General features: G+C 43.0%; 3 protein-coding genes and 2 long non-coding RNA genes across 13 annotated transcripts; 2 read left to right on the top strand and 3 right to left on the bottom strand.

Moving 5' to 3' along the window:
- The first annotated feature begins 8,888 nt into the window (after nt 1–8,888).
- On the top strand, nt 8,889–15,882 carry LOC115084043. Of its 2 annotated transcripts, none has more exons than XR_003854456.1 (6): nt 8,889–9,053; nt 10,781–10,880; nt 14,364–14,465; nt 14,597–14,692; nt 14,784–14,926; nt 15,793–15,882. It is a non-coding gene; the product is annotated as an uncharacterized LOC115084043 (long non-coding RNA). The 2 variants fall into 2 exon arrangements; XR_003854452.1 differs by having other exon boundaries at nt 14,291–14,465.
- Nucleotides 15,883–15,973: 91 nt separating this feature from the next.
- On the bottom strand, nt 15,974–73,222 carry COMMD8 (COMM domain containing 8). The gene is made up of 5 exons (XM_029588329.1): nt 73,071–73,222; nt 68,829–68,984; nt 29,009–29,161; nt 23,142–23,297; nt 15,974–17,006 (listed from the first exon to the last, which is right to left on the bottom strand). The coding sequence occupies exons 1-5, from the start codon at nt 73,113–73,115 to the stop codon at nt 16,986–16,988; spliced, it is 531 nt and encodes a 176-aa protein (XP_029444189.1). The 5' UTR covers nt 73,116–73,222; the 3' UTR covers nt 15,974–16,985.
- A 61,064-nt stretch (nt 73,223–134,286) lies between these two features.
- On the top strand, nt 134,287–497,535 carry ATP10D (ATPase phospholipid transporting 10D (putative)). Of its 6 annotated transcripts, none has more exons than XM_029588247.1 (23): nt 134,287–134,440; nt 227,060–227,380; nt 263,946–264,140; nt 289,620–289,824; nt 305,666–305,751; nt 329,123–329,229; nt 329,676–329,807; nt 331,973–332,100; nt 332,193–332,445; nt 346,107–346,348; nt 367,617–367,805; nt 383,348–383,972; nt 400,375–400,481; nt 401,540–401,666; nt 402,990–403,174; nt 411,612–411,918; nt 416,989–417,065; nt 425,074–425,199; nt 429,392–429,592; nt 439,477–439,557; nt 459,961–460,065; nt 469,880–470,067; nt 494,316–497,535. In XM_029588247.1, the coding sequence occupies exons 2-23, from the start codon at nt 227,097–227,099 to the stop codon at nt 494,518–494,520; spliced, it is 4,155 nt and encodes a 1,384-aa protein (XP_029444107.1). In that variant the 5' UTR covers nt 134,287–134,440; nt 227,060–227,096; the 3' UTR covers nt 494,521–497,535. The 6 variants fall into 6 exon arrangements, with proteins under 6 accessions (XP_029444107.1, XP_029444097.1, XP_029444131.1 ...); XM_029588237.1 differs by lacking the exon at nt 134,287–134,440 and adding an exon at nt 134,589–134,706; XM_029588271.1 differs by lacking the exons at nt 134,287–134,440; nt 494,316–497,535 and adding exons at nt 134,589–134,706; nt 483,765–483,883.
- Nucleotides 427,487–941,221, bottom strand: CORIN (corin, serine peptidase). 3 transcript variants are annotated; one of them, XM_029588293.1, is made up of 23 exons: nt 940,945–941,221; nt 870,741–870,885; nt 854,852–855,295; nt 784,662–784,872; nt 781,630–781,811; nt 735,067–735,180; nt 696,664–696,771; nt 685,471–685,581; nt 682,816–682,938; nt 653,522–653,629; nt 644,206–644,437; nt 637,085–637,230; nt 623,265–623,372; nt 613,660–613,773; nt 607,389–607,499; nt 605,251–605,380; nt 578,314–578,436; nt 561,202–561,251; nt 540,626–540,800; nt 538,079–538,350; nt 535,528–535,661; nt 461,188–461,273; nt 427,487–427,640 (listed from the first exon to the last, which is right to left on the bottom strand). In XM_029588293.1, the coding sequence occupies exons 1-23, from the start codon at nt 941,023–941,025 to the stop codon at nt 427,505–427,507; spliced, it is 3,444 nt and encodes a 1,147-aa protein (XP_029444153.1). In that variant the 5' UTR covers nt 941,026–941,221; the 3' UTR covers nt 427,487–427,504. The 3 variants fall into 3 exon arrangements, with proteins under 3 accessions (XP_029444153.1, XP_029444173.1, XP_029444164.1); XM_029588313.1 differs by having other exon boundaries at nt 870,745–870,885; XM_029588304.1 differs by lacking the exons at nt 427,487–427,640; nt 461,188–461,273 and adding an exon at nt 517,894–518,413 and having other exon boundaries at nt 940,945–941,219.
- LOC115084034 lies at nt 745,007–749,549 on the bottom strand. The gene is made up of 3 exons (XR_003854447.1): nt 747,987–749,549; nt 746,403–746,661; nt 745,007–745,133 (listed from the first exon to the last, which is right to left on the bottom strand). It is a non-coding gene; the product is annotated as an uncharacterized LOC115084034 (long non-coding RNA).
- Nucleotides 941,222–988,010: the final 46,789 nt, after the last annotated feature.

The following is a 988,010-nucleotide window of genomic DNA, read 5'->3' as shown; positions in this document are numbered from 1 at the left end:
TGGCCCCCTTCAATTCAAAAGTAGGCCGTGTCCACAGATGGCCCTCCTCGACGGCGCCCAGGACTCACCTCCGCTCCCCTGCTCTGCGTGATCGGCGCTGACCCATCGGGGTCAGGAGCAGGCCTCGGAACCAATGCACGCTGTGACCGCTGCCATCCGGGGACCCTCCAGGCAAACCCGATCCTCCCCGCATGCTGGGACCGCCTCCCCGATGTCACCTTGGCTGGCCCCCTTCAATTCAAAAGTAGGCCGTGACCACAGATGGCCCTCCTCGACGGCGCCCAGGACTCACCTCTGCTCCCCTGCTCTGTGCTGACCCATCGGGGACAGGAGCAGGCCTCAGAACCGACGCATGCTGCAACCGCCACCATCCAGGGACCCTCCAGGCAAGCCCGACCCTCCCCACATGCTGGGGCCGCCACCCCGATGTCACCTCGGCTGGCCCCCTTCGATTCAAAAGTAGACCGCGACCACAGGCGCCGCGCGCCTACGGAGCGCGACCTACGGAGCGCGCCTACGGAGCCCTTTGTGCGTCCCTTAGTGCTGCCACTTACAAGCCACTTCCCTTCTTCCCTGCTCATCCAGCCTCTACACTTCTGATGCCCTCTCTTTCTTCCCTCCCCTCCAATTAGAGCTGCAGCTACAGCTTCCCCAACAGCAAATCCCCTCAATTCAGATACCCTCAAGACCTCCCGCTAATCCCCACCTGAGAAACCTCCTGCGCCACTCCCCCCCCCCGATAGAACAACCTTTCCCCGCCTTACTCTTAACCCCCTCACCCCCCCCCCTCGAAGCTAATCCCTCCTCTACCCGCGGTCTTTCCGTATCCTAGACCAGAACAAACCCCCACACAATGTTGTCAACTCTACCCATCCCCATACTTAAATACACCCCACGCAACCTCAGTAAACCCCCCACTATCACCCCACCCAACTATACAAGATCTCTGATCCCCATCATAACATCCCCCCTCACACAATTTATGGGCCTCGCATTGTTTTCCCTAATACTTTTCAATGCACAATCCCTTGTGAAAAAGACTCACATTCTAAATGATATCCTCACAGACTCTAAACCAGACCTTTGTGCCATCACTGAAACATGGCTCAAACAAACTGACATCACACTCCTAAACCAACTACCCACGCACAAATACGACATTTTCTCCATACCCCGACCCAAAAAAAGAGGAGGTGGCATTCTCCTTGCTGCCAAAAAAGACCTTAGACTAAGCTCTCAAATAGTCAACACCGCCCCCAAATATGAAATTGGATTCTTTAAATCTTCCCAGCTTCAAATATGCCTAATCTACACCCCACCTGGACTCCTGGAAAGCAACGCCTCCCCCCTCATTGAATTTTTCGCAGAAAACATTGACCTCGATTTACCGACCATCATACTTGGAGATTTCAATCTCCACATAGATAACCGTCCCCTCTCACCCTCATGTGAAGCCTTCATCTCCTCCCTCGACGCAATGGGCTTTAAACAAATTATAAACTTTCCCACCCATAAAGCAGGCCACATGCTTGATCTGATTTTCACCAACTCTAACATAATCACCACCCAATCTCCTACCAGCTCCCCCACCCCCTGGTCTGACCACACTCTTATAAACACCACACTCACTATAAATAAAACAACTCCCATCCCAACTCCCCACAGCATCTCCTTCCAATTCTGTAAAACTTGCACCAGAGATGATTTAATCGCCGCATGCATCGACATCCCCAATAAAATTGACCTTTCAAACACAAGCTCTGCTCTGTCCTCCTGGTATAACATCACCAATGACATTGCCAATAAAATCTGTCCCCTCACAACAAAAACAGTAAACCCATCCTGCAACAACAGAAAGCCATGGTACTCACCTGAATTTAAAAAACTGAAAAATGATTTAAGAAATAAAGAAATTGGCGAAAGCACCCTTCACCTGCATTACTTGCCTCCTACAAAGCTTCCATGCACTCCTACAGAATCACCATCCTAGAAACAAAATGTGACTTCTATGCCCTGAAAATCCACGACTTCCAATACAATGTCAAAGCCCTCTTCTCCATTATCTCCGACCTCACTAAAACCCCCTCAACACACTCCCCTGACTCTGACTCCATAAGCAAATGCAACGACATTGCCCTTTTCTTCCATAACAAAATCTCCAAGCTTACAGCAAACTTTCCCGCTGACACCTTCAACTCCAACCTCCTCTCTATAAATCCTCCTGCCAGCCTTGACTCCCTTGAAACCACCTCGTCCTCTGAAATAGAAGCCCTACTAAAGAAAACCAAACCCTCCTCCCACCCAACTGACTCTATTCCCACCAAACTCCTATTAACCATTCCCAACTTAATAGCGAAACCCCTATCCGAGATCATCAACTGCTCCCTCACACAAGGACACATCCCCCCCCCCACCCTAAAACAAGAAGTTGTCAAACCCATTCTAAAAAAACCAACCTCGACCCCACAGAACCCTCTAATTTTCGACCAATCTCTACCCTCCCATTTCTAGCCAAAATCACAGAAAAAATAGTCAACACCCATCTCTCGGAACACCTAGATAACCATAAAATCTTATCCTCATCACAATTTGGCTTCTGTAAATTCTTCAGCATGGAAACTCTCCTACTAATACTCACTGACACCATACTCAAAGGCATAGACAAAGGGCACTCCTACCTCCTAGCAATGCTTGACATCTCATCCGCGTTTGACACCATCAGCCACAAAATTCTTTTAAACCTAACCTACTCTCTAACATCGGCATCACTGGAACAGCACTATTATGGTTTAATTCCTACCTTGAAAATAGACAATTCAAGGTCAAGCTGGGCAGCAATGAATCTGATCCTATTAACCTACCCCAAGGCGTTCCTCAAGGCTCTGCACTATCCTCTACCCTCTTCAATATCTACATGTTACCCCTCTGCAAACTATTATCTAACCTAGGTATTACCCATTTCATATATGCGGATGACATCCAAATCCTCATCCCCATCACTGACTCCCTACCTAATGCCTTAAAGATCTGGGACAACTGCCTCGCCTCAATCAATCAACTCCTCACCAACATGCACCTAGCGCTTAACACTACCAAAACAGAACTACTTGTCATCTCCTCTGATGCCCACCCCTTGTCCCTCACAGACTCCAACTCATCAAACCTCCCCCCCCCCCCATACCCCTCTCCCCACATACACGTAACCTGGGCTTCACTATCACACCCAACTAAATCTAAAAGCATTCATAAAATCCACTCTAAAAGAATTCTACTTCAAACTCCATGTTTTAAGGAATCTAAGACCTCTCCTACATGGCAATGACTTTAGAACCGTCCTCCAGACCATAATCTTCTCCAAGATTTACTATTTTAACGCCCTCCTCCTGGGCCTCCCCCCTCCACCATCAAACCCCTACAACTTCTACAGAATGCTACTGCCAGAATACTCACCAATACACGCAAGAATGTTCATATCACTCCCATCCTAAGTAATCTACACTGGCTCCCTATTTCCTCAAGAATTCGCTACAAAAGCCTCTCATTATTCATAAGACCCTATACAACAAAAACATACAATGGCTACACGATTCCCTCCACTTCCATACATCCAGCAGACCCACCAGAGCCACCTATCAAGGAACACTCCACATACCATCCCCTAAACTTACTCATCTCTCCTCCACAAGGGATCGAGCATTTTCAATAGCAGGTCCCGCCATTTGGAACGCTATGCCACCTAACCTCCGCATAGAACCATCCATGCAGAAGTTTAAGAAGAAACTAAAAACATGGCTCTTCAAGCAGGCCTTCAATTAAGTACCCCCCTTGCCGCATTAGTTTCTCCCCCCTTAATTGGACTTCCTCCTGATAATCGCCTCTCCTTAGCCTTACCTCCCTTTTTGTACACAGTTTTCCAGCCCCCCCCCTGTCCTATTATATGCCCCTTATGCTCTCACCCTAAATATGTGTTAAACATGCCTTCAGCCTTAGTCAACCATCCCTGTCTACCCTTCCTTCCTAACACCCGCCCATTATAATCTTCTCACCTCCTTCTCCTTTCCCTCGCCTCTTAATATGATTGTAGCTTAGCTCAATACTTATACATAGGTTTTCCCCTCAAGCTACTAATATGTCCTATGTAAATATAAATGGTTATATTCTATATCAGTTATGCTAGACCTTATAATCTCATTGTTCCTTGTAACCCAATATTATATAATCACAATGTTCCTTGTAAACCGATACGATGTGCAAACAGTTATTGGTATATAAAAACCACTAAATAAATAAATAATAAATAAATAATTTTATTACAAAATGCATCTGCAAGACTTTTGCTAGGAACTAGAAAATTTTATCACATTACACCCTCGCTGATTTCTCTACACTGGCTGCCAGTACAATCACAAATCTATTTTAAAGTATTGTTAATATTCAAAATCATTCATGCCAGTAACACCAGTATGATCAGCGTGACACTACAACCATACATACCTCAATAAAAACTAAGATCTCAAAATAATGGATTATTGAATGTTCCCACAATAAGGAGCACACGTCTGTTGCAAGTAAGAGATTGTGTGTCATTCATTGCGGACCCAAAACTTTGGAGTTCTCTACCTGAAATGCTATGTTTGATACCAGATAGAGATTTAAATGTGAGCTAAAAATATGGCTATTCAAAGATGCATATAACCAAACTTAAAGCAATCAGAATACAGAGAACAACAATAATAAGAAAGACAAAAGAAAATAATTGAAGTATGAGATATAAATTTAACAAGTGAATGTAAGAACCTCAATGCATCATACTGACTATTATGTGACATCTGTTGTATTATTATATGCTCTGTACCTCTCACCCTATGTCCTAGATCTTTAGTTAATATGTAATGGAACATTTCAGTAGATGCCTATTGTTGAATACTACCTCTATAACCCAACATTATCTGTAGATATATAGCTATGAATGTTAGTTTTGTAAACAGCTGTGATCATTACATGGAACGATGGTATATAAAATACCTAAATAAAATAAACAAATAAATAAGTGGACACACACTTATGCGTGCAAATACCGCTTCTATCGTGTAAGTGGGGGATTTCAAGACAATTGTGCCAACTCCATTACCAGTTTTCCCAGTTCATTTTCAGTTCACTCAGGCAAGAGAAAGGACTTCCTAACCCCCCTAGTTTAATAACCTTTCTTCTCCCCTGATAGCCCCGACCCTTAAAACCAAGCCAATCTGCCAATTTATCTTATTTTATAATTTACACATCATCCATAGCAGAAGTAAAGTTACGTAGTAGGGGATCCCAGCTGCACCTGTGCATAAAAGTATTTACGGGCTAATTTGAAGTTGAAATCCAGTAACACCCATCCTCCACCCATGCCCCTTGTTGGGAACTTTTCATTGTGTGTGCATTTTAAAAATCCACTCAGCACGCCAGCCCAACATATTTGTGCATCCCCTAATTGATGCATGTCAGGCTTCTAAAATTCACCTTTAAAATGTACAATATGAAGAGCCACACTATTAAAACTATTAAAACTATTCTATATATATGCTTTTTTTTTTTTTTTTTACATTTATGAATTTTCAAAAATACAAAACAAAGAAATAACTCACAGAAATATATGGATTCCAGTATAAAAGAAATAACAAAAATGATCTAATTCTCTACTTAGAAATTACAAATACTATCATCCATAATCAGGCAGTACAAATTAAAGAAGGAGCAAAGAAATTCAAGGAGAATTAAAGGTAATGGCATCTTATAGCCTAATCAATTTATGAAAGCATGAGCTTTTGAGGATAGAGTCCACTTCCATCAGGACATGGTGAGGAGAAAGTGTTAATAGCATTATCGTATAGCCGACACAACTGTGGTGTGAAAAGACAGAATGATCTACTAACAGTTAAGTTCATAGTTGCAGTGAATCATGAAGCCTTTGTCTCTGTTCAGACCTAGGGTGAGGGTATTAAGTTTTTTAATGAGTTCCAATTCAGCAGTTTATCGCTGGAGTGCTCCTTTGACGTTTCTCTTTAGGAGTATGGCAACCTTAAGGTCAGACAGAGAAGGACCTGGACATTTGAAATGTTCTATTGGTTTCTGAATGTTGCCATTTCTAATGTCAGATTTACCGTATGTCCATTTATTCCTTTCCTTATAGATTGACCTGTTTGTCCTGTGTAGACACAGAGGGCCATTGCATAAGCAATGGCACTAAGTTTTTTTTTTAAGCTAGCAGAAAAAATTATCAAAACTCCCCATTAATTAGTAGACACTGACTGAGGAGGAGGTTGTTTGTCTCTGGGAGTTCAAAAAAGCTTTCAATTGTGAAGACAGAAAAAAATATGAAATTCTCATTATTATGTTTGATAACAGTGTCTCATACTGATTTCAAGATATTCAATACGTCTAGATATTCAATACTGTAGATGCATTGAAGACTTGTAGATCCTTAAGTGTTCTCAATAATAGAAACCATACAGGTGAATTTTCAAAAGGATTTACACACGTAAATGTAACTACTATTGTAGCAATTTTCAAAAGCCATTTATGTGTGTAAAGTGCTCTTACATGAACAAATCCTATGGACAATTCCATGACATATATTGCAGCAATTTTCAAAAGCCCACTTACTCGAATTGTAAACCACCTTTATTCGGGTTACCCTCCCTTTTTTTATATATACCCAGGCCGAGGGAAGGATTTGGGTAACCTTGGTGTTAATAGTAAAGAGGCATATATGAAAATCCTCTTTCCTTATCAGGTACTTTATAAAGGATAGAGTGAAATACACTCTATCACCTGATCAGTTATACTCCTGCCGATTAGGAGAGGAATGAGGTAAATTAGAAAAAGGATAAAAGCCAAAGTTGTGATTATTATTATCTTTTACCTTAAAAGTTTTATTTTTTTCTTTTAACCAAACAATACTTCAAATACACATTAACCTCTTAAAGAAATTCAGATAAATATAACTTATAATCATTACTATTATAATTTTATATCAGGTTTTCCTTTACTTATATCTTGCTATTGCTTTAAAAACTCTTTTCATTGAATAAATCCTTCAGTTCAGTCTTTGTTAGTCAGGTGAGTAATTTTTCTTTACTTTCAACACTATTTATAAACAAGCTTGTTTATGTATTTACTTAGCTTTAGTTCTTCTTATCTTTGTTTTGTCTTTTTCTTTTACTTTACTCCTGTGCGTTGCTAGAGTACGATGAATAGGTTTGTTTCTTCTTCTTTGCTTTAAATAATCTTGCTTCTTCTTTTCTTTCTTTCAACTGTTAGTACCTACTTCCTATCTTTAACAAATCAATAAATACTATCTCCTTAAAGATGAGTTTGCATAAGCATATTATCTAGATGTATTGTAACTGAATTCTACCTAAAGAAAATAAAAGATAATCAAATTTTTCCCTAACTTAGCAAGTTGTTTGTTTGTTTTTTTTAATGCTTTTTGCACTATATTGTGAGTAGCACTATAGAGACTTTTCTTCTTAAATTCATGTCTTTTTCTTTTTAGAGTGCTTTTGTCATTCACAGACAACTGTTCAGTATCTGTTTAATACAGACTTTTGCTCTATAATACAGCTTCTTACTGTATTATATATTGTTCCTTCTTATATTCTTCACAACTTTTAACTTATGCACTCTTTCTTTTCCAGCTCAACAGCGTATATATTCACAGTTCATAATTATGTTTCTCTTATTTTCAGTCTAACAAAAACTGTCATCAATTTTATGCGGGACAGTTATTTTTTTAAGCTTACCTACACTAATACCAACATATGCATACTCGCATTCTTATTCTTTACAAGCTTGCCAAAATGCTACTTCTTATTTTCATCTGAGCAGAATAGAACCAATAACTATGAGGAACATTCATGCAGCACCTCCTCTCTCAACCAGTTCTGCTCAGGCTCTGCCTATGCTTTTCTAACTGCCACTTACTTTCTGAAGGATTTAGATACCTGCTCTCTGATGTCACTTGCACTATTTTTTTTTATAAAGTAAATTATTTCTTAACTTTTGTATGTAATGTTCTTTCCTTCTACATTCTTTTAAAATATAATTTATTATAATTCTTTCTCCTATCTTTTTGATTTTCAACTCAGTATAACTTTTAAATTATTTTCAGTGCTTTGACCTCTAATGGTATCATTTCTCTGGTCTTTTCACACGTAGCTAAGGAAGCTATATTGATGTCATTCTTAGATACCATCAGGGAATTTTGATAACTACTATAGCAACCGGATTAAACCAACACATGTAGGGGAGCTCAGCCTGTTCTAATTATATAATCAAGTCTGATTTCAAATAGATTTCTGATATAAAAAGTACCTATCTAAATAAAAACAAATATTTCTTATATATTCCTATTTTTAATGTCCTTCAAAACTCTTTATTTGTTCAAAAGCACTTCAAAAACATTTCTAATAGGTTGTCTCTACTGCAACTTAACTGGTAAACTTCCCTCTGTCTTTCATTCTATTTAGTTTTAAAACTGTGCACTTTCCTGCCCTGTCCTCGACACCACAGAAACAGCTATGTCTAAATGGCAACAATTTTATCTCTTACTGGGGCAACTCAAACACAGCACCCTCCCCCTCTGATTATAACTGTTTCTTCTGCTGAGGAAGCTCAGTGAGAACCAAAGTTTAAAAACGGCACTTCAGCTGCTTTTCTCCATGGCAACCGGATACCTCTGTTCTATGTACTATGTTACATTCTGCAATAGAAACATTTCCATGCCTCCCCAGGGCAGAACAACTACCTTAGTTAACTCTTTCTTATCTCTCACTTTTCTAAGATTAAAGTAGCCCCCAGAAACACCATGACAGTCTTTCTTTAGATCTGTGTTTACCTTTAGTGACCACCAAACCTCTTTCTATTCTACAGCCCTCAGTCATCAAGGATGTGCAGCACTATGCTGTACTCTCCGAGAAACTGTGTTTGTTTTTATTAGCAGTAATTACATCAAGTCCTGTATATCAGCTACCTGTCAGCTCCTCTCTCTTATTGAACTCCTTCTGATGGTAAGTACTATTTTTATTACTTTAAATTTTTTTAGTCCTATCCACAGAGTAAAGGGCATTTACTCGAGTAAACCTCAGTTTTGTGTGTGTAAGTGCTTTTTAAAATCTGACCCTTAGAATTGACTGTAGTAATTTGATCTTCAAAGTTAGAGAACTTTTACTGAAAACTTGAAGAAAGATTGTCAATCTTAGAATTGCATGAATGAAAGGATTTCCCAAAGCCAGCTACCAAATCCCAGATGGAATCTAATGTCGCTATCTCTGGACAAGATGGTATCATGAAGAACTCATCAGTGAAGGCAAATTATTCTACCCAGGACAAACCCGATGAAAACTTCTCCACTGTTACTTCCACCCTTCCTGGACCAACAGAAACTGAAGGAGGCAAAGACATGGCAGCCATGGCCCCCTCACCCTGATCTTCTGAGAAGAAAGGCGAAGCCGGCAATATGGATACCTGATCTTACAACAGTTCCCTCAGCTGCAGTTGCGCCTGCCACGTCATTGCTGTATGCCAAGGGATCGCTGCAAGCAGTGCCTCTCTGCGCTGGAGGAAATCGCTGGTCGGGGCTAAGGGAGGCCTCCTCTGCAGGCAAACACGATTCTCCCTTGCTGTGAAGCACACCAGGCTCTTCGGTTCTCTGTAAGTTTGCTAGTGAGGTCATGTAAGATGTTAGAACCTGCTGGCCCAAAGAAAGAAGAGACTCTGGAGGGAAGAACATCACTTTTCCCTTCCACTTTGAAGGCATAATTGAGGCAAATAGGAGAAAGTAACACGGACACCAGGTAAACTATGACCTCTGTTATGCCGCCATCTTGCTCCTCCCCCTGGTTCCTACATATATGCTTTTATGTATACACAGGCCACATAAAGCATAGTGGGGCAGATTTTAAAACATATGCGCGGGCGTACATTTGTGCGCGCAACCCGGTACGCACAAATGTACGCCTGATTTTATAACAAGCGTGCGCAGCCGCACGCTTGTTATAAAATCAGGGGTCAGCGTGTGCAAGGGGGGTGCACAATTGTACATCTTGTGCATGCCGAGCCGCGCTGCCTTCCTCCGTTCCCTCCCAGGCCTCAGAGGGAACTTCCCTACCCCTAACTCTCCTGCCCCCTAAAAAAAACCCCCTAAAAAAATTTATCTTACCTACTTACGCCTGCCTTGGGCAGGTGCAAGTTATGTGTGCTGGACAATGGCCGGCCCGCCCCTGCCCCCACCCCAGACCACCCCACCCCTCCCACGGCCCACCCCTTTTTTCAAGCCCTGGGACTGACACATGTCCCGGGGCTTTATGTGCACCGTCGGGCCTTTTGAAATTAAGCCCGGCGCGTGTAGGGCTTTGAAAATCTGCCCCAGTATTTCTATTAGCAGGAGGGAAGTAATATTACATCTATACTGTTCTCTGGTGAAACTTTACCCTACCCTATTCCATTCTTGAAATATCTATCTTTTCAGTGTTCTTTAGTAAAGGCAATTCAAAGGAGGTACAGCAAAATGGTGCATGGTCTGCACTATAAGCCATATAAAGAGAGACTTAGGGAGCTAATGATGTACTCTCTAGGAGAAAAAAAAAGGAAAAGAAAATATGATACGAATATTCCAATCTTGAACACCAGAAGCTAGCATTTTCCTAAAAATGAAAAGATAAATAGGGGCTCATTCTATGACGTTAAAAGGAGGCAGTCTCAAAAGGAATATGAATTTTATTTTTTTTTTACTCAGAGAGTGGATGACATTTGAAACAGACATATAGCAGAAGTGGTCAGAGCCAAAGCAGTGACAGAATTGAACCTTGTACAAAGGATCAGAATAGCAAGAAGAGGTAAGGAAAAGACCATAGACTAAGATTTATAACAGCATCATATGCAGGCACAAATGGTGAAACTGGGTGGACCACAAGGTCCTCATCTGCCAGCTTCTGTGTTTATACTGGATAATTTCCTTTGACAAAAATAAGTTGATCAAGCACGTCAATTCTAATTTTGCTGTGATCTTCATACATACAAACATTGAAATATTAATGATAGATGTGAAAAATGATTACTCAATTTCATCACTGGCAACAAAAAATACCTCTCATATTCCCATTGACAAGGAAACAACTTTCAACATAGATTCCCTTTGTATAGGGATATTATAATTAATTTTAAGAGTACAAGATACTTGAAATGGTTGCATTTCTACACAGTTGAACAGGATTACATGTTAAACACTTAAGATGGTAACTTTCAAACTGGTGCACATGCGCACATTTGCACGCATACATTGGCCCATGCGCAGGGTTGTGTCCATTTTATAACATATGCACGCATATAAGCATGCATGTTATAAAATAGCCTGGCCACGTGTACGTGTGCCAAATTTTAAGTGGGCGTGCTCATGTGCATGCACATGCTGCTTCTACTGCATACATTGGGGGATTTTCAAAGGGGCATGCACCTATGCCATTTCCAGTTTTACCAGGTCATCCCCAATACATCCCAGTTAAGACATAGTCCTCCAAACCTCCTTAGTTTAATAGCCTTCACTCCCCCAGTTTGCTCTGTCCCTTAAAACCTTGCAGATCTGCCTGGTTTTCTGTAAATGTTAACTTACACGTCATCCATAGCAGAAGTAAAGTTACGCAGCACAGGACCTCAGCACATCCCAGGTCGCATAAGTATTTACATGCATATCTCAGGTTCATGTCCCAAAACACCCATGCCCCGCCCCTTTTTGAAAACATTCGAGATGTGCGCACTGCAGGAGATACATGCCTATCTCCGCAGCTTTTAAAATCTGCTCAGTGCAAGCAAGCCCAACCTCTTTGCTTATCTCCTAATTACTGCAAGTGCTGGGCTTTTAAAAATTTAAATGGGTGCACTCAAGTGCGGGCAAATGCTGTTTCTATTGCATAAATTGGGGGAATGAAAAGGGGTGTGCACCTACGCCATTCCTAGTTTTACCAGTTTGTCTCCAGTTCGCCCAGTTGAGATAGATCCTCCAAACCTCCCCTAGTTTATTAGCCTTCACTCCCCCAGTTAGCCCCGACCCTTAAAACCCTGCAGATCTGCCTAGTTGTATGTCATTTTTAACTTACATGTCATGCATAGCAGAAGTAAAGTTACGTGGCACGGGATGTCAGCGCGTGCCAGGTTACATAAGCATTTATGCGCATATCTCAGGTTCACGTCCTGAAATGCCCATGCCATGCCCCTTTTTGAAAACATTTGAGATGTGTGCTCCGGGATATATGCACCTATCTCCATGGCTTTTAAAATGTGCTCAGCGCACATGAGCCCAACTTCTTCACTCATCCCCTAAGTAATACAAGTGCCGGGCTTTTAAAATTCACCTCTTAGGAGGAATTTTCAAAGGAGTTACTCATATAAATGTAACATACTATGATAGCAATTTTCAAAAGCCATTTACTCGAGCAAAATTCACTTACGTGAGTAAATCTTATGGATAATTCAATGGCATACATTGCTGCCATTTTCAAACACCAGCTTACTCGAGTAAAGTCCAGTTTTACTGGAGTAAATGCTTTTTAATATCAGACCCTTAGAATATAGGAAAGAAAATTGGGCTACTAATTCTGGTGCCTAAATTTACGATTTCTACAAAATGTAAGGCAAAAAAAAAAAAAAGGATCAACATTATTATAAAATTACCATGCACTCTCATTTGAGGCTCAATGAAATACAATGCCATCAACAGAAAAGTGGCAGCAATCTATGATGGACTGGGTTAGGGAGATGGTGTCATGATGCTCATAGGTTGCCATGACAACTATAGCAAATTCACTGACTGAAGATACTTGCCAACTGTCACCATTGACAAGCGTGTTTAAGGTCACACAGAGTTAAGGGAAAAATAGAAATTGAACTTTCAATTCCTAGGAGGTATCTTGCCTTCACTGTTCTGACCATTAGACCAAATGCATAAAATAACCACAACAGAACAGATTATGTTCACCGTTCTTTAGGGCATTTGTCTATGCGGCCTACAAAAACAATATACAGCAGAAGTTATTAAGTAATTTGCTAAATTTACATAATAATTTTACTTGATTCATGGAATTTCTATTATAGCATACATTTGGTATACTATAATTCTATAAGCAAGGCAAAGAAAGGTGGCAAGTAGTCTTAGAAACTGATACTGCTGCATAAAGTCTTCAATATTTTAAACCTTTTGTAAAATACTACATTTTGGTATTTGCTTGTTCAGTAACAATACTTTAACAAGGAATAAGATTTAAACAGTTGGCATATTATATAAAATATTAAAAGAAGGCAGAGTTGCTTATCTGCAACAGGGGTTCCCCGTGGACAGCAGGATGGTAGTCCTCACACATGAGCGACATCATCGAATGGAGCCCAGCACGGAACTTTGATTTTAAAGAATGTAGAACTTTCAAACATGCCCTACTGAGCATGTGCAACTGTAGTCATCACCCTGCCTCCTAGGCAGAATCCTTTTGTCCATAATATAACTAATACATGGAAAAGCCAACTCCCAGGGGAGGCGGGTGGGTTTTATGGAGGACTAATATCTTGCTGTCCTCGGAGAATACCTGTTACAGGTAAGCAACTCTGCTTTCTCCAAGGATAAGCAGGATGGGAGAATCCTAAGCTATAGGCTGTCCGAGCAGGACAAAGCGGGAAAGCATCACCTGTCTCCCTTTTGCCTGTGAAGTTGATTGTAACACGGACTTTGTAATATATGGTATCATCTGTCCATGTCAGCTGATATATGTAGGGCGTACCAAACGTAAAATTAGAACTAGACTCATGGAACACAGGAGTAGTCTCAAAAATAGAGATATGAAAGCACCCATTGTTTCACATTGTTTAGATCAATGACATACTTTTGAAGATCTTAAATGGTTGATCATTGAACATATTCCATTATCGTGGCGAGGAGGTGATAGAGTATCCACTCTTAATTATAAAGAAAATCAGTGGATCTTTCGGCTTCACTCTGTAGAACCTGCTGGTCTTAATGAAAAGAATGAATGGTATACACTCATCTAATAGTTAATTTATGATCATTTTTTCAGTTTTCAATGGGTCTAAATAGGTCTTGCTTCCTTCTTTTATTTCCATTTTTTGTAATGTTTTTGGAGCCCCACATACTGATGTCATATCCTTCAATTTTTTAAGGAAATTGTTAGACAGATACGTTTAAGTTTATTATATTACCTTCCAATATGGCCGATCGATGACGTATATACCCATTTTTGGACAGATAGTTTTCCTCCACATCCAAAATGGCGTTTTGATTACGTAGATGACCACATACGTCATTTCCTCCTCAATAGAATCGGCGGGAATTTCCTGCTTAAAGCTTAGCGTTTTCGGGCCGCCGATTGTCAGTGTTACAGCAGCGAAACGAGCAGATTGCAGACAAGCAGATCGCGCAAGTAAGTTTTTTTTGAACCACCGCAAGTAAGTGTTTGGAATCAGTTGTCTAATTTTGGTACAAAATTCTTGCCAGTTGGGTTGTGAGCTACCTCACGGACATACTTTTCATTTTGTGCATTATTACTCCCAGAGAGGAAGAAGCACTTTGATCACGAAAAGCCATCGTTTCATTTTCAGTGCATGAATAGCACTTCAATGAAGGAGCATATTTGCCGTCATTTACTGAGTGAGTCCTACATTATATGAACATTGCCTTCCTATCTATAGATGTATTATACATCATTTTAAAGATTGTATGGTCTTCAATATCGTTCCAGGTGTGTTATTACAGCCGAGATATATAAGTATATTCCATGCTTAAAAGTGATTCCCTGATGAAGAAATCCCATTCGAAACATTGCAGTGTCGGGATCAAGACACTTATCGCATGAAGTTTTTCACGTAGTACCTTGGCATAACAGTGAGTTTTGATTGGTATAACACTTGTTCTTGTATACCATTGTATACCATTATTCACTTCCACAACAGTGGACTTGCACTGAACTGTCAAGATAGCTTAATGGAGTGATGGATTAAGCATCTTGTCTTACTGGGGTTACCAATGATTACAAACTTATTCTAACAACCACATGGTTGGAGTCAGAGTTTCAGAAGTAGCCATATAGGCATTTCCCTTTAGCCTAGTATTGGCACTATATGAGGTTTCCCCAGTTTGACCATATACAATCTCCTTGTATTTGAGCTACACCTTAAGACACAGCAGTGAAAGGTGCCTCCTCAATATACTGTTTCACTTGATGTTCCAGCAACAAAATGTGCATGACAGAGAGCATCAAGATCCTCAAAAGGTCTAAATAATGCATTAAAAGCAAACCTTTATCAATGGGAAGGAAATTCTTGGAGACATTTATCTTTTTGTTTTTTCACAAAGTGCCAAAACTCCTCCATCTCTCAAGGAGATGATACTGTGACAACTGCCAGGGTGGCAGGAGAAGGAGAAGCCAGGGAGTGTCCTGGTGAAATTCTAGTGCTGTGGGAAAAAGGAGGGTGTTGTGTGAACAGTCAAATTCTGCCACAAGCATTTCCAAAGTTTGCAAGGTGGTATAATGATGCCATGCAAACAGTCAGGCCATAAACTTAAAATGCTCATTCACAGTGGCAGCCTTGTGTAGGAGAGAGTGAGGAGACACTGGTCAGAATATGCTCATGTACCACTGTGTGGCATGTGTGCTGGTGATGGCCAACTTTGGTTGTAAAACAAGAGGTTACGAAGTGAGGCTCATAGAGGATAGAGTCAGGACTAACATTCAAAATTTCTCTCCACAGAAAGGGTAATGGATACATGGAACAGCCTGCCCATGGAGACAGAAACAATAATCAAATTCAAGAAAACAGTGAATAAGCACAGAGGATACTGTATGTAGTAGGGATGAAGTACAGGGAAAGCCAGAAAGCAACTGAGGTCTATCTTAGCACACCAGGAAGAAAAGAGAGCAGACTAGGCAGCCATAGGCCATGTTCTTATGAATTTATTGACAATATTTTTAGTTTACTTATTTAAAAGATTTGAAATTCCTCACGCATTCATTGTTCGTAGCGCATCACACAATAAAACATCCAGGTTAATTTTTCATTTCCATTTACGTTACCTCTAGTCTTGCTGTCAGAGAATTCGTATTTTGAAGAATGTGGAATCTGGAACAAGTTCAGCTTTACTATGCTGTCACAAAAGATAGCTCAGAATAATCTGATAAACCTATAAGGCAGCTTGGAAAGTTCAGGCAGCCCAGAAAATGACTGGCTAGCCAGCCACTAACACTGTGCATGAAAACAGGTATGTCATATATGGCGTACAGATTAGTTAGCAGTGATTCAGTGGTAGTACTGTTCTGAATCATGTTTGAAAATCAGAGGTTGACAGGACACCATCATAAGTGAATAAAAAATGGTTCACTGCTTGGATGACTACACCTCAAATAAATCTGAAGTATGATAAACACACATCTGTTTCTTAAAGTTTAAAAAATATTCTATCTTAGAACACAAAGAATTCACCATCCTCAGCTGAGTGAGTAAAGTTGTGAAACATCCCCATGTCAAAAACAAAATACTAGAGAAAACATTTAGGGCCAAATGTACTAAGCTTTTCCCCCCACCCTTATTCTTTTAAACAAAAAAAAAAAATCCCTTTCTGGGTAAATTTGTAAACAGTGATTCAGTATTTAATTTTTAAAAAAGCAATGTATAGGTAGCAATCTAAAATGACATGTTTGCCCTTTTTGTGTGGGGGGTACATTTTCTAGACCATTCACAATGAATAAAGGTTTTCCCATCTACTAGATAACAGGTTTCCTTTGAGTCAGGGATAAATCATTTGGCTTCACATCACAGCTACACTCAGGTTTTGTAACTCAATGGTTGTGTTATTTTCCTATTTCGTTGTCATAGTCCACTGTTTTGTTTCTAGTCTCTGCTGGAAATGTCAGAGAGAGACAGATGATCAACACTTTAGTTTCCGGTCATTTCAGCTGTAGAACGACCTGTCAGAACCAAAAAGAAATTCAGAGAACAAGTGAGATCACTGGCAAGACTGGCATATGTGATTTCAGCCACTGGGTACTTTTGTTTTATAAACTGTATCAAACAAAATTATAGAATTCCATGCAAGATGAGGTGATTTTGTCCAATGTGATAGGACAGGAGTGGCTAACTCCGGTCCTCAAGAGCAATAAACAGGCCAGCTTTTCAGGATATCCATAATGAATGTGCATAAGATAGATTTGCATACAATGGAGGCAGTGCAAGCAAATCTATCACATACATATTCATTATGGAAATCCTGAAAACCAGATTTATTTGTGGCTCTTGAAGATCGGAGCTGGCTACCCCTGTGATAGGAGGTTGGATGTCACACACTAAGTTTAACTGTATGGTGCATAAAAGGTTTTGACAAGAAGACAGAAATCATGTGATCACAGGTAAACACCCCTTCGTGAGCCACTCTCATGCCCCTGTTATGACATCCTAAGGAAGGAACCTCTCAGAAGACTGATAAACGCTGGCACCGAAGAAGGCTAAATATATGGCATATGTGCCCCCCTGTGAGATACATAATAAATGGCATCCTACCCCGGACCACTTGCCGCACCCCAAACAAGCATGACAATCCACCACAGCACATCCAGACGAACCAAAATGGATCCATCTATCCCTCAACTAGCCAACACAGCGCAGGAAGAATCCCAAAAAACAAAGAAAATACGCGAGTACAATCGCTCAAACATTACATACAAGAATTTGAAAACCTACACCAAATGCACGCTCCTATCATTCATACTATTTAACACTCAATCCATAGCAAAAAAAATGCCCACTCTCACAGACTTACTTACTGATACCAAACCAGACTTCATAGCAATGACAGAAATCTGGATTAAGAACATGACAACATTTTAATTAACCAAATTGAAGACCCAACTTACAAAACTTTCTCAATCACCAGACCAAAAAAAAAAAAGAGGCAGAGGTCTCATGTTAATCATCAAAAAAAACCTGCAGATGAAACAAATCATTTCCAAGATATGCTCCCCTTTCGAAATCACACTATTCGACTCTCCTAAATTACAAATATGTCTAATATACTGTCCCCCTGGCTCAATAGAGCGAAGCTGCTCCCCAGTAATAGAATTCCTCATTACCAACTTAACACTCAATAAACCAGTCATCATCCTGGGAGATTTCAACTTGCATATGGACACCTGTCCCCTCACAGCCACATACAAAACTATAAACGGATGCACTAGCAACAATGGGAGTAAAACAAATTGTCAAGGAACCAACTCACAAAGCAGGACATACCCTTGATTTGGTTTTTAATCAACACAGACACCTGAGATACACATCAAATGAAAATAACAGAAGTCCCCTGGTCAGACCACTCCCTCATCCAAGCCTTCCTTACCTTCAGCACGAAACCCAACAAAACAGAAAACAAAATTAGAACCATTACATACCGCCCACCTTTTGATATTGAAGCACTGCAACTAAATCTCCAAGATGAAATCACGAACAGTGATTACACAAACTCATGGATCAGCATTACCAAAGCATTAGCAGATAAAATAAACCCTACTATCACAAAGGCAATAAAAAACTCAAAACACCTAAATCGGTGGTACGATGATACCATAAGATCAGCCAAATGTAATCTCAGAAAAAAAAGAGAGATCCTGGCGCAAGAACAAAACTGATCCACTACTCAATGCCTACAGAACCCAGTTAGCAAAATATAAAAAATTGATCCATAATGCAAAAAAGGACTTCTACTCAAGCAAAATAAATCAATACCAGCATAACCCCAGAATGCTATTCACAATCGTACAAAATCTCACCAAACCAACAACTGAACCAGGAATACCTTCCAGCACAAACAAAAGCAATGAATTTGCCGAATATTTCACCGAGAAAATAAAAAAGCTAATAAACAACTCCAGCACAAACTCCAACCCTGAAACGGTTACCAAAAATAACATCAACATGGTCTAACTTCGACCCCACCTCCTTGCTGGAAATACAAAATATAATTTAAAAAAAAATGAATCCAGCAAACCATCCCATCGATAGTATCCCCATTCAGACAATTAAACTAATTGAAAACACAATTACCAAAACAATAACGGACATAGTCAACCTTTCCCTCACCGAAGGGAAATACCCTGAATGCCTAAAATCAGCAATCATTAAACTATTAATAATAAAGAACAACCAAAACTACCGACCCATAATCAAACTTACCTTTCATTGCGAAAATCATTGAGAAAATCGTCCAAGCACAACTCTCTGAATACCTTGACACGAACAACATACTTCACCCTCCTCAATTTGGATTTAGGAAGAACTTAAGCACAGAATCCCTACTTCTCTCACTAAATGACACAGTACTCAGAGGATTTGACAAAGGACAAAGCTACCTATTAATACTCCTGGATCTATCAGCCACTTTTGACACAGTAAACCTGGCAATCTTACTCGACAGATTTGCTGAAATAGGAATCATGGATACTACATTAAAATGGTTTCCCTCCTACCTATCACATAGAAATTTCCAAGTAATGTTCAACAACAGTCTCTCGAATAAAGTAAACCTCAACACAAGGAGAGCCCCAAGGATCTGCCCTATCAGCTACACTCTTCAACAATCTACCTACTATCTGTCACGCACTAGAACGCCTTGGTTTGACCCAATTTCTATATGCTGACGATATACAAATATTAGTCCCCATACAGAATACCCTGGAAGATAGATACGAGAAAACAACTATCTATCTCTCAGAGATCAAACAGCATCCAACTGATCTGAAACTCATAATAAATATAGAAAAAACTGAGTTAACCATCCTCGACAAAAAAAAACTAAAACCCACCATCTCCCCCTTGTTACCATTTAAAACAGAAAACCCAAATACCTTAATCTCACCTGTAACTCATACGCAAAATCTAGGAATCACCATAGACAAAGAACTTTCATTCAAAACCCACATAACCAACAAAATTAAGGAAGTATACCACAAACTACTGACGCTCAGACGTCTCAAACCCTTCCTTGCACAAAATGACTTCAGAACAGTCCTGCAACTACTCATCTTCTCCAACCTAGACTACTGTAACGCTCTACTCCTTGGCCTACCACTTACTACCATCCACCCTCTCCAGATCCTACAGAACACAGCCGCCAGAATTCTGACTGGATCAATAAAACATGAGCACATTACACCGGCTCCCAATAAAATACCGTATAGAATACAAAGTACTTACAATCCTGCCCAAAATAATCCAAGGACACCAAAACAACTGGCTAAGCAAATCTATCGTAATCCACGCTCCAAAACAGAACCTATGCTCAACGAACAAAGGCCTCCTCAAAATCCCTCACACCAGAACCATAAAACTAAACACAACCCGCGAGAGCCATATCTATCGCCAGCCCCAAGCTATGGAACTCAATACCATTGGAAATAAATCAACCAAATATCAAAATTTTCAAAAAAGACCTGAAAACCTGGCTCTTCACCAGAGCCTAGTCAAACTCACTCAACCATCCAACCACGCAACCCAACACCAAGAAAAACGCTCCATCCCTCAACCAAAGTAAATAACTCCCACCATTTGAACACCTAAGCCAATGTGCATCTGACCTCACTCACTACCCCCTAGCCTATATGTAACAGTTTCTTTATATGTATGAACATTGCTGCAATGTTAGGCTATTAATATGTTAATATGTAATAATTATATGTAATCAACTAACAATCAAATCCCAAAACATTCCTTCTTTATGACATTTTGCTGCGTTGACTTTTGTAACCAATCTTATTTCATGAGCACTGTAAACCGTTCTAATGGCGAAACTGAATGACGGTACACAAAACACGTTAAATAAATAAAGTAAATATTAGTAAGAGTAAAAATATGCAACAGATATTTTTTTTGCTCCTATTTTACATCTCCTCCCAACTTACTTTAACCCAGTCATTGCACTGATAGTCCTTGGCTGGGGGCCATACACCAAAGCTCCTTCTAGAAACCTAAAATCATGGGTCCTAAATCCAGTCCTGAGGTGTTGCCACTGCATGACAACTTGAACTTCCTACTTTCCCAGAGGCTGTGAATGCTGCCTACCACAGAGATTTTTAAAGACAAAATCGTGATAGAATATATATTTTTTTTTTTTTTTAAAGGTTACAATTTGGCAGTAGGCCTCATCCCTCAATCACTTCCCTTTATCACAAAAATCAAGTCCCAGAGGCCATGACCACCCTCCCCAGGAACCCCTCTTACTCAATCTCCCGTATGATCCAGGCCCAACCTATAACCCCATCTTTCCAAAATTCAAATCCTAGAGGCTGGGACCCTCACCCTAGCCCAACCCCCCCCAACTCATCAAATTCACTGTAATGGTCCAATGGTTGCTCCCATGGCTCCGGGCCCAGTGGCTTTCATTTTCAAAACTGTGCCACCTGGTCTTTACCCCTACCAATGATAGTGGCAAAGGCCCAGTGGCACCATTTTGAAAAATGGCAGCTGCCCGGTCAGAGCCTAGGGGGCGCTCCAGGCCCCCACTGGACCACTGAGGAGATTATGGTTGAAGCTAACTTTACTTTAAATAACATAGCTTAAAAACTTTTCAGTAAGTTGCATTATTTGATTTCCATCATTTAGGGTGTTAATGAGCTCACTGGCATGTTTGCGTGCTAATGAGCTCAAATATGCACGGTGCCAGGGCTCAAATAATGCGAGATATTTGAAATACTTCATGTTATCCCCACATTAGGCCATTTACCTCATGAAAAGTATTGTTTTTCACATGGTAAAGAGGCTAATGCGGCTTAGTAAATGAGCCCCTTAGATTGTAGGCCCTCTGGGGATAGGGAAACACCTACAGTACCGGAATGTAATCCAGATTGAAATGTCAAAAAGCAGAATATAAATCAAATAAATAAATTATTTAAAAATCTTTAAGTAGTTCCTGTACAATTTTCCCAAATCCCTGTAAGTAGTCATGTTCAGGACAGTGTCACCGATTACCTCAAACATCACAGCTGTGGAAAATCGGAGATGTTGAACTTACTCTAACCTTGCGCCATGAAGAAATGCATATTAGCCCCCTACCAGAGTTCTAAAAATATATTTACTACAAATTAAATGTACAAATGCAATGTGCACAAACTACTGCTGAGTTGGAATTATACAGCAGCTTTAAGTTAAAGTGGATCAAGTTGATAATCACATTACTTCTGACACATGCAAAAGGCAACCTTTGTAGTTAATGTCATGGCAGCGTTTCCAGCTCAAGGGCGCTGCACGATACCTTTTGGAAATGAGAGAGGAGACAAGCAATTTTATTATTACAAATAATCAGAACTGGGTAAACTGAAGGGCAGTTAAGGTAAAGCAACTCGTGAGAGAGAGAGATCTCTCTTCTGAGACAAATGGGCTCTATAAAACTCTGTGAAGAAATACACATGGGCACAACTTTTCAGTTCGTTTGTTTTCTTTTGTTTCCTAATCAATCACCACTAAACTTCTTCAGGACATTTTTGGCAGAAGAATGCTAATTGGCACACAGGAGCACAATGGAAATACAAAACAGTACTGAACAACTAGTCCTTAGACGGAAGGACAAAGGGAGAAGCTTTGCAGAAGAGAATTGGGAAAAAAACAACCAGAGGCTTTCATATTTAGATGAGAAGAACGATCAGGTACGGCAAAAATCAGAATTATATAAAATGCGTCACTTCTTGACAGTAGGAAAAAAATGCAATCCTGATCAGCTAAGAAAGTATCAACAATGGGGCTGATGAACATATTTGCAGCTAAAAGCTTTCCCAGCCATGCACCAGTTAAGGGAGAAAAATCTTTAAAAGACAAAAATATTAACAATGACATGCACTTGATTGCCAAGTCCTTCCCAATCGCTTTAGCCATAGGGAATCAATCAATGTGCTGTTCTCTGGTTGGCTCCAAAGGGAGTCAAAATATATGCCAGAAAAGAGCAGAAGCAACAATGATCTTCAGAAGTTTACCCTTCAGTTTATAAGAAGTGCATATTGCTATTATCACAAGGAGTGTATTTGCTATTACCATAAGACCTGAAATCAAATTATTCCCAGTATTACCTTATTTGCTGACTCTAGAGAGTTTATTAGGTTCTGTAACTCTTCCTTATTCATTTCAATTGAGATTGGTTTAATTTTGTCATTTTCTCTCACATCCAAATCAAGATTAACAAGTGGCATCTGAAGTACGGAGATCTTATCACTGGAGAGAGCAAGCTGTACAACACAGAATAATTAAAATCCATTTAAGAGACAGCACTAAACAGGACACAATGTACCAAGCCTAAGGATAGCATAAAATGAGGAAACATTTTTAACATATTAAGTAAAAAACTATATATATAATAATCCAATTGTTCAATTAGTTAGATCTGGGACATGGATATCTAGTTTACTGTGGGAGGAAGAAAGTACCAGGTGGTACAATTTCAGAAAAACAGCACAGCGCCCAAAATGATACAGGTGTAGGGCAAAACAGACACCCAATATGGAGAGCTTAGTTAGAACTTAAGTAGTGCCATGCTGGGTCAGGCTGCGTTTATCAAGCCCAACATCCTGTCTCCAACAGCGGCCAATCCAGATCTCTAGGAAGCACCCGGCAGATCCTAAGGAGTAGATCCATTTTTTCTTGCTAACTTCCAGGGATAAGCGGTAGCTTTCCCCAAGTCTACCTGGCTAATAACTGTTTATGGATTTTTCCTCCAGGAAGTTAACCAGGATTGCACCATACATATAAACAAAGCACTCTGATATTCTCAGTTTTATTCTCTATTCTTTTCCAAATAATTCCTAACATTATATTTGTGTTTTTTTTTTTAACTGCCACCATACAGTACATTGAACATTTCAATGTACTGTCCATGATGAAACCAAAATCCTTTTCCTAAGTGGTGAAATATGGCGCCCAGTATTGTGTTTCTGTAGTTAGGATTATTTTTCCCTATGTGCATCACTTTGCACTTATTCATATTAAATTTTGTCTGCCATTTAGATGCCCAGTTTCCAAGTCTACTTACACGACAGAGGATTAAATTATAAACTTTCTCTACCCCAATATGTATTACAAACACAAAGAGAAACTTCAATATTCATTAATTTCGTTTACACATGTTTATTATCACAAAACCCATATATCCTATCTAAACATTACAATTCTCACAATCACACACATACCACATTCACCCAGTTAAGAACAATACTGCAACATTCCACAAATGTATTGCACCTATATATTATTTTTCATATGATATAATACATTTTATAATATTTATAATGCTTTCTTCAACATTTCCTTCCTCCACATTATTTTTCACCAAATTGTATTGATTTATTATATCTTCACATCTTCCTCATTATCCATGTTGCATTCTCTTTTCTTAAATCAATGCACTTACTCTTTCTAGTCCAACAAAGATATCTCCGTTTCACCCTTCATCATAAGGGTTTCATCAGGGACTAACACAAATAATTCATGAGATCAAAATTCTTCCACTCTCATCCAATGAAAAACTTTTTTTACAGCTATTATTATCCCATAGTATACATGTATCCTTTTATCTCAACGACGCCACAAAATTGAGATTAAACAATATGAGAGCTCGACCAAATGACAGTTGGGATCTACAGGAAAAAAACAAAATACTAAGAGGGGCTTCATGTAGACAACACAGTGTGGGAACTTCCTGCACATGCTCAAAGCTGCATGTTAGACAGCTTCAGAGACTTAGCTTTATAAGCTCCAACCCTGGGCACCATCTGATATCATCACCCATGCACGAGGATGCTATCCTGCTTGTCCTTAAAGAATGTACCATTTTACCCATGGAAATGTCTTTGAAAATTACTCTCCCTAGGATCCATGTGGAACTCACCTCCCAGGCCACTGATCTTTGCAGCATGATTTATTTATTATTTATGAATTTATTTATTAGCTTTTATATACTGACATTCGTGGGTACATCATGCCGGTTTACAATATAACTAACGGAAGGAGGAAAATACAAAAAATGAGGGTGGGGGGAGGGGTGCAGCTAGGAAGAGAGAAGGGGCGAGAGAAGAGAGGGAAAAAGAGGAAGAGGAGAATAGGAACAGTACCTGATGGAAAAACAACCAAAGAACATAATATGTAACATTGCAAATTATACACTCAAAAAGGGACTGTGTATAACATTATACACTATATATAAATTATACACTCCAAAAAGCACTATATACAACAATATACATTATCTTTAACTAGTACATACAGAAGACACTATATATGACATTACAAATTATACGTTCAGAAAGGCAACTATATATAGTCCAGCAGGGGTTGCTATTGGGAAGGTAGGGTTTAAGGACAGGGGAAAGGGGTATATAATGGGTATAAAAGGGGGTAAATAAGGAGGTGCAGTGATATGAGACACAAATCGGAGTACAATTAAAGGAATAAAGGGAAGGCTATAAGTACGGGAATGACAGGGCTCTTTCTCTGAAGGAGTAGAGGGAGCATGGGGATTACGTAGGATCAGAGTCAGGGTAGGCCAGTTTAAAAAGCCATGTTTTAACCCCTGTTTTGAATTGCCTAATGCATGGTTCTAGTCAGAGCTCAAGTGGCATAGTGTTCCAGAGGGAGGGGCCTGCAATGGATAGGGCTCTTTCTCTGGTGGAAATGTGGTGAGCACATTTAAGGGAAGGGTAGTGGAGGGTTCCTGAGAGTGCGGTTCTAGTAGGACGATTGGCGGAGCGGAATCGAAGAGCATCCTCAAGCCAGGAGTGATTGTGGTTGTGCAGGGAGTTGTGAATAATGGTGAGGGTTTTGTATCTGATGCGGGAGGAGATGGGACGCCAATGGAGTTCCTTAAGAATAGGGGTGATATGGTCGGCTTTACGTGTATTTGTAAGGATACTTGCCATAGCATTCTGTAACATTTGCAGGGGTCTATGCGTTGAGTAGGGGAGGCCTAGAAGTAAGGAATTGCAGTAATCCATTTTTGATAGCATTGTCGCTTGCAGGACTGTGCGGAAGTCTTGCGAGTGGAACAGAGGTTTAAGTTTTTTTGAGGATGTGGAGCTTGAAAAATCCTCCCTTTATGATTGTGTTAATGTGGTTTTTGAAGTTTAGTTGGTGGACTAGGGAGGCACAGATCTCGCACGAAGAAGGGAAGAGCATTTAAGAGGAGGATGAGGTCACAAGCAAAGGGTGGCATCCGGTCAGGGTGATTTGAAATGATGAAGAGTTAAGTTTTGGAGGAGTTTAAAGCAAGGTGGAGGTTAGAGAGTAGGGTGTTAATGGAGGCGAGGCATGTTTCCCAAAACTTAAGAGATTTGTTGAGGGATTCTTGAATAGGGACAAGGATTTGGACGTCGTCTGCATATAAGAAAAACTTAAGACCAAGGTTGGAGAGGAGGTGGCAGAGTGATAACAGGTATATATTAAAGAGCGTGGAGGATAGTGAAGAGCCCTGTGGGATGCCTTGGGTAAGGGAGATGTGTGATGATTCGGAATTTGCAATCCTTACAGCGTAGCCTCTATTATTGAGGTAGGAGGAAAACCAGTGGATGGCTGTGCCTGAGATGCCAATCTCAGTTAGGCAGGTAAGGAGGATTTTGTGACTGATAGTGTCGAAGGCAGATTATATGTCAAGAAGGGCCAGGATAAAGGATTGTCCATGGTCCATGCCCTTGAGGAGAGTGCCAGTCAGTGAAAGTAAGAGGCTTTCCGTGTTACGAGACTTACGGAAGCCGAATTGAGAGGGGTGGAGAATATTATGGTCTTCCAGATAGTCAGAGAGCTGTGAATTGACTATCTTTTCCATAATTTTAGATATGAAGGGAAGGTTAGAGATAGGATGGTAGTTTGAAGGGTTGGTGGGGTCAAGGGTGGGTTTTTTGAGGAGAGGCTTGACAACAGCAAGTTTGAGGGGGTCTGGGTCTTTGCCATGGGAGAGGGAGCAGTTGATTATGTCAGAAAGGGGTTTCACGATGATGGAGGGAATGGAAAGGAGTGCTTTAGTGGGGATTAGTGTAAGAGGTGTGTAGCGGGTTTGATTTTTTTTTTTTAATGGATTCGATTTCCTTGGCAGATGTTAAATCAAGAAACGCGAAGTTGAGGTTGGGATTTTTGGGGAGCGGATTGGCTGGAGAGGGTTTGGAAGGGAAGCGTAGGAGGAGGTTTGATATTTTATTTTTTAAATAGAGGGCGAGTTCTTCACATTTGCTACTGTCTTGTTCATTTGTGGTGGGGGGGGGGTAGATTTAGTGAGTTCTGCCACATACGAGAATAAAGCATTTTCGTTGAATTGGTAATTATGGATTTTTGCAGAGTAATAGTCGTGCTTAGTTTGGAGGGTAGAGAGTCTGTAGGCGTGTAGTGTAGATTTGTAAATGGCTGCTTGCTTAGGGGTAGGGTTTTTGTGCCAGGTTCTCTCTTTACTTCTGAGGTCGTTTTTTAGATTTTTTTAAATCAGTGGTGTACCAGGGGGTTTTAGCTGACAGAGTGGTGTATTTCTTTATTGACGATAGGGCAAATTTCATTGGCTATGGTGGTGGTGAGATTGTTCCAGGAGGAAAGGGCAGCATCGGGGTTGGTGAGGTCTAGGTTGTTGGTAAAATTGTCAAAAGCAGAGATGAGGTCTTCAGTGGCGCATGGTTTGCGAAAGGAGATTTTGTTACTATGTGTGGGGGTGATAGAGGAGGGCAATTTTATGGAGAGGAGTACATTGATAAGAGAGTGGTCTGACCATGGGTCAGGGATACTGTCAGGTGAGTGGGGAGAGTGTATACAGGAGTGGACGAAGATAAGATCAAGGGTATGACCTGCTTTATGTGTGGGGGAGGTAATGAGTTGTCTGAAACCAAGGGCAAGAAGGGAGTTAAGGAAGATCTCACAGGACGAGGTGGTAGGGATGGCGTCCACATGGAGGTTGAAGTCTCCTAGTATTACAGCAGGGGGGTCAATATTAAGATTGTCAGATATAAATTCAATGAGGGGGGATGGGTCGTGTTCCAGTAGGCTGGGGGGGGGGGGGGGCGCATATATGAGGCAGATTTGTAATTCTTTGGATTTAAGAAGGCCGATTTCAAATTTGTGGGGGGCATTAATGTTTAGTTGTTTGAGTTTGAGGTGTTTTTTAGTGGCAAGGAGGCGGCCACCACCTCTTTTTTTAGGTCTTGGAATGGAAAAAATGTCGAAGACATGCGTGGGAAGCTGGTTTATGAAAACATGGTCAGTGCTTTTGAGCCAAGACTCTGTGATGGCGCAGATATCAGGGCTGGAATCAGTAAGTAGATCATGGAGTATGGGAGCTTTTTTTTTAGGAGTTTGGGCATTGAAGAGAGAGATATAGCTAGTGTGGTGAGGCCCAGAAACTGTGTAAGTGGTGAAATCATAATTGGTAGCAGTGATTTGCGCTGAGCAAGGGGGCGGAGGGAAAAGGGTATGGGGTGTCTGTGGGAGGGGCAATATATGTGGGGGATGCTGTGCATGTTTCAAGGGGACCGCTACAAAGGGAAGATGGTGGGGGGGGGAAGAAAGATGAAATGAAGTTGCAGGAACACTAATGGGCGCAACAAGGGGCAAGCTCCTTGGTTGCGCTCCTTAGGCACGCGACACCTGTGTGAGAGGGTTAAATGCAGAGATCCTGTTGCTTGTCTGACGTGTTCCAGAGGGGGAGGAGTTAGCTGCCTCGTGGTTGAGGGGAGGAGTGGGCCTGATCGGAGGGCTGAGCACAGGCGGGGCTCAATCCAGGCCCTGAACCCCAGTGAGTCTGTGCCGGATGTGCGGGCTAGGAGAGCAGTGGAAGCAGTCAAAATGAGAAGGTACCTGTGTGAGAGGGAGAGAGATTTAAATCCTGCGAGGCTGCATTCCAGTGCCTGTGAGGGATACCTTTTTTCCCCCAGGCACATCCCATGCTGCTTATGACAGCAGACCTTTTCATTCTTACCTTTAACTGCCAGTCAAAATCTTGTAAATGAGCAGAGGACATTGCACTTGTTTTTTCCACCAAGGCTTGTTTTATTTCATCCTTCCTGCCTTTCAAGCACTTCATGATGGCCTGTTGATGACTCGAGTTTAGTCCATCCAACTGTTTAAAAACCTGAAAATACAGTGAAAGAAACTCAGAAGTCCAAGCCAAGTTAGCAAAAAGACAAAACTAACAAAAAGCAAAAGTAGAAAAATACCTTAAATTGATTAAAGCAAAGACTTGAAGCCATATTTAGTCTGGTTTTATTTTAATGTTTCCCTACTGCCATAACAATCAAAACACATAGAACTGATGGGAATTCTGCTAAAACTTCAAAAAGGGTCAAATAGCCATGAAAACCTGGAACCAGGGTCCCCAAGATTATGTGGCATTGGGGGCAGTTCGTTTGCTGCACAGGTCCCTTTTTAAATGAACATAAACAAACATGTTTCTCTCAATATTTAAGTGGACTCTTTGGGACTCTTTTCCCTGGTTATTGGTATGCTATGTCTCTTCATGAACTTATTTTCTGGTTGGCATTCATCCTGGGCACTCAGTGTTTGTGCCTGTTCCCATGAGATACCAACTTGACTTACAAATATAAACAATTATGAGAGGATTGTTTGTAAAGGGATATTTCCCATCTATTAAATAGTTTTCTCGGAGCTCCCTTCTAGGGTAACTTAGACCCAAAGTTTGTTATCCCTTTTAACAGGCAGAGAGAATAAAAATTTCAGGGAGAGGAACTCGTATACAGCTATAGCTGTACAAGATTCTTTTGCCTCTGTTCAAAGTTCTTCCCAAGCTATGAAACCCATTCATACCTTGCTTTTTGTTTCTAGTGAAAAAACACATAATTCTGATAACCAATGACACCAGTCTATTCAGTTTCTCCCTTCCATGTTATTCACAATTTTAACAAATATTTCTGCTTATTTCTTTATTTTTCTCAATTTATATCAATGAATACTTGGAAAGATTGTCGGTGCCACCTATATTTGAACTCTGAGGAACTCAATTGACAAGAATGCAAATTCCCTTCTTGGGCATTCTACCTGCAATAATCCCAGACTCTAGGTCACACCACAGCAGTACCATATACCCCTAGAAAGGGCAGTTTTCCACGGTGGAAACCCCACCCACTTAATGACATCAGACGAATCAACCCTATGTATAGCTCGCGCCTTGGTGCGCACTGAAGAACCACGACAAAGCAGCATGCTCCTTAGTCTGCTCCTTTGTATGGACTTTGATATGGTCTTTGCATTTATTTGCTGTTCCTTATGTTCTCACCCTGAGTTACTTGCCTTCCTTTAATAAGAGTTTTCTGTTTAGCATTTTTGCTGTACTTACATCCTTTTCTTCTTTAGCTTGCTAATTCAACATGGATGCTACATCCCATACCCCTATCTCTTGTTATTATGGGTAATGGGAAGTACTCACCCAACTATTCTCTGTCTAAAATGCATTCAATCAAATGTCCATCTTTTCTTCACCCTATTTCCACCTCTTTTTTCATCACACAAGTTACATTTGAGTCAGAATAACTCTGTACATCAGCTGAACTGGACCTTTAATAGCTCTATGGTTAAGAAACCCCAGCTTATTTATGATTTAATCTTAAATCATAAATTGCACATTTTTATTACTGAGACCTGGCTTAAACCAGGTGATGCGCTGTGCCTTAAACAATCCTGTCCTCCTAACTACAGGTTTTTAAATCATAACAGATCCAGACGCCAAGGAGGTGGCGTTGCTATTCTTTACCATAATGATTTCCGCTTTAACACAATGTTCATAGTTCATTTCAAGGAGAATTTATTTTTCTTCAGCTTCATAACACCATCCGATTTAACATTTTACTTTATCAACCTCCTTCTGCTAATTCTTTGGAATTACATAATCTCCTTTTGTTCTTGGGAGACTTTTAATCTTCATGCAGACGAACCTGATAAACCTTTGGAATTCAAATTTTATCAGCCATACAAGATTTGTCTCTCAATGTATTACAACATAGGAAAATGTGGGTGGGAGGTTCTGGAAGCCAAATTTAGGCTCTTAGGTAGAAAGCTGAAATCCAGAACCACCAGAGTAGCATTCTCTGAAATGCTCACTGGTCCATGCACAGGTCCCCAGAGGGAGGTAGGCCTGATTGACAAACTGAAGAATAGTAAATCACCTGGACCAGATGGTATACATCCCAGGGTTCTGAAGGAACTCAAAAATGAAACTTCAGACCTATTAGTAAAAATTTGTAACCTATCATTAAAATCATCCATTGTACCTGACGACTGGAGGGTGGCTAATGTAACCCCAATATTTAAAAAGAGCTCCAGGGGCGATCCGGGAAACTACAGACTGGTTAGCCTGATTTCAGAGCCAGGAAAAATAGTGGAAAGTGTTCTAATTATCAAAATCACAGAACATATAGAAAGACATGGTTTAATGGAACAAAGTCAGCATGGCTTTACCCAAGGCAAGTATTGCCTTACAAATCTGCTTCACTTTTTTTGAAGGAGTTAATAAACATGTAGATAAAGGTGAACCGGTAGATGTAGTATATTTGGATTTTATTTATGAAATTGTAACCGAACTTTACTGGCACCTGTTAGAATGTACGATATCCTACATTTACTTACCTTAGTCTATGTGCCTATTTGTAAACCGTTGCGATTGTATATAACTTAGCGACGGTATAGAAAAGTTTTTAAATAAAATAAATAAATATTTGGTGAGAGAGGTAAAGTGGTGGGGCCACTTGGCAATAGTGATCATAATATGATCAAATTTGAAGTAATGACTGGCAGGGGGACAGTAAGTAAATCCACAGCTCTAGCACTAAACTTTCAAAAGAAAAAACTTTGATAAAATGAGAAAAATGGTAAAAAAATGAAAGGTGAAGCTAAAAAGGTTAAGAGTGTGCAGCAGGCATGGAGATTGTTAAAAAATGCCATCTCAGAAGCGCAGTCCAGATGTATTCCATGCATTAAGAAAGATGGAAGAAAGGCCAATCAATTGCTAACATGGTTAAAAAGTGAGGTGAAAGAGGCTATTTTAGCCAAAAGATCTTCATTCAAAATTAGAAGAAGGATCCATCAGAAGAAAACAAGATAAAGTATAAGCATTGGCAAGTTAAATGTAAGACATTAATAAAGAAAGGCTAAGAGAGAATTTGAAAAGAAGTTGGCCATAGAGGCAAAAACTCAAAAACATTTAAAAATATATCTGAAGCAGAAAGCCTGTAAGGGAGTCAGTTGGACCGTTAGATGATAGAGGTGTTAAAGGGGCACTTAAGGAAGATAAGGCCATCCCAGAAAGACTAAACAAATTATTTGCTTCTGTGTTTACTGAAGAGGATATTGGGGAGATACCTGTTTCGGAGATGGTTTTATAGGGTGGCAATTCAGATGAACTGAACCAAATCACGGTGAGCCTGGAAGATGGAGTAAGTCAGTTTGACAAACTGAAGAATAGTAAATCACTAGACCTATCACAATTAATTTGTAACATATTATTAAAATCATCCGTCATACCTGAAGAATAGAAGGTGGCCAATGTAACCCTGATATTTAAAAAGGGCTCCAGGATGATCCAGGAAACTATAGACCAGTGAACTTCACTTCAGTGCCAGGAAAAATTGAGGAAACTGTTATGAAGAATAAAATCACAGAATGTTTAGATAGATATGGCTTAATGGACACAGCCAGCATGGATTTACCCAAGGGATGTCTTGCCTCACAAATCTACATTTTTTTGAAGGTATGAACAAACATGTGGACAAAGTTGAACTGGTAGATGTGGCGTATTTCAGAACGCATTTGACAAAGTCCCTCATGAATGGCTTCTAAGAAAACTAAAAAGTCATGGGATAGGAGGCGATGTCCTTTTGTAGATTACAAACTAGTTAAAAGACAGGAAACAAAGAATAAGATTAAATGGTCTGTTTTCACAGTGGAAAAGGTAAACAGTGGCGTGCCTTAGGGATCTGAACTTGGATTGGTGCTTTTTAATATATTTATAAAAGATTTGGAACGGGGTAAGACGAGTGAGGTGATCAGATTTGCAGATGATTAAAAATTATGCAGAATAGTTAAATCTCAAGTGGATTGTGATAAACTGCAGGAGGACCTTTTGAGACTGGAAGATTGGGCATTCAAATGGCAGATGAAATTTAATGTGGACAAGTGTAAGGTGATGCATATAGTGAAAAAAAAACCCTTGCTTTAGTTACACAATGCTAGGCTCCATATTAGGAGTTATCACTCAGAAAAGAGAGCTAGGTGTCATAGTGGATAATACATTGAAATCATTAGCTCAGTGTGCTGTGGCAGTCAGAAAAGCAAACAGAATGTTAGGAATTATTAGGAAGGGAGTGGTGAATAAAATGGTGGATGTCATAATGCCTCTGTATCGCTCCATGAGACTCCACCTTGAATACTGTGTGCAATTCTGGTCAACGCATCTCAAAAAAAGACATAGTTGCACTGGAGAAAAGTACAAAGAAGGCTGACCAAAATGATAAAGGAGATGGAACGGCTCCCCTATGAGGAAAGGCTAAAGAGGTTAGGGCTGTTCAGCTTGGAGAAGAGACGGCTGAGGGGGGATATGATAGAGGTCTACAAAATCATGAAAGGACTTGAACAAGTAAATGTAAATTGGTTATTTACTCTCTCAGACAATGAAAGGACCAGGGGGAACTCCATGAAGTTAGCAACTAGCTCATTTAAAATAAATCAGAGAAAATTATTTTTCACTCAATGCATAATTAAGCTCTAGATTTGATTGCCAGAGGATGTGGTTATAGCAGTTAGTGTAACTGGGTTTAAAAAAGGTTTAGATAAGTTCTTAGAGAAGAAGTCCATAAACTGCTATTAATCAATAAGGAATAGTAGCTTGGGATATATTTAATGTTTGAGTACTTGCCAAAAACTTGTAACTTGGATTGGCCACTTTTGGAAACAGGATGCTGGGCTTGATGGATCCTTAGTCTGACCCAGTTTGGTATGTCTTATGTTCTTACCTACAAATACCACGAAGGAGCAGGAGCTGCACTCAGCAATATAAGTGTACACAGGAAAAGTGCAGAAGACACTTGTAGGTCCAAAGATTTATCAATTCAAACAGCAAATTTATTAGGAATTCTTATATGGCAACTCCACTGGGTTTATAAAAACATTTCAGCGGGTCCCCCGGACCCATGTTTCGCCGTCAGGCTGTGTCGGGAGGGACAGATATCTTTAAACCAGCCTGACGGCGAAACACGGGTCCATGTTGGGGGACCCGCTGAAATGTTATTATAAACCCAGTGGAGTTGCCATATAAGAATTCCTATTAAATTTGCAGTTTGAATTGATAAACCTTACATTCTTACCTACACATAATCATGGTCATATTTTAGAGTTAATTTTCATTTCTGAACATGTTCAGATTGTGAGTAATTCCATTAGTTACTTTCCATTCACCTAGACTGATCATTGATTACCTTTTCTTTTCATCTAGTTATCACCCATTCCATACCCAAACACAACATATTCATTAGAAACCTAAAAAATAATCTCAATTTAGATAACCTCTCTGAAGTTACTTCAATTCCTGATTTCTCCACTCTATCATTTTTGGAACAAGTCTCTACCTGGAATCAGATTCTGAAGTCACGGTTGAATAAAACTGCACCCCTTCAATTGCTTCCATGCAAAAATTCTCATAGTTCACCCTGGTATCATTTGGGGTTGAAAAGCCTCAAAAGACAAACTAGACATTTGGAATGCACTTGGCGGAAAACTAAATTAGAACAAGATAAGTTTCTTTTAATCAAGAGTATTAAGCATTACCTAGGCGAGGTCAGACTTGCTAAGAAAACATTTTTTAAGGCTGCCATCACAAAACCTGAGAATAAACCAAAGGCCCTTTTTAAGTTTGCATCTGAGGTCTCTTGTTGCAAGTCTGTTTCCCACTCTTCTTTAACCACCCTTACCTGCCTGTGATTTTTTAACTTCATTTCATTGCAAAGTTTAATGACATAAGAGCCACTTTATCCCCACTGGGAGCATGTCCAGACGAGTCCAATCACGATCCTGCAAACCTTCAGGAAGTAGACCAATCTATTCTAGTTCTCAGGAAGCAGATGTTGTACCTACTAGTAGACTTGTTGCTTTCAACAAAATTTCACCTAGTGCATTGTTGTTGCTACTTACACAACTTAATCCTGTCTCATCACCTTTAGATTCTATGCCATTTCACATAGTCAAAAGTCCTGATTTAGGACTTATGCCTTTTGTGGCTGACATTGTCAACACCAGTTTTAACACTTGCAATCTTCCAGCTTCTCTCAAATCTGCACTCATCTGTCCTCTTAAAGAAAAATCAGCTTGACCCTGAGGTCCCTGAGAATTGTTTTTAACCTTCCTACTCTTGCTAAAGTACCCTGTTTCCCCGAAAATAAGACAGTGTCTTATATTAATTTTTGCTACCAAAGATGCACTAGGCCTTATTTTCAGGGGATGTCTTATTTTTCCATGAAGAAGAATTCTCATACATTGTTGAACAAAAAAATGAACATTTATCATATTCTGAATAGTTGTCTGGTTATGCTGGTTTGTGATGACAACTAACTGTGAATCCTGCAGGGTAAAAAAATCACAGCTGCATGCTCTGGTGTTCTGTGCGACGGGCATGCTCCCAAATAAAAACTTTGCTAGGTCTTACTTTCGGGGGAGGTCTTATATTTAGCAATTCAGCAAAACCTCTACTAGGTCTTATTTTCGGGGAAACAGGGTAGTAGAATCTCAATCAGTATTTCTTTTAAAAAACTATGGCACTTCATCCTAAGCAGTCTCACTATAGAAAGAGACATAGTACTGAAACAGCTCTTACCTCAATACTTAATGAGATTGGTCTCTGTGTGGATAGAGGGGATGCAGTACTTCTAGTCTGTCTTGATCTCAGGTCTGCTTTTGATATGGTTGATCATCAGCTTCTTTTCAAATCGACTGACTGTTTGATTTTGGTATTAGAGAAAACTCTCTACAATGGTTCTAATCTTTCTTAGAACAATGCAATTATAGCGTTAGTTTGAATTCAGAGCTTTCCGCCTCTCCCACTTCTTAGTGGAGTGTCCCAAGGTTCCATTCTTTCTCCTGTACTCTTCAATCTATCTCTCTCTCCTCTTGCCACTTTAATTCAGAGTTTAGGCTTCTCTGGGTATATCTACACTGTCATATTCTTGCTAGTTTTAAACCACCATCCACTAACACTCTGTCTGATTTTAATAACTGTCTTTCAAAGATTTTGGACTAGTTACATTCTTTGAAGCTTATGGTCAATCCTTTAAAATCCAAAGCCATTTGGTTTATTCATACTTCTCTTTCTACTGCTCTCTCAGTTCCTATCATGGCAGGCTGTGCCATTCCAGTCAAGGATACAGTCACTACAATAAGAATTACTTTTGATAGCCAGCTCAATTTCTCTCATCATATTTCCAACATTCTCAAGACTGTTTATTTTTGTCTCAGATTAATACGTCGCGCCTTCGGCTTTTTTTTGGACAGTTCTGATCTTAATTTTAACTCATTACCTTGTTTTGACTAGACTGGACCACTGTAATGTTTTATTACATGGTCTTAACAATCCAACTTAAATGACTTCAACTGGCATAGAACACGGCTGCAAAGGCCATTTTTTATAAATCTAAATTCGATCACGTTACTCCACTTTTGGTCAATTTACACTGGCTTCCAGTGTCCCTTCGTATACAATTTAAAATTGGATGCATTACTTTTAAGGTCCTGCATTGGGGCACTCCACCTTATCTTGCCTCTGTTATTTCTCCCTATTTTCCTTCTTGCTTGCTATGGTCTTCCCATCAAGAATGTCTAGTGCTGCCTTCTGTTAAACATTTGTTTTCAAAATTCTAGAGCTATTTGCTTTTCTTATTTATCCCCTTGTCTTTGGAACGTCTTACCTCTCAACATTCATCTGCAGAACAGGTTCATAAAATTTAGGAAAGCACTTAAATCTTACTTATTTGTACAAGTTTTCCCACAGTTGAGTAATACCTGAACTCGCTTGTACATGCCTTCTCACAGTTTGTTTACACCTGGCCTGATTCTTTGCTTTTCTGGTTATATTTTATTCTTTTGTATTGTTTTACTCATTTTATTTTTATCTTATTTATGTATATTGACCTGACTTTTGGTTTTACTTTTAATCATTTTATTATGTTTGCCTTTTTAATTTTTGATATATTATATGCTATGTCTTTGCTAGTATTAAATTATTAGTTTTACTAATTTTATTTGTGCGACTAATCAAGAAAGAATAAACAAACATAGCCATACTTAACTGCATCTGCTTCAATATCAAGTCCTGAAAAGTTACACATGGTGTCCCATCTAGCTGCATTATGGATTTTAACTGGAAAAGTAGAGGCTCTCTCTGCCCTAGATGCAGAAAGATCTGTTCTCCAGTGAGCTTTAACAAACCTTAGACATAACCCTCAAACAGTCTTTCCTAATGCCCTGAGTTAACTCAATAATGATTGAATGAACCTGGCACATTTTTTTCTACCACTTAAAGAAAATAATTTGTTAATCTAATGTTTTTCTATCCATATTTAGGGTCAATACCCTTCAGAATCTACAGCATGCAGAATCTTTCTGAGGTGATGGATTTGGACAAAAAGAGGCATAAAAACTACCTCATTTAGATGAAATGAATTAGTCATGTTCAGATCAGAAAAGTGTTATGCTTTGGTGAAAATATCAGAGAATGTTCCTTACATAATCACACCTGTAGTTCACCCACCCTCCTACCAGAAATTAAAGTTACTAATAAAGTACTCTCTCTGACATATCTTTAGAAGGTTCAACAGATAAATAAATTAAGGTAGTCAGGACAATGTTCAAATCATCAAGGATAAACCAAGTGGTAATTTCTATTTGATGTTTGAACATTAAATACAAAGCTTTCAAAAACTTTAATGCATCTGGATTTAATCTTACTTGATAAGCCCCAAATTCTGTCCCAAAACAACTCGCACTTCAAAGCAGATTTACTGTTGGTACCACCTTGTAATCCACATCACTCCGTGGTAATTCGTCTTTATTCTTACTGCCCTTCACATGTAGCATTTCTTGAAATAACAAAGCTTGGAAAACTGCTCACTTCTGCCTGGCTGATGCTCATTTATATCTCCTCTACAAACTCAATTTCACAACCTTAGTTCAAAGACACAGGCTCTCTATCCACTCAAACTTGCATCTGCTAGCCACAACCAGATGGGAGATTCCAAAAATACTCTTATATACAGGACTTCTTGTTCTTTGCCACTAACAGAAAGATTTTCTGGCATGGGCTGACAGCAAAATAAAAAAAAAAAAAAAAAAAAAAAAATCGGTCACTCGAGACTTCTTTTCTTTTTTTGTTCTATGCGAAAAGGAAACTATTTTGCAATGCTGTCATCCAGAACCTTGCCCATTTTACAAGTTTTATGCAGATGACATTAGATCTAATATTTTCAAGCATTGCACTGCTGAACAATTTTTGAATCTTAATGTGCTTGCAGTTTATATAGCTCTCTGTATTCTGTCTTCCATAAAAGAAATTTTGGCTGCACAAGTATTGACGTTGGTCTCTAAAGAACTTTATTTTTGAGATGGGATCAGATTTTTCCTGCTTCTTATTGCAAATAGAAGCAGGTGCAACAAAAGGGACAGCAAGCCATATGCTTTTTCCAAATCCCTACAGCATGTGTTACCTGCTTGTTTCCTGGCACAATGCCTCCTCAGGTGCTACTATTCCAACAGACCCAAGAGGGGTATGGGAAAAGGGGAGATTATACCGCCATCTGAACTAGTGTGATCCACAGACCTTTGGCACAGAAATGGACAAAGTTCTAGTCAGAGAACAACAACATAAGACTGTGACGAAGGTGGCGGTGTTACTGGTGGGAAATTTTAATCTGCCGGATGTCAACTGTGGGCTCAGTTAAAAGTAAAGAGATACCAGACTCCCTTCACACGGGAGGAAGTGACGTCATCCATGCAGATGGCAGCCTAGAACTGTGTCTCCTCCACCTCGAGACAGCATCTACCTGCATCGAGCACTCAAACAGGCATTAATCGGTGCCCAAAAGCTTACGGAACACCTTAAGACCTCACTGATGTCGAGTCGGAGAAAACCGCTTGATTTCAAGAAATATTCTTACCATAAACTCGCGGAGGCTGGCGACTCGCTGGGAAACAACATGGCGGCCGGAACAGAGGAAAGTGCAGATTTGGTGGAGGAGCTGGCGGACGAGCAGTTTGACAATTCTGAGCTACCCACCAAAGCGGATATGAAACGATGGTTTGAAGACTTGAAACTTGATCTGGCCGCTAATACAGCTGATCTCCGCTCCTCTATCGAGGAACTTAAAGGGGACATTGCCGAGAATGGTCGGCGATTATTTGAAGTAGAGACCAGGGCGGAAGCCAATAGTGAGGAGGTCAAAGTTAATCGAGCCACGCTAACTCAAATGCGCTCTGAAGTGGACCAGTTACAAGAGAAGATCGAAGACCTCGAAAACAGATCACGACGAAACAATCTCCGGTTTCGAGGAGTGCCAGAACTAGGGGAAACCTTCGATTGCAGAGCAGTGGTGGCTCAAATCAGCGCCATGCTGCTTACCGCAGGGGAGACGGCCCAGACGCAGGTGAGAGAGGAAGAGGTCAAGCTAGTTCGGGCGCACCGCGCTCTGGGCCCGCGGGTTAACAATTTACCCAGAGACATCATTGCCTGCTTTCAGGACTTTGCTCTTAAAGATAAGTTAGCTGGTATCGCTCGAAAACAAAATAAATGGCAATGGCAGAGGCACGAGATAATGATCTTTATAGATCTCTCGCCGATGACCATTAAAAAACGGAGGGACTTCAAGCCAGTAACGGAGCTTCTGCGGCGGGAAGATATCCGATACCGATGGTTGTTCCCCTTTGGGATATCTTTCACAGTAAAGGGGGACTCGCATCGGGTGAAAACCCCCACAGAGGCTTCTCAAGTTTTACAGGAGGCGGGCTACGGCGTGATCGCGGGGCTTCCGGCACCCCCCAAGCCTTCTGCGCACCGGGATGATCCCCCCAGATGGCAGAGGGTGAATCGCGGGGACAAGAGGCTGCGGCGGAACCCGGACAAAGATCCGCAGGGCTGAGAGTACCCAAGCGGGACACTGTACTACCATCCTAAGCCCTAACGGGGCAGAAAGCGGCGTTCCCGGTGCAGTGCTGGATTAGCGCTGTGCTCATCTGTTGTTACAGTTTTACTGCCTATGCTACTGGTTTTGAAGGGGCAGCTTTCTTCATGTTCTATTCTGTGTTTTTGTTTTTTAGTACATGGTGGGGCTGCCTTGGGGGAGTTAGGCTCAAGTTAGTTGATTTACCCTATTCAAGAGTGCTTGAATGCTTACTTTAACAATATAATCTGGATTGTTACCTGTCGGAGGGGGCAGACTTCTGCTGGAATGACCTTGTCCTCCCACATATATATGGTATGGACCTTGGATAAGGTACATGCTGTAAGGGGGGTGGGAAAGCGGGGAGGGGATATGGAGGTGGGCTCACAATGTCCAGGGTTTTCTAGCTGGGGAACTGGGAGATATTTCTTTATAAGGTGGGCTCATATACATCCTTGTTATGTTGCATGTCAGCTCAATTTAAGTGTAATAGTGTCTCGCTATGACGACCATCACTATCCAGTCCCTTAATGTTAAGGGGCTTAACACTCCCTTAAAGCGGCAGTCTCTATTTTCAGATTTGGGCCAGCGCAAGATCACGATTGCACTGTTACAGGAAACGCATCTTAAAAAACGATATGAGCGCTTGCTCCGAACTAGTAATTTTCCTGGGCAGTACTGGGCTGCAAGGCCGCTGGCGCACAAATACCTGGGGGTGGGTATCCTCATCCACAAAGACCTCCATTATGAATATATAGCTGATTACTCAGACCCCGAGGGTAGATATGTTATGGTGATCGTGGTCATTGCTGGGGTAAAATACTCTTTACTCAGTGTTTATGCTCCTAATGCCGCCCAGGATATTTTTCTGGACCGCTTATCTCAGTTTATTGATCAAAGTGCTGAGGGTCACCTCATAATAGGAGGGGACTTCAATTTAACTACTAACCCTCGGTTGGATAACTCCAATGGGAGCGCCCAAATTAAGAAGAAGGTGCGCCTAAGTTTTCATAGCTTCCTCAGACGTTACAACTTGATTGATACATGGAGGGTATGGCACCCGAAGCAGAGAAGTTATACTTTTTATTCTAGAGCACATAAGAAATATTCTAGAATTGATTATCTGTTAGTTGATAGAGGCTGCGCAAATCAGGTTACCCAACCGGTTATTGGGGCTATTACATGGTCGGACCATGGCCCAGTATCGTTACAGCTGGCTGTTTTGGCATATGATAAAGGCATCCGTTACTGGAAGATTAATGATAGCCTGTTAGAGGATGAAGATTTCTGTGCTCTTTTATATTCCGATATTCAGGAATATTTACTAATTAACGACACCCCAGACGTTTCCCCGACTACACTTTGGGATTGCCTTAAGGCTGTTATAAGGGGCAAACTCATAGCTAGAGGGGCACATATTAAAAAGCAAAAGCAGAGGGATAAAATGGAGACCATTCAGCAACTACAGAGGCTGGCGCTTATTCACTCCCGAACGGGAGACCCTGGCACTTTGAAGCAAATGGATCAACTACGTATGCACTTGGTGGACATTGAGGCGGCGCAGATAGCATTTCAGTTAGAACGAGCGAAACAGCTTTTCTATGAAGGTGGGAATAAGGCGGGGCGCCATTTGGCCCGCAAGTTGAAGGCTAGGCAAGCCCAACTTAATATAGTCAAGGTGAAAGATGAACGGGGGGAAATTCTTATTTCCAATACGGACATAAGACAACGATTTATGAGATTTTATTCTGAACTCTATGCCTCTAATTCCCAGATATGCTCAGAAGCGATAGATGAGTACTTACTACCCATTCCGCTACCGCAGGTCTCAACGGCAGACCAAAAATTTTTAACAAGGGATATCACTGCTGCAGAGGTCCTGTGGGCGATTAAATCACTAAAGGTGGGCAAATCCCCTGGCTTGGACGGGTTTAATGCTGTTTTTTATAAAAAATTTGCTGCCATTCTAGTCCCACCCCTAGTGCAATTGTTCAATGCGCTACCGGATCAGTGTTCCTTGTCCAAGGAGGCCAATTTGGCAGGCGTGACCCTGATAGTTAAGCCTGGGCGTGATCCCACTGTCTGCGGTTCATACCGCCCCATCTCCTTGATCAACCTGGACTTGAAACTTTTGGCGAAAATCTTAGCTCAAAGGCTTAACGCCTTCCTTCCTGAGTTAGTTAATCCGGATCAGTCGGGCTTTATACCAGGCCGGATGGCCTCCGACAATGTCCGTAAGGCAGTGGACGCCATGTGGTGGGCGAGATCACAGTGCATCCCTATGACACTTCTCGCAGTCGACGCCGAAAAGGCTTTTGACCTGGTACACTGGCCTTTCTTATTCCAAGTCCTGAGAAAGTTTAAGTTAGGGGTCAAATATATTCGGTGGATTTCGAAACTATATGAGGCGCCCACAGCCAGCTTAAAAATAAATGGGGGATACTCTCCCTCTTTTGCCGTCCAACGGGGGACGCGGCAGGGATGTCCTCTATCGCCTCTCTTATTTGCCCTTTTCTTGGAACCCTTCACCTATAGGATCAGGCATAACCCAAGCATTCTGGGGGTCCAGGTTGGGGAGTTTTCCTCTAAATTGTCACTTTTTGCGGACGACTTGCTGTTTACCATTACTGACCCGATGACTACATTACGGGCGATATCCACGGAACTTCACGCTTTCAGTGCAGTTTCCGGTTTTACTATTAACTGGGGAAAATCTGAACTTCTAAATATATCCTTGTCCCCTGGGATGGTCGCCCAGATTACGCAGCAATTCCCATTTCGCTGGGCCAAACATCAGCTTAAATACCTGGGAGTACACTTGGGGGTGGACACTGATTTGTTTCAATTAAATTACCCGCCATTGTTGGCTAAAATATATAAAGACCTAGAAGAATGGGACCGTTATCATATCTCCTGGTTGGGGAGGCTAGCGGTCCTAAAAATGAATATTTTGCCCAGGTTACTATATTTATTTCAAACACTACCCATTGCAATTCCCACTAAGCTCCTGGACAAATGGCAAAAGCGGTTGAACAAATACTTATGGAAGGGCAAGAAATCTAGGATTGCCAAAGAGACCCTATATTTGCCACGGCTACAGGGGGGTCTGGGTGTGCCTCACCTTGCTCGGTATCTAGGGGCTGCTCAGCTCAAAGCGGCTGTTGATTGGCATCGTACTAAGCACTGTCAGCCCTGGGTTCAAATGGAGCAAGCGCTTCTGGGGAAGTTACCTATAGGAGCTTTGTTATGGCAAAAGAGGGCTACCTGGATGCCAGAGGCCACATTCCCCGAGCCAGTGGAGGTCACTCTTTCCACATGGAGTCAATGGAAAACAACCCTGGTGGGCACACAAAACACTTTCCAAAGCACATATTTATTTCATAATAAAGCCTTCAGGCCAGCGGGTCATCCACAGGCTTTCTCACATTGGATCCAGCAGGGTATTACACAATTTGCACATATATGGGTGCCGGGAGGGTTGACCCCCCTTTCCCATTCTCAGAGATAGATTCCAGCTCTCTACGGTGGATCACTTTAAATATCTACAGGTCAGACATTTTGTACAAAGATCTCAAGTGGAAAGTGAACTGGCAAAGGGTATCCCTACATTTGAAAATATGTGCCGCCATGCTGACAAAGTTGACAAACATATCTCTAACTTATATAGTTTGTTAAGTGGTAGATTTAACATATTGGCATCCCATATAAAAGCTTGGCAATCCGATTTACAATGTGATTGGACTGGGGAGGACTGGCTGCGCATATTTCAGAGGTTACGGAAAGGGCTAATATCTGCCCAACACATCGAGAATGGCTATAAACTGTTTTTTAGGTGGTACATCACTCCCACTCAAATACAGCACATGGTGCCGGGCTCCAATGGCCTCTGTTGGAAGCAATGTCAGGGACGAGGCACTTTCTTCCACCTTTGGTGGACGTGTCCCAGGATTGCCCAGCTGTGGACAATAGTTTCTACCTGGATTACAACAATCTTGAACATTCAAATTCAGTTGACTCCATCGCAAGCGCTGCTAAATGATAACAGGAAAGACGGTTTCAGATTTCATGACTATTTTATTAAATTTGTGGTCACAGCAACGAGATGTCTTATAGCACTCCACTGGAAGGATACCAGGGTCCCCACCTTACAGATGGTACAAGCCTCGGTGAGAAATGTGTACAGCTTGGGACGCATTACAGCATATAAGAACAAATCTCTTTCCAATTTCTATAAGATATGGGGACCATATGAACGATGGCTCCAGGCCCACTCTGGATGACTACCTATCTTACCATCTTGGAAACCATTTCTAAACAGGGAGAGGGAGCAGGTACAGACTATTTGGGGTTCTCAATACATACTGGAGGACTGGGGGCCGCTGCACTTGATGGGTCTGGTGAGCTCTACCTTTGTGAGGTGACTTATTCCTAGTACACCCTTACGGTTTCCATTTCATGTTGCTTTCTGGAGTTGTTTGCACACCTCTATGGGGGGAGGGGGGGTGATCGGGGATTCTAAACCTATAATGGCACCTTTTATTGTTACAGAATGCTTACATTGATGATTGTGTTTTCCATTTGATTTGTTCTGTACCTAGCGGATTGTGTATAGGTTTTTTCAATGTTTGCCAATAAAAATTTAAATTAAAAAAAAAAAAGACTCCCTTCACACCATATCAACAAAGGATAGAGCAATACTGAACCTGGTACTTACAAACAAGGAACATGTTCCCAGTCTCCAGGGAAGTGGCTGCCTGAGCTCCAGTGATCAAACATTATAGTTAATGTAAGAGAGTGGGCAAACATTCTGGACTTCAAGAGTACCAAATGTTTAAATGGAGGGCCGTCTTAAAGAGGAAATAGCAGGGTGGAAAATTCTTTGTGAGAAGTGTCTTAGAGGCAGAATATAAAATCAAATAAAGTAGAAGAGCAGTAGGCTAAATTAAAAGGAGCTATAATAACGTGCAACTCATCTTTATGTTGAGAAAGTAAATAAGAGAGGGAGAGAGACCACTATAATTTTCAAAAGAGTTGGCTGAAAATATAAGGGCAAAAGGATTAGCATTTAAAAAGGTCCAAAAGATCAAAAGAGATGAGAGTCAGGACAGCAAAGACATGAGTTAAAGAAAATATAGCTCCATCAATAAAGCAAGGTGACAAGACTTTTATCAAATATGTCACTGAAAAGCACACACATGCAGAAGTGGTATTGCAAGATAGAAATAAAAAGGAAAAGTGTGTGAAAACTGACAAGAAAAAAGCTGAAATGCTAAACAGGTACTTTTGTTTGATGTTCACTTGCAAGTTAGCAGGGGGTACATACGAAAGTGGGGTAGATGTCACAGTATTTACAGAAATATTTTTATGGAACTAGCGAAACTGATTGCAGATAAAGCTATGGGACCAGACTGGATATTTTCTAGGATATTAAGGATACTCAAAGATATTCTCGTGGGTCCACTGAGGGAGTGTTGAAAGCAGAAGCTGCATCTGCTGATGGGCAAGAAAGATTTGGGAGTACTGGTTTGCTATGGAAAGTGTGTGTTTAAGGCTTGCAAAAGAAATAGAGAGTTAAGTCTAAATGGATAAAATGGAGTGCCCCAGGGATTTGTACTTGGACCGGTGTTTAACATTCATAAATGATCTGGAAAAGGGGGCAGTGAGTTAAATGATCAAATCTGCAGATGATTCAAAATCATTCAAAGTTGTTAAAACTGCATCGGATTGTGAGGAACTGAAGAAGAACCTTGAGGAACTGGACATTTAAAATGGCAGATGAAATGTAATGTGATACACATAGGGAAAAAAAAAACTTAACTATAGGTACAAAATGCTGTATCTTATATTAGGAGTCGCCATCTATGAAAAAGGATCTTAGAAGTCATTGTTGACAGCACATTGAAGTCCTTGGCACAGTGTGTAGCGAGCTCATAAAAGCAAACAATGTTAGGAATGTTTTAGAATGGAATGGAAAATAAAATGGAGAACATTATAATGTCAATGCATCAATCCATGGTGTGACTGCAGCTTGAGTTCTTTGTGCAATTCCGGTTGCCTCAGCTCAAAAAAGAAAAAGCAGAACTAGAAAAGGTTAAGGGGATGGAACAGCTCCCCTGTGAAGAAAGTTTAACAATTTAGGGCTCTTCAGCTGAAAGAGGTGGTGAGAGGGGATATGAGGTTAAATGATTCATACCTAATAATTTTCTTTCCTCAAGTCCTATTAGACCAGCTTTATGTATGGGATTTCCCCCTCTACAGCTAACTGAAACAGAGGACACACCTCTCACTTGATTTCACTCTGGGCTATAAGGGAGATGCAGTCCTTTGACAATCCCAGTAGCCTACTGCTAAAAGCACCTTAACTACTAGAAATCTCACAATGCCCTATACTTGAAATTCAATACCGCAGGGTACTGAAGGTCACTTTGAGTGAGTCAGGAGGAAAGATGAGAGTACAGAAAAAAGGTGAAAGGAGCAAGAGGACGGCTCTGCACCATACTGTTTCTCATCTCTGCCCCTATCTTCCTGGGTGGGTTCTGGACTGGTCTAGCAGGACTCAAGGAAAGAAAATTATCAGTTAAGAACAATTTAACCTTTATCATCTTCCTGCTAGTCTAATCATGTATGGCAGTTACAAAAGCTATTTGTTGTTGGGGTGGGAAGAAAGTGCTGTCTTTGAGATCCCTGTCCTAAAGGTCAAAACTGTCTTAGTCTGCACATCCAGCCTGTAATACTTTGTAAAAGAGTGCAGTGAGGACCAGATGGCAGCCATGCAGATATCATCCAGGGAGGTTGGATTGGGCTCATAGTGCTGTCAGAACCTATCTGCTCGCATGTATGCCGCCACTACTGTCTCCTTGATCCACCTGCCCAAGGGAGGCATTGGAAGCTGCCTCCCTTTTCCTGGGACGGCTGATTTCTTAAAGGGGTTTGTCACCTTGAGGTATCTCAAAAATATATGCTGCATGTCTAACCACTGCAGGCTTCTATCTCCCTGATAGCCCCTGCTCGTTGAAAGCTGAAGGCAAACTGATTAGGTGACATGAAAAGGTGATACCACCTTGGGCAAGAAGGATGGTATCAGATGGTATGTGACTGAATCCAGAGAAAAGATTAAATACAGATCCCTACATGAGAGGACCTGCAGCTCTGAGACGTGCCCAGCTGAACAGATCACAACCAAAAGAAAGTCTCAGGGTTATGTCTTTTGTGGAGACTTGTTTCACCAGTTCAAAGAGAGGTCTGACCAGAGACCTTAATACCAGACTGAAGTCTCACGGAGGGATTATAGTTGTGACTGGAGGCCTATTTCATTTGACCCCTCTCAGAAAGAAAACTATGTCCAGGGGTGCTGCCACTTGGACTCCCCTCTAGCAGGAGATAGTGCTACCTGCACCTTCAGGGAGTTAAGAGCCAGACCTGATTTCAGGAGGTCTAAACTCTCTGGGATGCCAGCCTTCCATGGCAAACCCCCCCCCCCCCCCCCCCCCCCCATTTGGCACAAAACCCCTCAAATGTACTCCAAACCTTAATGTAAGCAAGGGAAGTTGACACCGTCTGAGTTTTCAACAAAGTCAAGATAACAGCTGGGGAGCAGCCTCTCTTAAGCAGACATGTCCATTCAATGGCAGACTGTAAGAGGGAACGGCAAAGGATCCTTCATTGGGTCTGGCCCTTGGAGAAGGCGGCCTTTTTCTTGGGGAAGTGTAGAGGAGCCCTGCTCAGCAATGTCATTAGGTCCGCATACTAAGGCCTTCTCAACCAGACTGTCTTTCCTATTAGAGGCCATGGTTGGAAGAATACAGTGGGCTCAGGCATGTGAGTGTGCCCATGCCATTGAAGCCTGGCTCTGCTCTTTGACTGAAGAACCCTTCAGTCATGGCATTAGCCCAAGCTCGGGGGACCCCACTAATACACAATAATTCAGAAGGCTTCTGGACTCAACTCCCATTCTCTTAGGTCCAGTTTGTTCTGACTGAGAAAATCGATTCTTGGCTTGGCGATTCTTCTTCTCTGCTATGAATGATGCTGAGAGCAAGGCGATGTTTTTGTCTGCCCACTCACACATCCAGGCTGCCTCCTGCAGTAATGTGCAACTGTGAGTACCCCTCTGCTTGTTCACATATGCCACCACTATGGTGTTGTTTGACAAGACTCTTACTACACCTCCCCTTAATCAAGGGAAGGAAGTGCTAAAGTTCTAACTTGCTAGCTCATCTCTAGCCTATTTATTGATAGGCTTCTTCCTGTGACCACTGTCCCTGAACCACCTGCCTCTGGCAGTGCGCCCCATCCCCCAAACTGGCATCCATGGTAACTATGACCCACTCAGGCTCTTCCAGGATAATTCCCTTCTGCAGATAGGAAGGCTGCAGCCACCACTCTGGGTTTCTCCTTACCTCAGGGATGGCTGGAGCAGCCGCTGATAATCCTGGGCGACAACAGGAATTACTATAAGGGACTCTATTCACTCTGCCCATGAGACCTTGTCCAATGATGCTGCCATGAGGCCTAGAAAACTGGAGAAAGTCCCATGCCCTGCGTGATTCCTGAGCCTGAAAGGCCAGCACCTGGTCCATCAACTTGGATACTATGTTGGGCATTAGTGTAACTTGCCCTTCCTTTATATAAAAGTGAGCTCCTAGAAATTCCAGACAGTTCCAGGCTGCTCTTCGAGTAACGTATTACCCAGCCTAGCTGTTGTAATAGGTCAACAACTATCTCTAAAACTCTGTGGCTTTCCTGTGCTAATTTGGTTCTTATGAGCCAATTGTCCAAGTAGGGCTTTGCATAATACCTTGTTTGCACAAAGCTTCTGTTTCTTGGCTGCCGATGCCATTTGCGGCGGTAAATGTGTGTCTCTATCAGTTCTCTTAGGTGGGGTGCAGAGAGGCGCACGCACAGCCCGTGCGCCCGGCAGTTCTTGGTTCTGCACTTAAAAGTTGTGCACGTATGTACGCTCATGATGTTATGCATACGGCACATGTACAGAGCAGACACATTGAGCATACCGATGGTCTATGGAGGGCAATACAGCACGCACAAAGTCGCGCTCAATCCACTCGGTAACGCACTTCCCGTTACCCCAATGGGAATGGGAACGACATTGGTACGGTGCACCGAGAAAGGAGATCAGAAGAAGTCTTACCGAAATCCCTCCAAACGTGTCTGAATTGGGAGGTAAATCCTCTTCTTTTTTTGTTTTTTTTTTAATCTTAACCTGGGCTCAGTGCTTACCGGCTGAGTACAGAGACTATCTCTGGCTGCAGGAGGAGAGGGCTTTGGCCGTCTCTGCCGCGCTCGGCTTCCTGCACCTGCTATCTTTCAGCTGCTTAAGCAGCAAAGTCCACACCAGGAACTGGCTACAGGACCAAGGCACACCTCAGAGGGATCTCGGAAACTGCCTCAGGAATTCGCAACTGGGGGAGGGACCTTTAGGTATCACTGCATGAGAGTGGGGCTCAATGTTCCTTCAATTTAAAAGTAGAATTTCTCCTTCCAGAAAGTACAGCAATCCCAAAGGGTTAAGCATGTCCACCATCTGCTGGAGACGGAGGGCTGAGGTCACTGCAGGGGTGTATGTAGGATGACGTCAGCTTTGAAATCTGACTCCGTCTCCATCTGCTGGCAGGGGAGTAGAACCCAATGGTTCTGAGTCCATATGGCTACACGCTAGGAAACTTAAAATTCTCCAAAATTCTGCATACTTTATATTGGTCAAAACAGCATAATATACATGACAGTCTTTAAGTAATTTAAAATATAATACAGAAAAAAGTTATTACTTAAAGATGCAGAATTTCCCTAGACGTTCACTATAAGAGTCTCTTCCACCCTCTCTCCCAACTCCCCTGGCCAGACTCCTTTCACTTTGCCCTCTCTGGCCCCAACTACTCCACCTGCCACTCTCTCCCCCTTCCCCCTCTGGGCTCAATCCCTTCCACTATTCTCCACTCCCAGAGTTTGACCCTTAAGAACATAAGAAAATGACATACTGGGTCAGACCAAGGGTCCATCAAGCCCAGCATCCTGTTTCCAACAGTGGCCAATCCAGGCCATAAGAACCTGGCAAGTACCCAAAAACTAAGTCTATTCCATGTTACCATTGCTAATGGCAGTGGCTATTCTCTAAGTGAACTTAATAGCAGTACTGCCAATCACCCAAGCTCCCTCTTTCTAGTGCACATATACACCCTCTCATACAGACTCTCCCTCTCGCACACACACCCCATTTAGGCTCCTTCTCTCACACACACACACACACACACACACACACTCCCTTTTTCACACATACCAGTTCAATATCTCACACATATACACACTCCTTTACAATCTCATCATATAGGCTCCATCTCTCTGGCACCCACACCCACGTACTGTCACACCCCCCAGGCTCACAGTCTTACACACTTACTCTCACTGGGGTCTACTCCATCTTCACCATGAGCAAGACGGCCTCCGCTTGCGGCACATCTGGGCCTGCTTCATCTTCGCTGTGAGTGGGACGGCCTCCGCTCATGGCATGCCTGGGCCTGCATCTTCGCCGTGAGCAGGACAGCCTCTGCTCGCGGCACACCAGGGCCTGCTTATTCTTTGCCATGAGCAGGACGGCCTCCGCTAGCGGCAAAAATGAAGCAGGCCCAGGCATGCTGCGAGCAGAGGCCATCTCACTCACAACATGTCAAGGCCTGCCGAACTCTGCGCAGATTCTGTGGAGTTGCGCAGGAGGGGAATTCTGCAGTCCACTGTAGCGCAGAATTCCCAAGGAACTAATTATTAAACACTCTACTTCCCTTGAGCCCTACCTGTGGGCTGTCCCATTCTGTGAGGATCATGCACCTTAGGGCACTATGTAAAGGGAATGCCTTGGGAGGTCTTCTTACCCCTGGGGAACAGGGTCCCCTTCATGGAATTCAGAAAGGTGGTATCCGCTATCCCTAGGGCTGACACAACACTGGAAATGAGGACCAATAGCTACTTCTTTCAAAACAGGCTTTCCTCCCAAGCAATCCCTAACCTGACTCCTCCCCTGTCCAGGACTCTTCCCTAGAGTCCCGAGTACTCCTCTGGCCAAGAGAGGGGTGGGGGGGAAGGGGCTCAAAGTCCTCTCTTGGTCGGTTGGATGCTGTCTCTTTAAGGATACACCTCTACCTCTTAGGGACTTAAACATGGTATGTTCCCCAGGCTTCAGCATAGCCGAGTATGTCTAGTGTATAATCATTATGAATTCAGGGGAAAACTCCACTTGCTAGGGACCCCATTTACCCCACTGCCCTCCCCAAGGGGGACAAAGCTTTTGAGGAAGGTGCATCTACACTTGGGCCAAATCTTGCAGCAATTAATCTTTCACCTGCTCCTCTCTCATAAAAGGAGGATGAGAAATACTGCCTTCCCCTGGGGGGCTGTGGCTAAGATCACCTTCACACACTGGGTTAAAAGAGCCGGCCCCACTAAACAAGTCCTTCTACTTAGATACATTTTATGGGCCCAGTCCAGAACGCCACTGTAAGGCTCCTCTCACCTACACAGCACACTCTCCTCCTTTTTTTTAAACATAGTGCTAAAACTAACAAAAAAGAAAAGAATCGCCATGACCCACAATACTACCACTGCTGCTGCCACAATTACCAACTCCTCCTTCCCTCTACGCGTCAGCTTTCCCGCTGCAAGCTTGTTCTTCCCTTACTCCAATGCTTAGAGCGTTACTCACTACCTCCAGGGGCCTCGGTATCTTCGCCTATCTCCCTTGCTGCTGTATTTTTTTTTTTTTTTACAGCCTCGTTGTGCCGTGCCGTGAGCCAGAGCATAGGCAGGGGCAGAGGTAGAGAGAGAGAGAAGAACAGTCCTATAAGCTCTGGCAGTCAGGAATGGAGACATTTTTTTTTTCTGTAACAATAAATCACTCTTCAGGATCCTAGTAAGCAGTAAGGAACCTCTGCCCTGGAGAATCCTTAGGCTACTGGGGTTGCCTTCCATGGGCTTGATCAAGGGGTAGCCTAGAAAATTGTTCCCACTGAAAAAGATCAGCCTGCTTGGGCTGCAACTGGACTCTGGGAGCGCACATTCTCGTGTGTCTGCAGTTACAAGAGACTGAGACTACAGGATCTGGGCCAGGACCACCCCTTTCTTAGAGCCCAGAGTGAGGTATCCCTGTCAACTCTGTGGGAGTGGGGGGAATCCCCATACACGATGACTGGTCTAGCAGGAAGATAAGTAGAGGTTTATAAAACCATGAGTGAGGTGGAAAAGATGAATAGGGGATGCATATTTACTCTTTCAAACAGTACTAAGACTAGTGAACACTCCATTAAACTAACAGGTAGCAGATTTAAAACAAATTGGAGAATATCTTTTTTTCACAAAGCATATAATCAAGCTGTAGAATTTGTTGCTGAAGGAAGAGGTCAAGGCATTTAGCATAACCGAAGCGATATGTACCAGTACATGATCTTCGGTATATAAAAAGTCTTAAATAAATAAAAATAAATAAATAACTAGGTTTCAAAGGTGTTTGGACAGGTTCCTGCAGGAAGAGTCAATAAACAGAACTTAAATTAATGAAATAAACCCAATGAATCCACCTAAAACGTTATTCTAAAATACTGTGGATAATAAGCATAAGTGATACTGTGGTTTTGTTAAAAACATCTCACTTTAACAAGTGAAGGGAAATCATACTTAACTGACCTATATCAGAGTAATTAACTTAACTAATACTTGTAAATGATCACTAATTTAGAAAAATAGAAATATGATGGAAGAAAAAGTCCATAATGCCTATATAGTCTGCCCATCCACACCAACAACTCAACTGCTCAGCTCTACAATTTACAATCATAATCTTAATACCCCACAAGGACCATTCACAAGTAGGAGCAAAATTATTTGCTCCAAGTCTTTCACCGATACTGCCCTTCAATGATTAAAACGGCGAATTAATTTATTCAATCCCAGATATTATCACTCCTGTTTATTATCCACAAGGAAAAGTCTATAAACTATTATTAGCCAAGCAGATTTGGGAAAGCCACCACTTATCCCTGGGAGTGAGCAATAAGAAATGGATCTATTCTTTGGGATCTGCTGGGTACCTCCCAGTGACCTGGAATGCTAGGCTCGATAGACCTTTGGTTTGACTCAGCATGGCATATCTTGTGTCTTTATGTCTTCTGTTCAATGAATCTTTGAATAGGTTCCATGAAACTGGAGAAGGGCAGAAGTTGTCCCTCTTTGTAAAAGTGGTGATAGCGAAAGGGGTGAAAATTACAGACAAGATAGCTTCACGTCAATAATGAGAAAATGAACGTAAACTATACTAAAGAAAAGTATAGTAAAGTATGTTGGGTCTTGCAGGACCGGGGCAGGTTGGTTTTACCAAAGGATGACTGTATCAGACAAATCTGATCTGACTGGGTGACAAGAGATTTATATCAGAGGCCTGTATACAATACAGGTTTACATGGAACTGAACTGTCGCCTCAGGGGGCGGAATACAATGGAACAGGATGACAAAGAACTTACAAGGAGACAATCAAGAACATGATTAACTGCAACAAAGTATACTTGGACTTCTGCAAAGCCTTTGAAAGTCTCCCACACAGGAAGCTTATAAATAAACAGAGATGCCTGGGGGGGTGGACCCCAAAGTAAACGACTGGAACAGAAACAGACTGAGTGAATATACTCAGCAAATTTCAGGATGACTTTGCCCCACATCAGAACGACCGATTTATCTTGCTAAATTTTAACTGAGTAATTTCTCACCCAAGTAAAAATTTAAGCCAGTTAGAGGGGTGAGATATTTAAATCTGTGTACCTCAAAAGTTTCTCAGAAAAGGCAAACCTGCTTACCTGTAAACAAGGTTCTCTACAGACAGCAGAATGAATTGACCGTTATGTGTGGGTGAGGTTACCCAATGGCACCAACAAGAATCCAGCTCTCAAGTTCCCATGCGCATAGCCTCATGAGCACCTGTTTCTTCCAGAAGTTCAGCTTTAGCGAGGTAGTCCACTCTCCAGGAAAGTGGATGGAAATTAAGAAGGGATAATGCATTCTACTGTCTACAGAGAACCCCGTTTACAAAATAAGCAAACTTGTTTTCTCTGACAACAAGCAGGTATAAGAACCATTACGCATGGGGAGTTCCAAGCTGAGGGGGCAGGACTTCTTTAAAAGACAACCCAGGCACAACAGATGGAGAATGGACTACTGAGCGAACAGTCTGTCCAAAACTCTCTCCTCAGAACATGCTGTCCAGACAGTAGTGGGGAGTGAAAGCGTACACAGATAACCATGTCTTCAATGGGCTGTGAAGTAAGCCACTGAAGTCAAGCCAGTTAGCACACAACAGCATATGATCCAGTCTTCTAGCCAACTGGACACAGTAAAGGTGTTTACGGACCCTGCTCTCAGATCTCGGTGCCGTCGGATAATATCACCCACATGTAATGGATAAAATTCATGCCTACTTGGAAATGGAGAAACCCTTTTGAATATGGACCTCTATGCAATATTCAAGTGGCAAGAGACAGGGATTCTAGGTTGTATGCTAGCATCCAGTATAAAAAGTAGATCAGTAGGAAAAAAAAAAAAGGAGGTGATAATGTTTGTGTACAAGCCATTTGCGCAACCTCACCTAGAATACAGTGGGGTCCACACCTCAGAAAATATAGACAGGGTAGAAGTGGTTCAGAGACAAGCTACCAGAATAGTGCATAGTCTACATTTATTTAATGAGTTTTATATACCGTCATTTGAAAACGTCAAAATAACGCCATCATAACGGTTTACAAAATAAGGTAACAGGGTTAAGGGGGGTTAAACAAGGGATGCAAAGTACAAACTGTTATTAAGCATAGGGGATAACATGTGTAAGGATTTAGTTCAGTTTTTTGTTTCATTTCTTATTTATGAAAACCTAGATGTGATGAATTTCATTTATTTATTCATGGAGGTTGGATTGGAGGGCGATGATGTTGTGTTGTTCCTTGGGTGAGTTGGTATACTTTGTTGAACAACCAAGTTATTAACTTTTTTTTTTTTTTTAACCAAAAAAAGATTAGATGTAAGGACCTAAACAGATATTTATACCCTAGAGGATGAGAGAGATAAAGGACCTGAGAGAAACATTCAAATATCTGAAAAATATAAATGCAAAGGAAACATATATTTGTAGAGGACAAAATGCTCTAAGACAAGGGCTCCACATGAGGCTTCAAAGCAGTAGACTCAGAAGCAATATCTATTTCATACCTGGAACGTTTCTCTATGAAAATTATCTAGTGCATTTAATTACAGTAAATGTACCCATATACTTTGCACCTGCTATTTGTGTGGGCAGCCAAGAGAGGGTAAAATAGTGCTCATAGTTTTGAAAATCCCCACATACACACAGGATTGCCTTTTTTTTTTTTTTTTTTTAACTCGGCTAAATGCATGTGTACTGTTGAAGCCCAGAAGTAATTTTAGCTGCTCGAAGGAGGCCACTGCATTTGAAAAATGCTCTCATTCACCTTTGCTACTTCAAGCTCTCTTATCAGACTTTTTATTTTAAACTAAACAATTAGAAGGTCATTTGCAAGGATGTACATTTGGGGTTTTTGTTTTTAGTGCACACTAAAATTAAAACAAACAAAAACCCAAAATGAATAATAAAGAAACAAAACAAAAAAATTACAATTTTCCAGTTACACATCCTTAGTAATTTGTACCCATTAAGAGGCAATGCTCAGTTCCTTATTTTGGCTCTCACAACAGGAAAGAATTTCAATAGCCAGTAGCCAGCTCAGTTTCATTAAAAAAGTAAGCACTCGCAAAGGTGTCTTGTGATACTTAATTACATCTCTGCCAGACAAGTATCTCAGCATTCTCCCTAACATGGGGGCCCTGCCATACTATCATGCAGAGCAAACTAGTAACTTTTAGACAACCTGCTGGCTTTTGTCATGCTACTATCCATGGTGCACAAATATCAACAGTGGTTTGTTTAAAAGGCTTGTACTTCCTACTGTGCTCCAGCTCTTTATATCGCAGAGCAGCTGCCCACCATGCTGCTAGGCATGGCATACTGGCTCTGCTTTGTGCGGCTTGCTTATGCCACAGTCTACTGCATTCTTTTCTATTAGCTCTTGCTGTTTGCCATGCTGTTGGCTCTGCTCCCTACCGTTGCCTCTTGCCATGCCACTACCTGCCGTGCACCAACAGCTCTTTAGGCAGCTACCCTTCTTGCTGTTTACGGAGCAGCTACTCACAGCACGCTTCCTCCCTCGCCATGCTGCTAAGTGCAGAATATCCGCATTGCTCAGCGTGCTGTTGCTTCCTCTGCTGCTGCTATTAACTTGACCACCACCAGGCTTGCAGTAATTCTGGTAAACACCTCTCTGCTGGGAAGCAGAACAAGAAGGGAAGCAGAGATGTTACATAAGCGAGGGGGCTTTTGCCTGTTTTTGTTGTTTCTGTTGGCTGAAAGAGGATAAACCCATGGTCTCAGCTACTCCAGATGAAACATTTGAGAACCCACTTTAACTTAGTGCCAAGCTCCTATGGCCAGGAAATATGACAACATGAACTTCCTCAAAGCAAAAAAAAGTTAAAAAGCAGCAATATTTTAAAGTAAAGAGGACTACCACGGAATAATCAAAGCATTACTGATATAATCATCACAAAGAAGCTTATTAAAAAAAAAATGATATCAACGTAATGTCATATTTTAATTTTAATGTGACAAACCAAAATAAATCCACGTGAATCACCACTGAACAACAGCGATGCTAATATAATAAAAAATAAATCAAAAGCAACATCTAGCTGCTATGTCGCTGCCAAATAATGTTTCACTATAACTTCTCTAAAATTTGTATGTGTATTCAAAGAGCTTCAAAAAATTTGCTTAATTGCCCTACACTCTGTGATACCAAAACTTTCAAAAAAAGCTTTTTCAAAAAATGATGAAAAAAACTTAAAAAATCTTATTGTGGAGAGGTGGAAGTTTCATATATAATGTAGGCAACTCTGTACCAATGCGTAATTGGAGTATAATCATCAACCCCCACCGCCTCCACTCGAACAAAACTTTTTTTTAAGAAATTTGTTTGTAAATGAAAGTCCCGAAAAAATTCAAAAAGACAATCATAGGGGTGAAAGTTGACCTTTCCACTAGAAAGGACCTGAAAATAATCTTATAAAAATGCCAAATTGACTTGAGGCGGGTCCATCATAGACTTCCATACAAACGTTGGTGAATCTCCAAGCATTTTAAATCAGTCCCAACACATACAATTCGTGTTTCAGATGTAAATCCTTCTTCAGGGGAATCTCCTCAATGATGTTCGCCAACCTTGAAGAATTCTGTGCCTCGCCAAAACAAATTTTTTTTATAAGTATAATTCAAGTTTGCCTTGTGTTCAAAAGTTCTATCCGCCGCATCATGCTGGCCGGGTTCCTTTTTTCGGAACCACGGTTGCCATGGTAGGAAACAACTTGACGAAGGGAATGTAGCTCCCAAAAAGCTAGTCAAAAAATATTTTATTTATATTCCGCTTTTCAGGTACTTCAAAAGTGGATTACATTCAGGTACTGTAGGTATTTCTCTATCCCCAGAGGGCTTACAATCTAATATATTTAGTGCAATTAAAGTATCACATTATATTCTTTGTTTATTGACCTTTATTTTCGCACAGTCTAGTGAAAGGAAATGAATTTGCTCTTTAGACTCTTGGCATTCTGTTTTATTTTAGTGCAGTGCATTTTTATTAAAATAATGGTTTTAATCACCACTGTCAGTTTCAGGCTTAAAACAATGACTGTGATGCTGGTAAAAAAAACACACAACTCGACTCTTTTTGTCCCGGGTTAACAGCACAAACCTTTTACGATATGAAATCAAAAAAAGGTTGAGAACATGTAAATGACAGCTGAAAATGGTAGTATGGAGAGGATTAGGAGAATTCCAACTTCATCAGAGAGCTCTTTGGAAATGTGTAACTGTGAGCTTCTACTTTTCAGTCACTATAGTTTTAAGCTATATAAATAGCCGAAACACCAGGAAAATAAAATTACAAGTAAGCACTAAAAAAAAACTTAAGGAAAAACCAATTGACACAAGGCCAAATACAGTGCAATATAGCCAGTTATTTTGTCAACAATTTTCTGGCAAGTACAACTTGGTAAAGCAGTTTTCTCATCTCAAAACAGAACTGTATTGTTTGCATCCACGTCCGGACATTCAACGCACATCCTGCCACATGGAAGATATGTAGTTCCTTAACTTCTGTCAAACCACAAGCCACATTAGCAGGACCTCAAAAATACAAGTTAATGAATATACTGTAACTTTTGTACTGTTTGGTCATTTACAGGTACACATACAACAACTAAGAACATAAGAAAATGCCATACTGGGTCAGACCAAGGGTCCATCAAGCCCAGCATCCTGTTTCCAACAGTGGCCAAACTAGTAATACCAAATTTGTAACTTATGAGGGGCAGCTTATTTATGAGAACCTTAGCTCCATTACATAAACAGCTCTGGCTGAACTTCTGACAGCAGCTACATTAACAGGAATTACAAAATGACCTGAACCTCACTGGATCCAATCTTAGCTGTTTCACAAATTTTTTTTAGATGCTGGAAGCCCAGGCATTCGGGTTGAAGAAACTGAAGAGTTAGAAAGCCCTAGATATCAAATGTGTGCAAAGCTTGTGACAAGCTGGGCATGTCTATAGTCCAATGTATGAAGCAGCTTCTCTGCTCTTGTGTGGCTTCAGAAAGGAGGTCGGTATGGTGATAGTCTGGTTGAGCTGAAGCGCCGAGACAACCTTGGGGAAGAAGGAGGGATGTGCTCGCAGTGTCACCCTAACGTGGTGAGACTCCAGGTGCAATGGATAGTGGACCTACGCTTGTAGTTCGCTGACCCTCCCCGCTGAGGTGAGGGTGACTAGGAAGAGAATTTTCCAGGAGATCTCTCAGACGACTGCTGTCCAAGGTTCGAAAGCGGGAGCACCAATTGCTCTAGGACTAGGTTTAGGTCCCATGGGACCTGGGCTTCTAAACTGGTGGGCACAGCCTAAAAATGCCTGCCATGAACCTGGAAACCAGTGGGTGGATTGATACTGGGACTTTATATGAGGGTAGAGGTAGGCTGCGATGGCACCGACATGAACTCTGACAGATGCCGCTGCCAATCCTACTTGGTATAGCAAGTGAAAATATTCTAGCAGGCGTTCCTGGGAGCAGGAGAAAGACCACCCCGCGTACTTTGCACCACTCTGAGTATCTGATCCATTATCCTGGCAGTTCTTTCTGGTGGAATGATGGCGTATCATGGTTGTCGGGCCATGCCAGAGCTACGAGGATGGGATTCTGCTTTATCCGTGATGCATATCTGGATGGTTCTCGATATGAGTGGGATGAGGGGCATACAACAGTTCCCCCCCACTCCCCGTCCACGGAATGAAGAAGACGTTCTGCATCTAACATTGGTCACTGGGTTGCCCAAGTAAAATCCGGGGACCTTCCTATTGCTCTCAGTGGCAGAGATCTATGAAGAGTGACCCCAGGTTTGGACAGGGCCGTCCACTTCATCCTGGCTGAATTCCTGCCCGTGCGGGTGAGAATCCTGCAGAGTCTTTCTGTTCTGGGGTACCTACGCCAGACAGACCAATCGCCTGGGGTGTGTGATCAAATTCCTCTCTGCCCCCTTCAAGCTGCGTATGGCTTCTCGGCAGAGCCTCTAGGAACCGGACTTCTCTTCCTTGCTTGCATAAACATTTGCCTGCTGGTTGTCTGTGTGGACTATGACTGCCTTCACGTGAAGGAAGATTTCGAACGAATGCCAGGCATGAGGTTGATTCGCTAGGTCTTCTCCCAACCCGACTGTCTGTCTTGGGTTTGCATCTGCCCCCTGTGGGCACCCTACCCCTCATTCAAGGAGTGCGTGGTCAGACTGATCTGGCACGCCGGGAGCAACTGCCACTGGAGGTCCCTTCTCATGCTTGTCATGATGTTGACGTGACCGGGAGTACAGGTGTGGTGTCCACCACAAATACAGGCCTCACTTTAGGCAGCACATGTGTAGGCAGGCCGGTAGATATGTTTTGTTCAGTATCGTGTTGACAGCAGCCCCGATGGGTTGAGGGGTCTGCATAAATTGCAGGTTGGACTCCCCATGGTTGATGAGTAAGTCCAACACTTCCCAGCACTCAACAGGGACCAGCAGGCTGTAGTGCAGGGTGGATGGGTCCAGGGCCACCAGCAACCAGCTGTTTGAGGTAAAGAAACATCTATATCTGTTTCCTGAAGTGGGTCACTACCACTGCTGGGCTACTTGGTAAAGGCCTTCAGGGCCTCCGCTGGGGCGTGCATTGCGCTGTCGGCCGCGGCCCTGTGGTTGCTGGGGCAGCAGGCCTTAGATTGTTAATATAATCGCGTACCTCCACATTCTGCTCCTGCAACTGGGCTGCCATCTTCTAGAGTTTATCTCCAAAAGTTGTCCAGTGAAGACTTGTCCGAAGCTGTGCCACACTTCTGGCCGTAATGGCAACAAAATTTAAAAAAGGCATGAAAATATGATTAATAAGAATAAACTTCTTGGAGAAAAAGGATACATGTCTGTGCTAAGGCTTTGACAAAAAAATGATTGAGAGATTGTACGAGGCAACACCCGCACAGGAATTCCCACATGCTCAACAGAGGAAAAGCTCTATGTTCAGCGCCATCAGATGATGTCACCCACTTGTCATGGCTAATTCAGCCCTGCTCGTCAATGGAAAAGAGTTTGGCAGCTTGTAGGCTATGACTCCTTAGCCAGGTCAGTTTTTATTGCACTCTTTTTTGGTTCTCTATCATTCCATGTTGATGATCATACAAGTTCTCATGCATAATCCAACCCAACACCCACTCTCTCTCACCCCGTTTTACCACCAAGCTTTGTAATAAACATCTACCCAAAACTGAGATTGTTGCCTGAAAGCTAATAAACACGTTGCCAGAACTGGCCGCCTACGTCCCCCCCATAACCATCACTAACTTGACAGCAGGTATCATTTAAGAAAAGGAGCATATAAAGGAAATATGGCCTATTATTTTACTGGATGTACCTGGCTACTAGCTACTTGCAGGCATCATCTCAATTGGTTTCAGGAGAGATACAAACTGCTGATTTCAACCCAGATAACCCCAGCAATGTAATTGTTTATTGCAGTGATGTAAAATCCCAGCTCTAGGTTGTCATGGTGACTGGCAGCTCTAGGCACAACAGTAGAATAGGGACCAATGATAGCCTTGTGGCTGCTCCTGTCTCCTCTACCTCCCCAACACACTTACAGCATGGTTCCTTTCTAATCAACAACAAGTGCGTACCAGGGAGCATGAAAAGTCACTGGTCCAAGCCTATCAGCATAGGAAGTGCAACTGAGGAAGAGGAGGGTGGAGTGTTAATACCACCATCTGGAGTGGAGAGGGTAATTGAGGAAGCAATGTAGGGAAAATTGAAAAGCTCGAATACTGTGTGGTTGGAGCAGGAAGAGCAATTAGAGAAAACAGTTTATTGAGAAAAGGAAGACTGTAGAGGATCAAATTACTGATCTTTCTGCAGCTAAGAATTTGGCCTAGATCTCATATTTAAAGAAAAATTTCAGGTTTTTTTTGTCATTTTTGTTCTCTCAAGGTCATATTTTCAGAAGGAATCATAATTACAGGTTACATGCCCTACACAATGGCAACTGAAAACATTTCCCACATTCTGTGTTCGAGTTCCTTTGTAACTCTGCTGAGCGAGGCAAATTACTAACTATTAGGTATTTTCAACCTAGATCAGTCAACTGTGTGTGCAACACTTGAGCCATTGGCTGTGTGAATGTGAAAATACTACCTTCCGAGAATAGGTACAGATAAGTAATTACCTTTTCTCCATTGATGTGGATTAACAAGCTTAAAAAGAAATCTCCCGAAGGTTCTAATGGGTGATGAAAGGTTTTCATTTGGTTCTGATCAACTGAACCTGGAAGATGTGGTAGGCCTGATTGACAAACTGAAGAGTATTAAATTACCTGGACCGGATGGTATACACCCCAGGGTTCTGAAAGAACTCAAAAATGAAATTTCAGAAGTCCCGCATAAGAGGCTTCTAAGAAAACTAAAAAGTCATGGGATAGGTGGCGATGTCCTTTTATGGATTGCAAGTTGGTTAAAAGACAGGAAACAGAGAGTAGGATTAAAGGGTCAGTTTTCACAGTGCAAAAAAGTAAACAGTGGAGTACTTCAGGGATCTATACTTGGACCGGTGCTGTTTAATAAATTTATAAATGATCTGGAAAGGGGTACAACGAGTGAGGTGATCAAATTTGTGGACGACACAAAATTATGCAGAGTAGTTAAATCTCAAGCGGATTGTGATGAACCGCAGGAGGAGCTTGTGAGACCAGAAGATTGGGCTTCCAAATGGCAGATGGAATTTAATGTGGACAAGTGCAAAGTGATGCATATAGGGAAAAATAACCCTTGCTGTAGTTACACAATGTTAGGTTCTATCTTAGGAGTTACCACCCAGGAAAGAGAACTAGGCATCATAGTGGATAATACATTGAAATTGTCGGCCCAGTGTGCTGTGGCGATCAAAAAAGCAAACAAACAGTGTTAGGAATTTTTAGGAAGGGAATGGAAAATAAAACGGAGGATGTCATAATGCCTCTGTATCGCTCCATGGTGAGACCGCACCTTGAATACTGTGTGCATTGCTGGTCACCACATCTCAAAAAGAATATAGCAGCACTGGAGAGAAAGTGCAGAGAAGAGTGACCAAAATAAGGGCATGGAACAGCTGCCCTATGCGGAAAGGCTAAACAAGTTAGGACTGCTCAGTTTAGAGAAGAGACGACTGAGGGGGGATATGACTGAGGTCTACAAAATTATGAAAGGACTTGAACAAGTTAATGTAAATTGGTTATTTACTCTCAGATAATAGAAGGACCAGGGGACACACCATGAAGTTAGCAAGTGGCTCATTTAAAACAAATCTTACTCTACTTCTAGGTGTTCAAATCAAAGAAAATTCTTTTCACTCAGTGCATAGTTAAACTCTGGAATTCATTGCCAGGGGTCATGGTTTCAACAGTTAGTGTTACTGGGTCTGGATAATTTCCTAGAGGATAAATCCATAAACTGCTATTATGATAATTAATAAGCAATAGTAGCTTGTGATCTATCTAATGTTTGGGTACTTGCGAGTTGGATTGGCCACTGTTGGAAATAGGATACTGGGCTTGATGGACCCTTGGTCTGACCTAGTGTGGCATGTCTTATGTTAAAGATATCAAGGAAGACATGGTGAAACCTGACAGGAATTAAGTTGTGTGCTCAGAAAAAAGTAAACTGTTACATTTCAGTAACTTCTATACAAACTAAACACTAGAAGAAAAGGGGAAAATTTATAGCTTTACAAAAAAAACATTCCTTTCCCCAGAAGAAAACCTAGTTACAAGCCTATTAAAAAAAAATTCAATTTTGAGATTAAAAAATGTCAACTGTGTTATGTCAAGAGGGAGAATTTGGGATCCTGCTAGGCACTTGTGACCTGGATTGGCTACACTGAAAACAGGATACTGAGCTTGATGGACTCCTGGGCTGAACCAGTATGGCAAATCTTATGTTATTTGCCATGCCAGGTAAAGTTCTGAAGAAAGCTGATCTCAAAAAAGGAGAAGCGAGGGTCAAGTGGAGGAGTACCTAGCGCCTAGAGCAGCAGACTGCGAACCAGGGAAGCTAGGATTCAAATCCTTGGACAAGTCATGTCACATTGTCTCAGGTACAAACTTAAGACTATAAGCCCTCTGGGGACAGGGAAATACCGACAGTACCTTAATGTAATCCACTTTGAAGCATCATGAAAAGTGGAATATAAATTTTAAAAAAACTTTTGTAAAAAAAAAAAAAAGTTTACCAAACCTAGTATCAAAAAAGGAAAGATGTAACCGAAACTGATATAATCAAATACTTAATCTCTGAATGACAGTGACTTTTTTTTAGAATATTTATTGCTACTGTTGCCTACCAGTCCTTCAAAACTTCCTAACAACCAACCAATTTAAACATATTGTTACCCCTTAATACTGTGCTCTGTGTACTTATAGGGATATTCCTTTTTCAAGTTTTTGATCAGAAACAATTGTTTCTGTAACCACACAAGATGTCAGTTCTGCTAATAATATTTAAGAAATACAACAGAAAGAGAGAATAAAATTTAAACATTTAGGGAGAGCATGCAGAAGCATGGCTTCAGGAATACTTTTTAACACAAATCTGCTGAAGAGAGTGGTGGGGTTTTTGACACGACATACTGAGTACATGTTACGACAAAGAAAAGAAAAATCTACTGGAAACGAGAAGGCGGGGCTGTTTCAAATAAAATTTTATTTAAGACTGTCCAAGTATCTCTCTGGGCAGAGTCTCCAAATGGGCGTGGTTTGTGCATACCTTGTCAGCAATGAACTTCACTCGTAAGCCAGCGTATGTTGGGAATGATCTCAGTCTCGCAACTTTACTGCTAATAGCATTCTTAGCACTTGCATTGTGCCAAAGAGAGCCTCCTTCGGGAATTCATAGAGTGTAATTTTTATACTCCGATATCAAGGTGCACTTGAAAATTCTTCTTAATCAGGCAACTTGCACCCAATATAACTGGGATTATTTCTGGGGGGGGTTTTTTTGCCACGTTTTTTTGGACTCCGATTGCATCACTTGGTACTTGCAGATCTTCGCTTTCTCCATATGATCCACAGAATAGACACTGGGTACAGATACGTCTATCAAAAATGCCATTCTTGTGCTTTTCTCCTCCACTACAATATCTGGTTTTCTTGCATCGATTGTTCTGTCGGTTGGAATAGAAATGTCCCAGATGATCACAACTTCTTTATTCTCTTGTATTCTGTTAGGGTTGTGCGCCTACTGTTTTGTTTTTTTTGGTACATCGATGTTATAATATTTACACAGTTTCCAATGAATAAGTCATGCCACTTTGTGCCTTTCGGTATACCAGCATTCTGACATCAGCACTTCACATCCAGTGATGAGATGTGTAACCATTTCAAATTCTGTTCTGCATAATCTGTATTTGTCCGTTTTACAATTCTTTTCTATGCTGCCTGCGAACCATCTTGTCTGTAGTTCACTATCCTGTCCTGCAATTATCAGTTTCTCATCTATAGGACCGAGTTCACCTCTCCTTAACCACTGCTCTGTCAAATCTTGATCCATGTGGGGTTTCTGTATTTTCCACTTATATTTGTGCTTCTGACAACTATCCTTTCTTGTTTGCAGGTCTAATTCTTTAAATAATTTTCTCTTGTTTTGCTAAGTCTGTAACTTCTTTCCTTTCATGTGTTAGTGGATTTTCAGTCATTCCTTCTATTCTCTGGAATGACTGTTCAAGCTTAAGAACAGATAAATGGTGCTTACTCATTTCCATACTTCAGCACTATTTGGGGCATTTGGTTTTGTTGATGCCATCAAGTATGACTGAAGGTCTAATATGGTAGCTCTGTATGTGTAATCAACTTCAATAAAACCCATAACACCTTCAGCTCTAGCAATGTACAATCTCAGCATAACCTGAATTTTAGAAATGATCGGATAGATACGGATCTTTCTTGTTTTGAAATCTAATTCTTCAAGATATTTATGGTGCCAGTCTATTATTCCAAAACTGTATGATAATGAACTTCCAATTCATGCACTAATAGCTTGTATCTTATTCTATGCTGTTAAAGCACTTTTCACTATCAACTTCTGTCTCCTTTAGTACTTATATACTTATCACTGATCTTTTGTCTAATACTTTATGCCAAATTTTTCTATCTTACTCTACACTCCTAGATGTTCAAATACACCTTTCTGCTCTAGTTCCTTTATACTGCAATCATAGAGATATTTTTGGTTTTGCTTAATCTTCCTCTAAGGAAAATTGCCTTATCACATTTATACAGGCCAAATATCACCTGATGTCATCTGAGAAACTCTTCACTTCCTGGACTCTCTCTGAATACCTGTCTGTGCCTATGCAAATCTCTGCATACAACCTTAAAGGAGGATTATTGTGCTTATGGGAGGCAGTGGAATTGGGCAAGCATGCCATTCCAAAAAACAATCCACTCAGCAGCTTGACCTAGAGCAAGACAGGCACACAAGAGCCAGACAAGGAAAGAAAAAAAAAAAATCTGAAGCAGTGTTTCAATTTGATTAGTTACCACAAACCATTCTGGTGTAAATTCAAAACTTTGAAAAGAAAGAAATAATGGGCACCATGGTATAAACAAAACTTCTCTCTCTATTTGCAAAGTCAAGGATGAGGGTGTTACATTTAGTGGAGAAGTGAGGTGGACATACACATACATACACCTATGAACAGTGAAAAAAAGCAAGTTTGCTTACCATAAACAGTGTTTTCCATAGATAGCAGGGTGAATTAGCCATGCTGCCTGGGAGACGTCCTCCGGGCAGCCCTGGGCTGAGCTTCTCTCAAAAGATCACAGAGCTTTATCTCTGTGCATCTACCTCTATGACTGTCTCCATCTCTGCTGACAGCTGCAGAGATTCTCTCTACATCCTGCTGTCACTATCAGGCTGGAAATTTAAAGACATGGCCGATCACAGGTGATGGGGTTCGCCCCTTTGTGGACCCCAAATGTCTTGAAGACCAACTTCGATCCCTGGTTTTTGTATCAGTAGTTTCAGATAGGTATACAATCATATTTTTGCCAAAACTTGATGCAATTACAATTTTTGCAGAAAATAAAGTATTAATGAGGATATTTTGAGATATATTTATTGATTTTTGATTATTGCATTTTCATTTGACATACATTAACATCTAATTACTGATAGATTTTTTTGTTACTGTACTTTTGCATCTGCTTATGTTTGTAATACGTACTGAATTGTAATTGCTGAATTATTTGTTAGCTGCTTTGAGTAGTTTTCCCACTAGAAAAGAATGGGAAAAACTAATAGATTCTGAGAAACGCTAAAGCATAGTCTCTGATGGAGAATGAGCTTAACGTCTCATCAAATGAACAGCATGGCTGGACATCCAAATGCTAAGATAGAGAGATATGTAAGACCCGAATAAAATAGTCCCTGCTGGGGTACATGAATATGGCCTGCACCCATCCCCCAGAGAAAGCAAGAACCTATCAAAGGCAGAAGACTTAAACAGAAAACGTTTTTGATATGAAATAAGAGAAAAACAATGCTAGAAGATGAATATGTATTAGCATTTGATATTCCGCCTTTTTCCAAGAATGGCCTTAAGACAGATTACAAATTTTAAAAAGCAATTACAGTAACATTAATCAGTGGTCACTTACACGTAGGAACCGAGTCAAATTTACAGTAGGGTTAAGGATCTAAGGGTGAAGGATGAATAAAATACCAAGTGTAGAAGTCAAGAATCTAAAATACGAGAGTCCAGGGATGTGCATGTTATGGTTCTTATTTGCGAGTTGTAGCAGTCAATTCCTCAAGACTGCTGGTCTTTGTTGAGATGCCTAGGGGAAGGCTTGACTGAACAGCCATACAACTTTTTTTTCCCCAGAAAGCGAAATAGCATGGCTCAAGGTGTAGTGGTAGCAGTATCTTGTTCCAGATTTTTGGTGCATAGCATCTGAAGGCACAAATTCTTCTACAAGTCAGTCTGACAGAAACAGAGAAGGAGGAAAGGAGAGCCATTTGGGAGAATAGGAGTATAGGAGAAAAGAAGTTGGGTGAAATACTCTGGGGCCTGTATGCTCACACATTTATAGACAAAGCAGAAGGTTTGAATTTAATCCTGCTTTCAAAGGAGACTCAGTGCACCCAATGTAAGATTGGTCTTACGTAGCTGGCTGCCTTGGCCCTTCCAAAATTTTGGTGACTGTTTTATAAGAGTTGGAGACATTTCAGACTGTATTGAGAAATGCCACTGAATAGAACATAAGAACATAAGAAAATGCCATACTGGGTCAGACCAAGGGTCCATCAAGCACAGCATCCTGTTTCCAACAGTGGCCAATCCAGGCCATAAGAACCTGGCAAGTACCCAAAAACTAAGTCTATTCCATGTAACCATTGCTAATGGCAGTGGCTATTCTCTAAGTGAACTTAATAGCAGGTAATGGACTTCTCCTCCAAGAACTTATCCAATCCTTTTTAAACACAGCTACACTAACTGCACTAATGACATCCTCTGGCAACAAATTCCAGAGTTTAATTGTGCGTTGAGTAAAAAAGAACTTTCTCCGATTAGTTTTAAATGTGCCCGTTAGTCTTTCTATTATCCGAAAGAGTAAATAACCTTCCAATAGAGAATAGAAGTAGTCAATCGAATGGGTGATTAGTGCAAATTTATTTTAAACATAAAGCAAACACAGCTCTTCCTCATGCTGAGGAAGAAAAGGAATTACAAATGGTGCTCCTCAATGCACAGCCTCACTCCAGGTTCTAGATGCTCACCCAGTTGCAAAAGTGGCATGTTATGTGACCCATCAACATAAAAGCAGCTGCCTTTGGGGGAACATCACAGCTACAGCACTGTTCCAAATCAAGTTTAAACTCATAATCCTACCTCTTCTTCAGACACATTTTGACCAACCATAGTTTTGAACACTCCTGTTGATTCCTCAAGAACCTCAAGCCATTCTGACAAATTCCAAATGCTGCCGTAGTCCTGAAACCGAGGGTGTGCACGACCACATATGCCATCAATTACCTTATGAAGGAACTAGAGAAAAAAAAAATCTATAAAACATGCCAAAATGTGAAACACATGACAAGAAAAAAAGTTTTTCATGGTTTTCCTATAAATTTCCTAACATCCTTCTGGAATTTTCTTATGCATTACTGAAATTTTCTTTTGTTTGGCAGGTTTACAGTAGCAACAGCTGTTCAGTATCAGGGTCTCTGCCTGCTCTAAAACGTCAACCGTGAAGTGACAAGAAAAAAAAGCAACCAAAGTCAGGAACCATTTCTTGCAGAGTTTCTGTCTGAATAACACTCAGTTTTTATTTTAAAATTCTGTATTTCTAGTAGGCTAATTCAGGCTCAGCCTCACAAATCTGTCTTGTATCTATATAGATGATCTCACACATTGTGTAAACAACCTTAAAACAGAATGGCTGGGACAAAGAATGTGACTAGAGACCACTGCACAATATAAAAAGCTCTCAAAAGGTGATTACCAGTGTTTGGAAGTAAATGACGTAAACAGTCCTTCTGTAAAATGTAACTGAACTCAATAATGTTAATTACTTGTACATGAGGCTGATAGCATATTTTTGTGAACAAAGTTCCAGTAGGTATGCTCTGTTTATTTTTTATGTACTTATATTTATTGATTGCTTCTGCCAAAGCTCTAAGCGATTTCCAAATTTATCAATGTTATTCTGTTGTACCTCATACGAACTTTACTAAAATGGCAAGTAATACATCTTTAGATAAATAACACAGAAACATTTAATTGGCTGATGCATATGTACAGAGTAACATATACAGTTCTGCTATAATGGCAAGAGCTGACCCATGCACTATGTGATTTAAAAAAACAGGTCTTTAAAACAAAAAAATTATAAAAGTACTTATGCATTCTGTTTATGTTGGTTTAAAATAAAATTTCTATGCTCCTGGTTAGCACCATGTTTTCTAAATATTTTCCATCTCTGCTTATTATACCTTATGGTTAAATGCTGCATTAAGAAACATTTTGAAAATGGATTAATTTTACAGAAATAGGGGAGAAATGGCAGGAATGGTGCAATGTAATAACTATGAAATAACAGTTTATAGAGGAAAGGTGGGCAACCTACGTCTCACAAGCCACATCTAGCATGCAGCAGCGAGTCAGGCCGTGGCCTCAAGAGAAGAAAGCAGCAGGTGAGCGGCTGGAAGTATCATCATCTGTAAGTTTAACTGTTGGCTCTTCAGACTTCTAGGGGATCCCTTCTCCCCTCTCACCACAGACTTCCACCTTCTGATTGGTTCCCACCCCCCAACCTGGAATGGGCTCTCAAAGTGGCTCTTGTGCCTAAATGTTCACCCACCTTTGTTATAGAGAGACCTTCTCCGGGCAGCAGTGTTGCACTGGGAGTCAATATTGAAAAGATTTCTGTGGTTAAAATCTTTTTGACAGCAGAAATCTAAACTGTTAAATATTTCTTCCTCTGGATAAATTGTGCAAGCACAAAATTAAGAGGCGCATAGATACAGCTGGACAAAAATATGGCTGGGCTGAGCCAAGGAAGAGGATGGGGGCCATTTACCAGTTAGCACAATAATCATTGCTAAATAGCTAAAATTATTCAGAAACCTACATCTGCTCAAATGGCTGCTCTAAATATAACCGCACAAGTTAGCAGTTAAAATAAATCATTAAGATGCTCCGCTGTTTTATAATTTGTATTTAATTCTTACAAGAATAATTACTACAAATTTTTAGCCTTGGTTCAATAGAACAGAGAGCCTTTTCAGATGGTAAAATGTCTGCATACGTTGCAGTATGTGATTTTGTGTGTTCCAAACCCCCACCCCTTATGACTCTGGAACAGCTAGACCTAACTGCAGTAAACTTTGTGTGGATATTGATACTTGGGGGGGGGGGGGGGGCAGCTGACTTTCCCCTTTTCAAAGTTGGTAACCTTCAAAAAGAAATGCACGGGGAGGGTTTTAAACTGAGACTATCTAGAATGTCACACTATTCTTTAAAGCTCGTTCTATTTAGCTGTCCCTACCATTAGAGCTAAAATAAACTGGTGTTGCTATTGTGCTGGTCTTTATTGGGGCTGGACAATTTCCAGCAGCAAGTCAACACAGCACCAGAAATATGGGGTGGAAAATTAGTGAAGATGCAGTGGGATAAGTTTCCCTTGTCCATAGACGCATGGGTAAAACCAATGTGTAACGAGAGAGAATATAGTTCAATTAATTTTGAAATCAAACTAATAAGTAGCACAGGTGATTCTGCCAACATTGAAAGTAAAAATGGAGGTGCCGCAATGACTTCTGTTGCAGTAGATGAGTGGGCAATTTATGGCATATCATGCCCAATTCTTGTGCAGACTAAAGAGTCAACAGTTTTCAGTAGCACTGGGGTGTTTTTCCATTTAAATTAAAACATGTATACCCAATACATGCTATTGTATTGTACTGTAATAAATTATTTTTATTGGAATAAATATAACATTTAAACCACTTTATTTTTATTGATTTTTCCCCCAATTAAATATTTCAGTTCAATTGCTTGAAAATCTTTGAGCATGGGAAATTAATGGGTTTTGTTTTCAGTGTGTATATATGTCTCAACATACCAAATTAGATCACAAATCCATTTAGGAGAAATTTTTCATTGTTCTACAAATATATAGAAATTAGAAAAGATTGCAAGGGAAAATTGTCCAATTCAGTTTTTTTCCAAAAAACCCATCTCTCTCCATGAAGGCAGGAATTTGCCACCATTTAACTATGGAGAAATCCACGTGGACGACTCCTTTCCTCCTTGTGCAACTAAAGTGGTGGCAGTAGCAGTCAGACCATGGAGCTGGACATGGCATGCTCACAGGTCTGTTTCTGTCCTCTCCTCCTGCATTGGCTGTCTTTAAGGAAATCTGTGTAAGGCAGCAGTACCCCTGCAGGCCACTGCTTCCCCCACTGCTGGAACTTGCAGATCCAGCGAGGAAAGGACAGGAGGAATGGGGGATTGAGTAATGAGAAGCAGCAGCAGCTGATGATGAACTGAGAGTGAGGGAGATAGAGGTGAAAACAGAAGAGGGAGTCAGTCCTTAAAGGTGGGTGTGTGGGGGAGGAAGGAAAAAGGAAAGAGTCTTTGGAGGGATGTAAGACTAAGAATAAATGGAGATATTGGAGGAGGGGCAAATGGTGGCACATGAGCACATCAGGATGCAGTATGGGTACATAGGCAATGGAACAAGGTGGGCCACTGGGGCCAAGATCTGACCAACATTTTGCCATATATGGTATCAGCAATTAGAGAGCTTTGGGGACCGGGGTGGATTTGTTTGGCTGCCAACAAAAAAAGTGGAGCACTCTTCCTATATGGGTGAGTAAAACATAGAATATGACAGCAGATAAAGACCTCAAAGAAGTCAGTGAATCTTGGGAGAAGGGAGGAGAACGTGCACTAGTGGTTGCCATCCAGGTCTCCAAGTTTTTTAGGTAGCTCCTAGATTCTGATTAATTCACTAGCATGATAATTTTACATGCATTACCAAAATAGTATAGTGAATTATTAAAATAAAAGGGAAAGGAAAATAATTTGTAAAAATAAGTAAAAATACAGGCTATGCAAAGTATAGCATTGGGGACTTATCTCAGATTTTGATGCCAGTCCATATTATTGCTGGTCAGGTTTCATTTCTGGCCTGGTGGCAGGATACCACAAATTTTGCTACTATAGCTGCTGTTTTTCCTTTTTCACTCAGTATCATCTTTGTATTTGCACAGCACAAGAAGAAATACATTTCTGGTTCTATTTCTCCAGTGTTGCATTTCATAGAGTCTGGATTCTTGGGATTTCCGATTTAGTTTTTATCTGCATCTTTCTATTTCTAGTCTGTGATCACTTATTCTATATATTTGTCCTGGCCTGTTCATCACTGCCCAGCGTTGGCATCACGCTATACACGAGCTAACAAACACACAAGCTGCAGATTAGACTCAAAGTTCAGTTTTGCAGGCATAGAACTACAAACGCTCCAGCCGTAAAAATCAAAGAGGAAATAACATGAGAGACAATAGTGCGATCAACATAATCAGCAAGGCTGCATCCAAAGCTCCCCCTCCCATCTCATTCCGCTACCTGCGGACACTGCTCCACCGGCAGCTTCTCCACCAGCCACACCATTCTGCCGTCTCCCGCTGGGCTTCCGTCGCGCGATGCGACGTCACTCACGCGACTCTCAGCAACGCGCTCCGCATTGTAAAAAAAAAAACCTCAAGGAAAGGGGACGCTCCCGGGAAGTGCGTCGGTTGGAGTAACCGGTGCTGGTACAGAAATTGAGTTTGTCAATGCGGTTTTTATTGTTCTCAGCGCGAGAAACCTTCATAATCGTAGAAGAGGGTGGGGTGAGGTGACAAGAGTTTAGAGGAGTCTACATTTGCTAAACTGACTGACTCAGGCGCTCAAGCTGTCGCTTCTTGTAACGTGCCTTCATGGAGTGAGTCAGGATGGGGATGGGGAGCAACCTGATCTCAGCAACTGGGACTTAGTAAGGAGAAGCAGACTTGGGGCTGGATCAGATCGTTCCATGACGGTGCTTTTTGAAAGTAGGCTGATATATGGCCCAAAACAAAACAGTAGGCTCCTCTTTGGCCAAGATATTTGGCGCCCTAAGCTAGGGTTGAGTAAACATTCGTGTGCTGGGGGCCACATTATACATTCGAGAGTGGGGACCCCCCTTGCAGTTCCTCAAGTGGTGGTAGGCCCCTTGGAGTTCATTAAACATACATCATAGTTATAATTAAAACTTGCAATAATCATAAGAATAGGTGCAGAGTAAAACTAGAACAGTTCACATTACAACCCAATATGTAAAAATATATATTCAAATTCTAGTGTTACTGCAGGAAAACAAAATCTCGCCAAGGTTAAATACTTTATGAAGTAACTCAAATCCCTATATATAAAAAAAAAAACACCTAGAACCTTGCTATATCATACCATACCATACCATAACAGCATTAACACATCCCTACAGAGAAACTGCACACAAAATTAAATGCTGCATCTCAAGGTTTGCATGCAGGACGCACACCAACCCTTACCTAATACAAAAAATAAGGGACTACAAATTATAAACAGAAACATGTAGACAAAACTGAAATAGAAAGTCAGAAAAACCAGACTTTGAACTCTAAAGAAAGAGCAAAATACAAAAATATAAGAAATGTACATTCCTAAAAAGGGCATATTCCAATTTCTAAAAACTCAATTCTTTTTTTTTTTTTTTACCCTTATTGTCCAGTTTTTTTATTTTTCTAATTGTTTGGTCCCAGTCTCTTTTTCCACTTTCCCCCATGTTGATCTTTTCCTAATTCCTTTTTCAGGGTCTTTCTATTTTTCTGTTTCTTCTATCTTCCTCCCTTCCTCACACACACACACCCACCCAGGTTCTTACTCTCACATGCTTTCCCTCACAGGCTTCCTCTCACACATACACACAGGCTCCCACTCTCTCTCATACACACATATAACACATAGGCTCCCACTCTTACACACACAGACTCTCAGCTATCGTTAGACTCCTCCTTTGGCTGCTATAGGATGGAATCCATGGCTGCAGGCCTCTTCATCCATTGGCAGCCTTGACTGAGTGGGTCATTGCCATCACCAAAAGAGGTCTACCGACACTGGTGCATCATGATAATATGGCATTGTCAGTGTTGGTGGACAGGATATAATAATGACAGAAAACAATTATGCAGGCCAAAAAATTGTTATTGTGTCAGTTCTGGTCCATGGGTCTTAATTTGCCCATCCTTGTCATAGGCAGTTGGCTATGTTGCCTATGTCTAAATCAGGGCCTGATTAAGACATGCTGGAGCCCAAAGTTATATCAAGGTTAAGAGGATCCACAGCATTACAAAAAAAAAAAAAGTTTATTTTGAAATACAGTCTTTTTTTTTTTTTTGTATTTAGAGGCCCAAAACTATAGTAAGGTAACTTGTCCCTAAATCCATCATTGAACAAACTTAGGTCATGCCAAGGCTGCTGGAGTCTGAATAACAAATAGTCCAGCCCTGCCATTGACTTGTTATAGCATTGAGTATCTCTGGTTTTTAATGTTTTATTAATTTTTTCAAAAATATAACAGAATGAGACAGTAGAAATACTACATCACATTAATTTGTATGCATGTTTTAGAGTTGAGCAGGAGCTCCTCCAAAAATCCCTCTTTGGGTAAGCAGGCCAATGCCTCAGAGTTGAGTAGTACGGACTGCCCTGAATCGAAGTAGAAACAGTATCACTCTGCAAAGTCATTGAAATAACCTGCATTGAAGAACCTTACGTCTTCCAAACATGGAGCATCAATGCTTAGTGTATCGGCACACTCATCTTTCGACACATCATTGCACAGTACTCTTGCCCTGAAAATGCCTAGTGCATTGGCACCATTGATACTTGGCCAACCGGTGCACAGCACACAAGCTTAAGGCACTGCTGAGCCTTCAATGCAAGAAACTCTGAAGCTGTTGACACATGTCCTCGATGCATTCCCATTCAACAGCAACTCCTTTGAGGCATTTGAAGCAAGGCCACTCGACACAATTGAAGTATCCGTCTTCAAAGACTTTGAAGTACCCAGTACTGATGAAACACAAGTTCCCTGCACCGCCAAAGTTGACAGCTTTGACTCCTTTAGTGCAGCATTGAACATATTGTGTCCTGGACCATGGGCATTATACAGAATTAACAACACAGCTTTATGCTGGCCAACCAAGATTGGGTGCAGATGGTGATGTACTGCCCTAGCCACTTCCTATTACTAGATCCCTGACCCTTTCCAAGTTCATGGAGGAGGGTTTACAACTGGAAACACCAGACCTAATATGTTAGCTAGTACCACTTACCTCCAACAGACCTTTTACTCAAGAAAAGAAGCTCATACTTGTCTCTGAAGAAGATGTTCCACCACCCACACCAGGTCAGAGGACACATAAGTCATTTCACCAAATAGTAGCTTTGGGGAAAATTTTCTTTACCTCTTTTGTTAAGGAGGCAAAAAGTACCTACTATCCTCTCCAGTATTGTTAAGGTATTTCCATAGGTCAAGAACCCCTGTTTCCCTAGTTAGGGTGACCATATCACAATCCCTACTGAGAAATTCTTCTGCATCTCGCTTATTTGTAGCAAAGTCAAACCTTTCAGAGGCTGCAGACAAGGGCTATTCCCCTCAGGTAAAACAGGTGGAACCCCGTGATTCACCGTTTTCATCACTAGGGTCTTGGATTAGTGTTTTCACACCCTTGGGATCCAAGGAAGATTTGATTTAAATACTTTCCAACCCGCTTCTGGACCTTCCAGAATATAACTTTCTCCCAGAAGACCTCACTTATTTATTTATCAAATTTATATACTGCATATCAACATTGCTATGCAGTTTACAAAGCAAAAATATACACAATCATTATCAATAAAAAACATTAACTAAAAACTTAAATAGATCAAATATAGGAAAACAAAAAATACAAGATAAAATCCATGTAACATAATGACTTAGATACAAAATAAAACTTTCATAAGCATATTGCCTTCTGCTTAAACACCATAATCACTTCATTGCTATAAAAAATAGTAATATTCAAAATGTATAGAAATATTGAGAAAAATGTTCTGAGGTAATATACACAAGGGCAAAGTATCCTTCAGATACTGATATTTCTGCCATTTCTTCATCTCTCTCTGCGCATTGCTCTTTGTCATCTTTCGGATGGAGGGCTGCCATCTCAAAAAAAAAACAAGCAAACAAAACAGGGGTGGGTAAGGGGCAGGGGTGTGGCCTGCTGGTTGCGGCGGTTGCTACCCCTGATTGAGCTGGATATTCACTAGGATGGTGCTGCTCTCTGCATTGGTGGAGGGGTGGAAGGGAATTGGGGCCGGAGGGTGCTGGAAGCCAATAGAGATGGGTGGGAGGGAGAAAAAAGGGGGGGGGGGGGGAATGGATAAACTGCGTAGCTTGCTGGGCAGACTGGATGGGCCGTTGGTCTTCTTCTGCCGTCACTTCTATGTTTCTATGTTTCTATGTTTCAATGTCATCATACTACTTCAGGCCTCCCTTCTTTCTCTGATATATCTGAAAAATGTTTTGTTGCCTCACTTTACCTCTTTGGCAATCCTTTCCTCTGCTTGACCTTTTGCTTTCCTGATTTCTTTCTTCATCCTCCTCAGTTCACCAGGTATTCTTCCCTGTATTCCTCTTTTTGGGATTCTTTACACTTCTTGAACGCTGTTCTTTTTGCCTGTATTTTTTCAGCCACTTCCTTTGAGAACCAGATCAGTTTCTTTTTCTCTTACTTTTGTTTCGTTTTCTAACATATAGATTTGTTGCCTTTGTAATAGCTCCTTTTAATTTGGCCCATTGTTGTTCCTCCTCACCCATTTTCTCACAGTCTTCCAGTTCTTCCTCTAGAAACATCCCCATTTTAACAAAGTCTGTATTTTTGAAATTCAAAACGTGGGTCTTTCTGTGACTTCTCTATATCTTATTTGCAAAATCAAACCATTCCGACTGATGATCACTGGTACTCAGGTGGTACCTATGTAGACATTATTAGAGATATCATCCCCATTTGTGAGGACTAGGTCAAGTATCACACTGTCCCTCGTGGGTTTCATTGCCATTTGTTCAAGGGGCTGTGCTTAAACAAATGGTAATGGAACCCATGAGGGAGCAATTTTGAAATAGCTTGCATACTTGTAAACTACATGGGTGCCTTTAATGCATGTACTTTACACAAACTGTCAGAGCTACCCGCCTTGCTCCTTTTTTGAAAATAATCAAGTGTGGAGCATTTGTATTAAAAGCATTCACCTAATTTATAGCTTCTGTTTGTGCAGACAGCGAAGGAAGGGGGCATAATATCATATGTACGTGACATATACATACACTCTTTTCTCCCCCTGAAATAACCATGCCTACATAAATGCTATTTCCTGTGGCTAGAAAGTACTGCACCATGGAACTCACTTGTACTTCTACCTGCATTTGAGGAGGGCAGTGTTCAGTCAGGCCATTTTACCCAGATGAATGCCTTTGGAAATTGTCCTGCAAAATACTAAAAAAATTACTTAAAAATGTATATATTCAACACTTGGGCTGTCAACTCAATATGAATCAATTGGGGGCGCGGGGAAGAGAAATCTTTCATTCTTGGTGAAAATAATTATGGTTGCAATTTTAATCCACTTGGATATGTGGAATTAAGGATCAACAAGCAAGTTGTAGGTGAAATAACAGCTTTTCCCCTGTACGTACCAGGATCAGTCCAGACTGCTGGGTTATGCCTCCTTTCCAGCAGATGGAGTCAGAGAAAAGCTGAAAAGCACCCCCTAGATAACTTGGTGTGCTACCTATGCTCCTTCAGTATATCTCTGACTCCTGCAGATAAAAGAGAGACATAACCTATGGTCCCGATCCTGGGCAAGTTAACAACCATTTGGGTTGACAGGTTTGACATTTGGGGATATTCCTTTGGCTAGATCAATCTGATTTCAAATTGTAAAAAAAAAAAAATCCTGTCAGCTTCTTGTCAGCAGTTTGAAGGGCAGGCAAGGCAGGGCATGCCCTAATGCCATTCTTACCGGGAGATAGTGCTACTGCCGGGTGAGTTGGGAGGAGTATTCATCGGTGGGCCGGTCACTCCCCCCCCCCCCCCCCCTTCAGCCCAGAGATGATACCTATTCCTCTGGAGGGTGCTGGTTTCATGCAGGGAAGTTTTCTTTTTGCCCCTGCCGGCTGGTAGATTTAAAAAAAAATAAAAAAAGGAAACAAAGAGGGCGGTGCTCACTCAGCCAGACCCTGTTTTTTACTGCATTTGTGCAGCACCTGCCCGCCATCTCTCCCGGGCCTCTGGACAGGGTGAAATCCTTCACCCGGCTGCCTTCTTCTTTTTTTTCGCGCGCTAATCATGCTGTGTGGTTCGTGCTGCAGGGCTTGTGGGGAGCCGGCGTCTCGGCTCTCGCGCGAAGGTCTGTGCTCCCGGTGTATTCCCGGGGGCAAGGGACCTTTGTGGAGGCCAAATTCGGAGCGGGGGGGGGGGCTCCCTGCCGCGATTGCGTAGTTCGGGGAGCGATTCAGCAACTCGCAAGCAGAGGCCTACCTCCTCCCCCTGCGGATCGGGAGCGGCGGCCATCTTGCCTGCTCTGAGTACAGATGCCGTGCCTAACTCAGAGGGAGAAGATCTCCCTCCTCTATCCCCGCCAGCTTTGAGCCCTCATCGAATCCGCGATTGGCAGGCAGACACAGACCCTCCCTCCTCTCTACCTCCGGGGGGGGGGCTTAAAGCGACAGCACCCATTTTCATCCCAATTTGTTAAGCAATTTAGACCGGCTGTGGACCCGGGGCAGGGGGGGAGGGGGCTGGTCCTCGACTTCCTTCCTTGGCTCCGTTTGGAAGTTTTCCTGGGTCCTCCACTCCCTTAGGTCCAGCGCCGCAGGACCCCTCCACCTTAGACGCGGGTGCGGGCGATGATGTGGATAATTCCGCCCCACTGGAGGGAGATGATCCACAGATTCTACACCTGTTCCGTAAGGAGGAACTGGATCAGTTAATCCCATATGTTCTTCAGGAGCTGGAGATCCCGACTCCGCAAGTGGTGACCGATTCTGCGCCGGGGGATTCGGTGTTATCAGGACTTCGCGATCCTCCTCAGACTTTTCCCTTACATCCGAAGCTTTTCCAAATTTTGTCCCCGGAATGGGATGCGCCTGAGGCCACTTTGCGAGTCAGCAGGGCCATGGAAAAGCTTTATCCGCTTCCAAGGGAAACCTTGGATCTTCTTAAGGTTCCGAAGGTGGATTCAGCTGTCATAGCCATAGCTAAGCATATCATGATTCTCGTCACGGGAGGAGCGGCTCTTAAGGATCTTCAAGATAGAAAGCTGGAAATTTTGCTCAAGCGGATTTTTGAGGTGTCCGCACTTGGAGTGCGGGCCACTGTCTGTAGCAGCCTTATGCAAAGGGCTACCCTCCACTGGGTTCAGCAACTGCTCACATCACAGGAGCTCCCCCCAGGGGAGATGGAGCAAGCAAACAGCATGAAATCGGTGATTGCCTATACGGCGGATGCGTTATACGATCTTCTCTGTACCTCTGCACGTACCATGTCATCCGCGGTTTCAGCGAGGAGATTGCTATGGCTCCGTAATTGGTCGGCTGATGTCTCGCCCAAGTCTCAGCTAGATTCCTTTCCTTTCAAAGGGAAGCTGTTGTTTGGAGAAGACCTTGATCAGCTTATTAAGGCCTTGGGAGACAACAAGGTTTACAAACTGCCTGAGAACAAACCCAGATCGTCTCTGCCCTTTAGCGCCTCCTGAGGTCGTTTCCGAGGTCAATGTAATTTCCGTTCTGGCAGGGGTGCCTCTTATCCCCCTAGGCAGTCATCAATACGGTCACACCCAAGGGCGCATTCCTTTTGAGGCAGGCGGCCTACCGCGCGGTGGTTCCTCTCAGGGTTTCGCCGCTAACAAGCCTTCCCAATGAAGGTGCGACAATCCGTTCCTCCGTACCAAGGATAGGGGGCCGACTCTCCCTGTTTCGCGAGGAATGGGTCAAAATCACGTCGGACCAATGGGTACTAGTTATTATAAATCACGGCTACGCTTTGGATTTTGCTCGGCCTCTTCCGGATCCGTTTCATGTGTCTCCCGAGGGGCTCCAGCAAAACGTCAGGTGATTCTTCAAACCCTGTCTCGGTTGAAGTCCTTGGGGGCAATTGTCCCGGTCCCGCCAGACGAATTTCAGACCAATCGGTACTCCATTTACTTCATAGTCCCCAAAAAGGAGGGCTCATTCCGCCCCATCTTGGATTTAAAGGAAGTCAACAAGGCGTTACGAGTTCCCCATTTTCGAATGGAGACGCTTCGTTCGGTCATTGCGACCGTGCACAAAGGTGAATTTTTGGCCTCTTTGGATCTGATGGAAGCTTACCTTCACATAGGAATCCAAGCGCATCATCAGCGGTTCCTGAGATTCATGGTTTTGAGGGAGCACTTCCAGTTTTGCGCTCTGCCATTCGGTCTGGCGACGGCTCCCCGAGTCTTTACCAAGGTGATGGTAGTTGTTGCAGCCTGCCTTCGACGTGAGGGGATACTAGTGCATCCATACCTGGATGACTGGCTCATTCGAGCGAAATCAGCGGAGTTGTGCAAGGTGGCAGTACAGTCTGTTTTACACCGTCTACAGTCGCTAGGTTGGGTAGTCAATTACGACAAGAGTCGACTGGTCCCCTCTCAAGTATTGGAGTTTCTGGGAGCTCATTTCGACACGGCTGTGGGCAAGGTTTCCCTGCCTCGGTTGAGGATGGAGAAGTTCATGGCTCAAGTTCGCCATCTGTTGGCCCTCCCGCTGCCCACGGTGTGAGATTATTTGCAAGTTCTTGGGTCTATGGCATCTACCCTGGAGATGGTGCCTTGGGCCTTTGCTCATATGAGACCGTTGCAGAGAGCGTTACTTTCCTGTTGGGATCCCAAGTCGGAGGAGTTCCACCTACTCTTGCCATTGCAGGAGCCCGCCCGGGCCAGCCTGGATTGGTGGATGGTGTCGGATCACTTACTTCGGGGTGTGGACCTGGAAACTCCACAGTGGCTAATCATGACAACGGATGCCAGCCTCTCCGGGTGGGGGCGGTCTGTCATTTGCGAGTGGCACAGGGCCAGTGGACACCTCTGCAGTCCATGTGGTTCATCAATCAGTTGGAAACCAGAGCAGTTCGCTTAGCGCTCCGACACTTTTTCCCAATAGTTCGGCAACGGGCGGTACGGATTCTCTCCGACAACAAGACCACTGTGGCTTACATAAACCGACAAGGAGGCACAAGGAGTCGACCAGTAGCCTCCGAGGCAGACAAGCTAATGGCCTGGGCAGAACGTCATCTGGGCCGCATAGCGGCATCTCACATAGCCGGCATAGACAATGTCCAGGCGGATTTTCTCAGTCGTCAACGACTAGATCCCGGCGAATGGGAACTGTCCAAGGAGGCAATGCAGCTCGTGCGGCGCCGTTGGGGGACTCCTCGGCTGGATTTAATGGTGACTCATCTGAACGCCAAAGCGGCTCGTTTTTTCAGCTGCAGACGGGAACACGGGTTGGAAGGGGTGGATGCCCTGGTTCTCCCATGGCCCCCCAACATTCTCTTGTATGTGTTTCCTCCTTGGCTGTTGGTGGGAAAGGTGTTAAGGCCAATAGAGTCTCACCGGGCGCCGGTCATCCTCGTGGCTCCAGAGTGGCCGAGGAAGCCGTGGTTCGCAGATCTCATCAATCTCACGGTAGAGGGCCCCTTGCGTCTGGGTCATCTACCGAAGTTACTGCACCAGGGTCCCGTACTTTTCGATCAGGCGGCTCGCTTTTGTCTAGCGGCTTGGCTTATGAGAGGAAGCAATTGAGAAAGAAAGGCTGTCCGGAGTCCGTGATTACCACTCTGCTTCGGGCGCGTAAGACTTCTACTTCCCTCACTTGTGTTCGGGTTTGGAAGGTCTTTGATTCTTGGTGCAGCGGGTTGAAGGTGTCCCCGTGGCAGGCCTCTATCATCCACATCCTTGCCTTTTTGCAGGAAGGCTTAAAGAAGGGTCTGGCATACAGTTCGCTTCGGGTCCAGGTGTCGGCGTTAGGCTGTTTGAGAGGTAAGATTGATGGTTCTCCTATAGCAGGTCATCCGGATGTCATCCGTTTTTTGAAGGGGACTAAGCACTTACACCCGCCAGTATGCGCGATATGTCCCTCGTGGAGTTTGAATTTAGTTCTCCGAGGGCTTTGCGGTTCCCCCTTTGAGTCTCTCAAACGGGCCACTTTGAAAGACGACGCTCAAGACGGATTTTCTCGTGGCTATTTGTTCGGCCAGACAGGTTTCCGAACTTCAAGCCTTATCTTGTAGGGAGCCATTCTTGTGAATTTCAGACTCTGGGGTTTCGCTTCGGACGGTCCCCTCCTTTTTGCCAAAGGTCGTTTCGGCTTTTCATGTCAATCAGACTATTGAGTTGCCGGCCTTTCCGGAAGGGATCGGAATTCTTCTCAGGCCCGGGATCTGCGGAGATTGGATGTCCGTCGGATTCTTTTGAGGTATTTGGAGGTGACTAATCCTTTTCGATTATCTGATCATCTGTTTGTCTTATGGAGCGGTCCTAAGCAGGGATCTAAGGCTTCTAAGACGACGATTGCCCGCTGGTTGAAGGAGACTATCGCCTCGGCTTACATCTGTCACAGGCGGCAAGTACCAGATGGTCTCAAGGCGCATTCTATCAGGACATATAGTAATTTGCTCTCGACTTCTATGCTAATTATCCTCATCTTGTATGTAAATGAGGTTATCTGTGACTTGCAATTAGAATGTAAACTGGCCTGGTTTCTGTGTAAAAATGTTCTAATCTTAAATAGAATGTCAGCTGACCTCACATCTGTGCAAAAATATTCTATAGCCTTGTAGTTCAGCATCTTTATCTAACTTACTTTTTTTCTAGTAAAACAAATACAAGGCTGAAACTATGTTTTTAATACTTGAAACTGCCTATAATCAAAAATTTAGAACAAGAATAATGACTTCATTTGTGACATGTCAAAAAGCGTTTCACTGCTTCTTTACCGCTTTCATGTCTATGAATAGGGCTGTAAGCACCACAACAGAGGGAACCCATCAGAACCCACCACTTCGGCAACCACAACAATTATGGTTCCGAGCTCCTCCTTGACACCACTGGTGTTAGCAACCCTTAATGAGGACCCATGTTTAGTATACAGATTGTGCACATCAGTTGTACTATCAAGCCATGGAAGAGCATAAAAAGCATATTGTCAAGTCCACGTATAATACTTCTGACACTGTGGCCAGAACTTTGGCTGCTTCTATTGGAATATAAGGATGCGCATTTGTTTAAAATGAAAGTGCAAAACACAACCAATCTGAGAAGGAGATTTGCTTCTGGCTCTGGTGCTTGCCAGGTTGTCTGGGGCTTCCTCTCATCCCTCACTGTCTCAGACTCCGTGTCACACTCTGTACCTGAGTAGGGTGGCTTATCTCTCTGGTCTCTCCCCAGTCTCCTGGCCACACCTAGTCTTCTTCATCCTCGATAGCAGGGGGTGCTGGTCTGCTTAGGACTCCCCTTTCGCTCTTCTGGTTCCTTTCTTTCAGGGGTCCCTTCTCTGGTTTCAGGGTCACTCTCAGGATTACTTCCTTCTTATTTGCCCCCTTGTCTTATACTTTCGAGCTGATAAATATGCATAAGCTCATGCATAATCACGTGGTGGGTGGAAGGTCTTTGCCGCATGGCAGGTCTCTTACCCCCTCCCCATTTCTTCAGGAGAGGGGTTTCTGCCAAGCTGTTATGCCAGAGTCAGTGTTTTTCTCTGTCTCAGACTGCCCCTCTCCTTTCTTCCAAGGGTGGGGGGCCTTCTGACCTCTGGACTTGCTTGGCTGGTCTATGACTCCTGCTTAGGAGCTTAAGTTGCTGCATTGACTCTTGCCTTGGTTTTTATTTATACAGGCACTTACAAATAGGTAGATCTAAATAAAGAACATAAGAAATGCCAAAGTGGGTCAGACCAAGAATCCTGTTTCTAACAGTGGCCAATCCAAGTCACAAGTACTTGGCAAGTACCCAAACATTGATAGATCATAAGCTACTATAGCTTGTTCATTACCGTAATAGCAGTTTATGGATTTATCCTCTAGAAACTTATCCAAACCTTTTTTAAATCCAGTTACACTAACTACTGTAACCACATCCTCTGGCAGTGAATTCCAGAGCTTAATTATGCACTAAGTGAAAAATAATTTTCTTCAATTTGTTTTAAATGAGCTACTTGCTAACTTCATGGCGTGCCTCCTGGTCCTTCTATTATCTGAGAGAGTAAATAACCGATTTACATTAACATGTTCAAATCCTTTCATGATTTTGTAGACTTCTATCATATCCCCCCTTAGTCGTCTCTTCTCCAAACTGAACAGTTAACGTCTTTAGCCTTTCCTGATAGGGTACCCCTTATCATTTTGGTCACCCTTTTCTGCACTTTCTCCAGTGTAGCTATATCCTTTTTGAGCTGCGGTGACCAGAATTACACACAGTATTCAAGGTTCGGTCTCACATGGAGCGATACAGAGGCATTATGACATCCTCCATTTTATTTTCTATTCCCTTACTAATAATTTCTAACATTCTATTTACTTTTTTGATCACCACAGTGCACTGGGCCAACAATTTCAATGTATTATCCACTATGATGCCCAGGGTAAGCCTCGCTGGTGGAACAAGCAAGGGAGGAGTGCAGTTTTCGCCTGAGGAAGTTTCTCTTACTCCGCCTGAGCCTAGGACACTGCTGTTGAATGTGCCTGGAAGTGGTACTGCTGCTTGGGGGAAATTGGACGTTTCTGTCAATCCTCTGGAGGAGGGAAGCAGAGGAACAATCCAGGCTGGAGGATCTGAGGAAAACCCCTCACGGGTATCAATCCCACTGAGTGAAGGAGCAGTAGGGGGAGTTTATCCACCAGTTTCCCTTGAAAAAAGGGAACCTCCCCTTGAAGTTGAACCTTCTGAAATTCTAGCTACACCAGATCTCCCTTTTGTTATGACCAGACCAGTGGTGGTGACTTTAGACTCATTCTGGGACCTGACTGCTGGTCTCCTACAGGTTTTCAAGGAACAATCCCAGCAACTGGAGAGAGTTTCATCAAAGTTAGATGCAGTAACTATGGATCATCAAAAGATTTTGTCGGAACATTCCTCTACTATGCAAACGATGGGAAATGATGTTAAAAATTTACAGATAGTTAATGCCTCGATAATTCGAGAGCGATTAAATACCATTATAAGAATTGAATCTTTGGAAAATCACTCCTGATGTTTAAGAACATAAGAAATTGCCATGCTGGGTCAGACCAAGGGTCCATCAAGCCCAGCATCCTGTTTCCAGCAGAGGCCAAACCAGGCCACAAGAACCTGGCAATTACCCAAACACTAAGAAGATCCCATGCTACTGATGCAATTAATAGCAGTGGCTATTCCCTAAGTAAACTTGATTAATAGCCGTTAATGGACTTCTCCTCCAAGAACTTATCCAAACCTTTTTTGAACCCAGCTACACTAACTGCACTAACAACATCCTCTGGCAACAAATTCCAGAGCTTTATTGTGCGTTGAGTGAAAAAGAATTTTCTCCGATTAGTCTTAAATGTGCTACTTGCTAACTTCATGGAATGCCCCCTAATCCTTCTATTATTCGAAACTGTAAATAACTGAATCACATCTACTCGTTCAAGACCTCTCATAATCTTAAAGACCTTTATCATATCCCCCCTCAGCCATCTCTTCTCCAAGCTGAACAGCCCTAACCTCTTCAGCCTTTCCTCATAGGGGAGCTGTTCCATCCCCTTTATCATTTTGGTTGCCCTTCTCCGTACCTTCTCCATCGCAACTATATCTTTTTTGAGATGCGTTGACCAGAATTGTACACAGTATTCAAGGTGCGGTCTCACCATGGAGCGATATAGAGGCATTATGACATTTTCCGTTTTATTAACCATTCCTTTCCTAATAATTCCTAACATTCTGTTTGCTTTTTTGACTGCTGCAGCACACTGAGCCGATGATTTTAAAGTATTATCCACTATGATGCCTAGATCTTTTTCCTGGGTGGTAGCTCCTAATATGGAACCTAACATTGTGTAACTACAGCAAAGGTTATTTTTCCCTATATGCAACACCTTGCACTTGTCCACATTAAATTTCATTTGCCATTTGGATGCCCAATCTTCCAGTCTTGCAAGGTCCTCATGTAATGTATCACAGGCCGCTTGTGATTTAACTACTCTGAATAATTTTGTGTCATCTGCAAATTTGATAACCTCACTCATCGTATTCTTTTCCAGATCATTTATATATATATTGAAAAGCACCGGTCCAAGTACAGATCCCTGAGGCACTCCACTGTTTACCCTTTTCCACTGAGAAAATTGACCATTTAATCCTACTCTCTGTTTCCTGTCTTTTAACCAGTTTGTAATCCACGAAAGGACATCGCCTCCTATCCCATGACTTTTTAGTTTTCATAGAAGCCTCTCATGAGGGACTTTGTCAAACACCTTCTGAAAATCCAAATACACTACATCTACCGGTTCACCTTTATCCACATGTTTATTAACCCCTTCAAAAAAATGAAGCAGATTTGTTAGGCAAGACTTCCCTTGGGTAAATCCATGTTGACTGTGTTCCATTAAACCATGCCTTTCTATATGCTCTACAATTTTGATCTTGAGAATAGTTTCCACTATTTTTCCCAGCACTGAAGTCAGGCTCACTGTACTATAATTACCGGGATCGCCCCTGGAGCCTTTTTTAAATATTGGGGTTACATTGGCCATCCTCCAGTCTTCAGGTACAATGGATGATTTTAATGATAGGTTACAAATTTTAACTAATAGATCAGAAATTTCATTTTTTAGTTCCTTCAGTACCCTAGGATACATACCATCCGGTCCAAGTGATTTGCTACTTTTTAGTTTTTCAATCTGGCCTACTACATCTTCCAGTTTCACAGTGATTTCATTCAGTTCATCTGACTCATCGCCCCTGAAAACAATCTCCGGAACTGGTATCTCCCCAACATCCTCATTAGTAAACACGGAAGCAAAGAATTCATTTAGTCTTTCTGCAATGGCCTTATCTTCCCTAAGAGCCCCTTTAACCCCTCGGTCATCTAATGGTCCAACCGACTCTCTCACAAGTTTCTTGCTTCGGATATATTTTTAAAAGTTTTTATTATGAGTTTTTGCCTCTATGGCCAACTTCATTTCAAATTCTCTCTTCGCCTGTCTTAACAATGTTTTACACTTAACTTGACAATGCTTATGTTTTATCCTATTTTCTTCAGATGGATCCTTCTTCCAATTTTTGAAGGATTTTTTTGGGCTAAAATAGCCTCTTTCATCTCACCTTTTAACCATGACGGAAATGTTTTGCCTTCTTTCCACCTTTCTTAATGTGTGGAATACATAATGACTGCGCCTCTAGGATTGTATTTTTAAACAATGTCCAAGCCTGTTGAACACTTTTAACCTTTGCAGCTGCACCTTTCAGTTTTTTCTAACTATTTTCCTCATTTTATCAAAGTTTCCCTTTTGAAAGTTTAGTGTTAGAGCTGAAGATTTACTTATTGTCCCCTTCCAGTTATTAGTTTAAATTTGATCATGTTATGATCACTGTTGCCAAGTGGCCCCACCACTATTACCTCTCTCATCAAATCCTGCGTTCCGCTAAGAATTAAATCTAAAATAGCTCCCTCTCTTGTTGGTTCCTGAACCAATTGCTCCATGAAGCAATCATTTTTTACATCCAGGAACTTTATGTCTCTAGCAACTCCTGATGTTACATTTTCCCAGTCAATATTGGGGTAATTGAAATCTACAATACAAAAACAGTTAATAATTAAAGTGCAACGAACTACACTTGTCTCTCAAAAAGACGTCGCAAAGACCAAAATATTTTTAATTTTTTGTGCATGAAATTTATCTGAAAGTGTGGACCATCATACCACCCTTGGTTGATTTAGGCAGTTAGCCCCGTTTTACAACCACAACGGGTCACATTTAATCATCGGTCCAGTAATGTCCTTCACTACTTTATTAAATTTTCTTTTTCATCTTATTTTTGTTCATTTATAATAAAATCTTGTTGATGCTATTAAAGTATATTTGAAGCGGAATTTTCTTACTTGTGTGGAGCGCCACAGCGTTTCCAAACCTTTGTCTTCAGTATATTTTTTACTTGTGCGGAGCGCCGCCGCGCTTCCGAAACTTATCTTCAATGCTGCCGTCTCTTGTTAGCAGAGAATGAGATGAACTTCCGAATGAGGGTGCTCATACATCTACGAGCTCCTATAGTCCGACGTACGTTTCGCAATTTGTGCTGCTTCAGGGACTATGTTCTAGTCAGGAAGCTGTAAAATTTGAACTTGACAAGGTGCAAGATTAATTCCCGCCAACATAGCTTCAATACTTAAATGCCTGAATGTTTGCTTCCGTCTAATTCATACGGTGTTTGATACCTAAAACAATGACAATAAATATGATACCACATATGTTTTTTTGCACACACACTTTTTAAACATAAGATATGCACTTTCCCAATGGATCACAAGAATGAACATGATCACAGTCTCCTCTTACCGCACTCAGTGGCTTGGTCCTCTTACCGGCATTCTGCTGAATTGCTGCGAGATCTGCCATGATTTTATAAGATCACCCTACTCCTCCGGTGTGTTTGATTCAACAGGTGTTTGATTCACCTGTTGAATCAAACACCTGTTGAATCAAACACATTCAACAGGTGTTTGATTCACCTGTTGAATCAAACACACCGGAGGAGTAGGGTGATCTTATAAAATCATTGCAGATCTCGCAGCAATTCAGCAGAATGCCGGTAAGAGGACCAAGCCACTGAGTGCGGTAAGAGGAGACTGTGATCATGTTCATTCTTGTAATCCATTGGGAAAGTGCATATCTTATGTTTAAAAAGTGTGTGTGCAAAAAAACATATGTGGTATCATATTTATTGTCATTGTTTTAGGTATCAAACACCGTCTGAATTAGACGGAAGCAAACATTCAGGCATTTAAGTATTGAAGCTATGTTGGCGGGAATTAATCTTGCACCTTGTCAAGTTCAAATTTTACAGCTTCCTGACTAGAACATAGTCCCTGAAGCAGCACAAATTGCGAAACATACGTCGGACTATAGGAGCTCGTAGATGTATGAGCACCCTCATTCGGAAGTTCATCTCATTCTCTGCTAACAAGAGACGGCAGCATTGAAGATAAGTTTCGGAAGCTCAGCGGCGCTCCGCACAAGTAAAAATATACTGAAGACAAAGGTTTGGAAACGCTGTGGCGCTCCACACAAGTAAGAAAATTCCGCTTCAAATATACTTTAATAGCATCAACAAGATTTTATTATAAATGAACAAAAATAAGATGAAAAAGAAAATTTAATAAAGTAGTGAAGGACATTACTGGACCGATGATTAAATGTGACCCGTTGTGGTTGTAAAACGGGGCTAACTGCCTAAATCAACCAAGGGTGGTATGATGGTCCACACTTTCAGATAAATTTCATGCACAAAAAATTAAAAAAATGTTGGTCTTTGCGACGTCTTTTTGAGAGGTAATTGAAATCTCCCATTATTATTGCACTGCCAAATTGGTTTGCTTCCCTGTTTTCTCTTAGTATTTCATCATCTGTCTGACCATTTTGTCCAGGTGGACTGTAGTATACTCCTATCACTATACTCTTACCCAACACACATGGGATTTCTACCCATATAGATTCTACTGAGCATTTAGTCTCTTGTATGATCTTTATCTTGTTGGACTCTATACCCTCCCAGACATAAAGTGCCACACCCCCACCAAGTTGATCTTCCCTATCATTGCGACATAATTTGTACCCTGATATAGCACTGTCCCATTGGTTGTCCTCCTTCAACCAAGTCTCTGTGATGCCAATTATGTCAATCTCATCATTTGCTACTATACACTCTAACTCTCCCATCTTAGACTTCTGGCATTGGCATACAGACATTTCAAAGTGTGTTTTTTGTTTGTTTTAACAACCTGCTTTTCAGTTGTTTGGGATAATTCGGAAATCATTAGCTTCAGTGATTTTTTACGTATAGGCATATGGATTATGTTTGCTTTTAATGGAACCTCTCTGTTGGGATGCCCTAACTTTCCTGTTTCATTAGTATCCTTCAAGGATACATTTCTCCGAACCATGCACTGCTGAGTGACTGTCGGCTTTCCCCCTTGTTCTAGTTTAAAAGCTGCTCTATCTCCTTTTTGAAAGATAGTGCCAGCAGCTTGGTTCCACTCTGGTTAAGGTGGAGCCCATCCTTTCGGAAAAGTCTCCCCTTTCCCCAAAAGTTTCCCCAGTTCCTTACAAAGCTGAATCCCTCTTCCTTGCACCATCGTCTCATCCACGCATTGAAACTCTGGAGCTCTGCCTGCCTCTGGGGACCTGCACGTGGAACAGGAAGCATTTCAGAGAATGCCACCCTGGAGGTTCTGGATTTCAGCTTCCTACCTAAAATCCTAAATTTGGCTTCCAGAACCTCTCTCCCACATTTTCCTATGTCGTTGGTGCCCACATGTACCACGACAGCCAGCTCCTCCCCAGCACTGTCTATAATCCTATCTAGGTGACGAATTAGGTCTGCCACCTTTGCACGAGGCAGGCAAGTTACCAGGCGGTCCTCACGTCCACCAGCCATCCTACATTTCTAATAATCAAATCATCAACTATGATGGCCGGCCTAACCCTTCCCTTCTGGGCAGTAGCCCTGGGAGACTTATCCTCAGGGCGAGAAGACAATACATCACCTGGAGAGCAGGTCCTTGCTACAGGATCCCTTCCTGCTACATCAGGGTGATGTTCTCCTACTGGGAGACCTTTCTGATCCAAGGCAGCACTGGGGCTGCCAGACTGGATTTGGGACTTGGCTACTATGTCCCTGAAGATCTCATCAATGTACCTCTCTGTCTCCCTCAGCTCCTCCAAGTCTGCTACTCTAGCCTCCAGAGATTGGACTCGTTCCCTGAGAGCCAGGGATTTAAGGCTTATTAATTTTCCTAAAGTTTTAGGATTACCTGTACCAGCCATAGAAAAGAAATATTTTGTGGATATATTAAAAATTCCTTTTGAAAAAATCACAGTGTTAACTAAATGTATGTTTCTTCCATTTCAAAAGAAAAAAAAATGAATGATGACCTCTACTAAAGCAACAGATATAGCCAATCTGACAGCATTTTTAGAAAGTTCTACAGAGGAGATGCTCGAGAGAGCTACACTTCTGTTATCTTTTCTTTCTCCCCAAGATTTAAATTTAGTAATGAAGCACTACTTTCAATACTTAAATATTTCCTTCTATGGCGGTCAAGTCCAGATGTACCATGATTTTGCTAAAACAACGCAAGAGCGACGTAAGGCTTTCTTAAGTATGAAACAAGAAGTAATAGATTGTGGTGCAACATTTCTTTTATGATATCCTTGTAAGTGTGTTCTAAAAATTAGTAATATTCTCCCTTGTCTTGGAAATGATTTGTGTAATCAGTATGGAGATAGATGTTTGTTTTGGTTTTTCTGATAATAGAATAATTTTCCTTTTATAATGGATCTCCTAAGCTTACTGGACAAAGATTTTTATTGCTTTGTATATTCTTTTTGGAAAATTGATAAAAAAAAAAAACAAACAAACATATTTTCACGAACACATTTCCTAAACTATTTTTGATGAAAGCTTGTCTCATGATCAAATGTTGTATATTAATCAACTGGTTGGATAGGGATTCCCCAACTGTTCATATGTGGATGGGTAAGATGCTTGAAATGGAACATAGGGAATTTTATATGGCCTTCCTGACTACTCCAAAGGTGAAGAAAGTGTTTATGGTATTTGAGGTTTCTCTCTCTGTCAACGCTACCTCGGACAGATACGGTTGCCTGAAGAAAGCAATAATTGGGACTGAGTTGGGGTATGTGCTGTAAATGACTATTGATAATACATGATGTTTTGTTTGTTTAAAGGGGTGCCAGGCACAACATTTTTTATTTAACACATTTCACACGTGTAAGATGTACATTTTACTGGATACCTTTGCAGTTTGAGACCAGTTATTTTTAAATCCTGTGGGGAGAGGGGACTCAGGGCTTAGTGAGGTGTTAAGGATTTAAAAAAACAAACAAACAACTCTTGCATCTGTTTGAAATGTTTTTATATGTTTGCATTCTACTATGTTTATGAATAAAAATATAAACAGAAAAAACAGAATTTAAAGAGGTGCTTTCATTTTGAAATGACACAAACATCAATGACCTATGTTTCATTTCATGTAATTTTCAAAATGAAGCAGAAAACAGTTTTGTTTTGTTTTTTGTTTGTTTTGGTATGTGCTGAAATGGAAAATGAAATAAATAAATAAATAAAATAAATATTTTTGGACTGCACACCCCTAAAAGAATTCAAGAAAACACATGGGATAAGCATAAAGACTCCATAGTTATAAAGAAAGCGGGAAAGCCAATGATGTTCTGGGGTCTATGGTATTTATAAGAACATAAGAAAATGCCATACTGGGTCAGACCAAGGGTCCATCAAGCCCAGCATCCTGTTTCCAACAGTGGCCAATCCAGGCCATAAGAACCTGGCAAGTACCCAAAAACTAAGGGGCGGATTTTCAGAGCCCTGCTCGCCTAAATCCGCCCAAAACCGGGCGGATTTAGGCGAGCAGGGCCCTGCGCGCCGGGGAAGCCTATTTTACATAGGCCTACCGGCGCGCGCAGAGCCCCGGGACTCGCGTAAGTCCCGGGGTTCTCCGAGGGGGGCGTGTCGGGGGGCGGGCCCGGTCGTCGCGGCGTTTCGGGGGCGTGTTGGCAGCGTTTTGGGGGCGGGTACGGGGCGTGGCTACGGCCCGGGGCGGTCCGGGGGCGTGGCCGCGCCCTCCGTATCCGCCCCCAGGTCGCGGCCCGGCGCGCAAGAGGCCCGCTGGCGCGCGGGGATTTACGCCTCCCTCTGGGAGGCGTAAATCCCCCGACAAAGGTAAGGGGGGGGTTTAGACAGGGCCGGGCGGGTGGGTTAGGGAGGGGAAGGTGAGGGGAGGGCGTTAGAGGATTTCCTCCAAGGCCGCTCCGATTTCGGAGCGGCCTTGGAGGGAACGGGGGTAGGCTGCGCGGCTCGGCGCGCGCCGGCTATACAAAATCCATAGCCTTGCGCGCGCCGATCCAGGTTTTTAGCAGATACGCACTGCTCCGCGCGTATCTACTAAAATCCAGCGTACTTTTGTTTGCGCCTGGAGCGCAAACAAAAGTAGGCTATTCGCGCTCCTTTTAAAATCCGCCCCTTAGTCTATTCCATGTTACCATTGCTAATGGCAGTGACTATTCTCTAAGGGGCGGATTTTCAGAGCCCTGCTCGCGTAAATCCGCCCAAAACCAGGCGGATTTACGCGAGCAGGGCCCTGCGCGCCGGTAAGCCTATTTTACATAAGCCTACCGGCGCGCGCAGAGCCCCGGGACTCGTGTAAGTCCCGGGGTTTTCGGAGGGGGCCTGTCGGGGGGCGTGTCGGGGGGCGGTCCCAGTCGTCGCGGCGTTTTCGGGGCGTGTCGGCAGCGTTTTGGGGGCGGGTACGGGGGCGTGGCTACAGCCCGGGGCGGTCCGGGGGCGTGGCCGCGCCCTCCGTACCCGCCCCCAGGTCGCGGCCCGGCGCGCAGGAGGCCCGCTGGCGCGCGGGGATTTACGCCTCCCTCTGGGAGGCGTAAATCCCCCAACAAAGGTAAGGGGGGGTATAGACAGGGCCGGGCGGGTGGGTTAGGTAGAGGAAGGGAGGGGAAGGTGAGGGGAGGGTGTTAGAGGATTCCCTCCGAGGCCGCTCCGATTTCGGAGCGGCCTCGGAGGGAACGGGGGTAGGCTGCGCGGCTCGGCGCACGCCGGCTATACAAAATCCATAGCCTTGCGCGCGCCGATCCAGGTTTTTTAGTAGATACGCGCGGCTCCGCGCGTATCTACTAAAATCCAGCGTACTTTTGTTTGCGCCTGAGCGCAAACAAAAGTAGGCCTATTCGCGCTCCTTTTAAAATCCGCCCCTAAGTGAACTTAATAGCAGGTAATGGACTTCTCCTCCAAGAACTTATCCAATCCTTTTTTAAACACAGCTATACTAACTGCACTAACCACAACCTCTGGCAGCAAATTCCAGAGTTTAATTGTGCGTTGAGTAAAAAAGAACTTTCTCCGATTAGTTTTAAATGTGCCCCATGCTAACCTCATGGAGTGCCCCCTAGTCTTTCTACTATCCGAAAGAGTAAATAAACGATTCACATCTACCCGTTCTAGACCTCTCATGATTTTAAACACCTCTATCATATCCCCCCTCAGTCGTCTCTTCTCCAAGCTGAGAAGTCCTAACCTCTTTAGTCTTTCCTCATAGGGGAGTTGTTCCATTCCCCTTATCATTTTGGTAGCCCTTCTCTGTACCTTTCCATCGCAATTATATCTTTTTTGAGATGCGGTGACCAGAATTGTACACAGTATTCAAGGTGCGGTCTCACCATGGAGCGATACAGAGGCATTATGACATTTTCCGTTTTATTCACCATTCCCTTTCTAATAATTCCCAACATTCTGTTTGCTTTTTTGACTGCCGCAGCACACTGTACCGACAATTTCAATGTGTTATCCACTATGACACCTAGATCTTTTTCTTGGGTTGTAGCACCTAATATGGAACCCAACATTGTGTAATTATAGCATGGGTTATTTTTCCCTATATGCATCACCTTGCACTTATCCACATTAAATTTCATCTGCCATTTGGATGCCCAATTTTCCAGTCTCACAAGGTCTTCCTGCAATTTATCACAATCTGCTTGTGATTTAACTACTCTGAACAATTTTGTGTCATCTGCAAATTTGATTATCTCACTCGTTGTATTTCTTTCCAGTTCATTTATAAATATATTGAAAAGTAAATTGCAAGGGGAATGAAATTAGGAAGTCTAGATGGGCGTTATTGTCCTTCTCTGCATCATATTTGATGTTTCTATATGTCAGTGATTATGGTGATGCAGTACATCCCTGAGTATCACAGAATTGCAGTATATAACAGAAAAATTGAACCCAATGAATCAATTTATTTTTTTAGTCTAAAAATATAAAATCCATATAAAAAAATGAACAACTTCATTTGATCAAGGAGGCATTATTTAGTATTGTAGATTCTATTCTATGGCCACTAGATGGAGCCTCAAGCACATGTTATTAAACGCAGCAAAATCATCTGGCATCAGCACTTGGCTTAGTATACAAATTTTATACAGTCTGGAGTTAGTAGTTTTTAAAAGTTCCACCAAGTTGTTTTTTTTAAACCTCAGAATATCCATGAAAGCATGCTGGGTGAGTCTGCTGCTGTGTTTAGCAGCCTGGACAGGTTACAGAAGGGCAAGTTGTGGGTGGCTGCATAAAGCTTAAGTCAACCTATACATGAGCTGGCAGTTGTAAATGTCTGGAAGGCCCTGCTGTGGCAAAAAAAGGAACTATGTTCCCCATCAACAAGCTGAATTAGTCATGACACATGGGTGCCATTGTCTGATGCCGCCAAACAGACCCATCTCTCATAGCTCAGTAAATACTGAGCGTACGCAGTAGTTCCTATGTGCACGCTGCCTCGTGAGTTCCTCAATTTGTTCCTTGGATCAAGAAGTAGGAGACCGTTTATTCAATCTCTGCGGACAACCAGTGATCAACCTGTGTGCTTCGGAAAACAACAAAAATGTCAAGGAGTTCTGCTTCACTACTTTCAAGCAGGTATGCTTCCTCTTTAGATACTTTTCTGCTAGGTTGAAATATTGGTCTGCTATATACTCCAATACCATTAATTTCAAGGACAATTCATAAAGTCTTCTGGGATCATGCAAAATATATTCTCATTGCTCCAGCTTGATCATGGCAAATGTGTTTTCATATCTCATTCGATTATCAGTTCAGTCTTCAATTTCACTGAGAGATTTTTTGACTCATATAGGATAGGACAGGGTTTGCCACCCAAATCTTTACTCACTAGCTCTCACAGCAGGTAGTAGTTTCTTCTTTCCTCCTCCCTATGGGAGTAGAAGTTTTTGTAATATCAGTCAAGAAGCCTTCTATGAGGAAGTCCTACAGTTTTAAATGAGAGTCTCATCTGGTGTCAGTCCAGCTCTCTGGACCCCTTTTCTTTTAATCCAAGAGATTTACTCCACAACTTGTTCTTTTCATCTACAGGTCTGAGCACCTCACTGGTGAAAGTTCACTTCTGCGCTATCACAGCATGTCACCAGTGGGTGGATGGCGCTCCACTCTTTATCCACTCTTTGGTCTCTACATTTATGAAACGATTATGGCATTTCAAGCCTCCAGCTGGTAAACTTCCAGTACCTTGGGACCTTACTGTGGTTTTAGCACAACTTGTGAAGCTTCCTTTTGAACCGCTGGAGTCGGCAAGTTTGAAGTTTCTTATTTGGAAAGTTGTGATCTTTGTAGCAGTTAGTTCCGCTCAGAGAGTCAGTGAATTGCAAGTGCTGTTTTCCTGTTCACTGTACATTTAATTTTCCACAGCAGAGTGGTTCTGCATATTTACCCTAAGCTTCTTCCAAAAGTGATGTTTGCTTTTCACATTTACCAAGCTATTGTGTTGTCATCTTTTTTTCCAAGACCACATGTGCACAAAGGGGAAAGGCTCTTTTCTCCTTGGACTGTAAGTGAGCCTTAGGGTATTATTTGAGAAAGACTCAACCACATTGTGGAGATTCTTAACTTTTTGTATCATTTGAACCCAACAGGCTGGGAGTGGCAGTGGCTAAGCAAACTCTGTCCAGTTGGTAATCTCAGTGGTTCACCTTGTGGCTGCTTCCATTTACAAATTGAGACTTGGGCATTTGTGCACACCTTTATAACTCACTACTCTTTGGATAACTTTTCAAGCAATGACAATTGTTTTGGGCATGCAGGTTTGTGCAGCCTGTTCACCCAGTAGTCCACTTTCCATTGGTGGAGCCAGATTGGTTTTTGCTCCACTGTGCAATCCTCAGCTTGGGACTCCCCACGTGTAATGGCTAATTCAACCCTGCTTGTCAACAGAGAAATCAAGTTTGCTTACCAGTAAACAGGGTTCTCCATAGACAGCAGGATGAATTAGCCATGCTTATTACCCACTCACCTCCCTGGAGAATTGACTAGCTAACTAAAGCTTAAGTTGTACGAAAGACTGAGGGGGTCATAAGACAGTGTGCACCGGGAATCACCGCACATGCTCAGCAAAGTTTTTACTGAACTATGAGAGATGGTCCGTTTGGCACCATTTGATGCTGTTTCCTATGTGCAATAGCTATTCATCCCGCTGTCTACAAAGAATCCTGTTAACAGGTAAGCAATCTTGTTTTGCCTGTGGAGGAACCATCTAAATGAAGAAATACATTGTTTTACTGCAAATGACTTGAAAATGACAACAATGAATTTGTCAGTTTTATGATGAATAGTGGGTACATAAAGTCTCACCATATGTATATATAACAACATCCAAAAATGAAACTTTCTCCCTGTTGTATTCAAAACTGAATTGCAAATTACTGTTCCTTGAATTTAACCATGTAATGAATGTTTGTAATGCATTCAAAGGTGCTGTCCAAATGAAAAAATATCATTGATAAAGCGAACCCACATTTTAATGTTTGACTTACCATGTAGCAGAGCTTCTGTGTCTGTGGTTTCGAACTATACAGGTAAATCAGGTTTAATTTTGTTTTTAATAAATTTTATAATGCCTTCTGAAATACTGAAGTGATTTGAACTGTCTGTAATAAATTTGATGAGATTTGTGGGTACTCATATTTAAGAGTGGGTTATGAAACACATAACCGCCAGAGACAGGGCTTTCTCCACTGCAGGTCCAACACTGTGGAACTCCATCCCACCAGATTTGCGACAGGAACCCTGCCTTCCTACATTTAGGAAAAGACTTAAAACGTGGCTATTCATGAAAGCCTTTCCTGAACTAAACCGAACATATTCCATTATTAACTAGTCGCTCAAATCTTTGCCTTAATCATGGTAATTAATATCCCTACCTCATAAGGGCAACTCATCAATGCTATAAGCACATTGACTGGCATGAATGTTCTCTCTATTTAAACCCCTGCTTCTTTTCTATGATCCAAGTTATATTACTCCCTTGTTTTATTGTAACTGCATTCCTTAGCCTTCTCTTGTTTAATATGTTTTTTTTACTACTATTATTATTATTATTATTACTAAGATCAATGTTATTTTTTGCCTCTTGTTCCCTATCCACTTGTTAATTGTAAACCGACATGATGCGATATTTATCGCGAATGCCGGTATAGAAAAACTTTAAATAAATAAATAAATAAATAATAATGTTTCATTTTCTTTTTGTAGTTGCAGCTTAACTTTACAAAAACACTCGGTGGGTTTGAAGCCCACAAATTGTTACATTGATTAATAACACCCCTGAATAAGATGTACTGAATGTAGTGCGGCTCTGACTATGAAACAACAGTGCAGAACACTAAGCCTGACAACCTGTGCTGCTGGAAGCTGAAGAGAAGTGGCTTTGGAGACTGCCTGCCCATTGAGTGCTTCAGCGAAGAGGTGGCTTTCTTTAGAACTCTTTTTGGTTCAAGTCTGGTTTGAACTTTATTGAGCTCACAAAGAGATGGTTTTGAGTTTCCCTGGGTTGATTTGAATGACGCCGCTGTGAAGTAGAAACGTTTTGTTGAAAATTACCCCTGAGGAATCCCATTCGTGGGTGAAAAAAAGGCCTTTGAGGGGCTGTTTTCCATTTTTTATATGTTTGACACACAAGAACCTGTTAGGAAGAATGACGTTTGACATGATTTGAAGGAAGGACTTGTTTGAATCTTTTGTTCTCTGTGGACAAAGCATTTTTGCAACTTTTGAAGGAGGCACATTGGGGTTTTTTCTATTATTGATATATTTGTCTCACAAACTTGTAAGGAAGGACATCATTTGGTATATGATTTGAAGGAAGGACTTGTTTGAATCTTTTGTTCTCTGTGGACAAAAATGTTTGCGTATCTATAGGAGGGACATATTTATAGAGTATTTCTGTGTTTTATTTTTAGGGATAGACTTTGGGTTAATAAGGGTGAGATATTTTGTTTCATCATTATAAAGGACATTTTGTTCCTTTAATGCAGGGCTCAGTTTTTAAATGTTAGAAGAGGAACCCATATCTCCATCTTGTCCTCTAGCGCCTGACAGGATTGGGGCTGCATCTGGCAGGACCGCAACTGGGCTCCGCCCCTTACATCAGCATTCCTCCCGGCACTCTCCGCGTCTAGCACAGGAAAAAAACAATACTTAAGCAGACAGCTCCGCATAAGCCTTTGCCTCTGCTACAGGCTTGCTTGTGGTGTGCTTCGTTGGTTATTGCTGATTTCTCATTTGGACCCAGTCTGTTTCTGGATGTGCCTTGTTTGCAGTCTGCCCTGAACTTGGATTGCCTCTGGACTTGCCTTGCCTGCTGCCTGCCCTGAACTCGGATTGCCTCTGGACTTGCCTTGCCTGTTGCCTGCCCTGAACTCGGATTGTCTCTGGACTTGCCTTGCTTTGCCTTCTGCCTGCCATGAACTCAGATTGCCTCAGGACTTGCCTTGCCTGCTGCCTGCCCTGAACTTGGATTGTCTCTGGACTTGCCTTGCCTTCTGCCTGCTCTGAACTCAGATTGCCTCTGGATTTGCCTTGCCTGCTGCTTGCCTTGAACTCTGATTTTCTCTGGATTGCCTTGCCTATCGCCTGCCCTGAACTCGGCCCATCTCTGGATTGCCCGGTTGGCCACCAGCCCTGACGGGTTCGGACTTTCTTGAATCCATCCCATTGTCATTCATCCTGGTGACCGGGACTGTCCATTTCTGGGTGCAGGATTGCTGTCTTCTTGGCTGATCCAGGAAAGGCTGTCTTTCTACTATTGGGTCTACATATTCTACTGGAATACTAACAGATAGCCGAGGCCATGGACCCAGTAGATTTGACGGCTTTACAAGCTATTCCAGGACTTGTAACATGAGTACAGCAACAACAGGGAGTCCTGGATCAAGTAACAGGAATACTGGAGAGATTGGTGGCTCGTATGGATGCCTTGGTAGTAATACCTCATCCACTATCTTTGTCTCCTTTGGCTAGTCCTGTTCTTCGTTTACCTCCACCCCCAAGTTTCAATGGAGATCCAAATCTCTGCCGAGGGTTTATTAATCAATGCAAGATGCATTTTTCCCTGCAAGCAATGTTATTTCCCACAGATAAAACAAAGGTCACATTTATCCTATCCCTCCTAGAAGGATCAGCCTTGGCATGGGCCTCTCCCCTCTGGGAGTGTGACGATGCATTATTAAACAATCTAGATCGATTTCTTAAAGACTTTCGGTTGGTCTTTGATGAATCCGGACACTGCCTCAGCAGCTTTGGAGATGCTTCAGATCCAACAAGGCTCAAAGACTGTGGGAGAGTATGCAGTTCAATTTCAAACTCTGGCTGCAGAGCTGCAGTGAGAGAGGAGAGTCTCACCGCCATCTTTCGACACGGCCTGGCTGATAATATAAAGGATGAACTAGCCGGTCGGGATCCACCAGATTTTCTGGAGGACTTAATTCGATTAGCTATCCGCCTGGACCTCCATTTTCAAGAATGTTTTCGAGAGAAAGGCATCTTCCGACGTACTATGCGCCTAGCCCCCTCATATCAATGACCGCTCATCGCATCCAAACCTCAGGAGACTTCCTCCGCTCCTGAGGAACCTATGCAAATTGATTGATTACGGATATCCGTAGTAGAACGGCAGCGAAGACGATGACAGAATCTGTGTCTTTATTGTGCGGGTTCTGGCCATTATGCTAAAGCCTGTCCCCAGAAGTCAAGAAACTCCCGGACCTAGGGTGGGTAGGAGAGGCCTCCCTGGGTCCAGCCATCTCTCTCAACAGATACTGATTCTTGTGACACTCTCTATTGACCAAAAGACCATTAACTTGCAGACTTCAAATTCCTTCAAATTCTTACTAAATTCCTACTAAATAACTAAATAACTAAATTTCTTCAGTTTCGGGACAACCTCTGAATGATAAAATTTCATATATCACGGAATCATTTCTATGACTACCAGAGTCCTACACCAAGAGAGTGTATGTTTTACCTTCCTCAATTAACCAAATCATCCTGGGACTGCCTTGGTTAAGACTGCATCAGCCCAGGATAGACTGGGGAACACTACAATTGGCCAGCTGAAGTTCTGATTGCCATAAGAACTGTCTGTCTTCCATAAGACCTCCCTCCAGAAATCTTTTTTGTATGAAATCCACTTTATCCAAACTGCCCAATCCGTATGCAGATTTCATGTATGTCTTCAGTAAGCAGGAGGCTGAGAAATTGCCTCCCCATCATGACTATGATTGCGGGATTGACCTGATTGCGGGGAAAATTCCTCCTCATGGAAGAGTCTACGCACTTTCATGACCAGAAACTGAGGCTATGAGTCAGTACATCCAGGAGAACCTAGCCCGGGGCTTCATTAGGCCATCTTTATCTCCAGCAGGGGCAGGTTTCTTCTTTGTTAAAAAAAAAAAGACAGGTCTCTAAGACCATGTATAGATTATCGAGGTCTAAATGCTATTACGCGAAAAAACCGATACCCAATTCCTCTTACTACTGAATTATTCGATCGACTTAAAGGTGCTCAAGTGTTTTCTAAATTAGATTTGCGGGGAGCCTACAATCTCATAAGAATTCGAGAATGGGACAAATGGAAGATGGCTTTTAACACTTATGAAGGGCATTACGAGTATTTGGTAATGCTTTTTGGACTATGCAATGCCCCGGCAGTTTTTCAGGCCATGATTAACGATATCTTCTGAGACCTTCTGTACTCCCACATTCTCGTTTATTTGGATGTCATCTTGATATTCTCTAAAACCTTGGATCAACGCATCTTCCATGTTCAACAGGTTCTGCAACAACTTCAGAAGAATAAATTATTCACTAAATTAGAGAAGTGCACGTTCCACAAAACAGAGCTCGCCTTCTTGGATTACATTATTTCCCAGGATAGTCTATGAATGGACCCTGAGAAACTTTAAGCAATCCTAGATTGGCCACAACCAGTAGGATTAAAAGCTGTGCAACGATTCTTGGGATTTTCAAACTATTACCTACAATTTATTCCTGGTTACTCAAATTTAGTAGCCCCCCTTCACAGCCTTAACACAAAAAGGGGCCAATGTCCGAAATTGGGGCGTAGAGGCCTTTCATGCCTGCTGACATCATCACTGGGTGCCGTGGTGCCTTTCCTACCAAAGACCTTTTAAATATAGGCACGTACTGTGCGTGTGCGCCTAAGGGAAGGGCCTGGAAGAGCTGGAAGATGGTGGTGGGCAGCTGCAGCATCGATGCACGAGATGTGCAAAGTGGCCCCAGTCACAGGAGGCAGCCTGACTACAGAGGAGTTGATGCTGTGTCGGGGTTAGTGAGGTAGCTTGCAGGGCTATTCTGCGAGCCACTGACTATAACAATTATCTTTTAGGAAAAAGATAAAAATCTTTTTATTCATGCAAGCGTTTGCTTCAGTTGCCTAGATTTAGTTCTACTGATGAAGTACAGTGTCTTAAGTAATCCAGTAATATTATTTATTTTTGTGCAGAGCCTTTTCTTGTCTTGTATGTATTGTGCTTTGGCTTGATATATGTCTAATGTTTTTATGTATATTTTGATGATTTTATGTTTCTGTTTTGTAATCTGCCTGGAATAGCATTGTATTTGGCAGACTAGAACTTTTTTAAATGAATAAATAATAATGAAATGTGCCAGTTGTTTGCTGGGAGGATCTTAGTATGCAGAAATGTTGGATTTAAATAAAGTTAAAAAGTTTGGTACAATATGTACTAAATATTGTTTTCTTTGATGTGTTTCTGAGTGACCTAGGAGTAATCTTGTAAATGCTCTGACCTGCTGTAACAAGTATAGAGTCCTTCCTCCAGGGTATGATTTAGGACACGTCATCCTTTATCCACTTCTCTTGTGGTTGCAAGAGGGCCCAGAATGGAACACAGAGACTGGAAGAACAGCAGTGGAGGGTCCTGTATGATCTTCCTATGAATATAAACATGTCAATTTCATGGTTTTTTTCTGAATTTGTGGCATAAGATATCCTTTCATGTGTCCTCTGCATCTATAAGGCATGCTGGTGTGACAGCTGCTGTGGTGTTTTATATATGTTTGTCTTTGCCACAGTTGGAACTTTTCAGCGTTGCTTATATCTCTGTCTTTGTTTTCATGTATGCGTTGTGTTGCAGTTTCAGTCTCTGTTTTGGGTGTGGCTGGCCGTTGCTTATAGGTTTGATAATTACCCATTTGTCTGCCACTTTTGTGTCACTCTCTGTTTCAATAGATTTGCATCTATTTTTGAAAAATAAACTATTAGAGAAGTAAGCATTCAAAATTAGACCATTATGTTCAGAAAAGATATCTAAAATGATTTACCTATTTGTATTTTGCATATATTGAGTAGTGCATAGGTTGTAACTTTCACTGCTGCTCAAGCCAGTTTACACCCTGCTGATGTCTTAATGCTAGTCCCATCCATACCATACTGTATACTGTACTGCTTTAGCTTATTGGAGTTTCAATAAAAATATTTAAAGACATGGAACAAACTGAAAATGACCTTTTACAAAAATACCTTTAAAAAGTTTCAGTAATTTTCATTTTTGTTAAAAAAAAAAAAAAAACCAAACAAAAAAAACCCCCAAATTCTGAGACATTCCAAACCCCCTCTTGCTCCTAAACAACGCTTTGGATCCTGGGCCAAGCTCAGTCAGAGTCTGCCTGGGCCCCTCCAACTCCCCCTCCCTTCACTCAAAATTAGCTTTGGGGCCTGGGCCTACTCAGCTGGGCTGAACAGAGCCCAGCAAGGGCATCCCCGGAAACCTCCAACACTTCCTTCATTGTTTGCCCAAGCTGGGAATCTCCCCAGAGGGAGGTATCAGAAGTTAACAAAACTCCTGGTATGACTCATTTATTTATTTATTTGTTGAGTTTTATATACCGTTATTAGGTTGAGCCATCACAACGGTTTACAAAAGTATACATTTTCTTAACAGTTGTGTAACAGAAAAGCATAATTCTCTGTTATGAATCAGAGTTCTTCTTCTTCTTCGGGATCTCTCTTCTAAAAGAGAGATTTTTTTGTGTGTGGTCTCTCTAAGAGAAGGGACTGCCTGCCTCCCTTATGTCCTTGGAAGGTGGCTGGAGCCTTGATGAACATCTCCCAAGGTAGTGTGAACCAAATCTGTTGCATTTATGAGGATCAAGGTTTCCTGGTTCCTTCTGAGAAATCATAAGATCTTGCAACCAGAAGAATAGGATGATACACTCTCCAAATGCCCTCACTAGTCTAGGGTGAGGATATCCAAGGCTAGATTGTTTGGGAACAATCCTTTTTACTTTACTTTAATTAGATTTATAACCCATTTGATCTAAAAATCTTGGCTGATTACAGCAGAACATGCATAAAACTATACAATGTATTTAAAACCAAACACAAAACTAAAAATTCAAAACAAAACTTTACAAAAATAATATTTTTAGAGGAGATGGAAACAGAACTACCATGAGTGTGCTGTGACCACAGGGCATTTTGAAATCCCTTGTCCAGGGACCAATGAAGACGTCTTATGACCCAACTCAGCATGTCCACTGGCTGAGTCGGAGCTTTCATGTCCACTGGGCATGTGGAGCCAAGGCCATACTGTGAGAAATGGCCTCATTTTTTATATAGCTTCCTGTAATAGGATACAGTTCTACTCCTTCATGCTTGTTGACATAAGAAATAACAACCCAAATGTCTGAGTGAACGAGGACCAATTCATTGGCCAAGTGAATCTCAAGCACCTTTTGGGAAAACCTTACTGGCCTTTGCTTGAGGAAATTTCTCTGATATGTATTTTCCTAAGTAGACCCAAGACCCTGGGTGGGTGCAGTTCTATCATCCAAGTTGAATGCATGTGTGGTTAGGTCAATTTATAGTAGAACAATTTGGTGTGAATCATCCACTAGGACAGTCTCTTTGGTAGGGTGCTGTTGATGCTGCGCAGGAGATGAGTAGCTGAAATCCATGAATATTTAAAGGTCCATTGGACTCCTTGACTATGAAGACATGCCTTAGAAGAGTCATATATGGTCAGTTCCATAAGGATTGATATGACATGCTCCCTATTCACGGCTGTTGACTTATTCTAATCTACTCTGCGGCTTTTGCCCAAGTCATTTCTAGCAGAAGTTTATAAATCCTGCTGGGCCTGCAGTTTCAGGTTTGATTTATGAAAAATGTTAATGAACTCTGGCAACACCAAAACTCACATGCTCATTATTTCTGTGGCACTTCCTTGAGCTCTGCCCTTGAGTATTGAACTGCCCAGGCGGAGAAAACTTGCACTGTTAAATCATGTAGTCCTGCATAGCCTTTTCTAACTATAGGGTGCTAACATGAAGCTAAAAGGCAGAATTCAATATTGTAGATTAAGAATCCAAAACACTCTCTAAGAGCTGGAAATATTTCTATTCAGAAGTAATTTCTTAGATCTAGGGAGCACAGCCCAACCCCTTCTCCAAAAAAGAACACAGGTGCCAAGAGAAACTATGCCAAGCTTTCCTCTACTAAGCACCAAAAAAGGGTCACCAGTACTTAGTACTCAAGAATGCTAGGGATCAAACAGACTATGAAATTTCAGTCCTTCAACATTTCATCTCTAGAGACCTTAGAGAGTCATGGGGTCTCTAAGGAGCTACTCCGATAACCCCTCAGCTTACATCAGGCTTTGGTGTACTAGGCTCCAAGGTACTGATAGGAAGCTATGCCACTGTTGGGCATAGCCCCTGAATAGAGCTGCCTCCTCAGACAGCCCAGGGATCTAAAAATCTCACGTTTCTTTAAGGCAGATTGGGCCATCACAAACATGTGCAGCAGCTGATGTTTTTTGAAGGCTGTACATTTGACATAGTTGCCCATAGAGAAGTTCTCTGGAGAAGATTTTCTCATTGCTTGCTAAGAAGGTGATTCAGAGGGGCATTGTCCCCCATCCTAAAGACATACACTCAGATCCATAAACACACTTCTAGGAACACGCTGCCCAGACAAGATGGCATGACTAGGAGTGGATTCCATTTGATTAGCAGGCACTTGATTAGCAGGCAACTTAGGTCTGCTCCAGGGCAGACCTAAGTTGCTCAGTGTGAATATCCACTGATGTGCTTGAAAAATGTTTCTGTGCACTGCATGTCCTGACGACCATTTCCATTAGTGCATCATCATCCCAATACCCATTCCCATGGGTGTATTGGGCATCCCAAAGCCCATTCCCATGAGTCAGTCTGCATTCTAGCATCCATTCCCATGGGTATTTTGTCATTCCGACACCCATTCCCATAGGTATTTCAGCATCATGGAGGAAGTGCAGAAGCCTAATTCTTGTTTTGGATTTTGGGACTACCCTCGAATCTGCCTGCAGTTGCTGGACAAGATCAGGAAACATTCTTTTTAGTCCACTCACTGGCTGGCTGGGTTTGTTCTTGGGTTGTTTTTTTGGATTTTGAAGCTTTTTCTTTGTAAGAAGACTGTGAGACTCATGGGTGTTGCTTAGGGTGAGGGCACGGGGAACCCTCTCCCTGGGGAGTCCAGGGTAGGGAAGACCTGCCTCGCTGTACCTTCCAAGAAATGGTGGTGACCTGCTGCATTGTCTTTTGGTGGTAAAATCAGTTTTTGGGATAAAGAGACATTTTTGGGTTAGAAGATCTGGGAGGAAGAGTTTTGCTGTCTCTTCTTCCCACCCTGAAAAGGAACATCAAGAGCTGTGTGTTCCAGGGGATCCCTTTCCATCTTTGGATTCAAGAAAAATGAATGAAATTGAAGGACAAAGGAGAACTGTGAGTAAACCTAAACTGAGTACCATCATGAGGAACCCCACATCGAATTTTCACCCCTGGGAGAGAGATATTTTGGATTCTGGGCATAGATTGTGAAATAGATTTTTTGGTCTGCTGAAGAGGGTTTTTACTTTTTCCATTCCAACAAGGAAGCCCTTATCCACTTGGGAACCTCATTAATTCAAGCCCTGGAAGGCGAGTGTTTCCCTTGCCCCTGGATCAAGATAAAAAGATCCTTGCACAAATCTTTTATGGCTCCATCAGTCCGCACCCGGGGATGGTGTTGCACCTATCTGCCCTAAAACCTATCTATAGATGGTTACCATTTCAATATATATATATCAAATATAAGTAGTAATACCAATATGTTGTTTCCCAAAGCAGTGTGTAATATTTGCTGCTGTAAATTGCTGGTCTAAAGAAACTCTCTGTAGAGTTATTTGTTGAACACAAATACAAGTTACATTTTTTTAAATGTTTTGTCTTTGCAGTTTAACTGGAATAGAGCTGATAATAAAGTTTGTTCCTCTGGAAGCATACTTGTATTTCTTAATACATTTGTTTAAACTTTGTACACTGGAAAACTTTGAAATTCCATGGGTGTAACCAATAATGTCACTGTCAGCCATGGGAGACCTGCAGCTACTGAAGGCTAAGTAATGGGGACACTGGAAATATCCCATGACTGACTTGGAAACCTATCACTGATTTTCCAGCATTTGGCACCTTATATTGCTTCATATGCATAGGTCAGAAAGCCCCCTTTCATAATTCATCCACTCAGTAATTTTGGCTAGAATAACTAGCATAAGTAGGCACAAATCTGTAATAAAAGGCAATCTCGGTTTCATTGTAGCACTAATTTTGGCACTGTGGTTTGATTTGCTTAGCTCAAAATTCCTGTTACTTGAAGTCTTATCTTCATCCCAACAATCTGTCTCAGACCACTCCTGGACAGACATGCAGTAACTCAAAGTGATTGACTCAGCTGCTTGTAATAAGATGCATGCAATAAGAGCAATTTGTTATTGAAAAGACAGAAAAACAAATTGATGAACATGCAATAAGGCACAATTCTATACCAGACACATGCAGGCTGGCTGGTTTGCTTACAACTCTTTACTTAATAGCTGTAGGATAGTTTGGAGTTTGCATTATCTTTTATTGATCCAGCAAAATAAATGTTATATGCATACATATAGATATGGTTAATTAGCTTTGAACTGTTAATTGTCCCTTCTTCAGATATCTGCAGTAGTTGCAGAGAAGGCAGATTTTCTAGTCCAAGAATCCTTTTTTTCGTAAAATTAACACAATTCTAATGTGACTTGGGAGAGTAACTGACAGTTAAAATTTAGCAGATGTGGGAAGTATGGGAAGAAAAGCGAAAGAATTGTGAATGGCTAGAGAGAGGTCTGTCAGATGGAGGATGAGACATTGCACAAGAATGCACAAGATATCTGAAATCTTGAGTATACAGTAAATATAAGTGGCAACAGAAAGTATGTAGGAGACAGCTGAAAGTGAAAAGATGGTCAATGAAAGGCAGGGTTAAAAATTCAAAGTAAAATGATCCTTAGCAATGCTTCCTGGGGATCTGGTGGCCTCTCTCTTTTTCAGTTATATGTATCTAGAGAACATGCATAGTTTGTTTTTTCATTTTGAGGGGTTAGGGTTTTGTTTTTTCAATTGCTGCTTTCTCCAAAATGGCACTCAGGTTAGGCCTCATTAAACTCAGATGCATCCAGAACAAGTGAGATGTACCCAAGCTGTTCCTGAATAGGGTGGGAGGCTGCCTGCAGACCAGTCAAAACCGCATGTATAAAGGCTGCATCCTCCAGGGTCTTCCACATGATAATATCTGGAAAAAGTGTGTAAGAGGACCACGTCGCAGCTCGGAAATGTCAGCGGGAGACAATTTCACTTCTACTTGAGCTCTAGTTTAATGAGGCCTAACCTGAGTATGTAACGGCCTCCCAGCATCAAGTATGTAGCTGTGACAACCTCCTTAATCTAGCGAGCTATTGTAGCCCGCGAGGCTATCTCTTCCTCCCTAGTACTGCCGTGAAGAACAAACAGAAGATCCATCTTCTATAAAGGCTTAGTAATCTCCAGATACTGGACAATATGTCTCTTGACATACAAGGGTCGCAACAGATGATACTCTTCAACATCTTTCTCTTTGTCCAGAGAAGGTAGGAAGATGGACTGATTCAAGTGAAAGACAGTGACCACCTTCAATAGAAAAGAAGGAACAGTACACAGCTGTACTGCTCCTGGAGTCACCTGGAATGTCTCCTGGCAAGACAAGGCCTGCAGTTGAGAAACCATACACACAGAACAAATTGACACAAGAAACACCATTTTCAAGGTCAGCAACCGCAAGTTCAGGTTACGCATTGGCTAAACTTGGGACTCGCTAAGAAATCCAATACTTAATTAAGACTCCATAAGGGCACTGGAAACTGCAAAGGAGGATGAAGATGTTTCACTCTTTTCAGTAAACTGGCCAAACCAGCATGAGCCGACAGGGATCCACCATTCACCTGACCTCTGAAACAGGCAAGAGCCGTTACTTGTACCTTTTAGGAATAAAGTGTCAAGCCTTTATTCAAAATATAATCAATGAGCACCAAACCAAGTTAAGAAGGATTCTTACAATGATAATAGAGTAACCCAAAACAAATCCTTCATATTACATGTATAACTTCTCTTGAATGGAATTCCTCAGTTCTCTAAATATAGAGTATAGTAATTCAACTGTTATAAAGCAAAAAATATTTATGGAAGGAGAGGAACGTTTCATATGCAATAATCATGAATCCCCAACCGGGTGATCTGACTGTCAATCTAATCATCAACGAACCTCCTCCGACCAAAGTGTATAGTCAATGTGCAAACATTTTTTTAAAAGTGAATTTTTCTGTGTGTATCCTTTAAGACATTTATCGTTTCACTTATTAATAAAAGTGAAGTGAATCACTCCAAAGTTCAAAGTATTTTTTCAAGTATTTTTTCAAGTAAACACTCCTCGCAGCCTTGTAACTGATCCCGGTGAAGGGTATGAAGCAATGATTTCAAAGCAACCTAGATCGGCGTAATAGGCAGTCTCTTATGGCTTAAACAAAAGCTCATGCAACACCCCGACTTATCTGGTGGTTGTGCGGGTCACCGACGCGGCCACGTTTCAGGTCCACTCTCGGACCTTTCATCAGGGAAATTCGTCCTCGTACGATGTCTCGTCGGTCAATGTTGAGCCGTTGCCTACTAATTCGTTAGCTGTGGGCTAACTTCCGTTAGCCCACAGCGTTGTCAGCCTCGGATAGAATCGTAAGATTCACGCTACGAACCTAGTAGGCAACGGCTCAACATTGACCGACGAGACATCGTACGAGGACGAATTTCCCTGATGAAAGGTCCGAGAGTGGACCTGAAACGTGGCCGCGTCGGTGACCCGCACAACCACCAGATAAGTCGGGGTGTTGCATGAGCTTTTGTTTAAGCCATAAGAGACTGCCTATTACGCCGATCTAGGTTGCTTTGAAATCATTGCTTCATACCCTTCACCGGGATCAGTTACAAGGCTGCGAGGAGTGTTTACTTGAAAAAATACTTGAAAAAATACTTTGAACTTTGGAGTGATTCACTTCACTTTTATTAATAAGTGAAACGATAAATGTCTTAAAGGATACACACAGAAAAATTCACTTTTAAAAAAATGTTTGCACATTGACTATACACTTTGGTCGGAGGAGGTTCGTTGATGATTAGATTGACAGTCAGATCACCCGGTTGGGGATTCATGATTATTGCATATGAAACGTTCCTCTCCTTCCATAAATATTTTTTGCTTTATAACAGTTGAATTACTATACTCTATATTTAGAGAATTGAGGAATTCCATTCAAGAGAAGTTATACATGTAATATGAAGCCTTTATTCAAGCCATCCTGCAAAAATTCCAAAATGAGTGTAATCTTGACCGAACAAGGAAGAGTACCTCGATCCTCGCCCCAGGCCTCAAACACTCGCCAAACCCACACATAGGCCAAGGAAATGGAGAACTTTCTGGATCTTAGTGTAGTGGAAATCACTGCCGCAGAATATCCATGTTTCAGCAAGCGAGCCCTTTCAAGGGCCTTGCTGTAAGACAAAATCAAGATGGATCTTCGTGAAGAAAAGGACCCTGCCGCAACAGTTCCTGTGCGCTGAAAGCCGAAGGAGCGATTCCGCCAAGAGCAGCCACAGATCCGCATACCACGGTCTCCTGGGCCAATCTGGAGCAACCAAGAGTACCATCTCTCTGTGGCACTCGATCCTTTGGATTAATCTGCCCAACATGGGCCATGGAGGAAAGGCATACAGTAACTTGTCTTCCTGCCACTTTTGCACCAAGGCATCTAACCCCAGCAACTTTGGATCTCTCCTGCAACTGAAGAATCATGGAACTTTCGCATTGTGAGAAGTAGCTAGTAGGTCTAGAAACGGGAGACCCCACTGATCCAGAATTAGCTAAAACACCTCGTTTGATAGTATCAATTCTCTTGAGTCCAGACTTAACTTGCTGAGAAAATCTGCTCTTACATTGTCTTTTCCTGCAATATGCAAGGCTGAGATCATCTGGAGATGTAGTTTGGCCCATTCCATAAGTTGATTTATCTCCTGTGACACTTGTTGGCTCTTGGTTCCACCCTGACGATTTATGTAAGCCACATTTGTTGTGTAGTCCGACACTATCTGGACTACTCGACTCTGTAGCCTGTAACTGAACTGCAAACATGTAATCCGGACTGCCCTGGCTTCCAAACTATTGATGTTCCAGAGAGACTCTTCTGCATCCCAGCACCCTTGCGCTGTCAGCTCCTGACACTGAGCTCCCCAACCATGGAGGCTCACATTCATTGTAAGTACTGGCCAGTCCGGTGGAACTAGGGAAATTCCCTTCCTTAGATAATCCTGCAGTAGCCACCACTGCAGTTGGGAGGAAGCCTCCATCGGCAGATGGAGCTGAATCAATGGTCCAGAGACTGTGGGTTCCATCAAGACAACAGAGAGCACTGAAGAGGACACATATGCGCTCTCGCCCTTAGTACCACTTCCAGGGTTGCCACCATTAAACCAAGTACCTGCAGGTAGGACCATACAGTCGGGCGCAGAGTGTTCATCAATAGACATAACTGTGCCATCAACTTCTGAATAAGAGCTTCCAGCAGGAAAATCTTGTCCTGCTTTTGTCGAACCAGAACCCAAGGTATTCAAATGACTGAGCAGGCTGAAGACTGCTCTTGACCAGGTTCACAATCCAGCCGAGCTCCTGCAACAGGGAGATTACCTTGCGGGTCACCAAGCAGCTGTTGCACTGGGAGTGGACCCTTAGCCTGGTGCAGGATTGGTATGGGCCTCCAGTTGGACCTGGAGAGCGCCTGTCTCCAGGAGGTGGAGTACAGGAGGAGACAGAGGCTAGCTGGAGCTTCACTAATAGCAACCTGGGATTCCCTCAGGTTGAGCTCTTGGTTACCCGGGCCTCCTGGTCTTAGGTGGGCCTCGCCGGGTCTCCTAGAGAGAAAGTTCAAGGGAGTGCCCACCACGAACAAGGGTGCATGGTCGGTGTTCAAGTAAGGAAGTCCAGAGGTCGCAGGAGGTCAGAATAGAGGTCCGAATGTATAGCGAGAATCAGTGCCAGAGTCTTGGCGTAGAATGGTCAGCCAGGCAGGGTCGGTAGCAGAGGGCTGTCCATGCATAGTCAGAGTTCCAGGCAGAGGTAAGGGCAGGTGGCAATCAGAGAGTAGTCGGTGTTCCAGGCAGAGGTCAGGTCTGGCAGCAATCAGAGAGTAGTCGGTGTTCCAGGCAGAGGTCAGGTGAGCAGCAATCAGAGAGTAGTCGGTGTCCAGGCAGAGGTCAGTTCAGGCAGCCATCAGAGAGTAGTCAATAACAGGCAAAGGTCAGTACCGTGTGATCAGTCTGAAGGGTACTACCAGGGATGGAGAGACGAAGGAGAAGGAGACGCTGGGACTGGAGACACTGGAAGAAGAAGACTGGAATGCAGAAAGGCAACTTGCTATGACTAGGTGATCGACCCGATTGCCAAGGCAAGGAAGTGAAGTGAAGCACTTCCTTTTATCCAGGGTTCAATCTGGGTGCGCCGCGGAGCTTGGACCTGCACTTGGCCCTTTAAGAGGCTGGCTCATCCACGCGTGCGCACCTAGGGGCGGGGCCGATGCCACAGAGAACGCCGAGCCCCGCTGTGAGGTCTGGCTGGAGCTGGGAGGTGAAGCGTCGGGTAATGCCGCTGCGGAACACCCTGACCGAATGGAGCTGGCGGCAGATGCGAGGGAGGCTTACCCGGGACTGGTTGGTGTGGAAGAAGGGTAAGCAGATCCGGGAGCGGGTTGGGCGCGAGCGTGACTCGTAACAGTACCCCCCCCTTAGGCCTCCCCCTTACCGTCTTTGGTCTGTCAGGGTGGTCTTGATGGAAGTCCTGGAATAATTGCTTGTCGTAGATGTGGTGGGAGGGCTCCAGGAGTTCTCCTCCGGCCCGAAGCCCTCCCACGATAGGAGATACTCCCAATGGCCGTGTCTTTTCCGGACGTCCAGGACCTCTTTTATTTGTAGGTTCTCTTCTGGTTCTGCGGAGACTTGAGGAGTAGGAGGAGCCCTACGGGATGGCCAAGAGAGCACGAGAGGCTTCAGCAAGGATACGTGAAAGGTATTGTAGATACCCTTCGACCTAAGTAACTGGAGTTGGTACGTTACCGCTCCGACCCAGCGGAGAATGGGGAAGGGCCCGATGAATTTTGGTGCCAGTCAGTGAGAGGACAACCTTAGCCTGATATGTCTTGTGCTTAACCAGACCTTTTGGCCTGGTCGGAACAAAGGTGCGGAGCGGCAGTGAGCATCAGTAGAGCGCTTAGCTCGCTCAGCAGCCTGGCCCAGACTTTCCTTGACTTGTGTCCATAGCCGTTTTATCATCTGAGCTGTCGGCTGGGCCGCAGGTGAGGGAACTGAGAGTGGAACTGGTAGAAGCAGATGTGGTTGGTGGCCAAATACCACAGAGAAGGGTGATACATCAGTGGCAGACGCAACATGCGTATTGTGGGATAACTCAGCCCAGGTTAACAGGTTGGACCAGTCGTCCTGTTGGTCATTCATATAAGCACGTAAGAAGATTTTCAAGGACCTGTTTGTTCTCTCTGCTTGGCTGTTCGCCTGGCGATGATAAGCAGAAGTCAGACTTAGAGTAATCTTGAATTTCTTACACAAAGAGCCCCAATATTTGACGACAAACCGAAATGATCTCTTTGGGTAGACCGTGTAGGCGGAAGACGTGTTTGAGGAAGAGTTTAGCCAGTTCAGGAGCTGAGGGGAGCATCTGGAGTGGGATGAAGTGTCCCATCTTCAAAATCGATCAATGATGACCCAGATGACCATGTGGCCCTTGGATGGAGGTAAGTCTGTGATGAAGTCGGTGGAGATGCTCGACCAGGGTTCTGTTGGTGCTGGAAGAGGTTGGAGGAGTCCTCATGGACGACCAGTCAGAGGCTTCTGTTGCACACATAGTTACAGGAATCCTTGACCATGTTAGGCCACCAATAGTATCTTCTTAGCATTTCAAGGGTCCGAGCCCGACTGGAATGGCCGGCCATCTTTGAGTCTTGGGCCCATCGAAGGACGCGTTTGCGGAGGAGGCGGAGGACCACCGTCTTCCCTGCTAGTACTGCGAGGTGTTATGCAAGCAAGGGTGACAGCGAGGGTTATGCAAGCAGGGTCGATAATATGCCTGGGGGTATCAGGCATATCCTCTGGTTCCAGAGAGCGAGAGAAGGCATCCGCTTGTGTGTTCTTGGCTGCAGGACGGTAACGAAGCTCGAAATGAAAACGTTCGAAGAACAATGCCCAGCGGGCTTGTCTGGGGTTCAACAATTGAGCTTCCTTCAGGTGTTCAAGTTTTTGTGATCTGTAAAGATCGTAAATTTGTGCTGTGCTCCTTCTAGCCAAGGACACCATTCTTGGATTGCTAGGAGCTCACAATCCCTGATCGTATAATTTTGCTCCGCAGGGGAAAATTTGTGCGAATAGAAGGAGCAGGGTAGTAGGGCTCCTTTGAATAAATACTGGCTCAGAACTGCCCTTGCCCCAATGGCGGATGCGTCAACTTCGACAATGAAGGGGCGATTAGGATCCGGGTGTCGTAGGCAAGGTCCAGTGCATAAGGCCTCTTTTAAGGCATGGAAGGTGGCTTGAGCCTTGGGACTCCATTCCTTGTAGTTACTGCCTTTTCTAGTCCTGGCGATAAGTGGAGCAGCTAACGTGGAGTAATTGGTGATGAAGTACCTGTAATAGTTTGTGAATCCAAGGAACCGTTGTAGGACGCGGAGACCTACAGGTTGAGGCCAGTCTCGGATTTCTTGGAGCTTTTCATGGTCCATGGTAAAACCATGATTGGAAATAATATACCCCAGGAGTGGAAGGCTAGTCTGTTCGAGGATACACTTCTCTAGTTTCGCATAGAGACTGTTGTCCCTGAGACATTGGAGGACTATCTGAACATGAGAACGATGGGATTTTAGATCCTTGGAAAAGATCAGTATGTCATCTAGATATACAATGACAAACAAGTATAGTAGGTCCCGGAAGATCTCGTTCATCAAACATTGAAAGACCGCAGGGGCATTACAAAGTCCGAGGGGCATCACTATGTACTTGTAGTGGCCATCCCTGGTATTGAAAGCGGTCTTCCAAATGTCATCTGGTTGGATCCTGACGAGATTGTATGCCCCTCGGAGATCTAACTTTGTAAAGATCTGGGCTCCCTGGAGGCGATCAAAGAGTTTGCTGGTGAGTGGTAGAGGATAACGATCCGAAGCAGAAAGCCTGTGAGGGAGTCAGTTGGACCGTTAGATGATCGAGGGGTGAAAGGGGCACTTAGAGAAGATAAGGCCATCGCGGAAAGATTAAATGATTTCTTTGCTTCGGTGTTTACTGAAGAGGATGTTGGGGAGGTACCCGTAATGGAGAAGGTTTTCATGGGTAATGATTCAGATGGACTGAATCAAATCACGGTGAACCTAGAAGATGTGGTAGGCCTGATTGACAAACTGAAGAGTAGTAAATCACCTGGACCAGATGGTATACACCCCAGAGTTCTGAAGGAACTAAAAAATGAAATTTCAGACCTATTAGTAAAAATTTGTAACTTATCATTAAAATCATCCATTGTACCTGAAGACTGGAGGATAGCAAATGTAACCCCAATATTTAAAAAGGGCTCCAGGAGCGATCCAGGAAACTACAGACCGGTTAGCCTGACTTCAGTGCCAGGAAAAATAGTGGAAAGTATTCTAAACATCAAAATCACAGAACATATAGAAAGAAATGGTTTAATGGAACAAAGTCAGCATGGCTTTACCCAGGGCAAGTCTTGCCTCACAAATCTGCTTCACTTTTTTGAAGGAGTTAATAAACATGTGGATAAAGGTGAACCGGTAGATATAGTATACTTGGATTTTCAGAAGGCATTTGACAAAGTTCCTCATGAGAGGCTTCTAGGAAAAGTAAAAAGTCATGGGATGGTGGTGATGTCCTTTCGTGGATTGCAAACTGGCTAAAAGACAGGAAACAGAGAGTAGGATTGAATGGGCAATTTTCTCAGTGGAAGGGAGTGGACAGTGGAGTGCCTCAGGGATCTGTATTGGGACCCTTACTGTTCAATATATTTATAAATGATCTGGAAAGAAATACGACGAGTGAGATAATCAAATTTGCAGATGACACAAAATTGTTCAGAGTAGTTAAATCACAAGCAGATTGTGATAAATTGCAGGAAGACCTTGTGAGACTGGAAAATTGGGCATCCAAATGGCAGATGAAATTTAATGTGGATAAGTGCAAGGTGATGCATATAGGGAAAAATAACCCATGCTATAATTACACAATGTTGGGTTCCATATTAGGTGCTACAACCCAAGAAAAAGATCTAGATGTCATAGTGGATAACACATTGAAATCGTCAGTGCAGTGTGCTGCGGCAGTCAAAAAAACAAACAGAATGTTGGGAATTATTAGAAAAGGAATGATGAATAAAACGGAAAATGTCATAATGCCTCTGTATTGCTCCATGGTGAGACCACACCTTGAATACTGTGTACAATTCTGGTCGCCGCATCTCAAAAAAGATATAATTGCGATGGAGAAGGTACAGAGAAGGGCTACCAAAATGATAAGGGGAATGGAACAACTCCCCTATGAGGAAAGACTAAAGAGGTTAGGACTTTTCAGCTTGGAGAAGAGACGACTGAGGGGGGATATGATAGAGGTGTTTAAAATCATGAGAGGTCTAGAACGGGTAGATGTGAATCGGTTATTTACTCTTTCGGATAGTAGAAAGACTAGGGGGCACTCCATGAAGTTAGCATGGGGCACATTTAAAACTAATCGGAGAAAGTTCTTTTTTACTCAACGCACAATTAAACTCTGGAATTTGTTGCCAGAGAATGTGGTTCGTGCAGTTAGTATAGCTGTGTTTAAAAAAGGATTGGATAAGTTCTTGGAGGAGAAGTCCATTACCTGCTATTAAGTTCACTTAGAGAATAGCCACTGCCATTAGCAATGGTTACATGGAATAGACTTAGTTTTTGGGTACTTGCCAGGTTCTTATGGCCTGAATTGGCCACTGTTGGAAACAGGATGCTGGGCTTGATGGACCCTTGGTCTGACCCAGTATGGCATTTTCTTATGTTCTTATGTTCTTGCGGGTACAGCGTTTAGCCCACGATAGTCGTTGCAAGGGTGGAGCCTGCCATCTTTCTTCTTCACAAAGAAGAAATTAGCTCTGGCCAGAGAGTTGGAAGGTCTTATGAATCCCTTGTCCAGATTCTCTTTATTATACTCAGACATTGCCTTAGTCTCGGATAACGAGAGAGGATAGGACCTGCCTTTGGGAGGCGTGGTACCTGGTAGGAGCTCGATGGGGCAATTAAACCTCCGGAGTGGAGGTAGGATGTCAGCATTCTGTTTAGAGAATACATCTTGGAAGTCTGTATAGGGAGCAGGCAACCCAGTGAGGGTTGTGGAGATCAATACAGTGACTGCTGGAGACACGACATAGGCAACGGTGTGGGCACTGGGGTCCCCATTGGACCAGCTGTACAGATTGCCAGTCAAATTGCGGGCCATGCACCTGGAGCCATGGACGTCCGAGGATTACTGGGTGCGTGGAACGCTTCAAGATGTATAGTGAGATCTCTTCCTCATGGAGGGTTTCCATGGAGAGGCAGTAGGCGATGGTGCGATGGGTGATGCATCCTGGGAGGTGCTCTCCCTGGATGGACGCAATCTGAAGTGGAACGTCCAGAGGCTGGAGCGGAATTTGGAGGAGTGTGACGATATCGTCCAGGATGAAATTGCCACTCGCCCCGGTGTTCGCAAAGGCAGTGGTGGCGAAGGATCGTGACTCTCGGGAGAGAGACATGGGAAGGAGAAATTGAGGGCCAGTAACAGTAGCGCCCAAGCTCGGGACCCTCGCCTGGCTCAGGCTCTGTAGTTTCCCGGATGCACTGGGCAGGCTTGTAAAAGATGACCAGAGCTGCCACAGTACAGGCAAAGGTCCTCCTTCTTCTGTCGAAGGCATTCTATAGGAGACAAGCGCCCGCGGTTGATTTGCATTGGCTCCTCTGTAGAGGGAGGAGGTGCCAGTAGAGCCTTTAGCTGAGACTAGTAGCATGAACTGGGCATATGGCAGAAGGCCATGAAGCTTTTACCCTCCTGATGCCGTTGATGTAGGCGATGATCGATTTTGCCAGCCAAGGAGATGATGTCATCTAGAGTTGTGGGAATCTCGTGAGGGGCTAGCTCATCTTTGAAGGCAAGAGATAAGCCATCCAGATAGATTGCCCGTAGGCAGTCCTTTTGCCATCCCAGTTCTGTGGCGAGGGTCCGGAATTATACCGTGAATTCAGTGAGTGAATGCGAACCTTGCTGGAGGTGGAGAAGTTGATGCCCTGCAACCACCTGTCGGCCGGGGTCCTGGAAGGTTCGTTTGAAGACTGCGATGAAGTGAGAGAGATGACGGAGGATGTTATCCGAATGTTCCCAAAGTGGGGAAGCCCATGCCAGGGTCTTCCCCTCAAGGTGTGAGAGAATGAAAGTGACCTTTGTATTCTCTCTTGGAAATAGCTCAGGCTGCAGGGTGAACTGCATAAAGCATTGGTTGAGGAAACCTCAACAAAGGTGCGGATCTCCATTGAAGCGAGGTGGAGCAAGAAGGGCCAGAGATGCCCGTGAGGGCAGGGGTTGGACCCAGCCCCTCGAGCTGGTCTTAAGAGAGTTCTCGAGTTGAGACCGTAGTCTCTGCACAGATGAAGTCAATGCTTCTGGAGTTTGCTGTTGTTCTCGGACATGAGCTGTTAGGCCAGGGATGGCCTGCAAGGTGGGAGACTCCGCTGAGTCCATGGCCTTGGCAACCTGTTGTGCTGGGAATGGACCCTTGGCCTGGTGCAGGATTGGTATGGCCCTCTGGTTGGACCCGGAGAGCACTTGCCACCAGGAGACGGAGCACAGGAGGCTAGCTGGAGAGTAGTCTGTGTTCCAGGCAGAGGTCAGGTCAGGCAGCAATCAGAGAGTAGTCAGTGTCCAGGCAGAGGACAGGCAGCAATCAGAGAATAGTCAGTGTCCAGGCAGAGGTCAGGTCAGGCAGCAATCAGAGAGTAGTCAAGAACAGGCAAAAGTCAGTACCGTGAGATCAGTCCGAAGGGTACTACCAGGGATGGAGAGACAAAGGAGCAGGAGACACTGGAACGGGAGACACAGGAGATGCTGGAACTGGAGACACAGGAGACACTGGAACAAGAAGCCTGGAACGCAGGAAGGCAAACTTGCTATGACTAGGTGATTGACCCGATTGCCAAGGCTAGGAAGTGACGTGAAGCACTTCCTTTTATCCAGGGTTCAATCTGGGTGCGCCACGGAGCTGGGACCCGCCCTTGGCCCTTTAAGAGGCCAGCTCCTCCGTGCACACCTAGGGCTGCGGCCGACGCCACGGAGGATGCCGAGCCCTGCTGGGAGGTCTGGCTGGAGCTGGGAGGTGAAGCGTCAGGTAATTTATTTATTTATTTATTTATTTAACAGCTTTTAATATACCGGTGTTCGTGCAAGCACATCACGCCGGTTTACAATAAACTTGAGAAAGGAGGAAATTACAAAAAACAGGGAGTGGGGGAGTGGAGCAGGAGCGAAAAGAGGGGGGGGGAGAGGGGGGAGAGAGGTAAAGGAGGAAAGACAGCAGCTGAGAAAGGTACAAGGAACGTATCAGTATTTACAGGATAGGTTGCTTAACGAGGTTAGAACATGGTTGATTATTACAGCGGTTAATGAGGAATAAATAGATTATATAATGATAAATATTAAAGCTTAATTACAGCAGTTATGGTGGATTATATTGATAACTTATTAAACAATTAAACACATATATATAAAATATTAGCTTATTTACAGCAGTTACAGCAGGTAATAACGGTGTCTTGATTTCGACATATAGGTTGTAAGTTTTAACTGGGGTTACAGTGGAGCACGGTAGGAAGGTGGCGGTGGGGTGAGAGGTGGGCGGGGGTATAGGGAAAGGGTGAGGGGAGGGAGGGTGGGGGTATGGGTGGGTTGAAGGGTGAGACTCGGGTGGTTTCAGGGTGGTGAGGCAGGGGAGAGACAGGGGGGAGCGATTGGGGGGGGGGGGGGTAATGCCACCACGGAACGCCGTGGCTGAGTAGAGCTGGCGGCAGACACGAGGGAAGCCGACCTGGGATTGGTTGGTGTGGAGGAAGGGTAAGTGGACCCGGGAGCAGGTTGGGCATGAGCGGGACGCGCAACAGCGGCTCTCCTCCAGCGACTTGGCTCAAATCAGCCAGTCATCCAAATACGGGTGTACTAGGATCCCATCCTTTCTCAACTCTGCCGCAACTACCACCAATACCTTGGAAAGGTCCTGGGAGCAGTGACCAGACCAAAAGGCAGTGCCCAAAACTGATAATGGTGTCACAGAACTGCGAACCGCAGAAAGCGTCAATGCTCTAGTCAAATGGGAATGTAAAGATACGCTTTGGACAGGTCCAAAGAGCTCAGAAATTCCCCCGTCTGTACAGTCATTATCACTGAGCACAAGGTCTCCATGTGAAAATGTGTCACCCGCAAGTGATGGTTGACACCCTTGAGATCCAGGATTGGATGAAAGGATCCCTCTTTCTTGGGCATAATGAAATAAATTGAATATTGCCCTGTATTTTCTTGAGATGTGGGCACTGAAATCACAGCCATCAGACTGAGGAGGTTTGCCAATGTATCTTCCACTGCCTGCGTCTTCTTCGGAGACTGGCAGGGAGAGACCATGAACATGTCCCGAGGAATACTGCAAACCTCCAGCGCATATCCTTCTTGTATCACCTCCAGGACCCGTTGATCCAATGTGATCTCAACCAACCTCTGATAGAAGAGAGTGAGACGTTCCCCTATCTCCTGCTCCTGGGGGCGGGTCAGCAAACCTGCATTGGGAGGCTCAGGAGGATCCACTATTTGAGCTCGTGCCGCTTCTTGGCTGTCTGGGACGAAAGGACTGAGACCTATCAAAAGGTTGTGTCTTCTGAAAGGGCTCTCCTCTATAAGGTCGAAACCACTTGGATCCCCTAACACGACCTCTCATGCTAAAGGAGCGTGGCAACTGCTTCTTATCCTCTGGTAATCGAAGAACTGATGATTCGCTCCACTTACTTGCCAGTTTCTCCAACTTGCTCCCAAACAAAAGCAAGCCTTTAAAGGGCAATTTTGTGAGGTTAGCCTTAGAGGTCGCATTGGCCAATCAATTTCTCAGCCATAACTGACGCCTGGCCACCCCTCTGGCTGAGGTATGGACCAAATCAAAGCCTGCATCTGCTAAGAAGGTGGTTGTTGACTCCATAACTGCTCTGGAATTCACCCCAGAGTCATCAACCTCTTGAGAGAGAAGTAAACAAGAGTGAGCCACCAGGGGACAACAAGAAGCTATTTGCAAAGTCATTGCTTTAAATGACTAAGGATAGTTTCAATCTTCCTTTCGTATACATCCTTCAAGGCCGCTCCTCCCTCCACAGGGATAGTCGTCCACTTGGAGACTGCACATACAAGTGCATCCATCCTCAAAAAACATAAATGCTATCTCACTACCTGATCCAGAGGGTACAGGCCTTCCAAAACATGACTTCCTTTGAAACTAGCCTCCGAGATGCCCCACTCAAGATCAATCATTTCTTAAATGGCCTCTATCACAGAGAAAAAACAAGAGGCTTTTTTTTGCAGAGAAACCAAAATGGGATTTTTTTTGGCTCAGGCATGGAATCTTCCCCAGGGACTCCCAGCATTTTCAAGGTCTGAGAAATGAAGGCCAGCAGTTCATCTCTGTGGAAGAACTGTAGCACAGTCCTATATAGTTCTAATCCTGGAGGAATTTCACCATCCTCAAGACAATCCTGATAGGCGTCATCATCCATGCCATTCAGATCTCTATCGGGTAGTCCTGCTGCCACTCTAGTACTCCGGCGCTTACCAGTAGGTCCAGGCAAGGTTTGCTCCTGCGATTCTGACCTGGGAGCATTGGATGGGGCTGAGGACTGCGCCTGTAGAAAGGATTGCAATCCCAGGAAAAATTCTACCCATGAAAATGTAGAAGTACCCAGACCAGGATGTACCTGAGGTGTACTCACTGAGCTTCCTTCCACTACTGAAGAACTAGTTAGGGGCATTCCAAAATCAGGCACCCCACCTGTTCTCACTGAGCCTCCAAACAATGCTGGCACACATCAGCAGGCACTCCTGGTTGAGATGTCCGAATATGACAGCAGTGCAAAGAGAAAGGCACTTAGGTTTCTTAGATATAGGTGCCATTAGACCAGCAGCACGCTGATCACAGCTGGAAGCATACGTCTAGCTTTTGTTTTTTTTGGGGTGTCCAAAAATTCTAGGTTTCCAACCTAGGCATCCAACCCCCAGGCGTCTCACACCTAGGTGTCCCAATGCCTAGGTGCCCAAGACTTAGGCGTCCCTAGGATAGGCGCTGTAAAAAAATGAAACACACAGCAACACTCAACTTGTGCGCACAGGTAAGCGGATGTCCATTTAAGACGCCGCTTAACTTGGACGCATAGACTACCAGACCTTCCTAAGCATCCACAAATTGGAAGCGCAACTTGGACGCACAGCTAGATGCACTGAACTGACAATCCTGTAGAGGGCAGCCTAAAGAAAGTATGCAAAATGCTATTGAGGCCCAACATGTGGCGCACAGTAAAAAAGCCTGAGTGGGGCCTAGCCTACAGAGGCTGCTCAACCCACCAGGCTGCCCACGTCCCTCAACCTCCCACGGAGTGAGACGAACTTTAGAACAGCACACAGAGCAAAGAAACTGGGGAAGGAGGAAGCTCTACAGCAAAAACTCCCTTCTTTTCTGTCTCTGTATTTCTATCTTTTTTTTTTTTAAACTTACCTGAGCTCAGCCTTACCTGGCTGAGTATAGAGACTGTCCTCTGCTATGGGAATAGAAGGCATTTGCCATCACCGCTGCGCTCGGCTTCCTGAACCCACTGCCTTTCAGCTGCTTAATAGCTAAGTCCATGCTGGCTGAAAAACCAGCTACCGGATTCATCTGTGGGACCACGGAAAATCATCTCAGGAATTATACATATTTTAGGCAGAATGATTCATGGATATTCGCTGAGGGGACTCTCTTACTACCTCCCACATTTTCAGAGTTGAGTACAACATGTCAAGTTTTGTGTGCCAGCTCCTCTACTCAGAATACTAATTGTACTGTTGAATATATGGTGAAGCGTAGAAAAATTCCAGTTTATGCTCAAACCACTTTTAGTACTCGAACGTTTAATACTTCCTTTGTTGTTTGCTCTCTTAATAATCAATCTTCCATGTGTCAGTCGACCTCTTTTACCAAGAATTCTGGATTTTCCTGTCCTTTCACTTATGGTCCTTATTCTGGAAATGTTACTTTCATTAGTAACTTTACTAATTTATATGTAGGTAATTATCGGTTATGTGATGGTTTGATTTTTACTTACTTACCTCCTACTTATTCTTTTTGTGTTTTGGTTACCTTTAATTATTTTTCTAAGATTATACCTATTAGCTCTAACCATCATCTTAAGCGTGTTTGCAGGAATATTCCTTCAGCAATACCAGAAGATGAGGCATTGGAACACTCCCTGGAATATATTAATTCTACTTATCCATTGACTAAAGTTAGATAGGACGTGCTTTCTTGGACGACTTGGATTCCAATATTTCAAACCCCAGCAAAGACAGCTGAACTTGGCATGGTTATACACCGATTACAATCATAGAAACATAGAAATGATGGCAGAAAAAGACCAAACGGCCCATCCAGTCTGCCCAGCAAGCTCCCATACTTATTTTCCCATACTTATCTATTTCACCAACCACCAAGTTCAGGGCCCTTGTTGGTAACTGTTTAATTCGAATTTCCTGCCACCCCCTGCCGTTGATGCAGAAAGTAATGTTGGAGTTGCATCAAAAGTGAAGCATAAGGCTTAATGGTTAAAGGTAGTAACCACTGCATCAAGCAAGTTACCCCGATGCTTGTTTACCCAGCCTGCACAGATCAATGCCTTGTTGAATGTTGTCTGAATGTAAATCCTCTTTTCCACATTTTCCCCTGCTGTTGAAGCAGAGAACAATGCTGTATATGCATTCAAAGTGAAGTACCAGGCTTAATTGGTTTAGGGTAGTAACCGCCGCAACAAGCAAGATACTCTCAAGCTTATTTGTTTACCCAGACTGTGCAGTTCAGTCCTTGTTGGTTGTTGTCTGAATGCAAATTCTCTTTTCCACATTTCCCCTTGCTGTTGAAACAGAGAACAATGTTGGAGTTGCATTAACCATGTGAAGGCTTATTGAGTAAGGGTAGTAATCACCAAGTAGTAGCCACAATTCCACCAAACCACCCCGATGCCTCTTCTCTTCATTCCCATCCTCTAGCCTTTATGGATCCACAGTGTTTATCCCATGTCCCTTTGAAATCCTTCATAGTTTTAGTCTTCACCACTTCCTCCAGAAGGGCATTCCAGGCATCCATGAAGAAATACTTCCTGACATTGGTTCTGAGTCTTCCTCCTGGAGTTTGAAATTGTGACCCCCTAGTTCTACTGATTTTTTTTCCAACGGAAAAGGTTAGTTGTTGACCATGGATCATTAAAACCTTTGAAAGTCTGTATCATATCACCCCTGCTCCTCCTCTCCTCCAGGGTATACATATTTAGGTTCTTCAATCTCTCCTCATAAGTCATTTTATGAAGACCATCCACCTTTTTGGTCGCCCTTCTCTGGACCGCCTCCATCCTGTCTCTGTCCCTTTGGAGATACAGTCTCCAGAACTGAACACAGTACTCCAGGTGAGGCCTCACCAAGGCCCTGTACAAGGGGATCATCACTTCCTTTATCTTACTAGATATTCCTCTCTCTATGCAGCCCAGCATTCTTCTGGCTATAGCTATCGCCTTGTCACATTGTTTCGCCGACTTCAGATTGTTAGACACTATCACCCCAAGGTCTCTCTCCTGCTCTGTGCAAATCAGCTCTACACCCCTCATCAAATACAGTTCTTTCGGATTTCCACACCCCATATGCATGACTGAACTTCTTGGCATTGAATCTCAGCTGCCATATCTTTGACCACTCTTCCAGCTTCCTTAAATCCCGTCTCATTCTCTCCACTCTTTCCGGCGTGTCCTCTCTATTGCAAATCTTAGTATCATCCGCAAAAAGACAAACCTTACCTTATATCCCGTCCGCAATGTCGCTCACAAAGATATTGAACAGGACCGGTCCCAACACTGATCCTTGTGGCACCCCATTTAACACCGCTCTCTCTTCAGAGTAAGTTCCATTTACCATCACACATTGTCTTCTGTCCGTCAACCAGTTTGCAATCCAGGCGACCACCTTGGCACTCACTCCTAAGCTTCTCATTTTATTCACAAGCCTCCTGTGCGGGATCATATCAAAAGCTTTGCTGAAATCCAAGTAGATGACATTGAGTGCTTTTTCTCGATCCAATTCCCTAGTCACCCAATCAAAAAAGTAAATCAGATTTGTGTGACAGGACCTTCCCCTGGTGAATTCATGCTGCCTCAGGTCCAGCAATTCTTCTGACTGTAGTTACACATGCCGTCCGCGGCAGACCCGCGGCATGGCCCCCTCACTTTTCCACAAGTACTCCAGCCTCTGGTTCCTCCTCACTAGCGGCGGTGGGCCGCCAACTCCGACCTCAGGTCTCCTCCGGTGCCTCCGGCTCTGCCACAGACCCCAGCATTCCAGGTCATGATGCTACTGCTCGTCGGGCCTCTCCACGTGGCCCACGGAGAGACGCTACTACCCAAGCCGCGCCCCTCCTTAGGCACACATGCGCACATTGCTGATCCTTATGTAGGGACCATGGCGGGAACCTGGCCACGGCCCCAGATGATGACGTCAACCTCTTCATAGTATTTAAGCTCAGGCCTCACTCCATAGTGTTGCCTTTGCAACAGGTCTCCTCGCTGATCGAGTACTCGTTGCTACTAAGATATTTGTCTCTACTGTACATTCCTGATCCTCGTTGTTCCTGTTTCCTCGTTCCTGCCCTGCCTATGCTTCGGATTGATTACACGGACTTTGACTTCGATTCGCCTGACTACGCTACAACCTATCTCCAGACTCAGACCTCTGCTTCGCCTGACTACGCTACAGCCTATCTCCAGACCCAGACCTTCTCTTTGTCCGACTACACTATTGACTTCTCTGTGATCAGACTTCAGCTTTGATTGACTACACTATTGACTATCTCCGTGATCAGACCTCAGCATCGCTTGCTACAGCCCTTGGATTGCCGCCGGCCCTGACTGAAGCCTACCATTGGACACCTCTTCTACCTACTCCCTGGACGTGGACTTATTAGGCTTCAGCCTACCTTTGCTCGAGCACCCTCAGTCTGTCTTTGTTTCATTGGCACCCGAGTTTCCAGAACCTTACCCAATCCAGAGTAGGACTACACCATCCCTCGCCTGCTGTCTCTGGGCTGAACCAACTTCTCTTGCTGTTCTATCTCGAGGCCCACCTAAGTCCTGCCGGTCCCGGCACCCAAAAGCTCAACCCGTGGGGAACGAGGGCTGGTATAGGTGAAGCTCCAGCAGCCTCTGCCTATCAGCCCACTCCACCTGCCGATGGTGGGGACCCGTAGGTCCTCGCCTACGGGTTGCGTCAACCCCTCCTCAGCCCAAGGGTCCAGCTCTGACGCAACAACTGTAGATAGTTCACTATTCTTTCCTTCAGCAGAGACTCCATTACTTTTCCCACCATCGAAGTGAGGCTAACTGGCCTGTAGTTTCCAGCCTCCTCTCTGCGCCCACTTTAGTGAAGTGGGACCACCACCGTTGTTCTCCAGTCACTCGGCACCACTCCCATTTCTAGGGATCTATTGAACAGGTCATGCAGCAGACCCACCAGCACATCTCTGAGTTCCCTCAGTATCCTGGGATGAACCTCATCAGGCCCCATGGCTTTGTCCACTTTCAGTTTTCCTAGCTCTTCCCATACATTCTCTTCTGTAAATGGAGTTTCATCTACTCCACTCCCCTCCAGTTTCTTGTTAACTAGCAATGGTCCTTCTCCAGGGTCTTCTTTAGTAAACACCAAACTGAAGTGTTCGTTTAATATTTCTGCCATTTCTTCATCTCTCTCCACACATTGATCCTTTTCTCCTTTCAATTTCACTATACCACTTCGGACCTTTCTCCTTTCTCTGATGTATCTGAAAAATGTTTATGCTTTACCTCTTTGGCAATCTTTTCTTCCTCTTGACTTTTTGCTTTCTTGATTACTTTCTTTGTCTCCCTCAATTCCACCAGATATTCTTCCTTGTGATCCTCCCTTTGGGATCCTTTATATTTCTTAAATGCTGTTCTTTTAGCTTTTATTTTCTCAGCCACCTCCATTGAGAACCAGATAGGTTTCATTTTTCTCTTGCTTTTCTTTACTTTTCTAACATATAGATTAGTTGCCTTGATAATTGCTCCTTTTAGTTTGGCTCATTGTTGTTCCACATCTCTCATTTTCTCCCAGTCTTCTAGTTCTTCCTCCAGGTACTTCCCCATTTCAACAAAGTCCACATTTTTGAACTGCAAAACTTGGGTCTTTGAGCAACTTCTCTATATCGTGTTAGTTATATGAAACCATACCGTTTGATGATCACTGGTGCTGAGGTGGGCACCTACCCGGACATTAGAGACATTATCTTCATTAGTGAGCACTAAATCGAGTAAAGCTCCCTCCCTCGAGGGTTCCATTACCATTTGTTTGAACAGAGCCCCTTGCAGGGTATCCATTATCTCTCTACTACTATTAGATTCTGCAGAAGGGATTCTCCAGTCTACATCCAGCAGATTAAAATCTCCAACAATCACCACTTCTCCCTTCTTTCCCATCTTTTGGTTGTCTTCAACCAGATCTCTGTCTAGTTCTTCCATTTGATTTGGAGGCCTGCAAACCACGCCAATAAAATGGATGCGCCATCATTTTTTTAGGATGGCCCATTATGCTTCTTCTTTGCCCCATCTTCCTTGCAGCTCAGATGCTTGGATATTGTTTTTGACATAAAGAGCCACTCCTCCCCCTTTTCTGTCCTCTCTGTCCTTCCTTAACAAGTTATAGCCCAGTATGGCCGTATCCCAATCGTGAAATTCCATGAACCATGTCTCCGTGCCAGCAACAATGTCCAAGTCCGCCTCTACCATTAGGGCTTGCAGATATGGGATTTTATTGCCCAAACTACGAGCATTTGTGCACTTAGCTTTCCAGCTTTTCTTGTTCAGGTTACTGCTTTTCTTGGACTCCTTTTGTGACTTATTTAGCTGACTATTGTTATCCACTTCACCATTTTCTATTGCATTTGTATTTGGGGGTGACATTCTAATTTCCTTCTGCCACCCCCGGCATCTAGTTTAAATGCCTTATGACATAGGATTTGAATTTCCTGCCACAGACAGATGTAAGCCATCTTTGACAAGGAGCTTTTTACCTTTACATTCACAGCCCCAGCCCCCAATATATCCAAAACATTGTTCCTTACACCAGGATTTGAGCCATACATTGAAGTTAGCAATATAGCTTAGCCTCCTTGCTACATGTAATGACTCGAACTGAATAAAGCAGTACAGACACTGCAATTGCAAATTAATGAATTAGCTATAGTGTCAAAATATAATAGTCAAGGACTTGACTATATTTTTGCTAAAGGAGGAGGTTTGTGTACATTGCTTAATAGTAGTGAATGCTGTACTGTGTAATTAATCATTAAGAAATTGTGAGAAATGCTATAGAAAAATTGTTTTTTTGGCTAAGTTACATGTAAGTGATTTTAAAGGAGGAATTGATACCTCCTCTTGGACTTGGTGGCATACGTTTACTGATTAGTTTAAAATTTTGGGAGGAGGACTTCAAGGTATTTTGGGATTTCTATTGACCATCTTTTTCCTTTTGTTATTAGGAACCTGTTGCCTTCCTTGTATTTGCTTTTTCGGACAACAAATGTGTGCTAATGTCACCACTTCTCAAGCAAATAACACAACTTTGCTTTTCACCCAGGCATCAGAACGATATGTAGATTTACTTCAGCAAGAATCAACTAACTAGTCTGAGATCTCTAGCCCCCAGGAAGAGAGAAGTGCCCAATGATGGGTAACAGGTTGGAGATAGTGGATCAGTGCCTTAGTCCCTATCTGACCAGCCGAACCTAAGACAGAGGCTTCTCGCCTGGGATATGTACAGTGACAAGAGTACATGGTGAAACCTCTAAACCTGCAGAAACCCAACACTGGGGTTGGCATGCGCTCAAGATTGTATAGTGTTAGCACATAGGGAGAGTAATGATAACTATAAATAGGCATACAGGATGTAATGGGTGGATTAGCAAAGAAAGATATAAATTAGCAGTAAAAGAGGAAATAATCAACTGCCATTTTGCTTTGCTTTGACAAGCAGAGTGGCAGAGTAGAATCCCGGTCCCTCAGAAACTTAGAGTTATTGTAAATACTTTCTGAGCTGCAATAGAATACTTTTTGCTTCCTTACTCCTCCTGGTGTTTTTCTTAAATAAATATAATTTTTGCTTCAATTTAAAGACGTCTGCCCATTTATTGAATACCATTGCCAGTTTGCTTACCGGCTGTCCCATTACAGACTATATTTCACTAGTGTTAAAAGATCTACACTGTTATCCATTACCCAATGGATAAAATTTTAAATGTTAATGGTATACAAAGCAATGCAGAGAGGAGATATATATTTATATATATATATAATTTTTATTTATTTAGCCATTTTATATAGTCACTCCAAATAAAGATCACAATGGTATACATCACAATGACATACATAATATGAATTGACAAAATTAAGGTATTTTTGGATTAAAGAAGGATTTTCTATTAAAACATAGGAAGGTGGTTGGCAGGTTAATGATTATAAAATACTGAATATTGGTGGACTGCCAATTTATAATGTACAAAATATGAATCCACAACCCCTTTCAAAAAATGTTTTTTCAAAGAAATTTTTTTTCAAATTTAGAGATTGGCCATCTTGTTAATAAAAGTATTTTCTAAATACAATATAAGTATATTAGGTGCTTAAACTGTTGTTCAAGGTGATTTTCTCTTTTTTTCTGTTGGTCGCCTTGTGTGGCATTATATTGAGTTCAGGCAATGCAATACATTCCATGATGTCTATGGAATCTATGGCAGTGCATTCCTCATACCAAGCTAAATTTTAAATTTCTAAAGATTTGGTGACGCTATATCAACTCTCTTTCCCATCGGGCCAAAAGTCTTATTTTGAACTCCCTTTAAAACCGATAGCAGCGAGCTCTATGCAAAGTTTTGGGGTTAGGGGAGGGGGGGGGAGGGTGAGGGGTGGCTGTGGGGATATATGACAGAGAATAGAAATCCTCCAACTGGTTGTACAAGAATACAACACTCAACCAGTCACAAAGTTTGAATCACAGATTAATGCTTCTGGTCTTAGATCATCAATGATTGTATATGTTGGTAAAGTTCGGGATGTTACATATGCCTGGTGATGATTGGAATTTACACTCTGTATGTAACTTGAAAATTCAATAAACAGCTCTGAACTTAAAGTGTCTTAGTTCTTCATTGTACCAAGGTTTCTTATGATCGGAGGAGCGTTGTTTGAGTTGGATTATTTTTGTTTGGATTGGGTTTAGGTTGACTGCTATTTCATTCACCATGATATCATATGCATCAAGTGATGCGGAGGCATTAGCAAAATTGAAATCACTTAGTCTGTTTTTTATCGAATCAGCGAGGTCTGGCTCTGTCTTTTTTTTGAAGGTGAATGTTTGGTTGTTGTTTGTGTTTGTTATTATTGTATTGAGGATGCTTATGTCTGTTTTTAGTAATTGGTGATCAAACCATCGCAGAATAGTGTGGGAGGTATTTATCCTACAACTGTTGAGATTGGTGAATATAAGATTTAAGATATGTCCTGCTTTATGTGTAGATTTAGTTACAAATTGTGACCATCCCATTGTTTTTAAGGTCTCACATGCAGAGGATTTGTTTGTACTATCAACATGTAGATTAGTCACCTACTATAAGGATGGATTCAGGCGAACGCTTTTGTGAATACTTCGATTATTTATTTATTTATTTAAGGGATTTTTATATACCGCGGCACGTTCAGAACATCACCTCGGTTTACATTAAACATTACATTAAACAGTAATGCAGCAACAGGCTTTACAATAAAATACTGAATATTAAATAAAGGTATTAAACAAAAGTATTAAACAACAACAAAAATGATACATTCAACAGGCTTTACAGACAATTTGGAACTAGAGTCATTTTTCAAATTATATCAATAATATACACGTAATAGGGATTACAAAAGTGTTTGGTAGAGGAACCAAATTGATATACGTTTGGGGGATTTACAGTAGATAGATTTTTTTCTAGGGAACTAGAGAAGAAGTCTGTTTTGAAGAATTCCGGGAGAGGAGGGGGGGGGGGTGGGGGCAATAGCCCATACCGATGTTTATTTGAGACAATTTAAGTATTGCCACTTCATAGGGAGGGTTAATATCAACTTTATGAGGGATAAGTTTGAGCTTTTTCTTTTTTTTTTTTACTAATAATTAATAACCCCTCACCTTTACGCTTAGACCTGGGGATGTGAAAAACATTTTAAATTTGATTTAAGAGTACATTATCATTGTTGGTCAGTCAGGTCTCAGTGATACAGAAGATGGTCGGGTTAAGATCCTCAAGTAGATCATTTATTAGTGGGATTTTTTTTTTTTTAGATAGACCACTTCAGAAGCAGCAGAGTGCACATTAGGTGGGAGTGAGCTGCTGAGGAGTAGTTGTTTCTGGTTGGGTGGGTTAGGCTGGTGTTTGCTGTTTGTGGATCTCCAAAGGTTTATTTATTTATTTATTTATTTGTGATTTTTCTATACCGGCATTCACGGAGTTCGTATCATGTCGGTTTACATAAAACAAGGGGTGAGCAATACAAAACTATAACTTGAATGTATACATTACAACATAATAAATTATAACAAACAAGCCGTTAAGCCCGTTAAAACAGGCTACATCCCTCTGTCTCTCACCTCCCCCTCTTTCTCTCTCCCCTCACTCTTCACCACCCCCTCCCTCACCCACTCCTCCCCACCCTCCCTCTCCTATCACTCAGTCCCTCCCTCCCACTCAGTCTCACTCACTCCCTCCCCCTCCCTCTCACTCACTCAGTCCCACTCACTCTCACTCAGTCCCCACTCCCTCCGTCCTCTCCCTCAGTCCCACTCCCTCCCTCAGTCCCTCCCCCTCACTCAATCCCTCCCTCCCACTCAGTCACTCCCTCCCCCTCCCCCTCAGTCCCACTCCCTCCCTCTCTCTCCCAGTCCCACTCCCTCCCTCAGTCCCCCCTCTCCCTCTCACTCAGTCCCTCCCCCTCACTCAATCCCTCCCTCTCACTCAGTCACTCCCTCCCACTCTCCGTCCCTCCCTCCCTCCCACTCAGTCCGTCCCTCCCTCTCTCTCTCTTCTCCCTCCCTCGCTACCGCCCGCTACCGCCGTCGCCGCTACCGCCGTCGCTCGCTACCGCCGTCGCCGCCCGCTGCCGGTACCGCCGCTGCTGCCACTGGACGCCGCCATTTTTTTTTCTTTCTGAAGCTGCCTCAGAGCGACGTGCTCGCCCGCACATGCGCAGTAGAGCTGGTCTCTACTGCGCATTTGCGGGCCGTCGGTCACAGGCCATTTATAAGGTAGATTATAACAAGTGCTCAGAAGAAGAAGTTACAATAAAACAGGGATGATTCTAACTGGGAGTAAAAGAAGAGGAAGATAGAAGTTTAACAAGAGGTAGAACTTTGCGGAGGTTGTTAATGACTATATTAGTTTAACGGAAGATGATCAGTCTTGTTGTATTTAGTGTAGGAGAATCAGTAAGGGTCCGGAAAGGCTTTCTTGAACAGCCATGTTTTAAGTCTTTTTCTGAAGGCTGGTAGACATGGTTCCTGTCGTAATTCTAATGTAAGGTTTCCATGTAAGCCTTGGCCTATCCTAGTTGTGATGAGGTGTTCCTGCTCCATTTTCTTTGAGTAGACAGGGCAAAAGAGCAAAACTAAAAAAAAGCCGCTACCGGTCCACTTCAGGCGAGCACAAACAGGCAGGCTCCTTTGTACTCGGACCTGGCGGCGCAGGCGCCGAGACTTTATTCCATCAGCGGTAGTGGTGGGCGGGCTCTGGCCGGCTGGCGCCAGTGTTTGCCTTCCCTCACGTGTGGGGGAAGGGAGCGCTCCTTTCCGCTCTCTTCTTTCTTCTGATGCGGCTCCGGGTGGAGGTGAGCCGCGTCTGTCTGCCGTCGCACCGTGTCCCTCTGCCATCGTCAAAGCTCGGGTGGCGGTGAGCTAGCCGCGCTGCTGCTGCTGCCGGGGCCTTATTCCCTCAATGGTAGTGGTGGGTGGGCAAAGGGGCGGTCGGTGGGCGGGGTTTGGCTGGCGCCGGTGTTTCTCTTCCCTCAGCGGTGGGGGAGGGAGCGCCCCTTCTTGCTGTTTCCCGCCGGAGGTGACCCGCGTCTGTCCGCCGTCGCCGGGGCTTGGGGTAGAGGTGAGCCGGCCGCGCTGCGCTGCCATAGGGGCCTTATTCCCACAGCCGGAATATATATATATATATATGGTAGAGAGGTGTATAACTCAATAAAAAGTCATATATACTTCTTGGTCATGCACTATTTTGTGTTCTTTGCCCTGCCGATTAATTTCTGCTCACCGAGTCTGAAAAAATGCTGGTCTTCAAGAAACCTGGTGGCGAGGATTTTCTATAATTGCTTCAACCTTCTGGAATGGTTTTCCTACTGAATTACAATTAATGCAAGATTATGCTCTCTTTAGGAAGAAATTTAAGGGTCACTTATATCAGGAGGCTTTCTTTTGCGTGCATTGTCAGAGATTTATTTCCAAGCTTTTTGTATGTGTGACTTATTTGTTTGGTGTAAGTATGTTTGCATCTGTATTTCTATTTGTATTCACAACCTCCTCGTTAACAGATGATACAGGCACTTTAGAGTCATTCACATTTGTGTGCTTTAAAAAAAAAATCTTCCACTTAGAACTGTGTTAAGTAGATTATTGTAAAACATAAACATATCTTGAAATGTCTGTATGTGTCTGAATAGTTATATTGGAGCGTTAGAATATATGGTATTATAAGAGGCTATATGCCTTCTTTCCCCCTGACTGTGCCGTGTGCTTGGTGGTGCATCATGCTCCCTCTTTTGCTGTGTTTAAATCCCATCTAATGATCCAACTTTTTGAAGCTGCTTTTAAATCTTAGGCCTGATGGTTTGTTTTGTTTTTAGCCTCCTGAACTTTCTTTTCTTTTTTAACTATTGTTTTGCTTTATGAAATATCCCAAGTCTCATGTTCTGTATGTTTGTCTTATTTAGGTTGTTTATTGTGTGGACACTGTGATAAGGTGTAAAATATTTATCTTTGCCTTCTTGCACCCTGTCTACAAACATTACAATTAATTTGGAACTCAGCTTCTTGGTTTTGACTGGCACTGCTAACAACCATGTACCTGTGCTATAATCCCTCCACTGGCTACCGGTACAGTGGAGGATAAAGTTCAAAATATTAACTTAAATTCATAGAGCACTCATCGGTGATACACATTATGTATCAGTTTGTGTCTGAAAATCTATAGGCTAACCAGGGTATTAAGGTATGTTGGCCACAGTCTTCTGGACGTCCCTACAAAATGGTCAATTCAGCCCACACCATTTCAAGAGAGAATTTTTGCAGTAGCTGGCCCCCAGTTGGGCAACTCCCTACCTGAACACTTCAGAAAGAACCATATATCACCACTTTCTGGAAACAGGTGAAGACATTTCTTTAAAGAAACATTTTTGCTTTTGTTTCAGTTCTCTGTCTAAACTTTTTCTAGCTGCACTAAGAATGTTAGAACTAGCTGATTTGATAGTGTAGTTTTGTTTGCAGCAGTGCTAGCTCTCCCAGCAGGTTTGTCTTTTTATTGAATATTGTTTTATGTCATCTGTCTGTTTTTATTGAAAGCCATTTAGAACACTGGATAGTGTAAAAATCCTGCAGGAAACAAAATGCACTGTGTAATGGATAAAGAGTAGCAGTGGGTCGCCACCTGGCCAAGATGAAGAAATGCTGAATGTGAAGTGCTTGCAGAAATGAGGCAAATAAATGTGGCAATACAATAATGGGAGACTTCAATTTCCCCAATATTGATTGGGTTCATGTCTCATCTGGACATGGTAGAGAGATTAAGTTTTTTTTTTTTTTTTTGATGCCTCTGTTTCATTGGGGCAGCTGGTCCTACAGCTGACGAGAGAGGCAGCTACTTTAGATTTAGTCTTCAGTGTAATGCATGACCTCGTGTAAGGAGTTACTGTGGTGGGATGACTTATCAACAATGATTATAATGCAATCAAATTTGACATTCTTACTGGAGAAGAGGACATTTTGTAAAACTACTACATACATAACATTTTATAAAGGGGAGACTTTGGTAGAAGGAGGAAAACCTAAAAAGAGCAAGTTTGGATGAGGCATGGGCATTGTTTAAAAATACCTTCTTGAAAGCCAAGAAAAAATGCATCCTATTCATTAAACAAAAAAAAGGTTGAAGAAAGACCAAATGACTGCCAACATGATTTAATGGTGAGATGAAAGAAGCAGTTTAAAGCCTAAAGGACATCATTTATAAGACTGGAAGTAGACCCAAATGAATAAAATAGGCAAGAGCATAAGTACTGGCAAGCTAGATTTAAAACAGTAGTAAGACAGGCCAAGAGAAGCTTATCTTAGAGGCAAGAACAAATCATTTTTCAAGTACTTGTGGGAGAGTCAGTTGGTTCGTGAGATGTAAAAGGGGTAGTTCGAGAGGAAAAGGAAAGAGAAGAAAAAATAAATTATTTTCTTTGGTCTTCACTGAGGAGCATTCCCACTCCAGAAAGATTCTTTGATGGTAGTGATTCTGAGCAATTAACACATCTCTGTAATAATAGAGGATGTAACAGATCATATTGAAAATTAAAGAGTAATAAATCACCAGAAAGATCAGTGAGCCTGATGTTGATGCCGGGCAAAATACTAGAAATTATTCTTTAAAACAAAATTATTTGGAAGTCTTTATATATCTTAGATTTTTTTTGAAGGTGTAAATAAACATATAGATAAAGGTGAGTCAGTTATATATTGTATTTGGATTTTCAGAAGGCATTTGCCAGTGTCTGCCATAAGAAACTTGTAAGGAAATTACAAAGACATGGGATAGGAGGCAGTATTCTATTGAGGATTAACTGGCTAAAAGATAGGAAACAGAGGGTAGGACTAAATAGTAAGCTTTCCAAATGGAGAAATCATTCATGTGTGGTGTAATACAAGGATCTGTACTGGGACAAGTGCTGTTTAAAATATTCATACATGATCTGGCAGTGAGTGAGTTGCTCAGATTTGCAGATAATATGAAATTATTCAAAGTTGTTAGAGGATTCTGAGGTAATATTAAGAGCCCGGGAGACTAGGCATTTGAATGGCAGATAAAATTTGATGTGAAAAAGTGTAAAGCGATCCACAGCACATGGTTCGGAGGGAGGTATCTTCAAAGAATACTAATGACGTATTAGAATTAGGGCATCCCGACAGTGAGGTTCCAATAATAAGAAAAGAAGTCAAAGTGCCTGTAACTAAAAACTCACCTGAGTTAAAAAATTCTAATCTATCCCTATCAATTTAAAAGCAGAATGTAAATAGAAACAAAAAACACACTTTGAAATGTTTGTATGCTAATGCCAGAAGTCTAAGAAGTAAGCTGGGAGAATTAAAATGTATAGCAGTGAATGATCTCAGAAAGCAAAGAGGTAGGCGATCTATAATTGCCGTCAAGTGAACACAAAAGGATAGATGCCTTGATCTTTTTCAAATATTTATTAAAGTAGAGACGTATTCATAAAACCGCCAGACTCAGGCCGAGTTTCGCAGCTCAACAGCTGCTGCCTCAGGGGCTACAAACAAACCATATAATAAACAATCAATAAAACTAAAATCTTTTAAGCAAATTAGGGTAACATCCAAATGACTCATGCAACATCGTCATTAAGATATTATAAATATTAAACATTAAAATGACATCAATATTTAAACAAAGTGATTATTGTACCCCATAGTGTACAAAAATTAGATCATATCATTCTGTAATAATTACTTTACCTTAGACAATCCAAGGTCTTGAATGAAATACAGTGGTGTAGTATCATCAAGCAACAAGTAACTAACAGGCTGAATACAGTACAGTGCGCGCCTGCTTTTGGACGCGCGTTTTCCCTTACCCCTTATTCAGTAAGAGGAGGAAAACGCGCGTCCAACCCGTGGCACCTAATAGCGCCCTCAACATGCAAATGCATGTTGAAGGCCCTATTAGGTATGCGCGCGGGAAACAGTAAGTAAAATGTGCAGCCAAGCCACACATTTTACTCTAAGAAATTAGCGCCTACCCAAACGTAGGCGCTAGTTTCTGCCGGCACCGGGAAAGTGCACAGAAAAGCAGTAAAAACTGCTTTTCTGTGCACCCTCTGACTTAATATCATAGTGTAAGCATATCATAGTGATATTAAGTCGGATGTCCTGAAGGGTAAAAAAAAAAGAAAATTTAAAATGTCGGGCCGAAAACCGGACGCTCAATTTTGCCAGCGTCCGATTTCCGAGCCCGTGGCTGTGAGTGGGCTCGAGAACCGACACCGGCAAAATTGAGCGTCGGCTGTCAAACCCGCTGACAGCCGCCGCTCCTGTCCAAAAAGAGGCGCTAGGGATGTGCTAGTGTCCCTAGTGCCTCTTTTTACCGCCGGGCCTGATTTAAATACATTTTTTTAACTGTATCGTGCGCACAGGAGAGTGTTCTGTGCGCTCTCCCGCGTTTTTACTGTATCGGCCCGTATGTCAGCAATGCAAAAACTATAAAAAAATATGCAAAACATTATTATAAACCTTTTTGATCTCTTATTAAATGCTAACCTTTATCCTTATTCTCCATGTGACAAAAAACTTTCCTAAACTTCTGACTGTGAGTCATATTGTTACAATGTCATTTAACATAATAATGTAAGCATACGACTACCAACACAATATTAAGAACAAGATTCAAGTATCACTGAATGCTGTATAAATGTGCACATAAACTGAAATGTGAAATAGATTGATTTAAAAACAAAGTGGCTTAAAAACGATATTGGGCAAAAAGTTGATAAATAAAAAAAACATGAAATTATCTTAAATGTTGGTTTTTGCCGCAGTGGTTAACATACAGACCCTTCCGATCGCTTAATAAAAATGTAAAAATTGTAAAAATGATCGGTGCCAAAACAAACGCCAATAATATTGTGCTTTTTCTGGCTAAACATTAAAAAGAACAGACACACTAATTGAACATCTGAGCGCGGCTGTATGCTTGACTCTAAACACATTGATTATTCGTCTGAGCGCTGTTAGGGAAAAGGCATGCCAACACATAGAAAATCCATCTAAACGCAGTGTGAGGACAAAAGCATGTATAAATAGTGGGGTAGATTTTATAAATTTACGCAAGCGCGTACTTTTGTTCGTGCACCAGGCGCGAACAAAAGTACGCTGGATTTTGTAAGATACGCGCGTATCTTATAAAATCCGGGGTCGACGAGCGCAAGGGGGTGCACATTTGTGCAACCTGCGCGCGCTGAGCCCGGCGCGCGCTGCCTGTTCCCTCCAAGGCCACTGCCTGTTCCCTCCAAGGCCGCTCCGAAATCGGAGCGGCTTCGGAGGGAACTTTCTTTCCGCCACCTCCCCGGCCCTATCTAACCCCTCCCCCTACCTTTGTTGGCAGATTTACGCCTGCCAAAAGCAGGCGTAAATCTGCGCGCGCCAGCGGGCTGCTGGCGCACCATCACCCGACCCAGGGACTGGGCCGGAGGCCTCGACCACGCCCCCGGGCCGGCGCCACGCCCCCTCCCGCCCCTTTTACGAAGCCCCGGGACTATGCGCGCGCCGGCGGCCTATGCAAAATAGGCGCGCGAGTGCCCTGCGCGCGTAAATCCGGCCGGATTTACGCGCGCAGGCCTTTTAAAATCCGGCCCAGTGTGTTTTAACTCAAAACCTTTTACTAGAACGCAGGGATGCATGCAAACAGCTTATTATATATTATATATATATATATATATATATATATATATATATATTTTTTTTTAATTTTTATATACAGCATTTTTATATACAGACTTTTACAGAATTACTGATCAATTCGGTTTACATTCTAACAATAACATTGACAAGTAAATGTCTTACAATGAACATTTATATATATATATATATATATATATATATATATATATATATATATATATATATATATATATATATATATGAGACAAAAACGTGTATTAATAATGGGGTACATTTTAAAAGACCGCGCGCGTACTTTTGTTTGCGCATCAGGCCGCGCGTATCTTATAAAATCCGGGGTCGGCGCGCTCAAGGGGGTGCACATTTGTGCAACTTGCGCACGCCATGCCCTGCGCGCGCTGCCCATTACCTCTGAGGCCGCTCCGAAATCGGACTGGCCTCGGAGGGAACTTTCCTTCCACCCCCCCCCCCCCCTGCAACTTACACAGCAATATGCCCATGCAATAAATTTTACATAGGCAAAATTAGAGAGTTTAACAAACATAGAGCATAAAAGCAGTATAAAATGTGGTGTGATGTCAAAACCCTTGGTCGAGCATTCTGCAGAGTATAATCATAAGTTTGAGCAATATAAGTTCTGTGTGATCCAACAACCCACTCTTAATTGGAGAGGAGGGAACCTGGAGAAATTATTGTTGCAAGTAGAACAAAAATATATATACGAGTTTAACACCTTGGCTCTTAATGGATTAAACGTGGAAACGGATTACTCTGTATTTTTATGAAATTGATTACTGTCTGTAATACTGTATTTTATGATAAACTATTATTAGCTGCAATGTTTACATATATATTTTATTTATTTATTTATTTATTTTTTACCTTGGTTCTGATTTTTTTTATTTATCCATGTGGCAATAATTTTGGTTTTAATGGCTGTATTTTTTAGTCTCTGTGTTTTGTTTTTATTTATGGTTATTTATATATGATCATTACATGGTTTTCTTTTCTGAGTCTGTTCTGTTCTGTTATTCAGAATGTTTTCAAGATCATGTTTTACTATATGATGTGTGCACTATTTGAGTCTGCTTTGCAATAATTTTTAAATTAGTTTTTACACAATAGTTCATTCACTGTTTGATGTCAGACCAATTCCTGTACAAATTGTATGTATTTTTAAAAAACATTCTAGTAGTAGTATTTGTATAGAATTTATGTGGCTTAAGAATGGCATTTCAACCATATTTCATTAATATTGTGCATCCCTCTGATCGTACACTCTAAACCACACCCATCCAGTTGATTGACAGTATTTTTTAGTCAAAGATAAGTTCTTAAATACATTATATTTTTTATCTTTCTATGTTTTACACTTGTTCTTACAATTTTCTGTCAACATCTAAACAAATTAAAAACATTTTTGGTGGTTTTATTTTTTTTGGCGCCAAAAATAGCCCTTTAAAAAATGGTGGACTGATAGCATCTAGAAAGATACCGGTAGCGACTGTATTCTGAACGGTGAATCGCAGGTAAATTTATTTTTATTTTGATTGCTTTTTAAAGTGATGTTCATGCCTGCAGTCTGCGCTTTTTATTTGTTTTTATTTGTTTGGTAAAAGGATTTTGAGTTAAATATGCCTTTGCCACAACACCATGTTTAGACTAATACTTAGTGTGTTTATTTGCCTCAATACCGCGATATTAATAAGTTGTTTTGCATGCATCCTTGTGTTTTAGTTAAACGTTTTGAGTCAAAGCACATTATTAATACATGGTTTTTGTCCTCAAACTGCGTTTAGATGGATTTTCTATGTGTTTGCATGCCTTTTCCCTAACAGCACTCAGACGAATAATCAATGTGTTTAGAGTCAGGCATACAGCCGCGCTCAGATGTTCAATTAGTGTGTCTGTTCTTTTTAATGTTTAGCCAGAAAAAACACAATATTATTGGCATTTTTGTTTTGGTACAGATCATTTTTACAATTTTTACGTTTTTATTAAGCGATCGGAAGGGTCTGTATCTTAACCATTGCAGCAAAAACCCACATTTAAGATAATTTCATGTTTTTTTATTTATCAACTTTTTGCCCAATACCATTTTTAAGCCACTTTGTTTTCAAGTCAATCTATTTCACATTTCAGTTTGTGCACATTTATACAGCATTCAGTGATACTTGAATCTTGTTCTTAATATTGTGTTGGTAGTCGTATGCTTACATTATTATGTTAAATGACATTGTAACAATATGACTCACAGTCAGAAGTTTAGGAAAGTTTTTTGTCACGTGGAGAATAAGAATAAAGGTTAGCATTTAATAAGATCAAAAAGGTTTATAATAATGTTTTGCATATTTTTTATAGTTTTTGCATTGCTGACATACAGTTACTTGTTGCTTGATGATACTACACCACTATATTTCATTCAAGACCTTGGATTGTCTAAGGTAAAGTAATAATTATTACAGAATGATATGATCTAATTTTTGTACACTGTGGTACAATAATCACTTTGTTTAAATATTGATCACCATTTTTTAAATTTTAATTTTTAATATTTATAATATCTTAATCACTCTCACATGAGTCATTTGAATGTTACCCTAATTTGCTTAAAAGATTTTAGTTTTATTGATTGTTTATTATATGGTTTGTTTGTAGCCCCTGAGGCAGCAGCTGTTGAGCTGCGAAACTCTGCCTGAGTCTGGCGGGTTTATGAATACGTCTCTACTTTAATAAATATTTGAAAAAGATCAAGGCATCTATCCTTTTGTGTTCACCTAGCAGTGAATGATGACATAGACTTAATTGGCATCTCAGAGACACGGTGGAAGGAGGATAACCAATGGGATAATGCTATACCGGGGTACAAATTATATCGCAATGACAGAGAGGAGCACCTGGGAGGCGGTGTAGCGCTTTATGTCCGGGATGTCATAGAGTCAAACAGGATAAACATCCTGCATGAGACTAAATGCACAATCAAATCTTTTTGGGGAGAAATCCCTTGTGTATTGGGGAAGACTAAAGTGATAGAAGTATACTACCGTCCACCTGGCCAAGATGTTGAGACACAGTGAAATGCTAAGAGAAATTAGGGAAGCTAACCAAATTGGTAGTGCAGTAATAATGGGAGATTTCAATTACCACACGGGCTGGAACTGCACTCTCAATCAAATATCCAAACACAAAAAGTGCAGAATAACTTATTGGATCCAAGTATTTTATTTGATGGACATTTCAAATGGCAACTCCACTGTCAAGATTATCATATAATCCCAAAAGCAGGTAGGGGTCCCCCAACACGGACCCCGTGTTTCGCCCACTGGCTGCGTCGGGAGGGACAGCACCGTATAATCACACAATCTTGAAACAATTCAGCAACGGGTAAACAGGGAGTGCCACTCGCCAGTGGGCGAAACACGGGGTCCGTGTTGGGGGACCCCTACCTGCTTTTGGAATTATACGATAATCTTGACAGTGGAGTTGCCATTTGAAATGTCCATCAAATAAAATACTTGGATCCAATAAGATTTCAATTACCCCAATATTGACTGGGTAAATGTAACATCGGGACATGCTAGAGAGATAAAGTTCCTGGATGGAATAAATTAGTTTTATGGAGCAATTGGTTCAGGAACTGACGAGAGAGGGAGCAATTTTAGATCTAATTCTCAGTGGAGCACAGAATTTGGTGAGAGAGGTAATAGTAAGGCCGCTTGGCAATAGTGATCATAATATGATCAAATTTGAATTAATGACTGGAAGGGGGACAGTAAGCAAATCCTCTGCTTTTGTGCTAAATTTTCAAAAGGGAAACTTTGATAAAATGAGAAAAATAGAAAAAACCCCCGAAAGAAGCAACTACAAAGGTAAAAAGTGTGCAAGAGGTGTGGTCATTATTAAAAAAAAAAACAAAAAAAAACCCAAACTATCCTAGAAGCACAGTCCAGATATATTCCACACATTAAGAAAGGTGGAAGGAAGGCAAAACGATTACAGTCATGGTTAAAAGGTGAGGTGAAAGAAGCTATTTTAACCAAAAGATCATCATTCAAAAATTGGAAGAAGGATCCAACAGAAGAAAATAGGATAATGCATAAATGTAGGCAAGTTAAATGTAAGACATTGATAAGACAAGCTAAGAGAGAATTTGAAAATAAGTTGGCCGTAGAGGCAAAAACTCACAGTAAAAATCTTTTAAAATATATCCGAAGCAGAAAGCCAGTGAGGGAGTCAAGTTGGACCGTTAGATGATCGAGGGGTTAAAGGGGCACTTAGAGAAGATAAGGCCATCGCGGAAAGATTAAACAATTTCTTTGCTTCGGTGTTTACTGAAGAGGATGTTGGGGGGGATACCTATACTAGAGAAGGTTTTCATGGGTAATGATTCAGATGGACTGAACCAAATCACAGTGAACTTAGAAGATGTGGTAGGCCTGATTGACAAGCTGAAGAGTAGTAAATCACCTGGACCGATTGGCATATACCTCGGGGTTCTGAAGTTACTCAAAAATGAAATTTCAGACCTATTAGTAAATATTTGTAAACTATCATTACAATCATCCATTGTACCTGAAGAGTGGAGGGTGGCTAATGTAACCCCAATATTTAAAAAGGACTCCAGGGGTGATCCAGGAAATGACAGACCAGTTAGCCTGACTTCAGTGCCAGGAAAAATAGTGGAAAGTGTTCTAAATATCAAAATCACAGAACATAGAAAGACATGGTTTAATGGAACGAAGTCAGCATGGCTTCACCCAAAGCAAGTCTTGCCTCACAAATATACTTCACTTTTTTGAAGGAGTTAATAAACATGTAAACATCTAAACCCAGCTGACCTACTCAACTCATCCACTCCCATATTAAATCACTCACCACATGTTCGAGATCTAGGTATCATGCTAGACAATCAGCTCAATTTTAAAAAATTCATAAGCACAACCACCAAAGACTGTTTTTATAAGTTACAAGTCTTAAAAAAATTGAAGCCTCTTCTTTATTTCAACGATTTTCGGATGGTCCTACAAGCCATTATTCTATCAAAAGTCGACTATTGCAATTCGCTTCTCTTTGGCCTTCCATATTCATCCATCAAACCCCTCCAAATGCTACAGAACTCTGCAGCCAGAATCCTTACCAATACGAATAAAAGAGATCACATCACCCCCATTCTCAAGCTCCTCCACTGGCTGCCTATAAAGCAAAGGATCCTATATAAAGTACTCACCGTAATTCATAAATCCATTCACAATATCTCTCCTCTTCAATTATGTAACCAACTACGCCCTCACTCCTCCTCTAGACCCATCAGAGGAGCATATAAAGGCACACTCTATGTACCTTCAACAAAATCCTCGCATCATAAACGTGCCATATCTACAGCAGGCCCCATTCAATGGAATGTGCTCCCACCAGACATTCGGCTTGAGTTCTGCCACTCTTCATTCAAAAAAAAACTTAAAACCTGGCTCTTTAGCCAAGCTTTTCCAGGACCATGATCATCATTTTTTCCCCTCCAACCAGCAAGAACATATCTTCTTCACAAACCCCCATTTTCCATACCACTACCTACTTCGGTATCTAATCTCTTGCTGCAGGACACTTGAGACTTTCTCACTTATACGTTATAATTTTTATGCTCAATAAGACCTGTCAACTTAATTGTTTAAGTCTTTTTTTTTTTTTTTTTTCTCCTTTATCTTTTGGTCATCAATGTTACAACGTTATTGTTAAATTTTGAACTTATGTACACTGTTCCAAGTTTCATAACCTTGTTCTATGTAATGCCTTTTGGCAATTTTCATGTTCTGTTTCAATGTAAACCGATGTGATCTTTATTTCATATAGGAACACCGGTATATAAAAATCTAAAAATAAATAAATAAATGTAGATAAAGGTGAACAGTAGATGTAGTGTATTTGGATTTTCAGAAGGCGTTTGACAAAGTTCCTCACGAGAGGCTTCTAGGAAAAGTAATAAGTCATGGGATAGGTGGCGATGTCCTTTTGTGGATTATAAACTGGCTAAAAGACAGGAAACAGAGAGTAGGATTAAATGGACAATTTTCTCAGTGGAAGGGAGTGGGCAGTGGAGTGCCTCAGGGATCTGTATTGGGACCCTTACTTTTCAATATATTTATAAATGATCTGGAAAGAAATACGACGCGTGAGGTATTCAAATTGGCAGATGATACAAAATTATTCAGAGTAGTTAAACCACAAGCAGATTGTGGTAACTTGCAGGAAGACCTTGTGAGACTGGAAAATTGGGCATCCAGATGGCAAATTAAATTTAATGTGGCTAAGTGCAAGGTGATGCATATAGGGAAAAATAACCCATGCTATAGGAGTTACCACCCAAGAAAAGAGATCTAGGCGTCCTAGTGGATAACACATTGAAATCCTCGGTTCAGTGTGCTGCAGCAGTCAAAAAAGCAAACAGAATGCTTAGAATTATTAGAAAGGGAATGTGAATAAAACGGAAAATGTCATAATGCCTCTGTATCACTGCATGGTGAGACCGCACCTTGAATACTGTGTACAAATCTCATAGGCACATCTCAAAAAGATATAGTTTTGATGGAGAAGGTACAGAGACGGGTGACCAAAATGATAAAGGGGATGGAACAGCTGCCCTATGAGGAAAGACTAAAGAGGTTAGGACTTTTCAGCTTGGAGAAGAGACGGCTGACAGGGGATATGATAGAGGTGTTTAAAATCATGAGAGTTCTAGAACGGGTAAATATGAATCGGTTATTTACTCTTTCGGATAATACAAGGACTAGGGGGCAGTTCATGAAGTTAGCATGTGGCACATTTAAAACCAATCGGAGAAAGTTCTTTTTCACTCAACGCACAAGTAAAACTCGTGCGTTGAGTGAAAAAGAACTTTCTCCGATTGGTTTTAAATGTGCCACATGCTAACTTCATGCTAATTTGTTGCAGGGGATGTGGTTAGTGCAGTTAGTGTAGCTGAATTTAAAAAAGGATTGGATAAGTTCTTGGAGGAGAAATCCATTACCTGCTGTTAATTAAGTTGACTTAGATAATAGCCACTGCTATTACTTGCAACAGTAACATGGGATAAACTTAGTTTTGGGGAACTTGCCAGGTACTTGTAGCCTGGATTGGCCACTGTTGGAAACAGGATGCTGGGCTTGATGGATCCTTGGTCTGACCCAGTATGGAATGTTCTTATAGGGGAAAATAATCCCAACTACAGGTAAACAATGCTGGGTTCTTTTTTAGGAGGAGTTAGGCAGGACGAGGACCTTGGAGCCCTTGTGTAAAATATATTGAAATTCTCAGCTCAGTGGCTGCGGTAGTCAAAAATTAAATAGATTATTAAGCATGATCCGAAAAGTAATGGAGAATAAAATGGAAAATCTTGTAAAGCCTCTGTATCGATCCATGGTATGACTACATGCTGAGTATTGTATGCAGTTCTGGTCACACCTTCTTAAAAACAACATAGAGGAACTAGGAAAGGAGCAAAGGAGGACAAAAATGATAGAAAGGAATAAGAGGCTATTCAGGTTAGGGCTTGGAAAAAGAGACAGCTGAGAGGGGACATGATACATGTTTATAAAATCATGAGTGAATAGGAACAGGTAAATAAAGGATGGTTATTTACCCTTTCAAATAAACAAGTAGAACAGCTCGCTTACTATGTGGTACAAGACAATTTGACCATATATGCTCACTACTCTGGCTGCCATTTTAGTATTACATTTTTATGTAACACAAAGAGCTTGAAGATCTGCAAACAAGGTTCTGTTAGAGGTCCCTTCAATACATAGCACCCATTTAACTGAAGTGTGGGAGACGGCTATCTCTATTACTGGTCCCGAGCTCTGGAAGCCGTTGTAGTTTAGAGTATGTACTAACTTCAGAGTTTTTAAGAATGATCTAACGACATGGCTTTTTGAAATGGCATTTATGAATTATCACCCAAGCAGTTATTTTTTGTTTTCTTTGAAGGTACTGTGATGCTTACATACTTTGTATGTGTGTTAATTTTTTAACCATTTTGGTCTACTATGGAAAAACAGTATATAGGTAAGTAAAATAAACCAGTAGATATAAAACAAATCATAGGAAGTAGTTTTTCACTCAATGCACCATCAAGCTGCGTGAATCTGTCGCCAGAGGATGTGGGCAAGGCGTCTAGCTTAGCCAGATTTAAAAGAGATTTGGATGAGTTCCTTGAGCAAAAGTCCACAAAACATTATTAGGTAGACTGTGAAAAGCCATTGCAATCTCTGGGGTTAATAAGAAGTAGATCTAATTTTTTAAATCTGCTAGCTACTTATGACCTGAACTGGCTGCTGTAAGGGGAAGGAGGTTGGGCTCTATTGACCTTGGTCTGACCTAGCATGACATTTCTTATCTTCTTAGCCCTATTTATGCACAGAAAACAATGCTTGTGCACAAATCATGTTTTCTAAGCTTAAATACACAGTACAGGATCCTGCACCACGAGCTCCGGGTTCAGCCCCATACACACAAACTTTACTTCACTTCTGACCAGAAGTTACATATCCAGTGTTAAGAAAATGTGAGTTAAGCCTATGTACCTCTCTGCACGGGAGAGTACTAGCTAATACGTTGATTAACATGGAATTTGAATGGAGGAGCACTTATTTGTGTGCCCAGTTATGGTTGCATGCATATTATTTTTCTGTGCTAAATTTATTTAGATTTCTATCCTATCACTGAAAGCGCTCAGTGAGTACATACAATAAAATAATATCAGTAAAGAAATTTCACAGAAATAAAAGATTTTTTTACTGTTTACTATATAGCATATCATACTGACATCTGTGCCAAGCAAATTGGTAGAAAGTATCATGAACAAAATTGCTGAACATATACGAAGGCATAGTTTAATGCAGGGGTGGGCAATTCCGTCCTCGAGGGCTGCAAACCAGTCGGGTTTTCAGGATATCCTTAATGAATATGCATGAGAGAGACCTGCACACACACTGCCTCAGTTGTATGCAAATCTATTTCATGCATATTCATTAGGGGTATCCTGAAAACCCGACTGGTTTGCAGCCCTCGAGGACCAGACTTGCCCACCCCTGGTTTAATGGGACAAAGCCAACATGAATTTGGCCAAAGGAAGTCTTTCCTTGCAAATTTGCTACTTATTTTTTTGAGGGCGTAAATAGCTGTGGATAAAGGTGAGCCAGTTGATTTAGTGTAACTGGATTTCCAGAAAGCATTTGACAGTCCCTCATGAGCAACTTCTTAGGAAATGTAAAAGTCATGGGTTAAGGGGCAGTGTTTTATTGTGGATTGCAAACTGGTTAAAAGATAGAAAACAGAGAGTAGGTGTAAATGGTAAATTTTCCCAGTGGAGAAAAGTGAATAGTGGAGTGCTCCAGGGATCCGTTCTGGGACCATTGATTTTTAATATATTTATAAATGACCTGGAAATGGGAAAGTGAGTGAGGTGATCAAATTTGTCGATTACACAAAATTATTCAGGTGTTAAATCACAAGAGGATTGTGAGAAACTGAAAGAGGACCTTGCAACACTGGGAGACTGGGCATGCAAATGGAAAATGAAATTTAATGTGGGCAAGTACAAAGTGATGCACTTAGGGAAGAGTAGCCCAAATTTTAGCTACACAATGCAAGGTTTAACATTAGGAGTCGCCATTCAGGACAAGGATCTAGGCATTTATTGTTAATACGTTGAAATCTTCTATCAAGTGTACAGCAGCAACCACGAAAGCAAATAAAATGCTAGGAATTATTAGGAAAGGAATGGAGAATAAAACAGAGAATATCATGATGCTTCTGTATGTCTTCATGGTGCGATCTTAGATTGAGTATTGTGTACAGTTCTGGTCACTGCATCTAAGAAAAGGTACATAGAAGGGTGACTAAAATGATAAAGGGGATGGAACAATTCTTCTATGAGGAAACGTTAAAGAAGTTAGGACTCTTCAGCCTGGAGAACAGACGGCTGAGGGCAGATATGATAGAGGTCTGCAAACTTAAGTGGAGTGGCACGAGTAAATATTAATTGGTTGTTTACTCTTTCAAAGAATACACACTCTAGGACACACAATGAAGTTACTAGGTGATACATTTAAAACTAATAAGAGAAAATATTTTTTACTAAATGCATAATTAAGCTCTATAATTCATTGCCAGAGGATTTGGTGAAAGCTATTAGTATAGCTGCGTTTAAAAAAGGTTTGGACAAGTTCCTGGAGGAAAAGTCCATTAATGTGGATTTGCAGAAATCCACTTCTTGTCTCTGAGATAAGCAGCTTGGGATCCTGCTAGGTATTTATGAGCTGGATTGGCCACTGTTGGAAACAGGCTTGATGGACCTTTGGTTTGACCCAGTATGGCAAATCTTGTAGTTTAGCTTATAAACTTTTCATCCAATCACAGTTGACAAAAAGGGACTTATTTGATCTAAATATTCTATAAATAGAATAAAAAGTCTTTAGTACCTTTCAAAATATCAGTAGATCAGTAATACCTTTCCACAAGATGTTAGAATTATTTCAACGTTTTGGTCCTGCACAAAAAATGTCCAAAATGATATTCATGATATTTTGGGATGACCTGTTTTGAGATGCACAAGCGGTCATAATAGATTCACGAGGAACTAATTTCTCTTTTGGATATTTTGTGGCTCAACTATACAAAGCTTTAAACCAAAAGTAAAGTTCTGAACATAATGTAGGAGGAGATTGGTTGTTAGTGGTGATTTCAATACTGATGTGAACTGCAGATTTCTATTTGCACCAGGAATCGGTTGAATATCACTGTTCTGAACAAATTATAATCTCTGAAGAGCCCTCTTTGGAAGCCTCATACATAAAGCATTGCAGTAGTCTGTTTTTCAGATCACAAGTGCTTGGTAATTATTCTGAGATCATCACAAGAGCAAAAATGTTATACATGTCTAATTGTACAAAGTACTATAAAACTGCAGATGACTGCAGTAATCAAAAATTCCAGTATCAAAAAAGAAAACTTGAAGTTCCAATAAACGAATATTTTCAGTCACTAGTAGAACAGTATCACATAGCATGACTATTGAGGCATCCACAAAAATACTGTCTTCCTAACCCACAGCAGCTCTAATTTCATGGGGTTAACTTTGTTGGCCTGATGCCAACTAACAATACTCCTCACCCCCAGCCATGATTCAATTTGTCTAGAGCTCTGTCTTGGTGACCCAAAGAGCAACATATGTTATATCATCTGAATAGATGAAGACCTCAAAGTCAAGTTCCTTTATCACCCTAGTTAGTGGCAGTAGATTATTGTTAAATATGATTGATTGACAAATGCTAGCTTTGTGGCAATCTTTAGGTCATTTCCGAAGATGCTGAAAACCTCAAATAACCTGGTTTGATTTCTGTTGGTCAAGAAAGAAATGCACGAAAGAGAGGCTAGCCAACCACACAAAGCTGAAAATAATGTGGCTTAGAGAAACAGAAGTGCCAAAGGTAAAAACCAAGTCAGATAATTCAAATAAAAATATGATTGCCAAACTGTCAGTTTAAATACAAATTTTACTATAAAATTTTACTATAAAAATTAAATAGCTTTTCTCATTTGCTTTATTATTTATTTACTAACAAACATCCAACATGGCCATGTTTTGGCAGATCGCCTACAACAGGAATGAAACTTAAGTAATTGTATTATAACTAAGATGCACACAACAGACAAATATAAAGCACTCTTGTATAGGTCATAAAAGTATCCAAAATAGTAAAATGCATCCAAAAGTATTGCTCCTGGAAGTACAAATTCCATTTTTAAAATCTAATACAACTGCTTTGTCCAATTAGAGGCTGATTGCTCCCTTTTTATATTCCTCCTTTTGATACTGACCTCATGTGGATTCTTGCAGTCCATGCCGGCAAAGGTTGCTAAGTAGATGGTGTTCCTGGAGAGGCTCCCATCGATTGCAGTGTCAAAGTTCCTGCATATGTGGACCAAGTAAGGGTTAGCTGATACACTGTGTGGCTGCGGTGGCATAAGCACCAGTCTCTCTGTTTTCCCAGATATCTGTTCGCAGACTTGCACTTTTCTGATGTCACTGTAGGAGGGCTAGATAACAGCAACATGGGTAACACTCTCCATGTATGCTGCAGGAGCAGTGCCTGAAAGGATTCTGTGGCAGTGAACCCCACATTAACAATATGATTTGTTTTTTACTTTTTCATTTTTGTTTTTCTCGTTCTTGGCCATTGTTATTTTCAAGAACGAAACAAACTAAGCCAGGCAAGTCCCTTTCATCCCTATTGATCAACTAATGGTGTTGAATTCCACTGACAGATCCAGTGTCCAGTCCCTTATCCAGCTAAGAATGAAAATAGTCAAAAAGGGCCCCCAGTGATTATTTCTGTTCCATAATTACTCAGAAATCCGGATAGTATTTTATCTAGCACACCTTCATAATCAAGGAGCTGATTCAATTGTTTACATTGTTTGGGAAAAACCCCCCCAAAACTATTTCAATAACAAAGGAATGTTAGTGGCCTTAAATTGGTTAGCACTAAGGGATCAAGGGTCTTTATTTAAAAAGGTCTTCATCCTAGCTAGTTGCAGGGAGTAAGATACATGGATTGAAGGGAAGCATTGATTAATTTTTTGCAGTGAAGGATGTAAACTGCCCCGTACCCTGTTATACTAACCATGAAGGGCAAGAATCCAATTTACAATACATCAGTGTCACCTGTGAAATCAGCTGTTCAATTTCCAATAAATAGTCCAAAAAGATAGGATGAACTTTCTCCTGAAACTTTTATCAGCATCAGTCAAATCTTGATTGTTAACTAAGACAGTATTGATATCAAAATTTATGGCCACACTGATATATTATTGGCAGGCTGAGTTACCTCTGCTTCTAACTCTTCCCAGTTTTTCATAATTTTTTCTGCAAAGTTGAGAGTTGTTAGCTTAGATCGGGCTATTATCATCATCAAGCCCTTTACCATATTAAAAAGCTCCAGTCCCTAATGTATCGCAGCATACATGCCAGATTATCCCCAATCCGCTTCCTTTTATAGACAGAGAAAACAGACCGTGTTGCTGGGGAAAGAGTCCATAAACTGTTCATATAAACAGCATTTCATCAAATCTCTTTTGGGAGCCCGATCTGGCTGTAAGATATTCATTTGTAAATAGTTTCAACATCCTTTGAAATCAGAGATCAATATGAGAACTATGTTCGCCTACCCACCCCATCAGGATTAACTTTCCCTATCAAACCAGCTTTCCTTATAAATCCTAGGTCCCCCATTGGGATCCTCCGGAATGTCAATTCCCAGTATCTCTGTCCACCTTTTCTGTACTTGCTTCCAAAAACCAATGGTAAAAGGTACCCAAATCCTGCCTGCATTTAGGACAAAGAGCTGAGATACTGAGATGGTTGAAAAAAAAAAAGTTCCTTAGCCCTATTTGAAGACTGAGGTAGTAATTTTGAAAAATAAGCCTTTTTTTTTTTTTTGTAGTGACAATCTCTGCATTATATAATCTAAGATGATTGTGATATTTTGTGTTATCCATTGGATTACCTTAATTTTTTCTACTTATGTTCACGTTTCCGTTTTTGTCTAACTTGTGAAACCGTTTGGTAAATAAAGGAGTCTTATTAGCCACCCTAACTTGTTGCTACAAGGTCAAGAGCCCTAACTATCTCTGCGTTCCAAGAACAGACCATCTGGGTCTACACTGTCTCCTAATGTGGACACACAAGCATCAACACTTAAATTTGCTTTTGACCTGTATTTTTTAAGTATAGAATTAGGTTTAGACTCTTTTGATTGACCAGACATTGAAAAGAAAACTAAATAATGTTCAGACAGGGTAAAAGGGACAAGTGTTCCCTAATGGAATAAGCATCGACAGCTCACCATTCAAAAAAATATCAAATCTAATGTGTAGCCAGCCACATGGTTTGGTACGGTCACCAATCTATCATTTAAAAAAAAAAAAAAAAAAAATCTCCAATGTGTAGAACCTTCTAATTCCTGTGAGTAAAAATCCTCTACTACAAGGATAACAGATCAGCAAAATGTAAAGTCAGGGCTAAAATAGTTGGTCAAATATTTTGTTGCCTTGGAGTTAAATTGTATGTGCAGCCATTTGCTAACGTGCACGCAGCCTAGTGTACTTTATTACATATTTACTTATTCTCCTTTCTCTGAACATGCTAACAGCAAGTTAACAGAAACAATAACCATCATAAATAAAGCAATGTTTACACCAGGTTGTCAGGATGTTTCAGGGGGTGCAAGAGGATTCGAGTGGGGAAATCTATAAAAGCTTTGTGTTTTTTTACATTCTACTGACTAAAAAATACAAATGCATTAAAGTAGGTGTTTGTTCACTGGTCTACATGAAATTCTACTTTTTTAATGTGAAAGTTATTTTTGGAATATTTCTATGAAATTGTTCTAAGGATTAAAAAAAAAAAAAAAAATTGTATTTCTTCATGCTCCTTGACTCAGTAGTTAGTGGAAGTTCCGTTTGCAGTGGACTGCAGTCTTCGTCTTGCCACAGATTTTCTGTTGGATTCAGATCTGGACTTTGACTGAGTCACTTGAGGATATTCACTTTCTTACTAAGCCGTTTTTTTTTTTTTTTTGCTTTGTGCTTAGGATAATTGTCTTGCTGGAAGGAGAATCTTCTTCACAGTCCTAGGCAGACTGGAACAGGTTTTCTTCCAGAGTATGTTGCATCATCCATCTTTCCCTTGGTCGTCACAAACCTTGGGTACTTGCCAGGTTCTTATGGCCTGGATTGGCCACTGTTGGAAACAGGATGCTGGGCTTGATGGGACAGTTGGTCTGACCCAATATGGCATTTTCTTATGTTCTTATGTTCTGTCTCAGCTGCTGCAGAGCATCCCCACAAAATAAAGCTGTCACCACTGTATTTTACTGTAGGCATGGTGTTAGCAGGGTGATGTGCTGTGTTTGTTTTATGCCACACGTGTCTCTTCGATCAAAAAGGTCCACTTAGGTCTGATTAGACCACAAAACCTTCTGCCATATGCATGGAATGTCCCCCAAGTATTTCTTTTGTAAACGATCTGTGGCACATCACATGGCTTTTCTTCAGGATTAGCTTCCTTCTTGCTACCCTCTTATACAAAGCCATGTTTGTAATCTCAAAATTGGTGAACAGTCATATTTTTCCTAGTCTCAGCCAAAGAACTCTGTAGCTTTTTTAAAGTAATCTTAGGCCTCTCAGTGACCACTTACAGCAGTTTCTTCAACACATGGTTATGGAATAGAGAGACAACCAGATTGTGGCAGTGCATTTGTGGTGCCAAATTGTTTCCAGTGATGGGACCTGATGGTGTCCCAAAGGATTTTCTAACAAATTGGGGGAAGGCCTTAAAAAAAATTTCAATCTGTACCTTTAGGAATAACACTTTCTCATAGTTTATTATTTAGTATCAAGTCTTTTATTCTGCTAGATCCATTTTGTACAATGTGGATTACAAAATAACATACATAAAAAGCACAAATAAGACAGAAACATGATTTAAAAAATTAGCATATATCTTACTCCCACATTTCTCATCAACACTCCCTCTTCTATATTATTAAATGCCTTTTTGAATAGTTCTGCTTTTAACAATTTTCTTTATATCAGCAACTTGTTTTGACAGTTTCAAATTTACTTCATACAATAGAAACAGCTTGATTCTTCATCTAGGAGATTTGAATCCATTGAGCTACTGTGATTGGACACAGATGGTCTCTATTTAACTTATGGGCTTTGTTAAGGCAATTACTTAAACCAGAGCTAAATTGGGTTTGGTATAACAAAGGGTGTGAAGATCTTTGCACTCAGGACCCTTTTTGTGTTTTGTGTCTTGATTATTTTGGAATATTTAGATAATTGTTCTATGGTCCATCCAGTCTACTCATCCACACGTATCTCTTAGCGTTACAATTCTTGCCTCTCCCTCAGAGATCCTCTGTGCTTGTCCCATGCTTTTTTGCATACCGTCCCCATCTCCACCAGCAAATCTGAAAGGAGATGGGCTAATTCCACTTGTTTTTAACCACCAGTTGCATTATCTGTAAAATGTTGCTGCTAGCACTGTAGTTTTTAAGTTTAAATTTAAAAAGTTCCATGCTGAACTCAAGGAGCCACTTTCTGGGATGTGTGTCTATCTGTGCATATAGTGCTTTGTACAAGTCCTCACACCTTGTACATTTCTCACATTCTAATGTCTAAAAAATTGCAAATCAAAATGCATTAAAGTAGGAGTTTAGTTTCACTTATCTACACAGCATGCTCTACACTTTATCTAGGGTCATGTTCTGTTTCTGTATATTTCATTCTTGCTGCTTTGCCAATATGGTACTTTACAGAGGAGATGTTTTTGAAAAGCTTTATCCACTCTTGCCCTAATTCATTTAAGGAAAATGAGGGGGGAGGAGTCAGCTACTTTGTTAAACCGTGTCAAAACCCCTGGGAAATGATCTTTAACATGTGAAGCAGTAATACAGCAAACATACAAAGAAATGGATTCTGGGAAGAAGGCTTTTTTTTTTTTTTTTTTTTAGAGAAACATGGCTATTGTAAATTGCTTATCTTTTATTCCACAGAAATGTTAGGAAACAAGAATATCAATAATAAAGAAGGTGAATACAGGAATAAGACCAAAAGAGAAGGTAATAGACATGTTGATATTTTGCAACTAGCTAGTGCTGCTCATTTGAAACACTTTCAGTGCTAATATGTTTATTTGAAAGTGTCAGGTGCTGCTATTTGACAAAATTAACTGCACTAATAGGCGAATTCAGTAAGCTCTGCAGGAAAATGGGCGCTCAGTGTTGAGTGCCCGCTCTCCTATCACACGCCCAGCCATCTCTCCTGGGCGCACGATCCTGTATTTAAATTAGACGTCATGCTAAAAGGAGGTGCTAGGGATGATTAAGTGCCTCTAGTGCCTCCTTGGCCCAGAAGAGGTGGCTGTCAGCGAGTTCAGAAAACTGACGCTCAGTTTTATGAGCGTCTGTTTTCCGAACCCGCTGACAGCCATGGGTTAGGAAAATGGATGCCGGTAAAATTGAGCGCCCATTTTCCTAACCTGATCGACCGGCACATTTAAAATTTTTTTTTTTTTTTAATATCTCTAGAATATTAAGTCAGAGAGTGTACAGAAAAGCAATATTTTCTGCTTTTCTGTACACTTTTTTGGCTCAGTCACACTTTTTTTTTTTTTTTTTTTTTTTTTAAACGCATATCCAACTGCAGGTAAAACAGTATCGGCCCAAAAAATTGTAAAGCATAAGTTACAAATTTTATGTGGTCTGATGCACGTTTTCTATGGGTTCCCTTGATTTAGGACAAGGTACTTGAAAGAAAATAGCTGGAAGTAACCTAGAGTTCTTTTAAAGCTGGTTCTTTAAATTGTCAGTTAAACTATATGGAGCAGCGTTTGCTCTGGGGGTATTTCCCTTCAGGTTGATAGTCTGTGAACCTGTTTTACAATAGCTTGGAGATGTGCCATTTTCTGGTAAAGGTCTCTGTAAAATGACTTGGCACCAAGTGCCTGTCAACAGTTTAATATCATCTTAATAGACTGGGGTAGCCTGCATAAAGTGGTGGCATTGCTGCAGCTGGTTTCCAAGAAGACTGGGGCAATCTGCAGGAAGAGACCATGGTTAAAACCCAAACATCATTTAGCATAGGGAGGCTTTTGGACAACAGTCCCACTAATTTGTTGGCTGTATAGATGTACAAAACTTACTGAAAAATGGAAGAGGGCCTCCACATTGAATTAATTATTGGACTGTAAGAATTGGAGGAAGATGCCAAAGGCTGAAATAACCTACTTGAGGGGATGGGGTTAGGAGGAGGCTGTACTTGTAATGGAATCAGGGTATACTTGTGTCAGCAGAGTTGCAAGGTTGAGTAAACCTAGTTAAACAGTAAGCCGTGGAGTAACTAGAATGGTACAAGCAGGCCACATCTCGCCAAAATCCTCCTGGATCAGTGCCAGCAGGTTGGTAGTGGCCAGGTCCCTTCCAGCAAAGGAGTGGGGATCTAGGTGGCTGTATGTTTGAGCAGCGACTTCCCTGACTTTGGTGACTGCTTGAACTGTTGAAATATAGGAGGTAAGATGAGGAAGGTGGAGGGATTGATGGGTGTTGAATTGGGTGTGGCAATTTGTATGTTTATCTGCCCGGATAGTGAAGAACCAAAGAGGAGGAGATGACAAACTGATTTGGATAAGGTGCGATATCCTATAAGCGGTCAAGCTTCTACTGTCCTCAGCTGGTTTATAGTCTTAACAGTTAGTACTAGATTAACTGGGTAGACTGGTTGGGCCAGTTGGTCTTTCTGTTATTATGTAACAGAATCACACAGGATTCGGGCAGTTGGTTGTGATGTTATGCAAGTTCTGTAAGAGATGCTTCTGTGTAAAGTGCTTGCTTTGCTTTGAAATGCATCAGATCCAGTTGCCTGCATGTTGTATGACCCCTTTTTTTTACTTTTGCTGAATCTGTCCTTTTTATTTCTACGGGCAGTTTTAATGCCTTTTTGTCTTAATTGAAAGATGTTTTGAGTTTATTATTTATTTATAGACAGTTGATATCCCGTCTTTTTCCAAGAATGGTCTCAAGGCGGATTACAGTTTGTCAGATGGAATCAAATGGCCAGTTAGAGTAGCATTGGGAACACAATGGTATAACTTAAAAGTCCTTAATCAAAATATCGAGTAGTTAGGTCAGGAAGATTGAGGGTCTCTGCAGGGAAGACCTGGCTGAAAAGCCATGCTTTATCGTACTTTCAGAATGAAAAGCTAATATGGTTCAAGGCACAGGAGTAGTGGTTCCTTTTTTTCCAAAGTTTTGGTGAATAGCAGCTGAAAGCATGAAGTCTTATACAGGACAGTCTGGCAGAAGCTAGAGGCGGAATGAAACGAAGAGCCATTTGGGAGGACCTGGGTTCCCTTGTGTGGATGGAAAAGGAGAGAAGTTGGGAGCGGTATTTGGGGGCTTGTTTATTTGCGCACTTATAAATGAGGTAGAAAGTTTTCAATTGTACCCTGCTTTCCACTGGGAGCCAGTACAGTTGATGTACTGGTTTTATATTGTCAGTTGCTTTGGCTATGACTGACATTCTAGTAGCAGTCCTTTATAGGAGATGCTTCATACTATATTGCTTAATGCCATTGAAAAGGAAGTTGCAGTAGTCAGTTTGGCATACAGTAGAAATAATGTGTTTATTAAGGTATATGTGCCGTTAGCAGATCTGGCATAGGAGGTCCTTACAATCTTAGTGGTGGTGTGGAGGTATAGCATAGCGGTTAGAGCAGGAGATTGCAAACCAGAGAAGCCATAGTTCAAATCCTGCTGCTTCTCCTTGTGACCCTGGGCAAGTTATTTCAGCCTCCCCTTCTTTAGGTGCAAACTTAGAGAGATTCATCAAGCTGAGTTAGGGCAGAACACAATCAGTTGCATGGGCCAAGAAACCATTCAACCCCCAGAGATCTCACCTGTAGAGAACCCCAGGGTTCTGTCCTCTCCCCTCTCCTTTTCAATAGTTACATTTGAGCTTTCTGCAACCTTCAGTCAGTCTTTCAACACCAAATACCACCTATTTGCTGACATCCAACTGTGCATCAAAATGGGGCCCAATTGACTTCATCCATTGAAGTTGGAAATGATTGTCTTACAACAGTAATCTGATGGCTTAGCAACCACTAACTCAAACTAAACCCCTCCAAATCTGAACTTCTCTGGCTTACTTGACAGCATCATCCCCTAGGATCATTACCTTCCCTGTCAAGTAACCCCTTACATGATAAGGAGTCACTTTGAAGAATTAGGGGTTCAGTTCAACAGAAACCTCACCATAGAAACTCAAATCATTCTTCCTTTCGGATGATATTCAGGGACAGTATTACCCTGTCCCTAGAGGGCTTACAGTCTAAGACCTGGATTCACTAAGCTGCAATGTTTTATCTTGGCAGGGCAAGGCCTTGGCAGCGCCATTTTGGAAAATGGCACCGACCGGGCCTTTCCACTTTCAAATTTCCTTTTTTTAAGGTAATGGGGTATGGTGAGGGCTGGGTCTATTATTGAACCAACAGTGTTTTTTTGGACTGGGGGGGCTCTACTATATCACCTACAGGGTTTTTGAAAATGAGGGGTATGGAGGGGCCCCATCTCTTTACTTTTTTGTTGTGCTAAGGAGGGAGGGCAGGGTCTACCCTTTGCCCATATTTATTCTATGTGGATGGATTTGAGGGGGGGCATTGTTGCAAGAACTTGCACATATATATTTTTACTTTTGTTAACATGGCTGCCTCAATGGGGGGGGGGGTCAAGGTAGACCTCCCCCCATTTGTTGCTATTTTTCTTTTTCACACTTGGGCCTCTAAATCTACCAAGGGAGCATCAGGATCTGTGTTAGGATCTCAATGCTCTCATGGTAGATTAATGTTTTTAGGAAAGGTGTAGCTAAAATAACATGACTGACAACTTTCTAAGTCAGCTGTGTTATTTTATTTACATATTATTATCTTTGCATGAACTGCTTTGCATGGATTAGCAAAGTTCATGCATGCAATGCAGCTTATTGGAATTGGGGAGGGAATTAGGTCTAATTTATGTGCAGTATTCTGAACATCGCACGATATAGCTGTAATGTGCGATATACCTTGCTTAGCATGGCATTTGTTATATTGGTTAGCCAGGGGCTAAGTCGTGCTTCAGGTTAAAAATGAATCTGGGGGAAGGGGATAGGCCTCATGGATTGATTGATTCTCTGGAAAATCCTCTCCACCTCTTATGAGGAGATTGTCCTTAGGTCAGACAATGGGATATAGTCTAAAGCAGTGGTTCTCAACTGGTGTGTCGCCAAGAACACGCAGGTGTGTCGCCACACATCCCGGTCCCCCGCTGACCCAGCTGCTTCCCGGTCCTCCTCTGCCCGGGCTTAAAATGCTGTCAGGGAGTCGGCGGCATCGGCATGGTCTCTTCTTCCCGCCACCCCACCTCCCGCGGCCTGGAAGAGGAAGTGGTGAGTAGCGGGTGTGTGCGCGGGAAGAAGAGACCATGCTAGTGTGGTCAGAATCGGCCAGAAGAACAGAAGAGAGGCGAGGCCGGAGGAATGAGCAGCACGACTCGGAGGAAAATGAAGAAGAGCATCAACAGCCACGGCCGATGAGACGACTCCTCCGCGAGGGCTGAAAATGAAGAGGTTAGAGTTGGGAGCAGGCTGCTGCTGCCACTAGTTCCGGGGGGGGGGGGGGGAGGGAGGGAGAGAGAGTGAATGAGTAAGCATGTGTGTTTGAGATCCTGTGTGTGTGATCGAGAGCCTGCCTGTGAGAGAGAGCATGAATGTAAGTTTACGATTGGGAACCTGAATGTGTAAGTTTGTGATTGAAAACATGTTTCTGTGAAAGAGTATGTGTGTATGATTGAGATCCTTTGTGTGTGAGAGAGATCATGTGTATATATGATTAAGAGCCTGTGTGAAAATAAGAGAAAGACAGCATGTCTGTGTGTGATTGATAGCTGGTTTAGGTGAGGGAGCATGTGAGTATGTGATTGAGAGCCTGTGTGTAAATGAGAGAAAGAGAGAGCGCATGTGTGTAAGCATGTGAATGAGAGTCTGTGTATGAGAGAAAAAGACAGCATGTATGTGTGTGATTGAAAGCCTGTGTGTGTAAGCGTGAAGATAGACAGCATATGTGTAATTAAGAACCTATATAAGTGAGAGAAAAAGCATGTGTATATGTGAGTGACTGAGAGCATGTGTGTGTAGGTGTGTAATTGAGAGCCAGTGTGAGAGAAAGCGCTGGTATGTGACAGAGAGGAGAGAGTTCCAAGCAAACCCCACCCCTCCTGCTAATTCAAAACAATCACAGGCAGTGGCGTAGCCATGGGTGGGCCTGGGTGGGCAGCTGCTCACCCAACTGGCACCTGAACTGCAAAGCTGTCGCGGGATCCCATCCCTGCGACAGCGAACAGGAGAACCCATGCCTTGCGCATGCCATCACTGCACACATGGGGAAGCGCTGCTGCGGCCGTAATGCCAACCGATCTTCCTGTTTGGGGGGGGGGAGGGGGAACGGAAGCGCCGCGCACAGCTTCCGCTTCCTCCCCCCAAAGCAGGAAGATCAACTGGCCTCTCCTGCTGCCACCGGCCTCCTGCTATCTTTGGGCTATATGGCCCGCCGAACTTCCTGTTGGGGGGGGGGGGAGCGGAAGTGCAGCGCACAACTTCCGCTTCCTCCCCCCCCCCCCCCCAAGCAGGAAGATCGGCGGGCCATATAGCCCAAAGCCCGAAAATAGGAGGAGGCCGGTGGCAGCAGGAGAGGCCAACTGATCTTCCTGCTTTGGGGGGAGGAAGCGGAAGCTGTGCACGTGCTTGAATGGGTGAGTGTGTGGGTGGGTGAAAATTGGAGCCTGGGTGTGTATGTGTGTGAGAATGGAAGCTTGAATATGTGGGTGAATGGGAGCTTGAATGTGTGTGTGTGTGGGTGAGAATGGGAATCTGGGTTTGTGTATGGGTGAGAATGGGTGCTTGAATGTGTGTATGTATGGGTGAGAATGGGACCTTAAATGTGTGTATGTATGGGTGAGAATGAGAGCTTGAATATGTGTATGTGGGGGTGAGACTGGGAGCATGGGTTTGTGGGTGAGAATGGGAGTGTGGGTGACAATGGGCGCCTGGATGTGCATCTGTGTGTGCATAAGAATATAAGCCTGGGGAGGGGTGAGAAAGTGAGAGTGAGCGTGTGTGTGTGTGTGTGTGTGTGTGTGTGTGTGGAAGGGAAGAAGACAGTAGTAGAAGAAAGACACTGAAAAGGAATTAGGAAATGAGCTACAAGGGAAAAAATGGGAAAAAGAGACCAGGACCAACTGATTAGAAAAATACAAAGACAACAAAGGTAAAAAAAAAAAATAAATTATTTTGAGATGTTAGCAATTTAAATATAAGCAACACAACCGCTCTCTCAAAATTTATGGACAGGGAGTAGCAGTGTATAAAATCGTAATAATAAGAAAGCTAAAGTACCACAAGTCACCATGAATTATGTTTGTATCATTAAGTAGACCTCATACTTAGGCGTAGATGTGAATGCTATTCTGCATAACATTTTACACCAGTAGTATAATCATGGGTCAGAAATGAATTTTATATGCTTAGTGAGTCCAAAGTGAAAAGAATTCAAAGTTGATGTAGCATGACATTTCCCATTGTATTCATTGCTGCAGGATTTCTTAATTCATCATAATATTGACAACATTCAATTTCTTAAGATAATGTAGCTACTTAGCTTTTTTTGCATGTGAAGAAACGCCTGAGAGTTAAAAATGTTACAAGTCTCGAGGTGTACTAGCCTGACGTGGACCGTGTTTCGGCGTCTGCCTTCATCAAGGAGCCGAATGTATGTGAGATGATTTTCGTGGCATTTTCACCAACATGGAAGTAATGTTTCCTCACATTCCTACATTATCTTAAGAAATTGAATGTTGTCATTACTATGATGCGTTAAGAAATTCTGCAACAATGAATACAATGAGAAATGTCATGCTACATCAACTTTGAATTCTTTTCAATTTGGACTCACTAAGCACATAAAATTCATTTCTGACCCATGATTATACTACTGGTGTAAAACATTATGCTGAATAGCATTCACATCTACGCCTATGTATGAGGTCTACTTAATGATACAAAAAAAGTAATTCACTGTGGTTTGTTTTGTTGATAATCTGTTGTACTTTAGCCTTATTATTACGAGCAATTTAAATGTCATCTTTGGGAATGTATATTTCTTATATTTTTGTATTTTGCTCTTTCTTAAGTATTCCACTGTTCAGAAATGTTAGTTTCTCAGGCTTTCTATTTTGGTTTTATCTGCATGTTTCTGTTTCTAATTTATAGTCTCTTATTTCTATATTAGGTAAGGGTCAGTCTCAGTTTTGCCTATGTGTGACAGAAATGCCGTATTTCTGCTAATGTGTAGTTTGTAGTAGTAGTCCAGCTTGTTCTGTTATTCCCGTAGGTGATGTATTAATGTTCTAGGGCCTGGTGTAGTATTTGCATTGCTGCTTTTTCATAAGGTTGCTGTTATTTGAATTCTGAGAATCAGTGCTGTGACTGTATGGCAAGGTTCTAGATGCCTCTTTCTTTGCAAGAGTTTGTGTTACTTCACAAAATAGCAGTGTAGGGTTATTTTTTGCTGAGGTGACACCAAAATTTGAATTTTGTTTCATGTTAGTTGTAATGTGAATTGCCCTAGCTCTGTGCTGCACCTGTTCTGATGATTAATTATATTTTATTGTATTTATGAAGATTTCTGGTTTTCTGCAAAGATGGTTCATGAAAGAATACATTAATTTTTGTTTTATTACATGATTGGATCTGATTGTTTTCTATACTTGTGCATTTCTAAACTGCAATAAATATAAAATAAATTCTGATTAATAAGGAATTTTTAATGCTGGTAAGTGCTAGAAATAATTGAAGTACATTATTTTAAAGTTTCATACATGATGCATAATGGCTGTTGCAAATTACTTAGAAAGCCATTCTAGGGTGCAGTATATGGCATTATTTATCAGTAAAAAAACAACTAGTAGATCTGCATGCCTATAGCCCACCCATGTTAACCTTGTGCCCACCCAAAAAATCAATTCTGGCTATGGATAACAAACGTTTCTGTATCCTTATTTTTTCATTACTGGGTCTTTGTGACTGCTATTTTGAAATATTTTATTGGTATCTAGAAATTTTTTATATGAGTTTTTAATTATTGGATATTCCACTCATCAGCTGTTTCAAAATAATCTGTTCTTTTTGTTAGTATGGTTTTACTGCTACTGATTTTATATGTCTTGATTTGTTTTATAAGGATGGGTGATGTTTCTTTTTTCCTTTATTACATTGCATACAGAGACTCTGGCTTGTTGCGGTTTCCAATTCAGTTTTTTCTGCATGCTTCTAGTTATGCGTTTTGGTCTCTTTATTCCTTGTTAGGTGTGGGTCAGCACATGTGATTCAGGTGATGATTTCTGTTGGCGTGTAGTTTCTGTGTAGGGCTCTATAGCAGCCTGGCTTGGTCCATTTTCCTAATAGGAGATGTATTGGTGTCTTAAGGCCTGGTGTAATATTTCAGTGTTGCCTTTTCTTAGGTAAGGTGGTTACTGTTTAAGTGCTGGAAATTGGTGCTGTTTTGGTGTGGGATGTTTACTATTTATGCAATCTCTTTTCAGACAGAATATGTATCTTTTCCTTGTGTCATTTTAAACAATAAAAATAATTACCGGACCTTTACTTTTTATTTCTGCCGTGAATTGTAATGAGCAGTGTGTCACACATGTGAGCGTGGCCTGTCAGGTGTGTCACGATGGGAATAAGGTTGAGAACCACTGGTCTAAAGGGAGAAGAATGGACTATGAGGAGGGGTGATTTGGATGAGATAAATGAGGTGGAGGTGCAGGTTCAGGTGGAAGCATTGAAAGAGGAATGAATAGCTTAGATTTTTTTCCATGAAGAATTGGGTGATGTCTTCAGCTGTGTGGTCCTTTGTGGTGGTAGGAGGTGTAAGGAGTTCACACTGGTTCTCATACCAGTTCATCTGGATGGTTCATGGATAACTTTAGTTGTTTGGAGTGAGAGGTTTTGTAGGCCTTTTTTTTTTTTTTTTTTTTTTTCTTGTAGAATGACTGCTTTATATCTTTTTCAGTGCTCTATGCAGAAACCAAGGTTGGTATCTGTTTTTTGTTTCCACCAAGCTTGTTCGAGTTGAGATTTTTTAAGGGAAAGAAGACCTTCTTGGAACCATAGGGAATTCCTGGGGTCTGATTGGGTTGGGCTTGAGTAGGGATAGTCTGAATAGCCATAGAGAATTTATCATTCCATTGCTGTATTAGAGTATGCCATATGGGGTCAGACTAAGGGTCCATCAAGCCCAGCATCCTGTTTCCAACAGTGGTCAATCCAGGCTACAAGTACCTGCCAAGTACCCAAACACTAAGTAGGAGTTCTGGTGGATCTGTTGGCTTGCTTAGTCAGCTTGGTTGACATGCTCTCTGATATTATATGATATATAATCTCATAAGGAAATCATTGTTTAGTTTCCCTGTGCACTTGGGTCTCGATATATTTATCGTTTGTTAGGACATTTAAGTAATTAAATTCTAAGACAAGTACATAGCCGACATAAAATCATAAATAAAAATAAAATTAACATATAAAACATTAACAGAACCTTAATCTTTTAATATTTTAGGAGATCCTGTATTTTAAACCATTCCAGCTTTTACTCTGCACTTTCTGAGCCACACTTTAAAAGACTATTAGCTAGACTCTATGGTTAACTAACATTGAAGCATGCCTAATTCAGCACAAAATAAAGACTGGATTGACTCGATCTGGGTTGCAATAAGAGACCTAAAATACTGCTTGCTTCTCCAGAGATGCTTCAAGCCCTTATATAAACCTGTCAAAGAGCTGCCTGTTAGTCTCTACTGTGTGGCATCTGGGAATGATCTTGTTTGTATCCTGAAGCTCAACTTTAATTGAAAATGTTTCTTCTCATGCTGTTGATCTCATTTAGATACTCAAGGAGCATTTTGACCTATGTTCCTTATAAGCTCCGTGGCCATGTAGAGAGACTTCTGGCATGGTGAATTTTCAGTGCTGGATCAGCACAGTGTAGAAATTATTCCAGGTTACCATTAACAGAGCTGTGTTCTATCTGAACCAAGAAATACGGAGTCAGAGCAAAGCAAGATGGATACTGCCAAGCTATATTGAGACTAAACCTGCTGTTACTCAGAGGATATTGTTTTGCAGAGCTGAAATTAGCTGAGACAGACAAACACGAAATTGCTGTAGCTTCTTTGACCTTGACAGAAATCGTATCCAGCCAAGAAGTACATTCTGGTCCACAAGGTGTGTTTGCCAGCACCCGTTCCATGCCACGTCAGCTATGCTATGAATCAGTATGTTAAAGAAGTAAACAACTTCTAATTCACTAATCATTTACCGGTGGCCCATGGTATATCCAATCAGTCTATTTTTGCATCCCATGTATATGAAGGAGCCGATAACGCCCATGGAAATCATAAAAAGGACAGACTTTTCTTCCATTTTGTGTCCATGGGATGAGGTCCTGAGAATCTGCCTGCAAAACTCTCTTGAAGTCTGTCTGCAGCTTCTCTTGGCGTGCTGTCTTCAGACTCTATGGATATCATGAATCTGCCTCTTTGCAAAGTTGTTGTGCTGCTGGACTGCCTTTGTCTTAATGGTCCTGAGACTAGACCATGGAAAGCCTTGAGCACTTCAAGGAAAGACATCTGCACACTCCTATATGACAGATGTAAGTCTAGGCTAACTTAATCTTTTATGCTGCATATTCAGATATCAATATATCTGTGAATTGCAAAGTTAAGAGTAAATTGACATAAGATGTTTTAAGACTCTTGGACATAGTGCCAGGTTGGTTTATTTGCAGAAGAGCTTAGCATGGATTAGTGCTTCTGTTAGGAGAAGCATGCTTTCATCCTAGACTTTTTTTTTAATTCCGGTTTCTACCCCAGAGGAAGCTGCATGTGTGCTTCTAAGCACCAAGAATAATAAAGTGTGTTGTAACTCTGCTGGGGTTACAAAGTGCCAGATAAGGTCACATTGTTATTGTCTGGTCATTAGAATTTTTCACAGTGCTGTAAATCCCATGGCAAGATTAGAGAATTATATAAGTAAAGTCATGTTTTTTATTCTAGATATCACATATACTATGGCCACTCAACAGTTGCTTTCCTAATTATACCATATCACTTTTTCATAATACTAGTTATGAACTGATTTTTGTTTTCTATATGAGTTGGTGTACTGGTTTTTCTAGTTTTTGAAGTAGCAATGAGCTACTTCAGTTCATTTGGGATAAGTGCCCTTAGGTGTAGTGCACAAATAACTAATTGTGTTGTTCTTCACTGCCTGGTTCAAGAGGATCCAATTAATGTTGTTTGACATAACTAAGCAACCTTTTATTGTGTGAATGGCAGAAAGTAAAGAATATTTTTGAGCATGAGAACAGTGGCATAAGTTTAGGGGCCTATGTACTAAGCATTTTTCCCATAGACATAAAATGCATTTGGCCCAAATACATCATTTAAATATTTTTCTGTTGTCTTTCTCCAAGTCTCAGATTAAACAAACCTTTTGCATACTTTACTTTTTTTGCTTAGTAGCTCTTTGCCCTCTAAACTCTGTGCAAGGGGCGAATTCTATGCACCTTCCCGTATACATTGAGAAAATTCCAGTGCTGGGTCAATTAGCTGGGGGTTGAGTTGCTAACTGACCTAGGTCCAACCTGATAAGCTGAATTTTCCAGAGTTTTATCCCATTACTATTTTGTAGGTTTGTATTTAAAATTTAAGAAAATTAATGTTTCAGGCCTAGAGCTATAGTGAACCAAAAGCAGGATTAGAGCGGCCTGTCAAAGTTGACCAGAGAAGGGTGGCAGCATTGTGTGCGGTGCTAGAGCAGTAGTCTGGCCTAGCCTGACACAAGGAGATCCTCACAGGTAGATCCATGTGGAGACACTAGCCTGCCAGCTTTTTAGTGGAGACCTTGCTTAGCAATGCCAGGTAGTGTTACCATTCTGTCTCAGAACTGTTTGCTAGAGCACTTTGAAAAATCTAAATTGTAAAAACTGCATAAGCAATTCCAAGAGTGACAATGGCATGTGACATAAAAGGCGCAAATCTCCTTTTTGAAGTGGTTTAACTTTGAAAGTGTGAGAAATAAAATATCTGCAGACAAAGAGGAGGAAATTTGGAGGGTGGGGGGGGGGAGGAGAGACCAAAATAAGTAAGGAACTTGACTAAAGAAAACTAAATGCATATTTTGAAGATGTTTGCATCATTGTAATTCAGGGTTAAATTTAAATATTAAATTAAATATACTTCCCCTTCCTTTTTTTTTTTTTTCTTCTCCTGAAGAAGCGGCAGCGAAACATGGTATTGTGTCGGGCTTGCTTGTTGGTTCAACAAGCAAGCCCGACACAATACCAGTGACTTCTTTTTGTTTGCAACACATTTGGACTTTTTTTGTTTTGTGATCTAAGAAAATGTCCAGGCCATTACTGCTGTAGTATGCCTGATGGAGTGGCTAGACTGGGTAATAAATTATGCAAAGAACAGTCTGAGAGCAAGCACTCTTGATACGGAGTTTGAGTAGGTATACCTCACATTAAGCATCCAAACCTAGCCAACCCAAAATGTGTGGGATTACTTACACTTGTTAAGCCCTATAGCGGCAGCCATAGACTTGGCTCTTTGGGCTAGGGTACATATAGGCGCTCCTTACAGGAAACTCTCCTGACCAGGTGGTTGTCAACTTTGATGGACTATGACCAGCAGCTTTTCTTACAACCATCAATAAGGGACAGCCTGGACTAGTGGATGCATCCGTCCAACTTGGCAAAAGGAACAAGCTTAGCCTTACCAGAATGGGTCATTCTGACCACAGATGCTAGCAGCAAAGGTTGGTGAGCCCACTGTCAAGGCCGGATAGCACAAGGGCAGAGGGACGAGCAAGAGAGAGCCTCACACATAAACAGACTAGAGCTACGGGTCATCAGGTTGTCCCTATAGCATTCCTTCCCTTGATAAAAGGCAAACTAGTCAGAATTCTTTCAGACGATAGCTGCTATTGCAGTGGCCTACTTGAACCATTGGGGGGATGGGGGGGGCACTCGCAGCCAGGCGCTAGATAGTGAGACTGTGGCGATATGTGACTGGGCAGAACAGAATCTAGAATGTCTGACGGCAGTTGATATTGCAGATATACACGATACCCAGGCATATTTTTTTGAGCAGAAACAAGCTGGAACGAGGGGAATGGGAACTGAGCCAGGAGGCATGTCTCAAAATTGTGAGCAGATGGGGGCAACCAATGATGGACCTAATGGAGTCCCGGCTCTATCAAAGACAAGCAAATTTTTCAGTCAAGAAAGGGAATCGGGCATCAGCAGAATAAACATGCTGGTCAAGCCCTGGCCAACCAAAGGGCCACTGTATGTGTTCCCACCTTGGTCTAATAGGGAGGATGCTAGAGAGAATAAAGGGTCAGTTAACGCTGACAATCCTAATTGCCCTGGACTGGCAGAGGAGATCATGGTATGCAGACCTCTGGAGAATCCTGGCAGAACCTCTCCTGTGCCTCTCAGGGGGATGGGATTTCCTTTGCCATGATCCCATATTCCTGGAAAATACAGCTCCATTTTGTCTTAAGGTATGGCCTTTAAAATGGCACACCTGAGCAGGAAGGGATACTCTCCCACGGTCATATCAACCATGCTGAATGCAAGAAAGTGGTCTATATTTGACCTACATCTGGGTATGGCGCCTGTATGAGAACTTCTGTCATACAGGGAGGACGTCTCAGTGGACAGCAGACTTAACTCCATCTTGGATTTTATCCAGCAGGGGCTAGACAAAAGGCTATCGCTCAGCTCGCTGAGAGTTCAGGTAATGGCCATTTCATCCTTTAGGGTCCTAGTAAAAGGCACCCAGATGTGGTGCATTTCCTCAAAGGATTAAAAAGCCTTAGGCCACTTTTCTGCCCCTTAGTCCCCCCTGTGGAACCTTAACCTGGTACTCAGGGTCCTGGTAGGCCCTCCCCCTTCGAACCAATGAGACAGACTTTTCTCAAGGCTCTCTTTGAAGATTATTTTCTTTGTGGTCTTTTGCTCGACGAGTCTTGGAAGTACAGGTTCTCTCCTGTGGGAATCCTACCTGGTCTTTTCCAAGAATGGGGTTACCTATCGATCAGTCCCATCCTTTTTTTCTCCTAAAGTTCTGCCTCCATTTTACCTCAAATAGGGAATCACACAGTTAGCCTTCAAAAAGGACAGATTAGGCAAGGAGAACATGGATCTGTTATTAGATTCTGTGATTTTTGTTTCATTTTAAGAAGAATCTTTACATTCCTTCAGTAATAGTATGCAATTGTATGCAGCAGGAAGGCCTGAAATGATTTTGTGCTGCTTTTCAAGGATTCTGCAGTGTATTCTCAGAGGACAAGCAGGATGGTAGTCCTCACGCATGGGTGACATCATCAGATGGATCCTCGATAAGGAAACATGGCAAAGTTTGTAGAACTTTGACTTGGCACACTGAACATGCCCAGCATGACCTATACCACGTGTCCACGCGGGACCCTCTCTAGTCTTTTTCCGTGGAGCTGCAGCATTGCGGTGTGAGTGAGCTCACTTTGTCTTTTTTAGCCTTTATGTGGAAAACTTTCTCTTTCATATTTTTTTCTTCATGGTGTTCGAGGCCGGGTCTCCCTCTCTGTGCTTCCCTGTAGTGTTCCTAATCAGGTTTTTTTGACATTTCAGGTAAGTTTCCTTTCGCAGTCGATTCCCTTTGGTGGGGGTGCTTCAGTGTCCGCCGACCATTGAGGCCTGTAGCCAGAGAGTTTGATTTTATTTCCTTTTATTTTGTCCCATCATGGCCTCATCTGGGTTTAAATGATGCCTTTGGTGCCCAAGGACCATATCCATCATGAACCCCCATGATGAATGTGTCCTCTGCCTGGGGGCATCAAATGATGTCCAGGGTTGCCACAGTTGCGCCTTGATGACCCACAAAGGACATCGTCTCGACCAGATGGAGTGTCTCTTCAGGTCCCAAAAAGCCTAAGCCATTGGCATCGGCGGCATTGGCACTGAAGGACCATGGAGCCATTCTGATATACATCGATCCATCGATATTGGCGGGACCGTTGTTTCCATTAGTACTGTCATTGGATAGGGGTGCTGGAGACTGGCCATCATCAGGCTCCTCCAGGCTGAGGACATTGGATTCCTTGTCTTTGGCATTGGACCCTTTCATGCTGAGCATTGATGGAAGCTGAAGAAGCATTGGTCTACTGTGCATGTGGTGAGCACCAGGATGCACCAGCTCATGCTGTGATGCCCCAAAGTGACCCTGTGGTGAGGAGAGCCAATCCTACATTGGTGCTGGGGGTCTGCAACAGTCTCCACCGGTCCTGGTCCCAGTCACTGATCCTCCTCTTGGTTCTAAAGAGGATCTGCCAACCCACCTTCCTCCCAGTCAGTGTTGACATTGGCAGTGTTTGAGGAGCTCGAGTGGCGAGTCCAGCTGGCAGTCGAGCAGGCATTGTAGGACATCTGTCCAGTGGCACCAAGGGCACTGGAACTGGCACTCTTCGTTCTAGAATCATGTTACTGGCCCAACTGACATCAATTCCTGGTTTGGTGTCTGTACCTGTCGTGGCACTGCAACCTCCCTCTGCTGATCCAGTGGCCGTGGCTGGTTCCTCCTCCGAGGAAGCTCCGCTGTGGCTGGCTGAGACACGGAGGTCTGCAGCTCCCAATCCAGTTCCACTGGTGCCTGCACCTCTGCATGAAGGCCGAGCACTCAGAGGGGCTCCATCCCCTGCTCAATTTAGAGAGGAGGAGGGCCCCTATGACCCCAGGGGGGTGACACCACGGAGTCCTCTACTGATTGCTCTGAGGTTCTCTCTTCAGACTCCTCTCCTCCAGAGGATCAAAGGAAGTCTCTGCCTGAGGACTTGACCTTCGCAGGTTTTGTACAAGTGATGCCAGAGGCCATTCTGTTTCAGTTACTGACAGAGGAGGATGCCAGGCATAAAATGTTTGAAATCCTTCAGTTCGTGGAGCCTCCTAAGGAGATTGTGGCAATCCCAGTACACGAGATCCTTAAGGAGTTACTGCTGAGGATGTGTGAACACCCCCACACAATAAGATTGGGACTTGCCTTGTCCAGGAGACTCCTGGATTCGTTAAGCGATAGCTTCCCCACCAGTCGGTGGTGGTCGAATCTGCTCTCAAGAGGGCCAAGTGGTCTTGGACCCATTCCTCAGCATTCCTGGGGAAGGATCACAGAGCGATGGATGCTCTTGGGAGGAATGTATTTCAGGGGGCTATGCTCATTGCCCTTATGGCTTCCTACCAGCTCTAAATGAGCCATTACTTGACATATAAAAGCAGGTGCAGGAGGTTGCCTCAACAGCAGCAGGACATTCTCATGTTGCTGGTCATAAGGGCCTAGAGTGCGGAAAACATGAGATCCATGCGACCTGTGATGTTTTTGAAACAGCTCCGATGGTCTCTGCAGCGAGAATCAGGGCCCAGAGAATGGCATGGCTGCAGGCCTCTGATCTCCGACCAAAGGCACAGAAAAGATTCGTGGATGCGCCGTAAACTGGAGAGAATCTCTTTGGAGATAGGGTGAGGAATGCAGTGGCCCAGCTTCAGGACCGCCATGAAACCCTCCAACAATTCTCTGCCAGCACTCCGGACTCTTCCTCTGCTATAAGGTCAGCGAGATCGGGGTAGAAGTCATTTTTTTTTTTGCCAAAGAAAGTACTATCCTCTGCCCCCTCACTCCCGTCATCAGCATCAGGGCTTCTGCGGCCATCCCATGCAGCAGAGAGTCCCCAAGGCCCAGCTGGCACCTCGGTCAGCTCCAGGGACAGGGTTTTGACTGGATCATAGGGAATGTAGTCCAGTCGCCAGTACCTGGGATGATGGATCCGCAAGTCGGGGGAAGGCTGCGGTTCTTTGCGAACCAGTAGCCCAGTGTAAACTCAGCTCAGTGGGTTCTTGCCATCGTCCATCAAGGGTACCAATTGAACCTATTGGGTGCCCTACCAAATTGCCCTCCAAGGCAGATTTGAGGGGTTGGTAGCGCATTAGGAAGTACTATTAACAGAGCTCTCCTTGCTGATAACGGCCAGAGTGGTCGAGCCTTTTCCACCAGGGCAAAGAGGGCGGGGATTTTACGCTAGGTACTTTCTGATTTCAAAGAAAACCAGAGGACTCATCCTATCCTAGACCTAAGGGTTTTGAACAGATTTGTCAAAAAAGAAAAGTTCAAGTTGGTTTCCCTGAGCACCTTGATCCCCCTTTTACAAAAAGGGGACTGGCTATGCTCCTTCAAGCTGAAGGACACATACACTCACATCGAGATCTTCCCCGATCATGCTCAGTGTGCCAATTCAAAGTTCTAGAAACGTTGACATAAGTTTTCCGGGCTCCATCTGATGATGCCACCCATGTGTGAGGACTAACATCCTGCTGTCCTCTGAGAACACCTGTTACAGGTAAGTAAGCAACTCTGTCCTTAGGGATTATGCCAGCATCTTTGCAGTGGTGGTTTAAAGTGGGGTGGGGGAGGTGAGTTTCCAAAAAGGAAGGGACCTTTTGCAAAACCTTTTGTCAGTCAAGGTTCTTGTAACCTTTTGTGTGCTCACACAATGTTTATTTTACATTTTGTTAATTATAGAGGAATTATGAGCAACTGGAGGTCACTTGTTGGGGTCTGTTTTAAGGATTTGTAGAAGGTAATAGATTAAAACCAGCAAGTATTGAGATTTTAGGTTAAAATGTCTTATTTGCCTTTAATATTTGTACTGAATTGTGAGTTGGCATCAGTAGGCACTGGTCCATACTCTTAGGCATGATTATTTTCCGTGGATGGGTCTATAGAAATATATATTTTTTAAGGGTTTTCTCATTTGCAGAGTGGGTAGACCTTTATGACCTTGAGGTTTTGTTCCAAAGAGTTACAAATCCTGTGAGAAAATTAAGATAGTTTTATAAACTACAATATGTATATAAATAGATTGAATTAAAAATAGAATGAGTATTTGATATGAAAAACAAGACTGCAACTATACTGTCTCTTGCTAATGCCATCTTCTGGCAAGAAGAGTATGCAGACCTTTTCCTGCTGTACTCTACCATTGCTTCTACTGCTGTGGAGAGTCCATTTAAGTCTTTAGTGCCAATTTTTCTTCCTGGAGTTCTTCAGTCTTAAATTGGTGGTTTCTTTTGTATCACCAGCAGTTAGCATGCCCTTCAAAGGGTATAGGGGAGTAAAGGAGGTAACATTAGCAAGTAAAAAGCAACTGGGAGAAGGAGGTGGGTGTAGGAGACATAGAAGAAGTAATAGGAAATGTTTAAACAAGGGAAAATTAGGAGTTTGGAGGAAGATAGCAAATGATTAAAGACACAAAAAGAAGGGAAAAATGATTACATATAAATGAGTGGAAAATTCCCAAGTACCACCTGGATGTCAAAATGTAGGTGTCAGCCTGGGCAGAGCCACTATAGTGGGCTTGGGTGCAGGAGGAGCCACTTCAGCCCAAAGGGAGCTGAAGCTATTGTTGCAGCCTAGCTCGGGAGGAGCAGCAGTGACTGGGCTTGGGCCCAAAGGGAACTACTGTGGTTCAGGACTCCTATGGCCACACGGAAAAGGGAAAGCTGAAAAGTAGTAGATGGGAGAAAAAGGGTAAATGGAATGCAGAGAAATAAAAAGAATTAAACACCAGAAAAATAGAGTTAAAAAAAGCAGAAAAATTTTAAAATAAATGAGAACCTTTTTGTAAGAATACAAAAAGTTTTGCCATGGCTTCTAAAAATGTTGACTGGTGCCCACATTTTCTAATTAGTCCTACATACAGGTATGGAAAAAAAAGTGATTTAAGTGATCCTCAACTAATGCACTGTAACTGTTTTGTGTTTAAATCCTGTTCTAATCTGCCTTGAGGCCATTCTTGGAGATTGGACTATCAAATGTCTACAAATCAGCTAACAAAATGAACATTGCTACAGAAAACTGCTCAACGGAGCAGGGGCTGTCTCTTATGTGTATCTGTAGAGCACTTTGTATGTCTAGATCAGGGATGGCCAACTCCGGTCCTCGAGATCCTCAAACAGGCCCAGTTTTCAGGATGTCCACAATGAATATACATGAGACAGATGTGCATGCACTGTCTCCACTGTATGCAAATTGTATCTCATGCATATTCATGAGATAGGATTGCTGTGGAGAGGGAGTTGTTGCAGCTGCTAGGGGATTTTAATCTTCCAGATGTTGATTTGGACATCCCAACTGCAGAACCTTCTAGAAGCAGGGAGATCGTGGATTCTCCGCAAGGAGAACTGAGAGGGGGCAACGCTGGACCTGGTGCTTGCCAACAAGACAGTATTTCTGATTTTGTAGTGGATGATTATCTGGGAACCAGTGAACACTGGATGGTGTGCTTTAATATTAAGATACAAGAGATGAAAGTTCATTCTAAGTAAGGTCCTCAACTTCAGGAAAACTTACTTTCTCAAACTGATAGAGAACAACAAGGAGTTGTTAGCTGGATGGGAAAATCTAGGGCAGTGGTTCCTAGCCCTGTCCTGGGGACCCCCCAGCCATTCTAGTTTTCAGGATATCCACAATGAAAATGCATATGAGAGAATTTGCATGCACTGCTTCCAGAACATGCACATTTTCTCTCATGCATATTCATTGTGGATATCCTGAAAACCCGACTGGCTGGGGGGGGTCCCCAGGACAGGGTTGGGAACCACTGATCTAGGGAAAGTAGAAGGGCAATTGGCAAAACTAGGAGGAGATCTTTTGTTAGAAATGTAAATAAAGGGAAGAGGAAAAAGAGACCATTATTGGTTTCTAACAAAGTAGGAGAAAAGGTAAGGGAGAAAAGGTTGGCATTAATAAACTACAAGAGATTGCACAAAGAGAAAGACAGGCGACAGTATCTGGGAAAATAGGAACGCGAAAATTCAAATAGAAGAGAAAAAAGGTAAAATGTTAGTGATAGAAGGAAGTGCAGAAGTGGCATTTTGAGACTCAAAGGTGAAGGGGAGGAATATGTAGAGGCTGATGAGGAAAAAGCAAAATTGCTTAACAAATATTTTTGTTCATTGTTCACTGTGGATAGGCCTGGAGCAGGACTACATAAAACAAATATAAATAAGATTGGAAGTGAGGTAAATCTCAATCTATTTTCAGAACAATGTGTTCGTGAGTAGCTAACTAGACTTAAAGTAGATATGCGATGGGGCCGGATGGAATACATCCAAGGGTACTAAGAGAACGTAGAGATGTCCTGGCAGCTTCATTGGCTGACCTTTTTCAATGATTTTTTTTTTTTTAGAGTTTGGAGTAGTTCCAAAGGACTGGAAAAGGGTGGATGTGGTACCTTTTCATAAAAGGCAGTAAGGAGAAGGCTGGCAACTATAGTCCAGTTAGTCTGACCTCTGTGGTGAGAAAACTAATGGAATCGTTAAAAACAGTGGATAGTGCAATTTTTTGAATCAAATGCTTTGCAAGATCCAAGGCAGCATGGTTTTACCGGAGGTAAATCTTGTCTGACAAATTTGATCAATTTCTTTGATTGGGTGACCAGAGTGTTGGATCAAGGGGGAGTGCTTGACATTGTGTACTTGGATTTCAGCAAAGCCTTTGAGACTGTTCCACATAGAAGACTTTTATAAATAAATTGTGTGCACTTGGTATGGGTCCTAGAGTGACTGACTGGGTTAGAAATTGGCTGAGTGAGAAGCAACAAAGGTAGTGGTAAATGGAATTTTCTCTGAGGAGGGGTTATAAGCGGTGTGCCTCAGGGATCAGTTCTTGGACCAGTTCTTTTCAACATTTTTGTGAGCAACATAACGGAAGGGTTGTCAGGAAAGGTTTGTCTTTTTGCTGATGATAAAAGTGGACAGCCAGGAAGGAATAGAAAACATGAGGAGGGATTTAGCCAATCTCGAGGAATGGTCTAAGGTATGGCAGCTAAGATTTAATGCTAAAAAATGCAGAGTAATGCATTTAGGATGCAAAAACCCAAGGGAAAGATACAGTATTGGAGGTTAAATTCTTCTAAGCACAAATGAAGAGCGAGATCTGGGGTTAATTGTATCTGATGATCTTACGGTGACCAAACAGGTGGATAAAGCGACAGTAAAAGCCAGAAAGATGCTTGGCTGCACAGGGAGAGGAATGGTCAGCAGAAAAAGGGAGGTGAATTTACCCTTGTATAGGTACCTGGTGAGTCCTCATTTGGAATACTGTGTACAATTCTAGAGACCAAACCTTCAAAAGGATATAAACAGGATGGGGCTGGTCCAGATAGTGGCTACAAAAATGGTCAGTGGTCTTAGTTATAAAGCATATGGGGATAAACGTAAAGATCTAAATATGTATACACTAGGGGTAGGCAAACTACAGCCTGCGGGCCAAACCCGGTCAGACAACAGATTTTGTCCAGCCCTCCTCCTCTTCAGTTTGCCCTATTAGATCTGGCCTGCAGGCACCTTCAATGTCATCAATGACATTGCAGGCCTTTGTTGATGACTTTGACCTGGATGTTGACAGCTGGAAGTGACATCCCTCTCAGAGGGAGCAGTGGGGCAGGAAGAGGAGAAACACATCCCAGCCATAAAGAGGCCTGTGCTGCTGCTGGTGAACCCCATCCCATCAGTGGCAAAGAAAGGAAGAAGCCCGTTCTTCATTTCGCCCAGGGGTGTAGAAGCGCTTCTCCATCACTAGGTGAACTAAGCCTGTCTCGTCTGTAGGCTTTGTGGTATTAAAAGCTCATGAGTGCAGTACTTTCTCTGTGCTGATCAAACAATATACGAGATCAGCATGTAGGAAGTGCTACAACCACAAATTTTCAATACCACATGACTAGCAGAGCGGCTTCGACAATGGATTGGCTACTCCCTGGCACACGGTGGTAGTGACAGCGGCATCGGAGGAGCAAGAGAGGTTCTGAGGTTGCCGTGTGTGAGAGAGAGAATGAATGGGAGTCCGCCTGTGTGTGTGTGAGAGCATGAATGAGTGCCTGCCTGGGGGTCTGTGTAAAAATGAATGTGTGCTTGCCTGGGGTCTCTGTGTAAGAAGGAATATGTGTGTATGTTTGTGAAGGAGCCAGTAAGAGTGAGTGCATGTAGGTGGGTGAGAGACAGCAGGTGGGTGTGTGTGTGTGTGTGTGTGTGTGTGTGTGTGTGTGTGTGCAACAACCCTCCCCTATTCCTCTCTGCCTGATATTCCATGATAATCTCTGGGCATCTGAAAATCAAAAGTTCCCAGGTATGGAAAGCAGGGCATTTTTTAAAATCCTTACTAGTTTTATTTGGATATCATTTGATCTCTCTTGAAATATTTGATGGGTGTTTGGAACATTTTATAAGAGGTTTTAACTATTTGAAGTTCAATTTAATTATGTTGAATTATTATTTTTATTGGTATGATTGCTGCTCACAGAGTTCTAAGGGGAACCTCCTGCCCCCCCCCCCCCCCCAAATCCGGTCACAAAGTTCTAAGGTCAACTCTGGCCATAGGCTCCAATAAGCGCCAGTAATGTGGCCCTCTTTATAATTAAAAAAAGAAAGGTTTGCCCATCCCTGCCCTAGAGGAGAGGCGAGATAGGGGAGATATGATAGAGACATTCAAATATCTCAAAGGAAGTGAGCCTTTTTCAGTGGAAAGGAGGCTCTAGAACGAGGGGTTATAAGGTTGAAAGGGGGTAGACTTAGGAGTAATCTTAGGAAGTGGTGTAATCAGTGGAAGTGATGGAGACAAAAACAGGATCTGAATTCAAGAAAGCATGGAATAAATACAGGGGATTAAATTAAAATGCTAAATTATATGGACAGTTGGGCAGACTGGATGGGTCATATGAACGTTTTCTGCTGTCATATTCCTATATCCTGAAAACCAGGCCTGTTTGTGACTCTCAAGGATTGCAGTTGGCTATCCCTGGTCTAGTACCATATTAAACATGATAAATAGTAGTAATAGTAGATTGTCTTACATCTTAGACACCCCACAAATAGTGTGTAGACAAGCAAGTGTCAGAAATGTTTCACGAGTGGGGATCCCCTATGGTAGATCAGTTTTGTGATTTCTCTGAACAGAAGGGTTCCCAACTTCTGTTCTGAATGCTTTTTTCTTGCATTGGATAATGCATCTATGTAGCCTCTAATTCCTCTTGTTTTCAAGAATGTGGTAAACGTCAGAAGGGATCAAGTTGTTATGATACTCCATAGTTTGCTTTTGACCAAGACAGATTGAGTTCCTGCTCCTTAGGGAGATGTCCATTGGGGAACCAATTTAATTTGGGGATTCAACAACCATCATAATCACAATTGAGGAATGCTACTTAATCCTATTGTCTTCATAGCCTGAATGTTGAGAACAGGTTGTTGAGAACGGTGTTTTCGTGTGCCCATGGGCCTCAGCCCGGACCAGACCTTCCTGACCGAGCCAAGGGTTGACTGTGGCTCCGCATGGCTGAACAATCTTGCCCTTGGCCAGGCCGGCAAGCTCCCATGGCCAACATCCAACGATGATGGAAGTTGAATGGTCCTCCGACCATTCCGGGCCCTTTCGGACCTGCTGCAAGCAGCATGGAGCAGCAGGCCTGGCCTGAGGTTGAGGGCAGATGGACCTTGACACGAAGACTTGGATAAGTGCCAGGGCATCACATGGCACGAAGACTCGGGGTTGATGTGACGGCATCACATGGCACGAAGACTCTTGACATCCACGTAGACAACGCAAGGCATGGACATTGGCACTGTCTCTCAGGGTGCCCTACTCAAGCCACCCGCGGGACTGAGTCGCGGACCACCCTGTCCCAGTATGCGCCCTACACAGCCCCCAGAGGCTGGTCACGGACCACGACGGGAGCGGGACAGCATAGGAACACACATCCGGGACTTGAAGGCTCAGGAGCACAGGACAACCGTCCACCAGCAGGCTAGTCCACTCAGGAGTACTGCATCTGAGGGACCCCTGGCCTACCGGCCCAGAAGGCTCGAGAGCGTTGAAGGCGAGACGAAGGAAGGAACATCACGGAAGGCAGGAACACCAGGACGTAGGAGAACGAGACACCTGGACAAGGACCTCAGGCACGAAGACATGACATGGCAGAACAAGAAGACATCATGATGAGGAGCTCCACAAGACTAGAAGACCTTACATGGACTCTGGCAGGCCGGAGCCTCCAGAGAGGAGACTCCACGACGATGCAAGGCCTGGAACAATAGGCGGAGCAGCCCTTTATAGGGCTGAAGCAGGAAACAGCAAGGTGGGGCCAAGACACTTCCTGTGTATGGCCCTTTAAATGAAGAAGGAAGACGCGGCCGTGCGCCTAGAGAGAGTGCAGGAGCTGTGCAGGACAGCGGCCTGCACCAACGTAGTGCGTCAGAGGAAGCAGGGCTGGCCTGGAATGCAGGCCCGACGTCGGCAGCGGCTCCAGCCGCTGCAGGAGGCCCCAGGGGCAGCTCCAGCCGCTACTCCAGCCCGGGGCTGCGGCCTTAGCGCCGCAACGAAGAAGTCAGCGTTGGGGGCGGTCCCAGCCCCGAAGAAGGCCGCGGCTCCGGCTGCGGAAGACAGAGGAAGCACGAGTGACCTCCGGGCCGCGTGGGCAGGCCGACTGCGGCGTCCTGCCATGTCAGCGAAGTCAGCAGCGCGGGGGGACCTGCGAGCAGCGCGATTCATGACAAGGTAAGTAAGTAATTTTTTTTAATTCTGTGAAGGAGTGATTCTTCTGGCTTCTAGGAAAGATTTCCCCAGAAGTTCTTATTATTTTCAATGGAGAGGTTTTGCCATCTGATGTGAGGATGAGGTCCTAGATCTTTGTCCCTGCCCTACACAGAAACTGTTTGAATACCTTCTACATCTTTCAGAGTCTGTTCTCAAGCCACTGTTAGGGTTCACCTCAGTGCAACTGATACTTATCACCACATTTATTTATTTTATTTATTTATTTATTTATTGGTTTTTATATACCGGAAGTTCCTGTATACAATACATATCACTCCGGTTCACATTTAACAGACCATTTAATGGTCAATCATGCGTTATTTGCTTGAAGTGAAAGCCTCCTTTCATACCTCATGGTCTGTCATGAGATCTCAACGTAGTACTAAGCCAATGGATGAAAGTTCCTTTTGAGCTCTGAACTCTTGTGCACTGAAGTAACTTTCTTCAGTCCACAGAGTCGGTGGGTTCCAAGATCTAGTGACTTATCAATTTTATGCAAAATTTCATCCTAAGTTCCTGCCAAAGGTGGTGTCAGATTTTCATCTTAGTCATTCATGATTCCAGCATTTTCCCCTTTGCCAGAAAAGTTTGGACTGCAAAAGAGCCTTAGCCTTCTGTTTGGAATGGACTAAAGACCATAGTAAGTCCACCCATCTTTTTATTTGTCTTTGAGTCAAATAGGCTTAGTATTACTGTAATCAAACGCACATTGTCTAGATAACAGATTGTATTGCCTTCTGTTATGCATAGGCAGGTCTGTCTTTAGAGAGACATGTCAAGGCTCATAGTGTTCCACTGTGATTACTGCTTTGAAAGCTTCCTCCATGAAAGGCAATGTGGCAATCAGTCCACACATTTGTGTCACGTTGTTAGGACACTGACTTCTGATGTGATAGTAGGTTTTGTCAGTATATCCTGCATGTTCTCTTTGAGGAACAGAACCAATGTATTCCCCCAGGGCCCATTTTTATTAGGTTGGGTTGCTATTTAAAAAGCATCTCTCTCGCACTCACACTCACTCACACTCACACACTCTGGCATGGTCCAGAAATAAATGTTCCTGTAGATAGCAGGGCTGAATTAGCCATGCTGTCTGGGACATCCCTTCGGGCGGCCTCAAAGCGGAGCTTTATGTAGCTGTTACAGAACTTTGCTCTGTGCGGTTACACACGTCTTTCCATGCGGATCAGCGCCCTCTATCTCCTCTGTCTGTTTTTTCCGTGCTGCCGATCGCACGCAGAGCTTTTCTCTTCAGCCTTTTTCTCGGAAATGAAAGAACAAAGAAGAAAACAAAAGCACTTTTCAATTCTAACAAGGGGCCAAATCTGCCTGGCTTTAAGTACTGCCAGTGATGTCCATCACAGACTGCCACAATTACTGTTACATCTGCCTGAGCCCAGGCCACGACCAGTTGACTTGCTGTTACTGCGGTCGGATGTCCCCCAGTGTGCAGAAGAGATGGCCCGACTTCAAGGGCTCCTATGCCCCACAATTGGAGTCCCACTCCTCGCTAGGGCCTGGCACAGAACGGCCAGAAAAGGAGAATAGGGCCTCATCCCTTGGGCCTCAAGGTAAGGTCAAGAAGACCAAGCTCCCTATGGCCAAAGACATTGGCCCCTCAGGTAAGCCACCACAGCCTAGGAGTCTGGCCCACGTGTCGACGGAATATTCTGTTTTTATGGTTGAGGGCAACTCATAGCCCATTTGCATAGACTAATAACCTGCTTGTCTTTGGAGAAAGTAAAGTTGCTCATCTGTAAGAGAAATTCTCCGAGGACAGCAGGATACTAGTGCACACAAAATACCTCTGCCTTCCCTAGGAATTAGGATGCAGCAAACTCTTTATATTGGACTGAGGCAGCCCTGTGTGATGACGATGCAGGTCTTCCCATGCTCAGTGAGTGATTCCAGGCTCTATGGACAATGTCATGTACTTGTGTAGATTGGTATCCTTTTTCTTAGAGAACATCTGTTACAGGTAAGTTATTGCCATCACTTAACTTTTTCTGGTGTACTTCCATCTTGTTCTGTGTTATAACAGCCAGAAGAGGCAGATTAAAATAGGTATGGCCTATCCTGCTGAACCAGTTTCATATATATTATAATTCAGTGGCTATTCACTTTAGTCCTTTGAGGACCTCCCAGCCTGTCTCATTTTTATGTTGTATGTAAATACATCTCATGCATATTCCTGAAAGCCAGAATGACAGGGGTGAGAACCTTTGCTATAGCTGACTCTCGTGTTGCTTCCATGTGCAGTTCTTTGCTGCTGTCAGTTGTAAATAAGGATCAGCCTTTCCCATTTTTCTAATCCTGGCTGTGTGTTTCTTTTTCGCAATGCTTTAACACCTACTATTCCTTGTGTTTTGCATACCAAATGTACATTAATATCTTGGCTCATTAGAACATCTTTACTATGTGCCCCATGTGACAGGTGCGTGTTAAGGTAATTGAGTGTGCGTGCCTAATCTAACAAGCGTTCAACCTTTTATTTAAATCTGGCATTTGTAGACCACCTTTTCAAGCTAGTACTCAAGGTGGAAATTCAATACAACGCAAACATTAGTAACAGCAGATAAAATAATAAAGCAAGATAAAGACATTGAACTATAAAGTAGTAGTAGAAGTAAGCTATCCTAAAAAGGGCTAGCTCAAATTCTGACTAATTTATTTATTTATTTATTTATTTATTTATTTAATTGCTTTTATATATCGACATTCAATAGAGATATCACATCGGTTTACATGAAACAAGAAACCAATAAGGCAGGGACTACTTATTTTACATTGTAACAAGATAACTTACATTGTAACATGGTAACTTACATAATGGTTAAAGCGATACATTTGTTAACTGAATAATATTGAAGAAAGCATAACATTGTAACTTGAAAGGATACATGAGCTATAGAGGATAATGTTTAGAAAGAAGAATGAGAGGAAGAAATGTAGTTAATAACCTGTTAGTGATCCCTGTATAGGGATGCGGGGGAGGGAGGGGGGTGTAGGAGGGGGGTGAGGGGAGAGGGGTGGGAGATTTGTAAATAATTATGTGGGGGGGGTTACATCAGGGAGGATCTGTGATGGGACAGTGGAGGGGGGTTCATTTGGAGGCAGGTAGGGTCCCTGGGCGGGGGTTATGTATCAGGGGGGAAGGCTTTTCTGAAGAGCCAGGTTTTGAGCTGTTTTTTGAATACTTGAGTGGAGGGTTCGTTCCTGAGAAGGGGTAGGAGGGAGTTCCAGAGGGAGGGGCTGGCAACTGACAAGGCTCGTCTTCGGGTGGAGGAGAGGTGCGCGTTTTTAGAGCTGGGAATGATGAGGAGGCCGGTGTCTGAGGATCTGAGGTTTCTTTGGGGGGAGTATGGGAGAATGGCGGTGTTTAGCCAGTTCATCTCGTTGTTTATTTTTTTGTGGATGAGGGTGAGGGTTTTATATTGTATTCTTTGGGCGATGGGCAGCCAGTGAAGTTCTTTTAGTGTGGGTGTGATGTGGTTACATTTTTTTATGTTAGTGATGGTCCTGGCAGCTGCGTTTTGCAGTACTTGAAGAGGTCGGATGGTGGTTTCAGGTAGTCCAAGGAGTAATGCATTGCAGTAATCCAGCTTAGAAAAAATTATTGATTGAGGTACTATTCGAAAGTCTTGTGTGTGGAGGAGGGGTTTGAGTTTTTTTAGTGTTTGCAGTTTAAAGAATCCATCTTTGATCATGTTGGAGATGTGGTGCTTGAGGTTGAGTTCGTCGTCGATGATTACTCCCAGATTTCTTGTAGAAGGTGTGAGTTTTGTCCCTGTGTTATTAGAGGTGGTGATGTTGATGGGGGCTGAGGTGAGCTCATTGGAGATGCGTAGGATTTCAGTCTTGCTTTGGTTGAGACCTAATGATAGTTGGGATAGAAGTTGAGTAATTTCCGTGCTGAGTTGATTCCGTCGGTTTAGGGTGTCTTCAATGGATTTGTTTATGGGGAGTAAAATTTGTATGTCGTCTGCATAGACCAGGTAGGTGAGGTCTAATTTTGAGAGGAGCTTGCAGAGAGGGAGGAGGTAGATGTTAAATAGGGTGGAGGAGAGGGAGGACCCTTGTGGGATGCCATGCGTAAGTGTTATTCGGGAGGATTCAGAGGTCTTTATCTTGATGTTGCATGATCTGTTATGGAGATATGACTCAAACCATTTGATTGTGGTGTCTCGTAGTCCGATCTCTTTGAGTCTTAAGAGGAGTGTTTTGTGATTGATGGTGTCGAAGGCGGCGGATATGTCGAGGAGTATCAGGAGGTAAGATTGTCCACTGTCGAGTCCTCTTCATATCATAGTTGGGAGTGGGGTACCGGTCCGGATTTCTTGCCTAAACAAAGGTAAGTTCCTTCAAGAAAGTTCTTTTGGACTATTATTTTTAATTTCATTTGCTAAAAATCTTAAAAATAAATAAATAAATTCAACACTGATACACAATTTCCTATGATAAAAGGGTTTCTCCGCAGCATTCTAGGTTGTTGTGGTGTAGTTGTTTGAGAAACTGTTTGTGGCAAAGAAAGGCATGTTATGAGTTGTTTTTTGCTATTGTTTAATAAGTTACTTATATCTCATCCTTTTTGTGTTTTTGGTTGGTTTTTATTTACACAGGAGCATACAAACAGGCAGATCTTGTTAGCATCCTTCAGTATAAAGTTCCCATCTGGGTGTTAAAGCATTGCGAAAAAGAAACACACAGCCAGGATTAGAAAAATGGGAAAGGCTGATCCTGAGGAAAGGCTAAAGAGGTTAGGACTTTTCAGCTTGGAGAAGAGACGGCTGAGGGGGGGATATGATAGAGGTGTTTAAAATCATGAGAGTTCTAGAATGGGTAGATGTGAATCACTTATTTACTCTTTCGGATAATAGAAAGACTAGGGGGCACTCCATGAAGTTAGGATGTGGCACATTTAAAACTAATCGGAGAAAGTTATTTTTTACTCAACACACAATTAAACTCTGGAATTTGTTGCCAGAGGATGTGGTTAGTGCGGTTAGTATAGCTATGTTTAAAAAAGGATTGGATAAGTTCTTGGAGGAGAAGTCCATTACCTGCTATTAATTAAGTTGACTTAGAAAATAGCCACTGCTATTACTAGCAACGGTAACATGGAATAGACTTAGTTTTTGGGTACTTGCCAGGTTCTTATGGCCCGGATTGGCCACTGTTGGAAACAGGATGCTGGGCTTGATGGACCCTTGGTGTGACCCAGTATGGCATATTCTTATGTTCTTTCATTGTGAACAGTGTCTTGGCCTGTCACTACACTGGTCTGCATATTTCTTGGCTATTATGATTCATATTTGGTGCTTTCAGTGGTAAAACATGGGATATCTCCCTCAGTCCTATCTTATTCTGTTTTCCTGATCTTACAAATATGCTTTCCGAGCACACTGGCTGATGGAACACACCTCTAGAGAGGAAGACTGGGAAAAATCTGTGATCGCATCCCCACTTCACTTCCCACTTCTTGCTTGATGGTGGGCATAAAGAGGTGTATATAACAAGCTTTTGTTACATCCAGTTTCTCTTAAAAAATGAAATTGTATATGAAAACGGATTTCCTCTTAATCAGCTTTACATTTAAAAACATGATATTCAAATTTGCTTATTTGTATTTATGTATTGAAGATATCAGAGTATTCTTTTGGAATGGAGGGGGGAGATTGATGTGTTTATTAGGCCATAATTGCATGAATAATTTCCATGTTAGCGGAGTTTTGAGAGATAAGTTGAATAGTGATGTCAGCATGTCAGTTGGAGCTACCAAAGTAATGCTTTAAAATGTTCTTGTTCCTTCTCAGTGGTGAAGCATTGATGCTGAACCCTTGAGATTCTGTGATCTTATTCTGTGTGCTTCTTTCTTTCTTTCTCATTACAAACTGAAGGTTAAATCTTCAGTTGCTATATGTAACTATGTACCTAATGTGTTGAAAGAACGTTTTCCATTACTGTGTTTAATATTTGCTATCACACTCTGCATTGAATTATCTACTGATTATCCTGTTTCCCTAAGTTAGGCATTTGGATGATGTATCTGTTTTAAGTCTTAAATGAGTGCCACCATGCAGAGGTTCTGCAGAGCCAAACATTTGGGTGATGATCCACAGAAACCCCAGCACTACTTGTGGCACAAATGTTCAAAGATAACATGAAAAAATTGAGCAAACCTTTTTATTACAAGTCCATATTGAATATCTAGAGATGGGGGAACTACCAAGTATACTTCACTGATGATTTGCATAATATTTCAGTGGACATTTGTGCTTCTTTCAGAGTCTGAGTTTGTGGATATTCATGCCTTATTCGAGCATAGAACCAGCAACATCTGAATGACTCCTATTGCAGGTGTATTCTTCTAAAGATATGGGTGGTGACATATGCAGAGACATCACAATAGCATATATTATCTGTTTATAGAGCAATTATACATTCTGTTATAGGTACTCTATAATTATCATTTTTTTGACCTGGCTCACTTTCCTCCACACCTGGATTTCCAGCCCATTAAACATGTGCTCTAACCACAGTCATTGCCATTTTTGATAGGGAATCCAAGACTGAAGTACCAGGTTTTTAGGGTTTTTATCTGATAAAACTCTTGTCCTTGTGCAACCTAGTAATCACAACAGCCCTCTGTAGTGTTCTGCAGACTATGGTTTCCTTTGGAAACCAGTATTTTGCATTTTGAATTTCATCCATAGGTGTTGCTGTTTCCAGGGACCAAGGTTTTCGCTGCCTCTTACTGTCCTCATTCCTTGAAATTTCAATGAGAAGAGGTGGATCAACCAATCTAATTTACGTGTCCCATATTGCTGTGCATAGTGTGGACACTGGCCCATAAGGCCAGTCTTTCTTCTATGTGGTGTGAGAGCATGTTCTGTTTAGATTGCAACTGAGACATGGGGCTACCACAATCAGCTGTTCAGGAGATGCTGGACCATGAATGCATCATTAAGCTGATCTGTTTGGTCCAGAAAAGATGGAAATTGCCATTTCAAGGGTGAACCCTTCTAACATTTATATGGCACTGGCTAGGTCAGTCCTGGAGGAAACTTCTGTTTCAGGCTTCCTTCAGCAAAGGTATCTAACTCGCAAGTGTCCTCCAGTTGGAAGTGAAGAAAATTAAAATTGGATGGGGGAGAGATGGTAGGACAGTCCCTGCCTTGCAGTGTTCTTGAATGTTTGCTCAGATCCAGACGCTGAGATCATGCTCCTCACCCTCTTGTCCTGTGTCTTCCTATGCTCTGCACCAACAGACAGAACACATTTTCAGGATTTTGTTCTGGAAGGAACCTCGCCCTCGACCTACAGATTTGTCTGGTTGCCTCTACTAGTGGGAGAGTATGCTATCAGGGTCTGGCTTGTTCTGTGACGATCCTAATTATTAGGCAGGAACAAAATTCCTTTCCTCGTAACTTATCCTGAAAACATGGCAGTAATTCTGGCACCATTTGGCTCAGAACTAGTAAATGGAGTAATGTACCAGGACAGGAGAGGAATGTTGGAAAGATGTTGGTAGAGGAAGGGGATTGGTGACAGGGCGGATACTTGACTTCTGATGTAGCAGATTCTTTAGCAGTTGCCAAATAGCATTTTTCTAGCAAAAGATGTCATTAGCTGAGTTAACATCTAGATAATAGTGTGGCTGGAGAATTTTGCAGAATTGAAGATTTCATGAATACCTCTGCATGATCTTTGCAGAGGAGGAAGAGTATATAAAGGTGAGTTATTATAAAGTTTGGGCTAATGAGTGATTAGGGAACTTGGTGGATGAAGAGAACATTTCAACAAAGAATAGCAGCAAAATTGTATATGAGCTCAAGCCAACTAAATGATGAAGACCAGATTAGCTACTTCTAAAACTGCTAAAGGAATTTGGTAGCCAGACTGGCCAAACTTGTTGGAGGCATGCAATAAATAGCTAAGGATAGGGAGAGGATTAACCGGAAATTAGAAGTCACGTTCCTTACATAAAAAGCAATACTAATACAGGTGACCAAAAAATTCCTGTGCATTCATTAATATAGTGATGAGCAAACTTTTCAGACCGCCCCCTCACCCTTTATGTATTTTTAGCATATTTATGAACTGCCTCCCTGGCTTTCAAAAAGTCACTCAAAACATTAAAAAAACAACCCCCCCCACCCAAAAAAAACCAAAACTGTTGCAAACAGTGTACAAATAATAATAATAATAATAAAAAAATGTAAATCAAAACAAATGTCTAAAAATCTAGAGATCAACATTCGAGGCATTTAGTTACCTTGCTAAATGCCAACTTCTGAATATTTTGGGCACTTATCCAATTAACTTATTATCCGACTAAAATATAGTCGGGTAATGTAGGGACAAGGCAAAGAATAGTCCTAAAGTTAGCTAGATAGCCAACTATATTCAATAGTGCTGCTGCACCACTGACTATCCCTCCAAAGTTTATCCAGCTAACTTCAGTCCAGCCAATAGATTGAATATTCCCCCCTCCCCCCCCAAATCTCCAAATTTTAATAGAGAATCCAGAAATACAGCCTAAACCTACTTCCTTCCATGCAGTTGGTTGGGGCCCCCTCTACCTGTTGTCAAGGCACGGGATGCTGGTAAGTGCAACCCCTGGAGTGGGAGCAGGCTGAACAGAGGAACAGAACATAAGACTTGCCATACTGGGTCAAACCAAAGGTTCATCAAGCCCAGTATCCTGTATCCAACAGTGGCCAATCCGAGAAACAAGTACCTGGCAGGATCCCAAGGGATAAACAGATTCCAAGCTACTTATCCCAAGAATAAGCAGTGGATTTCTGCAGCTCTCCCTTAATAATGGTTTATGGACTTTCCCTCCAGGAACGTGTTCAGACCTTTTATTTATTTTATTTTAGAACACATATACCACATCATTTGTCCAAAGACAACAAAGCGGTTCACAAAATTTCACATTCATAATTTCCAGAGAACCCCAAAATAATGCAACTATTAAATTAATATAACAAAATAGATCAATGAAAACTAATAGGTTACTACTGCTATCTACATAATGCTAATTTCCTATTTATGGAAATAAATGAGCTTTCACCAGCTTTCTGAATTTCAGGTAATTACCCTCATTCCTGATTGTCCCTGGGAGGCTATTCCATAATAGTGGGCCACTGACATGAATGCTCACATCCTCTGGCAACGAATTCCAGAGCTTAATTATGCATTGAGTAAAAAAATATTTTCTCTTATTAGTTTTTAAATGTATTACCTAGTAACTTCATTGTGTATCTCCTGGTCTTTGTACTTTTTGAAGAATAAACAACTGATTACCGTTTACTCATTCCATTCTACTCATTTTATAGACCTCTATCATGTCTCCCCTCAGCCGTCTCTTCTCCAAGCTGAAGAGTTTTAACCTCTTTAGCCTTTCTTCATAGGGGAATTGTTCTGTCCCCTTTTATCATTTTGGTCACCCCTCTCTGTATTTTTTCTAATTCTGCTATATCTTTTTTTTTTTTTTTTTGAGATGTGGTGACCAAAACTGCACACAGTACTCAAGATGAGGTCGCACCATGGAGCAATACAGAGGCATTATGATATTCTCTGTTTTATCCTCCATTCCTTTCCTAATAATCCCTAGCATTCTATTTGCTTTCTTGGCTGCTGCTACTTCACACTGAGCAGAAGATTAACGTATTTTCAACAATGACGCATGGATGCTTTTCCTGAGTGGTGAATCTAATGTGGAACCTTTCATTATGTGTCTATAATTTGGGTTACTCTTCCCTAAGTGCATCTCTTTGCACTTGTCCACATTAAATTTCATTTGCATGCCCAGTCTCCCAGTTTTGCAGTGTCCTTTTGCAATTTCTCACAATCCTCTTGTGATTTAACAACTTTGAATAATTTTGTGTCATCGGTAAATTTGATCACCTCATTTGTTGTTCCCATTTCCAGGTCGTTTATAAATATATTAAAAAGCAGTGGTCCCAGAATAGATCCCTGGTGCACTCTACTATTCACCTTTCTCCATTGGGAAAATTTACCATTTAGCCCTATTCATTTTTCTAACTTTCAACCAATTGGCAGTCCACAATAGGACACTCTTATGAGATAAGATGCACAAAATGTGCACCATCTCATAACTTTTTAATTTCTTAGGTAGTCTGTCATGAGAAACTTTGTCAAATGCTTTCTGGAAATCCAGATACACTATATCAACTGGCTCACCTTTATGCATATGTTTATGTCCTCAAACAAATGTGGCAAATTTGTAAGGCAAGACTTCCCTTGGCTTAAATCCATGTTGGCTTTGGCCCATTAAGCTATGCTTATCTAATTGTTCAGCAATTTTGTTCTTTTTGATAGTTTCTATCAATTTGCCTGGCACAAATGTCAGACTTGCTGGTCTGTAGTTTCCTGGATCACCCCTTGATCCCTTTTTAAAAATTTAAAACAGGGCTAATCAAATGTCAGGGACTTCTGCCTGTACTGTCCACCTCCCCCTTGGGTTGAATCCTTAGGTTCTGATGGCCAGCAGGACTTAAGCTAGAGGTGCACTGGAAAATAGGGGGCACAGGAGGATACCCACTAGGACAGCGAGGCTGCGGAGAAATAGGGAGCAGAAAGGTGCCTATAATCAAACTTAGATACGCACGACAAGGAATGCACCCCAAACAAAGACACAAGACAGGACAAACGGAGGCCATAATACCAGGGCCAGACAGACAAGGAAACTAAACAGGGTAAGCACAACAAATAAGGCCACAAAAAGAACAGAAGGCCAAATAGGAGCTAAGATCTGAGGCAAGAGTTAGACTGGCCTCAGAGTGGAATGCAAAAGACTCCAAGATACGGCAGGGATCAGCAAGTGAGGCAGGCATGTATGGGTACAGCAGTGCTGAATCATTGCTGCCAACATGGCTGCCAGCACATCCAAGCCATAGGAGCTTGGAGGACAGAGGCAGCATGGAGCATAGCCCACTGAAGGCCCCCAGCTGGCAGGAGGACAACACTGCAGAAATCTCGCACCTCTGTATCTTTCTTTTTCTCCTTCACGCATTCTCTTACGCCCTCGCAGTCTTTCTCTATCTCCTCGCTGTTTTTTCTCCTTCTCATCTTACTGTTACGCTGCTAATCTTCCAGTTCATGCAGGCTGCTGCTCTTTGTGGCTCTGTGTAGGATTGTTCACACCTCCCAGTTTACATATCACTGCATTTCTGTACAAGGAATTTTTGATGATTCTGGTTAATTGTGATGTCTTACCAGTATAACAAGCAAGGAAAAATCATGAAATTAAAGCCACAGTTAATCTTAATAAAGAATAATAAATATGGTTTCAAGAAAATGTCTTGCCGAATAACCTTAATGGAAAAGTTAGGAAAGTTTTGGGCATTACCTAAACTTCAGTAAACATTTTAAAACAAATGCTCTTGCTGGCAATTGCAAAGTAAATAGAATAAAAGGGAGAATCCATAATTAGGTTTCTGACTTGACTTCATGATAGTAAATAAAGGATCAAGCTTAGAGTCTCAGTGGAGTCATGTAACAATTAAGGAAGCTTGAAGATCAGTGTTTGGGACCAAGAGGATACTGAGAGCTGATTACAGTGTTTTTTGAGTTCTCAAAATAGAGGGTAGACTAGATAAACCAGAGAACAGCTTATTCACTGAATAGTCCTAAACATATTTTCTCCATTGACAAGCAGACATGAATTAGCCATAACATGTGGCTGATGTTATCTGATGGCAGTGACACAGACCTAGCTCTCGGAGCTCAGTAAAAGTTATCCTGAGCATGTGTATGAGTTCCTGCATGAGTACACTGTCTCATGAGCCCCTCAGTCTTTGTCAGTTACTGCGCAGACTTATTCCTAGTCTCTCTCTTCTGCCTTTTTGGCTTTGTTTTTTTTTTTTTTTTTCTATTGTTATACATGGTTGCAATTTTTCTTGCCAGTGCATTTCTTAAAATAAAAATCAAAAGATTATGGAGAAACATGGTTAATGGTTTTAAGGCCTACGTTTGTGGGCCCCAGATGCCAATTACAGATTCTTATTCTGTCTATTATTGCTGCCTGGGCTCAGATCATGATGCTTCCAACTGCTAAATTTATTGTAGGCGGTCTGTGAAGGTTCAGCAGCACCATATCTGTAAACTGGAAGCCCAGATCAGTCACAGATTAGGGGTGGAGTGTGATGCAGAAGATTAATGTACCAGCCGTGGAGCAGAGAATAGCACCTGAAAGTTGCAAGGGATCAACTCCTGGGCCATCTCCTCAGCTTTGTCTTTGTCAGAGCGGAGTGCATCAGCACTTAAGAACAGGAGTTCACTTATGGTGCAGAAGTAAGTGTCACCGACACTGTTAGACCTGGTGCCAGACAATGAGAAGAACCTAAGAATTGCTGTACTGAGTCAGACTGAGGATCTGTCAAGCCCAGTATCCAGGTAACAAGTACTTGTTAGGATACAAAACAGTAGATAGATTCCATTCTGTTAATGACCAGGAATAAACAGTGGCCTTTCCCAAGTCTATCTGGTTAATAACAATTTGAACTTATCTAAACCTTTTTTTAAACCCAGTTATACTAGCTGTCTTTACCTCATCCTCTGGCATTGAATTCCAGAGCTTAATTGTATGTTGAGTGGAAAAAAAAAAAAGTTAGGATTTGTTTTAAATGTGCTAGTTACTAACTTCGAGTGTCCCCTAATTTCTGTATTATTTGAAAGAGTAAATAACCGATTCGCGTTTACCTGTTCTATTCAACTCATGATTTTATAGACCTCTTATCATATCCTCCCCTCGGCCATCTCTTCTTCAAGCTGCACAGCCCTAGCCTCTTTAGCCTTTCCTTACAGGGGAGCCACTCCATCCCCTTTATCATTTTGGTCACCCTTCTCTGTACCTTTTCCAGTTCAGCTATATCTTTTTTGAGATGATGTGCTTGAATTGCACATAGTACACTAGGTGCAGTCTCACTTTGGAATGATACAGAAGCATTATGATCTCTGTTTTATTTTCCATGCCTTTACTAATAATTTCAAACCATGTTGGGTTTTTTTGTGTGTTTGTTTTTTTTTACCATCACATTGAGCCAAGGATTTCAAAGTATTGTCCATTATGAAGCCCAAATCCTTTTCTTGTGTTGTAACTCCTAATCTATATAAATAAAAATGTTAAATAGTTTGTACCAAATCGCTAATCTCAGCAAACACTTAACCGATTGCGTTCAAATTTGGACACAAGTTTCACCTCACATACGGCAAGGATCTTCTACACTTACATTACATATGTCACACCGGGGGCTGGTAAAAAAGTTTTAAAATTTGGTTCCACAAAACAGCGACATCTGGTGGACGTAAGCGGAAGTTCTTACACCTTGCACAAACGCTCACACCCCACACACACGTGACCAATGTTTGCGATTCACACACCTTCCGAGCAGACACAAATCCACCCTCCTCACACCCCCTCGCACACATGCCAATTGTACTTATTTCACACACCCTCAAAAAAACACACAAAAACCCACTAAATACCAGCATGCTACCCGGAGGCCACTCACATGCCACATGTTTGCAATTCCCACACCCTACGAACTCACACACAAACACCCTCCTCACACCCCTCACGCACATGACTTTTCTACTTACTGCCCTCAACCTCCAAACGCACGGAAAACTGCAGAATAGTTCGGGCTGCTCCAGCGGGGGGGCATCACCGCTCCGGGACACATCGCATACACTACGGCTGTCGGCTGCCAGCAATCAAAATGGCGCCGACGGCTCTTTCCCTTACTAGGACACTCGGGAATGCCAATAGCGGCAGTAGCCCATGTGACATAGTAAGGGCGAGGGTGCGTGGACGCCATTTTCTAAACTGGCAACCGGCGCACCTTCGCCCTTACTATTTGAGCGAGACGACCGCACCCATTGCTCCACCTCGAGGGCCCGGCGCCAATACTTCCATGCCGGACCGAACGCCCGCTCCACAGACTACCATTTTTGAAAGGTATAGTCGGGCCTGCGGGGGGGGGGGGGGGAGCGTGGGGATGTTTTTGCGTCCATGTACGGGGGGGGGGGGCCAGGGGGCAGTTCCGAGATTCTTCAACTCTTGTGGATTAGTCTATTTTGCCGGCCTGGGGGGGAAGGGAGGGTAGGGGAGGCTTATATAAACAACGTTTCTGTGGGGATTACTTTGGGGTACAAAGGGGGAGGGTGCACACAAACACATACACAAAATGTGCACCATCTCCGAAAGGTTACAAAACAGCCCTCACCAGGTGGGGAGTCACTGAGGTGACAGTGAGGGGAGGGAGAATGAGGAGGGAGGTAACTGTCAGGGGAGGGAGAATAAGGGGAGAGGTGAGTGTGAGGGGACAGAGTTGGAGTGGGGGACAGGGGAGGGAAGGGGGGGGGGAGTGACCAAGGGGGAAGAGGATGAGTGACTGAGCTAAATGAGCAAGGGGAAGGGGCAGGGAGGGCAAAGAATCTGACTCAGCCACTGCAACGCGTGGCAGGGGTCCGCTAGTATGGAATATAACATTGTATAACTATAGAATGCGTTACTTTTCCCCATGTACACCAATTTTCACTTACCCATATTAAATTTAATTTATTTGAAGGCCCAGTCTTCTAATCCCACAAATTCGTTTTGCAATTTTTCAAAACCTGCTTGTGATTTAACAACTTGGAGTAATTTTGTCTGCAAATTTAATCACCTCACTTGTTTCCTTTTAAAGATCATCTATATAAATAAAAATGTAAATGTTCGTTTGTTCAAAATCTTAAATCTCCGAAAGTTCTTTACCGATTGCTTTGAAATTTTGACAAAACAGTTCATTCCAATACGCGCGTGTTTTTATATAGCTATATTATATAGATGCCACACCTATCAGGCCTATCCTGTAAAGTGCGGCCGCGTTTACCCTGCTCCTAAGCCGTTTTTAACTTCGTTTTCGGCCGCGTTAGCCCTTCCTGCGATCCCGAATCCCCTTTAACCTACTCCTACCGCGGCCTAAATTCCCTGGGCAACCCCTTCCGCCCGCGGCATGCATATTGCATGCAAACGAGCGAATTAGCGTGATATTGCATGCAAACGAGCGAATTAGCTATTCACCTAGCATCCCGTAACCCGCGCCCCGACTAACGCTACCTTTCCCTGCCGTTTTGTCGCGCGTTTAACCTGCAAACTTACCGCCTACCCTGACCCAGGCGGTAGAGGCATGGGTAAGGGTAGGTGGAAAGCTTTCCCCCCAGCCCCCGCTCACCTGCCCCCGCCGCGATCATGGGTGCCGGTCTCCGTGGCAGCCCCAGGCCTCTCCCCTGCTCCCGAAGCCAAAAAAAAAAAAAAAAGCGAAAAAAACGTTGCAGCCCCCCTCCGATGTCCGGACTGGGGCTGCCACGGAGACTGCAACGGCAAAGCGACTTTTCAGTGTCCCCCCCTCCTCTCGGAGCAGGGCGCGAAAAGCCGCCTTGCTCCGGGAGGAGGAGGGACACTAGCAACGGTGAAGCAACGGCGAAGACAGCGCAGAAGCAACGGCGAAACGACTTTTCAGTGTCCCCCCTCCTCTCGGAGCAGGGCGGAAAAGCCGCCTTGCTCCGGGAGGAGGGGGGACACTGACAGCGGCGAAGCAACGGCGAAGACAGCGGCGAAGCGACTTTTCAGTGTCCCCCCTCCTCTCGGAGCAGGGAGCGAAAAGCCGCCTTGCTCTGGGAGGAGGGGGGACACTGACAGCGACGAAGCTTTCCCCCAGCCCGGACACCGGCGAAGCCAGAAGACAGCAGCGGAGAAACGGCGAAACGACTTTTCAGTGTCCCCCCTCCTCTCGGAGCAGGGCGGAAAAGCCGCCTTGCTCCGGGAGGAGGGGGGACACTGACAACGGCGAAGACAGCGGCGAAGCGATTTTCAGTGTCCCCCCCCTCCTCTCGGAGCAGGGCGCGAAAAGCCGCCTTGCTCCGAGAGGAGGGGGGACACTGACAGCGGCGAAGCAACTTACTTTTCTGAAGCCATCATCAGGAACACATGCGATCGTAGCTCCTCCCGATGAAGACAAAGATGGCCGCCTGCACGGGGAAAGCGTGCAATTGGCCGCTGAAGACGTGATGTCGTGACGTCACGTCTTCAGCGGCCACGTGCTGGGTGTCACAGAGGGGAGGAGGAAAGGGCAGACGAGTCGCCGCTCCGAGAAACGGCTCAGCCCGTTCCTCCACCGCTGGGGAAGGGGGGAGGGAATAGGGACTGCTGGACAGTTACACACAGGAGGAGGAAAGGGTAGAAGAGTCGCCGAGCCAGTCCGTCCACTGCCGGGGAAGGGGGGGGGGAGGGAGTTGGGACGGCCGGAGCAGAGCTAATGCGCATTGTGAAATTAAACCAGATTGAGCCATGGCAACGCATGGCCGGGTACAGCTAGTTTATAAATATATTTAAAAGCATTGGTCCCAGTACAGATCCCTGACCCAGTCCACTGTTTACCCTTTGCCACTGAGAAGACTGTTCATGTTTCCTATTAAACAGTTTTCTTTCCATAGTAGGACATTGTCTCCTATCCTGTGACTATATTTTTCTCAGGAATCTCTCATGGGGCACTTTGTCAAATGCTCTGAAAATCCAAATACACTACATCCACCAGCTCATCATTATCCACATGTTTATTAATCCCTTTAATAAAATGTAGCAGGTTGGTGAGGCAAGATTTCCCTTGTGTAAATCCATGCTGGCTGTGTCCCATTAAACCATGTCTGTGATTTATCTCCGAAGTCTGACTCACCGGTATATAGTTTCCCAGATCACCCTGGAACCCTTTTTAAATATCAGGGTTACATTGGCCACCCTCTAATCTTCAAATACAATGGACAATTTTAATGATAGGTTACAAATTACTAGTAATAGATCTGCAGTTTCATTTTTTAGTTCTTTCAGAACTCTGGGGTGTATACCATCTGGGAGATTGGCTACGTCTTTCAGCTTCACTGTGATTTGTTTTATTTCTTCTGAATCATTACCACTAAATACAGTGTCTGGTATGGGTATCTCCCCAACATCCTCTTCGGTAAACACCGAAGCAAAGAATTAATTTAGTCTTTCCACGATGGCCTTAATCTTCCGTAAGTGCCCCTTTAACCTCTCCATCTAATGGTCCAAAGACTCCCTCACAAAATTACGTTTGACTGGCCACGGTAGCCGGGCCACGCTCAGCCACATTCACCCCCAAGAATGCTGCCAAACGCATTCTCTTCGCTGCAGCTGTGGCCTCCATAGGCACACACACAGGCACACTTTGCCTATTTCTAGGCCTCGCAGCGGGAATTTCACCTGGGGTGTGGCATGATGATGGCCTACTGGGGGATTTAGTCCACTGCCACATTGCTTTCCTTGCCTTGCAACAGGTCTTCTGCATTCTGCAGTGAAAGTTTGTCAGCATTCCTGTGTTCCTGCTTGTCCCTGTGGTTCTTCTGAATCCTTTTTGTTTCCGCTTGTTCCTGCCTCCGTTCCTGGTTCCTTTTGGTGAGTCATTGTCTTGTCTAGTGTCTTGGTTCTAGTTTTAACTCCTTGTTGCTCTGACCTTGGATTGGACCCTGATGCTGCTTTGCGCTCAGCCTGCCCTGACCTCAGATCGGACTTTGAGTCTGCTTTGCTTTTCAGTTGGCCCTGACCTTGCTCTGGATGTCAACCTCATTCCATCTTCACCCTATCTCAATCTCAGTTCATCCTGTAAGTCCTGCCAGCCTCCAGAACCTGCAGGCTCAACCTAAGGAGGGATGTGGAGGTGGTTGGCCAGGTGGAAGACCAAGTCTTGTGTCTAGTCAGCTACCACCTGTAAAAGCTTATCTTGTGCTTGCTTGCACAAGATAGGCTGAATCAACTTTATAGTGGTCCAACAGATCACTAAGCATTCAGCATGAGAGGCTTCCTGCTTTTTTTTTTTTTAAAGTTTTAATTATGAGTTCTTGTCTCTATGGTCAGCTTCTTTTCAAATTATTTTTTAGTCTTTTATCAAGTTTTTACATCTAACTTGACAAAACTTGTTCTTTTTTCTATTTTCTTTAGATGATCCCTTTTCCATTTTTTTGAAAAACGTTCTTTTCGCTAAAATAGCCTCTCTTACATCACCTGGACCAGATGGTAGACCTCTCAGAGTGGTAGACATGTCAGTGGAGCGGAACGAGTAGATGTTAATCATTTGTTTAATCTTTCAAAGATTACAAAGATTAGGGGACACACAATGAAGTTACTAGATAATTTTAAAACTAATAAGTAAACTATTTTTTTTTGCTCAACATTTAATTATGCTCTGGAATTCATTTCTAGAGAATGTGGTGAAAGATATTAGTGCAGCTGCGTTTAAAAAAAAAAAAAAAAAAAAGTTTAGACAAGTTGCTGCTGGAAAAGTCCATAAATCATTAAGGTGGAGTTGCAGAAATTCACTTTTTATCCCTGAGATAAGCAGCATGGAATCTGTCTACCTCTTAGGATCCTGCCAGGTACTTGTGTCCTGGACTGGCCACTGTTCGAAAGAGGATACTGGGCTTGATGGACCTCTGGCAAATCTTATGAACTTATGTATCTTTTAACCATGCCAGCAGTCGTTTGGCCTTCCTTCCACTTTTTTTTTTTTTTTTTTTTTAATTCATGGAATGCATCCGGACTGGGCTCAAAGATGATATTTTTAAACAATTACCATACCTGATGTAAACTCTTAACTTTTGTAGCTGTACCTTTTTAGTTTTTTTTCTGTTTTATTAAGTTAAGAACATAAGATATACCATACTGGGTCAGACCAAGGGTCCATCAAGCCCAGTATCCTGTTTCTAACAGTGGCCAATCCAAGTCACAATTACCTAAATATTAGATAAATCACAAGCTACTATTGCTTATTAATTACTGTAATAGTTTATGGATTTTTTCTCTAGGAACTTATGCAAACCTTTTTTAAACCTAGTTACACTAACTGCTGTACTGCTGTAACCACATCCTCTGGCAATGAATTCCAGAGCTTAACTATGCGCTCAGTGAAAGAATTTTCTTTGATTTGTTTAAATGAGCTACTTGCTAACTTCATGGCATGCCCCCTGGTCCTTCTATTATCTGACAGGCCGATACAGTAAGGAGCGGTAGGAAGAGGTGTGTTACGGTCGGGCGCACCCGCGTTTGCCACACGCACAGTTCGGATCACCTTCCGCTCGATACTGTATTGAAATAGCATGCAAATGCAAGCCGCGTCCGTGAAGCGTTAGGCCCGCGCAATCCATTTTACTGTATAGAGCGCTATACAGCGCCTTTACAGTATCCTGGGTGCACTGGTACCTGTCATTTCAAATGACGTTTGAAATGACAGGTACCAGGGGGATTGCAAGTCCTCTCCCCTCCCCCCCTCCCGAAGCAAGGCAGGGTGAAAATTAAAACAAAAGTGAATAAAGTGTAATAAAAGTAAACTTACTGCATGTGAATTTTCTTTGAACAGTCCTCTCTCTCTCTCTCCTCCTCCCGAGACGCGTACTGCAGCTCCCCTGCCTCCCGGGGGGAGCCGGCGTGAAAGCGGCTTCCTGCAGCCCCCGCCGGCGGTGAATGAATGCACACCTGTGTACGCCTGTGCGTGCAATTTGGGAGCTCAAGGCGTGACGTCACGACGTTTGGCATCATGGCGTGAGACGTCGGCGTTCGCTAATGCACTGCCTTGAGCGCCCAAATTGCATTCATTCACCTTCGCCGGCGGGGGCTGCTGGAAGCCGCTTTGGCTCCCCTGCCCCCACTGGCGAAAGTAAATGAATACAATTTGGGCGCTCAAGGCAGTGCATTAGCGAACGCCGACGTCACGCCTTGAGCTCTCAAATTGCACGCACAGGCGTACACAGGTGTGCATTCATTCACTGCCGGCGGGGCTGCAGGAAGCCGCTTTCACGTCGGCTCCCCCCGGGAGGCAGGGGAGCTGCAGTACGCGTCTTGGGAGGAGGAGAGAGAGAGAGGACTGTTCAAAGAAAATGGTAATAGGTCTCTCTACTTTATTTTCAACATATTTTTATATTTCAATCTTTTTCTGAATGTTCTTAAAAATATTTTAAATATCATCTTTCTATATGCTGATTAATTTCAATATCAATCTTCATATGCAATTTGGTGAATACTCATAGAAGTACTACTAGCAATAAATCCAACCCTATTTAGATATCCCTTTTCATTTGCAGTTAAGAAAGTACTCATCTCTGTATATCTAGCAATAGTCCAGCCCCGACATGATCATGTTTCGAATCGACAGGTCCTGCCTCAGGGGGAATTCGTTTTAGTCTTCACAGCATTCCATCAGCTCGATATCCAGCCGGCTATCTTTGTATTTTTCTCCCTCGATCTGAATTGCGAGTCTGAAGTTAGATCGTGGGATAAAAATACAAAGATAGTGTTGCAACCGTCCCTTCCAGACGGCTTCACTCTGCCTACCTTTCTTTCTTTGCACCTCCTCTTGCTATGGATGGATGCCTGGCTGCCATGGCGTCTGCCTGCCATCCTCTCCGGTGTCCCCGGACCGGCTTGGGCGCTGCCTCCCGCCATGCTCCGCTGGTACCTTAGGGTGCACGCCCCTCATTCTTATTTCTACTTGGCGCGAACCTCAGGGGCGTCCCCATTCGATGACATCACGCTGCCCGGATATTTAAAGCCTACGATGTTTGCTAGTTTTTGAGTTAGCAAGGGGAATCTTACAGATGGGATTCGCTCTCCGTACCCAGCTACTCTGCCTCTCCAATTTTCCACTGGACTCTTAACGCTAACGGGGTACCCACTCCTCAGGGGCCTCACTTGCTTTCAGGTAGCTATCAGGAAACCGGTACTCACTCCTCGAGGGCCCATGTTCCCTGACTCGCTGCCTGCTCCTACCTTCTCTTCTGCCTGGAAGGATTCGCTATCTTCAACACCAGTGAGTACTACCATCTTCACCTTAGAGCTGTTCCCTGGAACCAGGTACTCGCTCCTCGAGGGCCTGCCTCCGTGCCAGCCCTAGTGCCATCTCCTACGTGGAACCGCTGTGTGAGTACAATACCTTCAAGCCTCTCAGCTCTCAGGGATCAGGCTCTTGCTCCTCGAGGGCCTGCTCTCCCTATTCTGGGGTTCTCCATACTGGGGCTTTGTGCATATTCTACTGTACTCATTATTCTCAGTTCCTTCCACTACAGCACTGCTATAGTTGTGGAATCAGCTCAGAAAAAGGCTAAATGATCACATCCACATTCCTCTGCTCCTTCCAGTAAGGAACAGAAAGCATTGGATGCATTGGGGCAAAGAATTTTCCAAGGGTCCATGTTGATATTGCGAATTGCAGCAAACCAACTATACATGCCCAATATAATAGAAATCTCTGGAAACAAGCCAGGAGATTGCGGAGACATTACCATGGCAATAACAAGAAGCCTCGTCCTCCATCCTACAAAAAGGAATGGAAGCAGGTAAACATGAAGTCAGAGCTGCCTATGATTCTTTTGAAACAGCATCCAGAGTCTCGGCAGTGGGCATCAGTTCTAGATGCTGGGCCTGGCTTAAGGCCTCAGACCTACGCCAGGAAGTTCAGGACATACTGGCAGATCTACCCTGTACCAGAGACATCCTGTTCGAGGATAAGATCCAGGATGCAGTGGCTCAGTTAAAGGACCATCATGAGACCCTGTGCCAGTTGTCAACTGTCTCCCCAGATATTCCCTCCGTAGTCCTCAGGGCAACGTGTAGGGAACCCAAGAAACAATTCTACAGGCCACGCAGATATTACCTTCCTGCATCCTGTGCACAACTGGCTCAGGCACCTCAGCGAGGACATGTGCGTCAAACTAGAACATCTAGACCACAGCCAGCTCCATGAGCTGGCGTTTGTCTGGATTTTGACAATCTTCCAGAGAGCAGCAGCCATATTCCAGTGGGGGGCCGCCTGTGCCACTTTGCAACAAATTGGCATCCAATCACCACGGACCAGTGGGTACTGTCCATCGTAACCCTCGGTTATGTCAAAATTTTTCAAAATCACCCCCGGCCTTCCCACCCATTCCATCCTGGAGCTGGAATGACCACACAGGGAAACTTGAGTCAGAGCACTCATCCCTTCTGTCGGTCAGAGCCGTGGAACCGGTTCCAATGAATTAGCAGGGAAAAGGGTTCTACTCTAGATATTTTCTAATTCCAAAAAAAACCCGGCGGCCTCTGGCCTATTCTGGACCTCCATGCCTTGAATACATTTCTTCACAAGGAACTGTTCAGGATGGTATCCCTGGGCACCATGCTTCCTCTATTTCAACAAGGGGTTTGGCTCTGCTCTCTGGACCTGCAAGACACATACGCCCATATTGCGATATCCCCGCTTCATCGCAAATATCTGTGATTTGTGGTGGGCCGCAGTCACTATCAATACAAAGTACTACCATTCGGCCTTGCCTCTGTGCCTAGAGTCTTTACGAAGTGCTTGGCAGTCATGGCTGCGCAGTTGCACAGCAGAGGCACACACGTTTTCCATACCTGGATGGCTGGCTCATAAAAAGCCAGTCAAAACAAGGAGCCCTTGACTCTGTCTCACCATAAGGCTTCTAAACTCATTGGGATTTCTAATAAATTACCCCAAATCCCAACTGACACCATCTCATCTTCTCTCCTTTATAAGAGCAGACTAGACACGACACAGTCCAGAGCATTCTTACCCAACGACCGTGCGATTACGCTGTCCAACCTTGCCAGCTTTATCTGCTGTCGAAAAAGAGCCTCAGCTGGCCAGCAACTCAGGTTGCTCGGCCACATGGCATCAACAGTCTGTCACCCCTATGGCACGCCTGGTCATGAGAGTGACCCAATGGACTCTGAAATCCCAGTTGTGACAAGCTACTCATCCACTGTTGTCCCTGGTACACATAACCAGCCAGCTTCATCTGTCCCTTGCCTGGTGGACACACAAAGCCAACTTACAAGTGGATCTTCCTTTTCAGCAACCGGCTCCTCAGGTGACCTTAACTACAGACGCATCCAACCTAGGTTGAGGAACCCACATCCAAGGCCTTCAAACTCAAGGGACTTGGACAACAGCCGAAGCGACCCGTCAAATCAACTTTCTGGAGCTTCGAGAGATACGGTACGCCCTTTATGCATTTCACGATTGCCTCTCCAACAAAGTTGTCCTGATTCAAACAGGCATCCAAGTTGCAATGTGGTACCTGAACAAACAGGGGGGCCCGGGCTCTTATCTGCTTTGCCAGGAGGCGGCGTAGATTTGGGCCTGGGCCCTGTTGCATTCCATTCTTCTGCGAGCCACTTATCTAGCGGGCACACAGAATGCACTGGCGGACCGCTTCAGCCGACATTTCCAGCGCCACAAATGGTCTCTGGATCCCTCAGTTGTGAGCAGAATCTTCCACTGGTGGGGTCAACCGACCATCGACCTCTTTGCGTCCAGTCAGAACCATAAAGTGGAAAGCTTCTGCTCCTTGCACAGGGACCAGCATGCACCAGCCAGAGATGCCTTTGCCTGTCCCTGGAACAAAGGCCTGCTTTATGCATATCCTCCAATTCCGCTAATAAGCAAGACTCTCGTGAAGCTACAACAGGACAGGGGCTTAATGGTTCTCATAGCCCCGTATTGGCCGAGCCAAATTTGGTTTCCCATACATCGCAACCTTTCTGTTCAGGACCCCATTCAACTGGGCACGTCGCCCAACCTAATAACACAGAATCACGGCAAGTTATGCTACCCGAACCTCCAGGCCCTCAAGTGACGTATCTCAATTCCTAGTAGCTTCATGGAAGTCTTCCACGCGGAAATCCTACCGCTCTAAATAGAAGAAATTTACCTCAGATTGGCTTGGATCCCTTTTCTTGTCCTACATCGAGTCTGTTAGATTATCTCTGGCACCTCTCGGAATCTGGTCTCCAGACATCATCTATCCGAGTGCACCTTAGTGCCATCTCTGCTTACCATCAAGAAATAGGAGATGCCCCGATAATGGCTCAGCCCCTAGTGAGTCGCTTCATGAGAGTACAGCTTAAGCCTCCTCTACGGCCACTGGTCGAGGCATGGGACCTCAATGTGGTACTTGCACGGCTCATGCACACTCCTTTTAAGCCCTAGCACTCCTGCGAACTCATATCTTACATGGAAAGTTCTTTTCCTAGTAGCCATCATGTCTGCTTGCAGAGTGAGTGAGTTACAGGCCCTTGTGATCTACTCACCCTACACAAGATTCCTCCATGACCAGGTGGTTCTCCGCACTCCCCCTAAATTCCTTCCTAAGGTAATAACTGATTTCCATTTAAATCAGTCCATAGTCTTGCCCACTTTCTTTCCAAGACCACACGCTCAACCAGGTGAGCGAGCTCTCCACACCTTGGACTGTAAGCGTGCTTTTGCGTTTTACATAGACCACACTACAGCCCACAGGAAGTCCACCCAACTCTTATCTTTTGATAAGAACAAACTTTGGAATGTGATGGGCAAACAAACACTGTCAAACTGGTTGGCAGATGGCATTGCATTCTGTTACCAGCAAGCAGGCCTTGCACTGCAGGGACGAGTGAAGGCACACTCAGTCAGAGCAATGGCAACGTCAGCACACTATGTTCAGTACCGATTGCTGACATCTGCAGAGCTACAACATGGAGCTCTCTCCACACCCTCGCAGCTCATTACTGCCTGGACAAGGCTGGGCGACAGGATTTCTTGGGCCAGTCTGTCCTTAGAAATGTTTCCAGTGTAGGAACCCAACTCGTCCTACCTCGACCCACTGTGAATTCAGGCTGCCTCATCCTTGCCAACAGTACCCCAGTTGTTGTGCCTGTTGCACATGTTCGGTGCTGCTTGGCCTCATACGTACGACTCAGCCTGTAGCTTGCTATTCACCCATATGTGAGGACTACCATCCTGCTTGTCCTGGGAGAAAGCAGAGTTGCTTATCTGTAACAGGTGTTCTCCCAGGGCAGCAGGATGTTACTCCTTATGAAACCCACCCTCCACCCCGCGGAGTTGGGTTTGCTTTCATTTTATTATTTTATTTTTCGCTCGTACTTTTGCTACAAACGAGACTGAAGAGGGACACCTGGTGGCTGCAGGGTTAGTGGCATGCTGGGCATGCTCAGTGTGCCAGTCAAAGTTTTAGAAACTTTGACAGTGTTCTGTGACAGGGCTCCATCTGATGATGTCACCCATATGTAAGGACTAACACCCTGCTGTCCTGGGAGAACACCTGTTACAGGTAAGCAACTCTGATTTCCCTTTCCATGAACAGGAAATACTTCCGAAAAGGCAATAGTCTTTGCAGTGTGTCTTAACTTTCCTAGATTTTGGAAATCTTTCTGTATTTCATGGATACCATTTCTATTGCGGTCATTGGTCCCCAGATGGATGATAACATTGATATTGAAGTTCCTACTTTCTTCTTCAATCACTTGGGCTATCTGGTTTGCAATTCTACTAGCTGAGGATCCTGGAAGGCATTTAACTGTTGTCAACATCAAAATTTGCTCCCAAATTGGTTCTTTGCTTGTCTCCCAGCAGAAGCAGCTTTCTTTTATATTTGATTTTGTTGAAGGGTTTCTGAGTGCATTGGGTGACTTCTCTTTTAGAAATCACTTCAAAATCTATTGCTGAGGTTTCTTCACTCTCCAATGCAGAAAAGCGTTATATAGAGGGAAGAATGGGTGTTTTTTCATCATAGGCCTTATTCTGCGAGAGCCCTCTGTTACCCAATTGTTTCTGTTTATTTGATGCTGGATATCTGACATCTCTGTGGGAGTGGGGGTTGATGCATAGGATGCTGCAAAGTTGGGTGTTTGTCACATGTCTTGTTCTACCAGAGCCCACTGTAAACCATTTTTTCCTGGGTTTCTGAATCCTCTGTGGGAGATGGGCAAGAGATACCAGATGGTTCATGGAAGGAGAGGTTAATTGAAACCTGGACAATTCCTCCCTTAGATGAATCAGCTCCATTTTAATTGCAGACAGCTGAAGGCAAAGGGACAACTTTTGGTTCTCCAAATGATAGGCCTTGGGACAAAAGCACCACAATTGTTACATTGAATGAAAGACATTGTTAAATTGTTACTAATTCCTTAAAATCCTATGGGTAAGATATGGTAAAATTTAGGCTCTAGCAAAGATTTTTAATAGATATTTGAAATAAAAATTAAAAGTATTAGTGTTAGCCAGCAAAGATTAATAGGTAGAATATGAAAACCAATTTTTACTAGCAATATGACAGTTTAAGTTAGAATTGTCTGAGCTGTAAGGAACTATTATGTAATGGGAGGTGAAGTCATTGAAGATAATTAACTATGAGTCCAGGGAAGACTATATAAGAAAAGTAAAGGCGGGGGTGGGTGTTTAGAGGGGTAGGGGGAGAGGGAACTAAACAGGTGAGATTACTTGCAGAGAAAAAATTCAGATAGCTTGTAGCTAGCTGCCTCTCACAGGAAGATCCATGTAAGTTAGCTGTATAAGTCTTGTCCGGCTAATTTACATAAACAGATATCTTTTGAAAATTAACCTCAGTGTGAATTAAAAGCACATCAGCATTCACAATCTAGTTTACAATCATTAACAGCACTTTTAACGGGTGTACATTTGTTTGAGTTTTAATACAAAAACCTCTGCTAATAAAGTAATGAGATGCAAAACATCATCTATTAGCACATGCAAAAATAACATGCTTTAAAATTCACAAAAGTTAAGACCCACTGATGCCAAAAACGTAACACCTCAGGGAGGTATAGTTGTGTTTTTCTGATTAACTTCTACATTATTGCAGTAAGTTTAGTACTTGAGAATTAATGCATTATCCAACCTGCATTTCAATTATGTGGGCCATTAACACATTAATGGCTGAAGCTTTGCACTTTAGTACATTGGCCCCCTTGTAATTTCAAACTGTTGAACATCTAAACAATTTTCAGGGTGTGATCTGCTTCAAATATTTAGGCATGTAGCAAGGTAGGCAATTGTTTTGACTAGAAATATTTATCTTTCTAATTTGTAGTGACAATTTGCACCCATAGTAACTAAAGTATGTTTATATTCCTTAACTGTATTGCATGTTGAAGATTCCTTTGAAGTGCTCGTGTGTTAACTACCTAAGCAGCCTTTGCCATGACCCTTTAATTCTGTAAAATTTTACATAATGTACCTTCTATTCTTTATATTCTTAATTCTGTGCATCTCCTCATTAGGTTCTAGTATATTTTGTTCCCTAGTGCTTAATTTATACCTGAGAATATTTGGCAATTTTGGCTCTGAGCCAGAAAACCTTGTTAGTTGTATTTTCATTAACTTGGTCACTATAGTTATTGTCCCTTGTATTCTCCCTGGATGTTTAGGGCTTCAGTATTCTGGATAACTATTTTGAATACTTGCTTCTTTACCATTATTTTGATTTTGCTCTGAATCATGACTGATATTTTGGTATCTAAAAAAAAAAAAAAAAAAAAGGAATTGACCAAAAATGACCGTATGTATATGTATGGCAACCACGTTCCGCTTGGTTTGCCAGATGTGTTATGTATTGCTAGGAGTGGAGGGGTGCATGTATACGCACCATTGCATATGCTCGTTTCTCCAGTTCTGTCTATTGCGGAACATGGTTGCTTGAAGCAGGTGGGTAGTGACGCGCATCTGATTAATCTGTGATAGAGACGGCTCTGGGGGTGGGAACTGAAGGCCCCATTAAAACAGCTGGCTGGGAGATTAAACATGTGCAGTTTTCCTCTTCCTGAGAGGCCAGGGGGCAAGAGTACAGCTGAAAGCATGCAATAGGTTGGGGCTGTCGAGAGCTGCTGCTGACATCCTGTGCTGCTCACCATGTGCGCTTGCAGCGCAAACATAAAGAAGGTTATTATAAGAGGAACCTGGTAGGACAGTTACCTGGGTGTTCTATGCTACGGCCAAACACTGTGGTCTCCCCCTCCAAAGAAAATATGTACTCTGTCTATGAGCTGCACAGCCATGCAAAAGTTCTTCTACTACAGTTGGATATACATGCTTGCTCACACAGATTAGGTGTGGTAGAAGTGACTACTGGGTTAGGTTGGGGCAGCAGGTCAGACCTTGGGAGGGTAGTCACTCTCCTGGGGCTAGGCCAGTAAGGGGAGAAAGGGGAAGGGGTGTGCTGAAGTCAAACTGGGGAAAAAAGACAGGGTTGGGGTTCTTTGGGGTTGAACTGGGTGGTGAGTGAGGGGTGCAGAGTGTGCTGGTCTGGTTAGGGAGGAGGACCAGAATGTGCTGAAGGAAGGTGATGGATAGGCTGGGGTGAAGGGAAAGTATTGAGGGTGGAAGGGAGTACAGCAGTCAGACTGGGGAATTTTCAACAAGTTTCACCAGTACAATAATAAAAATGATTTGGATTGACACAATTATAAATGTTCAGTTCAAAGAAATATATATGAGGGTCTCATAGGTTATCAACTTATGGCTATCGCCACCTTTGACAGCCTAGATGCCCTTCTCCAATTGCACAGAGCATCCAGATATCCAAGAATAAATGGATTACAGTGTGTTCTGGTAGGATAAGACCTGTGATGCGGAGATAACCACTCTCTCAAGTGACATTAGTACAAAATTCATTTTCTGTATTGGAAAATTAAGAAGCTTTAGTAATGGAGACTGATGTGGGTTCAGAAAGGAAAGAAAAAACTCAGTGCTCACAGAAATTCCATAACACAACCAAAAACCAAAAGAAGAAGCTCGTTGTGCTGGGGGATTGTCATCAGAGGCACTAATTTGGGAACACTTCTCAAGGGGAACACTATAGTTAAATGCCTTCCAGGATCTTCAGCTAGTAGAAATGCTAATCAGATTCTCAGTGCAATCAATGAAGAAAGTAAGGACTCTGAAGTTGACCTTTTCATCCATCTTGGAACCAATGTCCTTGCTTAGAAACAACATCAAAGCCGCACAGAGATTTCCAGACTCTGGGCATGCAGATTAGGCACATGGTGAAGAGTATTTCCTTTTTAGAAATGTTACCTGTTTATAGAAAGGGGAAGGATAAGCTAAGCCATATAAATAATTTCATTGCACAGCTCAAAACCTGGTGTAAGGAAGAAAGTTTTGGATATATTGGGGGCTGGAACAGTAAGAGGCTCTATGTCAAAGATGGATTACATCTGTCTATGGCAGGAAAAAATATTTTAAGTGAAAAATTCAAATCATATACCATAAGGCATTTAAACTAGAGGATGGAGGTGGCAAAAGGAAATTGAAATGTCACCCCCAGCATCTCCAAGAAGTGGGTGAATTTAACAAAAATAAGCTGAATAGGACAAAAAAGATGTCCAGTGAGAGGAGCTGGAAAGCTGTGAGCACAAATGCCTGTAGACTGGGCAATAAAATCCCAGACCTGCAAGCTCTAATGGTGGAAGCAGATTTGGATATTGTTACTGTTATAGAGACATGGTTCACTGAGTCTCATGATTGGGATACGGCCATTCCTGGCTATAACTTTTTTTTAGGAAGGAAAGAGAGTACAGAAAAGGTGGAGGAGTAGCTCTTTATGTCAGAAACAATATCCAAGCAACTGAAATAAAGGGACATGGGGTAGGGAAGAAGTATTATGGGCTATCCTGAAAAAAGATGATGGTGCTTCCATTTACATCAGTGTGGTCTACAGGCCTCCAACTCAGAAGAACTGGACAGAGATCTGGTTAAAGACATCCTAAAGGTAGGAAAGAAAGGAGAAGTGTTGCTAGTTGATTTTAATCTGCCTGATGTGGATTGGAGCATTCCATCTGCGGAATCTACAAGAAGTAGAGAAATAGTGGATGCTTTTAAAGGGGCTCTGTTCAAACGATTGGTAATTGAATCCACAAGAGGATGTGATACTTGAATGGTGCTTTCAAATGGGATAATGTCTCAAATGTTTTAGGTGCCCACCTGAGCACCAGTGACCATCAGAAGGTATAGTTTGATATCACAAACAGGATACAGAGAAGACATATACAGACCTGAGTTTTGAATTTCACAAATATAGACTTTGTCAAAATGGGAATGTTCCTAGAGGAAGAACTGGAAGCCTGGGAGAAAATGGGTGAGGTAGAACAACAGTGGGATAAACTGAAAGGAGCTATTACAAAGGCAACAAAACTATATGTTAGAAAAGTAAACAAAAGTAAGAGGAAAAAGAAACTGATCTGGTTCTCAAAGGAAGTTCCTGAAAAAATAAAGGCAAAAAGAACAGCGTTCAAGAAGTATAAAGGATCCCAAAAAGAGGAACACAAGGCAGAATACCTGGTGAAACTGAGGGACACACAGAAAGAAATCAGAAAAGAAAAGGTCAAGTGGAAGAAAGGATTGCCAAAGAAAAAAAGTGGTGACAAAACATTTTTCAGATATATTAGAGAAAGGTGACAAGGAACAATGTGTGGAGAGAGACAAAGAAATGGCAGAAATATTAACAAGTACTTCAGCTTGGTGTTCACTAAAGAAGACCCTGGAGAAGTACTGTTGCTCGTAGACAAGATATAGTTGGGAATGGGTTGATGAAATTCTGTTTACAGAACAGAATGTATGGGAAGAGCTAGGCAAAACTGAAAATGAGCAAGGCCATGGAGCTTGATGAGATACATCCCAGGATACTGAGGGAGCTCAGAGATGTGCTGGTGGGTCCACTGAAGGATATTTTCAATAGATCCCTGGAAACGGGAATGGTACCGTGGGATTAGCGAAGAGTGGTAGCAGAGAGGAGGCTGGAAATTACAGGCCGATTCACCTCACATCAGTGGTGGGAAAAGTAATGGAGACGCTGCTGAAGGAAAGGATAATGGATTATCTACAATCTGTTGGGTTGCTGGTCCCGAGGCAGCATAGATTCACCAGGGGAAGGTCCTGTCAGACAAATCTGATTGACTTTTTTGATTGGGTGACTAGAGAACTGGATCGAGGAAGAATGCTTGATGTGATCTACTTGGATTTATTTATTTATTTATTTTATTTATTTGTATGTTTTATATACCGAAGTATTGGTGTTGGCCTTCACTCTGGTTTACAATTATAACAATGATATACATTAAAAATCAGAGGAGCAACTATAACAGCGATTAACCTTAGAGCTTCGGGGTAACAGTAGAGAAACAGTTAATATAGAAAGACATTTGATATGGTACTGCATAGGAGGCTTGTGAATAAAATGGGAAGCTTGGGAGTGAGTGACAAGGTGGTGGCATGAATTACAAACTGGTTGACCGATAGGAAACAACATGCAATGGTAAATGGAACCTACTCTGAAGAGAGCCATGTTAAGCAGCATGCCACAGGGATCATGGTTGGGACTGGTTTTGTTCAATATCTTTTAGGCCAATATAGTAAGATGTGCTTGGCCGACTGCACCAACATACAATTGGCTGCGTGTTTTTGAAGCGTGTCTATTACCCTTTATACGATTAAGGTGTTAGTGCGTCGAAAATGTACTGCCAACCACCCAAAACCTAATAGTGCTCATCACATGCAAATGCAGGTAGATGAGGCTATTATTTAGTCCCCGGGATACTGAAAGTAAAATGTGTGGCCAAGCCGCACATTTCTGAGCAATCTAGTAAAGTGTACAGAAAAGCAGAAAATACTACTTTTATGTACCCCCTCTGACATAATATCCTAGCAATATTAAGTTGGACGAACCAAAACTTAAAAAAAAAAGTTTAAAAAATCTGCCCGCTGGTCAGCAAGTTAGAAAAACAGATGCTCAGTTTTACTGGCGTCCATTTCCTTACCTGTGACTGTCAGTGGGTTTGGAAACAGACGCTGGTAAAATAGAGCGTCGATTGTCAGACCCACTGACATCTACCGCTAATAAGGAGTCCCTAGCATCTCCTTATTAGGGCACCACCTCATTTAAATACTGAATCGCGCACCCAGGAGAGGTGCTTGGGTGTGCGTCTGGGGAGCAGACGCGCAACATGGAGCGCCTGCTCTCCCATATTGTTTTTTACTGTATTGGCCTGTTTGTGAGCGACATTGCGGAAGGCATAGAAGGTGAAGTATGTCTATTTGCACATGATACTAAGATCTGCAACAGAGTGGACTCGCCTGAAGGAATAGAGAGAATGAAAATTGATTTAAGAAAGCTGGAAGAGTGATCGAAGATTTGACAACTGGGATTCAAATCCAAGAAGTGCAGAGTCATGCATCTGGGAATCGGTAATCCAAAAGAGCTGTATGTGATAGGGGATGAAAGACTGATGTGCATGGACCAGGAGAGGGATTGTGGGATGATTGTGTCTGGGGAACTGAAGATGGCGAAGCATTGTGACAAGGCGATAGCTAAAGCCAGAAGAATGCTGGGCTGCATAGAGAGGAATAAACAGTAAGAAAAAGGTGATGATGCCTTTGTACAGATCCTTGGTGAGGCTTCAACTGGAGTATTGTAGTCAGTTCTGCAGCTGGTATCTCATAAAGGATAGGCACAGGACGGAAGCGTTCTAGAGAAGGGTGACGAAAATGGTGTGGTGCCTGTATCAGAAGACCTATGAGGAGAGACTGAAGGATCTGAATATATATGACCTGGAAGAGAGGAGATGCAGGGGAGATATGATACAGACCTTCAGATACCTAAAAGGTTTCAATGATGTATGGGCTTTGAACCTAGTTCTATTGTAAAGAAAGCAATAGAACTAGGGGTCATGAAAGGAAACTCCAGGGGGGGGGGGGCAACTCAGAATCAACACCAGGAAATATCCCTTCACTGAGAGGGAGGAGGAGGTCTGGAATGCCCTTCCAGAGGAGATGGTGAAGAAGAAAGTCAAAGAATTCATAGGAGCATAGGCTAAATACTGTGGATCTCTATAAGGCTAGAGAATGGAAATGAGATAAGCGAGCAGGGAGAGTAACTTGCTGGTACGGTGGTTATTACCCTTAGAAGGCCTGGAGATTACTACCCTTATCCAATATGCTTTGATGCTTTTAATGCAACTGCACTCAAAATCGGAAAAAACTGGCACTAATGTGACAAAATAATATCATTAAGATTAAGGGTCACATTACTCTCATGGTTTTTGATTAAAGGAATACCCTCATACCAGGGCCAGTGCACACTTCCGCCTACCGGCGTCTTTTACCTTTATGTACCACTGCCACTTTGGCTGCCCAATATCAAATGCAATCATAGGGTAACCTCTATTTTGTTTAAAACCATGATGTACTTCCGCACACTTTTTAGCAGTTCAATTCATTTTTCATGTTTTTTTTGTTTTTTTTTAAATTATGTATATTTTTTTCTTTTTTTCAGAGTATCTTGTTAACTCATTTACTTTTCAATGACGCTACAAGTCCGAATATTTTTTTCTTGTTTTCAGAATATCTTGTTAACTCATTTACTTTTCAATGACGCTACAAGTCCAAGAATCTCATTTGCTCTCTTTCATTTCAACTTTAAACTTGAAAAGTGCAATATCCTTTTTAAGAAACGCTTTTATCTAGCACTTATCTTGTTCTTTGGAGCCAATGCTCTGCTTGTTCACTGGAGCCGAAGTTTCAATGCTCTGCAAAGGTAGTCCAGAGACAATGCTCTGCTAAATTGCTGGAGCCAAAATTTTAATGCTCTGCAAAAAAAGCCCACTGCAACTGCAACATTGTTTCCTGCTTAAACAGCAGGGGGATAAGAGGAATATGATTCAGACAACCTAAGGTCCTGGCTTCCATGGTCTGGGATACTGTTACGTGGACATAGGGAAAAAGCACAGGACTGCTTCTGTGACCAAGTCTATAAGCAAAGTACGTCAAGCAAAACTGATACATGGGGGTACCCTGCACGGTGCAGCAGATACTACCATGGGAAGCTTGCTGAGCAGAATGGATGGACGGACCACTGTCCTTTTCTGCCGTCATTTCTATATTTAATATGTCATTAGATTTGATGGCTTCAGGTAAAGTCCTGGCATGTGTCTTACGTTAGCCTGAGCATACATAACCAATGGATCATAAGGGGTCAGCTGGGTCCTTAACCATCATAGAGGCCAGAGTTCTAAAGACTTCTCGGGCGAGATGGGTTCATACCCGAAAGTTTTGGGTTCAGAAGTCCTCATAAGAGGAAAAATGGTAGCAATAATAGCGACTAAAGTCTTGTTGGCAATCTGCCAGCACAGATTCAGGAAGCACTGAATATCTAGGAATATATATCTATAACTAAGACCAGGAAAATAACAATAAAGGTGAAGCAAGCAAAAATCCATTTACCAATAGTGCCTAACCAAGATCCCAGGGCAAGGAAGTTCTAGTCAGCATTTTTAGGGTGATGAATATGTGCTTGTTTGAACAGGTCCTGTAGCTTGTTAATAACACTTTTGTAGTTTATCATCAGGATCTACATAAGAACATGAATTAACATGCCTACATACCCCCGCCCCCCTTCTTAGCCAGAAGAGTATTTAAGGCAATTCTGTTCTCCAACTGTACTTTAACCAAAAATTTGTGTTCATCCTGTAAGGCAAGCAGGCCTTTTGCTGTATCATTCGCCAAGTTTTCTACGATGGCAGATAGATTACGAATAACATTCTCCAGTTCACAGTTACCCAATCCTGGGTGCATGGCCCCTTAAAATTTATGATAGCCGGTGCGTCTACTGTTTAAGATATTGTCAATTGCTTCATTATTTTATTAGAAACAGCGGTAGTGATGTGTATCAGGGTGAATCATGGGAGTACATAACCAACAGTGACTCTACTGGCATTGAAGGAAAGAGGATTATTATTTTTTTTAGCCCAGTTGTATCCTAGGAAATATACAACCCAGAGGTCCATAATGAAAAAGAGCAGTTCTGGAAACTATAAATTGGCCACTATTTTTTTAAGCAGTTTTAGCAGGGCATGTGAGATAATATATGCCTCCAACAAGGTGGACATGGCGTCCAAATGCTTAGTACTATTAAAAAGGACATGTATGCAGTACACTGTGAGCTGGAAACTGTTGGAAGGCCAAGAAGATGTTATTGTTAACAATAGCAATAGGCTTGTGATTCTGCCCCAACATCTATAGGGGTCCCCAGAGATAGCTGGAATCTAAAAATCTAAAGGAAAACAGGTAAATTAAGTTTCATTTTTGAAAACCTGTGAACTGTAATTACAATTATGGCACCTCTCTTCCCTGCCTGCTGAAGTGCTCTGGATAGCTATTTCCTAAGAGGGGTGGACTGCTACCTCGAGATGTTCGGAGCTATCCCAATTGGGGGGGGGGGGAGAGCTGGTACGCTGTTGCTTCAGATACATTGTGATTAAGTTATATGTGTGGTTGATGTTATGATGTGGACTGTTGAAGGTGGATATTTATATACTATTTGAGTATAATAATAAAAATTTAATTGAAAAAAAAAGTCAGCAGGCTGACTATGGAAACCATACAGAGGACCGAAAGAGAAAATTAACCACATACATATTCAAAAATTACTGCTATTTAAATTTTCTCTCAATGCCTTAGTCATATTTTATTAGTTTGCAGGGCCACAGATGAATGACTCCAGTTGCAGGAAAGCAGCTGCTATTAATAATAAGCTGTTAGCCATAGTGGGACTCTAAACTACTGACAGTTGCAGTGTGTTATGACTGGGTCACTCTTGGAGGCCAAGTGCAAATCCTCTTCTGTTGTCTGTTCCTCCTCTCTTCTGTATCTGATGTTGTCTACTTTTCTTCTGGGTCCAAAATCATCTTTTGTTGTTTTGTTTTTTTGTTTTTGGTCTGAAGGGACAACCTTAACGTGAGATGCGTAGATCCATGCTTTTTTCCGTTGTACTTTAATGGCCATTGGAGTGGGAAGCAGAACCTGGCATGGTCCTTCCCAGCGTGGTTCCAAGATATTGGAGCAAAAGAAGTTCCTCACCAGTACTGAATCTCCTGCTTGGATATTGAGGGCACCATCTGTTTTAGGCTTAGGCAGGGCCTTGCTGACCTGCTGAGAGATTTTGGAAACAGCTTCAGTTAGTATAGTACAATATGATATAAAAATGTATTAAACAGGCTAGATCATATTCAATCAGTTTAACCCCTGGTGCTGATGGTGTAGGCATTGGTTGACCAGTCACTCCTTCAAAAGGGCTCAGACCAGTAGTCCTAGCAGTGGTACCTCTAATACTCAATAATACTGTGTGTAGCACCTGTGGCCATGGGAGCCCAGTCTCTTCCACTGTCTTCGCCTTTAACCCCTTTCAGGACGTGAACATTTTTCGGTGTTGTCTGGTATTACATCCTTCTATATTTCCACAGATATATATATATTTGGGGAAGACTGCACAATACATTAGGCTCACTGACTAATATATTTGGGGTGGACCGGAAAGGGGTTAATATTTTACTTATTTGCTCTATGGTGAATACTGTGTACAATTCTGGTCGTCACATCTCAAAAAAGATATAGTTGCGATGGAGAAGGTACAGAGAAGGGCAACCTGGATTGGCCACTGTTGGAAACGGGATGCTGGTCTTGATAGACCCTTGGTCTGACCCAGTATGGCATGTTCTTATGGAACAGCTCCACTATGAAGAAAGGCTGAAGAGGTTAGGGCTGTTCAGCTTGGAGAAGAGATGGCTAAGGGGGGATATGATAGAAGTCTTTAAGTTCATGAGAGGTCTTGAAAGAGTAGATGTGAATCGGTTATTTACACTTTCGAATAATAGAAGGACTAGGGGACATTCCATGAAGTTAGCAAGTAGCACATTTAAGACTAATCAGAGAAAATTATTTTTCATTCAACGCAAAATAAAGCTCTGGAATTTGTTGCCAGAGGATGTGGTTAGTGTAGTTAGTGTAGCTGGATTCAAAAACGGTTTGGATAAGTTCTTGGAGAAGTCCATTAACCGCTATTAATCAAGTTTACTTAGGGAATAGCCACTGCTATTAATTGCATCAGTAGCATAGTGTCTTCTTAGTGTTTGGGTAATTGCCAGGTTCTTGTGGCCTGGTTTGGCCTCTGTTGGAAACAGGATGCTGGGCTTGATGGACCCTTGGTCTGACCCAGCATGGTAATTTCTTATGTTCTTATTCTGTCAACTTGGTCTGAGGATTGAGGTTAGTATAGAGTCTGTTTTTCATGCCCATAGCGGTAGTCACTTGTTGTTTTATTGTGAAATTGAGGTCCCTGAACACGTGTCTATATACTTTGTGGGGAAGAGTTGGTGCTATTAAAGGGATTTTCCAAAGTGCATACATGACAGATACTGCACATAATCAATCTAGAAGCAGAGCAATTTGAGATGTGTCCTTATTGTATCTCCATGCTGTTTGTCCGCTGTCTCTGTGAAAAGCTTTTCACTGTAATAAAATAAGCTGTTTCCTCTTTCCTGCAGCCAGCAATGTCTAGTTTGCTTTATTCACAGGTTGTCCCTCAGAGTTGTTGGTGAACCCTCCCCAATGTGATGGATTGAGACTGTCCAATCTCCACCAAGAGAGAACTTCTCCAGTTCATGTGAGGGCAGGATTTTCTTTCCTATCCTTCTGAACTGAGTAGGAAAATGTCCCTGGGAATTTTTGTGAGAGTCCGGCCCACACCCATAAAGGAACACATCTGATTTGGGAGATTATTGAGATTCATGCAGGTAGACGAAATTAAGCAGAGTTACCTCGAGAAATCAAGCAGAGTTCTCCTTGACTGATAGTTGAGCTGAGAGTTTCAGTGTGAATAGACAGCAGATAATGTATACCTAACAGAAAGAGAGAGAGTGCAGGTGCGTGTGTGTTGACGTAAAGGAAACTGCATGTCCTGTTTTTGTGTCTAAAAATATAGAGGTTACAAGTGACATGTTTGGAAAGGGATTACTATTTGGAATGAAAAAGGAAAAGTTAGATGAGATTTTTAAGGAATACTTCAAATGATGTCATTAATTTAAAAAAATGGGGGAAATTAGGAGGTAGAGAATCAGGAACTCCAGACCCACAGCTTGGCCAGCTGGTAGAACTTTTACTTTTATCTAAATCAACAAGACTTTAAAAGCCTTATGTTTACATGACTACAGAGGAAGTAAATTTGTCATCGCCAAATGCATGTTACAAATGTTTCTGGAGGGCACAAAAAGAAAAACAAGAATCACAGATAATATCTTTACAGAATGAGATGAGAGATAAAGAAAAGGCAAGGAACTTGTATATCAGTGGGTGACAAACCACTGCATTCCACCTACATGGATCATAACAATCCATGCAGACCCCCTGAATCAACAACACAATCACAACCCTGTTTCAGGGGAATGTGTAAAATATTTTTTCACAAAAAAGAGGAACTAGGTATTCTTCTGTACACTCACTTAACAGAAACGTGTTGGCTCTTTGGCATAATGACAAAGTAGATTTACCTTATTTTATTTCCCAGTGTAACTTAGAAATAATAAAAAAAAAAAAGGCTCCTTGTAGGTTTCTAATTTATGAAGTACTTTTAAAAGCAGGAAGTAACCCTTCCAGACCTTTACTTCTCTAGAAAAATATAATGCATTCAGAACAAGATTTAATATATTTACAAATAACTTATCAGATATTAAATCTTTAATGAAGTCTGTACAATATATTATTTAACTATTTGAATTACAGTAATACCAAAATTTATATATAATTTTATATATCATATAATCTTTTATTTTCAAGTTAAAATACAAATAAATCAAGTTATATTTGATAGTAACCAATCATTGCATTAACATTTATATTAGAGACAAACATCACAAAGACATCTATAATGATCTGTATATAGACCACAACTGGGGGGAGGGGGGAACATGATCATATAAAAAAGGAAAAAATGTCACCAAAATCAATTAAACTGACCTTCCTAAACCTATGGCATAGTTTCTTTATCCTGAAAAACAATGTTCAAACTGGTCAGGGTAAAAAAAAAAAATAAAAAAATTTGTAAGCAGCCAATATAACATGACATTTGCCAGGAAATCGAAGTTGGAAAGTAGCACCCAGTTCTAAAGTTCTATCTTTTCTAGAAAAAATGGTTTCTTACTAAGCCGAGCTGATTTAGTCACATCTGGAAGTATACCAACTTTCTTCTCTTGTGATTTAAAAAGAAAACCTTCAGCGCACGATCTTTTTCTTCCTCCAGAGCAAAAAGATCTGGAAAGGAATACGACGAGTGAGGTTATCAAATCTGCAGATGATACAAAATTATTCAGAGTAGTTAAATCACAAGCAGATTGTGATTCATTACAGGAGGACCTTGTGAGACTGGAAGATTGGACATCCAAATGGCAGATGAAATTTAATGTGGACAAGTGCAAGGTGTTGCATATAGGGAAAAATAACCCTTGCTGTAGTTACACGATGTTAGGAGCTACCACCCAGGAAAAAGATCTAGGCATCATAGTGGATAATACATTGAAATCCTCTGTTTAGTGTGCTGCAGCAGTCAAAAAAGCAAACAGAATGTTAGGAATTATTAGGAAGGGAATGGTTAATAAAACGGGAAATGTCATAATGCCTCTGTATCGCTCCATGGTGAGACCGCACCTTGAATACTGTGTACAGTTCTGGTCACCGCAACTCAAAAAAGATATAGTTGCGATGGAGAAGGTACAGAGAAGGGCAACCAAAATGACAAAGGGGATGGAACAACTCCCCTATGAGGAAAGGCTGAAGAGGTTAGAGCTGTTCAGCTTGGCTGAGGGGAAATATGATAGAGGTCTTTAAAATTATGAGAGGTCTTGAACGATAGATGTGAATCGGTTATTTACACTTTCAGATAATAGAAGGACTAGGGGTCACTCCATGAAGTTAGCAAGTAGCACATTTAAGACTAATCAGAGAGAATTCTTTTTCACTCAACGCACAATTAAGCTCTGGAATTTGTTGCTAGAGGATGTGGTCAATGCAGTTAGTATAGCTGGGTTCAAAAAAGGTTTGGAGAAGTTCTTGGAGAAGTCCATTAACTGCTATTAATCAAGTTGACTTAAGGAATGGCCTCTGCTATTACTGGCATCAGTAGTATGGGATCTTCTTGGCGTTTGGGTACTTGCCCGGTTCTTGAGGCCATAAGAACCTGGCAAGTACCCAAAAACTAAGTCTATTCCATGTTACCATTGCTAATGGCAGTGGCTATTCTCTAAGTGAACTTAATATCAGGTAATAGACTTCTCCTCCAAGAACGTATCCAATCCTTTTTTAAACACAGCTATACTAACTGCACTAACCACATCCTCTGGCAACAAATTCCAGAGTTTAATTGTGCGTTGAGTAAAAAAGAACTTTCTCCGATTAGTTTTAAATGTGCCCCATGCTAACTTTATGGAGTGCCCCCATTTAATAGCACCAACTCTTCCCCACAGACAGTATCTGTCATGTACACTTTTGCCTGGGAGAAACCCCACCTACAGTTTACCTTTTTTAAAATCAAGTACTTAACCCTTTCCTATTTGTTAAACATAGCTTGCAGGAGAATGGAAATTTAAGTGCTCGGTGTTGATGCCCACATGTCAGCATCCTGCATTTTGTATTGCTTGTAGCCATTTTGTGTAGCTAACATGCTGCTTATGTTGCTTACCCCTCTACAATAGAATGTTCAATCTAAAATGTATTTATTTTTCTCTCAGATTAAGAACTAGGGATGAGAATTCATTTTTTCTGTTTAGGTGGATATATGTGTACCTCTGACTTTCTTGTATATAGAAAAAACAGATATCCATGTATTTTTAATATTGTTTTATGTGCATAATATCCGTTTTTTCGCATGTTACTAGAAAGTCGATGAGGTATGTGCATACCTGCTGAAACAGAAGAAACAATGCACATCCCTATTAAGCACGTACATTTTTATGTCTAAATACAAAAGTGTGTTCTTGTTGAATGTACTCCCTAAGATGTGTAAGTGTCGTGTTATACACCTGGTAAAAATGAACCCTGGAAAAATCCTGTACGTCAGAGCTTCACAAACCTATCTTGGGACCCCTCAGCCACTGGGGTTTTCAGTATATAAGAACATAAGAAGTGCCATGCTGGGTCAGATCAAGGTCCATCGAGCCCAGCATCCTGTCTCCAGTAGTGGCCAGTCTACCCAGAAGTTCCCCAATAATTGATCTGTTTCTACCTTTTCTATGTCTGAAATCTTTTTTGAGATGGGGTAACCAGAACGTCACAATGAGACCACGTAAGATAAATCTTTATGGGTACTCCAGTCTATGCAAGTAGCATAGACTGGATATTCTGAAAACCATACTGGTTGTGGAATCACCCTCTTCTCCGACCTAGGCCCATCCTGCCACTGCATCCAAGATGTCTCTCTTGATGCTCACCTTTTGGCCTCCAGCAACCACCAATTCTCTGGTGGCAGCTGCTGTCATGTGAAATTCCCATGTCTGGGAATTTCAGTTATTTTACAAAAAATAATTGATGGAAAAATGACTTTGTTAAAACACACAGGAACAAAATCAGCATATAACTTTTTTTTTTTTTTTTTGTAACATTGAAATTCCCTAGCAAAATAAAATATAAACCGGAAACGAAGGTCCTTTGCTATGCCCAGGACCCACCAACAGCAACTACTGCAATGCTTCATAACCTAGGCCTACCCTCCTGAGTTTTATGATCTCAAGGATTTTCCATTCCTGCTGCAGGTGGTTGAATAGAACAGTCTAGGTGCAATTATCTCCAACAACCTTATACTAGACAAAAACAAAATTGTGTAAGCTATTAAAGAAGCAAACAACCTTTGGATTCATTAAAAGTAATGTTAGCTAGCAACAAATGAGTATAGCTATAATAGCAGAAAGCCTCTCATTGAATGGCTGGAAATATAGATAGTAGGGTATGTAGTCAGTTTGCTGTTCACTCCCTCCACTTCTCCTATACATGTCACTCCATAGAAGGCTTGCCATGATACCCTCAACAGCAACTTCATTCCAGATTGAAATTGTGTGCATAGCTGGGCTGCATTGCTAAGTGACGTCTTTGGATGGGGTGAGGCAGTGTGTGCGCATGACTGTTTGTTAGGGGGATGGCGAAGTAGGTGCCTAGATGTATTTCTGTGCATCCGGGAGGGGCAACGGTATGGAGGGTGTGCATGTATATGTGTAGCCTGATGATGTGGCGTGGTATGCAGGAACAGCTGGAGGGGAATGAAGAGTGTGCACATGTGGGTGGATGTGCATAGGTAGCTGTGGAGGTGGGAGAATGTGTGAATGGCTGGGGAAATGTGGGAGAGTTGGGTGCATGTGCCAGCGTCTTGGGGGGATTGTGCATGCAAGTGGGTGGATATGCATGTATAGGGGTAGCTAGGGTAGATGGTAGGCAGAGGAGAGTATGGGAAGGTGTGTTCATGTTCAAGCGATTGGGGTGAGGGTGAATGCGTGGGTGGCTGGAGGGTTGGTATTTTGAAGGCGGATGCATATATGAATGGCTTTGAAAAGGGTGGCGCACACACGGCCGTGTTTGTTCTCTCCCTTCCTTCTGTTTCCTGGCTTGACTGAATTGGCCCTAAGGTCCTGTTTTGCACAAACTGAAAACGCAAAAGATCGCTAAAGAGGACTAGAATCTCACATCTATAGACTAATGTGCAAGGTTTCAGCTGAAACCACGTCAATCCATGTTAACTCCAAGGAACTTATTTTGTGTTAATGACAGCACTAACATGAATTTTTTTTTTAAACGAAAATCTTGAAACATGTAAATAATCCTATTAGCATAATTTTGCATTTAAAATCAGCTTATTTAAATTTTAATTCAAAGTTGTATTGGGAAAAAAGTTTGTGCTGCTTTGATATACATTCAGCATTAATGCAGGTATTTAATATGCGTTAACATGGTTTAGTAAATATGTCCAGTTTTCTTCATGAACCAAAAGACCCAATCTTAAGAAGTCAATGAGATAAGTTAGTGTTTATAATTAAGAGGCCACACCACACTAAATAAATAGAATAAAATGGATTTAAGGATAATATTCAGAAGCAGTAACAGGCAACTCTAATATCTAAAGGTACAAGTTATGTGTTTTGCTGAAGACACTACTATTAGGCACAGTAATAGTGAATGTCTCATCTTTTGGCATTTCAGAATATACTATACATCCATGCTTTCCCTTACAATCAGCAGTGAATTTATATTTATTTTATTTATTTTTAACTTTTTTATACCTACATTCATGTTGAAAATTACATATCATATCAGTTTACAATGAAATGGAAATTGCATAAAGCATTACAATAAAGTATCTGCAGAAGGCAGGATTTATAGCACCAGTCACTAGAATTACTTGCATAGTGGATTTAGCAGGCCACATCAACCACCAAAACCAGCTGGCAAACATGCCAAAGTTATTCCCTGTTTGGAGCAATTTAAGGAAGAATATGAGAAGATCTCCAGAACATAAATGAATAACAAGATACACACTACAAAATGTACTTAATACAGTTAGGGCTTTTTGTTGTTGTTTTGTTCAAAATTATTGGTAAACAAACTGTTAGTTGACGATATTAGATGTCATAGAAACAAAGAATATAGTGGCAGAACCAACTAAAGAAACATAAGAAATGCCATACTAGGTCAGACCAAAGGTCCATCAAGCATCCTGTTTCCAAAAGTGGCCAATCCAGGTCACAAATACCCGACAGGATCCAAACAATAGATCCAACCTTCTTGCTCATAACCAGGGATTAGAAGTGGCTTTCCTAAGTCTACATAGCTAGTAGTGGTTTATGGACTTTTTCTCTAGGAACTTGTTCAAACCCTTTATAAACCCAGCTACGTTAACTGCTTTCACTACCTCCTCTGGCAACAAATTTCAGTTTAATTGTTCACTGAGTGAAAAAATATGTTCTCTAACTTTGTTTTAAATGTCCTCCAAGCCTATTAATTGAAAGGATAAAAAACTGTTTCCTGTTTACTCATTCTAGCCCACACAAGATTTTATAGATCTCTATCATGTCTCTTCTCCAATCTGAAGAGCCCTAACCTGTTTAGCCTTTCTCATAATGGAGCTGTTCCATCCCTTTTGTCATTATGATCGGCTTTCTTTGTGTCTTTTCGTAGAGCTGAACATACTGTACAGTCACAGCAGGGATTGATAAAGAGCCATTATGAAATCCTCTGTTTTATTTTCCATTCCTTTCCTGATAACACCTAACATTCTATTTGCTTTTTTCATCGCTGCCGTGCACTGGGCTAAGGATTTCTAAGTATTGTCCACAATGATTCCAAGATTTTTATTTTCTATGTGGTGATACCTAATATGGAATACAGCATCATGAACCTATAGATTGATTATTCTTCCCTATATGCATCACTTTGCATGTCCATATTAAATTTCATCTGCTTCACTCAGTCTCACGAGTTCTCTTACAGTTTCTCACAACTTTGAATAATTTTGTCATCTGCAAATTTCATCACTTCATTCATCATTCTTTTCCAGATAATTTACAAGTTTAGCAATTATAAATGTAGTAAGTTAATTTTGTTGCAAGAGGTTAGACCTTCTGTAGAGTTATGGGAGGTTTTTTTTGGGACATAGTGCTTCTGAATTGTTGCTAACTGCAATTTCAATAAATGCTTATTTTTGCTAGAGTTGATGCATGGATCTTCAGGTGGGTGGAATTCCTGAAACATACAATTCCAATTCTGTTCTCCCTTTTGTGCTCTTGGGTAAAATCATTTGCATAGTAACATGCCTTGAGCACCAGTGGTTAGTGAAGTGTGATATAAAAATATAATTTTATCTCCCTGTTGCTCAAATGCCTGAGTAACAAAACTGTAGATTAAAGAAGGTTCATGAAGGTGAGTTTGCTCTTTGATGAGAGGGTACTCAGCAAGTGATTTGTATTTGTGATTTTTGGTTTTTATGTGTATCTAATTTTTTTTTATATATATTAAGCTATTGTAACCTCTCTGAGCATATGTTGGTTGAATGAAGCAGGATATACATCTCAATAAATAAATGTTTTCCCTTCCTGTCCCTTAATTCTTGCTCTTTTTGAAATTTATATATATATTTGGCACTAAAACTGGTAGCTAAACTTTCCTCCAACAGTGGCTGTATGTATCTTCCTCAAGTTGTCAATTGTAAAGCAAGGCGGTAGCTAGCTAAATTTATTATGCACCTCTTCAATCGATATATAAATCCTAATTGTTATCCTAAATTGTAATCTTTGTATTTTTGTGAACTGATGCACTGCTGCGCTGACCTCATTGGAAATTTCTGTAAATACCAATACAGATGATTACAAAATATATTGTATGAACCACTGAAGAGTGAACTTGAGGAAGAAGAATTTGAAAAATGCTGGTGTAACCATAGCAAAGAGTTTATTCCCTTGTATTCCAAAACTCTGAAAATATGATAAAATAGTTTTGAACAAAATATAAAAGTGAATTTGTATCAGATAGTAAAAAAAAAAAAAATACACATTGAGATTTTGAAGAATGTAATTAGTGCTGCTTCCAAGACATTTTCTTCACCACCTTTTACACATTCATTTTCTATTCAAATGTTTCATTATGATTTTTTTTTTCTTAATAGAAAGTTGCTTCCAGGCCACATAGAGACCTAAAAGAACATGGCCGACCCTATTCAATGGGCCAGATGTCGATGGCAGCATCTAGTATCTTCAGAAGGCAGGAATTACAGCACCAGTCACGACAATTACTCGCATAGTGGATTTGGCAGGCCACATCAATCACCAAAACCAACTGGAAAACACAGAATAGTTATTCCCTGTTTGGGGCATTTTAAGGAAGAATATGAGAAGATCTCCAGAACATATATGAATAACAAGATACGCACTACAAAATATACATTATTGAACTTTATACCAAGAAACCTATTTGAACAATTTCACAGGTACAGTATTCTTGGCTATCACACTGGTGTTTATTTTTATTTATTTATTTAACAGCTTTTCTATACCGACATTAAAGTACACATCATATCGGTTTACATGATAACAAAAGGTAGAAAATACAAATAACAGGAGGAGGGGACAAGGAGAACTAAGAAACCGGGGGTCAGATATGGTTAAGTAAGGTGCAAGAGTACAAAATATACAAAAAAGGTGCAAGGGAACAGAATATAAATGAACCCGGGATCTGGTGGGTCAGTATAGCAGTTGTAAAATATGCAAGGGTTATGAAGATTACCGGAAAGGGTCATGAGGATAGCCGAGGAGTCAAGGATGTTAATCCGGGAAGGCTTGATGAAAGAGCCACATTTTTAGCTGTTTTCTGAATTTGAAAGGGCAGGGTTCCATACGAAGATTGGGCGGGAGGTCATTCCAGATCGTGGGGCCGGCAATTGAGAAGGCACGATTCTTTGTGGCTGAGAGACGAGCTTTCTTAAGAGTGGGTACTAGCAGTGTACATTTATGAATTGTTCTGGTAGGGCGGGATGATTGTGTAGGTTGGAGGGGTTCATTAAGCCAAGAGGAGTTGTGGTTGTAGACAGCTTTGTGTAAAATGGTGAGGGTTTTGAACAAGATGCGGGAGGAGATGGGGAGCCAGTGTAGGTTTTTAAGGATGGGGGTAATATGATCAGATTTGCGTGTGTTACTAATGATCCTTGCTATGGCATTTTGCAGTATCTGGAGGGGTCTGATGGTGGAGGAAGGAAGGCCAAGATACAGGGAATTGCAGTAATCTAGCTTAGATGTTAAAGTGGCATGAATAACAGTTTTGAGGTCGTGGGTGTGGAGAAGTGGCTTGAGCTTTTTTAGGACCATGAGCTTGTAAAAACCTCCCTTAACAGAGGTGATGTGGTTTTTGAGGTTCAGATGTGGGTCGATTAGGATGCCTAAATTCCGTACAGATGGTTGCGAGAGGAGAGATGTGGTCAGAGGGTCTGTGGGTGTGGCCAGCTTAACGGTTTGGTGGTTATGTATAAGGAGTAGTTCAGTTTTAGCAGAGTTCAGGGCAAGTTGCATGGATGTGAGTAAGGTGTTGATAGAGGAAAGGCATTTCTCCCAGAAGCTTAGAGTGGTAGCAAGTGAATCGCAGATGGGGATGACTATTTGGACGTCATCTGTGTAGATATAGAATTTGAGTCCAAGGTCCGTTAAATGATGACAGAGGGGGAGGAGGTATATGTTAAATAGTGTAGAGGAAAGGGAAGAGCCCTGGGGTACACCATGGGAGAGGGTGAAGCGTGAGGATTCCGAGGAGCCAAGTTTAACAGAGAAGCATCTATTAGTTAGATAGGATTTGAACCATAGAGGTGCAGTGCCAGAAATGCCGATGTCGGTTAAGCGGGCAATGAGGAGGTCGTGGCTTATGGTGTCGAAGGTGGCGGAGATGTCGAGGAAAGCAATAAGGAAGTTATGACCTTGGTCGAGGCCGGTGAGGAGAAGGTCTGTGAGGAATAGGAGAGTTTCGGTGCTCAAGTTTTTGCGAAAACCAAACTGTGCTGTGTGGAGTATGTTGTGGTCCTCAAGAAATGTCATGACTTCTTTTGCTATTTTATTTAAATTTAAGTCATTAATGTAACTGTTTGCCTATGTTTTTTATGCTTGACAGTCAAATCGGATTTAAATAAGCTGTAAAATGATAGAATTTTTGAAAGTGAATATTTGGACTCCTGTTGAAATGCTTAGCTGTAAGCTTGTATCGGTACCAGTTATACAAGGCATAAACCTTCTAGAGATTAAAAAAAAATTTTTTTTTTTTTTTTTTAAAACCCAATTTTGCATTTTGGAGTTTTTCTGGGACTCTATTCCAGGTTGACTTCTAAATCATGTTTGGCCCCTATTAATGAGCAGCACACAAAGGTCAAGTAGCCCTGTAGAATCCAACAAGTGGTCAGAGTTGTTCCTCTGCACTCAGGCAGGACAATCCACACGAGTGGATTGTCCTGCCTGAGATGGAGACCAGCAGATGGAGACGGAGTAAAGCTGAGGTCATGGACATATAGCACTGCCCTGACATCAGCCCACTAGTATTCTCCATCTCCAGCAGATGGTGGACATGCATTTCCCTATTGGGGATTGCTTGTAGTTTAAATAAAAAAAAAAAAAAAAAAAAAGGAAAACTGAGAAGTTTTGATAGCACCGCTTGAACTCCTGAGGTGATACCAGTGAGTTCCTCATTCATTTTAGTGCCTATTATACGGCAGACTTAGGGACTGAGCTCAGGAATTAAAAAAAAAAAAAAAAAAAAAGAGAGAAGAAAGAGTAGGGAGGTTTTAATTTCCCTTTTCCTAGTGTGTAGCAGATGGATTCAGGACCCATGGGTATAGTGTGCTCCTGATAACAGTTGGAGACGGAATCATGTTTCAATCTGACATCAGTACAAGTACGTATACCCATGCAGGAAGTTCTGCTCTTAAGTATTTTCCGTCTCCATAGCAGTTTGGGACTCTATACACGCTTGCTCAGCGTTAAGAGTATTCAAACCAAAGAAAAAAGAAAATTCCAAACAAAGAAGACATCTTACCTCTCCAGACGAGCCCCGCTCTCCTGCGGTGATACCTAAGGGTCCCTCCCCCAGTTGAGATTTCCTGAGGTGATTTCCAAGATCCTTCAGAGGTAGGCCTCGGTCCAGTAGCCGGTTCCCGGCATGGACTTAGCCCCCGGCAACGGGAGCGGCTGAGAAGCAGTGGGTGCAATACCAAGTGTGGCGGTGAAGGTACTTCCCTCTCCCCCCGCAGCCGGAGACTGCCCGGAACGAAACAGGAAACGCCGAGACAAGGTAAGGTGGAGAACTTTTTTTCTAAGTCTCCGGTCTCCGAGGCTTGGATAGCCGCACATATCGCCTGCTGGTGTCTGTACCATCGGGTTGATCAGCCTAGGCTGGGCTAGACCCCGATTGGATACGAGAGTCCTCCCACATGGAAACCCTCTGATGTGGTTGCCATCTTGCTCGCGTGGTTGCAGATGCCATTTCCTAGCGTGTAACCAGATGGACTCAGAACGAGTGGGTATGGTGTGCTCGTGCTAGCAGTTGGAGACGGATCTGACGTCAGCACGGGTACATATACCCCCACAGGAAGTGAAGCAACTCAGTAATTTCTGTCTCCAAAGCAGTTTGGAGTGCCTGCACGCTCGCTGAGCGTGTTTTCCAAATCTACTTTCTATTAACTACTTTCTACTTTCCAAATTTCTCAGAAGACGAGTCCCGCATTCCTGCGGTGATACCCTCGGGTCCCTCCCCCAGTTGAGTTTCCCGGGGTGATTTCCGCGATCCCTCGGAGGTCTACGCCTCGGTCTGGTGGCCGAATCGCGGCAGGGATCTAGCCCCCGAGCGAGAAGGGCTCGGGTCGGGCTGAGAGGCGCCTCGGTCCCGGCGTGGACTTAGCCCCGAGCGAGACGAGTTCAGCGGCTTAGAGGCAGCGGGTGCATTTCCTCAAGCGCGGCGGTGAAGGTATTTCCCCTCTCCCCCCGCAGCCGGAGACCGCCTGGGTTACAGCCGGGAAGCGCCGAGGATCAGGTAAGGCGTATGTGTCTTACTTTTTGGTCTCCGAAGTACAAGGATCGGCGGCGTTGCCTGCATGTGGCACGCCGTGGAGGTCGCCATTTTGTCTGCCTTGTTCAGGTATTGAGCGCCCATGATAGGCGCCTGTTATTGAGCGCATAGTGTATATTATTGAGCGCATATTGCTGACCGCATATTGCTGACCGCATATTATTGAGCGCATATTGTATATTGAGCGCATATTGTATATTGAGCGCATATTGCTGAGCGCATATTGCTGACCGCATATTGCTGACCGCATATTATTGAGCGCATATTATTGAGCGCATATTATTGAGCGCATATTATTGAGCGCATATTATTGAGCGCATATTATTGAGCGCATATTATTGAGCGCATATTGTATATTGAGTGCATATTATTGACCGTATATTGGGCGCATATTATTGAGCGCATATTGTATATTGGGCGCATATTATTGAGCGCATATTGTATATTATTGAGCGCATATTATTGAGCGCATATTGTATATTATTGAGCGCATATTGGCAGCATAAGCACCGGCGCCCTGCATTCGCAAGACGCGATGGAACATTTAAACGCCTCAGCGTCTCCAGAGGCGCCACCTCCTGCTTCCGGCGTGAAACTCTAGGCCTCTGCTCAGCGTGCCAGCTTAGAGCCACGCAGGGCAAGGAGCCGGACTCCCTTTGTGCCCAATGCGAGGAGGCCGTGGGAGCGTCGGGCCAGGACCAGTCTCAACCGAGGTTTACAGACAGTTCCCCAGGGGCCACCCCGGATCTAGCGGGGCGCCCTGAACAGCCGGGAATTCCGGGGGACCTGGTACCCCGACGGCTAGAAACCGCTTCCATTTCCTGGGTTGACTTATTTAAGGGGATCCACGCCTTTGTACAGATGCAGTCAGCGTCCCGTCCAAGCCCTGCTGCCACTTTGACTGACCCTGCCCCTGGCCCTTCTCGCCCTTATTGTGGGCACCCGCCTCCAGGCAGTCCCGCTCATGCGGACCCTGATGTCTCGGAGGACGAGTCCGAATCCCCCGAGGAGGGAGAACTTCCCTCGGGGATAGAGCCATACCGAACCATGAGGCGGTTCTTTCCCAAGGAAGATCTCTCCGACTTGGTTTCTCAGTGCCTGAAGGAGTTGGCTATTCCAGGCCCCAGCACCATGGAGGCATCTACGCAGAACCCCCTGCTGGAGGGTCTTCGTCCCACAGCCCGCCATTTTCCCTTCCTGCAAGCGGTACAACAGCTGATCGATCTGGAGTGGAACGCGCCAGAGGCCTCATTCAAAGGGGGTCGGGCCCTGTCCGGCATGTACCCCCTGGACCCGGCAATCAAGGATATGCTGGCGTGCCCTCAGGTGGACGCCTTGGTTAGCGCTGTGGTCAAGCGCACTACCATTCCAGTGGAGGGGGGGGGGGCGGCCCTCAAGGACGCTCATGACCGCCTGGACGCCATCCTGAAACACACCTTTGAGGTAGCAGCTCTGTCTTTGCGAATCGCAACCTGCTGCACCGTGGTAACGCGTTCCTGTTTGTCACATGTCAGGAACAATGCTCCGGCAGCTGACATGGAGTCAGCGCTCTCGTTCCTTACGGATGCCGCCTCCGACCTAGTCCGTACAACAGCCAAGGGGGCCTCATCCTCAGTAGCAGCCAGGAGGCAGCTCTGGATACGAAACTGGTCAGCCGTCGCTCCTTCTAAGACACGTCTCACTAGAATGCCGTTCAAGGGGTCTCTTCTGTTTGGCAGCGACCTAGATAAACTGGCCAGCACATGGGGTGCCTCTCCAGTACCTAGACTGCTGGAAGACAGGTCCAAGAGGAACCAGCGCACCTTTCCGAGGCCCTCCCGAGGTAGAAGCTCTCATCGCTTCACTCCCTATAGGAGTCGCTACCAGGCGCCTCGTCCTCAGGCCAGGAACCAGACCTTTCGAACCAAGCAGCACAAGAGGGGAGCCGGCTCGGGTTCGGGTCCCGGCCGCACCCCCCAATGAGAATCAGCCGATCCATCCGGGGGTCGAAGCCATAGGGGGTAGGTTAACCCTCTTCTACCCCAGAAGGGTCGAGATTACGACAGACCAGTGCCATCCTTGCCATCATCCGAGAGGGGTATTATGTGGACTTCCATCACATCCCTCTGGACAGGTTCGTGGAATCTCCATGTCCAATCCACAAGAAAGCAGCATTGGAAGCTACCCTGGTGAGGCTCCAGTCCTTGAAAGCCATAATCCCAGTACCTGCATGGGAAATGGATTCTGGGCACTATTCCATTTATTTCATGGTACCCAAGAAAGAGGGCACGTTCCGGCCCGTATTGGACCTCAAGTCAGTCAACCGATACTTAAGGGTCCCGAGGTTTCGCATGGAAACTCTGCGCTCAGTCAAGACCGCAGTACAGCCAGGGGAATTCCTCACGGCCTTAGACTTGTCAGAAGCCTACCTGCATATCCCGATCCATCGGGATCATCAGCGCTACCTACGCTTCAAGGTTCTGGGACAACACTTCCAATTCCGGGCTTTGCCCTTCGGGTTAGCCACGGCACCGCAGACCTTCACCAAGGTGATCGTAGCAGTAGCAGCGGCGCTCAGACGGGAAGGAATCCTTGTCCATCCCTACCTAGACGATTGGCTGATCAGAGCGAAATCACGAGAGAAGAGCCATCGGGCAACCAACAGAGTGATCGCCCTTCTGGAAAGCCTGGGATGGGTAGTCAACCTAAGCAAGAGTTGCCTACAGCCTTCCCAATCACTGGAATACCTGGGAGTCCAGTTCGACACCCAGGCAGACAAGGTCAGCCTCACTACCAAGAAGAGGTTAAAACTCCAGACGCGTCTAAGGTCCTTGATGGGAGCCAGCCGGCCCATAGCTTGGGACTATCTGCAGGTTCTCGGCCTCATGGCATCCACCCTGGAAGTGGTACCCTGGGCAAGGGCCCATATGAGACCACTACAACGCTCCCTCCTCTCCCGATGGAGCCCTCGCTTCCGGAATTACTTCGTGCATCTACCTCTACCAGCCAGACTGCGGACCCAGCTACGGTGGTGGTTGCAGCCCAACCACATGAGCAGGGGGTTGAAGATGTTCTCCCCCACGTGGACTCTGCTCACCACAGATGCCAGTCTGAGCGGATGGGGAGCACACTGCGAAGAGCTTACCGCCCAAGGGTGGTGGAACAGAGAAGAGTCGGGGTGGAACATCAACCGTCTAGAGGCACGGACAGTCAGATTAGCATGCCTGCGATTTGCCCACAGACTGAGGAACAGAGCAGTCAGTGATGTCCGACAACGCCACCATGGTGGCATACATCAACCGACAGGGCGGAACCAGAAGTCAACAGGTGTCCCTAGAGATAGCACCGCTGATGGCTTGGGCAGAGGTGAATCTCCAGGACATCTCCGCCATCCACATTGCCGGAAGGGACAACACCGCGGCAGACTTCCTCAGCAGGGAAAACCTAAATCCGGGAGAATGGCAGCTGGCCCCCACAGCCTTGCAGATGATTGTGGATCAGTGGGGGACTCCGGACATGGACTTACTGGCGGACAGGTCCAATGCTCAAGTACCCAGATACTTCAGCCGCAAGCGAGATCCGTTCTCTCACGGGATCGACGCCCTGGTTCAGCCATGGCCTCCAGGGACCCTGCTATATGCCTTTCCTCTGTGGCCCCTGCTGGGCGCCCTTATACACAAGATTCAGAAGCACAGAGGCCTAGTTCTTCTAGTGGCTCCAGACTGGCCAAGAAGACCCTGGTACGCGGACATGAGAAGACTACTGACAGGGGAACCTCTTCCCCTGCCTCCTCTCAGGGACCTGCTACGTCAAGGTCCCATCCTCCACGAGGATCCGGCTCAATTCTCTCTTACGGTCTGGCCATTGAGAGGGCTAGACTGAAGAAAAGAGGTTACTCGGAGCCGGTGATAGATACACTCCTCCGAGCTCGCAAGTTTTCGACATCCCTCACCTACATGAGGATCTGGAGAGTATTTGAAGCCTGGTGCGACACTCATGGCACCAATCCACATGCGACCACAATCCCTATTGTTCTGGATTTCCTACAGGATGGGCTTCAGAAGGGTCTCTCCCTCAGCTCCATCAAGGTCCAGGTGGCTGCGCTGTCTTGCTACGGTCCCAGGAGGGATGGCAAGACCATTGCCACACACCCAGATGTTTCCCGCTTCCTGAAAGGAGTCAAGCACATTCGTCCGCCACTGATGTGGCCAGTGCCCCTCTGGAACCTCAACATAGTTTTGGATTTCCTCGCGGGATCCACCTTCAGACCCCTTCGGAGCCTGTCTCTCTGTTTGCTAACTTTGAAGATGGTGTTCTTGCTGGAAGTGTGTTCCGCACGCGCATCTCAGAGCTACAAGCACTGTCCTGCCGTGATCCCTTTTTGCGAATCACTCCTGAGGCTATCCATCTTCGCACTGTTCCCTCCTTTTTACCTAAAGTGGTCTCACAATTTCACCTCAACCAAACCATATCTTTGCCAACCACGGCAGGTTTGAAAAAATCTGAAGAAATCTGAAGAAGGGCATTTGTTACGCCATCTCGACATCGGCAGATTGCTGCCCAGATACCTGGAAAAGACAGAAGCAGTACGAAAGACGGACCATCTGTTCGTCCTTCACAGCGGGAAGAAGCAAGGGGAAGCGGCCTCTCGGCCTACCATAGCCCGTTGGATCAAAGAAGTTATCAGAGCGGCCTACGTAGAGGGCGGAAAGTCACCACCTTTACAGGTCAAGGCTCATTCTACCAGAGCGCAAGCAGCATCTTGGGCAGAATCGAGGATGCTGTCGCCCGCAGAAATATGTAAGGCGGCGACATGGTCCTCCCTCCATACCTTTTCCAGATTTTACCGTCTGGATGTCCAGGCCAGGGAGGACACAGCATTTGCGAGGGCAGTTCTATGCGGTCCTCAGGCAGCCTCCCGCCCAGTCCGGGAGTAAAGCTTTTGTACATCCCACTCGTTCTGAGTCCATCTGGCTACACGCTAGGAAATGTTGAGATTACTTACCTGATAATCTCCTTTTCCTTAGTGTAGACAGATGGACTCAGCATCCCGCCCGGCTGCCGGTGTACATGGGTTTCACCAATTCAAGGTAAGCCATGTCAGTTTCTTACATAAGAGTGTCCACTCTACCAGGTGTCGACGCCTTCTGGTTGGAAACGCTGGCTGTCTCCAGCTACTATCAATCGGTCAGGGGAATCCTGTTTTCTAATTCATTGATCGGTCAGTACACATATATCCATAACAGCTTTTGCAAGGAAGATTACTGAGTTGCTTCACTTCCTGTGGGGGTATATGTACCCATGCTGACATCAGATCAGTCTCCAACTGCTAGCACGAGCACACTATACCCACTCGTTCTGAGTCCATCTGTCTACACTAAGGAAAAGGAGATTATCAGGTAAGTAATCTCAACATTTCGCTGCTCTGTCCGCCTAACCAAACAGTGCGCACAAATTACAGCTTAGGTGCACAACTGTGCTGGGCGCACGAGTTAAGGCTGTGCGCACGAGTTAATGCCGTGCGCACAGCTGCGCGCGCATCTCAGTGAGCGCGCATCCCATCCTACAGGCACATCTTGGGCACACCCGGAGCCCATAGCTAAGCCTCCCGGCGTGCACATTAAACGCAAATACCGGGGTCTCAACGACCTATGCGCACAAAACCATGGCACCACCGGCCAAGAAAACCAAGGCACAAGCCCTCTGCCTAGCCTGCCACTTAAGAGCAGCGCAGCACGAGGAGGCCACGGCTCTGTATCTACAGTGCGAGGAGGCCCTGGGAGAACCTGGACAAGGCCCTTTCCCAGCCAGTACAGGAATCCGGATGCACCGATAGTACCCTATCTATCCTCAGCACGACCCTCCCCCAAACAGGGTCCCTGGGGAACGCAGCATCCTTTAATCTAGACCTCCTGGGTAAAATTCTTTAAGGGTCTATACACTTTTGTCCACATGCAGCCACCACCGATGGCACAGACACATCCGCCACCAGAGGACCCTTGCTTCCCAGGGCCCTCCAGGCCTTCCAGTGACGTGTTCCCCCCTGGTCAAAAGCCTCACTATAAGGACATGGACACCTCAGATGAGGATCAAGACCCTCCGGAGAAAGGGGAAATACCTCCAGGAATGGAACCTTACCGAGCCATGAGGCTCTTCTTCTCCAAAGACGAGATACCAGATCTCGTGGCTCTCAGCTTGAAGGAGCTCGCCTTTTCAGGCACAAGTGCCACAGAGGAACCAAAGACTAACCCTCTCCTAGAAGGGCTCCATCAGGCCTCCCGCCAATTAACCTTGCTGCAAGCCGTACAACAGCTAATCAACTTGGAATGGGAGGCCCCGAAGGCCAGCTTCAAAGGGGGGCGGGCCCTGGAAGCCCTATATCCACTGGAACCCTCAGCCAAAGATTACTAGTGTTCCTCAAAGTGGATGCCATGGTCTGCGCGGTCACAAAATGCACTACCATTCCAGTTGAGGGAGGAGCGGCACTCAAGGTTGTCCAGGACAGATGTCTGGAATCCATCCTTAAACAGTCATTCGATGTATCAGCTATGTCACTACAGATTGCTGCCTGCTGTGCCATGGTAACACACGCCTGCTTATCCATGACCAGGAACGCCGCCACACCTGGTGAAGCAATAGAAACAGTGGTATCCTTCCTCACGGATGCTACCTCTGATCTGGTATGCACCTCAGCCAGGGGTGTCGCATCTGTAATGGCAGCCAGAAGGCAACTCTGGCTCCGAAGTTGGTCAGCCGACGCGACTTCCAAGACTAAACTTTCGAGAATGCCCTTTAAAGGAGTCGTCCTGTTCGGAAGCGAACTGGAGAAGTTAGCCGACAAATGGGGCGAATCCCCAGTACCTCGGCTACCGAGGACAAGAACAAAAGAAGCTAACGCCCCTCTCCTTGATTACCTAAGGGCAGAGGATCACAGTGCTTCAGACCCTACAAGAGTACATACCCTTGCTCTGCAGGCAAGGGCCAGTGCTTTCGGAACAAACAGAACAAGAGGGGAGCTGACTGTGGCACAGGCCCCAGCCGCACCCCACCCTACAATGAGAATCAGCCAACCCATCCACAGGAAGAAGCCATAGAGGGCAGGCTTGCCCTATTCTACCAAAGATGGTTCAAGATAACAGCTGACAAGTGGGTACTAACCATCATTCGAGAGGGATACTACCTGGACTTCCACAGCATCCCTCCGAACAAGTTCATGAAATCTCCTTGCCACGCACCCTCCAAGAGGACGGCAGTGGAAACCACACTGGCCAAATTGCTCGCCCTAAAGGCCATAACACCGGTGCTCACGTGACAACAAAATACTGGGCACTATTCCATCTATTTTATAGTCTCCAAGAAAGAGGGAACGTTTCGGCCCATCAGGGACCTCAAGTCAGTCAACCGCTACCTGAGGGTACCACATTTCCGCATGTAAACCCTGCGCTGTGTCATAAGGGCAATACAGCTGGGAGAATTCCTTACATCCCTGGACCTGTCAGAAGCCTACCTGCACATTCCAGTCCATCACGAGCATCAGCGATTCCTACACTTCACAATCCTGGACCACCACTACCAGTTTCGGGCTCTACCCTTCGGGCTAACCACAGCGCCCCCCCCCCCCCCCCACACACACACACATTCACCAAAATCATGGTGGTAGTGGCGACGACACTGAGGAAAGAAGGAATCCTTATACACCCATATCTGGACGATTGGCTGATCAGGGCAAAATCTCTAGACGAAAGTCACCAGGCGACCACCAGAGTCAAGACTCTACTGGAGAGCCTCAGGTGGGTCGTCAACACAAACAAGAGCTGTCTGCAGCCCTCCCAATCTCTAGAATACCTACCCTGGAAGTGGTCCCGTGGGCAAGAGCCCACATGCGACCGCTACAGCGCTCCCTACTGTCACAATGAAACCCGATGTCCCAGGACTACTCCGTTTGCCTCCAGCTCCCGGAGGAAGTGCGGAACCAGCTCCAATGGTGGCTACAAGAAGACCATCTAAGCAAAGAAGTAAGGCTATCTCCACCAACCTGGGTCTTGCTCACCATGGATGCGAGCCTATGAGGGTGAGGAGCCCAGTGCCAGGAAGTGACTGCCCAGGGGCCCTGGGCCCAGGGGAACAAGGAAGAGTCGGGGTGGAACATCAACAGACTGGAAGCCCGGGGGGTCAGACTAGCCTGCCTATGTTTCAGTCACAGAGTCCAGGGCAAATCTGTCAGTCATGTCTGACAACGCCACAACAGTGGCCTACATCAAACACCAGGGGGGAACCAGAAGCCAAAAGTGTCCCTGGAAATAGATTCCCTAATGGCGTGGGTGGAAGCAAAACTAAAGGTATCTCAGCCACCTACATCGCGGGAAAAGACTTCCCTGCGGACTACCTCAGCAGAGAAAGTCTAGATCCAGGGGAATGAAAGCTGTCGACAACAGCCTTCCAAGTGATAGTAAACCGCTGGGGAACCCCAGCCATGGATCTCCTGGCAACCCGGTCCAATGCCCAAGTTCCAAACTTCTTCAGTCTCAGACGAGAACCACAATCCCAAGGGATCGATGCCCTCGTCCAGACCTGGCCACAGGAAGATCTGCTATACGCCTTCCCCCCCGTGGCCACTACTGGGCGGGATCATCCGCAAGATAGAGCACCCCAGGGGGACTAGTACTTCTAGTGGCCCTAGACTGGCCAAGAAGGGTGTGGTACGCAAACATGCGAAGACTCGTGAGGGGAGCCTTCTCCCTTTACCTCTACACAGGGATCTGTTCCAGCAAGGCCCGATCCTCCACGAAGACCCAACTTGATTCTCTCTTACGGTCTGGCCATTGAAAAGACACGCCTGAAGAAGAGCGGATACTCGAGGGCGATGATTGACACCTTGGTCTGAGCACGCAAGTTCTCCACATCGCTAACCTATATAAGAATATGGAGAATATTCGAAGCCTGGTGTGAAGACCACTATATCCTTCCGCGGACAGCCAAAATTCCCACAATCCTGGAATTCCTGCAGGACAGCTTACAGAAGGGGTTGTCCCTCAACTCCAAGGTTCAGGTGGCCGCGTTGGCATGCTTCGGAACCAAAGTGGAAGGCATTAGCCTAACATCTCATCCGGACGTCTCCCGCTTCCTGAGAGGGGTCAAGCAGATCTGTCCACCCTTAAGGTGCCCGGTACCCCTATAGAACCTCAATCTAGTACTAGACTTCCTAGCGGGAGCCTCCTTCAGACCTATCCGCGGTCTGTCTCTATGACTATTAACCTTGAAGATCGCATTCCTAGTGGCAATATGTTCGGCTTGTCGCATCTCTGAACTTCAAGCACTATCCTGTCGGGAACCCTTTCTCAGGTTCACACCGGGATCCATACTGCTATGCACTGTCCCCTCCTTCCTTCCAAAGGTGTTTTCTCACTTCCATCTAAACCAAACCATCTCGCTACCATCTCCAGACGAGCACAAGGGCTCTGAAGAATCTCGCCGACTTCGCCACCGTAACGTCGGCAGACTCCTAGTCCGTTACCTGGAAAGGTCAGAACCCATATGAAAGATGGACCACCTATTTGTCTTTCACAGCAGGAAGAAACAAGGAGAAGCAGCCTCGCGGGCATCCATAGCCCGCGAGGCTGTCACCCACTGAGATCTGTCGGGCGGCGACATAGTCCTCCATTCACACCTTCGCCAGATTCTACCGCCTGGATGTACAAGCTCGGGAGGACACAGCATTCGCAAGGGCAGTACCAAGTGGGCCACGGGTAGCCTTCCACCCAGTTCGTGAGTAGCTTTTGTACATCCCATTGGTCCTGAATCCATCTGCTACACACTAGGAAATGGAGAAATTACTTACCTCATAATTTCATTTTCCTTAGTTTAGACAGATGGATTTAATATCCTGCCCACGGCTGCCGCTATGCATGAAAACCTCGGGTGTCAATTCCCGAGAGCAAGACAAACCCGGGTAAGGCACGCTTCCCTTCTGCTAGGACACCCATAGTTACTGGGTGTCAGCGTTTCTCTGTTGAGGGCACTGGTGGTCTCCAGCTATAGTCCACGTCAACCAGTTCAAGCTACTTGCGTTTCTCAAATTATTCAAGTTAAACAAAATTAACCAAGTTAATCAAATTATGCAGACGTACATATATCCACAATTGCTTTGCGAGGAGAATACTGAAGAGCAGAGCTTCCTGTACAGGTATATGTACTGGTGCTGATGTCAGATTGAAATCTGACTCCGGCTCCAACTGCTAACAGAAGCACACTATACCCATTGGTCCTGAATCCATCTGTCTACACTAAGGAAAATGAAATTATCAGGTAAGGAATTTCTCCAATTTCTTCCTTACCAGGTCTTCCCTTGGCGTGTGTGGTCGGCATTTTCCCTTCTTCCCTCTCAGTCTCTGGGGACTTTAGTGAGGTGTGGAGGTGCCAAAGGCTTGATGAGTTGAACATCCTTTGGCTAGCCCCACTCCCAGGCTTGGATTTGTCGAGCTGCGCACTAGGCCACAGCAGCGTTTTCGTGTGCTTACATGTATGCACTCTCAATGCAACCAGGGATTTCTGCGAATCTGTGTCAGCGCTGCCTGGATGCTCAAAGTAATTTGCCATCTCCTGATTTTGCCAACGCTGGTCCATCCTCTCAAACGGGAGGATTGAGCTGAAGGTGACACAAGGGTGTCCCCTTCTTCAGTTGATCCTACAACAGAAATGTTTTCAGAGGATGTTCTAATGTGCGTGCTCAAAGGCCTTTAGTCACAGTGAAACATTTTTTGACGTGTCACACAAGAAGTTATCATTCCTGATCTCCTAAATTTTTGATTTTTCATAAGTAGCATTTATAATTGCTAACAGGTATAACATTGTAACATGACATTTGTGTTGCAATGTTGTAGTTTGTAGAAACAGTCAGACGCTATAAGATTGATAAAGATGCTAAGCTACAAGGCTGTGGAACATTTTGAATTGATATGTTATTTGACATTCCATCCGAAAACAAGAATGAGGTCAGTTTACATTCTAAGATTATAGAAGCTTATCTAGAATAAGGACAAGGCCAATTACCATTTCATCTAAAATTATAGAATATATTCTTAAAACAAAGACAAGGTTGCTATTGCTAGAAAATTACAAGAAAACATTTACATATGAGACGAGGATTAATTAACGTGGAGAATGAAAGCAAATTAACATACAACCATTCAGATTATTTGTGTTTAATATAAAGCCAATTCTCACAGGACAAGCAGGATGGTAGTCCTCACATATGGGTGACATCATCAGGATGGAGCCCAATCACGGAAAACTTCTGTCAAAGTTTCCAGAACTTTGACTGGCCCCTACTGGGCATGCCTAGCATGGCACCAACCCTGCAGCCAGCAGGGGTCCCCCCGCAGTCTTCTTTTTTCCACCAACAGTAGCCTCGCGGTAAAGGAGTTCTGAAGAGATTCCTGACAGGCATTTTCCTCATGGAATTACTAAAAGTTAAATTGCCCCACAGGGGTCCCTCTACCTTTTATAAGTCCGCGGTACTCCGGTAAGTTTTTACCCGTTTCCCGTCGATTGCCGTCTAGTTTGGCCTACTGGCCATCAACCGTGGCTAAATTTTTTCCATGGCTATGGCATCGGGGTTTTGTTTGTGCCCGGACTGTACCACACCATGTCTATCACAGACCCCCATAAAGTCTGTGTAATGTGTTTAGGATGCGAGTACGATGTCTTGACCTGCATCAAATGTGCCCTAATGACACTGAAGGGTCACAAGGCCAGAATGGAGAAGATGGAACTTCTCTTCCGTGCTCTAACCCCGACTCCGTCCATTGCATAGACGTCGTCGGAACCGGCACCGTCGACTTTGCGCCATCATCGACCACCGACCGGTGACCGACCGGCATCGACAACTTCTCGGCCATCGACACCCTCTACTCCCCCTCAAGATCGAGGGGATTGAAGGGAGAAATATCGCCATCGGTACCATAAGACTCGGACCATCGAGGGAGCGAAATCGACCTCGCCATCGTCCAAGCCGCTGTCGAAGAAGCCCCGTCCAGGAAATGCACCCGATCCCCGTCCGAGGGGACCCTCACCCGATCAGGGATCGGGAGCCGCGACTCCGCCTTTAAAGGTGGTCCCTCCAGCTATCCCTCTGCCGCCTCCTTCTGTTCTGGAGCCAGGGCTACTTGCTCCAGGTCTCCGAGAAGAACTGGACTGGATGGTCCAGGAGGCCGTCGACAAGGCGATGCAACATCTCCAGGTTCCTCCGGCACCGACTGTGGGAACCGATCATCGACCCGATTCCGGCAGCGCTGGCACCGCTGCAATCCAGGATGGAAGCGCTTATAGCCGCTTTTCCACTGATGGATCCCGAGTCTCCGATGTCTCCGATGCCCTCCCCACTGACAGCATCATCGGGAGGAGAAACACCGTTCCACATTCCTCCATCCGGAGTTATGCCTCAGCCATCGATGCCTATGCGTCCCTCGCGACCGATCCAACCATCGGTGTCGATAAGTCCATCAGTGCCACCGAGCCATCCATCGATGCCTATACCGGTGCCTTCGAAGGCATCATCGGTGCCTCTGATAATTCCTCAGATTCCTTCGGAGCCTAGACCAGGACCTTCAGGTATCCAACCACCCTGTTCCCCTCTACTTCCTAGAGGAAAGGGTGTTGATCCTTATGATACCTGGGGAGATGATACCTCATCAGACACCGATGACTTACCTTCACCCACTGAGAGTAGAAAGCGTTCTCCTCCAGAGGACCTCTCATTTATAAATTTTGTGAAGGAAATGGCTGAATTGGTTCCTTTTCAATTGCAGATGGAACAGGATGATAGGCACCAGATGATGGAGTTGCTCCAGTTCCTGGATGCCCCCAAGGTAATAACCTCTATTCTCGTCCACCAGGTTTTTCTTGATCTCCTCAAAAAGAACTGGGAAAATCCAGGAACAATTGCTCCAGTACACAGGAAAGCTGACACTACTTATTTAGTACAGTCAGCCCCAGGTTTTCAGAAGTCACAGCTTGATCACCACTCGGTTGTGGTAGAGTCTGCACAAAAGAGGGCAAAAAGGTCAAAACTTCACTCGTCTACCCCTCCTGGTAAGGAACAAAAATTCCTAGACAACATTGGTCGCCGAGTATTCCACGGGGCCATGCTCATCTCCCGAATTGCTGCCTATCATACAGGACTTCTCAGACTCCCTGCCTAAGCAATTCCAAGACCAACTGCAAACACTTGTAAGCAAAGGTTTTGAGGCAGGCAAGCATGAGATCAGAACATCTTAAGACATTTTTGACACCTCTATTGGAGTGTCTGCAGCTGCTATTTCGGCGAGACGGTGGACCTGGCTCAAGTCTTCTGACCTTCGCCCAGAAGTGCAAGACTGGTTGTCCAACCTGCCTTGTGTAGGAGATAATCTGTTCGGCGAACAGATTCAAAGGACGGTGGCCGAATTAAAAGACCATCATGAGACCCTAAAACAGATCTCTTCAATGTCTTCCGACTTCTCCTCAAAGCAGCCCTTTAGAAAGGACTCTAAGAAGTCATTCTACTGTCCAAGAAAGTCCTACCCGCCACCAGCCAGATCCCGTGCTACGAGACCTTATCAAAAACCTCAGTCTCGCCAAACCCGAAAACAAAAACCACAAGCAGCTCCCCAGCCGGGGCCTGCTTCAGGTTTTTGACTTTCACTTGGAGAGCAGCAGCCAGATTCCTCTGTCGCACATACCAGTGGGAGGTCGACTGTGCCACTTCCACAACATGTGGCATTCAGTTACATCCGACCAATGGGTACTGGCAATCATTGCTCAGGGTTACCATCTTTACTTTCTCGCCCTGCCACCGGACTCCGCACCTCTGCAGACGTGGAGAACGTCCGACCACTCCATTCTTCTGGATCAAGAGGTCTCCCTCCTTCTCCAGTCAAGAGCAATAGAACCCGTTCCACACTCTCAGCAAGGCCTAGGATTCTATTCCCGGTACTTCCTAATCCCCAAAAAATCAGGGGGTGTCCATCCTATTCTAGATCTACGGGCCCTCAACAAGTACCTCCAGCGAGAAAAGTTCAAGATGGTCATCTTGGGATCGCTTCTACCTCTTCTACAAAGAGGAGACTGGCTCTGCTCGCTGGACCTCCAGGACGCATGCACCTATATTGCGATAAGTCCAGCTCATCACAAATACCTGAGATTCCTAGTAGGCCTCAAGCACTATCAATACCGAGTGCTTCCATTCGGCCTAGAATCTGCTCCACGAGTCTTTACAAAATGCCTCGTAGTCGTCGCAGCATTCCTCAGGACACAAGGTGTTTACGTCTACCCCTATCTGGACGACTGATTAATCAGGGTTTCCACTCAGCAAGCTGCTCTGTCGTCCCTCAGTCTAACCTTACACACTCTAATTTCGTTAGGGTTTCTTGTCAATTACGACAAATCCTACTTAGTCCCATCTCAAAACTTATCATTCATTGGGGCAGAATTGGACACCTTACAGGCAAAGGCTTTGCTGCCTCGACAACGAACACTAACTCTAGTGTCTCTTGCTCACCAACTGCAATCTCAACATGCTGCGACTGCACGCCAATTTCTTGTCCTCCTGGGACACATGGCATCCTCAGTCTGTCACACCAATGGCCCGCTTGGCCATGAGGCTCATGCACTGGACTCTGAGGTCTCAATGGACTCAAGCTATTCAGCCTCTATCGACCATTGTCCAAGTCACCGACTCACTCCGTCTGTCCCTCGCCTGGTGGAAGAATCAGACCAATCTCCTCCAGGGATTGCTCTTCCAGGTTCCGAATCCTCAAATCATTCTCACCACCGATGCTTCCAACCTTGGGTGGGGAGCCCACGTAGCCGATCTGCAGACACAAGGCTCTTGGTCTCCAGAGGAAGCCAATCACCAAATACATTTCCTGGAACTTCGAGCAATAAGATATGCTCTCAGAACTTTTCAGGATCACCTGTCAAATCAGATTATCCTAATTCAGATGGACAACCAGGTGGCCGTGTGGTACATCAACAAGCTGGGAGGCACAGGCTCCTTCCTCCTGTATCAGGAAGCTGCGCAGATTTGGGCGGAAGCTCTCTCCCACTTGATGTACCTCAGGGCCACCTACTTGCCGGGAGTGGACGATGTGCTGGCAGACAAGCTGAGTCGAGTCTTTCAACCGCACGAGTGGTCTCTCAACTCCTCGGTAGCAATCTCCATCTTCCAACAATGAGGATATCCTCAGATAGACCTCTTTGCTTCCCCTCAGAACCACAGACAACTACTGCTCCCTCATTCGCAGCGAACGCTTTCAGCTCAGACATGCATTCTCTCTCTCATTTATTTTATTTATTTATTTAAGTTTTTTATATACCAACATTCAAGACGGTAGTCCCATCATGCTGGTTCACAAGAAACAGGGGTGCAATTATAACAAACTTTACAATTAGAACAATGGTGCAGAAAAGCAGTTACATATAACAAGGAAATCAATAACTTGGAGTGAGAAGGAAAATGAAGATCAGATAATTATATATATGCATAAATAACAACCGGTCTGCTTTATGCATTCCCTCCACTTCCTCTTTTCTCGAAGACTCTCATGAAGTTACGTCAGGACAAGGGAACCATGATCCTGATAGCACCTCTCTGGCCACGCCAAGTGTGGTTTCCAATACTTCAGGATGTCTCCATCCGCAGGCACATTCCCCTGGGAAAGGACCCGCTCCTGATCACTCAAAACGACGGGTGCCTATGCCATCCCAACCTTCAAGCCTTGTCCCTGACGGCATGGATGTTGAAAGGTTAATCTTTCAACCACTTAACCTTTCAGATCCAGTTTCCCGTGTCTTGATTGCTTCACAAAAGCCTTCCACAAGAAAATCTTACTCTTACAAATGGAAAAGGTTCATGTCATGGTGCTCTTCAGTCCCTTGACCCCTTTTCCTGTCCAATCCCGAAGTTTCTGGACTATCTTTGGCATTTGTCAGAATCAGGTCTAAAGACCTCTTCCATCAGAATGCATGTCAGTGCGGTAGCCGCCTTCCATAAAGGTTTCGGGGATGTCCCTTTATAAGTACAACTCCTTGTAACACGCTTTTTAAAAGGCTTGCTCCACATCAAGCCTCCACTGTGTCCTCCGGCCCCTTCTTGGGACCTTAATCTGGTTCTCGGTCGGCTCATGAAACCGCCTTTCAAGCCTCTTCACTCTTGTGAACGTCGATATCTCACATGGAAAGTGATTTTCCTTTTGGCTATCACTTCAGCTCGCAGAGTTAGTGAATTGCAGGTTCTAGTTACCTATCCGCCTTACACTAAACTTCTGCAGGACCGGGTGGTACTCCGCACTCACCCTAAATTCTTATCTAAGGTAGTCTCTGATTTTCATCTAAACCAATCCATCATACTACCTACCTTTTTTCCCAGGCCCCATGCCAACCCAGGAGAAACAGGCTCTGCATACCCTTGACTGTAAACGTTCTCTAGCGTTTTACCTAGACTGTACAGCTGCCCACAGGGAAGGCACTCAATTCTTCTCTTTCCACCCTAACAAGTTGGGAAAGCCTGTGGGTAAGCAGACTCTCTCCTCCTGGTTGGTGGACTGCATATCCTTTTGCTATCAGCAAGCAGGCATTCCATTTCAGGACCGTGTTAAAGCACACTCTGTGAGGGCCATGGCGACTTCAGTAGCACACCTACGCTCGGTGCCGCTTCCTGACATTTGCAGGGCTGCCACCTGGTGTTCTCTCCACACCTTTGCAGCCCACTACTGCTTGGACAAAGCCAGAAGACAAGATTCCATCTTCGGCCAATCTTCCTTCGCAACTTATTTCCAACGTGACGAACCTACACCCTTCCGCCTGCCCGGTGGGGTTCAGGATGCCCTCTCCCAAATTCCACCCCAGTTGTGCCTGTTGCATACCTTTGGGTATATTTGGTGCATGTTCGGACATCCTCAGCTCTGTACTCACCCATATGTGAGGACTACTATCCTGCTTGTCCTGTGAGAAAGCAAATGTTGCTTATCTGTAACAGGTGTTCTCACAGGACAGCAGGATGTTAGTCCTCACGAAACCCACCTGCCGCCCCGCGGTGTTGGGTTCGTAACGTTTTGTTGTTTTATTTTTCGGCACTGACTAGCTTTCAAATAAGACTGAAGGGGGACCCCTGCTGGCTGCAGGGTTGGCGCCATGCTGGGCATGCCAAGTAGGGGCCATTCAAAGTTCTGGAAACTTTGACAGAAATTTTCTGTGATTGGGCTCCAACCTGATGATGTCACCCATACGTGAGGACTAACATCCTGCTCTCCTGTGAGAATACCTGTTACAGGTAAGCAACATTTTCTTTATACAATTTTGACAGTTATGTAATCTAGGTGTTGGAAATATACAACTCAAATTCTATATAATACTATTAGTAAAAGTAGGAATTTATGCTACTGTCTTGCATGGCACTCTGCTTCTCCATAAGGTACCTTATTATTTAATGTCTAAGATTTATATTATTTTATAGTATTTAATTAAAAAAAAAAAAAAAGTTTCTCTACAGCTAGTGGCTTTAAGCATTCTTATTTTCAGAGGACGTCAGAGTGGGGACTATGGGGCATGTTATGGACCTATCCTCTTTCCTGGGTGGAATGTTTCCAGGGACTACAGACCTTTCTACAGGGGCTCCCAGCAGAGATGTCAATACCTTCGAAATGGGGGTCACGTACTCGCAGTTCCCAGTTGTCTGCCACCATGTGCAAGCACCGCAGTGCAGTGGTCTCTGAGGATGTTAAGGATTACTGATGAGAATTTGGGTTTCTCCCCTTTGGAAAAGGGGGAAATTCCCACGGGTTTAGAGCCACATAGAGCTCTGCTCAGTTTCTTTCATCAAGATGAGTTGCTGAGTCTGTTGTCTCAGAGTCTGAAGATGCTTGTTGTGGCTGGGGTGACTCTACAGGTGCACAAAAGAAGGATCCTATTTTGGTCACCCTATGCAAAGTGTCATGTTTCCCCTCCTGGATGTAATTCGAGTTGACTGACCTTGCATGGAGAGCTCCAGAATCAAACTTTAAAGTGGAACGCGCTTTGGCGGATCTGTACCTTTTGGCTCTGGTGGCAAGGGAACAGTTGTGTTTCCTATAGGTGGATGTGCTGGTGTGTTCTGTGACCAAGCGGATCACCATTCCAGTAGAAGGAGGGGCAACTCTGAAGGATGCTCAGGATAGGAGAATTGAAGCTGTCCTTAAGCAGGCCTTTGAGTCCATGGTGTTGAATTTGCAAATTGCCTCTTGTTGCTCCCTGGTGGCTCAAGCTAGTCTACATCCCTCTCAAGTGACTGATGTAGCGGGGTTGAATAGCAGAGTGATGATGAAACCGGGAACTGCCTTCTTAGCTGATGCGGGCTGTGACCTTGTTCGCACTGCCGCCAGAGGAGTGGCTTCCGTAATAACGACTAGGCATTGGCTGTGGCTGCTGAATTGGTTAGCAGACCATTTCTAAGTCCAGTCTCATGAGGAGACTCTTTAAGGGTTCACTATTTGGCAGTGAATTGCAGAAAATGGCAAATAAATTGGGGGAATCCCATGTCCCTATTTGCCAGTGGATAAGAAGCCAGCATTGCGTCCTTTTGGGGCAAGGGGTCGTGCTAGAGACTATAGGCTTTTTTCGTCCATATAGGGTAATGACTACTCAAAGATCTCAGTCCTTTTGGCCAAGAAAGCCTTGGAAGAAAGCGGGCTTCAGGAGCAGAGCACCTTGATCTTCACAATGAAAGGTGTATGGACTCACCTACTGAGGCAGGAAATAGTCAGGCGTCTATCTCGCTTTTAGCAGAGGTGCGTTTGGATCACATCAGAACAATGGGTCCTGGAAGTGATAAGAGAAGGCTATGCTCCAGAGTTTCTTCGCATTCCTCCAGATGCCTTTATGGTCTCTCCCTGCAAGTCCCTACAGAAGAGGGTGGCAGTGGAGACTACCTTAAGGAGGCTGTTGGACTGAAAGGCTGTAATTCATGCTTCTGATTCACATGAAAATATGGCCTGCTATTCCATTTATTTTGTTATACTCAAAAATGTGGAATCCTTTCAGCCCATCCCAGTTCTTAAAGGAGTCAATAAATATTTTAGGGTGACTCATTTCCATATGGAAACTCTGCTCTGTAATAATGGCATTGCAGTCAGAAGAATTTCTTACGTCTCTAGATCTGACGGAGATATGTTTGTATATTCCCATTTGCCGGGAACATCAATTTTTCCTGCAGGTTGCCATTCTAGGATGTCATTATCAAGTTTCAGGCTCTGCCCTTTGGGCTGGCACTGTGCCCAGGACCTTCTCCATGGTAATGGTGGTAGCTGCTTCCTTGCGCAAGGACGGTATCCTGGTTCACCCGAATCTGGATGAGTGGTTGATTCGGGCCAAAAGCATGGAAGAACGTCACCTGGCTTCATACAAGGTAGCCTCATTACTTCAAGAATTAGGCTGTGTGGTAAATTTGGCCAAGAGCAGATTACAACCATATCAGATGCTGGAGTATCTTGGTGTTCATTTCGATACAAAGCAGGGCAGAGTGTTTCTGCCGGAGAGTCATATTCAGAAATTGATTGCTCAAGTTCAAACCCTGAAAAGGACTATTGGCTTGACCAATGTGGTTTTATCTTCAGGTACTGTATTTGATGGCAGCCCTCTCGGAGGTTGTCCCCTGGGCGAGAGCACACATTTGGTCTCTTCAGTGAACATTGCTTTCCTGATGGAGCCCACATTCTCAGAACTACATGGTAAGGCTTCATTTGCCATTGCAAGTGAGCGTCCACTTGCAGTGCTGGTTTTAAGTGAATCATCTCAGAAAGGGAGTTTCCTTAGAGAGCCAGAATGGTTATTGCTCATGACATATGCAAGCCTTCAGGGTTGAGGGGGGCCTCACTGTCGAGAGTTAATAGTGCAAGGTCGCTGGAGCGCCAAGGAGTGTCGGTGGAAGCACATGCAGTTTAGCTGGCATGCTTGAGGCTCGAGTGGTCAGGATAATGTCTGACTATGCAATGACTGTGGCTTACAACAATCATCAGGGTGGAACCAAGAGCCAAATTTACCACATAGTTGTGCGCTGAGATCGCCCATCTCTGGATCTGTTGGTGATCTCAAACAATTGGAAGTTCCACAGTTCTTTAGTCTCGGAAGGGACTCAAAAGCTGTGGATATTGATGCTCTCATTCAGGGGTACTAAATGCCTTCCTGCCCTGGCCACTGATAGGCAGGATAGTTTGAAAGATTGGAAGTCAGACCAAAACTGTGCTTCTGGTATCTCTGGATTTGCCCTGAAGCTTGTGGTATGCCGATCTGCAGAGGCTGCTGGTGGGCAGTCCTCTCAGGCTACTGCCCTGGAATGATTTGTTGCAGCAGGGACTCAATCTACACAATGATCCAGCTCAATTTTGACTTGAGAGGGCTCGGTTATTGAAGCATGGTTAATCTGCTGCAGTGATTTCCACTTTGCTCTGGGCTAGAACATTTTATACATCTCTGGCTTATGTTAGAGTTTGGAGAGTTTTTAAGTCCTTGTATGAGAAGCAAGGTTGTCAGCTTCTTAAAGTGGAAATTCCATTAATTTTGGGAATTTTTGCAGGAGGAATTGCTTAAAGGCTTGGCCCTTAACACCTTGAAGGTTCAAGTGGCAGCTCTCGCTTGTTAATAGGGGTGAGTCAATGGTGGTCCTTTGTCTTCTCATCCGGATATGTCCCAGTTCTTGAAAGAGTAAAGCATCGTTGTACTCCCTTTGTGGCTACCGGTGCTTTTGTGGATTTCTTTCTGGGTCCTACTTTTCAACTGCTTCGTAGCCTTTCCTTGAAGCTACTTACCTTGAAGACAGGTTTTTCTAGTGGCAATTTGTTCAGCATGTCGGGTTTCCTAGCTGAAGGCTCTTTCTTGCCATGAGCTGTTTCTCCATGTGATTCCAGGTATGTTATAGCTTTGGACTGCAACTTCCTTTTTGCCAAAAGTGGTTTTGGAGTTTCATTTGAATCAGTCTATTTCCCTGCCCATGCTGGACAGGAATAGAGATGAGAATGAATATTGTCTCTTGTATGCTTTGGATGTCAAGTGGCATTTAATGCAGTACTTGGAGGTTACTTAAACCTGTCAAAGTTTGACTGATTATTTGTGCTCCATGGTGGAGGTAAACAAGGTGAATCGGCGATGCGGGAAACTATAGCCCATTGGGTTAAGGATGTTATCATGGCCGCCTGTATGGATGCCGAGATTCCTTTGCCAAAGCAGGTCAGTCCGCATTCCATGAGGACTTAGACGGTATTGAGCGCGTAGATTCAATTATTGTCACCTGTCAAGATTTGCCAAGCAGTGACTTGGTTTTCTTTACATCTTTTCCAAGCATTAGTGTTTGGACGTTTGGGCTTAGGAGGACACAGCCTTTGCATGGGTGGTGTTGACTGGACCGTGGGCAGCCTTCCACACTGCTCAGGAGTAGCTTTAAAATATCTAGCCTGCCTGAGTGCAGAGGGAAGGATAAATTACTACTTGCCTGATAATTTCCTCTCTCTAAGGAAGGCAGGCCAATCCTCTACCTGCCCTCGGTTGCCAGCTTGTCTTTTGGTTCCTCCTAATATGTGAATGACAGTGGCATTCCTGTTTTATTTGTTGAAGGATTGTCAAGTATTATACCCAGCCCCTAAGTTTAGTGATTGCTAATTATTTTACCTGTGCTCAGTGTTCCAAATTGGTTGGAAGCTAATAGTTATGTTGACTGCTAATAGTTATGTTGACTGCTAATAGTTATGTTCAAATATAATAGTTATGTTCAAATATAATCAGTCCACAGTTTGACTTTTCCAGAGTGTACCGGCGGGCTGATGTCGGGCAGGGCTATATGTGCGTGATGTCTGCTTTACTCCATCTCCATCTGCTGGTAGAGGTGCATAACCCACTCGTGTGGATTGATCTGCTTTCCTTAGAGGAAAGGAAATTATCAGGTAAGTAGTAATTTCTCCTTGACCACAATATTGAAGCTAATCATTATCATTATCTCCAGAAAACTATAGGGGCGATTACTTTAAAATAAAATAGAATGTTCTTTATTGAACAGGCATGAATCAGCAATAACGCATGAGTGATATCATCTGATGGACTAAGCATGTGTGAGAGTACACTTGCACGCGCACTGCCGTGTGAGACCCTCTGTATTTCTTCATTCAAACTGCCACATGGACATGTTGCTAGTCTCTCTAAAAAATTTTATTGGCCTTGTTTGGCCTAATTTTTCTTCCTCTTTGCATATTTTTTTTTCTCTTGCCTCTGACTCAACAGCCTCTCAGCAGAGCCTTTCAGTACTTAAATAAATTTGAAAAAACCAAGGCCAAGAAACCTGCAGTCAGTGGTTTTAAGGCCTGTGTTTGTGGCTACCGGATGTCAATTAGATACCGATTCTATTTGCTTATCACTACCTGGACTTGGTTGATAACACTATTTTAGGTTGTGGTCAGAAAAGTAAGAGCCTGGAGCAAGGTCAGGCAGCAAATCCGCTCCTCTTCCAGAGTGAGGCATTAAATTATCGGTGCTGCATTAATTCAAAATAGGATTCTGGTCCCCTTCTTTCCTGCAAGTCAAGAAAGGCCCTCCTCCTTGTGGAGCTGACTCCTTGATCTGCCATAAGTCGGGGTTGAATGAGTATGGAAGCCCATGATGCTAAATGAGGTGCCCAGAGGAGTGCCTAAGCAATGTGAGAGTTCCTCTAGGGCCATCTCCTTCAGTCTCAAGCCAAAGCTGTCAAGCACACACTTCAGGACACAATTGATCGGTCCCCTCTGTCACATACTATGGCCCATTTGATTTCATTAGGGCAGAGTGCTTCCGCGTGTAAACACAAAAGTTTCTCCTCCCATGGAAAATACAACTATGGTGCAGAAGGTAGTTTTACTGAAGCTGATGATCAGACACGCTTACGGCCAGCAGGTAGAATCAATGCGACTGGCAAGTGATGTGGTTCACTGAAATAAGAATGATTAAAGCCAACAGCTTTAGAGAAAACAAACTTCTTTTATTAAAATGCTGCTAAATAATATAATAAAGTATACTTTGGAGAGAGAGGCAGCATGCTACTCAAAGCACTGATATAACACTTTCAAGTGATTTTACTGATAGCAAGACTATATATAGAATTTCTATACTTGTTTAATTCACTCCTAAGCTAGATTACATAATTGCCAAAATTTCTATGGTTGGTTTTTCATTAAAAACAAATAATCTGATTGGACATATAGTAATTTGCTCTCGACTTCTATGCTAATTATCCTCATCTTGTATGTAAATGAGGTTATCTGTGACTTGCAATTAGAATGTAAACTGGCCTGGTTTCTGTGTAAAAATGTTCTAATCTTAAATAGAATGTCAGCTGACCTCACATCTGTGCAAAAATATTCTATAGCCTTGTAGTTCAGCATCTTTATCTAACTTACTTTTTTTCTAGTAAAACAAATACAAGGCTGAAACTATGTTTTTAATACTTGAAACTGCCTATAATCAAAAATTTAGAACAAGAATAATGACTTCATTTGTGACATGTCAAAAAGCGTTTCACTGCTTCTTTACCGCTTTCATGTCTATGAATAGGGCTGTAAGCACCACAACAGAGGGAACCCATCAGAACCCACCACTTCGGCAGCCACAACAATTATGGTTCCGAGCTCCTCCTTGACACCACTGGTGTTAGCAACCCTTAATGAGGACCCATGTTTAGTATACAGATTGTGCACATCAGTTGTACTTGGTGAAGTATTTGTACCAGTTTGTGCAGAAGCTGAAACGTTTTAACAGAATTATCAGACCCCCAATCAAATGAAGTACTATCAAGCCATGGAAGAGCATAAAAAGCATATTGTCAAGTCCACGTATAATACTTCTGACACTGTGGCCAGAACTTTGGCTGCTTCTATTGGAATATAAGGATGCGCATTTGTTTAAAATGAAAGTGCAAAACACAACCAATAAGGCAAATTTGTTTCATTTGGGGGGGGACCCGTTTCATTTTAAACCAAGACACTGGGGCCTCTGCCTAGGCCAGAAGCTAGGGCCTTACCTAGGGCAGAGACTGAGGCCCAAAGCAGGGGCCACGGCTTAGGCCCGAGCGCAACGCCGGGGGTCTCACCAAAAGCATGGGCTAATGAAGCAGCCAAGACCCCTGAAAAAAGAAATACTTACCTGATCCCTAGGGTAATCTGACAAAGGCTGGTCCCGATGCTGGGGCCTCGGCCTATGTCAGGGCTTGGACCCAGGCCCGATGCCTTGACCTCCCGGAGGCTGGGTCCCAATGCCAGGGCCTCTGCCTAGGCTGGAGCCTGAGCCCACGCCCAATGCCGTGACTTGACCCGGAGTCCGGGTCCCAGCACCAGGGCCCCGACCAGGACCCAGACCTTGACACTGCAACGTGATCTGGAGGCCAAGTCCTGACGCCGGGCCTAGATCTGGACCCAGGCCCAACACCGGGTCCTCAATTCAGGGTTAGGCCCAGGCCTGGGAGCTCCTCTTCTTGCTCTTTCTCTTCAATGCCAAATAACAGCATCCACTGGGGTTGCACTGGAGGCCCAGTTGTCAGGACCCAGCCTTCGGGTCAGGTCGCGGAGCGACATCTGGGCTCAGGCTCTGGCCTAGGCCAAAGCTCCAGCAGCAGGATCCAGCCTTTGGATTGGGTCACGGCTTAGGTCCTTGTGTTGAGGACTGGTCTGGATGTCTCGTCTCAGCATCGGGCCTGGATCCGGGTGTGATCTCGACAACAGGATTTGGCCGCCGGGCTGTCATGTCAGGCCTGGGCCTGGGTCTGGGCATCTGCCTTGAGTAGGCCAAAGCTGCGGCAGCCTACTGTGGCCTCAGCCTATGCAAGTCTGAGGCTTCAGCCTAGTCGTAGCCAGTAGATCCCCACTAGACTGTGTAAGTAGGGGCCTGGTGGGGATCCTGACCCCGGCATTTTTATGGGTGGGTGGGAGGAGCCCTAGTTTTGGGTCACTTTTTATTTTATTATTGTTGGATTATTTTTTCACACGAATGAAACGAATCGAGCAATCCATGAATCTAAATTCGTGGGAAATTAAAAAAACAAAAACCCTAAAAAATGGAATAAAAAAATGATTTTTTTCTTCCCTGCACCTACCTATTGGAATAAAGAAACTCATGTGATTGTGAGTGAGTGGCTTTTTTTGAAGATGTGCATGATCACCTGGTGGATATGGAGGACAAGTTATTCGGCAATAAAGTGCTCTACTTAAGGAGCATCAATCCACACTGCAGTTGTCTGCAGCAGCGAGGGACCAGCTGTCCCCAGTCCAATGACAGTAATTGCTCTACAAGTGTGCTTTCTTCCAAAGACATGCCTTCTGATTTTTTTTTTTCCCCAATATCATGAAGCTCTATTTCTCCTGCAAATGCTTGCTAGAGGTCAGCAGAAGGAGAGGCATCAACCAAAGATGCAGCAGCAGTTGCAGCCTAAACCGGGGACAAGTGATTGACATTCTTAACGCTACCTCCTCTAGTGGAGGAAAAGGTTCAGTCCATCCTTCCAGAAGAATGGCGTGGCTCTGGGCCTCTGACTTCCTGCCTGAGGTCCAGGACAAGCTGGCCAACCTGTGAAAACCTCTTCGGGGGATAAGGTCCAGGATGCGGTGGCACAATTGAAGAACCATCATGGTACCCTTCAGATGTCTGCTAGTGCCTCTGAAGGCCCGTCCTCTGCCAGAACGTCCTCCATTCAGGGTTCTCGGAAGCCCTTTTATCGGCAGAGGAAATATTATCCTCCTGCCGCCTGGGCTCAACCACCATGCAACGTTTCCAGGGGCCGTCCTCGCTAACAGCGAGCGCCTAGACCCCAGCTGGCGGCACAGCAGGCCCCAGCCATGGGCTTTTGACTAAAGGTGAGGGAGCAGACGTCAGTTGACTTGCACCCCTGGGTCCAGATCCCCAGTCGGAGGCAGGCTCATCAGCTTTGCCTGTCACTGGGAAGAAATAACTTCGGACCACTCTGTCCTCTCTGTTGTTCGCCAGGGATACCGTCTGCACTTCAGCTGGCTGCCAGATGCCTTCCCCCCCCCTCCCCCATGTCCATCGTGGGGTTCATCCGCCCACCTGGTCATTCTTAAGAACATGCCATACTGGGTCAGACCAAGAGTCCATCAAGCCCAGCATCCTGTTTCAAACAGTGGCCAATCCAGGGAATAAGAACCTGGCAAGTACCCACAAACTGTCTATCCCATGCTACTGTTGCTAAAAATAGCAGTGGCTGTTCTCTAAGTCAACTTAATAGCAGATAATGGACTTCTCCTCCAAGAACTTATCCAATCCTTTTTTAAACACAGCTACACAGCAGAGATGGAACTCTCTGCTCTCCTTACAGCGGGTGCAGTGGAACTTGTCCCTTGCCTTTAGCAGGGCTGAGGGTTCTATTCGAATTATTTCCTCATTCCAAAGAGGAATTTATTTATTTAATATATATTTCTATACCGGACTTCACGAATGGAATTCACATCAGGCCGGTTTACATGGAACTTAGGGGATTAACAAGAGTAACCAAACAAGAAGGCTGAAACAAGCAAAGTTACATAAAACAAGGGTATTGAACTTGGGGGCTAAAGGAGCCAGGAAGAAAGGTAGAACGGAATTGGCAACATATAAATAATAATATAAGACTGGTTATGAGATTAGTAATTATCTCACTCCTTGGGGTGAGTCCGAAGTGGCATTTTGACTAGGGGAAGGCTTGGAGGAAAAGCCACGTCTTCAGTTTTCTTCAAAAGGTATGAAGGCAAGGTTCCAGTCTTAGGTCAGTCGGTAGTCTGTTCCAGAGGACAGGGCCTGCTGTGGAGAAGGAACGTTCTTTGGTGGTTTTTAGACGGGTGTATTTTGTAGGTGGGACTTGAAGGGTTCCTTTATAAGCTTCTCTGATGGGTCTTTCGGACAAGTGGTGTTTGAGTGGGATCTGAAGGTCTAGTGTGAGCTGTTTGTGGATAGATTTGTGGATTATAGTGAGAGCTTTATATAGAATTCTATATTTTATTGGCAGCCAATGTAGGTTTCGGAGGATGGGGGTAATGTGAGCACGGCGGTTGGTGTTGGTTAGGATTCTGGCTGCTGCGTTCTGGAGCATTTGTATAGGTTTTGTGGCTGAAATGGGGAGCCCCAGGAGTAAGGCATTGCAGTAGTCCGTTTTCGAGAATAGCGTGGATTGAAGGATGGTTCTGAAGTCCTGAAAGTGGAAAAGAGGTTTGATTCTTTTTAGAACTTGAAGCTTATAGAAACAGTCCTTGGTGATATTATTAATTGATTTCTTTAAATTCAGATGATTGTCTAGAATAACTCCTAGGTCTCTAGTTTGAGAAATCTGTGGGTCCAGAGATGAGAAGGATTTCCGTCTTGGATGCGTTTAGAACCAGGTTCAGGCTAGAGAGGAGGCTTTTTATGGACTAGCGGCTTATGTCTCATTCTCGACCTCCGGATGTTGAACAAGTTTCCCATAAGAGAAAAGTTCAAGATGGTATCTCTGGACACGCTGATCCTGCTCCTCAGAAGAGGAGACTGACTTTGCTGGCATCGGCCCCCTGCGTTTTCACTTTAGCAGTGATGTCCGCCTACCTCAGGTGTCGCTCGGTCCATGTGTTCCCCTACCTTGACTATTGGCCTGTACCTGGACTTCCTTTGCTCATTGGGACCTCGCCTAAGTCTTGCCAGCCCCCAAAACCAAGGGCTCAACTTGCGGGGAATGGGGTTGGTAAAGGTGAAACCCACACCTAATCTTCAAGTGTGTCCACCTACTGATGGCGCAGGCCTAGTTGGTTCGCCTACTAGGCTGTGTCAGTCATGCCTTAGTGTCAAGGGAATGGGGGAAGGGGGGGGGTAGGTGAGTTGGTTATATTAAAAATTTGTATTTTTGTGTTGTGTGATTGGCTGAGCTTGGATTGAGAGGCTCCCCTTTAAAATGGTTTGCTTCCTCTCTCACTAATAGGTCATATTATGTGGACTGGAATTTCACAATTCTATAGTATGCCCTGTGAAGTTCTGCAGAGTTCCATACTTTTCTATTTTATTTAATCTTTTCTAGTCACCATTGTCCAGTCTTATTCAGAATTTAGGTTATTCTTGCTTTGAATATGCCGATAACATACTGATAATTGTTTCTCTTTATTCTATTTCGGATGATGATGGTAAAATTCAATCATTGTCTCTCAGAAGTAGCTACTTGGCTTCATATCTCCAAACTAAATTCTGGGAAATCAGAAGCTATTTGGTTTGCCAGTAAATCTGATATGTCTCCTTTTTCATTTCCTATTATTGACGATACTCACATTCAGCTAAGAAATGTTGTTACTGCTTTGGAGTTAGTATTGATTCCCAGCTTACTTTTGAAGCACAAATCTCAAAGGTAATTAAATCCTTTTTTTTTTCCTATGATTTATTTGGCATTTAAGACCTTTTTGGGTATTGAAGATGTAAAGTTTTTAACCTATTCACTCGTGATGAATAGATTACATTATTGTAACGCATTATATCACTGCCTTTCTGCACATGGCTTATATCGCCTACATTTAGTCCAAAGTATAGTTGCCAGACTTATTTTTGGAAAAAGGAAGTACAGTCATGCGATACATCTTTTGAAAAGCCTTCATTAGCTTTCTGCGTCCTTAAGAATCCAGTTTAAAATAGGATGTCTCTTGTTTTAAAGCCTCTTGGGTTTGGCCATCTCTTATCTTGCCAATCTGTCTTTGCATTTTTATCTTCCTCCTTTGTGAATCCCCTGCCCCTTGCATTATGTCTTGAAAGGGATTACAAGAAATATAGGAAGGATCTGAAAACATTTCTGTTCGGTAGGGCTTAAGAAGAATAATTGCTTACTTTTTGTTTTCTTTTCTGTTTGGTGTGGTCCATCAAGAATATTTTATTTGTCTTTAGTTTTTAACTGTTTTCCTTGTACATTTTGAGTTTATATTATTCAACAGATGATATTGCCTGATATTTCAAGTTCTCATTTATACTTGATTTTTATGTTTATTAGATGTTCTTTTTACATTTATTTTTCTGTCTATAATTTTTTACATATTTACTGCAATATTTTTTTTATTTTTTATATTTAGATATTCTTTTAATTGTACATAGCTTTGGTTTTTCTTTTATGGGAAATAAGGTGTTTTATTAAATGCAATGAATTAACATATGCCTGGTTTTCAGAATATCCATACTTAATATGCATGAGATAGGTTTGCATGCACTGCCCTTGCATATTCATTGTGGATATTCTGAAATTCAGGCCTGTTTGTGGCTCTTGAGGACTGGAGTTGGCCATCCCTACTGTAGAGTCTGCTAAAAAAAAAAAAAAATAGCAAAAATTAGCTGTATGAAGGGAGGTATAATTCTGCACTATCCTCACTCTTAGAAAATTACCAGATCTAGAACATTTTTTTTCATGACATTACTAACTGCTTTATTCAGGGAGAAGGAAGCACACATGAGGAAGTTGAGTGGAGAGTGCCTGCCTTGCAATAATTCAAACTGGAGCAGATTTTTCAGTTTTGTCCTAGTTTATTCTATATAGAGTTTAATTTTAAACACTTTTATTTTTGTTAACTGTACTATACATTGAGATAGATTTTAAAACATGGATGTGCCAATTTTATAACATGCGCGCGCTAATGCGCGCATGTTATAAAATCCATTGGCCATGTGCACCGGATTTTAAATTTGGTGTGCTGGAGAGAGGGGAATTTTTGCAAATTATGCATGGCAACACAATCGGGCCTTCCCCCGTTTCCTACCCCCCTACCTAACCTTTCTTCCCTTTTCCCCTTTTCTCTAGCACTTACCTACCTACCTGAAATTTTTTTTATTTTTCCATTTATTGCTCCTCCCGAGCAGAAATTATTTGTGTGCTGCTGGCGTGCACTTTCTATCCTGGCCAGCTTCCGCCCCGGCCTGCCCCTTTTTCAGGGCACAGCACTTGTGTGATTTTTATGCGCGGCTGTTTGAAAATTCAGCCTTAAATATTTAGTCTCTGAGGTATATTGCAAATGTGGTGGAGTTTTTAGAGTAGAAGTAGAGTAGAGTAGTAGACCAAATACTGTAAGCAGTATAAGTTTTAGCATTTTGCACGTACGATAGCCCATTTAAGTCTGTAGATCATGGAGGACTTTCAGGTAGCAGCTCAGATGACTGCCCACTGGGGATGGTTATTCAGAAAATTGAAAATTAAGTACCAAGATAAATTGTAAAGGTTTTAAATACATAATGGCTATGTCTCCATTAAGGCACTGAAAAAAAATCATTTTGTATTGAAAACAGTGAGGTTTTTGTTTTTTTACAAGTGGAGAAATTTTGGAACCCCTGCCCTCTCTCATCTAATTTTCTTTGTGGTCCCACCTTTTTTCTGGTCTGAGTTTATAGTGAAAGTGGTTTGAAAAGAAATTACTGTTCTAATTCCTATAAAGTATTGTTTTCTAGTATTTGTTGCCTCTTGTACCAGATTTAGATAACCATTTTCAACTGCATGGACTTTATGCCCAAATCCTCTCATTTCATTTAGTCAGGTTGTCCAGATCATGACTTTGAATGCTATGTGTGATTCAAATTGACTTAAATGTGTTTGGCTGAAACCGGGACCTGGCTTGCATTTATTTCAGCGTGAAAGAAAAAGAAGCAAAGAGGTGTTTTTTTTGTTTTGTTTTGTTTTTCCTATCTAGTGAAAATTAATAAATATTTCCATTCGCTTCTGTTCTTCACTGCAGGTTTGTTTACTATGGGAGCATTGTAATAATAAAAAAAAAAGCAAATAGAATGTTAGGAATTATTAGGAAGGGAATGGTTAATAGAACGGAAAATGTCATAATGCCTCTGTATCGCTCCATGGTGAGACCGCACCTTGAATACTGTGTACAATTCTAGTCGCCGCATCTCAAAAAAGATATAGTTGCGATGGAGAAGGTACAGAGAAGGGCAACCAAAATGATAAAGGGGATGCAACAGCTCCCCTATGAGGAAAGGCTGAAGAGGTTAGGGCTGTTCAGCTTGGAGAAGAGACAGCTGAGGGGGGATATGATAGAGGTCTTTAAGATCATGAGAGGTCTTGAACGAGTAGATGTGACTCGGTTATTTACACTTTCGAATAATAGAAGGACTAGGGGGCATTCCATGAAGTTAGCAAGTAACACATTTAAGACTAATCGGAGAAAATTCTTTTTCACTCAACGCACAATAAAGCTCTGGAATTTGTTGCCAGAGAAGGTAGTTAGTGCAGTTAGTGTAGCTGGGTTCAAAAAAGGTTTGGATAAGTTCTTGGAGGAGAAGTCCATTAATGGCTATTAATCAATTATACTTAGGGAATAGCCACTGCTATTAATTGCATCAGTAGCATGGGTTCTTCTTAGTGTTTGGGTAATTGCCAGGTTCTTGTGGCCTGGTGTTTTGGCCTCTGTTGGAAACAGGATGCTGGGCTTGATGGACCCTTGGTCTGACCCAGCATGGCAATTTCTTATGTTCTTATGTTCTTAAACCCATGCTAGAATTGGAGTTAGATTTTAGCACGGGTTTCATTTATTGCACACGTTAAAATAACTGGTCCTTGCAGGAAGTTAATGATGTGCAAATAGACCGAGAGTGTTTATATATATATATATATATAAAAGCATTCAATCCTCCCCTCACCGTAAAAAAAAAAAAAAATTTTTTTAGCTGGGCTAGAGTGGAACTCTACCACCCTCCCAAATACCCTCCAACCCAGTAAAGAACACTCCAAACAGCCCGAGCTGGAATGGAACTCCCCAACCCTCTCCTATGCACGTGCAGAGAGCCCAGGCCCTCCAAATTCCTCCATCCCCATGCAACACCAGCAGGAGAAGAACTTACTTCCTCCGGCAGAGCTGCTTCCTCTACTGGCAGCTGATTGGTCCTTCTACTGTCAGCTGTCTATGAAAGGACCAATCCCCTCTGAGAAGGCTGTCTTTTTAGAATTTGAAAGGGGATTAGTCCTTTCACAGACAGCTGACAGTAGGAGTAGCCCTGATGGAGGAGGTAAGTTCTTCGGCTAGGATTGCCTGGAGGTGGGGGGAATTTGGAGGCCTGTGGTTATGTACATTGATAGGATGGGGTTTGGGAGAATGGAGAAGTTCTAGTCCAGCATGGCTAAATTCTTTTAAGGTGAGGGAAGGTTCAATCTGCTTGAGAGAATGAGGAGGGAAGGACTCGTGCCGCTGATCTGACCTGGCCTGATGCAACACAAGCAAGTGGGTTTGGGTGTCATCCTCTCTGCTGCAGGAAGTTGAACTCCTACTTCTGTCCAGGAATTAAATTTCTCATGGTTAAAAGGAGGTACTTTCCTCAACTAGCATGCCTCCTTGCTTTGCAGGATAGTAACTAATCAGGGATGGGGAGGGAAGGAAGAGGAATTGGATTCAGACAATAACCAATTCAGGGCTTGACTTTTATGGTCTAGGGTATTGATACGAAGACATAGGGGAAAATGCACAGGACTACTTCTCTGGCCACGTCCATATGCAAAGCATGTTAAGCAGCACTGTGAATTTTCAAGGAGGCTCATCACGCAGTAAAAATGTTGCTAGCAGTACATTTTTTTATGGGTTATAATGAGGCTTGGGAATAACTGCACGAAGTGGGAGTTATAACTCTTATGAGAAACATGGGGGTAACCTGCACAGCACAGAAAATACTATCATAAACAGCTTGCGGGGCAGATTGGGTAGACCATTTGGTCCTTTTCTGCCGTCATTACGATATTACTATGAGACTTGCTAACCATGCCGCAGGTTTTAACTCCTGTTTCAGCGTGGGTTTTTCTGACAGTAAAACCCCTATTACATACCTGGGTTAGGTCAGTGCAAAATAGCCCACGCTAAAACAGGTAGGGTCAGTGCGGCTTAATACATCAGCCCCTGTGGTGCTGTGAATTTTAAGCATTGCTATTTCAATGCAAGATCATTTTTTTAATCTAGATCTGGTAATTCTTATGTTTGTTTTTGTTTCAGAGCTGCCAATTTATATTTCCTGTTTTTAGTTGTCTTGAATTGGGTTCCACTTGTAGAAGCCTTCCAGAAAGAAATTACAATGCTACCATTGGTGATAGTAATTACAATTATAGCAATCAAAGATGGCCTTGAAGATTACAGGAAATATAAAATTGATAAGAAAATAAACAACACATTAACAAAAGTATATAATAGGTAAGTGACAATTTCTAATTTATAGCATTTTAAATAGGCTCAGTGAAGCCAGGGTAGGGGTTGTGTTAGGCATGCTTTTTATTTTATTTTTTTAAATTTTCGTCAGTGGTTGATTTTCTCAATGGGGTTATATTTTGAACTGATAAGAGTACCCAGAGACAGAATTAGGAGTTTGCCAGCCCTAGGTACTGTTGCTACTGTTGCATCCCTTCTTTCACCCTCACTCCCGGGTAAGGTCAGATCACAAGGAGCAGGAGGCACAGTCCTACAGTTTGCTGTGGCAGCTCAGGCATAGATTCTGTGGAAAAATCTGAAACATATTGGCAAACATTTTTATATCTCATATTATAAAAATTAAGTCATTTTCTAACCTCACTTGCGCCTGTATAATTTATTTTTTTTATTGTGTGAGGAAAAGGGATCTTAAGTATTAGTACAGGAATGAGATCTCAGGGATGGGCAAAAGAGAGGGGAGAGGGTGAGAGGACCAGGGATAAGGAGAAGATAGGAGGAGGGCTAAGGAGAAGGTGAAAGTAGGGAAGAAAAGAGGATGGAGGGAGGAGAGTAGAAGGTAATGAGGATGGGAGATGTGGAAGGTAGAGGAAATATGAAAATCAGGAATCTGAGATGGAGGAAAAAAGGGAGAGGGATGGAAGTTCTTGGATTTTGAAAGAAGGAAAGGAAGTAGGACTTTTTTTTTTTTTTTTTTGGGGGGGGGGGGGAGGGAGGTTAGGATCTGGAGAGAAGGAAAAGAAGGGGAGGTTCCAGGATCTGAGGGATAGAATCTGAGATCAAGGGAGAGAGAACCTGAATTGCAGTAGGTGGGGGAGAAGAGTGGGGAGGTATCCCTACTGTGCTCTGGTCCTGCTCCCCCTTACAACTCCTCTTTAACCTCAATCTGGTGCACACATACCAGTACCAATAGCTTCTATTTCTCACAGGACAAGCAGGATGGTTGTCCTCACAAATGGGTGACATCGAGGATGGAGCCCACCACGGAAAACTTCTGTCAAAGTTTAAACAGAACTTTGACTGGCCCCTACTGGGCATGCCCAGCAAGGCACTGACCCTGCAGCCAGCAGGGGTCTCCCTTCAGTCTTCTTTTTTCCGCGCAGCAGTTGCCACGCGGTGAAAGGAGCTCTCTTACCACGTTCCTGACAGGAATTTGGAAATTAATTTCCTAAGAAAATTTGCCCCTCAGGGGTCTCCCTTCGACAAATTTTTGTCATCTTTACGGAATCCGGTAAGTTTTTTGCCATTTTCCATCGACTACCGTCGATTTTGGCCCTCGAGGCCTGTTGGCACTTATCGATCCCCAGGCTAAATTTTGGCTTACAGCCATGGCAACGGGGTTCCGTCGTTGTCCGGATTGCACCCGGACTATGTCAATCACAGACCCCCACAGGGTTTGTGTTATGTGTTTGGGTAGTGGGCATGATGTCCTGACTTGCACCAAATGTGCCTTAATGACACCCAAGGGTCGCAAAGCCAGGATGGAGAAGATGGGGCTCCTCTTCCATGCACCAACCCCAACGCCATCGATAGCATCGACGTCATCGGAACCGGCACCGTCGAAGTTGTACCATCATCGTCAACCCTCCGGTGACCGTCCGCCATCGATCGCTTCTCGGCCGTCGACTCCCGTCCCTTCCCCGGATGGGCGAGGGGATCGGAAAGAAAAGCACCGCCATCGACGGCATAAGTCTCGGCCTGTCGAGGATCCACAGCCATCGACCTCTGCTCAAGCCGAGCCACCGACAAAGAAGCCGCGAACAGACCGGATGCCTTCCACGTCTCGTTCGTCGGCATCGAGGAAACCCTCACCCTCTCGGGGTGTGGGGGCCGTGATCCCACCGGTTACGGTGGTCCCTCCGGCCCTGCCTCAGCCTCCCTCTCCCGTCGAGCCGGGTATGGTTACCCCTGGTCTCCGGGCAGAACTGGACCGGCTGGTCCAGGAGGCCATCGAGAAAGCGATGAAGAAATTACAACCTCCATCGGCACCATCTCCGGCACCGGTTCCAGTGCCGCCCCCGGCACCGGCACCGGCTTCGCCACCGAGGAGGGAACCGACCACCGAGCCGTTGATACAAGCGCTAGCACCGCTACTGAGCCGCATGGAGGCACTCGTGACGGCCCTTCCATCGGTGATTCCAGTGCCATCGACAACACCACCGTCTCCGACTGGTTTCTCATCGGCAGGAGAAACACAGTTTCGAATTCCCCCTTCCGGGGTAGTTCCATCGGTACCTTCTGGTATATCTCCACCGATTTATCCTTCGGCTCCATCGATTCCGCGCCAGGCACCGATTCCATCGGCAGCACCGAAGCCATCGATGCCATTTCTGGTTCCACCTACTGCACCGATTCCACCTCGGTTTCCATCGATGCCTTCAGAGCCTCAGCCAGGTCCATCAGGGCTACAAGCCACACATGATCCCTACGATACCTGGGGTGATGATGATGATACCTCTTCTGACACAGATCTGCCTTCGCCACCATCTCCTACAGAGAGTAGAAAAAGATCTCCTCCTGAAGATCTATCTTTCATTAATTTTGTGAAAGAAATGTCAGAAGTTGTACCTTTTCAACTACAATCTGAAGCTGATGATAGACACCAGATGATGGAACTACTTCAATTTCTGGATGCTCCAAAAATCATCGCTTCCATCCCTATACACCAGGTGTTTTTGGATCTGCTCAAGAAAAACTGGGAATCTCCTTCATCGGTGTCACCAGTTAACAAGAAAGCTGACTCCACATACCTTGTCCAGTCAGCACCAGGTTTCCAAAAGCCTCAACTGGATCATCGCTCTGTTGTGGTTGAGGCCGCGCAGAAGAAGGCCAAGCGTCTTAAGCCGCACTCTTCTACCCCACCTACCAGGGACAACAAGTTCCTGGATAGTGTAGGACGGAAAGTGTATCATGGAGCTACGTTGATTTCACGCATAGCTTCATATCAACTTTACATGACTCAATACAACAGAGCCATCTTTAAGCAGATGCAAGACTATGCTGACACGTTGCCGGACCAATACCAACCACAGCTTCAAGCCCTTCTTCACAAGGGATTTGAGGCAGGGAAGCACGAGATTAGGACTGCCTATGACATATTCGATGCTTCCACGAAGGTTTCAGCCACAGCCATCTCAGCCAGACGTTGGGCTTGGTTAAAGTCATCCAACCTTCGCCCAGAAGTCCAAGATCGTCTTGCTGATTTGCCCTGCTTAGGCGACAATTTGTTTGGAGAGCAAATTCAACAGATTGTGGCGGAATTAAAAGACCACCATGAGACGTTGAAACAACTCTCATCTGTCCCACCTGAGGTGACCTCCAAGCAACCGCAAAAGAAGGACTCTAAGAAGTCATTCTTTCGACCACGTCGCTACTACCCTCCGTCAACTAGGGCTCGTCCTGCATGGTCCTCTAACAGGCCTCAGCCTCGTCAGCCAAGAAAGCAAAGACCTACTGTAGCCCCACCTCCTGGGCCTACGGCGGGGCCTTTGACTTCCCTGTATTGAGCACATGCCATCTCCCTCTTCCACACATCCCTGTGGGGGGTCGACTGTTCCACTTCTTACACCGTTGGAAACAGATCACCTCAGATCAGTGGGTGCTAGCAATTATCGCACAGGGTTACCACCTAAACTTCATAACACTTCCGCCAGACTCCCCGCCCCTTCAGGCATGGAGTCTAACCAGCCATTTCACTCAATTACATCAAGAAGTATCCCTTCTTCTACAATCAAATGCTATAGAACCCGTCCCTCCTTGTCAACAAGGGAAAGGATTCTATTCCAGATACTTCCTAATACCAAAGAAATCAGGGGGGCTACGTCCAATTCTGGACCTTCGGGCCCTCAACAAGTATCTGCAAAAAGAAAAGTTCAAGATGGTAACCCTGGGCGCCTTGCTCCCTCTGTTGCAAAAGGGGGATTGGCTGTGCTCTCTCGACCTCAAGGACGCTTATACCCACATTGCGATCACACAATCCCATCGCAAATATCTGCGGTTTCTTGTAGGCCACGACCATTATCAATACCGTGTCCTACCTTTCGGTCTGGCTTCTGCCCCACGAGTCTTTACCAAATGTCTCGTAGTAGTAGCAGCATTCCTAAGGAAGGAAGGTGTCCACGTCTACCCCTACCTGGACGATTGGCTAATCAGGGCCTCCTCCCAACACATAGCTCAATCCTCCCTAAAATTGACAATTCAAACACTCCTTTCCTTAGGGTTTCTTGTCAATTACGAGAAATCTTGCTTAGTCCCGTCTCAAACCTTATCCTTCATTGGAGCAGACTTGGACACCTTGCAGGCAAAGGCTTACCTTCCTCTTCAGAGGGTCCATACCCTAATATCCCTGGCTCGCCAGCTCCAGTCTCAAAACACTGCCACGGCTCGCCAGTTCCTCATTCTCCTAGGACACATGGCATCCTCGGTTCAAGTCACTCCCATGACCCGACTAGCCATGAGAGTAACACAATGGACTCTACGACACCAATGGATTCAAGCTTTTCAGCCTCTGTCCTCCATAGTCGCAGTCACACAGGCCCTGCGCCTATCCTTAACCTGGTGGACAACTCAGGTCAACCTCCTTCAGGGCTTACCTTTTCTTCCACCGGATCCGCAAGTAATCCTAACCACCGACGCTTCTCACATCGGTTGGGGAGCCCATGTGGACGAATTACAAACCCAAGGGTTATGGTCCAAAGAGGAAGCCGAACACCAGATAAATTTCCTGGAACTTCGCGCAATCCGCTATGCACTCCGAACTTTCAAAGATCATCTATTCCATCAGATAATCTTAATCCAGACGGACAACCAAGTGGCCATGTGGTACATAAACAAGCAGGGAGGCACAGGCTCCTTCCTTCTGTGTCAGGAAGCTGCGCAGATCTGGGCGGAAGCCCTCTCCCACTCTATGTACCTCAGGGCCACTTACCTGCCGGGAGTAGACAATGTATTGGCAGACCAGCTGAGCCGTGTCTTCAAGCCACACGAGTGGTCACTCAATCCTCTGGTAGTGACCTCTCTGTTTCACAAGTGGGGTTTTCCCCGCATAGACCTCTTTGCGTCCCCTCAGAACCACAAAGTGGACGATTACTGCTCTCTCATTCGGAGCCAACACTTTCAGCCGAGAGATGCCTTCTCCCTCAAGTGGACGACAGGTCTGCTTTATGCAATCCCTCCACTTCCTCTTCTGTCAAGGACTCTCGTGAAGCTACGCCAGGACGGAGGAACCATGATCCTGATAGCACCCCACTGGCCACGCCAAGTGTGGTTTCCCATACTCCAGGATCTCTCCATCCGCAGGCACATCCCTCTGGGAACGGATCCGCATCTGCTCACTCAAAACGACGGATGCCTCCTCCATCCCAACCTCCAAGCCTTGTCCCTGACGGCATGGATGTTGAAAGGTTAGTCCTTCAGCCTTTTAACCTTTCGGATTCAGTTTCTCGTGTCCTGATAGCTTCACGAAAGCCCTCTACCAGAAGATCCTATTCATATAAATGGAAAAGGTACACATCATGGTGCACTTCTCAGTCCCTTGATCCCCTTTCCTGTCCAATCTCTAAGTTCTTGGACTATTTATGGCACCTATCAGAATCCGGTCTAAAGACCTCTTCCATTAGGATGCATGTCAGTGCGGTAGCCGCCTTCCATAAAGGTGTACAGGGTGTCCCTATTTCAGTACAACCCCTGGTAACACGTTTTCTTAAAGGCTTGCTCCATCTGAAGCCACCCTTACGTCCCCCGGCCCCATCTTGGGACCTTAACCTGGTTCTTGGTCGTCTAATGAAACCTCCTTTCGAACCTCTGCACTCCTGTGAATTAAAGTATCTCACATGGAAAGTGTTATTCCTTTTGGCTATCACTTCAGCTCGCAGGGTTAGTGAATTGCAGGCCCTAGTTACCTATCCGCCTTACACTAAGCTCCTGCAGGACCGGGCGGTACTCCGCACTCACCCTAAATTTTTACCTAAGGTAGTTTCTGAGTTTCATATTAATCAATCCATCATACTACCTATCTTTTTTCCCAGGCCCCACTCCAACTCCGGGGAACAGACTCTGCATACCCTAGACTGCAAACGAGCTCTAGCTTTTTATCTAGGCCGTACAGTTGCTCACAGGAAGAGCACTCAATTATTTGTCTCTTTCCATCCTAACAAGTTAGGACATCCTGTGGGTAAGCAGGCTCTTTCCTCCTGGTTGGCGGACTGCATTTCTTTTTGCTATCAGCAAGCTGGCATTCCTTTTCAAGACCGTGTGAAAGCACACTCTGTGAGGGCCATGGCGACTTCGGTGGCATACCTTCGATCGGTGCCGCTTCCTGAAATCTGCAAAGCTGCAACCTGGAGTTCTCTCCATACCTTTGCAGCCCACTATTGTTTGGACAAAGCTGGAAGACAGGACTCCATCTTCGGCCAATCTGTCTTGCGTAACCTTTTTCCAACGTGATGTACCAACACCCTTCCACCTTCCCGGTAGGGTGCGGATGCCCTTTACCAAATTCCACCCCAGTTGTTGTGCCTGTTGCACGTCATTGGGTGCATTTGGTGCAAGTCAGGAACATCCTCAGCTCGGTACTCACCCATTTGTGAGGACAACCATCCTGCTTGTCCTGTGAGAAAGCAAATGTTGCTTACCTGATGTAACAGGTGTTCTCACAGGACAGCAGGATGTTAGTCCTCACGAAACCCGCCCGCCACCCCGCGGTGTTGGGTTTGTTTTGTTTTTACTTTTTAGGCACTGCCTGTAGCTTTGAAAATCAGACTGAAGGGAGACCCCTGCTGGCTGCAGGGTCAGTGCCTTGCTGGGCATGCCCAGTAGGGGCCAGTCAAAGTTCTGTTTAAACTTTGACAGAAGTTTTCCGTGGTGGGCTCCATCCTCGATGTCACCCATTTGTGAGGACTAACATCCTGCTGTCCTGTGAGAACACCTGTTACATCAGGTAAGCAACATTTGCTTTCTCTCTCTCACACACTCTCACTCTCTATGCTCCAGGCTCAACCCCCTCCAGTTTTCTTTCCTGCATGCTGCCTGGGAAGGGCAGGGCTGGATCAGGAAGCAGAAGGCTATTTTGTGCTGAGTGAAATTCAGCACAGCTGGAATGCAATAAATCTTCAGCCAGCCTGCTGCCCTCAAATTTTTGCCACCCTAGGCGCACAGGCCTACTGTGCCTATTGACAAATCCAGGCCCTAGAGTACATGGTGTATATAGTAATATACACCTATAATCTTGTATAGTATGAAAGGGACAAAGTAAAATAAACTGTAGTTTGTTGGAATTATTTTATTCATTGACATACTAAGGGAGCAATATTCAGTCACTGACTGGATTGCAAAGTTAGTCAGATAAACTTATCCAATTAACTTTGGTGAGATATTCAGTCATACTATTGAAGGGATATTTAGCCACACTATTGAATATGGCCAGCTATCTTAATGGTAGCTGAATAACTTTATCTGGCTAACTTTAGGACTTCTCTTTCAAATGACCAGAGTTAGCCAGATAGGGAAGGACCCAAAAAGCAAAGCGGTGGTTGGTCTAGCGTAGCCACGGATATAGCCTTTATTATCGACTGGACGATATCGTGTTTATGCTCTTAAGGAACTTAAAGATTTCTTGGGTGAAATGTGCCATCATATGCAGTATATTATAGCACTCTAAACTGTGGATTTTCTGAGAATTACTCACCAAGGGATGACCTTAAAGTCATTCCTATATCCACACTATAAATAACCAAAACAGTGGATACTTCAAAAAAACATTCATTGTGTCCGAATATGTACTCACTATATATCAATTTCAAGAGCCCCTGATGCAGCCGTAAGGGCGAAACTCGGCCAGAGTCGGGCGGGTTCTGTTCTGTTGAATAAATCTTCTTTCCAAGGCGTCGGTCTTGTTTTCAGAGTTAGCCAGATACATTATCTGGCTAACTGAACTCTGTCCCGGAATGCCCATATATTATTCACCTAAATTTTAGACTGATAATGAGTTATCTGTCTATAATTTAGTAAGATAAGTACCCAAAATATTAAGAAATTGGCATTTAGCTCAATACCTTGTGAATATTGACCTATAACTGTTTCTCACAAGTCATTTCTAGAAGAAATGTTCACCATTTATTTATTTTTTATACCGGTATTAATGGTTACATCATACTGGTTTACATCCGAACTGAAGGTAGAAAATACATCAAACAGGGAATGGGACTACAGGAACAGGAGAGGAGGATAGCCGGAGACTGGCAAACAAGGAATCAGACTATAGAAAATAACACATTAAACAGTGTAACATGACATAACAAATGGGTTCAATTCACGTACTGATGCTGCAAAAGGGGTTGAGATGCAAGGGATCTAATCTGACAAAATTCCATTTTGTCTTTGCTTTACTATCAAGAAAATCTGTTGTTGATCCATACATGTCAAAACTGTTTTGCATATGATCTTGTCTGATTAGAATTAAAAATAAAGTAGATTAAGAAGAGCCAAGCTATGCCTGCAAGCATTTTAATTAAAAAAGAAAAATATATTTTTATGGTGTATTTACTGCTGTCTAGGCCTGAAGATCTTCCCTCCCCAGCCCCCCAAAAAAGATATATGTGTATTTTTTCCTCCTTGTCTACACCTCTTCCTGGAAGGCAAGCATGCTAGGCAGCTCTGGAGAACCCTTGCTGCCTCAAGGGATGCCGCCTCAAAGTCACACACAGAGCACCAAGCTTTGGCCATAGGGGCAGCTACAGTAGCAACATACGTTGTCTTCCCTCTCTCTGTACTCCTGAGCAAATCACTTCTGTGGCATGCCTAGTCCTGATCATCCCTGATGGACAAGGGAGCCAAACCTGGATCTCATGAGCTTTAAGCAGCTCCTGACATTCTCCTTATTTTCGGCTGGAAATGCTTTGCTAAGCCTGTCCAAACAATTATTATTTCATGCTGTGAACCTAACATAAACCTTATTCCTATAGAAATAATAATACTGTGTGTTATTCAAGTATACTGTAGTCGGATGACTCTGAGATATATATTTTGAGCACCTGTCTTATCAGTGTGCATGATTTTCCTTCTCCACTTTTGATGGTTTATGAAAGTACTCACTATAAATGGGGGATTACAAACCTTTATATTTTCTTCATATTTAAGCAAACTCTAGTTCTTAGTGACTTAGAAACTATGGCTTTCACCAGTTCAGTGGACTAAGTGTCTTTAAAATGTCAACAAACAGGTACCAGCTTAATCTGAAGTTTATTCTGGTTTGCAGAATTGATGTGTAATTGTTCTACACCTTTGTTATAGTAGCATTTTTGTTTTTTTCTGCATTTTGTATTCTCCTCTTGTAATTTGTCTTGAAAATATTGATCAAAGAGCTTAAGGATAAGGGGTCATGAGAAGAAGTTGGAGGAAGGGAGGCTCATTTGAAATATAAAACAATATTCTACTAAGGGTGTAGTGGATTCCTCCTTTAGAGTTGTTGGAGGAAGCATGCGCCACAATCTAGGTGTATCTGTAGGTTCATTGAACACAGTCTTTCGTTCTGTCCCTGCTCTACCGCGGCCATGAAGCAAGAGTAAGAGATGGAGCAGAGATGTGCATGTTTGCTTTCCTTCTCTGCCTGATATCCCATATACTTCTCATCCCTTGGAGCCCTGTGCGGGGTTCTTACATATGACTTTTATAGTACATGGAGTACATCTGGACTGCTGTATAAGGGTTTTTTTCTTAGTAGGGGCTGCCAAATGCTTTTCATCCTACTTCCTGAAGGAAAAAAGACTTATGAGATCACTCCTTGTGTCTCCTCCTAATAACTTTTGTGTTTAGAGTCCTATACACACCAGACTCTCAGTATGTGTTAAAAGGTCTAAGGAGATTCTCAAAGGGGTGTATGTATGTATAAATATATATATATAATTTATTTTTTTTTGGGATCCCCATATATGCACTGAACTGTTTTGGAAAGTGGATTCCATTAGTTCTGCTTGCAACCTCTTGCTGCTTATTATAAATATCTCTCTGATAAGTTTGAGGGGATTATCAACTGGATTCACAGCAGTGGGAAGAGATCAATCTGAGGTAGCCATAAAGAGTGTTATCAGAATATAATGCAGTCAGAGAAGTTTCTCATATGCATTTGAATAACACAAGTGACAGAGCCTAGAAATCCAGTTTTGCATCTAAAAATATGAACAAATGCTTTTTTTAATAGTGAAAAGCAAGTTATTTTGTCTCTTTGAACCATTACATTTATAGATAAGGTACCAGAATGAGCACATGTTAGCTTTTTGGGGTCCAGTTTAAAAAAGACATGTTTATATGCGGTATAATTTTTTTAATTTAATTTTTTAATTGAAATTTTTTAAAATAAAAACAAGCAACATATGTTGTCATACATTAAACAGTTCAAGAATGCTTTCTCCCCGGCCTCCTCCCTGCTCAGTCCCTCAGTTTTCCAGGAAGGATATACTTTTGTCCTTGTCCCAGGATTCGAAGATATTCCATTTTTCAATATTGTTATGTCTTAGCGCTGTCAATTTCTCCATCTGACAAATAAATGTCGCTTATTGACCGACATTGTTCTGGGTGGATTCTTTTTTTTTCCAGTGAGCAGCTATTTCACACCTTGCTGCTAATAATATTTGACACACTAAACTGCCTACATTTTCAGCATCACTTCCACCAGTGCTGATAACAAAAGTACCAAAGGACACTCAATTTGTCCAGAGTAAATTGAGTAATATCAGTAACTAGCGACCAAATTATATCCCAATAAGGAACAATTCCTGGCCAAGTCCACCAAATATGCCCATAGACCCTCGAGCCCCACACTCCCTCCAGCATAGATCAGTAACATTAGGAAATGTGCTTTTAACTTGACTGACATATACCACCGTAAATTAATTTTATAGGAATTTTCTGTTAAAGAAGCAGCAATGCATGTTTTTATAATATGCTACCCAGCTGTCATCTTCAACTGAACATCCAGGTCTCTCTCCTTTTCGTATTTACGGTAAGTAGAGACTCTGGAGATTGACTCATAATTTTGTAAATGTTAGTTATAAAGCCCTTAAGGAGTAACTCCTTAATACAGTATTTTTCAAACACAGAAGGTCCCTTACCCATCCATGTTTTACCCAAAGTCCAGTGCATATAATTCCTTAGTTATAAATAAGCATAGTGATCTCCTGCTTCCAATCAGAAAAAGTTATCCAATTCTGTGGGCCTAAGAGTTGTCCCATTTGGGAAAACCCCTTTCTTTCCCATTTGTGACATCATGCCACCTCCATCCCAAACAGGAAATCCTTGAATAGGCATTAATGGAGAATATGCCCCCCCATGAAGTCATCTTATTTTTAATAGATTCCCATACCTCTAATGTCCATTTAATGTATGGGTTACAGCTAATTTTAATTTGAGGCTGTCCCTTATGTGTAACCAAGGTAAGACTTGAAGCGGGGTCTCGCTCAAAAAATGATCCTCAATAATCACCCATTGCTTTCTCACTGAAGTTCTATGCCATTCCAATGTTGCCTGGAATTGTACTGCTTTATAATATCATTCAACATTTGGGACTCCCAAAACCATCCACCCTTTGGGGAAGAATATAAAACCTCTAGCAATTCTCAGTGCTTTCTGTGGCCAAACAATATCAAAAATGTATTCTGAATTATTTTAAGTATCCCTTAGGGTAGATCTACAGGGAATACTTGGAACAGATAACACAGCTTTATTAATGTGTTCATCTTTAGAACGGTTATCCTTCATAAGAACATAAGATATGCCATACTGGGTCAGACCAAGATTCCATGAAGTCCAGTATCCTGTGTTCAGCAGTAGCCAGCAAAGTCACAAGTATCTGGCAAGTACCCAAACATTAAATAAATACATCCCAGGCTAATAAGGATTAGTATCCTTATTGATTGATAGCAGTTTATGGACTTCTAAGAACATAAGAAATTGCCATGCTGGGTCAGACCAAGGGTCCATCAAACCCAGCATCCTGTTTCCAACAGAGGCCGAACCAGGCAAGTATCCAAACACTAAGAAGATCCCATGTTACTGATGCCACTAATAGCAGAGACCATTCCCAAAATCAACTTGATTAATAGCAGTTAATGGACTTCTCCTCCAAGAACTTATCCAAACCTCTTTTGAACCCAGCTACATTAACTGCACTAACCACATCCTCTGGCAACAAATTCCAGAGCTTAATTGTGCATTGAGTGAAAAAGAATTTTCTCAGATTAGTCTTAAATGTGCTACTTTCTAATTTCATGGAGTACCCTCTAGTTCTTCTATTATCCGAAAGTGTAAATAACCAATTCACATCTACTCGTTCAAGACCTCTCATTATTTTAAAGACCTCTATCGTATCCCCCCCCCCCCCCCCCCAACTGCCATCTCTTCTCCAAGCTAAACAGCCCTAACTTCATCAGCCTTTCCTCATAGTGGAGCTGTTCCATCCCCTTTATCATTTTGGTTACATAGAAACATAAAAATGATGGCAGAAGAAGACCAAATGGCCCATCCAGTCTGCCCAGCAAGCTTTCACACTTTTTTTTTTTCTCATACTTATCTGTTACTCATGGCCCTTAGGAACCTTTTGGTTCTATTTCCCTTCCACCCCCGCCATTAATGTAGAGAGCAGTGTTGAAACTGCATCTAAGTGAAATAGCTTAATTAGTTAGGGGTATTAACCACCGCAATAATCAAGCTATACCCATGCTTATTTGTTTACCCAGATTTTGTAATTCAGTCCTTGGTTGTTGTCTGTATATAGATCCCCTTTTCTTCATTCCTCCCGCCGTTGAAGCAGAGAGCTATGCTGGATATGCTTGAAAGTGAAGTATTAGGCTTATTTGGTTTGGGGTAGTAACCGCCATAACAAGCTACTCCCTGCTTTTTTGTGAATGCAAATCCTTTTTTCCACATTTCCTCATTGCTATTGAAGCTTAGAGCAATGTTGGAGTTGCTCTAAGCTTCAATGGTAATAGCCGTCATTCCCGTGAGCCACCCACTCTTCATTCACATCCTCTAGACTTTATGGATCCACAGTGTTTATCCCACGCCCTTTGAAGTCCTTCACAGTTCTGGTCTTCACCACTTCCTCCGGAAGTGAATTCCAGGCATCCACCACCCTCTCTGTGAAGAAATACTTCCTTACATTGGTTCTGAGTCTTCCTCCCTGGAGTTTTAAATCGTGAAACCTGGTTCTGCTGATTTTTTTTTTCCAACAGAAAATGTATGTTTATCTCTCGATCATTAAAACCTTTCAAGTATCTGAAAGTCTGTATCATATCACCTCTGCTCCTCCTTTCCTCCAGGGTGTACATATTTAGATTCTTCAATCTCTCCTCATAAATCATTCGATGAAGACCATCCACCTTTTTGGTCGCCCTTCTCTGGACTGCCTCCATCCTCTCTGTCCCTTCGGAGATACGGTCTCCAGAACTGAGCACAGTACTCCAGGTGAGGCCTCACCAAGGACCTGTACAAGGGGATAATCACTTCCCTTTTCTTACTCGATCTTCCTCTCTCTATGCAGCCCAGCATTCTTCTAGTTTTAGCTATCGCCTTGTCACATTGTTTCGCCGACTTTAGATCGTTAGTCACTATCACCCCAAGGTCTCTCTCCTGCTCCGTGAACATCAACTCTTCACCCCCATCGAATACAGTTCATTCGGATTTCCACATCCCATATGCATGACTCTACACTTCTTGGCATTTAATCTTAGCTGCCATATCTTCGACCACTCTTCCAGCTTCCTTAAATCCCATTCTCTCCACTCCTTCCGGCATGTCCACTCTGTTACAGATCTTAGTGTCATCCGCAAACAGACAAACCTTACCTTCTATCTCGTTTGCTATGTCACTCACATAGATATTGAACAGGACCGGTCCCAATACTGATCCTTGCAGCACTCCGCTTAACACCGCTCTCTCTTCAGAGTAAGTTCCATTTTATTTATTTATTTATTTATTTATTTAAGGGTTTTTATATACCGCAGTACGTAACATGATACATCACCGCGGTTTACAATTAACAATAATTAGCAACAGGCTTTACAAATAACAGGTATAAACGATTACAGGTAGAACAGTTAGTAAACCATAAATTAATATAATATTTTACATACAAAAACATGATTTCGGAAGGAACTAAAAATCATTTACGAACCAACACAACAACCTTAGAGCTTAAAATTCAATTATAGAGCTGATAGTAGCCACAGGAACTAAATTGGACAAATATTCTATTATTTTGAAACTACTTGAAAAATCATAATCAGGGATAGAGCGGGAAAACAGAGAGAGGATTAAATTTTGGGGGAAAGATATAGGGTCATAGGGACAAGGAGCAGGGAGTTAAAGGGGGTAGAATATTAATTGGCGTTTCGGTTTAATCGGATATCATAGTGTGAAGGCTTGTTCAAACAACCATGTTTTAAGTCCTTGCTTGAATTTTTTAGGGCAGTGTTCCAGACGCAGGTCAGTGGGCATCCTGTTCCATAATTTAATTCCAGCAATGGAGAAAGCGCGGTCTCTTGTGGTAACGTGTTTGATATGTTTCATTGGTGCAGGTGCAAGTTTAGCTTGATGGATATTTCTTATTGGTCTCTTAGCAGTACGAAAAACGAAATGCTCCGAGAACCATTGCATCTCTTGGTTATGGGCCGACTTATGAATAAGGGAGAGTACTTTAAAGATGATCCTAGATGCTACAGGCAGCCAATGCAGGAACATGAGAGCAGGTGTAATGTGATCATGGAGGCTGGTATTAGTGATTAATCGTGCTGCAGCGTTCTGTAGCATCTGTAATGGTTGAATAGAGTTTTTAGGGAGACCTAAAAGTAAAGCGTTACAATAGTCAAGTTTCGGCAGTATGGTAGCTTGCAACACAGTCCGGAAGTCTTGTGGATGTAGGAGGGGTTTAATTTATCATCACATATTGTCGTCTGTCCGTCAACCAGTTTGCAATCCAGGCCACCACCTTGGCACCCACTCCTAAGCTTCTCATTTTATTCACCAGCCTCCTGTGCGGGACCGTATCAAAAGCCTTGCTGAAATCCAAGTAGATGACATCGAGCGCTCTTCTTTGATCCAGTTCCTTAGTCACCCAGTCGAAAATGAATCCATGTTGCCTCTGGTCCAGCAATTCTCTCAACTGTAGATAGTTCACTATTCTTTCTTTCAGCAGCGACTCTATCACTTTTCCCACCACTAAGGTGAGGCTAACCAGCCTGTAGTTACCAGCCTCCCTCTCCTCCCACTCTTGTGAAGCGGGACCACTACTGCTCTTCTCCAATCACTCGGCACCACTCGCGTTTCTAGGGATCTATTGAACAGTATTTTGGGATGAAGCTCATCAGGCCCCATGGCTTTGTCCACTTTCAGTTTCCCCAGCACTGTAAACGGAGTTACATCTACTCCACTCCCCTCCAGTTTCTTGTTAACTAGCAATGGTCCTTCTCCCGGGTCCTCTTTAGTGAACACCAAACTGAAGTATTCGTTGCCCTTTTCTGTACCTTCTCCATCACAACTATATCTTTTTTTGAGATGTGGCAACCAGAATGGAACACAGTATTCAAGGTGCAGTCTCACTATGGAGCTATTCAGAGGCATTATGACATTTTTCGTTTTGTTAACCATTCCCTTCTTAATTCCTAACATTCTGTTTGCTTTTTTGACTGCTGCAGTACACTGAGCCGGCGATTTCAAAGTATTATGCAATACAATACCTAGATCTTTTTCCTGGGTGGTAGCTCCTAATATGGAACATAACATTGTGTAACTACAGCAAGTGTTATTTTTCCCTATATGCAACACCTTGCACTTGTCCACATTAAATTTCATCTGCCATTTGGATGCCCAATCTTCCAGTCTCGCAAGGTCCTCCTGTAATGTATCACAGCCCTCTTGTGATTTAACTACTCTGAAAAATTTTGAATCATCTGAAAATTTGATAACCTCACTTGTCCTATTCTTTTCCAATTCATTTATAAATATGTTGAAAAGCACCGGTCCAAGTACAGATCCCTGAGGTACTCCACTGTTTAACCTTTTCCACATGAAAATTGACCGTTCAATCCTACTCTGTTTCCTGTCTTTTAACCAGTTTGTAATCCACAAAAGGACATTGCTTCGTATCCCATGACTTTTTAGTTTTCTTAGAAGCCTCTCATGAGGGACTTTGTCAAACGCCTCCTGAAAATCCAAATACACTACATCTACCAGTTCACCTTTATCCAAATGTTTATTAACCCTTTCAAAAAAATGAAGCAGATTTGTAAGGTAAGACTTTCCTTGGGTAAATCAATGTTGACTGTGTTCCGTTAAGCCATGTCTTTATATATGCTCTGTGATTTTGATCTTTAGAAAAGTTTCTACTATTTTTCCCGGCACTGAAGTCAGGCTCAGAAGTCTATAGCTTCCCAGATCACCCCTGGATCCCTTTTTAAATATTGGTGTTACATTGGCCACCCTCCAGTCTTCATGTACAATGGATGATTTTAATAGTAGGTTACAAATTTTAACTAATAGATCTGAAATTTCATTTTTTAGTTCCTTCAGAACCATAGGATATATACCATCTGATCCAGGTGATTTGCTACTCTTTAGTTTGTCAATCTGGCCTACTACATTTTCCAGGTTCACAGTGATTTGGTTCAGTTCATCTGACTCATCACCCTTGAAAACCATCTCCGGAATTGGTATCTCCCAACAACCTTATTAGTAAACACAGAAGCAAAGAATTCATTTAGCCTTTCTGCAATGGCCTTATCTTCCCTAAGAGTCCCTTTAACCCCTCGGTCATCTAACAGTCCAACCTACTCCCTCACAGGTTTCTTGTTTCGGATATGTTTTTATTATGAGTTTTTGCCTCTACGGCCAACTCCATTTCAAATTCCCTCTTCGCCTGTCTTATCAGTGTTTTACACTTAACTTGACAGTGCTTATACTTTTTCCTATTTTCTTCAGATAGATCCTTCTTCCAATTTTTGAAGGATTTTTGGCTAAAATAGCCTTTCACCTCACCTTTTAATCATGCCGGTAATCGTTTTGCCTTCCTTCCAACTTTCTTAATGCGTGGAATACATCTGGACTGTGTGTCTAGGATTGTATTTTTAAACAATGTCCATGCCTGTTGAACACTTTTAACCTTTGCAGCTGCATCTTTCAGTTTTTTTCTAACTATGTTACTCATTTTATCAATGTTTCCCTTTTGAAAATTTAGTGTTAGAGCTGTAGATTTACTTATTTTCCACCTTCCAGTTATTAGTTTAAATTTGATCATGTTATGATCACTATTGCCAAGTGGCCCCACCACAGTTACCCCTCTCACCAAATTCTGCGTTCCACTAAAAATTAAATCTAAAATAGCTCCCTCTCTTGTTGGTTCCTGAACCAATTTCCTCCATGAAGCCGTTGTTTATTCCATCCATGAACTTAGTCTCTAGCATGTCCTGATGTTACATTTACCCAGTCAATATTGAGGTAATTGAAATCTCCCATTATTTCTGCACTGCCAAATTGGTTAGCTTCCCTGATTTCTCTTACCATTTCATCGTCTGTCTGACTATTTTGTCCAGGTGGACGGTAGTATACTCCTGTCACTATACTCTTACCCAACACACATGGGATTTCTACCCATATAGATTCTACTGAACATTTTGCTCTTGTATGATATTTATCCGTTGGACTCTATACCCTCCTAGACATAAAGTGCCACACTCCCATCAAGTTGATCCTCCCTATCATTGCGATATAATTTGTACCCTGATATAACACTGTCCCATTGGTTATCTTCCTTCCACCAGGTCTCTGTGATGCCAGTTAAGTCAATCTCATCATTTACTGCTAAACACTCTAACTCTTCCATCTTACTGCTTAGACTTCTGGCATTGGCATACAGACATTTCAAAGTGTTTTTTTTTTGTTTGTATTAACATTCAGCTTTTCAGTTGTCGGGTAATTTGAAATCTTTTAGCTCAGGTGATTCTTTACTTATAGGCACATGGGCTGCATTTGCTTTTATTGGAACCTCTCTGTTGGGATGCCCTAACTCTCTTGTTTCATTAGTATTCTTCAAGGATACATTCCTCGAACCATGCACTGCTGAGTTACTGTCTGCTTTCCCCCTTGTTCTAGTTTAAAAGCTGCTCTATCTCTCTTTTAAAAGTTAGTGCCAGCTGCTTGGTTCCACTCTGGTTAAGGTGGAGCCTATCCTTTCAGAAAAGTCTTCCCCTTCACCAAAGGTTTCCCCATTTCCTTACAAAACTGAATCCCTCTTCCCTGCACCATCGTCTCATCCACGCATTGAAACTCCGGAGCTCTGCCTGCCTCTGGGGACCTGCACATGGAATAGGAAGCATTTCAGAGAATGATCTAGGAATTATCCAAACCTTTTTAAAGCCAGTTATACTAAATGCTGTAACCACATCCTCTGGCAATAAACTCTAGAGCTTAATTATGCGTTGAGTGAAAGAATTTTCTCCGCTTTATTTTAAATGAGCTACTTGCTAACTTCATGGAGTGCCCCCTAGTTTCTTGTATTATCTGAAAAAGTAAATTGATTCACATTTACCAGTTCAAGTACTTTCATGCTTTTGTAGACCTCTATCATATCCCCCCTCAGCCATCTCTTTTCCAAGCTGAACAGCCTTAATCTCGTTAGCCTTTCCTCATAGGGGAGCCGTTCCATCCCCTTTATCATTTTGGTTGCCCTTCTCTGTATTTTCTCCAGTGCAACTATATCTTTTTTGAGATGCAGCAACCAGAACTGCACACAGTATTCAAAGTGCAGTCTCACCATGGAATGATACAGAGGCATTATGACATCCAACATTTTATTTGCCATTCCCTTCCTAATAATTCCTAACATTCTGTTTGCTTTTTTGTCCGCCACAGCACTCTGAGCAATTAATTAATTGTATTATTCACTATGAAGCCTAGATCTCTTTCCTGGGTGGTAACTCCTAATGTTGGACCTAACTGTGTAACCACAGGAAGGGTTATTTTTTCCTATATGCATCACCTTGCACTTGTCCACATTAAATTTCATCTGCAGTTTGAAAGCCCAATCTTCCAGTCTCACAAGGTCCTCCTGTAATTTATCACAATCCTCTTGAGATTTAACTACGCTACATAATTTGGTGTCATCCGCAAATTTAAGCACCTTGGTCGTCATGCCCCTTTCCAGATCATCTGTAAATATGTTAAAAAGTACCGGTCATAGTACAGATCCCCAAGGTACTCCACTGTTTTCCTTTTTCCACTGTAAAAAAACAACCATTTAATCCTACTCTCTGTTTCCTGTCTTGTAACTAGTTTGCAATCCACAAAAGGATATTGCCTCCTAACCCATGACATGTTATTTTTCTTAGAAGCCTATTATGAAGGACTTTGTCGAATGCTTGCTGAAAATCCTAAAACATCACATCTACCGGTTTACATGTTTATTCACCCCTTCATAAAAGTATAGGAACGGGTATCTCCCCAACATCCTCTTCAGTAAACAGTGAAGCAAAGAATAAATTTAGTGTTTCCACAATGGCCTTATCTTCTCTAAGTGCCCCTTTAACGCCTCGAACATCTAACGATTCAACCGACTGCCTCACAGGCTTTCTGCTTTGGATATTTTTTAAAAAGTTTTTATTATGAGTTTTTGTCTCTATGGCCAATTACTTTTCAAATTCTCTCTTAGCCTGTCTTATCAATGTCTTACATTTAACTTGCCAATGCTTATACTTTATCCTATTTTCCTCTGATGGAGCCTTTTCCCAATTTTTGAATGAAGATCTTTTGGCTAAAATAGCCTCTTTCACCTCACTTTTTAACCAAGCCGGTAATCGTTTGGCCTTTCTTCAACATTCTTAATGTGTGGAATACATCTGGCCCACGCATCTAAGATGGTATTTTTAAGCAATGTCCATGCCTGTTGCGCATTATTTACCTTTGTAGCTGCACCTTTCAGATTATTTATTTTAATTTTTAAAATATTTTCCTCATTTTGTCAGTGTCCCTTTTGAAAGCTTTTAGTGCTTGAACCATTGATTTACCTACTGTCCCCATTTCTGTCATCAATTCAAATTTGATCATGTTATGATCACTATTACCAAGCGGCCCCAACACCGTTACCTCTCTCTCTCTAGAACCTGGTCTCCACTGAGAATTAAATCTGAATCTCTCTTGTCTGTCCTGAACCAATTGCTCCATAAAACTGTCATTTATTTCATCCAGGAACTTTATCTCTCTAGCATGTCCTGATGTTACATTTATCAAGTCAATATTGGGGTAATTAAAATCTCCTATTGTTGCTGTACTACCAATTTGGTTGGCTTCCCTAATTTCTCTTAGCATTTCATTGTCCATCTCATCATTTTGGTTAGGTGGACAGTAGCATACTCCTATCACTATACTTTTCCTCAATACTCAAGGGATTATACCCATAAAGATTTGATTGTGCATTTAGTCTCTTGTTGGATCTTTATCCTGTTGGACTCTATGCCATCCCGGACATAAAGCGCCACCCCCCCAAGTTGCTCCTCTCTGTCATTGTGATATAATTCGTACCCTGGTATAGCACTATCCCATTGGCTATCCTCCTTCCACCATGTCTGAGATGCCAATTAAGTCTGCCATAATTCACTGCTATACACTCTAACTTGGGGCTTCCCAAACTTGTCCTGGGGACCCCACAGCCAGTCAGGTTTTCAGGATAGCCAAAATGAATATGCATGAGATACATTTGCATACCATGGAGATTCTATATATGCAAATTTATCTCATGCATATTCATTGTGGCTATCCTGAAAACCCGACTGGCTGTGGGGTCCCCAGGACAGGTTTGGGAAGCCCTGCTCTAATTGCTATACATTCACTGCTATACACTCTAACTTATTTCTTAGACTTCCGGCATTGTTTGCATTAACATTCTGCTTTTCAGTTGTCGGGGATAATTTGAAATCTTTTAGTTCAGGTGATTCTTTACTTATAGGCACATGGACTACTTTTCTTATTGGAACCACTTTTGGGATGCCCTAAATCTAATGCTTCATTAGTATCCTTTGAAGATATCTCCCTCCGAGCCAAGTGCTGCTTAGCAACTGTTGGCTTTCCCCGTTGTTCTAGTTTAAAAGCTGCTCTATCTCTTTTTTCTTTTTTTTCATTTATAGTTTATTGAATTTCTTAATATATTTTAAATGAAAATAAGAAAACAAGTATAATTATGAAATACAATACTATTTAACACTTTAACACAAGGAAAATATACCTATTTGTAATATCAAAAGTACAATCCACATTATAATAGGAAGCTACTAATTAAAGAAAAATATAAGTAATTATCAATTATAATAAACCTAGGAGAATAATTTTATTACTGCCAATAACTATCCATTAAGGATAAGAACATAAGAAAATGCCATACTAGGTTAGGGGGCACATGTGGACAGCCTACAACACAGGATCGATGGACGGCATAGGAAGCTCGCTGCCAGATCAACTTCCTGGAGCTCCGAGCGATCTGCTATGCAATCTGGACGTTTTGGGATTGTTTGTCCCATAAATCTGTCCTGATCCAAATGGACAATCAGGTTGCGATATGGTACATCAACAAACAGGGAGGCACAGGCTCCTTCCTCCTTTGCCAGGAGGTGATGCAGAAATGGTCCTGGGCCCTATACCAAGGCATGCTCTTGCAAGCGATTTACCTGGCTAGGACAGAAAATTGGTGGCAGACCGCCTGAGTCGGGCATTCCGACCACACGACTGGTTACTGGACCCCTCGGTAGTGGACCCGATCTTCCACCTGTGGGAAACCCCGGATGTGGATTTCTTTGCCTCCCCTTGCAACAGCAAAGTCAGCCACTTCTGCTCCCTGTACAGGAGCAACGGGAAGCCAGTCTTGGATGCCTTTGCCGCTTCTGGGGCAAGGGTCTTCTGTATGCATATCCTCCACTTCCGCTGGTAATGAAGACTCTTGTGAAGCTCCAGCAGGACAAAAGGGACCATGATCCTGGTGGCCCCATATTGGCCGAGGCAGGTCTAGTTTCCAATCCTGCAGGACTTGTCGGTCGGAGAGCCCATCCATCTGGTGACCTCCCCTGATCTGATCACATAGTATCGGGGCAGGCTGCACTATCCAAATCTCAGGTTATTAGCTCTGAAGGCTTGGATGTTGAGAGGCTAGTCCTGTAGTTCCTCGACCTCTGATGTGTCTCAGGTACTGGTAGCTTCAAGAAAGCCTTTCACCAAGAAGTCATCTTACAGGCTCAAGTGGAGGAGGTTCTCCATCTGGTGTGGGGGTCATGGCTTGGATCCATTCGCCTACCCCATGCCGCAATTGCTAGACTACCTGTGGCACCTCTCAAAGGCTGTTCTGAAGACCAACTCAGTCAGAATCCACCTGAGTGCTATCAGCACTTACCATCAAGGTATTGTTGGTACACCCATCTCTGTACAGCCCATACTAGGGTGATTTATGTGGGGCTTGCTTCAAATGAAACCCCCCTCCCCCCCATGTGTCATCCTGTTGTGTTACTGGGACCTCGACTTGTAGTTAGCGCGGCTCATGTGTGACCCGTTTGAGCTTATGCGCTCCTGTGAACCTTAGCTAGAAAGCTTTCTTCCTCATGGCGGTCACTTTGGCTTGCAGAGATAGTGAGCTTCAGGCATAGGTTACATATCCACTCTTCACAAAGTTCGTTCATGATAGGGTGGTCCTGCATACTTGCCCTAGGTTTCTGCCTAAGGTGGTGACTGATTTTCATATTAATCAGTCTATTATTCTGCCTACCTTTTTCCCAAGACCTCATTCTCACCAAGGCAAACACAGTTTGGACTGTAAGAGGGCTTTGGCCTTCTATCTTGAAAGCACTGCAGGCCACAGGCAGTCCCACAACTCTTCATATCTTTTGACAATAAAAGAATGGGTGTTACGGTGGGCAAACAAACTACTGGTTGGCAGATTGTTTCTCCTTCTGCTATGCGCAGGCAGACCTTCAGCTTGGAGGCCACATTAAGGCTCACTCTGTGAGAGCCATGATGGCATCAGTAGCCCACTTATGAGTGGTTCCCATTGCCAAAATCTGTAGAGCCGCAACGTGGAGTTCCCTACACACGTTTGCTGCTCACTACTGCTTGGACAAGGATGGTTGACATGACAGTAACTTCAGCCAGTCTGTCCCTCATAACCTCTTCCAGGCTTAAAAACCGAACTCTCTCTGCCTAGGGCCCATTGTTTGGGTTCATGCTGTGTATCTGTGGTACCAACAGCACCACAGTTATTTTTGTGCCCGTTGGCACCTGATTTGGTGCCTGTCGGTCATAAGCCTTACCAGGAGCAGCCTGTAGCTTGGTATTCACCCATCTGTGAGGACTAACATCCTGCTGTCCTGGGAGAACACCTGTTACAGGTAAGCAACTCTGCTTTATTTAGTGGCGATCCTCTGGACCGACTCCAGCCAGTTTATATCCTTTTGAAGATTTGGTTTCCAAAACTGTACACACTATTCTAAATGAGATCTCACCAAGGTCTTATTATATGGGGCAATATTTCCTCCTGTTTTTCTTTCTGGCTTTTACAGTCATCTTTTCCACTTGTTTGGTTTCTTTAAGATCATTAGATATGATCACCCCCAGATCCCTTCTTATTTCTTTCTTTCTTTATTTATATATACCGACATTCATCTCAATTGAGATATCACACCGGTTTACATTCAGGTACTGTAGGTATTTCTCTATCCCCAGAGGGCTTACAATCTAAGTTTTTATACCTGAGGCAATGGAGGGTAAAGTGACTTGCCTAAGGTCACAAGGAGCGACAGCGGGACTTGAACCTTGGTCTCCTGGTTCATAGTCCACTGCTCTAACCACTAGGCTATTCCTCCTCTTCTTTGGTGTTTAGAAGAATTTCACCCCCTATACTGTATCATGCCCTTGGGTTTAAATGCATGACTGCATTTTTTTAGCATTAAATCTTAGCTGCCAGACTCTAGACCATGCCTCATGTGCCTGTCTGCCCTGTTGCAGGTTTTAGTATCGTCTGCAAAAAGGCAAATCTTTCCAGACAGTCCTTCCGTAATGTCACTCACAAAAATTTAGAAATGAACCACTAGCAGCACCCCTCTCCTTGGAGTGAACGCCATTTACCACTATCCTGTTGCCTCCCGTTCAACTAGTTTCTAACCTACAGGCTGATACAGTACAGTGCACTCCGGTGGAATGCACTGTTAGCCCAAGTTTGGATGTGCGTTTTCGTCGCGCTAGCTTTACCCCTTATTCAGTAAGGGGTAATAGAGTGTCGAAAACGCGCGTCCAACCCCCCTGAAACTAATAGTGCCCACAGCATGCAAATGCATGTTGATGGCCCTATTAGTTATTCCCACGCGATACAGAAAGTAAAATGTGCAGCCAAGCCGCACATTTTACTTTCAGAAATTAATGCCTGCCCAAAGGCTGGCATTAATTTCGGCCGGCACCAGGGAAGTGTACAGAAAAGCAGAAAAAACTGCTTTTCTGTACACCCTCCGACTTAATATCATACTGATATTAAGTTGGAGGCCCCAAAAGTAAAAATTAAAAAAAAATAAAAATTAAAAATCGGCCCGCGGGTTGGAATACGGACGCTCAGTTATGCCGGCGCCCATTTTCTGAACCCGTGGCTGTCAGCGGGTTTGGGAACTGATGCTGGAAAAATTGAGCATCGGCTGTCAAACCCGCTGACAGCCGCCGCCGCTCCTGTCAAAAAGGAGGCACTAGGGACACGCTAGTGTCCCTAGTGCCTCCTTTTACCGCGGGCCCTAATTTGCATAGGCCACCCTCCTGAATCTCGCACCCAGGAGAGCGGGCACTCGCCAGCTCTCCCTCATGTTTTTCTGTATCGACCTGCTAGTCAGTCTCTTGAGACCCATACCAAGGGTGCTCAGTTTATTTTAAAGTCACCTATATGGTGCAATGTCAAAAGCCATATTGAAATCCAAGTACAGCTAGTCTAGTGCTCTCCCTGATCCAACTCTTTGGTCATTCAAAGAAATTGATTAGATTCATCTGATAAGACCTACCACTGGTAAAAACCATGCTGTTTTGGTTCTTATAATTCATTGGATTCTAGAAACTGTATTATTCTGTTTTAGCAGTGATTCCATTAATTTGCTCTCCACATAGGTCAGACTGACCGGCCTGTGGTTCCCAACCTCCTACTTACTTCCACTTTTGTGTAGAGGAGCCACATCCTCCTTTCTCCTTTAGAATTACTCTTTCCTTTAAAGAAGCATTGAAAAGGTCAGCAATAGAGCTGCCAGAACTTTTCCAAGTTCCCTTAATACTCAGATGTATGCAGATCTACTTTGTTTAGCTACTTCCTTATGAACATACTTTTTTTTTTTTTTAACAGGTTAGAAATCAAGAATGTTATAAGTCTTTCTATATTTACTTTCCAAATGTCTTGAGTTGTTATGATTAAATGTATTTTGTTTTCAGAAAAGAGAAAAAGTATGTGGAAACACCCTGGAAAGATGTTATCGTGGGGGATTTTGTCCGCCTTCCATGCGATGAGATTGTTCCTGCGGACATAGTACTGCTTTATTCTAGTGATCCAGATGGAATTTGTCACATTGAAACCTCAAGTCTGGATGGTGAGACCAATTTGAAACAGAGACAAGTGGTGAAAGGCTATGCAGAGCAGGTAAAACTGTCCCTGTCACCTACATTATTATGCTACAAGTGTAAATGGGGAGCGGGGAAGGAAGTATTGGTAGTCACTTGGGCCAAACTGTCAAAATGTCTCCCTATGGGCACACCAGCAACACCTACCTTGACAGTGTGTTTGTCACCAATATACTGTTATACTTGGCAAAGTTAAAGGAGGAACTATAGAGTGCTCAGACGGTAGTATTTAAAAAAAAAAAAAAGTATAACTTTTTTTTAGGCTTGATTCATCATGGTTTTTTTCCCCATAGAGACAGAATGGTAGAAAAGCATTGTTCGCATTAAAGGCCCATGTGTGAGCAATGCGTATTTTTAAAAGCCGCAAACCTCATGTGTATATACGTGGGTGCGAGTAAAAGAAACGGGTGGGGTTAGGGCGTATCTGGGGCATGATGGGAGTTATTCCAAGGCTGGCCCAAAAGTTGCGCATGGAAATCCATATTTTAACTCCAGCGACCGCAGCGTGTTGCCGCTTGTTAACAATGTATATTTACTTCTGCTTCTGATGAGGTTTGTCTGTAGAAATGTCTTTTTATTTATTTATTTATTTAAAACTTTTCTATGCCGACATTCAAGTAAATATCACATCGGTTTACATAGAACTGGGGAAACCATTAACTAAAGAAATGCGAAGTTACATAACACGTAAGGGAACTGAACTAGTAGAGAAGGCTAGACTAGCAGAGTCAAATACCTGGAAAGCAATGGTAACAAATAAATATACAATTGTATAAGAATTATAACAATATATGACTATTATTTACAGTATGTACAATATGTATCGTAGAGCAGTAGCTTGTAATATAGTAGTACCCATAGAAGGAGCGGCGGAAAGGGGGCTGAGATCTGGGGGCTGCGGGGTTAGGTAAAGGCTTTTGAGAAGAGCCAAGTTGTAAGGTTTTTTTTAAATGTTTGGGTACAGTGTTCTTGGTGCAGGTGGGCGGGCATTGCATTCCAAATAGCTGGTCCAGCAATGGATAGGGCCCATTCTCTCGTGGCTGTGAGATGGATGAGTTTGGGGGGGGGGAATGAAGAGGGTTCCTTTGTATGCCGTTCTCGTGGGTCTATTCGATGTGTGATATTGCAGGGAGTTATTCAGCCAATGGATGTCTGGGTGTTGTGCAGGGTTTTATGGATGATAGTAAAACTTGTGAAGGATTCTAAAGCGTATAGGGAGCCAGTGAAGGTCTCATGAGTATGGGGGTAATGTGATCTCTTCTACGGGAGTAAGTGAGGATTCTGGAGCAATTGGAGCGGCATGATCAAGGTAGCAGGGAGGCCTAGGAGGAGGGTGTTGCAATAATCAGTTTTGGTAAAAAGTAAGGCCTGTAGAACTGAGCGAAAATCATAGGGATGGAGGAGTGGTCTTAGTTTTTTTTAGAATGGGTAGTTTGTGGAATCATTCTTTCGTGGTAGTGTTTATAAATATTTTTAGGTTTAGGTGATTGTCTAAAGTGTCTCCTAGGTCTCTGACCTGTTGGACCTTAGCTGTTGGTGAGTCAGATAGAGGACCGTTGTGATGGTCTGGTGAGATGACAAGGAGTTCTGTTTTGGTTGTGTTGAGGGCGAGGTTGAGGCTGGTGAGGAGGTGATTAATTGAGGCTAGGCAGTTATCCCAGATCTTAAGGGATTTGGGGAGTGATTCTGTCACGGGGATGACAATTTGGACATCGTTTGCGTATATGTAATGAGTAAGGCCTAAATCGGCGAGGAGTTTGCAGAGGGGCAGAAGGTATAAATTGAACAGAGTGGGGGAGAGGGAAGAACCTTGGGGAACTCCACGTGTGAGGTCTATGGGGTTAGATTCTTTGCTGCCAATGTTAACCTTGTAACTTCGATTGTGGAGGTAAGATTTAAACCAGTTCAGGGCTATTCCCTTGATGCCAGTTTCTGAGAGTCTATCTAGTAAGATGTTATGGTTGATGGTGTCGAAAGCTGATGAAATGTCAAGTAGAGCAAGGATGAAAGTTTGGCCCTTATCTAATCCAGTGAGGAGGGTGTCTGTAAGGGAGATAAGTAGAGTTTCGGTATTGAAAAATTTATGAAAGCCGAATTGGGAAGGGAATAGCAAATTGTTTCTTTCCAGGTGATCCGTGAGTTGGAGGTTCACAACCCTTTCCATGATTTTTGCTATAAAAGGGAGGTTAGAGATTGGCCTGAAATTAGCTAGGTTCATGGGGTCAAGATTAGGTTTCTTAAGAATGGGTTTGAGGGTAGCTTGTTTCTGGGACATGTCCTTAAGTGAGCGAGCAATTGATGATGTTCGCTAGAGGGAGGGAAATATGTTTGGGATGGTTAGTAAGGATTTTGTGGGGATGGTGTCAGAGGGGTGGGAGGGAAGGTTTCATTTTCTTAAGGATGGATTTGATTTCTGATGGGGTGTAGTTTCGAAGGAATCCAGGGGGGTGATCAGGAGTGGTTGGAAGGTAGGCGTTGGCAGTGGGGAGGTATGGGGAAGGAGAGTGGAATCTAAGGTGAAGCTTGGTAATTTTGTCCTGGAAGAAGAGAGCTAGTTCATCGCATTTGCTTTTGGCTTCGATATGGGGGGGGGGGGGGGGGCTGTTTTTGTGAGTTCGGAGACTAAAGTGAAAAGGGCTTTAGCATTTTATTGGAACTTATGTATTTTTTGCGCGTGGTAGTCTCTTTTTATTTTTTGAATGGATGTTCTATAGGTGTGTAGAGCTGATTTGTAGGCAGCTTGCGAAGGGGCGGACGGGTTTTTGTGCCATTTCTTTTCCTTTGATCTTAAATCCTGTTTGAGTTTTTTTTTAGTTCCCCGTTGAACCATGTTAGTTTTTTTTTTAGTTCTGGGTAGGGTTTAGCTCGAGGGACTTTAACGGGCAGATGTTATTAGAACATAAGAACATATGGCATTTTCTTATGTTCTTATGTTCTAATAACATCTGCCCGTTAAAGTCCCTCGAGCTAAACCCTACCCAGAACTAAAAAAAAACTAACATGGTTCAACGGGGAACTAAAAAAAAACTCAAACAGGATTTAAGATCAAAGGAAAAGAAATGGCGCAAAAACCCGTCCGCCATGTTATATTATTCCAGGAGGAGAGGGCAGCCTCTGGGTTGGCCAGGTCTAGGTTATCAATGGCCTCTGAGAGGGCAAGAATTAGATCTTCCTGGTTGCAAGGCTTTCGAAAGAGTATCATGTTTTTGAGAGTGGGGGTGGGAAGCGATGTTTTTTTATATTGAGGTTAGCTTTTATGAGGGAGTGATCTGACCAGGGGACTGGTGTTCAGGAGGGGGGGAGGGGAGTTGGCTGTGAGGAGAGATGTGTTCGTGAAAACTAAATCTAGGGTGTGACCGGCCTTCTGTGTAGGTGAGTTGATTTGATCAAAGCCCAGTGCATTGACGGAGGAGAGAAAGGCTTCACAATTAGGGGATAAAGGGGAGGCATCAACGTGGAGGATGAAATCTCCTAGGATGATGGATGGGTGGTCAAAGTCTAAATTCTCAGCTAAGAATTCAATGAGGGGTGAGGGATTATATTCAGGGAGGCCGGGGGGGGGGGGGGAGGGGAATAGATGAGGAAGACTTGATTTAAAGAGTCCGATTTTGAATTTCTGAGGTGAGTGTATGGGCTGAGAGATTAGTCCAAGTTCCTTTTTTGAGGCTAGGAGAAGACCTCCGCCTCTTTTATTTTTGAGTCTGGGTAGTGACATAATGTCATAGGATTGTGTGGGAAGTAGGTTCAGGAGGACAGTGTCAGTGGGTTTGAGTCAAGTTTCAGTAATGGCATTGAAACACCCAAAACTGGTGTGTTTAGGCCAAACACGTCATGGTGAGGGGTCTGGGTCAACTGGGGGGAATGCAGGCTAAAGAATAAGAGGATTCTGGATGACCTCAAGATGGACTGGGCAAACTGGTGAACTAATTGGTAAAATTGGGAATTCCTTTCTCGTGAGCATGTTTTAAAATCCTCTTTCCCCGGAGGAATTTGGTGAGACGAACCTCTCCCCGAGAGAGAAGGGCAGCAGGACACCGACAGGGGAACCGAGCAATTCGGAGTGCCCAGGGAGCTGGAAAAAACACCTACCCTACTGCTTTAACCCCGCTGACGTCATCAAGCAGGGACTCTGCCTCCCGATAAATCCGGAAGAGCTGCGGCGTCTCATTCGGAGGAATTTGGTGAGACGAACCTCTCCCCGAGAGAGGAGGGCAGCAGGACAGCGACAGGGGAACCGAGCAATTCGGAGTGCCCAGGGAGCTGGAAAAAACACCTACCCTACTGCTTTAACCCCGCTGACTTCATCAAGCAGGGACTCTGCCTCCCGATAAATCCGGAAGAGCTGCGGCGCACAGCCGAAGCCGCGCGCCAAAGGGGCGCGCCCCTTCTAAAAAATGTTTCCTTTGTTTAGTTTGAATATTCCTCTCCTTCCCTTGTTATTTTATGGGTAGGAAAAGGAAAACAAAGATGTTAACATCATCGTCGGCAGCTTCAGCAAGTAGAGGACCTATGGACTCCCATGTGGTTAGACGAATTGGTCAATTTGAAAGACACCCAATTTCAGAAATCTCCTTTTCTTCTGGTTCTCCTGAGAGTCCAGCCCAGATGCAGTTACCTCTCACTCCGCTGGAGGTTAATCAACAATCCACGGTACCAGGGACTGGGGGGTCAGTAAATGCTGAACAACCTAGTAACAGTGATACTATGGAGAGGGGGAGGATACAAGAAAGTGCAGGGGTAACTTTGGTACAAGAATTGTTATCAGATGGAAATGTGAATGTAGAATCAATAGATCCTCAGAATGTCACCTTGAGTGATATTTGGAAGGTTCTAATAGATGTTAGAAAAACTTTATCTAATTCATGTGAACAATTTAAACAAGATGTGTTACAGATTAATGGTAAGATCGAAAAACATGAGTCGATTAAATCAATTGGATGAAAATGGAAAGGTAATAAATAATCAAGTAATAGCATTACAAGCTGTAAACAATTCATTTGTAAAAGATAGCTTAATAATACATCGTCATTTGGAAATGTTAGAAAATGAAAACCGTGTTAGGAATTTAAGATTTCTTAATTTCCCAGTAACTAGATTGTTATCCTCCTTTGAATTATTGAAGAAATACTTGATAGAAATACTTTCTATATCTTCAGTAGATGAAGAAAGTATTTCATACCTAAGTCTAGGATACAATCTCAAGAAGGGATGGAAGAATTAGACATAGTACAAAGGGAATCACCTAACTTGACCTCTTTTCTAGAAGCTTCCGTTGATGAGATTCCCACTAGAGCGACATTACTGGTCTCTTTTTGTAGAGAGCAAGATAAAAATATGATTTTACAAAAATTTTTCAAGAATAAAGATGTGCTCTATTGTGGTTATAAAGTTCAAATATTCCCGGACGTGGCTCGTAGTACTCAGCTACGTCGGAAACAATTTCTAGAATTGAAACCAAGGGTATTGGCCCTAGGGGCGATTTTTTTATTTGCGATTCCCGTGCAAATGCCTAATTATTTTGCAAAAAAATAAATGTGTGTTTCAAGATCCCACCCATCTTGAGACTTTCCTGACTGATAAGGAATAGGTTAGAGGTAATTAAATGCTAAAGAATAATAATGTCTCTTTTAAGTATGTGTAGTACTAAGTTTTGTTAAATAACGTTAGTTATCTTTTTGAAGCTTCCTCCCATTATTGGGGACTATTAGTCGGATGCACAGAATTTATTATTGTGTGATATTTTCTTTATTGTTTCTAGTGTTAAAGATTATTTCTTGATTTTTTGCAAATGTAAAAAATTTGTTGAAAATCTTAATAAAATATAAAATAAAATAAAAAAATCCTCTTTCCTGTGAGTGTTAAAGCTGACAAAAATCCTAAGAAAGATAGGTGAAGGACATCAGCTCAAGTAATGGCTTAAAATTAGAAGCACCCATACATACAAGTGGTGGATGTGTTTGAAATCGTATGCACGCAACTGTGCACATGATGTAATATTCCAGCGTATGCCCACTCGTGCGCACATCTGTGCGTGTATGTACGGCCATGCGCTCATTTTAAAGTTACTGTCACTGTTGTTAAGAGCCTAAATTAGAAAATATATATATATGCATTCCCTGCTGAAAACTATTTACAGACCAGCAGTAGGGAAAGCGTGCATGTGGCAGAATTAGTTTCTGGGCAGTATGTGGCATTTTCCCCATCATTGGAGAACTGGGAAAACAAGGTACATTTTTGCCCAAAAGAATAAAATTAAATTAGCCTTAGCAAGGCATTTCATGGATAAAAATCCCCTGTGCTTTGTATTTTAAAAGCAACGGAGAACCCCTTCAGGCAAAGGGCAGGCTTCAAGATATGAGTTGTATGTTTATGTATTTAGAACTCCTCATTTAAGGATTTGGTAATTTATAAAAAACATTTTTCGTAGAAAGAAATGTACACAGTGGCATGCAGACACCTGTGTGTATATAATGACATAGTTGCTTAATTGGAATTCATTAAGCCTATTTTAATTAGTATTGTTACTCATTATTTGAGGAATGCAGCTACAACCAAAAGTCAAACAGAAAAAATTCAGTGGTGGATATTGTTTATCAGATTCACACCTGCAGATATGAAAAAAGAGATATAAAGGTTATAACACTGCTGTGGTGGAATGCCTGCAGAAATATATCTTGCGGTATAATAATTCACTGCTGTGTTCATCATTTCACATTGTGTACATAAGAGACTGATTTGCTTTCACTGGAGTTGGTCATTGTAAGGTTGCATCATGACATCTATTGCTGGGAAGGAAGTAAGTCAGAGGTGGCTAACTCCGCTCCGTGAGAACCACAAGCAGGCCGGGTTTTCAGGATAGCCACAGTGAATATGCATGAGAGATTTGCATGCCCTGGCTCCATTGTATGCATGTCTATCTCATGCGTATTCATTGTGGCTATCCTGAAAACCTGGCCTGTTTATGGCTCGTGAACGAGAGTTGGCCACCCCTGAAATAAAAATTCTAAATTAAAACTTTCCACATCTAATACTTCCAAACCATTCTCAACATCTCAAAAATACAAGGACCCAAACTATCTGTTTCTTTCCATATGCTTCCCAGGAGGTTGCAGAACTGAATTGTCCACCTGAAAAAAACTTCTGTGGGCTGATCCGCTGCCTCAGTTGGAAAGTTCTGTGCACTGCCAAGTGGAAGGGTCCCTGTTTGATCCCCAAGTTGGCTCATCCATTGCCCAGATCTACCAGGACTGGAGATGCTGGGGAGGCAGCATTCATAACCCCTGATGGATGCAGTCATGTTTGTTCTTTAAGAGTGACACCTAGTGGCCGCATTCAAGGCTTTTGAGTGCAGCGTTCCAGAAGGAGCCTGGGGGCATGGCCCACAGCCAAAGATTGTCATTGCAGTGACTGGATTAAAACGTAATTTGGGAAGCGATGTCAAATAGATCAGCCAGATTCCAGCCCTGGGTTCCAATTTGAGATGGAAACATAAAAGGAGCAGGAAGAAATTTGTTGAAGGAGAACTTTTGGCAAAAAAGCTGTGCACTCACTACTTCACAGATTTTCAAAATAAGACCCAGAGCTTTTTTTATGCCTCTGAATTTTGGATACACCACTATGTGTGTGTTTCATTCAGACAGACAGTAGACACTACATTTGCATTTATTGTTGTATAATCCTTTTATTCTGACCATCTCCTGCTGTTAAGATTGGTAGTAGAATTGTGGAAATTTTCTAATGGGACTGTATTCTGCTGTATGACTAAATTAATGGAAGCAGATTAAAGGGAAGGAAGGTCTCTGTTTCGAGTCAAACTTGATAAAGGTACACATGCCATTTTGCAGTTCTTTTTGAAGATATCCCACATTATCCCAGGACAAGCAGGATGATAGTCCTCACATATGGGTGACATCATCAGATGGAGCCCTGGTACAAAAAACTTCTGTCAAAAGTTTCTAGAAACTTTTGGCTGGCACACTGAACCTACTGAGCATGCCCAGCATGCCATGATATTCTCAGCCACAGGGGGTCTCCCTTCAGTCTCTTTTTTTCCACCTTGCTGTAAGCAAAGCAGATCAGGAGCTCTGGGAAATTTTCCCTCACTTTTTTCCTCAGGGAAGAAAACTTTTTCAGTCACAAATTAATTGTCATCGGGTCTCCCTTTGACATAGTTTCGGTGAGTACATTTTTCGAATCATTTTTCGGTCGATTCCGGTCACCCTCACTATCGGTATCTGCTGGTCATTGACTGTTACTAGGCCTAATTTTTTTATCATGGCCTCCGGATTCAAGAAATATGTAGATTGTAACCGGACTATGTTGATTACCGACCCCCACAATGTTTGTGTTTTGTGCTTGGGATCAGGCCACGATGTCCGGACTTGTACAACCTGTGCCCAGATGACACCAAAAGGGCAGGTGTGCCCATTTGGACAAGATGGAGGAGTTGTTTAAGAAAATCCCATCGTCGTCATTGACATCGTCTCCAAGAATAACACTTCCCTCGGTCGCAAAACATCGAGGAGAAAAAAGAACCGGTGACCGTCTGTCACTGACTCCATCGGCGTCCTCTATAGCGTCTTTCTCGGCATCGAAGGAACATCGAGAAAAAAGACGCCATCAACATCGTTCCACCGACCCATCGGCTGGAAAGACACAGCCATCAACATCGAAGGACATCGAGCCGATGCCCAAACGAGTCTGGGTACTGGAACCAACACGCCAGACCATACCTGAGGAACCGAGGCGCTCTCCACCGGGCTCGGTGTTAGAGATTGTGCCACCATGCTCAGTTGTGGAAGTGCCAATAGCGCCAATAACATCGTCTCCAAGAATAACACCTCCCTCGGTCGCAAAACATCGAGGAGAAGAAAGTGGACCCAGTCCCAGTTTCCAGGGAAGAGGTGACTACCATGGTCCAGCAGGCCATCGTCGAGGCTTTTCGAAACTTCCAGCCTCCCTCCATACCATCGGTACCGACCCCGGCATCGATATCTGATTCGTCGATATTTCAGCCTTTGCTGAACAAAATCAATGCCTTGATAGGAATAATTCCTCCGGCACCGACGACGCCAGTACCATCAATGCCGATGCATCCACCGGTGACTCCTTCCATTCCAATTCCTGAGTCATCGGAAGAAGATGATAGGGACTCGGATTCAGTCCCAGGACCATCGGGCCTTCACCGTCATCGGATACCGAAGAAACCATCGATGCCAATAAAAGATCCTTCGATGCCAAATCATCCCGGTCCATTGGGTGACACCTGACATTGATTCCCATCGAGGACCATCGATTCTCCATCGATGCCTTCATTACCTCCTATGTTGCCAAAGCAGATTCCATCAAAATCTGTTTTCAAAACAAAGCATCATGTACAACCAGAGGATCCTGAATCGCCTTATCCTCAGTATACTCCCTGGAAGGATGTCGATTTTGATACTGAGTCAGAAAAACTACAATCCGAGCCTTCTCCACCAGAAGAAAGGAGAAAGTCTCCTCCTGAAGATTTGTCCTTTACAAATTTTATTAAGGAAATGGTAGACACAATTCCTTTCGAATTAGTGACAGAGGAGGACACAAGACAAAAGGCCTTAGAAGTCCTTCAATTCGTGAATGCACCAAAGGAGGTAATGGCAATCCCAATCCATGAAGTCCTTTTAGAACTCCAACAAAGGATGTGGGAACATCCCTGTTCAGTACAAGCGGTGAATCGAAGAACAGATACCTGGTGCAACATGCTCCAGGTTTCCAAAAGCCCCAACTGCCTCATCACTCGGTAGTCGTTGAATCGGCTCAGAAAAAAGCCAGGAAACAGAAACCTCACTCTTCTGTCCCACCAGGAAAGGAGCAAACGTTCCTAGATACCTTAGGAAGAAAGGTTTTTCAGGGATCCATGCTGGTATCTCGCATTGCAGCATACCAGCTTTATATGACACAGTACCAAAGGAACTTATGGAAACAAGTTCAAGGTATTGCCGATGATCTCCCTCAGCAATAACAACTGGCTTTGAACACACTTATTACAAAGGGACTGGAATCTGGTAAACACGAGGTACGTGTAGCTTATGATGCTTTTGAAACATCAACTCGCCTATCAGCGTCAGCAATTAATGCAAGAAGGTGGGCTTGACTTAAGGCCTCGGACCTCAGGCAAGAAGTCCAGGAAAGATTGGCGGATCTCCCTTGTACTGGAGACAATCTTTTCGGAGAAAAGATTCAGGCTACTGTCTCTCAGTTAAAAGATCACCACGAGATACTTCGCCAGCTCTCCAAACTGCCATCAGATCAGCCATCCTCCTTAAGAAGATATTACCCACCTGCTTCTTCAGCGCGTCCATACCGTCCACCACAAAGAGGATGTCCACGCCAGCCAAAACAGCAAAAAAACCAACCATCACCACAAACTGGTCCGGCAGTGGGTTTTTGAAATAAATCAAGAGAACAGAAGCCTTTTCCATCAACCCTATGCCCCACTTGCCAGTAGGAGGTCGACTTCATCATTTCAAACACCAATGGAGTCTCATCACAAAAGACCAATGGGTATTAGCCATACTAAATCGGGGATATCGTCTAAAATTCAAAACAATACCCCCGCATTCTCCACCCATTCCACTTTGGACAAGCATGGTCATCACACCTCAACTCCAAGTAGAACTCTCTACTTTGCTGATTGCCAGGGCTATCGAACCAGTGCCCCGGTCTCAACAGGGCAAGGGGTTCTATTCCCGCTATTTCCTAATTCCAAAGAAAATAGGGCAAAGGCCGCCTATCTTAGACCTCCGCAATCTCAACAAATTTCTTCACAAAGAAACATTTCGGATGGTATCCCTGGGAACCATCCTTCCATGCTTCACCGGGGAGATTGGCTCTGTTCTCTAGATCTTCAAGACGCTTATGCACACATACCAATTTCCACACAACATTGCAAGTATCTACAATTCGTAGTGGAAAGAAATCATTACCAGTATCGAGTCCTACCATTCGGACTTGCCTCTGCTCCTCAAGTATTCACAAAATGTCTAGCAGTGGTTGCTGCACATCTAAGAAAAAACAGCATTCATGTTTTTCCATACCTAGACGATTGGCTAATCAGAAGTCCATCCAGGCAGGGAGCTCTGTCTGCCTTAAAAAGCACAATAATACTATTACACTCCCTGGGATTTCTTATCAACTATCAAAAATCTCACATCGACCCATCTCAATTCCTCACATTCATCGGAGCAGACGTCGACACCACAGTGGCGAAAGCTTTTCTTCCAAATGACCGTGCCAACAATCTAGCAAGTTTGGCAAACTCTATAACCCAATACCAGTTCGCATCTGCCCATCAACTACTGGTGCTACTAGGACACATGGCCTTGACAGTACATGTTACCTCTATGGCGAAGTTAGCCATGAGAAGAACTCAATGGACTTTGAAGTCTCAATGGCTACAAGCTTTCCAACCACTGTCATACACAATTCAAATCACCCATCAGTTACGCCTATCGCTCCACTCTGCCACCCCGCGGAGTTGGGTCCGTTACGTTTTATTATTTTATTTTTTTAGCTCATGCATAATGCTACAAACGAGACTGAAGAATGTGCCTGAGAATATCATGGCATGCTGGGCATGCTCAGTAGGTTCAGTTTGCCAGCCAACGTTTCTAGAAACTTTTGACAGAAGCTTTCCGTACCAGGGATAACACCTATTACAAGGTAAGCAATTTTGCTTTTTCATTCGTATTTGATTTCTAGTTGGTTGTTCTGTGTTTGTGTGTCAATAGTATTGCTTATCAGAGGCACTGGAACCAGCAGGGCAATTGCTAACCAACATTTCTCAAGTTGCCTGCATTGAGTGGGTTTCATGCACATTGGACTATGTAGGTCAACCATCTGTATTTCATTTTATCATGCTTACACAACTGTTACATTGAAAGCTGGTCTCCCATTTCAACAGTCAATTCCGCAAGTCATCTTGACCACAGATGCCTCCAACTTGGGATGGGGAGCTCACGTCAACAACCTTCAAACACAAGGGACGTGGACTATGCTCGAAATGAAGTGTCAGATAAACTTCTTAGAACTTCGAGCGATGCGATATGCCCTCTGTGCCTTCAAAGACTGCCTCTCAAACAAGACTGTGCTGATACAAACGGACAACACAGTAGCAATGTGGTACATAAACAGGGAGGCACAGGCTCTTATCTGCTCTGCCAAGAAGCGGTGTAGATTTGGGCTAGGGCTCTAGAGCACTCCATGCATCTCCGAGCAACTTATCTAGCGGGCATACAAAACGTCCTAGCGGACGATCTCAGTCGACATTTCCATCCCCACGAATGGTCTCTGGATCCACGTGTAGCGAGCAAAATCTTTCAACGCTGGGGTCGCCCAACCATAGACCTCTTTGCGTCCAAACTGAACTACAAAGTGGAAAGGTTCTGCTCCCTCCACGGCCGTCAACAAGCATTCCTCAGGGACGCCTTTGCTCACCCCTGGAACACAGGACTTCTATATGTGTATCCTCCAATCCCACTCATAGCCAAAACTCTCGTGAAGCTACAACAGGACAAAGGAACAATGATCCTCATAGCCCCGTATTGGCCTCGACAAGTATGGTTTCCCATACTCCTCGACCTCTCGATCAGAGACCCAATTCGCCTGGGCCCAGCACCCACTCTTGTAACTCTGAATCAGGGCAAGTTGCGTCATCCCAACCTGACAACTCTTGCCCTGACAGCTTGGATGTTGAAAGCTTAATTCTATAACCACTTAATCTTTCAACGCAAGTCTCTAAAGTTCTCGTAGCTTCACGAAAGCCTTCCACACGTACATTTTACCACTTTAAGTGGACTAGATTTACCAAGTGGTGCACACAAAAAGATCTCCTCACCCTTTCTCTTGCCCCACTCCTTCTTTGCTAGATTACGTATGCCACCTTTTGGATTCTGGTCTCCAGACATCCTCTGTAAGGGTACACCTAAGTGCCATAGCAGCATACAACAAGGACATAGGGGATGCGCCAATAACAGCGCAACCCTTAGTAAGTCGGTTTATGAGAAGCTTACTTCACCTTAAGCCTTCCATTTGACCACCGATCACTGAATGGGACCTCAATATAGTACTAACGAGACTCATGCGGTCACCGTTCGAGCCTCTACATTCCTGTGATGAAAGATTTCTTACATGGAAAATATTTTTCTTAGTAGCCATTACATCGGCTAGGAGGGTCAGTGAGTTACAAGCTCTCGTCACATACTCACCCTACACAAGGTTCCTACATGACAAGTAGTCCTTCGCACTCGCCCCAAATTCCTACCAAAAGTGGTAACAGATTTTCATATCAATCAGTCAATAGTCTTGCCCACTTTCTTTCCAAGACCTCACTCTCACCAGGGAGAAGAGAGTCTTACACACATTAGACTGTAAACGAGCACTAGCTTTTTACCTGAACCGCATGGCAATCCATAGGAAATCCACCCAACTCTGTTTCTTTTGACAAAAATAAACCAGGAGTTGCGGTAGGAAAACACTCTCTCCCACTGGCTAGCAGACTGTATCGAATTCTGTTATGAAAAAGCGAACATTTCTCTCCAGGGGCGAGTAAAAGCACATTCAGTAAGGGCTATGTCTACATCAGTAGCACACTACCGTTCAGTGCTTATTCTTGACATATATAAAGCTGCAACATGGAGTTCCCTTCACACCTTTGCAGCTCATTATTGTTTGGACAGAGAAGGACGACAAGATTCAGCCTTTGGAAAATCTGTCTTAAAGAACTTATTTCCAGTATAACACCAACTCCTCCTACATCCATCCTGCTGTGATTTCAGGCTGCCTCATTTTTTCCAGCAGTACACCTGTTGTGCTTGTTGCACAAGGTGTATGCTGTTGGTATAATATAAGAATGACTCGGCCTATAGCTTGCTAATCACCCATATGTGAGGACTGTCATCCTGATTGTCCTGGGATAAAGCAAAATTGCTTACCTTGTAATAGGTGTTATCCCAGGACAGCAGGATGTAGTCCTCACAGAACCCACCCGCCACCCCGCGGAGTTGGGTCCGTTACGTTTTATTTTATTTTTTTAGCTCACGCATAATGGTACAAATGAGCCTGAAGAATGTGGCTGAGAATATCATGGCATGCTGGGCATGCTCAGCAGGTTCAGTGTGCCAGCCAAACGTTTCTGGAAACTTTTGACAGAAGTTTTCCATACCAGGGCTCCATCTGATGATGTCACCCATATGTGAGGACTACTTCCTGCTGTCCTGGGATAACACCTATTACAAGGTAAGCAGTTTTGCTTTTTCATTCGTATTTGACTTCTAGTTGGTTGTTCTGTGTTTGTGTGTCAGTAGTATTGCTTATCAGAGACACTGGAACCAGCAGGGCAATTGCTAACCAACATTTCTCACGTTGCCCGCGTTGAGTGGGTTTCATGCACATTGGACTATGTAGGTCAACCATCTGTGTTTCATTTTATCATGCTTGCACAACTGTTACAGCTATGGGAAAGAAATCTTCCTTTCTTCTCTGTTCTAGAGGAACTAAGGGTGTGGAATGGGGAACATTCTTTTCCATACCTGCGTATGCCTCTAAGGGTGGGGTCTCCTTTTGGCACATCTGACATACCTCCCAGCAAGATTGACAGCCTTGCACAGGAAGACTAATTATGTAGTGTTTCTCTTTGCTCATAGAAACAAAGAAATCCTTTTCATTTTCCCTTGCACTTAGAAGAAGCACCTGAGATTTTCACCTTCGCTGTAATACTGTTGTAGCAAGCCAGTGGGAATTCACTCTTCCCCAACAATTGTCAGCAGGTCTGTGACCCACTAAAAATGCTGCTAACATCATTGAAGTTCTCTTTTTTGCAAGTACTGTGGTCTGATGGCAAATCGATCTACTTCTTCTTAGTCCAAGGGAGAAAAAGAAGGGATAGACTTCAAGAAGCCAGACAAAACTCTTCAGGTGCTGAAAATGCTGGTCTCTAGAATGCAGGTGCGAACACTGCCAAAATCATCCATTAAAATAGAAAAAGCCCGAGCAAAGTTAGAGAGGGGGAGATGTGCAGTAATTGATATGAGGGAAAAACCGGGGACAGAAGAGTGCTCACAGAAAGAAAAGGAAGACGTCAGGAAGCCAGGGGTTGAAAGGCATGGGGATAATTCTTGACGTATTGGACAAGCATCTGGATCGCTAAAGCTACTTTGAACCCTTTGTAGCCCCAAGGACTCTCACACATTTGGTTTTTTTGCCTTCTAGTATGTTTGCGTCATTAAAATCATGAGAAAGCAATTAATTGCAGATTCTGAAATGGAATCCTCCTCTTTGAGATTGTGGAATTGCAAGCATATGTAGAGTGATTTTCCAAGGCATCTCCATGGGTGAAATGGTGTTTTCCTTGTAGTAATGGCTTCTTATAAAATTGCAGATACATAAATGGGTACATTTATGTGCGTACTACCTGTACTTTCTGAGCAGAGTTGTTCTCAGGGAGGGTTTGCACTTAAGCATAAACATTTCCATTTCAGGCAGTGTCAATGTAAAATTTCAAGAAAAATTTCTATGTATATAAAGGTATAGTTGTGTGTATGTGTAGTTTTGGTGGGATAATTTTCAAAGCACACTTATGCATATAAGTTTTTTTTAAAAAACTGATGTAACTTATGTGCAAATTTGCCCTCTCAATTATGCGAGTTATTGCAGATTTTCCCTCCTTTGTATAGGTAGTTTGTCAGTTATGCTGCATTCAGTCTGTTCCTGCCCTATTCCCTCTGAAAAGAACTGCAGTTTTTGTTTCTTCCTTGTTAGTATAAAGCATTTCATGTCTTAATTTTTAAAATGTGAAATTAATGCAACTTTTTTTTTTAATTCAGGCCTTTGAGGTGGACCCTGAGAAGTTTTCTAGTAGAATAGAGTGTGAAGTTCCAAATAATGACCTCAACAGATTCAGAGGCTTCCTGTAAGTAGTTGGGGGAACATTTTCCAAGAGCTCCAGTTCAGCTTATTTTGAAGTTGCTTTGCTCATTTTATTTAAACATTTTTTTCCCAGCTCAGAGCTTTAGGCAACTTCCTTCCTAATGCTTTTGTGTAATACCAGTGATAGAGAAAGCAATTTCCTTGTGTATCCACTTATGCTTAGTAGTAGTTTACACACTGACAAGGCCGATGCATAGCCACGGGTTAGGAAAATTGATGCTCGTAAATTGTGTCCATTTTCCTAACCTGACCACCGTTAAGACTTTTTTTTTTTAATTTATTTTTTACATTGCTACTTTCTGTGGTTCCTCCGGCTTAATAACGCCATGATATTAAGTCGGAAGAACCACAGAAAAGCATTATTTTCTGCTTTTCAGCTCAACTTTTGGGACTCCTCAAAATTTAATACCAACTCCAGGGCTGGCATAAATTTTTGAGGGTTAAAATGTGCGCATTAGGTGCACAGTTATTTTTTTACATTAGGTAATAGCTAATAATCTCATCAACATGGTCCTTGTTTGATCGTGCGTTTTGGAAGTGCTTTTCCCCTTATTGTATCAGGGGTTATAGACTCGCATCTAAACGCACATCCAGCTGGGGGTTAACCTGGGCGCTAGCATGAGTGCATGGTATTGTATCAGCCTGAGAGTGCTGAACTGTGCAGTGTACACGTCCTGAGCCACACACGGGTGGCTTCTCAGAGGTCCTAAATCTGACTCATGTATACCACAATTTAAACCACTTCATTTTTAAAATTGCACAGACAAAAATGGAGCACATCCCTATCAGTTAGCGTCCTATTAGTTCTTATGCAGTCTGTTAATATAGTAGTCAAATGACTATATGCTGTAATACATCCTGCTGATGTATTAATTAAAGAACTTGCCTAGTTTGTATGGATGTTTTATTAGGGCACTATTTAAAAAGATAAAAATCATAGATTGCTGAAGAACAGAATTTTCAGTTAAAAAAAAAAAAAAAAAAAATCTAAACAAACATCAAGATCATGTCAGATGTTAATAGTGATTATAAATATGACCAATGCACCATGTGCTTGGGTTTTTCTGTTGTATAATCAACTAGCCTGGGAATCATCCCTCCTTTAGAACTAGGAGCTGAGAAAGAAGAGAATTAGTAATGCAAGCCTTGGAAACCCCTCCCTGGTGGTCTGAGAGGCTGAGGAAGAGTGTAGGCTTGAAGTTCTTCCTGCTTCCCTGAAACACAGAGTCTGAGTGCCATCAAAATGCTACAAAAAATAATTTCTGTTTTCTTTCTTTTTTTGGGTGGTGGTGTGTGTTGGTTTTTCTGGGTTTCCATTATCATTGGTTAGGGCCCAATCATGACCAGGCATATTGTTACCTTTGTGACTGGATATTTCAGTGTTCCCAGAAGTCCAGGGCCTGTAAAATGGAGGAACTACAAAGGTCTCTCAGGAGCCACAGCCAGTCCTCCTTCCAAGTGCAGCCTTGTCTTGCTCCCCAGGTGCCTTGAAAAAGTCTCCTTCCTCGATGGAGAAGGCTAGGGCTGAGCAAAAAAAAAAATTGGGATTTGGCAAAAAGAAGCAACACCATTTTTCAGAGCCGGAGTCAGTGAAGCAGCCAGCACTGAAAAATTATAGACTCTCAGAGCTGTTGTTGCAGCCAACGTTCTATTCTCCAGTGCATCAAGCCCTGGCACCATCAGTGCATACGAGGTATACCTCCAGCGCTTGTAATACACAAGGGGCCGGAGCCTTTGCATTCAATGCATTGAACATCAGCACCGCTGATGCTAGCTTCTCTAACGCCACGTGAGTCAGACCAAACTTCTGCATCATCAACACACTGAGCCGTGGTTTTTGATATGACTCTTCACTAAATCACCAACTTCTGCAATACATTTAGGTACATATTCAGGGTAATACCCTTCATTTATCTCTGCCAATTACTAGAGCCATGTCATGTTCGTGATTACTGGAGAGGGCCTACGCCATGAGATACCAGATCTCATTTGCTCCACGATGCCCTTTGTTATTTAGCTAGTTCCAAACCAACTTTTACACAGGATGTGTAAGACATCTCAGTCTTAATTTCTGAAGATGTTCCACCTCCAACATCCAGCCAAAGGGCACGTCATCTCTTAGAACAAGTGGCAGAGTTGGTGTAGACTTTCTTTACCTCTCTGACAACTAAAGATGATGAAGGTATTCTTCATTCTCACAGGACAAGCAGGATGGTTGTCCTCACAAATGGGTGACATCGAGGATGGAGCCCACCACGGAAAACTTCTGTCAAAGTTTAAACAGAACTTTGACTGGCCCCTACTGGGCATGCCCAGCAAGGCACTGACCCTGCAGCCAGCAGGGGTCTCCCTTCAGTCTTCTTTTTTCCGCGCAGCAGTTGCCACGCGGTGAAAGGAGCTCTCTTACCACGTTCCTGACAGGAATTCGGTATTTTTCTTTCCGAAGAAAATTTGCCCCTCAGGGGTCTCCCTTCGACAAATTTTTGTCACCTCCGCGGAAACCGGTAAGTTTTTTGCCTTTTTTCTTCGACTACCGTCGAATTTGGCCCTCGAGGCCTGTTGGCAATTACCGAGCCCGCGACTAAATTTGGCCTTAAGCCATGGCGACGGGGTTCCGTCGATGCCCGGATTGTACCCGGACTATGTCAATCACAGACCCCCATAGGGTTTGTGTTTTGTGTTTGGGTAGTGAGCATGATGTCCTGACTTGCACCAAATGTGCCCTAATGACACCTAAGGGTCGCAAAGCCAGGATGGAGAAGATGGGGCTCCTCTTCCATGCACCCACCCCAACGCCATCGATAGCATCGACGTCATCGGAACCGGCACCATCGAAGTTGCACCACCATCGTCAACCCTCCGGTGACCGGCCACCATCGATGACTTCTCGGCCGTCGACTCCTGTCCCCTCCCCGGATGGGCGAGGAGACCGGAAGGACAAGCATCGCCATCGACGGCACAAGTCTCGGCCTGTCGAGGATCCACAGTCATCGACCTCTGAACAAGCCGAGCCACCGACTAAGAGGCCTCGTTCAGACTTGGCACCGTCCACGTCTCGTTCGCAGGCATCGAGGAAACCCTCGCCCTCTCGGGGTGTGGGAGCCGTGATCCCACCGGTTACGGTGGTCCCTCTGGCTCTGCCTCAGCCTCCCTCTCCCGTCGAGCCGGGTATTGTTACCCCTGGTCTCCGGGCAGAACTGGACCGGCTGGTCCAGGAGGCCATCGAGAAAGCGATGCAAAGATTCCAACCTCCATTGGCACCGTCTCCGGCACCGATTCCGGCACCGCCACCGGCATCGACCCCGGCACCGACTCCGCCACCGAGGAAGGAACCGACCACCGAACCTTTGGTGGAAGCGCTGGCACCGCTACTACAACGTATGGAGGCACTTGTACATGCCCTCCCATCGATAATTCCAGTAGCACCGACAGCGCCATCGTCTCCGACTGGATTTTCATCGGCGGGAGAAACACCGTTCCTGATTCCCCCTTCCGGGGTGGTCCCATCGGTGCCTTCTCGTATATCTCCACCGATTTATCCTTTGGCTCCATCGGTTCCAAGACTGGCACCGACTCCATCGGCAGCACCGAAACCCTCGTTGCCGTTCCCAGTACCGATTGTACCACCGGTTCCTCCAAGGTTTCCTTCGATGCCTTCGGATCCTCAACCAGGTCCATCGGGGCTTCAACCCCCAAGTGATCCCTATGATACCTGGGGTGATGATACCTCTTCTGACACAGATTTACCATCACCGCCTTCTCCTACAGAGAGTAGAAAAAGATCTCCTCCAGAGGATCTCTCCTTTATTAATTTTGTAAAGGAGATGTCCGAAATTGTACCTTTTCAGCTGCAATCTGAGACCGATGACAGACACCAGATGATGGAACTGCTTCAATTTTTGGACGCTCCAAAAATCATCGCTTCCATCCCCATTCACCAGGTGTTTCTCGATCTCTTAAAGAAAAACTGGGAATCTCCTTCATCTGTATCACCAGTTAACAAGAAGGCTGACTCCACATACCTTGTCCAGTCAGCACCAGGCTTTCAAAAGCCTCAACTGGATCATCGCTCTGTTGTGGTGGAGTCCGCACAAAGAAAAGCCAAGCGTCTCAAGCCACACTCCTCCACTCCGCCGGTCAAGGACAATAAATTCCTAGACAGTGTGGGACGGAAAGTGTACCATGGAGCTATGCTGATTTCTCGCATAGCCTCATATCAACTCTACATGACGCAATATAACAGAGCCATCCTTAAACAGATGCAAGATTTTGCTGACACATTACCTGACCAATACCAGCCACAGCTTCAGGCCCTTCTTAACAAAGGGTTTGAAGCGGGGAAGCACGAGATTAGAACGGCTTATGACATCTTCGATGCCTCCACAAAGGTTTCAGCTACTGCCATCTCGGCCAGACGTTGGGCTTGGTTAAAGTCATCCAACCTTCGCCCAGAGGTCCAGGATCGTTTAGCGGATTTACCCTGCTTAGGGGACAATTTGTTTGGAGAACAAATTCAGCAAATAGTAGCTGAATTGAAAGATCACCACGAGACGTTAAAACAACTTTCTTCTGTTCCGTCTGAGGTTTCCTCCAAACAACCACTTAAGAAGGACTCTAAGAAGTCGTTCTTTCGGCCACGCCGTTACTACCCTCCATCGGCCAGGCCTCGTCCAGCTCGATCCTCTACTAGGCCTCAGCCGCGTCAGCCTAGGAAACAAAGGCCTACTGTAGCCCCTCCTCCTGGGCCTGCGGTTGGCCTTTGACTCCCCTGTAGGGAACACATGCCAAACCCCTCTTCCAGACATTCCTGTAGGAGGTCGACTGTACCATTTTCTACAACCTTGGTTGCAGATCACCTCAGATCAGTGGGTGCTAACAATTATCGCACAGGGTTACCACCTCAACTTCATAACTCTTCCGGCAGACTCCCCGCCTCTTCAAGCGTGGAGTCTATCCACCCATTTGGCTCAATTACAACAGGAAGTGTCTCTTCTTCTGCAATCAAATGCTATAGAACCCGTTCCTCCCTCTCAACGAGGCAAGGGATTCTATTCCAGATACTTCCTAATACCAAAGAAATCAGGGGGACTACGTCCCATTTTGGACCTTCGAGCCCTCAACAAATACCTTCAAAAAGAGAAGTTCAAAATGGTAACCCTAGGCGCGCTGCTCCCTCTGCTACAAAGAGGGGATTGGCTGTGCTCTCTCGACCTCAAGGACGCTTATACCCACATTGCGATCACACAATCCCATCGCAAATATCTGCGGTTTCTCGTAGGCCACGACCATTATCAATACCGTGTCCTACCTTTCGGTCTGGCTTCTGCCCCACGAGTCTTTACCAAATGTCTCGTAGTGGTAGCAGCATTCTTAAGGAAGGAAGGTGTCCACGTCTACCCCTACCTGGACGATTGGCTAATCAGGGCCTCCACCCAACAGATAGCTCAATCCTCCCTAAAATTGACAATTCAAACACTCCTTTCCTTAGGGTTTCTTGTCAATTACGAGAAATCTTGCTTAGTCCCGTCTCAAACCTTATTCTTCATTGGAGCAGACTTGGACACCTTACAGGCAAAGGCTTACCTTCCTCTTCAGAGGGTCCACACCCTAATGTCCCTGGCTCGCCAGCTCCAGTCTCAGAACACTGCCACGGCTCGCCAGTTCCTCATTCTCCTAGGACACATGGCATCCTCGGTTCAAGTCACTCCCATGACCCGACTAGCCATGAGAGTAACACAATGGACTCTACGACACCAATGGATTCAAGCTTTTCAGCCTCTGTCCTCCATAGTCACAGTCACACAAGCGCTGCGCCTATCCTTAACCTGGTGGACGACTCAGGTCAACCTCCTTCAGGGCTTACCTTTTCTTCCACCGGATCCGCAAGTAATCCTAACCACCGACGCTTCTCACATCGGTTGGGGAGCCCATGTGGACGACTTTCAAACCCAAGGGTTATGGTCCAAAGAGGAAGCCGAACACCAGATCAATTTCCTGGAACTTCGAGCAATCCGCTATGCGCTCCGCACTTTCAAAGATCATCTCTTTCATCAGATAATCTTAATCCAGACGGACAACCAAGTGGCCATGTGGTACATAAACAAGCAGGGAGGCACAGGCTCCTTCCTTCTGTGTCAGGAAGCTGCGCAGATCTGGGCGGAAGCCCTCTCCCACTCCATGTACCTCAGGGCCACTTACCTGCCGGGAGTAGACAATGTATTGGCAGACCAGCTGAGCCGTGTCTTCCACCTACACGAGTGGTCACTCGATCCTCTGGTAGCGACCTCTCTGTTTCACAAGTGGGGTTCTCCCCGCATAGACCTCTTTGCGTCCCCTCGGAACCACAAAGTGGACGATTACTGCTCTCTCATTCGGAGCCAGCACTCTCGGCCGAGGGATGCATTCTCCCTCAAGTGGACAACCGGTCTGCTCTATGCATTCCCTCCACTCCCTCTTGTGTCAAAGACTCTCGTGAAGCTACGCCAGGACGGAGGAACCATGATCCTGATAGCACCTTACTGGCCACGCCAAGTATGGTTTCCAATACTCCAGGATCTCTCCATCCGCAGGCACATTCCTCTGGGAAAGGATCCGCATCTGCTCACTCAAAACGACGGATGCCTCCTCCATCCCAACCTCCAAGCCTTGTCCCTGACGGCATGGATGTTGAAAGGTTAGTCCTTCAACCATTTAACCTTTCAGATTCCGTTTCTCGGGTCCTGATAGCTTCACGAAAGCCTTCCACAAGAAAGTCTTACTCATACAAATGGAAAAGGTACACATCATGGTGCACTTCTCAGTCCCTTGATCCCCTTTCCTGTCCAATCTCCAAATTCTTGGACTATTTATGGCATCTCTCTGAATCAGGTCTTAAAACCTCTTCTATCAGAATGCATGTCAGTGCGGTAGCCGCCTTCCATAAGGGTATTGGGGGTAATCCTATTTCAGTGCAACCCCTAGTAACACGCTTTCTTAAGGGCTTACTCCATCTAAAGCCACCCTTGCGTCCTCCGGCCCCATCCTGGGACCTTAACCTGGTTCTTGGTCGTCTAATGAAACCTCCTTTCGAACCTCTGCACTCCTGTGACTTGAAATATCTCACTTGGAAAGTGTTATTCCTTTTGGCTGTTACTTCAGCTCGCAGGGTTAGTGAATTACAGGCCCTAGTTACCTATCCGCCTTACACTAAGCTCCTGCAGGACCGGGCGGTACTCCGCACTCACCCTAAATTTTTACCTAAGGTAGTTTCGGAGTTTCATATCAATCAATCTATCGTACTACCTATCTTTTTTCCCAGGCCCCACTCCAACTCTGGAGAGCAGACCCTGCATACCCTAGACTGTAAACGGGCTCTAGCATTTTACCTAGACCGTACAGTTTCCCACAGGAAGAGCACTCAATTATTCGTCTCTTTCCATCCTAATAAGTTGGGACAACCTGTGGGTAAGCAGGCTCTTTCTTCCTGGTTGGCGGACTGCATTTCTTTTTGCTATGAGCAAGCTGGCATTCCTTTTCAAGACCGTATTAAAGCACACTCTGTGAGGGCCATGGCGACGTCAGTGGCACACCTTCGATCGGTGCCGCTTCCTGACATCTGCAAAGCTGCAACCTGGAGTTCTCTCCATACTTTTGCAGCCCATTATTGTTTGGACAAGACTGGAAGACAGGACTCCATCTTCGGCCAGTCTGTCTTGCGTAACCTTTTTCCAACCTGATGTACCAACACCCTTCCACCTACCTGGTAGGGTGCGGATGCCCTTTCCCAAATTTCTCCTCAGTTGTTGTGCCTGCTGCACACCGTTGGGTACATTTGGTGCAGGTCGGGACATCCTCAGCTCGGTACTCACCCATTTGTGAGGACAACCATCCTGCTTGTCCTGTGAGAAAGCAAATGTTGCTTACCTGATGTAACAGGTGTTCTCACAGGACAGCAGGATGTTAGTCCTCACGAAACCCGCCCGCCTCCCCGCGGTGTTGGGTTCGTTTTATTTTTACTTTCTAGGCACTGCCTGTAGCTTTGAAAATCAGACTGAAGGGAGACCCCTGCTGGCTGCAGGGTCAGTGCCTTGCTGGGCATGCCCAGTAGGGGCCAGTCAAAGTTCTGTTTAAACTTTGACAGAAGTTTTCCGTGGTGGGCTCCATCCTCGATGTCACCCATTTGTGAGGACTAACATCCTGCTGTCCTGTGAGAACACCTGTTACATCAGGTAAGCAACATTTGCTACCTCTCCTTTCCAGGATATCAGATTTACTCCCCTAAGAAGGAGTCTCAGTATCCCTTGATGTATACTCCATCAGATCCCCTGTGGTCTACTTCCAGCCCTCACTACTAGCTTTTAGCAGAGTACAGCCAGTCAGAGGATGTCTACTAGAAATACATCCCTCCGGAGCAACCAAGGACGACTCTTCAGTCTCCTACTTCATCACTGAGATCCTGATTCCTTCTTCTCTAAGTTCTGAGGAGGGTTCAACAGGCATATCCTTTGACTGAACACCTGAGCCTCTGAAACATTCATCTCCACCTGAATATCTCTGTTCCTCCAAGTTTCTGGATAAGTTGGGTAAAGTGCATGGAGTCTGTGTCCAAAAAGACAAGGACCCTCGCATAGAAGTCTTTGGCCTTTTCCAGATCCTAGATACACTGGCGGAGCTTGCTGCCGTTCCAATACATGCTATCCTGCAAGAGTTATAAACATGGTGAGAGAATCTGATTTCATGTGCCCCAGTAGCCAGGAAATTAGTTCTCAAGTACAGGGTCCAGAAGACTCCAGGTTTTGGAATAGTGCGGCCGCCGGCTACCTCATCAAACATGGTAGTGGATTTGGCTTTAAAGAGTACAAAAAAGACCAGAATATTTCTAAACACTCCATCAGGGAAAGATCTCAAGCTTCTGGATTATTTTGGTAAAAGTGTTCCAAAGCTCCATGCTTAATGCATGTATTTCTGCTTATCTGTTCTATATGGTTCAGTACTTAATTTGATTGCATTCAAAAACTGAAGCCTTTTTCTTCTTCCAGGGACTAGCAGCTCTGCATACCCATAGCCACTCCTAGATGAGGAAGAGTGAATACACAATCTATTTGATCTGTTTAAGAGGTGTTCAATATGACAGCCTGCTCCTCAGGAGCCTCAATTGGAGTATGCTGAATGGCTTGGTTGAGAGCCAGCAATTCTGCGCAATGATGTTTCCTGTCTGAGACACCATCTCTTCGGAGAAAAGCTTAGAGAAACAGTCGCTGAAATCAAGAAGCAAAATCTGATAGTCCAATCACTTTCTTCCACCTCAGAGTAACAATCTACTTCATGGTAGCCCTACTACACTTCAGAGGTCATACTTCTTAGAGAGGTCATACTTCTGCCAATTCAGTGATACTAAGCTCTGCCTCTTCTTCTGCAACAATAATAGTTTCTGGTTCACAGATGACAATACAAAACCATCATAAGATGAAACAGCAGTCCCAGCCCAAGCCTGGACTGTTTTTTTTTTTGTGTTTTTTTTTTTTTTGGACCAGCATCCAAACCAGCACATATTCTCACTGGAAGGGAGGAGAGTTTGTCACTACCTAGAAGAATGGCACAAGATTACCAAAGATTGCTGGGTTCTCAAGACTGTAGAGTATGATTACCGCTTATGTTTCTCCTGACTTCTCCTGACTTCTCATGTTTTCTCTTTGCTATTTTCTACTCCCTCTATTTCCTTATTCCCAAGAAATCCAGGGGATTGAGATCTGTTCTGGATTTAAGGAATCTGAACAGGAATTTACTCCAGGAGAAATTAAAAATTCATTTTCCTAGGACAAGCAGGATGGGTGACATCAGATGGAGCCCGGCACAGAAAACTTTTGTCAAAATTTCTAGAAACTTTGACAGACACACTGAGCATGCCCAGCAAGCCACCATCGATGTGGGATCCCTCTTCAGTCTTTTTTTCTGCAACGCTGAAGCCTTGTGACTGTGGAGCTCGTGCTCTTTTTGTGTGGAAAGCATCCTCCGTTCTTCCCGAGTCCCTTTGGCTCCCTCTGCACTTTTTGTAGTGTCTTTCAGGTGCCGTGGTAAATGTTTTCCCGTTGTTCGCGGTCAGTCACCAATGGTGCCATCTCCAGGTAGCCGCTGAGCACTGACTGTGCGCCAAGCTCTTTTTTTTCCATGGTATCATCCGGTTTTCGTTGTTGCTCCCAGTACCCCCCGGACTATGTCCAACACAGATACCCATGATGTCTGTGCTCTGAGCTTGGGGGCATTGCATGATGTCTGTGGCTGCAATTTTTGTGCCCAGATGACCACCCAAGGGCCTACAGGTGTGCCTCTATAAGATGGAGAAATTGTTTGGCGACAAAAAGTCGGAACCCTTGACATCGGGGACTTTGATGTCAAAGGGTAAAGAGATTTCTGCGTCCCTGAACCCTTTTGTGTCTACTCATTTACCGGTCGCCAGTTTAGAACTAGGTGTGGGGAACCATCCAATGTCTGTTCTCGTTCCAGGTCTGGATCCTTGCCATCTCCCTCTGCTCCGGGGAAAGATTGGGCCAAGCACTGAGGGAAATCAAGAAAACATCGCCATAGATCCTTGTCTTTGCATATGTCAGACCATGGGAGGGCACCGGCACTGCTCGTGCTGCCCCCCCCCCCCCCCCCAAGCGGTCCCGGGTCAAAACCTTGCCTTCCAGGCAACCCAAAGAACCACAGCGATCCCCACTGAGATCTGTGGAGGGCACAGATCCCCCCCCCCCCCCCCCTATATGGTTCTGGGGCCGATCTAATTTGTCTGCCGCCACCTCCTCCTCAGGCCTGTCCACATCAGCATTCGAGGAGGAATTAGAGAGACGTGCGGCTGGTGGTCAGCTGGGCCCTACAGGGCATCGGGCCACTGGTTCTACCAGACTGCCACCTGAGCAGACTCCATTGGTGCTTGCGCCTTTGCTGGAGTGGCTGGACCTGCTGCTCGGTGTCTTGCCAACACAGCCTGTCTTGATACCCAGAGTGCCATTTACAATGAAAGGGGCATCAATGCATTCTCCACCAGTGACTATCTCGGTTAGTGACTCCTCAGATGAAGATGGTCGATAGGGGTCGATGGCACCTCTACCTCGCAAGGTACCTCGACCAGGGCTAACTCTCCCAGGGCCTTCAGGATCGATACCCTTGGAGATACCGATTCCCCTCAGTGCTATCAGTGCCCGCGGGGCCTTTGGGGCCAGTGCATCCTCCACTTCAAGCGGTGCCTTCGGGGCCCACACCAGTTCCATTGATGCCTCTGAGGCCATCGGAAACTTGGCATAAAATCTCGCTTGGGGCTCCACCTCAGGTGTCCCTAGGCACTCAGAATGAGGAGGAGGTTGCCCCTTTTGATCCTTGGAAGGGTGAGGCATTTCCATCCTCGACAGAGGACTCCGAGGTCTTTCCCTACGAGCCATCTCCTCTAGAGGAAAGGCATATGTCTCTACCCGAGATCTTAACTTTTGCCAGATTTGTGAAGCTCCTCACTTGAACAGGACTCTAGAAACAAGATGCCAGAAGTTCTGCAATTTGTAGATGCTCCAAAAGAGGTGGTTGCCATACCAGTGCATGACATCTTTAAAGATTTGGTTGTCCGTCTTTGGGAGCGCCCCATTTCCATTCCGCCAGTGGAATGATGCTGTCTATCTGGTTCAACCCACGACCAGATTTGAACGCCATCGACTTCCACACCAGTCGGTAGTGGTGGAATCTGCCTTAAAGAAGGCAAAGAGGTTGCGCATTCATGCTTCAGCTCATCCAGGCTGAGAACAAAAGGCCTTGGTCTTTGGTTCATTATTTGCCTTATATTGCAATTTTTCCACAATAGCGGTGCTATGCACCAACCCAACGTTTCTATGAACATGGAAGATACAGTAGGCCAAATTGACAAAATAAAGAGTAGCAAATCATCTGGACCAGATGGTATACATCCTAGGGTTCTGAAGGAACTCAAAAATGAAATTTCAGATCTATTAGTTAAAATTTGTAACCTATCATTAAAATCATCCATTGTACCTGAAGACTGGAGGTGGCCAATGCAACCCCAATATTTAAAAAGGGCTCCAGGGTGATCCAGGAAAAAATAGACCAGTGAGCCTGACTTCAGTGCCGGGAAAATTAGTGGAAACTATTCTAAAGATCAGAATCATAGAGCATATAGAAAGACATGGTTTACTGGAACACAGTCAGCATGGATTTACACAAGGCAAGTCTTGCTTCACTAATCTGCTTCATTTTTTTTGAAGGGGTTAAACATGTGGATAAAGGTGAACCAGTAGATGCAGTGTATTTGGATTTTCAGAAGGTGTTTGACAAAGTCCCTCATGAGAGGTTTCTAAGAAAACAACTAAAAAGTAATTGGACAGGAGGTGATGGCCTTTCGTGGATTACGAACTGGTTAAAAGACAGGAAAGAGAGAGTAGGATTAAATGGACAATTTTCTCAGTGGAAAGGAGTAGACAGTGGAGTGCCTCAGGGATCTGTACTGGGAACCATACTTTTCAAAATATTTATAAATGATCTGGAAAGGAATATGACAAGTGAGGTAATCAAATTTTCAGATGATACAAGATTATTCAGAGTAGTTAAATAACAAGTGGATTGTGATGAATTGCTGGAGGACCTTGTGAGTCTGGAAAATTGGGCATCCAAATGGCAGATGAAATTTAATGTGGATAAGTGCAAGGTGATGCATATAGGTAAAAATAACCCATGCTAAAGTTACACAATGTTAGGTTCCATATTAGGAGCTACCACCCAGGAAAGAGATCTAGGTGTCATAGTGGATAAATCATTGAAATCATTGGTTCAATGTGCTGCGACAGTCAAAAAAACAAACAATGTTGGGAATTATTAGAAAGGGAATGGCGAATAAAACAGAAAATGTCATAATGCCTCCGTATTGCTCCATGGTGAGACCACACCTTGATTACTGTGTACAATTCTGGACACCGCATCTCAAAAAGATACAGTTGCAATGGAGAAGGTACAAAGAAATGCGACCAAAATGATAAAGGGAATGGAACAGCTCCCCTATGAGGAAAAACTAGAGAGGTTAGGACTTTTCAGCTTGGAGAAGAGACGGCTGAGGGGGGGATGTGATAGAGGTGTTTAAAATCATGAGAGGTCTAGAACGGGTAAATGTGAATCTGTTATCTACTCTTTCGGATAAGGCTAGGGGGCACTCCATGAAGTTGGCATGTGGCATATTTAAAACTAATTGGAGAAAGTTCTTTTTCATTTAATGCACAATTAAACTCTGGAATTTGTTGCCAGGGGATGTGGTTAGTGCAGTTAGTGTAGCTGGGTTTAAAAAAGGACTGGATAAGTTCTTGGAGGAGATAGTCAATACTTTGCTAGACTTACTTCTAAAGTCGACTTAGAGGGCTTACAAAGCAACGTCTGGGTGGGAGCTCCCACACATACTCAGTAGAGCAAAATCTCTATGAGCTAAGAGAGAAGGGCCAATTTGGCACTGTTGGATGTCATCTTCATGTCATTCTGCTGTCTACAGAGAATACTGTTTACAATAAGCAAACTTATGTTAAAGCTGGATAAATTCTTCAAAATATCAACTTGCTTGTTTTTTTGGCTTTTCATGTGCCCTTTTAACTGTTAAACTTTCTTTCTGTCCCAATATTTATTTTTATATTTTGTTTTATAGATGTTTTATTATACATATACCTGGTATTTTTGTATTTTTAAATCTTATTCCATGAGTTTACAGTTCGGCTTTTCATGTTTTACATATGCCTGTGAAATTCATGCATTGGGTCCTGATAATGATCAGCATAATAGCACCCTATTTTACTGAGATTCTTCGTGATGAGCTAGAGTGAATAGGGGAGAATTGGAAACTATTAAACACTAATAATTGCCTCAAAATGAATAAAAAAATGGAGTTATAACATTTTAATTGGTATCTGTTACCTAAATACGTTTGACTTCTTTAAAGTGTTAAAATAAAATTATGAAACTGAAGGTTGCATTCAGTTTGATTGTGTGGTTTGGTTTCTCTTGCCCTCCACAACCCTCTTGATTTAGTTGATGGCAGTCTTTCTTTAAAGAAATATCCATTACAATCAGTGTTTACAAAAAAAAATAATAATTTTTTAAACTAGATGCTGTTTCCACTTCCTTCTGTGGTAAATGTTATGAGCACTTACAGTAACACTATCAATTTTTTTAAATGCATGGTGGTCTCCTTTTAAGTGAATGTTCTGGATATAAAACCAAACCATCTAGAATTTTGACATCAGATTTGCCTGATGACTATTAGAAAATAAAATTTCTTATGAACTAAGCAGGTTTATCTGTCTAACCTTTGTTCCTTAGCAACAATTTTATAGCAGGAAGATCTCAAGTAAGTGTATTAATGTTGAACCACCCTTGCTTTAATCAGAGTTGGGTTACAATGGAAATTCTTTAAATCTTGATTGATTAGTATCAACATCTGCATTGTCCAATGTGAAGTAGGAGAACAGAATTTCATGGATACTTACTCTTTTCCTGAGTCCCTCGACCCCCCCCCCCCCCCCAATGGGTACATCAACTGATGTCTTAGTCTGTGCCGATATTGATTTGATTCTGCAAGCTTTATCATAGCCAGTTGCACTGAGATTTAGGATAGTGATTCAGATCTGGGAACCTGTGCCATTTTTTTTCACCTCCCCATCTTTGGTCCTAGGAAGATCCAAATTGTATGGAGCTCATAGTTGTTATTGGCTTCTGGGTTGACTCATCTCAGTATTCCTTTGCTCCACAATAAATAAAGGACTTAGGCTGAGGAATCCTGGTGCTCCAATTTTCTCTTTTGATAATAGCCCTAAACGGGACTACTATTCAAATCGATCTCCTTTCAGATCCCACTTTGCAAGAGGAGATAAATGTTCTTCACCTGAAGAATTATATTTTGTAGGTTTCTTTCAAAAGATGACTAAAGTCATCCCTTTTGATTTAGAAATGGCAGGAGAACTTAAGGTGCCTTTACTTGATCTTCTGAAGTTTGCCAATACCTCATAAAAATTGGTGGCAGCACCAGTCCACTCAGTCTTCCAGGATGCTTGTAAAAGGATGTGGGAAATCTCTACACCATGGACTTCTTCTTGGGAAAAAAGGCAGACTAGAAGTATAGTGTCCAAGTAGTTACAAGCTTCGATGAGCCCTAAATGCCACACTACAGTATGTTGTTGAATACATGGGCTAAGAGTTCTAGGAATCATGCTTTGGTACCTAACCCGGGTCATGAGCCCTAAGACCTCGGACATTATTGCATGGTTATTTATCAGAATGCTATGCAACAGTCCCACATAGCTTCTTACCTGCTTTGCATAGTTGAATATTTGTATGCCATTTTAAAAGATGCTGCAAAATTCATTGACCGTATTCTTCAAGAGATTTAAGGGAGATGTTCAGTCTGTTCTATAAAATGAGAGGGGAGGTTGAGATTTTTTGCAGACCACTGGACAAATATAACATATGAACAGTTGAGTCTTCTGAATTATAAGAAATGGTTATAGATTACATCTCTTGACAATCTCTCCAATTTGCTCTACATATGAGCATGTCAGCTCGTCCAAAACTAGCTCTTATTCAAGTCCTCAAACCTCTTCCTTCTTGCTGACCAAGGCAGCCAAAGCTGTGTTACTCCACCAGAAAAATAAACCCATTTGAAAACACTGCCCCTGAGAGAAAGCATATGGGTTTTACTCTAGGTGCTGCTTGTTCTCCAGAAAACTGGAGAGTTTAAGATACATATTAGATTTAAAGGTCTTTAACAAATTCATGAAAAGAGAAAAGTTCAAGGTGATTCCCCTGGGCTCTATTCTTCTGCTCTGAAATTCCCATAAGTGGTCCTTGGACCACTTATGATTTTCTTCCAGTGGAGCACACCAGAGGTAAATCTGTTTTTGAGAGACCCGTACAGGAAGGTGCTAGTTTTCTGTTTAAGGAGGACATCAAAGGACAGGTTAGCTGCAGGAGTCTTTTCCATTTTTTGTGGGGGTACCAGGTCTTCTGTATGTGTATCCATGAACATACATGTCTGGTAGAAAATCCTTGATAAAACTTAAGGACCAGGGAACTATGTTACTCATAGCTTCATTTTTGTTTAAGAAAAATCTGGTTTCTGCTGCTATGAGACCTGTCCCTGCAGAATATGACCAGATATGGGGTTTTGCATAACCCTTATCGCTCAAAATGAAGGGCCATTACTCTACCCCAATGCCCAATATCAGGTCTTCATGGAATTTGAGGGGTATATAATAAAATCCCTCTTTCCTTCTGAAAAGGTGTCTGAAATCCTTCTGGCTTCTAGTAGGTCCACTAGAAATTCTAATGGTTTTAAACAGAAGAGATTTGAGGTCGGGGGGGGGGTAAAGCCTTAGATCTTTTTCTTGTCCTACACAAAAATATCTTGAATGATTTTTGTATCTTTTAGAGTCTGACCTAAAACACAGTTCTTTTAGGGTTGATCTTAGGGCAATTGGTTTGTATCACCAACATATAGAAGGAAACACCACCTCTGTATATCCTTTTAGCTGTCATAACTTTTGCAGGGCTTGTTTCAGTTGAAATTTCCCATCAAGCTACCCATAGTGTTATAGAATGTCAATGTGGTTCTTACTAAGTGGATGAAAGTTCCTTTTTTGAGCTTCCAAGCTCTTCTGATCTTAAGTAACTGAAGGTTACATTTTTTTGGTGGTGGTCACTTTGACCCAGTCAGCAAGCTTCAAGCCCTAGTAATTTATCCACCTTACATCAGATTGCATCACAATAGAATGATGTTCTGCATTAGGGTGGCCCTCAGTTGTATATGATTTTGTGAATTAAAATATTTTCCAATTTCCAACCACCAAAATTGTTCCAATCTGTGTAAAAGTACTCTAAAATTTCAGCTCAATCAAATAATATTAAAATGGCCCTGGAGTTTCAGACTTTAACAAAATCTGTATTTTTTATCTTCTTTATCATACTTTTTTCAAAAGAAGTATAGAATGTGATTGAAAGAGAATTTAATTTGCAATTTAAAAAATGCTTCTAGAAGTTCTACAACCATCAAGAAAGTTCTGAGGCTTATAAATAAGTTCAGACACAGATTTCAAGTTACAGTTCTATTCAGTAAGATTTTAGTAAGTTCTCATATTATTGAGTTTGTGCTTTGCGAAGTGTAGCTCATTTGTAAGATATAATGGCATCATCATCATCAAAGTCCACTTCAAGACTTTCACGCAGCTCATGGAAAGATTGCAAAGTAGTCTCATTGGAAACATAACAAACCAAATTGTAGGAGCAAAACTACTTTCAAATCGGCAAATATTCTGTGTTCTTTTCTTCAATTTACGTGGTGTTAAATTATCAATCAAAGAGTACAATCTTAGTTGTAAAAGAAGTTCTTGTTTTTTGGTAAAAAGGACAAATTCCCCCAAAACGAACTGATTATTGCATTGAAAAATTTATATCACTACATAAAGAATGGCAAGATTTACAGAAGCGGTTGGGGAGAAACTCAGATGTAGAAGCGAAAAGACGACCAAAATTCCTGGATAAATTAGATGATTTATTCGATGTTGCACATGAGAATGTGTTAAACATAATTAAGAACGAAGAGGATAAGCAGTTTTTATTATTACAATGCAAGAAAGTATGACCAGACTCCATAGCGGGCCTTGATCGCAAATTTAAAGCCAGTGAAGAAAAAGAACAGGAACACATAGACAAGGAAACAGAGAGAAGAAAGAGAACATACGAGGAAATGGAACAAAATGTCATGGTTCAGCTACCATCATTGTCAAGTAGTGATAGTGAAGATGAAGAAGACAGCCGACATTCTAATGATCCTGCTCAAGATACACAACTAGACTTAAGTGATGCCATGACAGTGAGCGAACCAAGTACTTCGGGTATGAGAGGCACACTAGATTTTTTCATTCCACATCTGTCTGAAGCACTAGACAGATGCAAGATCTCTGACCGAAATGCGGTTCATTTTCTAATGGCTGCAGCAGAGGCTTTCCAATGTTACACTGAAAGCCTAATTATTAATTGTACTTCGTTTCAACGTCGACTGAAAGAATTCAGGGAACAAAGAGAAGCAGAAATTTAAAGGAACATTTAATCTAGCAGATTGTAATGCTTTGGTGTTACACTGGGATTGCAAGCTGTTTCCAGCTTTATCTGTCGTGGAAAAGGTTGATAGATTAGCTATAATTGTTACTTTTCACAGCAAAGAACAATTGTTAGGTATACCTGAAATTCCTATATCTACAGGAGAAGATCAGGCTGTAGCCATTTACCAAGCAGTGGAAAAATGGGGCATTGTGTTTTGATACAACTGCAAGCAACACTGGTCTAATAAGTGGTGCCTGTACAAATCTTGAGAAAATGTTTCATCGTAATTTACTCTGCCTTCTGTGTCATCACATCTTTGAATTAGTCTTGAGAAGTATTTTTTATTTTTAATTCTTTTTTTATTGAATTTAACATGATTTACAGAAATAATTAATATTCAATACAGGGAAGTACATCTTTCCTTATACCAACAAGGTATATATTAAACAAATCTATTTACGAAAGAAAATTCAACTTTTACATCATGTCCTTTAAGTTAAGCGGCTATTTGGGAGATCCAGTATTTTAAATGGAACATATATCTTTGGTAATAGAATAAGGTAAATAAGGAGCTTACAGCACCCTTTCTAATTGCTCAAACAACTTAGGCATTACTCCCCTCATTTTTATGACCATCCAAAAATAACCTTAAATGATCCGGTTCAAAGAACATATAGTGATTATTATTCCAGTTTAGAATACAGAATAGTTATTCTAGCCCCCATATCCCTTGCTTCTTGGCACATACCCAGCCTCTTTTTCCTTCTAATTTGAGTCAATTTTGTAATGTCCGGATATATCCATATCTTTTGGTCATGGTATGTTTTCTCTCTATTTCGAAGGAATAATTTCAAAATCATTTCTCTATCTGAAGCAAACATAAGAGAGATCAAGACCGTTTCACGAGCTTCAATTTCTTCTGTTGATTATTCTAGGAATGCAGTCAGGTTATTACCAATATTCTGGGATGGGTTAGCCAATACAGATTTAGAGACAAAATAAATGTTTGCAATAGGAGGAATTGCTTCTGGAGGTATTAATAAAACCTAAAATATCTTTTGAATTGATCTCTCAATGGGATTAATTTGATGAAAATTTAATACTCTTAAATTCAAGTACCTTTGAGAATTTTCCAGATTCTCCATTTTTTTTAATTGTCTCCGAATCAGATTTTATTAAATTTGCTTGTACTTCTTGAATCGATATCTTTAATTTTAGATTCATGCTTTACTACAACTGATTCCACTTTCTTTATATTCTCCTGGTTAGTTGTTAGAGTTGTGGTTAAAGATACAATAGCTTTTTTCAAGCATTACTATGGTTCTCCATACAGTCTCCAGCGTTACTTCATGAATATTCGGCGACTGTGGAATGAGGGTTGTTATTACTTTGTCGCCCCGACAAACTTCTGAAACTCTAGCGGTTTCATTTGTTGAGTCCTCCTCCCCCGTCTGACTGGAGTTTATAGCACACGGTACCTGTACAGTTTGTCTGTTATGTTCGTGGACCCTTGGGCTGGTTAGGACAGAAGATGAAGTGCTGTAGAAGTCTACGTTAATTGTCCCAACCAGGAGGCGGTTCAGAAGTTCGAAGCAGGCTGAGACCCAGGACTTATGGTGGAGTCCTATGCGACCAAGGACTCGGTACCCCGTAGGCGGACGGACGAAGAGGGAGCTTAAAGATTGGAAAATCTTCACCCTGGAAACCAGCGCTTCCCCGGGAGAAGCCCTTAGGAGCCTGGTTGCTGGGACTTTAGGAGATTCACCCTGGAAGCCGAAGTCCCCCCAGGAGGAGCCTGTAGGGACCCAGCCGCTGGGACTTAGGCGACTCCTGAAGGTGAAGGTGGTCCGGATGCAGGCGCCTCCTGCAGGTCGTGGTTCCGGACGGCTGGCGCCTCCAGCAAGGTCGTAGGTAATCCAGAAGTCTGTCCCGGAGTCGAAGTCCACGGGTGGTCCACAGCCAGTCCAGGGGTCGGTATCCAGAGAGAGGTCCATGGGTCAGAGCCTGAACACGATCCAGAGCCAGTCCAAGGAGTCAGAGCCAGAAGACGAACCAGAACCAGTCCAAGGGGTCAAAACCAGAAGAATCAACAGCAAGGGGAGCAGGCAGAAGCGGGACGAAGACAATCAGGAAGGCAGCAACCACAGGCAAAACCCAGGAACCTTATTGCAAGATGCTGGAGGATCCTAGATGCAAGACTCTTATACCAGAAGGCGTCTGACGTCATCCCCAGCTGTACTGATGATTTTCCCACGCTGGCCCCTTTAAGGAGAGCTCCTCCCTGCGCGTGCGTCAGGGGGCGGGGCCAGCCGCACCGAGCCGTTGACGTCTCTCCCGAGGAGGGAGAGATGCGCTGGAGGGCCTGCAGGCCCAGGGAAGCTCCGAAACGGCCCGGGCTGCCCCCGAGGTAGGTGGAGGGACCGGGGCACGGCCCGGGACCGCAACATTGTCTCTCCATAGAGGCCTTTATTCCTTGACGTTTCTTCCCTTCCGCTGTGCTATCCGCCATTGCACACGCCACTAGCAAGCCTACTTCCGCCTCCGTTGTTTCTCCTGCTTCCCGCTTTGGGAGGAGTCTACCTGGTTCTCGGCTGCTGCTTCGGGTCGGGGGGGGAGGGTGTTTCGAGCGCACCGGGGTCAATGATGTATGTGGTCCAGGAACAAACCGGAGTGTCCTCACCAGTCGCTCCAGTGGACTCTGCTCCCGGCGTTGATGCTGTAATCGGAGCAAAAAAACCCTCTATCGTTGGCTGGAGAGGAGTCATCCCTACCGGGACGGAGGACTGAGGTCGGATCCATCCTTTCCTCTTTGTGTGAGGCATGAGAAACAAGGTATGAAGCTAAGCCTTAGAGAGCGATTTTACTGCGACCTTGCCTTAGGGACGCCATATTGGATCTCTCTTGAGAAGTAGTTTTGATGCAGTAATGGGTGCAACTTCTGGACCAGAGAGGAATTTATTTAAAAGTTTTAGGGAAACCTGGTTGGCAATAGTCAATAAAAATTACCATAGTGGGATAGAAGATGTCACTGAAGATGTTTGTGTCAGTATCCTGGAATTTCTACAAGAAACATCATAAACAGCATAGAGATGATTACTGCGAATTATTAGAATTGGCCATGACCTTCCTCGGTGGTACTCACCCAAATGGAGTTGCTTTTCACGTTCTTAGAGCTGTGAGCCACACTTGGTGGATGGCAAAGGCTATTTATGCCTTTAAAATATATTTATTCCAAGATCAATTTAAACTGACCAAAAAAGAGAACGATTTAATCAGAAGACATGCATTTTTTTTTATCAGATTCTGAAAGTTCTGTATCTAGATTACAATTTTTTACTGAAATTAATTGAGCATAAGGACATAGATCCAGAAGTTAGTAGTGCTGCTGTGAAAAAAATTTGCAAACCATTTATGGTATCTATCACCAGAAACTGCGGCATTTGCATTCTTTAATGATGAAGTTCCACTAGACATTAAGCAAAAAATGGCTACTATAATGATGACTACAGAAGACAGCGATGCAGAAAATCAAATAAAATGATACATTCAGGCTGATACAGTACAGTGCGCTCCGGCGCTATTAGGTTCGGGGGGGGGGGGTGTTGGACACGCGTTTTCGACGTGCTATTACCCCTTACTGAATAAGGGGTAAACCTAGTGCTTCGAAAACGCACGTCCAACCCCTCCCTGAACCGAATAGCGCCCGCAACATGCAAATGCATATTGATGGCCCTATTAGGTATTCCCGCGCTATTCAGAAAGCAAAATCTGCAGCCAAGCCGCACATTTTACTTTCAGAAATTAGCAACTTTTACTGTATCGGCCCGTTTGTTAGTAGTGAAGATCTCAACTGTTTAAAAGAAAACCACTTTTATGATTTTATTTCTGCAGAATACAAGATGTGCTGCTCAAGATTTTCAATAAACACAAATTTTCTAAAAAAAAACCTGCTCATCTACTTGGAAAGATGTCAACTTCCAAAGTGGGTTGGAAACATTGAAAAGCATTGTAGTAATTAATGTGGCTGAGAGAGAGAAGTGAAGCTAATCCAAGAATATCAGAACATTCTGACCAAGAATGAACAAGAAAAGCAATACATTGTGCAGATTGTTAGTAAACACAGAAAAAAGTACCCAGATGCTACCAAAACTGGCCTAATGAAGCAGTAAAATCTGGTATCTTATTACATTTTTATTATTTCCATTTGAGATGTTATTTTGCAAAGTATGTATTTTTCTTTTGGTTTCAATTTTTGCTCAATATCTTGGCTAATTTGTATTTCATGTAAATAACTGTATGAAGAAAATAGTTATAAATACAATTCTTTCTATTATGCTTGACTATTATTTTCCCAAACAGTGCTTGAAAATTAAACACACAAGTTTTAAATAAGAAATACTAATTTTCAGTGAAATTTGAAACTTTAAGGCCTTTGAGGGTCACCTTAAAATAGTTCAATTGAGTTGAAATTTGGCAAGGAGCACTTTTTCATATATTGGAGCAAGATTAGGGGTTGGGAGCAAAGAATTTCAAACGTTGAAAAATAAGGGCCACCCTACTCTGCATGCATCCCAAAGCCTTGTCTGAGTCATCCCTTTTCTTAAGCTAGGGAATCTTACTTAAATGACTATGGTGAACTGCTTGTCTTTAGAGAAAGCTTACCTCTTAACACGTTTTCTCTCAAAACTGTAGTTATTCAGTCACACAAACCAACCTCCCCTTTGAAGATGTTCTCCCCCTAGTCAAAGATCTTATCAGAACATTGGGTAAAACAGAACTAAGGCAGTGCAGGAAGTCCCATGCATGCGTAAAAGGCTTTTATTGAAAACTCTGAAAAAGATGTCAATTTAGTGTTGAGTGCAGTCACTTGAACCCCCACTTGTGACAACTGTTTTCAGAGAACACCTTTTGTATCTAAATAACTTTTGCTTTCCCCAATGCAGAGAAAACAAAACTTTGGAACGTGTGCGCTGGTGGGGCTGACCACTGAGACAGAAGAGTTCCTCTGCTCCAGGACTGGAGCTACTGTACAGCAGGAGTTCCCGCAGCTAGAGCTGAATCTTATTTGGCTTAGGAGCCATCCTGGAGGTGGAGCTGGCAAACCAAAGCATTGCCTTCCCTACCTCCAGCCTCTCTGTCATTTTTAGATAATAAGATGTAAATTAAACAAGTTGTAATGTTGTTTGTTTAAATATACTGTACCCTGTGATTTCCTACTACAGTAAAATCTTGGTATGCTGTCATTGCAGGGAGCATCCAAACAAGGAACAAGTTGGTCTCAGCAAGGAGAACTTGTTGTTACGAGGATGCATAATGAGAAATACAGAAGCTGTTGTAGGCATTGTGGTATATGCAGGTTAGTATAAAAACTAATAGCTTTTTCTGTCTGTGATGCAGAATAATTCTTAGCTTCCCCAATATGTAAAGTATGAAAGTGCAACTGCTGATCTCTCTCATATGGCAGTGTTTCAGTCAATTTTTGTTTTGTAATACTCAGAGTGAATTATTTCCTTTCCTGTCCAGTCCAGTTTTTATCGTGGTTTATTTTTTTTCTTTTTAAAAGAATTGCTGAAAAATGTTACTTCAAAAATGACTTTCAGGAGTCTCAAAGTATATGCCAAATGTAATATACTGAAACTATTTCAGTTTATTATATGCATTAGAAATACTATTGGAGAATTGTAAGCATGCTATTAAAATCCATTAAATCCTCTGTTTTTTGTTAGTTTAAATATGCAGCTTGATTGTTTTTTCAGAATATCTGAAAGGTAGAAAAAAAACCCACATTTTTTTAAATTTTAGGTCATGAAACCAAAGCAATGCTGAACAATAGTGGGCCACGTTACAAGCGTAGTAAGTTAGAGAGGAGGCTGAACACGGATATCCTGTGGTGTGTTTTGCTTTTAGTTTCAATGTGTTTAGTTGGAGCCATAGGTAAGTGCAATTTAATTGTGTATCAAAACCCCTAGATAAAATGAGAGCCTATTTTATTTTCAGTGTCCATTTCTGTGTTGATAAAGTATTCTGAAAACGATTGGCAATAATGGAAATTGATGTCTAATTATGCTATGGCACAATGGCAGCTCTCCTAATCAACAGTAAAATGACTTTCTATTGACCCAGCTAGTAACTTTAATATGGTTGAAGTTTTTTCTAATTGGGATGCCTTGAGGATTTGTGAATCCTTTTTGTTCAGGCAGTCATAACCTCCATTAAGTGTTCCCTCTGTAAGTGTTTTGTCTGTAAAGCGATTCAGAAATGCTATTAAGTAAATAAAATAAATAGTCTTGATAGTCTGACAGGAAATTTGATTTTTGTTTTTTTAAATGATATTTGTCTTCCTTTCTCTGTCCTCTTAATGTTTGATTTGGACATGGAAAGTGAGTGCTTTTATTACCACTTAGTTGCCTGCTTTGTGTCCATGCCATTATCTATACAAAATGAAAGCCTTACATAGTATGTGGATGTCATCAACAATATATATTGTCATCAAAACAGCAGTGTTATGTAATGTAAAATGACTGCGGACAATACTCAGGTTATGGTGAGGGAAGATCTTTAAGTGGGTTCCAGATTTTTTCACAGTGGTATAGTGATGATATAGATGGCAAGTGGTAAAGTGTACTTCCTCGAAAGACAAACTGTTCTCATAGTCTTGCATGTAGGCCATTCGACCGTGCTCAATGTTCAACAGATACAAAATTCCAGAGGTTTCTGGAAAGGCGCAAAATTTTCATTTGCACATGCATGGTAGTTTCACCACTGCAGTACCACTGCACTATGGCTCCCCCAAATTCCCTTCTGTTATTTGTGTCTCAAATTTGTATGATGCATCTTCAGAGAACTTCAACCCTGCAGAGCTTCTGAAAAGTTTGTTCTCTTTCTAACAATCTTCCTCCCTTTCTTCCCTCTCACCCCTCTACCCCCTACTGCTACTCAGGCTAGTTTTTTGCCCTAGTTAGGTTTTTAGGTATCAAGTGATCCTCCTCTTGGCATTTCCCCTAGTAGAAAAAGGAACCTATCAAGAGATCATATAGTTCTACACGATTTCTAATTGGGTAACAGATTGCATCTCTTTCTGTTGGGTGTAGGCAGGTCTGACCTTAGAAGGGCATATCAAGGCTCATATGGTGGCTTTTACTCATCTAGAGTAGAGAAGTGGTCTAGTGGAAAACCAGGGAAGCCAGAGTTCAAATCCTGCTTCACCCGCTGAAACTCCTTGTGACCTTTTGGCAAGTTACTTTGTCCATTACCTCAGATACAAACTTAGATCTCATTTGCTAAGCATTTTTCCCATAGGCAGAGAATAGGAAAAAAGTCTTAGTAAATCAGGCTCTTATACTGTAAGCTGTCTGGAGCAGGGAACTACCTTACCTGGTTGTAGCTCAGCTTGAGCTAAGATTTGGAAAATGAGTAATTAAAATCCAAAGTCTGTCTCCATTGAGGAGATTTGCAAAATATGATATGGAGTTCAATTCATACATTTGCATTCCATTACTGTCTGGATGTGGCCTCATGGCCAGATAGTAGATTTAAAGTGTCCTTTCTCCATGGTCTTTTTGAATGGTAGAGCTCATTTGTAAATGTTTTGCTTGACTTCCCTGTTTGAAAAACTATATATAAGATACAAAGGGTTTTTCCCAGCAAAATTATTTCTGCCCTTTGGTTTTTGTTTCCTCTTTTTATTGAAGATAATCCTTAACTAGGAAATCCTCTGTGTGAAACTCTGAAATGCATGTCTTCAGAGAAAGTGAAGTTGCTTACCTATAACAGCAGTTTAACCAGTCACACAATCTCTTCCACTCCTACTTTGGAGTTATTCTCCCTCATTTTAAAGCAAATATTTAGAGCTGAGTGGAGCAGAAGGGGCTGCTCCATGGCAGGAGCTATCACACATGTACAGCAAAAGGCTATTGCCTTTCCAGAAAGCTCTGGTAGATTCATGACTAGTGCTGAGCATTGTCCCCTGACCCAAATCCATGGCTGATATGCTGTCTTCAAAAAACATCTGTTGCAGATATGCAATTTTGCTTCTGTTTTTCTCTACTGTGCATTATTTCTAATCTTGGTTCCTAAATCATCTTAAATATATTTTGAAGGTCATGGAGTCTGGTTAAGTGGCTATACAGAAATTCCGCTTTTTAATGTTCCTGAGCCAGATGGAAAACACACTCCTCCATCATTAGCTGGGTTCTATATGTTTTGGACAATGATCATTTTATTACAGGTAATCTCAACATAATTTGAATACCATACTTTATAGCTAATGTTGTATTGTTATCCTTGTACACTGAATACTTTTTTAAATTATTTTGGTAGGTTTTGATCCCCATATCCCTCTATGTTTCAATTGAGATTGTCAAACTGGGCCAGATTTATTTCATTCAGAATGATATAGACCTGTACTGTGAAAAGTTGGATTCCACCATTGAATGCCGAGCTTTGAATATTGCAGAAGACCTTGGACAAATCCAGTACATCTTCTCTGACAAGACTGGTACTCTCACGGAGAACAAAATGGTTTTCCGCAGGTGCAGCATTGCGGGAATAGAATATTCTCATGAGGAAAATGGTAAGGATTGAAACTAAATTAGTGAGACTGCAAATCATTTGGATAGGGTAGAAAGGAGCTGATATGTAGAAGTAGTTGCAGTTCAGCTCTTTCTAGAGGCAGACAGAAAGGAAGATGAAATATATTCTCACATTTTTTAATTAGAAGGTTTTGAAGCAGACATATTGTTGCACACAGAAGGCTCATGATCAAAATGAGAAGCCTGGGTGGGTCCCGAGGTTGTAGAATGGATTATAAACTGGTTGTAAGAAGACAGCAAGTGGTGGTAAATGTAATCTATTCTGAGGAAAGAAGAGTGATAAGGGGAGTGCCTCGATCTGTTCTGAGGCTGGTTTTATTCAGTATCTTGTGGGTGATGTAGTGGAAGGGTTAGAAGGAAAAGTTTGTCTTTTTTGTGGATGACACTAAGATCTGCAACACGCCTGAAGGAGTGGAGAGAATGAAAAGTGATCTAAGAACTTGAGGAGAAGTCAAAGGTTTGACAGCTGGGATTCAATGCCAAGGAGTGCAGTCATGCTTGATAAAGTGGGGGGTGAGGGGTCTGCCCTGGGTGGCAACAGGGAGGAGAGGTACTATTGCCGTTAGCCGCAAGGTTCTGTGGCTGCGGCGTCAAACAGTGACGTGGTGGGGGAAATCCCGCCAGCAAAAGCAAGGAGCTGTAGTGGCAGAGGCCAGCAACGCCGCTGGCATTTCCTGGAGTCATTGCAGTGGTGCTCCAGGAGCCAGTGGCAGAAGAACAGCCCCAGTGTTGCTGCCGGTGGCCGAATAAGGGAGAGAACAGCCATGTGAGAGTAAGTACCAGTGTACGAGGGGGTGTGGGGATGAGAGAGAAGAAGTAAGTACCCGTGTATGAGGGGGTGTGGGGATGAGAGAGAAGCATGTGTGTCTATTTCACACACATGCACTCATGCTCCTCTGTCTCTCACCAAGTGTGTAGGTGTGTGAGAGACAGAGGGAGCATATTTTGTTTGTGTCTCTGTGTGTGCTCCCAATTCACGACAATCTCAGTGTGACAGGTATGGAGAGTGGAGGATTTTTAAAATCCTTATTAATTTTAATTACTGGGTGTTATTTGATGTCTGCTGTTTTGAAATATTTTATTGATGTTTAGGAAATTTTTAAAAATGTGTATAGGAGCTTCTAATTATTGAATATTCTATTAATCAGCTGTTTTGAAATGTACATTTTTTTGTATGATTTTATTATTCTGATTGATTTATATTTCTTGATTGTATTGTTTTGAGAAATAGTGATTTTCTGCTTTCCCATTGTTGCACTGCATATAGAATCTGGCATTTGGTTTCCAGTTCAGTTTTTGTCTTCATGTTATGTGTGTGAGAGAGAGAGATAGAGGGAAGTGTATGTATGTGTGTTAGCATGTGAGGGCCACAGAGGGAAGCGTGTGTGTGTGTGAGAGAGAGAGAGAGATGGAAGATGCATGTCTGGGTGTGAGAGAGACAGAGAAAGTGTCTGTGTGAGAGAGGTACAGAGAAAGTGTGTGTCTCTCACACACACATGCTTCCTCTGTCTCTCACGAAGCATGTATGTGTGTATGAGAGAGAGGGCACATATTGTGTGTGTGCAACAATCTTAGGATGCAACAATCTTAGGATTACAGATATGGCGAGCGGGATATTTTTAAAATCTTTATTAGTTTTAATTATTGGGTGTTATTTAATGTGTCTGCTGTTTTGAAATATTTTATCGATGTTTAGGACATTTTAAAATTATATATGGGGGGGGGGGGGGGTGGATTCCAAAGAAGTATCTATCCCAGGTGCCGGTCTCTTTCCCGGTCCGTGAGAGACTGATATGCATGTACTGGCAAAGAGAACTCCGAATCATAGTGTCAGATAATGTGAAAGCAGCAAAGCAATGTGACAAGGTAGTAGTTAAAGCCAGAAGAATGCTGGTCTGCATCAAAAGAAGCATAACCAGCAGGAAAAAGGAGGTGATTATTGCCCCTATACAGGTCACTAATGAGACCTCATCTGGAGTATTGTGTTCAGTTCTGGAGACCATATCTTAAAAAGGATGGAAGCAGAACTGAAGTGGTCCAAAGAAAGGCAATCAAGATGGTATGGGGTCTGCATCAAAAGCCATATAAGATGAGATTGAATGAGCTAAAGATGTATATACCCTGGAGGAGAGAAGGGACAGGGGATATGATTATTTATTATTTTAAAGTTTTTTTTTATACCAACATTCAAATGAATATCACATTGGTTTACAAGGAACAATTTTAACAACCATATATGAGATTTACATGGAACAGTTTTTAAACAGCAACATATGAAAAATACATTGAACTTGTGTAACAGTAATGAGAGCATAAATTGAGGCAAGTAAATGGAGCGTGTATAACAATAATGCGGATATAAATAAAGGCATGTTGGTGGGGGGAGGAAATATTTCAAGCCCATGCGTCAGGTTATAACAGAATGAACTACAATAGATATTTGGAAAGGCATTAAGTTAAAGGGTAGGGTCCATAGATAGTCCGGATGCAACAATTGTGTAAAAAGGTTCTTAGAGTAGCATTATTTTATGCAATGTGGAAGAGGAGTAAATGTGTGGGTGGAGTTATGTGAATGCCTACTTGAAAAGCCAGGTTTTCAATTTTTTTTTAAATTTCTGGGTGTAGTGTTCTTGGCACAGGTCAGGGGGCATTGAGTTCCAGATAGATGGTCCTGCAATGGATAGAGCACGTTCTTTCATTGAGATCAGATGAGTGAGGCTAGGAGATGGTGTATGTAGGGTTCCCTTGTAAGATGATCTGGTGGGTCTGCTAGAGGTGTGGAAGTGAAGGGAGTTGTTTAGCCAGTGCATGTTTTGGTTGTGAAGGGTTTTATGTATAATTGTGAGCGTCTTGTAGAGAATTCGGAATGAGATTGGGAGCCAGTGGAGATCTCTGAGGATGGGGGTGATATAGTCTTTTTTACGAGTATTAGTGAGGATTCTGGCAGCAGAGTTTTGAAGCATTTGTAGAGGTTTGATGGTGGCTTTGGGGAGGCCTAGAATTAGGGCATTACAATAATCAATTTTGCAGAAAATAGTGGCTTTAAGGACAGTGCGGAAGTCGTTGAAATGGAGGAGAGGTCTTAGTTTCTTTAGAATATGGAGTTTATAATAGAATTCTTTTATAGTGGTGCTAATGAATTTTTTTAGGTTTAGTTGGTCATCAGTGATGATGCCTAGGTCTCGAGCATGTTGTGAGATAGATATTGCAGTGGGGTAGGAGTTAATTTCAGAGAGGTTTAAATACTTGAAGGGTATTAAATACTTGAATGATGCACAGGAATAAAGTCTCTTCCAATGTAAGAAAAGCTGTAGAGCTAAGGGTTCATAGTATGAAGCTCCAAAGGCGTAGACTTAGGAAGAGCATCAGGTAATATTTCTTCATGGAAAGGGTGGTGGATGTATAGAACGCCCTCCCGAAAGAAGTAGTTAAGATGAAAATTGTAATGGAATTCAAAAGAACTCGGGATAAACACAGAGGATCCCTAATGGCTAAAGAATGGAAATGAAGATGGGGGGTGGGGGGTAACCTGCACTGAGCGGCAGTTATTACACAGTATATGTGAGTCTCCCATACAATTCCATCCATCCTCTCCAGTTGGTGCAAAATGCCACAGTGTGTATTTTGTCTGGTGCTAAAATGCGAGACCACATAACACCTGTGTTGTTTTACCTACATTGGCTCCTCATTAAATGGTGGATACTTTATAAGTTAGCCGTTACTTTTTAATATGTAAATTCAGAGCATCTCAGCTAGCTCAGCTCTATTTTGAAACTATATAGACCATCCAGGTCTTTTAAGATTGGCACCTAAGAACATCCTTGAAATCCTACCCTTGAAATCGACCCATTTAAACATCACTAGAGAGAGGGCTTTTTCAGTAGCAGGACCAATTCTGTGGAATTCTCTCCCTGATGAGTTAAGAGCTATGTCTTGTGTAACATCTTTTAAAAAGGCACTTAAAACTTTTTTGGAAACTTTTTTGGAAAGGCCTTTATAAAGCAATGATTGAATTTGTTATGGTTTCCTCTCCCCGGCACAACTAGGTTTCCGCAAATCCCGGAATACAGAATCCCTCCTCCTATCACTATCAGACAACATTCTCTTGAACCTTGAAAAAAAGCAGCCCTGCTTGCTCATCCTCCTCGACTTATCGGCCGCATTTGACACAGTGAACCATGGGTGTCTTATTGATAGGTTAACGGAAATCGGCATCAAAAACACAGCCCTGAATTGGTTTAAATCCTTCCTCCAGAATAGATATTACAGAGTCAAAATCAACAGCAAAGAATCTTCTCCATTCATTTCCACCCTAGGAGTCCCTCAAGGGTCTTCACTATCCCCAACACTATTTAACATCTATCTTCTCCCGCTTTGTCAACTCCTCTCCAAGCTTAAGCTAACACACTACATTTACGCAGATGACGTCCAAATCCTCATACCGATTACCAACTCTCTGCATGAATCCATTCTTCACTGGAATTCCTGTCTTCTTTCCATCAACAACATCCTTTCAAACCTCAACTTGATTCTCAACACAGACAAAACAGAGTACCTACTGATCACACAGGATGGCAACTTTCCGCTAAACATTTCACATTCTACGACGCTTCCAACCTTTTCCCCTAGGGTCAGAAACCTAGGTGTTGTCATGGATAACCAACTGAGCTACACAGGTTTCAACAACAACACGGTAAAAGAGTGCTACTATAAACTCCAAGTTTTAAAAAGACTAAGACCCCTCCTCCACTTCTATGATTTCAGATCAGTTTTACAATCGGTCATTTTCTCAAAAATCGATTATTGTAATTCACTTCTTCACAGCCTTCCAGACAACTCCCTAAAGCCTCTACAGTTGTTACAAAATGCAACAGCTAGGATTCTTACAAAGTCCAACAAAAGAGACCATATAACACCAATTCTAAAGAATCTCCATTGGCTCCCAGTCAAATTTAGAATACTCTATACATTTTTATCAATCATCCATAAAGCCATTCACAACATCACCCCACTGGACCTCAAAATGCCTCTTCAACTTCACACCTCTTCCCGCCCGCTTAGACTAGCGCAAAGAGGTACCCTACAGGCTCCATCTATTAAAACCTCTTTAAGAAAAAGAGCTCTTTCCACGGCTGGCCCCAAACAGTGGAATTCGCTCCCATTGGACCTCAGGCTGGAACAAACACGTTTAAAAAAAGACTAAAGACATTTCTTTTCTGCCAAGCTTTCCCATAACATCACGGACCATCCACAGCTTCTCGGACTGCCCTCACCCAGGGCCTTCCCCTAAGTATACTTCCCATTTATTAATAAATCGATAGTTTCACCTTTCCCTCCCCCCACTTCAGCCATCCCTCCCCCACCTGCAGGCTTGATACCCCACAAGTCCAGCTACTATTACTCTTTATTTCTCTGGTTCTTCCAAGTTATGTTCATCCAAGTTGTTCGATTCCCTGTTCAATGTAAGACAATTGTTGTCATTGTTCGCGTGCTTGTTGAATGTAAACCGAACTGATAAGTAACCCTGTTACTTGAACTTCAGTATATAAAAGCTATAAATAAATAAATAAATTATCGTTTAGCAGTTTTATGTTTTGTTTTTATGCTTGTAAACCGCTTTGAAATCTATTGAAGTGTGCAGTATATACATTTTTGCTAAACTAAACCACCCTTAACAGAAGGCATAGGGTTAAACTGCACAGAGCAGCAGTTACTACCCTTAATAGAATAAAAATAAATTAAGAGAATGAATAAATAAAGCTTGCTAGGGAAACTGGATGGATCACTTGGGTCTTTTTCTATCGTTGATTAGTATGTTACTATATTAGACATTGCAAATGTCTGATGTACTGTAAATGTAAAAGGTTAGGGATATATTTACTAGAGCAGTGGTTTTCAACCTTTTTTCTGTTGGGACACACCTGACAGATGGTTCTCACATGTGTGACACACTGAACACATGACATTATGGGCTAAATGTAAACATATACTCTGCATCTACAGGAACCGCCCTGATCCCCCAACAATGAGTCCAGAGCAGAACTAGGACATTTCCTCTACAATTCACCATACAAAAAAGATATTTCTGACGTCATCTCAGTTACAGCAACATAAAATTCAATCTCCTACCAGGCACAATAGCCCTGCTTATGAAAAGACAGTAATTTACCATCAATGCATGTCCTATTGAGAAAACACAACAAGCAAGATTATTACAAATGTCTAGTAAAATACCTCACCTTAGTCATACATATAGAATTGACCTTCACCAGTTTCAAATATGGAAACAGAAACTGGAATGGAAATCCAAAAAAGCCACTTTGCATGCAATACAAAATTGGAGAAATGGAAACAGAAATATAGCCCCTAACAGACTCCCAGGATCTGCAATAATGTACACAAACTAATGTGCAAAAAGTTACACCTGCATTATGGAATGCACTCACTAGTAACAACCTTACCTATGAAAAGGCAATGCTACAAATATTTAAAACCAGACTTTAAACATCAATACACCACCTAGTAGGAAAACAGAATAAGCCAAGCTGCTATATATCCCTATACAGAAACTACAAGCTTACAGAATACCCTTATCTGGGTCACACACACAACACAGACAGACCCTCACCAAATCAGAATAAAGTGACCATCAAGTTAATGTTTTTGTTTTTCCATTGTTGCACTGCATACACTGTCTGGCTTCTTCCTGTTTTCAGTTCAGTTTTTGTCTACACATTTCTATTAATACATTCCTCAAGAAATATAAAATAATTCTAAAACTAGAATAAATATAATAAATATTTCAAAACTGCCAAATAGAATAACATAAACTTATCAATATTATTAAAAATTCTCCAAGCACCAATAAAATATTTCAAACAGCAGACACATCACATAATACCCAATAATTAAAATGGCAGTCAATCAAGAAAGATAAACTTAAAAATCCACCTTTACTTACCTTCTCCAGTAACTCTCCTGCTCCTTTCCCTTGCTGGCCAATAGCACACACCAGAAGTAGCAAGGACTTCTGAAGCTCTGTCCTCATGGCCCTCTTTCTGAGGGCCCATGACTAGTTTGTCACGCACGCACACAGTTTGTCTCTCACACACCAGTCATCTCCTCAACCAGTCTCTATCTTTGACCCACCAATCGTCATCTCCCCAACGAGTCTTTCTGTCACACACACATCAGTCACCTCTCTGACCAGTCTCACTCACTCACACACTCTCACACACACACACACGTCATTGCTCTGACCAGTCTCTCCCTCTCACACGCATGCCTTTTCTAACACAGTCTCAATCACACACTTACATGCTGGCTCACTCTCTCTGTCTCACTCACTTACCCCCCACCCCAGCACACATGGCAGCTACAGCATGAGGCATCCTGAATTTCCACTGGACATCTGAGAAGGGCAGCTGCTGTTCTGCTATTAAAGCAGAATTGTGATAGGCTGGGAACTGAAGCAGCAGTGACTCCCCTTGGCCTGCAGTGGTAAGAAAGCAGCACTCAGCTGTTTTCCGGTGCTGTAATTATCGCGGTGCGGAACAGAGGGGCAGTCAACTGAGAATGTGGCTGTGGGGATTTCTTGCCTCGCAGCTGTCGAGAAAATCCTGTGATTAGCTGCCCCGGGTCTGCAGCGGTGAAAGACTGCCTCAGAAAGGAGACTGAAGTGTTTCTGTGATCGCGGGAGGTGGAGGGAGCCTTGGAACGCTTGATCTTTGCAGCGGCGGCAGCAGCATGACCCTTTCTTTTCCCACACACCTATTGAACCTCATTTCTTCTTCCAGGGCACAGGGGCAAGAAGAAGAAAAGGCAATGTTTCTGTTGCCGGTTTCCACGAACACTGCTACTGTTCCTGTCTGGGCTTGAATGTGCTGATAGCCCAGGTAGGAACAGCAGCAGTGTTTGTCGAAGAATTGTGTGCATCTTGCTGTGTCAAAGGAAAGGAAGGTTTCAACAGCAGGAGACCAGGAAGTGCACGACACACCTTCCGATTGATAACCGCTCTACTAGAGGATGCATGAGTTTAATAAAATAATGCATTTCCTTGAAAAATGATTTTAATATTTTCTTACTACATAATCCCTTATAAGAGTAGAATGTCATTTACCTTCCTAGAAACATAGATTATAGGATTAAAAGGGAAGTAAGTCTCTTCAGAGTGCAAGTCATTCATTCAATGTGGTTCTGTGCCACTAGGAGTCCTCTGCAGTACCAGTCATTACCCCCCCCCCCCCCCCCCAGCCCCAGACGTAGGTATTACACCTGCATTTGACAGGAATGAGTGGTGATGTGTAAGAGAAATAGTACATCACAAAGGCAATGACCTATTGGACAGCAAGCTATTTGTTTGGTCTGTTTTAAATTTACACCCTGCTCTTCTCACAGATTCTGAGCAGTTTTGAAGCAATGAAGTAATAGTGTAACAATATAGCATACAAAAAAATTACTAAAACATAAAAAGTAGCCCGTTTTAAAATACAATATTTCCTAAATAGGTACCTTCAAAGTGAAGTCTATCTCTTTGTCTTGCTCGGAGGTTAGGGTGAAACATTCTAAATAGAGCTTTCACATGGCTTACTTACTTGCATAAAGGGATGAACCTCTTGCACTTGCCCCTTTTGTGGCAACCAGCTGCCCCATGGCAGGCATCTTGTATTTTTCAGGCTCTGAGCTTTCGTTGATTTCAGCAGGAGGCAGAGCCAAGTATAGTTACAAACACAGCCGCAGATGGTAAAAGCAAATGTGGAGGCTTAGAGGTAAAAGATCGGTCTGCAGGCAGACAAAAAAAACAATCTGTATTCTTTACTCATGGTTCTAATCCTTGCCAAATACAGTGGCAACAATACTAGGAGCTCCTAAACTATGTCAGAAAATTCATTTTTGGTAAAGCAATTGCCTTTACTTAGCTATCAGACATATTTTCATCTGACTTTGTGGATGAAAGCCAACTTATTCAAACTGTCACCCCTGATGAACAAATGAAGATTGTAGGAGGAAAAATACAAAAGTGAAGAGCTTATTAGTATACCTTCGGGCGACAGGGTAGATGAGGGGAGCAAATATGAGACACGAGTGTAGATAAAATCACAAACAATGCCCTATTTTTATTAATTCCAGGAAACTCATCACACAATGTGAAAATCATAAAGCATTATTTTGCTGGGCATTTATTTCTAGCAAATGCTGAGAAAAAGACTCAAACTGTTTTAAGTTTCTAGGACTGACGCAGCATCAGCTCAAGTCTCATATGAGAGCTGCTTCAACTCTTAGGTCCACGTTTCTATATTTTTTTTTAAAGTTTTTTCGTACAATTCTTCGACAAGCACAGCTGCTGTTCCTACTCAGGTTATCAGCACATTCAAGCATTTTATGCTGTGAGGGTTGACCATCTGTGAGCAGCAACAAGAGAGGATTAAGCGCCCTGAAGCAGATGATCGAAACATGGATTACAAGGTAAGTACTGCTTTGGACATTAGGGTCTCTGCGCTTACCTCAGACAGCTTTGCTCAAGCCTTGTTACATTGCAAGACAAGTGTTGTCATTTTATTTGCAACAAAAATCTTTTCAAAACAATATATATATATATATATATATATATATATATATATATATATATATATATATATATATATATATATAGCAGCTCTCATATGTGATTTGAGCTGATGCTGTGTTGGTTCTACAAACTTATAATGCTTTTTGTTTTTCACATGGTTTGTAGATAAGCCAAGGAGAATTAGCTGAAAGGCTATGAGCACATATGCTTATAAATTATGTAATATTCCAGTTCTGCAAGTCCTAATGGCAGAGGCAGACCTTGATGATGATATCATCATAGAAGTGTGGTTCAATAAGTCCCGTGAATGGGATAAAACTATTCTAGGCTATAATCTGTTTCGGAAGGGTAGAGATTATTGAAGAGAGGGAGGGGTAGCAGTCTATGTAAAAAATACATAAATTTGAAACTACTGAAATGCAGGGGTCATGGGGAAAGGAGGAGGTATTGTGGGTCATCTTGGATAGGAGAAATGGCATTTAATATACGCTGTTGTGGTCTACAGACCTCCAATTCTGTTTGAGGAACTAGACAGAGATCTTCTTGAAGACATGCTAACAGTGGGAATGAAAGGGAAGGGGCGTAGTGTTGATGGGAGAGTATAACTTGCTGGATGGATTGAAGTATCATGTCTATGGAATCTGTTAGAAGTAGAGAGATCGTAGACTGCCTTCAAGAGGTTTTTCTTGGATAAATAACAATGGAATCGATGAGGGAAGGGATGATATTAGACTTTTTAATTAAATGGAGAAAGCATTTCTAATGTCTTCCTGAACACCTGTCCATCAGATGGCATGGTCTGATATAATAACCAAGATGAAGAGGAGTCATGCAAAGTTCAAAGTCCTGGATATCACAAATGTCAACTTTTAGTAAAATGGAGAAGTACATATAAGCAGGTGGTGGCAGGATGAGAGGATGTAGGTGAAGTGGAAGGAAGTTGGCTAAACTAAAAGGAGTGGTAGAGCAATAAATGTTAAGAAAATGCAAGTAAGAAGAAAATAGATTCATATGGTTTTCAAAAAAGGTGGCTGAAAAAGTAAAAGCAAAAAAATGTAACATTCAAAAGTGCAAGGGATCTCGGAAAGAGGAGCACAGGGAAGAATATCTGGCAAAGAGGCAAGGAAAGTAGGATGGCCAAGGCACGAGTGGAAGAAAAGATAGCTAAATGGGTAAGGCGAGGTGTCAGATTTCTTTTTCAGATTTGTCAGTGAAAGGAAGAAGTGCAGAGGATTTAAGGCTGAGCAAAAGACTGGAGGAGGACAAGATAAAAACTAAATACATACTGCACTTCTGTACAGTATTCACTGAAGAAGGGATTTATTGGCAAGGTGACAGGATAGATGCACCATTTATGGAAGAGGGGGTTTGTGTGGAACTAGAAAAACTAAAAATGGACAAAAACATAGGGCCAGACAGGTTGCTTCCAAGGAGATGAAAGAAATTCAGAGAGGTTCTGTTGGGTCCGCTAAAGGATCCATTCAATAGATCTTTGGAGAAGGGAGTGATTCCATGCAGCTGTAGAAGGCCAGATGTCCCTTTTTTATTATAAAAATGGTAATGAGGAGGGAGTTGGAAATTACAGGCTGATTAAGCTAAATTCAGTGATGATAAAGGAAAAAGATAGTGAAGCATTTTTAATCCAGTGAGTTGCGGAATCTGAGGCAGCATCATTTTTACCAGATGGAGATTGTGTTGAACAAATCTGATTTCTCTAATCAAATGATGAGAGAATTGGATAGTGGGCAGATGCTGGTTGTGGTGGTATACTTAGATTTCAGCTAAACGTTTCATACTTATACAAGCATTCTAGGAGTAGGACCTAAAATGGTTGAATGGATCAGAAACCAAGGGATAGATGAGAGAGCATAGTGGTAAAGAGTTCACTCTGAAAAATGTAACATAATGTGAGGAGTGCCTTGGGGATCTGTCCTGGGGCCAGTTTTGTTCAGTATTTATGAGCAATAGGGTAGAGGAGTTAGAAGGAAAAATGTACCTTTTTTGGATGATGCTAACATCTTCAACAGAGTAAGCACATCTGTGGGAATAAACTGTTTAAGAAGTGATCTAAGAAAGCTTGTGGAATGGCTGACTGCTTGGCAGTTAAGTTTCAATACTAAAAAATGCAGAATTTTGCATTTTGGGTATAGAAATTCAAATGAGAGGTGCATGATGGTGAGCAAGTAATCCAACTGTTTATGCATTGCTTATGAATTGTTTCTTTGAATTGTGTGTGTGTGTGTGTATATATATATATTTATGAATTTAATTTTTAATAGATTGTATCTTGTAATTTTTAATTTGTATTTCTATTTGTAATAAGTCACTCTGGGTGGGTTTGTGGGACTAAATGGATGGGATATAAGTAAGAGATTAGATGCCTACAGAACAGGAAAAAGACCTCAGGATAATTATATTTGCTGAATTCAGGGTAGCAAAACAGTGCGATAAATTGGTGGCCAGAGTCAAATGAATGTAGGGTTATGTAGGGAGAGGCATAACTAGTAGAATAAAGAAAGTGATAATGCTAGTATACAGATCATTGGCGAGACCTTTCCTGGAGTATTGTCCAATTCTGGAGGTTGAACCTCTGGAAGGATGTAGAGTGGAGGCAATCCAGAGAAGAGCTACCAAAACAATGTGTGGGGTCTTCGGCAGAATCACTGTGAGAAGTCTTGTGTATCCTAAAGAAGAGGCAAGTTAGAAGATATGCTAGACATTCATGTACCTGAAAGATGGTATTAGTGTACAACAACCAAACCTTTTTCAGTGAAAAGCAAGGTGTTTTTATGTCTTATGTTTTGTATTTTTTTAAATGATTTTTCAATTTTCTGCAGTTTTATGAGTACTTGGTTGTAATCTGCCTAGTAATATAGATAAATAAATAAGGGCTCATGATATGAGTCTTTGAGAGGGTACGTTCTGAAGCAGTATTGAGGAATATATATATTTTTTATAGAAAGGGTAATGAATGTGTGGAATGCCCTCCTAGAGTATATGGTGGAGGCTAAAATGGTATTAGAGGTTTAAGAAGGAATGGGATAAGCACAAAGGATCTTTTATTGCAAAAAAATAAAATGATAGTGGAAGAATTTGCAGCCAGAACTAACTGGTAGTATACAAGTAATATCAAGAACTACTTCTGTAACTAAAAGTCTTAGTAAAAATAGAGGCCTTCACTTAACCATATCTGTGTGGCAGGCTCTTTTCATTGATAAAATTGTTTAGAAGCTAAGCTGCAAGTATAATAAAGAAATGGAAGTCCTAACGAAACTGCAGGTGCTCAGGTAGCCAGTTCTCTCTGGCAGGGCTGTATGCTGCTTATGTTGACCAAGTCAGTGCAGTGGGTCTGGTGGTGGCTGGGCACAATTCAGAAAGGCCACAGGGGGAGGGGAGGGAAATCAGGCAGGACAGATGTTTAGGTAGCAGCTGTGCTGGTATTGGTGATTGATTAAAATATTACGGAATCTAGGGGTTTGGATATAGGAGAGGAAAAGTGCTAGGTGTGAACTAAAATAGGGATCTTGCATGCTCTGCTATCCAGAATGGTAGAGTGCACTGAAGAAAGGTGACAAAAACTGTCTTGGATAAGGAGTGATATGCTACAGGCTGTGACACATGGCTTGCAACTGTGCATCTTTCAAAGGAAAAGAGGCTTTAGAATGAAGGATTATGGGAAAAGGTTGAAATAGCATGTAATCTAAGGAAATATTTATTTACAGAGAGGATAGTGGATGCATGGAACAGCCTCCCTGTGGAGGTGGTGGAGACCAGGATGATATCTGAATTAAAAAAAAGCATGAGATAAACATAGAGGATCTTGGAGGGAGTGGTAGGGATTGTAAAGCTGAATAGCTGGTGTGGATGGGCAGACTAGATAGGCTGTAAAAATATTTTTTCTGTCATAATGTTTCTATAATTTGCATTGTATTAAGGTACAGAGGTCCTATTTATTATTTCTTACATGACCTCCAATTTTTGGCTGTACCTAAATATCCTAGTAATAATAGATACTCAGGAAGTGATTGTTTTATGCAAAAAAAATGTTTTTAAAGTAGTATTTTCTATCTGTAGCGAAGAGGCTTGAAACCTACCAAGAGATGGACTCTCAAGATGAAGATTCAACTGATGCTGCATGTGGCCTTCTGAGCAACATTACTAGACAGAAGACACACAACTGCTGCGGAGCATTAAGCAGGCCTGCGAGCTGCAAGACTTTGAATAATCTATCTGACAGCAATCCAGCTCTAAGTAGGGAAGGAGATGGAGTTAATAACATACCACGGTGTAGACATGTAGCCTTCAGTAGCCCCATGGTGAGTATGTATTTGTGGAAAAATAAATCCCGTCCCTAATAATCTGCTGATGTAATTTAATAGATCCGTGCTTGCTTATCTTTGATTAGTGTGGTACATGAGGCATAGCGCTTCCCTTGCTGGAAACTACTTTATAGAAATGTTTTGGAGAAAAGTAAATCCAAATTTGTGATCCAAGAGCCCAGTGATTCGGAAGGTTTTTTTTCTTTTTCTCTTCAGTTGAGCTCTGTAATCCTCATTGCAGAATAACTTATGTGGTCTTGTATATAAAAGTTGACTCAGTTGAACAGATAGTCAAATTTGGAAATTCAGAGGATAAATAAATGTATATGGAAGAAATAAGTGTGGACCTACATCTTTTTTAAGTAGCTAAATCTTGACATAACTGATACTCGCTTGACAAAGCTGGCATTGGTCTTTCTCTAGTACTGCAATCTTTCTGCTTTAGCTTTCTATCCAATGGATTTTATTCATCTGGGGGGAAAAGTTACACAAAATAACTTTCAGATCATGCATTGATTTTCAAATCATGGAGGGGATACAGTTATGCTTTAGTGATAAGCAGTAGTATAGTAGTATGAGTCCTGCTTTTCCTTGGTTATCTTTTTATGTAAGTCTGCTCCAAGATGCCTTGAGGAAGAGAATTTTCAAAGGCTTTTACTTAGGCAGAAATATGTTTACCCTCATAAAACAGCTTTTTTGAATTTTCAACCCCCCCAACCTCAATGTTAGTAAAAGGGGGACAGGGTTAGGTTGGGGGAAGGAATGGTATGTGGTGGTTTCATTTGGAAATCACCACGTGCACTTTCCAGTGCATAATTTACACTTGCCTTACGCTGGTGCATTTTCAAGGGGACATGCTGTGGGAAGCACCTTGTACCAACAGACCTGAAAACTGCCATTTGAATTTTGGGATGGGAGTTTACGTTAAGCGACTTGACTAAGCTTTATGTGCCTTTATTAAACTTGCCTGATCTTGAGACTTTTATTGCCGTCACTTTGCTGAGGACAGTTATCTTTTCCACTATTCTTTTTTCCTTAGAATTTTAAGAAATCGAGGCCAGCATGGAATGAAATGGCTTATTTTATTTGACTGTCAACAGATTGAATGTGCTATGATAAATAGGGATGAGGAAAATATGTTCAGTAAATAAAATATTACTGTATGTGGAAAAGCTTGTACAAAATGCCATGAGACTTTTACTTGATTATTAAATGTAGCACTTTTAGACAGGGTCTGGTTGTGGCTTTTGCACAAGAGTTTGCCTGCACAGTATTTTCTTTGGAATGCTTTTCCTTCCTGATGTTGCAGGAAATTCAAATCTTGGACAAAAGATAAGTTATCCAAACATTGTGCAAGCAAATGGGTTTGCAAACTTTCTGCATTTTATTTTTTTTTTTTGCCATAGCTTAAATTTTGGCCTGTCATATGTATGTATTTCTCTAATTTATATACTGCCCAATTCACTGAGGTTCTGGGTTGGTTTACAGTAGCAAAACATACAAATACATAATTAAAACCCAAATCATATAGTCAAAACATAACCTAAATAACATTAAATATAAACATTAAAAATATCATTTAATTAACAAATCAGATTTAAAACACAAGGAAACCCCTCTCAAAATCTACAGGTTCTATACAGCTTCATTTTTTCATTTATACGCTAAAGCAAAAAACCATGCCTTAGAATGTTTACAAAAATGGAAACAATCAGTGATTGTATGAATTTTACTGGATATTGAGTTCCACAAAGTTGGCCCCTTATAGAAAAACATTTTTCCTAGTTTTGCTTAGTTTTCTCTCTTCACGAAGAGGGTGGTGGAGGTCTGAATGCCCTTCCAGAGGAGATGGTGATGAAAAAACAGTCAAAGAATACATAGGAGCATGGGCTAAACACTGTGGATCTCTATAAGGACAGAGAATGGAAATGAGATAAGCGTGCATGGGGGTAACTTGCTGGTATGGTGGTTACTAAACCTAGCAGAAGCATTGGAGATTACTATCCTTAACCAATATGCTTTGAGGCTTTTAATGCAACTTTAATTATTCCTTGCTTAGAGGGCAGGGGGAAAAGAGGAATTGGATTCAGTCGACAACAGAGGGCCCCGACTTCCATGATCTGGATACTGATACACAGACATGACCTAGAGATGGGAACAAGTGAGGTGATCAGATTTGCTGAAACAAAATTATTCAAATTTGTTAAATCACGAGAAGATTTTGAGAAATTACAAGAGGATATTTCGAGACTAGGAGGCTAGGCATCCAAATGGCAAATTACCTTTAATGGGGACATGTGGAAAGTGATGCACATAGGGGAAGAGTAACCCAATTTATAGCTGAACGAGGCAAGGTTCCACATTGGAAGTCACCACCCAGGATAAGGATCTAGGCATCAATGTGGATAATATGTTGAAATCCTCTGTTTAGTGTGTGGCAGTGGTCAAGAAAGCAAATAGAATGTTATCAATTAGGAAAGGAATGACGAATAAAACAGAGAATATCATAATATCTCTGTATTGCTCCATGCTAAGACCAAACCTTGAGAATTTTGTTCTTGTCGTCATAATCTCAAAAAAGATATAGTGGAATTAAAAAAAAAAAAATAAATACAGAGAAAAGGGACCAAAATGATAAAGATAAAGGGATAGGATGATTTCCATGTGAACAAAGACTAAAGAGGTTAGGGCTCTTCAGCCTGGAGAAGAGACAGCTGAGATCTGTAAAATAATGAGTGGAATGAGTAAACACAAATTGGTTGTTTACTCTTTCAAAATGTACAAAAACTAGGGATCATGCAATGAAGTTACTAGATAATACATTTAAAACAAATAGGAGAAAATTATTTTTTTATATTCAACGCATAATTGAACTCTGAAATTTGTTGCCAGATGCAGTGGTAAAAACTGTTAGTGTAGCTGGGTTTTAAAAAAGGTTTGGACAAATTCCTGGAAGAAAAGTCCATAAACAAGGTGGACTTGAGGAAATCACTGCTTATATCCCTGGGTTAAACAACATGGAATCTGTTGACCTTTTGGGATCCTGCCAGTTACTTGTGATCTGGATTGGTGACTGGAAATAGGATACTGGGCCTGATGGACCTTTGGTCTGATCCAATATGGCAAATCTCATTTTCCTATTAAGGTTTGTGTGTATAGCATCTGCAATTGTTAGGTATCATAAAACATTATAAACCAATCTACTTGTTTAAATCTGAATGTTTATGTTGCTAACATGTAATCTACCTAGAACAAATTTTGAATGAGGCAAAAATATAGATTTTAAATAAAATAGACAAGTTCACATGAGTGCTAGAAGAATCAAGGTTTTCAGTAGCAGAAAATATTGATGTTGATGTCCCTTTTCCCCTACAAAACTTGCTTTGCCTGCCGTCACAGGATGTTGCTCTTGCTCAGTCTCAGCGAGTTCTCACAACTGCATTTCATTTTGATAACTATCAGATGTGTGGGGAAGCCTTTCCTCCAGAGTTAAGAGAATGACTACCCTGCCCTACCGTATCATAGCACTTACTACCAAGTTTAACAGCAACAACCCTACCTATGAAAAGGCAGCATTGCAAATATTACAACAGACCCCAGGACACTTAATACATTTCTTATTGGCAAGGGCAGATGTGAAAAGAAAAACAAAACTGAACTGCTAGAGGTCTCTACAGAAAATACCTGCTAGCAGAATCACAGTCACATACGTACTATAGGCTTGCCAATTGCAGAATAAGTGACCACATGTTAGAAATATAAATGGGTATTGAAGACAAAAATTGAAATCCCCCCCCCGCCCCGCCCCAAGAATCCAGATACCACATGCAGTGTAACACTGGAGAAATAGAAATGCTTGTACTGTGTAATACAAAGGTATCAGAAATGCACATTTCCCAGAGCTGACAGAGAAAATAAGACTTCACACAAGAGAATGAACAGGAAAATCTCTGTATAATCCTGGGGGAAACAGCAGCTATAGCAGAAAAATATTTTGTATCCTGCCACTGGGCCAGAACTGTATAATGTTTTCTGCCCTCTTTAACGTTCATTCTCTCTCTGTTTCCTGTCTCAGCAGGCACTTTGGTAACATGTGAAGCAGTAGCACGTGTTTGTGTACTGGATGGTTGTATACTGAATGATTAGCTGCGGTAGCTGTAGCTTTTTCCTGCAGTTGCCCACACAGTGCCAAGTAGTTGCACTCCACCAGAATAAAAGTCCCAAAATAAAATCAATCGGTTCTGGTACAGCAAATCACTTTCTGGAATGTGAGAAGAATATGATCTTGCTGTATTGTGACACTGTGTATGAGCCTGACTTCCATAGTTCCTCCCTCTTTTCATCTCCTTTTCTTGTTTATCTTTTCTTCACTAACTTTCTTTCATTACCTTTTCCTAGCTTTCCTCCCTGTTGAGTTTGGCCCTCTTGTTTCCCAGCAATTAATGTGGCTCAGTTCAATCTCTCCTCCCAGAGAGTGCTCTAAAATAGCAGTGATCATCAGTCTGAGCATGCTCAGAACTATAGAGGGGTGAAAATCCTGCAGGAATGGTCAGAAGTGGTAACTGTGAATCAGGACCCATCCATTCCAAGATGGTTTAGTCTCCTCTTCTGTAAATGCCACCTCTTCATTACTTTTCAGTTTTGATCTTCCAAAGCTTCTAGATCAGAGATGCTTCAGATTATATTTTTAAATTATATACCCATGACTAGTAAATCTTTGTTTACTGTACTTCATGTGTTTCCTGCTTGGTAGTATGCCACCAACTGACACTGCAGAAATTATTTTTGGAAGAAAATTTTAAATTTCACTGGCTGTGCTATAGCTTGATTCAGAATACCAGAAGTTTTTGTAGAGGTTTTTATCTTTCTTAAAAGACCAATAAAAATTATATTTTAGTACATAAGATTTCAAGACCTTACAAGGCTGCCTGTGAGAATTCAAAAGCTCCCATACTACAGTCTGAAAAGTCTTTCTCTCTTCCCCTCTCTTCACTCTACCCTCATCTGCCCAGCACCATTTCTGCATAACCTCCTTCCCATTCAGTTTCTGTATCTCCATCTCCCATCTCTATCTGGCATTCTTTGCTTTTTCTCTTGTAGTTCCTTCAAAGTGAGTAGGCAGCTCCTGGAGGTTTTTGCTGCCCCCCCCCCTTCCCCCAATATTGGCACCTTAGGTGACTGCCTAGTTCACTTAATGGAAGAACTGGGCTGTCTGGGTCCATTTCTAAGGGGTAGTGGGATTAATATAATAATGACAGAAGGCAAGTGTTTGTGCAGTAGACTTTATCAAATGAATGAGCTAGCACACAGATTCCCACCTTGACAGAGGGGGGAAGGAAGCAAGAGAGCCCCTTTCCCAGTACAAAAACACCTATCTTTATAATAATTTACAAAGTGAATGTTTTAATGCCCAAGTTTGGCTTAGTATTCTCATATGCATTCTTGCCTCAGGGTAACCTGGTTCTTAATTGAATCTTTGCAATAGATATTCGTTTGATGTACAGGGTTCTTTTATTCTTCCAAAGCATGTGGGTGTTTAATTTCTTATCCCAGGACAAGCAGGATGCTAGTCCTCACATATGGGTGACATCAGTAATGGAGCCCTATGTACGGAAAACTTCTTTAAAAGTTTCTATGAAACTTTTGAATGGCACCGGAGTGCCTACTGAGCATGCCCAGCATGTCATGATATTCCCTGCCACAGGGGTCTCTCTTCAGTCTTCTTTTTTCCGCGAAGCGGTTAGCCTCGTGGTTTGATTGGAGTCTGAGGTGAATTTTCATCTCCAAAAAACGGAAAATTTCGACAAAAATTATACTCACCGAAGGGGTTTTTCCCATTTGTTACCGGCTGGTAACTTTTCTTTTTCGATTCCCGGCTGGGAACGATAAAATTCGGGCTTTCGCCGTCGACGGCTGTCCGGCGCCATGGCCTCCGGGTTTAAAAAGTGCCCGAATTGTAATAGAACAATGTCTATTACCGACCCGCATTTTGAGTGTGTTCTTTGCCTAGGCAAGGATCACAACATTCAGGCATGTTCATCTTGTGCTGAAATGACCACAAAGGGTCGGCGCCTAAGGGCCGAGAAGATGGAGCAGCTTTTTTCAGTCCAGCTGCTGCCAAGACCGTCAACTTCGGCTCAATCTTCGCCATCGGCCTCGGTTCGGCAGCTGCTATTAAAAAAGAAACTTCCGGCTGCGGGGGACGCTTCCACTCCATCCCCGTCGATTTCATCGAAGGCATCCACTTCAGGAAGCGACAAACAGCCTGAGAAGCATCGCCATCGACATCGACTGCGGCGGGAGTCGGTGTCCGGAGACACTACCACAGGTACGGCCTCTCCAGCTAAGAAAACCCGGACGGAAGCAGAGGCTCCAAGGCCTACTGACGGGCGATCCCCACCGATATCGGTGCCGGGTTCCGAACCTCCTCAGGGCCCTGAGGAGGAATCGGCATCGCCAACACCGCCTCCCTCCACAGCTGCTCTGTTTTCACCAGCTGTGCGAGTGGAACTTGACTCGCTCATACGTCAAGCGGTGCAACAGGCTCTCCGAGACGCAATTCCGCCATTGATGCCGATTCCACAACCATCGATGCCCATCTCCGCACAAACGATTCCGGGGTCATCGACGATGCCGCGGGAACCGACATCGATTCCAACCCCGGTGCATTCACCGTTACCTCATACGCCTCCTCCGATTCCGTCTTCGGTGCCACCGATGCCCATGCCGGTGCCCTCACCAAGAAGGCTGATGCCAACACCGGTTCCTCAGGAGGATGTTCCCATTTTGCACCCAGTTTTTAACAAATTGGATACACTACTGGAAATCCTGACAAGGCAAGCACCGCAGGATCCACTTCCAGGCCCTTCAGGGGTGCCGGGGCCCCCTAGGCCACACTCGCCTGTAAGACCGTCAGTTCCTTATCCCAGGCCACAGCAGGAACCGGATGATTCCAATTCAGAATACTCTTCAGAAGAAGATTTATTCTCAGAACCATCTCCAACTGAGGATCACAGAAAGTCTCCACCGGAAGACCTCTCCTTCACAAACTTTGTTAAGGAAATGGCTGCTACTATTCCATTCCCTATACAAACAGAGGTGGATCAGAGACAAAAGACTTTGGAAGTCTTACAGTTTGTAGACCCTCCAAAGGAGATGTTAGCAATCCCAGTTCATGAAGTCTTACAGGAACTTCAACACAGAATCTGGGAGCATCCAAGTTCTGTCTCCCCGGTTAATAAAAGAGCTGAGGCCACGTACTTAGTACAGCCAACTCCGGGATTCCAAAGACCACAATTGCCCCACCAATCAGTGGTGGTAGAATCCGCCCAAAAGAAGGCGAAGAGACAGAAATCTCATGCTTCAGTGCCGCCTGGGAAAGACAGTAGGTTATTGGACAGCCTAGGCAGAAAAGTTTTCCAGGGTTCCATGCTGGTATCAAAAATTACATCTTACCAGCTGTACATGAACCAATATCAAAGGAACCTTTGGAAACAGGTTCAGGAGCTTTCTCTGGCCCTACCAGATCAATACCAAGAGGCATTTCAAGCACTGGTACATAAAGGCCTTGACTCGGGGAAACACGAAGTCAGGGCCACTTACGACTGTTTTGAGACAGCAGCAAGGTTGTCAGCATCAGCTATAGCGGCACGACGATGGGCATGGCTGAAGGCATCGGATCTTCGCCCAGAAGTCCAAGATCATTTGTCTGATCTACCATGCTTAGGGGATAATCTCTTCGGAGACAAGATAAAAGAAGCGGTAGCGACACTTAAGGACCACTCAGAGACTTTAAAGCAATTGTCGTCTCAGCCTCAGGAGTCGCAGGCCTCTTCTCGAAAGTTTCCAAGAAGAGACACTCGACGGCCTTACTATCGCCAACGAAGATACTACCCTCCAGCAGGTAGACAGAGACCTAGCCGCCCAGCACAGCGCCAGCAGCCTAGGCAAAGGCAGCCGAGGCCTCAGCCGCCTCCACAAACAGCCACTTCTGGTTTCTGAACATCCCCAGAGAGCAGCAGCATAAATCCGTTCCCCGAAACACCTGTAGGAGGCCGCATTCAACACTTCCTCAGCAATTGGGCCTCCATCACCACAGACCACTGGGTGTTATCCATCACGACTCACGGTTACAGGTTGGATTTCTCAACTACCCCTATGGAGAATCCACCACTTCACTCTCATTCAATAAATCAACACTCCATAATTCTTCAAACAGAATTATCCACCCTTCTGAGAGCCAGGGCCATAGAACCAGTTCCTGGTCCTCAAAAGGGCAGAGGATTCTACTCTCGATATTTCCTCATTCCAAAGAAAACAGGAGGCCTTCGTCCTATCCTAGACCTCAGGAATCTCAACAAATTTCTCAAAAAAGAAAAATTCAGAATGGTATCCCTAGGCTCCATTCTGCCTCTTCTTCAAAGGGGAGATTGGCTCTGCTCTCTGGATCTTCAAGATGCCTACGCTCACATCCCCATCTACCCTCCTCATCGCCAGTACCTGCGATTTCGGGTACTAGATCAACACTTTCAATACAGAGTGCTGCCATTCGGACTTGCATCAGCACCCAGAGTATTCACAAAATGCATGGCCGCAGCAGTGGCACACCTACACAAACAAAAGGTGCACGTGTTTCCTTATCTGGACGATTGGCTCATCAGAAGTCATTCAAAAGAAGGTGCTGTCGCTTCCCTCAAGCTCACCATCCAAGTCCTTCATTCCTTGGGATTTCTCATCAACTACCAGAAATCCCATCTGTCACCAACTCATCTACTACAGTTCATAGGTGCAGAACTAAACACTACGCTAGCGACTGCTTTTCTACCAAGAGATCGTGCTCAAACACTTGTCCTCTTAACTCACGATCTCCGCAACCGATTCAAGGTGACGGCTCACCAGTGCCTCATTCTTCTAGGGCACATGGCTTCCACGGTTCATGTAACTCCCATGGCCAGACTGACCATGCGACTTCTACAGTGGACACTCAAAACACAGTGGGTACAAGCCACTCAACCAATGTCCACTCCTATTTACATCACACCAGAGCTCAAAGCCGCACTTCTCTGGTGGACGCTAATGCCCAACCTGCTCAAAGGTCTACCTTTTCAGCAACCAGTGCCACAAGTGACGTTAACTACAGATGCATCCACCTTAGGGTGGGGAGCGCATACTGGTCATCTAAAGACACAGGGCAAGTGGACACGACTCGAAGCCACTTTTCAGATAAACTTCCTAGAGCTTCGAGCTATACGCTATGCGCTGCATGCGTTCAAAGACTGCCTATCGCACAAGACTGTCTTAATCCGGACGGACAACACAGTAGCAATGTGGTACATCAACAAACAAGGAGGGACAGGTTCGTACCTCCTTTGTCAAGAAGCAGCACAAATCTGGGACTGGGCCCTGACACATGCAATTTTTCTACGGGCCACCTACCTAGCGGGCATCCACAACACAGTAGCGGTTTGCCTCAGTCGTCAGTTCCAACCACACGAATGGTCCTTGGATCCAACAATAGCGTCCAAGATCTTCCAGCGCTGGGGGCAACCGACGATAGATCTCTTTGCATCCCAGCTGAACTGCAAGGTGAACAATTACTGCTCTCTACTCCGACAGCAGAACAGCCTACCAAAGGACGCATTTGCTCGCCATTGGAACTCAGGCCTGTTATATGCGTATCCTCCGATACCACTTATAACCAAAACACTAGTGAAGCTACAACAGGACAAGGGGACTATGATACTCATAGCCCCATATTGGACTCGACAAGTATGGTTCCCCACACTGCTAGATCTCTCAGTCAGGGACCCGATTCGCCTGGGAGTAGCTCCCAATCTCATAACTCAGGAACAGGGTCAGTTGCGCCATCCCAACCTTCAATCCCTGTCCCTGACAGCATGGATGTTGAAAGCTTGATCTTACAGCCATTCAACCTCCCACCAGCTATATCTCAAGTACTTATAGCTGCGCGTAAACCTTCCACTAGAAAGAATTATTCCTACAAATGGAAACGGTTTACGCTATGGTGCACTCAGCAGGATTTAGATCCTTTTACTTGCCCCGCTACATCACTACTTGATTACCTTTACCATCTTTCAAACTCTGGTCTTAAGACATCGTCTGTAAGAGTACACTTAAGTGCAATCTCAGCTTACCATAATAAGCTGGACGACGCTCCTATCTCCACACAGCCTCTCGTCACTACATTCATGAGAGGACTAACTCACATTAAACCTCCAGTTCATTCCCCAAGCATACAATGGGACCTGAACGTAGTATTAACTAGACTTATGCGTTCTCCCTTTGAACCCATAAATACCTGTGACCTTAAATACCTTACTTGGAAAACGGTATTTCTCATAGCCATCACTTCGGCCAGAAGGGTCAGTGAATTACAAGCACTAGTCACATACGAACCTTTTACAAAGTTCTTACATGACAGAGTAGTCCTCCGGACACATCCAAAGTTCCTTCCTAAGGTTGTCACGGAATTTCACTTAAATCAATCAATAGTTTTACCTACATTCTTTCCCAGGCCTCATTCCCATCAAGGTGAAAGAGCCCTACATACGTTGGACTGTAAGCGTGCACTCTCCTTCTATTTAAACCGCACTACAGCCCAAAGAAAATCCAGTCAGCTGTTTGTATCCTATGGTCCGAACAAGCCAGGTAAAGCAGTGGGTAAGCATACTCTGTCAAACTGGCTAGCAGATTGCATACAATTTTGTTATGAAAAAGCAGGCCTTACTCTTCAAGGGCGAGTAAAAGCACATTCAGTAAGAGCAATGTCAACTTCAGTAGCACACCTTCGCTCTGTACCTATTCTGGACATTTGTAAAGCAGCAACATGGAGTTCTCTTCACACTTTTGCAGCTCACTACTGCTTAGACAAAGAGGGAAGACAAGATTCAGCCTATGGACAATCCGTCTTAAAGAACTTGTTTCCAGTGTAATCCCAACTCCTTCTAATCCAACCTACTGTGATTTCGGCTGATTCATTTCAATAACAATACCTTACGGTTACTTCAGCACAAAATGACTCAGCCTCTAGCTTGCTAATCACCCATATGTGAGGACTAGCATCCTGCTTGTCCTGGGATAAAGCAAAATTGCTTACCTTGTAATAGGTGTTATCCCAGGACAGCAGGATGTAGTCCTCACGAAACCCACCCGCCACCCCGCGGAGTTGGGTCCCATACGTTTATTATTTTATTTTTGGCTAACGCTTATTGCTACAAAACAAGACTGAAGAGAGACCCCTGTGGCAGGGAATATCATGACATGCTGGGCATGCTCAGTAGGCACTCCGGTGCCATTCAAAAGTTTCATAGAAACTTTTAAAGAAGTTTTCCGTACATAGGGCTCCATTACTGATGTCACCCATATGTGAGGACTACATCCTGCTGTCCTGGGATAACACCTATTACAAGGTAAGCAATTTTGCTTTATCTCTGAAAGGAGCAGAATTGGCATTCTTTGAATGCACAGTGTTCATTTGTTCTGAAAAGATGCATTGTCTGCTTATTTGCAGGGTTAGAACATTTTTTTATTTTATTTTATTTTTTTTAGGAGCCAGGAGGAAACTTTTTTTTTAAATAGCTTTTTATATATGCATGTATTGTTTTCTAATGTTGCTGGGTTGTTGTTTTTTTGCTATTTTTTGATCTTCCTTTCCTCTCCCAGTTTTTGTTTTTCCTACCCCTTCAGCCTTCTTTACCCACTTCTTCCATTCTGTAGCCCAGCAGCTGCTCCTAGGCTCAGAAGCTATTGCTCATTTTGGCTTCCACTCTTTTCTCTGCCTGGTGCCATGCACTGAATTCTAGGTACCTGGACAACCTATCACCCTGCTTACTAGTATCCCAAGTACATTTCTTCCACTTTACACTTATCAGGAAACCATGGTTTAGGCCTGGATTTCTTTATGCTAAGAGGCCTTGCAGCTCATTTTTCTGGGAGACTGATTTCTCCCCCTTTTTATTTGGTTTGATATGTGAAAAGAGGGAATGCAAGTTTGTGTGAAATTAGAAAAGCATCTATAAACAGAGCACTGAGACACCCAGCTGCCTTGTGCACAGCAGTGGTGAACAGCATAAACTAGCAAACATGCCAGGCTGGTAGTAATTCTAACACTTCTGGTAAATATATGATGCTTTTCCATAGCCATGGAGGTAACCTGGCCTCATTACGAGTCCAAACCTCATGCCTTAGGTAGAGCAGACTATACTAGGCAGGAAAACCAATATGCCACTTCAGTGCCTGTCAGAGAAATTGGACATTGTATAAGGGATGCATGAAAATCTAAGGATGCGGTAGCTAAGTCCTTGAGATACCATGATGTCATGATTGAGGATATATTGTTATGAGAAGTAGCAAGGTACTAGAAGTACCTTGAGAAGCAGTAAATGAAGGTTGGAGCAAGGCTGGAATAACAAGGCAGATGTCGTAGAGAACATTAACTAATAGAGGCATGCTATGGCTTAAAAGTCAGATAGTAATCTATAGGACATGCATTGCAGAAAAATGTACATATGTTTTATCTTACAGCATAAAAAAACATAAAGCACAGTAGTATTTGTACAACAATTATAAGAATGGAGTGAACGAGAAAAGTGAAAACAAGAAAATGATCTGAAATTGGTGAAAAGCCAAATGAACTCTCCCACAAAGAAATGGGCATCAATAGTGCATTGAATCCTTCCTTCTCATATGTGATGATATGATTTACATCTATGAAGATGGGATGGTAAAAGTAGGCATGAAGTGCCATAAAGTTGAATAGTTTGTGAATTGTTTTGACCCATGAAAAGAAATAGTGAACAGCGTAGGAAGTAGACATTCTATCACTTATTGTGGTTAAGTGTATGTTTTTCAACTTTTACAATAGATGATGATCAGTCATTAGTTCAGAATCCCTTGCATTGGGTTCCTCCAGGACCAGTGGATACATCCATTTTAGCTTTTCAAAGATTTGTTGATTTGTCCATTGCCAGTTTAATGCCTTGTAAAGAATATTCCAACTTTGGAACCTGTTGGCTGTGAATATCCATTAAGAAACCACAGAGATTGAAGCTATATATTTGGCCTACTTTGGGTTTTAATTGATCCATTTGTTGTGAACATGTACCTGCAAAAATCACAGGACAAAATATTAAAGTTAAATATTTGGCCCACATTTTGGATTTATTTGAGTTTTCCCATCATGGGATTTTACAAGTATGGATTTATAATTCCACATTTTTCACTGAAAATCAGCATGATTGTGTGAACACTTTGACATATTTGAATTGGAAAAATTTTTCAAAAGTTTGCACTGGCAAACGTTGTTGGTACTTTTCCTTTAGGCATGAAATTGTGCCAAGGTCTCAGTTGTTTGATGCCATTTACTCCATGTTATATTTTGTAATTGAATGTGTTTGAATTATTTTTACATTTCTCTTTGTCTTGAAAACCTGACCACCTTGCGACACTTGAGGACAGATGTTTTCTACCCCTGATCTAGACAGTAAACGAACACATTTATGCAAGTGGATAGATAATAGTATGTTGATCTGGCTATGGGATAAAAGTACAGATAGAGCATTCTTGCGATGAACAGGTTGGAACACTAACAATCTACCAATTAAGGTGAGCCAAAGCAATATTAGGGGATTTTAGATAGCCATTTGGATGAGGGAGGGTTGCCAGTAGCTCACTTTAGCATTAATATTAATTTTCTTAAGGACAGTAATGAGTATGATCCCAGGGCATATCCTAGGAAATCATCTTCTTTCCCAACATATATTCTTTAAGTGCTAGGCTAACTATTTTCTGTTCCATGAAGAGTGATAAGAGCTAAAGTGTCAACAATTACATTGGAAAGTTTGGAGGAAACCTCATTAATTGTATATTGTAACTTTTAGAAGAATCTAGCCATGAACAAAGTGGCTTTCTCACAACTACACCACATTTGCCAGATATATTCCTATCTCCTACTGACCTAGTCAGTTATGTTATCTACATTTCTCCCACTTAGACTACTGTAACTCATTATACATCAGCCTCTTACATTAGTACATCTTGAATGGGATCTTGAAACTTAAGCTTATACAGATTTTGGCTGCCCAGCTCATGGCAAACTGAAGCCTGAGAGCCCACATCTTCACCTATTCAGGGTAACCTGCACTGGCTCCCAATCCACTCTAGATCCAGGTTCAAACTGCACCTTACCTTCAAAGTGTTGCATGACCAAGGACCACAGTACCTCACATCCAATATATCCATCTACCACCCCATTGGAACTCTGTGGTCCTCATATGAGGATCCTATCTTTTAAGAAAGTTGAGCTAGAACTAGGAAAAATATCTTTCTTTGCAGTGCCCTTCCACTGGAGCTGTCTCCCCCAACATATGGCTAGCACCTGACCTCATGACCTTCAGAAAACAACCGAAGCCTTGCCTATGCCTTTATCCATCCTTATCATTTATCTCCAATGTACTCTCAAAATAGCTCAGATTTCATGTAACTACCTGCTGCAACCATGTACTAATACAGGCTGTGTCAAAGCTCAAACTTCAATGAAAAATTTCAGCATCCAACATTCTACCTTCAGCAAGGTAACACTACTGACGCTTGACACAGCCTGTATGGCGAAACGTTAGCTGATGTCGGCTCTCATTTTGAACAATCTCTTTGGCATTTTGAACCTGCATTAATCATCTTTCGGTCACCTACTTGATGTATATATATCAGTAAAGATCAACATGGCTGCATCTAAAATAAGATGACTACTTACATGACATCAAGATTCAGATAAGTTCTTTACAATCATTTAGATGTGCATGTTGAAAGAACTATTGATGACATATCCAGTGATTCATTAGAATTGATAATTACATGATTTTATGATCTGCAGTAGTTAAAAAAAAAAAAATGAACATAAAAAAATTGTTGGAAAGAATAAAAATAAATTAGGTGGCTGGAGGTTTTTTCAAGACCAATGATTGATATAACCTCTTGAATACCAAAGTGTTCCGTGGAGAACAGGTATGGAGGCTCTGAGGTCTTTTTCCTCCTTTTGAATGACATCCAGTTTAACTACAATTATTTAAAATTATATAGATATCCATGTGAAGTTTTTCTTCTTTTTGGATGTTGCATTGTTTCTTCACATTTGCCTGTATATCAAACCATGTCGCCAAACAAACATCACACATACATGGAAACATCTATTAATTCTTATTTGTGAATAGCGACCTCATATAATGTTAGAGAGTTTATATTATAACTCTCGTTCTCAAATGTGTGGTTATTTAATGTAATCACCACTACAAAATAGTCACAATGGCTGACTATATTTTCCTTTTATAATGATTGGTCTCCATTTCACAGACTTATGTGAGCTTATTTCGCCTTTTCACTTTTTTAGTAGTAATTTTTTTTTTTCATTTTAGTCAATGACGAGCAAAACACACTTATCGTTTTATGGTCTTTTCTGAGTAATTAAACGTTCAAGGAGCGGCTCAAAATATCCTGCCCGACACGGCTCATGTTTCGATGGATACTTCGTCAGGGGCATTAAATGCATATTTTGATTTTCTATAATGAAAAGAAGAAATTAACATACTCACTTATTAATGAAACTACTCACATGAATAATACTTCTTATAACTGCTTACATACGCTCCAATTTTTTCTGTCACCCGTCTTAATCGTGCTTCAGCGTTTCCAAATGAGATCCTCCATTTTGTTTTCCCCGGGCTTTTTAAACCTACTACAGAATCCACCTCCAGCCAATCACAGATCTCACCAGGTCCATTGTTTCAACCCCTAGCAAACTTGAAAAATGTGATGTCAAATTAGACTCGTTCATACCTGTTGGACTTTGGGAAGACAATCTGAATATCCACCTTTGCTCACAATAATTTAATTGTGAATGAAAATTACCTCCCCACTCAGAACACACTATTTGGTCTAAAATAGTCCATTTTAAATGCTGGAATTTATGTGAATTTTGAATACAGTGTTTTACCATCAGGGCTTCAACATTTGCTGTGTGGATGCGACTTTTGTGTTCCCTTAAGCATACCTTTATTTGTCTGCTAGTACGTCCTACATAAATGGAAGGACAAGGACATTATATTAGATAGACAACATTAGTCGATTCACAATTTGATGCCCTTTTTTTGTGTATTGTTCTCCTGTTATTGGGTGTTGCCATGAATTGCCTGTAATCGCTTGTGCACACATGTCACAATTACCACAGATTTTATGGTTACCTGGTCTGAATCCCGGGTCCGTTGTACGTATTGTGGCATGTACAATCCGATCCCTAATATTTCTACTCCTCTTATAGGAAAAAAGTGGTAAATCTGAAAAAATGCCTGTGTGTAATTGTAGAATGTGCCAATGGCGTCTTATACTCTCGGCAATTAAATGTGATTTATCTGTGTGTTGTAACACGCAGACCTCTGTGGCAATATTACGTCTAAACTGATATTCGAAAAGGGTAGAATGATGTGAGTACCTTGCCCGTTTGTACGCTTTCCAAATCACTGCATATGGATATCCTCTTTCAAAAAATCTTAATACCAGATCGTATGCTTACACTTTAAATTCCCTGTCAGTCGAACATATTCTCCACAGCCTAAAAAACTGGCTTACAGGTAGGCCATTCTTGAAAGCTGTGGGGTGGAAACTGTGGTACATCAAAAGATGGTTACGCTCGATAGGTTTGCGATAAACAGTCGTGTTGAGTATGTTATCATGTTTGCTGATTAAAATGTCCAAAAAGTTTATTTGCTGCAAACTGTATTGAAAAGTAAAATTTAAATGCAAATCAATTGTGTTTACGCATGTCAAAAATTCTTTCAAAGTTTGTTCATCAGATACCAAAAAAAAACAATAGGTCATCTATATACCTTATTCAGAATACAATATGTTTGAACCATGGTGATTATAGATGTGTTGTCATTCAAAATGGTCCATAACTAAATTGGCTATGGAAGGAGCTGCTGACGAGCCCATTGCTATAACTAGATAGGTACTCTTTTTTTTTTTTTTAAACATTTTTGATGATTGTATCGATCAAATATTCAAAATGACGTCAAATAACTATCTTTCAAATTTTTAACATACACTATACAAAAATCTTAACACCCGGAAAAATCCTTATATGTTACTCATATTTCATAAATGCACTTCATAATGCCCTGTAGTTGAGACCGAGCTCTGCTATCTCCCCAAAGGGAATATATACACCTGACCGGAACGGAACTCCGCCACCTTAAGGGAAGTAAATACCGGCGAATACTTAATGTCCTGAGAAGCATTTGCTTACGATAGAACATTGAGTTTTTTATTATAACTTTGGAAAAAACAAAAAAGAAAGAAAATTTGATATTGAGCATGACCAATGATTAAAGATGGCCCTTTAGCAGTACAACGAATGGAGCAGCAATACCCAAAGATACTGCAGGGCGTTATGAAGGTCATTTATGAAATATGAGTAACATATAAGGATTTTTCCTGTTAAGATTTTTGTATAGTGTATGTTAAAAATTTGAAAGATAGTTATTTGACGTCATTCTGAATATTTGAGCCCATTGCTATACCATGTATTTGCAGATAAAAGTTGCCATCAAATTTGAAATAGTTGTGTTTCAAGACTAATTCAGCAATTTGAAGTAGAAATGAAACCGGAATTCTTGTTGCTTCTTGGTTGTTCAAAGTTTCAGCTATAATCTACAATGCCACTTCTTGTGCCACATTAGTGTATAAAGATATCACATCCATAGATACCATAAAGATCGATTGTACTGGAAATTCTATACTTGCTAATTTAAGTACTTGAGTAGTATCTTTTACCTATGATTGCATTTTATTAACTTGAGGTTGCAAAACCTTATCTAGAAAGATTGCCAAAGGCTCTAATAATGAGCCATTACTTGAAACGGACGCAGTGGGGGATTTATTAAAACTTTATGAATCTTAGGGACTCCGTATAAAACTGGAATCCGAGGATATTCTACCATTAGATATGCCCGTTATTTCCATGTGAGAAATGACGTTATTTTTTCAGCCAATAGATTTTTAATTGTTATAATTCTAACGTAGGATCATATTCTAGTAGTTGATAATATTTAGTATCTGATACATGATCTAATGTCTAGGTATATTGATCTCGATCCTGTATTTCCACACTACCCTCCTTGTCCGCGGGTTTGATGACTATTTGAGAGTTGCTTGCCAGTTCTTGTAACGCCAGCCTAGAAGAGGTGGTTATATTTACACAAGATTTAGATGATGTGGACTCAAACTTTTCAATAGCTTTCAAAATAAGATCTCGAAATATACTAATTTGTGGATCAATAGGTCCAGATGGAATCCATTTTGACTTTGGTCTGACCAATGACTCCGTGTCAGATGAAATATGGTTAGTTTCACAATACAACCTAATTTGTTGTTTTCTTATGAATCGGGCGACAGATATCCTACTTTCAAACGCATTATGTTTATTATGACTGATGACTATTATGACACTGACTAAAATGAAAAAAAAAAAAAATATATATATATGTTATTACTAAAAAAGTGAAAAAGCGAAATAAGCTCACATAAGTCTGTGACATGGAAACCAATGATTATAAAAGGAAAATATAATCAGCCATTGTGACTATTTTGTAGTGGTGATTACATTAAATAACCACACATTTGAGAACAAGAGTTATAATATAAACTCTCTTTAACATTATATGAGGTCTCTATTCACAAATAAGAATTAATAGTTGTTTCCATGTATATGTGATGTTTGTTTGACGTATTAAGTGATTACATCATATCGGAGGTTCAATTGATATATATGTATATCAAACCAAACATTAAGCATATACATGAAGTTAGTGACAAACTGGGAGCAATTTTGATATTTGTAGGTAACTACAAATAAACCAGAAAACAGGTGTCAGGTAAGAAAATAGTTCTACTTCATATAAAATATCATTCTATTTAACATAAAGTAAAATGTCCTTCCTGAAAGCAATAGGTATCTGAAAGACAGCAGCAGGTAGGCGGGGAAGCAAAGGTGATAGGAGAGGAATGTTAGTTGGCAGGCAAGAGACATTAAAGAATGAAATCTAGGCAGCATGTTGATGATTACCCAGCAACCATCCTCCTAAATACTTTGGCAGGAGATATGTAAAGTATCAAGGCATGAGATTCAAGAAGGTAAAGTTCAGAGGAAATGTTCTGTTGTGCTTGTCTAGTGAAGTAGGATTAGGTAGTATTTGAGCAATGTTAAGGGAAAAGAGCACAGGCTATTTTTTACTAAACAGAAACCTAGGATAACAAGGGATTTTCCTTTAGTATAAGGCAAGTATAGTTCCTGGTAATACTACATGCCATCTGTGGAATTAGCCCTACTGATGGGACACACTGTCAGTAGTCCCTGTGACAAGACTTGGGTAAAAGAAAGTACAAATGGTAACAAAACGAAAGAGTTACATGATAGAGGAAAATGAGCCAAAGTGGGAAAAACTAAGCAATAAAAATTAACAGTATACCCGTCTTGTATGGGATGGAATAAAATGTCACATCTAGGACAATAAACTAAGATGAGAAAGTTAAGTCCATTATATAGGAATCATTAACTACCGTATATATCCTATTTGATTATGGTGTGGTAAAGTAAATATGTAAAGGTTGTATCAAATGGGAAACCACCTAGAATAAAGGCATCAGTGTGGTATTCAAGTTGGTAATAGCTAAGAAAGTTTTATAAACAAACATGTTAGCCATACAGTGTTAATTGAGTGATATGCTTCTACAATTACTGGCTATCTGTCTGGCATTAGAATCGGGCCTAGGATATCGGGAATCAAGTACTTTGCTGTTCCAAATGGGAATGTTTGGTCTGGGATTGAGAAACATAACCTTACTACTGACCTTGAGTGACCTAAAGTTTGCACATACATCCTGCAAGTAATCCCTACATTTTTCGGCATTAGCCAACACAGTAGTCTGAATTTTGGTCAAATGTTTATGCAAGGATTTCATCCACTCATTAGCATGAATGACTGATCCTTAGAAAGAAAAGGAAATAGGCTTTCCCATTATGGCGTAGGCTTTCCCAATGAGGCCTCATAGGGTATAAAACTGTGAATTTACAGACATTAGCTCTGAGCATGAACACCCTAAGAAAGTACTTGCTCCCAGATGTTTCCACTTAAAGCAGGGAAATGATATGTAATTGTTCTTGGTATTGTACTTATTTGTTATCCTGTTATCTGTCAAACGCCACTTAAGCGTAGTTTCTCGTTTATTGTAAACCGATGTGATATCCCTGATGAATGTCGGTATCTAAAAACCGTTAAATAAATAAATATGAACTTTGGTTCTTCCTTTCCACATGCCCTGCTGCCTATGGATGGTAAGAAATGTACAATTGCTGTTATACCCCTCAAAATCAAAGTATTCCCTGATTAACTGAGAAATGAAAGCCAGACCTTTATCTGAATCAATGGTCTTAGAGACTAAACAGCATATAAGCGGTTCATCTGTAGACTTGCAGTTGATTGTGTTCAGGAAAAGCTTTTACCCAGCGTGAAAACGAATGAAGTACAAGAAGTAAAAACCTATTCTTCCTAGTTATCAGAGAGGGCCCACATGGATTTATCTGCCTTCTTTCAATTGGGCTGCATGGAGGGGCTCTCAGTTACTTTTTTTTTCCTTTTAATTTGCCTCCCAAAAGAGTACAGACAGCATAGGAAGGAACATGATCCGGTATATCTTGTTTCATTTATGACCTCCATACCAGTTTGTAAATGACAAAGTGTTCCATTTGTTTTAGGGGGTCCCAAGGGACTTCTACCATAAATCCAGTCTTTCAATTATTGGACACTGGCAAGCACACCCTACAAGGATTCCACTTTTCTCCAGGACCAATATGGCTACTAGTACTGACCATTTCAGAATAAAGAAATACTATTTCATTTTAAAGTAATCTCTAGTACTTTGTAAAACAGTTATTGGAACCTCTCAACAATAAAACAAAGACCTTCATTTTCAGTTTTGTTTTTTTTTTTATTTTTCCTGGGAATTTCTGTGTTTATTCTAATAAAACTGGGAGAAAATTGGTGGAAAAAAGTTGTCTTTTTCCCACTGATTTTCTCTCCCCCCCCCCCCCCCCTTTTTTTTTTTTAATAAACTGAGAAACTCCTGAGAAAAGTAAAATTAAAAACTTAAAATGAAAGGCCCTAAACAAATGCTAAGATCTTTTGCTTTTGGTCAACAGGAAAAAGATGTTGTTCCGGACCTATTCCTATTGAGAAAATTGTCCCAGGTAACACCTCATTTACTTGTGTTATCAGAAGAGACTGCTGGAGAGCTGTTCTTGGAAACCATGTGCATTATGGATTTCTTTCTTGCTTTGACAATCTGCAATACTGTGGTAGTTTCAACTCCTAATCAACCACGGCAAAAGGTAAGACAATGGATTCCTGGTGCAACTGCGGTCTGCATTTATAGTCTTGTGTACCCCAGAAAAATACAGGATTTTAAGCTTAGAAATTCATGATTTGTAATTCTCTATTAGATTCATCAGCTTTTATAAGGCTTTAAACCTATTCGTGATGCTCCATATTCAAGTGAGTTAGTATATTATTTGAATATATAGCTAGGAAAGTATTGCAGTAAAATGTGCTCTATATATCACAAAATGTACTCAAATACTAAATTCCATTAATGTTTTTCAAGACTGCAACATGGAATAAGGTCTACTAAATACCACTGAATAGCTACTGCTGTGCTCTTGGTTTGATTTCACAGCCCAGCTCCCACACCTGTCTGTTTTTTTTTGTTTTTTTTTTAATAGGCTTCATTACTTTCCTCCCCCCAAAAAATGTTCCTTTCCCTTTTTGTTCTTTCGCCCTGTTGATATGCTGCAATACAGTATTTACCTATCTAAGGGGGCCAGTTTACTAAACAGTGTTAATGCAATTTTTTATGCTTATATTAATACCTGATGTTAATGAGATGCAAACAAGATGTGTTACTGTAGATGTGAAAATGTAGATAAGCTTTTAGTGTTATATTGTGTATTTTGGCATTGCTCATAGCTATTAAAGTATTTGTATACTGTTGCATCTCATCTCAACATACATTTTGCATTAACACTCATGTAAGCTAGTTTACGTGGGTTAACTGCTTGTGATAGATAACATAGGCAGTTAATGTGTGATACTGCTTGTGTTAATGCAATATGGAGATTGGGGGGCAATCAATTAAAGATATAACTGTTTGCTGGGCTTCTCTTGAAAGGTAGAAATAAAACATAGTAGATGGCTGAAAAGGATAAATTGACCCATTCAGTCTGTCCTCACTGTCCAAGTGTTTGCTGGCCGCCAGCCATAGAGCATGACCACCTTTAGAATATTACTCTTTCTGCCAATTCAATTTTGTCACATTTCTTTCTTTGTACTTTACCCTATTAAATAGTTGAGCCTTCAAGATGCCTAGCACCCTTTCTGAACCTAACCTCAAAGTCCTATAATGGTCTAACAACCTTTACCTCTGGGACTGTTACCCAAACATCTGGCCTCCTAGGTCTCTGCACCTTTTCTAGGCACTACCTCGTCACCAACAACCTCCTGCACTGACCCAGAAGACACAATGAGTGTGTATCCTGCCAGACTTGGCTATATGAACACCTGCATTTCTGTTAGAAATTCTTGTTATTACTGTACTTTCAGTCTGCCAGACACACAGCTGCTTGTTAATTCTAGCATCTGAGCCTGCCAGACAGGTTGTAAGTAATAGCTTTATGTTGCACTAAATACATTTGTGACTAGCTTTGGAATTATGGTCCTTTCATCACGTCGGTGCAAAATGAGATGTGAATGTCTGCAAAATCAAAGCAATGGTTAAACTGGTATTATTTATAGCACACCCAACTGCCATCAAATTTTGTTGGACCCTTAATCCCAGAGTCCGTATTAGCAGCAGACTCTCTTATGATATAGAGTCACTTTACTTTTATTTAGTCACACTTTATTTTTGTTCATTTCTTATATATTTTCAATAAAAACCAGTCTCAGGTTTGCTGACAAACTTCGTCTTAACAACTAACAAATTGTCTTTCCAGAATAATGCTGAAAAAAACAAGATATCTGGTCACAATCCCAAAACATTTTAAAAACATGATACTTATCACCGAAGAACGCATCAAAGTCCCGACACGGCCATGTTTCCCCTGAAGCAGGACGATTCAAACTGATCCATGTATAAGCAGGCCAAACTGGGGGCCATAGTGGCCTCCATCGCTGTACCTTTAATCTGTTGGTAATAGGTTGTGTCAAAGCAAAAGTAATTTTTTGTTAAAGCGAGTTCCGATAGTTGTATCAAAAAAGAGGTGGCCACTTGATGGGGAGCCGGGCGTAAGTTCAGAGTATCCTCTATAACACACAAGGCCTCCACCTGAGGGATGTTAGAGTATAACGAAATACCATCTAGGGTGACAAAAAAGAATTTACCAGGCGGCACCGCTAAATCAGATAGAGTAGAAATTAAATGTGACTAATCTCGGACATACGAGCGAATCTGAGGAACAAAGGGTTTCAAAAACACGTCAACAAACTTTGACAGCGGCTCTAATAAGGAGCCAATGCCGGAAACAATGGGGCGGCCAGGAGGATGCGTGAGCGTTTTATGAATCTTAGGGAGAGTATAGAATACCGACATGACAGGGGAGGAATTCACTAAAAACTTAGCCTCCCTACTTGTTATCATATTGCAATCTACTGCTGCTTGAACTATTAATTTAATCTCCCTCAACAAGGATTCCGTCGGATCACCAGGTAACGGTATGTAAAATTACCTGTCTCCCAGCTGTCTCAGAACCTCTGCCTTATATTCCGCCCGGTCTAAAACCACAATACCCCCACCCTTGTCCGCTGGTTTTATTACAATTGATTCATCACTAGCTAGTCTTTTGACCGCTACAACCTCCTGTTTGGTCAAGTTATATCTCACAATACTGTCTTCTAGATGTGAGACTCTGGGCATCTGTACACACCAGGCGTTCAACTAATAGCGGATCAACAGGGCCCGGGGGAGACCATCGTGATTTTTTGGACACAACAGACATGTCTAACGAAGGAGGAGAATCAGCAAAAAACAATCTGAGTTTAAGGAGACGGAAAACCAGTGTAAATGAACATGCAAATCAAATGTCACATTTTACCGTCGGAACAAATGACAAACCCTTTTGTAATGATCCTAATTCAACATCTATAAAACAGCACAACGATAAGTTGAAAACAGTCTCCGAGGCTACTGCCACGGATTTAGTACGGGACGAGTTGTCCGAGTGGGCTTCTGCATAGTTTGAGTTACTGTGGTGGCCGGCCGAGACCGCGTACTGCGGGTTTCCCTGGGTACCTGGCCCAAGTCCAAAAAAAGTAGCTGCAATGGAAGAGTAATGCGAGGAGGCAGGACCAGGTAAAGGTGCTGGTAATTCTTGTACAGGGGCAGGGGCACCGCGAGTGCGGCGACCCTGGCCCCGGCTCCGTGGTGCCTCTTCGCCGGACGATTCCTCTGATGAAGATGTCCCTTGTGCAAAGGTTACCTTTTTCTGTGGGTTTTTCGACATCCATTTGTATACGTAACCAGATTTGTAGTCAGTCTCGTCTCGTTGGAACTTACTGTATTTCACAGATTTCAGATCATTTGCTTCGTGGTTTTGGTGGTAATTGAAGTCTCCCATTATTACCGCACTACCAATTTGGTTAGCTTCCCTAATTTCTCTTAGCATTTCACTGTCCGTCTCACCATCTTGTCCAGGTGGACGGTAGTATACCCCTAACACTATAGTTTTCCCCGACACACAAGGGATTTCTACCCATAAAGATTCAATTTTGTATTTAGTCTCATGCAGGATGTTTATCCTGTTGGACTCTATGCCATCCCGGACATAAAGCGCCACACCTCCTCCCGACTGCTCCTCTCTGTCATTGCGATATAATTTGTACCCCGGTATAGCACTGTCCCATTGGTTATCCTCTTTCCACCATGTCTCTGAGATGCCAATTAAGTCTGTCATCATTCACTGCTATACATTCTAATTCTCACATCTTACTTCTTAGACTTCTGGCATTAGCATACAGACATTTCAAAGTTTGTTTTTTGTTTGTATTTTCATTCTACTTTTTAATTGATAGGGATAAGTTAGAATTTTTTAGCTCAGGTGAGTTTTTAGTTACAGGCACTTGGATTACTTTTCTAATTATTGGAACCTCACTGTCGGGATGCCCTAATTCTAATGCATCATTAGTATCCTTTAAAGATACCTCTCTCCGAACCATGCGCTGCTGAGCGACTGTCAACTTTCCCCTTTGTTCTAGTTTAAAAGCTGCTCTATCTCCTTTTTAAAGGTTAGTGCCAGCAGTCTGGTTCCACCCTGGTTAAGGTGGAGCCCATCCCTTCGGAAGAGACTCCCCCTTCCCCAAAAGGTCCTCCAGTTCCTTACAAAATTGAATCCCTTTTCCTTGCACCATCGTCTCATCCACGCATTGAGATTCCGGAGCTCTGCCTGCCTCTGGTGACCTGCGCGTGGAACAGGGAGCATTTCAGAGAATGCTACCCTGGAGGTTCTGGATTTAAACTTTCTACCTAAGGGCCTAAATTTGGCTTCCAGAACCTCCCTCCCACATTTTCCTATGTCATTGGTGCCCACATGTACCACGACAGCCGGCTTCTCCCAAGCACTGTCTAAAATCCTATCTAGGTGACGCGTGAGGTCCGCCACCTTCGCATCAGGTAGGCATGTTACCAGGCGATCCTCACGCCCACCAGCCACCCAGCTATCTACATTCCTAATAATCGAATCACCGGGATATCCTCAGTGCGAAAGGACAATGCATCACCTGGAGAGCAGGTCCTTGCTACAGGATGCTTTCCTGCTGCACCTGGTTGGTGCTCTCCCATCATGAGACCTTCTTCCTCCAAGGCAGCACCAGGGCTGCCAGTCTGAAGTTGGGACTTGACTACTATGTCCCTGAAGGTCTCATCTATATACCTCTCTGTCTGCCTCAGCTCCTCCAGGTCTGCCACTCTAGCCTCCAGAGATCGGACTTGTTCTCTGAGAGCCAGGAGCTCTTTGCATCGCATGCACATGTACAACTTCTCACCGGTGGGTAAAACATCATACATGTGACACTCGATGCAAAAGACTGGGAAGCCCCCCTCTTGCTGCTGGACTGCTGCCTTCATCTCAATTTTGATCTGCAATGGCCTTATCTTCCCTAAGAGCCTCTTTAACCTCTCGGTCATCTAATGGTCCAACCGACTCCCTCACAGATTTCTTGCTTTGGATATATTTTTAAAAGTTTCTATTATGAGTTTTTGCCTCTATGGCCAACTTCATTTTAAATTCTCTCTTCACCTGTCTTATCAATGTTTTACACTTAACTTGACAATGCTTATGTGCAAGGCTCCGTTCGGGTGGTACCGGGGCCCCCCTCCCCCCCCCCCCCGGATCCACCGCAGCCTCCTGCGGATCCATCCCAGGACCCGGATGCAGATTTTCCTTTACCGGCCCCTCCCCTTGAGGGAGATGACCCCCGATTGCTTCGCCTGTTTCAACGGGAAGAGCTAGAGCCACTCATTCCCTTCTTTCTTCAGGAGTTGGGGATTGATGCCCTCCCGGAGGATACGGTGACAGCCATGATGCTGGTTCTCGCGGACCCAGTCCTGGCAGGACTCAGGGCACTTCCGCGCACATTCCCTTTCCATCCCATGCATAAGCTACTTCTCTTACGGGAATGGGAAGCTCCCGAGACGGGTCTCAGAGTGGGCAGAGCTATGGACAAGCTCTGTCCGCTCCCAGAAGATTGCCTGGAAATGCTAAAGATTCCCAAAGTGAATTCGTTAGTATCTGCGGTTACCAAGCATACCACAATCCCAGTGGTGGGCGCCACAGCTCTGAAGGATGTTCAAGACCGCAAGCTTCAATTTTTTCTTAAGCGAATCTTCGAGGTCTTGGCCTTAGGAGTCCGGGCAATGATCTGCAGCAGTATCATGCAGCGGGCAAGTCTTAGGTGGGTACAACAATTACTCAGCACCCAGGACCTCCCGTCTGCAGAGGCGGAGCTGGCTGAGCGTTTAGAAGGTGCCATCGCGTATGGCACGGTTGCCCTCTATGATTTGCTCCGTGTAAAGGCCAAGGCAGTGGTTTCTGCAGTGTCAGCCAGATGCCTCCTCTGGCTGCGCAACTGGACCGCGGACTCTTCTTCCAAGGCTCAGCTGAGCACACTTCCTTTCAAGGGCAAGTTGCTTTTTGGAGAGGACCTAGAACAGCTTATTAAATCCTTGGGTGAAAACAAGGTCCATAAGCTGCCGGAGGACTGCCCTAAGCAGTCTTAAGCCTTTTCTTCCGATGCATACCTGCTTCCGGGGTCAACGCTGGTACAACAGAGCGCGAGGTTCTTTCCCAATTCTGGACCTCAAGAGGGTCAACCGTGCCCTCAGGGTACCCCATTTCCGAATGGAGACTCTGAGGGCGGTGATAAAGGCAGTTCGCCCAGGCGAATATCTGGCCTCCCTCGACTTGACAGAGGCTTATCTCCACATACCGATTCGACGTGAGCATCAGAAGTCTCTCCGCTTCAACATCCTGGAAAAACACTTCCAGTTCTGAGCTCTACCCTTCGGCCTCGCCACTGCTCCCTGCACTTTTACCAAGGTCATGGTGGTAGTGGCGGCTGCCCTTCGCTGAGAAGGAATCCTAGTCCACCCTTAATCGTAAATACATCGATGGTATGGGCTGGCTTGGGAAATATTTCTCTACAGGAGTGTTGTCATTGACTTCTATTTAGCATGTTGTCTTTTGTCTATGGAGATTTATTATTGTTCACCAATGCATTATCCCCCTCTACATTTTCTGTATTGATTGATGTGTAGAAAGGCATATGATATATCTTTTTATCCAAAATGTCTGTTTCATGTGGGTAACTATATGACCCTGTGTAAGATGCACTGACACAATGTATAGTATGCTGGAATTTGTACTATTTTTTTTCTTTTTTAATTTGTTTGCTTCTCAGCATTTATTCTTTCAGATGTCAAAAAAGCTTGAACTATATAAGCAAAGAATATTTTTTCAGTGATCCATCCTTCTTGTAGCAGTGACTATAAATATTTTATTTTTCTTACTTATTCCAGATCTGGGTTATATATTGCTAAAATGGTATCTGCCCACTTGGTTTCCTCTGTATTGCAGCATGTCCTCCATGGGTGTTTTAAATGAAGATAAAGTTTTCTTAGAAATACTGAGGCTACATCATTTTTGTCTGAAAGATTCACATAGTTATTTGAAATCTTCATACTTTTAGATCAAAGCATATACAGTGGTATTGTGTGACTTATATGTGTGTAATGGACTTTTTGTATTTGAGGGTAGAATTGAGCAGTAAAGGTACAGATTTTCTGTAGAGTACTCTATTTTATATCTCTCTGGAGGATGGCATGTATTCATAGTTGTAACATATTTTAATATCCTCCTCAATCCCAGTCCAGTTCCTAAAAATGTCAATATACTGGCAATGCCTGAAATGTTAGGTGTGGTATTCATTCTGGAATTTCTTTCTTGGTTTTACTATTAATAGGTTGATGTACTATCCTGGTGCCCATAGGAGTTCCCATGATATGTAAATATATGTCATCATCAAAGTTTAAGTAGTTGTGAGTCAGGATAAAATTAATACTATAATCATTATTAATGTATGCTAGTGACCCAGGGTAAAGATATCTTTAAAGGTTTGTAGCATGCAACTATGCAACTGTTTCAGGCAGTTGTTGCTTAATGTTTAGAAAGTGTGTGATGTCCTATGTTATATGAAACTGTTTGTCTTTTATGCTAAAGACAAGCCGTTAAGCCCGTTAAAACGGGCTACATTACATTTTTTTTCAGTCCATTTTCTAACACAGCACCCTTCTACACTTTTTCTCCCTCTCTCCCCCTTCCCCTCGTTCACTCCTCCCCTTCCCTCCACTCAGTCTTACTCACCCTCTGTCTCCCACTGCCTCCTTCCCCTCACTCTCACCTCCCTCCCCTTCCCTCAGTCACTCCCACCTCTCTCCCCTTCCCTCAGTCACTCCCCACCCTCTCTCAATCCCATCCCCTCCCCCTCAGCCCTCCTCCACTCCCTTTTTCTCTGCTCCACAACTTCTTACCCTTCCACTTACTCACATCCCTGTCTCTCACCTCTCCCTCATTCTCCCTCTCCCCTCACTCTTCCCCACCCCCTACCTCCCTCCCACACACTCACCCACTCCTCCCTCCCTCCCTCTCACTCAGTCCCTCCCTCCCACTCAGTCCTCCCCCTCACTCAATCCCTCCCTCCCTCCCCCTCAGTCACTCCCTCCCACTCTCCCTCCCAGTCCCTCCCTCCCTCTCACTCAGTCCGTCCCTCCCTCTCTCTCTCTCTCCTCCCTCCCTCGCTACTGGCCGCCGCCGCTGCCACCCGACGCCGCCATTTTTATTTTTTTTATGCTGGCTTAGACCGACGTGCTCGCCCGCACATGCGCGGTAGAGTATATCAATACCTGATATGACTGGACTGCAGGGTTTCCAGGTTGTGAATTTTTAGGCAGCATATAATAAATTGATTACTTGGAATAATTGTTAGATAACATTAGCATTTGAGTAGTCACACAATCCATTTCTCTCCACTTCTGGAGAGTTGTTGGATCTACTCTTTTGGCTGTGCTAAAAAAAAGAGTGACATAGCAGTTAAAGCACTGGGCTGAGAACCAAATAAATCATATCCCACTCACCCCCCCCCCCTCGAACTTCTTGTAACTTTGGACAAATCACTTTATATCCCACTTTATATCTTCACTCACGTAGGTTGTAAGCTTTTTTAGGTAGGGACTTATTGTTCCTGAATACTAATAATCCTAAAAGCTAGGGATGTGCAGAGGGACGCCATACGTTGCATTCGGGATTCGTATTCGTCGGGGGGCAGATACGTTGCATTCGGCAAGGGGGCCCCCGATACGCTTATACGTCAATTTCTATTCGTTTCCCCGCTAAAATTAAATTAACTACAACCGCCCACCCTCCTGACCCCCCCCCCCCCCCAAGACTTACCAAAACTCCCTGGTGGTCCAGTGGGGGGTCCGGGAGCCATCTCCTGCACTCACACCCTCGGCTGCCGGTTTCAAAATAGCATTGATAGCCTTTGACCTTATATGTCACAGGGGCTACCGGTGCCATTGGTCAGCTCCTGTCACATGGGCATCGGCACCATCTTGTGCTCCTACCATGTGACAGAGGCTGACCAATGGCACCGGTAGCCCCTGTGACATAGTAAGAGCAAAGGCTATTGGCACGGATTGCCTTTGCCTTCACTATGTCATAGGGGGCCGACGGTCGGCCCCTGTGACATAGTGAGGGCAAAGGCGATCCGTGCCATTTTGAATACTGGCAACCGACCCCCGCTGAACTTTTGGCAAGTCTTGTGGGGGTCAGGAGGGGTTCCCCAAGACCTGCCAAAAGTCCCTGGTGGTCCGGCGGGGATCCTGGAGCGATCTCCTGCACTTGGGCCGTCTGCCAGTAATCAAAATGGCGCTGATAGCCTTTGCCCTTACTATGTCACAGGGGCTACCGGTGCAATTGGTCAGCCCCTGTCACATGGTAGGAGCACAAGATGGCGCCCATGTGACAGGGGCTGACCAATGGCACCGGTAGCCCCTGTGACATATGAGGTCAAAGGCTATCAATGCCATTTTGAAACCGGCAGCTGAGGGTGTGAGTGCAGGAGATGGCTCCCGGACCCCCCCACTGGACCACCAAGGAGTTCTGGTAAGTCTTGGGGGGGTCAGGAGGGTGGGGGTTTATTTAAATTGGCTCCTTTAGGCGGCCGAATAATTCGGCGAAGATTTGTTGTATTCGTGGGGAATTGCGATACGTTTCGCTTCCCCACGAATACAACGAATATGGCCCTATACGTTGCGGATTCCCAATTCGTAGGTAACGAATGCACACCCTTACTAAAAGCCACCTTGAGGATTATTTGATAAGGCATATTAAAAATCCAGAATTATAGTATATTGTATTATTTATAAAGTTGGTAGGTCCCAGCCATCATTCCACTTTATTGGTGCATACATGTTCTTGGATATATTGGTATAAGGGCCTCTAAGGTGGCATATAGCATTTGCATGATCCATGAGTAAGATTTATTAATCTACTGTCTTTAGATAATAATTACTTTGTATATGCTGCACAATTTATTATTCCTTCCCTTTAAGATGTTTTCCTCTAGGAAATAGTACCAGTTCAGTTCCAAACTTAAAATTTGTTCATCTGTTAGATAAAAGCATATAAGGATATGTACTTGAAATGTTTTCTTATTTTCCTGCTAGATCAGTCCTTACACATGGAATTATGCCCTCCACAGCTGCTGGAGATGGAGTACATGCCTTTTCCTTTGTGACATCATGTCTGTCTATAAGGGGGTATGTGGCCTTAGTCAGTTGTCAGTAGTCTTTGTCTCCAGCAGTTGCAGACTAGTGAGGATGGATACTAGAATGCTCCCAGGGTCAAGGTTATACCTCGGCCTGGTTTAGACTATTGGGTTCTGGGGCAGCAGTCTTTTGCAGCTGATTTCCCCAGTAGAGATTTTTTTTCCCAAGTACCCTTGGGTTGAGTGTGTATACTAGGGAGGATAGCCTCAGGAGGGTATTGTTTTTTGTTTTGTGTTTTTTTTGTTTTGTTTTTTTACTTCAGGTTCTTGAGGCTCCCTTTCCAACCCCCACTCCCTACTCTACTTCTCTCTCTTCCTCAGGCTGCCTAAGGAAAAAAATAGGGAGTTGCTTCCTCAAGACATCCAGCAAAATATGGACTGGGTACTAAGCAGTGCATGCAGCTTCCCCAGAATATACATTGACAACTCATGGCCACAGAAAGGACAAGGCAGATGGTGTCAGCCAATAAAGAGCCTCCTGGGAGAAGTGAATGAAGAGGAATTTAAAGACTGGTTAAACAGATTTGCGAGAGCACGTTCTTTGATAAGTTACTGGAGTAGCTCCTACTGGCAGTGCAGCAGTCGGACCCGCACAAGGGAGGGAGCAAACCACTGCATCCTGTGGAGTTAGTATTTCAAGCGTAGTGAGTCAAAAAAAAAAAAAAGAGAAGCAGCACACCAATTATGAACTGGTCAGAATGGCCTGGGCCGTGGCCAGAAATCTCCGCTGGCTGAGTAATTGGGCTGCAGATTCTATATTCTACTCACACCTCCGCAAACTTCCCTTTAAAGGAAGCTTGCACCTTGGTGAGGAATTGGAGAAATTGGCTAAAGACTCAGGAGAATCAAAGCCTAAGAAACTCCGAGAGAACATTCCAAAAATTCAGACCTGTCAAGCAGACAATTAGACCTATTCCTTTTTGAGGAGCCAGAAAGGGAAATGGTGACACTGCCCACCTTTTGTCCTGTCCTGGACTTGAAAGGGTTCAGCAGATGTCTCCATGTATCCCACTTTTGAATAGAGACCTTCGATTCTGTCATCATGTCTGTGAGGAAGGGAATTTTCCTGTCTTCCCTGGATTTGGCTGAAGCCTGTTTCCATATTCCTGCTCAAGACACTTGCTAGAATCTTAATTTATGTGTGTTAGGAAATCATTTTCAGTTCCAGGCCCTGCTCTTTGTTCTCATGGCTGCCTCAAGGACATTTACCAAAGTAATGGTAGTGATGGCTGCAGCACTGCACAAGCAAGGCAATATTGATGCACCCATATCTAGATGATTGGCTTATCTGAGCCAAGTCTTTACAGGAAAACCAGCAGGCATTGGACACAATGATGTGGTTACTAGAGCAAGGGTGGGTGGTGAATTATCCATAAAGCAGCCTAAAACTCTCACAGTCCCTAAAATTCCTAGGTGCCCTTTTTGACACAGCAGAGGGATGGGTCACCTTATCCCCCCAAAAAACTAATAGACCAGGTAAAGGACTTCTGAACACATAGGGCACCCAAGATGTGGGATTATCTCCAGCTCTTGGGGCTGATGACAGTCACACCTTGGATCTAGTTCTGTAAGCGGTATGAGGGTGTTCTGTAACCTGTCTGATATATGCACTTCTTTTCCCATTTATTCCACACCTATTGGGTCCTGCAGTGCTACAGACAGTTCTCTCTATTACCCTCTTATACCTATATAATCCAAATAGCTCAGAAAAGATTATGGGATTTATCCACAGAATTACTTTTATTTGTCAGACTTTTCATGTTTAGCAGCTAGAAGAAAATAAATACATATCTCTAAATAAATTCATATCTCTTGCTGCCTAGCATTGGTTTATACTAGGTAAAACTATCACTAGTGGTCATAAATATAATAGAGAATTCAACTTTCTTTGGATATATTAATAAATGTAATTAGCTAACTAGCTCCCCAACTACCTTCCGTTTCAATCTGGAGCAGACTCTGAAGGTTTCAGAGACCGTTTTAGGTGAAGAGAGCTTGTGTTCTTGGTCTCTGTACTGGCTGGGCTGAGAAGGCTTGTCATGACACAGGTAGCCAGATAAAGGGAAGATGTCTCATCTCGGACACAAAAGCTCTCCCTTCATGGCTTGGAGGAGCAAGGGTGATGCCTTGGGCATCATCTTCAGGTGTAAATGGTCTTTCTTTCAGTCATCTCCCCCCCCACCACCAGTGCTCTCTCCCCTGCTCTTTTTAAGAGCCCAGACATGTATATGTAAACAGCTCATGCATATTCAAGCAGCGGGACGGACAAGGATGTTTTTTCATTTCAGAGTGCTGCCCCCCCCCCCCCCCCCATCACGGGGGATCACTGCTCCTGCTGCATGGCAAATCTGGATAGGATCTGGTAACATCTTGACCAGTGCTGCTTTGCCATGTCAGCAATTCTCTTCATTTCAGATTACTGACTCCCCTCTCATGGGGTAAGGGAGGTGGTGGTCACAGCTCCTGTCTGATGAAATGTTCTTGGATAGGCTATGTTTCTGCCCTGGATGTATTAAGTTGTTTTTGGAGTTCACCTGTTCATCCGCTTCTTGGATTGGTTGTTTTTTGTTTCCAGGTAGACTTGAGTTGTTTGTACATCTTTGACATATGGCTGTCCTGGGGCCACTTACTTCATTATCCTTGGAAAGAAGCTTATAGCCCTTAAATCAGACAAGTATGTCAGATAACCGGGTAGTATTGTTGCCTTGGTCAAAAGTTCCTTATCTTGTTTTTCTGTTGAAACATGCATGTCAGTGTTTCTTATGAAGCCTGTGCTCCTCTTGCAGAGTCAGTATTAATATTTTACTGTGAAACCTCTGGTATCTCCCTACAGTTCCATGGGCCAGAAATCATATTATGACTATTGCATTGGGTTCTTCTGTCACACTGGCCCTTGAGGTCACAGGGTTATGAGTCCCGCCTCTTGGTGCCTTCAGCAGTGAGAAGAAGCCTAGAATGGTGGGTGAAGCCTTCCATTGTGTTGAAGGGTGTGAACCTGGAATCCCCTGCAGGGTTGTCATAACCACAAACACCAGCACAGTCAGATGAGGAGCCCATTGTCTGGATCAGATGGCTTGGGGCCAATGTTCAAGAGAAGAGTCAGCATAATCAATAAACAGACTAGAGATGAGAGCAATAGAATTAGCTTTGTATCATTTCCTCTTATTGATAAGAGAAAAGGTGGTCAGAATTCAGTCAGAAGATGCCATAGCACTAGTATACATGAAACAAATAAGGGGTATCCACAGCCTCATGCTAGCAGAAGAAGTAAACACACTCATCAACTGGGCAGAGCAAAATTTGCTACAACTTTTGGTATCCTACATGATGTGAAGCAAGAATGTTCAAGCTGATTTTCACAGAAGAAATAGGCTAGATTCCAGAAAATGGGAACTCAGCCAGGAAGCATTCCAATGATGCTAGATCAGTGGCAGTGGCAGAACATGCTAATGGATCTAATGGCAACTGAAGCAATTGCCAAGACTGACAGATTTTTCAGTCTGCAGAAGGAGCCACATTCCAGTAGAATAGAAGCTTTGATCAGACCCTGGCTGAAGGACAATCTCTTTGTATGTCTTTCAGACCTGGCTTCCCATAGACAGGATATTAAAGAAAATGAAGGCTCATCCTGCAACAGTAATCCTGGTAGTCCTGGATTGGTCGAGAACACCATGGTATGTGGACCTGATAAGTTTGCTATACCAGGGTTCGGTACCAATGGAAGACTCATCTCTAATTTGTCTTACAGCCTGGCCCTTGAAAGGGCACACCTGCACAAGAAGGGCTATTCACCTCTAGTTGTTGCGATGCTCCTAAGTGCACATAAGAATTTTATGTCATTAGCTTATATTCATATTTAATGCCTGTTTGAGGGATTCTGTCAGGGCCTTGCAGTCTTTCCCATAAGGCGGATGCCTGTAGAATGTTGGATTTTCTCCAAAAAGAGCTAGATAAAGATCTAGCCCTTTACTTCCTGAAGGCGCACGTGGTGGTTATATCCTGTTACAGGAAACCAATCAAGGGACTCCATGTAGCTGTGCACCCAGATATAACCCGCATTTTGTAGGTGATGCAGGGTATTTGACTCTCCTCCTCCTCCTCCTCCTCCTCCTCCTCCCCCCCCCCCCCCCACCACCATCACCTTTAGACCAGTTGGTCTGTAAACAGTCCTCAGTCTGATACTCAGAGCTCTAGTGAGTCCTCCCTATGAGGCAATGTAGCAAACATCCTTAAAGGAATTTTCCCTTAAAGATGGCCTTTCTGGTGGCTATTTGTTCTGCCAAAAACATCTCAGAACTATAGGCCCTTTTGTGCTGAGATACCTATTTGGTCTTCTCACCAGACTCTGTCACCTTTCTACCGGTCCTCACCTTTCTACTGGTCCTCTCCTTTCTGCACAAGGTTGTCTCTCTTCCACTTCTTAAGACATTTGGCGTATACCTCTGAGGTATCTAAAGGTGACCAAACCCCTTTTAGAAAGGAAGCAATCTCCTTAGCTTATCTGGTAACCAAGAGCCTACTATTCTCCATGCACATGCTACTATGGCACAGACATCATGAGCAGAAGCATCAGCAGAGGTCCCAGACGATATTTGCAAGATGGTCACTTAGTCCTTCTTGCACAGTTTTACTAAATACTATAGGCTGGACATGCGAGCCATGACAGATGTGGCCCATGGATCGTACTTCCTTAAAGCAGCCCTGTCTTCAGTTCACCTAGTCTAGTAGCAACTTGGGTTATTCAACGTGTAGTGATTAGTTTAGCAGGAAGATAAGGAAAGTGAAATGTAATCTTATCTGTTAATTTCCTTTCTTTGAATCCTATTAGACCAGTCCAGGGTCTACCTGGGAATACAGTGAATGATAGCACAGTGCATACCCTCGACTTACACACTATTTTCTCTCCCTCCTCCCCCCTCCTTTTTTTTTTAGGGAGGGGCGCTAGCATTTTGAGTTCCCTCTGTGGCCTAAAAAAAATGCATATATACAAATATCCAGGGAGGGAAATTGGGGCAATTTTTGTTTCTCTATTCGTGTCCTTTTTCTGCTCATTTGGATATGGTAGTTGTCCCTTTGCTCTGACTGAAGGTTATTGGCAACTGCCTAAGGCCACAACCTACTTTATAGCCAGACATGTCACAAGGGAAAAGGTGTGTCTCTGGCAGCTGTGGAGGGAGCAGTCCCATTTGTAAGGACTGGTCTAGCAGGACTCAAGGAAAAGAAATTAACAGGTAAGATTACATTTCACCATTATCAACATGTCAAGATAGGTCAGCATAATTTAAGATAATTTAATCTTTTTTTTACTTCAAGAAATATTTTTAAATTAATTTTAAAATCATATTTTTAGGAACATTAATTTAAAAAAAGATCTTGAAAATTATCTTGGTATTGTTGGCAGTACCACATCACAGATCTTTCATATATGATTGAAATTGTTTTCCTTGGCAAGTAAAACTGAAATGTTTAGATTTTGTTTTCTTCTTTTAATGCATTACAGGTGCGGGTGCCTTCGCTATCCAGAACACCAATGAAATCTCTTGAAGAAATTAAACAGTTGTTCCAGAGGTTTTCTGTCTCAAAGCTTAATTCGCCATCTCTTTCAAGTGGAAAAGCACAATCTTCAGAAAGCACTGGCACTTTAGTGAGCAAATTATCTCTCTTCAGTAAAATGAAGCTGGCTTCCCCTGTTACAGATGGAACTTCCCAAAGACCTAACAACCTACAACCTACTGGTAGCCAGGCACCTCTAGAAGAACATGAACCAAAAGATATAGCTAACGAGGACGCTACAGTAATTGCAGGCAGTAGTCATGTTGATGCTGGCTCATCATTTGAACATTCTGTATCCAAGCTCTACTATGAAGCAGAGAGCCCAGATGAAGCTGCTTTAGTTCACGCCGCCATGGCATATAAATGCATACTATTGGCCAGGACTCCTGATCAAGTCACTGTAGATTTGGCGTCTTTGGGGCCTCTAACATTTCAGCTTCTGCACATCCTACCTTTTGACTCAGTAAGGAAAAGAATGTCAGTAGTAGTTAGGCATCCCGTCTCCAAAAGAGTGGTGGTATACACAAAGGGTGCAGACTCCGTCATCATGGATTTACTGTGCACTTCCACGGGTATGTGTAATTCTCTATAAAGTATCAGGTTTTGGGGGGGGGGGGGGTGTTGTAGGTATTTCTCTCTCCCTAGAGGTCTTACAGTCTGTCTGAACCCGAGGAAGAAGTAACTTGCCCAAGGTCATAAGTATCACCGGCTTCCTTGGTTCACAGCCTGCTGCTCTGACCAATAGGCTACTCCTCCACTTGTAGGATCTTGTTGCCTTTGCTATTAAAAACCAAGACAGACAAAAAAAATCTTTTCAAAAGTCTTTTCAAAATTATCCATTTTAAATGTGATTGTCCGATATTACAGAAGACTCTAGTTAAACCATATTTTCAAGCGTTTTTATTTCCAAAAACTTCTAAGATATGAGTGACTACCAGATGCTTTTTTCTTTTTAATTCAGTCATTTAGTCTTATTGAATTTACTTGGGTTCTGTCAAACCTGGGAAAAAAAGAAAAATTCAGAGAAGAGAGAGAATATGTGAAACTTGGAATAGGAGGCAGTGCCATGTTATGGGTTGGTAACTGGCTAAAGAATAAGGAACAGAGTAGGACTGAATGGTCATCTCTCAGTACAAAAAGGTAAATTTTGGAGTGCCCAAGAATCTGTACTGAGATCGATGCTTTTAAATATATTTCTATACGATCTGAAAAAGGGAATGAGGAATGAGGTGATCATATTTGCAGATGACACAAAATTATTCAAAGTTGTTAGATCACGAGCCAATTAATAGAATTTGCAAGAGGACCTTGCGAGACTCTGGTATTGGGCATCTAAATGGCAGATTAAATTTAATGTGCATATAGGCAAGAAAAATCCAGTCTATAGGTAAATGAAGCTGTGTTCCATATTAGTTGTTATCACCCAGGAAAAGGATCTTGAAATCATTGTGAATAGTACTTGGATATTCTCAGCTCAGTGCATGGCAGTGGTCAAAAACACAAATAGAATGTGAGGCATTATTAAGAAAGGAATGGAAAATAAAACAGGATGTTATAGTGGCTCTGTATTGATCCATGATGCAACTGCACCTTGGGTATTGTGTGTACTTCTGGTCACCCCCATATCAAAAAAGATATAGTGGAACTAGAGAAGGATGACCAAAATGCTCAAGGGGATGGAATGACTCCTCTGAGGACATGCTAAATAAGTTAGGACTCTACAGCCTGGAGAAGTGACAATGGAGAGGATGTATGATAGCGGCCTATTAAATCTTCACTGGGATGTAACAGGAAATGGTTATATACCCTTTCTAATACTTCTAGGGGAAAGTAGTTTTACACTCTGCACACATTTAAACTGTGAAATTTGTTGCCAGAGGATGTGATGAAAACAGTTGTCATGGCTGGTTTTAAAAAGGATTTTAGAAAAGTTCCTAGAGGAAAAGTCCATAAACCATTATTAGCTGTGTAGACTTCGAAAAGCTATCGAATATATTCCTGGTTTTGAACAAGAAGCATCAGACCTGTTCTTTGGAATCTTGCTGGTTATTTTTTATCTAGATTGGCCACAATGAGAAATGGTGCATTGCTTAAAGGACCTTTGGTTGGACTCAGTACAGCATTTCTTATGTTCGTATGCAATATAAAATTGAAGTGTTGTTATTTGGTGTTGGATGAATTCATTCTCAGTATTAAGTGTGAGTTTTCTCAGAAAGTAACAGAGGACCTGCATATCCTAGCAGGTTCATGTAAACTCTTTTTAAGTGACTGTTTAGGTAACCTTTCAGGCTGGTCTCCGCTGTGAATAGTGTAGTTTATTAATAGCTTCATTTTCTTATGAATGAGCCTTAATATCCATTTTACACTGTGCATGTTGCTTCTGTGATGTCCAGCTCAACTTAAATGAGGCAACAAAACATACTGAATATGTTAATTCCCTGATGTCATGTGGGGGAAAATGGCAAAAGCAGTGTTTCCCAACCTTTCCAAGCGCAAGGCACACCTAAATCAACAAAAATATAGTGTGGTACACCAGTCTCTATGGAGCAGGCATATACAGTAGATATGGAGAAAACTCCTATGAAGAGCGAGGAAAGCATTGAAAGTGCCACCAATCTCTCTCTTGATTTGTAAATCAAAGGGAGAGGGGAGCAGAAAGACACATGACCCCATCAGAATGGACCATTCCCTGTATGTACCCGGATCAGTCCAGACACCTGGGTTTTGCCTCCGCACCAGCAGATGGAGACAGAGCAAGATTTGACGGGCTCTGCCACATATAGCAGGATGCCACCCACAGCCTCTCAGTCTTACTCTGTCTCCAGCAGATGGTACAGGTGCAGAGCCACAGCCTCTGGGATCCCTAGTGGGGAGGTTTTTTGGTAGGTAGTTTATTTTCAGCAGGATCTTGGTCTTGTATTTGTTATTTCTTGAGAAAAAAAAATAAGAAGACAGTCCCTCGAGAGAGCCTCCAAGGTTCTGAGGGGACCCCACCCCACCCCTGGTCGAGGCCACTGCTAAGGGTCAAGGACCCGGCCCTTTCTGGTTAGCAGCGTCGGGGGTGACACCGGGGAGCCCGGTTCACTCACCCCCCTCTGGAGCAGGAGTCCAGTACCAGGGACAGCGGCCGGCAAGTAGGGGAAAAAAAAAAAGTTTTGTTATTTGTGCGTGCCGACTCTCTGCTGCCTCTTTCGCGGTTCCTGTTTCTTTTGGCTGTAAATTTTTTTCTTTCAGTGGTAGCCGGTGGAAGGGGAGAGGATGCCGCGGAGGTCTTCGTGCCGCGCGTGCGTCTTTCGCGCGATGGGCTATGTTCGGCTTGTGTACTGGGTGGCGAGGGGCTGTCCGATTCCGGTCGCGGGGGGGCCAGGTTCGGGCGCCATGGTCGCCGTTGCGCGCCAGTCCAAGTGCGGCAGGGAGTGAGGATCTGTTCGCGCTCAGCGTGGGAACGGTGGCCATTTTAGGCTCCCTTAGGGAATCCACGCGGTTGGCACCGTGGGATGGTACGCTGCCTCCCGCGCTCTCACCCAGCAGCTGCCGCCAGGGGGGGCCCCGGGGGGAACTGCCTCTCCCTTGCAGGAGAATAGCCCGGGGGAGGATTCCTCTTCTTCAGAGTCTTCCTTTTCTTCGGACTTTGTGCTACTGATGCACAAAGTATTTAAAGCTAAGAAGGCAGGGAGGAAGTTGGTTGCAGCTCCAGTCCCCCCAGAGTCAAAGTCCCAGAAGTGCCGGAGAAGGGATAGGTCCCGGAGGGACTCAGACCCACCTAAGGATAAGCGACGGTTGTGGTCCGCCTCTAGAGAAACGGACACGGAGTCCACATCTCAGGATGAGACGGATCCCCAGGTAAAAGGCCCCTGGGGGGGGGGGGCTGATGAAGGGGATGTGGAGGTACCGGCTCAGCCAGGTACCAGCAGGGGATCTCCAGCGGAGGAAGGGGACGACCCGAAGGTGGTTCGTCTTTTTAAGAGGGATGAATTGGCACCACTTATCCCGGCCATTCTTCAGGAGCTCGGCATAGATGGCCTGCTGGTGGAGTCCTGTCTGGGAGCCAAAATGGATTTGGTTTTGTTGGGCCTCAGGGGGCCTACGGTGGCTTTTCCGTTCCACTTCTCGGCGACGGATCTTCTCTTCCGGGAATGGGACACTCCAGATCTGGGCCTAAAAGTTAGCAAGGCCATGGACGAGCTATATCCCCTTCCAGAGGATGCTTTGGAGCTCCTCAGACTTCCTAAGGTGGACGCAGCGGTGTCAGCCGTGACAAAGAGGTCCACGATTCCAGTGACAGGCCACAGCCCTTAAGGATTTGCAGGATAGGAAGCTGGAGCTTCAGCTGAAGGTCTTTGAGGTTTCAGCTCTGGGCGTCCGAGCAGCGATATGTAGTAATTTTGCCCTATGGGCGGGCCTTCGCTGGGCTCAGCAACTCCAGGCCAATGCCGGCCACTCAGAAGAAGCAGCTGCTCAAGCGGGTCGTCTGGAGGCGGTGATCGCTTATAGCACAGACGCGCTGTATGACCTTTTACACACGTCAGCCAGATCCATGGTCTCCGTGGTCTCCGCGCGCCGTCTCCTTTGGCTTCGCAAGTGGGCGGCGGATGGTTCTTCCAAGGCTCACCTCTGCTCACTTCCATTCAAAGGGAAGTTATTGTTTGCCAAGGAGTTGGATGATATGATATGCAATCCCTCGGAGAGAACAAGGCATATAAACGTCCGGAGGACAGGCCTCGGTCGCGGGGTTCGTTTTCCAATAGGTCTCTGTTTCGGGGGAACAGGAAGTCTCGTCCAGCGAGGTCTTCTGCGTCGTCTTACCGTCAAGCTCGTCCCGTCAGCCATCTTGGTCTCAGTCCTTTCGTGGCAAAAGATTCGGGAAACAAAGTGGCCCTCCAGCGGTAATGGGGGCTAAGAGTTCGCAATGAAATTCGTCCGGTCCATTCCTCTCGGCACATTCCTCTCCCGGTACCGAACGTGGGAGCCAGATTGGGGCTGTTCTTCGAGGAATGGACCAAAATAACGTCGGACCAGTGGGTCCTCACCGTGATAAGTCAAGGTTACGCTTTAGATTTTGTACAGACTCCCGCAGGCAAGTTCCTCGTCTCGCCCTGCGATTACCTGGAGAAGCAAGTGGCGGCGCAGGGAACACTGCAACGTCTGCAGGACTTGGGGCAATAATTTCGGTTCCACCCGAGCAACAATGCCAGGGCCGATACTCCATTTACTTCATAGTCCCCAAAAAGGAAGGGACATTCAGATCAATATTGGATTTGAAGAGTGTCAACCGGTGCCTTCGGATACCGCGCTTCAAAATGGAGACGATTCGGTCGGTAGTCGCCTCAGTTCGACCAGGCGAGTTCCTGGCTTCTCTGGATCTCACGGAAGCATATCTCCATATCGGCATCCAACCGTTTTACCAGAGGTTCCTCAGGTTCTGTATTCTGGGCAAGCACTATCAGTTCCGAGCTCTATCTTTTGGCCTCGCCACAGCTCTTCGCACATTCACCAAGGTGATGGTGGTGGTGGCAGCACAGCTTCGGAGAGAGGGTTTCCTGGTGCATCCCTACTTGGACGATTGGCTGATTCGGGCGAAGTCCGAGCTGCAGTGTCAGACAGCGGTCACCAGAGTCCTTCAGCTCTTGCGATCTCTCGGATGGGTGGTCAACCTTGCCAAGAGTCGTTTGACACCGACTCAGTCCCTGGAGTTTCTGGGAGCGCTGTTCGACACGAGACAGGGCAAGGTATTTCTCACCAAGGAATGAGTGGTCAGGCTGCGAAGTCAGGTGAGGCACCTCTTGTCCCTACTGATGCCTCAGGTGCGGGATTATCTGAAGGTATTGGGTTCTATGGCATCCACACTAGCTTTGGTTCCCTGGGCTTTCGCTCATCTGCGTCCTTTGCAATCCGCATTACTGTCCCGCTGGAGGCCTGTGTTGGAGCAATTCCATCTACCGCTTCTGCTCACAGGTCAGGCGAGAGCCAGTCTCCACTGGTGGCTGGTATCGGATCATCTGACGTGTGGAGTGTCCCTGGTCATGCCCGACTGGACGGTAGTCACCACGGACGCCAGTCTCTCCGGCTGGGGAGCGGTCTTTCTCGGATGGTCGGTGCAGGGACAGTGGTCCAGGGCACAATCTCAGTGGTCCATCAATCTCTTGGAGACCAGGACGGTAGCTCTGGCTCTCCAATTGTTTCTTCAGAGTCTTCGGGGAAAGGCAGTCAGAGTCTTGTCCGACAATGCAACTACCTTGGACATCAATCGTCAGGGAGGGACCAGGAGTCAGCTCGTTGCAGCGGAGGCGCAGCAATTGATGAGCTGGGCGGAACGGAATCTTAGCAACATTGCTGCGTCTCATATCGCTGGAGTAGACAACGTTCAGGCAGATTTCCTCAGTTGATATCATCTAGATCCCGGAGAATGGGAACTAGCCAAGGAGGCGTTGATGGCCACCTTCCAGAATGCGAAGGCTCCACGGTTCTACAGCCGGCGGAGAGAGAGAGGGGCCGAAGGGGTCGATGCACTAGTGCTTCCCTGGCCCACAAACGTATTACTGTACGTGTTCCCTCCTTGGCCCCTGATAGGCAAGGTACTTCGGCGCATAGAACGTCATCCGACGGTTGTGATTTTGGTGGCGCCGGAGTGGCTGCGGCGTCCGTGGTTTGTGGATCTCCTCAATTTGACAGTCGATTCGCCCCTTCGGTTTCAGGAGTCCACGGCTCTTCTTCATCAAGGCCCCGTCTGTTTGGAGGACGCGGATTACTTCTGTCTCGCGGCTTAGCTTTTAAAAGGCAACGCTTGAAGAATAAAGGGTATTCGGATGCGGTCGTGACCACCTTACTGAGATCTAGGAAGCAGTCTATGTCCTTAGCTTACATTCGGGTCTGGACGGTGTTTGAAGACTGGTGTGGGGATCGTGTGGTGGATCCCACGAGAGCTTCGGTCTCCGATATTCTAGCTTTCTTACAGGCAGGTCTCTCTAAAGGTCTCTTGTAATACCCTTCGGGTTCAGGTGGCGGCTCTAGGCTGCCTCAGAGGTAAGGTTCACGGAGTGTCTTTGGCATTACATCCGGATGTGGCACGTTTTTTGCGGGGGGGGCTAAGCATTTACGTCCTCCGTTTCGGCATCCTTGTCCATCCTGGAATCTTAATTGGGTACTTTCGGCCTTATGCTCGCCGCCTTTTGAACCTATCAAGTGGGCGACACTGAAGGATCTTATGCTGAAAGTCATGTTTCTAGTCACAATAGCTTCGGCTCGGCAGGTGTCTGAATTGCAGGCTTTGTCGTGTAGGGAGCCGTTTTTGCGGATCTCTGATTCGGGGGTCTCGTTGAGAACGGTTCCCTCATTTCTACCAAAGGTGGTATCTTCTTTCCACTTGAATCAATCGGTGGAGCTTCCTTCGTTTCCAGAAGGGGAGCAGGCTGATCCCGTAGCGCGGGATTTACGGAAATTGGATGTCTGTAGGGTCCTGCTCCGATATCTCGAGGTCACAAATCCCTTCCGGGTATCCGATCATCTCTTTGTGTTGTGCAGTGGCCCGAAAAGAGGAGGTGCAGCCTCAAAAACTACGATAGCTCGCTGGCTCAAGGAGGCCATTGGGTCTGCATACGTACTGCAGGGGAAACCTGTTCCCCTGGGCCTGCGGGCTCATTCTACGCGGTCTCAGGCCGCTTCGTGGGTGGAATCTTCTCAAGTGTCGCATCAGGAAATTTGCAGGGCGGCTACTTGGAAGTCGTTGCATACGTTTGCACAGCATTACTGTCTGGATGTCCAAGCCTCGAATTCTGGTGGATTTGGTGAGGGAGTTCTCCGTGCGGGACTCTCTAGTTCCCACCCTAGGTAAGTTGGCTCTGGTACATCCCAGGTGTCTGGACTGATCCGGGTACATACAGGGAAAGGAATATTAGTTTCTTACCTGATAATTTTCGTTCCTGTAGTACCACGGATCAGTCCAGGGACCCGCCCGTACTTGTGTGTATTTGAGGTAAAGGAGAGTCCGCTCGTTGTTTTTATTTACATAGATATTGTCGTTCATTCCTTTGGTTCTGAGAGTTCTGTTCCAGTTGGGGGTTTGGACTTGGCCGTGTTTGGGCAAAATATATTTAGGTAGTTTGGTTCTTAGTTCCACTCTGCTTTGACATTACGTAAGACTTGAGAGGCTGTGGGTGGCACCCTACTATATGTGGCAGAGCCCGTCAAATCTTGCTCTGTCTCCATCTGCTGGTGCGGAGGCAAAACCCAGGTGTCTGGACTGATCCGTGGTACTACAAGAACGAAAATTATCAAGTAAGAAACTAATTTTCCTATTCTATCTATATACAAGGGCAGGAGAAGGGTGAAGTTTCTGTGATGTAGGAGGTTGGCTCAGTTAGTTACCTTGGCTGCCACATGTGGCTGATAGAAGCAGCAGCAGTGGAGGAGCTCTATCATTCACAGAGATTCACATCCAGTATTCAGTGCACATTCTCCTCATTTCTCTGTCTTGGGGATAAAATAGAGACTGGAAGGACTCAAAGGAGTAGGCTCAGAAGCAGTGGCGTATCCAGAAATTAATTTTTTGGGTGGATTCCCAAGGTTAACATGGGTGAGTAGTTGATATATAGATTTTGACCCTACTAGTTGTACTCTTATCGGTAATTATTAGTTATGATGGTAACTTTGATACTGGTACGCCGGCATGCATTGGCATGTATGTGCTGGCGCGTGTCCAGATGAGAGGTCATTTTATAAATTGCACATGTATATATGCACATGTTATAAAATAGCCCGACCGTGCAAACATGTGCACCCAATTTTAAGTGGGCGAACGCCTATGCGCGTAAATCCCACTTCTACTGTGCAAGTGGGGAAGTTTTAAAAGGGGCGCATTATGGTGCCATTGCCAGTTTCACCAGTTCGTCCAGTTAACAGCTAGGTCCTCCAGATACCCCTGGTTGAATAGCTTACACTCCCCAAGGTTACCCCAGACCCTTAAAACCCCTCAGGTATGGCTAGTTTTGTATTTTTTTAAACTTGCACCTTGGGGTAGATTTTAAAAGCCCTGCGTGCCGGCATGCTTATTTTGCATAGGCCGTCGGTGCGCGTAAGTCCCGGGGCTTTGCTTGGGGGGCGTGTCAGGGGGCGTGTTGGGGGAGGTGCGGCATTCGGGGGCGTGTCCGGGGGTGTGGTGGTGGTCTGTGGGAGAGGCCGGAGGCGTGACGGCGGTCCGGGGACGGGGCCAAGTGCTTCCGCACAGCGGCCTGTTCCTGGGCAGGGAGCCGGTGATGCGCGCAAGTTAAGCCTGCCAGAGGCAGGCTTAACTCAACAAAATAAGGTAAGGGAGGGGGATTTAGTTAGGGCCGGGGGGTGGGTTAGATAAGGGAAGGGAGGGAAAGGTGGGGGGGGACAAAAAAAAAGTTCCCTCCAAGGCCGCTCCGACTTTTTAAAAATCTGCCCCTTTGTCTCTTGCACGGCAGGGGATCTGGGTGTGCACCCAGCACTTAAGTATTTTTGGACACATTTCTTGGCCAAGCCCCAAAACACACGTCCCATCTGTTTTTGAAAACTTTTGAGATGTGTGCGCAATGGGAGATACATGTGCATCTAGGTGGTTTTTAAAATTCGGTGGGTGTGTGCTAGTCTCACTTGTGCGCATATTTCCCAATTTTGGTGCGTGCCAGTCTTTTAAAATCTATCTTTTAGTGGATTTCCTGAAAGTGGATGTCTGAGTAGACTCATCATGAGTGATGCTTTAAAATATATTAATTCTGTTATTTCAAGCACTTACCCGCATTAAAAATACCTTATTAATCTGTTTTAATTTAGTTTTTATTTATTGCAGTTTATAAATACACAATATCCTGTAAAACCTAAACAAAGAAGACTTAAACATCAGATCCAATTGTAATAAAACAAATATCAATGTATTCTTCTATGAATCCTCTTTCCAAAAATGCAGAGACTGTCATAAGTACAAAAAAAGAAATAATCATAAAATCATCATACAATTTGTAACAGGTGCCGAACAGAACTAGGACATGCAAAAAAAAAAAAATCAAATTCTGGTGTCACCTCAGTGACAGCAATACAAACTCCTTCCACTGCCAAACACTTTGTGAAATAAGACAAACCCCTTACAAAAAAAACAAACAAACCCTAGAACCTTGTTATACCATACTATAACAGCACTAATTCTCAGGACTCAAACAGCAACAGTCTTATCTATGAAAAGGCAGGCTCCCACTCTCACGTGCTCTCTCACACACACATATGCTCCATGTGCGATGTTGTATAATCATAGGTTGCTTAGAATGCTTTGTCGGGCTAGCATCAGCTTAGCTATTGAAGTTAGTGAAGTACTTAACTTGAAAGTTGTTGCCAAGTGCCGCGAAAAGTACATAATCGCGAACCTGAAAGGAACCTTATCGGATTTATAGTTCATCGCAGCACATGGCAACAACTTCAAAGTTAAGTACTTTTTGCGGCACTTGGCAACAACTTTCAAGTTAAGTACTTCACTAACTTCAATAGCTAAGCTGATGCTAACCCGACAAAGCATTCTAAGCAACCTATGATTATACAACATTGCACACAGAAGCAATTCTAGCTCTGTTAGGTTACCTGGTATATTATACAGGAACCTAGTGCTATATGAAGGTTGCTTAACTTCATACAGTAATTGCATTTTATAAGTTCCTTATACGGTGAGAAATTAGTATATATTATTGGTGTTAAAGTTAACATCTCCTGAGATATTAAGTCTCCACATTAACTCAGGCCGAAACTCCACCCCTGAAACATTGCATAGTGTCTTCAGAAATCCTACTTTCAAGGGATCTATTCCTTCAGATTGATTTACTACTAAATTTTACAGAGATCAGGAGGAAAAAAAATGTGAAATTTTACTTATGTTGCATTTCCTGATAAAGCAAAAAAAAAAAAAAATTGCAGTTATGTAAAATATAAATCTAAGGGTTTAAACAGTACCTTTGGAAATAAATGTCACTACAGACGAATCAGAGCCAAAGTCACACTGGCTTTGAAGTAGGAGTAAATATGTGTGAGTAGGGTCTTCAGGAGGGTATGCATGTATATATTTCATTGACTCTGTTTGAGGAGGCATGTCTGTGGGCAGTACAAATCTCTTGAAACTCCCCCCGCAGCTGTCTCTTCTCCAAGCTGAACAGAGGTTAAAACTGTTCAGTTTGGAGAAGAGACGGCTGAGGAGGGATATGATAAAGATGCTTAAAATTATGAGAGGTTTAGAACGGGTAAATGTGCATCTGTTTACTCTTTCGGATAATAGAAGGACTAGGGGGCACTCCATGAAGTTAGCATGTAGTACATTTAAAACTAATCGGAGAAAGTTCTTTATCACTCAGTGCACAATTAAACTCTGGAATTTGTTGCCAGGGGATGTGGTTAGTGCAGTTAGTGTAGCTGGGTTTAAAAAGGTTTGGATAAGTTCAAGGAGAAGTCCATTACCTGCTATTAATCAAGTTGACTTAGAAAATAGCCACTGCTATTACTAGCATCAGTAGCCTGGGATAGACTTAGTTTTTGGGTACGTGCCAGGTATTTTAGCCTGGATTGGCCACTGTTGGAAACAGGATGCTGGGCTTGATAGACCCTTGATCTGACCCAGTATGGCATGTTCTTATGTACCATGGTACTGGATGATGCAATAAGAAGAGCACCTAAGCAGTACGAGGGTTCCCCCTCCAGGTTCATCTTCCTTGGTGCGATTGGCACAGGTTTCTGCTGGAGCTGACCCCCTCCTTGACACTGACCTGAGGAAGTTTCTTCAGTGCAGGTATCCTTGTCCTTCCTGGCACAAAAGACCCCCATGTTACTAACTTAATTGTTTTATCTAGACCCAGTAGCATCAAGGGCAGCATCTCTTTCCTCAGTGAAGAGGATACTGGCATACATGGGATAGTATGGTGCCTTCAGTCTTATTGGCATGGAGCACTTTAGAGCACAGGGAAGAAGTGCCCTTTGACTTTAGAAGATAGGGCCTTGGTGTAGAGAATGGCCCTTCCGACAGAGATGATTAGACCTGACACTAGTCAGTGGAACACACTGGCGCAACCGGAATGAAGTGCATCAGAACTGGCTTTTTCTACAGTGGCAACCCGTGCATCTCAAGTTCCTTTTTGGTGCTTCCTGCAACAGCAGCTCTCAGTAAGGATGACCTGATATGGGTGTTTGAAGAGAATCTCTCTTCAACTCTAGCACAAAGGGTTCCTCAGCCAGTTACAGTCTAGCTATTGAAGCTGGTGAAGATTTTCTTTGGCTCTTTAAGCCCTGAAGGAAAGATGGAAATTGTAGCCTCTTCTATCAAGGATGGAGATTTTCTCACACAAAGGGCACTATGGACTCTTCAGGAAGTTCAAAAAATCCTTAGGGACTGCTGGTGGTAGAGGTGAGTCTCTGTCTTAAGGTAGCAGATTCCCCTTCTCTAAAGGAGACCCTTCCTGGGGAAGAAGTGGGATTAGCCCATTCCGAGTTCATACTGGTCCTCACCCACAGATCAGCAGAGATCTCCCTCATCATTTTTGAGGTTCTGACTGAGCATCCCTCCAAGGTCAGGTGAGGATGATTCTACAGAGATTCCTTCAGATTCTTTGCTGGACTCTGAAATCTGCAAAGGAGGATGAGGCAGACTCCAATATCATGACCTCTGGTAGCCTGAAAAATTGATTTGAAGTACAAAGTCTATCATCTCAGATTTTGGGGTAGTCCATGTACTTGTTCCACTCTGTGGTGGTAGAGTTGGCATTGAAGCAGGTGCAGCACACCCTGGAATCACTCTAAAACACCTACCAGAAAGGACCCAAAGGTTTGGATGTGTTTAGGAAGGTGGTCTTCCAAAGATTCATGCTTAGTGCTTGGATTGTAGCTCACCAACTCTTTATGGTGCAGTATTTGCATAAGTGTTTTTAAAAGCTAAAGCCTTTTACCCGATTGCCATACCCTGGGCATGCGGAATTCACTGTACTTTGGAGAATGCCAGAGTAGTGTGAGAACATCTCATCCACTTCATGTATGAAGCCTTTGACACTGTGGCCTGAACCTTGGCTATCTCTGTAGGATCCAGGAGGCTCACATGGTTGTAAGTGAGTAGCTTTCGTGAAGATGTACATGACTGCCTGTTGGGTACACCCTGTGCAGGAGACAATGGCTCTGATTAAAGAGCTTCAATCCACTCTTTACTCACTGTCTGCAGTGATAAGAGATCAGCCAGGAACTACCAGATGCTAGTACTTCACCAAATGCTTATTTTTCCTGAGCTGCCCCTTCCATCCTTTTCAATATCATTGAGCTCTTTCTACTGTGTTGCAGCAGTTGCCTGGTGGAGGACAGCAGAGGAGAGGCATCTGCCGAAGGCCCAACAACAGTCACAGCCTAAGCTTGAGACCAGTTCTTGAGGCCCACCTCTCTTGGTGGGGCAAAGAGTTCAGATCTTCCTTCTGGAATGGGTCTGCATCACGAAGAACAAGTGGATCCTGGAAATTCTAAAGTATGATGATTGCTTGTGCTTATCTTGCCCTCCTCCAGCCCAGCAAGATCAGTCTTCCCAATCAGTTCAGCTGAAGCTGGAAGTTGCATCTTTTCTCAACAGAATGTGATCATTTGTCCCACTTCAAGAATGTGGCCAGGGAATATACTCCCAATACTTTCCAATCCACAAGAAGTCAGGGGGATTGAGGCCTATCCTGGATTTATGGAAGCTGAGCAAATTGTTGGTCTAAAAGAAGTTCAAGATAAACTCCCTCCAGACAATTCTGCCTTTCAGTCAATGAAATGAATTGGATTGGTTGTGCAGTCTGGATCTGAAAGAGACTTATGCACATATTTCCATTTACCCTGCCCATCAAAGTTCCTCAGGTTTGTGGTGAAGGACATGCACTACCAGTACAAAGTGCATATGTTTGGCTTTTCAGTTTCTCTGTGTTCACGAAATGTCCAACAATTGTAGGTGTGAGATTTTGTTAGCAGGGAGTATGCGTGTTTCCATACTGCCAATCTCTGATGGGTGTACCTGACTATAACTTGGTCTTATCCAAAGGATACAGTTTGTAGGAGCATAGATAGACTGCTTCAAGAGAAGGCATTTCTTCCTGTTGAAAGAGCCAGAGTTTTGATGGGCCTAGTGAGGTCCCTTCTAAAGCAGGACTGGATGCCAGCAAGGTTTATTTTGTTCTAGGTCACATGGCTGCAGCGGTACACAGTTTCTCTGACTCATCTGCACATGTGTGGTCTTCAATGGGCCCTTCAAGGCCAGTGGAATTAATTAGTTTAGCCATTTTCCCATCAAATTTCTAACTTCTGAGATGCAAATATCCATCCAGTAGTGGATGAACCTGGAGGCTCTTTGGTGGATCTCTCGTTACACCTCTCAAAGCATCAAGTGATCTTATTCACCACTGCCCCTTGAACCCCAGGGTACATGGTCCCTAGCAAAGAGTTGCCTTTAAATCAGTTATCTAGAACTGCAAGCAATCCATTATGCTCTAAGGGCTTTCTTCCGTCTTCTATCAAACAAGATAATCTTGATCTAGACAGACAACCAGGTGGCCATGTTCTGTGTAAAAACGGAAGTGAGTACAGGCTTGTACAGTCTCTGTGAGTAGACAGTGAATTTGGGTCGGTCATCACAACACACATCTCCAGGCAACCCATCTTTCAGGAATCCAGAATGCATTAGCAGACTATCTCATCAGAGTTCTGCAGTTGTAAAGTGATCCTTGGATCAAGAGGTCACAAACTACTTCAGTCATTGGGGAACACTGGTGATCAATCTGTTTGGAGGACAGCAGGAAGTTTGAAGCTCTGCTCCATGCATCTGAGCAACTACAGATTAGCTCCTGATCCTCCGTGCTAGACTAAAGCATCTGTCTTCTCTGTGCAGCCCTCTCATTGCCAGGACTGTCCACAAGGTCCTTCAGAAGAAGGTGAGGGCAATGCTTATAGCACAGGCCTGGCTACAGCAAGTGTGGTATCCATATCTCATCCATATGTCTGTTAAGTCTCTGACTCTCATAACACAGGAAAACTGCAGGCTCTGCCGTCTGAAACTTGCCATCACTGGTCCTCAAGGCATGGATGTTGAACAAGCAGTAGTTTCCTCCTTACTCCTTCCTACTGAGGTGGAGGATGTGCTGATTTCCATCAGGAAGCCTTCAGCTAGAAAATCCTAGATTTCAAGTGGAAGAAGTTCCTCCACATGGCGTGGGACCAGCCAACTGAATTCCTTCTCCTATAGTCTGAGGGACTTGCTTCAATACTACTTCCTCTTGTCCTCAGTTCTCAGCACCTCTTTAGTAAAGGTGCATATCAGTGCCATTGTGGTTCATCAGTAGGTGGAAGGAGCTACGATCTGAATCTGCCTCTTAACATCTAAGCTCATGAAAGCTCTGTGACATTCTAAGCCTCCACTCAGTAAACCTCCAGTGTCTTAAGACCTCAATATAGTCCTTACTCATGAATCCTCCCATCGAACCTCTTCAATCAGTGGACTTGAAGTATCTCATTTGGAATGTGTTGTTTCTTTTTGCCATCACTTTGGCACAATATTCACTATACTTGCACTTCATAACAGTGTTGTTCTGCGCACTCACCTTAAATTCATTCCAAAAGTGGCGTCCGCTTTCCACATTAACCAAGCCAATGTGCTTTCAACTTTCTTTCAAAGACTGCATATGAACAAAGGAGAACAGGCTCTTCATAACCTGGACTGTAAAAGAGCCATTGTGTATTATCTAAAGAGGACTCAACCTCATCGTTAAGCTTTGTTCTTTGATCCTTGTTAGGAAGGGCAATTGAACAACAAACTTTGTCTAATTGACTAACAAACCATATAGTATAGTTATATTTCTTACTTTTTCCTTTTTTTTTTTTTTTGGTTCTGTAAAATGATGTTCTTTTATAAGGTGCTTCATTGGAGGCGCACACATTAATTACATGACCTATATTGCTTCCATCATTGAAGCAACATCTGTAGAGATTTTCTAGAGAAAACCTTTGAGCTTATGCAGTTGGGGGCACATTGAACTATCAACTAACTGATTTTGTCTATTATTTAAGAAGTTTCATTTGCTCAAAAGATTAAGGCTCTCTCTTTTAATTTTCAAACACCAGGAGAGCACAGGGTACTACCACTTCTAGGTTTCCTTTTGAGCCCAGCTGTTCCTGTTTTTGTTCCACAGGAAATAAAAATAAAATAGCCATATAGACTTGGTGGTATGCTACTGTATATGGAAAGAGAAAACTGGTAAAACCTGTTTTTAAGTCAAAAGTTTTAGGTTCATGGGCTAATGAGACAAAAAGTCATTCACACCCTAAATTCCATACCTCTAAGCCTTTGCACTGAAAGCAAAAGGCTGCAAATCAGTTTCTGCCACCCACTCAAAACTATGGTCAGAATTTTGGCTAGTTCAGGTTTTCTGTTCACACTCCAAATAATTTCCCTATGAAGGGAGTCTTAAATATTTAACAAACTGCTAGCCCTTTGTGATTTGAAACAACTGGACTCCCAAGAATTGTCAGAGGATACAAACTGCAGTTTTAAAAATGTCTACAAATTCCCCCTCACCTAAGGTATTCAAGTCCATGCCTCACTAGCACTGGTCTTGCTGCAGGAAAGAGGGAGTTGTTTTTTTCTAGGTCCTCAAGGAAATCAGGGATTCAGCTGCCTCCTGAACATGAGACACCGGCACAACTTTTGTCTTTCCTAACAGTTCAACTGAATGTAAATTGGTCCATTATTTCATGGATCCTCAGCTCTGCTTGCTGAAAACATTTTTCCGGAAAAGGTTCAAAACGTAGATCATGTGGTCCATTAGTGTTGCTTCATTAAAGTGCTGTCATTTGAGAATGAACATTACATGTAAATTTCATTTTTTCATCGTGAGCCTGTTTAATATTGTCTTTATTTGGGGGGAGTAACAACTGCATGTAATCAGCAATTATAGAAAAAAACACTTTTTTTTTAATACATTTTAGATGCTAATAGTAAAGAAATACAGCAGATGAAAATGAAAGAAATAACTCAGAAACATTTAGATGATTATGCCAAAGGAGGCCTGCGTACCTTATGTATCGCCAAGAAGGTATGTGTGGAAACATTTCTTAATAGTCAAATCTTTGTACAGTTAGTATAACTGGTCAAGCACATGAATTATGTGGGAATCTGCCAGAAGTGTTATACCTAAGAGTTGTGAAATTTTGTAGCATTTATTACTGTAGTGAAAATAGACAAATGTTGCCAGTTCATGAAGACAAGTCATGTAATGCTGTGCCTGCCATGAAGTCAGTCTATATGTACCTTCAGAGCCCTCTACCAATGTTTTTACTTATTGGGATCTCAGTAACATCCTTTTTATTGAACATATTTGTCAACAAATTTTGGCCTCATTGAAATAGATGCTGGCATGCAGAAAGATGTAGAATAACTGGTTTAATCATGCCTGACCTAGTTTAACGAACTATTAGAAATATTATACTGGCAAGCACTAGTTTAACATTTTTCAGAGATGCCATAATTAGCAGAAAGATCCACGCTTTTTTAATAGATGCAGGTAAAAACCTTTTGTGTAATATCACACACAGAATTTTCATATATACTCCAAAATTGTCATTTTAGACCAGGAGTCCTTGTAAGGAAGAATAAAGTCATTAACCTTGGTTGACAAAACAAAGGTTTGATAAGTGAGATTTTCTCTTGGTCCGAGTTGATTTTTCAGTTCTTATGCAATATGTATGTAAAACATATTTGCATTTAGAAGAATGAATAAAACTGATAACCAGTCAGATATATTGAAATCTGGTATGTGATCAGTTAAATTAGCTAGGAGAGGCTTCTGTTTTATTAGTAAATATGAATAGTTTAATAATTGGATAGGATATTACAGGACTCATGTTCAGTCACCTTTGCACTGTATACTCTGTGGGGCCTTTGAGAAGGCACGTCAAACCTGGGCCTTGGTTTATCCAAAAATACATGATTAGTAATAATAATGGCAATACACTTAATGCTGCCAGGCCATCCTGTGCAGTGATGGTCACATTCAAATTGTTTTGAAATATTAAATTATAAGATGAATCATCCTTTAACAGCACCAACTGAAGGTAAACTATTGCTGCTGTTTTGTGTTCCTTCTCTTTTCAGGTAATGAATGAGGCTGAATATGCAGACTGGTTAAATTCACATTTCCTGGCAGAAACCAGTATTGACAATAGAGAAGAACTGCTGCTTGCTTCTGCCATGAGATTGGAGACAGGACTAACACTTCTGGGTGTGTAAAAAGCACTTCCTTTTAGCACACTTTGTAACCTGTAACATTCACAGGGTCCACCACATAATTGACTGGATTCAAATTCAATTTAGAATATGTGGTGTGTGTTTTTTTTTCAAAGCTAGTGCAAGAATAAGTAACTCCAGTTCTTAAGAGCTGCAAACACTACTGTTTTTCAAGATGTCTGCAGTGAATATTTATAAGATCTTATTTTGGCATACATTTTGTTCTAACAGCCAGATTGCTTTGCATAATTTGATTATCCTGAAAATTAGACCTGTTGATCACTCTCAGGTCAAGACTCTTCCTTTCAGAGCTCCTTTTAATACAGTATGAAAGTAATTTCAGTGCAGTTTGCATGCATAAAACATGGATTTATGTATGTAAATGGTTTGTTCTAAAATCCCATGGGGGTTATATGCACCAAAGTATGCACATAACCTGATTTCATAAAATTAACACTGCATATGTTACACTCTGCAAAGAACAGGTATACATTTTGAGTGCGTTTGTGCGCATTATATAATTTTTCAAAAGCGGACTTTATATACATAAGTTCACTTTGAAAATGTGTAGATACGTATGTGTTTGCTGACTTCTTTATATGTGCTGTTTGAAAATTACCCTCCTGATGTATCTTATGCTTTGACTATTTCTAAATAGCAGTTATGTTCATCTCTCCATTCTTTGATCAGTATTGTCCACTGAAATTGACTAAATGGAAAAAGAGTGGCACATTCAGCAGTCAAGGAGTTGAATATTTTGAGGTATTCGCCCTGTGGGTATATCTTTCAAAAGAGCTGTTAGCTTTGTTAGCCTGCCACCAGTATAAAAGCTCTCTTCCATTCCTGTCACTAATTTTTCTCAGTGCTTTGCATACTTGGGTGTTCAGGCATTGGAACATATTCAAGATAGGTCTGAAATTTTCATAAAGCTTTGTCTTCCTTTGAAGGATACTATAATGTCTTGTTATATATCTGGAAAAAAGGGGGGGACACATTTCAGTTTAACTGACTTATTCTCAGATGGGTAGAAATTCAGCTTTAAAAGTAGGAAAAGGGGAGATTATTTTTTCCTGCTAAAATAATACAGAAGTAGTCACCAGGAAATAATTTTAAACAACCTGAAAAGTTTGCAGCCTATGTAAGCATTTAGAATGCAGCCAGTATCCTAAGATACATATATTGGGAAGCTTATTTTGTTTCTTTACCTGTCTCATATTATCTCATCCACTCCCCCACTTCCAAACCACCTTTATAGAGGACGTTAACGTGGCCGCCACTGATGGAGAGTTTGCAAGTTTTAATTACTGTTCTTGCTTAGGTGCCACTGGAATTGAAGACCGCTTGCAGGAAGGTGTGCCAGATACTATAGAGGCCCTGAGAAAAGCAGGAATAAAAATCTGGATGCTGACGGGGGATAAACAAGAAACCGCTGTCAATATAGCTTATGCATGCCGATTACTGGAACAAGATAGTGTGATCTTCACCCTCAACACACACAGCAAAGTGAGTGAAAAAACTTCTCTTCAGTCCACCTGTGACATTTTTTCTCATGCTACAAGGAAAATATCTGTATCAGTTAGGGCACAGTTGCTTGGTCTCACAGGTTTTTATATCTGTGCATGATTTTTTTTATTCACCTTCAAAAATTTGGATCTAAATGTGATTCCCACATGACCCAAGAGGCTCCTACTGGGTGCTTGTGTAGGAAACATTTTTGTTACATGAACATAAATGTCTGACAAAAGCTAGTTCAGAGTACATTAGCAGCATAAGCACCATGTTAAAGAAAGTCATGAAAACACTAATTTGTGTGTTTGATCCAAACAGCAGTTTGATTAGGTTATATCCAAGGAATTATTCCATTGCTTTCCCTTACCTTGCAATTAATTGATTGCCTTTAATTATGAAAAATACATGGTTTTGATTAAAATTCATAAATTGCAAATCACTTCCTGCTGATTTTAAAATCACTTCTGCTTGACAACTGCACCCTCTGCTGGAAGTTCGTGATTATTTTTTTCTCAAAATTGCTGCTATGAAAACAGAGTTTTTGTAAGTTGTGATACTTTCTAAAGGACCAGCATAAAAAAAATCTAGTACATGAGTTTTTGAGGCTGCTAAGGTCCCTTCTTTAGTACTTTGCCTTAGTTTTGAAAAGAAATGTAATAAAATAAACTGGTTACAAAGAACAAAGTCAAGGGAATCAAAATTCACAGTAATCAGTGATCAGTCTTTTTGGATTAAAAACTGTTTAGCTAAATGTTTAGCTGATGTTTCCTGAAGAAGCTGGCTCACAGCGTGACAATGGCCGTGTTGGGCTTGGTGATTCTCAAATTAGACTGATGTTTTTCCCATTTTTTTTACTCGTTATAAAAAATACCAAAAAAGTTTCTCTTGGGACATTCAAGAAAGTGGATGATTGAACTGTCCTGATGGTGCTCGCATTATACAGCAGGACATATCATCAGGCTTGCTGACACCTTTTCTAAGTATATTTACTGCTGACTTTTGGTTTGTTGTGAGTTTTGTTTGGTTCCCCTGGTTTAGTTCTTTGTAATAACTTTTTTGGGGTTACCTTGAGCTCTTTTCTATTTTATAAAATAAACGAGCAATTTCATCTTTAATATTGCCACAGACATACTTGTGTTTAATTCATTAAACTTTTTATTAATAGGGCTCATTTCTAGAGAGTTTTTTTTACAACTCTAGAAAAAGTCCAGACTCCTGGGTTTTTCCTCCCCTCCAGCACATGGAGTTAGAGAAGGTTTTACTAACACTGACACTTAAGACAAGGTGCCACCTGCTGTCCCTCATTATTTCTCTGACTCCAACAAATGGCGGAGGTGCAAAGCATGCAGTCTGTCTAGAAAAAAAAAATCAGAAAGGGCACATAGTCTTCTGTCTGTGCCTCCTAGAAGGATGTTAAACCCTGGTGGGGTCATCCCTTCTGGTGTATGAGGCTTGAGAGCCATGGGGTAAGATGCCCTGTGTTGCTCGGGTACCTGGCCGGACAGGGCTGATATCTGGAGATCCCGGATCACATGCCCTGTGGGATCTTCACAACCTGTCGCCACTTCAGGAGCCTGCTGCTGCTGTTGCTGCTGCACTTTTAAGTAAAGTGCCCCTTTCTCCTTTCTCTTTTGTTAACGTTTGTTAGTTTGCCAAAAAAAAAACAAAAACCCAAGAGGTTTGTTTCTTTCCTTCGGTGGCAGTGTGTTTTCGCCTTATTTTGGCCCCGTCTTCTCAGCCAACATTGGAGCTTTTATTTTCTTCTCTCCCCTGACTCCTTCGGCCTCTCTCCTGTATGGCGCTAGACTGGGGGGGCCCCGCTCTCGCTTGTGGATGCCCCGTGGGGCAGCCTGTTCTTCTTGCGGGGACGCGTGGTCGCGTCTTTTCTGCCCCTGCCTTTACTCTTGATGCCTCCTTGGGAGGGGGGGGGGAGAGGGACCATCGGGGAGCACCGCGGGTGACACAGGAAGTATCTCCCGTGTCTTGAGGAAGCGTTCTTCAGCGCTGTCTGCCTCGGAGGATCGTTCTTGCTAAGTGCAGGAATGGCGGCCATATTGTCTTCATTTTGGTCAGCAGCGCAGGCTGCAGAGGGGAGTTCAGGTCTCCCTCCCCCATTGTCTCTGGAGCCCCAGGCCTCCAGGGGAGGTCGTCAGTGGACTGGGGGCCCTCCTGGCAGTGATGAGGACCCTGGGGATCATTCGGATTCGCCTTCCTCATTTTCTTCTGAATTTGTGCTCCTGCTCCATAAAACCTGCATTGGGGTGCATCCAAGGAGGCCCAGGGCAGCCCGCCAAAAAGTCCAGGACCTCTGAGGCCGCCAGACCCTGGCTGCCTAGGGTCTGACGGCTCCTGAGGGTTGTGGTGCCCACAGCAGCCACGCATTCTTCCTCCGAGACTGAAGGGGCCCAGGGAGCGGATTACCAGGAGTCCGGGCCTGAGGTTGGTCCACTGATCCAAATCTGGCCCTCTTGCAGGGTACGTCCCTCGAGGGTGATGACCCTAAGGTGGTCTGTTTATTCCATAAGGAGGAGCTGAGCCCACTTATTCCAGCAGTGTTGGAGGAGATGGGCATTGAGGTCCTGCCACAGGATTCCAATCTGGGGGCAGTGGATCCAGTCATGGTTGGCCTCCAGGGTCCCGCAAAGTCCTTTCTTTTTCATAGTTCGGTCAGTGCTCTTCTATGCCGGGAGTGGGATACTCCGGACATTGTTTTGAAGATCAGCAGGGCGATCACAGATTGTATCCATTGCCCGATGAGGCGCTCAACCTGCTCAAGGTGGATGCTGGAATTTCTGCAGTTGTCAAGATCACTACCATTTCGGTCACTGGAGGAGTGGCTTTAAAGAATCTTCAGGATAGAAAACTAGAGGTTCACCTCAAGAAGATCTTTGAAGTTTCCATATTTGGTGCTTGGGCCACCATGTGTGGCAGTTTCATGCTGCGAGCTGGTCCTCACTGGTTTCAGCAGCTGCAAGGTGACGAGCCTTTATCCAGCCTCCAGGTGGAATGGCTGGAGGCTGTCTTGGCGTACAGTGCTGATGCCTTATATGACCTCCTGAGTATCTCTTCTCGGACTATGATGTTGACAGTGTTGGCCAGGTGCCTCCTGTGGTTGAGAAATTGGTCGGCTGATGTTTCCTCCAAGCCAAGGTTGGGATCTTTGCCTTTTAAGGGAAAGTTACTCTTCAACAAGGATCTTGAGGAAATGATTAAGTCTCTGGGGGAGAATAAGGTCCATAAGTTGCCTGAGGACAGGCCAAAAGGCAAGAGTTTCCCATCTTATTTATTTATTTATTTATTTATTTATTTAACATATTTATATACCGTTTTACCAATCAAACATTGAACAAAGAGGTTTACAGCCATAAAAATAAAATCAAATAATAAATTCAAATAAAAAGATAAAGATAGAAGAAAAATACAAATAATATCTTGATCAATAAAATTAAAATCTCTAAAAGAATAGGACTAACTATTACATTATAAAAACAAGGAAAGAGAACTTGAAGAATTAACATAAGAAGCCTAAAGTGGATAAATACTTCAAACGGCAGAATTCCCTAAGTTGATCCACTATTGTACTTGTTCTAAACTCCCAAAAGCTTCCTTGAACAAATAGGTTTTTAAAACTCTTTTAAACTCCTTTCTATTATGAATTTGTCTCAAGTCATCTGGTAGAGTATTCCACATGATGGGGCTGGCCACTGAAAAAGCTCTTTGTCTAGTTACATTAAGGGCTGCCGTTTTTACTGTTGGAACTTCTAATAAATGTTTACCCGCTGATCCAAGGTCTCTTGAGGGTTTGTAAACTCATAATGTAGAGCAGAGCCAGATGGAATCAATATTCATTAACAGAGAATGAATGACCATAAGAATTTTATACCTTATTCTATATTTAACTGGTAGCCAGTGTAACTTCTGCAAAATTGGAGTAATGTGCTGTTTGATGGGGGTTGCAGTAAGAAGCCTGGCTGCTGTGTTTTGAATTAGCTGCAAAGGTCTAATAGTCAAGTCAGGTAGGCCTAAATACAATCCATTACAATAATCAATACCTGAGAAAATTAGTGCTTGCAAAACTGATCTATAGTCATGTGAAAATAATAGTCTCATTCCTGCTTCAAGGGGAATCAATTCCAGGGGCCCAGACCCTCGGGTCTGGCTCAGAAACAAGTTTCTACTTGACAACTATCTTGGTCTCAGTCCTTTCGAGGGTGTAGACTGGCATGGATGGATCTTCTCAGGGAGGCAGTGGTGCCAAGTCCTCTCAATGAGGCAAAGCTCGTCCACTCTTTGGTTCCACAGATAGGAGGATGCCTATTTTTCTTTTATGAGTAGTAGACCAAGATCATGTCTGACCAGTGGGTCTTAAGTGTGATAAGGCATGGTTGCACTTTAGAGTTTGCTTGGCCACTCAGACTGATTTCTCTTGTCGTCCTGCTCATATCGGCGCAAGGAGCTCACAGTGAGGACCACCATCAGCCATCTGCGTCAATTGGGAGCGATTGTCCCCATCCCTCCAGACTAACGAGGAATCTGGACGCTTCTCCATTTACTTCATTGTTCCAAAGAAAGGAAGGCATGTTCCACCCAATCCTGGACTTAAAGAAGGTGAATGTGGTGCTGAAGGTTCCAAGGTTCCAGATGGAGACGACGCAATCCGTAATTGCCCCAGTCCACAAATGGGAGTTTCTGGCCTCTCTGGATTTGACCGACATTTACCTACACATTGGAATCCGATCAGATCACCAACGATATCTGAGTTTCATGATTCTGGGCAATCACTTTCAGTTCTGCGCTCTCCCCTTCGGTCTAGCTGCAGCGATCAGGACTTTCACCAAAGTGATGGTCGTGGTGGCTGCGGCTGTCTGAAGGGAAGGTATTCTAGTTCATCCCTATCTGGATGACTGGTTGATCCGAGCAAAGTCAGAATCCCTGGGCCGTACGGCGGTGGATTTGGTCCTCAGTCGTCTCCGATCACTAGAGTGGATCGTCAGTTTAGCCAAGAGTCATTTGGTTCCTTCCCAGAGTCTGGAATTCCTGTGGGCACTTTTCGACACGAAGACGGGGAGAGTATTCCTTACTGAGCAGCTCGTTGCCAAGCTTCAGGCTCAGGTTTGGGAGTTGTTAGCCAAATGGGTTTCCAGAGTCTGGGATTATTTACAAGAGCTCGGGTTTATGGCTTTTACCTTGTAGTTGGTGCCCTGGGCGTTTGCTCACATGAGGCCTCTGCAATCAGCCTTACTGTCTTACTGGGACCCAATGTTGGAGCATTATCAGCTACCTCTCCCTCTACCGGAGCCTGTACGGTCCAGTCTCTCATGGTGCCTCTGCCGGGACAAGTTGAGTCGCAGCTTTGTCTGTTATGTTCCAATCTGACTGTTATTACTTCAGATGCCAGTCTATTTGGCTGGGGAGTGGTATGTCAGCATCAGTCTGTACAAGGCCATTGGTCCCTGGAGAAGGCTTCCTGGTCCATCAATCGGCCAGAGACCAGGGCGTTACGTCTGGCCCTGCTAGCGTTTCTCTCCTTGGTGAGAGGCCAGTCGGTGAGGATCTTGTCGGACAGTGCGACAGGGTGGCCTATATCAACTGCCAGGGAGGCACCAAGAGTCATTCTGTGGTTCAGGAGGCTCGGCTTCTGGTGGAGTGGGCAGAGCAGCGTCTGGCAGCCTTGCATATAGCGGGTTCGGATAATGTGCAAGTTGATTTTCTAGGTCGCCAGCAGCTAGACCCCAGAGAGTGGGAGCTGTGTGAGGAGGTGATGTCCCTCATTTGTCATCAGTGGGGGACCCCGTGCGAGGACTTAATGGCGACCTTTTGAAATGCCAAGGCTCCACGTTTCTTCAGTTGGTGGAGAGAAAGAGGGAATAGATGCCTTTGTCCTGCCTTGGCTGACTCATGTCCTGCTGTATGTCTTTCCTCCCTGGCCTCTGGTGGGCAAAATTCTCCAGAGAATAGAGGTTCATCCGGGCCCAGTGATTCTGGTGGCGCCGGAGTGGCCGCGGCATCCATGATTTGCAGACTTGATCAACCTCTTCAGCTCGACCATCTGCCAAACGTTCTGTGTCGGGGACCAGTTTGTTTTGACCAGGCAGATCAATTCTTTGTAGCTGCTTGGCTTTTGAGAGGCAGTGTCTGAAGGAAAAAGGTTATTCAGACATGCTCCTTGCTTTGCTCTTGCAGTCTAGAAAGCCTTCCACCTCTCTATCCTTTGCAAGGGTGTAGAGCGTTTTTGGCTGAATGGTGGAACCCAGAAGAGCGTCTATGCGCCATATTTTGGCCTTCCTTCAAGATGACTTGGCAAAAAGGCTGTTTTTTAATTCGCTGAAGGTTCAGGTGGCGGCGCTAGGTTGCTACCGAGTCAAGGTTCGTGGCACATCGCTTTCGGCACATCCGGACATTGTCTGTTTTCTTCGAGGCATGAAAACACCTGCGCCCTCCTGTTCGACAGCCGTACCCATCAAGAAACCTTAATGTGTTCTTGCGGAGCCACTGTGAGCCCCCCTTCGAGTCTCTGCAGCGAGCGACTATAAAGGATCTCACTTTGAAAGTGGTCTTTTTGGTGGCTATCTGTTCAACTTGCAGAATTTCCAAACTTCAAGCTCTTTCTTGCAGGGAGCCCTTTTTGAGAATCTCGGACGAGGGGATTGCCTTGCAGTCTGTGCCTTCTTTCTTACTCAAGGTGGTGTCCATTCATGTTATAATCAGTCGGAGGAGCTCCCTTCCTTCTCAAATTTAGATTTGGCAGCTGTGCGCACTAGAGATTTGCGACGCCTGGACGTCAAGTGAGCCTTGCTGAGATACTTGGAGGTCACAAATAATTTCTGTATGTCAGATCACCTTTTTGTGTTGTGGAGCGTTGCCAAGAAAGGGCATAAGGCGTCCAAAGTGACTATTATGAGGTGGTTGAAAGAGACGATTAATTCTGCATGTATTTGTCAGGGTCACCTGATTCCGGAAGGTCTCCAGGCGCATTCTACTCGCTCTCAGGCAGCTTCTTGGGTAGAGTGTCAGTCTCTCCTCAGGAGATCTGTAGGGTGGCTACGTGGAAGTCATTGCACACCTTTGCCAGACATTATCGCTTAGATGTCCAGTCATTGGGGGCTGGAAATTTTGGCATGAGTGGGCTGTGAGCGGGACTCTCCCAGTCCCACCCTACTTAGGGAAGCTTTGGTACATCCCAGGAGTTTGGACTAATCTGGTACATACAGGGAAAGGAAAATTGGTTCTTACCTGCTAATTTTCATTCCTGTAGTACCACAGATCAGTCCAGAGTCCTGCCCTTGATTAGCAAAGGGTATTGGGAGAGTCCGCTCGATCTGTCTGCCCGTCTGTTTTTGCTGTATGGTCTATGAAGAAGCATTGGTTTTGTTGATCCCAAACAGGTTTTTGATGTGAGGGTGTTTTTGTTGTTGCCTGTTTTATGGTTATCCTCTTCCCCCTGCATAGTCACTTAATTCTTCTTTATATTTCTGGCTTGGGTACAGATTAATACTGAGGGACTGAAGGTGGCACCTTGTCTTAAGTGTCAGTAAAACTTTCTCTGACTTCATCTGCTGCAGGGGACACAAAACCCAGGAGTCTGGAATGATCTGTGGTACTACAGGAACAAAAATTAGCAGGTAAGAACCAATTTTCCTATTGTTTCACAATCTTTCAAGCCCATGGCACACCTATTTTAAGAAAAATGATGGATGGCACACCAACCTCCATGGAATAGGTACTGTGGATATAGCGAGAACTCATTATGGCCAAAAGAAGATCTAGGAAAACACTGACATTCCCACCAGTTTTCATTCCAAATTAAAAAAAAAAAAAAAAAAAAAAAAGAATGGGGGTAGAGAGCCCTTTATACTGGTCCAGCTCCCTCTATATATAAGTACAAGATAAGGGAGAAGTTGGAGTGACAGCTGGCTCAGTTAGTTACTTTGGCTGCTGCAGTTACCAGAGCTGCTGCTCCCCCCCCCCCCAACACTCAGAATAAGTCACAATCAGTCCTCCGTGCACACTCCCTGTTTCATTCAGCTTTGGGATAGGACAGAGGCTGGAAGGACTAAAAGGAAGAGGCTCAGGAGGGGTAAGAGTAGGAAGAGGTGCTGTATGCAACTTGTGCAGCACAAAGCGGGGTCCAGCTATCTGTGCCCTAACATGCAGCCACATTAATTACTACACTCCGGGGCTCATGTCGTATCTAAGAAGAGGAGGCATGCATGATTATACATAGTTTTAGAAAGGAACGTCAACACATTTAAGAGTCACTACTGGTGTCTCTTGTTGCTGTGAGGTGTTGAGAGCAGCATCTATAATGGTGACTTTTCCATGGCATACTCAATCAGGTCTGAAGGCACACCAGTGTGCCATAGTACTCTGGTTAGGAAGCACCGATCTAAGAGGTATTGAGCATCTCCAATTTTATTTTTGTTTCTCCAAGGATGCCTGTGAAGTCCTAATGAAGAGTATTCTAAAGGAAATTGAAAACAATAGTACTGTCAGCAGTGCCAGCCCAAGAAAAACAAATGACCATAGGCCTCCCTTCATGGAAACCCCAGGAATGCACTGTGGCTTAGTTATTGATGGGAAGACTTTAGAGTATGCGCTGCACAAGAGCTTGCAAAGTAAATTCCTGGAACTGGCAGGGAGGTGTCGTGCTGTCGTCTGCTGCAGAGCAACTCCTTTGCAGAAAAGTGAAGTGGTGAAACTGGTACGGAGCACATTGAAAGTGATGACTTTAGCAATAGGTAAGTCAAATACTCTGTTCTGTTCTTTTCACTTTTTGTACTATGAAGACCAGATAGGGGACTTGTGTTCTTACCAACAAAAGAAGTTAGTCACAGTCAGATTTGTGTTATGTAAGTAGTGATGTTTATATGTTTTCCTTACTGCTCATTGCAGTAATTAAAAGGGCAAGTTTCAAAACCAGTTTGCCTGGGGAAGAAGGCTGTCTGAAAACTGCCTATCTTATATACAAGGATCAACAACACATGCTCTTTTATCCAGGAGAAAAGTAGGTGATGTTAGAGGTGAGATTAGGTCAGAGGAGGCAACGATTTGCAAAGTTTTGGGTTTTTTTAAAGCTATGTGCATTTTCTTTCCCAGAGGAAAAGAATCCACAGAGAAAAAAAGAAACAGGAGCAAATTTCTGCAGGGTTTTTTTTTCCTTGACCAATCAGAGGGGAAAGTACGTACAAATTTTCCCTTTAACAACGTGCAAATCTATGGGGAAAAATTATCTGCAGAGTTTGCATCGAATGCTTAGTTTTCAAAATTTTCCCATAAATGGCTTTTCATTTACCATATATTTTACTAATCATACAAGTTCTGTTAGTAAATGATCGTACAGATATAGACACACACAAAACATGATGGCAGAAAAAGACTATACGTCCTATCTAGCCTGCTCCTCCAAACCAACTAATTTAGCTTTAGAATCCCTACCACTCCCTGAGAGATCCCCTGTGCTTATCCCATGCTTTCTTGAATACAGATACCGTTATTCTCTCCACCTCCACAGTATGACTGTTCCATGCATCCACCATCCTCTCTGTAAAGACATTTTCCTTAAATTACTCCTGACTATACCTCCTTTCACCTTCATCCCATGACACTTCATTCTAGAGTCTTTTCATTGAAAGAGGCCTGCCCCTCCCTATGCATAGAAAATGTGGAGGTATTTAAATCTCTCTATTATATCTTCCCATCCTGCCTTTCCTCTAGGGTATACAAATTTACATCTTTAAGTCTGTCCTAATTGCTTTAGAAGGAAGACAGCTGATCATTTTAGTAATCACTATCTGAATAGACTCCAACCAGTTTATATCCTTTTGAGGATGTCTCCAGAATTTTACGTAGTATGTCAATTGAGATATCACTAGCACTAGGGACCTATATAGGGCAATATCACCTCACTTTTTCTGCTGATCATTTCTGTCCCTATGCAGCCAAGCATCTATCTGGCTGATGTTGCCTTATTCACCTGTTTGGCCACCTTAAGATCTTCGCATACGATCACCCCCAGATCTTGCTCTTCTTTCATACTTAGAAGAATTTTACCCTTATTTCTGTACCTTTCTCTTGGGTTTATGCATTCTAAATGCATAATTCTGCATTTTGTTTAGCATTAAATCTTAGCTTTCAGATCTTAGACCAGTCCTCAAGCTTTTCTACATCCTTCCTCATGTTTTCCACAGCTTCCTGTCTGTCTACCCTATTGCAGATTTTAGAGTCATTGGCAAGAATACAAACCTATCCTGACTATCATTATAATGTTAATCTAAAAAATGTTGAAAAGAATTGTCCAAAGACCAATTCCTATGGCACTGCTATTAACGCGCTCCCACCACCGAGGGATTCCATTTACCATTGCTTTCTGTCTCTTCCCACTTCACCAGTTTCTAACCCAATCAGTCACATTAAAGCCCATGCCAAGAGTGTTCAATTTAGTTATATGAAACCTTTGCAGAACCATGCCAAAGACCTTACTGAAATCCAGGTACATTGCATCTAGCGCTCTCCACTGATCCAACTGTCTGCTCACCCAAACAAAGAAATTACTCATATTTGTCCGACGACCTACATCTGGTAAACCATGCTGCTTTGGATCCTGCAAGCCATTGGATTTCAGAAACTGTTGTATCCTCTGTTTTACCAGCAATTCCATTAAGTTGCTCACCACAGAGGCTTGACTAAGCAGCCTGGAGTTCCCAGCCTCCTCTTTACTTCCACTTTTGTGATTAGGAACCACATCTGCTGCTCTTCAGTCCTCTGAACTACTTCCGCTTCTAAAGCATTGAAAAGCTCAGCCAGCAAAGCTTCTAGGGCTTCTCTAAGTTTCCTCAATACCCTCTGATATATCCCATCTGGCCCCCATCGTTTTATCTACTTTGATTAGTTATCTCTTTACGAGCACACTGTTCTGAAAATCATTTGAAGTTTACCTCACTTCCAATCTTATTTGTGTTTTTTTTATGTAGTCTTGCTCCAGGTCCTTCCACATTGAACACCAAACAGAAATATTTGTTAAGCCTCATCAGTCTCTACATATTCCTCCCTTTCACCTTTGGGTTTCATAATGCCACTTTTGCACTTCCATCTATCTCTAACATATCCAAAAAAAAAAAAAGTCTTGTCCCTCCTGTTATACCATATTTTTTCTTCCTTTCAAATGTTTGCATTCCTGATTACTTTCCCAGCTTCTCTTATCTTTTCCAGATATTGTTCCTGGTTTTCCACTTTCTCAGATCTCTTGTTTATTAACGCTAACCTTTTCTTCCTTACCTATTCAGAAACTTCTTTAGAAAATCATAGCAGCCTCTTTTATTTATTTTCCCAGCAGCAAGGTTAGCTGCCCTTGTTTTTTTCTCCTTTTAGTTTGGTCCATTGCTCTTCTATTTCCCCTAGACTTTCCCATCAGGCTAATAATTCCTTGTGGTACTCCCCCATTTTAACAAAGTTACTTTTCCTGAAGTTTTCCTTATGTTTCTCTGCCAACCCAAAGTCATATTAATCTGTGTAGTCCAATCCTATAATTAGTGGGTTAGTCTATAAAGTTAGAATGGCATGTAAAGGGGGGTGGGAGTTGGAGGGGAGGGAGCCCTTTCCCATCTAAAATTCCTCTTATTCTACTTAGTAATAATATCCAGCAAAACATAAAAACATGTAAATATCCCTGTTTCAAAAATGAACAAAACAAATACCCCACTTCAAAATAAGATTTCAGCAGTTGAATATCAGGCCAGAAAAATTCTCTGTTTGTAATTGAGCTCCTCTAAAGGTGGTCAGAAGTAATGTTATTTTCTATTTGCTAGTATGTCTTTGTTAATAAAATATATACAAAAGAATTACACTGGAATAAGTGTAATTTTCTGCAGCATTGCCAATTGCCAGGGCTTCAACCCTAGCTACTGTTCATTCATGCATCTTTCATAGGCATTCAAAAATCAGTTACCCTAAAAGATGTAGATAAAAATTACCAAAAATCAAAGCAAATGTTTCAATTACTCACCTCATGCTTGAATTGATAATCACTGGCATGCTGGCTTTGAGCTCCTTAATGCCATTGCATTAGGAAATGTAAATATTAATTAGGAAAGTGTGTTTGTACGGGAATATGATCATCTAGGGAGTTTAGGTAGTAGGGGCCAGAGGGGAAACTTTTTTTTTTTTAAAGGTTATTAGGAAGATGACTTGGGGAGTGATTCTAAATTTAAAAAATATAGGAAAAATCATGCATTGCTGCAGTTCCCACCATAATCCCCATCCTCTTCATATGTAAGTTTGTGTACTTAATCAAATTCTAAAAAGAGTTTTACTATCTGGTTTGATTAAAAGTATTTCCAGGCACACTGTCTACCAAGTGATGATATTCAGCCTAAAACAGCAGACTGGTTTCCTGAAAATGTATTTAAAATATTTTTAATCCGCTATTTAGAAAAAGAAATTATTTTGCTCAGAGTATTATGCCAACAAATCAGTACACACAATTATGATAGAATACATGAAATACAATAAAACAGTATACCAAGCATCCACAAATTTTAACAAATATAATCATAAAAACTACATAAACTATAGTCTAAATTATATACCAATAAAATAATTTATTAAACCACAACTCCTAAAAGCTAAAAACAAATATTTATTTAAAAGTCCAATTTAATGGCAAATGCCTGACTAAATCATGTTTACTTGTTTTAGAAAGAAAATTAGTTTTTCTCATGTCATGCTTCTAAAGTAGAGCATTCCACAAAGTGGGTATGATATGAGAATGATCTATCGTGGGACTTCCACAATCTCATTGCTATAAGGGGTGGGATACAAAGCTAAGACTCATTTAAAACACTTAAAGGTGAATTTTAAAAGCCCTACGCTCGCCAAAGCCAGGAGATGTGCACGTGATTGTGATGCATGTGCGCCGCGTGGATTTTAAGAGGCTTACAGCCAAGCGCATATCTCTGAGTACATGGATAAAAAGGTTTGGCAAAAAAGGGGTGGGCAGAGTCTGGGCGGGGCATGGACAGGCTAGGATTGCACCCATGCGCCGGGATCCCACAACTGCGTAACTTTCTTCTGCTGTGGACAGCGTGTAAGTAATTAATAAATTAAAAAAAAAAAAAACAAAGGATAGTCAGCGGGGTTTTAGGGGTCAGGGCTAGTAGGGTAAAAGGGAGGCAAGTTAGGTAAGGGCTTTAGGAAGTCCACTCCTTTACTGGGGTGGTGAACTGGGGAATAGGCCTATTGCGCCGCTCATACTTATTGCGTCGCCGCTCATCCCCCTTACGTACTTGAAACAGGATTTGTGCGCACATGCTCATGTCGATATAAAATCATGCGCACAGATAGCGGATTTTATAACATCGGCATGTCCATGTGCGCCTGAGCACGGCTCTTAAAATCTACCTTTTAAGCCATGCAGGTAAATATTGGAACCCTGAATTTTTCCAAACATCTTTCAAAATGATGAATTTCTGTGAGCTAGAATAATGATGTAGTCTACTTTTACATTCCCTAATAGGCGCTAAGATGTTCTCCATGTTCTCCATCCATTCTGAAAATGTGCTTTCCTTTCTCATGCCCCCTTCTCCCTTCACTTCTAAAATAGACAACTTGGTTGCCTACATGATTCTCTGCTCTTATTTCCAGACCAGTCTGAGGAATTAGAGGTCTCCAGTTTCAGAGAAACTGTCTCCCTCTTTACTCGTGCTACCAGATGGATGATATTTGAGATAAAGCTGATTGTTCTCCATAACTTTAAAATAATATAACACATCTATTTTATTTTTTTTTAAATTTTTTTTTTTAACTATTGGAAGGTGATGGTGCCAATGATGTGAGCATGATCCAAGTGGCTGATACTGGAGTGGGGATCTCAGGCCAAGAAGGCATGCAGGTACAACAGTCTACATAAACAGATAACTGAGGTATAAGGTCACAATTAGAATCAAGCCATAAACCATGAGGTCAAAGTGCAAGTGGTTTGCCAGTATTCCCAGAACCCAATATTAAATTACAAAATCTTTTCCATAGGTGGATATATTTATAACACACAGCTCTTCTTTGTTAGCTTTTGTAATAAAAATGCAGTGGTCAGCTAATCTGGTAGCAAGGTATATTGGAATAAATAGTAGAACTTCAAAGATGGTCTTTATATTTAGTGCTTCTTTTTGGTTTATTTTGTTTTCAGCTGCTCTAGGGGGGAGGTTGTTTTAAGGTAGTGGTGTGCAAACTACGGCCCGCAGGCCAAATCCGGCCCGCTTATCATTTGGGGACACTCCACTGTTTGCGGCCCGTTGTTACTCCGACCTGCCTGCCTGACGTCGTCATCAAAGGCCAAGTTATTGCCCTTGATGATGCTTGAGCTAGGAGGTCAGAACATCGGTGGGGTGGCAGGGATTCCAGTGAGAAGAGACAGCGATGCAGCAGCAGGACCTGCTGGAGCCCAGCTGACGGGGCAGAAAAAAGAAAATTGCAACAGCAGCGCCCGACGGAGCCAAGGCCAACAGGGCCCAAAAGAAAGGAAAGATGTCACGGCAGCGGCACCCGCCAGAGCCAAGGCTGTAGGGCTGAAAAAAGAAGGAAAGTTGTTGCAACAGCGGCGCCTGCCAAAGCCGAGGGCTTGGGGCCGAAAATGAAGAAAAAATGACGCGGCAAGCTCAGGCAGGGCCGACGGAGGAGAAGGGAGCCGCATTATGTGTGTGTGTGTGTGCCTGTGAGAGAGAGAGATTTGGAACCTGCTTGTGTGTGTGTGTGTGTGTAAGTGTGTCTACAATCTGAATGGAAATGAAAAGTTTCCCGAATGGGTGGGGGGGATTTTTTTTTATCCTTATTAGTTTTAATTATTGGGTGTTTGATATGTCTTCCGTTTTGAAATATTTGTTTGATTTTGGAAAAAGTTTAAAGTTTTTGTCATTTGTTTTGAAATATGCTTTTCATTAGCATGGTTTCCTCACTGTTGAGATTGATTTATATTTCCCTGCCCTTTTTTTATGAGGAATGGTGATATTTTTGTTTTTGATCTATTGCACTGCATTTGAGCCTGGCTTTTAGTGGTTTCCAGTCCAGTTTTTTTGTCTGCTACTTACTGTTTATACTTACGGCCTGCATTTGTGATTGATGTCTGTTAACTAGGAAAATGTCTTGTACCTGTTGGGGTGAAGGTTTTTCTATTTTTTTTGGTAGTGGTCGGGGATCCATGATTGAAGGAGCTCCTTCGGTGCTAAAAATGATGGTACTTAATTCTGCTGGATACTGAAGTGGTGGAGATTTGACTGCTATGTCGAGGACCTACCCTGCCCTACAGTGTCCCGCCCCCCATGTCCGCCCCATCCTCTGGCCCTCATTGTGCTTAATAACTTGTAATGTGGCCCCCACATAAAAAAGTTTGCCTACCCCCTTTTTAAGGGATTTAATATTTTTAGGAAACAGTCAATTTTATTCTCTGTAGCACACACAGTAGAGGCAATACTGTAGAAAACAGTAAGTCAGTACAAGGATACGGTAAATCAGATGTTCCCAAACCGGTCCCCCCAGCCAGTCAGGTTTCAGGATATCCACAATGAATGGGAACTACTACAATAAATTATTAGAGGTGCAATAAGGAAATTTCCTGCCCCCAGAAAGGTTACAATCTAAACATGCTAATAGAATGCTAAAGGTGAATACATATAGGGGGTAATTTTCAAAGTGATTTACATGGAGAAAACTGGGTTTTACATGTGTAAATGCACTTTACCCATGTAAGTGGGCTTTTGAATATGCTACAATATATACCATTAAATTGTCCATAGGTTTTATAAGTGCACTTTACGCATGTAAATGGCTTTTGAAAATTGCTACGATAGTTTGTTCTCCCAGGACAAGCAGGTTGATAGTCCTCACATGTGGGTGACGTCAGCAGATAGAGTCCTATCATGGAAAACTTTTCTGTCAAAGTTTCTAGAACTTTTGACTGGCACACTGAGCATGCCATAATCCCTGTAGCCACAGGGGTCTCCCTTCACCTTTTTTCCACTCTGCAGTTTGCCTCGCGGTTAGGAGCTCTGTGAGAATTTTCTCACTACTTTTCCTCACAGAAAAACTTGAAGTTTTCTTCACAAAAAGTTCCCTCATAGGGGTCTCCCATCGCGATATCTTTTTCCTCGACGCTCAGTGAGTAATTTCCACCGTTTTCGGTTGGTTCCAGCTACCTTACCCTCGGTTCCCGAGGCCACCGACTGTTTTCGCGGCCCCTTTTTCTAACATGGCTACGGGCTTTAGAAAATGCCCGGAGTGTCCGCGTACGATGTCAATTACAGACCCACATGATATCTGTGTGTTGTGCCTCGGCTCAACACCATGTTCGTCGATGCCAAAGCTCTGCTCAAATGACCCCGAAGGGCAAGCTTGCACGACTGGACAAGATGGAGTCCCTTTTCAAAATAAAGTTAACTCCATCGACATCCACCCAGTCATCACCGGCAGGAGCATTGACAAAATCCATCGACAAACCTCGCCGGGAGCAGCAAGGCAGCGGTGACCCTCCGCCACTGATGACATCTAGGGCATTGGCATCTTCTTCCTCTGTTCTGGAGAAAGACCGGGCCAAGCACCAAGGGAAACACCGGCACCGGAGCGAGTCTACTCCTGGTGCCGGCCCCGACACTGCATCTGCTTCGATAGCTATCGAGTCGATGCTGAAGAGGACACTGGTAGAGGAGCCTCCAAACTCCTATCCCCCACCAATATCTGTGCCAGGTACTGAGTCCCCACAGACTCCTGTGGAGGTGCCAGTAGCGCCTAGCCTGCCTCCCCCTGTAGCTGTGTTACCTACGCCAGCTTCCAGGGAGGAGCTGGACATGCTTGTCCAACAGGCAGTCCTCGATGACCTCTGGAGCATTCATCCTTCATCGATGCCGGCCCCCATACTGGCACAGACACCGGAGCCATCGATCTTTGCACCGCTACTCGACCGCCTGGACACGCTCATCGGTGCCCTTCCGACCCAGCTTGGGCCATCGGTACCGAAACGACCTACTGAGTCTCTGAAACCCCTGATACCCATTCCGGGGTCCTTGGAAGACGAAGGCACAGACTCCAGTCCTCTTCCAGCGCCGCTTCCACCGATGCCGGAACCAGTTCCTGGTCCATCGGGGCTCTCTGGATTGAGACGCCCACAATTCCCCTCGGTGCCACCGCATTCTCCATCGAGGGATCCATCAATGTCAACACATCCAGGAGTACCAGGTCTTTTTCCTCCCTTGGGATCTCAGCCAGAGACTCCGTATGAACCGTGGGAGGATGTTGACACCGACACTTCTACGGAGAACATATTTTCAGAACCATCTCCTCCGGAAGAAAGGAGACGGTCTACTCCAGAGGTCTTCTCCTTTGCTAATTTTATAAAGGAAATGTCAGAGACCGTTCCCTTTTACCTGGTCACCGAGGAAGACGCACGTCATAAGACATTGGAAGTCCTCCAATTTGTGAATGCCCCCAAAGAAATTATGGCTATTCCCATCCACGAAGTACTCCTGGACCTCCAGCATTGCCTATGTGAGCACCCTTGCACTGTCCAACCAGTTAACAGAAAGACAGATGCAACTTATTTAGTCCAACATGCTCCAGGGTTTCAGAAACCACAGCTACCCCACCAGTCAGTTGTGGTGAAATCTGCGCAGAAGAAAGCCAAAAGACTGCATCCACATTCTTCTGTACACCCTGGAAAGGACCAAAAATTCTTGGACGTTCTGGGTCGAAACATTTTTCAGGGCTCTATGCTAATGTCACGCATTGCGGCCTATCATTTATACATGACACAATACCAAAGGAACCTGTAGAAACAGGTCCAAGAGCTAGCAGACTCTGCCTCAACAACAACAAGAAGGTCTCAATACCATTCTTCAGAAAGGCCTTGAGGCAGGAAAATATGAGATAAGGGTTGCTTACGATTCCTTTGAGACTGCTTCTTGATTATCAGCGACAGGAATCTGTGCCAGAAGGTGGGCCTGGCTTAAGGCATCTGACTTGTGAACTGAAGTCCAAGACAAGCTCGCTGATATACCGTGTACCGGAGAAAATCTGTTCAGCGACAAAATACAGGACGCAGTGGCTCAACTGAAAGACCATCATGAGACCCTGCATCAGCTGACCACAGTTACTATGTAGGCTCCTTCCTCTGCAAGAAGAACCGTGAGAAGGGACCCCAGCAGACCGTTTTGTCGCTCACGCAGGTACTATCCACCTACATCTCGCATGAGACCATCCAAACCACCTCAGACAGGACATCCACGACAACCCAAGCCATCCAGACCTCAACCAGCTCCGCAAGCAGCCCAAGCTTCTGGATTTTGAAATCTATCCAGAGAACAGCAGCCACTCCACAAATCCAAAACCAGACTTGTCGGTAGGAGGTCAACTTCACCACTTCATAACCAACTAGCTCAGCATCATCACAGACCAATGGGTCATATCCATTATAACCCAAGGATACCATCTAAACTTCCTCACGGTACCCCCGGATTCACCACCCAATCCGCTGTGAATCCAAAAAGATCACACAAACTTTCTAGAGTCAGAACTCTCCACCCTTCTGAGCGCCAGGGCTGTGGAAGCCATTCCCCGGGCACAGCAGGGCAGAGGATTCTACTCTCACTATTTTTTCATTCCAAAGAAATCAGGCGGTATCTGCCCCATCCTAGACCTCTGCAATCTCAACAAATTTCTCCAGAAAGAAAAATTCAGGATGGTGTCCCTGGGCACCATGCTTCCCCTTCTGCAACAAGGAGATTGGCTCTGTTCTCTGGATTTTCAGGACGCCTATGCTCACATTCCAATATCCCCACATCACCACAAATGCCTGCGTTTTATAGTGGGACATCAACATTTTCAGTACCGGATTCTGCCTTTTGGACTTGCCTCTGCACCCCGTGTGTTTACAAAGTGCTTTGCAGTGACTGCGGCCCGTCTACGCAAGAACAGCATACACATGTTTCCTTACCTGGACCAACTGGCTCATCAAAAGCCAATCCAAGCAAGGAGCTCTCAACACTCTCGAGCTCACTATCTACTACGCTCGTTGGGATTTCTCGTCAACTACCAAAAATCCCACCTGACTCCATCTCACCTCCTTACTTTCGTCGGAGCAAATCTGGACACCACAGTCGCAAAGGCCTTCCTACCCAATGACCGTGCAGACACACTCTCCACACTTTGTTTCTGCGTACAAAAAAAACAGCCTCAACCCATCAATTCCTAACGTTGCTGGGCCACATGGCTTCCACAGTCCACGTCACTCCTATGGCCAGGCTGGCCATGAGAATAACTCAATGGACTTTGAAATCTCTGAGGCTCCAAGCCACTCAACCACTTTCATCCCAGATTCATGTAACCCACCAGCTACGTCTATCACTTCTCTGGTGGATAATCAAAGCCAAGTTGCTAACTGGTCTACACTTCCAGCAACCAGTTCCACAAGTAACCTTAACCACGGACGCATCCAACTTGGGTTGGGGAGCTCACGTGAACAACCTTCAAACTCAAGGTACTCGGACACAACTCGAAGCAAAGTATCAAATCAACTTCCTAGAACTTCGAGCGTTCAAGGACTGCCCTTCACACAAGACTGTTCTCATACAAACAGACAACACAGTTGCAATGTGGTACTTGAACAAACAGGGCGGCACAGACTCTTATCTTCTCTGCCAAGAGGCTGCGCAGATCTGGGCTTGGGCCCTTGCACACTCCATGCATCTACGGGCCACTTATCTAACAGGCATACAGAATGTAGTAACAGATCGCCTCAGTCGACAGTTCCATCCCCACGAGTGGTCTCTGGATCCTATGGTAACGAGGAGAATCTTCCAGCATTGGGGTCAACCAACAACCGACCTCTTTGCATCCGAACTGAATTACAAAGTGGACAGATTCTGCTCCCTGCACAGGCAACAAAACACGTTAGCCATGGACGCCTTCGCTCGCCCCTGGAACACAGGCCTCCTATACGCCTATCCCCAGATACCGCTAATAACCAAAACTCTCGTGAAACTACAACAGGACAGGGGATCAATGATACTCATAGCCCCGTATTGGCCTCGACAAGTGTGGTTTCCCATGCTTCTCGACCTCTCGATCAGAGAACCCATTTGCCTGGGCACATCGCCCACTCTCATAACTCATAACCACAGCATGTTACGCCATCCAAACCTTCAGACCCTATCCCTCACAGCCTGGATGTTGAAAGCTTGATCCTGCAACCACTCAACCTTTCAATTTGTCTCTCAAGTGCTTGTAGCTTCACGAAAGCCTTCCACACGAAAATCCTATCTTTCTAAGTGGAATAGATTTACCATATGGTGCACGCAAAAAGATAACCCTTTTTCCTGTCCCACTCCATCTCTGTTTGACTGTCTCTGGCACCTTTCAGACTCTGGTCTCCAGACTTCCTCAGTAAGGGTACACCTGAGTGCCATCTCAGCGTATCACAAGGGAGTGGAGGATGCCCCAGTAACAGCGCAACCCCTTGTGAGCCGGTTTATGAGGGGCCTACTGCAACTTAAGTCCCCTCTACGGCCACCAGTCTCTGAATGGGACCTAAATGTAGTACTTAAAAGGCTCATGCATTCCCCATTTCAGCCTTTGCTCTCCTGTGATGTTAAATTTCTTACATGGAAAGTTCTTTTCCTAGTAGCCATTACATCTGCTCGAAGGGTTAGTGAGTTACAAGCATTTATAACATACTCACCCCATACAAGGTTCCTACATGACTGAGTGGTCCTCCGTACTCACCCTAAATTCCTTCCAAAGGTGGTAACAGACATTCACCTGAATCAGTCTATAGTCTTAGCCACCTTTTTCCCAAGGCCTCACTCGCACCAGGCCAAAAGATTTTTTTCACACCTTGGATTGTAAACGGGCACTTGCATTTTACCTAGACCGCACTGCAGTCCACAGGAAATCCACAGAATTGACAAAAACAAACTGGGAGTTGCAGTGGGCAAACAAACTCTCTCCAACTGGCTAGCAGACTGTATCGAATTCTGCTATGAGAAAGCAGACCTTCCTCTTCAGGGGCGAGTGAAGGCGCACTCAGTAAGAGCTATGGCAACTTCAGTAGCACCCTATCGTTCAGTACCGATTGCTGAGATTTGTAAAGCTGCAACATGGAGCGCTCTCCACACATTTGCAGCACATTACTGCCTGGACAAGGAAGGACGACAGGACTCTGCCTTTGGCCAATCTGTCTTAAAGAACTTATTTCCACTATAATCCCAACTCCTTCCACATCCATTTGCTGTGATTTTCGGGCTGCCTCATTTTTCCCAACAGTACACCAGTTTGTTGTGTCTGTTGCACAAGTTGTACGCTGTTGGTCCAAATTAAATGAGTCAGCCTGTAGCTTGCTAATCACCCATATGTGAGGACTACCATCCTGGGAGAAAGCAGAGTTGCTTACCTGTAACAGGTGTTTTCCCAGGACAGCAGGATGTAGTACTCACGAAACCCACCCATCACCCCATGGAGTTGGGTCCAAAACTGCTTTATTTTATTTTTTCACTCGCATCTTTTGCTACAAACCAGACTGAAGGAAGACCCCTCGGCTACAGGGATTATGGCATGCTGGGCATGCTCAGTGTGCCAGTCAAAAGTTCTAGAAACTTTGACAGAAAAGTTAGGGCTCCGTCTGCTGATGTTACCCACACGTGAGGACTACATCCTGCTGTTCTGGGAGAACACCTGTTACAGGTAAGCAACTCTGCTTTACATTTACACATGTAACTCCTTTTGAAAATTGCCTCCATAATTTTCAGTAGTAGTATCTTATATAATCCTTAAATTGATTGCAATTATTACTTCTAATAACTCTCACTGTAAATCATAAACAACATATATTGATTTAGAAAACCTTTGTGTTATAATTGCAGGCTGTGATGGCAAGTGATTTTGCAGTTTCTCGTTTCAAACATCTCCTCAAGTTACTACTTGTTCATGGTCATTGGTGTTATACGAGACTCGCCAACATGATTCTTTATTTTTTCTACAAAAATTTGGTAAGTAGATATATTAGGATTATCAGTGTTTTGTGAAAAGGAGTAGATGAGTTCTCTTTAATTATGGACATTAGGAATATGATGAAGCTGTTACGACATCAATCTCCAGAATATGGAGCAATGATAGAAATGGAGCAATCTCCAGAATATGGAGCAATGATAGAAAGTTCAGCAGAAAGTTATGCATTGACATGTTTCAAGCCAGTAATCAAGAATACCTGAGAGGGTAAATCAGTGTATTCATTTTAATGTAACTGTCAACTCTTTAGGAAAGAACTGAGCCATCACAGCAGAACAGTTCATTGACTGACACAGTATGTAGTTTACAGTTCTAGAAGCCATATTAGTCCTGGAAAAAGATTATTTTCAGATTGTGACACTTTTTATTGTTTCAACATAACTCTTCTTTGATGATGCCTGTGAACTTTTGAGACCACTTACTTCGTTTCAGATGTAAACAAGGAACCTATGTGGTCTCAAAAGCTAATTTCAGTAGTTCTGTTTGTCCAGTAAAGGGTTTCACAACCCTAGTGAGTCCCAGTGCAGTGATTTTAGCTTTTCATAATTTACTTTTTGTAATAGTAAATTTGTATTAATGTATTAATTTGTGTATTAAGAACATAAGAAATTGCCATGCTGGGTCAGACCAAGGGTCCATGAAGCCCAGCACCCTGTTTCCAATAGAGGCCAAACCAGGCCATAAGAACCTGGCAAGTACCCAAACACCAAGAAGATCCCATGCTACTGATGCAATTAATAGCAGTGGCTATTCCCTAAGTAAACTTCATTAATAGTAGTTAATGGACTTCTCCTCCAAGAACTTATCCAAATCTTTTTTGAACCCAGCTACACTAACTGCACTAATCACATCCTCTGGCAACAAATTCCAGAGCTTAATTGTGCGTTGAGTGAAAAAGAACTTTCTCCAATTAGTCTTAAATGTGCTACTTGCTAACTTCATGGAATGTCCCCTAGACCTTCTATTATCCGAAAATGTAAATAACTGATTCACATCTACTCGTTCAAGACCTCATGATCTTAAAGACCTCTATCCTATCCTCCCTCAGCCATCTCTTCTCCAAGCTGAACAGCTGTAACCTCTTCAGCCTTTCCTCATAGGGGAGATGTTCCATCCCCTTTATCATTTTGGTTCCCCTTCTCTGTACCTTCTCCATCACAACTATATCTTTTTTGGGATGTGGCGACCAGAATTGTACACAGTATTCAAGGTGCGGTCTCACCATGGAGCGATACAGAGGCATTATGACATTTTCTGTTTTATTAACCATTCCCTTCCTAATAATTCCTAACATTCTGTTTGCTTTTTTGACTGCCTCAGCACACTGAGCCAAGGATTTCAATGTATTATCCATTATGACCCCTAGATCTTTTTCCTGGATGGTATCTCCTAATATGGAACCTAACATTGTATAACTACAGTATGGATTATTTTTCCCTAAATGCATCACCTTGCACTTGTCCATATTAAATTTCATCTGCAGTTTGAATGCACAATCTTCCAGTCTCGCAAGGTGGTCCTGCAGTTTATCACAATCCACTTGTGTTTTAACTACTCTGAATAATTTTGTATCATCTGCAAATTTGATTACCTCACTCATTGTATTCCTTTCCAGATCATTTATAAATATATTGAAAATTACCAGTCCAAATACAGATCCCTGAGGCACTCTACTGTTTACCCTTTTCCACTGAGAAAATTAAACATTTAATCTTATTCTCTGTTTCCTGTCTTTTAACCAGTTTGTAATCCACAAAAGGACACCTCCTCCTATCCCATGACTTTTTAGTTTCCTTAGAAGCCTCTCATGAGGGACTTTGTCAAATGCCTACTGAAAATCCAAATACAGTACATCTACTGCCTCATCTTTATCTACATGTTTATTAACCCCTTCAAAAAAAGAAGCACATCTCTTGGCCCTGCCCTGAAATGCCCTTGTTCCACCCAGACCACGCCCCTTTTTGAATCAACACGAGATAATCATGCAGCGGGAGATGTGCGCACATCTAGATGGTTTTTAAATTGTGGTCGGCACATGTAAGTCCTACTTTTGCACACATCCCCTAATTGATGTGAGCTCAGCTCAACTTGACTTTAAAGCTTTATTTCTTACTCTTTAGTCTGGGCCTTGTCAGCCCAAATGCATCACTACAAATGAGATTCTGACTTGAAAAAAATCCCTTCAAAGCCGACAACCATTTCTTCTTGATGTATTCAGGTTGACAAGGAAACTTAGATGTCTGTAGAAGGAGCTATCCTTAACCACTGTATCTCAGGAAGGTGATGCTACTTTGTTTCCTCAGAGTCAGGAGTAAGAGTCAGAATCAATAGCAGTTTCCACTTCATCAAGATGGTCACATGCAGGGGAGGAAAGAGGATTATCAGTGACATAAGGGTGGCAGTAGCTGCAGAGGCATTTTTCCTGCAAGAAGACAAAAAATTGCAACAGAAAACAGCATAATAAAATAAAAAATGAAACAACTGCAAGTATAATCAAAACATAAGCAATCTTTTTCCCCAGACTACCAAACCAAGAACCTATTCCCAAAATGTCTCAGACCCAAGTTCCTGTTCCTCCCCCAGCACTCAAGTCTTGGGCCTGGTTAGCTAGGCCCTTCAAAGTGATGGAGTGCTGAATTTCCCCACATTTGTCTACGTAAGTACAGAGGAACTGTTAATAACTTGACAGACGCTGCCTCCTTTGGCAAGTAGGAAGTTAAGGGCCATATGATTCTGCAGGACGACCCCAAATAATGAGGTTATTTATCCTTTCAACTAACACTGGGACTGGGGGGACATTACATGAAACTAGCAACTGGCAGATTTAAAACAAATCATAGGAAGTCTTTTTTTTTTTCACTCTGTGCCCAATAGATCAGTGAAACTGGTTGGCAAGGGATTTAGTCAAAACAATTAACACAGAGGTGTTCAAGAATTTGTCCAATCCTCTTTTGAAGTAAACATCCATAAACATTTTATTAGCCAGGTAGACTTGGGAAAGCCTGCACTTTTTCTTGGGAGAGAGATTCAAGAAATAGATTTAGTTTTTGCAGATCTGCCAGGTACTTGTGACCCATACTGGCCACTGTCGGAGGCAACATGCTGGGCTCGATGACCTTTAATCTGATACAGATTGGCACTTACGATTTTATGACTCAGCCTCACCATCAAGCTTCTTATCTCTTCGTGTCCTTTGATACCAATAGATTAGGATGGGAAGTTATCAAATGAACTGTCTAATTGGCTAGTGAATTGTATCCAGCAGTCTTATGCACTGGCTAATTTATGGATTACAGATGCTATTAATGCTAATCAAGTAAGTGCCAAGGCTATTTCAATAGTTTATCTGATGGACTCTTCCACAGTTATTTGCAAAGCTGCTATGTGTCTGTGCACACCTTCACGACCCACTACTGTCTGGAAAGCATGTTCTGGGGAGCCAATAACATTGAACAAGCAGTTCTGCCCAGCCTGTTCACACCCAGTAGTCATCTCTCCACTGGTGGGGCTGGGTTGTCTTAAGTAATTGCTCTGCCTGCAGTCCTCAGCTTGGGACTCCATGCCTGCTTGTCAGTAGAGAAAGCATGTGTGCTTACTTGTAAACAGGGTTCTCGATAGACAGCAGGATGAATCAGCCAAACTTAATACATACCTGCCAGCCTGAAGAGTTGACTACCTCGTTAAAATATAAGCTCAAGAGGAGCTCATGATGCAGTATGCATATGCGAATATTCCCATACAAGCTCAGTAAAGCTTATACAAAGATTTCAGTCTGTGTCTGTGCCCTTGGATGATGTCACCCACACGTTATGTCTGATTCATCCTGCTGACTATGGAAAACCCTGTTTAAAGGCAAGCAAGCTTGTTGTTTTGTAGCTCATTTATCCATATGAGACAATGCAGCAAGCTTTGCACCAGAACTTAATGTCAGTATAGACTACATATTTAGTGTTAAAGAATATTTTTGCTCTAAGAGGTTTAGGAGTGTCTGGCTACTCATTTTGTTAAAGTTAATTAAATGCCCTATTTTTGTTTGATATAATTTTGATTAATGAAACAGTAAGAAATATACGAAAAAATATTTTTTTTACCAGTTTGAGTGCCTACATGCTTAGATCACATTTCCCTGCATCCAAAGTTATAACATTGTTTTTTTTGTCTTTGAATTCCTAGGCCTATGTTAATCTCCTGTTCTGGTACCAGTTTTTCTGTGGTTTTTCGGGAACATCAATGACAGATTCTTGGATGTTAATCTTATTTAATCTTCTCTTCACTTCTGTGCCACCCATCATTTATGGCATTCTTGACAAAGATGTTTCTGCTGAGATCCTCTTACAGCTACCAGAACTTTACAAGGCAGGTCAAAAGTCAGAGGTAAGAACAGCTCTATATCTTGTCTGCATTACTTTGTCACAATAGGTGTTCACTTTGTCATTTATTTGCATTCTTTAACAAATCCCAGAAGTGAAGAGACATATACAGGGAAGTCTGCCATATGAAGAAATATTCAAATATATTCAAATATAACTACCGGCCATACACAGATACACTCATGAAACCTCAACAAATGAACAGACACCTCATCCCAATCATGCTCACACCAATCACACAATTCTTAGGTCTCACGACTAGCTATCATGCTGTTTAATGCGCAATCTATCACAAAAAAAATATATACTTCAAGATATACTCATTGATGATAAGCCAGATATTTGCGCCATAACTGAGACCTGGTTAAAGGAAACTGATACCGTCCTACTTAATTACCAAATGACACCTATGACATCTCCTCAATCCCAAGACCTAAGAAAAAAGGAGGTGGTTTACTACTCGCTGCAAAAAAAGAATTGCAGTTAACTTCACATCCTGTGCAAATTGCCCCAAAGTTTGAGATTGGGTTATTTAAATCTCCTCACCTGCAGATCTGTCTAGTATATATTCCCCCTGGCATTCTTACAAAAAATCCTTCTCCCATAATTGAATTTATCGCCCAGAACATTGAAATTGACAAACCTGCCATCATCTTAGGAGATTTCAATATACATGTAGACTCCCTCCCACTATCAAATGCCTGTGAAACCTTTCTATCATCCCTCAAAGCTATTGGTTTCACACAGATCGTCACTGACCCTACTCATCAAAATGGTCATACTCTAGATTTGATTTTCATTAACAAAACCCATCATCTCCAGTGACCCTATTAGCACAGCTGTTCCATGGTCAGATCACCACCTCCTGCACACTACCCTCACCCCAAATCCCAGAACCTAAAACTATACAGATCCACAAATTATGTTCTATCGATTAACTCACTGTTGAATTCAACAAAGAACTTCATAATCTTGAACTAGCTGACATCAACTCAGCAATCACATCATGGTATTATATCACTGGGAACATTGCCAACTACCTTTGCCCCCTTCGCACTAAAAAAAATTGGCCACTCCAAATCTTCACTTAAACCATGGTACATCCCTGAACTGACAGCTCTAAAACGCACCCTCAGGAAATTGGAAAAAGATTGGCGTAACAACCCCTCCCTCACAAAAAGAAATACTTACAGAGCAAACCCTCAACGCAAAAACAAATTACCATGCAAAAAAAATACATGACCTGCAATTTAATGCAAACGCTCTCTTCACGTATGTAACACAAATGACTAAAACCAATACCACTCCCACCTGTAATAAAGATGCCCAAACCAAAAGTGAGAACTTGGCTAAATACTTTCACGAGAAAATAGTTAAAATCATGGCACGGTTCCCTGGCAATAATCCCCTGACCAAAACCATCCCACATGATTCCTCTGCTATATTTAATGCCTTCGAACCCACCACGTCCCTAGAGATTCAAAATACCATTAAAAAAATGAAACCTGCCACACATCCAAGTGACACCATACCCACCAAACATCTTCTCTCCATCCCTGAAATCATAGCACCCTCAATTGCTAAAATTATCAATTGCTCACTAGCTTCTGGAGAAATCCCTAATACGCTTAAACTATCATCAGACCTATTCTAAAAAAGCCCAAAGCTGATGCCTCTGACCTAACCAACTACCGACCTATTTCCAACCTTCCCTTCATAGCAAAAATCCTTGAAAAAATTGTAAACACGCAGCTCACTGAACACCTGGAAAAATGTGAAATTCTCTCACCATTGCAACATGGTTTTCGTAAATATATGAGCACCGAAACTCTACTCATCTCTCTTATCAATACCATACTTACTGGATTCGACAAAGGTCAATCCTTCCTACTAGCCATGCTTGACATTTCCATGGCCTTCGATACTATTAATCACAACATTCTCATTACACGGCTCAAGGAAATCGGCATATCTAACACCCCACTGCAGTGGTTTGAAGCTTTCCTACAAGGACGGCAATATAAAGTCAATTTTGAAAACCATGAATCGCAACCATACAATATAAATCACGGAGTACCACAAGGATCTGCCCTCTCCTCTATTCTCTTTAATATTTATATCCTCCCTCTTTGTCACCTTCTGACAGAACTTGGCCTTATGTACTTCATCTATGCAGATGATGTACAAATTATTATCCCCATCACTGACTCCTTTTATGATGCCCTTAAAACATGGGATACTGCCCTCACCGCCATTAGTAACCTCCTTACTAGCATCAATCTGGCCATTAACCCTGATAAAGCAGAACTTATGGTCATTTCCCCACAGAATCACAAAAACACAATTGCTGCCACTCACACATCACTCACTTCTCCTGACTTCACTAACACTGTTAAAAACCTTGGAGTCACATTAGACAACCACCTTAATTTTAAAAAACATATCAACAACATTATTAAAGATGGGTTCTTCAAACTATACACTCTAAAAAAAAAAAAAAAAAAAAAAAAAAAAAATTTAAGACCATTACTCTACCAACACAATTTCCGTACTGTACTGCAATCCCTCATTTTTTCGAAAATTGATTATTGTAATGCCCTTCTCCTAGGCCTACCCAAAACTACCATTCTACCACTACAAATGCTTCAGAATGCAGCAGCACGCATTCTCACCAACAATAGAAAATCGGAACATATTACTCCCATACTCGGAGATCTGCACTGGCTCCCCATTGCGCAGAGAATCATGTTCAAAACCTTATCTCTAATACACAAGACCTACACAATGAAAACATGACATGGTTCAATAATGAACTTTACTTCCACAAACACTCCAGAACCCCTAGAACACAATATGCAGCCACCCTGCACACCCCCACACATAAAACCACCACTCTTGAGTCAACTAGGAAGCGTGCGATAACCATAGCCGGACCAAACTGTTGAAACAATATGACACTGGAGTTACGGCAAGAAACATGCCCAATAAAATTTAAGCAAAAACGGAAAACATGGCTTTTCCTACAGGCTTATACTTAACCCTTACGCTCTCCTCTCTCCCTTACTCCTACAGCCTTGCCCACTAATGTACTTAAATGTACATCCCCTATTTCTTTCTCACCAACTTTTTGTTGGCAATTATTCATATCGATTGTATATCAATTGTATATAAGACTTCTATCCCATTTCTTTCTCTCATACCCAGCTTTTCTCTTTTCCAATTGTGTTTTATAAAATTCATTCTATTTATTTATAGACTTATAAATTCAGTGAGATAATTTGCTTTGTACCACTATATTATTTTTCCCTTTCATTGTTCCACTGTTCTCTCCCCTCCCCCCCAGTTAACAAGTTTATTGTAAAGCACTATTGCATATGTTCGTTAACAAGTTTATTGTAAAGTTTATTGTTTATTGTTGTTGTTTATTGTAAAGCACTGTTGCACATGTTCGTTCTATTTGGCACAGCTGCAATGTTTCTGTTAATTGTGAATCGATGTGAGGTTACTAAACAAATGTCAGTATATAAAAACTGCAAATAAATAAGAGGTTTAAACCATTGTATAGTCATGTTTCAGTATTTTAGTTTTATATTGATAGTTTGAAAAAATGGGCAAAAGCCAGGTATAGAGTTGTAAATGGTTATATAAAAGCCACAGGGAGTACTGATACATGACTTTGTACTTGTTTATTGGAAAACATTGATGTATAGGCCTTATGGCTCACTATCTTTCTGTATTTTGTGTGGTGTTTTTAGGGTATGGATGTGTGAGTGTATGCGTATTTTAGGACACATTTCCAGAATTATTTAAAGTGTTGTGACAATAAACTGCTATTGGTCGGTCCCAGTGACATAGTGAGGGCAAAGGGCCGTCGGCGCCATTTTGATTACTGGCAGCCGACGGCCCACGCCCTGGAGATCGTTCCCGGACCGCTCCTGGACCCCCGCTGGACCACCAGGGACGTTTGGCAGGTCTTGGGGGGGTCAGGAGGGTGGGGGGTTGCGGTAAATTAAGTCGGCAGGTCTTAGGGGGGGGGTCAGGAGGGTGGGGGTTCTTAATTTAAAGGGTTGGGATGGGGTTTTTTTTTGGGGGGGAGGGGTTCCCAGAGAAAGAAAAGTTTTCTGATCTGGGGAGTGGACCGAAATGGCCCTCCCCAGACCCGAAAACAAAATGGGGAGGAAAAAAAAAGCTATGCACTCCCCTAATTTGCTCCATAAGATGCCCAGACGCAGAGCCGGTTTAGCACCAATTTTTTTTTTTTTAATTTTACCCCTCTGAATCCTAGGTGCGTCTTATGGAGCGAAAAATACGGTATTTATTATGGAGACATGGTTAAGATTCAAAAATAGCCTCAAAAGGGGAGTTTATAAACTGGATTTGAATATGGCCATAATGTAGCAGTATATTCATTTTAATAAATAAATATTCCAGGATTAAGACACAGCAAGGTGGAAATTCCTGAGTTGACAGTGGAGGGGAGGAGAAGGGCACAGAGAAGGGCAACCTGCCAAATGAATGATGTTCATGAGGAAGTGTGTAGGGAGAAAGATAAGATAGGTAATAAGCTGCAGTGTGAATGCAATTGTAGGGGAACAAGAGAAGCTTGAACTGTATTTGGAAGCAAAAAGAGAATCCTGTAGTGACTTGAAAAAGAGGGGTTACATGAATATAGCAATACTGAAAAAAAAAAAAAAGCTGTGTAGCAGAATTTTGAATAGATGCAGTGGACATAAGAACATAAGAAATTGCCATGCTGGGTCAGACCAAGGGACCATCAAGCCCAGCATCCTGTTTCCAACAGAGGCCAATCCAGGCCACAAGAACCTGGCAATTACCCAAACACTAAGACGATCCCATGATACTGATGCAATTAATAGCAGTGGCTATTCCCTAAGTAAACTTCATTAATAGCAGTTAATGGACTTCTCCTCCAAGAATTTATCCAAATCTTTTTTGAACCCAGCTACACTAACTGCACTAACCACATCCTCTGGCAACAAATTCCAGAACGTTATTGTGCATTGAGTGAGAGAGAATTTTCTCCGATTAGTCTTAAATGTGCTACTTGCTAACTTCATGGAATGCCCCCTAGTATCATGTAAAACCCACAAAGATCAAGTTGTAGTAGTCTAAGCAGGAAGTGATAAGAGAGTAGATGAGCATTTTGGCAACACACTCAGAAAGAAGAGATGGATATTAGCAGTTATAAAAGAAGAGAGAATACACTTTAGCAGTGTTTTTGAATGTCTTTAAAGAATGAGAGGCATCAATGATAACTCCAAGGTTATGAACCAGGAGGATGAGAGTACCATCCACAGAGACAGAAAAAGAGGGAAGAGAAGAGGATTTGGGGGGAAAGTCAAGGAGTTCTGTGTTAGCCATGTTTGGTTTAAGGTGGCAAATGGACATCTAGGCACTAATGTTACACAAGCAGGCTGAGATTTGGGACTAGATAATTGGTGAAATTTCTGGTGTAGAGGTATAGATCTGGGAGTCATCAGTATAAAAGTAGTATTGAAAATCATGGCAGGAGATCAGAGCACTAAAATAAGTGTAGAGAGAAGGCCCAGGACAGAGACTTTTGAGGTACACTGACTGACTGATAAGCGAATAGAGAAAGAGCCACAAGAGAACACAGTAAAAGAACAGTGGGAGAGGTAAGAAGAAAACAAAGATAAAGCAGAGTTCCAAAATTCAATTGAGTACAGTATGTCAAGTAATAAGACTATGATCAACTGTGTCAAAAACAGCAGATAGTTCAAGGAAGATGAGTCTCACATAAAGACCCTTGGCCATGAAGAGATCACTGGTAACTTTGGCAAAAGCAGTTTCTGTGGAATGTAGAGGGCAAAAGCCAGACTGGAGCATATCTAGAACAGCTTGAAGTGAAAGAAAGTCAAGACAGTGGAAACAAAAGGCGGGTTTCAACAGTTTGAATTTGAAAGGGAAAAAGGAGTATTGGATGATACTTAGCAAGGCAAGTGAAGGATTTTTTGAGGAATGGTGTGATTACAGCATATCAATGGCAAATGATCAATTAAGGATGTGACAGGATGGCATGATTGCAGGAAAATAAAACCAAGGAACTGGGTTTGAATGGGGTCAGAGGAACAAGTAGTGAATTTGGGGGAGGAGAAGGAAGAAAGTATGGCAGGGGCCAAAAACAGAGGAGGAGAATGGAGGAGGTGGTCTGATGGAGAATTTGATTAATCTTGTGAATCTTTTCATGGAAAAAGTTCACCATAATCTAGGCAGAGAATGAAGGGGGATTGGGAGGCAGAGGTAGTCTGAAGAAGGGGAGATGCGTGTGGCATAGACCAGTTTTTCCCAACCCTTTCAAGCCCAAGGGACACCTACATTAACCAAAATGTGTAGCACATCCTCCTCCACAGGGCAGACAGTGCCGATATGGAAAAGACCATATGGTCAAAAGAAGACCTGGAGAAGCTCTGAAAGCCCTACTAATCTCCCTTCCAAATTTTTAAAACAAAGGAAAGACAGGGCAGAGACACACATGAATGGGCCAGTTCCCTCTATATTCAAGTGCAGAAGTCAGTATGATGGGGGCCAGTCAGCTTGGTTAGTTACCTTGGCTGCCACATGTGACTGTCAGAATTTCTCCACTGGTGCTGCTCCCAGCACTCAGAATAAATCATATCCAGTGCTCAATGCGTGCACTCTCCCTGTTTCACTCAGCCTGGGGATAAGAGGCTGGAAGGATTCAAAAGAGGAAGCTCAGGAGGGGAAGACGAGGAGGTGCAGCAATGTGGGTCCTAGCTATCCATGCCTTGCTTACTGCCCATTAATTACCACGCTCCAGGGCTCATGCTATAGCTAGGAAGAAGAGACATGCATGATCGCACATATTCTCAGAAAGGAACTGCTACATGTTCAAGAGTTTCTGGTAACTCTTGTTGCTGTGAGTTACTGAGAACCCAGGTACTGATGTGGATCTAAGCATCAGGCACTGGTGAATGTTCTCTGGCATGCCTGAGCACATCTGAAGACACACATTGGTTGGGAAAAACTGGCATAGACAGCAGGGGTTGTGGAGGAAAGGGTGCTCGTCAAATGGTTATAATTATCTTGTCTGAGTATAAGAATGGTAGGAGGTGAGCATTGTAAGGAACAATCATATTGTCCCAGCAGTTTGTGGCTTCAATCATGCTCTTTAATCATAGCCTCACAATTGTCATCCTTTCTTAAACTCTTAAGTTTTATTTAAAATTATTGCTTAAAAATTCTTCTAAAATTCTACACTGTGATTCCCAAATTGTGGAATGTTGACATAGTCGAAATTTGGGAAATTGTTTTTTTTGTTTGCAACTTAGTTTTAATAAAAGGATGACAATTGTTGGGGTCATGATTAAAGAATAGGACAAAAGACACAGATAACTGATCAAGAATATGATTACTTCTTACAATGCTTAAGAGAGAAGTCTGAGGATGATTGGCCTTTTGAGCAATGTTTGACCATTGTAATGCCAATTTTTAAAAAGGGACTCTGGATCAGTCAGGAAGCTATAGGCCAGTGAGCCTGATGTCAGGGCTGGAAAGAATGGTAAAAGCTATTCTTAAAAAGAAAAATACTGACTTATATATAGACGTAGCTTAATGGAGAAGAGTCAACATGGGTTTTAGTAAAGAGAAGTCTTGCCTTACCAATATTAGATTTTTTTGAAAGTGTAAGCAAACATAGAAAAAGGTGAATAAGTTGGTATAGTATATTTGGATTTTCAAAAGGCATTTGATAAATTCCCGTACCAGAGATGCCTCAGTAAATTAAAAAGTCATGGGTTAGGAGGCAATGTTCTATTGTGGATTGGAAACTAATTAAAAGACCAGAACCAGAGAATAGGACTAAATGGTTCGTTTTCCAAATGGAGAGAGGTTATTAGTGGAATACCATAGGGATCTATATTGGGACCTGTGCTGTCTAACACATTCATAAATGATCTGGAAAAGGGAATGACAAGTGAGGTGATCAAATTTGCAGATTGCACAGACTTATTCAAAGTTGTTAAAACAGCAGAAGATTGTGAGGAACTGCAGAAAAGCCAGTTGAGACTAGGCATCTGAGTAGTAGATGGAATTTATTGTGGAAAGGTGCAAAGTAATGTACATAGGAAAAATAATCCCAACTACAGGTAAACAATGTTATGTTATGAGTCACTACCAAGGAAAAGGACCTTAAAGTCTTTGGGGACAATTCATTGAAATCCTTAGCTCTGTGCGTAGTGGTGATCGAAAAGCAACTAAATAGTTAGGAATGAGCCAAAAAGGAAAATAAAATAAAATGGAAAATACCTTTGTACCAAACCATGGTGCAAGGACATCTTCAGTATTGTGTGCACTTCTGGTCGCCCCATCTCAAAAACCACATAGTGGAACTGGAAAAGATGAATATGTTGATGGTACCACACTCTGAGCTGGGTAGGGTGAGCATGTAATCAAATGTAAGTAATGGTAACAAAAATGATAAATGGGATGGAATAGTTCCCCTATGAAAGGATATACAGGTTAAGTCTCTAATGTGAAAAAGAGACAGCTGAGAAGGGACATGGTGGTAGTTTTATAAAATCACGAGTGAAGTGAAAGGCGTAAAAGGATTGTTATTTAACCTTTCCAGTTATACTCATAAGGGGACATTTAACAATTAGCAGATTTAAAGCAAATTGTAGAAAGTAGTTTTTCATTCAACGCACAGTCAAGCAGAGGAAACTGTTGCCAGAGGATGTGGTCAAGGTGATTAGCATAGTGGGGTTTGAAATAGGTTTGGACAAGTTCCTGAAGAAAAAGTCCATAAAACATTAGCCAGGTAGACTAGAGAAAACCACTGCTGTCCCTGCAGTGAGTAACAAAACATACATCTCCTTTTTGGGATATGATGTATATGATATGTAGCATTTTGTTTGTATTTGTTTATTTTTATTCAAAACCACTTTAATTAGAAACTATCAAGGCCTATAAATAAACTTAACTACTTGACACCCTCACTGACAATGGACCTTCATCTGACCCAGCATGGCATTTCTTATGTTCTAAACAAATGGTTCCCAAACCTGTCTTGGAGGACCCACAACCAGTCGGGTTTTCAGGATATCCACAATGAATATGCATAAGATAAAATTTGCATGCACTGTCTCCATACCCAGAAAACCTGACTGGCTGTGGGGGTTCCTCTGAACAAGTTTGGGAACCTCTGCTCCAAACATATGTAGGTGGATTTTTGATATGCATAAAATTATTTGTGCCATACCATTATTTGCAGAAAACTTTGAATCAGACAAGTCCTACTTCATGTAAGACATCATTAACTCCATTAATGTTCCTTCCATTTGTTTGTCTAAACCCTCAACTGAACAGGAAAATCTGACCTTGATCATATATTTTATTATGAAGCAAAACTGTAAAAATGATCATGAAAGGCAAAGAATATGATTTCTTGTTTATAAGAAATATGGCTTGAGAATCCATCTAAAGTGTTAATAATCCAGTATTAGTCAACACACAAGCACCAACCTCTTTATTTAATTGATTTATATTCTGTTTTTTGGCATATTCTGTTTTTTGGATTCCGAAGGTTATTGGTACAATCTTCATGACCCAAGAATAGCTTTTATTTAATTAGGTACACTACTTGCAGTTTAGTATAAAGACATGTAGTCTAACATTGGCATATGAACTGATAGCCCTGGCCTTGTAGTTAAGTTTATAAGCGCTATAGCTCATGATGTTAAATTTCCTATGTTCATTTTTCTTTTAAGCAGACTGGGTTTTATTTCTTTACATAAAGTTTTTTTCTGTTATGTAGCTATTGTATAAATTGGTTACATAGATTTAAAGAAGTAGAAGATTTTAAAGCACTCTTTTTTTTTGTATTTGAAGGCATACCTCCCATCAGTCTTCTGGATCACCGTGATGGATGCTTTTTACCAAAGTCTAGTTTGTTTCTTTGTTCCTTACTTTGTAAGTAATTATATTTTGCCTGCATATCCTGTCTCTTAACATGCCTAATGTATAGGAATGTAATGAAACCTAAGTGTTAGATTATTAAACTGGGAGTCAGAAGAATTTCTTGGATTTAACCTCTAAAGCTAATACACTGTGTGATCCTGAGAAGTTACATTTTATCTGAAAACGAGCAGGTTCACAGAGTTGCACAAGTGAGTTACATGAGTAAAAGATGAGAATTTCAGAACTTACTGGAGTTCCCGTGCTGCTCTAGTCCCACAGCCCCCCTCAGTTTCTTTCATCTGCTGGAGATGTAAAACATCTATTAGCTATACTTAGCCCTTTTGAGGTTTTTCTTTTTTACCTTTCTGATTTTGTGCTTCCAAAACATTTTAGCTGCTTAATCAGGTATTTGGTGCTTTCAACTTAGTTTTGTTTTTCATCATTGCTATGCCAGCAGGCAGGATTTTTTCCCCATTGCAGCCTTGCTAGCAGTCTTATTTGGAGAATTTTTTTGATTACTTTGATTTTGCTGCATCTATTTTTCTTATGATGTCTGAGGAACAGACCAGTGATTTCTAGTTTTGCCCAGTTCAAAAATGAAATGTACTACTCATACTACTCATACTACTCATACTACACATACTACACATACTACACATTTTTATAGCGCTACACGACACATGCAGCTCTGTACAAATATACAAAAAGACAGTCCCTGCTCAGTAGAGTTTACAATCTAATAAGACAAACATAAGGACAAGAGACTTGGGGTATTTCATAAAGCAAGACAATGGTTAAAAAGAAAGTTAGTTAACAAGACTAAAAGCAGACAATCAGGCATACAATTTAAAAGCGGTTTCAAAAAGGTGGGTCTTTAGATGGGATTTAAACATGGCAAGAGAGGGAGCATGACGCACCAGTTCAGGAAATGTCCTTTATAAGTCATGGTGATATTTTCTACAAATGCCTGGTGCAAGTCCATGCCACCTTAGCTTGAAGAACCTGTGCGAGGATATCACCCCAAGCAGTTTGAGCCTGAAAGGTCAGACTGTTCACTTACCTTACCAAAAAGGACAAGTCCAGCTTCATGAAGCAGATGTTGAAGATTTAATGTATAGAGCATGAGTCATGCTGAGCACTGATGCTGAGGCCATGTGGAGGAGTTTTTTACCTCTTTGACTTCTCAGAGAATATGACTAGGAGCCTAGATAAAACTCGCTTACTCTTGCTCAATCAGAGACCAGGGCCATGGGTACTATTTTCTATATTATACTTAAATACCACCTAAGAGGACCAGTTCTAAGTGTTGAGTGGAAGCTCCAAAGCATTGCTGCATATCTTTAGCACATGGCTTCAAGAGCATAGAGGAGTAGTATACTGTGCACCATCCAAAGCAGCCACATCTGGAGATGAACTCCATCTCCCAAAGATTAGTCTGCAGCGCTAGGCACTGACTTCCAAAGAACCATAGAGATCATTTGTTCTTCTACCTCACCAACCCTGGTACTGTCATCTGCACTCTGAGATTGACATGGACAGGAGGATCTTGGTGGTGATAACTTGCACTTTGGTGTGCCAAGCTTTCAGGATAATGGTGCTTCTTGGTATGTTGAGCAGCCACCTTCCATGTAGAGAATATATTTCAGTACTGTCCACATCTGGTTGAAAATAACTTTTGGCACAGGAAACCTCTCCTGACCCTTGATATTATCCTCCGATGCTTAGGGAGACAACTTTAGGCCTCATAGATCTTTTACTTCAGAGCTGGCATATTCCCAAATGTTCCTGAGTCAGAACCTGAGGAGTACTGTGATTCCGAGGCGGAATAATGTTTTGTTCTGAAGAGGGCTATTCTTTTGACTTCCCTGTCCATAGTGAATATAGTGCTGAAGAGAACTGATCTCCCCTGATAATGTGTTCTTTTCACGTTTTTGTTCAAAAGATGGCTAGATTCATACCTCTTTGAGTTACAGGTAGTTTCTCAAGTTTCTATAAGCCTGTGGGGAGTTGGTGGCAGCACTTGTTCAGGATATATGGAAGATCTCACACACTTTCTTCTGGTACAAAAGTTGATACCATGTATCATGTTTGGGCAGATGAAGGATTCAATATACTCCAATTGTCATACCAAAATATAGTGGTTGACTCTGCTCTTAACAGGGCCAAGAAGGCAAGAACTCATGCCTTTATTCCACTGGAATGTGATTCTCAAACTTTTAAACTTTTCAAGTGAAATCATTATTGGAATGCTCTGCTGCAATCCTATATAATATCCTACCAAGTCTGCATGATGCAGTACTTACAGTCCTTGATAGTACGCAGAAGTTCACCCAGCTTTTCCCTCCAGAAAAACAGGCTAAATTTCTTTTTTTTTTTTTAATTTATAGTTTATTAAATTTTCTTCAACATTTTACAATGCAAAAAAGAAAAAAGAAAACATTGATTCACATCATCAAAACTTTAAAAAAAATATACTTTACACACTTTATATCATGTGGATACAATAACCAGCTCACTTAATGGGGAGCATAAACAAGAAAATACAAAGGAAAATATTTCATGACATCATGAGTTACTAGGAGAATGCCTATTATTATACCATTAATCCCTATTATTAGGAGGGGGGTCTACCATATCTATCCACCCTTATCTACAAGAAAAGATTCTAAATGAGGTGGTTCCAGAAACACAAATTTATTTTTTTGAAAAGTGATTAAACACTTACACGGGAATTTGAGTTAAAAGGTGGGCCCTAGGGCTAACACTCTTTGTCTCAAATTCAAAAACTGTTTCGCCTCAATTGAGTGTCTTTGGAAACGTCCGGAAATACTTGAATTTTCTGACCACAAAATGAGATTTCTTTGTTTCTAAAATATTTCTGGAGGACAAGGTTTTTCTCATTTTCCAAACCAAAAGACACTAACAAGGTGGCTCTTGTTTGGATATCATCAATAGATGATTCAAGAAAATCTGTTAGATTAGGACTAGCTGGCAATAAAATATCGATTCCCCCTTCAGGGGTCGATATATCCCTTTTTTTTATAGGTAAATAATACATCTTTGAAATAGTTAATTCCTTTGTTATACCCAGAATTTCCCTTACATATTTGCTAAAAAGTTCTTGAGCAGATAATAATCTAATGCATGGGAAATTCAAAAACCTCAAGTTATTCCTCCTAAGAATATTTTCATAACCCTCTAACTTCTTATAGATAATTATAGAGTCCTTTATAGATGCTGCGCTGGTGGCTTGTAATGTAGCAACCTGTAAGATGTTTGACTCAGTCACAGTCTCCAAATGAACAATTCTTTTATTGTGATCCTCCAAGCTTTTCTTAGTTTCCACTGCCAAATTGGTGGACTGACTCATGGAAAGGGATAGCATCCTTTCCATTTTGGAGACCACCCTCCACACATCTACCAGGGTGATGTTATCTGGAGGGACTGCTTCATCACTTAAGTCACAAGGTAACATATTTCCCAACTCATTATTAGTAGAAGTCCCATCCTGTGATTCTAGTATTCGAACTCTGGATTCGGGCGATGTTATGGCTACTATCTTGGGGTCAGAGTCTCTACTGGCCCCACTATTTCCAGAGGATACATTAGGGGACTGGTCAATGGCGGGACTATCGGAGGCCCCCGAAGAAAAGGAGATATCCGGAATGACCTCTCTGGTGTTCTGACTTACCCTCCTGATGAGGTGTTGATCCATCGGACCTGTAACATCTCTTCTCGTTGGTGTGGATATCGCCATCCTGACCTTTCTCTTCTTTCCCATCCAAATTTCAAACACAGGAAATATCCAAACTAAAAAAGAAAAAACTCGCCCAGGGGCGCGCCCCTTTGGCGCGCCGGTGGCTGTGCGCCGCTGTCCTCGGTTTAAATAGAGGGCAGCAGCGCGTTGATGACGTCACAGGTAGGCGGGGTCTGGTCTCCGTTCCTCCGTCACGGCGTCCCTCTCTGCCGTGCGGCTCCTACCACGCTCTCGTTCTTTCAGCTCGGCTCTCCTCCAATACAGCTCCCTAAAACAGGCTAAATTTCTTAATCTAATCAAAACTAGTAAGGAGTGCCAAAAGCACTTAGTTTTAATATTTTTGAGAATGGCATAGAGACCTTGCAGATTTTACTGGCCAAGGCAAAGACTATCATGGTCTTGGCCTTCAGAGGAGATACACAAGAAAGGCTTGCTGATGTGCTTACTTTATTATTTTTTCTCATAATTAAGTATTAATTTAAGGGAAGGACAATATAAAACATATATGATTATCCAATTAATCACATAAATGGAAATACCAATTCACTTTCCATATAGATTATATTATTGAGAATGTAACTGAAAAATTTATTGGCACCTTCTAGATAATTTAAACCAAACTTATTTACGTGCCTATTTGTAAACCGTTGTGATGGTGCTTTACTAAACTACGGTGTAGAAAAGTTTTTAAATAAATAAAATAAATGGGTGATAATCTCTTTGGGGAGAAAGTTAAAGAGGTGATGGATGTTATGAAAAACAAACAGTATGCTTCAACCTTATGCACTACCAAATACAAAACATTCTCTATATTCCAGAGCCTCCACTTTGGTCCACACAGCACACAGATTTTTCCTTAGAGAAAATGCTTCCCAAGCTCTAATCACACAAGAAAGCACAACTTGCAAGCTGAGAATATCTAAATCTCAAATGGCCACACAGTGAAAATGGATGGGTTTTTGACTGGATCATAGCAGATAGCCAATATTCTGGTCTCTGTTCTTCAGTGCCTCCCCTGTAGGGAGCAGGCCTAATTTTTTTGGTAAACTGTTTGCTATAATCTCAGACAGCTGGAATAGTAAGGGACAGCTACAGATTACATCTATGAGATTGCCTACAAATCAGCTGTCAAGAAGAACCTTAATGCCCACTCAACACCAGAATTTGCTTACATCTGAAATATTCTCCCTGCTGCAGACTGGAACATTCGCGCTGTCTCACTTTGTTAGAGAGCATGGATTTAATACCAGGTGTTTCCTGGTTTCCAAAGATTGGGGGATGCTGTCCCATTTTAGATCTAACGACCTTAAACAATTTCACTTCTCATTCTCTCTACTCCTTCCTCCTAGCAGATCTTAGTATCATCCGCAAATAGACAAACTTTACCTTCTATCCCTTCCGCAATGATGCTCACAAAGATATTGAACAGAACCGGTCCCAACACTGATCCTTGTGGCACTCCACTTAACACCGGTCTCTCCTCAGAGTAGGTTCCATTCACCATCACACACTGTCTTCTGTCTGATAACCAGTTGGTAATCCAGGCCACCACCTTGGCGCTTATTCCCAAGCTTCTCATTTTATTCACAAGCCTCCTATGCGGGACTGTATCAAAAGCTTTGTTGAAATCCAAGTAGATCATAATGAGCGCTCTTTCTTGATCCAGATCTTAAGTCACCCAAACAAAAAAAAATCAATCAGATTTGTCCGATAGGACCTTCCACTAGTGAATCCATGCTGCCTGGGGTCCAGCAATCTTCCTGACTGTAGATAGTTGACTGTCTTTTCCTTCAGCAGAGTCTCCATTAATTTACCCACCACAGAGGTGAGGCTAACTGGCCTGTAGTTTCCTGCCTCCTCTCTGCGCCCACTCTTGTGGAGCGGGACCACCACCGCTGTTCTCCAGTCACTTGGCACCACTCCCATTTCCAGGGATCTATTGAACAGGTCGTACAGTGGACCTGCCAGCACATCTCTGAGCTCCCTCAGTATCCTGGGTCGTACCTCATCTGGCCCCATGGCCTTGTCCATTGTCTGTTTTCCTAGCTCTTCCCATACATTATCTTCTGTAAACAGAGTTTCATCCATCCCATCTCCACCAATGGTTTTGTCAGCTAGCAAAAAGGTCCTTCTCCAGGGTCTTCTTTAGTGAATACCAAACTGAAGTATTTGTTTGATATTTCTGCCTTTTCTTCATCTCTCTCCACACATTGATCATTGTCACCTTTCAATTTCACTATACCACTTTGGACCTTTCTACTTTCTTTGATATATCTGAAAAATGTTTTGTCTCCTCTCTTTACCTCTTTGGCAATCCTTTCTTCCGCCTGACTTTTTGCTTTCTTGATGTCCTCCTTCATCTCCCTCAGTTTCAAATGATATTCTTCCCTGTGTTCCTCATTTTGAGATCCTTTATATTTCTTGAATGCTGCTCTTCTTGCTTTTATTTTATCAGCCACCTCCTTTGAGAACCAGATTGGTTTCTTATTTCTCTTACTTTTGTTTACTCTTCTAACATATAGATTTGTTACCTTTGTAATTGCTCCTTTTAGTTTCGCCCACAGTTATTCCACATCAACCATTTTCTACGTCCCCATTTTGACAAAGTCTGTATTTTTTAAATTCAAAACCCGGGTCTTTGTGTGACGACTTTCATGCTCTTTGCAATTTCAAACCGTACCATTTGATTATCACTAGTGCTAAGGTAGGCACCCACCCGGACATTAGAGACATTTTCCCCATTAGTGAGCACCAAGTCGAGTATCGCAATTTCCCTCGTGGGTTCTATTACCATTTCTTTGAACAGAGCCCCTTGCAGGACATCCACTATCTTTCTGCTTCTGGTAGATTCTGCAGAAGGGTTTCTCCAATCTACATCTGGCAGATTAAAATCTCCAACAATCAACACTTCTCTCTTTTTTCCACTTTGTGGATGTCTTCGACTAGATCTCAGGTCTGTATACTACTCCAGTAACAAAGGATGCAACATAATCTTTTTTTAGGTCGGCCCATAATGCTTCTTCTCCACCCATCATTCCTTGCAGTTCAGTTGCTTGGATATTGTTTCTGATATAAAGAGCTACTCTTCCCACTTTTCTGTCTTCTCTGTCCTTCCTTAACAAGTTATAGCCTGGGATGGCCACATCCCAAATGTGAGCTTCCGTGAACCATGTCTCCATGACAGCAGCAATGTCCAAATTCACTTCCACCATTAGGGCCTTGCAGGTCTGGAATTTTGTTGCCCAAAATACAAGCATTTGTAGTCCTAGCTTTCCACACATTCACATTAACCCATTCTAGACCTCTCATGATTTTAAAGACCTCTGTCATATCCCCCCACAGACGTCTCTTCTCCAAGCTGAACAGGCCTAACCTCTGCTCATAGGGGAGCTGTTCCATCCCCTTTATCATTTTGGTCGCCTTTCTCTGTATCTTCTCCAGTGCAACTATATCTTTTTTTTTTTTTTTTTTTTTTTTTTTGAGATGCGGTGACCAGAATTGTACACAGTACTCAAGCTTTGGTCTCACCATGGAGTGATACAGAGGCATTATGGCATTTTCCATTTTATTCACCTTTCCCTTCCTAATAATTCCTAATATTCTGTTTGCTTTTTTGACTGCCACAGCACACTGAGCTCACAATTTCTATGTATTATCTACTATGATGGCTAGATCTTTTTCTTGGGTGGTAGCTTCTAATATGGAACCTAATATCGTGTAACTGCAGCATGGGTTATTTTTCCCTATATGCAACACCTTGCACTTGTCCACATTAAATTTATTTTGCCATTTGGATGCCCAATCTTCCAGTCTCACTTGTGATTTAACTACTCTGAATAATTTTATATCATCTGCAAATTTGATTACCTCACTCATCCTATTCCTTTCCAAATCATTTATAAATATATTGAAAAGCACCTGTCCAAGTACAGATCCCTGAGGCACTCCACTCTTTACCCTTTTCCACTGAGAAAATTGACCATTTAATCCTACTCTCTGATTCCTGTCTTTTAACCAGTTCATAATCCGTGAAAGACATCGCCTCCTATCCCATGACATTTTAGTTTTCTTAGAAGCCTCTCATGAGGGACTTTGTCAAACATCTTCTGAAAATCCAAATACACTACATCTACCGGTTCACCTTTATCCACATGTTTATTAACCCCTACAAAAAAATGAAGATTTGTGAGGCAAGAATTCCCTTAGATAAATCTAGACTGTGTTCTATTAAAGCATGTTTTTCTATATGCTCTGTGATTTTGATCTTTAGAATAGTTTCCACTGTTTTTCCCGGCACTGAAGTCAGGCACACTCATCTGTAGTTTCCTGGATCACTCCTGGAGCCCTTTTTAATTATTGGGCTTACATTGGCCACCCTCCAGTCGTCAGGTATAATGGATGATTTAGTTACAAATTTTAACTATTAGATCTGAAATTTCTTTTTTTAGTTCCTTCAGAACCTTGGGGTGCATACAATCCGGTCCAGGTGATTTGCTACTCTTTAGTTTGTCAATCTGGCCTACTACATCTTCTAGGTTCACAGTAATTTGATTCAGCTTATCTGATTCATCACCCTTGAAAACCATCTCCAGAACCGGTATCTCCCCATCATCCTCATTAGTAAACACAGAAGCAAAGAATTAATTTAGTCTTTCTGCAATGGCCTTATCTTCCCTAAGAGCCCCTTTAACCCTTCGGTCATCTAACATTTCGACCGACTCCCTCACAGGTTTCTTGCTTTGGATATATTTTAAAAAGTTTTTATTATGAGTTTTTGGCTCTACAGCCAACTTCATTTAAAATTCTCTTAGCCTGTCTTATCAATGTTTTATACTTAGCTTGACAATGCTTATGCTTTTTCCTATTTTCTTCAGATGGATGATTCTTCCAATTTTTGATGGATGTTTCTTTGGCTAAAATAGCCTCTTTCACCTCCCCTTTTAACCATGCCAGTAATCATTTTGCCTTCCTTCCACCTTTCTTAATGCATGGAATACATCTGAACTGCACTTCCAAGATAGGATTTTTAAACAATGTCCATGCCTGTTGTAGACTTTTAACCTTTGCAGTTGCACCTTTCAGTTTATTTCTAACTTTTTTTCCTCATTTTATCAAAGTTTCCCTTTTGAAAATTGTGTTTCTTAGTGTGTAGGCAGATGGACTCAGGACAGGTGGGTTTCTGCTCCCCATGCCAGCAGATGGAGATGGAGCAAGCTGACGTCGCAGTATATATAACCCTACAGTAACCCCAGCCTGCTAGTATTCTTTGTCTCCAGAAGATGGTGGACGTGAATCTCCCTATGGGGATTGCTTTGAGCTTTTAAAAGGAGAAATTTGAAATTCTAAATTCAGGAAAGAAAGCCCCGCTCTTCTGTGGTGATACCTAAAAGTCCCTCCCCCAGTTGAGAATTCCTGAGGCAATTTCCGTGGTCCCTCAGAGGTGTGCCTTGGTCCAGTAGCAGGGTTTTTTGAAAGGCAGCAGATGCAGGAGGCCGAGCGCAGCGGTGACAGCAGATGCACTCTCCCTCCTCAGTCTGAGACCATCTTTGTACTCAGCTGGTAAGCGCTGAGCTCGGGTAAGGGTTTAAAAAAAAAAAAAAAAGAGAAAGTTTTACCTGAATCAGAGACAGTTATAGGGATTTCAGAATTTCCTTCGGTCTCCGTTCTTTGCGAGCCTTGCCGACGTTCATTCCCGCTCCCGTTGGGGTTGGGAAACTAGGCAGCCTGGCAGGTTGAGCAGCCCCCAGTTGGCTAGGCCCTGCACTTTGGCTTTTTTCTTGTACTTCGCATGGTAGGCCACGGTGGCCATTTTCGCGCACTCTTGTGAGTATTCTAGAATTGCTGCTGTGGGCAAGGGAGCACATGCGCCCTCTTCAGTGCTCTCTGCTATCTTGTTGGAACCCACAGTCTAAGGATTATGCAGTTCGGCTCCACTTGCCGATGGAAATATGCTCCCACCTCCAGTGATGGTTGTAGGAGGATCATCTGAGAAAGGGTGTTCCCTTGTCTTCTCCGGACTGGTTGGTACTCATGAAAGATGTGAGTCTTCACGGTTGGGGGGGTTCACGGTCTAGAGTTAACGGCCCAGGGGTGCTGAAATGCCGAATATTCCTGCTGGAACATCATCGCTTGGAGGCCCGGGCGGTATGGCTGGCATGCTTGCAATTCAGCCACAGACTGCAGAATCAAGCAGTTCGTGTGATGTCTGACAACGTGATGATGGTGACCTATATGAGTCACCAGGGAGGAACCAAGAGCCAGCAAGTGTCACAGGAAATAGACCAGCAGATGGAAAGGGCAGAAGGTCATCTGCACAGGATCTCTGCCTCTCACATTGCAGGAAAAGACAACGTAAGAGCAGACTTGCTCAGCAGGGAGAGTCTGGACCCAGGAGAGTGTGTGGTGTTAGCCAAGATATTTCAGCTGATTGTGGATCTCTGGGGTTTTCCATTCCTAGACCTGCTGGTGACTTCTCGAAATGCAAAGGTTCCTCACTTACACAGTCACAGGAGAGATCTGTGGGCCCTGTGAATACGCTCCCGTACAGGTCTGGCTGGAAGACAGATTGCTTTATGCCTTTCCTCCGTGACCCTTGCTGGGCAGGATAATTTATTTATTTATTTAAGAGTTTTTATATACCGTCATTAAGTTATTTACCATCATAACGGTTTACAATGGGTACTCATACCCATTCAGAAAACGGATTACATTCAGAAACGGATTACATTCAGAAACGGATTACATTCAGAAAACGGTTTACAATGGGTACTCATACCCATTCAGAAAACACTCAATGAAACCATCCTTTTCTGGGAATCTTGTCTAGTCAGCATCAACTCCCTACTAACCGACCTTCACCTTGCTCTCAATACAACCAAAACCGAGCTCCTCTTTATATCCAAGCAACCTGAACACGACTCCTCCACCACGCCACCGCCCCCCCCTCATCTCTCCCACACTACCCCTCTCCGTAAGAGACTTGGGAGTCACACTCGACCAACACCTGAACTTCAAGCCACACATCAAGTCCCTTCTTAAAGCAGGCTTCTACAAACTCCAGATCCTTAAAAAGCTCAAGCCTTTACTCCATACTCAAGATTTCAGATTAGTCCTACAGTCCACTATTTTCTCCAAAGTGGACTACTGCAATGCCCTTCTACTAGGCCTTCCATACTCCACCATCAAACCACCTCAAACTCTTCAGAACGCCATGGCACGAATCCTTACAAACACACGTAGAAGAGAGCATATTACACCTATCCTAGTTGACCTGCACTGGCTGCCCATCCAATTCCGCGCCCAATATAAGACCCTAACTATTCTACACAACACTCTCTACAAAAACAACTCCCCCTGGCTTAAGGAAATGCCCCACTTCCACCTCTCAACCCGCCAGACAAGATCCACATCTACAGGCACCCTCCACACCCCCCCCCCTCAAAACAGCCCGCCTCTCCACCACCAGAGAAAGAGCCTTCACCATTGCAGGCCCCGCCCTCTGGAACTCCCTCCCCACACACCTCCGTCTTGAACCCTCACTACCCAGCTTCAAAAAAGGCATTAAGACCTGGCTCTTCAGACAGGCCTACCCCCCTAGTCACAGTACCGCCCACCACCCACCCACCCTATACCCCCCCCCTTACACTTTACCGCACCCCATCTGCCTTACAACCTGTACAATCTGCATGTTAAAAGTTAAAATTAATTGTCTTTCTTCTCCTGCCATAACTGCTGTAAATAAGCATATATATATGTTCCTCATAACTTGCCATAACTACCATAAATAAGCCTCCATATATATACTCCATACAATCCATATTTCCTTCATTATCCGCTGTAACTTTGTGACAATGTTTATCCCTCATTTATTGCCTCTCATGTAAATAATGTTACGTTCCTTTTATTTTCTCAGCTGCTATCTTCTTCCTCCTTACTTTCCCCCCTCTCCCCCCCCCCCTTTTTCTCAAACCTGCTCCATCTCCCACTCCCTGTTTTTTGTAATTTCCTCCTTTCGCAAGTTTATTGTAAACCGGCGTGATGTGCTCGCACGAACACCGGTATATTAAAAGCTGTTAAATAAATACAATAGGGCACCTATATCAAAGAAAAAAGTGGATCATAATTTACATAGGTGGTGCCATTAATATTCGGTAACAAATAGTATAATGAATAATATGGTATATGCTAATGTGTTTACGTTTAAAGACATTCACATGGGGAAATGAGTTTGGTAGCAATTCATCCTAATGGTTGGATACAGTTAAAGCTAGGAAATTAGGCGCTGTGTGCTCTATGCCGCTTATCCTTGTTTAATTGCCTGTGTCATTTTCTTTCTTGAAAGCTTGATTGAAAAGCCAGGTTTTCCGTTGTGTTTTGAAAAGTTTGATTACTCTGAAGTGGTATGTCAAGGGGCATGGTGTTCCATAATGCGGGGCCGGCCAGAGATAGTGCACGTTCTCTAACTTGGGTAAGTCTTGCTGTTTTCACAGATGGAATGGTTAAAAGTGCTCTGTTTGCTGATGTTAAATTTCTGTGTGGGACGTGTACTCTCAGTGCTGTGTTCAGCCACTCTGATTTTTCATCATGGATAAGTTTGTGTATTAAGCACAGTGCTTTGAATTGTATTCTTTGTTCTATGGGTAGCCAATGTAAGCATGCAAGTGAATCTGTTATGTGATCTCTTTTGCTTTTTCCAGTGAGAATTCTAGCTGTAGTATTTTGTAAAATTTGCAGAGGTCTTATTGTAGTGTAGGGTAGGCCAAGTAGTAATGCATTACAATAGTCTGTGCTTGCGAATATCAGTGATTGAAGTACAGTACGGAAGTTTGGCAGAGTTAGTAATGGTTTAAGCTTTCTGAGTATCATGAGTTTAGCATACCCTTCTTTTACCTTTATTGATATGTGTTGTTTTAGGTTTAGTTCAGTGTCAATTATTACTCCTAGATTACGAACTTTCTCAGTTAAATCAATTTGTTGGTTGTTTTGAGCATTATTGGAGTTTGTGTGATCTTCGTGCTTTTCCTTTCTAAGTGTATGAATTCGGTTTTGTCTGTTGATTATCAGCTCCATTTGGTTTAGTAGTTGCTTTATTATGTCCAGATACATCATGGCAAGACCTATTGTTTTTTCAATAGTTTCATCTATAGGTAGGATTAATTGGATGTCATCCGCATAGATGTAGTGTATTATTCCAAGTCCGGCGAGGAGATGGCATAGTGGAAGTAGATATATATTAAACAGCGTAGCAGATAGTGCTGATCCTTGTGGGACTCCTGTTTTTAGGGTGATCTTTTCGGATAGAGTGTTTTTAATTTGAACCTGAAAAGTTCTGTTCTTTAGAAATGCTCTGAACCATGTGATTGTTTTGTCTTGTAGTCCTATTTCTTCGAGCCTTTTAATTAGTATTTTGTGATTAACGGTGTCAAATACTGCTGACAAATCTAGTAATATCAGAATATACTGTTTTCCGCTGTCGAAACCTCTTAGAATATTATCTGTTAGTGCGAGAAGGAGTGTTTCAGTGCTATAGTGCTTACGGAAGCCGTGCTGTGAAGGGTAGAGGATGTTGTTATCATCTAAGTGCTCTGCTAGTTGTTTTTGTACTGTTTTTTCAATTAATTTAGCCATTAGAGGTAAGTTTGATACTGGTCTGTAGTTTGCTAGAATTAGTGGGTCCATGTTTTTCTTCTTAAGTGTTGGTTTGATGGTTGCTTCTTTCAGTGTGTCTGGTAGGACCCCTTCTTCTAGGGAGTAGTTTATAATTTTTGTAAACGTTGGCGCAATGATTTCTGTAAGCTTTTTGATTTCCGTAACGGGTAGTGAATCTATTTGATGAGGGGCGGGATTTAGTTGTTTGATCATGTTCTCAACCTGGTTGTTGGTTATTTCATCGAATTCGGACCATAGTGTTACGTCTCTCTTACACATTTTAATTTCTTGTTTGGGTGTCTTAGGTATTTTGGTCCGCAGGTTTTCAATTTTATCATTAAAGAATCTAGCTATTTCATTGCATCTATTTTCGGGTAAATTAATTTGCAAGATCGAAGGCCACAGGAGGCTAGTACTCCCGATGGTGTCGTACTAGCCCAGGCATCTGTGGTATGCGGATTTGCAACGACTCAATTCTGTCTTACAATTTGGCCCTTGAGAGGGCTTGCCTGTTAAAGCATGATTATTCCTCTGCAGTGATTGCCACTTTACTCCGCATTCACGAGTTCTCCACTTCCTTAGCTTATGTGCAGGTTTGGAGAGTGTTTTGAGGCCAAGTGTGAGGAGTGGGGTGCTCTTCCTTGTTCAGTCATGATCCCTCTCATTCTGGATTTTTTCCAGGATGGATTTAATAAAGGCTTGGCCCTTAATTCCTTGAAGGTGCAGGTTGTGGCTCTTGCCTGTTTCAGAGGCCTGGTGAATGGTGTTTCCTTGTCATCTCATCCTGATGTGACCCATTTTTTTTTAAGGGAGTGAAGCACCTTAGACCTCCCTTGAGGTTACCAGTTCCATTGTGGAGTCTTAATTTGGTGCTGGACTTTTTGGCGGGCCCTATGTTCCAACCACTGAATAGCCTTTCCTTACATTATTGACTTTGAAGACTGTGTTCCTGGTGGCTATATATTCTGCATGTCAGACTTCTGAGCTGCAGGCCATGTCTTGGCAGGAGCCGTTCCTTAGGGTGACTCCGGAGGCATTACTGCTGCGTAGTGTTCCATCCTTCATGCCCAAGGTAGTCTTGGACTTTCATTTGAATCAGTCCATCACTTTGCCATCCCTGGATAAGGTCAGGGATGCGGAGGAGTTTAGTCTTTTGCACTCCTTGGATATTAAGCATCTTGTCTTGCGGTATCTGAAGGTCTCTGAGTCTTTTCGAAAGACGGATTGCCTGTTTGTTGTCCATAGCGGGAGTAAGCACTGTGCTCTGGCTTTGTGGGCTACCATAGCTCGTTGGATTAAGGAGGTGGTCGAGGCAGCATATGTGGATGCTGAAAAGCTGTTACCTACTCAGATTAGGGCTCATTCTACTAGGGCTCAGAAAGTGTCATGGGCAGAGGTTAGTCTTTTGTTTCCCATCAATATCTGTGGAGCTGCGACGTGGTCCTCCTTACTTTTGCCAGGTTTTATTGTCTGGATGTGCAGGCCTGGGAGGATGCAGCATTTGCAAGTGCGGTGTTGATTTGACCGCGGGCAGCCTCCCATCCTGTTGGGGAGTAGCTTTGGTAGATCCCACTGCTCCTGAGTCCATCTGTCTACATGCTAGGAAATGGAGAAATTACTTACCTGATAATTTTGTTTTCCTTAGTGTTGTCAGATGGACTCAGCTTCCTGCCCTCAGCTACCACATGAGTGTAAGTATTCCTCCTGTGAGGCTCTGGGTCCCAAGGGATTACTGGTAAGTGTTCATCCAGTCCCTTGCTTGGGGTATCTAGAATCTGATGTGAGTTCAGTGTTCATGGTTGGTTGAGTACAGTTCTCGTTATCTGTTTTTAATCAAGTATTTTGCTAGTCTGTCCACAGTTGCTTTTTAAGAGAATACTGGCAGGCTGGGGTCACTGCAGGGTTATATATACTATGATGTCAGTTTGCCCCTTCTCCATCTGCTGGCAGGGGAGCATAAACCCACTGGTCCTGAGAACCAACTGTCTACACTAGGGAAAACAAAATTATCAGGTAAATAATTTCTCCATTAGTTCAAATTTGATAATGTTATGATCACTTGCCATGTGACCCTCACCACCATTACCTCTCTCACCAAATCCTGTGTTTCACTAAGAGTTAAATCTAAAATAACTCCCTCGTTCGTTGGTTCCTGAACCAATTGCTCCATGAAGCAGTCGTTTATTCCATCCAGGAACTTTGTCTCTAGCATGTCTTGATGTTACATTTACCCAGTCAATATTGGGTAATTGAAATCTCTCAGTATTACTACATTGCCAAATTGGTTATCTTCCCTGATTTCTCTTAGCATTTCATCATCTTTCTGACCATTTTGGCAAGGTGGACGATAGTATACTCTTATCACTATGCGATTTCTACCCATATAGATTCTACTGAGGATTTAGTCTCTTGTATGATCTTTATCCTGTTGGACTCTCTTCCCGCCTGGACATAAAGTGCCACCCCCCCCCCCCCACCAAGCTCAACCTCCTTATCATTGCAATATAATTTGTACCCTGATATAGCACTAGTCCCATTGGTTATTCTCCTTCCACCAGGTCTCTGATTTGCCAATTATGTCTATCTCATCAATCACTGCATTGCACTCTAACTCTCCCATCTTGCTTCTTAGACTTCTGGCATTGGCATACAGACATTTCAAAGTGTGTTTTTTGTTTGTTTTAATAACCTGCTTTTCAGTTGATAGTGATAATTTGGAATTCTTTAGTTCAAGTGATTCTTTACTTATAGGCACATGGACTGCTTTTATTGGAACCTCTCTGCTGGAATGCGCTAACTTTCTTGTTTCATTAATATCCTTCAAAAATACAATCCTCCAAGCCATGCACTGCTGAATGACTGTTGGCTTTCCCCCTTGTTCTAGTTTAAAAGCCACTCTATCTCATTTTTAAAAGATAGCACCAGCAGCCTAGTTCTACTCTGGTTAAGGTAGAGCTTGTCCTTTCGGAAAAGTCTCCCCCTTCCCCAAAAGGTTCCCCAATTCCTTACAAAACTGAATCCTTCCCTGCACCATCGTCTCATCCACGCATTGATACTCCGGTGCTCTTCCTGCCTCTGGGGACCTGCACGTGGAATAGGGAACATTTCAGTGAATGCCACCCTGGAGGTTCTGGATTTCAGCTTTCTACCTAAAATCCTAAATTTCGCTTCCAGAACTTCTCTCCCACATTTTCTTATGTCATTGGTGCCCACATGTACCATGACAGCCAGCTCCTCTCCAGCACTGTCTATAATCCTATCTAGATGCATATAGGGATGCATCTAGATAGGGAGGTGATGCATATAGGGAAAAATAACCCATGCTATAATTACACAAGGTTGGGTTCCATATTAGGTACTACAACCCAAGAAAGAGATCTAGGCGTCATAGTAGATAACACATTGAAATCGTCGGTTCAGTGTGCTGCGGCAGTCAAAAAAGCAAACAGAATGGTGGGAATTATTAGAAAGGGAATGGTGAATAAAACGGAAAATGTCATAATGCCTCTGTATCGCTCCATGGTGAAGACCGCACCTTGAATACTGTGTACAATTCTGGTCGCCGCATCTCAAAAAAGATATAATTGCGATGGAGAAGGTACAGAGAAGGGCTACCAAAATAAGGGGAATGGAACAGCTCCCCTATGAGGAAAGACTTAGAGGTTAGGTCTTTTCAGCTTGGAGAAGAGACGACTGAGGGGGGATATGATAGAGGTGTTTAAAATCATGAGAGGTCTAGAATGGGTAGATGTGAATCGGTTATTTACTCTTTCGGGTAGTAGAAAGACTAGGGGGCACTCCATGAAGTTAGCATGGGGCACATTTAAAACTAATCGGAGAAAGTTCTTTTTTACTCAACGCATAATTAAACTCTGGAATTTGTTGCCAGAGGATGTGGTTAGTGCAGTTAGTATAGCGGTGTTTAAAAAAGGATTGGATAAGTTCTTGGAAGAGAAGTCCATTACCTGCTATTAAGTTCACTTAGAGAATAGCCACTGCCATTAGCAATGGTAACATGGAATAGACTTAGTTTTTGGGTACTTGCCAGGTTCTTATGGCCTGGATTGGCCACTGTTGGAAACAGGATGCTGGGCTTGATGGACCCTTGGTCTGACCCAGTATGGAATTTTCTTATGTTCTTATGACGCATGAAGACAACTTGCTTGCCTGGTGTTAAGGTGGTAATCAGGCAGTCCTCACGTCCACCATCTATCTACATTTCTAATAAATCACCAACTATGATGGCTGACTTAACCCTTCCCTTCTGGGCACTAGCCCTGGGAGGCTTGTCCTCACTGCAAGAGAACAACACATCACCTGGAGAGCAGGTCTTTGCTACATGATCACTTCCTGTGACACCAGGGTGATGTCTCCACCTGGGAGACCTTTCTGATCCAAGGCAGCACTGGGGCTGCCAGACTGGATTTGGGACTTGACTTCTGTGTCCCTGAAGATCTCATCAATGTACCTCTCTGTCTACCTTAGCTCCTCCAGGTCTGCCACTCTAGCCTCCAGAGAACAGACTCATTCTCTGAGAGCCAGGAGCTCTTTGCACCAGGTGCACACATACGTTCTCTCACCGGCGGGTAAAAAAAATCATACATGTAACACTCAGTGGAAAAGACTGGAAAGCCCCCCCCCCCCCCCCCTCTTGCTGCTGGACTGCTGCCTTTATGTTGAAGTCTTCTGATCGGAATGCAGCAGCAGCAGCAGCCAAGAAAGCAAATAGAATGTTAGGAATTATTAAGAAAGGAATGGATAATAAAACAGAGAATATCATAATGCCATGGTGCATCCTCATCTTGAGCATTGTGTGCAGTTCTGATCACTGCATCTCAAAACAAACAGCAGAATTAGAAAAGGTACAGAGAAGGGTGACCAAAATGATAAAGTGGATGGAAGAATTCCCCTATGAGGAAAGGCTAAAGCGGTTAGGATTCTTCAGCTTGGAGACAAGATGGCTGAGGGGAAAATTATGAAAGAGGTCTATAAAATGAAAATATTTTTTTACTCAATGCATAATTAAGCTCTGGAATTCGTTGCCATATGATGTGGTGAAAGCTATTAGTGTAACGGTATTTAAAAAAAGGTTTGGACAAGTTCCTAGAGGAAAACTATTATTAAGGTGGAATTGCAGAAATCCACTTGTTCCTGGGATAAGAAGTGTGGCATGTATCTACCCTTTGGGATCCTGTCAGGTACTTGTGACCTTGATTGGCCACTGTTTGAAACAGGATACTGGGCTTGATGGATCTTTAGTCTGATCCAGTATGGTATGTCTTATGTTCTTATGAACATAAGACATAACTTTGACTTATTCCTACCTATTGTTATCCATCGTTTACTTGAATTGTTTCTCCAGTTATTCCCTTGTTAAATGTAAACCGATCCGATATGGTTATTTACTATGAAGGTCGGTATAAAAAACTGTTAAATAAATAAATAAATAAAATGAACCAAATTATTCTTTGTTTTTTTTTTGACCCAGCAGTTTCCTCCTGTTTCTTTGTACTTCTAGCTCAACTGGAACTAGGGCTGTGATCTAGCACCATGTGCTTTCATTTGCAAACTCCTGGGGATTTTTATCCTGTCAATATTCCCATGCCCCTCACCTCTAACACACACTGGTCATTGTAGTGTTTGGCCTGGGCTGTGCACCAGTGCTCCCTCCAGAATCCTGCAGTCATAAGTCTCTCGAATCTGGCCAACAGGGGGTCATCCAGTGACCATGATTCCTCACCCACGCCCCAGGGGCTGTGAAGCTGAAGCGTCCCCAGCCTCAGCTGATCCGAGGAGCAGAAGAATCAACACTGGCATCAAACCAGGAATCTTGTACATGGGCATGCTTAGTTTAGTCTAATTATTTTTTTTTTTTTACCCAACCAAAATGCATTTTCTTCACTTTATTAATGTTTTTCCTCTTAGGTAAATAATCCCTTTTGAGTGACCTGTAACTGCTTGCTTCAAAGAACAACTGTTGCAGCTGGTCAACAGTTCACTCTAAAGTTGCCTGCCTGTAACAGTTGTTCCCTAAGGCAAGAGTTCATACCGCACACAAACCATTGCACTTCTCTCCATCAAACCCAAGGGGAGCAGCAGGAATAGAGCAGCACAGGAACTCCTGCACATATGTGGTAAAGGCCGTTCAATTTTTTCCTGAAAGCTCTAGAACAGATGTCCATTCAGTGATGAGCACAGTCATGTGGCCCTGGTAAATTGCTGTTCTCCGAGAACACCTGTTACAGATGACAATTTTGTTTTATTAAGTTCAAATTCCAAATTAAATAGAGCTAGTGGGATTTATGGTATTTTGTTAAACTTATTTTTTATTTTTATATTCAGTTGTGAGGGGTTTCCATATTTATTGCTTGATATAAAGCTGTAAAAATACAAATCTAGTATCAGATTATTTCCTTCCTCCTTTGGCTTTTGGGGATGGACGTTTGTAAAATGTATATGCTCTTTAATGTAAGACAAGTGTTTTGCTTTTAGTTCTGAATGTATTTTTATGGCTTTTTTCTACCTTTATTTTCAGTTTGGATATTTGTGCTTTCCATCAGTTCCTTCAGATGTACTCATGTAATCTTTTATTTCTATATAAAAATATACATATTAAGCTGAATCCTTAGTTCATTTGTATTTATATTTACCCAATCAAGTGGAAATTTTGGAGCTCATGGAAATTTAGAATATGACAGTAAATAAAGATGGAAAGATCCATCCAGCCTTCCCATGTTCCTTTCCTGCTGCAATTCCTTCATTTCATTGCAGATAAGGATCTTTTCTGCTTGACTCTTGGTTTGTTGAATTCCGGTATCATTTTATATATAGATCACTATGGTTGAAAGGTGCTTTATATATTCAGATAATAAAGCATATATATTCTTGTGCATGATATATGTATATATAATTAAATTTGACTATCTTCTAGCAAGAAATGTAATTTATACAAAGTTGCATATACATATTTTGCTAATCTTAAGATAATAGATGAAATCATTATTTTACAGAGTTACTGGGGCTCTGATATAGACATCTTTGCTCTTGGAAACCCTATGAACACAGCAGCAATGTTCACAATCTCTTTGCACCTCCTTACTGAAAGTAAAAATGTGGTGAGTAGATAGCATCCATATTTCAGTGTTATGAAGCAACACAATCTATTGTAATCAGCTTTTTTATGGCTTTTTTCTAGGAAACTGTGTAGGCAGTACAAGAGAAAAAACTTAAAACAGACTGACTAAAATAACTTGGCTTTTATATCAGTTCATATTTGACTCCCCATACATAAGAAAATATGGATAGTTGTACTTTGTCTAAGCTTATAGTCAAGTTGAAGAATTTATTCTCTATCTCCTCGTTCAATGATGAGCTTTCGAACATGACATAACTAAGTCTTTGCTAGACAAGGTGCCAGTTCTCATACAAGTCTCCTTAACCTTTTCTCATTCAAACATGAATTTTTTAACATTTTAATATTATGTTTTGGGGTTTTTTCAATTGTGCGATTGAGACATATTAGTATCACTTATAAATAATCTGCAGCAAGAAGAGGATAAGTGTTATGTATTGATTCAACTAGGTGTTGCAGCGGCTTTTGACTCTGCTGACCGTGTTATTTTATTGGCCCAATTGCAAGCCATAAGTCTTTCATCTTCGGTATTGTCCTGGTTTACTTCAATTTTATCTTGTAGGTACCCGTTTGGCATTTAAAATCATTAATATTGAAACCTGACTTTCGAGCAGTTGTCCAAGCTCTTGTTATAATTAAACTTGATTATTGCAATGCACTGTATTTATATTTGCCTAAGGTGTTAGAGTATTACAACCTGTATAAAATGAAGCAGCATGAGTTTTGATAGAGGTTATGTAAGGATTTAAAAGTCTAAACCGCAGTTTGGATACTGCCCTCTTTCCTTCTTTCTATGGGGGTAGACAGCGCTACAGAAATTAACACTTATTTTACCTTTATGTATATGGCCCAACCAGCCCAGAACTCTCAGTTGTTTGACTAAGAATATAGATGTATTGTAAGGCATTATGTTACTAGAACAAACACTAACAATTTAGCAATCTTAGAAACTTGTAATACTTAGCACTTATGGTGATTAGTTTAAATATGAATACATCGGAATAAGCATAAGATCACTTTAATTGGAACTTGTTTATAAATCATAAACAGTTCTAACGTACTAACCCTTATACAAAACCCATCAAACGAATCCCCTCAGTCTCACCATTTGTAGATTCTTGGCACCTGAGTTGTGAGAGAAGCTGGAAGTCCCGAAAACAGGCTCTGGTACACTGCTGTGGGTCTCTGCACCTGGAGTAAGAGCAGAAAACTCACTTAGTACTTTGAGAAGAACCAGGCTAATACAACTCTGGCTCATCTATCAGGGCTTAAGACACCTTGGATGCAGTTCTCCAGGACATTGGATCTCATCTGTCAGTTTAGGTGCAGGGCAGGGCTGGAAGCAATGACTCAGGTGACATTTTGCTGGTGTGGTTGGAACCTTCTTAGCCAAGCCCCCTTCCAAACTGATTTTAAGAGATACCATATGCATATTCAGTGGCTTCGTGCATATGAAAATAGGGACATGAGTCAAATTCTGATTGGTTCTTCTTTCTTCACCTTAACTGCTTGACACCCCCTCCCCAGCTTGGATTCCATTCCCCCCCCCCCACCCCCAGAGGGCCAACCTGTAACAGCTGACCCGAGACTTTGCTTGAATCTGAAAAGGGCTCCTCTCGGGATTGTTGGCTGTGTTGCCAGGTTCTTCTGAGCTTGGCTAAAGCTTCAGGTTTGTCTCCTCTCACATACACACACATATATGCCTGCATTGTCTTGTCCCTTCTCTAATTGCTGAGAGAAGATTTAATTCTTTAACAGAAACCTAGTCAATGTGCTTGGCACAGGAGATAAGTCAATCACATATTGCAGCTTGTCAGAAGTACAGCATCTCTGTATTTCTGAAATACAGGGCAAGTGTCCAAATGTGAAGTAAGAATCAATTTTGCTGTATGGATTTCACTGCTGTATGCAGTAGTGAAACTTAGTTTTTATTCCTACAGTTAGAGATCATAAGCACATTTATTTCAGCATTAGAAATGTTACATTGGTTGCCTGTATTGGAAAGAATACATTTCCTAGCGTGTAGCAGATGGACTCAAAACAAGTGGGTATAGTGTGCTCGTGCTAGCAGTTGGAGACGGATCTGACGTCAGCACGGGTACATATACCCCCACAGGAAGTGCAGCAACTCAGTAATTTCCGTCTCCAAAGCAGTTTGGAGCTACCTCACGCTCGCTGAGCGTGTTTCCAAATTCTACACAACTAAATTCATAGAAGAAACCTACCTGAAGACGAGCTCCGCACTCCTGCGGTGATACCAGTCGGTCCCTCCCCCAGTTGAATTTCTCGAGGTGATTTCCATGGTCCCTCGGAGGTAAGGGCCTCGGTCCGGTGGCCGGCTCGCGGCAGGGACCTAGCCCCCCGAGTGAGAAGGGCTCGGGCGCGGCATAGAGGCAGCCTCAGTCCCGGCGTGGACTTGGCCCCCGAGCGAGACTAGTTTGGGCGCGGCCTAGAGGCAGCGGGTGCACTTCCTCGAGCGCACTGGTGACAGTACTCACCCTCTCCCCCTGCAGCCGGAGACCGCCCAGGTCGCAATCGGGAAGCGCCGAAGACAAGGTAAGGCGTACATCTTTACTTGTTGGACTCCGAGGAAGCGAGGATTCGCAGAGTCTGCCTAGGTGGCAAATCCGCCACGGAGGTCACCATTTTCCTGCCTGGTTTGTCTCCACGCTGTTAGGCGCACGTTCATAGGCGCCCACTGATACGTCCATTCCCAGGCACACATGGAGCGTAAGAGAGCCCATGCGTCAGCGGAGCCGGTCCGTCCAGCATCAGGCATGAGCCTCTGCTCGGCATGCAACCTCAGAGCCACACAGAGCGAGGAAGTAGACTCCCTATGTGCCCAATGTGAAGAGGCCCTGGGAGTTCCAGGCCAGGGCCAGTCACAGCCCAGTGTACTTGCCAGTTCCTCAGGGAACACCCTGGGCCTAGCAAGCAGCAGTGAGCAGCCGGGGGCCCCAAGGGACCTGGTACCCCTCAGACCGGATCCCACTTCGCTCTCCTGGGTGGAATTATTTAAGGGGATTCATGCCTTTGTCACAATGCAGGCTGCTCCCCGAGCGGGTCCATATGTACCGGATGACCCGGCCCCTGGACCCTCAAGGCCTAGGCGCGGCCACGCGCCACCCGGAACCCCCACTGATGGGGATTCAGATTGCCCTGAGGAAGATGACGAGTCCCCCGAGGAGGGAGAACTGCCCTCGGGGGTTGAACCATATCGGACCATGAGGCGCTTCTTTTTGAAAGGAGATCTTCCAGGCCTGATCTCTCAATGCCTGTCGGAGCTGGCTATTCCGGGCCACGATGCCCCTGAAGAACCTAGAATGAACCCCCTGTTAGAGGGCCTGCGCCAAATGTCTCACCATTTTCCCCTCCTGCAAGTAGCTCAGCAGTTATCGATCTGGAATGGAATACGCTGGAGGCCTCATTCAAAGGGGGTCGGGCCTTGGCTGGCATGTACCCCTTAGACCCGGCAACCAGGGACAAGCTGGCGTGCCCCCAGGTAGATGCACGGCCCTCAAGGATACACATGACCGGCGCATGGACACCATTCTGAAACAAGCCTTTGAGGTGGCAGCCATGTCCCTACGAATTGCGACTTGCTGCACCGTGGTGACACGTTCCTGTTTATCACAGGCTAGGGGCAACACCCCGGGAGAAGAAATGGAATCGCCTCTCTCGTTCCTCACTGATGCAGCCTCTGACTTAGTACGTACGGCAGCCAAAGGAGTGTCATCCTCAGTGGCAGCCAGGAGACAGCTCTGGCTACGTAATTGGTCGGCCGACTCCTCCTCCAAAACACGCCTCACGAGAATGCCCTTTGAGGGATCTCTCCTGTTCGGCAGCGACCTTGAGAAACTGGCCAATAAATGGGGCGCCTCTCCATTACCCCGTCTACCAGAAGACCGGTCAAGGAGGAACCAGCGCCCCTTTCCTAGGCCACCCAGGGGTAGATCCTCTCAGCGCTTCAATCCTTACAGGATTCGCTACCAAGCACCTCGTTCTCAGACCAGGAACCAGTCCTTTCGGCCTAGGCGCAACAAGAGGGGAACCGGCTCGGGTTCGGATCCCGGCCGTACCCCACAATGACAATCAGCCGACCCATCCGGGGGTAGCGGCCATAGGGGGCAGGCTATCCCTCTTCTACCAAAGGTGGGTCGAGATTACGTCGGATCAGTGGGTCCTCGCCATCATCCGAGAAGAGTATTACCTGGATTTTCTTCGCCTCCCGCCGGACAGGTTTGTGGACTCTCCTTGTTCGCCCTTCAAGAGGAAGGCCCTAGAAGTTACTTTGCGGAGGCTCCTGTCCCTAAAGGCCATAATCCCAGTGCCTGCAAGGGAAATGAATTCTGGGCATTATTCTATTTATTTCATCGTGCCCAAGAAGGAGGGCACTTTCCGGCCCGTCCTGGACCTCAAGTCAGTCAACCGATACCTACGGGTCCCCAACTTTCGCATGGAAACTCTGAGGTCTGTCAAGAATTCAGTACAGCCAGGGGAGTTTCTCACATTCCTAGATCTGTCGGAAGCTTACCTGCATATCCCAATCCATCGGGATCATCAGCGCTATTTACGCTTCAATGTCCTGGACCAACACTTCCAGTTCCGAGCTTTACCCTTCGGGTTAGCCACCGCGCCGCAGACCTTTACCAAGGTCATAGAAGTAGTGGCAGCGTCCCTCAGGAAGGAGGGAATCCTCGTCCATCGCTACCTGGACAATTGGCTGATCCGGGCGAAGTCGCCAGAGGAGAGCCACCAGGCAACCAACAGAGTTATAGCTCTTCTGGAAAGCCTAGGATGGGTTGTAAACTTGAACAAGAGTTCCCTACAGCCTTCCCAGTCACTGGAATACCTAGGAGTCCGATTCGACACCCAGGAAGACAAGGTCAGCCTGACCTCAAAGAGAAGATCAAAGCTCCGGAATCGTCTGCAGGCCCTGCTGAGCGCCACCCGGCCCACAGCTTGGGATTATTTACAGGTCCTCGGCCTTATGGCATCCACTCTGAAGGTGATACTATGGGCACGGGCTCATATGAGACCACTACAACGCACCCTCCTATCTCGGTGGAGCCCACGATCACAGAACTACACCACCCACCTACCTCTACCAGCCAGAGTGCGGAATCAGATACGGTGGTGGTTGCAGTCTGGCCACTTGAGCCGGGGGTCAAGAATGTCCTCCCCAACCTGGACCCTGCTCACTACGGATGCCAGCCTGAACGGATGGGGAGCGCATTGCAAAGAACTCACCGCCCAAGGGCGGTGGAACAGAGAAGAGTCTGGGTGGAACATAAACCGACTAGAGGCACAGGCAGTCAGACTAGCTTGCCTGCGATTTGCCCACAGACTTCGCAACAGAGCGGTCAGAGTGATGTCAGACAACGCCACCATGGTGGCATACATCAACCGACAGGGCGGAACCAGAAGCCAACAGGTATCCCTAGAAATAGCCCCCCTGATGACTTGGGCGGAAGCAAATCTCCAGGATATCTCCGCCGTCCACATTGCCGGGAAGGACAACACCACGGCAGACTTCCTCAGCAGAGAAAGCCTAAATCCAGGGGAATGGCAGCTGTCGCCCACAGCTTTCCAGATGATCATGGATCAGTGGGGGACGCCGGGCATGGACCTACTAGCGGACAGGTCCAACGCTCAAGTTCCCAAATATTTCAGCCGCAGGCGGGATCCTCTATACCAGGGGATCGATGCCCTGGTACAGCCATGGCCTTGGGAGATCCTACTATATGCCTTTCCTCCATGGCCCCTGCTGGGTGCCATTGTACACAAGATCCAGCGGCACAGAGGCCTAGTTCTTCTAGTGGCCCCGGACTGGCCAAGAAGACCCTGGTACGCAGACATGAGAAGATTACTGGCAGGGAATCCACTTCCCCTGCCTCCACACAGGGACCTGCTGCGGCAAGGTCCCATCCTCCATGAGGATCCAGCTCAATTCTCTCTTATGGTCTGACCCTTGAGAGGGCTAGACTGAAGAAAAGAGGATACTCAGGGCCGGTAATAGACACACTCCTACAAGCACGCAAGTTCTCCACATCCCTAACATATATAAGGATCTGGAGGGTATTTGAAGCCTGGTGCGAAACTCATGGCAACAATCCACATGCTGCTAAGATCCCTATCATTTTGGATTTCCTGCAAGATGGACTTCAGAAGGGTCTGTCCCTCAGTTCCATCAAAGTTCAAGTGGCAGCGCTGTCCTGCTACGGTCCTCGGAGGGACAGCAACAGTATCGCCACACATCCAGACGTTTCACGTTTCCTGAAAGGAGTCAAACACATTTGTCCGCCACTGAAGTGGCCAGTGCCCCTGTGGAACCTCAACCTAGTGCTGGAATTTCTAGCAGGATCCGCCTTCAGGCCTCTTCGAGGCCTGTCTCTCCGTTTGTTGACCTTGAAGATGGTGTTCTTGCTGGCTGTGTGTTCAGCACGCCGCATCTCAGAGCTGCAAGCACTGTCCTGCCGTGATCAGTTTCTCAGAATCACTCCGGAGGCTATCCATCTTCGCACGGTTCCATCTTTCTTGCCTAAAGTAGTCTCACAGTTTCACCTAAACCAAACCATATCCTTGCCAACCACGGCGGGTTTGAAGAAATCAGAAGAAGGGCGTTTGCTACGCCATCTCGACATCGGCAGATTGCTGCCCAGATACCTGGAAATGACAGAAGCAGTACGAAAGACGGACCATCTGTTCGTCCTTCACAGCGGGAAGAAACAAGGAGAAGCGGCCTCTCGGCCCACAATTGCCCGCTGGATCAAAGAAGTTATCAGAGCGGCCTACATAGAGGCCGGGAAGTCACCACCTCTACAGGTCAAGGCTCACTCTACCAGAGCGCAATCGACCTCTTGGGCAGAAACTAGGATGCTGTCGCCTGCGGAGATATGTAAAGCGGCGACGTGGTCCTCCCTCCATACCTTCTCCAGATTCTACCGTCTGGATGTCCAGGCCAGGGAGGACACAGCATTCGCGAGGGCTATCCTGAATGGACCTCGGGCAGCCTCCCGCCCAGTCCGGGATTAGCTTTTGTACATCCCACTTGTTTTGAGTCCATCTGCTACACGCTAGGAAATGTTGAGATTACTTACCTGATAATCTCCTTTTCCTTAGTGTATGCAGATGGACTCAGCATCCCGCCCGGCTGCCGGCATACATGGGGATTCACCAAGTCACGGTAAGCCAAGCTTTCTTATATAGGGCATCCACCCTACCGGGTGTCGACGCCTTCCGGTTGACAACACTGACGGTCTCCAGCTTCTATCAATCGGTCAGGGTAATCCTGTTCATTTCATTGATCGGTCAGTCACACACATATCCATAAAAGCTTTTGCAAGGAAGATTACTGAGTTGCTGCACTTCCTGTGGGGGTATATGTACCCGTGCTGACGTCAGATCCGTCTCCAACTGCTAGCACGAGCACACTATACCCACTTGTTTTGAGTCCATCTGCATACACTAAGGAAAAGGAGATTATCAGGTAAGTAATCTCAACATTTTAAGGTGTTAACCATGCTCTTTAAGTTTGTTATTGTGGAGGGTATTTATTTTCAGAGTTGGTGAAGCAGTATACTTGTGGTTCATACTCTCAGCTCTGCTGTTCAGAAATTGAGTATGCCTAGTTTTAACGATTTTCATATTCGAGATGAGGAATAAAGCTTTTTAAATTGTAGGACCAACAATATGAAATGCATTAAATTGTTGACTGAGGAAAGAATAGATTTTAAGATTGAGACTTAGAGATATTTTTAGGTAGATATATAAGAAATGAGTTTTAAATGTTTTTTAAGGTTGCCTTATTTTTAAAGTCAGTGTTTTTGCATGTTTATTTAATTATGTATGTTCTGTAATCCAGACTGATCAAGTTGTTTGAATGCTGTGGAATATAAATACAGTAAATCAATTTGGGATAACAAAATGGCCATCTTTTAGCACTAGCAAAAAAAAGTATATATTTACATGTCATAAAAAATTTCAACAATATACATGATACAGAGCGGTTAAATATGATAGTTAACGTTAAAAAATTGAGAGAATGGTCAAAGGTCTGGTAGCAATGCTTTAATCCAAAATAAATTGCTAAATTATGTATTTAAGGTTAATTTTCAAAGGGTCCTCTGAAGGTAACAGTGTTTAACATGCAGAAGTGAACTTTTTCAAAATTACCCAGTATGAGGGTAAACTTACATGCATGTGTTATATTTATGCATAGGTTTACCTGGACTGAGCAGAGGTGCTCATGGGGTTTCGACTTATGTGCACACTTTACAAAATACAACTATATGTGTGAAAATTTTGTGTGCATCAAATAGGGTAGTATCATTTTGAAATTGGAATTAATGCACACATGTCCACTTTAAAATTGGTGTAACTTATATATGTATTTAAAGCATGAGTTATGCCAAATACCTTTTTGGAGGGAAAAATAGTAATTGTCAAAGAAATAAGAACTAGGATTCATTATCTCTGACAAAGCAGTTGGGAAAGCTAATAATATATTTGGGTACATAAAGAAGGGGAATACTACTTCCCCGTTAAAAAGGGGAAGTAGTATTGCCTCTCTATAAGTTTGAGAGTTTACCTCAAGAATTATTTGGTTATAGAAAACATTGACAATGTAGAGGCAATTGAAAGGATGGCCACAAAAATGTTGCATGGCCTGCATTATAAGCCATACACAGAGACTAAAGGAGTTAGATTTGCTGTGTAGAAGAATAAAAGGAAGTGTGAATAATCAAATATCTAGTAGGCCAAAAAAGTTAGTGTTTTCCATAAAGTGAAGAGCTCAGGAGCAAGGGGTTCATTTTAGGAAGCTGAAGAGAGGGAAACTGAAAAGGAAAGTGATATAATACTTTTTCACTGAGAGGATGGTGGACACCTGGAAGAGTCTTTCAGTGGAGATGATAGGAAGCAAAAACAGTGGCAGAAATTAAGCATACATGGGTTAGACATATGAAAAGCCTAGTGATGGAAACGAGGAAAAGACCATAGAAAGAGTAAGACACAACATTATATTAGGCAGGCACAAATGGACAAATTGGAGAAGACGGCTGAAGGGAAATATGATAGAGGTCTATAAAATGATGAGTGGAATGGAACGAGTAAAAGTTAATCGGTTGTTTACTCTTTCAAAGTCTACAAAGACTAGGGGACACACAAGGAAGTTACTAGGTAATAAACTAAGAGAAATTTTTTTATTCAACACATAATTAAGTTCTGGAATTCGTTGCCAGAGGGTGTGGTGAAAGCTATTAGTATAGCTGCATTTAAAAAAGGTTTGGACAAATTCCTGGAGGAAAAGCCCATTAACCTTAAGGTAGAGTTGGAGAAATCCACTGCTTATTCTTGGGATAAGGCAGCTTGGAATCTATCTATCCCTTAGTATCCTACTTTTAGGGGAATAGAGCCATGTTTATAGTTAAGAAGGAGTTTTCACACTGTTACAGAACTGGCCAGAGATGTACATTGTATGACTTCTCTTGGATTTACCATGTAAAGGGAGCTGTTAAACAGAAAGGACGAGTTTGGATTTGATGGCCCTATGGTCTTCCTAATCAATTTTATAACTATGTTAATTATTTTACCCTGGTACAGTGTAAAGTGAGTATATTTGTTTCAGATCTGTCCTAGAAAAGCAGTGCAATTCTTTTAAAAACAAACCAGAAAAATCTACCTTAATCGCATATCTAAAAAGTAGATGTTTGTTCTTGACACTTATTGCCATTTTCTGCTAAAAACAATACTATGATATATTGTACAGATCTATTTTCCTCTGTTTTAAATTCTAGACCTGGATTCATTCAGTTGTTATAATTGCAAGCTTCTTCATCTACTTTGTCTTTGCACTGGCTTTTGGAGCAACATGTAAAACTTGCAGCCCTCCAGCGAACCCCTACTGGATTATGGAAAAACATATTGCAGACCCAGTGTTTTATCTTGTGTGTACTCTTGCAGCTTGTGTAGCTCTTCTGCCCAGGTATTTTGCTTTTTATTTTTGTTTGCTTTTTTTTTTTTTTTTTGGGGGGGGGGGGTGTTGTATTTGTCACACCCATCTGTCCAAGATGAGCTAGACTTCAGGAAAAAACTGTTTTTCTGGCATTATAGATTGACCTGCTTCCAGGATATGTATTGTCTTGGTCACATGCTGCTATTTATGTAAAAAAAAACAAAAAACAGAAAAAGTAAAAGAACAGAACATTAAAGGGTTCCCAAAACTGCTTAAATTGAAAAATATCCAGCTACAAATGGATTCCAAGAACTACATCACACTACATGAGATAAGCCATTATTATAACAATCTCACATTAAGTAGAATAACTTGTTGAATTTTTTTTTTGGGGGGGGGGGGTGTGGAGGGAGATATATCATCGAAAGGTGCAGGATATAATAAAGACAAATAGTCTTCCCTTGGAAACAGATAAACTATAACTAACAGACCAGTGGGTTATGTGCTCCTCTGCTAGCAGATGGAAGAGGAGTCAGATTTCAAGCTGACATCATCCTGGGTACATATACCCCTGCACTGACCTCACTTCCTCAGTATCATTCCGTCTCCTAAGCAGATGCACATACTATCCCATACAATAGCACAGTGTTAGGAAATTACAACAAAAAGATAAAATTACCATAAGATTGAGCCCCGCTCTCCTGCAGTGATACCTAATGGTCCCTCCCCCAGTTGAGAATTCCTGAGGTGACCTCCGATATCCCTCAGAGGTGTGCCTTGGTCCTGGTGTGGACTTAGCCCCCAGAATGGCTGAAAGGTAGCAGGTACACATCTGAGCGCGGCGGTGAAGGTATAACCCTCTCCCCCCCGCAGCTGGAGACCGTCCGATGCACAAGCGGTAAGCGCCAAGATCAGGTAAGAAGGAAACTTTAAATTCAGGTCTCCGGTCTCCAGAGCTAGGATCGCCGAACCAACTCTGCCTTTGGTGAGTTAAAAAGGGGGCACCGATCGGGTTGAGCAGCCTCGGTTAAGCTAGGCCCCGATCCGGTGCAATCATACACGAGGTGGGTCATCGGCGCCATCTTCCCTTCCCCTCGGCAGTATGGCAGGACAGTCCGGCAGCCGATGCACATAACTTGTGCGCATCCCATAGAGTCACATGCATAGCTGCGCACAACATCAGAACCGCGCGCCACCTGAACGCATTCCGGGAGCATTTCTACGGCCGTGCACAAATTCTCACCATGCACATAACTAAGGACGCGCACTATTTTCGCACTTAGTGAAACTAATTTGTGCGCCCAAGCATAGATTCAATAGCACCGGTGCCCAAGAAGTTCAGAAGGCATTCTCCGTGTATTGCCTGCCACATAAGAGCCATGCAGCCTGAACTGGAGTCCTACCTGGGTCAGCTTTGTGAAGAAGCCCAGGGGGAATCAAAGCCTGGTCCTTCACTGCCTGAGAACAGGTCTGGACCGGACCCAGGCAACTCCGAGATGCCTGCACCACAGGAAGGCACCTCAGGAGCCCCTACTCCAGCTCCACCTGGATGTACCCAGGGACCTTCCCTGGTTAGAATTTTTCCAGGGGCTGCAAACCTTTTACAGGCACAATCAGCCCTGGCTGCAACACAGGCTCAACCTCTGCCGGAAGCACAAAATCCTCCTGGCCTTACTCGAATGCCTCGCCTAAGAGTCTCTCTGACAGGGACCCGGATACCTCAGATGATGATTACGGCTCCCTGGAAGAAGGAGAAATCCCTCCAGGCCTGGAACCATACCGAAGCATGCTTTGTTTCTTCCACAAGGATGAATTACCAGCCCTTGTTTCCCAGACTTTGAAGACTCTGGGTATTCCAGGCACGGACCCCATGGTGGAATCAAAGAAGAACCCCATCTTGGTGTCCCTTCGCAAAGCCTCATGCTACTTCCCTATGATGCAGGCCATCCAGGACCTGATTGACCTGGAGTGGGATACTCTGGAGGCCAGCTTTAAAGGAGGTAGGGCCTTGGCAGCCTTGTACCTTCTGGAACCAGCGGCCAAGGAATGCCTGTGCTTTCCAAAGGTGGACACCATGGTCTGCACTGTCTCAAAGCGAACGACCATTCCCGTTGAGGGAGGGGCTGCATTGAAGGACACTCAGGACAGAAGATTGGAGTCCATCCTTAAGCAGGCCTTCGCAACAGCAATGACACTGCAGATTGCCTCCTGCTGTGCACTGGTGGCACGTTCCTGTTTGCTCCTTTCTTGAGAGGTATATAACTCTGGAACATATACTGGCAAAACGATGGAACCTGCAGCAGCCTTCCTGACGGACGCAAGCTCAGACCTAGTGTGTACCTCAGCCAGAGTAGCCTCAGTAGTAGCAGCCAGAAGACAGTTATGGCTGCGAAATTGGTCTGCTGACGCGACCTCTAAAGCACAAGAATCTCACAAGAATGCCCTTTAAAGGATCTCTCCTATTCGGAAGCGAACTTGAAAAGTTAGCCAGCAAGTGGGGCGAATCACCATTGCCTCAGTTACCGGAAGACAGGGGTAAAAGATCCCAGCGCCCCTCGCCCAGAAGAGCTAGGGGCAGAGGTTCTTAACGCTTTAGACCCTACAGGAACTCGCAGTTCCAAGCACCCCGTCCTTCCCGGAAGGCCCCAGTCCTTTCGGAACATACAGACCAAGAGAGGAACAGGCCCAGGAGTAGGCTCCAACCATGCCACCCAATGAGAAATGGCTGATCCATCCAAGGGAAGAATAAATAGGAGATCGGCTTTCCCTCTTTTACCAAAAATGGGTCGAGATCGCGTCTGACAAATGAGTGCTAAACATCATCCGAGAAGGTTATTCTCTGGAGTTCCACAGCATTCCTCTGGACAAATTTATCATGTCGCCCTGCCACTCCCATACCAAAAGACTGGCAGTGAAAGCCACTCTGACAAGGTTACTCAGCCTGAAGGCAATAACTCCAGTTCCTGCACCCCAACAAAATACGAGGCGCTATTCCATCTATTTTATCGTTCCCAAGAAGGAAGGATCATTCCGGCCCATCTTGGACCTCAAGAATGGCAACCGTTATCTGCAGATACTTCACTTCCACATGGAGACCCTCCGCTCCGTAATAATGGCAGTACAACTAGGGGAGTTCCTAACCTCCCTGGACCTCTCCGAAGCCTACCTTCACATTGCAGTCCATCAAGAACACCCGTGATTTCTATGCTTTGCGATAGTGGGTCATCATTACCAGTTCCGAGCACTACCCTTCGGCCTGGCAACCGCCCCCAGAACATTCTCCAAAATCATGGTGGTTGTGGCGGCAGCACTAAGGAAGGAAGGAATCTTGGTCCAACCTTACCTGGATGACTGGCTGATCAGGGCAAAGTCTTCAGAAGAGAGCCAGCAGGTGACCAGCAAAGTCAAGAACCTACTGCAGGAGCTCGGTTGGGTCGTGAACACGGGCAAGAGCTGTCTGCAGCCCTCCCAGTCCCTAGAGTACCTGGGGGCCCATTTCGACACCAAATAGAACAAAGTCTTTCTTCCTCCCCGAGGAGAAGGAAGCTGCTGGAACAGCTACAACGATTGATGACCAATACTCGCCCCAGATTATGGGACTATGTTCAAGTCCTCGGCGTTATGGCATCAACCCTGGAAGTCATTCCATGTACTCACGCTGAAACCCACTGTCTCAGGACTACTCAATTCGCCTCCAACTTCCAGCAGAAGTATGTTCTCAGCTTCAGTGGTGGCTACAGGAAGACCACCTAAGCAGAGGAGTAAACCTATCCCCACCAAACTGGATCTTGCTCACCACAGATGCGAGCCTGCAAGGGTGGGGAGCCCACTTCAGGAACTGATGGCCCAGGGACAATGGAGCAGGGAAGAGGCGGGATGGAACATAAACCGCCTGGAAGCTCGAGCAGTCAGACTAACTTGCCTGCGATTCAGCCACAGACTCCGAGACAAAGCGATTCAAGTAATGTCAGATAACGCCACAACGGTGGCTTACATCAACTGCCAAGGAGGAACCAGGAGCCAACAGGTATTCCTGGAGATAGATCCTCTCATGGCATGGGCTAAGATGAACCTACAAGGGATCTCTGCCTCCCACATCGCAGGAAAAGACAACGTCTCAGCAGATTTCCTCAGCAGAGAGAGTCTGAATCCGGGGGAATGGACGCTATCGACCCCAGCCTTCCAACTGATAGTGAATCGCTGGTGCCTACCAGCCATGGATCTACTGGCCACCTACGTCAGTGCCCAAGTCCCCAGGTTCTTCAGCCGCAGATGAGAGCCACACTCCCAAGGGATTGACGCCCTCATCCAGACCTGGCCAGAGGAAGTCTTATTGTCGCCTTCCCTCCATGGCCACTACTGGGCAAGGTCATCCGCAAGCTAGAACACCACAGGGGTCTAGTTCTACTAGTAGCCCCGGATTGGCCAAGATGCCCATGGTATGCAGACATGCAAAGACTCCTAGCGGGGAGCCCTCCGTGCCTACCTCCACAGGTACCTTCTCTAGCAGGACCCAGTTCTTCACGAAGATCCAACTCTATTCTCTCTTACGGTTTGGCCCTTGAGAGGACTCGCCTGAAGCAGCGCGGTTACTCAAAACCCGTGATTGAAACACTTCTCCGAGCACGCAAGTTCTCCACATCCCTAACATACATACGGATCTGGAGAATATTCGAAGCCTGGTGCGAGGACCGCGACAGCCAGAAACCCCATGATCCTGGAATTTCTACAGGATGGTATGATGAAGGGACTGTCTCTCAAGGTCCAAGTAGCTGCCCTCTCCTGTTCAGAGCCGAAGTGAACAGTATCCATCTAGCAGCTCATCCGGATTTGACCCATTTCCTAAAAGGGGTCAAGCAACTTTGGTCACCCCTAAAGTGGCTGGTGCCCCAATGGAACCTTAATCTGGTATTAGACTTCCTAGGGGGGGGCTTCTTTCAGATCAATATGCGGTCTGTCACTACGCCTCTTAACATTGAAGATGGTATTCCTGGTGGCAATATGTTCAGCTCAGCGTATCTCCGAACTACAGGCACTATCCTGCCGGGAACCCTTCCTTAGGTTCACTCCTGGAACTATACAGCTGCGCATCGTTACCTCCTTCCTATCGAAAGTGGTTTCCAAGTTTCATCTGAACCAAGCCATCTCCATACCATCTCCTGATGGACATAAGGACTCTGAAGACTCACGCCTTCTTCGCCACCTAAATGTCGGTAGAGTCCTGGTACGATACCTGGAAAGATCAGAATCTATGCGCAAAACAGTTCACCCGTTCATCCTCCACAGCAGGAAGAAACAAGGAGAAGCGGCCTCGTGGGCAACCATAGTCCGCTGGATCAAGGAAGTAATCAAAGCAGCCTACACAGAGGCAGGGAATCCCATACCACTAAAGGTTAAGGCTCATTATACTAAGGCCCAAGCAGTATCTTGGGCAGAATCCATGCTGCTATCGCCCGCCGAGATCTGTCGGGCGGCGACGTGGTCCTCCCTACACACCTTTTCCAGGTTCTACCGCCTAGATGTTCAGGCCTGAGAAGACGCAGCCTTCGCAAGGGCAGTACTAAGTGGGCCATGGGCAGCCTCCCGCCCTGACCAGGAGTAGCTTTTATCTGGCTACACGCTAGGAAATGGAGAAATTACTTACCTGATAATTTTGTTTTCCTTAGTGTAGACAGATGGACTCAGCATCCCGCCCATGGCTGCCCCCAGAGAAGGAGGACCTGGGAAAGCAAACCTCGAGACTAAACAAATACAGGTAAGCCATTGCCTACCCTCAGTTCAAGACACTCTCAATTATCTGGTGTCGGTGTTGACTTAGTTGAGTGCACTGGCGGTCTCCAGTTTTTGAAATCAGTTGAATCAGTTAATCAAGTTTAATAAGTATAACCAAATTATGCAAAATATATATCCACAATGGCTTTTCAAGGAGGATACTGAGGAAGTGAGGTCAGTGCAGGGGTATATGTACCCAGGATGATGTCAGCTTGAAATCTGACTCCGTCTCCCATCTGCTAGCAGAGGAGCATATAACCCACTGGTCTGAGTCCATCTCTCTACACTAAGGAAAAAGAAATTATCAGGTAAGTAATTTCTTCATTTTAACCTGTTGGCTCTGTCATTTCCATTAGTAATAATTCTGTACCTGTTTTTTGTGCTAGTAAAAATTTAGCAATCTCAGTGCTGCAAGCAGCATATTCACCTTGCAACAAACATATGTTCTCTGTACATACCTGGATAAGTCCAGACTCCTGGGTTTTGCCTCCCTTCCAGCAGATGGAGACAGAGAGAGTTTTGTAGTCACCGTCTCTTAACCCGGTGTACCACCTGCACCTCCTTAGTATTTCTCTGTCTCCAGCAGATGGAGGTGATGCAAAACTTGCAGTTCTGTACCTAGACCAAAATAAAAAAAAAAAAAAAAAAGGATCTGAGAGCACTTTGTCTCCTGGGAGGTTGTGAGGTCCTGGGGGGACCATCCCTCCTAGTCGTAGGCATTAATAAGCAGGGGTTGGGGACCCCACATTTGTTCTGGCTGGTGCGCCGGGGGTGATAGCCAAGGGACTGGCTCCCTCCCCTTCCAGCCCAGTGTCCGAGAGAGCCTCTGCCATTCTTATTAAAGGGAAGTATCTTCTGTCTTCCTTCTTAGCTCTGGTGTACAGTTGTGTCAAAAAAAAAAAAAAAAGGAAATGAAACGAGGCATGTCAGCGGGCAGTTTGGGGAGCTTTCTCTCTCTCTCAAGCTCCAGTCTCTCTGTGCTCTCCGTGCTCCTGAGCGGCAAGGGTGAGTTCCTACCAGCTATATTTAGCTCAAGGTTTTTCTTTTCTCAGGCAGAGCCCGCACGGTCTGTTCGTCTGCCTCATGCCGCGCTTGTGCTGCTGGCCCTCTTGCGGGGAGAGTTTCCTGCGGCTCTCACGATCAGGCATTTATTCCAGGTGCCTCCCCAGCGGGGAGGGCTCAACTCGGGGGACTATGTCAGAGTCTGCTCAGCTGCACGAATTATGGCCATCGCGTCCTGTCCTCCCAATGAGGCCAATCATAAGTTCCTTCACACGCTCAGAGTAGCAAAGGAGGGGATCTCCCACCAACACTGTTGCCGGCGGATGCGAGCCCCAACGAGCCATGGGAGGGCTGGAGGAGGAAGAGGTCAATCTCTCAGGGGGGGGGGAATGAACCAAAGATCCCTTCCTTCTCCCCCGAGTATTTTACTCATGCACCAGCCCTTTTTAGCCCTGGGAGCTAAGGGAATGAGCTCTTCTGCAAAAGGCTCATCTGAGGGCCCCCCCCAGGAAAAGGGCTAAGGACTCAGAAACTTCAGAGGCCCTTAGGGTCCGTATGGTCCGGACCCCTGAGGGCCACCCCTTTAGTCAGGGGTTCTGGTTTTGGGATCTTCCCCTCTGGCTCCCCCAGATTTCTCATCATTTGTGGGCCAGAATCCTGAGGGGCATGACCCGGAGGCCCTGCCTACTTTGCAGAGCGACAATCCCAGGGCAGTCCGTTTGTTCCAAAGGCAGGAACTTAGCACCCTCGAGGAGCTGAGAATCAAGGGTCCTGCAGGAGGACCCAGTTCTGGACTCTGTGGATCTGGTCATGGCTGGGCTGTGAGGGCCAGGCACCAAGTTCCCTTTTCACCGGATGGTGCAGCAGCTGGTAACCCAAGAGTGGGACGCTCCAGAGATGGGCTTAAAGGGTCAGCAAGGCTATGGACAACATAAGAACATGCCATGCTGGGTCAGACCAAGGGTCCATCAAGCCTAGCATCCTGTTTCCAACAGTGGCCAATCCAGGCCATAAGAACCTGGCAAGTACCCAAAAGTTAAGTCTATTCCATGCTACCGTTGCTAGTAATAGCAGTGGCTATTTTCTAAGTCAACTTAATTAATAGCAGGTAACAGACTTCTCCTCCAAGACCTTATCCAATCCTTTTTTAAACACAGCTATACTAACTGAACTAACCACTTCCTCTGGCAACAAATTCCAGAGTTTAATTGTGCGTTGAGTGAAAAAGAACTTTCTCCGATTAGTTTTAAATGTGCCACATACTAACTTCATGGAGTGCCCCCTAGTCTTTCTATTATCTGAAAGACTAAATAACCGATTCACATCTACCCGTTCTAGACCTCTCATGATTTTAAACACCTCCATCATATCCCCACTCAGCCGTCTCTTCTCCGAGCTGAAAAGTCCTAACGTCTTTAGTCTTTCCTCATAGGGGAGCTGTTCCATTCCCCTTATTATTTTGGTTGCCCTTCTCTGTACCTTCTCCATCGCAATTATATCATTTTTTTGAGATGCGGCGACTAGAATTGTACACAGTATTCAAGGTGCGGTCTCACCATGGAGCGATAGAGGCATTATGACATTTTCCGTTTTATTCACCATTCCCTTTCTAATAATTCCCAACATTCTGTTTGCTTTTTTGGCTGCCGCAGCACACTGAACTGACGATTTCAATGTGTTATCCATTATGACTCCTAGATCTCTTTCTTGGGTGGTAGCAGCTAATATGGAACATAACATTGTATAACTATAGCATGGGTTATTTTTCCCTATATGCATCACCTTGCACTTATCCACATTAAATTTCATCTGCCATATCGATGCCCAATTTTCCAGTCTCACAAGGTCTCCCTGCAATTTATCACAATCTGCTTGTGATTTAACTACTCGGAACAATTTTGTATCATCTGCAAATTTGATTACCTCACTTGTCTTATTTCTTTCCAGATTAAATTTAAATATATTGAAAAGTAAGGGTCTCAATACAGATCCCTGAGGCACTCCACTGCCCACTCCCTTCCACTGAGAAAATTGTCCATTTAATCCTACTCTCTGTTTCCTGTCTTTTAGCCAGTTTGTAATCCACGAAAGGACATCACCACCTATCCCATGACTTTTTACTTTTCCTAGAAGCCTCTCATGAGGAACTTTGTCAAACGCCTTCTGAAAATCCAAGTACATCACATCTACCGGTTCACCTTTATCCACATGTTTATTAACTCCTCAAAAAAAAGTGAAGCAGATTTGTGAGGCAAGACTTGCCTTGGGTAAAGCCATGCTAACTTTGTTCCATTAAACCATGTCTTTCTATATGTTCTGTGATTTTGATGTTTAGAACAATTTCCACTATTTTTCCTGGCACTGATGTCAGGCTAACCAGTCTGTAGTTTCCTGAATCGCCCTTGGAGCCCTTTTTAAATATTGGGGTTACATTAGCTATTCTCCAGTCTTCAGGTACAATGGATGATTTTAATGACAGGTTACAAATTTTTACAAATAGGTCTGAAATTTCATTTTTTAGTTCCCTCAGAACTCTGTGGTGTATATCCTTTTCCTGAAGAGACGTTGAAGCTGCTTAGGTGCAGAAGGTTGATGCCTCCATGTCTGCGGTTACGAAAAGAACCACAATACCAATTGTCAGCGTGGCGGCCTTGAAGGACTTGCAAGACTGGAAACTTTAGGTCCACCTCCAGCAGAGTTTTGAGGTGTCCGCCCTGGGCATCAGGGCTGCAGTATGCAGTAACTTCATGCTCTGTGCCAGTTTGAGGTTGGTCCAACAGAGTGCCAAGGACCTGTCACCCAGGGAGGCGGAACAGGCAGAGCGCTTGGAAGTAGTGGTAGCTTACGGGGTGGATGTCTCCAAGAACAGGCCAGAGGCAGACTATGGGGAGGTCTCAGTCCTGGTCCCAGTCCTTTTATTCCTGCGGGACCAGAAAGATGGATCAGGTCAAGGACGCCAAAATCCTCACAATGAAGATTGACTGGCACACTCCTCAACTCATCCCATCAGGGGTCGGCTGACCTTTTTTTACGAGGAGTGGGCCAAAATCACCATGGACCAGTGGGTCTTCAGTGTGATAAAACACAGCTACGCTTTAGAATTTGCTCCTCCTTTAAGAAACCTGTTCATGGTCTCCCCCGTATGTTCACGACAAAGGTCGTCGTTCGCTAGACCATCCATTTATTTCATCGTCTCAAAAAAAAAAAAAAAAAAGGGGGGGGGACTTTTCGGCCCATCCTAGACCTACAGAAGGTGAACATGATACTCAAAGTCCCCCGTTTGTGGATGGAAACGTTGAGGTCCATCATAGCAGTGATCTGCAGCGGAGAATTCCTGGCCTCTCTAGACCTCACGGAGGCGTAGCTGCATATAGGGATACACCAGGATTACCAGAGATATCTCCGGTTCAAGATACTCGGAGAACATTTCCAGTTTTGCGCTCTTCCTTTCAGACTCACTACAGCTCCAAGGACCTTCACCAAAGTCATGGTAGTGGTAGTGGCAGTGCTTCAAAAGCAGGGAATTCTGGACCACCCTTACTTGGACAACTGGCTCATCTGAGCAAAGTCCCAAGACCTTTGTCGCCAAGCCGTAGAAGCTGTAGTGAGTCTCTTATGATCCTTGGACTGGGTGGTCAATCTCAACAAGAGCCATCTTTCACCCTCGCAGGTCCTGGAGTTCTTGGGGGCGAAGTTCAATACCTGTGCCGTAAAGGTTATTCTCTTGGAGGAGCGCACAACCAAGATGCTATCGCAGGTCCAGAGGTTTCTGAACATAAGGACTCCCACAGTATGGCACTACTTACAGGTTTGCGGCTCCATGGCCTTCACCTTAGAATTGGTTCCATGGGTGTTTGCTCATATGCAACCCCTTCAGAGGGCTTTCCTCTCCAGGTGGGACCCCAGGTCGGAGCAATTCCATCTTCCTCTACTGTTTACAGAGTCTGCCAGATCCAGTCTCTCGTGGTGGCTGGGCCAGGCCCATTTGGAATGTGGCGTGAACCTCGAGCTACTACACTGGATAGTGGTGATGACCGATGCCAGCCTCTCCGGTTGGGGGGTAGTGTGCCAATCCCGATCAGTGCAGGGTCGGTGGACAAAAGAGGAAGCCTCTTGGCCCATCAATCGCCTGGAAACGAGGGCAGTACAGTTGGTCCTTCTGGAGTTCCTCCCTCTTTTACAGAATCGAGCGGTCTGAGTCCTGTCGGAAAATGCGACCACAGGGACCTACATCAATTACCAGGGAGATACCAAGAGCAGAGCAGTGGCTCTGGAAACGGACCTACTGATGACTTGGGCGGAGAAGAACTTGGCAATGTTGGCAGTAACCTACATTGCAGGCTCCAACAACATCCAGGCAGACTTCCTAAGCCATCAACTGGATCCGGGAGAGTGGGACCTTTCCAAGGAGGCGATGACGCTAATTTCGTGCAGGTGAGGAACTCCTCAAGTTGATCTGATGGCGACAAGGGAGAATGCCAAGGCCCCACGCTTCTTCAGTCGCAGAAGGGAACACGGAACGGAAGATGTCGATGCCCTTGGCTGACCGAGGTTCTGGTGTACGTGTTTCCTCCATGGCATCTAGAGGGCAAAGTTCTAAGAAGAATAGAATCTTACCCAGGAAGTGTGATTCTCTCGCTCCAGAGTGGCCCAGATGTCCTTGGTTTGTGGATCTAATTAACCTAGCCATGGACAGCCCCCTGAGACTTGGCTATCTACAGAACCTCCTCCGACAAGGTCCTATATTTTTCGATCAAGCAGATCGCTTTTGTCTAGTGGCCTGGCTTTTGAGAGGCGGACACTGAGGAAGAAGGATACCCAGAAGATGTGATTTCCTCGCTGTTGTGAGCTTGAAGGACCTCTACGTCCTTAGCCTATGTCAGTCTGAAGAGTCTTTGAGTCTTGTTGTGCAGAGGGAGGAGTGGACCTGCGCATAGCACCCTGCGGGTCCAAGTCTCTGCTCTGGGCTGTTTACAAGGCAAGCTTCGTGGGACCAGTTTAGCAGCTCATCTGGATGTTGTATGCTTCCTTCAAGGGACAAAACACTTGACATCTCCGGTCCGCTAAGTTTGTCCCCCCCTAGAGCTTATATCTTGTCCTAAGAAGCATGTACATCACTCCTTTTGAACCTCTTAAGAGAGCTTCTATAAAAGATCTCACTCTGAAGGTGGTCTTTTTGGTGGCTATTTGTTCCACCAGGGGGTCTCGGACCTACAAGCTCTGTCCTGCAGAGATCCCTTTCTTCAGATTACGGATTCAGGGGTCTCCTTGCGGACGGTCCCTTCCTTCTTGCCGAAGGTGGTTTCCACGTTCCATTTGAACCAATCAATGGAGCTTCCGGCTTTTACGAATTTGGAGACCAGTTTGCCTCACACCACAGAGTTGAGACGCTGGATGTTCAACGCGCTCTACTACAATACCTGGAGGTCACTAACAGCTTTAGATTGTCAGATCACCTTTTCGTCCTCTGGAGTGGGACAAAAGAGAGCAGAAAACCTCTAAGGCCACTATTGCTAGGTGGTTGAAGGAAGCAATCGCGTCAGCTTACATATCTTGTGGTCGTCCGGACCCAAAGGGTTAAATGCTCATTTGATCCATTCACAAGTGACCTCCTAAGCGGAATCTCAGCTGGTGTCATCCCAAGAGATTTGCAGGGCGGCTACCTGGAAGTCTTTGCATACCTTGATCAGACACTACTGATTGGACGTCCAGGCCCCGGACGTCAACAATTTTGGATAAGTGTCTTCCGAGCGGGACTCTCACAGTCCCATCCCGGTTAGGGAAGCTTTGGTACATCCCAGGAATCTGGACTGATCTGGGTACGTACAGGGAAAGGAAAATTGGTTCTTTCCTACTAATTTTTGTTCCTATAGTATCACGGATCAGTCCAGATGCCCGCCCCGGGGCAATGGAAAAGCATGGAGAGAGTCTGCTTAATCTGTCTGTTTTGTTGCTTCTTTGTGTAACTCTGAAGAATGGCACAGGTTTTTTCTACTGGGTATTGTTCCTCGTATTTTAATAATTCCTCTGCTCGTTATGGGGAAGTTTAAAGTTAAATGTTGAGTGGATTTTGTCCTGCTTGGGTACAGATTAATACTGAGGAGATGCAGGTGGCACACCGGGTTAAGAGGCGATGCCTACAAAACTTTCTCTGTCTCCATTTGCTGGAAGGGAGGCAAAACCCAGGAGTCTGGACTGATCCATGGTACTACAGGAATGAAAATTAGCAGGTAAGAACCAATTTTCCTTTCAAGTAGCTTATTACAAATATTGGCTACAGTTTTTACAAAATGCTTTCTTGGGTGTTGTCACCCGAAATGCCTGCCATGCCCCCCCCCCCCCCAGGTTTTTATTTTCTGTCACTATGTTTAGATGGTTCCTCAGTGCATATTTGATTACCTCAAAGTGAATCAGCTGTCCTCTGGTTTCTAAATTTAGATTTCTAGATTTAGCTTCTCAAGTCTGCCTTCATATAGTTGGGATCTCATAGTTTATATACCATTTGAGTAGCCCCCACTTGTATACACTCCATGATTGATTTGTCACTTATCTTCTGTGTATGACCAAAACTGTCATGTAGTATTAGAAATATAGACAGGTTAGTGTAGGGTGACCAACTCTGCTCCTTAAGAGCCATAAACAGGCCAGTTTTTCAGGATGCCTCTTACATGCAAATATCTTTCATTCGTATTCAATGTGAATATCCTGAAAAACTGACCTGTTTTTAGTTCTCGGAGTTGACCACCCCTGCACTTGCTTGTCTATATTCCAATACTTCATGACAGTTTTGGTTACTCCACCAGATAAGTGACAAATCAACAGCTAAGTGTTTGCAACTGGGGTACTCAAGGATCTTGACTAGTGCCTCCTAGATGAGTATGATCAATACCTGTTTCAGTTAGCAAAACATTTTGCTGTGTCCTAAAATCCTGTTTACTTTTTTTTTTTTTTAGATAACTTCAGGCATGCCATTTTTCTTTTTTGGATGGTTGATCATCACAGTCTTCTCTTCCATAGTGACCTTAATGATTCTTCAAGTCTGAATATATTTGCGGCACAATTACTTTCTAGGTGCATAACATAGTACTTGCTAGCACTGAATGTTTCTGCTACCATTCAGCTCTCTTGTTCTGTTTCTTGATATTTTGTTGCATGGCTGACTTTTCTCAGATATATCCACAATAGCCAAGTTTTGCTATTATCTGCAAACCTTGCTAGCAAGTTCTCTATCCTCTGGGTTACTAATGTGCAGGATGAATAGTGCTGGGCAAAACACTGAATTCAAGTGCTGCATACATTGCATTCTTCAGAAAGCTCTAACCATTTACTATGCTCCATTGCTTTCATAGAGCAGCCCATTTATGAATTAGTCCCTTTATTCCTGTGTAGCATTCCCTTCAGGTAATACAGGAAACCTGCCACAAAGGGCGGGGAGGGGGGGGGGTACGCACTGCTACAGAACCCCTGCCTGCACTTGCAAGCAGAGAGAGTCAGAGTGGGGGTTTCAGAATAGCACTGGGAGAGAAGTGCAGTGCCTAGATTCTCCTCCTTCACTCTCAAGGAGCCTTCTTTTTCTTTGTCCCGTCCCCCCCCCCCCCCGGTTCAATATAGTAGGGTATTCTAGGCAAACACCACCCTGATAAATTGTTTCACAATGTTTACTGACGAACCAGGAATATGGGGTAAGGGGGATCAGGGATAGCAAATAAAACATGCAATAATGACGACATCAGTAGCAATACAGAGTATAATGAAATATGTAGTGCACCTAGTCATCACTAACTGTTTAGGCATAGACTTAGGCAATGAGAAGAAAATAGTTAACTTCTCCCTTTGCTATGGCTTTACTTCTGGGTACCAAGGAATTTAGAACACTTCAAAGTCCCCAGTCCTGGTTAGTGTGCACGCCAAAAAAATGGTGGGGCCCTGGCTGTTTATATTCAAGCAAATGGCAGACAGCAAATGAGTGCTGTAGTTTGTGAGGTGTTTATCTCCTTGAGAAAATCCAAATACTCTAATTTCTCCAAAACAAGGTGGTCTAGCAGAGATCCAAGTCCCCTTATCCTTGTTAATGAGGACTGTCTGCAGTGTTTAACAGGCTGCCCTTATAGAGGAGTCTAACTTCGGCTTGATCTGGGCTTCTAACAGCAATAAAAGTATTATCCCAGGACAAGCAGGATGCCAGTCCTCACATATGAGTGACATCATTGCGGGGAAAACTTTCTGACAAAGTTTCTAGAAACTTTTGACTGGCCCTGTGAGGCCACTGAGCATGCCCAGCATGCCATGATATTCTCTGCCACAGTGGTCTCTCTCTAGTCTTTGTTTTTCCACGCTGCTGTAAGCATCGCGGATCAAGGAGCCTTGTGAGTTTTCCTCACAAATATATCTGACTGAAAAGTCAACAAATTTTCTCCCATAAGGGATCTCTCTGTTTTCTACCGGCCGGTGAGTAATTTGTCTCGTTTTTACTTTTAGTAAAAACTTTCTCTCATTTTCTTTTCCCATTTTTTCGACTGCTGTCGACAAAAAAATGGCTTCCGGATTTAAAAAATGTCTGGTTTGTAATAGAACAATGTCCATAACAGGTCCACATCTACAGTGTGTTATCTGTTTGGGAGATAAACACGATGTTTCATCCTGCCCTCAATGTGCAGAGATGACTCCTAAAGGAAGAAAACTTCGACAGGAGAAGATGGAACATCTCTTTCACCTTCAGCTCCTTCCTTCTCCTTCAACATCAACGAAGTTGTCCTCAGTGGGGGTTACAAAGCGAATTTTATTGGAAAAAACGTCGTCTGGAGAGATCGGGAGATCATCCATTGCCATCGATAAGGTCGGTAGTTGATCATCGACCAAAACATTGCCATCGACATATATCGACTCCAGCAAAGCCCCTCTCCCCGGAGGAACCAACCGCTAAACGGCAAAAACCTCAGGAAACTCTGCTACCTTCGGCGCCGGGGCCTATACCTGCATCGATTGAACCTCCGCAGGGATCTGCGGACATGATAGTGACGCCTACACCGCCACCGCATACAGCTGCTCTGACTACACCGGCTGTATCGCAGGAATTGTCAGATTTTATCAAACAAGTGGTGCTCCCAGGCCCTGAAAGAACACACACCTACTCCGGTGCCATCACCAATGCCGGTTATTGAACCGATGCCGGTACCTTTACTGATGCCGGTGATTGTACCAAAGCCGGTAACTATACCGATGCCGGTACCTATGCCGATGCAGACGATGCCGTCATCTACAACGATTCCAGTTAAGATGATGCTGGCACGGCCACCGAACATACCAACGCCATCGTCGATTCCGGTGCCGTCACCATCGATGCCAATCTCTCCTGGGGACCCGGGACATCCAGAACTGGCACTCTACCAACTTCTAATGAAGAGATTTGATGAGGTGGTCGGTGCTCTTCCTCCCAAACCTGGTAAAGAACACCTGGAGGACTCTCCCTTGAAAGATCCACAACCAGGTCCTTCAGGGATTCCTAGACAGCCTAGAACTTCCACAATCTCTCCACCTGAACAGGATCCATATGATACTTGGAGTGATACACACTCAGATACCTCATCTGAAGCTTTCATGTCAGATCCTTCACCACTGGATCCAAGGAAAAAATCTCCACTGGAAGATTTCTCATTCACAACCTTTATCCAGGAAATGGCTGACACCATCCCGTTCATCTTGGTCACAGAGCAGGACGTAAGGCAACAAACATTGGAGGTTCTTCAATTTGTAGACCCTCTAAAACTAGTGGTAGCTATACCAGTCCATGATGTGCTTCTGCAATTACAACATCAGATTTGGGAACATCCATACTCAGTGCCAGCTGTTAACAAAAGAATGGACACCACATATTTGGTGCAGTCTGCTCCTGGCTACCAAAAATCATAGCTTCCTCACCAGTCAGTAGTGGTAGAGTCTGTGCAGAAGAAGTCTAAGAGAATTAGACCACATTTCTCAAATCCCCCAGGAAAAGATCACAGATTTTTAGATTCCCTGGGGCGCAAATTCTATCAAGGGGCCATGTTGAATTCCAGGATATCTTCATATCAATTATACATGACCCAGTACCAAAGAAATTTGTGGAAGCAAATGCAGGACTTTATTCCATCACATCAGGAAGCAGCCCAAATGATCATTCATAAAGGGCTAGAAGCAGGCAAACACGAGGTCCGTGCAGCCTATGATGGTTTCGAGACAGCCTCCAGAGTGGCTGCATCGGGTATAAGTGCCAGACGTTGGGCATGGCTTAAAGCCTCGGATCTCAGGCCTGAGGTCCAGGACAAGTTAGTAGATCCTCCCATGTCTTGGTGATAATCTTTTCGGATCATGAGAACATAAGAACATGCCATACTGGGTCAGACCAAGGGTCCATCAAGCCCAGCATCCTGTTTCCAACAGTGACCAATCCAGGCCATAAGAATCTGGCAAGTACCCAAAAACTAAGTCTATTCCATGTTACCGATGCTAATGGCAGTGGCTATTCTCTAAGTGAACTTAATAGCAGGTAATGGACTTCTCCGCCAAGAACTTATCCAATCCTTTTTTAAACACAGCTATACTAACTGCACTAACCACATCCTCTGGTAACAAATTCCAGAGTTTAATTGTACATTGAGTAAAAAAGAACTTTCTCTGATTAGTTTTAAATGTGCTCCATGCTAACTTCATGGAGTGCCCCCTAGTCTTTCTATTATCTGAAAGATAAATAACCAATTCACATCTACCTGTTCTAGACCTCTCATGATTTTAAACATCTCTATCATATCTCCCCTCAGCCGTCTCTTCTCCCAGCTGAAAAGTCCTAACCTCTTTAGTCTTTCCTCATAGGGGAGATGTTCCATTCCCCTTATAATTTTGGTAGCCCTTCTCTTTACCTTCTCCATCGCAATTATATCTTTTTTGAGATGTGGCGACCAGAATTGTACACAGTATTCAAGGTGCGGTCTCACCATGGAGCGATACAGTGGCATTATGATATTTTCCGTTTTATTCACCATTCCCTTTTTAATAATTCCCAACATTCTGTTTGCTTTTTTGACTGCCGCAGCACACTGAACTGACTATTTCAATGTGTTATTCACTATGACGCCTAGATCTTTCTTGGGTTGTAGCACCTAATATGGAACCCAACATTGTGTAATTATAGCATGGGTTATTTTTCCCTATATGCATCACCTTGCACTTATCCATATTAAATTTCATCTGCCATTTGGATGCCCAATTTTCCAGTCTCACAAGGTCTTCCTGCAATTTATCACAATCTGCTTGTGATTTAACTGCTCTGAACAATTTTGTGTCATCTGCAAATTTGATTATCTCACTCGTACAGGATGCAGTTGTTCAATTAAAAGAGCATACAGAGACCCTGAGACAGCTTTCATTGATCCCGCAGAATTCACCTAAGCAGCCAATTTGTAGGCCTGAAAGGAAGGATTCTAGAAGACCTTTCTATAGACAGAGGCGGTATTACCCCCCTACATCTAGGAGCAGGTCTTCTAGGCCGCAACAAAGGGCTCAGCCCAGACAGCCTAGACCATCCAGGCCTCAACCTTCACCACAGACTGGTCCGGCTGCTGGCTTTTGAGGCCATTTCCAGGGAACACAGCCATCTCTCCAATCCTCATCCAGAGCTTCCGGTAGGAGGTCGCGTATCCTCCTTTTACACCCATTGGGTTCAAATAACAACATAAGAAAATGCCATACTGGGTCAGACCAAGGGTCCATCAAGCCCAGCATCCTGTTTCCAACAGAGGCCAATCCAGGCCATAAGAACCTGGCAAGTACCCAACAGAACAATGGGTACTTGCAATAATATCTCGAGGTTACCAACTCAATTTCCTCTCAATTCCAACAGATTCTCCTCAGAGACCTCTCTCTCTCAGCGAAAATCACATAATCCAATTGCAAGTAGAATTCTCCACCTTTCTGAAAGCCAGGGCTGTAGAGCCAGTGCCCCGGACTCAGCAGGGCAGAGGATTCTATTCCCTTTATTTCCTCATTCCAAAGAAAACCGGAGGCCTATGTCTCATCCTAGACCTCAGAAATCTCAACAAGTTTCTGAAGAAAGAAAAGAAAAAGGATGGTGTCTCTAGGCACCATGCTTCCACTTCTTCAAACAGGAGATTGGCTTTGTTCTCTGGATCTTCAAGACGCTTACGCTCACATTCCAATATTCCCTCCTTATCGCAAATATCTTCGCTTCATGGTGGGTCATCGACATTTCCAGTACAGAGTACTACCATTCAGACTTGCCTCTGCTCCCAGAGTATTCACCAAATGTCTGGCAGTAATAGCAGCACACTTGCACAAAGAAAGTGCCCATGTCTTTCCCTAATTAGACGACTGGCTCATCAGAAGTCACTCAACAAGGAGCTCTGGCTTCTCTCAGTCGAACAATTACTATACTTCACTCCATGGGCTTTCTCATCAATTATCAAAAGTCCCATCTTACTCCATCTCATCTGCTTCAATTCATTGGAACAGAATTGAACACCATCCTCTCAAAGGCTTTTCTACCTGAGGATCGAGCAGAAACACTTTCCCTACTGGCAAACTCGATTCACTCAAAGAAACAAGCAATAGCTTATCAGTTTCTAACCTTACTAGGCCACATGGCCTCCACAGTTCATGTTACTCCTATGGCAAGGTTAGCCATGAGGGTAACGCAATGGACTTTAAGATCACAATGGATCCAAGCCATTCAACCATTATACTCCCCAATTCAAGTAACCCACCAGCTACGTTCATCTCTACTTTGGGCGAACAAGGACAGTTTGCGCAAGGGCCTTCCCTTCCAGCAACCAGTCCCACAGATAACTTTAAACTACAGATGCATCCACCTTGGGTTGGGGAGCTCACATAAACAATCTCCAAACCCAGGGTACTTGGACAAAACTCGAAGCAACATTTCAAATCAATTTCCTGGAACTTCGAGCTATACGTTATGCACTGCATGCGTTCAAGGACTGCCTTTCACACAAGACTGTTCTCAACCAAACGGACAACACAGTAGCCATGTGGTACATCAACAAACAGGGAGGTACGGGCTCGTATCTCCTTTGTCAAGAAGCTGCACAGATTTGGTACTGGGCCCTGACACTGCATGTTTCTCCGGTCCACTTATCTGGCAGGCATTCACAGCGTAGTGGCAGATCGACTCAGTCATCAGTTCCAACCACACAAGTGGTCCCTGGATCCCTTAATAGTGACCAGGATATTTCAGCGTTGGGGACAACCAACAATAGACCTCTTTGCGTCACATCTGAATCACAAAGTAGACAGATTCTGTTTTCTACACAAACAGAAAAACCAGCCAGCCAAGGATGCCTTTGCTTGCCCTTGGAACTCAGGCCTTCTATACGCGTATCCTCCAATACCGCTCATAACCAAAACTCTAGTGAAACTACAACAGGACAAAGAGTCCATGATACTCATAGCCCTGTATTGGCCTCGACAAGTATGGTTTCTCACACTTCTAGACCTCTCGATCAGGGATCCCATTCGCCTGGGTGTAGCTCCCATTCTCATAACTCAGGATCAGGGTCGGTTGCGCCATCCCAACCTTCAATCCCTATCCCTGACAGCATGGATGTTGAAAGCTTGATCTTACGATCACTCAATCTTTCAAACAATGTATCTCAAGTGCTTTTAGCTTCACGTAAACCTTCAACACGAAAGAACTATTCTTCAAAATGGAAAAGGTTTACTTTGTGGTACAGCCAAAAGAGTATAGATCCTTTCACCTGCCCCACAACTTCTCTACTAGACTACTTATGCCATCTTTCAGACTCTGGTCTCCAGACTTCATCTGTAAGAGTCCATTTAAGTGTAATCTCAGCTTACCATAAGATGGGAGATGCACCAATATCCATACAACCTCTTGTCAGCAGGTTTATGAGAGGTTTAACTCAACTTAGGCCACCAATTCGGCCACCAGTCATAGAATGGGACCTGAATCTGGTCTTAACGAGACTCATGCGTTCTCCCTTTGAACCCATGAATTCCTTTGAGTTTAAATTTCTCACATAGAAAACTATCTTCCTCATAGCCATTACATCGGCTGGAAGGGTTAGTGAGTTACAAGCACTTGTCACATACTCACCATACACAAAATTCCTACATGACAGATGGGTTCTCCGTACACATCCAAAATTCCTCCCCAAGGTAGTTACAGAATTCCACTCGAACCAATCCATACTTATACCCACATTCTATCCAAGGCCTCATTCACACCAAGGAGAACGAGCCTTACATACCTTGGACTGTAAGCGTGCGCTAGCATTTTACTTAGACCGCACTGCAGTCCACAGGAAATCCACTCAACTCTTTGTATCTTATGATCCTAACAAACCGGGTAAAGCAGTGGGTAAACATACTCTATCCAATTGGTTAGCAGATTGCATACAGTTTTGCTATGAAAAAGCAGGCCTTCCTCTCCAAGGGAGAGTAAAGGCGCATTCAGTAAGAGTGATGTCAACCTCAGTAGCACACTATCGTTCAGTGCCAATCCTTGACATATGTAAAGCAGCAACATGGAGTTCTCTTCACACCTTTGCAGCTCATTACTGTTTGGATAAACAGGGACGATAAGATTCAGCCTACGGACAATCTGTCTTAAAGAACTTGTTTCCAGTTTAATCCCAACTCCTTCTACATCCAATCTGCTGTGATTTTCGGCTGCCTCATTTTCAACAACAATACTTCACTGTTGCTTCACTACAAAATGACACAGCCTCTAGCTTGCTAATCACCCATATGTGAGGACTAGCATCCTGCTTGTCCTGGGATAAAGCAAAATTGCTTACCTTGTAATAGGTGTTATCCCCAGGACAGCAGGATGTAGTCCTCACGAAACCCGCCACCCCACGGAGTTGGGTCCGATACGTTTTATTATTTTATTTTTTGCTAAAGCTTATTGCTACATACGAGACTAGAGAGAGACCCCTGTGGCAGAGAATATCATGGCATGCTGGGCATGCTCAATGACCTCACAGGGCTAGTCAAAAGTTTCTAGAAACTTTGACAGAAAGTTTTCCTGCAATAGGGCGCCATCAGTGACGTCACCCATATGTGAGGACTACATCCTGCTGTCCTGGGATAACACTTATTACAAGGTAAGCAATTTTGCTAAGTAAAACATTCTACTCTACTCTCCTCCTCTTAGTATACCTCTTTGAAGGTTTATTTTTACTTAACTCATTCCCCAAGGAGGAAGACCCAACCACAATGCTCCTGGTCTTAGAAATCCGTGGAGATCTCCACATCTGGGCGCATAGCTCTTCTCCGCCTGCTTGTGAAACTCATACTGCTGATCTGTTTTCTTCCAGGACATATCCCCCATCTTTTTTTACTTAGCTCTGCTGTCCCAGGTCTTAGCACTCCCTTCCAAAGCCTGGGCAAAAAAAAGCCTGAAAGTCAGCATTTTTGTCATTTTTTTTTTTGTTTTGTACACAACGTATGGAACCAACAAACCTTTCACTCTCTTCCTGGTTGCTAATGAACTCCCATTGGCTCATAGTCAGATGCGCTCAGACTACATCAATCTGTTCCTTCTCCAATGTTAACCCTGCAGCTGTGTCAGGGTCTGATTCAGGCAACCAACTCCAAGAGTTGCTTCATCAACAAATTTTAATAAGAAATAAAGTTCCAAACATAACCTGGGTTCCTGACTTACAGTATGCAGATGTGAACAAACAGATCAGCCAAGCAGGGTTCCCTTACCTTGCAAGTGATGTCTGAACTCCCAGCAGCTCGATAAGCTCCAACATAGCCTCTGTCGGACCCAGCCCTACAGGTTAAGAAGAGCGTTGTGCCAGCAGAGAACTCTCTGCTGGCTAACACTTAAAACGGATGTGGTAGAAGGGAGTGTTTACTTCTGGGTCAGTGACCCACTGGCTGGGCACAACCCAGCCCACCAAACCTGAACAATAATAGTAATACTGCTTCCCATGTTTCCATCATCAGCATATCTTAACAGTCTCCTGCTCCCAGGGATGGCAGTTCAAGACCCTCGGTGGCTTACAAAGCTGCTGGTCTGAAAAGACTTTTGCTTTACGCAAGTGAAACAAATCCTTTGCAATACTCAAACAGTTCTTTCAGTATTGTTTCTTCTTGCAACAGGAGACAGCTAGTAGGCTGTGAAGTTCCAAAGTCCCTTAGGCAAGTCTGAGGCATAGAGGTATTAGTTCAGTTTAAACCATCTCCCTTGCAAAGCACAGTTCCAACAAAGTGAAAGCTAATGGGGTCAGAGATGCAAATTATTGTACCTCACTACATCTGCGTTTTTCCATTTTACCATCTGTGTTTTGCTGATATGTAAACAGATGATATTCCCAGTTTTTTGTATCGCTCAATTTTTAGCCTTTTTTTTTAAGTAAATATATATATTTAAAAAAGGCTATTTAAAGTAAATGTGTATATATATTAAATATATATATAGTTTTATTGTAACTTTTCTGCTTCCCTCCACTTGTTAATTGTTCAAGGTTATTACACCCCCCTGTTACCTGTGAACCAGCATGATGTGATTGTATCATGAATGCCGGTATAGAAAAGCTCTAAATAAATAAATAAATATATATATATATATATATATATATATATATATATATATATATATATATATATATATAAACAAAAAATAAATTTGTTCACTGAAGCCAAGTTGGCTCTGCTGTTTTAGTTCAGATTGCCATAAATGAACCTTCTAATATATCCCTGTTTTGTTTTGGCTTTTTTTTAACATTTTCTAGGTAAAACTAATTTCCAATTTCTAAGTCTGCTGGTGAGACTTTCTAGTTTCCACCAGATTCTCAAAAACACTTTTTTTTTTTTTTTTGTAATAGCTGACCGTTGTGAATTGCCATGCTTTTGGTGCTCAATCGACCCTTAGTCAGTCATTCAGGATTAATCTGACACATTTTGTAATTTGTCACAGACTTCAAGCCGTTTGACACAGATTAACCCTTTTCTGATCTTTGCAGTTTCAATGTGTTCATGTAGCATTGCCCTGACCACCATCTGAATTATTTCCTTCATCTACCATGCTCCTCAGTATCTCGCCAGCTAAATCATAATTCTCATTGTATATCTCTTCCTCCTGTGTGAACAGCGTGTAGACGTGCTCCTGCCCTCCTTTCTTCATGTGAGCTGGTGGTGATTTTTTTAGTAGTCCCCTTTGATATATTTGGAAAATTGAAATTCTCTTACTCATTTAATTATTCTTTCTTCTGGTTTCCTTTCTGTTAGCCCTTTATGTAGCTGCTATATTTGAGAACAGGTGCCCAAAGGAGGCTTCTGTCCATTGCTGACACCCCTTTGCCTATTTAATGCTTGCCAACATGGGCCTGTCTTTGGTTTGGTTTTAAGTACTCATTTCCAGTTTCTGATCATCTGCTAGTAAAGCTGGTATTTTTTTAATTGAAATTTCTTGGAAAAGATGCTGTGTGTGTCTTGTTGCTAGACTAACTCCTTCTTTGTTTCAGGTTTTTGTACAGAGTTCTTCAAGGCACTGTGTGTCCAACCCCACTATTGAGAGCCCAGCATTTTGGAAAACTGACTCCTGAGGAATGTAGGGAATCGATCAGACAGTGGAAGAATAATATTGAGAAGCAAACTATCACTGATGCATTGGCATATTCAAATTCAATCAATGGCAGTCTATCAGTAAGCAATACAGTTCATTCATAAGCTTTTCCATTGATGGGGACATCATCTTCTACCAGAAAAGGAGACTTTACAGTAAAGACTTCCTTCATGTCCAGTGATCCCAGTGCAGAGGGGAATAAATAGACTCTGAAAGAAACAAATTATTTGCGAAATAATTTAGAAAACATTCTCCCTCCTCCTCTGGAGTTCTCCACTTCAGTTTTGAAGAAGTTGACAGTGAAATTGTCTGAACAAACAAGTGAAATGAACAGTTCATCTTAAGTAAAGCAACAGATACGCTGAGTATTGCATATACATTTCTTGTCCAATGGAAAAGAGCTGAAAAAATTCCTACACTCAATCGCTAGTATATACTATATGGTTCCTTTTTTTATATACATTTCTTGCACATATTTTTGTAATCCTAACAAAGCGGTCAGATTGTGGAAAGTATTTTTAAACAAGCCTTTTCTTTTTTTAAATAATGGATTCACATATTTACTTTTTAGAGCGTCAGAAAGAAATGACAGATTAGGAATATTTGGCCTAATTTTATCTAGCTCTGTGTCAGTTCTGTACAGTTGTAAAATACCAGAGGGGAGTTATTTCGTTTCTCCTGGGAAATTTTTCTTAACTTTTCAAACTTTTATTTCCTATGGAATCTGTTTCATTGTAGTAGGTATGTGATGAGCTATGACCAATGAGGTCTAGGTGCATAGCATTCTATCAGAAAATCCTTAGATTCTTTTCTTTAATCTTAGTTCCTCTACAAAATGGTATAAATTCGGTTATGCTGTCTTGCCAGTAATAAATATTTACCCAACATGCACACAACTTGCAGAACAAAATCAGAAATGCTAAAAACATTTAAATATGCCAAATTTCAATCAGTAACAGTATTATGATATATATGTATAATATTTGGCACTCATCTAGATAGAGTGCTGAGTACTCAAATATATTTTTATAGTGGACCAAACCTAAATTTCTTAACTACAATACATCAGTATTTAATTTGTATCAGTGTATACAATTGTTATGCAAATTGGAAGTATTCCAGACAGAATTGTTTGTTAATAGAGTTCTATTTTGATCAGTTATCTGTTACATATGTCTGTCTCCTCTTTTGGCAATGCTCAAAAGTGGTGTGGCATAGGGTTCCTGAGTAACTATAAAAGAAGTAATTAAGAGAACAAATAGAAAGCTAGTTGCAAATTATCACCTATTGTAAAACGAACTTGTGTGACACCTAATTTCTGCTGTTCATGGTCATTCCTGAAATGTTACAAATGTAATATAGTTCAGATTGAGAAAATTTTGCAGAAGTACATTTTTGATGTAAGAAAACCAGTTCTTGTTTAAACTTTCATTATAAAGTGACATTTTAATGATGAAAAAAAAAGTCATTCTGAATCTAGCTCAAATCCTTTGTGATGAAGAAGCTTGTTGTAGAACCAATAAGAAGAATTTGTATAACGTACATGACTTGAAATCATTGCCTTGCAAATGAGTATAACATTTAAGTGGTTTTCAAATTGAAACATGCAACATGAGAAATTAGTTAAACCATGAGTACTGACTTTTTTTTTTTTTTTTAAATCAATCTAAGCATTAGTAAATACACAGTTGGCCTTGCAGGGAAACTGCAAGTGGTATACAGTAAATTTTTAAAAATCTAATAATTTGAGGACAATTAAGTGAAAAAAAATTACCTTATCAAAAGTATCATCAAATCTTTATATTATCTGATATTGTTTTACCTTAAAGAATTAACTTCTGTTCATTAGTGCATATTTGTACTAGTTACAGTGAGTACTCTTAACGAAGATAGTATTTTTGTGCTATAGTTTTTCTGGTATATTTATTGCTGTTTTAATTTTGAAACTATTGCTATAGCTTATGAATAAATAAATCTGCTAGTATTTCTTCTGGTGCATGTACTTTGGTGACCATCTATATTAGCAGGCCACTAGCATTTGTTTCAAAATTAAAATGCTAAACTTAACAGGGAACATTGGTCTGATCACCCCCCTGTCTCCACTAGATACTCTGAAATCATTTGGGTTATCTATAAGTGATAGCTCTAGAGATGCTACTTCTGCTGGGACCATCTGGTTTCCAGTGCTATGGATTGTAAACAACACATCTGCTGATAGAAAAGTTAGGAGCAGCAAAGAGTGTTTTTTTGTTTTGTTTTTTTTTTAATATTGTTTCTAGTAGAATACTTTTTCTTTTTTTTTAAAGGAAATGATGATTGACAAGAATACTCTGGACTGAACAAAATTGAGTTAGGGTATTACATATTTGTTTCGTTTCCTTCCTTTAATGAGGACCAAATACTGCCTGGACAATGTCTGTCTGTAAATTAAGTTCTTTGAATTTGTGATTCTTAGTATGTAATCTCTTAAAATGGCTTAAAGCTATTTGTTTGCTGTATTTCTTTTAGTATTAAGTGCCATTCTTACAATAGCAATTTCAGTTTTTATACTTGAAAATTATGATTTCTTAATGACTTTAACCATTATTAGTAGAGCTAATAAACTTAAGGGGACATCTAGATGACACTGGATAAGTGGAGTTAATGCTATTAGCTTCAGAGAACAATCTTATTCTGTGGATACTGTAAGGGCTTAATTGTTGAGAGGAAGGTGGCCCACTTCACAGCCAAAAGTAAACAACTGTGTTGATAAGATATCAGGAAATTTGTTTATAGCAGATTTGCTAAGTGACTCAATTACTAGAGGCAGAATTTAGGTGCCAGAGTTGATCAAGAAGCATATCAAAAATCTAGCACTGGCCTAAAAGATCCTTTTAGAAATTAATCTACTTAACAGCTTTGCTGTGCACACAAGGATTTACTTCAGGGGGAGCTTGACAGACTGAAGCATGTTAGTACAGGTTATGCTAGAAGAGATCAGCTACTCTGTGAAGGTAGAAGGTATTTTAAGATTTACCTTATCAAAAACAGTTTTATGGGTTTTAAAAAAATATTTTGTAAATACGTGTAAATTGAAATATTTTTATTTATTAATGAGAATAAAGAAAAGATTGTACTTCCAGAATGTTTGAGTCTCTGTAATGCCTTTGAAGAATTTTAGCTTTGTACTTACTGTATTCTTAGTGCCCCTTTCAAGCATTTCAGGAATTAAAATTCCAATTGCAGCAGCATATTCCACTTTCATACCCTGTCCCTGGTTCATAGCACTGATCATACCACTGACTGCAAAGCTTTCCTTTTTTTTTTTTTGATGTGACGGTTACTATTCTTAACCATTAAGCCTTAGCTCACCTTTGATGCAACTCCAACATTACTCTCTGCATCATTGACAGGGGATGGCAGGAAATTTGAATCAAACACTTACCAACAAGGGCCCTGAACTTGGTGGTTGATGAAACAGATAAGTATGGGAAAATGTGTGGGAGCTTGCTGGGCAGACTGGATGGGCCGATTGATCTTTTTCTGCCATCATTTCTATGTTTTCCTTTATGGTGGTCATTCCATTCCCTTTCTTGCTTTGTATTATCCTAACTCCTCCCAGAAATTGCCTCAAACCAAAATGATTGTTCTTGATGGCATCACCAATTCCTGGATTGTGAAGGCAGAAGGGGAAGGGATTTGCCAAAGGTCAAACAAGTATTTGCTGGAAAGGATAAACTAAGGAAGCAGAAACTGCACTATTTACAAAGAGAAATCAGATACAGAATCAACACATCAACAGGAATGATTACACTTTGTCACAACTTCAGAAGCTGAAATATAAATATAATACAGTTTGTAGTCATCAACCAAGCAAATCAAGCTTCACAAACTTTCCTTTGTCAAACCATGTTGCCTGATGTCCCTTAATCTACCTGCACTATCTTTTTCTGTAGTATTGTTTCCATAATTTTGTCCCTTACTGAAGTTAGCCTGCCTCTTCGTCCCCACTTTTGTTTAGCAGCACTACATCTGCTCTTTTCCAGTTCCTCAGTACCTTCCCCATCTTTAAGGACAGATTGACTAGAGTTGTGAAGGGTATGGTCTGTGTACCTTGAAATCTTAATATACCAGAATATACACTATTGCATCCAATGATGCAAACTCTCATTTATGTAAGTACTTCAACTCTGTATTTATTGAGGCAGATTTTAAAAGCCCTGCTCGCGTAAATCTGCCCGGACTTACGCGAGCAGGGGCAGGGCCGATCGCGGTGTTTTTGGGGGCGGGCCCGGGGGCGTGTTTCGGCCCGGGGCGGTCTGGGGGCGTGGCCGCGCCCTCCGGAACCGCCCCCGGGTCGCGTCTCGGCGCGCCAGCAGATTTACTTCTCCCTCCGGGAGGTGTAAATCCGCGGACAAAGGTAGTGGGGGGTTTAGATAGGGCTGGGGGGGTGGGTTAGGTAGAGGAAGGGAGGGGAAGGTGAGGGGAGGACGAAAGAGTTCCCTCCGAGGCCGCTCCGATTTCGGAGCGGCCTCGGAGGGAACGGAGGCAGGCTGCACGGCTCGGCGCGCGCCGGCTTGCCCAAAATCGGCAGCCTTGCGCGCGCCGATCCTGGATTTTAGCAGATACGCGCGACTACGCGCGTATCAACTAAAATCCAGCGTACTTTTGTTTGCGACTGGTGCGCCAACAAAAGTACGCGAACGCGCATTTTTTAAAAATCTACCCCTATGTATGCTCTTTTGTTCCATACCTAGTGGGCAAACATTTTTATTTCTAATAAATAAGTACTACCTCCTCCATAATTTCATTAACAATCATTTCACAGTGTTTTCTACCTTAGGTCCCTTCATCTGTAAATCCTAAGCAAAATAACTTAATATTTTGGTCTTTTTTCAGTCCTCTTCACAAATACCATTTTCAGCCTTTTGCTTATTTATTTTACCTATTCCCCCTGGGGGTAGATTTTTAAAAACGGCGCGTTCGTGTACTTTTGTTCGCGCTCCAAGCGCAAACAAAAGTACGCTGGATTTTAGTAGATACGCGCGTAGCCGCTAAAATCCAAGATCGGCGCGCGCAAGGCTGCCTATTTTGGGCAGCCGGCGCGCGCCGAGCCGCGCAGCCTGCCTCCGTTCTCTCCGAGGCCGCTCCGAAATCGGAGCGGCCTCGGAGGGAACTCTTTCGCCTTCCCCTCACCTTCCCCTCCCTTCCTCTACCTAACCCACCCCCCCAGCCCTATCTAAACCCCCCCTACCTTTGTCCGGGGATTTATGCCTCCCAGAGGGAGAAGTAAATCCCCGCGCGCCAGTGGGCCACTGGCGCACCGAGACGCAACCCGGGGCGGTTCCGGAGGGCACGGCCACGCCCCCGGGCCTGCCCCCGAAATGCCGCGTCCCGCCCCCAAAACGCCGCGTCGATTGGCCCTGCCCCCGACAAAAAACCCCGGGACTTACACGAGTCCCGGGGCTCTGCGCGCGCCGGCAGGCCTATGGAGAATAGGCGCGCCGGCGCGCAAGGCCCTGCTCGCGTAAATCCGGGCGGATTTACGCGAGCAGGGCTTTTAAAATCCGCCCCCCCTTTGTTTTCCCCTCTCCCTCATGTATCTAAAGATTTTCTCTCTGCCTTTTATCAATTTTCACATTCTGGTTTTTTTTTGTAATAATTCTGCCTGTTATCTGCCTTTGATTTTTTTTTTTGTATCTTTGCTCTTGCCATTTTGCTGTCTTCTTAGAGAATCATATCAGACTCTCACCTTTTACCTATGTTGTTACCTGCCTTATTCAGACATTTGTATTCTTTTCAGTATTCCCTTTTATTGATGATCAAAGTTCCTCCATTCTTTTCAGCTAATTCTCCAACTGCCTCATTCTTCTGGAGATGTAAAACACTGAGGCTCCAATAACAGTTGACTCTCATTATATATGTCACTCTTTAAGTCTGTCCTTATGTTTTCACTCTCCTTTATAGTACAAAAACATTCTTAATAAACTATCTCCATTATTTTAATGTATTCTGATATTTTTGTTGGCAAAACTCATTGGTTAACATTTTACATCTAATGATGTATCCATACTTGTCTGCAATTCTGTGTAGATTTGATTTGTGTGCTGTTCATCGATGCCAAAACATCCTCTTACACAGGACACTCTTCCTCCATCTGGGTCCCATTTCCAACCCCATTATAGTCCATGGGAAGATGTAGATACGGACACAGATACAGAAGACCTCTTATCAGAGCCTTCCCCACAAGAAGAGAGAAGAAAGTCCCCACCAGAAGACCTTTCTTTTGCAAATTTTATTAAAGAAATGTCAGCAACAATACCATTCGATCTGGTAACTGAAGAGGACACAAGGCATAAGACACTGGAAGTTCTCCAGTTCGTCAATGCCCCCAAGGAAGTCATGACTATACGAATCCATGAAGTGCTTTTAGATCTGCAGCACCGCCTGGGATCGGAGGATCCCTGTACAGTGCCATCTGTTAACAGAAGAACAGATGCCACGTATCTTGTACAGCACACACCGGGGTTTCAAAAACCACAACTACCACACCAGTCAGTAGTTGTGGAGTCAACACAGAAGAAAGCTAGGAAACAAAGTCCTCATTCTTCTACCCTCCCCCCCCAGGAAAAGATCAAACATTTCTCAATGTCTTAGGCAGAAAAATCTTCCAAGGTTCCATGCTGGTGTCACACATTGCAGCGTATCAACTGTACATGATGCAGTATCAGAGACATTTATGGAAGCAAGTACAAGATATCACAAACAATCTTCCACAACAACAAAAAGAACCACTCAATGCCCTTATTCAGAAAGGCCTTGAGTCAGGCAAACATGAGGTCCAGGGAGCATATGAATCCTTTGAAACCTCTGCACGCATGTCAGCTACCGGAATAAGTGCAAGAAGATGGGCTTTGTTAAAGGCTTCAGATCTTTGATCAGACGTACAAGAAAAATTAGCAGATCTTCCATGCACCGGAGGCAACCTCTTCGGTGATAAGATTCAGGATGCTCTCTCTCAATTAAGAGCATCATGAGACACTACGCCAGCTCTCAAAGTTGCTTGCTAAGCATCCATCATCAGCACGAAAGCCCTCAAGGAGAGATACCAGGAAGCCCTTCTACCAACCTCATAGATAGTACCCTCCTGCATCTACCGTATGGCCTTCAAGACCTCCTCAACGGGGATGTCCGCGCCAGCCCAAACAGGCTAGAACTCAACCAGCCCTGCAAACTGGACCAGCATCTGGGTTTTGAAGAATTCCAAGAGAACAGAACCCTTGCCATCAATCCCAGACCAGACCTGCCTTTAGGAGCTCGGCGCCATTATTTCAGGCAGAACTGGAACCTTATCACCACAGATCAATGGGTGTTGGTCATCTTGAACCGGGGATACAGTCTCAAATTTTGCAAACTACCACCGGATTCCCCACCCACTCTACTGTGGTCACATAACATCATAACACCTCAACTAGAGTTAGAACTCTCCACCCTGCTGACTACCAGAGCTGTTGAAACCGTTCCCCGGTCTCAACAAGGCAGAAGGTTCTACTCCCGCTATTTCCTAATTCCAAAGAAAACAGGCGGTCTCAGCCCCATCCTGGACCTCCGCAATCTCAACAAATTTCTTCAAAAAGAAAAATTCAGTATGGTATCCCTCGGGACCATTCTTCCCTTATTTTACAGCAAGGCGATTGACTCTGGACCTTCAAGAAGCCTATGCTCACATCCCCATTTCCCCACAACATCGAAAATATCTACGATTCATAGCAGGACAAAAACATTTCCAATACCAAGTTCTACCATTCGGACTGGCTTCAGCACCTCGGGTATTCACAAAATGCCTGGCAGTGACTGCTGCACATCTAAGAAAAAACAGTATTCATGTTTTTCCCTACCTAGACGACTGGCTCATCAGGAGTCCATCCAGGCAAGGAACTCTCGCTGCCTTAAGAAGCACCAATATCCTGTTGCATTCCCTGGGTTTCCTAATCAGCTATCAAAAATCACATACAAACCTGTCTCAGCTCCTCACCTTCATCGGAGCAGACCTCGACGACACAGTCGCAAAAGCTTTTCTTCCGAATGACTATGCGTACAACCTTACAAAACTTGCAAACTCTCTCAGCAGGTGCAAGGTAGCCTCTGCCCATCAATTTCTTACACTACTGGGCCATATGGTGTCTACAGTCCATGTTACCCCTATGGAAAAATTAGCCATGAGAAGGATTCAATGGTCTTTGAAATCTCAGTGGCTCCAAGCTGTTCAGCCAGTCACCAACCAGTTACGTCTCTCATTTCGCTGGTGGACGTACCAGCCTGCATTACAGACTGGTTTACCGTTCCAGCAACCGGCTTCTCAAGTAACCTTGACCACGGATGCATGCAACTTGGGATGGGGAGCTCCCGTCAACAACCTTCAAACGCAAGGTACGTGGACTTCGCTCGAAAAAAAGAGTCAAAACTTTTTAGAACTTCGAGCGATACGCTCTGCCCTTTATGCCTTCAAAGACTGCCTCTCTCACAAGACTGTGCTGATTCAAATAGACAACACAGTAGCAATGTGGTACATAAACAGGGAGGCACAGGCTCCTATATATACTGTGTTAAGAAACAGTGCAGATTTGGGCCTGGGCCCTGGCACACTCCATGCATCTCAGGGCCACTTATCTAGCAGGCATACAGATTGTCCTAGTGGACAGTCTGTCGACGTTTCCATCCCCATGAATTGCCTCTGGATCCCTGTGTAGCAAGCAAAATCTTTCAACGCTGGGGTCAACCAAACCTCGAGCCATTACATCTGCTAGGAGGGTCAGTGAGTTACAAGCCCTTGTTACATACTCACCCTACACAAGGTTCCTGCATGACCGGGTGGTCCTCTGCACTCATCCCAAATTTCTGCCTAAGATGGTAATGGATTTTCACCATAACCAATCCATAGTTTGCCCACTTTCTTCCCAAGGCCCCACTCTCACCAGGGTGAGAGAGTTTTGCACACCTTGGACTGCAAACGTGCACTTGCATTTTACCTAGACTGCACTGCAGTCCATATGAAATCCACCCAACTCTTCGTTTCATTTGACAAAAACAAACTCTCTCCAACTGGCTAGCAGACTGTATCGAATTCTGCTATGAGAAAGTAGGCCTTCCTCTCCAGGGGGCAAGTAAAGGCGCACTCAGTAAAGGGTATGTCAACATCCATAGCACACTACTGGTCAGTACCTATTGCTGACATCTGCAAAGCTGCAACTTGGAGTTCTCTTCACACATTTGCAGCTCATTATTGCTTAGATAAGGAAGGAAGACAAGACTCTGTCTTTGGACAATCTGTCTTGAAAAACCTATTTCCAGTGTAGTACCCAACTCCTTCCACAACCGCCTTCTGTGATTCAGGCTGCCTCATCTTAGTCAATGGCACCCCAGTTGTGCCTGTTGCACGAGTTGCGTGCCATTGACCAGCTAAAAAGAAAAAAAGTCAGCCTGAGGCTTGCTAATCACCCATATGTGAGGACTACCATCCTGCTTGTCCTGGGATAAAGCAGAGTTGCTTACCTGTAACAGGTGTTAACCCAGGACAGCAGGATGTAGTCCTCATGAAACCCACCCGCCATCCCACGGAGTTGGGTCTGCTGCAGTTTTATTATTTTATTTTTTCTCACACTTATTGCTACAAACGAGACTGAAGGGAGACCCCTGTGGCTGCAGGGATCATGGCAAGCTGGGCATGCTCAGTGGGCTCAGTGTGCCAGTCAAGTTTCTAAAACTTTGACAAGTTTTCCGTGATAGGGCTCTGTCCAGTGATGTCACCCATATGTGAGGACTACATCCTTCTGTCCTGGGATAACACCTGTTACAGGTAAGCAACTCTGCTTTGGAAAGTATACACTGTACTTCAAAATGCAATCACTGCATGTACTTTCCTTCTCCTGACTTAAGTCTGTTCACTTTTGTAAGTGGGTAACACACCTTTACCTGCATACAGGTGTGGCCATCTTTGAAAGAGAGAAGAATAGAGATAAAAATTACCCCTATACTTTTTTTTGTCTCTTGTAGCTTCAAAAAAAAGAGGTGTGGGGATCCTAGTGGCAAAGCATATGCAGGTGTTTAAATTAGAGGTACTAAGAGACCCCAAGGCTGTGTCCTTCCTGTAGCTGAGGATGCAACATGGTTGCTAAACACATGGGTCAGGGTGCCCTCAGTTCAGGGCAAGATGGTGGCCTGACTCTGTGGGCCTTGCCTGGAATCAGGAGGGTTGGGCCAGCCACAGGAAGAGAGTAGGAGGAGAGGGAACAGCCTATCAGGGCCTGGGGGGAGAGTGGGCTAAGGCAGAGCCAATGTCTGACTTGAGACCGAGTGGGCACACATCTCAGCCTCTTTTTTTTTTTCTTTTTCTGCTGCTTGCTGTGGCCAAGACTCTTAGCAAGACAGTCTCTCCTGCCTTCCCACTACTGCTTCTGATCCCATAGGCTCACTGCTGCTGCCTTTAAATTACAAACAGGTCGATCCAGTAACGTGCAGTTAAAGATTGCCCGTCTGTAACGTGCTGGGAGCGCACAAAACAGACGAGTAAGGCCATCCAGCCATACAGTCTCCAGTTTCACGCGTCCTTAGCGCTTCCTAAAATAAACACCTAACCCTTTCCGCACCCAGCATGTAAATGAACGAAAAAGCTGTATAATGAAGGAATTAGCTATTCCCCTCCGATACTGTAACGGGCGCTGATATTATCTCCTTAGGAACGCGCTGTTTTGCCGCGGCCTTAACCTGTTAGTTTACCGCCTCCCCCTAGTAGGAGTTAGGACTGTGTAACAAATCCATCGACACCGCTTAAGATACTCAAACACAATAAAACAATAAGCCTGGCACCTTCCTTGATGTAGTACGTCCCGGATGCCCCCCCCCCAGCGCGCCCGCCACTACCCCTTTCATCAGCTGCATCCACCCATTATGCCCCTCACGGGCATGTCCCGCTTCACAGAGCGCTCCCACTCAAATCCGTTCATGGGTATATACCCTTTCGCCCCCCTCACAGCGCCATGCTACCACTGCGACCCGGAGGAGGTGAGGCACAGCGGCGAAGACAGACGGGAGAGGAGAAAAAGCAGAGCCGAGCAAAGCAAAAGCGTGCAGCAAGCCGGCGAAATAGACCTGCGAGCAGAGCCAATAGCAGCGGTTCGGTAAGCCTGGCACCCTCCTTGATGTAGTACGTCCCGGATGCCCCCCCCAGCGCGCCCGCCACTACCCCTTTCATCAGCTGCATCAACTGCGACCCGGCAGTCCCGTGAGGCCTACAAAAAAAAAAAATCCCCGGCTCCCGCACCCCCGCACTGGCCCGCCGACTCTACCCCCCCCCCCCCCCTCCTCCCGATCGGGCAGATAGGCGGCGGCGACGAAAACCATAGCAATTTTTTTTTTTTTTTCAAAAAGCGACATCACACATTGCATAAAATAATTTCTCCAGCCTTAAAGCGACTTACTTTTGGGATCTGTCAAGATCCTAAAAGTAAGTCGCAAAAGTAACTTACTTTTCTGAAGCCATCAGGAACATGATCTTAGCTCCTCAGGACGAAGACGAAGATGGCCGCCTGCACGGGGAAAGCGTGCAATTGGCCGCTGAAGACGTGATCTCACGTCTTCAGCGGCCAATTGCACGCTTTCCCCCGTGCAGGCGGCCATCTTCGTCTTGAGCTACGATCGTGATGGCTTCAGAAAAGTAAGTTACTTTTGCGACTTACTTGACAGATCCCAAAAGTAAGTCGCTTTAAGGCTGGAGAAATTATTTTATGCAATGTGTGATGTTGCTTTTTGAAAAAAAAAAAATTGCTTTGGTTTTTGTCGCCGCCGCCTCCTTGCCCGATCGGGAGGAGGGGGGGGGGGGGGGGGTAGAGTCGGCGGGCCAGTGCGGGGGCGCGGGAGCCGGGGATTTTTTTTTTTTTTTGTAGGCCTCACGGGACTGCCGGGTCGCAGTGGATGCAGCTGATGAAGGGGGTAGTGGCGGGCGCGCTGGGGAGGGGGGAGCATCCGGGATGTACTACATCAAGGAGGGTGCCAGGCTTACCGAACCGCTGCTATTGCCTCTGCTCGCAGGTCTATTTCGCCGGCTTGCTGCACGCTTTCGCTTTGCTCGGCTCTGCTTTTTCTCCTCTCCCGTCTGTCTTCGCCGCTGTGCCTCACCTCCTCCCGGAGCAAGGCTGCTTTCGCGCCCTGCTCCGGGAGGAGAGACACAGCGACGAAGCAACAAGAGCAAGTTTGCTTACCGTAAACGGTGTTTCCGTAGATAGCAGGATGAATTAGCCATGCTGTCATGGGACTGTCCGTCAGGCCCGGGAGGCGGAGCTTCCTAAGCGATGTCAGAGCTTTGCTCTGAGGCTGCGCGTGGGTTCCCGCGCCGGATTAACAGTTCTCCTCAGTCTGTGATATAGCAAGCGTGATCGTGTAGATCGGTCGATAGCCAGGGAGGTGGGTGGGTCAGCATGGCTAATTCATCCTGCTATCTACGGAAACACCGTTTACGGTAAGCAAACTTGCTCTCTCCCGTCGATAGCAGGCTGAATTAGCCCTGCTGTCATGGGAGTCCACAGCTCCCTGTCACGCTGAATTTGTTATTATGTCTTGTATCGTGACGTGACTAAGTGGCTGGCGACCCTTGGTTTAGTGAAAGTGATGATTGTAGGACCGATTGACCCACTTGTGCATCATTTGTGGCTTGTTGATGAAGACAGTAATGGGCTGCAAAGGTATGAAGAGATGCCCATGTTGCTGCTTTACATATGTCCAGAAGAGGGACCTGTGTGAGATATGCCAGAGAGGTTGCCACCTGTCGTGTTTGGTGAGCTTTTGGTCGAACATGCAAAGTGATATTCTGTTTGGTATGACAAAATTGGATACATTGAGCTATCCAACTGGCTATGGTTTGTTTCGCAACTGGTTTTTCTGGTGTGGTTGGGTTATAGGAAAGAAATAGTTGTGAGGGACGAGATGGCGATTGGGTTCTTAAGGTGTAGATTGCCAAAGTTCTTTTGCAGTCTAAAGTGTGTAAAAGTTTTTCGTGTTCAGAAGCATGAGGTTCTGGATAGAACGTTGGTAGGTCTATAGACTGATTAAGGTGAAATGGAGTTACTACCTTTGGTAGAAAGGATGGATGAGGTCGAAGTGTCACCTTTTGTGGGTGAAATTGGAGATATGGCGAATAATGTACCAGGGCTTGTAATTCACTCACTCTCCGTGCTGAGGTAATGGCTACCAGAAACACTGTTTTCCATGTCAGGTATTTCGGGTGAGCGGTATGTATCGGTTCAAAGGGTGGTTTCATCAGTTGATTGAGAACCATGTTTAAGTCCCATTGAATTGGTGGTTTAGCGACTGGTGGTCGCAAGTGATTGAGTCCTTTCAAGAATTTGGATATCATTGGATGTAGGGAAATTGATTGACCTTTATATGGTCTATGTCTGGCCGCTATAGCGCTGAGATGAACCCGTACTGACGTGGTTGCAAGTCCTGCTACATATAATGTGTGAAGGTAATCCAGTAGTCTGGATGGGGGACAAGACAGGGGGTCTAAGCGTTCCGTTGTACACCAGATTGCATAACGTTTCCATTTAAATTGGTAATTACGACGTGTAGATGGTTTCCTGGCTGCCAGGATTACTTCCTGTACAGATAAGGAGACACCTTGTTCGGTAAGGAGGATCCGTTCAGTCTCCATGCCGTGAGATGCAGAGAAGAGTGTAGAGGGTGTAGCAAGGCACCTTGTTCTTGGGAGAGTAGGTCCACTCGAGGTGGTAGCCGGAGTGGTTGTTCGATGGACAGTTGGAGTAGATGTGTGTACCAATGTTGACGTGGCCAGGCTGGTGCAATGAGAATCATCTGTGTCGCATCTAGCATGCACTTTTGTAGCGTACGTGTGATCAAGGGAATTGGGGGAAACGCGTACATCAGCGGTTCCGTCCAAGGAAGGAGAAATGCATCTTGTGTTTGTCGCAGCTGACTGGGCCATACCGAACAGAACCTGTCTACTTTGCGATTGTGTTCGGTTGCAAAGAGGTCGATGGACGGGTGTCCCCACGTTGCAAAGATCGAGTCTGCTACGTCTTGATTAAGTGACCATTCGTGGGGATGAAACACCCGACTCAGCTTGTCTGCCCGAGTGTTCGCTATGCCCGGAATGTAGGTTGCTTGTAGGTAGATGGAGTGCTGGCATGCCCAATTCCAGATCTTTATGGCTTCGTTGCACAGGGGCCAGGATCCTGTTCCCCCTTGTTTGTTGATATAAAACATTGCTACCTGATTGTCCGTATAAATCATTACTCTGTGGCCATGTAAATACGGGAGAAATGTCCGAGGTGCGTAACGAATCGCTCTGAGTTCCAGAAGGTTGATTTGAAAAGTCTTTTCTATGGTCGACCAGAGGCCTTGTGTCTGGAGATGATTGAAATGTGCTCCCCATCCCGTCTTGGAGGCGTCCGTGGTGACGACGGCATTGTGGGGTAGTATTGTAAACGGTGCTCCGTTGGTCAAGGTGTGATTCTGGAGCCACCAATCGAGTTGAGTGATCATGGCTGTCGTAAGAGTCACTCTCCAAGAGAGAGGTTGTGAGTGTTGTGTCCATTGTCGGCGTAGATGCCATTGAAGTATGCGCATGTGTAGACGAGTGTTGTTGACTGTGTAAATGGAAGCCGCCATGTGTCCCAACGCGACTAAGATTCGGCGGGCTGATGTTGTATGAAGCGTTCGTAAATGGAGAAATATCTGTCTCATGGTCATTCTCCTGTCTTGTGGAAGGAGCACTCTGTGTTTGGTGGTGTCCAATATAACTCCGATGAATTGTAGGACCTGTGTTGGTTGTAACTGAGACTTTTGATAATTGACTTGAAGTCCTAGTGTGTTCAGGCAATGAATGGTGTCCGAAAGATTTTGACGAAGTGTGGTGGGATCTGTTGCTACCAGTAGCCAGTCGTCCAGGTATGGAAAAAGCATGATCCCTTGTTGACGGAGATGTGCCACTACCACTGCCATGCATTTGGTGAAAACTCTGGGAGCCGTCGAGAGTCCGAACGGTAGTACTTTGTATTGGAAGTGATTGTTGTTGGCTCGAAACGAGAGGTATTGCCATGAAGAGGGGTGCATTGGAATGTGGGTGTATGCATCCTTTAGATCTATGCTGCACATCCAGGCTTTGTGTTGTATTAAGGGTAAGATTGATTTGAGAGATATCATTTTGAATTTTTCGTTTATTACGAATTTGTTGAGTTCCCGTAGATCTAAAATTGGACGTAGATCCCCGGACTTCTTCGGAATGAGGAAGTACGGGGAGTAAAAACCTGAATTCCATGACACTTTGGGAAGAGGTTGAATTGCTTGTTGTAATAACACTGTCAATTCCATTTCCATTTGAATCGTGTTGGGATGATGATTCTTTGGTGGCGGATGTGGTAGGGTGGGTAGTAGGTGAAAGGGGATTTGATATCCATATTGTACGATGTGGAGGACCCATTGGTCTGTCGTTATGGCCTCCCATTGATGTAGGTGAGATGAAATACCTCCCGCAATGACTTTTTGTGGTAGTGGCGGGGGGGTATCACTAAAAAGATTGCACTGGTTTAGATTGTGTAGTTTGCTGCTGTTGTTGTCGTTGTGGACGTGGACGGCCTCGTCGAGACTGGTTTTGAGTATTTTGTTGTCTGGCTGGTGGTTGATAAGGTTGTGGTCGGTAAGAGGTATATTGTCGGTATGGTCGACGTTGGAACGTAGGTCGACGGTATTGGGAGAAGTATCGTCTATTGGTACTATACGTTGAAGGTGTAGTAAGAGACTGTACCGCCACCGACTGTTCTTTAAGTTGTGCTACTGTGTCTTGTAGTTTGTCTCCGAAGAGGTTGTCACCTCGGCACGGCAAGTTGGCGAGTTTGGTGTGAACATCTTCACGTATGGAACTAGCTTTTAACCATGCCAGCCTACGTGCTGCCAAGGCACTTGCTGATACTCTGGAAGTCGTATCAAAATTTTCATATACTGTGCGTAGTAGATGGCGTATAGCTTCTTCTATGTCTTGGAGGGGCGTGACCCCTACAAGGTTGTGTTCCGTCTTTAGCTGTTGTATACAATTGAATAAGTATTGTGCCAAATAAAATTGATGATGACTTATACGTGCTCCCAACATTGCTCCTTGAAAAGCTCGTTTTGCAAAGTCGTCTAGTGTTCGAAGATCTTTGATAGGGGGAGATGTAGAATGTAACCTCTGTTTCCGTGCTTTAGTCATTGCTGATTCAACTACAAGCGATGCATGAGGTAGTTGGGAGGTGGAATAATATGGAGATTTTTGTATCTTATACTTTAAATCTATTTTCTTGGATACAGATTGTGTTGTGAAGGGAGTTTCCCATGATTTTTCTAACAATGCATTCAAAACCGCATGAGAGGGTAATGCAGTGGGTTCTGTTGGCACGTCAAATATTTTTAAGAGATCAAGCGTGTCTGCTCTCGGATCCGGTATTTTCTGGATAGGAATGTTTAAAGCCGTTCCCATTTTTTCCAAGAATTTTGGGTAAGTTAAATCTTCTGGAGGAGAATAAGGCTCCTGGGAAGCTTCCTCTGGTTCTGACGGATATCCTGTGGAAGAATCAGGAGACACATCTGTGTCTAATGAATATAAATTACTATTAGACGCAGGCTGTGCATCCCGTGTACCATCTTGTGGTATTGAGGATTGCGGAAGTGGTAGTCGTAGGTTGTGATGTGGTGGTGAAAGAGTAATCGTACCTTGGTGACTCGGAGAGGTGTCCTGTTGACTTCCAGGATTTATAGTATGGGTTGGAGTGGACTGACGCTCGGCATCTACGGATGTTGGCATGTGATAGGAGGCTTGCATGGCTTCAAAAAATCCAGATAATGCTAATGACAGCGTATGAAAAGCATCTTTTGCTTGTCCTGTCATTTGAGGTTTGTTGCTTGTTGAAGCATTAGAGGCAGGAATTTGTGTAGTTTCAGCATCTTTAGATATTTTTCTCTTTTTATTGAGTGGTTCTTTAAAAGATGCTCGTCTTGAGCATTTGGAATGGGAAAGGCTAGATGACCTGCCCATTGAGGAATAGGAGGAGGAGGAGGAACAAGATGGTACGTCCGACTCCTCTGTAGTGTTCCATGGGGAAGGTGACTGTAAAGGAACAGTACGAATGGAGTGTGCTGCAGGTCTTGTGTGACTTGAGGTTGTCGGCTGTGCAGACTGCGTATCCTTCTCTGCCCCGATCGTTTTAAGTGTTTTCTCCTTCTCTTTCGATTGAAGGGGGTAATGCTTCTTTAAAGTTCCCCGTTGAGATTTTTTATTTTCTGTTGAGTCGTGTAGGCTCGCGCGGTTGGAAGCGCCATGTCGAGCTGCGACTGGGGGAGCGGAGTCACGTGGTGCGCCGCGTCGGTGCGTCGGGTTCACGTCGGCTGTAATATGAAGAGATTTACTAGCGTGCCCCGCGCCAGTGATAGCTGCGCCGTCCTGCACGGCACCGGATTGCGCCGTGTCACTCTGCCTCAACGTCCCCTGAGTTGCGTCGTTAGATGGCTGTTTTGATTTTTTGGTAAGTGGTTTCTTCTTTGAAGGGGAGCTGTTAGACCTTGAAGAAGATCTCATTCGTGAGGGCGGGCGATCCCTGTGCCTACGCTCCTCGTTTCTTTTAGGTTTTAAATTGTGGCGGGTAACATGTTCAGTGGAACGTCCTCTCTGCGTTTGAGGAGGAGTAGTTCCCGGACCCGGAGAAGATTTTGTGTCCGATAACCGGTTAGCTGTCTCACGAAGGTGTGTTAACACTCTTATCTTCTCTGCTCGCATTCTCTGTGCCCTCGGAGACATACGGCCACATGAAGGGCAATTATCAGTATCATGGTTTGGCCCCAGACAGCGATAGCAGAGGGAGTGTGTGTCCGTAATGGACATTACCTTACCGCATTCACACGGTTTGAATCCTGATGGTCTCGGCGGTCGTTATTTATTTATACTGAGGAGGATAGAAGCTCCGCGTGCGATCCCGCGCGCGGAAAAACAGACTGAGGAGAACTGTTAATCCGGCGCGGGAACCCACGCGCAGCCTCAGAGCAAAGCTCTGACATCGCTTAGGAAGCTCCGCCTCCCGGGCCTGACGGACAGTCCCATGACAGCAGGGCTAATTCAGCCTGCTATCGACGGGAAAAGACTTTTCGTGTTTTTTTACACTTCCTGGTTCCTGTCATTCCAAATGCCATTTGAAATGACATTTGAAATGACAGGTACCGTCGCACCCTGGTTACTGTATAGGCGCTGTATTAAGCGCCTATACAGTAAAATGGGTTACGCGGCCATAACCCTTCCCTACCGCTTTAAAGCCGCGGCATGCATTTGCATGCGATTAGAGGAGAGTATCGGGGAGTTAGTGAAGAGAACTGTGGGTGCGGGGAGGAAGGGTGCGCCTGACACTGCCGCACTGTTTCTACCGCGGCCTTACTGGATCGACCTGAAAATAAATAAAAGGGAATATAGTTGCCAAAGGCTAGGATTATTCACTGATTCTCTTATCTTGTCTAGCAAGTGGGCCATTAAATACCATTCTCACAATCCAATTCACACTCATTACAGCTTCTAAAGTTGTCTCCTGACTTCCTACCCATGAAAAAAAAATAAAGGGGGAATGCCTGAAGCCCTGCCCAAATTTCTTGGATAATTCCTCAACTGGTAATTTATCTTTGGAATCTCGGAATATCAGGTTGGCCAAAACGTTAACCCATTTTTTTCTGCCTAGCTAGGGGACTCTATAAGCTCATGAAACATACGAGTTTGCAGTTTCCATTGTCAAATCTCTAGCTACAACTGTTTCTCCACAAAAGCCTCCTAAATAAATAGCTTAGAGCAATAGTGGAAAAGTTGCTGAATGCCTTTGATGACAGAAAGGATCCCCTTTGCCCGGAGAAGTAGATCAAATAGTGACCTCATTGTAGTTGGGACTTGTATAAGTAATAGTTGCATTTAATAGGGAAACTAACTTTTGTTGACTGTGCATGTTAGTAGAAAATTACAGAAGGCACGATATATTAATTATTCAGAGACTATAACACATTCTGCTCCTTCTGGTTTTCAACTCTGCATGTCCAGATTCAATGTGACACAGTTGTGATATGCTATTGACACGAGCAAACTGAGACTCATAACTGATCACAATACAGTGGAATGTCGCATCTCAAATAGCTGCACTGAATGTTTTAAAGCTGGCAACATGTATTTGTGCGTATATTAATTGTAGTTGCCCATAGTGTCTTGTACAAGCCACAACAAAAGAAAACAATATTGATCCTTGCCCACAGCACTGCTTTTGCCCTAGCTATCCAGGACCCTGAAGATCTTACAAGATCTGCTTCATAAAACCCATCTGCGCCAGCACCGGTTCATAAACAAGATTCCACCAAGGTTACACTTAGGGCTTATGCATTTGCAAGTAAATTTTAAAAGGTGCGCATATTGGGCATGTGAGCAAAAATACGCTCAATTTTATATCATGCATGCAAGTACACGTGTACCATTTAAAATATACCTACCGTGCATATGTTTTGGAGCCTTTATGTGCATACTCACAAGTGGCTGGGGGAGGGAGAGAGGGACTCTATTGTCTCTGTAATAGAGTCCAGAGACAATCTGACACTATATCCCACTGTAAGAGGGTAACTTTCAACTCAGGGTGGGTTGGGGGAGGGGGCAGTTACAAGGGTCTATAGACCCTTGCACCCTAGGCAGACCAATGTAACACTACCTAGGGTGTTAAGAGTCTCCCTTGCTCTCTCCCCACCTACCTTCCATTGTTCAGTTTCCCTCTGGCTCAAAATCTCCAGACTTGTGCCTCATCAGGACAGTAGTAAAACCTGGCGCTCGTTGCTGTGGTCAGCCTTGAAAAATTCAAGGGTTACCGCGTATGTCGTGACCCCACCCCGGAATGCCAATTCCCTGCCCTTTTTCTGCCTCCTTATTCTTGAGGTATGTACATGCGTATTTCCTGGCTTCTTAAAATTCGCATTGCTTGTGCACGGCCCACATACATGTGTATGGGGCCATTTTTGTGTGAGCAACACTCTTAAAATCTACCTCATAGGCAAGCTGTACAGTTTGATATTTGTTAAGAGCCTCCTTCAACTTGGATATGAAAACTGCACACTTCAAAATTATCTCTAGACAGAACAGACCAACTTAAATTTATTTTTAATGGCAAGTGACTGAAAATGTGGCAGAAATACATCTGTTGGAATTGCATGTGTAGAGAATCTACCGTAATCACAATTACTGGACATGTTTGCTAGTCAACTTTTGATTCTCCTTTTATCACAAGAAACAGTAAGATAATTAAAGTGGGAAGATTACAAAGATTTATGCTTTAGCATAGATATATAGATATATATGATGTGCACATAGAAAAAGCAGTATAAAAATACATTTATAAAATTAAAATTATTCTCTTTACATGGAATGTTGTAGCAAGCACAGTTTTAAAATAGATCTTTCCTAAAGGCATTTGTGATGATGTACAACATCTTACGTCATGAAAAAGACATAATGCATTACCATAGAACATGTGCAAACATTTGTCCAGGCAGATCCCTTGAATGCTCTATTTTGCCTTTTTTTTGTACAGTATTTTCTCATGTCATAAATGATAGTAGAGTCACATGGAACTGGGTTTGTTACAGGTATTAAGGTACTAAATTGTGATACATCTTTTTGTCCATCTTAATATATCTTTTTCCTTTGCTGCTAGTCCTGTGATGTACTTGCTGAGCAATTTTTATAACTAGGAACCTTCGTTTTCAATTTTTATTTTATTGTTCCTGGAAATGGCCATGTTCTAACAAAAAAAAAAAAAAATGTCGGTGGAAAAATAACTTAAATCAAACAGGAGAAAAATTAGTGGAAAGTCATTTTTCCACTATTTATTTCCCCCCTCCCCCCAAAAAACCAACTTTGCAACATTATTCTTACATAAAAAATAATGTTTGTGTGCAGTCAATATACAGGATATAATTAATCAGTGTGTGTGTGTGTAATAACCATTAAGGATGACACTTTCATCTTAGACTAATGTTCCTAGTTTTTAGATATTTCCTTTAACATACTGGGTTTATTAATTCAGGATTAAAATGGACTGATATCATACACACAAAACCATATTCAAAATACTAAGTAAAGTAAGTATTCCCAAACTTTGCCCTGTAAACCTGCTTTTGGTTTAAAAATGTACTGTGTAAGTGTAACCCCGAGGAAAAGCACCCTCCCTGTGCCCCCCCCCCCCCCTTTCAAGTCTCTTTGCCCTCCTTTTAATACCCTTTTGGTTACTGCTCTTTCCTCACCCTCCATCACTTTACTCTCTGCACATTTTATGCCTAATCTGCCCTCTCCCCCACCTCCAGTTTCATTTCTACTCTTTTGGTTGGTTGTTTCGGCCTCTCACCCCATAAGAATAAGAGTGACTGCTGTGTACTCCTGCATTCATTGGGTGCTACTGATTGAATGAGCTTGGGTTAGCCTAGTACAAACATCAGTAATGTCCAACGTGAAAATAAAAATACCGGTTGCGGGTTGTAATTCAATATCTGAATTTAAAAAATATGCATAGGCTGAGGTTTGTTTGTTTTTGTTTTTTTTTTTCCTCTGCTGGTTGGATTATTTATTTATTTATTTAAAATCTTGTCTATGCCATCGCTAAGTAATATACCATCGCAACGGTTTACAAGTAGGCACATAAATTAATGTATTAAAAGTTCCTTGCTATAAAAATGTATTTTTGACAATGTTAAAAAGTAATGTGCTGATGTAAGGGAGAGGCTCTTGGGAGGCCTTTCTGGAATTATTTTATGCAAGCAAAAAAGTCTCATAGTGTAGGGTAGAGCAGGTAAGAACCCCTTGATTTAAAAAAAAATATATATTGATAGTGCTTCATTGATTAGCTTTCTAATTTTATATTGCATATTTCAGTCCATTGTGTAACAAATAATCAGCCACTTTGCTTAGCTTTTAATTCATCTTGAATAAAGAAAATGAGAGGATTTGGTAAAGCTCATGTGCATCGGTATTGTAATACCTTAGATAAGCCCAACTATCCTGTGCCACTAGTGTAAATTTCATGCCATAACAAGCAGAATCGAGTAGGACCCTGTTTGTTAGGGTTTAAAAATAAAAACGACCTTTGGGATTTACTTTGCTTGTAACATGAATCACTGAATGAGAAAGGTTAATAGCCGATGACGCTGGAGATTTCTGCTGTTAGTAGCAGCACATATACTGGCTGGGTTACAAACTGACTTTTAAAGTGGATCTTAACAAGGGAAATTAATTTTAAAATAAACGTAAATCAAGAAAAAAAATCTATATTCTCTGTATTTCTGGGATATTATCCTGGCCCTCTGCAAGTGATCAGCCTCGTATCCTAAGCAGGGCCTTAATGGACAGAGACCCAGAGAGCCTGGAAATGCTGCTGAGCTTTTGCAGGAAATAACTTGCAAAATAAAACTGTTTCTCATGCTAGCCTCAGAACTAAAGACTGCTTACTGTAACTTTTTTTTTTTCATAAAACTCCTATTCCTTCACTTTCTTAATAGGGCAAATAAACACATATGGATTTTGTCAGCTGTGCTAAATGGTTTGAAAATTCAAAATTAATTTTGATGGCCACCTACAGTATCTATTAACTTAATTTACCATTGCTGTATAGACTGAAAAATATTTATCATCTTATAACAACATTCCTTTATAGCAGATTGTATACATTTAGAGTTGCCATTGCCTTAAGAGTATGAGACCTTGATGTGTTGTCTTGGCATAAAAAGTGTATATTATGAGGCTCACACAGGAATGAACAGCAAATGAAAATGACAGATACGGTTGTGGAAAGCTCTATAGCACAACAGTACTTTGCCTTTAAAAGTATAAATATATTTCTTCTCTATTTACATGGGTTACACAGGTCATATACTTAGCTTTTCAAAATAATTATAAACTGCCATGTGTGTAAGATGATACAATGAAGAAGTTAAAAAAAAAAAAAAAAAAAAAAAAAAGCTGTACCCCAGTTTTACTAAACAATAATGAAAAGTTTGGCGATCTATGGTTCAACAAAGAGGTAGTAGAAAAGCTGGGCCTTAGCAAAGTTACCTTTGTGCACATTTATCAATGAAACTCATACTGACCAAGTGCATCTTAACTCAAGCACATCTTGCTGTGGTAGTTTAATAATTCTGTGCTATTAACCTATATAAAACTGCAAAAGTGTGTTAGGGAGGCAGCTGTTCCTATCCGGCCCTTGGTACGGAGAATGGGTCAGTACTGCAGTGCTGAAGGACAGCGTCTTCCTTCTTGGGTTTAGCATTAGTGCCATGGGTAAAACTTGGTTTATAAACACCTGGATTAGAGGAAAGCATTTAAAAAGTGGTTTCTTGGACCACCTTAAAGGCTGCAGTCACTGAATGAGGAAAAATTGCATCCCACCCTCCCCCCCCTTCATTAGTAGAACCTTTGCTATAGAAACCGATGTAGCTGGGATCTAGCCTCTTATTGTCTCTTCAAAAATATACGAAAGATGCTATATTGCCAGAAATTCTTTCTGAAAGTATATGTAATTTCTGGAGTTTTTGCACAGTATTGTGAAAAGAAAAGAACGGATATTTACAAAAATACCACTGTCTTAGACAAAAGTAACAAAGATCAGCAAAATGTTGTTTTTTTTTCTGTAACTTTTCATAGCAAAAGACTTCTCCAAAAGCTTATGAAACCAATCTTCTCAGTTCTGGTGCCAAAACCCTTAGCCTTTTATCTGTCAGAATAACAGCACTCGTGCAACATTAGTTCATCAGAAAGGTATGGATATAGATTTGTCTTTCAATCCATTCCACAAAATGAGATACATTGCTGTAAACGCCAGGTCCCAAAACCTTGGAAAAACAGACTGATCCCCATGATGTTAGGCCAAACAATGTCCATTGGCCTCCAGGCTCCTCGCAGACAAGAGGACCTCCACTGTCACCCTAGGAGTAAGGAAAATAGTGGGGGTTAATCTATGGTAGTTAATGGCATTGATTCAGTCAGTGAAAATGGAGAAAATATCTTGTTTCTCCCAGGACAAGCAGGATGGTAGTCCTCACATATAGGTGACATCATCAGGATGGAGCTCAATCACGGAACACTTTTGTCAAAGTTTCTAGAACTTCGACTGGCACACTGAGCATGCCCAGCATGCCACCAACCCTGCATTCAGCAGGGGTCCCCCTTCAGTCTCTTTTTTTCCACCCAGCAGTTGCCTCGTGGTTCTCAGGAGCTCAGTGAGAATTTCTCACAATTTTTCCTCATGGAAATTTTCTTTAAAAATTTCAAAATTTTTCCCCATCAGGGGGTCCCCCATCGACCATCGTTAATGCCGGTAAGTTTTTTTTTTTACCTTGTTCTTCGCGGTCGGTTCCCGACGGAGCACCTATCGGTACCCCGACGTCCACCGACTGCGCGCCGCGTTTATTTTTTCAAAAACATGGCAACCGGTTTTCGGAAGTGCCCCGAGTGTCCGAGGACTATGTCCATTACAGACCCTCATGACGTCTCAGTCTTGTGTTTGGGGCCTTCCCACGATGTCCAACTGTGTACCAGTTGCACCCAAATGACACCGAAAGGCCCCCGAGCCCGCTTAGAGAAAATGGAACACCTTTTCAAAACTAAGCGCTCGTCCCCCTCTACGCCGTCCAAATGTGCACCGAGCCAGAAGCCATCGTCGTCATCGACTCCATCTCCATCTCCGTCTCAGCATCGGGACACCGGTGAATGGCCATCACCTACATCATCTCATTCAAAAGCCTCCACATCATTGTCCTCGGTGCCGGAGAAGGACCGGGCTGAGCACCGAGAGAAGCATCGGCATCGATGAGACCAGGGGCGGATTGGCCTATCGGGGATTGGGCATCCCCCGGTGGGCCGGTCGCTCCAGTCACGTGGTCTGCCGTGCGCTTCCGTGACGGAGCCGCGCTCAGCAGACCACGTGATGTGTCCTGGGCTGGCCTGGGTGGCGAATCCCTGGGCCGGTCTTCCTCGGGAATTTGCCACTGGATGAGACCCATCTTCTGAAATGGGCAATGACAAACCATCGATATCGATGGAACCACAGACGTCCCGGGGAGAGGACCCCCATCCTCCTCTGAACCTGGGACACCGAGGCGTTCCCCACCAGCAACAATGTCAGGAGCTGAGACTCCACATATTCCTGTGGACCCTCTGACAATGCCCATGGAGCCTCCAACCCCGGAAGCTGTGTTACCAACATCAGCCTTCCGGGAGGTATTGGACCAGATGTCATAGGCAGCTCTGACCTCATGTCCAAGAGGCAGTCCTCCAAGCGCTTCAAGGATTTCAGTCGCCACTGGCACTGACTCCTATCCCAAGGCCTAACCCAGTGCCTACGATGCTCGCTCCTCTACTGAAAAGGCTAGACACCCTTATCAGGGCACTTCCTTCGGTGCCCGTGCCCTTCGGACTGACGATACCTCAGAGACCATCGGTTCCTCCAGCATCGACCCCGATTCCTCTATCATCGGACGATAAAAACCGTGATCTGTTGATGCCGGACCTGATTCTAGGGCCTTCGGATATATTACCACCCCGATGCCCATCTAAAACATTTCCATCGGTGCCTCCACCGGCCTCGGTACTGCTTCCACCTATTTTGGTCCCACCTCCTGATCAGGCTGGATTAGGATTTCTTCCTCCATTGGTCTCCACGATGATGTGGAGACCATCTATACAATCCCTGGACAGATGATTCCTCTGACTCCCAGGATTCTGAGGACATCCCATCGGAGTCTTCACTTCCAGAGGAAAGATGACACTCCCCTACAGAGGACCTCTCGTTGGCAAGATTTATAAAGGAAATGTCTGAAACTCTCTTTCAAGCTGCAAACTGAAGAGGATGCCAGACACAGGATGCTGGAAGTTTTGCAATTCGTGGATGCTCCCAAGGAAGTGATGGCAATTCCAGTTCACGAGGTTCTGCTTGACCTGTTGCATCGTACCTGGGAGCACCCAGGTACAGTTCCACCGGTGAACAGGAAAACTGATGCTACCTACCTAGTTCAATCAGCTCCAGGATTCCAGAAAACCCAGCTCCCTTACCACTGTAGTGGTTAAATCCGCTCAGAAGAAAGCAAGGAGAACCCACCCTCATTCTTCTGTCCCTCCTGGCAAGGAACAGAAATCTTTGGATGCCTTTGAATGCAGAGTGTTCCAGATGTCTGTTGATAGCACGTATAGCAGCCTACTAGCTATACATGACACAGTACTCCAGAAATCTTTGGAAGCAGGTGCAAGATTTCTCAGAGTCCCTGCCAGAGGAGTTTCAAGAGAGCCTGAATTCCATCCTCCAGAAGGGTCTTGATAATGGAAAACATGAGGTCCGAGCTGCCTATGACATATTGGAGACTGCCTCCAGAGTGTCAGCAGCAGGCATAAGTGCCAGAAGATGGGCATGGCTAAAATCTTCAGAATTGTGTCAAAAAGTCCAAAGGTTGGCAGACCTTCCCTGCACAGGGGACAACTTATTTGGAGAGAAAATCCAAGAAACAGTTGCGCAACTCAGACCATCATGAGACATTGCGCCAACTATCTGCTGTTCCCTTTGTCTTTGCGTCCACTACCAAAAGGCAGATCAGAAGGGATCCCAGGAGGCTAACCTATAAAACCCGTAGGTATTACCCTCCATCCTGAACCATCCAATCAGGCCCTATGAAAAAGGTCAACCTCGTCAGCACAGGCCTCCAAAAACCCAACCAGCTCTGCAGACTGGTCCTGCATCGGGGTTTTGACTCCCTTCTAACCTCTGCCTCCAGCAACATTTCCTGTAGGAGGCCGCTTGTGCCACTTTGCAAACATATGGCACACAATCACAATGGACCAATGGGTCCTTTCTGTGGTTGCCCAAGATTACCATCTAAACTTCCTCATGCTACCATCGGACTCTCCACCTCGTCCGCTGTGGAGTTTAACTGATCATTCTCCACTTCTCGAGGAGGAACTTTCAACCCTCCAATCCAATACCATGGAACCGGTTCCCCGTCTGCAGCATGGGAAAGGATTCTACTCCCGATATTTTCTAATTCCAAAAAAGTCAGGCGGTATTCGTCCTATATTGGATCTTCATACCCTGAACAAATATCTACGCAAGGACAAGTTCAGGATGGTAACCTTGGGCTCCATGCTCCCTCTCCTCCAAAGGAGAGATTGGCTTTGCTCTCTAGATCTTCAAGAGGCCCATATAGCAATAACCCCTCTGCATTGAAAATACCTCAGATTCTTAGTTGGTCACCGGCATTTCCAATACGGAGTGATACCATTCGGCCTAGCGTCAGCACCCCATGTGTTCACCCTACAGCTACTACAATCCTTGGGGGTTTCTCATAAACTATCCTAAGTCAAATCTGACTCCATCACATACCCTCTCCTTCATTGGAGTGGATTTAAACACCATACAAGCCAAAGTATTTCTCCCAAGGGACCGAGCGCGCACATTATCAACCTTGGCCAAAGCAGTACAGTCTTGCCGAATCACAACAGCTCGCCATCTACTAACCTTACTAGGTCACATGGCGTCCACGGTCTACGTTACCCCAATGGCTCGTCTAGCCATGAGAGTAACACAATGGACTTTAAAGTCCCAGTGATCCCAATCATCTCAAACTATATCCCACATTGTCCATATCACTAGCCACTTCATCTCATTAGCTTGGTGGATACAGGAGTCCAATCTTCTGATAGGACTATCCTTTCAATCTCCAGAGCCTCAGATTACACTAACAGATGCCTCCAACCTCTGTTGGGGAGCCCATGTCAACAATCTGCAAACCCAGGGAACCTGGACCGCAGCAGAATGAAAGCACCAGATACATTTTCTGGAGCTCAGAGCAATACGATTCGCCCTATTTGCTTTCCAGGATTGCCTCTCCAACAAGATGATCCTAATTCAAACAGACAACCAGGTAGCGATGAGGTACCTCAACAAGCAAGGGGGCGCAGGCTCTTACCTGCTATGCCAGGAGGCAGCGCAGATCTGGGCCTGGGCTCTCTACCATTCCATGCTACTAAGAGCAACCTACCTGGCAGGTGTGGACAATGTGATAGTGGACAGTCTCAGTCGGAACTTTCAGACCCACGAATGGTCCCTGGATCCCTCTGTAGCGAACAAAATTTTCCACCAGTGGAGCCACCTGCACATAGACCTCTTTGCATCAATTCACAACCACTAAGAGGACAACTTCTACTCTCTACATTGCAGCCACAAGACACCACCGAGGGATGCCTTCGCCCACTCGTGGACAGAGGGTCTTCTCTATGCCTCCACTTCCACTCATCAGCAAAACTCTCATGAAGTTACGACACAACCAGGGCTCAATGATCCTCATAGCCCCTTATTGGCCGCATCAGGTTTGGTTTCCCATTCTTTGCGACCTCTGTCCAGCAACCCATTTGCCTGGGCACAGACCCAACTCTGATAACGCAAAACAACGGACTATTGCATCATCTGAACCTCCACTTATCATTCCAAAATCTTATCATTCCAAATGGTAAAGGTTTTCCTTGTGGTGCACAACAAAGGAAATAGACCCCTTTTCCTGCCCCACAACAAAGTTCCTGGACTACATCTGGTACCTTTCAGAGTCTGGTCTACAAATTTCCTCCATCCGAGTGCATGTCAGCACCATAGCCGCTTACCACAAAGGCATAGGAGATGCCCCGATCTTGGCAGAACCCCTTGTAGGGCGTTTTATGAGAAGCTTGCTACAACTGAAACCTCCACTGCGTCCTCCGGTTCCGGCATGGGACCTCAATGTTGTGCTAACATGGTTCATGCGACCTCCATTCAAGCCCCTGCACTCCTGCAAACTACGTCATCTCACTTAGAAAGTGCTCTTTCTACTTGCTTTGACATCAGTTCGCAGAGTCAGTGAGTTACAGGCGCTGGTAACATACCCACCTTACACAAACTTTCTCCATGATTGTGTGGTACTCTGCACTCACCCTAAATTTTTGCCAACGGTAGTGTCTGATTTCCACTTAAATCAATCCATAATACTACCCGCATTTTTTCTGAAACCCCACTCACACCCAGGTGAGCAAGCCCTGCATTCCTTGGACTGTAAACGTGCGCTCGCTTTTTATTTGGATCGCACTGCAGCCCATAGGAAGTCCACCCAACTATTTGCCTCCTTTGATAAAACCAAACTGGGAGTTCCGGTGGGCAAGCAGACCCTGTGCACCTGGCTGACGGACTGTATTACCTTCTGCTACCAACAAGCAGGCCTTCCATTACAGGGACGCGTGAAAGCACATTCAGTAAGAACCATGGCAACATCAGTAGTGCACCTCCATTCTGTACCTCTTGCTGACAACGGCAGAGCTGCCACATGGAGCTCTCTCCACACCTTTGCAGCTCATTATTGTCTCGACAAGGCTGGCAGGCAGGATTCCATCTTTGGCCAGTCTGTCTTGCGTAATTTATTTCCAGCTTAATAACCTAACTTCTTCCTGCGACCCACTGTGAAACTCAGGCTGCCCTGTTGTTGTGCCTGTTGCACATCGTTGGGTGCTTTTGGTTCATTTTACTCGGGCATTCTGTAGCTTGCTATTAACTCATATGTGAGGACTACCATCCTGCTTGTCCTGGGAGAAAGCAGAGTTGCTTACCTGTAATAGGTGTTCTCCCAGGACAGCAATATGTTAGTCCTCACGAAACTCGCCCACCACCCCACAGAGTTGGGTTCGCTTACATTTTATTTTATTTTTCGCTCGTACTTTTTGCTACAAACGAGACTGAAGGGGGGACCCTTGCTGGATGCATGGTTGGTGGCATGCTCAGTGTGCCAGTCAAAGTTCTAGAAACTTTGACAACAGTGTTCCGTGATTGGGCTCCATCCTGATGATGTCACCCATATGTGAGGACTAACATCCTGTTGTCCGGGGAGAACACCTATTACAGGTAAGCAACTCTATCAAATGAAAGTAATTGGGATCTACACCTACTCTCAAACTAGAACAGCCACATACAGTTGTTGTTAGTTTATTACACACCATTTAAAGAAAGTCATAGCACAGCAACATTAATTTTGTATTATTTGGAATTTGTTTCATTGTAAGCTTGCAAGAGGAAAGGTTTTTGTCACTAACTTTGTAATTTGTAGAAACAGTCTCTCACTTATGATTAATAAGATTAAAGTATTTCAAGGACAAGAAAGTAGTTACAGAGAGATGACACTCTTTAATTTTAGGATAACAAATGTTACAAAGTACAAACCAGAATGTCCTCAGACAAAAAACGCTTTCTAATATACAATTATGTAATGCACATTATCAGTTTATATAAAGGAGAAATGTTCTTACCTGTTTCTTTTTATGAATCCTGCTACACCAGTCCAGCCCAGTTCAAACAGATGGGAAGTACCCAAGCCCCTCTATCAAGGGAGAGAGGAAGTTAAGGGCTGCCTTGAGAACACCAGACTCAAAGGCTGTGGTCCCTTTTAGCACACACATCCAGATGATACTGTTTAGTGAGAGAATGCAAGTAGCCACCTTAAAAAGGTCCTCTGGCATAACAGCAATGGTCTCTGTCCAAGACAAACATTGCACTCTTGTAGAATGAGCGCAAATAAGCTCTGGGGGTCCACCAGCCAATAAGCAGATATGCCAAAGAAATTGCATTTCTGATCCAACATGCTAAGATCAACTTAGAGGCTGCCTCACCTTTGTGTGGACCACCAAATAAAAACAGCTTGCCAGACTTGTGGAAAGAATTAGTGACTTCCAAGTATCTAATATAGATCTCTGTGAACATCTAGGATTCTCAAAGATTTGATAACACCCTAGCGCTCATCCCTAGAAAAGGCTAATAACGTGATGGACTGATTCAGACGAAACAGTGATACTATCTTCAGCAAAAAGGAAGAAATAGGTTGAAAGAACACCGAAGCAGAATCAATAACCAACAAACGATCCCTGCAAGACAGAGCTTGAAATTTGAAAATACGAGCCAAGTAAATCACCACCAAAAACACAGTCATCAAAGAAAGATCCTTCAAAGAGGCCCACATCAAAGGTTTAAAAGGAGCAGAGACCAAAGCCTGGAACACCAGATTCAAATTGCACCAAGGAACCAAATAATGGAAAGGAGGCTGTAATCTTTTAACTCCCTGTAAGAAATGGGTTGCATCCAAGTATGTCACCACCTCAACACCTTGAACTTAACCTCTGTAACAGGAAATAGCTGCAACCTGTACCTTCAGAAAATTCAGGATTAAATTCTCCAGACCCACCTGAAGAGAGGACAAAACACAAGAAATAGCACACCATGGAGAAACCACCCAGTCTCTACAAAATGTGACAAACTTGAATGAAAGTCAAAGACATGGAAATCTTATGTGCCTTCAGATAGAGCAGCTTTTAAACTAGAAGAAGGGGGAAAGCAGACAGTCACTCAGCAGTGCATGGTTTGGAGGAAGGTATTTTTGAAGGACACTAATGAAACAGGAGACTTAGGGCATCCCGACAGAGTGGTTCCAATAAAAGCTAAAGTAGTCTATGGGGACTATAAGTAAAGAATCACCTGAGCTAAAGGATTCTAAATTATCCTTATCAACTGAAAAGCAGATTGTTAATACAAACAAAACACACTTTAAAATGTCTGTATGCCAATGCCAGAAGTCTAAGAAGTAAGATGGGAGAGTTAGTGTAGAGCAATGAATGATGAGATAGACATAATTGGTATTTCAGAGACCTGGTGGAAGGAGGATAGCCAATGGGACAGTGCTATATCAGGCTACAAATTATATCGCAATGATAGGGAGGATCAAATTAGTGGGGATGTAGCACTTTGTCTGGGAGGGCATAGAGTCCAACAGGATAAAAATCATAAAAAAAAGACTAAATGCTCAGTAGAATCTATATGGATAGAAATCCCATGTGGGCTGGGTAAGAGTATAGTGATAGGAGTATACTACCGTCCATCTGGTCAAAATGATGACGGATGATGAAGTACTAAGAGAAATCAGGGAAACTAACCAATTTGGCAGTGCAGTAATAATGGGAGATTTCTTACCCCAGTATTGACTGGGTAATTGTAACATCAGGACATGATAGAGACGTAATGTTCCTATATGGAATAAATGACTACTTCATGGAGCAACTGGTTCAGGAACTGATAGGAGCTATTTTAGATCCATTTCTTAGTGGAATGCAGGATTTGGTGAGAGAGGTAACTGTGGTGGAGCACTTGGCAATAGTGATCATAACATGATCAAATTTGAACTAATGACTGGAAGGGAGACAATATGTAAATCTACAGTTCTAACACAAAGCTTCCCTTTTGAAAATTTAGATAAAATTAGGAAAATAGAAAAAAAATGAAAGGTGCAGCTGCAATGAACAACAGGCATGGACATTGTTTAAAAATACAATCTTAGAAGCGTAGTCCAGCTGCATGCCACATATTAAGAAAGATGGAAGGAAGGCAAAACAATTATCGGCATGGTTAAAAAGTGAGGTGAAAGAGGCTATTTAACAAAAAAAAATCCTTCAAAAACTGGAAGAAGGATCCGTCTAAAAAAAAATAGAAAAAAGTATAAGCATTGTGAAGTTAATTGTAAAGCACTGATAAGACACAGGCTAAGAGAGAATTTGAAATGAAGTTGGCCGTAAAGGCAAAAACTCATATCCGAAGCAGGAAACCTGTGAGGGAGTCAGGTGGACTATTAGATGACTGAGGGGTTAAAAGGGCTTTAGGGAACATAAGGCCATTGCATAAAGACTAAATTAATTCTTTGCTTATGTTTACTAATGAGGATGTTGCAGAGATTCCAGATGGTTTTCAAGGGTGATGAGTCAGAAGAACTGAACCAAATCACTGTGAACCTAGAAGATGCAGTAAACTTAAGGAGTAGCAAATCTGGACAGGATGATATGCACCCCAGGGTTCTGAAGGAAGTAAAAAAAATGAAATTTCAGATCTATTAGTTTAAATTTGTAACCTATCATTAAAATCATCCATTGTACCTTAAGACTGGAGGGTAGCCAATGTAACACAAATATTTAAAAGGGGCTCCGGGGTGCTCCGGGAAACTATAGGACCGGTGAGTCTAACTTCAGTGCCAGGAAAAATAGTGGAAACTATTCTAAAGATCAAAATCACAGAGTAATAGCCACTGCTATTACTGTCATTAGTAGCATAGGATCTACTTAATGTTTGGGAAATTGCCAGGTACTTGTAACCTGGATTGGCCACTGATGGAAACAGGATGCTGGACTTGGTGGACCCTTGGTCTGACACAGTATGGCAACTTCATATGTTATCTTCAGGAAGGTGGAAATAACTGAAGGAGAATAGCCTTTCTTCCTTAAACTCGATCTTTCAAGAGACAAACAGTAAGATAAAATGGAGCAGAATTCTACATCATGATTGACTGCTGCACCAAGAACCCCTGGGCAGCTGGAAGACCTAGTAGAAGATCGACCAGCAGTCTCATCAGATGAGTATACCACAGTCTCCAAGGCCAGACCAACACTATGAGAACCATTCAATTGCTTTCTGCTTCAATCTTGCATAGAACCCAACCGATCAGTGTATCAAGAAGGGAAGACATAAAGAAGCCCTTCTTTTTGGCCATGGCTGAAGCAGAGCATCTATAACCTCAGTGCTGATCTCCCTTCACTGACCGAAGAACCCAGAAACCTTTGTATTCGTGTGAGCAGCCATAAAATCCATGCAAGATGAGTTGTACCTGAGGACCACCCACTGAAAAGCATCCTGGCTAAGTTTCCACTCATCTGGATCCAGAAGATTCCTGCTCAGAAAATCCGCCTGAACATTTTCTTGGCCTGCAATATGAGTTGCCAAGAGCTATAGATTCTCTTCCATCCAAGGAAAGAGCAGTTTGTTTTCCTCCAAAACTCCTGAACCCTTGATCCTTCCTTACCTGTTCATATACCTGTGCCACCACTATTTGCATTGACCGATTTCCTCTTGAGCAGAGGAAGAAAATTACAGAGCTAACTGAATTGACCTGGTCTCCAGTCTGTTAGTGGACCAGAATGCCTTCTGAGGACAAAGACCCTGAACCACCTGATCCAGACAATGTGCCCCCTAACTGGAGAGGCTTGCATTCATCAAGACCAGAATCCAAGGAAGAGTCAATAAATTGACCCCCAGTTACAGGTCATAAGGAACCATCCACCACTGAAGACTATCTTTCACCAATTCCAGCAAAAAAAAAAAAAAAAGTTGCACATTGTAATCTTGGTAGTGTGGCAATCATCCTGATAGGAAAGCAGACTGCAGAGGTCTCATATGAGTTCTGGCCCAAGGGACAAGATCCAGAACTGCCACTGAGGAGTTGAAGAAAGTTCCAGCCACTGAATCTGTCTGCCACATCAGCTGGTTCACCTTCTCTGAGGTCAAAAAGGCACACCCTAACTCTGTGTGGAAGTACACCCCCAAGAAACATCAGGGATTGTGAAGGCGTCAACATGGTCTTTATAAAATTGATAACACAGCCCAAATTTTATAAAACTTCAATTACTCTGACAAAATCCCTTCCTGTCTTTGTTCTGATCAACCAATCATCCAGAAAGGAATGAACCAACATTCCCTCTCACTGCAAGCATGCTGCCACTACCATTATCTTGGTGAAAGTCCACAGCCCTATTGCGAACCAAAGAGGAGTGTCCTAAACTGAAAGTGTGCATGCAGTACACAAAAATGGAGATACTTTTGATCAGCCAGTCTGATAGAAATATGAAGATAAACTTAACGACAGATCCAGTGATGAGAAGAACTTGCTGTGTCACACTGCCATCAGCACACAATGAAGGATTTACATTTGGAAATGACAGATCTTAAGATTGTTGTTGACTCCCTTGAGATTGAGGGTGGCTGTATAAGACCTGTCCTTTTTAGGAACCAAGAAAGAAATAGAATACCTACCGAGATCCTTCTCCTCTAAGGGACATGGACCAACTGCCCGCAACTGTTGGAGCCAGAGAAGAGTGTCGCCCGCTGCCCACTGCTTAATGTCCTATGTACGAGGGGAAGTCATACCATCGACAGGAATGGGCACATGAAATTCTAGAGCATAACCGCAACAAATTATCTCTTAACAGTCACTCAGCTGAGCTGATAGCAACCACTCCTGATAAAACCTTTATACGCTACATCCCACCAGAGTGACCAGAGAGCGAACCTGCCGAGACTCATTGAGAAGAATGACTGGCTCCTGTGGCAGGGTTGGAGTGAGACCTAGGCTTATTGAAGGTACAAAAAGACCAACTTTTTCCCTTAGAGGACTGTGAACCTTGAAAGGAATAGGAGGAGTACTGCCTCCCCGGCTGCTCTCTCCATGCCTCCTGACACTCTCCCTGACTCCTCTTGGATCTGCAGAAAGACCAAGGCTTATGCTCAGGCAGCCTCTGAGGCTTGGAATCCCTCAAGTTCTTAAGAAGTTTTTCCAAATGTTCTCCAAAGAGGAGCTTACCCCCAAAGGAAGCTTTTTTGCTGCAATTTCAAGAATCTGCTGGCCAGTTACAAAGCCACAGCAGCCTCCTGGCTGTCACAGAAGAAGCTAGGGTCCTCGAGGAGGTGCAAAAGAGATCATAGAAGGCATCTGCAGACTTTATTCTAACCACAGCCTCATTCTTAGGGAACTGTTGAATCCAATACATAAGAGCGCAAATTCCCAAACCGCTACAAACTGATACTTGGACTGCCAAAGCAAAGGCAGAAAAAAGATGCTTTAATGGAATCTCTGTCCTATGATCCTGGAGATCCTTGAGTGCTGCTACGCTCAACTGGGATTGTAGTCTTGTGACTGCTGTAACCAGTGCCTCCACATTAGGCATCTGAAATAGCCGCTGCACCACATTTGGAGAAAGGGAAATCTTGAAACTACTCTCAGGCACCTCCCTGTCAAGACCATCTCCTCTACCTCAGGGTGAAGAGGAAAAGCCTTACTGTATTTTTTGGAACCCCTTAATAACTGGATCTCACACCGGAGTCTCTTCAACCTTGGGATCCACAATACGGAAACATCACTCACCCACCTGGTCAATTAGGGATGCTAATTCCTCTCTGTGAAATATCCAAATCGCTGTATGAAGCTCCTTAACTAAAGAAATCTTCCCCTTCTTTACCAGAGTCTGTTTGATCAACAGGATCTCCCAGAGGGGCTTGGCTAAGGAGGATCCACTCCATCTCTGGGCCTCTTGTGGGGAACAAAACCCCAAGGAGGGCATGCACTTTGCATCGGGTCTCTGTATAGCACAGAATGATGCCTAAAGTGAAAACTCCAGGGCAAACTCTTCCTGCCCAGATGGATTAGCTAGATCAATGTTGCTGCAAGGTTTTTCCACCAAGGCAAGCACCTAGAGCATTCTCAACCTCCTCCCTCTCTCTCCATATCCACACACAGGGGAAGCTGTCACAAGATGGTTGCTGCTCTTGCTAAAACTGGTATGCTGTCCACTTCCTCTGCCTCAAGATCTGGCCCCGAATCTCCCAGACAACTGTTAACCAGTTGAAGGGAAAGTGAGCAGACACCTGAGGAGGCCTAGGAACCACTCCCCTGGGACTGCGCCAGCATGCATATAGGCTGGGCACATAATGGTCCTGAGAATGAGGCAGCCTACATGTGCCACAACAATAATGCCTGTCTCCTTTCTTCAGACCACTAAATACACCCACATGCTGAGGCACTATACAAAGAGACCTAAGGGAGTATAACTTACCCTGCAGGAAGACCAGATGGCACAGCACTCACACAAAGCTCCTGATAACCAGCCTGAACAGGAACAGTGCTGCAGCTGCCTTTTTTTTTTTTTTTTTTTAACTCCTTAAAAATACAGGCAGATAGGGAAAGATGGCAAACAGAGAGAATAGGGAAGAAATGGGGGTGGGGGTCAAGCTGAAGGAAGCTCCACAGCAAACCTGCAGAAGAAAAACATCTCAACTTTTTTTTTTTTTTTTAAGCTAAGGAGAATACAAGGGGAAGGCCCCCTGGCTTTACTGACTCCACTCTGGGACTAGGAGCTTTCCAAGTGGGCTTGCACTATTGTGTACACCAGTGGCCTGGCCCACAGCTCCCTCAAAGTTGTCCTGGAACCTGTGGCACCACCAATGAATTTTCATTTTTTGCATCATTCTATGCTATACAGAGACCCGATGCAAAGTGCATGTCCTCCTTGGGGTTTTGTTCCCCACAAGAGGCCCAGAGATGGAGTGGATCCTCATTCCTCTATAGCCAAGCCCCTCTGGGAGTTTCTGCCTTACCATCTACTGAAGGCAGAAACTAGAAAGGTTTCTCTGTGCTGCATCACCTATATGTAGTGGTGATGAAGTCTTGGAGAAAGTGTGTGTGCTCTGCCTTCCTCTGCTGGTAGGGAGACACAAACCCACTTGTTGTTGGACTGGACTGGTGTCGCCCGGATTTACGCGAGCAGGGCTTTTGAAATCCGCCCGAAAGTCTATTCCATGTTACCGTTGCTAATGGCAGTGGCTATTCTCTAAGTGAACTTAATAGCAGGTAATGGACTTCTCCTCCAAGAACTTATCCAATCCTTTTTTAAACACAGCTATACTAACTGCACTAACCACATCCTTTGGCAACAAATTCCAGAGTTTAATTGTGCGTTGAGTGAAAAAGAACTTTCTCCGATTAGTTTTAAATGTGCCCCATGATAACTTCATGTCATTTGATATATGCAGCACTACAGTTTTAAGAACATAAGAACATAAGAAAATGCCATACTGGGTCAGACCAAGGGTCCATCAAGCCCAGCATCCTGTTTCCAACAGTGGCCAATCCAGGCCATAAGAACCTGGCAATTACCCAAAAACTAAGTCTATTCCATGTTACCATTGCTAATGGCAGTGGCTATTCTCTAAGTCAGGGGTCGGGAACCCATGGCTCGCGAGCCAGATATGGCTCTTTTGAGGGCTGCATCTGGCTCGCAGACACGTGTCGCCATACTTCGCGGTTCCCCGCTGACCCAGCTGCTCCCCGGTCCTCCGCCGCCCGGGCTTAAAATGCTGTCAGCCCGGGCGGAACGCGGCAGGACAGCTGGAGTCAGCGGCACCGGCGTGCTCTCTTCTCCTCCCCCCCACCCGCGGCCCGGAAGAGGAAGTGGAGAGCATCGGGTGCCTGCGCGGGAAGAAGAGACCACACTAGCGTGGTCTCTTCTTCCGCGCAGGCACCCGATGCTCACCACTTCCTCTTCCGGGCCGCGGGGGGGAGGAGAAGAGAGCACGCCGACTGGAGTCATCCGGGTGCCTGCGCGGGAGTCATCGGGTGTCAGCCGGGTGCCAGCGCTGGAGTCATCGGGTGCCTGCGCGGGTCTTCCCGCGCAGGCACCCGATGCTCTCCACTTCCTCTTCCGGGCCGCGGGAAGAAGAGAGCACGCCGGTGCTCTCTTCTTCCCGCGGCCCGGAAGAGGAAGTGGAGAGCATCGGGTGCCTGCGCGGGAAGAAGACTGCAGCGCGGCTCGGAGGAAAATGAAAATCTTCAACCGCGGCCGATGGGACTCCGCCTTCGCCTCCGCGAGGGCTGAAAATGAAGGAGGTTAGCGTTGGGAGGTGGCTTCTGCTGCCGCGAGTTCCCGGGGGGGGGGGAGGGGGAGAGAGAGAGTGAATGAGCGAGCAAGCATGTGTGTTTGAGATCCTGTGTGTGTGAGTGAGAGATTGCATGTATGTGAATGATTGAGAGCCTGTATATGTGAAAGAGAGTATGTCTGTGATTGAGATCCTGCCTGTGAGAGAGAGAGCATGAATGTAAGTTTACCATTGGGAACCTGTATGTGTAAGTTTGTAATTGAAAACCTGTTTGTTTGAAAGAGTATGTGTGTATGATTGAGATCCTTTGTGTGTGAGAGAGATCATGTGTATGTATGATTAAGAGCCTGTGTGTATAAGTAAGAGAGAGATCATGTGTGTCTGTGTCTGATTGACAGCTGGTTTAGGTGATGGAGCATGTGAGTATGTGATTGAGAGCCTGTGTTTAAATGAGAGAGAGAGACCATGTGTGTCTGTGTGATTGAGAGCTGATTTAGGTGAGGGAGCATGTGAGTATGTGATTGAGAGCCTGTGTTTAAATGAGAGAGAGAGACCATGTGTGTCTGTGTGTGATTGAGAGCTGATTTAGGTGAGGGAGCATGTGAGTATGTGATTGAGAGCCTGTGTGTAAATGAGAGAAAGAGAGGACATGTTTGTAAGCATGTGAATGAGAGTCTGTGTGTGAGAGAAAAAGACAGCATGTATTTATGTGATTGAAAGCCTGTGTGTGTGTAAGCGTGAAAAGATAGACAGCATGTGTGTAAATGTGTAATTAAGAGCCTATATAAGTGAGAGAGAAAAAACATTTGTATATGTGAGTGACTGAGAGCATGTGTGTATAGGTGTGTCATTGAGAGCCAGTGTGAGAGAGAGCGCTGGTATGTGACTGAGAGAGGAGAAAGTTCCAAGCAAACCACCCCACCTCCTGCTAATTCAGAACAATCTCAGGACACCTGGATATCAAACGTTCCCAGGTATGCAGAGCAAAAAAATTTTTGTATCCTTATTATTTTTCATTACTGGATCTTTGTGTCTGCTATTTTGAAATATTTTGTTGGTATCTGGAAATGTTTTATATGAGTTTTTAATTATTGGATATTCCACTCATCAGCTGTTTCGAAATATGTTCTTTTTGTTAGTACAGTTTTACTGCTGATGATTTTATATTTCTTGATTTGTTTTATAAGGATGGGTGATGTTTCTTTTTTCCTTTGTTACACTGCATACAGAGACTCTGGCTTGTTGCAGTTTCCAATTCAGTTTTTTCTGCATGCTTCTTGTTATGCGTTTTGGTCTCTTTATTCTATGTTAGGTGAGGGACAGCACGTGATTCAGGTGAGGTTTTCTGCTGCCGTGTAGTTTCTGTGTAGGACTCTATAGCAGCCTGACTTGGTCCGTTTTCCTAATAGGAGATGTTTTGGTGTCTTAAGGCCTGGTGTAATATTTTCAGAGACTTATTGTACTTTAAAAGTGTGATCTTACATAAAATGCACACATTTACTTGTATTTAGTTTTAAACATATTGTATGGCTCTCATGGAATTACATTTTAAAATATGTGGCGTTTATGGCTCTCTCAGCCAAAAAGGTTCCTGACCCCTGCTCTAAGTGAACTTAATAGCAGGTAATGGACTTCTCCAAGAACTTATCCAATCCTTTTTTAAACACAGCTATACTAACTGCACTAACCACTAACCAGATTTAAATTTTGGTTTAGCGATTAAATGTTGTTTTTTTATGAATTGTGAGCCATTCAGGACTGTGGATAACACAACATACAAATGCTAAGATAAATAAAATTAAAAAAAAAAATATATATATATATATAGGTCCTATCTGAATGAGAACTTAATACGTTGGCCCTTTCTTTCCAAAATGTAAAGCTCTATTTACTTTTTTTTTTGACCCAGCAGGTTCCTCCTGCTCCTTTGTAATTTCAGCTTAATTGAAATTGGGGCTGGGATCTGATATCATGAGCCTTGGTTCACAGCCACCTGAGGAATTTTTCTTCTATTTCTTTTTCCCCCCCTCCCCCTCCCAGCATACCGAATCTGGTCACTACAGTGGCAGTCTTGGCCCAAGGGCCATGCATCAGAACTCGTTCTGGAAGCCTGCAATCATGGGATCAGAAACTGGCCACTAGGTGTGATCCTTAAGCAATGACAATAACTCCCTTACCCTCGGGGACTGTGAGCTCTTGTCTCCACAGCATCCCCAGTTGACCCAGGAGGTAAAGACCCACTTGGGGATTTGCCACTGAGCCACCAGGCTGGCTCATATATCTTTACTATGATGCCTTTCTAAAATAAAACTGAAAAGGCGAGTATAAGGATATCATCATAACAAACTGTAAGCTATGGAAGTACAATGCCATTGTCTCCATTTCTGTCAAAAGGGGTTGCTTGTATTCAGTTGCAATTGTCTGAATACAATTTTGTGGCACTCTAAAATGGAAGGTATGCTGAACTGCAGTTTTGCTTTTTGTTAGAATATAATATAAATCTGAATATTATGCAAAGGTACTTACCATACAGGAATCTACTGTCCCAGATTCATAGCCTGCACATATCATCCTGGATGTGATAGTTTTCAAATCAAAATATGACTGGCACTGTTCAAGTGAAATAATGCGAACTTCCCCTTCTTGGAGCTTAAATGGCACTAAAGTGAAGAGAGAATAGACACAGCTAAGATGCCACTACATCAGGGGCAGGGTTATTCTCCAGGGTTGTTCTGCTATTACTACAAAAATAGGGCCATGTGTTTATCTTTTATTTGTTTACATTAATTTCAGGAAAGGAATAAAAAAGGATTTACATTTATATAGAACACAATAAGTTTCAATAAAACTCCTCACCTACAATATGGTATAGCAAGCCCACCCATTTCATTACAAGCAAACTGAACTGTACTAATGACCATACACCCAAGGCTTCGTCTTAAGCTTGCTAAATTCAATAATATATCTGCAGGCTCCTTATTTGGAGTAAATCTTTGCAGACAGAACAAACTAATGAAGGGTGGGGCTGATTTCTGATGTTTCCAACACAGTATGATCTGCAATGCAAGTTTTCAATAGTTTTAAACCAAATGGATTAAAAAGTGCCATCCTGTGTCAGCCATGGGTGTTTTAGATGAAATACTGTTCATGGAGATGTTGAGATATGATCTCATTACATTGCTCTTCTTTGATCTACACTCATAGCACTCAGTATTATTACAATAAAGAAAAATATATACACACTGTGTAGACCTGTTTTTTTTCAAGGCTAGGTTCAAAGTCGACAGTACATATATTTCTTTTATATGTCTAGATTGTCCTCTCATGATCTTCCAGTGGGGAAATCACATGCTCTTATAGAGGGTAACTTTCAGTGGCCCACCATTGTTTCTTGTAAACCGATATGATATGATTGGTATCATGAATGTCTGTATAAAAAAGCCCTAAATAAATAAAGTCTGCAGGTATTTTTTATCCATAGACTTAAGCGTGAATTTTCAGAGTGGATTAAAAAAACCAATTTTAATGTATAAATACTTTTAAAATCAGACCCTTTATGTCTACAAATATTGTATTCATAGCTCTTACTTTCACTTTTTTAGTGGAAACAATTTTTTCATTTAGTTTAGTTTTAAACCAATATATTTACACAGATATATGTATATCTAGATTTTGTCTGGCACTAAGTGGACAATTTTCAAAGCCACTTGCCCAGGTAAAAGGGCAGTTTCTCTGCTTGGCTAAAAGTGTGATCTGGCTTTCAGAATGCACATGCTTTTTAGCCGAGCTAAAAAAGGCATTTGGAGATGCACATTCAAGGTCGAGAGACTAACCAACTTGGGCATTTGACATTTTCAAAAGTACACATGCTATTTTTCCCCATCTTATCTGCCCAGGAAAATAAGTGATCTTGAATTAGAACCATCGTTAATTTGTTTTAGGAACTACTTAAGGCTTATATTTTTTTACATCCGTGTTTAGAGATTAACTTGAAGGATGCTTCTATGGACATTAGATACAGCTGGACATGTTTCATGGATCGTATGGTACTTATTAGTTACAACTGGCACCTCTTCGCAGGATTGAGGCCATATTTTATAAGTTTTAAATTAGTATTGATTTTTTTCTGTTTTGATTAGGTTTTTTGTTTTATCTATCAAGTTTATTTGCTACCTGCCTAAAACTGTACCTAGAGTGGGTAATGCATTTTTTAAAATAATAAATAAATGCAAAGTGCCCTTTTTTGCACATAGATTGTAGCTGACAGCTGTTGATTTTTAAAAGGGAAGCATGTGGGTGGTTTCCCTTTGTTGAACTGACTGCAATGTACATGGGATTAAAGTGCCCACATTTACTGCAAATAATGAAGGCTATTCAGAACTTCCCCTAAAATATCTTCTGTAACTCACAACAGATTACAATTAAAGCCTTAACCAACGTGCACAGCAAATTTAATGAAAAAAGTTCCTAAATTTGTGGTGCTTTAGCGCAGGAACTCTGTCAGTCCTTCTTTATAAAACCAAGTTATTGCAAAGAAAAGGCAGGAACCATAAGTTGCCATAATGCTAAGTTAAGAAATAGAATAAAAAATGGTAGGAAACCAGGGCTTCTATTTCCTTGGAACCTTGGGGGATGCCTTCTTAATTCATAAACCCAGCAAAACAGACTAGAATTCTTATGTTGTAATAACAGAATTTATCCCACTTAATTCATTTCTACTTTCAGCAGTAAATTCATTACTACTTTCAGCAGTAGGTTTGGGTGGAGGGGTTGAGTATATCTGTAAGTATTCACTTCCTCCATCTCTTATCCCCTTCCCCCCCCCCCCCCCCCCCCCCCCCCCCCCCCACACACACACAAAATGCGACAACCTGGTGCTTTGAGTACATCAAAAACTTAAGCAATGATTGGGAATATCTACTGCTGCAGGTACTCTGATGCATGTAAGCATCCTCACAAACATTACACAAAGCAGTAAAGCTAAGATCACAAGCCATATTTTATTGCTGAAGCCAAATCATTAAATGATGAATTCAGATTATAGGATTTTCTTTTCTGAAAGAAGAGTTGTGCTTACTTTTATTGCCCATGTGTCCCCAGCCTGTGATGTAGCAGTAAGTATCTGGTTCAACCAAATGCTTCTTGCTGGGCAAACAGACGGGCCTCACGTAGCTGGTCACATTGATGTTCATATCCAGTTCCACTATGCTAATGTCATAGTCAACCACTGCTCTGTTGTAACGGGGATGGAGGATAATCTTCTTTACTAAACGGGTCTGCATGAAATCTGATGGATGATCCAGGTTGTTGATGCCAAATATTACTTTCCACACAGCAGCATTTTCTCTCCTGGAGTGACAATGAAATTATAACCCTTAATAAAGACTATTCTCAAAGATACAGTGCAGTACTGAGCACACAAGGCAATTTTCAAAGCGATTTATGCAGGTTAAAAAGCATTCTAGCTGCATTAATTGGCTGCCTGAAAATTGCCCCTTTGGTGTGGATAAAGTTGGTGCATTATACAGTTTTAGCCGTATTAAGCAAAGGCATTTCCGGGGTGTGCTTAAGTCATGGGAGGGAAAGTATGCATGTATATTGCATTGTCAAATCTGTGCATGCACTTTTCTAACAAAACTCTACCCACACAAAAGGTTGGTGTAAGTGACAGTGTACTGTGCACAAGGCAATTTTCAAAGTGAAAGTCCTCACATACATTTCCTTTGAAAATTGTTGCAAGGATAGAGGTGAAAGGTTTGCACAAACTTTGCACCAATGTGAGCAGATTCAAAATCCCCCCCCCCCCAATACTTACATATATTAGCATAAAAAGTAGCTACTTTCCAGATAGCAAGCACTAAAAATGCCTGCAATGCATTCCCTACACGGTCTTCTGTTTCAAAGTAGTTGCTATAAGCCATGAGTCCCAATCCTGGAATTACCATTTGTCTGTGTTCAACGCTCAGCTCTCTCATTATCAAACTGCTACAATTACGGCCTTATTTACTAAGCATTTTACCCGTATACAAAACAGGAGAAAATTTTTAATAAATAGGCTCCTAAGTTAGATACATTTTAATATCAAACTTTCTTAGTGTTCACCAAGTTTTTATTTAATTTTTAAAATGAAATGAAAGAAATATGTTCAAATTTCATTCATTTTTGTTTTTCATTTTAAAAATGTTGGGTCCCCTCCACCGCAAAATAAAAAACAAACAAAAAACACCAATCCCTTATGGGCTCTCCCTCAACCCCTGTCTTGCAGCTTTCCCAAATCTGCATATCCCATGTCTTCTTTCTTCACATAGTGAACCCTAGTCCCTCCTCCTCCATCAGGTGTTACCAATTTAAATAGCAATAAACACAAGGAGTTGGATCGGTAAAATAGAACTTTATTGAATCTTGCCTGACTCTGGCCGAGTTTCACTCAACGAGCTGCCTTGGGGCTTAAGAGCCACTTAAATTGGCACAGAATAGCATGAATATCTCATATGCCACAGTTAAAGAAATATTCATCAGCAGAAACCAACTATTGAAGTGGTTTTCAAACCGCCACTTTTTTTCACACTCTATTGACAGCGGCAGGCTGCAAAAGCTATGACGCTTAACTCCGCTGCTCACCGAAAATGGTATAAATAGCGCAGGCAGACTGAGGCCCGTGCTATTCATTTTTTCCGTTTAAGAAAAATGGCATCCGGGCCATTTTCTTGCACAGAAGAAATTGTTAATGGCACTGGCCTCGCTCTGCTGTAGCCATTTACAACTGTATTACTACCCCCCATTGGGAGGAATGATAAAGAAGTTGTCCCAACAACTTGCTATAAGGGCTGACTCCAAATGCAATAACTTTTTATATTTCTATGAAACATTTTCTGTGAGCTATTAGTATCAGTAATTTGAATGTACAATCCAAGCTTTTAGCTATTAACAAGATGCCTCGGAATCTTCATACCTTACCTATACACCCAGTTCACAGAGTATTCAGTTTAAGAGAAGACTGTTCTGCTTTGAATGATAAATGAAACCATTGCAACATTCTATATAAAATCTACAAAAGTCACTTTAAATCAATGGATTAATATTATATGTAGGTTTGGCTTTTAGACTCTGAATAAAAAGGTATTGATACAAAAATAGAAACTAAGGAATTCCCCGGACTACCAACAAGCCAGAATATTAATGCTGCCATTCCCATTTGTCTTACTTTAACTGGGGATAGTTCTTCATCTTGCTTAATTTTGAATGTTGTAGAATATCACAATTAAAATCATTCCAAATTGTATTTAATTTTCAAGCAGAAGTCAAAGCTTCTATTTAATTTTCCCTTTTCTAAACATACATTTTTTTTAATCACTGAAATAATCTAAGCTGTTGTACAAGTAGCTAACTGAAAGTATCGTTTTCGGCCACTATTCTTTGTTATGGTAATTTTAGAGTTTATATGAAAACACCACCATTTGGTTTCAGGGATTAGTGCAGATTTCTAGTAGCTGCACTTTGACATCTAAGAAAACCACTGAGATGATCTCATATGGATCAGTTGTATGAAAGTCTGTTAAAAAGGATCATAACCTGCAATTATTTCTGTGGCTCATTATAATGAAAATGCCTCCGTTTGGTTTACCCTTCAAAGCAGTGGGCCACGGTCAAGACCCATTTCTTTCCAATCAGAACACAACCACAGATGTGGCCACTTGGATCACTTTGTAGCGAACACTGCCATGGCCAACGTCCTGGCCGACTGGTCCTGCCACCGAGAATCCTCTTGTTCATACGAGCTGCAGGACGGTGCCCACAATCTGCAAAGAATTTGAAGGTATGTTCAATAGCTATTGCTGTGATAACTAAAAATAAATAAATAAGAACAAAGGTGCAGAGCCTGTTTTTCAGGTAAATATTCAGGACCACTAATAAAATCTGAAGCTGGCAATTAGGATAGGATTGACATTTTAACACAAGGATGGTAACTTTCAATGCGGTGCATGGGCACAGATGTGCGTGAATTCATTGGCACGGACCTAGGAATGCATCCATTTTATAACATAAACGCGTATGTTATAAAATAGCATGTCCGCGTGCAAATGCTGCTTCTACCAAGTAAGTGGAGGGATTTTAAAAGCCACACGTGCCAACGCAATTGATTGTTTTCCCACTTTTTTCCCAGTTCACCTAATTAAGGGATAGGACTTCCAAACCCATTAAGTTTAATAGCTTCCCTTCCCCCCTGTTAACCCTGACCTTTAAAATCCTGCTGATCTGCCTAGAATTTTGTTTTGCAACTTATGCATTATCCATAGCAGAAGTAAAGTTGAGTGGAAGGGGACCCCGGTGCATGTGCGCCAATGCGAGTAAGTATTTACATGCAAATTTAAAGTTACAATCCCAGAATGCAGATGCCATGCCCTCCCTCAGGCCACCTTAAGGGACTGGCTACAGCGGTCTCACCTGGTCCTTCTTAAGGTTCAGTTCCACAGGGAATCAAGTTGAAGGGACCAGCCCTTTACCAGAGTATAAGATCTCAGGTCACAGAAGGATTAAGTGGACCCTGGGTAACAGAGACCCACCCTACGCTGCTACCTTTTAAGGTTTGAGTGTGACAGGAAGTTTAAGACCTGCTATGTTTAAAGATTGTAACTTGCCTGGAGTCAAGGTGAGCTGCCTTCATTGTTTTGCTTTACACTGAGCTTTTGTTTGAGAGTCTGCCTCCTTTTTCCTCTGGCTGTTCCAAAGCTGCTACCGCTCGAGTTACTACAATACTGTATATACTAAAGCAGGACATTGACATTATTATCCAGTTATGGGGGCTCATCATATAGCCTGATTTCAGTGCCAGGAAATATAATGGAAATTGTTCTAAACATCAAAATCACAGAACATATAGAAATACATGGTTTAATGGAACAAAGTCAGCCTGGCTTTACCCAAGGCGTCTTGCCTCACAAATCTGCTTCACTTTTTTGAAGGAGTTAATAAACATGTAGATAAAGGTGAATCGGTAGATGTAGTATATTTGCATTTTCAGAAGGCGTTTGACAAAGTTCCTCATGAGAGGCTTCTAGGAAAAGTAAAAAGTCATGGGATAGGAGGTGATGTCCTTTTGTGGATTACAAACTGGCTAAAATATAGAAAACAGAGTAGGATTAAATGGACAATTTTCTCAGTGGAAGGGAGTGGGCAGTGGAGTGCCTCAGGGATCTGTAATGGGACCTGTACTTTTCAATATATTTATAAATGATTTGGAAAGAAATGCGACAAATGAGGTAATCAAATTTGCAGATGATGCAAGATTGTTCAGAGTAGTTAAATCACAAGCAGATTGTGATAAATTGCAGGAAGACTTTCAGAGACTGGAAAATTGGGCATCCAAATGGCAGATGAAATTTAATGTGGTTAAGTGCAAGGTGATGCATATAGAGAAAAATAACCCATGCTATAGTTATACAATGTTAGGTTTCATATTAGGAGCTACCTCCCAAGAAAGAGATCTAGGTGTCATAGTGGATAACACATTGAAATCGTCGGTTCAGTGTGCTGCGGCAGTCAAAAAAGCAAACAGAATGTTGGGAATTATTAGAAAAGGAATGGTGAATAAAACGGAAAATGTTATTATGCCTCTGTATCGCTCCATGGTGAGACCGCACCTTGGATACTGTGTAGAATTCTGGTCGCCGTATCTCAAAAAAGATATAGTTGCAATGGAGAAGGTTCAGAGAAGGGTGACCAAAATGATAAAGGGAATGGAACAGCTCCCCTATGAGGAAAGACTAAAGAGGTTAGGACTTTTCAGCTTGGAGAAGAGATGGCTGAGGAGGGGATATGATAGAGATGTTTAAAATCATGAGAGGTCTAGAACGGGTAGATGTGAATCAGTTATTTACTTTTTCAGCTAATAGAAAGACTAGGGGCACTCCATGAAATTAGCATGTGGCACATTTAAAACTAATCGGAGAAAGGTCTTTTTCACTTAACACACAATTAAACTCTGGAATTTGTCGACAAAGGATGTGGTTAGTGCAGTTAGTTTAGCTGTGTTTAAAAAAGGATTGGATAAGTTCTTGGAGGAGAAGTCCATTACCTGCTATTAATTAAGTTAACTTAGAAAATAGCTACTGCTATTTCTAACAGTAGCGTGGAATAGATTTATTTTTTGGGTACTTGCCAGGTTCATGTGGCCTGGTTTGGCCACTGTTGGAAACAGGATGCTGGGCTTGATGGACCCTTGGTCTGACCCAGTATGGCATGTTTTTATTTACAAAAATGCACTAACAGCCATTGCTAATACATAAGCCGTATTGAGATTAAGGCCTGTTTACTAACCATGGATGTTAGTGTGTAACAACATCTATCAGCGCATCTTTTTTAAATAGGTCCCATGGTTTGGTAAATTATAAGACTGGAGATAAATTACTTTTTCATGGGAAAACAGTAACTTGAGTCAGGATTGAAATCCAGGAATTCCTTGTTTCTAGGCCCATAGCATTTATCATGAGACCCCTCCTCTTCCTCTGACTGTTCATTAGGAGCAGAATCTATACAGAAATCTTAAGAGGAAGTAAACTTGAAATGGCCAGGAAATTGGCTGACCTGAGGTTTAAATGAGCATGAAGGACTCTATATTGCCTTAGATTTTCCTTAGACAAAAATCCTTAGATACAATTCTAAGGAAAAAATGTACTCACAGAAATGTTCAGCTGCGCAGGGAGCTTTAGATGTGTAATCTCAAATTAGTCATAAATGACTAATTCAGGGATATCCCTCATATAAAACTATAGATTTCCATCTATACTTTGCCGAAAGTAGACTGGACTCAGAATAAGAGAAATCATTCTAAGACAAGCAATCTACCAAGATACATAAGTGGGTTACATTACTGGGCTCAGCACCACACCGACATGAATCTTCCAGAGTTTTCTGAAAAAACAATAGTTTATTACATATGTATTCTAGTTCCTCCACAGCAGCAACCCCATGGCTTCTCTCAGTTTGTTTTTATCCACTGATACAATTGAACGTGCTTCTTTTTTTCTGTGGCCTTGAAAAGTTGGGAAATGATTCTTCTATTTTAATTCTGGGTTTTTGCTAACACCCCCTAGAACTATACTAGTTAGACATTTGATAATTCAAAAGTTTTATTTCTTCTTCCTTGATTCTGCTGAGGTGGCCTGCAGTTTTTCTTTATCACGATTATTGCCAGTAGGCCACAGTTGAAATTTCTTTTCTCTTTGAACCATCTTCTATTATGACCAAAATTTCGCTGTTTATTTTTGCCTTTGATTTTTCTCACAATGTCTAAGAAACATGGCAGCAGTGTGAATTCTGTCCCAAGTGCTAGCTGCAAATAGGGATAACCATAACTAATCATCACAAACTTTACTACAAATGTTTGAGGAAAAAGTCATCATGACTCCAGCTGTCACATCTGCTCCAAGATGTCACCCAGAGTGACTGATGTGCAAAAAGATAGGCCCCACATTTTTCTTACTGACATAGTTAAGTCCAGCTCATTGAAGCTGGCCTTAAAAGACTTGACAAAAGAGCCACAGAGTCAAAGAAACATCTGGTGGCCTGACCACATCAAAGAAGTCCCCCAATTTTGTGGTTGCCTAGTCTACCAATAAACCAGGGAGTATAAAAGAATCTCCTTCCCCATTTGAGCCAAGTCCAGGGTTCCAAACTTGAGCAAGCAGCCAAGTTTTAAATGGAGACCATGACACACCAAGGAAGCTTTTCAACATATTTCTCCAAGAGATGAAGGAGGTTATGACTCATCCAAAGTGGCTCAGTTTGGAGGTGAAGCCTTTTTCCAAAGCATGAGCACTGCTGTGACAGTCTCCAGAAGTTCAGTCAGGGGTCTTTCCCACTCCTGTACAAAGCCAACCCTGGTGGTATTATAAGTCCTTTAAGGTAGAATTGGGAGAATCACTGGCCTGTTTTTTCATTGCATTAGGCATGTCAATGTTTGGGTGTTGGGCATTTTTACCCTTTTTAGTATGTGATCATTCTTTCAATGCCTCTCCTAGGCACCAAGGGTATCAACAGTGACAGGTCCAATGCCCCAAATCTAATTTTGTGCTGTCTGTGTGGAGCTTGAGGTAGGTAACATTTTCTGTTCCTTGATCTCACTCAGCTCCAGAATGCAGAGATGAGTTTTAGGCCACAGAGAGATATTGTGACTCCAGGGTCAGTCCAGTCTCAGGTTGCCACTGACCTAATGATCTCAGGGTTGGAGTCTGACAGTCCTGGAGCCCTGCATATATATCTGAGGAATTGGTTCCAAAGACTGATCTTTTATAAGTGCCCTTTCTAAACAAAATTCTCCTCTAGAAGATTTTCCTCCTCAGCCTTTGTTAAAGGATGGTTAAGGCCATCTTCAGAAGTAAGCCCAGGACACTTCTTAGGCTCCTCAAATATCTGGATGTCCATGAAGAGTTGGTGGCAGTGCCCATCCACCCTCTTTCAAGGGATATAGAAGATGAGAGACCCTACACACCATACTTACTTTTGCTCAGCAGGTGGATACAAACCAACATGTCCAGGTATGTGAGATACTCAAGAAGCCCCAGTTAACACACTAACATATGGCAGTTCAATCTGTTCAGAAAAGGGCCAAGAAGTCTAAAACCCAGCCTCTTTGCCCCTTGGATGTGAGTCTGAGCTTCTGGACTTTTAGGAGGGAAAACATGATCAGAATGCTACTCTTCAGTCCTGTATAACTTCTTATCAAATTTACATAATTCAATACTGGCAATTAATCCTTAAAGAGGCCCATGAATTCACTGAGTTTCTCCCTCAAGAGCAATAGGCAGAATTGTATCACCTGATGAATCCCAGCAAGCAGTGTGAAAAGCATTTGGACCATATTATAAAAATTAAAAATAAATAAATAAATAAATTATCTACAATGTTTTTGAAATAGATATGACAGCATCTGTCATAGCTATTGACACCTTCAGAATCTCATGACTGCAGGCCTTAGGTCTTCATGAGGCAATATAGAAAAGGCTTGCAGATGTGCCGTATTTTGATAGAAAAGTTTTCAGAGAAGGTCAAGGAAGCCATTTCCCCTTCTCTGCGGGCCGTCCAGAAGCGCTGGTGGCCGCTTGTCACAACCATGGCTACCCCTGTTTTCCTTGGGTAAACAACTGCACCGACTGAATTCTTGACCCCATTCAGGATAAGGCGAGAGATCCTGGTGAGAGTACAGCAGAGATCAGAAAGCGGGTGGGGAATAGCAAGACCAGCTGTGTCCCACCTGGGCTGTGGGTCAGTCTTGTAAGGCCTGCATCCCCAGTAATGCGAGGTGCCAGCCAGGTCCCCAAAGGGGTTATGTTCGTAGGAGGACCAGTGGTACGGCTGGTGCCAAGGGCCAGGGCTGGAGTGGAAATGCTCAGATGGTGAGCATGAAGCCAGCTAGGATGGGGGACCTGTACCGCCTCCCGCTAGGGATGTGGGAGTTCCTGGTGCTGGGCTCACAAGGAGATGCTTGGCATGTTCTGTGCAGCCTGCAGGCTTTGCACATCTGCATCAGGTAATGCATTAGTAAAGATAGGTGATCGACTTGCATCTGGATGGCTGCTTTATCATTGATTTCCTTGGGGGTGAGCTGCATGATATCAGTACTGAGGGCACTGGTGCTGCTGCTGCTACCCTCCGATGCTTTTTATCCATGGCCCCCATTTTTGCTGAATTATTCTTTCCGTTAAGGGTATTTTGAGCCCCTGCTCCATGCTTTGTGGTTCCCTTGATGGAAACCTTTGCTCCTCGAAGCAGCCCAGATGCCCTTCCTCCTCCCCGTTGGCTTCTAGCTCCCCTGCAGTCAGAAATGCCAGCGGGCGAGAGGACCACTGGGTTGGAACCAGAGTGTTCCACACCAGTGGGTGCCTCGGGGTCACGGGTACCTAAAACCCTCACAGTGCACTGTGCTGAGGCCTGCCCAGCTACAGCAGAGGAGTCGGACCTCAGGGACATCCATACGTTGGCAGCACTTCCTAAAGAGACGAGTATTGACTGAATCACGAGCCAAATAAAGTAGAATAAAGAGAACTTTATTTTTTTTTGTTTTGGAGCAGCGGGAACCGGCCGGCGCATACTCTACATTCAGGGCCGAGAGGCAGAACAGCCCCAGGATCCCACACAAAGTTTCCCCAGAAAGGCGCAGCAGTTCAGACTTCCTTGTCGGAAGATATTCAATTATAAAGAGCTCCTTATGCAAGGTTCTTAAATTTTAAAAGGGATCTTACTGCCAAGGAATCCCCTTATTTTTCTTTTTGGAGCTCCAAAGCCATGGAATCTGAAACAGCTCCGCACGGGGGGCCAAGGAAGAAAGAAGCTGGCTCGATGGTGCCAGGGTGATTTAAATCACCCGCCGGCTGCCTCCCCCCTCCCCCAATGTCAGTGACGGGTGCTCCACCCTCTGCCAATCATGCGGTCCGGCGTCGGGGCATGCCTTGACGTCACTGCCCCCGACGCCGGGCCAATCAGAGGGAAGCACCATCATCAATGTGCTCAACGTCGTGGCACCCCATGGCGCCGGCGACACAAGGCTGGCACTATTCTTGTCAGCATATGGAGGGGAAGGGGGGATCGAACCCCTCCCTTCCCAATAGCTCAAGTACTTCACAGGGCATGGGGGCGGCTGCCAGCATGGGTGCATTGGGTGCCCGGTTATTTGTGGCGCCCGTACATCCATGCGTAGGATGCCGCTCATTTCTCTGAATACAGCAGTTCACCAGTCACATAAACCCAATCATTTCCTCTTTGGAGTTCTCCACTCATCCAAAGCTATGAGATGGAACTGAGGAGATCCAAGGAGCCACTGCAGCATGAGAACTACCATACATTTGCAGTGAATGCATCTTGCCTTTGCAGAAGCTTCTAGAAGATTTATGTCCATTAACTGCTGAGCACAATCACATGACCCACTGGTATGACTGGTGAAATGCTATCTTCAGAGGACACCTGTAACAGGTAAGAAACTTAGCTATAGGCTGCTAGTTGTAATTCACTTTAAGCAGAAACAATATGGGGCGGATTTTAAACCCCCTGCTCGCGTAAATCCGGCCGGATTTACGCGAGCAGGGCCCTCCTGCGGCGTGTTGGGGGCGTCGCCGAGTGACGCTGTGTTTGGGGGCGTGGTGCGGCGTTTGGGGGCGGGCCCAGGGGCGTGGCCGCGCCCTCCGGAACAGCCCCCGGGTCGGGTCTCGGTGCCATTTGTGAGAAGATGTCTTTTATATCAGTAAGATATATTTCCCATTGATTAAGTGTATTCTTGATGTTATCTTTGATGGGAAACAGAATCTGAACATCATCGGCATATAGGAAATATGACAGGCCTACTTTAAGGTAGTTGCATAATGGGAACATATAAACATTGAAAAGGGTTGGTGATAGGGAAGAGCCTTGAGGGACTCCTTGTGGTAGGAGAATTAGTTCTGTTGTTTTATTTTTGTGTGTTACCTTGAAAAATCTGTTGGAGAGGAATGATTAGAACCATTGAAGGATGGTGCCATGGAGACCAATTTCTCTTAGCCTGTGGAGAAGGATCTTATGGCTGACAGAGTCAAATGCGGCAGAGATGTCAAGAAGTATTAGGACAAAAGAGGTCCCTTTGTCAAATCCACAAAGTATTGTATCCATAAGGGTAAGTAGTAGTGATTCCGTGCTGTGACCTTTCTTGAAACTATGTTGGGCGGGAAGAAGTATATTTTGGTTTTCTAGGAATTCTGAAAGTTGGTGGTTAACTGTTTTCTCTATAATCTTGGCCAGGAATGGTAGGTTGGAGATGGGCCGGTAATTGGACAGGATGGTCAGATCCAGTTGAGGCTTTTTTAGAATAGGCTTTACTACTGCACATTTAAGGGAGACCTTGTTCGAGAGAAAGGTTGACAATGTTTGCGATGGGTCTTGCTAGGCAGTTTGGGATTAGTTTGAGGGGTTTTGTTGGTATGGGGTCGAGTGGGTGGGCTGCTGGGTTGATTTTTTGGATGATGGTTTCCACCTCAGAGGAGGCAATGGTCTCAAATTGTGACCAAATTGGTATAATTAAGGATGAAGGTGCCGAGAGTTCAGGGTTGATAGGTAAGTTTTTTGGGGCTTAGTTCCGATGTTTTGTCTTTAAGGTATTGGGTGAATTTTTGACTGGATATTGTTGGGATATCTTTTTGGAGAGCGTTGTTGATAAGGCCAAGTCAGTTGGGTGACATAATCAAATAGGACTTTCGGATTGTATTGTTAGTCGTGAATTCTTTTAGAGTAGTAATTCCTTTTAGCCGTGTTGATGTCATTTGAATATATGTAGAACAGTGTTCTGTATCGGTCATGTAGCTGATTTGTAGGGTTTTTTCTCCAGGCTTTTTCTGCATGTCTTAATAGGCGTTTTTTGTTTTTCAGATCTTAGTTATACCAAGGTTTTCTTTGTTTAGCTGAGATTTTTATTTCTTTTTTGATTGGGCATACAATTTTTATAGTTTCCGTACTGATTGCAATCCATGGGTTATCTGCAGATATGGTGTCTGATGTGTCCAATTGTTTTAGGGCCTCAGGAAGGGTTTTTTCTAGGATCTCGCTGGGGCACGTTTTGATGAATTCAATGAGTTTTTTTTCATTGTGAGTGTGGATACATGAGTAATCAACTTGAAATTTGGTTTGTATTAACTTGTGGTCTGACCAGGGAACAGTGGTGGTAGAAGGGGGTGAGATGAGTGTTACTTTGCTGTTGATGAATATCAAATCCAGAATGTGGCCTGATTTTTGAGTGGGGGAGTTGATTATTTGGTTGAAGCCCATAGCAGTTAGTGTGTTAAGGAGGAGCTCACATGATGGAGAGAAGAGAGATTTGTCAATGTGGAGATTGAAATCTCCTAATATGATGGCAGATAGGGGTGTGCATTCGTTCCCTACGAATTGGGAATCCACAACGTATAGGGCCTTATTCGTTGTATTCATGGAGAATCGAAACGTATCACGATGGCTGCCCCTGTGACATAGTGAGGGCAAAGGCTATCGGCGCCATTTTGAATACTGGCAACCGAAGGCCGGAGTGCAGGAGTTCGCTGTTGGACCCCTGCTGGACTTTTGGCAAGTCTTGTGGGGGTCAGAAGGGTCCCCCAAGACTTGCCAAAAGTCCAGCAGGGGTCCAGCAGGGGTCCGGGAGCGATCTCCTGCACTCGGGCCATCAGCTGCCAGTAATCAAAATGGCGCCGATAGTCTTTGCCCTTACTATGTCTCAGGGGCTACCGGTGCCATTGGTCAGCCCCTGTCACATGATAGGAGCACAAGATGGTGCCGATGGCCATGTGACAGGGGCTGACCAATGGCACCGGTAGCCCCTGTGACATAGTAGGTCAAAGGCTATCGGCGCCATTTTGAAACCGGCAGCCGAGGGTGTGAGTGCAGGGGATGGCTCCCGGACACCCCACTGGACCACCAGGGAGTTTTGGTAAGTCGTGGGGGTCAGGAAGGTGGGGGGTTGTAATTAATTTAATTTTAGCAGGGAAACTAATAGGAATTGACGTATAGAACGTATCGGGGGACCCCTTGCCGAATGCAACGTATCTGCCCCCCGACAAATACGAATCCTGAATGCAACGTATGGCGCCCCTCTGCACATCCCTAATGGTAGGGTGATTGGTGTTGATAGAGGAAGATATGGTTTCGATGAGGGGGCCGGGATCTTTGAGAATGCCTGGAGGGGCATATACCAGCAGGATTTGCAGGGCTTTAGACTTGAAGAGGCTGATTTCAAGGGGTAGTAGAGGGTTGATGGGGAAAATATTGAATTTGTTTTTTGGTTGCTAGAAACAGCAGGCCGCCTCCTTTTTTCCTTTGTCTTGGGATGGAGAAGATATTGTAATTGCTTGTTGGTAATTGATTGAGGGGGATATCTGAGCATTTTATAACGGGGGGATAATGTAACAACAAAAAGAACATTTTACACTTTGTCATAAATTTAAGAAAAATGGAAGGAAAGGAGTAAGTGAATGCATTATCTTATTTTTATGTATCCTTCTTGGTATGATGGTATTCCCAGAGCTACAACATTTTATTTGCAAGGAGAGTTCAGTAGCAGCAGTATACGTTATTAGTTAATTTTAACATATAAATCAACCTAAAATGCATTAACCTGCCCATTGTTAAAATTATTCAATGACATTCACAGATGTTTCCTAATAGATTGGAGTAATAAAAAATAAGTAAGAGATAAAACAGTAAGAGATAAAACAGATGCAATTTCTCATGAACCATGAGGAAAAGTCAAAACATGAATTAGAATTCTAGCCTGTCTAGATCAATCTCTCTAATGCTGCTCTCTTTTTAACCTTCATTAAGATTAAAGCTTTCACTGCTAAAGTTTCTGCCGAATTGAAAATTCACTTTCCCATTTTTATGGGATCTGTCAATTTATTTTTACTGTAAGTCACCCAATCCCAAGGTGGCTAATAATGGCTGCATAAGGTACTTACTAAATATTGTACAAAGTTCTGAATGCAAGTCAGCATCTATAGTAAAAACAGGCTGACTTATTTTGAGTATTTAAGTGTTAGGTCACGTCTCTGCATTAAAATTCAGACTTGATAAAATAGGAAAGGAAATTTTGAAAACCTGATTCCACATCATTATATATGACCATTTGTCTTAGCAATGGCACAGCACTGCTACAAACAGCAATAATGTCCTTCATGTAAAGACGCAACGACAGAAGGTCAGTGCAGTGATTTGCAATATAATGGACTAATTATCGGTAAACTGTGTTTTACTTGACATGATTTCAGTTCCTAGCTTGTCACAGGGCCTGTATTTCAATAAAGGTTTCTTGGCAGAATAAAAATGTTGGCAACTTTGTTCCATAGACAGAGCTGGTCTAAACTGATCTATGTTTATACTAATAATTTTCTTCTGTCTCAAGCCTTTCCTTCCTTCCAGCAGTCTATGCTTCCAAGTTTAATTTCCCTGTTAAATGTAACTTTGTTCTTCGTGTTCAACCTATTGTTTTTGGTTACTGTTCATGGTTCAGTTCCCCAATTCGATGTAAACTGATCTGATATGGTCTCTACCATGAAGGTCGGTATAGAAAAGTGTTAAATAAATAAATAAATAATGTTGGTTTAACCAGCACAACCACTAACTTGTAACTTGTTTCCCAAGCATTATCTAGACATCTCATGATGAACAAATTTAGCAAAGTGCTCAAAGCAGTCTAAAAATATTTCAGATTCCTGCAATAGAAGTTTATCACCCGAGCTTTGTACTTTCAAGGCTTTCCATAACTCTGTTGGAAATTTGGGGGATTTCTTGCTGAAGAGCTTATTTTTGTGACTATTCATAACTTTTAATCTGTCCAGGGCTAAAAATGCCACTGGAAATGCCCGCACAAGGCTAGAGATTTCAAGGTCATAGATGCTGAATCTATTCTCAACATATAGCTGACAATGTAATTGTAAGTCATCTTCCATGTATGAAAATCAAAGGAGAATACATTTGCATAATGAAGCATATTTAAAGCAAATAATGAATGCAGGGTCAACTTGTATGGAATGACGGGGGACAGCACCAGCATACATAAACTGGCTAGGGATGATGTCCATGCAGTTAGAAGGCCAACCTACACAGGATGATAGAAGATTGATGGGAGGTTCAGGATCACAAGCATGAACAGAGCTGATGAGAACAGATTGCAGGGGGGCAGCACAGAGAAGATGGGAGGGCTGTATCTCTCCCCAAATGAACAATTAAAAGGGTGTTAAAAAAATGTAAATATTAAAATGTATAAGGTTAAAAGTTGTTGACATTGGTATTTGCATATTGCTCTGGACCATTGATGTGATGCATAGATTAATACAGGTCTAGCCTGTATTTTTAATTTAACTAATGGTGTCTGATAATTTGGTGGGGTTTTTAGGACAGGCGATGTATCATGTCCTTAAATTCATTTGTCAAACAAGTCCTAGTCAGAGGTTAATAGTGGACTCAACAAATGAAAAGCAAGTAGGTAAAGCCTGTCTGGAAAAATATGTAGGCACCTCCAATTATCAAAGGCTAAAGGAATGGTATTTTATTTTGACTTCTAAAGATTGGCAATTCATCCCTGGCTGATTTGGCCTCCAATAAGCAAATACTAGCAGTCAAATATTGGGTTTTCTCAAACATTTCCTGTCATAAAAGGGGATTTCTTGGCTGCTGTTCAGACTGTTTTATAACTCCAAAAGATATTTGAAAGGGTCTGAACATACTCTGCATGCAGGAGGTGGAGGACTCCTATATTTTCCATTGTCAGGCTTCACTCTGCTTTTTTTTCCCCACCCTAGTAATTCAGCCCCTTAGATCAGGGACGGATTGTCGGAAGATAGCCCAGATTTTTTTAAAAATCTAGCCCACAGGATATCTGTTTGACTCCCGTATGCACTTCCTGTGCAGCACGTGCTTTAACAGCTCTCAAAGGCATACCAAGCTGACCCTTGGAAGGTACACTGTGACCTGCAGCGCATATGCCTCTGTTGGAAGAACTGAGTCAAAATATTTTCAATATAATTTCACATTTTTCCTAATTTAAGAAATATACCATGCCCTAGGCAAGGGGTGAGCAAACTGAGCAGCAAGACCCCCCTTCCATCCATGCTATCTATTTATATAAATTGGGCAATGCATAAATGATATGAAGTGCTCGGTGAGAATATAGCAAAAAGTACTGCAGGACCAAAGCACTAATATACACTGTTCACATTAAAACAAACATTTTTATTCATAAATAGTAAACATTAAAATAAATAAGCAGTTTCTAGTCTATTCATAAATCGTTTGGCAGAGCATGTATAAAAAATAATCTGTACAATGACAACTGTTTAACAAAGTGAAAATTTTATATGGCAATAGTTACACCATATATAATAATCACTGGAACCTAGCTGTAAATAAGTTAGTACCCAAAAATAGACATGCCACAAATATATATAGTGATTGAATAATGAAAACCTCAGTAATCATATAGGGACAAGGATGATGTCGTTAAATTGTCACTGTTTTAAATCATATGTAATGATACCCTGTGTACAGTGTCTACAATCTCACACATACATTCATACAACTAAAACAAAACTGATAGACTATTGTTATTCTTCCTGATTTCCTGACAAGAGTTGTACAAGGGTATTAGGTGCTTTAGATGGAACTTCAGTCTTTTGTATGCCATCCATGACTTAGCTCCTGGTGGCAGCTCCAAAACTGCATTCCCTCCTGCAGATGGCATCAGCTTCCTTGGAAACATTGGTTCTGGCACAGTAACTCCTCGGTTTCTTCCCTTACAAAATACCCAGCATCCCCATCTCTTTGCCCCCCACCCATAGTGCCCAGCATTGCCCAATGCAGTCCAGATGTATTCCATGCATTAAGAAAGGTGGAAGGAAGGCAAAACGATTACCAGCATGGTTAAAAGGTGAGGTGAAAGAGGCTAATTTAGCCAAAAAAAATCCTTCAAAAATTGGAAGAAGGATCCATTTGAAGAAAAAAGGAAAAAGCATAAGCACTGTCATGTTAAGTGTAAAACATTGATAAGATAGGCTCAGAGAGAATTTGAAATGAGGTTGGCCATAGAGGCAAAAACTCATAATAAAAACTTTAAAAAATTTATTTTATTTATTTAAAATCTTTTCTATACCGTCGTTAAGTTATATACCATCACAACGGTTTACATACAGATACATAAATTAAAGTTGGTAGATGTGTACAGTAGTACATTTTAACAAGTGCCAATAAGGTTCGGTTACATTGTTGTAATAAATCTTATTTAAGTGAGGTAAGTCTTGACCATATATACATGTAAGTTACTTATTTACAGGTATAATTGTCATGCTCTGTATAATTCTATTAAGTTAGCCATGAGATAAACTAATAAACTACTACAATGCACATGTTAAGAACAGTGCCATGTGCTTGTGATCTTCTGCCTGTTCCCTCATACTTTCTATTCTCCGTTCTCTTTGTAAAAAGCTTGTTTAAAAAGCCAGGTTTTTAAACTTTTTTTTTTAAAGGTTTTAAGGTCTCTTTGTAATCTGATCTCTAGTGGCATTGTGTTCCACAGTGTGGGACCTGCTAACTTGGGTTAGTCTAGCTGTCCTGACTGAAGGAATGGTTAGGAGTGCTTTGTTGGCTGATCTCAGGATTCTATGTTGGAAGTGTACCCATAGTGCTGTGTTCAGCCAGTCTGCCTTTTCGTCATGTATTAATTTATGTATTGTACATAGGGTTTTGTACTGGATTCTGTGTTCTATGGGTAACCAGTGTAATTCTGCTAGAGTTTCAGTGATATGGTCCCTCCTTCTTTTACCAGTAAGTATTCTTGCTGCTGTGTTTTGTAGTATTTGAAGTGGTCTTAACGTTGTATGCGGGAGTCCTAGTAACAGCGCATTACAGTAGTCAGTGCCAGAGAATATTAGTGCCTGGAGCACTGTTCAAAAGTTTGCAGGTGTTAGTAAGAGTTTTAGTTTCCTGAGAATCATGAGTTTTGCGTAGCCTTCTTTTACTTTTAATGATATGTGCTGTTTTAGACTGAGTTCTGTGTCCATTATTATTTCGTGGTTCCGTACCTTTTCAGCAATATCCAAAGCAAGAAACCTGAGATGAAATTGGGTGGACCATTAGATGAATGAGGAGTTAAAGGGGCTCTTAGGGAAGATAAGGCCATTGAGGAAAGACTAAATGAATTCTTTGCTTCTGTGTTTACTAATGAGGATGTTGGGGAGATACCGGTTTCGGAGATGGTTTTCAAGGGTGATGAGTCAGATGAGTTGAATCAAATCACTGTGAACCTGGAAGATGTAGTAGGCCAGATTGACAAACTAAAGAGTAGCAAATCACCTGGACCGGATGGTATGCACCCCAAGGTTCTGAAGGAACTCAAAAATGAAATTTCTGATCTATTAGTTAAAATTTGTAACCTATCATTAAAATCATCCATTATACCTGATGACTGGAGGGTGGCCAATGTAAACCCAATATTTAAAAAGGGCTCCAGGGGCGATCAGGAAACTATAGACCAGTAAGCCTAACTTCAGTGCCGGGAAAACAGTGGAATCTATTCTAAATATCAAAATCACAGAGCATATAGAAAGACATGCTTTAATGGAACACAGTCTAGATTTACCTAAGGGAAGTCTTACCTCACAAATCTGCTTCATTTTTTTGAAGGAGTTGTTAAACATGTGGATGAAGGTGAACTAGCAGATGTAGTATTTGGATTTTCAGAAGGCATTTGACAAAGTTCCCCATGAGAGGCTTCTAAGAAAACTAAAGACATGGGATAGGAGACTATGTCCTTTAGTCAATTACAAACTGGTTAAAATACAAGAAACAGAGTAGGATTAAATGGTCAGTTTTCTCAGTGGAATAGGGTAAACAGTAGATTGCCTTAGGGATCTCTACGTGGAACAGTGCTTTTCAATATATTTATAAATGATCTGGAAAGGAATACGAGTGAGGTTATCAAATTTGCAGATGATACAAAAATTATTCAGAGTAGTTAAATCACAAGCAGATTATGATTAATTGCAGGAGGATCTTGTGAGTCTGGAAGATTGGGCATCCAAATGGCAGATGAAATTTAATGTGGACAAGTGCAAGTTGTTGCATATTTGGGAAAATAACCCATGCTGTAGTTAACATGATGTTAGGTTCCATATTAGAAGTTACCACCCAGGAAAAAGTTCTAGGCATCACGGTGGATAATACATTGAAATAATCGGCTCAGTGTGTTGCAGCAATCAAAAAAGAAAACAGAATATTAAGAATTATTAGGAAGGGAATGGTGAATAAAATGGAAAATGTCATAATGCCTCTATATCGCTCCATGGTGAAGACTGCGCCTTGAGTATTGGGTACAGTTCTGGTCACCGCATCTCAAAAAAGATATAGTTGTACTGAAGAAGGTACAGAGAAGGGTGACCAAAATGATAAAAGGGATGGAATAGCTCCTCGATGAGGAAAGGCTAAAGAGGTTAGGGCTGTTCAGCTTGAAGAAGAGATGGTTTGGGGGGGATATGATAGAGGTCTATAAAATCATGAAAATTCTAGAATGGGTAGATGTGAATCTGTTATTTACTAGAGATGAGCTTCGTTTTTTCATATCTGGACATATTTTGGTTCGGGCGCTTCGTCGAAAATTTCGTTTTTGGGTGGATCATTTTTTGTCGGCGCGGATCGGGAAAATGAGTCTGAGAAAAAATTTAAAAAAAAAATAGGAAAAAAAAAGAATCGGGGAAAAAAACCACCCCAACCCTTTAAATTTACTGTATTACAAACCCCCCCACCATCCCGATCCTTCCCCAAGACTTACTAAAAGCCCTGGTGGTCCACCGGGGTCCTGCGAGCGAGCTCCTGCACTCGGGCCGTCGGCTGCCAGTATTCAAAATGGCGCCGATAGCCTTTGCCCTTACTATGTCACAGGGGCTACTGGTGCCATTGGTTGGCCCCTGTCACATGGTAGGAGCACAAGATAGCGCCGGCCATCCATTGATCATACCATGTGACAGGGGCCAACCAATGGCATTGGTAGCCCCTGTGACATTGTAAGGGCAAAGGGCCATCGACGCCATTTTGATTCATAGCAGGCCCGACGGCCCAGAGGGAGAGAGTGCTCGTGGGACCCCGCTGGACCACCAGGGCTTTTAGTAAGTCTTGGGGAGGGATCGGGATGGTGGGGGGGTTGTAAGAAAGTAAAATTGAAGGGTTGGGGTGTGTTGTTTTGTTTTTTTAAATAAATGTGCCCCTCCCCCCCCCCCCCCCGTACTAACCCGAAAAACAAATTTTCCCCGAAGTTTGGGAAAAATCCGTTTCGTGGTTCAGGTCCCCCGAACCACTACGAATTAGGCAATTTTGTTGAAATTGCCTAATTTGTGATAAACGAATGGACATCTCTATTATTTGCTCTTTCAGATAATAGGACCAGGGGGCACTCCATGAAGTTAGCAAGTAGCACATTTAAAACAAATTGGAGACAATTCTTTTTCACTCAATGCACAATTAAGCTCTGGAATTTGTTGCCAGAGGATGTGGTTAGTGAAGTTAGTGTAGTTAGGTTTAAAAAAGGTTTGGATAAGTTCTTAGAGGAGAAGTCTAACTGCTATTAATCAAGTTGACTTAGGGAATAGCCTCTGCTATTACTGGCATCAGTAGCATGGGATCTACTTAGTGTTTGGGTACTTGCCAGGTACTTGTAGCTTGGTTTGGCCACTGTTGGAAACACAATGATGGGCTTAATGGACCCTTGGTCTGACGCAGTATAGTAATTTCTTATGTTCTTATATTCTGATGTTCTCTCTGTCTCTCCCTCTCCCTGCCCAGCAACTCTTCATCTCCCCCTACAGGATTTTGCTCCACTCCATGCCTAGCATATTAGAATCACCCAATCTCAATGCCTTCTTTCTCTCTTCTTTCTCTCTCTCTCCACTCACCCTCATCCACCCAGCATCCTCTTTCTCAATAGTTCCAACTGCTTAGTATCTTCTCTCCCTGTCCACCCCCACACACACTCAGTGCCTTCTTGCTTTCTCTACCATGCAACCTGCTCAAGCTTTCTCTCTCTCCACCCCTACACGCTCAGTATTTATACTCTCTCCACCCTCACCCACTCAACACACACACACTGTCTAGCACAACCTCATCACCTTCAACACACACGGGAGTGGGAAAGAACATTGGCATGGCACACTGAAAACGGAGACCGGAGGAAGTACTGAAACCCCTCTAACTGTCTTTGATTCAGGTAAAACTTCCCCGCCACCCTTGGCCTCCTGCAGCCACTACCTTTCAGCTGAACTAGCAGCTAAGACCATGCCCGGAAACCCAGCTACTGGACCAAGGCACAGCTGAGGGACTACAGAAATCGCCTCAGGAATTCTCAACTGGGGGAGGGACCTTTAGGATTCACCACAGGAAAGTGGGGCTCTCATTTCCTGAATTTAGAATTTAAAATTTTTCCTTTCAAAAAGCTCAGAGAAATCACCATTGGGAGATTCACGTCCACCATCTGCTGGAGATGGAAAATACTGACAAGCTGGGGTCACTGCATGGTTATATATTCTGCGACATAAACTTGCTCCGTCTCCATCTGCTGGTAGGGGAGCATAAACCCATTTGTCCTGAGTCCATCTGTCTACATGCTAGGAAATGTGATATTTAAGCATGCTTGGGTTTTATGTATTCGGTACTAGTAGGGTAAAAGTAACAGGAAGTCTGTGAGTTGCATTAGCTATAGAATCTTATATGATTATCTATCCAGCCTAGTAGAGGGTCAAAAAGAAGAGATGACAAAGTAAACTTAAAACAGAGTGACAGTATGGCTGTGTCATGCTTCCAAAAAATTTGAGACAAGGTCAACAAACATGCATCGTCAGCATTCTCAGAAAGCATCAAGGGAAGGTGGCAAGTTTCCCGCATAGGCCGCAGGTAGACTTGCCTACTCTTCCCAAATAAAGATGAGGAGGAGTGGTCTTTAGGGACTCAAGCTTATATGGTTGGTAGCTGGGGACATCCTTAGGGGTAGATTTTATAAATCTACGCGCGCGCACTTTTGTTCGCACACCAGGCGCAAACAAAAGTATGCTGAATTTTATAAGATACGCGTGTAGCTTATAAAATCCGGGGTCGGCGCGCACAAGGGGGTGCACATTTGTGCTCCTTGCGCGTGCCGAGCCCTGCGCGCACTGCCCATTCCCTCCGAGGCCGCTCCGAAATCGAAGCGGCCTCGGAGGGAACTTTCCTTCCACCCCTTCGCACCTTCCCCTCTCTTCCCCTACCTAACCCACCCCCCCGGTCCTATCTAAACCCCCCCTACCTTTATCCACGAAGTTACGCCTGCCTCCGGGCAGTAGTAACTTACGCGCGCCAGCTGTCTGCTGGCGCGGCAGGCCCTGACACAGGCCGCTGTGTCGGGGCACTTGGCCACGACCCCGGACCTCCCACACACCCCCGAACACGCCCCAGAGCTGACATGACACCCCCTGGCCACGCCCCGACCGCCCCTTTTTGCAAGCCCCGGGACTTACGTGTGTCCTGGGGCCTGTGCGCGCCACCAAGCCTATGCAAAATAGGCTCGGCGCGCACAGGGGCGTTTTAAAAGGGTTACGCGCGTACTTATGCGCGTAACCCTTTTAAAATCTGGCCCTTAGTGTAGTAGTAGATGGTGGTAAAAGGCAATGACCAGAGCTATAGAAGTATAGGCAGTCATATCTTGTATGACTGACAGTTGGAAAATGATACTTTTTTCATAATCATGATTCGTATAGTGCATACCAGATATACGCAACAATTTTTACCTAGCACAGTTTAAATGAGACAGCTAAGCAGACTGGGTGGACAAATGGCCCTAATCTGCTGACATCTAATATGTTAACTGTCTTAAAGTCAGATTCATTAAAACCTTTCTCCTATTTTGTGTCTATGGGGAAAAAAACCCTTAGTGAATCATGTACTGAGTATGTATGGAAGCTTTTCCTGAATTATCTTGGTATTGGAGTGGATAAACTGGATTCCTCCTTGCTATCAGTTCCCTAGCAGAGACAGAGTACTGATTGAATTACTGTACTGTAGCTGATGCATATGTAACCTCATATTAGTCAAGCAGCTCTATCATATTTATTGTAAATGATCAAGGTAGTCAGATTGGGCATTTCTGGATAATATAAAAAATCTCAAGCCAGTATATAATGACAGGGAATTCATGTCTTCAGTTTATCTCCTTGAACTGATGCCTGGTGGGCACCATTTTTGTCTCCTCTCTGTATCTACATGGAACATACTGGCATCTGAATATCTGCAAAGAAGTTATTTTATGATAGAAAAAGCGTTCTTTACAAGTTTTAAACAGTCAGTTCCACTAGTTTCCTTTTATTTTTACGAAATGCAACATTCTCAAGGACAATAAAACTTTGGTCAGTGCAGTTCTGAATCTGTGTCTGTCTGTCAGTCTGCTAGAGAGCTCTCATAAACACCAATTTATTTATTTATTTATTTATTACTGAGTAGCATGAGATCCACTTTATGAAGGATTTAGAGGATCTTGGAATGTTAGACAAGGTTGCCCTGAGATAGTCTGAGCATCTCACTCTATCTTATCATTAGGCTTACAATAATAACATTAATTGCCCTAATAAAACTGGGTAACTCCTTTGAAAATTCACTCCTAATACCAGTGAATTAGGTTCTTTTCCTTACCTTCTTTGCTACAGACAAGAGAAACCTTTCTTCTGTTTTGGCATTCCTGTCTGAATATTGAAAAAGAGAAAATTAAAAAAATGAATAAAGTTCCTTTGTTCAGTTTTCATCTTTCAGATACATATGAATAACACAAACAACTTGATACCAGCTTGTGAGAAAACAGCGCTTCAACCAGATCCATGTTTGCCTTCAGTATGAAGTGCTGGGTTGCCAGCTGCTTCCATTTCTGCTGTCCGGTCCTGGTTTTATCCCTACAAGCCTGTGCATGCAATAGGATAAAACTTGCCTCAGCAGCAGCAATGTCGCCAGTTGAAAACCATAATGGAGACCTTGTCACTTTAAGAGAAAACTGCTAAGGTAACCATAGCTTGAGAGCTTTTCCTTCTGGTTGGCTTTACAGAGATTTAGCCATGAGGTAGAGCATGATACAGAAACCAGTCTCCATGTGTTTTGCTGAAAAATGTTTTGATGATTTATTCTAATTCCAACAACCTTCAGAAAGCTACATGCCTTAATTATTAAAGTTATGCTTATTATTATTCAATAGTCACATAATAGGAGAAAACTCTTAGTAAATTAGTCATTAGGGGGCCAAGTTATTAAAAGTCACATAGAAAAATGTTTTAGCATGCATGCTAAATTGTTAAAGGTCAATATTCAGTTAAAGGTCAATATTCAGAGGAAAGATATGTACGTGACTTGGGCTAGATATGTGCACTATTCTCCCATCTATTATGTGCCTGATTTTCAAAAGCATTTTCACACTAAAAGTGGACTTTTGAAAATTGCTACAATATATATTGAATTGACAATAGGATTTACCTGCATAAGTGAACTTTATGAGCGTAAATGGCTTTTGAAAATTGCTATGATAATATGTTACATTTAAATGAGTAACTCATTTGAAAATTCACCTCCATGTGCACAACTTTATCAGAGTAAAGTTAGGACTGCTGTTTTTCCAACCAGAAATACACATATAACTTTGCCTTCTCAGTGCCACATAGTTTATTTATTTAGATTTTATATTACACTTCTTGGCACTTCAAAGTCCATCACCAAAATTCGCCAAACTTCACCTTACTCGTGAGTGCGCTTTCTCTGTTGCAGCACCAACCCTATGGAATTTGTTTCCAATAGAAATCAGATTGTGATTCGCTTACTCAATTCAGAAAATACATTAAGACTTTTTTATTTGTTAGCCTATGGTTGTTTGCTTTCACTATCTAATTCTTGTGTTTATCAACTTCTTTAATTTAATATTTTTTATTTTATGCCTCACTGTAACATTTTAATTTTTTAAATTTTAATTGTACATAGTTTTATCTCTTGTTCATTGATTTAATCTGTGCATGTTATTTTGTTCACCACACTTGTCTTTTTAAGTGTTAGGTGGTTTATAAATTTTAATAAATGTAAATGTACATTCAGGTGCTGTAGGTATTTCTCACCATCCCCAATCTGTATCTATGGCAACAGAGGTTAAAGTGACTTGCCCATGGTCACAAGGAGCAGCAGTGGGATTTCAACTTGGTTTCACTGGTTTGTAGCCCGCTGCTCTAACCACTAGGCTACTCCTTCACTCCATTGGGAAAAGTTAAATCCTGCCCCCAGAGCACCCCATAAATGCTCCCCTTTTTTCCCCAGATAAACTGTGTGTGTAAAATATAGGTGTTCAATGTGGGAAGCATTCAGGACTCAGTTTTGTCTGCTAACTCCAAAGTTACATGCACAAAAGCTTTTCAATATCAACCTCTTAGCATTCATGCTAAATGGTGGCCTAAAGACTAAGGGGCAGATTCTCAAAGGGGTATGTGCATAAGACACATGCGTACCCCCCGAAAACCTGCCCCAAGTTCCCCCTGCGTGCGCCGAGCCTATGTTGAATACGCTCGGTGGCGCGCTCAAGCCCCGGGAAGCGCGTAAATCCCGAGGCTTTCCTTGGGGGGGGGGGGCGTGTTGGGGGCGTGTCGCAGCAGTGTGTCATTCAGGGGCTGGGCCGCAGGTGTGGTTCCAGCCTGGGGGTGTTCCGGGGGCGTGGCCGAGGCCTCCGAAACAGCTCCCGGGCCGGGGAATCACGCAGCTGGCGTGTGCGAGTTACGCCTGCCTCTGGCAGGCGTAACTTTTAAAACAAAGGTAGGGGGGTTTAGATAGGGCTTGGGGGGTGGGTTAGGGAGGGGAAGGTGCGGGGGGGGGGGTGGTAGAAGGAAAGTTCCCTCCGAGACTGCTCAGATTTCGGAGCTGCCTCGGAGGGAACGGAGACAGGCTGCGCGGCTCGGCCTTGCGCGCGCCGACCCCGGATTTTAAAGGATACGCGTGGCTATGCACGTATTTATTAAAATCCAGCGTACTCTTGTTTGCACGGGCGAACTTTTATAAAATCTACCCCCTAAGGGGTAGATTTTTATAGAAGCGCACGCGGGGGACGTTTGTGCGCGCTACCCGGCGTGCACAAATGTACACCCGATTTTATAACATGTGCGCTGCCGCGCGCATGTTATAAAATCCGGGGTTGGCGCGCACAAGGTGATACACACTTGCGTGCGCCGAGCCCTAGGGGAGCCCCGATGGCTTTTCCCGTTCCCTCCAAGGCCGCTCTGAAATTGGAGTGGCCTCAGAGGGAACTTTTTTTCCGCTTCCCCCCTACCTTATTTCAATTATTTATGCCTGCCTCCGGCAGGCGTATCTTGTGCGCCCTGGCCGGCTGCCGGCGCGCCATCCCCCAGCACAGGCGCTGTGCTGGAGGCCTCGGTCCTGCCCCCGGACTGGCACCACGCCCCCGCCCCTTCCCGCAAGCCCTGGGACATACGCGCGTCCCGGGGCTTGCGCGCGCTGCCGAGCCTATGCAAAATAGGCTTGGCACGCGCAGGAGCAGGTTTTCGGGGTTACGCGCGTAAGTCTTAGGGGCAGATTTTCAATGTGTTAACAGCCTTTAGTGGAAGCCCCTATGTACCTGACTTATCAAAGCTGTCTTTTATTCTGTTCTGATGGAAATATTCTTTAACAAAAATGGCCCATGTGTACTTTATAGTGCAAATTACAATGGAGAAATACCTGTTACCTAAAAACAATGGCCACTTCATCTGGAATGAGTAACTGAATTACTACATTTCTGAACATTTCCTCTTATATTAAGTAACTTTGCTGCACTTTCAAATATTTTTTACAAATGACACTGGAATTTTGCTAAAGATACAGCTAAATTCTGGCTGAATAAAATCAAAGAACCCTGACCCCTGGGTAATATCTATGGGCATATACTATCAGTGATGTAGCTGCAGCACAATGAGCAGCATCTATGCTTGGAGATTCAGGTGTGAACTATATGAGCTTGATTTTTGCCTTTGAATATTTGTAACCCCTACTTGGGGCAAATAAAATAAAAAAGAATCCCTATCTGTCCTGACACCAGCTCTGTGGGATCACAGGCAAGATGTGGGATTGGACCAACCTCAGACAACGAGGGTGTGTATTACCCTACAGGACAGGTTTTAAAAAAAATAAATAAATAAATTTCCCCCTACTGTGACCATCTATTTCTCCAAAGTGGAATTTCAGCTTCCTCTTCAGAACCTCTGCTCTGTCATATCCACACCCTAGGATTTACAAAGGGAATCTCACACTATAGCTCAGTGGTTATTTGGCACCCCCCACCCCACATATAATTTTAAAATTTCCTAAACATCGATAAAATATTTCACAACAGACACAAATAACATCCAATGATTAAAACTAATAAGGATTTTTAAAAATCTTCAGCTCTACATAGCTGTCATGCTAAGATTGTCGTAGACGGGGGCACACATGCACCAACACAATATGTGTCCTCTCTCTCACAAACATACAGATAGGGGTGTGCATTCGTTTTGAACTTAAATGTAAAACGCAACTTATTTTTTTTTTTAACTTAAAAAAGTGATGAGGCGAAAACGATCGGATTTCCAACGTATTCAACATAGCTATGTTGAATACGTTGGAAATCGCGATTGTTGATCCTAAATAAAAATTTAAACCCCTCACCCTCCTTAATCCCCCCCCCCCCAAGACTTACCAAAACTCCCTGGTGGTACAGCAGGGAGTCAGGACGCCATTTCTGAACTCCTTTGCAAGGAGCACGTGACGTCGGCGTCACGTCGGAGTGACGCGGCGTCACGTGATTCCCCGCGCGTTCGCTCCGGGACCCTCGTTGCACCCAAAAGGAACTTTTGGCCAGCTTGGGGGGGGGTGGTCAGGAGGCGTCCTGACTCCCTGCTGTACCACCAGGGAGTTTTGGTAAGTCTTGGGGGGGGGGGATTAAGGAGGGTGAGGGGTTTAAATTTTTATTTGCACGTATGGACATAGACTCAACTTATGGAATTCTCCATATGTCCATATTGACCGAAATTGACCCCCCCCTTTCGACTTATGGACTTATGAACATAAACTTTTGGTCTGCACATCTCTACATACAGATACACGCCGGGTGAGAGACAGAGGGAGCATGTGTGTGTGTGTGTGTGTGAGAGAGAGACACACACTTCCTCTGTCATACACAGGCACTCACAGACACATACATAGACCCACTTATACACACACACACCCTCTCTTACACATGCACAGGCACGCACGCACACACTCTCACACTCTCATACACACACATGCAAGTTCCCTCTCATAAACACCCCCTCTCATACACTGCCACTAACTCTCATAGGGCCAGTCTCTTGCTTTCTCACCCACATTTTAGACCGATTCTTTGGCTGCAGGCTGCACAGCAAGGCCTCTTAATCTGCTGCCAACTCGAGGAAAATACGAGCGGCACCACAGGTCCTCTTAATCTGCAGCAGGACCTCACTTTTGCTGGCAAGGAGTGTGAATGCTGCCAGCACTTTCCTTCTCTGCACTGCCGTGGGACCTTCCTATATGCTGGTGGCAATGGCACCCCTCCCCCTGTTGTTGCATGGGGCAAACCACCCCCCTTTCACACCCTGTAGTACATCACTGCACTAGCTATACTTCCAACTTTTAGTTCTCTTCTGGGATTATCAGCAGTAAAAAGTAGCAGTAATTACAAAATTATCGCAGCATGGTAACTGCTGAGGTATTCACAAACAGCCTTGGATAAACATATCCTAAAACCTTATAGCAACAGAGGCATCAGAACCACGGCAGCTTTAGTAATCAAAACACAAGTTTGACCCTCATGACAAAACCAGGTGCTATACAATTGTAGCCTTAACTCCATCAACATAAGGGATTTCATCTGTTAAATGGTTCTGTCCATTGATCCTCCTAGGGTTCTAGCTAATAGGCTAGGCATCTATACCTTGGGACTGTTCCTTGGCAAGCTGCCTTTATAGCAAAAAGAGAGGCCATTTGTAGACTGGACCCATCCTCTCAGAACCTAGGGATGGGTCCTGCTCCCTTGGACTCCATACACCTGCCTCTGAAACCCCCAACCACTACCCACACACTCAGGCTTATATATCAGGGTTATACTCTCTCTAGAGGTCATCTCTCCCCATATACTTACTTATAAGAAAAAGCAAGTAATTGCTATCCTGTACTACTGAATCATCCACCTTAATTAGCTATGGTAAATGTAAAGCAGTAGAGGGTAACTACCGCACTCTAAAGGCAGACAGAAATTCCCCAGTTTTTGAGCAGGATTACATATGAATTTTTGAAATGGCATTCTGTAGATTTGCTATTATTCAAAGGGGCACATAACATCTGAAAGTGCACAGCTGCATCTTAAAATGTTACTGTTCAACTAGGTCACTGCTCACTTGGCTCATTCCCTGCTTCATGATGCCTGTGGCTTCAGAGTTAGGTGAGACTGGGGCTCAGACCTCTACAGTAGCTACAGTACCTTGCAGTAGTTTAAAGATATTTTAAAGTATTAAACAGTATGCATATTCATTAATATGCAATATATAAACAAAAGCCATACTGCATTCACTTTTGACTTCTAACCCGCTCTGCCCTCAGATGTTTGGAGTTATGTCCAGGATTCCAATAACTGAAATACTTTGACATTTTAGCCCAAATTCAAGTTTTTCTTTGCTGAGAAGGGAAGTGGAAGCCTGCTTTTTGCTCTAAGATCCTTCAATCATTGCCTCTGAATAAATAATTGTCAAAGGGGAAAGTATTATAGAGCATAATCAAATGAATATTATATTTACCTTGCTTCAAAAAATTAGAAACTGTCAAAATAAAATAAAACGATTGGATGGGGAAAGAGGAGCGAAAAGATGCTCCTGTAATTAATTTACAGGGCAGAAAATCATTTTTTCTTAATCACTGTAAAGCTGACAAACGTTTCACTAAGCTCTTACTTCACTTAATGACAGCCTAGAACAAAATTCAGTTCTTCGATTCTGCTTTATATTACAGTGTCAACTGGGGTAGTTATTTCCAGTTCAGGCAAGATGGCAAAAGACCTTGGACCATAAGTGGAAATGAAAGTGATCCTCAAAGCAAATCCTATTCATCCGGAGAACAAGGAATGTGTGCAGCAGCTTCACTGGGGGAGAATTACAAGCCACCTGGCAAAGGGAAAGCTAGGAGTCTAGGAAAGCAGGAAGATCTTTTCTTTCCATTCCACATGTAATGTCATACCCTTGAAAATATACGTTTGGGATTTGCTGAACTGTCTGCGACATCTACAATGAACTTGGAAACAAGCACTGCAGCATGAGAATGGGAACGCGACTAGATGCAGCAGAACAGCCAATAAATAAATAAATAGAACTCCTTTTGCAAACTTTGAATGTTAGTACTAGAGCAGGGCTTCTCAAACCTGGCCCAGGGGATGCCACAGCCCCAGGTTATTCACACTGAATATGCATGAAAGAAATCTGTATGCACTGGAGTCCCATCTTATTGTAGGGGATTACAGCCCACAGAATTTCAGAAAGGCTTGGATCCCGGAACGAGCCACCTCTTTCATCAGATAAAACCTTTTCAAGCTCATTGTTGTTCATTAGAGTCTTATTGTGGCAGAAAAATGGCTCACAACAGTTGCAGATTACATTAGACATTGCTTTGAATTTCTTGTTTGACATATAGAAAATAGACCTATGTCCAAAAGTCTTAAGCACCTGGAGGAAGATTTTGAAAACCTAGCCAGTTAGGGAACTTAGCTGAATAAGCTTATCTGACTAACATAGGCAGGATTTCAAGTGTACAGTTGTGCCGCTGAATATACCTGGATAATTATATCTGGCTAATTTTAGATCTGCTCAATAGCAGGTCTAATTTATCTGGCTAACTTAGTTGAATAAGTCTCAATCTTGCCACTTATCTAGCTAAACTCCTCCCACACAAAGCCAAATACTGTAACTAAATAACCTTACCAGTTATTTTCAAACAAGGCTGGTTAGGCTTTTTAGTTATCTGGCTAGAGTGAATTAGATAACTTTAGGAAAATATATTCAGCAGGATGTTTTTCCTGGGACAAGTTATCCAGCTAACTTTAGCCAGATAACTTCTCCAATAACCAACTTCCTGAATATTGGACTCATAACACTTATCTGGCTAACTTTAAGATAGCCAGGTATATTCAGTGGTGCAGCCGTGCCACTGAATATCTAGTATAAGTTAGCCAGAAAAGTGTATCTTGTTAATTTTGCCAGATTGCCAATGGCTAAATATCAAGCTCCTATATCTATATATCAACACATACATTCATATGACTATATACTGTTCATAACAGAGGAGAACTATATGTTTAAAACGCTGGGCATTAACTTAAATTTTAATGTCCGGGTTACAGGATGTAGAAAACAGAGTTAAGACTTAGGAACCTTAAACCTTGCTAAAAATGAATAAATGCAAAACTACACCTGGAAATAAACATGAGATACACAAAGTGATAAAGGACTTCTCAATAGAAAAAATATAGCCTAAATCCAAAAGGAGGCAAACTAAAGCACACGATTAAACCCCATTGTCCAGAGTACTCACAAACCTTTAATGTAGTTAAGCCGAGCACTTTTTTTTTAAAAGCCTGAAGCCATTCTAAATTGAGATTCACACATCAGATAAATTAATTTGTTAGCTGAGATCATTGAAATAAATTGGAATGAACAAACTCAAAGGTAATCTGATACAAAATCTTGTAGCTGCAAGTTCAAAGCTCTTGACTACTCATAAATCATTAACTAGCCTTAATATGATCTTAAATTGTTCAATAAAAATGATATAGCAGAGAAGTGAATAGCTATTTTACAGACATCAAAGATGGAAAATTTAGACAATCTCTGTTTTTTTAGATTAATCACTTGGCAGGAAAAGTTCCGGGACAGGAAAAATTGCCAACAAGGTCTGGCTCTAAAAGCAACACAAAGATGTATTATTGCTCTAAATCGCTAAAATGAAATTCTAGAAATGAAATCCTGGAACAAATGAATCAAGAAAACATCAACATTCTTTTCAACATAAAGCATGCTGGGATTATAGATATCTTCCATAAAAGAGATCTTCACTCTAATATTATAAAATAACAGCACATCACAATTTAGTTTAATTGATTTTCAACTAAATTCCCACATTCAAAGAGTCATGAAACAACATGGTTTTGCACAGAAAAATGCTAACTGTTCAGATGCAAATAGATTGCTGGATGGTATAATCCTTAATTATTCCAATGCACCCTAAAAGAAGAGTTTAGGAAGTTTGCAGCAAGAGATTAATACTCAACATAAACTTGACCTCCAGAAAACCAGCTGGTTAAAAGATAGAATAGGATTAAATGGTAAATTTTCCCAATGGAGAAAAGTGAACAGTGGAGTGCCCAAGAGATCTGTTCTGGGACCACTACTTTTTAATAAATGACTTGGAAATGGGAATAAGTGAGGTGATCAAATCTGCAAATGACACAAAATTATTCAATGTTGTTAAATCACAAGAGGATTGTGAGAAATTGCAAGAGGACCTTGCAAAACTGGAGACTGGGCATGCAAATGAAATGTAATGTGTACAAGTGCAAAGTGATGCACTCAGGAAAAGAAACCCAAATTATAGCTACACAATGCAAGGAATCACCATCATTCAGGAAAAAGATCTAGGCATCATCATCATTGAAAATATGTTGGAATCTTCGTTATGCAGCAGCAGCCAAGAAAGCAGACTGAATGCTAAGAATTATTAGGAAAGGAATGGAGAATAAAATAGAGAATATTATATTGTCTCTATATCTCTCCATGTTGTGACCTCATCTTGAGTATTGGGTGTAGTTCTGGTCACTGCATCTCAAAAAAGATATAGCAGAATTAGAAAAGGTAAGAACATAAGAAATTGCCACATTGGGTCAAACCAAGGGTCCATCAAGCCCAGCATCCTGCCTCCAAAGTGGCCAATCCAGGCTATAAGTACTTGGTAAGCACCCAAAAACTAAGTACATTCCATACTATCAATGCCAGCAATAGCAGTGGCCACTCTCTAAGTCAACTTGATTAATAGCAGGTAATGGACTTCTCCTCCAAGAACATATCCAAACCCTTCCTAAACCCAGCCACACCAACTGCACCAACTACATTCCCAGCAACAAATTCCAGAGTCCAATTGTGCATTGAGTGAAAGAATTTTTCCTGATCAGCTCAAAATGTGCCACATACCAACTTCATGGAGTGCCCCCAAGTACCTCCACTATCCAAAAGAGCAAATAACCAATTTGCATCTAGAGGTTCCAGACCTCTCATGATTTCAAAGACCTCCATCATATTCCCCCCAGTCATCTCCCCTCCAAACCAAACAGCCCCACCCACCCTAGTCCCTCCCCATAGGGGAGTAGTTCCATTCCCTCTATCAGCTTGATCGCCCCTCTCTGTACACTCTCCATCACAGCCATATTGTTCTTGAGATGCAGCGACCAGAACTGCACACAGTATCTAAGGTGCAGTCTCACCATGGAGCGATACAGAGGCACTACGGCATCCTCCGCTTCATTCACCATTCCCTTCCCAATAACTCCTAACATGTTTGCTTTTTTGACTGCCGCAGCACACCATGAAGCCTAGATCTCTCTCTTGGGCAGTAGCCCCTACTATGGAAGCTAACATCATGCAACCACAGCATGGGTTATCTTTCCCTACATGCATCACCCTGCACCTATCCACATTAAACTTCATCTGCCATTTGGATGCCCAATTTTCCAGTCTCATAAGGTCCTCCTGCAATTTATCACAATCCGCTTGTGATTTAACTACTCTGAATAATTTTGTATCATCTGCAAATTTAATTACCTCACTCACTGTATTCCAGCAAGTATAGCTCATAATGCATCCAACAAACAGTTTATCCAGTTCTTAAGCAAGGCTCTCATCAAGCTTCTTTGATTAAGCTTCACACATCCCCATGTTACTGCACCTAACTTAGCAAGTTCCATGTATTTTGTTTTTTTTTCTGTATCTGCTTATATTTGGCCCGTTCTAGCCCTATCTGCTCAATGCTATCCACTGTCTAATACTATATTATATTTAATATAATTCTAATTTATTGTAACGTTTACCTTATGTTCTATATTCTTAATGTTTTATTCAAAGTTTACTCAATGATTCATGTTCTATGTAACGCTTTCATGCAAGGTTATTGTTTCACTGTAAACCGGTTTGATTTGTATCCCATGCAAGAAGATCGGTATATAAAAATAATAAATAAATAAATAAATAAATCATTTATAAATACATTGAAAAGCATGGGTCCTAGTACAGATCCTTGAGGCACTCCACTGTATACCCTTTTCCACTGAGAAAATTGTCCATTTAATCTTACTCTCTGTTTCCTGTCTTTTAACCAGTGATCAAAATGATAAAGGGTATGGAATGATTCCCCTATGAAGAAAGGCTAAAGAGGCTAGGACTCTACGGCCTGGAGAAGAGAATGCTGAGGGAAGATATGATAGAAAACCTATAAAATAATGAGTGGAATGGCACAAGTAAACCATAATCAGTTGTTTTTTCATTCAAAGAATACAAAAAGACTAGGAGACACACATTGAAAACACTAGATAATACATTTAAAACTAATATGAGAAAATATTTTTTTACTCTGCATAATTAAGCTCTGGAAGTCATTGCCAGAGGATGTGGTGAAAGCTATTAGTGTAGTTGTGTTAAAAAAAAAAAAAAAAAAAAGGTTTGGACAAGTTCCTGGAGGAAAATCATTAACCTTTTAGATACCAACTTTCCACAATTGGAACATTTTTTCATATACTTTTAATTACTTGTAAATGTTTTTATACCATATTTATACCATATTTGGGTCTAGTTAACTAAGATATGTAAAAAGGGGTATCAGGAAATAATTCCTTCAATGAGCAGGATCTAAAAGGTTAAGGTGGAGTTGCAGAAATCCACTTCTTATCCCTGGATTAAGCAGCATGGAATCTATCTACTCTTCGGGATCCTACTCTTTGTGTTTCTTCTGCCCCAATTCCAGATTTTGGCAAAGTCTTAAAGGTAACCAATTATCCATAAAAGAAGAATGAGGCTCATGAATAATGAAAGAAGTCTCATAAGGTATTGCCCTGTCCAGAGCCGGAGTTGATCCACAAATGTGTGTAAAGGAGATTTATGCAAGTTTTGCTGAAAAAAGCAAAGCCTCTTTGATAGTTTTTTAAACATAGGATATGCTTTAAAAGAAGTGTTAACACACATTCTTTAAAAGAAGTATTAACTCACATTCGCTAGTTTGCATTAATGTTGGAGTAAAATCTATTTTCCATGGAGAGGGTGGTGGATGCCTGGAATGCCCTTCTGGAGGAAGTGGTGAAGACTAAAACTGTGAAGGATTTCAAAGGGGCATGGGATAAACACTGTGGATCCATAAAGGCTAGAAGATGGGAATGAAGAGAAGAGGCATGGGGGTGGCTACTACCTGGTGATTATTACCCTTACTCAATAAGCCTTCCCATGGTTAATGCAACTCCAACATTTCTCTCTGCTTCAACGGCAAGGGGACATGTGGAAAAGAGGATTTGCATTCAGACAACGAACAAGGACTGAACTTAACTACACAGTCTGGATAAACATATAAGCATGGGGGTAGCTTGCTTATTGTGGCGGTTACTACCCTAAACCAATTAAGCCCGATACTTCACTTTGAATGCATATACAGCGTTGTTCTCTGCTTCAACAGCAGGGGGAAATGTGGAAAAGAGGATTTACATTCAGACAACATCCAACAAGGCACTGATCTGTGCAGTCTAGGTAAACAAGCATCGGGGTAACTTGCTTGATGCGGCAGTTACTACCCTTAACCATTAAGCCTTAAGCTTCATCTTTGATGCAACTCCAACATTACTCTCTGCATCAACAGCAGGGGGGTGGCAGGAAATTCGAATCAAACAGTTACCAATAAGGGTCCTGAACTTGGTGGTCGGTGAAACAGATAAGTATGAGAAAATAAGTTTGGGAGCTTGCTGGGCAGATTGGATGGGCCATTTGGTCTTTTTCTGCTGTCATTTCTATGTTTCTATGCTAATTACGGAGATTCAAATGTATGCTAATTAGCTCATTATCTACTATTCGTGTAGTGAAAAACAATAGGTGTTAAAATGTACAAAATATAATACTGGCCTGTTAATGTAAGAAAAATTAAGCACACTTCTGGGGGGACAATTTTCAAAGTTATTCATCCAAGTATTTCCCCAGCTAAAGTCTGAAACTTTCCCTTACTCGGTCTGGCTAAAAGCAGAGTGGGATCTCATAGAAAGCGCACTTTTAGCCTTCTGGAAGGGAGGCATTCCTGAGGGGAAGGGCTGTGTTTTGATTAGGATTGTAAATGAACACTTAGATCGTAGTTTCAAACCCATGCACATTTTTCAGCATGGAAATTGTACCTACACAAACAAGCAGGTCAAACGTTGGCAGGCACTTTGTGTCTGTGGACCTTGTAACTCATTTTTAACTGGTCAATGCATGCATACTTCCTCTTTGACACATGCAATGGAAAAGAAGTACCTGTGGGCCTTGCCCTTAGGTGGGCAGTTTGAAAATGGGAAACATCCTGCAATAAATCTGGCCTTTTGGGTTTTCATTTAATGAGTGGATCCCAGGAGTGCCCTCCAGCGCACCACTGAATTTGCTTCAGACACTGGCAAGTGAGCAACTTTTCTTTTTATACCTCTTAGCACTTTTTAAATGATGCAGTTTGGCAGTGAAATAAGCAAACCAAGGAACGGCTCATTTATCCAACATGTTTGTTTTACCCCATTAAACAATTCAGGCCTGTGCCTAGGACAGCAACAATCTAGGGTGGATTGCAAGATTTGCTGCATCCCAACTGTGCTGAATCTCACTCAACAGAGAACAGCCTTCTGCTTCCTGCTCCAGCCCCTCCCCTCCCAGTGCAGAGAACAGGAGGAGAGGGGTGAGACTGCAAAGAACAGAGCAAAGGAAAAACTGCTCTACTCCCCGTTGCAGCCCCTCCCCTTCTGTCCTGTGCAGGGAACAAGAGGAGGCCAGAGCACACAGCAGGGAGACAAGAAAAGCCCCTCTCCTCCTGTCATTCAGGGACCTGAGGGGAAGAGGTGAGCCTGGAGCAGACAGAGCAGAGCAAAGAAGACTGGGCCTTAATCCTTCTGCTCTGTTATTTCTTGAAAGGGGAAGGGGAAGGGCAGCAACAGCAATAATAATGCCTACTGGTGGCAAAATCCTAAATCAGGCACTGCTTTATTCGTGTAGAGGGAGGACAATTTTCAGTTAAAAATGTTCCTACAAATATACATGTTTTTATCCTATTTGCTAACAGTTAATTGATATAATAAATATACATATAACTTTAAATTTATTCTAAAATGTTCTATTTATATTATTAATTAATTGTTTAATTTATAAAATTTTTAACCCATGATCCATAAGTCTCAGCAGGTAACAGAAAATACACACATAAAATACACTCAAACAGCAATAAAAAAAATCTAAACATATCAGCACACAATACAGTAAAACAAAGCCAAAACAAAACATAAAGGGGTAGACTTTCAAAGGGTTACGCGCGTAACCCCCTGAAAAGCTGCCCCTGCGTGCGCCGAGTCTATCTTGCATAGGCTCGGCGGCACGCACAAGCCCCGGGACGCGCGTATGTCCCAGGGCTTTCAGAAATGGGCGGTCTCGGGGCGGTGATGGTCCATGGGCAGGGCCGGAGGGTGGCAGCGGGCCGGGGGCGTTTCAGAGTCCTCTGGCACTGCGGCCGTGCCGCAGGTTTGCGCGCAAGTTACGCCTGCCTCAGGCAAGCGTGACTTTTGAAACAAAGGTAGGCAGGGGGATTTAGTTAGGGCTGGGGGGTGGGTTATATAAGGGAAGGGAAGGTGGGGGGAAGCGGTTGAAAAGTTCCCTCCGAGGTTGCTCTGAACAAACCTGCCCCAAAGTAGCTGCATAACCAAGCTTAGAGAGATGAGACAGGACTCTATAGCCCTTCAATGGATGGGCACTGCTGTGACAAATCTAGGGCAGGGGTGGGCAAACCTTTTTGTGCTGGGGCCATATTACAAGTTATCGACCACAATGAAGGCCGGGGTGGATCCCCCTTGGAGCTCCTTGACACGATAACCAAACCCTCAGTACTTGCTGCAGGCATTTCAGCATCCAGCAGGCTTAAGCTCCATCATTTTTAGCACCCGAGGAGCCCCTTTAATCATGGATCCCAGCATCTACCAAAAATCAGCAAGACCTTCAACCCAAGAGATACAAAGCATTTTCCTGACTAGCTTACTACTTCTCCTCAATCACAAATGCACAATACAGACAGATTCTCACCAAATAAGAACAAAGAAGCCATAAAGTATTAAGCAGGCAAAAAACTAAACCGCCAGTGCACTAACGCAAATAATATCAATAATAACAATGAAATATCACCATTTCCCATAAAACAAAATCCAGAAATTATAAAAACAATCATGGTATATTAATAAAAATATTTCAGAACATTAAGAATACAACATATAATAATTAAGAACAATAAGGATACAAAGGCTAAACATTTCCCAAAAATCAATTAAATATTTCAAAACAGCAGACATATCAAACACCCAATTATTAAAAGTAATAAAGATAAACATAGCCCCCCCCTCATGCCTATGAACTTTTGATTTCCAGTCACCCTGAGATTATAATGAATTAATGGAGGGGAGGTGAGGGGGAACACACACTTTCTCCTTTCCCTCTCATACACACACACACACACACTCACAGACTCTTCTACTCACTCTTCTCACTATCTTCTTTCATTCTCACCTTTCAGTTTCACCCCTCCCACTCACCTCCTCAGTCATTCACCCCTTCCCTCCCCTTTCAGTCACTCACCCTCCCACTCAATCACACCCACTCATCCTCTTCCTTTCCCTCCGTCATTCTCTCCTCACTCCCTTCTCTTTGTGTCACTCACCCACCCTCTCAATTCACTTCCCTTCCCTCTGTCAGCCTCCCTCCTTCCCACTCCCTTCTCTCTCAATCAGGCTCCCTCCTTCCCATGCACTTTCCCCCTTGTCACTCTCCCTCCCCTATTGTCTTCGTTCTCAGTCACACACACACCCTCTCCCTCCCCCTCTCAGTCCCTTCCCTCTGTCACTCTCCCTCCCCCACTTACTCCTTTCCTTCTCAGTCACTCTCCCTCTCCTACTCTCCCCTTCCTTCTCAGTCACACACATCCTCTCCCTTCCCCACTCACTCCCTTCTCTCTCTCTCTCACACCCCCCTCTCCCTCTCCCTGTTCACTCCCTTCCTTCTCCCTCCCCCTTTCATTCCTTTTCTTTCTCTCCCCTCTCAGTTACTCCCATCCTCACCCAATCCCTTCCCTTACTCTTACTCCTTCCCTTCTCTTCCCACCATGTAACTCACCTTTCCTGCCAGCATCATCGTCTTCTTCCTTCTGGCTGGGTGCTGGAAGCCCGCTGGCAGGTCAGCTTCAGGCCCATCACCGTGCAGAGCTTGTTTTTGCAGGAAGAAGGTGGGAACCCTGCCAGCATGTCACTCCATGGCACCACGGTACAGGACAGGTCCTATTCTTGCTGGCAGGGGTGGGACCCCCACCAGCACGTGCTCTGGCCTACATGCCTGACACATGGTGCAGGCCACACATAGGGGCGGATTTTAAAAGGGTTATGCGCGTAACCGCGAAAACCCGCTCCTGCGCGCGCCGAGCCTATTTTGCATAGGCCCAGTGATGTGCGCAAGCCCCGGGATGCGCGTATGCCCGGGGCTTGAAAAAAGGGGTGGGGCCTCCAGGCATAGCGCCATTTGCCGCTGTGCCTGGGATCGCGGTTGGGCCGTCGGCCAGCGCACACAATCTTCGCCTGCCCAGAGGCAGGCTCAACTTATAAGATAAAGGTAAGGGCTGGGGAGCAGGTTAGGTAGGGGAAGGGAGGGGAAGGTGGGGGGGGGGGGGGCAAGAAGGAAAGTTCCCTCTGAGGCCGCTCCGATTTCAGAGCGGTCTCGGAGGGAACGGAGGAAGGCTATGCACCCCCTTGCACCCGCGCCGACCCTGGATTTTATAACATGCGCGCAGCTGCACGTGCATGTCATAAAATCGGGCGTACCTCTGAAAATCCGGTCCATAATGTTAATTTTAAAGAAGTAGGTGGGCTGCAAGAAACATGGTGATGGGCCAGATTTGGCCCGCAGGCTGTAGTTTAACCACCCCTGATCTAGGGTGCCACCAGGCTTTAAATGCAGCAACAAAATGTCTATCAGTCAGAAGTGAAGAATTATGGCAACTTAGATTTGGAACTTTTCTGTTATACATTTAATTTCTTACTTTCTTACAAGCTACTAGGATAAGAAGTGCTCCCTTGGATTGGTTAGAAACACAAAGGAACCAGAGAAAACAAATATTTTTCTCCACATTTTGAGTGTCCTTGATCTAAACTGCTGCACTTACCTCACATATGTTAACAAAAATGTGGTACATACCTAAAAGCCCTCAGCTTTCCTCAATTTTGCAGGGTTTCACTTGAACAGTTTTGCATTTATTGAACAATGGAATTTTTTCACAAGTTTTAAAATCCACCTCCTGTATAATCAGTGCTGCCCCAATTATTCACAGTTTGTGCATTTTTATGTAAAATCATTCAATTGCATGTCTCTTAAGGCCTCAAGTTATCTTACATGTTCTAGTTGTCCTACTTACCCTTTTACGAGAAGCTCGTGAAACGTAGAAGCATTTTTGTTCTTCCAGTTGGCGTGCAGATGGAGCCAGTTCTGGTGTTGCAGCCGGTCGTGATCTTCTATGGTTTGTGTCACGGATGGTCCCCTGAAATCAAGAAACGTTTTGTTGGGAATCCAAATACTAAGCAGTAACAGGGCTGTAATATATGTTCAAGCATTACTGGTGTCCTTCCTGTCAACAAAAATCACAACTTGACAAACATTTCAATGCTAGTTGTTTAATCCTTGTGCATTTTAGCCAATAATAAATTATGATGAGCCAAGTGAATGAAACTTTGTAATGGTCCATGAACTCCATCCAAATGTTTTGGCCTTTGCAGAGCATATCCAGATGCAGCATGGGACAACCTTCCATCTTACTTCAGAATATCTTCTGCCCTACATATTATCTTCGTAGTGCCAGACTGTAAACAAACCTTCCTTTTCTAGCCACAGGAGAAAAAAAATTAAAAAAACATTTTAGAAAGGTGCTTTTCTGTTTCCTTCCAGAAGGAAACAGAAAGCCCCATGCATGATGGCTCTGCCTTAACAGATTTAGTCACATTTTTTTTAAAAAAGGATTTTTCCTGATCTGTATCTATGGAGAAACACTTTGGAAAATTTGATACCTTTTGTCAGTTTTGCAAGTAGACTATAAGACTTGAGAAAAAAAAAAGTTGACAGATATTTAGTTAATGGTCAAACCTGTCATCATCATACTTATGGTAGCAGTAAGAGGCTTTAGAATGACCACATGGGACGGTGAAAGGAAGAAAAATTGAAATGCTTTACAGAGAAATGAAAACGTATACTTTCACAGAGGCAATATTCATTCTTTTCTATGCTTTCCGACATATGGAAAAATGGAAAGAAATATGCAAAAGGGGTCCATGTTTGTTCATCTAGGGAAGGGATTAAAAAGTCATTAAATTTGGATTGCAGGAAAAATATAGGCATATCTCAGATGAGTTAAAAAAAAAACCTAGAACTATTGGGTCATTATTTTTGGAGTATGAAGCTCCCCAAGTCCCCCTTGCTTTAATGTGGGAGGTGGTTAAAGACTATAGAACTTTGCCAAACCCTCCATTCTAATAGCTCCTCCCCATTCGTTCCCCTACACAACCACACACAGTACAGTTTGGCCTGGAACAAGACATAGTATCGTAGTACATAATGGCAGATAAAGCCAAAAATGACCCATCCAGTCTACCCAGCAAGATGTTTGGGGATGTAACTGCCACTTTGTGCAGGCTACTTCCTCACCTTCTTTTTAGGGTTGCAGCTGCTGCTCCATGCAGGTTACCTTCTTGCTTATTGTTTAGGTTGTAACTGCCACTCAGTGTAGGTTACCTTTTATATAGTAAAATCACCACAGGTTTTTGTCATATTGTTGTAATCATGTTTATTTAAAATAATTGGAGACACATTGTTAATGCAGAGGCATTCATAATATTGAACAATTAGCCACAGAAATTACATTATGTAATAAATATCTAAGAATTCTCTTTTCCCAGGGCAGCCTCTTGGCTAAGCTATTCCATGCCTCGGTGCTCTGTGACATTTTGCGAGGAAAGAAAAGGAATTGTAATATTACCCCCTTCTCATGTTCAACAGGGGGTGGGGTTAGGGAACTTGTAGGGAGTTTTACATTTCTTCCCCTCAGCACTACCTCATGTCCTGTGCTGTGAAATATGGAAGGAGGGGAAGGGGTTGAGCAGGAATGAAATGCTTGCCAACATTCCAAGAGTGCTAATTGCCACAACAGACCCACACTTCATTCTGAAGACAGTTTGAGTAAGTGTTCTGAGCAAGTTGTAATGTCCTAGTCACATAGGGGCGGATTTTCAGAGCCCTGCTCGCGTAAATCCGCCCAAAACCGGGCGGATTTACGCGAGCAGGGCCCTGCGCGCCGGTGAGCCTATTTTACATAGGCTCACCGGCGCGCGCAGAACCCCGGGACTCGCGTAAGTCCCGGGGTTTTCGGAGTGGGCGTGTCGGGGGGCGTGTCGGGGGGGCGGGGCCGGAGCGTGCGGCGTTGCGGGGGCGTGTCGGCAGCGTTTTGGGGGCGGGTACGGGGGCGTGGCCGCGCCCTCCGTACCCGCCCCCAGGTCGCGGCCCGGCGCGCAGCAGGCCCGCTGGCGCGCGGGGATTTACGTCTCCCTCCAGGAGGCGTAAATTCCCCGACAAAGGTAAGGGGGGGTGTAGACAGGGCCGGGTGGGTGGGTTAGGTAGGGGAAGGGAGGGTAAGGTGAGGGGAGGGCAAAGGAAAGTTCCCTCCGAGGCCGCTCCGATTTCGGAGCGGCCTTGGAGGGAACGGGGGGAGGCAGCGCGGCTCGGCGCGCGCAGGCTATACAAAATCGATAGCCTTGCGCGCGCCGATCCAGGATTTTAGTGGATACGCGCGGCTCCGCGCGTATCTACTAAAATCCAGCGTACTTTTGCTTGAGTCTGATGCGCAAGCAAAAGTAGGCTGATCGCGCTTCTTTTAAAATCTACCCCATAGTCTAGTTATCAAGTAGTCAGATTATATAAATCTAATGACAGACTCTTGTTGGGAAATTGATGTAAATGAAACTTCTTAAGTGAATTGTCAAAGGAGATAAATAGAACAATATGTAATGTAAAAGTTCCGCCACCCCCTTCTAGAAATATTTGTAGCAAAGCATTGTTGAAGCAATGCCTCTCCATGCTTTCTCCACTTGTTTTGTAATTCAAAATCTTTATTTTTGCAAATCTAACACCAACAGAACACTATTTGAAGTGATGCATTACATACGTGTTATTCCAATTCAGAACTCAAGACTAAAAATGACACAAATGAAATATAACTTGCCTTTCATCCAACCCCTTCCCCTCCATGCTTTCCCTGCATCTCTGTTCCCCCCTCCCCCACATTACTACCACAACCATATCTGCCATAGATAGAACATAAGATTCACCTTACCGGGTCAGATCAGAGGTCTATCAAGCCCAGTATCCTGTTTCTAAGTGGCCAATCCAGGTCATTAGTACCTGGTAGGATCTCAGAAGGTTAATAGATTCCATGCTGCTTAGTTCTTTGTACTTTTTGAAAGTGTAAACAGCCAATTTATGTTCACCCATTCCATTCCGTTCATTATTTTATAGACCTATCTCGCCTCAGCTGTCTCTTCTCCAAGCTGAAAAGTCCATATTGAAAAAGGTCAACTTCATGAATCCTGGCTGTCAAAGCTTATACGTTCTGAAGGCTCAACTGTAGAAGGGCTTTCCACTCCTCCTTGAACATCTTAGCCCCTATGAAAACCGACTGATCTTCAACCTTCCAGGTGATTGAGAAAGTAGTTTTAGATCAGTTTCATGAATTTCTTTCATCAAACAGGAAATTACATGATTCCTGATTTGGTTTCCAGGCTCGACAAAGCACAAAATTCTTCTTCTTTCTGTTTGATTTGATCCTTCAGGGCTTTGATTTGGGGGTTTACTCTCTGCCAGGTTTTTTTAGCTCTATTAGCAGCTTTCGACATTTTGGACCACCTAATCTTGCTGAATAGGCTGGAGTCTATTGGAATCTCCACTACAGTCTGATCCTGGTTCTCCTTTTTCTTTATAAATCATTTCTATAGGACTATTATTGGGGGATGCTAGCTCAAGCTCTTTCACTTTGTCCACAGGTGTCCCACAGGGTTCTGCACTTTCCCCTTTGTTATTAAACATCTACTTATTACTGTTATGTGAGCTTCTGTCACAATTGGATGTCTCCTTTAAGTTATATACAGATGTCATCCAATTTTATTTCCCAGTTGAGTCATCATTTGAAACTGCTATAACTAAACTCTCTGGCTGTGTGGCATTAATTAAGAACTGGATTTCCAGTAATAAACTGGTATGGAATATCAACAAAACAGAGATGATGTTTCTCACTTGTCAAAAAATGAGACTATCCCCTTGCAGTGTATTCTAGATGTGGGACTGGTTCCGGTTCCTATTAAGTACAAGTTAGGGATTTAGGGATCGTAATTTACTCTACCTTCTTGCTCCGACCTCGCATTCAATCTGGAACTCATTTTTTAAACTTCGATTGTTAAGATCTCTAAAGCTATCTTGCAGGCTCCTAACTTTTGTTTGGTGACCCAATCACTTATACTTTCTTCATTAGATTATTGCAATTCTGTTTTCCTATTGTGAAAACAGAATTGCAATAAAAACTTTCAGATACTTGAAAGGTTTTAATGATCCAAAGACAACGACAAACCTTTTCCGTAGGAAAAAAAATCAGCAGAACCAGGGGTCACGATTTGAAGCTCCAGGGAGGAAGATTCAGAACCAATGTCAGGAAGTATTTCTTCACGGAGAGGGTGGTGGATGCCTGGAATGCCCTTCCGGAGGAAGTAGTGAAGACCAGAACTGTGAAGGACTTCAAAGGGGCGTGGGATAAACACTGTGGATCCATAAAGTCAAGAGGCCGTCAATGAAGAGTGGGTGGCTCCCCAGAATGACGGCTACTGCCTGGAGATAATACCCTTATTCAATAAACATACACATGGTTACTGTGACTCCAACATCGCTCTAAGCTTCAACAGCAAGAGGAAATGTGGAAAAAAGGATTTGCACTCACAAAGCGGGGAGTAGCTGGCTTGTTACGGCGATTACTACCCCAAACCAAATAAGCCTGATACTTCACTTTCAATGCATATCCAGCATAGCTCTCTGCTTCAACGGCAGGGGAGAAGAAAAACTAATACTTCACGCATATCCAGCATAGCTCTCTGCTTCAACGGCAGGGGAGAAGAAAAACTGATACTTCACGCATATCCAGCATAGCTCTCTGCTTCAACGGCAGGAGAGAAGAAAAACTGATACTTCACGCATATCCAGCATAGCTCTCTGCTTCAACGGCAGGGGAGAAGAAAAACTGATACTTCACGCATATCCAGCATAGCTCTCTGCTTCAACGGCAGGGGAGAAGCAAAACAACCAATAAGGGCTGAATAACATAGTCTGGGTAAAACAAATAAGCATGGGTGTAGCTTGCTTATTGCGGCGGTTACTACCCCTACTACCCCTAACTAATCAAGCTTGATATTTCACTTGGATGCAGCTCCATCACTGCTCTCTACATTAATGGTAGGGGTGGAAGGGAAATAGAACCAAAGAGCTAAGAGAAACAGATAAGTATGAGAAAAAAAATGTGTGAAGCTTGCTGGGCAGACTGGATGGGCCGTTTGGTCTTCTTCTGCCGTCATTTCTATGTTTCTATGTTTCTATGAAGGCTTTACAACTTCGGTAGCTCGCTTAATTTCAGGGTGCTCTGGTGTGACCATATCTCTCCAGTATTGGATAGCCTTCATTGGTTACTAGTGTTTTGGTGCATCAGATTTAAAATTTTAGTCTGTGTGTCTAAAGCCAATCATGCCCTGGTTCCTCAATGTTTTCAGATAAAGTGGCCCACTACTGTCCTTCCTATAAGTTATGTTCCTCCAAGAAACATCTAATGGAGGTACCATCCCATAAGCGAATAAGATCTAAAGAGTCACAGAAAGTAGTTTTGGGGTGGTAGACCTGTTCTTTGGAATGAATGCCTTGAGGCTTTAAAAAGTGAGAATGACCTAATAAAGTTCAGAAAACAACTGAAGACGTACCTCTTCTCTTTGGTCTTTGCTACCTAATCTCTTTTTGTAGTGAGTCTGGTTTTCTAAAGTCAGGATAAGGATTTTGGTTTGAGGGATGAGTTTGTTGTTCTCAAGCTAAGAAACTAAGATAATGTGCAAGGACTTCAGTTTCGGGGGCATCACAATAAGTAATGTAATTGTGTACATGAGTGTTGTCTTGTTTGCTGTACTGAGATATTACTATGTATGTTGATTAGTGCCTTGCTGAGATTTGTGGATCAGCGGGTTATACATTTTATAAATGAATAAAGCAAAATCATTTAGTCTTTCCTCATAGGGGCATTGTTCAATCCCTTTTATCATTTTGGTCGCCCTTCTCTGAATCTTTTCTAATTCACTCCTAGATTCATCAAAAAGTTTTAATAATGTAGTGATAAACGCCTGCGCTAAGAAAAAGGGGTGTGTTTAGGGAAATTTGGGAGTTACTGCACCACATCAGTATTATCGCACTGCAAGGTAAGTTTACTACACAGTGTGATAAACCCTAGGGATGTGCAGAGGGATGCCATACGTTGCATTCGTGATTCGGATTCGTTGGGGAACAGATACATTGCATTCGGCCGTATGGTGCCCCGATGCGTTAATACGGTGATTTCTATTCGTGTCCCAGCTAAAATTAAAATTAACTACAACCCCCTACCCTCATGACCCCCCCCCCCCCCAAGACTTACCAAAACTCCCTGGTGGTCCAGCGGGGAGTCCGGGAGCCATTCCTTGCACTCTGACACCCTCGGTGCTGGTTTCATCATGGCGCCGATAGCCTTTGTCACAGGGGCTACCGGTGCCATTGATCAGCCCCTGTCACATGGTCATCGGCGCCATCTTGTGCTCCTACCATGTGACAGGGGCTGACCAATGGCACCGGTAGCCCCTGTGACATAGTATGGGCAAAGGCTATCGGCGCCATTTTGAGTACTGGCATCGGAGTGCAGGAGGTCACTCCGGGACCCCCAGGGACTTTTGGCCAGCTTGGGGGGGGGCTTCCTGATCCCCACAAGACTTGCCAAAAGTCCAGCGGGGGTCCGGGAACGACCTCCTGCATGCCGGCCGTCTGATGCCAGTACCGATCGCCTTTGCCCTCACCATGTCACAGGGGCCGACCGTCGGTACCTGTGACATATTTTTCTAACACCAGTTAAAACTCTTGTAGCAGCATTCTGTAGCGATTGTAGCAGTCTCACAGTATTATATAGAAGACCAAAAAGAAGAGCGTTACAATAATCAAGCTTAGAAAACATCAAAGCTTGTAAAATGGTTCTAAAATCATTAAAATATAAAAACGGTTTCAATCTTTTTAAAATATGGAGCTTCTTAAAACCGTCTCTGATCATATTAATTATAGTTATTTTCATATTTAGTTCACTATCCAGAATCGCCCCTAAATCTCAGGCAGAATTAACTAACCTAAAGTCAGAAAAAACAAGCTTATAGAAAGTAAGTATTCAAGTCTATTGCTTAAATATACTATTTTGGTCTTTTGATTATTTAATACGAATTTCATGTGTGCAAGCACTTGTTGTATTGAAGACATATAGATGGATTAATAGGAAGAAGCATCTGTACATCATCAGCATATATAAAATATTATGCCTAAACCAGATAACAGCTTGCAAAGTGGCAACATATAAAGATTAAACAAAGTTGCTGATAAAAATAAACCCTAGGGTACTCCTGAAGTGTGGTGAATTTTTTTGGATTTTGAGATTCCAATCTTTACCGTATATGAGTGGTCATGTAAATAAGAGCTAAACCAAGATATTGTTTTTCTGGATAACCCAATTTCTGTAAGTCTGTCAATCGAAATATTATAATTGACAGTGTCAAACGCTGTAGAAATATCTAACATAATCAATAAGTAAGATTGACCAGAATCTATACCTCTAAGGACTGTATCTGTCAATGCAATTAAAAGCATCTCAGTACTAAAAATTTTTCTAAAACCAAATTGAGATGGCTATAAAACATTATTATTCTCAAGATAATCTGAAAATTGCTTTTGTACTACCTTTTCTATACATTTAGATAAAAAAAGGGAGGTTTGACACTGGTCTAAAATTACTCAAAATTGTCTTATCAGCATTCCTATTTTTTTAAATTGATTTTATAACTGCAGCTTTTAGGCTGTCAGGGAATTTCCCTTCTTCTAGTGATAGATTAACAATATCAGCAATCGGTTTAGCAATAATATTTGACATTTTTAATTGATTTTTCAGAATTACATCTAGCGGGTGATAAACTGGATTCATCTTTTTGATTATACTCTCAATTTCAGTAGAAGAGACTAAATCAAGAGCAGACCAAACTCGATCAGATGCTTCATGTAATGTGATCTTTTGGTCTGAAGCTTGGGGGATGCTATTAATTAATCTCTGTACCTTGTCATTAAAAAAGGCAGCAAACTCATTGCACTTGGACTCTGCAGTTTCAGGAAATTTGTTTAAATTTATCTGTTTAATAAGATCTTGTAGAAAAGAAAAAAGGATCTTAGGACTGAAACTAGTCATGTTCTTTCTTTGTATAATGTCGTTTTGACTTGGTGATTTGAACTCTATATTTAGAGAGCACTCTGTATACTGAAAGGGTTTGTGTTGAAGGTTTTTTACGCCACGCCCATTCTTTTGCTCTCAAAACCCTTTTTAACTCTTTTAAATCCTTGGAATACCAAGGATCATTAAGCTTCTTAGTAAGATTCACCTGTTTTCTAATAACTGGACTAAGATTATCAGCAAGTGCTTGTACTATATCAAACCAGGAGCCCACTGCCTTATTGATATTAGCTAAGTTCAACTTTCTTAAAGCCTCGGGCAATTGATCTATTAAGTTAACAAAACTAATTGGTTTACAAAATTCAAACTCAATCTTATTATTTCTAAGATGACAATCTTGAGCCTTTTTAATTGATACTGATGTATGTATCAAATTAAGATCAGACTAGGGAACAGGCTAGCAGGTCAGGGGTGGGTGATATATATATAATATATAAATATATAAAATATAAATATATATAATATAATATATATAATATAATATATAAAATATATATATAATATATAAAAAATTAAGTCCAACCTATGAAAAGCTTTATGGGTTGGTTTATCAACGATCTGTTCTAGGCCAATGGCTGCTAAAGTGTCGTTAAAAGACTTGCATGTAAACTGAAGTCACCCAGAACCACAGCAGGAATATCTATCACTTTATTAATAGTTAGAAATTCAACTAATGATGAACAATTATAATTCAAAAGATCTGGAGGACAGTAAACTAAATATAATTGAAAATTATTTTTAAAAGTCCTATTTCAAAGGGAGTTGCGATCTCTACATGAAATTTACTCAGTTTTAGCTCTATTTTGGTTATAACCATTAAAACCACCTCTTTTTTGTTTGGCTCTTGGTAAAAAAAACTATATCATATCCCTGTTAAGATAACTGATTAATTAAACCTAGGTCAGTACTCTTTAACAAAGTTTGTTATGCAACAAATTGCTGGATCACATGTGGGAAATATGCGCTTGCCAGCAAGCCATTTCATCAGAGTTTAAACACTAACTTCCCTTCTCCCTGACATTTGCCTGAATAAAAGCATCACTTGTGCTTAAGCCTCTCTGCCTAGGAAAGGATACCTGACTATCATGTATTTCTCTGGCTTGTGCTTAGCCCTGAATTCCTGGGGGAGGGGCTGGGTGTTCCCTAGTCAGAGGCAGGACAAAGTCAGGAGGTATAGAATTCAGCAGCCAATGAAATGATCCGTGCACACCCCCTGAGCCAAAGCCAATAGTGTAGGGACTCGTCTGTTGCTATGGGAAAGTAGCCAATCATGTAATGACACATCATCTGCCTTTGTATGAATGTACAATAAAAGGAAGAGCCTCGTGAGGGCTCACCCCTTCCCTTCTCTTCCTGCCTGCGATGAAAGCTGTCTCAAGTGTGTTCCTTGCCTCCATACTCTACATCTGGTGAGCCCGACAGTGATGATAAACTCCATGCTTATTTCGGCTGGTCATAGCCAAGGTACGTACCGTTCAACAGATTTGCAATCGTAATATTTAAAAAAAAACAAAAAAAAAAAAAGTACTTCTTAGTAATTTTTAAAGTATTTCTCAGCAAGTTTGTTCCCCACACTCGTGAGCATGGGCAATGATTTGACTGTACAGCAGAGGCTACATGCCAGGGAGCTGCAGCAAATCATCAATAATCATTATTTCATCACCAGAAGAAAAATAGCACAAGTCAGCCTGGGGGACTTAGAAAAATTAATAAGTGAAATAGCTTGCCGTTGCCCTTGGTATTCCATGGAGGCGGGAACTCTAAATACCCAGGAATGGATTTCAATCGGCAATTGTCTTCATACGGCTCCCAGAGCTCCCATAAAGCAAAGATTAATCTGGCAAAAATGCACAGAGGCCATCGAACACATAGAAAAAAAAAGTTTAAAGACAGCAGTTTCAAACCATGTGCTTTTAGAAGCAGGCAAACTCAATCAGAATACCCTTCCCCCATCTTATGCTCAGTCTCCCTCAGAGACAGCAAATTCTTTGTATCAGCTCTCCATACCCACACCCAAGCCCATTCACACCTTCCCCATTTCTTTAGAAAAGCAACCCTTGAGAACAATAGAGCCACAACCTGGCCTGGGTGGGGCGATTAGCATTGAATTTCAGCAGAAAGAAAACTTTACAGAAGAAGAATTATTAGAAGGAAGGCTTGAAGGACTTCAAGCCTTCCCCATCACAGAAAAGAACCATGAACAAAGGGGGACAGAAAATGAAATAGAACATCTGGGGACACACACTCACATGGCTCCTGTGGCTTCCTCTGCGTCCACCTCAGAGAAAAGGCCCCAGGAAACTGAAAACACTGAGGTCAGAAAAACTAGCCTTCCTCCATCTTGCCTGCAACCCCCTTCCCCCACCAACCACTCCCTGTACCCCCATTTGCCATTGCCTGAGACAGTCATTAATTCTGCATCACCAATTTGTCCAGGTAAATTACCATCTCAAACCACTGCTCCCGGTAACAATTTATGTGCCGTGGTCAGCATGGGATTTCATCTAGAACATGGAAATCTCACAAGAGAGGAATTATTGAAAGGGATTCAAGCCTTTCCCATTACAGAAAGAAACAAAGAACTAGGTGTGGCAGCAATAGAGTTGAGTGCCATGAGCAGTGACTATGCCCCCAGGTCTTCAAAGAAATCAGCGTATAAGATCTTGGGCCAAGCAGCTACACTCCTGCGTTACAAGCAAAGAAAATATCAATATGAAAAAAAGGATTTCATTAGACTCCTGCGTTACAAGCAAAGAAAATATCACTATGAAAAAAAAAATGGTTTCTCTTAACAAACAGTACTGATTTGGAAAAAAATGGTTTCTATTAGTCTTTGAATTCAGTTACAAAAAATCTGCATACTTTGAGAGTATTTTCCCCCACAAAGTGAATGGAGAACCTTATGTTAAAACTGTACTGAAATTTGAATATACTGTATAAATTACATGTGAAAGTTTCCCTTTTGCAAAGTTTATTTGGCTCACATTTAAAATGACTCCATTTCTCTGAGATTTAAGTTTATAGCTTGAATTGCCAGTGCACAGAACTTCTACTTTTATTGTAATTTGCCCTACAGGAGAAAAATAGTATCTGTCTGCATGGAATCAGCAAATCCTCGCCAGCCATTGTCTATGGTCGATGTTATCAATTGTTAAACAATGCTATCTTTAAGTTCCTATTGACTGAAGGATTAACTCCTTGGGTGCAGTTCTTTTCTTTTGAGAAACACTGCTCCTCCCCCCCTTTACTGTAACTCTTGCTTGCCACTCATGGGGGAGGGAGGGAGAACTTTTGAAAAGAAAAAAAACTGGACTTAGTACTGCAGTTTCTCTCTCTAGTTTATATATGTTATAACTCAGACAGATTAATAGTAGTTACAGTCACTTTAGCGTGCAGCAGACAGAGCAGAGCAAACAGCGTGTTTAATTTCCTATTCTAATAATTATATGAAGAAATTCTATTCTGATACTCCACATTGAATTTAAGCTCAGAGTATTATTGATTGCAACCTGGAACAATAGTTGCAATCTATAAAGTAATGATGGTGTCTCCACTAGGAGGCGCTATGCTATTCTACCAGTTATATTATATTATTGTTTTAATAATTCTGTTGTATAATAGTTTTTATTTTTCAGACCTACAGACCTTCTGTATTGAGGACACTTCAGTTTTATTTTCTTTTTCACAAATTTTTACAGAATTCTGAACCTTATAATTTTTACTGACAGAGGTTGCTACATATAAAGCAATCCCTCCCAAGCCTATTCTTGCAAATCCAAATTGATTTTATTAAATTGAATAATAGAATTGATTTCTTCAAGGTTAAAAAAGTAAGAAGCTCACTTTTATCCTTACCTTAGTAAATTTTTGCTGTATGCCAGTTTTTAATATTTTCCAGATTTACAGCCTTCCTGCCATGAGGAGATGTGAAGGTGAACACTTTGCAGTTTATTTTAACATTTTTCTAACGCCTTTTGACTTTTGATCCTTGATCTAATTTTGTTTTTGATAACTTTTTGATAAGATTTTTAGCTTAAATTATGTGTTATCTTTTGTCTGTCTTGATGCCAAGAAGACTATGAATGAATATTTGCAGAATGGATGAATGTGTCAGTTTTGTGTAAATGAATATTTGCAGGACATATGAATATGTGTCAGTCTTGTGTAACATATGTTTAATGTAATGTCTAATATACTTGTCATTTGTGATTACTGCAAATGACTTTTCCTTTAAATGATTAATTTACACTTATTGCTATTTTACTGAATGAAAATTGATCACTGCATAAAAACTTTCTTGATAATGGGGCTACCCTCTGTCCTGAAAACTGATAATGGCTCTATTTACTGCAGCCATTCCTTTGCATGAATTTTGTCAATAATTGAACATTAAATACTTATTTGGCATCCCCTACAACACTACAGGGCAAGCCATTGTGGAGAGAGCAATCATACCCTTAAGAGCTCTGGACCAAACAAAAAGAAAAAGGAGGGATTTCCCCCTAAGAAGGACTGGCTGAACAAGAACAAAGTATTGTTTTAAATTACTTTAAATCATCCAAACATTTCAAATTTAAGACCACAGCCATGAGTAATCATTATAGGACTAGGGTTAGTCACCCACAGCCATCAGTTTTGTATAGAATATTTAATGTCTGGTACGGTCCTGTCCCCTTATCAAAGGGACGAGGATATGTTTCTCTGCTTGCTTCCACAGGTATCAAGCCGTGGAAAGATGGAAAGGTGTCCAGGTCTACAGGACCCGATCCCCAACTTCTCCCTGAGCCTCCACAGCCCTCAGAAGGACAGAGACCGGACTCCTTGCAAAAAGCAGCACCACATGACCTGGGGACAGATCAAGGCCCTATCCAACCAATCTGCACAACTCTTTAGAACAGCAAGGCCTTGAGAAAACTCCAGAGAACTTATTAGCTGCTTTTTCTTGCCTGAATGCCAACTCATTAACAATTGTGTTCTGTACCCTCATCCTTTGCCTTATTTCTCCAGCTATGGCGATTTCAGAACAAGGACTCTGACAGAACAACATGTACATCCTCTGCACAGAACTTTTCACACCTGTTGAATCGAACAGACTGTTGGATCTGCACACACGTGCCAACCCATGCCTGCGGAGAACGTCTGATGCATGCTGTACCATTTAACCTTACCGTATGGACTAATTATCCTTTACAGAGAGGTGTTTTCATTAACTCTCCAGTTAATAATACCATACTACCCATTGGTAGCCGTATTCAAGAGACTGCCGCTCTTTGTTGGGACTATGATACAGGGGATGGGAAGGGAATTCAGGTGGGAAATGTCCATATTGTAACTGAACTTTTGTATTAATCACTGAACACTTACATAATTATACCACATATGTATGCAATTGGCAGATTTCAGGATGTGCAGTGGGAGACCCAAGCAGGTACAGAAAGTATAGAGGGGATGAAGGATTTACCTTTTGTAGTTATATAGCCCAAATGATAACCAATGACATGTCCACTAATCTGTTAGGAAACATATGGATGTTATGTGGGCGTAGAGCATATATGTACATTTCCCCAAGATGGAGAGACAGATGCACTTTAGGCTCCATCCTCCCCTCATACTATGCAGTCAAAAATTTACCCAAAGCAAGGCTCCGTAACAAAAGGGAGGCGATAAATAATCCCATAGGAAAGTATACAGAAACTCAGATAGCTAGAAGCCTGTTTCCCCCAATGGGGACAGATATGAATTACAGAGACTTACACGTCCTAGCTAACCGGACGGCTGCCATATTTAATCAGACAGTCCATGCATTAAAACTACTCACAACAGAAGTCTCTCAGATTAGAGAAGTAGCATTACAGAACAGCTATACCTTAGAAACCATTTTAGCTTAAAGGGTGGTGTTTGTGCATTAATTGGATCTCATTGCTGTGTGTATATATCAGACTATAAAGCAAACCTCACACATACCATAGAGCAGATAGAAACCATGGTTGCTGATGCACCACTTTCAGACAGAATACCAACTTCTCCATGGGACTGGCTATGGTCCTGGCTCCCTGATATTTCTGGTCTCAAAAGGGTGATTTCTATTATAATTACTGTAATTGTCTTAATTATCTGCCTGTGATGCTGTATTCAGTGCATACCCAACCCTCATATCCATATTGAAACCTTGCTCTCAGCCCGGATACAAAGATGTCTTGTAAGATGCCTAATAGGGAATCATGAGCCCTGCAGCGTTGGCACACCACCTGCACCAGCTCTGGGTGATATGGAGATTCAGGAGCTCATCGGCAGCTGGCACACCACGTCGAATTAGCTTTCTTCTCTCCATAATCCCCCTTCCCCTATTTCCAGCCCATACCAAGACATAACAGATTTCAGTAAGGGTCTAAAGCTTTATTGAGCTACCTAAACAAAAACAGAAAGGGTGAGATGTGGGAAATATGCGCTTGCCAGCAAGCCATTTCATTAGAGTTTAAACACTAACTTCCCTTCTCCCTGACATTTGCCTGAATAAAAGCATCACTTGTGCTTAAGCCTCTCTGCCTAGGAAAGGATACCTGACTATCATGTATTTCTCTGGCTTGTGCTTAGCCCTGAATTCCTGGGGGAGGGGCTGGGTGTTCCCTAGTCAGAGGCAGGACAAAGTCAGGAGGTATAGAATTCAGCAGCCAATGAAATGATCCGTGCACACCCCTGAGCCAAAGCCAATAGTGTAGGGACTCGTCTGTTGCTATGGGAAAGTAACCAATCATGTAATGACACATCATCTGCCTTTGTATGAATGTACAATAAAAGGAAGAGCCTCGTGAGGGCTCACCCCTTCCCTTCTCTTCCTGCCTGCGATGAAAGCTGTCTCAAGTGTGTTCCTTGCCTCCATACTCTACAATCACATTCCTCTAATAAATCATTAATATCTGGAATTTTCTTTGATATGGACTGTACATTCAGTAAGAGCAAAGAAAGAAAGTCTGACATTACTAAATGAGAATGAATCGAAGGAAAAATATAGGGCCAAGTCCTGTGTCTTTTTATACAACTAATCAATCAACAGTCCCCATATCTGCCACAATTCAAAATTGTCTCAATCTTATTACCAGCCATGTTCAAGATCTTAAGACCAGCAGCAGAAGACTTCCTTATTAGATCTTATTTATAAAGGTGACAGTGCCTAGATGAGAGCACAAAGGGGTGCACTAAGGGGCAGGACTCTTAAACGCACCCCTTTGGCACACGGCACCTCCAGCGTCTCACTCACATTTTTAGTCACCCTAAGATGATGTCAGTGAGGGGGTGGGGCTATCCCGCATGGGAAAATCATGGTGGCTGATCTGGGGTTGAGCTGGCTTGAAGGTGGTCTGCAGGTGCTGGAAAGCAAACAGCTTCAGATGGCAACAGAGGCAGGAGGTAATAGTCAGATGGGAGGCAAGATGATTTAAAATGCCACCAGTGTCTCACTCGCATTTTTAGTGGTGCCCTGAGATGATGTCAGTGAGGGGGGGGGGGGGGGGGCGAGGCTATCCTGCGTGGGAAAAACATGGTAGCTGATACACATTGATTTTTCTCTAAGGCTACAACATGGACTGTGAGAGCCATCCACAGAATCATAAAACCATCCATTTCCTTCTAGTTTCTGGTGATTATTCTATGCGCTAGTACAAGCACTACTATCTATCATTTTACATTTTTTTGCATTGTGTGACTCCTTGCAACCAAGTCAAATAACAGCCAGGCAAACTATTTTGGTATACTTATATTTACTGTTCTATTAGGCCAAATTAATTCAGTCCTAATGTATTTCATATTGACCGTTATGTTTGCTGCTTTGTTCATATTACCACTCTAAAAGTAGCTAGCTTTGTAAATTATGTCATTGTTTTATGCTCCTTGAAGATGCTTAACATGTCTTCTCATTTTTATTTTCCAAAATCCCTTTGCTTTTTCTGTCTCTTGTTAGACTTTTGGTATCTGCAAGAAAAGGCTGTTTGTGTTAATGCCTTTGATATTTTAGAGACTCACAACCAGAAAGTTAAAGGTAACTTTTGAAGAGTGAGGGCTAATACTAAATAAATATTTAGAGTTTGCAGGTTAATATCTTTTTTATTTCATATTTAGGGGGGGTCATTTATCAAAATGCGCTAAGGCATTTTCGCATGCGTTAAGGGCTTATCGCATGCGATGGTGCGATGCGAATCTGAAAAAGAGGAGGAGTTAGGGGTGGGAGTGGGCTGGGTTTACCAGTTTGTGAAGTCCTATTGCACGGAGTTAATGCTGATTTTAGCTACACCTTTTTCAGTAGCATTAAGCTGTGTGATAGCTTGTGTTACAGGGTGGTAAGGTGTTAGTGCATTTTGCGATGTCTCCTGAAAGGCCTGTTTTAGTAGGTTGAAGCTCCCGGAGCACCAGCCTAGCCGTCTGGGGGGGGGGGGGAAGGGGAGAGAGAGAGAACCTAGCCATAATGCCCTCTCCCTAGATAGGTATTTATATCCCTATGGGAGGCCCACCTCGTAACTCGAGGTGAGGTTTAGGTATTAGTGTAGGGGGTTAGGGGCCACTTTGACATTCAACGTGAGACATACGAACAGAAAAGTGGTCTCTTGTGAAGATTTGATGACCTTCAGAGAGAGGAAACTCACCCAAAGCTGAGATTGGTACAATGTTCTCTCCACCTAGCTTGATGGACTCTCTACCTGGGTAATCATCGGTTTCATTTTTAGATATTCATATCTCAATAATAGCAAATAAATTCTTTTTTACCATTTACCAAAAACCAACCGAAAGAAATACTGTATTGAATTATAAGAGTTGTCATCCATTTAACCTAAGGAACAGTATTCCCTTTGGCCAATTTTTACGCCTAAGAAAATTGTGCTCCACGGTAGCTGAATACAAATTGAGAGCTAGAGAAATGGACCAGAAATTTATTGAGAGAGGGTATCCAGAGAACGTGGTAAGAAAGGCAAGTAAACGAGCTAGATGGAACCACAGAGAACTGCTGTTAACACCGAAGCAGAAAGAGCAATCAAGTAAGTTAACATGTGTTTTGCCGTTCTCCACAGGAGTCAATGAAGTGGTCCAAAGTATCAGGAAACATTGGAATGTGCTGCAAGTCCACACAGTGTTTAAGGAACAACCTTTAATAGTATTTAAAAGAGGCACTAATATAAAAGATCAAGTCATGCATTCATTCTTCAAAGAAAGAACAGAGAGATCTGGAGAAGTGGGTCATTTCTCATGTGAATCCTGTGTTATGTGCCCGCAAGCACATTCCAATATCAATATGTAAATTGAAAAAATACAAGCCAATTGTAAAATCGTCCTGCATGTCAAAGAATGTAGTTTATGTAATATGGTGTCCTTGTGGACTTTTGTACATAGAGAAGACAACGAGGCAATTGAAAACGCACCTGATTGAACACAAAAGCGCGCTCAAACGAAATAAGATAAAAGCGCCATTAGTTCAACATTGCATGGAACAAGTCCACTCATTTGAGAGTCTGTTCTGTACAATTTTGGAAGTTGTTGAACAGGATGAACGGGGAGGAAATATAAATTTGAGGCTTCTACAACGTGAGCAGAGATGGATTTTTAAATTAGATACGGTCTCTCCTGCGGGGCTTAACAAAGAAGTAGACTGGTCCGTGTATATATGTAGGTTTGTGCTGATTGGCTGGTCTGACATCCCTGACAAATGTATAAGTACCTGACTTCCAGTAAAGGTGAACGAAAGCGTTTGGGCGCCATCTTTTTACTTGTGTGAGCTGCTGGATTAAGCTGGGATCAGCTATAACGTAAGTCCGTTGTGAGTGGCATGTTTAAAAAGGTTTTCTTTAAAATTAATGAGGAAAGGTGATTAGAGTGCTTTTTATTGTAGGAACAATGCTAAGTCCCCTGAAGCAGCCGTGAGTTTCACACCGAAACATTGTCAATGTTGGGCAGGCAAGAATAAGAAACAGCAATATAGACGGCGACAGCAGCAGTAATAAAATGAGATAAGTTGTTTCAAGATATCAAGTAGTAAAAATGAGATAAGCTGTTTTAGAACATTAAGCATTCACTGAAGGGTATTTTAAAAGGGTAATCTTTAGAGTAGATTTCACATGATATAAAAGTAAAAATAATGAACAGGAAGAAGTAAATGACATTAAAAAAGTGCAAGTAAATGAGAGGGGTTGTAGCCCTTTGAGGGCAAGAGCCCAGGAGATTGAAGCACTGAATACTCTGATACCGACTCCCGGGATTTTAAGAATCAATTAATAATCTATTACTGTATCTTACAGTTTCCCTCATATGTTCAAAATTATTTTTGGGGTATTGTAAATTGAGGGGTATTGCCATTGAATTTTGAAGGTTTATATATATTAAACCCATTTCCATGTAATTATAAAACCAATTTTATTTGCTTCTGCTCTTAAACCCAATCAGTTCGTCCCACTCGGAATTCTATGCTTGGGAGGCAAGTAAGTGTCTCGATCCGGGGTGGCCAACTTCGGTCCTCAAGAGCCACAAACATGCTAGGTTTTTAGGATATACACAATGAACATGCATGAGGTAGATTTGCATGTATTGCCTCCATTGTATGCAAATATATCTTATGCATATTCATTGTGATTTCCTGAAAACCTGGCCTGTTTGTGGATTCCGAGGAACAGAGCTGGCCACCCCTGGTCTACATGGTGGCATTTCCTCCTGAATCAATGTCTCTCCTGTCTTTCAGCTTCTGTACAGACAATGATCTGGCTCAGATTCACATACAGTACCTTCTTAAATGTTGTTTTGTTAGCCAAGTGCTGTATGTGGATGGCTGAGAAACAAGTAAAAATGAATTTCTGGCCAGTCTAATTTTTAGTAGAAACATATGGAAATACTCTCAGTATGACTGACAGATCTAACTAGACTCTGAGGTCTTGCCCTCAGACTTTGTGTAGTGCATGCCTCATTTCTCACAGTCTCTTTTGAGCTTATTAAACAATTATCGCACCATGATCTACTTGCCAGAATGTGCTTAATGAATGCTAATAAGCACTTCTGAAAAATAGCTGCCTTTCCATCAAAATATGGGCAGTCCTGCAGGAAACAGCTTCTTGATCACTTCCTACATTTACTTCTAATAAGTACACACAGATGTGATTCTTTATTACTGTCCAAATTTCACCCACCTTTTTTTTCTTTTTATGTATAATACCATCTGTGTCTCTTTTTTATCTATCATGATGGGGATTAGTCTGTACTCTGTGTTTATGCAATTGTGAGGCCTCCAGTAGTACAACCGGATCTTAGAAACATCAGTCAATTAGAACATGATATATACATTTGATATTTTCAATAAAGGACTGCCTACTTTGTGTTATCTATGAGGAGTTTTAGATTTATGACAAGAAAAGACAAACAGCATAAATTACAGACAGATTTATCCTCACATACTAAAACTCTATTGATACCTAAGCTTTGAACTATAGTACATCTTATTCTAGTACGCCTGTGTTACTCCTCAGAAAATATCTGGATATAGTAAAAGCTCCATTATCTGGCATGCCTGGGGAATAGGTGGTGCCAGTTAACTGAATATGCTGGTTATCAGGAAGCAGCATACTGGGAACCAGAGGGGAGAGAGTGATGCAGGAATGACCAGAACACAGAGCAAAGCTACTCTGATCTCTAAACCAACCCTCCCTTTCCCCAAGCCCCCAGTGGAATTCCTATCTGAGATGAACAACCATCTTCTTCAAGACTCTCTTTCTACACTTTTAAGAGACCATAATACCAAAGACCCCCCTTCTGCCTTTTCAAAGATACTGGCTCCCACCAATTCTTGCTCAGCAACAACAACTTTCAGCCCATAAGCACTGTCAAACTAAAACACAACAAGCCCAGCCCAAACCTGGGAATAGTTTTTGATCACTCCACATATTCACCAATCACTCTTTCCAATAGGGATGAAGATCAGGCCTTCCTGGAGGAATGGTGCAAGATAACCAAAGGCCATGGAATCTAGATACCATTTGTGTTTCTTCTGGCTCCCATGTCTTCTTTATTGATCGGCCTTCAATCCAGAGATGTCTCACTTGATACAACTCCATCTGGAAGTGGAATCACTTCTTCAGCATCGAGCAACAGAACTGGTTCCTGACTGATACTTAATCATCCCCAAAAAATCAGGGAGACTGAGATCCATTCTGGATATAAGAAACCTGAACAAGCATCGTCTCAGAGAAATTCAAAATTAATACCCTCAACATGATTCTTCCCTATATCCAGAGGAGGAATGATGTGTGCTCTCGATCTGAAGGATGTATATGCCCACATACCCATCCATCCTACTTACTGGCATTATCTTCACTTCAAGATGAATTCCTCTTCAGACTGTCAGCAGCTCCAAGAGTCTTCACTAAATGCCTGGCTATAGTATCAGCACACTTATGATATCAGAGAGTCCAAATCTTCCCAAACTTGGGCGATTGGCTAGTCAAGGCCAACTCCCAAGAGAGTATATTAGTATCTCTGCAGAAATCAATTCAGATTCTGTAGAAGTTGGGATTTATGGTCAATTTTGAGAAGTCAAATCTAGTCCTGACCCAGAAACTAACATTTATTGGGGCATGGATAGAATCAATGCTTGAGAGAGCTTTTTTTTCTATCAGAACGGGAAAATACCAAGAGATTACTCATTCATAAGCTATTAAAATCATAGCACTTGTCAGGCAGAAAAGGTCCTGGGTTTTTTTGGGGTTTTTTTAGGTCATATGGCAGCATCCATTCATATAGTTTCACTAACCCACCTCCATATTAGTCACCTGCACTGGGGTGTATGCTGTTAATGGGACCAGCTAATTCAATCCTTGACAGTGAAAGTACAAGTTTCAACATGAAATGGGAATTACACTGGTGGCTACATTCCCATGCTCTGCAGAAAGAAGCTCCATTCCACGGACTCCCTCATCAAGCTACCTTAGTGCCCGACATCTCCACAAAATGTTTGGGCGCTAACACCAACATTTTCAAACCCAAGGAACTTAGTCTCTTGATGAAAGACATATTTGGATCAATGTGTTAGAACCAAGAGCAATCAGATATGCACTATAGACATTTAAACATCTTCTCCAAGGGAAGAACATTCTAATTCAAACCAACAATCAAGTGACCATGTTTTATGTGAACAAACAGGGAAGCACACGGTCATAGACTCTCTGCCAAGAAGTAATATAGACATGGGAATGGCCATGCAAGTATCAAACTTTCTTATAAGCCACTTGTCTTCCAGGGATCTTCAACATGCTAGCAGATCATCTCAGTAGAGTCTTCCAGCCACACAAGTAGTCTCTGCAACAATCAACAGCTGACACACTATTTAACTTATGGGGTCTTCCAACAATCAACCTATTCATTTCAGAACAAAATAGAATGCTGGAAAACTTTTGTTAAGTTCTACCCAGCAAATTCAGGTTAGTTCAGGATGCTTTCCTGCTCAATTGGAATGCAAATCTCATGTACACTTTTCCACTGATAACCAGAACTGGGAAAAAGTACTAAAGGACTGGACTTGACTAATCCTCATAGCTCCACCATGGCCCATGCAGATTTGGTTTGCATATCTTGTACAGCTTTCCAGCAGTCCTATTCATCTGGAGGACTAATTCAATCTTATTAACTCAAGAGGAAGGAAGTATTTTCCATCCAAATCTCCCATTTCTCAACCTGAAGACTTGAATGTTGAACACTCAGCGATCACAGACCCCTCTTTCTGCAGAGATTGAAAAGATAATAGTATCTGCCAGGAAGCCATCAACTAGAAGAGCCTATGGTTTATCCATATGGTGTCAACATTATTCCTTGGACCCACCTCAGCCAAGGAGATCGAATCCCTTCTAAAGAGACTGAAACCATCCAGCCACCCATCAGACCACATACCCACAAAACTTCTTCTTCGTATCCCAGACACCATCTCCAGTCCTCTGGCAGACATCATAAATTGCTCTTTATCTCATGGAATATATCCAGACTCACTAAAATCCGCTTCCCTCAAACCCCTGCTGAAGAAACCCAACCTTGACACACAGGATCTCTCCAATTTCCGCCCTATTTCCAACCTACCTTTTGTTGCTAAAATCACTGAGAAACTGGTCAACACCCAATTCTCGGATTATCTTGATGAACACAAAATTCTCTACCCATCTCAATACGGGTTCTGCAAATCTTACAGCACAGAAACCCTCCTCCTTTCCCTCACGGATCACATCATCTTAGGCCTGGAAAAAGGTCAGGCATTCCTCCTAGTTCTACTTGACATCTCGGCAGCATTCGATACGGTGAACCACTCCACGCTGTTAAACCGCCTCTCAGATATCGGTATATCTGGATCTGTACACAGATAGTTCAATTCCTTCCTAAACAACCGAAGCTTCAAAGTCAAAATCAACAACAAAGAATCACCCAGCATCAAATCATCGGTAGGAGTTCCCCAAGGATCCTCCTTATCTCCCACCCTCTTTAACATCTACCTCCTCCCCCTATGTCAGCTGCTAATCAACCTAAAATTAACACATTATCTCTACGCAGACGATGTACAGATTCTGATCCCCATAAAAGAGTCCCTCTCAAAAACACTTAGATTGGAGACAATTTTCCCAGAATATATCAACCACCTCCTTAACAGTCTGAACCTGGTCCTAAACGCTTCCAAGACTGAACTTATTATCTCCTCTGACCACACCGACTCCTCGCTTCAGTCCCCCCTCACAACCCAAATTACACCTGTAAGAGACCTCGGAGTAATCCTTGACAATCATTTAAATTTAAAGAAATCCATTAACAACATGATAAAGGACTGTTTCTACAAACTGCAAGTCCTAAAAAGGCTCAAACCCCTCCTTTACTTCCATGATTTCAGGTCAGTCCTCCAAGCCACGCTCTTTGCCAAGATCGATTACTGTAACACACTTCTTCTGGGGCTTCCCCTCTCCACACAAAACCACTACAGATGCTCTAGAACGCAGCAGCTAGAGTCAATACTCACCGCAGAGATCACATCACTCCTGTCTTTCGGAACCTACATTGGCTACCAATAAACTATAGAATCTTACACAAGTCCCTCGCCATAATCCACAAAACTATCCACAAACAACTCCTGCTGGACCTTCAGATCCCCCCTCAGACTCCACACCTCATCCAGACCCATCCGAGAAATATATAAAGGATCTCTTCAAGTCCCCTCAACCAAAGCCACATGCCATGCCGTCACCAAAGAACAAGCATTCTTGATAGCAGGTCCTACCATTTGGAATAATATCCCACCGGACCTCAGACTGGAACCCTGCCTACAAACATTTCGGAAAAAACTCAAAACCTGGCTATTCCGCCAAGCTTTCCCATAATCAATCCAAATCAGAAAATTCGCAATTTTAAGCTCACCTTGCTATATATGTAGCCAAGCCCCCTTATACTCACAATGGTTATCTCTCTCACTTTTCTTTCTTCAGTTCCCAAGTTTTTGCTTCTCCTTGTTATATGTAACTTTGCCTCTTATGAATGACCTCTTGTTTATTGGTTGTTAAAAAATGTTAACCCTCAAGTTCCATGTAAACCGATTTGATATGACACAAGTCATGAAGGTTGGAATATAAAAGAATTAAATAAATAAAAAATAAATAAATGTGAACCCAAACATTTCCTAACCTACTTGCTGTCTTTTTCTGAATCAGGTGATGTCATATCCTCAGTAAGAATACATCTTGCATGGAGTAAGAGATAGACCTGGGGTAATAGTGTCTAGCGATCTGAAGATGAAAAATCAAAGTGACAAAGTGATAGCCAAGACCAGAAGAATGCTGGACTTCATAGAAAGAGGAATATCCAGTAAGAAGAAGGAGGTGATAATTCCCTTGTACAGGTCCTTCGTGAAGTCTCTCCTACAGTACTATGTACAGTTCTGGAGACCATATCTCAAAGGGGGACAGAGATAGGATGGAGGCTGTCCTGAGAGGCAACCAGTATGGTGGGGGGATCTCCACCAAAAGTCTTACAAGGAGTAGTTGAAAGTGCTAAATATGTATAACCTGGAGGAGAGGAGGAGGAGTAGGGAAGATATTATACAGACCTTCAGCGTCTTAAAAAGCATAAATTATGCAACTTTAATTACAAAGCTCTTCTGTTGGAAAGAAATAAAGAGAACTAGAGGTCATGAAATGAAGCTCCAAGGAGGATGTTTCATATTGAATGTCAGGAAATATTTCTACACAGAGAAGGGTGGTGGACACATGAAGCGCCCTACCAGAGGATTTAGTGAGGACCAGGACAGTGAAGGAATTCAAAAGGGCATGGGATAAACACTGTAGATCCCTAGAGGCAAGATGATAAACACTGCGGATTCCTAGAGGCGAGTGAAGTGAAATAAGGAAAGGAGGCAAGACAGAGGCAAGATCTTTCACATAGTAAAAAATATGACAGCAGAAATAAAACAAAACATAAACTATAGTCTGGGAAATTAAAAAAAAAAAAGGGAGGGGATAATCTGGGAAAACAAGCAAACATTGGGGAAATGTGCTAGTGCAAACTGTAAATCAAACAGCACAGGAGGAAGTATAGGTATTCAAATAATCGGGGGGACTTACCGATGCAACACATATTACCCTTAACCAATTAACCATCACACAACTCAAACAAGTAATCTAAATCTACATTGGCCAGACCCTAACAGTCTGTGATTCATTTAGGATGTAAGCTTGCTGGGGAGACCAGATGGCCAATTGTGTCCTTTTCTGCCGTCATCATCTTTCTCAGCACCATAGTGGCTTACAATATTCAAGATGATATTAAACCCATATGAACTCTTCTGTTTGTATCAAGATTTATGAAAGGCTTATTTCAAGTTAAATCTCTGGTGCCATGGGATCAGAATGTTATTCTGTTTCAGTTGCTGAAGCTGTCCTTCTCTTAAGTTTTTGCCATGGAATGTAGTATTTCTTATAGCGGCAATTTCAGCGAACTTCAGGCATTAGTTCACTATCCATCATAATATGCAATTCTTTCAGAATAGGGTTGTTCTCTGCACGCACACAAACTTTCTACTTTTGTCATATCAGCTTTCTATAATAATCAGGCCCATCATACTTCCTACTTTCTTCTCAAGGCTTACAAGCACATGAAGGAGAGAAAGTACTTCATATTCTAGATTGCAAAAGAGCCTTGTACAAGAGAAGAATTCAGCTGCATCACCAGCGTTTGCAACTGTTCATATCTTACGATTCTAACAGACTGAGCATAGTCACCAAACATACATTGTCTAACTGGACAGTGGACTGTATCCAGCACTGTTATATAGCCGCAGGTTTACAAATTATAGACTGTCAAAGCTCATCAAGTCAGAGCTACGATCTCTTCCATTGCTCAACTGTGAATGGTACCTCTCAGACATTTGCAAAGCTGTAACTTGGTTGTCCGTACACATCTTTACGTCCCATTGCTGTCTGGATAATCTCTCAAGGAGGGACACATTTGGACAAGCAGTGTTGCATAGCCTGTTCATCCAGTAGTCCACTCTCCATGGTAGGATCCGGCTTGCTTACTCAATAAACACTCCGTTGAAACCATTAGTTTGGGTCTCCCTACGTGTCATGTCTAATTCAGCTCTGGTTATAGATGGAAAAAGCAAATGTGCTTACTGTAAATGGTGTTTTCCATAGATAGCATGCTAAATACCCTCCTGCCTCCATGAAGAGTCAACAACTTAGCTAAATTTAGCTCTAAACTCATCTGATGAGTTCACAAGGCAACGCCTATGTGGTATTCCTACATATGCTCAGTAAAGCTAAAAGCTCTACTAGCTAGGAGAGATGAATCCATTTGGTGCTACCAGATAATGTCACCCCACATTGCATTGCTAATTCATTCTGCTATCTACGGTGAATATCATTTACAGTAAGTACAGTAAGCAAACTTGCTTTTCTCTGGATTAATGGTCTTGTAGGTGTGGAATTTTACCACCCATGCAAATGAGAATTGCAAAATTTTGCAAAGAAATTTTTCATATGTTCCCAGTAGTGTCAACGTGTGGTGGAGGTCCCTGATCTCAGGGCTACATTGGTTTAAAGTAGCAACAAGGCTCAGTAACAGCTTCTACCCCCACCCCTGGGGGCAAAAGCCATGATGATGTGAGGGGCAAGGGGCTGCCCTTACTCCCCATGTAGGTCCAAAATGCATAAAAATTAGCCCTGTCCCCTATAAAAAAAAATCCACCAAAGCCTCTCATTGGGTCTCCTCCATCACCAGGGCGGCCACAGATTAGTGGGCTCCTTCTCTGTAAAGCTTACGGAACAAAAAAGATGATAAACAACTCAATGAGATGTAGTAATCTTTTTTTCAAAAACTAGCATTTAAAGATAACTTCACACACTGATTTTACCTGATTTTGAAATAATCTGAGCTCAAGGCAAGTTACAATTCAGGTACTGTAGTTATTGCCCTGGCCAAGTAAATTTATAATCAAATTAGTACCTGAGACAATGGAGTGTGAAGTGACTTGCCCAAAGGCACAAGGAGAATCCATGGGAGAAGCACAATTCAAACCCTGGCTTCCCTGGCTTGTACCCTGCTACTCTAACCATTAGGCTGCTCCTTCAGCCTTGCCTTTGTCTATTAAGTTTTATTCAATTTCTGACCTAAAATATCAGAAGTAAAACATTAAATGAAACCTGTAAAAGAAACATTAGGGCTACAAACTACTGACCTTACCCTAAACCCATTTGGCTGCAGACCAGCTGACTTAGTTCCTCCTGCCACTCATCAGCACATACTTGGTAGTCAGCAGCTGACCTGTGTATCGTCAGAAATGGTGGGGAACTCACACTTTTCGACAGGCTCACTGGAAAAAAGATGAAATACATGCATTTTCATATTCCTTTTTATTTGTTGAAAAATAAAGACTTTCATAATAATGACACTATTTATTTTTTATTCCACTTAGTTCATAACAACTGACTGAGGTATATTAGTTAAATTCATGTTGGCACACACCGAAGTAGAGGGACAGTGATCACCTAAGCGCCATTGACATTATGCTCATTGTTCAATGTGCTCTACTACCATGCAGGCTTTGTATGATCACATTCAACTACCAGTCAGACGGTAGTTTTATGTTCATGCACCGACTGTAATACCTCTGGCATTATTTAATTCAGTGCCCGTACGATTTGTTCTATGTAGGCTAAACGAACAGAGTGGTTCGTATAGTCTCATAGAACTTTGCAGCTGCAACAAAATGCTGAAATTCACTGCTCTGCTAACCTCACAATGCTATCATTTCCAACATTCATTTCAGGACTTGACATGGACAATTTTGTTACAAAATTTTGGAACAAGTGTTTGTACCTAGAAGAGGGGGAGATGTTCAAGCCATCTCCAATAAGCGAGAGCAATAATGGATTTTTCATCAGAAACTTTGTCAATTTTTGGTTTGAATGATCCCATGGATTGCTACTCAATTATCTAAACCTTTTTAAAAGACATTATTAACTTTTAGAAAGCCACACAAGTGCATATGTATGCGCATGCTAACCTAAGTCATTTCATCTATTGATCAAGTTATTTTTAAGTGCATATAAAAAGCAATTTTCAAGGACTGGACCTCTGATTATAAGTTTCTGCCTTTGGTGCTGAGATATTTAAAGAGAGAGTGTATAATGGACCTACATTTATAAAGATATAAGATTTTTAATGTATTAAGTATCTCTGTTGGGATTTTTTGTTTGTTTGAAATTTCTTTCCCCATGTACTTAATATTTAAGAGCTAGTGGTTTTGGTAACCAATTAAAAATAAATACATAAAATGAGCAAATATGCCAAAAAAAAAAAAAAAAATCAGCATGGATAGCTGGAAAAATCCATTAAAAAAACCCAAAAAAAAACCCCACAACTGATTTCTGATGATCTGCAGTGGATTTTGCCCAATAACATCATCAAATTTCATTTGCAGACAATAGGAAAATGTGTAGAATTCTGCAAAGGCAAACCAACTGAAATTGGTTCAATCTCACATCTCAAGTGAGCAAAGCACACTTAAAGGCAAATTTTAATAGCCATGTGCATCCCAGATATGTCGAGTATCTCAGATTTTAAGAAGCGTCCGAGTACGCGCACAAATGGTATAAACAAAAAAGGGGCAGGGCACGGGCAGGACATGGGTCCGGATATGTAACATGAAATGTGCACATAAATATTTGCGTACACAAGGCGCGTAAGTAATGAAACAAAAAAAATAAGGCTAGTGAGCGGGCTCTTAAGGGCTGGAGATAAAAGGGTAAAAGGGAGGCATATTAACTAGGGGGGTTAGGAAGTCCTATCCTTTACCTGGGCAAACTGGGAATGGACTGGGGAAACCGGTAATTGTGTCGGTGTACATATCTAATATAATCCCCCCACTTACGTGGTAGAGTTGGCACATGTGTGCATATAAAATTCCACATAAATGTACATGCGTGCAGCTGATGTTATATCATATGCACGTATGTTGTAAAATGGCCTCGAACTGGCATACACGTATATATATACGTCTGCGCAGCTGTTTGAAAATTACCTTCATAGGTAACAGGACTCTTAGCAAGAACTGAATATGTGATTCAGATACAAAAGTTGTATCTTTTAAGCCACAGCACCAAAGATACTTTAAGTTCCCTTCAGCCCTGCATCCTTAGATGCTGCACATAAGAATGTTATCCAGTGATCTGATCTCTGCTCATTGACTCCAGGGCTGAATATATATATATATATATTTTTTTTGTTACCTATAAATTAAGATTTTAGTCTCTGTTTTGCCACACAATTCTTCAAACTACAGCAGGTGAGGAGTATTTTAGTTCCAAGGGAAGTCTTACCACAGTTCCATTCATCTGAACTATCCGTGCAGTCCAGCTGACCATTGCACCATTCATCACGGAGCACACAGTCATGATTGGCACATTCAAGCTCATCATCTTTACACAATGCTGCCAGGACAGAGAAAAACAGAGACAGATTTTAAAAGCAAATTCTGATATCAGACAAACTTTAATATCAGCCGTACAATTCTAAAGAATTTGTTCTTCAATCACAATTCATACTTGTTGCCTTGAACTACACACTGTTTTCTTTTCTCAACTTGACTACTGTTTGTTTGCTGATCCTCCTGATTCTATACTTTCACACTCTGTTTTCTGCATTGTTCGTAATGAAATTCTGCTGTTCTGTTCTCTCTATTCCAGTTAAGTTTCCTACCATGTCTAAACTCCTACTACTTACAAATATATCCATGGAACTGATTCTCTCTCTCACACATCTAGTCCACCATTCTATTACACTTTCTCCTCTCTGTTCACAATCCTGAACTTTTTTCTGTATCACCAGAACAAAATAGGCAACTTTTCATTTTTGTGCATTTTCCAACTCTGGAACCAGTTCCTACCTCAAGATGCTACCCCTAAGTGTTCTCAGGGTGAAACTGAAGTCTAATATCTTAGGGGGGAGTTTTCACTATGATTCTGATCCATTCATCATATAACTTTTATATTCTCTAGTATGTTTATTTTATTTAAAAGATATTTCTAAACTGCTTTCATGGCCTTGTCAAGGCCACCCAGAGTGATGCCAATATTCAGTAAGTCAGCGAGTGAAGTTGCCCGGATAAAGTGACCCATATAACTTTAGAAAAATATTCAGTAGCACATATTAAGGTAAAAGTGTCACTGAATATACTTAGTTATCTGTGTAACTTTGCAGTTCACCAGGTTTTTTAATATTGTAAATGTTTTAGCTGGCCAATAGCATCAATTCCCTCCTCCTATTCCCTAAATTTTAATACAGTCGCAGACTGTGCTGCTCCAGATACCCCTTCCTACCCCCAAAATAAAACTAAAACTAAGTGCCAGCAGCACTGAGGCCAGCAGAAGGAGGTAAGAACCACTTCTCCTCCCACTGGTCTTCCTGGGCGCTTTTGGAGATTTGAGCATGGAGATGTGGGTGGGGATTTGGCCCAGGACTTCTTTTTTTTTTTGGTACAGGATAAAGTCTTGAGGATGTGAATGAAGAGAAGAGGCATGGGGGTGGCTTGAGGGAATGACGACTACTACCTGGTGATTAATACCCTTATTCAATAAACATACACATGGTTAATGCGACTCCAATGTTGCTCTTTGCTTCAACGGCAAGAGGAAATGTGGGAAAAAGGATTTGCATTCACAAATAAGCGTGGGAGTAGCTTGCTTGTTGTGGCGGTTACTACCCCAAACCAAATAAGCCTGATATTTCACTTTCAATGCATATCCAAGTAGCTCTCTGCTTCAATGGCAGGGGGGAATGAAGATAAGAAGATTTACATTTAGACAACTATCAACAAGGACTGAATTGCATAGTTCTGGGTAAACAAATAAGCATGGGAGTAGCTTGCTGTTGCGGCGGTTACTACCCCAAATCAATCAAGCCTGATACTTCACTTTGAATACATATACAGCACAGCTCACTGGTTCAATGGCAGGGGGAATGAAGAAAACAGGATTTATATTCAGACAACAACCAACAAGGACTAAATTGCATAGTTCTGGGTAAACAAATAAGCATGGGAGTAGCTTGCTTATTGAGGCAGTTACTACCCCTAACCAATTAGGCTTCACTTTGATGCAGCTCCAGCACTGCTCTCTACATCAAGGGCAGGGGTGGAAGGAAATTAGAACAAAAAAGTTACCAATAAGGGCCCTGACTTCAGCGGTCAGAGTAACAGATAAGTATGAGAAAAATACGTGTGAAAGCCTGCTGGGCAGACTGGATGGGCTGTTTGGTCTTCTTCTGCCGTCATTTCTATGTTTCTATGAGATTGGCCCCTAATTTTTTTTTTATGGTGGGGGAAAATTGGGCACTGCTTGGCAATGCTATGTTTTTTAAAAACATTTTATCCACCTAAATTTAGAACAGTAATTTTTCCAATCTGAGTTAGCTGAATAAAGTTGAACCAAGTCCCCAAAATGCCTCCATCACTGGACTTGGAGGCTTCCTTCACTTTGGAGAGGGGGGATCTGCTGTACTCGAGGGGAGGGGATTGGCCTAAGTGGGGGCCTTCATTCTGCCTCAGAGAGGGTATTAAGGAAGAATATTGCAGCCTACATCCAGCTCTTTTAATATGGATACATTTTGTGTGGTAAATGAGTTATCCAGACAAAATTTGGTGAGAGAGTGGGGGAAAATATAAAAATATCAAGTTTTGTCTGGATAAGTCCAAACGTTAGCTAGACAAACTCTTTGAATATTGACCTCAACATACAAACCAAAAGTATAAAATACAACACAGCCATAAAATCAGTTCATGAAATAAAAATACAATAAAAAATAAAAATCATATCTTAACAATGAAAAGGCAACACAAATCATAAATAAAACATACTTAAACAGTTTATTAGTCAATATGGAAGACTCTTGCCAGGAATACACAAAAAGAACCTTGGATTTTGGGGCTCATCTAACTGTGTGTGAGTAAATTGCATGGATATTTTCTTCTGAGGATATCAATCAATGACAGATTGCTAGCAACAGATTGCTAGAAATGAAGTTACTAATCAGTGCTTTGATAGGGTGCGTCTGTACCTTTGAACATCAAGGTGAAGTAGCTACCTGCTTCCAAATGAACTGTTTAAAGGGGTGAGCAGGCCAAAAAAAATGTTGTGTTGTCATTTGGGGACTGATTTTCATCCTCGTTAATGTTTTCCCTTTTTTGTTTTTTTACATTTCGGAAAGAGTGTGCACTATTAGAAATAGCGTGCACTATAATAGAAGAAAAACGCAACATTTTTTTTCCATTGTTTCATTTTACATATAACAAGAAACAACATAGACAATGCTGCTGACAATGTCTATGTCATTTCAAATGAATGCACATTCCTATTGTTTTATCACCTGATCATTTTACCATCTATAATGTTGACATAGCATATGGATGATCACTTTTTCTGTATGAAAGCAATAACATCCTTCCTCATTCACTACTGTGCCCTCATAATTCTCATTTATCACACATATCACAGCAAGACGTGACCATCATATCTGAATGGCTGGGGAGTGCACTGATTTCAGAACCTCAGGTAAGCGATGGGGATGCCTGGTTAAGCCTTGCTTGCTTGAGAGGTGAGAGACATAAGGAGGGTGAAAATAAGAGAGAGAGAGGAGAGACATGTAGACAGGGACCAATACAGCAAATCAGAAATATATTTTGGCAGGGACTAGGAGAGGAAAAAATACATTTCCAAGGAAGGGGAATGGCCCGAGAGAGAAAGACACCAGAAAGAGATATAAAATTGGTCTGGTGGGTTATTCTCATCATCATCATCATTTGTATAGCGCATACCAGATATATGCAGTGCTGTACAGAGATGGCAGGATGATTTTCAAAGCAAGGAACAAGGAGAGGCAAAGGAAAACTGCCATGAATAATAGGTAACTAAGAGGAGCAGTTCAACAGCAATAATAATATTAACAGGGTGGAAAAATGTTATAAGGTATATATAAGAAATATATAGGAACACTAAAATAAAAATAGAGTGGGGTGGATTATATAACATGCACGCATGAGTTCATGTGTGCGCGGTTCCCGGCGCATGCACATGGACCTGCTAATTTTATAGCATGCGCATGCCTATTACAAAATCCGTGGGCCTTGCGCCAGCAGACTAGGAGGGAACTTCCCTACTCCCCCTAAGTAACCTTCCTTCCCTTTCCCCTCTCCACTCCAGTAGTGGAAACTATTCTAAAGATCAAAATTGTAGAGCATAGAGAAAGACATGGTTTAATGAAACACAGTCAACATGGATTTACCCAAGGGAAGTCTTGCCTAACATCTGCTTCATTTTTTTTGAAGGAGTTAATAAACATGTGGATAAATGTGAACCGGTAGATGTAGTGTATTTGGATTTTCAGAAGGCGTTTGACAAAGTTCCTCATGAGAGGCTTCTAGGAAAATTAAAAAGTCATGGGATAGGTGGCGATGTCCTTTCGTGGATTGCAAACTGGCTAAAAGACAGGAAACAGAGAGTAGGATTAAATGGACAATTTTCTCATTGGAAGGGAGTGGGCAGTGGAGTGCCTCAGGGATCTGTATTGGGACCCTTACTTTTCAATATATTTATAAATGATCTGGAAAGAAATACGACGCGTGAGGTAAACAAATTTGCCCACCACCTGCCCACCACTTAGCTACTCAGCTAAGTGGTGGGCAGGAACTGGTGTTTCACAGAGGAGCTATTTATCCGGTTAATCTAGCTGGATAAGTAGCGATATTTAAACTTATCCCCCTTTCCTTCCTTCCCTTCTGCATCCCTTTCTCTTCCAGCCATCCTAACCCACCCTAACCCTCCTAAACAGCTACAGCAGCGCAGGCGCAGGGTCTTTGAACAGATGTAGCTCTCCTTTGAAGAGGAAGTGTATGGATAGTGGGAGGAGTCAGAGCACAGTGACAGGTAGTGCTCCACCTGGTCAGGAGAATCCACAGCTTGCATTGCTATTGCTGCTCTGTACAAATTTGAATTGCACCAGCAGGCAGGCAGGGCCATTCATGGGGTTGTGGGGGGGGGGGGGGGGGGGGGAGAGCGTAGGGGTGGAAGAAACCAGGCAACAGCTCCAGGCCCTGTGCCACCACAGTAACCGCACTCCCCAACATCACTTTCTGAATGCTGGCTGCACATTTATGGTTGAGGACTGATAAGGCCATACCAGCAAACAGCAAAAAAAAAAGGTGCTGTTACTTAGTACCTGCACATACCACCCAAAGAAAAGTCCTGTAAAGACAACCCAAGACCACAATAGTGATAGGCCCAACTGGTCTGTCTTTATTTACAAAAGTTTATCAATAGGATGCGCTCCACAGGAACAATTTAGCAGGAGGAAATGCCAAGCCAAGCCAACCCCCAGCCCCTTCTTCCTTTCTAAAGAATGGCAGATATGGAGTATTACTAAATGACATTTCTTCAACTTAATTTAAAGCTTAGAAAACTAGAAAGAAAAACAATCCAGCAAATAAAACTAATTTTGCCTAGCAGCTTTCCTTCCATGCCTAACCTGAAGGATGTGAAAATAAAGGGGGTCAATACTTAAAGCAGTTTATCCAGCTAAGTGCCATGCTTAGTTGGACAAACCATGGGATTTATCATTTCTCCCATCTGACTTAGCTGGCTAACATTTTTTCTGGTTAATAAGTTAAGCCAAGTCAAACTCAGGGGTGTTCTGGGTTGGAGCACACTGGCTACGTTAGCTAGCTTTACGTATATTGGTTGGTGCACCCACGCTGCTGAATATCCCAGCTCCGTTAGCTAGCCAGCCAGCCATTGAAAATTAACCTCAAAAATAGAACAAGGGAGAAAATGTTAACCCTTTTTTTTCTTCTTAGTTAATGGCTGGCTGACTGGACGCTGACTCCTTTTTTCAAGGATACTGGATACAAATTCACAGTTATTTAAAATGGCTGCCTACAGATTACAATTTCCTAAAATAATCCATATCTGGATTCCTTAAATCTCTTAAGTGCTACATTAAAAATGGGACTTGATATGAATCGTACAGGGACAATCAGAGTGTAGTGGAAGCAGAGCCTGTGCATTTCCTGATCATTCAGCACCAGAGGACACACACACATGTCCTGAGCACATCTTCTCAGCATGCTTGGGGCACACATAGTTACATCTTTCCATTCTTGCAGAGACAATACGGTCAGAGAAGAGAAGGGACCGTCAAACAGACCACATTGCACAACCTTAATTTCCCATCTTAGGGATACACAAACATGCAGGAAGTCATTTGGAAAGCTCAAATTCATTGCTATCTAAGGTTCCAATATACTGTACATTACAAAGCCAGGCACAACCTTAGCCGTAGTGTTGAGATACATATTTTAAAACATTTTAAAGAAAGTCTACCATTTAGTAGCAGTGAAGGAGCAGTCTAATGGTTGGAGCAGCAGGCTGAGAACCAGGGAAGCCTCCATGTTATTTAAGCCTCCATTGCCTTAGATGCAAGTTTAGGGAAATACATGCTGTATCTGAATGTAATTCACCTTGAGCTCTCCAAATTAGGAGAAAAGAAATGATTCTTTTTGGGAATTCTTTGTAATTTAGAAATTCATCATTAAATACTTACAGCAGTTCTTTTCATCCACCTGATCAGGACAGTCTGGAAATCCATCACAGATCATGGTGTGTTTGATACACAGTTTATTGAAAGGGCATTCCCATAAACCCCTCTGGCTACAACCTGGAAAAAGATGACACTAGCTTGAAGTATTACATAAAAATACATACCTACAATGCACGGTGCCAATAATTTTCATCGGTATTTTAAAACACTCGGAGAAAAGAGCAAGTCAAATATTTGGAGATATCTTTTCATTACTACAGGCTTTGGTGGGTGGTACCATATTGTGAGTAAGAAACAAAGCATTCACTGGGTAGCATTGAGTGAGACCATTATTATCATTATTGTGTAACATTCCAGTGCTCAGACATACACTTGAATCTCTTCTGTAATATAATGGAAGTTTTTCTTCACAGAAAATGAAATAGATGTATTTCGCAATCTCCAAAAAGAGATGGGGGGAGGGGGGAATGATATATTAATTCAAAGAATTATGGGATAAATACAGAGAAGCCTTGGAACAGTAAAGTTGTTGCCAAGTAGGTGCTGTGACATTGCATATGTGATGAATCTTGCAGTCTTTATCACCTTGTGACCTTGGGCAAGCCAATTCCACTAAGGGGTTCATTTACTAAGCATTTCCCCCATAGGCAAAAGTGGGAGAAAGCCTTTAGTAAACAGGCCTTTAGGCCTAGAGCCATTAAGCTACAATGTTTTTTTGCAGGAGAGCTCCCACAATTACAGGGGGTAGTGCAGCATTAATGGGGCCCCTTCTCCGAAAAAACATCACAACTTGATGACATGTTTGTCTCATGGTAAAACACCACAGGACAAAACAATGCGGCTAACAGCCCTTTAGGTGCGATGGAGGCTCCAACCTCAAGGGACCACCATCGCCTTAAAGGGCCAAGCAAAAGAAGAGGTTGAGAGGGGTCAGGGCTGACCCCGGCTCAACCCGGGGCTGCCACTCAAGGCAGCCCTGATACCCCAAAGTCCAAAAATTAGATTTAATTCCATATGCGACGACATTCCCCCCCCCCCCAACTCTGTCATCAAAAATAAACAGTGGCCCACCACCCACCTTTCCAAATACTTAAATACTGTCACTGCCGCTCTCCTCCCCCCACCCCATTAGGGAACCAAAAAGGTTGGGGGTATAGTGCCTCCCCTCCAGCCCCCAAATGTATTTAGAAAATCATTGGGGTTCAATGGCACCCCCAACCCTATACCCTGGCACCCCCAAGCACTATACATGCCCCTGACCCCATCGTCCGCAGCCCCCAAACCTTAAAAACCTCAAGACCCTCAACCTGACCTTGCTCCAGTTACATGACAGGAGCAACGTCCAGGGATCGGACCTAGGCCACATGGCCTGGGTACGATCGCCAGATCTTGCCCCACCACATCGTAGGGGCAAGATCAGGTCATTGCCATTTTTCAAAATGGCGCCAACTGGCCCCAGAGTTAAGGGGCACCTAGGCCCCATCAAGGGATCATCTTCGTTTTTAAGTCTGGGGGTGGGGTGCCACTGAACCCCAATGATTTTTTTAATACATTTGCGGGAGGGAGGGCGGGCAGCCACAGTTTATTTTTTTGATGACAGGTTTGGGGGGGAGCATCACTGTGCATGGAATTAAATCTTTTTTTTTAAACTTGTCAGGGTCCGGGCCACTCCAAGTCGTGGCCCCATGTTGAGCTAGTGGTTAGCCCTGACACCCGTTCAACTTCTTCTTTGGCCGCAGGATTTTTAAACAAATTTTTTACATGGTCCTTAAATGTAATGTGGGAGCTTCTAGACTTGTATTAGGGTCCTCGGGCTCCCGCAGTACATTTAATGATTCCCCAGGAGGTGTTATTATTTTATTGCGGCTGACCACTTTCTCAGTCACCGTGATAAATTATTTATTTATTTATTTATTTATTATTTTTTATATACCGACATTCGATCTGAGATATCGTATCGGTTTACATTCAGGTACTGTAGGTATATTAACATGGAACTGCCTAGTAATGAGCTGCTTTGCATTCATTTGCACTATTCATGCATGCAAATTGAATGTAAAGCAGCTCATTGTAATAGGGGAGGAAACCTGGGTCAGGCCATGCAAAATATAATGTATATTTATTTATTTATTTATTTATTTATTGTTTTTGTTATACCGAGTTTCATGATAGGCATCACATCAACCCGGTTTACAAATAACAAGGAGTGTAAAGCATAACGTAACGTAAAAAACAATATTTTCAATAAGAACCTTGAACTTTAAATACAGTGAATCAGAAAAAGGGAGAGGGAAAGTTACAAAAAACAAGGAAAATAAACTTGGGATGGAAGGGGAGAAATTGAACAGCACAATATTTACATTTCAGCCTATTGATACATTAGAATAGCAAGTGAAAAAATAAGACACTCAATAATATCACGCTAGTGCTCTTTCGGTCAATGTACGCTGTTTAACGTGTGTTAGAGCTCTACCACAGTTTGATGCATCTCCCAGATAGATTGTAAGCCTTCTGAGGGTAGGGAAATACCTACTGTACCTGAATGTAACTCACCTTGAACTACCAATGAAAAGGTGTGAGCTAAATCTAAAATAAAAAAGGCATATATTTTAAATACCTATGTTCCTGAATTTAAAGGCCGATGTGAATTATTATGCATAATACTGTGCAGAGAGAAAGCACTCTACAAATGATACAGTTTGTTGAGGACTGAATTACTAGAAGTTGAAACTTACAGAAATTTCTAGTCCAAAGTTATTCATCAATTTTGCTGAATAAAAATATTCACATTCTTTGCTAAACAAGCCTGATTTTGAGACTCTGTATATCAGGAAAAGTGTGTAAACTCCCTTTATTTGGGTGTTTAAAACCACTTTCCTTTCTTTTATAATACATTATTAGCCATATTAGAACATACAGGGCCCTCACGCTCCTCTTTTTCTGATATGCAGCCTCGCTCTCTGCACTGCGTTTGGAATTGGACAGCAGTACACTGAGCAATTGAGCACACTCCCTTGTGAAGTCAGCTCAAACTAAGGGCAAGAATTTAACAAAATGCTTGCCCATGCTTCAGTCACTCCACAGCTTCAGTTTAATATTCTCCAGTGGTAATTTTCTTGTTTAAAATAAGTGCCAGATGGGGGCCAGCAGTGGCCTCCACCTTTCACTCCAGCTGCAATGAGGAAAAGAAAGCAGTTAAAATCACCACAGGCTCTACTCCGAAGTCTGAATAAAGGACGCCTACCTACATAGGAAAACCCCCCCAGTGTAAACTCACACTTTTGGACAAATGGAGTTTATTTAACTTTACTGATCAGTAAACTTTATTTTAACGCTCAAACCTGGACCTGTCTGAGTTATTCCAGCCTCTCACCTCATGGGAAGCACCTAAAGTGCAGCGCACACACTGGTGACCTTTTCTCATCGTCTGGGCCATAAGTGAGAGCTTCTCCCCATATAAAGATTCCCCCCCCCCCCCCTTCCAGGGATTAAGAGTCAGCGTCAGATCTAACTTGCTAGCCTGAGCAGCCCCAGAAGATATAAATTAGTTGTGTGCCCTGAGGAGGAACAATCCTCCAAAAAAGGGGTTACATATGCATTCTCATTTATGTGAGTTTGCAAAGTATGTGGTGATGTATACTTTTGGTTATCACATACAATTACATTTTCCCACAAATCTACCTAGGATAACAAGTTACCTATCCCTCCCCCCAACCCCCCCCCCCCCCCAAGGAATGTCATTTTCCTGCAAGGTGAAGGTTAATTCAAACAGCTACAGCCAGAACATCAGCAGGAGCAGCAAAGAATGTAGAGATAAAAAAGAGAAATAAGACCAAGTTGCATGTCCTCCACATTTTCAATCAATTCATATCACTTTGATGCATACTAAAAAGGTGGTTTAACAAATCAATAAACTAAACAGTGAATCTCCGAAGATCTGGAGGAACAGGAAGGCATAAACATCACTGGCATATTGATAAACACTGTATATGCTGATGGTACAGTGCTACTGATGGACCTACAAGAGAAGAACAATAGATATGCATACCTTGTAAGGTCTATGGAATGAGCTTGAAAACCAAGAGAACTAAAATTATAATAATCAGCAGAAAGATCCTCAATAGAAATGATGGAATGAAACTGGAACAAATTAAAGAATATAAATAAAAAAATGGAAAATGTTTAACCAAAAAAAAAAAAGATGAACTGGGAAGGCAAAATATGACTTTTGGTTTGCAAGGATTTTGGTAGATTTAAAAAGCTAAAGAAAAGACTACTGAGGGCATATCTCTTCTCAGTGGTAGCATACAGAAGTGAAAAATAGACTGACAAAAAAGAGATAATAAATAAGATGCATGCATTAGAAATGTGAGGGTATAGACAAATTCTGATGATAAGTTGGAAGGACATGATCTCAATTGAAAGAGTGAATAAGAAGATAGGAGGTGGGAGAACCCTGGACAGAGTCAGGTCTTATATATTTTTTATTTTAATTTTATGTACTGTGTGTTGGTTTTTTTTATGTCATTTGTTTTATATTGGTTTTATGTTATTTGGTATTTAATTATGAATGCTTTATTATGTATATTGCCTAGCATTTTCTCTTAGGTGATTAAGAAATGTTATTAAAGACAAAGGTAAATTTGTGGCATGGAAAAATCTGAACTGAACCGAACCTCTCCTTATTTGGAGATGATAAACTGAATTCAAAGTGGCTTACCCCCCCCCCCCCCCCCCACACACACACAAAAGTCACTAATAACATAACATGCAGGAACAGAAGTTTGCCATTGTACAGAGGTTCAAACTGAGTGACTGCAATGCTGAAATGGGCTTAATTGAACTACTCAGCCAATCAATCTGTTACTAAGAGGAGGAATTCTGTCTTTTGGAGGCAGGCTTAGCTGAAAATATCCTCCGTGCTGTATATTCAAGCAATAATATACCAGTCATACAGCAACTACTAATCTCTAGTTACCAATGACAATTATGGCGTAAAGGAAGAACTCATCATTGTCCTATTAGTTTTCATTTATTGACATCTTTTGACTTATTTATTATGACACAAATTGGCTGTTTTGGAGACTAACAGTGGCTACTTCTAATGATCTGCTATTCTGTCTTTGAATAGTGGTTCCACAGATTTGACATCTTGCAACTTTCTAAAAGTTCATTCATATGCAGACAGCACAGTCAATGTCTCCTCAAAGTGACTCTAATCAATACAAATTGGCTTCTTAATAAATTAAACATGATATTCCAGGAAAAATGTGTGGAGTCTTGAATGCCATGTCTTTTAAAGTTCTACAAAAAAGAGAAGAAAAAAAAAAAGTATGTTCCATTATCATAGTTTGCTCCCCTTCTGGGTTATCCACTAAAAAAGATCCTATTAACATTGGATTTTTGACAAATCACAGAATCTCTGTGAATTATTTACTCGTTGACCTTTTTGCAGAACACACGACTGCACACTGTTTCCTCTGCTTAGAGGTCTGGATAATCATAGGAGATTGGCAAAGGGATTAAGATCCTTTTATTCCAAGGTGGCTGGTTCAAAATCCAGCTCAGTTCACATAAGGTTGAAAGTCACAGGGAGGAAAAATTTCAAATGCTTTAACCTGGGTAACTAGCAGTTACTGGCAGCTGAAAATTATCCCTCTGCAATTAAAAGTACTGAAATTGTTTAACAGCATGGCTATTTTAACCCATGCTGCAAAAGGGTGGCAGCAAAGCAATGGATAAGAATTTTGTTTTGCAGTCCTCATGTGTGCTTTACAGCACTGACTTTGAACCATGAGAGGGTCTTAAGGAGCAAACCTGAAACACACTGGCAGATTTTATAAGCCGCCCGTGGACGTGTGTGTATCTCCCGATGTGTGCACAAGACAAAAGTTATCTGGGATGTATCTGTTGTTGAGGGCAACTTGATGCCTTAAAGAACAACAAAATCCCTGTAAGAGTTTTCAAATGAGGCATTTGTTCCCTTACAGGTGAATTTTAAAAGCCCTGCACACACCAAAAGCGGGAGATAGGTGCACAAGCTGGGCCAATGCATGCCAAGCGGATTTTATAAGCCGCCCATGGGCGGTGTATCTCCCGATGCCAAACGTTTCTAAAAGGGGGCAGAGCATGGGCGTGTGGGAGCCTGGCCAAGAAATGTGCGTGCAAATACCTGCACGTCCTCGTGTGCGTCAGGATCCCCTGCTGCTTAAATGTACTTCCGCTATGAATGGCATGGGACTTTTAAAACCAAATAAATCTAGGCTAGTCGGCGGGCTTTTAAGAGTCGGAGCTAATGGGGGGAAGGGAGGCTGTTAAATTAGAGGGCCTTGCAAGTCCTATCCCTAAACTGGGTGAACTGGGAACGACAGAGAAAATGGCAAACAGCGCCAGCACGCGTCCCTTTGTAAAATTCCCCCACTTTCACGGCAGACGCAGCATTTGCGCACTCGTGCGCATGTCCATTTAAAATTGTGCACACATGTACGCGCGTCCAGGCTTTTACAACGTGCGCGCATATGTGCATGTACGTTGTACGAAGGACACGTCTCTGGCTGCGAGTCGGAAAACGAGCGCACCTTTCCCGTTACAAATTTTACCCATTTGAATGTTCGAATTCTTGGCATGTGACGGAAAGACTGGTGGTGTACTAAAACATCTTGCTTCCTTTCATAGGGTTTTAGAAAACAATAGGAAACATTTTATAAATTAATACAATTTATACGGCGTCTCAAAAGATTAAAACAGAAACTTCAGAAAGGAGAGAAACACAATATCAGAACTTAAGAGAGAGCCTGGATGAGCCCAGGAGGTCTAATTGTGGGAACTGAAGGTATTCTGTGGCCTACAACAGGAATACAAGGTCTCCGAGTAGTCTGTGGCATACAATAGGAAAAGGAATTCGGCAGACTAGATAGATATTATGGTCTTTATCTACGGTCATATCTGGCTTTCTTTAGCCAGGGGTGTTTTAGCCATGTAGTGACTTGTTTATGTATTTTATTACAATTTAAATTTCTACATAGAGCCTATGTTTCACACTTGTCAGCTTCCTATGGAGGCCTGATGGCTTCTACACCTGTCTCAAATGTAAGCAAGGGAATTCTGGGAATGTGGTGTCATCCAAACATTTTGGGGCAAGGGATTTAACTTTCTACAAAGCCAATTGAGGTATACTACTCCTTTATCCCCTGAACTTGTGCTTTTTGAAAAGGATTTATCCCCAATATTTCTTACAAAAGGGTGATATTCTTTTTGCATGCAAAGTTTTTGTACTGGGGAAGAAAAAAAATTGATATTATGAGTTTGGCGGGAGGAACTATCACCATCTTATTGGCAATGGAGGAATTCTCTACACGATATGGTAGTTATGGAATCGATGTTATTGACTCTCAGTATTATTTAAATATACAAGAACAGGTTTTCAAGGGTATGGGATAAATATATTCAAAATCTCTCTCCTCTGCTAGAAGTTTGATATTGAACAAATAGTCTGTCTTGTTTTGTGCAGGACATTTTTACCTCTTTATTTTTTGTCTCCTTTACTTTTTCTTTTTTTTCTTAAGGAAGTTACTCGGCTTTTTTGTCATATATTGGTTCTTTCACTTCCAAATTGGTGGAGGGCGGAGGGGAAGATAATGTTCTTGTCATCTTTTGGGTGTATAAGAGTTCAGCACCTAGGAGTACCTGTTCACTGATGGCAGGAGGGAATTGCCTATATCAAATTTGTCTTATCTGGGGACTACACAAGGTTTTGATAGTATCTGTTGCTGCTGCTAGATGAGCTGTGTTAGTGCGACTGCGCATTAGATTTTTGGAGCAGTAGTTGTTTATCTAATTGTTTGTACTTTGTGCCCCTCTGGTTCGACTATGTATCTTTTCTGATTGTACACTTGTGATGTGGTTTGCTAGAGTTTTAATAAAAAATGTTTGCACATAAAGGGGTACATTTTAAAACACAGCACGTGCGCATACTTTTGTTTGCGCACCAAGCGCGAACAAAAGTACGCCGGATTTTTATAAGATACGCGCGTATCTTATAAAATCCGGGGTTGGCGCACGCAAGTTGCACGCCCTGCGCACGCTGCCCGTTCCCTCTGAGGCCGCTCCAAAATCGGAGTGGCCTCGGAGGGAACTTTCTTTCTGCCTTCCCCCACCTTCCCCTCCCTTCCCCTACCTAACCCACCCCCCCCTCCCGGCCCTATCTAAACCCCCCCTACCTCTGTCACACAAGTTACGCCTGCTAGAGGCAGGCATAACTTGGCGTAACTTTGCGCGCGCCGGGCCGGCTGCCGCGTGCCATGTTCCGGTCTGGGGGCTGGTCCAGAGGCCGCAGCCACACCCCCAGAACACCCCCGGGTCAAAACCATGCCTGCTGCACCGCCCCGGATGATGCGCCGACCACGTCACGCCCCCCCGACACGCCCCCGAATGACACGCCCACCCCAAGAAAGCCCCGGGACTTACGCGCGTCCCGGGGCTTTGCGCGCGCCGGAAGCCTATGCAATATAGGCTCGGCGCGCGCAGGTTCGTTTTAGAAGGGTTACGCGCGTACCCCTTTTAAAATCTGGCCCAAAATATTTATTATCTGCACCCTCCAAAGTTTGGTGTAGGGTACAGAAATAATGTGCATTAAAATATTCCCGTTCAGTAGGGCAGGAAATTTAAAACTTGCATTAAATGCACTTAATACAAGTGAGACCTATGGACAATTCAATGGCATACAGTATATTGTAGCAATTTTCAGAAGACCATTTACCTGGGTAAATTGCATTTATACATATAAAACCCAGTTTTAAGCATGTAAATGCTTTAGAAAATCAGGTCCATAGTATACTTAACATGGGTAAATGGCTTTTGAAAATTGATACAATAGTAAGTCATATTTACATGTGTAACTCCTTTGAAAATTGACCTGTTAGTGAATCAGGGCCTAAGACTCGAGTCTTCACCAGGACCAGTATGACTACTAGAACCTCCTCAATATCTAGAATAAATTACAATTCTAAAATACAGCTTAATGAATTGTGGCAGAAGAAAAATGTAGAGGTTTTTTTGTTGTTGTGGATAAATCTAATATTTCTGAAAAAGTCATTCATACAAAGCAAGTGCAGTGACCTCTCTTACTGTTCCCATCACAGAAAGAATACAAACCAGCCGAAGAAAGTGCCTCGTAGAGCTTCAAAAGCCTTGAGGGTTTCTCTCTAACAACATTACCTCTAGAAAATGAAATGCTTCTCTGACAGCTGTAATTTTCTACTGCACTCTGTATTCCATGTTTGTGAATCCTAATCGGAACTGATTGCCAGGGGCATTTCATCCAGGCAGAACACAGAGTCCACCTAAACAAAGCTGTGTTATAAAACAAGAGACATTCACAAAAATAAAAATGAAGGCTTATGAGTGGTCTTGAGGCCTCATTTTCAGAAGTATAATTCATGCAGGCACAGAGGGCCCTTAAAAGCAAACCAATGAAAATAAATATGACAGAAGAAATAAGTTAAATAATGATGATAAGGGATTTTTTTTTTTTCTAGTGGCCGGGTAAATGGATGAGAGATGGATGGACCTTTTGAAAAATAAAAAGAGCACGTATGGGTTTTACCTACCACAGTTTTCCTCGTCACTGTCATCTTCGCAGTCTGTGTGACCATCGCACCTCCTGGACGTGAGGACACACCTTCCCGTGCGGCACTTGAAGTGACTTGGAGAGCATTCTATCAATGACAATCAAAATGAGTGTCAGTGAGCTAAAAAAACCCCAAACCAAACCATCATGTTTCTGCCACTGCAGGCTATGATGTTCTACGAGAGTCACATTTAGAATCATCCCCTCCCCCACCCCCTTTCATTGGCAGCAGTCAAGATTTTGAGAGTCAGAGATTTGCAAAGAGGTAGAAAGAAAATGAAGAATTTAGGGAAAAAATTAAGCAGCTGTAGCGCGATTTGTTTTGAGTGTGTTGTAGATGCCCACTGAAAATAAGAGACCGGCATGTCAGATTACCCGTGTGCCTTAATGATCTTTCCCAGCTAGAAAGATATTGTCACCTGCAAAATATCAGATATCATCATACTTCCTTCAGCAAAGAGAGATCCTTTTCTACAATCTTGCAAGACAGAGGAAAAGCAGTAGTTGGCATTGTTGCCAACATTCACATTTTTTTTTTTTTATTAACACTTTTATTGCTGTAATAGATAGTACAAGCAGAAAAGCAAGTTCAAACACAACAGCAAGTTATCTGATAAACAATAAAATGTAATACAACATCAGATGAATAAGCCTCTTAAGTACCCCCCTCCCCCCCCCCTCCCGCATGCTATGTATGTACTGTCAACACATTTCTGATCGAAGCTCCAACTATCTCAGTCAGGATGTCAATATCCAGAATAAATGTACGGATAGGTATCTTCCAAAAACTATACTGTAAAAGTCAATGGTCTCCAGCAAATATATGGTTCCCAGACTTGATTAAATTTGGCAATACGATGGTATTTCAGGGCCGTTAATCGATACAGAGTACAGGCCTTATCCAAGCGTTGTAAAAGTTTGGCCGACGAGGGCGGATTAGCTCGCTTCCAATGGTAAGCAATCTCCATTTTGGTGGCCGTGCAAACTTGATGCAGCAATGTTTGGGCCGCTGTGGTAAGGGAAGGGTCCGGGAGGAATAAGAGCGCCTGTGCCGCAGATAGAAGGCAAGGTATTTTAAGTAGTTCGGACAATAACTGGGAGACATAAGACCATAAGGGTTTAATAAGTGCACAGTCCCACCATACATGCAAATAGGTCCCAACTTGACGACAATTACGCCAACAGAGAGGATCCACTCTGGGGTAATATCGATGGAGCCTGGCGGGTGTCAGGTGCCACCTATACAATATCTTGTAATTAGCTTCAATAATCCCGGCAGAGATATTTCCCCGGGAAACAGTGGAGAATATAGTTGTCCAGTCCTCTTCGGAAAGAGAAATCTGAAGGTCAGCCTCCCAAGCAGCCATATGAGTATGTTTACTGAACGGTTGCATGGCCAATAACTGGTAGATTTTAGAGATGAGGCCCCCAGTATTTTTGTAGTTATCACAATATCCTTCAAACATGGAACGTGTGGGGGCCAGCAATCCCTTTTGCTGCGCAGTGAATAAGAAGTGACGTAGCTGCATGTAAGGCAAGAACTCCACAGAAGTAAGCTGATAGGTCTCTTGCAGCGTTGAGAAAGATAGGAGAGTGTCCCTTTGGAGAACATGATGAACACAGGAGATGCCCTTAGATTTCCATAGCGCATATCCTTTGGTAGGAAGGCCTGCAGGAAATAAGTTGTTGTGGAACAAAGAAGTGAGAGAGTGATAGGCATAATTGCCCACAAGCTTAGATTTCCATTGTTTCCACACATTGTAGGTCTGTCGTGTGCACGGCGAAAGCTTGAGGTTTGCGCGCCATGTGGAAGCCGGCTGCCAAAGAAGGGAGGCTAGTGGTACCGGAGTTATCCATGCTTGTTCTAACGTGACCCACGGTTTAGCTGAGGTCGAGCTGTGCCAGTCAATTATAGGGCGAAGCTGTGCAGCCGCGTAGTAGCGAGACAGATTAGGAAGGCCCATACCACCCAGGGACTTGGGTTGGTAAAGGATTTTTTGTGCCACACGGGGCGGGCGGTGTCTCCAGAGGAAGCGCAGAAGCTTACGTTGCCATTGAAGCAAAATGGAGCGTCCCACCATGATTGGTAGAGTCTGGAAAAGATAAAGAAGCCTTGGGAGGACGTTCATCTTGATAGTAGCCATACGTCCGATCCAAGAGAGAGGGAGTGCAGTCCATTGTTCGAGGTCCATATCCATTTTTTTAAGTAAGGGAACATAGTTAAGTTGAAACAGCTCTGATATATTATTACTAAGATATATCCCAAGATACTTAAGCTTATGTTTGGCCCACCGAAAAGCATGTCTTTCTGTCAATATACCAACCGTAGCAGGGGAACAGGTTATGTTCAAAATTTCTGACTTGTCCCAATTTATCTTAAAGCCAGAGACAGCACTGAACCGCGCCAACTCCGCTTCCAGAATCGGGAGAGTCATGAGGGGGCTACCCACCGTAAAGATGATATCATCAGCAAACAATGACAGTTTAGATTCACATGTGGGAGTAGTAAATCCGTGCACCTCTCTATTAATTCTGATAGAGATCGCCAGGGGCTCAAGGAATATGGCGAATAATAAGGGGGACAGGGGGCAACCCTGCCTCGTCCCTCTTTGCACCGGGAATGAATCAGTGTACCTGCCATTAATTTTGATACAAGCTAAGGGGTTGGAATATAGGGCATGGATCCAGTTATGGAAAGAGGGGCCGAACTCCATTACCTGTAAAGCCTGAAACAAAAAAGGCCAGTGGACCATGTCAAATGCCTTCTCAGCATCGATGGCCAGGAGTAGATGATCCACTTGGCTTTGAGAGGCACCCCAGATAATGTTAATAATTTTACGTACATTATCGCTGGCCATGCGGCCGGGTATAAAGCCAGCCTGGTCAGGATGGATAATACGTGCTATAAAGCAATTTAGTCTATCGGCCAGGATTTTGGCTAAAATTTTAAGGTCCAAGTTGATCAGTGATATCGGCCGATAGGAGGCACATAGAGCCGGATCTCTCCCAGGCTTAGCTATAATGGTTATGCCAGCAGTATTAGAGGCAGAGGGCAGGACTCCCCCCTCCCGGAGGTAATTGAAATGACTCTGGAGATGTGGGACTATCACATGCTTAAAAGATTTATAGAACTTGGCTGTTAAGCCATCGGGACCAGGGGCCTTTCCCACCTTAAGAGTCTTTATAACCTCTAAAATCTCCGGAGTCGTGATAGTCGCATTTAGACTGTCTCGCATTTCTTGGGTGAGACGAGGTAAGGGAAGCGTGTGGAGATAGTGGAGTATATCTGCGGGTAAGATATGAGTTTCTGCTGAGTAGAGATCTCTGTAAAACTTAAGGAATTGCTGTGTGATGGCCGAATTGGCTGTCTCAATCTGTCCCTTTTCATTTTTTATCTTGAGTTTGTGGTTTTGAAAAGACTGTTTTTTCAGCTGGTGTGCCAATATCTTTCCAGCCTTATTTCCTCCCTCGAAATGTGTTTGCCTAGTGAGGTTCAGGGCATGCGCAACGTGGTTCAATTCCAGTCTACGCAGCTCCTCTCTACATCTGTAGATGTAAAAAAAAAAGACAAAAATGTAGATGGCGTGTGCTCCCCTTCATGCTAATCTTTGTGCTCCTTCTAATATAATTATATTTATGTTTATGTTAATAATTTAACTTTTATTAATGTTATTTAGCTTTTTGCTTTGTTTAAAATTATTTCATTATTGATGTTTAAATGTATTAGACTAAGGAATTTTACTTCCTGCTCATTCTGTTTCATTGTAAACCGGTTTGATATGCATTTTATGCAGGAAAATCGGTATAAAAAAACTTAAAATAAATAAATAAATAAATCTGGTAAGCTGAGACAGAATGTTCTTAGAGCGTGAGTGACAGTGTTGGTTGGTAAGATCCGCTATGCGTTCCCGTAGCCTGGAGCAGGCCGCCTCCCTCCTTCTCTTGGTATGTGAGGCAAAGGATATAAAATGTCCCCTGATATATGATTTAAAGCAGTCCCAGATCATAATTGGAGAAGAAACGGAACCCACATTAATAGTGAAATAATCACGAATCACCTCAGTAGAGGACTGTAAGAACTGCGGGTCCTGTAATAGGGAATCGTTAAGGCGCCAGAACCTATGGCCATGATCCCCATGGGGTATACAGAGGTGCAGTGAGACAGGGGCATGATCGGACCACGTCACAATGCCCACCTCGGGTCCACGAACCATATGAAATAAATTTTTGTCTACCATCAGATAATCAATACGGGTATATGAATCATGTGGTTTAGAATAGAACGAATAGGACCTGGAGTGTGGGAAGGTAGATCTCCAGGAATCCAATAAATTGTGGTCAGTCATAAGAGCTTTAAGAGCTCTGGTATGTGTCTGTGCTGTATGGGTGATTCCCTTAGATGTATCTAAGGAGGGAGAGAGAGGTACATTAAAGTCTCCCCCCACAATAAGATGTCCCGAAGCGTGCTGAAGAAGGACCCTGTGTATCTGCCGAAAAAAGGCAGCCTGATCCCTGTTCGGGGCATAGATAGTTAGTAAGGAGAAATCACGGTCAAACATGGTAATATTTAACAATAAATATCGGCCCTGAGGGTCTGAGACCACTTGTTTGCATTCAAATACCATATGGGACGAGAAAAGGATGCCCACTCCTGCATACTTTGACGTTTTGTTCGCCGCCGAGAAATATTGGTATGGAAAAGTAGAGGACTTCAATAATGCCTTGTATCTGCGGGTTAAGTGGGTTTCCTGGACAAAAATAATATCCGGTTGAGAAGTTCTCATCTCCCTATAAAAAAGGGATCGCTTCTGAGGGGTGTTAAATCCTTTAACATTCAAGGATAAAACTTTTATCATAGCCATTTAGCTGGGAAAGGAGAATTCCAAATATCTGCAAGAAGCACTGTGAGCCAAAAAGCCCCCGTAGGGTAACCACCACAAAAATAGAAAGTGGGGTAGGCATTCCAGGAAGTGCCCAAAGCAGCCAGAGAGACATAGCATAAGAAACATGGAATGAAAAGACAAAAATGAGAACATCCTATCATTAGCAAAAAATATGCAGCATGAAGGAGTGGAGCATCGACAGTCACAAGAACATAAGATCACAACAGATACTATAGCATGCTTGCCATGAGAACTCAGACAAAGCTGTGCTCCCCTGATCCCTTGTCTGCCAAATCCTCCAGGCAGACTATCTCCCATACCAAGTAGGGGAGAATAAGTGAGGTCACAGATTCATGAGATGGAGTCTTCCCACCCGCCCCCCCCAGACCCACAACATTCAACCATCAAATATTAAGAAAAAACATACATGCGATCCGATAAACCCACAGTAGTATAAGCAGTGCGCATCAAGTGAATACAGATTATAATATAACAAATAATCCCGGACAATAGTAAAGAACAAGTTCACCACGTGTTATGGCAGTGAAGAAAGTCAACCCAGGCCTTGTGTGGGGGAAGAGCCACCTGATTGACGCCGAAGCCGGCTGTTCCGCTTCCCCACTCTCTGCCATGCTGGGTGTTGGGGCCGGGCAGAAGCAGCACCCTGATCCCTACGGGGGGGCTGCGAGGCCACGAAGCCCAAGCTGGAGAGACCCGGGAGGGCCTCCTCAGGAGTCAAACATTTATGGGTTACGCCAGCATGCGAGAAGGATAGGCCAAAGGGATGGGACCACCGGTACCTCACTGATTTGCTGCGTAAAAAGGTAGTGACTTCGCGGAAAGACTGCCGACTCTGAAGTGTAGCAAAAGAAAGATCTGGGAAAACAGCTACTTTATGGTTCTCCCAGACCCACTCATTTCTCTCGCGCGCCGCCATCGCAATCCGCTCTTTAAGGTGATAAGAGGTGAAGCAGACAATGATGTCTCGCGGGCGATTAGCCTGCGGTGCTCTCAGAGTTCTGTGCGCCCGATCGAATAGAATTTCCGGGGGGTCAAAATCGCCGTCTTTTGTGGACCCTCGGAGAAGATGTATACAGAACTCACGGATTAGGGCATGGCAGTCCTCGGGTCCCGATGACTCCGCAAGGCCTCTAAACCGGAGATTACTCCGTCTTGCCCTGTTCTCTAAATCTGCTATTTTCGCCGTGAGTTGGGCGTTGTCGGCATGCATGGTATCCAGCAGAGTTTTATGTGCTGATAATTGCTCAGCCTGGCCCTCGATCCGCACGTCTATGTCACCAACCTGGTGGCCTAGAGCCGTGAGATCATCTCGTACTTCCTCGACCCGGGCAAATATTTCCTGTCGGTACGCTTTCAAATCTGACCTGATACCAGCAAACCACTCTCGGAATTCGGCCCTGGTCGGATGATCAGTCAGTGCACCTTCATCTGGAATGGGATCAGGCAGAATTGGCTCCGGGGACAAAGCGCGCGAAGGTCCGCCATCTTGGGCTTCGGATTCCGCCTCCGGCAAGCAGGCCTGATGTTTGGACGTCTCTTTCTGGTACGAGAAACGTTGTAGGTCCGTAGTTTTTTTCTTACTGGCCATGGCGTAAGCAGGGTAATCGCACAATAGTATCTGAGGTCAGCCGATGCGATAGGGTCACGGATCGCGGCGGATCTGGAGGGTAGCTGCGGGAGCTCGAAGATCAAGCTGCCATCTCACAGCGTGACGTCACGCTCCCCCCCAACATTCACATTTTTAATTCAATTATTTTCAGCCCTGTCCTGGAGACATATCTAACTAGCCTGGTTTTCAGGATATCAGCAATGAATATGCATGAGAAAGGTTTGCATACTCTGGGTCTCCACTGCATGCAAATAATGTATGTATACACATTACAGATATCATGAATATCACCCCTGTTAGGTGTGCCTCCAGGAAAGGTTCGAGAACCACTGTTTTAGCTAATAAGACTAATTTTTAACTTTGCCAGAAAGTATAAAAATAATTATATCTATAGGTATCAATTTGAGTTTCTAAAATTATGAAGCTTTCACTGCTACTTCCAGCCATGGTTGAGGTTCATACCTGAGAACTCACAGGACTGCATACTGAGACTCAGGGAATTTGCATTAATTACAGGGTCTCAGGGGAAACACTAGAAATCTCAGGGCTTCTCTGTATACAGCTCAACCACTCCCCTTCCTCAGTAAGCCCGCAGAGAACAGGAGAAGTGGAGCGAGTCTGGAGCAGACACTGCAGCACATGGGGAGAAACTGGAGAGGGGCTGCAATGCACACAATTTGGGAATCACTCTGCTAAGGGTAGAGTGAGGATGCATAAGACATGGAGCTGAGACTTATAGGGGGAGGGAGCAAAGAGAGTCCTGGGGTCAGAAAGTGATGAAGGGGAAGTATGTTGGGTCATCTCGGGAGGGGGGACAGATGAGGGTGATGGGTGGGAGAAAAAGGAAGTGTGGATTAGTTGGGTGGATGGGGGTTTGTGGAAGAGAGAAAGCTGATACATATTATTCCATTCCTTCCCTCTCCCCCCACTCCCAATCTCAGGGTGACCACAACTCTAATGTTCCCAGGTATGCTGAGGGCATGCACTTACTGACTCACACATTTGCAGATTCTTGTGCCTGCTCTAGTCATAGCCAAGTGATTAGAGCAGGGGGTGTGAGAACAAGGAAAGCCAGGGATCAAATCCTGCTTCTCCTGCTGACACTCCTTGTGGCCCAGAGCCACAAGGAGTGTCTTCACCCTCTATTGCCTCAGGTACAAATTAAGATTACAAACCCTTTGGGGCAAGGGAATACCTCTTACTGTACCTTAATGTAACTCATCTTGAGCTTGGTTTTATTAACAAAATGAGTAATAAAATGATCTAATTCCCAATCTGATGTTGCCTTGACTCCAGAAGCAGGTTTTGTGTGATGCTTAAACATGCTACTCCCTCTCCCTGACGCAGATTCTCCACTTCTCGTTTGCTACATCACATGACAGCAGTGGTAGTATGAGAAAGAGAGGAATAACGTATTTACCTTTTAATAGAGACAACTAATGGAAGGAACAGAATCACAAGCACAGGGGATGCTCTGAGGGAGGGGCAGAGATTGTAGAGCTAAGCAGTTGTGGATGGGCAGACATATGGCTCCATCCTTCAGCGCAGTTTGCTTCCTTCATTGGCTACTTTTTCTGAAGCTATTGCAAGTTTGGTGGGGGAAAAAAAAAACCAGTTGGCAACACTGGGGTAGATTTTCAAAAAGTGCGCGTGCTACCCGGCGCGCACACATGGACTAACAATTTTATAACACGCTCACATGTTATAATATTCTGGGTCGGTGCGTGCAAGGAGCAAGGGGTATAATTTTGCAAATACGTGCGGCGACGCATTGGAGCCTTTCCCAGTTCCCTCCCAGTCCGCTCCAATTAAGGAGCGGACTGGGAGGAAACTTCCCAACCCTCTACCCTAACTTCCATCCCTTTCCCCTATCCTGCCCTCCCCCTATCCCTATCCTAGCTACCCCTATTTCTTTTTTTTACCCTTTGCTCCTGCAAAGGAGCAGGAGCAAGTTGCATGTGCCGGCTCCCGGCTGTCGCGCGATCCCCCGGCACAGCGGCAAATGGCCGCTGTACCGGGCGCCTTTAGCTCCACCCCACCCCGCCCCCTTTTAAAGCCCCGGCACTTACACACGTCCCGGGGTTCATGTGTGTGGCCGGGCCCGTTTGAAAATTGGCCCGGCAGGCGTAAAGCTCGGCCACGTGTGTAAACCCCGGGATTTATGCGCGTGGGGGTTTTAAAATCTACCCCCACTGATGGTAGAAAAAATGTTTACAAGAAGGAGGAAGCTATTCCCTCATCCTCCATATCAGACTGCAATCTGAAGGGCTCCTATTTCTTCCATAATCAAAATGGAGAAATTGGGCAGCCCTGATCAAGGGGTAAGCCTGAATCGTCCATGAGCTAATGTACCGGTCATATAAATTAGATGCTTCATTACTTTACAATCTGATTCAGCTTTTTTTTTGCCCATTGTCTCAAATTGTTCACAAGGATATAGAAAAGTTAGCAATTATCCTTTTGATGTTCTCTTAACCACTATATTTTATTTAATTTAAGATTTCTATTCTGCCTTTTGCAGTTGGTTAGTCACTTCAAACTGGATCACAGGGTAGTTCGGCAGGTTAAAAAAATGTTATGTGCAAATTTACAGTGTAGGGAACAGCTAGGTGCTCTATAACACATCGGTTTACATCAAGATTGGTGATAAGATAGATCAGTGCAGTTAGTGTAGCTGGGTTCAAAAAAGGTTTGGATAAGTTCTTGGTGGAGAAGTCCATTAACTACTATTAATGAAGTTTACTTAGGGAATAGCCACTGCTATTAATTGCATCAGTAGCATGGGATCTTCTTAGTGTTTGGGTAATTGCCAGGTTCTTGTGGCCTGGTTTGGCCTCTGTTGGACACAGGATGCTGGGCTTGATGGTCCCTTGGTCTGACCCAGCATGGCAATTTCTTATGTTCTTAGATAGTGTATATGTGCCAATAAAAAACGTAAGGAGGAATTTTCCTCCAAAATAGGAATTGTGAACATTTTAAAACAGCCTTAGCAGCCTAGAAGTTCAAACTGAACTCATTCTAAGAATTAAAATATCCTGCTTCCCTGTGTCATGCCAGTTGTTGCAGTCCTGGTACACAATGCAGCAACTTTTAAACAGTCGCTCGGGTGCACATGTATGCGTGTATACCGGTTTGCGCCAAAGGACACGGTCATTTTATAATATACGCACTTATATGCGTGCATGGTGTAATTTTATATGGACATACGCATCTACGAGCAAATGCCGACTCTGTTGCATAAGCGGGGGGATTTTAGAAGATGTGCGCTGATGCAATTATCAATTTCCCCAATTCATTCCCAGTTCATCCAGGTAAAGGTGAGGGCTTCCTAACACCCCCTAGTTAATTAGCCTCCCTTTTACTCTGTTAGCTCTGACCCTTAAAACTCAGCTGTCTGGTCTAATTTGTTTTGTGTTAGGACTTACACGCCATCCGTAGCAGAAGTAAAGCAGAAGTAAAGTTACACGGTAGGGTCCTCCGAGCGCACTTGTGCGCATAAGTATTTATGCCCTGGTTTTATTCTTAAATCCTGGGACTCCTATAGCCCTCGCAGACCATGCCCACCCCCCACCCCTTTTTAAAAACAAATGTGTGCATGTACCAGGAGATATGCGGGTACGTGAGCGACTTTTAAAATTTGCGCGGTGCACGCCGGCCCAACTCCTGCGCATCTCTCCCTGCTTTGGCGTGAGACGGGCGTTTAAATTTAACCCTTGTTTTGCCAGACAACACGAGCTACTTCACAGAGCTAACGGATAGGAAAGAGGCTTCAGGGCTCCCCACACTCTTAGGGGCCGATACAATAAATGTGCACAGAAAACGGGTGTTCAGTGTTGCGCGCCTGTTTTCCTAACGTGCGCCCAGCCCCCTTTCCTGGGCTCCTAATCCAATATTAAAATGAGGGGTCGTGCTAAAAAGGAGGCGCTAGGGACAAATGTGCGTCCCTAGCGCCTCCTCAGAACCGGGCGCACAGGAGAGGTGACTGTCAAGCTGGTTGGGAAAATAGACGCTCAATCTATGAGCGTCTATTTTCTCCTGCTATCAGTATGTACATACACAAGTTACACAGTCTGGACTGTGTATCTTGTGTGTGTACTGGACATGCAAAATGTTTATTTTCAAAGAATTCTTTTTAAAATAAATTCTGCATTATTTGGTTCCTCCTACATAGTGTCGCTACGATACTATTAGGAGGAATCTCAGAAAGCAGGATTTTTCTTTTTTTTTTTTTAATGTGCCCTTGAGCATGGAATACCTTTACGCCAGCCCCGAGCTGCTGTAAAATTTGCCACATTGCAAGGGCGTATTGGCCACGCGGAAAATTTATTGGATTGCGGGGGTTAGCTAATACTCTCATCTACCTGGATTTCCATGTGATGAGTGCTATTAGCTACGCGGAGATTTGAACGCGTGTTTTGGATGCGCTAATCCCTATGTGGGATCAGGGGTTATGGACGCATGTCCAATCGCGTGTTAGGCCACACGCAGCAGCTAGCGCATGGTATTCAATCGGCCCCTTATTGTCAATGAGTTTCAACTAGTTACAGGTAAAAATTTAAAAAAATCTAATCGGTTATTACATCTATCTTGCACAGCTACTGGATAGGGGTAAGATGAGAGATAGACATAAGAACAAAGCCTATAATCAATCTGCTGTAATCTGATTAGATCACATAGAAGTAAAAGATATAGATTCATAGTCTGTGGTAGCAAACCAGTTCTCAATGAACCAACATGAAGATTAATGCTTAAGGTCATTTCGCCATTAGTAAAATGTACACGGTCCGTTCAGGGTGCTCCTTTCAAATGGTTTTTCCGAAACATACAATATATTCCTCTTTATTCACATTTGACCCTAATTTTAAAAGAGTATGGGCTCAATCCCAGCTTTTCAATATCAAAAACAGACAGGCAATGTCCCTGACAACTTTCAAAGTGAAAAGCAATTGCACCTAATGTTTCCTTGGACATCAGTTTTGGAAGTGATTGTGCTTAGCCACCACTTTGTTTTGAAATTGGCAGTGCTCAGCAAAAGTTTATATTTTAGCTCTGTGATACAAGAATTAAATGGGATAAACTGATCTGTCTGCTCAGTAAAAGAAGGTTTAGCTCATTTACTTTCCCACATATAATAAGTTCTTTGCAGACCCAACGGTCTGGGTCTTCATGATAATTTTGACATTAGGATCTTGGCATTATTCATTATAAGGATTGTATTATGAGAAAATTATAATCTGTTTCTTCTCTACTCTCTTTATTTTTGTACCTGCAGATAAAAACTATAGAATAAGTTCAGTATTCTATAGTAAAAAAAAAAAAAGTTTCATAGACAGAGACTATATTCAACTAAATTATTAATTTCCTCTTAAGGATATTGAATAATTCAGATTGGTTTTGATATGAAAGAATGAGGCAGAGTCCTAACAAGTTAAGTAAAACTGTCTTTGGTATTCATTGGTGTAGTTCTGCCCATATGAACCATTCTAAAAAATTTAAAAAAGTAATTGTACAAAAACAGTCTCCTAAACCCATGTGGTCAAGCTGCAGGTCTGAAGAGAGCCCTTGAGTACTGCATGCATGGCTAAGACTGTAAGGCTGAGAAGCCTTTTGGAATTCTGGTCAACATAGCACCTTGGTGAAAGCAGCAAAACATCCAGTACTTTGGCTCTAAAATCCACCTTCTTATCAACAGCTCTCTAGTCACACAAAGGAAGCCAATACACCAGCACCAGCAAGAGAGTCACGTCAAAATGTTTTAGTAAATAAATAGAGAAGTGGACAAATTTGTATATGACTGATGATCCCCTGCCTTTAAAAACGTTAGATACGAACCTGTTAGCTCACTGGAGGTGCTGTGCATTGCCATAAGGACGGACCCTGGTTTAATCAGGCTGGCTGGGACTAGAAATGCTGAGGGGGCAATGTTCCCAGTCTCCAGGGAGAGGGCATCATGGGCATCACTCAAGGATGACACTTAGTGGCCAGATGTAGAGTCCATGATTACACGGGTTCTGCAAGGGGTCCTAATGCATGGCCCCTTGGCCTTAGGACTGTCATGGGCAATTGCAAATGAAGGTTCATGGATTCCAGCCCTGGCTCCGGCTGAGCTGAAAGCCCAAGAGAGCAGGAGGAAACTTCCGGGACAAAAAAATAAAGCTTAAATCCCTAAAAATTTGCAGATTCAATGGGTAATCTGGGAGCAGTTCTTGGGTGCCAGTGAATCCTCCTAGGCATGTTCATTGCTTTCCATGGATCTATTCATGGGCTGTCCCCAGCTACCTGGAGATTGCCCACAGAGTTCCTAAGAAAGTTGTAGTTTATTTAACTTATTTCACTCAGCAAAAGGAAATTAAGCCATTACTGAAAAGCAAGCCATTTTAAGGACGCAACAAAAAAAACCTGAAGTAGAATAAGTTCAGCTAGTCTAGATGAAAAGCAGGAATTTGTCTATGGTGAGGAAATAAATAGGTGTGGGAATTTGTCTGCAACAAAATAGGCAATAAAGAATTTCGGGAATAACAAAAAAAACAGAACCCGCCCCAACGCTTCCCATTTATTAAAATATGGAGCCCTCCCCCACCCACCTTACTCCACCCTCCAAGCCCCCCAGGACTCACCAAAAATGTCTAGTGATTTAACAAGAGGACTGGAGTGAACCCCTGCTCCCGGGCCAACAGCTGCCATTAGTCAAAATGGTGCTGGCTACCCTTTGCCCCTAAAATGTGACAAGGGCTACCATTACCATTGAGCAGCCCTGTCACAGTGTCTAACTAATGGCAGCTACTGGCTTGGGAGCAGGAGATAGCGCCCGGGCCCCCCTTTTTGGGGAGTCCTGGGGGGGGGGAGGGGTTCGGGAGGGTGGGCTAAGGTGGGCAGGGGGCTCTGCTGGTGGAGGGGGGCTCTATATTTTAATAATTGGGAAAGATTGGGGTGGGTTCTGGTGGGGTGTTTTTTTTGTTTTTTTTTAATGAAACCAAAACAAAACCAACAATCCAGGTGTGGATCAAAAATGGCCTACCCCCGAAGCAACAGGCCTGGCGCGCGTAAGGCACTCTACGCGCGTAAATCTTTTAAAATCCGGCCCATATGTTACAAGATAGAGATTCACATATTTTATAAATGCGCCTATATTACATGTGCGGGTTACAAAATACCAGTGTGGATCAGCTTGCAGCCATGTACGTGCATATGCGCCACTGTCAGCATTTGTTTAAAAGTTATCCTCCCTGTGTCCAGATAAAGGCGACCTCTATAGTCATGGATGAAATTATTGGAGCTCAAATTAACCTTCTACATCCTCGTCTGGCATTAGACAGGTTTGGTTATGGGAATTTTCTTCTGGAAACTGCGAGCAGTCGGTGTCTTCTGGCCACTGCAGACCCACAATTCCAAGCACAGACTCACAGCGCTCCTTGGAAAGCTCACACAGGGCCCTTCAAAGAAGAAAAAGGGACAGTGCGGGTTAGGAAACACAGTAATGTTACCCTGGTCGTGAGAAAAAAAACAAAACATTATGGAGGGCAATTTTCAAAAGGCACTTACCCATGTAAATGGCCATTCACCCAGGTGCAAGGGAAGTCTAAAGATTACCCCCCCTGGGTAAAAGGACACACAGGATTCAACAATGTGCCTACCTGTACCCATGAGAAAAGTAGGCGGGGTCTGAGGCAGGGTTAGGCCATAGCTTTGGCTTTTCAAAACTATGAGGTGGATTTTAACCCCCGGAACATGCCAAAGCCGGGAAACCCGTGCACAAGTCAGGCCAGCGCATGCTGAGAAGACTTGAAAAGCCACCTGGATGCATGCGCATCTGCCTCTACGCGCAGAAATGAAATGTTCCAAAAAAAAGGGGAGGCACGTGGGTGTGGTCTGGGCGTGGCACGGTGATTTCTGGATTTCACATCAAAGTCTGTGCATAAATACTTAATGGCACAGGCACGCACAGGGGACCCTTGGATGACGTGAGAATTATAAAATAAAGATAAATAGGCAGCTCTGCGGGGTTTTAAGGGTCGGGGCTAACAGGGAAGAATGGAAGCTGTTACAGTAGGCGGGTTTGGAAATCCTATTCCTTACCTGGACGAACTGGGAACGAACTGGTAAAATTGGTAAAACGTCAGCTCGCATGTCTTTCAAAATCCCCCCGCCCCCCCCCCACTTACATGATAGAAGCGGCATTTGCGTGCATAGGTCTGCGTCCACTTCAAATTGTGTGCACATGTGCGTGCAGTCAGGCTATTTTATAATATGCACATATACACGTGCACGTTATAAAATGACTGTGTACCTGCGTGCGGGCTGATGAACACTCGCACACGTGCACCTGCACGCCTGCTGAAAGGTTACTATCTGAGTGGGTAATTTTCAAAAGGATTTACACACTTAAAACTGGGCTTTACATATGTAAATGCACTTTCCACATGTAAGTGGACTTCTGAAAATTGCTACAGTACATGCCATTGAATTATCAAGAGGTTTTACGTGCATGAGTGCGTTTTATAAGGTGAATTTTAAAAGCCCGGCGTGTGCATTGATTAAGTCGGGTTCACGCGTGCCAAGCAGATTTTTAAAACTGCTCAAATTCGTGCGTCTCTGCAGCAGTGCGCACATCTCTAAAGTTTGCAAAAGGGGCATGGGCGCGGTCTGGGTGGAGCAAAGGTGTTTCGGGGTGTTAACCAGAGATGTGCATGTAAATATTCACGTGCCCGGCATGCCAAGGTTTCCTGCCACGTAACTTTACTTCTGCTATTGATGACGTGTTAGTTAAAAAAAAAAAAAAGGATCAAGCCATTTCTGAGGGACTTAAAGGGTCTGGGGTAACAGGGGGGAGTGTAGGCCATCAAACCGGGGGAGTTGGGGAACCTATCTGCTAACTGGGTGAACTGATGGACGAACTGGTAAACTGGGAATGGCGTGGGCCCTCGCCCCTTTTAAAATCCCCCAATTAACACAGTGGAAGCGGAATTTGCGAGCACATGCTCGTGCCCACTGAAAAATTTGGCACACTTGTGCACATGAACAAACTATTTTAGAACATGCGCAAGTCTGTTATAAACTGGACGCGGCCTTGGGCGTGGGCTGACGTATGCGCGGAAATCCGCTCCCGCGTGCCAGTTTGAAAGTTACGATCCTTGCGCATTTTTGATCATTGCTACAATAGTATGTTGCATTTACATGCTTAACTCCTTTGAAAATTACCTCCTCTGTGTGTTATTTTTCAGGAACAGAGTATTCACAAGTAAAGCAGATAAAAACCTTTTTCACCCCTCGGCAAATTTCAAAGAGAAAGGGCTTGTGGGGAATCTTTGTATCAATCCACATTGTTTCAAAATTGCCCCTTCCTGGCAGCAATCCCATCTATGAGATGCATGAAAAAAATAAAAAAAAGAGGCTGATCCCTTTCTCTTTATAAATAACCATGAGACACTGTGGAATTACCAAGGGCCTTCAGCATCTCTTGCCTTTAGAAACTTCTACTTTTAAACAGAGGATATCGGCTTTCATTTTTTTAAAAAAAGCTAAACAAAACCTCACAGAAATGTATGCAAAATGAAAAGTGAACTGAAATATCTAAATAACAAGGAATGAATGACTAGACAAGGACTATTCGATAATGATGTATTATGAATCTAGAAAACATGATATAAAAGTCTGTAGGCAAACAACGAGACTTTAAAATGACCTCAAAGTGATAACTACAAAAATGAAAATGTTCAATGAAAGTGGAAGGAAGGAATAGATTTTTTTTTAGCTGGCATGCCTCATGCATATTTTGAGATTGAAAGGAGGGGAATACTGAGTGTTTAATACTGCTTAGTGGTCAGACTGCCCTCATGTTTATCTCTATGCGGGACGGTTAAATCGTAGCATTGGTGAAAGGGGCTCCAAGTAAACATGCAAACAAGCTATGTGAATTCTTTTTCCTCGCTCTTTTCCATTCTCTAACATGCTTTAATTTGCAATACTTTAGCAATACAAATTAATTAAAGGAAAAGTGAAAAATGTCTTCAGTCCAGAAAGACCAACTAAAATTGCTGATTATTTTTACCTTTTAGATAAAATGTTTTATGATGCTAATAAATCCAATTTACAGCAGGCAGTTACATTCTATAAAAGTTGTAGGGCTGGAATCTGAAAGTGAACATGGCACTTAGGCTGGAAAAGTTTATCACCACTGCATTAGCGGAATTTAATGTAATCCACAGGAGAAAAGGACAGGCCAAGTGCATCAATGTGTTTGTGCTGTTCAGTCTAATTAATCATTAGTATCATTCAACCACGGGCATGCTTTTTGATTTGAAAAGTGGAAGCATGCAGGCTCTTTTAAGTAAATGTTTCAAGCTTGCAATGTTCTGTAGAAAATTACTGAAGCTACTGGGCCAGATTTCAAGAGATTTTGAACATCAAATAGAAAATGTGGGGGATCTGAGTATGAGAGCAGTCTGAACCTATGGTTCTTCTGGTTTTCAGGATAAAACAATATGCAAATTAACCTGTTCTTGATCAAATATATGCCAACTGTGATTATACTGAAATCTAAACCCGGCTGAAGGTCAGGAGGACCCGTGTGTAGAACCACTGAAGTAGAGAGAACAGTCTCAACTGTGTATCAAATTATCCATACTGATCTGCTAGACTGAAGTCCTTTCGGACCCACGTCAGGAGGTCTACATCCAGCAGATAAGAAAACAGTTATCTCAGGTGGCCTGAAGAGAGAGAAATTTTAGCCCAGGGTCACACAGAAAAACAATGGATTTTGTCCAGGTTCCACATAGCATCACAAAGAAGATGGGTGCCCAGTGGTAACCAGGAAAAATACAAACTATTTAAACTATTCTAGGGTTAAAGAAAAATAATGAAAGGGGGACTGACTATCTTCCTGAAGTTTAAGCCACACAGCAGTGGTCCCTCAAAGAATTGGGTTGCAGCGTGCAAAACTCTTTGGTAACATTATGACGTGAGCACTACTTTCTTTGATGCATTTATATGCTCACAAGCAACCCAATACTTAGAGCAGGGGTAGCCAACTCCAGTCCTTGAGAGCCACAAACAAGTCAGGGTTTCAGGATATCCACAATAAATATGCATGAGAGAGATTTGCAAACAATGGAGGCAGAGCATGCAAATCTATCTCATACATATTCATTGTGGATATCCTGAAAATTCGCCCTGTTTGTGGCTCTCGGAGGCCAGAGTTGGTGACCCCTACCTTAGAGAGAACACGGCTAAGTCCATCTCTTCAAATAATCATCTAAATTAAAAGTTACAATAAATTATGTGCATGAAAAAATATTTTCTGCGAGAATATTCAAAACTGCTTTCTATATGCAAGTGAAATTAATAAAGAACATAATTTACTTAAAATAAAATGAAGATGAGATGACCATAATGCTGTAAAAGCCACTGATAAGTACCATCATTTTCACAGCAAGAATTAAATTACACATGAACTGGACCTTTGAAATACAGGCAAACCCTCACCAAATACAGAATAGAAAGACCAGAATGTATAAATAGAAATGTGCCAACAAAAACTTAACTGGAAACCACAAGCCTGATAGTATTAAGCAGTGCAACAATGGAAAATCAGAAACCTCATTCCTCACAAAACATCAAACAATAAAATCAAGAGATATAAAACATCATTCATAATATTAAAACCATGCTAACAAAAAGAATATACAAATCAAAACAGCTGATGAACATTCAATAATTTTAAAAACTTGCATAAATTTGTTCTAATATTTCTCAAACACCAATAAAATATTTCAAAAATAACAACAAATAATTAAAACTAAATAGGATTTTAAAAAATCTCCTGATCCCCATTTCCTGGGATCTTTGGATTTCCAGTCACCCTGTAATTGTCGTGGTCTGGAGAAGGTAGAGCTGCATAAATTTTATCTTCTCTCTCTCACACACGTTCTCCAACACATTCATTCGCTCACACACTCCCTCTCTCATATATAAGCCCATGCTCTCACATGCACTCCCTCTCCCTCACACACACATTCTGGCGGATTTTAAAAGCACTATGTACGCCAAAGCTGGGAGATACGCGCGTGACTCGGCCCAGTGCACGCCACATGGATTTTAAAAACCACATGAGTACGTGCATATCTCCTGGTACGTGTACAAATCAAAAAGTACAAAAAAGGGGTCCAGCATGGGTGGGATCTGGGCAGGGCATGGGCGGCCCGAGTCTGTAACATGAAGTCTGTGCACAAGTTTTACAAGCACAAGCATGCACCGTGGTCCCCCTACCGCGTAACTTTACTTCTGCTATGGACAGCGTAAAACAAAAACCAAGCTCGTCAGTGAGGTTTTAAGGGTTGGGACTAATAGGGTAAAAGGGAGGCAAGTTAGCGAGGGCGTTTAGGAAGTCCTCTCCTTTATTGGAGTGAACGGGCATGAAACGAGGAAACAGGTAACTGCGTCGGCGGGCATATCTATTAAAATCCTCCCCATTTACGCAATCGAGGCAGCATTTGCACGCATCAGTATAAAGTCATGTGCACGTGTACGTGCATATAGCAGATTTTATAACAGGCACACATATGCATGTGTATGTTATAAAATCACCGAATCCATGTGGAGCGAGCCGACAAACGCACACGGGTCTTAAAATTCACTTCATTATGTAAAATATGTATGTGTGTGTGCCTGTGAGAGCCTATATGTGACACATAGGCTCTCACAGGCATGCACACACACACACACACACACACATATGCACACAGGCTCTGAGTCATACACTTACATACACATGCACACAGGCTCTCTCTCTCTTACACACACACACTCTTCTCTTCAAGCCATTGTGGGATGTGCACAAATGAGGCCCCTCCGGCTCTTCTCTTTGGGCTGTAGTGAGATGAGCTCTACCACGGCCCTGCTAGCTTCCTTGTGCTGAATGAAAATAGTTGTGTGCACCAATAGGAAAAGTTGTGCTCAAGCATGCATACAGAAGCCTAAGTTTAGCCAGTGAATAAAGAGGACACCACTTTATTAATTTGCATGCTATTTGGGCCCAGGCCACATCTCACCAAGACTGGGCAGGTCTACTGCAAGATCTGCACTGTATATTTCAAAATCATATTGTCCGAAAACTATGAGTTCTCATCAGCAGTGGAATGCTTTAGTAATATGTGGTAGTAAACATGATTGAGGCTGAAAATTTATCTCATCATCTGATTAGCTTAAAATGATATTTTGAAACTGTAAGCCCTCTTTACCTTAACTTAATTAAATCCATTACCTTAACCTAGGGAAATGATAAGATCCTGCCCATCTCTACTGGCAGGCTATAAGTGTTTCAGTATAGTAGGGGTTGTACTAAGATTCCAGAAATTTCTAGAGATTTCTTTTCCTGGAGGGCTGAGAGAATCAACAGGTTTAAGGATGCCTGAGGAATTAGGAAGATGTTCAGAGAGCCTGAACCCTCATCACCCTATCATTTCAGCAGGACCTACAAATGGGATTTATAAGTGACAGGTATCTAAGCTTTGGCAATTGGCATATCTCATGTGCCAGCATATATGCCTTTATGGAAAAAGGGAAGCAGCTCTTAGAGTTTTGGCATGGTGGCCACATAAGAACAAACTTATGAATCTATCCACGTAGGCTAGATACGATGGAGTCTTTTTCTGCGTTAAACAAAAGGATTTCTTCTGTAGCCCTGAAGGTTCAATTTAGAGCTTTCCCTTACAGGCCAGCACCTTAATTCCAGGAGCTGGGAGAGAAAGGGGTTTCTATTCAGTAAGAACAGAAAAGGGACTATACACAAACTGCGTTTTCTTTCTGTTGTAAACACTTGCAACTATTCTACCTTAACAATATATGGGAATGTCAGCCTAGTGTATGGGATGGCTTTCTCCAGCAACTCCATATTCCCTGTCATTGAGGGTCCATTTCAATATCTACAAGATCCAATAAATAGGACTCATGCCCCCTCTACTTTCTAGGACCAGGTCAGGACAATTCCCAAATGTCAGTCACAATGGCAGTTTCTAGAAAATGAAAATCTTATGGTCCATTTTCAGCTTCTGGCTAGCTTGCAAAGTTAGCCAGATAAATTTATTCAGATAACTTTATTGGGAAATTCAGTGGTACAGCTGCACCACTGAATATTTGACTATCTCAAAGAAAGCTGGAAAGCTTTATCTGGATAATTCTAAGACTACTATGTGATGGGACCAAAGTTTGCCAGATAACTTAACTCTGCCCAAAAACACCCCCAAATGCCCCTACATTATCTGCTAAATATTCAAATATCGGCCTTTAGCCAGTTAACACACAAGTTCTGCGTTTTGTTGTAACTAAACAGTGAGTTCAGAACATAAAATGTATAGGAGCTATTATTCCATGCAAGATCACTTAAGGACAGATTTAATAAGAAGACACAGTACCTGCAGGGTGGGATACGCCGAGTTGTTTGAGGATTACACTTTGGTACCAAAATGGTGCAAGCGAAAAACATAAGGTACTTGTAACAGTTAGTCTGAACCAGCGCTGGAAAAAGGGAGGATTCCCAGCTGATGGAGGATTCTTTCTGTGTCCTGTGGCCCAGATAGTTCGGAAAACGTGTGTAGTTATATGGCAAGTTCATGCACAATTCCAGAGTAATTGGTTCACACTGGTCTAACAGGGAGAAAAAAACAAATGAAATTAAAAAAAAAAGTGTTAGACATTCATAATATAGAAAAATAGAACATGCTGGCAGATAAAGACCATATGGCCCATCCAGTCTGCCAAACTGTTCAGCTTTATAGTCCCTTCCTATCCCTCAGGGATTCTCTGTCCTTGCCTCATGTTTTCTTAAATTCTGAAACAGTCCTCATCTCCTCCTCTTTCACAGAAAGGTTTTCCATGCATCTACTACTTTTTCTGTAAAGAAATATTTTATTAGATTATTCTGGAGTCTACCCCCTTTCACCCTCATCCCATGACCTGTCTTCCAGAGCCTTCTTTCCATTGAAAGATGCTCACCTCCCATACATTTATTCCTTTGATGTATTTAAATGTCTCTACCATATCTCCTCTTTCCTTCCTTTTTTCTAGTGCACACGTAGTTAGATCTTTAAGTCTCTCCACATATGCATTATGATGAAGAGCACTGACCATTTTAGTAGCTGCCCTATGGACCAATTCTAATTGGTTTCTATTCCTTTGAAGGTGCGATCTCCAGAAATCTACATATTAGTACTCCAAATGAGGTCTCACCGGGAATTTTCAAGAAGCAATTACCTTCTCCTTTTTCCTGCTGGCTATTCCTCTCCCTGTGCACAGTGGGGTAGATTTTACACTTTGCGCGCGTGCTTCCCGGCGCGCACACATGGATGCGCTGATTTTCTACCATATGCGTGCCGGTGCACGCATGGTGGAAAATCCGTGGGCCACGCACCGGATTTTATAATCCACATGCGTATGTGCAGGCAGCATGCACAAAGGGGGGTGGAATTTTTCCAATTTCCGTGCGGTGATGCATTCCCTCCCAGCCCGCTCCTTAATTGGAGCGAACTGGAAGGGAACTCCCTATCCCCCTACCTAACCTCCCTTTCCCTTACGCTCTCCTCTCCTCCCCACCCCCTAAACCCTACCTTTATCTTTTTTTCTTTCTTTGTTGCACAACTTACTTCAGCTCCCCAGTTGAAGTAAGTTGCGCGCGCCGGCAGCCGGGTCTTCGGGACAGCGAACAACGGCGCTGACCCGGCCCGCGCCCCCCACCCCGCCCAGAACATGCCCCTGGCATGCCCCTTCAAAGAGGCCCGGCACTTATTCACATACCGGCGATTACTCGCGTGGCTGGGCCTCTTCGAAAATTTGCCCAGTAATTTATGCTCACGTGCGGTTGAAAATCTACCCAAATTATTTTTTCCTGTTTGCTGGTCTGTTTGCTTCTTTCTCCATGTGTGCTGCTGGACCCTCATGCATTCCTTCTGTTCATCAGAATACTTGTCCAAGTATAGAGATGGAGATCAACTCTGGCCATTCACTTTTGTATTTGAGCACTTTTGGGGTATTTGGGTCTGTTGATGCTATTAAGCACATCTGAAGGCCTATTGTAATCCCGATTCAGGCTGTTGACTGAACTTTGCAGGGGCCACACTCAGTCCTGGGGCTAAGTCACAATTGTACAGTCTCTGGTACTTTTGTCCCAGGGCATAAAGAGGGGAAGGCTGTTCCTCAATGACAAAGAAGTGTAGGGGGAATCCTTTCCCTGGGTATTACTGATGAATCTCAAGTGTAAGAGCACTGAATGGAATAAGCAGAGCACTCTGGTTGGGAATTCCAAATTAAAATGTGTCTGGGGTGGTAGCTCTGCCCTGTGTGGACAGAGCTACCCCATGCAGCTGCACCAGGCCTGCCCAGCAATGCCCCCATCCCTGAGCAGACTCCAGAAGACCAGGGAAAAAGTGCTCCTAGTAGCCGGTTTGGAGTTATGGAATACAATACCATGCTCACTGTACTATGAGAAGCACTACTTGGATTTCCACAAGCAGCTTAAAGCAGGATTTTTTAACTTAGCTTTGGGTAATATTTGTGTTTTATTATGTTTTTTTTTGTTTATATTGATGTGTTTGAAAAAGTTTTAAATGTTTGCGTGTTTTATATATTAAGAGGTCAATTTTAAGATCTGTGCACGGGCGCACATGTGCGCGTGTTTTCCAGCACACACACATGGAGACGGCAATTTTAAACCATACGCGCCTACATGTGCGTTTATGTGAGCATTTTAAAATCGGCTATTCGCCGAAAGTTAGCTGGATAAAGTTATCTGGCTCACTCTAAGATAGCCTGTGATATTCAGCAGCATGCCCGAGCCTCTTAATATCCCTGCAAAGATAGCCAGAAAAGTTTAACTAACTTTGCTAGCTGGATAGTAGCTGAAAATAGACCCCCATATGTCTCTAATCTCTTTATTATACATTTGAGATGTCTGCATGTTTCTGTTATATTCTCCCCTATCCTCTCTCTTCTAGGATCTGAAGCACAGCTGAGCTGACCAGAGGACTTACTCTTCTCTCCTACTGGCTCAGCGTTCTTGGTTGCTCTGACAACTCTTTAAATATGTACCTCCTGAAGTCTTGTCTTCCAAAGTCAATTCTGCATACTGATTTTTTGTAGCATTTTATGTTTCTTTTAACAAATTCTGCTTGAAAGAAGTTAATTGACTCCAAGTTGTATTTCAATTTCATATTTTCTTTAGAACACCTGGGTGAGTTTTATCTGATCCTGGTAAATTGCTACTGTATGATTAAGTTTATCAATATGTTCTAAAACATTCTGTATCGTTACCTACATTTTAGTCAGTTTTTTCAGATTTAAGCCATGAAGAGAATGGCTCTGGTTTAGGCCTCCCTGCTCCTCCTGTTGGGGCTGACTGGGTCTGGGCATGCGTTTGTCCTGGACATGCCACTTTAGGTCCAGAGAGGAAAGCAAAGCAGCAGCCACTTCACCGGTGGCATCTGCTGCCTAAAGAGTTAGGCTGAGTGTGTCCTTTAAAGGAGGCTCCTCCCCAACCTGCAGACTGATGTACATCTCTGTGCCACGTGGAGTAGGAAACAGAGAGCGGTTCGTGAGAAAAAGGCCAGAGATGTCGAGAAAAAACAGGTACATACGTTTTGGGTGAATGGATAGGTGTAAGAAGAATTGTGAGTGGAGTACAGCCCACATAATACGCATAAAAGTACACCAGTTTTCAAAGTGGGCTAAATCCACTTGGAAAATTTGCCATCAAATTTACCCAGACACAATTGCACCTCCCTCCTGGATGGGACGAATAAAACGTGAGAGCGTCTAGCACTGGAGTGAGCTGAGTGCCAGTCTCTCGGAAGGGCTCAAAAGGAGTTTGGGTCAAGCAGATAGTGTAGTGGACCTGACCCCAGGGATACAGAGGGTGTAGGAATGCCCTGAGTTGGATAGGGATCTCAAATTTAGCAGAATCCCCTCTATGACACCCTCTGACAGTACTCGCCTCACTGTCCAAACCTCAGCATACCTTCTACAGGAAATGAACTGTACCTGACAGCTTCTGCTATCCTACAGTATATCCATTCTGTCCATTCACTCCACATCTACTGGTCTATCAAAGCTGCCAAAGTACAGATTAGGTAGTCTCTTCAACCAAAATCATATCCAAGGGTTTCTTACTCATGATAAAAGGGCTCTTCCCTGGAAAACCCCTCACTCATCTGCTGTTAAGTAAGGGGAAAATGTGCATGCATACTTTTGAAAATACAAAACTATGCGCATAAGTCCCAACCGCTCCTCAGCTCTGCCCCCAGCAACCCCTATATTCAGTCCAGGTAAACTTACGTACATACTGGACATACTTACTTAAGGCTAACCACATACTGGGTGGGCAATTTACCCACAGAAATGGCTTTTAAAATTTCCCTTCACATGTTTATTGTGGATCTTCCTCCTGCAAACTCAAAGTAGTTTTTTTGAAGCTAGAATATCTCTTTTCTTGCTGAATATGTCTTGAATAGCTGCTTGTATGTGAGTTGCTATGAAAGTTTTACGCTTTATTCACTTTCACAGAAAGGTTTTCCATGCATCTACTACTTTTTCTGTAAAGAAATATTTTATTAGATTATTCTGGAGTCTACCCCCTTTCACCCTCATCCCATGACCTGTCTTCCAGAGCCTTCTTTCCATTGAAAGATGCTCACCTCCCATACATTTATTCCTTTGATGTATTTAAATGTCTCTACCATATCTCCTCTTTCCTTCCTTTTTTCTAGTGCACATGTAGTTAGATCTTTAAGTCTCTCCACATATGCATTATGATGAAGAGCACTGACCATTTTAGTAGCTGCCCTATGGACCAATTCTAATTGGTTTCTATTCCTTTGAAGGTGCGATCTCCAGAAATCTACATATTAGTACTCCAAATGAGGTCTCACCGGGAATTTTCAAGAAGCAATTACCATCTCCTTTTTCCTGCTGGCTATTCCTCTCCCTGTGCACAGTGGGGTAGATTTTACACTTTGCGCGCGTGCTTCCCGGCGCGCACACATGGATGCGCTGATTTTCTACCATATGCGTGCCGGTGCGCGCATGGTGGAAAATCCGTGGGCCACGCACCGGATTTTATAATCCACATGCGTATGTGCAGGCAGCATGCACAAAGGGGGGTGGAATTTTTCCAATTTCCGTGCGGTGATGCATTCCCTCCCAGCCTGCTCCTTAATTGGAGCGAACTGGAAGGGAACTCCCTATCCCCCTACCTAACCTCCCTTTCCCTTACCCTCTCCTCCCCACCCCCTAAACCCTACCTTTATCTTTTTTTCTTTCTTTGTTGCACAACTTACTTCAGCTCCCCAGCTGAAGTAAGTTGCGCGTGCCGGCAGCCGGGTCTTCGGGACAGCGAACAACGGCGCTGACCCGGCCCGCACCCCCCACCCCGCCCAGAACATGCCCCTGGCATGCCCCTTCAAAGAGGCCCGGCACTTATTCACATACCGGCGTTTACTCGCGTGGCTGGGCCTCTTCGAAAATTTGCCCAGTAATTTATGCTCACGTGCGGTTGAAAATCTACCCAAATTATTTTTTCCTGTTTGCTGGTCTGTTTGCTTCTTTCTCCATGTCTGCTGGTGGACCCTCATGCATTCCTTCTGTTCATCAGAATACTTGTCCAAGTATAGAGATGGAGATCAACTCTGGCCATTCACTTTTGTATTTGAGCACTTTTGGGGTATTTGGGTCTGTTGATGCTATTAAGCACATCTGAAGGACTATTGTAATCCCGATTCAGGCTGTTGACTGAACTTTGCAGGGGCCACACTCAGTCCTGGGGCTAAGTCACAATTGTACAGTCTCTGGTACTTTTGTCCCAGGGCATAAAGAGGGGAAGGCTGTTCTTCAATGACAAAGAAGTGTAGGGGGAATCCTTTCCCTGGGTATTACTGATGAATCTCAAGTGTAAGAGCACTGAATGGAATAAGCAGAGCACTCTGGTTGGGAATTCCAAATTAAAATGTGTCTGGGGTGGTAGCTCTGCCCTGTGTGGACAGAGCTACCCCATGCAGCTGCACCAGGCCTGCCCAGCAATGCCCCCATCCCTGAGCAGACTCCAGAAGACCAGGGAAAAAGTGCTCCTAGTAGCCGGTTTGGAGTTATGGAATACAATACCATGCTCACTGTACTATGAGAAGCACTACTTGGATTTCCACAAGCAGCTTAAAGCAGGATTTTTTAACTTAGCTTTGGGTAATATTTGTGTTTTATTATGTTTTTTTTTGTTTATATTGATGTGTTTGAAAAAGTTTTAAATGTTTGCGTGTTTTATGTATTAAGAGGTCAATTTTAAGATCTGTGCACGGGCGCACATGTGCGCGTGTTTTCCAGCTCACACACATGGAGACGGCAATTTTAAACCATACACGCCTACATGTGCGTTTATGTGAGCATTTTAAAATCGGCTATTCGCCGAAAGTTAGCTGGATAAAGTTATCTGGCTCACTCTAAGATAGCCTGTGATATTCAGCAGCATGCCCGAGCCTCTTAATATCCCTGCAAAGATAGCCAGAAAAGTTTAACTAACTTTGCTAGCTGGATAGTAGCTGAAAATAGACCCCCATATGTCTCTAATCTCTTTATTATACATTTGAGATGTCTGCATGTTTCTGTTATATTCTCCCCTATCCTCTCTCTTCTAGGATCTGAAGCACAGCTGAGCTGACCAGAGGACTTACTCTTCTCTCCTACTGGCTCAGCGTTCTTGGTTGCTCTGACAACTCTTTAAATATGTACCTCCTGAAGTCTTGTCTTCCAAAGTCAATTCTGCATACTGATTTTTTGTAGCATTTTATGTTTCTTTTAACAAATTCTGCTTGAAAGAAGTTAATTGACTCCAAGTTGTATTTCAATTTCATATTTTCTTTAGAACACCTGGGTGAGTTTTATCTGATCCTGGTAAATTGCTACTGTATGATTAAGTTTATCAATATGTTCTAAAACATTCTGTATCGTTACCTACATTTTAGTCAGTTTTTTTCAGATTTAAGCCATGAAGAGAATGGCTCTGGTTTAGGCCTCCCTGCTCCTCCTGTTGGGGCTGACTGGGTCTGGGCATGCGTTTGTCCTGGACATGCCACTTTAGGTCCAGAGAGGAAAGCAAAGCAGCAGCCACTTCACCGGTGGCATCTGCTGCCTAAAGAGTTAGGCTGAGTGTGTCCTTTAAAGGAGGCTCCTCCCCAACCTGCAGACTGATGTACATCTCTGTGCCACGTGGAGTAGGAAACAGAGAGCGGTTCGTTAGAAAAAGGCCAGAGATGTCGAGAAAAAACAGGTACATACGTTTTGGGTGAATGGATAGGTGTAAGAAGAATTGTGAGTGGAGTACAGCCCACATAATACGCATAAAAGTACACCAGTTTTCAAAGTGGGCTAAATCCACTTGGAAAATTTGCCATCAAATTTACCCAGACACAATTGCACCTCCCTCCTGGATGGGACGAATAAAACGTGAGAGCGTCTAGCACTGGAGTGAGCCGAGTGCCAGTCTCTCGGAAGGGCTCAAAAGGAGTTTGGGTCAAGCAGATAGTGTAGTGGACCTGACCCCAGGGATACAGAGGGTGTAGGAATGCCCTGAGTTGGATAGGGATCTCAAATTTAGCAGAATCCCCTCTATGACACCCTCTGACAGTACTCGCCTCATTGTCCAAACCTCAGCATACCTTCTACAGGAAATGAACTGTACCTGACAGCTTCTGCTATCCTACAGTATATCCATTCTGTCCATTCACTCCACATCTACTGGTCTATCAAAGCTGCCAAAGTACAGATTAGGTAGTCTCTTCAACCAAAATCATATCCAAGGGTTTCTTACTCATGATAAAAGGGCTCTTCCCTGGAAAACCCCTCACTCATCTGCTGTTAAGTAAGGGGAAAATGTGCATGCATACTTTTGAAAATACAAAACTATGCGCATAAGTCCCAACCGCTCCTCAGCTCTGCCCCCAGCAACCCCTATATTCAGTCCAGGTAAACTTACGTACATACTAGACATACTTACTTAAGGCTAACCACATACTGGGTGGGCAATTTACCCACAGAAATGGCTTTTAAAATTTCCCTTCACATGTTTATTGTGGATCTTCCTCCTGCAAACTCAAAGTAGTTTTTTTGAAGCTAGAATATCTCTTTTCTTGCTGAATATGTCTTGAATAGCTGCTTGTATGTGAGTTGCTATGAAAGTTTTACGCTTTATTCACTTTCAAGAGGCCACAGAGAATTTGTCTAAATCCAGCCCGTTGCGAAATACAAACTGACTTTGCACTAAAACTGCCTCAGCTGCTTGTTTGATTGAAATTGTAATGTCACAAAAAAAATCATTTTTAAAACTGTAATAATTAGAAAGGGTGGTTTTTATAGAGGACTGGGGAAGAAGTTAAGAAGAAGATTAAATAAATAAAATGTTGTGGATGATAGAAATAACATAATTGAACACATTTTTACCTATGTTGAAGATCTCATATTTTACATCATTTATGACTGAAATCTCTAGGTAATGCAAATTATACAAAGGCATAATTGCTTTTCTTTTATAATTGCTCTTGACTGAAAAAAATAAAATGGCTTGAATTATCCTAATACCTAAAACAAACTGATAACCAAAAGTACAAAGGCACAAGTCTATGACTTAAGTAGAAATAATAATAAAGGTAGTCGGCCCCTTACCCCCAACCCCACATCCCGCACCACGCCTAGGATTTTCTCACACCTTCTAAAACACAGACGTTATAGAATAGGAACATAAGTCAGAAAACATGCAAAAAACATATCCCAAATTATTTGTATATATTAATTCACTGTAATGCACTTTACTGATTTCTTGAATCATAAGACCGTCCTCTTACCTACCAGGTATGCAGGGGACATTCAGTCAAATTACAATGAGGTAGGTATTGAAAGATGTATAGCTAAGTACCCCCTGGATTCATCATTCTGCTATAAATATAGGGGAATGATGAGCCACGGCCAGGAAAGGGGCGGGGTGGCGATAGTGTATCACAGTGGTGGGTTTTCACTCGCCGTGGTTGCAGCCGCGCTTTACACTATCTCCCCCGTAGCGCCAATGAAATAGCTGTAGCTATTTCCAGTGCTACTGCGAGTAAAAATGTGATTACATTATCGCCCCCAGCGCTACAGCCCCCTACTTTGCCTAAACCCTGCCCAAACTCCTCCTCTTTCCCTAATTTGAATTTTGAAATTGCGATGCGATAGTTATTGAATGCATTAGGGCGTTATCGTGTGCGTTAACGCCCTAACGCATGCGATAACGGCCCATCGTGATTTGCTGAATGACCCTATAAGTTATCAGGATAAGACTTGTCTTGCTAACTTACAAGCTGAATATCCCAAATAAGTCACTAGTTAGCAGGAGGTCTAACTTATCTGGTTAACATATCCAGATAAGTTTAAATATCGCTATTTATTCAGCAATGTTAACTGGATAAGTAGCTCCTCTCTAGAATATCTATTTCCCACCCACCACTTAGCTAGATAAGTACTTATCTGGATAAGTGGTAGCCACTTAAAGGCCAGATATTTAACTGCGAGCACTGAGCCAGCTAAGTGGTGCTGAATATCAATCTCAATAAGATGGATTCTGTTTTTTAGAACTATGCATGGTACAGGATTAATTTACTGTGGATAATAGTGCAAGAGAATTCTACTAAAAATACCTGGTCTAGCACTCGAGATATTACTTACCACAGTTTGTCTGGTTTTGATGAGTTTCACAGGCAAGACTATTGCCACAGGAGTTTGAACAAGAAGGGGAAATGCATTTTTGATCTCCTTCCTCACATGGCAGCGAATCTTCATGAAAAGAAAAGAAACAAGGCATTTTCTTGTTGCTATTATAGGGCAGAGTGATTCCAGAATAACCAATAGGATCTTATTAAAAATAGTGAACAAAAGGTTACTTAAGTTACTGCCAATTTACCCATCATTCATGCAGGATGCCAAAAACACTGCAAATAAAATTCTTTAGAAAAATGCACGAGAAAATACAGAATGCTGGGACAGTTTACATTAACAAGTCGATTTTAAAAGGCCCACACTTGCAAATGCTGGGGGTTATGCGCATGGCCAGGCCCTGCGCACACCGAATGCATTTTAGAAATGCCTGAAGAAAGGGGCGGGACAGGACAGTGCCATTAGACGGCCAGCCGGCGCGCGGAGTTTACTTCTGCTCCAGAGGAGCAGTAAGTATAAAAACAAAAAAATTGGGGATAGCTAGGGTAGGTTTAGGGATTGGGGAGGAAGGACAGGGTTAGGGTTAGGGAAATTCCCTCTCAGTCTGCTCCTTTATGGATTTTATTTTAACTCTCGATACAGAAAATGTTTCCATGTATAATGAATGATTTATGCACATAAAAAAATGTGTTCTGTATGTAATTGGGAGCAGAGAGTTAGGAGTATGTCTTTTGTGCTCCAAACCTGAGTTAGGAACATATTTATTTATTATTTATTTATTTTTAATTTTTATGTACCGAAGTTCTTGTGGGAATTACAAATCACTCCGGTTTACATAAAACGATGAACTGCCCAACAGCGGATGGGGGCTTTACATAGAACTGTAGAACATAAGGAACAATAAAACCGGATGTCAATTTAACATAGTAATAATAAATATAATATAATATAATATGTACATACAATTTAACTATTTAACGTAGTAGAGATGACCTGTCAAATCTACCATATAGATACAATAAGAGTAATATAGTGAACTTATGGATTCAAAAATTGATTGAGCAGTTGTGGAGTCCTGATAGTAGGAATTGGTGAGATGTCGATAATTTAGGGAAATTATCTTTTGTTGTGCACATAACTTTTATGCTCTTACTTGAGTTTTGGGACTTGTACTCGGGATTTGTATACAAAAAATATGCTTTGTATACACAAATACTGTTTTCAGTGCAGAAAGCTTTTTTTGTGCGCATAAAATCCTGACTATAGGTCCTGGCACTGAAATTCAGCTTCCGCTCATAGATTAAGTTAGCCCTGGAAACTTTACTCCCCCTCAGGCTAGGAGATAATAACAAATGTCTTTCTTGCAGAGCTTTCTGGTTGGCACCAGTGCAGTGCATGTAAAAATAATATACGGTACATGTTGCTGTGGTATTTTTACCTTGGAAGACTATGAATATCTTTTATCATGTACAATCTCTTATTATAAATGCACAGTTTTTAATTGTGTATGGTGAGGGCTAGTGTGTAAAGTTCACCTAGTGCATCTGATATCCTTGCACTGACCTGGAGAGAGTGTGCCACACACCGACCCCCCACTATTCACCCATTTCCCACTTCTCCAGGGGGCAAATGCAGCGGAAATGTGGGAGGCAGGTTGTAGGGTTACTGGGAGTGTAGCAGGATTGCCAGCTTCCAAGAAATATCATCAGTGATACACTGTCTGCTACTTCTTTGGGAATTCTGACACTTGCTTTCCCCCTTCTGTAGCATTTCAAATCACCGGAAGGGCCAGACTCCAAGCGAACTCTCTTCCCCCCATGATCCTCTCCATGATTTGACCTGTGCTTTGCCTTTGGGTTGGGGGGGCGGGGGGGAGTGCGCTATCTCATCCCTCGCCTCAAACAGCAGAATGCCTTGAGCCACTCCTGCACAGATGCATACAGTAGTAGATTTGTTAAAAAAATAAGGACCACAAGTCAGTCAAATCCATTGCTTTGCCTAATGATTTATTCTATCTGGTAATGCAGAGGAAGGTGAATAAACATTGTGCATATGGAGAAATTTATACTTATCTGAGAGAGATTACAATAAATGCTAAAGTAACCCACTGGACTTTAAGTAAAGAGCAGACAGGACAAAATGATCCCAAATTAGCCATGTCAACTGATAAGCAGATTGTTGATATAAACAAAAACATACTTTGAAATGTCTGTATATAAAATGCTGGAAATAAGAAAAATAAAAAGGAAGAATTAGAATATATAGCACTGAATGAGAAGTTCGATATAATTGGCATCTCGGAGATTTTGTAAAAGGTGGATTACCAATAGGACACTTTGATACCAGGATACAAATTTTATCACAAGGATAGGATGGTTCACATTGGGTGAGGTGTGATGCTATATATGAAAGAGGGCTTAAAGTTAAACAGGATAAAAGTTCTGCAAGAACCAAAATATAGTGTGGAACCTTTATGGATTGAAATTCCATATGGAAATAAAATAGCAGTGGGAGTATACTACATTCACCTGAGCAGAATGAACAGACAGACGATGAAATGCTAACAGAAAATAGGGAAGCTAACAAAATTAGAAGCATATTAACAATAGGTGATTTCAATTACCCTGGTATTGACTAGGTAAATGTCACATCAGGACATGCCAAGGAAACAAAATTTCTAGATGAAATAAATGAATAAATGAATAAATGACTGCTTTATGGAGCAGATAGCATAAAAACTGACAAAGGGGAAGGGGGTTGTTTTTAGTTTTAATCCTTAGTGGAACACATAATTTGGTGCGATATGTAACAATGTTAGAGCCACTTAGCAATAGTGGTCATAACATGATGACATTTGAATTGATAACTAGAGGGAAGACATTAAGGAAATCTACTATGATAGCATTTAATTTTCAAAAGGGAAATTATGAGAAAATGAGAAAAATAGTCAGGAAAAAACTGAAAGGAGCAACCGCAAAGGTTAAGACTTTATATCAGGTATGAATGCTGTTCATCAAGAATATCATCTAGGAAGGCCAGAAAAATGTATTCCATACATTAAAAAAAGGTGGAAGAAGGCCTAACGACTGCTAGCATGGTTTAATGGTGAGGTGAAAGAGGCTATTATAGCAAAAAGAACATCTTTAAAAAAATGGAAAAGGGATCCAGATGAAGAAAACAGGAAACAACATAAGCACTGGCAAGTTAGATGCAAAGCATTGATAAGGCTAGCTAAGACCGAATTTGAAAAGAAGCTTGATGAAGAAGCAAAAATTCATAATAAAACCTTTTTCAGGTACATTCGAAGCAACAAGCCTGCGAGGAAGTCAGTTGGACCATTAGATGATCAAGGGGTAAAAGGTGTACTAACAGGACAAGGCCATAGCAGAGACATTAAATGATTTCTTTGCTTCAGTTTTTACAGAGGAGGATGAATGGCAGATACCAATGCCAGAAGTGATATTTAAAGGTGATTATTCAGAGGAAATGGAACAAATTTCAGCAAACCTGGAAGATGTAATAGAGCAAATTGACAAACTAAAGAGTAGCAAATACCTGGACTGGATGATATACACCCCAGACTATAGAAAGAACTGAAACATGAAATTGCAGACCTATTATTATTAATCTGTAATTTATCATTAAAATCAGCTATGGTACCTGAATATGGGAGGGTGGCCAGAGCAATGACAGTTTTTAAAAAGGGTTCCAAAGCTGATCCAGAAAACTACAGACCGGTGAGCCTGACATCAGTACGGGAAAAATGATCAAACCTATTGTAAAGGACAAAATTCCTGAACATGTAGATGGGTTTAGCCAAGGGAAATTCTTGCCTCACTAATCTGCCTCACTTTTTTGAAGGTGTGAATAAACATGTGAATAAAGGTGAGCCAGCTTATACAATGTATCTGGAATTTCAGAAAGCATTTGACAAAGTCCCTCACGAGAGACTCTTGAGGAAATTAAAAAATCATGGGATAGGAGGAAATGTTCATTTAAGATTGAGAGCTGGTTAAAATGTAGAAAACAGAGAGCAGGGCTAAATATTCAATTTTCTCATTGGAGAAAGCTGATTAGTGGAGTGCCCCAGGGATCTGTGCTGGGACTGCTGCTATTTAACATATTTATAAATAACCTAAAAATGGGAATAATGAGTCAAATGGTCAAATTTGCTGAAGATACATAATTATTCAAAGTTATTAAATCACAAGAGGAATGCAAGAAATTATAAGACAACACTGAGACTGGGAGACTGGGTATCCAAATGGCAGATGGCATTTAAAGTGGACAAGTGCAAACTGATGCACACAGGGAAGAAGAACCCAAGTTATATCCACATAATGCAAGTTGGCAGTCACCACTCAGGAAAAAGATCTAGGCGTCATTGTGGACAATATGTTGAAATCCTCTGCCCAGTGTGCAGCAATGGTCAAGAAAGAAAATAGAATGCTAGGAATGGAAAGGAATGGAAAATAAAACAATCATAATGCCTTTATATTGCTCCATGGTACAACCGTACCTCGATTACTGTGTGCAGTTCTGGTCACCGATTTTCAAAAAACGGGGCCGACTCGCCTCGTGCGGGGAGGGCCCCCCCCTTAACATGGCGTCTGCCGAGGGGGGGGACCCCCCCCACTACCCTACCTGCCTCTGGGGCGATCTTCCCGGCGGCCCGCGATTCCCCACGGGCGGGGGGCGGCGGACGTCATCGCGTTGATGACGCGCCGGCGACGCGATGACGTCAGCACGGGGTCTCTTGGGGGGACCCGAGGGCCTTTAAAGGGCCGGCGAGCGCGGGCCTCGGTCTTTTTCCGTGCCTGCGCTCGCCGGTTCGTTGATCTGCTCGGGGAATCGGGGAGCGGAGGCCGAACGCGATCGCGAGCGGCAGACATCCGGGAGAGCGGGCCGAAGGGGCAGGCAGTGCAGCAGACGCCCCCGCAGGCCACGAGGACCCGCAGGGAAACAAATTAAAAAGGAGCTGCCCCTTTTCTGCGGCTGCCCGGCACCGGGACCGAGGGCAACCTCGGCGATTCGACCGGACATTGGGAGAGGCAGGCGGGCATTAGCAGCAGCTTCGGGACCACGTGGAGAGCATCGGGGCACACCGGAGCGCGTAGAACGGCCGGACAGAAAGGCCAGGAGGAGGAGCAGGCATCGGGTGGCAGGCAGTGAGCCAGCAAGCGTTGTGGAACTGAGCGGCGGCGAATTGAATCCACACGGAGAGGGAGAGAGGTAGAGACAGAAGAATTCCTCCCTCGTGGAAGCCCATCCAGGTGCCAGGATAAGAGCAGAGGCAGCAGAGACTCAGCGGCAGGAGGAGAAGCAGCACCGTGGTTGCTACGCGGAAGTGAACATTGATCTGTGCGTCTTGGAGTGGCAGGCTTGACCCGGAGGAGGGTTGCAGCAGCGCTGTGCAGGATTTAAAGACACAGACGACGGAAATACAAGAGGCAGACAGGACTCCCAGCACAGCTGAGCACGGGAAGCACGTGGACAACTGGAACGCAAGGAGACGGGAGCTGACCGCAGGAGCGGACGAGGAAACCCCAGCGCTCCCCCCCCCATCGTTCGGAAGCGACAAACCGTGAGTAAACAATCATAAGCTTTTGAATAAAGAAAGAGCGCAGTCCTGTGTGTGGTTTGTGAGCATGCCGGGGAAAGGACCAGCGAGAGCACGGGGGGGAGCAAGGAAGAAGAGGGGTGAAGAGCCACGGGATGGACCGGAGGATCCTGCCCCAGGAAAAGGAGAGGGAGGACGAGAGGCCGGCAGGAGGCGAGGACCACTGACTAGGAGCCACAAGGGGGCACGGCCGGCGGACAAGGCCAAGAAGGTGCAGGCAAAGAAGAGCGGAGGGGGACGGCAGCAGGCGAAGCCAGCCCTGGTCGAACAAGACAGCCAGCACGGACCCACGGGCTCACGGCTGGAGTCGGGGCAAGGAGGCCCGCTGCAGTGGGGATGGCCCATGTGGCCTGCGGCAGGAGTGGGAGCCGTGTCACCCTCGGGAGCATCCGGCCCAGTACCAGAGACTCCGTCACAAGGTGGGCTGGGAGGAACTCAGCAAAGTGCCCAGGCATGGTTGGCCACAATGGCTAACCCTTATCAGCAGCATATGTACCCACCATGGTGGCAGGTGCCTCCGCCATGGTACAACCAGGCGGCCGGGGGCACGATGGCCACGCAGGACAGGGTCGTCGGAGCCCCAAAGGCTTTGGAATCTACACAAGTGCGAGAGGGACCGAGCAAATCGGGACCGCAGCGCAAGAAACGAACCGCGGAGAGCGCGGCCCGCAGAGGCAAAGTCACCCCAGGGACGGAGAGTCGAGAAAGCGAGACGAGTTCCGGGGAGGACAACGAGACACAAGTATCGGGAGGTGCAGAGGACATGGTGGTCAGAGCGGAGGCACCCGGCGGGCGACACAGTGGAGAACGAGTCAAGGAGCGAGCGGCGAATAGAAAGGGTAATAAGAGAAGGAGGAAGGGCAGCGATTCTTCCACTGACTCGTCGGAGGACGACTCCGAAGGGAGCGAAGGGGAAACAGCGCACTCAGTGGCGGGCAGGTGCACAGGAGCAGGCGCGACAGCTACCGCGGCACTGCCGCCCTTAGCGGAATTGTGGGAAAGTGTTCCTAGGGCGCTGCGCAGCAAAATAAGAAAAAGAGAGTACATAGATATATTCTCAGTATTGGAGGGAAGGAAGGGTGCGGTTGAGAGAAGGAAGAAGGGAAAAAAGGAGGAGAAAAAGGTGGGCGAAGTAAAAGTGGCAAAAAACATAGTGAATTGGGTCAGAGCATTTTTGAGGATGATTAGTGTGACGGGAAGGGCAGACCCGTCACAGTATGTGCCTATGCTTAGCTATGCAGACGCAATACTCGAAGGTTATAAGGAGTATCAAGGATGGTGCTGGTTGAATTACGACGAGCATTTTAGGGATAAAATGGAGGATAATAAGGGCATGTCATGGGGAACGCAGGACGTCGGCCTATGGCTACGGCAAATGACCAGCAAGGTCCTGGACACAAGTGGGGCACATGGGAGCGGTAAGGCGGCTAGCGGGACACCAACACCGGGGAGTAATCCCTGGGGGGAAAGCGGGAATAGCAAGGACAAAGTGTGTTGGAGATACAACAAGGCAGGTTGCACATTCCACGAATGCAAATTTAGGCATATTTGCTCCTTGTGCTCCGCACCGCACCCGGCCAGCAAGTGCAGTAAGAAAGGGCAGGGGCCGGCTAGTACTCTCGGCGGGGGAGGAAAACAATAGCGTCCTCAGTAAGGCACCGTCGCCGATACACCTGGCGAACATGGTGGAATGGCTGGCAGACTACCCTAAAAGAGAAGAGGCTACCAGGCTTAGGGAGGGTTTCAGATACGGTTTTAGGATACCATTTCAAGGGAAAATTAGGAGCGCGAGATTAGGTAACGCCGTCTCTGTAGTGAGACACGCGGACATAGTACAACAGAAGGTCCTTAGAGAAATCGAATTGGGAAGGATGGCGGGTCCATTCGAGGACCCACCTTTCCGGGACATGATGGTTTCACCATTGGCAGTAGTGCCTAAGAAGGGGCAGGGGGAGTTCAGGCTTATTCAGAACCTGTCATATCCCCCGGGCGAGTCTGTCAATGATCATCTACCGGAGGAGGATTGCAGGGTCCAATACGCATCTTTCGATGCAGCGATCTCATTGGTAAGGCAATGCGGCCAAGGGGCTCTAATGGCCAAGGCGGACATAAAGTCCGCATTCAGATTGCTGCCCGTGCATCCCGACAGCTTCCCGCTCCTAGGTTTTCAATTCAAAGGCAGATACTACTTCGACAAGTGTATGCCCATGGGGTGTTCTATATCTTGTGCTTGTTTCGAGATGTTTAGCACATTCCTGCATTGGGCACTACAAAAAAGGACAGGGAACAGCAACGTTGTCCATTATCTGGACGACTTCTTATTTGTGGGACCGGCCGATAGGGCCACCTGTGCACAGATATTAGCCGGATTTCAGGAAATGGCCCGAGATTTTGGCGTCCCGTTGGCACGGGAAAAGACCGAAGGTCCAGCTACCACCTTATCTTTCTTAGGCATAGAGATAGACACGCTGACAATGACATCGAGACTGCCGTTGGAGAAAGTATGTAAGCTGCGGGACTTGCTTAGAAAGACACTGACAGCTAGGAAGGTCACCTTAACAGCGATGCAATCCTTGATAGGAAGCCTCAATTTCGCAACTCGGGTAATACCCATGGGAAGGGCTTTCTTAAGACGATTGGCAGTAGCAACGATAGGGGTGAAGCGACCACACCATCACATTAGGATATCGAGACCAGTAAGGGCTGAAATTGTAATGTGGCTACAATTCTTAGATAGGTTCAACGGAGTAGCAATGTGGCAGGAGGAGACAATGTCCAATAGGGACTTGGACATTTTCACGGACGCCTCGGGAGGATGGGGATTCGGGGCGTATTGCCAGGGTGCATGGTGTGCGGCGCCATGGCCGCAGGCATGGAGGGACGACGGCCTGGTAAGGAACATTACCTTTCTCGAGCTCTTTCCAATATTGGTAACAATCACTGTTTGGGCCCATAAGTTGCATAACAAGCGGATAGTTTTTTGGTGTGACAATATGGCCGTAGTAACAGTGCTGAACAAACAGGCGGCCCACTGCCCCCGGGTAGCTGGGTTATTGAGGGAAGTGGTGCTACAGAGCCTGCGGTTGAACATGACCCTAAGGGCCAAACACGTGCCGGGCACACGGAATCAGGTGGCGGATGCATTATCAAGGGCTAAGTGAGCTCTCTTTCGCCAACAGGTGCCAGAGGCAGAGGCGGAGGGAGTACCAATGCCGGAACATCTATGGCAAATTGGAACACAGTCGAGCAGGGATTGTTGAGGGCGTCTGTTGCCCCGGCGACGTGGAAAGCCTACTGCCGTGGTTACGCTAAGGTGCAGGAGTTTATAGGGGGCCAGGGTGGTCCCACAGGGATGGTGGAGGCCAACCAGATAGTCCGTTTCATATCATGGTCAAAAGAGACAGGAACGTCCAGAGGGGCGACGATCAACCAACTGGCCGGTTTCGCCTTCTTTACCAAGGCGCAAGGTCTGGGCGACCCTTTCAGCTTCTTCATAGTCAAGAAGATGCTAGCGGGGTGGGCGAGGGAGGTAGCTTGGGAAGGCGATAAAAGACGGCCCATCACGCACGAGTTATTGGTCAGATTGTGGTACGCGGTACAGCATGTTTGCACTGACCCATTTGAAGTGGGACTGTTCAGAGCGGCCTTCTGCATAGCGTTTTTTGCGGCATTAAGGGTTGGCGAGTTGGTGGCCCCATCCAAACAGGATAAGGGCCGCAACGGGTTATTGTACGGCAACGTACAGGTGCAGGACCGGTTCATGAGAATTCGGGGTACATAAGTCAAAGACAGACCAAAAAGCAAAAGGGGTCGAAATCATATTGGCAGCAGGGGGGTCGCTGGTGACATGCCCGGTGCGAAATTTAAAGAGCTATCTGCGATTAAGACCGGTAGGCGGGGATCACTTGCTGGTGCATAGTGACGGGGTCCCGCTGACTCGGTACCAGTTTGCAGCGGGGTTGCGCTTGGCGTTAGGAAATATAGGGTTGGACCCGAAGGATTACGGAACACATTCCTTCCGGATCGGGGTAGCGACTAGCGCGGCGCAAGCGGGTATGCCGATGGACGTAATACGTAAAATTGGACGTTGGCAATCAGCAGTTGCTAAGCGTTATGTGAGGCCTGGGTTTGCGCAAATGGGTAACTAACACATTTAATTTCACCCGCAGATGCAAGGAGCCAGAGGAGGATAGCGTGGTTAATAGGACATTCATTCGTGAGATGGGCGGCCAAAAGGGCGCAGGAAAGGCCTTACGGTGTACACTTGGGGCTGGCTCCGGAAGGAGTCACCCTGAGATGGATGGGAAGGTCGGGAATGAAATGGGAACACCTGCTGTCGGACCTGCGGCACGAAATATGCACGTCTAGACAACCAGATGCCATAGTTATTCACCTTGGGGGCAACGACCTGGGAGCGCATACGGCTAAGCAACTGATAGAAATGATAAAAAGAGACTTAGACCTAATTAGGGATTTGGCACCAGGAACAGCCATAATCTGGTCAGATATTATTCCTAGAATTAAATGGCAGAGTAGCAAGTTATGGGGCAGGGGTAGGAAGAAGATTAATAGACAGGTCGGAGTATGGGCACAGCAGAGGGGCATTCACCAAATCCGGCATGAATGGGCAGACGAGCCTTGCTACGGCCTGTATAGGCCGGATAAGGTTCATTTGTCCGACATCGGGTACGATTTATTTAATAACGCCTTACAGGAATCTCTCGAGCGAGTGCTTTGCAAGGTTGGGTCGCAGCATTAAGGGGGGAGACTGGGACAAGTGGGGCACTGTCCCAGTCTGGTGGCGGGGGTACCCGAGTCGGTAGGTAAGGGGGGACCTCGAGGACACGGTCAGGAGGGACCGGAAGTCCTCGGGAAAGAAAGTGCGTGTATTCAGGCGTGGGCGGCCTGGAGGAATGGTCCCCTGGCTTGGTCACGGCGGGGGGCCGGCAAGATGGTGGCGGACTGGCTTAAACGGCGGACGCCGGTTTTGACGCCCGGAATGCACTAGGTTTGAGAGCACAGACGGCTCGGGTACCGGTAATGTAATTATGTTGATTCATGTTAATTAATGTTAATAAATGCTGCGGCCTTTGTTTCACCAAAAATGAAGTGCGGTGTGATATGTGGGGCATTGGGGGGAGGAGACGGATGGGGGGGGGGGGGGTGTGCAGGGGGACGCCCACGGAAGTGCAGACTGCCAATGTTAAAGATTTAGCAGAATTAGAAAAGGTACAGAGAAGGACAACCAAAATGATATAGGGGATGTAACGATTCCCCTCTAAGAAAAGGCTAAAGAGGTTAAGGCTCTTCAGCTTGGAGAAGAGACAATTAAGGGGAGATATGATAGAGGTCTCTAAAATAATGAGTGGATTGGAATGAGTAACCATGAATCAGTTGCTTACACTTTCAAAAAGTACAAAGACTAGGGGACATTCCATGAATTTTCTAAGTGATATATTTAAGACAAATAGGAGACAATACTTTTTTATTCTATGCAAAATTTGTTATCAGAGGATGTGGTAAAATTTGTTAGATTAACTGGTTTGGAAAAGGTTTGGACAAGTTCCTGGTAGAAAAGTCTCAGGACCATTAAATGTGGATCTGGGGAAAATCCACTGCTTATTCCTGGGATAAGCAGCATGGAATCTACTGAACTGAGAAATTCTGCCAGGTACTTATGACCTGGGCTGGCCACTATTGGAAACAGGGTGCTGGGCTTGATGGACTTTTGGTCTGACCCAGCATGGTAAAACTTATGTTCATATGTTAATCTCAGCCCTGTCAGTATCATCTGCTTCTTCTTCCTCCTCACTGGAGGTTAAGATGCTATTGACTAGAGGCCCCAAATTCTCTGCAGCCTCTAGCTGTTCAATATCCAGTGATTCAGGAAATCCAAGACATGATTCTTCTTCTGAAACAGTTTTTGAAAATACTGCCTCCATTAACTGAGAAGCAGTAATCATAAAAGAACATGGTCCAGATTGTGGGTGCTGTACTTCTGCTGCCCCTGCCTTTTGTTGTGGTATAATCCATTGAAAGTTACATAGTGGATGAGACCAATAGTCAGTAAGAATTGTAAGATAAAGGAGTTTGAATAAAACTTCTAAAAGGGCATAAAACCACTAATGGTACCAGGGTAAGATCTATATAAAGTATCAGATTGCCACGACCAAGATTTAGCAAGGACTGTATAAAGCATCAGATTGGCAAGACCAAGAGTTGGCAAGTACTATATGGAATGGAATTTGGAAAGAAACTCAAAGACAACTGGAGGAGAGGAGGAAGCAATAAAGGTATCAAGAATGGGTTGGAGCAGCAGCAATGTTGGCATTAAAAATCACAAATGATGCAGCAAGAAGAGTGGTATTAAGACTCCAAGATATACAGTGAGGGCTGTGGCATGAAGAAGAATGACTTCAAAACCCTAAGGCACCATGAGTGGCAAAGCAGTATCAGGTCAAATCAGCCCAAGGATAAATAAGTGGTACAGCAAGTATACAAAGCATTGGATTATCCAACCAAGAGTTGGCAAGTACCATAAGGAAAGAGAATTTGGAAAGAACAAATGGTAGGTACAGAGCAATACAACAAGAAAAGTTGCACTGATTATCAAGCAGATTTAGAATGCTTGGCAATGTCACTCACTGCCTATTGGCTGCAATCCTATGTAGTGTACAGTACAATACTACACCTAGTAACTAACAGTGTGTGCAAAAATGTATCACATAAACTGTGAAACATAGAAGAAACAGACAAGGCTCAAACTGGTGTTCACTGCATTCTGTTTATGACGCTAATAATAGCTGCATATTAGAAGATAAGACCGCAGTGTAGACAGTGAGGCAGAAAGACAGAGTAGAAGCAAAACACCCAAAGTATAGAGTGTAGGGGTAACACAAACATCATGGAGCCATCAAAATCATCAAATCATAGAGTATGAGGTATTGCAAAATGCACATGGGCATAAAACCCCCCAAGGTGTAGAGTACAGGATACCACAAACAGAGACATCATAATCCACAAGCCATCATGAGAGAGGCAAAGGGAATCAACAATAATTTTATGAATAGCCCAGGTTACCAAAAATGTAGCAAAGGCAGCACCAATAATGGCATGAATACTCCAATGCACTGCAAAGTGGCAAACAGTACCCATAGTAGCAGATGTTCTCCAAAGCTCCATGAAAGAGCCAAGAGCATGACGGGCAGTAACAGTAGCAGACTTAGGGGTTCATTTACTAGGGTGCAATAAGGGTATAATGTGCAGGAAACAGCATTTATTGCACAATATCCCCATATCACAATGATATTGCATGATATTTGCTCTGGTCCTGCTATTTAGAGGGCCATCAGTGGTCCAAAAGGCACCTTCTCACTGTGAGAAATCCTCCCCATGGGTCTGGATAGACTCCCGGCCACCCCCTCACCACCTCTAAAGATGGTCCAGCAGAGACAAAAGTCCATAAAAAGATTTAAAAGTGGAATGGTACTGCCTGCTCCCTTCCCAAACCCTTCCCCTTTCCAAAAACCCTTCCTGGTTTAACCCCCCCCCCCCCCAACCACCCCTTTCCTTAGAAGAAATACCTGCTGTCTAGAGAGACTCAGAGTGCCCCCTAGGCTCTGGGCCAGTTGCCGCCATCTTGAAAAATGGCACCAACTGGCCTTTGCCCCATCAAAGGATAGTTTAACAAACTTATTTGAAAGTCCCTTTCCCTCATCTGAACTGAGCGGTCTCACGGTATCTGTACAAGATAAAGATCTGACTGGTCCAGAGAAGAGCACTGACTTTTCAGATAAGTTATTTGCTAAATTATCCCCCTGAAATAGTGAACAGCGAGGTGTCAGCTGATATCAGGGCTTTGCACGGATGTAACATTTTGTTTGCAAGGATTTTAATGAATTGAAAAGATGAAAAAAGCATTCGCCCAAGATTATTTTCAGCGTTTCCTGAAGTGACACTCTGTGACTGATTTAAGGTGAATGATAGATAAGACCAGGTGTTGGATATATGTACTAACACTGACCTACTTGCTGACATCTTCTTCATATCAATATTTTGAGTTTCATGAATGCCTTTGCTTTAAAGCTTATTGGTCTCCTGTCTCTTTGTTTTATGATTGGCTATTTTGTGTGAGACAGTGTATTATGCTTCGCTTTTAAGATAGGACAACTTTTCAGGATGCATGAAGCCATCTGATCAGCCTAAGTGCACAGCTCTACACATTATCGCTATTTTCATTTGATATACTTTCATTACACAAGAAAACATTCTTGGCATTTCAAAGTGAGTTCTCTTGCCTAATAGTGGAGATCCCTTCCCTAGTAATCATTTTCCTTCTAATTATAACACAGTACAAATACATTGTAGAGCAGACTATATCAATTTTCCGTCAATACACTCTCTACCCTCTTTCCCTCATAGAACTGGCAACTCCAGCTTTCCAGGTCTTGGAACTGAATTACTATTTTTACATAAGGAAAGATAGCCGCCGAGCTTAAACACATGATCTAATGACTTTTCCTCATTGCACTTTAGGAAGGAAGTTGCGCCTCCTTTTATCAGTCAGATGGGCTCATAGCTATTTGCAGATTATGTTGCTATAGCAGCAGCTTTCTTTTTCAGTGCCCTCCTTTTTCTGTCCTGCTGATGTCAGATGCATAAACTGTCACAGGTGCAATGATGAAAACCTCTTTCCTCCAACCTGTATTCCTGTCTGAAGGAAACGTCTTCAGGGAAGGATACCCCATGCCTGGCATGCCAATGCCTATCTGAAAATAGCAGCAGCCAACCATGCCACTATATCTTTCCTGTCATCATCGCTCTGACTTACAGACGATCAGGGTTTTATGGTTTAACATTTTATGCCAGCACAGGGGATTTATGCTTCATGATTACATGGGGATTTGTTAGAAATTATTGCATATTCTCATTTTATTGGAGATTGCAATCTTAGGGGTAGATTTTTAAAAATTACGCGCTTGCGTCCATGTGCGTGCACTACCCACCGCGCGCACATGGACGTGCGATTTTATAACATGCAAGCGCCGGCGTGCGCATGTTATAAAATCGGGGGTAGCGCACACAAGGGGGGGTTGAAAATTGCAATTTACGTATGGCGACAAGATTGGGCCTCCCCCAGTTCCCTTTCAGTCTGCTCCAATTAAGGAGCAGACTGGGAGGGAACTTTCCTAAACCCCCCCCCCCCCCACCCACCTACCCTCCCTTCCTCTTCCTCTCTCCTCCCCAACCCCTTAGAAGGCCTTACCTTTTTTTTTTCTTGTTTTAGAACTTACGCCAGCTCCTGAGCTGCCGTAAGTTGTGCACGCCAGCAAACTGCCGGCGCGCGATCCTCCGGCACAGCAGCAAATGGACGCTGTACCGGCCGCCCCCAGCTCCGCCCCGCAGACCTCCCCTTTTCTTCGGCCTAGCTCTTGTGCGTGTAACAAGGGTTAAGCACGGCCGGGCCCCTTTGAAAATGTGTGCGGTGTGCGCAAGGCCCAGCCGCGCGCATTATCCCTGTTTTTTACGCGCGCCGGGTATTTAAAATCGGGCAGTTAATTTATAAGGTATCATTGGTGCACAAAATAAATCATATGGGTGATCCTGATTAACTACTGAGTTGCTGAGAGTCACAGATTTAACGTCTTGTTGACAATTTGTTGCCAGAGGATGTGGTTAGTGCAGTCAGTATAGCTGTGTTTAAAAAAGGATTGGATAAGTTCTTGGAGGAGAAGTCCATTATCTGCTATTAATTAAGTTGACTTAGAAAATAGCCACTGCTATTTCTAGCAACAGTAACATGGAATAGACTTAGTTTTGGGGTATTTGTCAGGTTCTTATGGCCTGGATTGGCCACTGTTGGAAACAGGATGCTGGGCTTGATGGACCCTTGGTCTGACCCAGTATGGCATGTTCTTATGTTCTTATTTATGTCACTGAAGGCAGAATAAGCACCTGATTGGTTACAGAGTGGCACTTCTAGATTTTAGAGAAAGCTTTAGTACACTGTCATTCAGAGGTTATTGTAATGCTAAGACTTACTGTAACTTAAAATGGAAAAGGACTGGAAAAAAGGTAAATGAGGAACATAGAAGTAAAAATGTATATGTAAATGCTCATTTCATGCTGAGTTAGCAGTCTGCATTTCAGCAAAGTGACTTGTTCAGGGTCTCAAAACAAGTGATGAACTCTGGAATATTCCACAGTTTTGTGATACAAGTAGGCTACATTGCCAGGCCAACAATCTATAGTGATCTCCTAACTGTAAATATTCATACAAGAAAGGATTATGGATCACTGATCAATGCTGCTTCTTATGTTGTAAATCTCTGGACTTCTTAAAAATGGAAGATCGCTTACTTGGAAGGTTGGAGCTTCCCCAAGGAAAAGTCTGATGAGTAATTCATGTTTATTCCTGCCTCAAATTTGGAACAGCATTCCCTTAATTAGGCAATTACATTTTTCAGAGGGAAAGAAGGAAGGAAAGAAACATGCAACAATGAACAAAATTAATCAGGAATAAAGAAAAGCATACCTCATTCTAAAGTATATATTACCTTCTTGCTCAATCCCTCAGTGCAAACTGAAATGACCACATGTCTCAAAGTCTTTGATGTCAGATTGAACTGCTGATTTTAACTGAGCTTGCTGTTTATCTCAGTGTGCTCATAAGACACTGACATTGCTAAAAAGTAAAAAGATATATTTCTATGGTGTTTAGGCCAAAGCCTTGAATGAAATAACTGCAACAAAATGCTCAGAATTGCCTGATGGCCCAGTGGCAGATTTGTAAGCTGAAAGTGGGAGACCCAAATTCAGGTCCTAGCCCTGCCTCTACTCATTGGGTTGGCAGCGTGGATAGGAGCTTTGGATTAGGATCTGAGAAACAAACTTTGGATTAGGATCTGAGAAACAAACATCTCTTATAGATAATTCTCTTGTTCCTTTAAGCTTCTGTCAAGAATAATGGGGCTTGGACAAGGAACATTAGCAGGCAGAGGCCAGGAAGCTGCAGAGGAGCCATGGGAAATTCAGAGGAAAAAAAATGGCCAGGGGGCATTTATCATCTGGATGCCAGTTAGTCAGATACAACCTCAGAAGATCCTATTGGTTCAGCACAGGATGTGTCCTACTCATCTAGCCTTTATCCTGTGCTACATTAATTTAATTAGCAGATTTATAGTCCACTTTTCACTGTCCAAGATAACTCTAAAACAGATTAAAACAGTCAGCTGAATTACATTGCACATCAGCATAAATATGAAAAATAAAATATAAAAAAAGCATAATCATCAATACACTTCACATAATCCTAAAATGGCAAACAAGATTAATACATAAATCTTAAACAGACACAACTCCTATAATAAAAAAATCTCATCTATGAGTCTTTTTCAACTGCAGCTGAAAAATAAAAAAGTCTTCAACTGCTTACAGAAAAACTATTATAAGTTAAATTTCTGAGTGCTGTAGGTAAAAGATTTTACCACATAGGAGTTACTCCACAGAATGATTGTTCCTGTGTTCTCACTTTCAAAACGTTTTTAACTGAAGACACTTCAAATCTTACCTCCTGGCTTGAATGAAGCTATGGTGGAACATGACGGATAATTTTAGCAGACAAATAGGAAGGACATATGCTCTTTTAGTGAGAGGAATATTAATAAACATGTTAAATTCTGTCCTTAGTGTCTCAGGATGCCTATGAAGGGTCAACAACAAGAGTCATTCACGCCCACTCAGCACCTGCTACCAGTGATAAAATGTTGAAGCAGCATTTTATAGAACCTTTAAATGAGCTATCGCCCTGTTTTGTTTTGTTTTTAAGTCTCATTTCTGTTTTCTTCACATCTCTTCAGCTTTTGTATTTCTGTACTTATTTTCTGCCTGTTATTAGAGTTTACAAATGTAAGGACTTTTTCTGTTCGTGCAGCATGTTTCAGCTTGAGGTTTTCAATTTTTCATATGATTTTTGACATCCTCAATCCTTGCAGTCTTGCTTCAGTATTCCTGTTCCACATCCAGCCCTGCAGTCCTGCTCCAGTGTCACAGCTGCAGGCTGAGGCATCTCTCGAGCTAGACCTGCTTTTACCAGCCTTGGATTAACCTTCATCCAGAATCTTCAGGTATGCTTCTTCCTAATGTACCATTCACCAGTGACAAGATGTACCCTGACAGCTACCATTTCAAAACCAGAAGCTAGGCTGAAATGCAATAGGCAATTGAGATGCCTGACACTTAGAAGGACTTATTAAATCCATTCAACCGATGGTACCCAGTTCATCGGCATCTTTTATAAAGTTTTAATACCCTGCAGGCGTCTAATCCAATCCAAACTGAACAAGTCATTCCTGGCCGGCCGGCCGCTAGCAGAACCTCAAATGTTATTCCCAGAAAAATTTGTTGCAACAAAAAAGGCATTCCATGGATTTCTCAATCAGTATAAACTCTGGTTCAAACTACCTCCACATACTTATAAATATGGACTCTCTTAAAGTGGGTTTCATTATTAGCCTACTTTTAAAAGAAGCCTTAGCTTGGGTCACTCCATTGCTAGAGTAGAATAGTCCATTCCTTGACTGTATGGACCAACTCATAGTCACCAACTTTCAGGCCTTTCTGGAACCAGACTGGGTCTAGCTAGCAGATAATAGTTTTATGCATCTTCACCAAGGTCAGTGAAGGTGGTAGAATACACTGCAGTTTTGTCACTGCTTCATTTTAGAGGGGGTCTTGCAAGCCACATAAAGGGTGAGCTCACATGGTTGGAGCCTTTGGGAGAACCTGTAATCTCTGATTACCTACTGTGTCCAAATTGACAGATGCTTGACAGAATGGATGCAGGAAAAGAAGCAAGAGGTCCCTGGAACCAAGAAAAATGCATCAACGTCCAGTAGACAATGACCTCTGGATGAGCCCATGATTATTTATGGCATGAAGCTTCAGCTGTCAGAGAAAAGGGAGAGAACCTTTAAAAAAAAAAAAAAAAGCGCAAGGCATCTATTGCCCCTACCATGTGACAGGGGTTGGCCAATGGTACCGGTAACCCCTTTCACATGGTAGGGGCTAAATGCCACCGGCACCATTTTAGCTAGTGGCAGCCGACGGCCCGGGAGTGGCAGATTGCTCCCGGGCCCCTGCTGTACTACCACCAGGGATTTTCGTGAATCTGGGGGGGGGGGGTTGGAAGGGTGGAGGAGCGGCGGCATGTGGTTCCCATCCCTGAAGGTAGGCATTGGGGCTGTGACTGGGGGCAGAAGGTGCCAAGGTTTCCTAATCCCCTTGCACCAGCCCTGGGTAGTCAGACATACCATTGGAAGGTCCCATTGTTCTGCCCTGATTGATGATAGTGCATTCCTAATATGCCATTTGCTAGTGACCAGACATATCATTAAAGCTTCTTACATTACAGGTGGTTTTCGTATGTAAGCAGAATGATTTCTGTTAATATTTGTAATTTTTAAATTCCCAGTGTCCTAGCTTGGAAACCTATATAGAAAGTTAAACCCTCTTCCTTTTTTAGCTTCCAAAGTCAGAGAGAAAAAAAAAAAAAAGAAGATCTTAATTCTAAAACATTTAAGGGTGAATTTTTAATCTGCCTCGCGCGTAAAATCCAGGGGTTACTTGTGTGGCCAGGCCTTGCATGCGTTGCGCACATTTTAGAAGGGGCCCAGCCGCGTTCATACCTCCTGATACGTGCAGAAGTGCCATTTGCCGCTGAGCCGGGAAAGGGCGCAGCAAAATCTTTCCAGACCTAGTCCTTTGCTCAGATCTCAGCCAAAGTCCCATGCTGGGCTCAGGCCTAGGCTGACATCCCGGCACAGCTTCCAGGCGTAAGCCGCGGCCCCTGCGTTGGGGTCTGGGCCTATGCCTAGGAGAGGTCCCAGTCTTGGGTTTAGGCCTCGGCTGAAACACCGGCGTCATGCTCAGAAGTATGCCATGGCCCCTGCTTTGGTGAGGCCCCAGTCTCAAGCCTAGGTCTAGGCCCAAAGGGTGACTTTTTGTTTTTTCAAAACGAAACATGAAAACCAAGGAAATTTTGTCAGATTTTCAAAATGAAATGAAACAAAATAGGAAATATCGTTATTTCCAATCTCATTTCCAATGAATGTACATCTCTAATGCCTCCTATTAGGACCCAGCCCATCTCAACATAACCCTCATCCCTAAGAATCCCCCTCCCCCCACCAAGAAAACCATTTTAAATCCCATCCCTTGAGTCAGAAATCTTGACCCTCCCACCTGATACAAAAAATTAGACTCAAGCCCCTTAGCCCCCAGCTGCTCCCAGTCCTCTCCTTACTACATGTGAAGGTGAGATCATAGAAAGGGAAATGCCCAATTCATTTTGCCCCTACGGCGCTAGCATTCAAAATGGCTCTGGCTGAGCCACAACTCCCTTATGCTCTGCAAATGAGGAAGAAAGGAGAGCCTGGCACAATCTTTACTTTCAGCATCAACAGGGCAGGAGTGATTAAGCATAGAAAATTTTGTTTGATCCTAGCGTAAGGAGAGGGGAAGAGATGGAAGGGAGAACCAAAGTTATTAAAACTCAGGTGGGGGAGAGGGGTAGGTTTAGCTGAGAGAGCTGCGGTCCCTTGCACTGTGCACAAATACAGCTCACTCTGAGCAAGGAACATGTGCTGTTTGCAATTAATGCATTATACGCCTCGCCTCCATGTACATAGCAGCCACTAGCACGACCACACAGAGTTCTCAAACACAAACATCACTCAATTGCTTTGCATATATTTTATAGTAAGATAAAGAATGGGGTTTTTTTTAATATATCTCCAGCAGTCCTGAGATTCTATCATAATTACTTGAGAGTGGCTTACATTTGGTTTGAAATGCTGCCAAGACTGTGGTGCTCTAATTGCTTCCAATGGAAGCAATTTCAAAGTTTTTTAAACTTTTAATGCTTGCAGAAAAATAGGAAATCTAGCTGGCACAAACCATGTATTTTTGCTTTTTTAAACAAGACCCTTTGAAAAATATCATCAACTCACCCCTACTTTAAAACAGTGGATAAGATTTTTTCTTGCAGAAGGTGTAGGGCCAATAACACTTTTTCCCAATAGGGATCACAGCATTCTTGCCTTTAAAAAAAAATTTCAGCTTCCTTTAATGCTTATTTTAGCCCATTCAACATTCGTACCATTTCTTAGATTTCAAATTCCGACTATATTTTCTTACATTCACAAATTTACACCCTCTCTTGCACATTTATTTTCTCACACCTCACTCTCTCAAACTACTACTTCACATATTTTCTATGTGAATACAAAACCTTTTCCATATATATCCATCTCTCATTTTCTCTAACCCACAGAATACATCTATGGATCTTAAGGACTGTTGGGAGATCAGAAAACAGTAGAGGCACAGAGGGGATGGAACACACGAGGGGGCGATAATGAACCTGGTTCTTACAAATGAGGACTGTGTTTCTGATGTCATTGTGGGGGGATTACCTGGTACGGTTCAGTATTAGAACACATAGAAACATGACAGCAAAAAAAGACCATACAGCCTATCTAATTTAGTCTGTCCATCAACAACAACTAATTCAACTCTACAATCTCTACCACTCCCTCAGAGATCCCCTCCGTTTCTTCCATGCTTTCATGAATTGATACTATTCTAGTCTCCACCACTTCTATAGGAGGGTGTTCCATGTATCCATTGTCCTCTCTGTAAAGAACTATTTCCTTAGATTTCTCCTAAATCAACTCTCTTTTACCTTTATCCCATTACCCTCGTTATAGAGCCTCCTTTCTACTGAAATAGGCCGAACTCTTGCGCAGGGAAATTTTGGAGGTATTTAATAGACTATCATCTCTCCCCTAACTTGCCTTTCTTCTACATGTTTAGATATTTAAGTCTGTCCCCATATGCTTTAGAATGAAGACTACTGATCATTTTAGTAACCACCCTCTGGACTGACTACTACCCGTTTGTATCCTATTGAAAGTCTGTTCTCCAGAATTGTATACAGTATTCCAAAGGAGGTCTCACCAGGGATCATTACAGGGGCAATATCACCTCCCTTTTACTGCTGACCATTCCTCTCCCTATGCACCCAGCATCTTTCTGGCTTTTGCTGTCTCCTTCTCTACCTGTTTGACCACCTTAAGATCATCAGATACAGTCACCTCCAGATTCCACTATGCCTAGGCCTTTGCAGTGTACAACCAGTCTTAAATAATTAAAAAAGATATCATTAGAACATCACCAACAACAGGAAAGAAAAAAAAACCTGAAAACCCTGATGCTGCTATCTCACCAAAAAGGACTCAATCAAAACTTATAAAAATGCCTGTTTCTCAGCATTCAGACAGGTTAATCCATGACCAGTGGGTTATGTACCTCTACCAGCAAATGGAGATGAAGCAAAGCTAACGTTACAGTATATATATACCCCTACTCTTTCATCAGCCCGCCAGTATTCTCCATCTCGAGCAGATGGTGGAAGTGCATCTCCCTACTAGGGTTTACTTGTTTAAAAAAAAAAAAAAGGAGAAAGAGAAGGATTGATCACACGCCACTTCTTCTAAGATGATACCTTGTAGTACCTCCCTCAAGTCAAGTTCTCCTGAGGTGATATTTAGTGATCCCTCCCTCAGTCGAGTGCCTCAGTCCGGTAGCCGGTCTTCCGGTGCCAGGCTGGGCTGGTGCAAGGGTCTGTAGTGCCCTAGGCAGCCCAATATAACACCGCCCTCCCCAAACCCACCCTGAGTTGAATGTGCCCTCTGACATGGTTAGATATATAAGGTTATGATCATCCTCTTACAGTGTACTCTCATTCTCTCTCAATTTAGAAAGTTCTCCATGACTGCTGTTGCCCCTTCTTTCTTTTACATTTTGAAAATGGCACCCTCACGTACCCAACCCATTGACTCCACCCTAGGTGACTGCCTAGTCCTGTGTAATCATTTAATATATATATATATATATATTATTTTTCAACTGGAACATGCATTATATAATACCATATATTAAGCACAGTTATTTCTCTGATTTATTTTCTATCTATCTATCTATCTATATATATCTATATATATATATATATATATGCGCCCTCTACTTGGGTATCCTGTCCGGGCTTGCCGGGTACGGATGCACTGTTGGAAGCACAATTGTCAAATGCTTGTGGTTAAGCATGCTGCTATTGGACATCCTTATCCATGGCGCCAGTAGCAAAGAAGCCTAAGTGCCTTGCGATTTGCACTGCTTGCCATATTCGGGCATCACAGTCTGGTTCCCCTCTAATTTTTATCAGTGCTGCTTGGAGACTCAGGGCGAATTATCCCCAACTGATTTTGTGAGCCCAGTCCTTCCCAGCAGGTTACAGGAAAGGAACCAGAGGGGCATCTGTCAGAAGTTTTGCTTGGTTTTGAGACTCCCTTAACTGGTTCATCAGTGGGGGAGGGCAACTTAGTGGGCGCCAGATAGATGACCCCTGGTTTTGGAATGGATCCTTCTGCCTTCTCTTGGGTGGAATTTTTTCCAAGGGCTGCAGTCCTTTGTACAGGCTCATTTGGCAGAGCCAGCAAACCTGGACGTTCAGGATTGCAGGCTGCGGAATCCCACAAGGCTGGTGCCACTGGTAAACGTTTGACGGCATCTCGGTATGTTGAGAATCACACTGATGGAGACCAGGATGGCACGGATGAGGAAGGTGATCCTTACTCCCTGGAGGACAGGGAAATTCCTCTGGGGTTGGAACCTTATAGAACAATGTTGCACTTCTTTCGTAGAGATGAGTTGCCGAGGCTGATCTCTCAGACTCTGAAGATGCTAAGAGTGCCTGGTGATGACCCCATGTCTGAGCCAAAGAAGAATCCTATTCTGGTTACTTTGCATAAAGCATCATGTTTCTTCCCCATTATGAATGCTATTCAAGAGTTGATTGAGTGAATGGGGCACTCCGGAAACTAATTTTAAAGGGCGATTAGCCTTGGAAGGTCTGCACCATTGGATCCGGTGGCGAGAGAGCAGTTGTGTTTTCTGAAAATGAATGTGCTGGTGTTTTCCGTCACCAAGCAGATGACCATTCTGGTAGAAAGGGGAGCAGCATTGAAGGATGCTCAAGATAGGAGAATTGAGGCTATTCTTAAGTAGGCCTTTGAGGCAGTGGCAATGAAGTTGCAGATGGCCTCTTGCTGCTCCCTGGTGGCTTGTGCTTATTTGCTTCTATCTCAGGAGGTCAACGAGACTGGTTTGAATTCCAGGGCAGTGATGGAACCGGCAGCCACCTTTTTTGGCAGATGTGGGCTGCGACCTGGTCCATACTTCTGCCAGAGGGGTGGCTTCAGTGATAGCAGGCAGGCATCAGCTGTGGCTGTGGAATTGGTTGGCTGATACGATTTCAAAGTCTAATCTTACAAAATTGCCTTTTAAAGGATCACTCTTATTTGAGAGTGAGTTAAAAAAAAATAGCCAGTAAGTGGGGCGAGACCTAGGTTCCTCATTTGCCAGAGGATAAGAAGCAGGCACCGTGCTTGTTCGGTGTGAGAGGCCTTGCTAGGGGTTTCAGATCTTTTTGACCCAACAGAGGAGTGTCTTCTCCAAGGGCTAGAACTCTGAGTAGGTCTCAGTCCTTTCGGCCCAGGCAGCCCAGACAGGGTGTGCAGGCTTGGTACCGGTGCCTCCTGAACCCCTCAATGAAGGTGTGCCAACCAACCTCCTGGAGCAGGAAATAGGGGTTCACCTATCTCTTTTTAATTGGAGGTGGGTCAGAATCACATCAGACCAGTGGATTCTGGAAATGATAAGGGACAGCTATGCTCTGGAGTTTCTCAGCATTCCTCAGGACGTCTTCTTGGTGTTTCTTTGCAGCTCTGTGAAAAAGAGGCAGGCAGTGGAGACTATGTTCTTGAAGCTCCTGAGCTTGCAGGTCGTGATTCCAGTGCCCAAATCACAAGAAAATATGGGCTGTTATTCCATTTATTTCATTGTACCCAAGAAGGAGGATTCCTTTCGCCCCATCCTGGACTTAAAGGGAGTCAATCATTATTTGCAAATGACTCATTTCCACATGGAAATCTTATGCTCGTAAGATTCAGAATTTGATTGATTCATTTCCTGCAACTATCATTCCCATTCCACTTACTGACCCCAGCTTTTCCTGGGACTTCTTTGACTTTGTCACCAATACTGAAATCTCCAACATCATCTCTAAAATGAAACCCACATCCTGCGCTTTCACCCCTTGCTCAACTGTTTTACTTAAACTGGTCAAAGATAATATTGTATTACCTACTGACCAAATTGTCAGCTTATCCCTAGCCACCGGTATCATGCAAACTCCTTGAAAATCGCTGCTGTTACTCCCATTTTAAAGAATCCATCTGCCCACTCAACTGGCTATAACAACTATCAACCCATTTCCTCACTTTCTTTCCTCTCTAAAATAATTGAATCTGCAGATGTAAAGCAGCTTACAGACTACTTCAATGAACATTCCCTTCTTGATCGATATCAATTTGGATATTGTCCCCAGGATAGTATTGAAACCCTTCTCTTATCAAGTACTGATACAATTCACCGAGGCTTTGACTCCGGGACATCTTATGTATCCAACTTTCTTGATCTATCTGCTGCATATGATATCATCAACCACAAAATTCTGCTTTCTTACCTCAAGAATATTGGTTTCTCTGGATCTGTCATGTCATGGTTTTCATCCACCTAGATAATCAACCAGTAAGTACATTTAAACCCTGCTACCTCATCTTGGTTTCCTCTCCATACTGGCATACCTCAAGGTTCAGACCTTTCTGCTGCTCTATTTAATATCTATATCACTCCTATTTGCCAGCTACTTTCCACTTTATGGGTCTCTTATCTTATATATGCCGACAATTTCCAATTCTATTTCCCTACCTGCCAATCATGGCATTCCATATCCCAATTTATCACCTGAGCTTGTCATTCTTTAAATCATGGTTACTTCATAACAAACTCTCCTTGAATCTCTCAAAAACAGAAATCTTGATACTCATTTGACATCCCTAGCTATATATCTGTTAATAATATACCCATGAAAATTTGCCCTCATTGCCCACCACCTTGGCATTCTTCTTGATTCCAAACTTGACATGAGAGCTCATATCAAATCAGTAGTCAAATCAACCTTTTATAAACTACATCTTCTCAGACACATTAAACCTCTCTGAACCAACAGCTTTTTGAACAATATTGAAATCTCTAATTCTTACTGGTCTCAACTACTGCAATTCTCTGTATCTCAGCCTTCCACTTACATCAATTAAACCTCTTCAGCTTTCAAGAAATGCAGCAGCAGCATGCCTCCTGACTAACACCAAACTTCATGATCATATTTTTCCTGTCCTGCTAAAACTATACTAGTTACCGATTTCCTGGAGGATCAAGTACAAAATTCTAATCATCCTACATAATCTCATTCATGACAATAATAGCCTCTGGCTCTCTGCAATTCTTCACTTCTACACCCCTTCACGAATCCTTCGATCCCAAAACCAACTCAACATAACAAGAGAGCAGGCCGTTTCCATTGCTGGCCCCATTTTATGAAACTCCATACCAAACTCTATAAGAACCCTAAATAACAAGCAAGATTTTAAGAAAGCCCTAAAACATCACCTATTTAAACAGGCTTTCAAAGACAATTTATGATCTTACCTGTCTGACTATGTCTGCTGATATGACCTTCCATCTGAATGTGTCTGTAGTTCCCGATTACTCCATTGATATCTACTCATTTTGATTTTATGTTAATGTAACTTTATTTTATATGTATATAATATTCTATAAACTAATATATTATGCTCATTTTATAATAAATCACCCCAAACCTTGGAGAGCACAGTCAACAAATCCTTTAAAATAAATAATAGCAGTACAGTTGGGGGAATTTCTTATGTCTCTGGATTCGTCAGAGACGTATCTACATATTCCCATTTGGCTGCAGCATCCACAGTTTCTGCAGATCGCCATTTTGGGGTGACATTATCAGTTTCAAGCATGGCCTTTCGGTTTGGTCACTGTGCCCAGTGGTGGTGGTAGCAGTAGCATTGTGAAAGGATGGCATCCTGGTTCACCCGTACCTAGAGGATTGGCTAATTCAGGCCAAAAGCTTGGAAGAGAGTTGTCAAGCCTTATGCAAGGTGGTCTCCTTGCTGCAGGAGCTAGGTTGGATGATGAACTTGGTCAAAAGCAATTTATAGCCATCTAGAAGCTTGGGTATCTCGGTGTTCATTTCAACATGAAGAAAGGCAGGGTTTTTCTGCCGGAGATCCGCATTCATACTCTGTTAACTAATACTGAAATCTATGCCTGGAAGCCTGAAAATCCAGCTGTGCCTAATCAGAAGCTAATTTGAGCTCAAGCCCCACTTAAGGTAGCTCATACTTTTTCTGCTGAAGCCTGGTTCTGCCTGCTTTATTTAAGTCTGACCATGTAAAAGGGGTTTTAAAGATTACTTCAGGAGCACAGCTTACCTCCAGCCCTGATGTTATAATAGATACCTGCCCAGAGCCTAAATATGAAACTCTGTATCCCAAATCCAAATCCAGTGTTAGCACTCCACCCCAGATCTTTTGTTCCCCTTTTCTGCAAAAAACCCTTTGCCTAAAAAGAATGTGGTATTCAGCACCCAGAGGTTACATTTAATCTCTGAAAAGAACTCTAACCGTGTTCGGGTTTCTACTTTTTTGTCCCAGATACCACCTTGAATAATCCAGTTGTTGTGATTCTGCTTGTCATGCAGCCTCCCAACCACCAGAGGCCCTCAGGAAGCTGCTTTTACCCCCTCTCCACGCATAGTCACAGTGATCCCATGACTCACTAGGGTCCAGTCGATTTAACCCTGTCTCTGGTTATGCTGAGGGCCTTATCATAGTCTGCATGGCCCCTTGTCTCTGAATGCTCTGTGGCTTACCTAAGCCTTCTGTTCCAGCTTTGGCTCTGTGGCTTTCCCAAGTGTTCTGCTTTTGCCTTGCTCAATGGCATTCCTAGGCCTTTTGTGTTAACTGTCTGGTCTAGTCTTTGTCTTGTCTGTCCCAGCCAGTTCCAGTGTGTCATGCCTCCCTGCATTCGGTTCCAGCATTGCCTCGGCTCCAGTCTCCAATCCAGCACTAGCCTCAGTCCAAGCCCCTGTCTAGGTCCTGCTGGCCACCAGAACCCAAGGGCTCAACCTGCAGGGGAAGTGACTGGTATAGGCCGAAGACTCCCTAGCTTAGTTCTGTCTTGCCCTGTAGCCCTTGACTGTTCACGTGGGGGTTCCTCAGCCTAGCTGGATCCTCAACCTCAACAATGAAACTATATTAGAACTGATCTACAGGTCTTTAACTAGAGGAGAAAGGTCTCTTTTTCATAGTTTTTTTCCTATGTCCACATTCTTTCAAAGAAATGGCTTCTGAAGTCAGGTTCCATGGCTGTCTCTTTAGAAAGAACAATTATAGGTAAGTCAGCATTGGTTCATCTGTGTTTAGTTTAGCCAGATTTCTGTATATACTGTATGACAGTTTTAAATGGTAATTGATCTTGTGCAGCAAGTGCATTCAGGAGGGAACAGCCAGAGCCAGTTAAACTATTTTTCCGAAACTTCTGTGTGAAGGAATAATTAAAATTATAGGCTTGTGTAACTGGCTGTTTAATCCGCAGATATTTTGTATACTACGCAAACCTAGAGTTTTAGAACAAAGATGTAGGGTGTAACTTGCTATGACTGTCACTGATGTTTCCAATATTTCTAAACTAATTGAGGGATATGCTCAGGAAAAGATACAGCAGCCTAATTTAACAAGGACATAAATACCAGTGGCAAATGCTTTGGAAACTATTCTACACTGTAAAAAAAAAAATCTGTTACGTGAAGGACAAGAAATCAGTAAAGAAACAAATTCATCCTGTTGGAAAGTATATGCTAAGTTGAATAAGGAATGGAGACAGTTCATCAAGCTTAAGACTGAATACTTGTCACAGCCTATATACTCAAGCTGAATATATATATATATATATGTCTCCTTGGTCCTTATATTCTTCTTCAGATCACCTTCAAAGAATTTGTCCTGGGAGCATTCCTGTGGTGTGGTTTCACTTTGTCCAGGCAGCACTAATAGGTAGCACTGTCCAACTAAAGTTAGCCTGGTAAGTCTGGTTGGAAAAATATCTGTCCTAAAGTTATCTGGATAACTTTATCCAGGTAACATCATTTGGGTATATTCAGTGGAACATTTATCTGACTGTATTCTGCTGAATACTTGGTTAAAGTAATTTTATATGGATAACTTTCTGCTTCCCAGTTTACTTAATATGCCTCTTAGGGGGTCTCTGTAATCTACACTATCTTGTAGATTACAGAGACCCCTTGCACCTGCTCTTCTTTCTTCTCATATTACTGATATGAAAAAGGATTTCCAGAGTCCACATTCTAGTATAGGAAGCCTACAGGTAAGAAGGTTGAATGGGAAGAACAGGTAGTGGGTGGAGCAGTGTCCTTTGAGATTCCACCTTCATATGCTTTAAAATAAATGGAACTTAATCAGGCATTGTGTTAAGCCATGAAAGCTCTGAAACTTGATGTTTTATGGACTCCTGTTTCTTAGATCTAATTGTCAAGGATTATTTAAGTTTTAAAAATTTCAGACAAACAGGGGTTCCTGTTTGATTTAATATGCTAAAGTTGGAAATAGCTCACCTTTATTTTCACTGCAATTTTCTTCATCACTTCCATCCTTACAGTCATTATCTCCATCACACCGGAAGGCACTAGGGATACATTGTCCATTCTTGCACTCAGTAAGACCTTGGCTGTGGCATGCTGGAAAGAGCAGAATAGTCCACAATAGTAACATAGTAGATCAGAAATGGCCAAATCATGTTCTCATGAGCCAAAAATAGGCCAGGTCTGCAGGATATCCACAATGAATATGCATGCAAATCTATCTCATGCATATTCATTGTGGATTTCCTGAATCTTGGCCTGTTTGTGGCTCTCAAGGACCAGAGTTGGCCACTGCTGTAGTAGATGATGGCAGAGAAAGGCTAATCGGCCCATCCTTTCTGCCCAGTTTTTCAGGTCTAAATTGCTGAGTAGATACAGTATCCCAGCTGCCAGTCATAAAACTTAGACCAATGCAGGTACAAACAAAACAATGGAACAACAAACACATAACCAAAATCAATATGGGCAGATTTTAAGAGCCCTGCTCGCCTAAATCCGCCCAAATCCGGGCGGATTTAGGCGAGCAGGGCCCTGCGCGCCGGTGAGCCTATTTTACATAGGCCTACCGGCGCGCGCAGAGCCCCGGGACTCGCGTAAGTCCCGGGGTTTTCTGAGGGGGGTGTGTCGGGGGCGTGTCGGGGGCGGGCCCGAACCGCGCGGCGTTTTCGGGGCATGTCGGGAGCGTTCCGGGGGCGGGCCCGGGGGCGTGGCTATGGCCCGGGCAGTCCGGGGGCGTGGCCATGCCCTCCGGACCCGCCCCCAGGTCGTGTCCCGGCGCGCTAGCGGCCCGCTGGCGCGCGGGGATTTACGCCTCCCTCCGGGAGGCGTAAATCCCCCGACAAAGGTAAGGAGGGGGTTTAGACAGGGTCGGGCGGGTGGGTTAGGTAGAGGAAGGGAGGGGAAGGTGAGGGGAGGGCGTTAGAGGATTCCCTCCGAGGCCGCTCCGATTTCGGAGCGGCCTCGGAGGGAACGGGGGTAGGCTGCGCGGCTCGGCGCGCGCCGGCTATACAGAATTGATAGCCTTGCGCGCGCCGATCCAGGATTTTAGCAGATACGCGCGGCTACGCGCGTATCTACTAAAATCCCACGTACTTTTGCTTGCGCCTGATGCGCCTGCAAAAGTACGCCTATTCGCGCGGTCTGAAAATCTACCCCTATGTGTATATTATTTGTGAACCAGTTCAAGTTTCATTTGTAGTTCATCAATAAAGGTTAAAAGTACAATGAGAAAGCTAATCTCATATCCTAATCTGATATAATGAGAAATGGACATGACTCATTACACTCACCAATTAATATTATTTACAAACTATGTTACCGATCCTTAATGGCACCTGTTTAACTTAAAATACCATAGCATAATTTTTATGTGCCTTAATGTAAACCGTTGTAACGGTATCCACTGAACAACAGTATAGAAAAGTGTTAAAATAAATAAAATAAAATATCACTCTTTATCTAGGTCAGTTTTTATCTTCCTATACTTCATCCAACACCTAGTCCCTCTTATCCCCAAGTCTTGCCACCAAGCTTTGTAGTAATCTAAACATCTACCAATACTAATGAAGCTGTTGCTCTAACAGTCTTTTGCTTATGTCTCTATGGCCCAGCTGGATGGTTCCTGGCTACAACTAACTTGTCAACATCAACTCGATTGTCTTTTGCTGGTTCCCATTTAGCTACCTCATGTCCTGCACTGTAGCTAAGTTGTGCTTCATTTACCTATGATTTTTCTCTTTATTATCCATACTTTTTCTCCTCAGATCTTTCTTGTTTCACAGGTTCCAGTTTTTTTCCTTCTCATTATTATGTGGCTAATGGATATTTGCATCCTAAAAGCATGTACATCTAGAGTGCTTTAGAAATGATCAACAGTATTAGTATTTTCAAAACCTTTGACCATTCCTTAATTTCTTTACATGTTTCTTTTTATTTTTTCATGGTTTCTGGCATGCCTGATTACGGATATTTGATAAGAATATAAAGCAATGCTATGCTGCATCAGACCAAGGTCCGTTGAGCACAGTATCCTTTCTCCAACAGTGGCCAGTCTGGATCATAAGTACCCGATAGGTTCCCAATAGCTGATCTATTGCATCTCTCTTCCTGGGATAAGCACTGGTCTTCTCAAGTGTACCTAGCTAATAATTGTTTATGGATTTTTCCTTAAAGAACTTGCCCAATCCTCTTTTGAACTCCCACTATATTAATTGCCTTGTCCACTTCTTCTGGCAACTGATTCCATAGCTTGATTATGTACTGAGTGAAAAAATACTTTCTACAATTTATTTTAAATCTGCTGGTTGCTAGCTTCATGGAGTGTCCCCTCATCCTCTCGTCATCTGCAAACAAGCATATTTTCCCCTCAAGTTCTTCAGTAATGTCACTACTAAAGATACAGAAAATAAATCCCAGTACTGAGCCCTGGGATACCCCACTGGTAATTTTGCCCTCACCAGCATGAACTCTACTTTCTTTGTCCTTATATTCATCCAGTTTCTACAATACAATTAGATTTATTACTCTCTTTTTCTATTGCTAAACAACTGCTTCTACAATGTCCTAGTTCATATATGCAAAACTTTAAAACAGTTGTTAGAATTATGTGAAGGAAATCAGATAACTTACAACAGTTAACCTCATCAGATTTGTCTATACAGTCATGATCTCCATCACACACCCAATCAACTGCTATACATCTTCCATCTCCACATCTGTGTTCCTTCAAAGGATTGCATTCTGAGTAAGAAGAGAATAAAGAGGAGAAACAAATGATGCAGAATGAAATATATGCTTTGATCATTTGATCCTTACACTATAAGGCTTATTTAAAAAACTGAATAGTGGATTAACGCATCTTAACATTAATAAGAATACTGGCATTAAAATTTAAATGATTAATATATAAATTTATGCTAATCAACTTTTACATTTTAAGTGTATTGTATTTCCACAAAAATCTATGTTAATATGGTAGTTAATATGAAACTTTAACTACTCCCCCTATCCTATGATCCCTTCCATTCTCCCACTCAAACCCCAATCTATTAAACTCCTTCTCCTCCTCAAGCTGCAATCCCCTTCCTCGCACTACCTGATGCAATAAAGACCCTCTGGTGCCCTCCCCACCACCCAAAAAAAATCCTAGGACTATTTCTACACCTACAAAAATCTCAACTCAAGAGGCTCTTCTGTCTTCACTAGCAAGAAGGACATGAACTTCCCCTGTCAGCACTGCTGAGCTATGCAGAATGGCAACATCTAGTAGCAGCAGACAACACCATTTTGTATAGCTTAATGGGACCAGCAGGAGGGACATTGCTTATCTCCAGCTCAAGAAAACAGAAGACCTTCCAGAATCAGAAATTGAGATTCTGCAGGGGATGGTCTCAGGATTTTCTTTGAATGGGGAATGGAGGCAGCCGGAGGGTCTTTATTACATCAGGTTTGGGAGGGAGGGGGGGATCACAGCTTGCGGGGGTGGAGGATTGCTCAACAGACTGGGTTTTGAGTGGAAAGGAACGGGGATCACTAGCCTGAGGGAGAGTGATGGGTTTTCAGAGGACATAGCTCACTATTACTGGGTTTTTGGCACTAGCTGGCTGAGTTTAAAACTTCAAGGATGAGTTACCTAAATCTAGGCAGCCCAATTTCGGCTGTCTATATTTAAGAGAATTTTCATCCTAAACTTAGGCACCAAAGTTGAGCTGAAAATTCACCTCAGTTTAAGTCTTCCCTTCTAGTTGGTGCCACAGTGGTTCATTCCTAAAGTTTGATAGCGTGACCCCTAAGAAATTCCAGGGCATTAATTGGTAGAGTTGAAGTTTGAAGAGAGAGGGTGTGTTCTCTGCTCTACTCCTGCAGTGGGTTGCAGGAGTGGCACCACAGTGAGTTTTCCTGTGGGTGCCTTAGAAAGGTCTCTTGCCATAGTAGAGAAAAGCATTTCCTTTTTTCTTTTCGGGAGTGAAGAGTTCTCCCATTTCCCAAGAGAATAGAGCTTACTCCTCTGTGGCTTTGTCGCCCGAGAGGTAAAATCCTATTCTTACATTTTATCTGGAATTGCATTTTCTAAAAGCACTCTAAGAATGTGCAGCAGTCTGCAGCACCCAACGTTTTGTGGAGGAGTTTGATGTCAATCAGTCTAACTGAAGCAAAAAAGGATCCAAGACCAAAATGGCCATTGGACACGACACATGAGAAGTAGAAAGGAGAAGGAGAGACTTAACATGTCTGCATCTTGGAAAATTAGGTACGAGAGGTGTCCTACAGACAAAAATCCCTAGAGTCCATTTCCCAAGAAGTTCCTGCTGGTAAAAGCAATGGATTTAAAGAGAGGGATTTGGAGATTTGTAACTTCATGAAAGTATGTTTTAATGTGTATTATGTATGTAACACTGTTACTCGCTGAGAACTGTGGTTCAGCGGTTTACAAATTTTTTAAATAAATAAATCTCCCAAACAATGTGTACTTTGTTAAATTATCACCACTGAGCAAGTTTTATTTCAGTAGGCTTTGTATTTGTTGGAACATTAGCTCTGGTGTGAAGAATGGTCTTTTAGTGACTGCAATCCTGCATAGGCTGCCGGCACACGCAAAGCCCCGGGATGTGCGTAAGTCCCGGGGCTTAGCTTGGAGGGCATGTCGGGGGCGTGCGGAGGCGGCGTGACATTCGGGGGTGTTCCGTGGGTGGGGCCATGGGTGTGGTGCCAGCCCGGAGGCGTTCCGGGGCGTGGCTGAGGTCTCCAAACCATCCCCCGGGCTGGGGAATGGCACGCCGGCAGCTGGCCTGCGCGCGCAAGTTACGCCTGCCTTGGGCAGGCGTAACTTTCTCAACAAAGGTAGGAGGGGATTTAGTTAGGGCTCGGGGGTGGGTTAAATAGGGGAAGGGAGGGGAAGGTGGGGGGGCTGGAAAAAAAGTTCCCTCCGAGGCCGCTCCGATTTCAGAGCGGCCTCAGAGGGAACAGAGGCAGGCTGCTCGGCTCGGCGCATGCCGACCCTGAATTTTATAACATGCGTGCGGCAGGTGCCGGGTTGCGCGAAAAAATCTATGCCCGCACATAACTTTAAAAATCTACCCCTATATGTATAGCATGTTAACTTATAGTTATTTTTGTAAACTATATTTTTGACTTCCAAAATGTGGGACATGGACTTGACTTCCAAATATGAGCCCAGGGAAGTTTGATTTCTAAAATAAACCAAATAAGATGAAGCTCTAGTCACACACGGGCGGATTTTAAATGCCCTGCTCGCGTAAATCTGGGCGGATTTACGCGCGCCGGCGCACCTATTTTGCATAGGCCGCCGGCTCGCGCAGAGCCCCGGGACGCGCGTAAGTCCAGGGTTTTTTTTTAAGGGGGCGTGTCGGGGGCGGGGACGAATGACGCAGCGTTTTGGGGGCGGGATCGGGGGCGTGGTCGAGACCTCCGGACCAGCCCCCGGGTCGGATGACGGCGCACCAGCAGTCCGCTGGCGCGCGTAGATTTACGTCTGCTTCTAGCAGGCGTAAATCGAGGGACAAAGGTAAGGGGGGGTTTAGATAGGGCCGGGGGGGTGGGTTAGGTAGGGGAAGGGAACGGAGGCAGGCTGCGCGGCTCGGCGCGCGCAGGCTGCCCAAAATCGGCAGCCTTGCACGCGCCGATCCAGGATTTTATAAGATACACGCAGCTATGCGCGCATCTTATAAAATCCAGCGTACTTTTGTTTGCGCCTGCTGCGCGAACAAAAGTACGCAATTGCGCTCTTTTTTAAAATCTACCCCACAATGTGTTATAGATGAGAAAATCCTGCAGACTCTGCAGGTTCCCAGCTCTGTGCTCTTAACCACTGTGCTACTCTGCTAGTCCCATATGATTGTGATGCAAAGAAAGTCTGAAAAGAAACACCAGTGGCATTCTGCCCAGCTTTGAGATATGACTGGAAAATGGAAATAAAAGTATAGGACAGCACAAGGTAACTTAAAGGTTATTGCAGTGATATCCCTTTATATCTATCACAAGAACAACATCAATTTGCATAATGGATTTGGGGTCTGGTTTATTAAAGGAGTTTCTCAAAAGCACAGAAAGGGCCAAAATCCCTTTGCTATATAAGAGGATACTTTTCAAATGATTTACCGTATATGGTTAGAAAGTGTTCTACCTGCATTAATCTGCTATCTGAAAACTATCCTCCCTCAATGAGGCTAAAAGAAGCACAGACTTAGCCATATTAAGAGGAGGCCTCCACGGGGGTGGGTGTCTAGGTTGGGGAAAGGAAATAAGGCAGGTAAATTGCATTTCTGTCTCTATGCATATTTTCCATGAAAATCAGGTGGAAATGTCCACAGGTACTTTACTTTCTGTCGAAAACTGGAGCGAAGACCACAGGTTAAAAGTATCTGTGAACTTTGCCCCAATGCAGACAATTTGAAAATGGTTCCCTTAGGAGTGAATTTTCAAAGGAGTGGTAGGTGTGAAAGTAGCATACACGCATGTGAGTGGCTTGTTCTGGCATATATGCTATATAAAAAATACAAAAAAATCCGCACATATTTTTGATTACTTTTACCTACTTGAAAAAGCGGCAATCTAAGGGGTGTCCCGGGGCGAGGCCAAGAAGTCTGCATGGAAATTTCTATTTCATAAGAGATTTACATGAATACATTACACAACTTACTCTGACAATTTTACACCTGCTGATCATCTAGCGCAACTGATGTCAGAATAGTCTATTGTATGATCTTGGTTGGGCGGGAGGTCTGGGTGAACTGGAGGGGGGAGCTCAAGGCGATGAACCACGAGGGTCTGGACGACCTGGAAAAGGACTGGGTGAACTGCTGGAGGAATCAGCAAACTGATGAGTTCAATCACGCGCGCATGTTTTAAAATATACCGACTTCCACATATAAATCTGGGTTTTGTGCGAGCAAGTTCTATTTTTTTTTTTCACAAGTTAAATATATGTGCACATGTTTATAAAGCAGGTAGGAAAGCTATGTGCTTTCATGGCATTGCAGGTATTCCTGCTTAACCAAACATATGCGCATATGATGGGATAGACATATGTGTACGTTATAATCTGAGCGGCCCAGATACTCGCAGATTATAAAATGCTGTAGTACTTTTCTGCACAGCCAGATACACATGTATATGGGGCCACTCAGGGTTGTTTGAAAGTTATCCTCCCTATGTAGTAATATGTTCTGCTATCAGTAAGTCTTACAGCAACTTTTAAAATCATGCTGGAGAGTGTTTTCGCCGATTTGGTGTCAACTCTGTTCAGTATGGAGTAGATGTTCAGATCTGAACCTAACTGCAAAGTTATATGCACAAAATAACCTGGTTTTCAAAGACATGTATGGTAGGTAAGCAGGTTGGGATAGTGATTGTGGTATAGAAAGAGAGGTTAAAGAGAGAAGTGTGTAGAAAGAGAGCTTAAAGAGGGACATGTGTATTTTGTATGTGAAATAGGTATCTCTATGTTCAGATTATTGCACAGGTTCATGTTGGCCCTTGAGGTTGCGCTCTGGCATAGGAAGGATGAAAGTTGCTGATGTGATGCTCCCTGGCAGGAAAATATCAGACAGGATCCAGGCGGTGGCACAGACACTATTAATGGGTGCAGAACATTTTTACTGTACCTGGAGAAGTGTAAAATTTGAAAGGCTTTTGCTTTATGCAAAGTAAGCCAATAATGATATTGAGGACTGAAGCGACAAATTGTATTAAATGCCTGGGACTGAAGATTTCAAATTGTCAAATGGCTTTAAAGAAGGTAAATACATACATAGTAGCATGGTACATGATGTCAGACAAAGACTGCAATGGCCCATCCAGTCTGTCTAGCCAGGTGTTTAGAGTTGTGGCTGCTGCTTCTTGCAGGTTACCCCCATGCCTTCTTTTCAAGGTTGTAACTGCCGCTCTGAGCAGGTTAACCCTGTGCTTTCTGTTTAGGGTTGCAACTACCCCAGCACCATCTGTTTAGGGTTGAAAATGCGGATTTGTGAAGGTTATCCTGTGCCTTTCCTGAAAGCAAATTATATTCATATCAGTGCGGTTTGAGGTTGAACCACTGCAGATTGCCCCAGTATTATGTTTCCATCTTCTTGCCAAAAAGGGATCCTCTGCGTTTATCCCATGTTTTCTTGAATTCTGCTACAGGCTTTGTCCTCACTATCTCCTCTGGGAGGGCATTCCATGCACCCATTATCCTTTCTGTGAAGAAATATTTTCTGATGTTTTTCCTTGTAGCTTCAAGCTGTTACCTCAAGTTCTACAGTTTCCTTTCCACTGGAAAAGATTTGCTAGTATGTTAATATGTTTCAGATAATAAATGTCTGTATCATAGCCCACCTGTTTCTTCTCTCCTCTACTACACTGTCTGGCACAGATACTGTAGAAACCACAGCCAGTGCTTTTTACAGAGCTGAAGGATTTTCTCATAGAAACATAGATAGAAACATAGAAAATGAAGGCAGAAAAGGACACAACTGCCCATCTCGTCTGTCCTGCAAGCTCACATCTTATATGATTCACAGACTGTCGAGGTCTGGGCCTTATGATTACTTGTGTGAGTTGTGTCATGGTTAATTGGTTAAGGGTAATATGTGTCACATCTGTAAGTCACCCCCTTGATTATTTGCATACCTCTACTTCCTCTTATGCTATTTGATTTACACTGGTACATCACCCCCTGTGTTTGCTTGTTTACTCAGACTGCCCCCCCTTCCCCCCCCCCCCCAGACTATATAGTTCATGTCTTAGTTTTCTGCTGTCAGATTTTTTAACTGTATGAAGGATCCTGCCTCTAACCTGCCTCTTTCCTCATTTCACTTCTCTCACCTCTAGGGATCCGTAGTAGTTATCCCTGCCTCCAATGTGCCTCTTTACTCATTTCACTTCCCTCGCCTCTAGGGATCCAAGGTGTTTATCCCATGCCCTTTTGAATTCCTTCACTGTCCTGGCCCTCACCACTTCCTCCAATAGGGCGTTCCATGCAACTACCACGCTCTCTGTGAAGAAATATTTCCTGACATTCAATCTGAAATATCCTCCCTGGAGCTTCATTTCATGACCTCTAGTTCTCCTTATTTCTTTCCAACAGAAGAGGTTTGTTATTAAAATTGTGTCATTTATGCCTTTTAAGTACCTGAAGGTCTGTATCATGTCTCCCCTGCTCCTCCTCTCCTCCAGGGTATACATATTTAGGATCTTGAACCTCTCCTCGTAAGCTTTTTGGTGGAGATCCTTGACCATTCTGGTCACCTTTCTCTGGACTGCCTCCATCCTATCTCTGTCCCCTTTGAGATATGGTCTCCAAAACTGTAAACAGTACTCCAGGTGAGGCCTCACCAAGTGTCCACTCTGTTGCAGATCTTAGTGTCATCTGCGACTAGGCAGACTTTATCCTCTATTCCCCCAGGAATGTCGCTCACAAAGATATTAAATACCGGTCCTAACACTGAACCCTGTGGCACACCACTCAACACTGTTCTTTCTTCTGAGTAGCTTCCATTGACCATCACATGCTGTCTTCTATCCGACAACCAGTTTGTAAACCACACCACCATCTTGTCACTCAGTCCTAAACTTCTCATTTTGTTTACGAGTCTTCTGTGCGGGACCGTATCAAAAACTTTGCTAAAGACCAAGTAGAGTGGAGGAGTAGCCTAGTGGTTAGAGCAGCAGGCTATGAACTAGGAGACCAGCATGTGAAAATCACCATAATGTGATGCTAATTTTTAAAAGGGGAGGGATTGTTGTGGGAATTTTGTGAAAATGAGCTGGCTTCATGAAGCCATAACACATAGTATTGCACAGTTTTAATGCCAAAACTAACTGTACCTTTTTCATTAAGCTGTGCCCATAATGCAAGTTTTAGGGTGGGGAAAGGCCTGAGAGAGAGAGAGAGAGAGACTGAGAGAAAGAGAGACTACAAGGCCCTTGTAGTAGTTAGCTATTTATGCTACTATAGGAGGCCCACTTTGTAACTCAAGGTGAAGTATAGGTAGAAATGTAGGGATTAGGGGCCATTTTTACATGCAGAGAGAGATTTGATGTCCTTTGGAGTAAGGAAACGCAACCTAGCTTGATGGACTCTCTACCTGGGTAACATCAAGCTAGATTGAGAGAACATTGTACAAATCTCATCTTTGTGTGAGTTTCCTCACTCCAAAGGACATCAAATCTTCACAAGAGTGTACTGCTCTGTTCTTATGTCTCACTCTGCATGTAAAAGTGGCCCCTAACCCCTACATTACTACCTATACTTCACCTCGAGTTACTAGGTGGGCCTCCTATAGTAGCATAAATAGCTAACTGCTACAAGGGGCTTGCAGGTAGTCTCTCTCTCTCTCTCTCTCTCTCTCTCTCTCTCTCTCTCTCTCTCTCTCTCTCTCTCTCTCTCTCTCTCTCTGAACACTTTACAACATTATTGTGGTATTACCACAAAAAGTATATTGCATGTGATAGTTACTGCTTTTTGATAAATCTAGGCCTTATTTTGTTGAGCTTTGATAACCCTTCCACCATTTGCTGCTCGCGAGAGGTAGGAATCAGGGCTGTGATTGGGGGTGGGGGGGGGGCAGCAGAAGGTGCCTAGGGTGCCTAATCCCCTTGCATTGGCCCTGAATACAGAAAAATAAAATTCCAAGAAATCACAGTCTCAGTCAATAGTACAGTTGCACGCCCTATCAGTAGTACTCTTGGTAGGAAAAAACTTTCTTGGTCATGTCACCTGGTAGTACCTGCAAATCTGGATGCAGATCCTGAAATCCAGTGAACTGGAACTAGATTCACCTCCTTAAACAAAGCAGGGTGAGTCTCTGCTGATGCTTCTTCGGATAGCAACTCTAAAATGGCTTTTCTTCAAGCTTGTCAATCTTCTTTAGGATGCCAGCTAGGAAACTCCACTCTTTTTTCAACTGCAGCAATCTCCCTAGACAGCTGAGAAATGGGATGTACTTCTCTCTTCCTTGAGACTTCTGGTTCTTCAATAATTCTCGGTTGTGTTAAAAGCTTCCCAAGTCTGAAGGCTTAGAAACACCGAACTTAGGCTTGGACTCCAGCCACCTTCCCAGGACAGGAGTCAGGAAATACTCTCCTTTGGAGAGACCAACCAAGGGAACTTCTCTTTCCCTGCAAGAAAGACCCCCAAGGACCCTGAACTAGAAGGGCACGGAACTTTTATTAAACTACCATATATACTCATATATAAGTCGAAAAACTTTACCCCAAAACTGGTCTTTAAAATCACAGTCGTCTTATCCACAGGTCAATCCAAATATTGCCGGTACAATGGCACTTGCAGTTGCACAGGCACATCCTCCCCCCCTCCCAAGCCAGGGTCTGATTGGCGCACTTAGAACCACGTGGTTCAAAGCACACCACTGGGACCCCGCAGGGGAGGAGGGAGGATGTGCCTGAATGACCGCATGTTTATCGTCGTCCTCATAGCAGCAGCGAGGGATCCAGATGAATTGTGGGGGAGCAGCTGTCCTACCACTACACTGGGAGACCATGGGGGAGGAGGAAAGATGTTCCTGAGCAAGTGCCGTTGTTGTCCAGATAGCAGCAGGTGAGTTAAGGAATCGGGAGCGGGGAAGGATTCAAACAAGAGGGGCAGCCATAGGGGAGAGAGTAAAGGATTCTGACAGCCATTTGAATAATGATATCTTACACTCAAGAAAATGAGTACTGCGAAGAAAAATTGCATCTTACACCATATTGCTGAAACTGAAGGTTATAGAATGTGCAAAGGAGGCCAATAATTGTGTAGCTGCAAGAGAATTTGACATTAGTGAAAAACTCATCAGAGATTGGCGAAAAAAATGAAGACAAGCTGCTAGAAATGCCAAAGTCAAAGAAAGCCTTATGTTTCAAAATTGTGCCTTTTGAAGGAATGGAAAAGGATTTGAATGACTGGGTAATGGAATGCAGACAGAATAGCTACATTGTGACTACATTGTGAAGGGATTCATGCCCTTCAAATGGAAAAAGAAGAAAAATATTCAGTGACCAAAGGTCTGAAAGCATCTGGTTGGTGTTCGGAGTTCATGAATTGATATGGATTCATGCCTTCAACAGCACACAAAGATTTCATAGAAACCGCCTAAAGAGCTTGATGAAAAGAAAATGTTTGTTCCACAAATTCATTATTCAGCAGAGAATAAATAATCATTTCAATATGAATAACATTGGTAATATGGAAGAAACACCTATGACATTTGATATGCCTGGCAATTGCACTGTAGCTGGAGTTGGTGAGAAGACCTTACTTGTAAAACCAACTGGTCATGAAAAGACCCATTTAACGGTGTCCTGTCTTACCTGGCAGGTGGCACAAAACTGCATTTGGTGGTAATATTTAAGAGGAAAACAATAACGAAGGACCTAAAAACTCCAGCAGGTGTAACTGTTCGGGTTCATCCTAAAGGCTGGATGGATGAGGAGGGAACCAAAAGATGGCTGTGTGATGTGTGGGGCAGGCGACTGTCGCTATTGGTTTGGGATATGTTCCGCACACATATAACAGAGGATGTGAAGGACGATGCAAAGAAAATAGTGATCATATTAGCAGTGATTCCAGGAGGTCTGACATCAATACTCCAGCCGTTAGATGTCTGTCTCCACAAGCCTTTCAAGGACCAATTATGGCATATGTGACAACAATGGATATGTTCTGGTCAAGTAAAGTTAACAAAAGGAGGGAACCTGATGAAATCAGACATTGATTTGGTAGCAAAATGGGTAAAGTATGCCTGGGAGTCAATTCCACCAGAAATGGTCAAGAAGTCATTCCTGAAATGTGGCACTAGCAATGCTATGGATGGATCAGAAGATGACTCCATCTATGAAGACAAAAATGAATCAGCATCTGATTGGAGACAGCAAAGACAACGTTTACGCTGATGGCATCACCAAAGAACAGTTCCACAATTTATTCAGACATTCCGATAATGAAGAATCAGACTTGGAAGGATATGAATAAAAGAGAAGGATTCAAATAGGAGGGACAACCATGGGGGAGGGAGGCAAGGAGTCATACAGCAGGGACATTTTAGGGACATTTTTTAAAGTTGCTAAATGATGTTTCTTATAAGACACTTTATTCTGCTTTTAAAAAATAAATAAAAGTGATTTTCTTAAGTTATCAATTTGTTTCTTAGTATGATTTCACCATTTCATAAGCCTCCTAGGTTTTACCCTTGACTTATCCTTGGATGACAGATAAATCTTGATTTGGGGGCCCAAAAAATACCCTCGACTTATACATGCGATCAACTTATACACAAGTATATACGGTACTTACAGCTCTCACTGGAGTGTGCCAAATCCTTTCACAACTCATACTCTCTCTTCCCCCATACTGGGGGTCTGTTGAGACTTTGAGCCTATTTGAAAGGGACAGTTTTGTGTCTCCCCTTACATATATATAGTTAATTATGAAAAAGGAGTCACTTTGAAGCCAGTTTATAACATTTTCAATGAGTTTGAAATGAACAGGGACTTTAGCCCCAGTGTTTGAAAACAGTTTTCTCAGTCTGCACATCTTGCAAAAATAATTTAGAAGATATAAGCAAGAGTTATAGTAAATTTAATTTGTAGTGAGCATGGATTTTAAAACTAAAGAAGAAACAGAAAATAAATCAATAGCTCCTTAATTGTGTTAATGTCTACCTGGCAATCTAAAAACTTGAATTTGTAGATATTTGTACATCATATTCAAAAGAACCATAGAACCCAGAGTTACTTTTTTATACGATGTACAATGCTGACTAAAAGGCAAGGAACATATTTTGATTTAGATATGACATTAGACATATTAACATTTAAGCTTACCACAGACTTGCTCATCACTCAGGTCTCCACAGTCATCATACCCATCACAAACAAAGCTATAATTAAGGCATTTCCCAGTGTTACAGCGGAATAAGTCCTCACTGCAGTCTGCAAAGTAAACACAAAAAGGAAAGCTCAGTCAATCGATTTACTGTTTTAACTAACCATACAAAACCTCCCTTAATGTCCAAAGATGGATAAAATTGCTTACATAGAGTGGGCAATTTTCAAACAGTCTGCTTATGTGCAAAGTCCACAGATACAAAGATTCTGCAGAACATATGCCCAGTTTTCAAAAGGAAAGTACATATGTATTTTCCCTTTCAAAATTGCCAGGGCACAAAAGTACCAGCAGATGTTTGCACCTGCTTTTTGGGTGGTAGAATTTGTAAAAAAAAAAAAAAAAAGCAAAGATTTGAAAAATACAACCGCTGCATGTCATTTTCTGATGGGCTCAAAGTGCACATGTTACGGAACTCTGCATATACTTTTAATCAGATTGAGAAAGGGCAATTTCTAGACTATTTACTCTTCTTGTTCATTGGATATTAAAATGAAAAATGCTTAAAAAATATAAAAATATAAAAATTGAATATACATAAATATACAAAAAAAACTGAATGAGAAATTTGGTAAATAGATACTGTGACCGTACATGACGAGAAGTCTGGACGGCTCCCTTTAAACATTTAGGAGCGCGTCGTCAGGCTTGCCGATACGGTCAATTTACTACAAATCTTTTAATGCTTTATGAGGGATATCTGAGCACATATAATTTGTTTTTGGTTTTTCCTTTTTTGATAAGTTTAGTATAGTGGATGGAAAAACAGTAGCTCTCTTTTTGAATTCTTGTCTATAAATTTGCCTGAAGTTCAGCTGACCCTTTACCCCAATGAAATTTCCTTGTGTGCAACTGAAACATTAGTCTCTGTTAGTACAATATAATTCCATAAATATGTTTGTACGTATTGTCTGTATTGTAGAGTGTTAGGTTTTTGTTTGCTCTAAAACACTTTGCTCAGTATTGCATCACGAAATCTATAGGCATTCATGCCACCGTGTTTGTAATGGTTGACAACCAAGATTAAAATTCTCATTATTTATTTTATTTTATTTATTTCCGATTTTTATATACCGGCATTCGAGACAGCAGTCACATCATGCTGGTTCACATAGAACATGGGTGCATAGTAAACATAGTAAACATAGTAAACATATCTATAACGATGGTGCTGAGAAGGCAGTTACATATAACAGGGTGATAAGAACTTGGCTGAGAAGGAAGAGAAAGGACAGGTTATTAATTCACACAGGTAAACGATAGAGGATATGGTTAAACAAGGTGTAGTTGGAGATTAGTTGACCATGTTGGCGTCCGGGAAAGCTTGAATGAATATCCAGGTCTTTAGTCTTTTTTTGAAGGTTGAGATGCATGGTTCTGTTCTGAGATTTGAGGGGATGGAGTTCCATAACGGTGGAATGGCTGTAGAGAAAGCCCGGTCTCTTAGAGTGCAGTGTCTAGTAGATTTGGACGGTGGTACCTGTAGCGATCCCTTGTATGCATCTCTTGTCGGTCTTGACGAATTGTGTAGTCGGAGAGGGATCTGTAGGTCAATGGGAGCCAGTTGGTGGATGATTTTGTATGTGGTAAGAATGGCCTTGTATATTATTCATTAAATTGCATTTTGCATTTATATGCCACCTTCCTCCAAAAAGGACCCACAGCAGCTTACAACAGAGAAATGCAGATATATAATAGCATTTTCAAGCAATAACATAATAATAATATATCAAAGAAAATGCAACAATTAACACAAAAATATATTAAATATGGGCATATAATGAAATCATGAGAATTTTATTTTTGTCTTTGAAGTATATGTTTTATTTTATGTACTATGTTTACACTGTTTTTATGTAATTAAGATTATGTATGTTACTTTGTTCCCTGCCCCGAACCTTTGGAGCATGTGGGTAAATAATATTTAAATAAATAAATAAATAAATGATTAATAAATCGTAATCATAGCCATAGAATCTCTAATAAACTCAAAACATAATCTGGAATTTCCAAGGAATGAGGCATGAGAATGCTTGAGAATTTATCTGTAAAAATGTGAACTATGTTGCTAGTGCTGCTTTGAAAGTGCTTCAGGTGCTATAGTTCAACACTTGTTTCAATCATTCTAGTGAATATGGTTTACACAAAGGAGTGAGAACACTGTCTCCCAGTATCTTTTAAGCATATCATTAGTAATTACAATGGGGGAAGAAATACTGTACAGCCTTTTGAACCGGATCTTGGAAGCATTATACAACAGTATATGGTTATGGTTAAGGTAAATAGTGCTTACTTTCCTATAAAATATAATAAAATGCTACAGTATGCAAGGGAAACTAAATAAGACTTAGTCATAATACAATTCAATTTTATATCCCTCTGAGTGAAACATGAAATGAAATTTTGACATAATCCATGAACAAAGCTAGAGATCACCTACATGTCCACCTAACATATAGATCCCCTTACCTATCTCATATACCTTCTCTTAGGCTCCACAGCAGAGACTCTTCCTTCTACCACCTGCCTACTTGAATTTACTGTGACCATGAGTTCTTACTAACTCACTACCGGGCTGATTCTTAATATATCTCACACCTTCTGGTGGAATAATCACTGCAGATCCCTAGAGGCTGAAGGATGGAAATAAATAGATGGGCTAACCTATGTTTATTTACAAAATTTAAAATTCACACTATCAACTCTTTGCCAAGTACTATTCCTAACTAGAAATTTAAAGTACTTCTCGCTGAACATACTATATATTGCACTCCTACCACTACATAATCAAGCAACTGCAAGAACTTAATATAATCTAAATAAATAATTAAATAATATTTAGTTTAAAAATTTAGTAAATATAAATGATACAAAGTCCACAGTTTACAAATAGCTCGCCTTCATTTAAAACAAAAAATATAAAAGCTATACCAAGAGAGTCACAATTCAGATTTAAATGTCAATCAATTCCTTACATTAAATCAATAAAGGCTTGCTCCATCAAATTCACCTTTAACAATTTATGGAATTGTAAAACAGAATTTTCAGACTTCAAATTATCAGGTAATAAATTCCAAAAAGCTGTACCTCTTATTATCAATAATTAACTGTTCCTTGCTTTCTATATGAAGTACTTGCTTTACAGAGGGCAGGGCACCTCTAAAAGACTCTGAGAAGCAGATGTAAGGGAATGCAATGATTTATACTGCCTTGTGACAGAGTACGTAGCCAGGAGCCCCAGAACACCAAATATCTGGCCCAATCCACCTTAAAGTTGAGTGCAGCAAAGAATTATGGCCCCAGGGAGGCCTAGGAGACAGGCCCTGGAACACCAGGAAAAGGCAGCTCCTGTAAGATTGCTGAACTGGTTGTTTGTAAAGTTGAAACTACGTGAGTACAGAGGGAATAGGCATCCCCTAACAATAGCTAGCCTAAGATTATGGTGTTTGGGAAGTGTGAACATAAATTATGTTATAAGGCAGCCCCTGAAATATAGCTGACCTCTTTTGTTGGTTTAAATGTGAAAGGTTGATGTTTGACACTGTAAATAAAAGCACTTAAAGGAGAAAGCCTTGACTTTTCATGTACTGTCTGTGCCACACGCCTAACAACTGACTTAAGACAGCCAGGTGCTGACTCGGAGAGTACTTCATAAATTAACATAGCCATTTTAAATTTCACTCACCAAATAATCAGCAGCCAATGCACTCTAAACAGAATAGATGTCATATGCTCATGAATACTAACACCAGTAATCAGCTGCAGCGCCACGTTCTGAATGATCTAAAGCCGACCAACATATAAAACATTGCAATAATCAAGTGTAGCAGTAACTAGAGCATGTACAACCGTCTTCAGATTAGACTTGGATAAGAAAAAGGCTTCAGACGGCGAAGCACATGCAATTTTTCACCACTTTATTTTTATGTGGTCTGCAATATAGGTAGTATCAATCTCAAACCCCAAATCTTGCATCTGGCCTTGGATGGGCTCCTCAGCTCCTCCAAAACTAAATGTCAGGGGAATCTCCAGAGAAGGAAATCTAGCCAAATATAGCATCTCTGTCTTTTTCATATTCAGAGCTAATTTATTAGCAGACATCCAATCACTAATAGCTTATAAACAGTTTCCAACTTTAAGGGGGTTATTTACTAAAGCTAGCGCACACGAAAAGGGACATTTCGCAAAAGGAGCGGAGTCAGGGCAGCGTCTGCCCCGGAAGAGGAGGAGTCGGAGTGGACGCCGCGAGGACATCGCAGACAGTGAAAAAGTAAGAACCCTTTTCGCTGCCCATTTCGCGCCCAATAGCACCACCTTTTATGATGGAGCTATTGGGTGCGAAAGCCGGCAGCGATCGCACCCAATAGCTTTCGCAGGCCCGCCCCCTGCTTCACCCCCCGCCCCCCGTTAGCGTGCGATTCAGGGAGCCCTGCGACATTGGTAAATCTAGGCCTTAGCTAGCACATTTTCCATACCTGCAGTAACAGGTAAGAAGAACTGAAGATCATCAACATGCACACAATAGCCAATAGCAAGACGGGCTAATAGTTGGCAGACAGGAAATATACAAATGTTGAAAAGAGTGTCCAAAAGGGTTAATCTCTTTAGAATACAATTTGAAAAGAGAAGACTGATCATCTCCTATAACTTAAAACTTGCAGATATCATTCTGATATTCTTCAATTGCTGACCCAGAATTAAATGGTCCAGTATCTCGAAGGCTGTGGTTATATCCAATAAAACCAAAAGAAAATCAGTTCTATTGTCAAACCGGCTTTAAATAACCTCAGTGGCAGACAGTAATAAGGTTTCAGTGCTGTGACCAGCACGAAACCCGAACTGAAAAATCATCTAAAAGTTTCTGTTTACCAATAAAGTCATGAAACTGACCAAATACTGCTTTCTCAACTACTTTAGCCAAGAAAGACAGGGTAGAAACTGGCTGAAAATTAGGTCAAATGAATCTAATCCAGGATTCTTTAGAACAGACTGAATAGAGGTGACCTTTAGGGACTCAGGGATTTGCCCTGTTGATTAAGACAAATTAACAAATTTAGCAATTCCAGCACTCACATCATTTCTTAGTAACTTTGTCTCCATTAGAAAATTGAAACATCAGACAATAGATAATATTTAAACCTGCAATAATCTAAGTAATTTCATTAACAGAAACTTCACCAGAACTATCCTATCTTCTGGCATCAGCAACCTCAAATCCCTCATCTTCTGCTCTCATACTATTAAATTGAGAGGAAATGGTTTGACCTCTGTTATAAAGAAACTGAGCAAAGTTCTCGCTCCTATGTGATGCAATGCTATATTGATTAGAAATGGGGGAAGTAATCATAGAACATACTATATAAAATATCTCCCTAGATCGGTTGACTGCTTTATGTTTTGTACACCGCTTACATCAAATTAGTCTGTGGTAAATAAAAGCTTAAAAATAAATAAATAAAAATGATAGGGATGTGATGTTTGAAATGCAATAGGAAATGTCAATGACAATTTCTGTTTCATTTTTTTTATACAGAAAGAAAGAAAAAAATGAATAAAATATTTGTTTTTCATTTCTTGCTGCCATTTTTAAAAAGCCGGCCTTAAGAGCTTCTCTGGCTGTCTCCACCTCTCTCCCTTTGCAGATCTCTGCAGGCCCTCCAAGCCTCCCTCTCAGTCCCTCCTGGAACCCCTGATTCCCCTCTTAACTCATCGGCAGGTTTAAAGGGCAGGAGTTCTGGTGCTGTTTTTCAAAATGGCGTTGGCCAACCCAAGGCAGGTTCTGCCATACAACAAAATGGTGCCAGCTTAGGTCAGCCAGGGTCATTTTGAGAAACAGCGATGGTGGGGCACCGGGGATTGCACTTGCCCCCTTTAAACCGGACAATGGAATACAGAGGTGTCTGGGGGCTGAGGGGACCATTCATTTTCACCGGTTGGGTGGGAACCTGGAGTGGACCCTTTTATTTTTGTTTTTCTTTATCATTTTGTTTATTTTATTTTGGTGAAATGACAAAAAAAAAAAATCCTTAATGAAAACCAAAGCAAAACAAAACTTTTTCTACTGTACACTCTTAGGGGCCAATGCAATAATGTTTGCACGCATGGCGCCCGCAAGGTGTCGCGCTAGGAAGGAGGTGCTAGGGTCACTTATGCGACCTTAGCGCCACCTGCTAACGCGACCCGCCGCGGCTGCCGGTTATGCAGACCGACGCTGGTAAACTTGGCCTCAGTTTTCATAACCTGCCTGTCTGCCAGTAATGAAAACCAACGCCAAGTTTATCGGCGGCCATTTTCATTACTGGCAGACGGCCGGTTATGAAAACCAACGCCATGTTTACCGGCGTTGGTCTTCATAACTCGGTGGTCTGCCGAGTTATTTTATTTTATTTTTTTTACTTTAAAAAAGAAGTACAGAAAAGCAGATTTTTCAGCTTTTCTGAACTTCTTTTACCTGCACTCCAGGCAGGAGTTAATAGCTGAGCGATAAATGTGCATCTGAGACGCACATTTATTTTTTGCATGCGGAATGAATGAGTAATAGCCTCATTCACATGCATTTGCATGTAATGAGCACTATCTCATTCACTCCATGTCGGTTGTGCGTTAAATAGGTGCTAATCCCCCTATTGCATTAGGGGGTGGATTAGCGCCTATTTATCCCGCGTCTGACTGCGGGTTATACAGTGCGCTCGGCTGAGCACACTGTATTGCATCAGCCCCTTAAGAAACAGCAGAATTCCTCCAGTGGTTACTTAACACACAACCAGAAGTTCTCCACAGGATTTTTAGGGATATCTAGCTAATCCTTCAAGATAGAGTATCAGGGAAGACGTTTCATGATGTATCATACAGAAAATGATATAGCCTACTGTATCACAGAATATATACTGATGTAATCATTCCCATACTAGACAAAAAGCACAAATACAAAACTCACACCTAATTTTTCTGTATCTCCTCCAATGAACATTCCCTAATTATGGGATCTAGTCATTAAACAGCATTAATGGAATTATCATGTGAAAAGAGTTTTCAAATAATAAAGTTACTGCTATATCAGTAAAGCATTATTGCTTTCTCGGTCTATGTATATATCTATAGATATATACATAGACCAGATATATACATACTATAATACACAGTAAACTCATTTTTTACTTCAGCAGTAATTTATTCATAAGAAAAGGTAGTATGGAAATGACAATGCAAATGACGACTTATTACAAATTCCAGTATTTTAATGAGCTGGAATACTACTCAAAATGAAGATAGCATGATAATGGATCAAAATTGCAAAAGTAAGTATTCAGGTGCTTTTCATTAAAATAAAATAAGCTGTGAAAAGCACATCACAAGAGAAATAATGCCAGCTGCAGGCAGACATTAAGTCTGACTAAACTACAGGTCGATCCAGTAACGTGCAGTTAAAGATTGCCCGTCTGTAACGTGCTGGGAGCGCACAATACAGACGAGTAAGGCCATCCAGCCATACAGTCTCCAGTTTCACGCGTCCTTAGCGCTTCCTAAAATAAACACCTAACCCTTTCCGCACCCAGCATGTAAATGAACGAAAAAGCTGTATAATGAAGGAATTAGCTATTCCCCTCCAATACTGTAACGGGCGCTGATATTATCTCCTTAGGAACGCGCTGTTTTGCCGCGGCCTTAACCTGTTAGTTTACCGCCTCCCCCTAGTAGGAGTTAGGACTGTGTAACAAATCCATCGACACCGCTTAAGATACTCAAACACAATAAAACAATAAGCCTGGCACCTTCCTTGATGTAGTACGTTCCGGATGCCCCCCCCCCCCCCAGCGCGCCCGCCACTACCCCTTTCATCAGCTGCATCCACCCATTATGCCCCTCTCGGGCATGTCCCGCTTCACAGAGCGCTCCCACTCAAATCCGTTCATGGGTATATACCCTTTCGCCCCCCTCACAGCGCCATGCTACCACTGCGACCCGGAGGAGGTGAGGCACAGCGGCGAAGACAGACGGGAGAGGAGAAAAAGCAGAGCTGAGCAAAGCAAAAGCGGGCAGCAAGCCGGCGAAATAGACCTGCGAGCAGAGGCAATAGCAGCGGTTCGGTAAGCCTGGCACCCTCCTTGATGTAGTACGTCCCGGATGCCCCCCCCCCCCAGCGCGCCCGCCACTACCCCTTTCATCAGCTGCATCAACTGCGACCCGGCAGTCCCGTGAGGCCTACAAAAAAAAAAATCCCCAGCTCCCGCGCCCCCGCACTGGCCCGCCGACTCTACCCCCCCCCCCCCTCCCTCCTCCCGATCGGGCATGTAGGCGGCGGCGACGAAAACCAAAGCAATTTTTTTTTTTCAAAAAGCGACATCACACATTGCATAAAATAATTTCTCCAGCCTTAAAGCGACTTACTTTTGGGATCTGTCAAGTAAGTCGCAAAAGTAACTTACTTTTCTGAAGCCATCAGGAACATGATCTTAGCTCCTCCGGACGAAGACGAAGATGGCCGCCTACACGGGGAAAGCGTGCAATTGGCCGCTGAAGACGTGACCTCACGTCTTCAGCGGCCAATTGGCTTCAGAAAAGTAAGTTACTTTTGCGACTTACTTGACAGATCCCAAAAGTAAGTCGCTTTAAGGCTGGAGAAATTATTTTATGCAATGTGTGATGTTGCTTTTTGAAAAAAAAAAATTGCTTTGGTTTTCGTCGCCGCCGCCGCCTCCTTGCCCGATCGGGAGGAGGGGGGGGGGGTAGAGTCGGCGGGCCAGTGCGGGGGCGCGGGAGCCGGGGATTTTTTTTTTTTTTTTGTAGGCCTCACGGGACTGCCGGGTCGCAGTGGATGCAGCTGATGAAAGGGGTAGTGGCGGGCGCGCTGGGGAGGGGGGGGCATCCGGGACGTACTACATCAAGGAGGGTGCCAGGCTTACCGAACCGCTGCTATTGCCTCTGCTCGCAGGTCTATTTCGCCGGCTTGCTGCACGCTTTCGCTTTGCTCGGCTCTGCTTTTTCTCCTCTCTCGTCTGTCTTCGCCGCTGTGCCTCACCTCCTCCTGGAGCAAGGCTGCTTTCGCGCCCTGCTCCGGGAGGAGAGACACAGCGACGAAGCAACAAAGACTTTTCGTGTTTTTTTACACTTCCTGGTTCCTGTCATTCCAAATGCCATTTGAAATGACAGGTACCGTCGCACCCTGGTTACTGTATAGGCGCTGTATTAAGCGCCTATACAGTAAAATGGGTTACGCGGCCATAACCCTTCCCTACCGCTTTAAAGCCGCGGCATGCATTTGCATGCGATTAGAGGAGAGTATCGGGGAGTTAGTGAAGAGAACTGTGGGTGCGGGGAGGAAGGGTGCGCCTGACACTGCCGCACTGTTTCTACCGCGGCCTTACTGGATCGACCTGCTACTATATAAAGCCAACAGCTTAGGGCAAACTTCGTTTTATAGCTATGGAGTCATTTACAGAGAGGGAGAACAAGAGATACTCAGGAGAGAGAGAAGGACAGACACCCACAGTACCTGAAGCTACAGAAGAAGAGAAGAGGTTCTAGACTTACAGAGATATTTATTCAGACACAGTCCGGGTAGCAAATTTACCCAGATAAACTTATCCGGAAACAAATTCAATAATGCAGTTGCACTATTGAACATAGCCAGCTATCTTATAGTTAGCTGGTTAACTATAGCTAGCAAACTTTAGGACATCTCTTTGGCCTTACCAGATTTACAGGTTCATTTTTCAAATGATAGTGCATCTTTTAAACTAGAACAAGGGGGATAGCCGACAGTCACTCAGCAGAGCATGGTTCGGAGGAATGTATCCTTGAAGGATACTAATGAAACAGGAGAGTTAGGACATCCCAAGAGAGGTTCCAATAAAAGTAAATGTAGTCCATCTGCCTATATGTAAAAAATCACCTGAGCTAAAGATTTCCAAATTATCCCTAACAACTGAAAAGCAGGTTGTTAATACAAACAAAAACCACAGTTTGAAATGTCTGAATGCCAATGCCAGAAGCTCTAAGAAATAATATGGGAGAGTTAGAGTGTATAGTAGTAAATGATGAGCTTGGCATAATTGGCATCACAGAAACCTGGTGGAAGGAGGATAACCAATAGGACAGTGCTATATCAGGGTACAAATTATATCACAATGATAGGGAGAATCAACTTGGTGGGGGTGTAGCACTTTATGTCTGGGAGGGTGTAGAGTCCAACAGGGTAAAGATCATACAAGAGACTAAATGCTCAGTAGACTATATGGGTAGAAATCCCATGTGTGTTGGGTAAGAGTATAGTGATAGGAGTATACTACCATCCACCTGGACAAAATGGTCAGACAGATGATCAAATGCTAAGAGAAATCAGGGAAGCTAACCAATTTGGCAGTGCAATAATAATGGGAGATTTCAATTACCCAACTGATAACATAAAGAGTCAATAATTATCCACTGTGATCCATATTTCAATTACCCCAATATTGACTGGGTAAATGTAACATTAGGACTTGCTAGAGACATAAAGTTCCTGGATGTAATAAATGGCTGCTTCATGGAGCAATTGGTTCAAGAACTAATGAGAGAGGGAGCTATTTTAGATTTAATTTTTAGTGGAACACAGGATTTGGTGAGAGAGGTAACGGTGGTGGGCCCCTTGGCAATAGTGATCATAACATGATCAAATTTAAACAAATAACTGGAAGGGTGACAATAAGTAAATCTACAGTTCTAACACTAAATTTTCAAAAAGGAAACTTTGATAAAATGAGGAAAATAATTAGAAAAGAACTGAAAGGTGCAGCTACAAAGATTAAAAGTGTTCAACAGGCATGGACATTGTTTAAAAATATAATCCTAGATGCGCAGTCCAGATGTATTCCACGCATTAAGAAAGGTGGAAGGAAGACAAAACGATTACCGCCAAGGTTAAAAGGTGAGGTGAAAGAGGCTATTTTAGCCAAAAAAACATCCTTCAAATATTGGAAGAAGGATCCATCTGAAGAAAATAGGATAAAGCATAAGCATTGTCAAGTTAAGTGTAAAACATTTATGACAGGCAAAGAGAGAATTTGAAATGAAGTTGGCCGTAGAGGCAAAAACTCATAATAAAAACTTTTTAAAATATATCCAAAGCAAGAAACCTGTGAGGGAGTAAGTTGGACCATTAGATGACTGAGGGTGTTAAAGGGGCTCTTAGGAAAGATAAGGCCATAGCAGAAAGACTAAATGAATTCTTTGCTTCCGTGTTTACTAATGAGGATGTTAGGGATATCCAGTTCCGGAGATAGTTTTCAAAGGTGATGAGTCAGACGAACTGAACCAAATCACTTCAAACCTGGAACACATAGTAGGTCAGATTGACAAACTAAAGAGTAGCAAATCATCTAGACTGGATGGTATGCATCCTAGGATTCTGAAGGAACTCAAAAATGAAATTTCTGATCTATTAGTTAAAATTTGTAACCTATCATTAAAATCATCCTTTGTACCTGAAGACTGGAGGGTAGCCAATGTAACCCCAATATTTAAAAAGGGTTCCAGGGGCAATCCAGGAAACTATAGACCAGTGAACCTGACTTCAGTGCCGGGAAAGATAGTGGAAATTATTCTAAAGATCAAAATTGTAGAGCATATAGAAAGACATGGTTTAATGGAACACAGTCTAGATTTATCTAAGGGACGTCTTGCCTCACAAATCTGCTTCATTTTTTTGAAGTAGTTAATAAACACGTGGATAAAGGTGAACGGTAGATGTAGTGTATTTGGATTTTCAGAAGGCATTTGACAAAGTCCCTCATGAGAGGCTTCTAAGGAAACTAAAAAGTCATCAGATAAGAGGTGATGTCCTTTCGTGGATTACAAACTGTTAAAAGACAGGAAACAGAGAATAGGATTAAATAGTTAATTTTCTCAGTGGAAAAGGGTAAACAGTGGGGTGCCTCAGGGATCTGTACTTGGACCGGTGCTTTTCAATATATTTATAAATGATCTGGAAAGGAATACGATGAGTGAGGTTATCAAATTTGTGCATGATACAAAATTATTCAGAGTAGTTAAATCACAAGCGGATTGTTATACATTACAGGAGGATCTTGCAAGACTTGAAGATTGGGCATCCAAATGGCTGATGAAATTTAATGTGGACAAGTGCAAGGTGTATTAGACGCCAAGAGATGTCCGATTAGAAATTTTTTTATTGATGGAGACGTATTCTTTATATAATGAGCCCGACTCAGGCCGAGTTTTGCCCCCACATTGGGGCTGCCTCAGGGGCTGTATGTAATAAATCTTAATGTGTATGAGTAAAAACTCATAACAATTGTTTCTTGAAGGTTTTTAATGAGCAAAGAAATCGCATGTACCGTCTCTCTTCTAATCGTGAACATCATTTTATAAACACGTACCTGCCATTAACTCATAAAATAAAAATAACATAGTAAGTGTAATAAAAGTAAGCAGAATATAACACCCCACCAATAATACAATTGTAGCCCCTTGCTTTGGGGTTGTAGCCTGAAATGTGTAGGGGCCTCACTCAGTCCCAGAGTTAAGTCCTCTCACAGTCTCAAAAGTACCAAACAGTCCCAGGGCATGGATTCTTCAAATGGAGGGAAGGATATACCTCCAGGGACCAGGAGCCCCCAGCTGTCACAAAACCTCTTATTCCTGATCTTCTCTCAATACCACAAAGATGTATCTCTCTGACTGAAAGGTCCTATAGCTAGGTAAGGTCAGCTCTTCTCTTTTCCCTAATCACAGGGCAGGAAGGGTGACAACAGCTTCCTCCCACCTCAAAAGGCAAAAATATTCTCAAACTCCAGCAACCACAAATCTCTTGTGGCAAGTTACCACTGTCTTTCCACTGGTTGTGAGATAGGCACAGGTCTTCTCTACCCTGTCCTCCCCAAAGCAGGGCTTTTCCCTCCCTGAGCCAGGAAGGAGATTCACAAAAGGCAAAACACTTCCAGAAAAATGAACCACTTCCTCCAAAACCTGAGGCAAACCCTTCCAGACAGGTTGTATACTGAACAGGGAATTGCCTCTTCCCTTCTCCAATACCTCTGATCATGGGGCCCAAAAACGGAGACATGGGACTCCAAAAGAAACAGGTCCTACTTTTTCAAATATCCAACAAAAATGCCACACTACTCTCCAGACCCACCTACACCATTCCAGCCAGACTCAGAGGAGGTGCTGTTAAGAACAGTATACCCCTCTCCTATATTCCTAACCAAAGGCTTAAGCTAGAGCCATCTAATGGAGACCTAGCAAGCCTCACTATAATAATGATCAAAGCAAAGTAAATCCCACTCACCAGACCCCCCCCCCCCCTTGCTTTATGGTAAACATGAATCCTTTTCCATATAAACCTGTGCTCACAGGGGTGCTCTCTTGCATGTACCTATGATTAATGAATCTGCCTTTGTTCTAGTAGTTTCAGATCATGATCCTGTTCTGGAGATTCCAGATCGTGTTCCTGTGACTCTGGAGGACTTGCAGGATCCTGCACTCATAGAAGGCACCGTGAAACCTTTGCTTATAGAGGAATAATCACTTCTATGACTGTGGCTCTTGGACCCTGCAGGACTCTGCACGCAGAGTGTGCCTTGCAGCTTTTGCCTATATAAAAAAAAGAGGCACCACAAATAACACAACATTATTCCTAGTTGTTAAATCACTGTCACGATTCAGAGGGCTAGAATTAAGTATCACCCCTGTAGAAGTGGCGCAGGGCTGCAGGGCAGGACTGGAGCTGGTCTTCTACCTAACCAGCTCTCTCCTCTGCAGGTTGAGTCCTTGGGTTCTTGAGGCCGATAGGACTTGTCTTCTGTAGAATATCATGGTTGAAGCTGGATTCAGGCACAACCTGGGAGCTAGATAGGGGCAATGCTGGTACTAAAGGCAGATAGGAGCTGAATACAGACAGGGCTGGAAGCTAGGCTGGTACTGAGGGCAGACAGGAGCTGGAAATAGGCTGGAATGGAGGCTGGGCTGGTACTGAGGACAGACAGAAGCTGGATATAGACAGGGCTGGAATATGGTACAGGCTGGGAGCTGAAACATGGTACAGGCTGGGGGCTGGAACATGGTACAGGCTGGGACTGGAACAAGGACTGAACTAGACAGGACAAGGACAGACAAGAACAAGACTGTATAAGGAGTGGACAAGGACTAGATAGGACAGGCAACAATAAACAGGAAGGCCCAACAGAGCACAAGGCTTGTTAAGCGAACCTAGAAGGCCCATAGGCTGCAAGGCTGGACAGGAAAGCCCAAGAGGGCACTGAGAATGGTAAGTGGACCTGAAAGGTTGCAGAGCAAGGCCAGAAGGCCTGGAATGCCACAGAGCAAGGGACCAAGGCAAGAGGCCAAGGTAAGCTACAAGACAAGGCAGAAGGCCTGAATAGGTCACACGGCAAGGTAGGATAACAAAGCAAGCCTGGCCTGGTCAGAGAGCTGAGATGACTCAATGAAGAGGCACTGAGGGAATGGACAGGCTGAGTTAAGTAGGACTGGAACTGAGATGTCATGTGATCAGAGAGGAGGTAACTCATGCAGCTGTGAGTGAGGTTCGCTGAGGACTCCTGGGGGAGGGGAGGTTGTGCAGCAGGTAGAACCGTAACAATCACAAGTGAAAAATAGCAGGAGAACTTTGCAAGACTGGAAGACTGGGCATTTAAATGAAAGATGAAATTTAATGTGGACAAGTGCAAAGTGCTGTGCATGGGGAAAAGTAGTCCACAATGTAGTTATACGATCTTAGGTTGCATATTAGGAATTACCACCCAGAAAAAAGATCTGGGCATTGTGGGCACTTCTTTGAAATCCTCAGCTCAGAGTGTGGCGGTGGTCAAAAAAGCATACATAATGTTAAGAATTATTGGGAAAGGAATGGAGAATAAAATGGAGAATATCATAATGCCTCTATATTGCTCCATCGTGAAGCCATACCTAGAGTTCTATGTGCAGTTCTGGTCACTGCTTCTCAAAAAAGATATTGGAAAAGGTACAGAGAAGGTGACCAAAATGATAAAGGAGATGGAACGGCTCTCCTATAAGGCTAAAGAAGTTACAGCTGTTCAACTTGGAAAAAAAATGGCTGAGGGGAGATATGATAGAGGTCTATAAAATCATGAGTTGAATAGAATGGGTAAATAGAAATCAATTATTTACTCTTTCAAAAAATACAAAGACTATGGGACACTCCATGAAATTAGTAAGTAGCACATTCAAAAGAAATTGGAGAAAATTGGTTTTCATTCAATGCACAATTAAGTTCTGGAAATCTTGCCAGAGGATATGGTTAAGGCAGTTAGCATAGGTGGGTTTAAAAAAAGTTTGGACAAGTTCTTAGAGAAGTCCGTAAACTGTTATTAACCAAGTAGATTTAGGAAATAACTACTACTTATCACTGTGTGATAGCAGCATAATATCTATTTGGGATCTTGCTGGGTACTTAAAACCTGGATTGGCCACTGTTGGAAACAGATTACTGGGCTCAATGGACCTTCAGTCTGACCCAGTATGGCAATTCTTATGTTTTTCCTTTGCCTAATCTAGATTTACTAATCCCATCCAGTGGCATAGTAAACTCTGCTCCTGTCTTTTGCTCAACAAGCTGATGGCTCAAGACCCAACAGAACCTGTTTCCCATACATCATTTACCTTTTCAAGGGATGAGTTCTGGGAATCCCAAGGGCTCTTCAAGATCTAAACACAACCACCACAATACACTATCCCACTCACAAATTTTCTCCTTATGGTAAATGCATAAAATTACACATGAAACACAGAACACAGAAACCAAGAAAGTTCAGGATCTTGGCCTCACTGGGAGGTACTGATCTTGAACAAAACTGGAAAACAGGCATAGTCTTTAAAGCAAGGTTTCAAAACATTCTCATCATACAGTTCTAGTTCACTTCTTGGATTTGTTACGGCTATGGCTGCTGTGCAACCGCCTCACCACCAGGGGTCCCTCTAGAGCTGGATCTCCTGACAGGCCCAGTCCATCTCCCTTCTCCTCTCTATGTTCTGGGCTGCCCCTTATAACCCTGCCTGACAGTTCCCTCAGTGCTTCGGCATTGAGCTCGCCTGGGCTCCCTGCTCTAGCCTTCCTTGCTTGCTGTGCATTTGGTCCCTGGACCTTCCCTTGCCTTGCCTTGCGCGGCCTTCGGGCCTTATTCCTTGCCTTGCCTTGCCTTGCGCGGCCTTTGGGCCTTATTCCTTGCCTTGCCTTGCCTTGCGCGACCTTCGGGCCTTATTCCTTGCCTTGCCTTGCGCGGCCTTTGGGCCTTATTCCTTGCCTTGCCTTGCCTTGCGTGGCCTTCGGGCCTTATTCCTTGCCTTGCCTTGCGTGGCCTATGGGCCTTCTGACCTGCCTTGCCCTGCTTACTGTGTGTGGCCTACGGGCCTTCTGTGTGTGTGTGGCCTACGGGCCTTCTGACCTGCCTTGCCCTGCTTACTGTGTGTGGCCTACGGGCCTTCTGACCTGCCTTGCCCTGCTTACTGTGTGTGGCCTACGGGCCTTCTGTGTGTGTGGCCTACGGGCCTTCTGACCTGCCTTGCCCTGCTTGCTGTGTGTGTGGCCTACGGGCCTTCTGTGTGTGTGTGGCCTACGGGCCTTCTGACCTGCCTTGCTCTGCCACCTGCCCTGACCCAGCCTGGACCCAGACACTGCTACTTGCCGCCTGCCCTGACCCAGCCTGGACCCAGACATTGCTACTTGCCGCCTGCCATGACCCAGCCTGGACCCAGACACTGCTACTTGCCGCCTGCCCTGACCCAGCCTGAACCCAGACACTGCTACTTGCCGCCTGCCCTGACCCAGCCTGGAACCAGACACTGTTTCTAGCTTCCTGTCTCTCTCCACCTGGAGCCACCCTGCTGGGTGGTGTTCATGACTCCTGACCGGAGCCCAAGCGTAACAGTATGCCGAAGCCACCAAATTTCCAGGGGAAGAGATAGGTCTGTGTGCTAAACCGGTGAATCAACTTTTTCACTATTACAAGATGCCTCCTTCTTCAAAGTTTTATACCTGCAATTCCTGTCAGACCTTGAATTACCCAAGCTATCAGAACTGCCTAGCCTGTCAACTTGCTGGTCAGGAACACTGGACATGCAGTAACTGCAATAAGAGAAATGTCTCTGTCTACCAAGAGTGTTTAAACTGTTCTACTCCAAAGCCAGGATGGTGGAAATGTTCATGTATTCCCAGCCTATTACCACCAGGCAAACCGTGCCCCTGTTGTTCAGCTACAGGACCAGCTGCTTCATTAGGGAGAACAGTCAGCTCTACTACCGTGCGTTTAGCTTCTGGCCCAGTTAACAACATTATTTCATGTAACAGTTTATGGATTAAGCATTCTAGCACTTCATCTCTGGACACTTTGGAAAAAACTTGCTCTGAAAATCTCAGAACTCACCGGGTTAAGAAGCCTTCGATAACTTCCACGCTAGAGCACCAGAAACAGAAGCAGAGGGAAGTAATTAACTCTAGCAGGGCTCTGCTTCCCACAGCTGCCAAGTGGACACTAACGAGCACCTTCCCTAGACGTCCTAGAACTGCCTGTGCCTTCTCTAAACTGTTCCTCCAGAAACAAAATCAGGAGCGTCAGACTTTGGCTCGAGGTATCAAGCCCGCGGCAGTACAATCTGTGTCTTCCATGCACACTACTTCTAACCTTGCTACTCTGCCATCTGAACCTGCTGCACAACCCCAAGAAGAGTCTGGGTCTGCTGTTTCGCCCCAAGAGGGGTCCGAGTCTCCTGCACTACCCCGAGAAGAGCCTGAGTCTGCTGAACCGGCCCTGCTGTCAACCCCGGAGGGGTCCGAACCGGCCCTGCTGCCGCCCCTGGAGGGGCTCGAACCGGTCCTGCTGCCGCCCCTGGAGGGGTCCGAACCGGTCCTACTGACAGACTTGCTGACTCAGCCATCTGAGCCTGCTGAACCGGCCCTGCTGCCGTCCTCGGAGGGGTCCGAACCGGCCCTGCTGCCGTCCTCGGAGGGGTCTGCACCGGTCCTGCTGACAGACTTTTTGACTCAGCCATCTGAGCCTGCTGATCTGGTCCTGCTGCCGCCCCTGGAGGGGCTCGAACCGGTCCTACTGCCGCCCCTGGAGGGGCTCGAACTGGTCCTGCTGCCGCCCCTGGAGGGGTCCGAACCAGTCCTACTGACAGACTTTCTGACTCAGCCATCTGAGCCTGCTGATCCGGTCCTGCTGCCGCCCCTGGAGGGGCTCAAACCGGTCCTGCTGCCACCCCTGGAGGGGTCCGAACTGGTCCTACTGACAGACTTTCTGTCTCAGCCATCTGAGCCTGCTGAACCGGCCCTGCTGCCGTCCTCGGAGGGGTCCGCACCGGTCCTGCTGACAGACTTTTTGACTCAGCCATCTGAGCCTGCTGATCTGGTCCTGCTGCCGCCCCTGGAGGGGCTCGAACCGGTCCTGCTGCCGCCCCTGGAGGGGTCCGAACCGGTCCTACTGACAGACTTTCTGACTCAGCCATCTGAGCCTGCTGATCCGGTCCTGCTGCCGCCCCTGGAGGGGCTTGAACCGGTCCTGCTGCCGCCCCTGGAGGGGTCCGAACCGGTCCTACTGACAGACTTTCTGACTCAGCCATCTGAGCCTGTCGAGCCGGTCCTGCTGCCGTCCTCGGAGGGGTCCGAGCCGGTCCTGCTGCCGCCCCTGGAAGGGCTCGAGCCGGTCCTGCTGCCGTCCCTGGAGGGGTCCGAACCGGGCCTGCTGCCGTCCCCGGAGGGGTCCAAACCAGTCCTATTGACAGACTTCCTGACTCAGCCATCTGAGTCTGCTGAACCGGTCCTGCTGCCGCCCCTGGAGGGGTCCGTACCGGTCCAGCTGCCTCCCCGAGAGAAGTCCGTACCGGTCCTGCTGCTGCCCCTGGAGGGGTCCGTACCAGTCCTGCTGCTGCCCCCGGAGGGGTCCGAACCGGGCCTGCCAACTGACTTTGTTACTCAACTATCTGAGCCTGCTGTACTGGTCCAGCTGCCGCCCTTGGAGGGGTCTGTACCGGTCCTGATGCCGACCTTGGAAGGGTCCGGACCGGCCCTACTGTCGCCTCAAGAAGGGTTACGAACTATTTCTCTGCCCCAGGTGGGGTTTGTGTTCCCCTTGTCACCCCAGGAGGGGTTATGGAAATTTGCACCGCCTCTGCTACCCCAGGAGGGGTCTAACCCTGCCGCCTTATCACCCCAGGTGGGGGTATGGACTGCCTTACTGCCTCGGGAAGGAGTTGAACCTGCCGCATCACCCCCGGAGTGGTCTCACGTTATTATTGATTACCTCCTGCACAGATGGGATCCAGGAGGAGGGGGAGGCCTTGAGGGGGGGGTACTGTTACGGCTATGGCTGCTGTGCAACCGCCTCACCACCAGGGGTCCCTCTAGAGCTGGATCTCCTGACAGGCCCAGTCCATCTCCCTTCTCCTCTCTAAGTTCTGGGCTGTCCCTTATAACCCTGCCTGACAGTTCCCTCAGTGTTTCGGCATCGAGCTCGCCTGGGCTCCCTGCTCTAGCCTTCCTTGCTTGCTGTGCATTTGGTCCCTGGACCTTCCCTTGCCTTGCGTGGCCTTCGGGCCTTATTCCTTGCCTTGCCTTGCGCGGCCTTCGGGCCTTATTCCTTGCCTTGCCTTGCCTTGCCTTGCCTTGCCTTGCCTTGCGCGGCCTTCGGGCCTTATTCCTTGCCTTGCCTTGCCTTGCCTTGCATGGCCTTCGGGCCTTATTCCTTGCCTTGCCTTGCGCGGCCTTCGGGCCTTATTCCTTGCCTTGCCTTGCGCGGCCTTCGGGCCTTATTCTATTCCTTGCCTTGCCTTGCGCGGCCTTCGGGCCTTATTCCTTGCCTTGCCTTGCGCGGCCTTCGGGCCTTATTCCTTACCTTGCCTTGCCTTGCGCAGCCTTCGGGCCTTATTCCTTGCCTTGCCTTGCCTTGCGCGGCCTTCGGGCCTTATTCCTTGCCTTGCCTTGCCTTGCGCGGCCTTCGGGCCTTATTCCTTGCCTTGCCTTGCGCGGCCTTCGGGCCTTATTCCTTGTCTTGCCTTGCCTTGCCTTGCGTGGCCTTCGGGCCTTATTCCTTGCCTTGCCTTGCCTTGCCTTGCCTTGCGCGGCCTTCGGGCCTTATTCCTTGCCTTGCCTTGCGCGGCCTTTGGGCCTTATTCCTTGCCTTGCCTTGCGTGGCCTATGGGCCTTCTGACCTGCCTTGCCCTGCTTACTGTGTGTGGCCTACGGGCCTTCTGTGTGTGTGTGTGGCCTACGGGCCTTCTGACCTGCCTTGCCCTGCTTACTGTGTGTGGCCTACGGGCCTTCTGTGTGTGTGTGTGGCCTACGGGCCTTCTGACCTGCCTTGCCCTGCTTACTGTGTGTGGCCTACGGGCCTTCTGTGTGTGTGTGGCCTACGGGCCTTCTGACCTGCCTTGCCCTGCTTACTGAGTGTGGCCTACGGGCCTTCTGTGCGTGTTTGTGGCCTACGGGCCTTCTGACCTGCCTTGCCCTGCTTACTGTGTGTGGCCTACGGGCCTTCTGTGTGTGTGTGGCCTACGGGCCTTCTGACCTGCCTTGCCCTGCTTGCTGTGTGTGGCCTACGGGCCTTCTGTGTGTGTGTGGCCTACGGGCCTTCTGACCTGCCTTGCCCTGCTTACTGTGTGTGGCCTACGGGCCTTCTGTGTGTGTGTGGCCTATGGGCCTTCTGTGCGTGTGTGTGGCCTACGGGCCTTCTGACCTGCCTTGCCCTGCTTACTGTGTGTGGCCTACGGGCCTTCTGTGTGTGTGTGGCCTACGGGCCTTCTGACCTGCCTTGCCCTGCTTGCTGTGTGTGTGGCCTACGGGCCTTCTGTGTGTGTGTGGCCTACGGGCCTTCTGACCTGCCTTGCTCTGCCGCCTGCCCTGACCCAGCCTGGACCCAGACACTGCTACTTGCCGCCTGCTCTGACCCAGCCTGGACCCAGACATTGCTACTTGCCGCCTGCCCTGACCCAGCCTGGACCCAGACACTGCTACTTGCCGCCTGCCCTGACCCAGCCTGAACCCAGACACTGCTACTTGCTGCCTGCCCTGACCCAGCCTGGAACCAGACACTGTTTCTAGCTTCCTGTCTCTCTCCACCTGGAGCCACCCTGCTGGGTGGTGTTCACGACTCCTGACCGGAGCCCAAGCGTAACAGGATTAATCCCTGGATGTAAGCAAATTCATGCTAAGATTCTTCAAATTACAGGAACAAGTCAAATTTTCTCTCCTTACTCATTGTTCCCCATTCCAGATCATTACTAAATATAATAAAAAGCTCGAGCCCTATACAGATCCCTGAGGCACTCCACTGTTTACCCTCCTCTACTGAGAAAACTGATTATTTAGTCTCAGGAGACTCTCATGGGGAGGATTGTCAAATGTCTCCTGAAAATCCAAATTCACTACATCCACCAGCTCACCATTATCTATGTTTATTAACCTTCAAAAAAATGTAGCAGATTAGAGGCAAGATTTCCCTTGTGTAAATCCATGCTGGCTGTGTCCCATTAAACCATGCCTTTCTATCTGTTCATTTCTTCTTTAGAAAATTTTCCCTGATTTTTCCCTTACATTGAAGTCAGACTTACTGGTCTATAGTTTCCCAGCTCATTCCTGGAGTCCTTTTTAAAAGTCGGAGTTACATTGGTCACCTTCCAATCTTCAGGTGAAATGGACAATTTTAATGATGGTTACAAATTACTAGTAGTAGATCTGCAATTTCATTTTTTAGTTCTTTCAGAACTCTGGGGTGTATACCATCTAGTCTGGGCGATTTGCTACTCTTTAGTTTTTCAGTCTATCTTATTACATCTTCCAGCTTCACCTTGATTTGTTTCTGTTTTTCTGCATCATCTCCATTGAATAGTTTCTGGAATGGGTATCTCTCCTACATCCTCTTCAGTAAACACCGAAGCAAAGAATGTATTTAGTCATTTCACAATTGCCTTATCGTTCCTAAGTGTCCTATTAACCTCTCGAACATCTGACTCCCTCACAGGGTTTCTGCTTTGGATATATTTTAAAAATATTTTGAGTTTTTGCCTCTACAGTCAGCCTCTTTTCAAAATCTCTTTTAGCTTGCCTTATCAATGTTTAACATCTAACTTGCCAATGCTTATGCTATTTCCTATTTTCTTTAGACTGATCCATTTTCCAATTTTTGAAAAAAGTTCTTTTGGCTAAAATAGACATTTTCATCTCATCTTTTAACCAGGTGGCAGTTGTTTGGCCTTTTCTCCACTTTTTTTTAATTTGTGGAATACATCTGGATTGGGCTTTCAAGATGGTATTTTTAACAATGTCCAAGCCTAATGTAAACTCTTAGGGGCAGATTTTCAGAGCCCTGCTCGCGTAAATCCGCCCAAAACCGGGCGGATTTACGCGAGCAGGGCCCTGCGCGCCGGTGAGCCTATTTTACATAGGCTCACCAGCGCGCGCAGAACCCCGGGACTCGCGTAAGTCCCGGGGTTTTCGGAGTGGGCGTGTTGGGAGGCGTGTCGGGGGCGGGGCCGGAGTGCGCGGCGTTGCGGGGGCGTGTCGGCAGCGGTTTGGGGGCGGGTACGGGGGCGTGGCTACGGCCCGGGGGCGTGGCCGCGCCCTCCGTACCCGCCCCCAGGTCGCGGCCCGGCGCGCAGGAGGCCCGCTGGCGCGCGGGGATTTACGCCTCCCTCCGGGAGGCGTAAATCCCCCGACAAAGGTAGAATGGGGGTTTAGACAGGGCCGGGCGGGTGGGTTAGGAAGGGGAAGGGAGGGGAAGGTGAGGGGAGGGCAAAGGAAAGTTCCCTTCTAGGCCGCTCCGATTTCGGAGTGGCCTAGGAGGGAACGGGGGTAGGCTGCGCGGCTCGGCGCGCGCAGGCTATACGAAATCGATAGCCTTGCGCGCGCCGATCCAGGATTTTAGCCGATACGCGCGACTACGCGCGTATCTACTAAAATCCAGCGTACTTTTGTTTGCGCCTGGAGCGCAAACAAAAGTAGGCTGTTCGCGCTCGTCTGAAAATCTACCCCTTAACCTTTTGTAGTTGCACCTTTCATTTTTTTCTAACCATTTTCTTCATTTTATCAAAGTCTCCCTTTTGAAAGTTAAATACTATAAATGCAGATTTATGTAATGACCTTCCTCCAGTCAATAAGTCAAATTTGATCACACTGTGATCACTACTACAGGGTGGTCTAACCATTAATTCTCACACCAAATCCTGTTTTCCACTAAGAATGGCTCCCCCACTTTTTGGTTTCCAGACCAATTATTCCTTGAAGTAGTCATTTATTTCATCTAGAAACTTTACCTCCCTAGCATGTCCTGATGTTACATTTACCCAGTCAATATTGGGGAATTAAAATCTCCCATTATTACTGTGTTGCTAAATTTATTAGCTTCCCTAATCTCTGTTAGCATTTCATCATCCATCTGTTCATTTTGACCAAGTGGTCAGTAGTATACCCCAACTTGGCCAAAATGAACCTACACTTTTCCCAAACACACATGGAATTTGCACCCATAAAGATTCTGCTATGCATTTAGTCTCCTGCAGGAACTTTATCCTGTTGGTCTCTATGCTATCCCTAATATAAAGACTCCCCTCCCCCCCCACATACACACACACACACCACCACTACCACCAAATTAAATCACCCTATCATTGAGATATAATTTGTACTCTGGGATAGAACTGTGCCATTGGTTATCCTGCTTCTACCAGTTCTTTGAGACATCTATTAATTCTACCTCTTCAGTCAGTACTGTACATTCTAATTTTCCCATCTTACTTTTTAGACTTCTGGCATTAGCATACAGATATTTCAAAGCATGTGTTTTGTTTGTATTAACAATCTGCTTATCAGCCTGCAATGGTAATTTGGAATCTTGTAACTCAGGTGGTTCTTTACTTATAGGCACATGGGCTACTTTTGTTTTTATTGGACTTTATTGGTATGCCCTAGCTCATCTTTTGATTTAATATCCTTCAGAGACACCTTCCCTTTAACTATGCACTGCTGAGTAGAGATGTGATTTGGCCGAACCTTTTGGTTCGGCCTCCGTTATCGACCCGCTGTGGGAAATTTCGTTTCCCGTGGTTTGGGCCGATTTTTTTTCGGCTGTCCCGAACCGAAAAACCCCCCCCACCCCAACACTTTAGATTTAATTAATTACAATCCCCTACCCTCCTGACCCCCCAAAACTTGCCTAAAGTCCCTGGTGGTCCAGCGAGGGTCCCGGGAGCGATCTCCCGCTCTCGGACCATCAGCTGCCAGTAAACAAAATGGCGCCGGTAGCCCTTTGCCCTTACCATGTGACAGGGGCTATCGGTGCCATTGGCCAGCCTCTGTCACATGGTAGGAGCAATGGACGGCCGGGGCCATCTTAAAAAATGGCGCGGGCTATCCATTGCTCCTACCATGTGACAGGGGCCGGCCAATGGCACCGATAGTTCCTGTCACATGGTAAGGGCAAAGGGCCATCAGTGCAATTTTGATTAGTGGCAGCCGATGGCCCGAGATGGGGAGATCACTCCCAGGACCCCGCTGGACCACCAGGGACTTTCGGTAAGTCTTGGGGGGGGGGGGGTTGGACAAGTCTTGAGGGTCGGGAGAGTGGGGGATTGCAATTAATTAAATTTGAAGGGTCGAGATGGGTTTGGGGGGGGTTTATGTGCCCTTACTCCCCCCCCCCCCGAAATGATAAGAAAAGCACACGGAATTTCGTGGGTTTCCTTATCGTTTCGGGGACTCCCCGAAATGCGACATCATCTATATTTCCTATTTTGTCGCAAACGAATGCACATCCCTACTGCTGAGTGACTGTCAGCTTTCCTCATGATCTAGTTTAAAAGCTGCTCTGTCTCAATTTTGAAGGTTAGCACCAGCAGCCTGGTTCCACCCTGGTTAAGGTGGAGCCCATTCTTTCAGAATAGGCTTCCCCTTCTCCAAAATGTTGCCCAGTTCCTAACAAAACTGCACCATCGTCTCATCCACACACTGAGACTCCAGAGCTCTGCCTGCCTCTGGGGTCCTGCTGTTCTCTTTCCTCTCTGACTGATCTCTCATTGCCCTGATCCATGCCTATATACCGACTCTGCCTAATCACTGCCTATCCTGGCCTGTGCCTGAATCTGACTCTGCCTGTTCGCCACCTGGCTCAACCCTACCTGGATTCCAACACCATCTGATCACTGCCTGCCAGCTGAATCTTGAACTGCTCTCCTCGCTGGTTCTTCGCCTAAGTCCTGCCAACCTCAGAGTCCAAGAGGAAGAGGCTGGTTTAGGTGAAACCTTCTCCTGGTCCTAGCTGGAAGCATTGTCTGCCTGATATTGATGTGGACCCATCCCATGTCATGTGCTGGGTAGTATCAAGCACAGTACAGCTTACTGACTCAACCCATGTGAAAAAATAAAAATGTTTTCTTTACAATATCTAGTTACAAAATATTTTATTTTATTTATTTATTTATTTAAAATTTTTATATACCGGCATTCATGTTGCAAACACATCATGCCGGTTTACATATAACAGGGGTGTACAGTAAACAATTCAATAACCTATTTGTGTAGAAGGAAGCAGTTACAAATAACAAGGTAATAGAACTGGGAGGAGAGAAGAAAAGAAAGAGAATAACATTAGGTATAGGTATTTACATTAGTAATTTTTCTTCCTCTTTTTCAGAGGAAGATTTATTGCAACTAGATAATAACTCATTTCTTTCAGACTTACTGGCATGCTGCCTGGCCTCCTCATCAGCTGTATTAGAATGACCTCTTTCTAGAAACTTCAATGTCAAATCATCAGATGGTATATCAAAATCCTCATTTATTGAACAACTGTGCTTATGGCATTGCCACAGTTGTCCTTTACAATTTTGTTGATGGAATTCAAAAGAGTGTGAGAGAGGCATAGAGTATCTCTATTTATTTATTTATTTATTTATTTAAAAACTTTTCTATACCGTCGCTAAGTCATGTACCATCGCAACGGTTTACGAATAGGCACAAAAAAGGTATATATAGGTAGTTTATCGTACATTCTAACAAGTGCCAATTAAGTACGGTTACAATATCATTAATAAAAACAATGTTTGGGTAGTGATGGTTTAGTCCATTTGTGTTACTGAGTTACTTTTTATATTGGTCTACTTCATAACTGCATTGTCAAGTATTTTTAATATTGCAGTGTCGTTTATTCTTAGCTGCGCTTTTCTGTATTTTCATTCACTCTCTCCCTCTCTACCCCACCGTTTCTTTGGAAAGGCTTGCTTATAGAGCCATGTCTTTAAGGTTTTCTTAAAGGATTTGATATCACTCTGTAATCTGAGTTCAGTGGGCATTGTGTTCCATAGATTGGGCCCAGCCAGTGATAAGGCCCTTTCTCTTACTTACTTAGAGGCAGGAGGATAGAAATGAAGCATGGGCGTAACTTGTGGTAACTTTTCTGCATGAAGGTAAGCTGCATGGAGCAGCAGTTACATCCTTAGACAGAAAGCATGGGGGACACCTTGCTGGGCAGACTGGATGGGTCATTTTAGTCTTATCTGCCATCATTTATCATGATACTATGTTCAGGTGTTTGATATTACATGGGTTGATTAATCAGGAAAAGATGGAGATCAGGAATATAGGGGTAGATTTTCAGACGAGCGCGAACAGCCTACTTTTGTTTGCGCTCCAGGCGCAAACAAAAGTACGCTGGATTTTAGTAGATACGCGCGTAGTCGCGCGTATCGGCTAAAATCCTGGATCGGTGCGCGCAAGGCTATCGATTTCGTATAGCCTGCGCGCGCCGAGCCGCGCAGCCTACCCCCGTTCCCTCCTAGGCCGCTCCGAAATCGGAGCGGCCTAGAAGGGAACTTTCCTTTGCCCTCCCCTCACCTTCCCCTCCCTTCCCCTACCTAACCCACCCGCTCGGCCCTGTCTAAACCCCCATCCTACCTTTGTCGGGGGATTTACGCCTCCCTCTGGGAGGCGTAAATCCCCGCGCGCCAGCAGGCCTCCTGCGCGCCGGGCCGCGACCTGGGGGCGGGTACGGAGGGCGCGGCCACGCCCCCGGGCCGTAGCCACGCCCCCGTACCCGCCCCCAAAACGCTGCCGACACGCCCCTGCAACGCCGCGCGCTCCGGCCCCGCCCCCGACACGCCTCCCGACACGCCCACTCCGAAAACCCCGGGACTTACGCGAGTCCCGGGGTTCTGCGCGCGCCGGTGAGCCTATGTAAAATAGGCTCACCGGCGCGCAGGGCCCTGCTCGCGTAAATCCGCCCGGTTTTGGGCGGATTTACGCGAGCAGGGCTCTGAAAATCCGCCCCATAGAGAATAAATGAATTTTCTTGATGAAATTCTATATTTCCTCTTGAGATGAGCAAATCTGTCAATTTTCAGTTTTTGCAAATTATTTCTGTTAGGAACCTCTTTTTAACCTATGTTTCATTCTATACGCTTTTTGCCTGTTCTTACATCTGTTTCTTATTTTTGATTGATTTTAAACAGTGTGTTTTTCCTGAGTTCTACATCCCCAGAAGAAGTGTGTGCAAAACACAGGTTGGGGTGTCAGTCTCACAGACTGCTCCCCTAAGATTCCTCTGACAAAGTTGGTGTTAATAAAGAGAGGTTTTTATTTACAGCTCTTGGTGTACTATACGTTTCAGTGCAAAGGAAGTATAAAGCCATGCATTTGCAAAGAAATAAATTCATCAGTCACTTATTAAGTGGCAAATGGATAATGAACTGGCAATGAATAAATGAAGAAGAGTAATCAACTGAGAAGGCCTGAAGTTTGCCAGTTAGTGTAATTGAGCATTAAGGAGAGCTAGCAGTGTGCAGAGTAGTACACAAACTGCAGAAATGAAGGCATGTAGTAAGACGGGTGGGATGAACTACAGAAAGAGGAAAGAGAATAGACAGGGACAGTGCAGAGGAGTTTAGACCTGTGAGGGGAAGTGAGGTGGCCCACAACAGGGTTTAGTGGATCTGGAAGACTAGAAATCTGTAAGAAAGGAAATAGGAATGATGTCCAGAAGATGTGGCATTGGAGGTGTTTAAAATCATGAGAGGTCTAGAACGGGTAGATGTGAATCCGTTTTTTACTCTTTCGGATAATAGAAAGACTAGGGGGCACTCCATGAAGTTAGCATGTGGCACATTTAAAACTAATCGGAGAAAGTTCTTTTTCACTCAACACACAATTAAACTCTGGAATTTGTTGCCAGAAGATATGGTCAGTGCAGTTAGTGTAGCTGTGTTTAAAAAAGGATTGGATAAGTTCTTGGAGGAGAAGTCCCTTAACTGCTATTAATGAAGTTGACTTAGATAATAACCACCGCTATTACTAGCAACGGTAACATGGAATAGACTTAGTTTTTGGGTACTTGCCAGGTTCTTATGGCCTGGATTGGCCACTGTTGGAAACAGGATGCTGGGCTTGATGGACCCTTGGTCTGACCCAGTATGGCATGTTCTTATGTTTCGATGTCAGAGGTGTAGGGGGGTTGGATAAGTAGGAGGGTGTTCTTGGAGGTGGAGGGGGGGGGCTGTCCTCTATCTTTCAATCTTAGCTGCTGCTTTCCTGTAGTCCCCTGGAAGGGGATATGTAAGAGCAGCAGTGATCTTCTTCTCGGTTGACCACCATCTCCGTGATCTGTCTGTAGATGATCAGTTGGCCTACCCAGTTTGCTCATGCACGTCTTCCACCATCATCCACACTTACTCACATGGATTTGTTACAAAACTAAGAAGCTGATTCATGAAAGCTGTGTTAGAATCTGTGGTAAGCAATTTTTAATGCAGTTGAATGCAAAACAAGCCATTAATTCATGATTCACTAAAGTTTCAAAGTAACTAGCACATGTGGTAAAAGTCTGTGTTGATAACATGGCTGTGCTAGTTACCATAGATGTCTCATTAAAGCACTTCAGAACTTTCTCTGCCTGGCTCATCCTTTCAATTCCACACCCATCAGAGTCATATAAAAGTGGATCTTCCACTCCATAGCACTAATGGCTCTGCTGTATCTATGCTTCAGCTAGCTCCATCTAGGGTGAAAGCAGTTACAGCCAGCATGAGTCTTGTAACCCCCTGAAATTCCTGGTTAGGCCACAGGCCTGCAGCTTGCCAGACTTCTACTCTCAGGTCTAGCTAAGTAGTGTTCAGCATTTTTGAATTTTGGGTAAATCAGTGATTTATGATTTGAAAACAGAAATGTAATTCTACACAGATTTTTTGATACACATATGTAATCCTAAGGGGGCATTGTAGCTCTTTTTACTACGGCTATGTATTTACTGTCAATGCTTAATGGGGAATTCAAAAGTTCAGCCTATACTTTAAAATGAGAATGTTCTGGTTAACCAAGGTTATCCAAAGTTTATCTGTGGGAGGACAGCTATTAGGAGGAGATAGGGGTTAGTCCTTCCAATAAGCTTAACATTTTGTCCTATTTCCTAAATCGGGGAAAATTCTGGAGTGTGGTGTAAGGCCTTCCTTGGAGGTGTGTGCAGTGTGTGGTGAGTGGCAAGTGTGACTGCTAGCCAATGGGTGAATGAGCTGCATTTGCACTGTATTTAAGAAGTGTGAGCACAGGGGCTCAGAGCTGGTCATCTGAGGAAGGAGTCTGGAAACACGAGGCCTTGGAGGTTCCGTTCCAAGGGAGTGAGAGGAGAACAGCAGTGCTTCATTCAAAAGAACTACCAAGAACTAAGGATGGGCAATTGGGATAAACAAAATAGGAAATGAGACAAAATGTTCTATTTCATTTCAGATTGTTTTCAGATTTCAAATGCAGTTCAATTAGCTGCCATACATTAAAATGGTGCCCTCTGCTGGGGAGGATCACTGGAGTTAATTTACTCTGGTGCATCCCTAGTGGAGAATGTCATTTCAAGAAGAAGAAAAAAGACAGAAGACTTGTGAAGAGAATCTCCGAGGCCCGAGCTCTGAGCTTGGCTATGACCCTGGGCCAAGGCATTGGGACCTGGCCTCCAGATTCTTTTTTTTTTTTTTGGGGGGGGGGGTCAATGTTTATTTCATTGTTTTTTTTGTTTTTTTTAAACAAAGTAAACATTAAACGAAACAAAATTTGTCAGGAAATCCCCCCCCCCCAAAAAAAAAACCAAAACAAAATGTTTACTTCTTCCCAAGCCTCCCAAGAACCTACCATGTGGGATGGAGTACAGAGAGAGTAAAGGAGAATATTTGCGCTTTTTCCAGAAGAACTAGCCAAGGACTTTCAGTGTAGGGCAAGACTGAAACAGAGAGACCAGTGTGGATTACAAGGGTAGCAGAAGATTGCCTGCAGCTTACACTAGCACAGAGGTGGAGCAGAACTGCAAGCAAATGGATTACAGGTTCTTACTAGTTAGGACAAAGTTTGGAATCTGGATTTTGTGGGGGCTGGCTGAGTCAAAGAGGAAGGTTGTGGCTGGTTATTTCAGTGCAGGGCTCGAGAATAGCACTAAGCTTCAGGGGATCCTGTGTCTCAAGGGCTGATTCGGTATACAGATGCTGCCTCAGGAACGGTGTCGGGGGGGGGAGGGGGGGCTGGCTGGACCTTGTGAGGGTTGCAAGCTGGTTACTTCCTCACAGGGCCGGGGACCGACACTATGCCCGAAGGACTGGGGCTGTGCAGACGCTGATGCCGCTTTGGTAGTGTGTGTCTGGATGCAAGCTGCTTCTGGATGGAGTGAAAAGCGGTGCTGTCTGTAACAGAGGATACACTTTTATCTGGGACCCTCACTGGTTCCACAAAAGAATAAGCAAAACAGAAGGATTTGTGCGTGAGAGAGACTGGCCTGAAGAGCAGTTGGGGTAGATTTTTAAAAGGTGTGTGTGCTACTCGGCGCGCACACATGTACACCTGATTTTATAACTTGCGCGTGCAAGTTATAAAATCAAGGGTCGGCGTGCGCGAGGATTTACGCGCTCAACCTTTTTAAAATCCAGCCCTAAGGATGCATGTTTTTTGAATGCTCGCACATCCCCTCTCTTGGGCGCTCGGTGTAATACTCGAATGAGCTGGCACACTAAAAGGGACGCGCAATGGATAAATTGTAGTTCCCTGGCACGTCCATGGCATCGAGCGCCCAGGAGAAGTGGCTGTCCGCAGGTAAGGAAAAAGGACACAGCCATGGGTTAGGAAAATGGACGTTCATAAATTAAGCTTCCCTTTTCCTAACCTGGCTGCTGACAAGATTTTCTTTTTTTATGTTGCAGCTTTCTGTGGTTCCTTCTGCTTAGTATCATAAAGATATTATATAGGAGGAACCACAGAAAAGCTTTATTTTTTGCTTTTTTGAGCCCGGCTTGGGGTGCCTCAAAACTTAATGCCAGCTCTGGGCCGGCATTAACTTTTGAGGGTTAAAATGTGCACGTTTTGGACGCACTAATCCCGAAATTGCATTGGGCATATGTGTAGCGCGTCCAAGCAAGCGTTTAGTGGCGCGCTCAGCTCAGTGCCCAATATTGCACTGGCCCCAAAGAGTGCTGAGTGAGAGAAACTGCCCTGAAATACAGCCAAGGGATACAGAAGAGATGGAGTCACTGAGGCTCAGGTGCCCAAGTGAGGCAGCTGAAAGGAATGAAGTGAGGAACTGGGAATTTTGTGATCTAACCAAGACGACAACCTTATATGAACTTGAAAATTCTTCTCTTTCTGTCTGTTTGGATTACAATAAACGTTTATTTTATTGGAGCACAAGTAAGGTGTGGATACTGGATTTTCTGGACAGTGTTAGAAGTGTCTTCAATCAGTTTGGCTTTACAGGTTATCCTGTTCCCAGCCCATGCCCAAAGACTGAGCTGCCAGACAAACTCTCTCCAGGGCTGGGAAGGTGGCCCTTGAATACCAAGGACAGGGCAAAAACTGACCTCTCTTGGGGGCAGCTCTAACACAGCATTCCCTCTTTTGTCATGTAGCAATGACTTAATCACAAGTCACCCATCTCTCCTCTCCCCAATACACTCTCCTCATCACCAGTATCCCCTGTGCCCTTCCCTCTTCCCCTCTGCCCACAATGTCCACCATCCTCCTCTCTCTCTCTTCCCTTCCAACATCCTCTTCTCTCTCCTCTACCCTTCCTGCCCAACTGTAACCTCCCTCCTTCTCCCCCCCCCCTTCTTCCAGCAGATTGATCCTTCTCCTCCACTGCAGAGAAAAGCCTTCCTCCTTCTGCGCAATGCATTCAAATCTCTTTCCTGCAGACACGATGTGGGAAGGTGCAGGAATGAAAGCACAGCGGTGCCCCCCTTGAGCATGGCTGTTGCATAGGTCGCACACCCCAAAGGTCGGCCCTGACCATGGAAGACTCAGAATGCAGAAATAGGCTCTCAATGAAAATTCATATGGGCAGACACAATTAATAATGAAAAATGTATCAGTTATAATAAGAATTAGATACAAAAAGACAAATGGATAAATATCCCTTTTAGGATCTGATCTGTTGATATTAATGAAGAATTAAACCTGCTAGTTTTAGAGCTAACAGGCAATTTTAACTTTCTTTTCTAGTTTATTTGCAAAGTACTTTAACATAGTGACATAGTGCATGATGGCAGTTAAAGACCAAAATGGTCCACCTAGTCTCGCCAGCAATTTTTTAACTTTTTTATTTGCTTTACGGGTATTAGCAACTGCCACTCCGAGCAGGCTATCCCAAGCTTTCTGTTAAGAGTAGAAGTAACTGCTGCTCCATGCAATCTACCCCATGCCTTCTGTTAAGGGTAGTAGCAACTGAAAAGAGAGTTAGAGCTCTAAGAGATGTAATTACATGTCATGCTTAGTGTAGTTCAAATATTTGGTATTGGAAAAGCTTTGTGGATAATGCAGGCATCAATCCTGCTAGTTCTTGCATGCTAAGCATAAATATTACCATTTGAGTTAATTCCCCCAACTCTACCACATATGCTAATTCCCCTATATTTAAATATCCTTAGAGCGTAGTTTTCAACCCAATCCTGAGGACATACTTAGCCAATCAGGAATTCAGAATAGCCTCAATGAATATGCATGAGAATGGAGTCAGTGCATGCAAATCTGTCTCATGCATTTTCATTATAGATGTCCTGAAAACCTTATAGCCTAGATGTGTCCCAAGGACTGGACTGAGAACCACTGTACTAAAATGCACTGAATTTCATGAAGATGTCATGATTTCACAACTGAAAAGTTTCTGCTGTCTTGTATGCAAATAAACCTAGTAAAAAACTTATGTATAGAAGTTTACTAAGCACAAGTTTGTGAAAATAATAACTATATCTGTGAAAGCCTTTTCATGCATAGTTTAGCACTGCTAATATAATTGAGTTGCTTTGCATTAATTTCCATTGCAGCAGCTCATTAAGAGCCTCATTTGCAAAGGATTTTTCCCATAGAGACAGAATGGGAGAAAAGCTTTAGTAAATCAGGCCCTAAATTTGAATTTGTATAAACATTTTGCAAGAGTGAACTTATATGCATAAGTTTACTCCATGGGAAGTCATAAATATTCACAAAATCCACTTTTTACATTACTACCCCTCCTTAACCTGTGCAGGACCAGGCTAGACACCTGGTCCACCTTAAATCCCATACAGGGAGAGAGTTGCTGGGCAGAAAGAGCTTTCTGGGTGGGACCCTGCTGGGCAGGATAAGAGTCAGAGCCCAGCTGGGGTCAGGAGGCCAGTCCCAGGTCTCTAGGAGAAAGCAGCTCCTGAATACATTGCTGTCCTAACTGAAGCTTTGAGTAATACTGCTGGAGGCAAATCTTTCTGTTGTATGCTGATAAGAGTAAATAAAGTATATTGGTTAAGAAGTCAGTGTGGTTTCTGCCTTCAGCCTAAGAAAGTTGCTCAGCCATCCCATAGTGCATATGAAGGGAAATTGTTCGCCTAAGCCTAACAAATGCATACATTTGTTAGGCTTTGTGAAATTTGGTGCAATTTAATATATAGGCCTCAGTATGAACTTCTCTTTTCAGAATTTCCAAAAGGAAAGGCAAAATATGAATATTATTTGCTTATATAATTAGAACTGAGAGACCTTAAAAATTGAGCTGTCGTCCTCAAGGACCACAGATGGATCTGGTTTCTAGGATAATCAAACTCTGTGAATTTGTCACTAGGACCGCTTTATAAAAATATATTTCATGAATATTCATTGCAGAGCTGTGGCATGCCTATAGACAATATGGTCACGGCCATAGGCACCACTATCGAAGGGTGCCATGTGCCACATCTCAAAAAAGATATAGTTGCAATGGAAAAGGTACAGAGAAGGGCGACCAAAATGATAATGGGGATGGAACAGCTCCCCTTTGAGGAAAGGCTGAAGAGGTTAGGGCTGTTCAGCTTGGAGAAGAGACGGCTGAGGGAGGATATGATAGAGGTCTTTAAAATAATGAAAGGTCTTGAATGAGTAGATGTGGATCAGTTATTTACACTTTCGGATAATAGAAGGACTAGGGGGTCACTCCATGAAGTTAGCAAGTAGCACATTTAAGACTAATTGGAGATAATTCTTTTTCACTCAACGCACAATTAAGCTCTAGAATTTGTTGCCAGAGGATGTGGTTAGTGCAATTAGTGTAGCTGGGTGTAAAAAAGGTTTGGATAAGTTCTTGGAAGAGACGTCCATTAAATGTATTAATCAAGTTGACTTAGGGAATGGCCTCTGCTATTACTGGCATCAGTAGCATGGGATCTTCTCAGTGTTTGGGTACTTGCCAGGTTCTTGTGGCCTGGTTTGACCTCTGTTGGAAACAGGATGCTGGGCCCTTAGTCTGACTCAGCATGGGAATTTCTTATGTTCTTATTACTAATTGTGGGATCTGGATGGAGGCCTGTTTCTGATGCCTGGGGCTCAGCTCAAGCCCAGGCCAGACACAGCTATTATTAGCAACAGTAACATGGGATAGACTTAGTTTTTGGGTAATTGCCAGGTTTGTATGGCCTGGATTGGCCACTGTTGGAGACTGGATGCTGGGCTTGATGGACCCTTTGTCTGACCCAGTATGGCATGTTCTTATGTTCTTATGCTTAAAATTTGGTTTTATATGTGTAAATGCACTTTACCCATGAGATGCAAAAAATAATGCATGCATTATGGTGTTACAGCCCTAACCCTACAATAATGCCCTAATGCCATTTGAAAAATGACCCTGTATGTTAATTGCCTTGACTACATCTTTTGGAAACAGATTCCATAACTTGATTGTGTGCCAAGTGAAAAAATACTTCCTACAATTTATTTTAATTCTGCCAGTTGCTAGTTTCATAGAGAATCCCCTAGTTCTAATTTTGTCTGGGAGGATAAATAACCATTCCCTATTTACCTGTTTCATCCCACTCATGATTTTATAGGCCTCTATCATATCTCCTATCAGCCATCCGTTCTCCAGGCAGATAAACTAGAAATGAGCTTCGTTTTTCCGTGTCGGGTTGGGTTTCGGTTCGGGCGCTACATGGGAAAATTTTGTTTTCCCACGGGTTGTTTTTCGGCGGTATGGATCGGGAAAAACAAAGCCAAAAAACAAATCGAAAAAAAAAAATGAATCGGAAAACAACCATCCCAACCCTTCAATTTTACTTTATTACAACTCCCCCACCATCCCTATCCCTCCCCAAGACTTACTAAAAGCCTTGGTGGTCCAGTGGGGTCCCGCGAGCAATGTCTCCCTCTCGGGCCGTCGGACCTACCACAAATCAAAATGGCACCAATGCCCTTTGCCCTTACGATGTGACAGGGGCTACCGGTGCCATTGGTTGGCCCCTGTCACATGGTAGGAGCAGTGGACGGCCAGCACCTTCTTAGAAAATGGCGCGGGCCATCCATTGCTCCTTCCATGTGTCAGGGGCCGACCAAAAGCACCAGTAGCTCCTGTCACATGGTAAGGGCAAAGGGCTACTGGTGCCATTTTGATTCCTGGCAGGCCCGATGGCCCGAGAGGGAGACATCACTCGCGGGACCCCACTGGACCACCAGGGCTTTTAGTAAGTCTTGGGAAGGGATCGGGATGGTGGGGGGGGGGGGGGGGTTGTAATAAAGTAAAATTGAAGGGTTGGGTGGTTTGTTTGTTTTTTTTTTAATAAATGTGCCCCTCCCCCTCGCACTAACCTGAAAAATGAATTTTCCCCAAACTTCGGGGAAAATCCGTTTCGGGGTTCGGGTCCCCCGAACCAGGATGAATTAGACAATTTCATTGAAATTGCCTAATTCGTGATAAACGAAAGCACATCTCTATGAAAAACCCTGACCTGTTTAGCCTTTCCTCATACGAAAGCTTTCCATTCTTTTTATCTTCTTGGTCGCCCTTCTCTGTACCTTATTTAGTTCTGCTTATCTTATTTTGAGATGAAGTGACCAGAACTGCACATAATACTCAAGATGTGGTCACACCATGGATCTATACAAAGAAATTATGATATTCTCAGTTTTGTTCTCCATTCATTTCCTAATAATACCTAACATTCTATTTTCCTTTTTGAGTGCTGCTCTGCACTGAGCCAAAGATTTCAAGGTATTGTCCACAATGACTCTGAGGTCCTTTTCCTAGATAGTGACTACTAACACAAAACCCAGCATCATGTACTTGTAACTAGGATTATTTTTCCCTACATGCATTACCTTGCACTCCTCCACATTAAATTATATCTGACATTTAGATGTCCAATCTCCTAATCTCACAAGGTCTTTCTGCAGTTGTTCACAATCCACTGCTATTTTAATAACGTAAAACAATTTTGTATCATCTGCAAATCTGGTCACCTAACTTGTTGTTCCTTTCCCAGATCATTTATGAATATGCTAAAAGGACAGACCCCAGGGCACTCCACTAATGACCATTTTCCATTTTAAAAATTGATCATAGAAACATAAAAATATGACAGCAGAAAAAGATTGTCTGGCCCATCCAATCTGCCCATCCATCCAATTCATTTAGCATTATAATTCTCATCACTTCCTTAGAGATCCCCTATATATATATCACATGTTTTCTTAAATTCAGATACTATTTTTTTCTCTACCACTTACACTGGGAGACTGTCACACACATCCACTGCCCACTAAAGAAATATTTCCTAAGATTACTCCTGAGCCTACCCTTTCAACCTCATCTCATGACCCCTCATTCTAGACCCTCCTTTCCATTGAGTCCTACCCTCTGTTTCCTGTCTTTTATCCAGTTACCAATTCACAGTAGTTCATTTGCTCTGATCCTATGACCCCCCAGTTTTCTGAGAAGACTTTTTATGAGGGACTTTTTGAAATGACTCCTAAAAATCCAAATACAGTATTTCAACCAGCTCACCTTTATTTAATAATCCACATGTTTATTTTCACCTTCCAAAGATCTAGTAAATTGGTAAGGCAAGACTTTCCTTTGCAAAAACCATGTTGACTTTCCCCCATTATACCATGTCTATCCACGTAGTTAATAGTTTTGTTTTTAAGAATAGGTTTTACCATTTGGCCCAACACTGATATCAGACTCACCAGTCTATAGTTTCTTGGATCACTTATGGAGCCCTTTTTAAAAATTGGCATCACAGTGACCACCCTCCAGTCTTCAGGTATCATGACTGTTTTAAATGATCCTGAATTCCACTGAGAGCTAGATCTAATGTGGTTCAACCCCTCTGGTTTGTTCCATGACCAACTGCTGCATGAAGGCATCTAGAAACTTTACCTCCCTTGCATGCCTGATGTGACATTTATGCAATCAATACTTGGATAATTAAAGTCTCCAATTATTATTACAGTGCCATTGTACTAGCCTAATATTTGTTAGGTTTTACAATCTGTTTCCTCATCCTGGACAGGCAGGAGGTAGTATATCACCACTACTATACTCTTCCCTTTTACCTTTGGAATTTCTGTTCACAAAAATTCCAGAGTACACTTTGTTTCCTGTGAAACTTTTATTCTGCTTGACTCTATGCCATCCATAACCTGTAGTGCCATCTCTCCAATCATTTTTATTGCTCTGTTTAGATTAAATATTATTTAAAAATGAACTAAATGAACTTTTTTCAATAAAAATTCACTTTTTTGGATAGCAGAAGTATGAATTTTTATGGAAAATTATGCAAATTTGCTACATAATCTTGAAAACATCTGCTGTAAAAAACCGGGAGCTCTGATTATAGCAAAAATATAAGCCAGTTCTACTGGCTTATATTATGTTATGCTTGTATTTACATGTAGTTCTGTACTAACAGTCAAATATAGTAGCATGATGAAATATAAACTCAAAAGTATTGAGACAACTTACTACACTCAATGGTTTCAGAAATATACATAAATCCTACAGAAATATGCTATCCTACTGTAACTGATGAGATTTCTAAGCCCCTCTATTTTAAGCAGACAGAAGTATGTGAAGGTTCTGACGTACTGCAATGTGCCTCGTCACTCCAGTCATCACAGTCATTGAAGCCGTTGCATAACAATTTCCTTGGGATGCAGATTCCAGTGGCACACAAGAAAGTCTCCTGTCCTCCACAAACCACTGAAAGGAGAAGAAACAGATATGGATGAGTTTTGCAAGCTGAGAAGACCCTCATATATATTAAGTTTTCAAATATGCTTTGAATTTGTCATATAGGGGATAATTTTGTAACAGCCCATATAAATTTGCAAGCTGTAACATGCACAAGTTACAACAATTTTCAAAGAAAACTTTGAAAATTACTCCAGCAAAACTATTTGTACATAATTACACCTGCTGCTACATGCAGGTGGTTTTGCCATGAAAATTTTTATGTTTACTTTTTAAAATCAAAAATTATACATGTAAAAAAAACTATACCCAGAGTCTGCCCCCTGCAACACCTCATTCAAAGTTGAATGAAAATGCACACATACAGGTCTTATATATATACTTTTACCCAAATAGCAGATTTCACCCCTGGAAATTCTTTTTAAAATTACCTTCTTGGTTAACAAATTCATGGTTTCCACAAGATACTCACACTGCTCTTACATCATTCACAAAATAGGCTTTACTAGCATCATACCAAAATCGAGAAGAAATGTATTACTTGGTTGATAATGATTTCTAGTTGACCTAGAGTTAGACACCAGTTTTATAAAGTCCCTGCGGTAAACAAAAGTCTTCCCTGTTCACATGACTGTTTCTTTTAAATGATGCTAATCCAATCAACACATAACATCTTTTCTGCTCTACCAAATCCTTTTAAGTTGTATGCACTTCTTTCTTTAAGCCTTATAGTCACACCTGCAGAATACAGTCAAAAGCTCAAATGCTTCACGTTTGAATTCTTACCCTGGTCCAGTTAATGGTACTACATGCAACCTACAAAACACTTCAGCAGACTAGGAACATAACATCCATAAAATATTAAAGGAAAAAAATGTTTAATACTTAACCCTTAGGTATCTGAACACTCTTTCACAGTGTATTTGATGTTTAGTAAAGCACACTTAAAGCCTATAGGTTTGCTACCCATGGAAAAAACAATAATAGCTGGTCTAAATGTCATGATTGACACAATCAATAGGCATTCAAGAAATTAGACCAATGACGCTTAGCATGGTGGTAGATTTTGGTGTGTGTACACTGTGTAGCATTAATATTGGGCTGAATTAGAGTCTTAGATGAATGGCTGCTATTTTATATCTGTTATTATCCTGAGGGTAAACTGTTCACTAGTGGATTTTGTCTGATAATTAGGCTTGTCCTGAGTCTTATGTAATTTTATGTTGGTTAGATTAGAATTTCATTATTTGACCTGTGCTATGGCTGTTTTATCTGTATTTATAAAATGCTATTTGGATTTTGTATGTTATTTATTGTTTAGTGTTTTAATTAATGACTATCTTTGTATTGTATCTTAATAGCTGTCATGTGTTTAATGCACTGAACATGGAAAATGTGGCTTATAAGTAGTACATTGAAAATTGAACTTTATTTACTAATTTCAACTTGATTAAAACTTCAGAGTCATTTTCTCAAAACAAGTACAAAATAATATGTTGTGTCTTTGATCTGAAAAAATGTGTTAAAAGGTTTGTATACAAAGATAGAGTATGGGCTAAATATTCATAGCCCTTTGTGTATATAAAACACATTTTGATGTAGGTAAATAGCTGTTATAAAATTGTCGCTGGCGCAGTGCATGTTAAAGTATGTGCATAATCTGATCTCATGCTGAGTTTTACCCACACTGGGAGGAGACATTCATTGGGCAGAGGTTAGTTTTATTAATTTAGTTAACTGCAATTCCTTGAAAATAACACGGTGTATAATTTAAAAGATAAATAATTTAAGTATGTTTTTTAATTGTAAACTGCTTAGTTGTCTTTTCTATAAGTGGTCTATCAAACTGAATAAATAATAATAATAAATAAATATGATACAATACAAAACAAAAAAACATAATACTAACCAATAAATAACACAAAGATACAGTAATAAATATATATAAATAATTTTCACAATAAAGCTTAGTAATACCAAAGCTTAGTAATATCAAAGCAAAGCTTAGAAATATCAACGATGACTTAAAACACATCCCCAGGTAATATTAAGTAAGATTCTGAATATATATATTCAACAGAACACAAAGTTATAGCCTTCACATAATCACAATATAAAGCATAAAATAAACATAACAAAATTAAGAACTGAAGGCTTGTGCATAAAATCATGCTAAAGTTTTATTTAGCTTGCTGAACTAATTATTTTTAAAATAAACTATTTTTCTTTAGGAACACAACTTTGATGTGGACATTGAGGTGAATGAGGGAATGTGCGAATAAGTCGGGCTCATGCATGCCGCGCGGATTTTAAAAGCCGTCCAGGTACATGCATATCTCCCACAGTGCACACTTCTCCAAAGATTTGAAAAAGGGGTGGGGGTGGGCATGGTATTGGCGGGGCATGGGCATTTTGGGGTGTGAATCAGAGATGTGTCCTCTGCCACATAACTTTACTTCTGCTATGGATGACATGTAAATTAAAAACAAAAGAAAACTAGGCAGATCTGTGGAGTTTTAAGAGTCTTGGCTAACTGGTGGGGGTGAAGGCTATCAAACTAGGAGGATTTGGAGGACCTATTTACTAATTGGGCAAACTGGGAAAGAACTGGTAAATCTGGGAATGGCATAGGCGCACACACCCCTTTTAAAATTCCCCAATTTATGTGGTAGAAGCAGGATTTGTACACGCCCACTTAAAATTTGGCACACGTGCTTGCAGCAAGAGTATTTTATAACATGTGCACATATGCGCACGTATGTTACAAAATGGACGCATCCCTGGGCACGGGCTGACAAATGCATGCAAATGTGTGTCCATGCGCCGGTTTGAAAGTTACCATTATTGTGTTTTTCAAGGTATCCTTGGCCCATTTTGGCTTTGCAAGTGAGTCTGCCCCTTATCCATGGAACCCACTGAATGTACCCAGTGGCTCTCCGGGGCTGGGAAGATAGTCTCCAGCGAAGGCTCATCTAGCAGGTGTACTGTTTTCTACCACTTTGGCTAGATGAGCATATAAATTCCTTTACTTAAACCAACAAAGTTCCCTATTCTCGCTCATGCCTTTTACCTGGCTTCTCAACCCTCTTCCCATCACTGCTTTCAGTAGTTGTAGCAGTAGTTGTCTAAGCTCAGAAATTCCTGATAGATCCTGTGCATACAGGGTTGGAATTAGAGTAAGAAGTGTAAAGCACTATTTTGTTTCCAGAACATCAGTTCAAGGCAGTCAAGTTTAGCAACATTTACTAATAGGAAAAAATAGTTAATTTTAAATATTTTAGGGGGATGTTTTCTGATAGAGGAAAGGAGAATATATTCCAGGTAGATTTCCTACTTTTCAGAAGCTTAAAACTTTTAAAAGTGCCAGAATTGTTTTCTTTGTAACTGTGAACATAAGAACATAAGTTGCACTACTTGGTCAAACCAAAGGTCCATCAAGCCCATCATCCAGTCTTTAACAGTGGCAAATCAGCTCATTAGGAAGTGCCCAAAAGATCACAGAGTCAATCCATTTCCTTATTGGTCACTCCCAGGGTTAAGTGGTGGGTTTACCACAAGTCTACCAGGCTAATAATTGTTTATGGATTTCTCCAGAAGCTTATCCAAACTCCTTTAAAACTCAGTTATGCTAGATGCCTTGATCATATCCTCCAGCAACATATTTCAGAGCATAATTGTGCATTGAGCAAAACAATATTTTCTCCAATGTATTTTCAATCTGCTTTTTATTTCATCAGGCTCATGATTTTATATACCTCTATCATATCCCCTGTCAGTTGTCTCTTCTCCAAGCCGAAGAGTCCAAACCTGTAAAGCCTTTCTTCATAAGGGAGCCATTCCATCACCTTTATCATTTTTGTTGCCCTTCTCTGCACCTTTTCTGGTTATGATATACTGTATTTTTCTTGAGGGGGGGCAACCAGAACTGAACACAGTACTCAATGTGCAGACACACCATAGATCTAAACAGAGGTATTATGATATTCTCCATTTTATTCTCCATTCTTTCTGAATAATTCCTAGCACTCTATTTGATTTTTGATCATTGCCACACACTAAGCTGAGATAAAGAGGAAGCCGCAGAGCTCCTGCAGGATCCCAATCCACAAGTGGCCAAAGTGAGGAGGAGAGCTTGGAGCTTCGGACTGACTCAAACTAAAGAAGAGCTGGAGACACACAAGTATGTGTGAGCATGTGTGTTTGCTTGAGAGAGGGAGACTATGTGTTTGTGTGTATGTGTGAGAGAGAAAGAGTAGGAGCCTTTAGGGGTGTGTGTGTGTGTGTATGTATGTGCGTGTGTGAAAGAGAGGAGATGTATGTTGATGAGGGAGCATATACATGTGTGTGTGAGTTTGTGTGTGTGGGGAAGAGAGCATGTGCATATATGAGCTTGTATGTGTGAGGGAGAGAAAACATTGCATGTGTGAGCATGCATGTAAGTGACAGAGAGGGAGCATGTGTATTTGTGAGCATACATGTCTGAGCTTGCAATTGTGTGAAAGGGAGGGTGTATGTGCATGTGTGAGCTTGCATGCGTGTGAGAGAGAGAGACCATTTGTATATATATATATATATATATATATATATATATATATATACACACACACACACATATACATATAAAATCAGAGAGAGGAGAACATTTGTGCACCCCACCCCCACTAATCCACAACAATCTCCGGCTGACTGGAAATCAAAAGTTCTCAGGTATGGAGCGCAGCAGATTTTTTAAATCCCTTTTAGTTATAATTATTGGGTGTTATTTGATATATCTGATGTTTTGAAATATTTTACTGGAGTTTTTGAAATTAAAAATATTATGAGTTTTAGTTATTGGATGTTCTATTCATTTAAGGGCAGATTTTAAAAGTTACGCGTGTGGTGTACATTTGTGCGTGCAACCTGGCGCGCACAAATGTACTCCCGATTTTATAACATGCGCGAGCAGCCGCATGCATGTTATAAAATCAGAGGTCGGCGGGCGCAAGGGGGTGCACACTAGAGCACCTTGCGCGTGCCAAGTCCTCAGGGAGACCAGCTGGCTTTCCCCATTCTCCCTTCACCTTCCCCTCCCTTCCCCTACCTGTCCCGCCCCCCCCCCCCCAGCCCGAAAAAAAGCCCTGTACCTTTATTTCACAAGCTACACCTGCCAGAGGCAGGCGTAACTTGCGTGTGCCAGCCAACTGCCAGCACGCGATCCCCCAACCCAGCGGCTTTGCAGAGGCCTCTGGTCACGTCCCCACCCCACCCCCAGGCCACCCATTTTTTCAAACCCCGGGACTTACATGCATCTCGGGGCTTTATGCGTGCCGCCGGGCGTTTTGAAAATAGGCCCGGCGCACGTAGGGCTTTTAAAATCTGCCCCTTATTGTGAAATATTTATTCTGTTTATTAGTATAGTTTTACAATTATATTTTTTGATTTTATTGTTTGATATTTTATGAGGAATTGTGATATTTCTATTTTTCCATTGTTGTACTGCATACAGAGTCTGGCTTGCTATGGTTCCCAATACAGTTGTTGTCTATACTTTTCTATTTACTCTTTATTCTGTATTTGATGAGGGTCTGTCTTGTGCAAATACCAATATTAACATAACTCACCAAGATAATTTAAATTATAATCATTCAAGTCAAAATGAAAATCACCCATTATCAAAAAGATTAGCATAAGTAATCTGCAAAGTGGACAAAACTATTAATTGCATCATTTTAGGCTTTAAAACATCAGGTTGATGATAAATTAGACATATCATCTGATTACCCAATTTTACAACTAAACCTCAAACCCTAGGGGAAACTAAGGGGTAAATTTTCAAAAGTACCTCTGGGCATCTGTGTGCAAGTGGTTCCCGGCACATGTGCGCGCGGGTGCCCACTCTTGCACTCAAGGATGGGGATTTTCTTTAAAAGTGCGTGGCAACGCAATTGAGCCTTCCCCACTTCCCTCCCAGTCCGCTCCAATAAAGGGAACTTCCCTAACTTCCTAACTACCCTTCCTCCCTTTTCTCCTCTCTGCCCTGACCCCTAATCCCCACCTAACTAACCTAATTTTTTTTGTTTTTAAACTTACTTGCTCTCAGTAATTTCCGCACGCTGGCAGCTTCACCAGGCCAGACCCCACCCCGGCCCGCCCCTTTTAACAAACCTGGCACTTCTGCGCAGAGTGGGAGATATGAACGAGGCCGGCTGCTCTGAAAACGCGCTCAGTGCGCACGGCCCAGCCACACACATATCTTCCGGTATTTGCATGCGCTGGGCATTTAAAATTGCCCCATATATCTGCAACTGTTCACACTTGATCTTTTTATTCACAAAGACCAAAACACCATCCCCATACTTTCATTCCATATTCACACTACATGAATGTATACTCTTTCATAAATACCCATTCCATTGTTTATTTTTCTTTGTTTGTTAGGCCATTTTTATAAAAAATTGTAATGAAGCTTTTAATTTTTTAGCATTGTCGGTATATTGTCTGTAATCAAGATTTTGTTATAAATGTTTTTATGAAACCATGTAAACCGATATGACGGTCCCCACCAAATACCGGTATAGAAATTTTAATAAATAAATCTTTCATTTTTTCTGTCTACAGTACACATTCATGGCACTATGGATCCCCATGTCATTAGAAATATAAAAAATAGACACTATAATGATTTAAACTGCTATTTACAATACTATATAGCATTACTACATACAATCACTTCTCCACACACATATATCACTGATACCTCCCTTCAAAGCACACACATACCTCTGTTTACAGTTTGATATGCATATCTTGTTTGCCTTAAAGAGCATTTAAAATTGCTTTTGATACTTAACTACCTGATGAACTGTTTAATGACATTTGAATATCCAAGTGCTGCCTTTACTTCTGTTTTGAATTGTTTTTTTATCTGAGCTGAGTTTTTTCTCTATCTTATTTTATGCTATATTTCTTGCTGTCAGCTAGATTCATCAAAAAGTGTTACTAACGCATTGATAACAAAAAGGGGCATGTTTATGGAAATTTTTGAATTATTGCACCATGCGGTAACTTGCTGCTTCGCATTGCAGTAAACTTATTTTTCGCTAAGGAAGGAGGCAGACAGAGAGAGAGAGAGAGAGAGAGAGAGAGAGAGACTATCAACAAGGCCCTCATAGTAGTTAAGTATTTATATCTCTATAGGAGGGCCATCTAATAGGTCGAGGTGAGGTGTTGGTGGTGGTTTCGGGTTTACGGGCCAGTTTCGCATGTAGAGTGAGATGTATGAACAGCACGGTACACCTTGGTGAAGATTTCATGTCATTTTGAGTGAGGAAAGTCTCAAAAAGATGAAATTTCTACTATGTTCTCTCACCCTAGCTTGATGGACTCTATAACAGGGTACCATCAAGCTAGGGTGAGGTAACACAGTACAAAATTTCATCTTTGTGAGATTTTCCTCACTCCAAATGACGTCAAATCTTCACCAAGGTGTACCGTGCTGTTCATTCATCTCACTCTACATGCCAAGCTGGCCCCTAAATCCAAAACCACCAACAACACCTCACCTCGACCTATTAGATGACCCTCCTTTAGAAATATAAATAGGTGCACACAGTGAGGCCTTCTCCAGAGGCTCTGGCTTTCTCACTCTCTCACTCTTTCTCTCTCTCTGATTCCAAAAATAGCCAAAATGCAATTCCAAAAATTTATCACAAATTGTGTTATGACCATTTTAGGCATATCACACAGCCTAACACCAGGGAAAAAAGTGTAGTTATTTCTGGCATTAAAACCATGCAATAATACCCCTCATGTAACTAAATCCCACCCCTCTAAAAGAATTTGCATTCATACCATGCATTATAAACAATAACACGTGCTTTAACACCATAACATATTTTGATGAATGACCCGGTTAGATTGTTAGTTATATTTTCTTCTGTTAACTGTATTATTTGATATAATTATCAGTAATTTTACAGTTTATGGAAAAAAAGCAGTTTTTAATGTGATTAAAGAAATAAATACAAGAACTGACAACATACACTAGATATACAAATAATATGGACATTTTCCTCATAACATTTTTAAAAAAGAATAGAACAAAGCCACTTAGCCACTTCCTGGACACTACTGAGGGTTTGATAATGGTGTTGGAATACAGTGTTGTGGGCATGGACCCTTAGGCCGAGGTGGAGTTGGCACAACCTGCAGGGAGAAGCCCTGCAGGTCTCCACTGTTTGCAGGAAAAGCTTCACCAATACCAGCCCATGTTCCCCTTAGCTTGAGTGCTCGGGTGGCAAGGCCAGCTGGACTTAGGTGCAGGCCTCTGTGGCGCTGAAGATCCATTATATGGGAGATGTTGCAGGCCAGCATGAGAAGAGGCAGAGTCAGAGATGAGCAGCGGTCAAGGCAGGTGGCAGATGGAATCATACAGGCTGTGGTCAAAGGCAGGTAGAGTTCACTTAGAATCATGGTTCAGGCAGTAGTCGGTAGCAGGCGGAGTTCAGTCAGAAACAGTAAAAGGGCAGTGGTCAGAGGCAGGCAAAGGTCAAACAGTATCAATGTCCAAACCAGGGTCAAGCCAGAAGTCCAATTCGAGAAGAAAAGGAATGAAAGGGAGAAGGACAAGGGACTTCTGGAGGAGGACGGAATGCTGAAGACAGACAAGGAGAAGACTGACCACAAAGATAGGAACTCAACACAAACCAGACTGCCAGTGGAACCAGGAACAGGACACAGGAACTCAGGAACACACAGCAGGAGTCAGGAACCAGGAAACAAGATGCAGGAACTAGGAACCAAGAACGCAGAGGCAAAGCACTATTCCAACGGCGTCGACCTTTTGCCAAGGCGCTGAAGGGACATCCAAGAAGGCCTTGTATACTGAGGAGGCTATGAGGTCATGAGGAGGCACCTCTGGTGGATTCCCACCGCTGGCCCTTTAAATTGCCGGCAGTCGGTGCGCGCATGCCCTAAGGGCAGCAGCACCATGAACACCGGTGTCCTGCTGCGAGCATTGTGCGGCGTGCTGTCAGGCCGCGGCGCGCCTTGTCGCCGCATTGGAGGAGGAACGCTGGGGCATCTGTGGGCTTTGCGAGTTGCCGAATGCAACAAATAGTTAGGTTACATTCTTCCCTTCCTGGGCCTGCTGGGGATCACTCTCTCCTCCTGCTGCTACTGTTGCTGTTGCTGTACTTGTAACTGCAAAAACAGCGTGTCATTGTGAGGCTGCAAAAGAAAAGAAAAAATAAATAAGAGAATCCATACTTAACTTAAACTCTTTCTTGAATTTTTATTATTATTATTTTTTTTTTTTTACTTGATTGATTGCCATTTCTTACTACAGTAAATAAAGACAATTTACAATTTAAAAAAACCTTTCTAACATCAACAGCTCACACTGCATCAACAGATAATATGACAGAACAGAGTGTTGAAGGGAATGGCCAAGAAAGCATACAATGATACAGTAAAGAATCATAGAAGGATAGTAGAAATCAGAACATTATAGAAGTTGACAACACTGTAACCAGTGGCATCTGATAGTGCTGCAAACAAAGATAACCAAGCTAGTCACACCTTGAAGAACACTGACTGAGAACACTCATCCTGACATTAGCACATGACACACATGCATGCATCTTGTTTAGAACATGAAAGTCAGATTGGTCATGCAGCTGCTTGACTAGATACAGACATGCGACAAATATGCACATAACTGAAAGAGTAACCATGCTGTCATATAAGCATGTACCATAGACAGCACATGAATTTACACTGATGGCCATACATACACACAGAGCCATGCCAGCATGTGAAATAGCAAAAACATTGTACTCACTGCTCGGCTATAAAATGATAAGCCATAGCTTTCCCCTGACATGAGATATGAATCTGGGCCCTCCTGACAATATCTGGATGAGGGTGCTATGGCTGCTTTCAAGCAACAGTAACAATGTCTTCCTCTGCCCTATGCTGGTCTGAAAAAAAAAAAGCAAGGAAAATCAAATCATTCAATATACACTTAAATATCTAACCATTGTAAGTCTGACATGACTTTTAACTCTAGTTATTGACTATTATTACAAGCTTTCACAGACAGGACATAATCCTTCCCTTATATTTCATCCTTAGTCATGTCACTTTTTAAGGATGAGGTGTGGTTTTATTTATTTTACTGTGTAGTCTCATGATTATGTATGTTTCTTTCATACACCACCTTGGGCATCCCTTTTTGGGTCAGGGATGTGGTTTCTATAAAATGTTAAATAAAAATAAATAAATAAAGGAATAGAAATACTTAGATGAAACATAACAGATCAAAGACAAGTACTTACAGAGACTGGCAGGAGGATTCTCCATAACTCCTTTGAAGTCTAGTTACTGGCTGCAGAATACCAGTTAGAGGTACAGAGATAGCCTTAGCCTCCAGATTACAAACTAACCCATTTACTCCCATTAAGTGGCCCATTCAGGCAATGATAAAAATCACGTGAGGCGCAACACATGAGATTCTTCTATGCATTCAGTTTAATCCGGCTGATATGATAAACGATTTCACTAAAGGTAGGATAGTGATAAATTTCCTACCCATTTGGTCTACCAATGATGGAGCTGTGGTAATCATTCTCATGTGTTGCTGAGTGAGTGATCTTCCTATTTTATGACCAACTTTGCTGATCTCAAGGTTTATACAGGCCGTAGTTTGGTGTGATACTATATCTGAAAGAGCTGATTGAAAGGGCGCCTTCCTAGTGACTTCAACGGGGGCATGAGACACAAGTGTCATCATTATGTCTTCTGTCTGCAGATGTTTCCACTCCTAACATGGCACTTGGTTCTCACATGACTTTCTTAAGATATGCAAACTTCTGAGCCAAATCTTTAAACAAGGGATGTGATTCTTTGCCAAAAATCAATGAATAACTTTTGACCATAAAAGCTGAATTTGGGTAAGCCAAATCTAATCTTTACTCATCTATCATTTAGCTACAACAGTTGCTACCTTTTATGAGCCCCAGCTGATAAACTATTTTATTCTTCTAAATAATCTCTTGGCAGAGATTCAGTTTCATTTTTAGAAACTAAGAAATATTACATTGTATTTCTATTGAGAAAATATTCTGATGTTTTTGGAAGTTGAGGCCTCTTTTTTATGTAAAAGAATACATTTCTGAAGTTAGTTATTTCCATCCTTTTATTTTTAGCGGTCTTTGACAGAATACAAAAACCCTTCGAGCTGAGGTTACCTGAAGGCCTCTTTGTGTATTTTCCTTTTGATTCACGCTTAGTGACCTGAAGCTTGCTTCCACTGAAACCTTCCATTCGGTAGACAGGAGAGCGTCCCCCTGTGAGAAGGCAGCAGATTCCAAACACATGCTTCATCTGTTCTGCCAGCGAAGCAAATTAATTATAGGACCAAACCATCTGGTGTCCAGACTTGCGATAACCATTTCTCCAAGGCTTACACATTTACGGTATTGCTGCGAGAAGATCCTACTGGCGCTCCTGCAGGGCGAATTCTTTATTTATTTTTACAGCAAAAATTAAAATACAAGTCGTGAAAGCACACCTGCTCCTGCAAAAACATTCACTGAACTCTGTCAGGATTAGGGATGGTCAAGAGAAAGTGAATTCATTTCAGTAGCCATAACATAAGACGCATGTTTACCAGAAGCTGTTCTATATCTTTAGGGCTCCAGTTTTAGGTTCTTCTGTTGGATGATGATAATGATCACTCCATGCTAAAGAACTGCTAGGAGCAATGGGCAACTTTCTGGTTATTGCATTATTTATTTGTCTATTTTTTTCTTAGAATATTAAAAGTAAGTACTTGACTGTGAGATCAAAACAAAGACATGTAGCACAACTGATTTAGGATCATTGAAAACAGATTTTTACATAGATAATGACACCAAAAGTCCATTTTTTTTTTTTTAAATGCTTTTCATTCAGGTAAAGTTAATAAAATAACCACAATACTAGCCTTTTGTTCATAATTCCTCTGCACTGGCCATTATCCTTTGTTTTTTTTATTACTATTAATTTATTTGGTACACTGCTGTACCCAAATCTTTGAAGGGCAGGAATTTCAAAACACAAATAAGAAAACCAGAGGTAATTATTACAGAAGCACAAAACCTGACACCTGATGAATGTGAAATGCTAGAGTGAAGACCATCACTTCCCTACTGGAAGCGTCCGCCGTCCGCAGCTCTTACCATTTTCCTTCTTACCCTTCCTGTGTTAGGTTTGCTGGCCAACACATTTTGTTCCAGCCTCAAAGCTGTTCAGACATCTGGCGACTCTTCTATGTAAGCAATTCAGTCATGCATAATTTACTTGGCATATACAGCAGGTAGTAAAAACATGACCTTTTCATGCTTTGTCTTCCCTATACCTTGTGCTGTTCTGCTATTGAAGAGGTCTGGCTATCAGTGACTGGCAGGAACACAGTAGACATACAGTATGCTGCACCAAAACAGTGATGTCCTACCCCCAAAAGTATTTAGGGAAAAAAACCATAACCACCCACATAGTTACTGCTTTCTTTTCATCCCACGTTCTATTTCTGTTACACAAAAGAAGCTGAAGCAGTCCTCTGTTACAGCAGAGACAGCGGTGCATAAATGTTTCTGAAATCTCTCATACTTCACTAACCTTTTGGCCTTTCCAGAAAATTGCACTGGGTCAGATGTACAGTAATGAGGTTTCTCCTACTTAAATATTGGGGGAAAAGGCTCTGTTGGAAGTCAAATTCATATTAAGTTACTATTTTTAAAGGACAAGCAGATAAAACAGCAAGAGATACACAGCTTTTCCCCTTTGCTTACATTTATAATCCTCTGTCCCATTTAACGTATCTATTTATATGAAGGATGCAGAATGCACCCTGCACAGTGATGTGTTTCAAGATCATCTGTGCTTCAGGGAGTCAAGTGTTTCCAAATTACTCTGCTACAGTGCATGAATCTGCAGCATATGTCTTTGTCTGTAAAGTCTGGCCGGTGGCAGGAGAGCCATTTGACCAGCCACACTCACCACGGTACCCTGCCAGCCGCTTCCTGATGCCTTGCTCCTCAGATGCCAATGTGGCTAGGATGCCACCATGCTGCTCCTGCCCCAGGCCTCCTTAGGCGTGCATGGGTGCCACACAATGCATCTTAAAGGTCCTGTGGTGGAAACTTTCCTCGGGCACTCTCTTATGACGTCAGCCAGCCCGGGAGATTTAAGGAAAAGCTGTGCAGCAATTCAGCGCTTCAGCAAGAGGTCCTCCTGCCTTGCAGTGTGTTGCTATCTCTCTGAACCTCGTTGTTCTGCCTTGCCTTGTTGCCCTGCTGTGCCTCCTTGTCTTGATCCTGCCTTGTACTGTCTTTATGTTGCCTTGCCCTGTCCGCCCTGCCTCGTCTTGTCTGTCTTGGCCTGATTCCCGGTTCTGACTTCTCCTGCAGATAGTCAGATACTGACTACTCTCTTGTCTGCTGCAGGCAGAATATTCCTCTGGACTTCTGCCTGCCCCGACCTTGGTCCGGATCCAGATACTGACTCTCGCTGCCTGCCCAGGACCTTGGCCTGGACCCAGACCCTGCCTACTCGCTGCCAACCCTGACCTCTTCCTGTATCCTGACTTCAGGGGGGCAGCGATACTTTCAAAGCTCATTAAGTTTGACAGTAGGAGTCTCTCATAATAAATATATAACTGTTTCAAAATGATTTGGTTCTGCTTGGTGATGACTATAATGCTAATACCACGCTTCCCTTTTTTTCAATTTGTACAATGTAATGAAACCACAATACATCAAGAGTTATTTTTCAGCATGTATTGGACATATAAATGGCAGATGAAATTTAATGTGGGACCCCTCTCGCGAAAAAACATTGTGGCTTAGTGCATCTAGGTTGAATTTAGCTGGATAAGTTGGACTTGCTATTGAGCAGGTCTATAAACTTATCCATCTAGTTCCTGATATATTCAGCAGCACGAACACACTGCCGAATATCCCAACCAAGTTTGCCAGATATGTTTATCTGGCTGACTTGTTCAGGAAGATAGCAGCTGACTATTAACCTCCTAGAGTCCATCACGGTGTTCAACAATTTGAACTACAAAAAAGTGGGAGCATTTCTGAGAATACTATCCTGGAGGTTCTGGATTTCAATCTCCTACCTAAAAACTTAAATTTATCCTCTAGGTCCTCCCTCCTGCACCTTCCTATGTCCTTTGTAACCACATTTTAAAAATAGCATATAGTCAACTAGGAATAAAGTTCTGAAGGAAATAAGCTGCATTCTGGAATCATTATGACTAGAAATTCCATATGAAAATGCTGATGACTCAAAATTATTCAAAGTTGTCAAACCACAAGGGGATTGTGAGAAATTGCAAGAGGACATTGCAAAACTTGGAGACTGGGGACGCAAATGGAAAATGAAATTTAATGTAGACAAGAGCAAAATGATGTACTTAGGGGTACATTTTTTAAAAAAGCGCGAGCGCGTATTTTTGTTCACGCACCAGGCGCAAACAAAAGTACGCCGGATTTCAATAGATTCACGCGTAGCCGTGCGTATCTTTTAAAATCTGGGATCGGCGCGCACAAGGGGGTGCACATTTGTGCACCTTGCGCGTGCCGAGCCCTGCACGCGCTGCCTGTTCCCCAGGGACATCGCACTGCCCCGACACGCCCCCCTAGCAAAGCCCCGGGACTTACGCACGTCCCGGGGCTTGTGCGCCTTGCTGAGCGGCCTCAGAGGGAACTTTCCTTCCGCCTCCCCCCACCTTCCCCTCCCTTCCCCTACCTAACCCAGCCCCCCAGCCCTATCTAAACCCCCCTACCTTTATCGCAAAAGTTACCCAGGGGCTGGTCCGGAGGCCTCAGCCACGCCCCCCAGAACGCCCCCTGGACGGCACCACGCCCCCGGAACGCCCCCCGGAATGCCCCAAACATCGCACTGCCCCGACACACCCCCCTAGCAAAGCCCCGGGACTTACGCACGTCCCAGGGCTTGTGCGCCTTGCTGAGCAGCCTCAGAGGGAACTTTCCTTCCGCCTCCCCCCACCTTCCCCTCCCTTCCCCTACCTAACCCAGCCCCCCAGCCCTATCTAAACCCCCCTACCTTTATCGCAAAAGTTACCCAGGGGCTGGTCCGGAGGCCTCAGCCACGCCCCCCAGAACGCCCCCTGGACGGCACCCCGCCCCCGGACCGCCCCCCGGAATGCCCCAAACATCGCACTGCCCCGACACGCCCCCCTAGCAAAGCCCCGGGACTTACGCACGTCCCGGGGCTTGTGCGCCTTGCTGAGCGGCCTCAGAGGGAACTTTCCTTCCGCCTCCCCCCACCTTCCCCTCCCTTCCCCTACCTAACCCAGCCCCCCAGCCCTATCTAAACCCCCCTACCTTTATCGCAAAAGTTACCCAGGGGCTGGTCCGGAGGCCTCAGCCACGCCCCCCAGAACGCCCCCTGGACGGCACCACGCCCCCGGAACGCCCCCCGGAATGCCCCAAACATCGCACTGCCCCGACACGCCCCCCTAGCAAAGCCCCGGGACTTACGCACGTCCCGGGGCTTGTGCGCCTTGCTGAGCCTATGCAAAATAGGCTCGGCACGTGCAGGGTTTTTTTTTTAAGAGTTACGCGCTTAAATTATGCGCGTAACCCTTTTAAAATCCGCCCCTTAGGGAAGAGAGCCCCAAATTATAAGCTACAAAATGAAAAGTTCCACATTAGGAGTTACCACTCAGGAAAAGGATCTAGGTGTCATCATTGAAAATATGTTGAAATCTTCTGCTCAGTGTGCAGAGGCAGCTAAGAAAGCAAATAGAATGCTAGGGATTATTAAGAAAGGAATGGAGAGTAAAACAGAGAATATCACAGTGCCTCATCTTGAGTACTGTTTTTAGTTATGTTCCCCACATCTCAAGAAAGATATGGCAAAATTAGAAAAAGTTACAGAGAAGAGCGACCAAGATGATAAAGGGGATGGAACAATTCCTCTATGAAGAAAGGCTAAAGAAGTTAGGACTCTTCAGCTTGGAGAAGAGATGGCTGAGGGGGGATATGATAGAGGTCTATAAAATAATGAGCGGAATGGAACAAGTAAACGTTAATCAGTTGCTTACTCTTTCAAAAAGTACAAAGATGAGGGGACACACAATGAAGTTACTGGATAATGCATTTAAAACTAAAAAGAGAAAATATTATTATTCAACACATTTAAGCACTGGAATTCATTACCAAAGGATGTGGTGAAAGCTGTTAGTATAGCTGTGTTTAAAAAAGGTTTGGACAAGTTCCTGGAGAAAAATTTCATTAACAATTATTAAGGGAGAGTTGCAGAAATTCACAGCTTATTCTTGGGATAAGCAGCTTGGAATCTATCTACCCCCTAGGGATTCTGCCACGTACTTGTGACCTAACTTGGTCACTGTTGGAAAAAGGATACTGGGTTTGTTTGTCCCTTGGTCTGACCCAGCATGGCAAGCTTTATGATTTTATGTTCTTATGAGATGGGGAAAAGTATAATAGTGGAGATATAAATACCATCCATCTGGCCAAGATGAAGAGAAAGACTGAAATTCTAACACATTAAACAGGCCAATACAATTGGCAACACAATATTAAGGGGAGATTTCATTTACTCCAATATTCATTGGATCAATGTCTCATCAGGACATGTCAGGGAGGTAAAGTTTCTAGATATCATTACTGCTTTATAGAGAAGCTGGTCTTGGAACTGATTAGAGAGGAATCTAATTTAGATGTAATTCTCAACAGAATGCAAGATCTGGTACAAGGGATAAAGTGGTAGAGCTATTTGGCAATAGTGATAATAATGAAAACAAATTTGACAATCACTGGAAGGAGGATATCAAGTAAAACTACTGCAGTAGCATTTAACTTTAAAAAACTGAGGAAATTAATTAGAAAAAAACTATAAGTAGCAGTTGATAGGGTAAAAGGTTTGCATGTAGCGTGGAGATAGTTTAAAAATGTAATCTTGGAAGCCCAAATAAAATATATTTCATGCATTTAAAAAAAGGTTGAATGAAGACCAAATGACTGCCAAAATGGTTAAATGGTGTAAGAATGTCACTATATGCATCAGAGTCTTCTCAGACCTGGATATATGATGTCAGAGAGAGAGCGGGAGTGTGTAGTGTTCCCTGATACTCCCCAGTGGATGGTGTGTTCAGAAGGGTTTCCCAAAAGTGTCCTTCTCCTCTATCCCCTGTCCTAAGAAGGTGGCTGGGACCCAAGGATGACATTCACAGGCCCTAGGCACTTGGAAGATTTTCTTGGGATCCTAGGAGGATCTTGAGAGGGAAGTAGGATCTTATGGAAGAGGGGAGTTAGTTCTATTCCCCTCATCTACTTTGGGAGATTTCCTCATTGTCTGAATTCTAAAAAGTAGAGTCCTTACTGGAGACAAAGAGAGGATTCCCAGTACTGAAACCTTGCTTCAAAGCTGCTGTATGAGAGGAGTCTGCAGGAGCTTATCCTTGCCATTGCAAGAGAGATTTCCAGCATACTACTGAACTACTAGCATCTGAACCTAGGAACAGGTATTGCTTCAAGGGGAGCCTAGAGATGACACCGCCCAGAACAGTATACTGAATGGGAATCTAAAAGATAGGATCCAAGACTGCAGAGGATATCTGTGATTTTACCAGTGTTACAATCGGCGCCTCACAGGAGAGCCCCATGACCCGTCTCACTCACCCCCCATGTGGCTGGACCCATCCGTGGTCAGCACACAACCCCCTGCTCCGAACGCTGCCCAGCATAGCCCAAGATGCTGCAAGTTGCCACTCCCGTCACCATCTTTTAGGCATGCTCGCATGCGTATGCATGCACTATATAGGCCTTATGGCAGGAAATGCTGAGAAGTGCCCTCTGATGAAGGCCGGGTTGCGCGAACAAATCTACTCCCGCACGCACCTTATAAAGGTTTAGCCTAAGGGTTTCCTAAAACCTAAATACTCTGAAGCCAATCATAGTTCTTTGCTTTGAAAGTTATGAACTTTTCAGTCACTCCATGTCCTTCAGTCCGAGAGACTCAGTTGCCCACCTGGCATACATTTGGATGCCAGGTGTGGAACTTATCCAGTATCATACTTGGGTGAAGAGAAAAGAGACACCAAGCTGGTGCTCGCCCAGAAATACAGCAAAGGAGGTATCTATGGTACAGAAGAGATGGAGAGGAGTGAAACTGGAGGGTAAAGATCAAGCAGTGAATTTCAGTTATCAACAAGAAGAAAGCTCCTTCGAAGGGAGGAACCTTGTCAGTTACCCTAGAAGAAGCCCTAAAATCCAAGGGGTTATAGAGGGGAATCAAATTTATCGATTAAGGAAATATAGATTCACAGATTTACTACTTAAAGTTTGTATTTTAGATGCTAAAGTAAACTGTACAAAGTGATACATTATTCATGATAAGAAAATTCTTTAGAAAAGTTTTATGCTGAAATATCAGTAGTATCCAGATCGATTATTGGCACTTGGAAGATTAAAGTACACCTAAAGCCTTGGGTCTTGTATGTTTGTCCTTCCCCTCCAATGAAGAAACTTCATAGGGGTTTAGAAGAGTGAGTTATTGACTTATTCTCCATACTGAATATGGCCCATGTTCACCTTTAGGAGAACCTGGATTTGGAGTTGCATACTTATTTTCATATTTGAGTAGCAACAGCAGTAAACTTACTGTGGGCCACTGTAATGGCCCACAGTAGTTTACTGCTGGTATTTAGTGTGCTGGTATTTAGTGTGCATGAAGATATGTATATAAACCCTACCTAATTATCAACAATGTTTATGTCAAATTCCATATCTACAGAACAGAGAAAACATTATTATGATCACTCCCATTAATGGGAGTGGCCAAAGCAAAAAAGAGAAACAGAGAAAAAGAAAAAATAATGGATTGCAGAAATCAGCAGATGTCATACTTGCAACCACACTTGCAACCAGACACACACACATATGGGTAGATTTTAAAAGGTGCGTGCGGGAGTAGATTTGTTCGCCCAACCCGGCGCAAACAAATCTACTCCCGATTTTATAACATAAATTATATTTACATAAATCTATTTACAAAAACACAACGATTGACATTAGTTATTCTTCGTTCCAATTTCTAATCCTATTCACAGTGCCTCAGCTAGATCTATTTTACTTCAAATGCCTGATAGAGCCATGATTTCACTTGTTCATGAAATCACAGGTAGTCTTTGCTCAGATCTCATGTGGCAATTCATTCCAGATAATTGGTGCAATACCGCAAAAGCTAAGTTCCACATGGTAGCCATTTGGGGGAAGGAGAAATTATTTGTATATATATAACCCTCTTTCTCTGGATACTCCCTGAAGAAAGCAAGGGACCACCTTTGAGTACTGCAGAGAAGGGGAAAAACTGGCTGCAGACCCAGATCAAGATTCTTCCAATGGAGAACAGCTCAATGTTACAAGGCCCAAATTGATGACCATCTAATCTTTCAATATAAGAAGTTCATACAATGAGTGTAGATCCAAAACAAAATAATATAATACTGTTGTAAAAATCAAGTTAAATAGTACAACAGTAGAAAAAAGTACAGATAAAACTGTTCTTCACATAAATCAATAGACAGTAGTCAGTAGAGAAAAATCACCAGAAGTCAATTTCTCAGGCTGCTTGAGTAATAGATGTGGGAATTTAGACTTCCTTTGCTCCCTACGGACTTCCTCTCCCTTGGTTCCCCCTCTTGGAACTTGAAATCCTCTTCTTCCACAGACAATTTGTATCACAGTACCTGGTTGATTGTGCTCAGCCTTCCAGATGAGTCTCCTCCCTTTGAACTGGTGAAAATAACTCTCCTGACCACTTCTGGCTGAGCTCCTCCTGGAACTCCTTCCAGCCCATATGAGAAAATAAACACATTATCTCATGTGGCAAGAAAAGTCAATATGCCCTCTCCTCTCATAGAGCCCTAGACAGCACAGCCACTTGCTAACTCTCTAGTTTTCCCATCAACTCCCCAGTGACTTATGGAATCCCCTTCTTAATTTTAGAGCAAATACCTACCCTCTTGGGATAGTATGCAACTATCACTCAGAAAAACTCTACTTCCACTGAAAAGTTCTACATTCTAAACCAATGGAGAAGCTTACTGGGATAGATAGATAGATAGATAGATAGATAGATAGATAGATAGATAGATATTGTGAAGACCTGTTGGGAAGTTCTTCTCTCCATTAGCAAGGGGCTTTGCTGAGCTTCTTGCACTACCTGTCTGGTCCTCCCAGCTCTATGACTTGAACTTCCAGCTGTAGCTATCAACTTCCTTTTTGGATTTAGTTATATTTGAGCCTCACAGTCTGCATTTGACCAGAGCTTGGTTTATGTCTTGGTCCTACTTTGCAGTCTAAGACTCCAGTCATGTTTGGCCTTTCTTTGTAACCTTACATTTGGGCCTACTCACAGGCCTATGTTTCTTGTTGCTGGTTTGTCCTATATTGCTTCATGCATCCTGTGTTCCTGTAGTGGTCCTACATGGCTTCTGTGGGTGCCTTCCTGTCTCCTGGTTCCTGCAGCAGTCTTGCCCTGCTTCTATGGGCACCTTCATGTCTCCAGGTTTGAATTCATCCTTGTCTCCGTGTGTGCCTTGTGTTTCCTGAGGGGAAGGTGGCCATCACAGGCAGAAAGCACCTTATTCCTGCTCCAGTCAACCCGCCACTCTTGTCTTGCCTGTGCAGCCTGCTCCTGACTTTGGGATCACACCCTCAGCAGAATATACTATCACATATATAAGCCCTTGGAAACTAATGCTGAACATTCTTTGCAAGTTCATTAGAAATATTAAAGTACTTTTTCTACATAATAAAAATGTCTATTTTTATTTTAATTTGCTTTTTTCTAGTTTAGTTTTAGTTTAATAAGGATTTATTAATCGCCAACGCCTAGGCACTAGGCAATTTACATAATAGTGCATTCATAATCAGATAAAACATGGAAACAGAGCAATAACAATGTCAATAGAAACCAACAAAACCATGAGGGCTGTTTCTGATATGACATTCAATCAAATGCCTGGATTAATAAAAAAGCTTTTAAGAAGCTTTTAAAAGTCTTGGTACATTAAGTTTGCCTGATAGTTGCTGTCAGAGAGTTCCATAAATTTATAGCTGCCACTGAGAATGCACAGTCCCTGGTTTCAGTGAGACAAGCTAGCTTTGCAGATAGGACATTGAGTAACCCCAGCTAAGATTACCTTAAATTCCTTGTTGGCTGGTAAATTCAAAGTAGGGCATTAATTCAGGGAAATGTTGTTACTTTCAACAATTTTTGAAGTATAAGAAACCTGAAGTGGATTCTAAACTGGATTGGTAGCCACTGAAGCTTATATAAGACTGGGGTAATATGTTCATTGTGTTTTTTGCCTTCGATAAGCCTGGCTGTTGGGTTTTGTAGTAGCTGAAAGGGTCTGAGAGTGGTAGTTGGTAATCCCAGATATACTGCATTGCAATAGACCAATAAGGGAAACATAATGATTTGAACCACTAGTCGAAAGTTAAAGTAGTCAAGAAATTTTTTTAGGCCATAAAGAATATGCAGTTTGAAGAATCAAAATTTGATCACAGTTTTTAGAAGATGCTGGAAAGAAAGAGTGGAGTCTAACCAAACACCTAAACTTTTGACATATGGTTGAAAGGCAAAGGTGGCATTACCAATAGAAATAGTAACAGGAACAGGTTTAGCAAAGGAACATTGAATGGTGAGGAATTTGGTTTTGCTGATACTGAGGGTGAGTTTGTCATGGTGTAGCCATTGCTTGAAAGTAGAAAGACATAACTCAAAATTGTTGCCTATAGATTTGGACTGTATAATTGTTTTTCAGTGTACTTAAATGAAACTGTGTGGTAACCGAAATGTGAGTAAACATTTTTTTACTGTTGTTTTATTTATTTATTAGTTTATTTGCTTGACTATTTGCATTATTTATTTGTTAAATTTATAATCTGCAATATACAACACTATTGATCTATGTGGCTTATGGTACAAAAACATGCATAAAACGTTTAGCATACCAACAAAGATTTTATAGTATTTAAAATATTTCATGTTACACCCCACAAGCTTGTTTAAAAAGATCCTTTTTAAAAATTTATTTAAAAATGTTCTTCCATTTTCCTCAAATCATTAGAAATTTGATTCCATGTCTTAGGGCCTTTAATAGAAAAGACTCTTTTTCATATTTCCTGATATTTATAATCCCTAAAATTCAGTTTCTTTAAGTACCAAGCTGACATCATGACGGGAGCACACTCACTTCCTCCACACAAATCCAGATATTGGCTATAATCAGAGGACTCGCTCTGCATGTCAGGAAAGGGATAATATGGGTCATTTTGTAATAAAACTGATAATATATAACCCAGGTAGGCAAGACATGCGCTTAAACCAGGTCTTCCCCCCCCTCCCCCCCCCCAAAGAATACTCAAACACCTTAATGGCGTTGTAAATAGGCCGCAGTTTATTGAACTACCCGAGCCCGGGTAACATAACATCATTATCATTAACATTGCAAACCGTTCAACCCCTTTTCTCCCCCCCCCCCCCCCACCCTGTCCTCTATCACCTCAACCAGTGGTAAAGTTATCATTCCCCACCCTCTTTGCTCGCCTCGCCCCCCAGCGATGGCAAGCTTAGGCCTAGAGCATTAGCCTTCCCAAGCTCTTTTGGCCCGCTCGAGCAGCAGCCCCCCCAAACTGCCCGAGACACCCCCCTGCCCCCCAATTAATCTTACTTCTTCTCCCATTACAGCATGGGCTCAGGTTTCCTGCCATCAAAAAGGACATAACCCCTTTTTATGTCTTTGTTCCCCCACTGCGGCATTTACAATCCCCCAATTACCTTCTCCAGACCTTCCTGCAGGGTCACATTAAATAGGTCCATACCCACGTTCGATACGTGGACACTGTCACTGCAAAACAACCCTTCCCCAACTCCCCACGACCAGTCATGTTGCATGCTGAAACCCCCCTCCCAAGCCATCCACCGCTTCATTTGCTTATTCATTTTGAACCCCCCCCCCCCCCCCCCCCCCCAATTCCACAAAGCCTGGTCTTTAAATTTCAATCTCACTATCATGTCAGACCAGCCCAGCTTAATGCTGGGCCACCTTATTATGACCTGTGCCAAGTCCATTTTCATGCACATTAATAAGTCCCTACAGGACTTTGTTCCTATGTCGTTCCCGCCCAAGTGGATTAAAAGTATATTGGGCACACCCCACGAGTCTATCTGCTCCCGCAAGAAGGGCAAGAGTTCATGCCCTGTCTGCTGAACCATTCCAGCGTCCAATTATGTTGATCCAGCTCCAACTGCTCCCCATAGGGTCGTCTCATCGCCCATCTCTGCGCTCGATGCATAAACGAATGGCCCACAATCCAGGCACACCCTGCCACTGTACACACCCCTGCGGTCGCTGAAAAAGTAAAATCAACAATTACTACCCATCACTCCCCACCCCCTTATCACACCCCTCGCCCTCCCCCACACCATTCTTGCTTCCCTTAAGACTTCATATACCCCCAGAATGGCCGCGACCTCCATCACCCTATGCCTTTAATCCCATCCACCGATATCCCCCCCTTCTGCCACCGAAGTGGCTGCCCCTATAAGGAAGAAATGCGAGCTGTACGCTCCTGCATCCCATCCCATCCTTGCCACCACCATACTCAACACCTTGTTAAATTGAAATCTAGTTAACGGGGACCTGTCCTCATGCACTAACAACGGGCCGGGGACATCCGGCCTGTGATGCCCGAACTCCTGCAATGTCCTTTCCGGGCACACCCAAGGGTTCTCCACCTGTACTAACTGGATGTATCGACCCTTCCCCAGTTGATCCGTCTTGGACCCTATGCAAAAACAAGGTAACCTGCCCCCAATTCACACTCACGTCCTCTACCCGCAAACCTGTATCTTTGCCCCCTCTCCCCGACCTCGCCACCAACTCACTGATCCTCATGGCCAACAAGAAGGCAACCCTGAATAGTAATACCTCATAGACAGACCAACATACCGTACTCAATTGATTAGTTAAGTGCAATAAATCCCCATAATGAATCAGCTTCCATCTATCTCCCGTATGATCCATTCCCCTCCTCCAATCTCCCATCACCCTCTTCACTAAAAGCTGATCAAAGGAATCCCCCATCCCTTCAATTTCTGAAAAAAGGAAAACCCCGCTACCTGCCCTTGCACCACCATCACTGTGTAACCCTGCCGCTTTGCCCACAATATGAACTGTACTATCAACTCATCTGCCACAGGCCCCCCTACCCATCCCATCCTCTCCAGAAGGTAGCTATGGTTTTGTGTCCCGAAAGATATGTCGCCCATGTGGCTGGCGCCACCGACTGCTGAATCAATCTCTATACTTCGGCCACTGGCTTCGCATGAGGGGCCACTTCTCAAAATACCTTCCATTGAAAACAAGAAAAAGCATCAGCTATCACATTATGCACTCCCGGAACATGTTTTGCCCTTATGTTCACATTCCCCTCTAAGCATAAAACCACTAATTCCCGCAACAACCCTGAAACCCTTGGACAATGAGCCAATCTGTTGATGACCTGCACAACCCCCAAGTTGCCACACCAGAAAATTACTGTCTTATTCTGCAACTCCAAATGATTAACACCACCACCATGGGGAATAGTTCTAAGAACATGATATTCTTTGTCATCCCAGCCTCTACCCAATTGTCTGGCCATGGCTGGGCGCACTACTACCCTTTGAAATAGACACCAAAACCAAAGGCACCCGCCACATCAGAAAACAACTCTATTTCCTGATTCGACATCTCCTCCTCCGTTATCATGCGCACTCCATTGAACGAATCCAAGAATACTTTCCATACTGCTAAATCCTCCTTAATCCGCCTTGTTACCCTCGAACGGCCCCGCCAGTCTACCCATCCACAATTCACCTTCCAGCTTAACTTTCAACATTTGTGCTAGCCGTACCACCAACCTCGCCTTTTTTACCCTGCCCCCAAACCCAGGCCCCCTATAAGGTATTTTGAACCCCTCTGCAAAACCATTAAAAAAGAAAGACGCCACACTACAATCTGGATAGAGCTCCAGCCAACTCTCCAGCTCCTGGGGAAGATGCTTTTTCTGAGCGCCTATAACAGCTTGCCCCCCTTTGAAAGGGCAGCACTTTGGGCCTGGCCACACTTGGAGGCTGGGTGGGGAGTGTTGCACGTTGAGCATGCATGCTTGAACTTGCAATCCGGGAACAGGCAAGTCGCCTTGTTGAATCTCCAAGAAGCATCGTGGCTCCCTGCCAAACTTCTGCCTCCCACTTCCCCTTTTTGCCCCATCCCTGAACCACAAAAGGAGCTACTCCCCACCCCACCGCTGTTTATACTCTCCTGCCCCATGAGCCCCCCTGCTCGTTTAACATTCCCCGCACTTTTATTGGTCATTTGCGTCAACCATAAATTGATGTCCTGCGTTCCCCAAGACATATATCTGTTCCCCGCCATCTTATCTCTAAACTTCTCATCATAATTTAGCCAAGCCCAGCCTGCATAATCTTGAAAAGCCCCTACTATGCTATCCCCATATGCCAGTAAGGCCCCATATTGCTGCGGCTCATAGTGACCAACTACACTCGCTAACCTGAAGAACCCTCTAATCCAGTTCAAAATGTTTTTGGACACCTTAAGACCATCCCTCCTACATGTCTTACTTTTCTTTTTGTCCTTTTTTGCTCCCCGCCTGCCCTCAAGAAATTTAAATATGTTTACATATTTATGTATCTTAATCCTCCTATGCAACTTACTCAGCACCCCTTCCCATAACTCAGTCAACGAAGCCAAGGCTGGGTGTCCCATATCATTTCTAGGACCCTCCCCCTCACCTCGCCCATGAACACTCGAATCAGAAGTAGACGACCGCAACGCAGTGAAGCTGGAATCCGAACTGGATTGCTTGCTGGACTTCTTGCGCTTCTTTCCCACCTCTGCCTGACTATCCCCTATCACCGTTGAACACTCACCTCTGCCACTCACACCCCCATCTACACCTGCCACTCCCTGCTCCATCTCCAGCAACGCTTGTCTTCTAAACCTGGAGGGCTCCACTCCTCCAAAGCCGGACCACTCTCTCCATTCCTCCGCTTTTGATGTCCCAGGTTGGTCCCACTCCGCTGTGGCTGAGGAAACACATGGACAAGCCACAGTACCTACTGTCCTTCCACTGGAGCACCAGCTATATTCCAGCTCCTTCCCTACCCCCAAACTTACCCCTCCCTCCTTTCTCTCCAGGCCCTCCTCCCCTCGAATCCCTTTCGCTGTCCCAGGCACTCGGTCTCCAGGCTGGACGCTACACTCTGCAGCCTCCCATGCCGGCCACTCACCAAAATCCCCCAACACCCCTGCATTCCCTGCCCCTTTTCCCTCCTGTCCTTGCCCCCGTGGACATTTTCCTCATTTTCCCTGACCTCTGTTATGACCCGGCATCCTACCCTTACCTGGTGCACTGAGCGTCATGTTCTTCAGCCTGGCGCCTCGTGCTGCGCCTCCCCTCTCGGTGCGAAGTTGAGGTGACTTCTTGCTTCCTCGCCCCTCCAGGAAGGCAGGACCGAAATCAACCCCTTCTCTTGCTCTCGCACCGTTCTTTGCTGGAAAAGGTGCCTCCGCTTCTCTCCCACTACGGCCTGGCAAGTGCGAAAGTTCTGTATCTTGTCCACGATGACCAGCTCTGCACGCTGGAGCAGCTCTCATTCTCGCCCCTCTATAGACCTCAATTCCCCTCCATAAATCCTCCCGCAATGAAGGGGCCTTAGATCCTGCCGCCGCGCTGCTGCCACGAACCCTAACAGCAATCGCGCTTGGTGAAGAGGGTTTGTGGCCCTCCACAGGAAATGAAAGATCCAAAGGCAAAAATGCCTCTTCACAACCCGGGGGAAAAGGGGAAGACCACGACAACGGTGGGGCCTCCTCCCCAATCTCGCCTGAGCTGGACCCAGAGGGGGTACCCCGTATCGCACTCACCTTTTCCTCTGGCCTAGGTCCTTCCTAACTTCACCGATGGCCATCTTGTCGCACAATACGACTGCCGCTGGGGAATCCCCCGCTCCGACCCCTCCCTGTCTTCACCACCTTGTCTTTGCCTCTGCGCAGCATGGCCTATCGCACACTCTCAACCTCCAGCCCAGGAAGAACGCTAATACTATCTCATTGTGTGTGCAGCTCAATCCTGGGGTAAATTAGAAATACAGCTACCGAAGGGCAAAGAAACTGGCCTGGGCTCGAACCCACGCCTGGGAAAAGCAAAAAAACCAGCACACGCTCACCTCGCCGCAACTGACCCCTATGCAAGATGACAACAACTGCGTCACCGATTCACGCTGCAACCACTACATAGCCGCAGTTTCAATTGGCATGCACTGCCGTTGATGTCCTCCACCTCATCCCATGCTCTTGGCGCGCTCTATGCCTAACCCCGCCCCCTTCCCCTCATCCCACATTTCTGCCTCTATCTCTCCACGCGCTTTTCCCTGGTTATGATCTTCATGACGAGACAAGCCTGTCCCTCAGATTATATATTTTCATTTGCTTAAGCTGGTGAATAACGTTTGGTTGTAAATGTTTCCAAACTCCCAAATTTGAACGGACCAAGCCCTTAATTAGTTATTTGTATAATTTTAACAGTTAGTGGCAAGGTGTCATCTTATTTCTAGATCGAATATATACTAAGCTTTTTGTTTCCATAGACACAGAAAAGGGGAAAAACTTTAGTAAGTTAGGCCTTCAGTTTGCTAGGTGAACAGTTTATTATTGTAGCAGCATCCTATGTTCACTCTAACTCACCCAAAACTTGACCAACGCTTATACCAGTAATGTAGGTCTACAGACCAATCTGCATGCATATTTATCTTATCTGCATGCATTTTATCTTATCTTATCTTATCCTTGTTTTAAGTAATTAATTAAGCTTTAGTGTTTATGTTTTAGACATTGTTATTTTATATGATTTTATGATGTATTGTATTTTCTTACTTTAACTTATTGTACACCGTTATGAAGGTTTTACTGAAATAATGGTATAAAAATAAATAAACCTTAAATAAACCTTAAACCTTAGTTATTCTGGGCTCTGTGTCAAAAACATTTTGCCATAGACCTGAAATAGGGAAAAAACCTTAGGAAAATAGCATTCCTCCATGTTTCTTAAATATCTGTTTATAAAGTATGTCTTATTTAGCTGGAAATAGGACTACAGTGTTTTTTTTCTGCTATGTAATGATCTCTCCCTCCAATTCTCACGGTGAGGTAAATGGCATACCTTAGCTCTCACTCCGTGTGTGGTTCCCATGAATGTACAGAAAAAAAGGGAATGGAGAAACTGTTGAACCCTTACCCTCCAGCAATGAGCAAGGCAAGGGAACAGAAGTCTATTTGAAAGCAGCTATGATTAGATTTTGAAGGACTCGTCACAAATAGAAACATAGAACATGACGGCAGATAAAGACCATCCGGCCCGATCAATCTGCCCATCCACATCTCTAACAGTATTAGGCAATGAATGTTAATATTTCCTGCCACTGAGAATATAGACAGGTACCCGCAGTATATGGAAATGTGGTTTAAAAGAAAGTCACTCCCTCTGTGGATTCAGTAATACAGAGAGCAAATGGACAGTAACACCCTGTATAGTTCGGCATATTTTCTGTCAAGATAAGGTTTTGAAATGCAGGCTGGGCATATTAATAAGGAAATAAATGACTGACTTCAGTTGGCTTGTATTGACTATGCTGAAAGAAATGCGTAAACTGACCAGTTCCTGTCATGGATTACGTGAGTGTGTTGGGACACACTGTTCTGACACAAAATGCTTGAAGGTGTCGCAAGGGCCAGCAGACGGTTGCTGTCTCCTCATCAGCCCGTGTGGGAACTTCTCAATTTTGCCAACTTCTCCTTTAACGGGCCTGACAGGAGGCCCGTTAAAGGCCTTTCTCCTCTTTCTGGCCTACTGGGAGGCTGTTTCCTCCTTCACCCAGATCAGCGTGAGATATTGCCAACTGCTGTCCTTCTGTGCCCGACAGGACACCGACTTTATCTTCCCCTGCTGGGCCTGGAGGTGATGCTGCTTGTAGTCTCTTCACCCTGTGGAGAGGGGGGGGGAAAGGAGTTTGAGGATGCTGGGCAGGAAGGGGTGGAGAGAGAGGGAGTGTGGGGCTGCTGAGAAGGACGGGTGGGAAAGAGGGGGCCATGTGTAGGTGGGCAGGGAGGGAGAGAGGGGAAGAAGGAGGCAGGGAAAATTGAGCAGGGAAGAGAGGAAGCACAGGGAATAAGATGTGGGGGGGGGGGGTTGGCAGAAATGCTGGGCAGGGATGTGAGTGCAAAGGAACGATTGATCGTGAGTAATTGGGAGAAGTGAGAGATGATAGGATCATGGAGAGGGAGTGACAGGGTGCAAAAGCCATAATGTGTCAATTTTGTCAACGTGCATTTCTTCTGTCTTTGTACTTTGCTTAGTGTAGGAGGAAATGTATTTCTGTTTCTAGTTCTCCAGCTTTGTACTGCATGCAGAAGGGGCTTCTGGGGGTTTGCATTCCAGTTTTGCCTCCACATTTCTAATTTGTGGTCTTTTATTCTGTATTTGGTGAAGGTCAGCTCTGTGTTTGTGACCGAGTTGAGATATTTTACTAGCATGTAGGCATTTGTATCAGTCTTATTTGTGGTGATTTCTCAATACGACATGCATTGGTGGATGGAGCCTTTTCATAGTTAGGGCTATTGCTGTTTGAGTCCTCGAAATTAGTGCTGCTTTGATATGGCAGGCTTGCTACACATATGCTGAGTGTTTTAAACAATCGGATTGATTAATTAATTATTTAATTAATATGAAAAATGTGTATACCACTTAACCAGTATGTATACTATAAAAGCGATTTCCAAGATAAACACACAGAGTAAAATAAAAACCACAGGTTTTGTACTTTACAAAGTGCCTGGTAATAGAGGAGCGGTGTGTTGCTGTAACTGAGATGCCACCTCAATTAGAATATCTTTTTTGTATGGGGAATGTCCTACTCCTGTTCTTTTTTTTTTTTTTGTTATTACAAGCTTTATTAGATCCTTAGGAAAATGAGGTACAAATGAGGTACAAAACAATGAGAACATCTCATACAGAATCATAATACATCAAAGCAATAAGTGCGTCTCATAAGCAGCCTAACAGCTCCACGTCAACATTCAGTGGAGGTGCTCCATCTGAGGAAACACAAAAACTTAGCGTTCTATGCTAACTTATCCAGGTATGACTCAGATTCCCGTAAGATCACAAGCAATACCTAACAATCTCTAAGATCCATTTATTAACAGATATGGATGTTAATGATCATAATCCCCAACTCCATTTCCTACCCCAACCAAAATTATACCCAATATACATTATAAAAGAATACGTCAATCCCAATACATAAGCCCAGCACGCTCATGCCCAGTTATGCTCTATTCGCTCTCCTGCCATTCACGGTATGGCCGCCAAGTCCGCACAAACTTTCCGTAAGTTTTATGAAGTCGTGCCGTAAGGTCCGCCAGCATATAAATTTTATGCATTTTAATATATACTCCACCTATAGTAGGGGGTTGACTGTCCTTCCATGTCTGAGCTATACGAAGGCGAGCTGCCGTAAGGATGAAAGAAACCAACCGGTTGCCTTGCATCTCGACCATTGGTAGGGGTTGACCCAGTAACGCCTGACCAGGAGTGAGTTCAATCCTTATCTTAAAAATGAGGCTAAGCCATTCCTCCACCTCCCTCCTTTCCCTCCAGAAACCCCGAATCATCCGACAGCCCCACCACATATGAAAATAGTCCCCTTTTTGTGCACAACCCCTCCAGCATAAATCCGATACTGTCGCTTTGACCCTGTGTAGGTGTACTGGACTGTAATGCCAACGATAAAGCAATTTATAGGCGTTTTCAATCATAGAGACTGCAATTAATCCCTTCCCCATTTGGCCAAAAATCGTTTCCCAATCCTTTTGAGTAAAGGAACACTGAAGATCCCTTTCCCAGGCTCTCATTTGGGTAGTACGACCAAAAGGTGAAGAGCCCAAGAGCGAATATACTTGAGAAAGCAACTTGATACCCTGATCAGCTTTCATACACAGTTCCTCAAAAGCCGATCTACCATGCATAAGTGAGTGTCCAATGGAGTAGGTGTGTGCGAAATGCCTCAATTGCATGTACGCGAGCATATCCACCCCAGGCAATTGAAATTGCTTTTGTAGCTCTGGGAAAGGAATTAGAGTCGCCCCACGCCACAGAGCACCCCACCGATCTATGCCCTGTCGTTTCCACCGTTGGAAGGCTGAATTAGTATACCCCGCAGGAAATTTCTTATTCGCATAAAGATAAGTGTTCCAATAATACTCATATGGCCCTACCAACAAGTGCCGTTTAGCAAACCAGAGTTTCAAGGTGTGGAGCATTGAAGGCGGCAAAATGTCCTCTACTATATTACACCACGTATGTTTGGGCTGCCAGATATAACTGGTAAGGGGAACCAACCCCACCAGCTGCTGACTAAAGACCACCCAGGGTTTAATATCTCGTTTCCTGTGCCATTCCACCAACATTTTAAACTTTGCTGCCATATAATAACGATCGAGGTTAGGCACCCCCAACCCGCCTTGATTGCGAAACTGATAGAGGGTGGTTCGTGCCACCCGCGGCCTCCCCCTTCCCCAAATATATTTCATCAGCTGTTTTTGCCATCTAGCCAACACTACCTTCGGTATAGGGATAGGCAAGGATTGAAACAAGTATAATAATTTGGGCAAAACCATCATTTTTACTGCAGCAATCCTGCCCATCCATGAAATCCTGTAGCGATTCCATTCCTCCAAGTCAAGTAGGATTTTAGACCACAAAGTATCATAATTAAGGCTAAACAAGGTATCGTCTGCACTAAGATAAATACCTAAATATTTGAGAGAACTGCGGGCCCATTTAAATTTAAAACGTGTGCGCAATTGGACAGCCATGATGGGAGGTAGATTGATATCTAAAATCTCAGATTTCTCAAGATTTATACGAAATCCTGAGACTTTACTAAAGCGATCCATTTCGGCTAGAAGATTGGGAAGAGAAACCAAGGGTTCCGTTAATGTCAGCATGATATCGTCTGCGAATAAAGATACTTTTGAGGTAAAACGGCCCACTGTCACCCCCTGTACAGTCAAATTCTGCCTAATATGGATGGCCAAGGGCTCAAGAAAAAGAGCAAACAAGAGGGGGGATAGAGGGCACCCCTGTCTGGTACCCCGTGACACCTGAAAAACCTCCGAATACCCCCCATTAACTTTGACACAGGCACATGGGTTGCTATACAATTGCTGTATCCACAGCATAAACTGTGACCCAAACTTCATTTTCCTGAGCAGAGCAAAAAGATACGGCCAGTGCACCAAATCGAACGCCTTCTCAGCGTCTATCGAAAGCGCCAAAGATGGTATGGCCTTCTTTTTTACCCACCACATTATATCTAAAATTTTCTGGATGTTATCACTCGCCTGCCGCCCAGGAATGAAGCCTGCCTGATCCACATGGACCAAAGATGCAATGAAACCCCTCAATCTGGTAGCTAAAATTTTTGCCAAGATTTTAAGGTCGATGTTTATCAAAGAGATGGGCCTATACGAGCCGCACAGCGTGGGATTGCGGCCCGGTTTAGCGAGAACCGTAATTCCCGCCATGTTAGCCATTGAAGACAATGGTACTCCTCCCCGCAAAGCTTTATAATAGCGAGCCAATACGGGCGCTAGAACTGGGGCAAATACCTGATAGAATCTGCTTGTGTAACCATCTAACCCCGGTGATTTGCCGGGTTTCAGGTCCTTTATGGTAGCTAAAATTTCCAACTCAGAAATGTCCTTATCTAAAATAAATTGTTGTGCAGGAGTAAGTTCTGGAATAGGCAACGAATCCAAATAGCTTGTAATCATACCGTCATCAATAGATGTGTCAGGGGAATAAAGAGCAGCATAAAATTGCTGAAAACATTGTCTAATGGATGCATTGTCCATCACCATCACTCCCTCCGGGCGCTTCACCTTCAAAATAATAGATTGTGCCTGGCGTTTCTTTAACGCATGAGCTAGCAGCTTCCCTGCTTTATCGCCCCCTTCAAAGTATCTTTGTTGCATCAAGTCAAGATGATGGGCAATGGAATCCATATCCAAAGATTCTATTTGTTGTTTTATAGCTGCAATCCGAGCGTAGGGAATCTTAGAGGAACCCAGCTGTTTATGAGCCTTTTCCAGGTCTTTAAGCTGCGTAAGTAATTGTAATCTTGTGTGCTCCCTCTGCCGTTTTAAAAACGCCGCCCTGGAGATGAATTTACCCCTCAAAACTGCTTTTAAACATTCCCAAACAGTTGTGCTCTGCACGTCACCCGTGTCATTTGTATCCAGATACTCCCCAATAGCCTCCTGTATCTGGGCAACAAAATGATCCTCCTTTAATAGAGAGTCATTCAGTCTCCAGTATTTACGCCCTGTGTCCTCCCCAATTACCCGGATAGTCATCCAGATAGGTGCATGGTCTGACCAAAGGATGGGCTCGATGTCCGCTGTCACCACCCTAGACAGTAACCCTCTACTACAAAAAAACATATCCAGTCTAGAGTAGCAGTCATGTGGTTTGGAGTAAAAGGTATAATTACGCACCGTCGGACATCGAACCCTCCATACATCCACCAAAGCTTGCACGACAGTCAAAGCTTTCAGAGCCTTTCGAGCTACCTTAGAATCAGCCGTGCGAGTGTTGGAATTATCATATCTCGGGTTGCAGGTTAAGTTAAAATCCCCTCCCAACATTACCTGTCCCTCTACATGCCTATCTAAGAAAGTGTGTAAGGACCTATAAAAAAGGTCTTTCTGCCCTTGCGGGCCATATAGGGAGACAAGGGAAAACACCTCCTGTCCGATAGCAATTTTTACCAGGACATATCTGCCCTCGGGGTCAGCCATAGTCCCGCGGAGTTCAAATTGCATATCCCTATGAAACAGAATGCCCACTCCTGCATACTTATGAGAAGACCCAGCTGTCGCCCAGAATTGATGCGGATACTTAGCCGATTTCATCAGCCCCTGGTGCTTACTGCGTAAATGGGTCTCTTGCAGGTATACCACATCCGCCCGCATTCGCCCAATTTCTTTAAAAAATAAGCTGCGTTTACGAGGGGTATTAAGCCCCTTGACGTTCATGGAAACAAACTTCAAGGGCGCCATTATCTAGAGTTTGTACCGGCTCCTGCTGCGCCGCCGACCGTATCCCTTCCAACCAAGGGGTAGCAGCGTACCAGAGAAGGCAGCACCCCTCGCATAACAGAGAGACATAATACTAACATTCGGTGCCTCTAAGGGCACCGAGCCCTAGAATGACGTATAACAAGTGTTAGAGTAGGAAATCTATTCCCCTCCCCTCCCCCCCTGCCCCCACCCTCTGATTTTACCATCTCCTGGGATAACACTCCCCTATCCCAGAAAGAAAGGAGGAGAAAGTTTAGTCGCACCCCAAGTCTCACCCCTCCAACCCTTCTGAAAGAAAAACAGTTAACGCCAAAAACACCAAGCTTAATAACTATAAACCTCGAACTTTGTAGTCCTCTATAGCTCAACCTGCTGCAAGAGTCTCATATTTGATCAAGTCAATGATGCCATCATAGGAGTCTCCCCACTTCTGCCAGCCAACAGTCACTCATGCCAAACTGCACACTTCACTTCACGCTGGATCCTCATTCATATCCTCTTGCGCTGAGTTCCGATGCAGTCGTCTTCGACCCTTTTGAGCCCTTTGCCAGCGGGGCATTAAAGCCGGAGCTGCTGTAGTCGCCTTGCTGTAGTCGCCTTGCTCCGCTGCGGGTCCTCGGGAGGTATGTCAACAATGATGTCATGATCCTTCAAAACGGCAGCCGCATCCGCCACTGAATGAACCCGATGGGTCACACCTTGTAGTTGAAAAGATAGTCCTCCGGGATATAGCCACCGATAGCGTACACTGGCTGCAATTAACTTAGATGTGACACAACGAAAATCCTGTCTTCTCTTGTTGCCGCAGCCAGATCCGCATATATTCCGATTTCATGGCCCTCCCAGGCCCATACCCGCTGCTTTCGGGCAATATTGAATATCTGCTCCTTTTGTGCATACGAATGGAAACAGACCACGATGTCGCGGTGTCTAGTTGCAACTTTAGGGCCCAGGGTCCTGTGGGCTCTCTCCAGCCGGATCTCAGGCCGAGTACCTCCCTCCGGGGCATCTCTCATATCCAGAAAGAAGCAGGCGATGCGTTCAACCGTGGTATGACAATCAGCATATTCCTCAGTCTCTGGCACTCCTCGAATTCTGAGGTTAGCACGTCTGCTGCGATTTTCCAGGTCCTCTATTTTATCGGAGAGAGCCCGGGTATATTCTTGCAAGTTCTCATGGTCCCGCCTCAATCCATGCCAGCTCTCTCCCTGCGTGTCCAGCCTCACTTCAGCCTCATATATCCTCCGTGTGTTTTCTGCCAGCTCCTCCTTAAAATCTGACATAAGGGATGCTATTTCCGTTTTGTAAGACTTTAGGTCCTGCCTCAACGCACAAAACCAATTTCGCATCTCTGCTCTGGTGGGGCATTCGCTGTCGCTCTCGCTCGGGTCTAGCAGGTTTTCGTCCGCTTCCATTAGGGCAGGCTCCGCCACCATCTTAGATCGCGCGTCCTCCGCGCTTTCACCTCCCTTTTGATAAGAATACTTTTTTAAATCCGCGAGTTTTTTTTTCGTCGACATCAGCTCCCTACTCCCAGCGGTTTCCGATAGCTGATATGATGTCTACGGAGGCTACCGCGTATTTTTGCGTTGCGTTTTAGGGCTGGTGGGGACGGAGCTCACAAGTTAAGCTCCGTGCATGGAGAGTGACGTCACTTCCTCCTCGTCCTACTCCTGTTCTGCACTTATTGTTGGGGGTCGGGGGGGGGGGTGTCCTGTGAATGCAGAATATATGTTTACATTTAGCCCTGTGACAGTCATGTGTTCAGTGTGACATGCATGTGAGCATCATCTGTCAAGTGTGTCCTTTCAGCAAGAAAGGTTGAAAACCACTGCATTAGGTCATCCAAGACACTGTCCAAGACTGGCTATCCCGAGAGGTTTGGAGAAATGCAGGAAAGCAGCTTTAACAAATTAAAAATATGATTTAGTCATTTTTTTAACTGCCAGAGGAAGCATTATTACCTGCTGTGTGTACTTTTGAAATATTGAGCAGTGCACAAAGGATACAGCTTTCTTTTTAGAATCTGAAGCTCTTCTTTGCTAGAAGCACAGCTGGAAAGCTATTTTTGTACTCAAAATCAATGCAATTTATTCTGCGTGACAGAGGCAACCTCACGTTCACATGATGAAGAACCCTTTCAAGGCTTCTTAAAGCTCATATAACAAAAACATGTTGATTGAATAAAAGGTATCAGAACCTATTTAGTTTTTTTAATAGAGGAGCTGCTTTTTTTTTTTGCTCATTTGCATTATGTATTTGTTTATTTCCTTAATATGAAGTGACCAAACAAACTCCTTTTTATTAATGTCTTTTTCTGACAACAGTGGTATTATGTTTTTTGTCTGTCCTGTTTCTTCTTCTCCTCCTACTATTGAATTTCCCTATGTAGAAGTAAAATGTCATTCTTCTAGAATATTTGTGCTATTGATAGGAGATTTGTGCCATTCATCTCTTCTCTGTAAAGGTTCTACACTTGCTAGGATCATTCGGTGTGCCTGCCCATCCCCTCTTGCTTATGCTTTCAGGTGTTCTGACTCACCAGTCTCTCAAACCACCTTGATCATTTGCGGGCTCTCTTGAGGTTGATTCTGACTGCCTTTAGAACCTTTTCAGGGAAGGGGGGGGCAAGGCACCATTGACTTAGGTGTGCCTTTGTACTCAGGTCCTAGCCTAGGGCTGTTCAACTTCACTTCCTTTGTCTGCCATCCATGCTGCAACCTGTATATCTTTGCTGGCAATCGTTTCCCCGGTTTTGTCTCTTTGCTTTTTTAGGACTTTCTCTTTGAGTATTTTCCTTGGGTGAGGAATTCTGTCCTTCCCTCTATGTGACCTCGAACAGAGGATTCCCTTCTATCTGCTAAGCTGTCATTTTCCATTTTCACTAAACTTTATTGGCAACCTTATCCATCCCCAGGCCACAAGTCTGCTTGACTCCTTATCCCCTGCTGGTCTTGGCCTTATGCATGATAATAATACTAGCTAGATTCTTCAACTTGCCTGATTCTTGATGTTCTTGCTTCCTCTTTTCTTATTACTAATTGTCTTCCTTTTATTTTTCTCTCCTATATTTTATTACTCATATTTTATACTTTTTTTTTTTACATAAATGATTTGCATGGTTTATTAGGGACCAGAATTCGTTTTTTAAAATGTCCTTCTCCAAGTTCCTATTTCAGTTCTTCAAACAAAATTGTGAAATCTTTTATTTCAGAAAGCAAAAATTTGGATGGAGACAATTTTCAAAAACTTAGGGGATATTAATGCAGGTAAAATAGGGGTTACAATGTATACTTACCAAAAATCCAGCTATGACTAATTTTCAGCTTGTGGAGATAAACCACATACTAGTTTAGTTGCCAACCAAAAGTATGTGCAGTAAAAAGGACATTTGAAAAACATGTTGGGAGCCTGCATATGCATACAGCAGATTTTTAAAATGTAGAGCATGCCGCCAACACATTAACAGTGCATCTTTTCTTGCACCAGCTATTTAGGTTGGGCAAGAAAAAGGTAACTTTTGTCTTTTAGAAATTGGTGGTGATTTGTGCACGTTTGATGCTTTGGGTGGTGTCATAATGAGTTTGAATAGTTCTATTTGCATCAGAGGAGGGTGAGGCAGCAGGGGACATAACTTCCTTACAGGCCTTGGATCAGGTTTATGAGCTTATCTGAGGAGCAAATCTTCATCAGATATTTGTAACTCCCCCTCCTTTGTGGGTTGTACCAAATGAAGGGGGTCACACAGTTCCCAGAGCTGACCATTACTGTCCCGGATCTCTCTTTCATTCAAATATGCCTCACAGCAACTGGGAATGCCAGGGTTCATCCAGCAGGGAGGGGGTGGTTAGAACCTCCTGGCCCCCAGTGCCTAATGGGTAAGATTGTCTCTGGTATTAACTATCACCCCTGTCTCTTGTACTGGTCAGCATATACTTACAAGGCTGGTCTTCTCAAAGAACAAAGACCCTAACAAATGAAGCACGGAATCCAATTGTGGTGTTCAACTGAAAAAATGTTTAATTTTAAAAAAGTGATCAATGATAAAATAGCAAAAATCATAAATAGCAATATGAAAATCATGACAACAAAAGCTGAGGTTTCTTTGTCCATGGTGCAATCTTTGTTCCTTCTCCTTTTTTTTAACTGAACCATTGTCCACTTCAAAATCCCTTCCCCTTCAATAACCAGCATCCAAACAAGGGTAGAATGGAAAAATCCTTTGGTTCAAAAATAGATATCTCAAAACTTATTCTAGAAGTCCTTTCCAAAAATCAGCAGCCTCTCCCACTGTTCTCTGGTTGTGGGATTAAACAACCAACTTCCAATTACTACAACAAGGTGATACTGACTGGTCTCATAAATCTCCAGGTCACTATCTTCACTCCCAGAGTCTAAGCCTTGCTGTTTACTGGGCACAGGCAAAAACTGTAGTTCTTCTAGTGAAGGGAAATCTAGCTCATCTAGCAGAGCCTGGGCAAAAATGTCTACAAAGTTCTTCAAAATCTCCTTCCAAAAACTCACGTGTCTCAACTACCTGCAGATCAAGCCACAAAGTTGCGGAAAGACCTCTTCATCAATCCTCCGAAGCAGAGAAATGACCTTTGCACATGGTCAAGGGACAATTTATACCCATGAGACCCATCCCAAAAAGGGAACAGCAAATGGCAGGTGAAGGACCCCCAAAATGCAAACCCCATAAAAGCTGAAAAATAGGGGTAATATTAGTAGTTAAGGCAAAGCCAGGCTACATCTAGATTTGATGAACAATTTAAAATCTCCATCAGCAGTTAAAGAGGAATTTAGAAAGTCCAATGGAGAGAAGTCACATCTTGTCAGTGGATTTAAAAGTTACCATTTAGGCAACTGCCTCCAGCACCAAATATTTATAGGTGCCAAAGCATCGCCTATGCTACCATGCCTTCATCTGGACCTGCCTGACTCCATGGTCTGCTCTAGTAGCACTAGGTCAATGGCAACAGCAGTAACTAGAAATGTAAAAAAATCATCAAGGGGTTTCCTGCAGCCCTCATGCACTAACAGGCCATGTGGTGCCCTGTCACTCCTCCTGCATGGAATTCCTGTTACTTTGTAAACCTGCATGAGGGGCAGAGCGCCATGGGGTCTGTTAGTAAGTGAGGACTGCAGGAGTCCCCATACTGAATGTTTAAAAATTCCTCTTGCTGCTGAAGCTACTGCTGCCGTGGAGCCAATGTCACCACTTGGCGTGGAAAGGAGGTGAGGTAAAGTAAGGTGAGAGGAGGAGGGGATGATATGGGAGTGAGGGAATCATCCCCTTCTCACCACCCATGCCACTGGAATTCAGCCTTGCTTGGCCTTCCTAGCTACAGATAACTTCCTGACCATGATCGAAGACACCGCAGGCATTTGTCTGGCAGCTACTTCTTACTGTAATGGGACCCACCAGTCACGTGTCCAGTAGGTCATGGGTAAACCTTTAGTGCAGTTAGTGCTTTAAAGAATAATTAGGGGAAGGCACCATTCATCCACAGTCCCTCCCTTTGAGGGGTCTGGAATGGTTGTCCCCTTCCAGAGGTTTTATAGCAGCTCTTCGCAGAGAGCTCTGGGGGCAGTGTAGCTTGAATTTTGGATGTTTAAGAGGTGTTGGAGAATCATCCTGAGTTGAGTTTTGGGCCTGCATTCTGGACTTTAGAAAACCCTGCTAGAAGTCTGTGAGTTAGGTCAGGGGACTGCCCTGCCTATTCCACTCCCTGGTGGGTAAGTCTCTAAGGCCTGGGATAATTTTGGGCTCAGAGACTTTAAATTGTAGGAGCCTTGTGAGACACCTGGGCCTTTCTTGGATTCAAGACATGGAGAACCCTATGTTCGGGACTCCCAGGGATAGGGAAGACCAGCCCACCAGAGTAGGTGACCCACTGCAAGGATAAACTCTGGTGTATGCGTCAGTTTTTGGGGACAATACCTTGTTTTGAAGAACCGGGAAGAAGGTTTGGTTGCCCCTCTTCCTTGCTGTTCCAGCTTGGGTTCCACCCATCTGGGACCCTTAAAGAAATCTAAAAACCTAGAAGACCAACTAACGGAGTAGAAAGAACTTTAAGATCATTGAAGACGCCCATCCAGAGTTTTCATATCCTGGAAATAGCAAGAATTTGGCTCTCCATGCAGAGACAGTAATTTCATATTTTTTGCCAGTTTGGAAAGGGTTTCTTGCCCATCTAAGGAATATCCTGCCCACCTGGGTACTCTATTTTTCCAAGCCCTGGAGGGTAGAAGTTCCCCTGGTTCTGGTGCCAGAGATTCCTGCATAGATTGAGGAAAGTGTTTGTAAAAGTAAAAGATTCTGCGGCACTATGGATTAAGTTGTTGAGGCATACTTCACCAAATTTCATCAGTAAAGACCTTATTTTTGGACACTAATTCAGTGGCTCCAGTGGTTTTATTTGGCACACTCAGCACACATTGTGACATATAGATATTCCTCTCCCAGGGATGGCAACAAAGATACAAAGGTTCACCCTTAGCACTCGGGGCCTTGGAGGTAATCTCCCCCCAACTCAACCAAGGATCCAGGCCCTGGAAGTAGGAGACTGTGATCAAGCTAGCCTGGTAAGGTTACAGCCCCGAAGAGTCAAACAAATTCTTTTGGAAAAAGATGATTTAAGGACAATTGTGCAATCTTTTGTACTTACAGTGATTGACTACTGAAATTCATTATTTGTTGGTCTTCATGTTTCCACCATTTGTCCACTTCAGATGTTACAGAATTCAGCTGCTCATCTTATTTCAAAGGACCATAGAGGGGGACCATGTGTCCCCATTGTTAATTGTTCTTCATTGCCTCCCTGTTAATAAGCGGGTTGAATGGAAAATGCTGATGTTGGTTTTTAAAGCCTTAAAAACTGAGAGTCCGTCTTATCTGGAAGTACTTCTAAAAAAATATATACCAACCAGGAATTTGTGATCTCAAGGCAAATTGTTGTTGCAAGAGCCTTCTACTAAACAGGCTCGATTAATGGAAACTCAAAAAAGGACTTTTATGTTGTTGGGCTATTGTTGTGGAATGCCTTGCCTGAGTCATTGAGATATATTGATGATGTATTGAAATTTCACAAGCAACTGAAAGCCTTTTTTATTTTGCAAATAGTGTTTGATGCAGCAGTGGATTTTTTTTATTACTTTTTATAGACTATGGATTATTTAATTTAAATGATTATATGTTTTATTGTATTTTATATTGTTGTAATCCACCTAGCAAGGGTGTTATGCTCAGGCTTGTGGACCCTTGGCCAACGGGAGGATGGTATACCTTTCGGAGGGTACGTAGGTTCTCTAGTCAGGTGGCGAGGCAGGGCAGGAGACAGGACCAGCTGACCCTTGGCACTAGAGGCAGAGGCGATGAAGAGACGGAATGAGACGCTGTGTCTTCACCACTGGAAGTCTGTGGTCCTCCCAGGAGGAGCCCGTAGGGACCCAGACCACTGGGACTTAGGTGGACCTTTGAGAGGTCAGGCAGACGGTGCAAGGGCTGACTGGAGCTTCACCCTGGAAGCCCGTGGTCCCCCCAGGAGGAGCCCGTAGGGACCTGGACCGCTGGGACTTAGGTGGGCCCTTGAAGATGGTGGTCTGGAAGGAGTCCTAGGTCGAGTGCCAGAGGGTCGTCACTCACCAGTCCGAGGTCGCACACCGAAGGATCACTACTTGCCAGTCCGAAGTCACACGCCAGAGAATCACCGCTTGCCAATCCGAAGTCAGGAACCAGAGAATCACCGAAGGCCAATCCAAAGTCAGGAACCAGGAAACCAAGACGAACTGGAACAAGGAATCAAGACGCTGGAACTCACCGAAGCAAGCAGACACAGGAGACATTGCCAAGTCGAGGAATGAGCAGAGGAAGTCTCCTTTTATGTTTCTTCTGCTCTGGCTCATAGGGAACAGCTGAGCCTGGTTAAAGGGATCATGTCCCTTTAAAGCTGATGAGGAGGCGCGGCCTCGCACCTAAAGATGGAGGTGGCCATCTTGGATTTTGACCCGCGGAGGAGAGAAGCCGTTGGATGCCGCGAGGGGGGAGCAGGACGGCTCCCCCTGCATTGAGCAGCCCCGGAGGCCGCGCAGGAGCGACGGCCTGATTAGGAGCCCTCCCCCGGGGCTCCCGCGGCGAAGAAACGCCGCGGATAAGGTAGGGGGCCACGGTCGTGGGGTGCCACGACCGCGGAATACAACAAAGGGTGAAAAGAAATTGTTTCAAATAAATAAATAAACAAAGAAAACTAAGGCCAAGCAGGAACACAAGAGGAATAGCCTATTGGTTAGAGCAGTGGACTGTGAACCAGGAGACCAAGGTTCAAGTCCAGCTGTCACTCCTTGTGACCTTGGGCAAGTCACTTTACCCTCCATTGCCTCAGGTACAAAAAACTTAGATTGTGAGCCCTCTGGGGATAGGGAAATACCTACAGTACCTGAATGTAAACCGGTGTGATATCTCGATTGAGATGAATGTCGGTATATAAAAATAATAAATAAATAAATAAATAAATAAAATACATAAAGCAATCTAGAATCAAACCTGAATACTGGATACATGAAGCAATCTAGGAGTAAACAGAAACATGATACATAGGACCAAGTATAGAACCAAGTCTAGGACCAAAGGTAGGACCAATGTTTGGCTAGATGCAGAGTGTGAGCATGGAATGAATATATCAGCATCCAGATAGGTACAAAAAAGCCACCAACAGGAAGTGTGGGCCATAGATCTGGGAAGACTAATAAGAGTGTCCAGATGTGAGGATGGTCACCAGTAGATAATGTGAGCCATTGAGCTGGGAGGACTAAACAGATAGTCCAAGAGGGTCACCAAGGCCCTACATTGGTGGGGTGCAAGAACTGCCCAATAGGGTATCACAGAAAGTATTCAGATAGACATGGTGTGAAAAATTTATTCTATTCTATCCCTCCCCCCCAAAAAAATATTTATCAACTGTTAATCACCTAATTTACTGCAGACCATTGCTATGTGCAGCCTGTGGTGACTGATATCCTGTTTTACAAACTCAGTTGTTCTTGCTTTGCTCTCAGCATATCTGCATTGACAATCATGTCTTGTCCAATGACATTATGAGCATTTAAAAGTGATAGGTATTGATAAGCGCATTAATTACTTTACAAGGCCAATACACAGTCAAAAATTGGATGTTATATATCATATTGGGTTGTGAGTTTGTTTGTTGGATCAATAAACAGATTTAAAAAAAAAATTGGATGTTTAGTTACCAGAAGATTGTGAATGACAGTAACATAATAAAATACATGATGGTAAATAGAAAACAAAATTGATCATCCAGTCTGCCCAGCAGAGATTCATCCAATTTAGGTATGGGTACTCATAAAATCTACTATGCAATCCAATGCCAATGCACTCCTCCCGCCAAGTCTTATCTGTCCTCTCAACTCTTTTCCCATTACTGTCTCGAGCATGCCCAAAATCTATCAAAGTAATGGCCTCCACCTCCACTGCTAGTAGGTCCTGACATCTTCAAATTTGTTTCTCACCAAACTAATACCCCAATCCAACACTCCGATGAAATCATACCACTGCTATTTAGGGTTGTAACTGCTGCTTCAAGCGGGTAACCCTAATACATGTTGTTTTAGAGTAACCTTAAAATAAAACGTTTTCCAATGAATACATACTCAATACACAATCATATATTGGAAGTATAAAAGATCTGAAATGGCAACCAACATTGTATGCATGCAGCTCTCAAAGGGCCTGGTTTGCTAAACTACCAGAATGTGGGAGATAGGTAGCAAAGTAGTAAAATTCTGCCTTTTACCATTTTGTTTATTTCTAATATTCTTTACACGTCAAGGCATCATTTTCTATGAAAAGTAAATCACAGACCATATTTCAGTAGTTTGTTCACTATTCTATACAGCAGGGGTAAAATGTTCATATTTGGAAATGCTGCATTCTCATACCTGGGAACTTTTGATTTCCAGTCACCTTGAGATTACACTGAATGCGGGGGGGAGGGGGCAGGGGCAAGGAACCGGATGTGTACAAATGTACTCTCATACACACACATATTAACACTCACATCTTCACAATCACTTTCCACACACACACGCTCATTCTTACATGCCAACTCTCATTCCTCATTCTCTAACATTCTCACATGTTCACTTACAGCTTTACTCCTCTCATTTTCCCACATACACACCCCTCTCACACATGTTTGCTCACTCACTTTTCTCCCTCTTCCACACACACACACAAACACACATGCCCACTCACCCTTACACCTATGCTCATTCATACTTTTCCTTCTCTTCCTTCTGCACAAACACACACACTCTCACAGATATGCTTTCCCCTCCACTTGATATACTCCCTCCCCCATGCACGTACCCATTCACATATACACACACACACATGCCTCCCTCACATAGATATACACACACACACACACACACACACATGCACAAATATCCCCCCCCCTCACTGACTATCTCTCCCTACCCCAAATCACCAGTAGTAGCAACCTCTTCCTATGGTTGATAGGAGGACTCCTTCTTCCAGCCAATAGCAGCAGCAGTAGCATCTTCTACTGCTGCTTCTGCTATAGGCCTCCTCCCTTCTTCCTGTTCCCACAGGCCAATTGGAGGCTTCCTCCCTTCCTCCTGCCAGCACAGACAGGAAAAAGGGAGGAGGCATACCATTGGTCCACAGGCACAGGAAGAAGAAAAGAGGCCTCTGATTGGTCACAGGGCATGGAAAAGGAAGGAAGCATTCAATTTGCCTGTGTAGGCCAATCAGATGCCTTCTAATCTGGCTGCTTCACTAGCACAACAACTGCAAGGCACCTGGAGATTTTAGGTGTTGGCCCGGAGACCCGGCAATTCCATTAGAATTCCAGAGTCTCCGGGTCAAATCCAGAGAATTCTCAGGTATGTTCATTCTTACCTCTTGAAGTCATCAAGCCTCTTCTGTGTTTATTGAAAAAAATCTTTGAATTGGGCCCTATTTTGGGATAGGTTGATGTACAAATTTACTATGTACATAGCATCTCATCCACAAATATCATATTAACAAAAAATATAAATCACATTCTAGCTTCTGTACTGCAGGGTCATTTATTATCAAAGCTTGGTTGTAACCTTAAGAATGAATATCTCTGGAGTCATTTGCTTGGGATTTTGATTTTTTTTTTTGTTTGTTTGAAATTTGTTTATTAAAGCAGGAACGAGTCCAACAAATATGTTCTAAAAAACCATTACAAAACTTCATAATCACAAAGCCAAAATCAAAATCTCAAGGTCAAAGTCAAAATTACCTCTCCCCCATCCTACTGCCCCCAACCCCATGACTGTGGTTCCCTCTAAGTACAAAAGGTAAGCTATTAAGACTAAGGACTATTGGTATAAAGCTTAGCTTTTTGGATTTTGATTTTAAAAAATCTTAGTAGCCCCCCACCCCCAGATGTTGCATCTGTACTACATCTTTACCCAGGGTTAGGTTTCTGCTTTTGCTTCCCCTAAACACTGTTGTTGATGCTGTGCTGGCCCCCCACCATGGTCTTCTGATTTCCCAACCAAACCTCCATGAGCCTCAGATTCCCTTGTCACTCCACCCCGCAGACCTCCCATTCGATTCTCACCACCCATCTTGGCTCAGACCTCAAAATTTTCCCCCTATACCTCCCCATTGCCCCTCCACAGTGCTCAGTGCTCCAGTTCTAGATCTGCTGTTATTAGAAATCATCAGGGAGCATAGGGAATGAGTCAGACCAGGCCATGCACTCACATGTTATGCCTCTTCTGAGCTTCCATGCAGGGGGTAGAGCCTATGAGTGCATGGTCCAGCCAGACTTGGTTTCCATGATCACTACTGTCTAAAAAGCAGAGCTAGAGTTGGAATACTGAGCTTTGTGGAAGAGCAGTGGGAGGGAAAGGCTTGCAGGTCTGGGAGAAAATCAGATCAGGAGAAAGAGGGGTGCTAAGATTAGATGTCCATGGGCAGAGGGGTAGAAACGTTGTCACCCTGAAATTGTGCCGCTCTAGGCACAGGCCTAGTATGTATTTTGGGAAATCCAGTCCCGCCTCTACCCTTAATTTTGTCAAGTATACTCAAAATGAGAAAACTTACTGTTGAAACGCCAAACCTGAACACGTACATTGCTTCCCTTTCTCTTGGTGTGGAGAGAAACACATCCTGCTGGTGTTGTCAAAGTCAGTTTTGTTCTGGAACTGAGAACACTTCAGAAACTCGGGCCATGAAGAATTAACCATCTCTAGCACAGGTTCACAGCCTTCTTCAGCAGCTTTGCAGAAGGACCTGCAAGGAAGGAGCCCATGACTAGATGGAAAAGGAAAAAAAAGACAAGAGTTAAAGAAGTATAAAGTATTGCATTTTGTTGTAGTACAAAATAATATTTTCATTGTCACTCTTTTCTCACAATGAAATAGATGCATATTTTCAATACACATATGCATAAATATAAAATTCATATTTCTCTAAAATACTAGATCAATGCTTTTGTTCTATGCATATCTCATTGATGTTTATGATTGTCATCTCTAGATGTTCATTTTAAACAAAATGCTCTTTTATTGTAGAAAAATAATCTTGGCAGTCAATTGCTAAAATACACAATACTGTATAAAATGAACAGTTTAAAAAACACAATATATACATTTAAATACTAACATTAATATATCTAATGTATTCATAATATCACAACATGTATCTCATTTCAAAAATTATTTTGTTAAAAATATTACAGCAAAATTCAATTGAGACCAAAAATTCACTAAATTCATTAATTTTTCACATTATCCCAATACATAAAACCATAAAAGATCCCTAACATTCACACCACACATCACCTCATTGATTCAATACATTATACTTCTAGTAATTAAACACAACAAGTCTTCCTATGTTACTGTCCCTCCTGTTTTTTTGTTTTAATTTTTGGAAGAATTATTGCTTCCCTCTCCGTTTTTCAATTATTGACATATTTGGGGAGGAGTTGCTCTTTTTTGGTGATTTTTGGATACATATGGTTGGCACATTCATATGGCATACAGTGTTAACATTTTCATGAGGTGAATTTTCAGTGTTATGCATGTAAAAATTAGCATATATACAGTATATATAACATATAGATCTTGTACAAGCAACTTTAAAGTGTGGCCGACCCCAACTGATGGCCCTATATTCCTGCCCATTATTAACCACAACTTAGTGGGATTTTCTATTGAGTTTGTCTGTGATTGGCTATCCTGAGGGCACTAGGGGAGTTAGTGCTAAAGAGTGTGTTGTCATTTTGCGTTAGCTTTGGGAGAAGCAAGAGTATTTCCATTTTGTCCCCAGCTGAGCTGGGCTCACTAACCTAACTTGATGTTTTTGTCCTACATTTAGAGGAGACTCCCTGTCTGAGAAGGTCTGCCTCATTTTTGTAAAAGATAGAGATTTTGGAAATATTGGTCAAGGTTCAGACATTTTTTCTCATTCTGGGGAATACCCTTTGGATAGGGACAAGCCACAAACCAGAGAGCAGGGGCGCGAGGCCTATCGTCTTTCCTTCTACTCCCTAGAGGAAGCAAGACCAGGGACGCATTACCCAGTGTAGTATTTTTGGACTTAGGGAATTTGGGATTGTCCCTTTTTTGTTTGTGTGGAGGTTTTTTCCCACTCCTGCTCATAACTTGGGGTCAGGAGATTGAGAACTTTGATTAAGACGGGAATCAGACTTTTCACCCCAGAGAAGTCACACAGAATTTAAAGTAGGAATGGAATGAAAAATGAAGATCTGGAGATTCCTAACTGCATCTCCACCCAAAAGGGAGCAGGACACAGGCTGTGGGGAAGAGACAGATCTTTGGACTGAGGTGAGATATTTTTGTGCTTTGGGTTCCCCCATAGGCTTCCCCATCTGACTGGGCCATTGGACATTGATGAAGAAAAGGTGACAAGCTCCCCCATCCCCCACCCCCAGGAGCTAGAGAGATGGACACGAGTACCCCCCAAGAGAAGCTATGTAAATAGCTCTAATGTACAGTTTCAGTTGTGGAAAGTACACGGGACTATGATTAATGTTTTGGAAATAATCAGTAAATTGTATTTGAACACCCAGCCTGTGTCCAGCCTGTCTGTCCCTGAGGAAAATACAGAACCAGAGAGATGCACATATTCAAGCAGAAATACTCCATTACCTGGGACATTCCTTCCTCCCCTCCCTCCCCCCCACAGCAAGAACTCCCCCCCCCCCCCAGGGACCTGCAACAAGAGGGAATAGGAAGGATAGAGTAGTCCCAACCAAAAAAAAAAAATACTTTTATGGGCCTAATGGAAAACAGGACCCCCCCTCCCTCCCAGCAAAGGGTTACAAAAATAAAAATGTATTTCTCTATGTAATATGCAAGTATGTGAAAACTGCCAATAATGATGACGGCAGAGTTTCCTTTTGGGGGGTGGGGGGGGGGAGATTGAGGGCTGGGTTGAGGGGCAGCAGTTTCCTTCTCCTATTATAGGCTCCCAACAATCAGAACTAGCGCTGGGATCTAGTGCTATGAGTCTTCATTTGACCCTACCCAAGGATTTTTTTCTCCCTATTTTATATTCCCACCCAACTCAACGAGCCCCATCACTGCAGCAATTGTATCTACCATGGCTCTTGAACCCTGCAATAATGAGGCATACATTTAGCGCCATGGCGCAATGAGTGGGACACCCTCCCTCCAGGGCCAGTGAGCACCCGCCTCCAGAGCATCCCCTGTCCCAGCCAGATGGGGAACAAAAGACCTAGCCAGGGAACTGAATCAAGGTCTTCTGCATGACAGTGCACAGCAGTGCTCCTGAGCCACTGACAGGCCAAGGGAAACGTTTCTGATTAACAGTATTACTGAAGCAAGCCCTGGTCACGTTAGCATGCTTACTGATGGCGTTGGCCAGAGGAAACCCTGCCTACCACTACAACAATACTAATGGATATCTTCTAGTGCGAGCTTGTTGCTAGTATTAGCTCCTGGAGAATGCTATTGCAAGTCGTTTGGCAAATTGGCAGCCTTTCTGGGGGTTAGCTTTAATTGGAGGTACATTTGCAAACTAAAGTTTCAGCTCTGAGTTGTTTCGTTCTGAATAGATATTCGATAGTCTACTGTGACTGGCTCTAATCAGAGACTGATTTTGCTTCCCAAATACCTGTCATCACCATCATTGATGCACTCAGGAAGAGCCAGGCTACAGCCAAACAGCATGATGTGTTGATAGCAGCTGAAGCGGCTGAGATAACTAAAGAACGTCAGGAACTTTTCGATTGCAATGCCTTTGACAATGGGAAGGATGGGTGTGAGAGTGGTGAGGTTATACGGCAGCACGTGGCACTGGCTGTAGGCGACATTTACGCAGGTACCTGTGAAATCAAAACAATTACATTTAGGATACATGAACTAAGCAGGGTGTCACTCAATGCCACTATATAGATACCTTATGAACTGAGCTGTAAACAAAGATGATAAGCAGAGCCCTGTCTTCAGGGTTATATTAAAAGTGCAGCAATAAAATCAATCAACATAAATCATTCATTGTGAAGAGAAACAAAGAGAAGATGTTTTAAAAGCATGAGCTGGAATGACTTTTCAATTGTAGTTCAGATCTGAAAGCATGCAAACGTTCAAAAGTCTCTCGAATCTGTTCAAACGATTAAGAGGACCATATTCAGTAGGATGTTTAGTTAAAGTTACCTGGATAACTTGTCCTGGATATTCAGTGGGATAAACGTCCCGCTGATTATCCCCGATTAAAGTTATCCGGCTAACAGTAGCCGGATAACTTTAAACATAACCAGACACGCCTTTGAACTTAGCTGATTATGTATAAAGTTATCAGGCTATGCTTAGCCAGATAACTTTAGACTTAACTGGCTATATTCAGAAGACTAAAACCGGTTCAGTGCCAAACAAGTACATTTTAAAAGGTGCACGTGTGCACTCATAAACGTGTGTGTTGGGCATGCAAGCAAAACTATGCTCAATTTTATATTGTACATACAAGTACATGCACACCATTTAAAAGATCCCTACTGCACCAATGTGTTGGAGTCTTTACAGGCATATGAGAGAGAGAGAGAGAGAGGGAGGGAGAGAGGGAGAGAGAGAGAGAGGGAGGGAGAGAGAGAGAGAGAGGAGAGAAGGAGAGAGAGAGAGAGAGAGACTCTTTTAAAGGGCCAATCTGACACGCTATATATCTTCCACTGTAAGAGGGGCACTTTCATCTCAGGGTGGGTTTGGGGGGGCAGTGTTACAAGGGTCTACAGACCCTTGTGCCCTAGGCAGACCAATGTAACACTGCCCCCCCCCCCCAATCCACCTTGAGTTAAAAGTGCCCCTCTTATAGTGGAAGATATATAGCGTGTCAGATTGGCCCTTTAAAAGAGGCTTTTTCTCTCTCTCTTTCTCTCCCAAATCTCCAGACTTGTGCCTCATCGGGACCAGTAGTAAAGCTACCTATGTAACTTGGTGTACGTTGCCATGGTCAGCCTTGCAATATTCAGGAGTTATGCACCTATGTCTTGACCCCACCCTTGAACACCCATTCCCCACCCCTTTTCTGCCTCCTTATTCCTGACGCGTGCACCGGAATGTGTGTGCGTACTTCCCGGCTTCTTAAAGTTTGCGTTGACTGCACGTGGCCCACATACGCATGTATGGGGCTGTTTCTGCGCATGCAATGCTTTTAAAATCTACCTGAAAATGTATTTTAAAAAAAAACAGACCATGGGCCTACAGGCTCTAAACTGCCCACCTACCCCCGCACCCAACCTCCAAGGCTCAACCGTGCTGGGGCCGACCCTGCCCCCTCCTCCCCAAAGTGCTCATATCGGAATGTTTGAAAAAGATAGGGAGCGGGGTCAATACCAGCATCTCCCCTCCCTTCCACACCTCTGCTCACAAATCCCAACTTTTCTTTTTAATCTCGCCCCTCTCCTTCTCCCCACCCTAACTTTTACCCTTCCTATATCTTAAATGTTTGTTTCTTCGGATCATGGTAGCCTCCTATTGCGACTCAGGCCCTGCGCTTCTGGCGTTGCTAAGCAGCAATGATGGAAGCGCAGACTTCCGCCACGGTGCTCATAGGAGCTACGCATACGCTTCCCATTGTAGCTCTTTCGCGTCGCCTGAAGCACTGGGCCCAGGTCGGAATAGCAGACTACCGCAATCCGGGCTGAAGAGAAACAAACATGTAAGGTTCAGGGATGGTAAGAGTTGGGATGGGGGGAAGGAGGGGGACATGGAGATTAAAAGATTTAAAAGAAAAGATGGGACTTGCGAGCAGGGGGGGGGGAGGGGAGAAGATGGCCCTGATCCTGGCCCCCTATATTTCTGATTTGGGCACTTTGGGGAGATGGTGGAAGGGTCGGCCTGGCAAGATTGAGCCTTGGAGCCTTGGGTGGGAGGGAGGAGAGGGGCTGGTTAAGGCCTGGAGGCCTGCGGTTTTGTTTTTTTTCTTTTCAATAAGATTGCCACTTAACCGGATACCTTTTAAAGCAGGTCTAAAGTTATCCAGCTACCTTAGCCAGATAACTTAATTCCTCCCCAAAACACTCCCAGAACACCTCTTTTTTATCCAGCTAGATTTTAGACAGAAAATGACTTATCCAGCTAAAATATAGTCAGATAAGGGGTTGAATATACTAAACCTTGCTATTTATATGGATAACTTTAAGTTATCTATCTAAATGGCTTTGAATATAAATCTCTACATGTGTTTCACATACATAGTTACATAATTTATTAGGTTGATGGAAGGCCAGAGATCCATCCTTGACTAATGGTTTCCTGATAATTATCTCCATGTGAATATTCCCAGGAAAAACCAAAATCATAAATCACTCAACCAGTAAATAAACAAAAACAAATAAATACATAAACAAACATTATAAATAGGAAATAAAAACAACAGGCATCCTCGAGGAAAGGTGGGATAGGGGAGATATGATAAAGATATTTTAATACCTCCAAGGTTTCCATGAAAGGAGGCTGTAGAATGAGAGTCATGGAATGAGGATGAAAAGGGGTAGACTCAGGAGTAATCTAAGGAAATGTTTCTCTGTAGCGAGTATAGTGGATGCATGAAATAGCCTCCCCGTGAAGGTAGTGGAGACAAGGACAGTATCTGAATTCAAGAAGAAATGAGATAAACAAAAGAGAATCTCTGAGAGAGTGGTAGGGAATGTAAAGCTGAATAGTTAGCATGGATGGGCAGAATAGATAGGCTGTAATGGTCTTTTTCTGCCATCACGTTTCTGTGATTCTATGTGTAGGATATCAATTTATCCCAAATTTAAAGAGGTCCCATCCCATTCAGTCCCTTAAACATCAGACAGCATTTTAAATGCAACCATCCAACTCACCAGCAACAAATGCAATTCTTTCAAATCGGGCATAATGTGCTCCCTCTTAATGCTCACAGTGAGTAGATGGAATGCTAAATTCTGAACCTATTCCAATCGATTTGGAACATTGTAAGTTAATTCCATGTAAAGGGTACTACTATAGTCCAGATGAGCAGTGCCTGAAACCTGGATTAATGATGTCAAAGCCAGTATATTAAACCAGAGTTTTACCTCTTTTAATATTTCTTAGCTGGTAAAATGCTTTTTTGGATACCTTAGTAATGAACCTTAAACGTTTATCAAGAAAACCTCCTAAATTCTGAATCTTCCTTTGAAACAGAAGCATCAAATCAATCAAAATGGCTTTAGATTTGCTAGATTAAGTTGCATTTTGTTTTCCATCAATCAATTCAAGATCACTGCAAGACAGGCAGTAACATTAGCTACTGATTTCTTGATATAAGGCCTAAGAGACACATATAATTTCAAGTCATTGATATAAAGATAGAAAACAATGTTATATACCATTGAATAATCACACCCAAAAGTTTAAGAAAAATGTTGAACAAATCAGGTGACAGAAAGGAACTCTGGGGGATTCCACATTGGAGGCGAAACTCCATTGAGTGACAGCCTCCCAGGCCTACCTGCTGGAAGTGATTAGACAGGAAAGAGACAAACCAAATAAGGGCCATCTCAGAAACACTTAAGTCCACTAATCTCTACAACAATAAAAACTGACCAATGAGATCAAATGTAAGATTAACACAAAACTAACGTTCAAATCACTGGTTCTTAAATCATCTACTAAACTGACCAATAAGGTTTCAGGCCCATGGCCAGCCCTGGACCCTTACTAGCAGTGATCAAGGGTATTCATTTCCTGTTTAAAAAAAAACCCTGTACTTTGTAATAATGCTGCACATTCAATTACCTGGATTAATAAAATCTGTGTTAGATAGGTCTAAAATTATCCACACGGAGGGAATCCAGGGATGTATTTTTTTTTAAAAAGATGGCCAAATTAAAATTCATTTCATTTTTCTCGGGGAAATCTCTTCCAACAAGAAGGTTATCAAAATTAATCCAGTCCATTGTCTAATCCTTCCCTTGCAAACTTAAAATGTTACACATGGTACAAGGTGTCAATGTAAAATAAGAAGATACAAATTTGCATAGAATTCTCTGCTACACTGTACATTGCTGCCGTTTATTTACTCCACAAGTTATATTGTTACACTCTCATAAAAAAATATTCAATGTAAATAGACTATCCAGAGAGCTAGGGAAATAACTATTACCCCACAATTTATATTGTTACATATGTTAAAAAGTTTTAATGTAAAATAAGAAGCTATTCTTCTTATAGAACCTCTGTTACTCTGTAAACTGGTGTGATATGTCTGAACATCAGTATAGAAAAACAAACAAACAAACAAACAAATAAATAAATAAATAAATAAATAAATAAATAAATAAATAAATAAATAGAAATCTGGCATAGGATCTAAAGAACATCATGATAGATTGATATCTGATAGAAGTTCCACCATTTCATCTATCAACTGATCCCTCACAACTATTTTCTGAATGGGTTCAGCTTCCATCTGCAACGCTGTTAGAATCTCCAAGCTCCCAGTACTAGGAAACAAAATCCTAATGGCAAAGTGAGATGGTCCATTTCTCATCATAGTCAAAAAGAAAGAGGAGGATTTAGGAACTGCTTTATCATAGCCATTTTTTAAAAGAAATGTCTTATATATGAAGTGCAAGGAGATGTGTGCCAATGAATGAATGGCAGAATGACTCAGTCCAATAGGGAGAGGTGTGAGAGTGGTATAAAAGGAAGTGTGGCACTTGGTGGTCTGAGAAAGGAGTTTCAGTGAGGAAAGTCTCTGGAGGGTCCATGCCATAGGAATGATTTAAGACGCTTTCCCCAGAGGTGCTACAGGTGCTGTGGGTGGAGAGATCTGAGGAGGAGAGTATGGGATGCTTCCCAAAGCCTGTGGTAGTGAGCTTGAGTGGCTGGAGAGAAAGAGTTGGGATCCAAGGTTTTCCTGAAGTGAGGATTTGAGACTTTTGTGGAACATAAGAGGTGTTGGAGGCCTGCAGGACCCAAGGGAACGTGGTGACTTTGAGGAACTCCAGAAGTGCCGGGAGCTGCATCCACCTAAGAAAGGGAGTGAACTGCCTATGCCTAGTGCCCTTTAGAAGTTGTATGAGAAGTGAAGTCAGAGGAGAGACCTTGGAAGAGAGGCTTTTCAGATGGGAGGAAGAAAAATACTTGACCTTGAGGAGAAACTGTAGAAAGAGATCATGTGGAAGTAAACTGGGACTACAGAGGTGCTGGGAAGAGAAAAGAGGAAAAAATACTAGAATAACATTTGGAAACATAGGAGAGAGAGGATTGTGATGTTTGTGAACTGACTAATGTAACTAGTGAAGTGATTATGGAAACGGACTGTTGTTTTAAGTGATAGAATATACATAGCACAATGTTAAACAGATTGTAAGACAGCCAATGTCATATATATGATTTTGTGTCCATGTAATAAGAAATATGTTGGATGCACTTCTCGCCCTGTGAATAAATGGATCATGGAACTGTAATGGCCTTTTATCTTTACACTAAGAAATATGTGTGGTTACTTTTTATAGACCATATGGATAAAAGAAAACAGTACTGAAGAAGAATGGGGAGTTCGAAACATGGACCCGTGTCGGCGGTGTTTAGAGATATGTGGTGTCTGTCGATGAAAAGTTACATAAAAGATTGGGTTACTGAAGAAGCTGCAGAAAGATATAAGGGACTATTTACATACAAGATAAGTTGTTTTGATGGTTGATTTTTGGTAAAATTTGTCTACAAGCAATCAAAGATATAAATAAAACATTTTTCTGGACAATTAAAAAAAGACCTATGATTAAATATAAGGCTAAAGCCTTTAAGCTGTAAAACATGCTTTACTGATAAAGCCTATTATGACAGTCTTATTATAACCATTTATAATCATTTGGAATTTTGTGGTTGAGGTGGTCTATGTTTGGGGATCTATAAAGTACCACCAACCTCTTGTCATTTTTGCTACACTAGACTAACACGGCTATCCCTCTGAAGATCTCATCCTCTAATGGGTGGATCAGAAAGAGGAGTGGTATAAAGGTGATGCTAGGAGTCAGAAGGGGAAGTTTGAGATGTTGAAGAAACCAAGAAGATTAGCCTAGGTGCTGGGCTCTTCTCTGCAGGAGAAGATGATTTCCTGTCCGACTGGTGAAAGATGGAGAAAAGGAGGAATCTAACCCAGATCTCAGGGAGAGGACTGACTTTTACAAACCTGCCACTAGTGAGTAAGTAATTAAGAGTAAGATAAGAAGGGGATTCTGCACTTTTCCTGCTGGGACTAAAGAGGCAAAAGTCTTTTTAGGAAGACATCGGGATCCTACTGATGTTGACCTGTACATAAGAAGGAATCAAAACTATATTTTGATTACCTGTGGAACTTCAATTATATCCTGTTTTGAGTTTTTGGGCTATCACTGAATTTTTATAACTATTGAGACTTTTGATTTTTTTTTCAGTAAACTCTATTCAGTATGAAACACAACACCTTCAGGATTCTACAGGTTATCCTGTACCCAGTACAAAATCCGTTATTTCCCAACTCTGCAATGAGTGGGTCAGTGCTCAGTGGGGATCAGAAGTGTGGCGATCTTCCTAGGGGGAAAGTGGATGGTCACCCTCATTTGGAATTTTATATGCATTAGGGACATACCTAGGGACTTTCTTTTCCAGTTTTATTTTATTTTTCTTAGGAATTTCAATGTTATGACAAAAGAAAAATCAATGGAAAACTGATTTTTCCATTGGTTTTTTTCTCCTGTGTGTTATAACAAAGTCAATTTTTCACAGATTGTTTTTCTTATAGCACTTTTTGAACAACTTCAAAAAGAAATTGAAAACATGGTTGTTCAACCAAGCTTACCCAGAATAAAAAGCCATCAATCCGTGCCAAAGTAGACCACAATACGTCTACTCCCTTTCCTCATATTGAGGAACTATGTTTTGTTATACTCCCTCTCCTCACTTCGAGGAACCTCGTTTTGTTATCCTGTCTTTTCTCAGCTGCCTTTCGTTACCCCCTCTCCCAGTTTTGACTTCCATGTTAAAATGTAATTTTTCAAACTTAACCTGTTTACTGTAAACCGACATGATGTCCACAACTAATGCCAGTATATAAAAATGTTTAAATAAATAAATAAATAAATCCTCGGAAAAAATAAATAAAAACTGAAAACAAAGGTCCTTAATCATACAAATGGTGATGTACTACTCCGTAGAGAGCAATCTTATTTATTGTAGTATCCTTTAACTCTTCTATGATATTCATAAACACTTTCAACTACAGTCATACTAAGGGATATATGTATGTATATATATACATAGACAGTATATCCCTCAATTATTAAAAGAGAAATTAAAAGCAAAGCAATAAAGTGAAGGTGCTCTAGTTGTACAGTGGATGGTAAGGGCATTCATTCAAAGCACAGTCGAGTTATACAGGATATCACATAGTATTTTGCAAAAATATTGAATGAAAAAGAAACTACTGCTGCCCAAAATGGAATTTTACATTGATAATTAATTTATACCTATTTTAATAAAACCCAGATCCCATGGTAACAAAATAACATCACTGATGATTCATTTTCATGCAGTTTAGCCTATTTTTAAAGGCACAATGCATCCCTGGGACATGCTGTTAAACTATTGATCATTTTTTCATTTTAACTGGTCTCATTTAATGAGTCCTGCAGCAGCCACTGATAAAAACTGGAATTTCCATTCAAGGGGATCTATGGAGGTTTGCTTGATAAGGCATGGGAACTAGTGAGTAATTTACTGACTTGAAACAATAGGCAGTGAGATCTTTGACAAGCTCAAAGAGTTCACTGAAGAGAGTGGGAGATGGTGGTGGTGTGACCGATTAGTGTTACAGTTAATATATTAGCAGCCGGGAAGAAAGGCTATTCACTATCAAACATATCATCACACTGGTCTCATGGGGCATTGTTTGCTAAACTAATAGTTTGAACTGACTCTATGAAACATTTTATAGTAAAGAAACAAGAGGATATGAAAGACAAAATAGGATAGGCAATATCTGATAATCTGCAATTTTATTTTTTTTTTTTACAAAACCATGACATTCTTTTAACTTTATCTGCATATTCAACTTTTTTCATAGCAGTCCTTAGGGTTCCTAGATTTGATAACCAAAGTGAGAAGTGATCTAAATAAAGCTTGAGGAGTGATTGAATGCTTGGGATATATTTATAAAGTACATGTTATACCAATTATAATAAAATGGCTGAAATTCAGTGCTAAAGAGTCATGCATTTGGGGGGGTAGGAATCCAAAGGAACTATATGAGATGGTGGGTGAGAAGCTGACCAGGAGAGACACCTGGGGGTGATAGTGTTTGATGAGCTCAAGGTAGAGAAACGGTGAGAAGGCTAGAACCAGAAGAATGCTGGGGTGCATAGATGCATAACTACAGAAAAAAACAGAAAGCGATCATGCCACTGTACGGGTCACTGCTGAGGCCTCACCTGGAACACTCTGCTCAGTTCTGGAGACTGCATCTCTAACAAGACAGAGCCAGAGAAACACAACTAAAATGTGGTGTAGATCAGAAACCATATGAGACTTGGGAATCTAAAAATGTATACCCTAGAAGAGAAAAGAGATGAGAGGGATACGAAAACAATTTTAAAATACTTAAAATGTATTGGCAATGCACTGCACGAGAGGCAAATCTTTCCCAAAAGAATGTACGTTCTGGAGCTAGGGGGCAGGATACGAAGCATCAAGAGGACGAACTCAGGACCAATGTCAGAAAAAAATATTTTTACAGAAAGGGTGGACTGCCCTCCCAGTGGAGACAGTGAAGAAAATATTGGAACTAGAATTCAAAAAGGCATGGGATAAACACGAAAGATCCCTAGGAAGGTGGAAACATGCAATAGGGCAGCAGTTACAACCCTGAGCAGAAGCTATGGGCATAACTTGTACAGAGCAGCAGATTTACATTCTTAAAAACTTTGCCGGGCAGACTGGATGGGCCATTTGTGTCTTTTTCTGCTGTAAATGTATTTTTAAGTATACATTTATTTCACTTTGGAGCTACAACCACAGAAGCTATGTTAGAGCTGTCCGTGTCATGAATAAAGAAAATATGGTATTCAGAATCTCTGCAAGGTTAGGGAGAATTGGTAATACAATAATTTGACATGCCAATAGCTTTCTAACCTATTTCTTTGTTCCTATTACACTACAAGTGGACAAATAGCTTAATGGTTAGAGCAGTGGGCTGCAAACCAGGGAAGCCAAGGTTCAAGTGCTCTTTGTGATCTTGGGTAAGTTACTTTACCCTCTATTGCCTGCAGCACAAACTTTACTAAGCATTTTTCCCCCATAGACACAGAATGAGAGAAAAGCCTTAGCAAATCAGGCTCTTGGATTGCGAAAATATGGCAATACCTACAGTACCTGAATGTAATTGCTTTGAAGTGCCAAAAGGTGGAATAATAATAATGTCCTGTATAATTGTGCTGCATGGGTCTTTACAGTTTAATAAGAAGGGTATGGATATGGGGTTACTCTTTTGTCTATGGGGTAACTCGGGAATGCTAAAGAGGCCTTACAGGGTGTATTTAGGGCTTGTTATAAAGGATATAGAGTGCACTGAATGGACAATAGAGGAAAGCTTTGGGAACAACTAAGTCCAATCATTTTATAATAAAAAAAACCAGAATGGCCCCCCTCATATCCCATTCATTTGTGAGGGAAAAGATTTTGGTTGACTAAATAGCATTCAATTAAGATGATCAAGGGCGGGCATACTTACTGCACTTGAAAACTTTGCTGAACAACTTGTAAATGATTTGGTTCAACATAACTGCATGAAGGATATGGTGGGACTTAGAAAACTATTCAATATTTGAAAAGAATAACGCAGATTAAAGATTCTTTCCATAGTCCTTTTGAATATAGTCCTTTACTGATTGATGGCTAGGTTACCTGTGCAGGATTAGTAATCTGCCAAGTGTCATTTCTCAGAAATTGACATAGGCCTATTTAATACGACAGCTCAAGAAGTGATTGATATTTACAGATCAGAATGAGACCAGCAGTTAGGTTTGGGGGAGTGATGGATCAAAGGCAAGTAGGGAGGCACTGACCTTGCTAATGGTGTTATTTAAAGACCTGAATCAGCAACAATTCAGTTATTAAAAAAAAAAAAAAAAAGGCAGGGAGCGTCCCTGAATGACAGAGGATGTCTGGAAAGTCCTTCTTTTTTGTTCGGATTCTCATCCATGATCTGTGTGGAAGGTCAGAAAGAAGACAGTCCTGTCCCCGAAGCAGGTCAGAAGTTCAGCTAGGCTGGGCCTAAGAGTTATGGACGTCACTGGCCCCTGAGCAGATCTACCATCAAGACTGAGCATTATTTCAATTAGAACTGAGCAACTCTTTCACAGCGTAAGAGTGTGGTACCTTGTTATCATACATGTCAGCAAGAGGGACTCAGGACATGAGCTGTATATAAAAGAAAATGGATGCTTAAGTTACAGAATGCTCTATAGTGAAACAATTCTTATTGATACCTACAGAACCTGAATGCAATCTGCTTTAAAGTGCCTGAAAGGCAGAATATAAATTAAAAAAAAATATATATATATATGTATCTACCTTATAAATGGGCTCTGACAGACGGCCCGCAAATGCACAGTAGAGAGCAGCTCTACAGTGCATGCGTGGGCGAGCACGTCGGTCAGAGCGGAGCGTGCCCGAAATAAAAATGGTGCTGGGAGGAGCAGGAGCAGCGGCGAGAAGCAGTAGCGGCGGTGTCGAGGAGCAGTAGTGGGAGGAGCAGTAGTGGTGGCGGTGGTGAGGAGCAGTAGCGGCGGCAGCGCGCGCGAGGGAGGGGACCCCCCCCCCTGGAGATCTTTCGTCTGCTGGTTGTGGATGAGCTGAGAGGGGGAGTGACTGAGGGGATGGAGGAGAGAGTGAGGGGAGGGGATGGAGGAGAGAGTGGGGGGAGGGGAGGGAGGAGAGAGTGGGGGGGAAGGGGAGGGGGAGGGAGCAGAGAAGGGGGGAAGGGAGAGGGGGAGGGAGGAGAGAGTGGGGGAGGGAGGAGAGAGGAGAGAGGGAGGGGAGGGAGGAGAGAGGGAGACTAGGAGGGGGGAGGTGAGAGGGAGGGAGGGAGAATAGAGGTGGGAAAGAGAATGAGGGGGAGGGAGTGGGAAGGAGAATGAGCGGGAAGGAAATGGACCGAAAACAATTTTTTAAATGTAGCCCGTTGTTACGGGCTTAACGGCTAGTATATATATATATATATATATTGTGCAGTGTAAATAAGGAAGCAATTTTATTTCACCTGGACCTGTGAAAATATTATAGGATTTTCAATGTAAAATGGCAATTAAACTTGAACTAAAACAGCACTTTAATAAATCCATGTCATAATGAAAAACAGTAATGAAGTGTAAACATCCTTGTTTGTTGTATACTACTCCTATAGAATTGAAGGTTGTTTTGAGATCACTGGACTACACCCCACTACATGCTAAGGCACATTTCTATATAGTCAGTACGTCAGCACTTATCTTTATTGCTGTATTCTCTATGATATTCATATAATCTTATGCACACTACTACTACTACTAATCCCATCTAGGATTCTTATCTGTCATAACAGGAAAGTATTCAAATCAATGTATTACGGAGTGATTTGAAATGGAAGAAAATCATCTCAAGAATGCACCAGTGGAATGTAAACAAATCTGCTATAAAATGTATTCCATAGACGTGTATTGTATTGAATTTTTGACTAGTGTCGATGAATATAATAGAAAATTGATTCCAATAGAGGATAACAGAACAAGCTTAAAGGGAATATACTGCCCACAGATGAAAAATGAAGATATTATTGTGCCTTGGAGGCATTATATAACTAAGTACAATTAATTGTCTTTATATTGAACCATAAACTGACTGAACAGGAATATTTAAACTTTGAGTAACATATATCATAGCTGTCTATACTGAAGAATATACCATGAAAACCAGATGCAAAACAAACAAGGAGAAAGTATTGCTTAGTAACCAGAGAGCAGGTTGCAGCACATAACAGATTATTTGAATCAGGAAGGCAAGATGGGCCTGAGGGGATAAAATAATATATTGTATTTAGAATTTTAAGCCTGGAAAAGAATAAATATGTAGCCCCATAGGCAACATAGTATGCTCCAGAGAGAGAGGGGAAATCCTATGTGGTACTGTCCAACAGACAAATTTTTGTGAGCAGACTCTAGAAGTGGATTCATTTCCAGGGAGAGAAGTCTTGGTGTGTGAGTGTGCTAGGGGGCAGCATGGTGTAGGAACTGAGGAGACCTGGCAGAGAGAAAAACGCTCAGCTACTGGTGAAGATGTAGATCTCAGGAGGATTATGAACCTCAACACTTTGTTACGAGAATATAATTTGGAATTGTGATTTAAGTAAAATCTGAATTTTGTATGTTGCAATTTAGAATTTGAACCCAAAAGCTCATCACGGCTTCCTTTGAATTGTGTATACTCAATTGTTCCTGTAGAGCACTGGGTAAATAATTTCCTGTTTAATAAAAGCACATATACCAATAGGAGACAGCCCTCCCTACCCCCTCTTAATACTCAGCAAATGCAGTATAACACAAAATCATAGTGATAACTCTAAAAGAGGAATGAAAATAGCTAGTTCATACCAAAATGTACTTCATAATGCTAATGGCAATTTCATCACCTGTAATCATGACTAGCCAGAAAAAAACCACTCCAAAATCAATTTGTTTAAAAAAAAACTATGTATGTGAAACACTCTATGAAGTTAGCAAGTAGCACATTTAAAATAAATTGGAGAAAATTATTTTTCGCTCAATGCACAATTAAGCTCTGGAATTTATTACCAGAGGATGTGGTTAAGGCAGTCAATGTAGCTGGGTTTAAAAAAGGTTTAGATAAGTGTCTGAAGAAGAAGTCCATAAACTGCTATTAATCATGTTGACTTAGGGAACAGGCACTGCTTATTACCATCAACAGAAGTATGGGATCTACTTAATATTTGTGTACTTGCCAGGTACTTGTATACTGGATTGGCACCATTGGAAACAGGATGCTGGGCTTGATGGACCCTCGGTCTGACCCAGTAAGGCAATTTCTTATGTTCTTATTAAGCATCAGAAATAAATAAAAGTCATATTAGTTAGAGCCCCAGATTTGGAGAGTCTGCAATTATTCCAGAGTCTTGACTATAATAAACCCATATGTCATAGAGAAGATTTGGTCACCCTTGCTATTGCGTACTCTCACCTGCGGTGCATTACACCATCTGATCAACCATTTGTTAAACAACCCTGAAACCATAGGACTTTTCAGCTTGGAGAAGAGACGACTGAGGGGGGATATGATAGAGGTATTTAAAATCATGAGAGGTTTAGAACGGGTAAACGTGAATCGGTTTTTTACTCTTTCAGATAATAGAAAGACTAGAGGGCACTCCATGAAGTTAGCATGTGGCACATTTAAAACTAATCGGAGAAAGTTCTTTTTCACTCAACACACAATTAAACTCTGGAATTTGTTGCCAGAAGATGTGGTTAGTGCAGTTAGTATAACTGTGTTTAAAAAAGGATTGGATAAGTTCTTGGAGGAAAAGTCCATTACCTGCTATTAATTAAGTTGACTTAGATAATAACCACCGCTATTACTAGCAATGGTAACATGGAATAGACTTAGTTTTTGGGTACTTGCCAGGTTCTTGCCAGACCCTTGGTCTGACCCAGTATGGCATGTTCTTATGTTCTTATGTACATAAGAACATAACATAAGAAATGCCATACTGGGTCAGACCAAGGGACCATCAAGTCCAGTATCCTCTTTCCAACAGTGACCAATCCAAGTCCCAAGTGCCTGGCAAGTAGCCAAACATTAGGTAGAACATAAGCTACTATTGCTTATTAATTACCGTAATAGCAGTTTATGGATTTATCCTCAAGGAAATTATACAAACCTATTTTAAACCCAGTTATACTAACTGCTGTAACCACATCCTCTGGAAATTAATTCCGGAGCTTAACTATGCACTGAGTGAAAAAGAATTTTCTTCAATTTGTTTTAAATGAGCTACTTACTAACTTCATGGAGTGCCCCCAGTCCTTTATTATCTGAGAGCTTAAAAGGGCCTTGGATTTAATTTACCCCCATTGGAAACTCGGAATGTAAATGTTATCCATGGAGAGACTGAGAGATTGAAAAGGAGTTATGTGCAAAAAGGGTCCATCATCTCTCTTCCTATGTGCACCTGGGTGAAAGTTAAAGAATCTATCAAGCCCAGGGATTACATATAGTGGCACCTGAACAGGGACCTCTTTTTGCAAGTTTACAAGTGCTCTTAAGTGAAAAAATTGTGTTTTGTGATATTTGTGACTGTTTTTGTCATGTTTTAGAGTGCAATCCCTGAGTTTTGGCGAACTGCAACATTCATTAAAAATAGCCGACATTCCCACCATTGGGACATCTTGCAAGATCTAAGTGCGTGAAAGCTGCATGAGGACATTGGTACTTCATATTTTAGATATCTGTCCTTGGCACCAAATCACTGAACTAAGTGGGAGCAGCTGTGGAGAACTGCCACATCATCACATTGTTCATGTTGGTGACACAGTGCCACGAACACCTGAAAAACACGAGGAGCCAGTTGTGGCATAGATACAGGAAGACAGAGAGTCATATGTTCTCACCATGCTGAATACTCATTCGTTACAAACAAAACTTTTCTTCAGACTGGACTTTAACATTGGAGAGGCTATTAAGGTTCACTCAAGAGTATTAGCTGTTTTACAACCCATGGAGTTGGATCACAGCGATCTAAGCTTCTGCCGTGATCCTGGGGACAGGACCACGCCTTCAGTGACTACCAATGCTTGCCGTCAACATCCATCCGAAGCATTGGCGTCATCAGGTACTGCAACCAAGCCACTTCATTATCATAAAGCTACTGACCAATTATTATGTCTGAATCCAAGAAACCAACACCCTATGGGGAGGCACCTCACTGGCCACATGTTCAGTACATCTTCCCTGCTAATTGAATAGCCATGGGACCTGGAGTGGTATTCAAAGAGATTAAGGTAACTTTAAATGTGGTGGATGACACCGCTAGCCCCCTGGAGGGAACCAGGGATTCAATATAAAATCATCATGCTAATTCACTCTCTTTTGAATAACATTGAATCTACTTGGATGTGTTTCACGTTACATATTTACAGACCCCAACGAGAACTGAGATCTACTGGGAAGAATCTGTTAGAAATCCCCTCAGTGAAAAACGCGGCATTAAGCATGACTAGGAATAGAGCGTTCTCGGTTGCTGGCCCCATAATGTGGAATGCACTGCCAGACCCGCTTAGGTTAATAAATAATCGTAAGGATTTTAAGAAGGCGTTAAAAACCTATCTTTTTCAGGAAGCGTTTAAAGATCTAGAAGTACCTTAGTGGAATGTACAAAACAAAGCGCGTTTGTTTACATAGTTCTCTTTATTTTTTTCCTACTTTTAATTTTTTTTAATGGAAACTGGCCACTCTCTGTTTTAGTAATTTTTATTTTTATTGATAATGTAACCATGATGTATTTTTATTCATACCTAGTTATTTAAGTTTTATTTGCTATAAATTATAAATTATTTTAACCTTTAATTTAAGATTGTATTACTATAAACCGCTTTGATCGGTAAATTTTACTGGAAAACGGTATATAAATTTGTTTAAATAAATAAATAAATAAATAAATAAACAAACCAGCCAAGATTCTAGGTCTTCCAAAAGGAGGGGGCCTTTGGATTAGGAACCTTCGCTTACAACCCAGGGCATCTATGTCAAATAGTTCTCCCAGCTATTTTCCAGTCAGAATGAGCAACAAGTAATTATACCCGACCTGTGTATGTATATCAGTTATTTACCCGTGGGCTAAGAGACTGGCTAAGAGTGATCCTACCACTGACACTGCTAAGAAGTATCCATGCTATTACTATCCCTGAACAGAGAGTAGGGATCAAGAGTGGGTTGTTGCTGATGCGGAGGCTAACATTCAAGGGATGTTCCCAGATGTTTTTTCTACTGACTCTGATGGAGAGAAAAACAGGATATCAGGTTCAGTGATAATGCTTCCAGCCATCAACGAGGAGTACCCCACATGGGCTAGACAAATAAAACTGGGTTATAAAGACAGAGTCCCAGTGATGAGATGGGTATGTGAGACATGCCAGGATTACACTGATCCCATTCCAGTGGAGACAAGACTGTCTTGCCTATGGGATGCACTATTTTCCTGGTTCACTAGATCAAGAGGTGGCTGGACATGAAAAAAATCCAAAAAAGGGGTAGGGCATGGGTGTGGTCTGAGCAGGGCATGGACGGGACATGGGCATTCTGGGACTTTAACTTGAAATCTGCATGTAATTATTTACATGCACACATGATCGTCAGGGTCCCCTGCTGTGTAACTTTACCACTGCTATGGATGGTGTGTAAGTAATAAAACAAAAAAATCTAGGTTAGTCAGCAGGGTTTTAAGAGTTGGGGGAAAGGGAGGTTAATAAACTAGGGGTGTTTGGAAGTCCTATCCCTTAACTGGGCAAACCGGGAATGAGCTGGGAAACTACCCATGGCATCGGCGCACGTCACTTAGAAAATTCCCCCGCATACATGGTAGAGGCGGCATTTGCAAGCACATGCACGCATCCATATTTTATTTATTTATTTATTTATTTAAAATTTTTATATACCGGCATTCATGTTGCAAACACATCATGCCGGTTTACATATAACAGGGGTGTACAGTGAACAATTCAATAACCTATTTGTGTAGAAGTGTTAAATTATGCACATTATGTGTGCATAATTTTAATTATGCACACATAATGTTAAATTAACATTTAACATTTAACATAATTAAACATTTAACATAATGTTAAATTAACATTTAACATTTAACATAATTTAACACATAATGTTAAATTATGTGTTAAATTATGCACATGTTCAGCCTATTTTATAATGTGGGCATAAACGTGTGTATATTATAAAATGGCCACGTCTCTGGATGCGAGCCGGAAAATGCACAGTTGTGCCCGCGCAGCTGTTTCAAAGTTACCATCCCTGTGTTTAGTGTATGTATAAATCATCTGATACAAAGTTAAAGTGGTGGGTTTTCTTTAAGTTTCTGGAATGGAGTGTTTCTATTGAGTGGCCACAATGTGAAATATTCTATGACCTGGTATATTCAGATTTATGGAGTGAATCTCTTTAAAGGAAATAGGAGTATCTGCCTAAGCTGCTTTGTTCCTTTTCAGGTTGCAATTGGGACATTGTGATGTATGAAAATGTTTTCTTAAACCAAAGGATGATGAGAGTATCTTGAAGCAACAGGATTGTGGCCGAATCTGTCCATAGCCTAGCAGTGAGAGTGCTTTGTATTAATGCAAATTTTCTATTTATCATGACTATTGGGTGACTATCTGGTTTTAAACTGTTCCATTGATGTGTAGTAACCATTGTAGGGGGGTGAGGGGGGGGGGGGGAGAGAGAGAGAGAGATCGAGATCACGTGATGCTGTTACATCAATGCAGCCTAGGATGGCTGCACATCCTTGCACTGGGACTGGGGCAGTGCCCTTCTGGAACTACATAAGGATAGCTAAAGTACTGCAGAAGATTTCAGGAAAGGTATGAGATTTGGGACTTATGTTCTAATACAATATGGAGACTTTATTCTAACTATTTCACAATGGAGAGGAAACAGATATAAAAATATTGGGAATTGGAAAAAGGAGGATTTGACCATCTCATATCTGAGCAATCTGAGTAATTAGAGTAACTGGGAAAGAGAAAGAAATCAAATATAAAGAAGTGGGTTTCCAAAGGAGGCAAGAAACTTTGCCAGAAGAGTGAGATCAAAAGTTTATTAATATTCCTGCTGTCCTACTGTTTTTATTGACTTTATTTAATGCTAAATTGAGAGCAGTAAATATTCTGCAGTCATCAAAATATACTATCAGTAAGCAAAGCTGGATACCACATTGCTGCTCAGTGTGATTTTTAGATATCAAAGACTGTGATCATTGTTAATGTTGGGTACTGTGAGGCAGTGCCCCTAGTGGTCCCCTATTTGCCTGGTCTACCTTAAATGCCTTAAGGGGAGTATGCTCTATGGGTGGGATCCTGTGGAGCAGGTGGGGCTCAGATGGCATAACCAAAGACTAAGGAATAAGAACTGGGATCTAGATTTGGAAAACCAGACTAGGCCCAGGTCTCCTGGAGGAAGGCAGCTCCTATAACATAGCACTGTCCAAACACTGAGCTGAGACAAAGCAGCACAAACTGTGGGTAGATAGAGTACACAGTCTGAAGGTGGTGCTCCAGTCAGCCCATAAAGCTCCATCAGGATGGATTTTGAACCTAGAGCCAGCAAAATACTTAGTTAAAGGACTGGGGATGTGCACTGTGTGAACGGCACAGTGGGTGATGGTTATGACGCTATCGAGGGTAACCCTAAGAGATGGGGGTGTATATGATTGAAGCTGAAAATAAAGGTTATGTTTTAAGAAAGGCTGCTGTCTGTCTAGTTCATGTCTCCAGGCCTGTGGGAATCACCACTCGTTCTCATATATGGGGTCATGCTTGGGATTTTTTCTAAAGCTTTGCTCAGAAAACCCCCAACCTCCAAGAAAGTATCAGTTTGGAGTAAAGAAAGAGTTGGGAAGAGAACCTGTGGTTCTAGATATAGTACAGATCACAGGGGGGACTGTGGCTCTAAAACAAAAAGTACAGAGTGCAGGAGCGCACAGAACATGGTAGCTTGTGTGAAAGGGTGTGGCTCAGAAGCTGCATTGAAGGAAAAAAAAAACAGAATTTAAAAGTTTCAAGTAGAGAGGAAACTGAGAGTGGACCTAGTTGAAGGGATAGCCAGAAAGTGATAGGTTTGTACCGGCTAATGGGAGAAGCCTGGCTTGAGGAAGATAGGGAATTAAAAGTAGGGATGTGAATCGGTTTTTGATGATTTAAAAAAATCATTGATATTTTTTAAATCGTCAAAAATCGTTAGAGTGCGCAATACAATACAAATTCCCCCGATTTATCGTCAAAAATCGTTAAATCGGGCACGGGAATTATTTGGGGGGAGGGCGGGAAAACCGGCACACCAACCCACCCCGACCCTTTAAAACCAATCCCTTACCCTCCCTTACCCCCCCAAAATGTTAAATTACCTGGTGGTCCAGGGGGGGGGGGGGGGGGGGTCCCAGCGCGATCTCCCGCTCTCGGGCCATCGGCGCCATTTTGGCTGCCACTAATATAAATGGCGCCGATGGCCCGATAAAAAAAAAACCACCCAACCCTTTAAACCGACCCCCTTAGCCTCCCCCACCCTCCCGACCCCCCCACCCCAAAACCTTTTAAAATTACCTAGTGGTCCGGGTGGGCGTGGGGAGCGATCTCCCACTCTCGGGCCATCGGCTGCCACTCATAAAGATGGCGCCGATGGCCCTTTGCCCTTACCATGTGACAGGGTATCCGTGCCATTGGCCGGCCCCTGTCACATGGTAGGAGCACTGGATGGCCGGCGCCAGAGAAGCCAGCGACCAGCGTGGGCGAGTAGCCAGATTGTACAGAGATGGAAACTGTGGAGAGTCCAGGGGGAGGTGATACAGAGGATACAGAGGAGCCAAGGAGGGGTTCTACCTCAGCGATATCAGTGGTCAGGAAAAGGGCACAGCTGGTTATAGAGGAACCAGCACTGGTGGTGCCCCAGTCAGCCCATAAAGCTCCATCAGGATGGAATTTGAACCCAGAGCCAGAAAACGTGAACGGCACAGTGGGTGATGGTTGTGAAGCTGTCGAGGGTAACCCTATGAGATGGGGGTGTGCGGGTCATCAGGTTCCTGTTCCCAAGCATAGCTGGGGAGAAGCCGGAGGAAGGGGACTGGGAGGTCTTGGACTCCCCTGGATGGGATCCAGGATGGGATCCAGGAGCGAGTAGGGATGCTTAGCCCAATGGGTCCAAGCTGAGGGGAGAGGTATGTGAGGCAGTGCCCCTAGTAGTCCCCTGTTTATCTGTGCAGACCGGGCTAGACACCTGGTCCACCTTAAATTCCTTAAAGAGAGTATGCTCTATCGGTGGGATCCTGCGGGGCAGATAGAGCTCAGAGGGTGTAACCAGAGACTGGGGAATAAGAGCTGAAGATAAAGGCAGTCTATTGTGGTGTATATGACTGAAGCTGTGATTAAAGGTTATGTTTTAAGAAAGGCTGGAGTCTGACTAGTTCACGTCTCCAGGCCTGTGGGAATCACCATTCATTCCTACAGGTACAAGGACAGAAAGGGGCTTTTACAGGGACTACTTCAAAAGGGCCTTGGAACTAATGTTCCCCACACTGGGAGCCCAAGAATGTAAATGCTATCCTTGGAGAGAATGAGAGATTGAAAAGGAGTTGTGTGCAGAAAGAGTCCATCCTATATGTCCCTGGGTGCAAGTTAAAGGATCAATTCTGCCCGGGGGTTACATTATGATAAATGATACCATTTCCTTGTGGTCACTGCTGGTACTGCAATTTTATTTATTTATTTAAGATATATCCATTTTCATTCAGATTATCAGAACATACATAATACAATGAAAACAGAAGAGTAATAAACATAAAAAAAAAAAAGCCAATAAAATACAAACAGACAAATTTCAAAGCAGGAATGTTTTTAATTTACAGAATTTTTAAGTTAGCCTCCCTCAAATGCTTGTTTGAACAAAAAACATTTAGAGCTTTCTTGAAGGTTTTAACACAGGTAACTATTTATAATTGCTCCAGTAGGGAATTCCATTCCAAGCATGCAATCATGGGGGAGGATATTTCTGGCAAATTCTTGTTTTCAGAGCACGACCAGGTCTATATATATGTAGCACAGAATTAAACCAAAGAATAGAATTATTTTGTAGGAGCTTATGTACACTTGTGATTAGATTATATTACACTCTACAATTTATGGGAAGCCAATGCAAGGATGAAAGCATTTGTGTGATGTGCTCATACATTTTTGTTCCTGTTAATAGCCATGCCGCTGCATTTTGGGCAATTGGTATAGCTCTAGTTACATAAGCGGGCAGCCCTATGATTAGGGCATTACAATAGTCTATTCCTGTTAGGATCAGTGCTTGAGGCACAGTATGGAAGTCCTGTGGTTGACGCAGGGGTTTTAATCTCTTTAATAGACGTAGCTTATAAAATGAGTTTCTGATGAAATTTGCTATATGAGATTTCAGTGTTAGTGTATTATTCAAGATAATTCCTAAGTTGCAAGCTTGCTGTTTGATCGGTATGATTTCACCCTTGTGTGAAAAAGTAGTAGCAAATTGAATGTCTGGGTTCTTTTGGATGGAAAGAATGAATATCTTTGTTTTTTCTAAATTTAATTGTCATTTGTTGTGTGGAAGCCATTGTTGTGTAGTACTTAGATAGACAATTAAAGACAGACACTAGAGTCTATCTATCTACCTATATATAACACATTTAGAGTTTTGTGGTAGTCCTCTGCTGATACTGTTTGGGCAATAGATGTGAGAGAGTTGTGTCATTTGTTAATGCACAATTTGGTGTACAATGTATATATTTTACAAATAGCACAAGCTATTTGCAAGGTATGCATGTTGTACACCAGATAACATGGGCTAAAACAATTCCTCCTTCGGATGCCACAGAAACATCAATAGATAGAGGAGGCAGAGTTAACACCCTGCCCAGCTTCTATGAGTCACAGCCACAGAGCATTGCAGCTGAGAAGGCAGCACAACTGTGTAGCCTTGTTGCCCCAAAAAATGGAGGTATAGCAGTCAGACTAGGCCTCAGTGTGCAAGAAGCCATTGTGGTAGGTGGATCAGGCCATATAGGCCACTGGAGGGACTTGGTCGAAATCTCAGAGGTAAGATAGGGGAAACAGGAATAGGAGGGGGATAGGGTGGGGAGGGGGAGGGGGAGGGGTGACAGATGGCTGAGGTCAGGCTAGGGAAAGATGGAAGATAGCTGGAATTGAGAGAGTGCTAGATTAGGAAGAAGAGGGATGGAAGAATGGTGGGATTAGTATGTGGAGGGGAGAGAGAAGGAGAGGGAGTGCTGGAGATGAAAGGGAGGGAGGAAGAATGCTGGGATCCAACTGGGGGAAAGGGGAGAGAGTGCTGGGATCAGGGAGGGGGGAAATTGAGGAAAAATGGAGTGAGAGTGAGAAAGACACTTTGTGTGTGAGTGAGTGTGTTTCACAAAGAAATATTGGATTTGTGTCCAAGAAACATCATTTAGGTGCGAGGTGGGCTGAGCTAAGAGGTGAGACCTGAGGAGGGAGACAGAGGATGTGCGAGGGACAGGGGTCAGTGGAAAAAGGGGTAGGGGGAACAGGAATGGACAGATGAGATAAATGAGAGGGTGATGGAACAGGTGGAGGACATGGGGACAGAAAATTAAGAGGAAAAGTGTTAATAGAGAAGAGGGTTTATTTCTAGACATGTGCAGCAATAAAATTGTTTGGTTCAGGCTTCATTTTCGGCCTGCCGCAGGAAATTTAATTTTTCCCGCGGTTCGAGCATTTTTTGGGGGGAGGATCCTGATTTTCGGGGTAGCGCGCACTAACTCCCATTAGTGCATGCTAACCCGAAAAACGAATTTTTCTGAAATTTCGGAAAAATTACGTTTGTTTCATGGGTCCTCTGAATCAGGACGAAGTAGACAATTTCATTGAAATTGTCTAATTCATCCAAAACGAATGCACATCCCTATTTATTTCAATATCAATTGCATCAGAAATGTTTTGCAGTTTTTAGCAAGTACAGAGTTGGGAAAATATTCTCTTCCAACAGTGTGGCCACATTAGTGGCTCTTGCATGCACCAGGGGCCAGTTAAGGAGTGGGAGTTTCCACAGTTGGGGAGCAGGAGAGGGGTTTCCTGTGCATGTAAGTGTGCTCATATGGTGCATATATGTAGCGAGTAGATGGTGTGTATGTGACTGGATGGATTGGATGGTGTGTGTGCGTGTGTGCGTGTGTGAGAGTGAGTGGATGACTGCATGGGGAGTGAATGGGTATCCATATGTGATGTGTAAATCACCCCTTCCCTCTCCTCTCTCTCCCCGCACCCTTTCCCTTCTGTCTCATCTCACCCTCCTCCCCTCCCTTCTCTGTCTCTTCATTACTTCCCTATAATCTTCTCTCACTCTCTTTTCCTCACTACTCCTTTTGTACCTTTTCCTCCCCTCACCTGATGGTTTTCTCTTCTGCTGATAGTGATGGATGGCAGCCCCACTGACACTCCAGCCTTCTCTATCCTGCCACACAGATCTTTTCATTGCTCTGGTAAGAGATGGGAATCCCTTCCACACTCCACCCTTCTCCATGTTGCCACATAGGTCGACTTCTACAGCTACTCTCTTGTGTCCTGTGACCCATTCAGTATTGGAGAGAGAGAATAGGCCAGGGGAGCAGTAAAGAGGAACAAACGTGTAGCTCCCAGGCCACCCCTGCCCCCTGAAGCATCATCAACAAAAACTCACATGACAACAGGCCTTTGCTGATGATGTCAGCATGGACAGCTTCGGAGCTGAAGCGCCAACATAGCAAAGATTTCCACAGAGACGCCGCAACACAAGAGAAAGTGTTGGTGAATGGTCACCTGAAAATTTACCAACAATAAATGGGCCAGGTGAAAGAGCCCTATGGGCCATAGTTTTCCCATCTTTAAGTAGTACAAAAGCTACTTTTTCCTGATTTCCCTCCACAGACTTTATTAGAACAAGATAATTACCGTAGATTAGAATCAGCAGGAATGAGAATATACGACTAAACATAAAAGAACATTAAGCGACTGGATACAAGTTGTTCATGCATAACTGCACAGTCTGTGATAATCTGCGCCATTCGTGTTCTTCTCTCTGCCATCTCCTTGGCTGCATCCCGCAAACACAAATCCAGCTTCAAAGGCACTCTTCAAAGAAGGCTGCCTTGATAGCAGCCGCAGCAGGTTCTCCCTGATTACTATGGCTCTGTAATCTTTCATTTTAATTAAAAACCTACAGCCTACAAAACAATTGCTGGTTTTCCTTTTATCATTGCCAAAACTAATAACACTTCTCTTGTAGATACAGCTGAATACTCTTGTTCCAAAACACTTCAGGTTTTTCTGTTTTATGAAGGCAGAAGCCCTTTCCTCTCCCACACGCTAACTCTATTAGGGGGAGGTTATCACTTAATCATATGTCTGAAAAGCTGCTGAGGTTACAATCCCAATAATTCAATTATAAGGACCCATAAGAGCTATTTCAGTTCAGAAGAAAAAAACTTACAAAACAGAACTGTCCTTAACTTGAGTGCTAGTGGAGCGCAGTTTTTTCTTTGCCTGGATTTTGTTGTTTTGTTTTGGGTTGTTTTTTTTATCTTTAACAAATTTCCTACTTGAAACAAGTCATATCTCACAAAAACCAACATGAGTTATACAAAGCAGTCAAGTCATTCTGTGTCATGGCAGTCATGTATAAGAGAAAGATGGAGAATCCCATTAGCCTGCCATCATTCTTGGGCTGATATAATACACTGAGCATTAAAACTATGCGCTGATATTCAGTGCAGTTTCTTAATGCACCTGCTAAAAATTAGTGTAACTTCTGATGCAGTAAGTTAATGGTATGCTAATGAATCAGGAGTTGTAAAAAAAAAAAAAAAGGCTAACCCAAAAATGTGCACAGAAAGCATGCTTAGCATGCATAAAATAAAATTTATGCACATAGAACATGACTTATGCACACAAAACATGGTTTATGGGTACAATGTATTCCATGTATAAAACATGGTTTATGCACACAAAACACAATTCTTTGTCATCCAGTCAGACCAGTCCAGATGAATGGGTACTAATGTTCTCTGGAATTATTGAAAAGCTACGTGTGCAAAAATTTTCTTTTGTGCAACTTATTATAAGCTGGGTTCAAATTTGTGTGGCACGAGCCAATATAAGATTTCTTGTGCGCATTATGTTTTGCCATATGTGTGAAGTTCATGACCTATGTATGTGTGTACATATGGCAAAAACATAATGCGCACAAGAAATCCCAATATTATTTGCATTATATTGGCTCGTGCCAGGGGGGCATAACCACTGGAGACAGAGATTAACAGGTTTGTTGATGTCACCCCTTAAAGGCATCCGTGCTGACCTCGGCCTGCCAGTATTCTCTGTCTCCAGCACATGGTAGGCGACCGACCATCTTATGCTGTGAATTTAGTCCTGGTTAGGCTGGATAAGAGGAAAGAAAATTTATATGACAGCGCCTGTGATGAAAAGCACGTTTTCCCTTCCTCAGTTGAGCACAGCCCTGGGGAAGATTTATTTAATCCGGAAGGCAGCTCCTGAGGTGAAAGACTAGTTCTCCCTCCCTCGGTTGAGCATTGCTCTGGGTTAAGAGAGGTTCCACTATTGAGGAAGCTCCTGAGTTGAAACTCTTGAACTCCCTCTCTCAGTTGAATATTGCCTAGGCCAAGGTGGCTTCCAGTCATTTTATGTAAAATGTATGATCAGGGTTCGTGGTTTTTAGCCTGTTTTACACCCCCCCACACACACACACACAGCTCCTCCCCTCCTCCTTTCTCCTTGTCTCCTTCTGCATGTAGTCCTATTTCTTTAAAAAAGCAAAATCTCTGATAAAGTTGTAAAAAAAAAAAAATCCAGAAAAGAAGAACAGATTGCCTAACACTGCTGAGGTAGGTAGCAGTGTTTTTCGGGCCACAGGGTTGTCAGGACTAAAGTGTGGCTGTGCCACAAAAGAGACACTGTAGCTTCAGCTCTGAAAATTGGTGCAACTTGTATATGTACCAACCTATAAATTTATGTAGGCCTTTTACAAAATTACCCCTTTTTGGCTTTTGGTAGCAAACAAACACCCCCCCCACCCCCACACACACACACACACACACACAAAACTTAGCGATTGATTCATGCCCGGCAATTTGAGCCTTCGTTTAGCAAATAGTGCAAAATATTCAGGTTTTGCCAAACAGCAACTGTCATAAAAGGGTTCATTCAGAAGCATATTGAGGCACAATTTGAATGAAGATATTCAAGGTGCACAGGAGGAAAGCCAAAATGAACACTTTACTAATGTCGCAGTGAGTTATTCACTCAGATGCATATGTGATTTTTATTCCCCTCCCAGGGCACTCCACTTTTCATATTTGCTCCTGTTCAAAGCAGGAATAAGTATGGCCTCCTTCCATAAGTGGCAAACATGACTTCTAAATAAGATTAATTATTATGCTAAAACAATAACAAGGGCTCGCGCTCCCTGCCCAACGGCTCGCTATTGACAGCTAGGCCACTATTGGGCACCCACGTGCTGCAATGGACCGACCTAAGCTATGCGAACATTACAACGGCGGCCCAGTGACCGGGAATATCATCAGGGCGCAATGCGCACATAGATGTACGTCACAGCCCATATTAAAGGCCAGCTACCATCGCGATCCTTCCCTTTTCCCCCCGGCATCGGCACCACGTGTGGAGCAATGCAGGATATGCAAGTTTTTGCAATTGGGGGAGTGAGGCGTGAGAGCAGGAAACGTGAGTATTGCGATCGGGGGCTAGAAGGAAGAGAGATAACCGATCAAGGCACTAGCTTGCATTCTTCGTGCAGACCCGGATGCAGGGAGCAAGGGGGAAGAGCACGTAGTATGCCATGTTCCATAAGCAGCCCAGCATGGACGAGCCTCGATCAACCACGCGGGGAGCAGCCACCTGAGGCCACAATATGGCAGCATCGGTCTGCAACACCGGAAACCCGACTGAGCTGTCCCAAGCATCAGAGGGTGGGACTGGGTCCCGCAGCCGGGGACTGGACAAAGGAACAGGAGATGGTATGCAGGCAAGATTCAAGCCAGCCGGCACAGATTGACGTGATGAGTGTAGCCATGTACTCGGGGATTCTCATGCCTCACGAGAGCACGCCCGCGCCTCAACAGCCTTGTCAGGGCTAGACGCTGCACCAGCAGGGCATAATGGGGAGAGATGTGGGCAGACAGCCGACACAGTCGATCATCCCCCAGCAGACTGATTTGATGGCAGCTACGGAAGCTGCCTCCTGTGGTACCAGGTCCACCGGAGAAGGACCTTGTGGCTCTGGCATGCTGCAGCCTATGATCCTGAGATGGGGAGCGGCATGGACGGGAATAGGGATGAGCAGCTAAGTACAAGGCCCATGTTTCGTACTCGCGCAGAATTGACCCCAGGTGAACCTGTTCGCAGTCATGTCAATCAACTATCTGTGAGCAGGTGGGAACCCAAGTCAACCCACATCCTGCTGCACAGGATTTTACCCCGGCCACGCGGGCATAGCCGGTCATACTATGTCAGTGCAGCACTGGGGATTCTGGGGCATGCCTGGCCAAACCAGCACCGAACCGTCTGCGGAAGTCTCCTGCAATCAGACAGAGGCACTAGGGGAGCACAGTGAGACGAACGAGCACCGATTGCTCAGGAATTATCATCTCTCCCAATATCGATCGAGACTACATCAGAGTCTACCTCTCAGAAAAGGAGGGAAGATGGAGATCTGATGGCGGAGGCACCACCAGCGAACGCAGGAGGCAGTGCAGGAGATGCAGCGAGGGATATCACGGGTGAGTTAGCGGGCTCCTCGAGGGTGAACTGGAGCAAGGAAAAGGGGGCCTCCAGCTTTGATAACTTTATCGCAGCTATGGGAGAATGTTCCAAAAGAAATGGACTTATATAGATATCTTCAGGATCTTAGAAGGTCAAAGGATTCCGAGTGACAAAAAAGGAGACGAGAAGCATGACCATGCACCAGGCTCAGACAAGCCAATTGCAAGAAACATATTAAATTGGACAAGGGCATTCCTACGGATGACAAGCATCGTGGGACATGAAGACCCATCTCAGTATGGTCCTTTGCTCAGTTACGCAGACACCATATTGGAAGCATACAGGGAATATGAAGGATGGGCATGGATCAATTATGATGGGCGCTTCAGAGACAAAATGGAGGAGAACCGCTTCATTCATGGGGTACGCAGGACGTTGGTTTATGGCTCAGACAAATAAAGAGCAAAGCCCCTGATGCCAGAAACAGTGCATGGTCATCATCCCGGTCAAGTCAGCAAACTGCCCAGGCTGGACAAATTGCCCCTAGTAACCACAACAACAGAACAGGCTTGAGATACAAAAAATCATCCTGCGCATTTCAAGATTGCAAATTTAATCATCTCTGCTCAATCTGTATGGCTTCTCATACAGCCACGAAGTGTCTGAGGAAGGCAAATACTGGGAGTAATCCTAAGCCCAAGTGAAGACGGTGCATTTACAAAGGTGCCATTTCCAATAAATCTTGAAACCATGCGGGGTTGACTAGATCGATACCCAAAAAAGAAACAAGCCAAGAAGCTGATAGAGGGTTTTCAGGAGGGATTCAGAATACCTTTTCAAGGCAACATCGAGGGAATGCACATGGAGAACACTACTTCAGCGACAAAGCATGAGGATCTTGTGCAGAACAAAATTGATGAGGAACTCTCGAGGGGCAGAATAGCCGGACCATTTCAATCTCCTCCTTTCAGCAGAATGATGCTATCCCTTTTGGCCATTATCCTGAAGAAAGAACCCAGAAAATATCAACTGATTCAGGATCTGTCTTACCCTTACAGTGCCTCGGTGAATGACCGCTTACTGGAAGACAAGTGTTCAGTGCAGTACGCATCTTTCAATAGTGCCATAGACATACAACGTAGATGTGGCAGAGGCACGCTTATGGCCAAGACCAACATTTAATCAGCTTTTTGGCTTCTCTCAATACACCCCACCAGCTTCCTGTTATTGGGATTCCATTTTAAAGGTGCGTATTAATTTGACAAGTGTATGCCCATGGGGTGTTCACTATTATGTGCATACTTCGAAATGTGGAGCCAAAGGAAAAAAAATGTTTTCCCTGGAAACAAAAGTTCATGAAGTCCAAAGCAGGGGTTCATCACAGGAACACGTTCACCGAACACATGGCTGTTTCAGTTACGGGAGCGGTAGGGAACGATCCCGCTTCCGGGGAGAGTGGTGTGCCCTTGGACCACGACGCGACTGCAGAGAGGAGCTCCGTGGAAGCACAGGTGGACAGGCTGGAAACCAGGGACTCGGGCCTCTGCCGCACCTGACGCATCAGTAGAGACCCAACAATGCAATGCTGGTCTCTGGGGTAGCCCTCCGGCCACTCGATAGCCCTTTTGGACCTGCAGTATGGGAACGGCAAATGCACCAGGATGGGGAGAGGTCGAGGACAGGTGATGATACTGGAACAAGACGAAGACTCAAGACATGGTCAGATGAAGATACTGAAGACATGGTCAGACGACGATGCTTGAAGACACGATCAGACGATACTTAGACGGACTAAGGTACTTGGATACATGGTGGGGTGAAACATCAGGCAAGAAGGCAAGGCTGGGTCATGGTTACATCAGGGTCAAGGCATGATTACGTCAAGGTCAAGGCATGGTTAAAAGGCACGGTTACAAGGCATGGTTACATCAAGGTCAAGGCAAGGGTATGTCAGGGTTCAGACATGGCTACATCAAAGTTCTATCATGGCTATGCCAAAGTTCAAACATGGCTTCGTCAAAAGTCCAGTCACGGCTATACCAAGGATCAGACTTGGCTACATCAAGGTTCGGGCAGGACTACATCAAGGTCAAGGCAAGGCTAAGGCAGGGCTGAGGCAAGACAAGGACTCTTGAAGAATGGACAGATGATGAAAGGCAGTAACAACAGGAGACTAGACAGCATGGTCATCTGGAGACAAGGACCTCAGGGACAACAAAGACAAGACATCTGAAAGCAGGTTCAACTGGGTATCCAAGGCAGGGACATCAGAACTTCAGACCCCCAAAGACACTCAATCGAGAGTAATGAGGAGGCACAGGAAGATAGGACATCTGGACGCCAGGCCTTCTGGTCTTCGGACCTGCCGGACACTCAACCAAGAGCATCAGGAGGGTCCCAACGGACAGGACATCTGGATGTCTACTGGCAAGGACTACTTCAGAAAAAAACTTCTACAAACAGGGTATCTGAGACAGACATCAGGGAATACAGGAAATCTGGAAGTAAGGTCATCTGAAGATGGAGACATCTGTGGATGAAGACATCAGATGGAGACATCAGTGGACAGAACACGGGATCTGACGAGAGACCAGGACATGGAACAAAGATGAAGACAAGGATCAGGAACCACAGAGGAAGACAAGGGAATTCCCATGAAGAACAGAATGCCTTGAAGAAGCGAAGCTGGACATCAGGGACTCCTGGACCGAAGAGCTGGAACGGAGGATCCAGGAGCAGTCCAACTCCATGACTGACTCCTTGCAAAGGTGAAGAGGAACTGAAGACTGAGCCCTTTTGTAGGGCTGAAGAGGAACACCCAGGATGACATCACAAGGAGGAGCCAAGGACTGGCCCTTTAAATCTGAGGAGGAGTTGCGGCCCTGCGCCTAAGGAGGCAGGACCAGGGACAGCAGCCATGCTGTACAGGAGAAGCAGGCCCAAGGTGGCTCTTGCTGCAGGAGAAGGCTGGGGATAGCTCCAGCCACTGAAGAACGAGCTGAGGGCGGCTCCAGCTGCGAAGAGGAGGAAAACATTGGCGGCCCCTGCCACGAGGACTACGGGCTTCAGGGCGGCCTCCAGGCCGCAAGGAACGGTGGTGGCATCATGGCTCCTGCTGCGAAGGCAGGAAGATTCAGAGCGGACTCCAGGCCACATGGAAACGGCGTCTGCGGCCTCCTGGCCGCAAGATGAATAGGCGACGGTGGCAGGCCTGCCCCCAGAGCATAGTGGCGATTCCAGGCCGCAACAATGAGAGGAGAACATAGGCGGCCTCCTGGCCACATGGAGGCACGGAGGACAGCATCAGGGAGCCGGGACTCTGAGAAAAAGGTGAGAGGCTGCTTGTGGGCTTGTCCCACAAGCAGAATCATAACAATAAGTGGAGTAGAACAAATAAACATCAATCGGTTGTTTTACTCTTTCAAAAGCTACAGTCTAGGGGACACACAATGAAGTTACTAGGTGATTAATTTAAAAGTAATAAAAGAAAATATTTTTTTTACTTAACCTGTAATTAAGCTCTGGAATTTGTTGCCCAAGAATGTGGTGAAAGCTGTTAGTGTGGCTGTGTTTAAAACATTTTTGGACAAATTCCCGGAGGAAAAGTCCATAAAACATTATTAAGGTGGAGATACAGAAATCCACTGCTTATCACTGGGATAAGCAGAATGGAATCTATCTGCCCCTTGAGATCCTGCCAGGTACTGTTGGAAACAGGATATTGGACTTGATGGAACCTCGGTCTGACCCAGTATGGGAAATTTTATGTTACATTGTGAATGTTAAGTTTGACTTCTCATTTGTCTGCAGTTTTTGGGTGTGGGTTCTGGATCAAGTGGAGGAGGGTATGGGTGAATTGGTGAAGATCTGGGTCAACTAGTGAAGGTCTCAGTGAACTGGTGCTAGGAAGTGTACACACAAGTAAGTATTTTCATAAGCATCAATCCCTTGTGTCAAGACAAATCCCTTGCAGTCAAGGGGCCAACTGCATTACCCCTTTTCCGTCTGTGAACCCTTGGACTGAGGCAAGGTTGACACAAACTGCACGGAGGAGCCTTGCAGGTCCCCACTGTCGGTAGATGGACCTGGATGAGGCAGAGGCCCAACTGGAGCTTTGCTTTTACCAGCCCACATTCCTTTGAGGTTTAGCCTTTGGGTGCCAGGCCTGGTAGGTCTTAGGTGGGGACCTCTGCTGAAGGTGGTGAGATCCGTTGAGGTAGCTGAGTGACAGAGTAGGAGTCAGCGAGTTACATCCAGTGGCAGGCAAAGGTCAGTGGCAGGCAGCGATAAGGAGAATCCAGAGGTGGGCAGTAGGCAGTGGCAGGCAGCATCGGGAGTATCCAGAAGTCATGCCAAGGTCAATACCAGGTATCCATCCAAAGGGAAAGACAGGACAGATAGGCAGGGCAGGATGGCAAGGAGCAGAACAGGTGGGCAGGCAGGGAGGATGAACTGGAGGACTGAAGAACTGAAGATACAGAGGCTGCGCTGAAGAACTGAAGACAAAGAACTCTAGAACTGAAAACAGGAAATGTTTGAACTGAAGACAAGGAATGCTGGAGGAACACACTACTGAAGAGTAGGGGGACCTGCTGCTGAGGCATTGGTGTAGAGTCTGCAGGGGACTATTAAGGGCCTGAGGGAATGATATCATCAAGAGGCACCTCCAGCTCTTTCCTGCCATGGGCCCTTTAAAACTGGCAAGGCCATGTGCGCGCATGCCCTAGGAGGATCAGGGCCAGGCGGTGTCAGTGTCATCCTTCTGCTGGAGCTATCGGCAGCATTCTGCCACACTGGTATGCAATGAAGATGATGGGACCCTGAGCCGCCCTAGGATCCGATGAGAGAGGCCCTGCTGCGGGGTGAGTACGGTAGCTCATGGAAGCAGGTTGTGGACCACAGATTGCAACGTGGTGCTCCCCTCCCTGAGCTCCTGCCCCGTCCAACCCGGTAAGAGCCGCGCTGACGTAAGTGCCTGGGAGGGGGGACAGGAAACGGGAAAAAAAAGCTAAGGAAGCCCTTTAAAACAGGGCTAATCCCCGCAGAGTCGCACGCCAAAGGAGCGCGAGCAAGGGGCCTGCCCCTTGGTGCGCCCCTTAGTGTGACCGCAGTGTGCCCTCACCGTTCGTCTCCAACCCACGGACCAACTCCGCAATCTGACCAGACGCCAACCTGACCCAACATAACGCTCACTCAACTCTCAACCTCCTCACTCAGCTGACGGATGCTCACTCAACTCTCAACCACCTCCTCACTCAGCTGACGGACGCTCACTCAACTCTCAACCTCCTCACTCAGCTGACGGACGCTCACTCAACTCTCAACCACCTCCTCACTCAGCTGACAGACGCTCACTCAACTCTCAACCTCCTCACTCAGCTGACGGACACTCACTTAACTCTCAACCTCCTCACTCAGCTGACGGACGCTCACTCAACTCTCAACCACCTCCTCACTCAGCTGATGGACGCTCACTCAACCACCTCCTCACTCAGCTAACGGACGCTCACTCAACTCTCAACCTCCTCACTCAGCTGACAGATGCTCACTCAACTCTCAACCAGCTCCTCACTCAGCTGACGGACGCTCACTCAACTCTCAACCTCCTCACTCAGCTGACGGACGCTCACTCAAACTTCAGCCACACCCCCAATGCTTCAATAAAGGAACGTCCACTCAAACCTCACCCAGCCCCCTCACCACAAGAGAAACATGACACAAAGCTACCCAATCCCTATCCTACAATACAGCGCGCTCACCAAAGAAAACTCAGCCAAGCCTCTCAGGTTCCGTTCCACCAGATCTCTCATCCCAATCATGATCTCCCCCTGTACTCAACTTTTGGGTCTTACTTTATTCTTATTGACCCTATTCAACGCTCAATCACTCACTAAGAAATCACATATCCTGAACGACTATCTCCTTGACGCAAACCCAGACATCTGCGCCATAACGGAAACATGGCTCAAACCCACAGACATAGCCCTAATAAACCAACTACCTACACATCTTTATGACTTTTTCTCTCTTACTAGACAAAAAAAGAGAGGCGGCGGCCTGCTCCTAGTGGCCAAGAAAGAACTTAAGCTAACTCTACAACCAGCCAAGTCCACATCCAAATTAGAACTAGGCCTGTTCAAATCGGACCAGTTTCAAATCCTTCTCATTTATGCTCCTCCAGGTCTCCTAGACACCGATGTCTCCCCCATTGTAGAAACAATAGCCAGATATGTCAATCTAGATGCCCCCGCTATGATCTTAGGAGACTTCAACCTCCACGTTGACTCAACCCCTCTCTCTACCAACTGCGAAGCATTCCTCACCTCCCTCAAGGCTATGTGTTTTAAACAAATTATCAACAAACCCACCCATAAAGCAGGTCATACTCTAGACCTCATTTTCATAAACTCAGGCTTATCACTTTCTACCGCCCCTGAATGCACCCCAGTCCCCTGGTCTGACCATGTATTGATTTCCACCACCCTCTCGAGAAAAGAAAATCCCAACTCTCAATCCACGCAACCTACTTTTCACTATAGGAGATCTTGTTCCCCTGAGACACTCAGTGAACACCTAACAAAGGAACTAGTTATCCTAGATGTCTCAACACCCAACTCAGCACTGATCTCATGGCACAGCATCACAGAATCAGTAGCTAACAAAATATGCCCTCTAACAACCAAAAAAATCAATCAGACATCTAACAGGAAACAACCTTGGTTCTCCGATGAACTCAGAAAACTTAAACTGAACCTCAGACAGAAAGAGAACAAATGGCGAAAGACCCCAGGCCCGAGCACACTAGCCACCTACAAATCAGCCCTCCACTCCTACAGGACCTCCACTCTCCGAACAAAAAAAGATTTTTATGCCCACAGAATCCACGACCTCATCTTCAACGCCAAGGCCCTATTCTCATATGTATCGGATCTCACGAAAACCATCACCCCACCCATCCCAGATGATCAAGCACAATCAAAGGCAAATGAACTCGCTTCTTTCTTCCAGAGCAAAATATCCAACCTACTAACACTCCTGCCCACCAACCCGACCTATATTCCCATTTCCATCTCTTTCCCGTCAAACACCACTCTGGACTCATTTGAACTTACATCTGCCCTAGAGATAGAATCCTTAATGAAGAAAATGAAACCCTCAAACCATCCCTTCGATCATATCCCAACTAAACAACTCCTATCGGTGCCATACGCCAACTCCAGACATCTAGCGGATATCATAAACTGCTCACTAGCCCAAGGAATTTTCCCTGATGCACTGAAACTCGCTACCCTCAAACCACTGCTCAAAAAACCAAACCTAGACCCTAACGATCCCAATAACTTCCGCCCCATCTCAAATTTGCCGTTCATCGCTAAGATCATAGAAAAACTAGTCAATAACCAACTGTCAGACTACCTGGAAGACCACAACATTCTTCAACCTACGCAATATGGATTCTGCAAATCTTTAAACACAGAGACCCTCCTCATCTCCCTCACAGATCACCTTCTCATGGGGCTGGACACTGGTCACTCCTTCCTTCTTGTACTTCTTGACATCTCGGCTGCATTCGACACGGTGAATCACTCCATCCTCCTCAAACTACTCGCAAACATCGAGATAACAGGAACAGCATTCAAATGGTTCGACTCATTCCTCAATAACAGAGGATACAAAGTAAAAATCAATAACAAAGAGTCTCATCGCATCAACTCCACAAGAGGCGTTCCTCAGGGCTCTTCCCTGTCACCCATACTCTTCAATATATACCTGCTCCCCCTCTGCCAGCTACTCACGAAGCTAAAACTTAAACACTATCTATACGCAGACAATGTCCAAATCCTGATCCTGATAACCGAAACCCTCTCAAAAACACTTAAATTCTGGGACAACTGTCTTCAAGACATCAACCACCTCCTAACGAACCTAAACCTAGTGCTGAACACATCTAAGACGGAACTGCTCCTTATTTCTCCAAACCTCAGTGATAACCTTCACCTGTCCCATACCAACACCCTGGTCAGCCAAGCAAGAAATCTCGGCGTCTTAATTGATAACCAGCTAAATCTAAAGAGGTTCATCAATAACACTACCAAGGACTGCTTCTTCAAACTTCAGGTGCTAAAGAAACTCAAACCGCTTCTGTATTTCCAGGACTTTAGATCAGTACTCCAAACCATCATTTTTTCCAAATTAGACTATTGCAATTCAATTCTACTAGGTCTTCCTGCTTCCTCCACCAAACTGCTGAAAATGCTGCAAAACTCAGCCGCCAGAATCTTATCAAACGCCAACCATAGAGACCACATCACACCTATCCTAAAAAATCTGCATTGGCTTCCTATAAGCTTCAGAATCTTACACAAATGTCTCACCATCATTCACAAATCAGTTCACAACCAAACCCGCATCGATATCCAATACCCACTCACTCTACACACGTCCCTAAGACCGATCAGAGAAGCCTACAAGGGATCGCTTCACCCCCCCCCCCCCCAGCCAAATCCACACTCCACTCTGCCACCAAAGAGAGCGCATTCTCGACAGCGGCACCAAACATTTGGAATTCCATGCCCTCTGACCTTAGATTAGAACCCTGTCTACTGACATTCAGAAAAAAAGTGAAGACTTGGGTATTCCAACAAGCCTTCCCTTAATCTGGGACCTCCCCATCTACAGACCCACTCCAAGGCCCTCTAGTCATCGCTTCCCCCTGGACCGCATTTGTAAATATTGCTGTTTTGGCTGCATTTGTAAATATTGCTGTATTGATATGGTTTAGTTCCGAATTCTTCTGCCATCTGGCTCCTCTTATTCCCAGTTTGAGTACCCCTGTTTTATTGTAACTTTCGCTTATTCTTGGATATGTTAATGATATTTCCCCATGTTCCATGTAAACCGATCTGATTTGATCCTTATCAAGAATGTCGGTATAAAAAAGCACTAAATAAATAAATAAATAAATTCACTTTCCAGGAATCATTTTCAGATTCCTCCTGGAACTCCCACACTGCCTGCTACAGGAATTCTCTCCTTGAGAAACCCAAAGGATCCCTCCTGGACCCTTGGATCCACTTCAAAGAGACCCAAAACATTCTAAGCCTTTATTTTTATTGCTCCTCCAACTTCCAAGGCACCATTCAGTAGGTCTGTATCCTCAGAACCTGCTCCTCCTACTTCTCCTTGAGTATCATTTGGAAAGATGGACTAAAAATTAATAAATTATAATAATAAAGGTAGATACCTACATGCTATGATGTGGATTTTCAAAAGATATGACAGTAAGTTTCAAACTGGCACAAGGGCATTTGTTGGCACACAGACTTCGGCCCGCACAGAGAGACATGGCCATTTTATAACATACATGTGTAAATAGCTGGCCATGTGCACATGTACACATATATGCCACTTCTACCACATACATCGGGGATTTTAAAAGGGGAGCACACTGACGCTATTCCCAATTTTACCGGTTTATCCCCAGTTTACCCAGTTCAGAGAGAGTGCCTTCAATTCTCCCTAGTTGAATAGCCTTCACTCCCCACAGTTAGACCCAACCCTTAAAACCCCACAGATCTGCCTATTTTTCTTTATTTTTTAACTTACACGCCATCCATAGCAGAAGTAAAGTTATGCAGCAGGGGGCCTTGGTACACCAGATTGTGTAAGTATTTATGCACACATCTCAGGTTCACGCCCCAAAATATCATGATCCACCCCCAGACCATGCCCCTTTTTGAAACTGTCCACGATATGCATGCTCCAGGTGATGCGTGTGTATCTCAGCAGCTTTTAAAATCTGCTTGGCTTGCTCAAGCCCGACATAGTCACACATCCCCTAATTAAGGCACATTGGGCTTTTAAAGTTCACCTTTAAGTGCATTAAAAATAGCACATGTGCTCACAGAATAGTTTGTATGTGAGCATATGCTATTTTAAAAACTGCAATATACACACATATATTGGGGACAGCAGGTAAACTCACATGTGTAACAATGGGGGGGGGGGGGGAGCAGGGCATTCTGGGGAAGGGTGAAAATGTATGCACATAAATTGCTATTTTACAACCCATCAAAGTGATGTGCAGAACTCTTTACTTGCATATATTTAATTGCTGCTCAGTATCTGGTGTAAGTGATTGTAAACATGTCAAAAGGGAAAAAAATGACTGGGTGGGGAGATCTGAGAGAAATGGGGGGACTGCAGGCTGAAGAACCAGGAGTGTCTTCAGGAGTTGCATATTGACTGGGTGAACTGGTAGACTATTTTATTTATTTATTTTATTTATCAAATTTTCTATACCGTCATTAAGACGAGTCATCACAACGGTTTTCAAATTGTAAAATACATAAGATAAAACATACAATGCTAATAATCAGTTGGCATTTAAAATAACAATAATAATAAGAGTAAACAGTAACTAAAAATAAAAGCTAAAAGAATAAATAAGTAAAAGCTAAAAGAAATAAATAAGTACTGGAGTTAAAAGAAACTGACAGTAAAATAGACGCTATCTCATTTTCCCTCCGTGTATGCCTTGTTGAACAGCCAGGTTTTTAAATCCCGCTTGAACTTCTTAAAATCAGTTTGTTAAAACTGGAAATTTCATTGTCGTGCACATGTTATAAAATACCCTGACTTACATGTGTAAAATCTGATTTACAGGGGATAAATGTGCCTAAGTTACATGAGTAAAATCTATTCGCATATCACCTTAAAATTAAAAGTACAAATATGCATGTATATCATTTGCACACATTTATCCGGCTAAATTCCGAATTATCCAGCTAAGTAGTGCCTTTGCCACTACTTGGACAAATTTGAACCTATCCGGATAAACAGCGCTTATATTTTAGACTAATTAGATCGACAATATCGCTTTCCAGACTTATCCAGCTCAGTGCCGTTACTTTCCTGGACAAGTATGAACTTGCATGGGTCACGCTTTTTACATAGGTGAGCATGTGTATGCCCAAATATACTCATATTTTATAACCTGCACATATCATTTGCACAGAGGTTATAAAATACAGAAGTAAATTTGTGTGCGCCCATATACATGCGTATACGGGCGCACACGAGCAGTTTTGAAAGTTATCCTCCCTGATTGTTACACAGACACAGCACCAGTGGAAAGACGAGTTCTGTTTGTATCAGTAAAACGTATTTCACCTTCTCACAGATGTGTTTAATATGTATTCCAATGCATTACTCAAATATGGCTGATGCACAAATGTTATACATCTGAAATTCATTTGTAGACAAGTAAAAGAAGAACTGCCTTGTAGATCTGGCAGTACCTGACAAGGAAGAAGTGCTGACCACATTAGAAAAGGGGAACTGCATGGAATGATTTCACTCCAGAAAAAACAATAAAGCTGTTGGAACAGTACTCAGAGTCTAAGAAAGATGAAACAGTAGAAAGATATATTTTCTTCACCGAACAGCAGGGATTCAAAGATTGAATAAATAACTGTGTCATAAAGTCTGGAGCAAGCCACACTTTTAAGAATATTACTGACTCACCAGTAAGAGATAGAATTGTCTACTGAATTCAGGACTGACAGCTGAGACAACTTTTGTTATGTGAATAAATGCTTGCAGATTTGTAGAGCTGAGCTACAGATCAGATCGTTCAAGTGAAATAAAGACCCTAGAGAGAAATGGAGCAATGCAGTTACTACCGAGAAGAGGGAAACATGAGTTATTATAGAAAGGCAGCACTGTAGACAAGTCGTAAAAATACTATGGAAGAGAGCGCTAATGATCAAAAGAGAAATGCCATACCTTTTGGGAAAACTATTAAAGGTACAGTAAAACAAAATATGTTACTGAAAAGTACAGGCAAACTGGATGCCCTATACTGTAGTTATTGAGAGGACAATAGGATAAAGATTATCCAAAGAGGGGGGGAAAAAATCCAGAAACCAAGTAACTGTGATGATATAGGGGAAGCTGGTAAGACAAGAACTCGATTATAAAGCTGCCAGCAGAGTGATCCCAGCAAGCACAGGAAACTAACACGATAAATACAAACAAAATACTGGCAATCTGTAACAAGAACAGAATGGGGCTGATGAAATTCAGTGCGCTCGGCTGAGCGCACTGTATAACCTGCAGTCGGACGCAGGTTAAATAGGTGCTAATCCACCCCCTAATGCAATAGGGGGATTAGCGTCTATTTAGCGTGCGTCCGACGTGGAGTGAATGCGATAGCGCTCATCACATGAAAATGCATGTGAATGAGGCTATTACTCATTCACTCCGCATTCAAAAAAAAAAAAGTGTGCGTCCCAGACACACATTTAGCTCTCAGGTATTAATGCCTGCCTGGAGCAGGTGTTAATAGCTGAGCACACGTAAAAGTAAAAAAGAAAAAGAGAAAAAAATACCTTGGCAGACCGCTGAGTTACGAAAACTGACGCCGGTAAACTCTGCATTGGTTTTCATAACCGGCCGCCTGACAGTAATGAAAACAGATGCCGGTAAATCCGGCTTCTGTTTTCATTTCTGGCAGACGGCCGGTTATAAAAACCAATGCAGAGTTTACCGGCGTCGGTTTTCGTAACCAGCAGTCGCCATGGGTTCGTGTTAGCAAGGAGGTGCTAGGGGCGTGCAAGCGACCCTAGCGCCTCCTTGCTAGCGCGACCCCCTAATATGCATATAGCAGGGCGCTCCCGCCCCCCCCCCCCCCCTGTGGGCACCATACGCACGTTAAGAAAGCTGGCGCTGACTTTTCAGCACCCACTTTCTGCGCTTTTTTTTTGTATCGGCCCCAATGGGGTTAAGACTTGCAAACAAGGACTAGCCCCTCCTCCCCCTTATCAGCCCTTTCTGGCTAAGTGGATTTACAGGTGTACCTTCACAGCATGCACACTTTTAGACGGACAGACAAGAGATGTTCTGGCAGGTGTTCGGGAAGGGTGATTGAGGAAGCTATGCACAGAGAGGTAGGCTACCAAGATGTATATGATTAGGCTAATCCGTGTTCTTTATACCTTTGCCTTAGATGGTGAAAGTGCACTGTGTGCTTTCAGCTGCAGAACAAGCTGATGTTCAAACACGATATATGATATACGCAGGCACCCTGTGTGTTAAAATCAGCTGGGTTTGTGCAAGGTAGGAACCTTACAGATAATTTACCCCGTTGAGGCCAGCGAGGAAATACAAAGGAAAGCTGCAAAAGTCAAAGCAAAAAAAACAATGGTAATGGTAGATAATGAAATTAAGGGACCAGCAAAACAAGCAATGGATATGTTGAGAGCAGAGTACAAACTCTGAAGGAGAGGAGAACCGAGACACAACAACAACAACAAAAAGTTGCTGAAAAAGACTATAAAGATTGACACCGGTTTGATTAATATAAATGGAGTGGGTTACTACTCCAAATTCTAGAAGGTTAGATTTTGGGAAGATACCCAATGAAAGAAAGTGCTCTAGACAAAATATGTTTATATAGACCATAGCAAATAGCTCTGAGGGATTCCAGGAATTCAGTGTTGCGACTTAAATCCATCAAAGCAAGGCACTCCTGAAGCAACAGGAAAGAAGTACTGACAGTGAAGACAGCAAAAAGTGTTATAAATAAGGACAACAAAACCAGCCAAGGCACGTACTTAAGTCTCTGTGTGAATGTTTGTCTGTGCTCTAATAGAGCTACGTGCAGTCTAGTCCTGTGGCGCAGGGAAAGAACAAACACCTTATCGACGAGAAGAGGAAACGTATGGAGCTCAGGGTTACCTAGAGACCTACTGTAATGAACAAACTGGGAAGTATGCCGGCACAGCAAAAACTGTTATGACCATTCAAGAAATAGTCCATCCAGCATCTATCTGGATAAAAAAAAAAAAAACAGAGGTGTTTTGAGGAGGGGGTGGGGGGAGAGCCAATTTTCAATTATAACCAGCTAAGTTATCCAACCTTGTGTAGCCAAATAACCTGCCACTTAACCAGACATCTTCAAAAGATAACCAGTTAAGTAGCATTCTTAGGGTAAACAAAAAAAAATGTAACCATGGGCCTCCCTATCCAATTCTTACCCCTGCCCTTATAAACTGTAAAGTCCCCCGTTGGCCCAGCCCACCTCCTCCCAAGCCCTCTCTGGCACTGAAATGAATGAGCAAGGCCTTTTCTCTTTGCAGACTTTATTTACAGTACAAATAAACCAACAGTATTCCACATTCACAATTCCAACTCAGTAATACTAACTCAAACAGGTCAGCTATCTTGAAGTGGCTGCCTTTCCCTATTTATTCACAGTCAATCCACAACCTGTTCTCTCCTAGAGTCTGGGGTCTTCCTTTGCTCTCCTCACAGTCTACATTATATATCCAGGCCAGAGAAAACAGCCTGGATGCAAAATTCCCTGTCTTATTTATTATTTTTATATACCAACATTTGATGTCAATTGAGATATCACACCAGTTTACATTCAGGTACTGTAGGTATTTCTCTATCCCCAGAGGGCTTACAATCTAAGTTTTTATACCTGAGGCAATGGAGGGTTAAGTGACTTGCCCAAGGTCACAAGGAGCGGACAGCAGGACTTGAATCCTGGTCTCCTGGTTCATAGTCCACTGCTCTAACCACCAGGCTATTCCTCCTCCCTCTAAGGTGGACTGGGCCCTGATAGCTAAGCCTTGTTCTTAAGGTGTTCCAAGGTCCCTGGGTATATACCCTGTCACAAACCCTGCCCCTCAGCTCAAACTTACAAGATTGAGTGTTTGTCTATGCCAGGGTTACCTCCCTGGGCTAAGAAAGCCCTCTTCCCCCACCTGTGAGTCTAGAGGTTGGCTTGACGGTTACTGACTCCTATCCCCAACCAAGTGAAGCTCATTGTCCCTAGTCATGGGAGTCCTATTCCCCACAGTCCTTGAACCCTCCTTTAGTTGTTCAAACCCCCTTATTTTTTCTGAGGTATTCTTTACAGTCTGTTTATTTGGGCTTGTCCTGAAGTGGTTCCAAAGTGTCTAAAATTAACATACTAACATAGGAACATAGTAATGACAGCAGAAAAGGACCAAATGATCTATCCAATCTGCAAAGCAAGCTTCTTATGATAGTATCTGTTGCACTATGCAGTCTGCAATACTTTTACTGGGTGATTAGTCTTCTTGAAAATTCAGACAGTGTTGACGTGTTTTGCTTATGGACTTAGCCATTGAAGAAGCCCTGTGCTTTTTACTTATGTCTGCATATCAGTTTCCCAGACTGTAAAAGTCAAGGCCATGTTAGTTGTCATCTGAATCCAATTCCTCTTCATCTCTCCCCAATGCCGTCAAAGCGGAGAGTGATGTAGTAGTTGCATCAAAAGCATCAAGGCTTATTGGTTAAGGGTAGTAATCCCTTGCCTTCTGTTAAGGGTAGTAACTGCTGCTCCATGCAGGTTATCCCCATGCTTATCAGTTCCCCAGACCGTAAAAGTCGGGACTCTCATTGGCTGTTGCCTAAATCCAAGTCCCCTTTTTCCCCTGCCATTGAAGTGGAGAGTAATGTTGCAGTTGCATCAAAAATATCAAGGCTTATTGGTTAAGAGTAATAACTGCCGCACCAGCAAGTTACCACCATGCACCCTTTTCTTCATTTCCATCCTCTAGCCTTTAGGGATCCACAGTGTTTATCCCATGCCACTTTGGATTCTCTGCTGTTTTCGTCTTCGCCCAGATGTCAGGACCCAGGCCAGCTGCCATGACCCAACCCAGAGGCCAAGTCCTGACACCTGGGCCTCGGCCTAGGCCAGAGCACAGACCCAAGGCCAATGCCACAACCCAACCCGGAGGCCAGGTCCCAATGCCTGGACCTTAAACCAGATCCAGGCTCAATGCTGGGGCCTGCCCTGGAGGCCTTGCAGCAACTCCCACATTGTCCTCTTCTTTCTTCTGACGCCATGGGCTGGGGTCACGCTGGAGTTAGGCGCCATGTAGATGTACGGCAATTGTATGGCAATGAATTAACTCTGGCACAACGTTAGCAAACTATAATGGTATTATACAATGTGCTCATAATCCACACCACTGGCTATGTAGCATTGTACTATAATCATGTACAATGTATATTTCTATTCTTAAAGATGAAAAGTCCATATCCAAAATCGTGTTATATTAAGCAACCATTTTTGAGAGAATTTTTTATATGTGCAAATAAAAACACTTATCTTTGAAATGCATAGTCCTGCAATAGCCAGAGGACAGCACAAACTAGAAGTGATTTAGCCTCCTCCAGACACCCAATACTGCAGTGTTTTGGCCGTGACTATTGCCTACATGAGAAGCTTTATACAAATGTGTCTCATTTACGTTCAGAAATAGAAGGGAATTATTAACTCTTATACAGTAAAGCTTTATTAAATACACCATGTAATTGTCAAATAATATTTATGTTTTATAACTTTAGTACAATAGATATTAAAATATGCGTAACCCTGACCTAGCAGATTACTAACATAACCGATACGTGAATTTACAAACATATATCCCATATTTCACAAGCATACCACAAATACTCAGTATACATAGACACAATGTGTACAACATAATATCCACATACAATATATATTAATACAATATGCACAACCAAGATACCCCAACAGAGGCCACTGTTTCACCAAGATGGCTTCATTAGGAGGATTTGTGTATTACAATGTATCCTTGAGCAAGCCTGTTGAAAATTGGCACAATGGTCTAGGTCTGAGGCACTCTTCTAGCAATTATTCGCTTGCAGATCCACTCGGGGGGGGGGGGGAAGGGGCAAGTAAAGATCAACTTAATGGCACCAACAAAAATGCAGGGGAAAGGATTCCAAATGTATTGGCCACAGAGGTTTATACAGTATCTCTTGCCCTTTCCAAGCGTCTAATAAAGTAATATTCCGGGCACATAGTAGAACATCCTTACGAAGGTGTCAGCAATATTTTAATCTGCTCCTGATCGAAGTGATGTTATGTAGCTCATAGCAAACCGCCCACATGAAACTCTAGAAATGCCACTTTGAAAAATTTTAGCTCCCTCAGTGCCCTTTTCATGGTTATATCCATTTTTGGAGTTGATTTATAGATGATATTTTGAATTTGTGATCTGGAGAATGAACTTTGTTTGAGCAGTTTACGGTGTGGCTAAACACTTGCGATCTGAATTTCAAATTTACTTTGATGTATGGTGGTTCTATTGTATCCTTTTTGGATGCTTACTATTACAATTTTGAATGACTCTTTCCATTTCTCAATATACCAGAAGCCTACAGACCGAAACACTTTATTGAGGTATATGATATTCATACAAGCTTTCCCGGACGCCAACATGGTCAACTAATCTCCAACTACACCTTGATTAACCATATCTTCTATCGTTTACCTGTGTGAATTAATAACCTGTCCTTTCTCTTCCTTCTCAGCCAAGTTCTTATCACCCTGTTATATGTAACTGCCTTTTCAGCACCATTGTTATAGTTATGTTTACTATGCACCCCTGTTCTATGTGAACCAGCATGATGTGACTGCTGTCTCGAATGCCGGTATATAAAAATCTGAAATAAATAAAATAAATAAATATGAGTTGTCATCCTCAGCGTTTAATAGACAATATTCCCTTTGGACAGTTTCTACGGTTGTGATGGCTGTGTTCGGATGTATAGAGTATAAAAAGAAAGCAGGTGAAATGAGCTCTAGATTTGTTAAATGAGGATATCCTGTAGCAGTTGTTCGTTGCATCATGAAGAGAGCTCACTTACAATGAAACGCCAAAAACAACCACAATGGTTGACGTGTGCTTCTCTATTCATCATCTATATGGCATTTGGTGAAGAGTATTTATAAACATTGGCACGTTTTACAGTTATATCTGCATTTTTGTGATAAACCATTGATAGTATATAAAAGGGGTTGTAATTTAAAGGACCAGCTGGTACATTCACATTTTATGAATCACAAGCGATCAATGGTTGAGGAATGCGGTCATTTCCTGTGTGGGTCGTGTTCCATGTGTCCACAATCTCACTCTAATAACTCGTTACCCTTTGAGAAATTTAGTAATTTTAAACCCAAGGTTTGAACAACCTGTCTTTCTCAGCAAGTGGTATATTTGATCTGGTGTCCGTGCCAGTTTTTATATATAGGGAAGACTATGAGAGCTTTGAAAACTCATTTAATCAAGCATCGTAGTGCAATTCGTTGTCAGAAGTTGGAAGCTCTCCTAGTTAAGCATTGTATTGCGATCAACACACTTTTGAAGTTTTGCATTTTACTGTTTTAGAGCAGTTCAAAGTAGATGTGCGGGGAGGTGATCACAATATCCGGTTGCTATAGGTAGAACAGTGGTGGATTTATCTATTGGATACAGTCCACCCTTTAGGTCTTAATAAAGAATTGGATTGGTCAGTATTCATGTAAGAGTTTTTGATTGGCGGTAAGTGAGGCTTCCAGTCCCTTTACATTTTTGGATGTTTTTCGCCGTAGTCTAGGTACTTTCACCATGTTTGAGCTGTATATTTAAACCTTTGGAGGTTGGAAGAGAACCAGTGGGTAGTCTTTTTATTCTTTTTACGTGAATGTTTAGTGCGAGTTTACGCTGGTTGATTTTGTGTTTTTGTGCTTTTTTTCAGATTGTTGCTATTCCCCTGAGGCAGGCACAATCAAGTGCCGAAACATTGTCAATGTCGGGGTACTCGGGTTGTATTTGGTCATTATAACAGTCTTGTGAAGCGGGATTATATGAAATTGGAGTGAAAATATATAGGAAGAATCAACACAGTGAAATTTAACAGATAAGTTTTTCTTTTTTTGATTTTGAGTTAATATTGAGAGCTTTAAAGATTTTTTCTAAATAAAGCTTTTTAATAATAACATTTTTCTATTAATAAGTGAAAAAGTATATGAGGTTAAATCTTGTGCTCAGATATATGTATGATACTGGTTGCAGCCCATTGAGGGCAAGAACCTGTGGATTATAATTATTGAGCACTGTGTTACTGTACTTTTTCCCTTTTTTAAGTTTTTTGGTATTTTGAATTGCTTCCCTTTGATTGTATTATCTTTCATCATTGTAAGCATGCCATAGCTTAATTAGGTTTCTTTCAGTGGGCCAGGACGAGAAGCTGCTTCTGCTGTGGTGGGCTCGGGTGGGGAGTTGCTTACTTTGTGGCAGAACTGGACATAGGAGCAGCCATTGTAGTGCACCACAACCCAGGAAAAGCTGCCACTCTTAAACCTCGGACTGGGAAGAATTCCTGCTACTGCCGGGTCCCTATCCAGGGAGAGAGATCACAGCTGTTGCCTGCCAGGTTGGGGGGGGGGGGAGTGGTGAGGTAGGGGAAAGGAATGGGCAAAATGGGCAGAGAGAATGAGGAGGTGAAGGGAAGAAAAGGAGGAGGTGGGTAAGGGAGAATAAAGGCAAAAAGTGTAAAAAAAAAAAAGTTGAAAAAGCAAATGAAAACATGAGAAAATACAAAAGATAAGCAAACTAAGAATAATTAGTGAAAACATTAAAAAAGCAAAAATAAAATTGAACAGGGTAGGATGGAGTTTTTCTTAGCTCTTAGAAAGATTTTGGCTGGCACCTAAGTTTTTTGAAAAGATTTTCCAGACCTTACCGTTGTATACATGGCCTGTGTGTCTGAGTATAGTGTGGACAGTGTCTTTCTGTTTGTATGTCTGCATGTGAGTGTGTGGTCTGTGTTCCTATGTCTCTCTCTATGTCTGAATGATGTGTGCCAGCCTGTGTTTGTCTGGGTATGTCGTACCTATGCCTCGTTCTGTGTCTTTCTATGGTGAGTTTGTTTTCTATCTGGGCGTGGTGTGTCTGTCTATGTTTTTCTGTCTGAGTGTGGTATGTCCATGTATCTATGCCTGTCTGGGTATTGGGTTTCTATATCTCTGTGGGTGTCTGTGCCCAGGTTTAGGGTATCTTTGTCTCTCCATTTCTGTCTGGGTGTGGGGTAACTATGTCTATGTTTGTCTAGGTGTCTGTTTTGCTCTCTGTCAGCCTGGGTATCAGTGTCTGTGTCTGCCTTTGTATGACATATCTCTCTCTGTGTCTGCCTGGGTATGGGATGTCTGCCTTTACGTGCCTATGTATATGTGTGTGTGTGTGTGAGCTTACTACTTTCAGTAACCTGAAAAGAAACAAAATTGGGACTTTGAGCTACTGGTTGGCAGTGTGGCTGCCTGGTGAATACCTGTCACGTGTGTGTGTGTGTGTGTGAGACCCATCTTTGGGGGGAGGGGGCTAACCAATTGCATGAATGGAAGGGGGGCTGCAGACAGCATCATGGGAGATATTGTGTGTAGGCTACAGCTGCAGAACCAAAGGCAGGGGGGAATGTGAGTTCTCTCCCTGTTTCAAGGAGTTAGGTAGGAGACAACAAGTCTAAAGCTTTCCATTCCCAAGTTTTCATAAGTCCTAAGACTGAGGTCTAAGAAGGAGTGAGAGTTAGTAGTAGAACTGAATATTAAGCAGGAACCTTTTAGACTGTATTTTAATTCATAAACAGTCATCTTGATTGTTATTAGGCAATGGTGTTTTTATTGCTTTTAGGTTTAATTATTTATTATATATTTACATGTATTAGTAAATTACATAAAGTAGTAGACTGCGTAACTGATGGAGGGTGACTTTGTTTTACAATTTTATTGGTGTGTGGAAGTTTGTTTATTTTTAACTATGTTTTAGGATGTATTTACTGAATATTTATGTACTGTTTATTGTCATTATATGCTATGCAGCACCTTGATCATTAAGAGAAAGGCATTCCAAAATCTAAATAAATAGCTCTTACTCTAAAAAATTCTTGGGGAAAAAGATGTTCCTGTGTCTAAGTTTAGGAGAGTTCCAGTTTTGAGCTGGTGTCTGAGACCCACAAAGAAAAGAAGGATTTTTTATTGACTTGTCCAGTCAATGTAACCAAGTGCCAACAAGATTCTTCATAACTGGGGAGAAGAGGAGCATCGGAAGAAGGAAAGAAGAAAAGAGACTGTCCTATGAGAAGCAGTGCAACTACATTGGAGTTCAGATCCAAAAGGCCCTGAAAAATATGGGAGTTCCCTAAAAGTACTTACTGGAAAACCTACAACAGTTAAAGGAGGGAGATCCTGACAGCTTGGACTGTGAATATTTCATTTTTTATGAGCTGTAAAATAAACACTGAAATTCTTTTTGAAGTAATACAAAATCCTGCAAAAAAACAAAACAAACAAAAAACACAGCCTTCGTAACAAGCCTGCGGTACCATAACAGCACTAATTCCCAGGATTCAAAGAGCAGCTTTGTTTCCTGAGAAAGGGCAACACTGCAAATATTACTACAGGCCCTAGAACACCAATACACCAGTCAGATACTACATGCTAGCAGAATCCCTCACTTTGGTCCCACATACAGAACACAGACTGACCCTTACCTAGTGCAAAATAAGGAAGCACAAATTAGAAACAGAAGCATGCTGACAAAAAATGAAATGGTAACCCCAAGAAGCCAGACTCTGCATGCAGGACAACGCCAGAGAAAAAGAAACAGATGTATTTCCTTCTCCATGACCAAAACACAAACCTATAAGAAATGCACATTCACAAAGCTGACCCATTCCATTCTACAAAAACATAAAATAAAATATTTTCTCTTTTACCTTTTGTTTTTGGGCATTTTCATTTTAAATTGGATTGGTCCTAGCTTCTCTTTTTGATCTTTTCCTATGTTCTTTTCCAGGATCTATTTCCCATTTCCTCTCTCTCCTACTATCTTCTTCCCTTTTTTCCTCCATCTCCCTGATATTGTAGTTTTCTTTTCAGCTTTTTTATCCATTTGTTTCTTCTGACTCTGTCCATTCATAGCTAAATGTTACCCCTCCTTCTCCTCCATTTAACCCTCTAGCCCTCAGTCTCCCTCATATTAACTTTCACCTTCCTATCAGCTTTCCATCTCCCATTTTCACCCCTTCCCCTTCCCACCATCTCTCATTCACAGGTTCTTATTCCTCCTGCATCTGTTTCCATTCTGTAGGCTCACTCTCTCCCTAACTATCATTGACCTGCTTTTGCCTCTCACCTCTTCCCTGTTACTCATTCCCTCCCAGGCCTCCAGCCTGTTATGTTGTTCCTACCCAGTCTCTTATTGGCCCTCTTTCATCACCTCCCCAAAACACAATCCGACACAAGTCTCTCACCTCATTCACAGACCTTATTATTTTCCTCCTTCACACTCCTCCATAGCGCCACATTTTTTTTCACTGCTCCTTGCCCTCTCTCTAGATCTCCAGGTCACTCACATCACCAATCAACCCCACCCCACAGCCGCCTTCTCTTACCCCCATCTCACCCCGACTCATACCCACTCAACTGCTGAGTCCCCATTGTCCCCCAAAACCCTGCTTTGTCCCCCCACACTCTATATCAAGTCTTCATTCTCCCACCCAGTCTCCCAGACTCTCAGCCAGTCCCTGAGTCCCCCCCCCTTTTTTTCAACAGCTCTCCATTTCATTCTTCCTCTACTCTCCCTCCCAGTTCCTACTCTTCCAGACTCCCACCCAGTGCCGAGTCCTTGTTCTTCCCCCTTCTCTCCTTCCCTACCTCTCAGTCTCTAGTTTCCCAGATCCCCACCCAGTCCCTGATTCTTCCTATTCTTTCTCTGCTCTCCCCCAGTCCACAAGTCCCCATTCTTCCAGATTCCCACCCCGTCCCTGGGTCTCCATTCTTCCCAAACTCCCTCCCCAAGACCCCATTCTACCCCTGCTCTCCCCACCCCAAGGTCCCTGTTTTTTTCCCCCCACTCTCCTCCCAGTTCCTGAATCCTATTCTTCCCCTGCTCCCTCCCTAATCCCCAAGACCCTGCTCTCCCAGACTCCCACCCAGTCCCTTGGTCCTTCTTCTTTTTCCGGATTCCCCCCTATTCCCCTTCTTCCCCCAATCCCTGAGTCCTATTCTTTGTCTTCTCTTCCCCAAGTCACATTCTTCCAGATTCCCACCCAGTCCCTGGGCCTCCCCTACTCTCCCACCCAGTCCCTGTGCCTCCCCTGCTCTTCCTCCCCAGTTCTTGAGTTCCATTTTGCCTTGCTCTTGCCCCCTCCCCAAACCAATATCTGAATCCCTGCTCTACCCCCCTCCCCAAGGAACAAACCCGGGGCCCAGAACTCCTAATTGTGGGCCTGCAGCTCCTTGCTTTTGCCTTGGGGCCCTCCTCTTCCCTCCCGCCACCATTATGGTTGAAATAGGAACCGTCTGAATGGCGGGGGTTGTTATATCTATGGAGCCCCGCATGGTTCGTACATCAGTTGTGTGAACTGCACAGGGTTGCAGAGGTTCAAAACAGCTGATGTTTGAAGTGCCAGGGCTCCATAGATAAGAGTGCCTCTCAAACAGCTCCTATTTCAACCTCCCAGGTGGCATTAGGGAAGACCCCAAGGCAGAGCTGCACTGGCTTACAGGTGCTGACCAAGATTGGAGGCGGGGATGGGGGTGGCATTTGCCGTTCCTGTTGCGATGCCCCTGAGGAGCAGGAATGAATCAGAGGCTAATTTTTTTTTTTTTTTTTTTACAATGGTAGCCGATTCAGGGCACTGATTGTCAGACTCAGGGCAGGAGCCCCGGGTGTCCAGAACTAATGAATGATGCCCCCGATAATGCCTACATAATCTGACAAATTTGCTTCCTTTTGCAAAGCCATGGGCCACATTTGATCTTTGGCTTTGCCCTCTCTCAGCCTACATACAATAAAATATGTATCACAGTTTTAAAATAGTCATAAAATGGAACATTTCCAGTCCTTTCACCAGCAGATATTGTGCTTTTTCAAACTCTGAGGTCACCTCAGACTGATTAGGAACCCAGCTCTCCTCTGCACAGAGCCAGAGAGGATGAAGTCTGCTGCATGCCATACACACAGTTCTTTCAGAAGATTCACTAATCAATGCTGCCATCTCTGTAGCTCTGACTTTGCTGCCCTTCAGAAAACCTCTTTAGTTTAAATGAAGGCAGGGTTTTAACACTTTTGTACTCAATTCCCTACCGCAAGTTGTAAATACTTTTTAAGACCTTGGTTTTGAGTCTATGGTCACCAAATAGTTCCACAAATTCCAACACCCCAACTACACCATAGAAAATATTGGTGTTGAATACATATTTAACTTTTTTTTTTTAGTTAATATAATTCCTTTATATATAATTGTATGGCAAAATCATACAATGAAACGATCTTACGCACATTTAAATGCTTTAAATTTGGTAGGTTTGTCCCGACTCGGACTTGCCCACTCCTATTTCATCCACAACAAGGGATAGCTTTCAGTCCTGCAGATCTGAAAATTAGTTCATGAAGCTTTGCTCGTATCACAGCAACTTGTGAAGACATCTTTGCCTCTTTGCCCTGGTAGGCAGTCGCAAGACTGAATTTTACAATGACAATTTACATCAATGGAGCCAAAGCAATGTCATTGCCAATGCCCAAGTAGCCAAAGGTTGTACTGGTTACACCGGTTAGACTGTGAATTTCGACAGAGCTGGGCTTTTGAAATAAAAAAATTTCATTGCTTTGAATGATGATTTGAGCAGTTTGCACATTACTCTGCTGCTCCATATTGGGGTTCACTGGATATTGTGAGAAAAAGGCTCATGAGTATACATGAAATCCAGCTCTTTTTCATAGGCCATGTTTTCCATGTTTCTTTGCTGAAGTCACTGCACATGAGCATACGCACAATAACAGAACTCTGTAAATGTATACTCGTGTTTGCAAGTTCACATGCCCTTTAGTACATTACATAGAAAAATGCATGGATATATATTTTTGTATTCGGGACTCATGCAGCAAATACTGTGGAAAAACTACTCGACTACCACAATTTTGCAAGTAAGCTCTCTGGGGAACGAACCCTCCTGTCTGGGACTGAGACCTGTTGTCTCCTATGCAGCTCTCTCTTCTTCTCTCACATCTTATCATCAAATGAGTCTCTGGCTGATTCCTTTCCATCAGTCAGCAACTCTCAGGACCTTCCCTAGTTAGGCTGTTTGCCTTTGAACTTCCTCTAAGACAAATCCTCTCTCTCTCTTCCAGCTTCTGAAGAAATCCCTCTCAACTGGATCTTCAAGAAAACATTGGAATCCACCCTTAGCAATCAATCTGGGCAAGACCTCCTAAGATCTGGACACCTGACTTGGGTTCCAGCTCTCTTCAGCAGTTCTCTGTTAAGAGAGAAATCCCACCCCCATGCGACCTCTCCTTCGAGGAAGAGACTCACTCTCTGTGGAAAAAGGCACCTCCACAGGAATTTTGTTAAAATGCTGGCAACTCCCACTGGGGAATTCCAACTACTTATCACTCCTACTCTGACATCACATTCAGCATGTAGAGAGCAGTAGGGCCCTCATTACAAAAATATCATCAAAGTTGCCATCTAGAATCTCTACAATTTTATCTTATAATTTTCTAATCAATGCTTGAAGAGTTACAGCAGCTAGTTTTGTTAACTCTGATATGACACTAATTCAGATTTAACATTTTTCTGTTGTTTTAATACTATAATTTCAGCCTCTGTTCTTTTGAATTATTCCCTCAGGTCATTTTCTATGAATCATTTCCCTTGGATTAACATATTAAAAAAAAACATTCTAATTTGATTATCATTCTTAAATTTAATAATTTATATTACGCCTTTTCCTATTCCTTGCTAAACTGTCGTTCTTTACAATGCTTCTGTATGTGCTCAGATAAAATGTATTCTACTGATGATGGTGGAATGATTTATCACAAGCTAATTAATCAGTGCACCTGTGAATAATTCCCAGTTACTACAGGTGTAAAAAGCAAAAACATTTGTTTAATTTTGTCTATCATTTGCCTTTTTTTTTTTTTTAACATTTCCTAAAGTCATAAAATAGCACCAGCCAGCCCTTTGCCCTATCATGTGACAGGGGCTATCATTGCCATTGGGTAGTCCCTATCACATGATAGGGTGAACAATTTGGCACCATTTTGGAAAATGGCAGTCGCTGGGTCCGGAAATGGAAGGGTTGCTTCCATGACCACTAGACCACCAAGGTGATTTTGGTAAGTCTAGGAGGGGATCGGGAGGGCGGGCTAGGGTGAGATTTTGCAGGACTGCCAGCCAGGGGGTAATTTATTTAAATAAAAGGGTGGGTTTCAGAGTTGAGGGTGGGCATTGTGAACTGAAGTTTTTTTCCCAAATAGTGCGCACAAAAAATGATAGAAAATAAAAGACAAAAATTTGTATTTTTCTTCTATCATTTCATTAAAAAAGCAACTTGAAACCATATAGACAATGTCGATATTATGTTGTTTCAAACAAATGCATATCCCTACCAGTTACATATTACTTCACACCTTATCCAAAACTAAGTCCTCCTGCTTTAATTGCAGTGCTTTCTTTTGATACTCACTGTTGGAGTCCTCACGATCAGATCACCACTACTGCTGCTCCCTGGTCACCAAAAACACAACCCCTCTCAGTTGCCCCTTCCTTCATCTTAAGCAAGTACCTCCACCAGCCAGTCTCTAATGCTTTGATCACAGCATGTCCTTCTGGTTCTGGGTCTCTAGACAAGAATACTCTCCTGGAGTCCTGCCTGGCTTGCCTATCACGTATTACGATAAATGGGGCACAACGTTCTTTGGCCACAGAAGGAATCAGGGATGCTAGTCTTTTGTATCATTGATTTATTCAACCCTGTCAAAAAGCAGGATTCCTCACAGGCTGTAAGAGAAACCCTTGAGCTTTTGAGCTACAGATTCTATAGAAAAACTGACTGCAATCAGAGATCTTTATACTGACTAATCACGTTCACTCCCTCTCTCACTTAGCTGTGCCAAGTCCATCACTCAGTCCACTGCCCCTTGAGTCAGTCCTTTGATCACTGTATGCATTCATTATCTTCTTGTTCCCTTTGGCTTCTTTCCTGCCTTTAGTACAGGTGCTTTTCCCTCGTCATTGAACTTTTCTTCTTCACAGGTTTCCATAAGCAGCTGGTAGCTGATAGCTCAGCAGAATCCATTGTTGCAAGAGCTCAGCACCTTCAACCTCTAAAATGATACTTGCAGCAAGGAGTGTTTTTCTTCCATTTCTTTCATTCTTTCTTTGATTTCTAGTCTGCTTTTTGGCACTTCAAAGCTGATCACATTACCATTCTTGTGGCTTTGCTCTGCTGTTGCTATTGCACAGACGCACAATTTAGTAGGTCAGCTTGAAGCACAAAGCTATAATATCCATTAGACTGCACGCCACAGAATAGTAAAGGGTCCTGTTAGTACTTGGGGTCCTTACAATTCTCATGCATCATCACAAACTAAACAGACCTTTGTCCTGATAGAGATGTGAATCCCTGTATTTTTTTTTGGGGGGGGAGGGGGCATCAATATAAGTTTATTGTGCAACTCCTTGATGGGCACATACGTTAGAGGATCTGATGCTTATTTAGAAGCCGAGTGCCAGCCTCTGTGAGTTCACATCAATAAAATATGGTCAAGCAGAGAGTGTAGTGGACCTGCACAGAGGCAAGGGCCATATTTCTCATGCTAGGCAGGACAGACAGGATCAAAAACAATTCTTTATCCTCTGTGACCCATCTGACCACACCCCAATATATACAAATCCTTCAAATCTGCTCCTTCTTTGAATGAGAAACTCCACTCATGAACCCGCACCTTGTGATTAAATATAGACTCACTCAAAAGGTATCTTCAACAGTAAAAACTTTTATTTTTGTTCAGCATCCCAGCAGTGAAAGAAAACAAAATTTTAAAATCTCTGCTATATATATATATATATATATATATATATATATATATATGATAACACAGATTCAATACAGCAGAGAGTTAGCAATAACAACAGCAGTAACAACAAATCACACTTCCTCCATATCTTAATTTCCAAAATAGCACCACCTCCGCCTCCTTCTATTTCTCTGCCATAGTGACAACATTTTTAGTTCTTCTTCCCCAAAAGAGGTGATATTCAGTACTCACATCCTCCCCAGACCTCTGCCTATCTAAGGGATCTAACCCAAATAATCAAGTGGTCTATGGTAAAACTGATATCCAAGGTCCCCCCTAGATTGCTAGATGGGCACTGCCCAGGAGTCTAGTGAGGCAGTTGTGGAAGGATGGCCTTCATGGACACCTGCCTAATGGCTGCTCTACCTTCCCACCTAGACTGTCTCTTCTAAATTCCACTGAGCACACTCCTCCTAATGGTTCTCTCTCAAAGAGATATACAAATCCCCAAGATAAACCTGGGCAAACAGTATACATTACTGTAACCCATAAAGAAGAGGTTAAGTGATATCCCTTAGGATTTCTCAAATTTCTAGTGGTGATGACCTGATTCAGGGCCCGTGTCACAACTGAATGAAGAATATGCCTTATGACAGAGATGGTATTTTTAAGTCCAGGATAGGTTAGATGGGGGTCCACAGAATCAGAAACATTTTGAAAATGATTTTGCGATTCTTTAATGACTGAAAACTACTGTTTTAGACATAATCCTCTTACTAAAGGATCTGCATATCCCAAGAGAATTGATCAAATCCATGGTTGAAGAGATTCAATGTGAACAAGTACTTACGGGTGTATTCATGCCAAAAGAACAGGACTTCTGAATACAAAATCAATGGATCATACTTTGTACTACCACACCAGAAAAGGTCTTGGGAATTGTGATAGACATGAACTGAGAAATGAATATTTAAAGAGTAGCCAATGTAGAAAAGTTCGAAAGATGGCCAACTAATTATTGGTATCCACTATAAGGAGAGGCTTACCAGATACTTTTCTGTATAATAGAAGAAGATTAAAAGAGGACAGTGACATATTGCACAAATCTACTAAAGAATCATAGAATGATCATGCAAGAGAATGCTTTACTCCAAAAGCAACTAACAGAACAAGGGGATCCCCTGTGGGATTTGAGAGTTGTAGGTTTCATTATCCAGACAGCAAGATTTTTTTTTTTTTTTTTTTTTTGCACTGAGATCTGTAAAGCTACGGAATATTCCTTCCAAATCATCATGGCTACATCTTTAGACATGAGTAAAAGAGGCTGAATGGCTTTCAGGAGGATACAAGCTCAGTGAGTAGGATGATCTGCTTACATTTTAGCCGTTTGGAAGTCAGGAATGCAATTCTTCCATTGCAACGCAAAACTCGGAATGAGAGGGTTTCCTTTTGCCTTCCCATGCACCATGCATGGCTGAAGGAGGTTAAGCATGTTGGGCTTTTAGTCTCTCTTCAACCTAACCTACTTTAACTGAACTCCCAAGTTGTATAAAAAAAAGGCTGGGACAACAAGTGCTTGATGTGAAATGGGCCTTGTACTTTGTGTGCAGACAAGATGGGTTCAGAAGCTGACCACCATGCTCCTTTGAGACAAAACTGACTGGATTCTGTCCGAGACAGAAATGAAAATACCTGCACATACCGTATATTAATGCTGAAATAAAATCTATTTTACAGTCACAAAGTTCTAATGAAAAAAGACAAGAAAGAAATGTAAAAAATGCCAGTTCAATCATTCTTTTCCCTTGCTTAGTCCATAAGAGTTCTATTGTGGGGAGGCGAAGTCCTGCTGCACCTGTATTTAGTGAGATTATGACCCATGGTTAAAAGAGTGAAATTATCTGTACATGTTTATGTTCTAGAGATTAATCAAATTGCTAATCTAAGAAATGCAAACTTTTGAATTGACAGGGGATGCATGTAAACACACAAGGACTCAGTCTAATGGAATAGAAAAGAAGGTCAGACTAACCCCCAGATTCATCATTCTGCTATTTATAGCAGAATGACGTTTCGCGGAAAAAAAAGGAGTGGGGGGGGGCGATAGTGGGCAGCTGGCCGCATCGTGGTGGTGCGGATTCGCCTGCCATACCACACACACTATTGCCCCCATAGCACCACGGGAAAAGGTGTGGTTATTTCCCGTGGTACTGCCGGCGATAATGTGAAAAAATTATCGCCCTCAGTGCTGCCAGCCAAACCCCGCCCACCCTCTTCCCCTTCCCCTTCCCCTAATTTTAATAATAGCACTACGATGCGGCCGGAATCTCATGCGATAAGGCCCTACCGCACATGATACCAGCACATCGCACAATAAGGAATGACCCTATAAGTTTGTTTAATTATAAATCTGTGCTTAATACCTAAAACGTTACAACTCCAGATCAGTCCCTGGGGTTTTAACCAGGGCAAAGTGGTTCCCATAAATATCTGAAGCACTTTCAATTTGAAAGAAACATTAACGTTCTTTGTTTTAATATTTAACACATCAATTTTCAAAAACTATTCCTTATTAAGTTTTGTGTTTAGAAAGCCATATGCCAAGTCTGAAATGCTGTCTCACAAAGGGATGGATGTACTAAGAGCCGGAAATTGTTTCAGTGCCACAGAACCCAGGATTGAAAGCCCTGGGAGAGAGTAGTAGGGCTGATATTCAAAAAGAGAGTCCCGGCTAACACTGGGAGTTAACCGGGCAAATCATCAGGGTTGAGCTCCTCCTTCCTCCCTCTCGGTGGGTGAACTTTGTGAGCGTAACTCATGCACAGAAAAATTACCCAGACAAACAGATGGAGCTGGAGGAGTTTCCGGGCTGCAGTTACACTATACGTGTGCTCTCGCAGCACTGACATTCTGCACCGGCTGGATAAGGTTATTTATTTATGTGCTGTAATTTAGAAATTGCCATATTTACCAGATTCCTATTCATGGCAGAGGACAACGTAAAACAAACATTACAATAATTAAAGCATTACTAACACAATAAAACAAATATTAAAACCATGTTAATCTGAAAGAAAAGCTTCCCCTGAACTACAGTCATTTATTTACAGAGAGGGTCTCCTTTTCTCTTCACCTCAAGCTTCCTAGTGCTCCGCTCCCCCTGCCCACCAGTGACGCCATCGGCGCTGCATTTATTACTGCCCGATCTAGCCTGGGTAAAGAGGCCCAGAGTCCATGTGCGAATGCTCACATATTAAGTCAGCCTCGCAAGATTTACTTTACTAGTTAGGCGAGGTCTCATCTCAGTTTCCTTGGGTCACACAGCCACAAGCTAAGCAAAGCGAAGACGATAGGCACCATCACTGCAGCTGTGGGGAGGTGCCAGGAGGAGGAGAGGGGACTGGAAAGCCAAGCAGCCAGCCCCGAGGACAGCTGGGCAAGGCAGCACACAGGCAGCGGCTGCCTGCCCTGGGGTCCAGGAGAGCATCGAGGCCTGCCACCCGAGTCAATGAGAGAGGGGACAGCAGACTGGGGGCACTCTAGGAGGGCTCCCAAACTTTGGTTGAAAGCAGTGGCACGGAGAAAAGTGAAGCAGCACTCCTGGCAGCCTGCCCACTCACCCAGGCTGAGCAAGCAGTGAGCAGGCATCTCTCCCCCTGCGGCCGCAGGCCTGCACCAGAAAATGGAAGGCGAGTGACTCAAGCGCCACGCGTGGCCGCCGCTGGCTGGCGTCCTCCTCCCCGGGCTTGCTTAACCAGGCACTGTACCAACGGCTGCAACACTGGGCCGAAACCATGCAGTTGGGCCAGGTCGCCTGGGGCTCTGGATGCTGGCGGAGGCAGCGGTTGCAGCCCTCGTGGTCATCTTTGAGGATTTAGAGTCCACAATTCAGAGTTCCAGAAGGAGCCCTGGTTCATAAGCTCCTGGCTTGTTGCTGCACAGAGTGACCAGACTAGAAACATTGGTAAGGTAAGCCCATGACGTCCAGCAGGGGAACAGTGCCTGGGTGGCTGTGAGTGAAGGCCCCTCTGTGCCAGGATTCCAGCACTGGTTCTGACTGAGCTGGAAAGATAAAAAAAGAGGAACTATTAGACCTCCCCCCCAAAAAAAAATCCATGAAGGATGTGTTAAAGCAGTCAAAAGGGCTAAAAGAGAGAGTGTTGGGATGCTCTAGAAGAAGTATTACAGGACGGTCATTCTTTTTCTTTTCAAGGTTAGCACTTTGTTGTATATTTTCTTCTCAGCCTGGGAAAGATACCAAAGAGAATAAAAACATTCATCCTGGAGCACCTAACTGAGACACAATTAGTCAGACAGGTACTTGTACAGAGGTTCAGGCGCCATGTGCGACTCTGCAGGGACTTTGGTGTGCTTCCTAACATAATTAAATTGTTTTGAAGTACAGAGTAAAACTGAATTGATGCCAGCAGGAGACTAGAGATAAACATGTCACTGCAGTACTTTGTGTTACTAATGAAACCTAAGATAGGAAAGTAAAGATGCCAACTACAGAATAAACCATTCAGGAGCTGGGCCAGGCCTTCCCAAACCTGTCCTGGTGATCCTACAGCCAGACGGGTTTTCAGGATACCCACCATGAATATGCAGGAGAAAAACTTGCATATACTTGGTCTCTGATGTATGTGAATTTAGCTTCTGCATATTCATGGTGCTGATCCTGAAAACTCCATCTGCTGTGGGGCAGGGCCGCCGTTAGCAGGACCTGTGCACAAAATCCTACCCAAGACTCAGCCGCATCCCCGAAGGGGCAGCGATGGAGTCAACATGGCGGAGGGATAGGCTGTAGCAGCAAGAAGCTTTAAGCTGCTCCCACCAGGTGGAGCAGATGCAGATTTAAAGAACATTTTTTCTTCCTGGTTCTGCGCTGCTGCACAGCCCGTAGGAAGGATGAGAGCAGCAGGGGCAGCGATGCATGAGCAAGAGGAGAGAAAGAGGGAGTGGGCTTTGGCAGGGAGGCAGAAGGAGCTTTAGGCAAGAGGAAGAGGAGGAGGGAGGGGGGTGGTATTGATCTGCACAGGGCCGGAAGCAGAGGAAGGAGGCTAAAGCCGCTTTTGGTGAGGACAATAGAGGGTTGGCCAGTGCGGAACCTGAAAAAGAAACCGCCTTCTGTTTCTAACCTGCAGGTTAGAAACAGAAGGCGGCTGTTGCTATTTTCTTTTCCTGTGCAGTTCAGTACAGAGGGAGAGAATGTCAAGACTCAGTGGAGATGGAAGACAAGTTTTCTCTCTTTTCCATCCCTACTGAGGCTCATCTTCCATGATCCCCCTCAAGGGAGGTCATGGCAGATGAGCTGGAGGGAGGCGTTTCAAGACTCCAGAGGGAGAAGAGAGAAAATTGGTGGGAGGGATGGGGAGGAAAGAGAGTGAGGGGTAAAATAATGATTTGAAGGACGAGCCTGGTAGGGGGAAGAAACTCATCCATCCGGAAGCTAGCAAGAGAGAAGCCCAGCATAAATGAGAGACTAGAGCATGTGTAAGTGAGAGAAAGGACGGGCATGTTGTGTATGTATGTCTGAGAAAGAGAGGGAGGGGGGGGGGGAAGCTTGTTTGTGTCTATGTGTGTTAGTGTATGTTTGTATATGTGTATGTTTGTATATGTTTGTATATGTGTGTTTGCTTGCATGGTAGAAAGAGAAAGGAGAAAGTTTCTACACCTCTTCTACCTTACTAATTCATAAAAATCTCAGGGTGACTGGAAATCAAATGTTTCAAGGTATAGAGAGCAGGAGATTAAGTTTTATCCTTATTAGTTTTAATTATTGGGTTTTATTTGATATGTCTTCTGTTTTGAAATATTTTATTGGTGTTTGGGAATTTTTTTAACATTTCTAAACATTTCTATGAGTTTTTATTTGTCAGTTATTTTGAAATATTTTTTTTCATAGTATGGGTTTACTATTATGATTGATGTTTTATATTTCTTGATTTTATTTTTTGATGTTTTATGAGGAATGGTGATTTTTCTGCTTTTCCACTGTTTGCACTGCATACAAAGTTTGGCTGCTTGTGGTTTCCAATTCAATTTTTGTCTGCTTGCTTCTATTTAAACTTTATGGTCACTTTATTCTGTATTTGGTGATTGTCGGTGTTCTACAGGTATGACTGAGGTGAGGTATTTTGCTAGCATGTAGTTTCTGTTTAGAGATCTATAGCAGTCTGGCTTATTCTTTCTAATAAGAGGTATATTGGTATTTCAGGGTCTGCTGGAATATTGGCAGGGTTATCTTTTCATTGGTAGGATTGTTACTGTTTGAGTGCTGGGAGTTAGTGCCATCTTGATATGGCAATTATAATTCAGTTTATTCATGGCTTTCTGAAGACCTAACCCATATCCAACATGCTTTACAATAGGCCTAATTCCATATTGGTTCAGTGTCATTTTTTATTTATTTATTTTTGCAGGGTTTTCTAATTGGCACCAAGACATTGCATGTAAATATAATTTACATAAAATCAGGTCAATTGTTTTCAAGTATATATAGCATTTTTTACTTTTAAAATAGGTTTATTCCTTATGCAGTATTCATGGCAGTTTTAATTCAGCAGAAATTATTTTAACTATGTATTTTTATATATCCCTGGGAGTAGTCATTTTGTATTGTTCTTATTGTTTTTATTATGTCTTGTGGTTTTATTGTATTTTATTGGTTTTATTTACTTTGGTTTATTCAATTGTTATATATGTTGATGATGTCATCTGCCGTGATCAAATGTGCGGAACATAAATTTGTGCAAATAAATAAATACTTATTTTTACCTCAGAAAACTATACTTTGAATGTCCTTTTTTATGTAAAATCTGTTATAAATATATAATTTTTAATTGTGCACCCCAGCCAGTATAAGAGTAGCACCAGCACCCCGTGCCTCTAACCCATTCCTCCTGCCACTGAGGCCTGCCTTTCTCCTGCTTGTATCAATAAGCTCTTTGAACTCATGCAGGGTGCAGGAAAGAGAGGAATCAGTGGCGGGAGGTGATGGATAGAAGTGCCAGGCTTCCAATGCTGCTCTTATGCCTGATGAGGCCAGGCAGGTGTAAAGATCTATAGCACTCTGGCTTGTTTTGTTCTTGCAGTAGGAGATGTCTTATCTATTTTTAGAAGATTGTGGTTGGAGGGAGGAGGTAATTATGATTCTTCAATGTATTTAGCAAAATTTTGGGAGAACAGGGGCAGTGGAAGCACCTATGGGCCTGTGCTCGGGATCTTTAAAGTACCTTGCAACAACCCTTATGTAGGGTCACCAGGATAGGTTTGAGAAGCCCTAAACTAGGCAATTAATCATTCCCACAGATTACTTCAGTTTTCATGTCTCTCTCCAAAACAACATATACTAAAATTAGAAGATCAGAAAGAATATCATTAATCAAATGTAAACAGAAATACATTCCTTTGGTTCCTAAAACAAACAAAAAGCATTTAACTGCACTTCATAGAAGCTGCCTAAAGGTTAGGGATGTAGAATTATGTGGGAAAATGTGCAAATGGATGGAAAATTCAAGGACACATATAAACAGCAAGTAATTAAATATGGATAAATATGTAAGTAGGTCAGTATTGGGTTCGTTAGCAGTTATTTTTTGGGGTAGGCCTAGCAGTTTCGTTCTTCTCCTTTCAGCTTTCAAATGAGTCGGAACCATAGCTGGGATCGGGTGCTAAAAACCTTCGCTCACAACCACCTAGGAAATGTTTACCCTATTTCATATCTCCTCCCAACTTACTTTTCATACAGTCATTGTAGCGACTGTGCACCAGAGTATCTCGTGGAACTCTGTAATCATGGGCCTGAAATCCAGCCACCAGATGTTGCCATTGCATGATGACTATAACTCTCCCACCACATGAGGTTTTGACAGCAACCTCCATCCAGTCTTGACCAACTTGGAAGGTGAAAGACCCAAGTTTAGAGTCAAAACCAGGTTCCTCTGCACTAGACCAGTACCAGTTCTTATAATATTTTCTACATATATTAACAGTGAATTTTAAAAATAACCTTGCTATCTTTGCAGATGATATGAAAATAAATAGGAAGTCTAATATAATGGGAACATGTAAATATCACAGAAGGAAGATGGTATGATCTAGTGTAGAGGTAGGCAAATTACGGTCTGCAGGCCACATCCAACCCACAAGACGAATCCATCCAGCCTGCAGAGGTGTGTCAGGACCCACTGAAATATGGCTATGGCATTTCGCTTCAGGCCGAAAATGACCTCATAAAGCCAGAAGTGATGTTGCTGCTGTTCTATCAGACCTCCAAGGGGAACCTCACTCTCCCCTATGCTGACCTGGGAGCCCCCTGCTCTGGACCAGACTCCCAGTGTGGCCGTCTGGCTAAAATGTTTGCCAACCCCTGGTCTAGTGGATGGAATATTAAACTATGAGCCAGGAAATTGCCTGAAATTCATAAGATCAAATCCAGCTCTGTCCCTGAACTTCTGTACAAACTTAAATAAATCACATTTTCTCCCTGAGTTTCAGTTTAGCCAACTAGAATGGGGTAATAATAATAGTAGGTTTTCCAATCTGGCTCCCCTTTGGAAACTCTCAACAGAAAAAAAGATTAATGACCAGACTGGTAGCATATCCTCCCTTCCCTGAAGTGATCATATATATATTTTTAAAGGCATGAGTTGGAAAACATGTTGGGGTCTACTCTGAATAAGAGCTACCATATAAATCCAGATTCTGTTGTTTATATCATACACTGGTTTAGACAGATTAGCAGCCTGGGTAAGTAGATAGCAAATGACCTTCAATACTACAGACAAATGTAAGGCAATGCATCCTGCCACGGGTAACATGCATGCTGTATACAAATTGGATGAAAAAGAAATTAATAGTAGCAGCACTGAAAATGAACTTTGGCTGTCAACGCTGATGATGGGCAATAAATTTCAGCTGTACTTTATTGCATAAAAATAGGAAATACTTGGAAAGATTATGCTGGCTTTCTATAAATGTACAAGGTTTTAGCAAGATTACATCTGGAATATGCTTTATGGTTTAGAATGTCTTAACAGAGATATAACATAAACTACCCTTCTGGGGATACAAGTGACTGTGCAGGCTGCTGCATGTGCTGACTTTGAGGTCTAGCTGATGCCTGGAGAACAGAATACAGTATAAGCCCCATTATCTGGCATGCATAGAGAACAGGATATTCCGGGTAATCAAGTATGATGGTTACCTGAGACCCCTCTGCTTCTTGACATTTCCCCTGCCCTCCCATTCCCTCCCCTCCTGCCTCTCGCAGGAAACCCGAGGGGAGGGGGTAAATGCTGGATTGGACATACTGACAGAGCACAACAGAGAATAGCTGCTCTGCTCCTTAATCCAACCCTCCCTTCTCATTTTCCCTCCCTTCCCTTTCCCTCCTGTCTCTTGCAGGGAACAGGAGGGAAGGGGCTGTCTGATGCTGGAGAGGAGAAAGCATAGCAGAGAAAAGCTACTTTGCTTCCTAATCCATTTGATTATCAATGCCCCTCCTGCTACTTTGCTTCCTAATCCTGCTACTTTGCTTCCTAATCCATTTGATTATCAATGCCCCTCCTGCTGTCACTTGCATGGAACAGGAGGGAAGAGGTCATGCTGGAGTGGACAGAGCACAACAGAAAAAAAAGCCACTCTGCTCCCTTTCCTCCTGTCATTCCTCCCTCTCCCACTCCCAAGATGCTATCTGGACAAAATGCCAGTTAGTCGAGCATTCCAGATAGCTGAGTGCAGGATAATGGAGCTTTTACTGAAGCTGAGGATGTGTTCTTTCTGCAAGTTATGTCATCAAACAGTAGTACAAACACTGTCTAGATGCATGTGATCCAGCAATATCTAGGGCAGATAGAATACAACTTCAGCTTTACATCATATTTTCCCTGTGCAGCAACTTACAAAAAGCGCTCTCTAATAATGAAAGTAAGAAACTGAAGAAAAACAAACAGAATACCTGCTGCTTGGTCAATAAAAGCGCTCAGTTAAGTATAAACCAAAAAATTAAATAAAACATTAAAACTTGTATAAAACAGGGGGGAAAAGGCAACCTCAGGACAACTATGTATGCTAATGCTCATGGTATGGGGGAAAAGTCCCATTTCTAGAGGAAGTCATGGAAGAGGGTGACTTGGATGTAATGGCTACACGGAAAACAACTTGGATATAATTATGCTGGACTATAATCTATTCATGGAGAACAGAATAGGAAGAAAGGGAGGCATGGTACTATGTATCAAAAATAATATTAAAGCAACAGAAATGCATGGTTTATGAGGTAAGGAGGGTGGGTTAGTCTGGAAAGAGGGAATGGAACATTCATGTATACTGGTGTGACTGATATACAGCCCTCCTTTGCAGGCAGAAGAAATTGATAGCTATAAAATGGAGGATATTCACTAATTTGCTATGAAAGGGGAAGTGCTATTGCTAGGTGATTTCAATCTTCCATATGTTGATCGGGACATCCCAACTGCGATACCTTCTAGAAGCAGGAAAATTCTGGATTCTCTGCAGGGAGAACCATTCCATCTGGTAAAAAAAAAAAGCCCACATGGGAGAAGATAATACTAGATCTTGTGTTTACCAATGGGGACAGTATTTCTGATATCATAGAGGATGATCACCTGGGATCCAGATATCACCCTATGGTGTGGTTCAGTATTAGAGCATAGGCGGTGATGGTTCATTCTAAAGTGAAGATCCTAGTCTTCAGGATAACTAACTTTGTTAAGATAGGGAAGTACCTCAAGGAATCATTAGCTGGATGGAAAAATCAAGGCGAAGTAGAAGAACAGTGGGTAAAACTAAGGAGATAATTTAATAGCAGCTAACCTTTTTGTTAGGAAAGTAAATAAATGTAAGAGAAAAAAGAGACTACTATGGTTTTCTAAAGAAGTAGCTGAAAAGATAAGGCAAAAATGATTAGCATTCTTAAACTACATGAGACTGCAGAAAGATAAAACCAAGAGAAGCTGGAAAAGTAGTCAGGAGAGCAAAGATGCAAATGTAAATAAAAATAGCAAATACAAGACTTTTTTAGATATGTTGGTAATAGGAGGATGTGTAAAATAGGAGGAAGAGGTGAAGGGGAGGAATATGTAGAGACTGACAAGAAAAAAATAGAATTGCTTAACAAATATTTCTATTCAGCATTCACTGAGGAATAGAACGGAACGGGACCACAAAAAATGGACATCAGTAGAATTGAAAGTGAGGTAAACTTCAAAATAATTTTCAGAAGATTGAGTTCATCAGGAGCTAACTAAACTTAAAGTAGATAATGTAGCCAGATGGAATACATCTGAAGATATTAAGGGAACTTAGAGAAGTTTTGGCAGCTTCATTAGCTGACCTTTTCAATGCTTCTTTAGAGATGGGATTAGTTATAGAGGACTGCAGGATGGGCAGATGTCGTTCCAAGGCAAATTTTGTCAGACAGATCTGATCAGTTTCTTTGACTGGGTGACCAAAAAGCTGAATCAGAGGGGAGCGTTGGATTTCAGTGAGGCCTTTGATGCGGTTCCACATAGATGGCATAAATAAACCAGTGACTGACTGGTTTAGAAACTGGTTGAGTGGGAGGCAACAAAAAGAAGAGTAAATGGGGTTCACCTTGAAGAAAGGAATGCTACAAATGGTGTTAATGATATGCAACAGGGATTGGTCCTTGGACCACTTCTTTTCAACATACTCGTAAGTGATATTTTGGAAGGACTATCATCTTTTTACAGATGATACCAAAATCTGCAACAGGGTAGACACACCAGAAGGTGTGGAAACAACAGAAGAGGGATCTAATGAAGCTTGAAGATTGTTTCAGAGTGTGTCAGATCAGATTTACACCTAAAAATTGCAGTCATGCATTTAGGATGCAAATATCCAAGGGAGCAGTATAGTATAGGGGGGAAATTCTTCTATGCACAAAAAAAGAGTGGGATTTGGGGGTGCGCATCTGATGATCTCAAGGTAGCAAAACAGGTGAATAAAGTGATGACAAAAGCCAGAAAGATGCTTGGGCACATAGGGATAGAAATAGCAGTAAAATCGTCAATGGTACCTGAAGACTGGAGAGTTACATATACATAGATACATAGAAATGACAGCAGAAAAAGACCAAACGGCCCATCCAGTCTGCCCAGCAAGCTCTCACACTTATTTTCCCAAACTTATCTATTTCACCGACCACCAAGTTCAGGGCCCTTGTTGGTAATTGTTGCCAATGTAATGCCAATTTTTAAAAAAGGATCAAGGGGTGATTCAAGACATTACAGACCAGTAAATCTGACATCTGTGCCAAGCAAAATGGTAGAAAATATCATAAAGAACAAAATTGCTGAACATATAGATAAGAATAGTTTAATGGGACAAAGACAACATGGATTTAGCTAAGGGAAGTATTGCCTCACAAATTTCCTACATTTTTTCGAGGGCGTAAATAAACATGTGGATAAAGGTGAGAAGGTTGATATAGTGTATCTGGATTTCAAGAAAGCATTTGACAAAGTCCCTTATGAAAACTTTCTGAGAAAATTAAAAAGTCATGGGATAGGGGGCAATGCCCTATTGTGGATTGTCAACTGGTTAAAAGATAGAATACAGAGTAGGGCTAAATGGTAAATTTTCCCAGGAGAAAAGATGAATAGTGAAGTTCTGGGACCACTGCTTTTTAATATATTTGTAAAAGACCTGGTAATAGGAACAAATAAGGTGATCAAATTTGCAGATGACATACAATTATTCAGATGTTAAATCACAAGAGGAGTGTGAGAAATTGCAAGAGGACAATGCAAAACTGGGAGACTGGGCATGCAAATGGAAAATGAAATTTAATGTGGACAAGTGCAAAGTGATGCACTTAGGGAAGAGTAACCCAAATTATAACTACATAATGCAAGGTTCCACATTAGCAGTCATCACTCAGAAAAAGGATCTAGGTGTCATCGTTGAAAATACGTTAAAATCTTCTGCTCAGTGTGCAGCAGCAGCCAAGAAAGCAAATAAATGCTAGGAATTATTAGGAAAGGAATGGAGGATAAAACAGAGAATATCATAATGCTTCTGTATCACTGGATGGTCCAGAGACTAGCTACTTAAATGATCAGTGGTCTTTGTTATAAAGCTTATGGGGACAGACATAAAGATCTAAACATGTATACCCTTGAGGAAAATGGGATAGGGGTCATGCGACAGAGATGTCTAAATACCTTCAAAGTATCAATGCACAGGAAGAAGGCCTCTTTCAATGGAATGGAGGCTCTGGAATGAGGAGTCATGGGATGGGTGTGAAAACGGGGTAGACTCAGGAGTAATCTAAGGAAATATTTCTTTACAGAAATAGTGGTGGCTGCATGGAACAGCCTTTCAATGGAGACGGTGAAGGCAAGGACTATATCTGAATTCAAGAAAGCAAAGGACAAGCACAGGGAATATCTGAGGGAATAGTAGGAGTCGTAGAGCTCAGCAATTGTGTGGATGGGAAGACTAGCTAGGCCATGTTGTCTTTTTCTGCTGTCATTTTTCTATGTTTAAGTTTGCTTTGAAATTTGCAGATAACTGACCTGGGACACACACAGATTAATTTGCATCTCCTCTTCATAAGGCATAACTTGTGCGGCTAAACTTACATGCAGACTTTTTAAAATCAAAAACTCTGAGTGTAAGTTCCAACCTTGCCCCAACCTTGATCCCAGAACGCCTGTCACCAGTTTGCATAAAAATACACACCTAACCAGGATGCACAGAACCTAGGGCAATTTTCAAAGCCATTACCCAGCTAAATTATTTTCTGAAAATTGTCCTCCTCTGCCTGGATAAAAGAAAGCATAGGCTTCCACAGCACGTGTGCTTCTAGTCAGACTGAGAGGAGATGAGGGTAGGTGAGAGGGCGGGCTAGGGAAATGATGCAAGTAGACTTGAAACAGCAGGTACAAAGTCTGTGAGACCATTGTATCCCTAGGCAATTTAGTTTCCTTTTGAAAATTTAGCTACAAGATATGCAGGTACAAAGCCATTGTATACTTTGCAGCTATGCGAGCTTTCTGAAAATTGCCCCCTAAATGCAGAGATCAAGCAGATTCTTCAGTTTAGCATCACAATGAGAGGATGAGCCGAGGAGATGGGCCTTGTGGTAAACTGCCTTAATAATCAGTGTTCTATCTTACACAGTGGATTTATTTCAAGAATACTCTTAAGACTCGTTAAAATATTCTTGTAATTCTTAGAACAAATTACTGGTTTTTAAATTTAAAACTATGTGACAGTAAAGCATAGCTTCTATCTACAAACAATAGTAATATATAATCATTTTACAGTAATACTTTTCTCATGGGAGGTTCTTATATGACTACCATTTATACTAACATATTTTGCAGGTTGGAAAATCCTAATTCCAAACATCTGGTGTGCTCAGATATTCAGCTTTGGATTCTATCATCGGAACTCTAAAGGGTTCTGATTACAGTCTGGATTCTATTTTGTCCTTTTTATAATAAATATAATTGCCTCTCCCTTACCTTTTCTCCTTCCTTCACCAGCTGGACTTGTTGGATTGGCTGTTGGTGTGGATACAGTCCAGTCTAGTGTCTCAAAGGTTGTGTCACTAGACCAAAATGATTTATTTTTTTCATTACTACTTGACCAGGGGTCTTCAATTGTGGCTTCTTTGGTTACCACCATACCATCATTTGTAGAATGGATTGCTGTGTCTTGAGTAACAGGAGTCAAAAGATTCAGGTGTAAGGTATCTCTTATTGTGCTGAAGGTTTTGAGAGTTTGGTCATCATAGGATAATGTACTTTTGATTGAAGGTGGAGACTGACTGTCCAGCTCTATGGTAGGCATCATATTTGAAGCATTTTCAGCCATATTTTTAAATGGAATGTCATATGTGTGGGCATCACCATGGGTGGTCAGCAAATCACTACCATTTGAGACAAAACAACTTTTGTCTATCACACCTGGAAAGAAAAAAATATGTATAAAGTAGCTGTTATTCTTAGTTAAATGAATTTCCATATGACAACATTACTATCAAATAAACTCCTGAGCTTCTTATCACACACTTAAGCTTCTGTTTATCATTCTAATAGAAACATCAGACCTACTTCAACAAGAATTAAAGTTCTTGTAGCCTTACTGGTCTTGTAGAAAAATGGAACTTTATAAGAATGTGATATGTTATTGTACTTGCAAGAAAGATGTTCTCATGCATGAGCTTTTGAAACAATGCAGGTCCCTTCTTCAGATGCTGAAGAAGGGATCTATGTGACCTTCTAAGCTCATGTACTGCGTGCACAATTTAGGTATCCAGAAAAACAGACTTGTTTGCGGTCCTCAAAGACAAGAGCTGAGAATCATCTGCATTAGAATATCATACTGGAGACCAGCGGTCACTTCCTGATTCTAATTCCTGATTCTCAGGCTTATAGAGGCCGGAGATAATGTGCAGGCCATGTTTACAGCCTTTTCCAAAGGACAGTATCATGATCATCATGCATTAGAAACACTTATTGGCCAAGCTGAGTATGCTTATGTACAGAGATCCAGAAGGAACCATGTTCTGTTTCACCTAGCACAGGATTATCACAGAAATGGGTGAGTGCTGGATAAAGTGTTATTAATGGGGAGAACATCTCCAGGTGAAGGATCATATCAATGTAACATAAGCAGAGGCTAGTTCTGATTACATCGGAAGCCCAAAGGAACAGTGAGAAATTGCCAGGCAGAAGAAAAGTATGTATTAGAAGTGGAAGTGGAGACTTTGAATACCAGTGATGGAGCAAAATGTTCTGTTTTTCAATCTGTGTCTCAACATGATTTTAAGAATCGTTTTATTGATGTACACTGCAGATTTATTGACTGGAGTGTGTTTACAATTTCTGAAAGAGCTATGTTTAAAAAGTAGCTACTGGAATGGAAAAGAACTTTTGTTTTTTCCATTCATAGCATAAAGTGATATAAAGTTCACAACTAATAATAGATTAGTAGTTTACTGTCAGCAGATCAGTCTAAAAAAATACTGCCACATGTGTTTAGTAGATTCAAGTAATTATGTGACCACATATCAAACCAGGAAACCACCTGCTCCATAACTAGTATAAACACTTCACATAGCCAGTAGATTACAAATAAAAACTTCCCTAAATACCACCAGAAGTTAGATATGGGCTAAAAATTATGCACCAATCTCATAATTATAATCCATAATCATTGTTGGGGTATTTACCATTGGGAAGGGGTTACAGGATTGTAATTATAGATCATAATCACAAGGAAAATTGGGAAAGTTTGACAAACTTTTTGATAATGACTTTTTGGTCCCATCTCCACTGTATATATGTTAAAAAATATATTGTTAATGTTGAATTGTGCAGTATTTTTGGTTTGGTTGCTTTCCAAAATAGGCGTAAAATGAGAAAAAGATGTAAGAACATAAGAACATAAGACTTGTCATAATGGGTCAGACCAAAGGTCCATCAAGCCCAGTATCCTGTTTCCAACAGTAGCCAATTCAAGTCACAAGTACCTGGCAGGATCCCAAGGGGGTAAATAAATTCCAAGCTGCTTATCTCAAGAATAAGCAGTGGATTTCGGCAACTCTGCTTTAATAATGGTTAATGGACTTTTTCCTCTAGGAATTTTTCCAAACATTTTTCAAACACAGCTACACTAACAGCTTTCACCACATCTTCTGGCAATGAATTCCAGAGCTTAATTATGTGTTGAGTAAAAAAATATTTTCTCTTAGAAGTTTTAAATGTATTACCTAGTAACTTCTTTGTGTGTCCCCTGGTTTTTGTACTTTTCAAAAGAGTAAACAACTGATTCTATATGTTCTGTGATTTTGAAGTTTAGAACACTTTCCACTATTTTTCCTGGCCTGAAGTCAGGCTAACCAGTCTATAGTTTCCTGGATCGCCCCTGGAGCCCTTTTTAAATATTGGGGTTACATTTGCTATCCTCCAGTCTTCAGGTACAATGGATGATTTTAATGATAGGTTACAAATTTTTACTAATAGGTCTGAAATTTCATTTTTTAGTTCCTTCAGAACTCTGGGGTGTATACCATCTGGTCCAGGTGATTTACTACTCTTCAGTTTGTCAATCAGGTCTACCACATCTTCTAGGTTCACCGTGATTTGATTCAGTCCATCTGAATCATTATCCATGAAAACCTTCTCCAGTATGGATACCTCCCCAACATCCTCTTCAGTAAACACTGAAGCAAAGAAATCATTTAATCTTTCCGCGATGGCCTTATCTTCTCTAAGTGCCCCTTTAACCCCTCGATCATCTAACGGTCCAACTGACTCCCTCACAGGCTTTCTGCTTTGGATATATTTTTTAAAGTTTTTACTGTGAGCTTTTGTCTCTACGGCCAACTTCTTTTCTAAGTCTCTCTTAGCCTGTCTTATCAATGTCTTACATTTAAATTGCCGTTTATGCATTTACCTATTTTCTTCTGTTGGATCCTTCTTCCAATTTTTGAATGAAGATCTTTTGACTAAAATAGCTTCTTTCACCTCCCCTTTTAACCATGCCGGTAATCGTTTTGCCTTCTTTCCACCTTTCTTAATGTGTGGAATACATCTGGACTGTGCTTCTAGAATGGTATTTTTTAACAATGACCACACGAGAGCCGTGGATTTGCATACTGTTCCTCTTCCAGTCATTAATTCAAATTTGATCATATTATGATCACTATTGCCAAGCGGCCCCACCACCGTTACCTCTCTCACCAAATCCTGTGCTCCACTGAGAATTAGATCTAAAATTGCTCCCTCTCTCGTCGGTTCCTGAACCAATTGCTCCATAAAGCTATCATTTATTCCATCCAGGAACATTATCTCTCTAGTGTGTCCCGATAATACATTTACCCAATCAATATTGGGGTAATTGAAGTCTTCTATTATTACTGCACTACCAATTTGGTTAGCTTCCCTAATTTCTCTTAGCATTTCACTGTCCGTCTCACCATCTTGACCAGGTGGACGGTAGTATATTCCTATCACTATAGTCTTCCCCGACACACAAGGGATTTCTATCCATAAAGATTCAATTTTGCATTTAGTCTCATGCAGGATGTTTATCCTGTTAGACTCTATGCCATCCTGGACATAAAGCACCACACTGCCTCCCGGGTGCTCCTATCTGCCATTGCGATATAATTTGTACCCCAGTATAGCACTGTCCCATTGGTTATCCTCCTTCCATCATGTCTCTGAGATGCCAATTAAGTCTATGTCATCATTCACTGCTATACATTCTAATTCTCCCATCTTACTTCTAAGACTTCTGGCATTAGCATACAAACGTTTCAAAGTTTGTTTTTTGTTTGAATTTTCATTCTGCTTTTTAATTGATAGGGATAAGTTAGAATTTTTTAGCTCTATGTTTCTCTGTTTCACTGAAAAATAGCGCCCATTTCAGCATGGGTCTTATTACATCGGCTCCCATATCTTATCTCTGTGATTTGCAAGCCAGACTCTCCTTTTGCAATTGAGAAAAAAAACAGGTTCATCCTTAATGAGATTTTCATCTAAATCGATGAACAAATAAATAAACTTCTTTATCTTCATCAGTGTTCTTAACATCCCATTCTTCTGCTCTGGTTTTTGAAAAGTTACTTCTTTAAAATGTGCATTTGTGTAACATCTTGTTCCAGCATAGGATTATACTGTAACTGTCGGTTCTGTCAGTTGAACTGCAATGAGGAGGGCTCACTCATATTGCTACAAGTTTTACACTTTCACACAAAGACAACTTCTTTCCAGGACTGGCTCCTCAGTAGATAAAAAATGTCAACAGCTGTTCTTGAAAACTCCAATGACCAGGATCAATTTTATTAATAGCCACCCTGTTGTCTTTTTACTAAATACTCTGGAATGCGACAGCGCCTACTGGCAAATGCTGAGAGTCTTAGTTTGTACTAATAGTTGCTTTTGTTCTTAAGGCATTGCCCCAAGACTGAGGCTAAGCTTTATCTGATGAACACAACATCAAAATCTCTCTCTGGGCATATACACCATAGATTTCTTATAGTTCTGATATTTATAGAGGAAAATGGGGGAAATTTTCAAAACCTCAATCATATCTCTGTGCTTGTGTGGATAAAATTGCGCCTTTTGCATATAAGATGGCTTGAGGCACCTACTTGGATTTTCAGTCATGCAAAAATCCACACGTAAGTTAACTACATGCATAAATTTGGTGGCATAAAAAAGAAAAGCTCCAAGGAGTGTTTCAGGGATGTTATGAATTTTACAAGCTTAACTTGAATTTTCAAATGTTAGGCATGCAGCTTTATGCTCTGTTTCACAGCAGGTAAAGTTATGGGCATATATGTTTAACAATCCAACATACAAACTCAATTTATGTGTTATGGAGTGTGAACCCTTTGCTGTGGTGTGGCTGATACAACCTGCAAGGTGAACCCAATAGGCCAACACCAACAGCTGGTGGACAGACTCTAACTGGGACAAGAATTAGGCTTCACCTCTACCAGCCCCATTCCCCGCAAGTTGAGCCCTTTGGATCCAGGATCCAGCAGGGCTTAGGCGAAGGTCCCATAGAGAGCGGACAGGCAGAATCTGGTAGCAGGCCAAGGTCAGAGCAGACAGTGGATGGGCAGCAACAAGATCCAGGCAGAGGTCGGGGCAAGGGGAGATTGGGCAGTGTCACGATCCAGGCAGAGGTCAGAACTGGAAGGCAATCAGAGATGGACACAACAGAGGCAGCCAAGGACAATGTCACAGCTTCACTTGCTATGTAGCCACTACATACCATGGTACTGCCTACTATGCAGCCTCCCCACCAGCAAAGGTCTTCAGTGAGACCCACTCACAGCTTTCCTAGCCACCTCCTCACTGATTACATGATGTGGCAGTTCTAGCCCTACTTAATCCAATCTATCCAGTCCCCTCCTTGCGTCTTCATAGAGTCATCTCAGCTCCTTGACTTGACCAGCCTTGTTTTGCTATTCTACTTTGCCTTGTGATCTGTCTAGTCCTTCTGCCTTGCCTTGTGGCCTACCTTGGCTTCCTGCCTTGTTCAGTGGCCTTCTGGGCCTACCTGTACTGATTTGCAGGCTTCAAGACTACTAGGGTTACCTTGCCATATCTCGTGCTTTATTGGGCTTTCTGGTTTACTGTTGTGTGTCCTAGTCCTGTCTTTTTCTAATCCTTGTCCATTCCTATCCTTGTCTAGTCCTGTCCTTGTCCAGTCCTTGTCCTGCCCACTCCTGTTCAGTCCCTTGTCTGTTTCTCAGGCCTTGCCTTTGTCCTTGGCTCAGGCCCTGCCTGTATCCAGCCTCTGCCTGTCCTCGGTGCCAACCTTGCATTCAGCCCTGACTGTATCCAGCCCCTATCTGTCCTCAGTACCAAACTTACTGTAGGTGTCTGGATCGAGCTCCCAGCCAGTACCTGAATCCAGCTCCCAGCCTGTGCTTCAATCCAGCTCCCAGTCAGTGCCTGAATCCAGCTCCCAGCCTGTGCCTGACTCCCACTCCCAGCCTGTACACAGCTCCCAGTCCATGTCTGTATGTCCACGAAGGAAAGTGCTACCGATTCCCTGCTCAACCTGCAGGGGAGGGGCTGGTTAGGCAGAAGACCATCTCCAGTCCTGCTTTGCAGTTCTGTGTCACTTCTGCGTGGGTGAGCCCTGATTCCAGCCTGCCAGACCTTGACAGGCAGGACAGAATCTAGGCAAGACACAAGGAATGGAACAGGGCAGGAAACAAGGCAGAGACAAGAGCAGGGCAGGGCAGGAACAAGCCAAAGCAAGGCAAGAAACAGAACCAAGGCAGAGACAAGGCAAGGCAGAGGAACAAGCACAAGCATGGCAAGAACACAGGCAACATACACTGCAATTTCAGCAAAACATGTTGCTGAGGCGCCGGATGTCCATGGAAGTGAGGTTTAAATGGCCCTAAGATATGAAGTCATCAGTTGGGGCCACAGCGAAGTTTCCCACCAGGGAGCCCATAAAGCCTGGGGTGGTGCAGTGCTGCCAGGAGAGGGCCTGACAGTGGCATTTCTGCCACAAAGACAGTCCAGCAGCATTAGGGTGAATGCAGGCCAACTAGGATGAAGGAACAGTGGTCGGTCCACCATTACATCATGGGTCAATATCCTGTAATTGAAACTGAGTTGTTTTGAAAATGTTTGAAATTATGCATACATTGGGCAAAAAGAACATAAAAAATATGAAAGTTCACTGGACCATAAGTATAACATATATGAAAAGAATCCAGAGAACCATATTCCCCAAAGATCAGAAGTTAAGTGCAATAGTCAAAGTTCAGTATTTTTTATCATATATATTTCACATCTTCAAGTTCCTTTTTTCAAGTGCCACCTAGTGAAAAGTATGTCATAAATAGGATAATACCCAAAGAGCTTTGTTATTTAATCATAACAAATTCAAAAAATGCTTAAGGGAATGAGAGCACAATCATTTAAAACATGGGACCTATCCTAGTGTTTGAAATTCTTCTTGGAAGTCATTTTCTTCTTTGTATTCCTTCTACATGGCCATGTTTCACCAATGAGGCTTCATCAGGGAGATTCAAAACCAGAGTTCAAAATTTAATAACAAGCATCCCTTAAACAATGTTCCTCAACTATATATTTCCGTGTTGTACTCCCATTCTAAATGCATCATCTTCCTACACAGAAAACACACCATTAGTGACCAGCTCAGTTATTACCAGATTTAAAATAAAATCAATACACTTATTATCTAGTTATCTAAATCCTTAAGAAGTCAAAATCTTTATTCAAAGACCTCATTGGAGATACTCTCATTACTCCCACTGGTAAAATATATCTTAAGATACCAGAGCTTTTGCTGTCTCCAGTCCTACATTGTGGAATGAATTACCAAAGGAGTTGTGAATTCTTTCTGACTATAAATCTTTTAGAAAACAGTTGATAGTCCATCTTTTTTGACAGGTATTACCTTTATTTTATTTTTTAAAATTCATATTTAGCTTATTATATTGTGTTTGTATTACCTTGCTGTGTTTTCTAATTATTTTGTATTGGATTTTTAATTGTACACAGCTTAGCACAGTTTTCTGTTATAGGCAGAATAAAAATACAACCCATGCAAATAATTAATTAATTAAATAAATAAAAAAATAAAGACAATTTTGGTTTCATCAAAATTCCTCTCTCCATCTGGGCTATAACATATGACCTGACTCTCTTTAAATTCATCCATTTTTTTCATGTATATAACAAGCCGGGTAATTCAGATGCTCCAATGGAAGACAAAATTTGACTCTGCACCAGCTAAGGCTGCGGACTGCCGCTCTTACCTCTAGCCTAAACAACAAGGAACACCCCCAATCCTCAATGCGGCCAACCGCCATGTTCTTGCAGGCCCAACGCAGCCCACGGCAGGACGCCGCCATCTTCACTCTGCGCCTCCCCTAGGCGCATGCATGCATCTGTCTGGGATTTAAAGGGCCCGCAGTGGGAGATTCCCCATGGCACTGCCAGCAGCCCTTAAAAGGGCCTCACTCCTAGCAACCCACGTCTCGGCAATAAGTTCAACTACCTCGTTGGTAGAGAGAGTTGCCTCTGAATGTTCCTGCTATCCTGGATCCTGGTCTTCAATCCTGGTCTTCATCTTGTCAGCTTTTGTCCTTGTTCCCTAGCTCCATCATCTGGTCCTGTGGTCAGTTTTCAGTTCCTTGTTTCATTCTTGTGGTCAGTCTTCGGTTCTTCAGTGTCTTCTCCTCCTGTGCTTTCCCTTGCCTCCCTGCCTGCCTATCTACCTGTTAGGTTTTGGGCTGTAGCTTGGTGTGGTGAACACCACCTGCAGGAGTAACACAGGACAGGAGGATGGGAGCAATAGCAGGTGATCTGGTGAGGCTGGGTAGAGTCTCCAGAGCCAGGTGCAGGATGATAAGAATTCCTGGAGCTGGGTATCGGCTGAGAAGGCCCTCTGGAGTTGGGTGCTGGCTGAGAAGAGTCTCTGGAGTTGGGTGCTGGCTGAGAAGAGTCTCTGGAGCTGGGTGCTGGCTCATCATCAGAGGCCCATGCCTAAGTCCTGCCATCCTCAGCACCCGAGGGCTCAATCTAAGGGGGACGTGGGCTGATATAGGTGAAGCTCCAGTTGGGCCTCTATCACAGCCCACTCCACCAGCCAACGGTGGGGACCTGCAGGGCTCTTCTCTGCAGGTTGTGCCAACTCCACCTTGGTCCAAGGGTCCACATCTGCAACATGCACATACTGAAAAGGGACCCATTCAAACAAAGAATGCCACTCCGCCTCCCAATTCAAACCACCTGGAAAACTGCGGCTCATGTGAAAATCCATCGTTGTTGTTTCCACAGAAGGGATTGTGAAATATTCCTCCCCGCTCCCCCTCCCCCACGATGCAAAATTACCATATCCAATACAAGGAAGTGGAGATCTGTAATCAGATGATATTGTGACAGCCAATGTTCCACTAAAGGAGCCTCTTTTCATGTGTTACATATACAATTGAGATGCTCAATAATACGAGTCTTGACCTTCCGCTTCATGTGGCCTATATATAATAATTGGCAGGGGCACAGGACCGCATAAATAATAACCAGAGCTGAATTACAGTTACTGGTAAATCTTATATCATAAAATATTGGACTTCGAATATTGTGCTAATAGAAGAAATCTTTTCTTTAAGATCTTTTAGGGAATAGGGTTCTCTCAAATTATGTATGTAATTTTGCAGTTAGACAAACTACTAGAAAACAACCCTATGGGGTAGATTTTAAAAGGCGCGCACATGTACCCCTGATTTTATAACTTGTGCGCGTAGGCGCACGCAAGTTATAAAATCAGGGGTCGGCGCGTGCAAGGGGGTGCACAACTGTGCACCTTGTGAGCGCCGAGCCGCGCTGCCTTCCCCCGTTTCCCCTAGCCTGACCTTCCCACCCCTTCCCCTAATCTTTCCTCCCCCTATCCCTACTCTAACCCCCCCAAAATTTGTATTTTACCTTTTGCGCCTGCCTCTGGGCAGGCACAAGTTGCACGCACCAGCAACCTGCCAGCACGCGATTCTCCGACACAGCGGCAATGGCCATTCTGTTGGAGGCCTCTGGCCCTGCCCCACCCCTTTTGTAAAGCCCTGGGACTTACACGGGTCCTGGGGATTTAAGCACGTTGCCGGTCCTTTTTAAAATAGACCCGGCGCACGTAACCCTTTTAAAATGCAACCCTATGGGGCAGATTTTCAAAGGGGTATGCGCGTAAGATACACGTGTACCCCCTGAAAACCTGCCCCAAGTTCCCCCTGCACACGCCGAGCCTATGTTGAATAGGCTCGGCGGCGTGCGTAAGTCCCGGGGCTTTCCTGGGGGGGGGGCGTGTCGGGGGCGTGTCATTCGGGGGCGGGGCCACAGGTGTGGTTCCGGCCTGAGGGCATTTCGGGGGCATGGCCGAGGCCTCCGAAACTGCTCACGGGCCAGGGAATCGCGCAGCTGGCGCATGCGAGTTACGCCTGCCTTGGGCAGGCGTAACTTTTCAAACAAAGGTGGGGGGGTGGGTTAGATAGGGGAAGGGAGGGGAAGGTGTGGGGGGGTGGAAGGAAAGTTCCCTCCGAGGCCGCTCCGATTTCGGAGCGGGCTTGGAGGGAAAGGAGGCAGGCTGCGCGGTTTGGCGCACGCAGGCTGCTGATTTTGCACAGCCTTGCGCGCGCTGACCCCGGATTTTAAAGGATACACGCGGCTACGCGCTTATCTATTAAAATCCAGCTTACTCTTGTTTGTGCCTGGTGCACGAACAAAAGTACGCACAGGTTTACTTTTTTAAAATCTACCCCTATATGTTTATAGTTATAAATGTGAGAAAAACATTTAAAAGGGTAATTTTATAACAGTCTGTGTAGAGCTAAAATCTGAAGGTAATTTGTACAATAGACTTTAGCCCAACTTTGTAAAGCAGAATTATTTGCATAATTCCACTTTGAAAATTCACAGGTAGTCCCAGTACACAAAGGGCCTGATTTTAAAAAGCATTTACTCACTTAAAACTGGATTTTACTCGAGTAAATGCACTTTACTCGTGTAAGTGGGTTTTTGAAAATTGCTACAATAGCAGTTACATTTACACGTGTAAATCCTTATGAAAATTACCCCCAAGAACTGAAATGTGCAGAAAGTCACGCTTGCTCCCGTGCAGGTGTAACTTTCTGCATGTATATTTATGCGCAAAGAAGTAGATTTTCAAAAGGTGTGCACACAAAAAAAGAGCACGCGCACGCGTAAAATGGCAACCATCACGCCTAAATCAGGGGCCGCAAGTAAAATTGCACACATGAAAAAAAGGCAGGCCAGGGGCGTTCCAGTGAAGGGCCAACATGTACGCACACAAGTTATTATTTTAAAATCTGCCAAGGTATAACACGGAAAGCTTTTACTTGCGTTTATTTACTTCTGCTCAATAGCAGGAGCAAGTGATCGTAAACATTGTGAAAGTGAACAAATGACAGGGCAGAGGGTCTGATTTCAGTGGGAGAACTTCAGGTTGAAGAGCCAAGAGGTTCTTTCCGAGCTGCAGATGGACTGAGGGAACTTGATTATTTCATTGCCATGTGCATGTTATAAAATATCCTGACTGAGCATGTCAAAGCCGACCTGTAGGAGTAAAAGCATCAAATTGATGCAATTAAAATCTGCTTGTGTATCTTTTTAAAATTTGAAGTACAAATATTTGGCTATATGAGTGGTACACACTTATCCAGCTAATTTCCAATTTATTCGGCTATGTAGCGCCTTTCCCAATAGTAGGACAGAAAAATTGTTACTTATTCAGATAAGTAGAGGGATAAGTAACTAGCGGGGAGTAAATATCCAATAGTGGATGAAAATAACACTTTAAGTTGTTTTTATTTCTTGTGGCTGTATAATACTATAAATTGACACAACATATTTAAACATAGTCTTTCAAGCTGTGTTAATAGCCATTTTAATAATTCTAGTCATTTGGACAGCTAGACCTATTTACAGTACCAGTTCATGTACATATTTAGAGCTCCTTAACAGTTGTCTTCCCCTGGTGTGATATATGGCTATTTTAAAATTAATCTTGACCTGAAAATAGAAAGTGTGTTTAGAGAGTGTTGCTTAGGTTATTGACCTAAGAATAGATTTTCAGCAGTGGAAACTGTTTTATAGAAGTCTAATTAAAAGCCTTACTATTAAAAGACAATATCCCAAAAAGTACAGTACCATACAAACAAAAGGATTACGTTTAGAACACTTCATTAACTAGGAATGTAAAACATATTTATTGGACTTTTATTCCCTCGTTTTAAAAACCTCATTTGAGGTAGAAACCATAAGGAAATAAAGGGCCGGATTTTTAAAAGGTTTTGCGTGCTTTTTTTTTTTGTTTTTTTTTAAAGGCCCGGCGACGATCGTAAAGCCCCGGGACGCGTGTAAGTCCCGGGGCTTGCAAAAAGGCATGGGGAGGGGGGTGGGGCGGGGCCAGAGGCTCCAGGCTCAGCGGCCATTTGCCGCTGTGCTTGGGATCGCGCCAGCAGTCGACCTGCGCACGCAACTTACTTCAGCCCCAGCGCTGAAGTAAGTTGTGAAACAAAACTGAAAAAAAGAAAAAGGTAGGGGGGAAAAGGCGGGGAGGTAGGGGAAGAGAAGGGAAGGGGGGGAGGGGGGAGGGGGAGGGGGGAGGGGGGGAAGTGAATGGGGAAGACAGCGCGGCTCAGCGCGCGCAAGGTGCACAATTGTGCTCCCCCTTGTACGCGCCGACCCAGGATTTTATAACATGCACGCGCCTGTGCACACATGTTATAAAATCAGGCTTACATGTGCGCACGCCGGCTGGTGCACGCACATGTATGCCCGAGCGCAACCTTTTAAAATCTACCCCCAACTGCTTTTGAGATTTGCTAAATGGGGGATTCTTTCCTGGATTGAATTTAACATAATATTATGGGGTAGATTTTTAAAAGAAGCACGGGCGGTCTACATGTGTGCACCCTACCTGGCACGCGCACATATACACCCGATTTTATAACATGCGCACGCATCGCCAGGCATTTTTAAAATAGGCACAGCGCACGTACGGTCGGTTGCGTGCTTAAATCCTCCAGCTTTACACTTGTACCCTTTTGAAAATCCGGCCCTATATTTTTATGAAGGCTTACCACCAAAGTGCTCATGCAACAGTACAATATTGGACTCTGAACTGTCTATGTGATGCCATATATCCTCTGCTTTAAATCCTCTTTCTGTAAGATTCATCTACTCAAACACCTGAAGCCACTTCGCAATCAAAATGATTTCCATTTAGTATCACAAGCATTCATTTTAACTAGATTAGATTATTGTAATTCCTTATACCTAGGTTGCCTGCCAATGAACATAAGAACAGTACACATTCTGTCAAATTCAAGCCACCGAGACCACATGTCCCCTATTCTGTCCTCATTACATTGGCTACCAACCTCAGTCCGCATTTGGTAAGAAATCTTGACAATGATTCATAACTTACTTCATAATAACTCTTCTATTTGGTTATGCACTTTGCTTTATATCTACAAACCATCAAGACAGCTCCAGTCTGCAAACAGAAATTTATTGGACAACCCCACTTTAAAAACGCGCGTAGGGGGGTTACGCGAGCTGGGCCTATTTTAAAAAGGGCCGGTGACGCGCGTAAAGCCCTGGGACGCATGCAAGACCTGGGGCTTGCAAAAAGGGGCGAGGATGGGGTGGGGCAGGGGTGGGGCCTGAGAGTCCAGACACAGCAGCCATTTGCTCTTGGCCTTGGGATTGCGCGCCGGCAGTTGGCCGGCACGCGCAACTTACTTCAGCCCCAGGGCTGAAGTAAGTTTGGAAACAACAAAAAGAAAACAAAAAAGGTAAGGGGGAAAGGGCGGGGGAAGGCAGCATGGCTCAGCGCACGCAAGGTGCATAATTGCACACCCCCTTGCACGCACCGACTCTGGATTTTATAACATGCACGCGCCTGCGCGCGCATGTTATAAAATAGGACGTACATGTGTGCGCGCCGGATAGTGCACACACATGTATGCCCGTGCGCAACCTTTTAAAATCTACCCCTAAGTGTAGATCTCACAAGAAAGAGCTCATTTTCGACAGCAGGCCCTGCCTGACTCGCTCCAGCAGTTTGCGGATGCCAAAGAGTTCAAAAGAAAGAAATTTAAAAAACCTACCTTTTTAAAAAAGCTTTTGACAATACCAGCTAGAATTTCCTACACTTTTTAAAATAAAAAATCAGGGCTCTGTTTGATATCAACACAAGTTAAAACCTTAAATAACTATTTGAATGCAGAACTGGAATTCTATTTTTTTTATTGTTGTTTAATTTGAATACTGAGGGCAGTCCCGAGTTCTCGGGCAGGCGTAACTTAGAGAACAAAGATGGGGGGGATTTAGGTAGGGCAGGGGGGGTGGGTTAGATAGGGGAAGGGAGGGGAAGGTGGGGGGGCAGCGAAAGGAAAGTTCCCTCCGAGGCCGATTTCGGAGCGGCCTCAGAAGGAACAGGGAAAGCCATTGGGCCTCCCCTAGGGCTCGGAGTACTCAAGGTGCACAAGTGTGCACCCCTCTTGCGCGCACCGACCCTGGATTTTATAACATGCACGCGGCAGCGCGCACATGTTATAAAATTGGGTGTACATTTGTGCACGCCAGGTAGTGCGCACAAATGTACCCCCGTGCATGCTCCTTTAAAAATCTGCCCCATTGTGAGCAGTGAAAACAAATCTTACAGGAATGTGGTAACTTGGGCAGTCATGGCTTGGGAAACAGCCAGTGGGATACAGGAGGCAGACTCTGGCTGTTTCTTTAAGTGCAATTTTATTTACAGTGAAAAAGAAAAACAGAAAGCAAATGCAGCTCACTTTTCATGTCTGGTAATACTAAAACATTAAACATAGCAGGTCTTCACATAGACTGGTTTCCTGTCTGCTTCAGGGGGCCTCTCTAACCCTTCTAGGCCCAGACTCCTTATAGTAGGTTGAAAGGATCCTCCCTTCTCCCAGAATTCCTTGCAGAGCTGTTCCTTAGGGAGGACTGGGACAGATAGTTGTGGCCGGTCCCTTAAGATGGTTTGAGGCAGTTTCCTGTATACTCCCTCACATAGAACCTTAGATATGACAAACCATTTTGTATCTAGACTTTGGCTTGGTTCTTAAGAGTGTAAAGATTAGACTAGGTGAATAATAATTTATTTGGAATTTGAAATATCTGATGTAAATAACCTCCTTAGGATTAACTGTAAACTGATTGGTCAATGAGAAAATTAATTTCTTTTGGAAAATGTTTCTCTTACAAAAATGGTTTATTGAACAGAAATATTAATTTGGACATAACAATATGTATAACACAAAATATGCACTCCTCCTTTTTCAATGAATAGAAAAAATGTGTTGTTCATTCAGGAAAAGATAGACTTTCTCCTATTCATATTTGTGGAATAATAAAATCAGAATAATTTCAAGGAAAATCAACATCTCCTACAATTTATTTCAAATGGAATCTGTAAAAAAAACAAAAAAAACCCACTCCCACCACCACCACAAAACAATAATAATGCCAATAGCACAATAGAAAAAAATGGTGATGGCAGTTATATTCAATTTCAAATTTCAGTTCTGTTGACAGTTTTAAGTGGGAAAATTGTTTAAAAAATGTTATTGGCAGTATATGAACTGGATGTACAAATGCACTATAATTTTATTGTCATTCATTTATATCTCATGAGTAAATCAATAGCCTGACTGCGTGAACATGTATGCTCAGTTTTAAGTGGGTGTGCGCCTAGATGCACAAATCCCAATTCTACCGCGTAAATCAGTGTATTTTATAATGGGCACATGTCCACGCTATTGCCAGTTTCACCAGTTCATCCATCAGTTCACCCATTTAACAGCTAGGTCCTCCAAACCTCCCTGGTTTGATAGCCTGCATGCCCCCCAGAAATGCAACCCGGCAGAAATGGCTGGTTTTAATTTTTTTTTAAACTTACACCTCCTCCCTAGCAGAAGTAAACTTAGGCAGCAGTGGACCTGGGCAAGCACAATGGTGCATAAGTATTTACGTGCACATCTCTTGGCCATGCCCAAAAATGCCCATGCTCTACCCAGACCACACCCCTTTTAAAAATCAAGTGAGATATGCACGCAGTAGGAGATACGTGTACGTTCAGTGGCTTTTAAAATTCGGTCAGCATGCGTAAGCCCGACCTCTATGTTTAACAGACACTTTTTTTTTTTTTTGCAAGGAATTAATGTAACTGTTTTCCAGGAATTTCCATATTTTAATGATCTAGTACAATGTTCATTTGCTGCCAAAACCTTTTAAATAGCTTCAGTTTAGTGGCAGCATGTTAAATCCATATAAAATAAAATATATTTCAAGTACAACTCACCTACATAAGTAAGCAGAATCACCACCAACAGGATGAGAGCACAGATACATGGAATCAGTACTAGTAGGAAAAGCCGGAGGTACTTGGCAGATGCCAGCTTCTGAGAACAGCCATTCCCCATATTATCTTCATTTGTTCCTAAGACCTGAGACACAAAAGTCGAAGAGAACAGGGTTAGAATTATGATCTAACTCAGCAGGTCCTATGCAACATATTTTAAGACCCATCTCCTGACGCATATAATATCTGTTAGAGTATAAGCAATAAATATATTTAGCACATTGATGAAAGGTGCTATATACATTTCTGCCAACAAATTACAGAGTTTATGTAAAAAAGGGCATTAGCATTAATGCCTTCATCTAATGAGTGTTAATGCGGGCATTACCTAATGTCCTTGTGCAGCGTGTGTTACTCATATATGCATTAACCCATTACCCCAGGTAACTAAACGCTCATGCAAATAATTCTATTAAAATCAAAATGCATTCTACAGAACTCATTAGATATTAATGCTGGACAGTATATCAACGATTAATACATTAGATGCTTAAACCCTTAAACCCTTCAATCCTTCAAACCCCTACCTCCCCCCCCCCCCCCCATACATACACACACACACACAGTCACACCTCCCTTCCACCTCCCAACAACCCTGGATCACAATTAAGCATCTGAGTCTTCAATCAGCTACCTCCACACCCAAAGATAATTGGGCCTCCAGGCATAGGACCCCATAACAATTACACTCCCACTGTAATTGGGCCTCTGCAATCACCATCCCTCTTCACCTCCCCTGATGCATAATTGGGCCTTCATGCCCCAAGATATCCCTGTCCCCTATTCTGGAAGAGGCCTAGCCTTTGTGGTCCCCCTGAAATCACCCCTTTGAAAATAGTATAGTCTCTGGGTCACACTCCACACCCCTTCAAAAGTGAAGCAGCTCATCAGGTCCTCCTCCCTACCCCTATTCTATGGTCCATGATGATACCCAGATCCTTTTCCTGGGTGATAACTCCTAATAAGTAATCTAACATTGATAACTAAAGTGTGGGTTGTTTTTCCCTATATGCATCACTTTGCACTTATCCACATAACGGTGGACATCTACCATTTGGATGCCCAGTCTCCCGGTAATGCAAGGTCCTCTTGCAATTTTCCACAATCTGCTTGTGATTTAACAACTCAGAATAATTTTGTGCCATCTGCAAATTTGATCATTTAACTTGTGGTTCCCTTTTCCAGATCATTTATAAATATATTAAAAAGCACCGGTCCTTGTTCAGATCCCTGAGGAACTCAGCTGTTTACTTTTCTCCACTGAGAAAACTGACCATTTAGTTCTACTTTCTGTTTCCTATTTTTTAAGCAGTTTGCAATCCACAATAGAACTCCTATCCTGTGACTTTTTAATGGGACACAGCCAGCATGGATTTACTCAAAGGAAGTCTTGCCTTACCAATCTGCTACATTTTGTTGAAGGGGTTAATAAACATGTGAATAATGGTGAGCTGGTGAATATAGTATATAGCAGGGGTCAGGAACCTTTTTGGCTGAGAGAGCCATAAACGCCACATATTTTAAAATGTAATTCCATGAGAGCCATACAATATGTTTAAAACTAAATACAAGTAAATGTGTGCATTTTATGTAAGATCACACTTTTAAAGTACAATAAGTCTCTGAAAATATTACACCAGGCCTTAAGACACCAATACATCTCCTATTAGGAAAACGGACCAAGTCAGGCTGCTATAGAGTCCTACACAGAAACTACACGCCAGCAGAAAACCTCACCTGAATCACGTGCTGTCCCTCACCTAACATAGAATAAAGAGACCAAAACGCATAACAAGAAGCATGCAGACAAAAACTGAATTGGAAACTGCAACAAGCCAGAGTCTCTGTATGCAGTGTAACAAAGGAAAAAAGAAACATCACACATCCTTATAAAACAAATCAAGAAATATAAAATCATCAGCAGTAAAACTATACTAACAAAAAGAACATATTTCGAAACAGCTGATGAGTGGAATATCCAATAATTAAAAACTCATATAAAACATTTCCAGATACCAACAAAATATTTCAAAATAGCAGACACAAAGATCCAGTAATGAAAAATAATAAGGATACAAAATTTTTTTTGCTCTGCATACCTGGGAACGTTTGATATCCAGGTGTCCTGAGATTGTTCTGAATTAGCAGGAGGTGGGGTGGTTTGCTTGGAACTTTCTCCTCTCTCAGTCACATACCAGCGCTCTCTCTCACACTGGCTCTCAATGACACACCTATACACACATGCTCTCAGTCACTCACATATACAAATGTTTTTTCTCTCTCACTTATATAGGCTCTTAATTACACATTTACACACATGCTGTCTATCTTTTCACGCTTACACACACACAGGCTTTCAATCACATAAATACATGCTGTCTTTTTCTCTCACACACAGACTCTCATTCACATGCTTACAAACATGTCCTCTCTTTCTCTCATTTACACACAGGCTCTCAATCACATACTCACATGCTCCCTCACCTAAATCAGCTCTCAATCACACAGACACACATGGTCTCTCTCTCTCATTTAAACACAGGCTCTCAATCACATACTCACATGCTCCCTCACCTAAATCAGCTCTCAATCACACAGACACACATGGTCTCTCTCTCTCATTTAAACACAGGCTCTCAATCACATACTCACATGCTCCATCACCTAAACCAGCTGTCAATCAGACACAGACACACATGATCTCTCTCTTACTTATACACACAGGCTCTTAATCATACATACACATGATCTCTCTCACACACAAAGGATCTCAATCATACACACATACTCTTTCAAACAAACAGGTTTTCAATTACAAACTTACACATACAGGTTCCCAATGGTAAACTTACATTCATGCTCTCTCTCACACAGGCAGGATCTCAATCACAGACATACTCTCTTTCACATATACAGGCTCTCAATCATTCACATACATGCAATCTCTCACTCACACACACAGGATCTCAAACACACATGCTTGCTCGCTCATTCACTCTCTCTCTCCCCCCCCCGGGAACTCGCGGCAGCAGCAGCCACCTCCCAACGCTAACCTCCTTCATTTTCAGCCCTCGCGGAGGCGAAGGCGGAGTCCCATCGGCCGCGGTTGAAGATTTTCATTTTCCTCCGAGCCGCGCTGCAGTCTTCTTCCCGTCGGACACTAGCATGCCTGCGCGGGTCTTCCCGCGCAGGCACCCGATGCTCTCCACTTCCTCTTCCGGGCCGCGGGAAGAAGAGAGCACCGGCGTGCTCTCTTCTTCCCGCGGCCCGGAAGAGGAAGTGGAGAGCATCGGGTGCCTGCGCGATGACTCCAGCGCTGGCACCCGGCTGACACCCGATGACTCCCGCGCAGGTACCCGGATGACTCCAGTCGGCGTGCTCTCTTCTCCTCCCCCCCGCGGCCCGGAAGAGGAAGTGGTGAGCATCGGGTGCCTGCGCGGAAGAAGAGACCACGCTAGTGTGGTCTCTTCTTCCCGCGCAGGCACCCGATGCTCTCCACTTCCTCTTCCGGGCCGCGGGGGGGGGGGGGGGGAGGAGAAGAGAGCACGCCGGTGCCGCTGACTCCAGCTGTCCTGCCGCGTTCCGCCCGGGCTGACAGCATTTTAAGCCCGGGCGGCGGAGGACCGGGGAGCAGCTGGGTCAGCGGGGAACTGCGAAGTATGGCGACACTTGTCTGCGAGCCAGATGCAGCCCTCAAAAGAGCCATATCTGGCTCGCGAGCCATGGGTTCCCGACCCCTGGTATATAGTATAGTTTGACAAAGTCCACCCTGCCTGAGAAAATCCTGTTCTTTTATAGTTTCCAGGATTTTTTGCTCTTGGAGACCTTTTGCATTGGCCACTTTCCAATCTTCAGCTACAATAGATGATCTTAAAGATAGGTTACAAATTAACTAGTCATAGATCTGCATTTTTTAAATTATTTCAGAATTCTGGGATCCAGGTGATTTTCTGTTCTTTAGTTTGTCAATCTGCCCTATTGCATCTTTCAGGTTCACTGTGATTTGTTTCAGTTCTTCCGACTCCCTCACAGGCTTCCTGCTTTGGATATATTTTTTAAAGCTTTATTATGAGTTTTTGGTTCTACGGCCAGTTTCTTTTTAAATTCTCTTTTTGCCTGCCTTACATCTAACTTCGAAAGCTTACACTTTTTCCTATTTTCTTCAGATGGATCCTTTTTTCAATTTTTGAAAGAAGTTCTGTTGGCTAAAATAGCCTATTTCACCTCACTTTTTAACCAGGCTGGCACTCATTTGGCTTTCCTCCCACCTTTTTTAATACATGGAATATATCTGGTTTGGGCTTGCAAGATTTTTTTTTTAAAACCATGTCCATGCCTTCTATAAACTCTTTTACAGTCCTGGCTGCTAGACAGCCTCCCCTCCAGCAGAAGAGCTACCCTCTCTCCTGGGCTAGCTACCTCTTTGATGCTCCCATGATTCAGCAGGGCCAGCCCTATTTATCCCTGCCTCTCCCACAATGCCTCGATGGAATCACCTCAGCTCTTTGTATTGGTCCAGCTTGACTTGCTTTGCTATTGAGTGACCCCTGTGGCCTTCTTGTTGCACCTTCTCTTGTAGCCTCCTTGGCCTTCCTGCCTGATCCAGTGGCCTCCTCGGCCTCACTGCCTTGTACTTTGGCCTCCATGGTCTTATTGCCCTGCCTTTTGGCCTATGGACCTACTAGCCTCGCTTTGCCTTGCTTTGTGACCAGCTTAGATCTCCTTGTCTATTTCTCCCTTGTCTTGTTTTATATATACACCTTGCTTTGTATTAGTTTCCTGTTAGCCCGTGTTGTACATTTTTTGCCCTGTTTTCATGGTCATGTCCAGTCCTAGTCTTCTCCTGTCCTTTCCAGTCCTTGTCTTGTTCTGTCCTGGTCTTGTCCTGCCCGGTCCTCCCTGTGGACTCTACTCCATGTGAGCCTCCTGTTCCAGTCCCAGGCCTTGCCTCCTGTTCCGGCCATGTCTCCAGCCCCTGCCTTCAGTTTCAGCTTTGACTCCAGTTCCTATCTTATCACTTATGCCTTCCTTGTCTCCAGTGACTGCCCTGCCTCTTGACACAACTTGTCTCCAGTTCTAACCAAAGTCCTGCCAGCCACCAGAACCTGTGGACTCAATCCAAGTGGGAGGTGGCTGGTCAGGCAGAAGACCTGTCCGGCTTTGCCCTGGAGTCTGGCCCTGCTCCTGCTGGGGAAATCCTCCATCCAGCCTATTTCCCACTTCGTGACAAACTCTTAACCATTTAATTTTTTCCTATTTTCCTCATTTTATCAAAGTCTCCTTTTTGAAAGTTAAAAACTAGAGCATAGATTTACTTAATGTCCTCCCTCTAGTTATTAAGTTAAATTTCATCGTGTTTTAATCACTGTTGCTGAGCAATCCCCCCCACTGTTACTTCTTGCACCAAATCCTTTGTTCAACTAAGAATTAGGTCTAAAATGGCTCCCAGACCAGCTACTCTATGAAGCAGCCATTTATTTCATCTAGAAACTTTAATTCCCTAGCATGTCCTGAGGTGACATTTAACTAGTCAATATTCAGGAATTGAACTATCCCATAAATACTGTGCTGCCAAATTTCTGTTAGCATTTCATCATCTGTCTGTTCATTTTGGCCAGGTGGAAGGTAGTATACCCTCACCCCTCTACTCTTCTTCATCACACATGGAATTTCTACCCATATTGATTTTATTGTGCCTTTAGTCTCCTGCAGGACCTTTATTCTATTAGTCTCTATGCCACCCCCAAGTTGATCCACCCTATCATTGCAATATAATTTGTACCCTGGAATAGAACCGTCCCATTGGTTATCCTCCTTCTACTAGGTCTCTCAGATGTCAATTATGTCTACCTATGTGAACCATTACCTTTTAAACCCTTCACTTTACTTTAATTCTGCCCTCTTTTTTCCTTCCCAGGCTAGTTCCTGTTATGTTTTATTATATATGTTTATTTATAAATGTTTTTTACTCTTATTGTTTTGATTATGATTGTACTATTTGTAACCCACCCCGAACATTGGAGGGCACTGGCAATAAATCCTTTTAAATAAATAAATAAATACCTCTTCATTCAGAGCTATACATTCTAACTTTTCCATCTTACTATTTAGACTTCTGTCATTAGCATAAAGAGATTTTAAGGTATGTATTTTATTTGTATGTAAAACTTTCCTAGCAGTTAAAAGGGATTAATAAAGCAAATAGAATGGTAGGCATTATTAGGAAAGGAATGAAAAATAAAACGGAAGCTATCATATTGCTTCTTTATTGATCAATGGTGCAAACTTCTCTTTCAGTGCTATGTGCAGTTCTAGTCAACCCATTTCAAAAAAGATATAGCGGAACTAGAAAAGGGTAGAGAGAAGGGCAACCAAAATGATAAAGAGGATAGAATGGCTCCCCTAAAAGGAAAGATTAAACAGGTTAGGGATCTTCATCCTAGAGAAGATATGATAGAAGTCCATAAAATCATGAGTGGGATGGAACAGGTAAATGGGAAAAATTATTTACCCTATCCAATAGTGCTAGGACTAGAGAACATAACATTGAGCTAAAAGATAGCATATTCAAAGCAAATTGGAAAAAACATTTTTTTCATTCAGCACACAGTTAAATTGTGAAATCTGTTGCTGGAGAATGTGGTGAAAGCAGTTAGTGTAGCTGTATTTTAAAAGGGTCTAGACAAGTTCCTAGAGGAAAAGTCGGTAAACCGCTATTACCCATGTATTCTTAGGAAAGCTACTGCTTTTCCTAGTTATGAGCAAGATGGAGTATATCTGTTCTTTGAGATCCTGCCAGATACTTGTGACACTGATTGTCCACCATCAGACACAAGACGGTGGGTTTGATGGACCTTTGGTCTGACCCCGTATATAATTTACATTTTTATTTCCCCATCGCACTGCTCCACAGAAAAGTGACGGAGTCTACCAGGCCCTCCTTCTCACCCCTGAAAATAATGCACCTTTGGGCCCACCTCTTTTCCCCAAAACATAATAATACTTATTTTTATAGTTTTGCAGGATGTATGCAGTGCTGTACAATGGTGGTAAGTATTCAGGTACAATAAATCGCTTCCCTCAAGAACTTACAATCTTAGCAGGTACTTGAGGCAATGGGAGATAAAGTGACTTGCCCAATATCAGAAGGCGTGTCAGTAGGAGAAGCAGGATCTGAGCCTAGGCTTCCCTGGTTCTCAGCCTGCCTACAGTAACTCATCTCTAAAGAGTTTTCAGTTCATGTTTACACATAAGGAGGTCGATACTCAAAAGCCATTTAGACGGATAACCGAAACGTTGTTCGTATAAATGGCCAGCAACGGATATTCAGCGTCCTATGCACCTAAATTCTAGGCGCATATCAAGATATGCGCCTAGAATTTAGGCACATAAGTTGGAGGTGTTCTGTGGGCGGGTAGGAAATGTTTTAGGGCAGTCCAGAGTTAGCCGCATTGGTTAACTCCGAATATTGGAGTTAGTGGCTAACATAATAATACTTGTTTTTATAGTTTTGCAGGATTTACGCAATATTCGGAGTTAACCACTTAACCAATGTGGCTAACTCTGGTCAGCCCATAGGGCTGGTCCTAAAGTTAGCCGGTTTGACATAACTAGCTAATTTAAAAATAGCTGGGTTTTCAGCGACGCTGAATATTCTTGTTAAGTTATCTGGATAGCTATATCCTACTAACTTAACTAGCCGCTCTGTGGCTGAATATCGACCTCATGGCAGTTAAATAACATACTCAGTGAGGGACGAATGGAGAATCTGAAGTGGACTACAATTCTCTGCACTACATTTTCAGCCATTGTCACAGGACTGTCAATGCCCTGTCCCCCCCCCCCCCCCACACACACACACATGCACACTCTCCTGAAAATTATTTGGGGATTGAGGATTGAGGCATTGACAGGCCTGTCACATGATTCACCCTCCCCTCAGACAACTCCTCAAATCCCACAGACCCCATCATTCATCAAAAAAGGTTAATAATGCATTTTTTATGAAAAATTTGTGTTACTGTACCACATGGAAACAAACTGCTTTGCATGCCATGATAAATTTACTGTGCACTGCAAGAATCCCTGAGAGAGAGAGACTATCTACAAGCTCTCATAGTAGTTAAGTATTTATATCTCTATAGGAGGGCCACCTGATAGGTCGAGGTGAGGTGTTACTGGTGGTTTAGGGCTAAGGGGCCTGCTTCGCATGTAGAGTGAGACGTACGAACAGCACAGTACACCTTGGTGAAGTTTTGACATCATTTGGAGTGAGGAAAGTCTCACAAAGATGAAATTTCTACTGTGTTCTCTCACCCCATCTTGATGGACTCTATAAGAGGGTACCATCAAGCTAGGGTGAGAGAACATAGTACAAATGTTCATCTTTGTGAGACTTTCCTCACTCCAAATCACATCAGATCTTCACCAAGCTCTACTGTGCTTTTTGTACATCTCACTCTCATGCAAAACAGGCTCCTTAACCCTAAACCATCACTAACACCTCACCTCGACATATCAGGTGGCCCTCTCTTAATGTTGAAACATATCCCTGCCTGGTTTCCTCCCCAGACAGGGCACAAAGCCAGTGATGAAATAGCCTTTCAGTTTCAAAACATAACATTTATTAAGTAGCTTAGAGATCTATAATCGCCGGCAGGTTTGTTTTTTATACATACAAAAAGTTGATAGTGGAAACCGAAGGAAACAAGATTGTGTTTCCTTAAGGGAGTAAACGGAGCCCAGTTTACAGAATAAACTGTTTTCTGAGCAATGCCAATTTACTCATCGTTTTGAATTTGCATTAGTTTTTTATACACTGTTAAACATGGCTCACACATTTTCTCCTCCTCCCCTCTCTCATCCCCTACATTTGCTAGTACTTTTCCTTCATGCACCTCTCAAACATCATATATTATGCTTACTCAGTACTTCTTTTGTTCTTGTGGCTTCCCGTCTTGGCACCTTCTTATCTTACATTCACTCTGCCTTCTCATGCTGTTCTCAGCCTCTATTGTTCTGTCTCTGGGCTGACAGTTATATATTTTTTTCTTTGGGCCTTTTTATTCCAGTTACTAGTCAACATGGGGCAGTTTTCTTAAAGCAGTAATTAACCCAAATCCTCACCTCCTATAGAGATATAAATAGCTGCACACAGTCTCTCTCTCTCTCTCTCTCTCTCTCTCCTGTGAAATTGTCACTGGCAGAAGGAGTTTGGTTTCCCGCTTGATGACCACAATGTCAAATTCAAAATGGCACTGCAGGTACACTGACCCCTATCCCAAAGCATGTGACATTATGCTGATGAAGAGTTGGAGGGATTGGTCTGGCAACAAAGTAAATAAAATCTGGGGAGCTGACTATTTCAGCTCCCCAGAGCTGAAATAGTCAGCTCAATGGTCGGAGGTGGGGAAAGAGCTCAATAGGGCATGTTACTTTTAGGGTAGGTGTAGGGCTCTGATTTGAGTCCAAGAGCTTCATCACTTTCAGGTGGGGTTGATGGTGGACAAGGGACTGCAATGGCCATGACATTGTCAGCAGGATCAGGGATACATGGGGATAGAGGCCTTGGTGCTCCAAGATACTTTTAGGGGTTTGGGGAGAAGATAGCCCTAATGGAACCTGACACTTTTTGGAGAATAGTAGGGAGGTCCAGGGGAGGAATCAATAGGCCATCTCTCTTCCTGCTAACCAGTCATTTCAGTTTGAGCTACTTGGCATAGAGAAACTTGATATGTAGAGTGTGGTCTGCAATAGTATGACTGTACTTTCTATAATGCAGTCATGAGGTTCTGTATGACATTAGTTTCATATATCAGATTTTAAAGTCAGCTGCAAAATTAGCATTAAAACCAGTAGGTATTGAGCATTACCAAGCTGGTTTTAACACTGGCTACTACATAGACTCCATAGTGATATGAATTGTTCTTCTATTCAGTATAATATCTCTAATCATAAAAGGTAACTGAAGCTCTCTTCAATAGTGCAGTACTAACTTATTTTAAATTTCCTTATTTGAAACAAGTTTAAACCCATTTTTAAATGTGTTTTAAAATGATCAAGACTCTTTATCTTCCAAATGTTTTTAACTATTTTCAAATGGCTGTTACCCCCAGTTTCTTGTTGCACCAAAAGAATAACCAGGGATCTTGTTGATGGCGGAGGGAGGAGAGAGAAAAAGAAGATACAAGTCTCCAAGTTCCTCTGGTGAATTTTAGGCTCTTGTAACCTCTTCAAGTTCTATGCACAATCAAACAAGGCTGGCTCTTCCATTAAGTGAATTAGGTGGGCACCTAAACTGCTACAATTTGGCAGGTGGCAAAATCCCAGAAACCTCCAGTTCCTATCCACCCAATTTTAAAGGAAAGCACTGGCATGGTAACAACTGTAAGCATTTTTAAAACTTGCAGGCTGGCATTTTCAAAGTGCTGGTCTCATGCATCATGAGACCATCAGTCAGGATGTGAGTTTAAACACATGTTTGTGCTGGCAGTACTGGGCCACTGGCAGAATCCATCCTGCCAGCAGCCAAAGGCTGAGAGAGGAAGCTCAGGGATGCTGGTGGGGCACATCCCGCCAGTGACTGAAAACTATGGGATGGGGGGGGGGGCCCAGAGCTATTGTCAGAACCCATCCCACCAGCAGCCAAAGATTATGCAAGGGAGGCTGGGAGCTGCAACAATTAGACAGGGGGAAATGAATGCTGGTTATGTGAGGGGGTGAGGAGAGAGTAGGTAAAGAGAGGGTGGGAAGAGAGAGAGAGAGAGACTGAGCAGGTGATGGGGTAGAGAGAGAGAAAAGAGGAGAAGATGCTGAAGGGAGCTGGGTAGAGAGAGAAAGAGAGGATGCTGGTCAGGTAAGGGTAGGGTGGGGTGAGAGAATCGGGGGCACTTCGGAAAGAAGACAAAGATTGAGTGATGTGGTATACAGGGCAGGGAATGGAGGGAAGACATGCTGGGCAGGGAGAGAGCGGGGGGGATGGGGATGCTGGGCTCTGTACGCAGAGGATAAAGGAAGGGGGGTGCTGTGCCAGAGCCAATGCTGCTACAGAAAGGAGGAGTGCTGTGTTGGACAGAGCTGCTGCTGCCGCCAATAGGATAGGGCACTATGCTGAAGCTGGCACCAGTAGTTAAGTCATTGGGGTGGAGAGAGAAGTGCAAGGTTGGTGCGTGTTAAACTTGCACCAGCTCTGCGATCAAGACACTGAACAAAGCATATGTGCTTCTCAAAGAAAGTACTTGAAGAAAGCAGCAAGAAAATTATTTATGGTCTATTTACATTTCCACCAACCTGATATATCAAGATGATGAATAGTTGCAGTTTGACCTTTACACATTCTTTTCATTCACCAATCTAAATGCGTCCTTGGGAATGCCTCATGACAATGTGGGTAAAGCTATACGTGTTGTGGAACAATGCACGAAATTAAACTGATATCAAGGGAGGCGCTGGCCAATTTTAAAACGGCAATTTACAAATCAATCTTTGGCTTTGCTCTGCTGTTTATTATTGATGATTTTCTAAACATCTGTAGATGGCTATTTTATTTTTAGTCTATTTGTTTATTATTTTAGGTTTGGGGGGGCTTTTAAATTATCTATGTGTTTCTCAGTTTTGAAGGTCTCTACAATTTTAATGGTATGGGAGAATTGGAAATATGTTTTTAACTTTAAATGTTGTAAGTTTAAGCATCAGGAGTAACTTTCCTGTTTAGCTTACGTATCACTTTCTGATATTACTACTTTTATCACAGGTGATACTGGGTCTCTTTCCATTTTATCATAGCAGATCGGCTTGTTTAATGTTAGGTCACAGAAGCAGAGAAACATAACGGCAAGAAAAGACCATTAAAGCCAATCTAGTCTGCCCATCCACACCAACTAAAAGCAAAGGGATTTTAATCCATGATCTGATTGTAAAACATAACCTGGCAAAAGTTTAACTGAACTTTGAGTGGAAGAAGACAATACAATGAGTCTTTCCCAAATATGTCCTAATGGTGGTTATTTTTATCATCATAAGCCATGGTTATTGGGCTGGAGATGGGGGAGGTTGTTGTTATAATATTTTCTAGGTCATTGTCTTTTGAACTTGAACATGCACTCCAGGAAGGTAACTTGGACTGATTTTAAAGCATCCAGGTCTGATGCTCAGCATTTAGCAATAGTTTAACAACCTCCATTACCTGACAAGACCTCTTTTTTTAACCTTAGCTAACTTTATATAATCCTTTGCTTTGACAGGCACAAAGTTGCTCCTTGTTGGAGATTTTAATATACACCTCAGCCTGGATCGCCAGCTGATTTTCTGACTCATTTAGCTGATTTGGATATTTCACATACAAAGGGAATTCTGCTTTTGAAAACTAAATCACATGAGGTGAATACTGGAATTTTTTGCAGCTATCCATTATCATGGTTGGATCATTATGTTTCCTGCTCATCAGGCAGTGTGTGAAAAGGTTGTGCAAAAGAATTGTAAGGGCCTAACCCATGAAAATCTAAAAAAAAGTCTTGCCATTCCTAAGATGATGCTGTGAATCAGAACATTGATCAATTGATTGATGACTGGAACGCACAGAACTTAGGTAAGTTTATGATCAGTTGGCACCTGAGAGAATGTTATAGATTAAAGTATTGTGGTGAGAAAGCTGCAGTTGATTCAGAATACTGTGGGGAGGCTAATATGATGTTACTTGTGCCATCCGCGATAGACCCGCGGCACGTCCCCTCACCTTTCCACAGGGACTCCAGCCTCTGGTTCCTCCTCGCTGGTGGCAGTGGGCTGCCAGCTCCGTCCTTGGGCCTCCCCCGGTGCCTCCGGCTCTGCCACTGTCCCCGGTGTTCCTGGTCCTGCTCCCACTGCTCGTCGGGCCTCTCCGTGTGGTCCACGGAGAGACGCCACTACCCACGCCCCTCCCTAGGCGCATGTGCAGCACTGATACTTATGTAGGGACCGCGGCGGGAACCTGGCCATGGCCCCGGATGATGACGTCAACCTGCTCACAGTATTTAAGCTCAGGCCTCACTCCATAGCGTTGCCTTTGCAACAGGTCTCCTCACTGGTCGAGTACTCATTGCTACTAAGAGATTTGTCTCTTCTCTGCTTTCCTGATCCTCGTTGTTCCCGGTTCTTATTTCCTCGTTCCTGCCCTGCTTATGCTTCGGATTGACTACAAGGATTTTGACTCTGCTTTGCATGACTATGCTACAGCCTATCTCCAGACCCAGACCTCTGCTTTGCCTGACTACGTATTTCCTATCTCTAGACCCTGACCTTTGCTTCGTCCGACTACGCCATTGATTATCTCCGTGATCAGACCTCAGCCTTGCTTGTCACTATCTCTGAATCTCCGCAAGCCCTGACTCAAGCCTGCCATTGGACACCTCTTCTGCCTACTCCCTGGATGTGGATTCATCAGGCTTCGGCCTATCTTTGCTTGAGCGCCCTCTGTCTGCCTTCATTCCATTGGTGCCCGAGTTTCCAGGAAATTATCCAGTCCGGAGTAGGACTGTACCATCTCTCGCCTGCTGTCTTTGGACTGAACCAATTTCTCCTGCAACTCAACACAGAGGCCCACTTAAGTCCTGCCGGCCCCGGCGCCCAAAGGCTCAACCCACGGGGAACAAGGACTGGTATAGGTGAAGCTCCAGTGACCTCTACCTATCAGCCCACTTTACCTGCCGACGGTGGGGACCCGTAGGTCCTTATCTTCAGGTTGTGTCAACCCCACCTCGGCTCAAGGGTCCACCTCCGATGCAACATATGAGGGAAAACCAGAAGGGATATGGCTTCCCTGTTGCTAGCTTCACCACATTAGCTGTCTGGCTGAGAGAGCAAAGTTGACATAAATTATGTTAAATTTTTTGTTGCTTACATTTAAATGGCCCCCAGTATTTATCATCTAAATTGTCCTGGTATAATTTCAGATGGCCTATTTATGCATCACAGACAGCGCAGTCAGGGGTGTCACTTGGGTTTAACTTTAGAACTAGCAAAGGCCTAAAATGGGCCTTTACTGCAAATGCTCCTCAGCTATGGAATGATCTTCCTGTGTTGATAAGAACTGAATGCAATTATTTAGAATTTTGAAACTTGATCAAGAGATTTGTTTCCTTTTTCTGAATAGTGAACAGCAAGGAGATTTAGGAGTGGCAGAGGTGCATTTGGCCATTTTTGGACTGAAATTGAGGAGAATTATGTGCAGCAGGTTTACATTGTATAATTGTATTTTTATTTTCTTTTTGGAGTATGTATTATGATGTTGGCAGTTTTATGTTGTTTTATGGATTGTTTTCTGTTGATTTTAATTATGTGTATGATTCATTGTAAACTGCTTTTGTTCTATGAACAGGTATTGTCCTATATAAGCTTTTGAAATAAATAAATGAGGGCTTATGTGCTCTCAAACGCCAGGTCTGCAAGGTAGAACAAAACTGATGAAAAACAGATCTCCTCATGTACAGAATCTGTGCAAAAGTTCAATCAACTTTTTATTGAAAAAAAGGCCAGAAAAGATTATTATTCTCATCCTCTGATGCTGGCACATAATCGGCTAAAACAGCTTTTTCAAATTGTTGGTACTCTCTTATGCTCCAATTTAGTAACTCCTTCTGCTGCATCTAAATTATTGAATGGGCTGACTTTTTGAACCATTTTTGCAGGAAAATCTTGTTGATAAGAGAGTCTGTAGCTCAATACAACTTAATATAGTAAAATCAAGCACGAAAGAATCTGTAAGCAAAGAGGAGACTGGCAATTTTAGTACAGCAGTGCACTAGGACACACTTGTTAGCCATTTGAGTGGAATTAGTTTAGGTTAATTACACCAGCTCAATTGGAAAAAAAAAAAAAAGTATCATCTTGTCTATTGGTCATCATTAATCCATTTCATGAGCAGGGCTACTTTCCTAGAGCTTTGAAACAAACAGTTGTTAGACCAATTGTGAAAAAAATAATCTTGCCCATGAGATCTTTATTTATTTATTTATGTATTTTTAAATTTTTTATATGCTGCTTATAACAGAACCTCCAAGCTAGGCGATTTATATTAAGACATATATATAATAAAACAAAAACAAAACATACTTACATTTAAGAAACTACTTAGCTTTAACTGTTTTAACTGTTAATTAAATATCACAATTTCTAATCTTCCATTTTTATGAAAACATTATTGAGAAAGTTGTTTTATCTGCAACTTCAAGGCTATCTACATAATAATCAATTACTTCACTCACGTCAGTCTGCATTTAGATCAGGCTGTGGGATGGCGACTTTTTTGGTAGCTTCAGTGATCAGTGTGCAAATGCAAGCAGACACAGGGAGAGATGCTTTATTAGTGCTGTTGGACCTGTCCACTGCATTTCACACACTGGATCATGAAGTGTTACTCCAGTGTCTTAAGGCTATAGGTATTAATGGCGTAGAGCTTACATGGTTTAAATCATTCTTTGCTAACATAATGTATTGTATTAAATGGGGCAGTTTGGGTTGGTTTTATATTTAGACCTGTGATGTGGGGGTGTCCCATTAGAGTCTATACTGCTTTTGGTACTTTTTATTATTTATGTAAGACCTTTGATGGAGATCATCCAGCAATATCATTTTTTGCAGAAAGCATTCAATTGTAGATCTATGTGGATAGCGATCAAAAGTCGCCGTGACTAGATTAAAATAACTCTTTTGAAGGTCAGTAGCTGGCTGGAAACTCATATGCTGAAATGAAACCAGCAAAATTCAAGTTGCTCTGGTTTAGCAGAAGCAAGAGACCACTTTCTGGTTTTTCCAACTCTCGTAGGATTTAAAGCATAAAGTAGTAGTGCATTGTCTGGGGGTTTACTTAAGACTCCAAACTGTCTATGGAGATCCAAATTCTCTTGGTTATTATGTCCACTTTTTTGTCTGCACCAGATAAGGCAATTTCATCCTTATCTTTCAGAAAAAGACAGCCACTATTATTCATGCATTAGTTACTAGTACAATAAACTACTGTAACTCGCTTTATCAAGTTCTTCTCAGATTGCAGAGACCACTCCTTCTCGTCTGGAATATGGTTATCAGAATTCTGATCAACTGAAAATTGACAGACCATATTACCCCAATTCTGAAGGAACTATTTCGGCTCCCAGTACTGTGAAAGGTTACATTTAAAGTTATGATTACTGCATTCAAATGTCTGAATTGAATGGGACCTAGTTATTTAGCAGATCTATCCATATATATATTCAGCCATTGTGACTTCTGAGTTCTTCCCAGCAGACACCATTACCCATCTCACCTCCTTCTAAGGTCAGATTTGCAACTATACGTTGAATGACTTTCAGGGTTTTTGTTCTTAGTTTGTGGAATCTTAATCCACTAGACCTTTATCTAGAGTCTGGTTACTTAACATTCAGGAAAAAAACAGTTCTCAGAGTGATGCTGACTTCTTAGACAGATGATTGCTGATTTAGTAGTAATGTTGATTATTGATGGAATGTTTTTTTGGGACTTGTTGATTTTATATTGTTGGGGATTGGGGATTGTCTGCTCTTTTTGTATTGTGCATTTTGATCTTTTGTATGTAAACTGCCCTGAGGTTTTGTATGACAAGACAGTATATGAAATTTAAAAAATATATCAAATAAATAAATAAATAAGCATTTTATCAGTCCATATTGGCTTTCAAAATTGACCTCTTAGTTGATAGTTTCTTTAGGTCAAAGCATAAACATTTTTCTACTCACATGGTCCTCCTCAGACCAATGCTCCCAGAAGTATCTCCTGCACTTGATGGAGATTCCAGATCAGAAAGTCCTGTTTCTGCAGCAGGGGAAAGGAAGTTCAAAGTTTCCTAAACTTCCTCCTGATTCTTCTGGTATAGTAGTGAGGCCAGAGAGAGACACTCTTCACCTAGCTTCAATTCACTTTCTCCTCTCTCGTAGAGAATTAGAACTTGCTTACTGTCTTATTCAAAACAAGCTCAAGAACTGAAACTTTTCTACCAGGGCTCTGCATTGCCACCTACCCACAGAAACTGATTAGTATATTTGTGAAGGGGAATATGACAAACTAGAAAATGCTCTTCACCGAGGACCGCATTCATCCTTTATCAAGGTAATTTACTCCATAGTAGGGACAAAGGGTCCCTATAGTGATTCCATAGAGAACGCTAAATGAGAACTGTGGTCTGTACAGAACTTGAAAAGGTAATAGATCAAAGACATTGCTTTTAAGTTTTGGATAGAAGAAGGGCCAAAAAGTATAGCATTTTTTCATGTTAATTTGTTTAAACGATTTTGAACTAGTGTATCTTTAGCCCAAGGATTTAATTTCAACTAAATTGTGGAAAGCAAGAAATTCCATAGAAAAACTCATACAAGCAAAACTTGTGCAAAAATACATTGTTGAACTTTGCCCAGTTCTTACCTTTAGTACTTTAAGCAAACTCGTTCACAACATTTTTAGGTAACTTTTGCTTGCATGATTTTTCTTGTGAAGTTTTCCCTTCTTTAAGTTGCAGGAAGTTAAATCTTGTGTAAAAGATGGACAATTCCAAAACTGTGCAACTTGACTTGCAGCTTTTTTGGCATAGTATGGCCCAAAACATAAATCTGGTCACATGCCTCATTTGAATCTTTGTCATTTGGAATATCAAGTTCAGCTAGCCAGGCTTATTATTGCTCTTATGCAGAACTTTATTTTCTGGCTAAGGTAGCAGAAGAAAAGATATGATGAGGGAGTACTAGCCAAAGTAAGTAGGAAACATGAAAGAGTACTTTCTGCTAATTATAAAGAACATTTTGTAGATTTTTCACTTTCTGAGGTTGCATTATTTCAAGGCAGTGCAAGCAAATTGAGATGAAGGGGGTTTATATATTTTTTATCCTATTTTTGCCCTTTGAGTTCTGAAAAAACATATTTATTTTATTTTAAAAATTGTAGCCATCACACAATTAGTAGTGTTCATGACGTGGAACAAAGAAAACATACATAAGAAAAAATATAAAACAAAAAAAAACATATTTAAAAAAAACAATATTAACACACTGACAGAGAAACTTCACCTACAAAATGCAAGCCACAGCAAGTCCTAAGGATTAATTACTGGCTACTGTTTGAATCCCTAAGGGCACAGTTCAAATACATGCTTAAACAAAAAAGCTTTAAGCACCTTTTTAAAGGACTTTGTTGAAGCCAATATCCATATTGGCCAGGCAGAGTATTCCAGTATTCCAGTGTAATGGGAGGCTCGATCACGAGTTTCGTAGAGATGGGCCAATCGGGGGTAGAGTATTTCTAATAAGCTTTGCTGGGCAGTTCTTAGAAAACATGACAGGTTGTAAACCCGTAGAATTTATTTATTCTTACCATTTTATATTCTGCTATTTCCAAATTGTTCAACACGCATTACACAAAATACATACAAAATAAAAATAGGTAATACGTGCCAAACTCCCATATCGGTCCTGTCTGAGGACAACAGAGAAAGCAGTAGCTCTACCTTCAAAAATGTTGAACTTAACTATCTTGAAGCAATAAAAGAAAAAGAAAAAAAAACAAAATAAAATTTTAAAAATCTGCAAATACACAGAAGGAGTATAGAAAGGAGCTCCTTTGTCGCACTCCTTCATGCATGTGACAAAGTGTGTACACGCTTAAGGCAGCCTCCTAGGCCCTTAACCATTGTCCCAAGTGATGTCATCAGGGGGCCGGAAGTATTCCAGTTCTAGGGATTAGAGCAGACAATGGAGAGGATCCGGGATCGATGCCCAGCAGGACTGAAAGCGGTGAGCTCTCTGGTCTCCAAATGAATGTTCCTGGAGCAGCAGGCAGAAGGATCGTACTTATGGCAGCAAGCAGTAGCATATAATAGTATATGCTAGTTGAATGAAATGCTTTTGTAGCTATTTGTAGACATTAGTTTATGATCCTCTTACTATCACTTGCAAAACAAAAGACTGAAATATCTATTTATACACAGCAAAGTGAATTTATGTTGCGTTTTGACGAGCTGTCACTCACCTCTGGTTGAGCAGAGTGGCTTCAGGAATCTAGTCAGTGGAAACTATGGAAAACCAAAGAGGCATCTGGCTCCTGAAACAGCAGATGCCATTCCCGTCTCCTTTGTGGAGAGTACCAGGGGCATGACTAGGGGTGGGCGGGAGGGGCAGCTGCCCAGGACACAAAAGACCACTGGGAGCAGAAAAATGACTGAAATGTAAGCGTGGGCCAGCAGCAGACGAAAAGCCAGGAAAAGCTCTGCTCTCATCTTGTGATCTGAGTTGGGGAGGAGAGGGGAAAGAGGATTGAGAATCAGGGTGGAGGAGGAAAGGAGCAAGGATCAGGGTGAGGGGTGGAAGTGAGCCACGGGACAAATACATTTGGCCAGTTGCTGCAATTCTAAAGAGTCCCATAGCTCCATTGACAGTTTTACTGATTATTAGACAGCCGTTGACCCTGCAAGCGTTAGTTACACTGCTGAGTCTGATTTAGCAGAAAAGTAAAAAAAAAAAAAATTGTTCAGCCCTAACTTGATTGCAAGCAACAGGTGGAATCATTCTGCACAGTTTTCCTACAGCTTCTGCAATGAAATCAGAAAAGAAATACTATTTTGCAATAGTTGTGTAGCCAATTGGTGTCCTTGATTGTACTGAATTTACTAGCTGAAAACATTTGAATCCTGCCTAGTGTAAGTCAGATGTATGAACTCCACAGAGCAGCCTGCAGCACTTAAGCAGCACTCAGATAGAAAAGTGGGGGCTCCCAATTTTGTGTCCTGCTCTAGTTTAGTATACAAGATGTTTTGGGTAGGGGAGATCCAAGAGTCGGAAGGGTTATGGAAAATGATGAATGTTTGAACCCGCACTACTTTGGGGTGATCACTGTATGACATTTGGTGTGATACTGGATTACTGGGTTGTGTTTTTTTGGGAGGAGTTAAGGCATCTGTGTTTTGGTGTTTTGATGAGGATGGGAGGTATCTTGGGAAGGTTTATTTCTAGATCAAAATGACAGGAGTTAACCTTTTTAGGTAGGCGTTTTGGAAGAGAGGGACATGCGGGCTGTAGTGTCCTGGAGTAGCCAACCTGGGGACCCCCTCTGGTGTGGAATGGGCCCTGCAGGGACTTTTCCCCCCGAAGAGAAAAGCCCAAGGATTCCTCCCCCTGAGGAACTGGCTGGGAAGAGAAGCTGGGGAAGAAGATATTCCTCCGCCTTAGGGAAAAAAGGCCTGGAGGAAGATGCACAGGGGTGTCCTGAGATGAGAGGAATCCCAAGGAGATATGGAGTGTGGAGGATACGGATGAATCCTGCACATTGCTGATGGAGAGGTTTGGGACAAAGTAAGAAAGATTCCTGAAGTCCTGAGGTCGTGAGTAGGTCTTGAGGTTGGGTATCTGTGACTGTAGGGGTGTCTGGGGATGTGAGCTCCGATTCACTTCCACTGCCAGATTTGTAGGGCTCAAGGGCATCTCTAAAGCTGTTGAACAGAGTAAGGAGACACTAGATTTGCTTGCAGCTTGGAATCCCTGGGCATTCCCTGTTGGTCATTTTTGGGGACAAGACGGAGCACGGTGCCCTAATTCTCCGTAACAGAGGCACAGGTTCAGGCATCAGCCATGTTCCTTTTCTTTAGGAGTCAGCTATGGTTGACCCATAGCAATCTGTGTGGGCTCTGGAGAGGAGAGTTTCTGGGGTACCTGTCACATAGGGTTTGGACTTGCATAGCCTCGCTGTTCCTTGCATTCTTCTCGCCATTCACTTAGATAATAACATAGAGCGTAGGAAATGGCAGCAGATAAAGACAAAACCAGCCTATCTAGTCTGCCTAGAAGCAATTGCATGCACGTGTACCTAAAGTAGATCAAATTCCCATATGGAAACCAACCAAGTCAATTTTAATACAAATGTCATTAAGCACATTCAGCCTCTCAGGGGAATCCATTCAGGGCAGTTCATCCTTGGTGCCCTACCCCAGTCCCCTTCAGAACTGGTGCCATTGGACAGACCCATTCTAAGTTGTGTCTGCGATTAAATGGAGGAAGAGCATATAACTGACAATAGATTTGGATCCCCGTTTTAAGCATTGGAGTGCCAATGCAGCAGCATGAGATAAAGACTGGTAGAAAATCTCCCAGTTCCCCAATGGGGTCTGTTGCACTCCAATAGCGAGAAAGCCTAGCTTAATGCTTCATCTGTTAACTGCTTTTACTATATCATCCAGCAATGAATTCCAGAGCTTAATTGTGCATTGAATGAAAAAGGTATTTTCTCTGATTTGTTTTAGATGTGTTACTTTGTAACTTCATGGAGTGTACCCTAGTCTTTTTTTTTTTTTTTAATAGAAAATAACTGATTCACATTTACCCATTCCACTCCATTCATGATTTTATAGACCTCTATCCTATCTTCTCTCAGCCATCTCTTCTCCACACTAAAGAGACTTAACCTCTTTACCCTTTCATCATAGGGGAATAGTTCCAGTCCCTTCATTTTGGTCACCCTTCTCTGAATCTTTTCCAATTCCTATGTAGGCACTTAAAGGGTGAGAACATGACAGGTCACAGGCATTAGCAGAGCTAATAAACACTGGAACTGGTAGAACTGCACTAAGGAATGAAAGATTAGAACTACAAGACTGAAGTGACAGACTGGAACCAAAGTTTTAGCACAAAAGGTCTGGAGAGTCAGGATTCGGCCAGCCCTGGAACTGTCAATAAGCACACATTATGTTTGTGCCCAGAGTGGCAAACATTTAGGGGCAGCAGGCCTGATAAGATGAGCTGCCTTCCAGCTCTACTGAATCGCATCCAGCAGAGAGCAGCCCTCTGCTACCCTTTAGCAGACCTGTACAGGAGATGGTGGTGTGAATGCCCCAAAGGTACCTAAGGGTAGCAAAATCCTAAATCAGTCCCTGGATTTAACATGTAGCAAAGAGGACAAGTCAGCTTTCAGGTTTCTGCAAACCACTTCCTGTTCCTCTGTAACCCTTTTTGACTGAGCTCCAGCGAGGGGCATACTGACAGTGATCAGAGCCCCTGGGCAATAAAGGTCATTGGCCCCTATCCATCTGAGGCTAGGGAAGAGTAGGCCCATGGGCCCCCTACTACTATGGGCCTCTGCTGTGGGCCCTTGGGCCCTGCCCTATTGCCCGACTGGTCAGTCCGCTCCTGGCTCCAGCCAGTCCCTGATACCTAGAAGTGTTGCTTTGGGGGCTACCTGAAGCAGTCTTCTTCTCAGCTACTTCACCTTGCTTCAGGTCCCCAGTTGGTCTGAGAGTTAGAACTCCTGTCCTGAATTCTAGGACATACAGACAGGTCCCTCAGACCACCTCAAGGGACCAGCACACCAGTCTCATCTGGTCCTCCTTAAGACTGAGACCCACAGGGAATCCTGGGTGAAGGGAGGTGCGATTCACCAGAGCATAAGATCTCAGGGCCTAGAACGGTTAAGCAGGCCCTGAGGAAGAGAGAGAGCCCCACTGTATAAGAACACCTGCTACTTTTGAGGTTTTAGAGTGACAATTGTTAAGACCTGCTAGCTTTAAGTTTGGAACTTGCCTGAAGCCAAGGTGAGCTGCCTACCAGTGTTTGTTTTGCTTTGCACTGTCCTTTGTTATTTGTGAGATATCTGAAGCCAAGGTGAGCTTCCTAAGTTGTTTTGTTTGGCCGTGCACTGCACTTTCCTTTGGTTTCACTGTAAATAAACTGCACTTAAGGAACAGCCAGAGTCTGCCTCCTGTTGTCCTCTGGCCATCCCCAAGCCACTACCGCTTGAGTTATCACAGCCCTGTTGAAGTCCCTGCCTGGGTTTCATTCTAACATACGAAGCAAAATTTTAGTATAGGTTTTATTTTACTTATGTGATAAAAACTCCCATCCCCACAGGAAGCAGTAACCTAATAACATGCAAAATGCCCTGTGAGTAAAAATAAACACACTAAATGTGAAAAGCACATTTTTTTTACCTTGATGCCATTTGCATCCCCTTAAACTGCAATCCATGCTAAAAGAAGGGGACTGGGCTGAGACAGGCAGAGGAGAGAGACCTCATAGGTTTGATACCAAGAAGAAAAAGGGAACCAAATTTCTAGTACCCATTTATGCAAACATGGAGATGGTAAAGAACTCTTCAGACAAGGAGACATTAAAACAATCATTGAGCTATGATAGATGGAGACTTGCATTTCACCTACTAAAAATATCTATAGCCCAACTCTCTTTCTCTCTCCTCTATACATGTATGCATATATTCAGAGGCAGCAGTGGGCAGGGCTCAACAACCCCAGAAAGGTCGCAGGGAACTTGAGAGGTACCTAAATTTACCTATACCCCCCCCCCCCCAACTCCCAAAATTTCAGGGAACCTCAGCCAGAGGAGGAGACCTTACCTCTTCCTGCTGGGCGTCTGACAATGCCAGTGCAGCTCTCAGCTATACCAACATTTAATAATAATGTATGCACTTTACTGGCCACTGATTGGTCCCTGCACTGACAGCTGTCATTGAAAGGACCAATCCCCATACAGAACTCAGCCCAGCGGGAGGAAGTCAAGTTCTCCTTCTTTGGCTAGGGTTCCCTACAGAGGAGGGTGGGGATGATTTGGGTATTTAGGTTCCCAATGCCACTACTTTATTTTTTTAAATGTGAAGGGAGCGAGGGTATTTACCCACTTAGCCTGGCAATTTTTTTTTTTTAAACTTAGGTGGAAGGGAGGAGGATTATGCCCGTTCTGTCCCTCTCTCAGCCATTTTAATAATGCTGTTTCTCTACCACAGGAAGTTTAACTCCTGCTCTGTCCCAGAAGTTAAATTTCCCATGGCACTAGGCAGTCTCCCTTCTAAAACGATGACTGTGGGTGTTTCAAATAAGTTATTGGACCTTGACCATAGGATGGATGATGTGGAAGGGAACAACCTAAAAAATGTACAAATATGAGGTAGATTATATCCTTACTATTGTGATGTCCTAGAATATACATGAATATGAACTAGAACATGTATTTATTGTGGTTTTAACCTAGAATGTGAATGTGAACACACTGTATGTGATAGTTGACCAAGAATATGAATGCTGATATTGTAAATTGTTGTGATCTTGATTTGGAAGGACGGTATATAAAATGCCAGAATAAATAAATACATACATTAATAGATAGATAGATAGATAGATAGATAGATAGATAAATAAATAAATAAATAAATAAGCAAGCTTCTCTGCATTACATATAATAGCTAATAAGTTTATTATCCTCCAATTTGCATGTAGATGTCCTAATCTGAGCATAGATTTTAATGTGTGTTTTTTCAGCTCTGAAACCTCTTATTACATTCCAGGGTTATTTTAGCAGGGAAAACCAGTGCTATAACATGAGTTAAAACCAACACTAAGGTTAATGTGAATTATTACATCAGCCTGTGTTTAAGAGTAACACAGACTGGCTTGGAAACTACATTTTCTATTTCATATTACTCTGTTATTTAAGTACTAGAATAGTCATGTTATTTCAAAAATCAAGACATGTAGAGGAAAATACAAATATTAGGGGTTTAATAAATCTAAACAATAGAACATGACACTTCACATACATCAAAATAAATTTAAAAAAGCAACAACATGGCATTTGAAAAATATCCTTGAAAAATATAACACAAGACAAGGTCTTTTTTGGGACAACACTATTGGTTCTTATTCAAGGTTTCTTTTATCTTAGGAAGATCGCAATTAACTTTGCTGACCATACTGGTCTTTTCTTTCATCCTAGAAGTGAGCAGCATGTCCATCGCTTTCAGCATCCTGTTCAATATCTCTTTCAAGGACTTTCTTTAAATGTCATGTTCTTGTTATTTAACTGTCTTGTTGATTTAAGCAAAGTCCTATGTGTTCTAATTTAACTTTATTAAAGCATTGTTGCTATTTGCATGTTCCTCTGCATTTTTTAAGTTATGAAATTTTATAGCATCTCTGTTCTTTTGATATTTCATTGGGGATTCATTTTTGGCCTTTCTCCTATTGACCTGATTATTTTATACTGGTGCTCCTATGTCTGTTTGTTAGACTACTCATTTTTGATTCATTACTTTTCTCTCTCTTTCTGTTCTTTCCACTATCCCTTTTCCCAACCCATACACAAAACATCCTGTTTTTCTCCCCACAAACACACATACACTGTCTCACTTAACCGCAAACAGCCTTTCCACTCCTGCGCCAGCATTTTTAGACTTTAAAATCTTTTAGTAATCTTTCCAACTTGTGATTTTTTGAAAATCAGAATCTAAGTACATTTATCTTCCAACTGTTTGCCCATTTTGGGATATATGTAGTAAAGGGCGATAGTTTGTCTTCATGAGAAAAGGCAACATTTAATATGGAAGCATGATCATCATATGCATTAAAACATTATCACACATTTATCATGCTCTTAGCTGACTCTTAATCCTTACTCCCCTTCCTTTCTAATAGAAAAAGAACTGTGGGATCCATCCACCCCCACGGCTCCTTTCCCTTACTAGAAGAGAGGAGGATCGTGAAAGCCCCAGCTTCCACTTCCTCCAACTAGAAGGACGGGAGAAGAATGAGAAAACTCCTATTGCCTACCTTCCCACTACTACGGTCTGATTACAGTTATACCATGTTTGTATCAGTTTTTTTGTCAAAATGTATTAAGTTGTTGAATCTGTAAACCGGAGTGAAGGCAGATAGCTAAACTTTGGTATAGAAAAACATTCAAATAACTAACTAACTAACTAAATAAATAAATAAACACTTGGAAACTTCCACTTCCAAGAAAATTGGTCAGATTAGACAAATCTAGGGAAATTGGAGACTCTCGCCTTTGGGAATTAGATGAAAGAAAATATACTCTGGTAAATGCTTTCCATTTACCAGAGTACATTCAAGCTTTCCAAATATGTGCACCTTGTACCATGACTACTTTATATTTAGCCAGGTCCTCTCTAGAACCTCACTCATTATTGTATTCTTTGTTATTTAATCCCCAGTTTACTTGATCCAAGTTTATTCTCCTGTTTGATGTAATTGCATTCGGTCGACGGTCATACCTGTTTAATGTTATAATGTAAACCGAATTGATATGTAACTTTGCTACATGAATTTCGGTATATAAAAATGTTAAATAAATAAATAAATACTAAAACAGAGGAGGAGTAGGCCTGACAGGCCCCTCTATGCTGACTTATAAGGAGTAGAGAATGTTTTAAAATACATAAATTTCCAGAATAGACCCTATGAGGGCCAAAATCAGTCAGAAAGAAAGAGAAATAAAGATTACATTTATTAAGAACATAAGAACATAAGAAATTGCCATACTGGGTCAGACCAAAGGTTCATCAAGCCCAGAATCCTGTTTTCAACAGTGGCCAATCTAGGCTACAAGTACCTGGCAAGTACCAAAACACTAAGTAGATCCCATGCTACTGATGCCAGTAATAGCAGTGGCTAGTCACCAAGACAGCTTGATCAATAGCAGTGAATGGGCTTCTCCACTAAAAACTTATCCAAACCTTTTTTAAACCAAGCTACACTGACTGCACTAACCACATCTTCTGGCAAAAAATTCCAGAGCTTAATTGTGCGTTGAGTGAAAAAGAATGTTCTCTGATTAGTTTTAAATGTTCTACTTGCTAACTTCATGGAGTGCCCCCCCCCCCCAGTCCTTCTATTATCCAAAAGAGTAAATAACTGATTTGCATTTACACGTTCTAGACCTCTCATGATTTTAAACACCTCTATCATATCCCCCCTCAGCCATCTCTTCTCCAAGTTGAACAGCCCTAACATCTTTAGCCTTTCCTCATAGGGGAGCTGTACTATCCTCTTTATCATTTTGGTCGCCCTTCTCTGTACCTTCTCCATCGCAACTATATCTTTATTGAGATGCAGCGACCAGTATTGTACACAGTACTCAAGGTGCGGACACACCATGGAGCGATACAGAGGCATTATGATGTTTTCTGTTTTATTAACCATTCCCTTCCTAATAATTCCTAACATTCTGTTTGCTTTTTTGACTGCTGCAGCACACTGAACTGACGATTTCAGTGTATATCCACTATGACTTCTAGTTCTCTTTCTTGGGTAGTAGCACCTAATATGGAACCTAACATTGTGTAACTACAGCATGGGTTATTTTTCCCTATATGCATCACCTTGCACTTATACACATTAAATTTCATCTGCCATTTCAATGCCCAATTTTCCAGTCTCGCAAGGTCCTCCTGCAATTTATCTCAATCCACTTGTGATTTAACTACTCTGAATAATTTTGAATCATCTGCAAATTTGCTTATCTCACTTGTCATATTCCTTTCCAGATCATTTATAAATATATTGAAAAGCACCGGTCCAAGTACAGATGCTGGAGGCACTCCACTGTTTACCCTTTTCCACTGAGAAAATTGACCATTTAATCCTACTCTCTGTTTCTTATCTTTTAACCAGTTTGTAATCCACAAAAGGACACTGCCTCCTATCCCATGACTTTCTAATTTCTTTAGAAGCCTCTCATGAGAGACTTTGTCAAACACCTTCTGAAAATCCAAATACACTACATCTACTGGCTCACCTTTATCCACGTTTATTAACCCCTTCAAAAAAATTAAGCAGATTAGTGAGACAAGACTTGTCTTGGGTAAATCCATGCTGACTGTGTTCCATTAAACCATGTCTTTCTATACGATCTGTGATTTTGATCTTTAGAATAGTTTCCATTATTTTTCCCGGCACTGAAGTCAGGCTCACTGGTCTATAATTTCCTGGTATGCACCCCAGAACCCTGGGGTGCATACCATCTAGTCCAGGTGATTTACTACCCTTTAGTTCGTCAATCTGGCCTCTTACATCTTCCAGGTTCACAGTGATTTGCTTCAGTTCATCTGAATCATCACCCTTGAAAACCATCTCTGGAACCAGTATCTCTCCAACATCCTCATTAGTAAACACAGAAGCAAAGAATTAATGTAGTCTTTCTGCAATGGCCTTATCTTCCCTAAGAGCCCCTGTAACCCCGCGGTCATCTAACAGTCCAACTGACTCCCTCACAGGTTTCTTGCTTCAGATATATTTTTTTAAGTTTTTATTATGAGTTTTTGCTTCTACGACCAACTTCATTTCAAATTCTCTTTTAGCCTGCCTTATCAATGTTTTACACCTAATTCGACAATGTTGATGCTTTTTCCTATTTTCTTCAGATGGATCCTTCTTCCAATTTTTAAAGGATTTTTCTTGGCTAAAATAGCCTCTTTCACCTCACCTTTTAATCATGCCAGTAATCATTTTTCCTTCTTCCCACCTTTCTTAATGCATGAAATACATGGACTGCGAATCTAAGATTGTATTTTTAAACAATGTCCACGCCTATTGTAAACTTTTAATCTTTGCAGCTGCACCTTTCAGTTTTTTTCTAACTATTTTCTTCGTTTTATCAAAGTTTCCTGTTTGAAAATTTAGTGTTAGAGCTGTTGATTTACAGATTGCCCCCCTTCCAGTCATTAGTTCAAATCTGATCATGTTATGATCACTATTGCCAAGTGCTCCTACCACCGTTACCTCTCTCACCAAATCCTGCGTTCCACTTGGAATTAAATCTGAAATAGCTCCCTCTCTCATCGGTTCCTGAATCAATTGCTCCATGAAGCAATCATTTATTTTATTCAGGAATTGTATGTCTCTAGTATGTCCTGATGCTACATTTACCCAGTCAATGTTGGCGTAATTGAAATCTCCCATTATTACTGCACTGCCAAATTGGTTAGCTTCCCTGATTTCTCTTAGCATTTCATCTGTCTGATCATTTTGGCCAGGTGGACGGTAGTATATTCCTATCACTATACTCTTACCCAACACAATGGGAATTCTACCCATATAGATTCTACTGAGCATTTAGTCTCTTGTCTGAACTTGTATGATTCCTCTGTTAAGATTGTGCAATGAAACACTGGAACAACATGATATAATTTGTGATTGTGTTCTGTTCATCTGAAAATGCTGCTCTAGAACTTCATAAGATCCTAGCTGCTCTGTGTTATCCCTGGAAATGTCAGCAAATTCCATTTTTCATTAAAATGTTTATTTATAAAATGCCTTTCATCCTGGAGGAGGGGGCAGAGGGAGGAAGATCAGACCATGCGACCCAAAACAGAACATGCAAAAGCATACAATAAAGAAAATGATAAAGCATACATCTTTTATTTTCAAAGAAAAGCGTTGTTAAAGCAGTGTCAAATGCAGTTCAGAAAGAACTGTGCTACAGTGCAGGAGAAAGAGAATCCCTCATTGAAATATAGACATTGAGAACAGATAAAGATCCCCTAGGAGTCATTTATCTTGCTCATTTTCCATATCTACTCATAATTTTTCAGATCCCTAATTAAATCTCTGGCTTTATACTCACTTCCTGCCTCCTCCCCATAACCATCCCTCCATCCCTAACCAAAGATCTTCTGTGCTTGCCCATGCTTTCTTGAATTCCAGCAGATAGAAATAAAAATCAAGAGACAGGTTCTAGCTGATGCTGGTTTTTGGACTAACAATACAATTGTGATTAGTTTTCTTCTCTAGCATCTACTAATTTGGGCAAGGAGTGGTGTAATATCTATAAGCACTTCCCAAACCTGTCCTGGGGACCCCACAGCCAGTTGGGTTTTCAGGATATCCACAATGAATATGCATGAGATAAATTTACATATACTGAGTTTCCATGATATGCACATTTATGTATCTCATGCATATTCATTCTCTAAGTTATGCATGTGTGTGCACATGCACACACAGCAAAACATAGCACACACAAGTAATCCCAATATTGTTTGTATTATGCTGGCTCACAGAGCACAATTTTGAACTTGGCTTATATAAACTTGCAGAAAAGAAAACTTTTGCACTCACAGCCTTTCAAAAAGTTGAGGGAGCATTGGCTCATCCAGGGCTAGTGCAACCCACTGTGCAAGCTGTGCACTTGCACAGGGCAGCAGCCTGGTCAGAGCGGCAGCCTCAGGGCCGCGACCAAGTTGAGTCAGCTGCTGGCACCGCCACCCTGCAAAGAAAAGGAGGAGCCGCAGGCCACAGCAGCAAAGAGAAGGAACTTGCAGGGCCCTGTGGCAGTTCCCAACCCGTCACACAGCGAAGATGAGGCAGCGGCAGAGGACTGTGCGGCGGTATGGCTCCTCCTCTGCTTCACCGCACGGTGAAGAAGAGTCCTAGGGCCACACGGTGATTTGCAACCCGCTGCGCTGCAAGGATGAGAGATTTGCAGGGCCGCACGGCAAAGCAGAGAAGGAACCATAGAGCCGCGGTGAAGAAGAGGAGCCCTAGGGCCACACAGTGGTTCCCAACCTGCCACATGGTGAAGAAGAGGAGGAGCCCTGAGGCCGCACAGCGGTTCCCCACCTGCTGCGCAGTGAAGAGTTGCAAGACAGGATGAGCTGCAGGACCACATGCTGGGCAGCTAGAAGGAAAAAACAAGCCACTAGGCAGCTCCCAAACTGCCCCGTCCCGAAGAAGTGGAGGGCCAGGGCTGCTGGGAGAGGCCAGGTTCTACAGTGTATGTATGAGCAGGAGGAAACCTGTATGTGTTTGAGCATGTGTGTGTGTCTGTGTGTGTGTGTGTCTGTCTGTCTGTCTGAGCATAAGCGGAGTGTGTGTGGATGTCTGGGCATGTGCATGTGAGAGGAAGCATGGGTGTGAAAGAGGGAGCATGTGTGTGTGTGTGAGAGAGAGAGAGAGAGAGAGCACTGAGACAGATGCAAGCCCTAGGGAATATGGAATAAGAGGTCTAAATAGTAGTTCTTTTTGAGCAGTAAATTCTTCAGTTTATATCAACAAAGATTGAGGTATTGAAGCATAGAGTGTTCTCTTCATGTGAGTCTGAGCATATGTGAGTTTGTGAGCATGTGTGTGTGTCTGAGCATGTATATGTGAGAAAGAGAGGGATCTTGTATGTTTGTATGTGTATGTAAGAGGGAACATGTGCATGTATGAGAGAGAGAGAATATGTATCTTTGGGTATGTATAGATATATATCTATGAGAGGGAGAGAGAGGAGAAAGTTTATGCATCTCTCTCTCATTAATCCATGACAACCTGAATGACTAGAAATCAAAAGTTTCCAGGTATGGAGAGTGTGAATTATTTTATCCTTATTAGTTTAAATTTTTGGATGCTGTTTGATATGTCTGCTGTTTTGAAATATTTTACTGGTGTTTGAGAAATTTAAAACAAATTGTTTGCATTTTTAATTATTGGATCTTCCATTCACCAGCTGTTTTGAAATATTCTTTTTTAGTATGTTTATACTATTATGATTAATGTGTTTATTCTATTTCTTGATTTTAATGTTTAATGGCTGAGGATTGGTGATTTCTGTTTTTCCATTGTTGCATTGCATAGAGTCTGACTTGCTGAGGTTTTCCTATTCAGCTTTTGCCTGCATGTTTCTATTTATATTTTATTCAGCTTTTGCCTGCATGTTTCTATTTATATTTTATGGTTTCTTTTTCCTGTATTTGGTGAGGGTCTGCCTGTGTTCTGCATGTGTGATGTGGAGGGGTATTCTGCTAGCTTGTAGGAATCTATAGTAGCTTGGTTTCTTCTATTTTCCCAATAGGAGGTGTATTGGTATTTTAGGGCCTGGTGTAGGGTTGTTACTTTTTTAAGTGCTGGCAGTTAGTGCTGTTTTGGAGTGGGAGGTTTATTATATTGTGATTGTAATTTACTCATGTCTTTCTGAAGGTCAAACCCACACCTAACACACATTACAGTAGCGCTAATGCCATGTGGTTCCAAGTGGGGGTTTTTTTTGTAGGATTTTCTGGTTAGCACCAAAGAAGTGCATGCAAATACTTATGATAGTTGTTTTTATCTCAGAAGACTGTACTTTGAATATTATTTTTCATGCAAAATCTATTACAAATGCATAATTTTTAACTGTGTACATGGAGACAGCAGGAGGCCGGGCTGCAAACCTATAAGATTTGCTTAGGGTTTACAGGGGAGGGGGTGAAGACCCAGAGGGTAGAGAGTGACAATTTTTAAAGTTTAGGTTGCTGGAAGGAGCTGGTTTGTTTTTTCTTGGCAGGCCCGAGACAGAGAATGAATAAAGTGTGATGGTGGGGTGGGGGGCGGAGATAATAATTGTTCACACAGGGCAGCAATAAAGCTAGCACCAGCCCTGGGCTCATCTATGAGTTCAATTTGCCACTGACTGATGGTGTGACCTTGGGCAAGACAGTTTCACTCTCTAGAACCTGGTTGAAAGCAAGGCACTTGATTTAATCTGACATTGTCAATTAAAAAATTATAGCTCACCTTATTGGAATTATGGTGTACAGAAGTAGTGCTCAAACTGGATTTGGGTCCCACCTCACAGTCAGTTGGGTTTTCAGGATATACCTAGTGAATATTGATGAGATATGTTTGCATGTACTGCCTCCAATATATGCAAATATTTTGTATCCCATGCATATTCATGAGGGGTAGCTGGAAAACCAACTAGCTAGGGAGGCCCAAGAACCATTATGAGCCCCACATATATAGACTGCAGTCACTGCACCATGTCGGTATCTCATCTCTTCTTTGCATTGCCTCTGCTCTGTCTCTATCCCTCTGGAGATACAGCTTGCAATACTGAATGCAATATGCTAGATGAGCTTTCATCATTGATTTGTACAGAAGCATTACATCTCTTTTTTTCTGGTTATTATATTCATGCATCTTAGCATTCCAAGGCTTTCCTCATCTCAATGGTTCAGTTACACTGTTTGGTAACCTTCAGGTCATCAGGTAAAATTATATAATCATATCAGACCCCACTCCCTTGACTGGGAATTAGAATCTCACCCTTTATCATATAATACATGTAGGAAAGCCCATCATTTGATGACAAAGCTAGATGGCAGGCTATAAACTGAGTCTCCTCTTCATTCTCCATCTCTACTCCTCCTCTAGCAACCTAACGGACCCCCAATTTCTAATACATTCCCACAGAGGGGCTGTGTTGCTGATTCATGTATGTAGCTGCAATGGGGTTGTGGATATATACTTTTCCCCTTACACTCTCTGCTTTCCCATGTTCTCTCCCTCCCCACTGTCTTCCCTTCTCTCCCCCGATGCGCTCATTCCCTCCCCAGCCCACACCTCAATCCCAGCGGCTCCTCCACATCATCAGCTAGCGGGGCCTGGGCATCCACCAGCTGTGTCACTCAGTGGCACCAGCGGTGCGTCCTTTTTAGCTGGCAAGGCCTTTGTTCCCCACTAGCATCTCTGCTCCTGCCCTCTGGGGTGCTGTGTTGACCTTGGTCTGGCAAGGACTGAACTCCCCATCAACCACGCCATGCAACTCAGTTTTCTTAGGTTCCAGCATCCAGTTCTGGCCCTCTGCTCCCCCAGCATGGCTCTATTTTCCCCTGGTGGACTGCAGGTAGTGCTGTGTGCTTTGTGCCCTCTGCCTGCACATGTACACACAGCCGCACTGACAGCAACAAACAGTCACACAAACTGCTTTTTATATCTGACTCTCTGCCCTTTTGGCATGATAAGGTGACACCCCCCCCCCCCCCCTCACTATAGTCGCTGAGGCGCGATAATGAAAATGGGGTTTCAGATGTTATTAGAGAAGTCTCCATAGGAAGGAAACTAAGAAGGGGAGGACAGAAAGGGGAATCTCCTTCCAACTGAGTCTCCCTTAAAATGGAAAAAATGGGTCCAAAACCTACCCAGCATGTCCCTCAGGGGTAGAGGGGAAAGGCAGAACCCAAATTGCAAATGCAAAATTTAAATGTAACCAATGAAAACCCTTAGAGGTAGATTTTAAAAACATACGCACACGTACTTTTGTTTGTGCACCAGGCGCGAACAAAAGTACGCTGGATTTTATAAGATACGCGCGTAGCCGCGCGTATTTTATAAAATCCGGGGTCGGAGCGCGCAAGGGGGTGTACATTTGTGCAACTTGCGCGCACCGAGCCCAGTGCGCGCTGCCCGTTCCCTCCGAGGCCGCTCCGAAATCGGAGCGGCCTCGGAGGGAACTTTTCTTCTACTGCCCCCCCACACCTTCCCTTCCCTTACCTAACCCACCCCCCCGGCCCTATCTAGACCCCCCCTACCTTTATCGGAAAAGTTACTACTGCCTCCGGGCAGTAGTAACTTACGCGCGCCGGCGCGGCAGGCCCCGACACAGGCCGCTGTGTCGGAGCACTTGGCCATGCCCATGGACCGCCCACACGCCCCCGGACACGCCCCGATCCCTAACCACGCCCCCTGGTCACACCCCCGACCGCCCCTTTTTGCAAGCCCCGGGACTTACGCACGTCCCGGGGCTTGCGCGCGCCGCCGAGCCTATGCAAAATAGGCTCGGCGCGCGCGGGGGGGGGGGGGGTTGGGGTAGGTTTTCGGTGGGTACGCGCGTATCTTACGCGCGTACCCACCGAAAACCTACCCCTTAGAGTATTCAAGATACTTCAAAACTGATTCATTTTATTTTCAAGCAAGAATGATTAATGTTGTATCTACAATGAATAATATCTTAACAACAAAACAGGATAGCAGATGCTCATATACATGTTAACTAATAAGAACTCTTTTCTTATTTTTCTTATCTCCAGGAACCAAAAGAATCAGTTCTGAATATAAACCAAGATAATTATCAGATAAATCCTCTATTAGTCCCCTCCTTTAACAGTGGACTATTAAAGATGGAGCTTTAAATCAATAGGTGTTTAAAGTAGCCAGTTTTCTTTCAGATGCTGTTACTGGAACCAGCTGAAAAATGATACTTTGAAAAGATTACTAGGAGACTTCTCTTGCAAGTATGTCTGTCACTATTTGTGTCTCTCTTTCTCTTGTTGTCTCCTTTTATATTTTCTGTCACTATTTGCGTCTGTCTTTCTCTTGTTGTCTCCTTTTACTTTTTCAGTCAATGAGTGCCTTTCAATTTCTTTAAAACTCTCTGAAGGTATAAATGGCTGTTGGTCTAGCTAGACTTTCTGGTGGCCAAAGTGCCAGTGACACTTATTTGTGTCCTTATTTGAGTGTGACAAGCTGGTGTTAGGGTGCGTCGGTTCTTTGTCCTCTCACTGAGTCTGGAGTTAAATGATAGGGGGCTGCTGTTTGCGTTCACTTCCTGAGTAGGTGGGAGGCACTGGTAGACAGGGATGTGAATCGTTTTGATGATTTAAAAAAATCGTCAGATATTTTTTAAATTGTCAAAAATCGTTAGAGTCGCGATACAATAGAAATTCACCCGATTTATCGTGAAAAATCGTAAATCAGGGGGGGAGGGCGGGAAAACCGGCACACCAAAACAACCCCTAAACCCACCCTGACCCTTTAAAACAAATCCCCTACCCTCCCAAACCCCCCCAAAATGTTTTAAATTACCTGGTGGTCCAGTGTGGGGGTCCCGGCGCGATCTCCCGCTCTCGGGCCATCGGCGCCATTTTGGCTGCCACTAATATAAATGGCGCCAATGGCCCGATAAAAAAAAACCCACCCGAACCCTTAAAATGACCCCCTTAGCCTCCCCCACTCTCTCGACCCCCCCCCCAAAACCTTTTAAAATTACCTGGTGGTCCAGTGGGGGCACGGGGAGCGATCTCCCGCTCTCGGGCCATCAGCTGCCACTAATAAAAATGGCGCCGATGGCCCTTTGCCCTTACCATGTGACAGGGTATCCATGCCATTGGCCCCTGTCACATGGTAGGAGCACTGGATGGCCAGTGCTGGACCCCCCAGGGACTTTTGGCCAGCTTGGGGGGGCGCCCATGCTACCTTTGCCCTCACTATGTCACAGGGGCCGACGGCCGGCCCCTGTGACATAGTGAGGGTAAAGGCTAGCGGCTGCTAGTACTGAAAATGGCGCCGGCGCTAGCCTTTTCCCTCACTATGTCACAGGGGCTGACCGTCGGCCCCTATGACATAGTGAGGACAAAGGTAGCGTGGCGCCATTTTGAATACTGGCAATACGGCCCGAGTGCAGGAGGTCGCTCCCGGACCCCCGCTGGACTTTTGGCAAGTCTTGTGGGGGTCAGGAGGCCTCCCCAAGCTGGCCAAAAGTCCCTGGGGGTCCAGCAGGGGTCCGGGAGCGATCTCCTGCACTCAGGTCGTATTGCCAGTATTCAAAATGGCACCGGCGCTACCTTTGCCCTGTCACATGGTAAGGGCAAAGGCGCCATTTTTATTAATGCAGCCGATGGCCTGAGAGCGGGAGATCGCTCTCCGCACTCCCGCTGGACCACCAGGTAATTTAAAAACCTTTTTTGGGGGTCTGGGAGGGTGGGGGAGGGTTTTTTGATTATCGGATCGGGCGCAGCCGATAATCAAAACTCAAATCGGGCTGGGCGATAAAAATTTTAAGATTTGGATCGGAACCGGAACCGATCAGATTCCGGTTCCGATTCACATCTCTACTGGTAGATGCTATCTCAGGAACTCTTTTAATCAAAATGTGCCAATCTTCTCCTATGCTGTACTTTAAATAAATGAAAAACAGGATTCCTGACTACGGTAACATGATAAATTCTTCTGGTCAGAGAAACTAAAGTGTATACTAAGTGTTATCTCGCCAGCTTGGTATCACTTAATACTAGCTATGGCTCCAAAAAATAAATGATAATTTAGTATCCCTATTTTTTATTAAGACAAAGAGGGAGGTTTTGGCATGTATTTTCTGACCCAAACACATAAAAGATTTCCTCTCACTCTGTATGTGTAAAATTGTCTCAGTTCAAGGTTGTCACAAGAGTTTTAAAGTTGTAATATATACAGATAAATCAAGTGCAGCTTTGGTTTGTGATGGGACTTTTATGTTTTGTCACTGAAAATTATCCTGCAGTTTTTCTTTCTCCAGATATACAAGTGTTTAATCTAGAATACCTTTGATTCTTTTAAACCGAAGCTGTATAAAAGACAGGGATCACTATTTTCTCCCTCTCTGTGTTTTCTGTTTCTGTTCACTATTGTTGTATAAAAAAAAAAATCGCTTTCACATAAACCTGCCTTTCCTGAATTCAAACTATCGGGTTTACTTAATTTTTACAATTTTTAGTTCACAACCCAGCTTTAAGATTAGGAGTTATTATTTAAAGAAGTGGGTTCTTCCCTTTCTTTCTCATACAACAGATTTATTTTTTCTGGGATTTTACTTAAGATAATGACAATATTCCAGAACAATATTCCTTCCAGGAAGTTAAAAGGTATTTTATCCCCAAATAATGATTATGGGTTTAGGTATCACTTTAACTCATAGGTAAGATACTAATTTTTTTTCAAAAGTGATACCTCTCACACTTCCAGAATTCTTTAGCCTTTCATGCTTTTCTAACAAATGCCAAGAAAACAATCCATGGCCTTGGCTAAAATGTATGTTTATCTGATCCTGTCCTGTCTATTACCTGGGCAAATTTCTTCAAATTTGCATGTAATCATTGTAAGTTACACACACACACACATCCCATTCAATCTTAAATGTGCCTATACCTTCCCTCAGTGTCTTTTTTCCAGCAAAAATGGAACTTAGACTCTGTCAAAGAGTAACTGGCTGAGCTTCTTCTCTGAGATGTGCCCCACCTCTCTCTCTGCATGTGCTGCTCCTTTCTCCAAAAGACGGGGGCTGCTTTTGCAAAAAATGAAAGTAAAATCTCAGCAGCTCTACTCCTCCCTCTTAGCTGAATGGGGGAGGGGGGGAGAGCTCTCGCACATCTGCCTGCACATCTCCCCCATGCAGTAACACAATCAGAGAGAAATGAAAAAGCATGCCACATCCCAGCAATGCTTTTTTTCCAGCCCCAGGACTCAGCTCAGTAAAAAAAACTTCTTTACCACCTTATTTTCATATTTTAGCCTCTGGTTACATATATATAGTAGAATATCCCAAATACATCAACTGCTAATTATTTTGTTTTACATTGAATCTTTGCTGCCTCAGTCTTGATCATTCCTAAAGCTTTCTTGGATTGTCCCTCTTTTTTTGTGGTGGAGTTTCAAACTGGTTTCAGATTTTAATGTCATCTATCAAAAGACAACCCTTCTAACAATTCCACAATATACTGAGCAGAAGCAGCCCAAGAGCTAATAATCCCTGTGGCACCCCCCAATATTACCACCTGCACTCCTGTGGATTGTGCTGCAAGGCCAGCGGAGGGTAGGAAGGCAGTAATTCTATCTCCCTGCTTCTGCTCCCGCCTTCCCCTGAAACTTATTGGCTGGTGTGGAATGTCTGACCAATGGGCTGCAGGGGGACCACAGAGCAGGAGCAATATGGGACAGATAAGCTTCCTGCCTTTGGTGTGCAGTGGAGATGGGGAGGGCTGCTGATGGAAGGACTGAGAGATAGATAGAGGAGCTATGGGGGGGGGGGGGAGGGTGAAAGAGGAGCTGATAGAATTGCTGGAAAATGAGGAAAAGGAATGTGGGCTGGGAGATGGGAATATTAGTTGTAAGATGAAATACTGGCTGACAGAGAGAATACTGCTGTGAGGGTCGGAAAGAAGAACTGAAAGAAGAAATCCTGGCTAGACGAGGAGATGAACTGTGAGAGGAAAAGAAGATGGCGAGCCAGGCTGGTAGTGGAGCTGTGAGGAGTGGACACAGGCTATGAGGGTGAGAGGCTGGGAAAGGAGTTAACAGAAGGACATGGGCTATGAGAAGGGGAAAGGATCTGAGAGGAGGAAGGGGATACAACATGGGACACAGAACATGCAAGGGGTGTGATTAGAAGAGGCACTGGGGAGAGAGAACATGCAAAGGGAATTTAAGGAGAGAGAGAGGATAAAAGAACTGGGAAAGGAGCTGTTTGGGCCAGAGAGAAGAAGATCTGATAGGAGAGATAAACCAAGAGAAGGGTTGTGAAAAAAGAAGGATCACAATGGAGGGAAAAGGCATGAAGGGGTGAGGAAAGGGATGGAAGTGGCAGGAAAGGATGAGACTAGGATGAGATGAGAGAAGATAATGAGCTATGAAGAAACAACTGGCAGATGGAAAGAGATAAACAGTATACATGGAAGAAAAATAATAAAAATGAGAGCTGAGTGGAAGATGAGAAAAGGAATGAAGAGGCAGAGAAGAAACTAAGAGAAAGCCAAAAGCAAGCAGAGAGAGAGAGAGAGAGAGAGGACAGATTCAAACTGCAGACACAAAGTTTGAAAATTGTTTAAGTTTAGTGAAGATGTTTTTGGTAGAAGCTGGTCAAGGGTGGGGGGCAGGTGGTTTCTGCCTTTTTATTCTAGCCCTGCAGTCACTGGGCTAGAAGATTAATGAAGGGGGAGGAGGTTGTGATGGTGTACAATGCCATGGGTTCAAAATACCTCTGAAATATTGCTCCCCCTTGAAAGCTCTGATATCAAGGAGGACTATGGTTAGGGCTTGAATTGAAGGGGATTGGAAGGGAACACTCTTCCCCTTATTTACAAAAATAAAAACATAGCTCCCCTGTTATACCCCACAGGAGATAGCAGTTTTTTCTGGGATTCCAAGCGGAGGGTGGAAAACACCACATGCATCTGTGGCTCTGGAGCTGGGGAGATGCTGTCTGCTTAGCTGCCAGGACTCAGGAAATGCAGGAGGTGAAGTGTCTTATGCAGACTCTGCAGGATTAGGACTGGCCCTGGCCTGGAATGTATGATTGCAGGGAAATGAGGAAGCAGCAGCAGTTCTAGAAGAAAAAGAGATGTGCCTGGCCTCAAAGAGGGCAGAGCAGGGAAATGATCCAAGGCTGTGGAGGAGACAAAATCACAAATTGAAAGCCAAGCTGAGTCTGCCAATGAAGGGAATCCTAGCATGCTGAGGAGGGGGGTGAGGGATGGGGCGTAATGAAGGGAATGGGTAAATCAAGCCTGCAGAGGAGGGGAGCTTGCTAAGAAGGGGTAAGGAGAAACTGCTGGGGAGAGAATGAATAGAAAGAACTGGGAAGGGAACAGAGAAGGATGGATGAAGGGGAAATGGGGAGCAGAGCAGGCTAAGGGACTGGAGAGAAGGAGAGCACACAAAGGGGTAGAAAATCCCAGCCCCCATATATAAAAGTCAAGGTATGCCCATGCAGGTTGGTGAGAATTTAAAAAGTGTAGAGGGAGTAAGGAGGGGAAGGGTAAAAAAAAGATAAAATAGAGAGATGAAAAAGAAGAGATTAGGAGAATGTGAAGAAAGGAGGTGTTGAAAAATATTGACGGGGAAAGGCAAGGGTAGTGGAGAGGGACTGTGGTGTAGATGGGCTACAGAGGAGGAGGAGACTGGTGGGGATGAGCTGGGATTTGGGAGAAGAATGATAGATGGGACTTTGAGTGCTTCCCTAGCTTTTGTTTTGGCCGTGTGAACCTTCCACATGTCTGCATGACACTCTCCTCTCTGAACATGTAAATAAAGGCTGGTCGGTTATACTCACAACCCACTGTGGCTTTTTTGTTTTGCTTGGGGGGCTGTAATTTCTGTTGAGATTAGCATCTCCAATCATTTTCAAAAGTTGGGCTCCTATGGGGTTCAATCCTTGTGAAAGTACGCGCATAACCCAGTTTTGCATGTCCTTTTATGCAAACTGCACAGAGGTATTCCAGGGAGAGGAGATGAGCAGAGCAGGCACATACTTTTTAATTTTAAAACATGCACCTAAGCTATGCCCTGTGAAGAGGGGGTGTAACTTAACGTGAATGAATGTGTGCGCCTACTCCGCCAATTACATGAGTATTTCTGAAGCAAATTTACATTTGTTAAGTTCAATGTACACACAGCCACAGACTTTCCTGTTATGTGTGCTATTTAAAAATTACTCTCCCCAAGGCCAATACTTAATCCAACACCCAGGTACTTGTCCATATCCTGCCACTTAATTTTGTAACTATCCACACAGACCCCGCAATTTGTGAGGCTGTTGTCCAAAAACATCCACTTCTCCATGCACATCAGGTAACAATGCTGGGTAAATCATCCTTCATAGTATATATAAGAACAAAAAACAAAAACACCCTATATTATAGGTACAAAATGAAAGGCAAAAATATATACAAGATAAGTTCTTATTCAATAAATAAACAGAATCCATGATACTGTCAAAGGACATGACTAGACAAGATTTCATTTTGTAACATTAAATGCTGGCAGGTGCGAAATATACCCAGGCCAGGAAGATCTTTCTTGGGTTTGATGAAACAAATTATACAAATTAAGATACTCTGTTAGACTACTCAAAAAAAACAAGAAATGTATTAAGATGGTTATCTGTCCAATACATGTTCCTACATAGCTTTATAGCTTTGGAAGAGTAACTTGCTATATGATATCTATTATCTCTTTTGGCTCTGTTACAAGACGATTTCTCTATTGCTCAGACCTCTCAGACGTTTTATAAACTAACTGGAGCCTGTTGTTTCTTCCAGGTTCTTGCTTTATGGAGCATCCTACTGCTAAGAGAAGGTAAACTATAACTTCATTTGAAGTGGGTATATGCCAAAGAAAGATCAGTGGGTTCTAGAATGGTTTCCAAATCCAGTCCTCAAGGTCCACCCAACAAATCTGGTATTCAGCATAGGGCACAATCAATATTCATGGGAAATATTTGCATTTGTTTGATCTTTGAGGCAATTTCATGAGCATGTTTTAGTCACACTGAAAACCAAATCTATTTGAATGGTATGCAAATTTAAGTTGAAGGCCACGGATCTAGATATACTGTAGGTCTGTGTCATCAGTTTATTTAATTGGGTCCTTCATGTGTTTTGTAGATCCTCAGTTTTGTTTTTGTTTTAAAGGTTAAGGGTGATTTTAGTAATTTATATGGCAATATATTTCCTGTCATTTGTTAATTATATACTCTTGTCTTTATTATATGAAAATGTCATAATCAATAGCTTTATACATTGGAAGTTTCCCTTAGAAAGGAGAAATTCCATTCCCACTTTTGTTGAGAAATGTTTTTCTTTTCTCTTGAGATAAAGTATAAAAACCTAATTATGTAGAGTCTAATTTAACTATAGGAGTTTTATTCACCAAGGTTTGAAACTCACCATGAAACTCGCCATGCTGATTCTGGATGGATGGATGGTGTTTTGATGTGATGGTTTTGGGAGCCTTTGAGCAGCCAGAGATGGGGAGAAGGAGTCATCGGGTTCCTTTTACCGGCTGATTTTGAGCTGGCACCGGGAGTTTTCTGTACAGTGAAAGGAAGTGTACCTATTTGGCATTTGGTTACCATTTAGAGACTTGTTTGGGAGTCCATAATGTCTGCAAACTTTATAGACTCGATAACATTTGAAATCCAACCAGTGAAACATTTCTTTAAGATACTACTTTGGCATTTAGCAACACTGAACCGGGGACTTCTTTGTTGATGTGTTCATCAGGGTGGACATAAAATATAAGTTAAGTATTCATGATTATTTTTCTTCTTTTGCATTCATCATTATTTTCGGATTGTCTTTTTGGGGTATCAATTTTTTAAAAATATGTGAGATGTGTGGTTTGTGAAGAGAAGTGAGATGTGTGGAGAGTGAATGGCATTGGCGAGTAGATTATATTTGGATTTTGTTATTGACATTGTACTGTATTATTTTTGAATGATATTTGTATTGCAGAAATGGTAAATTAAAGAATTAATTCATTAATTAAAGAATTTATATTTTTTTTTCTTATTTTTTGCTTACATTTGCATACTGTTTGATATAGGTTATTGAGGTTTTATTCACCAAACCAAATTTGGGTGCTGTTCTTTACCATCCCATTCCCAAGGAACCTCCCTTCACCCAGAATCCCTTGGGAGGGGCTGATCCTTAAGGAGGACTGGACCAGATTGCTGTGACTAATCCCTTAAGGTGGTTTGAGGACGTTTTCTGTACACTCCCTCACATACTCTCCTCCTCAGCTCATCCTTATTTGGATGAGCACCTGTCTGTACCAGGAACACTTCTCTGGACAAGAAATCTGTTTTGACTTTTCCTTTCCTGCCCTATGAGCATAGAAAGGGCGGATAATAAATGTTTTAAAATAAATAACAAAAGAAAAATTATAGATAAAGGGCTGTAGGGCCAGAAACCATTTCATCACTCTCGCATTGGACTCCTTATTTCTATTTATCCATAGGAATGGTTGGTGGTCCATTATGAGGATGAACTGCCATCCCAACAGGTAGTACCGCAAAGCCTCTTAGGCCCACTTGACTGCAAAGACTTTCATTTCAACTGTTGAGTAACGCCTCACCCATGGCATCAGTTTCCAGCTAATGTAAGCCACAGGATGTTCTTGGCCATCCTTCTCTTGGACTGTCTGTCCTGAAGCTTACATCTGAGGCATCGATCTGCACCATGAAGGTTTCAGAGACGTCCAGACTTATTAGGACTGGTTAGGAGCATAACACTTCTTTCAGAGTCCAGAAGACCTCCTCTGCTTCAGCTGACCACTGGACCTAGTGCTTTCTTCAGCAACAGCCTTGTGAGAGGCTCCTTCTTCTTCAAATATATGGGAATAAACCTTTGAGGTCTAGGAATGCTCTCACTTTTGCATTTGTTTGTGGGACTGGCACCTGGTGATCACCTTAATCTTCTGGGTCTGTGGATGAACCTTGCCCTTCCCCGGGTTTAGCCAAGATATTGGAATTCTTGCTCTCCCAGCAAGCTCTTCTTAGGGTTGGCCATCAGTCCTGCTTTCCTCAGACTGGTTAGCATGGTCTGGAGTTGGGTTAGCTGTGTCTTCCATTCTGGGCTATACACCACAATGTCATCAAAGTGGGCAGCTGTGTACCCTTGATGTGGATGGAGTAGGTGGTCAACCAAGCACTGAAACTTTGTAGGAGCACCATGGAGTCAAAAAAGGAGGACAGTGATCTGGAAAAGTTCTCCTGGCTTTGAGTATTCAGTCTTTTCCTTCACTGTTGGCATGAGAGGAACCTACTAATACCCTTTTGAAAGATCCAGGGTAGAAACGAACTGGGCTGATCCCAGACACTCAATCAACTCATCCATTTTATGCCTGTAATTGGTCACTTGTGATTTGTGGGAGATTCACGGATTTCAAGTACTCCGCAGCTGTCTGAGGATTTCCTGGAGTTGCCCTATACAAAGATTGATAGTATTCCTTAAATGTTGTGCTAATCTCTTTATCTGAATTTACTAAAGCACCCGCTTCATTTCGCAGCTATTATTCATAAAGAGAATTCTGACCATAATCTTTCCAAACATAGACATTTAAACAGTCCCCAATTTCTGCAAGTTTTTGCCACAATGCCTTTGTCAAGAGGGTTTCTTGATGTAACTAATTTTTTCTGTTTTCCTCATTTTAGCAAGATAGAAGCAAACAGTATGATGCAGGTAAGAACTGTGAGGCCCATCCAGTCTGCTGAATTTACTTTCTGGTGGAGTGCCATAGAATCAAGCTGGTCTCTGGCTTTCCCCCCCCCACTTCTTTGCAACCAGGGATCCTCTGTGCTTCTCCCAATTTTTATTGAATTCTAGCACTGTTTTTCTCACGATCAGCTGCTCTGAAAAGCTATTCCATGCATCCACCACCCTGATTCTAAACAAATATTTCTGATGTTGCTCTCGAGTCTACCGCCTTGGAACCTCAAGCATGATCTCTTGCTCTAGAGCACTATTTTCTCTGAAAGAAGTCTACTTCTTGTGCATTATTTGTTTGATGCTTTCTGAATGTACGAATTTTATCAGAATAGATTCATTTAGTTGGATACTATGGAATATAAGAAGTAAAAAAATAGCAATACCTTTGAAGTATTTGAATGTTTCTATCATATCCCCCCCCCCCCCTCCACACACACACACATATACATATTCTCTATACATATTTACATCCTTAGGTCTCATCTCATTTGGCTTTTGGGGCAGAGCTGGCATCATTTTGGTAGTCTTTTTTTGGACACCAATATCCTGTCTAAATATTTGGCTGCCAGAACTGGATGCAACATTGGTAAGATCTCACCAATGATTTGTACACGGCCTTTATCACCCCCTTTTTTTCTACACAAGCTCAAAACATACTGTTAATCCAAAATTGAAGACGATGAAGATTTTTAAGGGTTTGAACAGAATGCTATTTAACAAAAATAGAGTTCATTAATAGCGCTGTGGCATTTCTTTATATTTATTTATTAATCGAGTTTTATATACCGTCGTTCAGTTTCGCCATCACAACGGTTTACAAATTGCCATTGTTGGTCAGTAGCCCTTTTTGTGAAACTATATACACTTTGAAAATAGTGTGCTTCAATGCGGAGATTAATTATTGATATCTAGCAACCTGCATGGGCTTGGCAGGCTAGTGATTTTATGAGCATCCTCTTTTACTGTTTAAATCAGTATTCTTTTTCTATCCAGATACTAACAAATCACGTTGACCTTGGTGGCATTATAAGACTTTTCCTTTTTGTGACATGTGGTTGATAAATGAATGTGAATTTTTTGAATGTATAATACTGTTTGGGTTCTTTTTTTTTGTCTGATATATGAGTTATGCAGCAGGGTTGCATTAGTTCAACCAAATTTAAAGGGTTTGGAGGAGTATTTATTTAATTAGTTTGATCTCTTTGGCATCTTAATGCGAGTTTACATTTCAGGGATAGTAGGTGTTTCCCTGTCCCCAGAGGGCTTACAATCTAAGAGGCTCTATTTACTAAGCATTTTTCCCATACACACAAAATGAGAGAAAACATTTAGCAAATAACCCTCCTACGTTTGTACTTGAAACAATGGAACGCAAAGTAAATCGCCAAAGTTCACAAGGAGTGATGTTGGGATTTGATCCCTGGCTTCCCTGGTGACTCCGTCTAGACATACATCCCTTCCCTTGATAATCTGTGATAACTTACTCCTGGAGCCCAAGATTCTGCAGGTCCTTGTGTTCAGTGCAGCTTCACAAAACCTTCTGGAATAAGAATGCCTGATCCGGTTTACTTGGAAGTTATAGTCCAGATCAAGAAGCCTTTAAAAGACGGTGTTGGAGGATACAGTTTTTTTGAAGATAGTGAAATGCACACAGTAGCAGTTCTATAATGAGGCAGGGTGAGGCAGCCACTTCAGGTGACAAAATTTTGAGGCGGTAAAAAATGCTCCTCTCAGAACGCCGCTGTGGCATCCACCTCACACTGCCTGCCCCTGCCGCAGCTGCCTCAGCTCAGGCAGCAGCAGCTGAAGACTGGAGAAAGGATGAGGGCCATTGCGGAGTTCAGGCCGGCGGCGGCCGAAAAACAGGGAGAGGCTGGGGGCCACCAGCGGAGCTCAGGCCACTGGCGGCTGAAGAATAGAAAAATGCTGGGGGCCGCTGCCGGAGCTCAAGTCGGCGGTGGCTGAAGAACAGAGAAATGCTGGAAGCCATCTTGGAACTCAGGACGGCAGCGGCCAAAGAATAGAGAAATGCTGGGGGCTGTTGCCAGAGCTCAGGCCGGCAGTGGTTGAAGAACAGAGAAATGCTGGGGACCGTCACCAGAGCTCAGGTTGGCAATGGTTAAAAAATGCTGGGGGCTGCCGCCAGAGCTCAGGTTGGCGGTGATTAAAGAACAGAAAAATGCTGGAGGCTGCTGCCAGAGTTCAGGCCAGCGGCAGCCAAAGAGCAGAGAAATGCGGGGGCTGCTGCCGGAGCTCAGGCCGGCGGCAGCTGAAGATCGGAGAGAGGCTGGGGGCCGCTGCCTGAGTTCAGGCCAGTAGCAGCTGAAGAACAGAGAAGAGGCCCCACGTGAGAGAGAGGCAGCTTGATTGTGTGTATGTGCGCGCTTGTGTGAGAGACAGCTTGTATGTATGTGCACATGTGTGAGGTATCTTGTGTGTATATGCATGTGTGTGAGGCAGCTTGCTTGTATGTGTGAGTTTGAGAGACAGTTTGTGTGTGTGTGAATTTGAGAAGCAGCTTGTGTGTATGTGCGTGTGTGTGAGAGTTTGAGAGGCAGCTTGTGTGTATGTGCATGTGTGTGAGGCAGCTTTCTTGTGTGTGTGTGTGTGTGTGTGTGTGTGAGAGTGATAGCTTATATGTGTGTGTTTGTGTGTGTGTGAGAGAGACAGTTTGTCTATGTGTTCTTGCACCGCGTTAATCCATGACAATTTCATGATGACTGTAAATCAAAAGTTCCCAGGTATAGAAAGCAGGGTATTTTTTTTCCTTATTAGTTTTAATTATTGGGTGTTATTTGATGTATCTACTTTTTTTTAATATATTGGTATTTGGGAAATTTTAAAAAATTATGTTTTGAAATATGTTCTTTTTATTAGCATTTACTATATTTATTGATTTGATTTTACTATTATGTTTTATATTTCTTAGTTTTTATTGTTAAATGTTTTATGAGCAATAGTAATGTTTATTTTTCTATTGTTGCAGAGTCCGGCACGTTGCATTTTCCAGTTTAGTTTTTGTCTGCACATTTCTTTTTATTCTTTATGGTCTCTTTATTCTGCATTTGATAAGGGTGTGCCTGTGTTCTGCATGTGTGACTGAGGTAAAGTATTTTGTTAGTGTGTAGTTTCTTTGTAGAGATCTATAGCAGCCTAGCTTATTGTATTTTCCTAATAGAAGGGGTATTGGTATTTTTGGTTTTGCAGTGTTGCCTTTCCCTAAATAGGGCTGTTACTGTTTGAGCACTGGTAGTTAGTGATGTTTTCATATGGGAGGTTTACTATTTTGTAATTTAGTTAACTAATAGCTTTCTGAGTGCCAAAACTACACCCAACACATATTACAATAGGCCTAATATAATATGAGTTACAATTGTCATTTACTTGTTTTGCAGGGTTTTCTGGTTGGTACCACAGCAGTGCATGTAATTATAATATACATATTGTGATATTTTTGTCCATTTTCATGTAAAACCTTATATAAATGCATAACTTAACTGTGTGTGGAGAGGCTGGGGCTGGGGGTATGTGTGTGCTAGGCTGTAAGGATTGCTTAAGTTGCCTAATACCCTTGCTTCAGTCTATCTCTGCCTTCACTGGCCTCATGTAGGAATGCAGGATTCCATCTGGAGCTGTGCTGCTTTGGGCCTCACCCTAACCAGGATTTACATTTTCTTTTCTTTTTCATAAGCCCTGGAGGAAGCTGGCAACATGAACCACTTCCGGTTCCCCCTTCCCTGTAGTAGGTTGGCAGAGCAGAGCCTAGGGAACCATAAAAGCAGCATCCAGTGTAGCACACAGTTACTGTAAATATGCTGGGGTGGATCCCTGACAAGTGGAGGCAAGCTAGGATCATAGTAAGGGAGGAATCAGCCAGAAAGAAGTGCCTGTGCAGTGTTAGTGAGGCTTCTGTCAGAGGTGACTGGGCTTTGAGAGGGACAGTTGTCTATGGAATCAGTGAGTCTCCAGGAGAGAGGGAGGTGCTGAGAAGGGGTTAGACAGGGAAAGAGAGTAGGCCACTGCAGGCCGAGGAAAGGCTGGCAACAAGCACAAATTTTTACGCAATGATGTGGAAGTGCTGGGATAGGGGGCACTTGCTGAGTGAGCATATGAGCAGCAACACAACAGCAAATGTCTTTGTGTGTGTGAATGAGCCACTGGTTGGCAGTGTGGTTGTCTCATTAATTGGCAATTGGTTCAATATTTGAAAGATTGGCAAGCAAAATTAACTCCAGACCAGGATATATATGAGAAATGTAACCAAACTTGAGAAGAGCCCAACAAATTGCATGGATGGAAGGGGGACTGCAGATCAGTTTGCTCACTTCTGGTCTAGGATGTGCTGTAGTTGTTTAGAAAAATATGAAATTTGTTGGAGATTTTTTGTCTTAGTTCTGCCAGGCTCCAGGTCAAGGGTTGACGGTGTGGTTTTTGGAGCTGTTGAAATATGTGCCGCACAGAAAGCACACGAGTGAGTCACAGATATCCCGTGGGCTAGTTTTGAAATATCCCCCGGGCTGATATTTTCCTGCAATCCACCCCTGCTCACACTCATATCTGGGAGCTCTCCAGATTTGGGCCAGAGATTCCAGAATTCTGAATGAATTGCTGGGTCTCTGGGCCAACACCCAAAAACTCTGAGTGCCCTGCTGCAGAAGACTGGAAGAAAAAAGGACTGGAGCAGCACATGCTCGAAGAAGGAGGAGCATGAGCACCCGTGCCCCCAGAAGAAAACATGAAGCCCGTTGCTGTGCGGCAAGAAAAAAGAGCAGGAGTGTATTTATTTATTTACTGACATTCGATCAGAGATATCAGATCAGATATCGATCAGAGAGATCAGAGATTCAGGTACTGTAAGTATTTCCCTGTCCCCAGAGGGCTTACAATCTAATGGGCCGATACAGTACAGTTAACCCGCCATTGGACGCACGTTTTTGACGCGCTAGCGTTACCCCTTATTCAGTAAGGGGCCGAAAACGCGCATCCAATCCCCCGAACCTATAGCGCCCGCAACATGCAAATGCATGTTGATGGCCCTATTAGGTATTCCCGCATGATTCAGAAAACAAAATGTGCAGCCAAGCCAAAGGTAGGTGCTAATTTCTTCGGGCACCCTCCGTCTTAATATCATGGCAATATTAAGTCGGAGGTCCCGAAGGGTAAAAAAAAAAAGAAAAAAAAATTGAAGTCGGCCCGCAGCTGTTGGGTCGAAAACCGGACGCTCAATTTTGCAGGCGTCCAGTTTCCGAGCCTGTGGCTGTCAGCGGGCTCGAGAACCGACGCCGTCAAAATTGAGCGTCGGCTGTCAAACCCGCTGACAGCCGCCGCTCCAGTCCAAAAGGAGGCGCTAGGGACGCTCTAGTGTCCCTAGCACCTCCTTTTGCCTGTTTTTACTGCCAGGCCTCATTTAAATACAGAATTGCAATGCACAGGAGAGTGGCCTGTGCGTGCCGGGAGAGCGGGCATCCGCCCGCTCTCCGGCAGACTTTACTGTATCGGCCCGAGTGTTTGTACCTGAGGCAATGGAGGGTAAAGTGACTTGTGCAAGGTCACAAGGAGCAACAGCAGGACTTAAACCCTGGTCTCCTGGTTTGTCATCTGCTGCTCTTACCACTAGGTTATTCCTCCTCCATGGGAAACAAGAAACTGAAGATGCAGGAGGAGGAGTGCCGAACATAAAACAAAGGCAGACCGGGCCGACTCTACTGGAAGAGGAGGAGGAAGTGGAGCGTATGTCCCACGGACCTGGGGAAAGAGGAGGCTCCTGTGGATAATGAGAATCGAGGTGAGAAGAGACAATGAGAGTGCATATGTATATGGAAGAGGGAGAGAAGTGAATGAGGGTATATGTGTGGGTGCATGTATGGGTGCGTGTGTGGAAAAGGGAGGGGGCGGGGCGGGTGGCATCTCATCCCTCCCCTCAGGCAGCAGATTGCCTTGAGCTGCCCCTGAATGCACAATACAAAGATGTTAATTTACACGTTGTCAGTAAAGCTAGTCTAATGGGGCTAGCATTTGTAAAGAAAAACATGCTTCATCGATTAAGTGCTCCTTACACAAATCTGTCTCCTCATTCACATTTTATAAATCAAAGGAATTAAACAGCCATGTGCCATGTAAAGACAATACTCAGTATCTAGGAATCATTTCTCACTTCACTAATGAACTACAGTATACTTGCAACACAATTCACAAATTAATTCTGAATTAACATACTGCCATTGCCTTCCAAAGATTGGCACTGATTAAAAAAAAGTATATTTATTCAGTTCAGAAGAATATTAATAATATAGAGGTCCATATTCAGAAGCATTTAGACGGATAACTCAGAAGTTATCCATCTAAATGAATATTTTGACACTTAGCAAGCTATATTTTAGCCAGCTGTCCTATTACCCAGCTAAAATTTAGCCAAATAACTTAGGAGCGATCTGGGAGGGTTTCATGTGTGCCCCATGAAGTTAGCATGGGGCACATTTAAAACTAATTGGAGAAAGTTCTTTTTTACTCAACGCATAATTAAACTCTGGAATTTGTTGCCAGAGAATGTGGTTAGTGCAGTTAGTATAGCTGTGTTTAAAAAAGGATTGGATAAGTTCTTGGAGGAGAAGTCCATTACCTGCTATTAAATTCACTGAGGGGTAGATTTTCATACTCCGCGAATAGGCCTACTTTTGTTGGCGCTCCAGGCGCCAACAAAAGTACGCTGGATTTTAGTAGATACGCGCGGAGCCGCGCATATCTGCTAAAAACCTGGATCGGCGCGCACAAGGCTATCGATTTTGTATAGCCGGCGCGCGCCGAGCCGCGCAGCCTACCCCCGTTCCCTCCGAGGCCGCTCCGAAATCGGAGCGGCCTCGGAGGGAATCCTCTAACGCCCTCCCCTCACCTTCCCCTCCCTTCCTCTACCTAACCCACCCGCCCGGCCCTGTCTAAACCCCCCCCTTACCTTTGTTGGGGGATTTACGCCTCCCGGAGGGAGACGTAAATCCCCGCGCACCAGCGGGCCTCTTGCGCGCCGGGCCGCGACCTGGGGGCGGGTACGGAGGGCGCGGCCACGCCCCCGGACCGCCCCGGGCCGTAGCCATGCCCCCGTACCCGCCCCCAAAACGCTGCCGACACGCCCAGAAAACGCCGCGCGGTTCGGGCCCGCCCCCGACACGCCCCCTCCGAAAACCCCGGGACTTACGCGAGTCCCAGGGCTCTGCGCGCGCCGGTAGGCCTATGTAAAATAGGCTTCCCGGCGCGCAGGGCCCTGCTCGCCTAAATCCGCCCGGATTTGGGCGGATTTAGGCGAGCAGGGCTCTTAAAATCCGCCCCTTAGAGAATAGCCACTGCCATTAGCAATGGTAACATGGAATAGACTTAATTTTTGGGTACTTGCCAGGTTCTTATGGTCTGGATTGGCCACTGTTGGAAAACAGGATGCTGGGCTTGATGGACCCTTGGTCTGACCCAGTATGGCATTTTCTTATGTTCTTATGTTCTTAAGTTATGTTAGCCAGCTAAGTTATCTGGCTAAATCCAATATTCAAAGATAGCTGGATAAAGTTAGCCAGCTAACTTTAAAATAATATGTGATATTCAATATTGTGGCTGCACTATTGAATATACCTCCAAAATTAGCTGGTTAAGTTCACCCGGTTAACTTTGCTATCTGGACAGTGACTGTATATTTATTTATTTTATTTATTTATTTATTTATTTAACAACTTTTAATATACCGACGTTCGTGAGGCACATCACGCCGGTTTACAAGTAACTCAGTTAAAGGAGGAAATTACAATGAAACAGGGGGCCGGGGGATGGGAGCAGGCCAGAAAGGGGGGGGGGGGGGGTAAGGGAGACAGGAAGGAGAGAGGGAAAGATAGGTAGCATGAGTGAGAGTATAAAAAACAACCGTTAACATAAGAAAATAAAAGGAACTTATTTACAGAAAAAAGGAATATTTACATTAGTGACAATTAGCATAGGATTGATTATATCGGACTAAATTGAACAATTTTGTAAAATTATAGGAGGATAAAAGGGGAAGGGCGGGCAAGGAGAGGCGAAAGGGAAAGCCTTGGGAGGGGGGGAAAAGCCTAAGGAGGGGGGAAAAGAAGGCCTAAGGAGGGGGAAAAAAGGGAAAGCCTTAGGAGGGGGGGGGGAAAAGGGCGGGTGGGGGTGGGGGGGATGGAGGCTGGGAATCTGAGTGGGGGGGGGGAGTATGTGGGAATGTATAGGTTTGGTTGGTTTCGGGGTAGATTATGTGGAAATGTTTAGGTTTGGTTGGTTTCTGGGTAGGCCTTACTATATATTAGGGATGTGAATCGTTTTTTGACGATTTAAAACAATCGTCAGATATATTTTAAATCATCAAAAATCATTAAGAGTTGCTATACAATAGAAATTCCCCTGATTTATCGTGAAAAATCGTAAATCGGGGGAGGGGGGAGGGCGGGGAAAACCAGCACACCAAAAAAAACCCTAAACCTAGTCCCTATAAAACGAATCCCTTACCTTCCCCCACCCTCCCGAACCCCCCCCCCCCAAAGCTGATGGCTTTGGGGGGGGGCAAAGGTAAGGGCAAAGGGCCGATGGCCCTTTGCCCTTACCATATGACAGGGTATCCGTGCCATTGGCCGGCCCCTGTCACATGGTAGGAGCACTGGCTGGCCGGCGCCATCTTTAAAGATGGCCACCACCGTCGTAAAGATGGCCGCCGCCATCTTTAAAGATGGCGCCGGCCATCCAGTGCTCCTACCATGTGACGGGAGCCGGCCAATGGCACAGATACCCTGTCACATGGTAAGGGCAAAGGGCCATCGGCGCCATCTTTATGAGTGGCAGCCAACGGCCCGAGAGCGGGAGATCGCTCCCGGGACCACCACTAGACCACCAGGTAATTTTAAAATGTTTTGGGGGGCTCGGGAGGGTGGGGGAAGCTAAGGGGTCGTTTTTAAAGGGTCGGGTGGGGTTTTTTTTATCGGGCCATCGGCGCCATTTTTGAGTGGCAGCCAAAATAGCACCGATGGCCCGAGAGCGGAAGATCGGTCCCCCCGCCCCCACTGGACCACCAGATAATCGTAAAAAGTTTTGGGGGGGTTCGGGAGGGTGGGGGAAGGTAAGGGGTTAATTTTAAAGGGTCGGGCCTCATTAAAAAGAAAAAAATAACGATGTGAATCGGAACCAATTCTGATTCACATCACCCACATCACCCATGATCAGATTTTTCCCCCCCTCTAGCCGAACCCGATCGTTAAGACGATCGGGCACACGATTCACATCTCTACTATATATAACTAATTTCTTTTACTTGTGCACAGTGAGTTATTTCAGCAAAGCAAAGGGCTATGAAATAAAGAAAATTCTACTTAGGGTCTGATATCCTAGGGCTTTTTTTCACTGTTTGTGTCTATGAGAAAAGACTTTCATGAATCAGACCTTCACAGTACTATGATGTTTCTCATTGCAAGTAACTTCAGGATGCAAACCTGTAGCAATGAACTAGGCCTGTTAATATTGAAAAATATAACATCATGACCACATTATGAAGAGTCATCATTAATATGTGTTAGCAAAACTGGTCCATCCAGAAGCTACTTGTCTTATGAAAAAATATTTTAGGAATATTTGTCCTTACCTGGAAGGGTTTTATTGTATAAGTAGAAAGTAGAACAGTGTACATAAAAATGAATATAATCAAATGAGCTCTCTTTTTCTCAAATACTAAGCTGGTGGATGGTGAAAATGACCACTTCACCTGGGGAGCTATGAGTACTCTTGTATAAACAGAGGATGTCAGGTGACATGAGGCATCACATTATTTTTGCCATGAAGTATTAATTAGGTAGCTAATTCAAGAGTGAGAGTGGAGAAAACCAGTACATCACAAGAGAGTTGTGGAAGATCACTTGCATCATGTGAAAGTTTTTAATTAAGCAGTTTTACTAGAGGAAGTTGAGATTTCCAGGATGTTTAATTCTTCATGTGTCATCAACAAGTCTGAACTGAAGCCGAGTTATACACTGCCCCAGTCCCTAATGATGGGAAACGTTCAAATTGAATGATTAGATTGCTCTTTTAGAATTTTTAAATATTTTTTAAAGTTTGTAAAGCATGATAAAATTGTGTGCTAAGAAGTGCCTTAAATGTAGGTTGTATCTGGCAGTTCAACTAATCAAGGAGCAATGGTGTACTCCACTATCAAAGTGCTATCTGATTAATGAGTCATCAATTTTTATCCTCCTTACTGTTTAAATTCTGAAAAATCTGACACTGGCAAATCAATTATTAAGATGCTCAGCTATTACATTCTGGTCTGTCAGCTTATTTTGTAACAGATCCGTATACCTTATGAGGTATTCTGTTCATTCAATAATTTTTAAAATATTTTATTGATCAATTTCTGACACAGCAACAGATTCATGTTGTAGAATTATATATCTTTATATGGAAATATAAAGAAATTTCTTTCGTGTAATAAACTGAAATGAGAAAGTATGTATCTGGAATCTATTCCATTTGTTACGGGACCGGAAGAAACTTAGTTAATAATTTTATATTTAGTGTTAATATTAAGGCATTATGCAAATTATTGCATTTTTACTAAATACTTTATTTATAAATAAACATTTTGCAAGTGGAATAACATACTATACAGCCTGATTTTCAAAAGCATTTACACGCTTAAAACTGGGTTTTACATGTGTAAATGTACTTTATCCACGTAAGTAGGCTTTGGAAAATTGCTACAATTGCCATTGAATTGACATAGGATTTACTCACATACATGCACTTTAGTTGCATAAATGGCTCTTGAAAATTGCTACAATAGTATGTTACATTTAGGAGTATAACTCCTTTGAGAATTCACCTGTTTATGCGCATACTTTAAAATATATCTGCCTCTGCATATAAATCAGTGGTTTTATATGTATATGTTACATTTTTTGTGTGTAAAATATACACGCATATGTTTATAAAAGGATGAAGTAAGCACTTGCATTGCATTGTAAATATTCATACATACTGAAACATATAAGCAGCTCTTCAGAGGAAAATTCCACTGTATTTTATCATCTGTGCAGCAGCCTTCTGCACAGTGTATAAAATACTAAAATAAATCTCCATGCATCCATTTAAGTGTGCAAATCCAATACCATGAAGAGGTTTGAAAGTCAGGTTCTAGGAGCCAGAGGAGGCAAGAATACTAACAAAATAATCTTTTTTTTTAATTGAAAATTAAAACATATAAAATAATTTTGATGACTCTCTTTTTGTAATGGTTTATACTTCACTTGTTGTGAGGAGGAGATAATAGTGATTAAAGTTTCTGAAATCTACAACTTAAGTCTCTCCTTCCCTTTATTAATCAAAGTAAAGCAGTGGGATAGTGCACTGATCCTTAGTCTCAGGCAGGGATCACATTGATATACGTGAAGTACAAAACCAGAGTGAACTCGGAAGAAATATTTTCAAAGTAATAGGAACTGTAGTCAAGTAAAACCTGCACATCATTTATTCAAACAGAGTGTAAAAATAAATTAAATCAAATGCTAAGACAAACTAAGGAAACGTAGGAATAAGATCGAAAAGTAATGTCAACAAATAAGCAAATTGATATTTTGAGGAACAGAGACAGAGAAATTGATTAAGGAACCCTACTCGGATCTTTTCCATCTCTACCCCATAAATTGTGCTTCCTGCAGGGTGACACATCCTTTTTCCGCAGCCTCTATTTTTAACCAGATATTTTCCCTTTCAGAGTTTCCAGTCGGAGGGTCAGGAGGGAACGCTGAGATTAGCAATCTGAAATCTCATCTGGGGTAGGGAGTTATTCTTAGCCGCCAGAGAGAAGGCTCACGTATCTCCCCACTGCCAGCAAAAGGAGAGCGAGAAAAAAAAGGAAGAAAATTAAAGTTTCTGCAGGGCTGCACACAGGAAATGGACTAGACTGCAGCTTTAAAACCTGCCAGAGCCACCCGCAGGCTGCGCTCTTCCATTTCCCCCCCAAATTATTAGGATTGCCCCTTAGAAAAGGAAAGCTCTGAATGAGCTCCCTTCGCACTGTTGGAAGTTACCCTCTTTGCAGAAAGAACGATTCAAAGGCAACATGCTTGGGTGAAACATCGTATAAGAAGGCAGGGAGTGCAAACTCTGAGAGGACTCCCGTCCCCTCTCCTGACGGAGCCTTAAAATGCTCAGATACTCGGTTCCTCCGTGCTCAGCCGAGGAAACCGCAAGCCACGTGAGCCGCGGCTCCTGACAACAGCGTTTCCCAGGATGATTTCAATTTACCCCTAAGTGTAGATGTTTAAAAAACCCCAAAAACTAATGTTCCCATCCAGCTAGTTACATGTCCGTTTTTACCGAGGACTACTACCAATTTCATTTATTCAATTAAAAAAAAAAAATTAAAACCTTCCCGAAGCAATACTACAGCTCCAACGTCTGTTCTCTCTTTGACTGTCTGGGGTGACTTCCACAGCAAGACAGCGACTACAGACCTCAGGTAGACCGCTGGTATATCCCCTTTCCTTAATTTTCTGTATGGTTTCTCTAACATCTAATATTGCAAAAATGTGGTTTGAGTTCACTGGGCAGACAAATCACTGACAGTGAAAACCACTACGCCCAGCACTGACCCATACCCAATAAAAGCTGAAGGCGAACAAGATCTTCAACGGACAACGAAGGGCTAGTTCATTTCCATTTGTCTGTCCTAGACACTCGTTTTATGGGGAATGGTTGGGGGGGGGGGGTTTTTCCCTGCTAGCCAACAAAAGGGGCAATACAGTAAAATCGCGGGAGAGCGGTGCGCGCACAGGCCACTCTCCTTTGCATGCGATACAGTATTTTAATTTATTTTAATTAGGGCCAGCGGTAAAAAGAGGCGCTAGGGACATTAGCGCTTTCCTAGAGCCTCTTTTTTGACAGGAGCGGTGGCTGTCAGCGGGTTTGTCAGTTGACGCTCAACTTTGCTGGCGTCGGTTCTCGAGCTCGCTGACAGCCACAGGTTCGGAAACCAGACGCCGGCAAAACTGAGTGTCCAGTTTTCGATCAGTGAGCCGCGGGCCTATTTGAAATGTTTTTTTTTTCTATTTTTTTTACTTTTTTTAACTTTCGAGACCTCCGACTTAATATCCCGGTGCCCGGAGAAATTAGCGCCTACCTTTGGGTAGGCGCTAATTTCTGAAAGTAAAATGTGCAGCTTGGCTGCACATTTTACTTTCTGTATCGCATGGAAATACCTAATAGGGCCATCAACATGCATTTGCATGTTGCGGGCGCTATTAGGTTCGGGGGGGGGGGGTTGGACGCGCGTTTTGGATGCGCTATTACCCCTTAGTGAATAAGGGGTAAAGCTAGCAAGTCCAAAACGCACGTCCAATCGCGGGTTAATCAGCGGAGCGCACTGTACTGTATCAGCCTGAAAGACAGATGCCACATACATTCAACCTCAGCTCCAGCCATCCTATTTGTCTCCATCCTCTGAGGCCGATGCAATATCGTGTGCTCAGGCTAGTGCACAGCTTAACCAGTGATTGGACACGCTAGGTTAACACCCAATGCTTTAAGGGGATTAGCACTTCCAAACGCATGCCCAAACTCACGCGTAGATAATAGCACTCATCCCATGTAAATGCTGTTAGTTAAGAACATAAGAAAATGCCATACTGGGTCAGACCAAGGGTCCATCAAGCCCAGCATCCTGTTTCCAACAGTGGCCAATTCAGGCCTTAAGAACCTGGCAAGTACCCAAAAACTAAGTCTATTCCATGTAACCATTGCTAATGGCAGTGGCAGTTATTACCCTCGATGCAAAAATTTGCTGTGCTCCCGATGTGCACTTTTCTAAAACAGCAAATTTAATGCCAGCCCCGGAGCTAGTGTTAAGTCTTGCCACACGTCAAGGGCTCACTAAAAAAACACAAAAAATCCTGCTTTCTGTAGTTCCTCCTACTTTTAGTATCGTCGTGATACTAAATATCGTCGTGATACTAAATATCATGTGATACTAAATATCGTCATGATACTAAATAGAAGGAACCACAGAAAGCAGCAACATGAAAAAAAAAGGACTTGGTGGTCAGCTTAGGAAAACGGTTGCTCAATTTACCAGCATCCATTTCCCGAACTCGTGGCTGTGTGCAGAGCGCCCGATGGCAAGGACGTGCTACGGACGGACGCACAGTTGATCCCTAGCACTTTCTTTTTACCATGGCGCCTCATTATCACACTGCATCAGGTACCCAGGAGCCATGGTTAGGCGCGCATTAAAAAAACGGGCACACAGTTTGGACAAAATTGTTTTACGCACAGCCCACTGCATCGGCCCCTCTGTAGGGCAGCTTCTGACACTGGAGGAGGAAACAAAAATGTGTACCCATTAACTAGCCCATCAGCCACCCCACACACTCACTCACACACACACACACACTTTTCATAACCAAATTAAAAAAAAAATATATATATATAGTACCTACCTGGATTCTGATTAATTTTAAAGTAAACTAACAACCAGGATATTTAAAACAAATCCTAGGACGTACTCTTTCACTCAGTGCTCAATCAAGCTGTGGAATCTGTTGCTAGACGATGTGGTCAAAGAAACAAGGATAGCCGGGTTTAAAAGAGGTTTGGAGGAGATACTGGAGGAAAAGTCCACAAAACATTATTAGCCAGGTAGACAAGAGAAAGCCATTTCTATCCTGGGAGTAACAAGAAATAGATCTTTTTGGAACCTGCCAGTATTTGTGAGTAGGACTGGCCACTTCTTGGAGACAGGATGCTGGGCTCCATGGACCTTGCTCTGATCCAGGATGACATTCCTCAAGTTAAACCCCTGCAAGTGACAGTGAGGCATAGCACCCAGCTTTTGATTTTCACTTTTGAGGAAAGTGGTTGAGCCCAAGATGTTAGAGGCCTATTATACACTTTCCATAGTACAGGCAAGCCCTTCCCACGCCAACTACTGTCACACATACTCCTCCCCCCAATAAACACTGGGACATCGGTTGTTTCAAATTCAAAGTGTATTTTTTTACAACCTACCTATAGTAACTCGAATCCTGAAATGGAAACTGAAACAGTGGAACATATGGGCCACAGCTTTAAATAAACCAAAGTATTTCCGAACCAAAAACCTTAACACCAATGCTAATGCAGCACTCACCGCCGAAGAGACTTTTCTTTTGTTATCAATATTTTCTTTCATCATTATTTATTTATTATTTACTGTATATCCACCTCTTTGCCCCTCATCGAGCCGCACCGCGCAAGATGTTCGGGGAATGGGACAGTCGCGCCATGCTGTCCCTATCATTTATTATTTTTATTCTTTCACCACATCCCCAGGCCAGCCAGACCCCGGCCTGAGTTATTTATCTTGTTTTATATTGCATTTATCTCCTTGGGAGCTGTTTGAAATGGACTAGCACTGATACCCACCACCAGCCCGGGTGCCCCCTATCTAACAAGCACCTGAGTGCCCCCATTGTAGCATCTTCCTTTTTGGCTGGTGAGCTGCTGCCACGGGAGGGACCAGTAACCCCCTACTAGGGCCTGACAACCCCATGATGCAGAGGGGATTTCCCCATACAACTCGCCATATAAAAAAGATATTCTGATTCTGGTGCTCTCTCAGTAACAGACACACAAACTCCCTTACTACCAGGTGCACTGTAAATCTACAAAACATTACTTGTGTGGCAAACTGCCAGACCATAGCAATGCTAACTCCAAGAACTCAGACAGCAATATCCCTGCCATAAGGCAACAGTGCACCACCAGTGCATGTCCTATTGAGAAAACGCAACAAATAAGACTGATACAGATCCCTACCTACTAGTAAAATACCTCACCTCACTCACACATACAGATCTGATCTTCACCAGATACAGAATAAAAGACCACAAATTACAAATGTGGAGACAAAAACTGGAATGGAAACCTCAAAAAGCCACTCTGCATGCAGTGCAAAACTGGAGAGCTAGAAACAGAAATACACATCCTCCTACACTAAGGAAAGTACAAAGAGAGAAGAAATGCACATTCCCCAGACTGTCATATTATGGCTCTTGCATCCCTTGTCACCCTCCCTCCCTGTCTCCATCATCCTTCACTTCTCCCAATTATTCTCTTTAAATTATTCGCTCACACTCGCATCCCTGCCCACCATTCCCGACCTCCCCCCCCCCCAATCCTCTTTCCTGTGCTTCCTTTCTCCCCTGCTTGACTCTCCCTACCTTCTTCATCCCATTCCCCTCCCTGCCCAGCTATCCTGACCTCCCTGTTTCCCACCCCTGCCTGCTCAGCAGCCCCCACACTCCCTCTCCCTCCCACCTCTATCTGCTCAGCATCTCCAACTTCCTTTCCCCCACCCTCCACAGGGTGAAGAGATCAGCAGCAGCATCGCTCCCAGACTCAGAAGTGGAAGATAAATTTGTGTCCCATTAGGCCCCAGAGCAGCAGGAGCTGGCAATGTCTCGCTCTGATCTAGATGGAAGAGGAAAACAACCTCCCACTGGGCCAGAAAGAGGAGAAGAAAATGAGAGCAGCCTCCCATCAGGCCCAATGTAAGAGATGTCAACCAACTCCCACTTGGGCTGATAAGGAGACGGCAGCCTTTTGCTGGCCCTGCGACACACCTCCCAGGCCCTCGTGACACACCAGTGTGTCCCGACACACCTGTTGAGAACCAGTGATCTAAATAAACCTTCACATTGGGTTATTTATTTATTCAGCTTATATTCCACCTTTCAGATCCTTCAAAGCGGGTTACATTCAAAGTGGGTTTTTTCTGCAGGTTGTATTTGTGCCCCACCCAATTCTCTCACATACTTGCTTACGACTCTGTTAACTTTCTTCCCACCTTTTTCTATTCGTTTTTTACTCTTGGCTCCTTTTGACACCAATCTAGGGATGATATGAGATCACACGATGATCAAATCTTGTCCTTGCGCTCTGATCAGCATCATCTCTCTCTTTATTGCTGTTATCAAGTTGATGCCTTTCTGTGATACCAAATCATTAGCCCCCGATAGTATGATGATAATATCCAGCTTAGGGTGGCCACCTGCCATAGTTTAGGAATCAGCTGGTCCCATTTCATTCCTTTCCACCCCATCCATTTTGTAAGTCCAATGTTTCGCCACCTGATCTCGTGGATGTTATTTTTCTGGACCCATAAATAAATGAATGTCCTATAATCCACACTATTTTTGGCCAGTGTTCACGAGCTGTCCTTTGCCTTGCCATGATAAGAAAATTAACTTGAGATAATGGATTTTCACTGCTAGTACGTGTTCAGCCCTCACATAGCTTTTGAATCTGTCCGATTTGCTGAATCTGTTTATCTTCCATACCCAACTCCTTGGCCCCAGTGATGTGGCCCCAGTCCTAAATGAGTGTGTCCCGTATACCTTGGGGGTCTCGCTTGCTGTTTCAAGGCACTTGACATCATCCTCTGGAACTGGAACCATAGCTTACCATTTTGTACTCTGCCAAAAGGCCTGTGCTTGACTTTGTATATCTACTTAGTACCAATAGAAAGGCTGAATATATTGTATAAAGTATACTTTTGTATAAAGAATACTCTTGTCCACTAGCAGCAGTTCTTCTAGCAATCTTGTGAGGTTTCCTTACCCATGGAAGAAAGAATCCACATAGTAATAGTCACCAATTGGGTGGGGTGCCCCCCACTGTAAATTTGCCTTGAACTCTAGATCTGCACAATCTTTTACCTTTTAATTTTATATTCAGAATGTGCCCCGATTCTTCGCCTGAATAATGACTAACCATTGTTACAACTTGATGACAAACAGAATGTTGGGAATTATTAGAAAGGGAATGGTGAATAAAACGGAAAATGTCATAATGCCTCTGTATCGCTCCATGGTGAGACCGCACCTTGAATACTGTGTACAATTCTGGTCGCCGCATCTCAAAAAAGATATAGTCTTTTTTAATGTAGCCCGTTGTTACGGGCTTAACGGCTAGTAGAATAATAAAGATTGAGAACTATTTCTCATGCACTAGGGAAACACAGTCGGCTTGTGAAGTTTAATGCAAAGCAACAGTTGACATTTTAAAGCTTTTTAGGGAATTCAATCCATTCTGATTAGCTACTTTGAGGACACAATTAAATTCTGTTTTTAACCTAATATGGGCAGGCAATCAACATAAGAACATAAGAACATGCAATACTGGGTCAGACCAAGGGTCCATCAAGCCCAGCATCCTGTTTCCAACAGTGGCCAATCCAGGCCATAAGAACCTGGCAAGTACCCAAAAACTAAGTCTATTCCATGCTACTGTTGCTAGTAATAGCAGTGGTTATTTTCTAAGTCAACTTAATTAATAGCAGGTAATGGACTTCTCCAAGAACTTATCCAATCCGTTTTAAACACAGCAATACTAACTGCATTATCCAACTGTTCCATCCCCTTTATCATTTTGGTAGCCCAGAGAAGGGCTACCAAAATGATAAAGGGGATGGAACAGCTCCCCTATGAGGAAAGGCAAAAGAGATTAGGGCTGTTCAGCTTGGAGAAGAGACGACTGAGGGGGGATATGATAGAGGTGTTTAAAATCATGAGAGGTCTAGAATGGGTAGATGTGAATCTGTTTTTTATTCTGTCGGATAATAGAAAGACTAGGGGGCACTCCATGAAGTTAGCATGTGGCACATTTAAAGCTAATCGGAGAAAGTTCTTTTTTACTCAATGCACAATTAAACTCTGGAATTTGTTGCCAGAGGATGTGGATAATGCAGTTAGTATTGCTGTGTTTAAAAAAGGATTGGATAAGTTCTTGGAGAAGTCCATTACCTGCTATTAATTAAGTTGACTTAGAAAATAACCACTGCTATTACTAGCAACAGTAGCATGGAATAGACTTAGTTTTTGGGTACTTGCCAGGTTCTTATGGCCTGGATTGGCCACTGTTGGAAACAGGATGCTGGGCTTGATGGACCCTTGGTCTGACCCAGTATTGCATGTTCTTATGTTCTTATGTTGATTGCCTGCCCATATTAGGTTAAAAACAGAATTTAATTGTGTCCTCAAAGTAGCTAATCAGAATGGATTGAATTCCCTAAAAAGCTTTAAAATGTCAACTGTTGCTTTGCATTAAACTTCACAAGCCGACTGTGTTTCCCTAGTGCATGAGAAATAGTTCTCAATCTTTATTATTCTACTAGCCGTTAAGCCCGTAACAACGGGCTACATTTAAAAAATATTTCAGCCCATTTCCTTCCCCCTCATTCTCCCTCCCACTCCCTCCCCCTCATTCTCCCTTCCACATCCCCTCCCCATTCTCCCTCCCACCTCTATTCTCCCTCCGACTCCCTCTCACCTCCCCCCTTTAGTCTCCCTCCCACCTCCCTCCTCTAGTCTCCCTTCCTCTCATCTTTCCCCCTCCCCTCACTCTCTCCTCCCTCCCCCTCCCCTCCCCTCACTCTCACCCCCCTCCCCCCTCCCCTCAGTCACTCCCCTCCCTCACTCTCTCCTTCCTCCCCCCTCCCCTCAGTCACTCCCTCTCTCTCAATCCCCTCCCCTTTCAGCTCATCCTCAACCCCTTCCCTCGGATGGCGCAGACGGAAGATCTCGGGAGGGGGGTCCCCTCCTGCGCGCACCGCCGCCGCTACTGCTCCTCGACGCCACTGCCACTACTGCTCCTCCCAGCGCCATTTTTTTTTCAGGCACGCGGATTTGCGGCACGTCAGTCAGGGCTCCTTTATCTAGTAGAGTAGATCATTCTCACCACCTGCGCCTCCAGCAACCAATGGATTGTTTGCTAGAATGTGGGCCTTTTGGCTCTGGCTTTTTTACGTCACAAATATTTGTTAATTGCTTTTTGTTTGAACCCTTGTGTTCTTCAGTGGTCTGCAGACACCACTGTCTGACACCCCCCCCCCCCCACACACACACACACACCCATTAAGTTGATAAACTCCATGGCTTCCTCTTGTTTACATGCCCCTAACATGTCCTGCTCAAATGACCTTAATCTTCATCTCTACTTTTTACACTGCAGTTGGTTTCTGACTCTTGCATCCATAGGGCAATTCCAATGCAATTTCCAAGCCAGTTTAGTGAAAACTAGTAAAGATGTGCATATATTGCCCCAGCTGCAGGCCTATACTGTAAGGTGCGCAGGAAAGCAGGCGCTCAGTGTTGAGCGCCTGCTTTCCTAACACACAGCCAGCCCCCTCTCCTGGCTGCGCGATACTGAATTTAAATGAGCAGTTACGCTAAAAAGGAAGCACTAAGGACAATAGCGCATCCCTAGTGCCTCCTTAGTAGCAGAAACCCAGGAGAGGTGGCTGTCAGTGGGTTCAGAAAATGGATGCTCAATTTTACGAGCATCCGTTTTCTGAACCCACTGACAGTCACGAGTTAGGAAAACAGACGCCGGTAAAATTGAGCTTCTGTTTTCCTAACCTGACCCGCCGGCACTTTTTTTTTTTTTAAGCTTTTTGGTTCCTCCGACAATATCTGAATGTAAAATGTGCGGATCGGGCACACAGTTTTTTCGACATCTTTGGCAAACTGCTACCGGTAATAGCCTCATCAACATACATTTTCATGTGATAAGCGCTATTAGTTTTGGGGAGGGTTTGGACACGTGTTATGGACACGCTAAACCCCTTATTGAATAAGGGGTTGTGGACGCGCGCCTAAAACACGCATCCAACAGCGTGTTAAACAGTGCGCTCAGCTGAGCGCACTTTACAGTATCGGCCTGTATGTTCCTCTGGTTTTGCTATTGAATGCCAAAGTTATTTCTAGTCTCCTGAGTTAGCTCCTAAGGCATATTGTGAACTTCTCAACTTTAACATTTCTGCATCACACAAAACTGAGAATTGCTTCATCTCAACCTTTTGTTTTCACAGGTGCTGACTTCCTGTCTGTCCAACTTACTGAAAGGAGGCAGTAGCTAGCTCTGAAAATGAAATACCAGACTACCAATCTATAATCCTTAGAAGCGCAAATGTCTTCTTGCAGGCTACCGTCCTTAAATTAAGCTGTTAACTCACTGAAAGACCCCTGGTAATGGTATTATAAATTAAATCAGTCTCCTCCAGAAACTTTTGAACTATGCATACTTTCTCAGATTCCCCTTTAAGTCATAATTTAACATCAAAGTAACCTTTTTTGCAAATTCAGCAAAACTTTATTGAACTATTTTTTCTTGTGCTATATGTTCTTGTTATTTAAGTTAACTCTTTGAAGGATAGAACGTATAGGCAAGCTTAGTAAAAAGTTACGTATATACAGTCTCTCATCCTAGCAATATAAGTTCTATAGGCAGCTAGTTATATATCTGTCTATACACACATACATATACAATACAACCTCTCACCCCCACACCCTCTCCCTTATTACAAACCCTCTGGTGCTTGGCGTTATCAGATTCTTCCAGCAACCCCTTCCTGGTGAGTGTGCTACTGGTCAGATCCTTTTGTTACTGCTGGGGAGCCCATCCATTAGCATGCCTATGTATATCTAAAACAGCTTCTTATGCAATGCACTATCACTACTAGCAAAGGCAGATTATCTGCTTTACTACTCCTGGCTGGTTGCCTATGCCCATTCCACATGCTGCCACAGTTCATTCACAACTAATACCTGCACATATTTGCTCATCCATTAAACAAATTGATATAATTGTTTTTAATTTAGCTATTAACAGGGTACTACAGCATTTTATTTCAAAAGATGACAATCATCTTAAGAAGTATCCCTCTCTCATGCCCCTCCCCTCTGCCATGTGTACATGCGCGTGCACGCACACACACACACACACATACACACCATTCTCATGTTCACCATTCCTGTAGTTCATCTGATCTGTGGGCCAGTGGGGCTCCCTCTGCACCACCTCCCTGCAGGTTTTGATTACCATGTCGCATTCTCTCTGGTCCCCACTGTTCTGCATCTGTCTGCCTCTCTAATCCCTTGCTGCTTCACGCCTGTCCCTCACCACTCCACATCTCTCTCCATCTCTCTCAGGTCCCTCACCACTCCTCATCTGTCTGCATCTCTCTCAGGTCCCTCACCACTCCTCATCTGTCTGCATCTCTCTCAGGTCCCTCACTTCTTCTCATCTGTCTGCATCTCTCTCAGGTCCCTCACTTCTTCTCATCTGTCTGCATCTCTCTCAGGTCCCTCACCTCTCATCTGTCTGCATCTCTCTCAGGTCCCTCACTTCTTCTCATCTGTCTGCATCTCTCTCAGGTCCCTCACTTCTCCTCATCTGTCTGCATCTCTCTCAGGTCCCTCACTTCTTCTCATCTGTCTGCATCTCTCTCAGGTCCCTCACCTCTCCTCATCTGTCTGCATCTCTCTCAGGTCCCTCACTTCTTCTCATCTGTCTGCATCTCTCTCAGGTCCCTCACCTCTCCTCATCTGTCTGCATCTCTCTCAGGTCCCTCACCTCTCATCTGTCTGCATCTCTCTCAGGTCCCTCACCTCCTCATCTGTCTGCATCTCTCTCAGGTCCCTCACCTCTCCTCATCTGTCTGCATCTCTCTCAGGTCCCTCACCACTCATGTGTCTGCATCTCTCTCAGGTCCCTCACCACTCCACATCTCTCTCCATCTCTCTAGGTCCCTCACCTCTCCTCATGTCTGCATCTCTCTCAGGTCCCTCACATCTCTCTCCATCTCTCTAGGTCCCTCACCTCTCCTCATCTGTCTGCATCTCTCTCAGGTCCCTCACCACTCATCTGTCTGCATCTCTCTCAGGTCCCTCACCACTCCTGTCTGCATCTCTCTCAGGTCCCTCACCTCTCCTCATCTCTCTTCTTCTCTTTCAGGTCCCTCACCACTCCTCATCTCTCTTCTTCTCTTTCAGGTCCCTCACCACTCCTCAGCTCTCTGCATCTTTCTCAGGTCCCTCACCTCTCCTCATCTCTCTTCTTCTCTTTCAGGTCCCTCAGCTCTCATCTGTCTGCATCTCTCTCAGGTCCCTCACCTCTCCTCATCTGTCTGCATTTCTATCTGGTCTTTCACCACTCTGCCTATCTGACTCTCTCTTGGGTCCCTCTTCTATCTGCATTTCTATCAAGTCCTTCACCATCCTATTTCACCCCTTCTGATCTCTCTCCCCCTCAGGACCACACTGTCTTGATATTCTAGCTGTTTCCTCTTTATTTCCATCACAGACATTACCACTCCACTGGCTCTACTGCCATTGGTGAAACTGTAACTTCAGATGGTAACTAAAAAAAACCCACACTGTCCAGTCTATACCATGCTGCTCTTGTTCCATAAATTTGTGTGCCACATATAATATCACCTTTTTACAGGTCCTGATTGTTTCTTAATGAGGAAGATTACTTTATAGGCCACCCCAGGTACCTGATATACACCTGCTATATGCATCCCTTGCACTGTGGACCAATCTTTTCTCCTGTTTCTCCTATTCTGGACCAGGTTGGCACTCTGTCCTTCAGATCTCCTTGGTGGTATCAAACTGGGAGTCCCACACTTCTCGTTCCTTATAAGTAATGCCTGGGTGGCCGTTATACTAAATGAAACAACCAAGATTCCCAGCTGTATCTCTGACAAATTTTAAAAACCTCTGTTGCCTCCCTGCCTCTCTCCTGCTGCTGCTGCTATCTGTCTGCCCACCTTCCGACCTGGCCTTCTATTATCTCTACTGTCTCTCCAATCCCTCACCTGTCACAACCAGGTGGACCTGGGCTGCTAATTGCGCTACCCCTTGGGAATGTGCCAATCTATCATTGTCGTTCACCACCGTAGCTCCAATGGCTAGAAGTTGGGACCCCCTATTTCAAGTAAAAACCATGGAGGAGAAGCAGCGTCTGTGCTATGTGTCCTTGGCCAACTAGGGGCATCTAAGGCAACTAAATCATTGTAGGTTTTAGCAAAGACCTGTAACTTTGGAGAGAGTAATAATTTGTGATGACCTTTGTTAATTTGTGATAGACCTTTGTTAATTTTCTAGTTTCCTCTCTAGCCGTAGCCCCATTACGTCATACCCCAAGTTCACTAGACCCTGTTTTATTGTAACTTTGTCTATCCTTCTGCAATTTCGTTAACTGTTCTCGTTTATGTTCCTAGCGATGTTACTTCCCTTTGTTCCTTGTAAATCGATCTGATATGATCGAGATCATGAAGCTTGGTATAGAAAAGAGATAAATAAATAAATGACCATACAAGGGGTATCGTCAGAATTTTTCATCAGTCTGGAGTGGTACTGCTCAGCTTTCCACAAGAGCAAATACCTCACTTGAAAGAACAGGGTAGGAGAGGATTGAAAGGAAACAAACACTTTGGGACCAGGACCAATTTGTATGGTAACTAACATGCCAACACATCTGGAAGACATAAGTAAGAAGATCAGGATTTAGATCTGCAGCAAGAGTCATCTTGCTGCAGATCTAAATCCTGTGCATCCAAATCTTTAATACACTGCTAAGCTTAACCCAGGCAGGCAGCAGGGTCCTGGGAAGTGGAATCTGTACTCCACTTTTACAGAACAAACCCCTAATCAACATCTCTCCTTACAGTCTCAGTAACTGGTTGGAAAATAATTTTGCACAATTTCTAGTAGACAACCTGTAAATTCCCAGAGCCTCAGTTTGGAATTGTAAGAGAACATATTGACCAATGTATTTTTTCTGTTAAAACTGAAGGGGGTATTGTATTATTATTTTAGGAGGCTGCTTCCAAATTTGAAGGCATACAATATTTTGGACTTCCAAGAATTAAAATGTAACTGAATGTATCTTCTCTTAATTTTCCAGTGGTCAATTTGGAAGTTCTGAACAGACTCCTCAACCATCCCCAAATCCCTCAAGCCATGAGGAAAAAAATTGACACATCAAGCCCTGTGAACACATCGAGCTTTTTCACAATCCATTCTTTGGTACGGATCATTTTTCTTTTAGCTCGGAAGACAACAGACCCCCCCAGCATGCTTAGTACAGAGTGCTGAAAAGCCAGGACTGGCTGGAAGAAGCCCGGCTGGTCCCTGTGCTGAAGGCTGGACACCCTTTGCTGCTCCCAGACAGATTAAGGACTATTGAAGCCCCGTTAGTTCAAGGCGGTGATCTTGATCCTCAGGAAAGGGCGAATGATCATTGATTGCATACAGGAGCAGCAAAACAATTAGCCTAACCTAAGGCATAGATTTTTTTCCTAACTTGTTTCAATTGATCCGTTTCCTTGTTTAGGAAAAAAATATATATATATAACTGAAGTTTCTTAAATGTCAAAATAGTATAGGCAGCCCTAGGGAGCTTCATTCTGAAACTAGTACACTGGGCTGTAGTAATATTAGATGTAAGCATATTGCTCTGCTTAACTTCTAATGTCTACAAGAGCGGAGGGTTTTAACTTCTGTGTGAAATCCGAAATCTAAACTCCATGGTTTATTTGCTAAAGATAAGCGATCTCAGCACTAAACTTGTATTAATGGTGATATAAAGTGCTGCACCTGAATTCCCAACAACGAAAAAAAAAAAACAACCCCAAATATAATCATCACCTTGCACACAAGTGATCTAAACTGAAGTATGCCGAGAGCTATAAACTAGAAAACCGCTTTACACTCCCAATATTCCCTTTAGGACTTCCAGTAAGACTTTGGATCGAACTGGGAGCTTTAGCTCAGGGAAATTAAATAGGTTCGACCTTACAACAAAAGCTCCTTTTTAAACCCCCCCCCCCCCCCCCCCCCAAGATCTCTTGGTTTCGTTTTTTGTTTTAGCAGACCCTGCATTGAATAATTCACTTCCGCAACGAAAGAAAAGTACGGAAAGCTGGACCGTGTAAGGCAGATTCCCCCCCAAGCACCTGCCGAGGTGCTGTGGCGGGGCTTACCCGGCTCCTGCAGAAGACGGGCCGGTACTGCTCCTCCGGAGGCAGGCAAGCGAACTGCTGCTGCTGCTGCTGCTGCTGCATGGCTCACGCGCTCAGGCTGCTCTCGTGCCGCCTCGCGCCCCTGCGCTGGCTTTCTCCTCATTCAGCGGGCACGTGTCAAGCCGCAGGAGGGGGGGTCGCCATTCTTTGTATACCGGGCAGAGCCCCCCCCCTCCCCCCACCAAACCCGCGACACCTCCGGCCCCCACCAATAGTCAGCGCGGCGGGGCAAGACTGCCCCCCCCCCCGCACCCCTTCTTCCCCGCCCGCTTCCTTCCCCGGCCGAGCGAGGCAGCCTGCACACAGCTTGAACGCGTAAACGCGTGGCGAGGCGAGCGCACACCAGCAACGGAGTTTCTCTCTTTTTTATTTTTTTTTTTTTTGCTTCTGTATAAGGTAAGATACAACCACGAGCTCCTCAATGCTGAAGAATTTATTAGATGCACAGCAATACCGCTCTTGAACAGTTCACGTGCACGAGTAATACCACAAACGCTGGCAAAAAAAAAGAAAAAAAGCGCTTTGAGACTTTAGATGCTAGGATTTTAAGAGTTACTGAAATTTACACACAGATCCTTTTAGCCTTGGAACCGGCCCTGTCTCTCTTTCTCGCCTGCTTCAACAATAATATCCTTAAGGATGTGCAACTGCCCGATTCACATGGGAAGCAACATCGCTTGGCATGTGTTCAGCGTTGTTCATACGAAGACTGTGTGCAGTAATTTTACGGCAGAAATAAAATAATAATAATAAACCAATCTACAATACGGAACTGAATCGGTTTTTCAAAAGCTACGCTTGGCTTATGCCGTCTTTGAATGCAAGACCATCTCCCCCTCTCTGGTAATTGTTCTGAAGTGGAATAAAGTATACTGGGATAGGTGGTTTTGACCTGTAATGCTTTTCTGGAAAGCTGAAAAACTGGAAACCAAATATGGGAACAGTTAGAATGAGGTACATTTTTCACTTCTACAAAAAAAAAAAAGTAGCAAATAAGGGATTCTCAGTTTTACTATGGGAATATACTAGAAATGTCCAATTTATATCCACTCTCATGAAAATTGGCTCAGGTTTCTTAAAGTCTCTTTTACTTCTTCTTGACTGTGCATAAAATTTGAATAGGAACAATTCCTGTACCCATTATTTATTTAACTTCCTTGTATCTCATGCCTTATGAGGCCACCTTTATTAATAGGTTATCCCCTACCATAAATGTTACTTCTTCTAATAAAGGTTTATGAAAAATAAAATTATCCAGTCAACTAATTTATTGACTCAACAACCAAGGTTAACTTTGCAATATCTCTAACAAATGCAATTGTTCAAGCATTTTTCAGCTTAAATAATGATATGATGAAAAGACGTTTTATAGCTTGCAAACACAGGAGCCGATGCAATAAGGTGCACTCAGCAGAGCGCACTATTTAACCTTCAATTGTGTGCATATATTTTGTGGGCAGATTATTTTGCAGAAGGAGTTGTGCGCACAAAAAAAATGTGCACTTGGAACTGTGCATTTTTCTTAGCGCCCTCTCATGAAAATCCTGTGCTAAAAAAAGGCATTAGCTATTACTCCTTAATGTAGAGGGATGCGCAGACTTACTTCATGTTTTCTTAACTCCTAGTCCGAGGTAAAGTTTCCAAGGCTAATATTAGTCTATGGGCGGAAGCTGACCTTCCGATGACAAGACCTGTAGTTGGGATTCTATGCACAGAAAACATGCTTTGTGCACAAAGTGCCTGTTTTCAGTGTATAAAATATGATTTATGCATACAAAAAGCTTTCTGCACTGAAAACAGCTTTTGTGTACACAAGTTAGGCACACAATATAAGATGTGCAACTAAGCTCTTAATTATGCACAGAGCACATTTTTTTGTGAGCATAAATTCTATTTTGTGTGTGGAAAACGTGGTTTATGCACGCACGTTTTTTACTCATATTTTGTGCACAGAAATCTTATTTATGTGTGGAAAACCATGTTTTCTGTGCATAAACTTGTTTTTTGTGTGCTGTCTTTTGTGTGCATACATTTTCTGATTTGCGCTCTTATTTTTTTAACTTCCAAAGCACTGCATAGTCTCCCAGTAGTCCTGGAAGATGACTCCAGAGGATACCAGTAGCCATCCAGGCTTCAGCTCTCACAGCGCCAGCATTCTTCCAGCACGAGAGGGTCAGAAGCTCGTCTGCATACTCTCCCAGCAGAGGACTCATAAGCCATCCAGGCTTCAGCTTCTACAGGCCCAGCAGGAGAGGACACTTAACTATAAATTTACAACAACAGGATTCATACACTAATAGGGAATTTTTTTCCAAATAACAGTGAATAAGGTGTGTAACCAGATATTTGAAAGTAGATTAAATGTAGTGTGTGAGGGCCACTTACAGACAAATATAAAATAAATCAATACTTTAGATTATTTTTAACTGCCCTACTTCCTTAGAAATATTAAATTATTAACAACTCCAACAAAGTTAAGATGCATTCAGTAGTCTAGCAACAAGAAGGGGCCAGCCAGTCGTATGCACTAAGTGCCACATATATAATCTACCAGTTGCCAAGAGGTTCTGTGTGCGCACTCGGTGCAAAGAGCTCCTAGCCATTACAGAAGAATTCCGATCTCTGAAGGCTAGAGTGGAAAACCTGGAGAAGGTAGGTATGACGGGGTATAGAGAGAAGCCCTTCAAGGATAGCCACTGCTATGAATTGCATCAGTTCATCAGTAGCATGGGATCTTCTAGGTGTTTGGGTAATTGCCAGGTTCTTGTGGCCTGGTTTTGGCCTCTGTTGGAAACAGGATGCTGGGCTTGATGGACCCTTGGTCTGACCCAGCATGGCAATTTCTTATGTTCTTATGTTCTTATGATATTCTAGAGCAGTCCCACTTCCACTCAGGCAGCCCCTCTGCTGCTTTGGAGGAGAAAGGTCACCGGGAAGGAGAGCATCACCTTGGTATGCCAGGAAACAATTCTGGAGCTAGGACCTGCCCATAAGGTGATGCAGTATCCTCTCGCACCAAGAATATGTCTCCAAGGACATGTGCCAAGAGGGAAGAGGAGGGTGGCCATTGTAAATGGCGATTTGATCATTAGGCATGAAGACAGCTGAGTGGCTGGTGGATGTGAGGTTTGCTTGGTAACTTGACCTCCTGGTGAAAGATGGCAGACCTGGGTAGGAGCTGGCTGTCTTGGTCCAGGTGGGCACTAATGACATAGGAAGGTGAAGGAGGGAGGTCCTGGAAGCCAAATTTAGGATTTTAGATAGAAAGTTGAAATCCATAATCTCCAGGATAGCCTTCTCAGAAATGCTCCCTGTTCCACAGACAGGACCCCAGAGGCAGGCAGAGCTCTAGAGTCTCAATGCATGGATGAAACGATGGTGCAGGGAGGAAGACTTTAGCTGTTTTAGGAACTGGGCCAAATTATGGAGAAGGGGGGCATTTTCCAAAAGGATGGGCTCCACCTTAACTAAGGTGGAACCAGGCTGCTGGCACTAACCTTTAAAAATGAGATGGAGCAGCTTTTAAACTAGATGAAGGGGGGAAGCTGACAGATGCTCAGAAGCACATGGTTTGGAATGATGTATCTTTGGAGGATTCTAAAACAACAGGGAAGAAAGGAAATCCCAATAGACAGATTTCAATAAATGCAAAAGTGGCCCAAGTGCTTTTAAATAATGAGCAGATGGAGTTGAAATATTCCAAATTACCCCTCTCAACTGATAAATAAGTTGTTAATTCAAACAAAAAACATACTTTGAAATGTCTGTATACAAATGCAAGAAGTCTAAAAAAAATAAGCTGGGAGAATTAGAATGTATAGCACTGAATGAAGAGGCAGATATAATTGGCATCTCGGAGATCTGGTGCAAGGAGAATAATTAATGGGACACTGTGATACCAGGGTACAAATTGTATCTCAGTGATAGGATGGATCAAATTGGTGGACAGGTGGCACTATATATTAAAGAGGGCATTAAGTCAAACATGATAAAAGTTCTGCAGGAAATTCCATGTGAAAAGAGAGATTAAAATAGCAATGGGAGTGTATTGGACAGACAATGAAATGCTAACAGAAATTAGGAAAGCTGCTAAAATTGCAGCACAGTGATAATTGGTAATTTCAGTTACCCCAGTATTGACTGGGTAATGTCACATCAGGACATGCTAAGAAGATTAAGTTTCTAGATGAAATAAATGACTGCTTCATGGAGAAGATCGCTCAAGAACCAATGAGGAGGAGGGGGGAGCTATTTTAGGCCTAGTCCTTAGTGAAACACGGAATCTGATGTGAGAGGTAACAGTTTTGGGGGTCACTTGGCAATAGTGATCCCCATTTGACTTGGGGAGGAGGAATAGCCTAGTGGTTAGAGCAGTGGACTATGAACCAGGAGACCAGCATTCGAGTCCTGCTGTCGCTCCTTGGGCAAGTCACTTTACCCTCCATTGCCTCAGGTACAAACTTAGATTGTAAGCCCTCTGGGGATAGAGAAATACCAACAGTACCTGAATGTAAACCAGTGTGATATCTCAATTGAGATCAAATGTCAGTATATAATAAATAAAACTGGAGGGAGGACACTAAAGAAATCTACTGCAATAGCATTTAACTTTCAAAAGGGAGACTATGATAAAATAGGAAAAAACTAAAAGGAGCAGCTGCCAAAATTAAGAGTTTACAACAATTAATTCTTTGCATCAGTCTTTACAGAGGAAGATATAAGGCAGATACCCATGCCAGAAATGATATTTTAAAGTGACGATTCAGAGGAAATGAAACAAATCTCAGTGTGGAAGAAATAAATAAAGGAAATTGACAACTAAAGAGTAGCAAATCACTTGGACCAGATGGTGTACATCCCAGAGTCCTGAAAGAACTGAAAAATGAAATTTCAGATATACTAGTAGTAATTTGTAAACTATCTTTAGAATCATCTATGGTACCTGAAGATTGGAGGGCTGCCAATGTAACACCAGTTTTTGAAAAGGGTTCCAGTGGGGATCCAGGAAACTACAGACCAGTAAGCCTGCTTATTTACCTTTCGAGATCCTGCCAGATACTTGTGACCTAAATTGGCCACAGTTGGAAACAGAATATTGGGCTTGATGGACCTTTGGTCTGATCTAGTATGGAAAATCTTATGTTATGTACTTTTATTGATAAACATTTGCTGACATAAGGATCAGTATGAACCCTCTGTATTTCCAGCAAAGCCCTTAAATCAGTGTGTTACCATAGTCTAAAGGAGATTTGCCAAAAAATTAACAAGAGTTTCTGCATCATGTGAAACAATGTAATCTGGCAGTGTTTCATAAGCAATAAAACAAAGAATTCAAAGAATTCATCTATAAAAAATACAAGCCTTGAAACAGAGACAGATTCTTATAATATTTCTAAGCATCTGACAACAGTTGTTGACTGAACAATACATGTACCAAATGTTAATTACAAAAAAAAAGAAAGGGATAGCTGAAGGCAGTGCCTAAAATTTACCACCAACTCAATGTTCTGGATTAAATGATCAATGTGGACCATTGGAGTGAAAATAAACTTCCTTAGATACATTAATCTTAATTCCTAGCTGTAACTTATGGTATGTTTCCACACACCATCATTACACTTAAACATACTCTTAGACGCCTTACAATAAGTCCAAATTCAGTCAGACAAACAGACTCTTCATGACAGGAGAGCTCCTTCAGTCCTCGTTTTGTTAGCTGTCAGCAAGTAAAGACACTTTTTGTTGAGGCTTTACTAGTCCTTTGCTGATTTTGTTGGCCATTTGCTTTACTTATGGAGGAGAGATTTTTAGTTCATAGACTCTGAGGTTGGAAATTCAGTATATGCATAAGTTTGTACCAACTGGATGGATCTGATGGGGTCAGTTGTCTTCTTTTCACTTGACGATGATAACTGGAAACAGAAGAAACCATGGAAGTGTTGACATAGCAATCAGGGGCGGCTCAAGGCAATCTGCTGCCTGAAGCGAGGGATGAGATGGCGCCCACCCACCCCCACCCTAAAGGCAAGGCACAGGTCAAATCATTGAGAGGATCATGGGGGGAAGAGAGTCCCCTTGGAGTCTGGTCCTTCCGGTGATTGGAAATGCTACAAAAGGGAGAAATGAAGGGTCAGAATTCCCAAAGAAATGGCAGGCAGTGCATCACTGATGATATTTCTTGGAAGCTGGCAATCCTGCTACACTCCCAGGAACACTACAACCTGCCTCCTACATTTCTGCATCATTTGCCCCCTAGAAAAGTGGGAAATGGGTGAATAGAGGAGGGGGGGGGGGGGGTTGGTGTGTGGCACACTCTCTCCAGGTCGGTGCAAGGATATCAGATGCACTAAGCAAACTTCACACACTAGACCTCAGCACACAATTAAAAACTGCATTTATAATAAGAGATTGTATATGAAAAAAGATACTCATAGTCTTCCAAGGAAACTATGAGTCTTCCAAGTCTTCCAACATATATATTATTTGTACATGCACTGATTTGTTGCCAACCAACCAGAAAATTCTGCAAAAAAGACATTTGTTATTAGGCCTATTGTGAAATACATTTGATGTGGGCTTGATAATATAGTAAACCTATTATGATGTATTTCATGTTTACATTGTAATCTGCATAGTACAATATGTTTGCTGTAAGCGGCCTAGAAATATTTTAAATAAATAAATAAACATCCCACACCAAAACAGCACTAAATGCCAGCACTCAAGCAGTAACAACCCTACCTATGAAAAGACAACATTACGAGGAGACTAAGATGGCCACTGACCTGTGAGGACGCGCGGACTGAGTCTCTCGGCTGTTTCTTTAGATTTCCTTTGATCTTACCTTTTGAATTATTGCCTTTGCCTCTGCTTCTTCAGAGTTATGCCTCATACAAAGAGGAAAGCTCGGGTGCATGATAGTTCCTCTACTCCTGTGCAAGAAATGCGACAGCCGATGATTGATACAGTCTTCGCGAGGATGCTGACAACTAACCCAGAAACTCTAGTCACTGGGGCAGGCAAGGAGCAGCTGCCGAGCCCCTTGACTCTGGAAACTTCTTTGAGCCCGGGATTTCCAGCTACTCCGGACTCACCCGTGAGTAGGTCCTGTGATGTGGATTTGCTCGGAAAATCTTTTATAGCAAACAATGGCTTCCAGAGAAGAGAGGGAGAATTCTCTTCGGTGAACCCCTATGAAGCAGGGCTCCAGGAATCACAGGACTTATGTCCAGCAATGCTCGGAACAACAAGAAAGGAGTGGAGAAGGTCTTTTGGAGGTAGGAAAATCATTGAATATTGAACCACTATTCAGCGCTACCTCTACTCTTGTACCTTCCATAGAAGAGATTAAGAATATTTTAATTGCTATGCAGAAATCTATCAATATGCTAACAGCAACTGTTCAGGAGGCAATGACTAAATCTCATAATGTGGAGGAAGCACTGATGAAAGTGGAGAAAAGAACGGATACTTTGAAAGGGAAAGTGAAAAATATTGAAGAAGTGCAAACCAATCTGATAAAATCGGATAAAATGGTTGAGAATAAAATGGAATTTTTTGAGAATCAGTCTAAGAGGGATAACTTGAGATTTCTGAATTTTCCTAGAACTAAATTGCAATCTGCAAAAGACTTGTTAAAAAGTTACCTTGTTAATATCCTGAAATACCCATTGGTTTCTTGCTGGAGAAAATCAAATTCAGCAGGAAAATCTAGCAGAAATGAGTTTGAATTTAACAAAAGTATTGGAGAAATCCTTTGAAATGGACATTCCTTCAAGAGCAACATTGATTGTGCAGTTTTCTTCTAGAATTGATAGAGATAATATATTGAAGCATTATTTTAGATTTCAAAAATTGAAATTTTACGGTCAGCCTATTCAAATTTTTCCAGATATAGCGAGAATAACAAATTAAAAGGAAAGGATTTTTAGCAATGAAGGGAGAAATTATAGAAAGAGGTGCAAGGTTTATGTTACGTTTCCCTTGTCGCTGTATATTGTTCTCCGGAGATGCTAAGTACGTATTTACTGACCCGGTGCAATTACGTGCCTACTTAGATTCTTCATCGTGATCCTAGAATCCTCTAAAAGAAGCTGGTAGTGAGAATGTTTGGAGCTTCACTCATAGGGAGTCAGCATGTCTCTTTTTTTGAAAGTTATAATTGTATTTATTTAGTATTATCTGCTATATTCACACTTAGTTTCCCCTATTTCTCTATGGATTTGTTTAATATGCATAGGACCAGATGTTATTGTACCTTATATTTCTTAGAAGATTATGGGAATAATAATTTGTATGCTTTATATCTGGAACATGGTATGCATATTGAAAAATTTTCTGTATCAAAAGTAAGAAATTATAATGAAGAGTAAATTTAAAAAAAAAAAAAAAAAGAAGAGACAACATTACAAATATGACATTGTTACGCCCGGTCGCAGCTCGTTCCTCACCACACTGTCTCCTATGGGTAGCCTTGCGGCCTCCGCCAGCTTATGCCGACCTGCACGCTCATGTTCCCGGGACGGCATGGATGCTGCCAACCACCATCTTGCCCTTGGAATTCTTTGCGCGCGCGTGCTCCCGGGCCAGTCTTAAGCACATCATGGCGGGAACCTTGGGGGCATCCCCCCCAGATCACATCATTCTCCACGGACTCTTAAGCCGGATGGACCTGCCTGCCTACAACTTGGCAACGAGTTCCCTCAATGCTGAATCTGCTTTGCTCACTTCGGACTTCCGTTCCAGTTCCTGCTTTCTCGGCGTGAGACGTTCCTGGGTACCCACTCCTCGGGGGCCCTTTCCTTGTCTCTGGCTATCCGCTCCTCGGAGGCCTTGAAGACCGCTTCATGCCCCATTCCCCAGGGTTACCCTGGAACCATCGCATCTCTACTGTGCCGCTCTGCGGATCACTACCATTTCATCTCTACAAGAGCTCTCATCGCTGTACCCTGCCCTGCGGACTACTGCCGTATCAGCTCTACAGAGGAACCTCTTCAGTATACCCCGCTCCGCGGACCAGCTGCCCAGAAATCGAAGAAATTCTACGATGCCCATCATCGGGCAGCTCCACAGTTTAACCCTGGGGACAAAGTGTGGCTCAGCAACCATTTCCTTCGCTTGAATCTGCCTTCAGCACGCTTCGCTCCAAGATACATCGGACCCTTTGTTGTACTTCGCTGACTGGGTCTGGTCACTTACAGCTTTCACCTACCCTACATCGCTCAAGATTCATAACGCCTTCCACATCTCCCTCTTAAAACCTCTCACTTTGTCCAAGTTCTCCAAGAAACCTCCTGAGCCTCAACCTCTGGCATCAGAGGAGGACATTACCTATCAAGTACAGGACATCCTGGACGTGAGGAAGCGTGGGAAGCGAAGGGAATACTTGATCTCGTGGGAAGGATTTGGGCCAGAAGAGAACAGCTGGGACCCTGCAGTCAAGATCCTTGACAAAGATCTAATCAAACAGTTCCATGTCTCTCACCCAAGAAAACCGAAACCCTCGGGGATTAGCCCTAAGAAGGGGGGTACTATTACGCCCATCGGTAGAAGACGGCTGTGAGCGCTGTTGCTCACCTCTTTCCTCACCACACTGACTCCAATGGGTAGCCTTGCGGCCTCCGCCAGCTTACACCGACCTGCATGCTCATGTTCCTGGGCATCCTTGGACGGCGTGGATGCTGCGGACCACCATCTTGCCCTTGGAGTTCCTTAGGTGTGCGTGCGCGCTCCCGCGCCAGTCTTAAGCACGTCATGGCGGGAACCTCGGGGGTGTCCCCCCCGGATGATGTCATTCTCCACGGACTCTTAAGCCGGCTGGCCCTGCGTGCCTACAACTTGGCAATGAGTTCCCTCGTTGCTGAATACTCTTTGCTCACTTCAGACTTCCATTCCAGTTCCTGCTTTCTCGGCGTGAGACGTTCCTCGGGGGCCCTTTCCTCTTCTTTGGTTATCTGTTCCTCAGAGGGCCTTGCGCTGAAGATCACTTCATGTCCTGCTCCCCAGGGTTATCCCTGGAACCATCTCTACTGTGAGTACCCCGCTCTGAGGATCACTACCATTTCATCTCTACAAGAGCTCTAATCGGTGTACCCTGCCCTGCGAACCACTGCCATATCATCTCTACAGAGGAACCCTCATCAGTGTACCCCGCTCTGCAGACCATTGCCGTATCATCTATACAGAGGACCCTTGCCGGTGTTCCCTGCTTTGCGGATCATTGCTGATCATTGCCAGACCTTCTCTACAGAGGAATCCTCCTTTGGGTATACCCCATTTTACAAACTCAGTGGCACCATGGTGTCTGTGTGACTTTCTACTGCACTCCCCGCTCTGCGGGCAGTCTCTCTCTCTCTCTCTCCAGTTCCTGCTGTCCATCACACCCAGAAGCAGAGATCTCGCCTCCCGACGGTGAGGCTCACGGGGCTCCTCCCTGTGGGCGGTACCATCTCTCACCTCAGCCCAGGGCCCTCATACCCGCAGACCATAACAGACATCAGGTTCTAAAACACCAATACACCTCCTATTAGGAAAACAAAATAAGCCAGGCTGCTGTATCCCTACACAGAAACTACATGCAAGTAGAATACATCACTTCGGTCACACATGTAGAACATAGACAGATCGACACCAAATATAGAATAAAATATAAACAAATGTACAGACAAAAACTGAACTGGAAACTGCATGAAACCAGACCTGTATGCAGTGCAACAATGGAAAAATAGAAACGCCATCATTTCTCATAAAACAATAATAAAATCAAGAAATACAACAATTATCATAATAGTAAAATTATACTAAAAGAAAGAATAAATATTTCAAAATGGCTGATGAACAGAACATCAACATTTTTTTAAAATGTTCTAAAAAAAAAAACAAAACAAAATATTTCAAAACAAGATAGATCAAATAAAATTCATCAGTTAAATCTAATAAGAATTTAAAAAATTCCCCACTCTCCATACCTGATACCTTTTTATTTCCTGTCGCCCTAAAATTGTTGTGGATTGGGCGGGGAGGGTGAACAAACTTTATCCTCTTTCTCTCACACATACACTGTCACATACACACACATACATACATACTCTTATACACACCCACAACCTCTCTCTCACAGATACTGCCACACTCTCAGGCTATAAGTCCCTCTCTCCCCCCCACCCCCCACACACAAGCTCTTACTCCCCTGGATTCTCATACACACACACGCTCTCACTTTCACTGGCACCCTCACATACACACACACACACCCCCCCAGGCAAGCTCCCATTCATTCTCACACTGCTCCCCCCACCCCCCAGGCATGCACACATTCATTTTCACACATACACAGAGACCCCCAGGCAGGCATTAATTCATTTTCACACACACACACACACACACTCATTCTCAAACAGACAAATCCTAGGAAGCCCCAGGAAGGCACCATTCGTTTACCCACCCACACCCAAGCAGTTACACATACACATCCACACACAGGCTCTCCACCCCTCCTCCCACAGACACACACATGCTCTCACCCTCCCACCAACACACACAAGGTCTCCCACACCAACACAGCCTCTCACCTACACAGAAAGGCTCTCACCCCCCTCCAACACACACAAGCAGTCACACATTTATTTATCTATTTTCGTATTTTTATATACTGCGACATGTTCGGAACATCACCTCTGTTTACATGTAATAATAATGCAGCAACAGGCTTTACAAGTAACACATAAGGGGAATAATATAGCAACATGCTTTGTACAGTAAACAAATATAGTAACAGGAAGTGACTAACCAATGGAATTATGTACAGTAACGAAATGGGAGAATGGCAAAATGAAAGAGAGGGATGTTGGCATAGAGGAAGGGATGATGGGGGCGGGGGGGGGGGGGGTTAAGGAGAAAAGAGTAGCTGGAGAAATGATTTTTGAGCTTATATTGGGGGACATCTACCCAGGCAGGGTAGATGTCCCCCAATATACACATACCAATATACATATGTCCCCCAATATACACATCTACCCAAGCAGGCAGTCACACACTCACCCACACGCACACAGGCATACATACATACATACATACACACACACACAGGCATACATACATACATACACACACACACAGGCAGTCACCTAAATAAGCTCTTAGGGCAATAGGGCAATTAGAACTAGAACTCCATTTATTTATTGGCCTTTCTTACCTCCCTCTTTAATTCAATCTGGGGTGGGGAAAAAGAAAACATGCACAAAAATAAAATTAACAATAAAATGACTAAAAACAAATACAAGAAAATGTAAAATAATACAAGATGGTGAAATTTCTTCAGACTGTCATTGGAATGCCTCTGAGAAAAGGTGAGCTGGCAAGCTTAACTCTATCCCCATGCAATACAATCCCTGCAATGGATCCAGAGATCCCCCAAACCCCTGGTGGTCACCAGTTTCCCTCCCCTCCCAGAAGTCCCAACTAGAATAAAGAAATAGAAACCAGTTGTATTTTCCTTTCTGCTTCTAGACTCCCTGACCCAGCTCCAGCATCCTTGGGAGAGGGGGAAATCAGTAGAGGCCACTGTTCTCCTTTTTATAAGTCTGCTCTCTTTGAGGATGATTGGGGGAGGGGCTCTGAATAAACATAAGCAGCAAGACTTCCTTGCCGTGGGGGGGGGGGGGGGGTGAGCAGTGCTCTCCTGATGGCGGAGTAGGGTGAAGCAGTGCTCAGCTTTGTCCAATCCTAAGGGTGGCTACTCTCAGTCCTGTGGGGGACCCAAGCAGATTATTCACCCTGTGTTCCTTTCCTCCGGAAGGAGCTAATGAGAAAAATTGACCAACTTAATTGCTCTCTTCTGCAGCCTGGTGGGAGATGGACAGGCAACCTGTTTGGCCGCTCTTTCCTTTGGTTCAGGAATAGCCTGTGTGCATGCTTCTCCTGTTCTAGCGAGTGAAGGAGGAGGGATCATAAGAACATAAGAAATTGCTATACTGGGTCAGACCAAGGGTCCATCAAGCCCAGCATCCTGTTTCCAACAGAGGCCAAACCAGGCTATAAGTATCTGGCAAGTACCCAAACACTAAGTATTTCCCACGCTACTGATGCCAGTAATAGCAGTGGCTATTCCCTAAGGGGCGGATTTTCAGAGCCCTGCTCGCCGGTGCGCCTATGTTCAATAGGCGCACCGGCGCGCGCAGACCCCGGGACTCGCGTAAGTCCCGGGGTTTTTCGAGGGGGGCGTGTCGGGGGCGGGCCCGATCCGCGCGGCGTTTTCGGGGCAGGACGTAGCGTTTCGGGGGCGGGCCCGGGAGCGTGGTTATGGCCCGGGGCAGTCCGGGGGCATGGCCGCGCCCTCCGGACCCGCCCCCAGGTCGCGTCCCGGCGCGCTAGCGGCCCGCTGGCGCGCGGGGATTTACGTCTCCCTCTGGGAGGCGTAAATCCCCCGACAAAGGTAAGGGGGGGGTTTAGACAGGGCCGGGCGGGTGGGTTAGGTAGGGTAAAGGAGGGGAAGGTGAGGGGAGGGCAAAAGAAAGTTCCCTCCGAGGCCGCTCCGATTTCGGAGCGGCCTCGGAGGGAACGGAGGTAGGCTGCGCGGCTCGGCACGCGCCGGCTATACGGAATCGATAGCCTTGCGCACGCCGATCCCGGATTTTAGCGGATACGCGTGGCTACGCGTGTATCTACTAAAATCCAGCGTACTTTTGTTTGCACCTGATGCGCCAACAAAAGTATGCCAAATCGCGCTATTTGAAAATCTACCCCTGTCAACTTGATTAATAGCACTTAATGGACTTCCCCTCCAAGATCTTATCCAAACCTTTTTTAAACCCAGCTACACTAACTGCACTAATTGCTTAATTTTGTGTTGAGTGAAAAAGAATTTTCTTCGATTAGTTTTAAATGTGCTACTTGCTAACTTCATGGAGTGCCCCCTAGTCCTTCTGTTATCCGAAAGAATAAAGAACCAATTCACATCTACCCATTCTATACCTCTCATGATTTTAAAGACCTCTATCATATCCCCCCTCAGCTTTCTCTTGTCCTAGCTGAAAAGTCCTAACCTCTTTAGCCTTTCCTCATAGGGGAGCTGTTCCATCCCCTTTATCATTTTGGTTGCCCTCCTCTGTACCTTCTCCAATGCAACTATATATTTTTTGAGATGCGGTGACCAGAATTATACACAGTACCTAACGTCCGGTCTCACCATGGAGTGATACAGAGGCATTATGACATTTTTCATTTTAGTCACCATTCCCTTCCTAATAATTCCTAACATTCTGTTTGCTTTTTTGACTGCTGCAGCACACTGAGCCGACGATTTCTATGTATTATATACTATGATGCCTAGATCTTTTTCCTGTGTGGCAACTCCTAATATGGAACCTAACATCATGTAACTACAGCATGGGTTATTTTTCCCTATATGCATCACCTTGCATTTGTTCACATTAAATTTCATCTGCCATTTGGATGCCCAATTTTCCAGTCTCACAAGGTCCGCCTGCAATTTATCATAATCCGCTTGTGATTTAACTACTTTGAATAATTTTGTATCATCTGCAAATTTGATTACCTCACTCGTCATATTCTTTTCCAGATCATTTATAAATATATTAAAAAGCACCGGTCCAAGTACAGAGCCCTGAGGCACTCCATTATTTACACTTTTCCACTGAGAAAATTAACCATTTAATCCTACTCTTGGTTTCCTGTCTTGTAACCAGTTGGTAATCCATGAAAGGACATTGCCTCCTATCCCATGACTTTTTAATTTTCTTAGAAGCCTTTCATGAGGGATTTTGTCAAACACCTTCTGAAAATCCAAATATACTACATCTACTAGTTCCCCTTTAACCACATGTTTATTAAGGCCTTCAAAAAAAATGAAGCAGATTTATGAGGCAAGACTTCTCTTGGGTAAATCCATGCTGTGTTCCATTAAACCATGTCATTCTATGTGCTCTGTGATTTTGATCTTTAGAATAGTTTCCACTATTTTTCCCAGCACTTAAGTCAGGCTCACTGGTCTATAGTTTCTTGGATCGCCCCTGGAGCCCTTTTTAAATATTGGGTTACATTGGCCACCCTCCAGTCTTCAGGTGTAATGGATGATTTTAAATTATCTTTAAGACGCCTAGAAAATAAATGGCGAAAAAATCCAAACCACATTACTCTTGGAAATTATCGAGCCACCCTCAGCAAATACAGATCCTCATTAATACTGCCAAGCAAGATTTTTATTCTAATAAAAATACATAACTATCAATATAAGCCCAAAGTCCTTTTTGCCTATGTCTCAGACCTCATTAAACCCAAGACACTGTCTCTTCCTCAAGAAAATGTATGACAAAAATGTAATGAATTTGCTTCTTTCTTTAAAAATAAGATTTCCAACTTAATTAATAAGCTTCCTCAAATCATGCCCTCACTTTACCTTACCAACTAATCCTGAATTATGTTGGTCAAATTTTGATAACGTTTCATTATCTGAAATTGCAACTTTAATATAAAAAATAAATCCTGCCTCTCATCTGCTTGACGCCATCCCCACCAAAACCTTAAAGCTCATTCCTGATATCATTGCCAAACCCCTGGCTGATATCATAAATACATCCTTAAATCAAGGATTCTTCCCTGATAGGTTTTACAATGGCACATTTCAAACTATTTTGAAAAAATCCTAATCTAGATAATACTGATCCTAATAATTTCAGACCAGTTTTCAAATCTTTCATTTATATCCAAACTAATTGAAAAAGCAGTCAATCACCAACTAACTGAATACTTAGACTCTAATAATATTCTATTTCCTGCCCAGTTTGGATTTCCCAAATTCTTTAATACAGAGACTCTTCTTGTTTCATTGTCCGATACCATTTTAAGAGGATTGGCAACAGACAGTCATATTTGCTTATAATGTTGGATATTTCGGCGGCCGTTGACACAATAAATCATAAAATCCTGGTTACTCGACTTCTTGAAATAGGGCTTTCTAATTTTACTCTTCAATGGTTCAAATCTTATTTAAGTAATCATTCCTTTAAGGTTAAAATCGGAACTTGCGAATCAGATCAATTTCAGTTAATTAATGGAGTTCCTCGGGGATTGTCATTATCAGCCATACTCTTCAACATTTATATGTTGCCTTTGTGCAAACTTCTGGCTGGATTGGGAATAATACTTTATATATATGTGGACAATGTCCAAATCTTGCTTCCCATCACTGACTCCATTGAGAATACCCTTAAACTTTGGGAAATTTATTTAGGAACCATACTGCAGCTTCTATCTCACATGAGTTTATCATTAAATAATTCTAAAACAGAGATCCTACTAATTTGAAATAAATTAAATGATAGTATCTGCTGTGAAATTGAATCCATTAAGCCCAGATATAATATTGTACATCAGGTAAGAGATCTTAGAGTTATTATAGACAGTGAAGTAAGTTGGAAAAATATCAGTACTCTTTTAAAAGAAGGATTTTTTAAGCTACACATTTTTTAAAAATTGAAACCATTACTTCACACTAATGTTTTTAGAATAGTTTTACAGGCCTTGATTTTATCTAAATTAGACTATTCGTCCATTACAGTTACTTCAGAACGCAGCCGCAGAACTATTAACAAATACTAGAAAATATGATCACATAACTCCAATTTTAAAAGATTTGCATTGGTTACCCATCTCTTTTAGGATAAAATATAAGGTTTTAGTCCTCATTCACAAGTCAATTTTTAATGACAAAATTGAATGGTTTAATGCTGCTTTACGCCTACTCACTCCTCAGCGTAATTTACGTTCCACAGGAAAAGGACTATTAACAATCCCATCACCCAGTATTGCACATCTGAACTTAAGAACATAAGAACATGCCATACTGGGTCAGACCAAGGGTCCATGAAGCCCAGCATCCTGTTTCCAACAGTGGCCAATCCAGGCCATAAGAACCTGGCAAGTACCCAAAAACTAAGCATATTCCATGTTACTGTTGCAATTAATAGCAGTGGCTATTTTCTAAGTCAACTTAATTAATAGCAGGTAATGGACTTCTCCTCCAAGAACTTCTCCAATCCTTTTTTAAACACAGCTACACTAAGGGGTAGATTTTCAAAGGGATACGCACGTACCCCCCGAAAACCTACCCCAAACCCCTCCCTGCGCGCGCCGAGCCTATTTTGCATAGGCTCGGCGGTGCACGTAAGTCCCGGGGCTTGCAAAAAGGGGCGATCAGGGGTGTGGCCGGGGGGGGGCATAGTTTTGCATCAGGGGCATGTTCGGGGGTGTGTGGGCGGTCTGGGGGCGTGGCCGAGTGCCCCAACACAGCGGCCTGTGTCGGGGCCTGCTGCGCCGGCGCGCATAAGTTACTACTGCCCAGAGGCAGTAGTAACTTTTAGGATAAAGGTAGGGAGGGGGTCTAGATAGGGCCGGGGGGGTGGATTAGGTAGGGGAAGGGAGGGGAAGGTGCGGGGGGCTGGAATGAAAGTTCCCTCCGAGGCCGCTCCGATTTCGGGCAGCGTGTGCGGGCAGCGCGTGCTGGGCTCGGCGCGTGCAAGTTGCACAAATGTGCACCCCCTTGCGCGCGCCGACCCCGGATTTTATAAGATACACGCGGCTACACGCGTATCTTATAAAATCCGGCGTACTTTTGTTCGCGCCTGGTTTGCGAACAAAAGTACGTGTGCGCGTAAGTTTATAAAATCTACCCCTAACTGTACTAATCACATCCTCTGGCAACAAATTCCAGAGTTTAATTGTGCGTTGAGTGAAAAATAACTTTTTCCGATTAGTTTTAAATGTGCCACATGCTAACTTCATGGAGTGCCCCCTAGTCTTTATTATCTGAAAGAGTAAATAACCGATTCACATCTACCTATTTTAGACCTCTCATGATTTTAAACACCTCTATCATATCCCCCCTCAGCCGTCTCTTCTCCAAGCTGAAAAGTCCTAACCTCTTTAGTCTTTCCTCATAGGGGAGCTGTTCCATTCCCCTTATCATTTTGGTCACCCTTCTCCATCGCAGCTATATCTTTTTTGAGATGCGGCACCAGAATTGTACACAGTATACAAGGTGCGGTCTCACTATGGAGCGATACAGAGGCATATTGACATTTCTAATAATTCCCAACATTCTGTTTGCATTTTTGACTGCTGCAGCACACTGAACCAACTATTTCAATGTGCTATCCACTATGACACCTAGTTCTCTTTCTTAGGTGGTAGCACCTAATATGGAACCTAACATTGTGTAACTATAGCATGGGTTATTTTTCCCTATATTCATCACCTTGCAATTATCCACATTAAATTTCATCTGCCATTTCAATGCCCAATTTTCCATTCTCACAAGGTCTTCCTGCTATTTATCACAATCTGCTTGTGATTTAACTACTCTGAACAATTTTCTATCATCTACAAATTTGATTACCTCATTCGTATTTCTTTCCAGATTATTTATAAATATATTGAAAAGTAAGGGTCCCAAATACAGATCCCTGAGGCACTCCACTGCCCACTCCCTTCCACTGAGAAAATTGTCCATTTAATCCTACTCTCTGTTTCTAATCTTTTAGCCAGTTTGTAATCCACAAAAGGACATTTATTTATTTATTTAACATTTTTATATACCGAAGTATACATATAAATATACATCGCCACCTATCCCATGACTTTTTACTTTTCCTAGAAGCCTCTCATGAGGAACTTTGTCAAACGCCTTCTGAAAATCCACTACATCTATCGGTTCACCTTTATCCACATGTTTATTAACTCTGTCATAAAAGTGAAGCAGATTTGTGAGGCAAGACTTGCCTTGGGTAAAGCCATGCTGACTTTGTTCCATTAAACCATGTCTTTCTATATGTTCTGTGATTTTGATATTTAGAACAAGTTCCACTATTTTTCCTGGCACTGAAGTCAGGCTTACCAGTCTGTAGTTTCCTGGATCGCCCCTGGAGCCCTTTTTAAATATTGGGGTTACATTAGCTATCCCTCCAGTCTTCAGGTACAATGGATGACTTTAGTGATAGGTTACAACTTTTTACTAATAGGTCTGAAATTTCATTTTTGAGTTCCTTCAGAACCCTGCGGTGTATACCATCCGGTCCAGGTGATTTACTACTCTTCAGTTTGTCAATCCGGCCTACCACATCTTCTAGGTTCACCATGATTTGGTTCAGTCCATTTGAATCATTACCCATGAAAACCTTCTCCGTACGGGTACCTCCCCAACATCCTTTTCAGTAAACACTATCTTTTGCAGGTCCTGGTTTATGGAATGAATTACCACCTGAATTACAGTTAGAAGAGAATATGCAGTCTTTTAAAAAGAACTTAAAAACCTGGTTATTTTTACAGGCTTTTACTTGATGTTTTAATGAAGGTTACAGGCTCTTACTTTATTATGTTCCATCAAATTGTGTTTTAATATTTTATTTAAAATAATTTTTTTATTGTTTTTAGTTTATTATTATTTTATTTAACATGAACTTGAGTTTAGCCAGTTATTTTATGATATGTATCATGTATACATTTTATTCTATGAATTTGCTATGTTGTATTGGACACCAGTGTGAAGCTACCACGAACATCGGTATAGGAAAAAAATATATAGATAAATAATGATAGGTTACAATTTTTAACTAAAAGATCTGAAATTTCATTTTTTAGTTTCTTCAGAACCCTGGAATGCATACCATCCAGACCAGGTGATTTGCTGCTCTTTAGTTTGTCAATCTGGTCTACTACATCTTCCAAGTTCACAGTGATTTGGTTCACTTCATCGGAGTCATCACCCTTGAAAACCATCTCTGGAATCGATATCTCCCCAACATACTCATTAGTAAACACTGAAGCCCCTTTAACCCCTTGGTCATTTAAAGGTCCAACCAACTCCCTCACAGGTTTCTTGCTTCAGATATATTTTTCAAACTTTTTATTATGAGTTTTTGCCTCTATGGCCAACTTCATTTCAAATTTTCTCTTAGCCTATCTTATCAATGTTTTACAATTAACTTGACAATCCTTATGATTTTTCCTATTTTCTTCAGATGGATCCTTCTTCCAATTTTTGAAGGATGTTTTTTGGCTAAAATAGCCTCTTTCACCTTACCTTTTAACCATGCCAGTAATCGTTTTGCCTTCTTTCCACCTTTTTTAATGTGTGGGATACATCTAAACTGTGCTTCTAAGATTGTATTTTTAAACAATGTCCACGCCTGTGGTACACTTTTAACCTTTGCAACTGCACCTTTCAGTTTTTTTCTATTTTCCTCATTTTATCAAAGTTTCCCTTTTGAAAATGTAGTATTAGAGCTACAGATTTACAAATTGCCCCCTTCCATTCATTAGTTCAAATTTGATCATGTTATCATCACTATTGCCAAGTGGTCCCACCACCGTTACCTTTCTCATCAAATTTATTTATTTATTTATTTAACATTTTTATATACCGGGATTCATGCAGAATTTGCATATCATCTCGGTTTACATTGTAACTGAAAACGACAAGCATGAAGGAATGCAAGTTACATAAAACAGGGTATTAAAATTGGAAAACAGAATACATGGGTAAAATAACTTAGTACATGGGTAAATTAACATGGGTATAATAACTTAGGGTAGATTAACATGGGTATAATAACTTAGTGCATAAGGGAGGATGGAGAAAAAACTGAAAATTATCTTATAGTAATGTTTTATATTTTAAGCTTGGTTTGAGGGTTTTTAGGTAGAATATTTGCTAGTGAGTGGGTGTTGATGTATTTTATTGTCCTGATAGGTACACTTGTTCGAATAGCCAGGTTTTTAGTCTCTTTTTGAAGTTGATTGGGCAATGTTCTGACCGGAGCAAAGAAGGTAGGGAGTTCCAAATTGATGGTCCTGCAGAAGACAGTGCCCGTTTGCTTAGTGAAGTTTTGACGTGTGTTGTTCTGAGAGTGTTTTTGTAAGCTGTTCTTGTTGGTCTAGTTGGAAGATGAAATTGAAGTGGAGAGTTGAGTTCAAGAGGAATGCCCTTGTGAAGGCTTTTGTGAATGATAGATAGTGTTTTGAATAAGATTCTGTACTTTATTGGGAGCCAATGTAGGTCCCTCAAAATGGGGGTGATATGATCTCTCCTGTTAGTCTTAGTCAGTATCCTGGCTGCGGCGTTCTGCAGCATTTGAAGGGGTTTGAGGGTGATAGTTGGAATGCCGATTAGCAACGAATTGCAGTAATCGATTTTAGCGAAAATGATTGCTTGGAGTACTGATCGGTAGTCTTGGAAGTGCAGTAGTGGTCTGAGACGTTTAAGGACTTGTAATTTAAAAAAGCCCTCCTTAGCAGTGTTATTGACGAATCTCTTTAGGTTTAGTTGATCATCCATGATGACTCCTAGGTTTCTCACTTGGGCAGACAAGGATGGTTGATTTATTTGGTTTGCGTTTGGCCTGGCGTAGTTACCGTCTTGAGAGATAAGGAGTATTTCTGTTTTATTGGAATTGAGAATTAGATTAAGGCTTGAGAGCAATTTGTTTATGGAAGATAGGCAGGAGTTCCAGAATTCTAGTGTTTTTTGAAGGGATTCTTCAATTGGTATAAAAATTTGAACGTCGTCTGCGTAAATATTTAAGGTTGAGTTTGGATAGAAGCTGGCATAACGGTAACAAATAAATGTTGAACAGAGTAGGGGATAATGAGGAGCCTTGAGGGACTCCCATAGAGGAGTCGACAGGGTGTGATTCATTGTTGTTGATTCTGACTTTGTAAAATCTGTTTTGTAGAAATGACTTAAACCAGTTTAGTGCGGTGTCTTTGATTCCGATGTTGGCTAGACATTCCAGGAGAAGGGAGTGTTTCACCGTGTCGAATGCGGCTGATAGATCGAGGAGTATGAGTAAGCAGGGTTGTTTTTTTTTTCTAGATTCATGAGTATTGTGTCAGTTAAGGGGATTAAGAGAGTTTCAGTGCTCCGTTCTTTGCGAAAACCAAATTGAGATGATGCTAGAATTTTGTTGTCGTCAAGGTATTCCGTCAGTTGTCTGTTTACTATTTTTTCCAGGATTTTAGTGATGAAGGGGAGATTTGCAATAGGACGGAAGTTGGCTGGGTCATCTGGAGAAAGGTTAGGTTTTTTCAGGAGTGGTTTGAGGATTGCGAGTTTCAGCGGGTCTGGAACAGAGCCTTGAGTTAGAGAACAATTGATAATGTCTGCGATGGGTTTGGCCACTGTTTTAGGGATGGCTCTGAGTAAATTGGAAGGGATCGCATCATTGGGGTGTGAGGAGGGTTTAAGTTTTTTTAGGACTGTTTCAATCTCTAGGGAGGAGATAAGATCAAATTTGGTCAGAGTTGTGTTCTGTTGGATATGTACTGAATATAGAGGGGTCACATGTGAGCCCTTGTTGGCATTTAACGGTGTTACAAGGTCTGTGATTTTTTTCTTAAAGTAAGTTGCTAGTTCAGCAGCTTTTTTGGCGGATTGATCGTCCGGGATGGATGGGGGGGAGGATTTAGTGAGCGACGGGACGAGGGAGAAGAGAGCTTTGGGATCGAAGATGAAGTGGTGAATTTTCTGGGCGTAGAAATCCCTTTTAGTTTGTGTAATGACTGTCCGGTAGCGGTGCATGAGAGACTTGTAAGTGTCTCTATTAGATTGTGATGGGTTTTTTCTCCAGTCCACTTAGAATTAAATCTAAAATACCTCCCTCTCTCATTAGTTCCTGAACCAATTGCTCCATGAAGAAGTTGTTTATTCCATCTAGGAACTTTAGGTCTCTAGCATATCCTGATGTTACATTTACCCAGTCAATATTAGGGTAATTGAAGTCTCCCATTATTACTGCACTGCCAAATTGGTTAGCTTCCCTGATTTCTCTTAGCATTTCATCATCTGTCTGTCCAGTTTGGCTAGATGGATGGTAGTATATTCCTATTACTATACTCTTACCCAATACACATGGAACCTCTAGCCATAGATTCTACTGAGCCTTTAGTCTCTTGTATGATCTTTATTCTGTTGGACACTATACCCTTCCGGATATAAAGTGCCACACCCACACCAAGTTGATCCTCCCTGTTATTGTACCCTGATATAGTACTGTTCAATTGGTTATCCTTCTTCTACCAGATCTCTGAGATGCCAATTATGTCTATCTCATCATTTACTGTTATACACTCTAACTCTCCAATCTTACTTCTTAGACTTCTGACATTGGCATACAGACATTTCAAAGTGTGTTTTTTGTTTGTATTAACAACCTGCTTTTCAGGTGATAGGGATATTTTGGAATTCTTTAGCTCAGGTGATTCTTTACTTATAGGCACAAGGACTACATTTGCTTTTATTGGAACCTCTCTGTTGGGTTGCCTAACTCTCTTCCCTTTTAAAATCCGCCCCACTATTTCCAAAACCTTAGTCCATGCCACTTTTTACTCTAACACTATATGTACACTATAGCGCTTTGTTATGCTATGTCAGATCTTTATGAATGGAAAAATGCATCCGGGGTGCATGCAAAATGTATACATGTCACTCACAAACAAGCAATCTCTACCTGGTTCCAGCACTCCTGTAACACTGAAGCTATACAACACAGCTGCCATACATGTTATTGTAGAAAATAACCTCGTGGTAAAATTGTTCATGTCCCTGGCTGTTCTTCAGAGATGCACATTTGTCAGACATGGTACATTAAATAGGATTGTCCCAAAAGTCCTGCTGTCGCTCCTTGTGACCTTGGGCAAGTCACTTTACCCTCCATTGCCTCAGGTACAAACTTAGGCCTGGATTTATCAAAATGCGGTAAGTACCGCATGCGATAGCAAAAGGGGCGTGTTTTATGTTAATATAGTATTTATCGCATTTTGCGATAATTACCTGTGCGAAGAGCTAAGTTAGTGCACAGTGCCAAACCTGATGTATTTCCTGCATTCAACCACTGGGGGACCCGTAGTTCAATGATCCCAGAGAGAGAGAGAGAGAGAGTCCATCAACCTAGCTTGATGGACTCTCTACCTGGGTAACATCAAGCTAGGTTGAGAGACCCTTGCCCAAATCTCATCTTGGAGTGAGTTTTCTCACTCCGAAGGCCAGCTAATCTTCACAAGAGACCACTGTTCTGTTTGTACATCTCATGTACAATGTGAAAGCGGCCCCTAACCCCCTACACTCTTACCTAATCCCCACCTCGAGTTACTAGGTGGGCCTATCCTAGGGATACAAATACCTATGTATGGGACATGCTATGATGGCCAATCTCCCTCTCTCTCCCCCCAGCCTTCAAATCCTCTGAAATAAGCCTTACGGGACACATCGCAAATGGAGATAAACCCTTTCCGCATGGTCACAGCCACTATCGCACTGCCTAACACATTTGAAAAAGGTGTAGTTAAAAGCCTGCGTTATGGCTGTGCAATACTCTTCGCAGGGAGCCTAACCCAGCCCACTCTCTGCCCATTTTTGGAATTTGCATCGCACCATACAATATGGTGCGATCGCATGTGAAAACGGGGCTTTTCGCATGCGATAAGCCCTTAACGCATGCAAAAACGCCTTACCGCATTTGAAAAATGACCCCCTTAGATTGTAAGCACCTTGGGGATAGGGAAATACTTACAGTACCTGAATGTAATCCACTTTGAAGCTCTGAAAAAAGTGAAAAGTGGAATAAAAATAAATAAATAAAAGGCAGCCAACAATTTTAAAGTATTACCCACTATTATGCCTAGATTTTTTTCCTGGGAGGTAGCTCCTAATATGGAACCTAACATTGTGTAACTACAGCAAGGGTTATTTTTCCCTATATGCAACACCTTGCACTTGTCCACATTACATTTCATCTGCCATTTGGATGCCCAATCTTCCAGTCTTGCAAGGTCCTCCTGTAATGCATCACAGTCTGCTTGTGATTTAACTACTCTGAATAATTTTGTATCATCTGCAGATTTGATAACCTCACTCGTCGTATTCCTTTCCAGATCATTTATAAATGTATTGAAAAGCACCAGTCCAAGTACAGATCCCTGAGGCACTCCACTGTTTATCCTTTTCCACTGAGAAAATTGACCATTTAATCCTACTCTCTGTTTCCTGTGTTTTAACCACGTAATCCACAAAAGGACATCGCCTCCTATCCCATGACTTTTTAGTTTTCTTAGAAGCCTCTCATGAGGGACTTTGTCAAACGCCTTTTGAAAATCCAAATACACTACATCTACCGGTCACCTTTATCCACATTTTTATTAACCCCTTCAAAAAAATGAAGCAGATTTGTTAGGTAAGACTTCCCTTGGGTAAATCCGTGTTGACTGTGTTCCATTAAATCATGTCTTTCTATATGCTCTTCGATTTTGATCTTGAGAATAGTTTCCACTATTTTTCCCGGCACTGAAGTTAGGCTCACTGGTCTATAGTTACCCGAATCGCCCCTGGAGCCTTTTTTAAATATTGGTGTTACATTGGCCACCCTCCAGGCTTCAGGTACAATGGATGATTTTAATGATAGGTTACAAATTTTAACTAGTAGATCAGAAATTTCATTTTTTAGTTCCTTCAGTACCCTAGGATGCATAACATCCGGTCCAGGTGATTTTCTACTCTTTAGTTTGTCAATCTGGCCTTCTACATCTTCCAGGTTCACAGTGATTTCGTTCAGTGCATCTGACTCATTACCCCTGAAAACCATCTCCGGAACTGGTATCTCCCCAACATCCTCATTAGTAAACCCAGAAGCAAAGAATTCATTTAGTCTTTCTGCAATGGCCTTATCTTCCCTAAGAGCCATTCCCTGTACGTACCAGATCAGTCCAGACTCCTGGGTTATGCCCCCGCACCAGCAGGTGGAAACAGAGCAAAACTTGTCAGGCTCCACTATATATACCAGGGTGCTGCCCACAGCCTGTCAGTATTTCTCTGTTTCCAGCAGGTGGTTCGGGTGCGTAGCTCACAACCTGGTTAAAGAAAGAGTTTTAGGTTTGAAGCCTTTGGGAGGTTAGACAGGCAGGACAGTTGGGCTGTCTGTCTTCCCTTGCTAGTTATTAATTAAGTTTAAAAAAAAAAAAAAGGTTTTTCTCCTCAGTTTTCAGCTGCCGGTTGGTGCTCCCAGGAGGTTGCCAGGCCCTGAGAGGGCCATCCCTCCTCGTAGAGCGTTCTGCTGGTGCTTGGGGTCGAGGATCCCACCCGACATAGCCCAGCTGGGGTGATACCGGGGAGCCCGGCTCACTCACCCCAGCCGGACCGTTTTCAGGACCCAGCGGGTGACAGCACCGGTGAGTGATTTTGTAAAAAAAAAAAAAAAAAAAAATTAATAAAAGCGGAACTTTTCCTCCCTCGTGGCGGCTCCCCGACCCGAATGTTTTTTTGTTTTCTTGTCTCCTCCCTTCGCGCCGGGCGGTTTCGCGGGCTTCCCCTCACTCTCGGGCAGTTCAGCAAAACAGGCATGCCACATGGTGTGGCCTGCACAGCCTGCGGCTCCGGCAGCGTGCGCCTCTCCCAGGATGGGCTGTGTTCGGCCTGCATCCCGGGGGGGAGGGGGGGGAAGGATCGTCGGGGACGCTCCGGGAGCTCGTGCTGCGGCAGACTTCCATCGCGATCGGGGTGGGGGCGCGCTCCTCGGGGGCTCCTACTGGGTCTAAGGGGAACGCAGGCACCGCCGCCATTTTTCCCTCAGTCCCCGCGGGGTCCGGTCCTGTCGGGGAGGGATCCAGGGATTCTCCCCCCTCCCTTTCGCCGCAACGACCAGCCCACTCCCTCCGGCGGGGCGGGGGCCACGATTCGGACTCGGACTCTGCGGAATCAGCTACCTCGTTCTCATTGGACTTTATTCTGGCCATGCACAGGGCTTTTAAGGCCCGCAAGGCCCTTAAGAGATGCCGGTGTCTGCAGGAGCCCCGGGGGACCCCTCCAGTGGCACCCACGGACGGAGGACCTCCCGGGCCCCCCCAAGGCTAAACGACCACTGCGGGCCGTCCCACCCAGAGATGACATTGTCACATCGGACTCTTCAGAGGACTTGGAAGATCAGGAGTCCCCATCCCCGGCCCCGAGGGGGGTAGAGAGTGACGGTACGCCCGCGCAGGAAAAGGCGCGGCAGGGCCAGTCTTCGGACAGCGATGACCCGAGAGTGCTTAGTTTCTTCCGCAGGGACGAGTTGGCCCCCCTCATTCCCGCCATTCTGGGGGAACTGGGAATCCTGGACCCCCCCCGGGGGAATCTCAGGGTGGCACTATGGATCCGGTCTTGCTGGGCCTCAGCAGACCTCCCACTACCTTCCCCTTTCATTTCTCCTCCACGGATCTACTCTACAGAGAGTGGGATACCCCGGACCTGGGTCTGAAGGTCTCTAAGGCCATGGATAAACTATATCCCTTACCGGAGGAAGCGTTGGAGGTACTGAGGGTTCCAAAGGTGGACACATCGGTTTCGGCGGTGACGAAGCAGATGACCGTTCCGGTCACGGGTGCCACGGTGCTGAAGGATCTTCAGGATCTGAAGCTGGAGGTCCAGTTGAAGAAGATATTTGAAGTCTCGGCACTGGGGGCTCGCGCTGCTATCTGCAGTAATTTCGCTCTGTGAGGGTCTGTGATGGACATGGTGTGATTACAGTCTGGGCACCGACGGAACCCCGATGCCATGGCCATGAAATAATTGAGCCGCGGTACGGTCAATGGCCAGTAGGCTGAGAGGGCCAAACTCGACGGTAATCGACGGAAAACAGATAAAACACTTACCGAAGTACCGCAGCTTGAAAAAGTTAAAGGAGGGACCCCCTGTGGGGTAAATTCATTTTTAGTAATTCCGTGAGGAAAATTCCCGTCAGGAATATCTACAGAGCTCCTTAACCGCATGGCTACTGCTGCTCGGAAAAAAGAAGACTGAAGGGGGACCCCTGCTGGTTGCAGGGTTAGTGCCATGCTGGGCATGCCCAGTAGGGGCCAGTCAAAGTTCTGGAAACTTTGACAGAAGTGTTCCGTGATTGGGCTCCATCCTTTGATGTCACCCATATGTGAGGACTACCGTCCTGTGAGAACCACTTAATCAATGGTGGGCTGCTCCAGACAAAACCTTTGCACCTGAATATAGAACATCATGAATTATTATTGTTGATTTTATATGTTTTTATGTCTATATATTTTTAGGTGAGTTTTCAAATGATGCACATGTAAAAATTAGCACTTGCACACAAAATAGCACATATGCAAATACATGCTATTTTCAAAATCGCAACGTACGTGTGAAAATTGGGATCCACAAATAACTTTGCTCATGTGAAAAAGGGGCATATAGGGGTGTTCTGGGGCAGGGCTAACATTTACGTGAATAAGTTGCTATTTTAAAATCTACCAAAGAGACATACATAAAAGTCTTTTACTTGTGTATATTTATTCCTACTCAATATCTGGTATAAGTGATCATAAACATCATAACACTGAACAAATGACTGGGTAGAAGCTCTGGGTGCAATAGGGGAACTTCAGGTTGAAGAGCCAGGAGGGTCTGCATCAGCTGCAGATGGATTGGGCTAACTGGTAGAATAATTGCTAAGACTGGTTATTTCATTGCCGCACACGTATTATAAAAAGTTGACTTACCTAGGGTAAAAGCATCAAAATTACGTGAGTAAAATCTATACATATATCCTTTTGAAATTGGAAGTACAAATACTCAGGTATATCATTTGCACACACTTATCCAGCTAATTTTCAGCTTATGCAGGATTCATCAAACTATCACATGTGATAGGAAGAAGAGTGCGATAACTGCCACAATTCCTACCTACAACCACTGGGGGCGCGAGGGGAGAAGAGAGAGAGCGAGTGGAGACTAGCTATAAGGCCCTTATAGTAGTTAGGTATTTATACCTCTATATGAGGCCCACCAAGTTACTCGAGGTGAGGTTTAGGTAGTAGTGTAGGGGTTAGGGGCCACTTTGACATTCAGAGTGAGACGTACGAAAAGAACAGTACACGTTTGAAGATTTTATGTCATTTGGAGTGAGGAAACACACAAAGATGAGATTTGTACAATGTTCTCTCAACCTAGCTTGATGTTACCCAGGTAGAGTCCTAAAGTACTTTATCCAAACCATCTCCATCGGTCAAGACTTCCTCGCCCCCTCCCTTACGGTGTAGCACAAGGCTCCATTTTATCCCCTACTTTGTTCAACATTTGTCCTCGCTTGGCATGCTTATCAGGAATCCCCACATCCCTTCCACACATATGCTGTTGACATACAACTGTTGTGCCTCTTAAGCACTAATCCCAGCCAAAATATTTCCAACCTAAATCTGTGCCTCAGGAAGATTACTAGTTGGCTTCATTGCAATAAACTAAATATCAACTCCCAAAAAACAAATTTTATGGATTGGAATTCGGACCACTCTCACCTGTGTTCCAGAGTAATACTAGACAGATCTGCACTGGTCCTCAGTCATGAAGTCAGAAATTTTAGCATCACAATGGACTCTAACCTTTGAAGCCCAAATTCAGTCAGTCATTAAATCTACTTTTTTTTTTAATTATTATTTTATTTCTGAATTTCAAATTACATAATTCAATAATACAATTGAACTTTCAAATAAGAAATAAGATACCTTTGTTACATACAACTTATTACATCAATTAAATTTTTGTCCTTCTTATTTCCAAGGTACTAAACTAGATACTAGGGAGAAATAATAAGCAAGTATATAAACCAAAAAAAGATACTTCCTTAGGAAATAAATATAAGGGTTTTGCAGGCTTAACTATATACCAAATTGTATCTTGGATTAGGATTGATCTTCCCTCCTTTGACTACGATATTCCTCTAGGAATTTCTCAAGATGTTCTGGCTCATAGTATATATATTTTCTGCCTTCAACATACATTACTATTTTACATAGAAATCTAACAGCAATGTTAATTCCAAATGTTCTCGCCTGGTTAGCTAATACCAAAAATTTTTTAAATGTACTTTTTTCCACCTTTGACTGGTTATACACCTGCACCATCTCTTGAATGATTTAGCCTATGCAACAGCCATTCAGGCTTTTGTCATCTCCTGCCTGGACTAATGTAATTCCCTTTTTTTTATTTTGATAATTTGATAGCTGCAATTTGTACAAGCAGTGCAGCTCAATCCTTGCTTAATGCCAACAAATTTGATCAAATTACTCAACTAAAATCTCTTCACTGGCTCCCCATCGTCTCTAGCATCTCTTTCAAACTTCTCTCCTGGCCTGGCTCCTGCCTAAACAGCCAACTCTCTGTTTACTCTCCAGCTTTCCCTCTTTGCACAGTGCCCGCTTAGTAGTATCTGTCCCCAAGGAAATGAGGCTTATTAACATGCGGAAGAAAACTTTCTCTGGCTCTATCCCTTCCCCTCTGGAACTCCTTGCCACTGAACATCAGGCTGGCACTAGACCTTCTATCATTCTGGAAAAAAACTAAACACCTGTCTGGTCCTGGAGGCCCTTGTCCATTGAACACAGAATACCAGCCTCACACTAATAGAACCGTGTTATTTCTGTTTTCAGTTTTGATTCCCCTTTCACTCTTATTACTTTGTTTCTATGTAAGTTGATAAGTTGGCCCCCAAGCTCTGTTCTGTAACTCACTTTGAGCTCACTTGATGGAAGAGCATGTAATAAACAAAGTTAACTATATTTATTATGAATGTAATCATTGTAATCTGCCCAGAAAACATTGGAGTGTGGCAGAATAAAAAATATTTAAAATATATTTAGCTGTTTCATGCATTTGTGCAGAGACTGTACTATGTAGTATTGGTGAACCATGATCCAGGAACTCAGCATGGATCCTTGGAAAACCTTTTTCCCCCAAATGTGTTCAACAACTTTGAGTCTTTCCCAGGAAGAGTGTTGGAGTGCTCATGAGTGCACATAACATATTTCAGGGAGGACTCCATTGCTACATGGTGGTGGGAAGTTGGAAGATCTCAAAAGCTGGGGAAAGTTAGACCATTTATTTTAAATCCAGTATCAGCTACCAGCAGACATGTCAGTGCCTGCCAGATTCTCATCTGAACATCCTTAAGGAACTTGTGAACCAAGATAGCCACAGTATCAACTGGAGGTTGATGAAACTGAAGAAACCTGAAAAGTGTCAATTCTTGCATCCTTTTCTTTCCTAATGGACAGCGCCTTTGCCAGGTTATTCAAGAACTTGAAATAGAGATCCTTCTCAGAAGCCTGATGAGGTAATTCAGGTATGGGATCTGAAGGACCCCCCATAGAATTTTCCTCCTCTCCCCCTCCACCATAGGAGAACAATAAGCCATAACCCTGAAGAGGATCTTCATCTGCTGTTCTGTGGAGAAAAAGATTAAGAAGAACACAGAATGGACAGACTCTGCTTGACCCCTTTCCAACTCACCAGGGCACTCCCCTGGATGAAGAGAATCCACAACTGGGTGAGGACATACTACTAATTCTGGAATCTGATGTGGGACTTTGGACAGCCCCCACTATGCAGGAAACTTTCCTCCATCTTGGACAGAAGAGGGTCTGATTTCCTTTTCTGTCCTCCAGGACTTAAGGCAAAGGCATGCTTCACTAGCTCTGACAGATGGGCTGTGAATCATTGCACCAAAGCTGGAGGAGATATCCTCTTCAGCAACCCAGATCGGTTCACCATAGCCATGGAAGGTCTCTGTGCGAAGGCTACTGATTCTGCCACAGCAGTGGCTAGCTCTGATGTTGCAAAAATGTATTTTTAAATTAACAGAATGCAATGGATCATATGCCACATACATCAGTTCAGTTTCAAAATGAAACTATGATCCAAACTGCAGGACACATATTAATCACATAACAGAATCATCACATAAGCATTCAACTATGAAGTAACATTTTCCAGTTGAGAGATTTAAAGTTAAAAAATACTCTATTCTTTTTTTTTTTTTTTTTTTTAAATTGTCTTTTATTAATTTTCAAAAATGTTTACAATATTACAACAGTGAGAAAGAAGTACCCAACAAACAGAAAACGAGAAATACACCAATATGGTAGTGAAAACACCAATAATATCGTACACGGAATAAGGCAATATGAAACTTCTGTAAACTCACCCAAGTAGGGCTATACTCAAAATCAGTGGTGAGAGCAAACATTTCTTTATCAGCTACCCCCCCTCTATTCCCCCCTGCCCCCCCTTCTCCACCCCGCCCTCCCCCAGTTCCAGGTAAAGTCCATCAAATTTGCAATATACTAGAAACTACAAGCAGGGAAGCAATTTAGCATGTTAACATATTAGCATCCCACATAACCACACACTGTAATAGAGAAGGCAAAGGACCTCCCCAATAAACACATAATGGCTCCATCACAACCCCGCAAGACACAGCACAACACAGCGAGGACAGAAGAGAATGAAGACTGTCAAAACAATGTAAATGCAAGTCCATCATCTATTTCCAAGTGTCCATCCTCATGGTGTCGACGACTCTTTATGGTAAGTGTGCAGTGGAAAGGATGGACGGGGACAAGTATTCTGTTAAAGGTAACCATATAGCCGACACCAGTGCAGATGCCTTGGTAGACAAGGTCCGTGCCACCACAAGCTCCATCGTGCACAGACGTATCAGTTGTTTAAACCACTGTTCATGGCTTGGTGGGGTGTGTGTGGTCCAGTGTTGTAGAATAGATTTTTTCCCCAGGAGACCTGCTTTCTGTATGAATAATCGTTCGGAATCAGTTGGAGATCGTAGCATATCTGGCATTATTCCAAAGAGCCATACCTCAGGGAGAAGAGGTATATGTGTATGTAGCAATTGGGAACAAAAGGTGCCGAGCTGGTCCCAAAAACGTAGAATGACCTCGCAATCCCAAAAGCAGTGTGTATAATCACCCTCCATTGTCTGACACTTGGAGCATTTGTTAGTTGGGACAATACGCATATGGTATGCTCGTGTAGGTGGTATGTACAGTCGCCAGAGAAATTTGTAGTGCGTTTCTCGGAGAAGCACATTGTCAGAGATTTCATAAGTAACTGCCATACTATAATTGAAGTCCACTGTGGTAATCTTGCAGAGTGCCCATTGCTGCCATTTACCCAAGAGCGTGTCGAGGAAAGTCGATGGGTTGATGGTATGTAAAGACTTGGTCAGCTTGGATATAGAGGACTTCTTGGTTAAGCCGGGATGTATTAAGTCCAAAATTTTTTGAGAGGTCTGAAGAGAGTGTGCGGTGAAATTAAGACTACGGATATAATGGTTTATTTGCTGATAGGCAAAAAGGTCGGATCCCAATAACTTGTATGCAGTTTGTAATTCTGTAAATGTGAGGATCCTTCCAGTAGATAACTCATAAAGTTGGTACACATAGGTTAGGCCAGCAGCTCGCCATTTATGAAATGGACTTTTGTGGAGTCCAGGCTCAAAGAGTGGGTTCCCCGATATCTGCAACAGAGGACTCATTCGTGTGTGCTGTTGATATTTGGTGCAGACAAGGATCCAGGCTTTTCGACATGCGTGCAATAGCACAGAGTTTTTAATGCGTCTTGGAATCATTGTAGAAGGGATATGAAGTAATGGATTCAAGGACGAGACGCCATACCAAGCTAATAGATGCTGGGTGGGGACAAATCTGGACGTAGAGAATAGCCAGTCATTGACATAGCGAAGTAGGCACGCAAGGTTGTAGGTGGACAAATCCGGACACCCCAAGCCCCCTGCGTCCATTGGCATAGTCAGTACTGCCATTGCAAGTCGTGCTTTTTTCCCCCGCCACAGAAACAGCTGTAACTCTTTCAGGAAGCGTTTGTAATCCTGTTTAGTGAGCCAAACTGGCGTGAGTTGCATAACATATAGCCACTTTGGTAGCAGGATCATTTTGACCAGTTGTATCCGTCCGGTGATGGAAAGCGGAAGAGATGTCCATTGACGCAGTTTTGTTACCGATTGTTCGAGTAATGGTTTGATATTGGCGGCATAGAGCTGTTTGATGTTTATAGGAATCCGTATGCCCAAGTATTTGAGTTCCTTGGATACCCAGCGTAGAGGAAAGTCACCCACCCAAGCGGGTCGTACCGTACCTGTAACGTCTATAACCTCAGACTTATCGAGGTTGATTTTTAAACCTGCGAACTGTCCGTACTGACGTTGTAGATTAAGGACCTCGGGCAGTGACGTCAGTGGTTGAGTAGTAAAGATTAACACATCGTCGGCAAAAGCCGCAATTTTAAAGTTACAATGTGGACTTCCAAAACCGTGAATAGTTGTGCTCAGATCCAGCTTTCGTAATAGGGGGTCAATAGCTAATATATAAAGCAGTGGGGACAGTGGACATCCTTGTCTTACTCCCCGTGCCAGCCGTACATCCTTGGACAGGTATCCATTTGCTAAAATACGGGAAACTGGTGAACTATATAGTAGTTGGAGATACTGTAGGAAGTCGCCTTGGATGCCATATCGTTGCAGCGTGGCAAATAAGTAGGGCCAAGCAACCCTGTCAAATGCTTTTTCGGAGTCGAATCCGATAGCAAGGGCAGGGATTTGTTGCGATTGGCTGATTTCCATAGCGGAGATTAACTTTAACATATTGACATGAGGTGAGCGACCCTTCACAAAGCCCACTTGATGCGGAGATATCACAGATGGAAGTATAACATTCAACCTCTCCGCCAAAGCTTTCGCTAAGAGTTTTAGATCGCAATTTAGCAGAGAAATCGGACGGTAGGAAGATGGTTGCAATAAATCTTTACCAGGTTTGGGTAGGACTGTGATATGGGCTAAGTTAAATGACTGAGGGAATTTCCCGGCTGTGAGGCCTGCTGAGTAATAATTAGTAAGTGGGACCGTCACGGACATATGTAATATTTTATAAAAGTCGTAGGATATACCATCCGGCCCTGGCGACTTCCCGGCTTGTGTGGCTGCTATGGCATGGGCGATCTCATATGTTTGAAGCGGCCTATTTAAAAAATCCCGTTGGGAGACCGTGAGAGTGGGGAGTGGTAAGCCCTGAAAAAAATCAAGCTCCTCCGATTCTCCTCTATTATGATCTGGTGTATAGAGTTGTTCATAAAATTTTCATAGAACTTCGCAGATTTCCTGTGGATCTGTGGTGATAATCCCATTGGAACTTTTCATGCTGTTGATAAAGGTTTTCTTTCTAGCCGTCCGAACTAGATTCGCCATGAGTTTGCCGGACTTGTTTCCGAACCGAAACAAATGTTGTTCTCCTTTCTGAAGAAAAGCCTGGGTTCTCATATGTAGCAGGGCATTTAAATTCCCAAGTAAGCTGTAGTAGGCTTTGCGGTGGTCCAGCGAAGGGGTATTGATTAAGTCCGCTTTACATTTTGCAAGTTGTTGTTCATAGTCTAGAATCTTTTGATTGAGTTTTTTGTTACGGGCGTGGACATAAGAGATGATGTCCCCTCGTAGGACCGCCTTCCCTGCTTCCCAAAAGAGGTGAGGGTCCGACGTGGAAGATGCATTATGTTCGGTGTACTCCTTCCATTTAGTTTTCAAGTACTCTTTGAATCCGTTATCATCTCTAAGATAGCTGGGAAATCTCCATAGGCGATCTCCTGAAGCAGTTTGAGATGGGGTGAGCTGGACAGTAATTGGAGCATGATCAGATATGATCTGAGTTTCAATGGTCGCTTTCTGAATACGAAAGAATAGGGAGCGAGAAATCAGGATGTAGTCTATGCGAGATAGCGACAAGTGAGACCGAGAAACATGAGTATAGTCTGTTTCTCCCGGGTGTAGGACTCGCCATATATCTGTGAGTTGGAGTTGATGACACAGAAAAGCTATGCCCCTCTTCTGGTTGGTAGAGACTTTCTTGTGCGGTGGATGTTTATCCAGCGATCCATCGTGTACATAATTGAAGTCCCCAATGAGAAACGTTTGTCCCTGTGAATGTGTATGTAACAAGTTACAGATCGACTCCATAAATGAGTGCGAATACTCGTTGGGGGCATACACGTTACAGATTGTGACCAGAAGATTGTTCCAGTGGCCCACGAGTAGAATGAACCGTCCATTAGGATCTGCAACACTCTTGAGAACTTGAAAATTTGCTGCTTTACTAATCAATATGGCAACTCCTGCTTTCCTGTGGACTGCTGCTGAAAAAACGCAGCAGCCAACCCAGTCTCTTTGCAGTTTCTGGCTCTCAGCCGCCGTGAGATGAGTCTCCTGTACTCCTGCTATATCCGCCCGTAGTCGTTTTAGGTGGTCGAGCACTTTCCGGCGTTTTATGGGTGAACCCAGCCCATTGACGTTCCATGATATTATGTTAGGCATTGAACGCTATGGGCCTCACTGAGACAGATGAGTAGTAGTCAAACTCAAAAAGGAGGTGAAGGCTCCCAGCCTGACCTTCCCCTCCAGGTCCTTGTGGTGGGGTTGTGCCCGATTCTGAATTGGTAGGATCTGCGGGTGGCATGTGTGAGTAGGTGTGACTGATATATAGTTGAAATAGTTGCTTAGTAGCGGAATATCGCATGGTTAAACTGGAACTGAGGCTGAGTGATGTTCCCCTCCCCCCTCCCCCCCTGAAATTCCCTCCCCATCTAGTCCAAAAGGTGAACAGCCTCACTCGTGGAGGCATAGAGGTCATTTGATAAGTGTACGAGTGCTATAACTCCAGATTGTGAGCAGAAAGCCCCAACAGAAAAATATGAGGCCACAAATCCAAATAGGAAAGAGACACTAAGAGATATGCCTTGCCGGTTTTTGAAAAAGGAGAGAAGAAGAAAAAAAAAAAAAATGAACATTCCAGTGGTCTCCTTAAATCTGTGATTAAAAGCCATATAGAAGAGGCTACCGGTTCTCTATAGTAGCCAGTGGGGAAGGCATTGTAGCATTTTCCATGGGGGTAGCCCAAGATCAGTATGTGCTGGTCCCTGATCCAGCTGATTAAGGATTAGTGAGGGTTCGCATAAATTCAGCGGCTGCTTCTGGCGTTTGGAAAAAATGTTGTTTTTCAGCGTGCCAGACCCTGAGTTTCGCGGGGTATTGAAGGGCAAATTTGATTTTCCGCTGGAATAGCTGAGAGCAGACTGGCGCAAACCCTTTACGCTGCTCAGATACCCGGGCTGAGTAATCCTGGAAAATCCGAATATTAGATGTCCCATACTGGATGTGTTGCTTACGTCTGTATGCCGTCCAGATTGCATTCTTTTGGGTGAAGCTTAAGAATTTTGCGATAATCAAGCGTGGTCTTGTGGCGTCAGGTTTTTTTGCGCCTAGCCTGTGCGCTCGCTCTATCTTAAGAGACCCCTTATATTGTTGCAGTTCTAAGGCATCAGGGAGCCATTGTTCAAGTATTTCCCCCACATTTTTGTCCTCTATGTCCTCAGAAAATCCTAGGAAACGTAAGTTGACTCTACGCTCCCTATTTTCTAGGTCGTCCACTTTATCTAAAAGCTGTGTTAGGAGTTTCCCCTGCGTTGCAACTTTTGTCTCAGATCTAAGAGCATCATCTTCCAGCACTGAAATCCTGCCTTCAGCATGATCTATACGAGGGGATAATTCAGCAATCGCCGATTGAACCTCTCCCATTTGTGCTTTCAGCCCCTCTAATTTTTCGTCCAGGGCCGCCTTAATAACCTGCTCAATAGCCGGCAAAGTGAGCCCTGCCTGCGAGGAGTCCCCTGCATTTTCGATCGCGGCGGCCATTTTGGCATCGGGACCACGCGCTTTTTCTTTTTCCTTTTTTGTAGTCCTAGAAGCCATCGGGGGGGACGCCCTGTTCATATACCGGGCTATGGACATAAGCACTCACAGTTGCTGGTGGAGGCGATTGTTGGAGCTGCAATTTATCGAGTTGGAGACGCGCTTTCGGAGCTAGGCACCCGGAGCTCAGGAGTTTCCGTCCACTCCGGCTCACCACATCACGTGACCCCCAATACTCTATTCTTAAGCAATGGAAAACATTTTCAGTGCTTTTCCCTCATGAAAATAAAGTGCCAAAAGTAAGATCATGTTTAGCACAAATGCCTCAGTGCGTCTAAGATATATGGAGTGTCTCATTTGTATTTTGGCCCTACTGTTTCCTCCTGATCCTCTGGGCCTCAGCTGAACTGGAATCAGCCTATACCATCCTATGGAATAAGGAGCTTTTACTGGCAGCTACTTTTCCTTATTTTATAGACTCCTCTCCTTTCTATTGGGAGAGGAGTCTATAAAATAACCATTGCAGTGACAGTCCTTGGTTAATACCACAGACTCATGGCTCCCTCCTGAAGCCGGTACGTGTGTACCCTAAATCTGTCTATTCAACAGCAGACTTTCTTGTCCAAGCACTGTGAATGCTACCTCTGCAGGATCCCCTACTCTGGATGGCACAAGGAACAGAAAAAGGGCTGGTGACTCAAATCCAGTCTTACATTACAACAGTGCTGTTTGACACCAGCTGTTTAGTTGTGCTTTGTGTTCCCTTTAATCTGTTGTTCAACCTTTTTAATGAAAATGTTATTGTTTTCAGGACAAGATATGCCCAGCTATAATGGTGAACACTAGCAAACACAGTTTAGAGGCCAAGTGATCCAGATGGAAGATTTCCAACAGGAATTAGCACTGTGGTGCAGAAGCAAATGCCAGAGAACCTCAGTTTAACATTTTACCAATCCTGGAGTTCCTACACATAATCGTACACTACAATAACCTTATTATTTAGAGGTGTACAAAAGATTATGAACAGGATTAAATAAATCTCTGAATTAGAGATGACTTTTTGACAGCATGAATAAAGATGCATGTTTGAATATTTGACGCCAAATACTTGGTTATGTAGATGACTCAGGAGTTTTAAGGTACATGACCACATTTACACTGGAAAGTGGACAGACACACTCAGCTCATTTCACAGAAGCCACTCTTCTCCACCAGCAATGATGCAAAAGATGAGAAATCTGTGCCAATCCACCAAACCATTCAGGTCTCCAATACCCTTTCCCATTTTGACAATAAATGACACAGGTCAAATATCTGAAGATTTTCTGCCACATAGGTGATGCAAGAATTACGCAAATTAGAAAGTAGCATGAATACTGTTTTAGCTAGGCAGCAAAAAATTTTTTTCTAACATCTTGAATTTAAACTACCATCAAAAAAGCATACAGGAAGTCCTCAGACTTAAGACACATTTGGTTCCATCAAACCATGTCTTAAATCGAAATGTTGTAAGTTGAAACTGATTGCCCCATCAGAACAATGTCATAAATGGGGGATTAAATCTATCACCAAGGCTCAATACACTATTTCACCAAAATAACCCAAAATTTAGTAATATATAGTAATGTAAAAAGCATACAGATTTAAAGCATTACATTTTTTTTTGTCTGCAAAGAAAAGTGACAAGGCATGCCTACAGGGCACTGCGCGGACATTGTTTTGAGGACAATAAGTCACTCTTCCTATTGATGTCATCTCGCTAAGTCTCCTGGTCATCACCACACCAGTGTGTGTCTACTGGGACTGTAGGAGAAATCAGATGTTTCACTACTGTATGCAACCAAAAATAAATATTGACTCCGCAAGATATGTATGTTTCAATAGAAAAACAAGATGAGGAACTTTTGACTAGAACAACAATATGTGCCCAGGGTATCTGATCTGCCTGTTTAATTTAGAACTATAGCTACTTTTGTGGAATTTAGATAGGTTAAGACCCTCTAGTTATGATTATCTTGGGCCTATGTATCAAAGTCAGCTACACAAAATAGAGTATTGTTGTGGAACAGATAGCTGAGCTAGTAATATGTTTTTGTATCTGTTTAAGTCTTACGATCTAAGAAATGTTAGATTAAATCATGGCTGCCTGAAAACAAGAGTTCCCCTTTTTGTATGAGATAAAAATGTTTTTCATGATGCTCCATCTAATATGGCAGGATCTAAAACGGAGGATAAGATCTAAGGTGGAGAAAAGAGACATCCTAATCAGTATATTTTTATATGAAGGAATAAATCTCCTGCCTGATTGGCTCTATAAGGTCATGATGTCATTAGAATAAGATGCAAGGAAATGGGTAATATATTCATAGGCTATATATGGGGTAATGAAAATGTAAAGTATATAAAGAGTTGCCTGTGAAAGATATGGGGCCCAAACATTTTTTAGATTTTTGTTAGAATTGTACTTAATACAAATAAGCCACCTAAAAAGAGGACATTTTGGTTTCTTGTCATATTTTCTTGTTTAATGTCACTCTAATTTAAGATTTTGCTCAGAGACAAATTGGGACCTGGGGATCAGTTTTATTCTAAAGTCATACATTTTTAAAGGAAATAAGTGACTGGTTTTCCAAATTCCTACACTTTCTACAAATAACGAAATAAGCTGCCTTGGAACAGGAACAGGTCAGATTCACGAAAACAACACAAATCTATCCAGAAATGAAAGACAGTTTATCAAAAGGCGAGTTTTAGCTGACATATCAGCTCACAGAAAAGCACAAATACAGCAGGGCAGCTTTGGTCAAGAGGTTACTGGATCTGAGACTGGACCCCGATCCGGGGTCACTTCAAAGCAGGAGCAGTAAGCCCTCCCCCTCCCCCGATGGGACAGGGGGGACCAATGATCTGAGATGGAGATTACACCATCCACCCCTCTATGTACGAGCTGTTTACACATGCATATCTGGGCTATTAAAAGCAGCAGGGGAGAGAGAGCTTTGGAGGTAGGTGTGACCAGCGGAAGAATTCCATGACGATAAGAGCTCCTGGGTCCTAGTAATCTGCACTTAAAGTCCTGACTTTCTTTTTCAGGGCTGAGACCAGTCTTAAGCCCAGCAAGTGACTGGGGCCAAGAACACCTGCTCCCTTCAGCAGAAACTGCCTCCTCAGAGACTGCTTCAGGGTGAAATGGAAGGTAATCTCAAAGTTATGGGGTTAACTAATTATATTTATTAATATACCCAAAGTAAGTTAATGTTCTAATATGTTTATGCTTACTAATGATGCAGACCTTTGCTCAGTATAACCTGTGCTATGTTAAGGATGTTAGAGGCATGTATTTAACTTATTCTAACTGCTAAGCCTGAAATGTCTGAAAATAAAGCAGTCTGATTCTGAGACTTTCCTAGATTTTCGGGCCACCCATAAGGTGATAAGTGGTAAGTTGCCATAGCATGGCCAGTATTCCCCAGAGAGGGAAGGGGAGGGGGAGCAGGCAGTCTCCTCCCACATACATATACCCTCATATTGCTTACATTATGGAGGTTCCACCGAGATGGTTCTCATAGGACTCCTGTCCTCAGACAGGGCGTCCAAAATTCATATAAATCTGCTTGAACTAGGAAATGAGGTGTTAGAATGTGAAGCCAGGCACTTTAAAGCAGAAAAGAAAATTGTTAGAATCTCACATTAGCCAGGAGAATGACAGACATCAGCGTGCCGGAGAAGCAAGGAGTTTATGGCTTAAAGTGGACATGTTTGATGAATAATTAACAGATAAGCAAATGCAAACAACTGGGAAAGAAGCCCAAGATCAATTGAATAGGTTGGAAGAGGTAGTCAATTTGTTTGTACAACAGTTAGCAGAGAATGAATCAGACCTGGATGGGCTTAGGAAAGAACAAGTGACAGAGGGAGATAGAAGGCTTGATTCTGAACTGCCCTGTAAACAGAGCAAAGGGAAGGCAAAGTCTTATAGAAATGCCAGAAGATCAGATGCTAAGCTCCTTAAGCAGAGAAACAGCAGGTTGCCCCTCTCTACTTCCCCAAAAAAGAGTAGGGGGAGAAACACGCCCCTCCCGCAGGTAGACGGACAGAGAGCTGCAGCTCCCTCAGTTACTAAGTGGGGCAGGCTGGAGTACAGAGAGGAGCTAGCTAGGAGCTGGGAATGGAACTCACCACCCAGATTGCCATCCTACCAGCTGCCACTAGTGGGTACTGTGGCGCACACAAATTTAGTTCAGCGAATTCAGACCATGATAGTACTGATCACCCCATTTGAACAGGGTTTGCGCCTCACAATGGCGCAACATCTAGCTAAGCTTCATGAGGTATTTGACCTCCTGGACATTAATTCTGGGAGAGGCAGAGTTCCCCTTCTCCCTTGTACTTTTAGCAAAGAAGCTCAGGAGGATATTTCTAACATACCCAAGGAAATTAAAAGTAATCTCATTGCTTCTGAAACTATGCTCTAAAAGAATTTCAGTGCTATCTGCACCAGAGAAGCAGCACATGGAATAACCTGAAGTGAAGAGGATAGCCTGGGGATACTTAGCCACAACCTAAAGCAGTTTTCATCTATGACACTGGTACAAATGAAACAGGCCTGCAGGAGCTTACAGACCTTTTCTTTGGGGATCTTCCTAAATAGTAGACAGCTCTACTAACTGCCTACAAGGAGGCAAGCTTAGTGCCCCTAACATAGGATGTGGACAGCCTCTATGAAAATTACAAGGGCAAACCAACCAGCCTCATACAGGCTCCTTCACTCTCTTGCACACCCCCCCCCCCTCTTCATATAGGGTCCCTCTCTCTTGTGTACACACTCTCACAAACTCCCTCTCTCACACATACACCCTAACACAAGCTATCTCTCTCACACACTCCTTCACACAGACTGTCTCACACATACACAATCCCTTCACAAAGGCCAGCACCCTCACATACACAGGATCCCTTTCTCATACACAACAGCTCCCAATCTCTCACACACATACACACGCCTTCACAATTTCCTCATATAGGCTCCCTCTCTCTGGCACCCACACTCAAACACCCCCTTGCTCTCTCTCTCTCCCTGATTACCCTCCCTGCTCACCCCTTGCTGTCTCCCTCCCCTCTCACCCCCTCATTTCTCTCACATACCCCCTCCCCCTTCTCACACTCCCTCCCCTCCACTTCCTCACACACACACCTCTCTACATACATTCATGCTCACCGGGGCCTTCATGTTTGCCGTGAGTGAAGTGTTTCTCGAGGCACGCAGGGGCCTTCATGTTCACTGCGAATGGCACGCATGCTCCATTTGTGGCACCTTTATGTTTGCCAAGACGGGATGCCGGGGGGCCTTCATCTTCAGCGCGACCGGAGCGCCAGGGGCCTTTATCTTCGCCACAAATGGTGCCCTCTGTTCGCGGCATGCTGGGGTCTCTGCCATTTTCTGTGCGGAATTTGGCAATTCTGCGCAGGGGGGAATTCTGAACAAATTCTGCGCTCAGCAGTAGCGCAGAGTTCCCCCAGGACTAATCTGTGGATCCAAATGCTGTGCCCAGTGACATTAACAATAAAACAGAGTAGTTCTCTGTTGTTTTTCAGATGGACCTTTGATCCCTGAGAATGATTTTCCTAATGCTGCTGTTGACAGGAGCAAAAGCTTGCAAGTTGGTTGAACCTGGTCCCTTCTCTGGCATCGTGATGCCAAATACTTCGGGCTTCCTAGTCACACAGTCCCAGATTGTCACCCAGAAAGTCATCGTGTCGCTGGACCTCCAAAATGTGATCCAGAAATACTTTAACCTCACTAACATGCATTTACCTTAAATTAGAGCTTGGTTCAAAGATCGCAGGAAGTATGTTACCCAGAACGTTCAGAACATTCTTAGCCAATTGGACAAAATCACGATTCAGCCCATAAAAAAAAAAAAAAAAGACTGATCCAAGAGGTTTATTGGAGTAATTGCTGGATCTGGGTTTGCTTTTTGGTGCATCTATGTCCATTGCAAATGCAGTTTCTGTTAAAAATTTGCAGAACACTGTTAAGGAGTTGCAGGACAGTTACTTCATCAACAAGAACAATTAACCGTGCAGGGTAAAACCCAAAATAACACAGTCACATGGGTTAACTACATTCTGAAGCGATTGAGAATAACCAAGAGGACATTACTACTGTCAAAACATTTTGATCAATTCATTTGTAAAGGCGGTATATAAACATTTTAAAATAAATAAATAAATACATAAACTGAACTCATCAATGACTTGTTTAGAGAATTGAACAGCAGCATTAGTTATTAATGAAAGGACAAATCCAAACATATTTGGCATCCTTGGACATCATTACAGATGCTTTTGCTAAAATTACCCGGAGTAACTGAGTCAATCTTGATCCAAATTTCTTATCATATATGCAATGCTATACTTCTGTATATGGTTGTTGAGGTTACGGAGGTTGCTTATGTTTTAAATTAGCCTTTTATTTTACCTGAGAATGTTTACCAAAGGCAATAAGTACAGACAATTTATTCCTGTCCTTCTGGATATCAAAGTGACAACCCACAGCAATATTTAGTTCCCAGTTTAAGCCTATGCCAACAAAGGACATACTTTGGTTGTGCCTGGTAAGCCTTTACTAAAGAAAATTACTGAATCTCCATGTGGTTTGTCCTCTGACAATGTCAAAGAGAAATGTAAGATAAGCAGGTCAAAGTATGATGAACTCTCTGAAACTAAGAATGCTGTTGTACACAATGTTTGGTTAGTTAGCACCCCATTGAAAAAGATTGCTATTGCTAACAAATATGATGTTACCAGAAAGGATCCATTATCCAGTAATGTTTCTTTAGTCACAGTACCTAAGAACTCTATAGTCACTGTAAAGGAGGTTGGGGTTGTTTATATTACCGGAAGCAAACCCTGTTTCCACAGAGGTAGATATCCTGTATGTATTTTGGGTCATGAAATCAACATTGATGAAAACCTGGTATATCTTTTAGACTATAAAGATTCTCACACTGTTGAAATGTCTGTGGACCAGGACACAACAGAAATTGCCGAATACAATTAAGATTCTAGAGATAAAGATATTTTGCAAACTGACATGTTCTGACTTATGCTTTACCTGGCCTTGTCACAATATCAGTTGTTCACCTGATTTTCTCTATCCTCCTTTTTAGAAGAGTAATGACCCTAATCAGACACATGAGGAAACTCTCACCGGAAGGCCATAAGCCTGAGTGACCTTCCACTACCTAAGTCTCTGGAACTGTAACTTGGCTTAGCATACTTACACATTGCTATGAAATTAGAGATATGAGTTACAGAATTAATCTTAGTGACACTTTGTCACATTAACATAAAAAAAACAAAAAAACAATTTGCACACACATATCTTACCTCGAATCTAAGACTGATGTCACTACCTCATGTTCCTAAACTGCACTTTGTGAGAACTTCAGTATTTCTTATGCTTTTATATTTTCTATTATCATCTATAATGCCATTACTTTCATTTATAATTTTCATTACTCCATTTATTATTACTATTATGATTCCTTATCATTATTATTACTCTACTATTGCTGCATTATTGCCTCATAATGATGATGTCATCGTTGGTCATACATGTCAAATAGTTGAGACTTGTACAGTAGTCTAGTAGTTAGGCCTTACCAGCTCATCCCAACTTAAGGAGTGAGGAAATGTAGGAGATATCACATATCACTACTATATGCAACCAAAAAGGAATAATGACTATGCAAGAGGAACGCTGACTTCATATAATGGAGCTAACATGTATGTTTCAACAGAAAACCAAGTTGAGGAACTTCTGACCAGAACAACAATGTGTGCCCATGTTTTCTGATCTGCCTGTTTAATTTAGGGCTATAGCTTCTTTCCACAAATAATGAAGTAAGCTGCCCCAGGACAGGAACAGATCAGACACATGCAAACAACCCAAATCTACCCAGAGACAAAAGATAGCCTATCCAAAGGGTGAGTTTTATCAGACAGATCAGCTCACAAAAAAGCGCTGACACAGCAGGGCAGCGTTGGTCATGAGGTTATCGGACCCTGGTCCAGGGTTGCCATGCAGCAGGAGCAGTAAACCCTGCCCCCCATGGGATGAGGGGTCAGAAGTCAAATGAAAAAATGACACCATCTGCCCTGTTGACTATGCATGAGCTGTTTACATATGCATGTCTGATCTGTTAAAAGAAGCAGGGGAGAGAGGGCTTGGGGGGGGGGGGGGGGGGGGTGGGCAACAGGCAGAAGAATTCCACACACAAACACCAGTAAAGGATGATCCCAGAAGCATTATCCCTGCCCCTCCCCCTATGGCGAAGCAGAAGACCTCTTACGTCCTAAAGGTCTGCACATAAGAGTCCTGCCTGTTACCTGACTGTTCGTCTCAAACCTGTCTTTTTCTTCTTCAGGGCTCAGACCAGCCTTAGCTCAGCAAGAGACTAGGGCTATAAACACCTGCTCCCTTCAGCAGGGACTGCCTCTTCAGAGACTGCCTCAGGGTGAAATGGAAAGTAATCTCCTAAAGTTACGGGGTTAGTTAGCTAATTATATTTATTAATATACCCAAAGCAAGTTAACATCTCTGATTCATGTGTTCATGTTTACTAATGATACTTTACTCAGTATCACCTGTATTGTGTTAAGGACATTAGAGGCATGTGCTTATCTTATTCTAACTGCTAAACCTGAAATGTCTGAAAATAAAGCAGTCTGATTCTGAGACAAACAGGGGTCCTTTCCTAGACTTTTCAGATCACCTAAAGGTAATAAATGGTAAGTTTCCATAGCATGGCCAGTATCCCTCAGACAGGGAAGGGGAGGTGGAGCAGGCAGTCTCCTCCCAGCTACATATACCCTTAAATCAATTACAAGATGTTCAGGCATCCTAAAGTGAAACAAGTGATGTAAGCTGGTGTCAATTTAGAATTGCAGTAACTCTGAATTGTAACTTGAAACACCTTAAGTCAAGGACTTCTTGTACAGCAATATTAGATTTTTATCACATTAAGTAAAGGTCATAATTATAGCCCAGTTCTATGTTGATCTTACCAACACTATGTAATGTATTATGAACTTTCCACTTTCATTATATCCAATTTCTCCCCCTTCAGAAAATATCTGCAGAAAAGATATGCTTAATCTAGATAAAGTACAATTAAAAGGACTATGTAATAATCCAACAGAAGACATGTATTTTTTCTCCTTTTTAATTAGGTAGGATGAATTCTACAAGCACAAAGAATACTATACAAATAGACTAAATGCTTTGCTAAAATTTCAATTAGTTTTGACTATCATCCGTATTTTTATGATAAACACATTTAAAGAATACTATCAACCCAGACTCTATGCACGTGGGTTTTAGAAGCAACTAGTGCACAATCAACCCAAAATATTTTCAGAACTTTATGC

This window comes from Rhinatrema bivittatum, chromosome 1, assembly GCF_901001135.1.
Source record: "Rhinatrema bivittatum chromosome 1, aRhiBiv1.1, whole genome shotgun sequence".
In the NCBI taxonomy this organism is placed as follows: domain Eukaryota; kingdom Metazoa; phylum Chordata; class Amphibia; order Gymnophiona; family Rhinatrematidae; genus Rhinatrema; species Rhinatrema bivittatum.
The sequence above is the reverse complement of the archived record's forward strand: the minus strand, read 5'-3'. Positions and strand labels throughout refer to the sequence as shown.

What these genes read in the sequence shown, in the direction of transcription:
- CORIN (XM_029588293.1), bottom strand. Translation starts at nt 941,025, where the DNA reads ATGCAGCAGCAGCAGCAGCAGCAGCAGTTCGCTTGCCTGCCTCCGGAG. An exon ending in GAGTGACGAGGCACATTGCA is followed by an intron (nt 696,772 to 735,066) that starts GTACGTCAGAAC and finishes TTTACTTTGCAG; the next exon opens with ACTGCAGTGAGGACTTATTC. An exon ending in TCAAAACCAGACAAACTGTG is followed by an intron (nt 644,438 to 653,521) that starts GTAAGTAATATC and finishes TCTCCCTGTTAG; the next exon opens with ACCAGTGTGAACCAATTACT.
- ATP10D (XM_029588247.1), top strand. Translation starts at nt 227,097, where the DNA reads ATGGCCGACCCTATTCAATGGGCCAGATGTCGATGGCAGCATCTAGTA. An exon ending in TAGCCTTCAGTAGCCCCATG is followed by an intron (nt 346,349 to 367,616) that starts GTGAGTATGTAT and finishes TTTGGTCAACAG; the next exon opens with GAAAAAGATGTTGTTCCGGA. An exon ending in CCCTCAACACACACAGCAAA is followed by an intron (nt 403,175 to 411,611) that starts GTGAGTGAAAAA and finishes TGTTTCTCCAAG; the next exon opens with GATGCCTGTGAAGTCCTAAT.
- COMMD8 (XM_029588329.1), bottom strand. Translation starts at nt 73,115, where the DNA reads ATGGTGTGGCTGGTGGAGAAGCTGCCGGTGGAGCAGTGTCCGCAG. An exon ending in CGGTGGAGCAGTGTCCGCAG is followed by an intron (nt 68,985 to 73,070) that starts GTAGCGGAATGA and finishes TTTTTTCTCTAG; the next exon opens with TTCCTTCATAAGGTAATTGA. An exon ending in AAAATGTGTCTGAAGAAGAG is followed by an intron (nt 29,162 to 68,828) that starts GTAGGATTATGA and finishes CTGTATTTTCAG; the next exon opens with GTTTTTAAACAGTTGGATGG.